This window comes from Sus scrofa, chromosome 6 (genome assembly GCF_054392235.1).
Source record: "Sus scrofa isolate SSC_HxYL_T2T_F1_AM1 chromosome 6, Sscrofa_HxYL_maternal_Yorkshire_Landrace_v2.0, whole genome shotgun sequence".
In the NCBI taxonomy this organism is placed as follows: Eukaryota; Metazoa; Chordata; class Mammalia; order Artiodactyla; family Suidae; genus Sus; species Sus scrofa.
The window spans coordinates 32,812,412-33,965,844 of NC_139388.1; the positions used below are offsets into that span (position 1 = coordinate 32,812,412).

Sequence of the window (1,153,433 nt, forward strand, 5' to 3'; positions counted from 1 at the left end):
TCCCAGAGACCTCACGCTCAAACCAATCCTATTTGCAGTAGGATTTCGGCAGCGTTGAGAACAGCCCGAATAAGCCCAACGACTTATTAACAAGCCTTATTAACAAGCCTGCCACAAGAGGACAAAGGAAAGGAAGAGAAGTAATTACCATTTATTGAGCAAGTACTACGTGCCAAAGTTATCTTCTCATTTGATCACAGTCACAAACCCATTTTCCAGATAAGGAAACCAAGGCTTAGGGGAATGGAGCCACTTGCCCAAGTGGACCCAACTAGCAGGTGACAGAGCCTGTGTCTCCCTCTGCCATACTGCCTGCCTTGAGAGCAGCTGCGTACTCCAGGTGCTTGAAATTTGGGCTGCCTAGAGGTCTCCTTGGAGAAAAGAACGAAAACTACAAAGAGACAACCGGCAATGTCACCAGTGGGTCCCATGGGATGAAGAAGAGGCCCCATTGCTTTATAAGTCGTTCATTCATTCATTCAGTCACTGTGTTCATTCTTGCAGATCCAATAGCGAGCAGCAAAGATGCTTCCTACCTTCTGGGAGCTTACAGACCAGCCTCTTCATCAGACTCTGGGCTCCTGCCAGGGACCACATCTTTCACCTCCAAGCCCGGGCCTAGCCCGGAGCCTGGTCCACAGCACAGGTTCCATAAATGTTTTCATAGATAACAAAATACCATCTATCCCAATGCCTCGGGTCTCACATGAAAGCCCTTCCTAGCAGGTGTGCCCCATTCAGGCCTCAGCCTGGGGTGCTCACCTTCCCTCTTGCCGAGGCCTCGGGGGAGAGGGCCCGGCTCAGCCAGGGAGGTACCGGTTAGGCCGGCATTTGCTCAGGGATTACGGGGCCCCTTCCAGGAGAGGATTACCTTGTGTCCAAACCCACTGGGCAGGGGAACAGCCCTCCAAATATTTGCTGAGAGTTCCTGACCTTTACCTCCTGTCCCACAGGGCGGGCACGTGAGCTGGGCCACTGGGGTGAGAGGCAGCTCCTCCCTCCCTCTCGCTGCCATCGCTTTGGTATTCAGACCAGGCCCAGCTGCAGGGGCAGGGCCTCTGCTTAGTCATCACTCCTATTAAATAGGGATGCCCATGATGCAGATCAAGGAGGATTTAGTTTTTCAACAAGTTAAACTGAAGAATCTGACCATGCTTCTGAAGACACAGCATTCTTCATTCAATTAAAGTTTTTTCCTAAAAACAACAATAATAATAATAATAAGGATGCCTAATGCCCCCCTGTTGACTCTGCCAGGACCACGAATGCCCTGAGTGGCCTCACTTTCATCTGTGCTCTTTAAGCAAACGTGCTGTCCTAGGAGCCCCTGCTGGGAGGATACTGCTTATGTTAAAGATGAGGGTGGAGGGGAAACCAGCTCTGACCTGCACAGGGCAGCACGGGGGCTCCTGGCCAGACCTGCCCATCATTGAGCATCTGGAACCAGACACAGGATGTGGAGAGAGGCCCGTGGCTTCTGGAAGCTCAACATTTCCCCTCCCTCCTCCACCTCAAGATGAGCCACTCAACTAGCTCAAAGACATGCTACGAGGATGTCGGCCATGCTGGGGTCCTCCCAGCAAGCAAAGCCCAAGGTAGCAGGGCAACAAGGTCACTGCTGACCAAGAGGCACCACAGAAGAGGAAGAGGCCGGGCAGAGTCTCAGACAGACACCCGCATCCTAGCCTTCATCCTGCAGGTGAAGGGAGGGACCGAGCCAAAGGAGGAGGCCCCGGAGCTCCTGCAGCCTTAGGAACTGTGGTGCACCGAGACACAACTGCCCAATAACATACAGGATGCCCAGTTAAATGTGGGTTTCAGAGAAAGCACGCATCATTTTTTGACAACTTTTTTGCAGTACCTTTGATGCATAAAAATTGTGTACGTCTTCTGGCAGACACAAACTGCTATATACAAAATAGATCAACAACAAGGTCCTTCTATATATATATAGGGAAATGTATTCAATATCTTGTAATAATATATAGTGGAAATATATATATACATATATCTGTATAATTGAATCACTTTGCTGTGTATGGGGAACTAACACAACATTGTAAATCAACTGCACATCAATAATAAATAGTAAATAATTATATATCTCTTAGGTGGATAATTTATTTTTTATTTTAAAAAAAATTTTTTAAAGTATAGTTGATTTACAATGTTCCTTCAATTTCTGCTGTACAGCAAATGGACCCAGCCACATGGACATACATATTCTTTTTTTTTAATTTTCATACTATCTTCCATTGCATTCTCACCTAAGAGACTGAACACAGTTCCCTGTTCTGTACAGCAGGACCCTATTACCTAGCTGTTTTAAATGTCATAGTTTACTTTTAATTTTTTTTTTTTTTTGGCTGTGCCCCTGGCAGACAGATGTTCCCGGGCCAGGGATCAAACCCACACCACAGGAGTGGCCCCAACGCCAGATTCTTAACCTGCTGAACCACCAGAGAACTTATTTAATATTTTACTTTTTATTAAAGTATCCTTGATTTACAGTGTTGTGCCAATTTCTGCTGTGCAGCAAAGTGACCCAGTCATATGTGTGTGTGTGTGTAAAATTCCTTTTCTTATATTATCCTCCATCATGTTCTATCCCAAGACACTGGCTATAGTTCCCTGTGCTGTACAGCAGGACCTCATTGCTTATCCACTCTAAATGGAATGGTTTGCATCTGCTAACCCCAAACTCCCCGTCCATCCCACTCCCTCCCCTCTCCTCCTTGGCAACCATGAGTCTATTCTCTCTCTCTGTGAGTCTGTTTCTGTTTCTGTTTGTAGATAGGTTCATTTGTGCCATATATTTATTTACTCATTTATTTTTGATGTTTCCATATATGTAGACCTTGTGAAAAGATCACCGTAATCAAGTTCAATAACCTACCATCACCTCACAGAGTTACCATTTTTGTGTACGTTGAGAAGGTTTAAATTAGAATCTATCTTCTTGGCAAATTTCAAATATACAATACAGTACTGTTTTTTTGGTTTTTTGTCTTTTGCCTTTTCAGGGCCCCACCTGCGGCCTATGGATGTTCCCAGGCTAGGGGTCCAATCGGAGCTGCAGCTGCCGGCCTACACCACAGCCGCAGCAACGCCAGATCCGAGTTGTGTCTGTGGCGACCTACACCACAGCTCATGGCAACGCCGGATCCTTAACCCACTGAGCAAGGCCAGGGATCGAACCCACAACCTCATGGTTCCTAGTTGGATTCATTTCTGCTGCGCCACGACAGGAACGCCACAATACAGTATTGTTAACTACCATCACCATATTAGATCCTCAGAGTTCAGACACCCTGCATCACTGAATTATTGTACCCTTTGGCCAAAAGAAAATAGCAGTCTATCCATACAATGGAATATTATTCAGCCTTTTAAAAGAAGGAAATCTTGTCTATGTGACAACAGGGATGAACCTGGAGGGATTTCACTACGTGAAATAAATCAGACACAGAAAGAGAAATGCTGTGTGATCTCACTTGCCTGTGGAAATTCAAGTGGTAACACCCATAGAAGCAGAGACTAGAAAGGTGATGGCCAGGAGGAGGAGTAGGGGTGAGGCTGTAGAAATGAGGAAGTACTGGTCCAAGAGCACACCTTTTTTTTTATTGTGGTAAAATACACTTAACACCACAGTCATCACTTTAACCGTGTTAAAATATACAATTCCGTGTCATTAAGTGACGTTCACATTCTGAGTAACCATCACCACTTTCTTTTTTTGGCCGTACCCATGGCACAGGGGAGGTCCTGGGTCAGGGATGGACTCAAGCAGCAGCTGCCACCTATGCCACAGCTGGGGCAACGCTGGATCCTTAACCCACAGCATGGGGCTGGGGATCAAACCCAAACGGCTACAGAGACAATGCATGGGTGTGGCCCTAAAAACACAAGAAGACAAATAAATAAATAAACAAACAAACAAATAAAGGAATGAGATGTACCAGTTATCTAGCGCCGTGTAACAAATTACCCTAAGACCTAGCAACTTAAAAATAAGAACTATGTATTATCTCAGGTCAGGAATCCAGGCGAGGCTTAGTTGGGTCTCAGCATCTTTGAGAAGGCTGCTCTGGGGTATCAGCCTGAAGAAGACCCAACCTAGACTATTCATTGGGCCCCAACACCCCCTCCCATGGAGACCCTTTCTCTAAGGTGGGATGTCTCTTCTCTCTGAAGAACAGCAGGCCCTTGTACCAATCTACCTCCCTGCCCACACACAACGGCCTTTCCCCTCGGGCCAGAAGCAGTGGACGTCTCTCTCCAGCTATGCTGGTCCCCCTTGTCTGGCCACCACCATGTCCCTACTGCACCCAGCCCGGGGCTGGGTGCCAACACAGGTGCCTTGTTTCTTCTTCCTTTGTACGCAGGTTACAAGAGGGCTGGAAGTCAGAGGCCCCGCCAGGGCTGAGGGCTCAGAGCCTCTCATAAGGGGAGGTCAAACAAAATGAAAACCTACCTCCCTTGCCCCATCATCTGAATTCCTACATTGGCTATGACATGGCTAAGGGGGAAATATTGGATTTATTTTTATGAGTTAGTCATCACCCTAAGGCCCTTAAGAGGAACCGCGCAAAGTGAATCCATTCAGAAGGTTGGAAGGTCATCGCTAACTTGTAAAAATAAATCCAATATTTTTCACTCTGTCTTATTAGATTTATATGATGCAGACATCCGAGGGAAGTTTGGTTCTTTTTTTAAAAAATGGTCATTTTCCAGGGCTATTTAGAGTATTTCTTTCTTGACTCAACCAAATACCCATTCCATCTCCAGGCAGAAGCTGATCGTTTGGCGGTCTGGCAATTTCTTGACTTAAAAAAATAAAAAAAAAGGATTTTGAAATGAGTACCTAAGAGTCTTTACATCTCTCCCTTCCATCACTCCACCTCTACAGAGACCAGCACAAATATTTCTAAGCCTGAAATTGCCAACCATGGAGGTTGGAAATAACTGAAAATAGTTGATGGATGGTACACCATAGGTTCAAAAATTCACTTTTTATCTGAAGAAAAAAAAAAGGCAGTCATGTAGGATCAATGGCCTCACTGTCATCAGTCAGAGAAACGAGCTGTGGTACCCACATGCTTCTCTCTCAAGTTCCCAGGCTGCTACTGCCTTGGCCAGCATCTCTCAAATGAGAATGAGGGGTTATTGGATGCTCAGGGGTTTGTGGGCAAAGTCCATCCTGGCTTCTGGACATTTGCTCAAGCTCACTCCCCTTCTCCTCTCTCCTTCCTCACTGCCCGAATATTTACTCGCTCTAGCAGGAGTCTGACATTTAATTATAACCATTTCCCACACCCAAAACCAGTCTCCTCTGTTTGCTAGAGCTGCCATGACCGAGTACCACAGGCTGGGCGGCTCACACAAGACAAATCTATTTTCTTCCAGTTCTGGAGGCTGCAAGTCCAAGGTCAAAATGTCGGCAGGTTTGGTTTCCTTGGAGGTCTCTGTCCTTGGTTTGCAGGTGGATGCCTTTTTGCTAGGTCCTCATGTGGTCTTTTTCTCTGTGTTTGCTTATATCTGACATTAAAACTTCCTCTTTATAAGGCAATCAGATTGGATCAGGGTCCACCCTAAGACCTAATTTTTTTTTTTTTTTTTTTTTTTTTTTTTTTTTTTTTTAAGGGCCGCAAGTGCAGCATATAGAGGTTCCCAGGCTAGGGGTCAAATCAGAGCTACAGCTGCTGGCCTACGCTACAGCCACAGCCACACAGGATCAGAGCTGTTTCTGTGACCTACACCGCCTCTTGAGGCAACACCAGATCTTTAACCCACTGAGCAAGGCCAGGGATCTAACCCACATCTTCATGGACACTATGTCAGGTTCTTAACCTGCTGGGCCACAATGGGAACTCCAGGAAAAGTTCTTTAAAGGGAAAGAGAAAGACTACATTTTCTTCTACACATTGTCTCCCTAGATCCTAGCAAGAGACCTGCTCCATAGGATATTCCATCAGTTTTCTCTAGAATGATGGTTTCACCAGCCAGATACATTTGGGAAACACCAGATGAAAGCCAACAGCAAAGTTTTCTAACTCTGGGCCTTGGCAGCGCTTTGGTGAACTGACGTGTCTCAGGAAAGGCCCAGAGAGGGAGCTTCTCTGTAAACAGCTTCTCTGTATTTGTCTGGGACTAATATTCCCAAATGCAGGTAAGAGCCAGACTGAGACGCTCCTCTTCTCCACTGGCGTAGTTGCCTAGATGCAGAGCTTCCTGTGCTGTGCGGAGGAAGAAAACTACAAAAGGGCCTAAGCCTGATGACAATGGCCGGAGAAGCAGCTATGAAGATGGGGAACCTGGAGGTTTGCGAAAACTGTGGTCCCTCAAAGCCCATTTAAGGGAAGGGCTGATGGAGGGCTGTGTCACTAGAAGGCACCCTATGGAAACATGGTTGGGGAGTTCCCATGGTTCCTCAGTGGTTAACAAATCCGACTAGGAACCATGAGGTTGTGGGTTCGATCCCTGGCCTCGCTCAGTGGGTTTAGGATCCGGCATTGCCATGAGCTGTGGTGTAGGTCAGCAGCTGTAGCTCCGATTGGACCCCTGGCCTGGGAACCTCCATGTGCCATGGGTACAGCCCTAGAAAAGACAAAAAAAAAAAAAAAAGAACATGTTTGGGGAGTTGTCAGTGCTGTCACTTAGGTCGCTGCTGTGGTGAGGGTTCAATTCCAGGCCCGGGAATTTCCACATGCCACAGGTATAGTTTAAAAAAAAAAAAAAAAAAGAATGTTTTCAGTTACATTGGGGTGGGAAGTTAATTTGCAGGGGTTTGTGACTGGGTTTCCAGCAGATGTCTAGGGCAGGTAAATTGTCCTGGGGCGGGGGCATGAGCAGGAAGTGGGGAAGGACAAGGAGGGACGAGAGACTGTGGAGCAGGGAGTTGGGGCTGGCCGAGCCATAGTGGCTGGTGGGCCTGGGGAGTCAGGGCCCCAAGGAACCCTGAAGACCAGCTCACCTAAATCAGTTGTGCCCAAGCCTGCTCCTGCCCCTGGTGCCACCAGATAGACCCAACCTCATCATCAAGAAGCCAAATCCACTTTTCTCATTCTGGAAAAAGAGAAAGAGAGACGGAGAGACAGACCAGCTCCCATCTCTGCGGGCTTCATTGCAGCCCTCCCTTTGATGAGTGGCTGGCGAACGTGCACAAAAACAAGGGCAATTTAAAAGTCGGGGAAACTCGGCTTTCAATAATTCCCCGCTAGGTTTCCGGCTGCAGAAGAGTAAATAACACAACGGCTACAAACGCTGGGAGCGAAATCGCCAATAACGGCTCCATGCTTATGATAACTTTCCCAATTTTCTGCAATCTCCACCGTTTCTCTCTTGACTTGGGTCTGTATCCGATTTTTTTTCCTCTCTCTTTATTGAACATCTGCCTTGGGAGCCACTGTCACAAAAAGTAATAAACACATCAATCCAAAAGAAAAAGAGAGGATTGTGCAGTCCCAACTACTTAACCAATCAAATTGGCAGCCGGCAGAATGAAATGGGGGCGGGGGCGGGGGGGTGGCGGAGGGAAGAGCTAAGAGACCCGCTTCCCAGAGAACATTTCTAATGACGGTACCCACCCGAGGCAGAGGATGTACCCAAGGTGCACCGGGGCTGCCGAATAAGTTAATTGCAGTTTCTAACACTAATTATAGATTTCAACCTTTGTTGAGATTTCAAGCCCTGGGATTAATTTGTAAGTCTTTCATTCAGCCAAAATTTGACAGCTTTTGCTTGCTTCGCCTCTGCCTCCTCCCAAATATAAGGGAACAAGGGGAGGGTTTGTCTTGGAATAGAGAATGCCTTTCCTTAAAACAGAAACTCAAACAATCATATCACCTCTTAAAATCTTACCCGTGGATTCTGCAGATGTGTACTGGAGAAGGCAATTACAAGGTTCACTGTCCCGCAAGTTTCCCCCCCCTCCCCACCCAAATCACAACAACAAAAAATGATGCCTGAAAGGGAAACAAAAGCAATTTATGTTTTCTAGTCATCGTCCCAGAAATAGCCAAAGATTGCTTGCATACGGAACAGATGAAATCAAATCTTTCACTACTGCTTAAAGAAAAAAAAAATCCTATTACAAATTACATTTAACTCAGGTGTGTATAGTTTGCTAGTTCTTATCCAATTGTAAATTAGACCAGGGCTGCCTGTTGGGAGGGAAAAGTGGCTTTTGAAACATGTCTTATTGACTGAGTATAAATTACCTGCAGCAGATTTGTGAAGCAAATTTGAAGCAGGAGATGCCTCCAGGCAACATTGTATTGATTGTAGATTGATATTCAGCTGATTTTCAGGTGAAAAATAAATATTATTTTAGCAGCAATTTAATTAACAAATCATCGCCCAAATGGTAAGAATATGCTGTTGTCTAATACAGGGGTTTAAGCTTTTTGAAAAAAAAAAAACAATTATCTGATAAGTGCTTTGTTTCCCTTGTAGATTAATTGTCTTTAGTTATTCCTCCAAGTCTCTCTGTGAATCTGCATAAGGTAAAATCATGCTCATGGGCACTCTGTTCATTTTTCTTTAGACTCTAGAAGTGAGATTTTTTTGTTTCTTCCCTGCCCCTGAATGCAATGAACATGCTTCTCTGAAGCACTGGCAAAACCTGAGTTGTGCTGATTTTAGCAGAGCCCTTGTGGGACACTTGGAAGCTGGAGGTCCCAGCTGTCAAACCAGCTCTGTCCTCAAGCTGTCATATGACTTTGGGCAGATTCTCTTCATTTCTGCCAGCCCTGGTTCCTCTGTGGATTAGCTTGTCCCTGAAGTCATGGTGTTCTGATAAACAACCAGCTCTTGGAGGGGGAAGGTCCCTGACTGGTAGTGTCTGCCCATTCCCATGGTGTCAATACGCCCACTGTTGCTGATTTCAAGCTACCAGTTTGACATTACTGAATGCATAGCTGGGACGAGATGCCTCAAGCCACCTCAAGCCAGCTCCAGCTGACCATGGCCCATAAAATCTCTTCTGGTTCAAGAATTCCATCAGTTTACCCATGTGACATATATAGATGGCTCACCAGCTTTTTGAGAAGGAATAAAAACAAATTTTAAACGCACATACACAAGAAGAGGATTAGAGCTTTCTTTTCTGATAACTCGGGAATTATTTCAGGGTTATCATTACGAACATCAATGTGATTTCTCATCAAGTATGTTCAGAATATCCAGCTGTTCTCACTTCGTTCTGTTAGAGGGGAAACAAAGTCAGACAATAGCAAAATCATCTAATACGGAGATAATGTCTATAAGGGTTCCCAGAAGTTCTCTGATGAACTGATTTTCTTTTAACTATCTTTTTTCCCTTGATACCAAAGGACTATATATGTATTGAAGAGAATGCAAGTGAATTCAGGACAGTGAAAAGAAAAAAAAACATTTAAATCTCTGTAGTTAGCTCACCCAGAGAGTCACATACTGCTATGTTATTATTCAATTATTTCTGTCTCCTTTCTCTCTCTTACACACACACAAACATTATTTTTTATGAAAACAGCATCTAATAAGGTTTTGTGACTTTTTATTTACTAAACAATGAAAATATTCCCATGTCATTAAATATTCCTTCTTTACGTTTAAAGGCTGCATCACCAAGCTTTCATCCATCAATCAATCCTTTGCTTTTTGGACCTCTAGGCTGCTTCCAGTTGTATGGTAATGTAAGACCACTGTGTATTCAGCATCTTGGACTGAATCTTTGTACACAGCCATAATGATTGCTGATGAATCAATTTCAAGATCAGGAGATGCTGCATCTACTAATGTACTTGTAAAAAAAAAAAAAAATCAAACTCGACCCTGAAAGAAACCTGTTATCATGAACTCTGTATGAGATCAGAGAACGCCCATGGCCTAGGGAGAGGCCCCACATTGATTGAGTGATATTGTGTGGTGTGATTCTGTTTCTCCCACAAGGCAACGAGGAATCAGCAGAGTTGGTGGGTGGCATCTTGACAGGTGATATCACTGCTCTCCATAAGGATGACCATGGACATGAGGCAGGGTCCAAGAAGCCAGGTCTCCACTTCTCTTCCCATTTCAGAGCAGCCTGCCCAGGAAGCGGAGGAAACCTTGACAAAAGCCCACAGGACCATCCTTTCTTGGAAGGGCAATGTCAGCAAGAGCTGGCTTCCTACTCACAGGCAGAGGGCTACAGACACGTTAGAATCTCCTGCAGGCCCAAGAAAAAGACCACCTGAAAGGCATTAGAAAGTCCTCTCAGGCCTTCCCATTGTGGTACAGCAGTAAGGACCCCAACTAGGGTCCATGAGGACACAGGTTTAATCCCTGGCCTCACTCAGTGGGTTAAGGATCTGGCATTGCCATGAGCTGTGGTGTAATTCACTGATGTGGCTCAGATCCCATGTTGCTGTGGCTGTGGCACAGGCCAGCAGTTGTGTTGTAGCTCCAATTCGACTGGGAACTTCCATATGCTGCAGGTGCAGCCCTAAAAATACAAAAAAAAAAAAAAGAGAAAAGAAAGGAAGGAAAAAAGAAACCTCTCTCTTGCCATATAGGCTTCTCTCAAAAAATAGTCAGCTTTAGGACATTTCTGACTTGCTTTTTCAACAATATTCAAAGGACAATGAATCCAGAAACTAGAGCAAGCGGGACGGGAAAGAAACAATCTGAGATAAGGGAAGAGTGAGCAGAGAAAAAACACAATTGATTAATTAAAAACCATCATCCGAACAGCAGGTTGGATACTGCAGAAAATCAATTTAATGAGGTAAAAGACAAATTCAAGACATTTTCTATTATACACATGGGAAAGTTTGAGAGATACCGACTTACAGTGACAGAGAAAAATGATCAAAGATGTGTTTGAAAAACTTAAAAATTTGCCACTACCAGAAGACAAATGGGGTATCTCTCTCTAAATTTTTTTAATAGAAGGAAGAAATTAAACATTGTATTTTTTTAAAAAAAGGAACAAGAGGAAATCAACAAAACTTAAAGCAAAATAATAGAAAACCAAACATTAGTCATTATACCTAAATGGATTATTAAATACAAAATCAGATAAATGAGTTAACTCTATTAAATTCAGAGATTCTCAGAGTAAAAAAATATGCTATTTAATTAGATAATTCGAAGACAAAAGGACTCAAGAATATTAAATAAGCATATAAAAATTTGAATAATATAATAAGGTGGACTTAATATATATATATATCAGGGAGTTCCCATCGTAGCACAGCAGAAATGAATCTGACTAGGAACCATGAGGTTGTGGGTTCGATCCCTGTCCCTGATCAGTGGGTTGGGGATCCGGCATTGCCGTGAGCTGTGGTGTAGGTCGCAGACGCTGCTCAGATCTGGCATTGCTGTGACTGTAGCTCTGATTCGACCCCTAGCCTGGGAACTTCCATATGCCACAGGCACAACCCTAAAAGACAAAAAATAAAACAAAATAAAACAAATATATATATATATATATGTATCAAATTATATTCCCTACAAAGAAAGACCATAGTCTTTTAAATTTTCCACAGAATATTTGCAAGACTTATCTTTCAGCTATTAAAAATGACCTTAATCAGTTCATAAACAAATGTATGTAGCTCCTGATAGGTGGTTTTAATATTGAGAATCAAGCCCAACAGTGATCTCCCCCTCCTTTCCAAAATCCCAAGAGAAATTTTTTTTTAATTTTTTGGCCACCCCACAGCATATGGAGTTCCCAGGCCGGGGATCACATCTGGGCTGCGACCTATGCCACACCTGTGGCAATGCTGGGTCTTTAACCCACTGTGCTGGGCCAGGGATTGAACCTATGTCTGCTCAGCTGCAGAGACACCACTGATCCGGTTGAGCCACAGCAGGAACTCCCCAGTGGAAATTTTTGAAGTTAAATAGCTTTCCCCAGAGTCAGAGTGGTAGAATTGACTCTTGAGTCCAGAACTCTTTTTTTTTTTTTTTTTTTTTCTGTCTTTTAGGGCTGCACCAGCAGCATATGGAGGCTCCCAGGCTAGGGGTTGAATCAGAGCTGTAGCTGCCGGCCTATGCCACAGCCACAGTGGGATCCGAGCCGCGTCTTTGACCTACACCACAGCTCATGGCAATGCCAGATCCTTAGCCCACTGAGCGAGGCCAGGGATTGAACCCATGTCCTCATGGATGCTAGTCAGGTTCCTTAACCCCTGAGCCACAACGGGAACTCCACTGAGTCCAGAACTTCTAAGTCCAGTGTTTTTGTTCCTTCACCCATGACCGTAAAGCCTTGACCTGACTAATCAGCTTTATGAAGGAAGAGCCTTGGCCATATTCACGGGAGCTGAGACTGTTCTAAAAGACGGAGCAGAACTAACAGGAGCAGCTATTACACATGAACTTTTCTGTTGGGGGCTCACCCTGGTCTTTGACTCATTCTTCTCGTTAATTAAACCAGAGAGCAGTGGGAGCTGTCACTGCTCCTGCCCTGTCCCAGCCCAGGGAGCCTGCCTCCTGGTCCATCCACGGGAGCCGAGGAGGGTGCAGCAGGCAGCCCATCACTCAAGCAGGGGCAGCCCAAGTGATGTCACCATGCAGGGGCTTGGAAATGGGTGGGCAGAGGCCCCAGGGAGGGAGGGTGTGTGCCCTCTTAATGCACACGAGGTCTCCAAACCTCTCCCGTGTGACTTGCCTGCGGCTGAGGACGAGGCTCTCTGAACTCCAGAGTTGGTTGGCTTTTTAGTTCGGGGGCTTGGCACAAAGATTTATGTTCCTAGTGTGACCGTACTCACCATCCATCACGATTAGTTACAATAAAATCTCTCTTCGTGTTTTTAAAAGCCCTCTGAGTTACATTCCATTATGCAGTTAACATATCGCAGATGGTCGGGCCATTGTTCAACCAGAGAACCATTTTTTGATCTCTGAAAAGGAGGGCAGGGAACCAGCACTTGACCTCCCCAGAGGCCCTGGAAACCCTGAGCCTGGCGTAGAGGAGAGAGAACAAAGAAGGGGGGGGGGGCTGGCTCACCCCCGAAGACCCGGTGGTCGGGCTGAAATGAGTGGCTGCACAAAGCAGAAGGGCTTGGGTTACCGGCCTTTTTCTTGAGGGAACTTAACCTGGATGCCCTCTGGTCTCTAGAATATCGAGTCTGTCTTCTCCAAAGCAGCGCCGTGCTGCCTCTGAGCGAGGCTCTCCCAGGCTGGTTCATATCTGACTCATTCAATTAATGTGGGATCAAAGACCCCACTGGGAACTGAAGCGACAGTTATATGTTGGTGAAGGGACAGTTATATGCTGGGCCCCCGCCCCAAATCACTCCCTACCTCCTCCACCGCGGCCCACCCTGCTCTCAACAAATGGCATGAGCTGCAGGCCCAGACTTTGTGGTGCATTGTGTTCTGCTCCCAAATAATCACTCCTCTGCAGTAGCAGGATTCTTTGGTCCTGCTCCCCCTGTGAGACTTGCAGGACATCTGTGGGAGGAGAATGAAACCTCCCCTTGGAGTTCCCGCCCTGGCTCGGTGGTTAATGAATCTGATTAGCATCCATGAGGACGCAGGTTCAATTCCTGGCTTCGCTCAGTGGGTTAAGTATCCCGAGTTGCCGAGAGCTGTGGTGTAGGTCGCAGATGTGGCTTGGATCCCGAGTTGCTGTGGCTGTGGCGTAAGCCAGCGGCTACAGCTCCAATTCTACCCCAAGCCCAGGAACCTCCATATGCCGCAGGTGCGGCCCTAAAAAGCAAAACAAAACAAAACAAAAAAAAACTGCCCTTGACAGGAGCTTGGCCATGTACACAATGATCCAATCAAATAACGCAAACTCACAAAACACCCAGAGCCCACACTGTGTGGCACACAGTAGGCCATCCGATGGTAGCTACAAATAGCCAGGAGGCTCCCTGTCTTTGGGCACAACTGCTCATTAGAAATAACTGCCTCGGCTCAACTCCCAAGCAGCCAGGGATGTCAGAGGCTCCTGAGAAAAGTATTGATCCACTAACGACCCACCTAAATCGCTAGAAAGCCATCTGCAAACAAAACGCACTTGAGAAGTCAGTTGTCACCAGCTCCTTAACCTTTCTGGCCGGTGGGGTCAGACGGCAAACTTCATTCCCTAATGTTGTGGTCCCCTGCCCCCTTCCTGAGCCTCTGAGCTTGCTGGTTAACAGCTTTGGGGACAGGCTGCTAACCTCTCCAGACCCTCCACCTCCCAGCTAAAAAGGAATAGAGCCCGAGGCGACCCTGGAGAGCTCCCAATCAGATTCATTTTCTCTACGTCCTAACAAATGAGAGGGAGGCAAAGGGCTTCATCTCCCGCTTATCAATTGCATGATCCATCCTGGGGATGCGGCCATGAGGCTGGGAGCGTGACAGATCCATTGCATTAGGCGGTGAATTCATCACACCGTCCATTCAAGCCCAGCCCTGCTCTGCCTCCCAGTCTCTAAGATCTACGCGAGGCCACATCCACTGGCCGAGCCACACAGAAATGGACTTGAAGGGTCTCACTTGAAAAACCTCCGGGGTCCCTCCTTGAAGGCCTTACTTTTTTTGTTCCTATCACAGATCTGGAAGTCTGGCTGTGCCCAGGTTGCTGGTTAGAAGCTGGTTGGAAGCTGGGAGAGGGAAGTGGGCCAGCAGAGACGGAGGAAAGCAACAGTCTAGCTCTAGATTCCACACATCGGCCGTCAGGGATCTTGGTCATATGAGAATAGCACGGTCTCTGAACAGGCCAGGGAATCGCCCACATGCCAGAGTGCCACCGTCTGCCCAGCACTCCTGTTGGGTCCTTTCTGCTCTGGAGCAGACTGGGCTTCTGAGGGACCCTTTGAGGACTCCAAGTGGCTCTATCCGTGAATTCCATCAGAGCCCAGAAGCAGGCTTTGTCAGAATCCCAAGCCTCTCAGAGGGCAAAAGCTGGTCATTCAAAGAGACGAGGGCTGCTGTGGCTCAGACCATCCACCCTGCGGAGAGCAGACAGAGGGGCTGCCCCTGCGGCATCAAGACTAGAAGAACCCAGCCCAGGCCTGGGTGCAAGGCCAAACTGGGAGAGTCCTCTGCCACCCAAAGCCCAATCTTGATGGAGGAGAAAACTATCACTCAGTCTAACCTTGACCCAGAAGCCAAGAGGCCAAAGGAAGATTTGAAAAAGCCCACAGAGGAGTTCCCACAGTGCTCAGCCGTAATGAACCTGATTAGTATCCATGAGGACACGGGTTTGATCCCTGGCCTCGATCAGTGGGTTAAGGATCCAGCTTTGCCGTGAGCTGTGGTGTAGGCTGCAGATGCAGCTCAGATCTGGCGTTACTGTGGCTGTGGCGTAGGCCGGTAGCTGCAGCTCTGATTCAACCCCTACCCTGGGAACTTCCATATGCTGCAGGTGCAGCCCTAAAAAGACCAAAAAAGAAAAAAGAAAAGAAAAAGAAAAAGCCCACAGAGGAGGACTGAATATGTATCTCTTTTTTAAAGAGTTTTTTTTTTTGGGGGGGGGGTTGGTTTTGTGGTTGTGGGTTTTTTTGTTGTTGTTGTTTTTATTTTGGTTTGGGGTTTTTTTGCTGTTTAGGACTACACCTATGGCATATGGAGGTTCTCAGGCTAGGGGGCAAATCAGAGCTCCAGCTGCTAGCCACAGCCACAGCCACAGCAACACAGGATCTGAGCCACGTCTGTAACCTACACCAGAGCTCACGGCAATGCCAGATCCTTCACCCACTGAGTGAGGCCAGGGATTGAACCCGCAACCTCATGGTTCCTAGTAGGATTCGCTTCTGCTGAGCCATGACGGAAACTCCCAAAAGAGTTTGAAAGCAAATAAGAACTAGTTGCTCCTCTCAAGTAGGTGAGAGGAGCCATAACTGGCTATCGCCCTGACCCAAAATTTATCCCTTGAACGTCTTCCCTCCCCACCCTTGGAAGCGGTTTCCCCGCTGTGTTCTCAGTGTGAACCCTCCACATCCTCCCTCAAGACAAGAGCATCTGGAGAGCCTCAGTCACCTCAAACAGAAAAAGATCACAGGACTTCCAGAGTTCCTGTTGCAGCTCAGCAGAAACAAGTTTGACTAGTATCTACGAGGACATGGCTTCCATCCCTGGCCTCATTCAGTGGATTAAGGATCCAGTGTTGCTGTGAGCTGTGGTGTAGGTTTCAGACACGGCTCAGATCCCGAGTTGCTGTGGCTGTGGCATAGGCCAGCAGCTGGAGCTCCGATTCAACCCCTAGCCTGGGAACTTCCATATGCCGAGGGTGCAGCTCTAAAAAGAAAAAAAATATAAGGATCACAGGACTTCCCATCGTGGCTCAGTGGGGTAAGAATCAGACTAGCCTCCATGAGGATGCACGGGTTCGATCCCTGGCCTCGCTCAGTGGGTTAAGTATCCGGCTTTGCCACACGTTGCAGCGTAGGCCACAGATGTGGCTCGGATCCTGTGTTGCTGTGGCTGTGGTGCAGGCCAGCAGCTGCAGCTCTGATTCGACCCCTAACCTAGGAACTTTCATATGCTGTGGGTGCGGCCCCAAAAGACAAAACAAACAAACAAACAAATAGCAAGGAGATACTACTTCATACCTCTAAGGACAGCTATCCTCCAAAAGATGGACAGTGATAAGTGTTGGCAAAGATGCGGGGAAACTGGAAACCTCGTCTCATAGGCTTCGGATGGGGACGTAAAGTGGAAAACACTTTGGCGATTCCTCAAAACGTTCAACATAGAGTCAATCTATGAAGAACAACTCCACCCCTGGGTCTATGTGCAGGAGAACACGAAACACATCCCCACAAAAACTTGACCACAGAATGTTCCAAGCATCATTATTCATATGACCCCCCAAAATGGAAACCAAAAAAAAAATCCATGAATTAATGTATAAACAAACAAAAGGGGGGGTCTATTCGTATGATGCAATATTATTCAACCATAAAAATGATGAAGCATTGATACGTGCCACACAGAGGAGCCTTGAAAACATTACGCTGAGGGAAAGAAGCCGAGCACAAAGGCCACATGCATATAATTCCATTGATATGAAATGTCCGGTGAGGGTAAATCCATAGAGACATAAAATAGATGCGTGGTTGCCCAGAGGCTGGGTGAAGAAGAGAGGGGGTGTGACTTCTAATGGGTACAGGGTTTCTTTTTGGACTAATGAAAATGTTCTGTTAGTGGTGATGGTTGTACAACTTTGAGAATGCAGTAAAAATCACTGAATGATACAGTTTCAGAGGGTGAAGTTTATGGTATGTGAATTGTATCTTAATTAAGAAAAACACTTTGGCAGTGATTGCAAGGATTGAAGTCAACTTAACCTAGAGAAGGATGCACCTGCTCACTTCCGCAGATCCTAAGACGGTGATGGGAATTACTGTAGGAGCTTGAGTGAGGGCGTGGCCCTCTGGCAGAGCCGCCTCCTGGACCTGGCTTTCAGAAAGAAGACCCAGGAGTTCCCGTCGTGGCGCAGTGGTTAACGAATCCGACTAGGAACCATGAGGTTGCGGGTTCGATCCCTGGCCTTGATCAGTGGGTTAAGGATCTGGCTTTGCCATGAGCTGTAGTGTGGGTCGCAGGCTCGGCTGTGGCTCTGGTGCAGGCCGATGGCTACAGCTCTGATTAGACCCCTAGCCTGGGAACTTCCATATGCCACGGGAAGCGGCCCTAGAAAAGGCAAAAAAAAAAAAAAAAAAAAAAAAAAAAAATCAAACAAACAAAAAGAAGAAGACCCAGAGTTTTAAGAGCAAATAGATGACCGGAGCTGAGGAGTCCAACCTTCCTGCAGTCCCAGTGTCACTGGCTGCAGTTCCAGGCTGTACCTCCCAGCAGTGGCAGGAGGTGGCACCCCCAGTGTCCAAGTCCAAAGGCATCCTGCTCAAGAGCCACAGCACCCCTCTGGCTGTCACTTGGGAGCACTGCCAGAGCCAGCAGCTGGCACACTTGAAGGGGGAATCTGAAAGGCCTGGCTGACCAGGCAGATAATTATGATGTGGACCAATTTCGAAACCTTCCTCACCCACAGGTTCTGTGGTCTCCATCACAGAACCTTAGCCCCACATGAGTCCTCAAAGATTCAGACCCACCACTTGGCAAGAGTTCTCAGAACATCTCAGAATGTTAAGACTCCATTTCGGCCCAATTCAAGGCTTAGTCCCAATAAAGATGCTGAGTTTTATGGTCAAGCTTTCTGTGTTAACTTCTGGATAAAGTCATATAATCATGCCATCATTGAAAGAGCTCATGCAAAAGAATCAAACTCCAAATCCGGTAAAGAGAACAGCAGCACAGTGACTTGATGGAGCCGTGATTCAGGATGCGGCTTGTGGGCGCGGGGCCCTCTTTCTGTGAGGCATTCCTGTCTGTGTGATTTCAGGGGTGCCCCACCCCCAAGCATTTTCCTCACTGACTTTTGTACATGTGCCATCAGCAGTAGATTTCTCCGGGTGAGCCCCTCCCTGTGTTTAAACAACAAATACTCCTGGGAGGTCTCCCTCTCTTGTTAGTGTAAATGAGCCCTTTGGTGGGGAAGGGGGGTTGTCAGAAGAGACATTTGGAAAGGGGCATAAGACACAGGAAGAATAAGCATAAAAGACTGAATTCAGCCATATCATAGCTTTGCTAAGGGCTGTCTTCATATCTACAGCCAAGCTGAATGCATTTTTTCTGATCTGCAGGGTCAGTGACTTCATTCTCCTGCAGCAAAGAATGGGTCAAGAAGAATTTGGGACCACTTTATACCCATTAAGTTGGCTAATGTTAAAAAAAAATAAACAACGGAAAGCAGTAAGTGTTGGCATGGATGTGGAGGACTTGGTACCCTGTCTGTTGCTGATAGGAATGTAAAATGGTGCAGCTGCTGTGCGAAATGGTATGATGATTCCTCAGAGGTAAAATTAGAACAACTGTATGGTTCAGCAAGTCCACTTATGGGTATATGCTCAAAATAATTGTAGTCAGGTACTGGGACAGATATTCGTATACCAGTGTTCATAGCCGCATTATTCACACTATCCCAAAGGTGGAATCAAATCAAACATTCATCAATGGATAAAGGAATAAACAAAATATTATTCACCCTTAAAAAGGAAAGAAATTCTTTTTTTTTTTTTTGTCTTTTTGCTATTTCTTTGGGGCTGCTCCCACGGCATATGGAGGTTCCCAGGCTAGGGGTCGAATCGGAACTGTAGCCACCGGCCTATGCCAGAGCCACAGCAATGCGGGATCTGAGCCGTGTCCACAACCTACACCACAGCTCACGGCAACGCCGGATCGTTAACCCACTGAGCAAGGCCAGGGACCAAACCCGCAGCCTCATGGTTCCAAGTCGGATTCGTTAACCACTGCACCACAACGGGAACTCCAGAAAGAAATTCTGACATGTACTACAACATAGGTGAACCTTGAGGACACTATACTGTGTCAAATAAGCCAGTCACAGAAGGACAAATACTATACAATTCCACTTACATGAGATATTTAGAATAGTTAAATTCATAGAGATAGAAAGTAGAACAATGGTTGTCAAGGCTCAGGGGAAAGGGGGATGGGGAGTTATTGCTTGATGGGAACCAAGTTTCAGTGTAAAGAAGATTACAAAGTTCTGGAGCTGGGTAGTACTGATAGTTGTACATCAGTGGGAATGCATGTGATGATACTGAACTGTATACTTAAAAATGGTTAAACTCATAAATTTTATGTGATGTGGTGTGTTTTGCCACAAAAAAAAATTTTAAAGGAAAGAAAAAGAATTCAATAGGATAATATCCAAAATATACAAAGAGTTCCCAGAAATCAATAAAAAAGGATGATTTGGTTTTTTTAATGACAAAGGATAGGAACAAGCTATTCTCAAAAGAAAACACTGAAATGACCAGTATGCATAAACAAATGTTAAAAATATCCTTCCTACATTAATGTCTTAGAAGCAACACTTATTAAAACTTCAGATGCTTGAAAAAAAGAAATCCTTCCTAAACCCTCTCTTTTCTTCTTTTGTCATGCAGATTATTTGAAACAGTAAAATGGTCTACCCACGGTGTTTCCTTTGTCTTTACTCTTAAATCCACGGCAGTCACTCTCCAGTGTAATCTCTCTGGCGAAGGTACCAATGGAATCCGTTGGAAGGACCGGGTGGATGTGGAAAACAGGAAGCGCCATTTGATTGGAACCAGAGGTTTGGCGGGTCTCAAGGAGGTGAAGGGTCCAGTGGAGAGATGAGAGATGAGACTAGAGGGATGCTTTGGGACCTGATAGGACTGGATGTGTGTTTACTCTTTAAGAGAAAGCTAGTGCTGACCACTGCTGTGGATAACAGGTTACAAGGACCAAAACTGGAAGAAAGGCTCATGGGAAAGCTGCCACCATTGTCCCAGGGGAGATAACAAGGAGCAGAAATAAAGGGTTGGCCAATAGATAAAGGATAGGGATTGTGAGGCTATTATGAAGCCACAGACTCATCAAAAGGAAGGATGGAGAGTGGGGGGCAAGGACCAAGAAAGGGCAGAAGACAAGCCCCAAGGAGTGCCTCAGAGGAGCACGTGGTCAAGCCAAGGAGAGAGAGAGAGATGGGGAGAGAGATCTAACCTACGATGGCCAAGGTTAAAAGACACTTTATCCATTCACAAGCCCTTCGTATTAACCCCGGGTGATTTTCAGGTTTTGAAAAAAGACCAAGAAAAGAAAGCATTGTCACTAAATAGCACGGTTTTTTTTCAAGGGTCTGCCTGCCAATATGCTACAGTACATGAAAAGCTAGATGCCTAAACAGTATTATTTGGGAAGCTATCTGACCAAAAGAGAAATCCAAATGAACTCTCTGATGCCCCATAAAATAAGTCGGTAAATATTTTATGGGATCCCTCTCCCTTCAAACATAATCTTTATAAGCCAGACGTCTACTTGGCTCCCGACCTCTGTAGGAAACAGTTGCTCAGAGATCACGGCTTGTCTTTGCTGTAGCCTGAGTCCAGTTAATTGTGGATTTGATTCAAATGATAGCATTGCTGTGGCAGAATGAACCTGTCTTCACCACATTGATTCCCCCCACCCCACCCCTTTTCAGCTGGGAGCCCTCCTGAAAGAACAATGGATTTATAATATGAGCAAAACAAAGGAGTCGGGAATGAACAGCTCTTGGAAATAAGTAGGTCAAGACACAATCAATTTCCAAATCTAAAATTATGTTTGAAAAATGTACCTTTAATACCGGAGTCAGCTTCGGCCCTGTGGGGCAAAGCATGTAAAGTTTAAAGTTCCTGAGCGGCTGCTTTATCAGGTAGCCTGAAGTTTACCCTGGAGGTTAAGCAATAAAATGGAAGCAAAAATAATTTAACAGTTTTGCAGTTAGTTTAACCCAGCAAATGGCATGCACCTTCCTGGAGCTTTTGCCATGCTCATAAAGCTGCAAGATGCATTTCAAAGCTATGAATTTGCTAAATAGAACTTCATTTCCTCTTCTTATTAGAGGTAATTAAATTTATTAGACGTCAGTAAAAGCCTTGTAAACAGAAAATATGAACGCTTATAAAAGTCTGCCCTCTCTTTTCAGCCTAGTAATTAAGATGCAAGGAGAAAGCAGCTAATAACAGCTCGTAATTTATGAGGTGTCATTCACCCCCCCAAAAAAAACTGAGACATATTGTGGAGGTATTAAAGACTGAAATGAAAATAATACCCACTGAAACACATTATTTATTAAATACATAACCACTCAGAGAAATAAACACATCACACAGCGAACTTGATATTTCTGATGGAAACAGTATATACATCACCTCCTGCTTTGGATATATTACCTATCAAGTCAAATCCTTAAATCAAAGTCACAGCTTGTTTAAATGCAAACGGCCCGTGGCAGCCCAGCGAGCCCCAAATTTCCACGAGACATTCACCTTGATGTCAGTTTTCAAAGACTGAGTCACTGTGAAGGTTTTTCATGATGATGGTTTTTAACATTCGCCACAGAAAAGAAATCCCCTGGCAAGCATTAGAGAGAGAGACACAGGAAGGAAGACAAGGAAAAGATTCTAAACAGAAGAGCAGGACTGATCAATTAACAAAAACGTTTCCCACCCTCCAGCCCAGATGAACTTAGAAGCCACTGCAGGATCAGTGCTCCCTCCAAAAGCAATCTCTTTCTATTGCAGCTTAATAATGTAATTTATGTCTTCATCAACAAGTCCAGCCGAAGCCTGTACTCTGAGCTCCTTGGAATAAAAGGTGATGGGAACTTTAGATGCCATAGTTCATCAAGGCAAAGATGCCCTTGGTGCATTATTTTACGTACGGCTACGAAAGAAAAAAGTAAAACACTGCTCCTTAAACGGGCACGCCATCCTTGTAAGATGCATCCTGATGTCAGAAACATGAAAACGAGGCATTTTAGAACTCACTCAGTACAATCCATAAAACCAGAGGAGGTAAAGATGAATGTCTTTAAAACTAGTATCTTGGTTATAGTATGTGAATTCTAACTCAGTACAGCTGTTATTTTTCAATGTGAGTTTGGAAATGCTGAAAATCCAAATGCTAAATGGTGTAGAAGGTGGTCAAGAAAGGCCTCACTCTGAAGGTGACAGTGGAAAGAAGGACCTAAAGAAGGTGAGGGAGCCATGTGGGTATCTGGAAGAAGAGGGTTCTGGCAGAGCCAAGAGCATGTACAAAGGCCCTGGGGTAGGTGGGTGCTGTTGCTGGGAAGCCAGAGTGAATGAAGCAGAGTAAGAATCAGAGGTGGGGGTGGAGAGCGTCATAGGAGATGCGATCAATGAGGCAAGAGCAGAAATAAAAGTTTCCTCCAGGGGAAAAATGTTTCCTCCAGTTTTCCATGAAGTTGAACACAACCTTTTAAAGATCATTAAAGAATATTAAGATCCCACTTGGAGTTCCCTGGTGGCTCAGTAGATTAAGGATCCAGCATAGTCTCTGCAGTAGCTCGGGTCACTGCTGAGGCTTGGGTTCTATCCCCAGCCCAGTGCAGTGGGTTAAGGAGCCGATGGTGCTGCAGCTGTGGCATTGGTCGCAGCTGCAGCTTGAATTCAGCCCCTGGCCTGGGAACTTCTATATGCCTCAGGTGCAGCCAAAAAAAAAAAAAAAAAAAAAAGGAAGAATTGTTTAAGAATCAGGTAAACTGATTCTTATCATTCTTATCATCCCTGCCATCTTTGCAGGTGGTCCCATCCAAAGCCATTGCTGACTTTGTTCAGAAGGGACATGCTCATTGGACCAGCTCCATGCTACAAAGTGCTTGAGGTCAAACTGCAGGATCCTTGAGAGGTGCCTTTGCTTTTTCATCAGGGATCAGAAGTTGCTTTTATACAATAAAAAACAACCTGCTCCCCTTTACTAATTATCCCCCAGCACCGAAGAGCAAGATTTCTCCCTTGAAAACCTAGGTTTCTCTTGTTTGAGCAACTACTCTTGTGCTATGCTTTGTGTGCTTTCTCTACTTTTTTTAGCCCTCAGACAATCTTCTGTCACAGCTGCTGTTAGATGTCACAGGTGCTGTTAGTAGTCCCATTTAATTGAAGGGAGGCTGGGACACAGAGAGGCTAAGCAACTTGCCAGTGGTCACACAGCTCTGTGTGTGTGTGTGTGTGTGTGTGTGTGTGTGTTGTGTGTGTGTGTGTGTGTGTTGGAGGTCTGCTGGGACTGGAATCTGTCCCCAAAAGCCCAGGTATCTAATCATTCCGCTATAATGCACGGCTCTTATGCAGCTGTGTCTGGAAGTAACTCTGGCTCCTGCATTTACCAGATCTGGTATCTTCTATGTTTGGTGGAACCAGTAATTTGGATGGCATTGAGAATGGTGCTGAGGTCAAGCTGGAAAAGCGGTGGAGTGCCCAGGCTCTAGATCTACACTCCGTTGGTTCAAACCCCGCTTCTGCTAACTACCAGCTGTGTGATCTGGGGCAAGTGACAGCCTCTCTGTGCCTAAATTTCCTCACCTGGAGAAGTAATAACTGCCAGATGGGGTTGCTGTGAAAATGAGAGGTATTTATGGGAAGCACTTAGAACACTGCCTGGCCCTTATGGTTGTTATCGTTTTGTCCATGGGTTTTAAAGGACACTTGGGAGTTCCTTTCGTGGCTCCGTGGTTAACAAACCCCGCTAGGATCCAAGAGGAAACGGGTTCAATCCCTGACCTCGCAGTGAGTTAAGGATTCGGCGTTGCCATGAGCTGTGGGGTAGGTCGAAGATGCAGCTGGGATCCAGTGTTCCTTTGGCTGGGGTGTAGGCTGGCCAGTATAGCTCAGACTCAATCCCTAGCCTGGAAACCTCCATATGCCACAGGTGTGGCCCTAAAAAGCAAAAAAAAAAAAAAAAAAAAAAAAAAAAGGACCACTTAAGACCACTTAAGAGCCCGGTTAGGCCACCGTATCCCAACTAGGTTTGGTTGAGAGGTCATTTCAAACGAGTGGAGATGCAGATGGGATTAAGATGGCGGAACAGAAAGACGGGAGTTCAGCTTCTCTCAGAAAAACAACAAAATTCCAGCCGAATGTGGAACCACCTTCACCCAAATGGACTGGAAATGTTCAGAAAGAGACCCTACTCCAGAAGACAAAGAGGAGGCCACGTCAAGAGGTAGGAGGGGCGATGACGCCATAGAAGCAACCCCATACCTTCCGGGGGGGAAGCCCACAGGTTGGAAAGTAACTGGGTCACAGAGACTCACCTCCGAGAGAGTTCTGAGCCCCATGGCAAGTCCCCACACCTGGGGATGTGGCACTAGGGGCAAGAGCCCACGGAGCATCTGGCATTGAAGGCCATTGGGACTTGGGCGCAGGAGCTCCCCGGTACTGGGGGAGACGGAGAGCCCACTCTTGAAAGGGGCACACGGACTGGCAAGCAACTCTATTGCAGAAGTTCACCCACGGGCGTGAGCGTTCTGAGCCCCACATCAGGTCCCCACACCTGGGGACCTGGCATAGGGAGAAGGCGCCCCCAGAGCATTTGGCGCTGAGGGCCAGTGGGGCTTGTGTGCAATAGCTCCCCGGGACCAGGGGAAATGGAGACCCCACTCTTGAAAAGGGCACCCAGGCTTTCACGTGCACTGAGTCCCAGGGCAAAGGGGAGTCTCCATAGGAACCTGGGTCGGACCTGGCTGCTGTTCTTGGGGGCCTCCTGGGAAAGCAGGGGTGACTGTGGCTTGTTGTGGGGGAAGGGCATTGGAGGCAAAGCTCTCGGGAATATTCCTCAGCTGTGTTTCTCTGGAGGCGGCTATTTTGGGAAAACCAGGCCCCACCCATTAGCGCGGAGAAGCCCAGGCCAAACTAATCCACGTGGGCTCCCAGCCCCACGCAGCAGTAAACAGGCTGCCTAAAGACCCCCCCAGGCACACAGCCGCCTCTCATCTCACCCAGAGACAAAGCCCCACCTACCAGTGGGCAGGCACCAGTCCCTCCCATCAGGAAGCCTCCTGCAAGCCCCTGCAGCAACGTCAGCCGCAAGGTGGGCAGATATCAGAAGGAAGAGAGGCTACAGCTGTGTTGGCTGCAGGTGACTGGAAATGCCTGTGACCTTGTCTGAAAGCATTTCATCCGATGGAGAGCAGTCTCCTTCGGGTAGGATCCTTGAGGACACGGCGGCAATGCCCAGGGGAGGCTGGGTCTCGTGGGATGGGTGCGGTTCTAAGCCACAAGCATGACGGAGCTCTGAGTTTCAAGAGGGGTGTTGCCTCTTAGATGTGAGAAATCATGGACGGGGACCTGAGAGTTTCCGAGGGATGTGGCACGTTGGGAATGGGCACAATGTCTTGATCTTTTGTCCAGCCTATTCACGTCTTAAAAACTTTTCCTTTGGGAATAATTAGGGATTCCCTGGGAGTTGACCCCCAAACTGTACAGCGAGGGCCTCTGTGCCCTCCAGCCAGCTTCGAGGGACAGTAACATCTTAGAGAACCAGACTGCAATAGAAAACTGTCCTATGGTATCAGAACCAGGAAACCTCAACTTGCTACCTTCCATAGAGCTGATTCAGATTTCCATAGTGGTGTGTCTGTGTGTAAGCAGTTTTACACAATGTTATTTTGTGTGTAGATTCATGTGACACCCCCCCCCCACAGCTGCCCCCAGTCAAGATGCAGAACTGTTCCATCCCCGTGAGTCTCCCTGTGCTCCTCCCTGAAGGCCACTTCCCGTCCTTGACCTCTGGCGACCACCCCTCTGCCCTCTGCACTGTTGTTAGTTCAGGGGGAGCAGGGGAGTGGTAGATGCAAACTATCACATTTGGAAGGGATAAGCAATGAGGTCCTACTCTACAGCACGGGGGACTCTATCCTATCTCTTGGGGTAGAACATGATGGAAGAGGGTATGAAAAAGAAAAAAAAAAAAATATATATATATATATATATATATATCTGGGTCATTTTGCCATACAGCAGAAATTGACACAACACTCTAAATCAGCTCTACTGTAATCAAAATTGAAAAAAGAAAGCAGGGAGTTCCCATCTTGCTGCAGCGGAAACGAATCCGACTAGGAACCCTGAGGTTGCAGGTTCGATCCCTGGCCTCGCTCAGTGGGTTAAGGATCTGGCGTTTGCCATGAGCTGTGGTGAAGTTCGCAGATGCGGCTCGGATCTGGCATGGCTGTGGCTGTGGTGTAGGCCAGCAGCGACAGCTCCGATTAGGCCCCTAGCCTGGGAACCTCCATATGCTGCGGATGCGGCCCTAAAAAGACAAAAAAAAAAAAAAAAAAGAGAGAGAGAGAAGCAAGAAAGCGCAGGAGTTCTGTTGTGGCTCAGCGGTAACACCAGTGTATTTGTAGAGTGGCCTTATGACCCCAGGGTCAATGGGATGTTAGTCTTGCCAACTCAAATCCATGTCCACTGAGCCCTTCCAGTCTTCCCTCAGCGTCCATTGGCCAAGGCAGTTTGTCTTTGGTGATCTTGCTCTTGGAGCTGCATGGGGCATGGACCCCATGTGGACGGTTTGTCTGTTCCTTCCTAGGGGTGCTCTCTGCTTCCTTTAATCTTAGGCAGAACCTCTGTAGTCCCTGTTGCCATGCCCTGGCCACCAGCTCAGATGCTTGACTATGGCATCAGTACCCCCTTGGTCCAATGCCCCTTCATGACACCATCTTGGCTGATCAAATACTCCCCAGCTTTGGAGTTCCCATCGTGGCGCAGTGGTTAATGAATCCGACTAGGAACCATGAGGTTGCAGGTTCGATCCCTGGCTTTGCTCAGTGGGTTAAGGATCTGGCGTTGCCGTGAGCTGTGGTGTAGGTTGCAGACGCGGCTCGGATCCCGCGTTGCTGTGGCCCTGGTGTAGGCCGGTGGCTAAGCTCTGATTGGACCCCTAGCCTGGGGACCGCCATATGCCGCAGGAGCGGCCCCAGAAAAGGCAAAAAGACCAAAAAAAAAAAAAAAAAGTGCTCCCCAGCTTTATCCTTGTGTCTACTGCTAAGTCCCACTGTGATCAAGGCCAGCTCACCTAGACCCAGGGCCAGAGCCATGAAAGAATTCAGGACTCGCTGCCAACTTAGGCATGGCTGCAACAAGGTGAGAAGTAAGTTTTGGGAGATAAGTTGGAGAGACGTGGCAGGTCAATTTCAAACAGCCCTGGAAGCTGTGGCCAGGAAATCGTAGGGGCAGGGGGCATAGGGGAGATTTTAAAGCAGGAGGTGGCGATCATGGATTTTCGCTTTAGCGAGCAGCTAGCCAGCAGATGTTTATTGAGTATCTATTATGCGTTCCATTTAGCTGGATTGATAGCTAATACATATTAAATGCTTTGGGAGATATGAAGTGATCTTCCGCGTATTATGAAATACAATAAAGTGGAAGTAAAGATGGGATCTTGTGAGCTCTGCCTTCTGGTGTTTTCTAGTCCGATACGGAAACCGAATTTGACAAGTGAAACAGTGTCCATCAACACTCTGCTGTCAGCACAAATGAAAATGCTCAACAAATGAAAACAGAGTGACTCACAAGTGACTCAGGGATTCAGGCAGCAGGTGAGGCCGTGTGACAGTAAAGACCCAGGGCGTTCCTGGAGAGTTTGGATGTGGTGGGGGCGGGGGGGGGGGGCAGAAATCATAGGCTTTAAGGAGGTAAAACAGAACTGGTCAGCATGCTGCCTGACCGAGAAGAAATCAAGGGACAGCCAGGCTCACCTTGCAGCTTGTTACAGTGATAACGTTTGACCCTAAATGAGCTGTTGGGAATTCCTTCATAGAAACTCTAAGAGCCAGAGGCTTCTGGGTGGTAAGTCAACCACAGAATAAGCTGCAGCTGTGTTTTACTGGCCCTTTATAATGACACATTAGTCAGCCCTGTGAGGTAGAGAGCTTAGAGCATCTGCCATCTTCCTGCCACCCACCTTCAGAAAAAGAAAAGAAAACAAAAGGGAAAAAATCAGAGACCAGATCTTCACCTCTCCTAATGAGGCATTAGAATAACGTTAGGATCATCTTAGCGCTGTTAAAGGAGCAGGAAGCCTCAGGAGTGCTCAGAAATGATTCTTTGCCTGTCTGTTCAGGGAAGATCATGCTTGCAGCTCACTCCCCTGCACACCTGCCCTCTGTCCAGAGATGCCTGAACTGGAAAAGGCAGGCAGCAGCTCCACCCTCTTGGGACGGCTCCCCCTAATCCCCTCCCTGCATCACTCAGGCTCCCTTAATGCGAGAAAAGCCATAGATTTTGCTCCTATTCCGTTTGCCCCATAATGGTGCTGCCCTCGAATGCTTTATACCATGATGCCATATTCCGTGGTCTTGGCATGGGTGTTGGGATTGTGATACCATAATAAGATTTATCATTTTTGTACGTGTGGCGTAATTACGAAGTACTAGACATGATGTGAATTGCTTAACACGAAGGATGGCTGGTGATGGATACAGCAATCCTCTGAGCTGGGCCAGGGGTCAGCAAGCCTTTTCCGAATAGGGCAAGATAGTAAATATTTTAGCTTTTGTGTCTCTGTCACAATTCCTCAACTCTGCCCTGGGAGTATGAAAGCAGCCATGGGCAATGTGTCAACAAACAAGTGTGGCTGTGTTCCAATAAAACTTTATTGACAAAAATAGGCAGTGGACTAGCTTTGGCTATGGACTATAATTTTCTGACTTCTGCACTTGAATTTACTATTGTGACTTTTGCTTGACCCGCCAGTGTTTGGCATGATGAATCTTGGCTTCTGATTTGAGTATTCTACACCACAAATTCCAATGGCTTGGTTGAGTAATTATAATCACCAAAATTTTGTGGACCTTCATGGCTTGAAGGAAAAGGAATTAATGGCACACAAACTGTTTTCTAGACTCACACAATTTTTCCTTTCTGGGCTGCAGTTGGAGGGATAAACCATTCCTGAACTTGTAAGCGATTTGGAACCATCGTCTTTTTCCACATACTTTAAGTTTATTTGGGAGCTGGGTTGAAGAAAGTTCATATTTTTCCCAGATCTCAAGATATACCGGAAACTTGAAAAACAATTTCTGTAATTCTTAAATAGCTTAATTTCTTCTCTCCAGGATTTAATTGCCCCATCTGTAAAATGGGTGCAATGCATCCAAACTTTTCTTGGGGATACGTGTCTTTGCAAATATGGTAACAAATGCTTCCTTAACTAAAATACTCTTATTCTTGGGCTCTGTATTAAAATGAGCAAGGGGGCTGAGGCCAGAAATCCGGAAGGAATTCCCACTGTGGAGCAGTGGAAACCAATCCGACCAGTTTCCATGAGGATGTGGGTTCAGTCCTTAGTCTCTCTCAGTGGGTTAAGGCTCCAGCATTGCTATGAGCTGTGGTTTGGGTCACAGATGTGGCTCGGATCCTGTGTTGCCATGAGCTGTGGTATAGTTTGCAGACATGGCTCAGATCTTGTGTTGCTGTGGTGTAGGCCGGCAGCTGTAGCTCTGATTAGACCCCTAGTCTGGGAACCTCCCTGTGCCACAGGTGTGGCCCTAAAAAGAAGGGAAAAAGAAAAAAAGAACAGAACTTGGAGGACGGGAATTTTGTGTTCCCAGCACCGAGTATTTAGGTATTTAGGAAGGAATCTGTGAATGTTGGAAGCACCCATTTTAGCTGAAGCAGCAGAAGGGTCAAGAGAGGGCAATATGGCAGCTAGAGGCGGGCTCTTTCATGTTCCACTCCACAAACCATGCCCCAGCAAGAATGCCCCAGACACAGCCACACTTCTGTTGCTTGGTGCCAGACAGGGACTTGCGCGGGCCCAGGGCTGTCACATTCACTTCCATGTTGGCCTCAGCTGGGGCTTCATGCTTTCAGAAAAATTTCCCCCACTGCCTTCCACTTGAGGTCCTTGGCAAGGACGCCTCTCCCATGCTGCACGCACAGCTCACTTAAAGAAATGGGAGAAAGCTTGGTCTGGGTTGGTGGGGGGAAGTGGAGAAAACCCAGAAAAAAAATAAACCACCCAACCCAGTCTAAACCTTGGGAAATGTACCAGGGTCTGCATCTCTTTAAAAACGATATACAGACATTTCTCGTCGAAGTGAAACCATGCTTTTCACAGAGAACTGGAGACAGCGGATGAAGCCATAGTCATACACAGTTAGTTTCAAACTTATGTTGCCGCTCACAGGGAGAAATCAATGTACAGTATATTAAAAACAATCACCGCGGCCCTTCAATGATCCAATAGTTTAGCTTTGAATGCATTCAGGCTAATGGGGGCTTTAATGGCTTCTGACAGATCATGCCATTGATCAAGAGGCATGTACGAGAGACGCTGCCTCCTAAACTCGGTTTTGATTTTGAGAAAAGAAAACGAAACGTCCATGGTAAACAGGGCTTGATTGTTCTGTGTTCAGCGAGAGCCCTCTCGGCCTGACCCTGGCCGAGGAGCCGAGGAGGAAGGACAGGGGGAAACGGGTATACCTGGCTTGCATCTTCCTTGACTCTAATCAGGGAGTAATCATCGGGAAATCTCTGTCTGAAGAGCTGGGGCAGGGGGGTGGCGAGGGTGGAAGGGTGACCAGAAATACTGTTTTCTGTGTTGGATAAGTTATGAGCCGAGCATTAGCTGCCCTGAGACATTGACTTGGCCCTTTTGAGGCTGTGGGGTTGGTAGGTTAACTGTGCTTGCTCCAAAAGAGAAACGGAATGTCCTGTTTGAAAGGATAGGAGGAGTCTTCAGGTGTGGGACGGTAGACCTCTCAAGAAACAAAAGACAACTGCCTCCCTAGATCCGGGTGTCCTCAGCCCCAAGGTTACTTTAGCAAAGGCTGAATATTCCTCTACTCCGGAGAGGTATTTCTTCAGGGTAGGTGGTGTCCAAAAAAGTACATAATATATATAAATGTAATATATATATTATATATGTAATATATATTATTACATATATAATATATAAATGTAATATATATTATTACATATATAATATATAAATATAATATATATTATTAAATATATAATAAGAGGCTTAGCCATATTCTTTGAGGCAATTCTTGGGCAAGAGGGGTCTGCACTTCCCCGTGCTCTGGCTGCTTTTCTGTGGCCCCAAAAGGGAGCCAGATGTCACCGTGTGTCAGACTGGCCTGGCCTAATCAGAACTGATAAATGTATGGAGGAATTCCCATAGAGGCTCAGCGGGTTACGAACCCGACTAGTATCCACGAGGCTGCAGGTTCGATCCCTGGCCTCGCTCAGTGGGTTAAGGATCCAGGGTTGCCTTAAGCTGCAGGGTAGGTTGCAGATGCGGCTTGGATCCCCCGTTTTGTTGTGGCTGTGGCGTAGGCCGGCAGCTGCAGCTCCAATTTGACCCCTAGCCTGGGAACTTCCATATGCCGCAGGTGCGGCCCTAAAACAAACAAAAAAGAAGTGATAAACGTATGGAAATGAAAATTAAATAAATAATAACCATCCTACTTCTTTGGGTTTGCCTAAGGCTGTGGCGTTTAACAAAGTCCTTCCATGTGTTGTCCCCTTGGAGAGGTGCTGCCTTTGCAGCGCTGGTGGGTCTTTCCTGTCAACTTCATGCCGCTTGCAGACCCCCTCACTCCCTCCGTGACTTGGAAGCTGAAGGACAAGCAGGGGACCTTTGAAACTGGCACCACTAAAGGATGCCCTGGGGTCTCTATTTAATCTTTAGGACAAGACCCGGGACCAGCTTCCAGGGGTGGTCACTCAACCAAGCAGGTTGGAATGGCTCTGAGCACATGGGCTCCAGAGCCACTGAGCTTTTCTTAAACTTCCCAGAGAATGGCCTTGACCTTTTGGTCCCCTACTGTGGGGCACAGTGCTGTCCTAAGCCAGCACTTCCCATCTCTCAGCAGGAAGCTCCAGCACTTTACCAGATTAAAAACAACGGGAAGATCCGCCTGCTTGAAGCTCTTATTTGTATTGGTGCCATGTTTAGTCAGTGGCTTTTGTAAAATTGATGAATTTTGTCTAAAGGCAAGTGCAGACAGGCAAACAGATCTGTATCTGCTGTTATCCATTTAGCTTGACACACATGTGCAGGGGAACTATTTTACCTCGATTCTTTCAGGACTGATGAAAAGAAAATGCAAGCAAAGTCACGAACTGCATCCATTGGAAAAGAATCACTGAATCTAATGCTGGGAGTTAATTAATGCTTCCCACCCCTGGAAATAGACTGACCCTGGTACTTAAACATTCAGAGTCAATAAACAATTGTTGGACACAGATCATCCATTAAAAGGTGATGGCAAGAATTTTTTTTTAAAGCAAATCTAAAATTGCAAGGGGTGACCTAATCCTGTTTGTAGTAATGGGGAGTACGGAGGGATCATTTTTCATAGTATCTCATTTATAAAAAGGTCCACGCCATCTGCCGAGAGAAAAATGGAAGCTGTGAGAGGCAAATGGGATAGAATGGGGCGGTAACATATTGTTCTTCGACTAAGTAGGAGACAGGACGTGCATCATTAATATGTATGATGGTGGTGACGGACAGGTCGGAGGAGCTAGGCATTATATAAACAAAGACTGGATCACAGAGAGGTCAAGTGCCTTGCCTGCCCGAGTCACAGCGCTACAACTGTTATCACAGGAAACTGGGATAATGGCCATCAGAGCTGGGATTTTACTGCAGACCCCTAGATGCCAGGTCCGCCTGGAGGCATCGCCATTCATATGCACATCAACCTAGTTCATCTTCGCAACCCCCTTAGGTGGTGGTTACCCACGCTCATTCCCATTTTGCAGACAGGAAAACAAAGGTGTGAGGGTGTGGCCCTCGGGTCCCACCTAGAACCAGGACTCTGCAGTCCTACCACTGGGTAATCAGAAGATTGCAAAGTGTTGATCAATGGCAACAGGACAGATGGAGCAGGGGTGCCAAGGGGACTAGCTTTCAGTTTCGGGAGGAGGATTTGGGCATGAAAGCTGGACTTTTGTGACGCCTCTACAGGAGGGCGCAGGGAGAAAGGAAGGGGGCACGAAGGGGCAAGAGGTGGGGGGCAGCCCTGTTCAGAGGCCAGGTGAGGGTGAGGTCCAGTCCTTCTAGGCTGCAGCATGGGGCCAGGGGCGCTCACTCTTTCTCCCTGTTAATGAGAGAGAAACGAGAAACAGACCCTTTGCACACTTTCCTGGAATTCCCAGGCAGACTGGGAATCTACCGGGGCCTCTTGGGTGAGCGAGACAGCCAGGTGTACCCCTTTTCCGACCACCCCTACAACCGCTCCCCCAGATGCAGGAGCAGGTTTGCACGGGCACCCTGGCCATCCTGCAGGAAGTCATCCCTGGCTGCCTCTCTGGCCCCTCCCCTCCTCCACCTCTCCTCAGCCTCTTCAAGCTGCCTGGCTCTCCCTGCAGCCGCAATCATTACAACACTCCTGGGCCTTCCCTCCCCCTTTATGGTTGTCAAATTGATTTCACCACCGAGATACCTATGGCTCCCAATGAAACTTAATTAAAAATACCATTTAATCACAAAGTAACAAAGGCAAACTGGATAAACGGCATTACCACTTCAGCGCATTTTAATCCGCACTGCTCCTCTCCTTCTCAATCTGTTTGGATGAGAATTGCCTTTTCAAATAAGAATTCCCCCTGTCTTCCATGGGCTTGCCTCTGACAGATCTCCAAAATAAACAGTATTTAGCATGGCAAGGATCCAAATGTATGCAATTTGCCCAGTGGTAAAATCAGCCTTAACTAGAGCAGGAGGAAAAAAAAAAAGTTGCATTCAAAAATACCTTCCCTCGAAACACACAACAAAACCCAAGCGTGGGGTGTCCGTTAGACAAGGATGATGGAATCTCATTTCCAGCATCCTTCGATTTAGTTAGTGATGGATTTGGGAGCTTATTACTAAAATTGTGTCACGAGCGATGTCATGACCCTTCCTCCCTTCTCTCTGGCCAATTCCCCTGGGCTGGGGCTGCCCATGAAAGCAGGAGGGGTGGGCACCGAGCTGTGGGGGCTGCAAAGCAATGGGAGGATGGGGTTCCGCCTCACACTCTTGGAGGAGCCGACAGCACTTCCTCTCCATCTCAAGATCTGGCCCCAGGAAGCGTGGACTCCCTGGTTAGAAAGCTGTTCATGCCTTTAGACTGGGACCCTTTGGAATCCAGACAGCAGCCAGAGCCACCATCTAAAAACATAGGAATCTCCTATTAAGTTACTCCTGCCCTTCTGCATAGAGCGCTCTGGTGTTTCCTGGAAACTGGACATCAGCGCCAAAGGCTGGTGCTGCCTCCTCTCCAGCTGCATCTCCCTCACTCCCCTTAGTTTGGCCATAGAGGTCCTTTTTTTCCCCCTAGAGCATCCCACTCTAGCACCTTCATCCCCTGTTCCCTTTCCTGGGTAGCTCTTCCCTGCTACCCCCTTTCCTGACTTCTAATCGAGGCTGCCCTTCCTCAGTCCTCAGCCAGACTCCTTCTCCTCACTCAGTGGATCCCCTTCCTGGCACTTACAAGAATCTGACACCATCCTGCTATTTATTTGCTGGTTTATCATCTGTCTCTCCACTATAGTTAAGTACCTATCAGGTTGCTGTGTGCCCTGGCATTGGCATGGGGGTGGGCACACAGGAGCCCTGGGAAGCCAGGGACCTGTTCTCCGATGCCCAGGGCTCACCACGCCACTGCTGCAGTAGGTGGTCAGGGAAGACGTGTGGGAGGGGAAGTTGGCAGCATCTTAGTGCAAATGGAGCTGTCTCTACAGGTCACTTTTCATTCATTCTTTCCCCCCTTCCTCCTTCCTTCCTTCCTTATGGCTGCACCTGCAGAATTTGGAAGTTCTCAGGCTGGGGGGGGTGTCAAATCAGAGCTGCAGCTGCAGCCTATATGGCAGTTTGCAGCAATGCCGGATCCTTAACCCACTGAGTGAGGCCAGGGATCGAAACCACACCCTCACTAAGACTACATCGGGTCCTTAACCCATGGAGCCACAGTGGGAACTCCTCTTTTCTGAAGACAGTTGGGACTCGGGGCAGGGGAGACTCAAAGGAAGTAATGGGGGCTACAGGGTGGTCCTGGGGGCAAAAACCTTCCTTTTCATACACACACACACAGCCCATGTCCCCTGGAACGTCCTTTCCTAGTTCACGGGGAGGAGTAGCCCTCCCGTTGGCCCTGCAGGAACTGAGTTGTCAGCACCCCTAGAAGCCACCCTCACCCCCAATCATCTCTTGTTTCTCCTCCTTCCACCTTCTTGAAACCTCCTGGGAGAGCAGAGCATATGTAACCCTCAGACACACTGGTCTCAGGCTCACTGAAAGCCATGGCCTCTTCCGAGAACACATGGTCCTGACAGGGCTAGAGTAGGCACAAGGGGTTGTGGAAGTCCCAATAGGGGATCATAGATAAGGAGGGAAACCTGGGGGATGTTGGGAGACCACTGGTAAGTTCGAGAAAGCCATCAAAACTAGGCAGGCTTGCTTGACTAGCAGAGGTGCGAGAATTGCCTCAGGTCATTTGGTGAGGGATGGGATGAGGCCTGCATTCAGATTCAGACCAAGGGCAAGAGTTTGAGGACAGCTGTTCAGCTGATTTGAATACACTTTACTGGATACTAAGGAGGAGCTACTACTCCCAAAGGAAAGGAAGAGGCAGGCCTTTCCAACCCCCTCTCCCCTTGGATGTTAAAACTGGCCCACTGGATCATTTTGGCAGAAGCTTCCTTGCCTGCCCGCTTGTATCTCTCACAAGCGTCCTATCCTAATAAGTTTGTTTCTTGCCTATCACCTTGTCTCGCTGAATTCCTTCTGCATGGAGGCATAAAGAACCTGAACCTTAGTGAGTCCAGACACAGGGTGAGTAATTCTCATTTAAAACCGTGGGTTCAAGTCCCAATCTGGCTTTAGGTTGGGTTCGAGTCCTGGCATGTGGGTTCAAGTCCCAATCTGGCTTTAGGTTGGGTTCGAGTCCTGGCATGTGGGTTCAAGTGTGTGTTCTGGCTAGGTTTAGGCTGTTAGGGCTGTCAGTTTCAATCTCACATTTCGTTTCAGAGGCACTCCAGGGAATAGTGTCACCAACTCTGACCACTCCCCCAACAGGAGGACTCTGAGAACTCTCTCCCCTGGGGGCCCCGCCCAGGCTGAGGACGCAGGCCCACCCACCAGGGTGCAAGGAGAAAAATCACAGGACTTCTCTTGGTTTGTGTGTCCTTATAATATTTTTATTATTTATGAATGTTTTACCATGTCCATGACACATGAGTTACAAGCAGTCACAATATAGCTCCATAGTAACACACAGATAATGGGGTACGCACGAAACACTATCATTTTTTTCTACACTAGGGGTGCAAGCGAGCAGGTTTGGAGCTGACGTGAAGGGGTAAAGCCAATCAGGTTCACAATAAATGTAGAAATAGGGAGAAAGGGGGGCCACAGAGAGTTCATACCTTGCCTGAGAGAGACAGGATGCTACTAGCTCTCTGCCAGGCCGGGGTGGAGGGGTAGGGCTACCAGGTGTTCTGAATTCTAAAGAGAATGCACACAGTTTTCTTTTGTATGAAATCTCCCAATTTTAAAATATTGGTACCCGATGAACTAGAACAAGGAACAAACGTCGTGGGGGTTAACTAAAACACTAGGCTGCTCTGCCCTGCCGGTGACCTCTCTGTGCCCCTTACGCCTTATCTACATGATTTCATTTTTTCTCTCCAACGATCCTGCGAGGCAGTGCTTCATTTTGGCAGCGCCCATGGCACGTGGAAGTTCTGGGGCCAGGGATCAAACCCGCACCTAGCCGTGACCTGAGCCACTGGGTCCTTAACCCGGTGAGCCACAGGGGAACTCATCTCTCTTTTACTGATCCAGAGATGGAGGCCCAAGGACATCGGGGAATTTATCCAAAGGTCTCAGAGTCTCAAGTCACACGATGATGAAACCTCAGCTGCTTTGCATAATGTGATCTCTCTGGGGCGAACTCCACGTGAATGACTGACTGAACCTCTCCTTGAACCAGTGAGATGCTGACGGTGGGAGAAGGAGTCTGGCTCTCTGGCTTCCCAACTATGGCAAACAACTATAGGAGGAGGCTGGGGAGGGGGGCTAACTCGTCTCAGGATTTCTGAGGGTCCTCAGAGGGTGGGAGTCAGGTCCAAAAGGGAGTGATGTGTTCATGGCATCACAAGACAAGACTGGCGCAAGGATGGAGGAAGGGAGGGGAGAATGCCTACCGCAGCTCAGCTTACTGATAGATAACAATACTAATATTTACTGGGTATCTAACTACGTGTCAGAAGTTGTTCTAAGTCTGTAGCTAAGTCAGAAGCCATTCCTAAGTCTGTAGATAGGTTATTTCGTTTCCTCTTCACCTTGCGAGTCGGTGGTGCCTGGAGTATCCCCATTACACAGATGAGGAAACCGAGGCACGATGACACAACAAAGGTCACAAGCTAGTGGGCATTTGGATCCAGGCACTAGAAAACCAAAGCCCAATGAACCTCTGTATCGTCTCTCTGCTGCTCCAACATCATCGGGATGGGGTACGAGGGTTCTTCCCGCCTCAATTCCACCTGTCCTTATGTGTGACCGGGGGAATTATAGAAAAATACATGGTATGCTGGCTAAATCCCAGAAGCCATGGAAATAGGGCCGTGTCTCTTCTATTAAGTAGATCATGGAAGCTTCCATAAGACAGGAGGTCAACTTTATTTTAATTTTCAACACCTCTCCATTTCTGTGTGTAGGGTACAGGACTCAAAGCCCAGGCTTCTTACTGGGGGCTGTCTTAAGAGAAAGAGTTCACTCTTCCATGAGGCAGTTCTCTTAATTTATTTCACCTGTGGGGGGAGCAGCTCCAGACACGTGGAAAACAATCTCCTGCTCTCAAATTTTTGATAGAAATACTGGCAGGGAAGACTTTCTAGAATGACAAAAATGTTCTGTTTCTAGCATGGTAGTCACTAGCCCATATGCAGCTCTTAAGCATTTGAAATGTGGCTTGTGTAACTGAGGAATTGAATTTTTTTTTTTTTTTTTGGTCTTTTTTAGGGCCACACCCATGGCATATGTTAGTTCCCAGGCTAGGGGTCGAATCAGAGCTGCAGCTGCCAGCCTACACCACAGCAACAGGGGATCCAAGCTGCGTCTGCGACCTACACCACAGCTCACGGCAACCCCGGATTCTTAACCCACTGAGTGAGGCCAGGGATGGAACCAGCATTCTCGTGGATACTGGTCAGGCTCATTACCACTGGGGCACCACGGGAACTCCTGAAATTTTAATTATAATTAAAATTGAATTTAAATTCAAGAAGCCACATCTACCTAGTGGCTGCCATATTGGACTGCATAGCCTCTAAAGGGTGTGGTTGAAAAAAATGGGCTAAACGTCTGAGTTCGGACTTCCCTTCAGTGACTCCCTGCCAAGTCTCTGAAAAGGCCTGAGAAGGAGGAAAGTAGGTTAGGTGCCACCACAGGCTTCCCAGGCCTTGCAAGCAGAGTGCCTCCCATTTAAAAACTAAGTGGGGAAGAGTTTGCGGGGAGATTTCTCATTTAATACCAAATCACTGTCACACTGGGTCACTCTTTAAGCATTTGAGTATTCACGGGCCCCGTGTGCTAGCTGTTTGCCACTGGGTCTCATGTTCTGTAATCTCAAGGCCGAGTCTACCCACACTGCCCTTGCCTAAGCCCCGGACAAGGTTGGAGGAGAGAAGCCAAAACATACCCTTTCCTCCTCCACCTGAGACTTGGGCTCTTTCTCTAGGGTTTGGCTTCCAGAAGCAGACCTCTGAGTTCAGCCACAGTGTCTGTGAGATCAAACGGCAGAGGCATGGAGGGATCATCCTTTTCCCAATACGGCCGGCATTCTGGCTTCTGGTCCACAGGCAGAGTTCGGGCAATTCGGGACTGGCACCTGGGAGAGTAAGAATAGGCAGTTAATCCCTTGGGAGGAAATGCCCGGAAGACCCAAGCCCACGGGTAACTTGGGGCCACACTGGCCGACGCACCAGGGACGATCCGCCTTGATGGTGGTGGTGATTCGGAGGGATGCGTTTGGGAAGCGAGAGCAGGTGTGTTTATAGGAAGAAAGACGTGTTCTTCATGGCGCTGGAACTTGTTTTTCTTTCTCCCCCCAATTCCCAGATTTGTATTATCTCTAATGGCTTCGCAGAAGCCAATCATCGCAGAAATTCAGTTACTCTGCCTTTAAAATGGTGAATTATTTTTTCATTATCTCGACTGTTATTTAAAGTGTGTGATTAAGCCATTATCAGATTTAAATGTTTGTGGGATTTCCATGTATTACTAGATTACTGGGAAAGATTAAATTGAATTTACTGCATTAAAACGTCCAAGAATAGATTAAACAATATTACAGACCTGGGATTGACTTTGGAGATTCTGGAGATTTACAAGTGTCCCAGCTTGCCGTGCTCAGAAAAAGGCACTCCAAGGAGAGACCGATTTATAAGGATATATGCAAATAGAGGTTAATAATCATTTCCACTGATGAATAGGTGGGGAAAACTTCCACAAAATTAAATTAAGAGGCTAGCCAGAGTTACTCCCTAAGGAAAACACTTAAATCACGGTTTTTATTAAATGGATTATTCATCAATAGTAGAGAAATTAATTATCATATGCAAGTAAATGATAGTCTCGCAGGAGAAAAGTTGGGGCAACATCACGGCACCTCGACAGGCATCTACCTCTCAGAGAGACCAGCTTAGTGCAAATCGGTCTGGGAAACCCCAGTGGCTTCGGCTTTACTTTTCTGAACAATAAGGAGCAGTGCGCGGAGAACAGGAATTGCAAGAAGAAACCAAGAATTTCTCTATCATCTTGGAGCACGGGGCGTGGGCTCCAAGCACCTCTGGAAGAGCTGCGTGGTCCTTCCCCACCCGCACGCCCACCTTCTCAGCCTTGTTCTCCAGAGAAAGTGGCCATGCCCACCGTCTGTCCTCTGCGTGGGACAAACCATGGAGAGACCAGAGGATGGACTCTCCGGGCCCTCTTTCCAAGCCTGATGGGGGAGAGGGCGCCTAACGAAGAGACATCCTCTTCTCTGGGGAATTATTAATGGTGAGCGGATTCCCCACGGGAAAACATACTTCAACTTTACACCTATTTTCTCGGGTGGTTAATTGCTCTACCGGCATCCTGTGCACTCAATCCGTCGTACATTACACATAACATTCCAATATATCTTCAGCTCTCCGCATCAGGCCCTGATAATAGCGTCTGTTAACATGCACTAAGTACTATTATGTAGCACATCACTTCATAAATAATAAGATTAGCTGACCTCAGGGCCCCAAGAAGAGTAATGTGTTTAAATGTTCTCATTATTTATTTAAAACAAGAATTAAGGCAACAGAAGCTGCTTTTGACAATCCTCTTAGCATAAATATTAAACTGTTTGCACTGATAAGCCCACACAGCACCGGAGAACAGAGGGGGCGTTCTGCAGACGACTTCCTAACCCTAGGTGTTCGAGCCGCTGCCGTGGTTCTCCACGGTTCTAGAGGCGGCCTCTAAATCACAGGAAAGGCACGCGGGGAAATTAATATTCAAGGGAAGCTGCGACTCATTACAAAGGAACTCTGCAAAGCTTTTACACTGGTGCTTTCTCTCTGCCTTGGGGAGTAATGCTCAATTGACCAGGTAGGGAGAGTTATTCCAAATTGAGCATTTCCAGCTCGCGGTGGATAAATGATCTGTGCACCCATTATCCTGGTTGGCAGATTAAAGGGCTATGATAAGTGTGGATCCACCTCGGATATCATAAGGTTTGTCAAAAGTCAATAGAGATGCTTTTTCACCTGTCGAGTGGGTTTGGCCCCCCTCATTTTGAGAGAGTATTAAAAATGTGAACCCAGAAGTTTGTGTTTGCAGAAGTTTGCTTACGCTGTACTGGACAAGCTTCTCGGTTTTCTTTTGGGTGAAGTTGCTCCGATTTTCTGCCACTGATCTTCCATGGAAGGACTGGCTGGGGCAGGGACTGGCCGCCTTCTCACACAGGCCCTGAGCGGCTAGGAGTTGCCCATACCCACTGCCTCGCTCCGGGCTTACAGCTAGAACCCCGTGTGGGATTTCTTCGGGGTCTTAATTCAGATCCTTCTGGATCCCTTAAAAAAACTCTTCCTTGAGGCCCAGCCTTCACTGCCAGACTCTCACTGGTCATGAACGGGCCTGAAGGGGGCTCGCTGTTAGAAGAAATGTATTCACCTATGAGAAAGGATAGTCACCCCCCAAAGCAAATCCTGGCGTCTGATGCCACATCACGCCACATGGTGGGACTGAGAGAGAAAGGCTGGAGAATGACCTGAAGGCATATCCCCCTTTGAGCATTTCTCTGGCTCAAACCATTCTGCCTCTCTTCCATTGGAATGTTCTCAGGTGGAAAAGCACAGTGGTCAAGAGTGGGAGCTGCGGGTACCCTGGGCAAGTTTGTTTCTTTCTCCCTTCCTTCCTTCCTTGTTTCTTTTCTTCCGTCCTCCCTCCCTTCCTTTCTCTCTTTCCAGGGATCGAATCTGAGCCACAGCTGTGACCTGAGTCACCGCAGACAACGCGGGATCCTTAACGCACTGCGCCCCAGCAAGCGGGAACTCTGGGCAAGTTTCTTATCTGTCCAGTGGGAATGAGGAGCAGGAGGGGAAGGATGATCATAGTACCTAACTTACAGGCTGGGTGTGAAGGTTAAATGAATGAATGCATGTGGAGTGCTTAGCACACTGCCTGGCACACGGAAAGCCCTCAATAATTATTAAAAACAATTGTCACCACTGTTACTTCTTCTGCGAGTCCCAGTGACCAAGGGAGGCTGCCTGACCCACCTGTGGCCATCCCCTCCCTTCAGCTCTCCAGAGCCAGTGGCTTCTGGACCGGTCCTTGCTAGGGGAAGCGCTGCAGGTAACAGAAGCAGCTCTTTCCCACTTGAATCAAATTGAGTCTGCAGCCGAATCCCATCCCAATGTGACATTCCAGGACGCCGATGCTTATATATTCAAGCTGCTACAACTCTCCAGGGACGGGCGAAACGGCTCAGATTCAGAAAGACCTAGCAGTTGTTCCCAAGACCCAGAATTCATAAAAGGCGCTGTCGTTGGACTTTCTGAGTGGCGGGCGTTTCAGACCGACTTGGGATGAACAGGAAATAAAGGTGCACTGTTTCTCAGCACACATACTCCTCAGCTCTCGGTAAAATCAAGGGGCTTCGAGTTGTCTTTAGAAATGTTTTAGGAATCCTGGCAGTGGAGGCCATTCACTGCCTTGTGTCTATTCCCCCTTTCCCAAGGAAGATTCTAATTTTCCCATGGAGGATCCATCCCGTCCCCAAGCTTAGCCACAGGGTTTGGGTGGGACTGGCTCCACCTCCACAGCCAGGGGGAGAGCCTTGACTAGTTTCACCTCATCAGCAACCCCATTCTCCCAGCCCCAGACAGGGGTTGGGGGCGGGGGGGCACATGACCCAGTCTGGGGCAAGACTGAGGGAGTAAATCAAAGGACTGGTCTGGGAGCTAAAGGAAAAGACCTCCTTTATCCTATTAGCATGTGGGATCTGGAACCACCAGTCACTTTGCTACCACGCAGCAAGGAGCTGGGTCCTGGGTCACAAGGTTTGAATAGCTGGATTGAGCCTCCCCTGAAGTCAGGTAGGCTTACTTTTTCATTTATTTTATTTTTTTGCTTTTTAGGGTCACATCTACAGCCTATGGAAGTTCCTAGGCTAAGGGTGGAATCAGAGCTGTAGCTGCCAGCCTACACTACAGCCACAGCAACGCGTGATCCGAACTGCATCTGCGACCTATATCAGAGCTCACGGCAACACGGGATCCCTGACCCATTGAGGGAGGCCAATGATGGGACCCACATCCTCATGGAAACTAGTCAGATTCGTTTCCACTGCACCACAATGGGAACTCCTAGATTTTTTTCCGTTTCACGAGCTTGTTATTGTCTGCGTCAGGTTCTACCGGCACTTGCAACCCAAGGTGTCTTGGCTGATATGCCAGCCACTCATCCCATCTCTCCATGACCTCTCACCTTTTACAGCATCCATTGTCATGGTCCTGCCTGCCAAGTGGATGCCGATGTTCCTGCTAATGTGGCACTACTGCTGATGTGGTGCAGTGTGTGCAGGGATCATCTGGGTTGGAGACATCAAATCCCTGGCCTTTGTTTTAGGTTGAGATAGTATTTCTATTGGAGACAAATTTCTACCCAGAAAACAAGAGAGTGCTGGCATCATCTACACTGGCTTTTGCATGAAAAGAAGCCAGTTTTTGGTTTGTTTATTTTGGCTGCACCAGCAGCATGCGGAAGTTCCTGGGCCAGTGATCAAACCCAGGCCACTGCAGTGACAGTGCTGGATCTCACCCGCTGAGCCACCAGGAAACTTTGAAAAGAAGACAGTTTTAATGACGAGAGCTGTATGATCTTTCTAAAGAAAGCTAAAAAAGCTTTTCTAAACTCAGTGTTCCAAGGATAGTAGATCATTCTGAAGCCGACTAAACAGTAAGAAAACTCAGCTAAACATTAAGACAGTTAAAGTTTCCCTCTTTCGATCTTGTCCTTTCCACTCCCATCCTGAAGAAAAATCCTCTTGCGAATGCTTGGGGTTAGCAAATAAACTTGGATCTACTCAGAAAACTCTGCTTCTTTTACGGAATATTACAAGGGGAGCAGAGGCAAATTATATATACTTCTTGCTCCTTCCCAAATTCACATTATTTTTTTAAATAATGATTTTAATTTTTTTCCATTATAGCTGGTTTACTGTGTTCTGTCAATTTTCTACTGTAAGCAAGGTGACCCAGTTACACATACATATATGTACATTCTTTTTTCTCACATTATCCTGCTCCATCATAAGTAACTAGATATAGTTCCCAGTGCTATACAGCAGGATCTCATTGCTTACCCATTCCAAAGGCAATACTTTGCATCTGTTAACCCCAGATTCCCAAACCATCCCACTCCCCACCACTCCCCCTCGGCAACCACAAGTCTGTTCTCCAAGTCCATGATTTTCTTTTCTGTGGCAAGGTTCATTTGTGCCGTATATTAGATTCTAGATATAAGTGATATCATACGGTATTTGTCTTTCTGACTTACTTCACTGAGTATGAGAGTCTCCCGTTCCATCCATGTTGCTGCCAATGGCATTACTTTGTTCTTTTTAAATTTACATTATTTCAACTCAAAGGACTGTAGAAGCCACCCTCCAGACTCTTGCTACTTAGGAAAGGTTTTCCCCAAATAACCTAGCAACGTAACAGGAAGCAACTGAAAGGTGTCACACTGGCTGGCCCACCCCTAGATTGCCCAGAGGTCCCCCTCGTCTTCTCCCACAGGTGTCACTCCTGCCGGGCCCCACTGCCGGCTGATTTCCCCAGGGCTACACTTCTGTTTGGATGGTCGGGATTGCAGCCACATTAGTGAAGGACAGTGGCCATGCTGAAATTAACCACTTTAGCTAAAGTGTGTGTTAATTATGGGTATGCAAGCAGTCAATAAAAGGTTAATGCAAGAGTCAAAGGATAAATTTCTCCCCTTATTGCATCACTTCACAGCCTAAATGACTAACATTACACTTTGTGTTTTTAATCAATAGGTTTTACAGTAATGTGCTGGCCATTGATTTTAAGAAAACACATACGGGCTTCCTCCTTGTCCCTAAATTTTGCGACAAATAAAGGACAGGTAACCTTTTCATTCCTCTTGAGGAAATGATACAGATTTCGGGAGAAATGGTTCCTTCTAAAAGACTCATGGGGATAAGCAAGCTTAATAAAAAGGACAAAAAACCAGAACTTGATGGAGAAAGATTACCAAATGCAGGCCACAGAGGCGAGAAGAAAAATTAAACGCCGGAGAGAGAATTCTTTAATGCGAAAGAAGAGAGTAACTACTGTTAAAATAAGTTCATTCTATATAAGCATCCCGAAGAATCTCAACCCACAGCACTGTTTCACTCAATGTGCCCAAGAAACTGAGCCAGATGGGGAGGCAGAGGTATCTGATTCTCATTTCTTGTGAGGGCTGCCCTGCCCCGGCTTAATCCAATGGCAGGTGGAGCTTGGGGGAGGTGGAGGGGGGGGGCCCTGGATTCCTGGCTGGCTGCCTTTTCCACCACATTCCATCTCTCCTAGATTCCTATTTGGACCCAAATGGGCCCTGTCCCTTGACTGCTCAGCTATTCTTGCCAAGTACAGATAAACCAGGAGATTCCAAACCAATTCAGGGAAGAAGGGAGCAAAATGGTTCTTCCCCCGCCTCCCCCAGCACTTTTAGGACAATTATTCCCACAAGTGAGGGACAAAACTTTTTCTTCTTTGCATTTTAATGACTTTGAGGTTCTCAGAGCATAAGTACCTATTGTCTAGAGGAATAAAAGATACATCTTCATCTCTTAAGAGCATAAACTACTTCTAATTAAACAGCTGGCCATTGTTGTCCTCAGGGCATCAGTTTTAGGAATCCCCTGTGGGTACCAACACCCATGGGAACTCCAGTCCCTTACAGTTGGCCCCCTGTAGCCTCAGGTTCTGGGTTGACAGGAGGGCCAACTGTGTATTTACTGAGAAAACACTCCATCTATAAGGGAACCTGCTTAGTTCAAACTTTTTCAAGGGTCAACTGTATTCTGGGGGGACCTTGAGACAAATCCCTCAACCTCTTAGTTTCCTCTGCTGTTGCATGAAGTTGATGTTTCACTGCTTCACTAGATTATATAAAGATAAAATTAAATAATGTATACATAGAAGCCCTTTAAAATATGTAAACTACCAACACAAATGCAGCATCATACCTCAAGAGCCCCTTCCTATGTAACACAAGTCCTATTTTTATTTCTTCCCTTTTTTACGGTCACACCTGTGGCATATGGAAATTCCCTGGCTACTATGGGTTGAATGGGAGCTACAGCCACAGGCCTACACCACAGCCACAGCAACACCTGATCTGAGCTGCTTCTGTGACCCAGGCCATAGCATGTGGCAACACAGGATCCTTAATCCACAGGAGTGAGGCCAGGGATTGAACCCGCATGCTCATGGAGACATCAGGTCCTTAAATCGATGTGCCATAATAGGAACGCTACCAGTTCGATTTTTAAAACACAGCCGATTAGGCAACACTGGCAAGGGGGAGCCTGTAATGGTTAAAAATAAGTGTGTGTGGGGGGGAGAATCAACTACATGCATCCAGATAATAGAATACAATGCAGCCATTAAAAATAATGTATCAGTGGAGTTCCCTGGTGGTTTAGTGGATTCAGGATCCCATGTTGTCACTGCTATGGCTTGGGTTGCTGCTGTGGCATGGGTTCCATCCTTGGCCCAGGAACTTCTGCATGCTGCAGCCAAAAAGAAAAGAAACTTAAAAAAAAATAAGTGTGGAAGACATCACAATTCTAAAGACTAGAACAATTTAGACTCACAACTTCATCAGAAGATAACCAAGGACTGAAACATGGCACTCTTCCTCAAGTCAGCATTTTTTTCTGGAATTTTAACGTGTGAGGAGGAGTTGACAGTCAAGTTACTTAGGAGCCTCTGTTAGGGTGTCAGAGAATACATTCCCCCAAACAGTGTCAACCAGCACGGAGGCCTCACTCGGGCAGAAAAGCCTGAGGTGGTATCACATCAAGTTGACCTTTGACCTGCAAAACCTAACTGCCGGGAGAAGCATGAAAAGAAAGGGGGAAAGAACGATGTTTTAAAGGGACAGCACTCTCCTCAATGGCCTTCCGCGCTCTGGAGGGAGCCGGAGACCACATGGGACCTGGTGTCCTCCAGTCTCCGTCTCTCCAGGCCCAGCAGAGTCGCAGCATCTTGCCACGCGGAGCGATCCCAGGGTTCAATGAAAAGTTACTTTTTTCATATAACACCGGATCTAAATCCCTGAGTGCTTTATGTATGATTTCAAGGATTCCGCGAATGACTCTGAGTCTCCATAACATCTACTTTAAACATGACATTTCAAATCTCCCCTTCAGAGGCCACTCCGCTGCACCGTGTTCACGGTCTCGCTATGCTTCCCCCACACAACCTGTCTGAGGGCTGAGAAGGGCGTGCAGTCCTGTTTATAATCATCCACCCTGGACACGCCAAATCCTTTAAGAGACGAGTGAATGGCTTTATCGTTTGTCTTCTTGGACTTTTGGTTACTGCCGTCGTGGCTCTGTGGACAACTTGGCAGAGAAAGAGCCATCCTGTCACACCTGTCACCATGGTTTATCTGACAAAGCTGCTTTTCTAAAATCAGCTTGTGTGATGTGTATACCTCAGTTTACCTACGGCAGAGCCACGCAGCAAAACCAACTCCTGAGAGCTCCAACAAAGGACACCCTCGCTTTCTCTCTGAAAGGCTTTTCACCGCTTGCCTCTCTGCCACATGCTCGTGTTCCCAGATCAGTAAACTCAACACACATCAGAGTGGGGAAAGACCACACTTTGGCCCATGGGTCAGCTGGTCAGCTTTTTTTGGGGGGGGCGGGTGTCAATACACCTTTTTAGCAGGTAGTAGTTTTTCAGCCATGACCACTTGAGAAGCCAGACTTGACTTTCGGTTCTATAAGGATCTGCTTTTGGCCTCGCATTTCAGAGAAGAAGGGAGAAGGCTTAACATAAGATAGTTTGCCTAGATGCTCTAAGAACCAAACATCCCCCAGATGCTTTTGAACACAGGATAATGCCATGCGGTCACCTGGATAACCAGCCATTTTTGCAACAAACCATTGCGCCCATTCAGCGTGGAGGACCTGTGGTCCAGACCTTAGTCAGTCAGCATGTTTACGGAGTACCTACTGTGAGCCTGTACTGTCCCCTCAAAAGGAGGAAGAGGGAACAGCCCTGGGAAGAGCTCAGGCAAAGCCGGGCTGTGCAAACAGCTGTGTTCTCCACATTTGTTTGGAACCCAGCATTTTCTTTTTCTTTTTGTCTTTTTGCCTTTTTTCTAGGGCCGCTTCCCGCAGCATATGGACGTTCCCAGGCTAGGGGTCCAATTGGAACTGTAACCGCCGACCTACACCACAGCTCACGGCAACGCTGGAGCCTTAACCCACTGAGCAAGGCCAGGGATCGAACCCACAACCTCATGGTTCCTAGTCGGATTCGTTAACCACTGAGCCACAACAGGAACTCCGGAACCCAACATTTTCAACGTAAACAACAGTTCTCCCAGATCCCAATTCTTCTTGACACCAAAAAATATCTACCATTTCTCTGAAAGATAATATTACTATACTATATAGCCCCGGAACCATGAAGAGCAGGGCGTTTGGTTTTGTTGAATGACAATATTTCGAGTTTCAACTTGGGATCCAAGGAGAAATTTCCTCTGACAAGGGTTTTTTCAGTCATCCTGCATATGGAACCAGGGCTTCGTCGCACTTCAGATCACCGCTAGGAGCTCCTCTGATCTAAGGCAAAGGCTCCCCCAAAGAAGAGAAGCCCCTGGGGTGAGGGATGAGGGGCTCAGACAGTACCTCCAAGAGGTCGGGAGAGGAAGAGACAAAGTTGAGGGGCTTCTTGCTGGTATAAACAGCAGGGACACTTTTTGGCAGTGGAATGGCTCAAAGGCATCGCTGCTCTGGCAGGGGCCGGGAGGCTGCCTCTCCGCTTTCCCCATCATCTGTACTATTTGCTGCCTCCTCTGGGGTATCTTCCCAACCCACGTGACGGTACTGTGTGACCCTCACATCCCCTCACCCCTCTCCTCGTTTCTCAGAGGTTTTCACTGTTGCAAGTGTCAGGCAGTGTCTACGTCTTCTAATCAAACAGAAAAGGAGGCCCAGAGGATTGACTAACTTGTCCAAGGTTTCACAGCTAAAGAAAGAATAGGGTCTGGATTCAGCAAAATGGTCTGATTCCAAATCTTGAACCCTTTGCACTATTCCAAAATAAAAGCATCAAAAGAATCATTTCGGGTCCTTGCTATAAACAGTTTTCCAAGGGTATCTAGCCCCAAGCTAGGCTCCCCCAGGGAAGTTCCTGTCCATGTGAATTTTCACAGGTGACTCTTCATGAATACATTTTTTTCTTTTTAGGGCCGCACCTGCGGCACATAGAAGTTCCCAGGCTAGGGGTCGAATCAGAGCTACAACTGCCAGCCAACGTCACAGCCACAGCAACACCAGATCCAAGCCATGTCTGAGACCTACACCACAGCTCACAGCAAACACCAGATCCTTAATTCACTGGGGGAGACCAGGGATCGAACCCTCATCTTCATGGATACCAGTTGGGTTCTTAAACAGCTGAGCCAAGCAGGAACGCCCACAGGTGACTCTATAGACTGGACCAGTTTGCAAAAACGCTGCACCATCTTAACCTGCCACAGAGGACCACGAGGTGCTGCAGGTGGAATGTGGGGGTTGGTGGGGGGCATCTTTGGGTCCATAGAGAATTCACATTAAATTCACCTCCATTTCAGAGGATACTGGAGTTAGGGTCAGTTCTTGTAGATCCTCAACTTGACCCCCTAGGCAGGCAACTGGTGACTTTGCAGGGTCTGGCACGGAGATCAGGCCCCCTGGAGTCCTTCCCCCATCTCAGGCATATGCCGGTAGGCCCGGGGAGCCACTTACCACGTGCGACTGCTTGGTCCACCACTGCGGTGTAAACCCAGGAGGTGGAGGGTTGAGGACAACTTTATCCCCGGCTTCATTTGTCGGCTTGTCAGTTACATAATGAGAGTGATGAATGGGCTACCTTGACAGCTGAACATTTAGGAGCTGCTGACCTTTGATCCCTGGTCACATGATAGGGTCACCTGAAACTTGCCTGACTTCTACCTGGCCCAGGGTAACAATATAAAGGTCAAATCAGCTGGACTATTATATGAATCGCGTCTGAGGCAGCCTGGTTGGGAGTTTTAAGAGAGGCCGGGTTGGGTTCCCCAGCACACAAAGCTGTGGAACCACTGCAGAAATGTGCTCGACAAAAGATATACAATTTCAAAGCAGTCTAGAGTAACTTTCCTTGCAAGGGAATAGAATGAACTCATTATTTTTAAAGGGCAACAATGAAAACAAACACTTTGGAAGAAAATATATTCTGCCGGTGACTCTGCCATTGGGAGAGAAAGCATACAAGCATGTGCCTTAATGAGTGATATTAATGCTATACCTGCAACATGGCAGAAGGTCCAATTTGATGCAATTACGGGAACAAAATCCCCACCGGGTAGTATCAAGCCCTCCTTTCAGCCATGGAATATGGTCTCTCTGCTGTCCTCTGTCAGCACAGTCCCCCACAAAGGACCCTGATGTGCACCAAAGATAACCCTTTCCAAACTTCGTGACTTCCCCGTTGCTTGAAACTTAAGTTTGCACGGGACGGTCGCAAACTTCAGAAAGACTCCAGAATAACTCACGGGCAGAAATTCAAGGCAGCTGTGATTTTCAGATGTACACCAACGTTTTAAAAAGTGTTTCTTCTCGCAGACCTGAAGATTTTGCTTTTTGACTCTCTGGTTAAATTCCATTTACTGAGCATCAGAGAACAGCCGTCACCGAGGTAATAAACACGGTTACGAAAACGAAAACTCAAAGGCCAACGCCATTGATTTCCAGCAGTTAGAAACGTCATAACCTATGGAAGAAGCAGACATTACAGGCGAATCTGATTTACATCAAGAGCTTGTTTCCTCCAAAGGATTTCTCCCTGCAAAATCAAAGACCGACAGACAGACTGCCATCGCAGTGTAATCCATTCATACTCTTGAGAGATGAGCAAAGCAAAGGACAATGGCTTACAGAAGAAAAGGCCAGCTGTTCTGCCTTTGGAATGCTCATTTGAGTTGTAAGCTGTGAAATAAATTTGAGTTGATGGTTCTCCCATCTGCTCACCTGTCAGTCTATTTCCACTGTGCTGCTGTTTTTAGAAATACTTCCGTGTAACCTGCCTAATTGGTTTTTGGATGCCGAGAAACATTTCCCAAGTTTATTTTAACCTTAGACAGTACACGAGGCTACTGGGCCTTTGCTTCTCTTCTCTTCTTTAAGAACATTCACTAATAGGTCAAGAGCACTTACACAGAAAACTCGGTGGAGCCCCAAACCAACAGTCGGAATGCAGAATTACAGAGAAGATGGTGAGCCAAAAGAGAATGCCAATTGATCAAGGGCATCCCAGTCTTCTGATGAATTTATGCTTTGCGCTGGTTTGAAAGCTGAGTTCAGGTCAAAATTCTTACAATGGAAGGCAGCTATGCTCACCACTATATCATACTAAGTGAAGTAAGTGGGACAGCAAAAGAGAATCATATGATATCACTTATGTGTGGAATCCGAAAAAAGATACAAATGAACTTATTTGCAGAAAAGAAACAGACTCACAGACTTTGAAAAACCTATGGTTACCAAAGGGGACAGGTGGTGGGGGTGGGAGGGATGGTCTCGGGGTTTGGGATTGGCAATAGGCACGCTGAGGTGGATGGAATGACTGGCCAACAGGGACCCGCTGTGCAGCGCAGGGAGCTCTACCCAATAGTCCGTGATCATCTATGTGGGAAAGGAATCTGAGAGAGAACGGATGTGTGTACATGGATAACTGAGCCACTCTGTGGTACAGCAGAAACAATCACAACGTGGTAAATCAACTCTGCTTCAATAAAACTTTATTAAAAAAGGAAGAAAAAAAAATATCTTAGGATGGTCCATGCGTCCCCGCATGATCCACCCCTTTTCCCACCCCTATGCCGTGACCTCTCTTTCCACTTCGCTGTTCACTTCGCGCAGTCCTACTGGCTTATCTGCTCTTCCTTGAACAGACAAAGAACGGTCTCGGGGCTTTCCTATCTCCTGCTTCTTCAGCCTTGAAAACTCTTCCCCTAAGATAACCGTGTGGCCCGCTGCCCTACGCCTTCAGGCCATACTGCCCCAACACCATCCATCCAGTGAGGCCTTCCCTGACTGTCCTACTTAAGTCAGCGACATCTCCCCTTCCTCCGCACCCAACCCCCCACACGCCCCGCTCCCCACCTTCTCCTCCTGCCCCATTTCCTTCACAATACTTGATACCATTTGGGGGTATGCGTGTGTGTGTATAGAGTAAGCTCCCTGAAGGCAGGGATTTCTCTTTAACTCATTGCTGCTGTATCCTCCAAGCCTAGAGCACTGTAGCCACAGTAAACACAGTGGGATGCACAAATGGCTAAAAGCAACTCACATCTGACCTTGCAACCATGCTTCCTTAACACAGAAGTCATCTCTCCGCAATATCACCAATTTTACGATAATGACAATATAAGTACAAGGCACCATCAAAGGAGAAATAATAGTATTGTTATTACCCATTGACAAGGGAGACGAGACTGTAGAAAGAAAATCGGTCTGGGAATTCAAGACCCAGCTCTGCCACTACCCTATCCTGTGACCTTGGGCAAAACATTGACTTTCTGCTCATCTGAATCAGATCTATAAAATGAAGGGTTCGGTGAGACAAAACCTAAGGCTATTTTCATCATTAAAAGATTGGGATTTTATATCTAAATATTATGGTTTACCTGCACATACTTTATCTCAGGTGACCCTCACTCCTCACTACTCCGGAAGAAAATAAAGGTGTCCCAGCTGGGTAGATTAGAACACGGAAGCCTTGCTCCAGGTCACGTGGCTGGTAAGTCACGTTGCTGGGATGGAACCTTGGGTCATTTGCTAGTTCAGTGTTTTTCCATGAAACTGTGCTTCCTCTGTTTGTAGAACTGGAAGAATATCAGTCACTGTTAACTCTGATTCAAAACCTATTTTTGCAGGCAAATTCTAACCCCCTTGAGATAACACATATGTATCAAAGATCCCACTGGGAACTATTCTACTCTAGCCCAAGAATCCCTGGGTTCTCTAAGCTGCCATTTCATTTCAAGATTAGCCATAATAAACGGCTCCATCTGCCTATGGATGTTTTATGACAGGAACAAAATTATATTTCACTGTAGCTCTTTGGCAGAAGGGTAAGAAGTCTGAGCAACTAACTGTAGCATCACGACTGTTATGCTAACAAGGCCCCTGAACTCCAAAGACATCAGAAATGCCCTCATCTTAAATCCAAAGCAAATCTGCATTTTACACCCCTAGGAACTGAATGACACTGTTTCTGCAGCTAACGTTTAGAAATTAAAATGGTGTTTCTTGGAGTTCCTGTTGTGGCACAGAGGAAACGAATCCGACTAGGAACCATGAGGTTGTGGGTTTGATCCCTGGTCTCGTTCAGTGGGTTAAGGATCCGGCATCACTGTGAGCTATGGTGTAGGTCACAGATGTAGCTCAGATCTGGTGTGGCTGTGGTTGTGGCTGTGGTGTAGGTTGGCAGCAACAGCTCCGATTAGACCCCTGGACTGGGAACCTCCATAATGCCGTGGGTGCGCGGCCCTAAAAAGACAAAAGACAAAAAAAAAAAGTGTTTCTCCCATATAAATATCTATGCTACTAGGTTCAGTGATCAAGGAGGACAATTCCATAAACTATAATGAAAAGGATTTTTTTTTAAAGAATGCGTATACACGTATATACATATATATTTATATGATAACAGAATCACTTCGCTGTACACCTGAAACGAATACAGTATTCTAAATCAATTGCCCTCCAATTTTTAAAAAGGGATGACAATTCAATGTAGCTCACTAAGGGCCTGCCTGCTGATCAAGCCAGGATTGGGGCAGAAGAGGTTTGGTTATTGCTACCTGTGCACATGCGTGCAGGGGTGTATTCATTCATCTGCTCATTCATTCAACAAATGTTTACTCAGTACGAAGATCTATAGATACTGGTGTCCCAAAGTTCCAGGTTTGGTGGAGGGTACATTCTAGTGGAGGAAGACACACAATAAACATGTGTATTAGTTATAAACTGCTTTGAGGTGCACGCAAAAGGGACTAGACATTAACAGTGGCTGATGAAGATGGAAGCTTATTTTTCTTTTGCATTAAAGAAGTTTGAGGAGGTCACATGACAGCAATCCACAGACATCCGAGACCTGGGTCCCTCCATCTATTTTTATGGCTCTGCCATTCTTAGCCGATGGCTGCCATCCTTGAGGTCACCTTACGTTCGAGGTGCCTGACCACCTCACCTGGAAAAAGGAGAGAGGGGGGAAAATACGCCCCTAGACCCTTTTTCTAAGGAAGACATCCAACCAACCTTCACCTTTATCTCACTAACTAGAACTCAGTCCCTGGGCTGCAGAAGAGGCTGGGGTGTGTCAGATTTTTGCTTTAGTTATGGTTTTTTTTAGGACAGTGAATCAGAGCTGCAGCTGCCAGCCTCTACCACAGCCACAGCAGCGTGGGATCTGAGCCATATCTGTGACCTACACCACTGCTCGTGGCCATGCCAGATCCTTAACTCGCTGAGCGAGGCCAGGGATCGAACCTGCCTCCCTGTGGATACTAGTCAGCTTCGTGACCAATGAGCCGTAAGGGGAACTCCAGGAGTGTCAGTTTTTAACTGGATGTGCTGCTCGCTTCTCTCCTCCATCAAAGCTGGGATTCTATATTCAGGAAGAGGAAAGAATGGCGACAGGATGAGAAACTGGTATTCTCTCCACACGATGTAAGCAAATCGATATTAAGGTAATTTCTGCTAGAGATAAATGCTCTGGAGCAAATCAAACAGGAAATGAATAAGAGGGAGATTGGAGGGTGGGGGAGGGCTCTGATGGGCATCTATCTGGGGGAAGAGGATTGTAGGTGACAATGAGTCAGGCATGGTCCAGGGACAGTAGGAAGGCCACTGCAGCTGAAGGATGGTGACCAAGGGAAGCAGGACCAGGGTCTTGACGCTACTGCACAGACTGATTTTATTCTAAGTGCGGCAGCAAAGCCCTGCAGGGTTGATTCAGGGCCGTGATGGGATTTCGTCCCCTGCTCTGCAGAAAACCCCTCACTCCTTTACGAACTGGGTCATTTCATGAGAGTGAACTTGTATGTTCAACCTCCTTGCAGTGTTCGGTTCAGGAAGCAAGATACCCTCCTTAAGACCCTTCCCTGGCTTGATGGGCCCTCCCCAGGCTGCGGGGGCGGGGGTGTCAGGGGAGGACACTGAACTTGACCCTCCTGATAGCTTTGCTGGCTTTGTTCCTCTTTGTGCTGGAAGAGAAATGCAGAAATACTGCCAAAGCCTCCCTGTGTTCCTACGTTCACCGAATGTGAATCTTTGGAACGCAAGGCAACGCAACACGCATCCAGTGTCTGCTGTCCTTTGCCTTGTGGGGGCCGTGGATTCAGCCTGGGGAAGGGTAATACTAGAGGCTGTGGGCCATGGAAGACGGGGCAGGCCTCTGAGTCCACGCGGGGATGGCTTCTAAAATGACTGGGTTGGAAAGAGTTTCTGAAAAATGGCACTTCAATAGAAAGCCGACTGAATTCTGAAATGCTCCAACTGAAGTTGCTGCTGGGCTGCGGGCAACGCCACCGTGGACAGAGCCCACCGGCGCCTCGGAGAGGAAGGATAAGTTGCCCAGAGACTTGCCTTAGGGCTGCATGTGGCCTCCAAACCACAGGTTAACTGGGTGGGTTGATTCATTAATCATCACAGCCACGGTGCTCCCACCCGGGCGTCTGCACGGAGAAAGCAGGCAGAGAGACCGGCCATTATCTATTTATCGCTTACAGTCTAGCACGTGCTCGTCTTCCAAGGGCTGGCGCATCCTCTCCCGCTCCAGGGCTTTGAAAGCTTGGATCTGGAGTTCCCGCACTGCCTGGGAGGAGCGCATCCCCCCAGCATGAGTGTCTGCTGGTGGGGTGACCTTGGGAAGGGCACTTGGGCAGCATTTTGTCATCTGTCAAGGCGAGACAGTCACAGAGCCCTGGAGTCACGTCTGGCAAATACTCACGCGTGGACCAGGGCTAGCTGCCTCATCTCAAAGCCCCTTGGATCCGGGAAGAAGGCTTTTCCCAACGGGGAAAAAGAGCGAGGCCATGTCCTTGCCTGGTGCCAGTGAGAGATGGAGGAGGAGTGAGGGGTGGAGACAAGTGTCTCTTTGCAGGAAAGACACCCTTAGGCCCTGGAGGCGGATCCCGGGCCCTTTCTCATTTGCCAAAATTCAGAAGGTCACAGGGAATCAAAGGACGACTCTGCTTGTGCAGAATGTCATTAGAGAGGAGGCTGGGAACCAGAGGCCTGTTACAAGTCACCTTTCCGGCGCCTGCAAACAGGCCGATTAATGGAGAAGTTCGGCTCCTGACTGAGCGTTACAGGAGCAGGGTCAGCTGGGAACGGGCCAGGGCTCGGCGGTGAGTCAGGACGGCGCAGCAAGGACCTGATTAGCGGCTGTCACCTCCTGCCCCCCGTGCCTGGCCTGCCAGGGAGCCAGGCTTCTCAGCAGACTGCTAAGTTAGAATTTACACTTTTTGGAAGAATGCTGCTGCAGTCAGGACCCACATGGGAGCTGGCACAGACCACAGGCCATTATGCTTTCTCGGCAGCCTGAGCTGATAGGTGAGCTCAGAGCGAGAGGGAAGGAACTTGCTGTTCCTAATTTAAATGGCTCTTTCTAGCTGGAGACTGACTTGCCCGGGTCCTAGTGCCCAAAGGCAACCCCCAGTAAGTGACGGGGCTGGGGTCCTATGTGTAAAGTGCCCTCAGCAGCTGGCCTGCCCATGTGTCATGAGGGGACAGGTCTCAGACAGCCTTCCCTCCACAAACAGTTCTTGCTCTGGCCTCCAACCGATGCCACAAAGTATACCATTCATTCGTTTTGCTCAAGTATATGGTGGAAAAAGAGGAAAAGGGCATTTGAAAATGCCAACTGCTTCAGAGTTCCCATCGTGGCTCAGCAGTAACAAACCTGACTAGCATCCACGAGGATACGGCTTTGATCCCTCATCTCCCTCAGTGGATTAAGGATCCGGCGTTGCCATGAGCTGTAGTGTAGGTCGCAGACACGGCTCCGAGTTGCTGTGGCTGTGGCGTAGGCCAGCAGCTGCAGCTCTGATTCATCCCCTCGCCTGGGAACCTCCATATGCCTCAGGTGCAACCCTAAAAAGCAAAAAACAAAAAACAAAACCCAACAAACCAGGTAACTGCTTCTGGGAGGAGAATATTTTAAGTCACTTCTCGGCTAGATCATGCTGCTTCCTGATGGGGCAGAGGAGCACGGGACATCTGCCTTCCCGGGGGGGAGGAGGGGGCGGTCGTCGGGAGCCCAGTTGTACCTTCTTTACTGGTCCACACAGGGTTGACCACGTGACTGGCCTTCTGGGAGAGATTCGTTCAGGAGGCCAGCAAATACAGACTAGAAGCAATTTAATTGGTTCCAAGTTAATGTCCTTTTCCACTTGGTCTCCTGTAAGCACCTGGGAGTTATGGCCACTAACTTAAAATGATTTATAAAGTTCTTTCCCAGGAGAAAGGTCTTTGGACAGGCAGCGAGTGAGGCTGTGAATTATGCCTCCAGAGCGGGTATAGTACAAGGATGAAGGAACAGGTTCAGCTGTAAAGAACCCGAAGCTCTCTCTTAAAGAGGGAGGGGAGTCTCGTTTTTCAGCAAAGGGATTTTTGACAGTCACGGCTAGCTCTCCTGGACTTCAGATTTGCCAGAACCTCTGTTTCCAGGAACTCATTTCAGCTCATACCTTCTCCATTTTAACACACTTGCTCAGCATTCGTGGCAAAGTTAGGAGACTAGAATCCGGGTCTTGGGGTCCCTAGTTCACTGCAGGTTTGCTTGCTTTTTTTTTCTTAATGTGATCATTGCTAACCACCATTTTTTGAGGATCTGCTTTGTGCCGGCTGGCATGCTAATAAGGGCTTTATTGTAATCCTCATAATGCTCTGAGGTTACAATTTTGATCCCCATCTTACAGATGGGAACACTGAGGCACTGAGGGGTGATGTAATCTGCCTGAGGTCACAGAGATTGTGAGTGTTGTGGCCAAGCTATGAACTTGGCTCCTGTGCTACAGTTCAAACCACCGCCATATATATAGCTTTTTAGAGCTGAACCCACGGCATATGGAGGTTCCCAGGCTAGGGTCGAATCGGAGCTACAGCTGCAGGCCTATGCCACAGCCACAGCCACATAGGATCTGAGCCACATTTGCCACCTACACCACAGCTCATAGCCACGCGGGATCCTTAACCCACTGAGCAAGGCCAGGGATCGAACCCGCATCCTCATGGATCCTAGTCGGGTTCGTTAAATGCTGAGCCATGAAGGGAACTCCACTGCCGTATGATGTTATTAGAACAGTACACACTCACGGTCTTAAATCCAATGATACAGAAGCGTTTGTATGATGAAAAGGCAAGAGTCTCCCACTCTAGTTCATCCCACTCCTGGCTGTGTTGCCAAGGATGGTTACCTTCTGTCTCTCACCAATGCACACATACCGCCATTCCTTGAATTTCCAACTTCACGTATTATCTGTTAGCTTCCTGCAATGTTACATAAGCCTTCAATGTTCCTTACTCTGTGCACGGGCAAACAGTGTTTGCCATAACTAGCCTCCAAACAGACCATGCCTTCTGCATGCATCCACATCCTAAAGCTCTGCTGGTCCTCTTTGGCATTTGCTTTATGCAATAGATTGCAGCACAGGTGACACCAGCACAGTTCCTTTAAAAGGTCCGGCAGCTTCTGCTTTTGTGCTCTTGGGAGTCTTGAGCCTTAACAGAAGGAGTCTGGGTGTCCTTCGGGAGAGGCCACGCAGAATGGCCACGTGGAGAGATGGAGGCACAGTGATCCCAGAATCCCCAGCTGAGCCCAGCCTTTTTGCTCCAGCCGCTGCCTGACTGCAGTCCCAGGTAAGACCCTCAGCGAGGCCAGCAAAAGAAACTCCTCTCCAGATGAGTTAACCCACAGAAGACCAGGGTGGTTATGTAAGAAGTAATAACGACAGCTGTTTTAAGCTGCTAAATTTGGGGGTGATTTGTTAGGTAGCAAATAAAATTAGTGTTTGCTGTATTTTCAGTTCCTTCATTGGACACTGTTGGAACTTTAGGATGTGCTTAAATTCTATATCTGGTTCCATTAACTTTTGTTACCGTGGTCAAAAAATATAACATAAAATCTGCCATTTTACTCATTTTTAAGTATACACTTCGGTGGTATTTACTGCATTCACAATGTTGTGCAAGCGTCACCAGTGTCTATTTCTAAAATTTTCTCACCGCCTCAAACAGAAATTCATTAGGCAATTTCCCATTCCCCCTTTCCCCAACTCCAGTCACCTCTGATTTATTTTCTGTCTCTGAATTTTCCTATTTTAGATAGTTCATATAAGCGGAATCATAATGATATTTGTCCTCTGTGTCTGGCTTAGTTTACTTGGCATGATGTTTTTAAGGCTTGTCTAGGTGATAGCATGTATGAGAATTTCATTCCTTTTTATGGCTGAATAATATTCCATTCCATGTATATAACGCATTAAGTTTATCCATTCACCTGTTGATGGATACTAGGGTTGTTTCCACCTTTTGGCTCTTGTGAATGATGTCGCGATGAATACTAGCATACAAGCACCTCACTCCCAGTTTTCAATTCCTTTGGATACATACCTAGGAGTGGACTTGCTGGGTCATATGGTAATTTTACATTTAATTTTTCAAGGAATCGACAAATTGTTTTCCAAAGGCACTGTATGATTTTACATTTCCACCAGCAACATACAAGGGTTCTGATTTCTCCACATCCTTGCCAACACTTCTTGTTTTGTTATTTAAACAAAAATTATTACAGCTATCCTTGTAGGTGCAAAATAGTCTTCTCACTGTGGTTTTGACTTACATTTCTCTAATGACTAAGGATGCTAAGCATCCTTTCAGGGGCTTATTTGCCATTTGTATATCTTCTTTGAAGAAATACCTAATCACGTACTTTGCCCAATTTTTAATCAGGGTTGTCTTTTGGTTCTTGAGTTTTAGGAGTTCTTTGCATATTATGGATATTAAACTTTTATTAGATATATGATTTGCAAGATTTTCTCCTATAGGTTGTCTTTTCACTGTCTTCTTTTTTCTTTTTTTTATGGCCTCACCTGCAGCATATGGAAGTTCCTAGGCTAGTGGTTGAATTGGAGCTACAGCTGCTGGCCTACACCACAGTCACAGCAATGCCGGATCCGAGTCACATCAACGACCTATATTGCAGCTTGTGACAATGGTGGATCCTTAAGCCGCTGATCAAGGCCAGGGATGGAAGCTGCAGCCTCATGGACACTATGTCAGGTTCTTAACCCACTGAGCCTTTTCACTTTCTTGACAATGTTTTTTGACGTACATAAGTTTTTAATTTTGATGAACCTATCTATTTTTTTCTTAGGTTCTACTAACTTTTGGCAGAATCTCTCAACTCCTCCTTTTAGAAGATAAGGATAAGAGTGCCCAGTATAGAATGAAGAGACTGAGCCAGTCAATAACCTGAAACGAAACTACAGGAATAAGATACCCATTCTTTCATGAACTCTGGCGGGATCTTTTCTATCTACGTGCCATGCCTAAGTCAGTTGTTGGTTTCCACCCAAGCAAAACCTCAACCTGGCAACACTGTCAACCCAATTTTGAGTTATTTCCTAAACCTAATAGTAATCAATCTGAATTATTTCAAAAATATTTAGAATCTTTACATTCACTCAGATTGGAAGTTTTCATTCCGTTCTTCTACAAATGCATAAAATCTGACCGTGTATATGCCTTACTTCTTCCATTAACCCAGAGGAATCTGGTGGGCATCTCAACACCTATCCAATTCTGGTCCAGAAGACCCAAAGTATCTGAGATCCTTGGTAAAAATGTTCATGGGACTTAGCCCTCAAAACTTCTGGCAAATTTTTTTTTTTTTTTTGTCCTTTCAAAGCATTTCCTGCTATTTTCTATTGGATTTGTAGTAGGCACAGGAAATGGTTGTTAAGACCATGCACGCAGGCACATCCTAATTAGCAAACCATCCTTTTCATAATCACTGACACCTCTGTATAGCATGAGTGTTGGCGAACAAGGCAAAGGGAGCACCCAGTACCACTCAGGAGAATTTCCCAGGATGCAGCTGCAGCTCAGGGGATGTGGTCTGACCTTCAGTATAATTCAATCCGTGTAACAAGAAACACACCATGATGACGGTCTCCTTGCATAACAAGCTTTCCTTGGGCATTTCTGACAGCTGATTATCATTCTTCCCCCATTGAAAACATTTAATCCACTGCCATTTGGGATGTGTCTTTATTTGCAGGGCACTTCTGATACCAAATGTCCCATAATTGTTTTGGTCCTTAGCATCAGAAAGGAAACGTGGCTTGGCAGAAAACATTTTTAAAAACTCTTTTGAGCTATCAGGTCATTATAAACATTCTCAAAACTGTATTTGCAAAAGCCAGAAGGCTGATAAAAAAAATGACACGCTCCATCTCACTTCTAAACAGATAATGGTGTTTTGCAGAACTGCTTATAATTTGAAAGACTGGAAACAACCGAAATGTCCATTCCTATGGGAAGGATACTCTGGTACATTCAACCTATGGACATCTCTGCAGCAATGAAATAGAACAGATTTATATTATACGTTCAAACTCGGGAAGATTTCCAAACCTAAGATATATTACTGAGTAACGAAAGGAAGCTGGGTATTGATTGGTAGAGCCAATGGTTATTAGCAATAACCATTTATGTAAAACAAACAAAGAAAACATTTGTCTACAGTCCATATATATGTCGATACATGCAGGGAATGTTTGGAAGGGTGAGAAGGCCTGAGATTGAGAGTAGTGGTCAAAAAGCACTTTATAAAATTTTAATTTTTTTTAACGAAGTCTATGTGTTTGCATATTCCTCATGTAATTTAAAATAGATAACGACGCAAACTGATGGCGAAGAGAACAAAGCACCTTAGAGCTCGGGATGTGAATCAGCTGTTAAAGAATCTAACTGCCTTCAGTTCTAACTTCCTTTCTACCAGTCAGAATTCTGGGAAGTCAGCAAGAAGTAAATTCCTGGCTTAGTCAATGGAGGCGTTTGAAGTCAACCAGGTAAAACGATTCCTTTGCATCTTAAGGGAGAATTGACCTACAACATTCTTAGCTGTTTGAGTGAAGGTAGGGTCCTTGGAGGACTGGAGTTGGAAAGAGATTTCTTTCTTTCTTTCTTTCTTTCTATTTTTTTTTTTTTTTTTTTGGCCGCACCCATGGCATGCAGAAGTTCTGGATCCAGGGATCGAAGCTGCGCCCCAGCAGCGACTCCAGCCACAGCAGTGACAACGCCTGATCCTTAACCTGCTGGGCCACAAGGGAACGCTGAGAAGGGATTTCTACAAGACTATCTCATCTTCCCCCACACTTCTGCCATCCCACTGAAAGTGAAGCCTGGCAAGGGGGAGAGGAAAAATAAAGGGCTGGTGGCTCTACTTAAACACCTAAGCTTTAGAAAACTTCTTTCATCTACGTGTCTTTTAAGAAAACTGTCAAAGCAACAAAGAAGCTGAGTGGAAACAGATGTTCTTCTACCCCAAATGCTCTCAGGAATGGCTGCAGATATTCATGTTTGTTTTCTGAGTAACTGTACCAACCAATCCTTCCGGTCCACCATCACAGCACCTGGCGTGTCCCTCGGGCCCCTCTGGGCACACGTGCTGGGACAGGGCCTGGTCCCCGCAGCAGCGGAGGTTTCCAGCAAGCCCTTCCCACAGAAGAAGGCCCGGGGCTCCCCGTCTCTACCTAGCTTCAGAGCATCCTGCAAGAGCAGCCCCAAGAAATGCAATGGCATCTTATTCTCTGGCTGATTTCACTTTTCTTTTTTTTTTTTTTCCTCTTTGGGGAAAGGGCAGCCCACTTGAACTCCTCTGGGACATGAAGGGTCTCGGGAGCACAAGCTCTCCCCCCTTTCAGTTCACGACCCCTCCCCGAAGTCTCTGCTTTTAGGCACCTTAGTTGCTAAAGGCATTTAACTTTAATTCCATTTGACTTCAATTGTGTCCAAATTACTGTAAAAAGGAAGAAGACAACAAGCTGTAAATATGAAGAGAGACAGAAAATCATTGAGAACCCTGCCTTTATGAATATTTGATGAAGAAAGGTTAGATCCATAGCTGGTAAATTATAAGAAATTATGTCCGTCATGTGACTCTGTCAGCAAAGGTTAATACAAATGGGTTGGGACTTAGTTGGGATGACAACGCAGATTAAAAAAGATTTGTCCTGTCCTCACTGCAATTAGTTTTTCTCCTATTATTAGTGTAATAGAGTTGATCATTAGGATTATGGCAACAGAACAACTGCTCGGCGAAATGATTTTGTTTTTCAGACCAGCATTGCATTTTCACAATAAATTTTTCATCTCTGCTAATCTTGCCCTTAATTGTGTGGTTGCTGTGGGCAGGATCCAATTATTAACTCTTTTGATCCTACAATGCCCTTGCCATCAAGTACACTGATGACATGCAGACTGAACGGGTGATCCTACATTTTTCTGCAGCTGGATACATGGCTCTCGTGGTTCATTTAGTGCAAGCAGAAAAATGGTTATTTTTGCTCGAATAACAGCGCCAGTCAAGTGTGAAATTGTATATAATTGTGTTATAAGATTCTGCCCAGGTTAAAGGGCTTCTTGGGGCTTCCATGATGAACCTCGTTTCTCAGGTATTTATGATTCGTTTTCCACTTTGAAAAAAAAATCTGAATTAGGCTTAGCATTCTCTGCTTGGAGGAGGCCTTATTGTCGTCGTCGTTGTTGTTGTCATTTTGCAAAGGGGATTAAAGGCATCATCCTGCACTCCTGGTACCGAGGCAGAGAATGGAATTGATGTCAAGCACAGTAAGCTGGGACACTGAACAAATAGCACCGGAGACCCCAAGAGCTGAAGCAGTGGCTTGGGTTTCCAAAGGCACCGAGACGCCCTTTCAACCAGGTTGAAGAGCTTGGAGACAGAAGCCAAAGAGAGGATGTGGTAAATAACAAGTAAAGAAAGACAAACCAGAGGGCAGTCAAGTTTCTAGCTATTCCACACTGGGCTCTAAATAAGCAACTGATAGACCAGCTGCAGTGACATGGTGCTAGCTCAAGGTACCATCATCCCGCTCCTTATAGAAAACTCCAGTGCCCTTACCTTAGGTCCCCCTGCCTTGTGACACCAACACACTGTGCATCCCATACCTTTCATTAAGGTGCTGTGTAGTTTTCTTAAACGAGGGATATGGCTGATGGAAGGTTTAAAGATGGGGACAGGGTGAGGAGGAAGGCGAATAGGATTTTTGCCAGGGAGGGCGTGTCAAGGAGGGTAGATGTAGAGAATGAAGGGTGCTGACCACAGAAAAGGAAACAAAAGAAATTAAAACCTCAACGTAAACATGGGATAAATGCTGATAAATCAAGAGACCCTAGAGGCCTGATGCAGAAGCCAAAGTGTTTTTGCAAGTCGAGAGTAAAGCTGGAAAAAAGCCATGGATGACGAGGGGAACGTGGTCTTGGGAAGGGTTAAGTGTGACAGCCAAAAGAATAATCGACCTGTCATGCCCGGAGCAATCTCACTGTAGAAGCTGTGTCGAAGCAAGGTCCACCGAGACCTCCCCCCAACCAGAGCGTACACTCTGCCCACACTTACAGTCATCCCAAAGTAGGAAATTTAACACATCAGGGAGCTGGCCGGATTATCAGATCAACTAATCAATAGCATCGACAATATTTCTGCCTAAAAGCATGGGGGAGCAGTAAGGAAGGCACCAAAGCAGACAGGATCTTTGCCAATACATTACCTTGGACCTTTGGCTTCTGCCAAGGGCTCCAGAGACACATGACTTTTCTTCCCAAGACCCGGGATTTTCTGCCTAAGTGACTCTGACCTGCTTGAGTTGAGTCCATTGCATCCTTCAGCAGGAACGGGGACCCGGGACGTCTGCAAACGGCCCAGACCCAGTCTCCCAGGTCTCTGAAGCCGCCTGTCGGGTCATGGCTCTCGGCACCCGCTTCTGTAAATCTCAGCTGTGTGTATGTGTCACGTCGCGGGACTCGGTGGAACAAATGGCTTCTCCGCGTATCTGGATGGCTCCTGAGACTTGAGCCACCTGAAGGGTTCTCTTCCCTCTGTGTGACCTACACCTGGCGGCTCTGAAGAGACATTTTGGGCTCTCTCAACGCACTGGATTTAATGCTCCAGAAAGTAACCAGATTTCACTGAGCATGAAGCTAACTCAGACAGACAAAGAAAATACACTCTTCACATCCCCGCGTCTATAAAAGAGCACACGGGGCCATGCAGAATCCAACTCGCTGAACTCATGCCAAACATGCGCCGTGGCATCTGACCGTCTCCCCCGAACCACGGCTTTTGATGTACCAATGTGGATGCCAGCCCCCAAATATCAGGAGGATACTGAGAACCCCAAACTGAGAAAACACAGATGGAGCTGATAAAGACTTAGAACAGGACAGCCAAGGGAAGGGGACTGAACATGTACGTCTTTGCTATGGACCAGCTACTTTATTTAATTTTCTTAACTCTGTATAGTCATTCAAAGTTTACTAATGAGGAAGCTGAGGCTTCGAGAAAGAGGCGAAGTAACTTGTCCAAGGACACTGAGCCCGTCCATGAAAGAGAGGGATTTAAATCCAGGCTTGCCAGGCTCCCAACCACTCCCCAAAAGTCTGTGTACCACCCATCCAAGGAACAAAAGACAACGTAGCCAGTGCAGGAGAGGCAAATACAAACTGCCACACACACACACACATGAAAACTTTCCAGAATCCTAAAGAATAAGATGGCTGGGCAGTGGCATACTTTGGAAGAAACACTGCTTTTGCTGTTTGTTCTGATCTCCGACGGGACATCTAAATGGGATGTAGACATGGGGCTTCGAGAGGTAAAATGCAGAACGTATATGGACACGGAGCCCTGGAGCCCACGTCTGTATCAGTCACTGGGCTCTCGAACTCTGACAAAGCCAAGGTTTTCTAAAACTGGCATATTATTGTAGTCTGCCCGGCTGCGCTGTAACTATTTCAAGGACTATTAAATTAAACCCTGGAGACAGTTTCCCTTAAGATAAAGAGCATGCTTTTTTATTGTGCCATCAAAGGAGACCAGAAAACCTGAAGCTTTCAGCTTTAAAGACAACATAATGAGATCAGAGATTTTGCTTGCAAAGAAATTAACTTTCGGTTAATTAATGAAAGTAACCTTAAACAGCGGGAGTGTTGCCAACAACCAGGACGCTATAATAAAAAGGAGGCGGGGAGATAATGGACTGCTTTCAAGGGGCCAGGGCTCAGCAGCCCAGAAAAGAAATTTGATGAGGATGCTGCTTGTAAATTTGATCTCAAATTCTTAAGATGAACAAATAATAGTCTTATCTGTAATAAAGTCTGCTACAAATGCTTTCTTTCCCCCCATAATTTTCTGTTCAATTTAGATAGAAGATTTAATTAGATGTTGGTGAAACACCAGTTATTTAATAAAACCCCTAATAAAAATCTAATCTATGGTACATAGAAACCACTGTAATGTAATCGCAATTTAAAAAAAATACATCTTAGAGTATTTATTTTTACACTTAAGGAAATATATGTATGTGACATGTTCTGTTTTCCACTCAAAATAAGGGCGAAGAAGACAAACCCAATTAAAAAAAAAAAAAAAAAAAGCTCCCCAAAGGGAACTTTCTTCCTTCTCATAAAGTTTGTTTTAAAAGGTTTTCTTTTGTCTTTTGCAACCAAAAAGGGTTCCTGGAGCCTGAATGAAGAATGGTCCCTCCCACCTCATAAAGTTTTTAAAGTAAAATTTGCTTATCCTGAGAAACCAACTTTTAAAGATTCCTAAAATTGCATGGGAAACAATACGGGCTTCTAGACCTGTGACATCTAATTGTAATCTTACTGTTTAGAGACTACGGGAATCCTGAAATTTCCAAAAGAACGTGTTCCACTAATGGATCAAGAATCACCCACCGCACACAGGAAGGTGATGTTGAGGACATTTTGAGAATATGCCTGAGCTTCTAGAACCTTCACCAGAGGCAGAATTCTGAACTTGGACACCCGAGGCCCCCCCGAGTTTTCTACATAAAACTCTTACATCGGTGGGAATGTTGGTTTCCACGTGAAGTTGCTCCTATAAGGTTCCAGCCTCTGCAGCAAGGATGAAGTGGTATTGGAGCCAACGTTTTTGTAACGCTGCTGGCCTGCTTTCTAGAGGTTTACTGGAAGGAGCTGGAGAGCCTGGAGGGAGTGAACTCAACAGTTCAAATCGCATTTCCTATGCACCGTGTCTTTTTACCTGATGTTGCATAGATGTAATTTCCCAGATACGCACAGTGGGTGGGGATGGAGTTGAGCTGAAGGAGAAGCTCGAACTCCCCCATCTCAGGGGGCACAGAGATGCTGGTGGAAATCAGTCCTTTTTCTGCTGTGTCTCTAACTGACCCCGCACCGAAACTCACATGCCTTGGCAATGAACTCTCTGTGTCCTTGGCCAGCGCCATGTGGCATCTCTACTCATGTCTGATTTGAGAAGGTTGCCGTTTAATGCATCTGGATGTTGTGATCATCCAGATTTAATCATCAGGATGGGGTTCCAGTGGCTTCCGCTGTATATAAATTTAAGTAATGGCCCCTCCTCTTTCAAAGGAAGGAAAGTCCATAGAATTTGCCCATCTGTTCTGCAGGGCTGCTCATTCTGAGTTTCTGATTAGATGCCTCCTTCTATCCTAGGCATGCCATAATCTCCCAACAACGCCGCAGTGTTCGGGGGCATTTCCTGATTGATAGTGCTTGTTATTTTTGGTTCAAATCTAATTCCTCTTTGGCTACTGACCCCGGGGCAGGGGGTGGCAGGGACTGAACATGGTCAGCACTTATTTCAAAACACTGTGCATAAGAGGCAGTCAGTGGGGGCCTGCAGGGCACTCTGGGGCACACAGCCACTCAAGAATGTGTCCTAATAGGGTGTCAGACTGGCTTGTTTTTTTTTTTTTTTTTTGGTCTTTTTAGGGCCGCACCCATGGCATATGGAGGTTCCCAGGCTAGGCATCGAATTGGAGCTGTAGCCACCAGCCTACACCACAGCCACAGCAATGCCAGATCCAAGCCTCATCTGTGACCTACACCACAGCTCACGGCAATGCCAGATCCTTAACCCACGGAGTGAGGCCAGGGATGGAACCTGCTTCCTCGAGGATACTAGTCAGATTCGATTCCACTGAGCCACCACAGGAATCCCCTCAGAGTGGCTTTCATTTCTGTGTCTGCCACACTGATACCTATGGCTGCCCCAGGTGCTCACACAAGCCCCGCCCCAGACTGGACTGGAGCACAAGGGCAAGTGGGGACCTGCCACAGGTTTCTGGAAAATGGAAGGAAGCCATAGGGAGAAAACGATCTGAAAAATATCTCATTGACTCCTTTGGGAAGGGGGCACACAGGACAGCCCCACCAGCCCCTACGACTGTGTCTTTCTTTCCAGTGGGCCCCAACTCCCATCATGCACCTTCCTCCCCTCCCCTCCACAAGCTGCTTCTCCTCCTCTGCCGCCTTGCCATACCCAGAGACAAGAGACGCATACTTTTGTTAGAAAAAAAAAAAAAAAATGTTGATGTGCTTCCAGGTCTAAAAAAGCAGAAGAGGGGGAGAAAAAAAATCTCAAGCCCTTTTTAGGTAGAAAACACAGAGGCCTTTCTGAAGCTTTCTTAAATATTAACATTATAATGAGGAGACATGGCGTTTCGCTCCGCTTGCAGGTTTCACACAACATCCTGCCTCAACAGGATCTTTTGGAGCCTGTGACGCCTCCGAGCCTGAGCTGTTCTTCCAGAGGCATGATGGCTTTTGTGGTCTAATAAGCAAACAATGCATAAGTCAAAGTATATTCTTGCAGGAGAAAAATGACGCAAGTGCTCCAGGCCAAACTGCACCGAAGTCGGTCCCTCGTCCTGTGGATTTTGTTAAAGAGACATCTCCTAACAGGACAAGGGTGATGGCCAGCTCTGGTGTTCAAACAATTACTGCTCAGGTGACAGAAACCACAGTCTCGTTGTCTCTGTGTTGTCCGGGAAGCGGCTGAGGGCCCTGGGTGATGGGCCTCTCAGACAGACAGTCAAGGCAACCCGGCTCTGGTGTTTTGGCGTCACTAACAGACACCCCTCACTGCTGGCAGCTCAGTCTCTGTGGTTGAGACTCTGAGCTTTGACGGCCAAGAGAAGCGTGGGGTGGAGGCCTGACCGTGTGACCGAAGTTGGGAAAATGTCGAAATCTTGCCGAATGTCCTCATCTGCACGTGGGATTCGAATACATCTTTGTCATGGAGCTGCAGGGAGGGCTCAGTGAGGTCACGGGTGTAAAGAGTACAGCGATGCAATGCCTGGCACAGAGTAACCAGCTCCATCAGCGACAGCTAGTCTTCGTAGTGTAATATCTACCCTGGCACTTGGTGACTGCGAGCTCTGACTGATTTTTGTTTGTTTGTTTCTTGTCTTTTTGCCTTTTCTTGAGCCACTCCAGAGGCACATGGAGGTTCCCAGGCTAGGGGTCGAATCGGAGCTGTAGCCGCCGGCCTAATCCAGAGCCACAGCAATGCGGGATCCAAGCCACGTCTGCAACCCACACCACAGCTCATGGCAACGCCGGATCCTTAACCCCCTGAGCGAGGCCAGGGATTGAACCCACAACCTCATGGTTCCTAGTCAGATTTGTTAACCACTGCGCCATGACGGGAACTCCAAGGTCTGACTGTTTTTGTGACAGTCATTCCATCACTGTCAAGTCAAGAGCACTTCGACTCCCTGAAGCATGATTAGCAGCCCTGTGCCCTATTCCGAAGCATGAGGACCATCCTGTGGTTGGCCGGGAGAGCCACATGAGATGGCTTAAGGCTCTGGCACAGAGGGGACAAAATAGTGGGTCAGGGGTGATGTTTTGCTCCCAGACATTTGTTTTGGCCCAAACAGTCTTGGCTTTTGTAATTAAAAAAGAAAGAAAGAAAGAAAGAAAGAAAGAAAGAAAGAAAGAAAGAAAGAAAAAAAGAAAGAAAGAAAGAAAGAAGAAATATAGAAATTTTTGCTCAACCACCCAGATTTTCGGCTTTGTCTGAAAAAACTGAAAGATCTGCTTATCTGGGTCAGTGTTCCCCCAGGACCATAAGCGGCAGAAGCTGAGTAGCAGCTGCCCCCCCCCGCCCCCGCTTTAGATGGGACAGGCGTGCTCAAGTCTGAAGTAAATCCCACCTCTCCACGCCTGGCCGGCTTCATTCATCTCTATTACCAGGTCCGGCTCCAGTTCACCAGGCTGTAAAAGAGTCAGCCTATTTCTCTGGCCATTAGTCACCCACTGGTTGTCTGTCTGGCTTTTCCACCAGGCTACCATTTTGTTTTCTAAATTGTCAGTTTAGAAGGGCCTTGGACTTGTGGTTGCCGAGGAGGGAGGGATTGGGAGTGTGGGATTAGCAGGTGCAAATTCTTATATGGAGAATGGGTAAATCATAAGGTCCTACTATATTGCGCAGGGAACTACAGCCAATATCCTGAAATAAACCTTAATGGAAAAGATTATAAAAAGGAATGTGTATGTGGGGTTCCCGTCATGGTGCAGTGGTTAACGAATCCGACTAGGAACCGTGAGGTTGCAGGTTCGATCCCTGGCCTCGCTCAGGGGGTTAAGGATCCGGCGTTGCCATGAGCTGTGGTGTAGGTTGTAGACACGGCTCGGATCCCGCATTGCTGTGGCTCTGGTGGAGGCTGGCGGCTACAGCTCCGATGAGACCCCTAGCCTGGGAACCTCCATATGCTGCAGGAGTGGCCCAAGAAATGGCAAAAAGACAAAATAAAATAAAAAATAAAATAAAAATAAGAATGTGTATGTACGTATCTGAATCACTTTGCCATATGGCAGAAATTGACACAACGTTGTAAATAAACTATACTTCAATAGTAATAATAATGAAAGTGCCTTGGTTCTGAAGGCACTTATTATTATTATTATTATTATTATTATTATTATTATTATTTGTCTCCTGAGTCGCCCCGCTCCGCAGGGGTTCCTTGGTGCCGTCGACATGCTTTTCCCAGGGTGACCATCAACAGTTGGCTTGCCCATCAATTGTTTTCATTCTCTACCTCCAGTCAAACTGACGGCTATATTTCCTTCCGTGGTGTCAGCCCCGGCTTCACCAGAAGGCCAGTTCAGATTCCGAGAATAGAGGGAGATATCAGATCATAAAGCCCAGAATCAAGTTCATTCTTGGTTTGGTCATCCTGTGCCTATATTTCCTTATTATCACTGATTACATCAGCAGGCACCGGATTTGCCAGGCACTCATAAGCATTACTCCGTCTCCACGGACACACTTAGCATATCCGACAGCCGAAACAGATCACGTTTCACACCCTCGCCTCTCTATCAGAAAATGTTCTCGATAACAATCATATAGAAATCAGCAATAATAATTTGCTTGATGTAGCCTTCCATTTAAAACAATCAATGAGCCATTAAAGCATACACTTCAACTTCGGACTATTATTCTAATTCAGTCAAATATGTTACATAGGGAACGAAAATTTTCATTTACCAAACAAAAACCATGACACAGAGCAGTCTAGAAACTATTTCACCATTTTGAATTTTAAACAAAAATAACAACTTCGAGTGGTCACATGACAGGGGAGAGGTGAAGTAGGATGAATGTTTGTCTTAATCACAGTCTAAGGCTGTTCATTTCCAATCTACTGTTTAGATGGAGGAGTATGTGGCACCATGGTGATGGGAAACACACACCACACGTGAAGCCAGGCTCATTCAAGGCCAAATGGTAATGAACCAACCTCCGAGATGAGCAGGTGCGGCTGAGTCCGTGTGTGTCAGCTGCTGACTGTACACCTGAGAAGTCTCTGAATGAAGGTCTATGCAGAAGACAAGGTTTGTTCAAGGATATGTTCAAATGTGCTATTTTGAAGCTTACGTATCTGTGGGTAAACTTGAGGCGTGATGCAGACATCATACGGATGTTCAACTAACAACATTTTCTGAGACCGGAGTATTCTATCACTGCTGCTGTTTAGAATGGACAGAGAATGGGGATAATGGGCAGCAGAATAACTCTTGCCCATTTTATTACTGTTTTTTGATCTTCTACAGACAGTTCAGCCCTTTATTGTCGGCACGGAAGGTGGGGGGATAGTGGGGTGAACTGCTCCTATGCCCCCTCCCCCTTGCTAGGTCACGGCCCATCTCTTCACCTGCTGTCTGCTTTACACGGTTCAGGCATTCTGCTCTAGTTTCTGGATCCTTTTTGGCCTAGAACCTTGGCCTGAGTCTTTGTCTTTGATCTTCTCTTCCCAAATCCACTCATCTGGATTCTTTTTTGTGTGTGTGTTTGTCTTTTTAGGGCTGCACCCATGGCATATGTAAGTTCCCAGGCTAGGGGTTGAATCGGAGCTGTAGCTGAGGGCTTACACCACAGCCACAGCAACTTGGGATCCGAGCCACGTCTGTAACCTACCCATGGCAACGCTGCCTCCTTTAACCCACTGAGCAAGGTCAGGGAAGGAACCCACGTCCTCACAGATACTAGTTGGGTTCGTTACCGCGGAGCCATGACGGGAACTCCCCCTCTCATCTGGATTCTTGATCCCACTGCCTGCCCTTCTGACCTCCCGTCCTTGTCTGCCTCTTCCTCCCGACCCAGCTCCCCACACCAGACCCCTCACCCACTCGTGCCCTCGCTGTCTGCTTTCCTCAGCTCACCGTCCTTTGCCCTTCATGATTTCTGTGAACATGAACCCACACCCGACTGAAGGGCCTTGGTGAGCTTTTGTTCCTGGCTAGCTGAACTCCTGGCTCAAACTCCACAGGGTCTCGCTACGGCCTACATCTCCAAGTGGTGATCCCATGATAAGCATCATTTTGATGGGAGTAGCTGTGGGGTGGGGGTGGAGAGGGGGCAGCTAGGGATGCACCCTTGGCCCCAAGCCTGACTCTGTGGTGCGGACAAACTGCCCAAGGGGTTGGATGGGTTACAGGTAGCAGCCGTGCTTACCAATGTCAAGGCTAAAAGAGGGGACGACCCTGCAGGTGCTGGGCTGGGTCTGGGATGGAATGCTCTGATTCCACACTGTGAGGACGGAGCTCCCAAAGGCGGCTTTGGCATTTGTGATGGCCATTTCTTAGGAGAGTATATTGCCCAATAGCAGAATTTATGGTCTTGGGTTCTGAGATGTCAATAAAATCACCTAGCCACGTGAGGGCTTTCTCCAGGACAGTCTAATATAGAATGCTTATCTTCGTCGGGCACAACAGCAGCTTTTAATATCCCACTAAATCTGCAAATCAATCCATGATTTTTAAGATTTCTTGGGGGGAAGTCTTAGGCAACTTGCAGTTCCTGTGTAAATGCTGGCAGGGATGCTCATTAACCTTATCAGTTAATCACACATGTCAGTAGCCACACAAGCCAGTCACCTGAAATTGTTTTCCTGGGCTTTGGCTTCAAACTTTGACCTATTACTATCAGAAACAGAGCTTTCCAAGAGGGTAGTGGTTGTGCCTCATCATTCTGGAGAACCAAGACAGAGGTTCAATACTTAATTCTAAATCCTCAGTAGCCAATATTAACATGTGGGTCCTTACTCACATGCAATAAGGAATAATAACCCCAGCGTTCATCCCATTTCAAATAATACAAAGGGAGCATTTTAAGGTGTAGCTCTAACAGGCTGCAGGATGACTGTATGCTATTTATTTAGCCCCTAAAATCTAACAAAATATCAGCATCCAATCATACGTGCTAATGCCACAAGATAATTTATATGTACATAATATATACATGGCACACATATATACATACACACCTGGGTTTTATATATATTCATAAACATATGTATATATCAGGACAGAGTTTCAATGGGGGGGTTTACATCAGTGTGTTTGAAGAACAGTATTCAAATGATTTTTTTTAATATTCTTTTCCACACATACTTATTTTGTGCAATTCCAACGTCACGCAGTTCTGTATAGCTGTTACTTGTTTCTAGGATGCTGCTTTGAAAAATCTGCGCCACCTTCCAAGATGTTATGAAGGGACTCCTTTATTCTCATAAAGAGGAAAAAGGCAGGTTAATCATCTATTGACTCCTCTGTCTTATTACTGGCATAAAGCTTGGGCTTCGGGAAATTTCCGCTTTTTAGTTACCTAACAAACATACATCGGCAGGAGGTGCAGATAAAGATCGAAAGATTAAGCTTTGTCACTCAAATGATAATTAAAAAGAGTATTTTAAACACACTGTAAATATACACAAGCCATCATAAAATCATCAAAACCCTGCCAGAGCTCACCACCTCCAGAGTATATGGATTATCAGGAGAGGGATATTGATGTTAAGTCCTGCTTGTCTTGGAAGATTGTCATTAACTGTCCCAAGCCTGCACTCAGCCAGCCACCTGAGCTGGCGGAAGACGGGGAGTCTGGCTTCACACATTCTGGTGGCAGATTAGTGGGATTTGGGACAAGCAGTTTAATATGCATTTAATTGTGATCCTTTTCTATTCCATTCCAAGATGCCTTAAAATAGATTATTCCAAGCACTTCAACCACAGAAATCAAGATTCTGTGGTCCTGCTTTTTTGAAAATAATTTCAAATACAGGAAAGATTCGGTAAAGCAGATTAATTTCTACTAAACATTTCATTTATGACATGTCATAAAAAGACACATGAGCCCATGTATATTAGAAGCATGCAGGAACATCACCTTTCATAAAAAGAAAAGCTTGTCATCACAATCTTATTAGGATGTCATGCATTGTTAAACTGGTAAAATATTTCTGTATATTCCAATTAGTGCGACCATTTACTGGCACAGACATTACAGAGAAAACTATCTTCTTTAAAAAAAAAAAAACAAACTCCTTTCCATTGGGACGAATCCTTTGTTTGACAATTCAGAGAACGTTATTTAGAGATTTTAATTGCTCAGTTGATCTGTGGCTGCATCTCAATAATCAAAACAATAAAATTGTTGGGTTTTTTTTTTTTTTTTTGACAACTGTAATAAAATGCTGGTAGTGTCCTGGGATAGTTAACTCGAGCTGGATTGACGCTGTCAGATTCTCTTCCATATATCTTTTTTATCAGAGGCCAACAGCCATTTTTTAAAAAAAGTACATTAATAACATTGCCATAAATAAGATACACCAAATACAACGTCTACATGAACCATCTGATTATCTATAAAACCTCACTTAATTATCTAGGAAAAGGGGCGAGATGTATATATATTTTTTTTGGGGGGGGGGGCTGTACCGTGGCATATGGAAGTTCCCTAGGGATCGAATTTGAGTTGCAACTGTGCCCTATGTCACAGGTACAGCAATGCTGGATCCTTAACCCACTGTGCCAGGCCAGGGATGGAACCCATGCTGCTGCAGAGACAATGCCAGATCCTTAACCCACAGTGCCACAGAGGGAATTCCCAAAAGGAGCCATGATTCTTAAGGAAAAAGAAAAAAATTCTTCAAATCAATGAGAAAAGGCCAAACATTTCAATAAAAATGAGTAAAACACCTGGGCAAATATTTCATAAAAGAAGAGATGTAAATAACCATTTAAACCTAAGAAAACACATCTACTTCATTAGTAAGCAGAACCATGTAAATGAATCAAGGAGACGCTGTGTTCCTAATCTACTGAATTAAAACAGTTTAACCACCCCCCCACACACACACAGACACACAATTACCTGTGTGGTTGTAAAGGTACAGGAAAACAGGTAACCTCATAGACTCCTCAGGGAGGCTCTATAATTGGTTCAACATTTTGGAAGAATCTTTTGGCAAAATGTGTCAAAAGCCTTTAAGACGTGCATATGCTTTGACTCAGTAATTCAATTTCTAGGAATTTATCCTAAGGTGATAAAAACTCACACAAAATTTTTAGCCAAGGATACCTATCCTAGTGTTTTCTATGAAAACGAAGAAAATAGGCAACAACCTAAATGTTCAATGGCAGGAGAAAAATTAAATAAACATGGCATATCTATATAAGAGAATTCTCGTCGCTCTTAACAACCATGTTCCCCGGGAATGTTTAAAGATATGAAAACCTACTTAAGATAGTAAGTGAAAAAAATTCTAATTGCCCTTTAAAAAGTATATGCCTAACAGCAAGGACCTACTGTACGGCATAGGGAACTATAATCAATATCTCGCAGTAACATATAACAGAGAAGAATCTGAAAAAGAGTGTGTGTGAGAGAGACCGAATCACTTTGTTGTACACCTGAAATTAACAACACTGTAAATCAACTCTAATTCAATTAAAAAAAAAAAAGTATACGGCGTTGCCGTGAGCTGTGGTGTAGGTTGCAGACGCGGCTCGGATCCCGTGTTGCTGTGGCTCTGGCGTAGGCCGGTGGCTACAGCTCTGATTGGACCCCTAGCCTGGGAACCTCCATATGCCGTGGGTGCAGCCCTAGAAAAGGCAAAAAGACAAAAAAAAAAAAAAAATTAAAAATTAAAAAAATTTTAAAAAGTATTTACGTGTGTAGGTATGCACTGAAAAAAGATTGGGAGAAAATACACTAAAAATATTCATAGCGGTTATCTCCAGGTGCTAGGATTACCGGAGATGTCTCTTCTGTTTTATCCTTTAAATTAGAAAAAAATGATTTCAGTGAGTGCAGATTATATGCTAACTTAAAACATGGTCACTGAAAAAGCAAACTCAGAAATACTGTGTTTATTTGAAACTGTTTCTTACCTTGTTTTTGAAATAATTTACCTTACGGAAAGTACACATAGCTCTTCTTTTATTTTTTTGAAGAGTCTAGGCTGTCTACACCGTGGCGAATTTTACAGATATGTAAAAATAAGCCATTGTGAAAGGCTGGCAAGGGTGTAAGTGGCTGTTCGGATTGTCAGGTCTCAGGTCTGAGAAAACGATTTGTTCATGACACAATGTTAAGCGTGCTGGACGGAATGTAGGACGCCCGAAACGTGACATTTGGTGCCAAGCGAAACTGAGCATTTGGTTTGGCACAAACGACCAGCTACTGCAACAGCCGATAGCACAAACAGAAATCAGCAATGAATGTGCACTTCATTTTGATTTAAAAGTTGTACCACGGGGGAAATGCTTATTTTAAATACATTCAAAAGAAGAAGAGTTCTTCCCAACCACCATCGGCTTCCCCACTCCTACCTCTCGACCCCCAAACCCACAAACGGTCCTGACTTCCTTTCTCAGGGGCCACAGAGCCCTGGCATGAACTTGGGGACCATACGCTCCGCTGAAATCCTGGGCCAAACTTGACCATGAAGATGAAGACCGTTAGGACCTCGTTTAGGTGAGATGTTTCAAAGTCCTAGGATTTTTGTTGCTCTGAGAGTGCAAAATGCATTAATTGGCTGGCTAGAGAGTCAGAGCAGAGAGACATCCTAACTTAAGCTGCCTCCTGGCCAGCATCCCTGCTTCGACATTTTTTTCTTGTCTGCTGGATCCCATTTGGGAAGAAAGGCATCTTGACCCTTGAGAAGGCCGTCTGTTCTGGTCGATGTGAAGGATGAGGAGGCAGAAAATACATATATGCGAGAGGGACTAGGACATATACCAGAGGAAGAAAAATGAAGCTGAAGCAGGTCAATGGTTATTGGTTGATTGGCTGAGCACCTACTATGCGCTCCGTGCTTTCTCTCATTTGGGTGTTCTCTCATTTGATTTCGCATACCAGAGAACATCCATCGCCAGCCTCCTAAGGTCCTTCTCTCCAGAAACTCCAGCCCGGAGAGTTCTTTCTGACCATCCATATCAAGGCATATTTCAAAACACACCGTTTAAGACCGAGCTCAGCCACAGGATTCTTCATTTTAATATCAGGGAATGGTTTAGACCAGCATCCAAGCAGAGGGTAAAAGGAGCCAGCTCTTCCTTCTGACCTAAGGAGGTGGGAAGCCCCTCTACAACAGGAGACCCATTGTGGCACCTCCTCCAGCCAGTCTGGCGAGGGGGCTGATTCATGGGTGGGAGGGGGCACGGAGCTACAGCCCGGGCAAAGGAAGATGAACAGCCCGCCTCTGAGCCATGCCTCGTGCGCGTGCACGAACCGGAGACTTCTGAGTTGCCTTTTGTTTCAAAGCTCAAATTTCCAAATTCAGATGCAGAGCAGAACCTGTCTTTCCCTTCCCCCACTGGAGCCTGCCAGTCCCCCCACCCCCCGCCCCCAGCTCGCTAAGCGGCTGCAGTATAAATGACTAGAAGGAATGCTTTATGCTTGGCCACCCCTCCAGCAGGAGACAACTGGCTTTCTCCGTGGTGTTCAGCGAGCCCCACAGAGCCACCGCCGATGCCTCATTAGAACGCAAGACACTCCCGCCAGCCCTGGGCGCTGGATGCTGGCCGCCTGTGGTCTGCATCTGTAGTCATGACAGCCGGCCCAGACTGTTGCCTTCCACTGAAGACCAAGTACATGATCCACTGCAGTTAATCAATAGGATAATGGAATGAATCAATAGGAAAGATTTTTAGAAGGTCTTAATTAAAGAAACACTTGCAGATACAAATGATGTCTTCAATCTATTGATAGTGCCAAGGTGAAGGGTTAAACACAAACAAAACCATCAACTTTATTTTGCCGGCATGCCTTCCACCGGAGAACAACCCAGCAGCCTCCTGGCCCCAGGGTCGGCCCATTAATCAGTCCCTTGTCAATTCCATGGCCACACTGTATGGGAAAATTAGGCTATGATCAAGAATTTTAATTACTAAACAGCGGCTCAAAACAACAATGAAAAATAGATACACACCCCGTCTGGCCTTCCTTGGCCCCTAGAGTAGGCGCAGCATTCCCCCAGAAAAACCAGTTCTGCAGGCAAACTCCCCTTCTGATGGGAGGCACAGAATTAGAATAATTAAAGAAGGCCTAAATTGATGGATCCCATTTAGGCAGGGGAATTCTCCAGTGAGCCTTCTGCTCAAACATGTTACATCAATATTTTTGATTCCCTAGACGGCCCTGCACTAGGTACTGGTTTAAAGAGACATCAATCTGTGATGTCAGCATTTATCTAATGAACCTTCAAAAATCAATGTCCAGGATGGCCTGTTACATGCCGGCACCCCATTTGTCCACTCTCCTAGCCTTGCTGGCGAAAACCTAAAGCCGTAGCAACAGGAATCATGGACTTCAGTGGTCAGGTGGGCTGGTTAGACCCGAAAAGGCTGGGACTATAGAATCGGTTTCAACCCCGAGACCTCCAAGGACACGGGAACAAAACCAGGAAGACGAGAGGCCCTTCTAACCTTTCCCCAGGCCTCCCGACTCCAGCCAGGCACACCCGAAATCCATCTGCTGCTTCAGATCATTTCTCCCTCGAAACGGACCCTTCCCTCGTGTCGTTTCCGTTCCCTTTACGGTTGCCTGACAGGATTCTGGTCCCATTTCTGACAGCTCTGGTAATGTTCTGCTTTTTGGGTTACTCGACTGGGATTGCATTTAGCTCCACTCAACAGGAGGCCCGTGCTTAGTTCTTCTCTTGTTAGTGTTTATGCTCAACTCATCCTCACCCTTCTGTTAGCAGGACGCCTTGACACGGATATCTTGACACCCTAACAGGCAGAAGAGAGGGCCTAAGTTTGTTGCACTTCTTTTCGCCTCTTTAAAATAAATTGGCCTGTACGGGCTGCCACGAGGCAGAGCTATTTCAAGGCCGTAACTCCGGGTGACAGGTATGCCATTCACCAGGCCAGCATCCGGCTTGCCTGATCATCTCTGCTTTTATTCGCTGCGGTTCTCTCTCTCTCCTGACCGCCGGAGTCAGTCCTGAGAGCCGTGTGGAGCTCAGAGAGTGGTACGATGCGTTGTGTGGGCTGAATTCGCTGGTGCACGATTCCTGTCTGTCTCCTGGAATCCAGCTTTCAGCAGCCCCCCTCGTGCCAAGTTTGAGTCCAATTAAACTACAATGAGAGGTACCATGATTTCATTTGCTTGGATTGTCACATTTCAGAAGTTCAGTAGCCTGCAAAATGTTCGCTGTCTCTCATTAAGCCGGTTCCAGCAACTGTGTAAAGTCTCTAATTTAGCTGCTTTTTATACTCTGCTTTCAGCCCTGAAGATGGCTGCCTGCAGGGACGGAGTCCTCCTCCCATCCGTGGTATTAGAAAGTAGTTCGGACCACAAAAACGGAACAGCAAAACTCACCCCCTGACAACAATGAGATGATGTGCTCAGAGTTCCAGTTGCATTTTCCAGCGTTTCTCTGGGAAGAGTTCCCGCTTTAGGGAGGAGGTGTGTGTACCTGTGTTTGGGGGAGGGGTACATTCTACGCCAAAGGACTCTCTGGTATGGTGATCATATTTTCAGACCCACAAATAAAGGCCTGTAACTTTTTTTTTCCTGGTACGAATGTTCGTTTCTTTAAAAATCTTAGCAAGGAGTTCCCTGTGGAGCAGCTGATTAAGGACCTGGTGTTGTCCCTGTAGTGGCTGGGAGTTCAGCCCCTGGCCTGGGAGCTTCTACATGCCACAGGCATGGCCAAAAAAAAAAAAAAAAAAAAAAAAAAAATCCTGGAAAAATATAAAAACAAAATTTAACTCAGATATACATTTAAAATAAATTGCCTTTTTTTGGCCACACCCATAGCACGTGGAAGTTCCTGGGTCAAGGATCGAACTTGTGCCACAGCAGTGACAATGTCAGATCTTTAACCTGTTAAGCCACAAGGGAACTCCCCAAAATGAATTGCCTTTAATCAAAGAGTGCTCTAGGAAATCAGGTTTGTTTTGGAAATCTGATATGTATTAGACACTGGATAGATCTCATTTGAGTCCTGGTTGGGCTTAAGAGGGAAATAAAAAAACACCACTCTGTGCATTGTGAGCATGCTAATTTCCATGATGACTCTAGTTTGATAAGGAAATTGCTACACAGATGCCAAATTGCTATACATAATGGCATTTATGGTTTATTAAATTGAGTACTAGATGCCAGGCATTAAGAGCTTACAGACAGAATCCCATTTCATCCTCTCAATCACCCATTTTCCAGATGAGGAGACTGAGGCACAGGGAAAGTCAACTTTCTCAAAGCCATAGCTGGCAAGAGAGAGAACCAAGACTCAAACCCAGACCTGTCTGACCCCAAAGCCCTTCTTCCCAACCATTTTACACTTTCACTTCAGTGGCAAAGGCCGGCTCAACCCCCCACGGATTCACAGAATACACACTGGCAGGTGCGTGGTGACAGGAGTCACGTCTGTCCTACTTCCCTTGGAGCAGAGATTAGCACGGCCACTGAGTCAATTTCCCCCTCGGCTAAAGCACACACTTTGATGGACAGGAATCTTCCTGAGTTCCAATCCTTCAACTAACCTTATCATTCTGAAAAATAACACCTTTGAGTAGGGTTCCTTTTCTAATTCCAAAAGAAAATTTAGAAAACGCAGAAATGCCCAAAGCAGAACATTTAAAGAACCTACAATTCCACCACCCAGATATAATCACTCCTGGTGCAAATTCTCTATGTCCCTCCCCCCCCTTTTTTTGGGGGGGGGTCTATGAAACTTATGATTTCCAGTATTATTAGCTCAGTGTTCGGTGTTTATCTTAATGAATACACGAACCCACCCAGATTACACGACATGACTTTCCTATGGATAGATGTATTTATAATCACCAGATTAAGTGAAACCCCTGCTTCTTTTAAATGAGCTGCCATCTCAAGTGGCTCCACAGAGGCAAAACGTGGAACTTTTCTCTTTAGGCCCCGGTGCTGAGAATAGCCCCAGCTGGCTGAGAACCGAAGGACCCAGAGGCCCTGGGTCTGGCTGCGTGTGCCAAACTCTGAATCCCAGAAGCTTAAAATGTAAATCAGAGTCCCTCCTACCAGCTCAGGGACCCATGGATCTTCTAATATTCCTTAAGAAAAAAAAATGATGGGAAAAGCTCAACCTAAAACTGAAGAGATCAGTTTAATGATGTATGCGTAGAAAAAAAAATCATCCGGATCAAAAAACGCTTTCATTTTCCTGGGTAATTTTTTTTTTTGAAACATATATGGTTGATATTCTTGCTTAGACGATGGAAATGATACTTCAGCCTACAGCCGTCAAGGGTTTACAGAAATGGGGGCTGCTGCTCTTTGCCTGGCCCCGGGAAGGGTGTGATGAACACAGTCTGAAATCAATATCAGGGAACAGTTACTGCATCTCAATATTATTTGCCGAGATGGGCTGTTGGAAGAGGATGGAGGAAGAGAGAGGTTTGTCGATAGCTTTAACGAAGCACTCCACAGCCATGCACAAAGGGAGGTCAAATAACTATCAGCAGACCAATCCCCATTGTAAGTAGTAAAAATGATAAAATCAATATTATTAAATAAAAAGTTAGCACTGCTATTGAACCCTCTCACGATCTTGGCAGCGCCTGGCTGAAAATGAAGGAGGCTATTTTCCAATCTCTTTAGGGGTAAATGTTTAGGATCTTAAGCATGTGCAAAATGTTGGGGGGCCCGAGAGGTGTATTTTTCACATATCACCTGAGCCAGGGGAACATCTGAACAATAGGCCCAGGTAACTGTCACCTCAGAAGACAAGGATTCTTCTCACCCAGGGGAACATATATACTCTGAGGGCCACTAGAGGCTACATCCTTTAGAGCTGGGACTTTGCTCCTCTGTCCTTCAGGGGGACAGAGGTCAGGCTGGCTCAAGGCTTTCCGGGAGAAGAGAAAGGTCTTCTTTGCTGTTCTTTCAAGTCTTGAGATCTGGAAATGCACCAGAAAAAAATCATGGAGGAGAAAAAAGAAAAAAAAAAAAAAAAAAAAAAGAAAGAAAGAAAGAAAGAAAGAAAAAGAAAAGGAGAAGGGGGAAGAAAACAAGGGCATTCAAGAGCAGAGGACTGACCCGTTCTTGTCAGCCCAGAGGGCTGTGGGGAAGCATCTCGAAGCCAAGGAGGCGTTCTTTGCTGCTGGCATTGGGTGGTTTAATTGTGTAAACTGAAGGCGGCCTATAGCAGGTACCGAAAAAGATAAATTTAGACGAAAGATAGTCCAGCCAAAAATTCCTGTGAAAGCAGCAAGCTCCAGTCATATCTGGAGGAGGAAATAAAAAAAAAAAAAGAAGAAGAAGAAGAAGAAGAGGAGGAAGAATGGGTAAAACGGAGTGACAGCCCGTCGGCAAGACTGCATTTGCTGCTCTGACCTGCATTTAAACACAGCGCTGCTTTGAACACCTAAAGTTGGCTCCCTTGTTTGCATTTCATAGAAACTACTATAGAAAGTAAACAAGAACCTTTGGTGAATTATTTAGCATACAAATAAACTGGCAGAGAAGGCTAAGTAGGCCTATATGAACTAAGTGGATTGAAATATTCATCTGTAAATAACCCTCCAATCTGGTGCTTTCACGTACAAATACTACATGGAACATTAGACACAACTAGCTTCTAGGGATATTTAGGCTCACTAGAGAGCAATTTTTATGTCTACTGGCATCTGTGGGTAGTGATATGGACTGACTGTTAATATAACCTACATAAAATTTATGTGAACACTCACGGAAATAAGAACACACTGTCAGACAGCTGGTGTCTGATGCGAAGCACATGCGGATTTTATATGCACTGCGTAAACTAACCTTTGCAATAAAGATTTAGCAGGTTTATTAGTTTAGGAAATCGCTATAATTAAGGATAATTCATAATGGCCGCTTATCCACTCTCCAGCAATAGCTAGCTTAATTTAGGCTCCATTTCTTTGAGCCATAAATAAGTGAGCTGCTATCTTCTGCACAGATGTGGCATTCAACCTGTTCATGTTGGCTGGTTTTGGCTTGTGTTTTAATCAAAAGCATTAGTAGATAAGACTCTAAAAAGCCCAGGGTTTGAAATAAATTAGCAAGAAATGCAGAGGCAAAGTTTTTTTTCCAACTGCTCAAAAAAAAAAAAAAGGGGGGGGGGACCTCTCCCTCCAGAGGTAAAACAATTAAAAATAAATAATCCTTTTAAATGTCCTTAAAGGAACTTTCATTTACAAACCCAAGGAGAGAGAAAGTGACGGAGCAATAACATTAATGAAGGCCCAAGAAATATGAGTGTGAGCTCTCTACAGTATTTCCATTTAACTGTGCATGTAATTAAAGCCTGACCTTTGCAAATGCAGCACACTCTGCCTTGCTGAAGCTTCCCCCATTCGAGATCCAAGCAAGGGCTCCGGGGATGGGAGCTTTCCACGGTGCGCTAGCCTGCCTTCAGAGTCTGCTCTGAGGGATGGCTGCATCTGTGATCTGTCCCTAGTGACAAGGACCCCTTTCCTACCGGTCCTTAGCAACACCTGACCCTCTTCTTCCATTCATCCACACCCTCTTTGCGTTACAGCCCCATGCACTCCGCCAATACTCAGGGTATGAGTCAGCAAAAGGCAAGCAGCACCAGAACGTGGGTCCAGATTATCAGCATCCCCAAAGCCAACTAGTCGGTGAGCATGCCCTAGGCGTGGGGCCCTCTGCTAAGCCCTTCCTGGTCTGGTCTGAACAGCCAGCCGAAAGAGACCTTCTTCTTGCGAGATGTCCCCTGGGGCACAGCAGCTTGATTGACGTGGGAATTTGGAATCCAATGAAGAGTGAAGTTCTACGGAGACTTAAGAGGAGCTTTGTTCTTGAGAATTTCTAGATCGAGCAGTTAATCCTGGTGTCATGGAAAGGGTGTTGGTCTAAGAGTCAGCAGGTCTGGGATGTATTTCCCAGCTGTGTCACTTGTCATCTGCGGTGTCCCCAAGACAGCCAGTCAGCCTCCCTAAGTTTCAGCCTCCCCCTTTGCAAAGTGGGTGATGGGCACCTGTCCCTCCTGCTGCAAGGACCGCTATAGGGACTCTGGGAAACACTGGCCCATTAATCTCCTGTGACAGCAAAAATGGTGAATGCCAGCTCAGCCACTTCGAAGTTGGACCTCTCCATCTCTGAGTTTTCCTGTAGGAAAGCAGAGCCCATGAGAGCTGCTTGGTCACGTCACCAAGTTAAGAGGAGCAGGAGAAATCACTTGCAAAAGTGGTCAGTCGACTGTGAAGTTCAATGCTTTCCAAGTTATTTGAGCCAGGTCTCCTCCTGATGGTTTCCAAAGGTGCCGCTGGTCCGGAGCTCCACATATACCCACGGCCCCTCAGGAGCCCTTGGCCAGAGGGGGATGGGGAGGACGATTTGAGGAGGCCGAGGTAATGCCAAGGGTTTGATAGGCACGGTACAACACACGTGGGCTGGGCACATCAGTTTTTAAAAATTATATCTAAATATCAAAATAATTTAATATCAAAATAATTCCGACAGGAGGTCCCATCATGGCTCCATGGTTAACGAACCCGCTAGTGTCCATGAGGATGCATGTTCGATCCCTGGCCTCACTCAGTGGGTTAAGGATCTGGCATTGCTGTGAGCTGTGGTGTAGGTTGCAGATTAAGCTCGGATCTGGTGTTGCTGTGGCTGTGGTGTAAGCCGGCGGCAGCTACAGCTCCGATTCGACCCCTAGCCTGGGAACCTCCATATGCCGTGGGGGTGGTCCCAAAAAAACAAAACAAAAAAAATCAAAAAAAAAAAAGAAAGAAAAGAAAAGAAATTTCCGATTCGTGGGAAAGACCTAAAGGCGCCTGAGCTGCCCCTGTGAGTACTGTGACCCAGTGAACCTGGGGAAAGCCTGTGATAAGGTCAGTTTAACTCTTCAGGAGAAACTTCTCCCTTGAAGACTCTCCTTGAGAAGTTGGGTGTGGAGCTAAAACTGAGGAAATGAGCATATCGGATACATTTTTACCGACAAATTCTAGTAGTCAGTGTCCTGCCCATGAAGTTGGCATAGACACAAAAAAGCAGCAAATACGGAGAACAGAAAGGGGGCCTGGGACAAGCGTTCGAACACCTCAGCTATTTATGGCCTTGGTGCCCCAAGGACAGTGACTGCTGGGGCCACCCCCTGAGAAGAGGCGGGCAGGAGCCAGCCGGAGAACTTGCAGGGGAATCTGTACAAATCCATGTGAGGAGATCTGAGCCAGGGAAGGGCCCCTGGCTTCCACTTCATGGCCAAGACCCTGAAAAGTCATGTGACCTTGGCTCCCAAGTTAAAAAGAGCTGAGAGTTCCCTTCAGTCTCCTGAGCTCTGGGTATCTGGCAGGCGCACCTGCAGCCCCACGATGCTAAGTGCCCCATCCTCTTTTTTATTCACGTCCAGGTCTATTTAATCAGGTGTGGGTGGTGAGATTTATATCCCATTATAAAAGTGATGTTGGCAAAAATAAAAATCGAATGCCCTGGGCTGTAAAACAGCCCTGGATCATAGGAGGGGGGAGCGAGCGGGGTCAAAGAACGGGCTGGCCCTTCCCCATACCAGCATTCAGACTGAAAGTATTAGCCCAAAATGAGGAACATATTTATCAGGAAAATCTTTTATTCTTTTAAAATAGAGTTTCCTTGAGGAGTCAAAGTTCACAGGAACATTTACCATTCTGGGGCACAAATTGACATCTTTAATAAGGCTTCTGGAAATTCAGAATTTAAATCATGGTTAGAATCAGAGGGTCAAAACCTGTCACACTGAGAACCTAGGGTCAAAAAAAAAAAAATGTTTTCATTATAGCTGAATGGCTTTTAAACCTTTTTAGCCTCCAAAAAATTACAAACCAAAATAAAGACTCTTCAAACCAACAAACAGGCCCCAGGGTTTTCTAAAGAAAATATCTGGTTTCAAGGGCTTGCCTGGACAGGAGACTAAGTGTTTAAATACCGAGAGCTCAAACAGAAGGAGTAACAATAAAAAGTAGTAGCAGTGGCATTAATAGCAGGAATGGTTTCAGCGACATTAACCACTTTTGAGGGAACAAGAATTGCAGAAATACCAAGACTCTGTATTAAGCTCCTGAAGTCAAATTAGCAGGGGTGGGTAGAGCTGAGATAAATCAAGTCCATTTCCACCCAGGACAAGGGGAGGTAGCAAAACATGACAGCAAAGGAATAGAGCACAGGACTCATTTGGGGAAAAAAGAAAGCATATTATTGTAATCCTTTCCATTAAAAAAAAAAAAAAAAAGCATTACGTTAAAACAGAACAAGGACTGGCTAGGTGAGACTCCATACCTGGAATACAACCATCGTACGCACGCCAGCAACCTCTGAACAATGTCACTGAAACATGGATGCTCAGTGACGGCTTTTCATCCCTCCCCCGCCTCCTGCCAAAGTGCACCTAAGACATGGGACCCGCTCTGTCTGAAGCCTCTGGATCCCCAGTATGCTTCTGCCCCTCCCTGGCGTCAAAACCATCCTTCTAGAGAAAAGAAAGGAAAGAGCTCGAAATGGCTTCTGTCCCGAGCCCTGATGGTGACCGGAGGAGGTTTTTACGTGTGTCCTACGTATCATGTATGCTAATTTTTCACCTCAACTCTCTTGCAGAACTTTCCAGGAAGATGCGCGGGCAGAGCCAGGCACTCATGACCTCACGAATAACTAAAGCAAGGACGGCATAACCTGCACGGTAACGACCACGGAGTGAGAACCGTACAACACCGAGCCGTTTGCACCTCCGGAGCAGTCCCGGCACAGAGCAGCTTCTTTTTTTTTTCAAGCGATTCCCTCTGCGTTTCCTTCGGTGAAGGAAAGCAGATTCCCCACCAGCAATAACAAACCTCTCCGGCACAAGAGATAAATCTGAGGCCCTGCTTCCTCCTGCCCTCTGCCTGGTGCCACTGACACCCGACGGCTTTGCAGTCATATTTTGCCAACTATCAACACTTGGCTTCATTTGATTTGCAGATGGGGACCCCTATTGGTATGAAAAAAATTCCAGGGAAAATGGAAAAAGGAAACAGCCTTCTTAACCAAATATGCCTGAACTTACCAATAAAAAGACTCAACATCCACAGTTGCATTTCACCCAGAAAAATACCGGCAGAGGGTTGAAATCCTCTCTCCCCACATGGGCCAATGGGTGCAGCAACGGGTCCGCCAACAGGCGCCCCTCTGGGAAAAGCCTCGCCCCCTCCCCAGTGAGGCTCTGAAGTCAACCTCCTGGCACAGCCCGCAGGGGCGCACGTGTGCACACGTACGCATGCATCCTTCTAGCGGCCGGTGTCACCAGGGCTGCCGTCCATCTCTTGGCTGACAGATCTCCGTGTTGGGCAGGATTTCCAATCCTTCATGACTATCTATTTGTCACTGCAGGTGAGTGGTGGCACTCAGCCTGATCCCCAGCCACTTTCACAGTTACTTATCTGTCTTTATGGATTCATCCTGTGTGTCAAGCCGGCGCATAACAGCATTACTGTCAGGGTGACAAAACTGTCCCCAGAGTGCCACAAATGATTCTCTCTCCTTACGGCTGCTGGTGGGGGGGTGGGGGGGAGCGCGGTGACACTACCTCGCCTTTGCTGTCCTTCTCTGCCTGAGCAGCCTGGTTCCACACCTCCTCCTGTGGGGAGAGCTGGCCAAGGATGGGGTGAGCGGCTTGTGTGGTCTCTGGAGATTATAGGGAAGGGGGGGCAGGGCTAGATGTTCACCCCTTCGGGCAAGGCACCCATGTTCTTGTCACCTGCTCAGAGATGAGGCACCCAAGGGTTCAACACCTATCACTGCAGAGGCCTGAGAGGGGACCCCCCCACCCCCCCCAACCCCCATCCCCCAGCACCTTCAATTCCCAAGGCCTGTCACTTGGCCACCCGCCCCAGCACGCACACAATCCACAGTGAAAGAACCACAAGGCTGTTTGCTGCCAAGCCTGGAAATCTGAACTACCAGGGCACGCTGAGATCTGAACGCTGTCATTTTTTAGGGCAGAAATATTAACTGGAACTAATAATAAATAAGAACTTCAAGGGTACGCTGGATTTGCCAAATGATTTGTAATCATTTTCGGGAGCTGACGGCTTCAAAAATAACATCTCATTTCTTTTCTGTTTTGAAATGGAGCCCCGGTTCCATTTTCCTCCCCACGCTTCCTTCAGAATGTAATTTTGACAGCAACGTGGTGCCTGTGGCCATGTTAGTCGGAAGGAAGGTTTCGGCTTTTCCTTTATTTTAATCCCACACCAGCGTGCCAAAATTAACGCAGCAAGGGGAACACGGAATTTTTATTGCCATCAGGAACTTGCCCGAGGATCCCACGTTAAGTTATGTGAGTCCTAACCCAGGCCCACGATCCTCTCACTGGCCTGCCTAGTGACCTTCTAGTGCCACCCAGCAGTTTCGCAGATCCCTCCAACATCAAGGTCAGTGGGGCCTCGCTCTGATCACCAGGGCAGTCGCCACCCTTATGTGGGGGCTTCCATAGGTGCCACCGAAAAAAAAAAGTCAACAAGATACTCAACTCACCAGGTGGGGTCGGCGATGAAATCTAGTTGGAAGGCTTTGCTTTCCCACCGAAAGGTCAACCGAAATACAAGTGCACGGGGGCGGGGTGTGTGTGCGCACTTGCACACACACACACACACACACACACACACACACACACGAAGGCAGGGCCAGTTCAGACGTGCCTCATGCTCGGCTTTGTTCTGACCCTGATGAGCGCTCACTGTCTTGAGGGTTTTTTTTTGTTTTTCGTTTTTTTTTTTTTTTTTTTAAATAAGTTCAATCTGATTTCTGACACTGGAAAAACAAACCTAAAAGCAATTTAGAAAACACCTGCCCGTGAAGTCAGATGGCAAAATATCTAAAGCTTCTCTCGAAATCTGTGACCTCAGAGGCTGACATGGTTTGATGGGAAATTTAATGTAATAGGCTGCGAAAGCCAAGAGGCCTGTTGTCAGCAATGAAGTCTGAAAGTTAGCAGAATTAATAACACTGTACAATGGAAGAGCCCTCAAGGGACAGGGCTGTGCGAACCAGGGCAGTGGGGGAAAAAAATGACTTTTGAAGTCATTTCACTATGACATTCTGTCATCACTGCTAAACGGAAATAAAAAATCATCCGAATCGCCACATGTTTCTTTGTGTGTCCTTCCCTTATCTAATATAAAGTAATAACACCCCACCCAGGCTGGGAACGGACCCTGAGGGATGCCGAGCGCTCCATCTTGCATCGCTAAACGCAATAAGAATAAATGCAAGTGGGAGTCTGTTTAGCAGAGAGTGATGCCTGGTCCGCTGCCCATCGAAAGCCAATAAATCTCAATGCTTCAACAAGAGATGAAAATAGTTATCTCATCATTGCAGTGCCAGGGCGAAATTTTCTCTGAGCCAGAGTATTTTTATAGATGATTTATGTCCGGGAAGGATAGTTATTTAGCAAAATGGCAGATAATGATGAATAGAAAGTAAATATGAATAGCAGCAAGGGAGTGGGGCTTTGCCGCCGTGATAGACCAAACAAAATACCTCCATAAAGTACATGCCACAGATAATTGCCATTACACTGGAACGAGCATCCCTGGCTGGCTGGCTGGCGGTGAAATACAAATGAGCCCATCTGATTGAGGAAGTGATGGGGTTTTTGTTGTTGTTGTTGTTCTAGAAGACACGCCCCAGGAGTCTGCTAATTTTTCCTAAAAGCGTACTTGGTGTCCTGAGGGTAGTGAGGCGCACCAGCTCCCAGCTAGGTTGACTGGCTTCAAATCTTCCTACTTGTAAGCCTTGGGTCAATTGTTTACCCCTTCTGAACCTCAGTTTCCCCATCTGTAAGATGGAGAGAACAGTAGTGACCTCTTAGGTGTGTCGCAAGGATGAAACTAGGGATTCTTGGGCAGAGAATTAATATTACATAAATATGAACCATTAGCTGGGGACCAGCCACCCAGAGAAATATCACGCTTTTAATTTTATCCCATCTTTTCCAGTCACTGACTCTCCGTGGAACCCAGAGTCAGCTGGGAAAAAAAGGAGAGTTATCGGGGGGAAAATCTGCCCTCCAAAATTTCCAAAAATCACTCCCCTGATTGAGGGGAGGCCAACATTTTTCCAGCCCCTTTTGGGGGTCCTTCCGCCATCACGAGCCTTAATTCTCAAAGCATAGGAAATGGTCACATCATCAAGTTGAAAGAGAAGTAGGGGCACAAGAGAAATTATTCATGGGCTTACAACGGAAAGGAAGTCTATTTGAAAAATAAACAGAACTGAATTTTTGGAGCCTTTGAATAAAAGATAAGTTGACTGCACGCAGAATGTCAAAATGGAACGGAAGGTTTTTTTTTTTTTTCAACACTTCTTTTCTGTACTGAAGCACTACACGAGGAAGGAAAAAAAAAAAAAAAAAACCAACTAATTATAGTTTTAAATGTCCAAAACGCCATGTCCACCAAAAGCCCGATGCTCATTAGTAGTAGTAATTAACTTTACAACTGTCAACACAAACAGCACACGGGCTGACAGATAGAGAGGAGCTCTGAGGGTGCTAATAAATCCGGAAATAACAACTTGACACACAGATGCACAAAAGGATGCAGGTGATAAAGAAATGTTGACATCAAATCTAATTATCTTCCGAACGGCCAACTACAGCACGAGCCCCAGTAATGCTCTGTTATTGCTGGTGATGAGCCCCACTGGAACAGGGCTTAACCACTGCCTACAACCCAGCTTTTACAGCCCTTGTCAGAGCTGGTGAGGACAATATCAAACAGGAAATTATGAGTGCCATGACCCCTCCAAGTCAAAAATCCAGTGATGAATATGGGCTCGGCAAGGCATAGCAGATTACCCCCTCACGAGTTCTAAAGCTGGGATGATATATGACATTTTTATCAGGCACTTTCTCAGGAATGTCACCAAGAGGGAAAATAAAGGCCCTGCAAAGAGGCGACTAGGTGAATTATGCAACTGTAATTGCCGATCATAACCTGATATGAGTTGAAATTGCTCTGTTTTCATATTGAGATAGCATAAAATTGTCGGGAAATGCAATGGCTCCTTAATGTGGGCTAGATGAGTCTAATATTCTGATCATTTTTCACTCGGCTGCAAGGTAAATCGAGCTTCCTTAACACAGCCACTGTGGCCCAGGGCAATCGAGGGGCCCAATTTTACACTTGAATTGAGCAAATATGTGTAAACTACGATTTTTCATATTTTCTGCATGCATAAGAAGATGAAACATCTTTATCATCCGTATTGTCTGGCTGAGCTTATACAAAATATTAGTTTATCTCTCCTACTTTGGTTCATTCCATAAGCGAGACACATAGATCTGAAGGACAGGCAATATCCCATATATAAAACAAGTCCATCTTTCATGCAGTCTCATTTCACAAGTTCTTCTATTTAAAACAACAACCACCACAACGAAAACAGACACTGCCACAGCGTACAAAGGATGAAATTTTTTTTTTTAAGGAGAGGAAAATTATCCAAATAAAGGGCCTACACACAACCAACTGTTTCTTCGTTCTCCTGTTTGTGTACAGGAGGTGGGAAGAGCCCAAATAACCCTTGGTTTCTCTCTTAGACCGCTTCCCTTGCCCCACTTAAATCAGTTACACCTGCAAGGGGATGGCATCAGCGTTTTATTGCTTTCCCTGCTGTGGCCTGTGGCAAATGGAAAAAGAATGTGATGGCTTTCTTCCTTCTCAGGGTCATCCCTACACCTGGGAGTATCTTGACAGTATTATTGGGGTTCTCTGGTGCCTTGTCCTCTTCCTTCTCGTTCCTGAGCCCCAGGCCCTGGAGGGTAGAGGACCCAGGCCTAGCAGAACTGCTGCTTCTTTATTGCAATGTGAATTCTCAAAAACAAACAAAAAAATCCCCCCCCCAAACCAGGGGAGTTCCTGTTGTGGCTCAGTGGGTGACGAACCCATCTAGTATCTAGGAGGAGGATGTGGGTTCCCTCCCTGGCCTGGCTCAGTGGGTTAAGGATCTGGTGTTGCTGTGAGCTGTGATATAGGTCACAGCCACGGTTTGGATACCACACGGCTGTGGTTGTGGTGTAGACAGGTGGCTACCACTCCGATTTGACCCCCAGCCTGGGAATTTCCGTAAGCCACAGGTGTGGCCATAAAAAGAAGGAAAAGAAAGTGAATTCTTCCCTTCACCTCTGTTACTCATCCTCAGGCCCTGGGCCAGCCAGACACACCATCTAGGTGCCAAATGAGCTGGGTTTAGCCTCGAGGGTGAGGTCCTGGAAATGGGGTCTCGTGATGAATCGGCCATTCTAAGGGCCATTAGGGAAACGTCCCCATGGAGCCGGGCTCTTCCCATTGCGATTTAGTACCGACCATCAGTATATTAGGGCTTTGTGGAGTTCCCTGGCAGTCTAGCGGTTAAGGGCTCGGCATTGTCTTTGCTGTGGCTCAGGTTACTTCTGCGGCTTGGGTTCGATCCTTGGCCTGGGAACTTCTGTATGCCAAGGGCACAGCCAAAAAAATATCTATCTTAGGGCTTTGTTGGCTGATGTCTCTACGCTCTTGTCATTTGCTAGAGGTATGACACTGGCAGACCCAAGACACGACCCTTCCTCCTGCCGTGTTCAGTCTCAAGCCACAGCGACACCAGCATTTACACACCCAGCAAACATACAAAGCATTAACATAATCTCGAGGTTTGGGGTTCTTTCAAAAATCATCAAACCATCTGTTTCTAATCCAGAGACCCCTGGATAAAAGAGTGTTAGTGACAGATCACAGAGGGATGAAGAAAACTGATGGACTGGGAAGAACCATTCAAAATGCGTCAATTCAGCATGGGATGCTGGTACCCCAGGGCCGAGAACTTATGGCACTTCTTCGGTCGTGGCTGACCCACTCTGAAATGGCTCAAGGCTCTACGCATCAATGCTGAACAAGGTTTGCTGGAAACGTCTAAAGGGAGGCTAAGCTAAGGTACAGTTGGGAAAAGATGTTTCCTGGGCTGAGCTTGTGTGTGGATGAGGCCGCTGTGTGCATCCTGGGTGCTCCCCTCCGCCCAGTCCCCACCTGCTTTATGGTAAGCCCACTACATCTGTGGGGACGGCACTTCAGGGCACCCTGTGCACACGTCCATGCCCCTCTCCTAGACTGGAAGTCCTCAAAGGCAGGGACCTTGCCTTATTTGTCTTGCTATTCCCAGCGTCTAGCATGGTCCTTGGCAGAGTTGGCATCCACGAGTACATACTGAACACGATGCCCATGCTAATTGGCTAGTCCACTCAATATCTATCTCTGTGTAGCCAATTACCCCTTCAATTAGGGGCTGAAGACAATAAGCATGATGATCTCAGAATTTCCGATGATCCAGACTTTGGTTGAGAGTCTCTCACCCACTGTGGTCAATGTATCAGTGGAGGCTCGATTTGGGCTAGGAGATACACTTCTAGACACTGCCATGGCTGTTGGCTGGAGGCCTCAGTTCCTCACCACGAAGGCTTCTCCTTAAGGCTGCTCACAGCATGGCAGCTGGCTTCTCCTGGCGTGAGTGGTCCAGGCAGAAACTGCGAGGGACCATGATGCCTTTTAGGACCTTGTTTTCCCCTTTATTCTGTTGGTTAGAAGCAGGTCACCAAGTCGAGCCCACACTGCAAGGGAGAGGATCACATACGCTGTGAGCACCAGGAGCACTGGGGGGCTATCCTGGACGTCGGCTACCACTGTTAGATTCTACGGTAACAACGGATTCAACCAACATTTAGTGAGTTCCCTCTATGTAACAGATCCTGTGCTAGGGGCTAGGGATGGGATGGTTATTGGAAAGTATATGGCTCCTGCCCTCGCAGAGTTTACGATCCAGGAGGGAAGCTGGGTGTTAAACAACCATGTCCCATACGGGAAGTGAGGAACGGGGATATGGGAGCACAGGGCACCCTCAGCTTAAGATACTAAGCTGGAGCCACAGGCCATGAGACAGACTGTGTTATCATCCATGCTATTAGTATGCCCTGGCCATCATGTTGGCTCCTTCCCAAATAATTATACATTGTCTTGAAAATACAGTGCTCGATTATGAGGGCAGGGGAGCCCCTCATAGGCAGCAGGCAAGAATCTGAGATGGTTATCAGCTCCCTCTCTCCGGCGAGGAACTTCGGGCCAGGAGGGCAAAGACTTGCTCAATTGCGCCATAATAACTTTACATCAAAACACCTTCATTCTTCAGAGAGAAGACAAGTCACAGGTGGAGAAAGAAAATCTGCTTTCTGAGCCCTATAGATGCCCCTCTAATCACGAAATAATGGGGGATCGCACTGTGCCTGTAAGTGATGTGAACTCAACTAAACTGAGGCAAAACCTTCCTGTGTCACCTACATACTATTTGAAATTTTAAAAAATATATATATATATTTTTCAAGTAATAGAAGGACAAGTGAGTGAAAGTTATTTTGGGGGGGAAGGGGGATTCTGTTTTTCTTGTTTTGTGTGTGTGTGTTTTTTAATCCAAGGATCGACTTCCTTCTTCCCAGGGAATCTTTATTGAATTGCAACTCACTCAATATTATTAAGAATTCTGATCAGAGGTAAACATGCAAAACACTCAGCTGAGGGGATTAAGACTCTTTGTTAGTGTTTACATTATCTGTTTTTAATTCCTATATATCCTTTCTTTATCTCGGTGTTTCAACACTAATTGCAAAACAGTCCTCACTTGCAGTAATGAGTTCCGGACCCGGGCAGACCTCCACACACAGCTCTGCGTGTAGATAAGGCGGCCCCTTAACAAGGCTCCGTATCTGGATCAAGGTCTTTTACTGCTTTTCCACCTTCTTTGGCTCATCTGGCCTTCCCGTGGCGAAGCCAGCTCACTAAATCACCGAGTTCAGGGTGATAGCTTAGTCTGCGGAGTCTCTAAACTCAGCGGACCCTAATGAAATGGAGGTGCTGTTCCTGGCTTCTTGAGATACTTCCTGACTTCAAATGGATCAAGACAGAGCGGCCGCATACAAGAGTAGGGATTCCACCTGGTACCACAGCAGGGCTGAATCAAAACCGGACCCTACCCCCCGGCCCCCTTAATCCCAGTTCCCTGGGAGGAACGAATGCTAAATTAGGCTTGTCCTAGAGATCTCAAGACTCAAGCAAAACGGAATCTCCATCTCTCCCTTCCATGAATTTTCATGCGGCACTTTGGGTAGATCACGCTCCCCGAGTTCCGCCTGCATTGGAATCAGAGTCAAGTGCTGAAGAAAGAGGATGAGCTTTCATGTGAATCGGGTTGGTTCGACTGCCACCTACTTTTCTTTTATTTAGCAAGAGAGGAACTAACTTCCGTCGTTTCCCTCCGCTCAGCCACTTCGACGATTACAAATGTATTTTCCTCTTTTTTCATTACCATCTCACCTGCACACTGAAATGGTACCTATTCCATCTTCCTGTCTTGTCTCTTCCTGTATGCCCCTTCCAGGGACTTAATTCAGAGACGGTTGCTAAGCAACTATACATCATAGCAGCCAGTCACCAATTACTAATTGTCCTCAGCACTTTAGCCTTACAAACCTGGACCATCTGTGACAATGGCAAGGAGTTTCAATGGCCACAAACACACCCAGAGGTTTCTTGGCTCAGTGAAGGCAGAAGCACTGAAAAACGAGGTACCAACCTCACGGCAGTAACACAGACTTCCGGCCACCCCTATCACCAAAGCGCAGAGTTATAAACCCATCAGCTTGGCACTGTGCTCTGGTTCTGCTCAGGAAAGAAATGGGAAGTACAGCTGGAAATATCTGAACACAGGCACTGATGGAAAAGTGGCTACCGGCGTTTCACACTCACTCACCTTCCTCCCCATGGCACCACCCCGGTTCTACAGTTTCTAGTGGAACGGAGGGTCTCTCAGTAATCAAATTTCAGCCTCAATTTTATGGTGAGTGTAATGGAGTTAATTTCTCTAATGCTAGCAGTTCATGGAAGGGGGTCTCTTGTGGCCGCACAGACCTGGGATTCGCAGCAGCTGTCAGAGACGCCGCTAAGGAATTCCTTATTAGCTAAGATGCAACCAGGCAGAAAACTCATTACGCAGTGCTAAATATACTTAATCACATCTATTAGAGAAAAATGAACTTGATAATTACAACAAATAACTAAACTGCAGAAAGTGTTCAAGGAAGGGGGGAAAAAAAAAAACCCAACAACAACCCACACCAGGATCTAGGTATACAGGGAGTGTGAGCTGTACAAGACTAAAGGGAAACTGGGAACATTCAGCTTTGTGTTGAAGGAGAAACCAGTCTCAAGGTAGGTGGAGCTGATTTAAGTTGCCTACGAAAATGACAAATTTACATTTCAAACGTGCCCTTGTTTATGGCGTATATGTAAAATTTTAATTAGAAAGAAATCCTCCGAGGGTAACTGCTTTGTGTGAAGACTGGTTCCTGGTGCCCTGGTGGAGTGGGCAGGGCTGTAAGGGAGCCCACAGTAAATTCCCTTTGACAAACAGAGATCTAAAACATCGCAGGACACACTGGACTGCCCCAGAGCCTCACCCATGTTGAGGGTCAAATCCGTCTTTTCTTCTGATCACGAAATGGAAGTCCCCGAATTGGGGGAACCTTTGTCATCCCTGGCTGAGGAGTCCACATGAGGAGACCCAGGGGAAATATCATCTACCCATTTTCCAAGTGCCTGACTCCACTCAGGCAGTGTCTACCACCAGAGGTGGTTCAGGGCATGACCACGGGACCAAGGTAACACTGAGCTGAGACCCAGCAGGAGATAATCTTTGAAAACCCAGAGAAGGGAGTTCCTGTTGTGGCTCAGCGGTAACGAACCCGACGAGTAACCCTGAGGATGTGGGTTCGATCCCTGGCCCTGCTCAGTGGGTTAAGGATCTGGCGTTGCCATGAGCTGTGGTGTTGGTCGCCGACGTGGCTCAGATCCCGAGTTGCTGTGGCTGTGACGTAGGCTGGTGGCTACAGTTCCGATTCGACCCCTAGCCTAGGAACCTCCATATGCCGTGGGAGCAGCCCTAAAAACCAAAAAGCAAAACGAAAGCCTGGATAAGACGGTAGGTAGACTTAGGAAGAGGCAGAAGAAAGACAAAACAGGGGCTCTCCTGTCCTAGGGTTAAGGAGAGCCCTAAGAATGTGTGACAAGTGAGGATCAAAGCTGGCTGAAGCAGGAGGAGTCCCTGACTCTTTTGCAACTTCCTCTCTGCAGAGGGGCAAGGTGGACGCAGTTCTTAAGCACAGATGTGGCAGGATGGTTTCATCTCCCTCAAGTACGCTGAGCAAAAATACACCTCTGTGACCTTTGCCGCTGATGGCTGCAGTAGCAGAGACCCACCCATTCTGAACACAAGGACAATCCAAAGTCAGGGCGGTTCATCCACACGGATAACTGAGCAGCTTCTTATGATTCACCTTTTAAAGGGAAGGAAACAGAAGCAGTGAATGTGATTCCCCTGCGACACTCAAGTGTCGCCATCACAGAGGCCTGCTTCCCTGTCTTACGGGGTTGGTGCACTGGCCTTTGGCATAGAGGAGGGATACTCTTGTTTGGGGGCATCAGCTCAGTCTCTGACCTTGTCCTAGCTGCCGTCCAGGACAGGTCTCCATTCCAGACGCTTAGCCGAGGGCTTCCCGTGCAGCCCACCCTAGACTCTTAGCCCCAGGGCTTCCCTTGCAGCCCACCCTAGCCCTGGCATCATCCCACTCCCCTCGCTTTCATCAAGGCAGCCAGGCTAGGGACGCCCCCAAGGGATGTGCGAGCTGCTGGCACCATGTGGTGACCAAGAGGGGAGAGTCCGACTGACCACGAGACCAACACTAAGGAGGCAGAAGAAGCACAGGGAGCAGAGGAACACGGTCACGGCCACGGCCACCTCACTGGAACCCAAGGTCATCCTGGACTAAAGCCAGATATTCTTGACCTTTCCAAAGCCATGAGCCACTGAAGCGTCTTCCCCGTGACCTCTCTACACATCTCAGCTGGGCTTTTCCCCCTGGTTTTAATGGAAACCCTGATAGAGCATCACACACCCACTCTGAACCACCATGGTTGCCACGGACTCAGTCTGCCCTTGACCGAACAGACGAGGGAGAACCACCTGACTTAAGAGGAAAGACTGAAGCCAGGTGACTGAGGACTCTGCATTCGGAATTCTATGTTCCAGATGCCCTAGGAATGAGCATTTTAGAATCTGGGTCCCTGCCCAGTGGGGTCACAGGGCACCAGCCCTTGGAGCTGGTAGAGAGCTCAGAGCATGTGGGAGCACAGCAAAAAAACACCAGCCATCCAGCCCCACTGCGTTTCATCACATATCAATTTTTACTGAAAAGAAAACCATACAAATTTAATCAGCTCTTCATATGGAAATATTTAACTTTTTTTTTTCCCCTGGAGTCGTTTGATATTATTGTTTTAAGAGTTAGGATTAAAAAAAATATCAAGATGTGTGATAGTGGTGGACACAGAAAAAGCATCCATGGCTGGCAAGAATGCAAGTCTCATTTCCAGTAGACTCAAGTCTTAAATGCACTGGCGTCTCCGTCAATTGCCTGGCTCAATGAAGAACATATTACATGCCCATAACCATGAAGTTTAAGACAAGAATGATCCATCTTGCACAGCCCTCACCCGCGGTCAAGGCAGAATGCTATTATCGGTGAGAATAATATGATCTCAGCAAAGCTCCCGTTGCCCACAAGTTTAGGGAGTATTCTGTTTTGGCTCTGAGGTTTCTATTTGCTCCTTCGCCCTTCAAAGATCTTATCAAACAGCCCTGTTCCAGAACTTCTAATCTCCAAAAACCTATAACATGGAGCGCTCTTACATACGTACCTATTAAAGAACTATGTTCTCTCCCAGTAGTCATAAAATGTAAAACACCTCTTAAGAGACTTCCTTTGTTTCCCAGCCAAGGGCACAGGAGACGAAAAGAGGCTGCCTTTTAAATCTAATTTTAAAACATTCTATTAAATACAATGAAGTATGGACATACAGAGTGACTGAAAAACGAGCATGGCTTTTGAGATCCCGGAGCATTCTTAAGTGCAAAAGTGATGTAAGCTGTAGGCCAAAGCCAAGAAGGTTTCCATCTCAGAAATGGGTCATCAGAAACACAGGGGTGAGGACGATTGACTGCATTGGGAAGATCGGGGTACCATCTTCAAATGCACTGGGTACATTTGAAGACCCTGCATGACTTGGGCCAGTTCGTGAGAAGGGCGAGTCGGCTAACTGCAAAGCCCAGCCCGACCCCAGCTGGGACACCTGTCCAAACTGACCTAAGCTATTCCCAATGACAGGTTCTAATCCTTCGAAACATCCAACTCTGAGATGCCTGCAAAGCCGTGACGTGTGCTGGAGATGCAGCTATCAGACCACCGATCCACATGCTGATTTATTTTCTCAGTGCTGTTTTGCCCGATGGCAGGGGGACTCTATTTACTAGATGCCATGCTATCTGCCAGGTAGGCAGAGTTCATCTCACAGGCTCCTGCGAAGATTTCTTCTGGCCTTCATCGTGTTAGTGACATTGACCTCTGCCCTTGAAGGAGAGGTGGTGAGAACTGTTAGGAATGGAAAAGACAGAAGCCTGTTCTGGAGAGGAGGAGCGTGGGGAACCCAAAGCACAGCAAATTTTATGTCAACATTATGGATCACGCTTTTTTCGGGGGGAAAAGAAATCCCATTTCTATTATGCAATCAGGAAATTGAAGATGTCTATCTCCAGATAACCCGCTGCTTGCGGTGCGATTTCAGTTGGAAACTTGCACGTAGCAGAATGTTTTCCTACTGTCTGTCTTGGTGTTTCTGTCACTTCGCATTGACTTTTTTTGCTCTCTGTAGCAAATAAATCAGAAAGTTAATAGTTGTGTTGATTTGTTGGAGCTTTTTTTTTTTTTTTTTTTTTTAACCTTTAAAAAAATAAAGAGAGAAAAAGAATAGCTTTAAAGGGGGGAAAAACTGATCCCAGCGTGTTAACAACTCCATCGCGGTTTCAGGCTGCGGTCATGCCAACTGTCTAGTAAAAAGAGAAATTCCACTGTAGCAGAAGTAATAAAATCTTCTTTTAAAGCACAAATACCATGCAGGGAGGAAACGTAAACCCTTGCCCTGGGACGAGGAAGATGGGGGTGGTACCCAGGAAAATATGGACTGGAGTACTGGGGATTCGCGGTCAACGCATCGCTTTGAAGACTCTTTCACCAAAAGCAGCTGTTTCCCTGACCCAGGACCTTCTCTTCCTCTTAATCCATCACCCAGAGGGCTGTAGAAAGATGCAAGCTATTATCTGAAGCTATCTTCATTGTTATTCATATGACAAAATATTTATCACCCACTCTGCTTTTTCAAAGAGGCTCATCTCTGAGAGGGATAGCTGGGAGAGTCCCATGAGCAAGGCGGCGGCTTAGGGCAAGCCCAGTGTGACTGCCCTGGGAGAGGCAGGAGGGGACGGAGGAGAAGAAACTTCTACTTCATAGTCACCAAACCACTATCATCCATCCCCAAACCAGAGCACCGAGAGCACTTAACCAGAGTCTCCTATCTGGATTTCTAGATCTCATAATTGACAAATAATTGACTTGCCTTAAAATCAGGGTCAAAGCTCCCCCAATTACCACCCTCGGTGATGAACACACTGGGCCACTGTTCCCCAGGCAGCCTGGAGGAATCCTGTCCGCCCCACAGGCCCCCACTCAGTTACTCCAACAAAAGGCAGCAGTTGAATGCAGAGAAAAAGTCAAGTGAAAAGAGCTGGGATCCTGTGACATGAGGCATTCAGCAGCCAGATTGCTTTCACACAGTCACTAAATATCTCTGATGATGGCCAGACTTAGACGGAGGTAGGGGGTAGGGTGGGGTGGGGTGGGGTGGGGTGGGGTGGGGGGCGGGGAATCCATTTGCCAGGTACCGCTTTGACGCCAGCACGCTGGAGGCAGACGGCAGGGCCAAATTCCTATTTCCCGATTCAGGCTCTTCCTGACAACACCCACATCCCCGATGCACCACAGCAGAATCCTGGGGAAAGAGCAGGCCGAACAAGAAGGGATCTCTAACAGTCTCTCCCCCCTGATGGACCTACCCTCTCCCCTCTCCCGAAAATTCCACCGGCGGGGAAGGAGGGGCAGCTCCTGCGGAAGCAAAATGCAGCTACAGCAGCAGCAGCAGCGGTGGCAGCAGCCCCGAGCCGCCTGCTTCACACGGGAATGAATTAAACGCCCAGATACAAAGACGTGTATTTCAAGTCATCTGGTCTTTCCTTCCAGCCCTCCCACCGCACGGGCTGTATGTAAACATTACAATTTCCCCCCCTCACCACTTTGGATTTAATTGTATTCCTAATTGAAAATGAAAATTAATTTGCTTTTGATCAATTCCAGGTGGCAGATCAGCCGGCAATGGGAGCAGAGCGGCTTTTTTTTTTTTTTTTTCTTTTTTTTTTTCTCTCCCGCTCCGAGTGACCACATGCACGTGCCCATCAACGCCGGCCTGCGCAAACAGGCGGCGGCCTCTTTTTGCCCAAGATCTTCTCGTGTCTCCCCTCCCTCGGCTGATTGGCACCATTCAATTTTTAATAAAAGATTTACCAAAGTGACGATACTCGTGGAAATAAACTGCTGACAGACTTGCCGAGTTAAGTACATAATTAAGGCTGTGGAGGTACAGATGTTGAACAATGGCGGCCTTACAGCAAGATGCATGCGGCGGATCACAAATAACCCGGCATCTGGTTTCTTTATCTAAGTACCTTTCTTACGGTTTGGATCTTAATTTTTTACAGTTGACAGCAGTGTTATTTGAGCCCGTCAGTGGCATCTGGCTGCTGGGGGAGGAAAAACGGAAAAAGAAAGAAAGAAAGAAAGAAAGAGAGCAAGAAAGGGGGGGGGGGAGCCCCCTCCATGCACTTTAATTAATTGTGGAGAAATTACATGGTCCTTCAACCGTGTAGTTTGTCATCAGTACACATTACAGATTTATATTAGATGTTTCTCCACAGTGTCAGGAATAATTAAAAGGGGGTAGGAAATGATGCCAACCAGCAATGCTTTACATCAGTGGTGAAAGTTTTATATTTATTACAGCCAAACAATTTTAGAAGAAGATGTCAACTCAGAGGCTTGACTGTGCGTGGAATACATATCAGGCTGGAGGGGAAGCCAAGGCTGCTGGAATAATGAGAGAGGGCTCATGTTTAATCCAACAGGCCGACCAGAATTGGTGTGGCGTGCCAGAGTTGTTAATGACACCGCGTGCCCCTTTTTTCTCCTCACAACATTCACCCCCAACAATAAGTAACATAATGCTTTTTCCCTTGGCCTGAAATGATGTTCCTCTAATTGTTCTTTCTGATCCTAATAAGAGGTACCAACTGTACGCAGGTTACTTTTTTTTTTTTTTTTTTTTTTTTTTTGGCTCGATGAATTTGTGCCACATGCAGGGCTTGGGCAGCGCGGGTGGAATTACTTAGTAAAAAGATATCAAAAGGACCTTGGCCTTCGCTGAGGATGCGATTACCACATCCCTGCCAGGGTCTTCCATGGAGGGGGCCAGACCCAGACGAGGGTCAACAGGAAGGGTGATCACCATCCTGCAAGGCCCCTCTGAGCGTCCTTATTCCCTGGGCCATTGAGCAAACCTGGGACACGCTCATTTACCTTCTCCAGAGATCACAGTCAAGGACAACATTTAGAAACCAAAGGTCACCCAGAAGCTCTTGGGAACATTCTATGTCAAAGGGAACGGTTGTCCTCGAGACATCCGTCTTCCAGTGAGCTCTTCCCATGGAGCAGATTCCCTTTTGCATCTCGAGCTCATCAGGCAGCACGTGACGGGGTGATGGTTAGACGCCCTCAGCCCTCAGCCATTCACCGAGTGTCTTGCAGGGGAGTCAAATCATCCCCTAATATGCGATGCCTGTCACTTCTCATTTAGTAGCTCCTTGCCCTGGATATTGTCATAATTTCCATTTAGCTTGCGTGGCCCCAGAAGTGGAGACGTCTTGGGAATCACAGCCTCAGAACAGTCTCCCCTTTGCTCCCAGGGACTCAGAGGAGAGCAGAGCGCCAGACCAGGAGTCCCTCCTCTGCGTCTGTGGGTCTAAGGGGTGGGAATCCGCTTCCTTGGAGCCCTCATGAGATGTGGCAAAGAGCAACGGAGGCCTGCTGGCAATGGAAGCCTCAAGGACGTGCCAGGTGGGTCTAACCTGGAGCATGTGCTTCTACCATAAAGTGATAACACCCTCAATTATGTAAACGGTCTAATAATAATATCCTTACATTTACAGTGCTTTAAAATTTTCAAAGCACTTTTGTAAGTACAATTTGATTTTACGAGTATCTGCGTAACTCCACGTGGAGAGAAAACTTTTTTCCTTCAGTCTTTTTTTTTTTTTTTTTTTTTGTCTTTTTGCATTTTCTAGGGCTACTCCCGTGGCATATGGAGGTTCCCAGGCTAGGGGTCCAATCGGAGCTACACCTGCCAGCCCACACCACAGCCACAGCAACGAGGGATCCAAGCCGCATCTGCGACCTACACCACAGCTCACAGCAACGCCGGATCCTTAACCCACTGAGCAAGGCCAGGGATCGAACCTGCAACCTCATGGTTCCTAGTCGGATTCGTTAACCACTGAGCCACGACGGGAACTCTTTTCTTAAGTCTTAAATGCAACACACCCGTCACAAATTTCCCCTCTGCTGATGGCTTAGCAAAAGTCCATGGGAATGTCTCTGGGGGCCCCGCCCTCCTCTCTGACTAGTCCCATCGCCTGTCCCTCCACCTTGAACGTGGCTCCCGCCCTCCTCCCGTTCTTCTCAGACGTCCAGCCCAATCCTAAGAAACTGGAACACTAGCTCCATGTCTTTACGTGGCTGCCTTTTTGTCTTGGAGATCTCAGCTTAAATGTCACCTTTCTGAGGAGCGCTCTCTGACCTCTCTATCTAATATTACCCACCCTTCTCCCCCCATTTCCCAAGTCACTGCCCGAAATGATCTGATTCGTGTATCTGTTTAACATGGGTCTCTCCCGTTGACATGTAAGCACCAAGAGAGCGTGGAGACACACAATGTGAGGGGAGATTTCTCTATGTGCTTTAAATGATTAGTTTCAAATAATCTAGGTGTCAAATTTTTCTTTAATTCAGCAGAAAGTCTTTAATCTGGTTAGGAGAACTGAAATTCTGACCATATAAATGATTTTTCTTCATCCCATTTGGGTTTCAAAGCCACAGATGGAATCCTCCCTTGGGGAGGGGGGTGAGCCTAACGGAGCTGCCCAAATTTAAAGAGATGCTGACCTGAAACCATTATTATTGGAAAGAATAGAATCTGAATGAAAGGTCAAGCCACTGCATCCTGGGTCCCTAAAAGGATTATTTTCAAGTCAATTTTTTTTCACTGTTAGTATTAAAGCCGTTCACTTGCTAGTCATGAGGTCTGAACTCTGATTTGGACTGAGCTTTGCAGGGGCTCAACCACATCCCTGCTACAGGCAGCTCCAGGGAGGAGCAGCTGAGTGCAACTGTGGCCATGGTCAGAGCTGCTGGCTCCCGGCGCTCCTGCCTCCAACAGCAGGTACCAGTGGTCATCGCGCACACTGAGGTCTGGCTGGGATCCGAAGAAAGCAAGTTGAGATTAGAACAGGTGGATGGGAGCCTAACGGAGAAAACAAGTTCATACAGGAAGTGAGAGGCCTAATAAGTTACTAAGTCTCCAGAGAGAACCTGGTTAGGATCCATCTTCCCGACACCTGCACTTCTTTTTTTTTTTTTTTTTTTGGGGGGGGGGTTTATTTTTTCCATCTGAGCTGGTTTACAGTGTTCTGTCCATTATCTACTGTACAGCGTGACCCAGTCACACATACATCCATACATTCTTTTTTTCCCACATCATAAATGACTAGATATAGTTCCCAGTGCTACATAGCAGGATCTCATTGTTTATCCATTCCAAAGGCAATAATTTACATCTATTAACCCCAAATTCCCACTCCCTCTCCCTCCCCCTCTCCCTTGGCAACCACAACTCTGTTCTCCATGTCCATGAGTTGCTTTTCTGTGGAAAGTTTCGTTTGTGCTATATATTAGATTCCCAGATATAAGTGATATCACATGTATCTGTCTTTCTCTTTCTGACTTACTTCACTTAGTATGAGAGTCTCTAGTTGTATCCATGTTGCTGCCAATGGCATTATTTTGTTCCTTTTTATGGCTGAGTAGTATTCCATTGTGTGTGTGTGTGTGTGTGTGTGTGTGTGTGTGTATCTCACATCTTCTGAATCCATTCATCTGTGGATAGACATTTAGGTTGTTTGCATGTCTTGGCTACTGTGAGTAGTGCTGCAATGAACATACGAGTGCAGGCTGACACCTGCATTTCTTGAGGATGGTGTCTGGTTCATCTCTGTGGCTCTTTTGAGTACCTAATACACCCAGCACTCAAGATATATGTAGTGGAGTTTGGAGGACAGGTCTCCCTTGTCAGCTCCACGAGGCCAAGGCCATGTCTCTCCACTACCCAGGACAGTAGGAGGTGTGAAAGTTTGCTGAATGAAAAACATCAATCAGTGAATAAAATCAGTCAATGAATGAATGAGCCAGGTCACTCCTGCAGGGCTAAGAGGCTTGATAATCCGGTACAGGAAGAGATGCTTCTCCCTTGAACTTTCCATGGTTTCTTTTCAGAAAGCGAGGTGTTTTTCCTTCTCCACCCTCTCTATCAGCTCTGACCCAAAGCTTCTCCTGCTTTTGGAGTCGTAGAGGAACCTCAGAGGTTGCTCCTGACAACCTGTCCTCCTCATCAAAGTCATTAAGCGTTACCTTCATTAAGCCACAGCCACACAGCACTCTGTTACGAGCTGGACAAGCAGCTAGAAATAGCAGGTTCCTGAGGTCTGGGAGCTAATGGCTTAAAGGCACCTGACAGGTGTGGTGCATGTAGTGTCAGCTCGGCTCTTGATCCCTTTCCTTCACTTCTCCTGCTCCTTGACAAACCAGTTTGCCCTTTTCAAGCGAAGGAAATGAGCAGTATAAGAAAAAGGCCCCCCTTTCCAAGGTGGGCCCTTCTGCCCTAAAAACCCTGGTGGCTGCTCTTTTTGTTGCATGGACCAGTTATACCTGGACTGTCATGAGGGTAGATTAAAAATCGGACGGTGCCTATGGGATTTCTCCTCTAGTTTTGCAGACAGGAGTAGATAATGAGGTTTGGGGGCTACAAGGCAACCGAGAGGGTGGGGAGGAAGGCACTTTCCAGGTGGAGCATGATCTTATTTTTTTGGCCTCCCCTGCGGCATGCAGTAGTTCTCAAGCTAGGAATCGAACCCGCGCCACAGCAGGGACAACAAACCACAGCAGCGACAGTGCTGAATCCTTAGCCCCTAGGCCACCAGGGAGCTCCCAAGTGGAGCACAATCTTGATGCATCCAGTATCACTGCAGAAAGCACTGCAGTGAGTCCACCATCTGGACTGTAACCAAACTGGTGCCTGTAAAGATCTGAAATGTTCCATGCTTCTGTCACAGGCTCTGAAGCCGACAGGGGTCAAGTTACATGCTGTGGGGTTCCCGCCAACTCCTAGATTCTGATTCTATTCGTGCTTGAAAACATCTCATCCTCTGATGGACTCTGCTGGGTCATCTTTCTGGGGCCGAGTCTCAGCTTAGACCCTAATTTAGTAGAGCTATAGCCACAGTGACAAGGATTTCAATTTTAATGTGTTCACTAAAGGTCCCAGTGGTGCCTAAAAAACCAAAACCCAAACCAAAAACCAGGCCTTATATTGGAGCAAGTTCACTTTCGTGAGCAAGAACATTAGGTACACAGGTTCAGGAAGCTCCAAGAGAAGAAGAGGAGTAGGGTGTATTCTTAGTAAATATATTTTCCAAAGTTCTAAAAGTAACTTAAGGCCAGTTTTAAGGATAATTTAAAAGTATACATAATATGGAGTTCCTGTTGTGGCGCAGCAGAAACAAATCCAACTAGGAACCATGAGATTGTGGGTTCGATCCCTGGCCTCACTCAGTGGGTTAAGGATCCGGTGTTGCTGTGAGCTGTGGTGTAGGTCGCAGATGTGGCTTGGATCCTGTGTTGCTGTGGCTGTGGGGTAGGCTGGCAGCTGCAGCTCTGAATTCGACCCCCAGCCTGGGAACCTCCATATGCTGCGGGTGTGGTCCTAAAAAGAAAAAAGGACAAAAAAAAAAATTAAAAAAAAAAGTCTACATAATAACATACATAATAACAAACCTCACTGACATTCCTGTGCATTTTACATTTTTCTGAACATAAAGACTATATAATCATTAAGGGGCTGTTTTCCTTTCCTGGTACATCATAAGCATTTCCCCATGTTTCCATGTTGACTTCATAAACAGTACCTATGTTTTTTCTAGAGGAGAAGAGTCTATAAAACCTGAAGTAAACCATCTAAATAAGGGACTATAAATATAAATCCCTTGTAATTCAGAAACTCCTAGGCAATAGGAAAAAAATTAACATCTGAAGTGTGTCCCGCCGTGATGCAGAGGGAGAAAACCAAGTAAAGGATATATTAGATGCTTTTACCTAAAAGCAGGAGCACGGGACGCTATTCCCCAGCTTTAGGAGTTCCGGGAAATTAATCGCTTTCCCTTCGCCTTCGTTTCCTCAACGAGACACAGAGGGTAGGGTTGGGTGAACTTGAAAATCCTTTCCTGCTCTAAAATTTTTCATGCATGCCTTAAAGCAACTTTATTCGGAGGAATACAAGGAACTTTAGGCACGTTAACGCGCTCCTGAAAGGAGTGGTACAGTGGAAATACAGTGGGTTGTGCCCCTCGTTCCTCCTTTATGGGAACTGACCCCTCCAGCATGCGTGGCTTCTGTGGCGGGATGCTGGCGGCCGTGTTTGTTCAGGGTGACCTCGCCCTTCCACCCTCCATCCCAGCCAGGGTGGACTGTTCCAGAAGCGGGAGCCACCTTCCTGCCGTGTGGGCAGAGAAGCAGCAGAAGTGGGTGTGCCGAAAGAAGGGAGCACACAGACGTGGCGAGATGCAGGCGTCACAGGCGGAAAACTCCCCGTCTATTCCTACGATCAGGTTTAATGAGACATTCGGTATCGCGGACAAAAGTTCGACCGAAACAATCGCGTCCCTTATTTCCCTGGTATATCTCACCCAGCAAAAAAGCACTCATGGTTGACCGTCTTCATTAAGTGGCCTCAGTATTTCTACACATCTATATACCTCTTGTTAGTTTTAAAAAAGAAACAAAGCCGTATTATTTGCTCCATCCATGGAAGAGAAACAGAGGCAATGAGTTTGTAAAAACCCAAATAACACGGACATGTACTGGCTGAGCGAGAACGCCATCCACAGACTTGCTCAGCACAAAGACTGTTTGTTATTTTTCTCTGATCCCCATAGCTTAACTTCTATTTTACAGGATGGCCAACCATAAGAAAAGGAGCTAGAACACTCCAAACTGCAGCAGTTTCAGAAACGAATTCATTTCTGAATGAGCTTGGAGTTCTGGGCAAAAAGAGGCTCAAGGTTTTTAGCTCTGACTCTCGGATTTATCTTCATGACCCAGGGAGCCTCTCAAATCATTCTGCCGTCAATGCTCGGGACGTGGATTCCCGGCCCCAAGAAACGGGGTCTGGCCTCTTGGTGGTATTTGCTCGGTCCGGCCCTAATGAGTGCCCTCTTATGCATGCAGAGATGTTAATAGAGATAGGCAATGTACAAGCTGGGAACCGAGTCCAGCCTGAATGTTGAAAACATTAAAGAGCTAAATATTAGATTAGGACTAATGTGATAAATTCAGAATACGGAGGGGCAACTGGATCCTTAAAATAGGATAGACAGCTGAAAACACGAGCTTTGCTTGTGCTTCGCCTTAATCTACCAATCCATCTGAGGGTTTAATCTATCAGGTATTGAATCCTATACCAGAGATACTTCCTTCAGTCCTCGGGGGAAGGAGGCAAGGCAGAATTGGCTCCATATGGAACACGTGATCTTTGTCATGTTTCCAAATTCAAGCTTTGCAGCTCCTGGATGTGATAATTGTGTTTGTTCATCACGCCGTCTCCATCACCACACATCCCAACCTCCAAACAAAGAAATTGGAAAGGGAAAGATGTAATGGCCACATGCCTGGCACCCGGGTATCTACATACGACTGAGTTCGGATTTAAGAAGAGGAAGTGAGGTGAAGGCACAAAAACCTCTGATGATCCCAGGTATTTAATTTAAAAGCACGAACCTAAACAATGTACTCAGGTTTGTTGGCCTCAAAACTTGCTCAAGGTCTCCCATTAGTGGCAGGAAGCTGCTATGTCAAAGACCCTGAAAAATTCTTGCAACGCACGGGGACAAGGGTCTACAATTAAGTATTCTCCAGTGGGCCTCAGCATGACAGACCATAATGGCTCCCAAGGAACCCTTAAAACCGATCACGTCAATGAGCTCCCCCAAGTGTGGGGATTAAGAGTTATGGATTAGACCTCTTAACCCTTCTCTTCCCCTCAAAATATCTTAAAGACCCTTAGTTCCCAGGGGAGGGGCTGTTAGAGCCAGCGTGTGGTTAAGAGATCTTTGTGAAAGACCCCATGCAGACATAGCTACAGGTCATCGGATGGAGACTATGCATTCAGCTGAGACCTCACCCGCCCCCCTCCACCCCGACCATGTACCATTAGCCAGACAGAAGGGCCAGAATCATAGTGACCCCACCAACATGAAGAAGAGGCCTCGTAGGTAGGGGGGCTCTCATGTCCTTTCTGGATGTGAATAGCTCGGTGGTCTTGGCAAGGACACCTGTCTTCTTGGGGTTTTCATTTTCACATCTGTAAAGGACTGAGGTGGCGAGTCACCTTGCAAGTCTGTATTCCAGAACACCGTGAAACAGAAACAGAGGATTTGACCAAAGAGAATTATCTGTTTTATAGGGACAGGAACAAAACTGACAAATCAGATCCTATCCCATCAATCAGTCCCTTCCTACTGATTATCAGTTCCTTTGAGAGAGGTGTGAATTCTTTCAAACCACAAGGAAACACGTGTCTCAACTCCATGGTTACAGTAACACACAAAAATGCTATCAAACAGATGATCCCAAACTCTTATATACAGAGCTACAGACACCAGCTTACTAGTGAAAATTATCTCAAGCCAATTTATGTGAAAATGTGAAGTCTGTTTGTAAAAAAGTATATACAGCTCCAGAAGAATTAAAGAAAATTTAGTGGCTAGAAAGCATTAATGACTTTCTTGCAAGATCCTAAAACTACTAAACTAGCTCTGATACCTGGTCTTATGTGCACACCATCCTATTGGTCTCAAAAGCTCAGTTCATTCCCCACCTGTGGCTGCACCGGTTCCAGGGTACAGGGCTATGCACAGCACAGCGTTTGGGAAACTTCTGGGATAATGACTGTAACAGAACTGGAAACATTTATTCCCGAATAAAAGCTTCCTTCTCCCAACGTATGCATGCCAACAGGCTACACTGAGACTGCAAAGTGAGGTACATTTTTTCCGGGGGGGGGGGAATTTTCCATCACCCTTTTTCTTCTGTAGCCAGGGAATTCTTTTCATTTCAGAATCATAAAGCTCTTATACTCTGGTTTTAAGATGGAAAAGCCATGGGATCTTTTATTAGACAAGTGCTGTCGAGAGCGGCTTCATTTCCTTGTTACACAAACATCTGCCTTCCCAGAGAGAGGAAAGCCAGTGTTTATTGTAAAGTCTATTTAAAAAGGTGATTTCCCATATACCACTCAGCAATAGGGGAAATAACCACCTTTACTTTTTTTTTTTTTTCTTCTTTTCAGATTTTGAAATGGTTTCAGAATTTGGCGAGCATTGCTACGCCTCCTCTAAGTGCCAGGGGGCCCTTGCAACACAGCTTTTTACCTTTGCTGAGAAGAGAGGCTGAGATGGCTCAAATGCAGACAAGGCAACACAATACTGGACACACTGTACGTGAGACACCTGGAAAGTTGTAAGGACTTGAAAGGCGGTTCACCTATTAAAAGGTCACACCCCTCTGGGCTCACAGGACTCAGGTGTTTCTGACCAATATGGAAGCTTCCCAATATCCTGGAATGGGATGAATGCAAACTTCATCAAGACAGTTTTATACTGGTGCCTGCACTCAATTCAACCTTGTGCCCAGCTCTAGATTTCTTAGATCGAGGCAATGGCCTTGGCAGGAGGTACAGGGTTTTTCCGCTCCATTTCTCCTCGCTCTCACGCTTGAGGGTGTTGCCCCAGAAATCCCCCAGCCCCACGGCCTCGACTTCATTTCTGTGGTGTACAGAAAGTGGCCCATTCTTCCAAGATGACATAAGCTTAGTCACCTCCCTGAAGAAAAGCTCTAGTTCTTGAGAGACAATAGCATCTCTGGGAACAGGTGACAAAAAGCCAGTCGGGAATGGACAGGCCATTGGCCAATTCATCAGTTTCTGAAAAACAAGGTGCCAGGAGAACCTTTTAACCGAAATAGGAACAAAGAGGGCATCTGGCTGTTAACTGGTAGGGGCATCGATAAGCTCTGAATCACAAGCCCTGGTAGGAAGATAGAGACGGCAATTACTAACCCATAGTAAAATGTCACCATCACACAAACATTTGGACATCTGTTTTCTTTCAATTACTGGCTTTGGACTTTTAAGTATTCTTCTATCTCAGGTTGCTGAGTTGACATGAAGATTAAAGTAATCCTTCGTGAGATAATGTCATAATTTTTTCAACCAGGAGAATGTCAAGGCAGTGCTTCTTTCTTTGCATTCTAGGTCTTACCAAGAGCTATTTCGGATTTTTAATTAAGCCTTTTGTTTTGAGATAATTTACATTCGCCTATAAGATACAGGATAGTTATACCCTATATTCCCTTTATCCAGATCCTGCCGACACCATAATAACATATTGAAAACTTGACAGTACGGTAAATGGAGATAGAGAGACAGTGGATAAATGGATGGTATATTATCAATCACGACCGGGATATTGACATTGCTATCGCCAAGATACGGGAGAGTTCCATCACCAAGGAGAATCCTTCCTATTGACCTTTTCTTACAGTATCAACTTCTCACTCCCTCCTCCACCCTTGGAAACCACTGATCTGTTGTCCTCCATTTCTGTAATTGTGTCATTTAAATAATATTAGATAAATGGAGTCACACAATATTAACATTTTAAGATTGGGACTTTTTACTCAGCCTATATTCCTTCGCATCCATTCAAGTTATTGCACATATCCGTAATTTATTCTTTAGGTTTTTTGTTTTTTGTTTCTTTTTTTTTTTTTTTAGGGCCACACCCTGGGGATATGGAAGTTCCCAGGCCAGGGGTTGAGTCAGAGCTACAGCTGCCGGCCTACACCACAGCTCATGGCAACGCCGGATCCTTAACCCATCGAGCGAGGCCAGGGATCGAACCGCATCCTCGTGGATATGAGTCAGGTTCGTTACCGCTGAGCCACAACGGGAACTCCTCTTCTTTTTTTATTGCTGAGTAGGGTTCCATGGTATGACTATACCACAGTTTGTTTAACTATATTTGACTTACATATAGCTGTATCCTTAAAACGTCTCCCTATCCTTAAACTAGTGTCAGAGTACACAACCCCGTCCCTCTAAATGTCTGTTTACTTCCAAGTTTAATATCGAGAGTCACCCTTGACTCTGTCCTCTTCTTCACCTCCATATCCAATTGGTTAGGAAGTTCTCTCACAGTAGAAGTCCTTTGATATTCGTCTCTCTCTTCTGTTCTCACTGCTCTGTCCGCACCCCCCCCCCCATCTATGGCCACATCACCTTGTTTCAGGAACACTGCTTTTCTCCAAACGCAATCCACTGTACACCCCGCCACCAAATTACTCTTCCTAAAATATCATCAGCATCATGTCATTCTCAGCCTTGGACACCTCTGAAGTCTTCCCAGAACTCAGCCCTCTCTTAGTTCCTCCTGCCTATTTGATCGAAGTTTCCTAGACATTCTATTTCAATCAGGCAGCCCAATATGCTGAACCTGATTTGTACTATCTTATCCTGACCCTCTTAATGAATTCTACCTAATTGGCATGATCTCTCCCCATCTGTCTACATCTTACCCAACCTGAAATTCACCTTTGCCAAAACACCTTTCCTATGTGGCTTGAAAGGAACCCGCCCTTTGAACTTGGACCTCGATAATGAAATGACTGCCCATCTTCTTGGGTCTGTGAGGCTCAAGGGCACTTTCTGTGAGTTTTATGAGAATTTTTAAATCTTATGCCTTCATTTTGCCAGTATCATTGGACCAGATTTCTCTTTCGCCCCGAAATTCTGAACCTGAAAGGCATTTTTATGGAATAATACTTCTTTTCTGAACATTTCAGGGATTCACAACTGGCATCTATAGGAGTCTACTGTTAGAAAGGTCTAAGAACATCTTTCTTCTAAGAGAAATCTATAAATGCACCTGACAATCATGTACTGTCACGTGACATATCTTCCCTAGTGTTGTCCTGAACTGTTCTTTAAATCCTTTATTAGAGTTTACTTTTCATGTTCCTAAGTCTTATCTTCCCAAACAGATGGTAAACTCTCTGGGGACAGGGATTATGTCTTAGACGTCTTTGGATTCCTGATGCACCAAACATAATCTTGCAAAGAGCAAGTGCTTGGTCAAAACTGGCTGCTCTGGTTTGACTATGGAGGCCTGGATGCTGGAGGGGAATAAAATAACGAGGACACAGTTTCACTGATACCCAAGTGAAAACTGTGGAAAGGGAGGACTCAAATTGTCCGAATGGGTGGGAGCCTCGTGGGCATTGCTGTATCGCTGTGTTGCTCGGAAGTATTTCCTCTAGAGTCCCAGGACTCCCAGGTGATTGCGTTTTATACAACAAAGGTTTTCATTATGCCTTTCTCCCAAGAAGACAATAAAAATCAAGACCATTTATCAAAACCGAAGCCCTTCTTTCTCCTAACTGGGAAGAGGTACCAGAATGAGAAAAAAAGGTGTTGAATCTGGTAAATCCTTAATCTGTGTTAATGTCCTGCTAGGGCAGAGAGAACCCCAGAAGTACCGTTCATCTCCCATAGGACCAAGGTGGTCCTGTGTGTCATCCTATAGACGTCATGAGTAGCAAGATGAAGCCAGAGAGAGATGTCAAGGAGACAGGATTAGACGGAGCAGAGAACCTCAAAATGGGATTTTTCCCACTTGAGAACTGCGAGAGGAGTGGAAAATTAATTGGCCACCAGCCATCCACAGTGCTTCATTGATTACCTGAAATCTTTCCTCATGCAAGTATGCAGAGTTGATTTATATGGATTCGGAGAGTGTACTTTATTGTGTTAGTTATGAACTTGGGCAGCCATCGCCAGCACAAACGAAGCCAGAGGCTAATTTACCAGAAGAACGAATATTCTTTAACCAGTGCCTTTCCCGTTGTTATTACCTAGAGACAGGAACAGGATCAAGGGAGGAGGACTCTGGCACAAGGCTGCCAAGGGGACGAGAACTAATCCTGTGCTTCAGGGACTGTCATTCGTCATCACAGAAAGGGCCCTGGCCAGGGTCACCGAGAGTCAAAGATCAAGGCTGGAAATCGCTAGGGTTTTACACACTGGTAACAGATAAATATGGAAGTAAATACAGTCACATGTTACTTTGTCAAAGATCATTCCAGAAAATGTGCCGGGGCTTTGGAAGAAAGCCGGGAGGCAGTTAGAAGACCAAGGATGAACTTCTTGCAAAATAGCCTGCCCTGATGCCTCGCGTCTCAGTTAACCAAAGGAGACAGGGAAGGTAGCTTTCATAAGAAAATAACTCAAGCTGGGGCAAAGGGGAGAAGCTTTTCTTCCTCCGCAGACTGTTCTTTGTTCAAGGGCTCCTGCATGTTCAGCATGAAAGTTAATTAACACGCAGCACACTGCTGCCTGGAACGCCTTCCGTAATTACACCCGGAGTCTAATTAGGTAACTCTCCACTCTCCCTTGTCGAAATCACCCGGGCCACCCTCTCTTGAAGGGTGGCCTGCATTCATCTAGCGAAGCTTGCAACAGTGCCTGTGAAATTGAAAAGGCGTCACTTTCGCCGTGTGAGATACACTAACAGCCTCAATGAGTTTCCCCTGTGCCTTTGGTGTAGAAGCGGAAACCTTGAGAGAAAGGTGCATCTTCCTGGATTCCTTTGGATTTTCTTGCGGTGTTCCACGCTTCGAGACGAGCATGCCAGGGAGAATGACGTGTTACTGATGACAGCGTCAGGCCATCACTCATTGAGGTACCTCCCTGTGCTGTTATTTACTTAACTTTCATAGGATGAGATACTGTTAATATTAACTCTGTTGATGGAATTATGAGAGATTTACATGCACTCCTTAGACTTCTGGAATTTTCCAAACATTTGATAACAAGGAACTATTATCTCTATGCACCCAAAAAGAGAGGAAGGAAAAGAAAACTGGTGAAGGACTCTTCCCCGAAATGCTCCCCTCCTTAATTTCTCCACAGTAATGTACGAATGACTACACAATATACTGAGTGTAACGTATTAGTTCGAGATTTAATCCAGACCTTAAAATACTATGTACAATGAAACACGAATCTCCAACAAAAGCTTGCATTTATACTATCAAAATGAACACAACGTGCAAGCTTTGCTGGGAATCACCCCTAAGAATGGACAACTCAGTCGAACAGGGTACAGACTGCAGTGACATGTGACACGACAAGGGTCATCACCAGTAAAGGTTAACAACAGATGACGTTTATTTTCCTCTCTGATGACTATTTGTAAGTGACACTATAAACCACCCTTGGGATTTGTCACTTGGCTTGGCACACCTTTGTTCTCACGTGAAAAGGCCAAAGGGAACACCACGTCCTCAAATCTGTTGATCCCACGAATAGGAAGTTCACAGAAGCTGAATACCACCCAACGTATTGTGGAAACTGGTGGGAGGGGAGGGAGGATGCGGGGTAGTGAGAAGCAGAACTTAATTAGCTGCAATGCCTGGGTCCACTGGAAGGATCAGCCGTGCTACCCAACTGGTGGGCCAAGTCAAAGGGATCGGAAACAAGTCTACTGTTGCCAAGTTCACACTCTGCCCGAAGCGACTGTCACCTAATGATAGATTAGACAAATCTGATTGCTCTATCAAAACATTCATCTCAAATCTTGATTAGTAAGCCTATTGAATTATGATTAATTCACAAGGGTGCTGCTGACAGATAAGATACTTTATCTGACAATGTGTACTAGTTGCTTTGCCTGAAGCCAAAAAAGAAACACACACAACAAAACACAAACTCCTGAAGTTGCTGGTAAAATAAACAGTACCGAGGACGGCACAGTAAGGATGAGGAAGAGATGGTGCACTTTTAATTTAGTACAGAGCTTGTTTGTGAGAACCCAGCCTTGACACAAAAAAAAAAAAAAAAAAAAAAGAACAAGATGGACTGGGAGGCTGGTGGTTCGGCGGGTTAAGGACCTGGCATTGGCACTGTTGTGGCTCAGGTTGCTGCTGTGGCGCTGGTTCGATCCCCAACCCAGGAACTGCTGGCACGCCGTGGGCACAGCCAAAACAAACATGAGGGATTAAGGGAGAGAAATATTCTGGGAACAATATACTGCAAACAAGAGAACCCCAGGGAGCCCTCTTGCCTTTTTCAGTGTGTACGAGCTGGGAACCTGGGGTTGCTAGAGGAGGCATCACCCTCAGTTGAGTTAGTGATATCCCAGTTACGCAGGCCAGAGGCAGAGCAGAATTTGCCAGGCTTTTTCAACGCTACCATCCAGCGACTCTCCTTGTCTCTGAGAGGAAGACCCCTGCACACAGAAATCTTCAGCAGACCTGAACTCTTCAAATGTTCAGAAGGTGGGTTTGCTGTTGTTGTTATTGTGAGGGTTTGAAGTGATGAGGCGGGAAGGGACTAGTACTTCTGCGCTCTGTTTTCTTAAGAACGAGTGCTCTCACGTAGTTTGCTTTCTTTTTCTTTGAGCTTTGTCTGCGGCAAGGAAACCCGCAAACCAATATACGCTCAAGTTTGCGTTTCGTACTTGATGACGAAATGACTCAGGAAAACCTCTAACAGTATTTCTCATGCCCTTATCAAGCCAGCTCATCCCAAGCCCAGACCTAAACATCATCAATCAGCCCCCGGCCATACATAGCTCTGCCAATCCCCCCAATTCAGCTGTTGCTCGGGGATGCGAGGTACATCGTAAGAAGATGCTAAGTATTCAAAATCTCGTGTAACTTTAGAAGGTATCATTATCTTATCCCCACCTTAGGATTTTTCCAAAAGCCTAATGTCCTATAATCATGTTTCTCTTTAGCTAGTATTAACCTTTCGGTGACTTCTCTCTGTCTCTGTCTCTCTCTGTCATAACTACCCTCTGTTAATCAATTTGGCACTGCAGATGGGGTCAAGGAAACCTACTTCCTCCTTTGATAGCCTCCAATGTTTCTACTCTTGGGGATAAAAGTGCTTTAAATGGAGTTATATTCTAGGAAAATCAATATATGATTACTGCAAAGATTTGTATTGATTGTCCTGTTGCATTGCAAAAAGGCTCAAGAAAAATGGCACGGCACATTTGCCTTCGATTCCCGTTCCGCGGAGTTTGTTGTGAATGTTCTGGGCCAGAAGAAAATGTTGGAACTTTATTTAATGACTTAAAGTTTTCATCATTCAACTCACTTACTTTTCTCTCTACCTGAGAAAACGCTTCATTATAACTCTCCTGGCTTCTCGTCTATCACAACGGGTGACATCAGGGACTCTCAGGAGAAAGCTGAAGAGTGGCTACTCCCCAAACGGGGTTGTGGTTCCCTTTTTGGCATCCATCCTCCTCTTCACCTTCCCTTACAGCATCCGACTTTTGCTGGGCGCAGTGCCGTACTCAGCTGAAAAATATTTCTGTTCTCTTTATCAAAAGGTGTGACGGTGTGACTAAGTTTGGGCTAATGGCATCTAGGTGGAGGCTGCTGGGTAAGGGCTTATTGAGGAGGTTCCTTAAAAGGAGGATATGAGGTGACTCAACCGTCAGGCACATTTGTTTTCCCCGCTTTCTTCCTTCTTCCAACCTGGAATGTAGATGAGATGTCAGGAACTGGAGCAGTGCTTTTGTGACCATGAAGAAAACCTGAAGATAGAAGCTACATCAAATGTCTGGCAGAGCAGAAAGACTGAAGGAGCTGTGAACACTGGTGATGTGGTGGAGCCTCCATAATTTGGGGATTTCTCTCACACAAAGGAAATACATAAATCCCTTTTTGGTTGAAGCTATTGTCTTTCAGGTCTGTAATATCTGTGGCCTAATATGAGTCATTTCTCCTACAAAATGCCTGATTATGTGAGTCCTTAATGTCATAATGACCAATAAAAAGGTAGTTACATTTATCCTTAGGGCCGTTGACATAGGCAATGGCTACTGGGTGGTCCAAATATTTCCTGGTGTCTCTGGACCATTTAGCAGCTTTTTAAATCATCAGTGTTGAGGAATTACTATAGTAATAGTCTTTAAAAAGTTCAGTATACCTTTGCTATTTTTAATACACTAAAAATAGTATACGGTGCAGCCTCGATTTCTTATTTCTTCTTCCCAGTTTTCTTTTGGGAAATTTCTTCCCCAAGTAGTGAGCAGTCTTAGTGGGACAGTCTGTCATCAAAGTTGTCTGGCCTCTCCTAGCCAAGAAGCAGGCACAAGATCCAGCCTGGGCCCCGTGAGACTTTGATTCTTGAGTGGAGTAGAGTTTATTCCTTCCCCATGAGTGTACACACTTTCCTGCTGCCTGGATCCTGCCCCTTCTCCTATCTGCATTATTTTTCCATGGGTGCTATAAACTACCCTGCAGCCTTTAAAAAAAAGAACCTCTCTCTCCTGCCCCCCACCTTTTTTTTTTTGCTTAAGTTAGCCAGTATTCGCTTCTGTCGCTTGCATCCAAAGAATTCTAACTCAGAAATTATCATCAGAAGGGAACTAGATGGAGTTCCCACTGTAGTGCAGTGGGTTAAGGATCCGGCATTGCCGCAGCTGTGGTATAGATGACAGCTGCAGCTCGGATTTGATCGCTGGTCCAGGAACTTCCATATGCCATGGGCGTAGCCAAAAAAAAGAAAGGGAACTATGAGGCAGCTGCCTTCCTTTTGTTTAAAAGAAAGTCTCAAGAAAGTAACTTCCAGCCTCTGCCTTAGGTAGGTAATACCCAGGGCAGAGTCTGAACAGGGGCTCCGTGGTCACACAGGGCAAACTGCTCTGACTCCCTGCTTTGGAAGGCACTGTGCTCAAGTCTCAATAAGATGCAGCAGATGCACCGCATCAAAGCCATCCCATGGAATACTAACTATCCATCAACAGAGGACTGGATAAAGAAGATGTGGTACATATATACAATGCAATATTACTCAGCCACAAAAAAGAACAAAATAATGCAATTTGCAGCAACATGGATGGACCCAGAAAGTATCATACTACGTGAAGTCAGAAGTCAGACAGAGAAAGACAACCATCATAGGAAATCATTAATACATGGAATCTAACAAAAAATGGTGTAGGGGAACTTGAAGAATGGAGGCAGACTCAAGGATTTTGAAACTGGATTTGCAGTTGCAGGGTGGGGGAGGGATGAATTGGGAGGCTGAGATTGACATGTACATCCTATTATATATCAAGTAGATAGGTAACAAGGATCTACTGTATAGCACAGGATAATCTACTCAATACTGTGTAATAACCTCTACGGGAAAGGAATCTGAAAAGAAACGGATATATGTGAATGGGTAACTGACTTACTTCACTGTACACCTGAAAGTAATACAACTTTCTAAGTCAGTTATATTTCAATTAAGTTTATTTTTAAAAAAATACAAAAAAATTAAAAAATAAAAGATGAGATCTGTTCTGTTTCTTTGAAAAAGAAGGAATGTGAAACCAATTTTCCAAAATTAAGGGACCCAGGAACCCAGCTCTTGTCTTAATTCAAAACCAACAGACACCTGACATTATTTAATCAGAGCCCAATACTTCAAAGTAGGAAACTTGGGTTCTCACTGAATATAAGAATCACAGAATCAACACACCCTAACCTTAAGGTTTCAAGGCCCATTTAGAGAGTTCTGGAATAAGAGGTATTTTATTATTATAAATTGAGAGAAGGAGCTTTCAAAAGCCTCTTCTTTATAGACAGAATACTCATTACTACCAAGTTCTTCCTAATGGCTCATCGCCTAAGCAATGTAAATTTTTCATTGAATACAGACAGAGTTGCTGATTATGGAATCTACTGATGACTTAGTTCCAAAGGACCACTGCAGCATTTCCTTTAAAAATGGCAGCTTAAATAGAAGGTGGTATGAAATAAGGAGAAAAGGGTAATTTTAGTCATAATAATAGGAATGCTCATAAAAGGTCACCTTGACTGAGTGCTTCCTGTTCCACAACCTTTACATATATAAAGTAATATGATAGGAGTTCCCGTCGCGGCGCAGTGGTTAACGAATCCGACTAGGAACCATGAGGTTGCGGGTTCGATCCCTGGCCTCGCTCAGTGGGTTAACGATCCGGCGTTGCCGTGAGCTGTGGTGTAGGTTGCAGACGCGGCTCGGATCCTGCGTTGCTGTGGCTCTGGCGTAGGCCGGTGGCTACAGCTCCGATTCGACCCCTAGCCTGGGAACCTCCATATGCCGCGGGAGCGGCCCAAGAAATAGCAACAACAACAACAACAAAAGACAAAAGACAAAAAAAAAAAAAAAAAAAAAAAAAAAAAAAAATAAAGTAATATGATAATAATCCATGAAGCAAACACAACACTATCCCCTTTATTCAGGTGGGGAAAAAGATGTTTAGCTGAGGCAGAGAGGTTCTGTAACTTCCCCAGGGTCACTGAGTTTGTAAATGGAAGCACCAGGAAAAATCTCACTACTACTGCGGTAAAACTGAGTATTTCTCCTACACATAACTAGTCTAGGAAGCTATTTGGGAAGGCAAAAAGCCACACACATTTGCCAGCCAAACTTCACCTACCTTGATTGGATAAAGAGCCTGGCGTTAATAAGTACACCTTTGTAGTTAATAAGTACACCTCTAATAATATTCCAGAGAAAGAGTCTGAGTGAAGAAAATACCTCAGGAGATTTTTCTTACAGCATTATTTACAATAATGAAACCAAGGAGAAGTAACCCAACTTTTCAATAATGGGGCATGATTGAATAAAATACACTACTTCAATTTTATGGATTATTACTGTCATTAAAACGCATAATAACTATTACAGCCTCATGCCACATGGGAAACATGGGTGTTAAATCAAAAAGCAGGATACAAAATTATGCGTATTCGACAACGATACCGAAATTAAACACTGTAGTCATACAGCTCATGGCTGAAAAGTGACTTTCCAAACACAAATCCTTGTGTGTTCAGAGAGTTCGGACCCTGGCTAAGTCCCAGCCCTCAGTTTTTTCTCTGTCATTTACACACTCTCAAGAAGGGTGAAAAATGACGCAGGAAAAAGGCTTCCCAGAAAGGAGGAGAAGCGGCACCCCGTTTCCAGGGCCCCGGGATGCGTCTGGGTCTGGAGTGGGCAAGCCTATCATCGCCCCTTCGCTGTAGATTAACCAGAATGCTCCAAGAAGGAGGGGAAGCTTAGCCACGCCAGGCTCTTTATCCAGTCAAGGTAAATGAAGTTCGGCTGGTCAGGAGAATAAATAAGATTAGTTATGGGCTCCAGGTCATCCGCTCATGGAGGTCAGCGAGTGTGAGATTATTATCCTTGGTAGAAGAGCAGCAAAATAGCATTAAGGAATAAATTAATGAAAAAGGTAGGAGATTATTTGAACTAAAGCCCTAATCAGTTTAGAGATTTCACTCAACTGCTCTACTGGCCATCAGTCAAGCTCACAAAACAAATATGCTTGTTCTCTTAAGTAATGCCAGGAGATCTCCCTTTCTGGCTTCAAAGGCATCCAATCTAAGACAAGTCATGAATAAAGTTACGCCAGTTAGCTGTTACACCTCATACAAAACCCACCGAAGCATTAAGGTGCATGCTCCTAAAAACAGTAAAGCCGACTATTTATCCTAGACGCATAATTGCTAGTCCTATTCGGCCTCTGATTCCAAATAGAACATCATTCTCTATCCATTCAGAAACAGCGAATTCACCAATGTGCAAACTGCATATTTTATTAAATAAACACAAACTGGGAGATAATGACATACATTTGTTTTCATTACAAGGAGTAATGCAATATTTCTCCAAGGCTTACTGCATTAGCATTTCTTGCCACGTTTCAAATGCCTTTGAACTTTCTGAAAAGCTACATCTGTTAGCTCCCGTGTATACAGCCGAAAGTTACCGAGTGAATTAAGTTTTAATATAAATGGCTTTGTTCACTATTAAGATTGATGTTGGACACACTGTACTGTAAGTTGCAAACTGCAATTACAATTCGTTGCAATTATCTGTGGTTGTTAATAGCACAAGATAGCATGTCACTTTCCACCGAGTGTATAATTTATCATTTGTGTGTTTTTTTCCTTCGTGAACTCTTGCGGTATTCCAAATGTATAATCTTGTTGTATTTATTTCCCAGTGGTCCAACAAAATGCACAGCAAGTGCTGACTAGAACAAACTAAAAAGCACTGCTATTGACAAGCCGTCACTTGAGCGGTAATGAACATTCGGCCTCCACTTTCACCTCAACAAACCGGCAGCTTTAATTTATGATAAAGCAAAGGAGAGGCAACCTCTAGGTTTATTATACCCTCAGTGCTGTTTCAAATAAAGTAATTAGAAGGTCAAGAGACAGGTCTGGAAAGCCAAATATAAATGCAACCCTTCTGTACCGACATTAAAAAAAAAAAAAAAAGCCTAGTGTGTTCAAAGAGCATTTTATCCATCTTTCTTCTCCAGAGCGGGGAAAGTCAATTTTTTTTTTCAAGACTACCGTAACCAATCAGAAACAGTGGCAACTCCGTTCTTTCACTCTCTAATTTACTCCATATGGACCACGAGCAGCACACCTAAGAGATGCTGGCCTTGGGAGAACACGACTAACTAGTCCCCCCAAACTGTTCTGAGCTGTGGACTTAGGACAGGTGATTAGGAATTGTATTCTTTTAAGTAAAGAAAAACTCAATAGGTAAGATGATGGGAAGGTTCTGGAGAAACCCTAGTAACAGGAGTGCATGTGCTCGTGTGCGCACACACACACACAGACACACACACACACACACACACACACCCCTTTAAAAATTGATAGAAAACTATTTGCTTAAATTTTTTTTCTGGGAAAAAACATCTGCGGGAAAGGAGTTGACGTGGAGAAAAATTACCCTTTTGATAGAGTTCGTTTTCAGCGATGGATGAAACAATTAGAATAAAGCAGCAGGCTGTTTCTAAGGCATTGTCTGTAATGCCATTTTTCGTTTTAAAGGCTCCTAATTCTACATACATCGTAGTCTGTTTACCTTCCTCTCTCTACCTTTTTTCTCCTATATAACAATGACAGTACCCTAAAAAAAAAAAAAAAAAAAAAAGAAAAGGCTGTGAGACCCAATGGACCTTGACTTTACAGCCAGTCTCCCCTCTGAGGAGTAAGTTAGAGGATGTTAAGGACCACACTCACTCTTCTAAGCCAGCTGCTTTCAAACATCTTCATCGGCGCATCCCTTTGGTGAGAGAGAAAGTCCTGGGAATCTATGCCATTTCTGCCCATTCGCCTACCGTTTCAAACACTTCTCCTGGCCCCTAAGTGAATGGAAGGGGTAGGGACGAAGGGAGGAGGAGGGACGGGGAGGGGGAAGGAAGTACCAAGGGAAGGAAAGAGAGACGGTGAGGGCAAGAGGGAGACCAAAGCAGAACCCGACCAGCTTCTGTACAGGTAGCTACAGCGCAGCTACCAAATGATACACATCATTCTCCGTGTCATAACCTATAAAAACTCTACTAGCTACCTGAAAGCTATCAACACTCATCTTGATCCACCCCCCTCTTGGGGGACTGTGGAGCATACACGCTCCCAAAGCCTTTCTGGAATAGCATTTTGTTGTGTCATTTTTGCTTCCAGGACTTTTTTTTTTTTTTTTTAACCATTGTCTGTTCAAGGAGTTAGGATAATTACACTTGATTACGTAAGTGGTGGAAATGTATGTAATCTCATAATTAGAACATGTAATTATGTGATAAAAATCCTTATGAAACTGTTAAACAAAAACAAAAAGTGCATAAGAATAGGAGCTTCTTTTCTTTTCTCTCTCTCTTTTTTTTTTTTTTTTTTTTACCTCCACCCAGAAAAAAACAACTGAAGCAATGACTTCCATCATGGTACAGGAGGAAACGGGTAGCTTTGGGGCCCTCATCTACCTGGAGGAAGGAATGGGCAGCTTTGATCCAAGATCACCTTGCTCTCCCTGGTGCCAAGTAGTATTTGCAAGTCAGGCACTAATACAGAGACAACATCTGTATCATATGATCCAACCGTATATATGAAATGCAAAACAGTACTGAATTTCTGAGGCATAGAGCATCTAGGCTGGTTTCTTCAACCCAGGGACATGTTTTCTTCTGCCCTTGCCTTTCAGAATTTTTTTACTCATTTCTTTTAGACTATAACATACTGTTCCTAAATAATCTATACCATTATTGGGGAGAATGTGTGTAGAAATAAACTAGATTATTTTCAAAGTACTCTTTGAGGCAGGAATTTCAGCCATTTCTGCCACGAGCTAAAATAAGAAGTGTGCGACTGGCCCGAATTCCTCGTTCCCCCTCTTCTTCCCTAGTCTTTCCCTGGAGGTGCTAATGAGCAGTGAAATGTTCACCACGCTGAGCTGCGCGGCAGAATAAGATGCTCGGGGCCTGAGTGGTTTGGACTGTAGGGCAAAGCTTGTTTCATCGGGCTCTAAACCTACAGTCTCAGCAGAAGCCCTGACTACGGTATTACGAGATGTCAAACCTTCTCTCAAACAGGAAATTCTCCAGTTTCTACCTCTTCCCCATAGGAGACCTCAGCATCAAAGGCATATAAAAATAGAAGAGTTACTGGTTTCTGTCTTAGGGGCCCAGGACCGAGGTGGGTTTTTGAGAAAATGTAACGGAAACACAGAGCATAATCATGGTACCTGGGGACCTTGCGAGTACTGCCCAGCACAGGTCAAAGCCCAGGACCTGCATGTATTTTGCATATATCCATTAAATGCATAAACTGTTACTAAAGCATTTTTAATGGTTCTGAGAGTGTGCCAGAGACTGAGGAAAGGAAATCAGGGTGTCCACGGGAGGCACTGTTGGTTACCTCCCCAACAACCACTTCCTACTTCTTCCTTGCTAATAGAACCTCTATTTTATTCAGGCATTCAACACTCAGAGGTAACGGACTCCACTGCCTGCTCAGGAAGAAGTCTTGGTTAATTAGCCAATAATGGTGTTTCCACATCCCTTGCCAGTTTTCGGTTTAGACATTGACCCAGATCTGGGGCAATGAGACCAGCGGGGAGGTCAGGGGGGAGTTCCTATGAAGGAATCTCTCACTCTTAAGAAGGAGACACTGGAGGAGTTGATCTCTTTCCATTGCTGTTGCTTCTACATCTGGATGTGATGCCTGGAGCAGCTGCAGCCATTTGAAACACGAAGGTAAGCCGGTATGAGGGTAAAGGTTACAATGGCAGAGCTTAAAAGAGAAGAATCCAGATTTTCAATGACACCATTGGGCCTATGATCATCGCAACCTACAGCTGTCCTACTTCTGGACTTCCTGTAACGTGAGATAATAACCGCCCTTGTTTAAGCCGATATAAATCAGAGCACAATTTGATACTGTACCCATTTGTCTCTTGTGGAAGGCTAGCATTTCTATTTGCCAGCACAAGGACAGATCTGAATCTGCATCTCGTTCACTAAAACTAAACTGGTATCTGCACATATTACTAGCGGTTTTTTAAAAATTGGTATCATGCTTTAGGAGAGCAGTTTGTCAATATGTACCAAGAGTTTCAAAGAGGCTTATATGTTTTGATACAGTATTTCTTTCACTTTGGGCAATTGATCTCAGGGAAAACATCGAGACATGCATACTCTCTATTTGATAGAGCATGATCCATCCATTAAATATGATGATGAAAACTGCTAGTAAAGTGAAAAATAACTATGACAAATGAAAAAGAAAAGACCGCAATAATAATAACACTAAAACCGCAACAACAAAACTCAACATGTGTGTAGGTTTAAAAATGCAAAATCTACCAAAAAATGGTTACAGAGTTGATGTCGTGGTGGGCGATCGGGGGGGGGGGGGAGTTATTTTTTCTTGTTCTTTCATTTCCAAATTTCATATATATATTTCCACTCTGCATTATTCAGCTGCTTAGTACAATTTGTGGGCAACGCTGATTGAAAACGTCTGGAGAGGGAGATTGGGCTAGCCTGGGGAAAAGACTTGAGGCAGATGCAGAAAACTCATTAGCACTTGGATTTCTTCACAACTGGTTGGATTTTTTTCCTTTAAATTGTAACTTTTCTTACTTCCTTTCTTTCTCCCTTCTCTCTCTCCCTTTCTTCCTTCCTTCCTCCCTTTCTTCTTCTTTTTTTTTTTTTTTAAAGGAGGTGATTATTCGATGATTTAGGTAAGGTGAACAAGGATAGCTAACAAGTTACGGGATGGTGAGCTAACACACCATCACTGAAAGAGGCCCACTGGGGAAAATTCCTATTTCTAAATAAGGGAAAGAAAATGCCAACTGCTTTGATTCAAGTGTTCTGCTTCAGAATAAATTTGCCCAGAAGCACAGCGAGGTACAAGGTGGGGACTGGGAGGTAGGAGGGCATTTTTAAAAAAATAAAAGCAGGGACATAGATGCTTCTTCTGGTTTAAGCCAACAATGGCACTATTGACAGGCTCCCAAAGAAGCTCACAATATTCCACATAATTAAGAGAGATTGTTGGCATCAGAGGGACCAGAAATGTTCTGCAGATTAACTGCTGACTTCATTGCTAATGACTGCCCGATTTCTTTAGACTAATTGGTGCAATCTACATTTTTTGCAGCAAAGATGAAGTATCAACTTGATTTGGTGTCGATAAAAAATTGATGGATGCTTCTGACTGCTACTTCTCAACAATACACGGATTATTACTACTATAATTATCATAAATGACAAAACATGGGCAAGTGGTGATTACAAGTCTAATTCTATCTTGAGGTTTTAATGGCATAAACCACTCAGGCTTTACACTCATGATTTACTGCATCATCAAAATCCCTGAAAGGATTACCCTTGGGTGAATGGCACTCATTATCTTACCAATAATGCACTGGTTGGGCCCAACATGGAACAAATAATCAAGACAGTTCTTGGAAAAGCCCATTTAAAATATTTAAATCTCTAGTTTGAGAAGGAGGTATGTACCTGCCAAAATCTGCTCTTCATTTCTGGATGTTCTAGTTGTACTTTGCTCTGACATGTATAGAGAGGGGCTGGGTACCTCCATGTCCCACAAGAGCCTACTAATCTGTGTGCCAAAGCCTGGAGATGCAGTTATCACCTCGGTTATTGCCAACCAAGCACCACCAGAGTGCCATCAACCAGGCACAAACACTGAACCTGCAGGAAGGGTTTCGGGGGGCGGGGGGACGGGGAGGCGGGTATTTGCTGTTATTTGGGAAAAATGCACAGACATCTTATGCTACAGTAAAAGACATTTAGGCTGCTCTGCAGAGACAGCTCCAGTACTGAGGAGACTGTAGCCAGGAATTGCAAAATAAAACGCCCCAAAGCCCACGTGGGCAACCAAAGAGTAAGCACAACGAAAGAAAGGAGCAGTGGCAACCAGGCAAGAGATAATTACTGCCAAGTGATGGCTACCAGGCAGAAAGTGACCAGTATTGTCTAATCTTCTGTTGTTGTTGTTTCCCCAAGAAAAGTCAGGTGTCTTCATTTGTATGTGAAAAATCCAGGTTTTAAAATGTTGGCAAACAACTGCCTTTTTAAACACAATGGTTAAGAGATTGGATTCTGGGACCAGGCTGCCTGCAGTCAGATGTTGGCTGTGCTAAGATTTGGGACACACTGCTTAATCTGAATGTCACTTTGCCTCACATGTAAATGAGGACAGTAACTGCCACCCACTTCATGGAGTTGTTTTGAGGGTGAAATGAAGGAATAAAAGAAGGTTCATGACACCTGACACACAGTGATTGCTCAACAGCTCCTATTGTACCCGAGGCTGGATCTGGCTTCCTGGTTCGTAGTTTGTGACCTCTGCTGTAGGAAGAAATGATATGCAAGGCAAGATAGAAAACCGGCCAAGAGCAACCGCTTGAGGCCAACCTCGTGAGCTGGAATTCTGTTTTCCCTACTCGCTGGAAGCTGACCCTAAGTCACTCCGTGAAGCCTCAGCTTTCTCATCCGGCAAATGGGGATAACAGAATACTTGCTTCAGAGGCTTGTGAGGATAAAATTTAAGAATCTACATAAGCATGTAATATAGGATCTGGCACACGATAAACAGCCAAGAAATAGGAAGAGTCGTTATTCACTTTTTTTAAGTTGCATGTTTCCTAAGTCTTAACATCTTTTAACCTTTTGTTAAAAGCTCGCCCGAACTTTCTGCTCTTGTCCTAGTCCCCTGGGTTATGGACAGAGCTTTATTATTTTATTCTTAGTTACCAGCCACAAGAAATTCCCTTTTGAAAATAAATGTCTATTGCTTTTTAAGGTGTTACCTCAGTGATTACAATGGTTACCAAGTGCAAAGAACTGCTCTGTGTGTAAAACAGAGCAGGGGATTACAAGTTCTTGGGAGTGGAGGCTGCTACAACACTTTACATGAAACATAACTGTCTCTGTAATATGGAAATTTCTGACAGCATCCAGTTCAAGGACCTCTGCAGGTGAAATACCCAGGACATGTCTCTCCACTGAAAAATGCCTGAAAACTGGAGTTCCTGTTGTGGCTTAGCGGAAATGAATCTCACTAGCATCCATGAGGTTGCAGGTTCAATCCCTGGCCTCATTCAGTGGGTTAAGGATCCAGAGTTGCCGTGAGCTGCAGTGGAGGTCACAAATGAGGCTCAGATCCAGCATTGCTGTGGCTGTGGTGTAGGCTGGTAGCTGTAGCTCCAATTGGACCCCTAGCCTGGAACCTTCATAAGTGGCGGATGCAGCCCTGAAAAGACAAAAAAAAAAAAAAAAAAAGAAAGAAAGAAAAAGAAAAGAAAAGAAAAAAAAAAGCCTGAAAACTCATACGTATCTTAGAGCACACACTTCATGCAAGCTAGACTTGGGCCAATGACATGAAAATGGCATCCTCTAGCTGAGCCATGGGCGTAATGACTCATTTCGGTCAACCAAAAACCTCTCACACACCACACTAAAGGAGTCCCTCACCACCAACCCGTTTGTCTCCTGGTGCAGCTCACACTGGGGGGCCCCTATAAATTTCCTCTCTAAAACAGAGTTTCAACCGAAGCACTGCAGGCCCCTGAACACCAAAGCCCATCTATCACTAGCAAAGACTAATAAATGCATTTCCTTTCAAATACTTGTCAAATACGATACAGATGATTCTGGAAGTGTCACCAGGTGCACACGGCCCAAAAGCGGACATGCTTCTAGTCACCACAGTCCACTATCACTTCATCATGACTTTGAAATACCCTCGCCAGAGCATCTTATATGTCACAGCTATTTGGGAAGACACATTACGGATATGATCTGGTATCCTAAGACCCACAAGGCTGTCAGGTATAGACTTCTTCCCGATAGCAAGTTGGGCTCTGTGACTCACCTGGAAACCTGTGGGCCTCTCCAAATCTCAAATCATTGAAAGTGAGTCAATTTAAAAAAAAAAAAAAAGTCTGTGTTGTGCAACTGAAAGTTATTGGAGAAAAAGGATATATATATATGTATTTGTATTTATACAAAACCGAGTCACTTTGTGGGTACAGCAGAAATTAACGCAACACTCTGTAAATCAACTATACTTCAAAAATGTTTTTAAAGGAGAAAAACAAATACCATATGATATCACTTTTATGTGGAATCTCAAATATGACACAAATCAACATAGCTACAAAACAGAAAGACTCACGGACACAGAGAACAGATTTGTGGTTGCCAAGGGGAGGGGGTGGCGGGGGAAAGTTTGGGATGAGCAGATGCAAACTAGTAGACATAGGATGGATACACAACAAGGTCCTACTGGATAGCACAGGAAACTGTATATTCAACATTCTGAGATAAGCCACGGTGGAAAAGAATCAGAAAAAGAATATACCCACGTCAAACCAAGTCACTGCTGTGTAGCAGAAATTAACATTGAGAAGGAAGGAAGGAAGGAAGGAGGGAGGGAGGGAGGGAGAGAGAGAGAGAGAGAGAGAGAGAGAGAGAGAGAGAGAGAGAGAGAGAGAGAGAAAGAAAGTTAGTTATTGGGAAGTTTCCAAAAGAAATTTCTCCTTTAAGTAACAATCTCCGTAGCTTTCTCCTTGTTTTATATTCCTAGTCCTGGCTATCACAACTGGGTGTAAGTTCACTTTGTTTTCTTGGAGATCACTGAAATAGTAAACGGAGTCATATGCAGAGTGTCATCCTCAGTGACGTCAGTGTCATCGCCTTGTGAACGTGGAGATCGTCTGACAAGGGTCAGAGGTGAGTGAGATTAAAGGGAGGTTTCCTCTGGACATACTCTACATACTCTAACCATCCGCCCGCCTTCCTTCCTCGCTCCCTGCTCCAAAAGACTCACGACTTAAAAATGCCCCAATCCAACAAGAGATATCGCTTACTGTCGGGGATGCACATACCAGAGGAAGTGCTGGGGATAAAGGAAATCTGTGAATCAGAGAAAGATGTTGGTATGCAAGATTGAAGATATACCAGCTGGCCCGCTGCTTCAGCTGGTTTCCAGAGGCCAGGAAGAAATTAGTCTCACAGTTCAGTGGAAAGAACACCTGGCCATTCACCCAGAGGCACAAATTCACTCTTGAACAGGGTTATCTTTGTTTCCACACCAAACACACCTAGGAATTAAGTTATTTAAAATCTCGTGACTCTCCCTGTCCTAAATCGCTTGCGTTCATAAAACGCAGGAGGTGGGGAAGAGGGGGCAAGGGGTTGGTTGTAAAAATATGAGTGTCACCAGGACTCATTTTTAAAGGCTAGGATGGGTCTCCCTCTGACCATTACAACTGGCTTGGGGCATGTCTTATTGATTTCCCATGTCCATTTCACTGAAGATTTACAAATGTGAAGAGCTAGGGCCGAAGGAATTGTATGAAAGCCAGAGAGTGGGCACTCTGCCTACAACCAAAAAGACATTTGAGCCACTGAGGCTGAGAGGGAGGGGGACATTAGCTCAGGGTTCCCCTTGTCCTTTGGGGTCTGTGCAAAGCTCACAGGGACAGTCAGAAATAAACTCAAGTTCCTCAATGGCGTATCCGGGTGGGAAATGTCATTTTACAGCTGAACCTTCAACTCGGACACCGACTCTTCTTTCTCCAAAGAAGGGTCAGGTTGAGTCTTGCCGTGAAGCGCTGAGCAGCATCGCTGGTGGGGTGAGTCATGGAGGAAGCTACGTGTTGGTGGAGATTGCTGGGCTGGACGCACAACAGAAAGGCCAGATGTGTATGTAGGAGGTGGGGGAAGGGGGAGAGGAGGGGACAGGGCGATAGCGGAGGAGGTGGCAACTTGTGAAGACAGAATGTACTGGCAGATTCCACTAGCAGACCCAGATTCCCTGAGCAGACCCGAGGTGGAAGGCAGCCGGGGAACTGGGCTCTTGGGAGATACAATCTTGAAACCACTATCAGGTGCTGATCTTGGAGAAAATCCCAGCCTGCTGAGTTTATTGCTTATTTGTTCTTCTTCCCAGTAAAGTTCCATCCTCTTTTCTTGACCTCTTTGTTTCTTTGACCTCCACTTTCCTTTTTGCTCTTATCTCTCAGGCTCACCAAACCTTGAAATCTGTGGGGTTTTTAAATAATTATCAAGGTTGAATTCACACCCTTTAAGAACAGTTTGCATTGAATTTTAAAATCTGGAAATCTTTTTGTTTTGTTTTGTCTTTTTTAGGGCCACACCCATGGGATATGGAGGTTCCCAGGCCAGAGGTCGAATCAGAGCTGCAGCTGCCGACCTACACCACAGTCACTGCAACGCCAGATCCGAGCTGCGTCTGCGACCTATACCACAGTTCACAGCAACACTGGATCCTTAACCCACTGAGAGAGGCCATGGATTGAACTTGCGTCCTCATGGATAACAGATTCTTTTCCGCTGAGATGGGAACTCCTGGAAATCATTTTTAATGTGCAGAAGTTACAAGAACACACCCCCAAATGACCATCTATTCTGTATCTGAGCCCATCTATCGTTAGCATTTCTCCATAACTGGGGTGGAGGGGGGGGAATTCTGTGGTCAAATACGCTGGAAAATATTTATTTAGACAATACTTATCAAGTAGTTTCCTAAATTGCAGTTTTTCCTCAGAGCCTTTAGTGGGCTCTGCTAATGGGCTTAAGCTCCAAGAAAGGGGAGGGGAGGTATAATTCCCCGTTGCCCAAATGACACCAGATTGGATCACAGGATTAGCATCCCAGGGAACATCCTTTGGAAGCGTGAAAAGAGCTCGTACTCTCAAAGAAGCTAGAAGAATCTTTGAAGCAACATGCAAACAGCTGCAAAACATCATAGCCCAAGTCCTTAAGTACTGATCTGGTATTAAGTAAAAGAGTTAGGATTATTAACCCAAGAAAAATCAGAAAATTTAAGAGGAATAGAGCTTGAGCAGAGTGTTTCTGCAAAAGTGTTAGCAGGTTCATTATTACCCAGAAACCTAAATTAGCTCCCAAACACTCGCTGGATCAGGTCTAGGCTTATCAGCAGTAATCAAGCTGGGAGTCTAACATTTACTGAGTATCTATTAAGGGCCAGGTGCTGCTATCTCTTCAAAAACCTTGTATAATCTCCTTGAAAAGTGTGTAGGGGCCTCAGCTCATTCACTTTGGCCTCCACCGTAGCCTTGGTACCAGCAGGTACCAGCATAGCATCGGACACCTAGTAGGCACCCAATGGACCTTTCTGGAATCAGAATGAATCTGTTTCATAATGTGACCATAAATTCCTCAGATGGGTGACATTTAAATGTTTCATTATTCGACCAAAGAGATCATTAACTGCGGGCCCACAGGCTGCAGACAGTGTTTGATTTGGCTTGTACAAGGTTTGAAAATAAATTGACAAGAATGAGAATTTCCCATAAAAATCCAGATTTCCAGTTTCCTCTTCTGAAATATCAGAAGAGAGGGCAACATGGGCACTTTCATGAGGCCGCATCGAGGGCAGCACAGAGTGGCGGCTGAAGCCGAAGGACAGTTTGCCGCTGTCCCCATCACCCTCTATTGTCTCCATATCACTAGGCCCTGTCTCTGGTGCCAGGGATGCCTGTGCTGGGACTCCTGGGCATTGTAAGCATTTGAGCTTGTGACCTCTGATCTATAATAATAATGATAATAATAATAACCAGCTTAGGTGGGGCTTATTGTGTGCCAGACACCGTTCTCAACACCTTCAATTCATTCACAACACCCTTACGAGGCGGGGTACTCTTACCCACTCTTATCGTCTCCATTTCACCGCTGATGATCCAAGCAGAGAAGGGGCAAATCTCTGCTCTCGGTCTCAGACGTAGGACGTGGCCGTAGCTCAGCGCGCAGGCATGATGAGCAAACATCAATGTCAATGGGATGTGGAAGAGAGTTCTAGCCAAAGGATAACCCATCATGGGACACGGTGCTGCTTTTAGCGGCAGAGTGGGCTCTGAACTCAGACCATGTGACTCCAGAGTCATGCCCTTCACCACCACCATCCACTTGCCTCTGTCACACACACACATATTTTATCACGCAACGGTTTCCGCATTTTTCAATGCGAATTGAAATGTTCCTCTTGTATTTCCACGCCCCCCACGCCAAACTGTACTGGCCTCAATGGTATAAAAGGCATCGTATTACTGCTGTGTTTTACTTTGGCAAATTTTTTTTTTTTTCAAATGCCCTTTGATTTCATTTGCTCAGGATGATCTGCGTGAGTAAATATATTTATATTTCATAATTCCCCTCACCTCCATTAGGAAGCGAGCCAAAGTCTGGGTCCCGGAAAGCAAGCCCAGGATTGGCCAAAACTGCCACCAGCTGTCAGCCCCTGCGCGGCTGAGGATGGATGTCAGCCTTCACACTTCTCACAATGGCCAGCCCCGCGAGCTTGCGTTACACAGACTGTAGGCTGATGGCTGGAGTGCACACGTATTGGGTTTCATTAGTTCCCGCATTCGGTTCAGTGTGGCTTTACCCACACAGCTGGCTGGGAGCCTATCCTTTCACTTAAATTAGTTCTAGTTCTCCGCAGTTTTGATTTACTGACAAAGCCCTCTCTTTATCTAGCAGTGGCATAAGGGTTTCGTCTGGGTGGTAGAGACACACTGTGTTTGTCTGAGTGTACAGAAACCGTGGTTGGTACAATTGGGCCAGTTGGGTCACAGCATTTCCACATGGGGCACTGACTAGAGAAGAGCATTTTAATTCCCAATTAGTCCATATCAGCAAAAGAGATGTATGTTCCATTATTTCTTTACTGGGGGTTCTGATTCATAAAATATCTTAAGGAAAACACACTTTACGTTAGCACGTCTTTGATTTCTCAAGGAAACTAATAAATAATCAACAAAAATATGATTAAAGACTGCGTGAACTACCATCCAAAAAGGAACTCTAGCCGGCAAAGAATCTTTCTGATCCAAACCTTTTTACTCCTAGAAACAGAATTCTTACTTAGCCTTTCAAAAGCCTGATGAAGGCTTTGGCTAAGTTTTGACATAAGATTTTCATATTCAAAATATCTGCTGAAATAAGGGGAGAAGGGATATGAATCTTGAAACTGCATTAGTCTGAAAGAGAGCTTAGTAAGCTAGAAAGGGAAATTACTTCTCTGTAATTGGAATTCTCTCCTAAAAAATCCCTTTGAAATCATGTTCAGCCACTTTCCCATCATGGGTCCCAGAGATGCTGACTTTAACCCTTTCTGGAACTACCCATCATGAAAATCATTCGATGTTTATAAACTGCTCTGGGAAGACATTCCTGAGCAATGGTCTCTGTCATCAAAGAACTTCATGATGAAGGAGCAGTTCCCAAGAGTCCTAGACACATTTAATAAAATTTCCTCCATGATATCTTCTCCCACTAGGACACTGATGCTTACATATACGTATCACATTTATCTTGGCCATAGAGTTCTAGGACAGATCCAGAAAACTCCCCAATTTGAGTGCCTTTACCTTTGAAATGACATAACTAAATTCTGCTCCAGCACAACACTGAGCGAGGCCAGGGATTGAAGTTTTGGAAGGCAGGGATTGTGTTTGATCCTTCTTTGTGCCTGTATGTAGTAGTTGCTCGATAAATGCCTCACAAATCACGAATGTGAGAGCTAGCTGGGCAAGCATGGCATGTTATTTAACTTCTATTCTTTTCAGGTTTTCTCATCTGTAAAATGGTAATAACGTCCTCCTCAAAGAACTCTCACAAGGACTAAATGAGTATGTATACGAGTAATATGCACTACAGGTATGATATTGGTACAGTGCTTGGGAAACAGCTATGTCAAATAGCAATTAGTATATTAATATAGCTAACAATGTAATATAGTAATTACATATACAACATTGTATGTGTGTGTATATCTACTTCTATCAATACATTCTCCTCCTTTTTACAACTACCTTGATGTGAAGATAAGAAATCTGGTTCTGCCTGGAGATAGCTCTAAATGCTAAGCAGCCACTGAATTTCCATTAGGCAACATAGTTTCAACACATTGGAGTTGGTGCCTGGTATCAGAACCAAATGAGTGTTCATCCCACCCATGAAAAATTCTCATACATGTATGTGACATATCCCTTTTGTATGGTCCTCTCTTGTTAAGGATGCAAATTCATTAAATGATATGTGGTGCCTAACATGGATGTTTCATAATGATTTAATACTTCTAGCCTACTTCCATGCAGTGGCTCAGTTCATAGTAATGATATGCAAACATCAACTTCCATTTGATGTGGAAGATAGTTCTAGCCAAAGAAAAACCTAACATGGGAAATTCTGCTGCTTTTACTCGCAAAATTTTTTAATAGGGTCATTTCCTTACCTGTGACATGCAAAGTAAAGATAATCAAACACTTTCTGAGCCTATTTCTTAATTATATTTATTGAAATATAATTCACGTTCAATGTGACTTACCCACTTAAAGAGTATATTTCAGTGACTTTTTTTTTTTTTTTTCTTTTTAGGACCACATCCATGGCATATGGAGGTTCTCAGGCCAGGGGTCTCATCGGAACTACAGCTGCCAGCCTATGCCACAGTCACAGCAACGCCAGATCCGAGCCACGTCTGCGACCACCACCACAGCTCACGGCAACACTGGATCCTTAACCCACGGAGCGAGGCCAGGGATCAAACCCACAACTTCATGGTTCCTAGCTGGACTCACTTCTGCTGCGCCATGATGGGAACTCCTATTTCAGTGACTTTTTCTATATTCCTTTCTGCCCACTCGGGCCTGATAACCACTAATCTACTTACTCTGTCTCTTACAGCTTAGCCTGTTCTGGACATTTCACATAAACAGAATCTCACTGTATGGTATTTTGTAGCTGACTCCTTTCATTCAGTATGTTTTCATAATTCACCCACACAGCGTATAGCATGTATCAGTACTTTACCTTTTTATTGCTGAGTAATATTCCATTGTCTGGATAGACCACATTTTGATTACCTGTTCATTATCTGAGGAACACCTGGGTTGGTTCCATTTTTCGCCTTTAAGAGCAACACTCCTCTGAATACCTCTGTGCAAATTTTGTGTAGATGTATGTTTTTATTTCTCTTGGCTAACTCTGAGTGAAACTGCTGAATCACATGGTAACTCTATGTCAACAATTTAAAGAATTCCTAGACTGTTTTCCAAAGTGGCTACACCACTTTATATCCCCGCTAGCAATATACAAGCACTGCAATTTCCCCCCTATCATCAACACTTGTTATTATTTGTCTTTACGATGACGTGTGTTTTTTTGAGAGATCACGGCAAAATTTTTGTGAAGTATCAGTGCTTTAAAAAATAATTGTAAAAGTCACTGTTTATTAGGAGTTTTAAAGATCCGAAGTGGTTCGGGAATTGTAAGGGGTAATGCGAAAATCAGGGGAAAGAGAAAACCCTTTCCATAAACAGCCACCAGGGGAACAGAAGGATGAAAAAGTTAAAGTGGAGTACATGCTTTTGCTTAGAATTTGTTAAAAAATACAAGTAGTTCACAACCACATGAAGAGACTATAATACTTCTGTTGGTGTCTTCTCCTAGTCTCCTTCCATTTGTTTGCTTTTAGGTGGTAAAAAGGATGTATTCAAGTAGAAATTTGTTGTCTTTTCCCTGAAGTATTTGGAACACAATGTTACCAATCATGTGGTCCCAAAGAAACCCTTCCCAAGGCTAAATGCTACTAGGGTTTGAAGGCTGAGCATGAAGCTGGTGGATTATACATTGTCTGAGAGCACAACCTGGTTATCACACGCTGAAAGGCAAGTTCCCAAGGGACACTGAGAAAGATTAAGTCTTGGGAGGCTGGTTCAGATAAAAGTCATAAAGAACAGTGGGTTGGATTAACATGCTTTCCCATTCCTAACTCCAATTTCGTCATTTCACAGCCAAGTGGAAGAAGGGGAAAAGCACAAAATCTAATGGTCTTCAGAGATGAGTCTTATCTTGTGCCTTGGGAGCAGGGCAAAGGGCAGGGCTATCAGATTCTATAGTCATCAGAGAAAGCAAAGATGATGAAGAGTCAAAATTACACTCAAAAATCCATCAAAGTTGAACTCAAATATTTACCTGTCACTTCTAGGTCAATATACCATTTTTCAGCAAGTCCAACACAGCTAGCTTTTCCTCCATCATTGGAACTGATATGGTTCAGTTAAGCACCAAATGTTCAGTTAGGCAACAAACAGTTGCCTGATGTTTTGGGGGACACATTGCACCAAAAAATGCATAACTTCAAGGTGTCAGAATAGGAGGATCTGCATCCACTGAGAGGCAGGCACAGATTCCTGACTCCTGTCTCATACTTACTCCAGGGCATGTGCTCATGGAATGGGATGGCAGGGGAAAAACTATTTATACTGCCATTGCTATTTTTCTTCTCTCTCTTGTTTAATATAAGCTAGTTAAAGACGGGAATTGAAATTAGTTGCAAAAATCCACAGTTTAGACAAAAGTCATCTTTTTGTCACAGATTGCAAAGGAAGAGACTCCATTGCTAAAGAGACTTAAGATCAAGAATTTAGTAATAAAATTCCAGAGTCCAGAAAAGGCTCTGGACTTTTTCAGAAGTGGAAGACTATTTAGATTTAATCTAACATAAACCCCTCATTTTATAGCTGAGGAGAGTGGGATCCAAAGGTATTTCGTGACTTATCCAAGGTCACAAAGCTGATGAGTGGCAGAGCCCAGCTCAGCGTGCAGACGTCCTGACTCCTATTTTATGTTGGTAGAAAGTCTGATGAATCAAAGAAACTGCTCAAAGGTAAAAATATACCTAGTGGCTCCAACTTTACTATTCATCACACATTATACCAATTAAAATGCAATATATGGGCGATTATTGCTGTGCTTTAATCATATTGTGTTGTCTACAACATACTGATGGACATGTGTTTTGGAAAATCAAATAAAACCACAGAGTTGGTTGTCACCGGCTCTATTTCCTTAATTTACATAGTCTCAGCTTGCCTTTGGGGAATTTATAGACCAAAGCAAACCTGTCCCCTAGAGACGCTGTGGAAACAGTTCTTAAAGCAGAGTTATTCTCTTTGTTGTTGCGGAGTCACTTATAATCAGAGAAATCGGAATGGTAGCATGATTCTGTAGGATTACATGGCAACTTCAGTCGGACTAGAATCTCTCCTGCTTAGCAGTCCCAGGAATCACCAGTAGCTGAGAAAAACATCCATAGTCCAGGATCTGACTTGGGCCCCCAAAGCTAGGAGGATTTTTTCCCCTTGTAAGTCTATCTCTCCTCCACTCTCTCCCCAACCCCCCTTCCTTTTCTTTGAAATTTGAGTATGACTTCTACGCCTGGTGACCTGTTGGAATATACTTGCTTGTTTGCTTTGTCTTGTGTTTTTCTTAATGCAATAAGTTGAAATGTCAACATGAGGTGACAAGTAAATCCTCAGTCAAAATAAGTTTGCAACCAAACAGGAGGAGGAAAAGAGAAAAAAGCATATAGAAAGCTGGCTGTAGAGGCTGTTGAGTGGCGGCCAAATACATGGCCAAAGCACTAATAGAGCACAGTATTTATCACACAAGATCATTCCTGTTCACTGTTCAGTAGGCTGCGCTCTGGATCTTTTCCTTTGAGATTCACCATTTATTCTGACATTATATCTAATGCAACAAGTAGGTAATGAGCGATCATGGCACACTGTCTGGATATAAACTCTGGTGACGTTTCTTGAAGCCAGAGGTACCTCTAGGAAGAATGTCTGTCAATCCGGAGCTGGGGTCGGGTGGGGGGAAGAGTCTATGTCTTGGTTTTTAAAATTTCCTTGTGAGGCAGAAACTTAGCAAAGTAACGACGCCCTCTAGAATTCAGACATGGAGAGAATCCAGACGCCCGTTCTAACCTGCCCCAGAGTTGAGGAGAATCCAGCCAATTTATGGCCCAGGCTCTATCGGAGAAGAAACAAAGGTCACAGAGTTGTTGGAGTTCCTGCTGTGGCGCAATGGGATGGGCAGCGCCTTGGGAGCGCTGGGACCAGGTTCGATCCCTGGCCTGGCACAGTGGGTTGAGGCTCCGTTGTTGCCACAGCTACAGCTGTGGCTCAGATCCGACCCCTGGCCCAGGAACTCCATGTGCTGCAGGGTGGCCAAAACGGGAGAAAAAAAGAAATCAAGAAGGTCACAGAGTTGAAGGTCACAGAGAGGGGACAACACCCGTCACCCAGTAACCAACTGCTTTCATGGGGTCTTTAGCCAAAGCTCAAGAACTACCAAGTGTCCTGAAAACAAAAATGCGTCCAGTGCCAGATTATGAAAAAGTCACCCCTTTAAGGAGTTTCCCCATTGTCATCATAAATTCTGCCTCTTTCTTCCTCGGTTTGTTTGGTTGTGTTGGTCCCATGGCAGCTATGCTGAGAGGGATGAGTTACAAAGCCAAATCCCAGTGTTTGTTAAGGGGATTTATGCATTAGGTTCTCTGAAACTTTACCCGGAAAGTCTTCCTCATTCCTCTGTCGGGTTTCCGGAAGAGAGCAATCCCCTCGGCGTAGCTCCCTTTGACTCGGTGCTGGATGTGGGCACATATAAATCCTGCTAATGACCGCTGCCCGTGGCTGACAAGTTCTGGTCTTTGGTGAAAGCTGGTTTCTCAAAAACTGCTTTTTGTTTATTTCTGAAGAGGATTTATTGCAGGACTCTTTCAGTAAACATCAGTCAGCGTTCCCCATGAGGGCTGTCAACACCCTTTGTTTGATTGGGTGCTCCAACTAGAGGGATCTAAGTCACACCCGCAGATGTGGGATCCTAAACATTCCAAGATTTAGAATTTAAAATCATCCCGGGTAAAACCTAAGGGCTCTGCTTTGGAAGTTTCCTTTCTTTGGAGATGGGAAGGAGCTACCTTTTTAGCATATTCCGCTCTTGAGACACAGAAGTCTTGGTTTTCCTTTGGGATTTAACACCGTGTAGGGGAAGGGGGCGATGAGGGTGCTTGGGCACTGGCTGATTTAGGTATAGGCCTTATCTTCTGGCTCTAGAGATATTGATTCAGGGATGAACACATAAATCACTCAGACTACGGAGGCACGGTAAGGGGCTGGGGCTTCTGAGAAAAAAAAATTTTTTCTTCTTTTGTAGAATCAGTGGTGTGACAGTGGATGGGAAGTCTTGGAGTTGCAACCAGAAGAGGCCAAAGCTGCCACGAGGAACCTGAGAATGCAACCAACTAAGAACTTAAAAGAGTAGAGAGATGGATCTTGATGATAGGGTTAATCCCTGCACTAAGCTATGCCTGGAGCTAGTTACCAGGCACTTTCGATGACATGAACTACTAAACTCTACTTCAGTAAATTTGAGTTGGGTTTTCTGTCTCTTACAAATGATACCTAAATTCAGTAAGTAGACTCAGGCGTGCGTGTGTGTCTGCGTGCCTGTGTGTGTGTATAGATAGAGATAGAAAGAAAGATTAGATGATAGATAGATAGATAGATAGATAGATAGATAGATAGATAGATAGAAAGTCTCTGATCTAGAGCCATACCTGCTCCTAGAACATGGAACACAATGCTACAATAATCTTGACATTCTGAACAGAGATCCTGGCAGAAGTCTTTTAAGATTCCACCCTCCTTGTAATCTCAAGCACACCTTGCTTGCCCTCCTATCACCCACGCCTGCTTCTGGACCTAAATCCTCCCTCACCTCCGCCTTTCACCCTTGGCACATACACATGCTCTTGACTTGCGCATCTTTGTGAAACGTCTCCCTTTACTCAGACCTCCTTCTAGTTGCCACCCTCTAACTATACGCTCTTTCTCAGGCAAGCTTTCTGAAGGACTAGCCTCTATCCACCCTTCCCAGAGCCTCAGTTCTGCAGGTGGTTACATCAAAAAGAGGGTCTGGTCAAATATATCGTGGAGAATGCTCCAGGCGGTAGCCTCCTTTTGCATAGTTACAATCAACACGCACGTATGAAGGGCTCTGGAAATTCTTGCAGGAATGAAAACGATTCAATTTTATATAACCCAGTGTTTCCCGAATTTCTTTGACCAGGGTAATCACCTCTCCTCCTTTTATTCTGCTTAAAATCATTTAATATCCCAAGGATCTAGAGTTATTAGGGACACACACTGGGGAAATTTTGTTTTATACTTATTGCTTTCATCACTCACTTCCCATTTATTCACTTAAAATTTACTGTAAAATATTTTTAAATACCAAAAGAATACAGAATACGTGTAGCTATCACCACTTTTGCCCAACCTTAATGAAAAAGATCTAGATCAAATGTGGCGAAGGACATGGTTTTCAGATGTTCCATTTCTCTTGTGCCTTTTCACCTTAGCACACGTCCCCTTTGTCCTGAGTGCCCCTTCTCTCCTTTCCCCACCCTTCTTCACCTGCCAAAATCCTACTCCTTCTTCAATACTCAGCTATCAGTACTTCCGGGCAACCCCTCCTGATCCCTCCTGCTCCTCAGCCTGTCATGGTTCCATGGTCTCCTCTGAATGTACCCCTATCAAAAGACAGCAATGCCATTCACAACAGCCAAGACATGGAAACAACCTAAATGCCCATCAACAGATGAGGAGATTAAGAAGATGGGGTACATGTACATAATGCAATACCACTCAATAAAAAAAGAACAAAATAACGCCATTTGCAGCAACATGGATGCAACTAGAGATTCTCCTACTGAGTGAAGTAAGTCAAAAGGAGGAAGACAAATATCATATGATATCACTTACATGTGGAATCTAAAATATGGCACCGATGAACTTATCTACAGAACAGAAACAGACTCAGGGACATAAGAGAACAGACTTGTGGTTGCTAAGGGGGGCAGGGAGGGAGTGCTATGGATGGGGAGTTTGGGGTTAGTAGATGCAAACTATTCCATTTAGAATGGATAAGCAATGAGGTCCTGTTGCACAGCACAGGGAACTATGTCCAATCACTTGGGACAGAACATGATAGAAGATAATATGAGAGAAAATAATGTGTATATAACTGGGTCACTGTGCTGTATACAGCAGAAATTGACAGAATTTGTAAATCAACTACAATAAAATTTTTTTAAAAAGATAGCAATGGTCACAATTCTTATCTCACTGCCTGCTTACTCACCAGACTCCCTTACTAGACTCAAAGCTCCTTATGGATAGAACCTGTCTTTTATTTTCATATGCTCAACATCCTGCCTAGTGCCAGGAGGATCAGAGATCATACTTCCCTGTCTTTTGAATGATGACTGTTGCACGTCTTCTGGGGGTCTTCCCTGCACTTAATAGAAGGGTACAAGTCAGTCACCAAATTTCTTGACTACGAGGTTGTCAAGAGTTCTCTGTATTTCATCCAATCATTGTCTTTTCTCTTAGGATGCTATTTCCATTTTTATTATTCCCTCTAAAATCAACTGAATCAGCTAGGGTGTGCGCTGCTCCAAGTAGCAGAAAACTGACTCTCAAAAGCTTAAACCATCAGGATACTTATTGATTTAAGAAGAAGCCTGGAGGTGGGAGGTTTAGAGGTGGGTTGTCCATGGATCCAGGCTCTTTCTGTCCATCTGTTCCACCAGCACTAGTGTAATAAATAGCTTTTGGGCCTCACACTCATCCTCTTGCGGTTGAAAGCTGATTGCTAAAGCTCCAGCACCGTGTCCTCTCGCTGGGTACCAAGGCAGGAAGCCTCTGACAGTGCAGAGGATAAGGCTCTTTTTCCCAGGAAGGAAGTCCTTCCTAGAAGCCCCGGCAGACTCTGCCTTACATCTCCTGGGTTAGAACTTGTCCCCTGGTCTCCCTATTTACATGGGAGGCTGGGAAAATGAGCAGGTAATGCCTTATTTGCTTAACCCAACTCTGACTTACCCCTGGGTCTGGCAGATTGGCTGATCATCCCTGAAATTAAGGGCCCTCTATCCACCAGCGGAACAAAATTGGATTCTCTTAGTGGGTAAAGAAGCAGGAAAAGAACAGGGGATTGGCTGCTGGATGGGCAATTGCCTGACAGAACAACACTGGTACAGTGGCCAGGGGATCTGGCTGTGAAACCAAAAGACTCACATTTCTAAGCTGAGGCTTCTCACTGGCCAACCACGGGTTCTGGCACAGCTCTTGATCATCCCTGAGTTTAATGTTCATTAGCTCTAACATGAGGTTTCCTCAACAGTATCATGTGGGCTGATTAATGACTTTTAAAACAAGGGGAGAAAAAGAACTTCTATCCACCTTTTTTTTTTTTTTTTTAATCTCCCACAGCATGTGGAAGTTTCCCAGGCCAGGGATCAAATCCAAGCCACTGATTCTTAACCCTAGTGCCACAGCAGGAACTCCAATCCACCCAAATTCCTGTGAGGCATCTCTTGACATTTCTTTCTTTCTTTCTTTTTATGGCTGCACCTGCAGCATATGGAAGTTCTTGGGCTACGGGTTGAGTCAGAGCTGCAGCTGCTGCTGGCCTACACCACAGTCAGAGCAACGCCAGATCCGAGCCATATCTGTGATGGCACGAATCCTTAACCCACTGATCAAGGCCGGGGATTGAGCCCGCATCCTCACAGAGACTATGTTGGGCCCTTAACCCACTGATCCACAATGGGAACTCCTCTTGACATTTTTTTCTTTTGTCTTTTGTCTTTTTAGGGCTGCACCCGTGGCATACGGAGGTTCCCAGGCTAGGGATCTAATCGGAGCTATAGCTGCCAGCCTACACCACAGCCACAGCCATGCCAGATCCGAGCTGCATCTGTGACCTACACCACAGCTCATGGCAACGCCGGATCCTTAATCCACTGATTGAGGCCAGAGATGATGGTTCCTATTCGGATTCATTTCCACTGCGCCACCATGGGAACTCCCTCGACATTTCTTAAGGCAAAAAAATCCCACGTGCTCTTGTGTTCATTTGAGAGTTCCTGTGCATCTCCCTTGCGCAGTTTGGGTCACAGAGATCATTAAGACAATCTCTGCCCTCAAGAGGCTCACTTTTGGGTGAACGAGACAAATATGGACACAAATAGCTAAGCTTAACGTGATAAATGCAAGAATTAAGAACTGTAGAAAGTTCCATGGACCAGAGAGGAGGCCAGTTTGCTGGTCAGAGAAAGGATGCTCTCCAGGTGGCCGTGTGCCACTGTGCAGGCTGTGTTTTACACACACGGCATGGGTGCAGGAGGAAGCCCTAAATACTGACGCCAAAGGGCCCTTTAAAGGAGAAAACCTCTGCATTGGAGGCAAAGAACAAGTGCAGTTTGCTGGTGGGGGCTGGGAGGGGGGGGTGCAAGGTGAAGAAGGAATGAAGGGATGCACAGAGCGAGGACATGAGCGGAGGAATGGATACCTAAATGTACAGGAGATGGAAAATCTGGGAGACGGTAAATGCTTGGGAGCAGACTTACCATTGAGGGAGGGGGGAGGGTAGCAGAGGAAACAGAGAGGAGGCTGGAAGGCAAAAAATAGCTTTTAAAAACCTGAACCTACCTTACCCCTTCGTTGGCAACTGAAAGTCAATGAAAGTTTTAAAGCATTAAAAGTAACTCTTCCCTTCAAAGGTTAGAGAGGCCAATCCCATTTGCAAATTACACAGCTACTCAACTGCAGTACTCCTAAATTATTACAAACCATGTTTAATAAACAAAGAAGTTATTATAATGTGAGTGAAATAACTGTCCACTGCGTTTCTAGGTTTTTAAGAACCACTGCTGAAAAGAAAACCTGTATTTTGTCCTTCCATAAAACTGAACAGGTTAGGGATAGACCCCATAAATCCTGCAATTATTTCAAGCACAAAGCCTCGCTTTACTACATTATCGCTTTTTAAGTAACACATCACCAGATTCTGGTTCCCAAAACCACTTTGGGGGAAAAGGCTTTCCTAAGTGACATCATCCCATTTTCCAAATAAAATGAAAAACTAAAGGGTCACATTCAGAAGCAGGAGGATTGCTGCACCTTAAGAGCCCGCTCTGGAGCCCCTTATGGCTCTGAGAGAAACAAAGAAATAAATTAAAAATATAAAAACCCCCACCTACACATCGTTGAGCTTAAAAGAGGTGGGCTGGTTTTCCCCAAATCCATTAATAAAATAAATCACCGCATTTCATATTCACAGTCATCTCAGAAAGTTCTCTTCTTAATTGCTCTATGGCATCATGTTTTATTTTAGTAAAGTTCAGGTTTTATGGCCAGGGACTAATGGGCACGGAGTCCCTGAAGAACTTGTTTTAAAACATCGACCAGTCATCCATAAAAGGGATATTAAAACAGCTACAGAGGCTAAATAAGAATTAAAAAGTATAGCCACTTATTTTGAAATTAGAATCCTCTTTCACATTCAGGAATATCATAAAACGTGTCATAAACTTTCTACCTTCATTCCAAAGTATTGTTGTAAGAATCAACGGTGAGGCAGATCTGACCCTTCTATGGTTTAAGCAGTGCTCATTAAAATCGAGTGCTGTTTTTAGGCATTAGGAGAGGCATTTTAAAATTATAAAGGATTACAGCGTCATGAAAACCTTCCAGGAAGAGAAAAAGAAAAGAAGAAACAGGGGAAGGATCTAAATGAACAAGGCTGTTAATAAACTTATAGCATCGGTGGATCAAAACCCATAAGCTAGGCAGGCTCAAGTCCTAGCACAGATAGGGGTGGAACTTGCGGTCCAACCGGGGACTGTAAAATGTACTCAGATGAGAGCTGTGTGGGTCTCTGGGGAATCATTTTCTGTCCGCCCTCGTCGGATGGATTCCAATCTTGAACCTTTTTTATAACCAGGTAGCATCCTTCACTTAGTTACTAATATACTACGGTCTTGACAAAGGCTTGGTGTCAATGATTAGTGAAGTAGCCCCATTTCGCAAGTGGGAAACTAGCCAGGGGAGAATAAGTCCAGTCTCGGTCCAGTGCTCGGATAATGGGTTCCCGTCCATCTCTTCATCTGGTGGCCCAGAGAAGGGGAAGGACTGTTCGCCCAGGAGGGAACATCCACTCTGATAAGCTGTGCTGGGCCCATCACACACACAATGTGGAAAGGACCTTTCAGGCTCCCTTTTGAAAGAGGGCACAAAGAGAACGAGGAGGGCTTTTCCCAGCGGGCGCACTCTCTGGCCAAATAGGACACACACAGGATGTGCGACAGAAAGGAACCATCTTTTAGTCAACGTGATCTCTGAAAAGACTGGAAACAGAGATGGCCGGAGAAACCCAGGTGAGTGCCAAGAGCGAGAGACAGACAGAGATCCTCGGGCCAGACAGCAAGCTCAGCGGCAGGGCGGGCAGAGACCCAGATGCGACTTTCTTCCTAATTCAGCAGCACCTTCCGTTCCTCTAAACAGTTTTCAAGAAAAGCATCTTGAACTGGTTTAGATTAGTCACCACCAGGCACATTTGTAAAGATAAAAAGAACATGGTTGTTTTCCTTCCTCCGAAAGGGGGCTGGGGGGCGAGGACAGGAATGCGCAGCCCGGTCTCAGGGAGGAGAGACAACAAGAGGCGTCGGGCTGGTTCTTATGCCCACGCTTCCAGACGATCAGCCAGCTGGCTTGGAAACGTCCAACTCTCCCAGGGGTCCTCCTCTTAACCCTTCTTGGTCGCAGAGACAGCCAAGTGGGGGCTGGGGGGGACGGCGGGTGGCGGCGGAGGGAAGGGTGTTTTTCTGCCCCAATCCTGCAGGGTGTGGCTGCCCATGAGCTTGTGTCAACCTTCAGTAGCCCAGCTGAACCCTCTGCTTTAGAACAAAACAATTTCAGTTTTAAAGTGTTTGAATGACTTTAGCTAAATCTGAGGATTTGCCTATTGAATCTGGAGCTGTTCCCTTTCAACTCTGAATGAAGGAAGAATTATGAGACTGGAGTGATTCAATGAGAGTTATCTGTCCTGGCACTCAATCAAAGGGATTAGGATTTGGAAAGAAAAGCCTACAGGTGATCCTCCAGGAAGCATACCAAGCAGTTATCAAAAACATACAAGTTCAAAGCAGCTCAATTTTCATATGTTAAATGTACTTGGATGCAGCCCCAGGCTCCTTTCTAGGTTAAAAAAAAAAAAAAAATTGTGTTAAAGCTGTTTGTACTTGCATACTTAGCAGACGAGGGAATGAAAAAGCATGTGGTACGGTAGTGCCGGGTCCACCTTGCCCTCGTGTAACACAATAAATCAATCTTGTTCTCTTGGCGAAACATGATCTGATACTGTGTCCAGGCTTCCCAGACTCATCCCTGACTCCTGCCATCATCGCAGACGCTCACCTACCTCATCAATGCAAATGAGCTGTCACAACACAAACGCCCGCCAGCTCAGCCACCCGGCATCAGCAGCTTAACAATTAACAGTGCGGACCAGTCACGAGTCTTGGGCGTTGTTTTCCCAAGCGCCATGATCTGGGTTTAAGAGCGTATTACCTGCCTAATAGCTTAGCTTGGGCACAAAAGGAGAAAAAAAAAAAAAAGATACATACTGAGATTTAGGTTACATTTTGGGTGGCCTTCCTGTATCAGCAAGTCATCGAGAGATACAATTTGTATTGTTCATGAATGTTCTGCAGGGCACACACAGAAGGATATGACCGCCTTTGCTGTACCCCAAAGACTCTGGAAAAGTGAATGCCTAATCTCTAAAAGAAAGTAAAGGGAGAAAATATTCACTCCCAAGAAATGTAGGCAAAACATGCAACAGACCCATAATACATGCTCAACAAATGGCCATAACGGGATGAGAAGAGACAGCGCCTGATTCTGCTGTGTCCATCCTCTATGGAAGGGAGGGTCAAGGTCAAACCCCCACAAGCCTGACACTGACTAATGGGTGGGCAGTGAGGGGCAGGACAGAGCCCGGCACCAAGAGGCAAGAGCATGGGTCTCTACTCCCCCTGCAAACCCTCACTGAATGAGGACTTTGGAGAGTGACTCTGCCTACCCAGACTTTGGTGGCCTCATCTATAAAATGGGGACAAAAGCCTATTCACCTCAGGTAAGAGGCTAGTAACTGGTCTTTATTTAATGTGCACTATGAGGCATTGTGCTAATAAGCATTCTACAGGTATTAGCTTTTCACCAACAACATGACAGGTTAAGGTGGGGTTTCCCTGGTGGCTCAGTGGGTTAAGGATTCAGCATTGTCAAGGCTATAGCTTGGGTCACTGCTGTGGGTTTGATCCCTGGCGCTGGAACTTCCACATGCCACAGGCACAGCCACAGATTTAAAGAAAAAAAAAATTAAGAAGACTAAGAAAATAAATAAAAATAAAAAGATATTAGAGGGTAAGTATTAAGACTAGTTCCATCTCAGAGATAAGGTAGCTGGGAGTGAAACAAGGAACCTGCTCAAAGCCACCACGCCAGTAATGGGCAGAGCAGAGAATGAGACCCAAGACTCTTGGGATAGAGGGTCTACGTTCTAATGTTCTACCCAACTGTGCCTCCCTAACTAGAGGAGCGTTTCTTGAATGCGAGTTGCCTTTTATGATGACCACTGCTTCTAGCCTCCTGGGCCAGAGACGCCCAGCACCCTCCTCAAATTCACCCTCTCCCTCCCTCTTGCTAGTGGATTGCAAATCTCATCCCCCTGCCTTTGCGAGGTCAGCCTGGGTCCCATGCGGTCTTCCCGCAGGTGCCCAAGTTGAGGCTTCCCTCCTTCTGGCTTTAACTCTTGCAACAGGCCACCTTTCATGTTGTTTTTCCACATCTTTGCTCACTCTTTTCCTGAAGCTTCAGATGCCACCTGTCTCCCTGGCTTACCACAATCCTCTACATTTCTCCAGGCCCAGGTCAAGTGAAGCCTCCCCTGACCCTGATGGCTCTTTCCGTTGTGTTCCCACAGCATATCAGCTGACACTTTATTCAGTATGTATTCCATTTTCCCTGCCATTCTATTTCTCCAGAAGAAATCCCAAACCCCTCACGAACTCAACTATAAGTACTGTCAAGCACCATGTCTCGTTTATTTTTACATGTGTGGCACCTCGGTCTTTCAAATACAGTCTTCCTTTCCTCCTTCTTTCCTTCCTTCTTCCCTCCCTCCATCCCTTCCTTCTTTCCTTTCTCTTGGCAGCACCCATGGCATGCAGAAATTCCCAGGCCAGGGACTGAACCTGTGCCACGGCAGTGATCCTTAACTGCTAGGCCACCAGGGAACTCCTCAAATGTAGTTTTCTGGACTGGGAAAAAGGGGATGTGGGGAGGAAGCCTATCTTAAGAGTCTTTTTAGGTCACAGGAACTTGATTCGGATGATAGAACAAATAAAACCAGAGATAACAATAACAGCAAAATCCCTAGTATATGAGCCATGGAGAAGTCCAGTGGGTAAAAATCTAGGCCTTGGTGCCAGATTGTCAAGGTTAAAATCCTAGCTCTACCACTTATTAGTCATATAACCTTGGACAAGATTCTTAGTTTCTCTAGACTTCAATTTCTTCACTTCAAAAAAGGGGGGCGGTAGGGGGAGAGATAAATTAGGGATTAAGTATACACACTACTATATATAAAATAGGTAAACAATAATGACTTAATGTATAGCGCAGGGAACTATCAATAAGGGAAAAGAAGCTGAAAAAGAATCTGAAAAGGTGTATAACACTTCGCTGTACATGTGAAACTAACACAACATTGTAAATTAATTTCAATTAAAAATCATTTAAAAAATGAGGGATAACAACAATATTCCATGAGTTTTCTCTGCATTTAGAACAGCACCTGGCACACTGTAGGTGCTTAGTAAGTGGTACACAGATCATTGCAGAGATGGAAGCTTTCCTCTCCTTGCCATCTCAAATACTAACTTCTTAAAACAGACATGAGAGACATGTGAGCAATATAACCCATGCTCCCTCTTTCAGAATCAGAGAAGAAAAATCTCTAACAAGCTGGACATTGCAAACTCCACCTGACTTTTTTTTTTTCCTTCATAGCTCAGCTTAGGGCCCCCACGTAAAAGAGCAGGGCCATAAAGCTGGCTCCTCCTGGCTTCTTATTGTCTTGGCCCTGAACAATCAATTTGAAAGTACATTAAGTTATTTAACAGGTCACCAAGTAGCAGGAAGCTAAAAGTTTAACCATATTTACAAGGAAGAATTATATGAAAATATTTTTATGGATGCTATAAAAACCACCATTAAAAATGACTGCATTGAAAAGCTGAACATGCATGCAACAAATGGGCAACTCTTAAAATATTACCTGGTTCCAGACAGTCCAAATTTTGTGTCTCGTTAGCAAATAAGATAAATGACTCTGTCTGAAATGATGTTTTATAAATCCTATTAACAGGCTATAAGGGAGGCAATGGCTCCCAAAACAGGAGAATTAATTTCTGAGTTCAATCCCCACTGTACACACAAAAGTGCGGGGGGAAGGGGAGGCACTTATTGTTGATACTGCTTTCAGACTAACGTGCCAATAACGCTCTCTAACAATTATTTTTTGGTCACGCCCACGGCATGTGAAAGTTTCTGGGCTAGGGATCGAACCCACGCCACAGCAGCAGCCCAAGCTGCTGTAGTGATAACACCGGATCCTTAACCCGATGTGCCACAGGAGAACTAACAACTACATTTTACACTTTTCAAAATACTTGTGCTCTCATGATCTCACTTGATCTTCGCAAGAAGCCTATGAGGCAGGTTGAGCAAATATTATTACTCTTGGGTTTTTTTTTAATGTATATAATAGAGAAGGGTAAAGTGGCTTCCCCAAAGTCCGTTAAAGCAGTGCTAAGTTAGAGGCTCGCAGCTCCCTGACTCTTTCCACAGTACGTGGCGTTCTAAGAGCCAGTGTTTACGAGGTGGAGGTACATGCATCCCTGTCTGCTCAAACCCACAGAATGGGGGAAGCTCTATTGTCATTTTAAACTCTATATCCAGATAAATTAAAAGGCATTTGGTTGTTCTTTTACTTAAAAAAAAAATTGAAGTGATGTACTCTCACCAGCACATAAATAATGGCACAGCGCTTTGTATACATTATTTTTTTTATTTTCTTATTTTAAGAGCGAGACGTACTCCAATGATTGGGGCAATTTTGTTTTTGCCTTTTCTTGCCAAAAAGAAAATATGGCTTTAATAGAAGTTTACATCTGCGTGGTATTACATGCATGTAAAACAGATGTAACCTAATTACATTTTCATTTAAATTGCTAAATAGCTACTTAAGTAAAAAGCTAAAATAACATACAAACAACAGTTACTATAATAACAAGTGTACTTAGAATTAAATGAAAAGGATCAAAGCTACAGCATATAAAATTTGAGTTGGTCTTTCAAAAAGACAGTGACATAACAACGCTGCCTTCATTTACTCAGTAATTTAATGTCTCTACAGCTCAGCCTAAAGACACAGCACAGCTCAGCCTAGACCCGTGGAAGAAAATCCATCGAGTTTTTACAAAGGCTCTGGGTTTCATGAAGATTAGACACACTCTACTAGAGATTATATAGCAAAACCCTAAATTGGAAATTAGAATTCCAGGGCAATACAATCAGCCTGATTATAGTTTTAAGCAGACCTGTGTAGGCTAAAATCAGAAATCAGCTCCCAACTTGGAGACCAGAGGCCCTTTTTGTATTTTTAAAAGAAGACATTACATAGCAGGCATTGCATATTCATGACCCATCCCTTCCGTGTGCCACACAAAGGCTCCAGAGAAGGAGCCCAAGCATTTGGGATAATCCTCAGCTCGGGGAGGGGAACACAGGATCACTCTTCACAAAGGAGTAGAGGAAACACCACGTGTCGGTCTGGGACGGCTGAAATCCTAAACGGTGGACTCTGGAAAAACTCAACCTGGTTTAACCTAGATTTGCTGGGTAATGTCCATGCCTAGCTTTTCCTTTTCAATTTCAATCACATTTTTAACTACAGTGAATTTGAAGCCTTTGGAGATGGTGGTTGTTATTTTAAGCAGCCAGGGAGGAAAACTGAACTTTTAGAGTGTTGGAGCAGTCTAAACCTATTTCAAAATTAGAACAGTCTATCCCGAAAAGCAAAGGATTTGGAGTAGGGCTACATTTTTCAATTACTCCCCCATTAGCTTTCTTCTCTAAACGAGACCAGCCAGTTTTTCTGAATTTTGCTCAGGAGTACAGAAAATAAAAGACTTAAGATCCAGTCAGCCCTTTTTGATCATGGGTCTAAAATGTTTAAGAAGAATTTAAAAAAAGAAAAAAAACACCAAAAACCTAAATGGAACGTTCCTGCTAAAACATGAGACTCTTCAAGCTGAGAACTTCCTTATCAAAAGCAGGGCCAAATTCATTTTAAAGTGAGCTTTAGGAAGTTCCCACGTGGTGCAGTGCATTAAGGATTCAGCATTGCCACAGCTGTGGTGAGGGTTGCAACTGTGGTGCGGGTTTAGTCCCTGGCCTGGGAATTCCCACATGCCATGGACATAGTGAAAAAAAAAAAAAAAAAAAAAGAGCTTCAAATTATAATACCCCAATATACTGGACTTTATTAAACACATAATTAGCTTCTGGCTCCCTTTTGCATTTTATTCAGCAAATATACTCTCTAAAGGTGGGAAAGAATGGGAAACCAAGGGTTAGAGGTGACAAACTGATAGGAGGTGTGAAAAAAAGAAAAGTCATCCAGGGCCGACATGTGGCGTCAGCCTTGGCATTTATTTCCTCTACACCACCTCACACATTTCAGTGGGTGAAGAAAGCCCTTACGAACATGCATACTGTCTCTTACGTTCTACAAATGCCCTGTACTTGATCTTTGTTGTTTGTTTGTACTTGAATCTTAGCAAAGACTTAAAAGGACTCCCATTCGTTTCACGTTTAGTGAGAAAGACAGTCTTTTGCTTTTCCCTCGTTAGGCCTACTACATCCACACTGAGGTGGCCCCCTGTCTGAGGCTCCAAAGTAACTGTGAGGTGTGTTTGTGAAGAAGATGGGAAACACTTGGAGAATCTACTTGTTCCATGGCTGTTCCCCAAAGCCGGTGCACTGGCTTGATCTTTTCAGACAGGCTGCTGGTTGCTTTCTGCAAAGAGCAGTTCATCAAGTTTCACAATGTGTTGAGAACAGGTTTGCGAAAGGCAAGTGAAGGCTTGTCATGGTTTTGTAACCAATTATTTCATTTGTATTTTATAAATCGGTCATAAATGTCACTGACTAATTGCTGCCCTTTCCCCCTTCCCCTGCCCAGACATCCCGTGGAACAAACAGGCAACCTTGTATCACTCTTGCCAGAGGCCAAGAATTAATGGCAGGTTTTAAACTAAACTTCATCTGTTTGGAAGGACATCAGTGGCAGCAGAGGACACACTATAATTTCTCTGCTCACCACCACTCCTCCCTGCCCTGAAAAACAAACATATTTCCATCGCTACACCCTCTGCCCAAGAAACTCAGATGCCAGCAAGACACCCCAAAAGAAACAGTATTAAAATAATCGTCTCACAACATCACTGAATTAGCCAAGGTCTTTTCTCGTCTATCTGATCATTACTAAACCCGCCATTACTCAAACGCACGCATTAAGGGATGATTTATCTGTTTGACTGTGGTACAAACACTCTCTTCTGTTGATGTTTAGTGGCTCTGGGAAAGGCAATGTGAATAATGTCCTGCCTCTGAATGAACTCTCAAGAATAACCACATTCCAAAGGTTGATGGGCGGGAGGAGGAGAGAAAGTAATTACTTTGCGATGGGTTAAAAGTCAGTAAGAAAAGAAAGCTGAGGGCAGCTCTGCCCTATAAACATTTCTGGAACGATACTCTCTTAAGTCAGTCTGGACAAAAGATCTATGTCATTAAAAAGAAATGACATGAATGTGACAATCTGCTCTCAGTCTCAGAGGAACTCTGCCTTCTGCACAGAAGAAGCCACCGAACAGTCACAATTCCAAGTGTACCAGCCTATAAACGCCTCCCCGGAAAAGAAGAAGGTATTGCCACTAAGCCTCTAGCTCCACCTTTTGCAATTTTTGAAAGCTGAAATCACAATTGTGTGGCTTGCAGATAATTCCAGCCTTTGGCACATTTGAAAACATTTTAAAAAAACGAGGTACCAAGATTTTTCTGTAAGTCCATTTCATATTTTTAAAAATCTGGATTTCTGGCATCTTTTGGAAAAAAAGAAATTGGACCAGTCCACAAGAGTGGGCCTGCACTCCCTCAAGGCAGCTGGTTGTCCTACTGAAACCGAAGGTGTTATTCTTGGCTCTGTCACATGGCACAGGACTCCCTGAAGCATGGCACCTAGTCTGCTTCGCTCCCAGACACTACCTGTTGGTTCCTGTATGGACCTGAACTTACCATTTCCGCTCTTTCGAGTGACTATTAATTAACTGCCCAGCAACTACAACTTTTCCCTACTTGAAGGCAGAGGAAAAGGGATTTCAGAAGCTCTAAGTCCTATCTAGCAATTCCAACTGTGACCAAAATTCCACTCCACTGAGTCAGTGTTTGAGTTTCGGAACAACGTGCCACAGCCCCTGTATGCTCGCCTGAAGACATCCCTGGGCCCTGATCCACTCAGACTGGCTGACCACCAGGCCAGCAGCTCCTCTAAAGAGCACCTAGTTCCCCAGGGCTCTGGAGCATGTTTTAAAGGCAAACTATGAACATGAACCATCCTAAGCTCTAATGGAAAAAAGACACTGTATTCTTATTTATTCTTATTACTCCAAAATTAACTTCGTTCAAAGTTGAACTATCCGACATGCATTTTCAGCCCAACTCTTCTAGAGTTATGATGGAGAAAACCCCATCATTCCTCAGGTTATATTTTTTATAATGAGGGCCACAAGAAATGCAGAGAGAAATCTCAGGATCTTTGGCTATAGAAATGAATGTACATATTTTGCACTAGCTAGCAGTAATTACTTTACCATGTGAGGCTCAGGGTAGGTAGTAATATGCAATACCTTTCAACTTGGAGCCATCTCAAAAACAAACAGAAAAAAAACCTGACCTCTGACCCTGTTTTGAAGCATCACTACCCGCTTGGGTAGTGTTTGCATGTTGAAATATTTATTTCCTTCATAAAAAAATCTATGTGAATATCCAATCTCTCAGCAGTAAAGAGTCTGATTTCCATGTTAGCAGAAGCCTTAAGTAATTTGGGGCTATGATCTAAACACTACAAGCTTTACCCACCTAAAACTTTGCCAGCTCTGAGCTGCATATTTTTCTTACCGGCTCCTCATTTGCAAAACATAGTGGAGACGCAGGTGAAAGGTGATGAAGTTTCAACAGCTGCAAAGCCCAGTTAGAAAACTCTGTTTCCTGGGCAGAGCTTCCAAGAGAGTAACATTTCTGAGCCTTCTGTCGCTTGAAGACATGAATTTGTACCAGTGAGGATGAACAAGTTCTCGCTAGCAGGTGTGATAATAGTAACTTCTAGATATGCAGTGGCGGAAAATGAAGCCTTCTGACCCCAAAAGGCAAGCCTTTTTTTTTCACCGAAACCCCTCCGATTATAACCCGAGCGCACTCGACTACCGTGAAGATGAGTTTGACGTCATCTGTTCCTAGGTTACGATGCTTGAAGAAAAAGGTCTAATAAAAATTACTTCATTTCCCCCATGGAAGAAGGAAAACATAAATCTCACATAAAGCACTCTACTGCATCATATTCACAAACTTGGATGGACAAATGAAAAATGGGGCTACCGAGGGGCGCCATGCCCTTTCATAAGAGTGCAGCCCTCAAGGTTGCTCAACAATAAGGTTGAGCTTAACCCCAACACCTCCTTCATCATGCTTTCTAATAACGGAGGGTAGTGGCGTGAGCCTTCACTTCATTTCTCAATGAGGTTCAGGACTGAAGTATTGAAATGAAGCTCAGAAGGGCTCTTAAGAGCAAAGGGGCTTCAGGTTTTCCTTCGTGTCTACTGACGTTATTCAGAGGAAAGTGGCTTCATTTTTCTTGGTGCAACGATTTGGGGAAAACAAAGGGATGTAGACCTTCACCTGTAGATGCCTTTAGAACTTGACCTCCAAATTTAACAGTAGCTCGCCAGACCGAAAACACTGGGGAATCCTGCCTGTCTCACTGTGAGTAGAACTGGTTACACTCTGTTTAGACTTGTGTAGAACATAAATCTGTGGCAGCTGAGAATTCTGTAATTCCAAGATGTAGCAGAAAACAGTTTTCGCATCGAATCCTGTGTTAATTATGGTCGCTTTAGGAAACAAACAAAAACCAATGTGGCAATAAAAAAATATATACCAATTCTATCTTCAGCTATTTAAATACAGAAGTTTCTTAAGAAATTTTCTCTTTAGAACTTAAGAACTTTCTATTTAGCCATACTGATAAGAACACACCTAAATAGCAGTTCCCGTCATGGCTCAGTGGTTAATGAATCCAACTAGGAACCATGAGGTTGCGGGTTCGATCCTTGCTCTTGCTCAGTGGCGTTGCCATGAGCTGTGGTGTAGGTTGCAGACACGGCTCAGATCCCGCGTTGCTGTGGCTCTGGTGTAGGTCAGTGGCTACGGCTCCGATTAGACCCCTAGCCTGGGAACCTCCATATGCCATGGGAGTGGCCCAAGAAATGGCAAAAAGACAAAAAAAAAAAAAAAAAAAAGAACACACCTAAACAAATATTAGAGCAAAAGTATGTCCTCAACAGACGGTATTGCCAGTGACTGCCTAATGCCCACTTTGGGTTTACAAACAAAAGGCTAAACCGACAGCTTGGAAGCTTCCTAACCTGCTTGGAAGGAGAGGCCCTTCCATAAGTGGCACAGGCTGTTGATCAGGACCTCAAGGAGCCTTCTCTGGACCTTTGGGCAAATTAGAAAAAAATGCCCCCTATGGGCAAACAAAGGGTCCAAGTTTCTCTCTCCAAAGAGAGGGGAGTGTGCCTCGCATTTTAGCACACACACACCCCTCGCTCATGTCGGTGCCCCCGCCTCCCCTTTGCTGGGAGCCTGTAAGCAGCATCTAGCCCATCTGCCTAGTGCTGAACCTGAAAACAGCATAAATAGGCCTCTTTCCAGACACTCTGGTTTCCAGGTAACAAAAGTCTTATCAAATAATCTCACCAGAAAGCAGAAGTCAGTGACTATTTCACAACTGTTTGGCAAAATGACCCCAATAGCACCACGCTGGCAGAATGAGGACTAAATCCAGGGATTCTATTCAGAAAAAAATGAGCAGACACAACAGAAAAGAGCAAAGTCATGTGGTTTCACTTCATGACTAACCAGTTCTTCTTGACTAAAGGGTGGGACTGGTTCTATCTTCTTCATATTTTGACTCATGAAGGGCACACACGGAGATGAGATCAGCAGGTTTGGTTCTTTCAGTGGCACAAAGGGAGTCATATGTGCATATCGTCAACCTAGAAGCCAGGCTTCAAGGTCCCGAGATCAGACTTAGGGAGGCAATATGCTTTGGCCAAACGCTCCCTTTGGAAGCAAATATACTCCCAAGGAGACAGCACCTGAAGGCCTCGCAGAAGACTGCGAGCATGGAAGGAGCTTTAAAATTTACAGAAAGAGCTGGCTAGGAGGCTACGATTACTTATTATAGAATTATTGTTTAGGGACAGTGAACGCTCACTGGATCTACAGAGATGCTTTAGTTCTTTTCTTTACCTCCATATCGGGATTTCCCCCGAGATGAGCTCCAATTGCGAATTATATACCAGCACCTTGATAATGCGTTGAGAGCCATCATAACTATTTACAATTGACAAGTATGTCTCAAAGGGAAGGAGAAAATGGGCAGAAGACACAAGGAATTTGCGCACACACAAACATGGCCAATAAACATGAAAAAACATTCAACCACAGTGGCAATAAAAAGATGAAATAAGAGGTTACTTTTACTCGAAAATTCTTTCAAATGGCACCATTCCATGCTCCCAAACATGAGAAGGGAGAGGTAGTCTCAAAAGCTGCTGATGCAAAGATAAATCGGTACATCTTTTTGGAAATCAAATTGGTCATGTTTTATTCAAAAATTCATTGCACACATACTCACGACATACTGTGATTTATTAGGGACTTAAAATACACATTTCCTTCCACCTTGTAATTCCATATCTGCAAATCTGTTCAATAAAGGACCCAAGATTTTTATAGAAGGACATCCTTCATGATATTTGAAAGTGAAAAACAAAACATGAGGTTAAATAAATTATTGTAATTTTTGAGGGAAATTATTCTTGAAGTGCAATAGTGAGAAAATGATGATACAATTTGTTCTGTGAAAAAGATAGCGTACCCAAATTTAAAAACAGAAACATTGCTAATCATAAACCAAATGTTAACAGTTCTGGATAGTAGACTTATGCAGGACTTTTATTCTCTTCCTGTGTGTTTCTATATTTTTGGAATTTTCTATGATAAGCATTTATTACCTTCAAAAGTAATAAAAAGTACTAAGCAACAAAAAAGGAATTAGCTAAAAAGCAGATGTATTTAGAGTCTCAAAAACATAACTGAACAAGAAAAACAATAAAACAGTGGTGTCAAAATTACAGTAGTACATGTGGGTGAAGATTTCCAAAGCCTCGAGATATATACATTTGAAGGCCCTGAAACAAAGTTCAAACCAGAAGGTCCATTAGAGATCACCCAGTTTAATCTCTCCATTGTACAGTTGTGGAAACCAAGATTAAGTATTGCCATGGCTAGACAGGGCACTGCAAGCTAGAGACTAAAAGCCTAAGACTTCTGCCTTCCAATCTATGCTGTTACCTTGATACTAGGACTGCAAATAGGTTTCATCTAAATTACAAGTGCCAGTAGCGGCTGTTTGATGTGTTGTGTTGATAAAGCTCAGGAGGAAAACCAGCATTAATATCAGGGATATCAGCCATGGGCAGGAAAAGAGATGGTGGGGCTAGGTATGACAACTGTTTGACCTTCCTGCAAAAAACTACATAATACTGTCCTCTCCAAACCAGGTGTTTGTATCCATAAAATAGGAAATGTCCATTTCTAGGGAAACATTTGATATAAATTAGGAATAAATAAAACTATAGCTTTAACAGGGAAAGAATGAAGAAAAAATAAAATTTCTATTTTCCAACTGAAAAGGGGCAATTACCGGTTTCATAAAGGTGCAGCATCATACTTCAAGGAAATATTTATACTCTCCATAAAGAAGCTGGGAGGGAAAAGCAAAAAAAAAAAAAAAAATAAATAAATAAATAAAAAAGTTGAAAGAGAAAACTCATGCCTTTCCTCTGGAAAGCTATAAATAGAAATAAAGTTCAAAGACACAGGGACGTGGCATGCAAAAGCCTTGATGCTAAAATAGCCAAAAGCCAATCAAGCCTTGGATAAACTTCAAAAGGGTCAACTTCACAGAAAGGTTAGTAAGGAATGAGTTCTCCTGAGACCTGTTAACTAGGGTCTCTACAGGGGAAAGCCATCCATAGGGAACTCTCACCTATGAAAATGGATATAAAACTAGTAAATACCAGTAAATCAAGTCCATCTGTACACTTACGTCAGAATCAAGTAAGGTCTATTCCAGGAGTGCAAGGATGGTTCAACAATGTAAAATCTAATAATGTCATCTACCACATTTGCAAATTAAAGGAAACAAATATATGACCATCTCAATAGACAATCTCCTCAAAAAAAAACAAAACAAAACAAAAATAGATCCAATTAAATGCAATACCCATTGAAGAGAACAAAAGTTTTGTTACTTGATTAAGGATAATTACCAGAAATCTCAGCAAATCTCAGACTCGTAAAACATTAGAACTATTATTACTACCAACAACAAAAATATAAAGACACCTACTATTCCCACTACTATTCAATATTATTCTGAAAATTTCAGCTGAGACAGGAAGAAAAATCAATTAAGTATTTCTGCTGGAAAGAAAAGGGCAGCATTATATTTCAGATTACAAAATTCCTTATCTAGAAATTCCAAGGGTATCAACTGAAAAACTACCAGAACTAATAAAAGCATTTAGTAAGCTAACCAAATAAATATAAAAAGTCAACAGCTATCTTACATACTTGTAAATCCACCACAATAGTAATAAATACTATGAAATATCTAGAAATAAACTTAGGAAAATGTGAAGAAAAATTTTAAAACTCTACTTAAGGACACAAAAGATGCCATAAATAAAAGATACATCATCTTAATGGGTGAGGAAACCTAATTTTTTAGAAGTTCTTTAACATATAAATTTATGAATTCAATGCACTCATAATAAAAATGCCAACAGAATGTTTTCAGATGGAATTTGACTGATCCTAAAATTCATCTAGAAGAAAAAGGCATGAGAATGGCAACAAAAGTGTTGTGTTCTTTTGTTTGTTTTTAATGCGGGGGAGGGGGAGAGCAGGCCCTATAATATATCAAAGCATAAATTTGGGTAACTAGGCAAAAATATAAATCAACTAGAATTGACAGTGCAGACATTGATAAATACATTTATGGGAATTTAGTATATGAAAAGTGTCTTTTCAAATTAATAAAGAATGGTTTATTCTAAAAATGTTGTTGCACCAACTGGCTTCTCCATTTAGGAAAAAAAAAAAACAATAAAGTTAACTTTTACCTAACAGCCTATTATTTCACAGAAGTGAAATTTACGTAATTAAAGAGGTAAACATTAAAAGCAAAACTATAAAAGCACTATAATAAAATAAAAACAAATTTATTTAAAAATGATGGAATAAGAAATGTCGTCTTAAGAAAGATATAATATACAAAGACTATAAAGGAAAAGATTAACATATTTGATAAGAATATCTGAAAAGAATAACACATTAAGACACATTTAAGATAAAAGATATAATAAAATCTTCAAAATTAAATAATAAGCGTCAGACTGAGAGAATACATTTGTAATATAGAAAATAGAAAAGAATTGATATACAGAACATATAAAGAGCTAAAAATGAATAGGAGAAAGATATACAATAGAAAAAAGCATCAAGATTATGAACGAGAAATATGAGAAGAAAATTTAAATGTTCAATAATAATGTGAAAAGATGTTCTCCAGTGATCAGGAAAATGCACACTAAAACCACGAGATAGGAGTTCCTGTCATGGCTCAGTGGTTAAGGAATCCAACTAGGATCCATAAGGTTGTGGGTTCGATCCCTGGCCTTGCTCAGTGGGTTAAGGATCTGGCATTGCCATGAGTTGTGGTGTAGGTCGCAGACGTGGCTCGGATCCCGTGTTGCTGTGGCTCTGGTGAAGGCCGGTGGCTACAGCTCTGATTAGACCCCTAGCCTGGGAATCTCCATATGCTACAGGAAGCGGCCCTAAAAAAGACAAAAAAAACAAACAAAAAAAAACCCCACGAGACAGAATTTTTCACCTATCCAAGTGGCAAAAATAAAATAATCAAGATTGATATATTGCTATCAATTCTTTGAACACGGTGGGAATAGGAATTGGTACAGCTCCTTCAGAGACAATTTAACAGTAACTAAAATTTTAAATGTGTATACACTTTAACCTATTAATACCATTTCCTAAAATCTATGCTATAGAAATTATTTATACATGGACCAAGAGGCATGAAGAAGGGCATTCATTACAATATGGCTTGTGATAGCAAAAAAAAAAAAAAAAAAGAAAAAAAAGAAAAAAGAAAGAAAGAAAAGAAAAAGAAAAAAATTCATACATCATCAATAGCAAGGTAGTTAAATAAGGCAGACTATACCATCCATATTATGGAATATTGTGCAGCAGTCAAAAGGAATTAATTAGAATTCTATTACTAATATGAACAGTTTTCTAAGTTAGTTTATACTGAATAATCACAAGCTGTAGAACTACATGGTTTGCCCTATTTTGTAAAAGTGAAATGAGAAAGAAGGAAGGAAGGAATAAATGGGGAAAGGAAGAAATAAAGACAAGACACTGCACAGGAAAGAATGAAAAGAATGAGATAATACCATATATTTCCTGTTGCCACATATATGTGTGCGCAAACACAAGAGGCAGATCTAGAAGAGTACACACCAAGCTGATTACGTGACGTGTTGCAGGAGAAATGAATACTTTTGGTGGAGAAAACCAAAGGAAGTTTGCTTTCGGAAGAGACAGCATGGAGCAAGGATTACAGGCAGACACTGGAGCAATCAATCTGTGCCTCTCCTATTTCATCTGTAAGTTGGGGTCATAATAGTATCTACTCATCCAATGACTATAATCAGTAAATGAATTAATATACCCCAAGCACATGTCTGGCATTTAGCAACTACAATAGAAATATTAACAGTTAGAGTGAGTTGTATAAAATTGCTGACATGAGAATGTTTTAATGCATAAAAACAGTAATTTTATATGGTTCAACTTGATGCTCTTATTTATATTTTTTGATTCTTTTAAATACACATCACATGCCTTTTTTTAAGGACTGCAGATTAGTAGAGCACCGAAGAGCTGGAGGGAGTCACTATGTAAAGACATATTAAATAGTTTCAGTATCTCTGTGTAGAAAGATTGCATCTTTAGGGAAGAAAACCAATATTTAGACTAACTTTGCCAAGTAAAGCTTGAGATATGCTTCAAAATCTACTTTGCACATTTTTCCATATAAATCGATTGGACCAAACCCTTATACAAATGACTATCTGCTATGTAGTAATAATTTGATTAAACCTGGAATTTCAAAGAAATATTAAAAATTGAAATAATGCATAAATCAGCACAAAATAAATAACATATTTTCTTTTGTCAAAGTATTAGACACCACTTTATCCTAAATAAACAGCATGTTTTAAATCTGTTATGATTATAACATCCATATAATATTTAGGACACAGATGTAACACACACACAGACACAAAAGAATGTTTACAATACTTGAAACCATACGAAGTGAATCTTTATATTTTAAAAAGGTTAGACTGGCCTTAGTTTTAGTTTTCCAATGCTAATATCAACTTTTCAATGCACTCTCCATAAAAAACTTGTGAAACCACCTCAGCTGAAGTCAATTTAGAAGGAGGAAAATATCCATAAATATAAAAACAAATCTCTAGTATTAAATACACAAACAACTCAAGGAGAGGAGAGATTCCTAGGAAACGTTTCTATAAATAGTTTGACATTATTACACAATCTTCTCTGCATATCTGGTAATGGAAACATTGCTACGGGTGATTGAAGAAATAAGCAACTTTGACATTTCTGGATGTAACTTGAGGAGATTATTTCATCATAAAGGATTGGTATAGAATATACTAACCAACAACTCAATATCAAAACTCTCCTTGCAACTCTAAAACAGTGCAGAATGACATTTAAGATAATCCATTTATCACCATCCAATACAGGCTGCTTGTTCACAAAATGTCAGTGACAAGATAGAGCATTCCGATTCCTGGGCAGTGGAGTGCCTGCGACGAGGAATCCTGAATACAGCAGCCCCTGCATTTCCTTACATGAGACTGCCAGACCTTGGACGGCAGCTCTCAGGGTTTTTGCAATTTATATGAGCAGCTGTACAAATGAAATGCTTTCTCTTTTTGTCACACTGCAGAAACAGTCCCCTCCAAAGAAAATGAAAAGTCTGCGTGTTCATTTGGAGGCAAGCAATTGACTTGTGGTGAGTTCTCGGTGTTTTTTTTTTTTTTTTTTTTTTTTTGCTATTTCTTGGGCTGCTCCCTCGGCATATGGAGATTCCCAGGCTAGGGGTCGAATTGGAGCTGTAGCCACTGGCCTCCGCCAGAGCCACAGCAACGTGGGATCCGAGCCACGTCTGCGACCTACACCACAGCTCACAGCAACGCCGGATCGTTAACCCACTGAGCAAGCGCAGGGACCGAACCCGCAACCTCATGGTTCTTAGTCGGATTCGTTAACCACTGCGCCACGACGGGAACTCCAGTTCTCGGTGTTTTTATTAGCCATCCTGAAAAAGCTCAATGCTTCAATTCTCAACAGGAGCAATGCTAAAAACTCCTTATTCATGTTTCGGAGTGGTTTTGTGCAAGGTACCTACCTCTGTGCTTGTCACCGGGTCCCTCTACGATCAGCCAGGAATTATCAACATTTTATTGGTGAGGAAAACGGAAGTTTAATTTTCATTTTTTAATTTAAGGTTTAATTTTTTTTGGTCAAGGTCTCATAGCAAAGCCAGAACCGTTCAACATTGGAGCTCAAATGATCCTTTGGGGTAAAATTAAGAAACCTCTAGTTCAGAGAGCACGAACTGATGATCTGCACGCCCTGAGATTTTCTAAAAAATATCTGAATTTCTGACTGTTCTTGAGAACGCAGCCTCTTTGGGCCCACCTTCGGCAGAGAAGCAGCTGGCTGGAGCTCATCACTGTTGCCATTAAATAAATCATGTGTTCCCAGCTTAGGACATCGTCCATTTCACTCATTTGACACTTACTTTATCTACAGCAACAGGCATAGATCTGAAGTAATAAGTGCAATGAGTTTTGAAAAAATGGGGAGCTCCGACTGTGGCTCAGCGGGGTACAAACCCGACTTGGATCCCTGGCCTCCCTCTGAGGGTTAAGGAGCGGGTGTTGCCGTGAGCTGTGGTGTAGGCTGCAGATGTGGCTCGCAACTCACACTGCTGCGGCTGTGGCGTAGGCCGGCAGCTGTAGCTCCAAAGCGACCCCTAGCCTGGGAACCTCCATATGCCACAGGTGTGGCCCTAAAAAGACACAAGAAAAATGTATATGCCTGTGTAACCATCACCTAATCAGGATATCCATGTCCACCCCAGTTCCCAAGTTCCCTCATGCTTCTTTCCAGTTACTTTCTTCTTTCTCTTCCCTTCTCACTCAGGTTTGTCACCTGCCCGTCAGCATCTGACTTGGAAATTCCCGACCTACATCAAATCTCTTCGGATTCCATTCAGGGAAACTAAACCCTAAGGAAAGGCAGGGCCAGAAGTAGAAGCGAGGTTCCCAACCTCCTGATTTCTATCTGCCCCATCTTCAGAACGAAGCCCTCTCAACCTGTTGCCCAAGAGTTGACCTGAAAGAAAATGCCAAGATACCATCGTCATGGGCTGTAAAGATACACGCGAGATGAGTGAATAATGAAGGCTGTTACTTCACTGGGAATGAATCAGGTTTGGAAGTAGCAATTAAGTAGCAAAGGGGAATAAGTTTAGACAGAGACTCTTCTGGGAGGGTTACTGTGACCTAGATTTGAGCAAGTTTATTCCTGGCAGTGGCAATGGGTCTGCTCCATCCCCACCACAGGGAGAGCATCTGGGGTCAGCCTCCTGCTGTGTAGCCTTGCCACTGTGAGACTCTGAAATGGCAGGAGCCCAGAGGCAAAAATAACCTCTGCTCTCTATGCCAGGCCACCTGCCTCTCGTCTAGGGTTGATGATCTTTGTTTAGGAGGCTAAGTGCCATGTGGGTTCTTGAACCCTGATTTTTTAAAAGAACGACATGGATGAAATTGAGCCTGAATGCATTTCTGCGTGGAGTTGACTCAGTGCCTGTCTTTCTTCATTAATCACTTTGGTTAATTAAGTTTCCACCTGAGGGTAAGGTATATGCAGAAAAATAGAAATAAGGTATATTCTCACTTTAATATTTAAGAGGTCATAGCATCCCCAGGGCCAAAGTAAGCAGTTACATTTGGCTTTAAAATAGCCAGTGGATACCAGTATCTCAACTGCCCCATTAGGAGACTTTTCCTGCACTCGCCGTGTACCTCCAGAGTGAAATTCCTCCTTTTCTTAAAAGTCTGCAACTCCTTCCCAAGAAAAATGGCTCAGAGGGATGGACAGCCCTGGAAGGCAGAGCTGCCTTCAGATGCCGTCATAAGCACAGCCCGGAAGAAAGACATAGGCTATTTTTTTCTCACCAAGATTTGAGTCTATAGCCACTGAAGAGATGCTGGAGCTGAAAGTAACCAATGAAAGTAATCTGGTCCAGCTCCTATGTTTTATAAATGAAGACACTGAGGGCCAGAGAGGTGAACTGGTTACGAACTATACTTTTTTACACGTCCTAGATCTGAATATCCAATGCAATTTAATAATATAGAGGACATTGTTTTGGTCCCAGGCAAAGAGGTGCAACTCCATTTTGCCGATGAGAAGACTGAGACCTTGCATAATGCAAAACTCACTTTCATCTAGAAAAATGAAGTCTGATGTGGGAAAAAATACTTCACCTCTCTGAGCCCCCGTTTCCTCATTCGTGTGGGAATAATAATATTTTTTCCTAGTAGGACTGTTCTGAAGATTCAATACTATGTGAAGAGTGTCAAAAAGTATTTTGATAACCGATACAGTTTTGTTGTGGTTTTTAAGCTATTTTTTTAAAGGGCAGAGCCAATAACAGCACCCTTGTCTCCATATGACTGGTCCAGGGCCCCTTCCATGAGGTGAGGCTCCAAGAATCTCCTATACTGTAGTTAGAACATGCACGAAGCGCAGCAGTAAAGGACAGAAGGGGGGAGGCGACAGACAGAAACCCTCTAAGACATGGAGATTAGCTGTTACCAAAAAAGGGCACCAGAGAATCATCATTCAAACTGGTGACTGCATTTCATCATGGAGGAGTGCGGATGGGATTTTATTAGCGGGCTCTGCCAAAAACACATTGGCAGATACAGCCCTGAGCTTGTGGTTCACCAGACACACAAGAGCCCCTCTTCAGGAAGGGGACCCTGTTTAGGCCTTGGCCCAAATCCAAGTTAATGCACAGTTAAAAGCAGCAGTTGCAGCAGAGCTGAGATAGGGGGTCCTCTGGAGGAGGGGCCGGCCAAGAAGGCTCTTCCCAAACTACTTATCAATTGTTAACAGAGACAACTTTAAACAACACACACAAAAGCAAACGAAGCCTCGACAAAATGTAGCCTCAGACACTACAGATGTTAGAGAACAAATACAATTAGTCAACGGATTCATGGGAAAATCTAAAATAAATGCAAATTCAAACACCAATGGGGTCTAATTTTCACCGACCAATTGGGGGGTGGGAGGGATTTCTAAAACAGAATAATGCTGGCAAGGATATATTGAAAACTCATATACTCCTATTTTGCTGATTGCAGTGCAAATTGGTGCAACACTTTTGGAAAGCAATTTGGCAACACATACTGAAAGCCATAAAAACATTCATATCTTTTGATTCAGCAATCCGCCTTTCAGATTCTAAGAAACTAATCCAAAATAAGGAAAAAGTAGTATGAGTAAACACATAATGGCTACATTGCTTATAATGGTGTCAGGCCAAAAGCAACTTAAACGTCCAACAATAAGGAATGATTTTGCATATTTAATACATTTCCTTGATGGAATAGCTTGTAGCCATATAAGGAAACTGCCTATAATTCTAAGTGAAAAAAAAATAGGGTCCTATGATTGCAACTTTTTTTTTCTTTCTTGGCTGCCCCATGGCATATGGCATTCCCCGGCCAGGGATCAGATTCAAGCCACAGTGGTGACCTACGCCACTGGTACAGCAATTCCGGATCCTCAACCCACTGTGCCGGGCCAGGGATCAAACTTGCATCTCAGCACTCCAGAGATGCCATTGATACCGCTGTGCCACGACAGAAACTCAACAACTATTTTTTAAATAAGCATATAAAATGCATATCTAGTAGACAAAGACTCAAAGGGAAACACCCCCAAAACATTAGTACTGTTTGTGGCTGAGTTTCCTTCTATTTATTATAAATGTTTCCATGTGGTCAATGTATTAGTTAGGATATATCCACTTTGATAATGTCACTGTATTATGTCCATCTATGTGTGCAAACTAGCTGCCCAGAAAGCACATCTTACTAGAGAGGATTTTATCTGGCCGATACTGTGTTTTTTGTTTGTTTGTTTGTTTGTTTGTTTTCTGTTTTGCTTTTTTGGGCCACACCTGTAGCATATGGAAGTTCCCAGGCTAGGGGTTGAATTGCTGGCCTACACCACAGTCACAGCAACATGGGATCCGAGCCAAGGCTACACCACAGCTCACAGCAATGCAGGATCCTTAACCCACTGAGCGGGGCCAGGGATCAAACCCATATCCTCAGGGATAGTAGTCAGGTTCATTTTCACGAAGCCACAACAGGAACTCCTGGTGGATACTGTTTTAAAATGGTGAATTACCTGCTGATATTAAAAACGCCAACAGTTTCACATCCATGGCTTCTACTGAAAAACATCTGAGGATTCTCTATATCCCACAAAGTAGAAACTGGTCAGAGTGAAGAAGCAACTGGCCCTCAAAAACAGTGTAAGCCCTGGCCTGTTTGTCATGGCTGCCACAATTCCCATTTGCCCCAAGGCTGTTTCACTCTATCATGTCACCTGCCCAATTCCTAGGCCATATGCCTAAGAGAAGAAAAAAAGAAAAGAAAAGAAAGAAAATGATGATGGAAAATGGTACCTAACCTGCATCCCCTTTTAAAGGTGAGTCACCGCACGGTAAGCTTAAAATTTGGCTGGACCATTACATTACCTGAAAATCACAGTCCAATGTACTACTCTCCCCTCCACGGCACAGGCAATTCCGGAGCCTTACCTACCAAGAAAGAGATGGTTGGACCCATCTCATTTTTCACGCCCGGCCCTGTTCCCGCCCCATCTCCGCCACTGCAATTGGTCTCCTTTTTTCCTTGAAGCTAGTCCCTGGCAAGACCCTGGGCACCCTCCTTCTCCAAGCTTAATAGGACTACAGAGGCTGACGCACGTTTTAGACAGAAGTTCATAGCCACGCTGCTTTTCCACATTACAAATCCAAATTATTTTCTGAGTTTCTCGAGACAGAGAGCCAGCAGGCTAAAGAAGATGCTTCCTCTCCCCCTGTATGTATTTGAGCTGTGATCTGACAGAACTCTGGCTCTTTCTGCTGCAGGCAGATGTTGGCATTTTTCTTTTCCCAGGGGCAGAGGGCATAGGAACAGAGCCTGTGAAGTAAAATAGAGAAGTGGCATCGGAAGATATAGGTGCCATCATATCCACTGCCTGCAACTATACACACATACATGCATACAGCATGATGAGATCAGGAGCTTGCTGTTTGTACATCTCCACCGAAACGTCACAAATTACCACTAACACGACATGTCACACTCACTTACAAAAGCCTCTGCCAAACCTGTGATCTGCGTAGATAAGTTAATTAGAAAACAAACAAAAATTTTTAAGGCGTGTTTTACTATTTTACGTGTCTGATCAAATAAAAGCCGAAGGACTAATTCTGGACCGAGGTCAGCAAACACGAGGACTCCAGGCAAAATGTCCTTAACTGTTTCCTAAAGCTCAGAAAACTCTTCTTCAGGCTGTAACAGAGAAGATTTATTTCAGAGAAAGGACAAATGCTGTCCTTTAATTAACAACATCTATCTCTGGGACAAGCTCATCAGGTATACAATACAGAAGATTCTTTGAATATAAAAGACAGATGGCAACTTCACTCCTGGGACTTTCAAGGCTGCCCCAGAAAAACACACAATTTTAAAAGGCTTTGAGAATCCTCCAGGGAGAGCCAGGCAGGAGACACGAACGCTTCATTGCCCTATTTACAAAGTAAAGCAGAAAGTGTCGCCGAACCATCCAGAAACACTTGAAGAAGAGCCGGGCAAAGCTGAAGGAGGAAAATAAGCATGTCTGCCAGGCAGTCAGGCTGTGAGTCTCGTGAAAGGTCCCTTTCCTCTCAGCCTGAATGGCACCTGATGAGAAGGGGTTTTAATGGGAAGGGCTGACAGACACGCTGGCCACGTGATCACAGACACAGCAAAAGGCAACTTTCAAAACTCCCCCTTTCTTTTTGTTTTTGTTTTTTTTTTTTAATTGAAGTACAGTTGATTTACAATGTTGTGATAGTTTCTGATACACAGCAAAGTGCCTCGGTCACGTTGAGAGTATAGTTTTTTCAGAACCTTTTCCATCAGAAGTTACTACAAGATATTGAATATCTGATGCCCTGTGCTATTCCGTAGGTCCTTGTTGTTCACCTGCTCTATATGCAGTAGTGTAAATACGTTTTGCTGAAAATGCCCAACCGGGCCGTTTCTACCCAGCTGAGCACCAGGTTTGCAGGGTAAGAAAGGAGGCTCGGATGAGGTCCCCAGCCCGAGTGGAATGTCTCTCCTTTTATGGTTCTCATTAATCTGACTCCACACACACATGTGTCGGTACAAGATTCCTACAGCATGTGTTAGACCGGCCTAACTGGGTGCTAACATTATAAACCACACATCAACACGTCCTGCCCGGGTGTTAATGTCTATTAATGTCCTGCTGGGGAAAAGGCTCTTAGAGCCATTTCAGAGCCACAATTCAAGACGGCCTGCCACAAGTTCTAGTCTCGGCCTGCTGACGTTAGACGGCGTATCTCATTAACAGAATTTCTGGAGGAGGGGGGTTGTGAACCGCGCTGTGCTGGGTTTCAAGTTGCTGAGATGATCGCCATAAAAAAAAGCTTAAAAAGACACATAAATCTGAAGGAATTTAGGGTTGAGGACTTAACCATGTGGAATTTGGCTACGGATACCCCAGATACCAAATTAGGCTTCTCTTCTGCCGAACTGTGATGGCTTATAACACAAGGATACGGGGAGGGAGAGAGCTTGCCAACGCCATGGTGAGTTTCCTTGTCTGCACGTTTTCTATGCTGCCTCTGAAATGGTGTACATTTTCTTCACATTGTATTTCCTAAGTTCCCAAGAGCATATATAATTTGCTTATATATGCAATATGTATATATGTACACCACTGACGGAGGTGAATAAAGTGTATGCTGTGGATTTCTTTTATACAAGGTGGTAAGAATGCACGCACCCATATACACGTTTATGTGAAACCAAACGAATTAAATGACAATTTTAATCATTTGTGGCATTTCCTCAAGCTTTGCTTGCCATCACATAAAGTGCATATCTAAGCCACAACTCCATTCCTGGGGAGGGAAAAAAAAAAAAAAAAAAGACATACACACAAGCACAACCGTCAAAACCGGATTTGCCCTTCTCTAAATTAATCCAATTATTCAAATGTCAGTTATATCTGTCACAGCCTGGCTCCTTGGGCCGAACCAAACTGTTAAAAATTAAAACTGTTTTACTTCGTTTAGTCTTTCTGCCTTTTTAGTGTAAAATCCACGGTCTCGACAAAAAGTTGTGGGATTTGACACCCAGTGCAACACAACCCTATTGCTGTCATCCATGCATAATTCACTTTGGAAATATGCACTTGCTTTAAAATATTACTAAAATATACATGTAACATATGCTAATTTCACTGCGTTGGCTTGTAAGCTCCAGCCACTAGGTTATATGTAAACTTCGCCAAGTGCATACACTGTACATAAAGGGATTATAAATGAAAGGAAATATCTGTGTCCCTAGCTCTCTGTCTCCAGCCTTGGCCAAACTGACAGCCCCAAATCCCAGCACCATCTAACATGCCCTTCCCGTGGAGAAGACAGCCTGTTCTCAGAGTCTTAATTACATCCCAGCTGACTGCCCAGCATTGCCAAAATCAGGCAACAAACGCTGGCCCTTCACTCACAATATGGTCGGCTAAACAGACTCCTGGTCACACAGAAAGAAACTTTCACAACATGGAGAAATAAAGGGACAAGCAGGAGATCAAGGGAGAGCATAAATAGTAACCTAGGGGATGGCAGAGACAGAAACAATTCATCCCCACCACGCAAAAAAAAAGGGGGGGGGAGAGGAAAGAAAAAAAAAGGAAAACCTTCTCTTCCCAGAATCCTTGGGCACCACCGAGCAGCAGAATTTTAACAAAGCTATCCTTATTACAATGAAATCAAAGCCCTTCTCGTCCAGCCAAGTACTGCTGCTCCTCAAGATGGGCTGCTGATACCAAGACTCAGTAGATTAATGATTGTGAAGCAAGACTCACCCGCCCCACATGGATCAGGCCATTATAATTAACAGAAGAACAGCATGCAACATTCTACCATTGCAAATGGTATCATATGTTTTCCTGGCTGGCTTTTGGGGAAGGGTTTAGCTCATTTGACATGGCCAGAAGGTACTAGCATCTTATGTTCATAGCTACCTCTCCCTCACATCGACCTAGCATAAAATGAAGTTTCTTTCTGGTTGTGACTACATCACATGTAGATGACAGCCAGGACGATCACCAAACTTAGATGCTCCTTCTGGTTTGGTCCAACTCTAACTATCGTCTAAGGGCATAACTACAATTTGCTTTAGGAAGCTTTGGAAGGCAGTTGTTCTCCAAACCACAGACATCAAGACCAACAAAAGAGTTTGAAAGAGGGTTAACAGAAAAAGCTCTGCCCTATGTATTAAAATGTTGTATGCTGAGAAAACAGTAATTTCAAATATGAGCTGCAAATCAGAAATCACAGAGGCAGGTGCTTGGAATTTGACTCATTGATTTGAGTACTGAAATTGTGTTTTGGGGGGTACCATGAGTTCAACACAATGGGAACAGTGCCCCCCCTGGCATCCAGTCATGTAGCAACCCTGGTTGGTCTGCAATTAAGCTGCTTCTCACAAGGGCAACTCCAATGTAGTATGTTGCAAGAAGAATAGGGCTATGGATTTAGCCATTTAAAAGATAGAGGAGCCTCCTGAACAAAGGAGGGTCAGAGAGCTAGTCAGCCAGTAAAAATAACTCATATACAGTAAGTACAATTTCCAAAGCACTTCAACTCACATCTTTACGAAGTTTCAACTCTGCAAGGTTGGTATTATTCTTCTGGTTTTACACAAGAAAACACAGAAGGTCAGATAAGTGAGATGCTCATCCAAGAGAATGCGGGTTTTGACCACAAAATTCATACTTTCCCAATGCCCTGTGTTATTGCTCCAGAAAGTACAGAAGAAAGACAGAAGGAGGATAACTAAATATTTCAGATGTATCGTGTTGGGTAAACGAGGAAAACACAAGTAATTTTACTCTACAGTAAGAGTAGGAGTCAGCAGGTATGCACTGCAGGCAGGTGGCAAGGAAGCTCAGGTGTTGAAATGCAATCCTTTCTAATACCGTCCCTCCTTCCTACCACAGCTGCCCTTGGGTGGGGAAGATGAGGACACCCCTGATGCCTTTATTAGGAGTTTCAAAGAGAATAGCTAACTACCCAAGCATGCCACCAGTTAAATAATGCTACGGCTATCACTAGCACCACCACTAACTCCCTCTTTGTAAAAGAAGTTGATACCACTAATCCCTATTATATGGTGACAACATGATGGGATGTTTAACAAAAAGGGATCATTATCACAGAAAACAGTGTAACAACAAGGAAACTATTACAATTGTTAGGGTAAATGATTCTGGGACTCAACAGGATTTTTCAGTTGTTATTTATTTTTAGTTTTACCTTATGGAAAATGCTTAGTTAAAAAAAGAAAAAGCTTCATTATAATAGATCTGAATTCAGCATGGCGTAGCTAGAAATCATAATCTAATGCCTCCTATGCAGCCCTAAAATTAAATCTTTATACTGTTTTATCCTTTGAGCTGGTCTAAAGCTATAAGACAAGAAAACAATGGATTCAGTATACCTGAACAGTGCTGAGTAACAGCCATTGCATGATTCATGATTTTCTATGGAACTTAAACGCAGATTTGGAATCCTGCTTCCATTACAGAAACAGACTACATTCAAATTGCATCTTGAGAATTGATACCAAACATCCTTTGGGGATAAATTCACTGCAATTTCAAGTCTGGGAAGGCAACCAAGATATTTAATGGAAAGAACATGGACACATTTAACATGTGCTTCGACAAGAGATTTAAAAAAAAAAGAAAAGAAAAGAAAAGAAAAAGAAAGAAAGAAAACAACTTTAAAACCCAAGCCAAAGGGAAGGATTTCCAATTATGCTGAGAGGAGGACATCTCCCTCCCCCCAGCAATCTCCGTATCACTAATAAATGAAAAGAGAATAAAACATTTGTTGTGTTCTGGTTCCCTTAAACATAAGTCTTCCTCAAGGCTCAGGCCCAGGGTTGGCCAACTATGGCCCATGGGCTAAATCCTGCCACCTGTTTTAGTAAATAAAGTTTTACTGGAACACAGCCCCGCTTATTCATTTATATATTGTCTATGGCTGCTTTTGTGCTTCAACTGCAGAGAAGAGCAACTGTGACAGAGACCATGTGGCCCACGGGGCCTAACATATTTACTATCTGACCTTTTACAGAAAGTTTGCCAACCCCTGGCCTTGACAAAGGCCTACTGTGAACCACATGGCAGGGAGCTCGACCAATCCCAAAGAACTCACCCTATGAAAACTGGTTTAAGTTGAAATGGGAAGAAATACACTTTGTTTTATATCCTGGCAGGGTCTCATTTTCTTCACCGTGGCGCACAGTGACCGAAGGCCTAGCACGAGTGGGCGTTATTATCAGGAACAGCTTTGGGGAATCTCAGCAATCTGCTTGAAGGTCCTTGCTGAAAGTTCTACTACTTTCCAAGATAAGAGCAATTCATCTCAAAGAGGCACACATCTAAAACTGGCAACCATGGCTTTAGAGGCAACAGGTCCGGGTTTGAGTCACACCTTCTGAAATGACTAAAAAATGTTAAATGGGAATCATGACTTTGGCTTTCAGAGACCCAGTTTCTTCACTGGTAAAGTGAAGAAAAAAAAAAACCTCTGAATTAATGTGTGAACGGCATGAGTTACAGTGTTTGCAAAGCACTTAATGCAACGTCTGACGCTTTCTCTAAATTGACTGTATGAGAGAAGAAAGGAATTATTTTGGGATTTGCAGAATCAACTTCCAAGAGTCCTTCCTTTTTATCCAGGATTCTCACCTCACCCAAACATCTGCCACCTTGAGACTCTTTTTACTCTAGCGACTTTGTCTAGAGGTGTCTGAATTCCTAGTACAACAGAAAAGAGGCTCTGTTGTCCTTTCATTTTGCCTTTTGAGAGCCCAAATCTCCGGCATCTTCTCTGTTGCCCTCGTCACAGGAGTCATCCACATTCTGACTCTTAGTTGATATATATTGTTATAATAACCAGCTGCCAAGCAAGCTCTTATGTAGGCTCACTGGCTCAGCTCACTGCCATGTTTTCCATGCAATCCACACAAAACAGGTCAAACAATCTAGGCCCCCAGAGTAATTCAAAACATATAGAACAAGAAGTCCAGGTAAGATTTGGAGAAAGGAGCTTATCACTCATGCTAGTGAGATACAGGGAGAAGTATGAAGCGAATTCTGGATCTGAAATGCACGTGTACAGCTATTATATAACATCTTTTATTTGTGTCATTGTGGTATCATTAGGATCCTCAAATACCAAAGACAAGAATAAATGTGATTTGGAAGGACCTCTGAGAGCAAGACAATGTTTGCTTGCTAATATATTGCTTAAAAAGACCCCAAGCTGTTGTAGCATACATTTGGTAACTTAAGAAAATACAACAAAGATTAGTCTTGGTTTGGTTCTGATAAAAATGCTAATTTTTCCTAGTGGATTTGAGGCTAAGAAAATAAATCTCCCAGAATTAAAAAAAAAAAAATTCTATACTTAATACTGTACACGTATTCTGTACACTGCATATACAAATGAAAGACCAATACTTTTTTCATCCTCTCACTGGGGAAAGAAAATACATATTCTTTTCATGGTGTGCTTTGCTGTCAAATACAGTTAACTCAATTTTAGCAGATTTGAATTTTCAAAGTAGCTTTTTTTTTTTTTGGCTGCACTTTCAGCTTATAGAAGTTCCTGGGATCCCAGTATCAAACCTGAGCCACAGCAGCGACAACACCGAATCCTTAACCTCTACGCCAGGGGGAACTCCTCAAAATAACAGATTATTTAAACAAAGCTTATGAATATCTAAAATAATGTGGACCGCCATGCACCGAGTATGTCTGAGGTCCAATGAGCTAAAAGGTCTTGAACTTGCAATAAGTTCTCCACCATAGACAGTATGATACTGGCCATCAGCAGTCAAAGGACAGATGTTACATGAGCAGTGAAAGCACCTGATAACTTTTCACGGGCTTCCCAGGTAGACTTGTATCAGGAGACCCATGAACCAGTCTGCAGACTATCCCCAGGAATGGGGGTAGGATGATGAAGCATAATCACGATAATCACAAAGCCCTAGGTCCATCTTCCAGCACTCTGGGGTTCGGTCTTCTCCCATTTGCCTTCCATGAAAATATGCCGTGGAGCCTGATTACTGCTTCCTGGTGGGGACAGTGACAAACCCTTTGGATGCTACAGAGGTGACTATGTATACATCTAAAAGAGGCTTGCTCTGTCATGGTCTTCAGGAAGAAATTAAAGTGACAACGTCACCAGGGTCTCTGTCCCCCCAAAGCATTCACTTGAAGGCAAGCACAGGACTTCCATGACTCAGCGGATCCCAATTTTCATTTTGGGTCCCGTCTGAAGCCTTCACCATTAGCTCTGACCCAAAGCTAAGCAAGGAAATGCTATAGAAAAAATGGTCTCCTACGTTAACTACTACAGAAGCGGGGGCCTGAGAGACGGGGGCACGAAACCCTGAATATGGTTTATATGCTATCACAGCAAGACGACACGTAAATGCTTTCCCCTAACTCTGGGAAGAGACCCAGTGAAAGAGGTTAACAGAAATAAGGAGACAGTGAACATTAATGGGCGGTGAGGACCAGGGATGCAGATGCTTTGGGAGGCTGACAGGCATCATACCACCACCCTACTTGTCCCGGTAAGTTCTCATGGAAGTGGCTCTCCTTGGGGTGTTTGAGAACTATCGGCTCAGAGTGGTAGATTCCAAAGGTGCCCCGTGAGAAGTCTGGTCCCACCCTGCCCTTTACCAAAGTGTACATGATTCAAAAAAGACTCAATGATACCACCAAGGATGTGTCACGAATCAAACCGGTGCAAATCACTGTCAACATCAGTCATCATAACTGGATTCCCCAAGGCCCGTTCCAACATATGCTAACTGAATTAATAACAAAAGATTGAAAGACAGATTTCAGGTAAAGCTGATAAATGCCCCAACCAGACCTAAAATTGGCATGTCTCTGATAATAATGAAACACAAGCCAGTGCATCTGGCTAGCAAAATCCATCCTCCCGGCCGCGAAAAGAAGTTAGACTCTACCTTGGAAGAATGCACAATAGGACTCCCATGAATTAGCTCAAAGAATTTAATACCTGTTGCAATTTTCTCCAATTTAGTCTATGAAATAATAACACAGACAGCAATTACCATAAAGAAAAACTTCAGGTGCAACAGCATTAGTTCAACAGCTGGGATCAAGTGTCAGCCCAGAAGAACCAATTTCATTCATTTTATCTCCAGCTCTGGAGACATGCTGCTACTGGCTTTAATAGTCAGGAATGTCTGTGGGCTAAATGACTCTGCTGAGCTAGTCAAGTGAGGGCAGCCTGCGACAGTTTAATTGGGCTGCTTGCTAGAACTCTATCTGGGGGTTAGAAGCGGTGGTATACAAACAGGCATAAAGCATAAAGCATCACCCAACGCTGGGCAGGGCCACCTGCAGGAGGAAGGCAAAAGTGGGGAGCTTCTGGCCAGCAGGATCTCTCCTTGACACTGGCATCGGCTTGGCTAAGGTGCGCTGGCACCGCGGAGCTGCTGCCGCAGGAGAAAAGTGGGGTTCAGAGAGCAAGTCATCGTTGGTCTTGTATTGATTTCTGGACACTGTGTCCTAGATCCATTCCAAGATAGCATGACAGGTGTCGGTTGTGTGCTTGCGAGAGACACAACAGACTAGCGCCAAGCCACCCCACTGTGTTCCGATCGGATTTCCTCCCAGATTTTTTTTTTTTTCCAGACAGGGTGATCCAAACAAGTTTATCATCGAAAAAGAAGGTTAGGGGCTGGTTAATCAGCCATTTGTCTGGCCTGCTCTGCATCTGGGAGTCAAGGGGTTGACATCAAGCACAACTGGGCCCTTTGGTTTTATCTCAGGTAACCCCCCGTCTCTGGTAATTGAACCCATTCCTCGCGGTCAGAGTTCCTGTCACTCATATTCAATGTCTGTCATTACTGAGAAATGCTTCCTGTCATATTACACTGACAGAACCACTACGGCAAGGCCAGCGCGATTCCCTCAGCCCCAGAGCCAAGACAATGGGAGCCTCTTTCTCAGACCAGTGATGTTTAACATTTTATGCGCTGACACCGGGTCTGTAAGCACAATATAATGAAAGTCGAGTCAATGGGAGATAAAAATTCATACTTTCCCCTCCTTCGGGGGCTGCCAGGCGAGATCAGAAATAAAACAAGTTGGCAGCTCCGACCAAACCACCGCACCGGTGCCACGGCAGGCGTCTGCGGAGTGCGCCATGTGGATTTGCACAGCGGCACACTCACAGCCGTGCACACGTGCGCCCGTTTGTCTCTGACGTGGCTGGTGTAAAAAGTCACTTGTCCCTTGGCGGGGCAGGAACCACTGTCGAGGGGTCGCTAACCTTCGAAATCCAACTCTTCTCGGAAGGTATTGTGACACTATTCATGCTCTGAGGGGAGGCCGGGCAGCAGGTTGAACAAAGAATGGCTCCATCGCTCTGTCTGGAATCTCGGGATGGGTTCTGAGGACAAGGGTACCCCTGACGAGGGCTCTGCAGCTCCCGGTTCACTCTGGAGTGCCATCGACTCCTGGTTTTCAAGGCCTCCAACCTGCTTTTCCAGCCTTGCCGTGTTGCATTTCTTCCCATGCAGTTGACACAGAAATCTCCGTGTTACTCCCGCCTTATCACACTTTGTGCTGTTAGGCCCCTGGGCCTCTGCACGTTGCCGTTCCATTTGGGAAGTCTTTTCCCCCACTCCCTCCCCCTTCGAGCACCCCCTATTCACCCCCCACCTCCCTGCTTCCCCCTCCCCCCAGCTCTCAGGCTACCTGCTCTATGGCGATGGCTCACACCCCTCAGATGCTCATCACCCTCTTGTGGTTAAGAGCTTGGGCGCTGAAATGACACTGGGGGACTCTGACTCCTCCTTCTGGCATTTAAGCAAGTGTGTACATTGTGCCTCAGTTTCCTCAGCTGTGGGATGGGGCTAACGGCAGTCTATCTCACAGGGTTGTTGTGAGGATTCAGCAAGAGAGCCCCTAGTAACAGCTACAGTGCGCGTACATGGTTTCAAGACACCGCCAGTAAAGAGCAAACACTCAGTGAGTCCCTGCTTTAATGACAATAATGATGCTGGAACAACAATATGGGTATTCTCCAGGCAGTCTGTTTACATTAGTAATACAATATCTCATTTTCCTTTGCTGGTTTCCCGTGTGCTCTTCCACTTGGCAGAGAGCCGTGGGCACCAGCATCATCTGAGAGCTTGTTAGAAACGCCAATGCTCAGGCCCCACCCGGAAAGGGCTTGCAATCTGTGTTTTACATGCTTGCAAGGTGATCCTGATGCTGATTCTGAGAACACTGGCCCCGGGCTTGGGCTTGGGGACCTGGCGTCCCAGCTCCTCTCTCTGCCAGCCCTGTGACCCTGGGAAAGTTGCTTGACATCGTATTGCCTTGATTTGCCCTCACTAAAATTAGAGACGCAGAAAAAAAATACTGACCATTGTAAGAGTTGCACTAATTCACGGAAAGGAGTTAAAAAAAATTTCGTGCCAGGCACAGAGAAGCCCTCAGTAAGAACTAGCTAGTACTATTTTTCACTCAGGCTGAAACAGGTTACTGATATGCGTAAAGCACTCGGACGTTTTCGTAGGAGTTTGATGAGTTATTTCTGGCAGTGATATTCATCTGATGCCAAGCCTCCTGAGGGCAGAGACCCTGCCTTATTCATCTCGAACTCCCAGGACCTCCGCCCAGGCTTTGCTCCCTGGAACTCCGTGGTGGATCCAGAGGCCTAGGCGGTGGGCTGGCTGTTTACTTGGGGTTGGTGCTCTGCGGGCCAGAAGGCAGAGAAACAAGACATTTCACTTTGGCTTCAGCGGCTTTCCCGAGGCCACCAGCCTGTGGGCCAATTGTCGTTTGCACAGATCTTTCCTTCCCGGTTCAGGAGGCTGCTTTCACTAAAGGTCGCACCCCCTAAGCCTAGTAACTTTGGATTTAAAAATCATTTTGACTTGATATTTTACAGGGAACATGGCAGGCTTAGTGAGTTTAATCTCTCGCTCTCTTTTAATACACCGGAGGTGGGACACCTTTTAACCTATCTGACAAAGCTTTAAAAAAGCCTCTGCTTAGAAACTGACTGCAGCCTGAAGCAGAATGTAAAAGCTGGCCGCGAGCTCTCCACGCTGGAGGGGGCAAGCCCGCAAAGTCACAAGCACTCAGCTCTCCTCTGGCATAAACCAAACTGCACTCACCAGCTCCTCTCCTCCTCTCCTCCTCCCTGGAGAAAATCAAAACCGGCCGAGGAAAAGAAAGCGCTCTCCTGCCAGGGAGCGGGCCGTCTCTGAATGGTCTGCTTCACTGATCTCTTCAAATAGCCAGGTACGAGCTACACCAAGAGGATTAAGAAAGCTCGTTTTGCAGCAAAGGGATGAACTACCTTGCTTGGGGAAAGTTCCCATTTTAGACGAGTGCCAGGACCGTAATAAATAGTAAAGGCTGGCTGTTGTTTATTAGGAAAAAAACTGTGCTGCTACACTTACTCTAAATAGGACTCATATAGCCTGTCCGATAGTGAACCCTGTAAATATTAAGTCTATGAAGATCTGCTATTTAGCTAATAGAAGAGTTCCTCAAACATAGAATCATAAGCTAGAAGCCATGAGCAGTTAGCAGAAGGAAGTGTTTCAGCATCTCTCCAGAAGGCATTGCTCATCATCCAGACAACAAAAAGTAGGCAGTGGGGTGTTTTTTTTTTCAACAGTTACATGTATCTAATAAATAGATGAACAAACGTCATATCTTGATGAATGTTTCTACTATCATTCCTTGTAGCAACAGGTTAGTGGTGACTCCAGATTTTTTCTCCTACCCCCAGGAGTGGAATTGAGGGGGACACGAGAATGGAAGAAGCTATCTTTTGATCTCTGGAAGCAACACCAGCTAAATCCTGGCAATGGGGAGAAAGGCTGAAATGACCATGGCAATAAAAAGCATTCACGTTTCTCTCCAAAGGCATTACTGCTATCAAATTGGGCCCAATAATATGTCACATGCAATCCCAGCAGCAGCGTCCCACACCCTGTTCCCTCTGCTGTTCTAGAGCCAACCTCCAGCTAGAGTCTTAGATTCTGCCTCCTCCTTGCACAGCCCAACAGTAACCATTGTCTGGAGCCCTACAATGAACCACGAAAAATTCACACAGGACAGCTTCAGACCTCAAAGCGCCACGCTCTGAAAAATAAAAATGAATTCCATTCACCAGACCAAGTGGGGGCAGGCCCATCACAACAATATTTCTAATGCTGAAATATTCCATTGCCAAATGTTCCTGTCAAACCATGGTTTAATTACCTTGGCCCCCATGCCTCTTATAATCACCTGTCATTAGCAACAATGCTGGCATCTGTTTACACGGCTGTCAGAAATGCCAGCCCAGCTGAAGCCAGGGGAGAAGAAAACTTTTATGGGGCTATTGGCCTCCATTGGGCAGGGGGTGGGGAAGTCCCCTTAAGGTTGACCTGTCTACACCCAGGGCGATGATCGACCCCTCAACAGATAACCTAAGGACAGAACCCCTGAAGCAAATCTACTTCGGATAGACACACATTTTAAATCGGGTTGTTTAGCGATTCTCAGACCAAAGAGGAAAATGTTGGTGATTCACGGCTGTAGGATGTCTCCTTTTATGGCCTTTCTGGTTCCCTCCAGAAAATAACACCAGAGATAATGTGGTCTCCATCCCCATGTCTTGGGGCTCTTTCCACCCCTGTGCGCGCCTCAACCCTACAAGGTCACACCTGACACCTCCTTCTTCCATTAATTCTCCTTTTCCTCCTCCGGGGACAAGGTCTGCCTTCCTGACCACTTAGTCGCTGCCACGGCCTACTCGATTTGAGAGGATTTTTCTCCCAGAGACCGCCTGCATCAGAGGCCACCATCTCCCCAGAGTCCTCTTTCTTCCCCACATCCCTAAAAACAAACACACGGCGCCTTTTTGTTTTGACATTTTAGCACATCAACAGCGAGCGGGCGAGGGAGGCAGCGAATGAATCTCTCATAGGGCTGCTCAGAAACCCGTCACATTTGTAGGTAGCGGTGAGTGGTTTTCAGGTCTTGATGTTCTTCTAACGGGTTACGCTGGTTTGAGGTGAAGGTCTGTGGATAACCATCTTTATTTCATTTTCTCTGAATTCAGTTGCATCACCTCGAAAATGGACACGGGGGCCCTCTGCCTCTGGATGACTTCTGGGAGAAGAGACAGGAAAAGACACTCTACAAAGCACCAACACACAGTAGGTGCTCAGTACCTGCTGAGCTCCACTCTGATGCCCTTTCTTCCCATTAAAAACCTTCCCAACGCATATGATTACTTATTTCAAGGAGCTCATGATTTACTTAAGAGTTGATGCCATTCCACTCGGCATTTATCTCACAATCGATTGCATCTGCTTTCTGATAACTACAGTTAACCTTGATTCGAAGACCTATCACAGCCCTGGACACAGGGCGGGGCACTTTCAAAAGGCTTTGTAAGTGGAATTTGGATTCGTTTCTGTGCTCAGGATGGAATGGAATCGTTGCCCCATCCCTAAGGGCTGACCCCTCCTGCTTCTCCAGCCCCATCTCACGTTCTTTCCCCGCTATGAGGTCAAGTTTCCTTAGCTGCCTGAACATTTGCCCCCACCTTCTCCTTGGTCCACTAATTCTCAGAGCTTGGCTTTAAGCAAGGTCCCTGCTGCCTCCCTTCGGGCTCAGCAGCCTGTGAATTCCACAGTGAAGGCTGCGGGAGGCCAAGCTGTACGCCTTACCCCAGCCGAAACAGTGGAGGCTCTTTAATCCGCCTGCAGAAATTTTCAGAATTTTAGCCCCTTCTTTAACCCCTTCCGGGGCCCTTCCTGGCCACACACTCTCTCTGGAGTTCCGAACTTCCTTTTTCAGCCTGCCTCCCTCGACCTTTTTTTCTTTTTGGCTTTCATGTTCACTGATCAGCACGTTCACTGACAAGTATCTCATTACCCCAAGTTTCACGGCTGGGCAAGGTGCATCATCTTACCTTAAATGACAAGATAACATTATTTTGTTTCAGGAAAAGATTCAAAATCCTATCCCCAGAGGTTAACGAAAAAAAAAAAAAAATCATGCTTCTTTTCAAATGAAAGTCCCCTCCACACATTGCTACAATTCTAACAACTCCCTTAAAAGAAGACTGTTTCAGGAGTTCCTGTTGTGGCACTGCAGAAACAAATCCAACTAGGAACCACGACGTTTCAGGCTAGATCCCTGGCCTCACTCAGTGGGTCAAGGGTCCAGTGTTGCAGTGAGCTGTGGTGTAGGTCGCAAACACGGCTCAGATCTGGCATGTCTGTGGCTGTGGTGTAGGCCGGCATCTGTAGCTCCGATTCGACCCCTAGCCTGGGAACCTCCAAATGCTGCAGGTGCAGCCCTAAAAGGACAAAAAGACAAAAAATAAAAATAAAAATAAAAAAAAGAAGATTATTTCAGAGGTCCCTGATGGCTCAGCAAGTTAAGGATTGGGTGTTGTAACTGCTGTGGCTGTGGCGTGGGTTCAATCCCTGGCCCGGGAACTTCCCCGGAGAACTCTGAATTTCTCTTGACAGTGACTTTAACCAGTCTAGTTACTGACTCCTAATCCTAAAATGCGGTCACGTAGATCCGTACCGCCGCCCCCCGCCCCCACCCCGGCTTTTCCCTCATCTCTTTTATATTTCAAAATGGGTTAGAGAGAAAACTGGGAACCTTCTTCACATAGATCAACAATCTATGAACCCTTTTCCTTGACAAGCATTAGAGCAGCTCCTGGGCCCTACTTTCGACAGGACCCCGGCCTTCGTTATTAAGTTTGACGCTTTGCGTGAAGGAAAAACAGGCAGTTATTTTACAGATGTGCATGGGGGGGAGCTACGAAAGGGCATTTTACTAGCTCAATATGGCCAAAGAAATCAGCCATAGCTGGCACCATCACACGTTGTTGTTTCAGAAAAATGTGCTGTGGAGAATTGACGCTGTACCTATAATTTTAAAAGATTTGCTCATTTAAACCAACCGGCAGCATTTGCTGCCACATAATGGAGAAATTCACAGGACGCTGGGCCCCCTCATGGCTTCTGTGGCTATAAATGCCCCTTCATGCTGGATTTTTTATATTTTAGTAAATTAATAGTTTACTGTTCCAAGATTCCTACGTGTTTATATTATTGCTTTTCTAACATAAAAGTTTGCAGTTGTTATGGAAACATATGGGAACATTTGCTGCTAAATTTTAAATGCATTTTCTACCCCTGTTACACACCTGAAATGAAGCCAAAAACTCTCTTTGCTTTACATTAGAGTGAAATTCAAACGGGTCTGGATGACTATAAATGGTTACTGTTTGTCTTGGCTCCTACCTGTATCAGATTTAGACGGAGGAATCTTAGGGAAGAAATTACACGGGATAAAATGGATATTTCTAAATTACAAGGCCTGCAATTCCAGTGGCTCCAAATATCAGCTTTCTGTTTCATCTCAGCCTGCCAGAAAGAAAATGGTGGGGCCAGACAATAAAAGGTCGACAACATTGACTCTCCAGAGCCAAATGCTTCTTGTTCTGATTAGGCTGCCGGAGGAGGCGGCCGATCCTGATCAGCTCAGTCTTGTTAGCAGATTGAATGGTTGTAGATGACAATGGTCCAAGGCATGAGTTTTAGCCCGTGGCTTCAAATGACCAAAGCACACATTCTTTCCACCCATTTTCTTCTGCAATTTTCCTCTTCGAGCACCTCACGATGCTCAAGTAATTGCTCATGATGACTCTTGGCCCCTGGGGAGGATGGCTGGGAGACACGTATTGGACAGTTTTCTAAGTAGCCCAATTACCCTTTTTGCCTTCATACCCTAACACTTTACCCAAGTGAAGTTTCCTCTCGCAGGTGGGACGAGTCATAGATACCACTGAAAAAGCCTAGGCACTTTGGTCCAGAAAAAATATCAGATGAGAATTCTTGCCTGTTTGAGCTTTTTTTTTTTCCCCCTGCAATTTCCAATCAAGACAATCCAAGAGTCATGGAAGAACTTCAAGTGTGTGTACTCCGTCTTGCTCTGGGACCAGGAGGCCTCCTTCCCACCTCTGTCTTGGCCCTGTGGGCTTGATCGTTTGTTCATTTCATTTGATAAGAGTCAAGATTCATTTTCACAGGGGCACGCTCTTTTCTTTCTGGGACTATAACGAGGCTCTTCACTCTTCTTTTTTCATTAACTGAAAAAAAAAGGGGTAATAATCTCCCAGCCCCCACCCCTTTTTCATTAAAGTCAAATAAAGACTTTCAAGTTCTAAGGCATCTGTTCTAACATCCAGGATGCTAGCTGAACCAAGGGCTGGGAATATAGGCAGAGCAGCACAGGTGAGAACCCTCACAAAACATGGATAGTGACTGCATTATTATATATATCATACATATCATAATATGTAAATAATAAATACAAGTTAAACATCATTTATATTATGTATATAATTATATACAGTGTTTCGTGTTTCTTGACCTTTCTTCTTCTTTTTTGTCTTTTGTTGTTGTTGTTGTTGCTATTTCTTGGGCCACTCCCACGGCATATGGAGGTTCCCAGGCTAGGGGTCAAATCGGAGCTGTAGCCACCAGCCTACGCCAGAGCCACAGCAATGCGGGATCCGAGCTGTGTCTGCAACCTACACCACAGCCCACGGCAACGCCAGATCATTAACCCACTGAGCAAGGGCAGGGACTGAACCCGCAACCTCATGGTTCCTAGTCGGATTCGTTAACCACTGCGCCACGACGGGAACTCCTGACCTTTCTTCTTTACTGAACAGAGGGTACTATTTCTTATCCCAGCAAGATGCAGAAAAAAGCAATCATTAAAAAGAAGACACCAGAACCTCACTCAAGGGCTCAACTCCTGCTTTGGCCACTTACAACCTGTGTTATCTCGGGTAAATTCCCTTGCCTGCCTTTCTGGGTCTTAGTTACCTTAACTGAGCTGGCTCCTTAGTTTTACGATACCCCCATAAGGGGGTTCCTGTCATGGGTCAGCGGAAATGAATCCAACTAGGAACCATGAGGTTTTGGGTTTGATCCCTGGCCTCGCTTAGTGGGTTAAGGATCCGGCGCTGCCATGAGCTGTGGTGTAGGTTGAAGATGTGGCTTGGATCTGGCATTGCTGTGGCTGTGGCATAGGCTGGCGGCAACAGCTCCAACTGGACCCCCAGCCTGGGAACCTCCATATGCCACAGGTATGGTCCTAAAAAGACAGAAAAAAAAAAAAAATACCTCCATAAAATGGAGAAGAAAGCAGTACTTCCATCCCTAGGTTGGCAAGAAAAGTAAGGAAGGAAATATGGAAAAAATTAGAATAGTACACGACATACATATAGTAAAGATTTCTTAGAGGGTAGCTGCTATTATTAACGATGATGATGAGATAGCTGTTTCTTAATCCCTTCAGTTTGCAAGGCCAACACTTCCTAAATTTTGATAACCTGATCCGCCATCATGATTTTTAGGGCTATTCATGAACCCACCTACACTACTGTATTTCCAGCATTTTCATTTTATTTATTTTTTTGGCCACACTGACAGCATGCGGCAGTTCCTGGGGCAGGGACAGAAATCATGACACGGCAGTGGCCCGAGACACAGCAGTAACAGTGCTGGATCCTTAACCACTAGGCCACCAGGGAACTCCTCGGCATTTTTCTTTAAATCAAGTTAAAACAAAACAAAACAACAAAAACTTGTTAGTCTTGTTTTCAATGTGACTTGGGAATCATGGATCCAAATGCCAATCATACTTTTCTAAATCTAAAGCAAAATACCTAATGTCTAGAAAGAAAAGTAGTTTTTGGCGCATGACAAAGTCGTTCTGTGTGCCACCAGTGCACTCTGTGTTACACTGCAGGGGCCTCGGAGGTAGGCCTTGGTACATTTCGGAAGGACCTACCTATGCATGAAGTAGGAGACGGTTCAGATTGGACAGAAACCCACTATCACCACTATCTGTGTAGACAGTCCACAGACTTGTCAAGGGACCCCATGTGGATGGCTGTCACTAAGCTGACTTCACCTAATACATATTCAGGTCTGAAACATGTCTCAGTGCTGAAGGACTCAAAAGGATCCCCTTTCATTAGCCTAAGTTCCTAGTAATATGTTGGCAGGTGGTCTACAAACAGGAGAGGACCTTCTTGGGGGAAAAAAAAAATGATACTATATCCAGAGGTCTTGTCCATTCTCTGCAGACCACATTAAATGTAATTTTGGCCCATTTTCCTGTGATGCATTTGGTGCAGGAAAAGATTAATTACTTATGAAAAATGAGCAAGCATCTCTATAGGAAATATATTATTGCAGTATAGGATGGGACATAAAGGTTTACACTTGCACCGTCAGTTCAGCTATAATAAATGAGATGCTCTATGTGATGTATAATATGGTAAAGAAAACACAGCTGTTTGCTTCTGGAAGAAAGGGCATAGGTGCATCGCACCCGAGTCTGCAAACGCCTAATAAGCCCTCAACAACAAAGCTGCATCCCTCAGAACAGGGATGGCTAAAAACCATTATCCATGGGTAATTAACTATGTCAGGACATTGAGGTCCTAACATGAGGTCCTCATAATTCCCCACTAAGGGAGAGACAGTAAAACATTATTATAATATATAGCTAATATTTAATAAGAAGACTGTTCTATTTGTGTGCTATTAATGCAAGCTGTAAGTTACAGCAGCATTTGAATTACTATTCGTTCTTCTGGGCATTCAATCTTGAAGGGCAAAGCAGCCCTTTGAGCTGAACCGTAAAGAAATACTTCCACTGGGGATTAAAAACATTTTAAGTATGTTTATAATTTGTTCGGTTTATTTTCCCCCGATCTTATGACGATCTCTGTGATGGACAAAAGCCATCACTAAAATAACCAGCGTTAAGGAAGTTCAAAGCTACACGCTGGTGAAACATCTCCAGTGTGTTCCTTTGAAATCTGGAGAAGAGTCCTCCATCCTTTTGCTTTCTCCAAGGATCCTGGTCATTTTGAGACTCTCCCCTGTAACACAAAGTATTTAAATTTCTCTGTAACAAGGCACTTTGACGCTTGAAGACAAAAGCCTCTTTCCATTTATTAAGATGACTTCCTACTGTGTGGGGCTGTTCTTTACCTCATAATTAAAATAGCACCTGAACATGACCATCTGTGAATGTGAATTAAGTTTTTACAAAATGTGAAGATGCTGTTCTTTTCCTGCCAAATGCCTCTAAACCTCATATATAATTCGTGTGACATACTCCTCCACCAAAAAAAAAAAAAAAAAAGCTTAAATAAACTTTTACTCCAAAAAAAAAAGGGAAACGAAAGGAGGGAAAATAGGGTAAACATTTTGCCCCTCACTGAAAGCATCCACGTATCAATAAGACCAATACATTAATGCGCAGCTCTGTAATTTGCTCAAAGAATGAATGAGCTGTCAGGCTTTGCCGTTTCTAGGATTCTGTCAGTTTATGGCAACCGAGAGACACAGTTTGCCACTTAATTTTGCTCTTCCTTTTTCAAATACACACATTTTGGAAAAGACATTATTTATACAAAAGGCTGCCAAGATACTGGGTTAGGATGGATGTGGATATACAGACTATTTCACAAGCTAGTCTTACTTAACCAAAATAAAGTCTCTTTGGGGGTTTTTTGCACAAACTGCAAATCCATAAATGTGGAGATTATAAACACTGATACAGACATTTCTTCCAGAGGGTTTTCTGACCCGATGTTAACTTGACATTAGAAATTCATGTTTCTTTAGAAATGTGGGCTTATTTTAGTGAAATGGTTCCTCTGGTACAGTTGGGGCTGTGAGGTCAACAGGGCTCCATTCTAGTAACCCTTATGAAATATTTACAATGAAATCGAACCACGCATGCGTCGCGACTGATTTTCACAGCCGCCAAGGTGTAGGCTTCCCTTTTTCTTTTTATTTAAAGGAAAGAAATCCTTTTTATATTTTCCTCTTCTCTAGACGATCAAGCCCGCCTGTATTTAACAACTTCCCAGGCCACACCTCCGTGTGGCCAGCGGTCTGAGCAAACGAGCCCGAAAGATGATGCTGACCACATGACACCCTTGCGCCATCAAAGAACAGCTGGGTTCCCCCACGGCAGAGTGGGCAGAAGGCCCAACCCCGGGGGTGTCCTAGGAGAAACGGTGATCCCCAGCTTTGGCGTCCCTGCCCCCGCTCCCTGGGAATCAAACCCTTCATCAGATTCAAACCTGCCGACATTTCTGCAGACACCCTTTTTATAGTGACAGTGAGGACTGTATACACCTCATTCACTTTTGAAAACGCCCACATGTTTCCTCTGTAAAAGGAAAGATGAAAGACTGCCAAGCTAAAGGCATTACAAAAATAAAAAATAATATAAAAAAAAAACCCCACAAATATTTCCTTGAAACAAGAACCAATATGGAGGAGAATAATATTACAAGGACACAGGAGGTGGTACCCAGTCTGCATCCTGGAGGCCTGGATTCACTGCCTCTATTCTCGAGACGGGGGAGATGGTTGAGAAGATTTTTCACTCGAAGCAGGCAGGACTTGTGTTCTGTATCAGCATCCTAGCGGCCACCAACCAGTCTGCACACATATATTGATTAGCATGAAGGACAGGTACAGCTCTTTGAGTGACTGCTAACATTCAGATCGTCAGGGAACGTCATAAGCCTGCACGCACAATCGGCATTTTCCCCTTCTCTTGCAAAGCAGGAGACCTAGCTAGTAACACGGATCTAGCCTCCCTGCTGCCCACTTTAGACTGGGTGTGAACTTCTCTGTTCAGCTCAATCCCACCTCTCCATCTTCATTCATCCAGATTATCTGCCAGGCCCCGTAGACATCTGAGTTTGCAACCTCTTGTCTGAATGCACTAGAAAACTCACAAGCAGCCAAGACGCAAGCCACTGTTCGTTGACAGCTCAGAAGAAGACTTCCTTGGCAAAGCCCAGTGGCTCTTTGGGCATGATTTCACCATTTCATATGGCCTTCTAAGCCCTTAAGACCAAGTCTCCAAAAAAGATGAAAACTCTAATTCGAAAAGATCCATGCACCCCTGGTGTTTATAGAACCACTCTTGACAATAGCCAAGACAGGGAAGCAACCTAAGCATCCATCAACAGATGAATGGACAAAGAGAAGGTACATATATACACAGTTGAATACTACTCTGGCATAGAAGAGAACAAAATAACGCCATTGGCAGCAACACAGATGGACCTAGAAAGTCTCATACTAAGTGAAGTAAGTCAGAGAGAGAAAGACAAATACCACATGATAGCACTATGTGGAGTCTAAAAAATATATGATGTAGAAGTTCCCGTTGTGGCGCAGTGGTTAACGAATCCGACTAGGAACCATGAGGTTGCGGGTTCGGTCCCTGCCCTTGCTCCGTGGGTTAACGATCCGGCATTGCCGTGAGCTGTGGTGTAGGTTGCAGATGCAGCTCAGATCCCGCATTGCTGTGGCTCCGGCGTAGGCCAGTGGCTACAGCTCCGATTTGACCCCTAGCCTGGGAACCTCCATATGCTGTAGGAGTGGCCCAAGAAATAGCAAAAAGACCAAAAACAACAACAAAAAAAAAGATATAAATGAACTAACTCATTTATGAAACAGAAATAGACTCACAGACATAGAAAACAAATTTATGGTTACCAAAGGGGAAAGGCGGGGGCGGGGGGAGGGTGTAAATTAGGAGTTTGGGATTAACAGAAACACACCACTATATAGAAAGTAGATAACCGACAGGGATCTACTACACTGCACGGGAAACTATACTCAGGATCTTGCAATAACCTCTAATGGAAAAGAATCTGAAAAAAAAATATATTTATTTATAACTGGATCACGTTGCTGTACACCCGAACTAAAACAACCCTGTAAACCAACGGTACTTCAGTGTAAAGCAAAAGAATCACAGTAGCTTAAAAAAAAAAAAAAAAAGCAACAAAATAAAAAACTCGGTCTCCTCATAGTCACACAGCCCAGGTGTGATGGTCTTTGCGGCCCTTGGTGCAAAGGCTGGCAAAATATGCTCTAAAAGTACACAGGGAGAGAAATCTCGGGCTCGGGAAAGGCCCGCTTTACTTCCAAGCAGAGGTGCCCCTCTGTGCCCAGCCGGCACTGAGTGTGTTTGCCTCACTCAAACTCGCCCTCAGATCTCCTCACACGCACACGTCCTTTTTTCACCCACACTCTGACTTTTCTGCCACCGCCCGTTTCCAGGGCTGCGGGAAAGAGGCTGCGCTTAACACGGCTCCCAATTCTCAGAGGCCCCCTCAAAGCTTTTAAAGCGAGCAGAACATGCAGAATTTCAAATGAAGAACCAACAGCAGAAAGATCATTTACAGTAACTATACAAACAAGCTAAATGAAAGACTTGTGTTCAGTCATTAAAAATAATAATGCCGAAGCCCCGAGGGCTGCAATGTAAAGCTTCTGCTACTTCGTGTGAGGAAACAGAGAGGGAGGGTGTTGATCACGCCGGGTAAGATAACCTGCTCATTTATTTAGCAGGCGATTTGAAGAGGATGGTCCCGCGCAGCCACGCAATCTCACGATATCAGACAAGAAAAAGCCACTGCAAATAAAATGCCTGTTGAAGCCAAGGGCTTTTGCCAGACGGGAGTCCCTCGGAAAGACCAGCACGGAAGGGCGGGGAGGCCCGGCCCCTGATAACTTCCGCCCCTCTCCTCCCTGGGGGTCTCCAGAACCAAGCCCTGTAACTCCAGTTATAGAGTTCTCATCTCCCACTTTGCAGATGATGCCTAATATCATGACAACAGAGCAGAGGCAAGGTCTCCGGACCTGCCTACCTACCACAAGTTTCTGTAAAATAATGAATACAGACAGCTTGGGGCCCATCCACCTGTGCGGCTTGCCGCTTCCTGCCTGCAGAGGGAAACCACCAGGGATTGGCAGAAGGTACTTGTCTGACAGGGCCAGGACAGCCTTCCTCCTCCGTGACAGCCTGGGCCTCCCCTCTTAAACTTGACCCACCGTAATTCCTTCACAATGCGGCAGCCAGGCAGCTGACAGTAGCAGCTGCAGCTCCTAAGCGAGATGGATGGAATTTTCATAACTAGTTCCCCAAGTTACATTTTACCTTCAAGATAATTTATGAGCTGCTCCGGAGCCTTGAAGAGACAATATGCTTGCCATAAAATTAACTGTAACAGTCTTGTAGGTTATAATTAACACTGGGAGGGTAGCACCAACTGGATGAAACACATGGCATAATTGATGGTGAAACTGGAAAGGGGGAGAGCTAACAGTATCATTACAGTGCACGCCGCCTTAGCAAAAACCCTCTGCTTTCCAGGGGTTAATTACAATTGCTTTCCAGGGCCCCTGTTCTGGTAGGGAAGAGGCCAGAGCTGCCCAGGGCGGGGTGGGGATTTTGCTGGCAAGGCCACGGGGCACCTGGACCGATGCAGAGGCTGGGAAGAGAGGCAGGACCAACCAAGAGGAGGAGGCTGGGCATCTGGCAGGGTGCTCCCCGGGGTTCAGAACCAAGCCTGCCTCCCAGACAGGACTTCATTTTCTCAGTAAACCTCATCTCTTTCTGGTGAAGAAAAACATCTGGATGAAAAGAAGGGAATCAGAACTTCCAAAACGCCCTCCCAAGGTTAGGCTATCCACTCGGAATACGACAGAATGGCAGCCTTCCAACTTAATGCGGGCCTCTCTTCGTAAAAAATCAAGAGGATCCATTTAACCTCAGGTTTAGGAAACCATAAAGTCGCACCCTGTCCAGAAGAGAGGATGGGGAGGAAGCTAATCAGAAAAGCCACGTCAATCATTGTCCTCTTGGAAAGAAACACTCAACCCTTCCTTTCCTGCATGGATACTGAACAGCCTGATCAATACCTGCCACACACACACCCCACCCCACCCCCCGCCGCACCCAAACACTAAATATTCTAAACATACTGGAATCACTTAAATGATTTCAATAAGCGATGTTAAGGTGATTGACCTATTTTTGTTGTTTGGTTTGTTTGTTTTGGTTTTTTGTCCTGGGACAAGAGACTGAAAATCATGCTGATAAATGATGCAACAGTGTCCCCTACAGGCCAACAGAGCTACTCATCACTCCCCCCCCAACCCCCAACTTCCCTAACTGAAAGCCGGAGTTAAACTTTTATCTATAACCTGGAATATACAGTACAGAGGAAATTTGTAAAATCCACTGGGGACACCCCTGAGATAAAATAAAATTACTGCTCTTCATGTGCGGTAAAATGTTTCCTAGATATAAACATACTGTACAGTGGTGATTAACCCATTATAGAGAAGATAAATGCTACCTGCTTCCCCTAAGGGAACCTACTCCAATCAGCCTTGACTAACCCGGCTCTGAAATTACTCCACTTTAGAGGATTTACAGATTCTTGGAGGCTAAACTTTGATGTTCTCATCCGTGCCCCTACGCCTCCACTTTCTGAAAGATTGTAACCAGTATAAAGGAGATGACATAGCTATAAAGGTAATCACTTCCCTTTAAACGATTTATGGTTGGGAGACTTATAAAGTATGAGCTGGAAACTACTTCCTTAGAGAGAGACCGAGGCACCTACACTTAAAAAGCCTGAAACCCGTTTAGGTACCAGAGGAAGTAAACATTTACAGATACACGCCCGCCTATCTCCACACCAGGAAGGATCCTGGAAGGCCTCTAACCCTTACTTCGTGAGACGTAGGTCAGGCACCACGAGAACACGTGAGTGGTGGACCACGAGGGAAAGCCTGGTTACTGCTCTGGCTGCGGCCGCACAGCAGAGGTCTGAGCTGGGCTGTCTTGGCTCAAATTCCGTCTGGACTGCTTATTAGCTCTGCTACCTTGGGCAGTGACTCTGCATCTCTGCCTCCCTTTTCTCACCTCTGAAAGCATTTCAAACTCTTTCTGGCACTTAGTGAGTTCTCAATGTTAGCCGCTAATACTGCTAAACTGAGCGCCACTACAGATTTCAAGGACAGAGGAGGTGGAAAGGTGAAGCCATTGGGAATGACACCTACCCTCCCCTGGATCTAATTCAGAGGGTCCTGCCTTGTCAGAGCTGGAAGACGCCTTCCAGGCCACCTGGATGAAGCCTCTTCTTTTGTAGATGAAGTTGCTGAGAATCAGTGTCTGTGTGATGCCGAGTCGACTATCACCTGGAGACAGGATTCAAACTGGTCTCCTGGCCTCTGTCTGCCAATTTTAGGTGACAGTCCTTACTCAGGACAGGGCCTGACACGGGATGAGCTCTGTCTATTGTACCTTCCCATACTACCTCGGCAATAGCAAGACCCTCCCATGAGGCCAGGATTTTCCATGGGGACACTCTCTCAAAGGGACAGGCCAGTTTGGATACCTCTGGTGGGACTGTGCTTCACATTTTTGTTCTGATCTGAAGAGGCGGGGTACTTTGTAAGGAGCACTTCGTATGCACCAGGTATTTGCTCCAGGTGTCCGAACTGGAGTCTGGGCATCAGCCCTACGAAAACCGGTTCAATGCTTATTCCCTCAGGCAGGTTACAAAGGAGACAACTGGGGTTCAGAGGGGTCGAGTGACTTGTCAAGTTGATTGTAACTTGCTGGAGTCACAGAAGTGGACCCAAGATTCCAACCCAGGCCATCTGACTCGGAATCTATGCTCCCAACTTCTAGGCCCTATGAATACAATTTACTCTGAAAGAAATCATGTCTCCCGCATGCAACACTGAGAACTTGATCTCTGTGGAGAGAAGGCAGCCCAGATTTTATCCTATGACCCATAACCACAGATCAATTTCTCCCCTATTTCTTTTTCTTTTTGTTAGGGTTGCACCATGGCAGATGGAGGGTCCCAGGCTCGGGGTTGAATCGGAGCTGCAGCTGCCAGCCTACACCCACAGCCACAGCAATGCAGAATCTGAGCCATGTCTGTGACCTGCACCACGGCTCACAAGGCTAAGCCACGCCGGACCCCTAACCCACTGAGCAAGGCCAGGGATCGAACCTGCATCCTCATGGATACTAGTCGGGTTCATTTCCACTGCGCCACGACGGGAAACTCCTCTCCCCTATTTCTCACTCACACTTGGAGTCAACACAGTTTCATAGTGGAGCTGCATTCTTCACAGCGGCCGGGCATTCAATGACTTGCACGAGAGCGCTGCCAGAGAACCTGCCACGTTCACCCCTGGGACAAGGGTTTCCCCAGAATCCCAGCTTACCCTCTTTCGGTGCATCATGATAGTCTATTGTATACTGTATTTCCCCAAGTCCGGTGTTACTCATCTCTGTAACCTCAGGGCCTACACGAGTGCCTGGCACCAGGCAGGCACGAGACAAATATCTGCTGAATGACTGCATGACAGACAGCTCGCTCACAGCACCCATAACCACCATCTACTAAGGGCTGGCATGCAGCATCACGCGTACCCCCGCCCCCAACCCCTGGGAGATACGCAGAGCTTCCCTGGTTCACTTTTAAGAAGTATTTAATGAATCCAATGTGGCCTGAATTTAAGCCTCCCTTAAAGTGAAGGCCAAAACACATACTCTGTTGTGAAGTCCCTGGGACGCAGGGTGTGGACTATCTCGGGAGAAATTAATGCTGTGGACTCTACAGGATGGGGATTTTCAGATTACTGATATTCTACGGATATCTCACAAATCAGGCCCCCCACAATGAGAGCTGCAAGTTTTATAACGACTGATCATCTGATGATGAAGATCAGAAGAGAACATTTTACCTCTATCTCAACCGAATGCCTAGATTTTGGCTCTGCTCAGTGTTACTGAATACACAGGACATGGCAGCTACATGTATTTTTTTAAAAGTTCGGAAACACTTTTTCTCTGTCGTTCCACTAGAAGAGAAGCTCCGTGAGTGGAGAAGTCTCCTCCGTTTTCTTCACGGCTGTGTTTTCAGAAGCTGAAACAGCGTTTGGCAATTAGCTGGCCCTTAGTAGGTATTCGTGGAACAAATAAATGAATGGATCCATGTTTTCTCAAAAAAAAAAAAAAAAAATGAAGAAGCACTGCCTTTAGGAAGCAGTCAGCAACCAGTCATGGTCAGCAAGCTGCCAGGAGCAGGGCTCACCCCGAAGCCTATGTGTTGATTTTATAAATAAGCTGTGCAGAAGTCAGTTGGCTTTTGTCCCCCGTAAAACTGTTCCGATAATGACAGGAACAATGGTCATAACATTAACAACACTTGCCTCCTTAAGATAAGTTGCTGTATCTTGGATAAAAAGGTAACCCTATATCTAGACGTGTTTAATCCTTGCTCTAAATGTATACAATGTTTCAATGCCAACACATTTATGAGGAGGTTTTATGGAGTTATTGGATTTTATGGAGTAATCTGGTTCAGAGATACAAAGGACATTCTTCTGCTCAGGGCAGCAGAAAGCGGGAACTGCAATTATTTAAGGAGATGGGACAGATGCATTAAAAAGAAAAGACATGGATGGCAAGGAGGCGGCTGGTGCCTCCCTGCTGCTCCCCAGAATCGCCTTCCTTGACACCTCACCCCACCCGGAATGCTGCACACAAATTCAGCCCACTGCAGGGGACAGCTACCTACCGAACTGGAGAGGCCACACCTTGCAGTTTCCAACTAATAGGGCCAGAGGCAGCAGCCGCGCTCTCTAGCATGAATGAGAGCAGCTGACATGGAGAGATGACTCAGGCACGTGCTGTCTTGGAAGATCACGACCTCACTCTCATCATCCCATAGCCCATCCTAAAGTTAGCGGTTCTACTCTTGGGGACCACAACTTCCTAGGGTGGGACCACAACTTCCTAGGGTGGAAAACAAATTCTGGACCCAATGCCTAGCTGCCCAGGCTGAGCTCATCACTGCACTGATACCATCAAAGCCACATCAGGACATCAGCAGATACCCGGCAAAAAGCAGCCACCCTCTGAAACGTGGGCTAGAAGCCATATTTAGCTCAGCTTTGCCCCTCTTGGCCTGAAATCTATCTTTTTATCCAGAGGAAGGTCTCCAGGGAGGCCCTTTCCCCTCCCTTTGTTCTTCCTTTCTCCACCCATTCTATTTCACTTCCAGGGAAGGGCAGGAACTCAGGAATGGCTTGATCAGGGAGGAGACCATGCCTTTTTGTCCTGGTCCCAGCTCAGTTCCATGCTGTTCACTCCTGGGCTCTTCCTCAGGTACCCAAGTCAGCAGGTACACATGGCACCCTTCCTCTCGCATGCTGGAAGCAAGGGTCAGGTGTGCTGTGCTGAGAGTGAAACACCAGAGACGGACCTATCAGAAATCTCTCCTGATATCCAATTTCCAGGTTTCCACCTCAAATATAACCCCTCCCCCAAAAAAAGCAACAGGCCAATATCTCAAATGGTCATCCCTCTTCAAAATTAAGAAGGAACACATACATACTTGTAAATACAGGAATGGGTTGAGAAGAAAGATTTTTTTATTCAATCAGCCACTGAATACATGTAAGTGCCAGGCACTATTCCAGATGCAGGGGATATGAGATGAACAGGCAGTGAGGACCTGGGTTCACACAGGGCACTGTCCTAGCAGGGGAGACAGCTTCAAGTTACAATGACCTGGGGTTCAGATTTTACACTTGGTGAATAGACAAGATACCCTCCCTCATGAAGTCTACATGCTGGGACCAGAGAGGAAAGTATAAACATAGAATCAAGGGCATATATAATCCATGTGGGGTGACTCCTGGTTTTTTTTTTTTTTTTGGTCTTTTTAGGGCTGCACCTCATGGTATATGGAAGTTCCTAGGCTAGGGGTCAAATCAGCACTACAGCTGCCAGCCTACGCCTCAGACACAGCAACACCAGATCCAAGCCACATCTGCAACCTACACCACAGCTCAGGGCAATGCCAGATCCCTTAACCCACTGAGTGAGGTCAGGGATTGAACCCGCATCCTCATGGGTATTAGTCCGGTTCGTTACCACTGAGTCACCATGGGAACTCCAGGGGGTGACTCTTTATAAGAAGAACTGCAAGCTCCTTGGAGCAGACTCCACTGGTAACTCGTCCATCAGTTTCCTACAGTACCCCACACAAAAAAGAAGGAAAGGTGCATGCTAGCCCCTGCGTCCTTATTAAGCCCCCCTCCTTCCCTACATTAAACTACACACTGTCTCAGAGCTGAGACTCTTCCATAGCATCTTGCATTTCCCACAACATCAAACACGGTGACTTGTACATAACAGCACTCACTAAATCATGGTCTATCATTGCTACACTGGACTGGGCCACCTTGGCCTCGTGTTGATCCCACGAGTCAAACAGTTTTACTTGTTGCACCCAGATCAGAGTTCTGAAGTTGGTTCGCTTAGAAAAACAAATTCTATTCCTTACAAGATCTGGGTTATAACTAGATTTTGGAGTCCTCACAAAGATGTCCAAAGAAGATCCATCCTGGAGGTGAGTGGTGATGGCTGGGGCTGTGGAGGATACAGGAGGATGGTCCATGGAAGGATGTTTGGTGGTTTTACTTGTCCAGAAACATGCACACTTGGCAGGTTCTGGAGACGCCCAGGTCCAATTTGGAGAAGACGAGTATATAAAGACATGTAGGTCTAGAGAGTGACTTTGAACTGGAAGTAATTCTAAAAGCTTTTCTAAGAAACTGTCATCAACTTTTCTGTCTTTTTTAAACTGTCCTCAGAACCATTTTAAGACCATAGAAAGTGGCTGTCAAGGACTGTGGGGAGAAGGGGACTTGGAGAGGGGTTGGTCACAGGTCCCGGGTTTCATGTTGTGGTAATGAAAATGCTTTGGAATTGGATAATGGTGATGGCTGTGCAAAAGATGAATACACTAAAAAACAAAACGCAACAAAAACCTTTAACTGTATACTTTCAAATGACTGATTTCATGGTACATGAATTACATCTCAATTTAAAAAACCTGAATGATCTAGCTTTCATCTGATTTTTTGTATTTGCACCTCACTCGGCCAAAATTTAAAGGGAGTGCTTTCAAGCTAAAGCTCAGTTCATTCTAGAAGCATTCCTCATCTCCCGAGTTATCCGTCACCTAGCTTTCTGCTCACCCTCAATCCCCATGGACATACAGTCACGTGAAAATCCTAAGAAATACTAAAAATATCCTAACAATATGCTCACTTCGGATGATGTATAGAAGGTTTTCATCTCTATTTTATTTTATTTTATTTTTTTTGTCTTTTGTCTTTTGCTGTTGTTGTTGTTGTTGTTGCTATTTCTTGGGCCGCTCCCGAGGCATATGGAGGTTCCCAGGCTAGGGGTCTAATCGGAGCTGTAGCCACCGGCCTATGCCAGAGCCACAGCAACTCGGGATCCGAGCCGGAGTCTGCAACCTACACCACAGCTCACGGCAACGCCGGATCGTTAACCCACTGAGCAAGGGCAGGGACCGAACCCGCAACCTCATGGTTCCTAGTCGGATTCGTTAACCACTGCGCCACGACGGGAACTCCTCATCTCTATTTTAAATGTTAACTACTGGGTGAGGCGTGTAGTACGTTGACAGTATAGTTCAACATAAGGGGTTTTCAGCAGCACAGCGATCCTAGACCCCAAAGACAGCGACAACTCAATACTCCCCTGGGAGGCCGGAGCACCACGCCGCCCTGTCGTGGTAACAAGGGCGCCACCGCTTTCCTTCCCACTGTCTTCCGCAAGCTCTTTCTAGGAACTTGCTAAATTCTCACCCCCAGATCAATTCCCAAATTGGCTGCCGAGCACAATTTAAGAATTTATCTCACGCACAGCACCTCACACAGTATTTTGTAGAAAGCAGGCATACAAAATACACAAAAAAATGCTCCTGGAATAAAATCATTCTCCTTTCAGAAAGGAGCGGCATGGGATGGATGTGCCAACCGTCTCTGCAGAAGGGCACAGAGACTGGTGAACGCCAATGTCACTGGTCAGAAACCGGGACACTCAATGCCCACAGGAAGCGGGGACAAAGCTTTAAATAGACGACGCTTATCAATTAACACGGAAGGGAACATACAGCTTGTGACCTACCCACTGCTGGCACTAATTCACATCGCTATGATGTTTCTTTGAAAAAGCAATAAAGGAAGGAACACACATATCTACTCAATGAACGTGAGGGCGTTCTTATTTTTACAGAAAAACCTCCAAGTAGCTGTGAGAATAAACCAGCGCCCAAGAGTCATGTGTTTAATTCAGTATCAAAAGACATGAATGCAGGGCGTTCCATGGCCAAATGCTGAAATGGATCACAACTTTTTTGTAAAGCATTTTTGTTAACGCCTGACTGAGTTACATTCTCTAGACTAAGCACGCAAGCAGGAAAAAAAAAATAATTTGCTTCTCCTTCGGACAGGGTCAAGGCAAAGGAAGCCCCTTCCCTGCCTTACGCTGACGACAAATAATTATTCCATAATAAACATGCCCTCAAATTTTTCAGTCATCTAGGAAAGACGCTGGGGATTGGTGTAAAATAAACAAAGGCACTGATTCCTACGATTTTTTTTTTTTTTTTTTTTTCCACTTAGAGCAACAACTTGGGCCTGGACATTGAACTGTACCTTTTCTTCAGTGCACTTTTCAAATGATAATTTCTTCCACTGTCACCATTAAATCTTAATCCATTCCAGCTCCTTGCATGGGTCATTGAGTCTATATGTACTGCTGTTATTTTAAAATGTTTCCCCTTGGTAGGGAAAGAGGGGGAGAAAAGATGTTGAGGGCCAGATGGGCCTCTTCACAGTTCATTTATCAAACCTAATACGCTGGGCTCCACCCTCCTCTCACTCACGACTGCGGTTAAACTTCCATATAATTTGGTAATCATTTTCATTATCAGAGAGTGACCCTAAAGCAGCCTATCCTGGGACACCCGGCCCCTGCAGCTGCTCTTTTTCTGCCTTTTCCTACAGTAGACCCTAAGAACCTCCGAGTTTATTAGCTGCAGACTGACCTTTGGGCTGCAGAGGTCAAGAAGGGGTCAGATCAGAGGGCTTGCCCAGTTCTTTAAAAGCTATAACAAGCTGTCCATCAGGCAGAGTGGACTGTATAAACAAAGCCCAATCTTCAGAAATTCTGTACCACTTCTGTTAACACTTACCCTGCATTCACACGGCTTCTCCCGACGTCCTGCGGATCATTCAACTCCGGGGAAGTGAATAGACAGCCCTAATAAGCCTATTTGGAGAGGGTTGTTTATGGGATTACCGGGCTCGGGGAAGGAAACCCGCAGCACTCAGATGTGCCTCTAGAATCCCAGGGTTGGGTGACACTGTGACAAACTCGGTTACCCCCGAGTCAGGCAGAATTGACACTTTCCTCCAAAAGCGAAATTACAGGGAACATATGCTTTCAGTTTAAGAGACTTCAGCGGGTCCCACATAAGGGCTCGGCTCCTGGCCTGAGCGCGAGACAAATATTTTAAAACCAAGTTACAAGTTTCGCTTAAAATCGGCTCCCTAATGTCATTAACATAAATGACCCTGCTGAAGGGGGCCGGCGGGGGCGGGGGGGGGGGGGGCGGGGGGGGGGAGCCTTTATTACCGCAGACGCATACTGGAGTTACTGCGGGCGGCGGTGGCGACGGCGTCTCAGGTGACCTGAATTTCTCGAAGTTGTACTCCTAATGCATTCTCTAACGTGCAATACCGGGTAATTAGAGTCATCTGTATTTAACTTGCAGAGGAAAAAAAATGTCTATTATCTAATCTAACTGATCCCCTGATAGCTTTGATGAGAGTAAAATACTGTAACCCACTGCCTGGCCCTGGGCGAGCGCTAATTATTATCTGTCAAAGCACATTTTTCCTCGTGTAATTCCAGAGTACACACCAGGCCAACCTCGGCAACACAGGCAGCTCGGTGAGCGCTGCCGGGATGTTTTATAACTTTCACCACCGCGCGCCTGATGGCTATGCGAGGCGATGCCTGATTCCAGACGGCCAGAGGAAGCTTTGATGAGGAAAAGAAAGGTGCATGGTAAGCCTCTGTTTATACAGATCATATGGATGGGTCTTTCAGCTGGGTCACCGGGATGGGAAACATCAAATGGGGCTGGGGAAGGATTATGGTTATTTAATACGCTGAGGACACTTCTCTTCTGAGCTCTCAAGACACCACCCTCTTGAAATTTGCTTTCAGGTGTTTAGTTTTAAGGGGGTCTGTGCAGTGTCAGCTGCTAAGCTCCTTCTCGTCTCCTCCTCTGCCACAAAGGGCTCGAGAAGTTGTGTTTCAGATGCTAGACTACATCAACTTCAGCCCTGGCTCCAGCTCCTGATTAAATTGTTAGCAGTTAAGGGCCAGAGAGGCTGAAACCAGACTCCTTTGAAACAGGCCGTCTTGGCCATGCTGTCTGAGGCGCTGGTGTATTAGGAAATTATTGTTACCAAGCCAAAGGCACTCAACAGAAAACATCCATTCTCAACCCTTCATCTGGCTGTGCTGGCTCTGGAGGGGGTGGGAGAAAGTTTACAGGGGAATTCCTTTCTTTCTTTCTCTCTCTCTCTCTCTTTCTCCCTTTCCTATTTACTAAGAATCGCCAGGGGGAAAAGCTAGAAAAGGTCAAAAAGAGAGAGCGAGAAGCCTCTCAGATGTCCCTTCACTGATACTGTTATTTAATGAATATACATACGTCCAATGGCAACACAAAGAAAATTTAATTATTAAAACTTCGACTGAAAATCATTTCATTACTATAGTTAAAACTATCATTTACCCCGAACCCCCTAGAAAAAAAGGGGGCAGGGGGAGAATGTCATTGGGAATTTTTAAATTATGGTTTCAATGCAAGTCTGAATTTAGAGACAACACACGTATTTGAAAAAGCAGCTTCCCAATACCCAGTCAGAATGGATGGTCCACACGCTGAACTGCCCCCTTTCTTGGAAAAGACTCATCTTCGGCCTCGTTCAGGCCAATCTATTTTTATGATAATTGTCACTAGTAAAGCCATCAATTATTGTAAATTCTGTTGCATGAACTCATTTGGAGACTATTACGGCTATCAATAAACGTTCTTAACTCCCAGGCACACAGAATTTTTGAAGCATCATGCTGACAGGAAACCCAGCATCATTTTCCTGATTCCTCTCCCTCTTGCTTAGAGACAGATGGTCATTCAACAATGCACATGACACACCTAAAGGGTAACTTTAGCATGCGAGGGAACTAGTTCCAGGCTTCTACCCATCTACTGTTTTTCAAAGAAGAGCAGCATAATAGGATATTTAGTCTACAAGCATAAATTCTGTAAAAGCTGATGATCTGGAAAAAGTTGCTACCCGTAACAGCTTTCTAACCACAGGTTAGAAAGTCCACGTGGAAAGAAACTAGGTGGAAGCCAAAGTCACGTCTACTTGGTCACTTCTAAACATGAGGTTGATGAAGAGACTACTTGCCAGCGATCTGCCTCCTGAGAGGTGTGACAGCACTGCGTGGATTTCCCAGACACCTGCCCCAACTAAATGGCAATACTTGAATTCTAGACTGTCAATGAGAAGGTGCTTCAGCATCAGGGTCTTATGTTACCCGATGCTCCAGATGCAAACACTGATGCTAAAGGTTAGATTCAGGGATCAGTTCATATACACACACAGAGGCCATCATGGATGGTTACAACAAAGGAAGGTACCACGTTCAGGAAAGCTACCTTTGGCTGAAAGCATCTGTACCACGCATCTTTCTCAAGGCCCCTCCGATGAGAGGGATGTGACCGGCCCTCAGGACGGGCTTGGCCACATAAAGCTGTGGTTTTCCAGGAACAACAAATCCCGTTTCGTGACAGAACTAACCTGGCATGCCACTCCCTCCTCAGGTTCTGGCGAGTGGTGAGCACGGCTAGGATGGCAGTCAGGATGTCACTGCTCTGTTCCACAGGGGCCCCCTCTCTTCTAACTTCACGAAGCACAGCATGGGTCTGGAAGAAATGATGCCCCAAAAAAGAGAGAGAAAAAGTGAAAAATTAATAATAAAAAAAGCCCATAAGCAAATAAGGACAGTAAATCAATGGCTTTTTTATTACAGTTCCCCTGCTAACAAATCAATACAGTAAATGATGGTCAAAAATGGCCAGCATATATTTTGTATGTAATCAATGTACATGGCACATAAGGTAAACTCTAAAGCTCCATTGCCTTAAGTAACACATCAAGGTACTGTGCATTCCTGCTCTCATTTTCCCTGGGAATTGCCGACCAAGAGCTATTGTTAGACATGATTTTCACGTAGGCTTCACTGTGTGTTGTTTGTTTGGCCTTTTAAAAAAGGGCCGTCTCTGACTTTCCCTCTCTCTGGTTCCTGCCACCCAGCTGAGGCTTACTGACTGCACTGCTTCTCTTATTTGAATCCTTAACTTCTATTTCCAACCATGTCAGAATTTTTTTTCTTTTTTCTTTCTTTTTTTTTTTTGGCTCACTCACTTGCCTTGCTTGTTGCAAATCAAGAGTTTGCAAAGAAAGAAACATTAAGAGCAAAACAAAACAAAATCAAAGAATAGTGCATCTTCCTGCATATCTTTCCAGCTTTGAAAAGCCACTGCATATTTCAAATATGTACAGGGATTCTTGTGCACAGTAGACTTATGATTTGAGGAAGAATAATTTATTCTACAGTGAAGGCTATGGTCCCTGAAAAAAAACTTAGGCTCACGGGTAAGTACAAAAACACTCATGCCTCCACCTAGCCCTGGGACATGTCAGATGCTGCTTTTTAGAAGCAGTTGAAATCCAAGCATATCCCACCCTGCTCACTCTAACAAGTAGCACTGCATCAAAACTCAAATCTGCAATTGTCATTTCCACTTTATCCACAACTCACCTCTGCAGGCGTATTTTAAACATACAAATTTCTGCAACACTAGAAAAACAATTAAGAAGACAATGGAAAGGACTCTGCTGGGGCTTGAAATCTAAGTCAGAGTTCCCTTGGGGCTCAGCGGGTTAAGGATCCTGCATTGTCACTGCTGTGGCTTGGGTTCGATCCCTGGCCTGGGAAATTCCACATGCCACAGATGCAGCACGTGAAAGAAAGAAAGAAAGAAAGAAAGAAAGAAAGAAAGAAAGAAAAGGGAGGGGGAGGGAAGGAGGAAGAAAGAAGAAATCTGAGCCAGCAAATGCCTTTCAAGTTTTGATCACGGAACTTTCCATCACATGTATTCATCTTTATGTAACTGGAGTAGAAATCTTTAGGCTTTCTATATGTTTTCTTGTTTAAAGAGAGCAGGGCTTCTTTGGAGATGTTATAACAAAACCAAGGTACTAAAGGGAATAAAATCGCCACTGTCTCTGGTTGCTTGGTGTCTTCCTTATTTAACTGATGCCAATGCCTTCATTTACTTGAAAAGCAGACACAAAAATCTGATTGTCACGTATCCTGAAATGCTCCTTCTTTACTCCTTCCTCTCTGCTTTTCCGCGGTGTATACCTGATACCTTCGTGACAACCTTGAGAAGAGGTTGTGGTGAGCGTTTGCTGTTCCGATTACCTTCCATCCATACCCCATCACCCTCTCCTGTAACCACACCCAGATCTCCTCGTGGAGAAGTCTTTTACTGTTTGTAACCTTAGATGGACCATCAACCAACGTGCCCTGCTCTCCCCTCATCAAGGATGTGGACCAGGCCAACCTAATTGTCTTTTCCAGGATTTAGACACTTAAGAATGACAAAGTGGCACAGTGGAAATGAATCTGACTAGTATCCATGAGGACGTAGGTCAGATCCCTGGCCTTGCTCAGTGGGTTAAGGATCTGGCCGTTGCCATGAGCTGTGGAGTAGATCACAGATATAGCTCAGATCCTGCGAGGCTGTGGCTGTGGTGTAGGCCAGCAGCTGTAGCTCCAATTGGACCCCCAGCCTGGGAACCTCCATATGCCTCAGGTGCAGCCCTAAAAAAAAAAAAAAAAAAAAGCATGACAAAGAACAGAGGAAAATGTGGAGGCAATTTATGGATTTCCTTAGTTCCTACCACCTGTGGTTCTCAAAGTATTCCCAGTTTCCTGACCTTCCCGAGTACAGATCCTTCTTTCTTTTGATACCTTGAGTTATCCAATATCCTTTCAATAAACTCCCATTTTGTTCAAATCCAGCGGAATCTGTTCCTGGTTGCTTAGAGGCAAACACCCTGATACAGATAAGCCTGGAATTGGTATCTCCATGGTAAAGGATCCAAGAAAGCCTGACGAGCACCAGCCAGGACAAGGACCCTGGTCTCTGCCTCCAAGGCCCAGAATTACAGTCTCTGTACCCGCAATATACCTAGTTGGACACTCACTGAGTTCCTGGGGCGATCACATTTTTGGCCCTCCAGCACAGGGAGGAATGAATGCTGGGGTTTTCTAGGCGATTCTACTGCAAGAAGCCCAAGCTCCAAATGGCTAAAGCAGGAGTTGCAAGTTCCAATACCCTTGAGCACCAGGAAGGTAACATGAACGAGTTAAGTAAAATTCCTGAAAAGAGCACACGCTCTGCCTAAAAAGACAGCTGCTATTCAGCACCCACCAACTCTGCCGTTCCAAAAGCTGTTTCCGTGGTGCCAGATTCATGAGTTTTCAAAATAAACAAGAAATCTAGTTGTTGTTGTTGTTTAATGTGAAAACTCCTGATAAAATTTTAAATGTTAGATGGAGTTCCCACTGTGGCACAGTGCATTAAGAATCCAACTGCAGCGGCTTGGGTTGCTACAGAGGTGTGGGTCCAATCCCCAGCCATTCGCAGTTAAAGGATCCAGTGTTGCGGCAGCTGCGGCTTGGATTCAATCCCTGGCCCAGGAACTTCCATAAGCCATAGGTGTGGCCGTTAAAAAAAAAAAGTCAGAAACAAAAATGTTTTATATTTTACTTTCATAGAATTTTTAAAGGTTATGTTCCATTTACAGTTATTATAAAATATTGGTTATATACCCTGTGTTGTACAAAACATCCTTGAACCCATTTTGCACCCAGGAGTTTCGCTACCCCATGTTGGCCCCCTTAAATTTTTACAAAATACCGTATGGGCTAGACAAAAAACAACAGTGGCTACACAGAACTCAGGCAGCTGCCAATTTGCGACCTCCACTGTAAAAGATGCCTAATTTCAGAGCGGTCCTGCATCAATGGGTAGCCTGATGATACCCCTGCTCCTTGCCTGTGATAACCTACTTCGTGTACTTAACGTCCAAAGGGACCTCAAAAAGTCATGCTATTTATCGCTACGTCTGCAGGTACCCAAACACGCTTCAGATAGAGAACAAAGTATGTATCTAGATGGCTCCAAAAACACGATGAAAATAAAATTATTTCTCCATTTGGCCGTATGAAGATAACTTTAAGAAAAGTCATGTATCTTTTCTTTGCCTTTCCAATCGTTTCAGTTTTATCCAGAAGCCCTTGTTTTCCATGGATCCTGAACAGCCTCTAAGGGGGAAGGAGGAAGGATGGAAGAAAGAGAGTTTCGTGAGAGCAGGAGACCGTGTCCATTTGGTTCACCATGGTATCCCCTCTTCCCGCTATTATTAATAATAAATGCTTGTCGAATTAGGAATAAAAGAAGGAACTTGGAGTTCCTGTCGTGGCTCAGCGGTAATGAAACTGACTAGCATCCATGAGGATGCAGGTTCAATCCCTGGCCTCACTCAGTGGGTTAAGGATCCAGCGTTGCCATGAGCAGTGGTGTAGGTCGCAGACATGGCTAGGATCTGGCATTGCTGTGGCTGTGGCACAGGCTGACAGCTGTAGCTCCGATTCAACCCCTAGCCTGGGAACCTCCATATGCTTGCTGCAGGTGCAGCCCTAAAAACACCAAAAAAAAAAAAAAAGGCACCTGAAAAACAAGTATTACAAAAACTAAGGGCAATAGAGGACGGTCTTGAGAGATTATTATTACATAAGGTTAAAACTCATCAAATAGATACACTAAGAAACAGTTATGTGCTCAGTCAAGAAGCCCTCTTCACTTCACAAAAGGATTCACTTCGGGGTCTATTTAAATAACTCGGTTCCTCCAGTTGAGAGTTTCCCAAACTTCAGTCATTTTAGCTCAGTCTCATAAATCTTGCTGGATTTGTGTGTAAGGTATATAATACTTAATATTTTTCTTTGGGAAGTTCCCCGATGGTTTCTGGTTAGGACTCAGTGCTTTTACCACTGCAGCCCAGGGTTTAATTCCTGGTCTGGGAACCAAGATCCCACATCAAGTCGCTGCATACAGCCAAAAAGTGCGTATTTTTTTCTTTAAATTGGTCTATATTTTAAAAGAGAAAATGGAGTTCCCATTGTGGCTCAGCAGTAAGGAACCCTGCTAGTATCCTTGAAGATGGGAGCTCACTCCATGGGTTAGGGATCCAGTGTTGCCATGAGCTGCGGTGTAGGTTGCAGATGTGGCTCAGATCCTGTGTTGCCATGGCTGTGGTGTAGGCTGGCAGCTGCAGCTCCATTTCGAACCCTGGCCTGGGAACTTCCATATGCCCAGGTGCAGCCCTAAAGAAACAAAAAGGAAAAAAAAAATAGAAAATGAATTCTGTTCAAAAGAAAGATGACAAACCAGTGTTACTGTTCATAAATGAGACGATAACCATAAAAATAATATATTAAAAACAAAGTTATATGTTTATTTCATTCTAGATGGATATGCTTGCTTGCTAAAGGTTCTGACTAAAGCTTGCTTCCTCTTTGTAAAAGAAGACACTGCCAAGTGCCAGGAGAATGTTAGAGACATATCAGTCTAAATGAAGACCCCCTTGACATAATCGCAGGGATCCAGGGACTGAAAAGGAGCCGAAAGAGAGAACGACTTTCTCCCTGTGCAGTGTCCTAGAGCGCCACCTAGCTTCACCCCAGGTAATGCCGTAGTCCACGTCCCAGGCTCTGGATGCACTCTCCTATAGCAATGGCTTTCCAACACTTCACAGATAAACCTCTCTTCTCCCTAAATGTATTCTTAAATAAAACTCAATATACAAAACAAACTGGAGCAGCTGTCACTGAATCTTTGAAGCTATGGAGGACATGGAGGTTCTCCCTCTGTCACGGGGTATCTCTGCAAAACCCCAAGGAGCTGAGAAACATAATTTTCCATCCTCAAGCCAAAAGTCTTTAAAAGAGCAGACAAGTTTTTAAAAGTTTATACACTGCTGGTGGGAATGCAAAAGAGTGCCATTCCAGTAAAGAGTCTGACAGTTTCTTATAGAGTTACATGCGCACACTTAATATATCACCAACAACTCCATTTCTAGGGATTTACCTAAAGACATAGACTTATGTTCATACAGAAACATGTATACAGATTTTTTTCCCCCCTTGGGGCCGCACCCACAGCACATGGAAGTTCCTAGGCTAGGGGTCGAATCAGAACTGTAGCCACTGGCCCACACCACAGCCAACAGCAACGCCAGATCCGAACCACGTCTGCAACCTACACCACAGCTCACAGCAACGCCGGACCCTTAACCCACTGAGCAAGGCCAGGGATCGAACCTGCATCCTCATGGATACCAGTCAGATTCATTTCTACTGAGCCACAACAGGATCTCCTATACAGAGGTTAATAGCAACTTTATTCGTAATCGCCAAAAATTAGAAATAACCTAAATGTCCTTCAAAGAGGGTAGGGATAAATTCAGTGATTCAGCCATACAATGAATCGCAAAGTCATTACGCTGAGGGAGAGAAGCTGGTCTCCAAAGATAAAAAACTGCATGACTCCATTTATCTGACGTTCTGGAAAAGGCAAATTGTAGGGACAGAGAGCAAACCAGTGAGGAAATTTTTCAAATGATGGAACTATTCTTGTATCCTGATTGTGGTGATGATTACAGGAGTTTATACATATGTTAACACTACAGAACTGCATATCCAAAAAAGTCGGCTTTATCGTAGGTAAATTTTATGAAATTTAATTTTTAAGATTCGTTTTCATCACAATTTTAGGACAAGAAAAAATTAAAGAAAAAGTTGTCATAGAAATACATCTAAAAGGTAAGTGGTTATTAAAACTACAGGAAAACGCATCTGGATTATAAAACAAATTCTGTTGCAAAAAATTTTAAGATAGTGGAAAAGGATGGGTGAAATTAGATTAAGCATTCACCCTACATTGAGAATGGACCCTAAAATATAAATTATATATAATTTAATTAAAGGAAAGATTAAATACAGATTATATATAATTAATCTAAAATATAAACATATAAAATATAAATTTCATAAAACTTAGAGTCAAAAGAAGTCCTCACACAAAAGGAAATTTGCCAGCACCAAAGAGCATTCTTTTTAATAAGTATTACATATTTATATATAATAAATATAATATATATGCTTAAAATAGTGTTGGCTCCTCAAAAGTTGACTTTACACAGGAAATGTTAATAGCTCATCTTCCCATCAGTGGCAATGCAGAACTGTCTTCAAAAAAGTACCAATTTTTAAACAGTCTCCTATGACCAAAAACACATTCTCCTCCTCCCCCCAAAAATATAGGGAAAGTCAACCACAGGTTTAGGCGTCATGCTCTAGAGGTTAAATTTCACTTCACTAGTGATTCTTTTTCAGCCAAAATCTATGGAAATGCTGGCTTATCAGGAAAAGACTAAGGCTACTCTTAAGAGAGCTAGCTGTCCAAATCCCAGCTGTCGCCTCCTAGTTAGAGCCTTTTCTACACTGCAGAATGAGATGACCACAGAACCTGCCAGTGTGTGTGTGTATGTGTGTGGGGGGGGGGGATTCCTGAAAGGCCTTGTTCCCCAATACTATGCCACTATGATGGTGACTTCATCTTAACTCACTCACCACCCTTGTGCCAAGCTGTGTGATTTTAGCAAGAGGATTCCTGAGAATGTCTATGACTTTAAATGAAAACTTTCAAAAGGAAATCGGGCAACCATTGGAACAGCCACAACCATAAGGAGCTTCTACCAAAAGCCAGAGGCATCCTCTTTTGCCTAGCCCCAGTGGGAGAAAAGCTTTATCCTTCGAGGTTGGGTTTTATTTTTAGAATCAGCCCTGATTTTACTGGACTTCTCTCCATTAGGAGACTCTCTCTTAAGTGACCACCCAACACCTGCCCTATTTTGTTTTGGTTTGGTTTTGTCTTTCTAGGGCCGTGTGGCATATGGAAGTTCGAATCGGAGCTGTAGCTGCCAGCCTATGCTACAGCCGTGCCAGATCTGAGCTGCGTCTGCGACCTACACCACAGCTCACAGCAATGCCAGATCCTTAACCCACTTAGCAAGGCCCAGGATCAAATCCGCATCCTCAGGATACTACTTGGGTGTTTTCTTTCTTTCTTTCTTTTTTTTTTTTTGTCTTTTCTAGGGCCACACCCTCGGCATATGAAGGTTCCCAGGCTACGGGTCTAATCAGAGCTATAGCCAACGGCCTATGCCACAGCCACAGCCACGAGGGATCTGAGCCGCGTCTGTGACCTACACCACAGCTCACGGCAAAGCCAGATCCTTAACCCACTGAGCGAGGCCAGGGATCAAACCCACAACCTCATGGTTCCTAGTCGTGTTCGTTAACTACTGCGCCACGACAGGAACTCCACTTGGGTTCTAAACCTGCTGAGCCACAACAGGAACTCCCTGCCCTGTCATTCTTAGTCTCCTATGAGGGTTCCTCATTCCGGGACCCTCACCTGTGGTTGGCCCAGGTCTCTGCCCTTGGTTCTCCTCTCATCTCTCCTGCTTGCTCTCCCTGTGGGTGATCTGCCCTACCAACGGCTTTATGGGTATCTGAAGACTGAAGACGTCCACCAGACGTCTACCTTCAGGGCAACCTCTCTGCCCAGCTCCAGCTCCTCAGAGCCTACGGCTGGCTAGCTCTCCTCCAACAGCCACCGCAAACATGGCATCTCAACCTCCACCTGTCCGCATCTCAACTTCGGTTTTGCTCTCAATGACCTTCGTCTTCATCAACCTGGTCCTTCTCCTTCTACTGCCCTAGAATGACACACGACACCACGATCAGTGCGATCACCCAACCCAGACATCTAGAAACCGTCCGAGGCTCCTCCCTTTCCTTCCTCTGCACTCCCTATACCCCAACATCAGCTCCTGTCATTCCTCTCTTCAATGGCTCCGACTTATTTCTTCCCCGCTGCCACAGGCTTCATTCAGGCCGTCTCTCACCTGGACCATGAAATGGCATTCAAACCAGTGTGTCTGTGTCAATCTTACCTCTTTCATAAATTTGGCTGCTACAGGAGAAGAACATCAAGGTCAAAAGAGACAAAGAGCTGAGTTCCTGTCATGGCTCAGGAGAAACGAATCCACCCAGCACCCATGAGGATGCAGGTTCGATCCCTGGCCTTGCTCAGTGGGTTAAGGGTCCATGTTGCCATGAGCTGTGGTGTAGATTGCAGACATGGCTTGGATCTGGCGTTGCTGTGGCTGTGGTGTAGGCCAGCAGCTACAGGTCCGATTCGACCCCTAGCCTGGAAACTTCCACATGCCATGGTGAGGTCAGAAATAAAGAAAGAAAAAAGGAAAGAAGGAAAGAAAGAAAAGAAAAGAAAAGAAAAGAAAAGAAAAGAAAAGAAAAGAAAAGAAAAGAAAAGAAAAGAAAAGGAGACAAGAAGCTTCAACCTCCAAAACCCCACCTAAGCCAGAGCAGCTCTGTTTATATATCCTTCAGTTATTGCATTTGAGAGACCCCCCAATTTTTTTTTAAAAGTTCATATTCCTTAATCTGAAAAAAAAAAAACAGAATTTTTTTTTTTTTTAAATCTTAACATGGCCCTGCTTACTTCTCAAATCTTAGTTCCTCCTAGCTTCTATTTCATATAAAACTAATTTCAGTTTCCTGAAAATACATGGCTAATCTATTCTATATACTTACTTGTACCTGGATGGATAACTTACCAGTAACTACCAATTCTTTAAGAAACATCTCAAATGACACCTCCTCTGTGAAATCTTCCAGGAACCATGACCTTCCACCAAATTAAGTAGAGTGGATCACCCCTTCTTATGTGTCACCCCTAAGCATCTCAAAAACCATGGCATATTCCACTGCAATTATTCATTCCTCCCCCAGCGTCTGAACTCTATTAGAACAAATAGTTGTCCATACCTATTTCTCCTTAATATCTTCCAAGGTGCCAAGTTTGGCACCATGTCATTGAAAGCAGACCCTGGCTAGATGCTTGTTGAACAAATGAATGAATAAATGAAACCAAATGACGTGTCAGAGCATGTCTAGTGAAAATGATGACAAACCAGTCACAGTACTATTCAAGATCAAAAACAGTATGTGAAACAAGCTTTGGTTTAATTCAAACCGTTCCTGAAGATAAGTCTAAGATAAAAAAAAAAAAGGTTGTAAAACCTGTTTTAAACAATGGCATCAAGAAAAATCCAGTATATGCAATCAATCCCTAGGTGACGACTTAGATGGGCAATATTCATCTGGATGGATGTCTCTGAAAACATGTAATTTTACTACACCAGGATCACATTTAATCCATGCATACTCTCCTAATAAGCCAAAAGAAGAAGACTCACTTTGTCCATTTCAGTAGAGAAAACTAGTTTGGACTCTGGCAACCCACAACATTCTAAGGACTTCCCAGAATTCCACAGGCTCAAAACTTTAAGCATGAAGATGAAGTTAAAAAATCCAGAACTTCGGGGGCTGGGGGTGGGGGGGAATGAGATATTGAGAATGAGGAGAAAAAAAAATCAAAAGCAAAATTCTCAGGTTCCAGGAAGCCTTGAATTTTAAGTATAAGTTTCGCATCTTTCTTGGGGCAAAATCTCCCAATTCTGAATTCATTCAATTAAAACAAATTAAAGCAATTCACCGAATTCTCGTTGGTTCTATTTTTACATTCAATAACTTTCAGTACGGCCTATTTCTAGGGCACCAGAAAGCAAGCATATGTGGACATATGTGCCACACCCAGAATGTGTAACCTCTAAGGTTTTCAGACAGGAATCACTTTGAAGTAAAAGCAGAGTTACTGTAGTTATTCACGACTAGTAATGGTACATAAGTCTTCAATTCTTTTGGTTCCTTTGTGATTTGGAGTAACCGCTTCCCACAGGTCTTCAGCTCCAAAACCTGGACTTCATTCATCCTTTGTACAAATCAGAGAACTTGGTCTAAGCGAATGCCTGCAAACAGGGGGCAGTCCGCAAATCCGGCTGGTGGTCCCTCCGCTTAGTTCACTGGGGGGTGGGGGGGGGGGGAATCTGCTGCTGTTTTGCCAAAATCCACATAAACACCAGGATGCCAGAAGTGCACACCTTTTCCACTTTTCCAACATCTCCCGACCCTCAGCCCCACCAAAAAAAAAAACGTCCTACAGTCCTGGTGGGAAAAATGCCATTCCTAACACTTTTTATGTGCAGAGCTGCCTCATGTGAGGGTTGTATTTCCCCTCTACACACACGAATTACAAAGATATGCTCGGACTGATAATAAGGGCTAAAGGTTCAACTTGTGAAGAAACTTGGTTTAAGATGTTATCAGCTGGGAAAGCTATTTCCTCACATCGGCATTGCCACGGGCTGTCAAAAACCCAACCCGGGCTCCCCTCTTCAAAAGTCCAGGAACACGTTTTTTTTTTTCTTTTTTTCTTTCTTCCCCTCCCCCGCCTTTTTTTTTTTTTTTTTTTAAAGAAGAAAGGCACAGAACCCACTGAGATAGCCTTAGTCCCATCAAAGAGAGGTCGATCCCGGGTCTTCCTTCATTTACTGATTGTCAGTTTAGGATGGCCCTTTTGTGAGGCCTCCGCAGCGCAATGCTGAGTGATGCCTTCACATTTTCTAAACTGGACTGGGCACCGCCGACGATTTCCAGCGTGCCTGGATCCACAGCCCAGCAGAACAAATAAACATTCCTCCCAGCCTTTGTGCCTACTTTATCTCCCTCTCCGGGAGCAAGAGGGTTTGGGGGTGCTAATGTTTACACAATGTGAAAACTTTCTTCCCCCTGTTTCCGGAATGTGAGAAGACACATCCTGGATGACCTCGGCTGAGAGATAACACCAAGTCACCACTGGGTGCCCGTCTACTGGACCACTTAAGGCTGCCGTCTTCAACCCTCCCTCCCCCATGCCTCACGGCCTTACCAAGGAGGACGGGAGATAAGCTGGGCTGTCTTGCAAGAGAGGCACAAAGGCAGAGGTCTCCAAACGGCTGCCAAGAAAGCAGCCTTTTATTTCCACCTACAGAGATGTTTGGTCTGTTTATCGCCAACACCCACTTTCTGTGAATGAACATCTCAGCAGAGTTTACCAAATGCATGCTCAAAAATATACCCACAAGACATATTTTGGTGTTTTTCTCCTGTGTCCTATTTTTTGTTTCTTTTTAGGGCCACACCCGCTGCATATGGATGTCCCAAAAGCTAGGGGTGGAATCGGAGCTGCAGCTGCCAGTCTACACCACAGCCACAGCCAAGCCAGGTCAGAGCTGCATTTTCAATCTATACCACAGCTCATGGCAATGCGGGATCCTTAACCCACTGAGTGAGGCCAGGGATCAAACACGTGTCCTCATGGACACTAGTCGGGTTCATTACCGCTGAGCCATGATGGGAACTCCCCGCCTTGTATCCTACCGAGTTGAGGGAGCTGGCTGAGTGGAATCGAGAATGTCTGTGGGAAAAGAATTCAGGGAAAATGTTCCTTTGAATGGTTTCCTCACCTGTCGAAGGGTATGTGTAAGCACAGCACCTAGAGCTCTTGTGACAATGACATGAGATCATCCAGCGAGAGCACTTTGCCCAATGCTTGGCACATACAGAATCTCAGCACATATTAGAAACTGTTATGACTCATCAGCAGCATTAGATGTTGAAAAAATTGGGGGAAAAGAACACCGAAGGTAAGGGCTACTGATTTTTTTAAACCCTGACATACCACAGCCATCAATGTGAATAATTACTTAATGTTTTTCCCAAAGCACTTTCATAGTTCTTTCCATTTTTCACCTCCTACCAGTATAGAAATCACTATACCTGATGGTTTCACTAAAAGCTACAGAACCACAGCCACCTGCCTGGCACTGCGAGAACTCTCAGGACAGTCGTGGGAGTGACCACTGGGATGGCGAGGCCGCTGGAGGAAGAGGCCCTGCCCCAGATGTTGAACCTGGGGTGTCAGCCAGTGAGCTGAAGGGTCTGAGGCCTAGACCCTCAGAACCGAGTTGGCAACTTTGATGTGGATGAGGGTGAAAAATGACCCACGTGTGCGTCAGAGAAGGCAAGAAGGGAGGGAGGGAAGGAGAGAGGGAGGGAGGAAGGAAGAAGGAGGGAGGAAAAGAGGAAAAGAAAGAAGGAAGGGAAGGAGGGAGGGAGGGAGAGAAAAAAGGAAGAAAGAAAAGGAAGAAGGAGAGAAAGCAGGAAAGAGAAGGGAAGGAAGAAAGAGAAGTAACGAGAGGAAAAAAGGAAGCAAGCAAGAAAAAAAAGAACAAAGCAAGAAAAAAGAAAGAACAAAGACAAAGGGAAGGAGAAAAGAAGAGAAAGAAAGAAGAAAGAACAAAGCAAGAAAACAGAGAAAGAAGGAAAAAAGAAGAAAGAAAAAGAAAGAGGGAAAAAGACGAAGAGGGAAAAAAAAGCGTTGTTTATAGAAGCCAGCTGCTTGGGCCCTGGCGCCAGCAGCCCCTCATCCTGCTATTTTACGCCTGCAACCCCACTGCCCCACTGGCACAGGTACAACTAAATGTTGACTTCAATGCTTCAGAGAGCACTCGACTGATTTTGAACATGATTAATTGCCAAAGACATGGCTGGCCATATGGAACAGAGAAAGCATCAAGTAATTCATACTTCTGTATGTGATCGCTTGGCCCCTGTTGTTTTAATGTACAGGAAAGAGCTAGTATAGCACAGCCCTGGTGTCTTGCCCCTGACAGCCCATTAAGAAATCTCAAAGCACCTAGTCGAAGTTATGCTGTTGGCTTTTCAATAGCAGCCTAATAAAACAGAAGCCAAGCTTTCCAACCAGTCTTAAATCTTTCACATACAGTACATTAACTAGTGGGGCTAAAACAACGGGCTTCTTATGATAGGAAATGGGATTTGATTTCTAGGCTCTGCATACTTACTGAAAGCCTCTTTTTGACCTTTATGGAGTTTGCAACATCATTGTTCTTCCCCCCCCTGTTTTCCAAGGAGCCTAATAGATGCGTGCGTTTCAGCGGCGTCTACACTTAGTCACTATTACATGCAGCCTCTGTAAGAAAGCTGATTCAGAGAGGTGAAAGAAACAGCGTAATTATTCCTGCCCAGAGAGCCCGGGAATCATTCTGGCTTCTGAAGCGTGTGCTTTCTTGAGAAACAAGGAGGAAAAAAGAAAAAAAAAAAGAAAGCTCTCCAGGAGGGGGAAAAGCCCCACAAACACACCCTCACCTCCCTCTCCCATCACTCTGTGAAATGAATCCCTTCGACGTGGGAAAGAGTATCCATTCATTTTCCAGTTGTTCCACTGCTGGCTCTGGGTGACACTCCACTCCCGGCAAAGGGGGAAGGTGCCAGCCACCTCAGGTGCCATTCTATCCCACCTTACAGCCGCTTGGCTTTACCTATTACAGAAATCTTTGCAGACTGTTCCGTTCTGTCTATAGGGAATAGATATACATTTCCACAATGTTTTCCTTTCAGGGATTTCCAAATGACAGCACGAAAAACTGTAACACCCTCAGTAGTTTCCTTTGTCAGTTCTGACACGGGTTGGTGGGGATGACTCTGTTGGCACTTCTCATTAGAAGATATTTATATAATGTCTCATGTCTCGGGATTTTTAGGTGTTGAAATTATTCTTGCACCAGAAGACCCCATATATGGTCAATTCCACTTGACTGCCTATTCATTAGCAGGGCTGTAATTGCCTCTACTGCTGAAATGAGCTAACAGCCCACTGAGAGCTCTAAGCCAATGGGAAATTCGCTGCCTCCCAGCTACCCTGCCCTGCCTTCGAAGGTGCTGGTGCTTTCCAGAACGAACAATCCAACTGATGAACAATACCGTGAAACACTGAGCCTGAGCAGGACTCTTGGAAGAAAGAAGGAGCAAAAGCCTTGAAAGGGACTCAGTGATGTGGCGAGGACACAACAGCAAGATTTCTACAAAGACAAGAGAGTGTTTCCATTGACTGCTGTCTTCTGGGGATTTTGTTGTTATGAGAGCATGCTCTCGAAGGTATGAAGGTAACGCGATTCCCATTTCACAGACGGGAAAACTGAGACTGGGAAGGTGAAATGAGTAAAGGCACATTAGTGGCAGAAGTCCTAACATACCGATTCTTTACACTTCTAGCTGACTGCTCCCCTCAATAGAAGCCCTAATAGGTAATACATAAAAGGGCTATGGATAATATTTTATATTACATACATACACCTAATAAAAACTAATAACACATAGAAGTACCTTTCTCAAGTCTTATCCGTGGAAACAAACCTCCCAGAGCTGCAAAAACTTCAATAGAGAAAACAGAAAGGCTTGACGACAACCACGGCACAGAGCGGCACCACTTGGATCTAGAATTAAGTTCGGCCATACATATACATCTCACATAATGAATACGACGATGACAGCCAACCTCTCTCTGGTGACTTCCACAGGGCCTTGCCTTACCTCGGTCTTTTCATCAAAAGCTATTCACCCTACAAATAAAAGCAAGAACCCTCCCGATGCCGCCACGACACACACACACACACACACACACACACACACACGCCCACAGTTCCCAGCACACACACACACACACACACACACACACACACACACACACACACACACACACACACACATGCCCACAGTTCCCAGCCGCCAGGCCTCAGACTCTCACTGCGCTCATCTATTCGTTGTCGGAACTGTTCACTGACGGTGAAGAATGACTAGCGACACCAAGCGCTAAGTAATTGAGCCACGGATGATGTTTGGCCTCAAAGTGGCTCAGCGCCTTCCAATCCTTGGGCCAGTGAAAAGTTACCCAAGATCCCCATCGGATCAGCTCCCTCCCTCCCTCCCCCAAACATCAGCAGCACAAAGGCCCAAGTGGTCTGTCACGCACACTGGATTATATGAAGTGTAAAACATTGGGGGAGAAGGGGAGGGGGAGGGGGAGGCCTTTGAAAAGGGAACCGGGGCGGGGGGGAGAAAGAAATCACACTTGCAAGGGGATCCAGCTGACAGCTCGGTCCCTAACAAGTGAGACAAGTGAATATGTTTGGGAACTTTGTGATGCAGGAAGAGTGCGGGCCTTTTGTCTGCAGCCCTACAGTGTGTCTTTAACCCAACTGCTGCCTGCATCACTGAACATATGTTTTCTACACAGGAACTGAAGCAGAAAAGGCTCTTTGTTATAATTCACTCCTTTGTAGATATGGGCTCCCCCGCCCCATCAGCCCACCCCTTCTCAGTAACATCCCAACCGCAAGCCCTCGGGAGAGCACAGCCCGAATGCCCAGCTCAGACCCTTCGACGGAACCCAGACCGAGAGCTGCTCCCCACAATGGGAGACTAAGGGCAAGAAGTGCATTTAGTTCGTGTTCACTATGTGTCCGGCATCTCGACGAGCGTTCTATCAACATGGTCGCATGTCATCCAAGACACAACCGTATAAGCGGCACCTTTCTTTTTGACAATGAGGTAACCGAGGCATGGAGAGAGTAGAGGACTCGCTAAAGCCCCAAGGGAAGGGTCCCATCTTAGACATGTGAAGCTGGAAATGCCTGGGGGACATTTAGTGGACAGGGGTCTGGAGCATGAGAAAAATCTATGTCGGAAGGGAAGATCTGGGGAAACCACACACACACACACACACACACACACACACACACACACACACACACATATGCGTGCACGTAGGCACGCGTACACACCAACCATTCTGCACTTTATTGGTTTCTTTGGCTGTGCCCCCAGCATGTGGAAGGTCCTGGGCCAGGGACTGAACCTGCGCCATAGCAGTGACCCGAGCCACAGCAGTGGTAACACTGGATCCTTAATCGCTAGGCCACCAGGGAACTCCGATTCGTGCTTTAAATCGTCGCTGTATCTGAGTTGGGATCTGGATGGCACAGAATTTAAGTGAAGCATATACAGCAGGTAACGAAGGAAATACCACGGGTGGAGAATCAGGAGGCTTCTCTTCCCCTGTGGATTTTAGGATGAGGAGAAAGAACGCAGGTTCTGGAGTCCGACAGTGTTTGCAGCTGAATCGGCCGTGGGCAAGGGACATATCCTCTCTGTACCCATTTCCTCAGCTGTAAAATGAGGGTATTTCTAGCCCCTGGTCAAAGGGCTGACAGGCTTCAATTTTTACACACGAGGCCCTTATCGAATACTGTCTGACAGGCGGTGAACAAGTGATAAATGTTAGTGACTTTAGAATACGACTCACTCAGAGCCACGGTAAAGCTACCAAGATTGTCATTTTTCTGCTACCTCAGCCTTTATTTTTACCTCTCTCCCTGCTTGATGGGAACCACCTCTACCATGTAAGCGGGCACCTCGAACCCAGATGCCTTCTGGGTGGTGACAACGATGGGGATGGTGATGAGAGTGACGACGAGGAAGGCGATGATGACGATGGTGCTGCCGCAGCAGCTCACACTACTGAGCACTTGCTCCATGCCACGTACTGCTCCCATGCATTATGTCCCTGAATCCTAAACACAAGTCTCTGAGATAAAAGTATTATCATCTCCATTTTATAGATTAAAGAAAAAAAAAAAGTGAGATCGAGAAACATTAAGCAATTGGCCAAGTTTTACACCAGGAGGAAGAAAAAAGAGCCAAGTCTAACCCAGGCATCCAACTCCAGGGACCAAAGCCAACCTGTGTGTAAACTGACTTGCACTTTACAAAGTGCTTGCATGAACATTATCTCATGTAATCCTCATAAAAATTATGTGAGTTAGGCACACCAAGTACTATCAACCACCTTATTCCAGATCAAAGCTCTGAGGCTCGGCTACACTAGATAACTCATTCAATATCAAAATTAGTATAGGAAGGCGTTCTGTCGTGGCTCAGTGGAAATGAATCAGACTAGCATCCATGAGGATACAGGTTCGATCCCTGGCCTTGCTCAGTGAGTTAAGGATCCGGAGTTGCCATGAGCTGGGGTCTCAGACATGGCTCGGATCCCACGTTGCTGTGGCTGTGGAGTAGGCCGGTGGCTACAGCTCCGATTCAACCCCTAGCCTGGGAACTTCCATATGCCACGGGTGCAGCCCTAAAAAGAATAAAAAAAAAGTAGTATAGGAGTCAAACTATGACTGGAAATCAGGAGTTCCAATGCCAGGCCCAATACAATTACACATACAGAACACACTTGTTCTGAAGGCTAATTCCCACATAATAAATCAATCGATCTGCGTCTCAGCTATAAGGCAGCCGTCTGTAAGGCCCTAGTACCTGGCCATCGGGAGCTTGTAATCCAGGTAGGGAAATGAAATATATACATGGGTGGAGGGTGACCAAGGGAGTTAGGTAAATTAACTGCCGAATTGAATAAAGCGCTTGGAATTGATGTTGATTTATAAACCAGTTACCCTACTAGACTGTCCTGCTCATGGCCTAGCACAACCTTAACATGATCATTTAATCCTGATCTGCTAAGTACTCTTATCCTTTTCATTTTGAGGCGATGAAAACTAAAACGTGGATCTGTGAGGAGAAAGCCATAGCCAGTACATTTCACCATATACACCTGCCCACCCTTTACAAAAAAATCATATTTTTCTTAAGATTCCTCAGGTCAGAGCTACGTCTCCCTGAAAGGGAGGAGCTCATGCTATTGACAAGGTGACTATTAAAACTCTAAATGAAGTAACAATCTGGTAGGGGAGAGAATTCAGTGACGGTCACATGGGCGGAGGCGCTGCGCTTGTCCTCAGATAACATCGACCTGAGACAAATGCGACCCCGCCGGGGCCCCTCTCCGCAAACACCACTGTCTGCCAAGGCTTCCATGGCAGCATCACTTGCTAGTTGGCACATACCTACTCAGCACGCGCACACACACACACACACACAATTTAGGGATGTAGTTGTCAAATAGAAATTCAGGACCTACTTAAGTGCCTACGAAACCAGCACTTTAAGTACATATTAACCGAAGCATTACTGGTAGCTATGAAAAGGAAAACACCTTTCAGTGGCCATGTTAAAATATCATCAGAAAGGTATCAGTAACAATAACGAAAACAACAGCAAAAACTACTGGGATGTTTTTACCATGTGCCAAGCAAGCCCTGTCCTCATCACTTTTCATGGAGAGTCCGCATTACATCCTCAGAACAGGTCGGGGAAGCAGGTTTTATTGCCATCCCAGTTTATATAGAAGAAAATTAGGGCACACAAATATTAAGTAACCAGTCTCAGGTCACACAGTTAGCAAGTGGCAGGGTCAGGATTCGGGCCTAGGCGGTGTGGGGGCAGAGTTTACCCCTTTACCCATGAAACATAAACACTGACATAAATGACCTGGAACACTTTCTAGGCTACAGCATCTCATTTAATTCTTCCAACAACCCCACAAGGGGTTGCTGGTAATACGAGCAAACTCATTTTACAAGCGCTCAATCACTGGCCTGGAGTCTCATTGCCGAGGATGGCAGAGCAAGGGTGGTTAGGGGAACTGGGGTGAATGAGACTAAATTTTGGATGATGATTTCGTAACAGACTAGGGGGTTCAGAGAAGAAACAGTAGAAGAAACAGTGGCTCACTTCCTGACTGTCTGGAGTCCTACTTGGACCTGAGGTCACATGGAAGAGCATCAGTTTTTTGTTGTTGTTGCTGTTTTTTGTTTTTGTTTTTTTGTTTAGGGCTGCACCCGCGGCATATGGAGGTTCCCAGGCTTGGGAGGTCCAATCGGAGCTATAGCTGCCAGCCTACACAACAGCCACAGCAACACAGGATCCAAGCCACGTCTGCGACCTATACCACAGCTCACAGTAATGCCAGATCCTTAACCCACCAAGCGAGGCCAGGGATCGAACTCGAAATCCCATGGTTCCTAGTCGGTTTTGTTTCCGCTGCACCACGACCGGAACTTCAAGAGCATTGTTTTTTGAATACAGAGGAAGAACAACACATGGGTGCCAAGCCTCGTCTCTATCAAACTATCTTTCCACCCAGATCTGGCTCAGATATCTCAGACCCTTCCCAGCTATGGTGGCCACGTCAAGGAGGAAAATGACAATATCATTTAGGACTTTTTTCACCCTTTCTCACACTTATGAATATCACATATGAAAGGAATATAAGTGTCAGATGGGGACAATAACTTCTGAATGCTCATCTTATCTAGAAGGTTCTTGACAAAAGGCCTCCACTGAGTCTGGCAGATGTGATCCTGTTGACACATCCAGCCGCCACTGACAGCAGCCATCGTGAGACCTCACGTAGGGCTTAAGCAACTGAAACACAGTTTCTTTCTGCTTAGGAACTCACTGTTCACGTCAGCAATGAGTGTAAGAACATGACTGAGGAAGTTCCCTGGTGGCTCAGCAGGTTAAAGATCCAACATTGTCACTGCTCTGGGTTGGATCACTGCTGTGTGGCACAGGTTCAATCCCCGGCCCGGGAACTTCCACGTGCCTCGGGCACAGCCACAAAAAAATGTTTCTTAATTAAAAAAAAAAAAAAAAGAATATGACTGGAGAAGCATCTACAAATTCATCAGAATTTGTGCCTGAAGGTTATGGAAACGAGATTTTCAACTCCAGACTTCTCAGGACTTTTAAAAGAAAACTATCAGTACACTGCATTCCCTTTCTTAAAGCATTCCGACTCTGATTTGGAGTAAAAGAAACAATCAGGATAGCGCAACACAAATACAGAGGGACACAGGCATGGGGCATCTGGGACCCACCATCCAGCCAGTGCAGTCATGGGAACCTGGGCAGTGAGTACTCCGCCTTTGCCCTTTACCTCATCTTTTAGTGCCTCCCGTTTAGAGAATTCTGTGTTCTAGAGCTATAAGCTACATCTCACTCATTTTTAGGGAAAGAAAGCAATTATTCCACCTTTGCCTATTCACACCTGGTAAAAAGCTACGCCCTCAATGAAACAGGTATACACTGTGAAGCGTTTAACCTTAGCTTTAGAAAAAGGTAATGCGGTCACTACAAAGTGGCTCTGAGAGCCCCAAGGATAACAACAACAACAACAAAAACCCCACATTTTTGTCTCGAGTGATACCATCTCAAAACCTGCTAATACGACTGCTGTTGGCATGAATTCCTACTGAACTCTAACTGGCTGCGCTCACAACAGTTTTATGCTTTGATAAGCAGATATTATTGGCTCATCTTATAGAGATAATTGCCTCTCCTGCCTTGTGTAGTGGTTATACATTCCATACCCAGAGATTAAACCGTTGTAGAAAACCCGTGATGGGCACAGTCCTTTCATGCTGAAATGGTCTCCGTGAGACTGAGTGGGGACACTTTAACTTCGGGGGTGAGACAATGGGTTTTCTGAAAGGATTAGAAAAATGGGCAACAACTGAACCTCCTCCTCCCTCCTGTTCAAGTCTACCACCTGCTGCGGCATTTTTGTTTCAGCAACAATGAAGCCTTCATGTTGGAGGCTCATATTTAATGTTTGCTGAACTGGCCCCTTTCGTTTTGGTTAACTCTTAAGGAGCAGAAAAAGAAAGATTTCTTGCCTACCCAACAAACAGACCCAACAACGGCCTTTCCTGATTGGCCCCCCAACGCATAAAGGGCCAACGAATACATAAACGTGAATAAATAGACATGGGTCTTCAGCCCGCCTCCCTTCCTACGCCACCCCAGAGTCAGGAGCTACTCTATTTATATTTAATAAAGTATTATGGGTCACTAAGAGCTGCATAACATTTGTGATTTCATGGTCTACTACAGTAACAGGTGCTGCGGTCAGCAGGAATGTAAAGTGTTAAAAAAAAAAAAAAGGTTGGGGGGGGATCATTTCAGAGACATTAAGCAGCTTTCAACACTGACAGCAGAAAGGGAAAAATTTTAAGCAATTTGGTCGGGTCAGTAAAAAGTAACACAGGTCACAGGAACAAAATGGTACCCCCAAATTCTGCCCATTGATAAATGGGCCTACTGTCTCGTGGTTGGGTGCACAGGCAAAGGCGGAGCAACTGTTGTATGAAAACGAAAATATGCTTTCTTTGTGGCCCTCTGACAATAAGTTACTTCAGCTGGGTGAGCGCTTGAGGCCCCCATTCTCCCCGTGTGCGCGGCTGGGGTATACATTAATGAAAACAAAAGGGTCCATTTTCATTGTAACCATGCAGAAGGGTTAAGCATTTGACCTTCAAGTATGGTGTGCTTGTGCTCCGTGGAAAGGTTCTTGACAATATCAACAAGAATTACTGCTGTTCGAGAAAGGGGACACAATTAAAAACAATCTCAGATGCTTGTTGTACAGCTGTTCAAGTTTCAGCTCTGCCTGACCTCTAAGGATGCTTACATGTTTAACGGAGACAATTTAAGATATTTTAGGCAGTCCCTTAACCATTCGCCATCCCCATCGTGCCACTTGGGAGCACCTATCCTTAACCACAAAGCACTTTTCCAGGAATGAGATTTTACGCTGTGGGGTTTACCCTGAAAGCCGTGCGCCTCCCCGCTCTGTCTTCTCCTTGCTATCTGACCACCCTGAGAAGCAGCCAGGCCAGATCCTACAGGGGACTTGGCAGGAGGCCCAAATGTTTGACTCCAGAGGACATAATTCCTTTAAAAGAGTTGGTTGGGTTTTTTTCATTCCAAACCTTATCACCCTTGACTTTCCAAAAAAAAGATGTTACCCAAGAAGAGTTTTCTTGCTAAGCCATGGGAACACAAAGTATAGTCACCGATTTCCAATCAGCACGAGAGAGAGAGAGAGAGAGAGAGAGAGAGAGCACGGAGGCATCCCCAACACGGCGAGAAAGAGGTCAAGAGAAAAACAAACCAACAAAATGACACGGGCACTTCTTCCCAGACAGCGGAGAAGAGGGTTTGAAAAGAAACGGCGAGGTGAAAGACGAACGCCTTTGTCTAAGCTCAGGGAGACCACTCTCTTCCTGCTGTTTGATCCTCTCACAGGCGGCAAAGGGCTCTGAAAGTCCCCCACAAAGAAGGGGGTCCCTGGGAAGTGACCGCGAGAGGGTGGTGTCCACCGCTGGGCAGGGACAGCGCTGTAGAGATGAGAGCCCGCTGCCAGGACCGACGCCCACCCCAGCCCCGGGCCAGCTCCAGACCTGGGGAGGTGAGAGGGCCCGCTTCTCCGGAGGAAAGGAGGTCCTACGGAGGTGAAAGGAAGGCAAGAGACAGGCCAAAGCTCAGCAAGAGCCGGGGACAGGCAAAGTTTTGTTTGTCAAACACCCTCTAACCTCTCAAGCCTCTGGGCTTTGCTGTTGCCCCCCACAGAAAACCTACACGGTTTGCAAAGATTTCCAACATTTCCAGTGGGAACAGTTTCACGGGCCAGGGTTTTTCCTTCAGAGATTAAGGTTTATTTTATCCCTGAGGTCACCGGCTCTGCGTGTAAGGGCCTCTTACAGTCACATCAGACACAGGGACGTGGTCCTGCCCTCTGACTCACCCGATACACCCAACTTGTATTCGTCAAATCAAGTCCGTTTTTTTCAGAGAACAGAGCTGCTGGAGTCTTTCCAAACTGTGGGGTAATAATCACTGTCCTTCTGACAAGACAGACGTGTTTCTTTTGCAGAGTCAGCTCCGAAGAGAGATCACAAAAAGAGACTGAAAAACGGCGGCGCTAATCTTTATTTTCTAAAAGGCCACACAATTCAGTTCTTCAGTTGAAATGAGGAGACGCAAAACAGACGGGGAAAAGAAACAAATGATCACCTCAGCCCATCCACTAGAGCCACCCACCACCAACCCTAGCCCTCGAATAATGATAGGTCACACAGTCACAGAGGCCAGAAGCGGTTCCAAAAGAAGCTTGAGGTGCAGGTCCCTGGAAAGAACTCAGCATTTCCACTAACTCTCCTTTCTTCTGGCTGGATCTTATGCTTCTGACCTCAGTGGGAGACCTGACCTGTCAGGACAGAACGTCAGGATGTACTAGGCCAAGAAGCTGGTGGGAAACTTCAACTGGATCATGCATCACACTTCATCCCAGCTTGACCTAGGAAAATGGCAGGTAGGATCACAGAAGGCATCCTTGCCCGGATGTTGAGATAGCATCTTCTCACCACCGCACTGTTGCCAACATTTGGACCCAGGGGCAGGTCATTTCCTGGCTCTCAACAAAAGATCCTACCTTCTGCATCTGCATTCAACCTAACAGGGTCCCTTGCTGATGGCGCTTTTGCCCTGGCAGGCAGGGATCATTTGCTTTTACCAAAACAAAAGGCACAGCATGGAAATGAATCCCTCCCACACACTCCCTAAAGGGACAGGCTTAACAGAAAAGAAGTATATTCCCACTTCGAGGAATGGAAAACGTAAACAAGCCCCTTGGGTGTCTTATTCATAATGATGCTAATGAAAGACACTCCTTTTCCACTCAAGTATGTCAATGCATCTCTAGAAGCCCTAACATGTAAAACCACAGAACACACTGGGGAGGGCAAGAGACTCATCCTAAGAAAAGCATGTGATTATCGGAGGCTAAAGCATAACCCAGGTATCCTGGCTTCTGGCTGCTCAACCCTTCCAGAAATTACTAGCTGAGGTTTTCCTCGAAATTGCAATAATCTGATCCTGCTGCTAGTAGCCCAGCTACACTCTAATAACAGCCAACCCTTTTCCTTGGCTTTTCCACAACAGACACGTATTTGTGCAATAATGAAGATATGTCTGTCCCTTTGGGGGTCGGTTTCTTCCACGCAATTTGCAACAAAACGCACCCTGGATTTTAAGAGCACGATCCTGTAATTTCGGTATTGATTTTTCGTTTTGCTCCACAAATACTATCACAACTTTCTAACGGATATCCAGCATGAACAGTTTCCTTGGCCTCAGAGACCAAATTAATCACGAAATCAACAATCCGTTTTTATGCCATAGAGTTCAATGTTCCTTTCCAACATAAATTGCAAAAGCCACAGCCGGTGCCCAGTGCCATTCTGGAGATGCATGGCCAGGTTGCCTCTCATTTGTGATTGAATACAACAATGGCTTGGCAAATTAGAATGTTTATGGCTGTCGGTCACCTTTTATTTAGTCAAGCTACTGGGCAACTGAATGTTTACAGGCGGACTGCTGGAGGAACTCAGGAGAAGGCTAACTGTGACGCCCCCATCTGGCTAAAACATGCCTCTTCTCAGGCACCTCAGGTGGACCTGTAAAGTCCCTGCTGCACAGAACTGCTCTGAGAAACTTCTTTGCACATCAGATCACAAAAATGTACAGACAGGTCCATCTGTCTTCTCCCACCTTGTCCTCCTGCCCTTACCGTCCTGCTGGAATTTTCCATGCTGAATTCAACAGGAGGGTCAGGAGGGGTGATCACTGTCCTTCTTGACAAGGCAGGAGTGTGACTTTCACGGAGTCAGCTCCTAAGTGGGCTCACACTACTGAATTCTCTGCGGGGTTTGACACGAATGCTCCTTCAGTTCTCCCACCTCCTCCTGGTTATCTTCAAACCTCTCTGCCGACTCTCCGGGTGTTTCACTGGCGCTCCTGTGCTTGTCTTTTATTTTTTTTAAATTTTTTTTTTTTTGGTCTTTTTTTGGTTTTTTTTTTGCCAATTCTTGGGCCGCTCCTGAGGCACATGGAGGTTCCCAGGCTAGGGGTTGAATCGGAGCTGTCGCCTCCGGCCTACGCCAGAGCCACAGCAACGCGGGATCCGAGCCGCGTCTGCAGCCTACACCACAGCTCATGGCAATGCCGGATCTTTAACCCACTGAGCAAGGGCAGGGACCGAACCCGCAACCTCATGGTTCCCAGTCGGATTCGTTAACCACTCAGCCACGACGGGAACTCCCTGTGCTTGTCTTTTATACCGGATCGGCCCACACTCTGCCTGTGATGCCCCTGACTCTTTCATCCGCGTTCTCTGTCCCTCACTCCACTTACTTCTGCTGTCTCCGTGTAGACGGCTGCCGCGTGCCAGGAGCTTTCCAGCATGGATGAGCACATGGGAGAACTTCGCCTGGCACACGACAGGCATGGCAGGAATGTCTACTGAAGACATGCATCCAAAGCCCAAATTACCACTTGGCTCTGGCATCTCTACCAAGCTCCAAACCTGAGATTTCCACATCTTCTTAGATGCTCTGCTGGCTCCTCAAACTCAGTATGTCCCTAAACATCCTCCTCTTCAGTTCCTTCGCTTGGGAAGTGGTGTCATCCGCCGCCCATCTAGTAACTAACACTAGACATCTTGTAAAACTGCCCGTGACTCTTCCTTGTCTCACATCCCTAACAGCCAGTTAGGAAGTGCTAGGTACCTCTTTGAAAACAAAACTCTGGAATTCATCCTTCTTTTGCATTTTCTCCATTACTGCCCTGGGTCAGAACCTCATTATTGCTCGCCAGAATATCTGCAATAGGTCTCCATGCCCCCAGCCTCTCCTCCCTACCATCTACCCACCGTGCTGCTGCCAGTTGTTGTTGTTGTTGTTGTTTTTCATTTTTTAAGTTTTATGGAAGTAGAGTTGATTTACAGTGTTGTGATCCTTCCTGCTGCACCATAAAGTGACTCAGTCTTACCTACACACACATCCCTTCTCTCTCAGATTCTTTTCCCACACAGATAACCACAGAACGCTGGGTAGAGTCCTGTGAGCTATGCAGTGGGAAGCTGTGGGCCACTCATTCCACAGACCTCAGAGCGCACATGCCAATCCCGAACCCCCAGGCCACTCCTCCCCATCCCCCCACCCCCCCACTCTGAACCACTTTCCTATTCAAACATCTTTGAAACCAACTCCCACCATGATCTCCAGAATAAAAGGCAAATTTCTCAGCACGTCATGCAAGCCTCGTCATTTGTTGGCTCCCTTCGTTCCTTTTCACATGCTCTCTAGATCCTAGGTGCCTGCCCCTCACTCCTCCATCCCACCGCAAACGGGTACGGGAAGCACGGGTGACAAGGCACTACATCACTTCTGCAAGCGTGCCCTAGTATTCTAGCGCTGTGCCCGGGTGCCTGTGGTTGGCCCTGCCTAAAATGAGACCCGTCCCTCCTCGTCACCCGTGAAAACGCTAAGAAAAGTCAGTTCCCGCTTCAAGGTACAATTGAAAGGCACCTCTTCCATGAAGCCTTCCCCAGCTTTCCCAATCTGACTTATTCTCTGGGGCGTGTGCATGACATTTTGTTTCGACCTCTCATTTGACAGTCCACGTCATGCCTTATGTTTATGTGTGTCCTTAACATGCATGTAAACTCCATGGGAGTAACAACTGTTGATTTTCTCCAATGCCTGACACATTAATTTTTTTTTTTTTTTTAGGGCTGCACTCGTGGCATATGGAGGTTCCCAGGCTAGGGGTTGAATCGGAGCTACAGCTGCCAGCCTACCCCTACAGCCACAGCAGTGTTAGATCCGAGCCGCATCTGCAACCTACACCACAGTTCATGGCAACGCCGGATCCTTAACCTACTGAGCGAGGCCAGGGATTGAACCCGCAACCTCATAGTTCCTAGTCGGATTTGTTTAGCCGTGCCACGACGGGAACTCTGACACATTAAATCTTTAAAAAAAAAATTCACTTAGATTGAACTAAAAGCCTTACCTGGATTTTGCACCCCTCTAGTAGATGCCAGCTGAAAACTCTACTAGAAAAGGATGGAACAATTAGGAAATGGCAATCTGGGCACCATCCCAGGCGAGCCGGTCAAAGCAAGAGGGATACGGGTCTCTCAGAGAGGGACTCGAAGTTATCTTAATTTTAGCCCATAGAGAAAACAAACAGATACTCTCCTGGGGGCTCGAAGGTTATCGCATTTCTCCCTCATGCTCGCGACATGTTTATAAACACAGAAGGCTATAATAAAACTCACATGAGAGACAAAACTCAACTCCAGCGAGTGTTTACATTCTAATCAGGACAACAAATCACTTCTCACCAGGAGATTCTAACTCAGTCAGCAGGACGATTCTTGTACCTGCGCCAAGGATATGATGGGCCAGGGAGCCTCTTGGTCCCTTCAAGCTGGATGGTAACTCTGGGCATCCACACGAGAAGAATAAGAAAGAAAGGCATCTCAGTGACACTCCCTTTTTTTTTTTTTTTTTTTTTTTTTTTTTGTCTTTTTGCCTTTACTAGGGCCGCTCCCGCAGCATATGGAGGTTCCCATGCTAGGGGTCGAATCGGAGCCGTAGCCACCAGCCTACGCCAGAGCCACAGCAACGCGGGATCCGAGCTGCATCTGCAACCTACACCACAGCTCACGGCAACGCTGGATCCTTAACCACTGAGCAAGGCCAGGGATCAAACCCGCAACCTCATGGTTCCTAGTCGGATTCGTTAACCACTGAGCCACAATGGGAACTCCTCTCAGTGACACTTCTAAAACCACTGTCCAGAATCTGCAAGAGGAAAGATGGATGGACCCTTGATATTTCCTGATTTATCACATGACTCTCAATCCAGACAAGCATAGGGTAGTGCCAAGAACAATAGCCTTTGAACCTCCTGACCAGAAAAGGATGGTGGTCAAGGTTCTTGGAATTGCTAATATATGGCAAGGGAGAGAAAAATGTGACCACCCCCTAGGAGCCCTGGCCCTTCTTAAAGCCTACGGTGAATGATTTTGGAAGATAGTGAAATTAGGAAAGGAATATTACAGGGGGTATAACTGAGGTTCAGAAGGCAGCCTTATTGCAGAGAACAGTACCCAAACTAATACTATGGAACTGGCCTGGATTCCAGTAACTGGGAGGAATCTGTACAAAGAACTGCATGGCTATTCACATTCTAGTTGACAATATGATCAACAGTTCCCAGTTCTTTGTCAAGGGATGATGATGTAGGAGATACACAAATCAACTACCAAAAATCCCTTCCACTCTTTCTTTCTTTCTTTTTTTTTCTTTTTTTTTTTTTTTTTTTTGGTTTTTAGGGCTACACCTGCGGCATATGGAAGTTCCCAGGCTAGGGGTCTAATCGGAGCTACAGCTGCTGGCCTACACCACAGCCACAGCAACACAGGATCCAAGCTGTGTCTGCAACCTACACCACAAAAACACAGCAACACCAGATCCTTAACCCACTGGGCAAGGCCAGGGATCGAACCTGCAACCTCATGGTTCCCAGTCGGATTCGTTTCCACTGTGCCACAATGGAAACTCCAAAATATTTTTATCTTTATCCTAAGAGCAACTGGAACCCATGAATGAGTTGACATAGGAGGGGGCATGATTAGATCTGCAAGGGAAACCATTGCCCTGGCAGCTGTAGCTCCAATGAGACCCCTAGCCTGGGAACCTCCACATGCGACAGATGCGGCCCTAAAAAGACAAAAAAAAAAAATAAAAAAGAAGAAGTCTCGAGTTCTCTTTGTGGCTCAGCGGTGACGCACGGCTCAAAGGAAAGTTCTCCACCCCTCCTTTACTTGGAAATAGAATTCTAACCACTCCCTAACCACCTCAAAGTCCTCCTGGAATAATAACCTCTGACCTAGGAACTGTGTGGGCAGGCAAAAGGCTTCAACTCACAGTTTGATGGCCACGCAGAAAAGGGCCCAGGCCAGACAATGAGGCCCTGTTTCAGTGACCTGAGGAAAAAGACTGACAGGTGAAGGAAGGACAAAGGTGAGCAGGAGACGCCAAGGAGGCTCATTCATGGAAACTCAGACCAGAATCCAACAGGAATGCAACTTTAAACAGAGAATCAGGCAACATGCCATGGCTCCAGGGACAAGGAAAACCACCCCCACCTTCCCCTTCCACTGATGAAAAGAGCCATAGCATTGGGCCCTATGACTTGGGAGGATAAGGGGCCACCTACCTCTTGTATAAAACTCAAGTCCACTGCAGGATGACATCACTGGAGGCCAGAGTAACAGCTCGGATCACCCGGACTGACTCAGCTGACTTGGCACACAACTCCATGGTGAAAGAACAATTTCCCACATTTACCAGCCCAGGAAATATGAGTGCTCCTTGCGTGAACCTCTAAATCTGTCAGGGTTCTTTGGTTTTAAGTACCAGCAGAGAGCTTTAGTTGAGATTCTTATAGGGATTCAGAGGGCAGACTCTGGCCCCAGACTGCCCCTGCTCACTGCAGACCCCAGCTCTGTCGCTCACTACTTCTCTGACCTTCACAATGTCACTTCACCTCCCCGAGTCTCAGTTTCTTCACTGGTGATTCTTCACCCACCACATTTGCAAAAAGTCAAAAAGTCTGTTAATACACTGTGCTGCTGAGCATGTGCGGAAAACAGGCACAGTGTCCCACGGACTCTACCTATGAACACATAACACATAAACATACATACATACATATACACACACATATATAAACTCTGCTACAAACTCCACCTATGGAAAGCAATTTGACCATCTCTCTGAAAATACATATTCTTTGATCCAACGATTCTATTCCTAGGTATCACTACAGATGTTACATGTGAAAATCTATGTACAGGGATAGATACCTCATTTTATTGCACTTCACAGATATTGTTGTTTTACACACTGAAGGTTTGTGGCAATCCAGCAGCAAGCAAGCCATTTTTCCAACAGCATTTGCTCACTTTGCATCTCAGTCTCATATTTTGGTGATTCTCTTAATATGTCAAATATTTTTATATTATTATATTTGTTACAGGGTTCTAGGATCAGTGATCTTTGATGTAATTACTACAAAAAATTATGACTCACTAAAGGTTCAGTTGATAGCAGTTTTTAGCACTAAAGTACTTTTTAATTAAGGTGTGTACACTCATGGACATTGTTTTAAAAATATTCACATAACAGGAATTCCCATCATGGCGCATCAGAAATGAATCTGACTAGGAACCATGAGGTTGTGGGTTCGATCCCTGGCCTCGCTCAGTGGGTTAAGGATCCGGCGTTGCCGTGAGCTGTGATGTAGGTCGGCAGCTGTAGCTCTGATTTGACCCCTAGCCTGGGAACCTCCATATGCCGCAGATGTGGCTCTACAAGCAAAAAATAATTCACATAACAGACTATGACAAACATAACTTGTATATGCACTGAGAAAACAAAAAATCTGAGTGACCAGAGTTCCCGTCGTGGCTCAGCAGAAAGAAGCCCAACTAGTATCCATGAGGATGAGGGTTCGATCCCTGGCCTCACTCAGTGGGTTAAGGATCTGGCATTGCCATGAGCTGTGGTATGGGTCGCAGACGCAGCTTGATCCCACACTGTTGTGGCTGTGCCACAGGCCAGCAACCACAGCTCCAGTTCGACCCCTAGCCCGAGAACTTCCATATGCCATGGGTGCCGCCCTAAAAAGCAAAAAAAAAAAATTGAGTCACTAATTTTACTGCAAATTCACTTTATTGCAGTGGTCCAGAACCGAACCCCCAATGTATCCGAGGTATGCCTGTATTAGGATATTTATTATAACATTATTTACAGAAGCAGAAAAGTGAAAACAGCCACGGGCTGGCTAAGTAAATGATATAACCATACAATGAAAAGCTATGCAGTCATTTAAATGAAAGTGCAAATATGAAAAGATCTCTAAGATACAGTGTTAATTCATTTTTTTAAAAAAGCACATAAATATCTGTCAGTATATAGACAGTCTCTGGAAAAGTACAACAGACATTTGCAAATAGTGCTCATCTTAGGGGGAGGGGAAATGAGGGGACACAGAATGAGGAGAGGAAAAGACTTACTTTGCACTGCACATGCTTTTAGACATTCCGAATTCTCTACTGTGTGCTTGTGTCAGCAAACAGTCCTGGGGGAGCTGGTCTCAAGGACCTAGCTCAGGTCACATGCTGGTGGAGTAGCCAGACTAAGGTAAAGCACCCCCACCTGTAGCCACTAAAGGAAGCTGGTTTCCAGGAGACCCCTAGAGGCTCTCAGAGAAGGAGGAACAGATACTGGATTAATGAACACAATTGTCTAGCTCAAATGAAAGAGCCTAATATTGACATGCCCGGCTCAAGCACAGGGCAGAGAAAAAGACTCCAGAGAAACACTCATCTTATCATAGGGTGCTACCAGCATCCAGCTGAAGGTTGGTGCATGCGTCAGAGAAGGCCCAGCCCCTGGGAGACTTGGCGAAGGGTGGACAATACCCAACTGGGAACTGGGAAATCTGGGTTCTATGTCCATCACTATTTGGCTCTGCTGGCCCTAGACAAGCATTTTCTATCTCTGGAGCCCTTCCCGAGCCAAAAGAAAGAGAAGGCAGTAACCATCGCGGCGGTCCCTTCCATCTCAGACGTTCCAGGAGTCCATGGTCGTTGACCTCAGCTTGTCAGAGCCTGGCAGCGAGGGTACCACCAGCACAGTCAATAAATAAAGAGCGCAGGCTAAATGCTCCAGCCTGGAAAGTCTAGGACAAATATGAGTACATCTCTGCTGCCAGCTTCCCTGGCATTGTGAGATATGAAAGGAGAAGGCATTCGGAGAAGCAGCAAGTCCACGTGTTCTCTGGGAACGCGCCACGGCCTGGGTCTGCCTCTCCTACGGTTCTCTGGTAACGTGAAACACTAGCCCCAGAATATCATTTCTCCATCTCACTGATCGCTAAGGTGGCCTCTACATTAACTCCAGACCGTAGGTTCCAGAGCAGAATCAAAGTTACAGCAATCTTGCAGGAGATCGCTGAACAAACGCACAGGCGTGTTATTAATCACTTGAGAATTAACACCTTGCGCCTTGGAAGTAATAAAACCAGTCACTGGAAAATAGCAACATCGCAGAGAGGGGAAACGTGAGCGTCCCGCAGAAATCTCTGTAAAAAGGTGGGAGAGACCGGAACGAAGCCACCCGCTACATTCCCACCAGTGACTCAGCCTTTCAGGTGGTGTGACCGGCATGGCAAAGTGCAAGGGCAAACACAGGACAGCGTGGGGCACACAGTCACTCCTGTGGCGCTATGAGCGAAGAAGGGGGAGACAGGCGTGGGAAAGAAAACGCTCTTTTTTCAGCAGTGGAAATGACAGATTACCACGCCCGCTCTCCTGAACCCAAATCAGATCACTCGCGAATGACACTTTGGCTGCTTTTCAAAATACTTTCATGCAAGTACTTAGGTCCTCACGACTGTGGCCTCTCTGAGAGGCAGTAGAGATGTTATTTCCTCCAAACCACAATCCCAACCCCGAAAAGAAATAAAGAAAACGAAACAGACCTAAGGTTCCCAAACATGGAAGAGAATCACAAATGGTTCACACCAGAGAAGACCTGCCCCCTTACCGAAACCCAAAATTATTAGGCTGGTGTTCAATTTTTGAGAAAAAAAAAAAAAGAAAGAAAAGCGTTTGGATGGAAAATGCCGCAACACATTTGTCATTTGCCATCTGAAAATGGAGTGTTGCTTGTTTGCTGTATTTAGGATGCGGATAGGTCTTGGAGTTGCACAAATAATACCTTGACTTGTTTCCCAAGCAAAATCTTGGCCAATGCGAGATAATCAAATAGTTTCATTTCATTTCTAGTCGTACATGTTTAGCGCTTTGCTTCCCAGGACTTTGATAGGAAGCCAGTCAGTAAAGGATGAGAACATCGTACTTTCTAGAGAAATGTATTAGAAAAAGACAGTCCTTGCAAACCTTCCCAGTCATGTCTCTCAGTACTGGACTCATCCCAAGCACAAGCAAATCCGTGAGCAGAGCCTGTGTTTCCCACGCCAGCATCTCTGATTCTGCCATCTTTGAATATTCTCCACCCAGATCTAGCTCTCAAAATCCTCCGCATCCCCAAAGGCCTCTGTCGGAATCCAATTTTGTCCTTCGTTTTCCCTCCCTCTGAATTACCAACGGCTTGTGCCTTAGCAACTTGGGAGACATAAGTCTTTGCTTTTTATATAACGTCCCACTCCCTGCCCAAAGTGGAGCAGATGAATGATTAAACGACGCAGGTGAAGCAAAAACATGCTACTGCTGCTTCTTCACTCTCTTAAAAAAAGTTTTCAAAAATATCATTATTGTCCAATTTTCTAAGGTATCTTTCATAAAACTATCTCAGCCTGGAGGTATAAAAACTAAAATGCAAAAGGGGGAAAATTCTGAATTTCTAGATTTAAAAGCTAGGAGAAACTGTCTTCACACACCGCCCTGTTTATGAGAATATTCAATCAGGTTTTCCAGAACATTCAGCAAAAAGGTCAGGTTCCTTCAGAGTCTTATTTGCCCTCCAAAATACATTCAAGCCTAGTCCAGGCAAGAAAGAAAACAACCCTGCTTAATTAACTCAACTACTAAGCCGGATTCTTTCTCCCATTAAAGAAGAAAAAATTAAAACATGGGACTTGACCTAGAGATTTTCATACTAAATGAAGTCAGAGAGAAAAACAAATATTATACGATATCGTTCTTATGTGGAATCTTAAAAAAAAAAAAATGATACAAATGAACTTAACTACAAAACAGAAAATAGACCCCTAGTCATAAAAAATAAATTCATGGTTACCAAAGGGGAAAGGTGGCGGCGGGGGTGGGGGTGTTGGATAAATAGGAGCTTGAGATTAGCAGATATATAATATATAGTCATACTAGTATATATAAAATAGATAACCAACAAGGACCTGCTGTATAGCACAGGAACTAGATTCAATATTTTGCAATGACCTGTAAGGGCAAAAAAATCTGAAAAAAGACAGACATATATGTACGTATAACTGAATCACTCTGCTGTTCTCCTGAAACTGACACAACACTGGAAATCGACTATACTTCAATTAAAAAAAAAAAATCAAAAAGAAAAAATTAAAAAACAGGTCTTGAGAAGCCCAGCAGACCACCCTGTGCTGGGTCTACCTGGCTACATGCACACTCTCTACGTTTTTCCTGTCTCGAGATGAGCACGAGATGGGGCATTCCAGAACAGCCAGCCGGAAGACCTGAGCATTGGCAGCAAATATAGACCTCAACAAAGGCAGGGGAGGAGGGGGATGGAGAGGGGAATTTTCCGCCCCCAGTGGCAGGCACCCCTAAATGCTCAGTACGACTTGCATCCCCCAACTCCCCATTTCACCCAAGGAGCCAGGTCAGCCTCACGGCCTCGGCAACAGCACTTCTGCTGCTTATAAAATTATGACCAAACTTTTCCCTTTGTTCTGGCAAAAGACTTCCTGTGAGAAAGCAGTCATCCTTTAAAGCTTTCCAGTCCAAAGGTCTCTCCTGGTTTGTATTCCCCCCCCCCACCCCCAGCCCGCCCCCATTCCCATCCCCCAGAGGAAAAGCTCAATCACATCACTAGGCATTTTTTTGGTTCCAAGCTGCACTGGGTCTCAAGGACTCCTGGTGAGTCAAGAAAACTGGTCATCTGAACATCCTTTCCTGGGATCTGTCTGAAGTGTAGACAGGCAGCAAAGATGAATATTAATATGCTTTCCATCATCAAAAGCTATTGCATACCCAAAGGATGATAAATATTTTAATCAGTTTTCAGCTTGTCTAGCGGAAGTCAGTTTACTCCTCAGAGATTTCCCTAGTTCTGTGCCCCAAACCTGTCCGGTCTGGGGCGCTTTCCCTATCTTACTTGGGAAATTAGGCTTAACAAGTCTAAGCTTTCTTAGGGAACTCATTGGATTTTATGACAATTGTATTCTATTAAGTTTGTCAAGAATAGGGAAATTTAAAATATGAAGATGGTCAACAAATGAGACAAAAACCCCATGATTCTAAGTTTTAACAGCACTGTTTCTTGGGAAAACTTAATAACCTACTTATGTCTCTCATTTAAAAAAAAAAAAAAAAAGAGTTTTCATATTTGCATAAGTCGTCTGCCTATGACTGCTCCATCTTCTCAGTGCAAAGGCCAAGAAGGCATGAAACAGGACGTTCTGGTGCATCCTCTGTGCTCTTGATATTATTATTTCTTTTTAATGTTCAGGATGTTTCAGGGGTATCGCTGGGAGGGTTATGTTGGTTTAAAACTAAAATTAACCCCCCAATATTCCTATAAAGCAGGACCTAACATTTGAGGAAAATGTACAGAGTTAAAAAAGAATGTGTGAAAGCCCATGCTGTTTAGCCTGAGAACGAGGAAAGAGCAGGGCTGGGACCCCTGACCCAACATGAATTCATTTCTTTTTTTTAATCTTCTTTATTGAAGCATAGTTAATTTACAATGTTGCGTTAGTTCCAGGTGGATAGCAAAGTGATTCAGTTATACACGTGTATATATGTATTTGTCTATATGTATATATATTCTTATTCAGATTCCTTTCCATTATAGGTTATTATAAGACACTGAATCTAGTTCCCCGTGCTCTATGGAAGGTCCTTGCTGTTTATCTCTTTTATATACAGTAGTGCGTATCGCTTAATACCAAACCTCTACTTTTGTTAACAAGTTAAGTGTGGAGCACCTACTATGTATCAGGCACCGTCCTAGGAGCTGCGGAAATAACAGTGAATAAAAACAATGTCCCTGCCCTCAGGAGGATTATAGAAACAGAGTCAGACTGTAAATACATACATGGTATTATGGCAGGTGGGGGAGAACAGCAGGAGGCAAAGTGGCAGTGCCCTGCTCTGTCTGCAGTCAGAGAGAACTTGGTTAAAGAAACTCTCTCCAAGGAGGGACAGGAACAGAGAGATGGGAGGGAAGTGAGTCAAACAAATAACAGAGGAAAGAAAGTGCCAGACAGGGAAACGAATCCGACTAGGAACCATGAAGTTGCGGGTTCAGTCCCTGGCCTCGCTCATTGGGTTAAGGATCTGGTGTTGCCGTGACCTGTGGTGTAGGTCACAGACATGGCTCGGATCTGATGTTGCTGCGGCTGTGGCATAGGCCAGCAGCTGTAGCTCTGATTAGACTCCTAGCCTGGGAACCACCATATGCCACAGGTCAAGGCCCTAAAAAGCAAAAATAAATAAAATAAAATAAAAGAAGAAAAAAGAAAAAGAAAGTGCCCTACAGAAGCAACAGCAAATGCAAAGGCCCTGGGGCAGGAGGCAGCGGCCATGTTCTAAAGGCAGTAAGGAAGGTGAGTGGAGGAGGGGGAGGGCAAGACTGGGCTGGGGGGAAGGGGTGGACAGATCCTAGGGGGCACTAGGCTCTTTACAAAGAAGCTGGATTTCTGAACCTGATAGTGAGTTGGGGCCAAGGGACTGAAATAACTGGACATATTTGAAAGGAACACACGGATAGAGGTAACGTAAGTGGTAGAAGCAGGGAGGTTATTTACACTAAGGTGGTAGCAGAGAGGGTGGTGAAGGGTGGTCAGATGGTGAATCTAGTCTGAACATAGAGCTAACTAGATGCACTGATAAATCAAGAGAACACCAAAGTTTTCAGCTGGGCATCGAGAGGCTGCAAATCATGGAAATGTGCAACACCGGGAGGAAGGCTAGGGGGGAACCAGGGACTCGGTTCAGTTTTGGAATTGTTAAATTTGCAGTACTTAGTACTGATGGCTGAATGGGGCATACCTTTCCCAACCAGGGTTCAGGTGCCCCAAGATATGAGATTTCAGTACCAAGAAAATACTGTTATTATAGACACTGGCATATCCCATTACTTTCGGCCATTAAACAAATTCACTGTTAACTGCAGGAAAAGTTGATGACATTAAATAAAATACAAGCCCTCTTAATCCCCCAGTATCTGTTAAAGGAGACCTGATGCCTAAGTCTGGGCATTTCATAATGGCTCATTTAAATTAATAACACCTGGAGTTCCCGTCGTGGCGCAGTGGTTAACAAATCTGACTAGGAACCATGAGGTTGCAGGTTCGATCCCTGCCCTTGCTCAGTGGGTTAACGATCCGGCATTGCCATGAGCTGTGGTGTAGGTCGCAGATGCGGCTCGGATCCTGCATTGCTGTGGCTCTGGCGTAGGCTGGCAGCTACAGCTCCGATTCGACCCCTAGCCTGGGAACCTCCATATGCCGCGGGAGCGGCCCAAGAAATGGCAAAAAGACAAAAATTAAAAAAAAATAAATTAATAACACCTAAGTCAAAGGGATACATATTATGAAGTTACCACCTGTTCCAGGTCTTTATAACCAGAGCAGGTATGTCTTAAACACTGAGAATTAATTTTGACTATGGCCCTAAGACTCCAGATTTTTATTTGACAGCTAATTTTGTCAATCAATCAAAACCAAGCTGGAGACGATCTGAGATGTTTATACACATCAAGGAAACCTTTACAAATGAGACTGTCACCGGTGGTTCCAGATGGACTGAGACCAGATAAAGAAATACAAAAAAAAAAAAAAAAAAAAAGTCAATCATAATTTACATGTTAGGGAAAAGATGGTGTTAAAAATATCATCTACAACTGATCACACAGATATTTCTAGGAAGAATGAAAAGGCAACAGATCAGTTTCCTTTTTTTTTTTTTCAAAGGTTATTTTTTTGCAGATGTCGAGGAGAGCAGGACCATGGTTATATTATCCTTATTGCATACGTTCTGTGTTCCCAGAGCTCTTTGGTAAGTCAGGTTTTTGGCACTTAGAGCACATTTCTCCATAGAGACATCTTTGCAAAATATGGAAAGAGTCCCAGGCGCACACTCCCAAAGTATTTAGCCTTCAAAGTAAAAGAGAAACGTTACTAGAGAGCCCTGAGCTCCAAACCATGGCGAGTCCCTTTTGCTTCAGGGCTGATCCCAGTTCTAGAGGGATGGACATGAGGGCTGGGGGGGAAGCGGAGGGATGCTGGCACTAAGGGAGACATCAGTCCAAGGACCTCTAAGTAAAGGGTCCAAAATTGAGGACCTTCCTTCTAAAATCACTACTGGTGATGCCTGGAGTGTGTATAGTATTTTTTATATACATAGTTTACAAACTCTCTCATTTGATCATCAAACCACTTTTCTTCAGAAGCTAACAGTTTCAGGGACCATTCAGTAACCAACGCGGGAAATAAGATCCGAAGATCTTAAAAACATTCTCAACAGCTGGCATACATCCTTGGGAAATCTTGCTTCCCTTTCAAAACTGTAGGTTTGTCGTTTTGTTTAAAATGTGATTTCACTCATCTAGACGGAGATTCTTCTAGAATATTTCAAAGATATTTATAATAGGATGACAGACTGGAGCTGAATTTAATGTCTCATTCCCCACCCCACCCCACCGCCCCAAAATACTGGAGGAAATAAAGTAAACATTTGTTTTAGGCTGTGTCTTTTCTAGGAAAAATGGTAATCTTTACCACCCCAATCTGGCACAAAGGTTTCTGACTTCACATCTGAAATGCTAGGATGGTCTGCTAGTCGAAGCAGTCGGAAATAAATTCCAGCAGCCAAGGCTACACAAGTTCCCCAGGGAAAACTAGCAGAATCTTCATACGTTTACATCAATCTGTTCCAACGTAGTTAAAATCAAATAAAAGCACAGGATGTATGTGAAGTGTGTGTATGTGTGTGTGTGTGTGTGTGTGTGTGTGTGTTTATTAACAAAGGCTAGCAAAATTTAGCCAAAATCTGTGAAGCCAGGCGAAAACAGAAACCTTGACTATTTATTCCAGTTTTCTCACCACACACAAACAAGAGTTAAGAGAGATGGCCGGGCTCTCGCTTGGAATTTCCTAGCGCCTGTCACTTTGTCTCACCATCGTCTACATTTTTAGCCTTGTTCCCATTGTGTGCTGAGCAGAGGCACTGGAACAATGCTCTTAACATTCCTGGAATGTAACAGGCACATCCTAGTACTTGGTGCCAATAGAGCGCCACTCTCACACTGCTCACGGAAGGGTTAAAAACAGAAAGTCCTACCCACTGGTTTGCTCTGATGTTCCTGGAGATATTGTCACTGGATGTATCCTCAGTAGAATTCTATTCAACACCTCTGTCTTTAAGTACAAAGCTGTAGGCTGTAGCAGCTTTAAGAAACATAAGTATCCCTTTTTTCTGCTGCACAGTATCTGTGTGTGAAATTCTCTAAAGGGGTTTAAGTATTTACCCTGAACACTATCAGACGGTTTCTAAAATTTTCCTTATCCAGTTGCAAAAACACTTCAAAGAGAATCATAAACATCATCCTTTGTGCTTTCCATGCACATCCTGTTTCTAAGGCTGAAGCTTGAATTCTCTTGGAATTGTAAATTTCTTCCCAAAAAGACAGGATTCACAACACTTTGGTTTTTTTCTTCTTAATTCATTATTAAGGCTGCGGCAACACCAGAAAAAATTGGAAAAATCTGAGAGAAATCCAGAAGGCAATCAAAGGAATCAAAATCTATTAGACATTCATTGCTAGATTATATGTAGAATTCTACCCCCCAGATATTTTACTCTTAATAGAACCCAGTGATGTGGAATTGGAGGGGGGTGGGGTGGGGAGGGAGGAACATGGAAAGAACCAACCTTCAGTTAACATGTTGAAGATAATAAAAAATGTGAGCCAAGGATGTTTAGCCACTGTTGCTGAAAAGCAACCTTTTTTCCCTTTTCTCCAAATTTCCACAGAGGGTCCCAGAGCTCATCTCTGATGACATAATTTGAATTTTCGGGTGCTTGGGACTCTTCACCGGCCTCCAATCTGTGCTTCTCCTGAGTCATTCACTGTCCCAGTCATAAAAGGGAATAGGGAACTTAAATTTTCATTTAAAACCACTAGACATACAACCACTATGGAAAATAGTATGGAGGTGCCTCAGAAAACTAAATATAGAACTACCATATGACCCAGCAATCGCACTCTTGAGCATATATCTGGCCAAAACGTTCCTTGAAAAAGATACATGCACCCGTATGTTCACTGCAGCACTAGTCACAATAGCCAAGACATGCAAACAACCTAAATGTCCATTAACAGATGAACAGACTAAGATGTGGTACATAGACACAATGGAGTACTACTTAGCCATAAAAAAGAACAAAATAATGCCATCTGCAGCAACATAAATGGAACTAGAGACTCTCACACTAAGTGATGTAAGTCAGAAAGAGAAAGACAGATACCATATGATATCACTTATATCTGGAATCTTATATATGGCACAAATAAACCTTTCCACAGAAAAGAAACTCGCAGACTTGGAGAACAAACTTATGGTTGCCAAGGGGGACGGGGAGGGAGTGGGATGAACTGGGAATCTGGGATTAATAGATGCAAACCATTGCCTCTGGAATGGATAAGCAATGAGATCCTGCTGTATAGTACTGGAAACTATATCTAGTCACTTGCGATGGAGCATGATAATGTGAGAAAAAGAATGTATATATGTAGGTGTGATTGGGTCACTTTGCTGAACAGTAGAAAATTGACAGAACACTGTAAACCAGCTATAATGAAAAAAATAAAACTCATTAAATAAAAAAAATCAAAAAATGTTTTTCATTATTACAGAATAAAAAATAAATAAATAAAACCTCTAGACATCTCACACCAGATCCTAAATTACTATAATATACTCTGCTCCTCTATCAGACATGCTGATTCTGAAAAATAGGAGACAGGATTATATTAGCAAATATAATTCAGCATATACATGAACACTAAAGAGGAGAGTTACATAAATATAAAATATATCAATATAATACATATACACATACAGGAAATGTTGGTGACTTCACCACTAACATGGACAAAAATATACATATATTTATACCACTCTCTTCCTCACATCCCCCCAAATCTTTAATCCTGGAAGAAAGTTTAAAATGAACTGAGCTAACTGAACTATGATAGCAAAAACCAGGGTAGGGTCGTATGGATTTTAGCGTAGGAAAAAGCAGCCTTCTTCCTCTACTCAGCTACAAAGAATTTAATCTAAAGCACTGTGATGATAGCTTCATTAATCTCTCCAAAAACAAACAAACTGCTCTTCGTTTGGGCTCCGTCATTCCCCACCTTAGTGTAACTCATACGAAGAAGGGCTCAGCCAGACGGCTACGGGCAGGCCCCCGGCCTGAGCTTTCCCAGATGATTTGCACAGGCCAGAATGACAAGCGAAAAGGCGTGACTCATCTTGAAATTCAGCTATTATAACTAACTTGTAAAGGACAACTTTTACCTGCCTAAGTACCCTTCTCTCTTAAAACTTCAACAACAAGAAACTGGTAACCGTATTGAGCAAAACACCTACGCATTTTCCACATCTCTCTGCTCTCTGGTGCCAAATTTTAACATAAATGGGTAGAATTAAATGTAGCCGATAGCTTGCCTGACATAATTACATGTTGTGTTTTACACTGCTTCAAAACGGATACATTAAAATAATCCAGTCTTGGCTCCCACCCACTAAAGTCAATAAAGGTTATTAAGGCCAACTGCCATGTAAATGCACCCCATCCCAGCGTGAGGAACTGTCAAGACAGGAAATGCAATTCAAAACGTTCAACAGGACCAGGAGCCACCTTTCTCTTCTAGAAGAAAGCAGCAGCAGCAGCAACAACAACAACAACAGCAACGAAAAAAGCAGGAGGAAATTTCTCTCCAGGATAGAAATCACCCATACCTCTGAAAATGTTTATTCTGGAAACTCTTCTAGAATATTTCTAGTGGATTATACCAAATTGACCTTTCCTTTCTTAAGGCCAAAAGGAAATGAATAAATGCCATCAATTTAGAGGACATCACACCTAGCATTCTTTTCTGTATCTCTGTGAACTGGATAGTGTTCAAACATTTTTATAGGTAAAATAAATGTCAGTTTTGCAAAGCGCGATATCAGACCCTAAGAGACAGATGGCCTATCCGTTGCATCTCTGGCTACAGCAAGCTTCGTTCACCTCACAGGACAGTTCGGCTTTTCATATATATTTTTTTCTACCCAGAAAGCAAAGCTCGTACAGTTTCTTTCAAATGGTAACGCTCTCTTACACTGAAGAGTCTCCTCATCCTATGCTAATCCTGGATGTGGGGTGGCGGCGGGCTGGCTTTAAAAATAAAATAAAGTAAAAGAAAATACAAATATTTGAATAGTGTCCTCTGTTCTAATACCTTCCTGAAGAGAAAGATGAGAAGAAAGACGAGGCTAAAGTCCTGGGTTGTACGAAAGGGTTATGTTGCTTTGGGTTTGAGAGCTCATAAATTCATGAGGTAATATTCAGGGAAAATGTGATATTTTATCAGAATGTCATTCAAATATAAGGTTTAACATTTACATCACAAGAGCCTGCCCAGGGTAAAACTATCCTCAGGGAGGGAAATGGCAAGAATAAACAGTGTGATAAAAAAAAAAAAAAAAAAAAAAAAAAAACCATGGTGCTTGCTTGGATCCGGGGTGGGCAGTAGAGGCGAGGGGAGTTTCAGACAGCTGACTAAACTTTTAAAAATATGTGACTGGTTATGACACGGGAAGCAATTATCATTAACAGAAGAGCATTTTCCGTTCTTCTTCTATATCCTACCTGAGACTACGCTGTCCGACCACAAAGGGAAAAAATGAACACAAAGACAGAGAGAAATTACAACCCAAGTCTCTTCCCTGGTACCAGGGCTGTCAAAGGTTGCTTTAATCATAAGCAAAAGGTGAAAAGTAATGTACATATTGCCTGAGGTTTTTTTGTTTTATTTTCTCGCCAAAAGAGATCGATGCTATATTGCAGAACAGACAAACTACATTCATTAGAGAAGTCGTTCCACCACACACACATACACACACACACACACACGATTTTACAATTCAAAAAATGGAAAACGATGGAGAAGAATCATTTGTCTAAAAGGATAATAATTCTGAGTCATGTATTCCCTGGAAGCAAAGTGAGTACACTCAGAAAGGCCTTTTGGATTAGTCTAATTCTTCAGAATCAAAATGTGCACCAAACACTGCACTTTTTTATGTTAAATTGCTGTTGAATTTGTTAACCCACAACTGATTTCCTGTGTTATGGAATCTTGGAGATTACAGCTAACTTGAAGCAACAGGGATAATTCTTGACAGTTAATGGTAGATTTGTCTGCATTTTCCTGAAAGGCTTAGCATTTGGGGGCCTCAAACTGGTAGCTCAACATTGCCCCCTAATGGTTACAACTGAAAAAAATAGGAGGTGGGCTAGTACCAAAGTAGGAATTTAACCAGCCAGGGCCAGTGCCACCCCCCCGCTCCCACCCCCCGAGTACACAAATACCAGATGGCACTGCAAGAACAGCCACGGAACTGTGGACTTTTCCAATGATTATTCTCTTCTGTCTCTTCCAACAGCAAAAGTAAATTATTATGAATTTGTAAGTCATTAAAAAAACGCTTGAAGCAATGCTTACATTTAATTTAGAAGTGCCATTCTTTTTATCTTGGCCCAAACCTTCACTCCACTGATAAAGATCATCCTGAGACTGGCTGAGACACTAAGGCCATTGATTTCACTCAGGACACTTAGTAATGCCACACCACCCGCAAGGAAACTTGCTCTGGAGAGTTCCCAAGACTGCTCTTCTTTTCAGTCTTTTTACACAAGAGTTATAAAGAGAAGATATTCTATCTAATATGCCATTGCCATCAAATTAAAAAAATACACATAACAAAATCTTTTACGGGCATTCATAATGAACATCACTGGTAAGCTCCCAAAACCAAAGATTTTGCTTAAAAAAAAAAAGAAAAGAAAAGAAACCCTTGAACAAAAGCAATTCACAAAATAAAAATGTTGACAATATCAGTGAGGTTCCTTTCTTATTTGTTTGCCAATTCTAATTCATAGGATTGTCAAATTATAATCCCAAAGTCAAGCTGCTGTCAACGTTCAGCAAGTAAAGAAGTTCTAACTTAGGTGTCAATGGATGAGACCAGAATTACACAGTGAAAAAGAAATTCCATGGAACTGAAGCTGTCTTTATGTATCCATCCCATACAATGGAGCATACTCTACATGGGCTAATTTTAGGAACCGAGAGGAAGTTTCAGCACAAACTTTTTGTTACCTCCGACCCAGTTTTACGATGTCCAGTTTTTCACTGATTCATGTCTTTAAAGAAATCCACTTTTGTGATACTATTAGTACACTACAAGGATTAGAACATTCTTCCCCCTGACATATATCCATGAAAAGCCACAGTTTAAAGATTTGAGGAAGTGTCTGGAAAGCAAGGACTTCTGGATTTCTTGACCCAGACGTTCAAACTGAGGCCCCTTCAAGGTTGTGTCTTGCTATTTTTATTATTATAAAATAGGGATTAGCCACCCCTACCCATTTTTGCAAATTAGTTCCCTGTTCTCAGCACATCTTCAAGTCTGTGCAGTGGTCCTATCCCAAGAGTTTAGCAGGCTTTTATCACTTTTCCACTACTATTTAAAGGAAGAACGGTGAGGTGGTGCAGACCCCAGAGCCAGTCTTCCTGAGTTTCAACCCGAGCTCCCCTACTTTGTTGTATGACCTTGACGAAGTTAGGTAAAGCTTTTGTGCTTCAGTCTCTTGCCGTGTAAAGTGGGGGGGGGGGGGGAATACCTACTTTATGGAGTTGGCATAAAAGTTAAAGAAATATACATACATTTATATATGGTTTTATATATGAACATAACTGTATACATTATACATAGTTATATATAAACATATGTAAACATAACTATATATGTTATATATATATAACATATATAAATTACATATCACATTAGGAACAGTGTCTGGTACTTAGTAAGTATTTGCTATTATTACTATCATTGAAATTGAGATTTCAATCAAGGCCTCCAAGTGGCCTCAACTTGCCTTTCTACTACATTTCCCCTGAATTCCATGCTCAGGTCACACTGCACTTTCCCTCTTCTGATCTTGTTTCACAGTTCCTAGAGCCTAACGCTTCTCTCTGGATGCCTCACCTGACCCTCCTCTCCCTACCCGAGGGCCCCAAAAGTCACATCTGCTGTTGCACGACAGCCCCAGCTTCTAAATTTAACACTCCCTCCTCTGAAAGGTGCCCTTTTTTTTTTTTTTAAATCTCCATTACAGGATTTCATTTTAGCTAATGTAACACCTGGCTATGTTCATGCTTCTCTCCTTGTTCAGCTGAACGGAGTGGTTAAGAGCACAGGCTACAGAGCCAGACTGCCTGGGTTTCAATCTCGCTCTTGCACTGACTCTGTGACCTTGGGGGAGACATTTAATTTCTCCAGGCCTTGGTTTTCACGTCTATAAATTACGGTTCCTAACAGGTTCTGGACCTCATAGGACTGCTGGAAGAACTTTGAAAGTTAATACAGGGAAAAGCCCTTAGTATAATGCCTGGTACATATAAAAATGCAAATGAAGTTTAGGGATTCTTGTTGCATTGTTCGCATCTTCGCTTCCCAGCCCTTGTCCACACAGCACCACCCATGCAGGAAGGAAACGCTCAATAAATGTTCTTTGCATGGAACTGAGCTGGTCCTGACAAAGTCCTGGCTGTTCCCATTACCTTATCAAGAGTAACCTGATGCGATAATTTAGAATAATTAAATATGCATTTACCTATGCAAATTAGGCAGCCGAAGCTTAACAGAGCCCACAACCTGGGAAAATCCAGTCCCCAACCTCCCGTACTTACCGCACCTTCCATCTTCTTCCAAAGCTCTTCCAGCTGAGTCATGGGTTGACACCACCAATCGGTGCACTTTTTGTATCGATTGCCTTGAAACCAAAACTGTCTCAGCCACTCAAACTCGACCTGGGGATCATAAAGACAAGACTATGGTTAGACGCCCCCGTGACGGACAATCGAGGACGATACACTTCGTCGCTCAATTCTCCTCCAATTAACTTCACAGCCATAGGATGAGAAAAGGTGAGAAAAGCTCTGCCTAACCAGTTTCCAATAAACCTTGGAGTCTCTGGAGCCTTTCTGCAAAGTCAAGAAGAGAGTAGTCTGAAAGCTTAGTGAGACAACCCAGGGCAGGAGGGGGAGGGGGCTTCCTGTCACTTTCATCCCTCAGACGTGAGAAAACTATAAGTCAATCGACAACAAATCCTGAGATCCTAAAATATACAGCAGCCTGCACTGTATATGATGGGAAAGATATAATTAAACAAAATGTGTTTTCATGAAACATCTTTATTATAGGCTCGTATTAAGAGAAAAGCACGGGCACATATCAATTTTAAGTTTCTTAGATCTAACATAAACAAAGAATTTACCAATGGGCCAGGGGGAGCTGGTGGTCATGTCAACTTATATAACTGTACAACATAAAATTAATTATGGAGGTACACATGAAAACTACAGAGCCATTCAAATTGTCATTTTCAATTCAGTCAAGGCCAATGACAATAGGTGAAAAGAACAGCCAAGACACTAATAATTTCTTCTCCTTCCTATAAACCGACTATGGTAAACCTCTATTGTTTGCCTCCCTAGCATTTGTCCTGCCTTTCTAGCCAAACCCCACTATTCCTTTGGCAACCCATTTCCTTCCCCAGTCTCAGTCCATGTGGTCTGGGTAGAGCTCCAGATCTAATGCCTGGTTGGAACGTGCAACCCAAGTCTGAGTCAACCAGCCTATCACCTTCTTTAGTCAAGAACTGGATTTAGTGGAAACAGGCGTATGTTCAATCAGAATAAATCTTGAGTCTGTCAGAAGATACAGGAAGAGGTTTCTGCAACCATTTTGCAGGATGGGAAAAATGGAAGCAACACAGTAGGAAGCACTGCAAGACGAACAGATAAAAACCAGGCCCTGGTGACATCAACTGACTCTTTATCAAGCTATTCCTGAAGTCCATTTTGCTTAAGCCAATTCAGACTGAGTTTTCCGCTTCCTGAAACTGAAATAATCCCAACATATGAAGATGAGAGGCTGAGTAAAGCTTTGAAAGAATACAAAATCATTTCCTGTCTAGTCTCTACCACTCATCCTTGACTTGAAAATACAATTGCACTGTCAAAGTAGAACTTCATTCATCCCAAAGCTCTTTTTACCTCTGCCCTCTAAAGAGTTTTCACAGCTTAATGTTGGGTCAGTTTAATGTTCGGTCATCTGGCTTTGCTAAAGCAATCATGTTCCATACACAGGCACAGAGCTATTATAATCTTTACCTGTTACCACAAAGAATTTTCTGGTTTATTTATCCATATTGAACTTTCTTCAGGCAAACAAAAGCAACTTGTGAAGATTTAACAATGGTGAAAATGGCTCAAATAACTAACCTGAGAACACCAAGTCCTATGAAAGGGTTTTAGTTTACATTAACTAAATGTTTGTTTGATATGTAGAACTGATTGCAGTTAAAGCTGTTTAAACAAAACAAAACAAAAAGGAATGTGGGCAATATTCAGACAATGGTTGTTAAACCTTATCTATGGTATTAAAAGACAGTGGTTAACAGAGGGAAACTTGACTGCTTTGAAAGGAAAATGAATACGGGTGTAGTTCAACTTCTCTGAAGATACAGGTTTAACAACATTATTTATTACAAGGGGAAAAAAGGAGGTCTATTTAATAGATTTCACATGAAATGTGTTCGCACTACAGGAACAGCCTCTCAGCAAAGCATCAAGCCCTATTTAGAGAGAGTTGAAAATGTTTTTCTGTCTTTGGGCTGGTTATTTCCTTTATGAGAACAAAACACATAAGCCTTGGCAACCATGACACCCCAGGAAATGAAACAGATTAGCATATGTAATTAGCTCACTCAGCCTGTAAAGGTACCACCAAGTCTGAGTTTCAGTAAATGAAAACTCCGAAGCAAGGAGAGGGCATACTTGGAAACCTGGCAATTGGGCAAAAGAGCAAAGAAAGACTCTCTCATTTTAATACATTATGACTTTATCGTCCTCCTTAGATGCCCAACTCTCTTGTGAGGCAGAGAGTGTCACAATTAAGATTAAGGGCTCTGGGAGATCCCTTCATGGCTCAGCGGTAACTAACCTGACTAGTATCCATAAGCACACAGGTTGGATCCCTGGCCCCATCAGTGAGTTAAGGATCCAGCGTTGCTGTGAGCTGAGGCGTAGGTCGCAGACGCGGTTCAGATCCTGCACCGCTTTGGCAGCTACGGCTCCAATTGGACCCCAGGCTGGGAACTTCCATATGTTGCAGGTGCGGCCCTAAAAAGACCAAAAAAAAAAAAAAAAAAAGAATAAGGGCTCTGGAGTCAGTTCGGAACTGGGCTCCGTACTGAGGAGCTCTGGCATCTGTAAAATAAGGATAATTACAAAATAACCACATAGGTTTGTGGCGAGGATTAAGTGGGTTAATAATGAACAGCCGACCATATGCCAGGCACTTGCTAGATGCTAAGAATACAGACTGAACGAGGCCCTGAGGCCCAGCACTTATTGTTCTGAGGAATCGCACAATCCTATGAAATTTTCTGAGCCAGAAAAGTTTTAAGATCCATGTCAATACATGTTCACCCCCGCCGGAGGCCAGTGAGAAAAAGTTCAATCCTGAAGACTTATTCCCAATGGAGTTGTTTTTTTCTCCCCCCATGCGTTGGGAGTATTGCCCACGAGATACAATCTTTGTGAGCATCAAACCCCTGGCATGCATTTCAGTCAACTCCATAATCTGACTTTTTCTTTTCAATGTCGAGGGCCAAAAATATTTACAGGATTTTAATCAAATGCTATCCTCCCCAGCTCTCCCACTGCCAAGAGAAGCAGTTGGCTCCTTCCTTAAAATGAATTAAGGAAGCAAAAAATATTTCCAGCTGCTTGATTCAGTTTGAATTACCAAAAAAAAAAAAAAAAAAAAATGTGGTCCACTCCCCTGGCCCACACTGTGGGGATGGGGGATGGGAAAGGAAAGCTGGAGGGGCGGATGCAGCACAAAAACCTAAGGGTCAAGACGCCAACAGAATGGAAGCCTTATTACTTCAAAGCTTAAAAAATAAATAAATATAGGCGTTCCCATCGTGGTTCAGCAGAAAGGAACCTGACTAATATCCATGAGGACGCAGGTTTGATCCCTGGCCTCGCTCAGTGGGTTACGGATCCAATGTTGCCATGAGCTGTGGTGTAGGTCACAGATTCGGCTTGGATCTGGTGTTGCTGTGGCTGTGGTGTAGGCTAGCAGCTGTAGCTCTGATTCGACCCCTGGCCTGGGAACCTCCATATGCCGCGGGAGCGGCCCAAGAAATAGCAAAAAGATAAAAAAAATAAAAAAAAAATAAGAAATCAAGTTTTTAAACAGAGTCTCGCCATACTGACTGACTGATAATATTCCAGCCCTGACATGGGAGGGTCTTCATCCCTTCTCCAGAGTGTATACCTTCCCAGGAAGCTCACAGCTTCTGGAGTTCTCTCCAGGTGCTCTTGGCATTCCTGATGCTTATAAGCCAAACTCCCAGATTTCAGACATGCACCTGATGGAAATCCACAACTATTCAATCTTTTGCGCCATGACCATCCAGAGATATGTAATGGTCAGGGGTGAGCCGAGAGAGCTTGCAGGATCTTAAGGGTCTTCTGAACCATCCGAGAGAAATGAAAACATGTTGGCCATAGTGATAGTTACACAGCGGTGACCCAGAAAGACGTCTCTAAAACCAGCCTAATTCACCCGCCCCTGCCTTCTTCACGGAAGAGTCAAAAACGAGGTCAGTCAAGAAAAGCGTTCATTCTAGAAATGTCTAGAAGGGGAAGCACAAACAGAATGCAGCCGCCTACCTGAACCTTCATCACTGAGGCACTGGGCAGCAAAGCGCTAACGATTCCAATGTCATATTTCTGAACCAACACAGGACCATAGAGTTGGAAGTCGTTTCTGTCACTCTTACAGGTAAGCAAATGCCACCTACTTCTGCCAAGTTAGTCTGGGTCCTTGATTTGGTCCAAGGTCAGTGTATGCATTTCTCTTGAGATGTGGGGCTAATACGCCCACTGAGGTCAATGTCGCGCTGTAATAACTGAAATAAGTTATTTCGCAGGGAAAGACATTAGACCAGGAAGAGATGTGAAGGTCCAGTCTACAAAGAGCTAACCTATGAAAGCCCTTTCGCAGTAGCTCTAAGGAAGAGGCAGGTCTGATCAGAACCAAAGGAGAACCAAATGGTGACCTCAAATAGGACATTCTCCTGGGGGAAATTTACTAGGTAACAAGACTGAATTTGACTCTTTTTAAAAAGAAAAACAGACTATTTAATAAACACAGAGGAAGATTCTGCTTATACCTGACCAAAAATCTTTTAAGCATCTTAAATTGGGGGGAAAAAAAAAAGTATCTTCTTAAGGTACTCAGTTCTAATCCTCGAAGTCCCCAAATTGCTTGGTTAGAAACCATCTAAGATAAGGAACACCAGCTACTTCTAGAGCCACACTGCCCCAAAGTCTGCAGACCTAAACCCAAGGGCTTCATCCTATAACTAGTCCAGCAAAGGCCTTTAAGAAAGAGGAAAGCAAACAGTAAGAACCGCAGGAACAATTATGAACATTCCCGTTCTCACTCAACAAGAGAGCAGAGAAGACAGTGACTGTGCCAGCTTTTGCGGCGAAAGAACTGTATCTGATGATGTGCCCTGACATACAGAATGGCATTCAGTCTTAAAGGAGCTGACCTTGAAGAATCAGAGATGTTCAGATGACAATACTCTCCTGTCAGATACGCAGTGTGATTTTACAGATGTCCCCCTGCCCATCACAGTCAGTGACCAAAGAAGGCCAGAAAGGACAGGGGAAAAAAACTGCCCATATCCATGCTGAAGAACACACCCATTCTGCGAGCCTGGCTCTGAAACCTGCACGGTTCATCCAGAAGGCACAGCAGAGTAATAAGGCAGAACATTGTTAACCATGTGAGCTCGCGGGGCCCACACATGCTTGTCTTTTCTCAGGTTCTAGCTCTCAGCAATGTCTCCAGCAGGGACTGATGGGAGAGAACACGGGACACGTACCAGGCACAAGGAAGGGAAGTTAAGGCAGGGTCCTGGGTTCAGCTTCGCATCGAATGGGATTATTAGTTCCCCGAAAGGCAGAATTTCTTTGCCTTTGGTTCTGGAGATGAGGGCGATGTTTCACCAAGTGGGGAGCAGCTCATTACATGATGAGATGCCTTTTTATGGATTTGTACATGATTTGTACTGGGGGAAAACCACGCTCAAAACCCTTCCACGGCTCCCCGTGACCCTCAGAGTAAAAAGGACAGTCCTCGTCCTTATGGACACCTCCAATGACCAGTACACTCTGTGGCTTCCCAGCCCCCTGGCACCATCTCCGTGACCTCATCTCTCGTAACTCACAGCCACACTCCCACCACTTACACCAGGCTGGCCCTGAACTAATCCAGGGACACGCGCATTCTCCCCGCCTGCCCAGCCTTTGCAGGGGTTTTTCCCTCTGCCTGAAACGCTGTTCCCCGGATACCCACGTGGCTCCCTCCCTCACCTTCATCAAGTCTCCGCTCAAAGGACATCTCATCAGTGGGGATGTTCTCCACTTACCTCCATCTCCATTACTTTGCCCTGTTTGGTTTTTTTCGACAGCTCTTATCAACTTCTCACATACTATAGAATTAACTGATGTAGTCTGTTTATTAGATATGGTCATCTCCCTGGACTAGAATGTCTACGTAATTTACCAACGCATCCCGAAGCACCCAGAAGAGTGCACATGCCAACAATTTATTGAAAGGATGACTGAGAACGTTTTTGTGTTCCATGTTCTCCATCCATCCTTCTAATTATATCAAAGAAAAGTCTGTGATTGAAAATAATCTTCAATAACTCTCCACTACTTGGTAATCTCTTTTCTCCTTTTAATGTTTTTTTTTTTTTTTTTTTGCTTTTTTTGGGGGGGAGATAGTATTTACCCACCATAAAATTCACCCATTTTCAGTGTAGAACGCAATGGCTTTTAGAAAGTGTATGAAGCTGTACACTCATCTCCCTTCTTAACATGACGAACAGAGACTGTAGGCTCAGAGCCTTCTCCAGCCAAGAGCATTTGCTGGAATAGAATAACGTTGCTGTTTTCACTGACTAGAGTTTTCCGGGTACTTTTTCTTTTGAGCTAGTGGTATTGGCTTTCCACTTAGAGTGGCAATAAAAAGCTTCTTCTCTTAAAACAAAAATGTACATAAAATATGAGTTGATTCTTTAAAAAGTATTGAAGAGGAGTTCCCTCGTGGCCTAGTGGGTTAAGGACCTGGCATTGTCACAGCTGTGGCACAAGTTCAATCACTAACCTGGAAACTTCTGTACGCCATGGGCGCAGACCAAAAAAAAAAAAAAAAAAAGTACTGAAGAGATAATAATTTACGTAGCCCAAAGATAAAGCAAAATGTGAAAGGGTAATAATGAAAATATCAAATTTGTGAAACACTGACACATGGGATCCACACCCACAGACTCTAGAATCACAACTAATTTCATAAACAAAAGGCAAGGCAACCTGCTCCTAGGGTCTCCCCTCAATTACCATCAGTACTTGCTGGAAGATTATCCCTCATGGGTCTCTTTTTTTCTTTTTCTTTCTTTTTTTTTGCATTTTTTTTTGTTTTTGTTTTTGGTTTTTTTTTTTGTCTTTTTAGGGCCACACCCATGGCATATGGAGGTTCCCAGACTAGGGATCAAATCGGAGCTACAGCTGCTGGCCTACGCCACAGCCACAGCAACACAGGATCCGAGCCGCATCTGCAACGTACACCACAGCTCACAGCAACACTAGATCCTTAACCCACGGAGCGAGGCCAGGGATTGAACCTGTGTCCTCATGGATACTAGTCAGATTCATTTCTGCTGAGCCATGATGGGAACTCCAGGTCTCTTGTGTTTCGATGAGTCTTGCCTTTTGCTTCAGACTCTCATTGCAAGGATGTCTCTGTAGTGAACACCCTTGAATGTTAGAGTTTCTCCCTCCAGAACAAAGGGCAGGTTTGCCAACAGACTTCAGCATCAAGATATGTCTTGATCTGGAGCAAAGGACAGGCATTCTTACTACCTATTATAAAAGAGTCAGGTTCCCTCAGCCCAGCCAGGCTCCTCTCCTAGAATGCAACTCCTCCACCTGCACAGACTATCTGACCCATCACCCTGTGAAAACAGAAGCTTGCAGAACTGGCACAAAGATGTGGATGCCCTGGCTACTGCTACTGTTGTAAGTAACGAACTGTCCTTTGCCTCTGGCCGAGAAGCCTCGTGACTTACAGTCACAATGCAAGGTAGCCAATTAACTTGTCAGCTTGCCAGTAGGATAGAATCTCTCTAGTTCTTGAAAGCCCTTACCTCGTTGTGGATTTCTTCTCCTTGTTTCAAAACCGCAGGCTCCAAGGATTTCAAAGAGACTTCACCACTGTCCGCCTCATCACGGACATTCTGCAGGGCCAACTGGCAGCGCTGTAAGATGTAATCCAAGGTTCCCGTCGAGCACTGCAGAGACACAACCAGCCCTCAAGATGGTAAGCGGACTCCAAGTGCACCGCGCCTCTCTTCCCAAGGACGTCTATCCCCCTTCCAGGCACTCACCAGTTGCCCTCAGCTCATAACTTAAGAATGACTAGAGTAGCTGTCTCCATGGGCTCTGTGCTGCCAGCCTGGCCTCACCTGGGCTACTCACCTTGCTGCTTTTTATTACATGGGCCTCATATCTCTAAAGCCCAGTTTCTATATAAATATATACTCAATACAGCACCCAGAGCTGAATCCTACATATAAAAGAAATGTAATAAGTAGTTATTGGAAGAATATCTAACGAACCAAAAAGTCAAAGACACTGACATGATCTCAAGCGCCTTGCACCCAACAATGGGAGAGAAAGGTAACCGGACTGTGGAACTGGTTCAAAAACACACAGAAGAGCAAAGGCAGAAAGAGAAAGAAGTGGAAGTTAAAAACACAGGGCAAAGGATTCATTTTCCTTTTCTGCAAAAAGCACACACCAGACAGATCCAAGCCCTTGGCAGAACAGATTCTTTAAATAATGGAGAATATGGGGCTCATGCCCTCAAGGCATGTTCAAAGGCGTAACTTAGTACCTGGGTATCAGCAAAGGCACAGATAACTAATCCATCCTTCTCTGAGTCTGTGGGAGCAAAACAGAGGTCAAATGGACAAAGTCCCTCTTTGAATGAGCATATGTCAGAAAAGAAGAGGATGCAGGTGGAGCGTGCATCCGTTTGTTTGGATAATGACATGATTTCCTAGAATGATAAAAAGCAAGCTATAAATACCCTTTAGACCCAATGAGGGAAATGTCTCCCCAAAGTACTTTTATTTTAATATTTAGAATTTAAACGGATCCCTTCAAAATAACCTTGAAGGCTAATCCCCTGGTACAAAAATTCTTTGCACAGTTACTGCCACTTTATACAATGTGACCTGAGGATGCCTGGGGAGAAAAAAAAAAAAAAATGAACAGTTTTGGTGCCAAAAACAGAAGCCTGACTAATACGTATTTTCATATGAAGATCCCAAAGCACTAGGAGCAGAAGGGCAGCCGCTCCGATTTGCCACAAAGAAAAAATTAAAAAACGGAATTGAATTACCACTTGCTTTTGTCCCACAGGCACCCTTACATTTTTTTAATGACATGCTGTCCAGAAACATTTTCTACTTGAGCCTTTACTTTCCCAAGTATGGAATTACCTACATAAGAGGTAATTAATTGAAATGATATCTACCATAACAAAACACACACACACATACACACCCACAAAACCCCCACAAATTTTCCCACTAAAAAGGGACCAGTTACATGAACAATGGTGGAGCCATACTTGCAGCCAAAGAAAAGGAGGAGGGGTGGACACATTCTTTTTCTGGGTGATTAGAGTTCACCTGATGTAAAGAACCTAAAATCAGGCCTAGGGGTTTTTTTTTTGGGGGGGGGGGTTCTTGAGATATAATTCACGTGTCGTAAAATTTACCCACCTAAAGCATAAAATTCAGTGTTTTTTGGTATATTCATGGAGATGTGCAATCATCACTACAGTTTATTTTAGAATATTTTATTACTCCAAGAAGAAGCCCTGTACCTTTTAGCGGTCACCCCCTCCCATTCTACCAGCCTTCCCAGCCCTAGGCAACCACTAATCTGCTTTCTGCGTCTACAGGTTTGCACACTCTGGATGTTTCATAGAAATGAAATCAAACAATATGTGATCTTTTGTGACTGGCGTCTCTCACTTAGCATATTTTCAGAGTTCATCCATGGTGTACATGTGTCTGTTCCTGGCTCCTGTTTATTGCCAAGTAATCACTCAAGTGCACGGATTCGCTGCCTTTTGCTTACCCAATCACTGGGGGATGAATCTTCGGGCTGTTTCCATTTTTCAGTTACTATGAACACATGTAAGTTTTCATTTCTCCTGGGGAGATACCTAGGCATGGACTGACTGGGCAATATGGTAACTCTGTATTTAACCTGTAGAAGCAGCAGACTATGCTCCAAAGTGGCTGTACCATTTTACATGCGCTCCAGCAATGCATGAGGCTTCCAGTTTCTGCACACCCTCACCAAGCTGTGATTCTGATTACAGCTATTCTAGCAGGTATGAAGTGGTATGTCACTGTGGTTTTGATTTGCATCTCCCCGATGACTAATGATGTTAAGCATCTTTTCATGTGTTTATTGGCCATTGGACTATCTCCACCAGAGACATGTCTATGCAAGACCCTTCACCTTTTTAAAAAGTTGGATCATTTATCTTTCTAATCACTGAGTTGTAAGAGTTTTCTAGATATTTTAACTATGGGCACCCTGGAGGATATAGGATTTGCAAATATCTTCTCTCATTCTGTGAGTTGTCTTTTTCACTTTCTTGATGGTACCCTTTGAAGCACAAAAGTTCTTAACTTTGACGAAGTCCAATTTATCAATTATTTTGTCTTTTTAGGGCTGCACCCTCGTCATATGGATGTTCCCAGGCTAGAGGTCAAATTGGAGCTGGCCTATACCACAGCCACTGCAACGCCAGATCCGAGCTGCATCTTCAACCCATACCACAGCTCACGGCAACGCCAGATCCTTAACCCATGGAGCAAGGTCAGGGATCGAACCTGCGTCCTCATGGATACTAGTCAGATTCGTTTCCGCTGAGCCATGACAGGAACTCCTTTTTTTTTTTTTTTTTTTTTTTTGATTGCTCATGCTTTGGGTATCATATCTAAAAAAGGTTCCCTACTCTAAGAATTGCATATTGATAAAGTAATTATCATCAAGGCTTACTAAAATAAACAAAACAAAAAGTGCAGACTAGTATGGAGACTACCATTTATATTAAAATTGTTAATTACATATATGTTTGCTTACATAGGTATTAAATGAGAACAAAAGGAGAACAAAAACCTGCTAACACTGGTTTCCTCTGGGGACCTCACATTGGTTGGCGTGAGGAAAAGGAGACGATAACTGTGTACTCTTGGGTCCCTTTTGAATTTTGAACCATTTGAATAACTCTCTATTCAAAGTATAATTACGTATACAATTAATTTTTTTAAAAACAGATATTCTGTGTTGAATCTCAAGCACATTCCGTCACAATCAGAAAAAAACCTAAAATCAAATAAAGGTCATGAGTCATCAGGCATAATCTAATCACATGCAACCAAAACCTGAATAGATTGCTTCTCTGATTAACGAAGATGAAATTTAAAACATCATTTCCTTAAGACAATCTGTTTCCTACATATTGTGAAGAGGCAGAAAATAGAAAATCATTTTGTTTGGCACAGAAAAGACATCTAATTTAATGCTGTATGAAGAAAAGGACGTTTGTAGAATAAGTGAAGACGATAAAGTTGCATGGATTTTTCTCCTCTCAATATTGAGGGAGCCAGTAATGTTAACTACAGTGTTGGGAAAAAATCTTTTCCCTCTTCTATTATTGAAAATAATAATATAAGATGAAATTTAAAGTTTTAAATAAGATAAAAACATAACCCTGCCACTCTATCCTATTTAAATTATTTTTATTGCATGTGATTCTTCATCCACACACAACTGTAATCAGTATACACGTATCAATAAATATGCTGTTTCTCACTGTTTGTAGATAAGTACTCAAAAAACTATCACTTTCAATGCTGCTCAATGAGGTAATAACAATTTAATTAGCAAGTCCCATAATATAAAGGCATTAAGGTTCTATCTTATTTTTCATTGCTATTAATCATACCAGATAAACAACTTTTTATATCTAGTTCTTTTCAATTATTTCCCAGGTGTGATTCCCTAAAACTGTTAGGAGATCAAAGATAGGAATATTTTATGATGTTTTATACATAGCTCCCCATAGAGATCTCAAAAATATATATATACCACTTAGAAAAACTACCAGAAGTATATAAATGTACGATTTCACTATAACTTTACTGGCAATGAATATTATCATTTTTGAGTTTGGGTAGAAATATTTTGGAAATATAGAAACAAAAGTTAACCCTAAATGACGATTTTTTTAAAAAATTACTTTTGGAGTTCCCGTCGTGGCGCAGTGGTTAACGAATCCGACTAGGAACCATGAGGTTGTGGGTTCGGTCCCTGCCCTTGCTCAGTGGGTTAACGATCCGGCGTTGCCGTGAGCTGTGGTGTAGGTTGCAGACGCGGCTCGGATCCCACGTTGCTGTGGCTCTGGAGTAGGCCGGTGGCTACAGCTCCGATTCAACCCCTAGCCTGGGAACCTCCATATGCCGTGGGAGCGGCCCAAGAAATAGCAACAATAACAACAACAACAACAACAACAACAACAAAAAAATTACTTTTAACTTTGAGATATTTTTAAAGCCTCTATGCACAGGATCATATATAACAGAGTCAGCAAACATTTTCCTAAAAGGCCAGATAGTATATATTTTAGGCTTGCAGGCCATAAAGGTCTGTGTTCAACTACTTAACTCCACCATTATAGCTCCAAAGCAGCAGCCATAAACAATATGTAAACAAGTGAGTGTGGCTGTGTGCCAATAAAACTTTATTTACAAAAACAGCTAGCTGATCCACAGGCCAGAGTTTGCTGATCTATAATACAGAAAGCAAGACAGTTGAATCATTCACATTTTATGTGTCTAATTAGCAAAACATCACGTAGCTTAAACTGAAGCAGAGATGATATAAAGAATACAGATTTGGGATAATGTTTTTCTCCTAACAGCATCAGTATACATATCTACCTCTTTATTAAAAGTTAATTAATGCTCAAAAATTTGCACAAATGTTAGAAGATGCCAATACAGGTGTGACTAAGCAGAGAAAGCTAAATCTCCAGATAGGTTGAGAGCATCGCTACTCTAGTAATGTTGGTCCACTTGGAAAAAGGAAATAAGGCCAGAGGGGTTCTGTTCAACCCGCATTCTGAAGGGCTCCCTAAGGGAACTGCCATGTACATGGGTATTTATTAGAGGAAGTGGAGAAGGAAGAGTTTCCTGATATCTCACATGTTTTAGTTCCAAATTTCCATCTGTCTGCTGGACCTTTCCGCTTGGCAGCCCCAACTCAGTCTGTTCCAAACTGAACAAACTAGAGTTCCTGTTGTGGCTCTGCCAGTCAAGGACCCCATACTGTCTCTACGAGATGCAGGTTCAATCCCTGTGCTTGCCCAGTGGGTAAAGGATCCAGCATTTCTGCGAGCTGCAGCAGAAGTCACAGAGGTGGCCCGGATCTGGCATTGCTGAGGCTATGGTGTAGCTGCAGCTGCAGCTCTGATTCCACCCCTGGCCTGGCAACTTCCATATGCCACAGGTGTGACCATAAAAAGGAAAGAAAAAAAGAAAAAAAGAAAAAAAAAAAAACCTGAACAAACTACTGTCTTCCTTTGACGTCTTAGATCCCTGTTTCTCCTTACGGTGATGTCTCTCCAAATCACCCAGGCTTGAAACCTCAGAGTCACCCAAGAGCCTGGCACATGACAGGCATCCAATAAAGAGTCAGTTGGCTACTTTGTTCATTCATTTGTTCATCTATTCATTTATTCATCCACTCATTCATACATTCTTTCAGTTCTCCCTCCACTTCATTCGGGTGCCAAGTATGACACCATGTTTCCTGCATTAGTCAAGGGAATTTCTTCTTTTTTTTTTTTTTTTTTCCTGTTGCTATCACCTTAGTTCAGAATGGCAGGTTTAATTGATGTCTCTATCATTTTCACCTTCCTAAAGATATAATATGTCCCTACCATGATAAATAAATCATCAATAACCCCAAGCTGCCAAACTGAAGTTAAAACATATCGAATCTCATATCTGAGATCTTTCACAATCTGGTTCCATTCAGGAATCAGCCTTTATCTGCCAACACTCCCCAGCCGGCATCCTGGAATTCAGTCAAAGCACAACCACTTGCTATTCCCCTTGTTTCCCTGCCGCAGCCCAATCACCAGATTTTCACCTTGAGTCCTAAAACTAAAATGTTCTAAAATCCTCTCGTCTAGAGTTCCTATTGTGGCTCAGAGGGTTAAGAACCCAGCACGGTCTCTGTGAGGATGAGGGTTTGACCTCTGGCCTGGCATAGTGGGTTAAGGATCTGGCATTGCCTCGAGCTGTGGCTCAGAGCCCACATTGCTGTAGCTGTAGCATAGGCCTGCAGCTGCAGCTCCCATTCAACCCCTAGCCCGGAAACTTCCATAGGCCATGAGTGTGGCCATAAAAATTAATTAATTAATTAAAATAAATTCCCCCCATCCCACATGTTCACATCTTCCATGAAGCCTTAATGCTGTTTTCTGCTCTCCTTCTGGCATTCTACCTACGCTCAGACTATAAGCATTTTGAAGATACCCAACATGTCAATCATTCCTGTTCACAAGGGCCTAAAAGAATAACTTCAACATAAGGAAGTTCAACACAGGCTTGCAGAATGAATGAATGAACTAAAATCCCTCCTTCTAATAGTAGCTTTCAATCAAGAGCAACTCTTCCCATGAAGACCCTTTGGCGGCTCCATGCCTCTTGCTTTATTACAAACATTCAAGTGTATAAATGGAGACCAAACAGCCTTCCACAGAAAGAGCTTTGGTTTTTCTGAACTGAAAAGAAAGTCACTATTAGCAGTAGTAACAGTAGCAGCAGCAGCAGTAATAATAGCAGTGGTAGTAATTTAGTAACAGAAGTAATGGCCAACATCCTTGGAACGCATACTCTATACCAGCCCCTGTTCTAAAGGACTTATGTGTATTAATTCATTTAATCCTCACAAGAACTCTCCGAATTAGATTATCTTCATCAAATGCATTTTCCCAAACTTCTTATTCAGCATTTGGCACCAGCCCTTTGAACACAGCACTAATCATCCTGTCTACTCTTTCGGCTTGGATGAGGAAACACACAAGGATATACTTCAGTAGCCACGTGCTCGAGAGAATTCTAGCTAGAACGACAAATGTCTGTATCATTTTGCATTATACAAAAATGAAGTCTTTTTGCGTACACTACAGAGCACACATTAGATGCTCTACAAATGCTTGTTCCCTCCTTCTTGCCTTCCTTCACTCCTCCCTCCCTTCCTAACAGAATTCACGTTTAGGGCTCAAAGATAATTATTTGCGTTTTTATTGATTTCGTACCTTTCTCTCAAACCCAAAGGGAAGCTCAACAAAGCCAGTGGCCATAACTGTCATGTGATGGCTTTCTCTCTCTCTCAAGCCTCTAGTACTGCTGGCCACAGAACAGGAACTCAAATATGTAGATGAACAAGAGAATGGGAGAGAAGAAAGAGAAATAAGAAGAAAGGGGGGAAGGAATGCTTGATGGGCTTGTTGGCATCTTGATGTAGACACGTGTACCCTCTCTGCCATCTAGCAACATGACCAGTCCACTAGAAAAGCTACTTAAATACGAAAAGACACGATACTGCCATATAGACTTGCATGGTCTCAGGATTGAAAAGGTCTTGTGCTTGTGTTTCCTGCCACTTTATTGTATCCCTTCTGCCCAACTTTCACACGCTGGTCCCCCTGTGGTACGATGAAAAGTCAAGCTATAAAAGCGAAGCACAGATAACAAGCTTGGACACAAGATCAACCTACCATCCTTTTCATGATCAGTCCCCTGCTCTCTGGAACCCTTCTTAACGGAGCACACAATACTCCAGGGTGACTACTAAGGGCTTTCCTCATCTCTTAAGTTTCCATTCTAAACCAGTCTAATCAGCTGACTATCAGCCACTGCAAGTGGTGGCAGAATTTAGCAATAAAGCCTGGGTTAGAAACATGATTGTGGAGCTCAGAAATTCCTTGGCACCGCTGTAACTTTCTCCTTAATTTACATTCACATGCCCAGAAGCCTGACCCAAAAGTTAAGGGAAATGTAAATTCTCAACCATCTGAGCCCAGTCACAGCGAACACGTGCACAAGCACACAAATCTACCCCATTTCCTTCTGGCCATACCCTGCCCTTGACCTCAACAGATACAAACCCCTTAGAAAATCTCTAACCAGCAACACCTGCCCAGGTGCCCTCGCGCTGGCACCTTCTTCAAGAAACATAAATCCGAAGAAGCAAAATATACTTATCCCATGCTGTGGGCACACTTTTTAAAACTGGATCCAACATAAGTCAAAGCGAAAAAAAGCAAGTAAATAGAGGCTAAAGTCTAGTTAGATGGAAGCAATTTTCCTATCAAATATTCTTCCAAAGTTCTATGATAAATTGCTCATTCAACCACTTCTGTCACATCCAATTAAGTTTGAGTCACATTTTTATTTACACTTACCTCGGCCACTCGGTGGGTGGAACTAAACCGGGGTGGTAAACCAGCCAAAACACAGTGTTGGTGGGTGGCATTGAGATCATCTGCAGGAAAAATACCAACAATTAAAAGGAAAAAAAAAAAAAACCCACCCAACATGCACGTACTATTCACTAAATATGATTTAACCAAAATACAAAGTAAACAGTAAGCCCACCATTCAAGATGAACAACAATAGCCAAGGAATTAACAATTGCCTGGTATTCTTTAAACCATTCTTTGTAAGTAGGATGACTTCATACACATACATATAGTCACATAGTATAAAACCAATGATGATATAAAACCATCAAAAACCATGACCTCTTTCAATAGCGAAAAAGGATGTTATTAATAATTATTCCAGGATAAGAGGTTTAAACCAGGATATATGGCTACTCTACTTATTTGTAGTCTTATGATACCCACTCACCACTATTTATGGATTGAACTTCTTTCTCATGATATATTGAATCCTATCCATGCCTTTAAAATGAGCCAAAAATTCTTTCACATTATTTGGTGTTGAACATCTTTCATCTGAAAAGCTACCTCTCTCTTTCCCCAATCAAAGTATCAATTTTGCCCTAACAATTTTCCAGGCAGCAAACCAACCGATTCAGCATGTTGCAAAGCCCTGGCTCTCAGAACAGAATTCAAGCCTACAGATTCACAACACAAGAATGGAGTAGGTGGTGAATTCATCAGCTGAGGAATATGCCTAAAACCACATGCAGTGGGAGAAAAACCAATGGCCAAGTTCTTGTGTATTCTAAGAAATGATGACACATGGGAGGCAAAAATCTGTATCACTTTGGCTTAGGACATCACTTCCTCTCTTAGAAGAGAACTGAACTGCTCCCAGAAACACAAGATTTCCTATATAAGTAACAGAGGCTTCTTAGCAAGATGCCAAGAAAGACAATGACTTAAACCAGGAGGCAAGATGACCATACCCACTACACATCTTCAAAAACAACCTATAAATTTATCTCTAAACACAAGAAAGGAAATACAAAATGCCAACTGCAGGACTCCTGCTTATGGACATTACAGAACAACCGTGACAAAGTTTTCCTTCTTACCTTAAATAAATACAAAACAGACCAAAAAAAAAAAGAAAAGAAAACAAGGATTTCTGACACAGGAAAACAGAGCATGATATGACCCCAAAGAAGGGAAAAAACAGGTGAGCCCTACAACTGCCGTAGCTTACTAGCTGAAACAGTTTCAAAGCCTCAAAGCAGGGAAGGGGAAGTCAGAACTCAAGAGTTCTCAATGTTCCCTCTTGCTGAGTTGTGAAGACAGAGATTAGAGTTTAGGGAGGCCAAGGTAACAAGGATTTGTCAGGCAGAAGACTGGAGCAGAAGAACTTGCACATGGAGAGTACAAGTGGACATCCCAGAAGTGTTCCTTCAAGCCTTTGGCTAAGCACTGATCTGTGCAAATGTGAATGACAACTTGCCACAGGGAGGAAGATAAGTGCCAGAAAGCTGAATGCTGGATGAATCTCAGACCTCACATGGGGCCAGGAATTCTTTGTGTTCTCAGCATCCAGAAGAGCTCCTACTACCAGAAACAATAGTTAGAATCTTTAGAAAAGCACCATCTTAGTAGTCGGGCTAAATAAATCCTACATTAAAGGTTGCCCTGGATCCACCTAAAAGCTTAAAAGTAAGCCTCAAGAGGACCCAATGATTTCAAATAATTTAATTATTCACTAGAGCAAAGTCCAACATGACTCAAAAGAATATAATAAAATCAGGCACCAACAAATAAAATTTGCTATATCCAGATTCCATTCAAAAAATAACAGAGAGAAATGAAAGATATATAAGATATATACATATCTTTCTTTTCTTTCATACATATATCTTTCATATATTATAAATAAACAAAATGAAGCTTCTAAAGATGAAAACTATAGTAAATGAAGTAAAAAAAATCACACTGAAAAAGAGTAACAGCACTTTGGACACTGCAGAAGAAAAGATGAGTGAACTAGAATACACAGAAACAGAAATATCCAAAATGAAGTGCCAAGAAAAAAAAAAAACACTATAAAAAAATAAAAGAGCATCCATACACTATGAGACAATGTCAAGCAGTTTAACATAAATGTACTTTAAGTCTCAGAGGAGGGAGAATGACAGGAAAAAATATTTTTTAAAATGATGACCAAAGAGAAAAAACAAGAACAAAGAACAAGGGCAACAAATAGGAAACAAGTAAGATAGATATTAACCCAGATATATCAATAATCACTTTAAATGCCAATAGCCTAAATATACCAATTAAATAAAGAGACAGGGAGTTCCCATTGTTGCTCAGCAGGTTAAAGGAACCGCCATTGCCACAAGCTGAAGGTAGGTCACAGACGAGGCTCAAATCGCGCATTGCTGTGGTTGTGCCATAGGCCAGCAGCTGCAGCTCTGATTCGACCCCTAGCCTGGGAACTTTCCTATGCAGTAAGTGCAGCCCTAAAAAAAAAAAAAGAAAAGAAAAGAAAGACAGAGTAGATGAAAAAATAAGACCCAACTATATGTAGGCTCTAAGAAACTTACTTGAAATATGAAGACACATACAGATTAAGAGTAAAGGGATAGGAAAGATATATTATGGAAATACTAATAAAAAACAAAGCTGGAATACATATATGAATTTCAGATAGAGCAGAATTCAAAGCAAGAAAAATTATCAGGGATATAGAGAGACATTACATAATGACAAAGGGGTTAATTCTCCAAGAAGATGTAACAATCTCTAAGGTGTATATATCTTAAAAATAAAGCATCACAACTTGTGAGGCAAAAACCAATAAAACAGCAAGGAGAAACAGAAAAATTCAATATTATAGTTAGAGACTCAAACACCCCCTAACGTAAGTGAACAGATCCACTGGGCAGAAAATCAGTAAGGACATAGTTGCACTTCTTGAATCATCAATCAACTAAATGGACATCTATAGACCACTTCACCCAACAACACCAGATTACACATTCTTCTCAAGCTCATGTGGAACATTCATCAAAACAGATCACATTCTTACACAAAATTCACACCATAACAATTTTTTAAAAAATAGAAATCATAACAATGTTTCCTCTAAGACCACAAAGGAATTAAACTAAAAATCAGTACTTGAAAGTAACTGGAAAATTCCAAAAATACTTAAAGAACAAATAACACAGTTCTAAATAACACATGCTCAAGAAGAAAGCACGAGACATTTTAAAATATTTTTAATCAAATTAAAATAAAAATATAACACAAAAATTCATGTGATGCAGCAAAAGCAGTGCTAAGAGGAAATTTCACAACATTGAATGCATATGTTGGAAAAGAAGAAGGATCCAAAATCAATAATATAAGCTTCTACCTTAGGAAACTAGAAAGAGTAGAGCAAATTAAATTGAAAGTAAGTAAAATAAAAGAAATATAAAAATTAGAGCAGAAATTAATATAATCAAAACCAGAAATCAGTAGACAAAAATCACTGAAATAGAACTAGTTCTTTGAAAAGATTAATAACTTCAATAAGCCTATATCCAGGATAAGAAAAAAAAAAAAAGACAGAATATACAAATTACTAACATCAGGAATAAAAAAGAGGATATCACTATAGAACCTATGCATTGTTAAAAGAATAAAGTAATATCATGAACAGACCTATGTTCACAAATTTGATAACTTACATAAAGTAGACCAATTCCTTGAAAGACATAATCTGCCAAAATTCAGACAAATAGAAATAGACAAACATTCAAGGTATATATCTACTAAAGTAATTGAATTAATAAGTAATAGCCTTTCGAACCAGAAAGTTCCAGGCCCAGATGAGTTCACTGGTGAGTTCCACCAAATATTTCAATAAGAAATTATACCAATTCTTTACAATCTCTTCCAGAACGTAGAAGAAAGCACTTTGACAGTCTTCAAAAATGGTGCTGGAAAAACTACAGCACAACCACATGCAAAAAAATGAATCTGGACACAGAACTTATACTTTCAATAAAAATTAACTCAAAATGGATTATAAACCTAAATTTAAAAATACGTAAGTTTAAAACTTTTTTTTTTCCCACTTTCTTAGGGCTGCACCTGCAATATATGGAGGTTCCCAGGCTCGGGGTCAAATTGGAGCTATAGATGCTGGTCTACACCACAGCCACAGCAGCTTGTCTGTGGCCTACACCAAAGCTCATAGCAACACCAGATCTTTACCCCACTGAGCAAGGCCAGGGATCAAAGCCTCCACCTCATGGATACAAGTCGGGTTTGTAACCCGCAGAGCCACGACAGAAACTCCTAAAACTCTCTGAAGACAACATAAGAGGAAATCTAGATGACCTTGGGGGTGGCAATGACTCCTTAGGTTCCACCAAAGGTAATCCATGAAAGACAGAATTGATAAACTGGGACTTCATAAAGGGTATTCTTGTGAAAGACACTATAAAGAGAATAAGAAGACAAGCTTTGGCCTGGGACATAATATTTGTAAAAGACATGTTCAATAAAGAACTGTTATGTAAAATACACAGAGAACTCTAAAAACTCAACAATAAGAAAACAAACAACTCTATTAAAAACTGGGCAAAATCCTGAAAAGACACCCTACCAAAGAAGATACACAGATCGCAAGAAGTATATGAAAAGATGTTCCACCTCGCTTGTCATGGAATCACAAATGAAAACAAATACCAATTACACACCTATTTGAATGGCCAAATTCTGGACCACTGACGACACCAAATGTGGGTGAGGCTATGGAGCAACGGGAACACTCATTCATTGCTGGTGGGAAGGCAAAATAGTACAACCACTTTGGAAGACCGTTTGGTAGTTTCTTAAAAAACTAAACACGCCCTTACCTTAATTAGGCCCAGAAATTGTACTTTTTGATATTTGCCCCGACAGATTGAGAACCTGTCCCCACAAAAGCCTGCAAATGGATATTTTACGGCTTTATCTATAATTGCCAAAACTTGAAAGCGACCAAGCAAGAGTCGTTCAAGAAGTCTAAATGTGGTTACATTTAGACCACGGAATATTGTTCAGCACCAAAAAGAAATGAGCTATCAAGCTATCAAGCCATGAAAAGATATTTAATGCTAAGTGAAAGAAGCTAATCTGAAATGGTACACATTGTACAATTCCAACTACAGGACATTCTGCAAAAGGCAAAAGTATGGCGACAATAAAAAGTCGTCAGGAGTTGGGGTGGAAGGAAAAGGATGACCAGGAGGATTACTGTGGGGTTTTAGGGCAATGAAATTATTTGGTATGACCTATAATGTTGGATGCATGTCATTATACATTTTCAAAATCTATAATTTACCACGCCAAGAGTGAACTCTAATACAAATTATGGACTTTAGCTGAAAATGACATGTCAACTGATTGTAACAAATGTCTCACTCTGGTGAAGAATGTTGAAAGTGGGAAAGGTTCTGTGTGTGCAGGGCAGGGTTATCTGGGAACTCTACATTTTCTGCTTAATTTTGCTGTAACCTAAAATTGCTCTTTAAAAATAAGACTTTTAAAAAAATATGTCAACTGAAAAGTCTTTGGAAAATTCTTTAAGACTGCCTAGCTCAGAGTTCCCATCGTGGCTCAGTGGTAACGAACCCATGAATGAGGATGCAGGTTCAAACCCTGGCCTCGCTCAGTGGGTTAAGAATCTGGTGTAACTGCAAGCTTCAGCACAGATGGCAAATCTATGGCTTGGATCTACTATTGCCCTGGCTGTGGTGTAGGCCACCACTGCAGCTCCAATTTGACCCCTGGCCCAGGAACTTCCATATGCCACAGGTGTGGCCATAAAAAGAAAAAAAAAATTAATGGGGGTACAGAGGGAATAGAGCACCACTTTATATGGAACCATCACTAGTGACACTGAAGCTGAGAGAGATCTGAATGGTGAGGAGCCTGCAATGCCAAGGTCCAGGATAAGCAGATCCAAGCAGAGGAAACAACTAGGGCCAGGGCACTGCCCAGGAATGAGCTTGGTGTAGGTGGGGAAGAAGAGAGGCCAGTGAGACTGCAGCCTGGTGAGCAAGGTGGAGCAGGGAAGGAGCCCAGATTAAGGAGGTCTCTGTTGATCATGGTAAGAATTCTGGCTTATATTCTAGATACAATGGTAAATCTTCAGAAAATTCTATGCAGAGAGGGCTAAAAGGGGGATCTAAATTGGAATAAACCACTCTGGTGGCTTTCTAGAAAAAAGAGAGGACTGAAAGGGAGTAAGAAGCAGGAAGACTAGTCAGGAAAGCTACTCAGGAAGTTGTGGCAGCCAGCCATGCAGGACTTGACAATGACTTGGTGACATGAGGGGAGGTGGTGAACAGTGATCAGATGCAGGATGTGTTAGGAGAAAATAATAGGATGTGCTAATGGATAGGGTAAGCGAAGTGACAGAAAGAATGAAATTAAGAGCGACTTTTGGAGTTTTCACAGGAACAACAGATGACAATGAGTAAGTCACAAAACACTAGGACACCATATGAACAACAGCACAAATGCAATGAAAGGTGAGGATAAATATAGCAGTGACACATGAGGAGTACTAAAGGCAAATATAAAGGCAGTAAGGAAAGCTAATATAGCGGGGAAAAAACCAGATCCAACCTCTGCTGACTTGGGTTCAGAAGTGTGGCTTAAGGCCTGAAGAAGACCCTATGTGGCCATTCTCTCTTCTCCTTTGCTTCCTTGGAGGATTCTGGTTAAGGACACAAAATTTCTAGTTGATCTAAACTATTTTATCTAAAGGGCAAAGCCAAACAAACAAGCAAGCAAAACAAAACAAAAAACAAAAAGCAGACAGTAGAGGAGTTTCCCCAGGCCAGATTCCCATAAAGGGTTAAACAATTTCTAAGAAATACAGAGATGTCATTCTCATTAACCCAAATAAAGCTTTACTGCTCCCAGGCTATTAAGGATCGGAGTACCTACTGTGGTTCAGCAGGTTAAGAACCCAACATAGTGTCCATGAGTATTCGGGTTAGATCCCTGGCCTTGCTCAGTGGGTTAAGGATCTGGTGCTGTTTCTTTCCTTCTTTCTTTCAAGGCCATACTTGCAGAATGTGGAAGTTCCTAGGCTAGGGGTTGAATTGGAGCTGCAGCTGCAGGTCTACACCAAAGCCACAGCTACGTGGGGTCCAAGCTGTGGTGTAGGTCAAAGAAACAGCCAAGAAGGAAAGAAGGAAAGAAGGAAGGAAGGAAGGAAGGAAGGAAGGGAGGAAGGGAGGAAGGAAGGAAGGAAGGAAGGAAGGAAGGAAGGAAGGGAGGGAGGAAGGAAGGAAGGAAAGAAGGAAGGAAGGAAGGAAGGAAGGAAGGAAGGAAGGAAGGAAGGATAAAAACATCATAGGGAAGAAAAAAATCATCTTAACAGATTTGTTAACTGCTTTTGTTTAGGGGCAACTAATGGGAGGCAGGCCAAGTGGCAAACACAACATTAGAAGTAGTACTCAGAGGCTGGTACCTTTTTTTAAATCCTTGGCAACTCTCTAATCCACTCTTTTGAAACTGCTCCCGACTGTCTCTTAATCCTTTATGACTTAGAAAGAACCCTGTAATTTTCATTGAAGAGCTTCTAATTTATCTAAAACTCTTAAGTCTAAAAAAGTGGCTCAAGCTTCATGATTTTACCTCTCAAAGAATATACTAAAGACATGCCCAGCTTTAAAGATTAATACTAAATAATTTTTAGAAAGAAAACATTAAAGAATGCCCATTTGCCAGAGCTATCTCAGAAGACAGCGAAAAATGGACTCTGCATTCAAGTGGAATCAGAGTTTGCAGAATTTATTCAACAAAACAAATGGAAAAGCAGCTCTCCCTCTTTGCAGGCTAGATGCTGTGTGCTCTATCAGCGGGTGAAGAGAACTCTGGACATTCACTGTAGCATGAAATCTCATATCATATATAAGAGACCAAAGATGCAAAGGCATAATTTACTCTAGGGGAACCAATTCATGCCCAGGCCGTTCCTGGTTTTAACACCGAAGTCCCAAATCTTGAGATCCCCACCCCCACCCCCGACAAATTGCGACAGTTGGTCACCCTAAATTTAACTCAGACCTTATTTCTTTGGTTTTGTTGTCCAAGGTGTCACCAGGGCTACTGCATCCCAAGTTTCTTAAAGTAACAATCAGGAGCTTTGCTCAAGGCACTCCTGAGCTAAATAAGCCCAATACTGAAATCCAATCTCCCCACTTTCACACAATCACTGAAGCTTTTCATTCTGACTCACCTGTCCATTCTCATCCCTCAATCTTAATATTTATGACCTTATTTTTCCTTGACATGGGGACATCCATGACTGAGAACATTTTCAGAATTTAATACCCAATGAAAGGGGGGGAGGGGAGGCTTCCCAGCAAGACGACAGCAGAGACCCAGGCCTCTACCTACCGCCATCCCAGATTCCCGATGGGATCATCAATGGAACATTAAAGCAGAGTTAAGACTTCTTCAGAGCTAAGTATCAGGAAAAGGTGTTCAACAGGCCAGAAACTGCAATGAATTGTGCTGGATACAGTATAAGTGGAATGAGATCAAAGAAGAGAAGCATCCTATTGTAAATCAACTATATACACTTCAATTAAAAAAAAAAAAAACAGAGTTCCCGTTGAGGCTCAGCAGGTTAAGAACCTGACATCGTGTCCACGAGGATGCGTGTTTCATCCCTGGCCTTGCTCAGTGAGTTAAGGATCTGGCATTGCCGCAAGCTGCAGCCTCCGTCACAGATGCGGCTCAGATCCAGCATTGCTGTGGCTGTGGTGTAGGCCAGTGGCTACAGCTCTGATTCGACCCCTAGCCTGGGAACTCCCATATGCCGTAGATGCGGCCCTGAAAAAAAAAGAAAAAAATACCAACACCCTAACTCAGAGCAGATTAGCTTCATCAGATTTCCGGGGTTGAGGCCCAGGCACTGTATTTTTGAAACTTTCCAGGTGATTCTCATGCAGGGAGGATTGAGGGGCACTGCCCTTGGGTAATGCTGAGCCATGCAGCTGCTCACGTACCATGTGGGGACTCTCATTCAGGAGCACTCATTTGGCCCAAATGCATTTAATCTGGCATCTTTTATGGCAGAAGCTGGTCTATGTTCTGGAATGCAGCGCTGAATGATGTGATCTTGTCCACAAGGATTTTACCATGAGGTGCGTGAATGGTGAGGTTGGTTACATGTTAGGACAGAGCTGGGCACAGAACACGGTAGAGAAACAGAGGGGAACTTTAACGAAAAAAAGTGGGGGGGGGGGCAGCATCCTGATCAAGGTATCGAAGTATCAGGCCAAGCCTGAGAGAAGCACACCCCCCTCTAGCTCAGAAGGTGAAGAGCAGGACAGGAGAGGCTACCGGGCAGCCGGAGGCTTCCTGCCTCTGCAGAGCAGAACTGAATGCACACAAGCTGTGGGACCCCCAGATTCCCAGATGTGCTGATGGCACAAGTCGCCACTTTGAGAAGAGAACCAGGCATCGCTGAGGTAACAAACTGGAATGAGCAGGTATGCCAGGGCCGGACCAAAAGCTGCCATGGATTGCTCATGTACATGCATCTATACCCCCCACAGATGAAAACAAGTTATTCAGTACGCTCCAGTTTCTCAAGTCTCTCATCTGCCCATGTAAAGATACATTTCTTCCTTCCTCCTTCAAGCGAAGGATTTGGCCAAGAATCTATATTAAGTTTTCACAGAACCAATCTTTCTCTCTCTTTCTTTTTTTTTCTTTTCTTTCTTTTTTTTTTTTTGGCTTTTTGGGGTCGCCCATGCAGCATATGGAAGTTTCCAGGCTAGGGGTCGAATCAGAGCTAAAGCTGCTGGCCGTGGCCACAGCCACAGCAACACGGAATCTGAGCAGCTCTGTGACCTACATACACCACAACTCACGGCAACACCGGATCCCCAGCCCACTGAACGAGGCCAGGGATAGAACCCACATCCTCATGGATACTAGTTGGATTCGCTTCCACTGCACCACAGCAGGAACTCCTCACAGAACAAATCTTAACATCTACGTGCCTATCAGCCAGTGCTAGTCCTTTGCTATAAAGGAAAACAGACAAGGACAAATCATCAGACTCTGGCAAAAGTATTACACTTCTAAGGAAAGGAACCAGTTTGACTGAAACGGTCTCTTCTGAAAAAATGTTACTCAAGTGGACAGGAAAACATTTTAATAAAATTCTCAATATTCCAAAAAGCCGCTTGATCCAAGGTGGCACTGCACCTGTGAAAGTGGGACAAGCAGCCAGGCGGATGGAACAGCATTAGACTGGGAAAGACTGCTTGGAGTTGATTTGTTTTTTAATAAGCACTGCTTCACTTAAAATGATAATAGATGGAGTGAATAGCAATGCATGCTGCAGAAAAATCAAATTAGCTAAGTGAATGAGAACTCGAGAAATTCTCCTAGAACTCGGAGGGAAAACAAGAATCAGTGACAGAGTTCTCATCGTGGCTCAGCAGAAACAGACCTGACTAGTATCCATGAGGATGCAGGTTTGATCCCTGGCCTGGCTCAGTGGGTTAAGGATCTGGCGTTGCTGTGGCTGTGGTGTAGGCCAGCAGCTGTAGCTCCGATTGGACTCGTAGCCTGGGAACCTCCATATGCCGCAGGTATGGCCCTAAAAAGCAAAAAATAAATAAATAAATTAAATTAAAAAATAAAAAATAAATGTCTATGTTCAAAATCTAAGTCAAAAATCTAACCGTATATTAAAAAATACCCGAATGGGTGAATGGGCAGAAAGGTTGAATAAAGTAAATGTCAAAAAAAAAAACACTCACACATCAACAGAAAAATGCGCAAAAGTTGATCAGCCAACAAACAGTAATAGAAACAAGTATTCCAATGGCCCTGAAATATGGGAAATGCTCAACCTCATCAATAAATAAGTGCACTTTAAAATGGCAGCATGTAATCTTCACTCACTAAGCTGGCAGAAATATTCTTCAGTTGTAACGCCCACAGTGTTGTCTAGAGAAAGATAAAGTCGGCTGGTGGAAGTAACCATAAGTGGGAAGGTAAACTGAAAATACTCTTTCTGGTTAACAGTCTGACAATACAACACATACTTCAAACATCGACTCTCTCATCCTGACCCAGGTCTCCCACGTCTAGTAATTTTTCCTAGAGAAGTAATCACAGATGCAGACAAAGATGTAAGTACAAAGATGTTCACAACAGGGATTATATGGTATCAAAAATCAATTATATGACAAAAGTCAGGGGTTCCTATTGAAGGTATTTTTAAAAAATCAGTTTTAAGGAAGATTTAAATAGGAAAAATACTCAAAATATAAGAGTATTGGAAAAACAAGATACAAAAAAATTATATCTAACATGACATTAATTTTCTTTAAAAACAAATAAACACATATTTCCAAGTATAGAAAAAAAAATAGCACTAGAAGTAAACTAAATAGTTATGAATAGTATCTGTGTATGGTGACATTATGATGTATTTTTGTCATTTAATTTACACTTTCTTATAGCTTGCAAATTCCCTATAAGCATCAATTTAGAATTGATACTTTTTTTAGGTATATATTTTTTTCTTCACCTCTAACATCTCTGAAATTGGAATATATCTTAAAATTGATAGCCTCTTTGACTGGATATGTATTACTACTTTAGTACTTAGCAATCAAAAAATAAAACAAGAGGTATGATTATTTTTAAAAGATACAAATAAGAGAAGACGAGATTCTCAGAAAAGAGATATTCATTCCCCCCACAAAAATGACAGAACAATGCAATCAATAGGGCAAGAACGGCTTTGGTTAGGTTTGTAAATTTTCCCCAATATAATTTCCCATGGGACTACAAACTCTTTCATAAAAACAAGTTCAGAGGTGACGATGACCTCAGAGTACACATCTTCCTCCTTTTTTTTTTTTTTTTTTTGAAATTACCTTTTATGGAATGCTTAGTTTGCGGTTGGGCTGTGAAGAGAATAGATTCTTGAGGTTAACAACTCATTCTTGCTTTCTCAATTGGCAAATAGAACTTGAATCCCATGGAGGTAAGGGCTGCCTTTACTCTTCTAGGTTGCAAATTTTCCCCAGAGACAGGAGCGCAGAAAGAGTTGCAGAAATGAAGAGATGAGAAGGGAAGGAGGTTAGGTTAACAGAAAACTTGAATGAAGTCATTTTCTTCTTTTCCTCCTTTGGATAAACAGAGCCATCGCATCCACTCAAGGTTCCAATGAACTGTGGACACCAGAACTTCCCGAAGCTAATGAATGAAACAGAAGCAGCCACTTAAAGCTCTCTGTTCCCGCATATACCTTCTTACTTCTTTCTTTATTCACTCCTATCCCACATCTGGTTTCCCACTGGCAAGTGTGGAAGACCGCTATGGTGAGAAAGAAAGACGGTTCTCTCCAGATACTTGGCAAGTTCCTATTATATACAAGGCACTAAGTGCTGCATGCAGTACAAGAATATATATAATCCCGGCTCTGAAGAAGCTCAGTCTAGTAGATAAGACTGCTATATCAATCGCCACAGTCCAGAGGGAAAAAGAGAATTGTGGCAACCACACTGATGGTTGGTACTCTTGCCATTGTTTGTATTTAATTTTTTTAATGCTACCTTAAATAGCTGAGTTATACATGTACCTAGATGAAGGGGACAACATGACAAGATGGAAGGAATAGTATGAACAAATATAAGAAGAAGGGTTTGTGCTGGGACCAATTTTAGGGTAAAGGCACTATGATGAACTGACTAAGGACTATATATCTTTTTAAAGATTTTTAGGGAGTTCCCACTGTGGCACAGCAGAAACGAATCCAACTAGCATCCGTGAGGATGTGGGTTCGATCCCTGGCCTCACTCAGTGGGTTAAGGATCCGCGGTTGCTGTGAGCTATGGTCTAGGTCGAAGACATGGCTCAGATCCTGCATGGCTGTGGCTGTGGCCGACAGCTGCAGCTCCAATTTCAACTCCTAGCCTAGGAACTTCTATATGTCGCACATGTGGCCCTAAAAAAACAACACAAAACAAAAAATGTAAATGTTTATTGGTCCTCACAAAATCATCCCAGAGGAAGAGTTGAATGAATCTTCCATCATGGGGTATATAGTCTGGCCTTGAAATCTGTTGCAGGGACTCACCGATTCAGTCAAACTCATTCCTTGTCTAGTTCTGAGCTCGGTCAACCAAAGTCAATTAAAAAATAAACACATTTTTTTTAAGGCTTCATTCATGATCATTCTTCCACTATCCTTACAGAAGCGGTAATGAGTACACAGCATCAAATTAAAAGCCTGAAAAATTCCTTCCCACAGCTCATGCTTTTAGGAGTCATGGAAGACAGAGAGCCAGAAAGGGCATGCTAAGACGGCCAGCCAAAGGGGAAAATTCCACCTACCCAGCTCAGATGCAGAACTACCTTCATACAGCATGACCGACTGAATGAAACATAAGAGAATAAAACGACATGACAATTCATGGTTAACACAACCATCCGCAGCTTAAAAACACACAAACACACATTTCCGTTATCCTTTGGTAGTTTTCTTATAAAAAAAAATGTGCAACAGAATGTATAGATGGATCCAGACACTGTCATTTAGGAAGAATCTCGGATGTCACAGGGTTATCTGGATTAGCTATGAGGACGAAAACTGTGGGTCACTGAAGGAATAGACGGCCGTGGAAGATTCGGAAAGCTGAGCCTGGAGATCACAGAGTATTAGATGAATGGCCATCTGTTTTGAGGAGGACCTTCAAACTCTTTTCCAGCCAGAAGCTTTCAAGGATAGAATAAATATTTCCTTTTGCCCACATGGCCAAGACATACTGCCATAAAGTAAGAAGAGGATAAAAAGCCAATCCTTGGTTTGTTCAATAATTGATTCACTCATTGATTCAACAATGATTTATTAACGCACCTACCATATTCAAAGCCTATGTCGTGTCTGTAGAGGGTACACATTCTCAGGAATCTAAAATACGGTAGATAGAAGGCACTTTTTAGAAAATTCCAAGAAGGACCAAGATAAGGGACCCAAGTAAAAATGGAATCCGCAAAGGAGTAAAATGAGGAGCAACCTCAGTAGGATAACTGTGCCAGGGGGGGCTTGACAAAGCTGGTGTTTACCAAAACATTAAGCACGTGGTACGACACAACATCCAGTGGCACAGAGCTATCACTATAGCACGAATCTTCAATCAGTAAGAATAAAGAAAAGACCAATTATGAATTCCAGGGGGAGAGAGAGACGACACAAGAAAGTCATGGTTCAAACACAAAGCTAGCTAAAGAATGCAGCATGAGTCTGAGCCTTTGACGCGGTGTAAAATCTTGACCTGACATTTGCAACATGCCCTTGCCACTGACACAGGTTTTAGTCATCACAGAGGATGAGGACATCTTCTGTATGTGAATCCAGTCACTCTGTCTGGCTCTATGCTTACTAACAAACACCTAAGCACGGTTCAATGCTGGTTTTCAGATTTCAGAATCAATGAATAAAACTGACTGTCTTATCAAAATTATAGACTGGTATGTAAACATTATGAACTTCAAAAATGTGAAAGCAATGGTATGGTTGAAATACTAGAAGTCAAGGGAGAGCATCTACATCTTGGCCTAAAGGTAATCAATTAAGAAAAGAAAAACAGGAGTTCCCACTGGGGTGCAGTGGGTTAAGGATTTTTTTTTTTTTTTTGCTTTTTAGGGCACCCATGTCATATGGAAGTTCCCAGGCTAGGGGTCAAATTGGAAGTACAGCTGCCGGCCTACACCACAGCCACAGCAACATGGGATCCAAGCTGCGTCTTTGACCTACACCACAGTTCACGGCAACACTGGATCTTTAACCCACTGAACAAGGCCAGGGATCAAATCTGCATCCTCATGGATCCTAGTCAGGTTCGTTAACTGCTGAGCCACTAAGGGAACTCCGACGGGTTAAGCATCTAGCATTGCCACAGTTATGGCATAGGTCACAGCTGCAGCTTGGATTCAATCCCTGGCCGGGGAACTTCCATTTGATGCAGGTGTGTGCCCCCCCGCCACCCCCCCCAACAAAAGAAGAAAACTAAAACCAAATGTAAACTAAGTTAGCAAGAGTGTGAGAGTGTAAGAGAGCCGATTCCACATTTTTTTTTTTTTCAGAGAAAAACTGATAGTGCTTAAGGTTGTTGGATGAAAAACATAGAGGTATTAAGCACATTAAGAGAATCACTTCCAGGAGTTCCCGTTGTGGCGCAGTGGTTAATGAATCCGACTAGGAACCATGAGGTTGCGGGTTCGGTCCCTGCCCTTGCTCAGTGGGTTAATGATCCGGCGTTGCCGTGAGCTGTGGTGTAGGTTGCAGACGCGGCTCGGATCCCGAGTTGCTGTGGCTCTGGCGTAGGCCGGTGGCTACAGCTCCGATTCGACCCCTAGCCTGGGAACCTCCATATGCCGCAGGAGCGGCCCAAGAAATAGCAAAAAGACAAAAAAAAAAAAAAAAAAAAAAAAAAAGAGAATCACTTACAGAATAAAATGCAAACACAGTGAAAAGTAGTTACTTATAAGAAAGAGACCTTGGGGAGCAGAGGGCGAAGGGTTTTTCACTTTTCATTTTACATGGAACTCAACTGTTTGAATTTTTACTTCTTAACACATGTATTTTGTGTATAATAATAAAAACAATAATATGAATGAAGAACTGACATGGAAAGATCTCCAGGACATATTATTAAATTTAAAAAGAAGGAGTTCCCGTCATGGCTCAGTGGAAATGAATCTGACTACCATCCACAAGGACACAGGTTCGATCCCTGGCTCGCTCAGTGGGTTAAGGATCTGGCGTTGCGGTGAGCTGTGTGTGTAGGTCGAAGACGAGGCTCAGATCGGATGTTGCTGTGGCTGTGGTGTAGGCTGGCAGCTGCAGCTCTGATTCTAACACTAGCCTGGGAACCTCCATATGCCGCGGGTGCGGTTCTAAAAAACAAACAAACAAAAAAATAGAATATATGCGTATTCATCTATTAACTGCTCATATAGTATCCTTTTTTCCACATTTTTCAAGAAAAAAGATCCCATGACATTAGTAGAGAGAGGATAGTTTCGAGGGAGAAAGAACAGCTCTGGTCTCAGAAAAACCTGGATTCAAACACAAGCTTCATAAGAAGGTATGTCGCCCCGAACATGTGATTTTTTTTTCCTCTCTGAGCCTCAACTTCCTTTTCTAAAAAGTTTTATTGAGATTTCATTCGCATACCAAACAATCCACTCATTGAAAGTATACAACTCACAGTATTTTATTATGTTCACGGGATTGTGCAACCGTCACCACAGACTAATTTTAGAGTATTTTCATACCCCCCAAAGAAACCATGTAGCCACAAGCAGTCAGACTCCATCAATTTTCCTTTCTGGGAAGAAATGGTGATCCGAAGGAGAAGACTGCCTACCTCATAGGCTTGTTATGAGAAAGAAATAAACTATATCAAATCCTCCAGCACAGTGCCTGGCCCTCTGTGGGTGCTTCATCACACGCATTTCAAGTCAAGTTCACAATCGAAGTAATACAGAAATAAGCAAAAAGACTGGATATGATGAGAAAGTATGTGCAAGAGGCAAATCCTTCCAAGTACCTAGAAAGACACTCAGGTTCCTCTCCCCGGCACCTATTCCACCAGCCATGTCCTCTCCCCCGTTCAACTAAATACCAAAAAAAAAAAAAAAAAAAATCAGGTTTCAAGACAAAAAGCCCATGCTGGAAAACGTCAGCATTTAGGAGCATATTTAAGTGCAAAAGTTTCCGGAGGAGACACACATCCCCGACCCTGCAGAAAGTGAACAGCAAGAGGCGAATCTTGCAGTTGCTGAGCAGGTAAGAAGAAGACGGGAACTTCACGCTGGACAAGCGGTGGAAACTATCCTGTCATGTTCCTACTTTTCAAAGTGAAAATAAACATGACAGGTGCTCATTTGGCTGTTCAAGCACTTTCCACTTAAATGGCAATTCCTCAAGCTTACCGACGGCAGCCTCAAGTTATAATTTATTACTCTTTCTGTGTTATTCCCTGGCCTTGGCAGAAAGCAGAACACAGCACCTACATTTCAAGACCCGTGAGAGGTAATAAAGTATAATTATTTAGAATTTATGATGAAGCCATATATTATCGGCACTTTTGACTTTCCGTTGGTCAGTCAGAGGTGGGGGGGAGGAAGGGAGTGGGGTCAGAGGAAGAAATAACAAAAGGCTTTTCCTTTGAATGAAATGTCTAAATCCGGGCAGGAGGGAGGGACCCCTGGGAGACTGGCAAAGCTACCACAGTCCCCAGGTGAAGTCCCACAGGAGCCCCAGTGAAGAGACTTGAAACTCCTGGAGGCCTCCGTTCTTCCTGCTCAGGGAGCTACAGACTCCAACGAGAGTGCTCGTGTTCGACCCCAAAAAGAGAAGCATGGCGCATTTTCAGGTTAAACCACATCAAACGTCCCTAGGGCGCTGGGTCTTACTGCCCTAAGCCATAGGTATTTCAGAGAAGGTGCATCTAATCTGTTTAAAAACCACGGGCCAGGTAAACCTGGCCTCCACCGAGGTTACTGCTCGGATCTGACGATGGCCAGATGTCGACTCTTCTCGCCCTCAAGGATCAATGGGGGAGATTTCCCTTGCCTGTCGCTCCTTGATGTGGCCACGGAAACATATACCTGGAACAGTTAGGTGCAAAGCTGGCCCACGTCAGGGCACGCAGCAGGAAAGAATACAGCACTCAGCACTCCCCTGTCACCCCCTCCCTCACTGCTTCTCCGATCCGTCACAACCCAGCTCCCCGCCTCCAGTGAGTCCCGATGTTCAAGTCGTACTTTGCACCAGACTTGCCCGTATCCTTTCTGATTTGGCCTTGGGAAGCAAGCATCATGTAGTTTGCCAGGGGAAGCAGAGGCTCAGAGAGGTGCCAACAATGCATGACCAACGAACAAGAGGGGCAGCTGGAATCTGGTCACCTGACCCGGACACGGCCTTCCCATTATTCTACCCATTGGGGAGGGCAAACCGAAGCGAAAAAGAAATGCTGAGCATTTCAATGTATACTGCTGTTTTCTCTTCTTTTCTTTTTTGTTGTGGAATTTTTACTTGGCAACTGAAGTTTTGAAAGAGCTGACTGCTATAGTAGCGAAAGATAGGTGAAAACAGAGATGTAGCTGGACCTAAGGAAACCAAAGAGATCAGACAGAACAGAATCATGAAGAGTGACGTGTCAAAAAATCATCAAAATAAATGAAAGGTGGGGGAGGAGACTCTGCCCAAAATGTTTACCCGGCACTCACCTTTGCCCTGAACCATCCCACCTCCACACTCAGCTCCTGGTTAATGAACATAATTTGGTTGGTGTCCCTTGAACTGTATCATCTGTTCCCCAAAAAAACAAACCCCGAAGTTGGTCTCCAAGCCACTTCCAAGTCCCTAAGTCCCTGGTTGCATTCAGTCTATGGAAAACATCTGTGGCAAAGTAAATCATCCTACTCTGAGAAAGACCAGAGTGTAATTTTTTTTTTTTTTCTTCTCTAAGTGCGTTTTGAAGTCCTGGTTGGAAAATTAGTGAAAATTGTAAATCTGTTTGCAAATCTGGTCATGTCTAACCCAGAGATTAGGGCAAAGATTCCAATTTAAAAGTAAAACCGTGACAACCCCAGTTAAGCGTGTCCTCAGGCACTGCCAGCAGGGCCTTCACTCAATTCCACAGGCAGTGGATTTATTACAGGCACCCGACACGTTCCCCATCAGACACCCCTGGAGTATTTACTTGAGACAGCAGGGTTCAGTCTGCACTTCCTCTGCAGACCAATATATTATTATAAATTGAGCTAAACTGTTTCCTTTTCATAAGTGCTATGAAGTTCAGATTTCAGATATCAGCACAGGGTTGGGGTCCCTCCGCACAGCTCTTGATAGTATTTGGCTTTTGAAAAGTAAAGAGAAGAGGTAGCTTCAGACCATCGTTGCTTTTATTTTTGTTTTGCTTTGTCTAAGAGGAGATGGAGGAAAATTCATTTTAGAAACTGAATATATATGACCTCTTAATAAGAAAATGTATTCTCCATCCCCAGCTCAATAGCTTATCAGTAATTTCACCTACATCTGAAGGCAGGAGCTCAGAAATCAGGACTAGATACTACGTCTTGGATGTCAGCTCCGATAAAATAACAACACTCACTTGTCCCGTTTATCACCTACAACAGCTAAAGGGAACCAATGTATATCTTAATATGTATATTCATTATAATGTATAAGTCAAAAGGACAATGTCATTATTCAATATTTTCATTACTGATGTATTTCTGAGCCAAGAAAAACATAACTTTTAAAAGAAATGAAGAATGTGTGTACATATTCACACACACACGTACATGTGTTTGTATATTTATACACGTATGTATGTATGTGTATATATACATACACACATACATATGAATGATTAGGTCACTTTGCTGTACAGCAGAAATTGACACAACATTGTAAATCAACTATACTTTAATTTTTTTTTAATTTAAAAAATTAAAAAATTGGAGGCTCAGTGGTAACAAATCCAACTAGCCTCCATGAGGACAGGGGTTTGATCCCTGGTCTCACTCAGTGGATTAGGGGATCTGGCATTGCAGTGAGCTGTGGCACAGGTCGAAGACACAGCTCAGAGCCAGCACTGCTGTGGCTGTGGTGTAGGCCAGCAGGGTAGCTCCAATTGGACCCCTAGCCTGGGAACTTCCATATGCCGTGGGTGCAGCCCTAAAAAGCAAAAAAAAAAAAAAAAAAAAACAAACCTCAACAGAAGAAAAAAATGGGAAAACAGAAGGAAACGACTACATCGTCACACTTCTTTTCTTCCTTCTGAACAACTTAGTCCTAGAGCCTTCAGGGAAGGCAGAAGCATTGAGCTGAGGGAGGGATCGGAAGGCACAGAAGCCCTGAGCTGGGGCAAGTGCCCACGTGGGGTAAGGAGGGCACCCATGTGGGGAAAGGAGGGATGGCCTGACATGGGTGTCAGAGCTCAAGCGGATAAAATGACAAGTTCCAATCCGCGCTTCTTTCCGGCTGTGCAACCAGTGCTGAGGAATGACATCAATCTAAACTTCATTTTTCTCTTCCTCAGTAGAGCTAGTATCTACCTCTCAGGGTTACTGGGAAAATTCAAAGAAGGCCTGGACGTGGCATTAGTACCCAATAAATGTAGCTGTTTCTTTATATACCACTATGATTCTGAATACATATATCTGTGCACATAGGAAAGACTGACAAGGACGGTCCTAAAATAGCCATGAACCTGATTTTTATATTCTTCTTTCTGTTTGTACTTTTCAGTACTGTTTCTTTTCTCAGTAATGAGCATGCATTACATTTACAATCAGAAAAGAGCATGATGGGGGAGGGAGTGGGAGGGATGGGGAGCTTGGGCTTATCAGACACAACTTAGAATAGATTTACAAGGAGATCCTGCTGAATAGCATTGAGAACTTTATCTAGATACTCATGTTGCAACAGAAGAAAGGCTGGGGGAAAAATGTAATTGTAATGTATACATGTAAGGATAACCTGACCCCCTTGCTGTACAGTGGGAAAGAAAAAAAAAAAGAAAAGAGCATGAGATCTTATTAAATAAATGGAAAGTAGCTGAGCCTTTACGATGTGTATTTACCACTTTTATGTACAGAAAACTAATAAAGCTATGCCCAAAAAGCACCATTCTGACTCTCACTTCTTTTAAAGATGCAAAATGTGAATAGAAACGTGAACAAAATATCCAAAAGGATATGATGGAAGACAGGAGGAGAAAAAGAATGTATACACATGTATGACTGGGTCGCTATGCTGTACAGCAGTAATTAACACAACATTGTAAATCAACCATACTCTCATTTTTTTAAAAAATGTCCAAAAGGAAAGTGGTTTATTGGCTGAAATTAACACCCATTTACATTCATGGTAAGTATCCACATCCGGGTGGTATATTAAACAATGAAATAATAGTCTATTTACCTACAAATGATGCTCAACGGTGGGGCAAAGACTTCAGAACAGAAACTTAGAATCTGAAGCAAGAAGGGGAGGGGCAGGTGAAGAGACGACCTTCACCCCCAAAGCATCCCCATGTGGAGATTTTAGCGACTCCGGGTCAAGTCTAAAAATGGCCCCTATAAGATTGAGAAAATCATCATATATGAAACTAGCAACCCACACTGGTCCCTGTTCTGTCTCAACTGAGTGACCATGGCCAAATTAACTTAAGAACAGAACGGTCCCTGCACCATGTCCCTCGCAAGGCTGTTTGGAGACTGAATGAAATTGCTTATGTGAAACCATACTGTAAAGCGACATGCAAAAGGAAGGCAAGGTTGGGGGCTTACTGAGATCAGGGTTCAACGAATGCAGGACTCACCTATGAGAAGAATTTAAGAACTCCCCACTGAATTGCACGGTGAGAAAGTAATTGCCTACCTCATGCTCTTCCAATCTTCCCACTGACATGAAGGAGAAAGTCCAAGATTGGCCCCAACTGATACAGTTAACACCTCTCTGTAATAGTTCCTAAAGACAGCACAGGGCTCAGGCTCGGGAGCCTCAGCAAATAAAAGCAGCAGGCACTTAATCCTGCTGCCCTTTCTCTCTCTACAACACTTCCTATTTGGTCGAGTGATACTGGTTTCCCCATTAAGATGGCGAGATAAAAATCCCCTTCTAAAATAAATTCATTCATGACACTGTAAATTAACGATAGTTTCATTAAAAATTTTTTAAAACTTTTAAAAATTTTTTAAAAAGAAAAGAAATTCATTTCAGTGAAAGAAGAGAAGAGAGTTTATCTAGAGAGAAACATTACATAAGTAGTAACAGTACAGGTAGCACATGGATATGGCAAGAAGCTTGAAGCTGATGTGTAAAATGACTGAAATCTGGAAAACACTGAATGAGGTGCTGGCCAAAAGGGCTCTACCAAACCCATGGTTCCTCCAAGGCAAGGACCACGTTTTATCCATCTCTAAAATCTTCTCCAGAACCTTATGCAGCACACAGAACTCAGTGGGCCCTCCACAAACAATCCATTAATTGTTTTTTTCTTTTTCTAGGGTTATACCCACGGGCACACGGAAGTTCCCAAGTGAGGGGGCGAATCAGAGCCGCAGCTGCCAGCCTGCATCACAGCCACAGCAACGCAAGATTCAGACCACATCTGTTCCCTAAGCCACAGCTCACGGCAATGCCGGATCCTGAACCCACTGAGCAAGGCCAGGGATCAAACCCGCATCCTCATGGATATTAATCAGGTTCTTAACCTGCTAGGCCACAATGGGAACTCCCCAAACATTCTATTAATTGGGAAATAAGTCTTATTGTATATACTGGGTTTGAGCCTTGGTGCTTCCTGGCTCTAAAACCCAAGACATGAGTAAACTCCCCCAGGCAGGTAAGAGTGAGCGCAACCCTAAATAATCAGGAGTCAGAGCCAAGGATGGAAGAAACCATGAGAAGAAGCTTTGTGAGGAACAAAAAGGATATTGTTTGCACATTGCGATCAGAAAACAAACAGAAAGTCTAAAAATAAAGCCAAAAACGTAGAGCAAAGAAGCAAAAAAACCAAGCTCTACAACCTCCACAGCCTCAGTCAGCCTGACCACAGCTGAAATACTGCTTCCCAAAGAACTAAATGAGGGAAATGAAGGAAGCTCCCTGTGAGGCAGGGGAGGAAAAGGCTGGGTTGTCAGGTCAGCTCTTCCTGCGAAGAAACTCAATCCAAAACCAGAAAAAAGTTTCACTAAAAACCTAAACAGATAGGGACATAGTTCTAAAACGTCACATGGATAAGCTGATTTAGATGATGTAGTGGCTCTGATATTTAAAAAAAAAAAAATCTTGAACACGGTTTAGCACATTCGGGGAACTCCATAAACTCTTTTAATGCAAAGAAGAGCAACTCTGGAAGTTGGCAGTAACCTGGAGTTCCCATGGCGGCTCAGCAGCGGAGGAGCCCAGCTAGGATCCATGAGGATGCGGGAATACATAAATAAATACGGTTGGTAGTATCTTTAAAAAGCAAATCCTGGTTACACGTAGAAATTTCACTGTCACTATAAAATAACTAAAGAGTTTCTTTCAAAAGACATATTCAAAATATGTAGCCGATTATCTAAAACTGAGACACCAGAGCATCACTACGGCTTAGATCCAACCAATTACCCAGCATAAAGTAGCAGTCTCCTTGGTGAAGGGGTATCGCCAAACCAGGGGTCTCTATGTCCCATGAGATCTTAAAGCCAACATGCCACACATCGGGATCTCTGCCTTCGAGCTGGGGATCATCCTCGCTTTCCTCTTCAGGGCCTGTCGAGAGAGAAGGGAGTGGTCAGAAAGGAAAGGGACCACCTGGAGTTCCGGGTTTCATAACACTTAGCGCAGGAACAACTGAAGTTTTAATAAAATACGGAGAAGTGAACGATACGCTCCTTTTATACCCTATTTTTAAAAATGCATTTCTTAGAATATTTTTTAACATGCCATTTCTTTTGGGTTTGTTTTATTTTTGTTTTTGCTTTTGTTTTTTTTGGTCTTTTTGTCCTTTAGGGCCACACCCGCAGCATTTGGAGGTTCCCAAGCAAGGGGTTGAATCAGAGCTATAGCCGCTGGCGTACACCACAGCCACAGCAATGTTAGATCTGAGCCGTGTCTGTGACCTACAGCACAGCTCATGGCAACGCCGGATCCTTAACCCCCTGAGCGAGGCCAGGGATCGAACCCGCGTCCTCATGGATGCTAGGTGGGCTCGCTAACTGCTGAGCCACGACGGGAATGCCTGTCATTTCTTTTTGAATCAAAAATGCTGAAAATTGGTGAGACAATAACCCTAGACAACAAGAAAAATAAAAGAACCTTGATTATTTTGTTCAATTCCATGTAACTAAATCAGAAAATCTGGATTAAGTGGATAGGTTTGCAGGAAAATATTAATGGCCAAAACTGACCCCAGAAGATGTAAAAAAGCTAAACAAGCCACAAAAGGTAGAGAGGAAGGTGGCAAAAGACTCTCTCTCAGGAAAACACAGGCTTAGAGAAGTTGAGAAGCAGAATTCTTATCAAACAATTAAGTGGGTAATTTTGATGCACTTTAAACTGTTCAAGAACATAGAAAAAGAAATGTGTTCAAATTCTTTTCACAAAGACAGAATAGATATCAAAATCCAACACACACACACACACACACACACACACGAACATGCACACACACGCACACACATCAGTCTCACATCTAAAAATCAATGCATAATTCCTCAATATAGATAGTCCCCTACTTTTCAACTTTACAATGGTGTGAAAGGGATATGCATTCAGGTGAAGCCGTACTTTGAATTTTGACTTCTGATTCTATGCTGGGCTAGCAAGATGTGGTACAATACTCTCTTAGGATGCTGGGCACCAGCAGCTCCCAGTCAACCACGCATGATGGTGAAGAACCGATATACTTAACAGCCATTCTGTACCATACAACCACTCTAACTTTCACTTTCTGTGAAATATTCAATAAATTACATGAGCTATTCAACACTATTACAAAATAGGCTTCGTGTTAGATGACTTTGCTCAACTGTAGGCCAATGTAAGTGTTCCAAGCATGTGTGAGGCAGATTAGGCTAAGCTATGATATTTAGTAGGTTAGGTGTATTAAACGCATTTTTGACTTATGATATTTGCAGTTTACATAAGTTTTGACTTACGATATTTTCAGGCTTCATTGGGAGGTAAACCCACTGTAAGTCAAGGAAGGAAATAGAACTACAGAAGGAAAGAAAATTCAAATCGAGCAGCATATGAAAAGAACAACACTCCATGACCAAGCAGAACTTATTCCATGAGTACAAGGAGAGTTCAATACACAAAGGCTTATACTTAAAATTCATCGTATTTACAGACGAAAACAACCGAAAGTATTTGATAAAAATACATCCTTTCATGATAAAAACCTCAACAAGAGAGCAACAGGTGGCTAGTCCCTTAACATGATATAATACAGATCTACCTTAATTCCAAAGCCAGCATATTTTAAGAAGGAATCATTAGAAATAGCTTCAAAGTTGAGACAAAGCCCTTTAGCCTCACAATGACTCATTTAAACAATGTAAAGACATATTATGTTCTTTAGAAACAAGACAAAACATCATGGACATGCCAGTTCTCCCTAAATCATCTATAAATTTGACACGAACACAATAAAAATATCAACAGGATTGATTTTCAGGTGAGTGAGGCTGGTCACCAGACAAGCTGATTCTACAATTCACAAAGAAATATGAACAAGCAAGGACATTTATTTATTTATTATTTATTTATTACTATATAAAGAGCTTCAGTGTGATGGAAGGGGAGTTTGGGTTTAGTAGATGCAAACTATTCCATTTAGAATGAATAAGCAGCGAGGTCCTACTCTATAGTCCAGGGAACTATATCCAATCTCTTGGGCAAGACCATGACGGAAGATAATATAAGAAAGGGAATGTATGTATATTATGACTGGGTTGCCTTGCTATACAGCAGAAATTGCCACAACACTGTAAATCAACTACACTTTAATTTAAAAAGAAAAAAGAAAAAAGAACAATAAAAAAGAACTCCTACACATCAATAAGATAAAAATCAATAATCAAATAGAAAAACAAGCAAAGGTTACATGAAAGAACACATGAAATAACATGTGCCTGTAAACATCTAAAAAGATGTTAAAACTTCTTTCTTTTCTTTCTTTTTTTTTTTTTTTTTTTCTTTTTAGGACCACACCCATGGCACATGGAAGTTCCCAGGCTAGGGGTCAAATGGGAGGCTATAGCTGCAGGCCCACGCCAGCTACAGCTACAGCAACACCAGATCCAAGCCAGGTCTGCAACCAACACTACAGATCAGAGCAACGCCAGATCTTTAACCCAATGAGGAAGGCCAGGGATCAAACCCTCATCCTCATGGATATTGATCAGGTTCATTACCACTGAGACACAACAGCAACTCCCAAACTTACTTCTGTAAGAGGAATAAAAATTAAAGCCATAATAGATATTTCTTACTTCTCAGATCAGAAAAAAAAAAATTAAGCAATTTCATAAATCCTGGTTAGTAAGAGTAGCAAAATGGCACACTCATACTCTCTATAGAAGACTACTTGGCAGTACTTATCAAAATGACAAATGCATAAACCCTTTGGACTTACAGAAATTCCACAATTCCACTTTTAGGTATTTATACTAAAATTACTACTTGCAGAGGTTGCAAACTGAGCAAAGGATATTTGCTGTAGCACTGTTTACAAGAACAAAAGAACAGAATAACCTAAATATTCATCAATAAGTTTCTGGTTAAATTATAAAATGTCCAGTCAGTGAAACATTATATACCACTAAAAGTAATATGAGTGTTCACTGATCTAGAACTATCTGATACATTAAGAGAAAGAAAGGAATAGGTTATAACTTGGGTAAAAATACAAACACATACACATACATGTGTAGAGGTATATATAACACTTCTGAAAAAACCTCAAAGACTGATTTTTCTGAGCAAAAAAGTGCATGACTGAGGTAAGGAGTGGAAGAAACACATAGAGGAAGTGGAAGGCACACACTGCAATTTGCCCTTACTAACAGTCCTGCACCTACTTAAAAACTTGCAAAAGTTCGTTTAAGAAATATTTATTGAGCAGTTACTATATCAGGCACTGACCTGAGCCCTTGGGATCCATCAGTGAATGAAACAAAGACCTATGCCCAGTGAAGCTGTCCTTGCAGTGTGGTACCTGTTCATCACTGATTACTAAAAAGGCAACATATTTTTTTTTTTTGTCTTTTTGCTATTTCTTTGGGCCACTCCTACGGCATATGGAGGTTCCCAGGCTAGGGGTCAAATCGGAGCTGTAGCCACTGGCCTACGCCAGAGCCATAGCAACGTGGGATCCGAGCCGCGTCTGCAACCTACACCACAGCTCACGGCAACACCAGATCCTTAACCCACTGAGCAAGGGCAGGGACCGAACCGGCAACCTCATGGTTCCTAGTCTGATTCGTTAACCACTGTGCCACGACCGGAACTCCCAAAAGGCAACATTTTAAATTCCATTGGACTTCAATCCCTGGTCTTCAAGGGTCCATTTTTCTGTTCCACCCACACTTAGAGCCCTAGTAACTGGCATATAAAAGCCATCCAAAGACATGGGTACTAAATTGCTTGCTTCAAAACAAAATGTTCTTTCAATTCACACCATTCTTGGCCCTCACTGTGCTAGGTGGGAGGAAGGGAAAATGCTAATTAAGGTGGGTAGGGAACCGCAAATTAAGTCAAATAATGTAATAAAGCATGACACTGCTAAATCAGAACAGTGCTCAATATTCAACAGGTCTAGAGGAGAAACAGGTTCGCTGAGGGTTAGACTAGGTAGAGTAGAATTTTCACAGAAGATCAAACTTGAAACAAGGATGGTTTAGACTCACAAAGGGTAGAATACAAAAGATGCAAAATTTTATGTGATCAAAATGGACAAGAAAGAGCATTTTACTGAGGCTGCAGGATCTGCAAGCCACATACACAATCCCAAAGTACACACATCTATACACGGAGGCCCTAAATCCTGAACATCTTACTCTCCTGTAACTATGCACCAGAGTCAGAGACAGTAAGAGAAAGGAAAAAAGGAACACTCCCCTTTATAACTATTCATTTCCATTACTCTGTTCAGCCATGGTGAAAAAAAAAAAAAAAAAGGCAACAGAGTTCCCACTGTGGCTCAGCAGGTTAAGAACCTGACTAGTGTCCATGAGGATATGGGTTTGATCCCTGGCCTCGCTCAGTGGGTTAAGGATCTGGCACTGCCGCAAGCTGCAGAGTGGGTCGCAGATGCAGCTCAGATGTGGCATGGCTGTGGCTGTGGTGTAGACCGGAAGCTGCAGCTCTGATTCGACCCCCAGCCTGGGAATTTCCTTATGCTACAGGTGCAGCCATAAAAAGAAAAAAAAAAAAGAAGAAGAAGAAGAAGACTAGAAATCTGTTTATGGTCTCTCACAGGAGGATTGCTACTAAAAGCTTTAAGGACACCATCTAACCATGAATATTCTTTAATTCCTTAAGTGTGATTCTAAAGTCTAATACGGCCATAGGAATGGAATCTTACCTTTTGTCATACATGTTGTTATGTCTGATACATATTTTCTCAAGTACTCTTTAGGGAAGAGCAATCATTAGCTAGATTTCTTTGAGAATAAGTCATAAAATTAAAAAGTCCAAAGCTATAGGTTAATCCGAAAAACAATTTAAAGAGAATCCTCTGGGACAGGGGTGACAAAGACCTTACATACGAGAAGACAAAACTAATTCACTGGTTGTGACCTTTTCTGAGCCCTGATGGAGAATCACTCTGAAACTGTCTCCACGCTCAGCAGGAAAGAATGGTAGGGCTGATTATTGATGTCTGTCTCAAGCACTAGAAAGGGTAGTTAGCAAACTAGATATTTGCTGTCCATGCCTGATGACGTTCTCCAGTTAGTTCTCATTTATGCATAATACATCATTATACTTGAAAACACCAGGATTTGCAAAACTAGATCCTAGGGACCAGGAAAAAAAATCTTACAAAGGTATACAGCTTGACGTGTAGTATATTTTTTGAACAAATCTAAATGAGTTGCCCACTGATAAAAGTGCTTTGAGTAAAAATACAAATTTCCAGCTATTCTTTTTTTTTTTTTTTTTTTTAATCTTTTTAGGGCCACACCTGCAGCATATGGAGATTCCCAGGCTAGGGGTCTAATTGGAGCTATAGCTGCTAGCCTATGCCAGAGCCACAGCAACGCCAGATCCGAGCCATGTCTGTGACCTCCACCACAGCTCACGGCAACGCCGGATCCTTAACCCACTGAGCGAGGCCAGGGATCGAACCGACGTCCTCTCGTGGATGCTAGTCGGGTTGGCTAACCACTGAGCCACGACGGGAACTCCTCCAGCTATTCTTGAATTACAAGATCAGGTATCACTGGGCTAGTCACAAGTGGCTGCAGGTAAGTAGGTGTCCCTTTTAGATAAGGCGCTAGTGGCAGTCCCCAGTAAGCCACTTGACTGACTCCTGTGCTACACCTGCCTGGCCCCTACAGGCATTCAAATCCATGAACCTTGCTCTAGCCTACAGGCAAATCAGGCCTATCACCTGCTTTTATACAGTTTAGCTGGTACAGAGTCAGGCCCATTCATTTATGCACTGCCCATGGCTGATTTCACACGTAACAACAAGGTTGAGTAGCTAAGACACAGACCATAAGGCCCATGAAAATCTGAAAATCTTTATTATCTGGGGCTTTGTACAGAAAATGTGTGCCAACCCCTGCTCTAGAGTATTGATATTTGTGATTTGATGGAGATGCCTATGGCACATATTAGTGAGGAAGCCGAGGCTGAATCAAATAACGATGATGTAATGTGATTAATACCTACTAATGCCATGTGACTAATACCAGCACACAACATAATAAAGTAATTCATGCTAAATTATTTAATAAGCAGATCAATTCAGCAAAAGAATATTGATATTAGAAATCAATATTTATATCTGTTATAGCCCAAGGCTTTCAGGCTGCTTCAATCAGATACAGCAAGTACCCCGAGAAAAAAAGAATAGGAACATTTTAAGAAAGTTCTTCATATGTCCCTCTCTGGTCAAAGCAACCACAACTTAACTTGCAAAAGAAATAATTTTTAAACTACAATGACTTTTGGGTGGTTTTAATGCCACTTAAGTATGGTGTCCTTATAAGGGATCTTTTTTTTGCTTTTTAGGGCCGCACTCACGGCATATGGAAGTTTCCAGGCTAGGGGGCGAATCAGACCTAGAGCTGCCAGCCTACACCACAGCCACAACAACGCAGGATCTGAGCCATGTCTGCAACCTACACTACAGCTCACGGCAACACCAGATCCTCAACCCAGTGAGGGAGGTCAGGGATCCAACTCGCAACCTCATGGCTCCTAGTTGGATTTGTTTCCACTGCGCCAAGATGGGAACTCCCTAAGGGATCATGTTTATAGCCCAGCGGGCTGGTTGACTACATTCGCCTCTAACTTTCATCCTCTCACTCTTCTCAATGTGGCATCAATAAAGTCTGGGATGACAAACAGACAGTAATTGCAATCAGGGTTGCCTGATGCCTCCCATAAATCCAGCACCTTTGAAATGTGCTCATTAAAATAATGTTTTGCTGAAGGTTTGTTTCCTCCGTGGGCTGGGGTAGGGAGGAGGGAAGCTGTACCGTCTGATAAATTTTTTATTGCATAAATACAGTGTTGCTCACTTTCCCAATAAAAGCACCTTGTAATTCTCAATAGCAACTGCAATGGATTACAGTTGTCCCGTGTGTTATTTTGGAAACAAGCAGAGGCAATAGGCTCCTACTTGCCTTTAAACCCCAGTAACTTTGAAAGGATTTTAAGTGTCTCAAGGTGTTTGGTGCACTCCCAACTCCTGCTAACCACGCTGCTAAAGAAGTAAAAGATGTGACAGAAATACAAAAGAATGTGAAGACTAAACATTGAGTTTATAATGTCCAACACGTAACCCCCAAGTTAACTAATGTGATGTATTTATGCTAACATTAAAAAAATTATATTATTATTTTAGCATAAATAAATAAAATTTTGAGAAAAAATTAATTCCATTTGATAAAAAATAAATGCCATCAAATATTTTGTTTGCATTCTTAAAGCTGTAGGCAAACACTGTTAACATAGAAAACAAAGCTAGAAGCCTGAGCAGAAGAGGAAGAGATGCCAGTTCTAATCGAGTAAAATACATCACTTGAATTTTTTCATCAGATTTAATAGCATATACCACTAGTACTGTATTCAATAATTTCCCTGATATGTAAGTATTTATCATCACCACACATTATAAAACAGCCCTATTTCCTGTTCCCTATTCACTTAGCCAAGTGCCAAAATTTCTAAGACCTGGCTCTGGCAACTATTTTCTATCTGGGTCTCATTAACCTCATATCTAGAGGGGCTTAAGTAGCAGGTCCCTTCCCATCTATGTCACAGATTTTGAGAAATCCAGAAGTTGCAGATGGGCAGCTGGTATACGGAGCCTAATGATGCTATCTCTATCTCACACTAATCTATGACATTCCAGTATCTAGGACAAGGAATCTTTTTTTTTTTTTTTTTTAAATGGAGAATAACAGGAGCTCCTGTTGTGCTCAACAGGTTAAGAACCCAACATACTGTCCGTGAGGAGGTGGGTTCGATCCCAGGCCTCGCTCAGTGGGTTAACGATCCCTCACTGGCGCAAGCTGCAGTGCAGGTCACAGATGTGGCTCAGGTCTGGTGTTGCCATGGCTGTGTCCCAGGCCTGCATGTAGCCCAGGGACTTCCAAATGCCACAGATGTGGCCATAAAAATAAAAAAATAAAAAAAAAAATGGAGAGGAGTTCCCATCACGGCTCAGCGGTTAACAAATATGACTAGTATCCATGAGGATGTGGGTTCGATCCCTGGCCTCGAGGATCTGGAGTGGGTGGGTCGGGGATCTGTCACCTATGGTGTAGGTCACAGACACAGCTTGGATCCCATGTTGCTGTGGCTGTGGTGTAGGCCAGCAGCTCCAATGGGACCCCTCGCCTGGGAACCTTCATATGCTATGGGTGCAGCCCTAAAAAGACAAAAAAAAAAAAAAAAAAAAAAAAAAAGGGGGAAGAAGAAGAAGAGGGACAGAAGGTGAAAGGGAAGGTACAAAGGAAGACACACTCTAGAAGGGAAATGGCACAGTGGTGTATAAGAACGTAACTGACTCTGGGTTGCACGAGTATTGCATGAATGACGTGGATTTATAAGAGAAAAGGCTGGAGAGGTGGGGAGAGGCCAGGACACAGAGGGTCTATAAACCACGGTAAGAAATCGAGGCTTACAATGAGGGCAACAGTAGATACTGATGACAACCCTTCCATAGATCAGATCTGTTTTTCACAATGATCCCCCTGCAAGGTAGACACTTCTATGTGTAGACTTTGGGTAATTTTCCTGGATAGGTTTGCAAAGTAATGGCAAATGGCATAAGCCCGAGACCATTTGGGAAACACCCTTGGAAAGAAGGGTTAGCCCAGAAGAAGCCTTCCTGGAAGAGCTCCACCATTCAGAAATGCGGTCCATGGGAGTTCCCAGTGTGGCTCAGTGGGTTAAGAACCTGATTAGTATCCATGAGAACATAGGTTCAATCCCTGGCCTTGCTCCATAGGTTGGGGATCCAGTGTCGCCATGAGCTATGGTGTAGGTCACACACGTGGCTCCGATCCTGCATTGCTGTGGCTGTGGCGTAGGCTGGCAGCTGCAGCTCTGATTCAACCCCTAGCCCGGAACTTCCATATGCTGCAGGTGCAGCCCTAAATTTAAACAAAAAATAGCAATGCTGTCCTTCGTTGGTTGTGAGGAACCAGCAGTCAAGCCAGCTGCTGACACTGAGCACACTCCTCAGCCACCAAGGAATGAATGGTGTGAAGAAACAGAGTATTCAGAAGTTTGAAGGGAAAGAGAAAAAAAAAAAAAATCCTAATCAGTCTCAGCTCAGAATCTATAACAAGCCACTCTCAGATGTCTTGAAACAAGCAATTCAGAACCAACAAAGTTCCCTGACACAGATAAATGATAAAATTAATTATAAGTTTTCTGGGATTTCGGAGGAAATACTGAAAACTCTTTACTGAAAAATCTAAAGCCTTTCAACATGATGTCTGGCTCTGTCAGCTTTCAATTTAATCATTTGAAAAGAAATGTAAGATATAAATATTCACATCCATAGGAGAACCTCATTATATCATGTTTCATGGTCTTAGGGGAGTGAAAGTGAGAAAAGGAGAGAAATATTGCTCTGGGGACTCCTGGCTAAAGCTTCAGGACCACGACATTACCTGAAAGGAAATATGAAATGAGAAAAGGAAATAGAGCTACTTCTCAAATAATACATTCTCTGAAGCAGAGCTTTGAACAATAGGGGCTGCAATTCTGTGGGCAACCTCAGGAAAGTACAGGGAGAGTCATGGAATCTTACAGGAAACCTTGATGTTGTAAATAGCATAGTAGACTTGATCCAAACTGGCTTAATCAAAACAGAACAATTATTTGTTCATCTAGCTTCAGGCAAAGCTTTATCCAAGGTTCACAACACAGGTCTAAGACCCAGTTTCTCTCCTTATCTTTTTAAAGTAAACCTGTTTAAGCTCAAGTATCTGCTATTTCCTATCAAAAGAGCCTAATACTAAACAGAGACTGTAGTTGCAGAAATCAAAGAGGTTTTGGACAGTGGCCACAACGGAGTTGAACAGCACAAACTATTCAAGAACAGGAGATACCGATGTGGTGCGGGGAAAAAAAAAAAAAAATTATTGATTTTGCATGACATGCACTTGCAGAGAACAATCAAGACACAAACCAGACCTTGAAAGAGCTTGCAATTCTAACTCAAATATTTGTAAAACTCACTACTACAGATAGAATAGATGGGTAACAGGAACCTACTGTATAGCACAGGGAAATTTACTCAGTACTGTGTGGTAACCTCTATGTGAAAAAAAAAAATCTGAAAAGCAATGGATATATGTATACAAAGTATGATTTACCTTGCTGTATGCCTGAAATTAGCACAGCTTTGTTAAGTCAACTATATTCCAAGAAAAATTTTTTTAAAGATGATGGATGTTTACTGAACTTATTGTGATAATCACTTCATGATGTATATAAATCAAACCACTATGCTGTACACTTTAAACTTACATGGTACTATATGTTAATTATACCCCATAACTGGAAGAAGAAGAAGAAAATTTTAAATTTAAAAAAATGTGTAAAACTAAGGTATGGCCTTAGAACTGAAAATAGTGGTTACTGTTGGGGGAAAGAATACACTGGAAAGGAGCATTTCTGAGGTACTAATGTAGTTTACGTACTGATCTGGATACCAGCTACGCAGATCCACTGGCTCTATGTTAGCTCACCAAGCTATATGTTTACAGTGTTTGTAATATTTCAGCAATTTAAAAAAGATAAACCTCGGTAGACCAGCTGGAAGACAAAGTTAAGGAAATCTCTGAGAGTAGATTTTTAAAAGACAAAAAAGATTCAAAATAAGAATATGCAAGAAAATTTGAGGAGCAGTCCAGAAGGTTCAACAACCAAACCATACAGAGTCTAGAGAGAAGAGAAAATTAGAGAGGAAGAAATAATTAATGAACTAATTCAAGAAAATATACCATGTTGAAGGACATGAGTTTCCAGATTGAAAGGACCTATCGATTGCCAGTATAATGGAAGAAAAAAATATCACTGTGAAATTACAAAAAACTAGGAAAAGATCCAACCCAGAAAGTCTCATAAAGGATAAAGAACAAAATCAGAGTTCTCAACATGAGCACTTGGAAGATAAAAGACACTGATGGGTAAAATGCCCATAAAATTCTGAGGGAAAATTATTTCCTGCCAAGATTCCCATACCCAAAGTACTGACACATGTCAAGGTAGAATAAAGAAAATTTAAAACATTCAAGGTCTCGAAAATGTATCTTCTAAGCACCCTCTCTCAAGAAGCCATCAGGAAAAAGAGACATGGGATGCAGGAATCTGAAACTCCAACACAGGAGACTAGATTACAATGAAGGGATATCACCAGATGGGACATCTGGGCTGGTTGTTTCTGATGAGCCACCTCAAACTGCATACCCCACTTACAATGTGGAATAGATACGCCATGGAATATTACTCAGCCATAAAAAAGAATGAAATAATGCCATTTGCAGCATCATGGATGGACGTAGAGATTATCATACTAAATGAAGTAAGCTAGACAGAGAAAGACAAATACCATAAGGTGGACGGAAGCTCATTGGTGGGGCTACAAGCTGAGAAAGACAAATATCATATGACATCACTTATACATGGAATCTAAAAAAAATTATACAAATGAACGTACAAAACAGAAATAGACTCACAGGGAGTTCCCGTCGTGGCACAGTGGTTAATGAATCTGACTAGGAACCATGAGGTTGAGGGTTTGATCCCTGCCCTTGCTCAGTGGGTTAACAATCCAGCGTTGTGAGCTGTGGTGTAGGTTGCACACGCGGCTTGGATCCCACGTTGCTGTGGCTCTGGCGTAGGCTGGTGGCTATGGCTCCGATTGGACCCCTAGCCTGGGAACCTCCATATGCTGTGGGAGCGGCCCAAGAAATAGCAAAAAGACAAAAAAAAGAAATAGACTCACAGAAAACAAACTTATGGTTACCAAAGGAGAAAGAGGGTGGGGATAAATTAGGAAGTTTGGGATTAACATATAAACATTACTATATATAAAATAGATGACTGACAAGCACCTACTGTATAGCACAGGGAACTATACTCAATGTTTTATAATGATCTATAGTGGAGGAGAGTCTGGAGGGGAGAGTGTGTGCATGTGTGTGCGTGCATGTGTGTGTGTGTGTGTGTGTGTGTGTGTGTAACTAAATCACTTTGCTGTACATCTGAAATTAAAGCATTTTAAATCAACCATATTTCAACAAAAATTTTTTAAAAAGATCAGTTGAAACCAAGTATGAAAAAAATCTCACTTATAAAACCGCAGACTTTAAATATATACAGTTTATCATATGTAAATAACATCCCAATAAAATTATATAGAGTTGGAGTTCCCGTTGTGGCTCAGTGATAATGACCCCAACTAATATCCATGAGGATTCGGGTTCAATCCCTGGCCTTGCTCAGTGGGTTAAGGACCCAGCACTGCCGTGAGCTGCAGTGTAGGTCACAGACGCAGCTCGGATCTGGCTTTACTGTGGCTCTGACGTAGGTTGGCAGCTGCAGCTTCGATTTGACCCCTAGCCCAGGAACTTCCATATGCCACAGGTGCAACCCTAAAAAAAAAAAAAAAAAAGACAAAACCACAACAAAAAAGGATTATTTAGAGGGGGAACCATCCAGCCATTGCTGTTGGCCTAGCCTTCTCTTGACAACTGGCAGATATCACTGCTGGCCTTCCTTTCTCACAACCACTGGACACGGCCACTCTTTTCTTGTAAAAACACCTAGGACTCCGTATAACCATCTCTCATCCCCTCTGCCTCTCCCGGGTCCACCATCTTCATGCGGATGACCCAACAGCCTCCTGCAGCTCCGCTGCTTCCCTTCTACTCAAAACTGCAACGGCTCCCCATCTCACTCCAAGTACCAGCCCAGTACTCTGTATTACAGCAGCCTCTCCATATCTGCGGGTTTGCTCTTGGGAGTTTCAGTTGCCTGCAGTCAACTGCTGTACGAAAATATTAAATGAAAAGAATCACAGAAATAAACAATCTGTAAGTTTTGAGTCACACGCCGTCCTGGGCAGAGTGATGAAATTATGGACGATCTAGCTCTGTCCCTCCTGAAAGGTCACTCGCCCCTTTATCCAGTGTAGCCTGCTGGTCACTCCGTAGCCTTCAGGTACCAAATCGACAGTCCCAGTATCTCAGTGCTTGTGTTCAAGTAACCCTTATTTTACTAACTAAAGGTCCCAAAGCCTGAGAATAGTGATGCTGAGACAATTTCAGTATGTCCAAGAGAAGCCACCGTAAGGTACTTCCTTCAAGCAAAAAGGTGAAAGGTCTCGACTTAATATGAAGGAAAAAGAACTGTGAGGCTGCTAACATCTATGGGAAGAACAAATCTTCTCTCTGTGAAACTCTGAAGAAGGATAAAGAAACTCATGCTAGGTCTGCCGTTGCATCTCAAACTGTGCAAGTTATGGTGATGGTGTGTGATAAGCATTTAGTTAAGACAGACAAGGCCTAAGTCTGTACAATAAGATATTCTGAGAGAGCCCACATTCACAGAACAGTTATTACGGCATAGGTATGGCTGTTCTATTTTTAGTTATTGCTGTTCATCATTTACTGTGTCTAATTTATAAATTCGACGTTATCATAGGTGTGTAGGTATAAGAGAAAACGGTCTGCATAGGGTTTGGTACTGGCCGTGGTTTCAGTCACCCACTGGGGGTCTTGGAACACATCCCCTGTGGACAAGGGGGGACTACTGCACAATATTAAAAGACCCTAACTTCTGCCTCACCCCACCCTAGTCTCCCCTGTCGGTCATCACCTCTGCTACCCTCCCTCCACTGCAGATGCGGCACCGATCTGGCATTGCTGTGGCTGTGGCGTGGGTGAGCACCTGCAGCTCTGATTCACCCCCTAGCCTAGGAACTTCCATATGCCGCAGGGCCCTAAAGAGAAGAAGTCCCTGCCAAATCTGACATGTTATCATTTCATAATCACCAGAGCACACCTTACCTCACCTATTCTTTCCAGGCAAGAAGGGCATCTGATTTACCTATGGAGTCTCCATACCACCTAGGATAGCTTCCTGAACTGCCCTTAGCATCTGTTCCACAATCACGTTCAAGGATGCAGAAAATAGTATAGTCGTCTGAAATTTCCATTCTCTGTGCTCCCTTTGGGCCTTTCCCAAGCCCAATCATGATTTGAACCCACATGGCCCCCTTCAAGTCCACCCTTATATCTCTGGCAGGATTAGAAAGAGGCCAGAGAAATAAACATGTACCTTGTCATCTGGAAGAAATGCACCCACCGAAACATTTCCAGGCACCTGCTTGGTAAACCACGGGACTCAACATCACACACACAGCCAGAGAGGTTCCCTTTGGTAGAATAAGCTAGTCTCATGCAACTCTATCATCTGAAAGGAGCAGAAAGCTGTGGCAGACATTGTGGGAAGAGGATGGAGAGATGGCGGGGTGAAGGCAAGGTATTATGACCTGCGAGTAAGAGCAAGAAGAACATTCCCTTAACCTTTCCAGAGATGGTCATTTTAAAAAACAAAATCCCACAGGTAACAGTACTGTAGGCACAGGAAATACTTGTTCATAAGGCACTTAGCTGTTAGGACTCTAAAGCCAGAAGGCCTGAGTTCCAGTCCCAGCTCTGCTCATTCATATCTGTATCACCGTAGAAAAACTCCATCATTCTTCCCTGCCTCAGTTTCCTCATCTGTAAAATGAGGATAACAGTAGATTTTTGTTCCTACAGTTGTAAAAATTGATGGGTTGATACACCTAAAATGTTTCTACCAGTGCCTTGCACATAGTACGTGAGCTAAATGGGAGCTCCCAGTACTGCTATTATTTATTTATTTTTTTGGCCTCACCTGTGGTGTATGCAAGTTCCTGGGCCAGGGATCAAACCTGCACCACAACAGGGACCCAAGCCGCCGCAGTGACAATACAGGATCCTTAACTCACTTCACCACAGGAGAACTCCAGTGCTGCTATTATTATGAGATAAAGTTCTGGGAACCGCAGGTGGTTAAGAGAACAAAGGAATTATAGTGCTCTTAGAGATTCAAATTCCGCAGTTCCCTCGTCTAGGTGATAGCCCTGCAGATAAACCTTTATATATTTAGGTCTATTTGTATACTAAATCAATCTTAACTACTCCCAACCACAGAAACTATTCATTAAAATTTTTAATCCCTTTCTGCAAGATACTCTAGGTTTCAAAAACTACTTGATCACCCACGCTCTGGGAATACAATAGGACTATTAAACTGAAGGGCCGAGAGTCTGGGGGAGCACAAAGACATCTTTGTAGCTGTCGGAGCTATCACATGCCACCGCCTCGCTTTGAGAGAGTTGCCTCCTTAAGAAAGAAACTAACAAACTCTATTGTGCGTTCACATCAGAGTTCTTGGATGTGATAGTTCTTAAATCCCTGGCAAGGCCTTATTAAAGATCAGAGGATTGCGGTTCTTTCCATTAGGACAGCATCAAATCCCCTTTAGGCAATTTTCTTAGGTCAGCATCATTATTTGATGGTGAAATTTCCAACTGCTAAACTAGTTCCCTATTTCCAAGCCAAAGACATAAGGTAAAGTTAGAAAACAATTTACAGAATTTTTGAAACTGGGAAATGCTAAGATATTTAGAGAGCAACATGAAAACTGCTTTTTTTTTCTCTCTCTCTCTTTCTCTATAGCCACACCTGCAGCATATGGAAGTTCTCAGGCAAGGAGTCAAAGTGGAGCTGCAGCTGCAGGCCTACACCACAGCCACCGCAATGCTAGATCTGGGCTACATCTGCGACCTAAGCCACAGCTTGTGGCAATGCCACATCCTTAACCCACTGAGTGAGGCCAGGAATCAAACCTCCATCCTCATGGACAATATGTTGGTTCTTAACCCACTGAGCCACAACAGGAACTCCAGAGAGTTGCTTTTTTAAATCTCTTTTCCAAAACAGTCATTTTAGTAAATAAGAATCAAATAACAAGATTCAATTTAAAAAACGAGCTTTCAGAAAACAATGACCCTTGAAAGTTTCAGCTGATGCCTTTGGATATCTAGAACTCTGGTTTTCCAGGCATCTTTCGATAAAGAAGAAAAGATAAACGGGCAAGAGGGCTAATACTACATTTTCCTGTGCCAAACAAGCAGGCAGAGAAAGTCGGCAATGGTCACTCTGTCCTCAATACGTCCACCTACTTTTTTTATAATCCTATTCTGAAAAGCAATGGGGACGCTAAACACACAAGAACCTGAAGAATCAAAAAAGGAAAATTTGGGGAGGCCATGAAAAAGGCAGCCTATGATCGCTGATCCAAAGGCATCAGCCTTCAGAAACTCCAAGAGCAGGCTGGCCATGGCAGCCCCTCTCGGGTTTACAACTGCAAAACGGATGGACAGCTGGGGAGTCTCCTGAAAATAAAGGCCGGTCAGCTTACAAAGCCCACCTCAGCTGCTTCTGGTGGGGAAGGACAGTAGTCAGAACCGTAGGAAGCCAAGAACAAGTCTGTATTTGAGAAATCACTCCCTTCAAGACAGTGATGTCAACGAGAATAAAAAAAAAAAACCTTTTTTGGCAAGCCTGGAAATGTACACCTGTGGGAACCTGGAAAGACTTGACAGATTTTTGTTTTCCCGGCCCTTTATCGGCAAGTTAATTATAGCAACTGTACGATCTACTCTGAGCTTTAGAGAAAGGCAGCTGGCTGTGTGAAACCAAAATGCTGCTCTCCTGGGCACAGGAAAGACAATGATAGTCGTGCTTATGCAGGAAAATGTTCTGAGTACAGTGCAACTAATGATGAGCCAGACAGCACAGATGGATGAGAAAGAGGCAGGTTCTGCACTTATATGGGTGTGGCGAACCTAAGGAGGACACACAACACCTGCCTACACAGGCACATGCATGCACACACGTGCCCCCCCCCCACACACACACAAGCACATGCACACACAAGCGATCACATGTATCGCCAGAGCCCACGTGACCCTGGCCATGTTGTGTTCCGGGCTGCCTCTTCACACAGCAGACTGTACCTTCACAGCTATAATTGTACACTGCCACCGCTGACCTGTCCACCAGATTTTCATCGTGATGCCAGCTCACAGCCATCTTCCCCATGCCAAAGTAGGGCTCCTCTTTCAGGTACGGCATTTTCTGGGGATCCATGAAGTTCAACAAAGTTAGGTTGTACGCGGCTCTGCTCTTCCTGTCCACCTCGTCATGGCCGTCAAAGGATGACCCCATGCCGACCCTGGGGAAATCTGGACCTATACACACCGGCACGGTGTCGATATTGGCTTTCTCCTTGGCAGCGAGTTCCTCCAGCGCCTGGATGGTCTCAATCTGCAGGTAGTCGTTGAGCTTGAGGAAGGTCTGGCAGGCGGCGCCTATCTCGGCCTCATTGTACTTTGCATCAGAGCCCTTCACTGGCCAGGGGACCGTGAAGAGCCTGGTGTTCAGGTACTTGTAGGTGCAGCCGGGGTTACCAATGAGGAGGCGAGATACTGGCGTGAGCAAATCTTTGCCTTGGATCCTGACCAGGTCCCGAAATAAGCAGCCATGCTTGTGCAGCGCGAGGAAGGCTTCTTGAACCTCTTTGTGGAGTCCCTCAGGGACGCTGCCTGCTTCTCGGAGAATTAGCTTAGGGTATTTCAGCTGCCACTAAAACAAAACCAGAGCAAGAACATGCGTTTAATGGATAGCCGTAATTTTATTATTTCCAAGAGTATGTCTTTCCTTGGAAATTTTAGGACCAAAAAAAAAAGACGGTCGGGGGGTATTTCTAAACAGGATTCATACCTCTCTTGCCTAAAACAGAAAACAAAATAAAACGAATGTCGTCCACTCTCCAACAAAGAGTTTCAAGTCCAAGCTCAAACAATTACCAACAATTATATTATACACAAAATAATAAATTTGTGCTTTAATCTCCCAGGCTCCCTCTGTGACCACCTGTCCCCACCCTCAATCTCTCAATCTGTCTCCCAGCCTCTGGCCCTCCAAAAAAACACCCTCTGATTAATTAACTGCTCGATATGTATTTTTTACTTTTTTTAATTTATTTTTTGTCTTTTTGGGGCCATACCTGTGGCATATGGAGGTTCCCAGGCTAGGGGTCAAATTGGAGCTATCCATGCTGGCCTGTGCCACAGCCACAGCCACGCCAGATCCAAGCTGCATCTGCGACCCACACCACAGCTCACAGCAACACCGGATCCCCAACCCACTGAGCAAGGCCAGGGATCAAACCTGCAACTGCATGGCTCCTAGTAGGATGCCTTTCCGCTGCGCCACAACAGGAACTCCCTCGATATGTATTTTTTACATGCTTCCTAAGTGATGAGAACTATTCTAAATGATTTACATACGCTAATGCATTTATGTCTCACAACTTGATGCGGCAGTGCTATCATTAGCGTCAGTTCACAGATGAAAATACTGAAGCAGAGAGACGTTTTAAAAACTTGCTCCAAGTCGCACACAGCTGATAAGTATCAGAGCTGGAATGTGAGGCCCTTGGGCTCCAGAGCATGAGTTCGTAACCACGAGACTGCACGGCCTCTCAATAAATGACAAACTGGTTTCTGCCTCAACGCGTTCACCGAGAGAGAAACCCCTTCGCTTTGCAAGGTAGACACTGAGACCCATGAACGCAGGCGTGTGAGAGTTTTGTTCCCAACAACACTACTCATGTCCCGCAGGTACTCCAAACATTGGATGAAGGATTGAATAAATGAATGAAGGCATGAGGTATCCCACTGCCACTTAGAAAGTCATAATAGTGCTACGAGTGTCCCTGGAGAGTCCTACAAGATAACGTCCTCCTATAATACAGAAACACAGGGATTTACTGACGCCGCTTAGGACTTTAGGACCTTTTTAGTCACCAGTTCTGGCTCTGACACGTGAACTGGCATCAGGTCAGAGTTCCCTGACTCTATACCCTGAAATTGACCTGTTTAAGATCAAAGGACAAGATTTTACATTTACCCCCATGACGTGGCATCTGACTGGTTCCTTCTTAGTAATGCGCTGCTCAGCATTTTCGACGCTTTCCTCCTCCGTCTTGATTCAATAATTATCATTTATATGATCAACAGGACAAGACCAATTATTCTTCCATATATTGTTTTTTCATTCAACATATTTCTATAGAGTACCTACCAAACACTAGACAGAGGTAAGGTTCCTACCTTCACAGGGCTTCCTACCAAATCAGGTAAATCAAGAAAAGCAATCCCAAATTGTGTTAAGTACTGCGACAGAAACAAACCAGTGGGAAATCTGTCATTAGCGTAAGACTCACTTGCAGCTGGTGTAAACACCAGCCTGAAGGCGGAGCTCTTCAGGAAAAGGAGGCACCAGCCATGTGATAAACCAGAGAAAGACCTTCCAAGAAGAGGGACCAAAAAAAAAAAAAAAAATACAAAGTCACTGAGGATGGAGATCAGCCAATCTAGAGACAAACAGAAGACCAGTTTTAGCAGAGCCAGAGAGCCGAAGGCAGAGTGACATGCGAGAAGGATGAAGAGGAAGGCGGGGAGGTCAAAGCCAGGCATCTGGGTTTGACTGTTAAGTACACTGGAGGACTTTGAGAGGCAAAGAGCAATTCGATTGAAATTTTATAAACATCACTCTTAGATAAAATATTGGGCATGATTTGGAAAGAGGCAAATGTCGAAATGGAAAATTCTACAAGGTGCTACTACCACGACCGTCCAGGAGAAAATCAGTGATGGTCTGAATCAGAGACAGAGATAAATGGAGGTAAAAGACACACTTTATAGGCAGAGCGAAAGAATGCGCTACGGATTAGATGCAAGGGATGAAGAAAGGAAAAAGTTAAGGATACTTCCAGATTTCCGGATTTAATAGCTGAATAAACAATTTACTGTTATTTAAATAAATAAGACAATACAAAACATGCAAACAGGAAGGAACGAGGAGCTCTCATTTTGGAAACTGGGGCCATGAAGATGGCAATGAACTTCCACAAGAAGATGAGGAAGCAGCTGGCTGGGCACATCGGGGGTTCAGAGCGGACAGTGGGGCCACGGAAATCAAGGTGGGAGTTGTCAGCACACAGCTGGTCTTTAAGAACCTGGAAATGGAGGCGATATCCTAGGGGAACAGCACAAACCTGGAAGGGAGTCCAAAGCCATTTCCTGAGTCACAGAAGGCTCAGCAAAGGAGACCTTTGAGGTGGAAAACCAAGAGAGTGTATTAACACAGAAGCCAAAAGAGAGGAGCATTTCAAGAAGGATGGGAGCGTCAACTATGGCAGCTGCCCCTGCGAGGCCAAGTGAGATGAGGACAGAAATGATCTACCAGCTTGGACAGCATGGAAATCACTGATGACAACGACAAGGGCAATTTTGGCAGGGGGATGTGTGGCGGGTGGGGAAGGGATGAGAGTCAGATGGGAGTCAACTGATGATGGAACCAAAGAGGAGGAGGTGGAGACAGCATGTCTGAACATCTGTTGGCATGGTTTCTCTGTGAAAGAATAGGAAAGTGGAGCTGTTGATGCAGGAGAATCCTAGATCAAGGGGCGATTTTTAGCAAGGGAAGATGGATGGGTATCCTAGTGTTTGTCAGCATACTCATGGAAATGATACAGGAAGAAGAGGTTGACAGTGCAGAAGAGAGGGTGATTAACTCCAGGAGCAAAGTCCTTCAGTGTCTAGACCAGGAGAGCTATATGAGGGTGGAAATTCAGGGAAAGTTTCTTTGAGAAAATGAGCTGAGGGATGAGACGGACCTGCCAGGTATGGAGGGGGGAAGAGCCTCCATGAAGGGGAAGGATTCAAGTGCTGGGGGTGTGGGGGCCTTGAGGCCAACAGGAAAAGGGGCAGATGTGATCAGAGGCAAGAGGGATGTGAGTTATCAGTGAAAAAATTTCTTTCTGAATACTTTCCCATGTCATTATCATTTTATTTTTAGAAAGTTGTTTTTAATGTCAAGGTATTTACATGTGATGTTTATATGGTTCTGTGAATTTCCCAGATTCTCAGAGCCATATATAAAAATATCTTCACTAGTCTCCAGTCCCAGCCTCTACTGAAAAACAGCAGCAGGAGTGTATTATATGTGTGTGTATTATTTCCAGGCTTCCTCCTCTCTCAGTCCCAGGGCTCTGGGGAATTATCTTACTTCTCTTTAATATTGTCTATTAAGGATTATTTAAAGAACACTGGAAATTGTTGAGAAAGCACAGAGAAAACTCCTTGTTAATCACTGCTGCTAGTTAGATGTGCTTCAAGTATACTGAGGCCTCAGGGACCAGCTCAGAGAATAGCTGGTTTAGTGATAAATTTAGAGTTACTGCTCACGGCTCCAGAATGTTCTGTCTCCTGCTCCCTAGATCATGCTGCACTCTTCATGAGCTGTGTAGACAGACAGGATGGTATTTCCGTGTCTGCTGTTCTGTGGGATAAATGAGGTATAGAAACTAGAAATCCTAAATGGGACCCCTGACAGTCTCAATGATAAGCCATAGTGGTGTCACCTCACTCTGCTCTGTCACTTTATGGTTACACATCTCACATGCGCACTCTGCGAAGCAGGACAGTCCTGCTGTGTTCTCTTAGTAAAGCCATTTCCCCATATTTGCACTTGACTCATTCATTTTTCTTCCCCGTATTTCCTCAAACTTACTACATCCCCTCTCCCGTTTCCTGAATTCTAGGTCAGGCAGGATAAGGCAGATACTGCTGCAGTAACAAATAACCTGCAAATCTCAGGATCTCCGCCCAACAATATTTCTTGTTCATTTTACACATTGTTTATGGGTTGGCAGAGAGTTGATACCCTTTAGAGCAGTAACTCAGGGGTCCTAGCAGCCATCAGGTTCTGGAAGGAAATGGAATATTCTAGAGGGTCTGGCACTGGCAATGAAATGCACCAGGTTAGAAGTGGCAGCCAACATTTTTCAGGGAACAGGAACAGTCACTATTTCATCCAGTATGAGAAGGCCCAGAAGTGTAATCTCACCTTAGGCCCAAAAAGCTGGCGGGTGGGGAGGGATTGGGAACCATTTGGTAAACAGCCCCAGGGACTGGCACACGCTGTTTTAGCTGGTGAGGCATTTTATATTTTTCTGAGAGAAACTGAAGTGCCCTCCACATTGCCCTCCCAACGGCCCCCCTCAAACTCAGTCATCTGCCTTTTATCAAATTTATAATCTTATCTGAATGTATATCTGTTTTCCCCTTCCAGTCTATTCCAGTATAAGAAGGCTCTTTTTTCCTAACCAGATGGTTGTCAGAAACAAATTTTGAGCATATACAGTGGTGTCCTAATAATGTTCTGCAATTAGCTCTCTCAGGAAAAAAAAAAAATTAGCCTTGATATTTAGTGTTTCCTGGTACCTGTGATATAAATATATACCTATATAATATTTATATCTTAAACGTCCATATATATTTAATACATATTTATAATTAAAGACTATAAGGATATTCACCATATTGTTATTTAAGTCAATTAAAAACTGGAATTCCCTGATGGCTTAGTGGTTAAGTATCTGGTGTTGTCACAACTGCTGTGGCGCAGGTTCAATCCCTGGTCCAGGAACTTCCACATGTAGTGGGCACAGCCAAAAAAAGGGAGGGGTAATATCGAAACATGTGTCTTTCCCTGTGGCCTGTTATCACTAAGAAAGCTGACTCAGTTCATCCGAAGAAAGGAGGAGCCTGTAACCTAACAACTTTGGATGTTGAAATCTTGGCTGTTGGTCACATGTCATTTTTCACACCATCTTTAAATAGACATAAACTAAGAATGATCCTCACTTAATATCTACTTGTTAATGAGGGATATTAAGATAAAAACATAAATAAAATAAAATAATTAGAAACTGAAAACCACCAAAATGCCCAATAGGAGACCAGACGGGGAAAGGGTACATTCATGTGATGAAACACTAATGCAACACACTTTAGAAGGATTTTTATAATGTTTTATGGAAAACACTCTGTAGCAAACTACTGCTACACAAGAAATCAGTAACAAGATATTGAGACAATAGGATCATAATTTCATAAAAAGAAAAAATATATGTATTTAAATACAGAAAAGAAGATTTGGAAAAAAAATATTGCCAAAAGTTTATAGCAGTTATCTTTATGTAACTTGGGTGTAATTTTAATTTTCTGCTTTAGACATCTGTATATTTTTCAAATTCTCCAAAATAAATATAAAACACTTTTTAAATCAGAAGAGACTGTCACTTTTGAGAATCCTTAATTTTACAGCATCTGTTGTATATATCAGGAGATTCTTTTTAATAACCCTAAATTTTCAAATATTTTCTAGACAACTTCTGGTACTATATAAATCTGATTTGGAATGTTGCCCAATGCTCTAGGAAATTTTGATTTTACCATAATAAACACAAATAACAATAACTGGCTAATTTTGTCATTATCTACAAAAAAAATGCAAGAGCGAAAATTCCCAAACATAAATGCCCTCTCTTTTAAAGTAATTAGATTAGTGCCTGACACATAAAAAGGCCACATATTGTTCTTTAAATTTTTCCAGGTAACTCTGGACAAGAAATGAACATTAAATAACGTAATATTAATTCATTTTGTCAAACAAGTTCACTTTCCATTTGGGACAGAAACATGGAGAGCATCAGATATCACACGATAATTTGGAACAGCCGTTGGCAGATCTTCAAATATGTTAGAATTTTTTTGTTGTTGTTTAATCCCATTAAAGTTTTTCCAGGGAGTATACAGTCATGCAATTATATAAGTAGTTGTCTGGTTACATAATACATTTCTTAAGATCAACAAAAGATTGTATGACATAAAGGACAATTATGAAGTTTAATAAGTTGTAAGAAAGGTGTTCTTTTTAATTGAAGTATAGCTGATTTACAATGATGTATCAGTTTCAGGCACACAACACAGTAATTCAGATTTTTTTTTTCAGATTCTTTTCCCTTATAGGCTATTACAAGATATTGAATATATAGGTCCCTGTGCTATACAGTAGGTCCTTGTTGGTCATTTATTTTATATCTAGTAGTGTGTACATGTTCATCCCAAACTCCTAATTTATCCCCCTCCTCCTCTTCCCTCTGGTAACCCTAGGTTTGTTTTCTGTGTCTGTGAGTCTATTTCTCTTTTGTAGACTGGAAAGATATTTTAGATATAAAGTACATGCATGCCAGGCCCTTATCAATGGCTAAAAGATACAGAATGTTAGGTCCTCTGGAAAATAAGCTTTATTTAGTACCTATTTTAAACCATTATATAAAAATTCTACTTCTTCCTCTGATATCAAGGGATGAGTCTGAAAGAACTTCATCACACAGGGAAGTCAGACACGGTGCTAAATGAATAAGATACCAGTTTCCAGGAAACCCACCTAAATGAAGCCCAATGGAACTCAACCTTCAGTAGAATGAAACAAAATTTAAAATCTTCAAATGATCCCAGCATTTAAGTGCTAGGAAACTGATTTCATAGGAGGATATTTCTAATCTGGCTGATAATAGATCTTGATGGTTAGTGCTTTATATTTTGCACTCCACAGAAATTCACACTGTATTAGTCATAATATGTTCTATATGATTTTCACTGTAAATTGCTTATGACTTGGCAGCCATCCCAAGACAAAGGAGCTAGACACTTACTTGGCCCAGCCCCCAGCTGCAAGATGCTGAGGCAGGCGCTGTTCTCAAGTCACTGCCCAGACCCTGCTACAGCTCCCACAAGGAGTCTTGCAACAACATGTCGTGTGCTACAAAGTGACACACAACGTGTGTGCATTCATTCCTGCGATAGCTCATTTTTGGTTCTTTTATTTAAAATTTTACTGAATATCAGGAGTTCCCATGATGGTGCAGGGGATACAAATTCAATTAGTATCCAACAGGATGCGGGTTCAATCCCTGGCCTCGCTCAGTGGGTCAGAGATCCAGCATTGCCATGAGCTGTAGTGTGGGTCACAGATGCGGCTCAGATCCTGCGTTGCTGTGGCTGTGGTTTAGGCCAGCAGCTGTAGCTCCAATTCAACCCCCGGGGGGACTTTCCATATGCCACAGGTGTGGCCCTAAAATTTAAAAAAAAAAATTTTTAAGCAAAAAAAAAAAAAATTTAAATTTACTGAATGTCCATTTGTACCGAACACTGTATAAAGTGCCATAGATATAATAATAAAAAACAAGTTAGGTCCTATTTTATAGCCATCTCATAGTCTAAGAGTATAAACAGAAATAAGAATCAGGAGTTAGAAATCTAAGACCTCTCACAATAGAAGTATGAATACACTACTATGGGAGCAGGGAATGAATTCCTAGGGAGGAAGTCTGGGACATTCTTATTTACTGAACACATATTTATTGAGAACATACTACTTGCAAAGCACCAGGTGCTGGGAATACAGAGAAAGCAAAACTTCTCTACGTTCTCTGGGAGCTCATGGGTATACATATGTAGTATATGTGGCTCATTCTATATGCAGTGTTTTACTTATTTATTTAGTATTTACTTATTTATTTAGCAAAATACATTTATTTCAAATTTTCAATTGTCTATGGTGGTATTACCATGTATTGATGTATTTGAGATGGCGATACATGCCATGGAGAGAAACAAATCCAAATAAGCAGGATAGGCGTGCCAGCGGGGGCGGGGGAATGTCGCTATTTTACCCAGGATGGCCTCTGCTAAGGTGACATCAGGAAGGTAAGAAATGAGCATACACGCCCTACAGATACCTGGGAGGAAAAGAGAGCGCCAGGCTGAGCCAACATGAAGTGCAAAGGCCTCGAGGCAAGAGTGTACTTGGTTTATTCTAGGAAGAGCAAGAAGGCCAGAGTGGGAAGAGGAGGGGGTGGGGAGAAGCCAGAGAGGAGGGAGGGAGGCCGCCGGGATCTGGATCTTGTCCTGCTCTCTAAGTGATGCCAATGGCCTAGGCTTCTCCTCTGAATAAGATGGGAAGCCATCGAAGGGCTTTGAGCAAGAAAGTCTAACGACCTGATTTATGTTTTAATACCACAGATGCCGTGTTCAAACAGATGGGAGGTGAGGACAGAAGTGAGGAGTTGCAATTATTGGAGAAAGAGCTGGGGGGAGCTTTGGCCAAAGTGGACATAGCAGAGGAACCGAGGAGAAGGCAGGTTGTTAACGTATTCTGAAAGCTGCCCAAGTGGGATTTTCTGTAATCTTCACAGGACAGCGGGTATTTAAGCAAGGTCTGTAAGGTGAGTAGACACTAGCCAGACAGAAAAGGGGATGAGGGGACCTGAGGCCCTGGGAACAGCAGGCATGGAAGCATCACAGGATGAAGGGGCACTTCGGAGCCAAGATGTAGCAAGAAAGTCTGTGTGACAGGTGTTTGAGGCTGGACGCTGAGTTAGGCAACAGGCGGAGACTAGACCAGAGAGGTAGTCTCGGACCATACAGTCCGTGACCTGGTGGGATATGCCGAGGAGTCTGAACTTTACCTTAGAGGCAAGAGAGACCCAACCAAATGTACAAAGCGAGGAGTACTCGGTCTGCCGTATTTGTAGGAACACAATTCTGCTGGCACTGGGGTGGGCGCAAGGAATGCCCACTAGTGACTAGTAAGACTGTCCTGGTTGCGAATTCCCTTTGTGGCTCAGTGGTTAATGATCCCGACTAGGACCCAAAAGGATGCGGGTTCGATTCCTGGCCTTGCTCAGTGGGTTAAAGATCTGGCGTTGCCCTGAGCTGTGGTATATGTAGGTCACAGGCGAGGCTCAGATCCCGCATTGCTGTGTCTGTGGTGTAGGCTGGCAGCTGCAGCTCCAATTCAACTCCTAGCCCGGGAACTTCCATGTGCCTCAGGTGTGGCCCTGAAAAAGCAAAAAAATAAAAAATGAATTAAAAATCCAGGAATAATGGTATGTATCTACCTTAAGCACTCCAAGCCTGGAGAAGAGTAGCTGCTGACCACAGATCTGTGGAAGGAACAGAATGAGGCTGCTGGGGGGGAGGATGAAACGTGACAGTGTTCATAAAACACTGAGCACAGTCCCTGGCACACTGAAAGAGTCAATAAACAGACCCGGTATGGAGGCTGCAGAAAGTCTTGTTTTCATGACTGGCAGCTGGGTTGACATTCCTGTGGCTAGGACCTGTTTAAAGGACCCAATGTCAAGTCTAGACTTTCTATTTATTCGTGTCATTAAAAAGTATTTTCACTTCATCTTTGATGAGAAGAGATTTACTTTACTAAGGATTGGTTGAAGCACTTCCTTATTATATGATGCACTTAAAGTGATTAGATATTGGTATCAGGTTTGCTGTGGGTCTTAGCAAGATAAAAGTGAAGCCTTGATAGCTGTTCTGTTTGCTTTGGAGTCTCCTTTGGCGGCTCAGCATATGACTGGCTCAGAGTATCTGGGCTAACTGTGGCGTTTAATTCTTCATGCACTATTTAGCCATACAAAAGCTGAAATGAATAGTTGCAAATGATGCAACTGACAAGGGGGCTTCACCTCCAAAATATACAAACAATTCATGCAACTCAACAACAAGAAAGCAAACATCCCAACTGAAAAATGGGCAGAAGACCTAAATAAACATTTCTCCAAAGAAGACATATGGATGGCCAGGAGGCACATGACAAAATGCTCAGCATCACTAATTATTAGAGAAATGCAAATCAAAACTACAGTGAGGTAACACACTGGTCAGAATGGCCATGATTAATAAGTCTACAAATAAAAAATACTGGAGAGTGTATGGAGAAAAGGGAACCCTCCCACACTGTTGGTGGGAATGGAAATTGGTACAACCACTCTGGAAAACAGTATGGAGGTTCCTCAGGAAACTAAATATAGAACTGCCATATGATCCAGCTATCCCACTCATGAGCACATATCTGGACAAAACTTTCACTGAAAAAGATACATGCACCCCTATGTTCACTGCAGCACTGTTCACAATAGCCAAGACATGGAAACAACCTAAATGTCCATCAACAGATGAATAAATTAAGATGTGGTACATAGACAAAATGAAATACTATTCAGCCGTAAAAAAGACCAAAAGAATGCCATTTGCGGTAACATGGATGCAACTAGAGATTCTCATACTAAATGAGCTAAGTCAGAAAGAGACAAATACCATAGGATATCACTTACTGTGGAATCTAAAATATGACACAAATGAACCTATCTACAAAACAGAAACAGACTCACTGACATAGAGGACTCGTGGTTGCCAAGGGGGAGGGGAAGAGAGTGGGATGGACTGGGAGTTTGGGGTTAGTAGATGCAAACTATTACATTTATAATGGATAAGCAATGAGGTCCCACTCTATAGCACAGGGAACTATATCTAATCTCTTATGGCAAAACATGACAGAACATGAGAAAAAAAAGTATATATATATATATATATATATGACTGGGTCACTTTAATGCACAGTAGAAAAAGACACAACATTGTGTTTTTTAAAATGTTTTTTAAAACATTTACAATGTTTTTTAAAAACTGAAATGGCTCAACAGTTGCTATACAACAACATGTGTTATCATGTACCAGAAAGCTTTCATCTATGAAACTATTAGCATGGTTTTAAGAACTGATTGCATTTGGAGGGAGTTGACCTGTTTCAAGGATACTTTTTTTATTTTTTTATCTTTTTTTTGCTATTTCTTGGGCCGCTCCTGTGGCACATGGAGGTTCCCAGGCTAGGGGTTAAATCGGAGCTGTAGCCACCAGCCTACACCAGAGCCACAGCAATGCGGGATCCGAGCCGCGTCTGCAACCTACACCACAGCTCACGGCAACGCCGGATCGTTAACCCACTGAGCAAGCGCAGGGACCGAACCCGCAACCTCATGGTTCCTAGTCGGATTCGTTAACCACTGCGCCACGACAGGAACTCCATGCACTTTTTTAAAATTATTTTTTCCCTGATTACAAAGGAATACATGTTTAGTTAGATAATTGGAAAACTAGAAAAGCTCCAAAGAGAAAACTCTACCATTCTGGCGTATAACATTTCGGTATAAATCCTACAGATTTTTCTAGAGGCCACCACCCTAGGGAGGACGGTATGTGTGTAAAATACGATTTGAATCGTACCAAATATTATTATATGTCTTGCTTTTTAAATGCACTAATGCATGCATTAATCCATTCATGCATTCAAGCAAACTATTAAATACCAGTGGGTACCAGATGCTATATACAGTATGGAGGACCAGGGAGACGAGTCTGCAAAGTAATCATTACAACAACCTGGGATAATTCAGGTACCAAAGAAGTACTACAGGTGCACAGGAGGGGGAGCAGAGACAACCCTCTGGGCTGCAACAGTGTCAGGGAAGTATCCTACAGGAGATGACATGTGAGCTGTTACTACCAGGTAAGCCAGTTCACCAAGGGAGGGAGACAGAGGGGTTGTAGCAGGATGGCCCAAAATGTAAAACTGCACAGCTAGTCAGAGGAGGTACCGCCAAAATCCAATGTGGGCAAAAAGGTGAGGGAGTAGGGGAGATGAGGCTGGAAATGCAGGAACCCAGCAACAGACAGCCACCGTGGGTTTGAGGCTGAGGAGGCTGAGATTTTTTGTTAAAACAAAACACACAAACAAAAAGGTATACTGCCGAGTGAAGAATTAGGAAAGAGGGGAAAGAAGAAAACTAGAGAGATCCATAAAAGGACTGATCAGGTGAAAAGTAGTGAAGTTCTAAGGACAACGGAGATGACGGGCGATGCCCTGGAACTGAGAGGCACTGGCAGTCAGGAGACCTGGGCTGTGGATGGGTAAGTCACCCCTTCCTCTTTCTCTCCATGGTTACTGCGAATCAGTATATGCATGACAAGCATATGCTGGGTGTGGAAGAAACCAAGATGATGGGGCCCCATACTTACACTCCGAGAACTAGCATTTTAGTGGCAAAGAAGGGTAAATGGAACTATTTCCTGCCCAGCATGCCTTCCTCTCCTTCCACAGGGCTCCCATTTTCCTTTGGGAAAACCATCCATCTCTGAGTCACAGCCCACGCAGTGGGACTGGGAATGGGCATATTCCAACCTTACCCCACAAGTGGGTGCATGAACTGGGCCAGACAAACAGGAGCAGCTCACCCCTCTGAACACAATGACTGGTTGGCACATAACTGAAACCAGGCCAGTGAGACCACGCCTGGGAGCATTAGAACCAGAACAAAAGCAATCACTGGCTTCTTTTAAGATCCCATGGGCTACAAACCACGTCACCCCCTGGCCTGGCAGAGTTCTCCTGTACCGTCAGGTGAGACCCTATAGAGCAGGAAGTCACACAGAGAAAAGCCAGGCCAAGAAGCAGAGGAAAACAGTCATCAGAGGGCCTCTTTGGAAACTGGATTCCGCCACATACTCCTTGACATCGAAGTCAGTAAATTCTCTTTTTTGCCACAGTGAGTTTGCGTGTGATCCTGCTGCTTGTAATTGAAAGAGTGCTGAATAATTCAGGAAGAGAGAGAGAGAACCCCATCGCTGCAATACAGTGTGATGGGCACACTGGAGGCACTTATAAGGTACACGTCACACAGCAGAGAGGGCCACCAACTCTACTTGTAGGTAAGGTGGGTAGTAGAAACGTTCGTAAGCATGGCGATGTTTGGAGAATGAACCATCTGGCAACAGGATAAGGGGCCAAAGAATACTGTATGCAGAAGAAACAGGATGAGCAGAGGCAAGGAAGTAGGGAAAAAAGTCCGCTGTGCTAAAGCACTAAGTTCACAGCAGGAAGCAGACTGTGCAGGAGTTTATATATTCTGGGAGTGATGAGGAGTCACTGGAGGACCACATCAGACCCTTTCACCTCTCATTAAACCTCCCCAGACCACAGTTGCTGGCTTCATAGGTAAAAATAACATCGATCAGGAAAAAAAAAAAAAAAATGCAAATTGACAAAAATATTAAAAGACCTTACCTGCTGATAGAATTCATCATCTTTGGGGGTCAGATAAGGAAGCCAAGTGTCTTCCAGCTCTTCAAGAAGCCTCAGTTTCTGTTGAAAAATAATGGTGATTATAGGTGACTGAATATAAAACGATCCAAAACAGAAAACAATGCCTATTTTTCCAGTAAGAGAATACCCCCCAAAACTCAGCTTGAATGTATGAACTTTTCGAGTGAGAAATTAGTTGAAAGTCAACTACAGAATGTATTCATTTAACTACACACATTTAAATTATGCATCATAAAAATATTAACGTAAAAATACTTTATCCGCTCTCGCATTTCATGAAGCAATTTGCTTCACTCTTGACTTGGACCTTTAACATCAGGATCTTTTTTTTTCAATCACGAGAGGCACCTTTTGAGTCACTCGATATAGTTTTTTCGGAACAAGTCTTCCTGTCTGTATAACCTGCTTGAGACACAGCAGTTTCTGAATCCGATCTATCACTAGAAACATCAAACAAGCCACAAGTATCCTGTATGCATAACGCCGGGGTGTTTGGAGTATTTATTCATCCTGTAAACACTTATTTGAGGTCACATCCACCTACAAATTACTTTTTTAAAGTGATCGTTCATCTCTAGAATAATTCCTAAATCGATGTTGAGCATCTCTGCTTCTTTTCCAATTTGATGAAGAAATCTTACTAGCACTGCCTGAGGCCATTTCAAGATACTCTACCTTCCAAAGAGTACCGTGCTGTTCAAACAAAGTAACTAAGAGAGGACCCCATATTATAAAGTACTTTATAAGGAACCAATACATAAATACATATAAGGTGACCGCCCCCTCCTTCTAAGGGATTTTTTTTTTTTCAAAGAATATCCAACCTTATATCCAAGCATATATGATGTGTATGTATGTGTGTGTCTGTGTGTGGTACATAACTGGCGGATATGTACGTATATAGACACACACACACACAGAAATTATCCATGTACTATAGAAATTTTCTAAAAGAAAAAAAAAAACAGAAAAGGCAGAAACAATTGATTTTCAAATAAAACTGCAAGACAATGCATAGCCAGTCTGTTATCAGCCACTGAGGCATTTTTCTAAGAATTAGAAAATAGTGTGCCTTACTCTAGATCGATGCAGCCCTATTTCCCAGTGTGACATGGAGAATGCACATTAGATTTTAGCCATTACCTGCTCCATGGGCACTGTGTTTATGCAATGAACAACCTGTTCAACCAGACATGGTGAGCCTGAGTATCATCCTCCCCCATCTCTGGGCAGCCTTCTCTCACCACCCCATCACAGAGTAGTCCACAGCAAACATTCTTTTGGGGAAAACTCAAGTTTGTTTCTGGATCTTTTGTACAATTATCCAAAGTACATAAAGAAAAAAGGGAATAGAACAAGAGCAACCAGTTTACCTAAGAGCAGCAAAAGAATAAATTTTACTCTCTAGCAAAATTGTAGTCTGTTTATTTAACGAGAGCTTTTTGTCTAAAGATACTTTCTCATCTGTACTAAGACTGGCTTACCAGTTAAACTATGAAGAGTTTTCCTTTATGAAGGACCTATAATATGAATACAAATCACTGGTTTAGATAAATCATTGGTTAAGGAGTTGATCTGTTTTCAACATTAGCCATTATTGGGGACATAGAAAGAACTAATGCTATTTCCACGCCTATACTTGCACATTTATACGCTCCATCAAGAATTTAATCAAAATCTATGCCTCAGTTTTCACTTCAAGCTCAGGAAAGCCTGCATTTTCCTATGAATCTTTTACAAGTCCTTTCTACAGACAGAATATTTAAATGACCCCCCAAAAAAAAAAGTTTTAACCCACTGTTAAAAGCTCTGAATAATTGAAATGTGCATGATATCTCAGACCTTGAAATCACTCCACCTTACAAATACCCTTAAAATCTCTTCAGGAAGAGTCCACAAAGCTAATCTGTAGATAAAAAGGAGCACAAAGGTCCAGGTTCTCATTAGGAATCACACATTCTGCCTTGCCAGATTAAACAGTAAGAGACTGTCCCACAGATGAGCATGCGCCAAGGGAGGCTGAAATTCTGTTTATAATTAATAGTTCAGCTAAATTATTATCATTTAAGATAACTACTTAGCTCAGTTGAGGTCCAGGGTAGCAGATAGATATAAAGCATTAGAACTTGGAAGGCCATATCGAAAGGATAAAATTCTACAAGAATGTTCCCACCATAGAGCAAGCAGACTATACGTGGTCTTCCTCCACTGGGAATTTTAATTTTAATACTGGGAGCATTGTTATCTCTCTAAGACATCAAAGAACAGGGTCAGGAAGTCACTAAACTTAAGGCCACACAGATGAAATCTGCTCTGTACGTCAACCATCACAACTTGCAATTCTACCAATGAACTAACCAGATCAATTATAAATAACAATACCCACCAACTTAAAAAGAACGTTTGGTTATATGTACTTTGGGGAAATCAACCAGGGATGATTATTAGGTTAAAATGGTAGCTCATGAACATAATGCATTTCTTTTTTTTTTTTTTTTTTTTTTTTTTTTGGCTATTTCTTGGGCCGCTCCCGCGGCATATGGAGGTTCCCAGGCTAGGGGTCGAATCAGAGCTGTAGCCACCGGCCTACGCCAGAGCCACAGCAACGCGGGATCCGAGCCGCGTCTGCAACCTACACCACAGCTCACGGCAACGCCGGATCGTTAACCCACTGAGCAAGGGCAGGGACCGAACCCGCAACCTCATGGTTCCTAGTCGGATTCGCTAACCACTGCACCACAACGGGAACTCCCATAATGCATTTCTTCACAATTAACACTGTTTTATAAAAAGGCCAAGTCGCTCTGGGCGTGCCGAGGGAGAAACAAGCCCTCTCAAACTCAGGAGGGCAAGAGCACAGTTTCAAAGCAGAGCAAGTGGCAGCACGAGAAAATTCCCAGGCCAGGGACTGCATCTGAGCCACAGCAGTGACAACATCAAATCCTTAACCACGAGGCCACCTGAGAACTCCTGACGGCTCTTATTCTTTATCCATTTTTCATATTCTACATAATTTTTAAACTATGTATCCCATTTTGCAAGGTTCAGTGAAAATTTAATTTTGTTGCCTGAGTCATCAAAACACAATCACAAATAAAGGCTTATGCATGTTAGTATAAAAATAATCACCTGTTTTCTTGAAGGTTTCAAATAATAAGTGGGAAAACTGACCTAAGTGTTTAAGGACCCAGTCTTTAAGCAGGTCATGAGTGAATAAGGAAAACCTCCCTGAGGAGTTCCCATCACAGCACAGTGGTTAACAAATCCGACTAGGAACCATGAGATTGTGGGTTCGATCCCTGGCCTTGCTCAGTGGGTTAAGGATCCGGCGTTGCCGTGAGCTGTGGTATAGGTCACAGACGTGGCTTGGATCCTGCATTGCTGTGGCTCTGGCGTAGGCCAGCAGCTACAGCTCCAATTAGACCCCTAGCCTGGGAACCTCCATATGCCGGGGGAAGCGGCCCTAGAAAAGGCAAAAAGGCCAAAAAAAAAAAAGAAAGAAAAGAAAACCTCTCTGAGGAAGACACCTCGAACCTAATACCAGAAAGATGAGTGAGAAGCAGCTAAGCCAAAAGAAGTATAAATAAATATTTCATATATCGATATGCCATATTTTCTCTAAAAAGAAAAAAAAAAGCCTATTTCAATAAAACAGCATTCGCTTTGCTATACCCACTGAAAATACAGCATGATTAAAAAAGAAAAAAAAAACAACAGAATTTGGAGAGAAGAGTAGAATTTGCATCCCAACTCTATCGCTTCCCAGATGAGGTACCACACCTGAATCAACCACTCCAAACCTCAGTTTCCTCAACTGTAAAACCCTGTTTCACAGGGTATTGTGAAGAGTAAAGAAAATTAATTGTATCTCCATGCATTTTATAAACCTTAAAGTATTCAGGTACTGGAAAAATGGCATTCAAATGGAGGGAGGGGTCTATAATAAAGCATGAGCTAGGAAACTGAACTGTTCGTTCTAACTGCAGTTCTACCAGCCTAGATATATGATTTGGGACTAGTTTCTTATCTCCCTGTGACATATAAATGAAGCAGTATATAGAGAGATCTAAGAACATTGCTAAGCACATAAGAAAAACCCTCAATACACTTTGGTAATCACTTGCTACCATCATTTACCCCTTTCTGAGGACAGTTTTATTTACTAGTTATGAATTACCTATAAATAGTCCAATGGTATAACCCATCAAATTATACTTTATGACATAGATAATACTACCTAAGAAATTCAGATATTAATTTGCCTGGGTGAACTAGAGTAGAATTGTATAAAAACTCTCCATAAAATTTTATGTATATAAAAAGCCTAGATTAACTATACCAGTGATGAAAATAAAAGTTATTGTGAAATTTTAGGACAGATGAAGAAACAATGGCCCATCCAGAAATACTAAGTGACTGGCAAGAAATTACTACTGGTCACATCTCATAATCTCATTTCCTGTATTCTACCATACAAGCCTGAGGCATGAGAAATCTTATCTTTCAAGAATTGTTCTGGAGTTCCCATCGTGGCGCAGTGGTTAACGAATCCGACTAGGAACCATGAGGTTGCGGGTTCGGTCCCTGCCCTTGCTCAGTGGGTTAACGATCCGGCGTTGCCGTGAGCTGTGGTGTAGGTTGCAGACGCGGCTCGGATCCCGCGTTGCTGTGGCTCTGGCGTAGGCCGGTGGCTACAGGTCCGATTCAACCCCTAGCCTGGGAACCTCCATATGCCGCGGGAGCAGCCCAAGAAACAGCAACAACAACAACAACAAAAAGACAAAAAAAAAAAAAAAAAAAAAAAAAAAAAAGAATTGTTCAATTTTTCACTTTAAAAAACATATATAAATGCAATCATTTTTAATAATTTTAATTAAAATCAATCTTATTTTTACCATTTAAAACCAATGCTTATAACCACTACTTTTGGACTCTTAAGTCCTGGCTGCTTTGGTAGCTCTACAATGCTTTCAAGATTTTTTCTTCGGTCTTTTTTTTTTTTAAGGTGCACCCATGGCACATGGAAGTTCCCAGGCTAGGGGTCCAATGGGAGCTATAGCTCGCCTATGCCACACCACAGCAACGCCAGATCCAAGCTGCATCTGTGACCTACACCACAGCTCATGACAACGTGGGATCCTTAATCCACTGAGTGAGGCTGGGGATCAAACTTGCATCCTCATGGATCCTAGTCAGATTTGTTACTGCTGAGACATAATGGTAACTCCACCTTTTAGTATTTCTTCTTCAGTTTCTAATAATGTGAGCCTATGCTGCAGTAGACCAAAGATCCAGCCAGCGTTAAAAAAAAAAAAAACCTCACAATCCACAAATCAGGAAGAATTCTCAGGAGTACTGTGTTTCAATAGTGGTAGAAAATACGCCCTGGACCAACTGCTCTATTCCTTCATAATAAAGCTTAAAAGTAAGACTGAAAGGATCAAATCAATCACACACTATAAGACATAGATAGAAAGACAAGGCTATAAGGCAAGATAATATGACTGATAATGAAGAGGAAAATCAATCAGTTGGAACTGGCTCCAAAATGACAGAGATGGTATAATTATAGCAGACAAGCACATTAAAAACTATAGTTCATAATTTCAAGAAGTTAGGGAAAGACTGACATGTTAATAGAGAAGAAGAAATAAATAAAATTAAATCAAACTTCCAAATAGGAAAACCACCATGTCTGAGATGAAATATATATTGGCTAAGATTCAAAGCAGATTAGATACAACCAAAGAAAAGAATAGTGAACGTGAAGATACAGCAATGAAAATTCTCCAAAAGGAAACACAGGCAAAAAATAATTATCAGAGTGTCAATGAGGACGCAGGATGTCTTTAATTATTAGTTTATTAATACACATGGTTAGAGTCACCAAAGAAGAGGAGACAGAATGGTAAAAAGAAAAATACTAGCCAAGAATTTTCCAGACTGATGAAAAATATAAATCTACAGATTCAGGTTGTTCAAATAACTCCACACACGCACACACACACACACACACACACATACACACACACACACACACACACACACACACACACATGCCATGAGGAAATAATACTAAGGCACAATGTAATCAAATTACTTAAAATCAGTATAAAAGAGAAAATCTTAAAAGCAATCAGAGAAATATAAAGAGTAGGTACAAAGGAACCGATCATAACATGAAATATCTTGTTGAAACCATGTGACCCAGAAGACAGAGAAGAAACATTCTGAATGAACCGAGAGAAAAAAAAAGTTGCCAAATTAGGTTTCTATCCTATGCCAAAATATCTTCCAAAAACAAGGCAAAATATTTTGTTCTTTTCTATGGTTGAGTGGTATAACTGTACTCTAATAAAAATAAAATTTTTAAAAAACACAAAATATTTTGTCATCCTACACACACACACACACCCCAACGCAAACTAAATTCTTTTTCAGAAGTAGAAAAGTAGAAATCCAACAACAGCATAACTTCACTCTAGGAAATGACAAAAGAAGACTATTAGGTAGAAAGAAAATGACACTAAACAAATCTGAGTCTTCACAAGGGAATGAAAAGCATCAGATATGGTAACTACATGGGAAATTTAATGAAAATAGTCCAAATGATTCAATTAAAAGGAAGACTGTCAGATTAAATTTTAAAAATCAATATCCAACTATAAACTGCCTGTAAGAAATTTACTTCAAATATAAAGAAACAAATAGGTTAAAAGTAAAAGGATGGGTACAACAATGTGAATGTACTTAATGCTATACAACTGCATGCTTTAAAATGGTCAAAAGAGTAATTTTATGTTATGAAAATTTTATGATAAAAAAGACTTTTTAAACTAAAAGGATAAATAATATTTATCAAAGTAATTCTGACCAAAAGAAAATTGAAGTAGCTATATTGATATCAGACAAAACAGATCTCAGAGCAAAAAAGGAGATGAATCCTACTTCAAGTGCAAAGACAGCAGTATAAAACTTCAAGGAACATGAAAAATCAAGGAAATACGACACCATCAAAGGAAAGCAATAATTTCCCAATACCTGTCTCCAAAGACATGGAGATCTCTGATTTGCGCAATAAAGAATTCAAAATAGTCGATTTAAGAAAGGTCAACAAGCTACAAGAACACACAGAAAGACAATTCAAAGAAGTTAGGGAAACAATTCACAAACAAAATGGAGTCCAAGGAGGCAAAGAGAGGAGAAGGAGGCTGAAAGTATATTTAAAGAAAAAATATCTGAGAACTTCCCAAATAGGGATGGACTTGGCCATCCAAATTCATAATGCTCATAGGTCCCCAAACAAATTCAACTCAAAAAGATCTAACTCAAAATGAATTATAACAGGGAGTTCCCACTGTGGTTCAATGGCTTATGAACCCCACTGGTATCCCTGAGGATGCCAGTTCAACCCCTGGCCTTGCTCAGTGGCTTAAGGATCCAGCATTGCCGTGAGCTGTGGTGTAGGATGCAGATGCAGCTCAGATCCCACATTGCTATGGCTGTGGTGTAGGCTGACATCTGGAGCTCCTGTTGGACCCCTGGCCTCAGAACTTCCATATGCTTTGGGTGCAGCTCTAAAAAGAAAAAGAAAAAAATTATAGCAAAACTGTCAAAAATCAAAGACAAAGAGAGAAATCTTAAAAGCAACAAGAGAAGCCTATAACCTAGAAAGAAGCACCCACAAAGCTGTTGGATTTTCTCAATAGAAACTTTATAGACCAGGAGAGAGTGGGATGATATATTCAAGGAACTGAAAGAAAAAAGAAAAAAAAAAAAAAAACGGCCAACCAAGAATACCAAGAATATTTTATCTGGCGAAGTTGTCCTTCAAAAATGGACAAAAAATAAAGACTTTCCCAGACAAACAAATGCTGAAGAAATTCACCTTCACTAGATCTACTTTACAAGAAATGCTGAAACGAACTCTTTAAGCTGAAATAAAAGGACACTAAATTAGTAACACAAAAATATACAAAAATATACAACACACTGGTAAAGTAAATAGTAAAATTTAGAACTCTAACATTGTAAAACGATGATGTGCTAGCCACTTATCTCTAGTAAACAGACTAAAATAGTTCAGTAAAAAATAAAAATATTTTTAAAACTATAGCTACAATAATTTATTAATGAATACACAATATAAAGAGAAGCTATTATGACATCAGAAACATAAAAGGTGAGGAATCCAAGGGTAGTTTCTGTATGCAACTGAAGATAAGTTATCAGCATAAGAAAGATTGTTACAGCTATGTTGTTGTTTTTTTTTTGTCTTTTGTCTTTTGTCTTTTTGTTGTTGTTGTTGTTATTGTTGCTATTTCTTGGGCCGCTCCCACGGCATATGGAGGTTCCCAGGCTAGGGGTCAAATCAGAGCTGCAGCTGTCTGCCTACACCACAGCCACAGCAATAATGGATCCAAGCCACATCTGCAACCTACACCATAGCTTGCAGCAATGCAGGATCCTTAACCCACTGAACAAGGCCAGGGGATGGAACCCACATCCTCGCAGAGACAATGTTGGGTCCTTAACCTGCTGAGTCACAATAGGAACTCCTACAAGATGTTTTATGTAAGCCTCATGTGAACCATAAAGCCAAAACCTACAGTAGAAACACAAAACTAAAGAGAAGGGAATCCTTTACAGAAATTAAAGGGAATCACCATTACAGAAAATCATCAATTCACAAAGGAAGACAGCAAGACAGGAAGAAAAGAACAAAGGAACTACAAAACAGCCACAAAACAATCAAAAGATGATGTAAGTCCCTTCCTGTTAATAATCATTCTTAGGGTAAATGGATTAAATTCTCCAAACAAGAGACACAGAGTGGCTGAAAGGATTGTTAAAAAAAAAAAAAATACACAACTTTATGCTGCCTACAGAGATTCACTTAAGATTTAAAAACACACAAAGTAAAAGGATGGGAAAAGATACTCTATGCAAGCGGAAACTAAAAGAGAGCAGGCGTAAATATACTTAATGAAAAAAGACTTTAACTCCAAAGCAACAACATGAGATAAAAAAGATCATCATATAATGATAGAGGGGTCAATTCATAAAGAGGATATAACAATCATGAATATATATATACACCCAACATTGGAATATCTAAATATAATAAGCCAATACAGTCATCCCTTAGTATCCACAGGAGACTGGTTCCAGAACCCATCTCAGAAACCAAAATCCAAGTATCCCCAAGTCCCATAGTTGGCCCTCTGTATCCATGGGTTCCATATCCACGGATTCAACCAATTGCAGATCACAAATACAGTAATGGAGCCATGACTGGTTGAATCTGTGGATGCAGAACCTGTGGCTATAGAGGGCTGACTGTATATTTATTGAAAAAAAATCTATGTAAAAGTAGACCTGTGCAGTTCAAACCCATATGGCTTAAAGGTCAGCTATACTAATAGATATGAAGAGAAAAACAGAAAAGTCAAAAATAGTGGGGGGGAGAGAGGATTAAGATGGCAGAATAGAAGGACTGGAGCTCAACTTCTCTCCTAAAAACAACAAAATTCACAACTAAAGGCTGAGCAATCTCAACCCAAATGGACCAGAAACCTTAAAAAAGATACCCTACTCCAGAAGAAAAAGAGGAGGCCACATCAAGAGGTAGGAGGGGCGATTTCACGATATAAACAACCCCATACCTCCAGGGTGGGAAGCTCCACAGACTGAAAACTAACTGCTTCACAGAAACTCACCTACAGGAGTGAGAGTTCTAAGCCCCACATCAAATCCTGCATGCAGGGAACTGGCAGTGGGAGAAAGAGCCCCTGGAGCATCTGGCATTGAAGGCCGGTGGGGCTTGTGCACAGGAGCTCCACAGGACTGGGGGAAACGGAGACCCCATTCTTAAAAGGCACACACGGACTTTCACGTGCACTGGGTCCCAGGGCAGATCGAGGTCTCCATGGAATCTGGGTCAAACCTGACTGCAGTTCTTGGAGGACATCCTGGGAAAACGGGTGAATGTGGCTTGTTGTGAGGGACGGACATTGAAAGCAAAGCTCTCAGGAATATTCAGCAGCTGTGCCTTTCTCTGGAGGTGGCCATTTTGGGAAAATCTGGCCCTACCCATCAGTCAGTGCTGAGAAGCCCCAGGGCAAACAACAATCCAGGTGGGATCACAGTTCGCCCCTCAGTAAACAGGCTGCCTAAAGACCCCTCAGGCCACAGCTGCCCCTAATCCTATCCAGAGACTAAGCCCCACCCACCAGAGGGATTAGAATCAGCTCCACCTACCAGGGGGCAGGCATCAGCCCCTCCCATCAGGAAGCCTACACCAAGCCCCCATACTGACTTCAGCCACAAGGGGGGCAGACACCAGAAGTATGAGAGGCTACAACTCTATTATCTGTAAAAAGGTAACCACACCAAAAACCTATAAAAATGAAAAGACAGAGGACTATAACTCAGATAAGGGAGAAAGGAAAAACCCCAGAAAATCAGCTAAGTGATGAGGAGATTCTCAGCCTCCAAGAAAAAGACTTTAGATTGCTGATGCTGAAGGTGATGCAAAACATTGGAAATAAACTGGAGGCAAAGACGGATAACTTACAGGAAACACTGACCAAAGAGATACAAGATATAAAACTTAAACAAGAAGAGATGCAAAATAGAATAACTGAAATAAAAAATTCACTAGAGGAAGCTAACAGCAGAATACAGGAGGCAGAAGAACGAATAAAAGAGGTGGAGGACAGATTAGTGGAAATTATGGATACAGAACAGAAAAGAGAAAAAAGATTGAAAAGAAATGAAGAGAGTCTCAGAGAACTCTGGGACAACATTAAATGCACCAATATCTGCATTATAGGGGTACCAGAAGGAGAAGAGAGAGAGAAGGAGACAGAAAAAATATTCCAAGAGATAATAGCTGAAAACTTCCCTCACATGGGAAAGGAACCACTCACTCAAATCCAGGAAGCACAACGAGTACCATATAAAATAAACCCAAGGAGGAACACACCAAGACACATATTAATCAAACTGACCAAAATCAAAGACAAAGAGAAAATCCTCAAAGCAGCTAGGGAAAAGAAACAAGTAACATACAAGGGAACCCCAATAAGGTTATCAGCAGATTTTTCAGCAGAAACTCTGCAGGCCAGAAGAGAGTGGCATGATATACTTAACGTGATGAAAGGAAAAAACCTCCAACCAAGATTACTTTACCCAGCAAGGCTCTCATTCAGATTTGTTGAGAAATCAAAACCTTCACAGATAAGCAAAAGCTGAGAGAATTGAGCAACACTAAACCAGCCTTACAACAAATACTAAAGGAACTTCTCTAGGCAGAAAAGAAAAGACAGCAACAGGAAACAAAATTCCACAAATGACAAGGCTCACCAGTAAAGGTATATATACAGTAAAGATATGAAATCATCCATGCACAATTATACCACCAAAATCAGAAATCATGAGAAGAGGTGGGTACAAATGCAGGACACTGGAGATGCACTTACAATTAAGAGAACAACTTAAAACAATCTCATATACATATAGACTCATATCAAAACTTCAGAATAACTGCAAACCAAAAATCTACAATTGATACACAAACAAGAAATCTCTGGAGAAGAAATATATCTCATAGTAAATAAGTGCATAATCTACCATGAAGGGGGTCATATGACATCATTCTTGGAATGCTGAAGTCTTCTTACATCTGATTCTGATTTTCTCTCCATCAAAGAATTTATGATAATTATAATTAAATAATGCAACTGTACAATTAAATAATACAGTTCTACAATTGTATTATTAATAACCACTTCTCTCCATGGTACAATGTAAGGTCTATAATGTCTTGTTTATCACATCACCTAGAATGGTGTAATGCCTATATTGAAGAATCAATAAGATGTAACAAATTGTGAGGACATATTTATATAGTTACACTGTTTTTTAACCAATTTATGCATTTTATATTTTACTTATTTTCAGAGGGTGTATTATTTTTGTTATTCTTACCAGTTTAGTTATTCTTTTTATTATGCTATATAAAATATTTAATGGTATATAAGGCTTTCTTCTTTATAAATTTTAGTTGCATAATATACACAATTTCAATATAATGCTAATTTTTAAAGAAAAATTGAAATGTAATAGATAATACTAAATAGTAAAGATGAAAGCCATACAAAATGGGATAAAGTATAGACTAAATTTTCTATTTGTCTCAGCATATTTTCCATTCCAATTCTCCAGAGGGAGTCACTCTATCTGTTTCTTAAGATCCATGATATAATAATCTGTGTGAATGTAATTGTGTTTAAATATATGTATTTTATTCTGTAAAAAATACAAAGATGCAATTTCAAAAAAAAAAATAGTGGGGACTTCAGTACATCACATTCAACAATAGATTATCCAGACCATAATTCAATAAGAAAATGCTGGAGTTGAACTATACCGTAAACCCAACAGACTTCATAAACATCTACAGAGCATTCTATCCAGTAGCAGCAGAATACACATTCTTCTCAAGGGCACAGAGACAGGACAGGTTTATGTTAGGCCATAAAACAAGTCTTAGCTAATTTAAAAAGACTGAAATCATACCAAGTATCTTTCTCAACTACAATGGTAAGAAACAGAAGGAAAACTGAAAAATACACCCATATGTACAAATTAAAAAACAGACCCCTGGACAGCAAATAGGTCAAAGAAGCTAAAAAATTTTAAAACATCTTGAAACAAACAAAAATGGAAACTCAACATACCAAAACTTAGGGATGCAGCAGAAGCAGTTCTGAGAAAGAAGTTTATAGTAATTAACACTTATTAAGAAAACAGAACTATCTTTAATAAACAACCTAACTTTACCCCTAAAGGAGTTAGAAAAAGAACTAAGCCCAACTTAGCAAAAAGAAGGGAATAACCAAGATTAGAGCATAAATAAATGAGAGTCCGGGGGGGGGGGGAGTTTCTAAATCAACAAAACTAAGAACTGATTTTTTTTTTTTTTTTTTTTTTTTTTGGTCTTTTTGTCTTTTCTAGGGCTACACCCGGGGCATATGGAGGTTCCCAGGTTAGGTATCTAATCGGAGCTGTAGCCACCAGCCTCCACCACAGCCACAGCAACACAGGATCCAAGACTCTGCCATCTACACCACAGCTCATGGCAATGCCAGATCCTTAACCCACTGAGCAAGGCCAGGGATCGAACTGGCAACCTCATTGTTCCTAGTTGGATTCGTTAACCACTGAGCCACGACGGGAACTCCAGAACTAATTTTTTTAAAAGACAAGCTAAATTGACAAATATTTCACTTACTAAGAAAAAAAAGATTCAGTAAAACTCTAAGTGGGATCTAAAGTTCACCTCATCTATTGAGTTTATTATTTCTATGATGATACTTTTCATTTCTAAAATTTGTAACTTGCTCTTTTTCATGTAAAGCTGTTCCTTCTCCATTTCTGCATATTTAGGGGCTTTTTTTTTTTTTTTTTTCCCTGCTTTTCAGTGCCACACCCATGGCACATGGAGGTTTCTAGGCTAGGAGTCCAGTTGGAGCTGTAGCGGTCGGCCTACACCACAACCACAGCAACACAGAATCCAAGCCGAGCCTGCAACCTACACCACAGCTCATGGCAATGCCAGATCCCCAACCCAGTGATCAAGGCCAGGGATCAAACCCACATCCTCATGGATACCAGTTGGATTCGTTTCCAGGGTGCCACAATGGGAACTCCTGGGGGCATTTTTAAATTTCATTTTTATCCATGTGATGCTTTTTCTCATCCCTTTGAATTTCTTGAACATGACTGTTTCAGCTTTTGGCTGACTTTTTTATGAAATTAATCTCATCCAGAATGAATTTTCACTCACATTGTTAATCCTATTTGCACTTGTTTTCTTTTTTAATTACGCTTTTCTTCGAGCATTTTGGTATTTTGTTTTGAAGGCTAATTCTGAGTGGATAGATTTTTTTTTTTTTTTTTTTTTGGTCTTTTTTTTGCCTTTTTCTAGGGCCACTCCTGCGGCAATATGGGCGTTCCCAAGCTAGGGGTCGAATCAGAGCTTCAGCTGCCGGCCTACACCACAGCCATAGCAACACAGGATCCGAACCATGTCTGCGACCTACATACACCACAGCTCATGGCAACGCTGGATCCTTAACCCACTGAGCAAGGTCAGGGATCGAACCCGCCACCTCATGGTTCCTAGTCAGATTCGTTAACCACTGCGCCGCAACGGGAACTCCCGTGGATAGCTTTTTTGTCTTTACTTTTTTCCTACTTTTTTCCCCTCCTCTCTCCGCAGGTGCTCACCTGTAAGCCTCCAGGGTGGATGGTTCAGCAGTTTCCTCCACAAGGATCCCTGTACCCCCAGGCCAGGACCAAGCCTCACAGGATAGGGACTTGGAGCATCACAATCTCTCTCTTTCCTCCACAATCAACCAGTCCAATTCGATTTGTCCTCTACTCTTCACGGTCTTTTCTTGCCCCTCAAAACCCATAGCTCTGTATAGGCTATGCTCCTCACATGGTCCATTTTCAGTCTCCTTTTATGAGAAGTACAATTTCACCTCCTCTCCTGGCTTCACACAGTAAGCCTAGTTCAGGTCCCATCTCAAAGGGTAAACCTTAGTCTGTATTACCCCAGAGGACCTGAATTCCCATTCTGTTTCCACTCCAGAAGTCCTTGCAGGACCACAGTGTCAACCCAGCTTATCCCTTTAGGTATTATTCTCTATCTGGTCCACTACAATGTCTTCCCTGGAAGCCCAGCTATGACTCTTTTATTAACTTTCATTCTTTTAACGTGTTATCTGTTATTGACAGGTGTTTGGAGCAGAAGGCAAACACAAACTGTGAGCTTCACGGCACCATTTAACAAGAAAGCAGAGATGATTTCTTGATGATCAAAAAGTCTTAGCCAGAGCTTCACTAGGTCAAAAGGTATGCTCTTTTAAAACCTCTTGATTCACATTGTGAAACTGCCCTACAGGAAAAAAAAACAGTAACCACTTCATCTCATCAACAGACAATACCCATTCTTCAAATACTCAAATACCACTTACTATCAAACTTTTAAATCTTTAGCAAGCGGAAAAATGAAAAAAGTCCCATTCTAATCTATATTTCTTTGTTACTCAGGTTGAGTAACTTTTCATACACCAATTGTCTTTTGCAAAAGCGCTTTTGTGAAATGCTTTTTCATGGCCTTGTCCTTTTTTTTCTTTTCTTTTTTTTTTTTTTTTTTTTTTTTTGCTGTTCTAAATCTAAGAATCCATAAATGTGAAGACAATGAATCTGGGTTTTATGCAAGCTGATTAATTAGAATTCATTTCTCCTCCACTCTGTATGACCACCCTTCAACAACTGAGTTAATTACTAGTGGAGTTCACTTCTCTTGCATCAAATTATAACACGACATTTTACAGCACTTTTTAAACATCCTCCCTTACACGCTACCTTTCCCTACACAGCAAACTTTGCCAAGCAGTCCACAAAGTTAGCCTTCCTTGATCTCATAAATTACTCTTTCAAGGGAAATTATTACAAATAAGTAAAACCATAGGTATAAAATATATATTCTAGCTCCTCGGATAGTAATTTGAATATCAAAACCTATTTCCTCACCAACTTGATCATAAGTTCACACCTACAACGGTCAATTTTAAGAATGTAGCCCAAGTTTCAGAGCTCCTTGGTGGCTCCACAGGTTAATAAGGATCTGGCGTTTTCACTGTGGCTCGAGTCGCTGCTGTGGCGTGGGTTCAATTCCTGGTCCAAGAACTTCCACATGCTGCAGATGTGGCCAAAAGAAAAAAGAAAAAAATGTAGCCCAAGTTTTAAAAGGGAAAGAAAACGTCCTGAAGAGAAAAATTTCCATGATGCAAAGCAGCTAACAGGATCCAAAGAGAAATAGAGGCCAGGGATTCCCTGGGGAAATGACTGCAACTTCCAGGGAAGGACAGTTTACACATTTGAAGAATATTAATATCAAAGCAATAAGTATCTTTGATAAAAAGGTTGGATTCTTTTCTCAGGGGTAATGACTTAGAAGAATTCTCTATTCTTTTGACGTCTCTATTCTTTTGACTTCATATGGAGTAACTGTCTTGTAAACTATAATTTCCTTGAACCACCTCCAAGTGTTCAACTGCAAACAGAGACAATCACTTACTCAAGAGTCTTCTCCACAATCAAACTACTGCCCATGATTTTGTAAATGAATGCAAGGGCAAGGGCAATACCGTTCCAAACCATAAAAGAGAGATACCAGATTAATTAAAACCTCGTCATTGCCTACATTCTACTCCAAGGACCTCATAATGGACCCCTCACATTTCCAAGAGGAGAAACACTCTTCGGTGGGCCACACTTGTTTAGACGATAAAGTCAAACCTTCTCAATCATATTTCAATCTTCAGGGAAATTTTCCCCTGGAAATTTTATACCTTAGTGTTCTATTCCAAGGTCAGAGGATAGAGCTCCATGAGATTTCACCACATGTCTTGCCCAGCATTGGTCTGATCAAACTGAGGGCTTTCCTGCCAGCAGTCCAACTGTAAATAATAACACTTGAGACCAGTTGGATTTCTGACTTCTAGGTAATTTTACAAAGCTTTAACCACTAAACCATGATCAAACAACCTGCCATGGGAAAGCAGAGTGTACATGGTGCTGCAGCAAAGACATAAGTAAGTGACCTCAGTGACTGTCCATTTAATTATCCTTAGCTCTCCACTGTCCCTCTCTGGCTCTCTGCTGTTTCCACAGCATGCTGCATAATCAAACACTAAACACTTCCCCTTGTGTAGCCACCACAACTGGATTACATAAGATGTGAAATATGACCTGAACAACAACAACCACAACAGAAATCCCTTAGCTGCTGACACAGCTATATCAACTATTAGTTTTGCCTAGTGGGGATGAAAAGTTAAAAAAAAAATACCTGAAAGGATAAGTTATTTAATAACTATTTTAGATGTCTATAATACAAAGTAGATATTTCTTTTTGTTTTCATTTATCCATTCCCAGGATTCTGGAAAGTCAATACATACTCTTTATTACCAAAATTTCTCGACCGAGGCATTGAGTAAAACTCTATAACCTCAGCAGCATATTTTGAATCTCATTAAAATATGTGCATTTTATGTTTGAAAGTTTCCTTTTTCAATTACATCTCTAGTGAAAAATTACCACTGCTGGCTTGTTGGATAAAAAGGAAATAATAATTCTAATGAAGTTATTCTTTTTCTGCAAAAAATGCTAAGGCTGACAACCTAACCTAATCATCACATGTGCTAATTTCACTGTGCTATAACATATAAAACTCCAATTTGACATATAATCAGCAGAGGACCAGTTTTCCCACTTAGTTATTCAGATTTTAACTTCAGACATACAGGTAATTCTTTAAGTACCTTCCAAATACAAAGACAAAAAAGGTGGCAGGCACAGCCTAAAATAATGGTTAAGAGCAGAGGTTCCAGACCTTATTGGTTCAAATTTTGCCCCTGCCAATTACTAGCTGCATGATCTTGAGTAAGTTACTTAATCTCTCTGTGCCTCAGTTTCCCCATCTATAAAATAGATACAGTAATCATACCTATCTCACAAGGTTGTTATGAAGATTGAATTAAATGGATTGTCTGGGAGTTCCCGTCGTGGCACAGTGGTTAACGAATCCAACTAGGAACCATGAGGTTGCGGGTTCGATCCCTAACCTTGCTCAGTGGGTTAAGGATCCGGCATTGTTGTGAGCTGTGGTGTAGGTCGCAGATGCGGCTCGGATCCTGCATTGCTGTGGCTCTGGTGTAGGCTGGCAGCCACAGCTCCAATTAGACCCCTAGCCTGGGAACCTCCATATGCCATGGGAGCGGCCCAAGAAAATGGCAAAAAGACAAATAAATAAATAAATAAATGGGTTGCCTGAAGTCTGGGAGGGTTATGCCTTCTGCTTGGTTTTTGTTCCTCAGGATTGCTTAGGCAATTCTGAGTCTTTTGTTGTTCCATATAAATTTTGGATTCTTTGTCATAGTTCTATGAAAAATGTCATGGGTAATTTGATAGTGATTGCATTGAATCTGTAGATTGCTCTGGGTAGTATGCCATTTTTATGACCATCAGCAGATGAATGATTTCAGAGGATGTGGTATATATACACAATGGTATACTACTCAGCCATAAAAAAGAACAAAATAATGCCATCTGCAGCAACATGGATGGAACCAGAGACTCTCATACTAAGTGAAGTAAGTCAGAAAGAGAAAGACAAATACCATATGATATCATTTATATCTGGAATCTAATATATGGCACAAATGAACTTTTCCACAGAAAAGAAACTCACGGATGTGGAGAACAGACTTGTTGCCAAGGGGCAGGGGGACAGAGTGGGATGGACTGGGAGTCTGGGGTTAACAGATGCAAACTATTGCATTTGGAATGGATAAGCAATGAGATCTTGCTGTATAGCACAGGGAACTATATCTAGTCACTTGTGATGGAATGTGATGGAAGATAATGTGAGAAAAAGAATACATACATATGCGTGTGTGTGTGTATGACTGGGTCATACAAAAAAAATCCTGTCGCCTTAACAAATTAATTGTTAATTAATTCGTAATTAATTAGTTAAACACTTGCTTGGCTTTTCCTATTTCCCACCCCAGCTACCATCCCAATGCATTCTTTCTTTCCCTACCAAACTTCCTGAAGAATCGTTTAAGATAAATGACCCAAATGCCCACTGTCTCCTTTTGCCCTAATCCCCATTACAATCTGGCTTCCACCACTGCCATTCTACTAAAACAATTCTCCACAAGGTCAGTGATCAACGCAGCTTGCTAAAACGCAGCATCATCCTCTCAGTCATTTGGGAAGTTCTGGGTAGAGGTTAAGTACCTGCATCTCTTTCTCAACATCCTCTTTTCCCTTGGTTTCTAAAACATCCCTCTCTTTTCTTCCTCTAGCCTAGACTCCCTCCTTCTCAGTCTCTGTTTCAGGTCTTTCTTCCTCTGCCCTGAGTAGCAGACATTCCTCACCCTTCTCCTTCTCCCTCTATAAAACATTCTTCCTGTAGGCGATCGCATCTTCTTAAAACGAGCTCATTACAGATAACACTCAAATCCTCATCTCTAACCCCAGCCTACATCTAAACTATCTCTCTCCAGGATATTACATGAAAGTCCCCATTAGCATTTGAGATTCAATAAGCTCAAAATCAAAGTCAGCGTTTTCCCTTTCTAACTTCCTGAATTCTGTTTCTCCTGCTTTTCATCTTAATGTCAGTGCCAGCAAGAATGAGCCTCTTGGAGTTCTTTTCCCCTGCTTCGCTCATGTTTATTGGCTGTAGTATGTGCTTGTACCTATGCTAACTCATAATCATTACATTCTTATGAGGATGAAGCGGACATCGTTCCCCCTATTTTAAAGACGTGAAAACCAAGACTTAGGTAAAATACATAAGATCTCAAAAAGTCAAAAGCTGAGATCTGAATTCACATGTTTTATCTACCAAACCCAGGCTGCACAATAGAATACCACTGGGAATACTTATTTAAACTTAAAGACGTACATTCCAACCATTGCCTTTACTGAGAGCCAGGTTGAAGGAGACAATAGCGATCATGACAGTTCAAGACAGACATTCCTGCCACCACGGAACCCAACACAGGATTAAACAAGCAAGCTATAATCAAATACAGAAAGTTCTATGATACAGGAGGCAAAGATTGAAGCATCTAACTTAAAAGATAGTATAGGGAGCTCTCAGGGAAGGCCTTCTAGAAATAACATCTGCGTTGAGAACCGTAATATTAGCAGGTGTCAGCAAAGCAGAGGGAACGGTGGTCAAATGCGTTTCAGAGACAAAAGCTATTGCAAAAATAATAATAATAAACGTTGGCATAAATGCAGAAAAACTGAAACCCTCATACACGGTTGGTGGGAATGTAAAATGGTGCAGTCCTGATGGAAACCAGTCTAGCCATTCCTCAAAAATTAAAAATTCAATAACCATATTATCCAGCAATTCCATGTCTGGGTACTGAAAACTGGGTTTTAAAGAGATATCTGTACACTCATTTTCAAAGGAGCATTATTCACAACAGCCAAAAGATGGAAGCAACCCAGTGTCCATCAGATGAATGGATAAACAAAATGTGGTCTATTCATACAATAGAATATTATTCATCCTTAAAAAGGATGAAAATTCTGATACGTATTATAACATGAAAGACCCTGAGGAACCCTATCCTTTTGAGAACCAGTCCAAAAGGACAACTACTGTATGGTTTCACTTCTATGAGTTACTTAGAAGAGTCCAATTCATAGAAAGTAGAATAGTGGTTTCCAAGGTGGGGAGGAAGGGGAAATTGGGAGTTACTGTTTAATGGATACAGAGTTTCTGTATGGGATGATGAAAAAGTTCTACAGGAGTTCCCGTCGTGGCGCAGTGGTTAACGAATCCAACTAGGAACCATGAGGTTGTGGGTTCGATCCCTGGCCTTGCTCAGTGGGTTAGGGATCTGGCGTTGCTATGAGCTGTGGTGTAGGCCAGCGGCTATAGCTCCAATTAGACCCCTAGCCTGGGAACCTCCATATGCCAGAGGAGCAGCCCTAGAAAAGGCAAAAAGACAAAAAAAAAAAAAAAAAAAAAAAAAAAAAAAAAAAGAAAGAAAAAGTTCTACAGACGGATGGTGGGTGGTGATGACTGTTGTACAACAATGTCAATGAACTGTACACTTAAAAATGGTGAAGATGGTGAATTTTATGTCATGTGTACTTTAACCACAATTTTTTAAAGTATTCCAGACACTATGAACAGTAAAGTGAAGATCAGAAAGCAAAAGAACGAACCTAGAGAATCTGAAGAAATCAAAAATTCAGGAAGGCTGGGGGCAAAAAGACCAAAAACACACATTTGCAGTTGACATGACTTCTCAACTAGATACGATCTTTAAGCGTCTGAGGCCATGTACTGTTTTCCAAAGAGAGCAACCATATGTGAGTTTTTGGCATCATGGTATTAGGTCAGGAAAAAAAAAAAAAAAAAACATGTTAACAATTGCCTAATCAGAAATGAGAGCCTTCTCAAGCTTCAAAGTTAGGAAACTTTCACCAAATTCCAAGAGCCCTGTAAAGTCTTTCTAGGCTGAGGGTGCAGAGGAATCTTACTCCCATGAAGCCTAAACCACAAAGAGTCTCAGGGCGCCCTCACGGCTCTCGGAAAAGACAAGTAGTACTTGTTGCTTTTGGAGGGCAACCTAGCTCATGAGGGGGAAAAGTGCTTTCGCCTGTGTTCTCTGAATGTTTTGCACATCTTGAGCTTATGTTGCTGATCATTACGGCTCTGCCTGCGAGTAGGATTATACGCAAGGTTGTGCCAGTGGTTCCATTTTCAGGGTATCTCTCTCATCCGTAAAATTGAATTCAGGCTAAGAGCTGGCACACAAAGTCCTGGCTCACAGAATATCTTCATTGATGTACTATGTAAATGAGCATATTCATACTCACACATTGGCATGTGCATACATAAGCATAGACACACATAGGCACATACATACAAAACGTGGGTAATAATGAAAATTTTTAAGGTGTATAGCTATAACGGATTTTAAGAAGCTTTCATCACTGCCATATATCATAGCTTTACAAAGGTACTGCAGTCTTAAACTAAAATAGTTCATTTCCAATATGAAATTTGGCGTGTGATTAATTTATTCGAGCACCTGGTTCTTATTACTTACTCAATAGGCTTGAATAGGAAAATACAATGTGTTCGCACACTGACTGAGAGAGCAAGCACAGTGTATGTACCAGTAAGAGACACATACCCATCTCTCCCTGCTCCCCAGGAGGTAACTGCTCCCATGAGACTAAAGAAGCACCCAGCACCTAGTATTTTCCAGGAAGACAGGGGAATGAAAACAGAGATTTAGCCAGAAAGAAGTCAATGTCGTATCAGAAGTAGAAGAGCAGACAGCCAGTGAAGTGGACAGAAAGTCAAGGGTAAAGAGCAAAGATGAAAGAGGAAGGATTTACAAACTTTAGTTACAGTTTAAATTTGAAGAAGACCCATCAGATTATAATTTTCTCAACTCAGGAATCTGTACAGTTTACTCCTCATGCAGTGAATGTATTCTATAAATGTTGACAGAAACAGGGAGCTCCCATCGTGGGTGCAGCAGAAACGAATCCAACTAGGAACCATGAGGTTGTGGGTTCAATCCCTGGCCCCGCTCAGTGGGTTAAGGATCTGGCGTTGCCATGAGCTGTGGTGTAGGTCACATACGCAGCTTGGATCCTGCACTGCTGTGGCTGTGGTGTAGGCTGGCAGCTGTAGCTCCAATTTGACCCCCAGCCTGGGAATCTCCATATGCCTCGGGTGCGGTCCTAAAAAGCAAAAAAACAAAAACAAAAACAAAAACAAAAAAAACGTTGACAGAACATCACTTAAAAAGAAGGAAATGAGGCCCACTGTGCTTCTTGTTGATCTTCATACCAATCCCTTTACTCTAAACAAAATCGTGGCATGTCTGAATATTCACAATTTATGGGTCAGGAAAGCAAGGAGATTTGTGTGGGGCAGGAAGCAAAGGGTCCAGCCCTAGAATTACCCAATCGAATGGAATCAGCCTAACACATCTCTGGATTTGCTCTGTCACAAACCGGCAACAATGAATAATTCAGTGTCCTTGGCTGTTTGAACCTCCACTACTCAACTATGGAGCCTAGACTCAACTGCCTTCTCTCTGATGATATATTTTTTGGCTTGACTGAACTATAATTTCGCTTGACTCACTTAGTCTGCTAGGGACACATTATACAGTCTAAGATGAAAGATGTTTATCCGATTAGTTAATGTATCAGACTTGCAGATGAACTAAAAGAGGAGGGAAAAGAAAAACTCAAAAGCTTAGGGGGAAAAAAAATGTCACCTGCCAACATAGCATTAATCTCATCCATTCTTCCAGTATCATTCCTCTTTGTATTCAACAATAGGTCTCAAATTTCATCTGCTGAAACTCTGTATGAGTCAGCCTGAAATGAACAATCAGGTTTGTGTGAAATCTAACACAAAAGAAAGTTAATTTTGTTTTTAAATTCTATTTGCTCGATTTTCCTTGGGCCAATGGGTACGTCTATACTTGACGGTCAATGTCAGGCTAACCCTCAGTCTTCTTATCTGTAAAATGTGTGGTAGTAGAGGACCTCTATTTAGGGGTGCTTCTGGGGTGATCTTTTTCTGTTTTTGCTTTTGAGGGCTGCACCCGTGGCCTATAGAGGTTCCCAGACTAGAGGTTGAATTGGAGCTTCAGCTGCCGGCCTACACCACAGCCACAGCAACATCAGATCTGAGCCACGTCTGTGACCTACACCACAGCTCACGGCAACGCCAGATCCTTAAGCCACTGAGCAAGGCCCAGGATTGAACCTGTAGCCTCATGGTTCCTGCTGCGACATGCTGGGAACTCCTGGAGTGATTTTTATGATCACAAAAATTCAAATAAGCTAGCAATGGAGTTCTCTTCGTGACTCAGTGGTTAACAAACCCGACTAGGATCCATGAGGATGTGGGTTTGATCCCTGGCCTCGCTCAGTGGGTTAAGGATCCGGCGTTGCAGTGAGCTGTGGTGTAGGCCAGCAGCTGTAGCTCCTAGCCTGGGAACTTCCATATGTCCAGGGTGTGGCCCTAAAATAGCAAAAAATAAAATGAAATAAAATAAGCTAGCGAATATTGGTTGCATCTTCCAATACGAGGAGCCCCCGGTCTGGCTCTGCCTCCTCCAGCAACACTAGGGCCGTTTTCACCATTTCCCCTTTGAGCCCTAAGGTGACAGTGTGGGTGGTCGGCTCCACCCCAAAGGCATGCAGGCTGTAAAGCAAAGGCTGCTGAGCTGGAAACTGAATGTGTGAGTTTCTTCTGAGGATGATGTTTCTAAAGAATCTGTGCCCAAGTGATACGCAGCCTCTCTGCCATCTTATATTCCCAGATCGGGTCAGAAAGAACCGGCTTAAAGTTAATGGTTTCAGAGTACCAGCTATTAGCATTTCAGTTTGCTTTTATGTGCTCCCCCTCTGTTCCTGACTGTTACCTATTAAAACTTCACAGTAACAGAGACTATCCAAATGGATCACTGACTTCACAGCAGTCAAAAGGAATCCAGAAGAAGAAATCAGACATTCTAAATGCATAACCAATGTCTGTGTTTATAAGAGAGCACATTATCTCATAAACTAGATTTAAGATAATCTGTTCTGAATCCTATTTCCTTTAAGAGGCAGGGTTGAATTTTCTGATTTTATTTTCATTATGCTCCGATCTGCCAAAAGATACACAGTGTGTGTTGCCATTCTGCCTCGAATCCGCACTGTCAAAAATGCCTGGGACCGCAGAACCATAGCCATGTACCTCCCTGAATGCTTTCTGCTCTCCTAGGATGCCTCATACTTCAAAAATAGGAGTTTTCTCCTTTATGGCCAATATCTTCTAATCGAACAAATGCTTTTTAAAGAATGTTCATCATGAAAAGAGAGAGAGGGTGTACGTTTGTGTGTCAGCTTTCTCATGCAACGCTCTGAGACCACGGAACAATTTTCTCTATTGCAAAGACATTCCAAATCCACCCACTTCTCTCCATTTCCACTGCTACCCCCTGGGGCAAGCCTCCATCACCTCTCGCCCACCACACTCCCTAAAAACAGCCTCCTTCTGGTCTTCCTCTTATTCCCCGCCTATGGTCTATCTCCACAGCAGTCAGAGGAACCTCTTCACATAAGTAGATCAGATCATGACATTTCTTTGCTTAAAACCTTCTTCCATCTTCCTAATGGGCTCCCAGTGCACAGAGAATAGAATCCTAATTTCTTATTGCAATCCAGCCCCTGCATGTCTTTTCCAAGCCACAGCAAGCCACCCTGCATTCACAGTTCTCCACTCCCCTGGTCTTCTTTCTGTTCCTTAAAAACTTCCTCCCCAGCTTTGCAAGTCTGTCGCTTTCTCATCAGTCTCTTCCCAAACCAGCCCACCCCTGGTCATCTTACCCAAAACAGCTCCCTCATTCCAGGCACTATCGATCATATATTCTGCTTATTTATGTGTGCTTATTTTTTGTCTGTAAGCTCCATGAAAGCAGAGATAAAGAATATCTTCCTTTCAAACCCTCCTACATTGTTGGAGGGAATGTAAATTGGTGCAGCCACTATGGAGAACATAGTATGGTAATTCCTTTAAAAACTAAAAATAGAGCTCCCGTTTGATCCAGCAATCTCACTGCTGGACATATCTCTGGAAAAGATAAAAACTCTAATTTGAAAAGATATAAGGACCCCAGTGTTCATCACAGCACCATTTACAACAGTCAGGACACGGAAGCAACTTAAATGTCCACGGACAGATGAATGTATAAAAAAGATGTGGTACATACATACAATGGAATATTACTCAGCCATAAAAAAGAATGAAATAATGCCATTTGCAGCAACATGAATGGAAGCAGAGACTATCATACTAAGTCAAACTAAGTGAGTCAGTCAAATATCATATGATGTCACTTTTATGTAGAATCTTTAAAAAAAATATACAAATGAGCTTATGTATAAAACAGAAATAGACCAACAGACACAGAAAACAAAGCTGTGATTTCCAAAGGGGAAGGGGGGAGAGATAAATTAGGAGTTTGGGATGAACATATACACACTACCAGATATAAAATAGATAACCAAAAAAAAAAAAAAAATAGATGACCAACAGGGACCTGCCATATGGCACAGGGAACTACATTCAATATTTTATAATAATCTATAAGGGGAAAGAGTCTGAAAAAGAGAGTTCACGTTATGGTACAGTAGGTTGAGACTCCAACTGCACAGTGGCTTAAAGGATCTGGCATTATGTCACAGCTGCAGCTTGGGTTCAGTCCCTGGCCCAGGAACTTCCATATCCCATAGATGTGGCCATAATGAAAAAAATTTTTTTTAAGAATGTGAAAAAGAATAGATAACTATGTCTGTATAAATGAATCACTCTGCTCTGCACCTGACACTAACACAACATTGTAAAGCAACTATACTTTTTTAAAAAGTCTATCTTCTTTTCTTCTTTCATTCAGCTCAGATCTTCCTCAACTTATAATGGGAGTACTAAACCCATTGTTAAGTTGAAAACATCATGTCAAAAATGCACTTCATACACCTAGTCTCCCAAATATCATAGTTTAGCCAAGCTTCCCTTAAAACGTGCTCAGGAAACACATCAGCGTACAGCTGCGCAAAATCAGCGCACACAAAGCCTATTTTATCCTCAAGTGTTGAATAGCTTATGTAATTTATTGAATACCGTACTTGAACGTGAAAACCAGAATGGCTGTCTAGGTGCAGGATGTAGGTGTAGCGGTTATCCACCCTGGTCGCATGGCTGACTGGGAGCTGCAATTGGCCAGCATCTCAAGAGACGGCCAACAAACCACGTAGGGCTGGCCTGGGAAGAGATCCAAGTTTGAATTCGAATTACAGTTTCTACTGAATGAGTATGGCTTCAGCACCCCTGTCAAAGAGGCTACCTAACAAGTCCCAGGAAAAAACCTGGCTTACCCAGTCTCACCTCTCTTACAGTTTCTCCTAAGTTACAACCCTTCTTTACATCGCTCCACTCTGCCACCCCCACCCTGACAGAGACAAGTGAAGCGAGTTTAACGGACCGTTTTGCAACAGTTTTGAGAGGTGTGGACATGTCTACAACTTCTGAATTCTAACTCTAAAGAAAGTCTAATTTTTTTTTTTTTTCTCATTTATCTACTCCCTGGCTGGTAACGAAACCTGCTTGGCAATTAGCTGTTAGATTTTCACACCCAATTTAACACTTCCATTAATTATAAAAAGTAAAGTCCAAATGTGAAATCATTTAAGCCTCATCTACTTTTTGCTGGTAGGATGCCCTGAGTCCCACTGGGTGGAGCCTAGCACTGCCAACACCTTGACAGCTCACCTGCTGTCAGGTCTGCTGAGACCGGCCTGACTATCTTTCTGCCAAGTCAAGGAAGAGGCATCCTGGAAAACCAAAAATCCAGCTCCTTTGTTCCACAAAAAAAAAAAAAAAAAAAAAACGATTCATTCTTAAAAGTCGCCATGTAACCAAGTATATTCAACTCATATCCCGTCATCTAGCCAAACAGAAACAGATTCAAGGACACAGAGAATAGACTAGCGGTTGCCAGGGGGAGGCGGGAGAGGTGGGATGGACGGGGAGTTTGGGGTCAGTAGATGCAAACTATTACATTTAGAATGGATAAACAATGAGGTCCTGCTGTACAGCACAGGGAACTATATCCAGTCTCTTGGGATGCACCATGATGGAAAATAATATGAGAAAAAGAATATGTGTGTGTGCGTGTGTGAGACTGGGTCACTACACTGTACAGCAGAAATTGACTCCATACTATAAGTTAATTATATTCTAATAAAAAATGAATTTAAAAAAAGAGATAACTCTCCCACATGAAAAGACAAGGAAAGTCAACTGGGGCTATCACTAGTTCAGATATTATTTGTTGGCTGTCTCAGAGTGTAAGTGCACAGACAGCAAATACACTATTTGACTCTTCCAGAGCCCCCTGAAACAGAAGCATGTACGGAAAAGAACATAAAAATCTCTGAAGAAGAAGAAATGTCAAATATCAGGTCTGGGTTCTAAGACAAGTGCTGATGCTCAATGCTCACCTGAAAAGCAGAGGTTTCTGGCTAGATTGTCTGGTCATTTCAACAGCCAATGGAGTTACCATTTTTCTGTACAGCTTCCACGGTTCCAGCCCAGCCCTACTGATTCCAAATCTCCAGGGTTAGGGTCTGGATGCCTCTGTGTGTGTGTTGCTTCTGAGGTAAAGCGATAATCAACCACACTTAGAAACTACTGATCTACAGAACCTAAAACTTGAAATCAAATACCCTCAGAAGCCAGGCAGTTCAATGAGCAAAGCAGATGAGTAAAAGACACAGGTAGTGATGGCGCATGCATGCAAACTGTATTAGAGAAACAAACACTGCGGGCCACATCTGATCTGCTGCTCTTGACTTTGCTGTTTTTGTATTTCGGTTATAACTTCTTGAAGCTGGGCACCAAATCTCATTCATTTCTGTGCCTGGTATAGTGTGGAAGAGACAGTAGGTTCAATCAATGTTTGCTAAATTATTGACGAAAATGAGGGGAAATCCCAACTCTTCTGACGTGATTAAAAGAACTGCCAGGAAAACGCCTTCTCATTCATTCATGCAACCAACATGAATTACACACCTACTACGTATATAAGGCTCTAAGGACACTGAATTGAATAAGATAGACAAGACTTCTATCCATGTGGGGTTGGCACTGGGACAGAAGGAGAAAGAGACAGGTAATAAAGATGCATAAATAAGCCAATTTCAGACAGTGATGTTATTCAGAATTAAAATAGCTGCATTTAGTCTCACAGGTGGTTAAGCCACACAGAAGTCAGTGGAGCTGAAGAATATCCACTTGATGGGGGGCAGAGGAGGCGTGGGGGTTGAGAATTACATCACCTGAGCTCTGCCACCATGCCAGTGGAGGGACAAATCATTTAATCGATCTGGAGGAATTAGGTGAAATGGTCTCTAAGACTTCCCGGCCCTAAGATTTTTATATTCTATTAGTAAAGACACAGGAGCCAGCATTTCACATACCGGGATGGTCATGCCCAGTCTAGTGTCCAAATACTTTGAGGTCCCGCCCCTTCATGGTTGGCTCAAGATGTTTACATGTTATTATAGACTGAAAATATCTTCCAAGCGTTTCACGAGTCCACCTCTACAGTTGACCTAAGGCAAAACCACAGGCTCAGATATTTACTGCCACAGTGCAATGGCTACCGGCATGCCCAGACGATATTATGAAGCTGGCAGAGTCGCAGGCCCTAGGGCAAGGGAAACCAAATATCAAGTTCAAGGTGATTAAGGAATCCAGAAATTAGTCAAATTCCCTCATTCAACAAACATTAATAAGAGACTGCAGGAAACACTGGTCTGGTTCCTAAGGAAAACACACACACACACACACACACACACACACACACACACACACACACACACACACACACACAGTCTCCTCCCATAATCCTAAGCACTCGGGTCTGGAGCAGAGATACTGAACCTGGGTTTCAGCGGCTCCAGGAACCTCATGCAATTAAATGCCAAATTAAGGAGAGTTTTTATTAAATTCCCAACAGGGTCGATGATCCAAACTAGAGACATTACACAAGACACCTGAGGCAAGGACTCTCTTTGACTTATGCGAATCCCCATTATATAAACAAGGAAACTGAGGTTTCGGGAAGGGAACATGCCAAGACGCAGCCAAGAAGCGGGCCCGGCAAAAACTTGAACCTTGATCTGCTCAACTCCACAGTCTGGTGTTTTTCCCCGTGTGCCACGCCCTCGCACACTGTTTTCATGACTTACCAAAAATAAAAATATTTGTTGGCTCTCTGTTCTGTTCCATTGGTCTATATGTCTGTCCTCTTGCCAGTTTCATATTGCCTTTTTTTTTTTTTATGGCCACATCCACGGAATGGGGAAGTTCCCAGGCCAGGGAGTGAACCTGTGCCACAGCAGCGACAACACCACATCTTTTTAACCAGCTGTGTCACAAGGGAATTCAAAAAAATAAAAATAAAATAGAGAAAAAGGATGTTTAAAAGTACGAGTCAGCTGGAGTTCCCTGGTGGCTCAGTAGGTTAAGGAGCCAGCATTGTCACTGCTATGGCTTGGGTTCAATCCCTGCCCTGGGAATTTCCACATCCCATGACTGCAGCCAAAAAAATAAATAAATAAACAGACCCAATAAGTCAGTGAAGGCCCCGGAGAACAAGAATCACCCTCGTGTGCTGTCAGGACCAAAGGCAGAGTCAAGCCCTCTACTTCTAGAAGCTGCCGAAGCCAAAATCTCCATTTCTCAATTTCTGCCTCTATCCCACTAGGACAAGATGACAGAAGAAGTACAAGAGCCCAAAGTAGGGGCTTATGACTTCAGAGATTCTTTCCCCAAAGAGTCAAAGCACATGAATCTCTTCAGGCAGCCCAAGACCAAAGTTGCTGTCCTACACATTCCCAAGGCCGGAGTTGGGTAACTTTTTTCCACCCCTAGATTTCAGTGGGTTTGCATACCTTCCACTTTGTGAACTTCCCTCTGGTTTTAATTCTTGGCCTTGACCCCTCGTATTCACACAAATGGTTGTTTCCATTTCATGAGTCATAGTGGGATTTATATAAAAACGGCAACCCCCAAATTATGCATCAAACATGACAGAATTTTGAGTTAAAAGATAAACACATATTGTGGTGTAATGGACAGAACACAGTCTTTGGAATCAGGATCCAGTCTAAATCCTAGGACTGCTATTCAGTAACTGCATAACCCCGGGTAAGTTACTTTACCTGTCAGAACCCTGACTATACACTTTCTAAAAGAGGGACAGTGATGTTTCAGATTCCAATAATCAATGAATTTTTGGTGAGTGCCTCCTTTGCTGTTCTCGGCTCTAGGGGTACATTGGTGAATGTAACAGCTAAGCTTCCTTCCTTCATAAGGCTTATATTCTAGGTAGAAGAAACAAATGGCCCAACAGATAAATCAGAAAATAAAAAAATCATTTTAATAACACTAATCGCATGAAAATAATATCTGGAGTTTCTCTTGTGGCTCAGCAGGTTAAGAACCCGACATGATATCCATCGAGGATGTGGGTTCAATCCCTGGCCTCGCTCATTGGGCCAGGGATGGGGTGTGGCTGTGGCTGTGGCGTAGGCCTGGAGCTACGGCTCCAATTCAGTCCCTAGCCCGGGAACTTCAATATGCCGCAGGTATGGCCACAAAAAGGAAAATAAAAAGATAAAACAAAATAAGGTAAAGTAACATAAGATAAAATATAGCTAATGGCTCAGAAGCATATACAATATGCCAGAAACTATTATGATTATCTCATACTATTGACTTAATTCTCATAATGAAGGAAACTAAGGTCATTATAACCATTTTTTTTTTCCCACTGTACAGCAAGGGGGTCAGGTTATCCTTAGATGTATACATTGAATAACCATTTTATAGAGCAGAAAACTAAAGACCCAAAAGGTTAAGTAATGTGCTCAAAGTCACACAGCCAGTAAGTGGCAGGGCCAACCAAGATTGAAACCCAGATAATCTGACAGCAGAACCTCACCCTACAACTGCACCAAGTAAATTAACAAAAACAAAATGAATGATACAAGAGTTCCCTTTTCAGTGCAGCGGAAACAGATCCGATCAGTATCCATGAGGATGCAGGTTCGATCCCTGGCCTCACTCAGTGGGTTGGGGATCCGGCACTGCTGTGAGCTGTGGGTTGGAGACCCAGGTCAGATCCTGTGTGGCTGTGGCTACGGCGTAGGCCAGCAACTGTAGCTCCAATTCGACCCCTAGTCTGGGAATTTCCATATGTCGTGGGTGAGGCCCTAAAAAGCAAAAAAAAAAAAAAAAGAAAGAAAAGAAAAAAAAAAAGAATGACACAACAGAGGGAGATTGCTATAGCTTGGTTGGTCAGGGAAGCCACACTGAGCAGGTGTCATTTTAGGCAGGACTAAAATTACAAGAAAAAGCCATTCCCAGGGTAAAGATCTAAAGAGAGTGTTCCAAGCAGGAAGAATAGCTGGTACAAAGGCCCTGAGGAAGAATCAGGCTGGTGGCTTCCAGGGACAGAAAGAAGGCCAGCTGGTCTGAGCACAGTGGACAAGTTTAGGGAAGTACATTAGATGAGTTTCCAGATACAGGCAGAGCCAGATCCTTCAGGGCCTTGCTGGCCAGAGCACAATAATTTTTTTTTCTTTTCCTTTTTCTTTTTACAGCCACACCTGCAGCATACGGAAGTTCCCAGGCTAGGGGTCGAATTGGAGCCACAAGCTGAGGCCTACACCACAGCCACGGTAACACCAGATCTGAGCTGCCTCGGTGACCTACCCCACAGCTTGCGGCAACGCCAGATCTTCAACCCACTGAGCAAGAGCAGGGCTCGAACCTGCATCTTCATAGGCACTAAGCTGGGTCCTTAACCCACTGAGCCTCAATGGGAACTCCAGGGCACAAGGATTTTACTCTGTGTGTGCGATGCAGAGTCGCTGAAAGACTTTAAGTGGAGAGGTGATTCAATCTGCTTTCTATTTTTAAAGTCTGAGTCCAACTGACGTGTGGAGAATGGATTATGAGGAGGAGGGGGCTGTGCAAAGCTGATGCAGGGAGACCAGTGTGGGGGCGCAGAAGTCCAGGCAAGAGAGAGACGATGCCTTGGCGCATGGTGGTCGTAACAGAGGTGGGGAAAAGTGCAAAGGTCAGGAGGTGTTAGAGAGGAGACACGAGGATTGGACGAGGATGGCCAAACACCTGGTGGCATATCCGGCACTCAGTAGGCACGTGCAAATGTTCTCTGCCGTCCCTGTCCAGCAGTACTGAATAAGAGGCTTGGGATAAAACTATAAATCATAGCCCACATGACTAAGCCTCTCTGATGCCCCCCGCCCCAGTTCCTCCAAAGAAGCCCAGCACTTCAGAGAGACACTGGGAAGGCACCAAGTTCAAAACACAATGGAGAATTGATCTATTAAAGGAGCTGGACTGTTAAATTAAACCCGTTTCTGTGTGCCAAGCCGGAACACAAAGGGACCAGTCTTCTTCAACAATAAAGACCAGTTAAGAGGAGACTCCGGTTACACAATCTCCTCCTCTTCACCGTGAGGCACTTAGATGGAATTTTTTTTTTTTAATAGAAAAGACAAACTCTTGGGTAAATGTAATAATTGTTTCAATAATGTGCCCCCACCACCCAAGACGTTTAAAACAAGAAAGAAAGGCGGGGGGGGGGGGCAGAAACTAGAAAATTGGGATTCTTCTATTACAGGATCGGTTCATTGCGGTCTCAAGTGCAGGTTCGATGGGACCATGGGACGATGCTGTTGGGGAGATCTGATGGCCTGATAGCGACTCAAGACGCAGAAGGAAGATTATCTGCCAAGTATTGAAAAAAGAAAGAAGCAAACAAGCTACCAAAATAAAACAATCAGAAGCTCCTAAGTTCATCAATGAAACCAACTGAAATAATTTTTCACAGGTTACCTGAAATAGGTTCCTTTTTTTTTTTTTTTTTGCTTCTTAGGGCCACACCTGAGGCACACAGAAGTTCCCAGGCCAGGGGTCAAATCGGAGCTACAACTGCCGGCCACAGCAACAGCCACAGCAATGCCAGGTCCAAGTCATGCCTGTGACAGCAATGCCGGATCCTTAATCCACTGAACAGGGCCAGGGATCAAACCTGTGTCCTCTTGGATACTAGTTGGGTTCATAATCCACTGAGCCACAACAAGAACCCACCAAATAGGTTCTTTTTAGAGAAGGCTTTCCTCAAAAATGTCCCAAACAAACGGTCCTATGGTGACCTCAATCCTCTCAAAAACAGCACTTATCATACATTTTTTTCTAACAACAAAAAAAGCCAATTGATCTAAGTTACACACTAATAATCACCCAAAGCTGACAGAGAATCTCCTTGTGCTTCTTAAACTCAAAATAACTCAAGCCCCAGGAATCAGACCCTCGGTTGAGAGCAAGCCCAGAATAGGAGAGAAATGTCCTTCTCTCCACGGCCTCACTCAGGCAGTTCCAGCGTGAAGAGGAAATTACCCGTGAAGCTAAAACCAATGAAACTCTTATTCCAGTCTTTGGATTTTTAACCATTCAGGTCTTCCTCATTGTTCTAGTGCTGTGGTTTCACCAAGGATCTTCAAGATCAGTAATACTATTTTCATAATAATGCTATCATTTGCTTTTTTCACTCTGTTGACATTTGCACTGATGGCTTAAAAGAATGGCAGGTGAAACCGCAGGTACCTTGGCCCAAATCAAGTCAGTAGCACCAAAGTGCACTAGGAGTCACCATACATGCAGTCCAGTAAAAAAGAGAAAAAAGACAAAAGTTAATCTCATTTGAGAACGTCCCTGATACGGTTCCCATTGTGGCTCAGCGGTAGCGAACCTGACCAGTATCCTTGAGGATGCAGGTTCAATCCCTGTCCTCGCTCAGTGGGTTAAGGATCTGGCATTGCCATGAGCTGTGGTGTAGGTCACAGACACGGGTGGGATCCTGCATTGCTGTGGCTGTGGCATAGGCCGGCAGCTGCAGCTCCTATTGGACCCCTAGCCTGGGAAATTTTATATGCTGCAGGTGCAGCCCTGAAAAGCAGGAAAAAAAGAATGCCCCTGATAAAGCAGTAAAAAATATTAATGCTATTAAATCGCAAACATTTCTGTGAGAAAATGGGCAGTATACTTAAAGCCCTTCAAAGTAAAATGGCTTTCTCAAAGAAAAGCACTTGTGGGACTGTTTCAGTTGGAGACTCCAAGAGCCCCTTTTTTCATGGAACACCATTTTTATATGAGAAAATGACTGGCAAAACACGGTTCATCAGACTTTGTACTCAGGCAAACGTTTTCTCAAAAATTAATGAAGTGAGCCTGTCGTTTCATCTGTCATTTGCTGCCAATGATGAAATTTTGAGTTTTCAAGCCAAAATTGGAAATGCTGAAAATCTGTATTTGCCACCTTGGACTTGACAGCTTCCTAATACTTAAAGACTCTTCTGATAAGATGGGTGGTGATATTAATACATGTGACTTTTGACATCATGTAATGATATGTGTCCACATGTGGAAGAACTGTATAACTCAATGAAACAATAATTTTCCAAAAGACTAAAGCCTGATGTTACAAAATCATGCATGAGTAAGAGGTCCATCCCACGTGTAAAATAGATCAACAGGCAATATAACGGAATAGGAAAAGACAACTAATAAGGACTCAGATTCCACACTGAACTACCCTTTTAAAAAGTGTGACATCAAATCTGGTATAATATCAAAGAAGAATATTTACATTTCATAGCTGAAGAAGCAGTTAAAATACCTCCCTCTTCCATGAGTACCTGTGAAAAGGCTGGATTTTGTTCAGATACTTCAACCAAACCAATACATGGCAACAAAACACACTCAGTGAGAAGACAGCTTCTCTGCAGACATCAAAGAGATGTGCAAAAACAGAAAACAATGCCACCCTTCTTGCTATTTTTTTGTATAGGAAACATTTATTTTTCATAAAAATATTATGTTACTGTGTGGCAGAGTTTTTGCTATTTTTAATGAACTAATAAATATTTCTAAATTCTTCCATTTTAGTTCCTCACATGGTAAATATTAATAGATATAGCCCACGTAAACAAAAGCTTTTGGGGATCCTCAATAACTTTTAGCAGTAGATCAGCCCTCCATATACATGGGTTTTACACCCATGGATTCAATCAATCATGAATCCAAAACACTGAGGGGGGGGGGGGAATTCCAGAAAGTTCCAAAAGGCGAAACTTGATTTCGCCACATGCTGACGACTATTTTACGTGGCATGTACACTGCATTTACAACTACTTACATAGCACTTACACTGCAGAAGGCATTATATACTCTAGAGAGGACTGAAAATACACAGGAGGATGTGGCTAGGTTATAAACCTACTCCCTTTTGAGCAGGACTTGAGCATCCTTGGACTTGGGTATCTATGGGGAGCCCCTGGAACCACTCCCCCACAGATACTGGGGGACAACTCTAAGTCCAAAAGGGTCCTGAAGCCAATACATTGAGAATTTTGGCTTAGACCAAATATATAATAGCTGCCTTTTACATACACACACTGCACAAACAAAAAACAGAAAGAAGACAAACTGATTTCTTTGGATTCTATTGTGCAATTTACTTAAGGCCCATGGGCCCTGCTAATTTGCATGTCTGATTTACTCCAAATCCTTTCTTCCTCCTCCTCTCTGGCAAGAAACCACAGACAAATTCCACCGCTATTTCACAACCCCCTCTTAAGCAAACTGCGATGTGGCGGTATAGACATGGAGCTCGTCCAGCCTGGCAAACAGGGAGAAGGAGTTCAGCTCCAGGGCTTCCCAGCCAAGGGCCCTTTTCAAACATTAAATCCACAAAACACAGCATTAGCTTGCTCAAAGCAAATAGTTAATTTGTCCTTTCACTAGAAATCAAAAGGACAAAATCACACAGCTAGAGTGTGGCTGTAGCCCCCACACTAACCCTTCACCATCCGCCTTTCCTCAAGTAAGTAAATGACTAAACCATGAAGAATCAACAAGTCAGTCAATCCATAACAAATATTTATACTGTCTACCTGGAAAAAAGGATATATATAGTGACAAATAGAAAATTAACAATACAGGCAATAAAAAAAAGTCTGAATAAACGCTGCTATGTAAGAATGAAGAAAGGACACAGAAAAAAAAAGACATATATATACTTATGCACTAACATGAAGAAAGGCATGAATAAATGAGAAGAAAGTAGAAAATTAAACACAGGTATTAAGGGTAGCAAAGCTGAAAAATCAGTAAAGAGGACAGGACATTCTCAGATATCAGTGATTGGACCTTTTGGCTAAAATTCTGTTTCAAAAGGGAGAAAATGGAAGATGACACTAGAATGATAGATTGTACTCAGGTGATGGAAGGTCCTGAAAGTACCTTCTAGGTAGTCTAGAGTCAACCTAGACATATAATGAGGAGTCAAAAAAGCCTTTTGAAAAGGACAGGAACAAAATGGAAGTGTGCTATTTTATTTGCTGTTTTGGTTTTTAAACACTATTAACAATTCTGTCAAGTTAAAAGAAATCAGGAGTTACTATAGCGGTGCAATGTAGGAGAGCTGGGACACATTGGATCCCCAGCTGGACACAGTGGGTTAAGGATCCAGCATCGCCGCAGCTGCGGCTTGGGTCACAACTGTGTGGCTGGGATCCAACCCCTGGCTCGGAAACTCCATATGCCACGGGCAGCCAAAAAGGAAAAAAAAAAAAAAAAATTCAGTACTAGAGGCCAGGGGACCAGGTAAGGAAACAAAAAGCACAGACAGACATGAACTGAACTAGAAGATGGTGATGGAAATGAAAATGCATCCAGAGCTACACTGAGGCACAGAGATCTAGAATTTAACCTGGTGCCAAGACTGTAAAAAAAGATGGGGTCAGGAGTTCCCGTCGTGGCGCAGTGGTTAACGAATCCGACTAGGAACCATGAGGTTGCGGGTTCGGTCCCTGCCCTTGCTCAGTGGGTTAACGATCCGGCGTTGCCGTGAGCTGTGGTGTACGTTGCAGACGCGGCTCGGATCCCTAGCCTGGGAACCTCCATATGCCGCGGGAGCAGCCCAAGAAATAGCAACAACAACAACAACAACAACAACAACAAAAAGACAAAAGACAAAAAAAAAAAAAAAAAGATGGGGTCAGACACAGAAATAAAGAAGTCAAGGTCATGAACACATCTACTGAAAGCCTATTAAACTTCTTACTGTGCTAGACTGTACATGACATTCTGATCTGAAGCTAAAAAGACTTTAGCTTCAGCATGTGACTTTAAACATGCTGAGGGAGAGGGGTATGGAGATGATGGACTGGCACTGAGCATCCTTTCAATCTCCTACTATGGCGCCTTCCTATGCTGCAAAGGATGGAAAGCTAAGAACTACATTTCCCAGACACCTTTGCAGCCACGGTTCTGGATGAGGATATGGCTCTACAAATTACACGGCTCCAAGTGAGATTTAGACGGCAGAGAGAAAAGGGTGGCCATCTTCTCGCTGTTTTGACTTTTTCCAATAGGCAACACAGTCACAGAAACATTGAAGATTTCTGCAACAACATTCCAGGATCTGACCATTAGTTTTGAGGTTATCCAATGCCAGCCGTAATGGTGGTAACTTTCTGTTCCAGGATTGCAGCCACAGCCGTGTGTTTGTAAATATTGACAGTTCTAGTAAATGCTTCCTGATTCCTGGCCTTCTGGAGTGTGAAAGAGTCACAGCCCAACTGGCAGGCCAGTCTGTTTCAACAGCCCACCTCCAGAGGCTCAACCTCGAGGCCATTTCTCTGGTCTTCTCGAAGACTTTGTAAGAATATATTTCCCTATCTTATATAGTTTCTATTTCCAGCAACTAAATGCAGACACATAAATAAAGGCAAAACAACCAAGTGAAAGTATTTGATACACAGTTAAAAAAAAAAAAAAAGTATGTAAAACTTGGGAACAAAACCCGGCAGAGCTTAGAAAGGGGGGATTACTGCAGAGATGCAGCATTAAAGACTCCAAACTATGTTAATCCATTCTCTAAAATTTCCACAACTCATCTTTGGAATCAACAAAGAAAAACTGTCTTAGCTTTCTTAAGGAATTATAACATCTTACATTTATCTGGACTCCGAATGTGAGCAAAGGTTTTTGGGAAGAGTTCTCACTTCATTTTACCTGACAGAGGATACCGAAAGGGTGGGTATCATTGTTTTAATTAACCAAAGCACAGAGAAGGTAAATAGTCCGCCTAAGGTCACAGAGGCGGTAAGTTATTTGGTCCAACTCAAGTATTTCCTGCTTGAAACCTATTTTCTCTTGTTTGGTCTTCTGTCGGTTAACTATAAACATGTTCTAGAGTAAATGTTAAAATTGTTGGTGTAGAAATATTAGGAGCCTAAGAGGACTTGTAAAACCACCAAGAATTCAATGGGGCCTAACTGACAACCATGGAAAAAATCAAAAACGCCTGTGTAAATTTCTTTTCCAATTTTAACCTAAAATGTGGTGCCTGTGGCCACCCCACTGTTCCCATGACATGCTTCCAACACACACAGTCGGGGTAGCAAGTGTCATCCAATCATTCAGGCAGCTATTCATTTATTTTCCTATCATCCTAAGAGTTGGAAAATTAACAGTGTTGTGTTTACAAACCTTCACTGGGCTATTACATAAAAGCCCAAATCTGCTTACCTTCCTCACAACTCTGGTTTGAAGAAGCTCAAAAGCAAGTTAATATAAACCTCTTATGGGCAAACGCGCAGAAAAGTGGCCCTGTTAGAAAGAGGTTAGGCTCTGACCTTCCCAACTTTTCCCGCAGAATGTACAATCCGTCACGTACAGGGAAGATGTGAGGTGTTGGTAAGTACCTCTGTTAGTGAGAAATTCTGCTAATTATTACACCAAATAAGCATAGTTAACAGGCCGTGGCCACAAGGGGGCCATGTTTCAGGGCATTAAATAGCTGCCTAGGGTGGAGACGAATATCTTACACGATGCCCTCTACCAATAAAACAATTTCCCTGACACCTAGGAAGCTGGTGGGCTGAAGCAAGAAAACAAAAGTGTGCCAGGGCTTTGCTGTGGGAAAAACGGTGCTTCAGTGCCACCTAGTGACTGGTGCCTTTTAACTCTACAGACCTGGGGCGGCTGGCGCTTGGAAATAGAGAAAGGAAACAGGAGTTGAAGAAATGGCATTCTGAGGACTTCTCAAATGAAAGCCTTGCTTTTTATATTTTTTCTAGGACGTTCTTTTTAAAACATGTATATTCTTCTCGTTTTTTTTCTTCACCTCTGAATTTCTAAATAACCACAAAGCAGGAATAGCTCCACATAAACTCCTCCAAAGCCAAATCAAAGCTCCAAAATAATCAACTGCTTTCCAGAAATGTATTTGATTTTGCCAGTCACCTTCTGGCAGATAAATTCTTCGAAATTAAACCTTAAGAATGTCCAAAGAAAGAAAAGATCGCAGAGGGGTGGTAAATTAAGACTAAATAAAACCAATGGTCTTGAACCCATATTTCATATATGAAAAGGAGCACACGCTGCATAATATATTAGCATAATGCAAATGTTTTTTAAAAAAGGTAGGAAAACTTACCAGTCTATAGCAAGAGTTATCTGAGCATAACTTTGAGGCGTTCCATTCTATCCTTTGAACCAAAATTACTTTTCCCACAGAGACTGTTCCCAGGCTGTTAATTTCAGTGTATCTACTACAGACAGATACACTGAACATTCAATACAAATATACTGTACTCTCGAAATAGTGCCACAGAAATCCATGCCCTTCTCATCCTAATGGTTTGGTGAAAAGAGAGCTGGACTACCTTGCTGCTTATACAGTAATGAACAAAGCAAAGCCACCGTCTCCCAGAGTTCACATTTTATTTATCTATTTATTTATTTTTTGGTCTTTTCGCCATTTCTAGAGCCGCACCCACGGCATATGTAGGTTCCCAGGCTAGGGGTCGAATCGGAGCTGTAGCTGCCAGCCTACGCCAGAGCCACAGCAATGCGGGATCCGAGCCGCGTCTGCAACCTACACCACAGCTCACAGCAATGCCAGATCCTTAACCCACTGAGCAAGGCCAGGGATCGAACCTCATGGTTCCTAGTCAGATTGGTTAACCACTGAGCCCCGATGGGAACTCCAGAGTTCACGTTTTAATAGAGGATGATAGAGAAACAAAAACAAGAAAATATGTGCTACATCAGATAATGGTAAGGGACATCGAGTAAAATGAGACAGCGTAAAGAGAAAAAGGCTAGCAGGCAATGAGATGAAGACTGCTTTTTTTTTTTTTTTTAAATTTTAAGGCCCACACCTGTGGCATATGGACGTTCCCAGGCTAGGGGTTGAATCAGAGCTACAGCTGATGGCCTATGCCACAGCCACAGCCACAACCACTTGGGATCCAAGTCGCATCTGCAACCCACGCCACAGCTCACAGTAACACCACATCCTTAACCCACTGAGCAAGGCCAGGGATCGAACCCACATCCTCAGGGATACTGGTCAGGTTCATTTCCACTGTGCCACAACAGGGTCTCCGGAGAGTGCTCTTTTAGGGTAATCAGAGAAAGCCTCTGGAGAATGAAAGGCTTAAACAGAGACCTAAAGGAAGTGAAGGACCCAGCCAGGCAGGTATCTGGGAGGAGAGGGTTCTAAGACAGAACAGCAAGGACGAAGGCCCTGGGGCAGGAAGCAGTCCTCTTGTCTGACAACAGAATAGATGGGGGACAGATTAGAAGGAAGGTCAGAAGGTTTTGTTTTGTTTTTAAACAGCAGCTTCATTGAGATATAATTCACATACCATATAATTTGCGCTTCTAAAGTTTACGATCCAGAATATATACACACAGAGTTGTGCAATCATCACCACAACTTAATTTCAGAACATTTTTATTACACCAAAAAGAAAACCTGTACCCATTAGCAGTCACTCCCCATTCCTCTCTCCCCAGCTCCTGGCAACTGCGAATCTACTTTCTGTCTCTATGGATTTGCTTATTCTGGATATGAAATCATAAGCCCTTTGGTCACTGGCTTTTTTCACTTAGCATAATGTTTTCAAAATTCATCTGTGTTGGGTAGAGTGTCTCAGAACTTCATTCTTTTTATTGCCAAATATTCCACTCTATGGATATACCACATTTTGATTATCCATTCATCATGCGATGGACATTTGAGGTGTTTCCACTATGGGGCTATCATGAATAATGCTGCTGTGAACTTTTATGTGCACGTTTTGTATAGGCATGGGTTTTCATTTCTCTTGGGTAACGAGGAGTGGAATTTCTGGATTACAGAGTAACCAACCCCATGCTTAATGTTTCGAGGAAGCATAAGAAAGTATGAGCAAAGGAATGATAAGGTATGAATTTTATTTCAAATACTTGCCTTGGTGGCTGCAGGTAGAGAGAGGCAAGGAAAGATGCAGGGAGGCGAGTTAAGAAGACATGGCAATGATGCAGGAGAAGGATGCAAGTAGCTTGGAGAAGCATAGCAGAGGTAAGGGTTCTGAGAAGTGGCTGGATTCTAAAGACATTTTGAAGACAGAGGCGATAAGATGGGAATATAAAAAAAAAAAATGGGTTAAGGATGTCTCTGAGACTGTTGGCCTGAGCCACTGGAATGATGGATTTTCTATGCACAGAAGTGGATATGACTGTAGGAGGAAGGATAAATATGAATCCCTCCCCACTTCCTTCCTGGAGCGAAGCTCCCCCACACTCCATTCTCAAGGGTCCCTGCAACGCCCCATCGGAAACAACTGTCATATTTCTTAGTTTGTCTATCTCTTTCCAGAAAGTCTATACCGTAGCCCCAACCTACATCAAAGTCTCTTCAGAGCTAGTGTGGACATTTTGCTTTTGGAATTAATGAAGCAAATTCCAACTGGCAGGACTAAGCCAATTAACTGAAGAACCAAAAGCTACATAATGAAACAATCCTCCACAGGATCCATCATAAGAAGTAGTTTTTGGAAAAAAAAAAAAACAAAACCTCCCAGATGCCCATCCAGTAGTGTCTCAGTTGGATGGGTAGGAAAATTCAGAAGAGGAAACTACGGTCCAAGGATGACTCCAAAGGAACATCATCAAAGTCTATCCTTCAAATATGACCAATGAAAAGGGAGGGCACTTGTCTTCTCTGACATCTCCAAGACCAAGAACCTGGGTTATTAAATGCAGTGTAATTTACGATCTTAGATATCACAGCACAAATGTCTTAGTGGAAATGAAGAGGAGAGAAGAGAAATAAAAACAAAAGGAAGAGTCAAAGGAGGAAAACATGAGTTCAAAATGCAACATGTGGTTAGTCACCCCATTACACACATTTTCAAAGCAACCAAAATGTGTCTGCATACACTGAGACTCAACAACAGGACTGTGTTATGACCACGTAAGCCATGATGACTGCTACTTTTGAAGGTCCCACCTCAACACTGAAATAAATATATTAAGCTGTACTCATATGTCACATTAAAGTTTCTTTTTTTTTAATTACTCAATGAATTTATTCCATTTGTAGTTGTACAATGATCATCACAATCCAAAAGTTTCTGTTTAATAGAAAAAAACATGAACGGATTTTTTAGCATTTTCCATTTGAATTTATTGGTCTTGGAGAAGCTCATTGATGACTGACTATAATTTCTCAGCAATCATCAGGCATACTTAGGAATTCTTGAGAAATCAGAAAATCCAACTTACAGCTTAATTTCAAAGGTAAGAACATGTGATGACCACTAAATGGAACCACTTAGGGAGCTGACAGACATTTTATAAACACTGAATTAAACATTTATTCACTTCAATTCTGCAATTTTGTGTTTGGAATTTGGAGTCAATACGTATTTTTCAAGTCTTATACATTTTTACAGACCCCTAAAAAACTGGGGGAGCCGAGGCTGGTAGCTGCCAAGTTCCACCCAACAGAATGTGAACAGAGAGGATGAGTGCCATCTCCAGGCCTGGTCCATACAAAAGTCCTACGCACTTTTCTGCAGGCTCTCGTCTCCTTCTGATTGGCTGGAGCAGAGGTAACCACAGGTGACCTTTCAGGCAATGTACCAAAGACGGCAGAGCTCCTTCAGTTTGTATCCTTAAATGAACACATGCGGGAAGCCATCCCTCCAACCAGCTTCTCTACTTATTACTGTTACACACCCAAGAGATAGATTTTTATTATGTTCAAGCCATTATACAATATTTTGATATGGTTTTTGTTATAGCAGTAACTTACCGTAATATAAGTTTGCGAGGCTAGACACAATGCCGATAGGTCCCGTAGATAAATGGCCCTGTTTAATGATGTACACCTTCATCTTTTTTATTTGTGCAATTACTGATTCCTAATAAAAATAATAGCTAACACGGTACAGCAGTTACCATGTTTTCGGTTAGGTTTTAAATGCTTTACACAAACTCACTCATTTGATCTTCATAACAACCCTCCTTAGAGTTACTATAATTATCCTCACTTGACAGATAATGAAACTGAGGTCAAAAGAAATTAAGTAATCTGCCCAAGGTTACACAAATAGAAAGTGGCAGAGCCAGGACTCAAGCCTAAGCAGTATATGGAAGTAGCTACCCATGCTTTTAATCAGAATGCTAATATACAAGGGGAAAAAAGGTCAAAACTCGCATTCCAAAGTAGTTTTCTTCTCTCTTTTGCACAAGAAGGTAAGAAAAATGGACATAACAGAATATTCAATACCACTTCTCCATGTTTATCCCATATATGTTCATTATTAACCTTCAAGAGGACTTCATTTAACTCAGGATGGTTAGGATTTACTCCGTCTAAATCCTGCCTTTAAAAAGGCATCCACTGCATATGTGGGTAGATGGGTCCAAAAGTCAGTGGAATTATATATTCAGTTGCGTGAAAATGCAAATGTCTCTGAAAGCAGCTAATAAGTAAATCTGTACTTTTCCAAAGAAGCAAGGATTAACTTCTTTGTGGGTTAAAAATGAGCTGAACATCAGAAAAAGGACATCCAAAATAAACAGTCGTGTACTGGTGGCGGCCGGGGGTGATGTGACCAAATGCACACTTGAGGAGGAATTCCAAATGTGGTCGTGAACATTTTCCTGATTCAAAGTAAACAAAGGAACAAGGCAAGTTTTGACATGGACAAGACATTTGAGATCATAAAAAAGCAGCAGCCTCACCAGCAGGCCACAAGTCTAGATTAAGTGCATATTTCGGATGACTCACGAACCACCCCCAAAATGCTTCTGCACTCATGAGCCAAACAGAGGCCACTTTCTCCACTTAGGAAGCCGCCCATCCCTTCCACCAAGGCTGTACAACAGAGTTGCTCCTTTGTGCAACAACCAGGTAATTGAAAAGAAGCATCGGACTCCCTTGGTACCAACTACTAGGATAAGAAATAACTACTTCAAAGTTCAAGGTGAATTTAAAAATAAATCTTAAAAATATATAGTCTTGGGCTATCAAGATAAAGGACAATGACGTTAACACTTGACAAAAATCAAAAATAAAGCAAAAAGGGTAGTTTTATTGTGAACATGTGACTGTGCTGCATTCAAGTGTGACCATGTTAATGTTAGAACTCTATTGTGACAACTGACAGTATAAACACGATAAGACCATAGACCAAGAGAATGCATTATTACGCAAATATATTATAAATATAATTCATCATGAAAAGGCCAACAACCCAGTAGAAAATGTTCTAAAGACTATGATTAGGTAACTCACAGAAGACTAAATGGAGAGCAGACTTGAGGTTGCCAAGAGGGAGCGGGAGGGAGTGGGAGGGCCTCGGAGTTTGGGGTCAGTAGATGCCAACGATTGCGTTTGGAGTGGATACGCAATGAGATCCTGCTGTAGAGCACAGGGAACTCTATCTAGTCACTTGTGATGGAACATGATGGAGGATAATGGGAGAAAAAGAATATATATATATATATATATATGCATGTGTATGACTGGGTCACCTTGCCACACGGCAGAAATTGACAGAACACTGTAAATCAACTATAATAGAAAAAATAAAAATCTTTAAAAAATTAAAGATGCCAAGTATTTGGGGGAAAAGAAAGAAATAACTATTTCACCTTCTGCCTCAAAAGGAGCCACAAGCCCACTGCCTAGCACTGTTTCCCTACAGGCGGAATTGACTAGCGGCCACGATGCGAAGTCAAACGGCCTTTACCTAGTCTGTGCCCAGTACAGCACTGGAAGTGTCAAGTATCTGCTCTAACTGCCAAGAATGTAAAACCTGAGCTCCACCTGCCATCCACCAAAGAAGCTATCGAAACGGTCAAAGTTCATGCAGATGCTTTGGTGAGTAACCAGGTGAAGGGTCCAAGGAGGTCAGGTACTCAGGTCTCTGTAGAAAAGACACACAATTGGCTGTGACACTGCAAGTGTGGAAGGAAATCCCAAATGTTGGGGACATCAGTCAGTCACGGAGCATCTACCCAAGCAGTGTTGACTGTGTGCCTAGGCCTGTGCCAGGTGCTGTGAGTGACAAAAAAAGGGCTCTGCAGCGAACATCTCATTCTGGCAGCTAATAAAGCCAACATCAGTGAACAGTTAGTGTCAGGCCCTATACTAAGGGCCTTAGCCTGTATTAACTCATTTCAACTTCAAATCAACCCTGTGAACAAACCAGCAAGAATTTCCAGACATGGGAGAAAAATAGATGTCTTATTACAGTAGAAAGTCAAAACTTTTTAATAATTTATCCCTTGACGGTTATTAAATTGTTCAATATATCCTCAGAGCCTGACTTGTAAATATTATAAAACCTACCCTGTAAACGGAGTATGCTGAATGTACCACATCACAATAACCACAAGGAAATTACTTTACTTGATGCAACATGAAAATTGAGGAATCCTGTGGGCTTAATAAAGGCATCTGTAAAAGGGGGACCTTCTCCTGTTTTTTTTTTTTTTTTTTAATCCATAAAGATAAAGTAAGCCTTACACCAAAGTAGCATTAAGAAAAAAAAAAAAAAAGAGGAAAGTCAGATTATAGCATCTGAATAGGAGGTTTCACAGCAGAAGATTCAAACTGAAATCCACTGCTACTGACAAGAAAACAATTCTAAACAGGGTCCCAATTAGTCTTCATTCCTACTAAGAACAAAAAGCGTTCCTATCTTGAAGGTCAGATTAAAGTAAGAGACGAGCTGGATTAAGCCATCCATCAGGTGAAATAAATGCTTCTGGACAGTGCCTAGACTAAACAGGGCCAAGAATTCCTAAGAAAAACACCACTTGTAACAGGGGAGGTCAGTACAGGGGCCTGACCCAGTAGGGAGACGCCCTGTAGCTATAGGGCTGGAAGGCTACCCTGCAAATTCTCATCAGACGCCTAATCAATATCACGCCTTAGGACTTGAACTGCTACTCCTAAAATCAATATTACCTTTATTTTAAGTCGCAGGAGGAACAATGAGATTATCTTGTTCTTTACAAGTCTGTCATGGAAATTCTGGTTCATGGTGTGTGTCATCTGCTTTTGCCTGGGAGGGATGCGTTTGTTGGGCTTGGAGACAGTCTGGCACCGCAAGCCAGAGACAGGAAAGGTGAAGGGCTAACCCGTTAGCTCAGAACAGCTGGGGCCTCAAAATTCATTACGACCTAAGCAAGAAGCAGGATGCAGGAGGAGAGGAGTTCCCAGGCTTGGCCCCATCGGCTCTATGATGCTGACTCTCAAAATGTCCCTCTCCGGCCCTGACCTTCAGATTCTCCCTACTGCACAGCCTCACGGTCGCCCCCGTCCTGTGAAGGTCCAAGGTGGAGCTCCTGATTTCACCCCAGAGGCTGCTTCTTCCTCCCTCTTCTGATCTCCGTCCATGGTCACGATCCAGTCCATCAAGTGAAAAACGTGCAATTTATTCCTGACTCCTCTTTTCTCTCAAAACCCTTTCAAACCCTGTCAACGTGGCCTCAGGAGTATCTTCTAAATCCTTCCGCCTTCTCTCCACTTCCTTAATGAGTACCTGGGCCAGGCTATCTGCTTAGCTCTCCCTCTGATTCTTCTCTGTGATTCTACTCTGGCCCTCCAGTGTTCCCCACCCAGTGGCCAGGGTGATCTCTACAAAATGCTGATCAGATGCGGCCACCGCCCCCCCCAACACACACACACACACACACACACACTCCCTCTCTCTCTCCATCTTCAAACCCTCCACTGGGTCGCCATCAGGCTTGGCATAAAACCCAAATCTTTACCACAGTCAAGGGGCCCTAATGGGATCTGGCCTCATTCCTTCCCCCTTTTGTCTCTTTCTCCTTAAGATCTGGCCACTGAGCCTCTGTGTCCCTCCTACGTGGCTCAGCCACGTCCCTGCGGCTGGAATGAATGCCCTCCTTATCCTTCAGATCTCATATCAAAAGCCAACCTCAGACCACTCTCCCCACAGCGGGCCCCTCCCCGCAGTTGCTGGACCATACTGCTTACCTAGGAGCAATGGTCTTATTTATTTATCATCTTAAATAGTGTGTACTGCCTCTCTTCCTCTAAAAATGTTAACTTCCTTCAGAGGAAGGACTTCGGTCTGTCACCCCTGACTCCCCAGAGTCAGCGCTGAGCATATATGGTCAGAGAATTGAAAAACAGATAAACTTCTGACTTGCCCTATATGGGATCAAACATTGCTAACATCTTGTATTTGAAAAGAGCAAGATGTTCAAAAAGATGCAGCAAGAAATAAATTCTCAACGGTGCATATGTTTTCTAGCCTAGTTGTGAGCAGCAAATAATGACAGTGGAAGTTCAGGTGTCGTCTCAAACTACCAATATCACATATGCCTCTACAAATTCCATCTTATCTTTTCCTATCTGTCCATCACAACACACACACACACACACACACACACTCTTCTCACCAATCTCACATAGTTGTCCACAGGCCTGGAGTGCCCTTCTGGCTCACTGCTTCGCTCCCTCCATCAGTCAAGAGCTTCTGGAAGTCTCACTTCCTCACTTTCTAGATAAAACCTTTCTGGCTGAGCTGAAGAGGAAGGGAAATGGAGCTAGTGTTTATGGCGTAGCTCCCACGTACTGAGTGCTATGCTGAATGCTTAGAAGCTTTTTTTTTACTGATATGTACATTATCTTTAGTCCCATGTTTGGAGATGAAAAAACTAAGTCAAACAAGTGATAAAGCAGGATTTAAACCCACATCATTCAGACTCTAAAATCCCAATTCCTGACAAGTCACTTTAGCAACAAAAATAATAAATATGGTGATATTAGCTCACTTCTACTGTTTCAAATTCGGGGATTAATACGTGCTTTCGCAAAGAGGTCCACACCACATTTCACTGATAATGGATCCTTAAACTACAAACTTTTTGGTATGACATGGATTCCTGCATTATAAACAGTAAACTCCTCTACAAGTTGCCTTCCTAATAATTTATGGACAAAATACTACAGTTGCAAAGGAAAGCCTCACCAAACTTCCCTCTAACTTTATTGCCTTGACTTTACAAGTGACAGAAATGTGTCCATTTTGGACAATGTGACCTTGGGGACGGATAATTTTGTTTAGCGTAACTCACATCAAACATCCAGGGAGCTCATGACAGGTACCAAAGCCAGGTGATCCCCTTGAAAGGCCAGTGTCTGTGGTCAATCTGAGCTTCCTTATTAATAGGTGATTTGATTCTACTACTGCGAAAAACCAAAACCACTGTATTACAATAACTCCCAAATACAATCTGAGGTGAGGGTGGTTTTTTTTAACATACGAATAAAATTAAAGGTAATACATCCAGTTACTTCTTGTCAACATTTATTCATCATCAACAATAAATATTTTCAATAATACTGCAGAATACTGTAAAATCTAAAAAGATTTATCACTATAAGAAAAATCGACATACAAAATGCTGGCAGAGAGGCAAAACAAAATAGGCTGGCATGTTCATTTTTAGCTCTTTACTACCCTGGAAGTTGTCTGAAATTCTCTAAATACATCAGGTCAGATAATTATCTTCCAAATCTTTCCCAAGTAATCAGACACTTCTTCCACTATATTAATTTTCGCTGTGGATCGTTATTAAATAAATACAACACAAGCCAATTTAAAATAGCATTGCATTAAAAAATAGACAACGCACATATTTTGTTTGAAAATAAGAACATATGAGGCTATTTAATTCTGTGCTCTTCAAGTCTCTGTTTTACAGACCATAAAATGAGGGGTTTTAAGGCATGTTAAATCATGAGGTATCGATTAAATGAAAACCTTCAATGTGTGGGAGCAAGAAGCCATGACTTTTCAGTCTCTTTTAAGGGCCGGTTAAAACTTGGCTCTTTGTAAGGTTACTGTCTACAAAAGGAGTCTTTGCTTTTGTGAAAAGCTACTGCAAACAACAAAATATTGCCAAATCCATACTCTTCTTTCCCTTCTCTATTTTCTTTCTCCTTTCTTCCTTTCTTTCTCCTTCTTTTCTTTCTGTTTTGCTTTTAAGATCATTGAGTGGTGAGTTGTAGGGCATCAGGTTCAACCCCAAACGATCACAACCCCCACGCTCTCCTTCCCACCCGAGCCTGCTCCCCGGGTGTAAATATTTCATGGTATTACCATCATTCACTCGATGCTTATATTGTCTGATCAAGCCTCTATTTCTGTCTGTGAGATACTCTGGAGGATAGCGTTTTTTCATGTCTGCTGCTCAGTCACATAAAGCCCTTGCTTCTCAAAGGTTCTTCAAAGTTCAATAATTTATTAAACACTGTGCTGGGGTCGGGAAGCACTCACAAGTAATGCAAAACTACGGCACACGAGCAACTATTAAAGAGTTTCCTTCATAAAATAAAATAAAAAAAAAATGGGACTTTGGAGAAAATGACAGCATTGTTACTTACACTGGAGGGGCATCCTCTCAACAACTGAAGCTCTCCGGCAAAGAGGTGAGGGCTTAAAATGAACAGGAGAACCTGGTTACAGGTAACAGCCATTAAGCAAGCCCACCGTGGGGGAGAGCGCCACCAAGTTTAAAACCAGAACTCAAGTCGCAGATTCCCCCTTCTTTAGTATAATGACTAGTCAGGTCTCTCTTTCTCCTCCTTCTAAATACAACTGAAAACTTGAAATTTTATGGAAAATACTTTTATTTTTTTTAAGGCCGCACCTGCGGTATATGGAAGTTCCCAGGCTAGGTGCTGAATTGGAGCTGCAGCTGCCAGCCTATGCCACAGCCACAGCAACACAGGATCCAGGCCCCATCTGTGACCTACACCACAGCTTGTGGTAAGACTGGCTCCTTAACCTACTGAGCGAGGCCGGGGATTGAACCCGCATCCCCACAGACACTATGCCAAGTTCTCCTGAAAATACTTTGGGAGGTGTAGGCCGATGATATCTTTAACGATATTACTCTCCAAGTCTACTCATTATGGTTATTCCTTTCTTCTTATCTCTGGGAGGACACAGAAACAGAATCATATAAAAGTGAAGTAGTAATAATAATAAACACTGAGTAGGTACTTAAAGCAACAAGTTCTGAATTCAAATTCATCAGGAGCTATAGGCAATATCTACGCAGACCGTGACATCACCCTAGGTTCACAGGCTACAAAACCTAGGAGGGTGACAAAGCACGCGCTGAACGCCTCGAGTAAGAACCGAAACAGTATGAAATCCACTGCTAAACTGGGTGGGAGTCTTTGAGGGCCATAAAACTTCAGAGAAGTGGACCCAAGCCAATAAGAGGGACCGTAGTCAAAAAAGATGTGAAGGAAGAAACTCTGTTCCATATATTAAATTTTGTTTCTTAATATGATGTCCAATTAAACCTTAGGAAAAAGACACTCTGATACCCAGATGAACGATGAACACAACAAATGAACTTCCAGTTAAACATGGCAAAACATGCACTTAGCCCCCTCCCCAAATCTCACTAAAATGCCTGTAAAGAAAGTGAAACAGACCATGTTAAAAAAGCAAAATCTGGAGTTCCCATCGTGGCGCAGTGGTTAACGAATCCGACTAGGAACCATGAGGTTGCGGGTTCGGTCCCTGCCCTTGCTCAGTGGGTTAATGATCCGGCGTTGCCGTGAGCTGTGGTGAAGGTTGCAGACGCGGCTCGGATCCCGCGTTGCTGTGGCTCTGGAGTAGGCCGGTGGCTACAGCTCCGATTTGACCCCTAGCCTGGGAACCTCCATATGCCACGGGAGCGGCCCAAGAAATAGCAACAACAACAACAACAAAAAAAAAAAAGCAAAATCAACAACAACTACAAAATCTTCAAAGATAAAGAGAATGAGAGAAAAGATAACAGCGGAAGAAAGATGTCAGCCCCACAATCGGGAAGGTGAGAAAAGAGTGTTAACTAAGGTAACAGAACAGGACAATGTGAAGCCTCCTGGGAGGGCAGGGGCTGAAGAAGGAAAGGGGAAGAGAAGGAGGGAGCTGATTCACGTCAGCTCCTGGAGCACCCAGCCCAGTGACAGCTGCATGCCAGCTCTTAGGACCTTCTCTTTTTCTCTGGGCTCCCATAATCTCAAGAAGTGCCATGGTGTGCTAGAGACTCAGTGGGCCTTTCTGATTTCAAAACTTATGTCTCAAAGATCAAGAAAATTGCCTTGGATCATTTCTTTGATAACGTCTTCCTTTCTGATATTTTGGTTCGTACTCTATTCTTGATAGAGTTAGACACTAGACCACTTGCAATGACCCTCTCATTTTGTATTCCTTCTCTAGTTTTCCATTGCATTATCTTTTCATTCTTTCTGAGTTCTACTTTATTTTCTAATGCTATTAAAATTTTTACTTTTGCTATCATGTTTTTAATTTTCAATAGCTCGTTCTTGGCCCTCTAAATGCTCCCTCCTTTTAACATTCAACAACGGAAATTTTCAAACACATAAAAGCAGAGAGAATTATATAATAAGCTCTCATGTACTCATCACGCAACCTCAACAATTATCAACATTTTGCTAATCTTAACTCATCTATTCCCTTACCCTACCTTTTCTTCTGAATTACTTCAAAGCAAACTTCAGATAACATATTTCAACTGCAATTCTTGGATATGAATCTGTATTAAGGACAGCCTTTTTTTAAAAAAATATAATCACAATACATTATTCACTACTAACAAAATACTCTGGATGTTCCTTTTTATTAACAGCTTACTCTTGTTTCATGTACATAGTATCTTTCCTTTTCTCTTTAAGACTATTAATCATACTATGGAGAACAGTATGGAGGGTCCTTAAAAAACTAAAAATAGAGTTAACATATGGTCCAGCAATCCCACTCTTAGGCATATATCCAGAGAAAACCATACTTCAAAGGAATACATGCACCCCAATGTTCCCTGCCACACTATGTACAACAGTCAAGCCATGGAAACAACCTAAATGTCCATCAACAGAGGAGCAGATAAAGAAGATGTGGTATACATGCACCATGGAATATTATTCAACTTAAAAAGAATGAAAGAATGCAATCTGCAGCAACATGGATGGACCCAGATTATCATACTAAGTGAAGAAAGCCAGACAATGACAAATACCACTTATGTGTGGAATCTAAAAAAAAAAGATATAAATGAACTTATGTACAAACAAAAATAAACCCACAGATATAGAAAACAAACTTACGGTTACCAAAAGGGCAAGGGGGGTGGAGGGATAAAGTAGGAGTTTGGGATTAGCATATATACACTCCTATATATAAACTAGGTAATCAACAAGGATCTACTATATAGCAGAACGATACTCAATATTTTGTAATAATGTATAAGGGAAAAGAATCCAAAAAAGAATGTGCGTGTGCATGCGCACGCGCGCGTGTGTCTGTGTGTGCACGTGCGTGTGTAACTGAATTACCATGCTGTACACCTAAAACTAATACAACACTGTAAAGCAACTATACTTTAATAAAAAATTAAATATATGAAAACAGTAATTATAGCAAAAAAAGAATATGAATCATCATTTGCTTTGAAGTTTTGTCTTCTGTTCTCCATGGTGTCCTGTTTTCTCTGGGATCCTTTCCTTCTGTTGTTTCTTCATATGCTGTCACTCTTGCTGGAGGGACTCCGCAGTGTTTGGTGATCCTTGCCTCTCAATCCATGATTTCAAATGAGGCAACACAGTTGAGATCGGAGGCTCTATGTACAGAAACTGAGTTGGTCAACCAGTGGGCCTGGCTCTACAGTGCTGTGATGGAAACCTGGCCTTTCTTTCTTTTTCTTTTGGCCCTTTCTTTCGACTTTCCCCCCACATGTCAACCTACGTCTTTTTCTTTGGGCTGGTCAGTTTCCTGGAAGAGGAATCCTCACATCGCCTCCTCTGGTGACATTGGTCACAGAACCTCCCTAAGTAACAGAGATCACAAAAGGCAGACCTCGGCTGCTTCCAGTCTGAGGAAGTAAATATGGGACCTTTGGACTTTACGGGGTTTAAATTTCAATTAGTAGACTGCTCTTTAAAAGAAAGAGTTCCCAATAAAAAATCCACATCTTCAGCTTCTTTCAAGAAATGGGAGTATCTGCAAACACTGGGCCCACGTTTGCACACCAGAGCTAAGTTACAGCTGGCCCCTTTAGGAGGTACACGTACTTCTTACTCCACCACTGGCACCGCCAGACCCTGCTGTCCCTCCTCGGTAGATAAAGGGTAAGTTTCTTGCTATAACGAGATGTGACTGCATAAAAGGAAAAACACATTCAATTTATTTGATTTGGAGTTATCCTGGAAAAAGGCTGAATGACCCAATGGAACAGCAGTAAGACAAAACAGACCCCAGCACACAGCAACAACAGGCAAGTGAAACCTTGTATACTTTGTACTCAGAAAATAAACCTCATTCCAAGATCTAAGTGCCTCACTCACCACAACCAGAAGAAGCTCTTCTCAAAGGGCCAAAGATCTGGATTTCAGCTGCACCAGAGGAGTGGGGGGTGGGGGTGGGGAGAAGGCGAGGGGAGGGCGAGAGAGGCCCGAGAGAAAGGAACAGAGGTTTGTGCTTTGAATTCCTAGAGGGAAGGGAAATTTTCAAAATATTTCCCTCTACCAAAAGGCAGAGAGATCATGCTTTATAGGGGTAAAGACAGAGCAAGTTTTGAATTCATAGACTTATAAAAGCCCTAAAGTCTCTTTCCTTAGATAACATATTTGGTATAATTTTATATCTTAACATGTCATATTAAATATGAATGCATATTTTTAATATAGTACATAGATGAATGACATGACCAAGCTTTGAAGCATATCAGGAAAACTCTTAGAAGTTTCCCAAGACAGTTTAGCCGTGTTCAAATAACTTTCGCAACCCAAAATGATCATCCATTACAAATATCCAGTGACATCATTTTTTTTTTTTAAACTTGTTGGAAAACAGGTTTGACTCAGTTTCAGACTTACAACTCCTCCCCGTGACTGCTGGCTATATACCTATTAGCTAAAAACAACAATGCGACAAAACTCGCTTTTGGATTAACAACCCTGTCATTTATCCTTTAAATGTTTATCTCCTTTGGTCACAATTTTATTGTAGTTAAACAGCAACTAGTGTGTGACCAAAAGCATTCAAATGCTCTGAGCACACAAAGAGCGCACTGTTCTGTTTTCCAGCTGGATGGACTTTTACTTGAGTGAACAAAAGACAAGATCCTGCTATTCTTCAAATGAAAAGGCAAGAAACAGCAAGGAAAAACATGGCACAGAAAACCTCTCTCTGGGTTCACTTTGCAAATGGTAATGAGAACAAGTGAACCAAATAGCTGCGGTTTTTTTCTCCTCCAAAAGTTTTTTAAAAATCGTGAAAAAAAATGATTACAGCATCTCTTTTTTAAGGGTTGTATTAATAATCATTTATGACCCACGATAGCAAATCTAGTGCATGTTATCTGATATAGGTAATGTTAGAGGAAGGATGGCTACATGCAAATATTATGGCCTAAAACCAATGTGTCAGGCAAAATATAAACAGCGGTCTCAGACAAGGGAACTGAAAGCAACAATGAGACTTGACATTGGCCACCTGAAATCTTGAAAATCTCCCCAAGCCCTTAAGAAAGCAGGTGAAGTTGCAGCCCTAACAATCTAAAAAAACAAAAGCTGTTGCTGCCACCAACACTGCAAAGTGGTGAGGGCTCCCTGATAGGACTCTTACAAAAGGTCCTTAAGATCAGCCCTCATTATCATTTTCCTGAATTAGCTACATTCTGTTCCAGCCTTTGTATGAACCTATCTCTCATATATCTTTCATACTAATGGATCTCTCCTGTCTTTAGTTCTTAAGTAAGTTAACATTATCATTGTCGTAGGTTGTTTTAATTTGTAGGAGTTGAAAGAAAGAAGAGTGAGGGATCTGTTGGAATTCTGACATTAATACTCAGGATGACAGAAGGAAATCTACGGGCTTGGGACTGACTTTCCTCTTCCGCACTGTGTAGAAACTGTATTATCTAGGATTAGGTTAGGCTGCAAGGGACAGAAAATCCAAAATGGCAGTGGCTTCACCAGGCTGGTAGGGGGGTTCGAGGGCTGTCCTCAGAGACTCAAGCCCCTTCCAGCTCACCTCTCTTGCTCCCCCTAAGGACTGGCCCTCACTCTCAAGATCCAAATGCAGCATTTCCACTCCAGGCAGCAGGATAAAAGCCCTGAGAGGAAAAGGGCAAAGGGCACACACCAGCTTTCTCTTAAGGAAACATCCCAGAAACTACCACAGGTGACAGCCTCTTAGTCACCCAGTCACACCTAACTGCAGAGGGGGCTGGGAAAGTCTGTTCTGTCTATTCTGGGTGGCTAATGGCCCTGAAAAGAAGGGCTTTGGGAGTTAAAGTGCAGTCATGACTACAAAGAGATTTCCTAGTTTTATAAAACTAGAAATAGTTGACAATGTCAGGCCAAAAAAAAAAATCTTCAGAGTAAGGAACTTGCAAATGCTCCCAACAGAAGAGCCACAGAAATACATGGACTTGACAACGAAGCCCTGGAACTACTCCCTATAATCTCTTGAGTACACCTCAATGATCTGGATCAGAGAGCTGAATAATCTCAGGTCCTTTTCTCCCCCAGGAGTGAGTGTCCTTGTTCCTGTGACCCCCACAGACCTGGAAGTTTCTCTCCTGGGTCATATCAACTGTCCCAATTCCTCAGCCTCGCAGCACAATCACCTCCCATCGTCAAGAATGAGAGGCCTTTCACATCCAAGGGGCAAATTTCACACAAATGACATTTGGCTGATGCCCAAAGGTGACAGGGATGAGAGCAGGATAAATAAAGAATAATGTAGAAGCCAGTTGGGGCAGCCTTTCATTATAGTCCTTTCAAGAGCTATTAATCTTGGTCATAGTCAGTCGGCTAAAAATAATTACTTCTTCTAACACATGTTGTACACACCAACTAGCAGTAGTAACGGGCCAGCCCTTTTACCCTAGGAAAGATATGGCCTCTGACTTGCCTAGAGCCATCTGAGGTAATGGCTGCACAATGTTCCAGCCCAAGTTCCTCTTCAGTCTTACCTAAGAATAATATCAAAAGAACCACCACCAGCAATATTGTCAGACTATCATCGTTAAGTTGTAGAAGTACCCCGAAGAATAAAGACTATTAGAAATATTTTACAAGAAGATTTGTCACTCCCTTTGTTTATAATGAAAGTAAATAACATTTTAAGTACTTAAGCATCATGTTTCCCCCAAAGTATTGCATTGCCGAGGTATTTAAATGAAGTGCTGATTGTCCTAATTCACCATGAATTTCCAGAGTTCCCCCCCTTAGGGTTTCTTTGAACTTGTAAGCCAGTTTAGCTAGTAGAAAAAGCTCAGGATCTGGAATTCTAGAGATGCAGCTCTGGAATCAAGCAGTTTCGTCATCTCTAAGAAGCCAACAATCTCTGAGTTTTACTGGGCTTCAGCTGTACTATGGGGACGTTTGACTCAAAAAAAGCCATGCAGTTCTTCAGAGATTCAACAGTACCATGGATGGGTTTGTATAAACCCACACTAAGTGATATCACTTAATAATTATCTTTCTAAACATAAAATTCATCAAGAGGACCTACCCAAAAGAGGGATGATAAGAGGATTCACAGCAGGGTTTCTTTGAGTCATGGACACTTCCAAACCCAATTCACTAACAATACAAAAATCATATAAAAAGTAAAGACATTGATGGCATAAAGGAAGGTGCCCTGTCCTGCAATTAGATCAACTGCAGCAGGAGGAGCCTCTAGCTGTAGGTCAGTAGGTAGCAAGCAGCAGCAACAAAGAAAGTGGACTATCTTTTAAATGAACGCACAGCAGCCAGAGCTCCCACAGTGGAAAAGCCAGTATGCAAACGCTAGCCTTATGTGACAGTAGAAAGCTTCTGATGTAGGGAGGAGAGCAGCTTCTGCTACGACCCACTTGCCAGCTAAGGAAATGGTGAGATTGACTCCAATGAGCTCTCTTTCAAAGAGACGTCTAAATTATAGTCGTGGGCACTCTGGCAATACTATGGTGAACAGACACCCTCAACTCTGAAGACGGCAGTCTTACCAAGCACGTGCTAAGAGGGGTCCGCTGGAGGAGCTACAGTAATTAGGAAAGACATGAATCCAAGTGGCACCAAGTAATAAAAAGCAGGAGTTACAGCCAAATTACAGGATCTCCTAGGACCAGGAAAAAAATCCCAGCAAATACTTTGTAAATGACATGAATTTAGCGCTATAAAGCATGCACACAGATGCGAAACTTGGAAGAACTTTTTCAATTATACCAACAACCAAAAGGTGCTAAATTCCTAGAGGAGCAGCTATAAACCTTTTAACATTTTCACACTTTATTTATCCTTTACTGGCTTCATCAAATAAATGCCTACATTGAAAACCTATTGCGGGTTTGTCTGTTTGTTTAAAGCCCTCAATGAAGGATGCTTAAAGAAAACATCCTATCTGACTACGAGAATTTTCCTTGCAAACTCTTTATACCTTAGGGGAACTGGGTTTACTTTTATTATAACTGTAAACTTCATTTATCATTTCAGAGGAGACATTAAAATAACTGTGGGCAATCTGATATTGTCCCTTGCAAGCCACATTCCTGCCCTGCAGATACACAGCTACCCCACAGCTGCGTTAGAAGATGGTGTTAAAATTACTCTGGAACCACATAATTGCTCCATCATTAGTGGCTGGGAGGTGGGGTCGGCAGGGGAGTGGGGGGGATGAGTCTTAAAACAAATTATTCCACATGGACTGAAAAGGGACGTACACAAACAAACATGAGACTGGTTGCTGAGCTGCAGCAGAGAAATCAACTTTTTACAAAATTTTATGATAATATTTATTCTCTTTTTTTTTTTTTTTTGGTCTTTTTAGGGCTGAACCTGCGGCATATGGAGGTTCCCAGGCCAGCGGTCGAATCGGAGCTGTAGTTGCTAGCCTACACGATAGTCACAGCAACACGGGATCCAAGCCATGTCTGTGACCTTCACCGCAGCTCACGACAACACTGGATCCTTAACCCACTGAGCGAAGCCAGGGATTGAACCCACGTCCTCATGGATACTAGCTGGGTTCATTAACTGCTAAGCCAGGACGGGAACTCTTTATGATAATATTTCAACACTACCCTCTTGAGTAACAATTCTTAGAATCAAAACCAATCTATATTCAAATCCCCTTTGACCCAGGACATGCCAACACGGATATACCACAGTTTGTTGATCTGTTCATCAGCTGATGGACATTTGCGTCTTTTCCACTTTTTGGCATTATGAATGATGCTATGGGGGGAAGTATAAAAAAGTCTAACCCTGCCAAAGGCTGTCTCGCTCCTATTACTGAGACAGTCAAACTTGCCCTCCTCTGTTGAATCTTTCCAGAGATATTCTAGCTTCATGTAAGCATATTACACAGAGTAATATGCTTTTTTTGTGTGTGTGTCTTTTTTTTTTGTTTTTTTGTCTTTTTTTGCTATTTCTTGGGCTGCTCCCGCGGCATATGGAGGTTCCCAGGCTAGGGGTCAAATCGGAGCTGTAGCCACCAGCCTACGCCAGAGCCACAGCAACGCGGGATCCGAGCCGCGTCTGCAACCTACACCACAGCTCACGGCAACGCCGGACTGGATCGTTAACCCACTGAGCAAGGGCAGGGACCGAACCCACAACCTCATGGTTCCTAGTCGGATTCGTTAACCACTGCGCCACGACAGGAACTCCATGCACTTTTTTAATTTAAATATCTTGAAGACTGTTTCATATTGGCCCATAACTGTCTCTTAATGGTACCAGAGGTGCTCATTGGCTGCATCTTCCTTAATATTTTTAACGTGTGCCCTATGGATGGGCATTTAGATTGATCCTTATGCTTTACCACTACAATTATTGCCACATTGAATATTCTTGTGCATGTGTCTTTGGACACATGTGCCAATAAATAAAGTGGAATAAATTCATGTAAGTGGAATAGCTGGGTCAAAGGGGATCAGAATATAAACCAATCTAGCTTCCAGGAGACTTTAAGTCAAGGCAGTAAAATATAAGAGATGCAAACCCTGACTGTTGTAGAATCAGCAGCATTACTAGAAAATGAGCAATCAGCTGCATAATAATTTTTATTAATATCTTTATTGAGATATAATTCACATAACATAAAATTCACCCATTTATAATGTACAATTCAATGGGCTTTAGTACATGCACAGAGTTTTGCAACTTTATCACAATCTAAATTTAGAAATTTGTCACCATACCAAGAAGAAACCCCATATCCTTTAGCAGTCATGCCCAACTCCCATCCTAGCCCTAGGCAATCACTAATCCGCTTTCTGTTCTTTATAGTTTTGCCCATTGTAGACATTTCATATAAATGGAGTCCCTCAATATGTCATTTTTTGTGTTTTGCTTTTACTTAGCATAATGCTTTCAAGGTTCACTGATGTTGCAGGATATACCAGTGCTTCATTCCTTCGTGTTGCAGAATGATACTGCATCCCATACGGCCACACAACATTTTGTTTATCCATTCATCAGCTGAGGGTCATTTGGGGTTGTTTCTATTTTGGGGCTATTACGAATAATGCTACTATGACCACTGGTGTATAAGCTTTTGAGTGGACATATGTTTTTATCTCTCGTGGGTATGTATCCATGAGTGAGTAAATGAGTGAAGGAGTGAGTGAACTGATAAAAGCTCGCATGAAAAGAAATTTTTTTAAATGTGAGTATTGCACAGGGAAGAAGAGAAAACAAAGCATTGACACCTAATAGATTAACAAGAAGATTCTAACAATACTTGGATGCCAGACTACAAGTCAGTATCTGTAAAATGACTTTCTTTTTTTTTTTTTTTTTTGGTTTTTTTTAGGACCACACTCGCAGCATATGGAACTTCCCAGGCTAGGGGTTGAATCGGAGCTACAGCTGCCGGCCTACACCACAGCCACAGCAACTCGGGATCCAAGCCGTATCTGTGACCTACACCACAGCTCATGGCAACACCGGATCCTTAACCCACTGAGCGAGGCCAGGGACCGACTTGCATCCTCATGGATCCTAGTCGGGTTTATTAACCACTGACCCACGAAGGGAACTCCTTAAATGACATTTTAAATAAGATGGCATTTATTTGAAAGTGAATATGAAAATTAAATAAATGTCCATACATATTAGGTTTAAACAAACCCAGAAGTGTCACCAGCCAAGTGATCAGAGGAGGTAAAGTTCTATTCCTTCAGATCTATGGCCTTCTGTGGTTTCTTCTCAGTTCTCATCCTCTGAAATGCTTAATGCCTGTGGTTCTGCATACAATTCAATAAAGAAAACTTGTTCTGAGATTGTACTATGTTCCACACACCCTGCTAGGCAGAAAGACATAGAGATTAATAAAGCCCTTGAGTTCTCATTCTCCAGGAACTCACATTTTAATGAGTGTGACACTTCTGCATAACAGCATGCAGAGATTTTAAGGGCACAAACCAAGGGAGCCCAAACTCTTTCCTTAAAGGGCCAGTCAATAAATATTTTAGGCTTGGTGGGACACATATGACCTCTTTTGAATATTCTTATTTTTCTTTTTTTTCCCTTTACGATCTTTTAAAAATGTAAAAACCATTCTAAGCTCCAGAGTCAGTCCCTGGTATAAACTATAAGCAAAGAGAAAATGCGCTGGTTTACTATCTTACCAATCAAACGTGCTGGATACAATTTAAAATTCATTAATGTGGAGTTTCCGTCCTGGTGCAGCAGAAAGGAATCCGACTAGGAACCATGAGGTTGTGGCTTTAACCCCTGGCCTCGCTCAGAGGGCTAAGGATCTGGCGTTGCCATGAGCTGTGGTATAGGTCGCAGGCTCGGCTCTGATCTGGTGTTGCTGTGGCTGTGGCATAGGCCGGCGGCTACGGTTCTGATTTGACCCCTAGCCTGGGAACCACCATGTGCTGCAAGTGAGGCCCTAAAAGGACAAAGCCAAAAATAAAATAAAATAAAATTTAAGGTGAGTTATAGTAGCTTCAACTGAACTCTGGCTCTTCTTACTACTTATTCTTTTATTTCCATGACTCTGTTTATACCAATATTTTTTTTTCTCCCACAGTTGCCTTGGTAATTGACAAAATAAAATCTTTTCCAAATCCTAAATTAGATCAATCTTTCAATTCCCAACTGAAATTACATTTTGCAGGAGTTCCCATTGTGTCTCAGCAGAAAAGAGCCAACCAGTATCCATCAGGATGTGGGTTCGATCCCTGGCCATGCTCAGTGGGTTAAAGGATCTGGCGTTGTCACAAGCTACGGTGAGGGTCCCAGAGGCAGTTTGGATCTGACATTGCTGTGGCTGTAGTGTGGCCAGCAACTGTAGCTCCAATTCAACCCGTAGCCTGGGAACTTCCATATGTCACAGGTATGGCCCTAAAAAGCCAAAAAACGAAAAGAGAAACTACACTTTGCAGAGCTAGCTGAAATCTTGTTGAATACCAGACCCTATATAACACATACATACACACACACACCTCTTCCTGTACTAATCCCTCGGTGTTAGTGAGAATGGTCTAGGCTACACTGTGAATAAACTCCCAAATCTCAGGGACTTAATACAAAAAGGTCTTTCTTGCTCAAGTTCCCTGTTCAATGTGGGCCAATGAGGGCTCGACTCCACAGAGTCATTCTGGGACTCAGCCTAATGGAGATCACACCACCTGGAACACATAGCCCCCAAGGTCACCATGACAGCACAAGGGAAGGCATGCAAGTAGCACACCTGTTATTAGATGTCTTGACAAGGAAATGACACCCATTACTTCGATTGCCATTTCATTGGTCAAAACTAATTATATAATACCTCCAAACTGCAAGGCAGCCAGGAGCTGTGATCTTCTAGCGCAACTTAGAAGAGTAAAAACTAGGAGTTGAATGGAAAAAGCTGAAGCAGATACAGGATGCCAGAAACCACCTCACCAAGGCTGGGTGTGCCTCACTGATCCCAGTTACCCATTATGCAGTAGGACTGCTGAGGTACAGTATACAGACTACTCAGGCATAAATAAATCCCCATTTGCCACCTTCAAAATCTCTAGGCTAGTAAAGCCAGGTTGTAAGCAGAAATGAACAAAGGCCATTTGTCTGTTGTTTCTGGGGTCATGTTGTAGGGCGGTTCCAAGACTAACCAAATTTTAGACGTATCCAAAGCAATAAAACCTTCATACGACACCATCAAGAGCAAATATGCACTGAAATCCACCTCTGAGAATAGGATGAGAAAATAGTAACTGATCATTTGGACAAAAAGAGGCTGAGCATCCTCCTCTGGGCCTCCATCCCTCTCCTATATACCCTCTGTCCTCTCTGAAGTCACCATACATAAAATCAACCTTTCCTTGGTATACACACAATGCCACACCCAGTACTTTATACTGAGTAAGATGCTCAATAAACACTTCATTTGAATGAAACGCTGAAGGGATTGAATCCGTAAGAGTAGAGTTGAATCCTGTGACAGCACTGCCTCTTTCACAGCCACATGTGGGAGCAGAAAGGCTGGGACAGAAAGAGCTGCACGTTTCCCAGAAGAATCAGAGAAGGTCTGTGGAGTGGGTAGTCAAGTTGGACTTTGGCTCACAATGCCCCAAGGACACTGACAAATAGCCCAATAATAACCCATCTGAGTCTCAGAAGTCACTCCTTAGAGCTGCTCTATAAAAGCCAAAAGGAATTATTCATTAGCAAGTGTGAATAACACGAGATGCCACCAGCAGATTGTGTTTGGCCTTGCTGAATTATTCATTAGCATTTGTGAGAAACGTACAATCCAAAGAGTGTTAAACCAATCCAGATTGCTCAGCAGTGTTTGTTTTCCTTTAAAAACATTTAAAAAGAAGGAAAAAAAAACAAAAAAAAAAACCACCTCCAAGCTACAGTTCTTATACTGGAGACCGGTTATCAATCTGGCTAAACAAGTAGGTGAGGAGTAGAAAGTTGAGTAAGAAAGGGATCTCTGCGATCTTATTTAATATTCATCATTATAATGACAGGCGGTAGACTGAACCAATGTTTGTTTACCTGTCCACATCCTGCCTTTTTAGATGTTGTATGGTCAAAGACAGGAGGAGCTCTACAATGAGATTCAGATGCGGAGGGGGAACAAACTCCTTTGAGTCCTGTCACAGAGCGGATGCAAATTTAATTACTGCGCGTTAAGCTTGCCATCTTGTCTAGGTGTCCTTGGAAAGCAACTGTAAACAAGAAGCACTCAGCAATCAGGTGTCAGGGGCTCATTTGATCTGCTTGGAAAGATGTCACAAATCCCTGGCAGGAAGTGAGTCGGGAAGGGGAACAAAGAGAGAGGGCTGACAGTGTTGGAGGCAGATCTTGGGGGAGCATCTGTTAGTGCCGGGGACCGCTCCCACTCCCAGCTCCAACTTCCCGGAGAAAGTGCTCCCTGCCTGACAAGGCTCTCTCATCTCACATTTGTTATACATTTTCCTGTGGTCTGCAGAAATCACCAGCACAACTCGGGAGTCAACTGCAGCCTACACGCAATTAAATTATTTGAGACTCAAGGAAACCTTAGCATGAGCTGATTTTTCTTTTTTAAAGACAATTGCAGAAATCTGGAAATTAGTACAGAATCTAAACTCAGGTAAAAGAAATCCTAATTACCCAGGAGTCTCAAAGAAAACCCTAGGCCTAGCTGCACTCCCATCTTTTCAGCATGCCCCTAATTGAATAGGAAGAATGGTCCAGCCTATGAAGCTCCAGGTCTGAACCTGAGCTGTCAAACACCCAGCTGTTTCTATGATAATGGGTGCTGCCTTTGTAGGCAATTGCAAGGAAGTGATCCCTGAGTGCACTCGATGGGTAATTCTGCAAAGAGCCTGTAGCCTACCTGAAGGGAGCCCACATTCAGAGCACGATGCTCACCTTCTCAAGACAACTGCAGAAAATGGCTTTCTGCGCTCACAACCGAACCATGCTTCCAGAAGTGCTTGTGGATGAATTATTTTATAGGAATTTTAAATTCTAGTGCTAAGTCAAACTCTCCCCACTGCTATAATGAAGTAACAACTTACAGATGGAAGGCCAAAAACAAACAAACAAACAAACAAAAAAAACCAAACCAACCATAACCAAGCCCTATTAAAGTTGGAGTAAATTAACCAATCTCTCTAAGCGTCAATGGTCTCATCTGCAAAATCAGGGGGAAAGCACAACCATGGAGGGAGGACAGATAATACATGTAAGTTACAGCCAGTTTTATTAAAGAATAGGGAAATTAATATTAATACTACAATTATTATTTGCCTAGTAATACAAGTAGTCCCCTGATACTAACATTTCCTCAAAATTCTCTGCAAACACGTTACAATTATTTTATTAGCTGACATACCCAGATGAGCAGAGAAGTTCCCCTCTCCCCACTTTAGTACTTTTATAAATGAAAGAGGCTCATCTCAGCTTTCCAAGAATTAATCTATCACCTAACCATCAGCCTGAGAGCAAGAAGGAGCAGAAATAGAGAGGAAGGGCTGAAAAGTAAAAAGGCATCTGGGACCAACAGAGTGCAGGTCCCATGCATTTCTGAATCTTCGTGTTGTCTAATCTTCCTTATATCCATTTCAGGATCCTTCTTAAAGAGTGTGACAACAGAAGAAACAGAACCAGAAGAGACACCTAGTGGCCAAGTCAGCTTCCATTCAGACAACAGAAAACAGAAAATAATGTTGAATTTTAGAGCCCAAGAAAGCCTCTTTTTCCTATGTGAGATGGCAAGAGATACATTAACTCTGAAAGAAATATAATAATCTATGTACTAAACAAAGCTGCACTTTAACTCCTATTTCAGCCTAACTAAAATCCACTGCTTCTGTAGATTGGGAGGGACGCAGGCAAAGAAAGGAGGCAGGTTTCTGAAGTGATACACGCCTGGGTTCAAATCCCAGCCCTGCCATGTACATGTTGATTGAACAATACTTTCTAACCTCTTCCACATCATGAAGCATGTAGAAAATTCTATTTGCAAGGCACACTGGAGTAACCAGAAGAGGCTGCCAGGGCCAGAGCTGAAAGTCCCCACCTACCCACTCCCAAAGCTAAGGGACCATTATCTCCACAACCGATAACCCATTCCAGGCACACCAGGGGGATGTGCTCCTTAAATAATCTACTTAATACCACAGGGCCTTAGTTACCTCATCTGTAAAATGAGGCAAATAATATCTCTTTCACAGATTTATTCTGTGGATTAAATCAGATCATATGCATTAATAAAATACCTGGCACATACTAGGTACTCAGTAAATGTTCTTTTTCTTCATTCTATGCTACTTCTTTTCGTAGCCATGCACAAGGATCCCACTGTATCAGCAAGGTAACTTCCAAAACTATATTTTGCAGTTTACAAGGAGGAATAATAATCACAGCAAGTGTCTGAGTGCATGTTATGAACCAGACAAGTGCTGCTGGGTTACCTCACTGAACTCTTACGACCACCTTAGAAAGCATGTAGAGTAGGTATCATCTTTTGCCCACCTCGTACCTATTCTGACAATTTTTCTCATTAACAAAATCCCGATTTTGACTGGGGCAACAATGGGTCCACCCAAAAAGCTTGCTTTTCTGGACTTCCTTGTAGCTGAGGTAGCCATGTGGTACCCCCTTAGTTGATAAAACTGAAGTGCAAGTCTACTATTGATTTTTTTAATGATTTTTATTTTTTCCATTATAGTTGGTTTACAGTGTTCTGTCAATTTTCTACTGTAGAGCCAAGTGACCCAGTCACACACACATACATACATTCTTTTTCTCACATTATCCTCCATCCTGCTCCATCATGCGTGACTAGATACAGTTCCCATTGCTACACAGCAGGATCTCATTGCTTATCCATTCCAAAGGCAATAGTTTGCATCTATTAACTCCGGATTCCCAGTCTACTATTGATTTTAATATTTTTTAATCCTAAAAGTTTACTGACGTATAGTTTTTACACCATTGTGTTAATTTCTGCTGTACAACGTGATTGAGTTACACATGTGCGTATAACCATTCTTTTTGATTCTTTTCCCACGGATTATCGGAGAATATTGAGTAGACGTCCCTGTGCTATACGGCAGGTCCCTGGTGACCATCCATTCCGTATACAATAGTGTGCATATACCAATCCCAAACCCCCAATCCACTTATTTTTTTTTTCCTAATTAAAAAAGCCTTTCTCCCCTCCCCTTTCAGCCTGAACCAATGCCTGAGGGTCTATCCATGACCTTTAATGAAATGCAGAATGATGTGAGCATCCGCTAAGAAGGGTCCTAATAGTCCCTGCCCCCTGGTGCTCATACTCTCACACAGTTCTTCCCTCTGAGTGTTGCCTGGGCCTAGTGACTCACTTCAAACAAAGAGAACACTACCAAAGTGATGGGGTTTAACTTCCAAGATGAGGTTACCAAAAGCCTGTCATTTATGTCTGTCTGTCTCAGAGACACTCGGGGGGAAGCTAGCTGCCATGTTAAACGCTGCCCTATGGAGAAGCCCATGTGGCAAGGAACTGACATCTCCTCCAGCCAACAGCCAGGGAAGCTCTGTGGCCTGCCAAGGCCATGACAGTGAGCTTGGAGACAGATCCCCTCCACCCCTAGTAAGTCTGAAAGTAACTGCAGCTCCAGCCAACATCTCGAGTGTTGCCTTAGGAGAGACCCTGAGCTGGAGGCACCCTGCTAAGCTGTGTGTGGATTCCTGACCCACGGGAATATAACTGTAAGAGAAGACGTATTTGTCATTTCAAGCCGTTAGGCTCTGCAGTCATTTGTCACACAGCAATGACAGTCGAGGCACCAGCTTTCAATGAGATGATAGGCCGAGAAAGGCAGAACAGGAGGCTAAACAGATGCTGGATGCTCATGACCTTCAAGGGCTGCTCCACACCACCAAGCTCGTAATTCAGGAGAGAAAAGGAAATCTTTATTTCAGTAAATAGTCAAAATCAATTCTCAGTGATACAGTAAGAACTATTATTATTGCTGTTCCCTGGTAGCATCTAATGGGTTTATAGAACACAACGCGAAAAGAAAAAAGCAGTGGTTCTCGGATTTTATTTCAGTGGAATAAATAAACAAACAAACAAAAAAAAAACCTCAGCAGAAGTTACTGGTCAACACGATACTCTGTCGGAAGAGCAGACCACAACGGCACACAGAATGATTGCACTGTTTTAAACACTGCACACACACTGGAGTTCCCGTTGTGGCTCAGTGGTAACGAAGCCGACTAGTATCCTTGAGGATGCGGGTTCAATCCCTGGCCTCGCTCAGTGGGTGACAGATCCGGCGCTGCCATGAGCTGTGGTGTAGGTCACAGATGCAGCTCAGATCCTGCATGGCTGTGGCTGTGGTGTAGGCTGGCAGCTGCAGCTCCAATTCGACTCTTAGCCTGGGAACCTCCATATGTTGCACACACAGGACAAAAGACCTGAAGGTTATAGACCAGAATCAGCAAATGTTTTCCTATAAAGGGCCAGAGAGTAAATACTTCAGGCCTGGGAGGCCTTGGATTTGTCACCACACTCAACTCGGCCGTCACCTGAGAGCAGGCATGTACAGTATGAAATGACTGGGCATGGCTGTGTTCCAAGAAGGCTTTTTGTAGGCAAACTCAGTTTCAAATTTCACATTATTTCACATGTAACCAAATCGTCTTCTTTTGATGTGTTTTTCAACCATGTAAAAATATAAAGACCAATCTTCACTCAGGGGGCTATACAAAAACAGGTGGTGGGCCAGATCTGGCCCATAGGCCATAGCTGACTAACCCATTACAGCCTAAAGGAGTCACAGGGCTTCCGGCTGCGTGGGATGTAAGATGAAAGAAGACTTTGACTTTCGTCTTGAAACTGTGTGGCACTGTCTGAATATAAGATCATGTGTTAGCTAGTTAAAATACACAGGGACATTTTGTTCATTTGAGGTGCGTAGGGGAAGGGGGAAAAAGTTTCTCGTGAGACACTGGGATTTTGAGATGCCCTGAAAAAGTCATCGACCCCTGGTCCCACCAGATCAGCAATAAAAACTATCAGCTAAGCCAACATTTTAGAGACAACATTTTCAGTGGCCCTAATGATGAGACGGAGAACTGAGAGGGACTGCGGGCAACTACCATGAAATGTGCACATGTGCCCACAAAACAAAAAACGCTGCCACACTGAGAAGAAACACAAGGAAAAACCTGGAAATATAAAGCTCTTCTTCAATCTTATGTGCACTTTAGAAGTTTCTTAAATTCAGAAAATATTCAATTCACTTAGCAAAAATATGGCAAGGAAATATAATTTATGATACAATTCGGCTTTGCACTTTTGGTCAAACTATATGTAAAATTCTTCAGGACTATAAAACAGATGTAGCTGGTGCCACCCAGTCACTATGCCCAGCTCTTAAAAAAAAATACACTCTAGACCTACCCAGGTAGTTACACATGTAACATTGAGCTTTGTAGGCAACATGTCATAAAGCCATTCTAACTGTCACCATTCCTGAAGAAAAACAATACAGTGGGGAAAATACAAGTTCTGGTGTTTTGAGGAGGGGGGCGTTCTTTGTGTGTTTGTTTTTAGCTTTTTAGGGCCGCACTTGAAGCATATGGAGGTTCCCAGGCGAGGGGTCAAACTGGAGCTACAGCTGCCGGCCTACGCCACAGCCACAGCAATGTGAGATGCGAGCCGCATCTGCAGCCTACACCACAGCTCACAGCAACGCCGGATCCTTAACCCACTGAGCGAGGCCAGGATCGAACCTGTGTCCTCAAGGATGCTGGCCAGGTTGTTTCTGCTGAGCCACGACAGGAACTCCAGGTCCTGATGTTTCTTGTTAACATTTACCAGACGTTCCTGGGGTTAGAGATGACGCTGCTAAAAAGTCATGGCAGGACGCAAAGCAGGCATCTCTCTCTAATTTTGAAAAGGCTTCATCTAAAGTATGGAAGAAAGTCAACATAATTATCTTAAATTATTCAGAGCGGGTGACTTCTGCTTGCTTTCTGGTCCTTCTATTCTTGTTTCTTCTGTACATCGAGGATGGCTCCCTGGAGATCAAACTTTTATTTCTCCCTCTTTTTATTTTTAAATACAAAAAGAGGTATTTTTAACTATATGCAAATATTTTTCAAGACAATATAACTATGAGAAGCACTAAGAAAAAGGCAAAAATAAGTCATCATCTCATATACCTTTAAATGGTAACTTTATGGACTTTCCTGGTGGCCCAGCAGTTAAGGACTCGGCATTGCCACTGCTGTGGGTCAGGTTCACTCCTTGGCCTGAGAACTTCCACATGCTGTGGACGTGGCCAAGAAAAAATAGTGAATTTTATGTTATGTAAATTATCCTTGATATTTTCTTAGTTCAGGCAAAAGGAATAAAACCATACTGATTTTTTTAAAAAGTGATCTCCAACCTAAGTATCTAATTCAAAAACTTCTAAATTCTTTCTGGATGATTCACTGTTTTGAAATATCCATGCCTTCCCCCCACCCTCACCCCTCATCTATTCATACACAGACTAGGCATTTCATTTCATCTGTACTTTGACTTGGCAGTTTTCACCCATAAAATAAGAGTAAGAATTTTTTTTTTTTTTTTTTTTTTTTGGAGTTCCCATTGTGGCTCAGCAGAAACAAACCCAACTAGTATCCATGAGGATGCAGGTTCAATTCGTGGCCCCACTCAGTGGGTTAAGGATCTGGCATTGCTGCGGTGTAGGTTGCAGACACGGCTCAGATCTCCCATTGCTGTGGCTGTGGTGTAGGCTGATTAGACCCTTAGCCTGGGAATCCTCCATATGCCATGGGTGCAGCCCTAAAAAGAAAAAAAACAGAGTATTTTCTTTGGCCAACTCATAATATTATGGAAGTTGAATGAGAGGTAAAAATTGGACAATGACAGAGTTCCCGTTGTGGCGCATCGGAAACGAATCCAACTAGGAACTATGAGGATGCAGGTTCGATCCCTGGCCTCACTCAGTGGGTTAAGGATCTGGTGTTGCTTTGGCTATGGTATAGGCCTGCAACAACAGCTCCAATTAGATCCCTAGCCTGGGAACCTCCATATGCCATGGGTGCAGCCCTAAAAAGACAAAAGACAAAAAAAAAAAAAAAAAAAAAAGCTTAAAAAAAAAAACAAAAACAGAAAATGACAAGTACTGGCAAGGATGTGAAAAAATCAGAACCCTTTCTACATTGTTGCGGGGATGTAATAGGTCATAGTTGCCTTGGAAAGTAGTTTAGCTTTTCTTCAAAAAGTTAAATACAAAATATTGAGTTACCACATAGCTCAATAAAATCCACTCTTAGGTATACACCCAAGAGAAATGAAAACATATCTATATGAAAACTTGTTCACAAATGTTTACAGCAGCATTACTCATAATGCCAAAAAGTGAAAAGAACAAATGGCCTTTTCTAAGAACGCATGTCCATTTATTATCAGGTGATAAATGGGTAAATAAAATGTGGTACAGCCATGTAATGGAATATTATTCAGCCATGAAAAGAAATAAAATATTTCTATTCTAGCCATAACTGAACCTTGAAAACATACAAATTATATATAGTAAAAGAAGCTAGTTACAAAAGACCTCATATTACATGATTTCATTGGGATGGTAATGCTCTAAAATTGGGTTGTGATGATCGTTGTAAAACTATAAATGTAATAAAGTTCATTGACTCATTTTAAAAAAGACTAAAAAAAATCAAATGTCAATAATAGGCAATCTCTAAACACAGAAAGTTGATTAGTATTTGCTTAGGGCCGAGCATGGGTGGTGGCTGGTTGATAAGAGCGAATGGGGAATGACAGCTAATGAGGATAGTTTCTTTTAGAGAAGAAGAAAATGTTCTAAAGTTGGATTTCCATGATGAACACTGCACAACCTTGTGAAGAGACCGAAACAAAACACTGAATTACATACTTTTTTTTTTTGGTTGTACACTCATCACATGGAAGGTCCCAAGCCAGGGATCGAACTTGTGCCACAGCAGCTATAGTGACAACATAAGATTCTTAACCTGCTGTGCCACAAGGGGACTCCTGGACTGTACACTTTAATGGGCAAATTGTACATACGCAAATTAAATCTCAACAAAGTTAAAAAAAAAAAAAAAAGAATAGTCATCTCTAAGTGGGCGAGTTGGGGAGGAATAAGGGAGAGAGTTGTTATTTTCCATCACAATCCCTCTGTACCACGTGATTCCATTTTACCTGTGAATGTTAGCAATGTGATGAAAAAATAAAAATAATTGTTGGAAAAAGTACATGCAAAAGTGTACAGACATCATTGAGGACAGATTCTTTCATCACAAAGTCAACCCAAGAGAACCAATATCTGTATCCCTAGAAGGCATCGCACAAGTCAAATTAATGAAGGGTCCAACCGCTGCTAGGTAATAGGGAGCATCATTATACGTGTGTGTGTGTGTGTGTGTGTGTGTGTGTGTGTGTGTGTGTGTGTGTGTGCGCATATGAATCTCCCTCACACAGAGTAATAAGTGAAAATAGGCCCATCATGCAAAATTGAAAATACATTCTCAGGACATCATATCACCGTATCAAAATAGCCCTTCCATTGGCAAAACTGCACTGTGCTCTGTAGAAACACACACTGATGGGGTTCCTGCTCCCAGGGACTCACCATCAAAGAGCCACCACCACGCAATGATGGTGAAGTACAAAGTGATCAGAAACGGAACTGATAAGCAGGCACACAATGGAAGGAAGGATTTGCAGAGGCAGCAACTTTCAAATTAATCTTGAGAAGGTGCTGGATTTTCCCCCCAGTTGAACTGCAGAGGTGGGGTTGGGAGAGGACAGAGGGTTGGAGGGATGAAGTGAAGCTGAAGGGGGCAGCCCTGACAAAACAAACCGTAACTAGATGGGCCTGGAAGAGGGAAGGCAGAGAGGGGCAGAGCTGGGAGGGGAAATTAGATTGTGACCTGGAAATAAAAAGATACACAGCCACCCACGACACTTGGACTTCATTCTACCAGCAAAGGAATGCATTTAACAAAGACCTACAGTGAATTAAGACCAGAGTCAAAAAATAAGAAATCATGGGGTTCCCTGGTAGCCTAGTGATTAAGATTCCAGCACCATCACTACTGTGGTTCAGATACCCACTGTGGCTCAGGTTCGATCCCTGGCCCAGGAACTTCTGCATGCTGCAGGTGTGGCCAAAAAAAAGAAAACAGGGGAGTTCGAGTCGTGGCACAGCAGAAACGAATTCGACTAGGAACCATGAGGATGCAAGTTCGATCCCTGGCCTTGCTCAGTGGGTTAAAGGCGTTGCTGTGAGCTGTGGTGTAGGTCCTAGATGCAGCTCAGATCTGGCGTTGCTGCGGCTGTGGCAAAAGCTGGCAGCTGTAGCTCCGATTCAACCCCTAGCCTGGGAACCTCCATATGCCGTGGGTGTGGCCCCAAAAAGCGAAAAAGAAAAAAGAAAGAGAAGCTATTCTGTTAGTTACGTAAAAGATGGACTGACAAGAAGAGAGGAGGGATGCTGAAAAGAAGGGAAGGAGAGAGGTGAGAAAGCCAGTTAGGAAGCTTCCAGCCATTTTGCTGGAAGGAGGTATTTTGAGATCATCTAAACTACAGCAGCAGCAGTAGGAATGAGCGAGGGTCAGATTTTAGAGCTGCTGACAAAGTGAAAGACCATCAATGACTGAGGATAGAGGCGAGAGAAAGAAAGGGTAACATAAGACTTCCCAAAGGGAAGTAATACTGGCTTGAGGAAGCCCAGAAATTATTCACTGGCACTAAGTTAGGAGTCTGACTTGATCTGCCCACTACGGCGGAGTACAGAAGAGTGTACAACTAACTTCTCAGGTCCCAAGTAGAGCAGAGAGTTCAGGAGCCAGACAGCCTGTGTTCAAATCCAGTTCTGCCAGCTACTAGCTGGGGATCTCCGTGCACATGATTTAATCTCTCTGTCCCCAGTCTCTTCATCTGTAAGACAGAGATAGTGATAAGACATTTCATAAGGATAACGTATTTTTTATTTGTTTTTGTTTTGTTTTGCTTTTGCTTTTTCAGGCCACACCCGAGGCATATGGCGGTTCCCAGGCTGGGGTCGAGTTGAAGGATAACATACATTAAGTGAGATCAAGTGTTGGGAGAAATGTCTTGCACGTGTCAAGTGTCATATTAGCGCTTGCTATTTCTACTACGGCATCTATACAGCAATGTATATCCACTCCACTCTATGGAATAAGAAACTGAGGCTCAGAGAAACCTTCTTTTTTACACAGCTAGTTGGAGGCAGAATCTTTTATCTGGCTGGCTTCGAAGGCGATGCTATTTCCACTGTGCTATGCTGCTTTCAGAGCTGCTGATTCAATTGCCCACCCCCAAGAAGTGCAGGCGATTCTCAAATTCGCAAGAAGAGTGGACCGGTTGGTGCCTTGATCGGCAAGAGAAGGCGATCGGTTCATCCGTTTCTGAGATGATGGGAGTCCTGCACTTCAGGGGAGGATGTGACCTCCTCTAAGAAGCCTGCCCTGAGCCCCTGAGTCTGAGTGAGCTCATTTCCACTCACCGCACAGCAAACTGTGCTGTCCCCTCTTCTGAGCAGTCATGGCCCCATTTTGGAATGATTTCCTAATCTTTCTGTCCTACTCACCTGCGAGCCCTGTGAGTTCAGAGACCATCCATCTTATTTGCTGCAATAACCACAGCTTCGAGCCACAACCTGCAACACCCTGACAGTGCTAATTAAACGTACCCAATAATTATGCAAATTTTCAATCCTGGTTTTATAGGTATTTGTCTCAAAAGGTTATACGGTAACGAGGGCCACATTCCTTGGCCATTCTGGAATAAAAGATAAGTCTTTCCTACACACAGTCACTGAGTGTGGCAGAAACCATGGCTGGCCTCTCACCAGCTCATCCTTCTCCTCACCCCTAACAGGGCAGCAATGACCGCAGTTCCAAGGAAGGGGTCATGAGTGTTCCAAGCCAGGCTTAGCATCTTAGCTTGGGCTGCCATAACAACATACCACAGATGGGGTGGCTTAAACAACAGAAACTTATTTCTTAGGGTTCTGGAGGCTGGAAGTCCAAGACTGAGGTGCTGACAGAGTATAGGCTTCCTCCTGAGGCTTCTAAGCAGCCCCATCTCACTGAATGCTCACACGACCTCTTCTCTGTGTGTGCAGAGAGAGAGAAAGAGGGCGCTCTCTGAGATTCTTTTTTTTTTTTTTTTTTTTTTTGGCCATGCCTGCAGCATGCAGAAAACCAGGAATCAAACCTGCACCATAACACTCACAGCGAGGGATCCTCAACCTGCTGAGCCACCAGGAATTCCTGATTATCACTTCTTATAAGGGTTCTAATCCCATCATGAGGGCCACATCCTCAGGAACTCATCTGACCCTAATGACCTCCTGCAAACTCCATCTCCAAATACCGTCCCACTGGAGGTTATGGTTTCAACATACAAACATCGAGAGGGAGTTCCTGTCGGCACAGCGGGAAGCGTATCTGACTAGGAACCCTGAGGTTGCAGGTTCGATCCCTGGCCTCACTCAGTGGGTGAAGGATCCGGTGTTGCCGTGAGCTGTGGTGTAGGTCGCAGACATGGCTTGGATCTGGCATTGCTGTGGCACTGGCGTAGGCTGGCAGCTGCAGCTCTGATTTGACCCCAGCCTGGGAACTTCCATATGCCTCGGGTGCAGCCCTAAAAAGACAAAAAAAAGACCAAAAAAAGACCAAAAACAAAACCAAAAACCACTGACGGAATACAAACTTTTACCAATAGCACATGGAACTATCATTCCCTTTTGCTAGATCCTAGATGTCCCAGCCTCCAAGGCAAGCAGGAATGGCCAGGCAATCCAGATCTGGCCAAAAGGACAAAAATGAAGAATTCTGCTAGGAGCTTTGTCACAAAGGTTTTCCACCTAAAATAAAAACTCCCTTTTATCTTCCCATCCTCTTCCTGCCTTGAACAATTACATGAGGACATGATGTATAGCACTACAGCAACCGTCCTGTGATCACTGAGTTAAGCCAACAGACCAAAAAGTCCATGTGCTAGAGATGGAGAACAGAACACTGGAAAGTACCAGCACTCCTTGGTTATATTATTAAGTCACTGCTCCAGATGAACTTCCTTCTTTCAGAAAGTTTATGTGAGAAAAGTCATGTTTAATCCACTGTTCAATGGAAATTCCGTTACTGGCAGTCACCGTTTTTCAAATTCATACTGAGCAAATTGCACAAAACTTTAATGCACATCTTCTCTAATGTGATATTGGCCACTCAACCTGAGCTGTAGACATTTGGGAGTTACAGTCAAGTGAACAGCATACTCATCTATTCTAGGGGGAAAGAACTGTCATTTTGGAAACATTAAAGAGTCCCTACATCACCACGGAATGTCTGCTCCTCTCAGATTTTGTATGGAAGGTTCATAATATGCAGAACAGAATAGACAGGGCTCGGAATACAAATTACTTCCTTTAAAAAAAAAAAAAAAAAAAAGACTGAATTTCGTATTCATAAGAAACCTAAATAAATAGATCAGAAATCAGGAATCTGAAGTTGCGGTATTAGCCGGCATTTTCACAACTTGAAAAAAGACCTTAACAAGTGTAAAACTCCAAAGTCTTGAGAAAGAAAGGGTAGGGCAGGGGGCTTCATTGTTAGATGTGACCAGGTAATATCACTACCCTAAAAAAAGGCGTTTTTAGTATTTTTCCGTTCTGCACACCTTAAAAAAAAAAAAAGTTTGTCATGAGTTGATTCAAATGAGGGAATTAAACTTCCAAAAATACCATCGGTTTGTAGAATCCATATGCTTATACAATGCGGCTTAAGTACTGTTTGTTTTATTGTTGTTATTGTGTGTTTTCTACTTTCTTCTCAAACAGTCTTCCATTAATAAAGACTCTTTTATTTTGGCTAAAGTAAGTTTCATTTTAAGATTGAAAGTTCTAGAGGAAATCCTTATATAACATGCTCAGTAAACCCCAAGAGTTTGCCATGATAGACAAGAGACAAACTCAACCTACTTCCCAGACACCTAAAAAGTGTCACATATCACTTTTTATGTAATCTCTATATAATTCACATTTCAAGATGACGGGTTAAACCACATAATTACTGTCTAAAAAAAGCCCTAAATTACATCAAACATCTCAAAATAACTACAGCTTTTCCCAAGCGTCCTCAGACTCCCCTCAAACTCAAGTAAGTAAAATACATTTAACTGGGGAGAAAACCCTCCACTGAGCAGTGGGTAATTCGCTGTCTAGTTTTCCACAAGGGCATCTCCTCCGAGACCACAAACTCTACAGGGAGTCCTGCATTGAGGTCACCTTTAGAGAAGTCAGCCAAGCCATGTTAGAGATTTTGGCTCTACACAAATGAAGGTTAACTAAAACACAGACTGAAAGAGGAGCTCCCTCTACGGCGTGAGGTCCTAAGACTCTGCCCACAGACCACCACCGGGCTGGGCTTTAGCTCCTGTAGAGTCCTCAAGTCTCTCTTACGAAGCCAGAGTCCTTTCTTGCCTTTTTATTCACTTCTTCCACCACCACAATGGTCCCTCTTCCCCTCGACCCAGCACTATTTCATCAAGAGTCAAAAATGTCAAACATTTCCATGGGAAAACAGAAATCTGCTGGCTTTTTTTTTTTTTTTTTTTTAATGCCTGCTGTTATTACGAGAGGTGACAATGTGATCTGCCTCAGGCACCTCTCTCTCCATCCATGCCAGGCAGGTCACTTTCCTTTTATCAGAAAGGAGGGTAGGTCATCGCATTTCAGTGCATGTTGACACCACTGCTAATAAAAGCAAGAAAAGAAGTCGTTGCCCTTAAGATGCCTTAACCTCTCCCTTGCCTCAAACAGGTATTTCACAGTTCCTCCACGGGATTTGGGACTGGAAAGTGATTTGATCCCACACTGCCTTAACCACGCAGATCTGAACCAGATAACAGGAGAGCTGTGAAGCGCAGGAGAGTCCCTTCACTCAGGGTACCCCCTCTCCTTGGGCTACAGCAAGATGGTTCCTTTAAGAAAGCAACAGTGGGGAGTTCCCGTCGTGGCGCAGTGGTTAAGGAATCCGACTAGGAACCATGAGGTTGCGGGTTCGGTCCCTGCCCTTGCTCAGTGGGTTAACGACCCGGCGTTGCCGTGAGCTGTGGTGTAGGTTGCAGACGCGGCTCGGATCCCGCATTGCTGTGGCTCTGGCGTAGGCCGGTGGCTACAGCTCCGATTTGACCCCTAGCCTGGGAACCTCCATATGCCGCGGGAGCGGCCCAAAGAAATATCAAAAAAAAAAAAAAGAAAGCAACAGTGAGGGAGTTCCCTGATGGTCTAGTGGTTAAGGATTCCACGCTGCCACTACTGTGGCTTGGGTTACTGCTGTGGCTGGGTTCAATCCCTAGCCTGGGAAGTTCCACATGCCACGGAGTGGGGGCAGGGGGCAGGTGAAGAAAAGAAAGAAAGAAAGCAACAGTGAGTCAGGACAATGACTTCTCAAATAGCAAGAAGTGAACTTAGAGATCTACTCATCTAGCTTTCAAACTTTTTACTTTTGTTTTTTCTCTGTTTTCTTTTTAGGGCAGCACCTGCAGCATATGTAAGTTCCCAGGCTAGGGGTCGAACTGGAACTGTAGCTGCCAGCCACAGCCACAGTCACTGCAAAGCGGGATCCGAGCCACGTCTGCGACCTAGACTATAGCTCACGAGATGCTGGATCCTTAACCCACCGATGAGCGAGGCCAGGAATGGAACCTGCATCCTCATGGACACTGTGTCAGGTTCTTAACCCTCTGAGCCACAAAAAGAACACCAAACATTTTATGTTTTAAACCATTACTTTGAAAGAAATCTTACCGCAAAGTATAAACATAAAAAATACATAAAAAGAAGCCAACCTATTTGCAGACCTCCACTCCTACAGCCGGGTTCTGGGAGAGCCCAGGACAGTCTGCCAATCAGTGCACCAGAGCCTACGACCATTTGAAAGGGGCAAAACTTGAGATTTTTGTTGTTTGTTCTTTCATTCTATCTTCTTCCTCTCTTAATGGCCATAGAGAACTCTCTTCTAGATGACCTCTTAAATTTAAAACCCCCAATGAGATTTCCCAATTCACGTGCAGGTAACCTAAGAAACACACTACAAATAAGATATTTTTTACACCTTATCTTGACAAAGTTTACGCACCTTTTCCAGAAGGTAAGCTGGCAAGAGGCATCAAAGGGCCTTAAAAACAGTCTGATCTTTTGACCTAGTTGTTCTATTTCTAGGAATTTATTCACTAAAAAATAAATAAATAAATCACACATAAGGGCATCTGAACAAATCAGTCAATGCAGCATTATTTATGCTAATAAAAATAAATAAGTTGAATGGTCAAAAATAAGAAACTGTTTAATTTTTATAGTCATATGATAGCTCCAACATGCTCTGGCATTAAAATGCCTCTACCATAACAAAAAATGCAAAAATTGGTGCCAACTCTTTACAGTATCATCTGGAAAATGTAAAGATAAATGGATGGATAGACAGACTATAAAATTTACTTACTGACTGAACTGGATACTAAATTTATTACTATCTTCCTTGGCAAAAGACACACAGGCATGTTGGATTATTTAAAAAGGCAACATAAAATTTTATCTGGAGCTACCTTGCTCACTGACACTATATCCTAGTATAACTGTAATTATTGGGATGCCGATAAAAATATTCTATTTCCTCATGTGTTCATGCTCTACCCTCCTCTTCCTTTAATATGATGTGCATGATTGAGGCAGGTGTAAGGAAAGACACGCCATTAACAATAATGAAATATTTTGACCTACAACATCTTCAAAAGGCATATCTCCCCTCTGATTATATTTAACCCCACGATAAATCTGTCCCAAAACATGTGCATAGATTATGCCACAACAGGTGACAGTTTACTTAAGCGTCTGTTTTGTTCCAGACACTACGCCAGATACTGAAAATACAACAGACCAACAAAAACACAACCCTTGTGAGTTCCCATTGTGGTGCAATGAAAACCAATCCAACCAGTATTCGTGAGGATGCAGGTTCAATCCTTGGCCTCACTCGGTGGGTCGGGAATCCTGCATTGCCTCGAGCTGTGGTGTAGGTCCGTTTAGTTCATGGCTGGGTTCCAGATCTGAGAACACGGCTCAATGCACAGTAAGAGCTTAAAAAATATTTGTGGAGCGAGAGAAGGAAGGAGAAGGCAGGCCGGCAGACCACTCAAAACTGTGGTTTGAGGGCTTGACTAAAACGTGGTATTATGAACTAAAATCTGTAATGGTGGCGGGAGGGTGTGTCGAAGAGCTGAAACGCAAAGACTGACTGTCTTGAGTTCTAGAGTATGTTATCTGCCCAGACAGTGCCTTGATAAATCTTTTCTGCTCAGAAAAGGATAAAGAGGAAACCAGGAAGTGCCTGTGGAGGGCCCAGGGTACTGCACAAAAGCAAGTATTTCTCAAACAGAATCTCTCCTTTCGTCCTCACCACAGGACGGAAGTACCCCTACTTCTGCACATGAAGAAACTGAGACTAAAGGGTGAACTGACTCACTCAACGTGACACGGCTGGATGTGGCAGAAGCCAAACTGAAATTCCCACCCCATCCACCACACAACACCAGAAGGAAACCAAGTTTAGTCACCAGAATTTTTCATATACTTTAAGAATATGGTTGGGCTTTTCCTCATCCCTTTCTACTTTGGGATGCTTCTGCATTCAGAGTCTCAGATTTACACGGAGAGATGGCTTTGACGGCCATATTTCTGTGTATCTAAGAATCTCCTTGCCTAAGCTTGACCTCTGAAGTCTCTAAAACTTGATCACAGCCAATTAAACTCCTTGTGTTTGAACTTCTTTACCATGAAAAAAAAAAAAGTCTTATCCTCCCTTCATTATTTTAAATTTCCCCAATCCCTGCTTTACAAATCGTACAAACTGACCTCTCCATTCCTTTGCAAAATCACATAAAAACCAAAGTAAATGTTTCATCTTGTCAGCTCATCCCAGGTACCACTGGGATCCAGTCCCTTAAACCACCCAGTCCCTTAAACCAATGGCTGAAAGCTGAGAGGATATGCAAGACAAGCCTGAGAGTTTTAACTGGCAGACCTGCTCAGATCCTCATTGTGCTGTTTGAAACTCGGACCACATGAGACAACAGTTCACTTTTTTCACCGTGGCAACAGATTCAACCTCTTGGCCCTGTGAAAGTCATCGGAATATATTCAACCAAAAGAAAAATGAAAAGAGAGAAAGAGAGAGAGAAAGGAGGAGGGTGAAACTTCCTATCTTCTGACTGAAGATATATTCAGCACTCTGATTTTTTTTTATGCACATTTGATCATGCTGTTGACAGCCCTGGAAGTTAAGGAATATGGACTGTTGCACAGAGGTTTCAAACCTGGATGGAAACCAATGGCAGGCTCCTTTTGACAGTCGAATAATGACAAGCACGTTGCAGGCCAATGCCCGTCATTCACCAACATCTCCGACCTGCTCCAGCCGCTGCACAGCGACTAAGTGGAGGGTCAGAGGTTAAGCTCCAAGAAACCAGCAATGAAGGGCAACTGTCATGCACCGCTGCCCATTGTGAAGCAGCAAGGAGTGGCTGTCTCCTCCAGAACATGCAAAACGTTCTCATTCTGTCCAGGCAGAGACACATCTGAAGGTCCTAAATGAGACCATTGCCAATTCATGAAGCTCCAAACTGACAGCATGCCATTCAAGCTGTCTCCGATTTGACTTTTTTTTCCCCTATTTCAAATCACAAATGCATGCAAAGTATACAGTTAAGCATAACTCTTCAGCCATGGTTTTAAGCATGCTAGGCTTTTAGACACCTACATAGTCTCAGACACATACACACTCTCAGAGCCTAAAAAAAAAGGAAAGAAAATGCAAAATTCATTTGGTCTTCTTTAGCGAGTTTCTAATAAAGGACATCATTCAAAATGGCACAGAGGAACCCAGGTGTCAGTTTTCCAGGAAAGTTCCTAAGTGTGTGCAAAACAAAATAATCTTAAAGAGGAATTATGTCATATTAATATCATATTAACTATAAGAACACAAGAATGTAACTGTGTATAGAGAGAATTGTATTTAGTGAAAGCCATTTGGTTTTAAGGACACGGTAACTTATCTATACATTTTATAATTTTTTAAGATTTATCCCAAGAATATAGTTCACAAATGATTCAGAGTTTAGCACACGACACAAACACATCCTTCTACAATTCTACGTTTGAGATCTTATTGCTTTTTTATACAGTGAAATTGAGTGATCTCCCTTAGATGTGTGTATGAACATATATTAACGAAGAGTCTTCTTCATCTTTATTGAGTAAAAAGAAATGTCTCATCTTATCCAGAAGCCAAAAGATTGTCACTGCAAGTGACTGGCCAGGATGGAGAATTAAGGTAAACAGGACTTCTTATACCCTTTTCAGCAACAATAGGATTTCTATCCACAAATAGAGCCATAAGTGGCCCTCATCAGGGACAGCTTTAAAGGTATGAACTCGAAAATGAACCTTATATAAAGCTGTTGGTCTACACCAACTGCGGCACTAAAGTCTCTCTTTAAGCCCTGATCACTATCACCCAACCTTCCTTAAGGAAGCCTGGGGAGAGGAGATAACCTATCAACTCTAAGGAACAAAGCTTACAAAGACACCCCATTATTAAAGCTTGTACAGACAGAGGTCAACTAATTGCCCTTTGCTCTAGCAACAAGAACATACAGAGCTAGTCTCCAATACAGAGCTGCAGATAACCAAACATGTTATTTTAAGTAATGTATGAGCATGCGTCAACCTCCCACTCCCAGGCAAAACCAGCAATTATAATAAACTTAGATTATTATAGGTAGCTGGGGTCAAGAAAAATATTTCAAGCCACAAATACCTATTGTTTTTGAAATAAAGTAACCGAGTGAATATTCTGCAATACAAGAGACCAGATGAAAATTTTAATATAAAATGACTTCTCTCTCCTGAGGGATAACTGAAAATCCCTTACTTCATATTCAGGCATGTACGGTACACAAAAAATCACAAAGACGCAATTCGGAAACAGGAACGCCTTCCCCAAATCCTTTTCTTTTGGACCTGGGTTGCAAACCTCAAAGTTTAATGTGAACCAACACAAGACAAATAAAGGAAATACGCCTTGACATAACTACAGAGTAAACCAACGGCACGCATATTCTTAACAGATAACACAGAACAAGAACTTAAATGGCTTCAAAAACAGATGAGCTGATTTATCCGTCATAGATTCACAACGAGTAACAGAGGTAAACCAAGAATTTAGGAGAGGCAGATCCTTGAGGAGATCCCCCAAAAACCTCACATGGAAAAGTCCAAAGCTCAAGCTACTTAAATATCAGCAAAGTCAATACCGTAAGAAAAAGAGGGTCACTGCCAAGCCCAGATTCAGACGGCTGGGCTAAATTCCCTCCTCAGGCCTTCCTGCTCTGTGACATTGCACAACGGGGGCCCTACTTTTGTGCGGATGACACACAGGATACCCACCTATGGTCCTAAACCGATCATTCATTCCCTTCTTCAAATATCTTGGAGGGGGCAGTAACGGCCGTTGGTAGGGGTAAGGCTGGTAGACAAAGGCTGGCAGACACATTTCAGGTGTGACAAAGCTGGGCGTGACAGTTCTTCAGGAATGTTCAAGAAGAAGGGCTCACGCGCATATCAATCACTCTACCCCGGACATAGTAGATACGCAATAGACACCTAAAGAATAAATGAATGGACTCCTTGTCAAACTTTCTACCGGGTTGATGGACAAAGGAATGCACTCAAAAGGCAGGTTCTTGAAGAGACTTACATTCGATTCATAACCTCAAAAGAGCAGGCTGGCAACTGCTGTGTTCCACTTTCCCCATTCCCTCCCCATTATTCCCCCCTCACCTTTCCACATATCCCAAATTTCAACAGCTAAAAGGGTCTTTCATACATATCTATAGAAGATTCAAAACAAAATGTTGCCGGATTCAGCAATAATCAGCAGTCAAATTAGAGATTCCTGCTATTTCAAAGCTCCACAGATCAGTGAGGGTGAGTAGAACTCCCACAAGTAGGATAAGGGCTGAAGGATGCGGCCTCAGCAACAGTGTCCTGGTATTTGTTCCAGGTGAGGCGAGCAGCAAGAGTCCCATGAGACCTATAGACCAAGGGGACGCTCCCTCTTCTGACTCTGTGCCTTTTTGTTAGGTCCTCAGTGACACAGTGACACAGCAAGGAATGTCATCTTTCTTCTGTAAATGAAAGCAAAAGCCTAGATGCGTAAAGCTCACATAATTTTAGAAATACTGCTACAAGCTGGGGGAGGGGGGATATTAAACTAAATGGAGGCACTGCTCTTTTCTGCGTCTGATTCTGTGTGGAGAGATGCTTCACTGAAGAGCCTAAATGCTTTGAGATCATTAGTTTAGACGATGAGCTAACCCAAGCCAGCGCCCTGCTTTTCTCCTTCTGGCTGAACAAAAGCCAGACACACTCATTCTACCCAGTTCGGTGTACACTGAACTGCTCTGTGCAAGGAGTACCAGTTGCCTCTAGGTCATGAAATAATACTAAAAACTTTATAATCATTCATTGATTTAGTTTTCAGCATACTATATCATTTGAATCCAATGGGAGCATAAAGAGCTATTTGTGAGGTCAACCACGGTACAGACAGATGCTGACATGCTATTGATGGCAAGGTGGAAAGAAATTGCTAAATACAGCAGATCAATACCTCGTTTCACTGTTACAGCCTTCTGCAGACATAAAATATATATCTTTACAGCTACAAAAATAATAATAATGAAAGTGGGAGATAAATGCTTCCCTCAAGGTAAACTATTTGATTAGCTAAGGGCAAAGGTGACAGCAGCAGTTACACTAAAGTAACTTTATAGTCTTAAATAAAAACAAGAGGAAGAGCAGTAGATGAAATGGCAAAGTGAATCGGGACACATAGCTGGTTCAGTTATAACTCTTTTAAAAAACACAGTGATCAGTAAAAGGGCCACCAAAAATCTAAGCTTTTTCCTACCATCCACAAATCCAATTTCCTGAGGTCTATCCTATCACACGGTTTTACACAAAACATTTCTAAACAAAATCTTCTCAGTTACTGATGGAGAACAAATCGAGAGCTGATGATAAATAAATGCTCTGTCAAGTTACAAACAAAAACAAAAACAAAAACCTTCTAGTTTATATCTGTTCCATTTGACCCAAAATGTTGAAAGCCAACCCTCTCTTTAGTACCTTGTTAGACACATCCAACAAATGTATGGTTCTGGGCCAGAGGGAACTCATAATCTCCCCAGGAAAAAGAGAATTACATACAACACTGATATAAACAATAATAAAATGTCAAATGTAATACAACCAAATGCCAAGCTGTCAGGTACCACAGGCCAGAAAACGTACCAAAACGTTACCATACGTTTGGACGAAGGAAATGAGGTCATTGAGGGAAGAGATGAAAGTAATGACCCTCCAAAGCTCCACGCAAGGGTGGGAACGTGACACGGTTCCTCAGGGGCTGGCCGACTTAATACATCATCATCACCTTAGCTTTTGGTTCTCCGAGATGAAACTCTTTTTTTTTTTTTTTCTTTTTCTTTTTTTGTCTTTTTAGAGCCATACCCATGGCATATGGAGGTTTCCAGGCTAGGGGTTGAATTGGAGCTATAGCTGCTGGTCTACACCGCAGCCACAGCAATGCAGGATTCAAGCCACGTCTGCGACCTACATACACCACAGCACACAGCAATGCCGGATCCTCAACCCACTGAGCGAGGCCTGGGATGGAACCTGCGTCCTCATGGATGCTGGTCAGATTCGTTTCTGCTGAGCTACAAGGCGAACGCCGAGGGAAACTTTTTTTTGTACATCCTCACAGTGTGAGCTTAAAAACAACCAAACAGAATTTGCCATCAATTATTGGAGATATAAAGTCTCATAGGAATCTTTAAAAGTTGACTAAAGGGTATCTGTGTTTTTAAAGTTATACCACCTTTTTCCAGCTGCAATGAACTGTTTTTAAAAACGGGGAGGGAGAGATTGGGGGGGGGGGGGGCACAGGAGGGGTACTGCACACTCACACACTCTCCCAGAAACACAGAACTGAAATGTCAGTGGTCATGTGAAGCCCTTCAGTGAGTACCATTCTTAGAATATTTAACAATTACACAGAAAAATACCAACACTGTCTTTGGAAGGCCTTTAGCACTTTTTAAAAGCGATCTCCTCATCTAAGACAGACTTAGACGGCATTCACTTCCCCAAAGAACATGTGAAGTCTTAAGTATAAGAGACAGTGATATAGTATCACTCCTCCAAAGCAATACACAAAATAAGTTTAAAATAAAAATAAATCTTGGGGCAAGGGAAGCAATGCAATTGTAATTGTAATGGAAAGGGAAGGAATAACCGTTTATTTCTTTTGCCTTCAAATAATTTTTTTAAAAAAACTGCTCTCAGACTTCTGACAATGGAAGAGAATTTTATAATTTGTTATCAAATGAGTCTATATGTTGGGAAGAAAGTTATGTCTCCAGCTTTCCTCTGTAGAGGAAATAGGAGTGTCCCAAAAGGTTTATGTCCTCAAACAAGGCATATCCATTTATTTTTTATTTTATTTTATTTTTGCTTTTTAAGGCCACACTTGTGGCATATGCAAGTTCCCAGGCTGGGGTTAAATTAGAGCTGTAGTCGCTGGCCTACACCCCAGCCACAGCAAAGTGGGATCCGAGCCTCATCTGCTACCTACACCACAGCTCACAGCAACACCAGATCCTTTACCCCCTAAGCAAGGCCAGGGATCGAACCCATAGCCTCATGGATCCTAATTGGGTTCGTTAGCCACTGAGCCACAAAAGGAACTTCCACATCCATTCCATCAACTGCATGTTGATGCAGCTGTCTAGGTCATCGAAAGTCAACTAGAAGCCTTTTTTCACAGTAAACTAGAAATCCCATGGTTGGGTACAGGGGGCCTAGGTCTTGGAAAGCTTAAGGATCACTCGGTAGTGAGCATTTGAAAAATGAGTCAGGAAATAGTCAGTCAACAAATATTTACTGTGTATCTGTCAACAAAGTTCTGTGGTAGATATTTCAAAGGACACAACTTTATACATACATATTTTTAACAGTTTCTGCCCCCCAAAATTTGATAATTTCTATATTGGGAAGTGGAACTGGTGAAGTGGTAGATAAGAGAATACAAAAAGGCTTTTATTTTGTTTTTTAATTGACTTTTATTTGGCTGCACTGCAGCACATGGAAGTTCCTGGACCAGGGATCAAACCCGCAGCATAGCAGCGACCCTAGGTGCTGCAATGACAATGCTGGATCCTTAACCCACTGCGCCACAAGAGAACTCCAAAAGCCTTTTATTTTAAATCATATTTATCTCTATATAGCTTTTGTTAGTGTTCAAAGGTATTTTACATTCATTATCTTTTGACAAGAATTCAGACGAAGAAGCAGAGAGGGAAAGCGATGATCACCCCGATTCTACAGAGACTGAGGGACCCATTCCAGGTACTGAATGCCTAGCAAGTGACAGATGTAAGACCAGATGTCTAGCCTCCTAACTACGAGTGAAGTGCTCCTTCCACTAGGGCAGCTAGTACCTCACAGGAAGAGCTATAGAAGTCTACACGATACAAAGAAAAGTTTGGGATTTGGTTAATTTCCTGTGCAGGGTGTGTATATGTGTGTGTGAGGAGAGGGAGGGACTGATATTCATGCAAGAAACACTATTTAGGGAGTTCCGTTGTGGCGCAGTGGAAACGAATCTGGCTAATATCCACGAGGATGCAAGTTCAAGCCCTGTCCTCACTCAGTGGGTCAGGGATCCTGCGCTGACATGAGCTGTGTGTGTAGGTCTAAGATGCGGCTTGGATCCCACATTGCTTTGGCTGTGGTGTAGGCCAGCAGCTACAGCTCTGATTGGAACTCTAGGCTGGGAACTCCTATATGCTACAGGTTTGGCCCTAAAAAGCAAAAAAAAAAAAAGAAAAAGAAAAAAAAGAAAGAAACATTTTTAATCCATATGTGTTCAAGACTCTACATGAGCTGGAGTACAGAGGCAAATAAACTAAGGAGGGAGGGAGCAAAGAGATTAACAAAAAATCATTATAATACTGAAGGATAAGTGCTATGAAAACATGCACAAATCGCTACAGAAACACAGAAAATTATTTTTAAGATTTTGAAGTGCTTTCTGTATTAAAAAAAAAATGACGAACAAAGCCTTCGTCTCAAGAATTTAGTGAAATAAAAACAAAAGACTTTCAAGCAAAGCAGAAGGAAGGAGACGGTAAAAACAAAGGTAGAGATAAATGAATGAGCAGAAACAAATTCAAGAGCTCGTTTTGAAACAGGCAGAAATAATTCCTGAAGAGAATACATGTATACAGAAAATTACAATTAAAAGGAAATACAAAGAATGAATATGGAATTTTTACATTATGAAAAGATGCACAACTCTGAGTAAACCGGAGAATGTTATGTTCAATGCCGTGACTACAAACCTGAAACCTCAATTTCTAAGAAAACATAATGACCAAATTTACTCAAGAAGAGAAAAACAAAATAGACCATTAACTAGAAGATATTGAAAAAGTTATCCAAAAATTCCCCAACATCATATGAAGAGCTTTACAAGTTAATTTAGCTTAAACTTCCAAGGACAAATAATACCGATGTTCTGTAAACGGCTCTAGAGCACAGAAGGGGGTAAATGGTGCAATTAATTTTGTGACACAGGCTTACCTATGTATCAAAACTTGAAAACAAAGCACAAAAAGGAATATTTCTCAATATTTTTACCTCCTTCCATGTTAGCCAAAAGAGCTTAAAGTTTTACTAACTCTAGTATGAATTATGGCTGTAACATGTATATTAAATACTCCTTAGAGCTCCCATGTGGCTCAATGGGTTGAGCCAGTGTTGTCACCACAGTGGCTCGGGTCACTGCTGTGGTGTGGGTTCAATCCCTAGCCCGGGGAACTTAGCCAATCAAAAAAAAAAAAGCCTCACGGAGGTTCCTGATATACCCCCTAGGGGTGACCACCCTCCAGCTTCCTTGGTAATCACTGCTACAGACCCATCTCATTTTCCTAATTGAAATAAAAAAGGCTGAATTCAGCAATCTGTTAAAGACCAGTATAACATGACCAAGTAGGATTTATCACAAGGAACCAATATCGGAAACTATATTAAGAGATTATATCCTATTGGTAGCTGAGAGGAAAACATTACCATCTAAACAGATGTCAAAAAATGTTCAATAAAAATTCAACTTCAGTCTTTAGGGGTAAAAAAGCCAAACTAAGAGTCAAAGATTATTGCCAGCAACTATCATTATACTTAATACTAGAATCCCAAAGCATCACCACTACAGGCATGACTATCTGCTATCCCCACTATTTACAGGCTCTGGCCAATGTAATAACACAAGAGGAAAAAAGGACGAGTGTATAATTACTGAAAGGAGAGAGACCAAATTATATCTATTTACAAATGAGTGAATTATCTACCTAGCACACACCTGGAAAAACCAAGAAAATCAACTGAAAAAAAAAAAATGTTAGATTGATAAGGATACAGTCTGGATTGTGGCCAATTATTAAAGGGGCACACACAAAAAACCTTTCTCACATTCCACTTAAAAAATTTAATGGAGGAGTTCCTGTTGTGGCTCAGTGGCTAACGAATCCGACTAGGAACCATGAGGTTGTGGGTTCGGTCCCTGCCCTTGCTCCGTGGGTTAAGGATCCGGCGTTGCCGTGAGCTGTGGTGTAGGTCACAGACGCGGCTCGGATCCCACGTTGCTGTGGCTCTGGCGTAGGCTGGTGGCTACATCTCCGATTGGACCCCTAGCCTGGGAACCTCCATATGCTGTGGGAGCAGTCCTAGAAAAAGGCAAAAAAAAAGACCCCCCCAAAAAATTTAAAGGAATAAGAAAATCTACTTACCATAAATATCTCAGTTCTTTCCATATTAAGTTAAAAATTGAATGCAGTAACAATGAAAACACCAAAAGATTGGTGGGATACACAGAAGACCCTGAAAAGTGATTTTTAAGCTTCTCTGGAATAAAATTTAAGTTTTCTTCTCAGTGCAAGAACCAAGGAACTTCTGAAACAAAGAATAATCATGGGGGCCTTGCACTGCCAGACACTGAAAGGTGTCACAAAACGCTAGTCATTAAAATGGTGTGTCGAGAATAACAGACAAAACAAAAGAAATAGAATAAAAAGCAGATCTGAGTATACTGGCAATCAAGCTAATCAATAAATGCAGCAGGAAAAACTGGTTAACCATTTGAGAGAAATGAGACAAGTACTCCATATCATACACCACCTAAATTCTAGATGCTTTACAAGAATTACCTGGGAAAAAAGCTAAAATATAAAATAGTTCGAAGGACATATAAGTGACTATTCATCAGCTATTTAGGTGGGAAAAGTTCCCCTATACACAAATAAAGGAAAACTTGAATAACAAAAATACAAAAGTAAAAGGCGGGCAATAAACAAACTAGGAAAAATATTTGCAGCACCTGATTAACCCATAATAACATCCCTCATCTATGAAGAGCTCTGCCAAGTCAATGAGAAAACACATACAGAAGCAAAATGAATGAAAGCTACATGAATAAACAAATCACAAAAGAACTATATTTGGCCAATAATCATGGTAGGAGGATATTCAACCACGCAGTGCTTAGCAATTAAGGAAATACAAATTAGTTCTCCAGTGAGCTCCTACTCATCTCATCCAACTTGGCAAATATTTTTATCTCATGACAGTTCCCAGGGATGAGGAGGATGTACCAAATATGCATTCTCGTGCCCTGCCTGTCAGAGAAGAACGGGCATCAGCCCTCTGGGTGGCTATCTGACAACGCAAACCAAAAATCTTTACAGACGTTAACTTGACAATTCGCCTTCTTTTAATTTACCCTATGGAAAATACCAGAGATTTGCACAGAGATTTATGTGCAAGAATGGTCACTGGAGGATAATTTATAATGGCAGGGGAAAAAAATCCATAGGATGAAATATAATACCATAATTGTAATGACATGGAAAAATATTCACAATATACTGGATTCTGGTAAGTTGAAAAAGAGCCGGGTACAAAATGTGCACATCATGATTTCAATTTTTGTCTAAAATATCTCTTGTATAAATATGTACCATAAATATAATCTAGATAAAATTAGGATCATACTGCATACATCACATACATAATAGGCAGAATTATAATATTCTAAGAAAACACCAACACAGTAAGTAACACGGTGGTTATCTTTGGAGAATTAGAGATTTTTTTTTCCCCCTGCTTGGTATTTTTCGATATTTTTATATTTTTCTAAGATAAAAATAATGTAATCGGGAAAAAATAATATTTTAAATAAGAAATGAAATGCTTCACTGCTTTACATGCCCTACCTATTGTGGTCACACACAAAGTTGCCTTTCATAACCCACATCTGGAACATACTTTCATTACCTCCAATCACATCCAGGGTACTAGCAGCTAATTCTTACATACACGGCACTTACACATGGCCACCACTATTCTAAATGTTTTACGGATATTAAACCATTTAATCCTCACAACTATTATTACCCCCATTTTATAGATGAAGAGTGAAGCTCAAGAAGATTTAGGTGACTTACCCAAGACTGCTCAGCTAGTAAGAAGGAGCGCTAAGGAAAAACAAGCAAAACTGGCCAAAACCCACACTCTTAACCAGGGCGGGCTACTGTCTCTCCTGATGAACTATACTCTAAAGCAACACGACTGGCTTACAATATAATGCCAGAACGTAAGCAAACAAATAAGCACTATCTCCCCTTAAAGTAGTCCCCATGGGAAACTCTATACATATCCAAAGATGTGGTCACTGATCATTACGTTTTTGGAAATCCTTCTTTTCACCATCCCCAGGGGGCAGTAAACAAGCCTGCCATAAGAAAGATGAGATTTCTTTCCAACAGCTGGGAATCATTCAGATGCACGTCTTAAAGTGTGATTAAATTGCACAATTCTGCTTGTGGTCACACCACAAGAAAAATCGATGAGGCTGATTTTGCTATTGTGCCCATAACTTGTATCTGCTCCCAGGAACTACATTCACAAGTGGATTTTAACACTGACTACACTGCATTATTGCAATTATTTGTTCACATGCCTAACTTCCTACTGAACTAAGGTCCTTCATGGCAAAGATTAGGTACCTTTCTCATCCGTGAGTCTCCCGTCCTTGACACCCACAATTCCTGGCACAAAAAAAGTATGTATTGTTTCTGAATGAACTTTATGAAGAATGCCAGACAAATGCTTTGAGCAATGACAATACATTAGAAAAAATAAAAATACTGCCAAGAGGGCATCTGAGTCTGTGTACCAACATAAAACGTGCATCTTTTTTTTAAAAGGTCAAAACAAACCCAAATGTTTATTTCACAAATTATGTTAAGAAGACAATCACACTGTGCAACTTCCCTTGGCCAGGTCTGGGAGTTGCCTCTATTGAGACCGTATTGAAAAAAAAATTAAAGTTAAGGAATAATTCCTAAAATTCTGAATATGAAGGAAGCCAGACCTCAGTTTGTAATAAGCTTTCTTAGAATATGATAATACTAGCTATAGTCATTTCTCACAAAACACAAGGGGGGACTACATATGCCTCATTGCCTGAAAAGCAATCTACCAAACCAAGGATGCAGAAATAACCATAAACTTTCTCAGACAACGATGCAAAAACACATCTGCTACGCAGAAGACACCAGGATGCAGCCTGCCTATGGGTTCAATCGACAAAGCACAACCTGGTGCCTGAAATATAAATCAAAGAACCTTCCATCCCTGTTACTTATGGACGTCTGCTACCTGCAAATTTCTAATGTGTGCAAGATGGGCCTATTTTTATTTACAGCACCAACCACAGACTGAATGTAAAACAAGATGCTTAATAAATCCAGGAGAACATAAAACACCAGCATAACTCAGACAGCAAGACAGACACTCACTCCTTAATTAAGTGGGTGATGTTCTGTTTAAAACAAAAAGACAACCCTGGGCCATGGCTAAGATTAAGCACTCAGTGTGGCGAGGGAAACGCCAACCATTTTCAGGGCAGAGGCTTTAAATCATGAAAAATAAACCATCTGATAGTCTGTATTCAATAGTAAGTAGACAGTCAGGACACAGACTGATTTGGATTAACACATTTTCAGTTATAACAAGTAATTTTACAGAGGATTAGTATCTTGATGGGCTGATCAATATGAAGCACGGCTGCTATTACAGATGAAAAGAAAATTGCCCCTCTGGTAATAAAGTGTGCGTGTCTTCGTTCCCCTTCATTTGCTGAGTCCATTACTGTAATGGTTCCAGCATTAACAGCTGGGGCAATTTAAGGAGCAGGGGTCTGATGAATTTAAAAGCTGGGCACCCAGGCTACTCATCCTTTCCTTGCGGGCTGCATATGCAACTCCGCTGCCTGGATGATTCCAGCAATGGAGTCGGGTTTTATGAGAACAATGACTATGATTTCCCAATTATTTGTCTCATTAATAGTGTTCCTGGCCAATAATGGGACTGAAACAAAAACTGCTCGAAGCATATTGGCTGTGGAGCCGGTGAAAAAAATTGCACACCATTTACCTAAATAACAAGATTGAAGATTGACATGACAACGGGCTGGAGTATATAGACACTGTAATGTCTGCATCGCTTTGCCAGGTGCTATTCTCAAGCAAAAAAAAAAAAAAAAAAGAGGCAGGACGTTCATGCAGAGAGAAAAAAAAAAAAATCAGCAGCAAAATTTTTCCATCTCTGCTTTCAAAAACTGGCAAACATGGACCACTGTCCATAGAAATAGAAAATCCATATTAATGCAGTCTTGAGACTTTAATCATGCCCAGTACAGCAGAGTGAGTTAGGGTTGCCACATCAGCCCATTTTATATTATTATTGGAGAAATGCTAGCCCTTGAGGCTCAGTGTTGAAGGCTTGAATGATCTGGTCGCTAAATGAGGGTGCCAAAGGGCAGACTCAGGGCTAATGCAGAAATCAGAGCTCTGAATTTTCTGATCACAAACAGTTATGGAAACACTCATGCACTGGCAACAGATCTCCCCCCTCAGAACCGATGCAACACAATTTGGTCCTTTAGACTGAGTTTTCCACGTGGTTTCTACCAGCTGATCTCAACCCTGACACTCACCGACGGGGGCGGTTCCTTAACATAAAGGAAGGTGCATAACCTCACAAGCAAGTCACTTCCAAAACTACGGGGCAAATACATGATGGGCAGGGCAACGGGCCAGATGCTTGCAGCATAATCAAAAATGCAAGCCTATATAGCAGGTACTCAAGGTTCAGCTTCCAAACATGTGCTGGCCTTGCAGAGAAATGCAATGCCAAGGACAAATGTGTGGAGAAAAGTAGCTACCAATGCAAATCTTAACATGTTCTGACCCCACCCAACAGCCCCCAAGATTCTTCCCAGCTGACACTGGAAAATCAACTGCTGAGACTATTTTGTAAGATAACCTTACAACCGAAGGTTAAGTGAATGAGGTTAGCAGAACTCTAAATTCACCTTCTTCAAACTGTGCCTTCTTTTTTTTTTTTAGGTTCCAAAAGTACCATCTCAACTATAAAGTTCTTTTCTTCTACAAGTTAGAAAGTCATACTTTAAATATAACTATAATCAAGAAATCTGCCATAAAGAACTAACCTCCACAAAACACCCTCAACCTGGAAAGAAAGCTAGCATTTTGAATTTGAAAGAGAACACTAGAAAACAATTACAGACAGCTGCCTGTGCTAGAGAGTTTTGATTCCCCAAATTAACACCAGTATCTAATGGTATGTTAAGTAATGTGAAATCGAACTGGTGGCCTAGTGGTTAGGATTCAGTGTTGTCTTTGCTATGGCTCAGGTTCAGTCCCTGGCCTGGGATTTTCCACATGACATGGGCATGGCAAAAAAAAAAAAAAAAAAAAAAATTCTTTCTTTAACCAAAAAAAAGGAATTCCCTGGTGGCCTAGCAGTTAAGGAGCTGGTGTTGTTCACTGCTGCAGCTTGCGTCTTTGCTGTGGTACAGGTTCAATCCCTAGACACAGGAATTTGCACATGCAGAAGGTGTGGCCAAAAAAAAAAAGCAGCAGCAGCAGCTAATGGTTATTTGAAGTGTCTAGGACTTTTTTCCCAATGACATATTTAGTTTTCAAAATCAACACTAAGATGGTTAAGAAACAGACCTTGATACACTTGAAACTATCACAACAATGTAAATCAACTACAACCAAAAAAGAAAGAAAAGAAACAGACCTGGAAATAATAGCAAGTAACAGGAACTCACTGTGACTCAATGGTTTAACTAATTTTCAAGGAAGATCAAGCAAACGATAAAGATGGATTTGGGGGAAAATACACAGAATAGAATCTATCAAGCAAAGCTTTGATTTTTTAAGCTTCCTGGTCATTGGTCCACCACCAAAAATGTCCCATATTTATTTTTCTAAATTACCCTCAGATAAACTGGTGAAATAACACAGGATGGCCCATGATAAAGGTAGGGGCCAAAAGAACCTTCTCAGAACTTGTCTAAAAAAGCCAAATTGCAAAAAAGAAAGAAACAAAGAAAGAAAGAAGGAAAGGAAAGAAAGAAAGAAAAAAAAAAAGTACCCAGTGGGTACATATATAAATAACAAACTTCCTTTTATTGAGTTATTATAACTCATTAGACCTTATGACTTTAAGGTTTATCTTATTAAATATTAAGACAATTATCACCAAAAACAGAAGAGGTTTTAAATGACTTTTATTTGAAATAGGTTTATCTCTTCTGGATATATTCCTTCACTGATAAAAATGTACTTTTTATCATTTTTATTGCTTTATTATGAATTAAATCAACATGACTTGTCACCACTAATGATGTTTACCTTGGTCACCTGGCTGATGAAGTGACTGCTAGGTTTCTCCACTGTAGGGTTAAAATGCACATTTCTTAAACAAAATTATTATGCTCCCTTTAAGTATATAGCCCTCTCGGTAATCAATTTAAACTGTTTCTATTCTCCATAATTTAAAAAGAGATGCTGTCACCCACGCCAGCCTGTGAAACCTTTGAAGCTACCCTGGAATTCAACATCCACATGTTTTCATTCCAGAGCTAAACAGTTCTAACATGACTGAACAACCTTAAAGGAGTCCTGGGCCTCTCATAAGCATACACCCTTAAAAACATCTTAAAGTGTAGGTTGCAGACGCAGCTCGGATCCCGAGCTGCTGTGGCTCTGGCATAGGCTGGCAGCTACAGCTCCGATTAGACCCCTAGCCTGGGAAACTCCATATGCCGCGGGAGCGGCCCAAGAAATAGCAAAAAGACTAAAAATAAATAATAAATAAATTAAAAAAAATAAAAGCTTCTATAAAAAAAATTGGGTTGTGATGATTGTGGTAAATGTAATAAACTTCATTGAGTAATTTAGAGAAAATAAAATAAAAACAACAACAACAAAAAAAAAACATCTTAAAGACTCCTTTCCCCGCCATGGCACAGTGGAAACGTATACAACTAAGAACCACGAGGTTTCAGGTTCGATCCCTGGCCTTGCTCAGTGGTTAAGGATCTGGCGTTGCCATGAGCTGTGCTGTAGGTCACAGATGCGGCTCGGATCCTGCAGCTGTAACTGCAGTTTGACCCCTAGCCTGGGAACCTCCATGTGCCTCAGGTGTGGCCCTAAAAAGCAAAAAAAAAAAAAAAAAAAAAAAAAAGATCTTAGGAAGGAATTCCATGACCCCAAACCAGGTTAAACAGACCTTCCTGAGGAAGGAATTAAATGACCTCCATACCACATTAGTCCTCCCTGCTACCACATCCTGGTCCCAGGACCAGGAACACGTCTCCCCTGATGCTTAATTATCTATCTTCATTCATGGAGAGGCAACAGGTTCCATGGAACCAATTCTGCATCTTTGCCCACTGTTCCCAGGGCTCAGGACCCTACTTGGCACTTAACCAGGTCCCTCATCTGAACCAAAGAACACAGAAAATGGTCTATTTTCTCCATTCTTCCAAGGGCGGTACGTAACTACTACCATTTGGAATGAAAGAGAAAGAAGTTAGTGGAAGCCCAGTTGAGAAAATCTACCCATTAGACACTCAATATCAGTTCACTGAATAGCTACTAGGATCAGACAGTGCTGATGAAATGTTTATTTTTACTGCGTGCCAGCAAAGTTCTAGGTGCTTTACCTATATCTCAGTTAATCCTCACTACACGTGTAAAGAGTGAAACCCCCACCATTTTCAGATAAGGAAACTGAGGTACAGAAAAGCTGCTTTCCCAAGCCGGTGACAGAAAAGGATTCAATTCCAGAAGTCTGCCTGTAAAACTCCATATTCTCCAACTGGGACTAAGTGGGTAAAGCTGGAGTGCAGCATTATGGAAAATACATTCCCATCATTCTAGCTCTAGTTAGTGAAATGCATGCCCAGGGTTTCCAGATAGGCCTAGTTTTTCAGGAAAGCCAGCCATCCAGATTTTTTTTTCTAATGGCTGCCCCCGTGCCATAAGGAAAGCCACAGGCCAGGGATTGAAACTGAGCCACAGCTGCAACCTATGCCACAGGTGTAGCAACATCAGAACCTTTAACTCGCTGCGCCGGGCCAGGGATCAAACCTGTGCCTCCACAGTGACCAGAGCCGCTGCAGTCAGATTCTTAACACACTGCATCACAGGGGGAACTCCAAGTTTTTAAATGAAATCTCTCAACTTTTAAAGATTAGGAAAGAATTCGGAAATTTTCAAACACGGTTCCTTTGAACTAAATAAAGCACATTTATGGGCAGGATGAACGTGTAAATTGTAAATTTGTGATCTCTGGTGACCCCTATCTTTCCTCAAAAATATACACATGCCGAAAATGCATAATCTGAATCTGATCATAAGGAAATATCAGACAAATAAGAGTGCAGGGGCAAACGACAGAACAAACAGCCTGTACTCATCACAAATGGTAAGGTCTTACTCATTACAAATGTCAATATCTTAAAAAACAAAGAAAGGATGAGGAACCAATTTAAAGGGGATTAAAAGAGACTAGCAACATGACAATTAAAGGTAATGTACAATTCTGGATTGAAGCCTGGACCAGGAAAAATATGCTATAAAAAATATCACTGGGATATGGAGTTCCCGTCATGGCTCAGTGGTTAACGAATCCGACTAGGAACCATGAGGTTGCAGGTTCAATCCCTGACCTTGCTCAGTGGGTTAAGGATCTGGCATTGCCGTGAGCTGTGGTGTAGGTTGCAGACGTGACTCAGATCCCATGCTGCTGTAGCTCTGGCATAGGCCGGTGGCTACAGCTCCGATTAGACCCCTAGCCTAGGAACCTCCACATGCTGAGGGTGCGGCCCCAGAAAAGGCAAAAAAGACAAAAAAAAAAAAAAAGATATTACTAGGATAATTGGCAAAATTTATATATGGACATTGGATTAAATAAGAGTACCTCATCAATATTAACTTTTCTGAAATTGATAATTGGCTACGTTTATATATAGGAGAGTGTCCTTGTTCTTAGTACATACACGCTGAAGCAGGGGTAAAGAGGATTGGTGTTGCCAAATTTACTCTGTGGGGTTCATAAAACATAATAATAGTTCATGTAAATATATAGGGAAAGAGAAAGAAAGAGCTCTAAAGCATTTGTTGCAAGAGGTGAACAAGTTTTTAATCTGGATGATGGGTCTGTAAGGGCTCTCTGTTCCATTCTTGCAGCTCTTCTATAAATTGTAAATCATTTCAAAACAATAAATTACATCATCTGCCCCAAACAAACATGGTGGCAGCCTCACTGTCAACAACCGGTTCTTTGGGCAACCCTCAAACAAAGCCATACCGGCTCTGTCCTTGGCACAATGGCCAAATATAATCAACTAGATTCTCAGAGCAACTCACGGAAGCAGCTATTTTTTTTTTTTTTTTTTTTTGTCTTTTTGTCTTTTTGCCATTTCTTGGGCCGCTCCCGCGGCATATGGAGGTTCCCAGGCCAGGGGTCGAATCGGAGCTGTAGCCACCGGCCTACGCCAGAGCCACAGCAACGCAGGATCCGAGCCGTGTCTGCAACCTACACCACAGCTCACGGCAACGCCGGATCATCAACCCACTGAGCAAGGGCAGGGACTGAACCCACAACCTCATGGTTCCTAGTCGGATTCGTTAACCACTGCACCACCACGGGAGCTCCGGAAGCAGCTATTCTTGACTCCATTTTCTGGCTGGACAAACTGAGACACAGGGTACCAGCTCTCCATCCAACAGCAAAACAACTGTAGAGGGCATGGTTCTAATTCAGTCTATCAAATGCTCATCTGGCCTACTTCACTATATGCCTTATAAAACATTTCATTTTAAAAATGTATCCTCTTAGGCTGTAACACAGATTAAATAAATGTTATCATAAAAAGTTAACTATTTACTCCAACCTTTTTATTCACCCTTCAGACTTGGAAATTATATAAAAGTCTATGGCATAAGCAATCACAAGGAGAAAACACAATCCAAGTTATTTCGAAGAGAAAAGGAAAACCAAAAACAGTTACCCATTATGGGGATAAAAAGTTTAATTCCCTCTGTGGCTCAGCAGTTAATGAACCCGACTAGAATCCATGAAGTTGAGGGTTCGATCCCTGGCCTCGCTCAGTGGGTTAGGGATCCGGCATTGCTGTGAGCTGCGGTGTAGGTCACAGATGTGGCTCGGATCCAGCCTTGCTGTGGTGTAGGCCAGCAGCTGTAGCTCCAATTTGAGCCCTAGCCTGGGAACTTCATATGCCACAGATGTGGCCCTAAAAAAACGAAAAAAAAAAAAAAGAAAGAAAGAGAGAAAAAGAAGACCCCAGCCAGGCAAAAATGACAGATGTCCTCTGCCAGGATAGACAGGCTGTGTTTAGTTACACTAGGATGGATGATCAACTTGTTAAAAATAGATTCAGAATTCACAATTTTCACTTTTATCATTTTAGGGGAAAACTGTGAGAAATTAGGCCACATTAAGAGAGAGTGTGACAGAACAGCTTAATAAATATTTGGACCCTGGAACCAGATTGTGTGGGTCTGAATTCAGCTCTTCTACAAAATTACAAACATCCTGACTTTGGGCAATTAATTAATTTGAAAAATACCATATCCTATACCCAAATACTAAAGATTTATAATACCACTACTTTAAAAGTTCTGAAAATCTTTTCACAAATAAAATTAAAAATACAAAAATAAAAGCAAGCAAGAAATCTTTGTGATATTGGGATAGGTAAAAACTTCATAGATATGACACAAAAAGCATGAATCATAAAAAGAAATAGCAATACATTGGATCTCTATTGAAATTAAATACTTTTGCTCTTCAAAAGACCATTAAACAAACTACAAGAATGAAAGACAGTAGTCACAATACATATGTCTGAAAAAGGGCTTATATTTAGAAAATATAAAAAACTCCTAACATGATATTAAGAACACAAATAGGAGTTCCCGCCGTGGCGCAGTGGTTAATGAATCCGACTAGGAACCATGAGGTTGCGGGTTCGGTCCCTGCCCTTGCTCAGTGGGTTAACGATCCGGCGTTGCCGTGAGCTGTGGTATGGGTTGCAGACGCGGCTCAGATTCTGAGTTGCTGTGGCTCTGGCGTAGGCCGGCGGCTACAGCTCCGATTCGACCCCTAGCCTGGGAATCTCCATATGCCGCAGGAGTGGCCCAAGAAATGGCAAAAAGACAAAAAAAAAGAACACAAATAATCCAAACAAACAAACAAAAAAAAAATGGGCAAAAGATCTGAACCGAGACTTCACAAAAGAAGATATATACCTGGTCAATAAACACAGGAGAAGCAGCTCGGCATCATTAGACATCAAAGAAATGAAAACCAAAACTACAATGAGATATCATGTCACACCCACCAAGATGGCTATTATCAATGAGACAGATGATAACAAGCCTCGGCAAGGATGCTAAGGAATTGGAGCGCTCAAACATGAATGTTGAATGGTACATCCATACTAAGGGACTAATGTCTTAGTCCACTCAGGCTGCTATAACAAAAGACCATACACTAGGAGGCTTATAAACAACAGAAACTTACTGTCACAGTCTGAAAGCTGGAAGTCTAAGATCCGGGTACCCGCATGCGCAGGTTCTGGTAAAGGCCCTCTTCCAACTGCAGACTCCCGGCTTAAAGCCTGTATCCTCACATAGCAGAAGGGGTGTGGGAGCTCTCTCAGACCTCTTTTAGAAGGGCACTGATTCCATCCCCACCCATCTAATCACCTCCGAAAGGCCCTACCTCCTAATACTACCATCTTGGGGTTAGAATTTCAGCAAGAGAATCGGGGGGCAACACAAACATTCAGACCGTAACAAACAATACAGCAGTTCTTGAAACATGAGACGCAGTTTACCATGTGGCCCAGCAATTCCATGCCTAGATATCTACCTACAAGAAATAGAAATAGGAGTTCCCTTGTGGCTCAGTAGGTTAAGGATCTGGTATTGTCACTGTTCTGGCCCAGGAACTTCTACGTGCTGTGGGTGTGGCCAAAAAATTTTAAATAGTTTTTAAAATAAAAAGGAAAGAAACAAATATAAAAAGTTGAACACAAATGTTCATAGCAGCATTATTCATAATAGCTAAATAGTGGAAACAACCCAAATATCCATCAACCAGTGAGTGGCTTAAACAAAATGTGGTACATTGGGACAACGGAATACATTATTCAGTAACAAAAAGTCATGACACACGCTACAACATGGAAAAGAGCTTTTTTTTTTTTGTCTTTTTAGGGCCGCAAGTGCAGCATAAGCAGAGGTTCCCAGACTAGGGGTCAAATTGGAGCTATAGCCACTGGCCTACACCACAGCCAAAGTGACGCAGGATCCGAGCCTCGTCTGCAACCTACACCACGGCTCACTGCAATGCTGGATCCTTACTCACTGAGCAAGGCTAGGGATGGAAGCGGCATCCTCATGGATGCTAGTCAGATTCGTTTCTGCTGAGCCACAATGGGAACTCCGGAAAAAAGACTTTTAAAAGAGATATTCACCCTCATTAGTCATCACTGAAATGCAAATTAAAACCACAATGAGATCCCACCACATGCCCACTAGAATGGCCAGAATGGCCAAAATTTAAAAGACAGACAAGTATCGATGAAGATACGGAGCAACTAGGACCGTCACAGCTGACGGAAATGTAAAATGGTGTAGTGGGTTTGAATAGCATCCTCCAAAAAGATAGGTCCAAGTCTTGACCACTGGTGCCTCTACCCTTATTTGGAAAAAGGGGCTTTGCAGATGTAATTAAGTTAAGGACCTTGAGGAATACAAAATAAAGAGCACCCTGGATTTAGGGTAGGTCCTCAAATGCAATGTGTTGATTGGTGTCCTTACAAGAGAAAAGTCAGAGACATCTGAGACAAAGAGAATGTACCATGGGAAGACAGATGGGAACAGAGGTTCAAGTTATACAGCCCAAGCCAAGGAATGCCAAGAGGCATCAGAGGCTGGAAGAGACAAGGAAGCATTTTCCTCTAGAGCCTTCAGAGGCCCTATTGACAGCCTGATTCCACACCTATCTCTAGACCTATGAGCTAATACGATTTTGTTTTAAAACATCCAGTTTGTGGTAGCTTGTGCCAGCAGCCCTAGAAAACCAATATAAATGGGAGAACCACTTCAGAAAATTGTTTAGCAGGGTCTTATAAGGTGAAACACAGAACTACTACAGGACTCACCAATGGGCTCCTGGGTATTTATCCAAAAGAAATGAAAACTTAGACTTATCCATGAAGGTCATAGCAGCTTTTTTCATAACAGCCCTCGGCCAGAAATGATCCAAATGTTCAGCAACAAGTAAATAAATAAACAAATGGGGTCAAGCCATACGGTAGACGACTTATCAGCAAGAAAAAGGAATGAACTATTGATACAAACAACATGAAAAAAAATCTCAAAAATTATGCCGAGTGAAAGCAGATACATACAGTATACTTCTATCTATATAAAATTCTAGATAATACAGATTCATCTACAGTCATAGAAAACCTACCAGTAGTTGCTTAGGAGCCAAGGTGGAGGAAGAGACTGACTACATATCAGCAAGAGGAAACTGCTGGAAGAGACTGAAATGCTCTCTACATCAACTGTGACAGTGGTTTCACAGGGGTATACATCTGCCATGACTCATCAAATTGGGTCCTACAAATGGGTGCAAATTACCACACGTAAATTACACCTCAATAAAGGTGATTAGAAAAAGGAGAAAATGGAGTTCCCGTCGTGGCGCAGTGGTTAACGAATCCGACTAGGAACCATGAGGTTGCGGGTTCGGTCCCTGCCCTTGCTCAGTGGGTTAACGATCCGGCGTTGCCGTGAGCTGTGGTGTAGGTTGCAGACGCGGCTCGGATCCCGTGTTGCTGTGGCTCTGGCGTAGGCTGGTGGCTACAGCTCCGATTCGACCCCTAGCCTGGGAACCTCCATATGCCGCGGGAGCGGCCCAAGAAATAGCAACAACAACAACAAAAGACAAAAAAAAAAAAAAAGAAAAAAAGAAAAAGGAGAAAATAATGCACGTGTAAATGAATATCTTATATTTAAGATTTAAAACTTTATTTCCTGGGAGTTCCTGTCGTGGCTCAGCAGAAATGAATCTGACTAGCATCCATGAGGACGCAGTTTTGATCCCTGGCCTCGCTCAGTGGGTCAAGGATTTGGCATTGCTGTGAGCTGTGGTGTAGGTCAAAGGCTACAGCTCCAGTTCAACCCCCAGCCTAGGAACCTCCATATGCCACAGGTGCGGCCCTAAAAAATTAAAAATTAAAAAACTCCATTTCCTATACTTTGTTCTAGCCAATAATGTTTCATAAATAAACAAATTTTAAATAAAGATCACAGTCAGACAATTAGATATATGAATTCAACATGTTTCACAAGTAGAAGATAGAAAAAAGCTTTGGAGTCTGGGCCCTAGTTTTGCACAGCAACCAAGTGGCCTTGGGCAAGTTAAAAGGTCTACAGCCTTGGTCTCAAAATCCATTAAATGTGGATGATATATTTTTTCTTTTTTGCTTTTTAGGGCTGCACTTGTGGCATATGGAGGTTCCCAGGCTAGGAGTCAACTTGGAAGCTACAGCTGCCAGCCTGCACCACAGCCACAGCAGCGCAGGATCATCTGCAGCTCACACCACAGCTCACGGCAACACCAAATCCTTAACCCACTAAGCGAGGCCAGGGATCAAACCTGCATCCTCATGGATCCTTGGTGGGTTCATTAACCGCTGAGCCACAAAGGGAATTCCTGGATGATATTAACAAAGACTGCACGGGCAACCGTTATGGTTTCAATAGAGTAAAAGCTTCTTTGTGCAGGGATCTATCTTAGCCAAAATCATAGTCACGTGTCTGGCAATAATAGGTGCAAAATAAATCTTTACAGAAAAAAAATGAGTAACTTTAAATGTACACCCAAAAGGTAAGAGACATCATGCACAGTACCACTGTGTGACATTTCTTTGCACTGCTGCACGTAGACTAACACAAGAAGATCTTCCCCCTTCATACCCACCTTTACATACTGCCCTTATCACATACAGACTCAAGCGTGGAAACTTCAGGTCCCTAGTGAAATGTTGCTATAACCTGGGTCAAAATAGACGCTTTTTTTTTTTGCTGTGCTTGCAGCATGCTGAAATTCCCAGACCTGAGATGGAATCTGAGCCACAGCAGTGACAACCCTGAATCCTTAACCCCTAGGCCACCAGGGAAGTCCTATAATAGAACACATTCTATATTATATATATGTATGTGTGTATATATACACATATTTTTTTTTATAGGCTACACCCCCAGCACATGGACATTCCCAGGTCAGGGACTGAATCTATACTGCAACCTATGCTGTAGCTGCAGCAACACTGAATGCTTTAACCCACTGTGCCAGGCCAGGGATGGAACCTGCGCCTTTACAGCAACCCCGGCTGCTTCTGACAGATTCTTTTTTTTTTTTTTTTTTTTTTTGTCTTTTTAGGGCTGCACCTGAGGCATATGGAGGTTTACAAGTTAGGGGTCAAATAGGGACTACACCACAGCCACAGCAACACCAGATCCGAGCTGCATCTGCAACCTACACCACAACTCACAATGCCGGATCCTTAACCCACTGAGCGAGGCCAGGGGTTGAAACTGCGTCTTCATGGATCCGAGTCAGATTCGTTTCCACTGAGCCACAAGCGGAACTCCATGCAGTCAGATTCTTAACCCTCTGTACCACAGCGGGAACTCCCACATTTTATATTTTAAATCCATAGAGGTGTTACCCTAAGATAAAGTGAGTTCACTTGTAGGACCCTAAATTCTATAAGAGTACAAACGGTGTCTGCTTCACTTACCAATGCTTCTCACTTCCAATAACTACCTAATACAGAGTGAGCAACAAACAGCATGTGTAAAGACCCTGTAACCAAATAAAGCACAGGAAAGAGAAACTTCTAAGAAGGCCAAAGTGGCTGATGGGCAGAGAGCAGGGAGGGTGTCACATCCCTTGAGGTTGTGGATGATGCAGGTAGGTTCTACACCATGCAAAACACTGTGGGCCATGTGAAGTTTTGTCTTTATCCCAAGAGCAAGGAAAGCCATGAAAGATTTTTAAACAGGTGGCTGGCAGAGGAGTTAGGAAGGAAAGAGTCATGATTAGATTTGCATTTTGAAAAGCTCACACACTGCAGTGTGGAGAAGAGACTGGTTGTGTGGGAAGAGCAACAGAAAGGAAGCAAGGCGTAAGGTGAATATGGACCAAGAGACGACTGGAACAGTCCATGGAAGAGGTAATTGTAGCTTGGTCCAAGGTGGTAAAGATGGAAAAAAGTGAACCAATGTATTTAGACAAATCACGACTTGATTTGGGGAATGAGGGAAACAGTTCTTCTGAGGCTTAAGTCTTCTTCTGTAAAACAGAATTGATGTTACTCCATCTGTATAATATCTATCTTGCAATCTGCTGTGATAAAAAAATATGAAATAATACAAATATTATGAAAACGCAGAGCCTGACACTAATAAATGATTTTTAAAAAATTCTATTACTGTGACTACTGTCATCCCATGGAACAAGCAACTGTTACAGGATGAACCCCAAAAGGAGAAAATAGGAGTGTAGTTAAAGATCCTATCCGCTGTGATGAAGACACAGAACATACACTGTTTGAAAACAGCACAGCTGAATACACAGATATTTCACCTACATCTACCCCAGTCCTCAGAAATCATTACCGAAGAGGAAGCACAACTGTTACGATCACAGGCATATTCGAGTCCGGTAAACTGAGGCACAAGAGTAGCTACAAATTTAATCAAGGAATTAGATGCAGAAGCAGGACAAGGAAAGGGGTGTCTAGATTCTCATGTGAGCTGATCCAACGGGACTAGGCCTGCAAACAGCACGAATTTACAACCCCCAAAGTCTCTGGTTCCCTTGCTAACAAGGCCTTGTCATCCCTTGGCTTAAGATCGTGGGTGCGCTCGCCATCCAACCAAGTCCTTCGGGTTCCCAGCCCCCATTACAAGTGCATGAAAGATCCCAGACTCTGAGGAGCCCAAGATACCTTAGCTTCGCGCTCTCGTTCCTCGGCGGTTGGGGTTCGCTTCATGCTGCTGCTATAGCCTCCTTCGCCACTGCTAGCCGCGTAGATTCCGCGCCCTGGACCCCGCCTCCTCTGTGTAGTTCTCTCGGGATCTTGCTCCCGCCTGGCGCCATTCGCTCTCGGAGCCGCGAGAACTACCACTCCCAGAGCGCACCACGGCTACGCCGGAATTCGCCTCGGGGTTTGGAGCAAGAGAATTTCCCAGGTCCAACAGCTGGGTGATCGTAGTCCGCAGCGCAGCGAGCAGGAGGGCCACGGCCCGAGGAGAACTACATTTCCCAGGAGTCAACGGAGCCTGCCATGTTTTTTCCCGTGCTCCTCTCGGCCAGCCGCCCCACTTGCCGTCGGCGCTATAGCAACGGTAACTAGCGGCTGAGAGAGAGTGGCGGTGAGTATTCTGGGGGAGCACAGGGGAGGAAGGGGGCAGATCTGCAGCACGGGCCACGGTCCTGGGGTCTGCTCTACCATCTGGAGAAGACCCTGGAGTTCTGCTCGCGTGAAGAGCAGCCCGGCCCGAGACACCACTTCCTCAGGCCTGAATCACAGGCAGCCTATATTATTCCCACGCCCCGCACCGGTTTGAAATTTTCTATCCTAGCCCTGAAACCTAGCTCTCGAGAGCTAATGCTAATTGCCATGACTAGCTAGGTCCTTCTTTAAGTAGGTCCCAGAAACAGTATGCTTATTTGTCCTGGGTTAGGAGTTCGTTGGGAAACCCTAATAAGCCTCTTGAGTGACATTTTGTTTGCTCAGTTATTTACAATTATTTGTTTATCGTGATTACCCCATAATCTATCAAGGTGGGAGTCTTTGTTTACCATTTTAGTCTTAGTGGCAGGTATTCAATTATTCATTCCATAAAACAATGTAGGTGCCCACTCTGTGCTAGGCACTGTTCCGACCAGCTATGAACAGGACTGATGCGGGTCTTAAGACGCTTATACTTTATTAGTGAAGATGAAATAGTAACGAACTAGTAAATAAGATTATTTCATATCGAGCTGATTGCTATACAAGAAACAAATGGTGCTGAACTTGGAAGGAAGGGTACTCTAACATAGGAAGATCAGGGAAGGCCTCTCTGAGGAAGTGATATTTGAGCTGGACACCAAAGAATGAGGAGCCACCTCATGCAAAGGCCTTGGGCAAGACAAGGATACTGTGAATTCAAAGAACCTAGAGAATAGTGTGAGTGGTGCATAATGAGCCAGGAGGGATTGCCTGAAAAGATATTGGAGAGACATTGCAGCCCCGTGCAGGGTTTCTCAACCTTGGCTCTATTAACATTTGAGGCCACATAGTTCTTTGTTGTGGTTCAATGTTTAACATCATCTCTTGACCACTAGATACCAGTATCACTGGTGCCCCCCACCTTCCCAGTTGTGACAACCAAAAATAGGACCAGACAGCTACTTGGAATATGTGTGAACTTGGGCAAAGTACCTAAGCCTTGTCTCAGTTTCTTCATTAGTAGCAAACGTAAGTAACAACCTCACAAGCCTATTGTGAGATATTTCATTAATTTACACAAGCAGAGCACTTAGGAGAGTGCCTAGCACATTTTAGCGAGAATTCAATAAATGTTAACACCATCATCATCGTTATTGTTATAAAAGTACCAAATTCTCTCAGGGAAAAGTTATCATTTTCGTGGGAGTTCCCATTGTGGCTCAGTGGGTTAGTAGCCCAATTAAAATTCATGAGGATGCAGGTTTGATCCCTAGCCTCGCTCAGTGGGTTGGGGATCCCACTTTACCGTGGGCTTTGGCGTGGGTTGTGGTTGTGGCTCGGATCCTGTGTTGCTGTGGCTGTGGTGTAACCCGGCAGCTGAGCTCTGATTTGACCCCTGGCCTGGGCACGTCCATGTGCCACAGGTGCAGCCCTAAAAAGACAAAAAGGAGAAGTTATTATTTTCACAAGTGACCTGTGTTTAAACATCTTGATAATTTGGTTCCTAATTGACCTTTCCTGTAGCAGTGTTTCCAAATGAAGTAGATGATCTCCCAGGCATATGTCTGTGAGCTGTTTATGTCACAGTAAAATGCAGTTGTTCTCAACTTTTGACAAGTTATAATAAAAGTTATTAATCCTCTCCCTAAAACATAATGTATTTCCCCATAATGCATACAAGATTTTGGAAACCATCTCTGGATCCACAGACCCTGAAGCCCCAAGGACTCCATTCATCCATTCAACGACTATTTAGTGAATGCCAGCAATGTGCCCAGGGCCCTGTGTCAGCCTCTGAGAGTACAGAGGTGAACACGACAGACCAGCTTGCTACTCTTTCAGACTTTACAGTCCAGGACCAACATGCTAGAGACTGGGAACCTCCGCCTTAGGCATCTTCATTGTTGATTTGCATTTGGCATTCTGGGTGGATTGAAATGAAAAATTTTTTTTTAATTTTTGGCATTACTAACCGTTGTATGGACTGCTACATTCACTTATAAGACTTAAGTTACTGGGATGCATCTTTGTAAAGACCAGAAACTGTAAAAATGCCAGAATTAGCTGGACAGCCTCTCTATGGAGGTAGGAAGCCCTGGGACCTAGGCCTCATGGCAACAAAGGACACAACAAAAACAAATCCAGCTGATGAGTTTATGAACCCTCTTTGATAAAATTCAGAGCTACCCACTCCTTTTGTGCATCAAGCTGACTATTAATATTCACGCGATATTGACATCCCAGGCAAGTGTGCTAAATGCTTTTAATTTACCATTTCACTAACCTTTAAAATACTCTGTGAGGTAGTATTGTTTTCTGCATTTTGAAAAATTAAGTAACTACAACTCAAGAGATTAGGTGACCTGACCAGCCAGTAGAAACAACTGTTTGAATCAAGTTCCTGCCTTGAGTGTTTTTTTAAGATACCTGCTTTTCTTTGGGGAGCAGAGAAGAGGATGGAGGATGGAGAGGGGGTACTTCTTAAATTTGGGGGAGTTTATTTCGTTTCACATAGAGGAATAAGAAGAAGAAAGAAGGAAGAATGATAATCTTACCTCATTTCCTAAGCAAACTATAGGAAATACACTGTTGAAAGGGACTCTGGCTCCATGATTGAATGTAGTATTACTTTTAAAATAGAAGCTTTCATCTTCTTCAAGCAGCACATGTGGGCAATAAGATATCCATTAAAGTTCTAGTGCCTTATTCGTTTTATTTGGTTCATTCCATTGCATAGTTAATGTTACAACTTGGAAAGATTTTATTTGAATTTTCTTTTCTCCACAGATAGGCAATGTCTGGTCCAGCTGATGAGACTGCAGGAGACCTGCCTGTGAAAGATATAGGTCTAAATCTCTTTGGAATGGGAAGGTTACAAGGTACGGCCAGCTGTTCTTTATTACAGTTATGAACTTTGATCAGTAACTTCTTTACTTTTAATTTAAAGTATTTCTGATATTCATACAAACAGAGCCATTTAAGTAACTATATAGCTCTTGATTGGACTAAACAAGAAGATGGAGAATTTAGAACAACATATGGTATTTTACTACATGCATCAATTATCAACAGCTCATAGAAAATGTAAAATCCTTCTCTGTTCTGATAAAGAATTGTGATAAATCATCTTTTTAAAATTCCACACATCAGTAGAAACTACGCAGAGAGTATCAAGCCTCGAAACCAAATTGCCTGGTTTAAATCACATTCACCATTAAAATGTTTCTTTATGCTTGAATTTTATATGGGAGGAAATACCATATTTAAAATTTTTTGCCTTTCAAGTAGAGTAGCTCAAAATGGTTTGTTTATCCAAGTGATACTGGCTTTGTTTTATCAAATTAATACACATTAAAGGTTTTCTTTGTCCTTTTATCACTTAGTGGTTGCTCTAGAGCTAAAAAAGCACTTTCATATTGAGAAAGTGCTGCTTTAAGAAACAATTTAGAGTATAGAGCTATGTTTTTGTTTGTGTGTACAATGTCTCTGTTATGCCATAGCATTTGTCCCTGAAAAGACTGTGATGCGAAATATATTCCACTAAGACTTCTTCATGCTCTTGTTAATCAAAACCCTACAAGTGGTCACCTTGGACTAGCACAGAAAGGTGGTCAGAAGTGGTTCATTGAAAAAGATAAATTTGATTAAAAGTGAAAAGAACGTATAAGATTTTGCTTTAGATCTTTGGTGGAGTATCAGAGATTCAAATACAAATAAATTTTAAGTGGGCAAAGCTATTTTGGGGGGCTTGTTCACCCTAAGTTCCATTCTTGCCTTAAGTAACCCCCTCATAGGGCTTTCATCTTTGCCCATTTGTTCTTTGTCTTTTTTGGAGGGTTGTTGAAAATTGACCAGCTTCACAGGAAAATACCAAACTTATGCATATGTAAGAAAAAAAAACGTACACACGTGCTAAAAGGTGTAAAAGTTCTTTAAAAATACATGATAGCTTATAAATGGTTTGTGAAGGTTTTTATTTATTTGGTCTTACATATTTTATAGTTTATTTTCTATAACCCTATATGCATAGCTCAGGAAACTATCTTAATCATATTGTTGTTGCTATAATTCCTACCTTTGGGGGGAAAAAAATGCTTCCAGATACTCTGACTTTCAGTCTTTTCAACATTCAGCATATAAATTGAAGAATTTATTGACTCAGAGTTCCATCTTACATTCTTAAATGTGGTTATTTGAATACATTTCTGAATGGATACTACTGTTGCTCAGATCCTTAATACTGCATAGAAAGTATCAATAGCAAAGATCTTTTTTGTTCTTACTTCCAATCAGTGAACAATGCTGTAACATGTTCTAAAGTGGTCTTAAGGATGGGTCACAAAGAAAAAAAATCTTAGAGGAGTACATCAGAGATCATATTAATATCAACCGTTACTGTTTTTAGAGACTATTTTAAGTAATCCTTCTATTAATTACCTTGGCATTTTTACAGAAACTTCAACAACACGGACAATGAAGTCTCTCCAGGCAGTGTCACGTATCAGTCGTGAGGAACTGGAAGACAGATTTTTGCGTTTGCATGATGAGAACATTTTACTCAAACAGCATGCCCGCAAGCAGGAGGATAAAATTAAAAGGTTATGATAAAAAGCTTTTAGCTTTTTTGTTCCTGACGCTGTAAATTTTGGGGGGTGTGCTTTTCTGTAAACTTAATTGAAAACCCCACCTTGAATCTTTTTTGGAACAAGGCAGGTTGTTCATAAATACAGTTTTTAAAAATGGAAAATCTTACTAGAATAATAAACCAAAAAGATGATGAGTTTTAGTATGTCTGAAGTTGCTATTTGAAAGAAAGAGCTAATAGCTCTGAGTGCCATGAGTATATCATATCTCTAAATAACTTTCACTTTAATATTTATAGTTTAATAAGCAAATAGCCAAACCATCTGTTTTTTAAATGTCCTGATTTTAAAAATGAATGTTTTAAAAAGTAATTAGCTACTCTAACTTGTTAGAATGCATATTCCCCTAAGATTTGGGGTTTCCTGGTGAAAATGTCGCTATCTGGAACATAGATAAACTAACTTTCTAGACTAATTTTGGTTTAGTCTAGAATCTATATATCTTTAATTCAGAGAGTCTACTGTTCTTAAAAAAAAAAACAGCCACTTTTGTATGCAGAATATTTCTGCAGGGATTATGTCTTAAGAGTAGATATCTTGAATTCTTTCCAGTTCAGAAATATTGTGACTATCTCCTGAATGTGTAGCATTAAAAGTTCATTCTCGTTTGTAAGCGTGACCAGAAGCAGATCTGTATTCATATTCATGTTCTAGGTTCAATGGTAAGGTGAGACAGACGTTGAAGAAAGAAGATAGGGGTTTTTTTTCTGCTTAGAATTTAGCCTATAAAGTAGTGATTCTAGTCAATTCCTACTCTGAAGACTTTAAACACCCACTGACCTTCTTTGTGTGGGACTTTTACTTTGAGTTGGTTTTTGAATCATGGTAACATGATTTTTTTTCAAGACATGTGACTCACCTACCTGATTCCTTTTCTATCATCTTGTCTGAATGAGAAATTTAGTCTGTGACCACTAACAGTTTTGTTTTATTTTTCGTAAACCTAATTGGTCAGTAAAAGAATTGAATTCACAACCTTGACCTCATTAGTAATTTGTCCTAGCCAGAAAATGGAAAACAACTTAATGATGAGCTATGTTGTTTAGTGGGAAAAGGCCTGGGCTAGGAGTCAAGTTGTGTGCACGTGTTCTTTTATCTCTCTGCCTATGGTATGTTCAAGCCATTTAACCTCCTGGGATTATATTTTACTCAGCCCTGAGAGTGGTGATCCAATGACCACTATAAGCCAAAGCTCTAATTTCCATCTTGATTTCACATCACTGACGCTACCTAGATGCACGGGTAAAACTATCTTTAAATTTACCCTTAAGAATAATTAGAATCACTTTAATAAAAATGTGCATTTGATAAACCACCCTTCAAAAGAAGCACTCAAACTTTACCCAATCATTTATTTCATTAATATCATGAATTAATCAACGAAAATTGATTGTCTATTGCTAGACAAAACAAATGCAGTCTTCTGTTTCTTGACAAAGTTACTTGACTCTCTTTGAAGGATTTTCAAGCCTGTCTATCAATGTGTTCTTCTTGCCTTAAAAGTTAGGGTTGTTTATTTTTCTCTAGATGTTGACTGCTTTTTCACATTAAATCTGTGTCTTTCTTTTGAATGTCATTTCTATCAATGTGTCTAAGTCCTTCCGTAACAGAAGATTGAGATAATCAGGTTGACAGCTCGTTTAGATGGCTACCATCTTGCTATGGATAAGCCATTTGGTGGGGTTCAGGTCTTCAGCTCATTCATGGGCTAGGTAGAGTGTGGATCTGGTGGGCTGTGATACCTGCCCCAAATTTCCCAGTGATACATCCTTCTCTGGATTAGGTGGAAAAGGAACTAATCCATTGATTATTTTACTAGGGTGTTTGTGGTACTCTTGGATCTTGGTTTTTATTATCCTATATCCCTTATAAAGCATGTTTAATGGATGTGCCTCAAGGGAAAGAGAAAACAATCTTAACTGATTATGTTATGCATAGCTCTCCCCGATGCCACATGCTGTAGGCCGAGTAGCCAGAAGTGTAGATAGACATGTATTACTACCGCTTTTACAGAGGACTCTGCTTAGGGCAAAAAAAGGTTGTTCTATGACATCCCAAAACTATTAAGGATTTTTTTTTTATTTCACTTTTGTTCTCTTAAGTAAAAGCTTCTGTCCATAACCATGCTAAAATAAAGCAAACCCCGTTTAAAGTAAAATGAAGTGTGTTTTTATTTTCAATCTCCTGTCTGGGTCTTTATAAAAATAGATTCACTATAAACTAGAATCAGCTATTGAAGATGTGCGACCAATTTTGTAAAGTCTTGAACTTGTGTCTCTCATCAAAGCCACCTTTTCTTTCTTGTACTGCCAAGATTTTTCCATTCACTGTCAAGCATGTTTTCTGTACGTGTATATTACATCACCCCCATGTGCCCTTTCTGTCTTTTGTTCTGTCTAACCAGTTTTTATCAAAACTTAAAAGAATCAAAGGTATAAACTCCTGAGATGTCAAAAGCACAATGTATGTCTAAATTTAAAAGTAACATGAAATAATATTTTTTCTATCTAATTATTTTCTGCCATTAAACACGCATGTTTCTTGAGCACTAAGCAACGTTTAATGGTGCATTTGGGTTTCTTTTGGCTTTTTCATTGGCTTTTAATGTGTGTGTCTCTACACATTCTAACATTTTGTATTTGTAACCTATCTTAATTCTAGAGAGACTGAAAATAATACATCACCTAAATGCTGCATAGTCTTAATACACTTTTGAAAAGTTTTAACTTACTGTGGCTTGCAGATATAACCCACCACATCCACAATCTGTAGCTACATTTTAAGTGCATACAGCATTCCTACATAAGGTCATGCGTTAAAAATTGCATTTGAGGAACATATGGAGTAAATATGTGTCCTCTCTTTACTAACCTTAAATGATAAGCCTTAGGAAACTGTTATTTGTCAGTGCTATAAAGCAGATTGTTGCCCAGTGGTTTCAATTATCATCAAAGGATTCTTCACAGGCAGTAATAGTTACATCAAAACCTGAAATTTATTATTCAGGTTCTGCACTGAAGTCTTCACAGTGATTATGTTCCTTTCAACAGAATGCATTTTATGCTGACTTCTCACATTCCTTTTCATCTTTTTATTATTTCCCTAGAATGGCCACCAAGTTAATACGGCTAGTTAATGACAAGAAAAGATATGAGCGGGTTGGTGGCGGCCCCAAGCGGCTGGGAAGAGATGTGGAAATGGAAGAGATGATTGAGCAGCTGCAAGAGAAAGTTCACGAGCTTGAAAGACAAAATGAAGTCCTCAAAAACAGACTAATATCAACCAAACAGCAACTTCAGATCCAGGGTCACAGGCACACTCCGTACAATTATGTGCAATCTCGTGTTAATACTGGACGTAGAAAAGTGAATGAAAATGCAGCCATACAGGAGTGCCCCAGGAAAGGTAAAATGAAGCTCACATTAAATTCTAAATTTAAGTCTTAGTAGGTTGTTTTACACACACACACTATTATTTCTATATAATGCATGTTTTTAAGTATCTTTAGAGAAAAGTTTTTTGACTTTTTGATGAAATCATACTGACTTGAAGGTCATTTTTTTGTAAGAATCACTAGATTACTCTCAATTTTGTTTAGAAAAACATTGAACGTAACTATCCGGATAAAAGAGGCAAATATGAAACTACATAAAATACGAGTTTAAGTTGGTTTTTATATTACAGACGGAAATCACATTGACTCAGGCAAATGGAGAAGCCCCTAGTTTGCTTCTATGATCATACTGTTATTCTGTGTGATCACATCCAAGTTCTTCGTACAAAGGCCTTCTGTAAATTGTACAGAATTGGTTAAATCTCTATCAGTGTATGGAGGCAGCTTGGCAGTGGAACGTGCACATAACGAGGGGTTTAAAAAATTGGGTTCTTGCTCCTTTACTTACCCTCTGATGACCTTGGACAAGTCTAATCATTCTGAACATGAGTTTTCTTTACATGTAAAATGAAAGGATTTAAGCCAGTGACCATAAAAGGTCTCTTCCATTTCCAAAACAGTGATCATAGGTCAACCACTTTCCTCATCTTGAAAATGAACCACCTAAAATCTACCCAGCTTATAAAGCAATTCAGTTGCATAGAGGAGACTCAATGCTATAGATAGAACTTAAGTATTTCTAATAAAAATTCCTGGTTCTCCTCACCACAAAGTTTATATAATGAAGCACAAAGTCAATAAATATTTTAAGTAATTTTTTCTCAACAACTAGGGAAGGAAATCAAATTTTAGTTCTAATTCCTCTTGGTTTGGAATGTGCCTCACATAAAGACCAAACATTTTTAGGGAAATAAAAAATCATGTAAAACTTTCATTTCAATTCATTGAGGGAAGCAAAAACCCCATCTGAACAGAAAGAGAAAGATTTCTTCTATTTTTTTTTCTCTGAGCCAAAATGTTAACACTGTCTGTTCCCTGGACAGAGTTCCTTTGAAGTCAGTAAGGCCTCTATGCAGGCAGGAGGCAGCTGCAGGATGAAAGGGTTTGGCTACTCCTAGCTGTGTGAGATTGGCACTAGACTTTAAATATAACCAAAATAACCATAATGAATTATGAATCAGCAAGTACATTCTGTCGTGAATTAACTTTGTACATGGGAGAGAGTGCTTGACCTCCCAGAGCCTCATTCTCCCCATCTGTAAAATGGAGTGATAACACCGGATTAGAAAAAAGGTCGGGAGATGATAGGTCCACAATGATGTATTTTGCCTTTAAAATTTTGCCATTCTTTCTGCACCTTAAATTTTGTCATCTGTGACTGTAGTTGGAGAAATTGATCTCCGTGGTCTGCAAGGTCTTTCATGCTAAGATATATTTTGAATACAAATAGTTTTTTTTAAACTCTGGTAGTGATGTTTAGTTTTTCCATAATTTATGTAGGAAAAGCTTAAGAATTAGTATTACTGCCAAAATAATATAATTGGCAAATTTTTACTCAGTAAACTATTGTAATGTTTTAAGCAGAGCCTGTTCTGTTCTTTAGTCTGGATTATAGCAATAAATGTTGAAAATTTGGGAAATAGCAAATAGTTCCACTATTCTTAATTAAAATTCTCATTTTTTAAAAGTAAACTTTTCAAAAGAGTATGAATTTTTTTCTGTACCTTTATATCTGGGACTGTTCTCCATTTAAAAAATCTAAATTATTTGCCATGTTTTACCTTAAACTGATGCTTAATTATTTCTATTTTTTAACGTTTTCTATAATGTAACTCCTATAATTAAAAGTGTGTCAAGGAGTTCCCATTGTTGCTCAGCTGGTTTTGAACCTGACTAGTATCCATGAGGATGTGGGTTTAATCCCTGGCCTTGCTTGGTGGTTTAGGGATCTGGCGTTGCTGTGAGCTGTGGTTTAGGTCGAAGATGCCGCTGGGATCCTGTGTTGCTGTGGCCTAGGCCAGAAGCTGCAGCTCCAATTCAACTCCTACCCCAGAACTTCCATGTGCTGCAGGTGCACCCCTTGGGAAAAAAAAAAGTGAGGAGTGGGGAGAATGTCAAAGTTCCCTTGTAGTGCAGTGGGTTAAGGATCTAGCTTTGCCGCAGCTGTGATACAGGTTGGAATTGTGGTGTGGGTTCAATCCATGGCCTGGGAACTTCCACATGCCACGGGTGCAGCCAAAAAAGAAGAGTATGTCTCATTTTTAACAATGGGACCAAGCTTGTAAATTACATGTAACTATATATTTTTTTTAATTATGTTTTAAGTGCAACAGCAAAATGCTTCATTTAAAGGAATCCTATTGATGATCTCATCTTCAACTGCCTTTGTTTAAATATGAATTTTCTTATTGAGGTATATTAAAGTACAGGAAGCATTTTGACTTATGCTCATAGGGCCTATGAATCACACAAATGAAGATAAGTTTTAAAATATAAGGTCAAGGGGTATGAATGAGTAATTTAAAAACCAAAAATCCTTTATAAAATCAAAATTTTAAAACCTTTTTCCTTCATACCTCAGTTTATATCGTAAAGACCTGAATTTTAAAATGTTTGATTCTTTCAGAATTTACTTCAAGAGTTCTAAATCTAAGTTGAATAAAACTGCATCTGGGTAATGGTTTCCATAGTAGCATTTGTTTTTTGTTGTTGTCAGGGTTTTTTTTGTCTTTTTGCCTTTTCTGGGACCGCTCCTGCAGCATATGGAGGTTCCCAGGCTAGGGGTCTAATCAGAGCTGTAACTGCCGACCTATGCCAGAGCCACAGCAACGCGGGATCCGAGCCGCGTCTTCGACCTACACCACAGCTCACGGCAATGCCGGATCCTTAACCCACTGAGCGAGGCCAGGGTTCAAACCCGCAACCTCATGGTTCCTAGTCAGATTCATTAATCACTGAGCCACAATGGGAACTCCCTCCATAGTAGCATTTGTTAAATGACTAATACTTGGTCCTATGTGCTGTGTTTTTTTTTTAATGCCCTTGATGGCTGAGGTCTAACAGTTCCTTTGGGAGTGGATTCTCTGCTTGTAGAGCACATATCTATGAATACTTAAGAAACTTTATTGTATTAAAAATGTCCTGATTATAGCAAATCAAGGGTCCTTCATTTTTAACTTCGCTTCTAGAATCTTATTAATTTATTTTTAGGTATTAAATTCCAAGATACAGATGTAGCAGAAACTCTGCAACCCATGCCTGCTGCAAAATATGGCAACAGTTTACTTGAAGAAGCCAGAGGAGAAATAAGAAATTCGTATGTATTCTTTTTGTGATCATTTTCTTTTTTTTTCTTTTGTTTTGTTTCTCTTTTTTTTTTTTTTTTTTTCTCTCTCTCTCTTTTTTTTCCTTCTCTTCGGCCATGCCCATGGCATGTGGAAGTTCCCAGCCAGGGATCAAACCCATGCCACAGCAGCAACCGAAGTCACAGTGGTGACAACACTAGGTCCTTAACCCTCTGAGCCACAGAGGAACTCCTGTGGTCATTTTAGAACATGGTATATTGATCATGTCTTTTTTGATCCTTCCCTTTCCTTTATTTTAAATAAAATTGCTTTGTGCTTATAATTTGCTTCATTAAAATACAGCTAGATCTGTGAGGTAAGAACAGGTGTTATGTAACATTTCCAGTAAGGTGAGGAAAATGAACAACGTAACCAACTGAATCAATGGAAGTATTTAGAGAACAGACTTCTTTATTATAATTTCCGCCCCCCCCCAAAGCAATGGCCTAAAGCCCAGTCATTCAAAATAGTATAAGCTTTAGAGGCAACATTTTCATTCTCAGAAGAATTACAGGTAGTTTTTTTTAGGTATTAATTAGTCTTTTTGTGGTTTAAAAAAAAAGGAATTGGAAGGAGTGGCTTTAAAGTTTGGAGCTATCAAATACATATGGATTTCAGATTTTGTTTCACTGTGATCCTGCAGTACTGCATTCTTCATCATACTATGGTTTCAGAAAAGTTACTTTTGCCACATTTAGCTTACTTTTCCAGTTAATCAAAGCCTCATGGTGACTCAGTGTCTGTAAGTCACACAAATGAAGATAAGGTTCTTCTACCTTATCTACAAGCCTCCTCCTGGATCATCAAAAAGTGACAATTCTGAATAAGGAAAGAAAACATGAGATAAGGAGAATCATACTTTAGATAGCTGCTTAAGAATAATGTGAGCTGAAGTTTTTTTTTAATATTTTAAATGCCTGTCATAGTAACAATTGCCTGTGAGAGAATAAAACTTAAAAGACTAGACCCTATTACCTGCTAGTTAGCAGAGAAGCCAGGGTTCTGACCAGTTTCCTGAGGCTCATTAATTACAGTGGGAGGTTGCCAGACATGATAGAGGTAAAATATAAGCTTGAGACCATGAAGTTATGTTCTGCAAATTTCTTGGCATTTCTCAATGAAGTGTAATTCGGGTGCTATAGGCAAATGTACATGCGAAAGAACAGAGGCACATAAATTATCTGAAGATGGCCAGATCATAGAGTGCATCATAGGTGACCCAGAAACACTGCACTGAATTAGCCAAAAGTCCACTCCATTGCCTAGGTCATTATTTTCTATAAAGGAAACCTCGAATTCTTCCATATGTACTTCCAAATCCTCACCTTTAATCTGCTAATGTCTCACTGTGTGCAGAGGTACTTAAGCCAAAATTTTTAACTTTTGCTTGTTCTTTACTATGAAGCACTTGCTTTGTACTGATCTTAAATACTGCAGATTTTTCCTCAAACTACAAATTCTTGTAAAGATTCTTTATTTCAGAGAAAATGTTATTCAGTCTCAGAGATGCCGGATAGAAGAGTTGGAGGACTTGACTGAGCTTCTGAAAACCCAGTTGAGGAGAAAAGAAAATGAAGTTGAGTTATCTCTTCTTCAGCTTCGGGAACAGCAGGCTACAGATCAAAGGTATGTTAAAACAGAAATGTCACTTTGATAAGGTCAAAATTAGTTTAAAATAATTTATCATGTTCTATGGAAGGATAAGTCTAGTCGTTTTAAAGATCATGGGAGTTTTTTGTTTGTTTTTTGCTTTTCACGGCCTCACCCACAGCACATGGAAGTTCTCAGGCTAAGGATTGAATCAAAGCTATAGCTGTAGGCCTACACCACAGCCACAGCAATGCAGGATCCAAGCTGTGTCTGCAACCTACACCACAGCTTAAGGCAATGTAGGATCCCCTAGCCACTGATCAAGGCTAGGGATTTAACCCGCATCCTCATGGATACTAGTCATATTAGTTTATGCTGCACTACAACAGGAATCATGTTTTTACTTAACATATTTCATATAAGCTTTCTCTAGACCTACCAACAACTCAAGTCTAAGGGCATTTTTCCTTAAACTACTCTGCCTCATCTAGTTTCCTCTGCTCATTTGCCCCATTTAGCAAGCCTACAGTAAGTTCAGATACTATTTGATTGTATCTACCAAGAAATATGTGACCAGCACTCAGCTGTTGGCCTGCCATGTGAAAAAGTTTTTTTTCAAGCTTAAAAGGTGGTAAGTTCCCTAAGTACACATTTTTTCACCCCATAAAGATGTTACCTCTCCTGGTATTCAAAATTGACATCAGCTTCTGCTGATTGATTGGGTGACAGCAGGCCCCTTCAGTAGTCTCCTTGCTGACTCTTCATTTTTGACATTTGATTATATAGTATTTTCTTTCCCATCCTTCTTTGTCATCTCTTGGTTGCTAATGCCTCTTCTTTCATTTTGTGCCTCCAAGTTGTGCTTCCAAGACTTTATCTTTTTACCATATTCTTTCTTGAATTATTTTCTTCCTGTAGGCCCTTTTTTTTTAATTTGGACCAATCATACCCCAAAGTAGAGTAGAATATTGAAATCCCATGCACTCAGCTTTAACAGTTATCAACATGTTAACCAATCTTGTTTCATCTATCCCTTCACCTTCATTTTCTTTAATTAACTGGCCTCTGCCAGACATCATGTCATCACACCTGTAAATTCTTCAGTATATATCCCTGTCTGATAAGGAAATTTTTTGTCTTTTTGCTGTTTCTTTGGTCCGTTCCTGCGACATATGGAGGTTCCCAGGCTAGGGGTCGAATCGGAGCTGTAGCCACCAGCCTACACCAGAGCCACAGCAACTCGGAATCCGAGCCGCATCTGCTACCTACACCACAGCTCACGGCAACGCCGGATCCTTAACCCACTGAGCAAGGGCAGGGACCGAACCCGCAACCTCATGGTTCCTAGTTGGATTCGTTACCCACTGCGCCACAACGGGAACTCCTGATAAGGAAATTTTTTTAACATAACCATGCTATTATCACACCTAATGATTAACAGCAATTCCTTGATATCATCTAATAACTAGTTCATATTCATGAAGATATCTTTTTTCTTTTTTATTTATGAATTTTATTACATTTATAGTTGTAAAGCAATCATCACAACCCAATTTTATAGCATTTCCATCCCAAAACCACAGCCCATCTGCCCACCCCCCAACCTGTCTCATTTGGAGACCCTAAGTTTTTCAAAGTCTGTGAGTCAGTATTTGTTCTGCAAACAAGTTCATTGTGTCCTTTTTTTAGATTCCACATGTAAGTGATAGCATTTGATGTTGATGTCTCGCTGTCTGACTAACTTCACTTAGCATTATAATTTCTGTGTCCATCCATGTTGCTAAAAATGCTGGTATTTCATTCCTTTTAATGGATGAGTAATATTCCATCATGTACATGTACCACGTATTCTTTATCCACTCCTCTGTCAATCAATAGACATTTAGGTTGTTTCCATGTCTTGGCTATTGTATATAGTGCTGCAATGAACATTGGAGTACATGTATCTTTTCGATTCATGGAAGTAGAAGGAGTAGGATTGCTGGATCAAATGGTAATTCTATTTTTAGTTTTCTGAGGAATCTTAATCCTCTTTTCCACAGTGGTCACACCAGTTTAGAATCCCAGCAACAGTGTAATAGGGTTCCCTTTTCTCCACACCTGCTCCAGCATTTATTGTTTGTAGACTTTTTGACAATGGCCATTCTGGCTGGTGTAAGGTGGTACCTCAGAGTGGTTTTGATTTGCATTTCTCTAATAATGAGTGATGTTGAACATCTTTTCATGTGTTTTTTTGGCCATCTATATGTCTTCTTTGGAGAATTGTCTGTTTAGATCTTCTGCCCATTTTTTGATTGGGTTGTTTGTTTTTTTGGTATGGAGCTGCAGAAGGTGTCTATAAACTTTGGAGGTGAATCCCTTGTCAGTCGATTCATTTGCAAAGATTTTCTCCCATTCTGTGGGTTGTCTTTTCACTTTGTTTAGGGTTTCCTTTGCTGTGCAGAAACTTTTAAGTTTAATTAAGTCCCATTTGGTTTTGTTTTTATTGTCCTTACTCCAGGAGGTGGATCTGAGAAGATATTGCTGTGGTTTATGTCAGAGAGTATTTGGCCTATGTTTTCCTCTAAGAGTTTTATGGTGTCTGGTCTTATATTTAGGTCTTTAATCCATTTTATTTTTGCGTATGGTGTTAGGAAGTGTTCTAATTTCATTCTTTTACATGTGGCTGTCCAGTTTTCCCAGCACCACTTATTGAATAAGCTGTCTTTTCTCCATTGTATATTGTTGCCTCCTTTGTCATAGATTAATTGACTGTAGGTGCCTGAGTTTAATTCTGGGCTTTCTATCCTGTTCCACTGATCTATATTTCTGTCTTTGTGCCAGTACCCATACAGTTTTGATGACTGTAGCTTTGTAGTATAGTTTGAAGTCAGGGCGCCTGATCCCTCCAGCTCCACTTTTCTTTCCCAGAATGGCTATTCATCACTGAATATGGTGATCTTAATAAATTGTCAACAGCTGTACTTAAAATTTTTTGTTTTTGTTTGTTTTTTGTTTTTTGTCTTTTTTTTTAGGGCTGCACCCACGGCATATGGAGGTTCCCAGGTTAGGGGTCGAATCAGAGCAGCAGCTGCCGGCCTACACCACAGCAACAGCAGCGTGGGATCTGAGCTGCATCTGCGACCTACACCACAGCTCACAGCCATGCCAGATCCTTAACCCACTGAGTGAGGCCAGGGATCAAACCCGCAACCTCATGGTTACTAGTCGGGTCCGTTAATCACTGAGCTATAAACTCCTAAAATTTTATCTAAATATAAAAATTCTGCACTTAGGCCAAGCCCAGCCCTCAACAGTTGAGGACAGAGTTATCAGACTACTTTCTCTGTTGTATTTCTTAAATGCCAAAGAGTAAGATGGACCCTGTGTTGGCCATTCCTTCTTCCAAAGGGATGTGATCATCTAAGAAATGGTGTGTTCAGTGATCCAAAGATTCTTCAGTCCTAGGACTAGAACAACAGAAGAACTAGAAGGATAGGCAGGTCCACATATTTTCTACTATAAATCTTGTTGACAGGAAATGTCAGCATATACTCATAGAAGATTTTACCTTAAAAACTAAAGTACATTGTTGTGGCTGTAGTGTAGGCTGGTAGCTACAGCTCCGATTAGACCCCTAGCCTGGGACCTTCCATTTGCTGTGGGTGCTGCCTTAAAAAAACAAAAAAGAAAAAGAAAAAAAGGGAGTTCGCATCATGCCACAGCAGTAATGAACACAGTGAGGATCCATGAGGACAAGGGTTCTATCCCTGACCCCACTCAGTGGGTTAAGGATTTGGCATTGCCGTGAGCTATGGTGTAGGTCGAAGACACAGCTTGTATCTGGCGTTGTTGTGGCTGTGATGTAGGCTGGCAGCTATAGCTCCGATTCGACCCTAGCCCAGGAACTTCCATATGCCGTGGGTGCAGTCCTAAAAACACACACGTAACACACAAAAAAAATTAAACTAAGGCCTTCCTGGGAGGGGGTATATTATTTACTCCATAGCAGTCTATTTTTTGTCACATCCAGAATTAGAAGTAGGGAAAGAATGAGTATTACATGTAAATAAACTTTTGTTACAAAGGCCAAAGAAATAAATCAACTTGTACCCTACCTTATAGATTTTATAAAATGGAAAATTACAGGTTATTTGCTTGGAATGAAGGGTACCTATGGTGAATAACTTATTATTTCTTGAAATACAATTGTTGAAAACTGAAGAAATGACTTTTCAAATAAGGGTCTTCAGGACTTTTTTTCTTATGTGTTTACATATAGCTCAAAATTTTATGTGTAACAGCAATTTTTTGAGACTAATGGAAAACTGTTGAAAAATGTTGGGGAGAATATAAAACTTGGTATAATTTACTGTAGAGAAAAATCACAAAATGGAAAACATATTTAAACTTCTCTTTCACGGATACATTATTTCAGATTTGAAATTCTAGAAGTCTGATCTGAATGTTGGACTCCTTGTTCTCAAACATGAACCTAACGTAGTTGTAATCTTAAGAGTGTGGTGCTTGATATTTATGGCAAAGAGCCTTTTCATAGAATATTACAGAAACTCTTCGTAGTATGTGTTTAATAGACCAGTTTGGTTTGGCATCAGCTCGACATAAACTTTTGGTTATCCAAAGCCCTTAATTGCTTTGAAGTAAAAGCCCAGTGCTGCTCTTTTTTATTAAAATCATGTTTTTTCCTGTTATTGTGGTCTATTTTGGAAGACTGAGTTGTGATTTTTGCATATGTTCTACATAATGCCTCATTAGCAAAAAATCTTGTATCATTTACAAGTAGCCTGAATGTCTGTGTTGTTTTGAACAAAAATCCATATTAAAATTTAAACAATATAAAAATGCACATTTTCTGCTTATTAAAAAGCCCGTCTTAAATTAAATGCAAAACAGTAACCAGTGAACACATGTACATGAACATTAAAATCAGGATGATTTTACCTTTTATTGACTTTTTCAACTCCAAAAATATTTATACTCTTACCAAATGTGTAACCAGTTTGTACTGTTTTCTTAAGTAAATGTTAGGGTGTTTACCTTCTTAATTAAAGATCATGTAAGTGCCATAATGTCCCAGTGGAGGAAATTTAACCCATAAATATTTCAAACGCTCTGACTTGCCGTCTTCCGTTTGGTTGACAGCACACTGTCAAATCTTAAAATACAGAGGCCTTCTGCAGCCACGCAGTATACACAGCAGCTTGGCTTTACAGGCTCCATCTTTCCAGCTAGGCACAGATGCCGATTACTTCCTGGCACTCTTAAGTTCCTCCCCAGCTTTTCACTGTGAAAAATCACAAACCTACAGCAAAGTTGTTAGAATAGTAGTGTGAACACTCACATACCCCACCTCCCCGGCCTTGGCATGTTTATGAATGACACAGCCCAGTCAGGCACAGGCCTGTCTCCTTCCCTCTTCCTCTTCCTCTCGCTCGCTCTCTCTCTCATTCTTTCTCTCTCTCTCCCTCTGAGAGTTAGGTGCACTTATCATGTCACCCTCTCTATACTTGTAAGCACCTCCCAGGAACGAGGACATCCTCCTGCATAGCCACAGTACAGCTGTCACACATTCAGAACATTTCACAATGAAAGGTATAGCTGCATCATCAAAGTACACAGTCCATATTCAAAGTTCCCAGTTGTCCCAATAGTGGCCTTTATAGCTGTTTTTTTTTTTTTTAATGCTATTTTTGTTTTGTTTTGTTTTGCTTTGTTATGATCTCATGTCTAATCAGATGTCATGTATTGTATTTACTTGTCATGTCTTTTAGGTTCACCTTATTCTAAAGTGGTTCCCTAGTCTTTTCCAGGCCGTTTGTGATAGTTGTTTGCAGAATGCCCCTCAATTTGGACTTGTCTGATTGCCCAGCCCCCTAATTTAAAGGGCACATCTGGTTCTCAGACAGAAGGGTAACTGGGGCCAGGAATAACCATGCAAACACATTATTACACCCAGGGAGATTATCTATCATTTTTTAAAAGTACATCCAACAAGTTCTTCCTATTCTTTTCAATACCTTAGAATTTGTCCAGGGAAAAATATCACACTCAAATATTATTTCTTTTATCCCCATGTTTTTTATTACTAATGTTATCTAAAAGGTTTTTGTGATAGCTGCTTGACCTATTTGCCAAGCACTTTATTTAAACCACAGAAATTATCAAAATTAATAGAAATTGGTGTGCTCATGTATATGTGAGAGTGGATAGAAAACTAAAATGTAGGAACATCTCAGAGGAAGAAAGCAACTTAGAAGAGGAGGAAGAATTTTCTCTCTTAGACCTGGCTCCCTCACATATGGACTCTGGTCAATTATTTACTTCTCTAAGCCACAGTTAGCTACCTCCGCTGTGAAATGAAGAGATTGAAGTGAGTAAGTGGTCCCTACCCTTTGAACAACAGCTGCTTTTATCCTCAGGAACCTTATGATTCTGAAAGATTTTTGTCTACTAAGTAAGCAATATGGATTAATTTAATAAATTTGTGCTTTTTTTCCCCCCCATCTAAGACCTATATCACACTAACCATTGCTTCTGATAATTGTCAAACAGACTATATTATTGCACTGCTTTGGCCTAATTCTATCAAAAAGTAAAATCAGTATAAAACTTTTAATTCACTTTTGTAGCTTAATTGCCAGTCATACTTCCCATTGAGCTTTTTGATGTGAATATAGTTCTCAGATTCCCATTACTAGTTAGAGTTTATTAAACTGGATCTTCAAAATGGTTCCCTTAAGAAGATGAGCTGGGATTGGGGTTCTTCCTGTCCCCAAACAGCCCAACAACTGTTTACATGTATCTGCACGTCCATAATCACAAGTGTGGTTATGTACATGTAGAAAGCTCTGCAGAACTGTCTTCCTCCATTACTTGTAGGTGTTGAGCATAAGAAAACACTTAATCTTGAGAGTAAGATTTATATTTTGACCCAACACCACAAGAAAGATGCAATCCAGAGGCAAATAAACATACACAAATTTTTTCCTTTATGCATTCTTAAATCAGAGAGCAGGACTTCCCGTGTGGCTCACAACATAACTACTCGGCGTTGCTTCTACAGTGGCTGTGGCTCGACCCCTGGCCTGGGAACTTCCATATGCCGCAGGTGCGGCCACTTGTTTAAAAAAAAAAAAAAAAATCAGAGAGCATTGTTTTCATCTATGAACTAAAGAGTTTTGAGCAAAGTTGTTACCTTTCATATAGTCTTTGCTATTTTAGTGAAGCTTATTTCTTTTAATTTACTAGCAAACTCCTGTAATCTCATTCAGAAGTGATACATTGGTTGTTATCTGTGTATCCCTAACAAGAGCTATGAATCTATGAATAACCTACGCTTCTTTGTTTGTTTGTTTGTTTGTTTTTCCCCTGCCTGTGACATGTGGAAGTTCCTGGGCCCCAGCAGTCACCTGAGCCACTGCATTGACAATGCCAGGTTCTTAACCCTCTACACCACAAGGGAACTCCTGACCTATACTTCTTTCAACAATATACTTACAGTATGTCTGCCACTGTTAAAAAAAAGAAAAGAAAACGGTTTTTTTTATAATCCTAAGATTGTTTTCAATAAACTTTTACTCAAAAAGAACCTGTTTCTTCTATCTCGTAAATCTCTTACCTAAAAACTTAGGAGAATCATAGCCTAACTTGTATTCTAAAGCCTTCTCCTCTAAATGGTGTTTAGTACTATAACATTTTTGCCTCAAAAAACCAAAGGTTTTTTTTTTTTTTTTAAGCATTTATAGTCCTTACTGCAACAAAGAATGAAATATCAGTCGGGTTTGGGGAAGGTGGCGTGTTGTGTGCTTGGGAAATGAAGTGTAAGAAACTTTCACTGAAGCAAAGATTTTGGCTTCTTAAGCTTTCATATTAGACTATACATTACATAGCACCACTGAAAGTTTTCCCTTCTCCACTATATCTGAGGTTTTAAGTTTCTGAATTTATTATGGCACCCAGTAGCAAAGCTGGAGTCAAGTGTTTTCAAGGCTTCCATTAGAAATTCCTCTTTCAGAGTTTATTGCTTGACTGTTTCAAATTATATGAGAGAAACTTGGCACATAGGTTTCTGAGCTGGATTACTTTTTTCAACATAAAATCTAATTTATTTCAGTTTGTTTTTAATCCTAGAGATGGGCCAACAGCTCTTCTCATAGTTCTAGAAGATTTGATCATAATTCTAAATGGTGTGTCTATTAAAAAAAAAAGAAAAGAAACCACATTTTACAACCTAATTTTTTATAATTTTTTTTTCAAAATCCTTGTTGAAAAATATGAGAAATTTATTTTTACAAAGCCCTTAATTAGTATGCTTGATATCTGTTTGCAGATTATTTCATCATGTGTAATGCAGCATGTATGAATTGGTGCATGACTGTCAGGGTTCATCTGAATGTTTTTACTATGCCTTGTTCTTGCTGTCCAAATGTCATCATCCTGAAGATTTGATGTTCCCTTCATAGTGCATGAGACAGGGTAGAAAATCTTAGGTGAAGGGCACTTAAAATATTACTGATAGAATTAGCACTGTCTCTGTTCTTGAAAGGGAACCAACCTGAGGCCTTGTTCCACATGCAGAGAGGTCTAGGGCAGGCCACTTAGCAATGACTCTAGCTCCCTCTTGCCTCCAACATCCTTCTCACATTCCTTGCACACTTTCATGACATCTCCTTCTCCCCTTCCTCCCCCACACACACCCTCATTCTTTTACTGTATTTCTTCTGTGTTAAAAGTGTTAATTGGCAGATTTGAGACGATTTTTTCATTGTGTACCTTCCCAAAGACCAGACCCCATTCATCACAATATTACTTTCGATTTTTATGTACTATATTATATCATTGACTCAATACTTTTAGCTTAACAGCACATCATCCCTTCCTTCACATTGTTACCATTGAAAATATTCAACGTTGGAGTTCCCGTCGTGGCGCAGGCGCAGCGGTTGACGAATCCGACTAGGAACCATGAGGTTGCGGGTTTGGTCCCTGCCCTTGCTCAGTGGGTTAAGGATCCGGCGTTGCCGTGAGCTGTGGTGTAGGTCGCAGACGCGGCTCGGATCCCGCGTTGCTGTGGCTCTGGCGTAGGCCGGTGGCTACAGCTCCGATTAGACCCCTAGCCTGGGAACCTCCATATGCCACGGGAGTGGCCCCAAAAAATAGCAAAAAGAAAAAAAAAAAGAAAAAGAAAAAAAAAATATTCAACGTTAATAGTGACTGTTATGTGTAGAGCCCCTAAAATTAACACTTTAAAATAATTATCAAAGGCTTGCAGGTGTTGTATTGTCTGTCGGAGAATAGATATTCTCTCTAGCAAACTGACTTCTTATTTAAGTACCACATTGTTATTGCTGTTTTCTGAATACTGCTTCTGCTGTATTTGTGCTTACTGGTTGGGCATCATTAGTATAAAATGCAAAGTCACCTTTCTTGGCAGTATTTTGGAAAGGTTAAACTCCAGGGACTTCAGGAAAATATTGAAGAACGCAACCACCTGTTAGACCACTGAAGGTTTTTGAAAGATACTTACTGGCCTTTGCCTTGCAAAGAAAATTCAAAATTGAAGCCTGCAGTTTCTATGCCCCTATGCAATTGAATGGGTTGTTGGGACTTACTTTTTGTTAATGCCATTAAGTCATAGTTATTCTTCAAACATATCTCATATATAGATCTATATCTTCTTGAAAATATTAACATACTTAAAAACAAGTAAAATGCCAGGTAGAGCTGAAAATCTAAGAAGAGATTTAAAATTATGTGAATAGTATTCTGTCCTCCTGTATCAATAAATGTCACTCACTGTGGAGCAGTTAAACCAGTTGATTCTGGGGAAAACGCATAAATTCTTTTTGGGCTTCTAAACATGAAAAAATATGAATATTTTCTTCAGACTTATTCAAAATATTTTTTTCCTTCAGATTTTTTTTTAAGTGAGTAATAATAATATTGAGGCGCGTACTGGTGACTGGACCGTTGAATATGTGCTCAGAACTACTAGATAACATGTTTTAGACACATAATTATTTTAACATTGTGTTAAGACTGTACCCTGGGCAAGATCCAGTTTCTTGGACTTGTTTATCTTCTGTGTGAGGACAACTAACTGTCCGATGCCAAAATACAATGAACTTTCAAATATCAAAGAAGAAAATTAAGTATTTCAAGTCCTCAGCTGGTTTACAGATGTGTGAGCTTTGTAGTCCATTTTCTGGTTCCAGTAGGGCATTGTGACAATTTTTCCAATATGTGTATACTAGATAAGTTTTGGAAGTAAAATTACTTACTTTAAATATTGAAATAATTTTCTGAACTTAAAGTTTTTGTGTTTATTTTTCTTTAAAAAAATGAAGTCTGAAATCAAGCTTTACAATTTTTAAAATGCTTTGAATGTAAAACATTAAATTAAGGAACCTTTCTCTGTCAGGAAAACAAATGCCTTTTGAAAACAGGTATTCATTTAGATCTATGATTAACCTTTAACAAGATCTTCCTGTTAAATTCTACATTGGCTTTAATCTCAGTAGGAAAAATACAAACTAGTATTGCAGCATATAGAGTTTCTCTATACCCTGTGGATGTTAAGTGATCTCTTACAGCTAAAGGCACATCTGCAACATATTTAAATGCCAGCTTTGGGCATTATTAGTATAAAATGCTAAGTCACTTTTTTTGGAAATATTTTGAAAAGTCTGAACTCCAGGAGGAAACGCCAATAAATGGTAATCTTACGATACCATTTGTTTCAAGGGAGTGGTGGAGGATGAGCAGCTGAATTGCATATTTTTCATTTTGTGAATAATAGTGTGATAGTCCTCCTCAAAATGTCCCTGAAATTTGGTGGTGGAATGACGGCTCTGCTAAAAGACTGTCCTTTTGCACCATCTTTCCAGACACTGTAAAAGATTTTAAATTCATATTATCAGTCATGGTAGAAGTGGCACACATCATCACATTTGGGACTCCCTTTAAACTCTGAGAGTCTGTGAGTTTATGGAAGGTCAAGAATGAATATTTGTCGATTTTAAATAATAAATCTATCCTAAGTATATAATAAACTAAAAACCTCAGTGACTGATATCCAAGTGTGTAAATTTTTTTCTAAGTAGCATTCAATGAAAAACTAGTCCCACCACAGATTTTTTTTTTCCTTTTGTCTTGCATATTTTATTCTCTTTCTCTCTCTTTTTCTTAAATACATCATTGAAGGTCAAACATTCGGGACAACGTAGAAATGATTAAGCTTCATAAGCAACTAGTGGAGAAAAGCAATGCTCTTTCAGTAATGGAAGGAAAATTTATTCAGCTTCAAGAGGTAATGTGATAATTTATTTTATTATGATGATACATATATAAAGGTTTGAAAGTAGTATTCAAGGTTTTTTTTTAGTAGAATAGTCTAACACTAGAAAGTAATATTAAAGTTTTTAATGTTATCTTTATTCTTAAGTGTGTATAATTTTACTTCCTATGTCGTCAGTTATTTATAACATAACTAAAGAAATAACTAGCTGCTTGGACTTTATACCTATCTGTGTCATCTTAAAATAAATAAGCACATTTATCATAAATCATCTCAAGATGATTTATATTTAACTCCTTTTATCTGAAATCATATGGGCACGTAGCACTGAAGGTTTGGATGTATTTGCATATAACTTCAGTTGGAAAGCATTTATGAAATATCCAAGATAGATCAATGTTATGAATAGGACAATAATCAGGGTTTGTTAAATCTTTTTTGACATGTGTTATTTTTTCTATTGTCACTGCCAGTATCAGAAAATATTTGAATACCCATCATGCCTATTGTCAGCATATTTATTTTCAATCCTAAACTTTCAGGTTGGCAATACTTGGGACCCTTATCCCCGTGGTTGTTTTAACAAGGACTGTGGCCCCACAGAAATGTGCCATCAGAGGGCTCCTATTTATTGGCACTGCATAATTAACAATAGGTTCTGGAATTAATGAACTCCAAAACATTCCAGATGAGCAGAATTCATATTAAGCAGTACTTTCTTTGAAGTCCTGAAACAAGGAAAGTAGTAAATTGATGCAAAGCATAGGGTCATCTGTAGCCTAAATTCACTATTGAATTAGATAAATATTTTTAAACTATACTCTGGGTAGCGTTTTCCAAGCTGCAGGAACCTCCTCAATGTCAAGTAATGCACCACCTTCCACATAAATATGAACATTTATAAAAGAGAGATTAATTAGAGAGTGGGAATGATAGTTCTATCTGCAGATAGATAGAAGAGGGAGATTAAACATACATTTGGTTGAAAGCCATTTCTAAAGGAATGAAGTAAGAAGGGAATTAAAAAGTGATTTGGGGGAGTTCCTGTCATGGCTCAGCAGAAACAAATCGCAAGCATCCATGGGGACGCAGGTTCGATCCCTGGCCTTGGTCAGTGGGGTAAGGATCCGGCGTTGCCATGAGCCATGGTGTAGGTCGCAGATGGGGCTCAGATCTGGTGTGGCTGTGGCTGTGGTGTAGGCCGGCAGCTACAGCTCCAATTTGACCCCTAGCCTAGGAACCCCTATATGCCATGGGGGCAGCCCTGAAAAGCAAATAAATAAATAAATAAATAAAATGTGACTTTGCATTCTTTTATCACTTTGACTTTGGATTTTCGTTTAACATTTATTCCAGGTATTTGTTTAAATACCACAAATAACAAGTGTCTTTGATGACGCAGTAGCTCTTTTGGGATTAACAGTGAGTAGAGATTTGAGAGGTTCAGGCAAACAACTTCAGAGAGGTAGGAAGCCCAGGGAAAGCTGGTTAAAGATAGTGTCCTATAATAATCCCAAAATAAATAAAAATGGACTCAAGTAGCTCCACAGCCATGTTTCTTTTAAACAATTGAAGGAACCTCTGTAGAATGTTAGTGATTTTAAATAGCAGATAAGGCATTATTTTGTTATGGTCATATAGACTCTATGCAAAGACTTTATTTAGCGTAATCACCTTTTTTATTTCTAAAAGTATGTGGTCTGTAAGTATATACTATTGAATTTAAAGCATATTCATAAATAGGTCAATTTTTTAAATTAAGAAAACTTCAGTAACTATTTTCCCGAATTGAAATGTTTAACTGAATTGTATTAAAGTTAGAAGTTAACCTTCCAGGCTGTTTATATGGTATGGTGACAGATCTTTTCAGTTGGATATCTGTGGTCGGTATTTATTTTTAACCTATGCTGCAACCTTTTTAGACAGCATGTCCAACCACCGTAGCCACAGCAAAAAGAAAAAAAAATTATTTGCTAAAATTAAGTTACTCACTGGTCACTATCAATCAAAAAGCTAGGAAGAAATAAAGGACAAAAGCAGTCTGCGTTATATGACTCTGTGCTAAAATACTTTCTTCCTCATGATACACTTGGGTCAAGAGTGTCTCCCATGGAGGCATTATACATTGTATAATAAAACCTTAATTCACCAGCACTTATATATTGTGAGGTAAAGAATAACTGTATAACATGAACTTCAGGAGGGAATTCATTTATGGAATGATATTCATTCAAAGCAGAATCCAAAAAGTTTGGAAAGGATTTTCTTTTTGTTTTTCAGAAGCAAAAAACTCTCAGGATCAGCCATGATGCCTTGATGGCAAATGGAGATGAGCTAAATAAGCAACTCAAAGAGCAGCGTTTAAAATGCTGCAATCTTGAGAAACAATTACGTTCCGTGACATTTTCTGAAAGAAGAGTAGAAGAGGTAAGCTCCCAAAGAGTTGAGCCATCCGTTGCATTAAAACTTCTCTGTAACTGTTCTGAAAAAGTAAAATGGAGACATTTCAAATATTATATTGATTTAAAAGTCCTAGACTACATGCATGGCACTTTGAGCCCAGCAAAATATATGTGATATGTGCCTAGAGAATCAGTACTTAAAAATAGTTTCAAATGTGCTGAGTCCCACTATTTATCTAAAGGATTAAGGATCCTTGAGGAAAAAAAGAACCTATAACATTTTTAAACAAATACCACATTACCTGTGGAACTTAACTGTCTCAACCTTAACAGCTTATTAGTCCTTTGAGATGTCAAGACAATTAAAGGAATATATCTGTTTCTATGGAGAAGGATGTTCTGCTCTCCAACATCAGCAATTTTGAGAAAAAAAAAATTTCTAAGAAATTGTTTGAAAACTCATCTCCCTATTTATGTTGCTTTTCGTGTCTCCAGCTAGCACGATCTTTTTCTGTAGTCTTTTAAACTTGTCCTTAAAGACAATGGAAATGCAGTGAGATGCCCACATTCTATTCTCATCTTGGAAGAGTCTTTTACACTTTCTCACACTAGCATCAAAAGAGAATTTTGAGAATGGAATGAATTTTAAGATTACTCTGATCCATGGGAAAAGGTTATAACAACAAAATATATAGGTGAATGACTCTTAAACATAGATGCTAGAAATAAATACAGAAGGCTACATTTTAGTCATAACGATATAATTATTACCCCAAATTTATTTCTAAAATAGTATTGTTATTGGGCTGAAACAAGGTATATAATTTTATTTGTTTATTCATTTAAAGGATGTGGTTCTTTGTAAATTCCAGGTAACATGAGAAATTGTCTTCAGAGTAAATAGAGGTTGACACAATTTGTTCGAACCATGATCCTAAAGAAAAGTTAATGCTTTTAATTTGAGGGGCCAATTGGAAATTAATACAAAATGAATATATTGATGGAATTCACCAGAGAGCAAAGTAAAGAAACATTATGTTTCCCCAGACTTAACAGCAAGTTTTTAACACATTCTTTATTGAGTTTTGGTACATACTGCCATAAAGCAGCACATACGTTCCTACTAAATTTAAACAGAAATATTAATTTCATGTTTACTCAGCAACTTGGAAAAAATCAATGCTAAATTAAATACAGACAATGTAAATGGACTAGTTCACAGCTGCAATTTAGAAATCAAGACTGACACATGTTAGCCTCCTCGCATATTTTTTTAAAAACCCCGCATGATTTTTTACACCTGATGTGTGATTTTCTTCTCATTTCAGCTGCAGGATAGAATTAATGATTTAGAAAAGGAACGGGAACTTTTAAAGGAAAACTATGATAAACTTTATAACAGGTAAATCATGATTTCACATGCTGTCTCCTCTTATTTGAGATCTCCTCAAAGCATTGGATGTCAGACTAACATTGATTAAGGAATTAGCAACAGATGATCGCAGGAAGTCTACATATATATTATCAAAGAAAAGTAAGCTTTTTTGTTTTGGGTTTTTTTTTGTTTGTTTGTTTGTTTGTTTTCATTTTAGGGCCGCTCTTGTGGCTTATGGAAGTTCCCAGGCTAGGAGTTGAACCAGAGCTACAGCTGCTGGCCACAGCCACAGCCACAGCAGCTTGGGAATCTAAGCTAAGTCTGCAGCCTTCACCACAGCTCACAGCAACACCGGATCCCTGACCCACTCAGGGCAGGGGTCGAACCCACACCCTCATGGATACTATTTGGATTCTTAACCTGCTGCACCACAACAGGAACTCCCCAAAGTAAGCTTTTTTTGAGGCATCGGTATAAGTCCTTTTACCTGTGCCGCAGTCTGTTTTACTAAGAAAACCATGTCACTATGTTGCCAATAACAACTGCTGTCTTTCATTGAACACAAACTGTAAGCTAGGAGGCATTATGCTAAATACTACATACATTGTTATAATTCTGACAACTCAGAAATGTAGGTATTATACATGACCTTTCTGCAGGCAATGAAAATAAAACAGAATTAAGTAAATTTGCCTATGTTCTTAAAGCTGGAAGTAGTAGAGCTTGTATTTGAACCTCTTTTGGTCTCTCCAAGCATTTGTTTCTTCCACTGTGCTACCCAGCCTACTAGCTGAGTGATTCTGTTGGCAGAAAGCAAAGGTGTTCACCTAACAATTGTTTGTTTCTTAAAAAGAGAAACACAAGTATCTTTAAGATAAATTTTAAAGAGCTGCTTCACTTTTCTTTTTTTACCTCCTTCATATTTATGGTATTTTAAAAAATTAATCTCTTCTGATAATGTTAGAAACAATATCCTACCCCATGGCTGAGTTTACTTAAGTGATACAGATATGTGTGTGTGTGTAAATCTTTTCAGTGTATGATAGTGATAAATGATAAATACAGGTTTACGTGACAGTAACATATATATATGGAAATATATATGTGAGAGCTGGATGGTCATCAGTTGCTTCTAATCATATTCTGAAACATAAGAAAATAGTCATCTGATCTACAGGTATATCTTTAATTTTTTTTTAATTGTCTTATGTTTGGTATGTTTTGTAAACTAAATTTACGCTTTATAAATTGAACAAATCGTACCTAAAGAAGGTAGGCAGAGGCTTTTATCCTGGTTTACTTTGAAAAGATAACTAAATTAAGCATCATTCCAGTGGTCTGTATCATCCATGTTGCCAATACCAGCCAGGATGATCTTTCTTTGCACAGTAGTTTATTATATTAAGGGTTACAAATATCAGGTTCAGGACCCCTAGCCTGGGAACCTCCATATGCCACGGGAGCAGCCCAAGAAATGGCAAAAAAAAAAAAAATCGGGTTCAGACATAGGTTAAAGTAGCATCTGGGGCTCTCCAGCAAAGATATGCTGGCTGAAATTTTTTATGCAGAATTTACCTTGGACCTCCTTCCAGATCATTTGGCCCTGGTGCTTTGTTCTGGTCTCTCTCTTATCAGCCCTGATTAATTTTACCTAAAGCATTTATTATGCCTCCTGTTTTAGAGTATTTCCATCTCTGTAGATTAGAGCCTAGGTTTATATTGATATATACCTACGTTTTCAGTAGTGTGTGTTTGAAAATTTTAAATTCCATCATATTAATCATACAACCACCATATTATATGACAGAAAATAATGTTATCTCCATACCTTGTAAATGAGGAAATTGAGACTTGCACGGAGTCACACAGCATTGTTGAGACTCTAGTACAGACTAAAACTCAATTCTTTTGACTCTTAAAACTTGAAATTTTTCACCTGTGTGTCACTATCGCTCGGATTTTAACTGCAGTGGAAAATGTGTATGTGAAAGGGAAACATTCATGGGGTAACAGAACTGTCATACATTTAGAAGTTTTTATTGATTTAATACTTAATTTCAATATCTTGTAATTCTAAATAATTTAACATGGTCTTAATACATGAAAATAAGTGCCCTTTGGCCATTACTCATACATTTCTACTTGCCCCCCAATTTGAGGATTAATTGAACATACTCTCTTGTAATTAAAAAAAAATTAAGCTTAGGTGGGAGTAATGCATAAATGAAATTTTAAGAAACATATTTTTCTCATATTTACCACCATAAAACTTTACCTTTACATATTAGAAGATGATCTAAGAGCATGGGTCTGACTTTGAAGGGTGTTTTTTTTTTTTTAATGTTTGATGCTTGAGAAACCTTTTTTTTTTTTTTCCCTGTCACATTAAAAGCAGACTTTTTTATGCTGCTTACCCTTGAGTTTTATGTGAGGTGTATGGAAGTAAATGTGTATAATGAGTGTCAAAACATTTGTCAAAAAAAATGTCACTTAGGCATAAAACCCAGCAAGCATACATGATAGTAAATAGAACTATAAAATTCTCTAAAACAGTTTTAAACACATAATATGTTTTCAGAAGCATGGTTGGAAAAACTTTACAAAAATCAACATCCTCCCCAAGATTCTTTATAGCTCTTGTGTTTCATGGCAGTGTTATTAATCATTGCCAATAACTAATGCTCATCACAAACTACATGTATTCCCTATTTGGTTAGTCATAGTGATAGCATGTTTTCAAAAGAAGAGCATTTGTTTGTTATTCAACATTGGCTAGTTTTCAGGAGAGAAATGTGATTTGCAGATTGCACTCTCATCTTCCTTTTTCAAACAGTATTTTGAATGTGTTTATTACTTGACAGATGACATATTAGAGAATCATCTGGTAAGATAAAATCCTCATGTTAGTATTTGGTATGAGCCTTCTTTAATAAGTTAAAACATTTTTGATACAGTGCCAAGACCTAACTGTAACTTTAAGAAATGTTTGTTTTAAAAGTTCACAATAAGTTTTTTGCAATTAAATCTACTTGGTCAGAGAGAAATTCTGTACTATACTGTACAGAGAGCTTTGTCCCATTTTGGAATTAGTATAGAGTTTTAGGGGGATATGGCAGATGAAGGCAACAGTCCTTCTACCGTAATGTATACCAGTAATCTGGAAAACAGTAGAACATAGGTTTCACCAGCCCTCTGAAACCTTCCCACCTGTCCTCCCCAGATCCCCCAACAGCAGCCAGTTCAGGTTCAGTCAGTTTGAGTTTGACTCCAAAGACCCTTTTAAAGATAATTTTAGGGTATTAATTCCCTGACAGACAGTAATCTAATGCATTTTTTTAAAAAAGAGTTGGTTCAGTTTTTAAAGATGCCAGTAACCATTTTAAGACTTGGTTGACTCAAGTTTTTACTAACTACGTGAAAGTCATGTAATATCCAAAATTTAAAGGGAGCACTGCTGACCAGCCATGGACTTTCTGTGCCCCATTTCTGTAAAGCAAACACCTGTGACCTGCAGTCTTCTAGGAAAGGAAGCTCATATGATCCTAATTGAGCCCTTCATTCTTCCCAGAAATCAAACAGTACTTTTGGGGTGTCTTTTTTCCTTCAGTGAGCGAACTATCCCCACATTAACACACATTTAATCTCCACTAGGCCTAATTAAAGTACCTGTGGATTTCTTTATGGATAATTAGAGCTTACTCTTCCTAATGTGTCTCTCACATTAGGATGCCCTTGAACGTTAAAATAAAAAGGAATTCCGTCTGTAAAGAAAAAAGACCTTAGGGTGGAGATGGATTCTTCAGCTGTTTTTTTCAGTCTTATCACACTGTTGATCAAGGGTGTGTATTTACAGTAGGCTGACCCGGGACTACCAGTGGACATGCCAGCGCCCACAGGCTCCAGTGGGCATTCTACCGCAGATTGATACTTTATCACTCCAGCAACATAATGTAACGGTGCCGTGTGCACAAAGACCAGCTATGATCCCCCCTCAGCTGTCACTGTAGGCAATGTACAAAAACATTTTCATGAATAAAAGGTTCTCAAAGACTGTTCTCATATGCAGATTTAATCATGTACACAGCCTCTACAAAGAAAATGGAGCCAGATGTGGTTTACCATTTATAGTTACACAGATGGCTCCAAGCATAGAGGAATACAGTAAATTCAAAAGGAATTCCTCATGAAACTCCAGTGGAATGTAATCCTAAATTTAGAGGGAAGATAGCAGTGGACTAAATTCAGAGTGACTTATGCTGATTTACACTAGTATTTTGTGGGTTTGGAAAAACCAGTCTGCTAAATTGTTCTTAATTTAAACACATACAGCTTCTGATGTTTCTGCCAGATTAACTGGTGATCTTTTTGCTGGTACTAAATGCTGTTGGAACACTACTGTTTCTAATTTTTAGTGGCTGATACAATGTATGGTTGTGCCTATTTCATCATGCTAATTTTTTTTTCCGGGTAGTACATGTTTTTAATATTACGAGACACACACACACACACATATACACTCACATATATGTATATGTGTGTATATGTTTGGTATATATAATTTGACCAGACATAGAAATATATTTGTTCTTTATTAAAATATAAAAATGTAAGGGAATATGCTTTACTTTAGTATTTCAGGTACATGTTTTATTTGGATTTCATTTAAACCTAGGTAACTCTCCCTTTGATAAAATTAACCTGAAATATTGATATATCAGATCCACGCATTTTTTTAAGGTTCCATATGTGAAATGAGAACATTGATAGAAGAAACAGATGTCCTATTTATAGAAACTTCTAGAATTCCATTTATTTTTAAGGTCATGTTATTTTGAATGCAATAAAAAGTCAAACTGTAAAATAAATACACACTTTTGTTCTTTTGAAAACTATGCCTCCTAGAAAAGTATCTCCTTTGGAATAAAACCTCAGACTAGCTGGGAGCAACATTAAGGGCAATTTTCAATAACAAGTTTCTTTTCCATTTATTTCACCATCAGTACAAAACCAGATTTTGTAAATTTCTGCTTTCTTCACTGAGTTTTAAATAAGTAGAAGGGCCAAAGCTGCTGATAATTATTCAGTCATATCATGCTTCACAGATAATAGTTTTCTGCTGAAATGCAGATCAAGATCAGTTTTTCCAAAACCTGGCTATCACCTGGGGAACATTATGAAACTATGAACTCCTGGGCCCCAGGATCTTCGTTTTTAACCTAGGACCAGTGTTTCATTTAGGCTAGCATTTGGGAACCACTCACCTAAACAAATGTTTACCATTTCCCTACTGTATGCCATTTAGTTATTGTCCGACTGGTTCCTCCGGTATCCTGGGTCTGATCATTAGTTGATTTTAACGATCGTTTAAACTGCTACACTTTTATTGAGGAATAATCATTCTATCTAAATCATTCTTATCAAAATGTTCTTATTTGGGTTTTCAACCCAATCTTGTGTTACAAATGAAACTGTTCTCAACCTTTTGCTCTTTGCTTTATAGGCAAAAATTGCATTATCATTGCTGCTTAGTATCACAATCACCATCTTATAGTTCAACATGCTTCATTTTGTGGCCAGTATTTTGTAAATATGTTATTATCACAGACTCTTTAAAAGATTCAGATTCTAGAATTAAAGATCAGGTGGAGAGTTCTTTTTTCTGTATTAAGAGGGTTTATTCGTGGGAGAGATGGTTTTGTCCGATGTCTACTGCTGAGGTTTGGAATTGTGGATTCCTCTGGAGTATGTACAGTATCTGAATTCCTTTACTAGTCCCACAAAAGCTGCACACTGCCAACTTCTCTGACTTTAGAGCTCTAAATTAAGGCCAGTTCCTTTGCTCATCCCACAAACTCTTTCATGTTCCCTAACCGCAGCCTGAGAAAGGCGCCTTGGTTTCAACAGCAGCAGACCAGCATATGTTTACTTAATTCCTAAGACATGATGACAGTGGTCTCTGTGCCACTAAAAGCTTTTCTCTTTATTATTTTCGGTTGAAGCTGATTTCCAAGCTTTCCTTGCGTGTCACGTGTGTTTTGCAGTGCCTTCAGCGCTGCCCAGGAGGAGCAATGGAAGCTGAAGGAACAGCAGCTGAAAGTACAGATTGCTCAACTCGAGACTGCCTTAAAATCTGATTTAACAGACAAAACTGAAATCCTTGACAGACTAAAAACTGAAAGAGGTACAAATAGAATGACTACTGACTTATTCGTTTCAGACATGCATGTTATTCCTTGTTATTCATTGATATGATAAGTACTTACTGTGGTGCCTGCTGTTTTGCCAGACACCTTACTGCAGGAGACATAGCCTGGATTAATAGCCATCCACTTTAATGGGTTGACTGATTGCTCAAAATTTTAAATTTCCCTTTACTCCACTTACAGTATATGCCAAAGGAATTATTTTTTCTCAGCTTTATTCTTGTTTAGGTTGTCTTCAATTTGTTTAATTTTCCTAAATTTATTCAAAAGTCAACAAGTGTTTATTGAGCATCTGTATATGCTAGGCACTGTTCTAAGTTCTGGGGATTCAGCAATGGATAAAACAAAAACCTGGTCCTCATGCAGCATAAAATTGATAGGGAGAAACTGACAGTAATTAAATAAATATGTGATACATTAGGTGGTGGCAAGTGCATTGGGGGAAAAAAAGGCAGTGTAAGACAGCAGAGGGTAGCAGAAGTCTTGCTTGGCTGTTTTTGACTTAGCAAACAAGGAAGATCTGATACTGAGATGCCTAATTCTACTCTGTGACAGAGAACTTAAATACAGAAGCCTTGTCAAGATGTCCCTGCTAAAATAATAATCATTAATAAGTTTCATGTCATGAGTCCCAGATCTCACCCTTCTTGTCTGATAGGAGTAAAATAGTTATAATTAAAGTAGATGCCTGCTTTCCTATATTATACACACATATACACACGAATGCACAACCAGGAAAGTGAATTATTTGCTTCAAGTGTTGTGTCTGTTTGTTCATCCACTAGATAAACCCAGTGATGTGGTAATACTCTGCTCCTTTTGAAAATTCATAATTCAGTTGCATGAGAACATTTAAAAGTTTAAAACAGTCTCATTAAAAAAAAAATTCACATCTAGTCAGTACTCTGTGCATGGATTTAGATCACAAAGCCATATTTCATTAACTCTAAGAAAGATTTTTTTCCATTTTAATATGTCTGAAATTACGAAGCATCTCACAGTGATAACATTTTAAAAATTATGGTCTTGACTTTTCTTAACATTTTTAAGAGGTCTAAAGTTGGAGCACATCATAATCAATGGAGTCTTAATTTCAATGAAATATGTGTTCAGTATTTATTTACCAAGTGGTTAATTTTGACAGATGGTTTATGAATTTTTCTCTAGATGATTGTGACTAGAATAAAATGGTGACATGATTTCTGACTGGATGGATATTTTAAAGTTTTTATGTCAAAGATAACATAATTCCAGATTTTAATGTATAGTATTGAATACCTAACAGAATGCTTTGTTTAGTAGTTGCTCAATAAATTATTCGACTGAAGTCAAAGTGCTCTTTATTTCCTTTCTTTTCTTTCTAGAGGAAAGAGAACTGAAACTAGCCTCTCTTGTTTCTGTGCTTTCTCTACTTCCCTAGATATCAAGAATTCCAAAAGTCTTATCTTTACACATTTGTATTAATCTCTGGAAAGTCTGTCCTCTTATGAGGATAGAATCTTGATGGTCTCTTCTTTAAACACCTGTTTACTGCTGCTGGATTAATTCTGGGGGTTCTTTTTAAGTTATTAAAACTACAGTTGCTAAGTTATTTTAATGCAACTAGTCTATTAGTCTATTCCTCTTTTTCTTTTTTTTTTTAAACTGATTCTTATGTCTTTTTCAGATTTTTTTGAATAATGAAAATAACTCAAAAAAGAGTCCAGTAAACAAAAAAACCTCAAAAATCACCTAATCCAGTAACCCTCAAGATAATTACTATTAATGTTTTTATGTGTGTCCTTCCAGAGTTGTTTCTATGTGTATACATATAATTTTACAACGTGTTTTTCTGTTTACTATATTAAGAAATCGTTTCTTGAGTTATAAATATAAGTCCACATCGTCATCATTTATAACAGCCGACATAGTTTTCCAGTGTGAGGATGTACCATAGATTATTTAGCAATCTTCTATTGATGAATTTTTAAATAACTTCAGTTTTTTCAAGTATCGTGAACGTTTCTACACAAATCTTTACACATTTGTCCAATTATTTTCTTAAGAAAAATTGCTAAAACTGAATCTTTATTTTTTAAAGCAACCGTTACTTTAGTTATTTTTGCTTGAATACCTAAAATTTACAGACCTCATAATTTAAGTTTCTGTATCTTTGTGAAAATGTTACAATAGATTGTAAGAAAATTAGCACAGCCTTTAACCAGTTTTTCCAAGGGAATACTAAACAAAAAATTGAAACTGTCTATTTAAGGAAATCTTTTACTATTTAGAAAGTTCCTTTTTGTATTACAGATTTCGAAATTGTTTAATTTTACTTTGAAGCCTCTTCACACATTAGCTTTTTTATGTATCAAGTGTTCTCTGCCAGAAGATGTTTCCCCGGCTTCTTGTAGTCATTCATCTAACTGGCAAATTATTTTTAGAGAATACTCACCTCTTTATTCAAGGTACAAATTAGTTTCAGATTGTGTGAATGTGCAGGGAAGGATATGTAAATGCAGTTTGCATTTGGTTAATGCTTAAATTAACTGCATGTGTTTAAGGGCTTGCCTTTGAAAGTTCCTTTCTATCTTTAGCTGAAATGCATAATTCAGCATAATGCATATGGTTATATTGATCACAGCTGAAGATATTAGCACAAAGGAGCTCTGAAAATTGTTTAGTTGAATTGTTCTCTGCACTCTGCTTATTAATGCTGTGCTTGAAGAACATAATTTTAAAAGAGTGAAATGTTATCTCATTTGAATAAAATGCTGTTTAGCTTAACCTGATTTTTGTCAAATCATAAGGTAAGGAGTTATTTTTCATCTTGTACAGGGGTGCTTTGATTTTTCATATTATAATTCAGCAAGTCATTTTCCTCTTTGAACTGTAATGTCTCTGTACTTTTTAAAGACCCAGGAATTATATCCCCCAATAAGCAGTTTAAGAAAAATATAGTATGTAATTCTACATAAAATTCAGTAGAGAGAAAGTTACTGGTATTCAGTAATATCTTCTCCCATTAATAAGGTATTTTTCTACTAATAAAGTCCTAGTTTAAAAAATATCAGCGAAATGGGGACATAGTTGTTAAAACAAAAAATCAGTAAAGGAAGAAACATTTGAATAAGTTTGTTTTTACCAGTAGCATATTCGTCTTAGGACCCTGCTCTGAAAAACTGAAAGAATAGAAAAACAAGCGTGTAGAAATAATAATCAAAATACATTGCATCTGGATGAAAATGAGCACTCACGTCCTGAGTCCTGACCGTTTAGGTCCCCCTCAGAACTCCTGAAAGTTTCACTGGCCAGAGAAGGAATTTATATTACCCTCAGGACCTTGGTTCTACATCTTTCAGACTATATTTACCTTCTTTTCATCACTTAATCATTCTATCTAGATGTTGTTTTAATCTAATCAACATAAAACAAAGGATTTCACTTTCTTTGTCTTTTCTCTAACCAAAAAAGCAAATGTATCTCAGGAGGATACATATTCATTATTAATCCTAATTTAATTCAGAGACAAACATTTGACCTTTACCTTCAAAATGTCCAAGTATTGTTCACACTTGGAAATTCTTCCATTCAGTTCACTGAATGTTAACAATTTATACTCTGATAACTTTAACCTTTCACCAATAAGAAAAATATTTGTATGTTTGATATGAAAATGGCTGTACATACGTTAGGTTGTTTTTTGTTTTTTTTTTTTTTTTACCTTTTAGTTTGCCAGAAAATATGTGATATTAAAAATATACAAATTTAGTCCATTTCTTCTCAACCATGTGATTTACACTTTTTACTTACACATAGCCTTTATGGCTTAGGAACACAAAGCATTATAAATGTCAGAAACATGTTTTTGTATAAAATGCAGGGTGCAAACATATAAAGACTTCTGGCAAATGTGTTGATTTCCTTTTCTTTAAGAAAACAAAAATGTACAACTTGAATTGAGGACTCTTAATAATCATAAATCTTTGTGAGCAGGGTGAAATTAGTGGAGACATTTTGGATGATGTGGTTGAAAACTAGTCCACTGGGAGCCCACAGAGAAGAATCCTTGACCACCCCAATGAACTCTAGTGAAGGGTACCCATAAGAATATGGGACTAAAGAATAGATTTATTAGCTAGCTATTATGCTTTTCTTAAGCATGTTGAATGCAGAGAGTGAAAAATTAGTCTCTATGGATTTGCCGTCTTCTGTAGCTCTTCTCTATACTCTGCGTCTGGGTCATGGCAAATGAGCATATAGGCAAACGTGACCTATTTCCATTCTTTACTGATAGCTCTGGGTCCATATCCTAATTAATGGCATAAACTCAATGAACAAAAAGCACACGTGAATTACCATTGATGCTGCCATGCACTGGTTGAGAATCCATTTCTCTTACCTTAACAGATTTATTAAAAGTGGGGTTGATTAAAATTATGGATCCAGAATTATTAACAGAGAAATTATCTTGTTTCAGTAAAAAGACTTTATGCCAAATTGAGAAAAGACAATTCAAGGAACTCAATTAAAAAAACATTAAAAGACAATTTTTTTTTCCACATGCCTTTCAGGACCCTTAATAAGTAAGGAAAAGAAATCATAGACTTAGAAACATATTTTCTTAGGTATTTTAGGTAGAATGTTCCTTTGAAGTCCCAGAGCCACAATTTCCTCATATTAATACTGTGAACCTAAGTCTTAAGTTTTTGATAAGCAAGCGAATCATATGGTAGACACATGATAGTGTTCCTTTGTTCCTCTTTCCCCTGCTGCCTTTGTCTAGGTGCTAGCTCAATTTCCTCTCTGGCCAGAACAATACTAGATGGAGCTGGGTGTGTATCCTGAATTAAGTTAATCTAAAATGTGTTCTTATACCTCAGTCTCACTTACCTTTCTAATTGGTGTCGACTTTATTTTTAAGACCAAAATGAGAAAATCATTCAAGAAAATAGAGAACTACAGTTACAGTACCTGGAACAAAAGCAACAACTTGATGAACTTAAAAACCGCATGAAGTTTTACAGCCAGGTGAACTATTTTCTTATTTAGGAAATGAAACTCCCAATTTTTATCTAAATATTTTGTACATAAAGAAAACACTATAGCCCAAAGCAAAAACTACCAATATGTGACTTAGTTTATTAATTCATGTGGCGGCCGATGTTCCGTAGTTGGAATGTCTCTAGTACTTTCCATTAATATCTCATTGTGAGCTTTTACTTACTCTGTCTCTTGCAGGAGAGTGATATTAATGCTGATGAATTGAGTGAGGCTCTCCTGCTTATAAAGGTAACTTTCTGAACTTCACCATGAATTTCATGTCTGCATATAACTGTTTCAGCATAATAATGACCCTGATCTATAACCTTTATACTTGGAGAATGAATTATTCAGGAAAGTGGTCAGGTGACATTTAGTTACAGTATATACATATTTCATAATGACATCAAAATTACATTAAAGTAGACCTCAAAAAACTCTTATTTAAAAGCACTTTCTCCACCTGTAACAAACATGTTACTTTTATATGCCCCACCATAAAACTAATCAACAATTTTCTGTCCTGAGAGACCTTGGTGCCCCTATTATCTTAAGTAAAATATTGAATTATATATGTCACGAGAAAGGTATTTTTCAATTCTAGGATATTCTGTTATAAGACACAAAAAAATACATTTCTTTTAGATCTTCACAGTGTAGATTTTTATCAAATGTAGAAATAGAAATAAATGTACATGATTCTTTTTTATTTCATGAAGTAATAAACTTTTTTGTTTCTCTGTTTTTATTCCAAATGTCTATCCAAATATGTATTCTGTATTAGGACTGCTTAATTCCTGATGGAAAATGGAAATATATCTGTTTTCAATTAATGATTGTTCCTTGCTATATCCGTATTAATTCACATTTAGAAACATTTATTTTAGAAACTCTTATTTTGGCAATAAAACATGTTTTTGTTTTAGGATCAAAAATCACAAAAAAATGGAGACCTTTCTTTTTTGGAGAAAGTAGACAATAAAATTTATAATAAAGATCTAGAACGCTCCATGAAAGAGCTGCAAGCAACTCACGCTGAAACAGTGCAAGAACTTGAAAAGACAAGAAACATGCTAATTATGCAACATAAAATTAATAAAGATTATCAGGTAATATAATACGCTAAATTCAGAGGGTAGGTTTCCTATAATATTCTACCGATGATTTACATTTCTAAGCAGCATTATGTGTTATCATCTGTTATAATCTATTATCATGTTACCGTAAGCCTGGAATTTAACCTTAGAGCTAGATGCTTAGAATGAATAGTTTAAAAACAAATCATCTTTTTAAATCCCTGGTTTTAGAGAACAAGTCGTGGCAATGAATTCCCCCTTTACTAGCATGAACTCATTCAGCGACTGGGTTAAAGTTCTCCTGATGTCCTGCCGCAACCACATGTGATATTAGCTTTTAACAAATGGGAATATCACCTCCTTAAAAAGAAATCCAGAGTTTTGTGGATTTTACTTCTGACTTACGAACTTTGCCAAGCATAATTTTCTAAACTATAAGCTCTTTGAAGTCAGGAAACAACGGTTTATAGCTCCTGGCATCCCTGGGATCTAGAAAATGCTTGAATCATAGTTGCTTTAAAGAATGAAAATGGAACTAATCAGTCATAAGTACTGAAACTTACCTCTATTTTTTTAGATGGAAGTTGAGGCAGTGACCCAGAAGATGGAAAATTTGCAACAAGATTATGAACTCAAAGTGGAACAGTATGTTCATCTTCTCGATATCAGGGCTGCACGCATCCAGAAACTAGAAGGTACAACGTGCCCAATTCTTTGTCCACAGTAACTGGAGGAGTGGATTTTTGTAACAGTTGAGAATGTCATCCAAATGTACACTCATCATTTCTTTTTGCTCTTTTTCCCCCCAATTTATTAACTAAAATAGTAATTTACCAGAAAGGCTGTTTTTATCTGATACTTTTCTACTCAAACGTTTTCACTAATTTTCCCTACTGCTTTTTTAATTCGGTATTGCAGGCAAGATTTCAGAGTACTTCATTAAGTACCAGAGAATAAATTTAACCACCTCGTTTCTAATTTCTAAGTAAACCATGTATCTCAGCCCAATAGGTCTGGTTGCTCTTTGTGAGATTTCTCCTGCTCAGACCCATCACCAGGCCTTTGTCGGCTCCTTTCTACTCTGACTCTGGGATATACCCTCTCTCCTTCAGAGTCTAACCAAATGCACGCCCATGCCAGGAAGCCGGCTCTGATTGCTCCTGGCCATCTCTCTACTTTAAATGCCCTTACAGTGGTTTTTCAGACTTTAGCAAGCCTGAAAATTACATGGGGAACTTGTTTCAAGGGTGGCTTCCTAGCCGCCCGGCTAGCTCAGTCGGTAGAGCATGAGACTCTTAAGTGTGGCTTCCTAGGCCCTGCCCCTGGAGATCTTGGGGCCTGTGATTCTGTATATTTAGAAATAATTCCAAACAATTCAGATGCAGGTGCAAAACTCTACTCTGAAAAACCATATCCCAGCACTTACCGCTTTTACTCTCGTGTACTCAAACAGCATGTTTAGAGATTGTATTATGTATGTGTTCCTCACTATTGGAGTTTTGCATAGTCTCCAAGACTACACTGTAAGTTCTGCAATGCTGAGTGCTTTGTCTCTCTTTCATGCTCTCTGCCACACAGTGCCTAAATTCTGTGATCTGTGCCAGCAGTAATTTTTCACTCTTAAAAATCACTGAGCATCCAAAAGTTTTTTGTATTTATATGGATTATATTTATGATAGTTATATTAGAAATTAAAAATGAGAAATTTAAAACATGTAAGTCATACTAAAATAATATTAATAATTTAATAACACTAATGAAATAATACTATAAACATGTTAGCATAAATTGCAATCTTTATTTTTTAAAATAGTTTTGACCTCACAGCCCTCTAGAACCACTTCAAGGACCCTCAGAGGTTCCCAGACCACACTTTGAGAACCTCTGCTCTCAGGAGACATGTTCAATAAATATCTTTATCTGACTGAACGGGATTTTCCAGAGTCCTAAAGAGCTGTGTGTTCCTTTTATTTTAAGTAGTACTCAATAAACATTTGCTTAATGAAATTTTCCAGAAAAACAAGAAGATCACATAGTTTGAGATTTTCATTCCTTTCAAGTCTAAGTCTTTACCAATATATTTTATCTGTCTCCTAAATTCATTGATTCATTCCATAAACATGCTCAAGTTCCTAACGTATCCCAAGCCAAGTGCTAGTCAGTGAGAATACAAATAGGAAAAGAATCTCAGACAACACCCTCCAGGAACTCATAAGATGTGAACCAGTAAGTAGGCAGTTATACTTTACTGTGAAGAGTGCGAAGCTAGGAAAATGCAAAAGCCAAGGAAACGCTGAGGAGAGAGTGCCTGTTCATACCTGAAGATTCAGGTAAGACTCCACCCAATAGGTTTGGAGTCTTTAAAGATGACAGAATTCACCACTAAGTAAAAGCAGTGGAAGGCATTCCAGGCAGTAGATGAGGCAGTGCCCTCAACATGAAGCACTGTCATTCATTTGACAAACTGCGTGTGGATCCATCATCTCTTTGGACCTCAGGATTAGTAAAGGGAGGAAAACCTGGAGATAAGCCTGAAAAGAACCAAATCCAAAAGGCCCTGTTTGCCACCCCGATGAGCTTACACCTTATTAACCTAGAGAAGCACCAAGGAAATTTTAAATGAGGGAGTAGCACATCCAAAATTATGTTTTGGAGATTATGCTATAGATACTGAGAAGAATGAGTCAAAGTCAAAGGAAACGGTTTGGGTTCCATTAATAATCTATGTAATAAAAGCTGGGGGGTGGTAAGTAAGATAGAATCAGTGGATGTAAAAAAGACAGGGATAAGTTTGATAAAGACTTCGGAAATAGTTTTAGTTGTAGTATCTAGCTTAGGCAACTGGATGAATGCTAACAGCATCACTTGAAATTCAAAGTACAGAAAAAACAAGAAGAGAATATGAGCCATTCTGCTTTGGGTATACGAATTCGATGTGCCTAGGGGATATCTAGATAGAGGACTCAGCAAGGTGTGTGGGCCTGGAATTCAAGAAAGAAATCTGAATTAAAAATAGGAATAGGGAGTTCCTGTGTGGCTCAGTGGTTAACGAATCTGACTAGGAACCATGAGGTTGCAGGTTCGATCCCTGGCCTTGCTCAGTAGGTTAAGGATCCAGCATTGCTGTTACCTGTGGTGTAGGTTGCAGACGTGGCTCAGATCCTGCATTGCTGTGGCTCTGGCGTAGGCCAGCGGCTACAGCTCTGATTAGACCCCCTGGCCTGGGAACCTCCATTTGCCGCAGGTGTGGCCCTAGAAAAGGAGAAAAGACCAAAAAAAAAAAAAAAAAAAAAAGAAATAGAAATAGGAGAGTCTTCAGTATATTGATAGAAACATAAGTCATAAAAGAGGATAAGGGAGTTCCCATCGTGGTGCAGCAGAAACAAACCCAACTGGTATCCATGAGGATGTGGGTTTAATCCCTGGACTAGCTCAGTGGGCAAAGGATCCAGCATTGCCGTGAGCTGTGGTGTAGGTCACAGACATGGCTCAGATCTGGTGTGGCTGTGGCGTAGGCTGCCGACTGCAGCTCCAGTTTGACCACTAGCCTGGGAACTTCCATATACTATGGATGCGGCCCTAAAAAAAACAAAAACTAAATGAACAAAATAAAAGAGGATAAGATTACCCATGAGAACATGTAGACTAAAAAGAGGATAAAAACAGAACCCCAGCAAACTAGCAGAAAAAGAGAAGCCCTTAAAGAATGAGAAGAGAGGTAGGCAGAGAAGTAGGGGAGACAATGATGTGGAAGCCAAGGTAGGACGGAAGTTCACAGAAGAGGAAGTGGTCACACTATCAAGTCAGCAAAGAATGCAAGTAACACGAGGACCAAAGTCCATTCCATCTAGTAATCAGTTGGTTATTGGTGACCTTTTCTGGAATACTTTTTTCTTTTTTTTATTATTTTTTTTATTTTTAGGGCAGCACCTGCGGCATATGGAGGTTCCCAGGGCAGGGGTTGAATTGGAGCCACAGCTGCCAGCCTACATGACAGCCACAGTAACACCAGATCCTTAACCCACTGAGCAAGGCCAGGGATCAAACCAGCATCCTCATGGATACTAGTCGGTTTCGTTAACCAGAGAGCCACGACAGGAACTCCTCTTGTGGAGTACTTTCATGAGAAAAGTAAATCAGATGCTTTTTGCAGGAGTCTGAGAAGTGTCAGGTAGATAAGGAATTGGAGACACAGTACATTACGCTTTTTAGAGATTTGAATGTAACATGGGAAATGTGTATCTAGAAAGAGATATATCTTTTTTTATTTTTATTTTTTAAAGGGCTGCACCTGCAGCATACGGAAGTTTCCAGGCTAGGGGTCAAATCAGAGCCGCAGCTGCCAGCCTACACCACAGCCATAGCAACACCAGGTGCAAACCGAATCTGCAACCTACACAGCAGCTCACGGCAATGCTGGATCCTTAACCCACTGAGCAGGGCCAGGTAGCGAACCTGCAACCTCATGGATACTAGTTGGGTTCATTACCACTGAACCATAACAGGAACTCCAAGATAAATCTTTTTATTTTATTTTTTCATTGAAGTATAGTTGATTTATAGTAGAGTAGTTTCAGGTATATAGCATAGTGATTCAGTATTTTTGCAGTTCGTTTTCTCTATCTATGAGTCTGTTTCTGTTTGGCCTAAATATTTGTCTTATTTTTAGATTCCACATATAAGTTATATTATACACTATTTGTTTTTCTCTGACTTATTTCACTAAGAGTAAAATTATATATGTCTATCCATGTTGCTGCACATGGCAGAATTTCATTCTTTTGTATGGCTGAGAAATATTCCTCTGCGTGTGAGTGTGTCTTTGTGTCTGTATATAACACATCTTCTGTATCCATTCATCAATGGAGGGGCAATTGGGTGGCGTCCATGTCTTGGCTGTTATAAATAGTGTAAATAGTGGCTGTCAACATTGGGATGCATATATCTTTTCAAATTTTATTTACATATATTCTACCCCAGAGTAGAACTGCTGGATCATATGGAAGTTTTATTTTTAACTTTTTGAGGACCTTCCAAAATGTTTTTTATAGTGGCTGCACCAATTTACATTCCTACCAACAGTGTACAGAGGTTCCCTTTTCTACATCCTCTCCAATATTTGTTATTTTTAGACTTTTAAAAAATATTTTATTAAATTATAGTTGATTTACAATGTTCTATCATTTTCTGCTATATAGCAAAGTGACTCAGCCATACCCAGTTGTGTGTGTGTGTGTGTGTGTGTATTCTTTTTCTCATATTATCTTCCATCATGTGCTGTCGCAAGTGATTGGATATAGTTCCCTGTGCTACACAGCAGGATGTCCTTGTTCATCCATTCTAAATGTAATAGTTTGTATCTAATAACCCCAAACTCCCAGTATTTGTAGACTTTTTGATGATAGCCTTTCTGACAGGTACGAGATGATGCCTCGTTTTGATTTGCATTTCTCTAATAATCAGCAGTGTTGAACATCTTTTCATGTGCCTGTTAGCATCTAAATGTCTTCTTTGGAGAAATACCTGTTCAGGTCTTCTGCCTGGTTTTTCAATATTGAGTTGTATGAGCTGTTTATATTTTTTGGATATTAACCCTTTATAGGTCGTATCATTTGCAGACATTTTTTCAACCATTCAGTAGTTTGTCTTTTCATTTTATCGATGGTTTCCTTTGCTGTCCAAAAGCTTTTAAGTTTAATTAGCTTAAATTTTCTTATTTTGGCTTTTATTTCTTTTGCTTTAGGAGGCAGCTCCAAAAAAATACTAATGTGCTTTATGCCTATGTTCTTTTCTAGGAGTTTTATGGTTTCTGGTCTTACATTTAGGTCTTTAAACCATTTTGAGTTTATTTTTGTATGTGTATGAGGATATGTTCTAATCTAGAAAGAGACATGTCTTTTTAAAAAGCAGCTTTATAATAAACATACTTTAAACTGCACATATTTAAAATGTACAGTTTGGTGAGTTTTGGCCTATGTATATGCGTCTGAAACCACCACCATAATCAAGATAATAGACATATTCCTAATCCCCTCAAAGTAGAAAAGTATATTATTTTAATAAGCTGAAGGGAAGAAGCCAGTGGAAAGAGAAATTGACGTCATGGGAGAGAAGATAATAGAGCAGAGGCAAATGAGCAGATGGGATCTAAATGTTTAGCTCAGCCTTTCATTCATAAAGGCCGTTTTCTTTCTTCTCTTTCCTTTTCCCTGGTAGAGCCTGTATTACCCCTTAAGTTGTAATTTTGTTGTTTTAATAAGTGATATAAAAGTAAATGATGAGTTTCTTTACAAGACAACATTATCTACAGAAAAAAATGTGCAGTCATAGAATTTAAGATTGAATCTATTCACCAAAAGCACTCAGAGTTCCCACCACTTCGAAAGGTGGTTTGTATCTTTATATGTCAGTATTTAAAAACCTCTAAACTGTGTGTCTTCTCTTGCAGCCCAATTAAAGGATATTGCCTATGGCACCAAGCAGTATAAATTCAAACCAGAAATCATGCCAGAAGACTCCGTTGATGCATTTGATGAAACCATTCACTTAGAACGAGGCGAAAATCTATTTGAAATCCATATCAACAAAGTAACCTTTTCTTCTGAAGTTTTACAGGCATCTGGAGAAAAAGAGCCTGTCACTTTCTGTACCTATGCTTTCTATGATTTTGAACTACAGACAACTCCCATTGTGCGGGGCCGTCACCCAGAATATAACTTTACTTCTCAGTATCTTATTCAAGTTAATGACTTATTCTTACAATACATTCAGAAAAATACTATCACTCTCGAGGTCCACCAAGCTTACAGCACAGATTATGAAACAATTGCAGCGTGTCAGTTGAGATTCCATGAAATTCTAGAAAAAAGCGGTCGAATATTTTGTACAGCAAGTTTGGTTGGTGAGTACAGTCTTAGAAACTTAGGATGTTTGAATCCCTGATGGGTTTATATATTGACATGGCATTCCACATTAGTATCTTATCTTACAGATTCAAGGTGCCTTTAGGGTAAGGACATTGTTCTCAGACTTAGCTGCCCACAATTAATTGGACTGTCTTAAATGTCATTGATAATGTCAGTACAATGGCTATTAATTTTTTAAAGGCTTATTAATGCAGATGTTCCTTCACCATACTGATAGCTTTGTTTGATTAAACACTAATTATGGTACATTTAGCAATTTTTTAAAAGAGCTTATCATGTTATTCCTATTACTAGGCACTAGGAAATGCTGTGATCAGTGGTAAATAAGACAGACAAAGCCCATACCCCCATATGCTTACCTTCCGGAGGGGAAGACAGGCTGTAAAACAAATATATATGTCATCAGATATGTAGAACAATGGGCAGGGCAAGAGGCTAAAGAGAGAGATAGAAGATTTCTAATTCAGTTAAGGGCTTCCCTGAGGGGTGGCGTTGGTAAAGACCCGAATAAAAATCCATGCTAGGATCCAGAAGAAGGATGTTTCAGGCAGAGGAAACAGCACCTACTAAGGCCAAAGGGAGGAACAGACCCAACTTGTTGGAGGAACAGCAAGAAGGCCAGTGGCTAGAGCAGATATGGTCTTAAAGCCATCGGATCACACTGTAGAACCTTGCAGATCATCATGAGGAGTCTGGACTTCTGTTTTTCTCTGAATGATGCAAATCATTGGACAGTTTTGAGGAGGGAAGTAATGTGATCACACATAGGTTTTTAGAGAAACCATCCCGGGTGCAATGGGAATAGCCTATAAGGACCCTGAGGGAAAATAGGACCATTATCAGGCTATTGCATTCATCTGTGGAAAGATGATGGTGGCTTGGATTAGATGGTAATGAAAGTGATGATAGGAAGTGGTTATATTTGGTGTATATTTGATTAACTCTTACTTAAAGATTTGCTCATCAGTGAAATGTAGGATAATGAGGAAAACTGAGGCAGTGAAAATTTCTGGTGTGAACAACTAGGAGATCAGTGAGGCCATTTATTGAGATAGACCTGGGAAAGGAACAAATTTGAGGGAGAAAACTAAGAATTGTGTTTGAACAAGTTAAGGCTGACCTTACAGCCAAGTGGAAACATCACCTAAGCAGTTGGGTATACTAGTGTGAAGGTCAGGGAGAGAACTACAAAAGTGGGAGTTATTAGCACACAGAATATATTTTGAGCCTTGGGCCTAGATAATATCATATAGAGAGTGAACGTGCATCAAGAAGAGAAGGTGGCCAAGGCCTGAGCCTTGGGAAACTCCAAAATCTAGAGTTCAGGGGAAAGAGGAAGAGCCAACCAAGAAAACTGAGGAGTGGCACGTGAGGTGGGAGATAAACCAAGAGTATACAGTGTCCTCGAGGCCAAATGAAGAACCCTTTTCAAGAAGGAAGGAGGGTGACCTAGGTTCCAGGGAGGGATTTTGTTTTATTGATTATCTATATTGTAGATAATATAGTCACATGGTTCAAAAAGCACAGAAATGTATACCATAAAATGTCTTCTCTCTCCCCCCGTCTCCCACCCACCTTGGGTCCCCTCTCCAAAGGCTACCAAGTCTTCCAAAGAAATTTTATGCATATACAAGCAAATATATGTGTGTGTCAATATTCTTCTTTTAGGACTTTTTTTAATGATGTTAGATTTGAATCATGTTTACATGTTGATGAGCATGATCTACTGGCGAGAAAGAAATTGATGAAGTAGAAGAGGATGGGGTAATAGCTTTAATAATATGGTGTATTCAAGAAAGTGTATGTATATGAATATCCTCTATCCAGCACATACTGGGTACCCATTGTGTACCAGTCCCCCTGGTAGGGATGTATCCATGGAAACTTGGCCCCTGCCCTCAAGTGTGGTAGAGAAATAGACTGGTGAACAGACCGTGATGCCAGAGCAGTCAGTGCCCGAATGAGGACATAGTCTTCCTTTCTGTGAAGGAAGCGCAGAGCCTGTGAGTCTCCTGGAAGCCATAGAGGAAATGGTCACAGAGGGGGATGAAGAGCTGCCTGAACCCTAAGGAGTGCTGAGGCTCTGCCGGGCCAACACGCCAGAGTATACGTTTGGCATCGCTCTGGTGTTTTTCCCTCTACTTGTGGCACAGTAGAAAAATGGGAAGGTGCCAAAGATTCCTTGAAAGTTAAAGTATAAGATGGAACATCACATTTATAATTTTGAGGTTTCGTATTGTGTCTATCGGACTACATTGAGTGCAACTTGTTAAATATTTGAAAAGTAGCATCAGAAAGGATCTATGGAGTATCTGGTTCAGTGTTGAGCTTTTTCTTTATGTTTCAGAAGGATTGAAATAGTATAAACTGGACTACCTCAAGTCGTAGTTTGACATAGTTCTTTAATAATATTTAACATCCACAGTGGAACTCATACTTGCAGAAGTAACTTTATTTTCTTTATCTCTGTTATTTGCCAATCACACGTCATTTGTGTGAGTCATATACTATTTGACTCAATATAAAATTTATAGTTTTAATGCATTATACCATTGATGTGTTTTTTTGCTGGTATATATTTTGACTTATGGGACTGTTTTAACAGTGAGTTATGTATTGGTTTGTAGGAACTAAAGGAGACATCCCAAATTTTGGGACAGTGGAATACTGGTTCCGATTAAGAGTTCCCATGGATCAAGCAATTCGACTTTATCGAGAACGGGCAAAGGCTTTGGGATATATAACATCAAATTTTAAGGGGCCAGAGAAAATGCAATGGGTAAGCTTGTTTGACTTTAAGACTCTTTCATGACACAGAAATTGTACAGTATTTCTTTATGTCATCATGCTTTAAACTGAAATCATTTTTTTCACAACCATCAAGTGGCTTTTTTAAACTTTTTATTCTGAAATAATCATAGACTTACAGGAAGTAGCAAAAATAGTAAGAGGTCCTGTGTAGCTTTCACCCAGTTTCTCCCAATTGTAGTATTTTATGTAACTATAGCACAGTATCAAAACCAGGAAATTGACATTGGTACAGTACTATTAACTAAGCTTTTGTAAGTTTTTATGTGCTTTTATCCTGCATGTGTGTGTGGGTGTGTAGAGGAAGAAGCAGGGAGCTATGCAGACTTATCATGTGTACATAGCCGTATAACTACCACCACAATCAAGGTGTAGAATTGGTTTCTCACCACAAAGGAACTCCCCTGTGCTCTCTAGGACACTTTTGAAACAGAACTGCAATGCTATTATTATTCACCAAGTGACTTTCGTTACACTTTCTACTGTTAAGGAAATGAATAGCAATTTTGGACTTTCAGTTATTCTCCTTCTTTCCAACTTCTTCCCAGCTGTTTCAAAAACTTTTAGATTTCTGAAATGCAAAGTGAAATATAAAATAAATATTCTTTTGCTATGAATTGAAAGTTTAAATGCAATTCCTCAGAGCAGCATTTTCCAAACTATGTCTCATGGAGTCTGAATAGCCATATTTCCAAACGAGTTTCATGATCCAATAAATGCAGAAAACACTGGATTGAGCAAAATTAAATAGGATCCTTGACGTTAAGACTTCTCATGTCTAACATTAACCTCAAGAGGAAGTATAAAGTGTACACTTATGTTAAGTAACAAAGGGATGCAATAGAGTAGAAACATTTTGGAATGTCTGCTCAAGTTATCATTCCCTTTCTTCGTTTAGAACTTCCCTCTCTACTAATCCACGGGGCTGGGCTCCCAGTGGCCAGCTTTACATTTGGCGATCTTGTTCTTTCCCACTCCACCCAATTATAATCAGCAATTCTGCAATATCTACCTGCCCACAACTGAGCCAGTCAAATTCTGCTTTCTGAATCAAGAGAAAACAAGACTTTCCATGCCTGGAACGTGTAAAGTTGAGTTTTTATGGGATAGCTATCTTCTACCATGTTAAACAGCAGAGGAAAGAAAATGGGACTGGAAAGAAAATAATAAGCGAGCATACAGAGAAAAATGAAAACTAGATGGAGAGTAAATTCCGGTGGTTTTCCAGCCCTTTTACCTTCCTATAACCCAACCATATTTCTGCTGTCAAGTTCTAAGAAATAACCCTATAGCCTTATATTAAAGTCTCTTTTCATTGTATCTGCTGGGTGGAATTAGTTTCTATAACTTTGACTTAAAGAACCATGACTAATATAGCATTGATTCCCAACTAAAGAATGGCACCTGTTTTGCAGAGATCGTCTTTCTGAACTAGTATTCTACAGAACACACTTTGGGAAATGCTGCTATGGAAAAGGGAATTCGAAATAGAGAAACCACAGTGTTTACTTAGTTTTGTAGTTTAAAGGTTTTTAGCCTCCCAGTTGATGGCTTTAATTAGTCGTTTACTGTTGGAATTTCTGATTTTGTGAGTGGACTTAGAAAGAGACACGGTAGGGGTATTTTGTAAATCATTCCACTCAGCCTTCTGCAGCCGGATGCAAACTAGCCCTCGGGAAAGCAGCATCGTGATTCCCTCTCTAGACTTCCCATCTCCACACCACCAGATGTCTCCACCAAGGAGACTATGACTACAGTTCTAGTTGTCCTTCTCCAGTAAGCTTCTCTAGAATCAGAGGTTCCAGATGGTTAATCCAGATTCAGAAATGCAGTGAAAGAAGGGTTCCTCTGTGGAGGAAAAAAAAAAAAACCCTAACACCACATGGCATGGCACTACATTCTTTGTCCCAGATTCCATCAGCTATGGTAGGCTTAGCAGTTAGTGCAGTTGTTAGCTAGAATACTTATATACTTACTGGCTACGTGAGTAACAGTTCCAAAAGGGCCATAAAGTAGTTTCTGACACTGCCTGATGACTCTTTGCTTATCACTGTTCTGAAATGTCTTCCCAAATCAAGGTTTTACCCCTCCAAGTTTTGTCTCTCACTCTGTTCTCCTGTTCTTATAGCAGTTAGACTTTGATAAGCTAATTGCCTTAGTCTCAGGTATCTGCTTCCCCAGATCCCATTGGTTCAGGTTGAGGGCCAACCCAAATATAACAGAAACATTTCTGTGGGTGGGTACCATCGAATTATTTGGATTCTCATTTAAGAATGGGATATGGGATGGAGTTCCCATCTTGGCTCAGTGGTTAACGAATCCAACTAGGAACGATGAGGTTGTGGGTTCAATCCCTGGCCTCGCTCAGTGGGTTAAGGATCCGCCGTTGCCGTGAGCTGTGGTGTAGGTGGCAGACGCGGCTCGGATCCTGTGTTGCTGTGGCTCTGGCATAGGCGAGCAGCTACAGCTCTGATTAGACCCCTAGCCTGGGAACCTCCATGTGCCATGGGTGCGGCCCCAAAAAAGACAAAAGACAAAAAAAAAGGGATATGATCAGAATAAATGGAATGATTGAAGGATTAACATTTAATACATTTGTGAAATGGGGACGTTTGTCTTTGAACCCATCTGCTCACTTTACTTGCTAATTACTAGATTGCATTAAAGATCATCAGATTAACTATTTTTTTGGCTTTATTGGTTTTAATAGCAATCTGTACATGTATGCTCAATCTTCTGTGTTTGCTGCTAATAGCAGTTGTGACCCATGTTCTAGAGAATATTGGTTTTGAATATGAGTCAAGAATCTTACTGATATTGGGGAAGTAACTATTGAAAAATTTTAAAAAATTGAAAAAAAAGAATCTTTTACTGAGAAGTTCACTGTGAAGTGAAAATATGCAGCTTTTTGTCCATTTACAAAATTATTTTGTTTGGGGGTTGGCAGCTGCTGTTTTTCTTTTCATTGTGCTATTACTATAATATAAAATATGTATGTTTTCACAGTTAAGTCAGCAAGCGCCCAACCCTGCTCAGCTCAGTTCTACTGATTCCACAGATGGCAACTTAAATGAACTTCACATTACAATAAAATGTTGCAACCACCTGCAGTCCCGAGAAAGCCACCTTCAGCCACACCCATATGTTGTGTACAAGTTTTTTGACTTTGCAGACCATGATACAGCCATCATTCCCAGTAGCAATGATCCACAGTTCGATGATCATATGTGTTTCCCAGTGCCAATGAATATGGATTTGGATCGATATCTTAAGTCAGAGACTCTGAGTTTTTATGTGTTCGATGATAGTGATACCCAGGAGAATATCTACATAGGAAAAGTCAGTGTGCCGCTGATTTCACTGGCACATGACAGGTGCATTTCAGGTAAGCCTATTTCTTGAATCCATTAAATTGAAAAAAAAAAAAAAAAAAACCAAAACACCCTAAATTATACCTCAGTGTTCCAGATATGATCTGTTTATAACTAACCTTCCTAGCCTTCTCAGATAATCTTAAACTTTGGGCCTACAATATTATATATATATTTTTATTTTCTTCGTAGTTATTCTAGCGATTATAACATGCACTTCAACTTGCCACAATCAACTTAAATTTAAAACTAATATCTTTATTAAAATTTAGAAGCTGTGTTCCAATACAATTCCATTCCCTCCCTCCTCCTTTGTGATACTGTTGTCATATATGAGCATGTAGTATGACTGTATATGTTATAAACCCAACAGATACAATGTTATAATTATTGCTTTATATAACCTTATGTCCTTTAAAAGAAGGGGGGATATATATAATTACAGGAAAATACACTATCTCTGGTATTCTTTATTATTTCATATGGATTTGAGTTACTGTCTGGTGTCATTTTATTCAGATAGCTCCATTTCCTCACCAACTTTTGTGCTATTTTTGTCATTTATCTTTACATATTACAAGTCCCATATTATCATTTTAAAGTTACTGTTTTATGCAATTGTCTTTTAAATTAGTGAAGAGAATAAATTAGGAAAAACATATATTTATACTGTCTTTTCTAATTACCTATGTGATGATCTTGATTCATATCTGTTGTTTCATGTTGACTTGAGTTACTGTCTGCTGTCACTCCTTTCAGCCTGAAGAAATTCTTGTAATATGTCTTGTAAGTCAGACCTGCTGGCAGTGAATTCACTTAGTCATTGTTACCTGAGAGTGTCTTTTATCTAACTTTTATTTTCCGAAGGATGGTCTTGGTGGATATCATATTCTTAGTTGTCAGGTTTATTTTCTTGAAGACCATGTCATCAGACATCTGACTCTGGCATCCATTGTCTTTTCTAATGAGGAGTCATCTGTTAATTGTATTATGGTCCCTTTGTACAAGATAGTTTTCAAGATTTCCCTTTGTTTTTCCTTTTTTTCTTTTTTGGCTTTCAACAGTTCAGCTATGATGTGACTAGATATGGATCACTGTGCTTATTCTGCTTGGTATTTGTTGAGCTTCTTTATGTGTAGTGTATGGTTACGCACCAAATCTGGGAAGTTTTGTACTGTTTCTTCTTCAGTTATTTTTCCTGCCCTTTCTTCCCCTTCTTTGACTATCATTACACATATGTTCATAGTTTAATGGTACACTCAGGTCTCCGAGGCTCTGTTCATTTTTCTTCACTTTTCAAACTCTTCACATGGGATAATCTCTATTCATCAATCTTCAGATTCATTGATTCTTTCTTCTGCCAGTTTCCATCTCTCCTACCAAACTCCTCTATTAAATGTTTTCATTTCAGTAATTGTACTTTTCAACTCCAGAATTTCTATTTTTTTTAATTGAGATATGGTTGATGTACCATATTATATGTTACAGGTGTACAGTATAGTGATTCACATCTTTTTTTTTTTTTGTCTTTTTAAGGCCACCCCCACGGCGTACGGAGGTTCCCAGGTTAGGGGTTGAATCAGAGCTGTAGCTGCCAGCCTAAACCACAGCCACAGCAACATGGGATCCGAGCCACGTCTGCGACCTATACTACAGCCTAGGGCAATGCCAGGTCCTCAACCCACTGTGTGAGGCCAGGGATCAAACCTGTGTCTTCATGGATGCTGGTCAGATTCATTTCCACTGAGCCAGAATGTGAACTCCATGAGTCACAGTTTTTTAAGGGCCATACTCTATTTATAGTTATTATAAACTATTGGCTGTGATCCCTTTGTTGTACAATATATTCTAGTTCTCTTTTTTATGATTTCTATCTCTTTATTATATTCTGTATTGTATAAGTTATTGTCATCACACTTTGTAATCCTTTAAATGTGGTTCCTTTTAGCTCTTTGAACATATTTATCATAGCTGCTCTGAGGTCTTTGTCTACTAAGTCTAAAATCTGGATGCCCTCAGAAGGTATCTGTGGATGACTTTTTGTCTGTGTGTATGTAGCACGTTCTCCTGTTTCTTGGCATACCTTATGAAGTTTTGTTTTTTCTGTTTAACACTGGACATTTTGACACTGTTTTGCAGGAACCCTGTATTCCAGCCCTCCACAGGGTTCTACTGTTGCTGCTGTTGTTTGTTTGGTGACTTGCCTGGCCTAGTTCTATAGTTTCTTCCCCCTCCCTATAGCCACTCATGTCTCTGCTAAGTTGTTTTAATTTTAAGCCTGAGCATAGTTTAGTGGTCAGCCAGTAGTTATCGAAAGTTGTGTTTAAACACCTTGAGCTAGCAGGCTTCTACCCTGTGCCTATGAGTCAGTGTGTGGTTTGGGTAATACATTCAAAGTTCAGACAGTCTGCCGGTTTCACAGTCAGCCAGGGTCTCTTCTGACTTCTGCTGTTCTTACTGAGGTTCAGTAGGTTTTCTTGAATAAATGCTTCTCAATTTGTTATATACTTTGATCAATTTTCAGAGTTCTTAAGAGATTATTTTTGATCACTTTATCCAGTTCTATCACTGATTTTTATGGAAAGGATTTACTGATCTCTTCACGCAGCCATTCTGTAAATCCCATCAGACCTATATTAGAAGTTTTTCATCTTCCTATATTCCACCTATACCTTTTTTTCTACCTGAAGTCTAGAGTGGTTTAGTTTTTTCTTTCCTGGCCAGCCATTAAAAGAAATGTCAAACATTTGGGAACCAAGTGAAGGATACCCCTAAAGAAAAGCTAGCTTAAAGTGTAGGTATTTTTTTTTCAAGTCAGGAATTTTCATGCTAAAAACTCTAGTATAATGATTAAAATGTGTGACTCGATATTATAGATTCAGCTAGGTAATACTTTTCATGAACGCTATATATTTTGGATGGTTTGTTTACTTAATGGACATATTTTTTGCTGTGCTACTATTAATTTAGAGTAATTTAACAAATCCCAGTAAAATGTATTTAAAATTATAATAGAATTATATCATAATACAAGACTTCTTTAGATACCTAAATTATTTGAAATGTTGAAGTTTTAATATATTTTTCTACAAAGACACGAGAATATCAAGTCAAAATGGAGATTGTTATTTGAGCTATAACCCAGATAATATCTTAGAGGAAGGCTAAGAATTCTGAAGAATCTCTGAACTTAATTTCAGTAAATTAAAATATTTATAAATCAATTTTCTCATCTTTGAATGAATACTATCTTTGAGGCTTTAACTTCTGAAAGCATTCTGCTTGACAGATGAACCTATCATAGACTTTTGTGCCTTATTTTCTTCTCTTAAGTCATTTGAGTTGTAAAAGCCAAACTTATTTTTAAAGTTGTGGGTAATTGTCTTTGCTTTTCTTTAAGTCTTATAGCAATAAAACTTCACTCTAGCATTAATTACAATTACTTTTGTAATTTGACAGGAATATTTGAGTTAACAGATCATAAAAAGCATCCAGCAGGAACTATCCATGTTATACTTAAATGGAAATTTGCTTACCTTCCACCAAGCGGAGCCATAACAACTGAAGACTTAGGAAATTTCATACACAAAGAAGAGTCTGAAGTTGTTCAAAGACTACCTCCAACATCCTCTGTTAGCACATTAATTGTAGTGAGTAACAGTGACTTTGAATTTCCTATAACACTTAATAAAAAGCTAAATAAAAGAGAAATGTATCTAAAAGCTATGCTTATCACACTCAGTTTGACGTATTGGTTTATCTTAGGCACCAAAACCTAAACCAAGACGTTTAGCCCCTAAAGATAAGAGGGTGTCTTTTGTGGATATCACACCACATCAGCATTCTGTAAGTAGTAAACACTCAAAATACTGATTTTTCCCCCATAATAAATATTTGAAGTGAACAATATTGTATACCTTACCTGATTTAAGTGGAAACGAATGAAATACTTCTTCCTCCTTTAAAATGTTAACTTTGTAATTTGGCACTGTGAGTGTAGGTGTTAAGTGTTCTTACTCTTTGATCTAAACCCTCCTTTGGCTCCATATCTCTCTCCCGGTACTGTCCCAGTACTCTTCCCCCGTATACCAAAAAGCAAAACAGAACAAAACTCTCCAAAAATTTGCCTTACTGCTCTCTCTCTTTCCTCATACTGTTTCTTGCTCCCTCTAGTAAAACGTAACCACTCTTGCTAAGGTCACAATGATGTTTACTGTGCCATATACAGTTGTCATTCTCAGTCCCCATCTTAATCTCCCAGTGACTTCTGACACAGTGGAACACTTGCTCCTTTTTCTCTTGGCCTCCGGGATAGCATACCTACAACGCTACCCGGTCCATTCTCCTGGACCGTATCTCTAAGTGTTGAAGTACCTCAGACCGAGACCTCTTCTCTTTCTTGATCTGTAACTATGTAAAGAGATCTTGTCCAGAAAAACAAAACAAATAAACAAACATAAGGAAACAGAAACTGAGATGCAGAGACAGAGTACAACTGTGGTGGCCAGAAGAGAGAGAGGTTGGGGGAGGAAAGAAATAGGTGAAAAAGATCAGGAGGCAGAAACGTGCAGTTGTAAAAGAAATGGGTCGTGGGTATGAAATATGGGGAACATAGTCAGTAACTGTGGAATACCTTCGTGTGGTGACGTAACGAGACTTACTGGAGTGATCATTTTGAAATGTATAGAGATACCAAATCGCTGTGTTATGTAACAGGAACTAACATAGTATTATAGGTCAGTTATACTTCAAAACCAGGTAGGCTCATAGAAAAAAGAGATAGGTGTGTGGCTAACAGAAGCAGGGGGTGGAGGTGGGAGAATTGGATGAAGGTGGTCAAAAGGCACACTCCTCTAGTTATAAAGTAAGTGCTAGAAATGTAACATGATAAATATAATTAACACTGCTATATGTTATGTATGAAAGTTTTTAGGAGAGTAAATCCTAAATGTGTGTATCTGTGTATATGTAAAAATCTTAGGGTGATTTGAGATTTAATAATAAATACAAAGTAACATACATGCCTGTTTTCACATTAATATAAGGAGACCTCTACTCCTCCTAAAGATATGAAGGAAATTTCACCAGAAGTGGAACATACACCAGAAATAGAAATCAGTATGCCAACTGTTTCACATATTCCCAAGGTACGTGTTTGTATTAAAGTGATATTGGGAGTTCCCTTGTAGCACAGCAGGTTAAGGATCTGGCATTGTCACCACAGCAGCCTGGGTCCCTGCCATGGCACAGATTCAGTCCCTGGCCAAGCAACTTCCACATTTCTGCAGGTGCAGCCAAAAATAAATAAATAAATTTAATTAATTAAGTTATTTTGAAAGGTTTTTTAAAAGACTTTGTCTTTGCATTGACATGGATCAAGAAAGCATATCATTGGAGTTCCCTTCATGGCTCAGTGGTTAACAAACCCGACTAGAATCCATGAGGATGCGGGTTTGATTCCTGGCCTCACCTAGTGGGCTGAGGATCTGGCGTTGCCATGAACTGTGGTGTAGGCTGACCGCTGTAGCTCCAATTCGCCCCATAGCTTGGGAACTTCCATATGCCACAGGTGCAGCCCTAAAAAGCAGAAAGAGAGAGAGAGAGAGAGAGAGAGAGAGAGGGAGGGAGGGAGGGAGGGAGGGAGGGAGGGATAGAGAGAGAGAGAGAGAGAGAAAGAAAGAAATCATGTCATTGATCCTATTTTTGTAAACGACTTCCTTGGAATAGAAAGGTCAAAAAATATGAAAAGTATAAAAGCTACAATTATGAAGATATTAGTAGGTAGTAAATACACGTGTGAGTTAAAGTATAATGTAAAATTTATTTTGAGATTATGCTGTTTTATTCTCAGTTTATAATCAGATTTTAATTTATGTACATATTTTCATTTGTACAGCTTATGTGATTATTTTCTAATGAATTATATTTATATTGCATACTTCTATATTTATATGCCTTAATTATCATTCAAGTGCTTCAGCTAGTACACTGTAAATGTGATCTAAATAATAATATATCAGTATGCTTTTGTTTCTTCAGGTTTCTCAGGAAAACAGTATCGATCAGCTTAAAGAGAAAACTGAGAAAATGCAACAAGTAAAAGATGATGTGTCTTTACTCTCTGAGGGTCAGCTTGCCAGAAAAAGTTTGACTTCTTCTGAAGATGAAACAGAAATAACTGAAGAACTAGAACCAGGAGGTGACTTTCTTCATAAAATTAACATATATCTGCTTAACTCTGCTTTATTTAACCTGTTAGAACACGCATGTCTCATCAAACATCTTCACTTAATAGTGACCCTACCTCACGATAGCTGTTTCGTGACAGAAATGATGGAATATGTCTCAGTCTGGTCAGCTACAGTCAGGTGGAATTATTGCTTTTCTTCTTATTTCAACGTGGCGTACCACAACAAATGCAAGTTATTATTGCTGACCATGTTCCCAGTTTATATTTTAAATGGCTTTATATTCTCTTTGGACTCAGTACTATTATCTGAGTTATTCTAGAAGACTTGACTCTTTAAAAATTTAAAGAACTCAGACCAAAAAAAGATAACTTAAAAACACAGTTTAGGATTTCCCATCATGGCTCTTTGGAAATGAATCTGACTCGTAATCATGAAGACGCAGGTTCGATCCTTGGCCTCATTCAGTGGGTTAAGGATCCAGCATTGCCATGAACTGTGGTGTAGGTCGCAGACACAGCTCAGATCCCGCGTTGAGGGATCCAATTCAACCCATAGCCTGGGAACCTCCATATGCTGCGGGTGAGGCCCTAACAAACAAACAAACAAACAAAACCCACAGTTTAATTTATATAAATATATAGAAAAGGCAATTTCTGTCAGTATTATGACAGAAAGCATTTAGATGGTTGCCTAGAAAAGGACAATTGAGAATAGTAAACTACAGAAGGAAAAAGATTACAAGGGGGCATAAGGAAATTCGGAGAGTGATAGATGTGTTCACTATCTTAATTGTCATGATGGTTTCACAGAATTATATTTTTGTCAAAATACATATTTTCAAAATGTAGATACAAATTTGTCACTTTAAATTTGTGTGGTTTATTATTGTATGTCAGTTTACCTGCAATAAAGCTGTAAAACTTTTCAAAATGTTTTTAAATAATAGGTATAATTTTGCCTTTGCACAGTAGTATTAAGTAAGCTGTTAGAAAACGTTATTACCATGTTCTCTCTTTTAAAAAATTGTTTTTAATTTTGGACTAGAAGCAGCTGTATTTTTATTTCCTTTGTTTCTACTAAAGCTAAACTTGAAATTTTCTTTTTCCTCTTTTCTAGAATGTAATCTAAATGTGAATACCTTTGCTGCTTAAAAAAATCCAGACATGAATATCATATTGTTCTTTTAAGGTTATCCTTCGAATGTATGCTTATTTCTCTCCATTTCATAGGGTACAAATACAGTTGTATATTGTAATGTAATTTTATTTTTTAACAGATGAAGAGGACAAATCAGCTTCTGACAGTGATGAGTGTATTATTCCAGTTCCCATCTCTAAGAACGTCAGACAGGTCAGTAACCTGATATGTTCTGAAATAAAGCTGCTTTTCATTTATAATATGTCACTCTTCATATATGAACATCTTTTGTGTGTGTGTGTGTGTCTTTTTGTCTTTTTAGGGCCACACCCGCAGCATATGGAGGTTCCCAGGCTAGGGGTCTAATCGGAGCTGTAGCCACTGGCCTACACCACAACCACAGCAGCATGGGATCCAAGCCACGTCTGCGACCCACACCACAGCTCACAGCATTGCTAGATCCTTAATGCACTGAGCAAGGTCAGGGATCAAACCTACAACCTCATGGTTCCTTAGTCAGATTCGTTTCCGCTGCGCCATGACGGGAACTCCCCATATATGAAAATCTTAAGGCAAGATATTTCTAGAAAAATTTTAATGTATTATGATAATCTTAACCAGGTAATCATCTAGTACAAGAAAATTTTCTTTACAGTTTCATTATGTAATGGGCCATACCATGTAAGCATTATTTTGAGTATATGTTAAGAGTACCTAACACCACTAGCTTCAGCAGTTACTTGCTAAAACCAAATGACTTGGCCAACTTCTTTTCAGAACCATTGTACAAAGATGTATTAAATCTAAACTTTAAAGAACTCAAAATGTGAGACTTCATTTAAAACTATAATAACTTACATATATGAATTCATAGACTATTCATATCTATATATGTCCAGTGATAAGCTATTAAAGTTATTTTATTCTGCCAAAAAAATAAACCTTCTTAGGAGGTAATTAATTTCATATAGATATACTGTGCTTGTTTTACAGTGCGTTGCTGAAGAGTAGTGTGTAAATTGAAATTTTGAAAATTATATTTTAATTTACAAAGGAAGTATACCACTTACCAGAGCATTTTTCTTTGTAAAGAGGGAAATCATTTTTGTAAAGTAAAAAACCCTAGTTTTTTCTATTCATCTATATTGTTTCTTGAAATGATTAAGTGTAATTCTTTTATTAGAATCTCAACTTTATTTAAAAGAATTGCAATACTTATTTCAACTCAAAATCTTACATTTAGATTTCTTCTGTGGCAGCAGAATAAGGATCTGGTGTTGTCTCTGCAGTGGCATAGGTCGCAGCAGCAGCTGGGATTTGATCCTTGGCCTGGGAACTTCCATATGCCACAGGTGTGGCTGAAAAAGGAAAAAAAAAATCTTACATTCTTAGCGTTCTCCACAGAACAGACCCACAGAACGAAACATTTCAGTTGTCACAGATGCCTCCACAAAATAGAGAAACCCATTGTTTCTGTGGTAGATAAACACAAATGATTAATAAATACAAACAGAACACTTCATCTGTCCAAGGTTTTATTATCATAATATGATTATTATAACATCATCAAACCTATAGCCTCCTGATATATGGAATCTAATAAAGATTTTGAACAATAAGTTCAAAATTGATAAATCAAGGAAGGAATCTTGCGTCTAAGACTTGTAATTGTAGCATTTAGTTCAATTCAGTTTAATGCTTTTGCTTTGTCAAAGCTGAAATTGTCAAATTATTTAATCAAAATAAATTTATTTATTTCAGTGAATAGAAATTCTCTACCCTCTATTAGGAATTTTGACAATGTAAATCAATAGGAAAATGAGTACCTTTATGAGATTTAGCTTTCTAGCCATTCGTATTGGAGTTTTCCCAAAAAAGCAGACCCAATAGGATAATATATATGAAAGAGGCTCTTTTATAAGGAATTGGCTCGCATGATTATGGAGAGTATTAGTTTCTAAGACCTGCGGTCTATGAGCTGGAGACCCAGGAGAGCCAATGGCTTAGTTCCAGTATAAGTTGAAAGACTTGAGAACTAGGAGAACATATGATGTGAGTTCCAGTCCAAAAGCAGGCAGACAGGAGACCTAGGAAGAGTAGATGTTTCAGTTCTGTCCTAAGGCCAGAGGTAGGCAGAGATCAGTGTGCCAGCTTAAGGCAGAAGGGTTCCCTGTTTCTCAACCTTTTCAGTTCAGGCCTTCAACTGATTAGATCAAGCCCTACCTACGATAGGGAGTATAATCAACTTTACCCCAATTCAGATGTTAATCTCATCCAGAAACACCTTCACAGACTTAGTCAGAATAATGTTTGACCAAGTGTCTGGGTATCCTGTGGCCCAATCAAGTTGACACGTAAAATTAACCATCACATCATTTTACTAAGACTCCATTCATTACATCAAGAAAGAATAGTAAGCCTGCAAGCCTGATTCAGCGATTTCGTTCTCACATAACTCACGTTTCTTTCTCATTAATTCTTCTGAAAGACTCTTTGCATACTTTGTCAGGTTTTTTTGAAACCTTATATGATTTAGCCTTTTGAACATACAAATGTGAGAATTATGAACTGAATCAGTCCTCAGGTCTAAGGGATAGCAAGCGATCCCTCCTTAAGATCCTAGGACCAGTACCAAGGGATATATTTGTCTAGTCAAGCTACAAACAGCACTCATCTCTCTTGTTGTAACTCAGTGATTCCCAGGAATTTAGTCTGTGGTTTGTGATCACTCCTCCCTAAGGAAGTAAGCATGGTATATTCTGGCCCTGTCCTCAGGGAACATCACATTAATTGGAAGATGTGATCATGAAAAGTCAGGTAGTAATTCAGCAGTTAAATTACAGTATAAAACAATGTCAGGAGACTGTGCCAATAATTAATAGTCAGATATCTGAGCTAAATAATAAAGCTGTTTTGGGCCCATCCTCCTCATTTTCCAAATGAGTAAACTGAGATCTTAAAGTAACTTGCTAACAGTCATGCTACTAATTAAGGAAGTTCAGAAGAAAGAGTGACTTTTTTAATAGACTTCATAGAGGATATGCCCATGAGCTGAGCCACCCTCTTTCTCATGAGTTTCATGTCTGCTTTTTCTCATTTTAGGCCGACTCTTTCTGTTTCACTTGCTTATTACCCAAAGATAGCCACACAGAATACCCAGCATCAAGGAGAAAGCTCTGATTAGCCACACCCAGCCTCTGGATTGGGTCTGTCTCTATCAGTGGTGCACCCTTGACCCATTCAGCTTTGGTCAGTCACATATTAGAAAGGAGTGTCCTCCTTTAACAGTGAAACCTCCAAAATGGGGAGAAAATAATGTACATTTCTAGTAGTCAGGGATGCACATTGTTTCAGAAATCAAGAATACATTAAGTGTAATGGCAAAGAACTGAAACATAATACATATATACACATATATGTATAACCGAATCCCTTTACTATGCACCTGAAATCAACACAAAATTTTAAATCAACTATCCTTCAATAAAAATACAATTTTACTTCAATTAACTAGAACAGCCTTCTGTATAAAAGAATTGAAGGCTTCAGTTACAATAGAGAAGACCAAATGTCTTGGATTTTATGCAGGAGATACTAGGGAGACATTGCAACAGTTAACTTTATTTTCCAAACATGTATTCATCATCTAAAAGTAACTTCCAAACTATGGGAAGATGTTATCTAAATATATCATCTTAGACCAATGATTTTCAACTGGGTGCAGTTTTGTCACCTAAAGGACGTTTGGCCCTGGAGACATTTTTGGTTGTCACACTGGGGGGGACTGCTACTGGCATGAAAAGTCAGGTAGTAGTCAGTTTCTGCTAAGCATGCTGCAAAAGACAGGACCCACAACAAAGAACTATCTGCCCCAAAATGTCAATAGTGCTGAGATTAAGAAACCCTATATCAGACTTTCAGCAGAATCATGTGAATGTTGACAGCATTGCTAGATCTCAGTGGAATTGTGTGTTACTGTTAACAAAGAATAAAGAACTTTGATTTAACAAAGAAGTTTAGTGAAAGAAATATTCCTTTAAAATGTTCAACTAATTCTGATATACACATATATTTTTCCTTTGGTGTAAACTGGGTTTTTTTCTTATTACTTCCAGAAAAATAATTTATGTTACTTTGCTTCAGCCTAATACAGCCTTCACTGTCATTCAAAATGTGGTTTCCTATAGTGGTTTTAGATGCTGTCTCAATAATGTGACTATCATTTAAAGCAAGCACCTGTTCTAAGCAGTGCTTTATGCCTTGGTAGCCACTGATCAACTCCCATGTGCTTTTAATTTTTTTATTATTTAATTAAATTAATTAATTGTCTTTTTAGGGCGGCACCCATGGCATATGGAGTTTCCCAGCTTAGGGTCGAGTCGGAATTGTAGCTGCCAGTCTACACCACAGCCACAGAAACACGGGATCCAAACCGCATCTGCAACCTACACTACAGCCCACAGCAATGCCAGATCCTTAACCCACTGAGTGAGGCCAGAGATTGAACTTGCGTTCTCATGGGAACTAGTCAGATTCGTTTTCGCTGAGCCACAATGTGAACTCCTCAACTCCCATGTGCTTTTAAAAATTCTACTTTTTACGAAGTTTCTGTCACGGCTCGGCGGAAACGAGTCTGACTAGCATTCAAGAGGACACAGGTTCCAACCCTGGCCTCACTCAGTGGGTTAAGGATCCGGCGTTGCTGTGAGCTGTGGTGTAGGTTGCAGATGCAGCTCAGATCTGGCGTTACTGTGGCTCTGGTGTAGGCCAGCAGCTACAACTCAGATTCGACTCCTAGCCTGGGAATCTCCATATGCTGCCTGGGCAGCCCTAAAAAGACAAAAATAAATAAATAAAATTTCTACTTTTAGTAGAACATACTGACCAGCATCTCATGTTAATAGGTGAAATTTAGTTTTGTTAAATTATATAGCAGATATAGAAAAATTTGAGAGAATGCAGTGTGTGGCTTGTCCTAGGAATCAGAATAGTTTTAGGATGGGCCAAACCTATGGCAAAAATGGGCAGCCCCAGGAGAAAATGGTGAAAATATAGCCCTGTCCAGAACATTGAGGCCCCCGTGCATCAGCTGAGGAGGTGGAAGCCCATCCCGAAGTTCTATGAGCAGCCAGTGAGAATTTTTAAGGGTGAGGGAAGAAGACCACTCATTCATTAAACAGGTAGTTAGTGAGTATTTATCATGTCCCAAGCCTTAGTCTGGGACTGGGATTTAGCAGTGAATGAGAGAAATAAGTCTCTTGCTTTTATGGAGTTTACACTCTTGCATCACATTTTAAAAGATCATGCTATCAGTCATGTCAAGAGTAAATTAGAGACACAGAGACTAGTTTAAAAGTAGTTAAATAACTCTACTCTGTGGTTATCTCCATCTTGTAGAAATTTTTTAAATTGCCTTTACCAATAGCTATAATGTCACAAAATTGAGACTAGAAGTAGTGTCCTAGATAAATATCATTTATGCCAATTACACTATGAATTTGAATTATCTGCTGCACTATGTAAGCAATTTAAGATCATCCCATTTCTTTTTTTCATGTTATAGACTCTGACAGCTCATAGTAATTTCTGAGAAATGTTGATCCTTAAAAGGAATCTAACGGATTTCCCAGGACTTAGACATATTACTTGGTTCTTCCTCTTTTCTTCGTGTCTGTGATGTATAATTAATCATAGATTACTTCATTTTGTTTCATTTCATTTACAACATTTATGAGCTTCACTTTGTCAGAATGAAATGCTTGTCCCCTCCTTTCCTTTCCAAAGTGGCATAATTAGTGTTAGCATCTTTTTTAACAGGCTACATAAAGTTTAGTGGCTGGATTAAATCAAGTCATTAACATAATGTGCTACCCAATTTGCCCCTATCTCTCTTCTTTCCAGGACATCAAAGTGCCACAGAGCACCAGTGTAATTGGGCCTTGCTGGCCTGTCAAATTCCGTCAGCCTGATGACTGCTGCTTTTACTAAAAAGCTTCTAGGCATGATAATTAATGGGGGGGGGGAGTCTGAGAAATGTAAAACTTTGGACATTTCTCTATGAATATTTTATTAATTCGAATAATCAGAAGTTAACAGTATCAATTTGATGTATAATACATTGATTAAAACCCTTGTTTTAGGTCCTCAAAATAGACATCAAAACCAAAAATTTGCATCTGCCATGGCATAAAAAAAAGAATTAGCGATCTTCCTTTCACATTATCTCTAATTTTACCATTTAAGCAATGCAGCTTTCAATTTTCAAAACTAAACATATTGCCTTCAAGTCACAGATTCCTTAAAGTGTAGCCACAGGTAAGAATGGGAAATCACAGGCTGAAAGAGTAGCAGTCTTTTTTGAGCACTGCATGTTTACATCTTCCTGTTTCACTATTCCCACTAACAGCAGTTTTGTAAGGGCTGCCATATTCAACTGGACTAAAAAGCAATTCTACCTGGAAGCCAAGTTCTTTTGAACAACATGAGCTGGCATTCTCAGGTGATTGCACTAATGATGCTTAGCAAAATATGTTTTAAAGTTTTGAAAGGCAAAATGCATAAAGCAACTCACTGCTTTTAGCATTCATGTATTAAAAGTTATTAAATCGCTTCAGAATCAAACATGATATTCTATCAGTGGGTAAAGTAAGCCCCTCCCACTCTTTTATATATGGAAATGTTTTAACCAGGAATGTCCAGTTACTCTCCTGATGCTGATAGCTTTTAAAACTATTTTTTATATTTTGCAACTTATCTCTCACTGATATACCACATTTTTCCATAGCAGTATACTCTATTTTAACATATGCATAATATTACATTGTATATCTATATGATATTTATTTATAGAAGTGCCTTTTGATAGACCCCTTGACCTCTATTAAGTTTTTGCTAATACAAACATTTCTAGTTGGAATGTTTTAATACGTAACATGTGGAAATTAGTTTCCTCACATCATGCTTTTTGCCAAACTAATGGATAAGAAATTATCTCACTGATGATTCTATTTTAAAAGAAGCAAACAGAAACGCATATTTGTACATACATAGTATATTTGTACACGCATACATGTGTATCTTTTATATGAGCATGCAGACATAACATTTAGGTTTACGCAAGCAAAGAAGATGTCTGGAAGTATATTATCCGAACATTGTGAGCAGTGAGTATCTTTGGGACATGGGTTAGGACAAGGATCAGCAAAATCCAGCTCTCCACCTATTTTTGAAAATAAAGTTTTATTGGAACACACCAAACCCATCGTTTACATATTGTCTATGGCCACTTCACTCTACAGAAGCAGAGTTGACTACTTGCAGCAGAGACTGTAGAGCCCGAAGTGTGAAAAATATTTACTATCTGGCCTTTACGGAAAAAAAATTGCTAACCCCTGAGTTAGGGAATGGAAGAAAACAAGGAACTTTTATATTTTACTTTTTAGGATTTATATTGTTGTATTATTTTTAGGGATGAATATAGATTGCTTCTAAAAAGGAAATAATTTTTTAGCTAATTCTGTACTAAAATGTTAAATAATAACTAAAAAAACAGTTTAGTAAATTGTAGATGGCTTTCTATAAATATCTTAGAAGGGGTCAACAAATACAGGGTGAATCTTCTCTGGTCCTCAGACCATCAGCATTAGCATCACCTGAGACTTTGTGGGAAATACAGATTCTTGAGCCCCACCCTAGACCTAGTGAATCAGAAACTCTGAGACGGGAGCCCCGCAACCTCTGTGTTCTCAGGCCTTTCAGGTCATTCTGGGGTTTGAGAACCACAACTCTAGGGAAAGGCAGTACTTCTCACCTTGGCTGCAGGTTAAACCACCTAGGGAACATTTTTAAATGCCAGGACTGAGGCTCAGTTAAATCAGAATTTTGTTTAAAGCTCCTCCAGTGATACTAGCCTGCAGCCAAAATTGAGGACCTCTGTATTATAACATCAGTTGTCAATGATAGTGAAAGCAGAGCAACATATCAGAATACCTGAAAATTAAGGGTCGTTTTTTAAAAAAATTCTCTCCTTCTTTCAAAGTACTGCCATAGTAACCCACAGTTAATGATGGAAATGTGTCATATCCCTCGGCTCTATTAGTACAAGAAAAAATATTCCCAGTGCTTGAGAACATGCAGTAACAAGCTTCTATAGTTTGCTGATGATAGATGTAGCAATGGACACGGTATGTAAGGGAGACAATGTTCTAAAAATAAGCACTCCTAACCCTAGCACTGTTTTGATTTCCATCGCTGAAGTTTTCCCTATTTATAGTATTTGTTCTACACAGGACCTTTTAACAGAACATATGAGAAAAGAAAGGTTCCTGCCGCCAGTGAACACTGGGTTGGATTTGTTCTGTTTGTTAAAAACATTATTACCTCGACAGTTTGAGTTTCTTTTGACTCTTATTCTTCTCTACACTTATTTTTTTAAAAAATCAAAGACTTTATATGAAGAGTAGATCTGATTCCTAGCCAGAGGAAGCTTTGGCGCCTAGTGTGATGTCTAGGGGACCTTTTTGATTCTGAGATGACTCTGCCAACCCTCAGCCTGAAGAAGGGAAGTTGTAAGAATCACCATTAATCATTATCATTCCTACCCTACTTAATATGGCTCCGTCAATGCAAATGGGGAGTTTGGCTTTTGGAACCAACATTTGGAGCTTGTGTTAGCGCTCGCTTCAGTTAAACTTTTGTTCTTAAAGGGCATAGATGTGGACCATCCCCTTCTATTTCCATTTTGTTATAAAATACCAAGTTCTGCATACCTTGGCTCCTATACCTAGGCTTTATATGTATTTATTTGTACACAAGACATTTTTAATACCAAGTTCTGCATACCTTGGCTCCTATACCTAGGCTTTATATGTATTTATTTGTACACAAGACATTTTTACGGTAATAAAAGCAATATTCATATACGTTTATATAACCATTTATAATCCTATGAAGTTGATTTTTTTTTTTTTTTGTCTTTTCACCTTTTCTAGGGCTGCTTCCCGCAGCATATGGAGGTTCCCAGGCTAGGGGTCGAATTGGAGCTGTAGCCACTGGCCTCCGCCAGAGCCACAGTAACATGGGATCCGAGCCACGTCTGCGACCTACACCACAGCTCACGGCAACGCCAGACCGTTAACCCACTGAGCAAGGGCAGGAACCGAACCCGCAACCTCATGGTTCCTAGTTGGATCTCTTAACCACTGCACCACGACGGGAACTCCCTGAAGTTGAATTTCTCATACCTATCACCCAGCACTTCTGAGAGGACCACTCACATGCATAAGAAAACATAAAAGGATATTCAATGAAACATTATTTATGATAGCAAAAAATTTTAGACAACTTAATTGTTCGTTAGTAGAGAAATAGACTATAGAGTGTATATGTAATATAAATGGAATGCTATACAGCTAGTATTAATGAATTAGATTTTAATTATAATCATGAATCTCGAAAATATCGTATTGAGTGAAAAAATTGCAGAATGATCAATAGAGGATGATACCATTCATATAAAATCTAAAGACAAAGTAATATGTTTTTCATAGATATATACATATGTAGTAGAAAAGATAAAAGCATGTTTGGGAATGACACACACCAACTTCATGATAGTAGTTACCTCTGGGAGAATGAGGAATAAGGAAAGGAATTGGGAGATGAGAGCTTTTCCCTGTATCTGAAATAGCTTATTTCTTCCATAATAACAACAAAAAGATTTGAATCAGATACAGCAAAACCGTAACATCTGTTTAAGATGTTGAGTGCTTGAATATGCCAAATTATTTTCTATGTTTCATAGTTTAAAAAGTTAAAGACTTATTCACTGTAGAATTAAGAATGAAATAAAACTCACATGCAATCTCACCATAGTGAGATTTAAATCTAACTGACTGAAACAAGTTCCAAACCTTTATCAGAAGCCATTCTCAGTTAAGCAACACTGTATTTAAGAGCTGTCAAATGGAATTAGTTTTTAGAAGCCTAACAGTCTAACCTTAGTGTGGCTACTATGATGGTTGAAACCAGAGGAAGAATTCAGCCTGCTCTTCTAAAGTAAAACATAAAAAATTTAAGCATGCCAATAAAAGCCCAAGTAAATACCATAGAGAAGTATGTCCTAAAATGTGAATTATAGCATCAGTCAGGAAGCAGTAGTGGAATTGAGCCAAAATCATGAGAACTCCTAACTTTTTTTTTCTCGGAGAGTAATACAAGCTGTCATCACATTTCTAGATCATTCAGTCATATAAAGTGTAGTGTCCATCTATAGAAGCAACTGAAAAGAAGTTACACACAGTTCTTATTTGAGTGACTTCTCTTACTGCTGTTCGCTACAACCAGATTTCAAATCCTCTTTTTATATGCTGATGCTGACATCTTGCTAACTAGCAAAGATAACAGGGCAACTGGTGAACAAGATAAAAAGTACTGAGAGGTAGCATCATGCCTAATGACATGTTCCCACACATAGAAAAGAAACAAAACAGGCACAGCCTAAAGCCTATACCAGCTGGTCAAACTACGGTATATGCAGGGTGCTCATACAGAGATATGACTGGTTATATTGCTCTAGGAATTCTGAACAAACATTATTCAGCATCCATCTGAATGGCTTTGCTTCAGTCACTGTCATTCAAATCAGTATATTGTCCAACTCTCCTAACTGAACTTTTTTTCATTGTTTTATTCTGAAATTTTTCAAACAGAAAGAAAAGTTGAAATAGCAGTACCCTACCACCCAGATTCTACAGTATTGACCTGTCTTTGAAATAGTACTATTCAATTAAAATCTAGAATGACAAGATTTCGACAGTTAGTAATCACCAACTTCATAAAATGTAGTAGCCACAATAAGTATATGTTTAAAAAGAAAACACTAATAATTGCAGCTTCACATATTTCCGGCAACATATGTATAAAGGATATTCTGAATACATGGAGATACTGAGCATCCCTTGATTCTATATCATTAAGTATTTTTTGACAGCCTCCTATGTGCCACATCCTGGAGAGGATGTAAAATAGCACAGGATGAATAAGGTAGGGTCCTGGCCTCCAAGAACTCCAGTCTACAGAGAGAGGCAGATATGGAAGCAAATCTGTGTGATACAGTGTGACTGCAAAGTGCTGTCAGGGCCCAGAGGAAGAATCACCCCAGTCTTGGAAATCAGTAATGGTCTCAGAGAAAGAGTGCAGAATTTTTCCTGATAGAGAAGATTTCGGATGTAAAAGCTCAGCAATATAAACAGTACTCTGCAGGCCCGGGGAAATGGCTAGAGGGTAAGTTTTCAAGCAGAGAGGTGCCAAAATAAAATTAAATTAAACTAAAAAGAATTCCCTAGAGGCCTAGCAGGTTAAGGATCCATGTCACTGCTGTGGCTCAGGTCATTGTGGTGGCATGGGTTTGATCCCTGGCCTAGGAATTCCCATATGCCATGAGCATGTCCAAAAAAAAAAAAAAGAGAGAAAGGTGCTATCTTACGTGTTTGGGGTTTTTCTTTTTAGGGCCACACCCGCAGCATATGGAAGTTCCTAGGCTAGGGTTCGAATCAGAGCTGTAGCTTCCGGCCTACACCACAGCCACAGCAACATGGCATCCAAGCTGCGACTGCAACCTACACCACAGCTAACTGAACTTTTTTTCATTGATCCTTAACCCATCTTAACCCATCTTCGTGGATACTAGTTGGGTTCATTACCGCTGAGCCACAACAGTAACTCCTGATTTGTTTTTAAGAAAAGAATTCTGCCACAGGAAGAATAGTTTAGGCTGTAGGCAAGGCAGAGGGGGCAGTAGTGCTTCACCTTTCTTATAGCCATGAGAATAGAGCCACTTATTTTTTGAGTGTATACCATGTACCACTCTAGTGACAGGTGTTCCCCTCGTAGCTCAGCGGTTAATCAATGCGACTAGCATCCATGAGGATGCGGGTTGGATTCCTGGCCTCCCTCAGTAGGTTAAGGATCCTGCATTGCTGTGAGCTGTGGTGTAGGCCAGCGGCTACAGCTTTGCTTGGACCCCTAGCCTGGGAACCTCCATATGCTGCAGATGCAGCCTCAAAAAGACAAAAAAAAAAAAAAAAGGCATGACAATAGTCCCTTTGTCGCTGAGCTTACAGCCTCGTCCCACCCATCTGTCCACCTACAGTTCTACCAACCAGTTATGCTTCATAATTCTCTCTGGTTTCTTCCTCCTTATTCTATAAAAATACTTTCTTTAAAAAACAAAACAAAAACTACTTTCTAATATTAGAAAGCATTGTCTTAGTTCCTTCCTCAGATCATATGAGAACATAAAGGAGTTTCTCTTCTTTGTGGGAAAGAAACCACATCTTGTTTTGTCTCTATATCCCCAATAGCTGACAATATTGAAATATCATAAGCTTTCAGTAATTCAGTGAACCGTTGAAATATTTAAGAAGTGAAATGAACAGGAACAAGGGATCTGTGGGGTATGGTGAGTGTGAAAATGGAGATGTATAGGAATGGCTCTAGGGTCTCCTGGTTGTAGGTGACCAGGTGGACTGTGGTGTCATCCCCTGCGGTAGCAGATGTCAGAGGATGAATGAGACTGGGTGAGGGGAGCGGAAGGAGGAGAGATCATGAGTTCATTTCTGACACTGAATCGGAGTTGTATATTAATGCAGTTGATGGGCTCCCTAATCTTCAAAAACTTCATATATGATCTAGTTGAACTTTTGATTCACAGTGACATGAAAACAACCAGAATGATTCCAATGTTGAAAAATGAGTTGGCTAGCCCCACTGGGCCAAAACTTACAATATTTGGAAATTCTTTATTCAGGATATGCTTCCGTAGATATGTCCTGTTGAGAACTTAACTCTTTTTGGATTTATTTTGATTGTTAAGTTGTACCATTAAAGGAACAAAGAAATGACAACTAGTAACTCTGTCAGTTAAGTTAGAAAATTAAAAAGGACATACAGAGGTAATGAGGCTAGGGGAGGGTGTGGATAACTGAAAAAAAAAAAAAAAAAACGGGACCAGAAAGAAGATAGACATCATAAAAAGAATTTTAAAACTTTTTTTTTTTTTTTTTTTTTTTGGTTAATATAGGGTTTTCTTTGGGTTTATTTGGTTTTGGTATTTTGTTTGTTTGACTATAACCCAAGTATCTACATTTATTTAGAGTTATATATTTGGATATAGCCTTATTTGACAGCCTAAGTTCATTCTTACAATAATGCAGATTTTCATATGGGGATTGTAGAGTTAATATATTATTAATTTCGAAAACCATTTAAATAAATTTGATTTCCCCTGCTATTTAAAAGTTCATTTGTCTCATCATTGGCTTCTGTGATAAAAAAATGTTTAAATTCCTCTCTTCGCAATGTGGAAATAACCAAGTATACCTATTTTGCCTTTTTATAGCTATTTTCTCTTAGATGTTTTATACAGAAGCAGGAATGTTTTATGTTATTGTCGTAACAATTCTAAATTTGTCAAATTACAAGTTATGTAAAAGACTTAATTATGCATTGTGCTACACTTGAACCAGAATTATAAAATATGCGTGTGCGTGGTATTTTGACAACCGCAGTACATTTTAAGAAAAAATAATATCATTTAAAATATTTTCTTTACATATTAGTCTTCAGCAAGCAGAGAAGGGCTTTTCTGAAGTGAGATTAGACAATAGAGCCAACTTCATTTTTTATGCACGTGAACGGAGAGGGCTTGAGGTTATTAGTTGAAACCGAGTAACCTTTCCAGGCTTTCATCTCTTTCTTTTCAAATTTGAATATGAAAAGCATATTCAAGTCAAAGACCATCACTTTAATGACATTTGGCAGTCATTTGATTTATTAGGTTTTAGAAAAAATTTTCCTTTAAATATTTCATCATACTATGCTAATCCTAGTAATATTGCCAGCTGCAGCCTTGTACCTGTATTAGTGGAGACAGAATGGTGTGGAATTTTCTCTGTCATCCTAGTAAAATTTCCATGAATCTACTGAATAATAAAATAACCTTATTGAAATATTCAGATTTGGGTTTTTAGTTAAAGTGTCTTAGAATACATAATAAAAGAAAATGTCTTTTGAAAGAAGGGGGTAAAATTACTTCATCAAATATTGAGGGGGTTTGACAGCAATGGAAATTGTTCTTTATGGGAATATTTTTACAATAGGGTACTTATGCTTTTCAGTTTGATTAATTATACTATATACTTTGAAATATCTAAATGTAATCACTATGGTGAATTTACACATTGATTTATGTTTAACAATGAATTCCTAAAAATTGGTGATATAAGCAAGTCAGTATCAGGATTTGTAATTATTATTTTATCATATAATTTATAGCAGCATGCCTCTGAATTTAATAAAGAGAGATTTAGTTGGGGGAATAAAGAACAAATTTTAAATTGTAAGCACAAACATTTAACTAAGGAGTTATCTTAGTTCTTAATTTTTAAGTCATGGTCTATTATTTGTTTTAAATGATTACCCAAGGAAACTATGATTAGCATATGTCTGTGACACCAAAATCTATTAAATAAGGATTGTAATGAAAATTATACAAATATATATTTTTAGTTATTCTGTAAAGATGAGATAAAAATAAATTGCAAGAAAATATATGTTAAATTATATAAAAATTTTGTTTCTTTTGTTTGAAAACTTATTACTGAATGAAATATGTTGTGGCAGGATATATAGGAGAATGAACGATAGCCCTAGTTAATATGGATTCATATAGCCACATATATTAGCATCATAGCTATAAAGTATTCAACAGGCTTTGATCTCTGAACAACCGAAACTTTCTCAGGTACCATGCAGTAAATAAAAGCAGTGATAAACATGTATTTCATTACATAGTTTGAAACAAGGCCAGCTGATAACATGTCATTCTGAAAGCAATTGGAAATGAAGATCTCACAATTTTCACTCCTGATAGACTACTAGCAGGGTATTTATAGCCTCAAATGTAAATCAGGAGACTATTGCCATGACACTGTTAACTTCAAACCCTGGGGCATTAGAAGCTCATTCTCTCTCACTCTGTCTTGAATAATCTATCATGTGTAACAAGACAGTAGTGTGCGGTGCCTTCCAAAAAAGAAATCAGTGAAGGCCAGTGCCTTCATGTTTTATTTAAAATTGCTAGTGAGGGAGTTCCCGCTGTGGCACAGTAGGTTAAGAATCTGACTGCAGTGGCTCAGGTCACTGAAGAGGTGCAGGTCGGCTCCCTGGCCCAGCGCAGTCTGGTGTTGCCACAGCTGCTGCTTGGGTCACAGCTTGGCCCAGATTCAATACCTGGCCCAGGAGCCGTGGGTGTGGCCATAAAAAATATTTAAAATTTTAAAAAATTGTTTAATAAAATAAAATTGTTAGTGAAAAAGAGTAAAGAATTCTTTGTTCATTTTGTTTCTTTATTGTTTTTTGGTTTTGTTCTTGAACAGTCATCAGAAAAAATTCAGATTGAGATCATAGCTCTAAGCCTTAATGATTCTCGACTAACTGCAGATGACACTATCCAGCGGCTGTTTGTTGAGTGTCGATTCTACACTCTTCCTGCTGAAGAGACACCAGTGTCACTTCCAAAACCCAGGAGTGGGCAGTGGGTCTACTATAACTTTAGCAATGGTATGTACAGTTCATTCGTAATGTAATGAAGGAAGCCAAAGGAACGAGAAAAAAGTACAGTCCTCTAATAGTCATATAAAATCATGAAAGTATTGTCAGAATAGATTAATAAAAGTCAAAACTGTCACTTAAGGATTAAGAAATTAAATTTATGGAGTTCCCGTCGTGGTGCAGCAGAAACAAACTAGGAACCATGACGTTGCAAGTTCGCACCCTGGCCTCATTCAGTGGGTTAAGGATCCGGCATTGTTGTGAGCTGTGGTGTAGATTGCAGATGCAGCTCGGATCTGGCATTGCTGTGACTCTGGCGTAGGCCGGAGCTCTGATTAGACCCCTAGCCTGGTAACTTCCATATGCTGTGGGTGTGGCCCTAAAAGACCAAAAAAAAAAAAGAAGAAGAAGAAGAAGTTAAATTTAGTGTACACCTAGCCCTCTGTATCCACACATTTTGCTTCTTTGGATTTGACTAAATACAGATGGAAAACACGGGTGGGGGGGAATTCCAGAAAATTCCAAGAAGGAAAAGTTGTATTTGCCATGCATGGGCAACTATTTCCATAGTATTTACATTGTTTTACATTTATTTACATAACATTCACAATGTATTGGGTTTTATAAATAATCCAAAGATGATTTAAAAGTATCCAGGAGGATGTGCACAGGTTATATGCAATACTGTGCTATTTTATATAAGGGTCTTAAACATCTTTGGATTTTGATATCTCCGAGGGTCCTAGAACCAACCCCCCTCTGATTCTGAGGGACAATTGCAATACTAAAGTTAAAAGAAAACAAAACAATGGTTTTACATGTTCCTGCTATATCACAGTATCAGTAGAAAAATGCTACCTAGGTCTACAGTTGAATTTAATCGAAAAATATATTTCAAGGGAAATAAAAGTACTGAATATTTTTATCATATGATTCAAACAAATTAATAGCTTAACTTTTTCTATGTTTCTCTTCAATGTCATTATATAGATGTTTATGTATATCTCTCCCAGTGTCTAGATGTTCAGGATTTGAATTGAGTGATATATGTTTTGACAATATCTTTTCATTTTTTAGTTCACACATCCCTTCATAGCAGGTGGGTTTTCTCTTTTAGGGCTTTATCTATCAGCTAGTTGACATGAAAGCCTGCTGGACCAGTACAGACCCAATAGGCACCCAGTAAATTCTTAGATCAACCAACTCTAAGATGTTTTTAAGTATGGTATGTATCAGTGTGTACTTAGAGAAGAGTAAAAAAAAAAAAAAAAAGTCATATCAAGCTGCCATGACTGTAAGTTAAAACTGCTTATTAAATCTTCAAAAGCCCTATATTAAAACAAACCATAAAGAGGGACTGTTGGATCATCTTTAGAAAGCAGGCCATCTCATGCTAATTGAACACCAGTATTTTTTTATCAGCTTTATGAATTGCATTTTAATAACATATATAATCATGCTATTGTACCAATTGGATTACAAATACTCATGGTTACTTTGTTTTGCAGTTGGCATTTTTAGAAATACATTTATTACCTGAGATGGTCATCACAAGTATCTAGAGACCTGGTCTAGTCTGTCCCATATCCACAATTCTGACTACTTACAAAAACTTGAGCAAGGTGTTTAAATTTCATGGTTCCCTGTTTTATCTGTTGAGTGAGGTGCTAAGAACTCTTCCAGCTCAGCTTCTATAATTCTGTAATAACAAGTAAGTTGAGAAGTCATATGGAAAATAATTCATGTGGTCAGTTCAAGAATCTGATTCCTCCTTCCTTTCTTTGACTTGATCTAGCAAATATTTCTAAAAATATTTTCTGGGAGTTCCTGTCGTGGATCAGCAAGTTAAGAACCTCATGCTGTCTCTCTGAGGATGCAGGTTCAATCCCTGGCCTTGCTCAGTGGGTTAAGGCTCTGGCGCTGCCACAAACTGTGGCGTTAGGTCACAGATGCGGCTTGGATCTGGCGTTGCTGTGGCTCTGGCATAGGCTGGAAGCTGCAGCTCCAGTTCAACTCCTAGCCCAGGAACTTCCATCTGCCATAGGTGTGGCTGTAAAAAGGAAAAAAAAAAAAAGTGTTCTTTAAAAAATAAAAATAAATATTTTCCCAAGCTTCCTAGAGATCTTTTAACTAACTGCAAAATATCAGAAAAGGAAGCCATAATTACAATGTTATTAGTAATGAAAGAACTGTGTAGTCAACTAATTTTAATGAACGTATCCCCAAGAAAAGAGACGATCTCTTCTGGCTTTGTATTATTCATTGTAAAAGGTCAGCACTAGACTGGTTGGACTGACAGCAAAATTGTTTCTTAGAGATTGTACATTGAGAAACTTGGCCAGGCAGCAGAATAGATGTTTCTGTTTGCTTCAGGAGCGATGCAAATCATCGTTTGGATGAAACCTGTGGTAAATGTTCAAGTATGCTGAATTTTGTACATCCTCACATGGTAACTTAGGTCTGTTTGGGGCTTTTTGTTAGTTAATTGGTTGGGTGGTTGCCATTGATTTGTTGTTGTTGTTGTTGTTTAATTTTTTCCTTTCACTGCAAGATACACTACTACCTAATTGGTATTTTGAGTTGCTTATGTTTCTGATAAGTTAGTCATTTGATAGCAACAAGAAAACCAATAATCCACTTGAATCAAATTTATTCGATGTCTTATATACCTTTCTGCAGCTTCTTTTCCTACCTATTTAGATTTGACTATATAGAATTTTCAAGATTAATTGAAAAGAATTTTAAGGATATTTATCTGATGAGAGGGGAGAAGAATGTACTTTGTGCTTAGAAGCAAAACAATGCTGTTTTATACCTACTGTGTCTGAAAAAATGAAGTTCTACCTCATCAACAAATTTGAGAAATAATTAATATTAACCTTGTAGAAGGTTTATTTCTCATTTAAGTAGGACATGTTGAAAACATTTATTTTTTAATTATTATGTTTGCATCTCCTTTATTGCAGGGGAATCTCCTTGAATCTTTGGTTAATAAGTAACTATTTCACCTAATTATTGTAATGATTTACAATTCACTTGTTACTTGATATAAAAGGTCAATATAATATAGGCTTACATCTTCCAAATCTTATTAAATGTTAATGAAATTGATTTTATTTCCAAACAGACTTCTTAATTGAGATGGAAAATTTAAAGAACAATTAATACATTTTATCTCCTGTTTGAACACCGTATCAGTCAAAAGGTTAAGTGAACCTCACAGTGATTTTTTTTTTTTTACCCTGTATTATTACTTGAATCTATTCAAAAGGGATTTGTATACTGAGGCCTAAATTAGGTACATAAAATGTGAGGTTTAGATTAGTGATCCCCAGGATTATTCACAGCCTAATTCAGTCTTTATTAAGAGATGTTAATACCAGTTTTACCTACACAAAATATATATCCTCTTAGGGCTACTAACACTGGCGAAGAAAAAACCTAACTTGAATTCACTTGCTAGACATTGGTACAAGAACAAAATATTTGTACTTTATTGGGCTTGAAAAATTTGCTTGAAGAATGCTGAGAAAGCAAGAAAATAGTTTGGGGGAAAAAATAAGATTAATGGTAGGTCTAAAGAATGTTGTCTAGGGCTGAAAAAAGCCTTCTAGGGAAATGACAGTGGAAGAAAAAAGATTAATGAAATCATCAAAAGTTTTTATGAGACTTAGACGGATCTAGGCCTTTAGTCTCTGAGCATTGAACAGTCTATTCTGGAAAAATTAAAGCTTAATTCAGAAGATGAAAAGGATGCAGAACTTTAGATTTGTTACTACTGGGAAGAAAAACTTGGCAAAGATAAGGGCCGAGGGGCTGATAACACTTTAACACAGAAGTTATTTGAGATTCAAGGTTATCAAACCTTTATATGCTTAAACCACCTGCATTTCTTACCTCTGCCAAATGACATTGATAAAGAAAATAAAGATTTCTCCAACCTGCAGAAGGGAGGGGTATGTTTTGTTTTTGTTTTTGCTTTTTTCATTTTTTTAATTTTTATTGAAGTATATAGTTGATTTACAGTGTAGACAATTCAAGACAACTTGAATTGTCTCATGGTAGACAATTGAAGAATCAACTTAAGTATTAGGACTACTGGTTTGCATCCTTTTTTTTTTTTTTTTTGTTATTCACTTTTTGGTATCATTTTTAAGACATATACTTTCCATAAATTTATATCAAAATCTAACAAGTCCTAAACAAATGTGATTTCTGATGAGAATGAAAGGTAAATAGCTTAACTTTTAGAGAGTTCTGATACATTTTATAATCACTGAATCGCTTTTAAAGGATGCCTTTGAAGTTTTGAAATGGTAGATTTTTTTTTTTTAACCATCTAATTTAGAACACTCCACCCTGGACCACTGAATTAGAAATTAGAAATTAAAGGTAAACTCAGTAATCTGCATTTTAATAAGTCCTCCAGGGATTCTGATGCACATTAAAGACTAAGAACCATTAGGCTAGATGAAGATGCCCCATCTCCACCTTGTTTTTGCAAGCAGGAGAGCTGTGGCACTTTTGGAGAACTAAGCTCTTCAGTAAGTAGTTTGAGTTTTTTGCAAAAAAGAATTTTTGAGAGTACTCAGTCAAGAGAGTTGTAAAGGCACCTGAACCAGTTGTAACCAAACAGCACCCCTTTAAGAGTGAAAGGAGAATGAAGTGGCTTCTCTTGGCAGCGTGATGGAACTCTCTCACGTTCCAGTCTGTGCTAACAAAGTGGTTGCAGCTTAAATGGCAGGAAGAATTCTGGCCTCATGTGCAAGAAGAAGACAGTACAGCACAGAGGTTAAGAAGGCAGGCCATGGAGTAGACATTGCAGGATTCAAATTCTAGCTCTGCTACTTTTCTGACCAGGTGACCAGGGGCAAATTACTTGCCTTCTCTGGGTCTGTTTAATCCTCTGTAAAATGTGGGTCAGCATGGTTCTTAACATATGATTTGCAGTAAGGAGAGTATTGAGTACGGTGTGAAGTACATAAATAGCACTCGGATAGTGGCCATCTCTGTGTTTATCTTTGTTAAGAGAATAGCAAATACAGTGTGCTGATCAACTGGATGAAGCAGAAGGAGACAGTGTCCCAACTATATCACTTTTTACCAATTTCAGTGGTAAAGATGATTTTCTTCCTGAAATTAAATATAGAATCACCAAAGAGCAATTCTACTTTTGGAAACACACCCAAAAGAATTAAAAGCAAGGACTATGACAGATGTTTGTACACCCATGTCCATTCACAATAGCCAGAAGATGAAAACAGCCTAAGTACCCATCAAAAGACAAATGGAGAAACAAAATGTAGTGTGTGTATATGTATGTGTGTGTACATATGTATGTATATACACATACATACACATACATGCACAGGTGCCTCATTCAGTCTTTAAAAAGGAATGAAGTCTTGCATACCACAGATGAACCTTGAAAACATGCTCAATGAAAGAAGCCACACATAAAAGGACAAATATTACACGGTTCTACTTAAATGGAATATCTAGGTAGTCACATTCATAAAGACAGAAAGTAATACAGTGGTTCCGGCATGTTTGGAGGAGGAGGGAGTGAGAAGTTACTGTTCAGTGGGTGTGGAGATGATGATCAAGTTAGAGATGATGATAAAATTCTGGAGATGGATAAGTGGCGATGGTTGCAAAACCTTATGAAGGTACTTAATGCCAGTAAACTATATGCTTAAAAAGGTTAAAATGGTAAATTTTGTTACATATATTTTCCTACATTAAATTTTCAAGCCGTTGAGATTCATCAAAACTAATCTAATTTAATTGAAAGATTCTTTATTTGGGTGTTAGACTTTGTTTTTGTTTTGTTTGTTTTGTCTTACTTTTTTAGGGATGCACCCTCGGCATGCAGTAGTTCCCAGCTAATCATAGCTATAAGCTGCCGGCCTATGCACAGCCACAGCAGCACAGGATCCGAGTCACATCTGTGACCCGCACCACAGCTCACAACAATGCAGGATCCTTAACCCACTGAGCAAGGCCAGTGATCAAACCTGAATCCTCATGGTTCCTGGTCAGGTTCATTACCACTGAGCCACAACAGGAACTCCCTGGATGTTAGACTTTGAATTCAGCACCCCCCCCCCTTTTTTTTTTAATTTTTTTCATTTTAGTTGATTTACAATGTTCTGTCAATTTCTGCTGTACAGCAAAGTCTCCCAGTCATATTTATATAATACATTCTTTTTCTCACATTATTCTCCGTCATGTTCCATCACAAGTGACTAGATATAGTTACCTGTGCTGTATACCAGTATGTCATTGTTTATCCCCCCAGTCTTTTTTTTTAATCACTGAGATTACCCTTGTCTTCAAGCAATATAGACCACTATAGTTAATAATACTGTAGCGTATATTTACAAGTTGCTAAGAGAGTAAAAGAAATTATAACCATGTAAAGTAATAGATGTTAACTTACTGTGATAAACATTCTGTAGTATATACATATATCAAATGATTATGTTGTACACCTAATACTAGTATAATGTTATATGTAATTTATATCTCAATATAATGGAGAAAAATTATCCCCCTCAAAAGTATAGACCAGAGTTCCCACTGTGGCACAGAGGGTTAAGAATAATTAGAGCGGCTCAGGTCACTAAAGAGGCATGGATTCAGTCCCCATCCCTGGGTTCAGGGATCGAGCAATGCCACAGCTGTGGCTCAGGTTCAATCACTGGCCCGGGAACTTCCATATGCCACAGCTGTGGCTATAGAATTTTTTTTTAATTTTCAAATTGTAGACACTATGGCTTAAAAACTGTACACCTCTGAACTCAAAGGATATATTCTACCATATCTTGAATGGTAATCAACAGCAAATGCAAAAAAAAAAAAATAAAATCCCATTTGGAAAAAGGATCAAATTTAGCTTGGTGTATTGGTGGCCAAAATGAGGTCCCCTCTCCTAGCATTAGTGGAAAAGCACGACTTTTTAGCATTGATATGTGCTAAAACACTCTATTTACAGAATTTACAAGAACCTTTGTCTTTTTCAATTCCTGAATAATTGGTCACGTTATATATATTCCATATAATTGGCCACATTTACTAATATGGTACCAGGCAAAGAGTGATAAGCGAAGAGATGCTGTTTGACCTTGGTTCTTCCTTCTCTGTGACTGCTAGCACACCCCTACACAGGCCTTTGTGCCTCTGACCATGCATGCCTGAATCAGAGCCCAGCATGTGCCGTCTTTGGCCCTCAGTTAATATTTGCTCAACTCAGCAAACGATTAAATGAGTTGATAGCATCATAATTTGAAACTGAACTCAAACTATCCAGGGAAAGATTGTCAGTGTGAAATATGTTTGTTCCCAGCAGACTCTGGCTTTAGAATTGTCATGGTATCTTCACTCTTTATATATTTTTGATCAGGGATAATCTCTAAATTGAGATCTGGTCACAAGAGAGACTTGAGCTCCAAAAATGGCATCTGGCCATTTTGAAGCTCAAGAAATATCTTCAAAAGCTAAGGCATAGCTGAAAGGCTGCCAGGCTGAGAAAAAAATAATCAGGATGAGAACTGGAGTGTTCACACACTTGAGATGCCTTTTTCCCGAAGTGCAGACACTTATTTACAGTTCCACGTGTTCGCCGCCTTCTTCCTGGTGGGAAGAGTGAGTCAGTTATCTTGTATTTCAGCTAAGTAAAGTCTAGCCACATTCCTGCATGCCAACACGTACCTTCAAAATCCAAAGACAAACTTCACACCCTAAAAAGCCTTTCTCTCCCTTCCGCCGCATTTTTCTCCAATAGCCCCCACCCAAACACCAGCAAACGTCAGCCTGTGGGTTTCCTCAACCCAGTGCTGTAGGATGCCTCTTTTATTGCATGTTGTGGCAGGAGAGAAGGATTAAATTACTGGGCTGTCAGGGAGGACAAGCTCTATGCCATATATTATCATTATCACTCGCTCCTTGGGTGAAAGAAAATGCAGTAAATCCCTCGAATACAAAGCAATAAAGACCGCTGGCTTCTGCTGTCATGACTGCCACTGCCATTAACAGGCAGTGACAGCGATGTGGCACTCTTAGATGTTGCTTGTATCCTTTCTGACAGTGTGCACATAAACCTGCCAGTGACATGACATTAGATCACATGACTATTCAGATTTGATTCTGGTTTCCAGTGCTGCTTTCTTTTCCCAGGCATACAAGTGAGGTGGCATGACTTGCGTCTCTAAAAACAGGTATTTATACAAATACAGAATGGTGCTAATGTAGCATTTTCCTCAGTGACTTCTTTTTGTGGATTTTTTTTTTTTTTTTTTTTTTTTGGTTTAGTGATCTACGTGGATAGAGAAAACAACCAAGCAAAGAGAGACATCTTAAAAGCTATTCTGCTAAAACAAGAGATGCCGAACAGAAGGTAATTTTAAGCATTCTCAATTACCTAATGGTTTATATAAAGTAGATCTCCACAGTGTGCTATGGTGGAAAAAAAGCCTGATGAAGAAGTGGAACACCTGGCTTCCCTGTGGCATTCTATGACCTTGAATAAGTATGTGGCTTCTCTGAGTCTTTTTCCTCCTAGAAACATAGTCATCCTGCCTACCATACAGAGTATGATCCTACAGTGCTTTGCAAACCAAAAGATAGTACAGTGTAGTATATCAAGTATCCTGTTAGCATTGTAGTGTAACTGTGGAGCGCCTAATAGTGTGCCAGGAGGGGGCGCTCTGGACTCAATGGCTGGAATATAAATTGTTCCACCAGCTCCTAGCTATCTGACCTCAGACAGCCACCACGTACCTCACTTTCTGCATCTGTAAAATGGAGACGATAATACCATATAGAGTGATTGTGAGGGTTAAAGAAGATGATAAATGTAAGATGAATAGAATAGCACTGGGCATGTAACACTTGCACAGCAAGTATTCATAACAGTCATTTTAGGTAGTAGTAATATTATTTGTAGTAGATCACCAGCCTTTCAGACTAATTTGTACCATACATAACAGTTTAATAATTGATCACTTCATATTATTTTTTAATGCTTTGGAGAAGGTATTTGAACAGGACACTTGCACACTTGGCTGGTAGAGAAATTATAGCCTTTTAAGTTTGTGCTTTTGAGTGAATCCCATCCATACAGTCTGAGGAGTTATCTAAATGCTGCCTGTTAACCCCTGAGCTGGGCTTTGCCTGACACCCCTAGGCTGGCTCATCCCCCTTGGCCTGGGTGGACCCTTTATCTTTCTGTTATCCTCTTCTCCTTGCCTTTATGGCCAGTAGATGACATAGCCTCTCACTGCCTCAATATCTTTCTGTTATCCTCTTCTCCTTGCCTTTATGGCCAGTAGATGACATAGCCTCTCACTGCCTCAAAGATGAGCTTACCCCACCACCTGAGAAAGAGACTCAGCTTCTTTTCCCCCCTGGAGGTTGTGAAATGAATGTTAAAGACATTATAGAAGTTCCCATCACGGCTCAGTGGAAACAAATCTGACTGGCATCCATGAGGATGCAGGTTCAATCCCAGGCCTCGCTCAGTAGAAGGATCCAACGTTGCCGTGAGCTTTGATGTAGGTTGCAGATGCAGTATGGATCTGGTGTTGCTGTTGCTGTGGCATAGGCCAGCAGCTGTAGCTCCAATTCAACCCCTAGACTGGGAACCTCCATATGCCAAGAGTGCAGCCCTAAAAAAACAAAAAGAAGAAAAGAAAAAAAAGACACTATAGTTTTCGAAAGAGTTTCCAAACTAGCATTTAATGTTCTGTTTCATGAAAGAAGACTGCAATTCTTAGCTCTTAGGATCCGATAGTAGGTTTTTCATTAACTCCCTGAAATGTATGTAATATTTCCTTGGATCTTACATAATTCTGAAGAAAGGATGGGAAAACCCTGTTCATTACCTTGAGGTTCTGTTTTTCCCTGGTTGGTAGATAATCACTCAAGTTATACTTACTTTGGTAGACTTGAGCTTCTTTCAAGGCTGCCTCGGATACCACCAGTCCCCCGGGGTATCCCAGGTCACTAGTGACTAAACAGCACTGGCCATGTCATCTGCTTCTCTGCGGCCAGCAAACTGGGTCACCACTATCCAGGTCTGAGGTGTAAAATTTTTTTTAAAAAATGTAACTGTAATGAACCCCTACTCTCTCATCACTGTTTCCCTAAAAATCTCAACACTCCACAGAGACACAAATATTCATGTCATTTTAGAGAAACACTGCAAGGGAGTGACTGACTCAGAGCCGATGACAGTTGCATGAGTGCCAGCCGTGCTCCTGTGACTGCCATGGCTGGGATGGGGCCCTCGCGGGAGAGAGAAGCCCTGTCCCACTTCTCTCTCTTGACAGTATCATTTCCTTAAGGAAAAAAAAGGAATTTACATTTTTCCACAGCAAAAGACAATTGTTATTCCAGTGAATGTTCTCACCTTTTCTAAATAGTCCAAGGTCACATTACGTAAAGTACCTCCCAGTTTATAAGAATTCATTTTCTCAGAAAGCAGCCCTCTTGAATATTGGTGATAACTTGTAGAGCCACCATTAGCGAAGCCTGGCCAATCTTCCCTCCCCATAAAATTATGTGCTTTGTATAGTTCCTTTGCATTCTACCCCCTTGCTATATTTGCAAATATACACGTGTCACTTTAAAAGGGAGTCAACACATTGAAATAGGAGTTTAAAAATTATTTGGAATGAAGTATTTCAGGAGTCCCCGCTGTAGTGCAGTGGGTTAAGCTTCCAACTGCTGCGCTCAGGTCACTGTGGAGGCACAGGTTCGATCCCCAGCCCAGCACAATGGGTTAAAGGATCCCACATTGCCATGCTGCAGCCAACGGCCACAGCTGTGGCTCTGATTCAATCCCTGGCCTGGGAACTTCCATATGCTGTGGGTGCAGCCGGCCATTTAAAAAGAAAAAGAAAAAATGAAGTATTTAAGAATAAGGAAAGAATAAAAAATGTTAAGTGACCTACAGAGTTCAGTTCCTTGTGGTTTCCCAAGTAACTGCAAGTGACGTTTGAGGTCTATATCGTGAGGCCCAGCACAAGACCTGCCTCCTCCAGTCAGCCATCCCCAAATGAGCCAGCCTTTAATGAGGACCTCTGTTTTGTAGTTCACATAATAATTCTACACATATTTATGTTCCCTACATAAGTATCAGGAGCTACACTGCTGAACAGAAGGATGTCTCTGCACCCCTGGAGCTTACATCCCACTGAGGGAGACAGACAACGAGTAAACACATAAACCAATTCCATTTTACAGTAGGTACTAGAAGAAAGCTGAACAAGAAAAAATAAGCAAAAGGAAAGCTAGAATAGAAAATTGCAGTGAAGGCAAACCTCAGGCGATGACAGGTAAGCTGGTTGAATCAAGTTATGAGCAGCCCTAGGAAGGTCGTTCCAGGCAGAGGCAATTCCAGGCAGGACGGAAGATGGAAAAGTGTGTTCTTAGGACCTGGCGGGGGAGACCTGCAGGAGGGAGAGGTGGGATGCAGAGGGGCAGCAGCCCGTGGGGCACTTTCTGTGGAGACCTCCATCCACCTGGATGCCAGGCATCCACCGTCTGTGTATGTCCAGGTCCACAGACTGTACGCCTCAGCACGTAAAGCAAGGTTCTGCCTCTGTGTCTCCGCAGGGCTAAAGGTAAGATAGATGTGCCTGTGTGTCTGTGTGAGTATATGTACAGTTTGGCCTAAGCCAAGCTGTAATTTTTTAGGTTTGTTTTTTTTTTTTTTTCTTTTTTTTTTTTTAGTTATTTTAATGTACCTTTCTCCTTTTGCAGCTCAACTTCAGTTTCTTAATTTTGGACATCTTATTTTGTTCTCTAAACAATTTAAAGCCAGAAATAAATTGTATCTTCTTGTGTTTCGCCCTGTTTCTGGGCATTAGAAGGGTTTCCCCCCACCCTTTTTTGCCAGAATTCTCATATATTCAGTGGAAATAATAGCCTGCATTTGTAAAGTGATATAGATATGATCCTTAGGGAGTTCACTTCATGACTCAGCAGTTAACAAACACGACTAGGATCCATGAGGATGCAGGTTCGATTCCTGACCTCGCTCAGTAGGTTAAGGTTCCAGCATTGCCATGAGCTGTGGTGTAGGCCACAGAGGTGGATCAGATCCTGTGTTGCTGTGGGTGGTGTAGGCCAGCAGCTGTAGCTCTGATTCAACCCCCAGCCTGGGAACTTACATATGCTGCAGGTACGGCCCTAAAAAGCAAAAAAAAAGATATGATCTTTAGATATGAAGACATTATATAAAGATAAAATTTATTATTATTACAGTCTGTGTAGCCTGTATTTTTTTCTGGAGGCCTTGTAGGTGTAATTGCATCAAAGATCACTTCCAATTCCTGTTCTTTTAAGTGTATTCATTTTAGGGCAGTTTCTTTCATCATTGTTCTTCTTGATTAATTGACTGATAGAGTCATTGTATAATTTGGGTGTCTCAGTTTTCAACTGAAGGAAGCCTTTCCCATGTCATTATTATCTCTCCCCTTAGAAATGTGGAACCTGAAGGAGCCCTACCTAGGTTAAAAATAGTCATAATAAAAGAGCAAATATTTACTCGATGCTTACTGAGTTCCAGGCACTGTTTCCATGTATCATCTCATTTGATCCTCACAAGAGCCTCTGAATTGTTCCTATTTTACAGATAGGGAAGCTGAGATCAGAGAGGTTAAGTGATTTGTACAGGGTCACATAGCTAATTGGTAGGAAGGCAGAAATTTGAACCCAGAATGGATGCCCTTAACCACTCCATCTTAATCCCTCTATTTTATGCATCATATAAAATATCCGTCTTATTCACGTGCAGCACAGGATCTGCACTCTTCCCAATTACACAAGTATTGTGTAAATAAGCATTACCTTTGGTTTCAACCTAAGGGATTTCTATTTTCTAATCAAAATGTATTGCTAGCTAAAAACAAGTACTTAGTTAAGGAATGAAATGTTGACTACTTATTTTTAGCAAATTATTTTAAAATGCTGTCATGTTTACCGGTAAGTGCTTGAAGGATTTTACTTGTGCATATTTTTCAAGGCATGATGTTCTCAGAGACTTAGATTTTTACCTAAGAATGTTATCTAAGAAGCAAGTTTCTTGTTTTGTTTCTGATTTGGGATGGATACATTTTGAAAATGGTTAAAATGGTAGTTTACAAGCATTCATGGTTTAAGCTATGCTGCCAAGACATATCAAAAGAGTACTTAACTGTAAATTCCTGTCATTTGGTCAATCCAAATGTGTTTGGCCTGAACACAAGCCACTAATTCAAATCAGTTCCATCATAACCCTACAATTATGTGTCTAAAAGTAAAATAAAACTTGGATGCTATGATTGTAAGTTAAAAGATTGCTGAAGTAATACAAACATTTCATATAGCTGTTGGGCAAAGCTGTAACATTTATCTAACATAATTCCGAATATATAGAACACAGTTGGAAAAATTGCTTAGTAGTCACTCCAAAGCTGTGCATTCATTTCTATAGAAAATGTTGCATTTAGGTGGAAAATGCTTCCCTAACCTCCATGGTCTTTTTTCACTTGATCCTTTTAGCCTTAGAAGTAGACGTGTCAAAATACGATCAGATAGTGCATAATAGAGTGAACATCTGGTTCTTCTCTTTGCCTAGTAATTTTCTCAGATTCTAGACTTAAATGGTAATCAGTGCTTAGAAAAGTGGATTAGTGTTCATGTGAAGGCTGAGTGTGCTATAATAATTCTAATAGTTCATATAATAACTTATCTAACCTAATATAATTTTCTTTTTATTGGAATAATTGGAAACTTGGAGATTTCACAGTTAGAGATAAAAACCCATTCGGGGGTTTTGTTCCGTGGTGATTTTTTTTTTCTCACTTTGTAGTGATGTTCTCTGTCCTTCCCCTTCTCAGCGTCCGCTTCACTGTGGTCAGTGACCCCCCAGAGGATGAGCAGGATCTGGAGTGTGAGGACATTGGCATGGCTAACATTGACCTCGCTGACATGTTCCGGGAAGGGAGCGACATCATCGAGCAAAATATTGACGGTACGGGTGGAAGTGTTGCTCAATCTGTACAACCAGCAATTGCTGAAATCCAAATTCTTTATTAAAACCTTTCTGCTGGCTTCAGAGATTTCGAGTCACACATTAGCTGAATCCTTTGCAACGCAAGCTGTCTTTTTGCAAAGCTGGAGTCCCCTCCCTACATCCCCCTCTGACCCTCCCCTTCTGCCTTCCCTTGAATCAACAGAAATTTAAAAATAATTTATTGCATTTCACAAGGAATTATTCATTGTGTGAGTATGGGGGGTTGTGTGTGTGGCAAAAATTCAGCCATTGGATTTTTCTAATGTTGTTTATGGAAGCCTCATGCTGTCAAGCCTTGCTTCAGCTAAGGCATGTTATTCTGAGTGATCATTATAGTGTCTTTTGCAAGGCTTCTCTTTAATTCAGTTTTACAGTTCAGCAGTACAGTCACTGCAAATAACTGAGTGGTTTTAGCCACTTGTTTCCCATTGGGATTCAGGGAGGAGTGAGGGATTCCTGATAAAAAGTGCTCTCCTAGGTTTTCACATCACCAGGTATGCGTCCCAGCAATGCCTGATTTCCACTCTTTATCCTTAAGTGCCATATCTAGAACATGCTGAAGGAGTTGTACTTTACGGAATCAAGACAAAAAAAAAAATCATAATCAGGGGTGGCCTAGGCTATACAGTAAGTGGAGAAATGAGACTGAGTTCTCCTCTCATTTGTTAAGTCAGCAGAGCCATCCACCACCGGGAAAATGTACACGGTTTGTTTACTCATTTATCCATGCATTAAATGAACACTTAATTGAACATCTCTTAAGTGCCAGGCACTCTGCTCTCACCGTAGTTGGGTAGTTGGCGTAGTTCAGATGTTAAGCTGCTTGTCAAGCTGGATATGTATCCAGTGCTCCAAGGTTAGGATCAAGCCAAATAACTAACCAAATTAGACCAAGGAACCAAATTAGGAACCTATTCTGGGAAATTTTATAAATGATACATATCACATACACAATCACAACTTTGGCAGGCGTAGAAGTAGAAGATGAGAGGATTAAAATATTAGCCTAAATCCTATTAAAGACACCCAGAACCAAGAGAGTCTGACAAAAATGATCAAAATGATCTATGCTTTATATTCTTAATCTTTTCTCCAGTCAGTCCTCTTTGGAAACCCATCTTCTCTTTCTGCAAGACCACATGGGACTACCCTGATTTGATATAAACAGCTCTTGTGGCCTTGTTCTGGGAAAGAATCAGAAAATTAAACACTGGTCCCATCAAGTGTTTTATGCTTTGCTCCATGCCAGATGTAGAAGTGAGATGTCCCAAAAAGAGGCAACTTGGCAGTGTGTTGGGGACCACTTGTGCCCCTGCAATCTTCTTGCTTGCTCATTTATCCACCTAAGTCATTGTATACTACATTTTATCTGAAGGTTTCCTTACAGATTTTCTTGGAATTAAACATACACACAGGCGTTCCCTCCATGGTGTAGTGGGTTAATAATCCAGCCGCAGCGGCTTGAGTTACTGCAGAGATGTGAGTTCGATCCCAGTGGGTTAAAGGATCCGGCATTGTCGCAGCTGTGGTATGGGTCACAGGTGTGGTTCAGATTCAGTCCCTGGATGAGAAACTTGCATATACTGCAAATGTAGCCAATAAGTAAATAAATACACACATACACACACACACACACACATTGAAAGTTCTAGGAAAATAAAGAAGACACTATATGGACTCATAAGTGCTATCAGACTTAACAAAGTCGAAAATTCTGGCCTTGAGTCACTAGTGGGTATCACCGTTCCCAGAGGGATGGGATCCCAGGTACTGAATCAGCGTCCCATTCGGCCCCCAACATAGTGCTCAGAGGATTATCAAGCAGTCGGCTTCGATACACAAGTTGTGCCCAGAAAAGCCCACAGACACTCAAAATTTTACATCTATTTTCCTGCAGCCTCATTCATAGACCCTCAAAGCTAATCCATAGACCTTAAAGTGTGGGTCTGCCAGTTTAACTTTTTCTAATTTCACATGTAATCTATTTTAAATGGAATGTTTTCCTTAGAAAGATAAATAATCATTCCCAATTACGATCATGTACCTTCTTTACAGGAGGTTGCCACTGTGCTATTTGTGTTTTTGTCTTTTAAGGCTGCACCCACGGCATATGGAGGTTCCCAATCGGAGCTGTAGCCGCTGGCCTACACCACAGCCACAGAAACTCGGGATCCGAGCCATGTCTGCCACCTACACCACAGCTCACATCAACGCCAGATCCTTAACCCACTGAGGGAGGCCAGGGATCGAATCTGCATCCTCATGGATGCTGGTAGGGTTCGTTAACCACTGAGCCATGATGGGAACTCCTGATATTTATTAATAATGCTGTTAGAACAAATTCTTCATTGTCCTATCTTGATCCCTTTGATCCCTTTTAGACTTTATTTCTTGCTAAGAAATTCTGATTCTGTGTGGCAACCATTATCCCGTAGCCTTTCCACTAGATAAACTTTTGGATTAGGTCATTAGTTTTAACTCTGCAGGCAGTATGTATACACACATGCAGTGCATCTACAATGTGTATCTTTATACACACACGGCAAGCTTTAGGTTTTAGATTTCTGAGATACCAGTGAATTTTGGACTTTTATAGAGCTGTTTTCATCCTTTTGACTACTGTTGCAGCTAGGCTATCTGAAGAAAAATCTGTTGAATGATATTAACACTTGTCTGCTCTTGTCTCCCTAGTTTTGGACACTCGAGCAGATGGTGGAAGTATTGGCAAGCTCAAGGTAACAGTCAGAGCACTCGATGCCCTACGGTCTGTCTACGAGCAATACAGAGATGACTTGGAGGCTTGAAAGAAACTGGTCCAGAGGCATCGCCTACTCCTGAGTAAATGCTCACATGAAAGCACTTAGACGAGATTTTTGTAATTACTCTGGTGTATATAATCTATAATTCATGGGGAGCTGGGAGGGGGGAGGCCTGAGTTTGAAGTGTTCAAGTTTTGTGTACTTTTTCATTTGTTTATTTTTCTAGTCCCTCCTTCCCAGGACTGCCGACCCTCAGGACTTAAGTTCTCCACAGTGGGCAGCACCTTCTCAATAATTTATACCTACATGATAGCATGAGAAAGTCTATTTGCATTTTCAACATTCTTATGAAGAACTGAAATGCAATTCCCATTTTTATTTTTAATAAGCAAAAAAGCATAAATCTTAGAAAACCGATGAAAAAGAAATACTTTTATGTTATCCCTAATTGTCCCCCTAAATGGAATGTCTGTGATTAGCCTCATTAAGAGTTTTATACTGTGAAGATTTTATTAGAAGCAATATATGAAAATTACTTGGATTAATGTGTTAATCTTCCTCTTTAAAATGCTAATATCCATTTTATGCACATTAAAGCTCAGTATGCATTTTCTTTGATGCGTGCCGTTTCCATCAATTAAATATAAAGAATGAGACTTGGCACCAACTTATTAAATTACTGCAAGTTTTTTTTTTGTTTGTTTTTCTTTCTTAAAAAGTACAGTTCTTATTTTTATTATTTTCATGTATTGGTAATGGCAACATAGGGTCCAGGAATGTGTGTATGTAAAGAAGAGATAGATATATACACATGAAACTTACAGTTTGAAAACCTAGCTTATGATGTAGAAAAAAAAAATTAAAAATAAGGCTCAAATTCTGATATGCTTCGTTAGACCTGAAAAGGAGTATCTTTTTATCATTTTTTAAAATTTACATCAAGCTTATACAATGCTAGGATGTATCTGGATAACCAGATCCTCGAAAAGCAGCTCAGAAAGTTAATTTTCTAGCTTTTTCTCAATCTCACTGAAGGATTTAATTGATATTTTTAATGGAGCTGTGAATCAATGCTGCAAAGGAATTGTCTCTAGAGGTCTAGGATATAATGCATTTCATTTTTTAATTTACTTTTTTATTTGTCATTTTCTTCAAAGGATTTTTATAGGCCGTAGGTTTTCGCTGTTTGCAAACAGGCTATGTTCCTTCTTAAGCATATGTAAAGTATTCAGGGAGATAAGTAATTTATTAAAATCTACCTAATTTGCCGTGATATATTAAATCTCTGCTTCAGTGATCACAGACCATTTCATTTAGAGAATTAGGCATTCTCTCTTTGTGTGATTAAAGCTCTGGAAAATGAGTTCTTTGCTCCTATTTGTGAACATTCAAAGCCTGCTAATGGCAAGAAGATGGAATAGATTATGAGACAATTCATTACAGTTCAACAGAAAAAAAAAAGCAGCTATAATGCAAAAATGCAAGTATGAATATCTGCATATAGTTTGAACCATCTGTGCTCTAATGGCTTCAATAATGACTCTCGTCTTTAGGAGACTTTGAAATGACATCCGTACAATATTAATTTGTTGATGTACATTGTGGAACCAGTAGAGTATGATCTGACCACAGAAATCTATAAATTCTCTCTCTACCATTGGGCCTCCCTGTCTGGGGCCTGCCATCTCCGAGAAGAATCTTGCTCTCGTCAAACTCTGCAAATCTTCACAGCAACTCATTCCTCTGGAACCTTCTAGAGACCGCAAACATCTGCAGACTAAACCTCTCCAATCCTAGTAAACAGCCACATGTTTGTTGTCACTTCAGCTGGCTCTGAGCTCATCTTTTTGGCCTCTCTTTCTAGCTTTCTTTGGCTTTGAGCAGTTACAGTGTCATTAAGGCCCGTAATATTCCCTGCAGTAATTTAAAACAGCCCGATTATACCCTGGGATTAACTGAGTGGTTTTTGAGACATTTATTGTGGTCTTCTCCCAGGAGGTTTGTGTTATTGTTTTAAAACGTTACATCCCAAACTTAATACCCTCTCTGCAGGGAGAAGACTGGATTGTGCTGACTTCTTATGATCTTTGAGTGGAAAGAGCAAGTTTTTATTAGAAAACTTCTGCGATCTAGTCAGTGGTGTAGCATGTACACCTCCGGTAACATTAGAGAATTAGCCATATTTCTGTCATGTTCATGTGGACCATAACAGGTTATTAAAGATTCCTTTTCTAGTTTTAAAATACTCGGCTTCAAGCTACATGAATTTTCACAAAACTAATTCTCATGAGTAGTTGAAGAGCTGCTGACACATTTTGAAGGGGATAAGCGGTGTTGGATGCTTCAGGTGGGTTTCGTGATCTGGTCTGAGAAGAGTTTTTCATTTTGTTTCATGATGACCTGAGCTCATTGACACGTTCACCCCCTTTTAGGATACAGAGCAATGGCTTTCTCTTGGCCATCCAAGCCTGATCCATTAAATATGGCTTAAGGGTGGAGGGGGCCTTGCCACACAACACCCCAGTTTAAGGTAATTGCTTATGTGAACATACAGCTGTTGGTGTAAACGTACACTCAGAACTTTGGGGGGCTGAAATGCTTTTAGTTTGGAAATATAAATAGAGATGTGATGTGGTATGTGGGAGAGTGTATTTTACATGTTTTTTGCCTACTGTAGTAGAAATGTTGAATTCCTAGCCACTGTCATGAGAAGCAGTTGACAAAAATAAGTTTTATGGTTTCCAGTGTGGTTTACGCAGAGAACATTTCTCTTCACTCTCAGTTTCAACATGTTTTCTAAATTATCATGGTTTATTGCCATTTAACTTAAATTAGTTTTTTTTTTAAGAATAAATAGAGAATATGTTTAATCAAATAAAGAACAGCCACGGTGAAATTCTGCTGTTCCTGCCATTCACTCGTTACCACAAAACACAAATAATTTCTGTGTATTATGGAGAAGTGTGGGCTGAGACGTAGTCATGTGACGGTGGAGGGTCAGCATGCCCCCACATTCCCACAACAAAACATAAATTATTTTCGTAATCTGACATCAAGAGCTGTGACAATGAAAACCACTTCTTACACATGTTCTAACAAGAATCTAATTAACATTTTTGTGGATATGGAAAATAACTTTTTTTTTTCAGCCAACCTGGCCCTACTGCTGAATTGAGAATGATTTCCTTATGCTCCTGATAGCAACATGTGAATCGTGTCTGTGAACAAATATACGAATAAAATGTCATCTTTGGGTAGTACAGAGCAACCAAGAGAGAGCTTTGGGGGTATAAACATTCTCAAGCGGCTGACAGTACCAGGATGATCGTTCATCCCCAACTATGAGAGCCCATTTGAATAAGTCACTCATGCCTGAAGGCCTCTGCCCACCTTAACAAAGGAAAGCTACACCCATGATTTATTAGAGATTGCACAACCTGCCTAATTAGATCCATGAATGGGAGCAAATGCAGCTTTACATCCCCTTTGTTCTGAACAAAAACAACCCCCAGGTCAACCAGAAAGAGAGCAAATATCAAAGCCGTAGAAACAAGTGTTTTGAAAACTGGAAATACAGAATTAGAAACATCCCCTCATCCTAATCTCTTTGATCTTGCAAGATAGACATCTCACTTCCATTTCAAAGTGCCACCGGTGGACCGCGTCTTCCAGTCTGACCTCCTGGAGAAGTGGGCCCGTGTTCCCGGGATCATTGCACCTTTTGTTCTTGCCCTTTCATTTTCCATATAACATTGACTAATGTATGTAAACCATGTTTCTCCTTCAGTTTTTCTAAAGTAAAATCTGGTTCCCTCCCACTTAGAACATGGCCTCTCTTCTGTGGTGGATGCCTTTGGGCTTTTCTCTGCTTTTCGCCCTTTCTCACTCTTTGTGGAGATTCGCCTTTCTCATCCCTGTTAACAGCGTCACCTCCCTCCTCCCTGAATATCATCCATTTGCTTTTAAACTCAAATGTACCTCTTGATCTTTACATTTCTATCATCTGTTCTCTTCATATCTATGTTCATCTGTGGCGTCTCCTCCCACCTGTCTATCCCCTTACTCATTTTCACTTAATTGAAGCACTTTTTTTTTTTTTCCTTTCTCTTTCCTTGGTGCTACAACCACTTCTTCAAATGCCAGCATTTCTGACAATTCCAGTGCCCTTCCCCAACATTCATTTGTGTTAAGACCTAATTTAATATGACAGGGGCACCCTTTGTCAGCCATTATGAACCTAAAGAAACAGCAAGCTAATTTTTGTGTCTTTACTTCTTGTACTTTTTTACAGTGAAGTAACAGAGGCTGACACTCCAAAAGCTCTCAGGAATCACGGGTAAGGAGCTGAAGCATAAGGAGTTTTTAAGAAATCTTAAGGAAATGTGTCGTTAAAATCAAGCTATATTTGATGTAAATGTGTTTTGTCATAATTACATGTCATCATTAACAAAAGAGAAAATAAGAGAAGTTTTGGAAGAAAACTTAAGAGTCTACAATACAGCTTAGGGTTTGGGGAGCCTTTTTGTTTGTTTGTTTGTTTGTTTTTGTTTTTTAGGGCCGCACCCACGGCATATGGATGGAGGTTCCCAGGCTGGGGGTCGAATCGGAGCTACAGCTGCCAACCTACAGCACAGCTCACAGCAACACGGGATCAAACCCGCCACCTCATGGTTCCTAGTAGAATTCCTTTCCATTGCGCCACCACAGGAACTCCTGGGGAAACTTAATTAACCAAGAGAAGAAAGACAAGTTGTAAAACAAGAAATAGATGTGTTGAATATGTAACAGGGTAACAGTTTCAATATCAGGCCAAATAAAATCCAAGGTGAAAAACAAGAGACAGAGATTTTATACTGGTAAAGGGAACAAAAGGTCAAAGATGTAGTGAACTTTGGAGTTCCCGTCATGGCTCAGTGGTTAACAAATCCGACTAGGAACTATGAGGTTGCGGGTTTGATCCCTGGCCTTGCTCAGTGGGTTAAGGATCCGGCGTTGCCGCGAGCTGTGGTGTGGTCACAGACACGGCTCAGATCTAGCATTGCTGTGGCTCTGGTGTAGGCTGGTGGCTACACCTCCAATGAGACCCCCAGCCTGGGAACCTCCATATGCCACGGGATCGGCCTTAGAAAAGACAAAAAAAAAAAGATGTGGTAAACTTGAAGATATGTATACCTAACAGTATAGCCTCACAATTCATGAAGTAACAACTAATGGCACTATTGTGACTATATGGATTTTAGTAGAATTTAATTGTCCGAGAGTGATAGATCAAAAAATAGGAAGAAGTCTAGAAGATTTGCTTGTTTTGATTACTAAACTCAAATGAGTACAGAACACATGTAGAACCTTCAAAGAAAAATTAACCATGTACTCAGCCACAACAGGCGTGTCAATTTCCAAAGAATCAAGATCTTATAGATATGTTCTCTGAGCAAAACGTAGTGAAATCAGAAATCAATAGTAAAGGCTAGCTGAAAAATAATTGTATCTAAACGTTAAAAACATGTGTTTTTATTGTTCTGGGTTCTAGTAGGACAAAAAATGGCCCACTCCTACAACTTAATAGGACAAGAAATAACCCACTCCTACAACTGGAGACAAAAAATTCTACAAACTTCACTTTAGGTAAAAGTGGGAAAAATAAATAGACATCAGCTCAGAAGCCCACACCAGAGAGTGAGCAAGACAAGGGCTAAGCACAAGGGAGGAGCCTGTGGCAGGATTCTAGTGGTGGTAGAACACAGATAATATCAACTAAGGTTCTACCAAAAGGAGAAAGTACCCCCCGAGTGAGGAAATACCGAGAATGGGTCTGAGGCCTGGTGATCAGAGTATCGGCTACTAGGGAAGTGAAAGGAAGGTGTTTGGAAATAACATAGGACCAGAGGTAGCAGCCTAGGAAAGACACTTTCTTCTGGAAGAAAAAGGCACATTTTGGAAGGAGGAGGTCTCCCTTGAAGGTATAGTAGTGAAATGAAAGAAGAACCAGCTGAAACTCTGGGGCCCAGAGAAAGAAGATTGTATCATTAAATTGTATCACTATCATAGAAGATCATTTATTAAAGAAACTGCACTCTAACAACAGAAGAGGACCCTCTCAAGCTAAGAAACCTTATAAGCCTCCCCCACCCATATGATTATCTGCCCTGGCTGGTCCAGGAAAATCCAAAATAACTTTTAACTTAAAAAAGAATCTACATCCATATTCCATAATAAAACAAAGTCAGAAACCTTTTCAGCAGGCTGCAGTTCTATCCTGGTAATGGTAAACTTGATAGTTTGGATTACCCTTCCGGTTAAGAACAATTTGGGGAGCTTCTCTTGTGGCTCAGTGGATCACAAGCCCAACTAGTATCCATGAGGATGCAGATCCAATCCCTGGTCTCAGTGGGTTAAGGATCCAGCATTGCCGTGCACTGTGGTGAAGGTCACAGATGCAGCTCGGATCCTACGTAGCTGTGGTTGTGGTTTGTTAGGCCGGCAGCTGCAGCTCCAATTCAACCCCTAGCCTGGGAACTTCCATATGCTGCAGGTGTGGCCCTAGGAAGAAGAAAGGAAGGAAGGAAGGAAAAGAGAAGAGAAGAGAAGAAAAGAAGGAAGGAAGGAAAGGAGAAAGAAAGAGAAAGAGAGAAAGAGAAAGAAAGGGAGTTCCCGTCGTGGCGCAGTGGTTAACAAATCCGACTAGGAACCATGAGGTTGCAGGTTCGGTCCCTGCCCTTGCTCAGTGGGTTAAGGATCCGGCGTTGCCGTGAGCTGTGGTGTAGGTCGCAGACGCGGCCCAAGAAATGGCCAAAAAAAAAAAAAAAAGACGAAAGAAAGAGAACGAACAACTTGGAAAGCTGATTTTTACCTAGGCTGTAAGAAATTACAGGAGCTAACTCTGGGAACAGAGGAAAGCCCAGAAAGTGAGCTAAGCTTGAAGGCTGATTTTCTCCTAGATATAGCTGCCATTCTGAAAGTATGCATAAGAGGCTCAGAAGCTGAACAGAGCTTCCAACAGCCTCGCAGGAATTTGAAAAATAAAAAGCGTAATTTAGGGTCCACTGAAGACTAGGAGCCCCAGTAAATCCCCCAGGCTCAAATTATTCCTACATTTTTTTATGTGCAGTGTTTGGTACACATAAAATTATCTAGGCACTTAAGACAAGACCGCATAACTGAAGACTAAGACAACAGACAAATGAAACACTCATAGGTAATTCAGATAATGGAATTATCATCTATGAACTTCAAAAAAATGTTTAATATGTCCATAAAGATAATCTTGAAAAATTTGACATAGAATTGAACATAATTTTTTTAAAAACTAGGTGTACATTTTATAAATGAAAATTACAGTAACTGAAATTTAAGAATTCATTAGGTGGGTACCCAACAGCGAATGTGACACAATTGAAGAGACTTAGGAAACTGAAATAAATCAGGAAAATACCAATTCAGATGCATCGAAATAAAAAATGGAAGATACTGAAGAAAAAAAGGAGGTAGTTAATGAAATTGTGTGGAAAGTTATACAGGCATACTTTGGAGATACTGCAAGTTCGGTTCTAGACTATCACAATAAAGTGAATATCACAATAAAGCGAGTCACATAAATGTTTTGGTTTCCCCGGTACACATAAAAGTTACGTTTACAGGAGTTCCCATTGTGGCTCAGTGGGCTAAGGACCCAGTGTTGTTTCCATGAGGATGTGGATTCAGTCCCTGGCTTTGTTCAGTGGGTTAAGGATCCAGCATTGCTGCAAGCTTCGGGGTAGGTTGCAGCTGCAGCTCAGATCCAGTGCTGCCTTGGCTGTGGCACAGGCCTCAGCTGCAGCTCTAATGCAACCCCTAGCCTGAGAACTTTCATATGCCACAGGTTTGGCCTTAAAAAAAAAAAAAGTTATGTTTACAGTATACTGTAGTCTACTAAGTGTGCAATAGTAGTACGTCTAAAAAAAAACCTTATTTATGTCTAAAAATACCTTCGTTAAAAACAATTTATTACTAAAAAATGCTAGCTATCATTTGAGCTTTTAGTGAGTCATAATCTTTTTGCAGCAGTAACATCAAACATCACTGATCACAGATCACCATAACGAATATACTAATAGTGAAAAGGCTTGAAATATGAAAATTAGCAAAATGTGATACAGAGACATCAAGTGAGAAAATCATGTTGGAGAAATGGCACTGATAGACCTGCTCAATATAGGGTTGCCACGAACTTTTGATATGTGAAAGAGAAAAATCTGCAAAGCATAAAAAATTGAAGTGCATTAAATCTAGGTAGGACTATACACATAATGGAAGTCCCAGGAGGGGAAAAAGAGAATTAGAAACAATACTGGTTATGGGTAAGAATTTTCCAGAATACACATAAGGCACAGATAATAATGTGAGCCCAAGCTGGATAAACACCAAATTACTTAAGGCACATCATAGAAAAACAGTTGAAAACTAAAGACAAAGAGGAAATCTTAGAAGTCAGAGACAAAAGACAGTACCCAGGTATCGCTGACTTAACGGAAACCACAGAAGCCATTAGAAAATAGTACGAAACAGTTCTTGGGCCCTACCTCACATTCTCCTTCTCCCAGGGAAATCTTGACCAAAAGGAGTTAGGAGCCAGTGAAGAAATACTCCCCCTTTTCATCCCTCTGATGGACAGCTCTGAAGTGCACTGCTCAGGATTCAAGCAAAAATAAGCCCCATCACTCATAGAGATGAACAACCTGATAATACAACTTTGCATTGCCCTTTCCTTCTTCCACTTGACTCATCAAAGACTCTCCTTCCTCTCTGGGATCATTTCCCAAATAAAGTACCTTCATGCAACCCCTTGTTTCAGACCCCGCTTTGGGGGAACCCAGGCTAAGAGTAGATACCAGAAGTGGCCCTAGAAGAAACATCGGGATGGGACCCTGAAACTGGGTCACTCGCTAATCAAATGGCAAAAAGGATGACATTATTCATGGTAAGTGTTGTGATAAACCCCAATGCATGATAGATTCTTAATGATGGTGGATTAAGGTGGTGGGGAAAAAGTGAAGCAAGGTTATCAGCTACTTACTTTTCTGAATTCACAAAGTATTTCAATTATTTTTAAGTTTAAGAAAAACTTTTAAGTAGATTGCAAACCCCAGGAGCAATAAATAAAACCAGCCCTGCTGCAAAAGAAAATGTTATTCCGTACTCCAATATGAATTAAATATAATTTAAAAAGCAATTGCAGGGAGTTCCCGTTGTGGTGCAGCGGAAATGAATCCAACTAGGAACCATGAGGTTGCAGGTTCGATTCCTGGCCTCATTCAGTGGGTTAAGGATCCAGCATGGCCATGAGCTGTGGTGTAAGTCACAGATGCCTCTTGGATCCTGCACTGCTGTGGCTGTGGTATAGGCCAGTGGCTACAGCTCCTATTGGACCCCTAGCCTGGGGACCTCCATATGCCGCAGGTGTGGCCCTAAAAAGACAAAAAAAGACCAAAAAAAAAAAAAAAAGCAATTTGCACATAGTGGGAAAAAAACACAGGTCAGGAATTTTAAAACTCAAAACAGACAAACCAGAACTTCTAAAAAGGGAATTGATGTTGGGAAAGAAACTGAAGACAAAATTAATCTTGAAATTGTAATGTACCTAAGAAAAAATAAATTTGGCTGCAAGTAGACTAAATAAGATAGTGGATGGGAATGAAAGGAGCCAAGAAATGGAATTAGCGAAAGAGGTAGAAAGAGTCAGTGAGAAAATGATAGCTATGATAGGCAGACAAACATGAATAAGTTTTCCTTTTTTTTTTTTTTTTTTGTCTTTTTAGGGCCACACCTGCAGCATATGGAGGTTCCCAGGCTAGGAGTCGAAATGGAGCTGTAGCCGTTGGCCTACGCCACAGCCACAGCAACACCTATTCCTTAACCCACTGAGTGAGGTCAGGGATCAAACCTTCGTCCTCATGGATGCTAGTCAGATTCATTTCCACTGAGCCACAGTGGGAACTCCCAAGTTTTCCTGAAATAAAAGAAGATCTGAATCTACATATTGAAAGGTCCCACGATGTATGAAAATTGGCTCAAAATAATCAACTCTGAAACATATCCTAATAAAACAATGAGGCATTTAGAGTTAAAGAAAAAACATCCTCTGGTCCTCCAGGAAAAAACCAAAAAAAGTTATTTTCAAAAAAAAATCTGGTTGACATTAGATTTCACAAGAGCAACTTACAAAGCAAGACAGAAGTGAAATACTCATCAAAAACCTCAGACAAAGTGTGAACCAAGGCTTTTTAAAATCCAACTCGGCTATCCTTCAAATATCAAGGCTCTAGAAAACCAATTTTTACTATGATGAAATTCGCATAACATAAAATTATTTTCAGTGAGCAATTCAGTGGCATTTAGCACATTCACAATGTTGTGCAATCACCACCTCTATCTAGTTTCAAAACATTTCCATCAATATAAAACCCTATATACATTAAGCATTTATACCCTATTGCCCTCTCCTCAGCCCTTGGCAACCACTAATCTGCTTTCTGTTTCTATGGATTTACCTGTTCTGGACCTTTCATAGAAATGGAATCATAAAATATGTGAGCTTTTGTGTCTGGCTTCTTTGACTTCTCATAGTGGTTTTGAGGCCCATCCACATTGGTAGCATGTATCGGTACTTCATTCCTTTTTGTGGCTGAATAGTACTCCATTGTGTAAATAACCACAGTTTGTCTATTTATCCATTGATTGACATTTGGGTTGTTTTGACCTTTTGGCTAATGTGATCATTGCTGCCATGAACATTTTGGTACAAAGATTTCTTTGAGTACCCATGATCAACTCTTTGGGATATATATCTGGAAGTGCAATCACTAGGTCACATGACGATTCTATGCAACTTTTTGAGGAACTGACTGTTTTCCCTAACAACTGAACCATCTTACATTCTCAGTGTTCAAGGGTTCCGATTTCTCCACATGTTTGCAACACTTGCAAGGATTTAAACTATTCAATGTTTAACAGTCATTCTTGCGAGTGTAGGGTAGTATCTCATTATGATTTTGATTTGTATTTCCCTAATGATTAATGATGGTGAACATCTTTTCATATGCTTATTTATAGAAAACACTTTTAGACAAGAATTCAGGGATTATTGTACTAATGAATCCTTCCTGAGGAATCTACTAGAAGACCACCTTTGTCCAACTAAGAGGTAAATGAGGAAACTTTAGAAAGACTGGGGGTAAACGCTAACTATATTTAACTATAGATTTAGACCAACTAATGGTGGGGATAAGATGAAAAAATAGTATGAAGGTGTTCTGTGCTCTGATAAAATGGATACGACACTGTTTTTAAAGAAGGGGAAAGAAATGGGAAAGTAGAATAAATTTGTTTCTGTTTCACATAGATTATAGATGAGAGTCAAGAATATCATTTAAAGCAGACAAATCAGATAGTAGAAGCCTAAATAATGAAAACATGGGCGTTATATGAAGATATCCGTGGAAAGATAATTACAGAAACAAGAACCACAAATCATTCTAATCACCAATATTTTTTAAAACTAAAAAGCAGTGAAAACAGATCAGTGAATGAAAAACACACAGTAAATATAACATAAAGTTATATGACAGCTGAGATCAAGTATTTAAGTTGTAACAATAAATGTAAATGGTCTTAACTAAAGAAAAGAGATTTTCAGATTGTCTTACAAGGCAAAATTCCACCCTATACTGTAAAGGACGCTCCTAAAACAAAGTGCAATAAAATTAAAAGAATAGATAAAACTCTAACCAGGTAAATGCACATAAAGAAATCAAGGATTGTAAACTTGATGTCTGACAAGATGAAATTCATGGAGGGAATAGGGCTTAATGAGACAAAGAAGGACACTTTATAATACTAAAGACCATAATTCACTTTATAATATAATACTAAAGACCATAATTCACAGTGAAGATGTAAAAGTTACTAATAACTATGCATCAAAAAATATAGCAGCAACCTCCATAGAGAATATAGAAAAGAAATACATGGAAAGACATTTAGAAGAGACTTATAAGATCCGATCTTAGTTCAAGACAGAGAAAATGGGCTAAATAAGTAAATAAAAATGTAGAAAATCTAGACAACACAATTCCAAGGTAGAGCTTATAAATATATATTGAACTATTCACCTTTATTGAAGAGAATATTTCTTCTTTTCAAATACACATGAAACATTCATGAAAATTGACCATATCTGAGGTCATCAAGAAAATATCAGTAAGCTTTTTTAAATAAAAATAATGTAAACCAATATAATAGTCATCACAATACAATAAGACTAAAAATAAATAAAATCAAAAGGCATAGGGTCTTTTCTACCTGGAAAAATTTTAATTATTAAACAGTTCTTTAGTCAAAGAGGAAATATAAATTGAAATTGAACAAATTCTTTTACAAATGATTATGAAAACACTACATATCAGAGTATTTGTTTTTTTTTTATTACTCAATGAATTTATTACATTTGTAGTTGTACAATGATCATCACAATCAAATTTTGTAGGATTTCCATCCCACAACCCCAGCCCATCTCCCCACCCCCCAAACTGTCTCCTTTGGAGACCATAAGTTTTTCAAAGTCTGTGAGTCAGTATCTGTTCTGCAAAGAAGTTCATTCTGTCCTTTTTTCAGATTCCACATGTCAGTGAAAGCATTTGATGTTGGTGTCTCATTGTATGGCTGACTTCACTTAGCATGATAATTTCTAGGTCCATCCATGTTGCTAAAAATGCCGGTATTTTGTTCCTTTTAAAATAGCTGAGTAGGAGTTCCCGTCGTGGCGCAGTGGTTAACGAATCTGACTAGGAACCATGAGGTTTCGGGTTCAATCCCTGGCCTTGCTCAGTGGATTAAGGATCCGGTGTTGCCGTGAGCTGTGGTGTAGGTTGCAGATGCAACTCGGATCTCACATTGCTGTGGCTCTGGCGTAGGTTGGCGGCTACAGCTCTGATTAGACCCCTAGCCTGGGAACCTCCATATGCCGTGGGAGCGGCTCTGGAAAAGGCAAAAAGACAAAAAAAAAAAAAAAATGGCTAAGTAATACTCCATTGTGTATATGTACCACATCTTCTTGATCCACTCTTCTGTCGATGGACATTTAGGTTGTTTCCATGCTTGGCTATTGCAAATAGTGCTGCAATGAACATCGGAGGACATGTGTTCTTGCGAGTCGTTTTCTCTGGATAGATGCCCAGGAGTGGGATTGCTGGATCAAATGGTAGTTCTATGTTTAGTTTTCTGAGGCATCTCCATCCTCTTTCCCACAGTGGTTGCACCAATTTACAATCCCACCAACAGTGTACTAGGGTTCCTTTTTGTCCACACCCTCTCCAGCACTTATTGTCTGTAGACTTTTTGACGATGGCCGTTCTGGCTAGTGTAAGGTGGTTTTTATTTGCATTTCTCTAATAATGAGTGATGCTGAACATCTTTTCATGTGTTTTTTGGCCATCTATATGTCTTCTTTGGAGAATTGTCTGTTTAGATCTTGTGCCCATTTTTTGATGGGGTTGTTTGGTTTTTTGGTATGGAGCTGCAGAAGGTGTCTATAAACTTTGGAGATGAATCCCTTGTCAGTCGATTCATTTGCAAAGATTTTCTCCCATTCTGTGGGTTGTCTTTTCACTTTGTTTAGGGTTTCCTTTGCTGTGCAGAAACTTTTTAAGTTTAATTAGGTCCCATTTGTTTATTTTTGTTTTTACTGTCATCACTCTAAGAGGTGGATCTGAGAAGATGTTGGAGAGTATTCATCCTATGTTTTCCTCTAAGAGTTTTATAGTATCTGGTCTTATAGTTAGGTCTTTAATCCATTTTATTTTTGCGTATGGTGTTAGGGAGTGTTCTAATTTCATTCTTTTACATGTGGCTGTCCAGTTTTCCCAGCACCACTTATTGAACAAGCTGTCTTTTCTCCATTGTATATTGTTGCCTCCTTTGTCATAGATTAGTTGGCTGTAGGTGCGTGGGTTTCATTCTGGGCTTTCTATCCTGTTCCACTGATCTATATTTCTGTCTTTGTGCCAGTACCACATGGTTTTGATGATTGTTGCTTTGTAGTATAATATGAAGTCCGGGAGCCTGATTCCTCCAGCTCCATTTTTCTTTTTCAGGGTGTCTTTGGCTATTGTGGGTCTTTTGTGCTTCCAAACAAACTTTAAAATATTTTGTTCAAGTTCTGTGAAAATTTTCCTTGGTAATTTGATAGAGATTGCACTGAATCTGTATATTGCCTTAGGTAGTATAGTCATTTTGATAATAGTAACTCTTCCAATCCAAGAGCATGGTATATCTTTCTATCTGTTTGTGTCATCTTTGATTTCTTTCATCAGTGTCTTATAGTTTTCAGAGTACAGGTCTTTTGTCTCTTTAGGTAGGTTTACTCCTAGGTATTTTATTCTTTTGGATGCCATGGTAAATGGGATTGCTTCCCTAATTTCTCTTTCTGATCTTTCATTGTTAGTGTATAGAAATGCCGTTGATTTCTGTGTATTAATTTTGTGTCCTGCAACTTTGCCAAATTTGTGGATAAGCTCTAACAGTTTTCTGGTAGAGTCTTTAGGATTCTCTAGGTATAGTATCATGTCATCTGCAAATGGTGATCATTTTACTTCTTCCTTTCCAGTTTGGATTCCTTTTATCTCTTTTACTTCTCTAATTGCTGTGGCTAGGACTTCCAAAACTATGTTGAAGAGTAGTGTGAAAGCGGACATTCTTGTCTTGTTCCTGATCTCAGCGGGAATTCTGTCAGCTTTTCACCATTGAGAATGATGTTCGCTGTGGGTTTGTCATATATGGCCTTTATTATGTGGAGGTAGTTTCCCTCTATGCCCACTTTCTGAAGGGTTTTTATCAGAAATGGGTGTTGGATTTTGTCAGAGGCTTTTTCTGCATCTATTGAGAGGATCATATGGTTTTTATTCTTCAGTTTGTTAATGTGATGTATCACACTGATTGATTTGTCAGAGTCTTTGAGATACAGCTGAAGTGAAGTTTAAAAAATAAAGTGCATGCATTACATATTTATAAGAATGAAAATGAAAGTATAACAATAAATGAATTAAATGTCTATCTCAAAAATTAGAAAAGAGACAAAAAGGAAATCTAGTAAAAGTAGCGAGAAGGAAAGAGCAAAGCAGAAATTTCTGAGTTAAAAAGCAAATAGTAGAAGTAAGAAATAAGATCTTTCTTTGAAGAAAAACCCACGAAATAGCTTTAATCATTAGAAAGGAGAGAAAGCACAAGTACAGATTAAAACATGACAGTTGGAAATTAACAATTCTATCAGTGGATACGCTGAAATATCAGGAATTTAAGTTGTATATTAAAATACATTTGAAATCCTAGATTAAGTAGATGCTTTCCTAGAAAATACAGCCTATCAAAATTAACCCTATTAGAGATAGGAAGTTTAAAAGATCAATTTCCATAGAAGAAACACAGTTATTTAAAGAGTTAATACTGGAGTTCCCGTCGTAGCGCAGTGGTTAACAAACCTGACTGGGAACCATGAGGTTGCGGGTTCAATCCCTGGCCTTGCTCAGTGGGTTAAGGATCTGGCGTTGCCGTGAGCTGTGGTATAAGTCGCAGATGTGGCTCAGATCTCACTCTGCTGTGGCTCTGGTATAGCCCAGCGTCTACAGCTCTGATTAGACCCATAGCCTGGGAACCTCCATGTGCCACAGGAAGCGGCCCTAGAAAAAGGCAAAAAGACAAAAAAAAATTAAAAATAAAAAAATAAAGAGTTAATCCCCAGAAAGCACTAGGCCCAGAAAGTTTTACAAATGAATTCTAATAAGCCTTAAAAGACTAGTAATTTTAATGCTATTCAAACTGTTTCAGAGATCTAAAAAGAAGGAAAATTTCTGTAATCTTATAAAGTGAATATATCATTTTGCAAACCCAATAAACACTGTGTAAAAATACTCAAAAGAAAATTAGAGAATAATCTCACTTATGAATATTGAAGCAAAACTCTTAAGTAAAATATTAGCAAATAGACTTGAACACCACATTATATATGTAAAATACACCATGATCAAGAGACAGTATTGCAGAAATTCAGTGTGACTCAGAATGTCTAGAAACAGACTCAAATATATACAAGAAGATGGCACAACAAAAGTGGCTTATTAGGGAGTTCCCGTCATGGCTCAGAGGTAACTAACCCAGCTAGTATCAATGAGGATGTGGGTTCAACCCCAGGCCTCTCTCAGTGGGTTAAGGATCCAGTGTTGCCGTGAGCTGCAGTGTAGGTTGCAAATGTGGCTTGGATCCCATGTTACTGTGGCTGTCGTGTTGGCTGGCAGCTGCAGCTCCAGTTTGACCCCTAGCCCAGGAACTTCCATATACTGCAGGTGTGGTCCTAAAAAGACCAAAAAAAAAAAAAAGTTGCTTATTAAATTAATGGCTTAACTAATTCAGCAGACTACTTAGTAATGCTGGAAGCAATAAAAGAGCATCGAGTAAAAAATTAACTGGATTTCTACTCCTACCTTAAAGCAAAATAAATTCTATAAATATTTACATATAAAAAAATGAAACCATAAATGCACTAGAAGTAAACAGATGATTATTTTTAAAATTTCAAGTGAGAGAGTTCCCGTCGTGGCTCAGTGGAAACAAATCTGACTAGTATCCATGAGGACGCAATTTCAATCCCTGACCTCACTCAGTGGATTAAAAATCTGTTGTTGCGTGAGCTGTGGTGAAGGTCGAAGATGCAGCTCAGATCTGGCATTGCTGTGGCTGTGGCATAGGCTGGGAGCTACAGCTGCAATTCAACCCCTAGCCTGGGAACCTCCATATGCCCGGGGTTCGGCCCTAAAAAGGCAAAAAGAAAAAAAAAAATTTCAGGTGATGATAGTCTATGACATGAAATCCAGGAGCTATGGAATGAAATAATAATAAATTTGACCACACAAAAATAAAATTTTATTCATGGCAAGAGAAAAAAAAATCATAAAGTCAAAAGACAAATGAAAAACTTGGAAAAATATTTGCTAAAAACAGGATAAATAGTAATTTTCTTAATATATAAAGAGCTTCTGAAAACAATAAGAAAAAGAACAACAGGGAGTTCCCACTGTAGCTCAGCAGGTTAAGAACCTGACTAGTATTCATGAGGATGTGGATGCAATCCCTGGCCTCACCCAGTGGGTTAAGGATTCAGCATTGCCTCAAACTGCAGTGTAGGGCACAGATGCACCTTGGATCCCATGTTGCTGTGCCTGTGACTGTGGCCAGCAGCTGCAGGTTTCATTCAGCCCCTAACCTGGGAACATCCATATGCCACAGGTACAGCCCTAAGAAGAAAAAGAAAGAGAGAGAGAGAAGACGGAGGGAGGGAGGGAGGGAGGGGACAACAGCCCATAGAAAAATGGGTAAAGGTTATGAACAATTTATAAAAAAGAAAATTCAACTGACTTAATGAAGTGAATATAACATTATTGGGTGTAATGATATTGATGATGGTATTAAACAGAGAGAAGATACTCAACATTCTCATCATAACAAAAATGCAAATAAAAAACACAATGAGGCATAACTTTTCAGCTGTCAGATTGACAAGATCAAAAATTTTATGATATATGGTGCTAGCAGGGCTATGGAAAACAGGCACATTCACATATTGCTAGTGAGAGCACATATTTCCCACAAACGCTGTGATGATCCATTTCACAATTCTATCAAAATTTAACGTACATTTATCTTTTAATCCAAAAATTCCACTTAGAGGACTTTATCCCAGAGAAATTCTTGCAAATGTAAGAAATAATGTTGGACAAGTTTATTTCATCATTTGTTTAAAAAAGCAAAACTTGGAAATATTTTAAACACCTAATTAGAAATTCATCCAATAAATCATGGATGTTATGGTCATGAAGCTGAATACTACATCCTTATTTGAAAGAAGGAGCCTACCTCAGATAACTTATATGGACTAATCTCCAAGGTATATTTTTGTTTGATTTTTGGCTTAGCACAACAGAGATTTATTGAGAGTTCTGGAGGGTAGAAGTCTGAAACCAAGGTGTTGGCAGGGCCCTAGCCCCGTGAAGGCTCCACAGAAGGATCTGCTCCATGCCAGTCTCCTAGCTTCTGGTGGTTACTGGTAAGTTCTCGGCATTCCTTGGCTTGTAGACCCATCACTCTAATTCACCCTTATCTTAATAAGGCGTTCTCCTCTCTGTGTGTATGTCTCCAAAATACATTTTTAGATGAAAAAGTAAGCTAAGGAACAGTGTGTGGTTTATGCAGTGAAAACACATGTATGCATGTGCTTGAATATAAATAAAATATCTTTGGACGCTATCTAAGAAGCTGGTAAGTAGTAGCTTCTGGGAAAGGAAAATGGGAGCTAGGAGAAGAGGTAGAAAAAAAGCTTATTTTGTACTGCATTTCCATTTGTGTACTATTCATAGCTATATTGAGATTTTCACAAACCATAAAATTCATGTACTTAAACTATGCACTTAAGTGGTTTTTAACATTATATTATAGAGTTCTGCAATGATCGCCAAAATCAAATTTTAGAACATTTTCAGCACTCCCAAAAGAAAACACAAATTCATAGCAATCATTCTCCATTCCCAGCTTCCCTACCCTCAGCCCCAGGTAACCACGAATCTACTTTCTGTCTCTATGGATTTGCCTATTCTGTACATTTAACATAAATGGAATCATAAAATATGCGGGTTTTGAGACTGGCTTCTTTCACTAAATAACATAATATTTTAAAGGTTCCTTCACACTGTAGCATGCATCAGTATTTCATTTATTTTTGTTGCTAAATAATATTCTAGGAGTTCCTGTTGTGGCTCAGTGGAAACGAATCTGACTAGCATCCATGAGGATACAGGTTCAATCCCTGGCCTTGCTCAGTGAGTTAAGAATCAGGCATTGCCATGAGCTGTGGTGGAGGTCGAAGATGAGGCTCGGATCCCGAGTTGCTGTGGCTGTGTCGTAAGCTGGCAGCTGTAGCTCCGATTCGACCCCTAGCCTAGGAACCTCCATGTGCCACACGTGCAGCCCTAAAAAAATAAAATAATAGTAATAACAATAATTGCGTTGTATGAATATACCACATTTTTTAAATCCACTCATCAGTTGATAGATGTTTATTTTTTTTCCACTTTTGGTCAATTATGAATAATGCTGCTATGAACATTTGTGTACAAGTTTTTCTGTGGATGTTTATTTTCATTACTCTTGGGTATATACCTAGCTGTGGACGTTCTACATTATATGGTAACTCTATGCTTAACTTTTTGAGGAACTGCCAGTTTTCCAAAGTGCCTACACCATTTTACATTTATTACTTTTAAAATTTTGAACCACATTCTAGTATTACCTCTCCAAAACAATTAGTAAAATATCATTAAATAATAAATTAGACTTTTACCCATTAACTTGGAGAGATTTTTTCTTTTTCCTTTTTTACAGCTGCACCTGCCTCCTATGGAAATTCCTGGACTAGGAGTCAAATCGCTGGATTTAGTCACATGGCTACCTCTAGCTGCAAGGTAAGCTCGGAAATATGAGGAAACGATTATCGTTATTGTGTTGGGTTAATCATGACCCCTTGCCAGGCTAAGCCCATGGCAATGCAAATAAAATCAGGATTCTACTAGCCAGGAAGAGTGGGAACACTGACACTGTATCTATACAAATGAAAGATTATAGGAGCGGGGAGAAATGTATGGAAGGATGCGAATCAGCGTGTAAACAATATTTGGAAGGGTGAAGGGAGAAGACAAGGGCACTGGTGGGTGGGAATATACTAGTGATGCATTAATTAAAGCAACAACTAAGGACTCCGATGAACGGACTTGTGGTTGCCGAGGAGGGGGAGGAGGGAGAGGGATGGACTGGGAATCTGGAGTTAATAGATGCAAACTATTGCCTTTGGAATAGATGAGCAATGAGATCCTGCTGTGTAGCACTGGGAACTGTATCTAGTCACGCATGATGGACCATGATGGAGGATAATATGAAAAAAAGAATGTATATATGTATGTGGGACTGGGTCACTTTGCTGTACAGTAGAAAATTGACTGAACGCTATAAACCAGCTATAAGGGAAAAAATAAAAGTCAATAAACAACCACCACCACCACCAGCACCACCACCACTAAGGACTCAGAAACAGAGCCCAGCAACTAGGACACATTCTAGCATATACTGAACAAAGCCAGCACGAGAAACACTAAAGGAGGATTTATAAGTTATCTCTTGATAACATTGGTTTAGAGTTACCAGTTTCTTAAGAATGAGGAATTGGAGACTTGGAGACACTGTCCTTGGATTTATATTGATAAGTAAATGGAAGAGATTTCTCAATTTTAAAAACATCAGTAGGAACTGCAAAAGGGTACACTTTGGAGCTCTGAAATCATTCTATAGGAAGACAAGAGGGGATAAAAGTGGGCATTTATATATTAATAAAAGCCTTAAAAGTTGAGGGCCAAAGACAACAAAGTAAAACTTGTCTAAGGGTTTTAACAGAGGGAAAGTATAATAGGTGTCACATGATTTCTCAATGGCAAGAGATCCTCGGAGGCCTCTTGGTCTGCTTTCCCCATCTGATCTTTGTTTTCTCTAAAAGCTGAGAGAGTCAGGGGCATGAGTTTTGGGTGACAGAACCAAAGCAGATGGGGGTGCAAAGACATTGGATGCCTCTGGGCCCCACCTGATATCTTCCCTTCCACATCTCAGATTCCAGCTCTGGGTTTGGTGGCTGGTTCCCTGACAGCTTCAACTCACCTCACTCTTACAGCATCCTGTCTCAGGTGTATACCTGATCCTTTGGTGTGTGCCCTGGGACTTCTCTAAAGCCGTGCATACCAGTAGGAGTTTACCTAGCCTCTACACATGTTACCGCAATCCGCTGTGTGACAGAAATGGCACATTCAGGATTAGGCAATCCAGAGAGTGCTGAAAAGACCTACACACAGATGGACAAATTCCCAGGCCACCTGACGGGGTTAGACCAATGCTTTGTCCTTCATTCAAACCTGTGATCCTGTGGAGAGGGGCCTTAGATACCACCAGATATCAGGAAAAAAATTATTTAGTTATTTATGTATGTATGTATTTTGTCTTTTTTGTCTTTATAGGGCCGCACTCATGGCACATGGAAGTTTCCAGGCTAGGGCTTGAATCAGAGCTGTTGCTGCTGGCCTAGACCAGAGCTACAGCAACTCAGGATCCAAGCTGTGTTTGTGACCTACACTACAGCTCATGGCAACGCCAGATCCTTAACCCATTGAGCGAGGCCAGGGATGGAACCCACGACCTCATGGTTCCTAGTTAGATTTGTTTCCGCTGCGCCATGACAGGCATTTAATATCCCACTTTGTGTTAGTCTTGTTATTATCATTGCTTTTGTTATTAAAACCAGCGATACAACATCAAATGAAAGAAATAATTGATAAGCTGGACTTCATTAAAATTTAAAACTTCTGCTCCGTGAAAGACACTGTCAAGAGAATGAGAAGATAAACCACAGACTGGGGGAAAATGTTTGCAAAAGAGCTGTCTGATGAAGGACTCTCATCCTTCAAAATATAGAAGATACTCTTAAACCTCAACAATAAGGAAATAAGCAACCCAATTAAAAAATAGGCTGAATAGACATCTCCCCAAAAGAAGATAGACAGATGGAAAGTAAGCATATGAAAAGATGCTCTCCATCGTATGGTATTATGGAATTACAAATTGAAACAACGAGATACCACTCTACACTTATCAGAATGGCCAGAATCTGGAATCCCGACAGCATCAAATGCTGACAAGAAGGTGACATGAGAGCAGCTCTCAAACGTTTCTGTTAGGGGTGCAAAGGGGTAACAGCTACTTTGGAAGACAGTTTGGCAATTTCTTAAAAAGCTAAACATATTCTTACCAGACGCTCTAGTAGTCAAGCTCCTTGGTATTCACCCAAATAAGTTAAAAACTTATGTCCACACAGGAGTTCCCGTCGTGGCGTAGTGGTTAACGAATCCGACTAAGAACCATGAGGTTTCGGGTTCAATCCCTGGCCTTGCTCAGTGGGTTAAGGATCGGGCGTTGCCGCGAGCTGTGGTGTAGGTTGCAGACTCGGCTCGGATCTCTCTTTGCTGTGGCTCTTGGCATAGGCCAAGTACTACAGCTCCGATTCGACCCCTGGCCTGGGAAACTCCATATGCCGCAGGAGCAGCTCAAGGAATGGCAAAAAGACAAAAATAAATAAATAAATAAAATTAAAAATAAAATAAAATAAAACATCCATGTGCTGATTTGTGCGTGGACTAAGTTTAAAAAAAAAAAAAACTTATATCCACACAAAAACCCACATACGGATGTTTAGAGGAGCTTTATTTTGGCATTTATATGCCAAAACCTTAGGAAAAACCAAGAGGTTCTTCAGTAGATGAATAGATAAATAAACTGGTACATTCGGACAATGGAAAGTTATTCAGCACTGAAAAGAAATGAACCATGAAAGCCGTAAAAAAGACACCAAAGAAACTTTAATGCATATTACTAAGTGAAAGAAGCGAATCTGAAAAGGCTGCAGGTACTGTATGATTCCAACTACATGTCCCTTAAAAGACAAATCTAGGAGTTCCTCTCGGGTCTCAGAGGTTAACGAATCTGACTAGTATACATGAGGATGTGGGTTCTATCCCTGGCCTTGCTCAGTGGGTTAAGGATCCGTGTGGCCCTAAGCTGGGGTGTAGGTCACAGAGTCAGATTGGATCCCGTGTTGCTGTTGCTGTGGCTGTGGGGTATAGGCTGGCAGCTATAGCTCCGATTGGACCCCTAACCTGGGAACTTCCTTATGCCGCGTGTGCAGCCCTAAAAAGACCAAAAAAAAAAAAAAAAAAAAAAGGCAAAACTATGGAGACAGTGAAAAGATGAGTAGTTACCAGCTGTTGGTGGAAGGAGGTAGGGATGAATAGATGGAACACAGAGGACTATTAGGGCAGCAAAATTGCTCTGTATGATACCGTCATGGTGGATACGTGTCCCTGTACATTTACCCAAATCCATAGAGTGTACACCACCAAGAGTGAACCCTAACTGTGGACTTAATGATGTGTCAATGTAAGTTCACCAAATGAACCAGGCAGGGGCTGAATGTGGATCGCAGGGGATCCCTACATGTGTGCCAGGGACAGGGAGTGGGGGAAGGCAGGAGAGGGATGTACTCTTCTGTACTTTCCACTCATTTGCAGCAAACCCACAACTGCTCTAAAATATAAAGTCTATTTTTAAAACTACAAAAGAGCCTTATATTTTACCCTCACATTCAGCTTCTTTGAAGCCCTGGAGCTATTTAGATATTAAGGAGCTCTTTCCTATAAGAGTCTTGGGTGACAGTAGAAAAGTACAGCTGCAAACCAAGTGAAAACAGACAAATGAGTCCACTGAATGAGTTCAACACTTCTGCTCCTAACCGACCATATGTCCAAAATTAAGCCACCTTCCTAGGGCCTTTCGCTTCAACCCGAAGATGAACATATTGGACCAGATGGTTCTAAAACCACCTGCACCTTGAAGTTGTGAGTCTTTCATTTTTTATTTTCCATTTTTTCTTTCTTTCTTTTTTTTTCTTTTTTTGTTTTTTTTTTTTTTTTGTTTTTTCGCCATTTCTTGGGCCGCTCCCATGGCATATGGAGATTCCCAGGCTAGGGGTCGAATCAGATCCATAGCCGCTGGCCTGCACCAGAGCCACAGCAACTTGGGATCCGAGCTGCATCTGCGACCTACACCCCAGCTCACAGCAACGCTGGATCCTTAGCCCACTGAGCAAGGCCAGGGATTGAACCCGAAACCTCATGGTTCCTAGTTGGATTCGTTAACCACTGAGCCACGACAGGAACTCCTCCATTTTTTTATTTCTATAGTTAGAAACTGGTAAGGTTTCAGGGCCAGTGTCACAATGCACCCAATTAATCTAGAGAGGACTTAACTTTGGAAGTCAGGCAGTTACTTGTACTGGATAAATAAGAGGAAAGATGTTGCAGGACCAGAGACATCATTGCTGTCAACTTGGCAGCACTCTCCTTCAAGGAGGAGAGATTCAGAGCTGATAGAAGATCCGCTGTGATTTACACAGAGAAGTTCTCAAGCATAGACTTCTCCCCCATAAGGGGAGAACTGAATGATTCACTATGGGTTTTCTGAAGGAATACAGCTAGAACACAAGACACAGAGAGAAGATCTTTGCGAAATAGAAGGAAAAGGCACTGTGAACATTTACCAGATTTTATATTCTTAAAAGGTAAGAAGGATTACATTGTGGTGATGGCGGAATAAAAACTAAACTAACCTCTGGATAAAATATAAAAAACAAATATCTGAATGCACTGGAGAAACCCAAAGCAGGTAAAACCCGAGAACTATCTCTCTTCTCCCTCCTCCAACCCCCAACACACACACAGCTTTTTGCCGGAGGGCAGGCCTTAGCTACCGTGCAGTTGGCTAATACTCAAACCGTCAGTCTCAAAGGCATGAATAATCAGAGGAGTTTAGGGTGACCAGAGCAGTTAGAAAGCAAAAAGGTGGGAGAATATCATGAAAAGAGATCTGCCGAGGGGAGCCCTAAATTTAGTGTATAAACTCTGCTCGGATCTCTGGCTGTCTCTGACCTACACACGCATGGGGTAGATTTCAAGCAATCCAACTAAGGATACAAGAACTGAACTGAGATTTCAGTTGCTGCCCATCACAGAAGAGATACAGTTTGGAGTTTGAATTCACCCAAATTAACTGCTCATTAAGCAAACAAAAAAATCAAGAATCTTCAGAGAAATAGATTGAATCCAGGGTCTTTACACCATATCATTCGTAAGATTCAGGCAATTATCCAAAATTACTAAACAACTTACAAAGACACAGGAAAATGTGATCCATATTAAAGAGAGAAGGTAACCAATGGAGATACAACCCCAAGATGATCCAGAAGTTGGGATTCTCAGACAGGATTTTAAGGCGGTATTATAACTATGCTCAGTAATATAAAGAAAAATATGCTTGTACTGAAGGAACAAATAGGAAATCTAGGAAGAGAAATAGAAACTATTAAAGAGAACCAAGTGGAAATTCTAGAACCAAAAATTAAAATCTGAAATTAGTTAAAAATGCAAGGCTGATTGAAGAAACAAAAAAGTTGGTGAGAACAGAAATACATCAACAGATACCACTCTGTGGGAACACAGAAGGGAAAAAAATTCAAACGTGAACAGAGCCTCAGTGATCTGTGAGAAAATATGGAAAAAAAATCTAGTATACATGTAGTTGGTACCCTAAAAAGAGAGGAGAGACAAAATGGAAAAAGAAATTTTTTGAAGAAACCAAAACAGGATATATAAAAGTAAACTACACAGGGAGTTCCCATCGTGACTCAGCAGAAACGAATCTGACTAGTATCCATGAGGACACAAGTTCAATCCCTGGCCTTGCTCAGTAGGTTAAGCATCCAGCATTGCCATGAGCTGTGGTTGCAGACATGGCTTGGATCTGGCATGTCAGCCTCTGGTGTAGGCTGGAAACTAAGCTCCAATTCGTCCCCTAGCCTGGGAACCTCCATATGCCTCCGACACTGCCCTAAAAAAAAAGTAAACTACTCATAGGCATATCATAGTCAATCTGCTGAAAACGAAAAATAAAGAATCTTGAGCAGCCAAAGATAAATGCGTATTACATGTAGGGAACATGCTACAAATGATCTCTGGCTTATCATTAGGAAAAATGGAGGAATCAAATCTTTTAAATACTGAGAGGAAAAAAATGCCAACGCATAATTCTATATCAACAAATATCCTTCAAGAGTAAGGCAAAATGAACATTTTCCTCTAAGTAAAGGTAAGAGAATTTCCACCAGCAGAACTGCACTACAGAGCATCCTAAAGGAAGTTCTTCAGGCTGGAGGGAAACAATGCTGGATAGAAAGTCTCCATTAAACTTGTCATTAATGATGTAAAAGACTTGACTGAACATCACCATCATGGATGTAATAAAATATTACATAATCATTGGTGCTGCTCACCAAATATTTCTGCTTTTCCTCCTTTTAGAATTGCCGGTTCCCCTTAGTGAAGTTGGGTGTAGTCATATAACTTTCTTCAGTCAACAACATGTGGCAGAAACTTTATCAAAGTGTATAATTTGCCTCATTTTTTTTCCAGCCCTAGCAGTCATGAAAACACAGAGATAGCATAGACCCAACCAACCTTCAATGGACAAGTAGTATGAATAAGATTTTGGGGGTTGTTTGTTACCACAGCATAACCTAGCCTATCCTGACTGATACAGAAATTAGTACCTAGCAAATGCTAACAACACAAAAGAAAATGCATGGCACTGGCTTACAGGCAGGCATTCAACTGTATAGAAACTGTATAATTGGTGCCTTGAAGGTTGATGTGGATTGGCGTGGCTTGCAATGACAAAACATGGTAACACTAGCTCCTGTGATAATGTGGAAGGTGGATAAATTATCTAATGAAAACTTTTTCCTTCTGACATGGAAACCAGCAGGCAATTTTTAAGATAGTGGTCAAGCTATCAGCACAACCTAACAGTGAGGGTATGTGAAACCTGACAGACATGAGAAGTAAACTTTTTTTAAAAACACTGAGATTTGGGCTTTTTGTTATTGCAGCAGAAGTCAACCCATTCCAGGAGTTCCCATCATGGTGCAGCAGAAACAAATCCGCCTAGGAACCATGAGGCTGTGGGTTCCATCCCTGGCCTCACTCAGTGGGTTAAGGATCTGGTGTTGCTGTGGCTGTGGTGTAGGCCAGCAGCTATAGCTCCAATTCGACCCCTGGCCTGGGAACCTCCATATGCTGCAGGCACGGCCCAAAAAGGAGAAAAAAAAAGGCCAACGTAGTCTGACTGTTAACAAACAGAGAAACAACAGTTGCCCCCTTGGATCATTTACCCGGTCATGCTCAGGAAGATCTGCTCTGAGCGGTGGGTAAACCACTCCGTGTTCTCCTTCCCACCAATGGAGCAGAGGCAGGACTGTGGGACCATCTATCGCTGCTTGCAAATTAGAAATAATCTCACTTCCAACAAAAAGCTGAAAGCCACATTCAGGATTATCCTGGATAAAGAATGAAAGGCAGAGGAAAATCCACCTGACAGGTGTCCAAATTTGATATCTTGAAACTTCTTTTCTCTGTGTTGACAAGAATGAAAATAAGAGCCTACCCCAACACATTGCCCACACTGGTAGGTTCCAGAACAATGATACATTGTGTGAAAAGAACAGACAGGACAGGAGTTCTCATGGTGCAGTGGAAATGAATCCAACTAGAATCCATGAGGATTTGGGGCATCTGGCCTTGCCATGAGCTGTGGTGTGGGTCGAGATGCAGCTGGGATCCCAATGTGGCTGTGGCTGTGGTGTAGGCCAGAGGCCGTACCTCCAATTTGAACCCTAGCCTGGGAACTTCCATGTGCTGCAGGTCCAGCCCTAAGGAAAAGAAAATAGGCAGTACAATCGCATAAACCGTGTGATCCCATCTTTGTTGTTAAAATATACCTCTGTACAGATTTATAGTCTTGAAACACACTCTGAAATGTCAGCAGTTGGCTTCCTCTAGGATCATGGGTGATCTCTATTTTTTATTTTATCTGTACTTTCCCAGTCTTCGAAAATCATTGCATAGTATTTGTGAAATAAAAGCTTTAAGAAAAACCAAACAAATGCAACCAATACAAAAGGTTGGAAGGGAGGAAGTCAGAAAAGTCAGGAATCAAATGAATGTTATCTAGGAAAAAGGCACAACCGCCCTTAGAGCCTGGCAACGTTTTGTGAGTACACAGGTAATGACTTTGCCTTCTCTGGTCCTGTGCAGCTACCAAGAGAAGGATATATGTTATTATGAATTATTGAGCAGGACATTTTCAAGATTCAACAGTGTGCAAGACAAACATTTCTGGAGTTCTGTCAGCCTCAGGTCTCTGGACAGCAAGATAGTTCTACCTTAACTTACCTTTTAGTGGCACATAGCATTTTAACACCCAATGTGAGCATTCTTCTTAAGGTTCCCACCAGCCCTGTGCATGAAGTTCAAGTACTTGAAAATACAACGCAGCACTAACCTGGGAGAGGCCAACTTTGGAGGGAAACAAAGATTTGAGTGCTCCTGGGTATTTTATGGGTTATCATCAAAGCCACCTCTTTGGAGTTCCTGTTGTAGCACAGTGGTTAACGAGTCTGACTAGGATCCATGAGGATGTGGGTTCGATCCCTGGCCTTGCTCAGTGGGTTAAGGATCCAGCGTTGCCGTAAGCTGGGGTGTAGGCCGAAGACGCAGCTTGGACCCTGTGTTGCTGTGGCTGTGGCATAGGCCGGTGGCTACAGCTCCAATTCGACCCCTAGCCTGGGAATCTCCATATGCCGCAGAAGCGGCCCTAGAAAAGGCAAAAAGACAAAAAAAAAAAAAAAAAAAAAAAAAAAAAGCCACCTATTCAGTACTCAATGAACATTGTTCTTTCCAGACTTCAGGAAAAAACTAAAGCAAAGAAACCAAGTCTAGAATTCTAGGTCTTGAGTCTTCCTACGGAGCATCTCTTAGAGAAGAGTTCATTTTCACCACCAGCCAACTGTGATCGTGCCTGAACTCCTTCCCCTTAGTCTCAATTTCTTCCCCATAAATGGAGGGGACAGAAGATGACCAAGGAGGGAGTTGGCATGTTGCACTAGTCAACCTTCAAGATCTCATCTGGCTCCAGCATTCTGCACTTTCAGGACCCTGAGAAGTACATACACATCCCTTGAGTTGCCAATCCTGGAATTCTTGTGTGTGTGTGTGTGTGTGTGTGTGTGTGTGTGTGTGTGTATGTGTGTGTCTTTTGTCTTTTTAGGGCCGCACCTGTGGCACATGGAAGTTCCCAGATGAGGGGTCCAATTGGAGCTGTAGCTGCCGGCCTACTGCAGCGCAGATCCGAGCTGCATCCACCACCTACACCACAGCTCATGGCAATGCCAGCTCCCCAACCCACTGAGCAAGGCCAGGGATTGAACCTGAAACCTCATGGTTACCAGTTGGGTTCGCCAACCACTGAGCCATGACGGGAACTCCCAGTCCTAGAATTCTCTTTCATAGTTTGCTGGCTAAAGAGGGCTTTCAAAAAGCTGCAGTAGGAGTTCCTGTCATGGCTCAGCAGAAATGAATCTGACTAGTATCCATGAGCATGCAGGTTCGATCCCTGGCCTTGCTCCCCAGATCTGGGATCCCGCATTGCCATGAGCTGTGCTGTAGGTCGCAGACACAGCTAGGATATGGCATTGCTGTGGCTGTGGGGTAGGCCGGCAGCTGTAGCTCCGATTCGACTCCTAGCCTGGGAATTTCCATATCCTGAGGGTGCGGCCCTAAAATAAAAAAGCAAAAAATAAAATAAAATAGAAATCTGCAATATGTGATGCTCCCAACACAAGTCTTAATAATTAAAAAGTGAGGTGGAGCTGTGTTGACCAAGATGCAAAACAAAAATCCATTTGTAAAAGAAATGGGCCCCATTCACAGACATAAATCATGCTTCCTGCAAATATATTTCCTGCTGCACTTTCCCTCCAAGCTTTGTTGTTCGTTTTTCTCACCATCAATAAGCAAGAATTGTTTGTTACATATGTAATAACTTATAAGCCATTGTGCTCTCTAGTTAAGGGGCACATATTCTTTCCACCTGTTCTGATTGTCATTGGTGTTACTAAAGGGAAAAAAAAAAAAGGCTTTCCACGTGGGTTTATTCAGAGAGAGTTAACATCTGATTTTACATGGAACTATTTAAAAGAAAAAGAGCAACATGGCCTGAAGCGCTTCTAGCATAGGGTGTGGAAGTATTTGATGTCCTGGTGCTTGTTCATGAAAGAATGTTGTTTTGAAATGAGCAGTGAAGTCGGAGATGGGGCGGGGGGAGAAATCCAAAGAAAGTTCCTGTTGAGACAAAATCAAATCAACCCACCACCACCCTCCCCAAACACTTCCCTTTGGACCACTGGCTGCCTTGGCTCTCTGCCCACCATCTGTGCCCAGGGAGGTTCCAGCCTTGCTGCCTGCAGTGACGTGTGACCATGGGCTTGTCCGAGTCAGGGCATTGAAAAAGGTCATTCGTGTATTGGGTACAGAGGCCACCCCCTGTGGCCTGGAACACACCTCCCCGTCAGGGCAACCGAACACAAATCACAATCGTCCAACTCAGCTTTAGCTGACCCACCTTGCCCCCCAAAATAGGACCCCCTCACCTTAGAAGGAACCCCCCCACCGCCGACCTCCTAGCCAGCTGTGCCCTGTCGCCTCTTCTAACCTCTATAAAACTCCCCTGTTGTCCAAAACCCCCTGGGAAGGGTGCCCCACTGCTGGTGAGGCACTGGACTCCCCCAGTCCATGGATTGTTTTTCCCTTGAATAAAGGACGTCCACCTCATTACCAAATTGTTCAACGTTTGTCATTTCACAGCACGGATGGGTAGGAGGAGAGGCGTTGCTCGGTGGCAAACCAGTCACAGAAGGTGCTCTGCAAGATGGCATCACCCAGGTAGCAGGGCTTCCCTGGGAAACCACAGGTCTGTGGGTTATTTTCCTTAAAGCCAAATAAAATGTCTTTCAAGCCCCTAGGTCGGGCTGGGACTGAGACGAAGTGAGCAAGGCACTCCCCTGGGGCACATTTCAGGGTGTGCCCAAAACTCAGCCAGCAAGATGATTCCTATTTTAATGCAGTGTTTTAAGAATCATAAATTAAGGCCAAGCAAAAATCCATGATGAATGAATTATCCACATTTTAAATAAAGACAGGATCCGTCACAATGCACTGGCTCGGTCATGCTGGAGCCTGGGGCAAAAGGAATCATCAGGAATATACCAGCTCTGTCTTTATTTCAAATCTTGGTACTTGTTCATCATAGGTTTTTGTATTTCGATTGTTTACATCTTGCATTAAAATATGATTTCTCTTGATGCGACAGTTTGGGGTTCATCCTGAAATGAGTCCGAGGCAGGGCCTCACTCACCTCACCCTGTCCCAACCTTGAGTTCCACGCTTTGCACTCACAGGATGGGCCTCCATCCGCCCTGCCACACTTCCAGGAGTCACCTTTCCCAGATGCCGGAGGAACACAGGGCTGTGAAGAACCTGTTCCCTGGTCAGTGGGCACTGCAGCCCGTCCCTCTGCTGTTACTTATCTCCTGTGTGTGTCCGGCCCAGCCTCAGGCCTCTCTCGAATGCCGCAGCCTGAAATCGCACCAGGTTTTCCCAGCCACAGTATTTTTTTTTTTTTTTTTTTAATGGCATCACCCTTCACATATGGAAGTTCCTGGGCTAGGGGTTGAATCGGAGCTGCAGCTGCCAGCCTCCACCACAGCCACAACGCCAGATCCAAGCCATATCTGCAAGCTATGCCACTGCTCATGGCAATGCCAGCTCCTTAACCCACTGAGCCAGGCCAGGGACCAAACCCGCATCCTGATGGATACTAGTCCAGTTCTTAACCCACTGAGCCACAACGGGAACTCCCCAAGCACACCATTGTATGCGGCCAACTTTTACTTACTTAAGGTCTTGGGCAGAGAAGATCAGGGAGGCAGGAGGTGATCACGGTCGATAATTACTGCACTGGCAGGAAACAACTTCATACTGAAAATTTCTCATCCTTAGTTTTCCTACATCTCAGCCGTTGCCTGCCTCGGGCCTCCACGGGTCCTGGCAACGGTAGACATTCCTGGCGGCGGGAGGAGGGGTTCCTTCACTCCCATCTCTTTCCAGGACTGCAAACTCCTCCTCAACGTCTCAGCAAGTAAGTCCGGACATCCTTTCACTTGTCTACGGTGCACAGCGGACCTCCTCTTGTCTCAACCTCTTCATCTAGGTCATGCTCCAGGGCCATAGCCCTTCCCCATCATGCAAGCGCATTTAAGGGGTCTCTCCAAATACCAGAAGCTTTTCTCCTCTGTGTGGAAATCTCCCAAGGGGCCAGCCGGCTGCCACCACAGCGACTTTTAAGCCCACCTTCTTTTTCCCCTTCCATCAAATATAGGTCTTAATGGCCTGTGCACAGGCCTGAGAGTCATGTGCAGTAGGGGCTGTGTCTAGTTCATCTCTGTCCTCAGCTCCACCTCCAGGCCTGGCCTGGGGCAAATGATGGAGGAAGGGGCTCAAAGCTGCCACATCCATTGCTGCCTGGGCAGGCAGGCCAGGGCTGGGAAGTCACACCCAGGCACACAGCTGCCATGCTGCTGATCCTAAGTTCCCCATTGTGGCAGAGGGGAACCAAACCTGACTAGTATCCATAGGGACTCGGGATCAATCCCTGACCTCGCTCAGTGGGTTAAGGATCTGGTGTTGCCGTGAACTGTGGTGTAGGTTGCAGATGAGGCTCAGATTCCATGTTGGTATGGCTGTGGTGTAGGTGGTGGCCGTAGATCTGATTGGACCCCTAGCCTCAGAACTTCCATATGCTGCAGGTGCAGCCCTTAAAAAACAAACAAACAAACAAAAAAAAAAAACCCTCTCTGGTTCCAGAGCCCCAAGGGGCTTCCTGGAAGAATCTAGTTCCAGCCCCTCCTCCCTAAATATTGCTTGTGCCCCACCCCCTTCTGCTCCCCCACATCAAGGCTCCTCCCTAGAAATTGCTCTTGATTCCACATCAGAGCCGTAGCCCTGAGACTGCACGGGCAGAGAAAGGAGCGAGGAGAACATGTATTGGAATCCCAGCTCCCCTTGTGCCCAAGGAGCCAACCTGTGTCCGTTTCATCTCCCCAGGCCTCAGTTTCCACCGCTGCGGAGTAAGGAGCATAATAAATAGTACCCCCTCTGATGTCCTCGCTGTGGGGCTTAAGGGAGCCATTCCACGCTTCGCACTCAGCGCAATGCTTGGCACACGGTAAGCACGCATGCACGACAGTCACCTCTCTGACCCCCTGGCCTGCGGGGGCGGGGGGGGGATATTTTTCTGGATGAAGAGGACAGACGGAGCAGCTGGTCCTCAGATTGTGCCTGAGACCCTGTGCTGGGATCCCATTGACACTTGGTTGCACAGGGCCTTTCCATTCCCAGCAGCACGAGAGGGACTGGAATCCCTCTGCTCAGAGAAGGAGAATCTTGAGGTTTTCAAGTGTAAATGACCTTCAAGGCTGGAGCAGTCGAGTCAAGTGTGCACACACACATCTCTTGAAACAGATCCCTGTCTCAGAGGCAAAGCCCCAGCTCCCACCCCCCAGCCTGGGCCCGGACTGGAGTCTGTGTAGTGACAGTAATGCAAAGAGGCAGAAAGCCTGCCTTCTTAAGTGTTTGCATAAAACTTGGGCTTTAGAGCAGTTTTAGTTTCCAGAAAAAGAGCCTTTGTGGATGCGCTGGGTCATAATGCTGTTTCAAAACATGCCTCACACCCTGTCTGGAAGAGCGCCCCCAGGGAGGGCGAGGTTCCTGCAGGATACTTCACAGGAGGACGGGAAGGGGAACGCTCTGTCCTCCAGGTTGGTGAGAATTCCTCGATTTACTTAAGCCCCAGGGACCAGCTCCGGCTGTTAGACCCACCTCGTGTTCTATCCCCAGCCCCACCTTCCTGCCCCCCCATCCTTTACTGGCTCGAAAGATGCTCTCAGAGTCCAGAGCCTCCACGTGGGTCCCCCAAGGAACAGCTGGGACTCAGCCAGCCAGCACCATCACTTCCCAGGCAGCAAACAGGACCCCAAGACGCCGACTGACATAAGCTTTCCAAAACTCTCCGGAGCCAGCTGGCCTTCCCTACTTCAGAACCAAATGCCAGGAAACTCTGGCTGGCCCGCCAAGTCCCCAGAACGGCGGGATGGAGGACTTGCTGACATGTGCCTTCGTCCTTCATTGGTCTGCTCCCCTCGCTCCCCGCCCTCCCCACCTGCACCAAGCACCGCGGCTCAGCAGAGCTGGCTGGGTCCATGCAGCGCTTAACACGAGGCTGAGAAAGCCAGCTCTGGCAGATTGCTGGATTCCTGCAAGGCCCATTCTCCACATGTGGCTGGCAATACACTGGATGGATGGTTCTGCATCCAAGCAGCCATCCCACATCCCGCTCCTTGTCAAAAAGGCAAGGCCGTAGCTCGTGGCTTGGTGAAAGCCGTGCTCCGTAGCCTCCCAGGATACACTCTGCTTCTCTGCTCCCTTCTTCCCAGGGCTGCACCATCACAACCTCCATGGCCCAAACAGATCTGGAACACCTTAGGCCCCCGCTTCCATCTGTGTCACAGCCCATCGGTGTCACGTACAACAACCAAGAGCAATTGAGAGGAAAGCAAAGTCTTCCTCGGCGTCTCCGAGGAAATCGCCGAGGAAATTCCAGGCTTATCGGCGGCAACACTTCTTGACACTCATTCCTCCATCTTTCACCCCACTTCTCGCTTCTCCCTCCGTCTCTCACACCAAAACAGCTTTAAGTTTTTTTCTCCTCTCTCTATACTCTCCAAACCTCCCCTGCTACCTTGCCTGATCTGCTTCCACGGATCCAGTCTTTCCTTCCATCCTAAGAATCTTTCCTGCAAAATCTCCCTAGTGAGGGCCGCTCCTGCAGCTAATTCTAATCCCCATATCAAAAGGCTCAAGAGCCTTGACGGCAGGCTCCGAATTTTCCAGCTCCCCACCCCGTGACTCCCAATTTACATGAACAATCTCGCCTGTCTTTACTGCTGTCACCCCTTAACCTGTCATGTACAAGCATGTTTTTCTAATGATGCAAAAAGAGCCAAACACCTCCTTTCTAGAAACTTACGGAAGGTTAAGCATTTGCTCAGCCATTAAAACTGTGTGTTAGAGCAATTTACATTTGTACTTGCAAGGACAACGTAACTAGCCTGGTAGAGAGCGTTTTACAGCATTTCTCCACTAATTCAAGCAGGCCAAAAGGAAGTACCACTGGCCATCTAGAACGAGTCTCCCTGATCTTTCTCCCTCTACCAAAGAAAAGGAAAGAAAAGAAAAAAACAGAAACAAAAAACACCTCTACCATCCCAGTCCCAACCTCTGGCTCAGGCTCACTTTAAGCGTCTGGGGAGACCCAGCCTCAGTGAGGAGCAGGGACATCCCAGGACTGAAAGCTTGCATGGCTCACATCGTCAAAGTCTGGTGTTCCTGTGAGTTTTGACTTGAGCTGAGGTCAGTGCAGGATGAGGGTGGGAAACATGCGTAAATGCTGACTGCCTGGAAGGTCTTTTCCATTTTGTCGTGTCGGCCGTGGGTCAGAGCGTCTCAGGGAATAAGCTGTAAGTGGAGGTGAGTCTTTCCATATGTCTCGCATGAAAATTGAAAATGATCAGCTAATGTAGTCCAGAATCCCTGCGAAAGATTTTTATTGTTTTGAAAGAGAAAAGGAAAAATGTAAGCCAGGTTGAACGTCACGGGCTTTCTAATCCAAATGAGCAAAGGAGGAGAACAAACTCACCCCTGAAATTTTTTTTTTTTTTCTTTTGACTGCAGCATGCAGTGGCTTAATGTGGGACCTAAGTTGCCAGATGAGGGATCAAACCCAGGCTGTAAGAGTGAAAGCACTGAATCCTAACCGCTAGACCACCAGGGAACTCCCCTCAGCCCTGAAATTAAGTCGAAGAGAGAGCTCAGTGGGCAATAAGTGGGGCTTTGAGTCCAAGTTAATAAGCACAATCGGATGGGGGAATAGGAATTCCAAAGCTTCCCTTTGACGGGAAGAGAGGGGCTGGTGAACTCCTGAGAGACCATTTGAAATAATTTTCTCAGTACTAGGGAATTTAATGTATATTGTACAAAAAGGTTGGGGAAGCCATTCTCTACCAGGACTGGCACTTCACAGTGGACTAGCTGACGATATTCCCCTATTCACCAGCAGAATTCCTCCCACAGATATATGATATATTCCACTGTTAGAGATTCTTTCCTTTGGAGTAAACATTGTTAACAATCATGAGTAGAGGAGTTCCTGCTGTACCATAGTGGGTTAAGACTCCAACTGCAGTGGCTTGGGTTGCTGCAGTGGCTTGGGTTGCTGCAGGTTTCCATAACAGACCAATCCCTGGTCTGGTGCAGTGACTTAAGAATCCAGCATTGCTGCAGCTACAGCATAAGTCACAGCTGAGGCTTGGATTCGGTCCCTGACCCAGAAACTTCCATATGCCTTGAGTGTGGCCAAAACAAAAAAGCAGTCTTGAGTAGAGAACACATTTCTTCCAAATCCCCCAAAGACTAAGAGTTACATTTTATTTTCAGCCTATTGTGGTGCCTCTACAGGAGCATAAGGGGCTATTTAGTTTCAGAATGACTCGGGTAATTATTTTTATTTCTAATTACAAGTGTGATACATGCTATACTGAATGAAATGATGTACTGTCTTGGATTTGCTTTAAAATAAGACAAAGGTGAGAGAGTAGGTGGGGATACAGATGAAACAAGACTGGCTATGAGCTGATAATGGTTGACGCTGACTGATGGGAGTTCATTATTCTATACTCTCTACTCTCGTAATGAAAATGTTTGCAATTTTCCATAACAGAAAGTATATTTTTAGAAAGGAAGAAAATAAGACCACAATACAAAATACACTTTTGTTGCTTATCCAAAATTATTAAAAATTATTGAAAATGTTTTAACCTGGAATGTTAATCATCTATAATACTATTTCCCCTCCCCATCCAGAGATTACTGCTGTAAATAACTAGTATCTGAAAAAAGATTTTTTTTTTCAATCCCAGAATTCTAAAGTCAAAAAGAGCCTTAGGGAATTCCTGTTGTGGCTCAGCAGGTTAAGAACCCTACTAGCATCCATGCGGATGCGGGTTCAATCCGTGGCCCCACTCAGTGGGTTAAGGATTCAGCATTTGCCTTGGGTGGCAGTGTTGGTCACAGACACGGCACAGATCTGGTGTTGCTGTGGCTGTGGCATTGGCCGACAGCTGCAGCTGCAATTTGATTCCTAGCCTGGGAACTTCTATAGGCTGCAGGGGCAAAAAGAAAGGAAGGAAGGGAGGGAAGAAGAAAAAGAAAGAAAAAGAAAGGCAGAAAGAACCTTAGAAGCTATCTAAGGATGACCAGCATCTTCACCTGTGAGGGAGCCGAGGGCTAGAGGTTAGGGTAGATGAGGGTGAGATGGGCTCCAGAGTGGAGTCCAGGTCTGCCGCCCTGTGCCCAGTCTCCCCTGAGCCTGGCAGAGGTGGTTTTTCTCAAGCCCACACTTGGCTACTTCCCTAGCTCACAGTCTTTCTATGCTAAGCAGCAAGAGACATACATGACAGTCAAGCCAAAGGATGAGGGCTTTGCATCCCAAACAGGAAGTAGATTCCACAGAGCCCTGTGATGAAGGCAGGAGACCAGCTCCCATTTTCCTCCATGTGGGGGCTAAAAAGGCTGTTTATGCTCTTTGCAGAGATCAAAGTGTGAACTCATATCCCCACCACAACCCCTGGACACCCGTGAACAGTTCCATTTGGCAGCTGTAGTGATCGTTAGCATAAGACCTGTTGAAACCGGGAAGTTTAATTGGGAAGGAAAAGCAAATCCCAACCCTTTGACTCCAAGTGTCCTGATCTTGGGTAAAGAGGAGGAAAAGAGCTAAGGTAAACCTCAGGGTCACCCCACCTGGATGGAGAGACCCAACAGCAGGGGTGCCATCAGTCTTGCTCCCCTGCCACTTCTTAGGTCCACGCGACCAGATTCCAGGGCTGTATCTGCCAAAAACCTGAGATTTCAGTAAAGTCGGAAAAGAGCTATCAAGCTCTATGATATAAAGGCCACCCCAGAGGTCACCTTGTGCCCCACCTCGCCCCCACGTCATACCAAAGCCAGCTAAAGCTCCCCTCCAGATACGCACCCATGTCTCGCCTCTTAAGATCCAAAGGAGCCCTTCATTCAATTATCCTTAACTAGCCATCCTCATAAGAAGTTCACATGCGACCTACAGGCTTTGCAGGATGGACAGAAGCACGAAGGGCAATTGCTCTAGAGATTGCATTTCAGCATTTCAGTCAAAGTTGCTACAAACAGTAGCACTCACTGACCATGATAATGTATGTATTAGTTTCCTGTTGCTGCTGTAACAAATTATTCCAAACGTAGTAGCTTAAGTTTATTATCACATAGTTGTAGTTATCTACTACTTCTGGTGGGCTTGACTGGTTCTTCTGCTTCACATCTCTCAAGGCCATAGTCAAAGTGTTGACCAGCCTGGGTGCTTATCTGGAGACTCGAGTTCATACAGTTGTTGGCAGATCAGTTCCTTGCAATTGTAAGGCTGAGGTCCCCATCTCCTTGCTGGCCGTCAGCTCTCAGCTCCAACTTAAGGCTTGTCTTGTCACATTGCCAGGTGGACCAAATCTGCTGCACCAGCCTCCCTGGCAGGAGACACTGGTGGATGGGATGCCACAAGCTGAGCAAGGCCCATTCCCTGCCTTTAAGCGGCTACCATGGAGAGGGAGGCAGACAAAGAGAGGGACACAGATGGAGGTGGCACCTGCAAACCCAGATGAAAAGAACATGCAGTTTTCCTCTTTCAGCAAATAAATTGAATTTAAAGCATGGTCCCCCATTCCCTTTCTTCCTGGTGCTTCTGAAGTCTTTTTGTGGGGGAGCTTATGAGACCCAGGCTCTGAGAAAGGGGGCATATCAGGTCCAGGGCATTACCTGCTTGTGATGGAATCACCTGAGAGCGTTCCACTACCCCACTGGTGTCAGTCCCTGTGGCTTCCTACTGAATCCTTCCTTGTTCCTTCCCAAGAGCCTCTTGTGAGTTTGTATTGATTTGGGTTTCTCCAGAATTAGACCACACGATAGTTTATTTGGGGGTGATCCCCCAAACCACTAGGGGAGTACAGGAGTGAGACAGAGAAGGGAAGGAAGCTGACACAGAGTGTGTTATCACAGTGCCTGGTGGGCAGGTGGAGCTCAGTCTTGCCAGGGAACCCTGGGAAACCTGTAGAGTGATTCCACCTAAAGGGCAAGAGAGCTGGGGTATTGATCCACCAGCTCCATCAGTCATGTGGTCAGGGCTGCTGTGGTATCAGTTTCCTGGCACACTGACCTGCCATGTGCATGGGCAGAGCCACCAGAGCAATCCCTCTGGCAAAGAGACACGGGGGCTGGCAGCTGGCAGTCATGCCAGCAAGCAAGGAGAAGGTACACCCAAGGGCCCCAGGGGCTGGGGGACGCCGACTGCTTCTGCTTCAAGGCCGAATTCTGTGTGTCCCCGAGACTGGAAACTAACTCTGCAAGGCTGTCTAAGGCCTCTTCTGCTTAGACCCTCCTGCAGCTGGTCTGCCACCGGGCTCTCCAAGCTCACCCAGGACGCCAAGCTCCAGAGCCCTCTGTGTGGGGACCAGAAGTTTCCCACCTACCATGGGGCAGGACCACGGCCCCCTCTCAAGGGCCCATCAGCTTCTACACTTCCATCTTCATCATCTCTCCCTCTGCCTTCCCCCGACCTGGCCTGAGGACCTGCCATCTGACCGCAGGGATGCCAAGACATCCGCTTTCCCCAGTGCATAGTCATCTGAAGCTATTGCTTTTGCCAGGGACCTGCCCATCACCCCCAGAGGTAGGCAGTCACCTCGGCAACTCAGGACCCAAGTAGCCAGCCCTCTTTCTCCTGAAACACAGAGCTTAGGAAGCATGTACAAGGAAATACAGGAAACCCTTTAGAGGACGTGCCCCCGAGTAGCCAGAACCCAAGGCAAATACATCGTGGGCCACTGCGAAGTCAGTCCTTCCAGGAGAAGAGTTGAATCCCACTGGGGGCAACCAAAGAAAGCTGCCGGGAAAGAGGTGGGAGGTGCCGTGGGCCTGGAGGGATGCGGGAGCGCCCAGCCCTTAGAGCTAGAGGTGCATCAAGACAGGCGCATCAAGGCGCTCTTGCCCTCTACACCCCCCGCCCCCCCAGGCCTGTGCTTAGGGCGCCAGGGCAGGGGGAGCGAGAAAGGAGACCCCACACGCCTGGGAATGTCAGGCCAAGGTCGGACTTCCCAGAATGACGGCAGGGCGGGAGCCATGGAATATTTGGGAGGAAAGAAGTGATGTGATAAGATACAGTAGGCCAGTGGGATGACACAGCGAAAAGGCTTTTGTCCCCAGACGCTGGCTCCAAGGAGCTGTGTGTGCAAAGGTGGGGGGGGGGGTGGAGGGGGGTGGAAATGAAGAGAGAAGACAAAAATCAGAAAGAAATCTGAGAGATCAACCAAGCCAGAGAGGCTTTTGAAGCCGTTTAGGGGTCCTCCAGTTTCTCAAGTGACAAGGAGGAGGGGGCGCCCGCCCCGCTCACGGAGGCCCGGGGCGCGGGTGCGGACCCCGCGCTGAGCTCCGCTCCCGCGGCCAGGACGCCAGGTGAGGCCCGCGCCCCTGAGTGAGTGGCTCTTGTGAAAAGATTGTAAGAGATCGCGAAGAGCCCGACTCGGCCGGCTGTTCTAAGTGAATTCACCCTCCCAGGTGGGACTGACAGCGCTGGGATGCCCGCGAGCGGAGAAATTGTCAGAGAGGGAGGTGAGCGAAGGTGATAATTGCTGCGAGAATGGAAGCGGAGTCCGCCCCAAAGCCGGCATCGTGGCTTCGGAGAAAATAAGAAGGTCTGAGTTTGCTGGTTGTTCACACTCAGAAGGGAAAGCCAGAAAACTTCCAAACATCTGGCTCTCAGCGCACAAAACCCCCACCCGGCTCGCGGGGACCCTATTTAGTAATGTTCTGGCTCCATCTACAGCCTGCAGAGGGATCCTCGCCGCGAGACTCAGCAACAGCCGAGCCTAGGAGCCTCCCTCGCTCAGGGCAACGCATGTTAATCAAGCCTTTGCCTGTCTGTGCGTTTATTCAAGGCAGACCTGGAACGATGCTGGAAGTTATTTATTTCAGGCTGCGTCTACAACAGCAGCTGTTCAGATTATTCTAGAGCCCTTTCAGCCAAAATTGGTTTGGAGTTTCTATTTTAAACCACTGTTTGTTATGAATTGAGTTTTTTGTTTTTACTTTTTTATCCTATTTTAACAATGGACCGCGTAAAAGCCCTCAAAATAGCAAGAGCACATTTTCTTTCATTCATTCAACAAACACTCAGCCCCTCCCCTGGGTCAGGTTCTGTGATAAGCACAGGATAAGTCAGGTCTGAATATATCCCATAATTTGCTCATCAGAGAGAACTTTTGCTGCTTCCTCTGAAGTGTTTCTACACAAGTCAAGGAAGAAGAAGAAGAGCCAAGGTCACCAGTGGATGATGGAACAACTTTCGTACAACAGGGAAAATAAAATCCTTTGGCTCATGACAAAATGGAGGCTGGACGTCAGTTCTGTAAAAGTCAGTAAGGTTTTTTTCCCCCATTGGAAGTGTAATTAGCTTTTTTCTTATTAAAAAAGTAATAGGGAGTTCCCATCATGGCACAGCGGAAATGAATCTGACTAGGAACCATGAGGTTTCAGGTTCGATCCCTGGCCCCGCTCAGTGGGTTAAGGATCTGGTGTTGCCATGAGCTGTGGTGTGGGTCACAGACCTGGCTCAGATCCTGCATTGCTGTGGCTGTGGTATAGGCCAGCAGCTGTAGCTCCAATTAGACCCCTAGCCTGGGAACCTCCATATGCTGCAAGTGCAGCCCTAAAAAGCAAAATCAGCAGCAGCAGCAGCTTTGTGTAGAAAACTTGGAAAACCAGGAAAAAAGGAATAGAAAAATTGAAGACATTCATAATCCCATTAGCCAAAGATCACCACGGTCACTGTTTAAAGTGGTTCTGCTCTACTGCTATCTTTATAAAACTGGTACTGAATTTTCACTAACCCATCGGAGATAAAGTCTCCTGTGTCCCCCTGCGTGTTCTTTGGACATGATTTTGAATGGCTGCAGGTGGTCTTTCATAGGAATGAACTGTAATTTACTGGATACAAGATTTCCAGTTTTTCACAATTATAAGCTTTATACACCTGTTCCTTCAGATGAAACCCTAGCGGTAGAACTTCTGGATCAAAGAAAGTGTGAACCTTCCAGGCCTCTGAGACCCATCCAGCATCATCATCCTCCCCAAATTTCATATCACATCTGAACCAAAATCTAACTTCAAGGACCCTGAGTGTTGGCCATTCCAGAACCAGTGTGGCGTGATTCTGAGGGGTGCTCCTCTGGGTGAAGGGGGTGCTTAGCTGAGCATCCCAGCTGCAGGGATTGAGAGTGATACGGAAGGAATAGTTCTTGCTAAAGTCCTGACCTCATGCGTGATGTAGGCTGGGATGCCTCTGGAAGACAGGCAGCAAGATATGTTTTGGAGCTGGTCCCTATGTGACCAAAGGCTCGGATTAGGAAGATCGGATCACTGTGTTCCTCTTCATCACCCCAGTCCCGCCACTTGCCATGATTTATCATCACCCCTGTTTTGTTTTGCCTTCTCCCGCATCGTGTCCACAGTTTCTTCCCACAGATGCTTTGCCTTGTCCTGCCCGTCTCATCAGGCTGAGCCGGTTCCTCTGGAGGCCTCAGAACAGTGTAAGAGGCAACTGCATTCAGCAGGTCTTTGGGGAAACCCTGCACCCCTCAAACGTGAGGCACCACCTGCAGGGTCAGTGCCCCGGCTTGCAGACCATTTTCCTTGGAATCGAAACATGCTGCTTTTATCCCTCGAGTCACTGGGTTCCCATAGGGTGGAAACAATTGGAAGGAAGGTGAAAGGCATCTCTTAGGAGCTGGGAGTGCCACAGCCCAAGTTAATTGGGGGTTAATTTGGGAACAATAGGGGACAGAAACAACTGGCCTCAGGTGAAAAGGAGAAATTAAACTTTGGTTCTTTGATCTTAGGGCTGCCTAATGGACACCTCAGTCACCAAGAAAAGGGAACAAGCTGGGAACCCCAGACCATCAGAACCAAATGTAACGTGAGTGGAGGGCGAGGCAGAGACAAGAGCTGCCCAAGGTTGTGGCCAGAGATGGGCTGGAGGGAGACCTACCTTTCTGACTGCAGGCCCAGTCATTCCATGTTGACCGAAAGAGGGTGCTTTTTACTCTGGAAGTAAAATGCGACTGCCCTGGGTGTTGGTGAGTGAGAAGACACCCAGAAAGGGAGGTGGAAAGGGGGAGCCAGGAGCAGCAGAAACCGGTCGGTGCTCTTTTGCGTTGATTCATGCTGCTGGTGAACAGGAGGCGAAGGTGAATGGTTGCTTTCAAACCCACAGTTCCTGACCTGCAGAGCAGGGTGGCATGGGCGTCACCCAAACGCTTCTGTTTTTATTGACTGTTCTTATCGCCTCGACAGCTTTACAGTTTCTTTTTTTTAGGGCAGCATGTGGGGCATGTGGACGTTCCCAGGCCAGAGGTCAAATCAGAGCTGCAGCAACACAGGATCCGAGCCATGTCTGCGACCTACACCACAGCTCATGGCAACGCCAGGTCCTTAACCCACTGAGCAAGGCCAGGGATCGAACCCACATCCTCATGGATCCTAGTTGGGTTCATTACCACTGAGCCACAATGGGAACGCCCACAGTTTCTCTATGATGCACGTGCATCGTGCAGAGAGTGAGGGTGAGGCTCTGAGATGGTGTTGCATCTGACCTGCCGTGCTGGCCAGCCTCTTCCATGAGTCCCCTTTGCCTGTGGTGGAGCTGGAGGGGTGGCTGGGGGACAGGGCTGCTCACCTGCATGGTGCACCCCTCCTCCCCCTGGGGGCCGGGCCCTGAGGGGTAGAGCTTCTTATAGGCTTTCAGTTAATCACTCTCTCTTTTTCATCCCAATGGTGAAACCACTAGGGCGGCTTGAGGTGGGGATAGTGTCCTTATTACAGATGAAAAATCCACACCTAAGTAGCTCACAGGACTCCTGAGCATAGCAGACAAAACAGCAAAGGTCGTAATTATGCTGATAGAACTAACTTATATAGTCACACACCTTCTACCAGTCCATCTCTAAGCCAAATGGCTTTGTACTTGAGGCAACGATGAAATAAAATATGTTGAAGCTGGCATTTCAATAGCTTCAAGGTTCTGAAGACAGCTGAGCACTCCCCCACTTTTCTGAGCTATCATTTCCCCAGCGGGGAATGAAGGGGAATCATTTTGCCTTATTTCCCATGGTCCATCACCACCTGCTTCTCAGGGATATTGTGCCAAGAGGTATTCGCAGTGTTTCCCAAACTTGTCTGATGCCAAGCCTCACCTGGGAAACTTGTTGAAATACACACTCCCTGGACTTGATGAATCAGCAGTTCTAGGATGGCCTGGGTAACTGTAGTTTAAGGAAAAAAAACTCCCAGCTGATTGTTGTGCTTGGGTGATTGGGCACGTTTGGGAAATATTGGGACAGTTCTTATCAAATCCTTTAATGTTTCAGAAGACGCTAAGCTTTATTATCATTATCATCGCAGGCTAGGATCACCAGCATTCACAGATAAAAATGCCGATGTCCAGTTAAATGTGAATTTCAGATAAACATGGAATTTTTTTTGGTTTTTGTTTGCTTTTGCTTTTTAGGGCCAAACCTGAGGCATATGGAAGTTCCCAAGCTAGGGGGTCAAATCGGAGCTACAGCTGCCAGCCTACACCACAGCCACAGCAATGCCAGATCTGAGCTGTGTCTGCGACCTACACCACAGCTCGTGGCAGCGCCAGATCCTTGACACACTGAGGAAGACCAGGGATTGAACCTGAGTCCTCATGGCTACTAGTCGGGTTCATTTCTGTTGCACCACAGCAGGAACTCCCAAGGAATGATTTTTTTTTTTTAAGTATAAGTACCACTCAAGCAATATTTAGGATATACTTATGCTAAAGCTTTATTTTTTATCTGGCAACATGGTCTGGTGCTGTGCACCTCATTTATTGTGTAATATGGAAAAGTCTACTTTTTAGAAAAGTCTAATTTTCTCAAAATTTCTTAGAGAAAAGTCTAATTTTTAAAAAGAGCAAACACATCGGTGATGGAAGTTGGTCTCTTTTGCATCGCTCTCTCTCGCCTCTCAGCTCATCATTCTTTTTCCTTGGTCCCAGCTTGCCTGCCTGCTAGGAAGAGGAAGCCCTAGCAGCTGGCGCTTCATCATTCTGACCAAAAAAAAAAAGAAAAGAAAAGAAAAAGCTCCTGTTACTGATGAAGACAAAGAAACCGCTGCTTTTAAAGATAAAATACAGAGGATTGAAAGCACAGCTTTGCATTCTGCTTGTTTAGAGCTAATGAGACAAGGAGGCAGGTGTACCTGTTAACGCCATTCACTTGCCAGTGAATTGGTTGATTTCAAAATATTTAAGTTCTTCAAAGCTAAACACATTTTTTTTCCTCTGGCAAAATTTCCCCGGGGCCACCTAGCACCCCCATGGGGTGGAGGCTGCCTCTGTCAGATGATGACAAGGGGGCAGGTTCTTCCCAACACAGATAGATATGTCCTCACTCTGCAGCTGGAAAGGTTTCCAATGGCACCAATTTGGAAATCCCACTGTCAGTTATAACACAGACCCCCCCCCCATTCCACCCAGGTGAGAGGAGGAGGGAAAATGTAGAGATGAGTCTGAAAATCCCAAGGACTGTATGGTCTAAGAATGAAATGTTTTCTAAATCAAATTAAGCTACCCGGAGAAAATTGAGGAGAAAGTCCTTAAGGTGACTTTTAAATGAAAATGAAATGTCTGCTAGTAAGTTACAGAGGTGCATTGATACCGAGTGGCAGTCTTGTATCTCATTAATTTCAAACATAGATTTTTATGTGAGGCTATTTGATTATAATTTGATTATCTGACCCTGTAATTAAAGTTTATTGCCAATTTGGAAGCTTACATGTAAAATGAACTGGTTTTCTTCAAAGCAATATACAATCCTTCGGACTCATTGACTTCTGGTTTTGCATTTAAATGGAAAAGTCAGTTATAACGTGACAAACAGGTTGGGGTTTTGATCATTAATCCTGCTAAAGCAATATTCATAAATTCAATTCTGAATCAGTTGGAATACTTTTCTTTTATTAGTTTCTGTGTTATTAAATGAGATTGTTTCTGACTAATATATTTCTGGACTCAAACTGTAGCTCCGAGCTGTTATTCAAATCAAATAACATGCCCCTTACTTGTGCCTCGCACTAATAAATGCCAACTTGTGATACATTTGCAAGAGACTGTCAGCAATATTAAAGGAGGCAATAACGCCGTGGAGGTCTCGAATTGAGCTGATTTTTCTAAGGGCTGATATTCGTCATTGTTCTTAAAAAAAAAAAAAATAGATACCCAAACCTTTTAGTCTTAAAACCAAAAGCCTGCTTTGATTCATAGACATATGATTCTCTCATACTTAAACAGCCAAGATATTAGAATTAGAAAATTCATAACTTTGGGGTCGTAGGTAAGAGAAGTAGGGGGCTGATTTCAGAGCAGAATCTAAACTATATTGAGGAAAAAGAGTGCCACTTAACCAGGGAAACAGCTGGCTCTTTCTTTCCAATAGTTAAATGAGGAGAGGCTGTGTTGCTTTTGAAATTAGAAAAACTACTCACAAGTCTTTGCTGGGTTTTCATCAAAAAGAGGTCTTGGAGCCCCTCTTTTCTGGTCCCATGGTACAGATGAGGAAACCGAAGCCCAAAGAGAGGTCAGCCCGTCAGTGACACAGCAAGTTGGGGGGCAAATCCCAAATGGTAACCCTCTGCAATTTTCCCAACGCACTCCCCACCATCCACCCAACCAAAGGCTCGCAAATATTTGTGGAAACTTCACAGCAGCTGGAATCAGAGGCCCAGCTCTACCACTCCAGCGTTTTGACCTTCAGCAGATCAATCACCTAACACCCTGAGGCTCCGCCGTCCAGGCGGAGCTTACACCTGCCCTTTCACCCTGTTTCCAGAAGGTAATGAGACCTAATAAACACAAAGCTCAGGGGACTTATAATCCTTTTTAAAGTTCAATGGCTTTATTGAGATATGATAGGCAAACAATAAACTGTGCATATTTCAAACTTATTATTTTGGACAATTCCCTCCTTCCTGTCTTTGGGCCTCAGATCATCCTCTGGACTGAACAGGCTGTTGGCTGTTCACTCCCTTCCTCTCTCTGGAGACCCTACATATTTGCGTTGTTTTCTATAGTTTGCCCATTTTGCATCAGCTGTTCCGGGGGCGGGGGGGACTCGGGGTGGGGTTGCCCAGTTTCCTCCTGCCCACACAATCACCACCCGGCAGGATTGTCCTTCCTGCCTCAGGAAGACATTGGTCAAGCTGGCTCCTAGAAACCCAGAGTCTGCGTTTCTAGAAACGGGAGATCTTTCCTCTACTTGCAGCTCCCCTCTTTCCACATCCTACCACGGGCTTGATTTCGCACCCACTGCGCCAGCTGGGCTCCTGGATCCCAGGCTGGGGCCGCTGAGTCTCCAAGGCAGGAACTACCTGCCCAACAGGTGCCAGGTGTGGAGGGGCTGACCACGCAGGCGCACCCCCGACAGTGCCCGTGGCCTCAGCAGGTGCTGCCCACTTCTCAACATCAGGAAGCAGGTGCCACTACTGAGCATTTACCCCGGGGCCCGCCTCCCACTCCCAGGGATCCACGTCGTCCCTCCCCTTCCGGTCAGGCTGCCCAGGCCACTGTTGTTAACCTGCAGCGCGGTAAACCAAGGCTGGGAGAGCTGCTTATCGCCGTCTTCCTCCATCCTTCTGCTCTGCAGATTTTGACCAAGGTGAGGAGAGCTTCCAGGAAGGGGGCGGCGGGAACGCTTGAGGCGGTAGGTGTGACGCGTGGAGAGGAGGGGTCCGGATGGTGGATTTGGGCTGTCGGTGAACCTGCGTCTACTTGAGCACGAGCCTCTTCTGCAGGGCCTGTGGGTCTCCCTGGGGAGACCCAGCCTGCACCCTTCCCACTCGGTGGGCCACTCAGGAGCCAGACCAGGCTGCGCCCCAGGCTGTGGCGTGGCAGCTTCAGAGAGAACAGAGGTGACTGAGGTTCCAGGTCCAGCCCCAGCGGGTCGCTGATACCAGCAAGGCGGGGCCTCTTCCAAAGAGCAGCTGCAGCGTCTCTGCCACGTGGTCCTCATTTTGCTGCTTAGGAGGAATGTATTTCCGACACTCAACGGTGTGTCTACCTTACTCTGCGATTATGCACCCTGCTTTATTTTATACGCATATAATTGTCTATAAAAATTCACCATTTGACAGTGTAGAATTTAGTGGGTTTTCGTATATTCACAAGATTGTGCAACCATCACGGCTATCTACTGCCGGCCCAGAGTCAAGGTAGACACAGTAGGTCTGGATAATAATAATGATGATCATGGTGATACCAGTGCTACCACTGAGCACTTACTGTATACCAGCTACTGGGCTGAGTACTTTACCTATTATTTCATCCTCGGCTCCCACCCCACCCGAAACAGGTGGCCCTAATTGTCATCCTCCTTGTGTGGCTGAGGGAACCGAGGTGCAGAGAGATGGAGCCGGCAGCTCTTCATCGTTGGGTTCGACCCCAGGGCGATGCCTGCTCTTCCCCTCCACTGCTTCTAAAGGATCTCTTTCCTGTGGAGTTTGGAAAGACCTCCCAATGCCTGCCATTGAAACTGACTTTTTTTGGTTCTTAATTGTTAAGAACACAAAAGTTATCATTTTAACTAAAGTAGGTAATTCCATGGCATTGTGTACCTTCAGGGTTTTGTGCAACCATCCCCACCACCATCCATCTCAAGAACTTTGTCATCTTCCCAAACTGAAACTCTGTATCCATCAAAAATAACTCCCCGGCCCACCCCCTTTCCCCCAGCCTTGGGTGACTGCTTCTACATTCTGTCTCTCTGAAGTTGCTCCTTCTAAGTAGCTCATGAAAGTGGAACCATACAATATTTTCCTTTTGTTTCTGGCTTGTTTCACTTAGCACAATGTCTTCAGGGCATGTTGTGTAGCATGCGTCATAATCGCATTCCTTTTTATGACTGAATCATATTCCATTGTATGTATAGGCTGCATTTTGTTCATTCATTGGTGGACAATTCTACGTCTTGGCCGTTGTGAACAATGCTGCTAGGAACGTATGTATACATAGACTTGTCTGAGAAACTTTTCAGTTCTTCTGGATGTATATCTAGGAGTGGAATTGCATTCCTTGGTTATATAGGAATCAAAGTTAGTTAAACTGAATCAGTTGGAATAGTTTTTTTAGCTTCTGTGTTATTAAATGAATCAAAGTTATATAGGAATCAAAGTTAGTTAAACTGAATCAGTTGGAATAGTTTTTTTAGCTTCTGTGTTATTAAATGAGATTGTTTCTGACTAATACATTTTGAGGAGCCGCCATACTGTTTTTCACGGTGCACCATTTTCCATTCCCGCCAACACTGCAGAGGGTTCTAGTTTCTCTACCTCATCGCCAGTATTTTTTCGTCTTTTGATAACAGCCGTCTTAATGGGTATGAAGTGGTATCTCATTGTGGTTTTGATTTGTATTTCCCTAATGACTAATGACTGTCAAGAATGTAGCTTCTGGCTGATTCATTTTTAAATATCACAAAATGGAAAAGAGGGAATTGGGGGGGGTGGGGTGGAGACAGGGCGTTATCTGGGACAAAGGGTCCGAAGATAGTGGGACCAGACTGAGTGCCAATCTGGCCATGAGTAAGGGCATGCATTGGGCTAAATCTACCTCTTTGTTTGCCATTTTCCTGAGCCAGTCTTCCCAGCCTCGGCTGCCTCGCAGAATCACTTGGGGCTCTTTCAAAACCATGAAGGCCACCTGCACCCCCCAGAGCTTTGGATGTGAGCACAGGTGGGGCCAGCTTCAGTGGTTCCAGACACTACCCCTGGTGGTTCTCTTGGGCAGCCAGGACTGAGGGCCACTGCCCTAAGAAAACCTTAGCAGAAGGCAACAGCCCCCCCACCCTGGCTTGTTTACAAAGCTATGTTCCCTCCAAGCCTTTTTTTTTTTTTTTTTGGCAACAGCTTTATTATGATATTACATGCCACATCAGTTTTAGAATATCATCATCACCTCAAAAGGAAACTCCATCACCCCTCAATCCTATCCTATCCTGCCCACCCCTGGCAGCTGCTAATCTGCTTTCTATGAATTTGTCTCCTCTAGACATTTCATATAGATAGTCATACCACATGTGACCTTTTGTGTCTGCCTTCTTTCATTTAACGCAATGTTTTCAAGGCTCACCCACATTGGAGAATGTTCCTTTTTAATGGCTAAATAATATTCTAGCAGATGAATAGACCACAATTTCTCTGCCCATTCATCAGCTGATGGTCATTTGGGTTGTTTCCATTTCTTGGCTCTGGTGAATGGTGGGGCTCTGAGCACAGCTGTACGAGTTATCCTGTGGCCCCTCAAGCTTTTTAAGGCACCTCTTAACCTATGATAACCCACTGCAGGGGAGGCTCAGCTCTAATTTTTCATTAAAAAAAAAAAAAGGAAGCCCTAAACCCTATGTCTTTGCATTTAAAAAAAAAAAATCCACCCCAAAATGTTCACTGTTTAAGTGTCTGCTTTGTGTAGCTATTGTTTTGTCTTTTTTAAAAAAAATTAAAAATTATAGTTGATTTGTGATGTTAATTTCTGCTGTAGAAAAAAGTGATCCAGTCCAAAATATATATATATATATATATATACATTCTTTTTCTCATATTATCTTTGTCATATTCTTTTTTTTTTTTTTTTTGGTCTTTTTGCCTTTTCTAGGGCCGCACCCGCAGCATATGGAGGTTCCCAGGCTAGGGGTCTAGTCGGAGCTGTAGCCGCCAGCCTACACCACAGCCACAGCAATGCTGGATATCAGCTGCCTCTGTGATCTACACCACAGCTCACGGCAACGCCAGATCCTTAACCCATTGAGTGAGGACAGGGATCAAACCCGAAACCTCATGGTTCCTAGTCGGATTCGTTAACCTCTGAGCCACGACGGGAATTCCTATCTCTGTCCTATTCTGTCACAAGAAATTGCTATACAGTAGGACCTCATTGCTTATCCGTTCTAGGTGTAGTAGTTTGCATCTACTAACCCCAAACTCCCCATCCATCCCACTCCCCCATTCCCTATTTTACAAATTTCAATCTACAAGGAGACTCAAAACATCTCTGAATATGACCTTGAAACAGGACCTGAACTTGGACCAACTTCTCCTTTGGTCCTCTGTAGAATTTCAGACAAATCTCTTGAAGTAGTGACAACAGTAACCTGGACTCAAGTACCACTCCTGGCTGGTGGTGGCAGCTGCTCGCATCTCATTCTCACACCCCCTCGGGGCTTAGCCTGTGTGTGCCAGGTGCCATAAGGCCACGGGAGGAGGCAATGGGGGAGTCTTTGTTAGGGATGCAGAGATGGATAAACTGGAAACTGACTGGTTTCTGGGAGCTTGGTCAAGGAGGACAAGGGAACCAACCCTGAAATAAGGCATGCCGATTTCAGCCTTTCCCAAAGGATGGAGGGCATACTGGTATGCAGTGGGAAATGGTATTAGATGGCACACAGACAGGGCATTAAATAACACCAAATCACCAAAGAGCCAGGTTTATTCCCCTTCAATTATCTTTTAAGCTTTTAGATAAAGCACAGTGAATGTCTTAGTTTGGTGCTAATAGGTCCTTAACTCTTCAATCACTTTAAAAATTGAGCATAGACTCCCCCCTTTAAAAAATAAAAATAAAAAAGGTCTTAGAACCAAGTTTCCAGCTGCAATTGATCACTTCACTTTGGCTTCACTGAATTTATTTTACAGTTGGCTTCTGCTTGACTAGTCTCACTGATTTTTTTTTCCTCCCACTTGCTATTGTGACATAAAGTTTACTTTTAAAATAAACACACTCAAATTGAAGTTTTTAAGAAGCAAGTTCATTTGACTGAAGAGATTAAACAGTAGAGCAGGTGGCCAGCAGATGTAGCAGGAATCATGCAGGTGGTACCCAAATGGCCCTGGGAAAACTCATGGATATGCTAAGGGGATGCAGGAGGCCCCAGCTCTGCCTGGGAACGTGGGAGAGAGCATCACATGTGAAGCAGCGTGTGCGTGTCATTAAATCACAAAATGATGGCTAATAATTTACGGAAGGAAGGAGCCTTAGAGAGTGGGTCCTGGACACAACTTTGAAAGGGAAGGAACCTGAGGCTCTGAAGCCTTGAGGGTCAACAGTCCCGCAGATGTCAGTGTGGAACCAGCACTGGGCTATGTCCCTGCTGCCACGGGTCATGTCAGCCACATACTGTCTCAGGTGGATCACAGCTATGTCAGTTCATAGGATGGTCTTTTCCCAGCTGACCCGACAAAATAGTACACGTTGCTTACAGTAACATGACTATCAAGAACCATGCATTACCTGACTCTGTCTCTGCTGTTTTGCAAACAGCCACAGGAGAAGCCTACTTGTGAAGAATGGTAGAACTTTCTCTTTTTCTCTTGAGGTGAAATAACATAGTTGCAACTTCTGCTACGGGCTGTTGTCCCACTCATTCAATATTTCCAATTTTCCTTTCTGAATGTGGTAAGATTATACTTCTCTGCCCCTGCTGAATTTGGGGATGATTTGTTACACAGCAGTGGTAATGAATACACTCAGCATGGTGCATCTGAAGTGCACCTGTCTTGTTGCATGGATTGGCCGTCTAATCCTTTTTATTGCTGAATAGCGTGGTTTTAAATGGATGTGCTGCAGTTTATTTTTGAGGAACACGTGAGTTTTTCCCTATTTGGGAGCAATAATTATTTGTTTACTTTTTTCTTTCCTCTACTGGAATGTAGATTCTAGGAGGAGAAAGGCTTTGTCTGTCTTGCCAAAGTCTTAGCACATATTCTGGTACTTTTGAGGTATTTTCTTTTTTTTCTTTATGTTGTCTTTTTAGAGCTGCACCCACAGCATATGGAGATTCCCAGGCAAGGGGTCCAATCGGAGCTGTAGCTGCTGGCTTACACCACAGCCATAGCAACACCAGATGACAGCCGAGTCTGTGACCTACACCACAGCCACAGCAATGCGGGATCCTTAACCCACTGAGCGAGGCCAGGGATTGAACCTGCATCTGCATGGATGCTAGTCAGTTTGTTAACCACTGAGCCATGACGGGAACTCCTTGAGGTGTTTTCTTAAGAAATGATTGAATGAGTAAATAAGATTGGGAGAGTCTTACATGTTTAACTTAGATAAAGCTTGAGTGCCAGGTTACAAAATTTTCTGTGTGTTGGCCATGGGGAAATAGTGTTGAAAACAGTACCTTGGGAAAATTCTGCTCATTCCAAATAAAATTTTGGTTACTGTGGGCCGGAAAGAAAACAGAAATTAGTGTACATATATTTTATAGACATTAAATATCCTTAGGGTTGGGTTCCAGTTCTGTTAACAGAAGAACACAGGGAAATAGCAGTTAACATCTAAGATAGAGCTGACTGATTTCATCTTTTGGAATGTCTCAGAATTTAAAGATCTATTATCCCCCAAAATAGATGACCTTGTTTTTCCCTCAAACCACTAGTCAAAGTGAAATGAGGAATGGTGTTATCAGTGTGTGTATTTATGAAGAGAAGGGCATAAAATATGATGGGTGTGGATCTCACTTTTACTAGCAGTACTGGTATGTGTATAAAGACGCAGAATGAAAAGTCATACTCTGGTGTCTTGCCCTGTGAGCTAAACATTTATTTTATTTTATTTTATTTATTTATTTTTTTGTCTTTTGTCTTTTTTTTGTTGTTGATGTTGTTGCTATTTCTTGGGCCGCTCCCGCGGCATATGGAGGTTCCCAGGCTAGGGGTCAAATCGGAGCTGTAGCCACCAGCCTACGCCAGAGCCACAGCAACGCGGGATCCAAGCCGCGTCTGCAACCTACACCACAGCTCACGGCAACGCCGGATCGTTAACCCACTGAGCAAGGGCAGGGACCGAACCCGCAACCTCATGGTTCCTAGTCGGATTCGTTAACCACTGCGCCACGACGGGAACTCCCCTAAACATTTATTTTAAATGAGCTCTTAAAATAGACTCTTGGGGAGTTCTCATTTTGGCTCTGTGGGTTAAGAACTACTATCCATGAGGATGAGGGTTCAATCCCTGGCCCCCATTGCTGTGAGCTATGGTGCAGGTTGAAAGACACAGCTGGGATCCCGCATTGCTGTGGTGCATGCCCGCAGTTGCAGCTCCAATTTGACCCCCAGCCTGAGAACTTCCATGGCCCAAGGGTGGGGCTGTAAAAGAAATAAAAATAGACTCTTCTAGAACAACAACATATAAGAGTGATAATGTTTTATTAAAAAGGTTAATAGACAAACCAGAAAGCACTTAATTTGTCTCGGAGGCTTCTGCCTGATTAGAAAATCCACCCAAGGACATAACAAAAAGTGTTTTTGACTTAATACAGTGAGGTGACGTGGTCAGATTAGCCCACTAACAATACTCCCTGGAGCCAGTGCTGGAAATGTGTTGGGATTAGCAGAGGCAAACTATGCTATATCGATCGGATCAACAACAAAGTCTGTCGAGCACAGGGAACTATATCCAATATCCTGTGATATTCCATAATGGAAAAGAATATGAAAAACAATATATGTTTAATTGAAGCACTTTGCTGTACAGCATAAGTTAATGCAACGTTGTAAATCAACTATATACTTCAATATTTAAATATAGATATTTGTAAAAGAAACACTAGAAGAAATAAGGAAGTTTGGCATTTCTCTCACATAAATCCATACTCACTTACTGTATACAGTTTTATCAAGGGCCTGCCTTGTGCCCTGGACACTCTGCTAGGACCTGGGACCAGCCTTGGGTACAGCAGGTAGGTCCTCTGCTCTCTTGGAGCTGAGTCTACAGCAAAGGCAGGGGTAGCCCCCGCCTAGTCTCAGAGGAAGGCACCGCCACGCCTTTGACTTGGTTTGGCTTTTCTATAATCTCACATGGACTTGCTCATCAAAGCCAAACGTGGCTCCCTTGGCATCGGGAACCAGGATGTATCACCAAGCAGATTGCTTCAGCTCTGGGTAACTCTTAAAGTGTGTAGCTCAGGCCCATCGCTACCTGCAGGCGGCTGGCTAAGTGAGGGGAGGGCTTAGATGGGGGGACTCGGCCAAAAAGCAGCCTCTTTGACAATTGGCAGGTGACAGAAGTGCCTTTAGAAATACGAACCACTTCTTTGGCTCGTCCGAATGTGATTTTCTTCCTAGCAGGCTACAAGCATCAATCTTAGGGAGAGAGGAGAGGACCCAGCTGCTTCTGGAAGGAATGCGAGAGAGTTATGTGCAGGGTTTGACATGCAGACATGGTTTTGCCTGGCCAGCCAGACTTGGCTTGGGAAGATTTTCTGGGCTCTCTTTATTCCTCAGTTAGCGTGTCCGGAGGCAAGTTTGGAAGTGGAAATGCCTGGCGATCTCCCAGGGCAGAAAGGACGCCTGTGGTCCTTGGCATGTGTGGCCTGTTGCTCCAGGACAGAGGAACAGAGGGCAGAACTGGGGCTCCCGACATGCTCTTCCGTGACATTTTACGTTTTAACCAGAACACACACACGTGCACATGTGTGTATATAATCAAAACAAATTTCAGGAAGTTCCTGTTGTGGTGCAGTGGAAGCAAATCTGACTAGAATCCTTAAGGACACGGGTTCCATCCCTGGCCTCATTCAGTGGATTAAGGATCTGGTGTTGCCATGAGCAGTGGTGTGGGTCACAGACGTGGCTCGGATCTGGCGTGGCTGTGGCATAGGCTGGCAGCTGTAGCTCCGATTAGACCCTTAGCCTGAACCTCCCTATGCTGAGGGTGCGGCCCTGAAAAGACAATTAAAAAAAATTTCAGGATGCGCCCATCGTTGTGCAGTGGATCCATGAAGATTCGGGTTCAATCCCTGGCTTCATTCAGTGGGTTAAGGATCCAGTGTTGCCATGAGCTGTGATGTAGGTCACAGAGATGGCTTGGATCCTGTGCTGCTGTGGTGTAGGCTTGCAGCTGTAGCTCCAATTTGACCCTTAGCCTGGGAACTTCCATATGCTGAGGGTGTGGCCCTAAAAAGCAAAAAAAAAAAAAAAAAATTACAGAACAACTTTTTGCCTTGGTATTTTCTCACTTTCAAAATTCTCTTTGCTTTTTTTTGGCCTATGGATGTTCCTGGGCCAGAGATCAGACTCACACCACAGCAACGACCTGAGCTGCTGCAGTGACAACACCAGATCCTTAACCCACTGTGTCACAAGGGAAATCCCTGCTTTTGTTTTTGGATTGATGCTGGTCACGACCCACTCAACTTTGTTTCATCCCCCATCGATGGGTCATGACTCAGCATTTGAAGAACACAGAGGGGGAGGCATTGACCTTGGCAGGTGCAGAAGAAGGAAGGTTTTTGTTTTTTTTTTTGTTTTTTTTTTGTCTTTTTGCTATTTCTTTGGGCCGCTCCTGCGGCATGTGGAAGTTCCCAGGCTAGGGGTCCAATCGGAGCTGTAGCCACTGCCCTACGCCAGAGCCACAGCAACACAGGATCCAAGCCGCGTCTGCAACCTACACCACAGCTCACGGCGACGCCGGATCATTAACCCACTGAGCAAGGGCAGGGATCGAACCCGCAACCTCATGGTTCCTAGTCAGATTCGTTAACCACTGCGCAGGAGAGACAGAGGCAGGAGACAAGCAGTCTGATGTGTGTCCTTCCGTCTCTGCTGCATACTTTGGCCTAGAAAGGGGAAAGAGGGGGGGTGGTATTTCTCCCCCAAGTCCCCTTAAGACCCTGGAAATCCCCCCCATCTCCCTGCCTCTGTATCAAACCAGATGAGGCCACAGCAAGGGGAGGCAGGTGGTGTGTGGTTGGGCAGAGGACTACAGCTTCCCGGAGCTACTTTTTTTTTTTTTTTTTTTAGGGGTGGGGGGAGGGCCACACCTGTAGCATATGGAAGTTCCAGGCTAGGGGTCGAATTGGAGCTGTAGCTGCCAGCCTAGGGCACAGCCACAGCAACATGAGCTCCAAGCCATGTCTACAACCTACACCTCAGCTCAAGGCAATGCTGGAGCTTTAACCCACTGATCAAGGCCAGGGATCGAACCCCCATCCTCATGGATACTAATCGGGTTTGTTACCACTGAGCCATGGCGGGAGCTCCTGGAGCTACCTTCTCTTCCATCCCCACCCCGTGTGGATGCACCAGGAGCGTCCCTCATCCAGGAGGGACAAGTAGGTGCCACAGCAGAAGCTGAGAGGCCCTCGGGTTGAGGGTGGGAGGCTGGTTCTACCTTCCCAAGATGAGGGTGTGGGGGGGAGACTGATCAGGCCTAGGGGAACCAGAGCTCCAGTCCCAACACTTTAAAATGCCAGGTGGGGAGTTCCCTTCATGTCTCAGCAATTAATGAGCCCGACTCGGGCTCTATCCCTGGCCTCGTTCAGTGGGTTAAGGATCTGGCGTTGTTGTGGTATAGGCCGGCAGCTCTAGCTCTGATTCAACCCCAAGCCTGGGAACTTCTGCATGCCATGGGTGTGGCCCTAAAAAAGCAAAAATAAAAATAAAAAATAAAATGCCAGATGGGTGAGCAGGAGCAGCTTCCTCGAGATGGAGGCACTCAGGACACCGACCTGGGAGAGGACCAGCTGGGCAAGGGGAGGAAGAAGAGGTCAGAGGCCCAAATTCTGTTCTCAAAACAGGGAGAAACTCAGAGTTGCTATTGTGGCCCAGTGGGTTAAGAATCTGAGTAGTATCCATGAGGATGCAGGTTCGATCACTGGCCTCACTCAATAGGTTAAGGATCCAGCGTTACCGTGAACTTTGGTTTAGGTCGCAGATGCAGCTCAGGTCTGGTGTTGCTGTGGCTGTGGGGTAGGCTGTCGGCTGCAGCTCTGATTCCACCCCTAGCCTGAGAGTTTCCATATGCCGGCCCTAAAAAGACAAAAAAACAAAACAGGCAGAAAAGTACCTCGAGAGGTTTTTCAAATCATCATGTGAGGTGGGGCTTAATCTAGCCTTGTCCCCTCTCTGGCTTTGCACCAAGTGGGGTTTCCCCAAGGCTAGATATCTTCTACATAAGAGATACTATGTTTTACCACTCGGCCATAAAAAAAAGAAAGAAATTTTGCCATTGGCAGCAACATGGATGGACTTGGAGGGTGTTTTGCTAAGTGAAATAATTTGGAGAAAGACAAATACTGGATGATCCCACTTATATGTGGAATCTAAAAAATACAAAAAACTGGCGAATATAACAAGAAAGAAGCAGACTCACAGATACGGAGAATAAACCGGTGGTTACCAGTGAGGAGGAGGGAGAGGGCAGTGCAGACGTAGGGGAGTAAGAGGTACACAGCATTATGTATAAAATAAGCTACAAAAATATATTGTACAACATGGGACATACAGCAGATATTTATAATAACTATAAATGGAGTAGCCTTTAAAAAATGTGAATCGCTATATTGTATACCTATAACTTATATAATGTTATAAAGCACATGACAGTAAAAATAAATTTTTGGAGGCATACTACAATAAAAATAAATGTTTTAAAACTATATTAGAATGTTCCCTGGTGACTCAGTGGATTAAGGATTTGGCATTGTCACCTCCGTGGTGTGGGTTCCACCCCTGGCCCGGGAACTTCTGCATGCCGCCAAAAAAAAAAAAAAATGAGAAAAGGAAACATGTCCTATGCTGGTAGGAGCCAGTAAACATAGAAACAACCCAGCTACTGGTGGGAAGGGAAGTCTCCCCATGTGTTGCCCTGAGTCAGCCAGCGGATCGCTGCTAAAATGTTTACAAACTGGCTGGTAGAGGGAGAGCCCTGGTTGATAGCGTTTGCCAACTGCCATGGTGGCAACGCTCCACGGGTGGCTGATTTCAGGCTGCCGAGGAGGTCAGGTCTCTGGGACATCAGGTTCTCTGTCCCCAGGACCTGTGCCTCTGCCCCTGTGACCGGGGGCCAGCCAAACTTTCCAGCAACAAACACGTCCTTTTCTGGACACTGGCTTAGCTCTCTCTGTGGAAATGGCCCTCTCCGCGGTGTGGACAGCCTCTCAATTTTGAGCAGATGTCCGCCCCTGCACCCAGCCACCCAGGCAGGCCAGGATGCTCCAGAGGGAGCCAGCCTGGCGGACAGAATCGGAGCACGTCACCCCCTGGAGGGCGCTCCAGAGGTCATCGCAGCCAGCCCCCTGCCTCCAGGCAGGTCTCCCATAAATCGTCCTCGACAGAACCTGCCTGGTGCAGGGCCCTTTGCTCCGAGCGCCCCGAGCAGAGCAGCTGAGGAAAGTTTTGTGCTGACTCTGTGGAGCCGGGTCGGTGGCAGCGCGCGCAGGCAGCTCAGAAGGGAATCATTAGTGAAACGCAGCCGTGTGCGAGGGCCCGAAGGCCTGTGGCAATTAATCACCTCTCCTCCCTGGCAGCCCCAGCTGTCTCAGATGCAGCCATCCTCCAGGTAGCCCTTTAATTGTCCCCAGAGAAGGCAGGTGGGTGAGGGGCCACCTGAGCTAACGTCAGCCAGCAATCTTTCCACCAAAAAAAAAAAAAAAAAAAAAAAAAATTTCTGGAGTATTCAAATCTCTCTCTCTTACTTTCCAGAGTCTGTTATTGGTATAAAGGTTGAAGCTCAGGCAGCTTAACTGTTATGTGGAATGACCTTTAGTTTTAATATTAATATATTATCGTAAAGTCTATGCGAATCATGAATGCAATTTTGGTATTCATATAAAATGCCATACGCTGAACCCGTCGCAACTTTTTCCCCCCCTCTCGTCCTCCGGTAGGCTGCAAACGGGCTGAATTAATATGCGTCATCTCCTTCTCCCCTTTATTTACCTAGAGAGGGTGGCCGGGCAACTTTATCAAGAGTAACATTATCAAGAGCTTTCCTGCAAGCTTCTTTATCATATTCACATCCGCGTCTGCTCGACACTTGTCAGTGTCAATCAAATCGCAATAATACGCAGATGATTTGCTCATTTGGTTTAATAAAATCTTTCTGCTTATTTGTGCTGCCTCCATTACAGCACATAATTGCTGAGCCGCGGAGGTGAAAGGCAGCCAGTTGCCTGGGGGATAAGAGGAGACGATTGCTATATGAAGGATTTGTTTCTTTGCCTCTGTCTCTCCCCAGTCACTCATATTCCTAAAATTAATATTGTATTTGAATCCAGCCCTGCTATTCTTATGCAGCCTAACATTGTTATTACTTATTATTTGGATGTGAAGTCATTTATTTTTAGTTTTATGTCCAAGCTGTCAAGCTAAATTTCATTGTGAACTGCCACATACAATTTTTAACTGCCATTTAAAACGAGATTCAAACTCTAAATTATGGAGTGAGCTTGTTCAAAGGGCCGGCCTGACAGCAAGTGCATTAAGAAGACCCGGTTTCCTTGCAAATCAAAGGGGCTCCCGGTGATTATTTTGGTGGAAAGGGAAGCACACAGCCTTAGGACTCAGTACCCAGTGGCGGCCGGACACCCAGTTGGGCATGCAGAGCACAGAGCCCAGAGCTGCCCTTGGACTCCCCTGGACACCTGCCCTGAGCTGGTGCCTCTTGCTGGAGAGAGGCAGTGGGGACCCTGGTGGCCAGCCGAGGTAGGCTCGCAGCGAGGACGCCCCCTGCTGAAGCCAGAAAGTGACTTGATGTTGGGCTGGGAGGTGCCGTGTAACTCCCCCTCCACCCGCCAGGGGGCAGGGCTCTGCACTGTTTTAAAGTTGTGCGTGCTTATGCTTTGGTAGTCCCACAAAGGACACAGTTTTTTCATGGAACACAAGCAAGCATTGGGCGCTTTATCTTGCCGACTTTGCTAGAGCCTGGTCACGTAGGCAGCTGTCATCCCGGGGACCACTTGCCCCTTTGCACGCACTCACGTCCAGTATAACATCTAAGTGAGGAGAAACTGCCCACAGCAGCCTTGCAAGGGCAAGAACTTCTTAAGCCCCCGTGGTTGGTGTTTTACATGAATCTGCTCATTAAATGTCTGTGAAGACATCATCTGGGGTACGTATCATGTTTGTCCTGCTGATAAAATGAAGATGCCCTGATGGCTGTGATGAAGGCTCTGGAAGTACCACATCTAGCCCACAGAGGGGCAAAAGAAGGGGCTTTGCCAGGAGGAGACCCCGAGGGCGAGCCAGTGCAGGGAGAAACAGGCAGCTGCCAGCAGCAGCTCTGCAGCCCGAGTCTTCTCACCATGTTGCTAAGAAGGCTCAGCATTCAAGGAAGCCAGTTGTAGACCAGCCCCAAAGACACCTGCCATCACCCGGGTCGATAGCACTCGAGGGCTCACAGTTGAGGCCTGGGACTCCAACAGGCTTTCTCTGTCCTTTGTTAAAAAGTGTTGGTGCTTGGGGAATTCCCGTCGTGGCTCAGTGGTTAACAAATCCAACTAGGAACCATGAGGTTGCGGGTTTGATCCCTGGCCTTGCTCAGTGGGTTAAGGATCCGGCATTGCCATGAGCTATGGTGTAGGTCGCAGACACAGCTCGGATCCTGCATTGCTGTGGCTCTGGTGTAGGCTGGGCGGCTACAGCTCTGATTTGACCTCTAGCCTGGGAACCTACATATGCCACAGGAGCGGCCCAAGAAATGGCGCAAAAAAAAAAAAAAAAAAGTGTTGGTGCTTAGAAATAGACCCAGGAGGGAGTTCCCACTGTGGCTCAGCACTAATGAACCTGACTAGTATCCATGAGGACTCTGGTTCGATCCCTCGCTCAGTGGGTTAAGGATCTGGCGTGGCCATGAGCTGTAGTGTAGGTTGTAGATGTGGTTCAGGTCCCATGTCACTGAGGTTGTGGCGTAGGCCAGCAGTTCTAGCTCCAATTCGATCCCTAGCTTGGGAACTTTCATATGCTGCAGATGGGGCTCCAAAGAAACCAGAAAAAGAAAGAAAGAAATAGACCCAGGAGATTGCAACCCTGCTGAGCTGGGTTGTCTCAACCAGACCACGTCCCTCAATTCTGGGTCCTGTCCAGTTTCTGGATTTCTGGCCCATGCTCTACGATAACCTTAAGGTAGCACCAGAGAAAGAGCAGGTATTAGGAACACACAGGACTGCACCTGCTGAGTGTGGTCAGGGCAGAGTTGGTGGCGCAGGTGCTATACAGGTGAATGGCTTGATAAGCTGGGATTCAACTTATGTCCATCAAGGTGGCCACTGGGAATTCTGCCTTTCCACAACATGACACAAACTCAAGGAGGTCATCAATCACTACCCAGATAGCCAGCCAAGTGGGTAATTAACTCATTCAATAAATACTTATTGGAGTTCCTATTGTGGTGCAGTGGGTTAGGAATCTGACTAGTATCCATGAGGATGTGGGTTCACTCCCTGACCTCGCTCAGTGGGTTAAGGATCCGGTGTTGCCGTGAACTGTGGTATAGGCCACAGATGTGGCTCGGATCCCACGTTGCTATGGCTGTGGTATAGGCTGGCAGCTGCAGCTCCAATTCGGCCCCTAGCCCGGGAACCTCCATATGCCACAGGTGTGGCCCTAAAATAAACATTTATTGAGCATCTATTATGTATCAGGCCCTGTTCTGAATTCTGAAGACAGAGCAATGAAGAAAACAAAAATCCCCTGCCCTCATGGAGTGACATTCAAGAGGAGGAAAGAGAGAATATGCAAGACAGATAAGTGAAACCCGTGGTTTATTAGATGGTGAGAAGGGTGATGGCCAAGCAGGGGAAGGGAGGGTGTTGGTGGCGGTGGGGAAGGAAGGGCTGCGATCGCACAGAGCGTGATGGTGGTGGTGGAGGTCACCAAGGAGGTGGTGTTTGCCTAGAGCCCTGAAGGAAGAGAGTTGAGCCACACCGATGGCTCTGTGGCTTCTGTGTCGAGCCACAGAAGATCTTTCCAGGCAGAGGGAAGGGCAAGTGCAATGGCCCCATGCTTGGCGTCTTTGAGGATGCATGAGGAGGCTTGCTGTGGCTGGAGCAGCCCAGGTGAAGGGGAGAATGGTAGGACGTGAGGCCACAGTGATGGGACGGGGACAGGAGATGGTCCCCCCTAAGGGACCCTGCAAGGACTTTGGCTTTTACTCTGAGATGAGAAAGTGCTGAGAGTTTGGGGCAGAGGAGTGACGTGCTCTGTTAGGTTTTAGCAGAGTCACGTTGGCTGTGTTTGCAGGGCCAACAGGGAGAGACCCATTAGAAGGCTTGGCCAACAGCACGGGTGAGGCCCGTGTGACATCGATGAGGATGGACCAGGTTGATGAAGCTGAGAAGCCATCAGTTGGGTTTAGGGTATGGTTGAAGCAGGAGTGACCCAGGTTTGCTGACAGGTGAGAGGAAGGGTGACTCCAAAGTTCCGACCGCTTGTAACACGGAAGCCCGTGGAGGACTCCGTGTGTCACAGCAGGTGAGATGATGCTTCTGGGTAAAGCTATGGAGCAGGAAGTTGGTGGCAGGAGTCTGGAGCCCAAGCGAGAGGTCCAGGCTGGTTCCATCAGTGTCTCCACTGGATGTGGTCATCCAGTGAGTGTCAAAAGAGAGGAGGTCCTGGGCCTGAGGCCAGGGACTTGCGGTGAAGACGGTAGCAGATTGGAGGCCACCGGGGTTAGACATTGTTCCCCATCTGGCTTATCTTGCACAGGGAGAAAAGCAGGGGAGAAGTCCTGCCAACTTATTAACATGACTGAAGTACAAAATTTTCTACCTCTTAACGACAGTGGTGCCGAATCTAGAGCTTAAACTTAAAATTTTTTGCATGGGAAAAAGCATAGAGAAAAGTCATCCTCTTACCGTTGTCCCTCGGCTTCTTGACTCCTCACTCAGAGTCAACCAGGTCCCTGATTTCTTCTTCTTCCTCTTCTTTTTTGCCTTTTTAGGGCTGCACTTGTGGCATATGGAAGGTCCCAGCCTAGGGGTTGAAGCGGGGCTCCAGCTGACAGCCTCTGCCACAGCCACATCAGATCCGAACCACATCTGTGACCTGCACCACAGCTCATGGCAACACCAGATCCTTAACCCACTGAGCAAGGCCAAGGATTGAACCTGCGTCCTCATGGATGCTAGTCAGGTTCATGACCGCTGAACCATGACAAAAACTCTGAAAGTGTCTGTTTGGACACAGTATGTCCCTAAATTATTCAATCTTTTTCAATCTCAGAGTTTTAAAAACAGAGTTTCTGTTTATATTGCTCTTATTACAAGCAAGATTACTCATAGCTCTCAACATAGCAGCCAGAAATGTCACTCAGTAGAAAAATTACATGAGCAATGTCTGTACCTGGTTTTCGTTTCTTTGCTTGGCCTCTTTGGATGGGCCAGGCTCTCCTTGGGCCCCTTTGCCCAGGAGGGTATCAATTGAGAAACGTCTTCCCTCCAAGGTTTTAGTGCCTGGAAGAGGGATCATCCTGAAATTATTTACTTTTGAAACAAAAACAGAGGAGCCATACTTAGCAAAAAAAAAAAAAGAAAGAAAAAAGTATCTGATTGATGGTAGTATCTGAGGCTCTCTCCTGGTCATTCATTTATTCAACTCAGCTGCTGATGGAGAGCCTGGAATGTACCAGGCACTGGGCTGGACTCTGAGGAAATGAGAGCCTTGGCCACACTCAGGGAAGCTTACGTCCTCGCAGGGGCCCGGATGATGACTAAGCAAACACATGAGGATTTCAGGGGGCTGGTGGATCCTGCAAAGCAAGCAAAGTAGGATGCTGTAGCTGCGTGATGAAGCTGAGGTCGGAGACGCATTTCGTGAAGGCCTGAAGGAGAAGCATCTGGGAAAGGACTTTCCAGGCGGAAGGGACAGGCTGTCCAGAAAACATCCAAGGAGTAGGTGTCAGGCCCGTGGGCTGGCGCAGAGCAGGCGCAACGGGGAGAATTGGCACTTGACGGTGGGCAGGATTGCCTCTGGTTGCGGTGTAAAGTGTCAGAAGCTTTGTAGCAATGGTGTGCTGGGGCACATGCAGCCATCCGCTGGGGCTGGGGGCTGATCGATGGTGCTGGCAGATTTAAAACAATTTTTATTAGACTATAGTTGATTTACGGTGTTGTGCCAATTTCTGCTGCCCGGCAAAGTGACCCAGTCATATGATATGTGTACATTCCCTTGTGCGGGCAGATTTCAGTGGTAGAAATACTCCCATGGTGACCGATTCCAAGCTACTAAAGTGAGGTCCCTGAACCTGGGCCCGGAAAGAGCCGTGTTCACGAAAGACCGTCCACCGGGTGAAAATGATGGTCCTTTGCATCTCAGGACTCATTTTATTGAAAGTATTCTCCTTTTTACACATTAAAGAGTATTTCATAAAACATAGCTGGAAAGAGGGCGCTCCAGCACATGATTGGCTCAGCAGGAGAGCAAGATGCTTTGATTCAAGTCAAGAGTATTCTGGCTGCTGAGGGGATGGGGGAGGACACGCCTTTGGGAGTCCTTGAAATCCAGCCCCCTACCCCGTCTATGCCACCTTCACTAGTAGGGCCACCCTCCTGTCACTCCCTTGCACTTCCTCGTCCTGTCCCCTCCTTTTTGCAAAGGTGCGTACCATTGCCTGAGGTCTTCATTTTATTTCAAGGGTGGATCTCATCATTTCGGGGAGGCTGATTCATTCCAAGGTCAAAAGCCACTCCTCTTGGACTGCGGTGTGGAGCACGTGCAGAGCAGCAGTGCAGCCCCCTCAGACTCTCTGTGGGAACCGCTCTCCCGCCACGTGCATACACAGGGGTTCAGGGAGCACCGGGTGGGCTGCTGCCTCCCCTCCCCTCTGCTCCTGGACCCCATCAGACGCTCCTCTGAATATCAGCCGACGGCCTCTGTGCCTGGAATGTCACGCGTGGGGACAGGAGGCGCCTTTCTCTTTCATCTCCATGCCGGTTCCATGTCTAATTTCAGGAGGGGGTGAAAAGTGTTAGCGATTTTCCGAGGTCCCGCCATCCTTAACATTCTGAAATGACTCTGGTCTTTGTTGGTCAGCAAAGAAATTAATTTTCACTTGAAGAGACATCATTTTTAATGCCTTTCACTCCGGCCGGGCCTCATCCCACGGTCCAATTACCGAGGTAACTATCACCAGTGAGGAGACCGCGGGGGCCCGTAGATCAGAAATTGTTTACCAGGCTTGCAGGCATCGATTGAGTCAAGCTTCCTGACACAGTTGATCATGTGTTATTTGCCCAAATCTTCTCTCTCAAATTGATTTTTCAGAAAGTTTTTAATGCCGGTTTATTCACCTGGCTAATCCATTTATCTTCAGTTCCACCTGTAAAGTCCAGAAAATCTCGGGGGTGATCTGTGCAAGGAGAGAGATGTTCTGCCTGGGCTTGGCTCTCTGCTCCTACCCTCCCTGACCCTTCCCTGCACGTACACATGTACACACACTGCACACACGCTCGTGCACGCACACCCGGACCCACGCACCACCACATGTGCAGCTGATGAGCTGGGAGACGGTAGACCTCACTTCTCCTTCCCGCGTCTCCATTTCTTCTGCAAAATCGGAGGGCTGCACTATTTTATCTTTCATCTTTTTTTCTTTTTTAGAGCTGCACCTGCGGCATATGGACGTTCCCAGGCTAGAAGCTGAATCAGAGCTGTGGCTGCTGGGCTGCGCCACAGCCATAGCAACTCCGAATCCAAAGCCATCTCTGCGACCTACACCGCAGCCTGCAGGGGCAACACCAGATCCTTCACCCACTGAGCGAGACCAGGAGTTGAACCCACATCCTCATGGACGCTATGTCCGGTTCTTAACCCACTGAGCCACAACGGGAACTCCCTGTTTTATCTTTAAAATACTTTCTGACCTGAGATCTTTAACACTGACAAGTTGCGACCTGGAAGGGGTGAAGGACTCGCAGCCTGTCTCCCTGGTTCACAGTGGGGAAAGCTGAGGCACCTCCTCCAAGAGGTAGGACCCCCCTGTCCCAGCTGATGGTGACAATCCAGCAAGATGATGACAGGGATGGATTTCTCGTCCACAGCTCCCCCAGCGCTCACCTCCCTACAGCCTGGGGTTATTTTTCTGTTTCTAAGGAGTAGATACCAAGTGGTAGAAGCAAAGACCTTTCTTTGGGGACACTCAGGCAAGTGGCCACACTCTCGGGTGTCCTATGGTGGCAGGACGGTGGGTCAGGTGGAGAGACACAACTAAGAAACAGTGTGTCTTGAAAAGTAATACAAACGACACATGAGGATGGAGGCGGGTATGTGTGCTCTCACGAAGGGCATGACCCTGGAGAATCAGAAGCCTGGCTCCAACTCTGCCAGGCTCCTGCAAAGGTGGGTGCTAGGGAATGCCTCTGAGCCTAGAGTCCCGTCCCTCCCCCCCAACTTCAGTAGGTCAAGCTGTAAAGCCACTAACCTACTGGCCCCGGCCTGAATTAGGCAGAAATCAGGCAGGAACTCCGCGGGTGGCTCTCTGGAGCCAGGATGGGTCCGATCTGTCCTGATCCTATTGCAGGTGGGGCTGTTCCTCTGACACACAGCCCTGCCCCTTGGACTTCTTGGGTGTGTAGGTAGCAAAGGAAGGGGATGAGCAGAAGTGCTTGCTGTCGTGGAAAAATCCTCAGTGTCCTCTGTGGCTGTCAAACCAAATGCAGTGTCACCGAGGGGCTTGTCGTGACCACTGTTTTGTGCTGAAATCATCTCTTTTATGCCCCTCCTTTCCCCACAAGCAGTCAGCCAGCTCCTGGGTGAGCAGAGAGAAGGGCGGTGACCTGCCAACCAGAGGAAGGCCCTGGCAGGCGGAGGCCTCCCTGAGGTGCCACGGTGCTCCTGTGAGCTCCTCCCAGGTGCTGACTCAAAGAAGCATTCATTAGGATTCTCCCAGAGATCAGGAAGAGGTGGCAGAACTGCAAAAAAAAAAAAAAAAAAAAAAAAAAAAAAGAAGATAGAGGCACAGAAGGCCACAGCTGATTGACAGACCCTCTTATTCCTGGCTGGGCTGTTCTCTGGTCTTTTTAACTTATGCTGTAAGTCCTGACAATGGAACCTTCCCCAGGGAGTTGATGTGCTAAGTCAAAATAAAACATGATCCTGGAGTTCCCCCTGTGGCTCAGCAGGTTAAGAACCCAACTTGCATGCATGAGGATGCAGGTTCGATGCCTGGCCTTGCTCAGTGGGTTAAGGATCCAGCATTGCCACAAGCTGTGGCATAGCTCACATATGTGGCTCGGATCCTGAATTGCTGTGGCTGGGTGTAGGCTGGCAGCTACAGCTCTGATTCGACCCCTAGCCTGGGAACCTCCATATGCCATGCGTGAGGCCCTAAAAAGAAAAGAAAAGAAGTAATCCTTCTCCTGAGTAAACTAGAGAGTAGTCAGGATGCCTTCAGGGGCCACTCAGCCAAACCCAGAGGACTGTGGCACAAATCCAGGGATGCAGGACATGTGTCCTCATCAAAGGGACGTTTCTCTTTCCTGTCCTGGGTTTCTCACCAGTGCAAGATTGCTGTGCCAAACCATTAAATCTGTGGCCATCCACTTCGGGTCTCTCCAGCACCTTTGGCAGAGCCCAGCTTGGCCCATCCAAGGAAGGGACCTGTGCATTGGCCACTTTCTCTCCCATTGATCCTCTCTCTCTCTTGACTAGATTGCAGGCTTTTTTCTTTTTGGCTGCACTTGCAGCATGTGGACGTTCCCCAGCCAGGGATCGATTCTGCGCCACAGCAATGATCTGAACCACAGCAGTCATTGTGCCAGCTCCTTAACCCACCAGGCCACCAGGGAACTCCTAGGTTGCAAGCTTTTTGAAGTCAAATGCTACACTTACTACTCTTTACTTAATTCCTCACACACAAAAAAAAGGTTTTCTTGGTCTTTGTTTCCTTGGTGTTTCCAGCACCCAAAGGCAGAGACTGATGGCTGCTCAGTGGCCCAGGAGTCCTCATAGGAATCTATGCATCTAGACCAGATGGACAATTTTGTTTTTTATCTTTTTAGGGCCACACCCGTAGCATACGGAGGTTCCCAGGCTAAGGGCCCAATTGGAGATGTAGCTGCCAGCCTACACCACAGCCACAGCCATGCCAGATCTGAGCTGTGTCTGCGACCTACACCACAGCTCATGGCAATGCCAGATCCTTAACCCACTGAGCAAGGCCAGGGATCGAACTCGCAACCTCATGGGTTCCTCGTCAGATTTGCTTCTGCTGCACCATGGCAGGAACTCCCAGATGGACAATATTTAGCTGTATGTAGGGATTGCAAACTGGCAGCTTGCATGCCACTTTGGGTCACTTGTTCTTTGGCTTAGTGTTGTTTTAGATGCAATATAATGAGACAGGTGTGTGGCCCGGCTGTGGCACCAGAAGATTTAGATCTATTGGCTTAGACCTGGCTTGATTCATGCAGTTATGTTCCCTGTGGGGCCATTTGCCTGTGCCCAAAGCTTAGAGAAATCTGTAAACAGCAGAGTCCATCCAGGCTGGAGCTGGGTGAGGAGGAGATGAAGTCAGAGGAGGAGCTGGGGACAGGTGAGTAGTGACAGGGGCTAGATTACCTGGGATCTCTTAGGCCTTCAGTCTGCAGGAGATGGGAAACCATTGCATTCTTTTTTTTTTTTTTTTTTGGAGCCGCACCCGAGGCATATGGAAGTTCCCAGGCTAGGAGTCATATCAGAGCTAGAGCTGCTGGCCTACGCCACAACCTTAGCAACGCCAAATCCAAGCCACATCTGTGACCTACACCACAGCTCACAGCAATGCCAGATACTTAACCCACTGAGCGAGGCCAGGGATCGAACCCTCATCCTCATGGGTCCTAGTCAGATTGGTTACCGCTGAGCCACAATGGGAACTCCCCATTGGGGGTTTGAGCACAGTGACGTGGCCTGACTTGAAGATACCTTGCTCACTCTCCCTGCCAGGTTGAGGACAGACTGAGGAGGCAGGGAAAGCCAGAGGAAGCGAGGAGACTGGTGCTGTCATCCAGGTGAGAGGTCAGAGGTCATGGTGGCCTGGACCAGGATTGTAGCCATGGAGGCCTATGCGTGACTCCGGGATCATCTGCTTTGTGGCGTACTTCTTTGCCCCCCCATCCGCTGCATGTATACATGACCCCGCATTCTTGCGCTAAGTGATATTCCTGAGCAGGAAGCAATAGCCACACACCCTCTAATCAGCCCAAGGGTTGCATTTGGCACAGATGGCTAAGTGTTAAGTCACCGTGGCTATTCCAGAAGGAACGAGGAAGACTCCCCCAGGCACTGGTAGCCAGGGCCTCCTAGCACACCCCAGGCTGGGATTTAAGGTAGAAAGACCCAGGTAGGAGTTCCATTGTGGCTCAGTGGTAATGAATCCAACTAGTACCCATGAGGATGTGGGTTCAATCCCCTGGCCTTGCTCAGTGGGTTAAGGATCTGGCATTGTGTGGCTGTGGTGTAGTCCTGGAAACTTCCATATGCCGCAGGTGCGGCCCTAGAAAGATTAAAAAAAAAAAAAAAAAACCAGGTAAACCAGGTACAGGTTGTGAAGATGTGGGTGGATGGTGGTTTGGGGGATGGGGACTGCAAGTTTTCTCCCAAACCCGCTTGGAAGCTGGGATTTTTCCCAGCTGACCCCAGAGCACTCTTTACCTGCGTTAATCTGCTTTCCAGAAGGATCCTGCTGACACCCTCAGACCAGTGCAACCTGTGCTGCTTCCACTCATCAGTGATTCATGTAAATATTTGTCCTGAGAAGCTGGATCACAGGATCCTCAGGTGCTGGTCTACCCACTGAGTGACTCCATCACCAGGAGTGCTGCCCCTGGCTGGGGACACCTCCACCCCCTGCATTTTCACCTGAACACAGACTTGGTCAAAGATACCTGGTGAATCAACCTTTTCCTTATTCATGTGGGCATTTGGGGGGCTGGCCTTTTTCTGGGCAACCCAGTAGCCCTCTTAACACGGCGTGGGTGTGGAGCCTTGAAGCGGAGGTGGGTGAGAACCTGTGCCTCCGAGCCCCTAGCCTCTCTGAATCCCTCCCTTCACCACGTCCCCTTATTCCCCAGACCACAGACTCGGTCGCCGTGCTCTGGGTCCGTGCTGGAAATGTTTCCAGAATTTGGCCTTTGCTCAACAGTGCCGAATAGAAACACGGAGACAGAGGTTTTGGCGAAGGAGGAAAAGAGAGCTTTATTGCTTTACCAGGCAAAGGAGGCCGCAGCAGCCTAATGCCTTATTAAGACTGGGCCCCCTTGGGAGAAGTTGGGAGGTGGTTTTATAGTTTGGGAGTGAAAAATAGGGCCACTGATAAGGATCAGGCTAGATGAGAGCTTGCATTGTTTTTCAAAGCTGGTGTCTAGGTGGTCCCAGGATTGGGTCTGAAGGTCCTTCTTTTAGAAGGAAGACTGCTTCATCAACACCTTCCATTTGTTGGGGAGGGGGGCCCAATTCTGTGGAGGCCCTCAAAGATATTGTTATGCATATTCCTTGAGGAGGAACCAGGACCCTGCCCCAAGGCTGCACTGTTGTGTCTGGACGGCTCCTCTCTGGTCTCTGCATCCCCTCATTTCCCTGATGGGCAACTGTCTGAACCTGCTTTTTGCAACTTGGGGAATGTCATGGGGGCTGAAGCCCATTCCCCAAAAACCAGAAACGGGAGACACAGAAAAGCTTGTGTGCCCAGGAGCCCCACAGGGCCCTGCTCAGTTTCAGAAACTCTGCTGTTAGTGTTACCTCTCTTTCTTTAGGTTCAAGCTTTGGGTCCTAGAGTGTGTGGAAGGGTTAACCTTTAGTCATCACTCCTGTTCTAGGGAATGAAAATTCTAAGTTCTGGGTTTGATGGAGGTGGGAGGGAGTTGGTTGAAAGGGATAAAGCCAAGTGTGAGAAGAATACCAGCGGGGAGCTGCACAAGGTTAAAGGCATGAACTTTCTTAGGTGGGGCAGCCCTGCGGGATGGCTTCTGAGATAATACTTACAGCGTGTTTAAGGTATCTTAGGTGAAAGGCTCCGCAAAAAACATCTTTCTTGAATCCATTCTTCATCTCGGGGTACTTGAACCCCTGGGGGCGATGCTGCCCTGCTTGAGACTCTTAGGTGCTTTGTGTAAGAGAAATAGAGCTCTTTTAGCTGTGAATTTTTTTCCGGAATGCAAGTGTAGGCTCAGGGTTTAAAGCGTGTGGGTCTATTTAAAATGTACATTTAGGAGTTCCCGTCGTGGCGCAGTGGTTAGCGAATCCGACTAGGAACCATGAGGTTGCGGGTTCGGTCCCTGCCCTTGCTCAGTGGGTTAACGATCCGGCGTTGCCGTGAGCTGTGGTGTAGGTTGCAGACGCGGCTCAGATCCCGCGTTGCTGTGGCTCTGGCGTAGGCTGGTGGCTACAGCTCCAATTCAACCCCTAGCCTGGGAACCTCCATATGCCGCGGGAGCGGCCCAAGAAATAGCAACAACAACAACAACAACAAAAAAGACAAATGACAAAAAAAAAATAAAATGTACATTTAATATTTTCTATGAGAAACATCCTTGGGTAAATTAAGTTCTCCTCTGCTCCATGCATTCTTCCCATTGCCCACCAGAGGGCACTCGACCCTGCCTCAGGAGAAGTCAAAATCCACTTCCCTTGGGTTATTTACTCAGCCTGCGCTTCTGCTTTAGACACAGGAGGGCAAGGTTTGCCAGTTCGCCTCAATTCAAAGGGAAGGGCCATAGAAATGGGGTCAGAAGACACGGCTGCCTGTTACTGGGAAAAATACAAATACATTCATACGAACCCATCAGGATATCCAGTAATCGTCTCTGCTGTCACATTTGTTTAGAGTCGCATTGCCAAAGAAAGCAACTGTGCACGGGGCTTTAATAATCCTTTAAGCAGTCTCTATTTTCTCTTCTTAACACATTAAGGAATGTCTGGTACCTTGTCACATCAGAGAAGGGAAGAAAAAGTGATGGTCCTTAATTACAATGTAACAGCTGCGCCCTGAGGCTGGGGCTGGGCTGCAGGGGGTGGTGTAGCAAACATTCAAGTGTGAAATGCATAAACATCATCCTTGAGACCCCCTCCCTCCCCCACTTCCGCTTTACTAGCCCACCACCCACTTTCTCTGGTGGTGTCTTCTGAAGCACGTTCAGTTTTGTTTTTCCAACTGGATTCAACCTGACTGACATTAAGTACCCAGCAAGTGGCCACTATAGTAAGTCTAATTGATGGTCTCTATGCTATTGGCGAGGTCAAAGTCATTGACAGGAAGTCAGCCTTAAGAGTGGGAAGTCGCTGCACCCAAAATACCCAACTGGAAACTTCCAAATTCACCACTATTTACAGTGCCAGCTAGTCAAAGGGCCTTGTGTTAGCCCAGACAGTATTTCTGCTTTTAATTGTTGATGCACAACCATCAGGATGCAGTTCTGCTAAATCAGTAGTTCAAGGGGTCAAAATAAGCTCCTCCCCTGTGAGGTACACCTGCCAGAAAGGCTGGATCTAATCAAGTGTTAAGACCTCACTGTACACAAGAAATGCTGGGATAGAGGAGCCACCTACACAACATCACAAGAAATCCCGCCTGGTCTGTTCAAATGGTCCATGTCGTAGGGGTGGGGGAAGGACTGGTCTATGACAGAGATTAAAGAGACGTAACAACGACATGCAGTGAATGACTCATTTGGATCCTGGCTTTGGAAAATCCTAACTATAAAAGCTTTTTATGATGTGTGACAATAAGAGCCTGCAATGAGGCTGGGCATTTAGAGCATTTTCTCAAGTGTGATGGTGGCCCTGTAGGTAGGGGAGTATTCTAGACCTTAGGAGACAAATGCTAAGGTATCCAGGGGTGAAGTTCATGATGACCCCAACTTGTTCTGTCTGTCTGTCTTTTTTTTTTTTTTTTTTTCCCTTTCTCTCTCTCTTTATGGCCTTGACTGTGGCATATGGAAGTTCCTTGGCCAGGAGTCAAATTGGAGCTGCAGCTGCCACCCTATGCCACAGCAATGCCAGATCCGAGCCTTGTGACTCACACCTTGCGGCAATGCCAGATCCTTAACCCACGAGCCAGGCCAGAGATCAAACCCCCATCCTCACAGACACTTCCGTCATGTTCTTAACGCACTGCGCCACAACAGGAACTCCATAACGTGTTCTTTTTAACTGCAGTATATTTTATTTACAATATAAAAGTTTTAGGTGTACAGCATAGTGATTCAACGTTTCTATAGATTATACTCTAAAGTTAGCACAAAATGATGGCTGTATTTCTCTGTGCTGTACAGCATATCCTCGGTGCTTATTTATTTTATGCACAGTAGTCTGTCTTAACCCCCTACCTTGACCTTGCCCCTCCCCACTGGTAACCACTAGTTTGGTTTCTATATCTGTGAGTCTGTTTCTGTTTTTTAATATTCATTCATTTGTGTTATTTTTCAAATTCCACGTATAAGTGTTATAGTATTTTTCTTTCTCTGTCTGATGTATTTCACGAAGCATAAACCCCCCAAGTCCATCCACATTGTTGCCAATGGAAGTATTGCATTCTTTTATGACTGAGTAGTATTCCGTTTATATACACCACATTTTTCAGTGAAAGCATCGTTGATATATACTACATCATCTTTATCCATTCATCTGTTTTCTGTTTTTGTTTTTGTGCTTTTTAGGGCTGCGCTTGCGGTATATGGAAGTTCCCAGGCTAGGGGTCAAATCAGAGCTGGACTGCCGGCCTACACCCCAGCTACAGCAACACAGGGTCCAAGCCACATCTGCAACCTACACCACAGCTCATGGCAACGCCAGATCCTTAACCCACCGAGTGAGCCCAGGGATCGAACCTGCGTCCTCATGGATGCTAGTCAGATTCGTTAATTGCTGAGCTACGATGGGAATGCCCATTCATCTGTTGATGGGCACTTGGGTGGCTTCCACATCCTGACTCTTGTGAATAATGCTGCTATGAACATCGGCATGTGTGTATCTTTTCAAATAGGTGTTTAAATTTTTTTCTACATATATACCCAGGAGTGGAATTGCTGGATCAGGTGATTGTTCTATTTTTTTGTTTTTGAGGAAATTTCATTCTGTTTTCCATAGTGGTGACACTGATTTACATTCCTACCAACGGTGTACAAGAGGTCCCTTTGCTCCACATCTTTGCCAGCATTTGTTATTTGTAGACTTTTGATGATAGCTATTCTGACAAGTGTGAGGTGATATCTCATTGCGGTCTTGGTTTGCATTTCTCTGATGATTAGCACTATTGAGCATCTTTTCTTGTGCCTTCTGGCCGTCTGTATGTCTTCTTTGGAAGAATGTCTATTAAGGTCTCCTGTCTTTTTTTTTCTTTTTTTCTTTTTTAGGGCTCACCCACAGCATATGGAAGTTCCCAGGCTAGGGGTTTAATTGGAGCTGCAGCTGCCAGCCTACACCACAGCCACAGCAATGCCAGATCCGAGCCACATCTCTGACCTACACCACAGCTCTCGGCAATGCTGTACGGATCCTTAACCCACTGAGCAAGGCCCGTGATCAAACCCACATCCTCATGGATACTAGTCGGGTTTTGTTTCCACTGAGCCACAATGGGAACTCCACCTGCCCATTTTTAATTTGAGCTGTTTGTTCTTCTGATATTAAGTTGTCTGAGCTGTTTATACATTTCAGATACTAATCCCTTGTTTGTCTCATTTGCCAGTATTTTCACATTGGGTAGGTTGGCTTTTGTTGGTGGTTTCCTTTGATGAGCAAAAGCTTTTAAATTTAATTAGGCCCCATTTTGTTTTGTTTTGCTTTTGTTTCTTTTGCCTTAGGAGACAGATCCAAAATCCTATTGTTATCTTTGACATCAAAGAGTATTCTGCCTGTTTGTTTCCTTTTAGGAGTTTTATGGCTTCAGGTCTTATATTTAGGTCTTTAATCCATGTTGAGTTTATTTTTGTATATGGTGTGAGAAAATGTTCTAAAATCACTCTTTTACACGTAGCTGCCAGTTTCCTCATCAACATGTATTGAAGAGACCTATCTTGCCTCCTTTTTGTAGATTAATTGACCATAAAAGTATGTGGATTTATTTATAGGCTCTCTATTCTGTTCCATTGATCCATGTGTCTATTTTTGTGCCAGTACCATGCTGTTTTGATTATTCTAGCTTCGTTGCATAGTCTAAAATCAGAGACCGTGATACCTCAAGCTTCCTTCTTTTTTCTCAAAATTGCCTTGGCAATTCAGGGTCTTTTGTGCTTTTATATAAGTTTTAGGATTATTTGTCCAGTTCTGTAGAAAATGTCATGGGTATTTTGATAGGGATTGCTTTGGGTATGGACATTTTAATTATATTAATTCCTCCAGTCCATGAATTTGGGATAGCTTTCTGTTTCTTTGTATCATCTTCAATTTCCTTTATTAATATTTTATAGATTTCAGACTATAGGTCTTTCACATCCTTGGTTTAATTCGTAGGTATTCTATCCTTTTTGATGTGATTTTAAACAGGACTTTTATCTGTTTTTTTTTTTTTTTTCTTTTTAGGGCCACATCCACGGCATATGGAATTTCCCAGGCTAGGGGTCCAGTTGGAGCCACAGTTGCCAACCTACACCACAGCAACCTGGGATCCCAGCCATGTCTGCAACCTACACCATAGTTCATGGCAATGCTAGATCCCTGACCCACTGAGTGAGGCCATGGATCAAACCTGCATCCTCATGGATACTAGTTGGATTCGTTTCTGCTGCACCACAATGGGAACTCCTCCTTTTTTCTTTGTTTGTCTTTTCTTTTTTCTTTTTTTTTTTTTTTTTTAGTAGTATGTTGTTTAGTCTCCACAAACTATGTTGTTCAGTTTGTGTTCTTCCCATTTTTCTTCCCATAATTGATTTCTAGTTTCATACCATTGTGCTATTAAAAATGCTTGATGTAATTTCTGTCCTCTCATCTTTGTTGAGACTTGTTTTTGTGGCCAAGCACATGATTTATCCTGGAGAACGTTCCATATGCACTTGAAAAGCATGTGTATTCTGCTGTTTTGGGATGAGATGTCTCATAGGCATCTAATAGTCCAGGTGGTCTAAACTTTCCATTAAGACTGCTGTTTCCTTATTGATTTTCTGCTGGATCCTCTGTCCAGGGATGTAAGTGGGATGTTAAAGGTCTCTACTGTTTTTGTGTTATTGTTGGTTTCCCCCTTGGATGTCTGTTAATATTTGCTTTATGTATTCAGGTGTTTCCGTATTAGATGCACATATGTTAACAAGTGTTATATCCTTTCCTTGTATTGATCCCTTCATCATTGTACAATGACCTTGTCTTTTGTTATAGTCTCACTTTGTTTCAAGTTGATTTTGTTTGATGTGTATATTGCTACTCCCACTGTCTTCCTGTTTCCATTTGCATGAAATATCTTTTCCCATCCCTTCACTTTCACTCTCTGTGTGTCTTTATCTCTAAAGTGAGTCTCTTTGTAAGCAGCATATAAATGGGTCTTAGTTCTTTATCTAATCAACCACCTTATATCTTTTGATTGGAGCATTTTTGGTCCATTGACACAGTGATTATAGATAGGTATATACTAATTACCCTTTTTGTTACTTGTTTTCTGGTTGTTTTGTTGTTCCTCTCTGTTCTTCTTTTAGTTTCTTCCTTTGTGGTTTGATTTGTTGATTTTGTTGTTGTTGTTGTTTTGTTTTTGTCTTTTTAGGGCTACACCCATAGTATATGGAGGTTCTCAGGCTAGGGGCAGAATTGAAGCTGTAGCTGCTGGCCTATGCCACAGCAACGTGGGATCTGAGCCCCATCTGCGACCTACACCACAGCTCATTGCAACACTGGATCCTTAACCCACTGAGTGAGGCCAGGGATTGAACCTAGTCAGATTCTTTCTGCTGAGCCATGATGGGGTACTAGTCAGGTTCTTTCTGCTGAGCCATGATGAGAATTCTCTGTTGATTTTTCTTTAATGGCATGCTGGTATTACTTTCTCTCTAGCTTTTGTGCATCTGTTGTAGGTTTTGGTGTGGTTACCATGGGGTTCATTCATATATGTTGACCTAAAATTATATCTACTTGTTTTAAACTGATAGTCATTTAAATTCAAGCACTTTATAAAGGATCTACACTATTTACTCCTCTCTCACACATTTTGTCTTTTTGATGTCATTTTAAACCTTTATGTTTATACATTACTGATTATTATAGTTGATTTTACATTTTTTGCCTTTCAATCTTTGTACTAGCCTTTTTAAGGGGTTGATCCTTTCATGTATATTTGCCTTTACTAGTGGGATTTTCCCTTTCCTATGGGTGTTTCTTCTTATAGCCTTTTCTTTTCTATTTAGAAGAACCTTTAACTTTTCTTTTAGGGTAGGTTTAGTATTGGTGAACTCTTAGTTTTCATTTGTCTGAGAAGTTCTTTATCTCTCCTTCAGTTCTAAATTATAGTATTACTAGGCAGAGTATCCTAGGTTGCAGGATTTTCCCTTTCAGCTCTTTAAATATATCATGCCACTCCCTTCTGGCCTGCAAAGTTTCTACAGAAAAAAACATTTATCATTTTATGTGGGGGTCCCCTTGTATATATGACTCTTTTATTTTTCTCTTGCTATCTTTAGAATCCTCTCTTTAACCTTTGTTATTTTAATTATGATATTTCTTGGTGTGGGTGTGTTTGGGTTCATCTTGTTTGGGATATGCTGTGCTTCCTGTACCTGGATATGTTTCCTTCTTCAGGTTTGGGAAGTTTTCAGCCATAATTTCATCAAATACATTTTCCACCCCTTTCTCCAGAGTGTGCTGTTAGCTATCACCTTGGTAGGGGGTGAGCTGGAGTTGAAGGGGCTAGAGCCAGCACCAGGTTTGAGCCAGGGCTTCTCTTGTGCTTAGGGGCCAGCAAGTCCCAATTGCTGGAGCAGAAGCCCTGAGAGCCAGGGCTAACTAGCTCTGTTTCCTTTAAATATGTTCTCTCCACTATCCCAGCACTGATTCCTTTTCCCAGAGGGGAGCGAGCAGTGCTGGAGCAAGAGGAACTGGTGCTGGTGTTTGGCATGAGCCAGGCTGTGGTGGCCATGACCACAGTCAGGGCCCCAGATGGCTTCTGATGCACTACCTCCATGAACTCATGTTCATGGTCTCCCCCTCCCCACTCAGAAGCCATTCCAGGTCCAAGCCACCATCATCCCTCACAGCTGACTCTCCCCTTGGCCAGTGCAGCCCTCACTCACTGTGGCTCTGTGCTGCAGAGCAGGCAGGGCTGGTGCAAGCACTCAGCTCAGGCTGGCTTGTGTGCCAGGGCAGTTGCAAGAAACCTGCCAGAATCCCAGGCAGTTTCAATCTGCCCCCTCTCTGCCTTGTTTTGGGAGTAAGCAAGCATGTACATGCTCCTCACAGGCAGAGTACAGGCTTCCCACATTCCTCCTGTTAGTCCTATTGGCTTTCCAGACAGCCTAGGGGATTTATCTTCCCCATGTCAGACCCTACCCAAGGGCTGGTGTGGTCAATACATGGCTTGAACTGCTTACTCCCCAGGGGGGATCTCTGCCCATGTAATCCCCCTCCTCTTCTGAGTCCCTTCCCTGGGGCTCAGGTCAATCAGGTCTTGACCTGATTGCTGCTTCTTCCCTTCCTACCCAATTCTGTATGGATCTTTCTTACGGCCTTGGTTCTACAAGAGTCATTCTGTCAGTCTCCAGTTAGTTTTCAGTGAAAATTGCTCCACATGTAGAGATGTATTTTTGATGTATTCATGGAGGGTGCGGGGAGGGGTGAATTCCTCATCCTCCTACTTCACCATCCTGATATCTTTTTGCAATTTATTTTTAAATGATACAGGAAGAAAAAAATAGGAAAAAAACAGCAAGACCATTACACCATTATAACCATTATGGAATCTGGGTGATGAGTATAAGGCTGGTTGCTATACTCTATTTCTTCTGTATGACTGAAAATTTTCATAGTAAGTAGTTGGAATAAGTGATGGTGAAGGTGTCATTTGCTTTGGGTGGCAGCCTTTCAAAATCACTGGAACTTCTTGTCTCACTATTTACCTGCTGTGACAAAGGAAGGTGTCTATGTCAGGAACAGTGCCCTGCCTACAGCATACCCTGAATTATTTATCAGTGGATGAATACTGCTTTCTCTCCTTTTGGTTTTCTTTTTCTGAATCTGCCGCTCTAGCTAAAACTAAGCTGAAACCTTTGTCATCCTTCCAAATGCTCAGAAACTGCAGAGCGAGGTGATTTTGCAAAGAATGCCAATCAAAGAGATGGTAGCTCTTGTGGCTGGTAGAAGAGTTAGCCACATGCTAAGAGAGCGGGGGTGGTTATTTGTCATGTCATGCCATGTTCAAAGCCCTGTTTGGTTATAAAAGAAAATCAGCTCTATTCTGGCCTTCTATGAGCTGCAGTGTTGTGTGACACTTCTTTTCTTTGAGACATAATAACTTATAGTAGCCCATCAGCTACTCGGATTTAGATGTGAAATATGCCGTAGTCTGTAAAAGTCATCTTTTCATCTATCTATCTAATCACCCAACCGTAACTCACTCATTTACTGGAGAGTCAGGAGTTAGAGGAACTAGGTCAGGGAAGAAAATGTGATGCAATCTAAAACTGGAAGCACATCTGCGATGTTGTAAGCAAGAACTGCAATGATCATTGAGGATGTAGAAAGGATAAAAGCCCCATCATCCTCTGTAGTGGTGCTTCTCACACTTCACGCATTGTCAAAAATTCATGATTTCTGCCATATCTGAGGATTTTTATTAACCAAAAGATGAGTACTTATTTAATATCCTTCCTTAAATCCATTCATTAAACAAACAGGGAATTCCCTTTGTGGCTTGGCGATTAAGGAGCCCAACTAGGATCCAGGAGGATGCAGGTTCGATCCCTGGCCTTGCTCTGTGGGTTAAGGGTCGGCATTGCCATGAGCTGTGCTGTAGGTTGCAAAAACAGCTCGGATTTCACATTGCTGTGGGCTGTAGTGTAGGCCAGCAGTTGTAGCTCCAGTTCAACCCCTAGCTTGGGAAACTCCATCTGTGCAGGTCCCTAAAGAGCAAAAAACAAAAACAATTTCAGTGCCTACTTTAGTATCATTCTAAATATTACCATCCATAAAGAAATGCTTGTGATGTGTTGCTTCATTTTTCTCTCATGTATAAAATAAATGCAGAGCTTTCTAATCATCTCATGTGTCTTGAACAATCGGTATAATCAGTGATACACTATATCAGTATATAAGAATCTACCTTTCAGAAAAGAATTTAGGAAGCAAATGGATGAAGCTTAAAATACTGGCTCAGGTGTGTGCAGGTGTATGAAACTTAGCATCATTTGTCCCCTTCCTTCTCTTCAGTCCTTCCTTTAGTATTAAATCAGTGATCTAAACTGCTTTGTACAGGTAATTTTATCAAAGACCCAAAGGATGGATTCAGTTAATGTTTTTCTGGTTAGAACATGAGCAGGAGTCTTTAATACTCCTATAAATCACATATCTGTTATGTCCTGATGCAAGAAGAATTCATCTTTTGACGCAAATATCAGATGTGCTCCAAAAACTTAAAATAATGAATATGAAGTGGTTGAAAAGGTTTTTTATAGATAAGGTTTAGTGTCAGGAGTTTTTTCCCCAGTACTTAAAAAAAATTTTATTATAGTTGATTTACAATGTTCTGTCAATTTCTGCTGTACAGCAAAGTGACCTAGTTACACATATACATTCTTTTTCTCACATCCTCCATCATGTTCCATCACAAGTGTTTAGATATAGTTAGGATCTCATTGCTTATCCACTCCAAATGCAATAGTTTGTACTTACTAGCCCCACACTCCCAGTCTATCCCACTCCCTCCCCCTCCGCTTTGGCAACCACAAGTCTGTTCTCCATGTCCATGAGTTTGTTACTTTTCTGTAGACAGCTTCCTTAGTACCATATATTAGATTCCAGAGATAAGTGATATAGAATCTTTCTCTCTCTGACTTAACTTCACTCAGTATGAGAATCTCTAGTTGCATCTATGTTGCTGCAAATGGCATTATTTTGTTCTTTTTTTATGGCTGAGAGTATTCCACTGTGTATATATACCACATCTTCTTAATCCATTCATCTGTCAGTGGACATGTAGGTTGTTTCCATGTCTTGGATATTGTGAATAGTACTGCAATGAACATAGGGGTACATATCTTTTTCAAGGAAAGTTTTGTCCAGATATATGCCCAGGAGTGGGGTCACTGGATCATATAGTAGTTCTAGATTTAGTTTTCTGAGATACTTCCATACTGTTTTCCATAGTGGTTGTACCAGTTTACATTCCCACCAACATTGCAGGAGTGTTCCCTTTTCTCCACGCCCTCTCTAGCATTTGTTATTTGTAGACTTACTAAAGATGGCCATTCTAACTGGTGTGAAGCAGTACCTAATTGTAGTTTTGATTTTCATTTTTCCAATAATTAGTAGTGATCATTTTTTCATGTGCCTGTCAGCCATCTATATGTCTTCTTTGTAGAAATGTCTATTCAGATCTATCTGCCCACTTTTCAATTGGGTTGTTTACTTTTTTGCTGTTGAGTTGTATGAATTGTTTGTATATTTTGGAGATTATGCCCTCGTCGGCTGCATTGTTTGAAAGTATTTTCTCCCATTCCATAGGCTGTCTTTTGTTTTCTTTATGGTTTCCTTTGCTGTACAAAAGCTTGTAAATTTGATTAGATCCCGTAGGCTTATTTTTGTATTTATTTATTTTTTGGCTTTTTAGGGCTGCACCTGAGGCATCTGGAGGTTTCCAGGTTCGGGGTTGAATCAGAGCTACAGCTGTTGGCCTACACCACAGCCTCAGCCATGCCAGATCCGAGCCGTGTCTTCGATCTACACCGCAGCTCTCGACAACACTGGATACTTAACTGAGTGAGGCCAGAGATCTAACTCGCAACCTCATGGTTCCTAGTTGGATTCATTTCCATTGTACCACGACGGGAACTCCTATTTTTATTTGTATTGCTTTGGGAGACTGACCTAGGAAAACATTTGTATGGTTGACGTCAGAGGATGTTTTGCCTATGTTCTCTTCTAGAAGTTTTATGGTGTCTTGTCTTTAGGTCTGTAAGCCATTGTGAGTTTATTTTTGTGCATGGTGTGAGGGTGTGTTCTAGTTTCATTGATTTACATGCACCTGTCCAGTTTTCCCAGCACCACTGGCTGAAGAGACTTTTTCCCATTTTATATTTTTGTCTCCTTTGTTGAAGATTAATTGACCATAGATGTCTGGCTTTATATCTGGGTTCTCTATTCTGTTCCATTGGTTTGTATGTCTTTTTTTTTTTTTTTTTTTTTTTTTTTTTTTTTTTTTTTTTTTGGTCTTTTGACCTTTTCTTGGGCTGCTCCCGTGGCATATGGAGGTTCCCAAGCTAGGGGTCCAATTGGAGCTGTAGCCACTGGCCTATGCCAGAGCCACAGCAACGTGGGATCTGAGCTGCGTCTGCAACCTACACCACAGCTCATGGCATCGCCAGATCCTTAACCCACTGAGCAAGGCCAGGGATCGAACCTGCAACCTCATGGTTCCTAGTTGTATTCATTAACCACTGTACCACGACAGAAACTCCTGTATGTCTCTTTTTGTACCAGTACCACACTGTCTTGATTACTGCAGCTTTGTAATAGTGTCTGAAGTCTTGGAGAGTTATGCCTCTTGCTTTTTTTTTTTCCCCTCAGGATTGCTTTGGCAATTCTGGGTCTTTTGTGGTTCCATATAAACTTTTGGATTGATGGTTCTAATTGTGTGAAAAATGTCATGAGTAATTTGATAGAGATTGCACTGAATCTATAAGTTGCTTTGAATAGTATGACCTTTTTTTTTTTTTTTTTTTTTCTTCTTTTCAGGGCTGTACCTGTGGCATATGGAAGTTCCCAGGCCAGGGGTTGAATGGAAGCCGTAGCTGTCAGCCTATGCCACCACAACATGGCATCTGAGCCCACATCTGTGACCTACACCACAGCTCGTGGCAACGCTGGGTCTAAGCAAGGTCAGGGATCAAACCCGCATCTTCATGGATACTAGTTAGGTTCTTTACTGCTGAACCACGACAGGAACTCTAAGTCTGGCCATTTTAATATTAATTCTTCCAATCTAGAAGCATGGAATATCTTTCCATTTCTTTCTATTTTTTATTTTTTGCTTTTTAGGGCCACTCCCATGTCATATGGAGGTTCCCAGGCTAGGGGTTGAATCTGAGCTGCAGCTGCCAGCCTACACCACAGCCGCAGCAAGGTGGGATCCAAGCTGCATCTGCAAACTACACCACAGCTCAAGGCAACACTGGATCCTTAACCCACCGAGCGAGGCCAGGGATTGAACCACAACCTCATGTTTCCTAGTCGGATTCGTTTCCACTGCGCCACATGGAGGACTCCTCTTTCCATATCTTTGAATCTGCTTCAGTTTCCTTGATTAATATTTTATAATTCTCAGCATATAAGTCTTTCACCTCCTTGGTCAGGTTTATTCCTAGGTTTTTAATTTTGGGGGCTGTGATTTTAAGAGATATTGTATTTTTACATTCCTTTTCTAATATTCCATTGTCAGTATACAGAAATGCAACTGATTTCTGAATGTTAATCTGTGGTCCTGCTACTTCGCTGAATTCCTTGATAAGTTGGAGTCCTTTTTGTGTGGAGTCCTTAAGGTTTTCGATATATAGTGTCATGTCATTTGTGGAGAGTGGCAATTTTACCTCTTCTGTTCCAATTTGGATACCTTTTGTTTCTTTTCTTTGGTTGCTGTGGCTAGGAATTCCAATACTATGTTGAATAAAGTGGTGAGAGTGGGCATCCTTATCTTCTTCCAAATTTTAGTGGGAAGGCTTTCAGCTCTTCTCTGTTGACTATTATATTGGTTGTGGGTTTGTCATAAATGGCCTATATTATGTTAAGATATGTTCCCTCTTTACCCACTCTGGTAAGAATTTTTATCGAACCCGCAACCTCATGGTTCCTAGTCGGATTCGTTAACCACTGCGCCACGACGGGAACTCCCCCTTTTCATTTCTTATTTTCTTTGAGTTCTTTCTCTCCTCTTCTTTGTGAGTCTTTTTTTTTTTTTTTTTTTGGCCATTATCTTTGGTATATGGAAGTTTCCAGGCTAAGGATAAAATTGGAGCTGCAGCCGAATCCTACACCACAGCTTATGACAATGCCAGATCCTTAACCCACTGAGTGAGGCCAGGGATCCAACGCACATCCTTACAGTGACTTCAAGTCCTTATCCCACTGAGCCACAGTGGGAACTTCTCCTTAATACTTTATATTTCAATCTCAAAGGTTATCTCAAAGCTGCCTCCTCATTTGAATAAATCATCCTCATTTTAATAATCAGCTACTTTCTTGGTGTAGAGCTGGGGTTGGCAGGTTGGTACTCTAGTTGCTTCTGTCCTTCATTTGTCAAATATTTGTTGCAGACTTACTACACCCAGCATTAGACTGGGTGCTGGGGAGGCCACAAAGAACAAGACAGACATGGCTCCTTCCTCATGGACTTCACTGTGTAGAATGGAGATATATATATATATATATATATATTTTTTTTTTTTTTTTTTGGTCTTTTGTCCTTTTAGGGCCGCACTCGCGGCATATAGAGGTTCCCAAGCTAGGAGTGGAATTGGAGCTGTAGCCATCAGCCTACGCCAGAGCCACAGCAACTCCAGATCCGAGCCGAGTCTGCAACCTACACCCCAGCTCACGGCAACGCCAGATCCTTAACCCACTGAGCGAGGCCAGGGATTGAACACGCAACCTCATGGTTCCCAGTTGGATTTGTTTCCACTGCGCCATGATGGGAACTCCTAGAATGGATAGATATTAATAAGCCATCTCCCAAATAGAAAATTGTCCAGAGGAGGTGTGTTTGAGCAGAGATCTGTGTAGGGGTGGATGGTCCAGGTAGAGGGAACACCCAGTACAAAGGCTTCCTCTTAGGGTGGGGCAGAGTGGGAGAGCCTGGGGCTTGTGGGGGTGGACAGGTGTGGGCCCCCATGCTGGGCCCACAGCCACAATAAGGAGCTTGGACTTTGCCCCAAGAGCAATAGGGAACCAGGGAGGGTCTGGACTCCTCCGCAAAAATCAAGGCTCTGTTAGCAATGAAGAAGCGGGGGGAGGGGGAGGGAGAGCCGGGGAATGGTTATTAGGTACACAAGCAATAGTGCTTATGGAAACCCCCCAAACGTTGCCTGTCCGAAAGAGACCCTTCTGCCATCTCCCCCATTCCCGCAAACAGTATGGCTTACTCTTTCTCATCTCAGTGAACAGCCTCACCATTCAGCCAGTAGCTCAGCCAAAACCTAAACTTCATCCATGATACGTGCCTTGTCTTCATCCCCTGACCCTCCCTATCTTATCCCTGGCGGAGTCCCATCCATTCCACCTCTTCAGTATCCAAATTCATTCACTTCTTTGTCTCTACTATCAAATTCACGTGGTTATCTCTCACTGCACTACTGCAGTGATATCCCGAATGCTCTCGTGGCCCTATAATCTGCTCTCCATACAAAGCAGCCTTTGCAAAATATAAATCCAAGCATGTCACTCCTCTGCCCAAAGTTCAGGGATCAGGGTAAATCTTGCTGATCCCTAGCCCGATTGTGGCAGACTCAGTCCACTTGCCCTTGACTGGTTTCGCCTTGGGCAGAGACCCAGTGATTCACTTCTGGTCATTGAAAGGTGAACATTGCTTCTGGTGAGTTTCTGGGAAAGGGTATTTTGTTCTTCAAAAAAGACCCCCAGTGTTCCCGCTGTGGCTCACTGGGTTATGAACCCAACACATCGTCCGTGAAGATGCGGGTTTAATTCCTGGCCCCGCTCAGTTGCTTAAGGATACAGCGTTGCCCCAAGCTGCAGCATAGGTCATAGACATGCTCAGATCTGGCATTGCTGGGGGTGTAGGCCAGCAGCTGCAGCTCTAATTTTATTTTATTTTATTTTTTTGTCTTTTGTCTTTTTGTCTTTCTGTTGTTGTTGTTGTTGTTGTTGCTATTTCTTGGGCCGCTCCCGCGGCATATGGAGGTTCCCAGGCTAGGGGTCCAATCGGAGCTGTAGCCACCGGCCTACGCCAGAGGCACAGCAACGCAGGATCCGAGCCGCGTCTGCAACCTACACCATAGCTCACGGCAACGCCGGATCGTTAACCCACTGAGCAAGGGCAGGGACCGAACCCGCAACCTCATGGTTCCTAGTCGGATTCGTTAACCACTGCGCCACGACGGGAACTCCTGCAGCTCTAATTTTAAAAAGACCCCTGGAAGAAAAGGATCCTTTTTATTTTGCTAGACATTGTCATATCTGAGTGTATCTGGAATGGCAACAGCCATCTTGCTACACCAGCCTGAAAATTCCAGGCACTAGAAGGAAAGCAGTGCCAGAGCCCAGGGTGCTACCACTGTAACCTGCCCTACCACTTGAAGCAAATCCCCTTGCTCTGCAAGCAGGTTTGAGTTGGGTTTTCCAGCACAGGCAGCTGTAAGGATTCTAATAATGTGTCTGAAGGATCCGGTGCTAAATGGGCAGTTTGGTGTAGGCATCTGACACTCAGTGGAGAGGTCTGAGCTGGAAAAATGATGTGAGTCCTTGGCGAAGCTTAGGGAAGGGATGAGATTGCCAAGGAGGAGAGCAGAGGGTGAGATTGGAAAAAAGTTCAGAGGATGATGAGTCTGCCAAGGAGGTTGGGAAGGATTGGGTTAGAGAAGTGCCAAGGGAGACCACCTGTGGCCAGGAGAAAGGATTTCCTGCTTATCTTCCTCTTCATAGTCACTGAGATGAATATTAAGGGCATTAGAGCATTCCTAAGTGTATTCAAACTGGACAAAAGGAAATGGCTCAGGAATGTTTTTCGCTAGAAGAGGAAAGTGGATCTCAGAACCAACCCTTGGGATTAGAGGCGTTTAGCTGCCTGCCATTTCACAAAGAGGTGGTTTTACCAGAATGTTAAAGGCAACCAAAAATTGAACAAGCAACCCGATCAGAGACTATTTGTCCTTTTCTGGGTATAAGACAGAGTTAGGTGGAGACTGGAAGGACATCCCAAGAGACGAGACCATGGTAAGAAAAGGCTTGTAGGTGTGAAAGCCAAGGGCAGCCGTCACAGAATGAGGCTGGAGAGAAACGTGGGAAATGAAATGGGAGTATGGGAACGAGGCCAGCGTGGGGGGTGCCTTGGAAATCAGGCGGGGTGTAGATCTTATTCGTCTGAAATGGCTCCCGTGGAAGGCTTTTGAGCGCCTTTCTAACTTTACAGTTAGCGTGGGTTAGATGTGGTAAAAATATTCCAGATCAAAGAAGGGGTTTGCGAGGTAAAAATAAAAGTTAAAACTCAGAGGACCGGGAGCTATGTTACCACGAGAGAGGGTCTTTAAACTTCAGTGCATACCAGGACCACCAGAGGAGCTTGTGACCAAGGTACTTTGTTGGTACTTCTCCAGATTCGGGTTCTAGAGATTGGGTCCGATATGGACTTTACAAACGCTCTTCTGGCAGTGCTACTGCCAAAGGATGACTTAGTAAGTTTAGCTCCCCATCCTCCGTGTCCCTTCACTCCTCCATTCCTTAGAAACTGGGCGTTTCTCACGGCACACCTGGTGTTCTACCAGGTTCTCCCAACCTGACAGAGACCCCAGCCCCTCCCACTGCAGGACGTCTCAACCCAGGTGGGCAGGACGTGGCGGTCTCCGGCTGCTTGGAGCAGGGGAGCGAACAGGGCGGGCGGCCAGGATGTCGGGAGACTGCCCCGCCCCCAGGCTCCTCTCAGAGGGCTCCTGCCCCGCGCTCCTCCCCGCCCCAGGCTTGGGAAACACCCCGTCACAGCCTTCTTGAAACGCAGTGCGGGCCAAGAACAAACCTTGGGGCTGGTTTCCATGGTGACTGGCGGATGCCGTGACCAATTATGTCCAGGCACTTGTTTCCGCCGCCTCCCTGCCCCCAGGCCGAAACTTCTGTGAGTGAGGGTTCCCTGTTATGTAAGGGGAGGGTCAAGTGCAGCCCCACCCGAGCCGAGCAGATTTGATTGGCAGGCCCTAGTGTCGCCGCCCCAACGCCCCCGGAAGAACGTCCTTGGCGGACAGGTATGGGAGCCACTCGGCGCTGTGAGGCTGGGCGGAAGCTTCCGGGCCCGGGGGTGGTGGGGAGAGAGGGATGAGGGGCGGAGCTCAAGGCCAAGAGCCGGGCGGGGCGGGGAGTAGGCAGGGTCCGGGCTCGCGCTGCGGCCAGAGATGCTGTGGGGCCGCCACGGCGCTCGGCAGCCGGGAACACTGCGTTAAAAGCACCAAGGTGAGGGGCATTGTCAGAACGGTGGTAGGTTCACGAGGGCCGTGGAGCCCTCAAACCCGGGCCACCTGCGTCCCCGGGTCCGGCATTTGCCTACCGTATGGGGGGCTCTCGACTCGCTAGTGACGGAGGCCGAGCTGGGACACGGGGGCGGGGCAGGGCACCTGTCCGCCTTTGCAGATACCTGATGCCCCGGCGGCTGCGGCGACCCGGACTGGCTTTGGGGGCTCTTGGGGAGCTGGGCCGGGCCGGCCTGAGGAGGGCAGGCGGGCCTGACTGGCTCGCCCCGTCCGGGGCCTACCCTCCTCGGGGCCCCGTCCCCACGCCCGGCTCCAACCCGCTCCCAGGTCGGGGGTGGGGGTGGGGTCCGAGTCTCGAGCCCCCAGCTCCCCCGTCCCCGCCAGTGTTTCGCGGGCCTGGGGCCGGCTTCGCCCTATGCTTGCGAGTAGGGCTTTGGCCCCTGCCTTGCATCATCCCGAGACAGGTTTGTCCAGATTCCCTGCATGCGCAGAGATGGGTTTCCGCCCCAGGCGAGGGTTCCCGTCCCGGGTGTCCCAAGGGGCCGGGGTCAAGGCTGTTTTCATCTTTTCCCCGGGTCCTCCTCCTTCGCCCCTTAAGAAAGAATTTAGGGCTGTTCGGGGTCTTGTGCCTGTGTAGGGGTCTATGGTACATAGGAGGAACGCACCGCGCATCCCCTAAGTTTTGGTGCGGATCATTCATGTAGGGCTAGCCAAGATAGGGCTTCTCAGCTTTACGTTGTAAAGAAAGGCGCTCGTGTTGATGTACGACCAAAGCAGCACAAAGTCTAAAATTGTTTCGAATGACTAGGACTTGTCCTGTGTTTTCTTCTATCTATGTTACTCCTTTTAGAAACTGCAATACTGCGCCTGGGTAGGGTAGACATCTATTAAGTGGTGAGTTACTCCTGAAAAATGTTTTAAAATTCTCCAGGTGGTTATGTCTTTGCTGGATACATAGGGAGCAGTAGACAGTACCTCTTTTTTAAAGACAGGAGAAGCTGGAAGTCAGTTTTATTTGCTTCTTAAAGGCAAACTTGTTGAATCATTACGTGTTCGACTTGGAAGGGACCTTACAGGTGACTGATCCACCCCAGTAAATTTACATGGTGGTGCACAGTGTATCCCAGGGGATGGGTTCCCCTGTTAAATCAGGTCTGTCCTAGATGTCAGTTGGGTGCTTCATATATTACTTGGGACCTGAGAACCACTGTTGTTTTCATACTTGCCCAAAAGGATTATCTGTACCCCCACCCAGGTTTTGATGTCCCAAGCGTTTTCACCTGTATCATAGTCACCTTTAAAGGCAGATTTGCAGGGAGCTCTCAGTAGCAAGTTGCTACTTATTGAATATAAGTCATCAGGTAAGTGGAAGAACAAGAATCCTCCTTCCTTTGATTTAATTATTGGGTGGCATTGTATCTTGGAAAGCAAAACAGCTGTAATGGGCACTGGCAGGTTACAGGGCCCACCTATGATGTCAAATGATTGGCCCAAAACAAATTTCTGCTGATTAGGGACATTTGGTACATGTTTCTCTAATTATTTGCTTCTCATGAATTTAGTAAAATGTTGCTTAAATTTTGACTCTTTCATGCTCAGACTTTTGATTGTTGCAAGTAGGAATCTCAAGGAGCTCTGCCTTAAACCTGCTGGAGCCTGGAGGAAGTCACCAGGGCAGACAAGCTGCTGTTCTTACAGCTCCACTTGCTGCTCTTCCTTTGTGTTTTTAGTAAATGACCCACTGACTTTGTGACCTTTGAGACATGCTGTCTTATCCACTTCTTGAAGCTTTGGTGTTTGGAAGACTCGTGTTTGTGAAATCTCTTGTGCCCTCCTGTGTTGCATTTTTACATGTTGTTTGGCAGTACCTTAAGTGCGTAATCATGAGGTTTGCACACTTGAAGCAGTTAAAAAATATCATTTCTTGTGGATGGTCCCAAGAGGACCCAGTTCTCTGTCTCATATGTTCTACCTTTGGCTGCTAGTTTTGCTGAGGGAATCATTCAGTACTTAAGATGGCTCATTTAAGACACCCTTAAATCGGCCCCCTTGGATATTTAATTCCCATAGCCCTGAGAACTGTGCTAGACCCTCTGTGTATGTGGGTACAGTGCATTCTGAGCCTGGCTTTCCCAGTAGTCAAATGCCTAGATATTCTGCTAGTAGCAACTGTTATAAGTCCATATCTTCGGCACTTCTGGCACCAGAGCTGAACTGTGTCACTGAATATTTTGAATCCTGTCCAAGGACTCCATACACAGATTCCTGTAGGCATTTAAAGATGGGGAAGAAATTGGAGTCAGAAGAGGGAGGGGGTATAGAAAGAAACTTTCTAAAGATTCTTTTCCTCTAAAGTTTTTTGTTTGTTTTAGGGCCACACCTGCAGCATATGGAAGTTCCCAGGCTAGGGGTCAGATTGGAGCTCTAGCTGCTGGCCTGCATCGAAGCCACAGCAACTCGGGATCTAAGCAGCATCTGTGACCTAAACCACAGCTCACGGCAAAGCTGGATTGCCAACCCACTGAGCAAGTCCAGGGATCGAACCCGCATCCTCATGGATACTAGTCTGATTTGTTTCTCCTGCACCACAACGGGGACACCCTCCCCTAAGTTTTTATAGCTACATGTTATATAATATTATATTGTATTTCTGTTTAGCGCTTTAAGATTTAGCTCTTAACTATTTCAGAAGTCTTAACACTTGGTGTTGGTATATTTCTCTGTTCTCCCATCTCATTTTAAGGTAAAGTGAATTCTGAGGACCGAAGAGTTTGATGACACAGACCACTCAATTTCTTTGTTTGGAATACACGTTATGAACCCTTTCTGGAGCATGTCTACAAGCTCTGTACGCAAAGTAGGTATAGTTGATAAATTTAGTGAGGAAACCCATTTGTGTCAGAACAGAGGCCTAAATAATCATACCAAGGCTGCTCAAAATCTTAACAAAATTACCTTGTTTTTCTCATTTCGATTTTACTTTTGAGAAGTAATTATTTCATTGATTAAAGTCAGTTTCTGAGACTGAGATCACATCTCAAATAGAAATCATTCTGCTAATCACAGTTCTGTTATTTTGACTTAGGCTATGTTTACACATGATGACATTTGTGACACATTTCATTGTAGTAGTTTGTCTACAGACTGAAGGATTCCATGATTCCATGGTTAGAGAAATGGTCAGGTGAGACCTGAAAGCACTGGTTTAATTTTTCTAAATAAAATACTTGTTTAAATAAAACACGTTTTAGGAGAGCTTAACACACGCAAACAAAAATGTAGTCTCTAATTCTACCTCCAAGAGAACACTATTAAGTCTTTTTTTCTGTACACGATATTTGTATACTTTTTTGTGTGTGTGTCTTTTTTTTGCCTTTTCTAGGGCCACTCCCGTGACATACGGAGGTTCCCAGGCTAGGGGTCTAATCGGAGCTGCAGCCTCCAGCCTACACCACAGCAACGTGGGATCCGAGCCATGTCTGCAACCTACACCACAGCTCACAGCAACGCCAGATCCTTAACCCACGGAGCAAGGCCAGGGATCAAACCCGCAACCTCATGGTTCCTACTTGGATTTGTTAACCACTGCGCCACGACGGGAATTCCTGTATACACTTTTTTTTTTTTTTTGTCTTTTTTTGCTATTTCTTTGGGCCGCTCCCATGGCATATGGAGATTCCCGGGCTAGGGGTCGAATCGGAGCTGTAGCCACTGGCCTATGCCAGAGACACAGCAACGCGGGATCCGAGCCGCGTCTGCAACCTACACCACAGCTCACGGCAACGCCGGATCGTTAACCCACTGAGCAAGGGCAGGGACCGAACCCGCAACCTCATGGTTCCTAGTCAGATTCGTTAACCATTGCGCCACGACGGGAACTCCCCCTGTATACATTTTTAATTACAGCTAATTAACAGCCTTTGACTGTACTTGAGTCAAGGGAGTACCTGTGAGATGGTAATTTAGTCTCTGACTCATGTAGACCTTTGTCTTTGACTAAGGATGACAGTTTACGCTGGTGACAGTCCAAGTGTGAAAACATACCCATTACAGACGAGATCAAAATCAGACCCATGTGACGGAGAGAAGAGCTTCATTCTTAATTTCTTAACTCAAGTGCTGACATCAGGTCATAACTAATTTCAGTCATTTGCACTATTTATTTTGAGATGCTGAGCACCTGACCTAAGTTTCAGGGGGGACTTTTCTTATCTAATTGCATAGTAACCCCCTGGCCTCTTTCTGGGGCCTCCAGGAGAAACCACTTTTCTCTGTTTCATGTAAATCCTGTAAATACTGGCTTTATAAGATGCAGCAAAGGAATGAATGTTCTTATAGGTCAGTTTTGCTTCAGCTTGTTCTGCTCTTTCTAGTATCCTGCCTGCTCAAAGGACTTTCAGGTCATCTTGATCATGGTGCTAGAATGTCCTTGTAAGAGAGTAATTCCAGCTTTTCAGTCAAGGGCTAAGAGTACATCACATGTACTCTTGTGATTTAAGAGTCATCCTGATAAATGTTCTCACCCCTTCATCTTGAACAGCGATCTGATGGTGAAGAGAAGACATTAACAGGGGACGTGAAAAGCAGTCCTCCTCGCACTGCTCCAAAGAAACAGCTGCCCTCTATTCCCAAAAATGCTTTGCCCATAACTAAGCCTACATCTCCTGCCCCAGCAACACAGTCAACAAATGGCACACATGCGTCTTATGGACCTTTCTACCTGGAATACTCTCTTCTTGCAGAATTGTAAGTTCTTAAATTGTCTGGTTAAATTTTGAATGACCCTTGAAAGTGATGAACAGTATTTATTCTGATGGACCCGGTAAACAGCAGCCATTTAATCCTAAAGCTCAGACCTATCCCTCTCCAGTACTGGCCTTAATGTAGAGTGATGGAAGCTGTTGCTGGCAATAATTTTTAATCAAGGCCTAAGTGGTGTTATATAAATATCCTCTTTGAGAAGGAATGATTCTTATTCAGAGCTTGGGTAAATAAGATTTAAAGGCAAATATGTGCTCTAATTGCCATAGTCTGTTTTGGAGAGCAGGAGGAGGAAGAAACTAAGATTTATTAGTAGGTCAGTTACCTCATTTTGATCTACCTTTTATAAGAGGTGAGGAATTCACCTCCTGAAGAGGTTATCGTAGAGGCCGGACAGGGAGGACGGCCTTCTGTTCCTTCCTGGGTCAGACCCAGCTGGATGCTTGGGCCCCAGTCTGGTGATCATTCCTTAAGAGGCATCCAGACAGACTAATGAGGAGATGGTCCCAGCAGGCAGGGGCCAGAAGCAACTTGAAGGAACAGGAACTGCTGACTTGGAGAAAACCTAGAAGGTACTTGATAGACCTGTCTTCATGTATTTGAAGGTCTGTCATTAGAAAGGGAATTTGACTTATTCTTGTGACCCCCAAAGGCAGAATTAGACAATGATAGGGAGGTTATGAGTTGGGCTCCATGTGAGTAAGAACTTGGCTAGTCATAGACGTCAAAAATTGGACTGAAGTTACACATCATCAATAGAGTGTAAGGAGATCGATGCCTCTGCAGAGCCTAGTAGTGAGGACACAGCGCCTGGCCTGTCAAAGGGGCTCAAATAGTGAATGAATGCAGATGGCATTCGATTTGACCGTTTGTTACAAGGGCAGGAAGTCTGAGAATTAACGCTTAACTTCATGGACAAAAGAATTTTTAAATGACTGAAATTATTTTAAAAGCATCCTCCTGCCCTCCCTCACTGTACTGATGTGAGGGTCTGAGGCCCCAGTGTAAAGGGCTGAGTTTGATACCAGCGGTCCCTTGAGCTTTATAGTGGAAGCCGGTATTTGAGGCGAGGCAGTGAGTTGGACAGGCTTCTATTGTGGCATTAAATTTGCTGTCTGTGTTAGGACACAAAATTGCCCTCTGGCAAACCTCATTGTTAGAGATTCATCTGCCAGCCATGCTGCTATTGACATGCTGAATTTTAGTAACTTAAACATGGAATAACTATTTTAAAATGATTAAAAAAAAAAAAGTGTGGTTGCAGATAGGCAATAAATGAAAACAACTAAAGTCTATTAAGCTACTTCTCAGCAGAATTGAGGATTGGCAGGCTAATGTGTTTTAAAGGCCCTTGGGCAACATTATTCAAGGTCTGGACAGCCTTGTTTAGGCTATAGCTCAGCTACAAGAACAGAGCAGAGTGGCTCTCAGGTGACCGGGTCCCAGAAGAGCCATTGCAGCCTCCGAGCCAGTGCCCTTGTCTCCCCTTGTTTGAGTACCCACCACTTCCCACAGCAAGGCACCCAGAGGTCGGGTGTCTGGGAGTAAATTCAGGAGCAGTGGGCAGTGTGAGCACTTCACGCTGCATGCCTTCAACCAAGAACACTGCCACACGGACTGGTTCCACACTTAAAATGACACCCATGGAATTTTAATGTCTTAATTACCTAAAATTGTACTTTAAAATAGTTGCTAAAAATGTGTGAGATCTATTGTCCATGATCATAAAAGCAATAATTTTACAGATAACTCTCACTGACTTAAAATTTAATGTCCAGAATTACCTTCAGGTTGGTTTCCAAGACATTGTTTTGGGGAAGCTGATTTCTGGGAGGAAAACTTAATTGTATGTCCTTGTTAGTTTTTTGGGAGGGTTTTTTGGTTTGTGGGTTTTTTTTCTTTTTTTTTTTTTTTGGTTTTCTTAGGGCCGCACCTGCAGCGTATGGAGGTTCCTAGGCTAGGGGTTGAATCAGAGCTACAGCTGCTGGTCTGTACGACAGCCACAGCAAGACGGGATCCAAGCCAGGTCTGCGACCTACCCACAGCTCAAGGCAATGCTGGATCCTTAACCCACTGAGCAAGGCCAGGAATTGAACCCACAACCTCGTGGTTGCTAGTGGGATTCGATTCGTTTCCACTATGCCATGGCGGGAACTCCCCTTGCTCGATTTTAATTTCTTCATCAGGGGTCTTTTTTGGCTGTGTTTCTCTGTGAGCATGTGTTATGAAGCTGGTAAACGGGCAGCAGTGGGGGCCAGGTGAGAGATTGTGATGTCTCGGTCTGTGTGGTTAGGGTGTGGCTCCCCTTCGAGGGACTGTTCCTTCTCTCAAAAAATGAATGTAGGTGGTTTTGCCTGTGTTACTTAACATCCATACACTCCCTCTTGTGCTGCTCTGTTTTAGCACCTTGGTTGTGAAGCAGAAGTTACCGGGTGTCTATGTGCAGCCGTCTTACCGCTCTGCATTAAGTAAGGAGGATTCACTCTTTATCGCATCGTGTATTTGGTTCCTCTGTCACAAACTTAGCCCTTAACAGTGTTTCTTTTTTCTTACAGTGTGGTTTGGAGTAATATTCATACGGCATGGACTTTATCAAGATGGTGTATTTAAGTTTACAGTTTATATCCCTGATAACTACCCAGATGGTGACTGTCCAGTAAGTTGCAGGCATAGTCAGGTTTCATTTCTTGGTCAGTGAAGACGGCTTAATGGGCTTAAAGATTTCTTGGTTCTTTTCCTGACCTAGTACATTTTATGATTTCAGTTTCCAAAAACATTTTGTCTACTCAGTGGTCTTTCAAGGGGATTTTCGTGCTTTGTCGCATCTTTTGCCATGCTAGCCCCTGCCTTTAGCTTAACTTGTTTCTCTGCTCAGGGTGTGCAAAAGTGAGGCTGGAGGCCAGAGTGCAGCACTTGCTCTGTGAATGGCGACTGCTGTGCTGTGGTAGAGAAGAGCAGCTGTTGCCGTGTCACTGCACAATTTAGTGTCACAGGAACATGGTGAAAGTAGTTCAATGTCCCTCTTGCGGCAGCTCTTTAACTTTAAGCCACATGACTGCCGTGCCCTGAAACTCCTTTTACAGCTGACTGTGTGGGTCTAATGAGCTTCACTGCTTCCATTAAAGGATGTGTCTCTCTTTAAATACAGCGCTTGGTGTTTGATATTCCCGTCTTTCACCCGCTAGTCGATCCCAACTCTGGTGAACTGGATGTAAAGAGAGCATTTGCAAAATGGAGGTGAGTAAATGAGTTGCACAAGGTGACGTAAGCCAGCAAGAGGAAGCCTCAGTAATCCTGCCGTGTTTCCTTTTAGGCGGAACCATAATCACATCTGGCAAGTATTGATGTATGCAAGGAGAGTTTTCTACAAGATTGATACAGCAAACCCCCTAAACCCAGAGGCTGCAGTACTGTATGTTACTTTTGCTTTGTTATTTAAGATAAGCTTGAAAAGATAAAGTAGATTATGTTGGTGGGTGACTTTTTGATTTCAACTTTTAACACAGGTATGAAAAAGATGTTCAGCTTTTTAAAAGTAAAGTGGTTGACAGTGTTAAGGTGTGCACTGCTCGCTTGTTTGACCAACCTAAAATAGAAGACCCCTATGCAATTAGGTAAGTGGTACCTTATCCAGATAAACTGCACTTTGTAGTACTGTGCTTCCATTTTCCAAGTGGTCTCAGAACAGGGATTTAAAAGGAAAGTGTATAATTTGTTAGCCTGCAACCTTGCAAACTTGGTATCAACCTGATTTCTGCTTTACCTGGAACTGGCACATTGTGCCAAGAGCAAGCTATTTAGTGAGTTTGGTCCCCTCAAGATTCCTGTACTGTGTTCACAGCTGTCAGGACTTTTCTTTCTAGCCGGAGCTCCTCTTAAACTCCCAAACCCCATTGATGTGGTGAAAGGAGTGAGTGCTGGGAAAAGTGGGTTCCTCGAGCACTGTGATACTGGGTCTCGGGGAAGAGTGTCTGGGGAGTACTAAGAGCTGAAGAGTTGGTGATTTATTCTTGGGCAGCGCTGCTGTTGCTGGGAGGCAGCATAGTGTAGTGGTCAAGAGTTTGGGCTCTGCGGTTAGACTGGGGGACTTCTGCACTTACTGGCTTTGGTGACCCAGAACAATTGATTTTACTGTAAATTTCTTCATCTTTAATTAATAGGACTTCAGCGTGGTTTTGTGCTCATGCATGTAAAATGCTCTATATGGGATGGTTATGTGAGAAAGTCATTTAGGTAATGTCTAAAACTTACATACTGACAACTGATTAAGGACTATTCCTTGTTAAGTTTTGTGAGGGGATTTAAAAATGTAAAAATGGATGTTAAATTTAGTGAGCTGTTTTTAAAATATTTTTCCTGAAGCTTTTCTCCATGGAATCCTTCTGTACATGATGAAGCCAGAGAGAAGATGCTGACTCAGAAAGTAAGTAGATTACCATTTTGGAAATAGTTAACTCATTGTTTTCTAAAATGTTTTCACTGGAGACGATTGAGTTTATACAAATAACTTTTTGGGAAACAAGTTTGTACAGTGCTGAAATCTCACCAGTCATTTTTTAATGTCTGTTTTTTGTTGTGCCCAGAAGAAGCCTGAAGAACAGCACAATAAAAGTGTTCACGTTGCTGGCTTGTCATGGGTGAAGCCTGGCTCAGTACAACCTTTCAGTAAAGAAGAGAAAACGGTAGCAACTTAAGAGCCAGTGAATCTGGTGCACCATGCACTTTCCTGCTGGACTTGGGCTGGTTACAGCTGACCAGTGGCAGAGGACTGCGTGCAGAGTAAAGCGGTGTGAACGGGGACTGGTGTCAGTGTTGTCCGTGTATGCTTAGGTTCTAACAGCAAGTTTTGGAAACCTCTCTTTACGTAATGCATTACTTCTGTCAGAAGTGTCTTTAAGGTGGTTATCTAGTTCAGTACTCCAAATTATTGGGGACCTTGAGGCTTAAAGTATTTTTCTGAGTATAATGCTAAAGGTAAGTTGCATTCATTTAAACTAATAGAGTAGACAGAGTTCAGCACTATCTAATGATTTTTAAATCAGCGGTTTTAGTTGTACATGGAGAGGAGAGGTAGAGGGGAGCAGTTTCCATAGCTAATAGCACTTTTAAGCGGAAGATCCTTGGAACCTCAGTCTTCAGCCTACTGTGTTACTGATACACAGACACTGTCACTGAGGGACATACTAGGTGAGTGAGAGGAAACCAGAACACTTGTTCATAGCTTTTTTTTTTTTTTTTAAAGCAAATCACTCACTGTATTTTTATGGCTGGAGGGAGAAAAAGTGTTAAAATGGTTTCTAATGAAGTCAGATATTTAAATGATGAATGACTAATGTGTTTTGTAGAGACAATAAACCAATAAATGATTGTTCTTTGTCATTTATCCAGGAAACTGAAACCCTTTTCTCAATATAACTAAACAAAGAGTAATTTATAAACGCTTTATTGAAAAATACACTTATTTTCATATAAAATTACAGTAGCAGTATCTTGAGAGGTTTTTATAAATATTTTTGCAGAACACTATTCTAGGTGAACAGTGTGAGTTCCGTATTTCTTTCAGAGCAATATGAAGTTACCTAGTAACTTTGTTTATACTGATTCAATTTACAATTGAATTTTCTCCCTAATAAGATTATTCAACTTGAAAACTGCTGGAATAATAATGATTAATAAAGGTGTGTGTGTATATATATATGTATATATATATAATTCAATAGCTGTTAAATTAGCATTTTCTAATTTGTAAAAACGGTACTATGTACTAATAAAACCCCAAATTCTCCAACCTATTTTATTTTTTTAACTGCCAGGAACACACCCAAAGATATTTAAAATATTTCACCGTAATAAAGACACGTGTCTTTTGGATAACTACCTCCTAAAGGAAGAGGTCATAATTTTTCATAATCCCTTAATTCAACTTGATTTAAAATCTTTACTTAGCCCGTTGATCCTTATTAACAAAAAACTGGAGAATTTAAAACACATGTCCAAAAGGTAGCTACTGGGGCTTTAACAGTTTTTAAAAAAAGTACAAAAGCATCAAAGAGGACACTGAATTAAGTTCAGCCTAGAAGTTTTGTACTTAATAAAGTTCACATTGTAGAAAGTGCCATTGCAAATATACAGCAAAATCTGGGTTACAAAATCATGCTTCTTACAGCCCTAAAGTGCCACTTCTTATAGGTTCACTCACACATTGCACACAATCAAGCACTTGTCACACTGCACCACACCTAATGGGGAGAGGAAAGAAATTACACAAAGGGAATGGGAGACTTGGACTAATAACCTAGGACCTCCAAATCGGGCACTATCTTGCTACCTTTTAGGAATGCAAAAATCTTTCACTCCTACCAAATTTTTTCGGACAAAATACCTAGTTTTTGTTTGGCTTTTCATGAGGGCTAGAGCTGACCACAAAACAGGTAGGAATGAATTAAAACACAGTTTCTCTGCTGGAACATGTTAACAGAGACCTCTCCCACAGATATCTGAGTACACTCTGTTCTCTGCGATACTTGTAATAGCTTTGCCAAAGAGTTAAAAAAAAAAATCCAAGTTTGGATTCTCAGCAGCCTTAATGGCAAGCACTGAGTGGTAGGAAAAAAGGCAGCTGGGATGAGTAAAAATATCCTAAAGATACTGGAAGGATTAAGGAAAAGAGCCCTACATTCTAGCATGCATTAAATGATGCTGCTAAACAGAGTTTGTGAAAAGACAGGTTCAATACAACAGACTAACCTCAGTGGGAACCTCGGTCATTAGCTACATCTTGGAGACGGCGTAATAAGGCAGAATGATTTTCTGGGCAGATTCTTTTTGCGGGTGATTCACTTCCATCTTCCAAAAGAATCCCTCTCTTTTTGGTTGGAGTTTCTCCTGTCCGTATCATACTGTTAATTTCTCTCAGTCTCTGGGGTGGGGATAGATATAAAAATATTAAAATTCTAATATACATAGTTCAATGTTAAGTCAAAGATCCTCCAATGAGTTAAGCAGTTTACCTTGAGGAGTTTAGACATCTTTATAGAGGAAAGAACTACTAAATTTAATATCCTTCCAATTTCACCTCTCAGCTGGCTGAGATTGATAACTTGGATAGAGGCAGAGTATTCGTTTTTTAAAAAAAGCTCCAGAGGTGATTTTGATATACACTTTACCACAGTGCAAAAGTTGACAAATTTGTGGGGTTTTTTCCCTTTCACAAAAGTTAGAGGATCACACTGCTATGCCATATTTAATCAATTTCATACACCTCCATTTTCATTTCTTTAAAAATAGCATGACTTTATACAGTATTATGCCCACCCAATGTTAACTCATTTTTAAAGCAGCCATGGAACTTCACAAGAGAAGCCTTAACTCAAGTATGTGGGGTTAGTAAAGGCCAAGATTTAGATTAGGCTCACCTTTGAAGGACTGTTGCTGAAGTAGTAGAAAATCTTTTCTCGAGGAGAAAGCATTGCTTCACTTTTATGTGGGGAAATGTAGACAGGATGATTTTGAGACAACTGTATTCGGCGAGGCGAGCCTGATCTTATAAATGGATAGGGAGAGAGTGGAGGAGCATCCATCTGTTAAAAAAAATTGCAATTTTTAAGAAAGGTAAAGTTTCTAACTAGTTTTTTTAAAATGGTTTTTAGTGTAAGTGTGAAAAGGTGTAATAAACCCATAGCTTTATGAATGGTGGATAGTGATGTATTAGCAACATTTAAAGCCCTACCAGTAGCAAACATTTAAGGGCTTACTTTGTGACAATCACTGTTTTAAGCATCTTTAACGCATTCTGTCATTTAATCTCACAACAACCCTATAAGCAAGGAACCTCCATCTGTTCCCATTTTATGTATGAGGAAACGAGAGGCACCAAGAAAGTTAAATAATACACAAGGTCACCAGAGCTGGTAAGTTTTGGATAATTTTCTACTATACTTTGAGAGAAGCCAAATAAACCCTGTTACTCTTATTTATTAATGCTTCACAACAATAGAAATTGTTAGGCAAATAATTTCTGTTAGAGACTTCCTTAGTCTTAACAAAAGAATTATATGTAAAACTAGTTTACAGAGAAGCAGCTCAAACATAAATGATTCCTCAAAAAAAAAAGGTGATTCCTCATAAGTGAAAAAAGTATGAAATAATTCTCAGTATACTTACTACATTTGCCTGTGAGTACTTCAGGGCAAATGTTTTAATTTGTTTTATGTAGATGCTGTTGTAGAACTGAATAAGATCTCCCCTCTCCTCCTCTTCCATGTCACTGTTGGCACCTGTGAGGCGAGTAGGTGTAGGAGGGGCACTGCTGGGCTGTGGAACAGGCAAGGTGCTGCTTGACCTCATGACAGGACTGGAGTCTCTACTGGCTGCAACCGGTAGAACAAAGTGTTGAAGACTGCTAATGCAGACTATTTTTTAAAAAATTCAGTCAGGAGGTCCTGTTTTGGCTCAGGAGAAACGAATCTGACTAGTATCCATGAGGATGTGGGTTTGATCCCTGGCCTTGCTCAATGGGTTAAAGATCCAGCATTGCCATGAGCTGTGGTGTAGGTCACAGACATGGCTCAGATCCCATGTGGCTGTGGCTATAGCAGGCAGCCACAGCTCCCATTCGACCTCTAGCCTGGGAACCTCCATATGCTACAGGTGTGGGCCTAAGAAGCAAAAAAAAAAAAAAAAAAAAAAAATTTCATTTAGATACACTACCTGCTCTACCTGTTTAAATGGCAGCAGGTGGGTGCTCTATTCTACATACCAGGGAGTGAAGCACAGATACTATTAAGTACTAACTTATACTACCATGCTATTACCACAGCAAAGGTTTACTGAGTAGTTTTAACTTGATACCAAGTTTTTTAGGACCTGAGCTTTGCATTGACTGGTGTCAACCAACAATTAAGGATGGTATTTCCATAGCATGGTTTCAGTGGACATGCCACATTTTTCTGGAACTCAGGTCAAAAAAATGCCTCACTTCTCTAATTTCCCAGGAGAAAAATATTATGCACAACGTGTCTCAAAGCCCTGGGATAAAGGATAAACAACTTTGCTACTAAATTTAGAGTTTGGTTTATTGTTCCAACAAATCTTTTGCCAATAAAATACTTTCATGGCTTCCATAACAGTAATTTCATTTAGTAATCCTTAGTCTTCTAGGGCTAAAACAAGAGAAACTCCTAATTTTTTATAAGTTCATAAAGATCCCACTTACTTCTATCTTTGTTCAGTTCTGTTGGAGAATTCTGATGACTTCTACTATCACTGCTGCCAGAATTTCTCCTTTTCCTTTTCCCTTTTATCAAAACGCTTCTATACACCTTTAGAAAGATTATAAGAAAGGAACTGAAATGAGTATTTATCAAGCACATTCTAGACTATTTGATATTAACATGTTATTCAATTCTCACAATTCCATATAGTAATCGTTGTCCTACTCATGGGAGGTTAATAAGTACACTCAAGGTTATATATCTTAGTAAATAACAGATATTGGATTTATACCAGGGTCTATCAGGCAGTACTTCAAGGTACTGCCTACAATACAGTAATAGTATCCAACCATAAAATCAAGTCATTCTAAGTCAAATGCAAAGATCTCACAGTCTTAGGTGTTTATTCTGGAGAAAAGGCCATAGAATCAACTGTAGTTAATTTTTTCATATTCATCAAAGACTTTTATCTTTATTTTCAGCTCTAAAAGAAAGTGTAGTTACCTGGCTTCGGGCTTGTGGCTGAGTCCTATAGCAACGCATAATATTCTGGAAGGACTTGTCTTCTTTTGTGACCTGACAAAGAATAAGAGTATTCTGAGAAATAATTTGATTTTTCGCATAATACTTACTATGAGATGTTCCATGAAATGGGTGAAAATTGTATTTAAAACAACCATTTAAAGTGTCTGGAAGGGTACATATAGGATTTAAGATTTGCAAGATGAAAAAGTCCTGGAGATCTGTTTCACAATAAAGTGAATATACTTAAAAAATAGTGTCTGGAAATGGCCCTGAAGGCATACAACAAATGAGGAAAAAAATATTCAAGAAAATCTACTAAAATCCAGTTAGCAACAGAAGGAATTAACGGTATGTGAACCCAGATCTAGAATAAAAAATTACAGTAACAAAAAATTCACTGGAGGATAAAAGAGATTTGAATTTGCAAAGAAAAAAAAAAAAAGCAAACCTGAAGCTAAAGTTGTGCAATCCAAAAGAACAGAGAAAAAAAGTTAACAGAGCTTCAAAGAAATATGCCATGCCACTAAGCACACCAAGATACACATAATGGGAGTAACATAAGGAAAGAGAAGCAGAAAATAATTATCAAAGGCCAAAACCTTCCCAAACTTATTTTAAAAATAATCTACACATAAGTAGGATAAATGTGAAGAGGTTAATGCCCAGATATAGAGTAAAAAAGCTGAAAGCCAAAGAAAGGGAGAAAAAATCTTGATGGCATCAGGAGAAAAGCAACTTTTTGCTTTCTAGGAAACCCCAGTAAGTAACATCTTTTCATTAAAAACTATGGAGGCTATGATGGAATTCCTGTCATGGTGCAGCAGAAATGAATCCACCCGCAACCACGAGTGGCAGGTTTGATCCCTGGCCTCGCTCAGTGGATTAAGGATCTGGCATTGCTATGAGCTGTGGTGTAGGCTGCAAATGCGGCCTGGATCTGGCATTGCTGTAGCTGTGGTATAGGCCAGCGGCTACATCTCCCAATTTGACCCCTAGCCTGGGATCCTCCATGTGCCGCAGGTGTGGGCCTGAAAAGACAAAAGAAACAATGGAGGCTATGAGGCAACGGACAAGGTAAAACCTAAGAATCTAGCATCCAGCAAAGTTATCTTTCATAACTGAAAGTGAAATCTCAAAGACAGAAAATGTGCTACTGGCACAACCATCTTGCATGAAAATACTGAAAGTTCTTCAAACTAAAAGTGACCCCATACAGTAATTCGAATACACATGAAAAAACAAAGGGCAATGGTAAAGATAACTGTGTAGCTGGAAAGACAGTAGAAAGTACATATTTTCAACTGACATTTTAAAAATTATATACATATAATTCATACATATATGAATGTGATATATATTTGCCAAAAACAGCACAAAGACAATGAAGAGCAAAGCTGTACTGTCCTGAAGGAAATGACTATAGACGACAACTCAAATCCCCATGAGCCAATAAAGAGAATCATAAATGGTAAATAAGGTTAATGTAACAAAAGCTATAAATGAATATTTGTATTCATTTTTTCTCTCAGCTCTTAAAACTTATAAAAAATGTATTTTTAAATTTATAACGTTTATGGATAAATGTGTAGCAGTATTATCACATAAATAACAAAAAGGAAAGTTACATAGGAGGTACAATTCTATGTACCACTGAATTCAGTATACATTTGAAGCTGGATTTCATAAATAAAGATTATATGTGGCAGTTGGAGGAAGTGGGGAGATTGATCAAAGGGGACAAGCTTCCATTTATAAGATGAATAAGTTCTGGGGATCTAATAAGCAGTATGATGACTATAGTTTAACTGTACTGTTTGAGAGTTGATCTTAAATGTTCTTACTACCAAGAAAAAGCTGGGTAATGGATGTTAACTAACCTATAGTGGTAATCATAATGCAACATACATGTGTATCAAATCATCACACTGTACATTTTAACACAACGTGGCAGGTCAATTATATCTCAATAAACCTGGAGCAAAAAGAGCACAAAGGGGAAAAAAAAAAAAACATGCAAAGCCCTAAAGAAACCACTAAGAAAAAAAAATAGTTAAAAAGTCATTACTCGGAGTTCCCGTTGTGTGGCTCAGTGGTTAACAAACCTGACTAGTAACCGTGAGGTTGCAGGTTCGACCCCTGGCCTCACTCAGTGGGTTAATGATCCGGTGTTGCTGTGAGCTATGCTGTAGACTGGCAGCTGTAGCTCTGATTAAACCCCTGCCCTGGGAACTTCCATATGCCACAAGTGTGGCCCTAAAAAGACAAAAGACCAAATAAAAGTCATTACTGAAATTAAAATGCTTCATTATTTACCTGTAGTAAGTGAAAGTAGTAAAGGAGGACTAGAGTATAAGACATAAGACATGCATAAAAAACAAAAAAATGACAGATGTGATAAATCCAGTTAAAACTAATGTTGAATGTGAATGGATTAAACACCACAATCAAAAAGCAGAAATTGTTAGATTGGATTTAAAAAAAGAGATATAACTACACTCTGTCTATAAGAGACACCCTTTAGATTAAGACATACAAAGAGATTTGAAAGAAAAGGATGAAAAGATACATTATGCCCAACAGCAACCTCAAGAAAGGTGGGGTGGCTATTCAACTATCACACTATAAAATAGACTTGAAAACAAAAAAAACTCCGGTTGTGGCTCAGTGTGCTAAGAACCTGACATAGTGTCCTTGAGGACACAGGTTTGATCCCATCCTTGGCCTCTCAGTGGGTTATGGATCCAATGTTAACTCGGCTGTGGTGTAAGCCAGCAGCTGCAGCTCAGGTTCAACCCCTAGCCCGAGAACTTCCATATGCAGCACATGTGGCCACTTAAAAGAATTTACTAGAGATAATGAGAAACATTTCCTAATGATGAAAGTATCAATCTATAAAGAACCTCTAACAATTAAAAACACATACACCTGATAACAGAGCGCCAAAATACATGCGGTAAAAACAGAAATGAAGACAATTCAATAATAGCGTATTCAATACCCCATTTTCAAAATGGAAAGATCAACAAAGAAACAGAAAACACTAGAACACAATTAGACCTTGACATCTGTAGAACAGTGTATACAACAGAATATACATTCTTCTCAAGTGCACACTGAACATTCTCTAGGAGAGACCATATGCTAGGCTATAAAATAAGCTTCAATACATTTAAAAGGACTGAAGTAATACAAAGTGGTTTTTGACCACAATGGATTGAAATTAAAAATTAACAGAAATTTGGGAAGTTGACAAAACATATATAATTCAAAAACACACCTAGAATAATCAATGACTCAAAAGAGAAATGAGAAATACTTTGAGATGAATGAAAATGAGGATACAACACACCATTAACTAATGAGATGCAGCTAAACATGTTTAGAAGAAAATTTATAGCTATTATGCCTAGAGTAAAAAATAAGATTAAATTACCTAACCATTTTATTTATTTTTTTGCCATTTCTTGGGCTGCTCCTATGGCACATGGAGGTTCCCAGACTAGGGGTCGAATCGGAGCTGTAGCCACTGGCCTACACCACAGCCACAGCGACGTGGGATCTGAGCTGTGTCTGCGACCTACACCACAGCTCACGGCAATGCTGGATCCTTAACCCACTGAGCAAGGCCAGGGATCGAACCCGCAACCTCATGGTTCCTAGTCAGATTTGTTAACCACTGAGCCGTGATGGGAACTCCTACCTAACCATTTTAAGGCACTGAAGAAGAGCAAAATTTAAGCCTAAAGCAAGCAGAAAGAAGGAAATAAAGATGGGAGCATGTAATAATACAAAACCCTAAAGCTGGTTCTTTGACAAGATCAACAAAATTGATAAACCTTCAGCTAGACAAAGATTCAAAGATTGTGGGAGTTCCCGTTGTGATTCAGTGCTAAATCTTACTAGCATCCATGAGAACACAGGTTCAATTCCTGGCCCTAATAGGTGGGTTAAGGATCTGGCATTGCTGTGACATGCAGTGTAGGTCACAGACAAGATTCAGATGCATGGTTGTGGCTGTAGCAGAGGCCAGCAGCTGCAGTTCCAATTAGACCCCCAGCCTGGGAACGCCAACATGCTGGAAGTGCAGCCCTAAAAAATATAACAAAAAGGAGTATTATGAACAACTGTGTGCCAACAAATTAGAAAGCCCAGAGGAAAGAGACAAATTCCCAGGAAGACACACTACAAAAACTGATTCTAGAAGAAACAATCTGAATAGACTTACAACAAGAAAAAGAATCATCAATAAACTACCCACAGTGAAAAGCATAGCCCCAAATGGCTTCACTGCTGAATTCTACCAAATATTTAACATTCTACCAAATTCTTCACAAACTCTTAGAAAAAATAGAAGAGGAAGAAATACTTCCTTAAGGCATTAAATGAGTCCAATGTTACCCTGATAATAAAACCAAAGCCATAACAAGAAAACTACAAATTATTCTTATGAATAGGACAAAATTCATCTATAGAATACAAGCAAACTGAACCTACTAACATAGAAAAAGAATTGTATACCACGATCAATTGGGATTTACACCAGGAATGCAAGGTTAGTTTGATGTGTGAAAAATCATCTAATACACTATCAACAATAAAAAACAAAACCCACAACTATCTAAACAGATGCAAAAAGATCATTTCCAATACCCTTTCATAATAAATGCTTAACAAACTAGAAAGAGAACCTTCTCAACCTGATAAAAGTGTCCTTAAAAAAAAAAATAGCTAGTATCATACTTTAATGGTGAAAGTCTATATGCTTTCCTCTTAAGGAACAAGGCAAGAACTTCTGCTCTCAACATTTCTATTCAACTTTACCAGAGATCTAGTCGGAGTAATTAGGAAAGAAAAAAAAAAAAAAAAAAAAGGCATTCAGTATGAACAGGAAGAAGTAAAACTATTTCTATAAGCAGATCACATAATCTTATTACAGGAGTCCATTGTGGCTCAGCAGTCATGAACCTGACTAGTATCCAGTGGGACAAGGTATTGCTGCAAGCTGTGGTGTAGGTCGCAGATGTGGCTCGAATCTGGTGTTGCAGTGGGCGTGGCGTAGGCCGGAAGCTGCAGCTCCGATCTGACCCCTAGCCTCCATATGCTACAAGGTGCAGCCTTTAAAGCAAAAAAAGCAAAAAAAAAAAAAAAAAATCTTGTACACAGAAAATCCTAAGGAATCTACTAACCCAGAACTAAAAGTGAATGCAGCAGGGTTGTGGGATATGAGATGAACATACAAAAATCAATTGTATTTCTATATACTTGCAATGAATACATCAAAAATGAAACTGCATTTATAATAGCATCAAAATAAGAATAAAGTTAACAAAAAAGTATAAAAGTTATACTTGAAAACTGTAAAATATTGCTGAAAGAAATTAAAGAGAACTGGAGTTCCCGTCGTGGTGCAGTGGAAACGAATCCGACTAGGAACCATGAGGTTGTGGTTTCGAACTCTGGCCTTGATCAGTGGGTTAAGGATCTGGCGTTGCCATGAGCTGTGGTGTAGGTCGCAGATGTGGCTTGGATCTGGCGTTGCTGTGGCTCTGGCGTAGGCGGGCAGCAACAGCTCTGATTAGACCCCTAGCCTGGGAACCTCCACATTCCACAGGTGCGGCCCTAAAAAGACAAAAGACAAAAAAAAAAAAATTTTTTTAAGGAGAACCTAAATAAATGGGAAAATATTCTGTGTTCATTGATAAGAAGGTGAAATATGGGTAAGATAGCAATACTCCAAATTGACCTTCAGATTCAACAGAACTCCACCTGATTTCTTTGTGACATGATGTCAGAATCGACAAGACGATTCTACAAGTCAAAGAATTTCAAGGGATTTAGCCTAGCCAAACAAACCTAAAAAAGAAAAGTTACCAGTTTTAAAATTTAAGCTGTTTGTTTTTAAAATGGGGAATGTTATGTGAGTTTCGCCTCAATAAATTATATTAAAAAACAAACTCACATAATAAAATGTATTGGTGAGAATGTGGAGAAATCAGGACCTTCAGACAATTCCAGTGGAAATGTAAAATGGTGCAGTGATTTTGGAAAACAGTCTGGTAGTTCCTCATATAGTTAAACACAATTTACCATATGACCCAGCAATCTGCTCCTAGTTATATACAAAATATAAATGAAGACTTCCATGGAGAAACTTGTACACAGATGTTCATAGCAGCATTATTTATAACAGCCCCAGAGAGGAAATAATCTAAATGTCCATCAACTGATGAATGAATATCATATATTCATATAATGGAGTATTATGTTCTAAAACTGTGGTGACAGTCACACATGTATAAATATACTAAAATCCACTGGACTGTACATTTTAAATGTGTGAATTATATGGTATGTGAATTTTATCTCAATAAAGCTGTTAAGTAGCATATTTCCTTTTTCCTTTCCTAATGGTACTCACTTTTGCCATCACATAAATGGCACACATTAACAACTGGTCCAGATGTCTGTCCATCATAAGTTCAGGACACTGAATTATGGAGAATTCAAAGCAGGTCCAGATTTTTTTCCTCAGTTCATCTGAAATATCCAGTTTAGCACAAAGATCTCGGAGGCGGACACCTGCTAAGTGGTAAACCTAGTAGATAAACAAAAACATCTCAAACTTTATGTAACCCTTATATTTCCCAAGCTCTTATCCTGGTAAGGGTATGTGAAAAATTACCTTTCTAAAGAAAAGCGATAAAGAGCTTGTCTTCCTGGGTCTTACACTGCTGCTGGTTAAAGGCAGGCCTTGTTTCTGCTGTTGTCCACCTGGGGAAATCTGTTGAATGGCCACCTGACCAGGGACTTGCAAGGCTGTTCCTGTCACCTGTTGAGAGCTTAAACTTCCAGCCAGGGCCTGAGCACTGAGGGGCTGGATGGAGCCAGTCACAGCTTGCGCCTGCCCTCCAACATTGACTTGCACTGGAAAGAATGTTATTCCTCCATTTTCATTGGCAATGCCTAAAGTTTGAAAAAAAAAGAAAACACAAAGAAAATTTTTCCCTTCTCAAACCTCTGTTCTCATATTATTCCAACCAAATCTCAGGTAACTTTCTAATAAATGCCACAGAGAAAGAACTCAATATCCAGTATTGACTTCCTTACCTTGTACAGGAATGGTCACTGTTTGTCCATTGTTGGCTGTGACAGTGGCTGTTGCCATGGTGACCAAAGTCTGTCCAGGAACTGGTGTGACAGAAACTGCTTCTCCAGATACATTCTGCACAGGGACAGTATTGACGAGAGGCTGTGGGGGAAGGCGCCCAGGGGTCCCTCCATCAGTGGGGCTATCATTCTCAACAAATAACCGCCTTCTGGTAGAGCTGGCTGTTGGAGAGCTGTACCTATCATATAATGTGGTTGGAGATGTTATGCCTAGGATCAAAAACAGAAAAAAAACTATTTAACTCAAGGAGACAGATCTAACTTCCATCCAAGCTGTTATGTTCAAAAATAGTTAAGTGTTTGAAATACTATAATTCATAAAATTATAGGAGTCACATCATAGCTACATTCAATGAATGAAAATGCAACTAAATACTATTGTGCAAAATTTTATTTTTATTTTATTTTACTTTATTTTTGTACTTTTAGGGCTTCACCCGTGGCATACGGAGGTTCCTAGGCTAGGAGTCAAATTGAAGCTGTAGCCTCTGGCCTACGCTACGGCCACAGCAATGCCAGATCCAAGCCATATCTGTGACCTACACCATAGCTCACGGCAACACCAATAACCCACTAATCGAGGCCAGGGACTGAACCTGTGTCCTCATAGATACTAATCAGATTCGCTTCCACTGAGCCACAACAGGAACTCCCTGGGCAAAATCATAATGAAGAATTTTTCTCTGTCTCACAGTGCTCCTTCTTGACTCCTCCTTCTGCTAAATCTACCTGGACCTTGCTCTCCAATACCACAGGGCCTTGATGATTCAAGGGTAATTTAAATAATTTTCTATTTTCCTATCATATTCAATTTCTACCTAACACTCATGTGAGATGTGATTTCACTGTAAAGCCATACCTGATAAGAAGACTTGATGAACTTGATATTACTAAGGTATCATCTGGAAGCACTTACCCCATTTTATGCATTTTCATCTTTGTCACTTTTCATATATAGAAAATTACTAAAATTCAATAACGTTCTTCAGTAAAAATGGACATAGATGTTTTGGATTCAATTAACGTACTTTTTTAAACAACTTTATTGAGATGAATCACATATTTCACACATTTATACAATTCAATGGTTTGGGGTATATTATACTATTAGCTGGTTTTTTTTGTTGTTGCTTTTTAGTGCTATACCCACAGCATATGGAAGTTGCCAGGGTTGAGGTCGAATTGGAGCTGCAGCTGCCAGCCTACATCACAGCCATAGCAACACGGGATCTTGAGCCGCATCTGTGACCTACAGCACTGGATCCTTAAACCCACTGAGCAAGGCCAGGGATCAAACCTGCATCCTCATGGATTCTAGTTGGGTTTGTTACCACTGAGCCACGACAGGAACTCCCTGGTAGATTTTTAAAATTTTAGTAAAAAAAATATATATATATAAAATTTTATTAAAATTTATATTAAAATTAATATAAATAATAAATTTTATTTATATATATATATCATACAGTTAACCATTTTACCCTTTTTAAGTGTACAATTGAGGTGCATTAGATTCATAATGTTATACAATCTCCATTTATTTCTAAAAGTTTTTCAACATCCCAAACAGAAACTGTTAACCATTATAGCTTAGTCTATTGTACTTAACACCACAGTACACATTCACACCAACGTTAATTGTTAAGAAGCATTCCTTTCCCTCTCCCATGTCTAGCTGTAAAAATTGCACATCAGTGGGTTTTAAATACTAAAATACATAAGGAAGTCCAGAGGATTGATAGGAATAGTTCTGACAGTCTGTGGGCTAACATTTGAATTTCGTGATGATACAAAAGCAAATAAATTTACTAGATTTATATTTGAAACAAAGCTGCAGTTAGAATACATTATGACATTATCTCATAAAATATTAAAAGACTTCATCAAAATGGAGACGTGATAAGTGCAAAAAAATGAAGTTTAAAGTCAAGTCCTAATCCATAGATTAGGGAAGGAAAAACTCTACAGAAATAGAGTTGAGGAAGACCAGTTATCAGATCTATGGGTCTGAGTGGATAAAAAGCAGAAAAGCAGTTGAGCCATTAAGCCACTATGCCTCCTCTTTCAAAAATGAGTAAGTTTTCACATAGATCATCCATATTCTGAGTATGCACTGACACAGAGTGATTCCTAATTTTAAAACTGATCTTGGGGAGTTCCCGTCGTGGCTCAGTGGTTAACGAATCTGACTAGGAACCATGAGGTTGCGGGTTCGATCCCTGGCCTTGCTCAGGGGGTTAAGGATCCAGCGTTGCCGTGAGCTATGGTGTAGGTTGCAGACTCGGCTCAGATCCCGCGTTGCTGTAGCTGTGGTGTAGGCTGGTGGCTACAGCTCTGATTCGACCCCTAGCCTGGGAACCTCCATATGTTGCGAGAGTGGCCCAAGAATATGGCAAAAAGACAAAAAAAACAAAAAACAAAAAAAAAAAAAACAAAACAAAAAAAAACTGATCTTTCTTCTATAGCCAGTGCTTATCAATTTTTTTAAAGTTCATCTGGGAGTTCTCACTGTGGTGCAATGGGATGGGCAGTGTCTCTGCAGCACCACAATGCAGGTTCAATCCCTGGAGCAGCACAGTGGGTTAAAGGATCTGGTGTTGCTGCAGCTGCTACGTAGGCTGCAACTGTGGCTTGGCTCTGCTGCCTGGCCCAGGAACTCCATTAGTTGATCTAGAAACAAGAATTTGCTTCCTTCTAATGGGATCCAAGGATTTAGAACTCTCTGGATTTACAGACATGCAGTTTTTGGGGTTTTTTTTCTTTTTAGGGCTGCACCCAAGGCATATGAAAGTTCCCAGGCTAAGGGTCAAATCAGAGCTGCAGCTGCCAGCCTACACTACAGCCACAGCAATGCCAGATCTGAGCCACATCTGTTTCCTACACCATAGCTCAAAGCAACACCAGATCCTTAACCCACCGAGCAAGGCCAGGAATCAAACCTGCATCCTCATGGATACTAGTCGGGTTCTTTACCACTAAGCCACGAAGGGAACTCCTAGAATTTCTTTTTAAAAGGTAGTTTTATCTTAATTATGTGAACTTAAACCTTGTACCTGGCAGATGTTATAGAGAGCTGCCTAAAATGTACCCAAATGAATAGCAAACTTCCCTTTTCGGTACCACAGGGCCAGTAATGCTGTTATATTAACCAGGTTAGCACAGCTCAACTGACAAGAATCAAAGCTGAACATGCTCAGGCCATTCAGTCCTCTAAACTCACTGGCTCATCTAATTAGATCATACATTCCATCTTTAAAAAGTTTTTCGACCCCCTTGCTGTACAGTGGGAAAATAAAAAAAAATTATTAAAAAAAAAAAAAAAGAAAAGGAAAAGGAAAAAAATTTTTTCTGTTTATTTTGATTTTAAAAGAAATAACAAAAAAATAAAAGTAATACGTGTTCTGAATGCTAGTCAGATTTGTTAACCACTGAGCCACTGAGAACTCAGTAATACATATTGTGAAGTTCCCCTATAGCCTAATGGGTTAAGGAGCTGGCATTGTCACTGCTGTGGCTCAGGTCACTGCTGTGGCATGGGTTTCATCCCTGGCCTTGGAACTTCTGTATGCTGTAGATACAGCCAAAAAAATTAAAAGTGATATATTCCCCCAAAAATTTACAGAAATCACTTGGAATTCTATTCCCAACAATAATCCTTTTTCAAAGCTGCATGTGCAGTATGTCCAGCATGTCCAGCAAGTTCCTGGCTCAGGGATTGAACTCAAGCCACAGTAGTGACAATGCTGAGTCCTTAACCACTAGTCTACCAGGAAATTCCCAACAATAATCAGTCTTACTAGTTTGATTTTTTCCATTTTAGCCCTTTTGTGTGCTTACAGATAAAAATACACTTAAAAAATAGAAACTACGAGTTCCCGTCATAGCACAGTAGAAATGAATCTAACTGGGAACCATGAGGTTGTGAGTTCAATCCCTGGCCTCGCTCAGTGGGTTAAGGATCTGGCATTGCCATGAGCTGTGGTGTAGGTTGCAGACACGGCTGGGATCTGGCATTGCTGTGGCTGTGGTGTAGGCCAGCAGCTACAGCTCCAATTAGACCCCTAGCCAGGGAACCTCCATATGCCCCAGGTTTGGCCCTAAAAAGAAAAAAAAAAAAAAAAAGGAACTGCATTAATATATAGCATTCTATTTTAAAAGACTTATCATACATTTTCCTGTATTCTTTTTTTTTTTTCCTTTCTCCCTGTCTTTTTGCTATTTCTTTGGGCCGCTCCCGTGGCATATGGAGGTTCCCAGCCAGGCTAGGGGTTGAATCAGAGCTGTAGCCACTGGCCTACACCAGAGACACAGCAACTCGGGATCCGAGCCGCGTCTGCAACCTACACCACAGCTCACGGCAACGCCGGATCGTTAACCCACTGAGCAAGGGCAGGGATCGAACCCGCAACCTCATGGTTCCTAGTCGGATTCGTTAACCACTGCGCCACAACGGGAACTTTTTTTTTTTTGTCTTTTCTGTATTCTTTAATATTCTTCAAAAGCATTATTTTTAAGTGATCCATGTGACACTAAAACGGCACAGAATACTTTCTTGTATATATACTAATTTCATTTTGTACTTTTAGATGGAATTTAAATCTCCAGATGCCAGGCCCCAAAACCGTTCCCCTAGCATCTTAAACTTACTTCTTCCAAGTCCTCCAGTATCAGCACGAACTTCACTCACCCTTCTGGGAGTCAAAGGGGAGCCAGCAATACAGATTTCATCTGCTCTTTCCAGGTTCTGAGGTGGCATGACCTAGAAAGAGATGTTTACACAAAATACCATTATTCAAAAAACATCTCAATTAGAAATATAATAATAATCTACGGCAAAAGAAAACTATCCTGGCTTTAGTTATTTCACCTAAATAAACACCTGTTTTTTCCACTTTCATACTGAAGTTATAAAAATTCTGGCAGGATTAAAATAGTCAAACCTAATAACTGGATACTAAATATAAATTGACCTTCATAATTGATTTGGAGAATTAGACAACCAACTATTCTATGGTACAGAAACTTGGCTAGGAAATCAAGACAGAACACTGAATTCTTATTCTGTCACTGAAACTTTGGAGGTGTTACAAATTATTTTTGACTCTTGTTTCCTCTTAGATGTAGGGGTGATTTCACCATGTTAAACCCAGCTGTTAACCCTTCCGTATGCATGAGGAAGACCCTAAGTTTAACTGCAGTCAGTGAAAGAGTATTCTGAATAGACTAGATAATTTATTTTGTCACAGAAAGATGTTAAGAACTTTTCACAAACCTCTTCACATGAAGGAACTCTGTTTTCATTGTCTCTAATTCTGTCCCAGAGTGGAGACTCTGGTTTCCATGCCAAATGATCCAAGATCTGTTCTTCAATCTGATTAAGGTGTTTTACCACCTCTCTACAAAGGCCATCTTCTGCTCTGATGAATACTTCTATCACCTGAAATTTTTTAAAATGTCATGGTTTGTTTAGTAATAATTTTTTTAAGGAAAAAAACTAAGGGAAAAAGCAAAATGGGTAAACTTAAATTTCTTATATAGTTATAGAAACAACAATTCAATTTATAAAAAAATCACAAGAGTTTAAAGACTAGTATTATTTTGAAACAGCTGCTCTTCCTTTCAACTGTCATCATAAATCAACTGCATATATGGAGTTCCTATTGTGGCTTAGTGGTAACAAACCTGACTAGTACCCATGAAGATACAGGTTTGATCCCTGGCCCTGCTCAGTGGCTTAAGGATCCGGCATTGCTGTGGGCTGTGGTATAGGTCTCAGACGCAGGTCGGATTCCGTGTGTTGCTATGGCTGTTGTGTAGGCTGGCAGCTGCAGCTCAGGTTCAACCCCAGCCTGGGAACTTCCACATGCTGCAGGTGTGGCCATAAATAAATAAATAAATAAACTGCATGTATGAATTATATAACATCCTTTGTTTACTGATACATTTCAAAAATCTTCAAATTAAAAAACATGCCTTATCTATAAAGATTGAAAAATATTACTCAGAGTTCCCCGTCGTGGCTTAGTAGTTAATGAATCCGACTAGGAACCATGAGGTTACGGGTTTGATCCCTGGCCTTGCTCAGTGGGTTGGGGATCCAGTGTTGCCGTGAGCTGTGGTATAGGTCGCAGACATGGCTTGGATCCTGCGTTGCTGTGGCTCTGGTGTAGGCTGGCAGCTACAGCTCCAATTTGACCCCTAGCCTGGGTGGGAACCTCCATATGCTGCAGGTGTAGTGCTAGAAAAAGACAAAAAAAGACCCCCCCCAAAAAGAAAAATATTACTCAAGCAGTTTCCACTGTGGCTCAGTGGCTTAAGAACTGTGCATAGTGTCCATGAGGATGAGACTTTGATCCCTGGCCTTGTTCAGTGGGATAAGGATCTGGCATTGCTGTAAGCTCTGGTGTAGGTCATAGATGCAGCTGGGATCTGGCATTGCTGTGGCTGTGGTATAGGCTGGCAGCTGCAGCTCCAACTCAACCCCTAGGCTAAGAACTGCCATATGCCACAGGTGTGGCCTTGAAAGAAAGAAAAAAATAAATAAAAGAAAAACGTTATTCAAAACTTCATATTTAAAAACTCTGTCATTAAAAATATTACTTTTGACTACTGTGTGAAAATTAAATTCATATATTAAGTCAATTATCAAGAAGGAAAAAATTAACAAATCAATGCTGTAACTCTGTGCCTCTATACAACATATAAAAGCAAAGCTGTATTTTTTTGAAAGATACTTTAATTTCCATAAAATAAAAGAAGAAGGTTGCTGTCATGATTAGTTAGTGACATATTTGCTACTTTCCTAAAACTTTCTTATCTCATAAAAATATTCTAAAAGCCTTTATCAGATAAAAACAGGAGTCATGTGAAAGTTTTACACAAAATAGGTTTACATACTACAGTGAAAGAATATATATAGTTCTTAAGACTCTTCTTTTTTTTTTTTTTTTTTTTTCCTTTTTTTGGCCACCTTGCAGCAGCATATGGAGTTCCCAGGCCAGGGATCAGATCTGAGCTGCAGTTGTGACCTAAGCCACAGCTGTGGCAATGCCAGATCCTTAACCGGCTGTGCCAGGCCAGGGATCAAATCTGCATCCCAGTGCTCCAAAGACACCACCAATCCCATTGTGCCACAACAGGAATTCCTCAAGACTCTCCTATTTCTTCTCTGCTCCTTATGTGGAGTGGAAATTATTAAATATTTAATTAGAAATAGAAAAAATATACATTAAAATGAGTTAAGATGGCTAAAATAGGAAGTTTATCTTATCTACAATTTCCTCATCAGTATCAGATTTTTAATAATACCTTGTAAAAATGATAAAGTGGCACATCAAATATTTCAGTAATAAATGGAAAATTCCCAGGAGGCTTATAAGAAAAAGTAACGACCTCCAAGCAGCAGGCCAAGAGCGATCTGTGGAATGCATCTTGTTCCAGAATGCCCTATAAAATAACAAAGTTATTAACCTTTAGAAATAGTTATGTATCTATACCTTTCTATATATGTTTCAAAGTAAAATTTGTCCTAAAACAGCTTTTTTACATTTTCTTACAACCATATGCAGACATATTATTTTTACTGAAGTATAGTTGATTTACAAAATTATATTAGTTTCAGGTATCCAACTCGCGATTCAGTGTTTTTGTGGGTTATAACCCAAACATAAGTTACTGCACGATAATGGCTATAATTCACTATCCTATATATCTTTGTTGCTGATCTATTTTATACATAGTAGTTAGTATCTGTTAATCTGAGACTTCTAATTTGTTCCATGCCACTTCTTCTTTGGTAACCCCAAGCTTATTTTCTATATATGTAAATGTGTTTCTATTTTGCATATTTTTTAGATACCATATGTAAATGATATACAGTATTTGTCTTTCTTTTATTTCACTAAGCATACTATTCTCTAAGTCCATCCATATTGCTGCAAATGGCAAAATTTCATTCTTTTTTATGGCTGAGTAATACTCCATTGTATACACAGCCATATTTTTATACAGAATAAAAGAAGTATAAATAGTTATGAGGAATTAGAATAATTTGCCAATTTTATAGTTTTGTCCAAAATGTCATTTTAAAATTAATTTTTAAAAATTATCTGTATTGATGCCCATTAAAAGTAAATACCACTGCAGCGCAGCAGGTTAGGAATCTGACTAGTATCCATGAGGATGTGGGTTTGATCCTTGGCCTCCCTCAGTGGGTTGAGGATTCGGCATTGCCATGAGCTGTGGGAAGGTTGCAGATGTGGCTTAGATCTGATGTTGCTGTGGCTATGGTGTAGGCCAGCAGCTATAGCTCCGATTCAGCCCCTAGCCTGGGAACTTCCATATGCTGCAGTGGGGCCCTAAAAAGCAAAAAAAAAAAAAAAAAAAAAAAAAAAAGAAAGAAAGAAAGAAGTATCACTAGAATAATCCAGGGAAAACAATTATCTTAGCCAAAGATTAATTGTTGAATATTTATATTAAAGCTCTATATAGTCATTACTCAATTTATTCTCTATAAGGCTTAAATTAAAACTCTATTTTATTTAAAAACCTCAGTCAAGGTTAAGGGCAGAGGTAAGAAGACACAAGACACAAGTTTCCTTCAATGCCAATCTTATTTCTCCAAAGCCATTTTTTTGGTAGGTGGGGCTGAAAATGCTTTTTTTTCAGTTAGGTGGGGCTGAAAGGAAACTACATTTTATTGCGCTATTCAATACACTGGTTATTTACTCACAGATAAATCCATGTCTCCCAGTCTTTTTTGTTCCTGCTCAATAACAGATTCTAATACTTTATAGTAAAGCATCTCTGCAAAACGAAAATGTTTGCTGGCAATTTCTGCATAGATAATAAAAAACACAAAAATCATATGCAAAGAAAGTAAATATATCTTATGAAAAATAAGGGTCCATTCCATCTCCTACCTGCAGAATAAAATTTAAAAACCAACCCAACGCTTCATATAAATGCACTTCTATAGTTGCTTTTCCAATCATCCCTAAGATTCCTTAATTTTTTCTTCAATGGTAACACTAAAATTTTCCTAAAATTGTGAAATGAAATTTGCACATAAAAAATGATGGCATTCTGGAGTTCCCATGGTGGTTCAGTGATAATGAACCTGGCTAGTATCCATGAGGATGAGGGTTCGATCCCTGGCCTCGCTCAGTAGGTTAAGGATCCGGCGTTGCTGTGAGCCACAGATGCAGGTCAGATCCTGCATTGCTGTGGCTGTGGTGTAGGCTGGCAGCTACAGCTCCGATTCAACCCCTAGCCTGGCAACTTCCATATATCACAGTGCAGCCCTAAAAAGACAAATAATAATAATAACAATAATAGCATTCCATCAAGATTTCACACTTTTTTTGAACAGAGCAGCTCTATGCTAATAGGAATAGAACTGGTTTACTGTTCCACTCTTACTTGGCACTTGCACTTCATGACCTCAAACAACTCCAAGAATGGGTCTGGGCATGTAACAGCTTTACCTTCTGTCCTTGTTCGTAATATTTTGAAGAATCCCTACAGTTCAACACTTAATATCAAGTCTACAAATAAAAACTACAGATTCTAAAAGTGCCAAAAGTCCAACATAATAAAGATTATCAGTCTAAAATTTCTCTGAGAATGGTCTGACAGAAAAGCTGGACATCCATATTCTAGCACTCAGTCTAAAGTCACAGATCTTTTCTTCATATTTCTGACTCAGCTTCCTAGAAGGGAATCCATGGAGTTAAGATTTCCAAGATGGGAACAATATAGACAATATTAAGCCTAACCTTTAGCACAATTACTAAACTCCTCATCTGGCTGGGAATGCTGAGAATATATTTCATACATTTCTTTCAATCTGTTGGCAATAGCCTGGGTTGGATCTCTGGAACATGTCCTAAAAAATAAGAAGAAATTATCTGATTTAAAGGTCTTGCCAAGTCACAAAGTGATAACCGTTTACAACTCTGTAATTTCAGTAATCTATAAAATACTGCGAACAGAAAAGATATACTTCCCAATTAATCCAGAAAGATCCCATACTTTCTCATCAAAGTCTCTAGTATTATCATTGAATGAAAACAATATTTATTCATGGAGCTGTACCTTTTACTACAGTAAAGTTTAGCAACTTTGACTGATGCCCATTTTAGGTACAATGACTGACCCCCGCCTACCCAACACAACTTCAGTCCCTGATGACAAGCAAAATTGCCCTCAATTGTTTCCCCAGAAGGCAGTACAACTCTTACTAAGAACTCCTGGAAAAAAACAGAATGAAGGGGTATATGTATATATACAACAAATTCACATAAACCATTACTGGCATTCTACATTTTTTCCTCTAAAATGAAGTTGATTTTGTTGATTTTTTTGTTTTGTTTTATACTCAAAAGGCAGTATCTTTTCTTTTCTTTTTGTTTTCTAGGGCTGCACCTGCGGCATATAGAAGTTCCCAGGCTAGGGGTCAAAATCAGAGCTACAGCCACTGGCCCGCAACACAGCCTCAGCAACTCAGGATCTGAGCCGTGTCTGCAAACTACACCATAGCTCACGGCAACACCGGATCCTTAACCCACTGAATGAGGCCAGGGATTGAACCCATATCCTCATGGATCTTAGTCGAGTTCGTTAACCACTGAACCACTAAGGGAACTCCTTGAAAGGCAATATATTTTCAAAGCAGAAGCCTAATATAAACGATCACCATGTGGGCTTTTGTAACAACTATGTTTTTGTCTTGATCATAAACATACATATTCATTCTAAGAATGGAGAAGTTTAGAAAAATTTAAAGAAAATGAAAATCAATTACAAACCTGGTAGAGGCAGCTAATGAACATCACATGGAAGCAAAATTTTACTTAAGAACACACACACAGACACATTACAAAACAGGCCCTTTCGGTTTTACCTAGTATATAATGGTTATATTTAACCCCAGTAATGGTATTTAAGATTAAAGAAGCTGCTACTTCTAGTTAGAGACTATAAAGAGATCTAGAAGACAAAGAGTTTAAGATAAGCTTCTAAATAGTATTTATAAAATGCTTCTGAATTCTAAGTAAACAAGGTCCATCTGAAAAATATAACTTAGGAAGAAGCCATACAGAAATGTGTTGGCTGTCAGTCACAATCAAGTTTATGAATAAAGTAGCCTTCATGAAAGTGTAAAGGAGAATTAGCCTTCATATTTAATGAGTCTAACTATGAGTGGGAAATTACTGTATGTCTATAAAGGGCTTTCTGACACCATACCACCCAAATTAAAATGGGTTCTTATAGGGTCTGTCATTAAATCATAAACTTTTAGGAATAGGAGCAGTCTCGGAGGTAATTTTGTCTGATAAATCTGCCAAAAATTATGCACAGGTAATGATATTCAGTCTACTTTGTTTTTCATTAAAGTTCACTGATAAACCTACCAGTCTCAGATCAAAGGAACTAAGGGCAGTTAACTTCTTATTCAGGCTAAGAGTGTTTTATAGAAATTATAGAAGTTACAGAAGTTTTACAGTGATCATGAATCTAAGTAGCTAACTACAAATCTGTCCCACCCTTCAGAAATTTGCTCAGGTCCAATCCTCTTCCTGAAGTCCTTTGACAATGCCCATCTTTACTAATCCACCCTCACCCCATTCCTTGAAATCGTTAAGACAGAATAGTTGGTAATAGTTCGGTGCTTTAGTCCACAGTATCTAGTGTCCTTAGTTCCTGTCTCCTATGCCATGTTAAACAAATCTGAGTGCTATGGACTAAACGTTTGTGTTGTCCCCCTCCTGATTCCCTGTCCCAAGCTCATGTTGAAACCTAATCCCCAATGTGATGCTGTATGGAGGTGGGGTATTTAGATGATTAGGTTATGAGAGTATAAATCTTTATGAATGGGATTATAGCCCTTATAAAAAAAGACCCTAGAGAGAGCTCCCTTGCCTCCTTCTGCTCCTTAAGGACACAGCAAAAAAGACACTATCTCTGAACCAGGAAGCAATCCTCATCAGACACAATCTGTCAGCATCTTGATCTTGGACTTTCAGCCTCTAGAACTGTGAGAAATTAATTTCTGTTGTTTACAAGCCACTCAGTCTACGATATTCTGTTATAGTAGCCCAAACAGAGTAGGATACTGAGAAAAAGGATTGTTTTTCTATTCATGCGTTTTATAGTGTTATGTCCTAAGGACTAACAACAGAATGGAACATTCAATTGATATAAAACTGTCAATGGGTGAATTAAGCACTGACGGTAAAAAATTAAAATAGAAAATTGAAAATAGTCAACAATCAAATTTTAAAGGCAAGAAAGGTTCAAACTAACCTTAGAATCTGTTCCAATTTCTCACTTGGTGCATTCCTGAGGCCTGTGAGCATGGTGTGAAGACGACTCAAGCTATGTGTAGCTGTAGAAACTGGAGTCACACAAGGGCTGTTATCCTTAATGTACCTCACACCAGTAAGTGGTGTGGAGATTCTAAGTGCTTTAGACTAAAGTGGAGGGGAAAAGAACATTATTTCAGATCAAAAAGACTTTTAATCACCTCACAAATGGAAATTCAAGCCAATCGGACTCTATCTTTACATTATCAATAAATATTAGTGATTCAAATGTCACCATTCTTGGAATTTAAACATAATACCAGCAAGAGTCACCACTATCCATGTGAAATAGTGTGAAAGAACAATCTGTACTTTAGCCAACTAAGAAATTTGTCTCTTCAAAGTTAAATGTTTAAGATAAGGCATTGTTCCCTATTATTCCTCTGTTAAAACTGAAGCTTGAAAGGCCAAAATAAGCATTAAAATATTAAGGCTACATTTGAGAGAGAATTTCACAACTCTTATCTACTGCTATTTTTGTAATTACTCAAAGATGACAAAAGAAAGCTGTGAATTAAATCTGGCCAAATGAAATCCATGATTTAACAAAAGGTCATCTAAATAATCAAATTGGCTTCAGAGAGTGGATAGAATCAACATTCCTAGATGAAGAGTACAACCTGATGCAGAGCAGCTTATTCAGTCTTCTTGTCCCTCCTTTACCTTTAGTTACTAGACTCTATCACAGTTTCCCCCCCCACCAAAGTAGACAGATCTTCAGAGAAATAAGTCAAATTCTTGACCAAGAATATGAAAAAGACATAATAACTTCATGTCAAAAAGTTTAAGCATGTATACATAGGCTAATAAAATATCCTTCTAATTTGTTCAACAAACTCTGAAAGGCTATGATAGATTAAGAGTGTTTTTAATATTTATAATACACCATATTTCTCCATGTGTTAAATGTGCTTATTCTACAGAGAGTTGTAAAAATTTTCACCTGGCAACAGTATTATTTAAGTTTCATGAGATGCTGAAAAACACAAAAATTCACCAAACAGAAATAAATCTATAATGCTTTCTCTGTGACTTACACAAGAGTAGAGCCAAGACTTTCACTTTGTTTCAAAGAAATTAATTCTATAATTTTTTTAGGCCAATGAGATGATTTAGATAGATTAACTATATTCAGAAGATTTCTTCCTGTACTTGGCAGCTTTTCTTGCAGCCACCTTCTTCCCTGTACATGACCTGGTACCTTGCTGGGAGAAGCAGCAAAAGCAGCGAGCAGCATCTCACCACACTGCCCACAGGCAGCAGTGCTTCCACAAAGGAAATGAGGTGTAACGACCACAAACAACTTCCTGCCCTCAGCCCTCAAGGTCGGCAAGGGCTTCTTTGAACCCTGTTCAAGTCCTTAGCTTAAAGCTTCCTGTGCACTCTGATCAAGAAGAGTATTTCTTTAACTCCTTAGACTTCTTTCACTCTCTAACAACTCATACTACTAGGTAACCTCTCTTCATTCCACGGCTTTAAAAGCCATCTGTTTCATAATGACTCCATAATACATATACACAGCCCTTACCTACTGTGAACTCCAGGCTTGTATCTCTAAACTGCCTACTCAACTTCTCTACAAGAATGTCTAAAAGACATCTCACACTTAACATGCTCATATGCCAACTTGATTTTTCCCCCTAGACTTGTTCCTTCTCAATAAATGTCAACAGTAAATATTTATGGACTGCCTACTATGTGCCAAGCACTGAATACAGCACTGGTCACAGACCTCATGAAGCTTATGTTCTAACGCAAGGAAACAGATAATAAGCAATCTATCTATCCTTCCTTCTTTCTTCCTCCCTCTATCTCCCTCCTTCCTTCCCTATCTATCGATCTATCTCTATTTTCAGACACACAATTCCTTTTTTCTAGCTACCATCAGACAGTCATAAACACTAATGGGCAAACTAATTGCAGAGTAAGGGGGAAAGGAAGTCCTGAGGGTAGGGGAGAATGTTGGTGGTTACTACTTTATATAGTAGTCAAGTTATCAGAGACCTGATGAAGTGAGGAAGTAAATCATTTGAGTATCTTGAAGAAACACGCTCTAGGAAGAGGAAACAGCCAGGGCAAAGGCTTTGAGTTGGGAGTGTGCTTGGCATATGCGAAGAATGAAAAGCAGGTTAATGTGGCATGAGTGTAATACGTGAGGAGAAAAGCAGTAGGAGATTAATTGAGAGAGGTAGCAGGGCTAGATCACTGAAGACCTCGTAGGCATTTGTAAGGACTTTAGCTTTTATACACTTACCCAACTGGAGTCTTCGCTGTGTTCTTTCTTCATACCCTAGATCCAAGTCATCAGTAAACCTTGAGGACGCCATCCCCAAAATACCCAAATATCACCATTTCTCTGATCCAAGCCACCATAAACTATTACTAGCATGACTGAAATAGCCTCTTGATTCCTTACTTCCACCCCTGTCCTCGTGCCACTTCCCACAAGACCTTTAAAAATGAAATCAGGGTATGTCAATCACTGTTCTCTATAATACTTTCCTAATGGCTTTCCTCTCAATCAGGCTGAAAGCAAAAATCTTTTTCTTCCTTCTTTTTAAGGCCACACCTATGGCCACATATGGAAATTTCCAGGCCAGGGGCTGAATTGGAGCTGTAGCTGAGACCAACCACAGAAACAGTGGGTCTGAGCTGCATCTGTGATCTACACTCCAGCTTGCGGTAATGCCAGATCCTTAACCCACTGAGCAAAGCCAGGGATCAAAACTGCATCCTCACAGATCCTGTGTCAGGTTCTTAACTTGCTGAGCCATAAAGGGAACTCTGAAAAAATCTTTACTCTGTCTTCCAAAGCCTATATGGTCTGCCCGTCCCTTGCATCTACCCCCCTACCCCCTGACTTCTTAATCACTATTTCCCTCCCTCATTCAATTCCTACCTCACTGGTATTCTCACTATTCCTCCAAAAAGCCAATCATGTTCCCACCTCATGGCTTTGCACTTGCTGTTGTCCTGGCTTCCTATACATTTCCCAGCCATTCACTCTAACTTGCGTCCCCACTCCCTTCAGGTCTCAGTTAATATCACCTCCTCAGAGACACCTTTCCCAACCACCTCCCTACTCCCAACAGCTCAAGGCCCACCCATTCTCTCTTCTCCCCAGTACTGCCTTCTACTACTCTATTTTTCTTCATATATCATCATCAGATATACTATGTATTTACTTGTATGGTTAATGTCCATCTCCCCACACTAAAATATTAAACAGGGTTTTCATAGCTGTTTTGTTCACTGAGGTAGCCCCAGTGTCCAGGACACAACCTGGCTCATAGAATACCTTGAGAATATTTGCTGAATGAATAAGCAAACCAGTCTTAAGTCTGGTCTTATATGTGAGCTTTGCCCTGGAATTAGCCACAATACCTCTGGAAGGCCTGTCAGAAGTTGCTTATTTTTCTGTGAACACCACACAATAGAAGGGAAACAGTCTCCATCATTTAAGCACCTGCATGAAGTAACTAACACATGATCCTGAAACTCAGTTTAACAGAATTTCCTTAAAGACTACAGATTCTCAGTTTCTCTAGTCTCTTAGATGAAGGTACCAATCCAGATCAATCAACATTTTCTAAAAATCTACTATATTTAGTATGTAAAGGCTGTATATTACTGGCCCATCTTTTGAAAACCAACAATTATCAGCATGATACATTTGTTTACATTTATATTAAATCCTTATCACAGACCTAATCAAAAATTTTGAAAGTTGATGTCAACAAAAATTAAAACAGTAAACACAGAGACAGACTCTCTGACATATCTGCTTCTGTATTTCTACTCTCTGGGATGGCTCAACTTACTTTGTCAAAATGCTGCTGCAAGATGTTTTTCATCTGTACCCTTTCAGCAGTCTCTGTTCCTGAACCACTGTTCAGACACCTTGAGAGAGTCCCAATTTCCTCTTCAGCATCCTCTCCAAGAAAAATCCGTTCATCTAAATTTCCAACAGATAAAACATACTCCTCATAGGCTTTATTGATGGCTTTACTATAGGAAAAAAAAATAGGCAAAATGTACACTCAAAGAACTGCCATTTCCAGTTGTTTTAGGCTACTTAATTGTTTCATTTTTTTTATTTACTAAAAATTCTAATAATTTTGTGAAAGTTAAATTTTAGTGGAATCACTATTAATTATCAAACCTGAGGAGTATAACATGCAAGCCTGCTCCACTATGTGTATCCATTGCACAGTAAGTATATTTTGGTGACAGTTTTTGAGGGTGGGTACCCTGTACCAAGCCGCCCTGTAGGTACAGCTTCTGGTAAGAAGCTTAATTATCTTTCCTAGCTGCTCCAGGCACCTTTGAACTACATCATCATTCTTTACTCATGTAGTTCCAAAAGAAGTCTTTATTTCAAAAATTATAATCCAAAAGCTTAACTATTAAAGCTTTAGAGAACATCCATAAAATTTTCTATATGTTAAAAAAATATGTGCTTAGAGTAAAGTTGACAGGAGTTTTTACAGCATCCCTATATTCCCCCACAAAATAGTCTACATTTCCAGCATACAAACAATAAAAACATGAAACTCTGAGGTCTCCTAAGTACATAATTTAAAATATTAAAATATTTTTATAACAGAAGTACTCACAAACTCTCTCCAAAATTCCCAGGTTCTAAAAAACCAGTAAGATTTTCTTCTTTTCCCTTAAGGAGCTACGACGAAAGAAAAGATCCATAAGACATCATGTTAAATAAAATCTTTGCCAAGAAGATATTTTCAAATTATGTTTTTACTACTTACAAACCTTTTTTTCATAAAGTTTCCTAATATAGGGTTTCCAGAAATGTTCCTTTATTCCCTTTGCTTCCAAAACAAGGCCATCATGAAAGGAACAGAGTTTCTCAATAACACAAGGTGGGTCGGAGGAAGGTTTAAAATCCTTAGCATGAAAGTCTTCGGATAGGCCTATGATGCAATCACAGAACAGAGATAGCACTGAATAAACCAAACTGTAATAAACTAAAATATAAATAATAGAGTCTAATCAACATGTGAGTTAGCATATGAGTATATAACAAATAGTATATAAGGACCTAATTTGACTCTATTTAAATAAACGTCAAGGAGTTCCCACTGTGGCTCAGCAGGCTAAGAACCCAACACTGTCTCTCTGAGGATGACGGTATGATCTCTAGCCTTGCTCAGTGATTTAAGGATCCAATGTTGCCTCACGTTATGGCGTAGGCTGCAGGTGCGGCTTGGACCAGTGTTGCTGGGGCTGTGGCATAAGCCTCAGCTGCAGCTCTGATTCCACCCCTAGCCTAAGAACTTCCATACTCCACAGGTACCGCCATGGAAAGAGAAAAAAATACATATATATATTTGGTATATACACCAAAAATAACAGAGGCAAAACATATCACTACTTAGAAGATTCCAATTATTTAATTATCTACCTGGTAACAGTTAAAAAAGAATTTAGTATATTGCCCTAAGATCTAAAAAACACAAAATTTTGCAAATAAGCCTTACATTCCAATAAAAAACTTTGAAAAAAATTACTATTCAAAGTACTTTTTTATACTTAGATTTAATTATATTAATTCCATATTAGATGTGTTTACTAATTTATAGCCATCCCTGCCCTAGACTCAAAGCAAGAGGATAAAATAAATAATAAATAAAAGAAGAGGGGAAAAAGATGAAAGGAAGCAGCCATACAGAAATATGAAAGGGAGTTAGGAAGAAAATAAAAGGACAGAATATGGAGAACACTAAATTTACCAAACCAGGGAGTTCCTTCGTGGCTCAGTGGGTTAAGAATCTGGTGTTGTCAATGGAATACTACTCAGACATAAAAAAGAATGACATAATGCCATTTGCAGCAACATGGATGGAACTGGAGACTCTCATACTGAGTGAAATGAGCCAGAAAGACAAAGACAAATACCATATGATATCACTTATAACTGGAATCTAATATCCAGCACAAATGAACATCTCCTCAGAAAAGAAAATCATGGACTTGGAGAAGAGACTTGTGGCTGCCTGATGGGAGGGGGAGGGAGTGGGAGGGATCGGGAGCTTGGGCTTATCAGACACATTTAGAATAGATTTACAAGGAGATCCTGCTGAATAGCATTGAGAACTTTGTCTAGATACTCATGATGCAACAGAAGAAAGGGTGGGGGAAAAAATGTAATTGTAATGTATACATGTAAGGATAACCTGACCCCCTTGCTGTACAGTGGGAAAATAAAAATAATTATTAAAAAAAAAAAAAAAAGAATCTGGTGTTGTCACTACTATGGCATGGGAACTTTCACACACCATGGGTACAGCCAAAAAAAAAAAAAAAATTTACAAAACCAGTAACTAATTCCACTAATATTAAACATCTACCTTGAGAGCCAGACAAGCTGAAATTCTAATTGTAACCACTCCAAAACTGACAATCACTCAGAACCCTACCAAGATATTATTCAAATAGCAGCATTATATTCTAACTCAATCAATACTTTTTAATATTAGCTTCGTAAATCATAATCTGGTCTCAGAGTATGTCATTCACAGAAATTACATACCTTAAGGCCTATTAAATGCAATGCCAAAATAATTATCATTTCCACATATCTTTTAGAGTTGAAAATTCATTTTACTCATTTCAGAACCATAACTACTCATATTCTGTAGAAAAGATTTGAAATGGAGATTCTTTCAATAAATCTGTTTTGACCTCGCCGTGTGTGTCAGGCACCAAGCTTGCCAAATACAGAAAAACACCATCAGCTTTAATGTCTCTTTGCTACTCCAGGTTTCTAAATTCCTTCTTCTTGTTGAGTATATATTTCAGAAGCTTCTAAAGTTGTCATCTAAGACTTTAAATTTTGTGATATTTGCAAGTGCTTTTTTTCATAAATATTTTTATGCTCAACTCCTAGTTATAAGTACTCTGAATAACTATGATAATGAATCCTGTGAAAAGCATTTATGTTCCCTAATGCTAGGAAATCTGTACTGTGTATACAACTCCCAAGAGTAAACAGAATGTAGAAATGTGAATTGTCCAACAGTCTTTTTTTTCTTTTCCAATAGTCTCTGATTTACAAACTTACCTTTAAAATTAGGGTTTACCAGTTCTTTACAATTGGAACACTGAAGGGCATTTCCATAAACTAAGTCCAAAGCACACAGCAGAAGATGATAAGAGTTAACCAAATCATCACTAATCATGGGGAAATTACCTACAGGAGTATGAACAATTCTAGAGTTAAATTTGCATCAGCTTTACAATATTTTAAAACTTTCTTCCTTTAATTAAAACATTATGCTACAGTATACAAAGCTGACTCAAGAGCTACAGAAAGTGTTTAGGCAAATTTACATTTTGAAATATTACTCTTATTGTTTAACAAATTTCCAAAAATTTAATAAAACCCAAAACTTTACCAAAAATGCCATTCATTTAATATTCATTAAATAAGCATTTATTAAATGCCTAGTAGCTGACCAAAATTTTATCATCATTGGTTTTCCTTTTGAAAATTCTAAACACAAACATCATAAATTACCTCGAACAATTAAGAAACTGTTTTTTATTAAAGTATTTTTCTGTCAAGAAAGCTGGTAGAAGAATGTATATATCTGTATGACTGGGTCACTTTACTGTATAGCAGGAACTGGCACAACACTGTAAACGACTATACCCTAATAAAAAAATAATAAAGTTTTAAAAAATTAAAAGAAGAAAACTGATAGAAACACTTAGATGGGAAAAGCTGAAAAAGTGATTATTTTTTCATGTAGGTACTTTAAAAAGACCAGAAACTATTGTCAGATTCCTAATAGTAATATTTTAAACAGTTTTCAATATAATACAAGCACATACAAATGAAAGCAACAGGACCACAATTAAAGGTATTTCAGCTCTAGAGTTAATATCCCAGGAATAATTACTAATGCTTGGTAACAGAAGAAAAAATAAACCAAAACTTAAACTTATAGAAACATGCTATTTCTGCAGTGCTGGTTTACTCTAACACTGAAAGCAGTTTTTACAAGCAGTTAAACAGTTTTATTATTCTTAGAAATTGAAATATTTCCAGATTTGTCTTCAAACATATCCCTTTCATTAAACACTGAATATATATGCTTCATATTGATTTTACATTCTTAGCATCAGATGAATTAAATTTAAGTAGCTAACATACATCTGAAGAACTATTTCTAAACTTTAACACTGTCACACTAAATGTGTACCCAAATGCATACAAAATGTGCAGGCGCACACACATACACACACACACACACACACACAGCTTTGTTTCAGGCTTTTTTCCCTCCCTTCCTCTAAAGAAAGTTACCCCTTACCTCAGCATATCAGGATAAATGATTCTTTTTTTTTCATAGATGGAAACATTCAACAAATCAATTTCCACAGATTAAAGAGAAAAAAAATTTTTCTGTTGCCAGAAAGGCAAATAATTAGGTTAAATTTTGCATTGATAAAACCAAACTACCTTGCTTGGTTTCACTATAAAGATGCTTAATATTAAAATAGACTCAATTCCTCAAATGTAAAACAGGAAGTGGTACCTACTGGTTTCAAGCTACAAAGCCCATCACACTGACAAGCCTAAACTTGTCACTGGTGTGTACTTGCCATAGAAGGAAAAAACCAGCAGCGCGGTTACTTGTAACAAAAAGCTGAAATGCCCCTAAAGATGGGAATCCAGTTTAAACGCGAGGACTCTCCCAACGTGACATGCTTTACCTCTCAAATCCTGACTTTAGAAATAAATCTCACTTTGTGAGATATTTTCTTTCAATCAACAAAGATAATCTGTTTAACCTCCAGAATTAACATATTTATCAGGAATGAGAAGACTTGGGATATCAGGTAAAACAGGAAGTGGCACCTAACGGGTCCTCAGGCCACAAGGCCCTTCATGACAACAAGTCCAAACTTGTCACTGGAATGTACTTGCTATAGGAAGTCAACAAAGACAACTGGGAAAAGTTAGCTTATTTATCAGGAATAAGATAATCTGGGGTGCCCATTACTGCAGAGAGAGTCACGAAAAAAGGTGTCTATACAAGAGTACACCTCCTCCCACATAACTAAATCAAGACCTGAATAAAACCAACTAAACTACTGGAAAAGATCCTAGTGAATCATAAGATCATCGTGTTAGACTGTGAGTAGACAAAGGCTCTTCAGATCAAATAATTACAGCCTAAATTAATAACAGTAAGGTGAAACTCAAACACTGAGTTAACTGCAGAGCTAAAAAAATGCCACCCCCATTGACCGAATGAGACCAAAACCTAAGTGAGGACAATACACTTCTTTTTAAATAATTTATATAGTACCAAATACTTACTTCCCAGGTATACATACGCCATAAGACATGAAACAGATAAAAATCCTAGAAGTCAGATATACCTGTCCAAAATCTACTGTCAGGATTAGTATCACACATAAAACGAGCCACGGTAAGTCAAGGAACAGCAAGCATCCCAACCACCATGAAAATAGTTCATATGCTCTTAAATCTTTCTAAAGTTCATGCCACTGATCGCACCACCTTCATCACCACTAAAGAAGCATCCATTTGGGGTTGGAAAATAAAAATAACTAAGAGCTTATTTCCGACAGAAGATTTTTCTTTTCAATCAAATATGTAGCTCTGGGAAGGAGGGATACGTTCTAACTTAACTAGCTAGAAAAGACCAGCTACAATCAGACAAATCAAACTCCGACAGCAATGGAGTGACACATCCCTGCCAGAGCGCCTACACATCCAGAATGAAACCAAGGGCTAGGAGAGCAGGATTCAAATCCTAGCTCTGTTTCCAGCAGCTAGCTCCTGGGTCTCAGTTACTTAATCATTAAAGTAAACAATTGGGCAAGTTTATCTGATAATGAGAATCTCATATTTATGAAACACTTTCCAGCTCTATAACTCTTTGTTCACAACTTTGCATTTTACTGGGCTACCTTAATGGCAGAGGCATTCTACATAGTCTAAAGAAAAAAACCTATGTAACTAAAGTAACTATACTTTCTTTAAATTGCTAGAATAATTTCTGCTTAGAAATACAGTAATAAAAATATATTTCACTGAATGCAGACCTTGGGCAGGTTAAATGAGAAGGTAGAGAAAATGGCATCTAAAAGCATTTGATCGGAGTTCCTGTTGTGGCTCAGTGGTTAACGAATCCGACTAGGAACCATGAGGTTTCAGGTTCGATCCCTGGCCTCACTCAGTGGGATGAGGATCCAGCGTTGCTGTGGCTGTGGTGTAGGCTGGCGGCTACAGCTGCAATTCGACCCCTGGCCTAGGAAACTCCATATGCTGCGGGAGCGGCCCTAGAAAAGACAAATAAATAAATAAATAAATAAATAAATAAATAAATAAAAGCATTTGATCAAGTGTATTTATCTGAACAAGTTGTAAAAAGTAATCTGAACTACTCTGAGAATGATCCATTCCATTCAATTAAATGACATGTCTTGTGAAAAGTACAGCCCAAGGTATAAGCATAGATAACACTAACGTGTTTTTAGTCCATAATTCTGAGCTAATATGTTTTAGAAAAGATGTTATATAAGAACAAAGTTAAAAATTTTTCCATTTAATAAAAGAATTTTGGGATATTGTAAAGAAGTTCAAAATACTCTTTTATGGAGTTCCCGTCATGGCTCAGGGGTAACAGACCTGACTAGTATCCATGAGGACATGGGTTCGATCCCTGGCCTCGTTCAGTGGGTTAATGATCCTGTGATGCTGTGAGCTGTGGTGTAGGTCGCCGATAGGGCTTGGATCTTGGATCGGGCGTTGCTATGGCTATGGCGTGGGTGGGCTGCTGCAGCTCTGATTCGACCCCTAGCCTGGGAACTTCCATACGCCTTGGGCGTGGCCGTAAAAAGGGGAAAAAAAAAACCCTCTTAAGAAAAGGCAATACTTAAAAAGAATCTGAGATTAAAACACTTGAGAAACTTTTCAGTGAGAATCTTTTCCTGATACACATTATAGGTTGACAAAAATAGTAGCTGAACTTTTAAATAAACTAATATTTAAATAAATATTACTCTTTCCTTACCTTTTGCATATATAAAAAGCACCCAACAAAAATGGAAAACTTCAGACACGGTACAGGGTTGTCGCCTTTGGGGAGAAAAAAGTCATGAGATAACAGAAGAATCAGAAAAAGACATGACAAATGACTGTAAACTAGGTTAGAAACAAAACCCACAGTTAGAGGGAGTGACAGCAGATTCATTTCACATGGAAAATGTATAAGTTGTGCTCCAACCAAATACCAGTACGGAAATAGCTAGGAGCAAGGGAAAGCACTTATCTTAGAAGACAATTCTGAAGAACTGTAAAAGCTTTTCCGGGTGAAGATAGGTAAGGTAGAAAATAAAACAAGTAACAATAGTTCTTTTGATGACATCAATAAGCCTAATGCTGCTCTAAAACCCATGTATGCAGTCAGATATTCCTCCAATTTTTCTCCTATCACAGCTGATGAACTGCAAACTCTCTTTCTCTAAAGACATTCCAGATTATATCAAGTCACAAAAGGACATGTTAAATTCTGGGCTTCCTATAAGTCCTTATACTTCTATCATTAAGAGTATCTGTTGCAGGGAGGAGGGGGAAAAAATAAGAGTACCTGTTGTATTCTGCTAAGTCATCTGCTAAAGGGAGTTTCAGACCAATTTTAAGCTTGGTTTTTTTACCAAAACCTCTGCCAATGTTTAGACATCTGTTAGCTCCATATCCCAGTAGGCTTCTTCTAACAAGGTGCTTTGAAGAGAAGAATCTGAATACTGGGGTTTAGTCCAGCATTGTCATTAGCTAAGTACCCTTGCTCTCAATGCGCCTTAGTTTCTTCATCTGCTAAAAGACTATTTACTTGGGTATAATACCGCATTTAATTCACCAATCGATGGCAAGAATTAAATGTCAGTGCTTTGTTTTAAAAAGCAGTCTCTTGGGAGTTCCCATTGTGGCTCAGCAGGTAACGAACCTGACTGGCATCCATGAGAATGCGGGTTCAATCCCTGGCCTTGCTCAGTGGGTTAAGGATCTGGTGTTGCCATGAACTGTGGTGTAGTTCAAAGATGTGGCTCAGATCTGACATTGCTGTGGCTGTGGTGTAGGCTGGCAGCTGCAGCCTTCAATTAGATCCCTAGCCTGGGAACTTCCATATGCCACAGGTGCAGCCCTGAAAAGCAAAAAAAAAAAAAAAAAAAAAAAAAAAAAGCCATCTCTCCACTATAAGCATATGATTAATGATCTAGTTTTGATGCCTCCCAAGATAAAAATCAAACTTTTCAGCTTAAACCTGAAAAGGTTAAGCTGATAAATAAGTACTAGGGATATATGATATATGATATATATGATAAATAAATACTAGGGATATAATGTACAACATGATAGATATAATTAACACTGCTGTATGTTGTGTATGAAAGTTGTAAAGAGAATAAATCTTATGAGGTCTGATCACAAGGAAAATTTCTTTTTCTTTTTTTTTTTTCCAGCCATGCCCACAGCATGCAGAAGTTCTGGGACCAAGGACTGAACCCGCAGCATAACAGCAACCCAAGCCACAGAAGTGACAAGGCCGGGTGCTTTATCCGCTGCACCACAAGAGAACTCTATTTCTTTAATTTTGTATTTCCATATGAGATGACAGATACTCACTAAATTTAATGTGGTAATCATTTCCTTTTGCTGTACATGTTAAACTCACACCATTCTGTATGTCAATTATATCTCTATAAGAATGGAAAAAAAAAACCACTCAAGCAATTCTAAAAACTGGTTCTATAACTTGAGAACTCTGGGAGAAACCTAAGCTACTCAGCCAAATTTCCTTTTGCTTTGGTACCTTCATGCTTCGTCCTCTGCAGAGAAGGCTATCTACATCTCCAAAGTCACCTATCAGAATCCTACCATTCCTTCCAGACCTATTTCCTCTTATTCCATGGAACCTTAACTAACTGGCCCATCCGCAGTGGCTTATTTTTGCCTCAAAAGTTCTACATTCCTATTATCTTTTGTATATACTTGCTGACTATACTAACTGTAAGCTCTCAAAAGACAGTGACTGTGGGTTGTTTTATTATTTTTTTTAATATTTGTGTTCTACAGAATACCCAGCTAAGTAGTTCATACAGTGAGCTCTCAATAAATATTACTCAGTGACAAACTTTCAAAGACTAGTGTGTGAAATCAGTCCTGAGTCGTGGTGAATCACACGGGTTCTGCAAGGCAGACTACTTAAATTTCAGTAAGAGCTTCACACTCACTGTGTGACCTTGGCCAAATTACTTAACTTCTCAAAGGCTTGTTTCCCCTCACCTGTAACAACAGTATCAACTTCATAAAGCTGTGGTAGTTAACACATGTTTAAGTCTTAGAAGAGTCTCTTCCCCATAATAAATGCTCAGTAAATATACAACATTATTACTCTTACTAGCCAGAGTACTAATACTAAGTACGCAGGGTGAGAAACAACACTGTAAACCAATTATATGCTAATAAATTTTTTTAAAGTAAACAGGGTGGTATAAATGTAAAATTTTTAGATAAAGTTCTCTTATAATTTCCTTAATTAGAATTAAGTGGTATATACTTCTTTGTACTGAAATAATTTTCTACAACGCTCCAAAGATATCCTCTATCTTTCTATAAATGATATCAGCCTCACTCAGATTCAGAAACAAGCCTCTATCCAAACTTTAGAATACTTATTTCTAAATGGACAATTCCCCCAAAAACTGCAAGAAAACTAGACCAACTGCTTCCATATCAATGGGGTCAACTACATAAAAACATACAATATTTCTTTTCTTTTCTTTTTTTTTTTTGGTCTTTTTTTTGCCATTTCTTGGGCCGCTCCCTCGGCATATGGAGGTTCTCAGGCTAGGGGTCGAATCGGAGCTGTAGCCGCCAGCCTACACCAGAGCCACAGCAACGCGGGATCCAAGCCGCGTCTACAATCTACACCACAGCTCATGGCAATGCCGGATCGTTAACCCACTGAGCAAGGTCAGGGATCGAACCCACAACCTCATGGATCCTAGCCAGATTCGTTAACCACTGCGCCACGATGGAAACTCCCAATATTTCATTTTTTAAAGCTGTTCACTTACTGTAAACATCCTTCACAATTTGGAAACATTTTTATATTGAAAGAGAAGCAAACATTTTCTTCAATTACAATGACTCCTTTTCCCCTACCTTTTTTTTCTTTTTTGGCCACACCTGTGACATGCAAAAGTTCCCAGGCCAGGGATCAAACCTGAGCCACAAGAGTAACCAGAGCCACAGCAGTGACAATGTCGAGTCCCCAGCCGCCAGGCCACCAGAGAACTCCTCCCCTACCTTTCTTGTCAACATTTTTCTAGTTCTATTTTAAGAATAAATTTCCATTTCTACTTTATGAAAAAACTTTTTTTGATAAAGGTAGAGAATTTGAATCCCATAATTTCCCTTTTCTACCAGAAGAGAGGAAAAACATTGAGCCAGAGTAGTTTACCGCCTTTGCAGACACAGAAGCACAATTTCGTAACAATTTCAGTTCCACTTCTCCCCCAATCCAGTTTCTTAACTTTCACTAGTTGTAAATATCAAAATACAAAGAGATGCCTTTTCAGGGGAACTTTTTTATTACTCAATTTGACATGAAAGTCAAATAAAAAAATAGTTTAGGAGTTCCCGTCGTGGCTGCAATGAGGCTAACAACCACAGAAACGGTCTGGCCAGCATCTACGAGGACATGGGGTTCAATCCCTGGCCTTACTCAGTGGGTTAAGGATCTGGCATTGCCATGGCTGTGGTGTAGATCACAGATGAGGCTCGGATCTGGCGTTGCTGCAGCTGTGGTGTAGGCTGGAGGCTGCAGCTCCAATTCAACCCCTAGCCTGGGAACCTCCATATGCTGTGGGTGTGGCCCCAAAAAGACAAAAAAAAAAAATAGTTTATATGTATTATGTACAAAATAACAGAAATAATCAATATAGTCAATAATAGGAAATTAAGCAGTCAAATTCTATACCCAAGGTGGCTAGTTGGTGAAAGTATCTAAGGTCTGCTTTTGCATTTTTGGTTGTTTAAATGAAAAGGGAAAGTTGATATAAGCAAAGATTCCACACATTTTGAAATATTAAAGAAGCCAAATTCTTCAGAGCTAACATACAATGAGAAGCAAGAAATTTTATTAAAAGAAAGATACTGGAGAAAAAGTTTATTTATGAAATCAATTCTTTCTTCAGACTGGCAGAATAAACTGAGGGATCAAAACTGCAGCAGAGACAGACACATGCGCCTTCCTGCTTAATAAATATAAAAACATACCGCTGTTTTCTTCCTCTTTGTTGACGAGGCTGCTCCTCTTGGGGATATTTAAAAATGTCCTGAAAAATGGGTTCATACTTCTTAAAAATTACAGCAGAAACAGTGAAGTTTCTTTCTAATCTCTCAGTACGTTCTCTGAAATGTGGGGGTAGATTAGCCATGTCTTCCCACTTCTTCATCTTGTTAAAAAATTCAATTAAGCTGTTATTAAAAATAAAAAATGCTATGTTTGTAATTAACACAAAGGTAAAATATACAAATATAGATAATAAAAGCAAATCAAAACTAACTCATTAAATTATATTACTTTTAGAAAGTGATATAGAATCACAGCTCATGCCTCTGACTAGCTTAATCTCACAGGCTGGTTGATTTTTTTTTCTCATCTTCCAAATCTAATTTTCCTAATCTCTTTTGCTCAGTTTACCTGAAAATTTTTTCAAAAATTATTAATTGTATAATACAAAATAAGTAATTAGAGAACATAACCAACATTCAGGTACCAATTGCCAGATTTAACAAATATTAACATATCAAATAAATGTTGACATACTTGCTTTAGATTCTATAGAAACGGCCAGAGTTCCCATTTGTACTTTTCCCCAATTCCATTCCCCACTCTTGTTCCCCAAAGACAACCACCATTCTACAGTCTGAGTCCTCTTTATCCACGTTTTTACACTTACTATGTGATTATATCTCCATCCCCAAACAGTAGTATCTTTTCTAATGTGTGGTTTTAAAATTTTATATAAATGGTACCATACTGTAAGGAGCATTCTACAACTGGCTTTTTCATTCAATGTTTATAAGATTAATGTTGATACACTTAGATCTAATTCATTCATTTTAATTGCTAAAAATATTCCTTCCTATGAACTGCCACTTTTCGTATTCATTCTCCAACTAATGGAAATTGAGGTTTCTGATTTTTCATTTTAATCAAAAATGTGTAATTAACATGCATGCTTGAGTTTCTTTAAGAAATACTCCAAGAGGTAGAATTGCTGAGTCAGAGAATATGCATCTTCAACTTTACTAGCCACTGCCAAATTTCCCACTAAAGTGATTGTGCCAATTTACACTCTCCCCAAGGTACACTAGCAGTACAGAGTCCTTGTCTCTCTACATAGTGACCAAATTTGCTATTATAAGACTTCAAATTTCCCCAATCTGATGAGAATGAAATATTATCTTAAACTTCCTTGGTTATTAGCAAGACTGAACATCTTTGCCTAGATCTATTAGCTAGGTGAATTTAGATCTTTGTGAAATCGTACACCTTTCCCATTTTTTAGCAGCTATTTGTCAATCACTTAACTATTTGTTAGTTCTTAACATAATTCTGGATACTGATCTTTTGTTACATTGTAAATATCTTCCCCCAGTGTGCTCTTTGTTTTTAATCCATTTAGTCCAGCAGAAAAGTAAATAATCTGAACCCATAGGTAAAAATTTTAAAATAAAAACTGAGCTTTTGAAATGGAAATAAAACTGAAGTCTAAGACATTACTTATATTAAAACATTAGATAAGTTTAGTTTACTATAGCTGAAAATGATGATTCCATAATTTGACTTTTGCTTTTAAAGTTTCTTATCTGGAGTTCCCGTCGTGGCGCAGTGGTTGATGAATCTGACTAGGAACCATGAGGTTGTGGGTTCGATCCCTGCCCTTGCTCAGTGGGTTAATGATCCTGCGTTGCTGTGGCTCTGGTGTAGGCTGGCAGCTACAGCTCCGATTCGACCCCTAGCCTGGGAACCTCCATATGCCGAGGGAGCGGCCCAAGAAATGGCAAAATAAATAAATAAATAAATAAAGTTCCTTATCTGTCACTTGACTGGATTACTCTGCCTCTACTTTTCTTTTTCATAATGATTATACTTTTGTACCTTATTAAAGTCCACTTCTGGGAATTCCTGTTGCAGCTCAGTGCGTTAAGAACTCAATGACACTGTCTCTGTGAGGACATGGGTTTGATCTCTGGCCTTGCTCAGGGGATTAAGGATCCCACATTGTTGCAAGCTGCGGTGTAGGTCACAGAATCAGCTTGGATCCACTGTTGCTGTGGCTATGGCACAGGCCTGCAGCTGCAGCTCCCAATCAACCCCTAGCCCTGGAACTTCCATATGCTATATGCTGCAGGTGCAGCCATAAAAAAAGAAAATAAAAGAAAGACCACTTCTCTTTTGCAGGTTTACAGCCCAGGTGTTCAACTCTTTATGTACTCCCTCTTGTTCTTAGGCCTAAATATAACTCAGGATGAAGTTCAAGGTTAATAAATAGACTAGATGAAGTTCCCACTATGGGGCAGTGGGTTAAGAACCCAACTGCAGCAGCTCAGGTTGCTGCAGAGGCACAGATTCAATCCCCAGCCCAGTGCAGTGGGTTAAAGGATCAGCACTGCTGCAGCTGCACAGGTCATAGTTGTGGCTTGAATTCAATCCCTGGCCTGGGAACTTCCATATGCCATGGGTGCAGCCATTAAAAAAAAAAAAAAAAAAAAAAAAAAGGCCACAGCTAAAAGATTATAGTTCTTGTAATTTATTTTACAAATTTATTGTAAAATATTTTAATAGTGATTTTTTTAAGCCATTAGGAAGATAAATTTTGGTATTTCCTCCAAAATGCCAAACATTCTTTTTCCACCAGTCTTTAATTTGAGAAAATTAACTCAAAAGGCATAAATGATAAATGTAATCAATCAACAGAAAAAGCAGTTTCTACCTCCTCTTTAAAACACCATTTGAACTTTTGTATAATTGATTATAACACTGTTGCTTATCCTCCAAAGAGGAAACTAAGTATTTACATGTTCCATATATAAGATACAAGTCTTGTGTACGTAGCTCTAAATTTAACACCATATAATATTTTATTACCTTTTCATTTTAGAATATCCTTATTTAGAATTCTCCCAATATTACATAAGGATGAGTCATAACCTTTAATAGTAAACACTTTATACAAATGCCCAGTACATTAAAATTTAAGGAGTTCCCATTATGGCTCAGCAGTAATGAACCCAACTAGTATCCATGAGGATGTGGGTTTGATCCCTGGCCTTGCTCAGTGGGTTAAGATCTAGGGTTGCTGTGAGCTGTGGTGTAGGTCGCAGATGCAACTCAGATCTGGCATTGCTGTGGCGTAGGCCACAGCTCCTATTTGACCCCTAATCTGGGAACTTCCATATGCCACGGGTGTGGCCCTAAAAAGCAAAATAAAATAAAATAAAATGTAAATACTTTTTGACAAATAAATAACATATAATGGATACTAACTTAGATGTGGTAAAGGAAAACCATGACCTAGCTTCTAAATTTAGCACTCCATAGGTACAAATGCTCAGAAAATAATAAATAAAGAGAATTCTCATGGTCACTGTGATTTATAAGCTTTTATATTAGTCACACTACAAACTCTAATATAGCTGAGTTACCTCTGCTCTGAACATCTCAGGATTCTGGTTAAAGATACATAGTTTCCCTCAACTGTTCCTTTGCTTACAGTTGGCACAGATTTTCTGCAAGCCACGTATAAGGCACATGCTAACCAATGAAGATCATTTCCCTGTAACATAAAAGAAAACTGATTTTAGTTAAATAACACCTCAGTTAGACCTTCCCATTCTGAGCCTATTCGCCTACTTGCCATAAACTATAAAATAACTTAAGAAAATCATATGGCCTCCTGTTTAAATACCACTCAAACAGGCAGTCAAACAGCAGATAAACAATGTAGACTTCCGTGTCACTTCCCATTGGCCCATAAAGGGGAGGTGCCTACAGAGTAGAGCCTCACTGGCTAGAATGGCCATTTTTCTCCTCTGCAAGCCCCGTCCAAAGAAAGAGACAAAACACACCTTGATCACAGCGACTATAAGAGTCCTGTGCAATGTCTGGGGGGACCAAAAGGTCCCCAAGGTCGCCCCATTTCTGACTTCCTAGAGACGTGAGTCTATATCTAGGCAGGCAGAAAGCTCGTTTCTTTTGCTCTACGGAAGATTCGTCTTTGTTTACACATACATAAACACAGCCCGAAACGTTAACAATGTACTCAAACGGATACACTGCCTGAACGAAAGCAATTTGCTACAAGAGGAAAAGAACTGAAGAAGCCTGGAAACGCAGGCGCTAAAATCGGGTTAATCTCGGTGCGAACGTAGGCAAGTCCCTGCACCCCACCCCCACCCCCCCGAGTATGGTCTTGATCTTGACAACTGCACCTGTTCATTCTGCCAACAAGGTGGTTGTGTTTTTGTAATTGGACTCCAGCCCAACCTCAGCCTCGCAGTGCTACTTTAGGGCAAGAGCTGTTCTCCCTTCGGAACCGGAGAGGGAAGAGCAGCGAGTCAGGGTTCACTTTCCGGACCGTCAAGAGTTTTTCAAGAGCCAGGTTTCCAGAACGAAGCTGCGCAGAGAGGTTTCCCTCCCGGCTCAAGGCTGGGGACCCGAAGAGCTGGGGTCGGCCCGGGGGATCCCCCCGCAGGGCGTCCTAGCCGGGGTGAGATGGGGCCCCGTCCCCGGAGGCGAGGCGCGACCACTAGGCCCAGAAAGCCGCTGGTCTCCTCCCCCGGGCTCACCTCCAGCGTGTAGCTCTCGCTCATGCTCCGGTAGCTGTCCCAGGCCTCCGCCCGCGCCGCCTCGTCCATGTTCAGTCGGCTGCACAGCTCTTCAAACCGTTGCTGGGTCTGAGGGGCTGGCGACCGAGAAGGCTGCGCGGCGTCCTCCGCCTCGCCATCGTCTTCCTCCTCCTCGTCCGAGGCCGCCGCCGCCGGAGGGGGAGGAGGGGGCGGCGGCGACTGGTCGCCTCCCGACGGCATAGTGCACACCTGGGCGGCCGGTCCTCAGGTGAGCCGAGGGCCCGGGCCCGCAGCCATTCAAACCGCAAAGCGCCCGCCTGTCCGCCGCCCGCTTCAAGACTGCGCCGCCGCCAACGGCGCTAGACCTCACGTCGGCACCCGTAGTTCCGAGTGAGGCCTGCTGGGAAATGTAGTCCAGCCCACGGGGATCAAAAATCATATTTTAAAAATCATCTCGTGTCGTCTCCCTCCGGGTTAAATAAAAGGGACTTTTGTATATTTCAGGTACCTCCTCATAGAGAGACCATTTTTGCAGGGCTGTATTGAAGAGAAACCATCCAAGAAACATTGACTTGAGAAGGTGTAGTGTCCAAGATGTCCCCAGAATACCCATCACCTGCGCGTCCTTATCTAAAAAATAAATATTATAGTAAGAGTCTGCCTAAATTCAAATTTAGGGGTCTCTTTTAGTTTTTTACTGTTTTTAAATTTCATGTGAGACTTTCAAGTAATTATTGGATTTTTTTTTTAAGTATTAATTCTTTTTTCCCCATAGGGTGAATTTATCTTCACCTACAGGTGACTGTATTTGTACTATTCTTAGTCACTCCGTTGCTTTAAATTCATTCTTTTATTTTCATTTTGCTATCTCTGTTCAAATCTTTATGAATCCCTATATTTCCAATCCTTATGGATTTACAGGGGGTACAGTATAAAACATTTTCATGCACTAGGAGTCTTAAGGCATTGAAGTTTTGTATGGGGTCACTTCTCTCTCTCTTTCCACTGAATCTCTAAACCCAGCCACCATACTGTGAGGAAGCCCAGGTCCCTTGGAGAAGCCTCTTCTCCAAGAGGAAGCTTTCATCAGTGAAAGGGATGAAAATATTTTATTCCATCACTACTGACATTAGGGGGAAGAACTGGGTTCTGTTTTGATTTGTGCAGAGATGATTGAGGTTTTAAAGGAGAGATGAAGGAGAAGAGATGGTGCGAGAGCAGAGCTCAAGAAAAAAAAGTAGGAAGGATTGGTGAGTATGAATGTGATTAGGCCACCAGGTTCTGCTAGTTGTCAGTTTGTTGAAGTTAGAAGACAGCCCTCCCTGGAGTTCCCATTGTGGCACAGTGGGTTAAGGATCCCTGGCCTTGCTCAGTGGGTTAAGGATCTGGCGTTGCCATGAGCTGTGATGTAGGTCGCAGACACGGCTTGGATCCGGAGTTGCTGTGGCTCTGGTGTAGGCCAGCAGCTACAGCTCCAATTAGACCCCTAGCCTGGGAACCTCCATATGCCGAGGGAAGCGGCCCTAGAAAAGGCAAAAAGACAAAAAAAAAAAAAAAAAGAAGAAGAAGAAGACAATCCTCCCACAGAGACTGGGAGATGAGGCCATATCCTTCCTGATGACTACATTTCAAAGGAATATGTACAGGTCATTAAGAAAAACACCCATGATATGTAAAAGATGCAGTGGGCCCTCAGTCTGCAAAGGTTGTGCATCCACAGGTTCAATCATTTGTGGATCAAAAATATATTTTTTATGAGTTCCTGTTGTGGCGCAGCAGAAACGAATACGAGTAGAAATCATGGGGTTGCAGGTTTGATCCCTGGCCTCACTCAGTGGGTTGGGGATCTGGCGTTGCCGTGAAGTGTGGTATAGGTTGAAGACTCGGCTCAGATCTGGCCATTGCTGTGGCTGTGGCTTAGGGCAGCAGTTGTAGCTCTGATTTGACCCCTAGCCTGAGAACTTCCATATGCCGTGGGCGCGGCCCTAAAATATATATATATATTTTTTTTTTTTTTTATTTTCAGAAAGTTCAGGAGTTCCCCTGGGGTATAGTAATTTAAGGATCTGGCATTGTAACTGCAGCAGCTCGGGTGGCTGCTGTGATATAGGTTCAGTCCCTGGGCAGGGAACTTCTGTGTGCCTTAGGCATGCCCATCTTAAAAAAAATTCCAGAAAGTTCTAAATAGCAAAACTTGCATTTGCCACTCATCCTGGCAACTATTAAATAGTATTTACATTATATTTACAACTATTTACATCATATGTACATTGTATTAGGTTTTGTAAGTAATCTAGTGATGATTTAAAGCTTACACAGAAAAGAGTTCCCACTGTGGCACAGGGGTAAATGACCCGGCACTATCCCTTGGCAGCATGGGTTTGATCCTGGCCTGGAAACTTCCATATGCTGCCAGCGCAGCCGTAAACATGCAAACAAACAAATAAGTAAATAAATTCTACGTGAGGATATACATGACTTATATGGAAATACTATCACATTTTATATAAGAGGCTTGAGTCTCAGCATATTTTGGTATTTTTAGGACTCCTGGAACCAGTTCCCACAGATACCAAGGGACAACTGTACATCTCAAAAGGACAAAAGAAAGAATTATAATTGAAAGCCCTTGTTAGTAAATGCTGTAAGAAAGGGAGGTCTGGGGCCTCTCATCAGGCATTGGCAAGAACAACCTTTAAATTCCGGCAGCACTGACCTTTCTCAGGCAGGTCGTTTAATGGGGTCTGGAGTCATTCGAGGACACAGCCTTATGCTGCTAGAAGCCATGCTAGAGTTTGAGCATCTCTGAGTACAAGAGTTTGAAGGAGATTTCTGCTGTTCTCATCAGGCACATAGGACCTCGGGCCCCTGGCTCTCAGCCCTCAACCATGCAGAATGAGCCAGTTTGGAACCAGATCCTCCAGCCTCCAGTCAAGCTGTCCCAGCTTATTCAAGAAGGAGCAGGCATGAACCATCCCACTGATCTCTGCCCAGCTGCTGCAGATCTGTAGGCAAAAGAAATGGTCACAGATGCGGCTCGAATCAGGTGTTGCTGTAGCTGTAGAGTAGGCCAGCAGCTGTAGCTCTGATTCGACTTTTAGCCTGGGAACTTCTATGTGCCATGGGTGTGGCTCTAAAAAAAAAAAAAAAAGAAATGGTTATTATTGTCTCAAGCCACGAAGTTTTAGGATGGCTTGTTATGCAGGAATAATCACGCACCTGTTAAGTGTAAGATGCATCTATCAATTCTCGTGAGAGAAACAAATTGCTTAGTAATTGAAATTTTTTCTTGGTAATATTATATGTCTTCACTAGTCTCCCCAAGAGATTAAAAATTTTAAATTTAAAAAGCTAAAATTACTTCATATTCGATAGGAACATTCCTTTTAAGAAAGAGCTAGAATTTAAGTCACTTTTTTTTTTTTTTTAAGAGCTGCACCTGTCACATATGGAAGTTCCCAGACCATGGGTTGAGCTGGAGCTGCAGGCCTATGCCATAGCCACAGCAACCCCAGGCCTGAGCCACAGCCACAGTAACACTGGGCCTGAGCTGCATCTGTGACCTCTGCTGCAGCTTCCAGATCCTTAACCCACTGCCCAAGGCCTGGGATGGAACCCACATCCTCACGGACATTATGTGGGGTTCTTAACCCGCTGAGCCACAACAGGAACTCTGTGGTCTGAGCCACTTTTGGTGATAGAGATGAACAGATTTGGCCATAGTTTTTGAGCAAGTTGTCAAGAAAAGAGGTGAAATTCGATGTCTAGACTATGCATATCAACCTTGTATTCCCCTTATCTCACCTCCTTCTCCTCCTGGAAGTTGGAGCAGCTGCCTTAAAAACCAGTTCTGCTCACCTCTTTGCCCTGTTGTAATGGTTTCTTGCTGCTTTGAAGTTGAAACCCTCCACAGCCTTCAGCTTTGCTCCCACCTGCCTCTTTATCTTCATTGAGCATCACTCCCCCCACCTCTTCAGTCACTCCTTTCCACCAGTCAAGTACCACCTTCAGTGTCAATTCTCTTTTTTTTTTTTTGTCTTTTTGGGGCCACACCCACAGCATATGGAGGTTCCCAGGCTAGAGGTCAAATTGGAGCTTAGCCGATGGCCTACACCACAGCCACAACCACACCAGATCCTTAACCCACTGAGTGAGGCCCAGGATGGAACCCTCGTCCTCGTGGATATCAGTCAGTTTAACCGCTGGGCCAAGACGGGAACACTTCAATGTCAGTTTCTCAGATTTCCCTATTAAATATTGCAATATCTAAAAATAAATTTACCTTTACATTATTGATATCACCCTAAAAAGTATGACTTAACAGTGAAATTTCACATAAACTTTTTATACAGTGAAACACAGTGGTCTTCACACTTTTTGGTTATGTCCTTCTAAAGGAATTACCTTCTAGGGAGTTCCTGCTGTGCCACAGTGGGTTAAGAATCTGATTGCAGTGGCTCGGGTTGCTATGGAAGTGCCCATTTGATCTCTGGCGCCACACAATGGGTTAAAGGATCTGGCATTGCCACAGCTGCAGCATAGGTCGCAGCTGTGGCTTGGATCCAATCTGTGGCCAGGAACTTCCATATGCTGTGGGTGAGGTGTTAAAAAAAAATACCTTCTAGAATATTTTAAAGTTGGCAGCTAAAATTTTTCAGAGTTCCTTGGTGGACTAGTGGATTAAAGATTGGGCATTGTCACTGCTGTGGCTCACGTTGGATCACTGGCCCAGGAAATTCTACATGACGTGGGAAGGGCCAAAAAATTTTGAAAATTAAAAATTTTAATTTTAATTAAAAGTTTGATCTGGAGCAGAAGATATAATATCCCAAATATAACTATAGATCATTTAAAATAAAACTGTTAGTAAACTTGAAATATATCCAGTGGACACTAAATGTCGTAGCAAATACTATCATTGATATATACAATGGAATACTACTCAGCCATAAAAAAGAATGAGGGAGTTCCCACTATGGCTCAGCAGTTTATGAATCTGACTAGTATCCATGAGGATGTGGGTTTGATCCTTGGCTTCACTCTGGGTTAAAGGATCTGGTGTGGCCATCAGCTGTGGTGTAGGTCACAGATGCAGCTTGGATCTGCTGTTGCTATGGCTGTGGCTAGGCTGGCAGCTGCAGTTCCAATTAGACCCCTAGCCTGGGAACCTCCATATGCTGTGCGTGCGCCCCCCCCCCCGAAAAAGAAAAAAAGACAAAAAGGAATGAAATAATGCCATTTGAAGCAACACGGATGGACCTAGTGATTATCATACTAAATGAAGTCAGCCAAAAAAAGAAAGATAAATATCTTATGATATTATTTGTATGTGGAATCTAAAACATGATACAAATGAACTTATTTACAAAGCAGAAAGAGACTCACAGCCATAGAGCACAAATTTATGGTTATCAAAGGGAAATGGGGGGGAAGGGATAAATTAGGAATTTGGAATTAACAGATAAAACTGCTACACGTGTAAAATAGATAAATAACAAGGCCCTACTGTATAGTACAGGGAACTATATTCAGTATCTTGTAATAAACCATAATGGAAAAGAATATGCATAAAACTGAATCACTTACCAGAAACCAATACAACATTGTAAATCATTGTACATCAACTACACGCCAATAAAATTTTTTTTTTTTTTAAAAAGAAAAGGACCTTTTAAGGGCCTTCAGGATTTACCACATCGGCCCACTTCCTTAAGTACATCCAGGGAGTTCCCGTTATGGCTCAGAGGTAACGAACCCAACTAGTATTTATGAGGATGCGGGTTCCATCCCTGGTCTTGCTCAGTGGGTTAAGGATCTGACGTTGCCATGAGCTGTGATGTAGATCTCAGACACGGCTCAGATCTGGTGTTGCTGTGGCTGTGGTGTAGGCTGGCCTGGGAACTCGACCCCAGGCCTGGGAACTTCCATATGCCGTGGGTGCAACCCTAAAAAAAACAGACAAAAAAAAAAGCTCATCCTCTGTACCCGCCCCCTCCAACTCCCACTTCTGCCTCTTTAGCCTCTCCACATAAAAACACAGTATACATCCATTTGTGATGTGTCTGCATAGAGGTGGTGTTTTAAAAGTCTCACCTTGGTGGTGCCGTCGCCAAGGTGGTGAGTAGGGAAGAGAGGGGAGGAGGATCAGGGTAGACACGGAGGAGTGAGGCTTGATGGTGGAGAACCAAGACAGAGAGGTGTCCTGGCCTCTAAGCGAGGAAAACCCGGCAAAGAGGAGGGAGTGAGCCGCTGCGTCCACTGATAGCGGTGATATAAGATGACTTAACAAATGACTGTTGGATTGGCACAGCCCCAGGCGGCTCTGTATTTCAGATGACCTGGGAAAGCCTGCCGTGCTCCGCCTCGAGGGTAGATGGGTTGCGAAAGACATCAGTTGCCTGACAGCACGCTCTTTCCCTTGCTTCCCATTAACTTGAGTCTACATGCTCCTGCCCCGGAGATCCAGGGACCTCATCTCTAAATCCAGTGGCTCTGTGTCTCTCTTATGCACATTTGTCCTCAGCAGCCACCAACGTGTACGACCACTGTCTCCCACTGTAACGCTTCATTTTTCCTCCAGCTTCTGAAATCCCATCCTCCCGGTTTCCCTCCTGTCTGTCTGATTTCTCCTCTGCTGTCTCCTTTCAGCCTCTGTCAGGCCTCTCCCTGGACCTTTCTTTTTTTTTCGCCTCTACCTTCTCCTGCTAGACAATCTCATCCATTCCCCTGGCTTTGGTCACCGGACTCCATGCAATTCCCAAATTCCTCTGCAGGTCAGACCTATCTTCTTTCTGCATTCCAGCCCCAAAGCCTGCTCAGCATCTTTTCCTGCCTGGCTTGTGGACACTACAAAATAAACATGTCCAGAATACACGCATGATCTCCCTCCCCCAATCTGCTTCACCTCCAGCCTCATTAAATCTCATTACTGGGACCACCACCATCTCACTTAGTTGTTTTGAACTGGAAACCTGGGTGCCGTCCTTGAGCCTTTCATGCATTAAGTCTCCAAGCCATCCAGTGGCTTCACTCTCCAAATACACAGTGTACATACTAGAGTCTGTTCTCTTAACAGTGACAAGAGAAGTTCTTCTTCTTCTTCTTCTTTTTTTTTTTTTTTCTGCTTTTTAGGACCACACCCAGGGAATATGGAAGTTCCCAGGCTAAGGGTCGAATCAGAGCTGTAGCTGCTGGTCTACACCACAGCCACAGCAACATGGGATCGGAGCCGTGTTTGTGAACTACACCACAGCTCATAGCAATGCCAGCTCCTTAACCCACTGAGTGAGGCCAGGAATCGAACCCACAAACTCGTGCTAGTGGATTCATTTCTGCTGCACCACAACATGAACTCTTCTGTTTTTGATTGGATGACCAGAGGAGGAATCGCTGACGAAGTGACATTTGAACTGAGACATGAGTGGACATTTTGAGGATCATTTCATGGAGTTCCCTGGCGGCCGAGTGATTACGGACCCAGCATTGTCACCGCTGTGGGTTGGGTTCGATTCCTGGCCAAGGAACTTCCTCAGGCCTTGGGCATGGGCAAAAACAACAACAAAAAAATCATTTCAGGAAAGGAACTAGTTCATACAAAGGGCTTCAGGTGGAAGGGTGCTTGGTGTGTTTGAGAAATGACAAGGAAGCTGGTGTGTCTTGAGCAGAATGACAAGGGCAAGAGTGGCAAGATCTGACATCAGAGAGGGGGTGTGAGGGCTGGCCTTGTGGATTCTGACAGCCCAGGTGAGGCTGTTGGCTTTTACTCCAATTGCAGTGGGACGCCAAGGGAGGGTTTTGAACAGAGACCTGATGAGGTTCAGCTTATGAATTTAAAAGATCACTTTGGGGAGTTCTCTAGTGGTGCAGCAGGTTAAGGATCCTGTGTGGTCCCTGCAGTGGCTTGTGTCACCGCTGAGGCATAGGTTCAATCCCTGGACCTGGAACGATCACATGGCTAGCGTGTGGCCAGAAAAAAAAAAAAAAAAGGATCACATTGTTGCTGTATATAAAATAGATGGCAGGAGGACTGAGGGTGGAGGTAGCCACATCAGTTAGGAGGTTTTACAATAATTCAAAGAAGAAATAATGGTGGCTGGCACCAGAATGGTGATGGCAGAGGGGTTCATGAAGTACCCAGATTCAAGAAATACACACACACACACATTTTACTGTGAAATAATTTATACCTACAGAGGTATATAAAACAAAGTATTTATAGGGAGTTCCCTGTTGGTCAAGTGGTTAGGAGCCAGTGCTTTCATTGCTGTGGCCCAGGTTCAAGCCCTGGTTTGGGAACTGAGATCCCACATCAAGCCACTGCATGCTGTGACCAAAAACAAACCAAACAATCCAAACTGTATACAAACAAAGACGTTGAAAGAATGATAAATAATAAAACCAATACTCATGTAACCATCACCCACGTTAAGAACTATAAAGCATCTTAGAATCTGATGGGCCATCCATGGTAATATCCCAATTGTCCAAGAGGTAAACACTCCCTGGATTTTCTCTGTAGTTTAATTGACTATGTGTGTATCTATAAACAAGACAGTGCCATGTTTTTAAAAAACTGAGTAGCAAGCACAAACATAGCTGTGTCAGGCAAAGGGAGAATCACTTGCCTTCCTGGATGAAGACTCCTGGGAGCAGGGAAGCTGAACAGGGTGTCAGGGATGTGCTCTGGCTTTACCTTCTCTGGGGGTTTCCAAAAGTCCATCTGGGGTGTCAGGGTGAGTCCTGGAAATTGCAGGTCTTATCACTGCTGGAGGAAGGGCAGGTGTGAGTCAGGGGCTGGATGTCCAGCAGGAGTATGTTCAGAGGAAGTGGACTGCTCTGGATGTTCAGTTGTAGGCATGCCAAAGGCTCTTCCAGCTCTCAGGACCAGGGCCAGGCTAAACACTCTGTGGGATGGAATGAGTGTCCCCAGCTGGTGGAGCCAGCGGGACACAGCATGGAGAGCAGGAACCTGTGGGGTGGGGGTGGGGGTGCAATGAAGATAAGCCAACTGCAAAGAAGAATCTTAGGTACCTTACCAGGTCATCATGTCCCACAGGTAAAAAGGGGGTAAAATAGCTCGGAGAGCTTTGTGATGACACACTGGGTTCTGGAGTCATATTCCTCTGAATCTGTCCCTCCTGCATGTGCTCACCACACCTGGAAATATTCTGCCCAGGGTTCTGAAATTACAAGAGGATGTGTTTTGGTGTAAGTTTATTTTCATTCATTGTGCTAGATCTTCAGAAGTAATTTATGTCAAGTTGGGGCAAGGGGATGGAATAGGACTTAAGGTCACCTTCTCTCATGAAAACGCCACAATTAAAACCAACCACTGAACGGCCATAAATAAAACAGACTGGAAACTACCCAAAAAAGATATCCCATACCCAGAGACAAAGAAGAAGCCACGTCAAGATGGTAGAAGGGGCACATTCATGATATAAGCAATTCCATCCTCGCTGGGTGGGCGACCTGCAGACTGGAAAAATAACCACATCACAGAGGCTCTCCCACAGGAGTGAGAGTTCCGAACCCTTGTAAGGTTTCCTGGAGGAAATGAAAAATACCTAGAAGCAAGTAACAGCAAAGACACAACAATCCAAAAGCTATGGGATGCAGCAAAAGCAATTCTAAGAGAAATTTATAGCAATACAAGCCTACCTCAAGAAACAAGAAAGAACAAAGGGTGGGGGAAAGAAGAAAAAAAAAGAAAAAGAAAAAAAAAGAATAAAAAAAGAGAAAAAGAAAAAAGAAAAAAAATGTATACATGTAAGGATAACTTGATCTCCTTGCTGTACAGTGGGAAAAAAAATTAATTTAAAAAAAGAAAGAAACAAGAAAGAGCTCAAACAATCTAACTTTACATCTAAAGCAACTAGTGAAAGAAGAGCAGACAAAACCCAGAGTTAGCAGAAGGCAATAAATCATAAAGATGAGAGCAGAAATAAATGAAATAGAAACAAAGAAAACAATAGAAAAGATCAATGAAACTAGAAGCTGTTCTTTGAAAAGATCGACAAATTGATAAACCCTTAGCCAGTCTCATCAAGAAAAAAGAGAACTTAAATCAATAAAATTAGAAATGAAAAAGGAGAAGTTACAATGGACATCACAGAAAAACAAAGAATCATAAGAGAGGACTACAAGCAACTATATGCCAATAAATTGGACAGCCTCAAAGAAATGGACTAATTCTTCGAGTTCCTGTCATGCCTCAGTGGTTAACAAACCAGACTAGTATCCATGAAGACCTGGATTCGATCCTTGGCCTCACTTAAGGTGTTGCCATGAGCTGTGGTATAGGTCATAGACGTGGCTTGGATCTGGTGTTGCTGTGGTTGTGATTCAGCCCCTAGCCTGGGAACCTCCATGTGCTGTGGGTGCAGCCCTTAAAAAGAAAGAAAAGAAATGGACTAATTCTTAGAGAGGTACAATCTTCCAAGACTAAACCAAGAAGATATAGAAAAGATGAATGGACCAATCACAAGTACTGACATTGAAACTGTGATTTAAAAACTTCCAAAAACCAAAAGTCCAGGACATGATGGCTTCACAGTTAAGTTCTATCAAAAATTTAGAAAAGAGTTAACACCTATCTTTCTGAAAATATTCCAAAAAATTGCAGAGGAAGGAACACACCAAAACTCATTCTATGGGCCACCATCACCCTGATACCCAAGACAGATAAAGATACCATAAAAAAAAAAGAAAATTACAAGTCAATATCACTGATGAATATAGATGCAAAAATCTTCAACAAAATACAAGTGCAATGAATCCAGCAATACATTTAAAAGATCATACACTGTAATCAAGTGGGATTTATCCCAGGGATGCAAAGATTTTTCAATATCTGCAAATCAATAAACTGAAGAATAAAAACCATATGATCCTCTCAAAAGATACAGAAAAAGCTTTGACAAAATTCAACACCCATCTCTGAAAAAAACCCTCCAGAAAGTGGGCATAGAAGAAACCTGCATCAACATAAGAAAGGTCATATATGACAAATGCACAAGTAACATCATTCTCAACAGTGAAAAGCAGAAAGAATTCCCCTTCAGATCAGGAACAAAACAAGGATGTCCACTTTTGCCACTTCTATTCAACACAGTTTTGGAAGTCCTAGCCCTGGCAATCAGAGAAAAAAAAGAAATAAAAGAAACCCAAATTGGAAAGGAAGAAGTAAAACTATCACTGTTTGTAGGTGACATGATTCTGTACCTAGAAAATCCAAAAGATGCTACCAGAAAACTGTGAGAGCTCATCAGTGAATTTGGTAAAGTTGCAGGATACAAAATTATGTAACAGAAATCAACTGCCCTTCTATATACTAACAATGAAAGATCAGAAAGAAATTAGGGAAACAATCCCATTTACCACTGCATCAAAAAGAATAAAATACTGGAGTTCCCCTCATGGCTCAGTGGAAATGCATCCAACTAGGAACCATGAGGTTTCAGGTTCAATCCCTGACCTCGATCAGTGAGTTAAGGATCGAGCATTGCCATGAGCTGTGGTGTAAGTCAGAGATGCGGCTTGGATCTGGTGTTGCTGTGGCTGTGGCATAGGCCGGCAGCTGTAGCTCCAATCGTACCTCTAGCCTGGGAACCTCCATATGCCACAGGTACAGTCCTAAAAAAAGCAAAAAGAAAGAAAGAAAGAAAGAAAGAATAAAATACCTAGGAATAAACCTACCTAAAGAGACACAAAAATCTATACTCTGAAAATTATAAGATGTTGATGAAGGAAATCAAAGATGACAGAAACAGATAAACCATGTTCTTGGATTGGGAGAATTAATATTGTCAAAATGAGTGCACTGCCCAAGGAAATCTACAGATTCAATGCAATCCCCATCAAATCACCAATGGCATTTTTCACAGAAGTGAATCGAAATTTTTTTTTAATTTGTGTGGAAACACAAAAGACCCCGAATAGCCAAAGCAACCCTGAGAAAGAAAAGTGGAGCTGGAGAAATCATGCTCCCTGACTTCAGACTATACTACAAAGCTACATCAGAACAGTATGGTACTGGCACAAAAACAGAAATATAGATCAATGGAACAGGATAGAAATCCCAGAAATAAAACCAAGTACTTATGGTCAATTAATCTATGACAAAGGAGGCAAAAATATACAATGGAGAAAAGACAAGTCTCTTTAATAAGCAGTGTTGGGAAAACTGGACATGCAAAATAATGAAATTAATTAAAATATTCTCAAACACCATATAGAGAAATAAACTCAAATGGATTAAATACCTCAATTTAAGATTACTTTGCTATAAAACTCTTAGTGGAAAACATAGGCCAAACACTCTCTGACATAACTGAAGAAATATCTTCTCAGATCCACCTCCTAGAATAATGACGATAGAAAAACCAAAATAAACCAATGTGACCTAATTAAACTCAAAAGCCTTTGCACAGCAAAGGAAACCATAAACAAAACAAGACAACCCACAGAATGAGAGAAAATATTTGCAAATGAAGCAACTGACAAAGGGTTAATCTCCAAAATACACAAACACCGCCACAGCTCAATATAAAAATAAAAAATAGGCAGAAGATCTAAATAGACATTTCTCCAAAGAAAAAATATGGATAGCATGGAGTTCCTGTCGTGGCACAGTGGGAACGGATCCAACTAGGAACCATGAGGTTGCAGGATTGATCCCTGGCCTCACTCAGTGGGTTTAGGATTCAGCGTTGCTGTGAGCTGTGGTGTAGGTCGCAGACTCAGCTCGGATCTGGTGTTGCTGAGGCTGTGGCATAGGCCAGTGGCAACAGCTCAGATTAGATCCTTAGCCTGGGAACCTCCATATGAGTCAGGTGCGGCCCTAAAAAGACAAAAAAATATATGGATGGCCAAAAATACATGAAAAGATTCTCAACATCAGTAATTATTAGAGAAATTTAAATCAAAACTACTATGAGGTACAAACTTATACCAGCCAGAATGGCCATCATCAAAAAGTCCACAAATAAATGTTGGAGAGGGTGTGGAGAAAAGGGAACCCTCTTACATGGCTGGGGTAGGAATGCACATTGGTGCAACCACTATGGAAAACAGTATGGAGCTTCCTTAAAAAACTAAATATAGACTACTTTAAGATCCAGCAATCCCACTCCTGGGCATCTATCCAGAGAAAACCATTATTATAAAAGATACATACACACCAGTGTTGCATTCATTGCAACACTATTTACAATAGCCAAGACATGGAACCATCCTAAATATCCATCAACAGAGGAATGGATAAATAAGAAGTGGTACGTATGTACAATGGAATATTACTCGGCCATAAAAAAGAATGAAATAATGCCATTAGCAGGAACATGGATGGACCTAGAAACTATCATACTGAGGTAAGTCAGACAGTGAAAGACAAACATCATATGATACCGCCTATATGTGGAATCTAAAAAAAAAAGTATGCAGGAGTTCCCGTCGTGGCGCAGTGGTTAACGAATCCGACTAGGAACCATGAGGTTGCGGGTTCGGTCCCTGCCCTTGCTCAGTGGGTTAACGATCCGGCGTTGCCGTGAGCTGTGGTGTAGGTTGCAGACGTGGCTCGGATCCCGCGTTGCTGTGGCTCTGGCGTAGGCCGGTGGCTACAGCTCCAATTCAACCCCTAGCCTGGGAACCTCCATATGCCGCAGGAGCGGCCCAAGAGATGGCAACAACAACAACAACAACAAAAAAAAAGACAAAAAAAAAAGTATGCAAATGAATTTTTTGCAGAACAGAAACAGACTCACAAACTTTGAAAAACTTATGGTTACCAAAGGGGACAGGTGGAGGGATGGGAGAGATGGACTGGGGATTTGGGATTGGCATATGCATACTGAAGTATATGGAATGATTAAGCAGTTCTGTTGTGGCTCAGCGGTAACAAACCCAACTAGCGTCTCTGAGGATGTGTGTTCAATCCCCGGCCTCACTCAGTGGGTTAAGGATCTGGCATTGCTGTGAGCTGTGGTGTAGGTCGCAGATGTGTCTCGTATCTGGCTTTGGTACGGCTGTGGCGTGGATCGACTGCTGCAGCTCTGATTCTACCCCTAGTCTGGGAACTTCCATATGATGCAGGTTTGGCCCTCAAAAGTCAAGAAAAAAAATTTGAGTTTCCACTGTGGCACAATGGGATCAGTAGTGTCTTGGGAGTGCTGGAGCACATGCTGGATCCTTGGCCCAGCAGAGTGGGTTAAAGTTAAGTTGTGGCATAGGTCAAAACTGTGGCTTGGATCTGATCCCTGGCACAGGAATTCCATATGCTGCTGGGCGGTCAAAAAAGGAAAAAAAAAAAAAAAAAAGGAATGATTGGCCAGTGGGAATCTGCTGTAGAGCACAGAGAACTCTACCCAGTAGTCTGTGATAATCTATGTGGGAAAAGATTTTTGAGAGAAATGGATATGTGTGTATATATATATATATATATATATATATATATATGTCTGGGTATTTGTTGTAAAGCAGAAATGATCACAACCTTGTAAATTAACTACACTTCACTAAAACTTTAAAAAAATAAAAATGCCCATATCTAATTAAAAAAAAAAAAGTAACTCATGTCAGAGTTTCCTGGTGGCTCAGTGTGTTAAGAACGAGCATTGCTACTGCAGCAGTGCAGGTCACTGCTGTGGTGCAGGTTCAGTCCTTGACCTGGGAACTCCCACACGCTGTGGGTGAGGCCTAAAAAAAAAAAAAATGAAAAAAACCAGTGACTCATTTCTGCAATTCAGAGAAACTGTCTTGATTATTTAGTTCATGGATATTCTTTTTTCATTTTCTCTATTGTCTCTTCCTGGGATGCCAGTTATCTGAATATTGGACCTTCTAAATTGCTCTTACAGTTTTTTCCCTTTTTCTTCTTTTTGCCTTCTTTCTGAAACATTTTCAAAATAATCCTATTTAACATTTCTACTGAGTTTCCATGTTGGCGGTAATGTTTTACTTTCTGACCCTTTGTTTTCTGAATTATATTTGTGTATATTCTATTGTTATCCATATATATATATGCTAGTCAATACTTTTCCTCTTCTTTTTTCTTCTTATGGATGCAATGTGTTCTCATCTCTTTGAAGACTTTTGGAAAAATTTCTTCTCTCTGCTAAAGTTTTGTTTTTGTTCCTTTTCATTTGCCTGTTTAGATTTCTATTTTCCATGTTAAAAGCTTTCCTCTGATGTCTGGTAGATCTTAGCAATCTGTTTATAATTAAAAATTGGGCAGTAAAAAGCTGACAGATGTAAAAGGACACAAGGTTTCTTTTTAGGGTAACATAAATGTTCTAAAATTGGATTGTGGGAGTGCCCGTTGTGGCTCAGTGATTAACAAAGCAGACTAGTATCCATGAGGACCTGGGTTCGATCCCTGGCCTCGCTCAGTGGGTTAAGGATCTGGCGTTGCCATGAGCTGTGGTGTAGGTCGCAGACACAGCTCAGATCCTGCTTTGCTGTGGCTGTAGCATAGGCTGGCGGCTAGAGCTCTGATTTGACCCCTAGCCTGGGAACCTCCATATGCCATGGGTGCGGCCCTAAAAAGACCAAAGAAAAAAAAAACCCACAAATAAAATTAGATTGTGGTAATGATTATACAACTCTGTAATATACTGGAACCATTGATTTCTACATGTATAATGAATGGATTTGTGGTATATATATATCATACATCATAAATCTGTTTTAAAAAAAAAAGCTAATAAGAAACTGAGTCGGACTTGATGACTGTAGGGCAAGGTTTTTCAGCCTCGGGACTATGACATTTTGTACCCGATAATTCCGTAATATGGGGTGGGAGATAGGGACCGTGGATTGTAAGATATTTAGCAGCATCATAGGTTATCTACCCAGCAGATGCCAGCGGAACACCCTCCCCCCAAGTTGTGACAACACAAATGTCTCCAGACATCACCCAGTGTCCCCTGGGGGAGAACACTACCTCCCACTGAGAACCATTGCTGTACAGTCATCAGAATGTGTTATTTGTTTGGAAACCATGAAAATAGCTCAAAGTATTTTCTCAGGAGAAAATTAGTCAGGCTCCCCACGGAAGTGTCTTTTAGTTTCCATCTGCAAAACAGGAGTTTGGATGCCAGCATTCTGGGAGTAAGTAGGAGAGAAATCGTTCAATATCTGCATTAAGCTTTTAGTTTCAATTACTTCTCTTTTCAAATGATACCCATGTCCTCGACTGTGCCAGGAGTCTCCCAATCCCTTTAACTAATGATGGACCAGTAGACCTCTGCGAATATGAAAGGGGAGAGTCAGTGCAGTGAGTGGTGAAGGGCTCCTGAGATTTCCACGTTTTCTGTAAACAGCCACCCTTTTGTCCTCACTTGTAGATGAATTTAGTTTGTTTATTCTTAGAGCTTTTCAGAATACAGAGAGGTAACTTGGACTAGTTTACAGAGTTTCTTTCTTTCTTTTTCTTCTATCCCCCCCTCTCTCCCTCCTTCCCTCCCTTCTTTCCTTCCTTCCTTTTGTCTTTTGAGGGCCGCACCTGCAGCATAAGGAGGTTCCCAGGCTAGGGGCAAATCAGAGCTGCCGTGAATCAACTGACAAGGGATTAAACTCCAAAATTTATAAACACCTTCTGCAGCTCCATACCATAAAAACAAATAACCCATCACAAACTGGGCAGAAGAACTAAACAGACAGTTCTCTAAGAAGACATACGGATGGCCAAAAAACACATGAAAAGATGTTCAACATCACTCATCATTAGAGAAATGCAAATCAAAACCACTCTGAGGTACCACCTTACACCAGCCAGAATGGCCATCGTCAAAAAATCTACAAACAGTAAGTGCTGGAGAGGGTGTGGACAAAAAGGAACCCTATGACACTGTTGGTGGGATTGTAAATTGGTGCAACCACTGTGGAAAAGAGGGTGGAGATGCCTCAGAAAACTAAACCTAGAACTACCATTTGATCCAGCAATCCCACTCCTGGGCATCAATCCAGAGAAAACCACAACTCACAAAGACTCGCAAGAACACATGTCCTCCGATGTTCACTGCAGCACTATTTGCAATAGCTAAGACATGGAAACAACCTAAATGTCCATCGACAGAGGAGTGGATCAAGAAGATGTGGTACATATACACAATGGAATATTACTCAGCCATTAAAAGGAATGAAATACCAGCATTTTTAGCAACATGGATGGACCTAGAAATTATCACGCTAAGTGAGGTCAGCCATACAATGAGACACCAACATCAAATGCTTTCACTGACATGTCGAACCTGAAAAAAGGACAGACTGAACTTCCTTGCAGAACAGATGCTGACTCACAGACATTGAAAAACTTATGGTCTCCGGAGGAGAGTTTGAGGGGTGGGGGGATGTGCTTGGGCTGTGGGATGGAAATCCTGTGAAATTGGATTGTGATGATCATTATACAACTACAGATGTGATAAATTCATTTGAGTAATAAAAAAATTAAAAAATAGATAAATAAAAGTCCATGCTTAATAAGGAAAAAAAAAAAAAATCAGAGCTGCAGCTGCCGGCCTACACCACAACCACAGCAACACCAGATCTGAGCCTTGTCTGTGACCTAGATCACAGCTCATGGCAATGCTTAACCCACTGAGCGAGCCAGGGATTGAACCCACATCCTCAGGGATACTAGTCAGGTTTGTTGCTGCTAAGCCACGAAGGGAACTCCAGTTTACAGCTTTTCTTACTGACGATTTGGGACTCAGCTTTTAGGAATCATTTATCAATTTTCACTAGTCTGTTTTCTTTTCACTTCCAGAGATTCTGCAATTGTTATGTATTTATTTACTTATTTATGTTTCCTATTCTCCCTGTACTATGGGTTTGTACAGGGAGAACAGGAAGTATTTTAAAAAGTCCCTTTATGGAGTTTCCGTTGTGGTTCATTGGGTTAAGAACCCAACTAGCCACCATGAGGATGCCAGTTTGATCCCTGGCCTTGCTGAACACGTTAAGGCTTTGCTGCAAGTTGTGGCATAGGCCACAGATGTGGCTCAGATCCAGGGTTGCTGTGGCTGTGGCATAGGCCGGCAGCTGCAGCTCTGATTTAACCCCTGGCCTTGACCCTTCCATATGCTGCAGGTGCAACTCTAAAAAGAAAAAAAAAATCCCTTTACTACAATTTTGTGGAATATGGGGAATGCAGAATGATGTGCATATGTTCGATCCACCATTCATCCAGAAAGTGGGGATAGAGAATAACCAGGATTTGGAAGGACAAGAGAGGAGAAAGGTGCTAGGTCTGAACAAGTAAAAGTATGGAGGGGAATAAATGACAGCCTGGTTTTAAACAGATTACATTTGGACTATCTCTTGGATATCCAAGTCTAGAAGGCATATAGTCAATTCGATAGTAGGTTAGAGTCTAGGTGGAGGTCCGGGATGAGATATAAATTTCAGAGTCTCATCATCCAGATGAATTTCACGTCAAAGACTGGATGAGATCACCTTGGGAGTGAATGCACAGAGGAGGAAAAGAAGTTCCAGAAGTTCCTTTTGCTTTTGGACCGCAGGGACTGCTCTTAGTCGTAAGAGCTGCTAACTAGTTTGAGCCTCATGGATCAGCAAAAGGGGTAGGTGGAGGGGGCAGAGGTTTCCACGTCGAAGTAGGAGCTCCAGTAGAGGGACAAAGCAGGTATTTATACAGGTTAACAATCTGAATATTTTACATTCACTTTGTACATTTTACTTCCAGTCCGTTTGTAAAGAAAACTTCATTGTGATATAAGCCATATACCATACAATTCACCCACTTAAAGTATACAGTTCATTTTATTTGAGTGTATTCCCAGTTGCGCAATGAACCCAAATCTGTTTAGAACATTTTCCTTATCTCATAATTAAACCTCATACCATGAGCAGTTCAATGCCCCAGGCCAGGCAACCACTAATTTACTTTCTATCTCTATAGATTTGCCTGTTCTAGACACTTCATATAAATAGAATCATACGATATGTGGTCTTTGTGACTAGTTTCTTTCCCTCAGCATAATGTTTTCAAGGTTTATCCACGTGTGGGATTACCAGTACTTCATGCTTTATTAATGCTGAATAATATTCTGTTATGTGGATATATGACATTTTATTTAGCCATTCATCATTTGAGGGGCTGTTTATACTTTGGGGCTATTATGAATAATACTAATATGAATATGTGAATACAGGCTTTTGTGTGGACGTATGTTTCCATTTCTTTGGGTATATAACTAGGAACAGAATTGCTGTCATAAGGCAATACCTCAGGAATTGCAAAACTGTGTTCCAAAGAGGCTGCACCATTGTGCACTCCTTTCAGCCTGTATGACAGTTCTAATTTCTCTACACCTTTGCTAACACTTGTTATTGTCTGTTTTTTTTTTTTTCTTTTTAGGGCTGCACCCCCTGCATGTGGAGGTTCCCAGGCTAGGGGTCTAATTGGAGCTACAGCTGCCAGCCTACACCACAGCCACAGCAATGCCAGATCTGAGGCGTGTCTGTGACCCACACCACAGCTCACAGCAACACTGGATCCTTAACCCATTGAGCAAGGCCAGGGATAGAACCCACAACCTCATTTCCATTCCTAGTTGGATTCATTTCCATTGCACCATGATGGGAACTCCACTGTCTGTCTTTTTGACTCTGGCCATTTTGAGAAGTATGAAGTTGTGTCAACTCTGGGTTTAGATTTGCATTTTTCTAGTGGCTAATAATGTTGAGCATCTTTTCATGTGCTTATTGGCCATTTGTATATCTTCTTTGGAGAAACGTCTGTTCAGATCTTCTGCGCATTTCACAATTGAGTTTTTGTCTCTACCACTGCTTTGTAACAGTTCTTTATATATTCTCATAGAAGTGCTTTATCGGATACATGATTTGCAAATACTTCCCCCAGGTGTGTGGGTTGTCTTTTCACTTTTTTGATTTAGCCTTTGAAAAACTAAAGACTTTAATTTTGATAAAGTCCAAATTATTTTTTCTTTTGGTGCCTATGCTTTTGGTGTTGTGTCTGAAAAGATTTTGTCTGAATTAAGTTCACAAAGATTTATTCCTATGTTTACTTCTATAAGTTTTATAGTTTTATCTCTTACATTTAGATCTGTGCTCTGAGTTAGTTTTTGTATATAATACACAGAAAGAATTTAAAACCTCACTCTTTTGTATATGGATATTCATTTGTTATGAATACATTTCCCCACACTGAATCTTCCTGGCACCCGTTTCAAAAATCAACTGGCGTTCCCGCCGTGGTTCAGCAGAAACAAATCTGATTAGTATCCATGAGGACGCAGGTTCGATCCCAGGCCTCAGTCATTGGGTTAAGGATCTGGCATTGCCATGAGCTGTGGTGTAGTTCGCAGACTTGGCTCAGATCTGGCATTGCTGTGGCTGTGGCATAAGCTGGTGGCTACAGCTCCGATTCCATCCCTAGCCTAGGAACCTCCATATGCCATGGTTGTGGCCCTAAAAAAGACCAAAAGATAAAAATAAAAAAAAAATTAAAAATTAAACCGACCTTAAGTTTAAGGGTTTATTTCTTCTCTTTTTTGACTGCCCCATGGCATATGGAGTTCCTGAGGGTGAGGTCAGATGTGAGTCACAGTTGCAACATTCACGCTGGATCCTTTAACCACTACGAGGGACCGGGGAGCAAACCTGCATCCTGGCTCTGCAGAGACACCACTGATCCTGTTGTGCCACGGCAGGACATCCTAAGGGTTTATTTCTGAAGTCTCATTTTTGTTCCATTGATCCGTATGTCTACTCTAACTGCTATACCTCACTGTCTTTATTATTGCAGCGTTTTGCTAAGTTTTGAATTCAGGAAATGTGAGTCCTCTTAGTTCTTCTTTTAAAAAAATTCTTTTGGTATTCTGAGTCCTTGCATTTCTCTATAAATTTTAGGATTCAATTGAAAATTTTCAGCAAAAAAAGCCAGCTGAGATTTTGATAGGAATTGCGTTGAATCTGTAGATTAATTTATGGAGTGTTGCCATTTATGTGCATCTTTAATTTCTTTCAACAATGTTTTGTAGTTTTCAGTGTATGTTTTACAATTGCATATGTTTTGTATGTTTTTTATTAAATTTATTCCTATGTATTTTATTCTTTATGATACTGTTATGAATAGGATTGTTTTCTTAATTTCAATTACTGATTTTTCTTGCTTGTGGATAGAAATACAATTGAGTTTTCTATATTGGTCTTCTGTTGTGCACCCTTGCTGAACTTGTTTATTTGTCCTAAGTTTTTTTTTTAGGCTGCTCCCATGGCATATGGAGTTCCCAGGCCAGGGCTCAGATCCAAGCTGCATTTGCTACCTATGCCACAGTTTCGGCAACACTGGATCCTTTAATCCACTGTGCCGGGCCAGGGACTGAACGTGCATTCTGGTGCTGTAGAGATACCGCTGATCCCACAGTAGAAACTCCCCCAATCCTTTGTTGTTGTTTTTCTTGTCTTGTTACTCTGGATAGAATCTGCAGAATACTGTTGAATAAAAGTGGTAAGAGCAGACATCCTTAGGAGAACACATTGTCTTTAAACACTGTGTTTGATATTAGTTGTAGGTTTTTCATAGATGACCTTTAGCAAGTTGAGGAAAGTGTGTTCTATCTCTGTTTTTTTAATTATGAAATGTTGGGTTTTTTGAAATGTCTTTTCTGCGTTCACTGAGATACTCTGAGATACGGCCCCCCTTCCATTAATAGTACATTGTTTTGTATATGTTGAACCAATCTTGCATTCTTGAGATTAAAAACTAACTTGGTAATTGAATATAATAATTTTCATATGCTGCTGGATTCAGTTTGCCAGCAATTTGTTGAGAATTTTTTGCATCTATAATCCTAAGAGATATTGGTTGGCAGTTTTCTAATGATGTTTTTGTCTAGTTTTGGTATTGGGGTAATATTGGCCTCATAAAATAGGTGGGGCATATTTCCTTTTCCATTTTTGGAAGAGTATGTGATGAATAGGTGTTCTTTCTCTCTTTTACCCTTAGCGAAGCTGCCTGATCTGGGGATTATGTTATAGTTTTTTTAAATTTAGTAATTCAATATTTTTATTAAACTTTGGTTTATTATCGTTTCTATTTCTTCTTGATTGTTTCACTAGTTTGTATCTTTATTGAAATTGCTCCACTACATCTAGGTTATCTGATTTATTGGCATATAATTTTTGATAATATTTCCTTATAATCATTTTTATTTCTGTAATGTTGGTAGGAATGATGTTCCCTCGTATTTATTTGGATTTTTGGGGCTCCACTTGTGGCATGTGGAAATTCTTGGGCCAGGGATCAAACCTGTGCCACAGCAGTGACCCAAGCCACTGCAACGACAATGCTGGGTCCTTATCCCATTGCACCACAAGGGAACTGCCTCTTTTATTTTTTTAAAAGGTTTTATTGACGTATAGTTGATTACAATGTTGTGATAATTTCTGCTGTACAACAAAGTGATTCAGTTATACATATACACACCTCTATTATCTTCAGATTCTTTTCCATATAGATTAATCACAGACTATGATTCCCTGTGCCATACAGCAGTTCCCTGCTGGCCAATCATTCCTTATAACCCAGCGTGCATATGCCAATCCCAAACCCCCAATCCATCCCTCCTGCAACCTATCCCCATCTCTCTACTTTTAATTCTAGTAAAATGTCTTTTTTTTTCATTGTTTATCAGTCTACCTAAAGGTTTGTCAAATTTGTTGATCCTTTTAAAGAACTTCCTTTTGGTTTTATTAATTTTCTCTATTTTCTATTTTTAGCAATTATGCTATAATCTTCATTTCCTTCTTTGGGTTTAGTTTGATCTTTTAGTATTCTTCAAGTTAGGTTGATTTGTGGGTTTTTTTTCATAATATAGACATTTACAGCTATATATTTCACTTTATGCACTGCTTTAGTTAAACCACATATGTTTTGTTTAATTCTGTGTTCATTTTCGCTCCAGTTCATTTCCAAGATCTTGAATCGTCTTTACTATCATTAGTCTAAAGGAAGTTGGTAATTTCCAAATCACTTAGCTGTTTTTCTTTCTTTCTTGTTCCCTTATCTGAGTCATAATTCTCTGCCTTTTCATTTTATATAATTTTTTTTTGTGGTCTCCTTTTTTGCAGGCAATAGGGTGGTAGCCTCTCTTGCTTATGGTGTCTGCCCCTTGTGGCTGAAGTTGGTACAGGGGCTTGATGCAGGCTTCCTGATGGGAGGGACTGGTGCCTGCTCACTGGTAGGTAGAGTTGATTCTTATCCTTCTGGTGGGTGGGGCTTTGTCTCTGGGTGAGCTTAGAGTGCCCTGTGCCTGGGAGTCTTTAGGCAGGCTGTTTGCTGATGGGTGGTGCCAGATTTTTTTTCAAAATGGCCATATCCAGGGAAGTTCACACTGATGGTTATTCCTGAGACCTTTGCCTCCAATGTTCTTCCCCTACTACAAGCCACAGTTGCCCCAGGTTTCCTAAGAGATCCTCCAACATCCACAGGCAGGTTTGACCCAGATTCCTATGGAGTCTCTACTTTGCCCTCGGACCCAGTGCTCACGAAATCCTATGTGCACCTTTCAAGAATGGAGTCTATGTTTCCCCCAGTGCTGTGGGGCTCTTGTGCACCAGCCCTGCCTGCCCTCAAAGCCGAATGCTCAGTGGGTTCCTTCCAATGCCAGACCCCCCCAGTTGTGGGAACCTGACATGGGACTCAGAATTCTCACTCCCATCGGTAAGCCTCTGTGATATAGTTACTTTCCAGTCTGTGGGCCACCCATCTGGCAGGTATGGAGTTGCTTATATTGCATAACTGCCCTTCCTATGTTCTAAGTGTGGCCTCCTCTTAGTTTTTTGGTGTAGGGTATCTTTTTTGGTAGTTTCCAGTCTATTTTGTTGGTGGTTGTTCAGCAGTTGATTGTAAATTTGTTTTTTTCATGAGAGAAAGTGAGTTCCAGTCCTGCTCTGCCATCTTAATCCTGTCTGTTACTGATCTCTAATTTCATTCCATCATGGTTGGAGAACATACTTTGTATAATTCAATCTTTTTTTTTTTTTTTTGGCCACGCCCATGGCCTGTGGAAGTTCCTGGGCCAGGGATCAAACCTGTGCCACAGCAGTGACCCAATCTGCTGTAGTGACAATACTGGATCCTTAACCTTCTGTGCCATAAGTGAACTCCTCAATCTTTTAAAATTTGAGACTTGTTTTGTGATCCATGCCATGTGTTCCATCCAGGAGAATGGTCCTTGTGTGTATTCTGCTATTGTTGGGTGATGTCCAATTTCTTATGTCTAGTTGATTTATAGTGTCATTCAAATCTGTTTTCCTACTGCCCCTTCGCTTGCTTGCTCTATCCATTAATGCAAATGATCTACTACTCTCCAAATACTATTATTGTGTATTTTTTCCTTTCAATTTTGTTAGTTTTTGCTTTATATGTTTCGTGGGCCTGTTGTTAGGTGCACAAATGCTGGTAATTGTTATATTTTACTGATTGATGCTTTTTTTTTTTTTTTTTTGTCTTTTTGTCTTTTCTAGGGCCACACCTGCAGCATATGGAGGTTCCCAGGCTAGGGGTCCAATCAGAGCCATAGCCACTGGCCTATGCCAGAGCCACAGCAACACTGGATCTGAGCTGCATCTGCAATCTACACCACAGCTCACAGCAACACCAGATCCTTAACCCACTGAGTGAGGCCAGGGATCAAACCCACAACCTCATGGTTCCTAGTCGGATTCATTAACCACTGGGTGATGATGGGAACTCCTACTGATTGATCCTTTAATCATTATAAATGTTCTTTATTTCTAGTAACATTTTTTTGGCTTGTTTTAAAGTCTTTTATACTTTTAAAATTCATTACTTAGTATTTATTATTTATTCTTATTTATTATTGCTAATATTATTTATTACTCATTTATCACTTTTATTAGTATAGCTACTTCAGCTTTCTTTTTTTTGCCTTTTCTAGGGCCGCACCCGCGGCATGTGGAGGTTCCCAGGCTAGGGGTCTAATGGGAGCTGTAGCCACTGGCCGATGCCACAGCCACAGCAACACACGATCTGAGCCGCATCTGTGACCTACACCACAGCTCACGGCAACGTCGGATCCTTAACCCACTGAGCGAGACCAGGGATCGAACCCACGACCTCATGGTTCCTAGTCAGATTCGTTAACCACTGAGCCACGATGGGAACTCCAAACTTCAGCTTTCTTATGACTACTCCTTACATGACATATCTATGATAGATATGATCTAAATAATCATACATACCTAAATAATTCACATATACATATACATGTATGAATTATTTAGATTATGATCAATGCAGGCATGTCAAATTAGTGGAGAGATTATATATTACATGATGCTGGGACATTGCATAACTCTTTGTAAAAATTCAAACTAGGATTCCTGTCTTATATGTTACCAAAATAAGCTAAAACAAGAGTCTACTTTTTTATCAATCAAATTGACAAAGAGTTTTAAAAAGTTATTTTGCCCAATATTGTTAAGGAGACACAGGGAAGGAAGTAGTTTTATATTCTGCTGTTGGAGTATAAAATAATACAATCCAACTGGTCTTAAAATTTGCACATAATTATTTCATGCCTAGGTATTTATTCTAAAGAAAAAAATCATAGGTATATGCAAAGATTTAACTATAAACACATTATTGTTTAAATAGTCCCAAACTGAAAAATACCTAAACGCCCAATAATTGGGTATTAAATTATAATGCATATACATATGTATCATATAAATATATACATAGAATGAGAAAGCCCTCAAAAATGTTGTGAAATATTCTTTAATGACATAGAAAGATTATTATGATATAGTAAATAAAAGCTTACAAAATTGTATATACATTTTAACTTCACTCATTGAAATAATACATAATATGTATATGCAAAAAAAAAAAAAACAAAAAAAAACCCAAACCCTAAGGTTAACAATTATGTTTCAGTGTTCAACATTATGGGCTTTTTGTTTACTTTCTTTTTTACTAAGCAAAGTAAGAACAGTTAAAAATTCATTAAGATGTTAAGATTATATACACACACACATACACACAATGTCATATTACTCAGCATAAAAAAGAATGAAATTTTGCCATTTGCAGCAAGATGGATGGACTTGGAAGATATTATGCTAAGTGAAATATGTCAGACAAAGACAAATACCGCATGATATCACTTACATGTGGAATCTAAAAAATACAACAAACTAACAACAAACAAAGAAGCAGGCTCATAGAGAACCAACTAGTGGTTGTCAAAATGGGAAGAAGGAAGAGGGGAGGAGCAACATATGGGTAGGGGGCTAAGAAGTACAAACTATTATGTATAAAATATGCTACAAGGTTATATTGTACAACATGGGGAATATACCCAATATTTTATAATAACTATAAATGGAGTATAACCTGTAAAATTAAAAGTCACTATATTGTACACGTGTAATTTACATACTATTTTACATCAACTATATGTCAATTAAAAAAAAAAAGGTGTCATTTTTGCCTGTTAGTAGAGGCAGATTACTTCAAATGCAATACACAGTATTGGTAAGAATTTGGTGTAAATGAGCATGCACAAAATGTATGCGGCTAATGGTAGTATGGATTGCTACTAACGGCATCATTGTCAACTTGGTAATGCAAACCAAAAGCCTTAAAGACAGAAGTAGAGTTCCCTGGTGGCTCAATGGGTTAAGGATCCTGTGTTGTCACTGTTATGGCATGGGTTCGATCCCTAGCCCAGGGAACTTGTGCATACCATGGGAGTGACCAAAAAACAAGCAAAAAAAATTATTTCCTCTTCTAGGGACTAAGGAAATCATTAGAGACGGATGCAAAAATGCACATGAGAACTCAAATGTCCATTTTTAGGTTGTTAAATAAATTACATCTGTATGAGCCAATATATGTATGAAAAATTACATTGCAAGATACTAGGCCAGTATATTAAAGGCAAAACAGCAAGTATTATGTCTCCTATAATACTGACTTAATATGAAAAATATTTTAGTTTCCCTAAAGTTACCACAACAAATTACCACAAATTGGGTGGTTTAAAACAACAGAAATTCATCCTACCACAATCGAGGCCAGATGTCCAGAATCAGGGTGTTGGCAAGGTAGGTTCCTTCTGCGGACTTTGGAGCATCTGCTTCATGCTTCGCTCCTAGATCCTGGTGGCTACCAGTATTCCTCGGTGTTCCTTGGCTTGAAGCTGCATCACACCAGTCTCTGCATATTGCCTCATGACCCTCCTCCCTCTGTTTCTTATGTCCTCTCCTCTTCTAAGGACACCAGTCAGTGGACTTAGGGCCCACCCTAATCTAGTAAGACTGCATCTAATTTTACCTGCCAAGATCCTATCTCTAAATAAGGTCACCTTCAGAGGTGTTGGGTTGACTTGAACTTTGTAGGACACTATTCAACCGACTATATGTATATAACATACAGATAATAAGACTGGACAGCTATATGAACAGTTATCTCAGGGCGGGTTTATGGATGACTTAAATCTTTTTTTTCTGCTTTTTAAAGTAAATAGCTTATGTACTGGAGTTGCATTTATGTAGAGATTGAGTTCTGAATTTATTGTATGAGGTGAACATTACTTGTAGTCAAAAATCACTCTTTTCCTTCCTACAGCTCAAAATATACAGAATACATCATTTTAGACAAAGTGATCTTCTTTCAAACACGTCCAGCACGGGCAATTCTCTCTCCAGTGCTGGAACATATTATTCACCCTCTGGGTGAGTGCCAGATGAAGCAGTTGGCTTGTGTTTACTATATTTTATAAAAAAGAAAAAAGTCTTCTAAGCTTGACAGTGTAGTTGAACGAGTTCAAGTTAAATGAGTGTGTGATGAGACTCCACTGTGCTACTTTTGTAGTCTGAGGAAAAACAAAGTTCTTTCACATTTACAAAAAACACTACAAACAATAGTGATGATTTAGGAAAGACTAATAAGGCCAAGGGAAAAAAATACTGATTTCCAAAATGGAATTTGTTAAGAGGTTAGGCATATCTCTAAATCTTTCTGGATTTTTTTACAGGTCCAGAGAAAGAAAACTTAAGGCAATGATAATATTGTGGATATAATTATAGCCAACTTCTGTCTTTTGAATTTTTTTCCAAGGTATCCTTCCCTTTTAAAGATTAATGACTATGGTTTCTTTCACAACTGGAATAAGATAAATTACATATAAAAATAAAAAAGTATTGTCATGTACAGAGGCTGACATCATGGGTAGTCAAAGAATATGTTTAATAAAAAATAATTAAACTTCCATTTGCTCTATAGAACATCATAGAAAGTAATTTAATAAATTACAAATGACTTTTTAAGACGTTTGCTCAACTACAGAAAGCAAATTCAGACTACACAAAACACAACTGGTAAATATTGCAAGTGTCCAAAAGAAAAATTGGACTAAGACTTGAATCATGAAACCTGAAACAAGGGCTATAAATACAAGGCAATAACAGCTATAATTCTTTTAGTAACTACCAACACGTACTTGGATATCCTTTCGACTGTAACTTTAGTATTATGTAATTCTACTGATTTCTTTTTTTCTTATAACCCTTAACTTTACATAACCATGTCTGCAAGTTTTTTCTTTTTAAGATGACAGCTGGACAACTTTTCCCAAATCAGTACTAGATAGACGTGTCCTGAAACCCAAGAGAATGTTTAAAGTTAATATTAGCCTTAATGCTTTGAAAACTGCAATTGCCTTATTACATAGAAAGAGAATCACTAAGATGTTAACCAAATTCATTGATCATAATTAGGAAAATACTTTATCTCATAAATTTGCTATAAATTTGATTTTAGTGACAAGATCTAGGGCTTTTTTTTCTCTTTTTATTTTAAATTGGAGACAGAAAGGAATGAAGATCATGTGGGTAGAACTAGAGGGAGAGAAGGGAAATATGTGTGGTGCTGAAATACTCCAACGGCAAACTAAGTTAACTGTGTTTGAAAAACTTTGGCTATCTCATAGGTGTATTCTAGTTAAACAAAAGTGCAATACTGCAAAGGGAAGATACTAAATACGTAATAGATCATTTCCATGATGAAGAATTACTACCCACTTCTCCTGGATGGGCGTTATAGTGACTATTGCTAAGACATTGCATAAAGGACTATCAATTCAAAGTACTATTTGGGGAGAATACAAAAATCAATACAATCCCAATGGAACTTAGATAATTTTGCAAATACATATAACACTGTTTCTCTAATAAGGGGTTAGTTATTTTACATACAGAAACATAATTTACTGGTCAAGATCTTGCAAAATCCAATATAATTGCTTAATTCATGACAAAGCAACAGAGTTCTATCAAAACATACTGAAAGTTATTTTTCCTGTGGGAGAGAAGTGGCGTAATTTTCTCCCCTAAATTTATTCCCTCAGAAACTTTATCACTGACTTATATAAGTACCAGAAAAAATGCTAATGCTTATCTCTCCTTAGGATGTAAATGATATTTTATATCCAATTCAGTTCTAATTATTTTAACTGTATATGAAGGTGAACCCGGACCTCTACCTTGTCAGAATAATAGCAGCTTTAGCAGGAGAAATTGTATCACAAATCAAATATGAGACACATTTTACATGGTAAAGGGTTCTAAGATATTGATCAGAAGCCTTGGGCTTCATTTTTGTGGTTTACAGGAATAATGTGTATTTTTTGAGATTATTCAAAGTGCATTTTCAAAATGGGCAACTCAGTATATTTAATATAAACTGATAACCCAACACTGATTCTGGGCAACATTTAGTCTGCTTATAACCTAGAAACTCAAAATGAATTTAGACTATCTGCATATTACTTTACCCTACTATCTGTTAATTTTGGAATATTTTTCAGACATAAAACACAAATAGAAACCTACACAAATAAAGCAAACAAACAATTTCTTTTACATGAAGTATGCTGTGTTGAAAGTTCTTTTCAGTGGCATTTCATGAGTTTGCCTTTTCTGAACCCTGGAAACAGACATTACTCATCTGAGACATAATTATTTCTAATAGGAGGCCAAACTTCAAAGAGTTAAAACTAAGTATGTCAAGAGGGTGCCAAAGTCACATGACACAGGATTATTTTATGACTTATTTTTTTACTGACTTTGGAGTTAAGCTCAGCAAAAAGCAAGTCATATTTCTTGCCAGATTAACATGATATATAGGATGTGTTTAAAAAACCCCTGAAAACAAGTATAGAATTAGAAACGAATGTAAACTTCCTAAACTAACTCAGCTGAGGTAACAGGTAGCCAGTTAAATTGGCTGATTGGGAAACTTATTTCTTCTTTAAAACACACTTGTACCTGAATTGGAAATATCAGCAGTGCATCACAACACTAGAGCATTTTCATGTAATTAAAGCAATGGATGGTGATGTAGATTCTACAGCTTTCATGACATTCATTAGCTGCCCAAATTATTGCTGAGTTTTGATCTGTAAATTATAGGTGTCAAGGAGGCTGTAAAACTATATTCAAATTAAATCAGTAATATGCATAAAGTATTCTGTGTTCACTGCAAATATATTAAATATACAACTCTTATTGAGCATAATTTTCATAAAATTAACCCCCAACAAAATTATAATGCCTTTTGTTGTAATTTTACACCTTTATGTATTTGATAGTACATACGAGTTCGGAAACTTATGAATCTTAAGAAATATTACATGCAAAACGTCTCTGAAAGCAGTTTGCACTTCTAAACAAATAACTGAAATGTTCGGTCAGTAAGTTATTGATGCACTCAACACTGGGGTATTTACAATTAATAATTAAAGAAAAAAAATCCAAAATCAGTTCATAATTTAAGTGCGGTCTGGGAATCAGTCTTCATTACTAGACTCTGAATCCTCGGATGATGATGATGTACTATCAGATCCAGAGGAAGCATCGGCTTTCTCTGAACCCTCATCTGTGCTGTTTTCATTGAGAGGACTCGGTTCAGTTCCTCCTTTGTCTTCCTGATCTCTAGCTCTGGAATCTTCTTCCTTTACTTCTACAGACTTAGACGAGCCTAAGTCATTGTTTTTGTTTTTCTGTACATCAAAAGTATTGGACTGGGACAAAGTTGGAATATGAAGATTAAGGCCTGGAGTGAGAAGCATCCCTGGATAAAGTATATTAGATAGTAAGAGTGGGTTAAGAGCTAAGGGGTTGGCAGCTGCAGCTGTATTTAATGCAGCAGTAGAGGATGTTGAAGGAGAACTTGACACAGAGTTTTCTCCACCATTCTCTGAAGTTTGGCTCTCTGTCCTTTCTTTTTTTCCTTCTAGCTCCTTAGAGTCATTTCCCTTTTTTTCTTCTGTTCCAGATTCTGTAGGCTTTGTCAGGACTCCTCCCATGCCCAACAGATTTGGCAATCCAGTCATTCCTGACAGCAGCATGGGGAACATGGCGGCCACGTTTTTAGCTTCTCCTCCAGAAGAAAGGCCAGCAGGCATTCCCATCAGCCCTGCAGTCACCTGCAGTGACTGCAAGTTTTGTAGGTTTTGTTGTAAGGCCTGAAGTGTTGTGAGATCCACACCTGGAAGTAATCCATTGGCTAACAAAGGATTGCCTGAAATACTGGTGGCAGATGCAGCCGCTGCTGCCGCTGTGGCCTTCGCAATTCCACTTTTAGGCCGTCTCCCTCGCCTGCTTACTTCCTCTCTCACAACAGGACCAGTGAGAATACGTTCATACATACTTTCTGGAAGAAATCCCTAGGGAAAAAAAAAAAAATCCATAATAGCTCTATTAAAATAAAACCAATACCTATTAGCTTGTGATATAAATAAGCTATTAAAATAGTTTATAATTCATTAACTTATTCTATATTGATATAACATAACCAATTCCTCCATTTCATCTATTTTTAAGCAGTGGCTTCAAACAGCTTTTCCATGTCTCACTTTATCATAGGAGAGCATAAAGAGGCTTCTGACCCTCTTTTATACTGTGAGGCATAAGTTTGTACAATAGTTCTGAAAAACAGAAGGTCAAAGAAATTTTTTCATGAGGGTCATTACTGCCATGCCCTTACATTTTTTCACATCACCAACTGCTCTAGGAGACTAAAGAAGCACCCCTCTTCAATCTGGAAGAAGAATAAGGAAAGGACGGAAGAAGTAAGTAAAGATTAAAATGAAATGCTTCACATGACTCTTGTGACGATCGCCTTGGGAATAAAGGAGATGGAGCCAAGCTGAAAAAATATGCTCAACAGGGGGAAAAATCAGTTGGCTCAGAAGAGCAGTGGCACTTGCAGACCGAGAAGCTTGTGATATAAATAAGCTATTAAAATACGTTATAATTCATTAACTTATTCTATATTGCTATAACATAACCAATTGCTACTTTCTTGTAATTGTCCTATGATTTATTTTGGCGGCGGGGCGGGGGGACGACTCAAAACTTCTAGAAGAAAAAAAAAAAAGCCCCAACTCCAAAAAGTTTTAGTTTAGTTTAGAATCGCTAGACCATCCCTGTCCAAAATAATGTAAGCCACATATGTCATTTAAAATTTTCTAGGGAGTTCCCGTTGTGGCGCAGTGGTTAACGAATCTGACTAGGAACCATGAGGTTGCGGGTTCGATCCCTGGCCTTGCTCAGTGGGTTAAGGATCCAGCGTTGCTGTGGGCTGTGGTGAAGGTTGCAGACGCAGCTTGGATCCTGCGTTGCTATGGCTCTGGCATAGGCCGGTGGCTCCAGCTCCGATACAACCCCTAGCCTGGGAACTTCCATATGCCGCTGGAGCGGCCCAAGAAATAGCAAAAAAAGACAAAAAAAAAAAAATAAATAAAATAAAATAAAATAAAATTTTCTAGTAGCTACAACACAAAAGGTAAAATATGTAATATGAATTTCAGCAACACAGTCTATTCAACATTAACAAAACCATGATAATTTCTGGAGTTCCTGTAGTGGCACAGTGGAAACCAAACCAACCAGGAACCATGAGGTTGTGGCTTCGATCTCTGGCCTCACTCAGTGGGTTAAGGATCCAGCGTTGCCGTGAGCTGTGGTGTAGGTCGCAGATGCGGTTCGGATCTGGCATGGCTGTGGCTCTGGCGTAGGCCGGCAGCAATAGCTCCAATTAGACACCTAGCTTGGGAACCTCCATATGCCAAGGGTGAAGCCCTAAAAACACAAAAGACAAAAGTGTAACTTCAATATGTATTCTGTGAATATTATTGAGATATTTTATATATTTTTTCCAAACCAAGTCTCAAAATCCAAAACCAGTGTTTCACACTTAGAACACATCCTACTCCAGGCCAGCCACATTGCATAATTTTCCAATGTATTGATGGATCCTTAGTATACTCCCAATTTCGTTATTACTACATTATGATGAATGACCTGATATATACATCTTTCCCCATATCTTTGGTTATTTGTTGTAGCATTACTCAAATAGTATCTTAGAGGTTAAAACAAACACAGGTCAGTATATATTGCTTCTGCACTCTAACTCAACAAGCATCTCAGAAATTTATAATATATTCTGCAAAATAAAAATTGGGAACTAAAAAAACACTATTACATATTCATGCAGTATTTTATTAATTCTTAACCTAAAATTTAATCTAAGATATCATCACACGGCATCTAATTTTTTAAATGATGTCTGAATTGGTATTTATGAAATACTCACAGACTGCTTAACTACATCTCCCCATTCAGGAGCTACTCCATATTCTGCATTTTCTTTTAGGAATCGACACAAATCTTTCAAAGGGGGAGCAAATGCACCTCCAACCTATAAATGAAAAACAGATTGTTAAGACACTTAAAGGCACTATTAAATATGAAGAGACATTGCTTGCTTTTATACTGTGATGTAGAGTTTACTCCTTTAAAACACATGCATTTTTTGGCCCACCTCTGACAATCTTTATAATATTAAAAAAAGACTACCACAACCCATAGGAACTATTAATATATAAACATGTGCTAATATAAATTTTAAATGGTTTTAAGTAGAGTTACTGGAACAGTAAAATAAATAACTACCATTTACTGTGAAATACTTATGCTGGATAGGCAGCATAGCCTAGTTAAAAGTATATACTTGGGAGTCAGACTTACCAACTATATGTACTTGGGCAAATCTGTAAATCTCTTTGCGCCTCAGTTTTCTGATCTGCAAATGGGGATAATAACAATACTTCCCTCACAGGACTTTATGAAGATAAAATGAGATAACTCAAGTACCTTAGAATAGAGACTAGCACATAATAAATGCCTTATTATTATAATTATATGCCAAGTCTTGTGGTAAGGACTTTAAGTATGTAATTTATTTTAGTACTCGCTACATCCATTTGAAATAGTATTATTTCTATTTTTCAAAAGAAGGAACTAAGGCTCAAAGAAGTTATATAAGTTGCCTAAAGCTAGTCGGTGTTAGGATCAGCTTTCAAACTCAGGTCTCGAAAACTCATGTGTTTTATCTGCTATGTAAATAGAAGCCCTAAAAGTATAAAAAAAAATATATCCTTCAAAATGACTTAGTTTTAAATGATTTGGACCTACCGGTTTAATGTTCCTTTGGAATTTAAAGGTATTTCTTGTATAATTCCTTTCTACACCTTTTTGTATGAATACATACTATACCTTGTTAGGACACAGACAGGGTTTAGTATGTCCAGTTATAAGACCTATAGTTATTTTTATCTATTTGCTATAGTCTTTAGTCTCTCAGGTTTCTATTGCCATTTCCTTATTATCCCCTTCATTAAGCTCCAGTTTAAACTGGAGGCCCTCTGTGGAGTTCATAGGGATTTAGCAGGTAGATTCTCTTCCTGAGTAACCCATCAACCCGTAAGTTGGTACTCTAGAAACTCTGAACATTAAAGAACTCTACAAACTAAGGGTAATGAGCAATTAAAAAAAATTGTTGCCTTTTCTTAAAACTGGCTAAGACAAATTTATTCATACCTAGAAATGCTAATTTTTGTTATAAGATGAAGGGCAAAGATTTGGAACACAATCTATGCAAGCAAAAAATTAAGTAAAATGCAACTAAAATGTCATCTTGTTCTTTCTCTGCTGTATCTATGATACTACTTTAAAGTGCTAACAAAAGCTGAATAGCTGTCTCTACAAAATTGGGAAAAAAATCAGTATTAATTTTAATAAACTAGTGCATACAATAATATTAAGATAATATTCAGATATTAAGATATTAAGATAATTTTTAAAATAGTTATCTTCCAATTTCAGTATTTCTTCTGAGAAATTCAAGTGATTTCATATATTTTTATACTAGCAGTGAGGTCATTTAACAGAGCAAAACAGAACTAGGAAATTAACATGACCTATGTGGGGTAATTTAATTTGTGACAGAACGAACTCAATGAGAAATTTGCTATTCTTATTCTAAGGCCATTTCTTACTCTCTTACGTATTTTGTGGCTTGCTCATCAGAATGAAAAACTATAAAAATAGCAAAGCTTATAAACTTAGTAAAGTGTGCCACAAGTGTTTTATCATTTACTTTGAGAGTTAAAAGAGACATATACCACTCTAAACATAAACAGAAAAAAACTGGAGGAAACAGACGTTGAGCCACATTCAGTTCAGAAATAAACTCTGGAAAAACCTGACTCTTATCATTCATCAACCAGTAAAGCAAGATGATAAGTGCAGGGGTACCAGTAGTCTATAAGCTACCTCTGTTTAGAACATTTTGTTTATATCTATCAGAAAATTATGAAACATGCTCATTTTGATAGAACAAGACACTTCACGGCCAAATGATGAAAAATTACATGATAAACAAATCTATGATGCCTGTGATGAGAATAGGGTCCCCTTTCAACAGTTTCGCAACCTTTGCACTACAGATAGTTCGATTGGTGCTGTGGGGATTGTGCTATAGGAGGTTTAGCAGCATTCCTGGCCTCTACCCACTAGGTGCCAAGAGCATCCACCCCCTGCTTACGACCTCCCCGTTCCAGGATTGTGACTACCAAAAAAGTCCCCAGCCATTGCCAGATGTCCCCTGGAGGACAAGGTTGCCCTCTCTTGAGAGCCACTGCCTTAGATAGTGCCACTGCTGAGACACAGATATGTGAAGTAACTTGCTTATTTCATTCAACAGCTGAGGCAAAAATGTGGAATTGGAAATCAGATTTTATAAAATTGTAGCCATGCCTTTTCTCACAGATCTGCTAGCTTTAACCCATTTCTAGATCTGTTCTAAAACACTGCATAATGAAATAGTGTTCCAGAGATCTCTTAAACAATGACTCAATATGAAAAATTAATTTAAAAATATCAAATACCTTTCTGGCATTTCTTCTGTTAATTAGCTGAACACGTTCTTCTCCAGTGAGACTATTAACATCTAATTTATTGGGGTTTCTGCAACGATGCCTTTTTTGTTTGGGTCTCCCCTCATGGAGCTGCACTCTCTGAAATATATAAAGAAACAGCTTTAAAAGCTTTAACTTTGCAAACGTTACAAATAAGCTGATCCAAGTAATTTAGTCCTATGAAATTGAAGCTATATGTTACATATAAGATAAATACATAAATAAATTACATACAGTTGACTCATTTGAACAATACGGGTCTGAACTGTGCAAGTCCACTTAGATGTAGTTTTTTTTCAATACATACATACTATAGCAATACATAATCTGTAGCTGGTTGAATCTGAGGGTGTGGAACTAAGGAAACAGGTCCAATTGTAAAGTTCTACTCGAATTTTCAGCTGTGGGGGGGTGGTATACGCCAGTACCCCTAACCCTTGCATTGTTTAAGGGTCAACGGTTTATTATATATTGAGGATTTCTATTATATCATATATCTTCAATATATGACATATATAATATTGAAAACTCTACCCATTAGTTATACCTTCAAAATATTTAAAATATGGGAATTCCTGTCATGGGGCAGCAGAATTGAATCCGACAGGAACCATGAGGTTGTGGGTTTGATCCCTGGCCTTGCTCAGTGGATTAAGGATCTGGTGTTGTCATGAGCTGTGGTATAGGCTGGCAGCTGTAGCTCCAATTAGACCCCTAGCTTGGGAACTTCCAATATGTCGTGAGTGCGGCCCTAAAAAAGCAAAAAAAAATTTAAAGTATAAATTTTTTTATATTTTATTTTTTGGCTGTGCCCACGGCATGTGCAATTCTTGGGCCAGGGATTGAACCAGTTCCACAGCAGCGAACTGAGCTGCTGCAATGACATCTGATCCTTAACCTGCTGTAGCACAAGAGAACTCCTAAAGTTTAAATATTTTTATTTTTAATAATAATAATAATGTTGTAGTTTCCACTGTGGTGCAGCAGGTTAAGGATCCAGCATTATCTCTGCGGTGGCTCAGGTAGTTGCTGAGGCATGGGTTGATCCTTGGCCTGGTGCAGTGGGTTAAGGATCTGGCATTTCTGCAGCTGTGGTGTAGGTTGCAGCTGTAGCTCAGATTTGATCCCTGGCTCAGGAACTTCCACATGCCGTGCACATGGCCAACCCCCCACCCCCACCCCAATTATTACCAATAATGCTGGAGCAGCTTCATCAGCTTTTCTCCTGATGAATTTCACCGGAAATATCAGATTTTCTCGGTGCTCTGACAAGTTATATTTATACTGGTGGCTTTCATTTCTCTTCATATCACCAACAGACTTTTTTTTATCTCTCTCATATAATTGTCACAATACTCAAAGATCTTATTCTTACTTTACAAATGGGAATCAAGGCCCAGATAGGTTATCTTACTCAAGGTCATGTAGCTAGCAACTGGCAATATGTGACAATAAAAACTCTTTCCATTAAACCATGCTGCTCACCTCTGTTAAAAACTGTTAACAAAGTAGGGCTTGATGTTTGTAGTCATTTCTAGCCAAGGAAAAATTCCAAGAGACTAAAAACTTACTCTTTTATCATCCACCAGTCCTATGTCAGCTCTATTGTCTAGCTTTTCCCAAATACTTTACTCTGCCTAGGTGGAGTAATTATTCTTTTATTGTGGCATTCTATACTCACCACTGATAGAGTATATACATTATGTTATAATCACTTTATTGTGGAGATACTACAGTAGAGTGTGAGATTCAAAAAACCATCAATGTAAAGTGCCCTTGGGAAATCCTACCAATCATCATCTTGTATTCTTTATTCCAACAAATGCTGTTTATAAAAATGTTTTAAAATCTTAATAATAAAGTTATATAGAAGATTTTGATAAAAGATTTGCAGTGAAAATGATGAATGGCTGTAAATTTAAAAAATTAATAAAGATCTGGGAATTCCTGTCAGTGGCTCAGAGGTAATGAACCCAACTAGCATCCATGATGATGTGGGTTTGATCCCTGGTCTTGCTCAGTGGGTTAAGAATCCAGCGTTGCTGTGAGCTGTGGCATAGACTGGCAGCTGCAGCTCTGGTTCGATCCCTAGCCTAGGAACTTCCATATGCCATGGGTGTGGCCCTTAAAAGACAAAAAAAAAAAAAAAAAAAAGAAATTAATAAAGAATCCTTTGCAGAGGCAAGAGAAAGGTATAAAATCTTCAGAGATAAGTCCCTGAAGCTTACATTGTTCATTGTTTTATCCTAAATCCCCTAAAATTGTAACTAACAGAGTAGGTGCTAAATAAAAATTTATTGACTGAATAAATGGTTTGTTTTTTTTTTTCCTAACATGTTAAGCAGTTATAAGGTTAAAGTAACAATCTTATTATTTTTAGAATTGTAATATTTATTGGGAGTTCCCATCGTGGCTCAGTGGGTTATGGATACGGCGTTGCCATGAAATGTGGTGTAGGTCACAGGTGCAGCTCGGATCCCAAGTTGCTGTGGCTGTGGTGTAGGCCAGCAGCTGTAGCTCTGATTCAGCCCCTAGCCTGGGAACCTCCATATGCCATGGGTGCGGCACTAAAAAGCAAAAAGCAAAAAAGAATTGTAATACTCATTCTATGATTGCTCATCTTACTGAAAACCCCTCCCCTCATCATTATAAGAGATTTTTTTTTGGCTTTTTAGGGCAGCAGGTGCGTCATATGGAAGTTCCCAGGCTAGGGGCAGAATCAGAGCTGTAGCTGCTGGCCTACACTATAGCCACAGCAACTTCGGATCTGAGCCAGATCTTCAACCTATACTGCAGTTCATGGAAATGATGGATCCTTAACCCATTGAGCAAGGCCAGGGATGGAACCTGTACCTTCATGGATCTTAGTCAGGTTCGTAACCCGCTCAGCCACAGTTGGAATTCCAATCTGGCTTTTTTTTTTTTTTTTTTTAAATGGCAATAATAAGCAAAGCATATTGAGAATTTTTGACATCTTTTGAAAAAACTAGGGATATGAAAGGCATTCAAAAGCCCAAACTGAGCCACTCTGTTTTAGACTACCAGGTTATCTCTTGGTGACAACTATAGCAATGTAAAATACTAAATATATAGTACATATATGAGTGTGTGTGTGTGTGTGTGTGTATATATAAAATAGTCATTTTCTTGGGACTGGAGCTTTTGTGGTTCTTTTGCATGAAAAAAAGGTAATTATCTTTTTTCTATTATATAACAACCACTTTATCTTTATACAGCACTTTTTAGTATTTGAAAGATTTTCTTTCTTTTTCTTTTTTTGGCTGGACCTGCAGCATGTGGAAGGTCCCATGCCAGAGACTGAACCCATACCATAGCAGTAACCTGAGCCACAGCAGTGACAACACTGGATCCTTAACCCACTGAGCTACCAGTGAACTGATTTTAATTTTTTAATCACTGACTCAATAAATATTTTTAAGGAGCAAGATACCATTCTCTGAACCAGGAATTATGTTCTAAGTCCTGGGGATACAAAGTGAATAGGACATAGTCCTTAAGAAGCTCATGGGGTAATGGAGAATTTCACTGGTTTTCCAATTAATCTTCGTAACAGAGGCAATCAGAACAGGTCTGCTAACGTCACTGTACTAAGGACATGCCATTACTCATTTACCTTATAAAATGTACAGAAATATTAAGGGAGATGGGCACAAAATTTGGTACATCAGCATCTGAGAGTAAAGTATTACCAAATGAAATGACAGATTTCTATGGGTAAGAAAGCCATATGCCCAGTAAATAGAAAGTACTTCAGAGGATAAGGAAAATGCAAACAAATATAACTGTTCTCATCTTTGATTAATACAAACCATGCGTCTGGAGAGAAACAGAAGCTATATTTTTATAACTTGAATAAAATCATAAGAGTGATCATTTGGACACTGGATTTAAAGCTTATTAGCTGTGTGGCCTTGCACTATTTAAAGTTCCAGTTCTTTCTTAACAATGCCATTCTGATAAAAATTGGGGGGTGCTAGATGAGATAATGCATGCTAAGTGCTAAGTACAAAGCCAGGCACACAGCTAAGTCTCAACAAATGTGCATTATGATTGTTTTTTATTAATTTAAAATAAACTCCTTGAGGGAAGGGATTGGAAGTTTTATACCTTTATCTTCATGGGGTCTATCATAGTACCCTATATGTGAGAAGTGATTTTTATTACTTTTAACACTTTTTGAATGCAGATGGGAAAATGGAAAATGACACTGCATTGTATCATGGGAAAGATGGTCATTATTTGGTTTCTGCTAATTTTCCTAAATCTTGGGCAGAACACATATTTAACATAATGAGAGAATATACGCTTCATCATTATAGGTGTGACAAATCATAGAAATAAATCACCAAGATTTGTAAGGTATCACCTACAGGAATAAAAGCTCCTAAATCTTCCACATAACCTGGGTGCTCCTTAAGCCATTTTTCCAAATCCTTTCTCTTCGGTGCATCATCGCCTGCAAGTCTTGTCCCATCCTTAAGATTAATAACTGGAACTGGACTTTCTGTATCAGGAATTCCTTGAGATTGTGTATAGGACAGTGCTGGATTTATCCCTGTAGAAATCTGTGAGGTGGTTAAGCCTAAAGCAACCTGTAGAAAAACACCAAATGAAAAAATTTTATTTCCATGCTTTACCTTCTTGATTTTGGTCCAATGAAGCAATTCTTTTTGAACAGGAAAAAGAAAAGGCTGTTTAAAATTCTGCTAAATCTTTCAAATTGAAAATTTCCATGAGTCTTGGCCCCTGTTGGATTCTACTGAGATAGAATCTAAAACTCCTAATTCCTAGTTATCTTTATTATTTCACAAAACAGCAATATGTAATATTAGGCAAGATTGAATTTTAGACATGGTTTTTAAGCATTCCTTTACTTACATGATTAGGTGGTTTATTTCTGTTAAAAAAGAGGATGTCAACACCTTCCACATTCTTCCTCCGTCCTCGCCTTTTTTTGACTACAGGCTGGTTGTCTAATATAACTCCATTGGCACCAAGGGTTGACTGAATAGGAGTACCTAACACAAAACACAAAAGAGTGATGAAAATCTAGTTCTTAAAGTAAAAGTAATCACTTTTCTAAACATATAGATGTTCTTACTTTAGATATCCTAAATCAAGTAATTCTTGAAGTAAAAATATCATCCCATTTCCATTTAAAACCTAGGAGATGGAGTTCCCGTTGTGGCTCAGTGGTTAACGAATCTGACTAGGAATCATGAAGTTGCGGGTTCGATCTCTGGCCTTGCTCCGTGGGTTAAGGATCCGGCGTTGCCCTGAGCTATTGTGTAGGTTGCAGATGAGGCTCGGATCCTGCATTGCTTGGCTCTGGCGTAGGCCAGTGGCTACAGCTCCAATTAGACCACTAGCCTGGGAACCTCCAGATGCCGTGGTAGTGGCCCTAGAAAATGCAAAAAGACAAAAAACAAAAACAAACAAACAAAAAACCCTAGGAGAATTGTAATCTAGGCCTCTTTCAACTTTTGACTTGTCTCCTCAGTCTCCCCCCTCCCCCCAATATTCACACATCTTTTGTTCCTTCCACTTTTAGAGGAAGAACCATGCCTTCACCCCCTTTGAACCCATTAACTCCTGATTTTTCTAAAAGTTTGTTTTATCATTTATCTTTGCTTCTTTTGTGCCAAAATATCTTATTCTACATTAGATGCTTATCAACACGACCCAACTCAAACAAAAAATAAACTTCTTTCAGTTTTTTCATAACCTCTGACCTTTCTCACTCATTTCAGTAGGTACTCAATAATAAAAAATGTCTTTAAGTTCCATGCATTTTTTTCCACTAAACACATATTTATCGAACAACTATGTACAAAGAATCACTGTGATAGTTTGGATAAGTAAGACAGTTCCTGTCCCTGAAAGAGTACATAATCTACAACCCTCTCAGAAAATATTATTAAAAGTGAGATGTTTGCTTAAAAAATGCTTCACAATTTGCAGTGAGAAATTATTTTCAATCATTCAAGGAGAAAACTGCATATCCCTAAAGACATTTCCCTTCGGCTGGCTGTGGAACCTAGTAAAAATCATTCTCACGTTTCAGTTTCAAAAAGTACCTTAATTCATATGGAAAGGAATGACTAATTAAAAATCATCCTGGCATTTGAAAGCACTTAGGAATGAGATGTAACATTATAAGAAAAAACAAAAGCTTATTATTTCATTATAATCAGGTTAATTATGAAACTATTTGAAAATACTTTCACAATATTTCCTAAAGAACTTCTCGTGGCTTCCTATTCCAGTATGGATGAAATGACTTACATCAACCCTCAATCCTGAACGACCGCCAACCCCAATCCCTGTCCCAGTTCAATTTTTTTTGGGGGGGGAGGGTCTTTTTAGGGCCACACTTGACACATATGCAAGTTTCCAGGCTACGGGTCAAATTGGAGCTGTAGCCACTGGCCTATGCCGCGGCAATGCCAGATCCAAACCGTGTCTGCGACCTACACCGCAGCTGACGGCAATGCCAGATCCTTAACCCACTGAGCAAGGCCAGGATTCGAATGTGTGTCCTCATGGATGCTAGTCAGGTTTGTTTCTGCTGAGCCACAATGGGAATTCCCAAGTTCACTTTTTGATGCTGCCCGTTATTTAGATTCACCTTTCCTAAGCAGGCTGTGATCTTATACAAATCTCTCTCCAGTAAGAATTCACACAGTACCTGGGTTAGTCTTATCCCAAAGCCACACTATTTTTCTGACATCAACTCTCTGGTTCATGCTTCCCCTTGACTTTCTCTCGATGTCATTTTCCAGAAAGACCACTATCTAATATGACTTACAAATTCTGTTCAACTCTGCCTCTTCCACCAGACTCTGCCCCGTTTCTAGACAAAAGTGACTTCGCTTTCCTCCAATACTTATTAACTATAATGCTCTGTGGAGGAAAACATATTATTTTGCTTTTAACGTAGCATCTAATATTTAACACACAGATCTAGTCTACCAAGCAGCCGAAAGGCAGAAACCATCTTGTTTCTTTTCCTTTCCCTTGATTGCTGTTACAGTGCTACATAAAAAAGAAAAGTACTTAATTAGAAATGACATTTTCCTTATTAATAAGAAATGTTCTTTTTTTTTTAAATGAAAGTGTTTGATGACTCTTAAAGGTTAGATGAATATCTTCAGGCGATCCCAGGAGGCCCTCATGAAATCGCTTCCATACAAAGAAGGCACACTCAAGAGTGCTGAGAATCACTAATCATACCCTTCCATCCCTTGCCCTAATTAACCATGGCCATGTGGCTCTAGCTCTTCTGCTCACTGTTTTCCTCCGTCTATCTCCCATCACGGGGGTTACAGGGAAAAGGTGGAATCCTTCGAAGGCCCATCAGCCTCCAAGAGCTATCAGAGTTTCACTGAACTTAAACTCACTGCACGTAGTCATCAAGAAAGCTGACCTCTGTGGAAGCTACAGACGACCTACTGACAATGTGACAATTGTGGAAGACCATCGTCGATGCTTCCTCATGTTTAATCCACTCCACACAGAAGCCAAGGGAGACTTTAAGCTGACAGATGAGTGCAAATCTGATCTGGCCAGCTTCTTATAATGACTTATCATCACCCTTAAGACCCAATTCCAGATCCCTCTAGTGACTACAAAGCCAAGACTCTGGAAGAGTTTCCCAGCTCAAACTGAGGCCATCAACGCACCCCTCAGGTTTAGGCTTTTCTTCAATCCACGGAACTCTCCAAGGACCTTTCTCCCTCAGCCTTTTGCAAGTGCCTTGGCTTCTACCAGGAACAGTTTTTCTCCCTCTCTTCACCAATCTAACTCGCCAGTGCTGGCTACCAGGGGTTCTTAAAACACAGTATGATCAGACTTTGTAGATCATTATTAGTCTGATGGAAGGAAACCCGTATCTCAATGATTTTACTATTTTAATATACTTTTCTATTATCACGCATGAAATTGAGTATCTTTTGTACTCCCACTCCTCTGAACTGCATATTCACAGCTTTTGCCAATTGTTTTTCCTGTTTTTATTGATTCATTATATTGATATGAGGGACTTTTTGCGCTTTAAGTAACTAAAAGTTGCTAAAAAGTTAAAAGTAAAAAAAGTTTAAAAAACTAAAAAAAGTTAAAACTAAAAGTTAAAACTAAAGTACTTTGTTTACCTCAAGTAACTAAACTTTTGTTTTAGAAATAGTGTTCCCAGAATACTCTTTGTTTTTGACTTTTTGTGCTTTTTCCACTGCATATAGTTTCTATAGTTTTGGATTTTAAAAAATTAAGAAAAAAATAGTTTCTATAGTTTCGGATTTTAAAAAATTAAGAAAAAAATAGTTCCTGGATTCTGTACCATTCAAAAAAGGTTCCATGTCTGTGAAATTTTAATAAATAAAAGTTTTCCATGTTTAATTGCAAAAAGAAAGTACTTAATATAATTATCTATGTAAAAACATTTGTATATACACCAAAGTATACACTTTTGAACAAGTCCTATTTGGCCATTTACAAATATACCCTATTTGGCCAATTACATACTACAGTGGCCTTTTTCTTTCTTTTGGGCTGCACCCACGGATATGGAAATTCCCCGGCCATGGATCAAATCCAAGCCACAGCTGAGACCCACACCACAGCTGCAGCAACATCTGATCCTTAACCCAATGCACCAGACTGGGATTGAACCCATTCTGTTGCAGAGACAACATCAGATCCTCAACCCACTGTCCTATAGCAGGAACTTCTTTCCTTAAAAAAATGAAACAAAAAAGCCCCCAGCTACCTTGACCTGTTTCTGAGAGTAATTTTTATAAATATTACTGATTTATTTTAAGCTACAATCTAAACTGGAAAATTTAATCTGTTCTAATCTATAAAGTCTATGTTGTCTTTATCGTAGATGTAATTATAACAATATTAAAAATAGCTTCTTTCTTTTGAATGCCTACTAGGTGCTCTACATTGAACTAAGTTTTTAAAATATTGTCTTCGATTACCAAAAACAGAGCAAACAAAACACAGAGGTATCAAGCCCATTTTATAAATGTGATCAGAAACATTAGGTCACTGGGCCAATGTCACAACAGCTGGTAAATGGCAGAATTCAACCCCCGGCTGTTAGGCTCCACCGTCTTTTGTTTACTATTCCAGGTGGTTTCTGGAATAGGTTTCCTCCTTTCCTCCTTCCTTCTTTTTTCTTTATTTTGCTTTTTACGTCTGGAATAGGTTTCCCTCCTTCCTTCCTTCTTTCTTTTGCTTTTTAGGGCTGTACCCGCAGCATATGGAAGTTCCCAGGTTAGGGACTGAATTGGAGCTATAGTGGCTGGCCTACCCCATGGCCATAGCAATGCTAGATCTGAGCCAAGTCTGCAACCTACACCACAGCTCACGGCAATGCCAGATCCCTGACCCAATGAGTAAGGTCAGGGATCAAATCGGCATTCTCATGGATACTAGGTGGATTTTGTTTCTACTGTGCCACAACAGGAACTTCTGGAAAACGTTCTTTAGTTTTGTCCTCTTTTTGTGATTTATACTATTTTACTGTCCTTTACCAATTAATTTACATTAGATCATGTCTCTTAAAGCTTTTAGATAAAGTGCATGGGGTACCAACAAAAACATAAGGGCTTAGGCTTTGGAATATGAAGAATTATAACAGCATCTAATTCTAAAACCTAATTTTAACATCTGTTTAGCATCCAATTACATGCCAAGTTCCGTACCAGCCACTTTACATACATTATTTTATTCATCTAACAATGCTACTTCTCCTCCATTCCTCACTTCACAAACATGAAAAGTAAGGCTTAAGAGTGGTAACAGATTTCCTACAAGTAACATAGGAAGACAGACCTAGATTTCACATCTACAATTAAGATGGATGAGATGTAATGCTTAGGTAGTATCTAGTTTTAATGTTTGAGGCTTTTTATTATTTTGCACAGCTGCGAATTAGTGTTGCTGATACTATTAAAACATTATTATTTACCAAAGAATTACTTATAAGCAAAAGCTGCACAATCTTCAGCTGCAATAGCAATAAAATGTGCAGATGATAGAAGTATCAATCCCATTTTATAGTGGAGTTATCAAAGTATAAGCAGCAGTATTATTAAACCTCAGTGTGGTTGGGGAAAAAAGCCCACAGCTTGTCTTCCTCATCTGTTCCCGTTTTCTCATGAAAAGAAAAAAAAAAAGGCTCCTTTATAACAACACTGCCACTGTAAAGCACAACAGCATAATCTGGGGGATTTATACTTTAGTAAGAGAAGCATGGCTCATTCATACACATCTGAAAGTACAATAATTGGAGAATTGCACTGAATGGTTAATGAATCCATAAGAAACCAAAATAAGGCTGAGGACTCTAATTTATAATTTAATTATAATTTATAATGAAAAAAGTGGTAATAGCAGCAAATGGAAACAGCAATCAATCTAACACCTATAATAAAGCAGTTCTCAGATTTCAGGAATTCTAAACACTGTGTACATACGCAGGAGTTTTGAAATGTTTCCAAGTACTGTATGGCAATGAGACTTAGGAAAATACTGAAATAGAGCCCTTAGCTTTATGTGTATTAAACATTTTGAGAGGGACACAGACAAATTAAAGTACAGCTAGATCAACATAAACAAAACAAAACAACTTCTTTTGAGAGATGTCTCTATCAAGTGCCTATAGAGAACACAACACACGGCACCAATTCGGTATTTAATAAATAATTGTTGATTCAAATTGTCGAAGGGGAGATATGATGATTATCTTCAAAATGTTAAAATCATCAGGCAGACACAGGAATAAGTTAATTCTGTGATGCCTTTAAAGACAGAACTTCAATCATTAAGAAGAACCAATTGCAGGCAAAATTTGCTTCCAAATAAGAAGGAACTTTGTGATAATTAGACCAACCCAATAATAAGAGAGATGTTTAAAGCAGTAACAGGAGTTCCTGCAGTGGTTCGGTGGTAACAACCCAACTACTATCCCATGAGGATGCGGGTTTGATCTCTGGCCTTGCTCAATGGGTTAAGGATCCCGCACTGCTGTGAGCTATGGTGCAGGTCGTAGACTTAGCTCCGATCTTGTGTTGCTGTGGCTGTGGCAGAGGCCGGCAGCTGCAGCTTCGATTTGACCCCTAGCCTGGGGAACCTCCATATGCCAGAGATGAAGCCCTAAAAAAAAAAAAAAAAAAAGCAGTAGCAATTGTTTTGCAAATGTTCTATAAATAAGTAAAAGAGGATTTGGAAATGACAGACTATTTCATGCTGAGGCAATGATTACTAGCATATTCACCTGATACTGGCATGGATTTTGGAAAGCTGGCGAGGCTGGTCTCTGACGCACCTTGAAGCTCCCGGAGCCGGGTGAGGTACTGCTGCTGCCCTAGGGTGCCGTCTTCGCTGTCCAGCGGCCTTCTTTGAGCAAGCCCTTGCTTCTGAAATGTCAACTTCAACCCTCCTTCCTGTTAAACAAACACCATTATTAAGGAAGAAATGATTAACAACTTCATTGCAGTATATTGAGAAATTTTTTACTCAGAATAAGTGAGGTTAAAAATCCTGAAACATTAATAATCAAGTTCTCTTGTTCATAAATCAACTGGAAAAAAAACCATTTAATCAATTTCTATAATGAATCTTTTTTTTTTTTTTTGTCTTTTTGCCATTTCTTGGGCCGCTCCCGTGGCATATGGAGGTTCCCGGGCTGGGGGTCAAATCGGAGCTGTAGCCACCGGCCTACGCCAGAGCCACAGCAACGCGGGATCCGACCCGCATCTGTGACCTACACCCCAGCCCATGGCAGCGCTGGATCCGTAACCCACTGAGCAAGGCCAGTGACTGAACCTGCAACCTCATCGTTCCTAGTCGGATTCGTTAACCACTGCACCACGACAGGAACTCCTTTTTTTTTTTTTTTTTTTGTCTTCTATAATGAATCTTAACATTTCTCTCTTAAATGAAAAGTGTACTCTCTCTCTCCATATATATATATAATCCTCTACACCTCTGAGCAAAGCAAAGCTTTCACATGATTAGTACATCATAACCTTTTCAGCTTTTGACATATGTCTCTGTGTATATTATTCATATGATGTTTTACAGGATAGTACCCATTTTTTAGACACCAAGTAATCAATTTAGCTTCAAAAAATCATACTGAAAAATGAAATGTTACTGACATCTAGGCATGCTAAATGTTTAAAACAGAAAGTGCACTGACATACCATTTGAATACTATATAAAAGAACCAAACAATATGAAATTGTCAGGCTGCTTAAGAAAGCATCTTGATCAGCAGAAGGACTACTGTCAGAAGTATAGGTAGAGAAGCATTATTTAATGGTGATCCCTTTAGTAGAACATTCAAGTTTAATGACCTGGATATCAAAAAGAAAACCATCCAAACACCAGAAAACAAGGATGTGAAGGAAGTAAGAGTCAGAGCAGGCAGCCATGTGCAGGAAAAGCATGCTGCACACCGCAATCGCAATCAGGTCCTAGGGCAATAAAAATAAACATACGTCTTTGATTTTCACTGTAAACTCCTTTTCTCGTACATGCTTCTTCACCTTTGACATCTGTGTTGACTGATCGTGTTCTTCTTTAACCCCGGCACCTGGAGGGGTGGGCACGCTGGGCTCGCTGTACTCTGTGGCTGTGCCAGAGCTGTCCAGCAGCTTTGTGGTATAGAAAGAAGCCACTGTGTTGGCATCGTAACTTCTTCTAGCTGAAGGCCACTTCCCTTTCAGAACTGTTTGACAAATACTGTCCAACCGGTTGATCATCACACGATCCTGGAAAAGCATGAACATCAAAGAGTAAGTTTAACACCTGAGTCAGAACATTGGGGATCACAGCCTTGATGGATTTTAACCCCGGTACCACATATGCGTATTCCATATGCATATGCATCCTCACATACTTATTACAATTCTGTGCAAACTCCCATTTCACCAATATATATATACCAAAAATATTATATTTTTCTGTTCTTTTGTTTTTGTAATTACAAGGATTAATATAGGTTCTTTGTAAAAAATTCAAACAACTCAGAAGTATACAAAGAGTAGAGAGAGAGTTCTCTTTGCCATTTCCCAACCTTACTTCCAGAGATAAGTACTTTTTTACTAATCTGGTCACGTCCTGGAAGAACTGTCTTAAGCCAATCTGAACTTCTACCACTAAATGTACATGTACTTAAACTTTTTTTCTAGGTCACAATTGGCTCAGTAAATTTCTTCAAGGCGACTCATTTAACACTTTACCCCCCCCCACACCATCAGCATATGGAAGTTTCCGGGCCAGGGATAGAATCTAAGCCTCTGTGCAACCTATGCCAAAGCTGTGGCAATGTTGGATCCTTAACCCACTGTGCCGGGCCGGGAATTGAAGCCACAGCTCTGCAGCAGAGACTTGAGATGTTGCAGAGACATCACTGGATCCTTAATCCACTGTGCAACAGTGGGAGCTCCTAGTAGACCCACTTAAAAACACTGATTTCATAAAGAAACTCTTAAATATTAACTTGTATATTTACATAAGCATTCATTATCTTCTAAATAGTCCAAGGTTATGCTGAGAAACAAATGCATTTAAGTAGACATAATTTACTTGGTAGTACTATTAGATACTTTCACTGATAACATCAACATGTCATCCTAAGAGTTCCCATTGTGGCTCAGTGGTAACGGACTTGACTAGTATCTGATGACGCAGGTTTGATCTCCGGCCTCGCTCAGTGGGTTAAGGATCTGGCGTTACTGTGGCTGTGACATAGGGTGGCAGCTGCAGCTCCAATATGACCGCTAGCCTGGGAGCTTCATACACAGAGGATGTAGCCATACCCCCTCCCAAAAAAAAGAAAAGTCATCCTATATTTAACAGTGACCTTTTTTCTCCCACATGATAAGAATATATAATCATTAAAGAAATACAGAACATTCCAAAAATGACCTATTCCAGTAAGAAATCACTTATTTACCTTTGGCCAATATGAAGCTGCCAGCATGTAGCCACCTTGCAGGATGTAGGCAGACTCAGGAGTCCCATTGTTCATCTGGAAACTATCCTGGGTCTCATCCTGGGTAGTGCTCAGTGATGCAACGCTTTCCTCATCATAAGCTTTCATGTGAGAGGTGCCTTCTGCTAAGAACAATTATAACCAGATACAGCTTTTAAAAAGATTGCATAACACAATTTTACATATACTTTTCAAATTTTTTTTCCAACTCTTATATAATCATTCAAATATATTTGAAAATGAAAACTTGAAAGTTAAAAAAAAAATTCACCTAGAATAGTCATTATTTTTAAAACTAAAAGCAAAATAAGTGGCATTAAGGAGTTTAAAGGAAAAGGGTTAACAAAACATCCCTTTTTACATGAAAACTTGACTCTGGACCAGGAGGACACAGACACCTGATGGGCATGCTATAATTCCCGAAGGAGGGGACTCCCATAATCGGGCATGTCCCCTGTGGTAACCCTGAAAGTGATGCCTATGGAGTTGTTACAAGAGAGTCTAGCTCCTGTGGTTATCAGAATGGCTCCTATGTCTACTTGATGTTGATTCGCTTCCTTGCACTTGAACTGTCAGACTGCCATAAGAACACCTGCAGAACAAGCTGAAGTTCCTATCTCAGACCTTTGAGTAGGAACAAGAAGGGCCTGTGATGCTCTTACAAGTCTAAGGGGTAGCTGCTACAGAATACTATCTTTATTTGTTCACAGATCACCTTGTTTCAGGAAAAATATAATACTAAATTTAAGGCCATCACAAAATCTTCTAATCCTGTTTGACTAACTCATTTTGCAATGTGACTACCAAACGCAGAGTGTGAGCCAGTAATCTAGCTGCCTTTTCAATGAACATTCTCTAAGAAAATCTGTAGACATAAAATCTAAACTAACAATTTTAAACATGCTTAAGTGATCTGAATCAATTCTTTTAATTTTCACTTGAAATTCTGTCTTAATATAAAAGCACTTGGTGCATATACCTCGCTTTTGGACTTCCTCCTCTTCACTGTCGCTTTCTTCTGATGAAGACGAAGAGGAGGACGAGGAAGAGGAGGACGAGGATGAGGATGAAGATGACGCTGAAGAACAAGAGGAGGAGGACGAAGAACTGGAGCCTGATCTCGAGTGGGAACAAGAAGAGGAGGAAGACGAGGAAGAAGATGATCTGGAAGAACAGGATGACCTCTCAGAATCAGAGTCAGAATCAGAACTAGACTCTGATCCTCTTTTGTGGACTCTCCGCTTCTTAGAAGCTGGGTTTGGAGTTAGAGGCTCTGTTCTGGCTGCAACCATGCGTCTGTCTGTTTCACCTTTTCCACCAGATTTCTGGTCTCCAGTAGCCTGCGGTAAAACACCATTCTTTGGACTTACGGGCTCAGACTTTATTAGTGTCCTGGTTTCCTCAGAAGACATAGATTCTTCTTCAGAAGACTGAGGCTCCTCTTTCAGGTTTTCACTTTTAACTTTCACATCCTCTAGAATAATACCTTTAGGATCTAGGAGCCTAGGCAGAGAGGTAAGAGGAGAAGCAGAAAGTGCTACTTGATATTGCTGTAAAAGGGGGGTAGAAGTCCTTGAATGAGCCATCTTACTTTGACTGTAGTTCCTCTGAGCTGCCATAAATGAGAGTTCAGGATCACGGAGAATGTGATAGTCTGTTCGGCTCACCCCATGTTTAGCAGCTCCAATGAGCAAGTCCCTATCATGAGGGCCACATTCCCACCAGACTGGTAAGTCTGGATTTGGATGACAAAGCTTCAAGCGTTCAAACAACTGCGGATGTCGGAGAGCCTGTTCCCTTACTTTCCTTAGAAGCTCAATGCGGTACAGAGTCCTAGAAGCACGCTCTTCTGTGATTGGCTGGATAAAAATACTTGGATCCACCAATTCTACAGCGAAATAAGAACAGACATAATTCCCTCAAAAACATTTCATTATAGATTTAAAATAAAACAAAGCAAATTCTAAAATGTACTTCTACTCAGTATCATTATATAGTTACAGAATTTCTTTCCTTTTTTCTTTTCAGAGCCACATCTGTGGCATAAGGAAGTTCCCAGGCTAGGGGTCGAATTGGAGCTGCAGCTGCCGACCTAAGGCACAGCCACAGAAACACAAGATCTGAGCTGCATCTGTAACCTACACCACAGCTTGTGGCAATGCCGGATCCTTAACCCACTAAGTGAGGCCAGGGATCGAACATGCTTTCTCATGGATACTAGTTGGGTTTGTTACAGCTGAGCCACAACAGGAACTCCCAGAATTTCTTTTTAACATTTTTAAATGAGGAGAAATAAGTTTTAGAAATAAGTACTAAAAATCATGTAACATTAAATATACAATGTTGGATCTACAGAAGGTTAAGTAAAAGATTAAATTCTGTAAGTACAGTAATATAACTACGAAGTTGCTTTTAAGAAATTCCCTTATGAGCTATGTCATACTATTCTATGTTTTAATCAAAGAGAAAAACAATCAAACTCACTCATAAGTACAAACTAAAACTATTAAATAACACCCTATAAGCCAACCTAAGTCCACATATCCTTAACTCATATCCTTAACTCATTGCAGTGAATTCACAGGGACATCAAAGGCTTTCTTAAAATTTGAGAGAAACCCAGGAACAACTGTCACACACTCTAAGAGGCAGTTCAGTTCCAACATCAGACCATACTCTATTCTTTTAGAGGTAGTCGTATCTTTGTGAGCAGAGATACCTACAGTTGGAAAGTACTCAAAAAAAGACAGAGACTTGTTGACATAATGTAGAGACCACTGAAGGAGTTCCTAATGGCTAAATCTGGAATAATATGAACATCAAAATGAATACTGATAGTACTGGATAATAACCTACAGGAAAAAAAAATACCCATAAAAAAAAAATACTAAGATGAATAAATAAATAAGTAGACTAGGGAGAAGGAACAGCTCTTTCTTGCAGGAGAATTCCAGGGTAAAAATTGTGGCAGATAGGAGTTCCCGTCGTGGTGCAGTGGTTAACGAATCTGACTAGGAACCATGAGGTTGAGGGTTCGATCCCTGGCCTCGCTCAGTGGGTTAAAGATCCAGCGTTGCCGTGAGCTGTGGTGTAGGTCGCAGACGCGGCTCGGATCCTGCGTTGTTGTGGCTCTGGTGTAGGCTGGCAGCTATAGCTCCGATTTGACCCCTAGCCTGGGAACCTCCATATGCCGCAGGAGCGGCCCAAGAAATGGCAAAAAGACAAAAAAAAAAAAAAAAAAAAAATTGTGGCAGATAAGATCTACTGATGGTTACTGAAATCACTGGGTAAAAGTCAGAGAAGAAACAGGATTTGTGTAGTCTCAAAGTATCGTCTCAAGATATCTGTTAACTACAGGGGAAAAGATAACAATTTTACACTGGAGAAATGCAGCATAAACTACTGAAACCAAACAATCACCGAACAATCAAAGGGCCACATCACCAGTAATACGACATACTGACATCATGAACCCCGCGATACTATGTTTCTGAGAAGGACACATCATTTCTGAAGTACTCTTGCCAAAAAGGCATAACCTCAATCTAATCATGTGAAAACACAAGACAAATTCAAATTAAGGAGTTAATGGCAAAACTGACCAAAGGCATTGAAGTCATTAAAGATACCTCCCCCCACTCCCTGGAGGAACTGTTACAGACTGCAGAAGGCTAAAAAGAAATAATAATCAAATACAATGTGGGGGGGGCCTGGAACGACAAAGGACATCAATGGGAAACCTGGTAAGATTTGAATAGCTATTCAGTTTAGTTAGTGGTGTTGTACTAATGGTAATTTCCTGAGCTGATAATTATACTATAATTAGTCATATAAGATTTTAACATTAGGGGAGGAAGAGTGAGGGATGGATTGAAACTCCCTGCATGGGCTTCAAAAATAATGAAATTCAACCCAGGACAGTTCCTTAGCTGAGCATTAGCAGCTCTGATTAGTTGTTTCTGCTTTGTTTTGTTTGGGTGTTTCTCTCCCCCCCCACCCACCCGGCCACTAAAACACTTTAAAATGTCTTTTGAGTGGAAGCCTCATTCCTTGCAAAAATATTTGTAAAAATAGGTCCTCTAGGGAGTTCTCTGGTGGCCTGGTGGTTAAAGATCTGATGTTGTCACTGTTGTGGCTCAGATTTGATCCCTGGCCAGGGAATTTCCACATGCTGGGGGCATGGCCAAAAAAACAATAAATAACTAAAGAAGCCCTGTAGCACAGTTCCTATAAGATGGACTAAAAACATAAGTTAGTTCTGCTTACCGAAAGCTATCCTTTATCTTCCACCTCCCACAACCATAAGTCTAATTCTATTTTTTTTTTTCTTTTTTGTTTTTCAGGGTTGCACCTTCAGCCTATGGAAACTCCCAGGCTAGGGATCCAATTGGAGCTACAGCTGCCAGCCTATGCCACAGCTACGCTGGATCCAAGCCGTGTCTGCAACCTACACCACAGCTCACTGCAACACTGGATCCTTAACCCACTGGGCAAGGCCAGGGATCAAACCCACAACCTCATGGTCCCTAGTCAGATTCGTTTACATTGCGCCATGACGGGAACTCCATAAGTCTAATTCTAAATAAAAACATACTACTTTCTCAAAATTCAATGTGAACCTTTCTTCTCTTAAGATCATATTTCAACAGTAGAATTAAAAACTAGGGGATCTTTAAGCAGAGTTTATTTACAATTCAGAAAAATGGTGATATACTGAATAAATATTGAAATAGAGTTAGACATTTCTAAATTTCACTAATTTTGCTTCTTTGACTGAAACAAGGAAAACAAAGAAATTTTATACATACCTTCTTTGGAAGGAAGACGACAAACCCTCCGACACATAGACATGAATGCATACAAATATTTCTCCAAACTATCATCAGTTTTCTTATGTAGCCTAGCCATAGCTCTAAATTTTGTCCAATCAAATTGGCCTCTGTCAGGATCAAATACCACTCCAAATGTAGATACAACTCTATAAAAGTCAGCTTCTTCTCTTCTCGTCCATCTATTTTGAATCAGATTAAAGAAAAAGCCACATTTGTCACAGAAATAAATATTTATTAATGCTGAATATAATGACTGTAAAATTTTAAAACTTTTCAAGTACTTAACACTTGAAAGGCATCACAGAGTAAGTGGTATTTAAAATGGAACAAGGTTAAGATAAGGGAGGGAACTAGAAACACAGCAGAGAATATGCAAAGTAGGAAGTAACCTACATTTTAGGAGGATGATGACTATTCCAGATTGAAAAGGAGGTGGTTCATAATGGGGGCAGATTATAAAACGCTCTAAACGTCTGGCTACACATAGTCTCTATTCAGGAGTTCCCGTTGTGGCTCAGTGGTAACAAACCCAACTAGGATCCATGAAGATGGGGGTTTGATCCCCGGCCTTGCTCAGTGGGTTAAGGATCTGGGATTGCTTTGAGCTGTGATGTAGGTCGCAGATGTGGCTCGGATCCCACGTTGCTGTGGCTGTGGTGTAGGCCAGCAGCTACAGCTCTGATTTGACCCCTAGCCTGGGAACTTCCATATGTCATGGCTACGGCCCCTAAAAGCATTAAAAAAAAAAAAAAAAAGTCTCTATTCAGTTGAAAGCTTCTGTTGATACTTTAAGAGGGTAATCTCACACACCATAGCTAAAACACTATTTTTAGAATCTTTCCCCTGGTTAAAATATAAGCCTATGAAAAAGAACTTTGAAAAACATTAACAGGCCATTTTTATTAAAACATTAAGAAGATTAATGATGATGCAAAAATAGGGAAACTGATCAAGTGATATGAACTTTGTACCAGGGTGATAAAGGTAGAAATGGAAAAAAAAAGGATAAATTCCAAGATTACATAGGACCGGGGGAAAAAAAAAAAAGACACCTACTTCCAAAGAATTTACAGCTTAGGTAAGATATGGAAAAGAAAAGATGAATGTCAGTATCATATCTTTTATTATTTTGAAAATGAGTAGTTTTATTTAGATAAGTGCAGAGAACAGAAAGAATATTGAGCAACTCCGGTTGAGAAAAAAATCTAATTGAGGGGATAGGACAGGTGTTGAACTCCAGAGGAGTGGTAGGGCTAAGTGTGGACTAAAGAGCAGAAAGAAGCGTGAGAGGAACAACTTAAGTAAGGCACCGAGTCAAGACCAAGTGGGACATTCAGGCTGAGGGAACAGTAGTGAGTAAAACTAGAAACATGTGCTGAAGCCTAAACTAAAGAGACTCGAATTGAAGCTCAAGAAGTTAGACTCTATACCCTTCTATGAAATGAGGAGGCATTGCCTATCATGATCAGACTAGTATTTTAGGAGGATTATCCAGATCTGCCAGACTGAGAGAAAATGTACGTGGTAGATAAAAGATGGCCACTAATTCTTGACGTCTTCTCTTTGAAAGATTCCCTGTGATTTTTTTTTTTTTTAAACAGTAGGTGGCAGAAATGACACTTTGTAACTGCTGAGGCTGAGCCTTAAGAAATCTGCAGCTTCTACCTTTGCCACTTGGAATGCTCCCAAGATCCCAGCAGGCAGTCAGCAACAACTGCCAGCCATGTGAGTGAGGCCACTCTGAACCTTCCCGCCATCCCTGCACTGCAGCCAAGACCATGGGAAGCAAAAGAACCTAGTCAACCCAAGGAATTGTGACAAACCAAAAACTGATGATTTATGTTATTGTTTTGGGGTGGGTTGTTATGCAACACTACTGAAAGTATATTTAGTAATATTTGAAGATTTCATTTAGGATAGCTAAAATCTTCAGTGTCAGGCTAACTGACAATGAATTGCTGCAAATGAAATAAAAGCACAATTTATCTTTTAGAAAATAGCCAAAGACCTAGGTTTGACGGGAAGCCAGGAGTTCCCATTGTGGTGCAGTGGAAACGAACCTGACTAGTATACATGAGGATGTGGGTTTGATCCCTGCTCTTGCTCAGTGGGTCAGGGATCTGGCATTGCCGTGAGCTGTGGTGTAGGTCACAAACATGACTCGGATCCTGAGTTGCTGTGGCTGTGGGGCAGGCTGGCTGCTGTAGCTCTGATTTGACTCCTAGCCTGGGAACGTCCATATGCTGCAGGTGCAGCCCTAAAAAGCAAAAAATAAAAATAAAGTTAGAAGAGAAAATAAATCTAAACAAAACAAAAACAGGGAAGCTAGGTTATTGCTAAACGTTCTTATTTTGGGGGAAGTTCCCAGGTCTAGGGATTGAACCCACACCAGAGCAGCAGCCCAAGCTGTTGCAGTGACAATAGCGGATTCTTACCCCTCTGTGCCACAAGAGAGCCCCTAAACTTTATTTTTTCCATGTATTTTATCCTTTCTAAGAAGTTAAGTTTCTAAGAAGCTTCTGGGATCAGAGAAGTTGGCCAGTCTTCCTAACAAGGGTCTCTTGCAGGAAGTTCCACTACTATTTGTTCACCTTTAACATCACTAGTTTTAAGCGTTCGTCCTCTGTAGAAAGTACAGATGAACGGCCCTTCCACATACCTTCTTATATCTCATTAATGTCATAATGTAAAATAAGATAGAATGGAATCTCTTTCATATAATTCGGATGTATGTTTCACTAATAATTTAATTCCTGAGTTTGTAGCTTCATTTCCCCCCAGACTTTGCTGTTTATAAACGTGCCAAAAGAATGGTTAAATATAAAAAAAACTAGTAACTATGAAATGCAGTAATCTGTATTAGTTTAACCATATTTACGCGAGTATATATTAATGTATAAGCATTTTGCTTTGACCGATTCTGTATGTTTTTCACAGAGGAAGATAATCATACTATAACAGACCTCAGAATGAACACTATTTAGATACTATATATTAAAAATTTAGTGCTATTGTCTTACCTCTGCTGTCTTTCTATTTTGGCTGCCATTTTAGGATTAAGAGTGGCTTCTTCATAAAGAGGCTGCATTACACTGGCAGGCACTGAGAAAGTAGGTTGTATCTGCTGGATTTGTCTATTTTTGTTAGTACGCTGATACGCAGTGATGAGACGCCTCAAACGTGTGGTTAAAGCTGACTGAGTAGGCCAATAAATTTTATCACCCTCCATCAGTTGACCATCTACATTTAAAGAAACTCATGTCAATGAAAAAAACCAACCAAACTAAAATCAAAACCAAAAAACTGAAGATACTGTCACGAAGCTCACAAAAATCAGTAAAATCTCTCTACTTAAAATTTTTTTCTTTCAATCTGATTATGTGAAAACCAAAAACAAATCTTTTATCATAAAAAAGTTTTAACTATAGCTCTAAAAACATTATATCACACTTTAAGAACAAGCTCAAAGTAGGTCACAGTGGAATGAAGAACCACAATGCAGTATATTTAAAAAGAACTTCACTTGCACAGAAAACACGACTCTTGCATTTCCAGGTCTAATACATCTTACTGGCAGGCAAATACTCAGTGCCTTGAATAACGTAAATTCTTCTAATTGAAGCCTTCTGTATTAAATTTATCCCAATTTAATTAGAATGAAGAAAAGTCATTAGGGAGGAACATATATTTAAAAAAAATTCAGTATGACAATGCTGTAACTTTTAAGCTTTCACTCACCTAATAAAGTGCAAGATCTATTTCCAGGGTGTAATAGTAATAATCACATATATCAAAATCAAGTGGTAATCAATGCTAAGAAAAGCTACTCCTTTATTCCTAGTTGAACTACAGGAAGGTGAGTCACGCTAGGTGTCAGCTGGGAGTGAATATTCTCTAGGAAGAGTATGTTTCTATCCTGATATCAGATGGAAGCAGAAGTAAGACCCTGTACAAAAAAGCTTCATTAGAAACCAAGGGATAAAAGAATGGTTTCCAATGTGCATATGAACAAATAGGAGGTCAAAAGGAGTATTAAATTAATACTAATGATGTGTTTAATGGTGAAATCTCATATACTGTTGTAATAATCAAGCCACAAAATCATCAAAGCTTGTTCTACAAAAAATCAGTGAGTCATTGAATAAATTTTTACAACTAAGAATATTTTTATATTTCCAATAAACTAGTATCTTCTATAATGATTGCAAATGTCTTCAATAAATTTCACGTTCATTTGAAACATTATAGAAATATATTTATTGATCTCATGCTATCTTGCAAATGTAATTTACAATAATACTAAATAAAGAAAGAAATGCTATTTACCTCCATCTGCTATAACAAGATCTCCTGGTGAGGAAACATCATCCTTTTAAAAGAAGAAAGAAATTTGTCACAGGATAATTGGGTCAAGAATCGATCTTCTTTACAATAGAGTACCTTCTTTTCCAAAACGATTCTAAAAATTTTAATTTATTTAAACTAAAACAAAACAAAACCAAAAACAGTGTTCACCCATTTCTCCCACTTCCTCAACTCCTGCCTCTGGCAACCACAGTCTGTTCTCTTATCTGTCGACTTAGTTAAAAGATTTTTTTGTTTGTTTTTTAGATTCCACATACGTGAGAGAGAGAAAGAGGGCAATATCACAAAGCATTTCCTTTTCTCTGTCTTATTTCACTAAGCATAATCTTCTCACAAGGCCTATCCATGTTGTTGCAAATGCTAAGATTTCATTCTTTTTAAAGGCTGAATGACATTCCATTGTATGGGATACACACACACACACACACACACACACACGAATATATAATATGTGTGTGTGAGTGTATCACAATCTCTTTAACCATTTACCATGAATGGACACTTAGGTTGTTTCCACATCTTGACTATTGTAAATAATGCTTCAAACAACATGTGAGGGGGGTACATATATCTTTTCACTCAATCTTAGCCAAAAGGCCGAGAAGCGATGCATATATCTTTTCGAATTATCATTTTCTTTGGATAAATACCCATAAATGTGAATATTGGATCATTTGGCAGTTCTCTAATTTTTTGAGGAACCTCCATACTATTTTCCATAGGGGCTGCACCAATTTACATGCTCATCAACAATGCACAAGGGTTCACTTTTCTCCACATCCTAACCAATACATGTTAATTCTAGTCTTTTCGATAACAGCCATTGGAACAGATGTGAGGTGATATTTCACTGCATTTTGATTGAAATTTTCCTGATGACTAATAATGTAGAAAATCTTTTCATGTACCTGTTGGCCATCTACATGTCTTCTCTTAAGAAGTGTCTCTATTCTCATCTTCTGCCCATATTTTAATCAGATATTTTTTTTGCTATTGAGCTGTATGAATTCTTTATGCATTTTGGTATTAGTTCTTTATCAGATACATGATCTGCAAATATTTTTTTCCTGTTCAGCAGGTTGTCTTTTTATTCTGTTGATGGTTTCCTTCGGCATGCAGAAGCTTTTCAGTGTGATGAAGTCCCACTTGTTTATTTTCGCTTTTGCTGCTTTTGCTTTTGGCGTCAGATTCAAAACATCATTGCCAACACATGTCAAGGAGCTTACCACCTATATTTTTTCTAGGAGTTCTGTGGTTTCAGGCCTTATGTTCAAGTCTTTAAACCATTTGAGTTGATTTTTGTGTATGCTATAAGATAGAGGTCTGGTTCCATTCTTTTGCATGTGGCTGTTCAATTTTCCCAACACCATTTATTAAAGAGACTCCTTCCTCACGGTATCTTCTTGGCTCCTTTGTAGTACCTGACCAAATGTGTGTGGGTTTAATTCCAGGCTCTCTATTCTGTTCCCTTGATCTAGGTATCTGTTCTTATACCAATACCATACTATAGGTATTACTGTTTTAATTACTATAGATGTGCAATATAGTTTGAAATAGGGAGTGTAAGGCCTCCACCTTTGTTCTCTTTTAAGATTACTTTGGTCTTTTATGGTTCCATACACATTTTAGGATTTGGAGGTTTTATTTCTGTGCAAAGTTCCATTGGAATTTTGAGAGACTGCACTGAATCTGTAGAATGCTATTGGTAGTATGGTCATTTTAACAATATTAATTTTTCCAATCGATGTGCATGGAATATTTTCCCATTTATTTGCGGCTTTTTTCATTAATGTCTTAGAGTTTTTAATATACAGGGTTTCACTTCTTTGGTTACGTTTATTTCTAGGTATTTTATTCTTTTTTAATGTAATTATAAGTGAAACTGTTTTCTTAATAGCTCTTAAATGTATAATTATTAATTTGGTAAAAATAAAAATTTTAGCTTTTTATCAATTCTTACCCTTTCACACTTGTTTACTGCCACTGACATTTCAGACCAGTCATTATTTACTAAAATTATTTCCTTTTCTATGATTAGTTTTAGGTCACTTTTTCACCATCCTTCCCCTAACTGTAAATACGCCTCAGGTTTTATTTACAACTTGTTTTTTGTTTGTTTACATATACAAACTCAGGTTATTTACTTCGTTCTCATATTTGGTTATTAGACAACCTGCAAATCTTTTCTTTTTCTACCTTGAACAGTTTGCTTGCACTGTATGTGTAGTTTTTATCAGTCAACAGAGCACCTTCAATTAGGTATCCCAACATTACTGTAAATGACACAGTCATAACTTTGGTGATTTTATTATAATGACTACTAGTTTCTACTGTTTTAGAAAAGCCCAGAGTTAGAATTATCATTATTCTTTTGTAGGTTTATCTTTTTTCACAGACTGTTTTCAAAAATCTTCTCTTAGTTTGGTGTATCTGTACATGCACCAGGATATTTCCTGGAGTAGATTTAGCTCCCTTTATCCTGCCAAGATTTACTTTACTTCTTAAATCTGAGGATTCATGTATTTCATCAAGTCCAGGAACATTCAGCTGGTAACTTCTAAAATAGGGCTCCTCCTGGAATTCCTGCTGTGGTGCAGGAGAAACGAATCCGAATGGCATCCATAAGGATGCGGGCTCAATCCCTGGCCTTGCTCAGTGGGTCGGCGATTTGGTGTTGCTGTGAGCTGTGGTATAGGTCACAGACAGACCTCAGATCTTTTGTGGCTGTGGTGTACGCTGGAAGCTGTAGCTTTGATTTGACCCCTGGCCTGGGAATTTCCATATGCTGCAAGTGTGGCACACACAAAAAAGGGGGGGGGGGCTCCTTCCTTAGGCTCTCTAGTCTTTCCTTCTGGAACACCTATTAGATATATGGCAAACATTATCATGCTATACTCTTTGTAGTAAAAAAAAATTTTTTTTAAATGTATTCTGTTATATTGGATTTTGAGTTGTTGCCTCTCAGTTCTTTTTTTTTTTTTTTTTTTTTTTTTTTTGTCTTTTTGTCTTTTTGGTTTTTTAGGGCTGCACCCACAGCATATGGAAGTTCCCAAGCTAGGGGTCCAACCAGAGCTGTAACTGCCAGCCTGTGCCACAGCCACAGCAACTCGGGATCAGAGCCGTGCCTGTGACCTATACCACAGCTCAGGGCAATGCAAGATCCTTATTAACCCACTGAGCGAGGCCAAGGATCAAACCTGAGTCCTCATGGATGCTAGTTGGGTTTGCTAACTGCTGAACCACAATGGGAACTCCAATGCCTCTCAGTTCTAAATTTATGGCCTCTCATACCTTTTGCCAACTCTAAGAAAACAGCAGATCTAGACTCTTATTTTCCTTAGCCAGTGTGATGTTAAGCTTTGTGAGCAGTGGAAGCCAGAGAAGGGGTTTTATTTCCAGGTGTCTGTGAACTCACCCACTGCTCATCTCCTATGGCACATGCCTCAATGTCTAACTCCTGCAGTTCAGGCAGTTTCATTAGCACCTCTCGGCTTGCAGCTTCCCCTGAGCAACACCCCCTGCCCCTATCCCGGGGGAGGGGGCGGGTTGTGGTGGAATGCATCTAGTGTGACACTGCCCAGGAAAAACCTCCTTAGCAACCCTAGAAGTTGCTCAAGTGTGGCAGTGTAGCAACTTTTCTACAAACCCTCCCCAAAAGGTCAGGATTTTAGCCCTGGTAAGGACAGGACCCTTCTTTGGGTGCCACATTTCAGCTTTAGGAGTAGTGGCTATTCTTATATTCTTTAGAGTTCTCTTTACTTCTTTCTAATCAACAATTTCATTATTTTAAAACCCTATTACAGTCAATAATTTTTTACATTAAATTTTCCCTGTTCAAATTTCTATGTGGTTTCTCTCCCCTGATTGGCTGAAACTGATTCATCAGGCTACATCATGCATAATTTCCTCTATTTTATAAATAATTTTTCTCATTAACTGTCTAATCTGCTACTCCAAAATAATGTTTAACTTATTTGTTGAGTTTTAAATTTCACTGACAATATTTTTCACTTCTAAAGTTACATATAATTCTTTTTCATATGCTCCTAGTCTTTTAAAACTCTATCTGGTGTTTCTCTTGTTCCTGCTTCTTTAATGTCTTTAATCTTTAAAAATACATTTATTTTCTATTTCAACAGATCTATTATCAGAAGTTCCTAGAGATCTAATCTTGTTCTTTGTTGTATTTGCTAACATTCACTCATGGTAAACTGTTCCTCATAAATTAAAAATGTTTTGGATTTTGACCTCATTTTATGGAAGGCTTTATCTTCAGGACTCAAGTGTAATCTGGAAGGAAGTTATTTCTTCTAACAGTTCTTTTGCTTTGTTTGTTTTTACCAGGTACCTCAAGGTTATTACCAGCTTGGGACCTCTTCTTATTGAGGATTCCTGGACCATGCAGATTCAGTAAAAGAAATCAAACTATAAACTCAAGAGAAGGCAGGCCTACAACTACGAATCCTCAAGGGAAACATTTTTCTCCCTACCCATGCTGAGATAAATTTCCTTGTTGTTTCTCTACGCATTTTGGCAGAAAGTACTACCTTTTAAGGGTTCTGACTTACTGGATTTCATTCTCAGTGCCACACACTGGCCTAAGCCTCATCTTTCTTCCTCATAAGGCATAAATATCCAGGTCCCTTGGCAACCAAGACCAGCAAACCCTCCCTGACAGTCACAGCAGGGTCTAGTCTTTACCATTCTCTCACAGTTAACTATAGAAATGCCTCACCTCTTCTTTTTGACCTATAAATAGAACATTTAGAACTATGCTTTAGCAGCTCGGAATTCTTCTAGGCTCCGTTTTCTATTTCAAACTGCTTTATGGAGGTGGTTTCTATCTGTTCCCATGTACTTTTAGCATCCAGCTCTCACTCTGCTTTGGGATTTTGTCCCTGACCACTGTTGCCTTGGTTCCTAGTGGTGTAGCATGGTGGCAACCCCCATTTCATGCAGATGTCCAAACTAGCCTCCAGCTTGTCGAGAAGGTGAGATCAAGCAAATGCTGTCATGTCGGTCAACCCAAGTTGGCCACTAATTTAGCTCATTTGAGGAATTATCCATAATGAAAACATATAAAGGAAAGACATATACCCCCATTCCAAAAAGCAAACAAAAGGAAACATGGGTAACTAGACTCGAGGGTTTAAAACTATGATCCAAAGCATACCTCTATGTCATCTTTAAAGATCGCTGGGGCAGGTCTGTATTCTGGATCTTCCACATCCCTGTTAAATACCAATAAACGCTATGATTATTGTACTGATCTTAAAATTCCTCTTGGCAGGACAAACAGATAGAGTATTGTTGGAAGGACTTTTTAGTGTATTTTAAAGGGAGGTCAGACTTAAGTCTCTGTTCTTTAGCCAAAGGAGCCCAAACCTATGGGCATGAAGGCTATTACATTGCAAGTCAGAGAAAACTAGTTCTAACTTACTCTTACTCCTAAGTTCACTCATAATATGGTACTATTAACCTCAACGTGAACTCTTACTTTTCTCTTTTGGTAAGCAAAGAAAGATATTCATAAAAGCCTTATAATAGGTATAATGAACATTATATTTCTCTTCAACCATAATATGCTTAGCTTTCTTTCTTCTTCCCTTTTATGCCCCTAAAATTTTATGGTCTTAACTGCCATGACCATTAAAAATGTAAAAATGGGGAGTTTCTTTGTGTCTCAGTGGGTTAAGAATTCAGTGTTGTCAATGCAGTAGCTCTGGTTACTACAGTAGTGTGGGTTCGATCTTTGGCTCAGGAACTTCCAGATGCCGTGGGTCTGGACAAAATATACATATATAATAATGTGAATAACATCAAAAAGAATGGGTGTGTGGAAAACCCAGTCTCTCCCTTTATCACACTCTGTTGGACAAATGAATTAGAGTGTCATTGGCTCTTTTGGATTGTAAACTCCAATTCTTTTGCTACTACATTATTGAAAGAAAAACATACTGACATAGGATATGTTGATGTTGATAGAGATATAGCAAGAATTCATGACTCTGAAATGCACGTACCCATCCATATAATCATTAGCTCTCTGTTCTGCAGCAACTGCTTTCTCATCAGGTTTCCCCACTCTTTCCAAGAAGCACAATGCTGGGTCTGCTCGGATAGTGTTATATTTTTCATAACCTGAAGGGATCACCAATTATGAAAGTCAAAAGGATAGAAAGAATTAAAATGTACAAATATAAGCAGTCCTCGTATTTGTGATGGATGATATTCCTAGACTAAAGGGACCATGTATTAAAGTGACATAGGTTACACACCTGTTTTCCAGAAATTATTACAAATATCACATGGTCAGACAATATGTGTATTTAAAAATCTAGATTAAATTTACCAGTTAAAATGAAAAAAAGGAAAAAGTGATCACACCAGCATATCTTATATAAAAACCCTTCCCAAGAGAGGACATTAATATGAGACTTGGGTCCAGGAGGGGCAGGTCACATATGCCACCCATTCATGAGGAAATTTAGTGACTGAAACAGTTTGAGAGTGTATGCCTCATATATAATGTATATAACAATACAGGTGTCATTGGAATAAAGCTATAAGTGGAAATCAATACATTGAAAAGGAGCTGAATTGTATTATATGTAGAAAGACTCTACCTACCTTACTTCTCACTTACCATGTTTAAAAACTCCAATAAGGAGTGACTTATCGGCATCAAAATCCCACCATTCAGCAGGAACTTCTGAGTGGTCTGGTTCTGGGACCCAAACATCAATGTCACTTAAAAAATAGAAAATTACGATATGATTTTATGAGTTACTATAAATAAATCCAAGAGAAGGCAAAATTTTACATAGCTTCTAAAAAGTCTTCTGGTATTCAAGAAAAATAGGATAACATTTTATTTCATTTAAAAAAAATTTTCCACAATTACCACCAATTATAATTACAAAATTGCACAGTAACAACGAAAACCATAAAATGAATTACTATTGTTATTATTATTTATTTTACAGCCACACCTCCAGCAAATGGAAGTTCCTGGACTAGGGGTCATATTGGACCTTTAGTTTCTGACCTACAACACAGCCACAGCAATGCCGGAGCCAAGCCACATCTGTGACCTACACCACGGTTGGTGGCAATGCTGGATCTTAACCCACTAGAGAGAGGCCAGAGATCGAACCTGCCTCCTACCAGAGACAAGGTCAGGTTCTTAGCCCGCTGAGCCACAACAGGAACTCATAAGAATTTTTTTTTTTTGTCTTTTTGCTATTTCTTTGGGCCGCTCCTGCAGCATATGGAGATTCCCAAGCTAGGGGTCGAATAGGAGCTGTAGCCACCGGCCTATGCCAGAGATTCTTAAGCACAACAGGAGAGCTAAGATGCAAAAGGTTTACTTTACTCTTAAGGAATGATACAGTCTTCACTGATTTCCTTCAGATATAGACAAAAGGTTCTATCAGAAATTTGTCTCATGTCAGCAAACAACTTGGCATGAATCATCTGGTTCAAATATTTCGTTTTGTGTACGAGGAGACCAAGGCCCTAAAAAAGTAAATGAACTACTCCAGGCTATAAAACAAGTCATGTCTCGTTTAGACCCCCATTGCTAGGAAAATCACACTGAAAATTAAGCATTGCTCACAGGTAAAGGAAAATGCAAGTTTCTGACTTGTAATTTGATGAAAATGCTCCACGTGCTATTTTTTGCTGTATATAATACCATGACACAAAATGATAATGTAATAAGGTATTAAAAATTAGAATGCTAAATCCATGATGCTTTGGTAATTTGGCTGCTTTCATTAGTATAAAAGAACATAGCACTTATAATTTTATACACACAATTTTCTTTTACTTTGCTTCTCACTTGAAATTCTTGTTTTCCCAGAAACATTCTGCAAGTAACACATATAACACCTCTAACAAGGAAAAGATGTCATGTACAGAAGGACTGAAATGTTCATTTCTTTACCAGTGATTCAAGCCATTGTCTCCTTTAGTTTAGCATAGAGCTAATAATGTTTGATAAGGATTAAAAAATAGGGATCATTAATTTTTATATAAATTCATATCATTCTTATATTGTATTCAACAGTCAAAGGAGAGGTAGAGATTCGATTGGGTAAATTACCTCAGGGAATCAAATATTCTACCTGAGAATTTCCCCATATCGTTCATGAATTATGGATTTTCAAAGACTCGGAGATTTAATTTTAAAAATTATATACATTACATCAAATGAAATTTCACTCCTTCACCTTGACACCATAAATTTCATAAATTAATTAACAAAGGCCTACAGATGTGAAGAAATGGGGAGTTTCCTACTTACAACTAATTTGTGTGGCAAAAGTTCATTTGTAAGTTGGTTGTCTTTGGGAATGCAAAATAAATTTTCATACAGATATAAACTGATAAATGGTCCTAGGCTAGTCCACAAACCCAGTACCTGCCCACTAATATAGTTACAATAAAAGACATCACAACAAAAATAGACTTAGATGTTTTATAAGTAAAATATAAAAAAATGGAAAAAAATTTATTTTTCATAATGTTCTGTCAGGAGACAAAAAGAAAATTTTCAGTACTTTAATTGTACACTTCACTATATTTTTAAAACAGAAGAGTCATAATCATATTTTTGCTTAGTGCAGCAAAAGAAAAGAGGAAGAGTGATTTTCCTGTGATATGGCAAAAGTTAAAAAATATATAAGGAAAAATATAGTTAAAAGATATTTATTTTTGACTGCATTCCTGGCTAGCACTAAACAAAGGAGAAACAGAGAAAGATAAAGGAAAGAGGAAAGAACACTAGAGATGGGCTCCCCAAGGAAGGGAAATAAAGAGGGTCAGATACTGTACTTCTGTTTTCCACCATCAGGTGGCACTCTAAGCACAAACCATAGCGACATCTGAGGTGGAAGGCTTTCTGGCTCCTAGAGAGTAAAAGGCTCAGTACATACCGCTTGGTTTAAATGTAAGCCCCATACTCAGTTAAGTGTCTGTTGACTGCTAAGGAAAAGGAAAGGAATACAATAAGGCGCAAATTTCTGTTGGTGATTTCTGTTTTTAGAGATTCAATTTATGTGTTATCTCTTACTTAAAGTCTTCTTTAAATTCCCCAGGCTGGATGACCCATTCAAAACAGATTTAAAATTATTCAGTAATTGCTAATAATGGCAATAGTAAGACAGACATACCCGTGCCCTTCTAAAGAGGCACTGGCAGTACTGTGTGATGAGTGCTGTGACAGGGTACTCTGAGTCTAACCCAGACTTGAGAGGACAGGGAGGCTGAGTTGATGTCAGCTAAGCAGTAAGAGAGGGAGAATGGTGGACATGGGGAAACACAATGTTCCAGCAAGAATGCAAAGGCCTAGAGACATTAAAGAAATGCACATCTTAAGTTTAGAAGAGAGATGTGGGCCAGAGACAGATGTGGAAATCATCAGTACAGAAATAAAAATCGACACTGCAGAAGTGAGAACACCCAAGAAGAGTTAAGTGACAAGAAATGAGGGCCTATGTGGAGACACTTAGGAGACAAGTACAAGAGAAGCCTGAAAATGAAAGGCAGCAAGCAGAAAGTGAAAAGGAAGATCTACAGGAGAATGGTGTTACAGCAGCATTCTAAGAAGAAGGAAGTAGTCAAGAAAGGTAAATAAGACAAACATGATATATCCATCAAATTTAGCAGGAAGGATGTGAGTGAAGAACTTCTTAAAGTAGGTGGTGGAGTGAGGGGGAAGGTGGGTAAAAGCTGGATGGCAGTGGAATGTATAGTGCATGTGAGAGGAGAAAAAGGAGATAGCAAAGACAGTTCTTTAAAAGTCTGGCTGTGGGGAGTTCCCGTCGTGGCGCAGTGGTTAATGAATCCGACTAGGAACCATGAGGTTGCGGGTTCGGTCCCTGCCCTTGCTCAGTGGGTTAACAATCCGGCATTGCCGTGAGCTGTGGTGTAGGTTGCAGACGAGGCTCGGATCCCGCGTTGTTGTGGCTCTGGCATAGGCCGGTGGCTACAGCTCCGATTCAACCCCTAGCCTGGGAACCTCCATATGCCGCGGGAGCGGCCCAAGAAATAGCAACAACAACAACAACAACAACAACAAAAAAAGACAAAAAAAAAAAAAAAAAAAAAAAAAAGTCTGGCTGTGAAATCAAGGACAATAATAACATGGTAGGTCCAAAAGTGGTGTGTGTGTGTGTGTGTGTGTGTGTGTGTGTGTGTGTGTGTGTGTGTGTGTGTTGAGGGAGATGTAAACATGTTAAAATCCAAATGAGAAGCCAGAGAGGAACAGGTTAATAAAAGAGGATAATCCCCAGATCACAGTTCCTGGGAAATCACAGGGGGATCAAATGCAGTCAGACCAAGGAAAAAGAACCAATTAGTCAACAAATACTACTCTGTGGTGTTACGACGTCTCAGATTCTAGGGGTTAGGAACACAGTATTCAATAAAACAGCACACGTCACCTTCGATCAGCTTAAATTGTAATGAGAGGAGAAAGACAATTTAAAAATAAATATAATTTTCAAAACTCACAAGGCATCATTAATGAGATAAAATACGGCTAAATAATAGTGAATGACTGGTGGGCTGCTTTAGCCAGGTGGCAGAGAAGGCCTATCTGAGGATGGAACGTAAGGCGAGATCCGTGAGATCTGAAGGGACAGTTCTGTGAAAGATCTGGGGGAAGAGCACAGAATGAGCCTGACCTGCTGGAGAAGCAGAAACGCCATGTAACTGGAGCATTGCGGGTGAGGGGCAAAGTGGAGGAAGAGGTCACAGGGCTATGCAGGACTGGACTTTATTCTAAGAGAAATGAATGAGGTGAGTCATTCAGCAGGGTTTGCTTGATTTTCTCTGGCAATGTTCGACTGCTTAAGCATAGGCAAGAAGTAAGGGGATATGTGAGTTTACAACAAATGGGGGTTGTGTCAGTATGTAAACACATGGAAAAGCAGGCAAAGAATTTTAGTGAGTTCAGGGCTAGTCTACAGAATGCAGGTTTATAATGAGGAAAGTGGGGCATGAAAGTGGTGATGGATGGTGAGTACATGGCAAGACCGGAGACACTGTGATAAAGGTAGAGAATCAGAGTGAAAGGCACCCAAGTTAAGTTGAGGAAGTAAGTGATGGTCAAAATCCAGATTGAAGAGATAATGCTGTTATTGGTGATGTAAAGATTAAGTATACGAATGTGTGGCTGTGGTGGAGAGAAAAAAAAGATAACTGAAGATAACAAAGAACTGAAACACCAGGGTGTTAGACAGATCACATGTGGACGGTCAGTCACTATACACATAAAACCTTTTACACTGCGGTAAGAGGGAGGAAGGTTAAGTTTTAGATTTGTTAATAGGAAGCTGATGTTATTATTCTTACTATTCTTATTACGTTGTCATTTTTTGGTCTTTTTTTTAGGGTCACATCCTAAGTATTTAGATGTTTCCAGGCTAGGGGTCAAATTGGAGCTGAAGCTGCTGGCCTACACCACAGGCACAGCAGTGCCAGATTGGAACCGTGTCTTCAGTTCACAGCAAATCTGGATCCTTAACCCACTGAGCGAGGCCAGGGATAGAACCCGCATCCTCACAGATACTACTTGGCTTCTTAACCTGCTAAGCCATGATGGGAATGCCGTATGTTATCACTTTTAATTATAGGGCCAAAGGTGATTAACAGAGGAAAGGCAATCAATTGGCAAGGGTTACACTAAGTTTGGTATATTTTTCTTCCTATGAATTTCACTGCATAAGAAACCACTTAATATGTAAGTTTGGTATATTTTTCTTCCTATGAATTTCACTGAATAAGAAACCACTTAATATATAATTTTCTGATCATTTAGCTTTAACCTCATTATATTGCTGAAAAATAAATATAAACATGTTATTTAATTTACCTTGCATCAACTCCATCAAATACTTTCTGACACTCACTTCCAATGACTTCTTGCTTTAGATAATACAGCATTCTTACACGAAGCAAAACTCTGAATATGAGGGGGAAGAAAAATCATTAAACTCATCCATGAGACTAAAATTAGGAAAGACATTTTTTTGTTTGTTTGTTTGTTTGTTTGCCTCTTCTAGGGCCGCTCCTGTGCATATGGAAGTTCCCAGGCTAGGGGTTCAATTGGACCTGTAGCCGCCGGCCTACGCCACAGCCACAGCAACGCAGGATCCAAGCCGTGTCTGCGACCTGCACCACAGCTCATAGCAACCTGGATCCTTAACTCACTGAGCAAGGCCAGGGATGGAACCCGCAACCTCGTGGTTCCTAGTCAGATTCATTAACCACTGAGCCATGATGGGAACTCCAGGAAAGAAATTGTATACAGAATTTTCATAATGAAATAATTACTTTGGACTAAACAGATCTCATATATAGAATGGGTTTCTCTAAAATCTTCACAAATATCATTATTTAATATCCAAGTATAATATAAGATCATTTGGAGGTCAGTTTTATTTCTCTCTGTTGATGAAAACAGTGGCACAAGAGCTACCATGATTTGCTGAAGGATATCCTGTAAGATTAAGATTAGGACTGCTCCTAGACCACACTGCCTCTGTACTCAAAATCGGCATGCTTTAAGGTTGTTAATAAATTCAGAAAAGAACTTTTAATGAGTTGTGTTAAAAATACCCTAGTACCTACTTATTGCAGTGGTGTTTTATATGCTTTTTGTAGCCTTCATCTTGAAGGAGCTGCTCAGGATTGTATTTTCGAAGCCATTCTGCTTTTTGTATATCAAATGAGCTTGTCTGAGTCTTTACTTTCTTCCCTTTTCGACCTCTGGGTACAGGGGCTGACAGACCTATTAAAAGGAGAAGGACACGTGAAATCAGGGATAATTTGTATAAATATCTTCAATTTGAAATGTTTTTTCAATATAAGAAATTCCTGGAGACTTTCAGAAACCTGTGCAGGCTATGCAGAGATCTTTAAAATACTAATGGTAACAATATTAACCCAGTCACAAGATAAATCAACATAACTATACATGTATTAACACAATTTCCCTGAAACACCCAACAATTCCATATCTCTAATTAATCATTCTGATTACCTTTGTGTTCCAATACACTTTTTCCCAAGTTTAAAAACCAAAAGATCAAACCTTTCCCTTTGCTTTACTTTTTGCTTCCTTAGCTACAAAAACCTAAGTTGTGATCTTTTGATTTTCTAAGCTGATTGCTACTAATAACATGGATTAGGTTTTGTGGGTTCCTGTTTAAGAGAGCTAAATTCATTTTATTTCTTTGATATTTTTGTTGTGAAGTATGTCAAAAATAAGAAATGTATTCCCACTCTCTCTCTTTTTTTTTAAGGGCCACACCTGCAGCATATGGAGGTTGAAATTAGGGGTCAAATTAGAGCTACAGCCTCTGGCCTACACCACTGCCAGAGCTTTAACCCATTGAGTAAGGCCAGGGATCAAACCTGCGACCTCATGGATACTAGTCAGATTCATTTCCACTGAGCCACAACGGGAACTCCAGTATTCCCACTCTTAATCTTAACATATTCAATATTTGGTCAATTTTTTTTAATTAAAGGAAATAATACAACAATTAAACTCCATTTCACACCTTCCTTCCCAGAGATACTCACTACCCTGAATTTGATTTTTACTTCACACGTTTATACTTGTGTTGGAGAAATATTTAGTATTTCAGTTTTTAGGCATTATATTATACCTATAATTCTGCAATTTATTATTCTTGATTTTTTTTCTGAGATGTACAAATGCTGATTCATGGAAGCTCTAATTAATTCATTTTAGCTGCTATGTAAAAATCTAGTCTATATCATCTCTTGCTTATTCATCTTTAGTGATATGTGAGTTGTTTCACTTACAATTTCTCACAATTATGAATAACGCAGTTGTCATTCTTCCTTTCAAGTCTCACCTTGTGTATCTTCTCCCTTCACCATATTCTACCAGCTAGGAGTTTCAACACAATGATAAACAGAAGCATTATGTAGATTTGTCCTATTTTTCCTTAAGATTTTGGTGGTTTTGCCTTTATATTTTGAGACTATTTTGTTCAGCACATACAAGCTCATATTTGTTATATCTTCTTTTATGGATTGGTCTTTTTTATTAGTAAGTAGTGTCCTTTTTAAAATCCCAATTAACAGCTCCATTTTAAATTGCATTTTGTTCTGTTAACAACGTTCAGTCTTCTAGTCCTCCTCACCCTTGTTGGTGTGGAAACTAAACAGTACTTTTTTTTTTTTTTTTTTTTTTTTTTTGTCTTTTTGCTATTTTTTGGGGCCACTCCCATGGCATATGGAGGTTGTCCAAACGGAGCTGTAGCCACCAGCCTAAGCCAGAGCCACAGCAACTTGGGATCCGAGCCTCGTCTGCAACCTACACCACAGCTCACGGCAACGCCAGATCGTTAACCCACTGAGCAAGAGCAGGGATCGAATCCGCAACCTCATGGTTCCTAGTCGGATTCGTTAACCACTGCGCCACGACGGGAACTCCTAAACAGTACATATTTTAAAGCATACACATTGATGGAGTTCCCGTTGTGGCTCAGTGGTTAACGAACCCGACTAGCATCCATGAAAACATAGGTTTGATGAAAAAAGAATGTTCTCTTAGCAAGGTTATGGAGAAAAAACTATGTGCACACATCTCTGAGAGGACTGAAAATTGGAACAGCCACATTTGACAGCAAATTAAAATACTTACAAAAATTTTAAATGCATATCACTATTTTCCAAATTTTAATATACACACAAATTGCTGAGGAACTTGTTAAAATGTAGACTGATTCAGTAAGTCTGTGGCCTATAATCCAGCACTTCCAAGAAGCTCCTTGGAGATTCTGATGCTGTTAATACACAGACCACATTTTTAAGTGCTAATAAAAGAATGTTCTTACCTAGGTGATTCTGTAGTTCTCGGGTCTGCCCATCTTCAGTGGGAGTAATAAGATCCCATATAAAACCTTTAATTTTCTCATCTCCTCGGTAGTGAACAAGGCAATATGCTAAGAGGGCTCGGCAAATTATTTCTACATCATGCTCATTTAGCTGCCTTTTAAAACGGCCATGAGATAGAATCTCTCTCCATCGGCCCCATCTAGTTAAAAAAAGATATATTTACATTAATATTGGGTGAAATTCTAGAGAAAAACATAACTCATGGATAAAAATTTCAAAAAAACCCCATATTTTGTCATGAATAGCATGGAACTAATAAAGTTTTTTCTATGAATAAAATGCAGAGCTATAATACAGTAATTTCTAGTATATTTTATTCAATAATGGATAACATTACCATTTTATTACTGAATACGCAAATCTGAGAAAAAGGCATTTGACATTAGCCATACATTTATAATTTAAAAATTTAAGGATATCTCATCATTCTGCTGTTAAACATATTAAATATATAAATGCAGGGAACTTTAAAAATAGATTTTATTGATGTTAACAAAATATAAGTAAACTAGCTAGACTATAGTATATGTTTTCTGTAAATTTACATATGAGACTACAAAGAGTAAACATTAAAAATATTTTACCCATAAACGAGCAGATTTTTCTCTACTCTAAAGCATTCAGTTCTTCCATAGCCATTTGAACGCTCACAAGGTCTCCGGAGTTTGGGCTTTTCTTCTCCTTCACTTTCAGGTTCAGATAATTCAGCTAATTCATCTTTTGTCGCACTAAAGGGTCTTGTTTGCTTCCTGATTCTTGGAGTGTCAATAACCAAGCTGTTCTGTAAAATTTAACAGCTATTATTTGAAGGTCCGTTTCCTATTTTGCTTTTAACAGTATTCAACCTTTTTACTTTTCAAATTGTACAAATAATAAAATAACTATATAAAGCCCCAAAAAAGAAACCACTAACAATTCCACTGACCAACCAAATCGACTTAAAAATTTTTATATTCCTTTAATGTCCTTATTACTTTTTTTATATATACCTATTGATGTAATCTTATGACATTATAGTCATAGGACAAAAAGAATTTAGTATTTGGCTTTACTACTAATATGAAAGTTATTGTGTTGTGCTTCTATAACAATCATATTTTTAAACAATTTATGCATCATAATTTAATCTGCCTAATTCATAATTTAATTTGGATTGTTTCCAATTTTTAATATATATAATGCTAACATAAAGTTTTGTGAGGTAAATTTATCCTAAAGATAAATCCAAAAGAAGTGAAATATCCAGAAATGAAAATAATGGTCAAAGGATAAAATTATTTCATGGATCTAAAATCATGTTTCACTGCTTTCCGAAAGAGTTATATACAACAACCAAGGTAATAAGTGTATTAACCTCACTATGATCTATGCAGTTGAATTTAATCAAAACAACTTAAGTTGACACACTTTTACCTTTATTGGGCAATTTCTCTAAGTTAGGCACTATATGATGGGCCTAACTTTGAGAAATTCAGTCTTGAGGATCAGATTAATTTGTAAACAAATAAGTGCTATTCAGGATGCAATATTTTATGATACAAGATGGGTGCAAAGAAAGTGAGAAAGATGAACAAAGTACTGCTAACTAGGAAGAGGTCTTTGAGGAGTTCCCGTCATGGCGCAGTGGTTAACGAATCCGACTAGGAACCATGAGGTTGTGGGTTCGGTCCCTGCCCTTGCTCAGTGGGTTAACGATCCGGCGTTGCCGTGATCTGTGGTGTAGGTTTCAGACTCGGCTCGGATCCTGTGTTGCTGTGGCTCCGGATCCTGTGTTGCTGTGGCTCTGGCTTAGGCTGGCGGCTACAGCTCCGATTGGACCCCTAGCCTGGGAACCTCCATGTGCCGCGGGAGCGGCCCAAGAAATGGCAAAAAGACAAAAAAAAAAAAAGAGGTCTTTGAGAACAGACGTAGTTTGCTAGGCATCCAAGGAGGAGATGGCATTATTAATAACAAAAAGAGCAACGGACCTGAAAAGATGTTGAGTTCAAGTCCCAGAGAAGGAGAGGGTAAATGGTAGGAGAGGAAGAGCAGGGAGCAGATCTTGTAGGTTCTGCTATCCCACAGAATGTACACCGTGTACTGAATTTAATGGGGTACATAATGTTAATATATTACTGGTGATGTTAACCTTCTCCATTGAGCTTCTCCACTGTAAAGCTATTAATTTTCCTTTTGTGATTTTTGGAAGATATACTTTGAACATATATAAGAATTCTGTTTCTCCTTAAATTTTACCCACTAATTTCAGAATTCAGATCTGGCATTGCTGTGGCTATGGTGTAGGCTGGCAGCTTCAGCTCCGTTTCAACCCTTAGCCTGGGAAATTACATACACCAGGGGTGCAGCTTAAAAAAAAAGAAAAAAGTTCCCCCAATATTATGTCAACTTGATATATGCTTACTCAATATTCTTTATTTATTGATTGATTTTTTCGGTCTTTTTGCCATTTCTTGGGCCACTCTCACGGCATATGAAGGTTCCCAGGCTAGGGGTCGAATCGGAGCTGCAGCCAACAGCCTACGCAAGAGCCACAGCAACAAGGGATCCAAGCCAAGTCTGCGACCTACACCACAGCTCACAGCAACGCCAGATCATTACCCCACTGAGCAAGGGCAGGGATCGAACCCGCAACCTCATGGTTCCTAGTCGGATTCATTAACCACTGCACCACGACGGAACTCCTACTCAATATTCTAATCATGATTAACAATTCCTTTTTCTCTAATACTATTTCTTGTTTTTTTATATTGCTATTTCTTTATCTACATTTTTTTTTTTTCTTTTTGCAGTTGCACTTGTGGCATATGAAAATTACCAGGCCAGGGGCTGAATCAGAGCTGTAGCTGCTGGCTACACCACAGCCGCATCAATGAGGGATCCAGCTGAATCTGTGACCTATGCTGAAGCCTATGGTGATGCTGGATCATTAACTCACTGAGTGAGGCCAGGAATTGAACCAGCATCCCCATGTACACCATACTGGATTCTTAACCTGATGAACCACTATGGGAACTCCTATTTACAACTTATAATTTGATCTTTTTCTGTTTTTATTCTATTCTTTGCTCTTTATATACTTTCTCAGTATCACACTATTTAATTTATGGTTCCTTTATAATGTGTTAATGTTTTTATATTTTAACATATAGTAAGTAACGCTAGTCTATCCTTATCGTACTATTTGTCAGAAAATTAAAAAATTTTTAAAGTATAAATTAGAAAACAGAATTGCACAAGTACTAAATGACTATTTTTATAGAAATCTACATGATTAATTTTACTTACTGCATTAGATAGTACAGATGTAGGAATGAGTTTCTATTTTTTTTCTAAAACGAAAAATGTGGGAATAAACATCACTGTACTACATTATCATTGTACATGTGCGATTGTAGCTGTAAGACAGATTCCTAAAGAGTTGATTTAATATTCTTCACCATTCTTCCAGGGGAATTTTAGATCTTGTCTGGTTATATAAATTAAACTGCTAGCATTTTGATTTGGTTGCATTTCTAGGTTTATAAACTTAACTCTTTAAATGTTTAAAATACATAGTTCTTTCCAACTGACAAATCTCCCAATTAAGTTTGGTAATTCACTTTACTAAAATTATCTACTAGGTATGCCCCAAAGTGTTCTAAATCTTCTTTTCTACTATGAAGTAGATTTCTTCTTCCATTCTATTTTTCTACTTTGATTAGTACTGATATTTAAGAAGGCTAATGGCATATCTATCCTCTCTCCAATTAATTCACTAAACTCATCGATTAAATTTATAGTGGTTTACAAATTCCATTGCCTTTTTAGGTATATAAACATGCCACATACAAATAATAATATTTTATAAATATCTTTTCTAATTTACTGATTTCATATAGAATTATAAATATTTCCAAAACATATTAAATAATTATTTGGCAGTGGCATTATTCCTCATTGTAAAGCTTTATATCTTAAAAGGTTCTCTAATAAAATAGATTCCATTCGACAATGCCTACTTAATATAAAATTCTTCTATTTATTTTGCTTTTTAGGGCTGCATCTGCGGGATATGGAAGTTCCCAGGCTAGTGGCTAAATAAGAGCTGCAGCTGCCAGCCTACACACACTACAGCCACAGCAACTCAGTATCCGAGTTAGGTCTGCGACCTACACCACAGCTCATGGCAATGCTGGATCCTTAACCCACTGAGTGAAGCCAAGGATCAAACCCGAATCCTTATGGATGGATACTAGCTGGATTCGTTACCACTGAGCCACAATGGGAACTCTGATATAAAATTCTTTTAATCATTTAGCAGTTCGGTTTTTTTTTGGGGGGGGGTCTTTTTGCCATTTCTTGGGCCACTCCCGCAACCTACACCACAGCTCACGGCAATGCAGGATCCCTAACCCACTGAGCAAGGCCAGGGATCGAACCCACAACCTCACGGTTCCTAGTCGGAATTGTTAACCACTGAGCCACGACGGGAACTCCATTTAGCAGTTATTTCGAGAGTAGGTAAGACTCACAAATATTGATTCCTATAAATTATTAGACATATGTTTTAAAAAGTGAACAGTTATGTTCTTATCAGTTCCATGAACTCTGTTAGCTTTCTGGCCCTTTCTTCCTTAGCTCCAGGGGATGTTATAAAAGAAATAGTTTTAAAATGCTACTTTTTAATTTGTTTTTAAGGCCACATCCATGGCATATGGAAGTTCCCAGGCCAAGAACTGAATGTGAGCCACAGCGGTGACCTTATGCTGTAGCTGAGGCAACGTCCTATCTTTTAACCCACTGTGCTGCACCAGGCATCCAACATGCACCTCTGCAGTGACCTGAGCTGCTACAGTCAGATTCTTAACCCACTGGACCACAGCAGGAACTCCAAAAATGCCACTTTCTTGATTGCTAGTTTTCTCATTTTATACTTGACTAGATCATTGATAGGATCCAACACAAAAAAATACAAAAACAAAACAAGATTAAAGAGCAAAATAAAAGCAATCCATTATTCGAAGACTTCTTAAAAATTAAAAACATTATAATTCTAAGAACATATATAATATCCAAAGTTAAACTTTCTCTGTAATGCAATTGTCACTGTGGCTCAGAAGGTTAAGGATCCGACATTGGACTCTGTGAGGATGCAGATTTGATCTCTGGTCTTGCTCAGTGGGTTAAGGATCTAGCATTGCCACAAGCTATGGCACAGGTTGCAGATGTGATTCAGATCCAGTGTTGCTGTGTGCATAGGCCTCAGCTGCAGCTCCAACTTGATCCCTAGCCCAGGAACTTCCATATTCCACAGGTAGGGCCATAAAAAGAAAACAAAAAACCAAAAACCAAACTTTCCTTGTATTATAAGCTATCATGAAAGATATCAGAATAATTAAATTGAAGCAGTAGGGAGTTCCCATTGTGGCTCAGTGGGTTAAAAACCTGACTAGTATCAAAGACAATGTGGGTTTGATCCCCGGCAAACAATGCTCAGTGGGTTAAGGATCTGATGCTGCTGCAAGCTGTGTTGTAGGCTCCAGATATAGCTCAGATTTGGCGTTGCTGTAGCTGTGGTGTAGGCCAGCAGTGGAAGCTCTGATTTGACCCCTGGCCTGGGAACTTCCATATGCTTCAGGTTCGACCCTGAAAATAGTGAAAAAAAAATTGAAGCAATACCTTATTCAATATATGATAATTCTACCACCCCGTATCAATTTACTTATGCAGATAAATTTCAGTAATGACAAAGCTGAATACATTAAAATATTTTAATATTACCAAAATATTCCAAAAGGTAATTTTTTTAAAAAAAGGGAAAGAAATACTTACTCTACCACTGATGGCATCTATGTCTATTTCTGCCTTTTTTGCCCATTTTTGCCAGAAGTTGGGATCATCTAAGGAAATATCTGTTCGGTTTCCAGATGCAACAAAACTTGCCTGAAATACATATGGGAATTTTTAAAAATGTTTTGAAGCTTAGAGGAAAGCATATGTAAACCCTTATCTCCTCACATTTACTCCGGATAGAATCTGAGTTTAGCATATACACACACACTCAAAAGATCTTTCAAAGGCCATGGTCTGAAACACAAAGGCAGAAGTCTTGATAACAACATAGGTTGGAGTTTTAGGAACACAGTTAAAATAAGTTATTACTATTAATTCAAACTTTTGAAAATCAGAGATCAAATCTTTTTGGTCAAATAACCACACAGGATACAGATATGCTTTTTAGAAATACTATCAAATGTTAAGAAATTGGGTTATAATAATAATTTCAAACCTATTTACCCTATACAGTTCATTTTCTGGCATTATCCTACCTTATTTCTATCACATTTTTACATGGATGCCTTCCAAAGAAAATGCAATACAAGCTATGAGAAATAAAGTAAAAATGAATATCCATCTTTCATTTAAGAACTTTTCCTGACGAGAAAAAAAAAGTATAATTGCTGTAAAAATTTACAAAATTATATCGGAATAAAAGAAGAAAATATAAATGATTTATCTTTTAAATATTGTAGAAATTATTAAATCTTTTAGTTGGTTCAACACCGTAATTCATAAACTAATTACCATTATTTGCAACTTAAATTCCTAAAAATAGATACGCTGCTTCAAATAAAAGTCATCAAAGCGCTTTATAAAAATATACTATGTAAAGAAGATACATAATGCTTTAAGAAAAGGGTCTAAATATGAATGCTTAACTCTTATAAGAATAAATGGGGTAGTTTCTGTTGTGGCGCAGTGGAAACGAGTCTGACTGGCATCCATGAGGATGTGGGTTCAATCCTGGCCTCGCTCAGTGGCTCAGTGATCTGGCATTGCCATGAGCTGTTGTATAGGTTGCAGACATGGCTTGGAACCTGCACTGCTGTGGCTGTGGCATAGGCCGGCAGCTGTAGCTCTGACTCGACTGCTAGCCTGGGAACTTCCATATGCCGCAAGTGCGGCCCTAAAAAGGAAAAAAAAAAAAAAAAAAAAAAAAAAACAGAATAAACGGACGGAAGAAAGTAATCACATAAAATGATCTTCAAAGGAGAACATAATTGGTAAATGGCTTCAGGACAAGGCCTAATTATCTGGGATGTAATCGAATGATAGAAATCATCATTAAAGAGCCCATTTTGATGGAATTACAAAATGCAGAAAATTATACATGAAAAAGACAATAAGCAAACAAACTATTTATGACATTCAAGATAACTGGAAGTTTGGGAGTTCCTGTTGTGCCTCAGTGGTAACAACCCAACTAGTAATCCATGAGGACATGGGTTTGATCCCTGGCCTTGCTCAGTGGGTTACGGATGAGCCATGGTATAAGCTGCAGATGTGGCTCAGATCCCTGCATTGCTGTGGCTGTGGTGTAGGCCATCAACTACAGCTTCGATTCGACCCCTAGCCTGGGAATTTCCATATGATATAATGTCCCAGGTTTGCTTTAAAATATAAGAGTTCCCATTGCGGCTCAGGGGGTTAAGGATCTGGTGTTGCTCTGGCTGTGGTATAGGTCTGCAGCTGCAGCTCCAAGGGTCTGAATTGGAGCTGCAGCTGTCGGTCACAGCAGCACTGGATCTGAGTACCATAGATTACAGCAACGCTGGTTCCTTAACCCACTGGGTGAGGCAAGGGATCCCTACATTCTCATGGACACAATATCAGGTTCTTAACCCACTGAGCCACAATGGAAACTCCTCGAATCTTCATTAATATAAACTCATAAATGTTCATGAACAATGAAAAATTCACTGAAGTTCATAGAGTTTTATTTTGTCCTATAATCTTCATGATACAAAAGCCTCTTCAGTAGTCATTAAATATGAAACGCGATTAAATATTAAAAGTCACTAAAAGGAAACAATTAGATTTTTGAAACATAATTTATTGTTGCTTACCTAAAAAAAAATTCTATGTCACAGTAGATAATCACTTTTATTCTACTACTAGATAATTGTTGATAATTAAAATAATTTGCCCATGAGAAACTGTATTTCAAAATTAAATGGCTTTAAAATATATGCATCATAAATAAAAACTCCCATATATATATATGGAGTTCCCTGGTGGACTACCAGTTGAGGATTTGGCATTGTCTCTGCTATGGCTTAGGTTTGGTCCCTGGCCCAGGAACTTCCACATGCCACAGGTGGGGTCAAGTCTATCAAAAAAAAAAAAAAAAAAAAAAAAATCTTTGGCAGGAAAATGAAAAACTCATTTTTCAAATAAAAACATTTTAAACATTCATAAATAACTCCAAATTTTCTTATTAACTGATCTATAAGCCACTTTCAAAATGACTTACAAAATTCCCAAGATTTCTAATATTGGATTAATACCTCAGAAATGAAATGCCTGCTGTGGAAGATGCCATCAAGTACAGGGTTACCAACTATTTTCAAATGTTAAATCTTAATATCCTAGTTCCCCTCCAAATATTTTTCTTAAAATGCATCCTTTCCATCATTAAATTCCTTTATTACTTGTAAGGGAAAACTTTTAAATGGTGAAGCCTATCTTCCTACTTAAGAAAGTAGCAGAAAGATCTTAGGTGCCAGAGAAGGGCTCCTACGAAAAAGCAATTCAAAGTCTTTTGTCTTATACCAAATTTAAAATCAGACCAGAAACTTTTCTCTTTCTAGGATCCACTTAATGGCTCTTGGGAAAAATCTCTCAAAACAAGGTTCAGGTGATATAACCATTTATAAATGAATTTACCAACAATGACTTTAATTGACGGATACATGTACCAAATCTAATTGGTCTTATTATGCACCCTGCTCCATATGTGTACCTTATATTACATAGGTAACTATATACAGATGAAATTCCAGTGAAAAGTATAAAATAGTATCAACTTTATTCCTTTGGTGCCATATTCCACTATGCCAAATGTCCACTATATAGTGGCCTTCCCACACAATTATGGAAATAAGAAAATTATAAGACAAGTACAGGCAAACTCTCTGGACTCTGCTCAGCTACTGTGGTACCTTTTCAGCAAGCTCTCTTTTCAAATGCAACAATTATGCCCTGGTCTGAGGGTTTAAAATAGATATTTAAGAGCTTAAGTATTTCATATTCTTAGAGTACGGCTAGTTACAGTTAGCGCATACTTGAGCAAAGCGAGAGAGGTCAAGCATGATCATTACACTTTCCTCTTTCAGGACCAGAAAGACTCATAAAGGTTAAATCAACTGTCCAGGGTCACTAAGCATACGAGTCAGAATTCAAACCCTGGTGTGCTGACTTTCCATGATTATTATCATTAACACTGTAAATGAGAAAGCATATGCCTCTATTAAGAAAAAAAAAAGAACTTGAAGGAGAATATCTCTATGCTGAGCCTAGCCAACAAAGGTGATAGCTATGACAAATACCTTTTGGTTAAATTAACCACATTTCAGATAGTTTCAGGCACTGAGGGAGAAAATACCGTATATAGTGCCTTGACAACTTGAGTAAGATCAAGAAATCTGAGGGAAACAAGACTTCTCAGGAAAGAAGCTAGAGCCAGGGTATATCTACCAAGTCCTGACTAGTTTTAGGTCTCATCCTTATAATGTACTTCTGCAGATTCCTTTTCTTTCCACAATACTACTTTCTTCTGCTTTTTTCTCTGTTAACTCCCAAATCTGTATCTGCGCCCGAGGCAATTTTCCTGGAAATTTTCACTTGAAGGGCTTGTAAATGTCACAAATATAACAGATCCAATATTTTATTTTCTCCATAAGAATTTCCTTCTCCTGCATTCCCTGTCTTACTAAATGACACCATGACCCTCCTAGCGACTTGGGCCAGAAATCTATCTTCAAGTCATTTTGGACTCCTCCTTCCACAAATTTCTAACTGGTCATTAATTTCTGTCCTTTCAAGTGGATCTCTACTACCGGAGTTCACCCATCGCCACAGCCTATCTTTCTCATTTCAACCTCATTCTCTGCACTGATGCTGGAGTTAAACTTCTAAACCAGATTGTATTATGTCCATTTTCTGCTTGAAGGGATTTAAAAGCTTTTTAACCTTTTTTTTTTTAATGAAATTGTTTGAGCCCTTCACAATTTGGGTCCAACCTCCCTAACCTTCATTTTCATCTCCATTTAATTTACACTGTGCACCATAAACACTTAGGCCAGATTTCCTGAAACCTTCCTTGAAGTTTAGTAACGTATGGTTCATTTATGTGGCATTTCACTTTTTGGAACACAACAAAATTCAAACCTCCTTCACCTCAGCTCAACTGTTATTTTCTCTGCAAGGGTTTTCCTGATTCTCTGTTCTCCCATATTATGCTGAATTAATCATTTTCTCCTTCACTTTTTGCAGGGACCACAGTCATTTCATTTTGGTGTTTTCAGCACTTAGTAAAGTAGTTGACACAAGATTTGCTATACGCATGCAAGAGAAAAATTTTCACATGAATAAATATCATTACTTTTGGTACAGTGTCTGGACTACCTATTATAATACCGTGTTCACCATAAAGATGAACAAAGACTTTTGGGTTGGAGGTGGAGAGAGGATGAAGGAAGAAAATGCAGAATGGAAGTAGAGCGGAATGTAGAAAACCTGCATGAATCAGTGCTGGGGGGACAGAATACTGCGATTAAAAAAATGCCTAGATGAATGCAAGACACAAGTTTACCATGTCTCCTTTGGGAGGAAAAAACATAAGGACACATATAGACAGTAAACTTTAAAAATTTTCCCCCAATAGGGCTGATAGACAGTTATTAATATTTCAAGATGAATGTGAGTTCAAGATACAAACTTGATTTAAATGTTTTAAATGAAATTAGAAATCTCTTCTGTCCTTTAAGTACTTTAAATTATTATAAGTTAACGTAAAATGATTTATATTCCCACACTATATTACTTATATTTTGCTCTTTGTCATATATGTTCTTTAATTTCTAAATGTGACTTCAAATGTTCTATTCTGATTAATATTTCAAACTATTTCTAGTTATTACCCTTACTACATTTTCAACTAAAATCAGAAAAGTACACATGATATGAGAGATCAGAAATAAAATGAAGAGTATATATTACCTACGTCTTTCAATTAATTCAGTTTATTTAAACACTACGTAGATGCTCTGCAAATAATCAGTAAAGTAAGACAATTAAACTTTTTTTTGAAGGACAGAATATTACAGGTAAATTTACGAAGCAGCACTCAGTGTTACCTTCGCAAATGTTGACCCACGACCTTCTGACTCAATTGTAATGGTTTTTGTACGGCGTAGTAAAATCTGATCGATATCTTCTTCACAGAATTTAGAGCCTTCATCTTCTTCTTCCATAATGGCACCATAAGCACCTCTTCGAAGCAGATCTTCTATTTCCTTTTTGGAAAGCTGCTGAATCTACAAAGAAAAAATTTTGGTAGTGATAAACTTTTTTTTAAGTTCATAAAATGAAAAAGTATCCCTAAAGAATGTTAAAGAACACAGAAGTCACATTTAAACTGCATCTGGGGCTTGGGATATACCTGAGAGTTCTCTGAAAGTATACAGTAAAGTCATTGATTCTTTATCATCTTTAAAGTAAGATTTGCCATTTGCCTAAAATAATAAAACAAAGCCTTTGGAGCAGTAATCTCTAAAGGTTCTTTTTAGTACTAGGATTTGACAGTTGTTACAAGCACAAGATTTTAAGACTTCAATTTGGAGAAAGTGCCAAAAAACATTATTTATAACAAGACAAAGCCAATGCTAGTAGTTTGGCCCTAAACAATTTGAAGAACTATTTATAGAAAAGTAAAATGCAGAAAAATTCACAAATTCTATTTTGCTGTGGCACAGTACAAATGTCCTAAAAGAATTTCTACTTGAAAACACATTCTTAGAATTCACCACACTGAAGCTATATAGAAAGAACAGCATTCAAAAGTATTAAGTGAATAAAGCTCTATTCTAAAATTCTTTCTTACATAAAAGTATCTAAGTAATGTTCAGTCAGTATGGATCAAAATTAAATGATATGCTGTCTGGGGTTAAAATTAAATGCAAACAAAGACAGAAAAACTCCAAGCAAAGAGGAAAGTAAGAAAATATACATACACCGCCAACATTACTTTCTCGTCCACTCATGCTCTGTAACACAGCCTTATCTAGACCCAGTTTCAGACTGGCTCGGTCAAACATCTCTCTCTCATATGAATTACGAGTTACTAGTCGGTAGACTTTAACTGCTTTATTCTGACCAATTCTGTGGCAACGAGCTTGGGCCTATAAGGAAAGAAAAGTATATAGATTCAATTTATTTTATAAAATATCACAAAAGGCATTAGGCATTAAACTATCTTGACAGAATGTAAAAGTATGTGTAAGAACTTTTAGACAATCTTGCTACTGAATTACATAACTTTTCTCTAGAAATGAAGGTAAAGCTTATGAAAATGGGAAATGATTCCAGTTTTTGTTTGTTTGTTTTTTGTTTTTTTAGTTGCTGGCTTTAAACTTAAAATCTAATCCTAAATGTCTAATTTTTTTTCTACTATGTTATCAATAATTTTTCCAGTATAGTTAAGCTGGGTAATTCTGTTAGGGGGAGCAGGGTAAAAACCTAAGGTGAACAACCCAGAGACCAAAATTTTATTTAAACATAGAAAGAACTAATTTTCTAATATGAAGATGTATTGGAAGTAGACCCATGAGATTACATAAGAGCTTCATATTTTATCTTAAGTTCCTACTAAAAATTCGATAAATTTTGAACTAGGTTATACAAATGAGAGGTTAAAACATTACCTTTCGTTAAGCAAGGTATATTCTCAAGAATATCAACTGCAATACAACTAAGACTACTATGAACAGTAAAAGAATTTCTCTCATACTGTTCTTTTCTTCTATTTTTCCTAGATATACATCTTCTGCAAACTTTGACTTACTCTGAGCACTGATACCTCAATTCTATGCACAGTATGTTACATAATAATTGAAAAGATGACAGCAGGATAAGAAAGCACTTCTTTTAAGTCAGTAAAATAAGTTATTCTTAAGGCTTAGGTCTTCCTCAAATTTGTATGATATATTTTAAACAATTAAATACTGTAATCAAGTAGGTAAAGCTTTTGTAGAAGATATATAATCTAAATAAGCATATTTTATTATATTCCACTGTTATTAAATTAAAAATAATTTCACTATCTTATCTGACATAGGTATTTCTGAAGGAAACGTATATCTTGTTTTGTCTATACAAAAAATAAAACAGGTGGATTATCAAAAATACCTATGGGAATTAAAAATATTTTTTTTTCCTTAGCCATAGAATTTGTTTACCTGAAGGTCATTTTGAGGATTCCAATCAGAATCAAAAATTATACACGTATCAGCTGCAGTTAAGTTGATGCCCAACCCACCAGCTCGGGTACACAGAAGAAAGACAAATCGATCTGAATCAGGTTTACTAAATCGATCTATAGCAGCTTGTCGAAGGTTTCCTCTGACTCTTCCATCAATTCGCTCATATAAATATCTATCAAATTAATGAAATAAATTTAGATAGATGACTATGATGAAAATGAAGGTATCTGAGCAAATGTTATAGAGACATATCTATCAGATTTCCTGCAACATGATGTTAACTATAAAATTAAGAAGTGATATTACCCCAACTAGTTTCTATGGTTTTATACTTCTCAGTGCTTGTGCTAAATAGGAAACACAAAATAATATAAAGTTACAAAATCTCTGCATTTCTGGACGTATAGGTAAACGTTATAATGAATATACTTCCAGTTCTCATTATAATAAACGATATATATACATATACAGTTTTGGCAAGAAGCAATGACTTCCTCAGTATAAGAAGCCTGCAAATATTTCTATCTCAATAATGTTATTTACACTCAACTGAAACACTTGCTTGTAAACTATAATTTCTTAAACACAAATGATATTGCTAATTCTTTATAGTCATTACCAAGCAGTTAATTTTGAATTTATTTTATTCTTCATCATTTTACATAAAACTCAGAAATTACTAGACATGGATAAAAATAAAAGTACATAAAATTTTTTAGGAACTAGAGGAGGAATACCATGGTATTTACCACACTTCTAGTTCAAGACACTTCTTCCACCTATTTATTTAAATATTGATTAGACATTACTTATAAGACCATCTTACTGTCGTGCACCAAAAAACAAAACTAAAAACCCACATTAAACAAATCAGAAAAGATTAAACTTGAGTAAATATTATACAGTGCAAGATAAGATCAAAGTGCAGCAAGTTCAGGTTCTAATTAAAACAATGGAAAAGACCTGAAAAGGATCTTAAATCATTTTCTTTAATTTTGAAGGTGTTTATAAATCTATTTAAAATGTCAGTACTACAGGGTTTACAAATAAAGTAAAATGTATAAATGTAATACGAATGGGTATTATTAACCCATTTGTAGGTGAACAAATCCTGTTCATTTGCAAAGTTTTCTGTTTCCTTAGCCCTGACTACTATGGCAACATATGTAGGTTTTTCCTAAACAATCTTTATGCACAGATTTAAATGGATTCTTATCTATATAAAGAGGAATATGTGAGTGAAGTTGGATTACAGTAGAGTGCTGCAAAAACCTTAATAACATATACCTGGTATAATTTATAGTATCATTCAGTGGTGAATTATGCCTTACCTTTTATGTATAAGATAGTCTTCCAGGATATCAAGGCAGCGTACCATCTGAGAGAAGATGAGCACTTTGTGACCTCCTGCTTTCATTTTGGGAAGCAATTTATCAATAAGGACCAATTTACCAGCAGACTGGATCATTGCTTGAAGATGAAAATCAGATGCAGTTGGATTATATGTGTCTCTAAATTCTCCAAGTATTTTCTCCTCAGCACCTGTCAAAGAAATGAGAGACAGCATCGGTGCACAAATGCAGGTAACTCCTAACTGCTTTCTTTTTAAAACAGTACTCCTCTGTGTTTCTGTAACACATCAAAATTTTCTGATGGTAGGTATATTCCTTTCTTTTAGAATTATTTATGTGTGTGGCTAAATCGCAACCAGCACCAGCCTGTAATGCCACTGAGGAGATGGACAGTGTCTTAAGCATTTTTTTAATTCTCCTAAGACACCTGGCATAATGTCTTACATAAATTTATGTTCGCTAAATGTTTTAACGCATGCTATTAGGAGAAGAACTAATGAACATGTGGTTCTAACCTAGGTGATTAAACACATTTTTAAACAAACATCTAGATTTTAAACACCAATAGAACAGTGATTGTTACTAAAAGGTGGTCATAATTAACCTGGATGAGTCTAAGGGCATACTGCTGGCCATCAAAACAAACAAACGAGAAAAATTAAAAGGGATGTCGAATTATAGGTCTTTGATGATACGTCTTCCAGACAGTCTACATTAGCATTAACGGCTCTCTGCCTTCCCTCAGCCTGTCTGATAAAAGAGTACCAGGACTGCAAGTGAGTTAGGTACTGGGGTAAGAAATGACTTGTCTTTGATAAATTAAGAGTATAAGCTCAAGAATAAGTGAAAAGACCCAAATGTTGTACAGAGAGACTGCTAATACAGAACCTGACAAGGCTTTAAAAAGTCATGTTATTAGAACACAAAAATTGAGAGACACTGACTAGGGCACGTGGACAGAGAAGAAATCAGAAAGAAAAATATAAATTTGGAGGCTGAAAGATGAGCTTTTCCATCTTTGTTCATAAGGGGGATTAAACTGGAGGAGGTATTAAGAGTACAAATTAGACTGAAGTAAACTCCTGATTTTGTAACCTGGTCATGCTAACATAGGACCCTGCAACGAAGTGGTTCACAATGATCCTGACTCTGAAACACTTGTAATCCTTTAGAATACCAGGGAGGAGAGTTATAGAATTGCTGCCTTTCCATGTAACAGCCACTATTCCTATAGCGGTATTATTTTGTTCACGAGTATTTGTAGAAAGAAAAGGATTTGTTTGCAATCCTTCTCAGCTACCTTTGATAAGATATGGGTGATTACAGCACTTCCTGAGCTCCATCATGGTATTAACCAAGTTGGGTACATTAGTTTGCCCTGCTCCTTTGGATAAAAATGAAAAGTTCTTCTCCAGAATAGCCCGGTAGTATTTCTTTTGAATGTTAGTAAGTTCTACTTCAATGATGGTTTCTTCCTTAGGTGCCAACTTCTTTTCCACGTCTTCTTTCAATCGTCTCAACATCATTGGTTTCAGGATAGCCTGAAGTTTTTGCACCTGCATAGAAAATGATGACCATTTGTAGCATATATTCACATAATTACAATGAGAAGAGATTTCATGTACTTATTTACAAAGACCATCAGGATACCTGTTCCTCTGTTTTCAGATCCCCAAATTCTTGCATAAATGTTGATTCAGAAGGAAACCTTAAGGGTTCCAGAAAGTGAAGAAGACTGAACAGTTCTTCAACTGTATTTTGGAGAGGTGTGCCCGTCAAAAGCACCTTGTGTTCCTACATGAAGCAAGGATAACTTGTCAATAACATGTTCTGTGATGTTCATATCAAACATCACGGGACTAAAATGATAGGAAAACTGATATAGGTTATCACATGTTTCAGGGTTTGAAAAGCAAATATTTTTCTGACTATGATTTTCAATAGTCAACTCAAAATACATCTTTAGGCATATATCTTCATGAACTGACTTTCTCGATCACTTTTTTTAAAAAAAACCTCTATCATCATTCTCATAATGCTTCACTTTGCCTGATATTAATTTTTATATATTGCTTTTAGAAGAAAAATTATAAATAATTAAGAAGCTTATTTTAGGTCTCCTCAAAGAAACAGACATCTTAAATAACAAAGGGGTATTTTGGGGGGGTACTCAGCTCTTCTTGGTATGGTAATTTGTGCATAAAACAGTGTTCATTCTTTATAATTTGGCAGATCATCACTGGACTTTTCACACAAAAATAAATTCTCAAATCATTAAAGCTACAATCCAACAATGTGAAGGGCTGATTGGAATATACTTTTTTTTTTTTTTTTCCAGCCTGAGGCGTATGGAAGTTCCGAGGTTAGGGGTGGAATTGGAGCTGCAGCTGAGGCTTCTACCTCGGGATCCAAGCTATGTCTGTGACTTACACAACAGCTTACAGCAATGCCGGATCCTTAATCCACTGAGCAAGGCCAGGGATAGAATCCTCAATGAGCCACAATGGAAACTCCTGGAATACTTCTAAACTGGAATTGCATTATGAATTAAACATAGTAACAGAAGGAAATTAAAATATTCTTAATAATAATAGCACAGAGTATAAGTTAAAATTTGACAGAATACCTCTAAATTCCTAATCTAAATATATATATATTCATATGTCTGCATATGTATTTAATATTAATATATCATCTAGACAGATACATGACAATCGTAAATACTGGGGTACGGAGTGGGAGAGTAGGGGTGGGTTTGAATGAAGAGTAAAAAGGAGCATTTCAGTATTTTACCAGATGTAATTCTATATTTTTGAATCATTTGTTCCAGCGTTCACATAGTAATTATGTATGTTAATTAAACATGTTAAAAAATACAAAACATGGGCATTCCCACTGTGGCTCAGTGGCTAACGAATCCGACTATGAACCATGAGGTTTCGGGTTCTATCCCTGGACTTGCTCATTGGGTTAAGGATCCGGCGTTGCTGTGAGCTTTGGTGTAGGTTGCAGATGCGGCTCGGATCCCGCGTTGCTGTGGCTGTGGCATAGGCTGGCGGCTACAGCTCCGATTAGACTCACTAGCCTGGAAACCTCCATATGCCGTGGGTGCGGTCCAAGAAAAGGCAAAAACACACAAAAAAAAAAACAAAAACAAAAACAAAACAAAACACAGAGTTCCCACTGTGGTGGAGCAGAAATGAATCTGACTAGGAACCATGAGGTTGTGGGTTCGATCCCTGGCCTCGCTCAGTGGGTTAAGGATCCAGTGTTGCTGTGAACTGTGGTGTAGGTCACAGATGTGGCATTGGTGTGGCTGTGGTGTAGGCTGGTGGCTACAGCACAGATTTGACCTGTGAACCTCCATATTGCCACAGGTGTGGCCCTAAAAAAAAACACTTTTATTTGAAAGCGAACACATTAATAAGATTTAAAAAATCCCATTAATTATAACAAATATCTGCTAAGCACAAAGAATTATGTAGAAACTTTATCCCTCTATCATAAATGATCTGAACGATACTTTAACTTTGGTGAAAGTGAGGAATTTATGGCTTAAAACTTGTGGTTTTGTTTTCTATTCAACAGGATATACTACAGAGGTTTCTTTTTTAATTACAGAAGTTAATTAAATACTAAAGCTTTTTGGAGGAAAGAACTAAAAAAATTCAAGCCTTAATAATAAACAAATCAGATTTTTTTTTCTCCCTAGTTAATTAAAGCAAAACAATCTTAATTATCACAGGTAGCAATCAGGAATAAAATAAAAGAAGGAATAAGTTTTCAGCATTAGTTCTCTGACTGACCTTTTACTCTGTAGTTAAGAAAGTGAATTAAGTCATAAAAAGGACATTAAGTTACTTACCAGATTCATGAGTTTCAGACCTTCTAGAAGTTTACAATTTTTATTTTTTAACCTATGTGCTTCATCAATAATCACACATCGCCACTCAATTGCATTAAGTTCTCCACAGCCTCCAAGAATCATTTCAAAAGTGGTGATGATGGCTTGGAATCTATAAGCTCCTCGAATGATACGCCCCTAGAAATTTATCATCAAATACAGTAATTTGCCAGAATAATTTCTAATTCCTGTCAAGTAGCATAAAAATCATTTAATAACATTTGGTAAGACATTTTCCACTGAAATTTTTAGATATGCATAGACACCCTCTTAAGTATGAAGAATTTTAGCATTAAAACTGTTGAATGCTGTGTTTCCAAGAATGTTGTTAAAAATTACGCCAACACAATTACACAATTTATAATTATATTCAAATAAGTATTCCTTGATAAAACATTTTTTAAGAGTTATAATAACAATGTTAAGTCAAAAAAGAAATGGCCATTATAAAATCTAGGCAATGAAATTTCAGTATTAATGTTTATTACTTATATCCATGACTACATATAAGGCAAATACATAAATAATATAAAAATCACTTGTCACTTGTGTCATATAGTGAGCAAATATTTATTCAGAGCCTATGTGCCAGACTCTGTTCTAGTTGCTGGAGATATAGAAGTAAATAAGACAGACAAAATAATTATCCAGATGGAACTTACATTCCAATGACTCAAATATATGACATAGCCAATAAAGCAAAACAAAACAAAACAAAAAAACTAAGGAAGTAATAAAAGTCATAGACTAAAATAAACAGGGATGTGGAGAGTATGGGGTTAGAGGTGACCATTCCAATTTTGTTTAGAGTGGCTAGGAGGCCATTACTAAAAAGTGACATTTGAGCAAAGTCCTGAAGATGAGGGAGGAAGCCATGCTAATATCTAAAAATCTGGATAAGAACATGTTCTTGGCAGAAGCAGAGTGTGAAGGCCGTAATGTGGGAGTATCTTAGGCAATATTCAAATACTAGCAAGAAAGCCAGAGTGACTGACATCCAGTGAAAGTGGAGGGGATGAGGCTATAGGGTCTTGAAAGCTGTTGTAAGGACTGGCTCTTACTGTGAGCAAGAAGCTGTAGGAGGGTTTTGGAACAAGAAGTGTTATGATTTGACATATATTTTAAAAGAGTCCCTTTGGCTCTTGTAGTAAAAATAGTCTAAAAAAGGCCAAGGGCAGGATCGTAGAAACAAGAGGCTGTTGTAGTAATCCAAGCAAGAGATCATCTATGGAGGTCATGAGAAATGCTCAGTTCTGGATTTAATGTGAAGGTAAACCTGTAAGATTTACTAATGGATAGGAGAGGAGTAAGAGAAAGAGATGACTCACATTTGACTAAACTTTTCGGCTCTAACAACTAAAAGTTGGTGTTGCTATTTACTACAATGAGAAAACGCTGGATTTTGGTTTTAGATATGTAATGTTTGAGACAGACACTCAAGTGGAAGAGTTGAATGGGGATTTGTATGTGACTTTAGAATTTAGGAAAGAGGTTAGAGTTCGTGACATAGATTTGGGAGTTTCCAGCAGTACAGATGATACTTCAGTTGTGTGACTGAATGATATCTCTGATGGAATGAGTGTGGATATTAAAAAGTCTGAAGACTGAGCTCTGGGTCACTCTCAAGTTTAAATATGGCAAGATAAGAAGAAATCAGTTAAAGTGGGCTTTCAGAAGGAACAGGTGATTATGTAGGACAGTATAAAGTCCTGGAATCCAGCAATGAGGATGTTTAAATGGGACTGAAAATTATAAACTATTAGGGATTAAGAGAAATGAAGGGTTAAGAGAGATCATGTGATTTGGTTTAAATTTTCATTCTTATTAATTTAATTACACTAATTTTAGAATAATCCATATTGATTGCATACATTGGCCATTAACAGCTCCAGTCCAACATAATTAAAATAAGTATAAAGTATAAGTCTATGTTATTTATACAGCTTTAAAAAACTGTGATATGATGCATTCAATGAGAGTGATGGCAGTGTATAAAGGCTCTTGAGTTTAACTGACCTGGGTTTATTAATCCTGATTTTGCTCTCTGATTGTGGGGGAAACTAGATAACTTCTTTTCATCTATGTTTCCTCATGTGTAAATGAGGGTGATATTATTACTTATTTATACGGTTAATATTACAAAGATTAAGTGAAATACTACAGGTTAACTGTTGCGCATAATGCCTGGCACACAGTAAGTTCTCAATAAATGTATGTGGATATCTCTGTTACTTTTCCAGGGCAATTCAGAAAATTACAACATAACTTCGCTACCACTGTAATTTCAAGCTATTTAATGACTTGGAAAAAGCAGATGTTAAATATTAATTTAATTTATAGTAAAATATATTTGAAAGTTAATTCTGGAAGTTATTTCTATATTTAAAGTATGGATCTATTTATCGCATTACAAGAGACATCTTTATCTCTTGAAAATTTAAACCAGAGTTCTCATCATAACTCAGTGGTTAACAAATCTGACTGGGAACCATGAGGTTGTGGGTTCGATCCCTGGCCTTGCTCAGTGGGTTAAGGATCCGGCGTTGCCGTGAGCTGTGGTGTAGGTTGCAGATGCGGGTCGGATCCCACGTTGCTGTGGCTGTGGCTGTGGCAAAGGTGGGTGGCTACATCTCTGATTGGACTCCTAGCCTGGGAACCTCCATATGCTGCGGGAGCGGCCCAAGAAATGGCAAAAAGACGGGGGGGAAAAAAAAGAAAATTTAAACCCTTCACATAATATTATTCTAGAATGTATAACATTTACCATAAAAATATAATTAAATATATAATATTCAGTTTACAACACATCAAGAATCTTTCAGCTTTATGGCTATCACATTTACACCAAACTCAATGATACATATATTTAAAATTTAAAATTTAACCCTTTTAAAAATCTCTTACACTTCCATTATTTTAATGGTACCTTTAAAAAAATGAGATTGAACTAAATAGTTTTAATGATACCATACAGCTTTAAAATTCTGCAATGTGTAATTAGGAATAATAAAACACTACAGAAGGAAATTAAACTACAACCTAAGATGCTATAGGCTCCAAAGGTGCAAAGGTGATAATTTTCAACAGAACTGAGGAATAATTCAAGGATTGCAGAGATGCTTAATTTCATAGAAAGCTGTTTCAACCATGCAAGTAGAAGGGAAATGGGGTTAAAGAATCAAAATAAATAAATATTAATGAAAAATCAGTTATAATTGGGAGGCAAAAGTAGAGGTCTACGTACGTTATCTTACTTAACCTATGTCACATCCCATGACCTGGCCATATGTTATTAGTGATCCTTATAAAACAGAAGAATCAGTGAAAGCAAATAAAATATCAAGGTGCTATACTGAGGCAGAGTGCCATAAACTTTTCCAGTGAAAAAGTACAATTTTGTGCGAATGGTGTTTTAATTGATTTTGTTGATTTCTTAATAAAACTTTTTACCTAAGAAGAGTCAAACTACCACTCAAAACTGCAATTTGGCACTTCATGTTTTCTAGTCTTCTGCTGGGAAAGTTTTTTCTTATAACGTCATCTCAATTTTATGATCTATGTATTTAGTAGAAAAGTAGGTAATTCCCTCCTAAGGAGTTAAGTGGCCAAAGTGAAATAGAAATTGTGTCTCTAGGACATAGGGGAGAAGACAATCATCAGAGCACCAGAGTAATGAAAGAAACCCAAAGGGGAGAAAGATACAGAGGTACGCCTGCATCATTATGCAAAACAAACAAAAAAAAATTTTTTTTAAGTCTAAAATCAAAATTCATTCAACACACAAGAGAACCTATGGTTTCATCTCAACGGGCATTCAAACCCATGGTGGTCACTGAAGATGTAAATTTTTAAAATGAAGGAAAATAACTAGAGGATGATCAAAAAGACAGTTATTATTTTTCAAATGAATTTAATGTATATTTGAACACAATCTGTAAAACAATTATTCTATTTGAAAAATTAAGTATATAATAAAATTTATACATTTGTATGTCAGCATACTTGCTTCCAGAGAACTACAGCATGAATTTGGCTACTTTCGTCATTTTTCTCTTTAGCTACTAAAGTTTATTATAAAATAAATATGATGAATAAAGAGATCAAACTAAGCTCTAAGTAGGCAGTTAAAAACTATTATCAATTTGAACATAATTAATATATAATGGTTATCTCTTTCAAACCTGACTTTTTAAACAACAAACAAAATCACCAACAACACACCTGTGAGTCCCTGAAGTACATCTCATATTGCTGTATCATCTGTCTGCTAATCAGGCTCCCATGATAAACCACAACATTAATATCAGTCCACGTACGAAATTCTCTCTCCCAGTTTGCAATAGTAGAAAGTGGAGCAATAATCAGGAAAGGTCCTCTTATACCAGTCAGAAGGATTTCGTAGAGGAATGTAATTGACTGAATGGTTTTGCCAAGACCCATTTCATCTGCTAAAATGCAGTTTCGTCTGAAATACACAAATATATTATCCATGTATATTTTGGGTTTTTCTGTATACTACAACAGTTTAAAAGATAAATATACAAAAATAATCAGAGGTCAAGTAAAAATACTTGCATTTATAGAAACATAAAAGCTGCTGAAGTGCAGATTTGGCTAAAGATTTTAATTTTATTATAAAACTGCAAAGGGAAAAATTGAGTTTTTTTTTTTTAATAGCTCCAAAATAAAGGCACCACCTGTTAGATTATCTAACTTTTTAAAAGAACGAAATGGCAAGAGCAAAGCAAATTAAATATATTATTTATTCAGGAAGCATTCATTAAATGCCTTCTATCTCTTAGGGACAGTATGAGAAGACGGGATACAAAAGAAATAGAATATGTTCTCTGTCTTCCAGGGGCTTGTGACTATTAGAAAAGCAGTTGTACAAATAAATAAAAAGTCAGGCAATGTGCTTTCACAGAAGCACAAATAAAGAAGCGGTTTTCAACTGTGGCTATGCACGGGAACAAATACCCACGGCATTCCCCTTTACCTTCTGATTCAACTTAAACGGAGTAGAATAAAAGCAACTGTCATTTTTACAATAATCTCCACGGGTGATTATGACATATGGCTAGTTAAGAATCATCAGTATTAAATTTATTATGGAAGTTTAGAGGAGTAAGCATCTAACTCTGGTCAGAAGAGATGAGAGAAGACTGCCTTCAGAGAGGAGGTCAGTAATGAGTATGATTTTGCCAGAGGGCAGAGCAAAGGAAGAGCAGTATAAAGAAGACAACCAATTGGTAGGGCATAAGTTGTTTAATATGGTTTTGAGGGGATGATAAAGAGAAGGCATATTAGTAAGACAGGCAAGTGTCATAATTAAAAGTTAGACATTATTCCATTATGCAATGGGAGGCATTGAACATTTTTAAAGAAACCTGATGAGATTAGGTTTGTACTTGAAGTTTACTCTGGTGCTACTGTGACTATGAGAGGGTGAGGTGACTTGAACTTGGGACAGTAATTGGGAAAGTACTGGAACAATGCAGGAAAGAACAGGTGGATATTCAGACCAAGGTAGGAGGATCAAAAGGAGAAAAGTAATTCCAAAGTTAGTTGAATGATTCTGGAATTGGGGACCAAACAGATATATGCAGTACAAGATGACAGTTAGATTGCAGTCAGGGTGACTAAATAAGTCATGTTAATCTTTTTTTTTTTTTTTTTCCTCGCTTTTTAGGGCCGCACCTGTGGCATATGGAAGTTCCCAGGATAGGGGTCAAATGGGAGCTGTAACTGCCAGCCTATGCCACAGCCACAGCAACGCTGGATCCAAGCCGAATCTGTGACCTACTCCATAGCTCTCAGCAATGCCAGATCCCTAATACACTGAGCGAGGCCAGAGATGGAACTCGCATTCTCATAGATAATAGTCGGGTTCGTTAACCGCTGAGCCACAACAGGAACTCCAAGTCATGTTATTCTTAACCAACATGTAAAATATGCAAGAAGAATTAAGTTTTGTATAGAGGAAACAGGAAATGATAAAGTTAATTTTGAATTTGCTATGTTTAAAGAATCATTGCGCTAAGACATTGAGGTAGCAAGAAGCAATCAAACATGGGCTTGAAATTCAAGGCCTTAGTTAAGGATGTTAATGGTAAATGAAGACATGGTGGGAGTGGTATAAGTTTGGCATCAGGAGAATAAACATGTAATGTGAGAAGAAAGTGAAAAACAGAACTTTGGGGAAAACAAACAAAAAGAACACTAAAAGGTAAGCAGAGGAAGAAGAACCAGAAAGACTATTGAAATGAGTTTACAGAGGTACTGGACAGCTGGGAGACGCACACTGTGGAAGCTGCTGGGGGTCAGAATGGGGGAAAATTTTAACGAAGGAAGAAGTAGCAACTACTATACCATGTGGCAGAGACAGCAAATCAGGGCCGAAAAGTATCTTGTGGATTGGAAAGTTTCCGAGATGATACAGAATCAAAATCCAAACACAAGATTAAAGAGAACTAGAGATGAGAAAATGGGAAGAGTTCATGAAGCCTACTCTTCCTAAACATTTGTCTAGAAAGTTACAAAGAGGGATCAAGGTAGCTAGAAGGAAAAACAGAGCTAAGAAAAGGTTTATCTTTTTCTTTATTATTATAGATAGGTTAAACCCAAATTTGTTCATAGACTGAAGGGATGGTACCAGTCTTAAGAGACAATTTGAAGATATAACAAAAGGATGATAATTGATTGCACTGAGGTTCTGAAAAGACCAGATGATATGCCTGTCAAGAACTGAGGTGATAGCATTATTCTTGGTCCTGGGGAGGGACCATACAACATCTGATACAAGGACAGAGGGAAGAATGGCTAAGATACATTTGGAGGCTTGGGTGTGAAGGCAGGCCAGAATCTGAATGATATCACCTATTAGCCCTTGGCTTCCCAATGAAGCCGTCTATATATGACTCTATATATGAGAATGAAGTGGGTAGGGTTGTGATAAAGTGCTAGAGGAAAGCGGTATAAGTTTAAAACAAGCAACGGGAGAGGGTACTAATAAGAGAAGACAAAATAAAATTTTGTTAACTATTTTCCTAAGAAAATTCTCTTGGGAAAATGATTAACATTTAGAAAATATAAACCAGGGGAAAGAGCACTGTGTGGGATAACAGGTTCCCATAACTCCAACTGACTGAGTCTCATGACTCACTATTACTAAGTGTAACAATTCAGAAGAATCACATGAGACGTAAAAATACAGGAAAATGACTGTCATAAAATTTTGCTATTATTACCAATAATAGTGTCTTCGTTTGCTTTTTTATATACAGTCTCAGACTTTTTTCTCAATCAAGATAGCACTTTTTACTTCTTTTGCAATTAATTTCTTATCTCATGAAAAAAAGTATATTCCAAAAAGCACTCTGAACAACTTGGAAATTTAATAATAAAAATGGGTAATTCATTACTAGGTTTATATTTTATTCCTTATCAACTGCTGACAATCTGTGCCTTTAAGACTTAACATTACAGACCTATCTAATTCTTTATTTTTTACCATGCCCACTGCATGTGGAAGTTCCCAGACAAAAGGTGGAACCCACATCACAGCTGTGACAACTCTAGATCCTTGACCCCCTGTCCTCCAGTGGGTTAAGGGTCCATCTACTTAACTCCTAATAGATGTAACTGCTCATACCTTACTAATTAGATTCAAGTATTGGCAGACAGTACTGTAAGTTGAAAAATAGTCTATAACATAGCTGATGTTTGATGATGTTAAGACAGGTATTTCCAATCTCATTAATCAGCTTTCTTCTATTCTGACTGGTATATATTTAAAGGAAGCAACAGTTCCTACTGTGGTTCAGTGGCAACGAACCCAACCAGTGTCTGTGAGGACTGTGGGTTTGATCTCTGGCCTCACTCAGTGGGTTGAGGATCCAGCATTGCTGTGAGCTGGGGTGTAGGTTTCAGATGTGGCTCGGATCTGGCATTGCCATGGCTGTGGCATGAGTCTGCAGCTGTAGCTCTGATTCAACCCCTGGCCTGGGAACTTCCATATGCCGCGCACACGTGCAGCCCTAAAAATAAATAAAGAAAGCAATTGTAATCAAAATCCTAAATTACACTTTACATCGTAACCAAAATTTCACTTTCAATAAAGATTCCATGACAATAATAATGTAGCAACAGCAGTACCAATTATATGTAATGTATTTTGGAACATTAAAAAAACACTAAATTTTTTTCTTTTAATATATACTACATACCTATTGTACCAATTGAACAAGAGCCAGTTGAGTCCTTCCAGTTGATATTCCCTGAGTTGATTGCCATTTTTATAATCCCTGGATTGATCTATTTTTTTCCAAATATTAGAAGGAGGACGATCCTTTGTGGAAAAACAAAGAATGAATGATTTATTTCAGATTTTTTTTATCTTTCGTACACCTCCTACAAGGTAAAAGCATTGCTTTAAAAATAATCATAGAAGAATGACATTATATGGTATTATGATAAAATTTATGAACATTTTAAAACCAAATAAGTTCTACACAAACTTCCAGAAAACTGAAGAGGAAGGCATATATCCCAACTCATTCTATGAAATCCTGATTCCAAAATCAGACAAAGACATTACAAGAAAACTACACACCAATATTCCTCATCAACAGAGATGAAAAACTCATAACAAAATTTTAGAAAATGAAATCCAACAATATATAAAAAGGGTAATAAAGCATGACCAAATGAAGTTTTTCCCCAAGTATGGAAATTAGATTAAATATGAAAATTAATCAATTTGATCAAAAGACTAAAAAACAAAAATACGATAATTTAAATAGATACAGAAAAAGGATTTGAAAAATTCAAGATCTATTCCTAATAAACACTCTTATTAAATTTTGAATAGAGGGAAGCTTTCTTAACTTGATGATAAGGTGCATCTATCAAAAAGTCAAAGCTAACATATTTTATGGTTAAAAACAGAATTCTTCCTCCCTAAGATTGGAAAAAGACAAGGATGTCTACTGTCATCACTTCTATTCAGCATGTACTGCAGGTTCTAACAGAAGCAAGCAAGAAAGAGAAATAAAAGTCATAAAAATTGGAAAGGAAGAAGGAAAACTTTCCTAACTCATAGAAGTCATGATTTGTCTACATGGAAAATCCTATGGAATATAGAAAAAAGAAAAACTAAGAAATGATTTTATCAATGCTGCATGATAGAAGATCAATATACAGAAAATTGTATTCTATCTTGTAGAAACAATTAAAAACAAAATTTAGAAATACTATCTTATAATAGCATCCAAATATGAGATATTTTGAGTTCCCATTGTGGCTCAGTAGTATTGAGCCTGTCTAGTATTCATGAGGATTTGGGTTTGATCCCTGACTCTGCTCAGTGGGTAAAGGATCCAGCACTGTCATGAGCTGCAGTGTAGGTCGCAGATGCAACTTGGATCTGGCATTGCTGTGGCTGTGGTGTAGGCCGGCAGCTACAGCTCTGATTTGACCCTTAGCCTGGGAACTTGGGAACTTCCATATGCCTTGGGTACAGACCTAAAAAACACAAAAGGAAAAAAAAAAAAAAACAAAAAAAACCCATAATATTTCTGTAATTACTACTTATAATAATCCACATTAAATAATATTCTCCATGATTTTCTTTTCAGCAATCCAATCACTATTAACACTTCCTTAGTTTAGGCCATTAAGCCCAGAAGATACTTCATTTCCAGAATCTCTAAAAAAACAAAAAACACTTATCTCCTACACTATTTTTTTTTTTTTTTTTTCTATTTCTTTGGGCCGCTCCCGCGGCATATGGAGGTTCCCAGGCTAGGGGTTGAATCGGAGCTGTAGCCACTGGCCTATGCCAGAGCCACAGCAACGCAGGATCCGAGCCGCGTCTGCAACCTACACCACAGCTCACGGCAACGCCGGATCGTTAACCCACTGAGCAAGGCCAGGGATCGAACCCGCAACCTCATGGTTTCTAGTCGGATTCGTTAACCACTGCGCCACGACGGGAACTCCTCCTACACTATTTGTCTTTGATAAGCTAGCATTGTTGTCAAATTGATTTTACATTAACTGAGGGGGTTAATTCTATTGGCTGAACCCCTTTACTAAGGACTACATTATATATCTAGGGCAGTGGCTCTTCCCAGTCATGTGCATCAAAATAGCCTTTTTAAAAACCCATAAGCCTGGGAGTTCCCATCATGGTGCAGCAGAAACAAATCTGACTAGTATCCATGAGGATGTGGGTTCAATCCCTGGTCTGCTTCAGTGGGTGGGGTCTGGTATTGTGGTGAACTGTGGTGTAGGTCACAGATGCAGCTCGGATCCTGTGTTGCTGTGGCTGCAGTGTACGCTGGCAGCTCCAGCTCTGAACTGACCCTTACCCTGGGAACTTCCATATGCCACAGGTTCGGCCATAGAAAGCAAAAAAAAAAAAAAAAAAAAAAAAATTTAATTAAATTAAAAAAACAAAAACAAAAACACATAAGCCTGGGATCCACTCTCAGATATTCTGGTTCTGGAGCCAGGCATAGAGATCAGGCATCTCTAATTTTTGAAAAGTTCCTAAAGCGACTGAGTGATTCTCAGTCAAGCATCTCTGACTGAGAAACACTGATCTAAAGCAAAAGCTTACTTAATGAGTGAGGCTAAAGATTAGGTTACCACTGAAGCATGGTCCCCACCCTCAAACGAAAATCTTTCCTTTTCATGATATTCCTTGGACTCCTCCTCCCTAAATTAGTGAATTGACATTTTTGTTTCCTGGTTCAAGGAAAGGCACTCTGAAGTCAAAAGGAATGGAGGTGAGCTGCTATTCTCTTGGTAATAGGCTAAGGGTATTGCTGGGAGATAAATTAAAGAGACCAGAAAATAAAAAGACAACCAGAAAAAAAATTGATGATAAAAACAATACTGAGCAGGGCCCTGTGGGACTCCTGAGCACAAAAGCCTTTCGGTGTTCCCCATTTCTTATTTTTAGGAAATGGGCCTCTTTCAGCCTCCATGATCTTCCCTGAGTTTCAAGGGGCAGGTTCAGACAGCTGCTGATTAGGGAAGGAAGGGGATGCAGAGACCAGGGAGGAACAGTCAAGCAACAACCGTACAGCCTCACAGCCTCGGGGTGGGATCCTGGTTCCCTCTCAAGGGTTACACATAATAATATAAGCATCTTACATAACTAGGAGAAAAGTTATATTCCTTAGACTTCTTTTAGATACGAAATTTAAAATGAACAGCTTGGAGCCCTTCCTTGTGCTTCTCCCTTGTTAGATTGCACCCTAAACACACAATCACCCGAAAGCTAAATATTAGGCACCAGAGCACAATTGCCTGTGGGTTAAAGATTATTAGCATATGATGTTTTTCAGGAGCTTTCCTAGTTTGTTCTCATCTCTAATCAATATGCCCCTTTCATAAGTACTGTTATTCTAGGCAATAACCCAGAAGACCATCACCAGGATCACGCCTCGATCTCCTGACGCCAGGTTCAACGACTAAGATTCTCCCAAAGAAAGAAAAGTGCATGTCTGCCGCAAACCTGATTCTTATCTGAAGCACTATTTTTGCTCTTTTAGACTATATAACTCCCTGCAATTCTTCCCAAAGGAAGGGCACAGTCTTTAAGGTATCAGCTTGTTGTGGTCTCCTTTGTCTGGCAAAGCAATAAAAGGTATTTTTTTTATTCTCCTCCACCCAAAACTCTGTCTCCAAGTCTCTATTCAGCACCAGTACAGAGGCTGAGTTTCACTAACAGTATGATCTCTTCCGTGCAACAATGAACTAATTTCGTTTTCTTACATCACATCTCCACATTTTTAATGGCAGCCCTCCTTACACTGGTGCTAATTGAAAAGGGATATCTGTTACTGACTTTTCATGTATGAACTCCCTCTTCAGCGAAGTAAGAAATTTCTATGACCAAATTATATTTGAAAGAAAACTGGCCAAAATATTTAACAAAACTTGATGTGAATTTCTTTTGGTTGGCTCCAAAATTTGATTCACAAGACAATTCTGTGCTTTAAAGAAATGCAAGTAAAAATTAACATAACTGTTAAAATGTAATATCTTGCCATAACCTAGAAATCTAGTCTTCTTACTAGAAAAATCAGTAACTGACTCAAGGGTTTTGTTTATTTTTTTTTTCCTATGTAGGGAAGCGACAGATATATGAATAAGAAATCAGTGTACTTAGTTTATGTATGCCTTTAACAGTATTCTATATAAAAAAGGCTTTTCTAAAATTAAATAGGAGTTCACATCGTGGCTCAATGGTAAAAATTTGACTAGTATCCATGAGGATGCAGGCTGGATCCCTGATCTTGCTCAGTGGGTTAAGGATCCAGTGCTGCTGTGAGCTGTGGTGTAGGTCGCAGACATGGCCTGGATCCCGTGTTGCTGTGGCTGTGGTGTAGGCCAGCAGCTATAGCTTCAATTCAACCCCTAGCCTGGGAACTCCCATATGCCTCAGGGGTGGCCCTAAAAAAAAAATAATAATAAAATAAATAAATAAAAATAAATAGAAGAATATTTAGTTATGAAGAAACACCTGGTTTACAGAATACAAGGGAAAAGTGGGTATAAGGATTCTTCTTTGATAGAGAATTAATAACTGTTTAGAACTGAAACACATTCTTGACATTTTTATAAATGACAGGAGAGAAAAAGCAGTGGGAAACTACTTGAGTTAGAAGTATTTGCAACTTTTCTGAAGGGAAATTTTGAAGGAAATACTTACTGAAATTTTAAATGCACATATGTTCTGACCAAATAATTATAGTTCTGATTTATCTTACAGAAACTTGTAGAAGGACTCAATGTTCAATGTAGCATTGTTTATAATAGCAAGAAACTGGAGTTTCCACTAATGGAGGAATAATTACATTAACACTCACATGATACTATGTAGTAATTTTAAAAATACAGTATTAATTGCATACGAAAGAATAAAAAGTCAAAAATTACGTTAAACCTGTGGAATAAGGAAGTGTTAAGATTTTATGATGCGAAGACATGTTCTTACCAAATGTCTTGTGTCAGGCCGCAAAGCTTGCAATTGTTCAAACTCTTCTATTTTTGCAAGATCTACATCTTCTTTTAGTTCCCAAGTACTATCTTCATATGGTAATGAGCACCACTTTACTAAGTAGTAAATAACAGGCTGTAAAAAATTTTTTTCATTTTACCACTTTGTAAAAGAACAGTAAGAAAGAGTTTCCATTGAGAATCCCCAGAAATAGTTTAAATATATTAACCTACAACAATAAAAACTTATGAAACTTTTTTTTAATGTTTTTAGGCCATTAGCTTTAAAAAAGTATTATTTTATTTGGAAGGTTTGAGGGTTTTTTTGAGTTACTTAAGTATTTCTACCAAATATTTACCTCACCAGTATCTTTGTCTTCACAAAAAGAGACTTCTAACACTCTGTCTACTTCAACGTAGTCAGGGTTAAACGGTTCTTCTTCCATCTAAAATTAAAAAGTCACTTAATTGATATTTGACAAAGAAGTGGAAAGATGAAAGTGAAATTAAGATAAACTTCCTAGCTATTTACTACAGAACAAAAACATAAGCCTAATTTTAATTAATTTTCCAAGAAATGGAGTACTTCCATTTTAATCTCCAAAAGGTATGTAGGATATTTGTGTATATTATGAATCACCAAATTATATATAATAAAATTAACTAAGAAATACCAAAACCATACGGTACTCTAGACAAGTAAGTTACTCTAGAAGGTAGCTCTTGGATTTCCCATCATGGCTCAGCAGAAACGAATCTGACTAGTATCCAAGAGGATGCAAGTTCAATCCCTGGTCTCGCTCAGTGGGTTAAGGATCTGGGGTTGCCATGAGCTGTAGTGCAGGTTGGAAACGTGGCTTGGATGCTGTGTTACTGTGGCTGTGGCGTAGGCTGGCAGCTACAGCTGCCATTTGACCCAAGTCTAGAAAACTCCATATACCACAGATGTGGCCCTAAAAGAAAAAAAAACAAAGACCTGTTCCTTAAAAATTTCCTAAAGGGAGCCTCTGTACCTTTCTTTCACTACCATCCTCAGGTCACCAAACCTATAGGCTCCTCTCTCACTTGTATGGAACACACTTTATCTGCTGATGGTTCTTGTGCTTAAGACCTACTTACTTAACTAAATGCAAACTCTCAGAGCTACCTCAGGCTCTACTGGACTCATTTACCCTTCAACCTATACGTCTTCCTACAGTTTCTAATTGGATTAATGGTAACGGCAGCACCTCCATGCCCTACTCCCAGTTACACAAGTCAGAAATGGAGAAGTCATCTTAGATTCCTCTTTTTGTATCCCCCATAGCTCTTAAGTCATCAATTCATACAGATTCTATTTTTATCTGTAACAAACTGGTTCCTCCCTCCTGATTCTCACTGCTTCATCACTTCTTTTTGGACCTTTACAAATACCTTCCTAACCAGTCACTGACTCTATTCAAGTCCACATTACTTTTTGTAGAGTTAACAGGCTCATACCTTTTCCTCCAGCCTCATCTCCTATTGCTTGACAGAGCTGTACCCTGGATTTCATGCTCCAGAAGTACAAAAACAAATGCTTTTCAAACTCCATGTTCTGTCACACCTTCATGTTTGTTTTTTAATTTTTAATTTTTTAAATTTTTTGGCCATGGCATACAGCAGCTTGAAGTGGAATCTCAGTTCCTAGACCAGGGATCAAACCTGGGCTGCAGTGGCGCAAGTGCTGAATCCTAATCACTAAGACCACCAAGAAATTCCCCTATGCCTTCATGTTTTTATACTTATTTTTCTCTCTTCTGAATAGGTTGCTTCTTGTCTGTCTTCTTCTCTTCTGTCTGCTTCCAAAAGCCCATCTCAGCTCTCTGATGCCTCTCTCCTCTGTTTAATCTCCAAATGTTGTAGTACTCCATGTCTCTGCCTTTAGTTCTCCTCACTATCTCAAACCTTTCCTGAGCTATATTACCATCTCCACATACAGGACACACTTGGTAACAAAGAGCACTGCCAACACTGGACTAGTAATAAGGTACTCTTAAGAAAATCTGCACAGTTCCAATTTATGTTGTTCCTGAGTCGTAAGAGAAAAATTAATCTTCATGAAAAATTAAAAGATTATTAGTTAAGTACTTCTAAAATCTTCAGCTCATTAGAAACTTTTACATCAGAGTGAAGAAATGAAAAATTTTTGCGGACCTCCCAGCATCCATAAACTACTAGGTCATTACAATTGTCAAAGTTTTGAAAGAAATAATAGTAGCTTCATGGTGGAAAATAAATCTGCCTGATACCCATAACCTAGAGATTAAAGTTAATACCACCAATAATGGGACAAATAGGTATTATGTACATCCTGATATGATTCACTGAGAAAGATACCACAGCATTTCTGAGGTGTTCTTTTAAAAAAATGCATACCGTGAAACTGAAGAAACATCAGATTTAACCACACATTGAGGGACATGCTACAAAAATAAACCACCTAAACTCTTTGAAAAATGTCCAAGGAATGAAAAAAAAGAAATGTTGATTAAAGGAGACAGGACAACTAAATGCATTATGTGCTACAGGATTGGATTCTGGACCAGAATAACTTCATGCAGGTGTGTGTGTGCACGTTATCTTTCTCAGTGAATCGTATCAGGATGAACATAATACATACATTACTATTTCCGTTACTTGAATAACTTTGCTCATAAAACATTTTAAGATATTAACACACTCAAATTCAACTCTAAAAAGTACTGAAACACATGCTAATTTAAAAATACAAGAGTCATCTACCATTCTGCACTACTAGTATTACTGCTTTAGCTATTTTCCAAGCTAAATTGGGGGGAAGAAAAAACATACAGACAGACTTTGTATACAATTCTCAAAAGTAGAAGCCTAAGAATTAAAATGAATACTTAAATTTTTGATACATAATACTACATGTGTTCAGAGTTCAACACATAACAGTCTTTTTTTCTTTCTTACATCTGCAAAAAAATGTGCTCTTTGTGCTTGTCTCAATTTGAATCGTTTGATTTTCTGCTGGATCCTTTTATCTTTCAGAAGCTGCTGCTCTGTTGCCCACTCACAGTGAAGATAGGAGCTACAATTTTTATAAAAGCATATTATTAAGATGATATACAAAACAAAGTTTTAGATTTTTAATCAGAGCATCTAAAACAAAATATTATCTTCAATTTTACAAATAGGTAGTTCATCATTTCATTTAATGTCAAGACACTTCAGATAATCTCTAAAATAAAGCTATTGTGATCACTATACACTAAGAAGATTGTAGTGGAAAGGTCTGCAATTTGCCATACAGAAAAATGGTAAACTGAATCACAAGAGGAACAAGATGTGACTTAGCATTTATTTCTTCATTGTAATAGTTTTTTCATGATGAGAAAGCTAACCTGTTCTGAAACCAATGTAATTTTATTTAAAACACTTTCACCTAAGTGTAAGAAAAATTGAATAAAATCCAAAAAGTTCAACAATATAAATACAACAAATGTGTATCTTTGTAAAAGCATAATTTATAAATATTCCTGCATTTTAATGTTAATAATTAATGTTTCCTGGGGGGAAAACATTCAAGTTAAACATGCAAGATTTTCAAACCGTCTTTGTTTTTTAATGACTTTAAAGTTCATGAAATAATAAATAATAAAAAAGGAGTTCCCATCACTGTGGCTCAACAGAAACGAATCTGACTAGGAACCATGAGGTTGCAGGTTCGCTCCCTGGCCTTGCTCAGTGGGTTAGGGATCTGGCATTGCCGTGATTCATGGTGTAGGTTGCAGACACGTCTCGGATCTGGCGTTGCTGTGGCTGTGGCATAGGCCGGCAGCTCTACCTCCAATTAGACCCCCAGCCTGGGAACCTCCATATGCCACAGGTGTGGCCCTAAAAAAAAATAAAATAAAATAAAATAAAATAAATAAAATGAAATAAAAATAAATAAATAATATTTTAAAATGCAGATAAAATAAAAACCATAATGTAACTTAATATGTTTAAACAGATTAATGAATATTTAAATTATATCTATTATTTTTCTAACTCAAATACTTACTAATTCTTGTATTTTACAAAAAATTCTTCTGTATCAATCATCACTCCAGGCGATACCTAAGAAAATGAGTTCAATAATTATGACTTTTATAATCAGGACACTGCAGATAAGGTATCAGGTGTAATGTATCATTACTTACTTCCTTTTTTATAATTCTAGAAGATAGTATTTTGTCCACAATTGCAGCATCTTCCTCACTTGGATTCTCCTATGTGAAGGAGGAAAAAAATATGACAACACATTCTGAAAACTCTTTTAGTTGCCACTATGTTTATGAATACACGAAAATTTAACATTTATTTAAACCCATGTGCCAGGGACCAGGTTAAATGTTAGGAACACAAAAATGAAAAGAAAAAAAAAAACAAACTATTGTTACTGTCCTTGTCATCACTGGCAGCATCAACATAGTAAATACATTGTGCTTTTTAATTTGTCAGGCATTATTCTAAACACTTTACATATATATTAACTAATTTAATCCTTGCAGCTACACTGTAAAGGAGGTACTAATATCATTTCCATTTTGCAGATCAGTAAGTTCAGGCATACAGGAGTATTTGTTCAAAGTGTCGGATCACTCAGCTAGGAGGTGAGTGGCTGGTTTACAATCCAGATATGGAAGACTAACAGAATTGTACAAAGGGGAAAATACATATGCAAAGACACAAATGTGTCAAAACATGCCACTTAGGCAACTATGTTCATGAAACTAGAGGATTGAGGGTTTGGAGAGAAGTGGAAGGACATAAGACCAGAAAATACAAAGTACTAAAAAGATATCCTTGTTTTCTAAGACTCAGGACACCACAGCAGGAGTTTTCATTAGAAAAAAGTGATTAGGCTACTAATTTAGAAATAAGATAGATTTTGGATGGGTTTCAGGAACATATCTATCTAGGAGGTAAAAATGTGGTAAAAAATTGAATGAAGAAGCAAAGACTTAAAAAAAAAAAGGAAACAAGTTGTTTTCTGGTAGCACAGTGGGTTAAGGATCCAGCATTGTCAATGATGTGGTTTGGGTTCATTCGCTGGCCTAGGGAACTCCCTCATGCCACAGGCATGGCCAAAAAGAAAAAAAAAAAAAAAAAGAGGAGCGAGAGAACAAATCTGAATAACTAATGGTTTCTGATTTGAATAACTAATGGTTCTATTAACTATAATATGGAATCTAGGAAAAAAGTTGGAGCAGGTCTTAGAGGAAAGGAAGATGAAAATATTTTAAAGAACTGACATTGGTTGAAAACATTTTATGAATGGTTTAAAATCTGTCTTATGGAGTTTCCCTTGTGGCTCAGTGGTAACAAACTTGACTAGTATCCATAAAGTTGTGGGTTTGATCCCAGGCCTTACCCGGTGGGTGAAGGATCTGGTGGTGTTGTGAGCTGTGGTGTAGTCGCAAACGTGGCTTACATTTGGCCTCGCCATGGCTATGGCTGTGGTGTAGGTCGGCAGCTACAGCTCTGATTTGACCTTTAGTCTGGGAATTTCCATGTGTCGTGGCTGCCACCCTAAAAAGACAAAAAATAAAATAAAATCTGTCTTACCACAAATAATTGCAAAGGCTGTTCACCAGGTAAAGGAGCTGAATTCTTTTTGATTTTCATAGAGCCTTTAACATCTTCTTCTGATTGTTTCCCTTCTGTATCTTCTGCATATTTTTTTCGTTTAATTTGTCGATTTGATCTTCTTTTCTGTAATGAACCATAAGGATCATATTTATATGATTTAAAGGAAAAATAAATACTTAAAGTGTGACAATTCTGTAACTTTTCAGAAGTGTATTCAATAGACATCTTTTCTCATTCTTCCTTTTAACTAAAGGACTACAAATTTACCCTTTGCCAAAGGTTTACAAACTTTAGTTGTTACTTCCTAAAGTTTCAAATAACAATTATTAATAATACCTTTACTACTTTTCCTGAGAAACTACTAAGAATAAAAAGATTTCTTTTTATTTAACTATTTCATAGCTTGGGAAACACATTTTAAATTATTAATACTTTAATAGTTTTTGCCCCAAACCTAAAAAGTACATTGGATGAATATTGGTAAATAATTATTCAGGGATGTAAAACTCAAAGCACAAATTAAAAAATACTTGACATAAAATGAACTTGTGTTGAAAAACAGAAAAAAAATCCAAAGTAATATAAAATGTTTCAAGGGAGATACACAAAATAACAAGGTCCTAAATCTACCAAATAATTAAATGTGAATGGAGGAGGAAGCATGTTTTACTACCTTCCCTTAAAAATAAAGACCACCACTATCATAAAACAAGTGAGCTTTTAAAAAAGGATTATGTGTAGTAACATAATTTTAAAATAATCTAAGTAATGTAAAATCAGGTATCAAATGTACATGGCTTTACTTACCTCCCTAAACATCTAATATTTGATGTTCCCACTATAAAAACGAATCTCATAATGGCTTGAAAATCCCCAAGGACGTCTATTTGCTTTTGCTCACCTTCCTAAAATCTCATGTACAGAGGCATCTCAGCCAACTGTTGCTCTACTGCTCCACATTCTTCTTCCTTTTACTATTCTTCTGTGTATTAAGAAACTCCCATGACATTCCCACAATATGCAACCAACAGAATAACCCAAGTGTTCTCCTTTTGGTTTCTGCCAATGTCTTCAATTTGGTAGGTCTTTTGGACTTTCATAGCCATGACAAAAATAGTGAATAGTGTCGCAGTGTGGGGACAAACTGCTACTTGTATCCAGGAAGGCAGCAGTGACCTTTAGTCTGTCTCTTTCTCTTTCTCTTTAGAGTGGTGAAATATTGAAAGAAAGGCACTATTGTGGTGACATGGCTCAGCAAAAAAAGTAGTGTTAAACTCCATGCCTCATTTAGGATGGGTCACCGTCTCTTAGCCATGAAGACATTTACATTTTCAAAACTCAAGGTAACACTTTTGTCATTATGGGAAACAGGAAAGTGGCATATAAACACTATTAAAAAGGAGTTCCAGAAATCCAAATTTTCCACGTTCTGTTCTAGACAAGATATAAAATATTTATTATTCCCTGGGAGGGAATATTCAATGCATCTCTAATACTTGGCTAAAGGAATGTTTGGAGTTAAAGGCATTATATAGCTCTTAATTCTCAAGAAAACTTTAAAATTAATAACCATTCATGACATTTATTATTCTAACAATAACAACGTATTACCAATGTTATGTCTCACTAGGCACAAATCTCCTAGATAATGAAATGTAGGAATAATTCAGTACACTTTTAAAAGATTTTGTAGGTTTTTCAGCACTGAAATTTCCTTTTGGTGACTCAGGCATCTACTGGCACTTGGCAATGCCTCACTTACTCCTTGGTAAGTAGTGAATGAATGGCCTGAAAGAATCCTTTCAACTCACAAAAATGCATATGCAGGTAATTCTTTACAAGATAGAATGAGAAGCCACTTACAGTAAGTGCTCCTTCATCCTATGAAGACTTTATCAGGCTCTGAGTAATTTAAAAAACTCCATGAGTTAGCTGATTATAGCTGATTTCATCAGATTGTATTCCACTAGAGCATATATACTTACATAGTAGGCAAAGCTAAGTAAGGTGCCACTCTCACCAATTATCTTTCTCTGTCATACAACAGTTCTAGCACTTTAAAAAATACAAAAACAATTTCGAAGGTCCATGTTTTAAAATAATGTGATTCTTTTCAGGCTTTCTTTCTCCCTGTTTTTCAAAGCACAACTTAAAATAGTGACAAATACTTTCTTCAAATTTCTTTTTTCTAGCTTTTTTCTTATGTCTTAAAGGCTTTAACTGATCAGTCAGCAGCACTTTACATAAGAGGTCAGAAACATGCTTTTAAACGACTAAATACTTCATTATGATAACATATCACTTGTTTCCTATAATACTCAAAAACTGCAGGGGGTTTAAGAAAATGACAAGTCTCTAAATATAGTTAGACTACTGAAGTATTCTCTAGTAGGTAAAAAACTAAATATCACAATCACATTTTTAGATTTCCACCTGACTCTAAACCGTAAATTACTTTCATCTTTTTTTTTTTTTTTTTTTTTTTTTAGGGCCACACCAGTGGCACATGGAAGTTCCCAGGCTAGGGATTGAACTGGAGCTGCAGCTGCTGGCCTACACCACAGCCACAGCAATGCAGGATCCGAGCTACGACTGTGACCTATACCACAGGTCACAGCAACACTGGATCCTTAACCCACTGAGTGAGGCCAGGGATTGAACCCATGTCCTTGTGGATACTAGTCCAGTTCTATACCACCGAGCCATGACAGGAGCTCCCCTTAAGTTACTTTTCGAGCCTTCAAATTTGACAACTCATTTCGGTTGAAAGTTACTTTTATATATTTATATAATAATATATTTTAAAATGAGTCAATAATAGAGATTTACAATTGTTTACTAGAAAATATTTCTTTCCTTCCCCATTAAATTTTTTTGTGTTAAAGCAGCACATCTGTCAAAGCAACCTAATTAAGTACAGTCAAAAGTACAGAAGAAATGTGCATGTTAACCTATTCTATCATTTCACTGCTAGGTAGTTACATAATGGAAAAATGGCCAGCACTATTTGAGTAAAAATTTAAATTTTCTCATATTGAATAAATTAATTGTAAGTCTGCCTAAGTTAAAGATAACATATGAAGAAAAAGCCAGGCCATATAATATTAGGAGCTTCAGTCACTGCCCTTACCTCAACTCTTGCAGCAGCCCAGGAGCCTTGAGCCACTACTCTCCCATTGGATAAGAAGCTGCATAAGGAAGAAGAAAGGCCATTCAGGGGCTTTCTGGCCCCATAATGCAACAAATGCCACCACCCCTATGGCCTAGAGTCGTACTTTAATTATTAGAGAGCAGAGGGTGGCCTGAATTACTATGACCTTCACTATATATATATATTTTTTTTTTAACTTCGCAAGGTTATTTTGAATATCCACCTATTCAAAAAAAAAAAAAAAGGCAAAATGCACAGTATTTTTGTCTGCATTAGGGGATTTTTAATAAATTGTTTATCTAGTCTTCAATAGAAGCGGAACAAAGGAATTATCTATGAATGATTCAACCCATTTACTTTATTATTCGTACGTGACATTAAAAGTTAACATCTCCATCAAGTTAATTCACAAGTACTCTATAAGTAAAGGATAATATCACCAGATACTTCTCCGAGTCAAAAGCCATTAGGGACTTTGGATTGTTACTTAAACTCTCTGGGCTTCAGTTTCATCATCTGAAAACTGAGGGGTTTGGAGAGGATGTGTATGTCTCCTCCCAGGTCTAACATTTTACAGTAATATTATTAGGACCATATTGTAATAACGCTGTCATATAAGTTCTACCATACAATAAAATATTTTTACCACTAAACTATAGTTTAAATATCCATAAAGCAATATTATGCTATCTAAATAATTCTGTCAGTGCTCAATTTCTCAGAAAAACTTTTAACACTCACTTGAGAGTCTTCCTCTTTGAATGTATGCTGTGGCATCTGTTCCGCATCAGATATTTCATCTGAAGACTCATTCTTTCTTTTTTGTTTCTTACCCAATGTAATAATGAGTTTGCTGTTTCAAGAGGAAAAGAATAAACAGTAAGATCTCTTGTGTTTTCCCCATGTTTGCTCAAACTGAGATTGCCATGATAAACTTTCTTCCATTTTATATATCACTTGAATCTCCAACCAAAGATGATATTTATCATGAAATCCATAATGACATTTTCAAATAAAAAACTCTTTATTCCTACGGAACAAGTATAAATCAATACTACAGTTAACATATTTCTAAGCACAGAAAGGCAGTCAAGTTCTATCTTTTGTTTCTTAGGCTCAGGATTACTTTTCATGAGAAAAATGTCAGGTAATATAGCTAACAATTAAAGGGGTTTTTTGTCTTTTTAGGGCCAAACCTGTGGCATATGGTGGTTTCCTGGTTAGGGGTGGGACTGGAGCTACAGCTGCCAGCCTACACTACAGCCATGGCAACGCCAGATCCAAGCCACGTCTGCAACCTACACCACAGCTCATGGCAACATCAGATCCTTAACCCACGGAGCGAGGTCAGGGATCGAACCTACGTCCTCATGGATGCTAGTCAGATTCGTTTCTGTTGAGCCACGATGGGAACTCCAAGTCTCGAAGTCTCTACATCTCTCTACCCTAGAGTAAATTTTCCCTTAAAAACTTTAACAATTAATTATTCTTTATTTCACTTAGGTTAAAGTTTTTTTGGCTGTACTTGATGTTCCTAAAGAGTAAGAACTTCCTTTTTTTAATATATTTCTACAGTATTTATGTTAAAACACGGTAAATAAGAGTTCCTACTGTGGTGAAACGGGATTGGCAGTGTTTCCAGAGCACTGGGACAAAGGTTTGATCCCCGGCCCGGCACAGTGAGTTAGGCATCTGGCACTGCCACAGCTGTGATGTACATTGAAACTGCAGCTTGGCTCTGGTCCCTGGCTTGGGATCTCCATATGCTGTGGGGTGGCCAAAAAAGAAGGAATAAAAAAATTAAATGTAAATATCTAAAATTAAAATATGTTAAATGCTTTTTCCTTTTTTTTTTTTTTTTTTTTTTTTAAGCTGCGACCATGGCATGCAGAAGTTCCCAGGCCCAGGATTGAAACTCACCACAGAGCAACCTGAGCAACAGCAGTGACAACAGAGTCCTTAATGGCTAGGTCACCAGGGAACTCCATGTTTTTTCCTGATTAAAGACAGAAGCACTGAGCTCCCGCATTTCTTTATCCGGTTCAACAGCTGGGAGGGCATGATCTTCAAGTACTATACTAGTCTCAAACCAAGTTAATTGCTAACCAGTAAAATCTTACTTTAGATATCTGTACTCCAAACATAGGAAACTTCCAAAATACGTTCAGGTGTGACATATCAGAAATATCTCAAAATTTTCTTCAACAATTATTATTTACTAATGTGGGAGAAGTCGGGGGTTAAGAGGATGCACTTTGAAATCATAGTGTCAAAGATTTAAAAACTGATATCACCATTTACCTATGAAACACTGAGCAAATTACTTGATAGTTTCCTTGTCTGGAAAATAGGGATATTACAAGAGCTACTTCTATTGTTGTTGAGAATTAAATGAGATAATATGTTAGCTCTCAGCGATCTTTATCACATAGTAATTTCTCAACTACATCTAACTATGATATGCCAGGCACTTGCGTAAGTTCAAGGATTTGAAGATCAAGTAGACATGGTTCCTAACCTTAACAGTTCATTGTTGAAACATGACCTCAGCTAAAATTCTAAAGGGGAAGTTAGTCTAAGAGGTAATGTGAACACAAAGGAAGAAATACTCATGTTTACTGAAGAGTGGAAGAGGTTTCACAGAGAAGGTAAAGTTTGAGATAGGGAAGTGAACAATGAAAGGGGGTCCAACAGGTAGTGAAAGGAAAAGTAGCGTACATTCCAGGCGGGGGGATACCACAGAAGAATGAGACTCTGCGGTGATAAGAGTGTGTTGGGAATGCACAAAGTACTACAGGAGGAGGAAGCAGAGAGATGGTCCTCTGGATGGGTCAACATCACAGAAGGCCTTTGTATTTCATGCAAGGAGTTAAGGTTTTAATTTAAAGCTAGTTAAAGCTAGCAGGTATTTAAAAAGAAATCTGTCTTGTTTACCACTGACAACAAATGGCACTGAAATGTTTTAGAATGAATGAAAAAAGAATAAAGCAATAGAAAGATGTAAGGTTTTGCTGTTGTTGCTTTTTAGGGCTACGGCATATGAAAGTTCCTAGGCTGGGGTCAAATCATAGCTACAGCTGCAGGCCTATGCTACAGCCACAGCAACTCAGGATCCAAGCTGCGTCTGCAAACTACATCACAGTCCACAGCAATGCTGGATCCCCGACCCACTAAGTGAGGCCAGGGGTCGGACTCCCATCCTCATGGATACAAGTTGGATTCGTTTCCACTGAGCCACGATGGGAACTCCCGATGCAGAATTTTAAACACATATAATGTACAGCATCGTGACTACAGGTAATAATAATGAATCATATATTTGAAAGTTGCTGAGAGAGTGGATCTTAAAATTTTTCATCATAAGAAAAATATATATAACTTTGTAAAGTGACAGAGGTTAAGTAAGCTTATTGTGGTAATAGTTTGACAATATATACACATATCAAATCACTATGTTGTCCACCTTAAACGAATATATTGTGATACGTCAAATACATCTCAATAAAATTGATGGAAAAGAGAATTTTAAAGAGAGCAATGCACCTGGAAGGAAGTGAAATGCAAGTCAGGGAAAACAGTGATAAGATTGGCAGTTCAGCTGAGAGATGAAGAATGAAACTCAGAGCCTTAGTAGTATGGATGAAGAGGGAAGAAAGATACAATTTTTCACTACAAAAGAAGAAACAACAGGATGAGGTATTGATGTGAGGTGAGAAAAAAAAATTCCAAAATGATTTATTCCCAGGCTATCCTTATATTGGTATGATTACCACCTTCAACAGGATAATGGTAATTCTTACTTGGTATCTCACTTGCACTCTTTCACAATAAATGAGAATAAAAACATAGCCTATATTGGAACAAGAAACCAGAAGCGCAAAAGGAAACACTGAAACAACATTAAGGAACCAACCATGATTATAACCTATTCCTTCTCCCTTTTTTCATTGATCACTTCCTTCCTCTTCTGGCCCTTCTTCCTGACTCTGATTTCCCTCCTAAAATAAAAATCTAGCTTGAGGTCGTATTTACTATTAGATATCATGTGATTTTGCTCTTCCTCCTTATCCATGGTTCTCAAAAGTCATCTGTACTGGCTGTGCCTTTCATTCCTCAACCTACTATAATCTGAACTCTTAAACTACTTTTCATACTCACAGCTTCCATTTTATTCAGTGGTTACTGAGTCAGCCTCTGCCAACTTTATATACATTTTCTCACTTGGTGTTGATACAACTCTGAGAAGCAAATACTGTTATTTTAATAAGAAGAGGAAACTGAGGCTTAGAGAAGTTAGATTTCTTGTTTAAAGTCACACCAGGGAGTTTCCGTCGTAGCTCAGCAGAAACAAATCTGACTAGCATCCATAAGGACGCAGGTTCGATCCCTGGCCTCACTCAGTGGGTTAAGGACCCAGCATTACCATGAGCTGTGATGTAGGTTGCAAACTCGGCTGGGATCCTGTGTTGTGCCGACAGCTACAGTTCCGATTCCACCCCTATTCTGGGAACCTCCATATGTCGCAGGTGCAGCCCTAAAAAAATAAAGTCACACCAATAGTAAGAATTGAGATAGAAATTAAACACATCTCACTCTAAAGTGTGAATTCCTAATGTCTAAGGCCATAAATGACCTTTGTAATGCTGAATCCAATGGAAATGTAATTACAGTTTTTATCTACCAACACATAACTAATCACTTTTTCCTTATCTGTACTCTTGAATTCATGACACATTCTTCTGGTTCTACTAAACTTCCTCAGCGCTTCTTCTCTTAGTATGTTGCTTTTCAGAAGAATTCAGTCTTTTCCACCCGTCCCTTAAAACCTTGGTATTTCTCAAAGTTCTGTCTTCAGCTTTCTCCCCTCTCTATATACTATTCCTGGGAATTTAATTTTATCTACTCTTTTTGTTCCTGACCATGCCCATAGCATGTGGAAGTTCACAGGCCAGGAATGGAACCCATACCACAGCAGCAACCTGGGCTGCTGCAGTGACAACACCTATCCTGAACCACTGTGCCACAAGGGAACTCCTAATTTAATCTATTCTTAACTTACCATTTAGAAACTGAAGATTCTCAAATCTCTTATCTCTAGTCTTGACCTTTACTCAAACTTCGGATTCACATAACCAATATAGACACATCCATACGGATATCATATAGACATTAAAACCTCAAAATGCCCCCAAAGGCAATCCTTCACTTTCCCTAAAACTAAGAATACTAACATCAAAGAATAATGTAGATTCAGAAAAGTGCACACCTCAAGAGTGTAGCTCAGTGAATTTTCTCAAACTGAACATAAACAAGTAACAGCTTCTAGATCAAGAAATAAGACATCATCAGTTTCCCAGAAGTCTCCTGCCATGCTTTCTCTTCAGGTAACAACCTCCTCCTACAGGCAGCCACTATGCTACTTATGGTTATTTAATACCATCTAAGGCAAGGTAAGGGATAACCTCAAGTAAACCAGATTGGCAGAAACAGTTTTCACACACCGCCCCCTTGCTATCCATAGCCAAACCTATACGCATATTTTAGACTAGTTTGTAGATGAGGACAACACTGGTGAAAGGAAAGTAGTTATTTAAAACAACTTCCTATGAAAATGGAGATCAAGGCCTGTTAATACCCTTCCACATACTGTTTTAAAAGGTGTTTTCTCAGTGTTTGGTAGGCTAAGTAAATTCTGCATGTGAAATACATATTCTGATATGGTATCTATGTGGCTGCTTAAAGACTCAAATCCCACTGAATAAAAATTTCAATGAAATCAGAAGCAAGGATATTTACATTTTTTTGTATTTATGAATGCCTATGAAGAGATTCTATTTTTCCTTTCTTGTGGTATAAAATAATGAAATGAAAACTCACTAAGTACAGTGTACTAAGATGCCTTAACATTATTTTTATAAATAAATATTGCCTAAATATTACTAAGTGCTACCAAATTAATATTAAACACCACACCTTTTGGTGGAGGGGGCGTAGGTTAGATAACCTTAGATAAACCTTTATTTTATTATTTGAAAAAATGTACTAAAAACAAAGAAAATCTCTCAAATTTTATTTTTCATATATTCTATATTTTCTTCCAATATTTTCTTTTTCTTTTCTTTTTTTTTGTCTTTTTGGGGCCACACCCACAACACATGGAGATTCCCAGGCTAGGCAGATGTCAAATCAGAGCTGTAGCTGCCAGCCTATGCCACTGTCACAGCAACAGCAACATGGGATCTGAGCCATGTCTGTGACTCACACCACAGCTCACGGCAACACTGGATCCTTAACCCACTGAGCGAGGCCAGCAAATGAACCCATGTCCTCATGGATACTAGCTGGGTTCGTTAACTGCTGAGCCACAACAGGAATTCCATCCTTCCAATATTTTCTATAGGCCTGGAATAGCAACCTATTTCATAAACTCATTAACTATTTGTAACTCATGCAAAAATATTTTTCAAATTCTAACTTTGTAAGAGATATTTCAAATATGTTTACAAAATGTTTACACATGCCCATTCTGTTAAAAAAGGGGGGGGGTACATTTCCATGGTAGGAAAAAAGTAGATTCTAAAACTTTAAGCCATTCTTAACTGACATAATTATGAGTTAAAATACACACACACACACTATGGTTACTTACACGGAGTGCTAATTTATAGAAATAATGAAGTCATATCAGTGTATTATAAGTTCTAAAATGGTATAAAAGTGATACTACAAGGGGGAACAAACATTTAGTTGGTATTGATCAGTAATTCCTAAATGTGTGAGGCAGGCTTCATAAGGAACTTATTTGTAAAAAATACAAATTCCTGATGAGAAAAATAAGACAAACCGAATTGAGAGTCATTCTACAAAATAATTAGCCAATATGCTTCGAAATTGAAAATGTCATTAAAGACAAAGACTGATGAATTATTTCAATGTGGAGGCATGTAAATAAACATGATAACAAAATGAAATGTGGGATCCTGAACAGGATCCTGGCCAAAAAAATGGAACAATTGACACAATTTGCATGAGGTCTGTAAATAAGCTAGGATTACGTTAAGTGTTTACTTCCTGGATTTGATCATTGTGCCCGGGTTACATAAGATGCTAACATTTGAGGAAACTGGGTAACAAGCCTAAGAGAACTCTTACCTATTTTTGCAAGTGTGAGATTAGCTCAAACTAAAATCTAACAAAACAAAACCCCAGATTTGTAGGTTCCAAGTCCAGAATTCTCATCTAGTAAGTGGGACCCCAATCATACTTTAAAGAAATCCCCACCAGATTTGGGAATCAACGGCTCAAAATAATTAGTGAAGAAAACTCTTGGAACAAATATTCAAGATAATAAAACTATTTTATACTTATAGAACACTTAAAATTGCAAAGTGCATTTGTCTGCAATTTCTCAGTTGATCTGAGAAAAACTCATAGGTAGGCAAGGTAGGCATCAGTCCCACTAAACTAATAGGGAAAATTCAGCACACACACACAAAAAAAGGCCAAAAATCCTAAGTCTGGTGGAGGACAATAAAGGCCTCTTTATTCCTACTCTACTATATCCAACACACCTTACTGATTTTATTTTTTTGCCTCTTTTTTAAGGGCCACACCTGTGGCATAAGGAAGTTCCCAGACTAGGGGTAGAATCAGAGCTACAGCTACAGCTTACACCACAGTCTCAGCAACACGGAATCCCAAGCCTTGACTGCAATCTACACCACAGCTCACAGCAATGCAGGATCCTTAACCCACTGATCGAGGCTGAAGAGGCCAGGGATCAAACCCATATCCTCATAGATACCAGCAGGATTCATTTCTGCTGCGTCACAATGGGAACTCCCCTTACTGATTTTAAAATATAATGATACTATACTTCAACCCATCAATCGATATTTAATATCAATAAATATACTTTAATGAACAGAGAATGAAACTACATTATCTTTTAGAAAATTAGGGTTGAAGTTTATTGACATTCAAATGACCAGAAATTTCTACTGCCTGTACAATGACAACTGATAGCCAAAATGTCGTCTGAAGGAAATCAGATGATCCAAAAGTAGAATGATATAAAATCAGTTAAGTAAAATACCCAATTACCAAAGAACATTCCATTCTTCCATCCTGAATTACAAAGAATTCACTATATTAATTCTAAAATAAAATTTCACTTTAGATACAATCTTCAAATAGATAGTCTGCTATTTGAAACATCACCAAAGTACAGCAACAAAATAACACAGAATATATTAACCATAAAGGTTTTATACAAATTTTGTTTTTTAAAATCTTGAAGGGATCTGATATCAATTTTAGCAAAATGCAGCAACAAGTATTCAGGCACGAAGATGAACTTAAATATCAAAACATAGCTTGTTTCATGACTTCCCATGGTGGCTCAGGGGGTAACCGACTAATATCCATGAGGACATGGGTTCTACCCCTGGCACCTTGCTCAACAGGTTAAATGATCTGGCACTGCCAAGAGCTGTGGTGTAGGTCAGCAGATTCGGCTCTGATCTGGCATTACTATGGCTGTGGTGTTGGCCACCAGCTGCAGCTCAAATTCAACCCCTAGCCTGGGAACTTCCATAAGCTGCGGGTACAGCCCTAAAAAAGACCAAAAAAAAAAAAAAAAAAAAAAAAACCTTGTTTCAGGAGGGTAACTTCAAACTAAGTATAAATTTGAAATGTTAATTCGTTTGTAGAATACAAGCCCTAGAAAACCTCAGTGTTTCTACCTGAAGTTTATATTTGATTTTCAGATGTAACTCATGCACTTAACTAAATACTGCCCACAGGTTTTTAGCAGAGGCTGTGTAACAAGCTGCATTCTACACAGTGTCAATCTGTAATTGCCCCCTGTTGTTTCTCTCATTGCAATAATTGGGCAAACAATGATTACTTTTTTTTTTTTAATCTCCCCCCCACAGCATAGGGATCAAGTTACTCTTACATGTATACATTTTTCCCCCACCCTTTGTTCTGTTGCAATATGAGTATCTAGACATACTTCTCAATGCTACTCAGCAGGATCTCCTTGTAAATCTATTCTAAATTGTATCTGATAACCCCAAGCTCCCAATCCCTCCCACTTCCTCCCTCTCCCAGTAGGGCAGCCACAGGTCTATTCTCCAAGTCCATGATTTTCTTTTCTGTGGAGATGTTCATTTGTGTTGTATATTGGATTCCAGTTATAAGTGATATCATATAGTATTTGTCTTTGTCTTTCTGACTTATTTCACTCAGTATGAGAGTCTCCAGTTCCATCCATGTTGCTGCAAATGGCATTATGTCATTCTTTTTTATGGCTGAGTAGTATTCCATTGTATATATATACACCATATCTTCCTAATCCAATCATCTGTTGATGGACATTTGGGATGTTTCCATGTCCTGGCTATTGTCAATAGTGCTGCAATGAACATGCGGGTGCATGTGTCTCTTTTAAGTAGTTTCAAACATTGAGTCTTAATCCATTTATTCTATTTGCTGGAATCAACACATCCAATTTATAACTAAAGGAAACAAGCACATGTATTATTTCTCACTATAAATTTTTTTTGCATGCCCAGTGGAAGGCACTAGAGATATTTTTAAAGTCGTTAAACATGTATAATGTAACTTTTTTTTTTTTTTCTTAGAAGAAACACATTTAACTTGATGAAATTACTTCAGCTTAAAATTCAACCCAAGACTTGCTTAAACTCATCTGGAAAAAAAAGTCAAGTTTTTTTTGGATTTTATTTTATTTTATTTTTTCCACAGCCACATCTGCAGCATATGGAAGTTCACTGGCTAGTGGTCAAATCACAGCTGCAGCCAGGGCCTACGCCACAGCTATGGCAACACCAGACTGAGCTCCATCTGCTACCTATGATGCAGCTTACGGCAATACCTATCCTTAACCCACTGAGCGAGGACAGGGATCAAACCTGCATCCTCACAAAGGTAACATCGAGTCCTTAACCTGAGCCACAATGGGAACTAACAATCAAGTTTTAAAGGGATTCTTTATTTTGGTTAATCCTTATATTTATGAAAGTAAAATTATATTGTAAGCTTTTGGTAACTGGGACTATAAATCACTTCCTGTTTAAAGGTTAACTTCATTTTTTTCAAAAAGTTGAATTCACTGAGTTGTTTCATATTCACAGTCATTAATGGCCAAATATTAGCTAGGTATTAATCATAGTAAATATATTTACCAGCATAATTTAGTTCTTACTCTTTAAAAAATTCATTTTTTTTAAAGAAACTGATGTTTATGCTTAAAAATACTGACAAAATAGTAATTTAAAATCAATATCTTACTTCAGGGTCTCTAAGATACTGTTAACATCTATGAAATCAAGAAATAATCAAAGATATGCCATAGTTTTAACTGGCATTTTCTTAAATGTAAATCTTTTTTTAATTTTTGCTTTTTAGGGCCACCCTGCAGCTTAAACGGAAGTTCCCAGGCTATGGGTCGAATTGCAGCTTACACCAGAGTCCCAGCAATGCGGGATCCAAGCTGCATCTGCGACGTATACCACAGCTCATGGCAATGCTGGACCCTTAACCCAACTAAGGAGGCCAGGGATTCAACCCACATCCTCATGAATACTAGTTGGGCTCATTACCACAGAGCCACAAGGGGAAGCCCGTAAATGTAAATCTTAACTAAATTCATAATGTATACAGCAATTCTTTCAGAGGAGTATGGTTCAGATTTTCAGTGAATTTAAGTTTATACATAAGGAGTGATATAAATAAAACATTTTACTTCCTTGACATTTAAAAATTTATAGAACTTACATAGAGACTACTAATGGCATGATTAATGATTAAAAATATATAATAAATTTATATCATACATTTTCAAAATGCTTTTTTATCACATGCCAAGAAAAAATTAATTAATATTTTATATTTTATCTAAGCAGATACTAAATTCCTATTATCTTGAATACTTACAATCAGGGTCTAATTTGTTACTTTATTAACATAGACTATAAAGTGCTAATTCCCAATTTCTGATGATTTATCTTATTTTTCCCTCAAATTTTATTGATATTATTACCCTTATATTTTACTATTTAGATGAAAATATCTCTCTCTACATATATGTAGACATATTTACATGATAGTTTTATTTAAAAATACACACATAAATACCTACATATATACATGGTGGTAGGTAATCAACAAATGTTATTTTGCTTCTTTCTTCTTGGGGGTTCAGAACAACAATAGCAGAAAAGGATACAATATAACTTCCAGATCTTAATGTTTTATTGTTTTCTTTATAACATGACATTCTTAATTTTTACTTGAGTGGATAAATATTTCCTGATTTAGATATTTTCTGCCTTAATTAATGAGAAAAGCTACTTTTAGTACCTGGTAACTAACTGACACTCTCCTAATAAACAGAAAGAATAATTATGAATACAAAAAATGTTTAACTTTTAATCATGAAGTACTTTTACTGATTATATTTATAGGGTCACAAGAGCATTTTTAAGTGTCGCAGGCATTCTACTTGTCAGTCTGATAATTTAATGCTAAGAAGTAAATTATAACTGACAGTGTGAAAACATAATTTAAATGTCAAAGTTATAAAACAAGTCTAAAAATTCTTCAGTCAAATCATGTGACGTTTTATTGTACAATCTAAAACCAAATAGCCATAAGAAAATTCTACCAGAAGTCTTAGAATTTATTTTGGAATTTAACTTTATTATTACTAAACCATAAGCTTTGTCCTTGTGATTTCCTGAAAGATTTAGCTTGCCATTTCTTTTCTTTTCTTTTTTTTAGGGCTGTGCTTATGGCATATGGAAGTTCCCAAGCTAGGGGTCAAATCAGAGTTGCAACTGCAGGCCTGTATTGCAGACATAGCAATGCTAGATCTGAACTGTATCTGCCACCTACACCACAGCTTACAGTAACACCGCGGACCTTAACTCACTGAGCAAGGCCAGGGATCAAACCCACATCCTCATGGATACTAGTCATGTTCCTAATCTGCTGAGCCACAATGTGAACTCCTGCCATTTCTGGTTTTTGATTAAGCAAATCAAATGCAACCATTTGGTGTCATTTAATATTTAATCTTCCATTCATTAAATTCATTCTATTCCATTCATGGAGCATCTAGTACGTGCTGACTACTTCTAAAGAAATACCTGTTCTTCTACTTGAAAGGCAGCTCCTTAGAACCTGACTGCCAAGATCCTGAAAAAAGTCAAGGTAGAAAAAGTTTGTTTCCAGTCCTACCTCCCACTTCATTTTATACCTCCCAGTTCCGTTTTAACTCACATCTTTCCACATATCCATGTAATTCCTTTCAAATTCCAGGTATATTTCAAACAAAATCTACCTATCCTAAATGCTGCTTTTAGCTAATCTGATAAACATACCTACCCATACGAAAGAAAAAATATTAATGAATTAACCCATTATCCTTCTTACCAGGTAGCAACTGTTTCTATTTTCATTTGTCTGCTTGATTTTTAAAATCGATCTTATTTAAGAACAGAGCCATAGTAGAAAGAGAACCAAGGCAGATCCATGAGAGTTTAGCTATGAAGGCTGGCCTAGGCTTTTTCCTTCAAAAGTTGTATGCTATTTATGTTTGCAGAAAATAAAGACTAACAGGTATTGTTCTATATGCTTTAAATATTATTAAATCACTTGATCCTCAAAATAACACTATAAGGTAAGCTCTATCATTATCCTCATTTTATGTATGAAGGAACTAAAACTTAAAGACATTAAGTATTTGTCTGGGGTCACACTGCTAATGAGTGACAATGGGGGAATCTGAGTAAGTGCAACTGGCTCCAAAGTCAAAAGAACTTAACCATGAAGTCTCTGAAAAGGATACTCTATTTCTTGTATTAAAATAATTTATGAAACTGACAGAAACAATTAAAAGGTTGCAAGCATACAAGCAAGCTGAGGTTTGGTTTTCTTCAAATTAGTCTTCCTAGATTACCATCATCACATATGTGGGTTAAAATAAACACCAACTCTGACTATACAACAACCATAACTTGTTTTTTACAAATTTAGTTACTTTTGAAATTTATATTCCTTTCTTTTTTTAAAGGCCACACCTGCAGCATATGGAAGTTCCCAGACTAGGGTTTGAATCAGAACTGTAGCTGCTGGCCTATATCACAGCCAAAGCAATGCCAGATCTTTTAACCCACTGAGCAAAGCTAGGGGTCCAACCACATTCTCATGGATACTAGACTGGTTGCTTAACCTGCTGAGCCACAATCAGAACTCCTGAAATTCATATTTCATATTGCTTATGGTTAAGTTCTAGCACACACTCCCTTTAATTTTATCTTAAATCAATCAGCTGATATTAGCAAAAGTCCAATCTTCTAAACCTAATAGAAAAATAAAATCTCTATAAGAAAAAGTTTAATACATCATGAAATACTATTTATTAAAATATGAAAATAAACTTAACTCTTTAAGTAATGGTTCTTAACAGAAAAATTAAAAACTTGGCAAATTCAAAACTATAAAATGTGGAGTTCCCGTCATGGCTCAGCAGTTAGTGAACCCTACTAGCATCCATGAGGACACGGGTTTGATCCCTGGCCTCACTCAGTGGGTTAAGGATCTGGCATTGCCATAAGCTTTACTGCAGGTGGCAGACATAGCTGTGGCATAGGCCGGCGGCTACAGGTCCAACTGGACCTCTGGCCTGGGAACCTCCATAAGCTGCGGGTACAGCCCTAAAAAGACAAAAAGACCAAAAAAAAAAAATATATATATATATATACACATATATATGTATATAAAATGTAGTGGCTTATTGGAAAACACAGTAATGAAATATTTCAAGTGACCAATATGGAACTCTAGATTATAGATTAATATCATTTCTAATTATGATTTTTTTCTCCAATGTGGTAGGAATCTTAGGTTGTCTGATAAAGATGATCAAGAAATTGTTTCACTCCAACAGTTTAATAATATATATGCAAGCTTCACTTTTACTTGCCTACAACTTATAAATCCTTTATCAAAAAGCTATAACTCTCAGTAAGTTTTTTTTTCTATCAATTACTCAATATCTTGCCATGTAAATATCTTTCCAATACAATTCTCACCTATTTTCTCAAGGATGCTATCTCTAAAAGCAAATATTAAATTGATCATGCTCTGCAATATTAAAATAATTTATTGTTAATAATCTACCTACTTCTGATGAAAATACAAATATCACAGAATCAGTCAGATACTCCCTCTACTGTAATATATTACTATTTCCTACCATATTAATTTGCACTTTTTAAAAATCCATGTTTTTTCTATTATAATAATTTCTAATTTTTCCCTTATATACTGTTTTTTCTTAACCAGGTTCACTTGTTATCTTTTGCCTCTAGATAGTCCCTCAAAATTTAAATTTTCTATAATTTTTGAGGTTTCTCTACCTATTTCCTCTATATTTTATGTATTATTTTAAAATACCCTTCTTCTAACAGTACCACTACTTTGACCATATCTCTATACAAGCTAAAACTGAAAAACTTTAATTACAGTCACTTTTTACACATTAAAGGATTAAATAAATATGGGGTTTCCTAAATTAAAACTAGGAAAAATATTGAAATAACAAGATACTTCCATACCAAAACCTTTAAATATAAAAGGAGTAGAAATCCAACTTTCAAATTTCATTTTATCTATATGCAAATAAAACGCAAAATCAGTAATATTAATTATTACTCTATAACAACAAGAGAGTCCATGTTATTTAATGGTTTGGAGTCAAGCCATCAGGAATGATATATCTCAGTTTGGTGGCTGCATTTAAAATGCGAAGTTAATTATTTACAAAATTGTATTAGTTTTAAATATCTATATAATGTACCAATAATTTCTTGAGCAAATGAAGATTTTTATAAGGGTATTTTCCCTTTATTGTGTACTTTTTTTGTGTGGGAAAAAGAAAACAGATTAGAAATGTTATCTAAAATTTCACATAAAGCCTTCAAAAATAACCAAATATTCCTGCAAACACAAGCTTAAACTATTCTGGCCTTAGATTATTTTTACCCCTTACATGTAAAACATACATGTAAAACAAATAATAACACTGTTTCTGATTTTTTGAAAATGTATTAGGTAAGTAGTCAAATAAAAATACCTAGGACTAATGTACCCTCCTAAAGCAATTCTTTGTCTTTATAATTCTCTTGCAGCATTAATCCTTACCTGGCCTCTTTATTACATAAAGTAAATCAGAGAGACTGTAAGGGAGGAAGTCTGTAAGAGCCAAGAGCTGCTTATTGTTAATTTAAATCATCTTAGCTTTTATGTGTTCCATTTAGTCCAAAGTTGTGGGTTTACGAGTAAATACTACGTTTTCAAACTATAAGGTGCCCAATGAAGTACAACTAAGAGGTAAAGACTGAAAGAATTTCAAGTTCTTTTTTATAAAGAAAGTGAACATAGAACTGGCACAGCAATATAGGTTTTGTTTTGATTTTCCTTTTTCTGTTTTATATATAAAATATTTTCCTATTTTAAATTGCTTTTACTAACATTAATACACAAAACGGTATGGTCACAGACTAGCAAAATTTAGTAAATTCTGGATTAACCTAATTCGTTCAAAAAGATAGTGAGGTATCTAACAACTTAAAACTCCAAAGTGGGAGTAAACATATCACATGCAAATCAAAAGTAAAAGATTAGACAGACTGCACACTTACAAAATATTCAAAGGAATGAGATTTAATTCTTAAACAACTTACCCAATTTTCGTCTTCTCTTTTAACTTAGAACAAGGTTTTGGTTTTTTGCTCTCTTTGTCTTTTGGCTTGGATTTCATCCTTCTACCTTTCTTTTCCTCTTTTCCTTCAACTGAAGCACTAGGAAAGTTTTCAGGGCTCATTACTCGTGGAATATTGCGTTCCCCACGCTCCTTTGCTTTTGCTATGGCTTCTGATATTATACGATTAGCCTTTTCTTGCTTGCTTTCTGATTCCACCTTTTTTCTCTGCTTCTTCTCGGACATGATCCTCACCTGGGAATTCTGCAACTTAGTATATGTCCCAGAACCATCACTCTTCTTGGAAGATGGAGGCTAGAGAAATCAAAACAATTTTTACATAATATACCAAGGTACATTTAAACACAATTAACAGAAATAACGAAAAAATCAGAATTAAGCTTAAAGAAGTAAAATATGAGTGTTACAGAATTAAAATTAAACATTTTGCTGATCTAGAAATTAGTGTAGGTATAAAATAAAAAGCTCAACTACTGCTTTTAAAAATGAAGGTTAAAAGAAAGATAATATGGATTCACTGATATTTTCATAGCATTCTTAATTAGCTGATTCAAATTTTGTCCTATAAATAGAGCTAATTCAAATGTAATCATGTAAATATTCTGGGCTTTTGGAATAAATAAAAGTCTTTTCTTTCCTCTTCACTCCGGAACTCTGAAAATTATTAATAATTTTTAAATAGTAATTGTAACTCAGAATGACTACTCCCTACAGTTTGTTATGATTTTTAGAAAAACAAAGCCTCTCTGCTTTGTAAGAAACTGGAACTAGAACCTGAAATCATTCAAATCATTGCAATGTGCAATCTATGCGGCAACACAGCTAGTTAGTAAACACATTCCCATACTTAAAATTAGAGAAAGTTTTAGTTTTTCTGTGAAAGAGTTAAATGAGAATTTTTTCCTCTTTCTGTATTACAATATTTTGCTCAAGCAATTCTGAGAAAAAAAACCCACCAAGTTTATAGTTTTCACATTAAAATTATTAATATTTTAGCAATATCACAGAAAGCATACCAACAGCATTTTTAAAAGAATAACCTCTTAAAACACGCATTCATCAACATATTCTTAGATCACAGTTTTGTTATGCTCTTACCCGTAAACATGCCTCTGACTACAGCAAGGGAAAAAAACACCAGGAATTTCCAAACACATTTTCATGCTGATTCCAGTGTGCTTCACTGGATATCTTTTCTATACCTGCCTCATCAAAGGTTTCATAGCAGTGCTGCAGCACTGGGAAAGGAAGGAGGGTTTAGAATCGCTCACTAAAATGCCACCTTAAGGCCTACAGGCTATAACAAATAACCAAGACGCGAGAAAACAGCAACAAGCTCAAGATGGCGATGCAGTACGACTCCCGCAGCAGCAGCCAGTAATAAGGAAGGTTATTCAATCCCATTAGCCTTTTAGCCCAAAGAACCCCTCCTCCTCCCACTCATTCAGGCTTTCACTTACCCTTCCTCTTGGCCTCTTCACTGAAGACATTTTTGGCGTCAGACAAAGGCTTGCCCTCTGCTTTTTCACCACCCCAGGCAGTGCTCAAGAAAAAAGCATTGAAAGAAGATTCCTAAATGGCCTATTTAGCAAGCTGCAACCAAGAGATGCACAACCCTCCACAAATACACATTGTGATTTATCAACACATTTCTGCCTTGGCAAGTTTATATCCACTGTTCATCCTATTTAGATATGAAAAAGGCCATAAACCCCTCCTAAAAAGCTGAGTTTCCTCAATAGCTGTAAGCAGATAGCCAGATTCCAACAAAGCACAGAAAGAAATGAATGCACAAAGCATCAAAATGCATCAGCATGAATATTAGAGATGTCGTTAAAAATACTGACTCCTTCTGCGGAAGTAGGCCAGCAGATGGTGCTACCAGTTATTATTCCATTAGACTCTGCAATTTAACCCCCAATGGACTGTTCTTCCCTCCGTGTAACAAATTAACTCTCACTCTACCATTTCCTGTAGTAAAGTTTAAAAAATATACGTAAAAACCTGATTTAAACAAAAAATCATCCGAAAATGAAAACTGCAGTGAAACAGCTTTATGTAGCTATTAAAAAGACAAAATCAAATGCAATTTTTACCAGAGAAAAACACTTTCCTCCATGCCACTCTAACATACTTAAAGTAGAAATACAGCTCAAGACCAACAAAGGGTTAAAGAGGAGGTCATGCAAATGAACACATAACAAGTGACTTCTCTTTAAGAAATTAGATAAGGTCTCATTATTGCAACAAAAAGCTAACAACGTTATTTTTTTAAAAAAGAAATGAAGGTATTTTCGTTTAAATTCTAAAAAGCAGCTTAGGACTTTGACATGAACACATGAGACCTGTCTATGAAGAGTAACAAACTATACTTAATTTTTTTTCTTTATTTAAATCTGGATAAATACACTTGTTTTCCTAAGAAAATTCATTTAAAAAATTCCTGATGTTTACTCTTCACATTCTAATTCAATTGAATTAAGTTTTTCAGATAAAGTTTTAGTTTTAGTCCCTTGTTAAAAATAAATAAGTAGCAAGTCCTCTTGAATTTGATCATTAATATCACTTTTCATATACAAAATACTGAGACTGTTTAAGCATGAGATGACCTTAAATACCTAAAAATTTTCACTGCTTCAAAATTCAAGTTTATTGCTTTCATTAATATCATTTTTTTCAATTGGTCTTGGCAAGTCATCTGATATCTCTGTTAAACTTTTTCAGTTCTGTTTTCTTTTAGGCATCAGAGACCTCAAAATGGAGCAGCATTATATGAACAGTCTTAGAAAGACCAATCTACATAGCAGGAGAGGAAATTAAAGGTGTAGGACCACTAATGCAAGCAAAGTTTCTTACTGACCTGAGAGCTCATCTATGTAAAAGTCACAATAACCACTAATAAGGGCTAGCACTTACCAAGTGCTTATTAGGTGACAGCACTATTCTGAGCATTTTAAATGCAGTAACTAATTTAGTCCTGAATAATAATAGGGTAACAGTGACAATGGAGAGGAGTAGCAAATAGGAGAAATATTCTTACAAAAGTATTACAAATGGATAGAATAGACCTAAGAGAGCAAACAATTAAAAAAAATCATAATTATAAAAATAAGAGCTAACACTTACTTAGTCCTCACTATGTTCTAGACACTATTCCTAAAATACACATACATGAACAACATGGATTTAAACTCTTTGAGTCCACTTATATGCAGACTTTTTTTCAATAATAAATACTACAGTGCTACATAATCCTCAGTTGGTTTCATCCAAGGATGTAGAACCACAGATACAAAGGAATCAGGAACTGCAAATATAGAGGAATCACATATACAGAGGACTGACTATAAATTATACTCGGATCTTTCAATGAGTCTCTAACCCTGTATTGTTCAGGGGTCAAGGGTATATTAACTCAATTAATCTTCAAAACAATCTTGTGAGATCTGTGCTATTGTTACCTTCATTTTACAGCCAAGGACACTGAGGCGTGGAGAAATAACTTGCCCAAGATCACATGGATACAGAATGATGAGCACAATTAAGAGGCAGAGAACCTAATTATGGAAACCATATTTTTAACTACTATATTATACCATATTTGGCTCAAATGCCATAACTTACAGAGATTAATCTGAACACAAAAGAAAGTAAATGAAAGTAAAATTGCAGAGATAATAATGAAGAATAAAACTCAGTTTTTTTCTAGTGCCCTTTCCAAGATGTAAAAATCAACTAGATACAGCTAGGGTATGGCTGAAGCTCAGGAAGAGTTTTCTAGACCAAATACTAGTGCAGAAGAAGGTAAAAGAAACAGGAAATTGAATTAAGAAAGGGTGTGTATATGTTCATGGTTAAGTTTAATTCTTTTCACATTGTTTGAAATGACAGCTTTGGCCATTTGGGGCTGGATCCTCACAGAAGGCAGGGCTGGATATAAGTTGTGGATTCTTTGGCTGTTTTCCTTCAATCCCATTATCTCACTGACACTATCCACAGAACCTAGGATGATTTAAAAAATATCTCATGCTGGAAGATAATATGAGAAAAAGAATGTGTATATATATATGTACGACTGGGTCACAGCAGAAACTGACACAACATTGTATATCAACTCTACTTTAATAAATTTTGGGGTTTTTTTTTTGTCTTTTTGCCTTTTCTAGGGCTGTTCCCAAGGCACATGGAGGTTCCCAGGCTAGGGGTCTAATCAGAGCTATAGCCGCCGGCCTAGACCACAGCCACAGCAACACAGGATCCAAGCCCTGTCTGCAACCTATACCACAGCTTACAGCAACGCCAGATCCTTAGCCCAGTGAGCAAGGCCAGGGATTGAACCCGCAACCTCATGGTTCCTAGTCGGATTCATTAACCACTAAGCCACGAAGGGAACTCCTAATAAAATTTTTTTGAATAAAAAATTTTTTAAAATCTCACTTCTGCTATAAAGCTTTTCAATAGATTCCGTTATTTGACTCAAAATCCCAATTACTTAACAATAAATCTTAACAGTAGGCAACAATAGAGAATCTGTGATTAAATATTACTTCGCCTATTAGAACACAACATTTTAAAACTGTATTCCCACAGAACATTGACACTGAGGTGTTAGGTAACTAAACATTTTTTCTTTTGGCTGCACCCATGGCAGGCAGAAGTTCCTGTGCCAGGGATCAGACTTAAGCTACAGCAGTAAAAATGCCAAATCCTTAACCACAAGACCACCAGAGAACTCCATAACTAAACATTTTTAATACAGGTATATTTCCCACTTCACACGTAGACACAAGCCATATATTAGGGGAATTAATACTAACTTTTCTCAATGTTACAATTATTCTCTTTTCACCTACATAAGCGGTCAACAAATTCTGTCAAATCTACTTGTTTTATTTTCCTCCTCTCAGTCCCAACCGTTCCTGCTGTTGGGTAACTGTTAATTACCCATTCTTTATAGTTACATTACAGTTATGCAGGAAAAATATCCTTCCTTTTCTGTAGGAAATATATCAAGTCTCTAGGGGTGATGAAACATTAGGCTTGCAATCTACTCTCCAAAAATTTCTTTTTATTTCATGGTGATTTCTCTGTAAGTTTGTCAGTTTCAAAACACAAGTTGTTTAAACTTTTAAAACATAGGCAGGAGTTCCCATTGTGGCTCAGGGGTTAAGAACCTGTCATAGTGTCCCTGAGGATGTGGCTTCAATTCCTGGCCTTGCTCAGCAGGTTAAGGATCTGGTGTCGCCACAAGCTGCGGCATAGGTCTCAGCTGCAGCTCAGATCCCACGCTGCTGTGGCTGTGACATGGGCCTGCAGTTGCAGCTCCAATTCAATCCCTAGCCCAAGAACGTCCATATTCAGCAGGTGTGGCCCTAAAAAAAATAATAATAATAAAATAAGAGCAAAGGTCTTGCTCTCCAAGAAGCAGTATGCTAAATGAGAAAAAATATACATAAAAGAAAAATAAGTCTAGGAGTTTTCGTTGTGGCATAGTGGTTAATGAATCTGACTAGGAACCATGAGGTTGCGGGTTCGATCCCTGACCTTGCTCGGTGGTTTAAGGATCCAGCGTTGCCGAGAGCTGTGGTGTAGGTCGCAGACGCAGCTCGGATCCCACGTTTCTGTGGCTCTGGCGTAGGCCGGTGGCTACAGCTCCGATTCGACCCCTAACCTGGGAACCTCCATATGCCGTAGGAGCGGCCCAAGAAATGGCAAAAAGACCAAAAAAAAAAAAAAGAAAAAGAAAAAGAAGTCTAGCAAGACATAAAGATGATTTCATATGTGATATACTAATTATTTTGAAAGCAAGTGGAGGAATAAGTGGAAGACCTGGACATCATATTTCAATATTGGAGAAACTCAGGGATTTATGGTCTGGGTGGTTTTCAAACCATAGATCATGACCTAATAGCAAGTTATGATATAAATTTAATGGGTCCAGACTAGCACTAAAAAAATGAAATTTAGAACAGAATGAAAAAGTGGTAACTAACCTTTATGAATGATACTTCTTAAAAGTTAGAAAGTGTTAATACCACCAGTTACTCCTCTTTTCCCTCATGAGAGAAAGCAGCTAAGAGATTTGGGCAAGAAGTTACAGGTATTAAAATCTGTGTGGGGACTCAGTTCTTTCTCATCTTGGTGAAATAATTTTCCCACATATGTATCCATTCACAATGGGGAATTCAGCCATCTCAAATATTTTAGTTGCATACAAATAATTAATTTTTTTTAATCACCAGTGTGTAGAAATGAGCAGAAATTACAAATTTTCAAAAAAGAAGGGGTAAATGATCACATGGCTACCATATGCCTACTACAGAGCACAGGTTCCTCTACTGGGGGAAAAATATATATATGCAAAGTTCTACTTCACACATTTTTAAAGCAATTGAAGGAATAAAAGGGCTCGAATAATAAAATGTATATAAAACAAAGAATAATGAACTTCCAACAACATAGTTAAACTTTTTTATAGCTAAAAATCTTTCGACCTGTCTCGGGAGACTCTCAGGCTTCAGAGCTGGGGAGCTAGGTGAATGCAGCTTCCAATGTAAGAGAATATAAAACTGAATAGTGAAAGCAAGCCTCAAGCAAGAATGAGTTTTGCTGCCCAGAGAGACACTGCATCGTAACAGAAGAGAACCAAGAGTGAAAACGCAGAACACCAAGTTTTAAAAGCTAGCAGATGAAAAGTTATCAAAGAAGGAAAACAAAAAGAAACTACAAGAATAGTAAGATGAGTATCACGAAAGATTGGAGTCATGGAAGCCAAAAGGAAAGAGTTAAAAGCCAAGCTGTCCAAAGGAAAGTAGATATCTGAGAGTAATTTGATGCTATAAAGCTAACTTGGAAAGCATTTTAGTTGTTAAATTGTTTATAGTACTTCAGTGCGCTAGTTTTTAATATTTTTATTTTAGGAAGAGTCATATAATTATTTACTTAAATATTCATATTAAACCAATCTCTAAAAACAATAAATTTGTACCTAATTTTAGTATGTATCGAACATTAGTGTGGTGACTTCATTCGCATTTACTGCATGTAACATTTTTTCCACAAAATACCAATAAAGACTTGCTTTTAAAGATTAAAGAAGGGGGTGTTCCCATCTTGTGGCGCAGTGGTTAACGAACCCAACAAGGAACCATGAGGTTGAGGGTTCGATCCCTGGCCTCACTCAGTGGGTTAAGGATCCAGAGTTACTGAGAACTGCCAGTCGCAGATGCGGCTCAGATCCCGCATTTCTGTGGCTCTGGCTGGAGGCCAGTGGCTACAGCTCTGATTCGAAGCCTAGCCTGGGAACCTCCATATGCCAAGGGTGTGGCCCTAGAAAAGACCAAAAAAAAAAAAAGATTAAAGAAGGGGGACGATTGATCCAAGAGCAGTTATTACCTATCAAAGTCTTCTCACTTTTATCCTCAGGTTTGTTTTCAGAGTTTTGGATGGATGTGAAGCAATCTTTTTACACTTTCCTCACATCTGTGAATTCCCATGTTCACAAATTAAAAGGCTGATTTTCATCTTGTGACCTGTATTAGTACCTTGGTTTCCACTTTTACTAATAACCATGACATTCCTTTTTAGTGCCATAAAACTTGAATTTTACACTGATTAGACGATACTACTAAAAGTATTCCCTTTATTCAATGACCCACATAGCAGTTGAAACAAATAGGAGATATTCATCAAAGTAGTTTTTTGAAAAATAAGAATTTATTATACGACTTATAGGAAATAGACTTAGAGGATACCATGGGGATGTAATCAGCAAAATCAACAATGTGAGAAGCTCTAAAGGCAAATGACTCTGTTTCCTCAGCAAAGAAATTATGAGAAGCAAAATGAAGAGGAACCACAGATCAAAACAGACTTTAGACAAAAGGGAGTGCCAAAATTTAAAAGAAATAGAAAAAAGAAAAGAAAAACACTTAAAATTCATATCAACTGATGGAGTTCCCACTGTAGTGCACTGGGATCTGTGGTATCTCCAGAGCACTAAGACATAGACATAGGTTCAATCCCCACGACCCAGCACAGTGGGTTAAGGATCCAAGTGTTGCCACAGCCGCAACATATGTCGCAACTGCAGTTCGAAACTGATCCCTGGCCAGAACTCGGTATGCTACAGGGCAGCTAAAAAAAAAACAAAAAAAAAAAACAACAGAAAAAAAGAAATTCATATGAACAGAATGCAGTGTGTGGACCTTGTTTAAAGACATGAACATGTCTACTGTAAAACTACATTTATTATGCTACTGGGGGATTTTAACTTTGATTATTTGATTATGAAAGAATTAGTTATTTTTTAGGTGTGAAACTGATTTTGCAGTTGTTGTAAAAATCTTTCTCATTTAGATATGTGAACTGAAGTTTGGCACTTGCCATCAGGCTCTACACGGAGTAAAACATGAGCCGCTGCAGCTGCAAACCGGCAGCACCCCATGAGTGGAGCTCAGGGTGGAAACCAAGAGTGAGACACTCTCTGCCCTGGGAAAACTGGAAGAACAGGCCTTCAGATAGTCAGATACTTTTAGAAGACGATCTTATGAGCCCAATTCTTGCATCTCGTCATGTCTAGAAAAATACTAAAATCCTTCATGGTGATGTCTGCTCCTTGTGATTAGCAGTAACCTTCAGATCAGCAACAAACTTTTGTAAAATGTGTGTATGCTGCATGCACCTCCCCCTCACCTTTATCATATCCTGATATTCCCCCTTGCCCTCGTTGGGTGGTATTTCAGAGCTGTCTGTAGTTAAGAATAAAAGAATACCACAGTCATCTCTGAATGCAGTCACCTCCAAGAGTGAGAGCCAGTGAATCCAGCAGGCTGTGAAAATTCAGGATACCAGCCCTGAGAGCAGAGGAACATATCAAAGGAATGATTTCCGTGAGCCCAGACCTCTTTTGTTCCTGCTTCCTGTCCTTTGTTGCAGACTCCTATATATCCTAGCTCTTCCCTCACCACATCTGAGCAGTTTCTTGGGGCTACCTGAGATGCTGTCTCCCGGGCTTAGGCTTAAGTCCTAATTTCACCCCAAATAAAACTTAACGCTTTCAGGTTGTGTATTTTTTAAGTCGACACATATATAAATTGAAATGCTTACAGATGAACTGATAGGATGGAGACGTGTCTCAAAATAATCCCTGGAGTGGGTAAGTGTGATAGGTTGTACGTATGGAACACTGCCTATAAACTGGTGTTTGCCATATCTGGATGATGGATACTCTATTTCTGTGTCCACCTGAAATGCTATATAATAAAGAAATTTAGGGAGTTCCCGCTGTGGCTTAGCAGGTTACGAACCTGACTAGTATCCATGAGGAGGATGCAGGTTTGATCCCTGGCCTCGCTCAGTGGGTTAAGGATCTGGTGTTGCTGTGAGCTACGGTGCAGGCTGCAGACACAGCTAGGATCCCTGTTGCTGTGGCTATGGCGTAGGCCTGTGGCTGCAGCTCCAATTCGACCCCTAGCCTGGAAACTTCCATATGCCTAAAAAAGCAAAAAGAAAAAAAAAGGTAAATTTAAACAGTTATACTCTGGGAATAACAAGTTGTTTGGTATGACAAGAAAACTAGATGCATGCGAATGAATTATAAGCAATAAGGAATGAAAGGTAATGGGTTTACCAAAAGTGTTATAAAATGTGCTAAAATATCTGGACTTTATGCTGAAATGAATTAGGGAATACAGTACATAATTACATACAGAGAAGTAACAGGATCTGATTTTTAGATGTAGAGCTAAGTGGGTTCAATAAAAACACTTGAATGTGTGATAAAAAATTTTTACTTAAAAAAAGGCCACTCATGATATGAAACCAAGTAATATACGTAACCTGTTTTATATTTGTTTGTGTTGCTTTTTCAATGCCGTACTGTTCAAAAGTTCATCTTCTGCTACCAGACAAATCAAAAGTATATTTTAAAAACATTAAACCACAAAATCTCACAAAGTTACTTATTTACTAACAACATTAAATATATTGAATTCTTCAGTCCATAATTACCAATGACACCAACAGCTATTCTCAACATTATGTTGGGATTAGGGGAAAGGGCTTTGGACTCAGCCAGCCCTGTGTTCCAGTTCCATCATTTACTTGGGCTTCAGCTTTCTTATTTGTAAAATGTAGGTAATAATAGTGTCTATCCTCTCAGGCTGCTTTGATACCTAACAGTGCTTGGTATGGTGTCTGGCACACAAACACTCAGAAATGTTAGGTATTATTATTATTGCTGCAAGGTTATTCCACTGTGCCCACCCCAGTGCATCATCATATCAGGGGTACAATGATGTCAGTATGTGTCTTATAACTGGTGACATTAACTTTGAGTTCATGGGTAAAGTCTGCCATGACTCTCTACCATAAATTTCTCCCTTTATAATTAATAAGTGTCTTACCAAACTATGGAAATATCTTGTTTCTGATATATATTTGCATAGTGATTTTAACATGCATTGATGGTTCCTGCCTATAACAACTGTCCTTTTTTTTTTTGGCTGTGCCCTTGGCATGTGGAAATTACCAGGCTAGGGATTCAACCTATGCCATACCAGTAACCACAGCACCAGATCCTTAACCTGCTGTGTCACAAGGGAACTGCACGCCTGTAACAATTGTTATTGTGGTTATTTGCCTAATGGAAATTTTTTACTTCTGTCATACCTTCCTCGTTTTCAATTGGAATTCTACTACAAAAAAAGGCTGAGTCTTCTCATTTACTTATTCATTCATTCAACTATTTATATCCATGTATAGACTCATGGATATTTTATTCTATGGGTTATGATCTGATACTATGATTGTTTTTCAAATTGTCCCAGCTTTGACCAATTACAGCCGCTTCAAGTTGGTTTCTAAGTCCTATTTACTACTATCATTTTTTTTTTTTTTTTTGTCTTTTTGCCATTTCTTGGGCCGCTCCCGCGGCATATGGAGGTTCCCAGGCTAGGGGTCCAATCGGAGCTGTAGCCACCGGCCTACGCCAGAGCCACAGAAACGCGGGATCCGAGCCGCGTCTGCGACCTACACCACAGCTCACGGCAACGTTGGATCGTTAACCCACTGAGCAAGGGCAGGGACCGAACCTGCAACCTCATGGTTCCTAGTCGGATTCGCTAACCACTGCGCCATGACGGGAACTCCGACTACTATCATATGTTGAACACTTCCTTACTTTTGGCACTAAGACATTCCAGGTTCATGATAAGAACAGTTTAATGAAGTGGTTGAAGTAGAAGCCATACTACAGTAGGTTAAGAAGTAAATGGGAGAAAGGAAGTAGATAATAAATGAAGAGAAAATGACAGGTTATGGTGGAATTTCAAACTGTTTATTGGCTATAGAAAAGCAGCCAGTAGACTGAACATGAGACAGAAAGAAAGAAAATCTGAAGAGTGAGTTTTGTTTTGTCCTTTTTAGGGTTGCACCCGGGGCATATGAAGATTCCCAGGCTAGGGGTCCAGTCGGAGCTAATGCTGCCAGCCTATGCCAGAGCCACAGCAATATCAGAACCAAGCCGCATCTGCAACCTACACCACAGCTCATAGCAATGCCGGATCCTTAAACCCACTGAGCGAGGCCAGGGATCAAACCCGCAACCTCATGGTTCCTAGTCAGATTCTTCTCCACTGCGCCACAACGGAAACTCCTAGAAAGTTTTATCACCAGTAGAAAATTTAAAGCACTTTCCATACAACCATTCAAAATTATCACACCAATAAAAAATAAAATATATATAAATATCACTTTGGTAAAATGATATGAACTTTATATAGTATCTTTACTAAAATGCTTTTTAGGGAAATTAAAAAAAAACTTTCTTCAATATGTTAATTCACAAACCATTTTCCCTTTCCAAAGGTTTTCATGATTTTTGGTGTATTTTTTAATTTGACTTCACAATATCCCTATGTGGTTAATAAAATCAAATATTAATTACTCCTAACTGCAGATGAAATTTATGGCAGGAATCAAAAGCTTTTCTAAAGTAGTATCTCAAGTCAGTTTTATCCATTTTTCCCCAGATTAAGAGAGAAGTTGGTGTGTGGCAGTGGCAGTTTGACAAAACTCATAGGTCAAACACATTTACGGCCTTTAGAGGACTTGATAAAATGGAAGGGCATGAGTGTGAGCAAATTAACCAATGGTTGCATAACTGGCTGGACAACACTAACCATCATATTCTAAATTCTTTTGCCAATGTTTTCAAAGGTATTAATAAAATAAATATAAAAGGGAAAAAAACTCTTTTGAAGGGGAGATTGAGAATTGGTTCTGTTGAAAGACCGTTGTTTATTATATATAATATACTATGAAAAATAAATTTTAATTTTCATAATTCTGAGATAATTTCTAAAAAACTATTTTAACACTCAGGTAATTATTAACCAAAATAAAAATGATGTTAAGAAGAGGCTATTATAAATACATTTGCAATAAGAAAAAATTTTTAGGAGTTCCCATCGTGGCGCAGCAGAAACAAATCTGTCTAGGAACCATGAGGTTGTGGGTTCAATCCTTGGCCTTGCTCAGTGGGTTGAGGATCTGGCGTTGCCATGAGCTGTGGTATAGATCACAGACATGGCTCAGATCTGGCGTTGCTGTGGCTGTGGTGTAGGCCGGCAGCTACAGTTCCGACTGGACCCCTAGCCTGGGAACCTCCATATGCCTCGGGTGTGGCCCTAGAAAGACAAAAAGACAAAAAAAAAAAAAAAAAAAAAAATTTTACATAAGGCATTTGAACCCGATTTACTGTGTTGGGCAAAAGAAAATCAAATGCTGAAAAGAAGCTATATATAAAAAGTGAAAAGCATTTTAGAAATCACAGGGTATACTTTTATCATATTAAAATGTCATCTTGCAGAATGTAAAGGAAGTAATGAGGGAAACTGTATCTCTGGATGTAATTCTGACCACAAGAAAATAAACTATTTGTGGGAGTTCCCGTCGTGGTGCAGTGGTTAACGAATCCGACTAGGAACCATGAGGTTGCAGGTTCGGTCCCTGCCCTTGCTCAGTGGGTTAACGATCCAACGTTGCCGTGAGCTGTGGTGTAGGTTGCAGACGCGGCTCGGATCCCGCGTTGCTGTGGCTCTGGCGTAGGCCGGCAGCTGCAGCTATGATTCGACCCCTAGCCTGGGAATCTCCATATGCCGCGGGAGCGGCCCAAAGAAATAGCAAAAAAAGACAAAAAAAAGAAAAAGAAAGAAAGAAAGAAAGAAAAAAAACTATTTGTGGAAGTAGAAATGATGAGAATCATATGAAAAAACTAAATATGGACTTTTGGTGTGCATAACATGTTTGGGCATAATAGCTGTATGTCATAAATGCAGGCTTTTTGAAGTTAAAGAATAAAAAAGTATCATTATATGACCTGAAACTTTCAAAAGGATAGACAGATCAATAAAGGCAGGAAATGTAGTTCAACAAGTCAGGACTCAAAAATAAAATTCCAACAATTCAGTAAGAAATGATTCTAAGAACAAATACAGTGTATCTAAAATTACTGGTTGCAGCCTTGCAGATTTCAAAAAGTAGAACACAAAAGACAGAATTAAGAAGAATATGAAAGGCAATGATCTGTAAGAATAGTGCTGGGAAGTCCACAATGACTTAAGGTTTGATAAATGATAAAGGGAAATTAAAAATGCTCCACTCGATGTTTTGAACAAGAGGGTTAGGATCTTGAGGGCACAGTGTGTGAGGGTAGGATGGCAAGGAAAAGGAAAAGTAGGAAGGAGGAGGGGATAGAGGAGAGAGAACATAATTCTTCAAGTATTATTATACTTATTTCCAGACTAAATTCCAAGAATAATATTTAGATAGGAAAAGGTGTAACTCCAACCTGGGGGGAAGTTAGCTACATTTGTTTTAAGAATAGGAATAGGCAAACCTATGCATGTCAGTTGAGCTCTTCCAAAATGTGTCCAACAGAATCTACCTCATCAACTTACATTAAACCCCTCCAAATGAATATTTTAACTTGTGAACTGGTGCCATCTGGTCAATCTTCTGGGTTCCTACTGGCCTTTCACTTCAGCTTAAAATCTCTTCAGCAACCCTCCAATAGTTCTTAAATTAGCCTCCCCTTCAATTATGCTAAACGTTGATTAAAAAAACTTACGAGGCAGGAGTTATCGGCGTGGTACAGCAGAAACGAATCTGACTAGGAACCATGAGGTTGTGGGTTCAATCCCTGGCTTCACTCAGTGAGTTAAGGATCTGGTGTTGCCCTGAGCTGTGGTGTACGTCGCAGATATGGCTCGGATCTGAAGTTGCTGTGGCTGTGGTGTAGGCTGGCAGCTGTAGCTCTGATTCGAACCCTAGCCTAGGAACCTCCATATATCACAGGTATGGCCCTAAACAGCAAAAAAACAAAAAACAAAAAACAAAAAACTCATGAGGCTGAATCTATAAATGGGCATTGCGCGCACACACACACACACACACACACTCCTTAGGTAAAAAACACCAAAAAAAAAAAGTACATGTCTTAATAGCAGCTCATGTGAAAAATGCCAGGCAATTTTAGCTCACTATAAACTAAATGAGTGTATGTTGTAATGAGCTTGCCAAAAAAGCAAATGCAATCTTACATCGCACAAACAGAAATGTGGTATAATGAACAAGGGAGGTGATAATTATACTCTAGTTTCACGAAGAGAAATGTATTCTGTTTTGGGTTTAAGAGGAACACAAACGAGATCACTCATTTAAGACATATTATTTGAGTACATACTACTTGCCAGACATTGTTTTAACCAGGATAAAACAGTAAACAAGAAAAAGTTCCTGCTCTAATGGAGTTAACATTTTAGAGGAGAGAAGCAAATAGGAAAAAAAAATTAGGTAAGGGTAATGGCTATGCAAAGAATAAAAACAGGATAATGTGATTAAAAGTGATAGGGTGACTTTAAGAATGGACTCAATTCAAGTTAAGAAGCCATATATACTGCAATCTAAATGAAAGAACTAGCAATGTAAAGATGTGAGAGGGCAGTCTTGGGACTGCGTTAACTTTGCAGTATGACTCTTAGTAATACTCTTTAATGAAAAAAAAATGTGATGAGAGAACAAAGAGAGCTAGATCTGATAACTATCTTTAAATGTTAGCCAACTGGGATAATTTCCAAGTTTTTATAAGATGTATAAAACTAAGACTGGCAATGATTCCATTCTACTAAGGTCTATCTATAGGATATCTGAACTGAGAAAACTATTTCCTTAAATATTCCAATGTAAAATCTTTTTTTAAAAAAACCTATATATAGGAAAACATCCATATGACAAGAAACTGGGTGAGGAATACACTAGCTCTAGCTACACTATTTTTTATAATTGCATACATATCTGCTATTATCTCAAAATAAAAAGATAAACTGGAAAAAAAGAAAAAAAAGGAGTTACCATCATGGCTCAGTGGAAATGAATCTGACTAGTATCCATGAGGTCACAGGTTAGATCCCCGGCCTCGCTCAATGGGTTAAGGATCCAGTGTTGCTATGAGCTGTGGTGTAGGTTGCAGAAGTGGCTTGGATCCTGCATTGCTGTGGCTGTGGCATAGGTCAGCAGCTGCAGCTCCAATTCGACCCCTAGCCTGGGAACCTCCATATGCCATGGGTGCGGCCCTAAAAAGACAGAAAGACCAAAAAAAAAAAAAAAAAAAAAAAAAAAAAGAGAGAGAGATCTTAGGTCTTTCCTAAGCTGAGAGACACTCTCCTTCTGGCCCTGAAGAAGCAAGCTGCTATGAGTCCTATAGCTGCAAGGAAGTGAATTCTGTTAACAACCCCATGAGACTAGATAAAACCACAGTCCCAATGGACTCATCAGTTACAGTCTTGTGAGACCCAGAAAAGAGAACCCAACTAAGCTGTGCCCAGACACTTGATCCAAGGAAACTATGAGGTAATAAATGGATGCTGTTTAAGCTACTAAATATGTGATTAATTTGTCACTACATTCACATACCCTACAACTGAACAATTTTACTCCTGGGTACATCAACATAAATACATATAAAGTTCAATAACAGGCAAAACTAATCTCTAGGGTTACATGTAGAAATGGTGATTTCCCTTAGAGTAAGGGCAATCAGGGACTAATAGGAGGCCCGAGGAAACTTCTAGGACTCTGATAACATTCTATTTCCTGATCTGGATATTGGCTAAGTAAATGATGTTTATTCTCTGAAAATTTATCAAAAGGTTCATTTATAATTTGTGTACTTTTCTGTATGTATATGTCAACAAAACTTACATTAAAAGATTATAGCTCTCAGAGTTCCCGTCGTGGCGCAGTGGTTAACGAATCCGACTAGGAACCATGAGGTTGCGGGTTCGGTCCCTGCCCCTGCCCAGTGGGTTAACGATCCGACGTTGCCGTGAGCTGTGGTGTAGGTTGCAGACGCAGCTCGGATCCCGAGTTGCTGTGGCTCCGGCGTAGGCTGGTGGCTACAGCTCCGATTCGACCCCTAGCCTGGGAACCTCCATATGCTGCGGGAGCAGCCCAAAGAAATAGCAAAAAGACAAAAAAAGAAAAAAAAAAAAAGATTATAACTTTCACACTGAAAACTATTTGACTTATTATCATTAACCTGAGTAAACAACAATTCATTACATCCAGATATTTAAGAAAAGACCATCTGTTCTAATGCAACGATGACATGACACTAAAGACAAATTATTTTATTACTTTGGCATGGTATTTTATGTTTTTCATCCAGACAGAAAACAATAAAAGGGAAATATTATGTATTTCCTCCAATACCAGAAGAAATCTACAAAATTCTGAAAGACGTCTGAGTTACTGCAATCAATGTTATCAAGGTTGGTGGAAGGTAGGAGCTGGAAGATAGTTAGTTTTTTAAAACTACAATCGAGGAGTTCCCGTTATGGCACAGTGGTTAACAAATCCGACTAGGAACCATGAGGTTGCAGGTTCGGTCCCTGCCCTTGCTCAGTGGGTTAACGATCCGGCGTTGCCGTGAGCTGTGGTGTAGGTTGCAGACGCGGCTCAGATCCCGTGTTGCTGTGGCTCTGGTGTCGGCCAGTGACTACAGCTCCGATTCGACCCGTAGCCTGGGAACCTCCATATGCCTCGGGAGCAGCCCAAGAAATAGCAAAAAGACAAAATAAATAAATAAAAAATAAAACCCACAATCCGTATGTGAAGGACAGAAAACTGAAACAGAATGGTTTTAAGTCTTTACTCATTTCAGGTTGTTATGCTTCTCAATAACACCATCATCTTCTCTCTTTCCAGTCAATGAGCAATACTGAACTACTTGCAGTTTTTTTTTTAATTATACCAATAACTTTGAAATTACTGTTCTAGTTGTTTAGTGTTCTTTCTCCAAAAAGGTAGCCTAGCAAATATCTATTCAAAACTCAGTATAGATATCACTTCCTTTTTACAATATGTAATTTTACTGCTATATTTGCCATAGCATAGTTATTTATAAGTCAAGGTCATATTCGATTTGTATCTCTAAAACCTAGCCAGTGTTTAATACAGTTGAATCATCTATACAACAAGGACAATCATAACAGGACTAGATTAGTCCTATTAGATTAATAGGACTGCTGTGAATTTAAATGAGACAATTCAAATAAAGGATCACAAAATAGTATTTGGAATATAATAAGCACTCAGTAAACATTAGTATTAATTATTAGGATAAAGATTAACATTCCTTATATAAAGAAGTCTTAAAACTCCATAATATGAAAACAAATGCTCCAATTTTTAAAATGGGCAAAATTTTTGTCTGACACTTTGCCAAAGATGATAAATGGATGGCCAATAAACATAAGAAAAGATGTGCACATTATGAGACATAAAGGAAATGTAAATTCAAACCATATGATATAACACTACACAACTATTTGGTTAAAAAAAACCAACTAACAATACTAAGCAGTAAAGATGAAGAGAGGATATGGAGCAAGGGAAACTCACACACTACAAGTAAAAATACAAAATGGTATTGTCATTTCAGAAAACAAGTAGTAGTTTTTTATAAAGTTAAACATACATTTAATGTATAATCCTTGGCTATCTCACTCTGATTTATCTACCCAAGAGAAGTGAAAACATATGGTAGCACCAAAATCTGTACACAAATGTTTACAAAAGCTTTCTGCATAAATACCAAAAACGACCCAAATGTCTTTAACTGATAAATACACAATCTTTGGTTCACTCCTATGTTAGAACACTACTTAGTAACATGAAGGCACATACTATTGCTACATATAAAAAAATGTGTTATGCAGAGTTCCTAATCCCCGGCCTTGCTGCAGTGGATTAAAAGGATCTGGCATTGCCAGAGCTGTGGCTCAGATTCAATCCCTGGCCTGGGAATTTCCATTTGCCACAAATATGGCCACAAAAAAAACACCAAAACAAAAAACGCATTATGCTAAGTGGAAGAAGCCAGACTAACAAGGCAACGTGATGTATGATTCCACTTGCATAACATTCTCAAAAATGTAAAACGCTAAGGAAAGCAATTAATCACTGGTTACCAAGATCTGGGGTTGAGAGAAAGACTGACCACAAAGAAGCATCACAGAATGTTTTGGGGTGACAGCAAAATTCCTTATATTGATTCTGGTATGGTTGCACAATATGCATGTTTGGAAAAACCCATAGAACTGTTCACTAAAAACGGTGAATTTTAGTAGGTAAATTCTATCTCAATATACCTGTTTAAAAAAAAAAAAAAGAGGAGTTCCCGTCGTGGCGCAGTGGTTAACAAATCCGACTAGGAACCATGAGGTTGCGGGTTCGGTCCCTGCCCTTGCTCAGTGGGTTAACGATCTAGCGTCGCCTTGAGCTGTGGTGTAGGTTGCAGATGCGGCTCGGATCCCGCGTTGCTGTGGCTCTGGCGTAGGCCGGTGGCTACAGCTCCGATTCAACCCCTGGCCTGGGAACCTCCATATGCCACGGGAGCGGCCCAAGAAATAGCAACAACAACAACAACAAAAGACAAAAAAAAAAAAAAAAAAAAAAAATTAATGTTCTTTAGGCCTCAATTCCCATATTAAGAAGCTAATACCACTAGTCTCAAAATATAGGTTAACGTCTTGATATTCCTTTTCCTTAATCCCAGTAGTTGTCCTTGAAGACTTATCCTATGACTGCTACCTAAATCTTTAAATAGCGCCTATTTCTAGATTTCTAGATGCTCTTTTCTCATACATCTGCTTTCAGGAGTCTGGATTATGTGACTAGAACTCCTTAATGCCACAAACTTGTCTAATTAGACTTCTTTCTATAAATGACTGGATCTTACAACTCCTACCTCACCTTTCTTCCCCTTCAAATATAACACTATATAAACACGCACACGCACACACGCACACCCTCTTGACCAGGTCTTAGCCACATTAGACATTGATCTCTTCTAGGTCTGGCTGTGCAAAAGACTTCAACACACTCTTCACATAAGAAGAGGTGCATTTTCCCCATGAAAAGATGCACAGTACATTATCCATCAGGAAAATACAAATTAAAACTATCATGAGATGCAATATGCACACAAGCAAGTGGCTAAAATTAAAAAGACTGACAATACCAAAGAATGAAGAGGAAGGAACACCTGGACTTCTCATGCAATGCTGATGGGACTGTAAAATGGTGCAACCCCACTTCTGAAAACAGCTGGGCAATTTTTTATGAAGTGAGACATATATTCAACGTATGACCCAGCAACCTCATTACCTTTGTATTTATCCAAAAGAAATGAAAACATATGCACACAAAAAATGAATTCAAATGCTCACAGAATCTGTATATATAATACCCAAAAATGAGAAACAACCCAAATGTCTACCAATAGGGAAATGGACAAACTGTGGTATATTCATCAAGTGGAATGCTAGTTAGCCATAAAAAGGAGCAACATCACTGAATCACATGTCTTCTACTGACTGAAAAAGCCAGACTCAAAAGCCATACTCAGACTATCTACTGTATGATTTTATTTATACAACATTCTCAAAAAAGCAAAAAAATATACATAAGGGCAAAAATCAGTGAGTGCCAGCAGCTGGTGACTGGGGTAAGGGTTCCTGCAAAAAAAAATGAATTTTGAATATGGAATCATGTGGCATCTTGATTAGTGGTGGTACTTCACATATTTTTGTCAGAACTGTGCACTAAAAACAGTGCTTTTTTAAAAACTAAATTATATTTAAAAAAACATAACCACTGATACATGGAATAACATGGATAAATCCCCAAAACATTATGCAGAGTGGAAAAAGCCTGACACAAAAAAGTACATACTGTATGATTCCATCAATATGTAATCTAAAACAAGCAAAACTAATCTGTAGTGACAGAAAGTATACCAGTGAGTGCCTGGGGCCAGGGATGAGAAGCTAACTGCCTGCATGGGAGAAAAAGGAAACTTTTAGGTGTTATGGAACTGTTCTATACCTTGACCGTGGTAATGATGATATAATCAAAAATCATCAAATTACTTTCAAAATGGGTACATTTTATCATATGAAAAATATGCATGAACAAGATCAATTTTAAAATGTACTTACAAAGTGAAAATAAATGTAAAAGGATTAATTTTACCCTGACTTTATCTATTTAATAATTCCTCTTATTAGTTTTAATGACTTTACTACAAACTACAATAAGATTGTATTATCTTTATTTCCATAATTTATGCTAGTTTATTGGCTGGTAGTACATAACCAATTTAGGAAATATTTGCTAAGAACATATTATATGCAGGTAATATGTTCAATAACAGACTCTTTGGAGAACATATAAGAAATATGAGATTAAATGCTGTCTAGAAAAAAAGTTGATATGCTTATTGCAGAGATTACAAAGCTATATACCTATGTCACATTTCACATATGACAAAAAGAAGCAAACAATAATTAGTCAGATGTTTGAGGGAACAGTTAAATCACTATGGACCATAAAGGAAAAGTAGACTTGATCTGTGTTGCCTAAGAATGAGTTAATTTTTATAATGAAAAGACGATGAGAAGATATTCAAAGGAGTAAGGTAAACATGAGTAAAAGTATGACAACTGAGGTAAGATTTGCACAGACCAGTATTTCACAAGCTATATTCTAAGAAACTGTGAAATATTAAAACACTCAAATTCATAGAAGATTCTGAGAGATTGCCTTGGGTGTTTGTTTCTGTCTTTTTGGGGCCGCACCTGCGGCATATGGAAGTTCCCAGGCAAAGGGTTGAATCAGCTGCAGCTGCTGGCCTACGGCACGGCAACAGCAACCCCATCTACAACCTACACTGCATCTCATGGCATCACTGGATCCTTAACCCACTAAGGGAGGCCAGGGATCAAAGCCGCATCCTCACAGACACTACGTCAGGTCCTTAACCTGCTGGGCCACAACAGGAACTCCTGAGATACTGTCTTGTATTTATGCTAGTTAGCCATAAAAAGGAGCAACATCACTGAATCACAGTACTTCTTGGAGTACTATAATAAAGTGTTACTTACTAAAAGCTCACACCGAGAAGTCCACAGAGAACTAATAGTAAATGACTGAATAGTATGAATAGGGCAAAATTAAGAAAAGTCCGTGAGTAAACAACATAATTCTTTTGTATCTTCTAAAAGCCATTATTGCTAAAGCACAAAATGTTCTTAAAAGCTGAGAAAGAAATTAGGTTTGTCCCTGTCCCTACTAATTTTCACTTAAAACCCCCTTTGGACTGAATATATTATAAGCTCTGTGGCTCAGCGGGTTATGGACCAGGTGCTGTCATTGCTGCAGCTCTGGTTACTGCTGTGGCCTGAGTTTGATCCTTTGCAAGGAAGCCTTAAGAAAGAGTTTGAGGAACAATGTGTACCAGAAGTGTGTTGGTTCTATTCTAACTGTGTTTGTGTGTGTATGCACGCATGCACATGTAGCGAAGAGGGAATATAAACCATGGTCCAATATGGAACTTTAGGAATAGGCAAGAGTATTTTAAATAAAAGGATAAGGGAATGAAAAAATTTAATATTAACATACACCCCAATAATACAAATAAAAAAATAAAAATACTCAGAAGATCTAAACAGACATTTCTCCAAAGACATACAGATGGCCTATAGGCACATGAAAAGATGCTGAACACTGCTAATAATTAGAGAAATACAAATCAAAACTACAAGTAGGTATCAGCTGACACCAGTCAGGGTAGCCATCATCAAAAAGTCTACAAATAACAAATGCTAAATAGAGTGTGGGAAAAAAAGAAACCCTCCTACACTGTTGGTGGAAATGTAAATTGATACAGCTACTATGGAGAACAGTCTGGAGGTTCCTTAAAAAACTAAAACTGGAGTTATCATATGATCCAGCGATTCCACTACTGGGCATCTGGAGAAAACTCTAGCTTGAAAAGATATATGTACTCCAAGGTTCACAACAGCAAGATGAATGAAGAAGATGCAGTACATATACACAATGGAATATTAGCTATAAAAAGTAATGCCATCTGCAGCAACATGGTTAGACCTAGAGATTATCATACTAAATGAAATCACACAGAGAAAGACAAATATCATAGAGTATTGCTCATATATGGACTCTAAAAAAATGATAAAAATGAACTTATTTCCAAAACAGAAATAGACTCACACACATATAAAACAAATTTATGGTTATCAAAGGGGAAAGTGGGGTGAAGGATAAATTAGGAGTTTGGGATAAAGACATACACATTACCATATATAAAAGAGATAAACAACAAGGACCTACTTTATAGCACAGGGAACTATACTCAAAACCTTGTAATAACCTATAATGAAAAAGAATCTGACAAAAGAATATATGTGTGTATGTGTGTACAAAAACATGTAACTGAATCACTCTGCTACTTTACTGTACACCTGAACTTATACAACATTGTAAATCAACTGTATGTCAATAAAAAAATTGTAAAGAAAACTGAAAATGAATAAAAATACTAAACTGAATATACACCACAGCACAATATATTATCAGCATTAATTTAATCTTTTTTCTTTTTTAGCCACCCCCAAGGCATATGGATGTTCCTGGGCCAGGGATCAAATCCGAGCCAGAGCTGCGACCTACATCAAAGTTGCAGCAACACCAGATCCTTAACCCACTGCACTGGGCTGGGGATAGAACAGAGATAAACTGGATCACTAACCCACTGCGTCACAGTGGGAACTCCAATTTTTAATCTACTTAATTGATCCTAAGTATCTAAAGAAAAATGAATTTATCTTCATTGATACCTCTTCTATCACCTGTAAGACATAGACTATGAATTACAGTGACTACAAATGCACTATATTCTGACAGAACCTGTACAAATGTTTTGCCAATTGTTCACTTTAATGCAATTACCCAAGATAACCTACTGAAACCAAAATACAAGCCAAAAAAGCAAACACTGGTGTAAATAAGGAATTAAACTAGAGACCAATATCCCTTATCAATACAAACAAAAATATCCTCAACAAAATGATAGGTAAAAATATAAACATCATTTATCCTACCAATCAAGGTTAATATCTGAAAATCAATTAATGTAACATATCACTAGAATAATGAATTAAAACCATATGATCATGTTACACGACACAGAAAAAGCATCTGGCAAAAGCCAACATCTCTTCAGAATAAAATCACTCAAAGAACTGGAAATCAAACAGAATGTCCTAATTTGATAATGGACATCTACCAAAAAATCCACAGCCAATATCATACTTAATGGTAAAAGGCACTTCTAATCAACATTATACTAGAAATTCTAGGCAGGGCAATTTGGAAAGAAAAATAAATTGAAGATTTATATATTTTGGACAGCAAGAAGCAAAACTATATTTATTTACAGAATGCATATATATGACAAGATAAAATTTTTTTAATCCTAAGAAAATATCTGTAAATGGTATCTGATGAAGGATTTACATCTACAATAGATAAAGAATTCCTACAACTCAATAATAAAATGACTAAATAACCCAATTTAAAAATTGGCGAAAGGTCTGGAGTTCCCGTCGTGGCGCAGTGGTTAACAAATCCGACTAGGAATCATGAGGTTGCGGGTTCGATCCCTGGCCTTGCTCAGTGGGTTAAGGATCTGGTGTTGCCGTGAGCTGTGGTGTAGGTCACAGATTTGGCTTGGATCTGGTGTTGCTGTGGCTCTGGCATAGGCCGGCGGCTACAGTTCTAATTGGACCCCTAGCCTGGGAACCTCCATATGCTGCAGGTGTGGCCCTAGAAAAGACAAAAAAAAAATAAAAATAAAAAATTGGCAAAAGGTCTGAATAAGCTTTTTCCCTAAGAAGATAAATAAATGGCCAATAAACCCATGATGATATTCAACATCTTTACTATCAGGAAATACTAACCACAACCACAATAAGGTATCGCTTCACATCCACTAAGATGACTATAATTAAAGATAGATAATAACAAGTGTTGGCAAAGATAGAGAAATGTGAACTCTTATAATAGGTTCCACAATTCTGTGAATTTACTAAAAATTATTGACTTGATTCCCTTAAAGAGGGTTGGCTGTTCAATATGTAATTACATCTCAATAGAGCTATTATTTTTTAAAAATAATGAAATTTGTAGAAGTAAAATTATTCTCATTGCTTTCTTGAGGATTATAAAGTTTCACTGAGTATACATTGTTACTCTTATAAAAGACTGTTATGGTCACTTTAATAATCATTTTTCTTTTCTATAATTTATCACTTAAATGCCAAGCAATTTCCCAGTAATTAAAAGATAATGATTCATACACAGAGCCTTTCCACCTAAATTTTATCTCAAATTAAAAGCTGTAACTTAATATATGGTGAGATTTGGTAGACTGCATAAAACATAGACATTAATTTCTATATAAACAGGGAGTTCCTGTTGTGGATCAGCAGGCTACGAACCCGACTAATATCCGTGAGGATGAGGGTTCAATCCCTGGCCTCACTCAGTAGGTTAAGGATCCAGCAATGCAGGGAGCTGTGGGTCATAGATGTGTCTTGGATCCCACACTGCTGTGGTTGTGGCATAGGCTGGCAGCTGCAGCTCCAATTCAACCCCTAGCCTCAGAACTTCCGTATGCTGTTGGTGCAGCCTTAAAAAAAAAGACAAAAAAAATTTTTTCTGTGTAAATATATCACTATGTTTGTTTTCCAAGTTGGTCAAAATAGTAATCAGAAGCATACAATGCTGATTTAGTAAACTACGTATCATATTCCTGAACGTTTATGATACACATATGAAGATTTAAAATACTCATTTCTACTTTCCTCAACTTTTCAACCTTCAAAAATACTTCTTAACTTTTCCTCTCAGACCCAGACATCTAAAGATGAACATTGTGATATTTATGTATAATGATATGGTTACTGAAACATGGTTATCTCTAATGAGTAAAAGAGCAAAAATTTCTCAAGCTTATTATTTTAGAATTTTAATTTTTTGCTGAAAGAGGAAATAAACTGTACTTACCATGCAAAATTTTTTTAGTAACTGTAATTATTCTCATGCAATAATTCATATGACATAATAAGCAAAAATTGGGATGATTTATGAAAGAGTTACAGGAATGAGCAGACCAATATTAATACTAGAAAAGATTAAAACTAAAAGAATACCCGGAATTCCTGATGTGGCACAGTGGGTTAAAAATCCAATAGCAATGAAGTTAGACAGTGAGATAACAAACATCACATGTTATCACTTATGTGTGGAATCTATAAAAGGATACAATGAACTTCTCTGCAGAACAGAAACTGACTTACAGACTTTGAAAAAACTTAGGGTTACCAGACTGGACAGGTTTGAGGGGAGAAGGGCTGGGAGTTTGGGATAGAAATGTTGTAAATTGGGTTGTGATGATGATTGTACAGCTATAAAGTTAATAATAATAAAAAAAAAAATCCAACTGCAGCGGCTTGGTATGCTGCAGAGGTGTGGGTTTGACCCCCAGTCCAGTGTAGTGAGTTAAAAGGATCTAGAGGTGCTGCGGCTGTGGCTCAGATTCAATCACTGGCCTAGGAACTTTCATATGCCACATGGGTGTGGCCATAAAAAAGCAAACAAACAGAAAAACTAAAAGCATACCTATATTTTTTACTTATTTACTATGTAAACTAAAATTTTTATAGTTGCTCAGATGTACTTTTGAGTTGAGTGTTACACTGGGTTTAATGTCAGCAAGACAAAATGTTTCTTTAAAATTTTTTCCTGTCTGTAAAAGAAGCTTAATGTCTCAGCATGACACTGGATGAGTTAACATCTCAAGCATTATTTAATTTCTTTAATTGACAGTAATAATCCTGAAAAAGTTGTTGAGGACTGGTATCTCCAACTAAAAGTAGTACAAGAAATTTTACTATGCATGATTAATTAAGCATGTACACTCTCATTACAATATGCTATGTTAATTTAGTTATAACAGGATATTTGCTTTTACTGCACAAAAAAAAAAAAAAAAAAAAAAAAAAGATGAATTTAAAAGGCTTCAGCAGTTCCTTTGTAGCACATTAGATTAAGGATCCAGCAATATAACTGTAGCAGCTCAAGCTTGATCCCTGGCTGGGGAACTTACACATGCCACAGGAATTCCTTGTATGGCAAGGAACACAAATTGCCAGCATGTGCATAGTTAAGCCAAAGAGATGGGGAGAGGGAGATGGAGCCTGGATATGCAGGCTGAGAAGTCCACCTGTGTTCATGAGGCCCCTCAAGTACAGGATGGAATCAGGGATGGAAGAGAAGTAGAATGACCTACCTCTACCATATTCTCTGGACCTCAAGAGAGCCCACAAATTCTAAAATCAAACCAGAGCTTCTATTTGTCAAGGAAGAAAGACAGAATATACTTAGCTTATTGGCTTTATTTACAACTTTTAAATTTTTTGAACAAAAAAATTTTTTTTTGCTTTTTTGCTTTTTAGGTCCACTCCCACAGAACATGGAAGTTCCCAGGTGGATCGGAGCTGCAGCTGCCAGCCTACACACCACAACAATGCAGGATCCAAGCTGCACCTGCGACCTATACCACAGCTCACGGCAATGCCAGATCCTTAACCTACTAAACAAGGCCAGGGATCGAACCACATCCTCATGGATCCTACTCGGGTTTGTTACTGCTGAGCCACGATGGGAACTCCTGACACACAATTTAAGAGCTTCCACTTGTACTTCTTCCCTGGGATCCACAAATATTAGGGGTAAGCCTATATAAAAATGGTTTAAACAGTTATGTAGGAAAAAGAACATTAAAAAGGAAATAGAATCAAGGAGTATCTTTTAGATTATGCAACTATATAGATTATATCTGGGCCTCAGTTTCTACAACTATAAAATTTTTAAAAGCTGACTATTAATTAAAGCTTTTCCTAGTTCTAAAAATTTTTTAAAAATCCTTAAAGCACGGAATCATTAAGCAAGTTGATTTTACAATTGATAAGGCACTTTCAAATTTACTGTCACACTTATTAGACAGAAATGATAACTATAGATACACACACACACTACAGACGAGAAAACTTCTCTAAGACTGCAATGATAGTAGACATCAAGGCTAGGACCACAGATTAGTTCTCCTCACTATAAATTCAGTGCTTTTCCCATTTTATCAAAGAAACTTAGGTTTAAAATTCATATGCAAAAGATTTATATTCCAACACTGGAACTGTGAAACAAACGACAGATGCCAAGAACAGAAATGAAAACTATCTAATGCCTCTTCTTCATAAACAGCTCATTTGTCTGATGACAAAAATTCATCAATTCAACTTTCTGGTAATTATTGCTCAATTCAATAAGAGATACAACTACATGAGTAACATTAAGAAAGTGCTGAAAGCACATGACATAAAGGAACAAAGAGCATTTTTACAAAATAAAACACAGCGACACTTTGGAAATCAGATTTCTTAATGAAACAAACAAACAGGACTAATCCCTGAAGGACTACAATATCTAAGATGTTTATGAATTTAACTTGAAATTATATAAAAATGCAAACAATTATTAAAACAATTCAGCAAAATATTGGATTATGTATAACAAAATCATGAATGATTTGTCTTTTCTCAGTATCTAGGTTTCCCAAATCTGTGTTCAAGTCTTAGGTGTTTGACTTATAAACTATGGTACCTTGAGTTTGTTTTTATTCATTTATAAATTAAGATGCCGTGATTAACATCATAAGATTACTATGGGGATAAAAATGTGATGACATAAAAACTACCCAACACAATGCCTGTTTCAGAGCAAGGGCTTACTAAATAATTGCTGAATGAATTTTTTTTTCAAAAACTGTTGAGTTTATTTAAATCACTTAAATATGCATTACTGAGGATTCTAAAACTATTTAGCCCAATTCTAAATCATCACAGTCTAGACCGACCACTAGATGATTCCTGGTTTGAGAAGCAGAGAAAAGAGACTAAGCATAAAAATAAGAAGGATACGACACTCAAATAGGTTTTTTCATAACATGAGCTCATAAAGCAATAGAATAGGCTGCTGTCAGGAATACCTTCTAAGTGGTCCCATGGCTTATGGTCAGCAGAATAATGGCCCCCAAAGATATCAACATTCTAACCCCCCCAAATCTGTGAATATGTTAAATAACATGATAAATAGGAATTCAGATTGCAAATGGAATTGAGATTTTCCACTAGCTGACTCTAAAATAGGGGGAGATGGAGTTCCCATGTGGTTCAGTGGGTTAAGAATCCAGTGTTGTCACTGCAGTGGCTTGGACTCCTGCTGTGGCACAGGTTCAGTCCCTGGCCTGGAAACTTCTGCATGCTGTGGGTGCAGCCCCCCAAATAAGGGAGAAGATTTTTCTAGACTGTCCATAGCACAACATAATCACAAGGTTTCTTATAAGTGGAAGAAAGCAGCAGCAGAGAGTCATGCAATGAATGACCTGAACTGGCCATTGATGTAAATGATGAAGAAAAAAAGGGGCTGCAAGCCACAGAATGCGGAAGTTCCCATAAACTGGTAAGGTCAAGAAAATGTATTTTCCCTTAGAATCTCTAGAAAGGACTGCAGCCCTGCCAACACCCTAATTTTAGCCAAGTAAGATCCATTTTGAACTTCTGACTTTCAGGACTATAAGATAATAAATTTATGTCATTTAAAGATAACAAATCTGTGATAATTTATTACAGCAGCAAAAAGAAACACTTCTTGTTTCAATATTCCTATATTCTATGGCAACAGAGCATAGTGTGGGCTTCAGAGACTAACTGCCTATGTTTGAATCCTTGCTCTGACATTTACAAACTGTATGACCCTGAGCAAGCTCTCTATCCTACACTTCAAGCCTGTGTCTGTAAAAAGAGTAGATGATATCTACTTCATAAGAGTTGTTCTGCAGATTAAATGAAAAAAAAAATGTGAAGTCATGTATGTAAGTATAACTGCTGAATATTTATTGGCTATTTGTATTTTTATTATTACCATAATTAGACAACTCTTCAAAGGAAAGTTTGCACATTTGCCTTAATTTTCTAGGAATCTGTCAAATCACAGGTACACACAGTAACTTACCTACATAGATACTCATTATATTATCCAAGAAAAATAAACTGATTAAATAAATTGCAGTATTTCTGTGTTATAAATTATTATACAGTCATTAAATGGTGTTATAAGTCATCCAGTTAAGGCCAAGATGGAGTAAAAGGAACTGTTATTTACCATCATGTTTAAACCAATTGAAAAGCCAGGCATAATACATAAAACAATAGTTTTTAGACATTGGACATCAGGCCACCCATGACAGTAATCGCTCAGAGAATAGAAACAATTGAGCTAAGGCCATTACCTTACTCCAAGGAGAATGAGTTCAAGCTGCAGAACAGGGAAAGCAGGAAGTCAGGTGGAATCTTACAACCTGAGTTGAGAAGACAGAGCTGGAAGTCCAGAGGAGGCAAAGCAACTAGTCTTTAGAGGAAAGTTCTAAAGAAGCGAGAGCTTCAAAGGGAGAGACCTCCAGACATCTTCAGAAAGTCTTCTCTCAAGGCTTTAGACTACTGGTTTTTGAAGGAACTGCCCAAGGCCCAGAACAAACCATCTGAAAGCAACTGTAATCCCACACTGAGGCCAGGAATAGCCCATCTTCCCATCAGCCAGTCTGGAAAATCTTATCCTTCACAAGGCACTGGACAGAGAACTCACAAGGCTACTGTATCAGTAGTGGGGGAAAATTAGCCCTAAAGATTGCTCTACTCCATCCAAAGCTTAAAAACAGATCTTCTAAAGAAAAACCAATTTCCAAGTAATGTAACCGTATCCCAGGACAAAACTCAAGAATACTTACAGAAATGCAAAACCTTCCATCACTCAACAGAGTAAAATTCACAATGTCTGGCATCCACTCAAAAATTACCAGGCATGCAAAGAAGCAGGAAAATAGAACCTACATTAAGGAGAGAAATCAATCAATAGAAGCAGGCTCAGACATAACACAGATGACAGATTTAGTAGACAAAGATAGTAACATAGCTATTATATTCCAAATGTTCATTAAATTAGAGGAAAGACTAAGCATGTTAAGTAGAGATACAGAAGGCATAAAATGAATGAAAACAAGAGTTAAAACATACACTGGCTATGCCATTCCCATCATGGCTTAGTGGTAACAAACCCGACTAGTAACATGAGAATGCGTTTTTGATCCCTGGTCTTGCTCTGTGGGTTTAGAAGCCTGCATCACTGTGAGCTGTGGTATAAGCAGCAGACATGGCTGGGATCCTGCATTGCTGTGGCTGTGGTGCAGGCCAGCAGCGTAGCTCTAATTTGACCCCTAGCCTGGGAACTTCCATATGTCATGGGTGTGGCCCTAAAAAAAAAAAAAAAAATACACTGGTTAGAATCAATAGATTACACAACAGAAGAAAAGAATAGTGAATACATATTAATAAAAACTATCTAAATATATAACAACAAAATCCAAAATCAAAGACAGTAAAAAAAAAAAAAAAAAAAAAAAAAAAAAAAAAGGCTAAAAAAGAAAAAACACAGAGTATGAGTGAGCTGTGGAACAACTTCAAAGAGCCTAACATATCTGTAAGGGAGAATAGGAAAATATATATTTCAAGGAAAAATTTCCATGTTTGACAAAAACTTTAAGCACAGATCCAAAAACTCATGCACAAGAAACATGCAGGAAATTACACCAAATTGTTTAAAACCAGTAAAAGAAAGAAAAATCATAAAAATTACCAGAGAACAAGTATACATTACATACTGAAGACCAAAGATAAGAATTATAGAAGTCTTCACATCAGAAACAAGGCAAAAGAGAAGACAGCAGAGTAACTTTTAAAAATAAAAACCACTGTCAAGCTAGAATTCTATATTTGGCAAAAATATCTATCAAAAATACAGGGGAGCTGTATAGCAGAAATTGATACAACACTGTAAATCACTATAATTTAAAAAAGGGGGGAAATAAAAAGCTTTTAAACATTCAAAAGTTGAAAGAATTCATGATCATCAGACCTGCACTACAAGAAATGTTAAAGGAAGTCTTTCAAGCAGAGAAAATGATATTAGATAGAAACTGGCTTTTACATGAAGAAGTGAAGAATAATGGAAATGGTATACATGTGGCTAAATATAAAATATATTTTTTCTTTTTCTTAAAATCTTATTCAAAGATAACTGAAGGCTTACAGGAAAAATGATACTAATTTAGGGAAGAGTTCATAATTTATATAGAAGTACAATATACAACAACAAAGGCACAAAGGCCAGGAAGGGGGAATGGAAGTATACTGTGATATCACTATGTAATATATGTAAAAAGGTATATTACGATCGAAGGTAAACTGTGATTTTTTTTTTTTTTTTTTTTTTTTTTGTCTTTTTGTATTTTCTAGGGCTGTACCTGCAGCACATGGAGGTTCCTAGGCTAGGGGTCTAATTGGAGCTGTAGCTGCCGGCCTATACCACAGTGACAGCAACTTGGGACCCCATCTGTGCCTGCAACCTACACCACAGCTCACAGCAATGCTGGATCCTTAACCCACTGAGCGAGGCCAGGGATCAAACCTGCAACCTCATGGTTCCTACTCGGATTTGTTAACCACTGAACCACAACGGGAACTCCCGGTAAACTGTGATTAAGTTAAAGATGTATACTGTTAATCTTAAAGCAACCCCTACAATAACACAACAAAGAGTACTAAATAGTAACTCAACAAGGGCTGACTTTATAAGCCAGTTGTCAACTTATCACCTCTCAGGTCTAAATCCATACTTCATTGCCTACTCTGCAACAATGGAGTTGAAACCTGCATGCATTTTTCCTCTGCCAGTAGCACAATGTTAAAACTTTGTTAGCAGGGGTACTGGAAGATTACTGGAAGATGAAGGGGCTTCAATTCCTGGTTCCAGTGTGTTCTCTGCTCATATTACTCTATAGTTTCTGTTTCCTCACTGGACTGTGATTAATACAAATAGAATCATAAAAATTATTCTGAAAATCCAAAAACAGGCAGACAATAAAGGAAAGAGGAACAAATAATAGATGGGACAATATAATTAATAGTAAGATGGTAGGTTTAGACATATCAATATAATTAATCACATTAAACATAAATGGTTTAATCACCTCAACCATAAAACAGATTGTTAAATCAGATAAAAAAGAGAAGAATCAACTGTACACTGTCAACAAGAAGGCCACATTAAATATAAAAACAAATAGGTTAAAAGGATGGAAAAGATATACCATGCTAACACAAACATAAGCGACTATATTAATATCAAACAAAGCAGCTATCAGAGCAAAGAATATATTAAAGGCATCAACATAAGCTGTAGGGCAAATCTAAATAAACGTAAACAAATTCAAAACATGAAAATGTTTTCTCATCACGATGGAGTTAAATTAGAAATCATTACCAGAAAAGTATCTGAAAAAATAATCATATATTTATAAATTAAATGAATACATTTCTAAATAATGCTCAGGTCAAATAAGAAGTCAAAGGAATTCAACAGTTTTTGAAACTGAGTAAAAATAAAATACAGCTAAAACACGTAATGGGAAATGTACAATATCAATCAAACATCTGTATCAGAAAAGAAGAGCTCAAACAATGACTTCAATTTTTGCCTTAAAAAAAAAGAGTAAAACCCAAAGTAAGCAAAAGAAAATAAATAATAAATAGCAGAAATCAGTGAAATACGATTTCCTTCCTAAAGCAGGAAAACAAGAGAAAATCAATAAAACTCCATAAAATTGATAAACCTCTAGCTACACTGGTCAGGAAAAAAAAAAAAAAGATATTAATTACCAACATCAGAAATGTACCCTACAAACTATATAGACACTGAAAGGATAATAAAAAACGTTATGCCAATAAATCTGACAACTTTGATGAAACAGAAAAGCATCGTGAAAGCAACAAACTACCAAAAGCCCACTTATACAAAGATACCCTAAACACAGAACTTCTACATGAAAACTTAAGAAAAAAACTTAACTGTCAGGCCTTAGGCACAGATTTCTTAAATAAGTACAGTCTATAAAAGAAAGAAGTAATGTGTGAGACTTTTTTAAAATTAAAAGCTTTTGCTATTCAAAATACACTATTAAGGAGTTCTGGTTGTGGCACAGCAGAAACGAATCCTACTAGTAACCACGAAGATGTGGGTTCAATCTTCAGCCTTGCTCAGTGGGTCAGGGATCTGGTGCTGCCATGAGCTGTGGTGTGGACTAACAGTTGTAGCTCTGATTCCACCCCCCTAGCCTGGAAATATCCATATGCATTACAGGTGCGTCCATAAAAAGCAAAAATAAATAAATAATTTTTTAAAAAAAGCTATTTGCACTGTGTCTTTAAAAAAGAAACAAACAAAATACACTATTAAGAAAAGACCTGGAGTTCCCGTCGTGGCTCAGCAGTTAACAAACCCGACTAGCATCCATGAGGATGCAGGTTTGATCCCTGGCCTTGCCCAGTGGGTTAAGGATCCAGCACTGCTGTGAGCTGTGGTGTAAGTTGCAGACGTGACTCAGATCCCGTGTTGCTGTGGCTGTGGTGGCAGCTACAGCTATCTAACCCTTAGCCTGGGAACCTCCTCTTTTTTTAGTTGTGGCCCTTAAAAAAAAAAAAAAAAAAACAACAACACTACTCGGATCCTGTGTCATTACATAGGATAAATAAAACTAATGAGCTCCTTGAAGAAATAGCCAATTTTAAGCTTGAGGCAGGGAAATTAAATACATCTTCTCATACCAGAAAGTAGAAGTACTTCAAGACTAATGAGGACATATTAAAAAGGTACAGAGTTGGTTTGCAAAGATTCCCACCAGTAAAATATTCAAAAAGAGTAATAATGGCAACAGATTACAACGTATTCAATGTTTTGCTTTTGTTAAAAAAAAAAAAAAAAAAAATCTATGGGTCCAACTCCCTACAGAAAAGTCCCAACTATAGGGAGTTCCCATTGTGGCACAGGGGGAAGGAATCCAACTAGTAACCATGAGGATGCATGTTTGATCCCTGGCCTTGCTCAATGGAATGGGTATCCTGTGTTGCCGTGAGTTGTGGGGTAGGTTGCAGACACAGCTCGGATCTCACATGGCTGTGGTGTAGGCCAGCAGCTACAGCTCCAATTCAACCCCTAGCCTGGGAACTTCCATGTGTAGCAGGTGCAGCCCTAGAAAGAAAAAAAAAAAGTCCCACCTATAAATTAAAAAGAGGTAAAAATACTTTTACTAAGTGATAAAACTTAGTATAAGCAATAATGGGACAAACTAAAATCATGTCTCCTAATGGGATACTGAAGTGTACAAAATCATCTATGTAGCACTCTTACCAAGAAATGATTAACCTGAATTATGAAGAAAGAATCAAACAGATACAGACAACTAGTCCGGACTATTTAAAAATGTCGATGTCAGGAAAGAACATCAAAAAGGCACAAAACACCGGTATTAACTTAAGATTAAAAAGAACAACTAAATCCAAGACATGACCTTTGATTCAATCCTAGATTTTAAAACAAAAGAACATTTATAAAAATTACTACGATAATCTTTTTTCCAAATATGTAATGATTTTTATTTTTTTCCATCATAGCTGGTTTACAGTTACCAGGATAATTTAAGAAACATGAATTTTGATTATATGATATCTTATTACACATCATGCTGTTTTGTAACTTAGTAAAAGTAACTTTTACTTAAAATAAAAATAATAAGAAAGCAAATGTGACAAAAATTAACAATTACTGACTCTATTTGAATGGTTTATGGATGTCCAGTATTATCATTCTTTCAACTTTTCTGTAAGTTTTGACTTTTTCAAAATAAAATGTTAGGAAAAGTAAATGATACTTTCAATATTAACAGTTTGAAGAAAATCATAATTCTGATATTCCTCACATTGCTTAAGTTGACGTGAAACCATCTTTTTTCTTGTAAAATAATAAAAATATAGATTTGCAGGCCTATCCTTAGCAGTCTCTTTGTATTTGTAGTGTCAATATCTAGCGCAGTAGCTGATATATAGGCCGCAGGTGCTCAATGAATGTTGTTTACGCTGCTAGGAGTTGGTATAGTAGAAAACACAATAAATTTCTGCTAAATAATTAGTAGCTGTCCAGTTTTAGACAGGTCACTTTCCTTCAGTAAAGTTTGAGAAACAGTATCAACTTATGTATATCCCAAATTACTACTAAAAGATTTAATAATTTAAGTAAAACCACTTTTCAAAATACCATGCAAATGTTTTACTATTTCTATCTCCAATTACATTCTCAATATTTACCATATTAATTTTTAAAAATTACTTCTGGAGTTCCCGTCGTGGCGCAGTGGTTAACGAATCCGACTAGGAACCATGAGGTTGCGGGTTCGATCCCTGCCCTTGCTCAGTGGGTTAACGATCCGGCGTTGCCGTGAGCTGTGGTGTAGGTTGCAGACGCGGCTCAGATCCCGCGTTGCTGTGGCTCTGGCGTAGGCCGGCGGCTACAGCTCCGATTGGACCCCTAGCCTGGGAACCTCCATATGCCGCGGGAGCAGCCCAAGAAATAGCAACAAGACAAAAAATAAAAATAAAAAAATAAATAAATAAATAAAAATTACTTCTGTAAGTCTTACTTTCATTTGAGGTATTTAGGGGGAAAATCTTAGGAAATTTATCTAACAATATAATCTTTTAAGTATAATATATCTCTCAGAAACTGGCTATTTCTCTTTTGACAAAAAAAAATGTTCAAAGTTGGACCACATAGCACAGTTTTTAAACAGTTTTATAATAGTTTGTAATAAATTTAAGATTAGAAGCTCAACAACAACAACAAAGAGCCTGCTTTCTTAACTCTGGCATTTATAAGAGCCATTGGATCTTAGCTGTATATTTCATGTACATATATTACAGTATGTGTATAAAATATATATGAAGAATCAAGTAATTACAGATTGCTAAAACATCATGAAACAAAAAGCTAATCTAGAAACTTGGAGCAACAGCTTCTTTAAACTGGGTAGATCAATAAAATTGTACTTATCATTCATTCCAAACCATTTAGTTGGAGAGCCAAAATAAAGCGCTAGAAACCTCTGTCAATTGAAACAGAATTGGAAATGAAATGAGAACGGCTCTGAAATTATAAATAAAAAAGTATGGGTTAATTTTTAATTTGAGTTCTTCAGGCCAAGGCCAGTATCTGGCTCATTTGGGCAACCTCAGTGCCCAGCCAGCATAATCTCTTACACCTGGGAGATATCTAGGAAATACTAAACAAATAAAAGCAGCAAAAATGCAACATTTCCAAAACACAGTTGTTATATAAAATTCAGTCATTCACATGCACACAATTTATATCTACATCATGCATACACTGTAAGATTGCATTTTTTCACACTAAAAATATAGTTAAAAACTTAAGGTACATTGAAAGGTACACAAGCAAAAAATCCCACAAAAATCCAAAAACCTAGCAACTTAAAAACTATTTCTCATTTTAGAGACAACCACTTTTAACTGTACTTTACAATACATTAATTGTAAGTGTCTGGTCATAGTGTGGTATCAGTCTCATTTCTGACCTCGATTAAACACTACAGAATTTAAAATATAAAATGGAATTTGTCAACCAGTTATGTAAACGGTTATATTTACCAGTTAAGTAAAATGACCAAGCACAGTTTTCGCTTTTTGTATAAGGATAGAGCAAAAATCTTACCCAGCTCTAAAATTCTATGGTTTCGCAAAACGTTCAATCTAAACTGTTTTCAGGTGCACAAACATATACTTAAGTAGGGAAAAAAACCTCACTTATAGATTGCCCTTAGCCAATGATTATCATGTAATAACATTCAAGGAATATAATCCATAAAAATACTCAATAGCTATGCTGTATACCTGAAACTAACAATATTATAACTCAAGCAACTTCAGTATTAAAAAAATTGCCGGAGTTCCCGTCGTGGCGCAGTGGTTAACGAATCCGACTAGGAACCATGAGGTTGCAGGTTCGGTCCCTGCCCTTGCTCAGTGGGTTAACGATCCGGCGTTGCCGTGAGCTGTGGTGTAGGTTGCAGACGCGGCTCAGATCCCGCGTTGCTGTGGCTCTGGCGTAGGCTGGTGGCTACAGCTCCGATTCAACCCCTAGCCTGGGAACCTCCATATGCCGCGGGAGCGGCCCAAAAAATAGCAACAACAACAACAAAAAAAGACAAAAAAAAAAAAATTAAAAAAAAAAAATTGCCCTCCTTTCATAATTTGTAAGGTATTACTTACATAACATCTGCAGGGTTGACCATAGTAACCACCACACTTTAACTGAAAACTGCAGTTCAAGCTTCCTATGTGCTTACTCTTTCCACATATTACCTACAACATACTGAGTTAAAATATTTCCTTAATTGAAAATCATTTCCATCCAATTACCTAAATAAAGAAACCTGACCTTCCATATTTGTATTCCAAAACTATGTGTTATAGTATCATGATAAGAGTAAAGTTTGATGGCTCAGTAGCACCTGACACATTTTTTTTTCCAATTTTAGACATTAATTATGATAAGGAAATGCCTGAGTAGTCCTAAGGTATTTCAGAATGCACCTCATCAATAAAATTAAATGCAACATACACCTGTAACTTATACAATATTGAATACCAACTACACTTTAATTTTTTAAAAAGCCAGCAAGAGTAAAAAAAACAAAAATAAAAAAATTAAATACAATTAAAAAAACTGTTAGACCTACTTTGAAGTAATTGAATCTCATGCTCAACACACACCTGCACTAATCCACAAATTTCTCACCAACTGCTGCCTCTTTCCCACCCCTGGAATTCACTTCCTGTTCACCTCTCACCTTTAAGTATGCATGTCAGAAGTCAATAGCCTTAAAGCTACTGTTAACAATTAGAGTTTCTGTCACTCAGTGCAGAGCTCAATCCTTCTACAATACAGTACACAGTTTAATCATTAAGATCACATTTTAGAATTAGCTAATATTCCACAAATTACTCAGTCCGAATAAAACATTTTAATCTGGGAGATTTGACAGAAATGTCAAAACCAAAAACCAGTCCAAATTTAACCGGAAAAAAAACAAAAACACAAAAACTAAAAGGAACATACTTATACAGAATTCCTATCTTGTGTTTTGACTAAGACAACTAAAAATTTTGAAACTTCTTATAAGCAGTACCATGCCAAATGCATAAATATTTCAACAAATTTTGATAAAGAGAGGGATGGTACTTTGTAAGAATTTAAATTACTCAATGAATCGATTTAAATATTACTTAGTTTTTTCTCTTCTTTTTGTCTAAGGCATAGTGACAGGATTTTTAATTATTCATTATCTGTTGGTTTTTCTGACTCAGGAAAAGTTAATACTATTAAAACAAACAAACAAACAAACAAACAAAAAAAAACCCCAAAACTCCAAAACAAAAAAACTAGCAAAGAGCTTGGGATCCTCTGAATTCAAAGGGTTTGAGTAAAGTATAGCGAATCCCTGCTTTAGTTTTACATTTAGATGTAGAGGTTTTCCTCTTCTTTTTAACAGTAATTTCACTTACATACAAAATTAGCCATGCTTCTGCACAAGATAAGTTTCAAATATCTAATATATACCAATAAATTCTTACTTAAGTGAGTGTGACCCTGGGAGATATAACAATAACCATTACAAATTTGACCATACAAGACCTCCCCTTTTCATCTTTTCCTAACTGAGCATTCTATCAACATCACCTTCTAAGGGGGAGAAAAAAAAAGAGCCATTTAATTAAAACTTTTAATGTTCAATAGAATACATTTCAACTATCTGGAAAATTTACTCATCTGTAATAAAAAATTCCTTGACATTGCTGTATAGCAGAGAACTTGTCACATTTCTTTACCTTTCTTCATTATTTGTAATTGCCACTTGGGAGCTAAATAGGCAATATGAGTGATGTATCTTACAATGAAACCCAAAATTACAACCACAGAATCTTAAAGAGTTGAAGAGTATATTAATTTAGTCCATTTTCTACCCACTATAGGAATTCCTTCTGTGACACGCCTGAGCCATTCCATCTCCCTGCTTTCAGCAGAAAAGCTTTATTTCAAACTTCCTTACACTACACTAATCTCCTTTTATGTGACTTCCACTTAGTAGGCCTAATTCTGACCTCTAACAAATCCGACTAGGAACCATGAGGTTGCGGGTTCGATCCCTGGCCTTGCTCAGCGGGTTAAGGATCCGGCGTTGCCGTGAGCTGTGGTGGAGGTTGCAGACACGTCTCGGATCCCCCGTTGCTGTGGCTGTGGTGTAGGCCCTCAGCTACAACTAGGATTAGACCCCTAGCCTGAGAACCTACATATGCCGTGGGTGTGGCCCTGGAAAAGACAAAAGAAAAAAAAAGGAAAGAAAAGGAACCTAAATTGGAAAGGAAAAAGTGGAACTCTCACTGTTTGCAGATGACATGATACTATAAATAGAAAACCCTAAAGACACTACCAGAAAACTGTTAGAGCTCAATCAATGAATTTAGTAAAGTTGTAGGATACAAAATTAGTACACAGAAAATCGACTGGATTTCTATATATTTTTTTCTTTTTTTTTTCCCTGTGCTATCCAGCAGGCCTTCACTGCTTATCCATTTTATTTTATTTTATTTTATTTTACTTTAGTCTTTCTGCTATTTCTTTTTTTTTTTTTTTTTTTTTTTTTTTTTTGTCTTTTTGCTATTTCTTTGGGCCGCTCCCGCAGCATATGGAGGTTCCCAGGCTAGGGGTCGAATCGGAGCTGTAGCCACTGGCCTACGCCAGAGCCACAGCAACTCGGGATCCGAGCCGCGTCTGCAACCTACACCACAGCTCACGGCAACGCCAGATCGTTAACCCACTGAGCAGGGGCAGGGACCGAACCTGCAACCTCATGGTTCCTAGTCGGATTCGTTAACCATTGCGCCACGACGGGAATTCCTGGATGTCTATATATTAACAATAAAAGATCAGAAAGAGAAATCAGGGAAAGCAATCCATTTACCATTGCATCAAAAAGAATAAAATGCCTAGAAATTTTATTTCTACCTACCTAAAGAAACTAAAGACCTATACTCTGAAAACTATAAGACAATGATGAAAGAGGTCAAAGATGACACAGAGGAAAGATATATCTAACAATTATCTAATATCTAACAATTCATATTACTGCACAGTTAGAGCCAGTGTAATAAGCGTTCATTTCCTAATAGCTTAGTGGTCATTTTTAAAAATACGTTTAAATTGAAGGAAAATCGAAAAGACAACCCACAGAATGGGAGATGTATTTGCAAATGAAGTGAATGACAAGAGATTAATCTCCAAAATATATACAAACCTCCTTAGCTCAATACCAAAAACAAACAAACAAACAAAAAATCGGCATAATATCTAAACACAATTCTCCAAAGAAGACACATGGACGCCCAAAACACATAGTGTTCAACATCACTAGTTGTTAGAGAAATGCAAATCAAAACTACAGTGAGGTACCACCTTACACCAGCCAGAATGGTCATCATCAAAAAGTCTACAAACATAAATGCTGGAGTGGGTGTGGAGAAAAGGGAACCCTCTTACATTGTTGGTAGGAATGTAAATTGGTGCAGCCACTATGGAAAACAGAATGGAGAGTCCTCAAAAAACTAAAAATAGAATTACCATATGATCCAGCAATCCCACTCCTGGGCATCTATCCAGAGAAAAACATGACTCGAAAAGATACATGTACCCCAATGTTCATTACTGCAGCCAAGACATGGAAGCAACCTAAATGTCCATCAACAGAGAAGTGGACAAAGAAGATGTGGTACATATACACAATGGAATATTACTCAGCCATAAAAAGAAGTGAAATAATGGCATGTGCAGCAACATGGATGGTCCTAGAAATTATTATACTAAGTTAGACAGTGAGACACAAACATCACATGCTATCACTTATATGTAGAATCTAAAAAGGGGATAAAATGAACTTATTTGCAGAACAGAAACTTTGAAAAACTCATGGTTATCAAAGGAGACAGGTTGGGGTCGGGAGGGATGGGTGGGGGGTTTGGGATGGAAATGTTCTAAAATTTGGTTGTGATGATGGTTGTACAACTGTAAACATAATAAAATTCAGTGAATTAAAAAAAACACATATATACTTTAAAGAAAGGTAAAAGTAGTTAAGACCATATGTAATAGAGTTAAATCAGATTTGAATCCAGTCTGGCCACTGCCTATCTCTATACTGGCTGTGTGATTTGAGATATACCACCTAACTTCTCTGTACCTCAGTGTCCTCAACGAAAACTGAAGTAAATAACTGAATCTAAATAAAAAGACTGCTGTGAAGGCTCAATCTGTTAATAATATGTTAAGTATTTACAATAGTATTTGGTGCAAACACAGTGTTCTATCGTAGTGCCAGTTATTCCAGTTTTTGCTTATTACTATGCACTTCTTTGAATTATCATGCTAACATACACAACAAAAATATAAAGATATTTTAATTATTTTGATTCAAATTTTTCCAGATCTCAATAATAACTTTATATGGTATTTTAGCAACTTTACAATGGCTATGATTAAAAATCATTTTCAGAAAAATACTAAATGACATGAAAAATCTCTGCAACATATTAACTAGAATGTTAAAAAAGCAATTTGCCAAACAGCAGAAACTATATGATCTCAGCTCTGTTTCTTAAAAATGCAATAATACATAGATGGAAGGCTGGAGAGTCAGACAACAGGTCTCACCGGAAACTTGGACAGCAAAATGTCAACAACAGTATCTTTTGCTAGTGATATTACAAGTAAATTATTTATCATCTGTTTTCTATATGGTCTAATTTTTTAATTACTATATATTAAAATTTTTCATCAGAAAAATTTAAATATATAGAAATATTTTAAAATATGTCTTACATAGGCTGTTGTCTTTCTCTAATTTTTTTAAAATGATCTTTATTTTTTCCATTATAGCTGGTTTACAGTGTTGTCAATTTTCTACTGTAGAGCAAAGTGACCCAGTCACACACACATACATACATTCTTTTTCTCACATTATCCGCTCCACCATGAGTGACTAGATAGAGTTCCCAGTGCCATACAGCAGGATCTCATTGCTTATCCATTCCAAAGGCAATAAATTGCATCTATTAACCCCTAATTCCCAGTCCATCCTACTCCCTCCCCCTCGGCAACCACAAGTCTGTTTTAAGTTTTTTTTTTTTAAGCTTATAAATAATGTAAGTTTCCCTACCTTCAGGGAAAAAAAAAAAAAAAGAAATTCAAGATGGCAAATAAAGCAGTAAGTTCATCAGAATACAAAAGCCAACAAGGAATTACAGACATCCCAAAATTCTATTTCCTGGGGTTTTTTTTTGGGGGGGGGGCTTTTTAGGGCCACACCTGCAGAATATGGAGGTTCCCAGGCTAATCAGAGCCACAGCAGCCAGCCTAAGCTACAGCCACAGCAACGTGGGATCCAAGTCAGTCTGCAACCTGTATTTACTGCAGCTCACAGCAACATGGCAATGCCAGAAGATCAGGCCGGGGATTAAAACTGCATCCTCATGGATATCAGTTGGCTTCATTACCACTGAGCCACAACGGGAACTCCTTTTTTCTGTGTTGAGTGTAATTTTAGCTGTCCCACATACTTTCACTGCTATAGAACTTTTACGTTAAATTTAATATATAAGCATTGAGAGATCACGCAGTGTTCCGTGATTATTTCCACTTTAGAAATAAGACAAAAATGAAAGATTTTGTGTTACAAAATAGCAGTTAATATCTGTCACAAGAGAGCAATGAAAATTAATACTGTAATTTTCTCAAAGTTCCTTTGCTCAGAGTTTTGTTGTGGCACAGCAGAAACAAACCTGACTACTATCCATGAGCATGCAGGTTCGATCCCTGGCCTCACTCAGTGGATTAAGGATCCTGCATTGCAGCAAGCTGCGTATAAACCACAGACACGGCTCAGATCTGGCATTGCCATGGCTGTGGCATAGGCCAGCAGCTGCAGCTCCAATTCGACCCCTAGCCCAGGAACTCCCCTTGGGTTGTAGGTGCAGCCCTGAAAGAAAGAAAGAAAGAAGGAAGGAAGGAAGGAAGGAAGGAAGGAAGGAAGGAAAGAAAGAAAGAAAGAAAGAAAGAAAGAAATTCCTCTGCTCTAAAAATTAGAGATGAAAATAAGCTAGTATTTTCTCTATTATATTTTTTAAGTGCTTATGTTTTTTAAAACTCTTTTTAAATGGTAAAATTCCGGAGTCAATTATATAAGAACTGTTCTCAGCAATATTCACAGTTTTTAATGACTGACACAGACTCTAAGACATCTGAAATTATACACACAAACACCCGACCTCAGTTGGAGAAGAAGAAAAAGCTTGCTTAGAAATATTCTTTACATATTCAATATTCTCAATGAAGCTTTCTAGAATTCTAAATAGAGTGCCACCCATGAGTTTTCAAACAATAGATTAATGAATATCTTGTTCTGGATATTGTCCAATGTGTCCTTTTTTATTTTGATAAAGCAAAAATTATGCCACTTTATCATTTTTTAATCTGTTGACTTCTATGCATATATTTCACAATGCTAATTTAGTCTAAAATTAAACTACAGCATTTAAAAGGGTTTTTAAAAATAAGAAAAAATTTATTTTCATAGAACCTGGGGAAAACTCTAATAATATAAGAACTTCTTATTAATATAACATTTTGGCCATATAGTAACCATAATCATTCAGAACATGCCAAAAATTACATAGATAAAAAACTTATATGCACTGTCCAAATCTGTCATTTATCATACATACTAAATAATTTCAAACTTCACATATTTAGGATATCTGATTTATAATTCTGTACAAATAAAACCTATAAGCAATCCACAGTAATCATAATCATAATATTCTTCCTTCTCTACCAATCCATCTCTCCTCTTCACCTCCACAATCAGAAACTCCCAACTCTCTCTTAACACCACGATATCATAGGAAACTTAAGAAGAGACTTTCAATAAATCAAGTATTCCAAACCAACTGTCCTTTACCAATTTTTAAACATGTAGCAAAAAGAAGTTAGCAAAACAAAACAAACTCTGAAAAAAAAAAAAGGTGAGTAGATTTAAATAAAGCCTTATCAGTATAGATAAGATGATTTATTAAAGGCTGCTGCTGATGGGTATGAAAAGACTTTCTATCAGATAGTACTATCTATATATTATTGGGACTACTTTATTTACAATTATCTTCCATTAATTCCAAATCTATAAAAGTGAGTCTTTATTTAAAGCCAGTAAAACACGTTTAGAAAAACATGAATTTAAAAAAAAAGTTTTTTAAAAAGATGACAAGTCCTGAGAAAAATAAAATTAAGAAATAAAGTTAATAAATTTCAGAGTTCATCATTTCAGTTATATGCTAGACAAAGTCATAAGTCAAACTGATCAGAAATCTACGTAAAAGTAGAGAGATGATCTGAATTTCAATCAGTAGGAGTTTTTCCCAGGGCCCTTCTAATTAAGTTGCTTGATCCTCTTCCAGTAGAGGGAGCAAAATCATAATATTCTGTTTGGGCCACAAAAAAGAAGGGGAGGAAGACAGTCTTTTAAATATCTTAAATCTTTCTAGACTATTCAAAAGTTCTGAAAACACCCAAAGGAAAAGATACAGATTTTATCATTTGCAAACACTTCAAGCCTTTGAAATTAAAAAAAAGTCCATTAATATTAATTTCTTTACCTGCTAAAACTCTCTCAATCCTTACCAAAACCCTATTATTATTCCGTACTTAAATATGAAACAAATGAGACGCACAGAAATTATTTAATTAGCTAAAAGACATGCAGCTAATAAATAACATGAGTGAAGATCTAAGCCTGGTAGTCTAGTATCAGACAGAGCCTATGCTCTTAGCCACTTTATTGTGATCTTAATTTTGAATTATGCTTTCCCCCATCATTAACATATTCTTAGTGTTAGTCCTCAAAGCCTTCTTAATGCCCATAAGAATCCATCGCATATGGATATGCTAACAAACTGCCGTTTCCAGTTTTCCCTTATAGATACAGCAAGATAAATATCTTTGGGTACATTACTTACGCCATGTTTGGGTTATTGTAATAAAGCATTTTTATACTCAAACATGCCACCAAATTGCTTTCTAAAATATTTGTATCAACTATAAACTATGTAAGTTCCATATATTTCTCAGCATTAACATTAAAAAATTTTATCTAATTATCAACTGAGATCTTATCAAATTATATGAGCTTCTTAATGGAATATTAACTCTATGTCCATTATATTTGCAATAAAAAGTTCCCAATCTATTGTTTTCCTTTTAACTATGGCTACTAAAGTTTTTTTTTTTTTTTTGAAAATAAATCTTTCCATTAAAAGCAATCATAGTTGAAAGTTACAGAAGATGTCTTAATACTTTATAATTTTCTAAATATAGGACGAAGTCTATTGTTTTGTGCATATCAATGAATCGCTTTCAAAAACAAGAATAGTGAAGCAAGAGAAACCTACATCAAATATGCACAAACTCAGACTTACTGAGTTTGAGAAATCTTGAATACGTCTCACAAAATTAACGCAATGAGTAAAAGCCCACCATACCCCTTTCCACCAAAATAAGAGCTACATACCTGTCGCTGTAAACACAGGCGATTTCTGTCATGTAGATGCTGATGATTAGAGAGTGGTGAATGCCAACTCCGAGCCTGACTATGCAACTGAGTTGGAGCCATATCAGAAGGCCGTGTTATAAGATGTGAAGTAAATTGCCGATCAAGGTCATGATCTAAAACATGACTTGGATTATCTTGTCCAAATGCTGACTCATCAAATTGGGGAAGGAGACCCTCCTGAAGGAGGTCTTCTGGGTCAAGTCCTGTGAATGGCTCAGTTTGAGACTCCACTTGATGAAGTAAATTCTCTTCTAAAGACGAAAAGCCATTAGTTTCTACATGATCACTGAAATGGCCCATTTGATTTCCTGAGTCAACAGGATCTGGGAAGTTCATGTGCACAGGAGATAATTTTGAATTGCTATAATTACCCTGAGGATGTGATGAATGCAACATTTGGAAATTATTCGAATTCAGTGATGTATTAGGATTTAGCATATGCTGAGTAGATTCTTGCTTGATTCCCCTATGAGGTGAAAAGGAATTACTTCCAGTAAAATCAGATAACGTCTGATTTGTATGATTAGGTGCAAGAACTGCAGAGGACTGAAGAAGACCATTTGGTGATACGTGATTACTGGAAAAGGAATAATGTGAAGAAAACTGCTGTGAATTACTGACAGAACAAGAAGTCATATTTGGAGAAGGTCCATTAAAATTTCCTTCTTGATGATTGCTACACTTTAGGAAGTGTACTGAAGGATTTGACGTTTGAGAAAACTGCTGCATTGAAAGGGATTGTTGTGAAGTAGATGCATTATTAATCTGTGATGGGTGGTTAACACTGACTCTGTGTGGACCAGAAACATTAACATCCATAAAATTTTTAGACTGGCTAAGAGAGTTTTGCCCTGGGTTAAGATTATTTCTGTTTTGTTGTGAGCGTAGCGAAGTACACTGTGTTTGTTGTTCATTGGCCTGAAATAAGGCAAAGTCATGGTGTGCCACAAAGCTTTTAGTTTGATGCATAGAGTGAGAATGTCCTTGATGAAAAGGAGACCCATTTTGATTTGAAATGCTAGTAGCTGTCTGATGGCCCCACATTGGACTGCCATCTGCTACATCTGGAAACAAACCATTCGGTTGGTTCTGCGGATGGATCGGAGAACAATTAAACTGAGAGTGTGGAGATAACACATGTTCAGCTGGGCTACCAAAAGACTGATTAACTTGATGAAATTTCATTGAGTCAAACTGATTTAATTGTTCATAATCAGTCATCTTCTGATGTGTTGGAGTACCTTGAACATGATTCAGTGAGTCTATGTGCAAAGGTTCAAATTCTGCACCCAAGTTCAGTTCATCAACTAGTGAAACAGGTCCTGGTTGTACAAATGCATCATCTGACAAACCTTCTAAGGTCTCACCGAAAAGATTGGCATCATCAAAAAAGTCCATCATTGGATCTGTCATCTTGAAAAATTCAGTAACAAGCTGGGCTGTTCACTCCAAACGAAGTATATTCAGCTTCTCTGCAGTAGATGTTAATGGATCATTTCCAAAGAGCATCAACTAATCCGAAACAGGTCAATGTTCATTATTGCTCTAGACAATGACATGTCATGAAGTGTCAGAATCCTAGGAAAATAAGAACAAAAACAACGTTTAATAATGAACATTCATTAAAGTTTTACAGTTAATATGTGACGTAAAAAACATAAAATCTCAGGGTACAGCATGTTTTGGTGAAATAATTCATTATAAAAATCTCATTAATATTCCCTACAAGGAAAAAAATGCTGACACGACTATATGCATTTAAAAGTATTTTGAGGAGTTCCTGTCGTGGCGCAGTGGTTAACGAATCTGACTAGGAACCATGAGGTTGCGGGTTCAGTCCCTGGCCTTGCTCAGTGGGTTAGGCTCTGGCGTTGCCGTGAGCTGTGGTGTAGGTCGCAGACAGGGCTCGGATTCCACGTTGCTGTGGCTCTGGCGTAGGCCGGTGACTACAGCTCTGATTTGACCCCTAGCCTGGGAACCTCCATACGCCATGGGAGCGGCCCTAGAAAAGGGCAAAAGACAAAAAAAAAAAAAAAAAAAAACAGTATTTTGAGGTCCACATATTATAATGCCAGAACATAAACTTGAGAATGGAATGTTAGACTCTCTCCTGAACCATGAAACAGCCATCACTGCCAGCAGCTCTAGCATATGCAAAGTACAGAGGTATCACACTTTAAAGTTATGTACTGTTAAGATAACTGACATCAGATCCTCTTGGATTAGCAAGTATGATGTGACCTTTTACTCTAGACGTCTTGAGCAGATAAATCTACTACTTCACAAGGTATATATGGAACTACATCAGGAAGAGTAGTTGAGGAAGTTCCCATTGTGGCTCAGTAAGTTATGAACCCGACTAGTATCCATGAGGATGTGCGTTCAATCCCTGGCCTCGCTCAGTGGGTTAAGGATCCAATGTTGCCGTGAGCTATGGCATAGATCGCAGGTGCGGCTCGGATCCCATGTTGCTATGACTGTAGGGTAGGCCGGCCACTGCAGCTCTGATTCAATCCCATCCTGGGAACTTCCATATGCCCCAGGTGAGGCCCTAAAAAGGAAAAAAAAAAGTCATTGGGAGTTCCCGTCATGGCTCAATGGTTAACAAATCCAACTAGGAACCTTAAGGTTGCGGGTTCAATCCCTGGCCTCACTCAGTGGGTTAAGGATCCAGCGCTGCCGTGAGCAATGGTGTAGGTTACGGACATGGCTTGGATCTGGCATTGCTGTGGCTGTGGCATAGGCTGGCAGCACAGCTCCGAGGACCCCCTAGCCTGGGAGCCTCCATGTGCCACGGGTCGGCTCTAGAAATATGCAAAAAGACCAAAAAAAAAAAAAAAAAAAGTTGTTGAACGAGGTCAGGATAAGCTGACCCTAAATGAGATCAAAGTTAGCCATCTGGTCAACTGACAGACATGTAATATGTTAAGAATTTGCAACATATTGCTATCGTGGTCCTCTTGCTCATCTACCATGGAAGCTCAGCCTCCTGAGAGTCAAATTATTTAGATAGCCATGTAGCAAAACTAAGCACCTTTTTTAATAGTTAGAGTCCTTACTCTATCCATAAGTACCCTCCTCACCATTGGATAATTTGTATTTATACATGTTGCTTGTTATATTTACCAAACTGTGCAAATAAATATGTACTGACAATCAAGCTAAGGCAAAAAAAAATCCAGTAGCTTAAGCTAAGCAACAAATTATCTTATGATAATCTCAAGAGAAAAAAATAACATTTGTTGGGCAGGGAGACACACATCTGCAGCATGGGGAAGTTCAGGGCCAGGGATCAAACCCACACTGCAGCAGTGACCTGAGCCACAGCAGTGACAATACAGAATTCTTAATCACCATGCCACCTGGGAACACCTCAAAAAAAATTTGGGAGGGGGGGAGGAAATAACATTTATACACACAAATATCACATATATATACATACAGCTGATAGGTAAAAAGGATATAATAGGTTACTTGCTAATAGGAAATGGTTGGCCAATTTTGCTCCAGGCTTGCACCATTCCAAACATTTTTAACAAAGGTAATTTGTGGTTTTGCCCCTATTGTCTTGCAAAAGAAAACCACAACGTTTGCTCCTCTACATATCACTTTGAACTTTTTCAGGAGGTCCATATCAAGAAATATAAATTTCCTAAACAAAAATGTCTGCTTATTATTGAAATGTAGAAACTTCTGAAAAATTCTGAGAAGTGAAACTACCTAAATCAATAATAATTTTACCTAGAAATGGACTTATCAATCACAATGGTATACAAGCGCTTTAACAAATATATGACCTGAGAAAATAAGTACAGAAAAAGAAATTATTTTTCCAGATTTTATAATTATGAGACTGAGCAAAGTATTATATGTCCTGAATACAGCATTAGCCAGAAAAAAAAAAAAAAAAAAAAAAAGAGTGGGTTAAATCACTTCTATGGAACATATCTTATTTTAGCCATAGACGCTAGACTAGGGTATGTATACTTAATCCATTTTCCACAAAAAAAAAGGCAATGTCCACTGTTTGTAATGGGTATATGATTATTTACCAAGACGAAGAAAGAAGAAATATAATGTAAGTTACTGAATCTAGTCTGTTATCAAATATAAGGTACATACATCATTAGTTGATGTAACACGAAGAAACTATGAAACTATATCACTTTGGGTTTTTATTTTATAATCTGTGAAATAACTTTAAAAAATATTTTCAGGCTTAGATTTATTCCAAAGGATCTGATCATTTCTTCTCCCATGAACTATTCCTTTTCATCTGTAAAACACCTGATTGCTGCTTTGTAAGAAAATGTAGAATTGCTGTCATTTACTCAACAACAAATATGTTTCAGTAATATTAAATTTATGCTGTGTTACTCTGTCCCTGTGCCTCTCTGCAAAATCAATAATTTTTTGGTTAAATGCTGAATGAAAGTCTATCTTTTTAGAGACACTTTAAATAATTAAACACACGTATTACTGATGTACGTAGCCCAGCTGAAGTAATGGCAATGTAACCCACTGAGCGAGGCCAGGGATTAAACCCACATCCTTATGGCTACTAGTCAGGTTCTTAACTCACTGAGCCACACAACAGGAACTCCCAGTTAAAGATTTTTTAAAACGCTGCTCTGAAAATTAGTTTATGATGTTATCAGAGCAGTAATATTCCATTCAGGAAAGAAATGGTGTGGTATCTGAATTTTTGTACATTATGGTAGTTTGTGCTAAAGCAAAATGTTTTTCTACACTTAGGTAACCTGAAGCTTACTGAAAATAAGGGAAGAGGTGGAAATTTTAATCAAGAAAACAATGTGCTATTTGCTCTACCAACAAATATTTATTGGTAAACAACTTCTAGGCACTAGGATGATGAATAATAGCTGACTTCTGAAGGGAAATACAGCCAAGTAAATAGACCATTACCAATACAATACAATACAATATCTGTGCTTTGATAAAAGTACATACAGAGGAAGAACATCTAATGAAGAAAATGAATATAGGGAGTTCTCATTGTGGCTCAGTGGTAATGAATCCGACTAGCATCCATGAGGATGTGGGTTTGATCCCTGGCCTCTTTCAGAGGGTGAAGGATCCGGCACTGTGGTGAGCTGTGGTATAGGTCATAGACGCGGCTTGGATCTGGCGTTGCTGTGGCTGTGGTTTATGCCTGCAGCTGCAGCTTGGATTTGACTCCTAGTCTGGGAATTTCCATATGCCAAGGAAGGGTACGGCCCTAAAAACACACACACACAAAAAGAAACAAAGAAAGAAAATGAATATAGACACCATACTATCTAAGAAGCTATAAATTCATATGAGACAAGATACATGTAAGCAGTCAACCTTAGTTATAAAAAGAGAAACTAAATTTGAACTATGAAAAAATGCCCATAAAATCTAAAATCTTCTGATTTGAAGTTTATTCTACATTTGCCACAAATTTTAAGTTCCTCTTTAAGATCTATCATCTTATTTCTTTCCAATAAATGTATCATTTCCCAACTATATAAAGACATCACATCAGTCTAATTTTAACTTTCTATTTAGTTAAGCAAATATTTATGGACTGTCCATTACATCCAAAGCGACTCTGTAGAAACTACACATAAAACCCTTGCTCTTGGAAAGTTCAGAATCTAAATGGGGGAGGTAGGGAGTAATGGCACAAGAACAGCACATCATATATTCAATAAAATATGACACACGTGGCCTAAGAGAGGCACAAGTCTATCTAGAAAGTGATTCATAAAGAGAAGAAAGAGTACACTTGGCAAGTTTTTCAGAAAAAGCTTCTTTCAGAACAATCGGCATTTGAAGGGATCTTATAAATGGGGTTGGAAAGAAAGGCCAGGCAAAGAATTTAGGAATAAAGAAGTGGCAGGAAGGAAGTAAATATTTAGGGGCTAGTATGACCACTGCAGAGTATACAAAGGAAAAAAATGGAAAATAAAGGCAGAAATACGAGTTGAGGTACTGCTGGAAGGGGCTGTATAAATTAAATACATTAAAGTAACACATTCCAGGGACAGAATTCTTTTTTTTTTTTTTTTTTTTTTTTGTCTTTTTGCCTTTTCTAGGGCCGCTCCCACGCAGCATATGGAGGTTCCCAGGCTAGGGGTCTAATCAGAGCTGTAGTCACCAGCCTCTGCCAGAGTCACAGCAATGAGGGATCTGAGCCGTGTCTGTAACCTACACTACAGCTCACGGCAACGCCGGATCTTTAACCCACTGAGAAAGGCCGGGGATGGAACCCGCAACCTCGTGGTTCCTAGTCGGATTTGTTAACTGCTGCATCACAACGAGAACTCCCTCCCAGAATTCTTCTAAAGTTAAGTATTTATATAATCAAAATCAAATTACTTATCTTCATTTTTCTATTTATCTGATGTCAAATATGATGATCATACAAAACGGATTCAAATATCAATAGGACAGAATCCCTGCCTTCAAAAAATTCATAATCTAGAGGGGAAGAAAACACACAAATAATACGGTATATATCTCAGCAGAGATGTATACAAAGCACTATATTATGGTAGCATAGATTAAATAGCAGTTAATTACATCTAGAAAAGATCAGGAGAGGCATGGTGAAGAGGTTACATTTGAATGGGGCCATAACAGTAAAAATAAGGTCTCTAAATATGTGCTCTTTAACAGAATTTATATACATAAATTTACTTCAGTGGTAATATTACTTTCCTCAGTGTCTAATAGTTGCCTTTCCCCCAAGACATTTCCATATTCTCCATATAAGTCCCTCAATATATTTCAACTAAACGAACTGGTCTTCCCAGTAAATTCTATACGTTAATAGCTTTGTCCAATTTAATTTACCCATTGAGCCCTACCAAAGTATTCAATCCCCTGGTACAGTCATCACCACAGCATTTCTATACAGTACTAAACTTGTGCTACATTAATTTTTATTTTATGAGCTTCCTATAGCTATTTCATATTCATCCCTGGAGAAAATTCAGCCTAGGATTCACCTCCTTTAGAAGGCCTCTCCCTACTCAACCCTGTCTAATAACCTGTGCATATCGTAAGTAATACTGCACTGTGATAATATATTACCCTTTCTTTACAGTAGACTCTACACCCTTGGAAAAAAGGAAAACTTTCATAATCTTTGTATCCTTAATACGTTGCCTAGCATAGTAGACATGCAAAATATTTTTGCTAAATCAGAAAATGATTACATAGGAATCAGAAAGGACATGGGGGGGGGGTGAAGAAAAGAACACGACACTTAAAGACAAAAACTAGAACCAAGTCCTGGCTCTTCCACTTTCTAGCTCTATGACCTTGAGAAGATCACATACTTTCTGTTTTCACAATACCCTCAATCTCATACATTGTATGTAAAACTAGCAAGAACACAGAGGGTACACTAAATAAATGCCCAGAGGTAAGGCAGGACATGGCATTTCAGGAACCACTTGACAGCATAATGTGGCCAGAACATGCTACTAGCCAAATAGAGTTGCCGACAGGCAAGCAAAGGTCAAATATCCAGGCCTCTTATTAGCCATGTTAAGAAATCTGGACTTTATCCTAGCGGCAATGGGGAGTTATTTCATAGATTAAAAATTCTTCTCTGGCATAACACCTAACTAACATTATTACAGTGGCTATTAACATTTATTTTTAGATAGCAAATAGTAACTCTTCTAATGACAGTGACCAAAACACTTAAATTTGGACCCAGAAACATTAGAGAGAAGAAAAATATATACACTGAGGGGGATACTGGTGACTTTAAAGAATATCCTGGGAACTCCTCTCTACTTGTGAAATGGGATGCTGTCCAATTCATGAATCATTTGATAAAGCCAATTAGGTCAAGATTAAAAAAAAAAAAAAGAATATTCTTACTAGACACGAAAAAAAGCTGGGAAACCTGAGTTCATCATTTTTTTGTTTTACAAAAAAAGGTCTATAGACTTCTAGAAACAATTCTTGCTAAGGCATTCAAATGATGCTTGAATACCTGTTAAAAAGTTCTTCACATCAAGTCAAATTTACTCCTGTCTTCCTAAGTATTTACTTTGAGACCGTTTAAAGTAAACCTAATTGTGGCGTTCCTGCTGTGGTTCAAAGGGTTAAGAACCCCACATAGTGTTTGTGAGGATGCCGTTTCCATTCCTGGTCTTGCTTGGTGAGTTAAGGATCCGGCGTTGCCACAAGCTGCAGCGTAGATTGCAGATACAGCTCAGATCTGGCAATGCTGTGGCTGTGTCAGAGACCTGCAGCTGCAGCTCTGATTCAACCCTAGCCCAGGAACTTCCATATGCTGCAGGTACAGACATGAAAAGAAAAGAGAAGAAATAAAACCTAACTGTGATTCAAATTCCTGAAGACCTGTCCCCCTTAAAGCTTCTCTTTTCAAAGACATGGGTAAAATACACCCAGTTTATTGAAATGTGAAAAATTCTATCCATAATGGTTAAAATAAAAGGTTTAATGTTAAAGGGATAAAACTTCAACTATCAGTTCCATATTACTAACTTTTAGGGTTCCCTCAGGGCTTCTAAGTATTTGACTAGTGGATAGTACAGAATCTGACAAGGATTACTAGCTTAATGCTAGTAAATTATGTGAGAACATACTAATAACTAGGTGAATAACCACATTCAAATAGTATTAATTAATTTTCCAATAGTGCACCAGAGAATTTCTATCATTAGTTTATTTGGCTCAGCTTAAACGAAGGTAACAAGGTGATTTTAAGTTGAAAGATAGAACTAATTATGACAATAAACAGAACCAAGATATAAAAGAATCTCAAGAGAATGGAGCAATGGATCAAATCAAGTAATTTTTAACTATGGGTCCTGATTTCAGTGCCGACCAACTCTACTATAAGTACATTCAGGCTGCAAATATCACAGAGGCCAAGCAGGTGACATAAATGAGTGAAAGTGGCCAGAAGAGAACTATGGTTAGCTAAAAAGTACAAAGGGGCAGCTACCAGTCAACCTCAGTTAATTGTCATTACTATAAAACTTATAGCAGGAGTTCCCGTCATAGCACAGTGGTTAACAAATCCTACTAGGAACCACGAGGTTGCGGGTTTGGTCCCCGGCCTTGCTCAGTGGGTTAACATCCAGCGCTGCCGTGAGCTGTGGTGTAGATTGCAGACGCAGCTCGGATCCCGTGTTGCTGAGGCTCTGGCATAGGCCAGCGGCTACAGCTCTGATTAGACCGCCTGGAACCTCCATATGCCACGGGAGCGGCCCTAGAAAAGGCAAAAAGACAAAACAAACAAACAAACAAACAAACAAACTTATAGCAAAACTTAGAGGAGTTGGAAATTCATCCAGACTTCTTTGGGAAAATCCTTGATTTTTCAAATGTTGATAACTAATTCAAACTCTTTATGTAAAATGCTTTTAGACAGAAAACTCAATATTATAAACATATGAACTCTTCATATACTATTAGAAATATATGAACTCTCTGTATATCAATGTCTGAAATTAATGTGGTCTCAATAAAAATGCCAACAGGTTTTTTCAGAGGCAGACAAGGTATTCCTAAATAGACAAAACGGTGGAGACGGTGTAGAGAAAAGAGGATGCTCCTATACTACTGGTGAAGATGTAAACTGGTATAACCATTATGGAGAACAGTACAGAGGTTCCTAAATACACAACTACCATACAGTCGAGCAATCGCACTCTTGGGCATACAACTGGAAAAAACTATAATTCAAAAAGGTACATGCACCCCAATGTTCACTGCAGCATTACTTACAACAGTCAAGACATCAAAGCAACCTAAATGGCTATCAACAGAGGAGTGGATAAAGAAGATGTGGTACAGACATACAATGGAATATTACTCGCCGTAAAAAAAAGAACAAAATAATGCCATTTGCATCAACAAGGATGGACCTAGAGATTGTCATACTAAGTGAAGTCAGACAAAGAAGGACAAATATCATGTGACAGCACTTATATGTGGAATCTATGTTTTAACAGGATACAAAAAATTTTATTTACAAAACAGAAACAAATTCATAGATTTTGAGGTCAAACTTATGGTTACATGGGAGGGAAGGATAAACTATAAGGATGGGAATAACAGATATACACTACTGTACATAAAATAGATACCTAACAAGGACCTACTCTATAGCACAGGGAAATCTACTCAATATTCTATAATAACCTGTATGGGAAAAAGAATGGATATATGTTTAACTGATTCAATTTGCTATACACCTGAAACTAATACAACACTGTAAGTCAACTATACTCCAATAAAATTTTTAAAATAAAGTAAAATAAATAGACTAGAGTTCCCATTGTGGCTTAGCAGTAATGAACCTGACTAGTATATATGAGGATCTGGGTTTGATTCCTGACCCTAGTCAGTGGGTTAAGGATCTGGCATCACCGTGAACTGTGTTGTAGGTCACAGAGGTGGCCCGGATCCCATGTTGCTGTGGCTGTGGCACAGGCTGGCAGCTACAGCTCCAATTCGACCCCTAGCCTGGGAACTTCCATATGCTGCAGATGCAGCCCTAAAAAGCAAAATAATAACAATAATAATAGACAAAGAGCAAAGCCAAGAAAGGATGTGAGAAAGAAGAACAACCAGGAAGAACTAATCTACCAAATATTAGAGCATTATAAAATTTCATTTTCAAAACATTGTGATATCAACACATGAGAAGCCATACAGATATAATATTCAGTAATTTAGTTATCTCAAACTGGGGGGAAGATGAATTACAAAAAAACAGGACAATTGAATGGCCACCTGAAAAAAGCAGAGATTGATACTTAGCTCTCAAACTGAAATTAATTATAAATAGATCGAAGATACTAATGTTAGAAATGAAAAACCATGAAAATACTAGAAGAAAATATGGATGGAACACACTGATTTCTAATTAAGGAACAAAATCTAGATATCATTAAAGGTTTATTAATTAGATTATATACTTTTCTGAAAAGATTAACAAATTAGACTACAAAAGAAAATATAAAAAACAAATATCTGCAACTAATTTACTGATGAAGTGTTTGTTTTTTAATACATAAAAATTTTCTATAAAATACTAATAGCCTAATAGAAAAACGGGCAAAGCATACCAACAGTCAGTTCATGTTCTCATCCAAAATAAGAGAATGTCAATGAGAATGACACTGAGGTACCATCTTTCACCTATCAGACTGACAGTGATTGCAAAGTTTAATAACACGTTAGAGAAGCTGTTGATAAAAAATACTCTCATATACAACTGCTGTTAAGTCTAAAATGATAAAACCGGGAGTTCCTATTGTGACTCAGTGGTTAACGAATCCAACTAGGAACCATGAGGTTGCAGGTTCAATCCCTGGCCTCTCTCAGCGGGTTGAGGATCCAGTGTTTCCATGAGCTGTGGTGTAGGCCACAGATATGGTTCGGATCCCGTGTTGGTGTAGGCCAAGCAGCTACAGCTCTGATTTGACCCCTAGCCTGGGAACCGCCATATACCATGGGTGCGGCCTTAAAAAGGCAAAAATAAATAAAAAATAAATTAAATAAAAAAATAAATAAAAAGACAAGAAATGGTATTTCTAAGAAGCGGTATTTGTCAATACCCATAAATATTTCAGCTGCACACAACCAGTGACTGAGCAAATTCCCTTCTAACAATTTATTCTATAAATATGTTCATACATGAGTGAAATGGCAGATGCAGATATTTATTGCAGCATTATTTGCTCCATAAAAAGACTGAATATAGCCTAGATGTCCATCATCAACAGGATGTTGGTTAAATTAAATATTCAGTTATACTAGTGGCACCAAATAATGAGTATAACTTTCAAGCCTATATGTCTAATTTAAAGACTATAGATATGGAGTTCCCGTCGTGGCACAGTGGTTAACGAATCCGACTAGAAACCATGAGGTTGCGGGTTCCATCCCTGGCCTTGCTCAGTGGGTTAAGGATCGGGCGTTGCCATGAGCTGTAGTGTAGTTCACAGACATTCGGATCCTGCATTGCTGTGGCTCTGGTGTAGGCTGGCAGCTACAGCTCCAATACGACCCCTGGCCTGGGAAACTCCATATGCCGAAGGAGCGGCCCAAGAAATGGCAAAAAAGACCAAAAAAAAAAAAAAAAAGAAAAAGAAAAAAAGAACATGGATAAAATGGGACATATTCAGAGGACACCAACTAAACTGAAGTTACTTGAAACCATGTTTTGCAAAGTTTCTCTCCTCAGGAGTTCCCGTCGTGGTGCAGTGGTTAACCAATCTGACTAGGAACCATGAGGTTGCGGGTTCGATCCCTGGCCTCACTCAGTGGGTTAAGGATCCGGTGTTGCCCTGAGCTGTGGTGTAAGTTGAAGATGTGGCTCAGATCCCGAGTTGCTGTGGCTCTGGTGTAGGCCTGTGGCTACAGCTGATTAGACCCCTAGCCTGGGAACCTCCATATGCCATGAGAAGCAGCCCTAGAAAAGGCAAAAAGACCAAAAAAAAAAAAAAAAAAAAAAAAGATTCTCTCAATCCTCACCTCGTTCTACATAGTCTCCCTGGGTTAGCCCATCCTCTATCATCTATATACTGACAACTTTAAAATTTTCACGTCTACTACCATCTTTCCAGCTGCCTCTTGGACTTCTCCACAAGTATAAACTCAACAGGTCCAATACCAATCCTTCTTCTAAAATCTTTCTCCTACATGCTTTATTTGGAGTCCATGGCATTGTAAAACCCACCTTTCTGCCCAAAGAATCTATTATGCACATTATGACTAGAGTAAGTTTCATTAAAAAGAGATTTGATCATGTAACTTGCCAATGGAAACCCATTGTTCCCTAATGCTGATCATGTGCCCTTCAAACTTTTTCTCATCTACAGTCACCAATCCACCAAGTTTCCATGTCCTCTAAAATCTAATCACACCAAACTACTTGTTACCTAACATGTCTTATTTCATTTCCCATGCTATTATTCATACTATCTGTAGGACCCCATATGATAGGTCTAGAGTGATAGGTACCAGAAAACTATAAAGGAAATTATGTTTGCTCAGTATAAGAAAGGAATTTGAAATAGGACTATCTAAAAACAAAAACAATGACTGGGTCACTTTGCTGTACAACAGAACCTGATGAAACATTGTAGATCAACTATAATAAATTTTAAAATATAAAAAATTTTAAAAAATTGAGTATAGAGCTGATAACAGATATGAAACAGAAGTAAAGAGATTTAACAAATGCAAAAAAATAAAAAATAAAAACAAAGATGAGTTTTTTATTACCAAAGTTACATATTCAAATTTTTTTTTTTTTTTTGTCTTTTTGTCTTTGTTGTTGTTGTTGTTGTTGTTGTTGCTATTTCTTGGGCCGCTCCCGCGGCATATGGAGGTTCCCAGGCTAGGGGTTGAATCGGAGCTGTAGCCACCGGCCTACGCCAGAGCCACAGCAACGCGGGATCCGAGCCGCGTCTGCAACCTACACCACAGCTCACGGCAACGCCGGATCGTTAACCCACTGAGCAAGGGCAGGGACCGAACCCGCAACCTCATGGTTCCTAGTCGGATTGGTTAACCACTGCGCCACGACGGGAACTCCTACATATTCAAATTTTAAACAAACTAACCAAACCTCAATAGAGACACTATAAAGAGGAGTCCAGTAGCATAGCAGTGACTACTAAATAAGCATTAAAATTCCTTCTGTTCTTGATATTTTATGAATTTTTGAGAATTCTTGGTTTGTTTGTTTTTTTATTTATTTATTTTTTTCCCACTGTACAGCAAGGGGATCAAGTTATCCTTACATGTATACATTTTTCCCCCACTCTTTGTTCTGTTGCAATAAGAATTCTTGGTTTTAATGTAGAACCCCAATGTTATGTATCAGTGGGTTTCAACAAAGTTAATAGGTATATAGATCAATCTATACTACATCTTTAATTGATCTAAGAATTCTACAGTAAGTTCTTCAAATCTGAAGATGATATGAAATTACAAAAAATTAGGAATTTAAATATATTTCAAAATAATCCTAATAAATCATGGGGAGGACCATCCTATTTTTCAAATGCAATACTAGGAAGGTGAAATTCAAATTGATGTAACCTAGGAACTAAAACTGTCACTTCAACTATAGAATGGAAAATTATTTACAAAGCACAAATTAAACAGAGGGGGAAAATGTAATGGCTAACTATAGTCTAAATAGCATTCACAACATTGCTTTAGGAAAGCAAACATAATAAAGCTATTAGAAAGAATATACTACCTTATAACTACAGGATGACACTGTGTTATGTAATATGCACCAGAAAGTACTCTTGCTATGCTAGCTAAATGGTTACCATAGTTTTTATTTAAGAAAAATGAAAAAAACTGAAAGAAAAATGAGCAACATCATCAAAATTCAGCAAAATTAAAAATTTCTGTACTTCAAAGGACATAATCAGAAAGCAAAAAGACAAACAGCAGAATGAGATATATAAGGTAACAAGGGGAGAAAAATTTTGCAAATCATGTACCTGATAAGACTTAACCTAGAATATATAAAAAAATTCCTACAACTTAATAGAAGACAAATAACCCAATTAAAAAGTGGGCAAATGATCTGAATAAACATTTCTCAGAGTTTCCTTGTAACACAGTGGGCTAAGGATCAGGAATTTTCATTGTAGTGGCTGGGGTTGCTGATGTAGCACAGGTTCGATTCCTGGCCTGGAAGCATCTACTTGCTGCAGGTGCGGCCAAAAAAAAAAATTCTCTAAATAAGATATACAGATGTCCAATAAGCACATGAGAAGACACTAAACATCATTAATCAACAGGGAAATGCACTATCAAAACCATAGTGATGTAACACTTCATACCCTCTAGGATAGGACAAAAATAACACAAAATAATGTGTTAGGATGTCAAGAAGCTGGAATTCTCATATCCTGCTGTGAAGAACGCAGCCACTCTGAAAAATAGTCTGGCAATTCCTCAAATAGTATATCGGCAGAGGAATTGAAAGCAAGGACTCAAATAGATACACAACGTTCATTGTAGCATTATCCATAAAAAGAGGAAACACCCCAAATGCCCACCAACTGATGAATGCGAAATTAAAATGTGGTATAACAACATAATGGAATATTATGACAAAAAAAGGAAGTACTAAAACATGAATAAACTTTGAGAACATGTTAAATCAAAGAAGCCAGTCACAAAGGGCTACATATGATTCTATTTACATGAAATGTCAAGACTTTTTTTTTCTTTTTTGGCCGACCCAAGGTATATGGAGTTCCCAGGCTAGGGATCAGATCCAAGCCAAAGTTGTGACCTAAGCCACAGATGCAGCAATGCCAGATCCTTAACCCACTAATCCGGTCTGGGGATCAAACCTGCATTCCAGTGCTCCCAAGATGCCGCCGATCTCGTTGCACCACAGCAGGAACTCCTACATGAAATGTCAAGAACAGACAAATACAGAGAGATAGAAGGGAGATCAGCAGTTGTCCAGGAGTGGACTTAGAGGGATGGGGTTCTTTGGGGAATAGTGAAAATGTTCTAAAATTACTTGTGGTGATAGATACACAACTCTATGAATATAATGAAAGTAACTGAATTAGACACTTAGGGTGAATTATTTAGTATCTGAAGTATATCTCAATAAAGTTATTTTATAAAGAAAAATTATGTGAGCAAAGTTATTTTGAGCCTTCTAATTTTGTGTTATTATCTCTTAAATAAAGATGAAAGTTATAGTAGTCAATTAAAAATTTATTTTCTTCAACCTAATTATCAACTAATTCTACTTTGGCAAGTATTTGTAAGGCAGATTTGATTATACACTACACAAGTGTTATAGTGCATATTAAAATAACTTCCATATAAATGCAACATGTTTTTGTTTTTTTGGGGTTTTTTTTGTCTTTTTGCTATTTTTTTGGGCCGCTCCCACGGCATATGGAGGTTCCCAGGCTAGGGGTCGAATCGGAGCTGTAGCCACCGGCCTACGCCAGAGCCACAGCAACGCGGGATCCGAGCCGCGTCTGCAACCTACACCACAGCTCACGGCAACGCCGGATCCTTAACCCAATGATCAGGGGCAGGGACCGAACCCGCAACCTCATGGTTCCTAGTCGGATTCGTTAACCACTGCACCACGATGGGAACTCCGCAACATGTTTTTATTATCACTGATAACTCTAAACGATGTTAGAACTGAGGAAGAGTTTGCTTTAGAATGTCACATGACAATTAGAAAATATTAGTGGAATATTAATGACAATCAAAACTTAAAATTCAGTTTATCTAGAATTTTTAGTCTTAGTTTTTAAAAAGTAGGAAGACTTCAATAAATATTAATAGAAAAGGTGTGAATATTAAATCAGTAAGGAATAAATATTGCCCTTCAATTATTTAGAGCTGATCATTTTTTCATTTTAGGGCCGCACATACAGCCCATGGAAGTGCCTGGTCTAGAGATCAAATCACAAATATATGGAAACTAAACAAAACACTCTTAAACAACCAACGCATCAAAGAAAAATAATGAGGGAAATTAGAAGATGCTTTCAGATGAATGAAAATGAAAACACAGCAATAGCAAAACTTATGCTATGCAGCAAACAATCAAAACTTATATCTGTAAACAACTACAATAAAATAGAAAGCTCTTAAATCAACAACCTACCAGTATACCTTAAGGAAATAAAAAAGAAGAGCAAACAAACCCAAAGTCAGCAGAAGGAAAAAAATAATAAAGATTAGAGGAGAGATAAATCAGAGAAGAGAAAAGCAACAGAGGGCAAAAAAGAAAATCAATGAAACTGATAAAACCTTTAGCCAGACTGGCTTAGAAAAAAGAGAGAAGATCCAAATTACTTAAAACAGGAAAACAAGAGAGGAAGTTAGTAAGACTTTACATAAATTATGATTATAAAAGGATAGTATGAACAACTGTATACCAACAAATTGGATAACCTAGATGAAATGGACAAGCTACCACACAAACTACCAAAACTCACACAAAAAGAAACAGAAAATGTAGGGACTTCCCTGGTGGCTCAGCAGGTTAAGGATCCAGCATTGTCACTGCTGTGGCTAGGGTCACCACTGTGGCAGGGTTCAATCCCTGGCCAAAAGAAAAGAAAGAAAAAAAGAAATAGAACATCTAAATAGATCTGTAACAACTAAGGAGATTGAATCGGTAATCCAAAACTTTCCAACAAATGAATTGAGCAAGATAGTTTTAATGGTGAATTTTACCAAAATATTTAAAGAATTGAAACCAACCTTACTCAAACTCTTCCACAAAGTAAAAAGGTGGTAACACTTTCTAACTCATTCTGAGATAACATTACCCTGACAGTGGAGCCAAAGACACTATTAAAACAAACAAACAAAAAAAACTACAGTTCTCTTGTGGTGCAGGAGGTAAAAGGATCTGGCAGTGTCACTGCAATGGCTTGGGAAAACAAAACAAAACAAACAAAAACCTACCAAAAAAAAGAAGACTAATAACTCTCATGAATATAAAGAAATCATCAACTGTTGGAGCAGGAGGGAGTGGGATGGACTGGACTGGGAATGTGGGGTTAATAGATGCAAGCTATTTCCTTTGGAAAGGATAAGCAATGAGATCCTGCTGTAGAGCACTGGGAACTCTATCTAGTCACTTATGATGAAGCATGATAATGTAAGAAAAAAGAATGTATATATGTATATGTGACTGGGTCACTTTGCTGTACAGCAGAAAATTGACAGAACACTATAAATCAGCTGTAACAGAAAAAATTAAAATCGCTTAAAAAAAAGAAATCATCAACAAAATATTAGTACACCAAATCCAGCATATTACTCACACTCACATACACATATACAACATACACACACAAGTGGGACTTATCCTAGGTATATAAAGGTAATTAACACAAAAAATAAGTCAATATCATAAATCATATTAATAAAATGAAGGAAACACACATCATTATCTCAACTGATGCAGAAAAAGCATTTGACAAAATCTAACAACTTTCCTGATAAAAACACTCAGTAAAATAGAAGTAGAAAGGAACTTCCCCAATTTGATAACAGCCATATATGAACAACTTACAGCTACATCATATTCAATGGAAAAAGAACAAAACCTTTTGTCCCAATATTTGCAATAAGACCAGAATGCCCACTTTCACCACTTCTACTCAACATAGCACTGGAAAATCCAGCCAGATAAAACAGGCAAAAAAGTAAAATAAAAGGCATCTAAAGTGGAAAGAAAGAAGCACAACTATCTCTATTCACAGATACCATGATCATATAGAAAACTGTAAATACACACACACACAGAGCTACTAAATGTTTTTAAATTGAGGAATACAATCTATGCAAAAAACAATCAGATGTATTTCTATGAGATAGCAATCACCATTTCCAAAAAGGAAATAAAGGAAACAATTTCATTTACAATAGCATTTTTAAAAATACTTAGGAATAAATTTAATGAAGGCCACATAAGATTTGGATACTGAAGACTACAAAACATTGTCAAAAGGAATTAAAGTACATCTAAATAAATGGATATTGAAATCTAAATAAATCAGGAGTTCCTGTTGCAGCACAGCAGAAACGAATCTGACTAGGAACCATGAGGTTGCGGGTTAGATCCCCGGCCTCAATCGGTGGGTTAAGGATCCAGGTGTTTCCGTGAGCTGTGGTATAGGTTGCAGATGTGGCTCAGATCTGATGTTTCTGTGGCTGTGGCATAGGCCAGGAGCTGTAGCTCTAATTCAACCCGTAGCCTGGGAACCTCCATATGTAGCAGGTGCGGTCCTAAGAAGCAAAAAAAGAAAAGAAAACAAATCTAAATAAAATCAAAGACATAAATTGAAACACTTAATATTGTTGGGATGACAATACTACTCAAAGTGACCTACAGATTCAATGCAATTCTTATCAAAATCCCTACAGTTTTTGCAGAAATTTATATGGAATTTCAAGGGACCCAGAATAGTCAAAACAATCTTGAAAAATAAGACAAAGTTGGAAGACTCACATTTCTCAATTTCCAAACTTACTACAAAACTACAATTATGAAAACAGTGTGGTATTGACAAGTATAGACATTAGGGACCAAAGGAATGTAACTGAAAGCCCAGGAAAAATATCCTCACACCTATGGTCAATTGATTTTTGACAAGGGTGCCAAGACCATGTGATGTGGAAAAACGATCTCTTCCACAAGAGATGCTGGGAAAACTGAAAACCCATCTGCAAGAGAATGAAAATGAACCTGTACCTTACACCATATAAAAAAAATTAATTCAAACAGACCAAAGACCTAAATTTTATTTTATTTTTATTTTTTGTCTTTTTGCCATTTCTTGGGCCGCTCTCATGGCACATGGAGGTTCCCAAGCTAGGGGTCCAATTGGAGCTGTATCCACCAGCCTATATCAGAGCCACAGCAACGCGGGATCCAAGCCATGTCTGCGACCTACACCGCAGCTCATGGCAACACGGGATCTTTAACCCAAGACCTAAATTTTAAAAGGTAAACATTCCTGCTGTAGCTCAACAGGTTAAGAATATGACTAGCATCCATGAGGATGTGGATTCAATCCCTGGCCTTGCTCAGTGGCTTAAGGATCGGGCATTGCCGCAAGCTGTGGTGTAGGTTGCAGACACGGCTCTGATCTGGCATGGCTGTAGTTATGATGAAGTCTGGAAGCTGCAGCTCCAATTCGACCCCTAACTTGGGAACTTCCATATGCCACAGGTGCAGCCCTAGGAAATAAAAATAATACATTAAATTTAAAAGGCTAAAACTATAAAACCCTGGAGTTTCCCAGATTTAATGCAATCCCTATGAAATTACCCATGACATTTTCACAGAACTAGAACAAACAATCCAAAAATTTATATGGAACCATAAAAGACCCATAATTGCCAAAGCAATCCTGAGGGGATGGGAGGGAAAGCAGGAGGACTAGTTCTCCCAGATTTCAGACAATATTAAAAAGCTACAGTAATCAAGACAGTGTGGTACTGGTACCAAAACAGATATAAGAACCCAGGGAACAGAATAGAGCCCAGAAATAAACCCAGACACCTACTGTCAATTAATCTTCAACAAAGGAGGGACGAATATAAATTGGGAAAAGTCTCTCCTGCAAGTGGTGCTAGGAAAACTGGACAGCTGCATGTAAATCAATGAAACTAGAACACACCTTCATACCATGCACAAAAATACACTCACAATGGCTTAAAGACTTAAACATAAGGTAAGACACCATAAAACACCCAGAAGAGAACATAGGCAAAACATTCTCTGACATCAACCATACAAATGCTTTCGTAGGTCAGCCTCCCAAGGCAATAGAAATAAAAATAAAAATAAACCAATGGAACCTAATCAAACTTACAAGCTTTTGCACAACAAAGGAAACCATTAAAAAAGAAGAAGAAAAAGAAAAAAGAAAGAAAGAAAGAAAAGACAAGCTATGGAATGGGAGAAAATACTTGCAAATGATGCAACTGACAAGGGCTGAAATCTCCAAAATATACAAACTCATACAACTCAACAGCAAAGACACCAAACAACCCAGTCAAAAAATGGGCAGAAGACCTAAGCAGACATTTCCCCAAAGACAACATATGGATGGCCAACAGGCACAAAAAAAAAGGCTCAACATCACTAATTATTAGAGAAATGCAAATAAAAAGTACAATGAGGTACCACCTCACACCAGTCCTAACTGCTATCATTAATAAGTCTACAAATAACAAATGCTGGAGAGAGTGTGGAGAAAAGGGAACCCTCCTACACTGTTGGTGGGAATGTAAATTGCTACAGCCACTATAGAACACAGCATGGAGGTTCCTCAGAAAACTAAATATAAAACTACCATGTGATCCAGCAATTCTACTCTTGGGCACATATTCAGACAAAACTTTCATTCAAAAAGATACATGCATCTCAATGTTCATTGCAGCCAGCACTATTCACAATAGGCAAGACATAAAAGCAATCTAAATGTTCACTGACAAATCAATGGATTAAGAAGATGTGGTACCTACACACAATGAAATACTATTCAGCCATAAAAAAGAACAAAAGAGGAGTTCCAATTGTGGCTTAGCAGTAACAAACCCATCTGGTATCAACAAGGACATGGGTTTGATCCCTGGCCTCACTCAGTGGGTTAAGGATCCATTGTTGCTGTGAGCTATGGTGTAGGTCACAGATGTGGCTCGGATCTGATGTTGCTGTGGCTGGCACTGCAGGCTGGCACTGAAGCTCTGATTCCACCTCTAGCCTGGGAACTTCCATATGCCGTGGGTACAGCCCTAAAAAGACCACCAAAAAAATAGAATAATGCCATTTGCAGCAACATGGATGCAACTAGAGATTCTCATACTAAGTAAGTCAGAAAGAGAAGGACAAATGCAACATGATTATTACTTTATTTATCCACGTATTTTAGATATGGAACCTAAAATATGGCACAGAAGAACCTATCTATAGAACAGAAACAGATGCACAAACATGGAGAACAGACTCGTGGTTCCCCAGATGGATGCAGAGGGAGCAGGATGGGCTGGGAATTTGGGGTTGGGAGATACAAACTATTATATTTACAATGGATAAGCAATGAGTTTCTGCTGTATAGCACAGGGAACTCTATCCAACCACTTGTGACAGAACATGATAGAAGATAGTATGAGAAAAAGAATGTATACATATGTAAGACTGTTCAGCAGAAATTGACAGAACATTGTAAATCAACTCTAATAAATTTTTTTAATAAAATAAAAAGCTAAAGCTATAAAACTCTGGAGTTCCCTGGTGGCTCAGGGGCTTAAGGATCTGCTATTGTCACTTCTCTGGCTAGGGTTGCTGCTGTGTTGGGGGAATTTCCAAATGCCACAGGTGCGGGAGAGGGGGGAATAAAACCAAAAACCATAAAACTATTAGAATAAAACACAGAGCACATCTTCAGGACTGGATTTTTTTGCCTTAGTATTAGCTAACATTCTACATATTCTACATATTTATCTTGTTTAAAGCCTATGTTCCTCAGAAAACGTAAGTTCTAGGGAGTTCTTGTTGTGGCCCAGTGGTTAACGAATCCTACTAGGAACTATGAGGTTGGGGGTTCGATCCCTGGCCTCGCTCAGTGGGTTAAGGATCTGGAGTTGCCATGAGCTGTGATGTAGGTCACAGACTCGGCTTTGATCCCGCGTTGCTGTGGCTGTGGGGTAGGCTGGCGGCTACAGCTCCCATTAGACCCCTAGCCTGGGAACCTCCATATGCTGCAGAAGCAGCCCTAGAAAAGGCAAAAAAAAAAAAAAAAGAAAAGAAAGAAAGAAAGAAAAAAGAAAACCTAAGTTCTAGGAGGTCAGAAATTTGTATCTGATGTATCCTTATGGTATAGTAAGCAGTCAGTAAATACTTTCTCATGGAATATACACACAAAACTTGCTTTTTGGGTTCAGGAGAAGGAATGCTATAAGGCAGAAACTGTTCTTTAAAAAAATCTTAGGCGAAACTTTCTAAAAAATGGCATTACTGGTTATCTGGACATTAAGCTTACGACCCATCTGAAAAAATACTTTTAACTTTTTCCGATTTTACTGAGATATACCTGACATACAGTTTAAAGTTTATAGCATAAGTTTAAGGTTTACAGCATAATGATTTGGCTTACAAATATTACTAAATGGTTATCGCAGTAAGTTTAGAGATCATTCATCATCTCATATATAGATACAAAATTGAATAGAAAACCTTTATAGTGACGATAACTCTTAGGATTTACTTTTTAACAACTTTCATATATAACATAGAGAAGTGCTGATCATATCTATTATGCTGTACATTATATCACTAGTGCTTATTTATCTTATAACTAGCAGTCTGTACCTTTCAACCACCTTTATCCAAACCCCCCTTCCCCCTGGCCCCAATCCCTGCCTCTGGTAACTGCAAATCTGAACCCTGTTTCTATTTTATTTCATTTTATTTATTTATGTATTATTTATTTACTTATTTATTTGTCTTTTTGCTATTTCTTGGGCTGCTCCCGCAGCATATAGAGGTTCCCAGGCTAGGGGTCGAATCAGAGCTGTAGCCACCAGCCTACGCCAGAGTTCACGGCATTCGAGCCGCGTCTGCAACCTACACCACAGCTCACGGCAACACCGGATCCTTAACCCACTGAGCGAGGCCAGGGACCGAACCCGCAACCTCATGGTTCCTAGTCGGATTCGTTAACCACTGTGCCACAACGGGAACTCCTGAACCCTGTTTCTATGAGTTTTTTGGATGTTTATTTTTGAAGTATAACTGACCTACAACACTGTATTAGTTCCTGTTATATAACAGTGATTTTTTTCCATTCACCTCAAAATGACCACCGTTAAGTCTAGTTATGATGTCATCATACAAAGATATTACTTATTAACTATATTCCCACACTGTATGTTTCTTACCAGTGACATTTATTTTGCAACTGGAAGTCTGTATGTCTTAGTCTCCCTCACCTCCTCTTTCCTCTGGCAACCACCTGTTTTTTCTCTGTATCTATAACTCTTTTTCTGTTTTAGCTGTTTTTTAGACTCCACATAAGTAAAATAATACAGTATTTGTCTTTTTCTGACTTATTTCACTTAGCATAATACCTTCTAGGTCCATTTACATTTTTGCAGAAGGCAAGATGGTACTCTTTTTTACGGCTAATAATACCACATCTTCTTTATCCATTCACCTATTTGGTTGACTATGTCCATGGTACACAGAAGTTCCAGGGCCAAGGACTGAACCAGAGCCAAGAAAATGCCACATAGTTATGCTACAGATCACCAGGGAAGTCCGATCCATTCATCTCTTGATGCCTACCTGGGCTGCTTCCATATCTTGGCTACTGTAAGTAATGCTACAATGAACATAGTGCATATTTTTCTAATTCTCAGTCTGTTCCCTCACCAGGCCATCACATTGCAAGGTTGTTGCAGCATTCAGAAGAATATATTCGAAGCCTAAAACATAGTGTTAAGTACTCAATAAATATGAATTTCCTTCTCAATGATCTGAAGAATCAGGAACTTAGATCAAGATTCTACAAATGTCCATTGTGGTTCAGCAGTTTAAGAACCCAACATAGTGTCCTTGAGCATGTGGATTCTATCCCTGGCCTCGCTCAGTGGGTTAAGGATCTGGCTTTGTCGCAAGCCGCCAGTGTAGGTCTAACATGCGGCTCAAATCCAGAATGGCTGTGGCTGTGGCATAGGCCTCAGCCATAGCTCCTTATTAGACCCCTAGCCTGGCAAAAAAGATTCTATGCTGACTTGCTGAAAAATTACTAAAAGCCTGTTACATCTGATTATACTTAGTTTCCAATTCATTAAAAAAAAATTTGTACTAACCAACAGTATCATCAATACACCTAAACTTCTCTTTGCCCTCCCCAGCATATATGCTTTTATTTTCTTGAAAAAGATATCAATGCCTCTCGGCTCTCATTTGCTTTCATCCCCCATAGGTAATCCATGCTTAAACCACCCTGAAATGTTGCTTGAATTCATCAAATTTTTTCACATCTCTATTAATAAATACAGAAAGTTCCCTTAGCCTGCAAGATTACTTCCCACCACCCTCATTCTATCACTTGATAATGCTTCTGATATTAAAGTTCTACCATCTCTAGGAAGCTAGTACATGTATGTACACACACACACGCTCCTCTCAAGCATTCATTTTTTTTGTATTCAACACCTTAAACACTGTATAATCATCCTTGATCTACTTGTCTCTTTCCCCTACTAAATGAGACGAGTGCTTAAAACAGTTCTTTTTCATCTTTACCTACTAGTTTAACTCCCAACACGTAGTAAACTTAAACGTTTTCAAGAATTCAAGGTCATAGTATAAAACAAAACAAAACCTCTTGAACCTAAGAGCTACCCCCAAAATCGAGATTCAAAAGCATTCTTTTAAGCAACAATGTATCGCTTTTATGCCTCCATTGAACTGTACACTTAAAAATGGTTAAAATAGTAAATTTTATGTAATATATATTTACCCACCATACACACACAAGAATGCCTCAGAGATCCAATCTGAAGCTTAATTTCCAGTTACCCCTCAAAGAATCCTACTTTCACTGATAAGTCATTCCACTAGGGCCCTACAGCATAGTGCTTAAAAGCAATGGTTCTGCAGTTTTCCTGTGGCACAGTGAATCAAGGATCTGGCATTGTCACTGTAGTGGTTCAGGTCACTGCTGTGGCACAGATTTGAAACCAGGCCCAGGAACTTCCACATGCCATGCGTGTGGCAAAAAAAAAGGGGGGGGCAAGTCATTTAATCATTTTGAGACTCAGTTTCTTCCTCCGTAAAGTAGGGATAGTAATAGTACTGATCTTACAGAACTGTAGTAAAATTATCCAAATAAACCACTGTGTAAACTGTGCCCCCTAGATTACTGGGTAATCCTTAGCCAGTGAAAGGAAAAAAGGGCTTTAGACTTCCCCCTCCCACATTTCCTCCTCTACAAAAGATTTTACTCTGAATATTCTTGTCTTTATTTTACAGATTGAGCTTTCAAGATGGATTTTTTAAAAACAAAGGATTTCCTGGTTTAAAAGAACTAAAACCAATAATATAACTAGCACTCAACTAAGGCTTATATTAACATCTCACTCAGCCTGCAGATCATCATTTACTACTACTTATTTTGTTGGCATTCATACATAATTTAGTGTTGCTCTGCATCTCACAGAAAGGGAAATCTTTAAAATATAATCTCACCTCCACTCTTGGCAAAAGCTGACTGGGAATAACTAATTTGGGGCTGATACTGAAAATAGATTGCAAGTTTCCTATTTGCTACTGAAGTCAGGTCAAGTTGCTTAATTGAAATTGTCCTGAATATCAATCATACTCATAACCAAATTAAGTATGTATACATACATATATTCTATTAATGTTAAAAACACAAAATTGATTTAAATGTAGAATTTTCCAAAGTTTGAAATATACAAAAATCTGAGACCCAGATCAACTACCACTATTTTGCAGGTTTGTTGCAGGGTTTAGAAATACATTCAAAGTTCCTAAAATATAGTAAGTGCCTAATAAATGTAGCTTTTCCTCTCATACCTGTCATCTCTTTTCTGAGTTTCCAAGAACCTACAGTCACTCAAACCTTCCCATGGCTGTTATGCTTCTCTAGATTTCCTCAGCTTCTTTCACGAATCATCTCCAATGCTGTTCTCTCATCACGTTCAATACCCTTGTGTCCTTTTTCGCTCACTCAACCCATAATACTGTATTAACATCACCACTGTAATTTTTATCTTCTTGCCTCAGTCCAATTCGATTAACATTTTAAATATTTGTAATATTTATAATATTTATTATATGCCTAGCACCTAACCATTACCTTCAATGCAGTCTCTGCTTTTGTTTAATGTTTAAAATAATTTTCTTACACTTCCAGGCTATCTCTTTGCAGTTATTTTGTGTTTTCTCTCCTCAAACCTTCAATCCTAACTTGCCCACTCTCACCCAAGAACCATTCTGCCTCTTAGTTTTCTGAAGTTTTCCAGTTACATTCACCAAACATCTTTTCAGAAGCATGTATCTGTCTTTGCTTCTATTCCCCCCCCCACTTTTTTTTTTTTTTTTTTTTTTTTTTGTCGTTTTGCTATTTCTTTGGGCCGCTCCTGCGGCATATGGAGGTTCCCAGGCTAGGGGTCTAATCGGAGCTGTAGCCACTGGCCTACGCCAGAGCCACAGCAACGCAGGATCTGAGCCACATCTGCGACCTACACCACAGCTCACGGCAACGCCAGATCGTTAACCCACTGAGCAAGTGCAGGGACCGAACCCGCATCCTCATGGTTCCTAGTCGGATTCGTTAACCACTGCGCCACGACGGGACCTCCCTATCCCTTTTTTTTATTACTATTTTCAGAAAAGGAAGTATGACTCTTCTCCAAAGATAAATCTTTCACATCTTACTACCTACCATTCCATCCAGCCATTCAAAGGGGCTTATACCCACACACATTCCACCTCCTGGAGGACTTTTCATCAACCCCTGCAACTGCCTGTTTCCTTTCTAACTTTAGGCATCAGCAGATCTCTCCTACTTTAACAAAAATGCACAAATAAAATCACCTTCTTTCTATTCTTCCATTCAAAGACATATTCCAAAAATAAACTATCTATTACCTCCATTTTTCAAATACCCAACTTGCTTGTAACTTCTTATACTTTAGTTTCTACTCCCATAAAATTACTGCGACTATACTTTCAAAAATGTCTAACCTCCTAAACAAATCCAAGTATTCTCATTCCCTGTCCCTGACCATTAGGAAAACAAGGGCCAGGCGTTCCCGTCGTGGCTCAGTGGTTAACAAATCCGACTAGGAACCATGAGGTTTCGGGTTCCATCCCTGGCCTCACTCAGTGGGTTAAGGATCCAGCGTTGCCATGAGCTGTGGTGTAGGTTGCAGACGCGGCTCAGATCTGGCATTTCTGTGGCTGTGGTGTAGGCTGACGGCTAGAGCTCCGATTAAACCCCTAGCCTGGGAATCTCCAGGTGCCACGAGTGTGGCCCTAAAGAGACAAAAAAAAAAAAAAAAAAAAAAAAAAAAGAAAAGAGAAGAAAGAAAACAAGGGCCATTACTAAACAGAATGACAGCAAAAGCAAAACTCAAATGAAATCTTCCGTGTGAAGCCTCCAATCATCAACACATCCCCATCTATAATAAACTATTTAGGCTTTCCATGTTTAAAGAAAAATGCCTATGAGTTATTCATCTCAGATGCCAGAAGCCATTCTGCCTGACCCATAATTAAAACTGTTTAAAAGTTTTCTGAGGGAGCTCCTGCGTTGGCACAGTGGGTTAAGAATCCGACTGCAGCAACTTGGGTCACAGTGGAGGTGGGGGTTAGATCCCTGCCACAATGGGTTAAAGGATCTGGTGTTGCTGCAGCTAGAATTCAATTCCTGGCAGGGAACTTCCATATGCCATGGGAGTGGCTATATATATACGATTTATACTTTCCTGAATGGCCATCATAATCTAATTTTTTTAAAAACCTAACTGGAGCAAGATAAGCATAAATAAATAAATACTTATAAATCACCATTTAGAGAAAATGTCATACAAAAAAATGCTGGTAGATATAGGATGGTCTCTGAAAGGACTTAAGTAAACTCCATATACTACTGATTTCAACATACATTCACCAAAGTAGAGTAAATATATTCTTACATTTGGATATGCAGTGAACTCACTAAGTTAGGCAACCTTCTTCAGCTATAAAAGAGACTAAATAAGGGCACCAGATCTATGACCTTAAATTCTTAGATTTGTTTTATGTAAAGCTGCTGATCCTGGGATAGAAGAAAAAAATTCAATAAATAGATATTTAGTTGCCTTTTAAAGATAAACATGACAAAGATAACACAACTGAGAAAATATACAGAGAAATATACTGAATTTGAGTTGGCTAATTTCTTTTCTTTTTCTTTTTTTTTTTTTTTTTTTTTTTTTTTGTCTTTTGTCTTTTGTTTTTTGAGGGCCGCAACCATAGCATATGGAGGTTCCCAGGCTAGGGGTCTAATCAGAGCTGTAGCCACTGGCCTATGACACAGCCATAGCAATGCCAGACCCGAGCCGCATCTGCAACCTACACCACAGCTCATGGCAATGCCAGATCCTTAACCCACTGAGCAAGGCCAGGGATCGAACCCAACCTCGTGGTTCCTAGTCAGATTCATTTCCACTGTGCCACGATGGGATCTCCTGAATTGGCTAATTTCATGAAAAAAATTAACTTCTTAAAACTGTAATAAAGAACAAAATTTTAAGATAAAACAAATTTTATGCAATACATATGAAACCTAACTATTATCCTAACCATTTGTCCTTCTTCTTATAAAAGAAGCAACAAGGGAGTTCCTCCTCTGGCACAGTGGGTTAAGAATCCAGCAAAACTGCAGCTCTAGCTTGAATCTGATTCCTAGCCTGGGAACTTCTCTATGCAGGTATGGCAAAATAAATAAATAAATAAATAAATAAAAAGAATTAACAAGATATATTGCAGTTATTTTTCAGAAGAATAGCCATTGATTTCCAATAGAATAAAATTTAGTACACTTTACATGGTTGCTGCCATAAATTGAAATAACCACTGGACAAGAAAAAAAAAAAAAAACCCCGCAATTCAAACCATGTCCCTTCATAGCAATAACAAAGTTTAAAATTACTGGTTAAAAATGTTTTAAAATATAACAACAACAACAAAACCTTTAAATATTCACTTAATTTGACTTAATTATCCTAAATTACAGCTATTTAGAGTTCCTGTTGGCGCAGCGGAAACAAATACGACTAGGAACCATGAGGTTGTGGGTTTGATCCCTGGCCTCACTCAGTGGGTTAAGGATCTGGCATTGCTGAGTTATGGTGTAGGTTGCAGACACAGGTCGGATCTGGCCTTGCTGTGGCTGTGGTGTAAGCCGGCGGCAACAGCTCCAATTACACCCCTAGTCTGGCAACCTCCATATTCAGAGAATGTGGCCCTAAAAAAAACAAAACCAAAATACAAAAAAACCCCAAAACTACAGCTATTTGATAAATAATTGCTACTAATGATCTAAGCTATAATTTTTACCCATAAACACCAGAGGTTTTATTAAAAATAAATTTAATATCAAGCTGCCTACAAACTAACAATTTTAAACATTGCTAATTTTCTAAGAATATCAAGACTACAACTTTTTTTTTTAGGGACTCACTCATAGCATATGGAGGTTCCCAGGCTAGGGGTCAAATCAGAGCTACAGCTGCTGGCCTACACCACAGCCACAGCAATACCAGATCTGAGCCGCATCTGTGACCTACACCACAGCTCACGGCAATGCCAGATCCTTAACCCACTGAGTGAGGCCAGGGATGGAACCTGCGTCCTCATGGGTGCTAGTCAGATTCGTTTCCACTGAGCCACAAATGGAATTCCTAGACTACAAAACTTTTATATACTGTACCATCATTCAAGTAATACATAAACCTATCTATTATTACATTCAAGTTAATTTTTTCTCAAACCTCTATATCTAATATAATGTATATTAAGACACTACTCACAAATAGACTTTCGAAAACTGAAGTACACTGTTAAAAAGATCATTTCAGTTACCAATCTTTCTAACATAAATATGAAAACTATTCCTTCCTTTCAAAACATGTGCAGTGAACATGTCATAGTGTGGTGTCACACACATAGCTAATGCTATCCTGACGGAGGCACCTATCACTTAGATAAAAGGAGTCCCCACCTTCTGAAGCACTTGTCTATGGATGGTATTCAAAATTTGACTTCTCACCCAAACTCCCCCCCAACCCCATCTTCTTCATCTCAGTACATGTCACCACCACCTATCTGGTTCCTCAACCCAGGATGTCATTTTTGACACCTTCCATTTACATCCAGTTCATCATGAAGTTGTTTCCCCACCATTCCCATCTTTTGCCTCTATCAGATCAAATTTTATCTGTACAGGAGTTCCTGTTGTGGCACAACAGAAACAAATCCAACTAGTATCCATGAGGATGCAGGTTTGATCCCCCTGGCCTTGCTCAGGGGGTTAAGGATCCATTGTTGCCATGAGCTGTGGTATAGGTCACAGATACGGCTCCAATCCTGTGTTGCTATGGCTGGGCATAGACCAGCGGCTGTAGCTCCGATTTGACCCCTAGCCTGGGAACTTCCACATGCCACAGATGTGGCCCTAAAAGCAAAAAAGAAAAAAAAGAAACAAGAAATTTACATATACCCATATATCTCCTTTTCTATTCCCTCAACTCACCAGCTATCCTAGTTCCAGTTACCACCATGTCTTTTTTTTTTTTACCACCATGTCTTAAGTCAACTGTAATAGGATGCCTTTGCTTTCAAACCTCCTTTCTCCAATCCATTCTCAAGCAAAGAGATATTTTTAAATTTTTAAGTATATTACTCCTCTGCCTCATAATCTTCAATAACTGCAATGTCCTTAGTAAAACCCAAAAGCCTTTAATATGCTCTGTATGATCTGCTCTCTGCCTCTCATTTCAGCTTGCATGGTTTCCCTCTATAATGCTCCTGCCATCCTAAATTTATTTCTTCCAACACATTAACTTCTTTCTTGCCTTCAGAAGTATTTTTCTCCATTCTAAGAAATGCTTTTCCTATGTGGTTTCTTATTCTTTATGTCCTGACTTAAATATCATCACCTGAAAGACCAGTGACCAAACTGAAATCCTTCCCCTTTTTTCTCTCACAGTACTGATCTTGTCCCTTACTGAATTCGTCCCAAGTTGTAATTTTACATTTGATTATTTGCTTGCTCACTGTTTCCACTATTAAACTGTAGATTCTACAAAGGCAGGAACATTATATTACATATAATACATTAATAAACAGATTAAGGGGTCACTTAATAAATCACTCCAATGAATGAATTCATGGATATGCATGACCTAGAGTCCAGAAAACAAATTATAGCTCAAAGTGGCTTCCCCTTCTCTAGGTTTCCCATTGTCACTTCAGCTTTCCAATTGTTTCCGAAAGAGAGGAGCAAAAAGTGTTCCCACAATACAACAGAAGGAATGTCAGGAAATTGTATAGGATTTCAAATAATAATGCTATGATTTCACAGGAAGGAAAAATCCTCAAAGATTTTAATGACAAGAGATGATTTTATTCACAAGGTAGAACTTGATCTGAGTATTCACAAACCAATAAAATTTAGAAGTGGATTGTATGGGAGTGAAGCCCAAATAAGAAGTAGAGATACAAAGTGTTAGAAGATAGCTATAAAACTGGAATGTGGCAACTTATATTTACAAAGTAGCTAGGTATAAAAAAGGCTGTCTCCCATTTGCATCCTGTTAAAACATGTTAATCATGGTAAGACCACAATATCTACAAAACATTTGAAAGGTTACAATAAAGTCTCCTCAGTGTCCATAATCCCTTCCAATTCCAATAAATGTCTTAAAGTTCTGCAAATATTTATGACAACATGCTCCCATAGTTTTCACAAATCATTTTCACTCAGATCAACTACCTCAATTTTCCATATTCTTTTTTTTTTTTTTTTTTTTTTTTTTTGGTCTTTTTGCCTTTGCTAGGGCTGCTCCCACAGCATATGGAGGTTCCCAGGCTAGGGGTCTAATCAGAGCTGTAGCCGACAGCCTACACCAGAGCCACACCCATACCACAGCTCAGGCAACGTGGATCCTTAACCCGCTGAGTGAGGCCAGGGATTGAACCCACAACCTCATGGTTCCTAGTCGGATTCGTTAACCACTGAGCCACGATGGGGACTCCAATTTTCCATATTCTTACCTACATTCTTTATTCATTATACAGATACCCAATGAAATTTCCCCAGTAGATCTGTTATTTCAATTATAATTATTTTTCCTTTATAAACTTGGACTTCTCTAGGACTTCATTTTTTTTCTTCTGTTAAAGTATTGACTTCTTTTCTTCCACTATATTTATATCAATGATTTAAACTCTTCAGAAAATCCAAAATGTTCACATGTACCAAGAAAAAAAAATATATATATATTTTTTTACTATTGGTAAAATGTCAATAGTTTTACTTCTACATCTGTAATGCCATTTCAGTTTCTGCCTCTTAAATTTATATAAGAAGCCACTCCTTCAATTCTACCTTGTCTACATAGGTAAATTGACAAGGTCTAGTTTAATGCCTTATGGAAGGCATTCAGTGATATCAGATAAGGGGCTTGGAGTTAAAACTGTCTAAAAATACTTCCAAGTTGAAAGTGCTATGACTTCAATAATCTTATATTGTCATGGGCTTTTCCCATTGACCACACTGCTTTCTTATCTTTATTCACGCCCACTTGAGTTTATTCTAAAAGTTTTCAGGTTAAGGCCAACTTACCTGAAATACCAATATACCATTATTTTTTTCAAAATCCCTGCCTTTTGTTACACTTAAATCCAAGTATAATTTTTGCATTTCAGAGGAAGCTCTCATGGGATACTTAGAATCACAGAATTGCAGAACCAGAGAAAACTAAGGTTCACAGTATTTAAGAAACCAGAAGCAAACCTGGGAGGCAACTACTTTTTGTTTTTTCCCAGATCATTTTATGTTTGTATTATATGATCTACACTCTACAGGAAACTCCCCAAGGACTGAGACCTGCCAATACTTTGTTGCATACTGTAACTATTTATTTTTTCGTTTTAGGGCTGCTGCACCTGCAGCATATGGAAGTTCCTGAGCTAGGGGTTGAATAAGAGCTGCAGCTGCTGGCCTACTCCACAGCCAGAGTGACGCCAGATCTGAGCTACATCTGCGACCTACCACAGCAGCTTGTGGAAAGGCCAGATCCTTAATCCCCTGAGCAAGGCCAGGGATTGAACTCATATCCTCACGGATACCAGACAGGTTGTAACCCACTGAGCCACAATGGGAACTCAGACTGTAAATACTTAACATGAAGCGTTAAGGCAACAGAAGCATAGCAAGAAAAATCTTGGAAGATACATGGTTTTACTTGCTTGGGGCAACAGACATTTTCCATTTAGCAAATATTTATCAAATACCAATCATGTGGAAGGCTGTGCAACTTGCTATTAGCAAAAAGTCACATTCAAGTTCTATAAATCCAACAGAAAAATGTTCATCCTTTTGCACTGCAAAAACAAAACCCAACAAAAACACACACAACACTCCCTTTGCAATGTGGACTCCTCCCTTGAGTTCACCTTCTGTACATTCAAGTGTTTGTAGACCCAAAGGTTTTAAGTACTTTAACAATTATGCAGAGTTTAGGTAGAGTAACATTACAAAGACAAACCCTCTATTCTGTTCACGATCCTGTTGCTACTTAAAGTAGAAATGGAGAGTGTGAAATCAGAGAAAAGGAAAGGATGAAAAAGTAGAATGCAAAACTGAGAAAGTAAATTGTGATGGTGACTGTATTAATGAAGACAAACTTTATTCAATGGGGGGGACTCTGAAGTAGTTATGAGTATTTCATATAAATGGATACAATTCACAAGTGTCAAATATCAGTCTTGCAAGAAAGTAACCGTGTAACACTGTTAATATCACAATTTTAAAAATTCTTGTCTACTTTGTTCTGAAGTTTTATTTTCTTTTTAAAAGGGGGGGCAAAAAAAAAGAAAAACAAAAAAACAAAAAAAAGGAACAAACAGAAACCACCCAGAGCTGGCGACTGCGACAAGCCAATCAGACACCCAGGCTTTCAGGGTCATGCCTGGCTTTGGGATGGATGTCGGCAAAGTGAGTCCTGGAACCACCCATCACGTCCCACACCCAGATCCCAAGAAAGCAGCAGTCGCGGCAGAGGCCAGATACGCACAGGGGCTGGGAGGGTCCGGGCCGCTTCAGACGTGGAGGGGCCCTCGGGGCTGCCCCTCGGGGCGGAGGTTCACGCAGAGGTAGTGCGGTCGTGATCCCGGCGGCCAGGCCTGGGAAAGCGCCGGGGGCGTCCCGGGCTCGAGGACACCTAGCGCTCGCGCGGGACGCCTTGTCATGAGTCACGGAGGCGAGAAAGCTGGAGGGCGGGGGAAGAGGCTGCAGGATGGAGGGAAGCGAACAGACCAGGAGGCCCTGACCTCACGCGGGGCTGGAAAGGGGGGGGGGCTACCCACCCACGCCCTGCCCTCACCTCCAAGCGACGCAACAGGCGCGGCAGCCGGGTCCCGACCCCGGGGTCTGCGGGCTGGAGGGGCGGGGGCAGCTGCCCGCAGCCATGACAGGCGCGGGGCGGGCCGCGAGCAGGCAGGGCCGCACGTGCGGGCAGCGCCCCCTCCCCGGGCTCCCCGCGCGCGTACGCACGCCAGCCCCCGGGGGCCGGCCCCTCACCTCCTCGGCGGCGGCGGCGCGACCGGGCCTGCCCCGACCCCCCTACCCCGGCCGAGCGGCGGCGGCGGTGGCGGCGGCACGTACTCACCGCCGCTCGCGGGCTCTCGGGCTTCGCCATGACTGAGGCGCCCCCGCCGCCCCCCGCTTCGACCGAGACTGACACGCGCGGCTGGCCGGGCGGGGACGGCCTCAAGCGACCACCCGGCTGACAGAACCCGCCCCCGCCTCTCCCCACCAGTTGAGCAGCGGCCGCTGCCCCGCGGCGCCCTCGGGCTTCCTCCCGACGCCTGGGGCGGCGGGTGGCAGCAACGGGCGGCGGCGACACTTACCGGCGGCGCGGCCAGGCCCCCCTGTCAGCGCGGGGCCGGGAGGGAGACGAGGGAGGAGTGAAGGGGCACCGCCTCCCCCGCGCCGCCACGCACCCGCCTGATTGGCCCAGTTCACTCCCCCAGCGCGACCCCACCAGCCCCTGCGAGCGGCACTCCGGCAGCACCGGTGCGCCATTTGCATATTTGTGCCCGCACCGCTGATTGGCCCGGCCTCCGAGGGGCCGCTGACACTGCCGCGGCTGCCGCCGCCGCTCCTGCGGCGTCAGGCGACCCAAGAGGGAGGGTCCCCTCCGCTGCTCCCCTGCCCGCAAGGTCCGGCCAGACCTGGGACGAAGGGCGGCGGGAGGCGGGGTCGCCGCCTGGCTCCAACATGGCCCCTCCGCGCCGCCGACCCAATCGCCGGTGCGGTTACTCCCGGAGCCCTGGGCGGCCTCGGGGCGGGGAAGTGTTGGGGCCGGGCGCCCTCTGGCCGGAGCGCGGGGCAGTGCAGTGGCCCGGGCTCTCCTCGCCTCCCCGCCGCGGCCGCCACGTCAGGCCGCACCCTCGCGGCGGCCTCTCCCCTCCCCGCGGCCCCGCCGCCACGTCAGGCCCGGCAGGCACGCCCTGGCCGCGAGCTGACCGGTGGCGGGGTCGGCGCCGAGGTCATTCACACGCTGGGCATCTCCCCGCCAGCGTGGGCAGCCGAGGAACCGCGAGGGTTTCCAGAGCCTCCCTCTTGACACCGCCGTGGCTTTGGACCCGTGTTCTCTTTTCGTGGGACACGCCTGTGCTGCAAAATCGGGAGCAAGGAGATTGTCTCCAGAGATGATGCCGCGATTCAGTCCAGGTGCTTAAGCACCTGCCGCTGTAAAAGGGGCCAGGCTAAGGATAGACCCAGCCTGAGTCCTGATCTAGAGAGAGTGTGCACCTCAAGTGGTGGAGGGCTGGGGTTGACACCTAGTCTTCCGATGCTCAAAGCCGTGTTCTAAATTGTACAGCTGTGGTAGGAAATAAAGAACACATTCTCCTCTCCAAAAAAAAATTTAAAAAGGAAGGGGAGAGAGGTGGTGACCCTGGTCCAGGAGTAGGGAGCGTACCAGAAACCACTGGCCTGCGAAGGTGTGGGCATACCTGGGTTCCCTGTCGGTCTGTCACTAATTAACTGAGTGACCTACATTAAATCATAACATATCCCAGGGCCTCCGTTTTCCCTTCTGTAAAATGAAGAGGCTGGACACATTTTCTAAAAGCCTTCTGGCTCTAAAATTCTACCATCTCTCTCTTTCAGGCCCTGAGCTGGCTTTATGCCTGATTAAAACGTTCCAATGACAGAATACAAAATAATGGAATGTTAAATCTTCAGTCGGCCTACCTTATGATTGCTAGAAACTGTTTACCGTTTCAAATCCTTGAACGGTGATATTTAACATTCACCTTACAGTTGACAGAAATCTTCAGTCTCCACGAAGAAACGAGAGCACTATCACTGTGCTTGTTTGTGCCTGACCAGAGTGGACTGGCGGTGGTACACAGAGTGCTAGTTGCCAAGTAATTTCATTCTTTAAAGTCCCCCAGGAAGCTCCCCTGAGTAGATCAACACAACTCTGTTTAACTGAGGTACTGAAGGGGCTGGGAGAAAACCCTGAGAGAGAAGTTACAATTACAGTTTCGATTCCACTAAAGGATACTTACTAACAACCACATACTAGGATAAATGCACAGAAACAGTTCATTTCCCAGATCCTTACACTACTTATTTGAATACCACCTTAGTTTGCAAATTCAACCTGTTGAGTCAAATCCAGGGCCAGTAATACCTTATTTATCTGGCATCATAGGAAAATAAGATATTCCATTGAAATGGGAACTTTACCTATTTATACTACTTTTCTCCCCAAGAAAACTCACGATTTCTTGAATATAGCTCTTTGAAAAACACTTCCACTTGGTGATTAAGGAGCATCATTATCAGAGTTCCCCTCGTGGCTCAGTGGTTAACCAATCTGACTAGGAACCATGTGGTTGAGGAGTTCGATCCCTGGCCTCACTCAGTGGGTTAAGGATCTGGCGTTGCCATGAGCTGTGGTGTAGGTCGCAGACAGGGCTCGGATCCCATGTTGCTGTGGCTGTGGTGTAGGCTGGTGGCTATAGCTCTGATTAGACCCCTAGCCTGGGAACCTCCATATGCCTCAGGTGAGGCCCTAAAAAGACAAAAAAAAAAAAAAAAAAAAAAAAAAAAAAAGAAGAAGAAAGAAAGAAGCATCATTATCATTACCAACATTACTGCATTCTAAAATTATGCAGATCTACTTGTCCCTACAATAAGTGACCTGTAAAATGCTGTTTTATGATTAAATTTAAATCTGTTTTTGGTTTTGTTTTCTTTTGTTTGGTGTGTCTCCGTTCTCACTACTGGGCTGACAATTCTCCATTCTTCTACCTAACAATCTTCTTCCCTGTTTTGTTTTGTTTTGTTTCATGATGCTAGTCTACTGTGCATCTACTTAGACACAGATAAACTCTACCAGTTTAGACTCTCAAGTTTTGAGTAAAGATTTGCTGTATGGCTCTCCTGTGAGTTAAGCACATGAGTTTTGTGACCTCTATTTTGTCTGCTCAGTGACTGGTTTTCACTTATTTCTTAAACCTTAGTAGTATTCTTTGTAACTAAGCTTTGTGGATATGTGCACTCTGGAAAAGCCAATTAGAGGAGTTCCCATCGTGGCGGGAACCATGAGGTTTCGGGTTCGATCCCTGCCCTTGCTCAGTGGGTTAACGATCCCGGCGTTGCCCTGAGTTGTGGTGTAGGTCACAGACGCGGCTCAGATCCAGCGTTGCTGTGGCTCTGGTGTAGGCCGGTGGCTACAGCTCCGATTCGACCCCTAGCCTGGGAACGTCCATATGCCTCGGGAGCGGCCTGAGAAATGGCAAAAAAGACAAAAAAAAAAAAAAAAAAAAAAAAAAAAAAAGGCCAATTAGACCAAAACATGGCTCTAAATCCTTCGCAATTAAAATTAGCAAAAATCAGTATCATCAACAACATTAAAATCCATCAACGCCGGCCTACTAGTTGCATCAGGCAATGGAAAGTCCACAGACAGGTGGTAGCACTAGCAGATCCTTCTATCCTACTCCAGAGTAAAAATGGCTACATTCCTACCCAATTTCTTTGCCTTTCAAAGAAAAAGACCCCATATCTGCAGATACAATGTTTCAGGTCACTAGAAAGCCCATGCTATGTCAGACAGCAGTTCTTTACACTGTGAATGAAGCAGTCTACAAGTATATCCAAATAGGTACTTTTTACTGAAATCTAACTAGCATTGTGTAACGGTTGATAAGGGCTTAGTTAAGAAAGCCAGAAATTTTCACCTTTTTTATGGTATTAGATATTTGCTTGTTTCTGTTTGCAAACAAACAAACAAAAATGTTTGTTTTTTCTTGTACCCAAGGCATTTGAAAGCTCCCAGGCTAAGGGATCGAACTGCATCCCAGTAGTGATGCCAGATCTTTTAACCACTAGGCCACCAGGGAACTCCAACATATTTGTTATTTCATTCTACTTTCACAATGACTCTGTGAGAAGGGGATTATTTTCCCCATTTTACAGATTGAGAGGGTTCAAAAATTTTGCCCTGGTTACACGATCACTGAGTGGCAGAGATAGGATTCAAATTTAGAATTGATTGGTCCTGGAGTTCCCTTTATGGTTTAGTGGGTTAAGAACCCAACTAGCATCCATGAGGATGTGGGTTTGATCCCTGGCCTCAACTCAGTGGGTTAAGGATCCGGTGTTGCCACAAGCTGCAGCATAGGCTGCAGATGCGCCTTGGATGTGACATAGCTGTAGCTGTGACATAAGCCAGCAGCTGCAGCTCTGAATTGACCCCTAGCCTATGAACTTCCATGTGCTACAGGTACAGCCCTAAAAAGAAAAAAGAAAAGAAGAAGAAGAAGAAGAAGAAGAATTCATTGGTCCAAAAGTCTGTAGCTCATAACCATTACACTATATCCTTTCCTCAGCCTTAGTTTCCAATTCCATATTTATAGTGTTCGAATCAGAGCTGTAGCCACCGGCCTACTCCACAGTCACAGCAACACAGGATCCAAGTCAAGTCTTTGACCTACACCGCAGCTCACAGCAACACCATATCCTTAACCCACTGAGCAGGGCCAGAGATGGAAACCACATCATCATGGATACTAGTCTGGTTTGTTAACCTCTGAGCCACAATGGGAACTCCCAAGCAAACTTTCATTAACTAATTGGGCGCCTTGTAAGGAGAATTCCCTGTGTAGGCATTTTGATTGAGGTTACCAAAAAAGAAACATCTCAAGATGTATATGGTATAAACTTGGTGTTTTCTTGCAAGTTTAAGGTATAGGAACCAATGCTCTGGTACTATTTACTTTTGGGGAAAACTGATACAATCGAGATAATAAAACTGAAAAATGAAGGATTAAACCTTCAGTGAGACCTGCAGAAGTGATGACTGCAGAAGAGTTGAAACCACCTTGAAAAAGAAGAAAGTTGGAGGACTCACACTTCGTGCTTTCAAAACTTACTACACCGCTATAGTAATTGGACAGTGTGGTACTGGTATAAAAAGAGACATATAATTCAATGGAATAGTATTGAGATTCCAGAAATAAACCTTTGCATTTATGGTCCATTGATTTACCATAAGAGTTTAAATTGAGAACGATATTTAAATTGAGAAGGACCACTGTATATTCAAATGCTAGAGAACGAAATTGGTTCCTTACCTCACATCACATACAAAAAGTAAAAGAAAAAGGATCGTAGACCTAAATGTAAGAGGTAAAACTAGAAAATCCTAAGAAGAAAACATAAAAGTAAATCTTCAGGAAGTTGGGTTAGGCAATGGTTTCTATTACATGATATCAAAAGCATAAGCAACAAAGGAAAATATAAATTGGATTTCATTAAAAACTTTTGCACAAGCAACCAAAGAAAAAAATAGAGAAACTAAATATCAAAATAAAAAACAGTTGTGTTTCAAAGGCCACCATTAATAAGTACAAAAAAAGACACCTGCAAAATGACAGAAAATATTTGCAGATCATACATCTGATAAGGGTATAATATCCAGAATGTTTAAAGAGCTCTTACAACTCAGCAATTAAAAAAAAAGTCCGATTATATAATGGACCAAATATTTTTGAACAGACATTCCTCCAATGTATATATACAATGGCCAATATGTACATAAAAAATGCACTGTAATAATTATTAGTTATTAAAGAAATGCAAATCAAAACCGCAACGAGATATCACTTCATATCCATTAGGATGGCTATAATGAAAAAGAGAGGCAATAATAAGTGGCTTTTTTTTTCCTTTTTAGGTCTGCACCCATGGCATATGGAGATTCCCAGGCTAGAGGTCTAATTGGAGCTGTAGCTGCAGGCCTTCACCACAGCCACAGCAACGCCAGATCCTATCCGTGTCTGCGACCTACACCTCAGCTCACAGCAATGCTGGATCCTTAACCCACTGAGCGAGGCCAGGGGTCGAACCTGAAACCTCTTGGTTCCTAGTAGGACTCATTTCCGCGGCACCAGGATGGGAACTCCCAACTTCATATTCTTATCAACCACACTTGTTGGAGTTCCCATTGTGGCGCAGCGGAAATGAATCCGACTAGGAATCATGAGGTTGTGGGTTCAATCCCTGGCCTCGCTCAGTTGGTTAAGGATCCGGCATTGCTATGAGCTGTGGTGTAGGTCACAGATATGGTTTGGATCTGGCCTTGCCGTGGCTGTGGCATTCACTGGCAGCTTTAGCTCCCATTAGACCCTTAGCCTGGGAACCTCCACATGCCAGGGGTGTGGCCCTAAAAAAAAAAAAAAAAAAAAAAAAGTATGTGAAGTTGGAACCTACATACATTGCTGATGGGAATGGAAAACGGTGCAGCCTCTTTGGTGAACAATTCTTCAAAAAGTTAAACATAGTTATTATATGACCCAGAAACCCCTACAAAATGAAAACATATGTCCACACCATAACTAACACACAAATGTTCATAGCAGTATTATTCATAACAGCCCCAAGTGGAAACAACCCTAATATCTATCAGCTGATGAATGGATGAATAAAAAAGGCATATCCATACAATAGAGAATTATGCAGCCATAAAAAGAATTGATTAGTATTACATGCTAAACATGGATGAACCCTGAAAACCACTGGGCAGAATGATAAAAGCCAGATACAATAGGCCTCATATATGATTCCGTTTATCCAGAGTAAGCAAATCTAGAGAGACAGAAAGTGGATTAGTGGTTGCCTAAGGCTGGGCTGGAGGGGAAGGGATGAAGACTGGAGAGTGATTGCTAAAAGATACTTTTGGGGTGATGAAAATGTTCTAAAATTAGATTGTGGTGGTGTTTATACAACTCTGTGGATGTACTAAATACCACTGATGGGTAAATTTTATGGTAAGTAAATATTTTTTCAATAAAGTTGTTTTTTTTAAAAAGTAATGCCTTGGAGTTCCCGTTGTGGCTCAGTGGGTAAGGAATCTGACTAGGAACCACGAGGTTGCGGGTTCGGTCCCTGCCCTTGCTCAGTGGGTTAAGGATCTGGCGTTGCCGTGAGCTGTGGTGTAGGTCGAAGACGAGACTCGGATCCTGCATTGCTGTGGCTCTGGGGTAGGCCAGTGGCTACAGCTCCAATTAGACCCCTAGCCTGGGAACCTCCATATGCCGCGGGAGTGACCCTAGAAAAAGCAGAAAGACAAAAAAAAATTTTAAATAAATAAATAAATAATAAATAAAAAGTAATGCCTAGCCAGCAACTTCCAACTTTGTTATAGTATTACATTCATTAAATACATATATTCATTATTATATGTATGTACATATACATACACACATGTATATATGAACACATGTTGAGACAAGGAACAGACATATTTTAATCATATTTATCAAATTAATTAAGCAGCTAATAATTTTTTAAATCTGGAGATTGTTGGCGTGGCACTGTTTTTTCTCTATTGGGCTCACCAGTTTTGTGACTTTGGTATAACTTACATGCATTTAAATATCCTTACCATATGTGTATGCCAGGCTGGGAGCTGTGTTGGCTAGGGAAGAAGGGATTATTACTCTTATGTAGATAATAATAAATACTGGAAAAATATGTGTGGATAAAATACCCTCTCACTCATCTTTATGGACATTCATTCACAGGTCGAGGCAGGAAAGAAGATGTTCTTCCACAGACCAATAAGTACTTATAAACATTAAGGTATGCTTTTTTAATCTTTTAGACATTTTATGTAGATTCATAATTTAAATGTTTTATGCCCCATTATATTATGGAATATAACATGATTTCCATCTTTCCGCAATAATGAATAGAAGCTTGAAGAGGTCAGATACTTTTCCATTCTAGGAAAAGGATCTGAAAGGAACTTTAGTTGGTTCAGTAGTGAGTGAAAACTAACTTCACATTAGCCCCACGAGTTGTGCAATTTCCTTAACTCAGTGGAGAACATACGTTCTTTTTATTTTTTATTTATTTATTTTGCTTTTTGGGGCCGCACCTGCAGCATGTGGAGGTTCCCAGGCTAGGGGTCTAATCGGAGCTACAGCTGCCAGCCTACACCACATTACAGCAGCCAGATCCGAGCTGCGTCTGCGACCTACACCACAGTTCACAGCAATGCCGGATCTTTAACCCACTGAGCGAGGCCAGGGATCGAATCTGCAACCTCATGGTTCCTAGTCAGATTCGTTTCTGCTGAGCCACGATGGGAACTCCCATACGTTCTTTTTAGAACAAGGGTAAAGGATATCACTAGAAAGTTCTTTAGCCTTCCTTTTCAGGCTCTTATTCAAGCAAACAGAAAAGAGGGCAAGACAGGCCTTCAGTTGTAGCTTAGAGTGCCTCAAAGATCAATGAAATGCATTTTCAGCACTGTTTTCAAATCTAGAGGCTGCTGATGCTTACGTCCAAAGGATGTGTTCAGCCAGGCAACCAATTCTTCAGACTCTTACTTTTAGGCCTACTTAGTCAGGGATGTATTGCGGAGTTGCTAAGTTGTATCTATTTTATCCCCAACTTTTAGCTAGGAATATACTTCAAAGCTTGATCCTCCTTGACAGTTCAAATCTTCCATTGTTTTGCTTTTAGCTATAATTGTTTTATAAACAATTGCTTGTCTAATCTTAAAAGGTCTTCAGGAAAAAAGAAGTTTTACTGTTTTCCTTGCTAAGACAACCCTGAGTATCTCATTCCCTCTCTGCCCATCTGACTTCTCTTTGGGTAACAAAAGTGCTCCTGGAGAAGTTACATCTAAATCAAGTTGGGTGGTGCTGGTGATGAAATGAATAACATGCAGCTGCTATTTAAGAAATTCATTCATTCAACAAATTTAAAGAATATCTGTGTCAAGTACAGTGCTGGGTGCTGGGAATACAACCATGAAAAGGACAGGCCTGGGAAGTTCCCATTGTGGCACAGTGGAAACGAACCTCACTAGTCTGCTTGAGGATGGGGGTTCAATCCCCTGCGCAGTGGGTAGGGGATCTGGCATTGCCATGAGCTGTGGTGCAGGCCACATATGTGGCTTGGATCCTGCTTTGTTGTGGCTGTAGGGTAGGCCGGCAGCTGTAGCTCTGATTCGAACCCTAGTCTGGGAACCTCCATATGCTGCAGGTGCGGCTCCAAAAAGCAAAAAAAAAAAAAAGATAGTCCTGGTCCTTTTGCCTCATGGCAGATTTGGGGAAGTAAATAAACACCCACTAATTAGTTATTTTATTCATTTATTAATACTTAACTTTCATTTACAGGTACTGTAATTGGTGTACTTAAAAAAACCAAAAATGCGCATATGCTCCACAGCACAGAGCCTAAAGACAAATGGAACCCATGGACATGTATTTTTCTAATCAACTGATTTGTTTTATAGGTGTTACGGAAATCTTATTTCAAGAAGAAACCCATCCTGGTGCAATTTAAATCCATCTTGTCTTGTTTAAGCTTCAAAAAAAGAAAATTGTACAGGTTTTCTCCAAATATTTCTTGACTTGTTTTTCCCCATTAGGTATAGCCACGCCTATAATTTGGTCACCATTTTCCATAATCCCATCGGCCAGGTTTCACACTCCTTTTTCTGTCTTAAAAAGAGCTTATATTAAGCTCATATATTACTGTTAGGAATAAAATAAGTCCTTTAACAATTACCATAGTCCTTTTATTTTTAATAACTGAGTGAGTTTTTTCTTGCCTCATATAGATTTCTTAAGAAGAGCTACCATTCTTATTAAGATCAGCGTTTAAAGCACTCTTATTTTATAAGGGCGTCATACCATCTCTTATGTAAAAGCACGTGGGAATTATTGGAATTCTTGTTGAGGATGCGTATTAGCTATAATTGTTTTCTTTGCACTGAACCCATGGTCTGTTTTATAGAGGATGAGCAACAACATGCCAACTAGGAAAATTAATTCCAGGTTATATCATTGAAAAAAAATTTTTTTTAATCCAAGAGCAAAGAATATATATGATATGAAGCACTCTGCTCTATATCTGAAACACAACATTGTAAATCCACCATATTTTAGTAAAATTTTTTTTTTTCTTTTTAGGGTCTCACGGGAGGCGTATGGAAGTTTCTGGACTAGGGGCTGAATTGGAACTGAAGCTGCTGGCCTGCACCACAGCCACAGCAATGCACGATCCCAGCTGCATCCACAATGTACGCTGCAGCTTGCAGCAATGCCAGATCCTTAACCCACTGAGCGAGGCCAGGGAGAACCTGCATCCACAGGGATACTATTTGGGTTCTTAACCCACTGAGCCACACTGGGAACTCCTTTTATTTTTTTCAATAATTATTACTTTTTTAAATCTAAGAGCAGAAAGGCCTTAGAAAGATTTGCTGAAAATAAATCAGTGTAGCTTTTTTCTCTGGTTACCATTAGATGTTAAGCAGTTAGTGACCCTACACAATTGAAGTCTTGGTGTGAAAATAAGGAGCTGAGTTGACATTTCTTAAAACAAGAAATTCATAGAAATTAGGTCTCCTTACAGGCACGTATTTGATTTCTCCAACATTGTAGATATTTTACAAACATGCCACCTTCCAGAAAGTTTGGTTGGGCAGAGACCTCAACAGCAATATGTCATAGAACTGAATGTCTTCCAAAACGAGGAAGCCTGCCATGCTGATAGGGTGTATTTGAGTGATGGTTGGCAACAAGATAAAAGACTAAAGAATTAGGCCAAATCCTCTGGATAGCAAATATATAATTGAATTTTCCCTTTTTCATGTTTTATCTCCGTGTCATGGAGGACTGCCTACCTTTTTCTCATGGGCAGCAGTTCTTGGCTAATCCCATGGAGCCCTCTCTGTCCAGCACACAGCACCCTGGCTCCAACACTTCTCTTTGTGTTTTTTTGTTCCCTTTGCAGTGTGTGTAGGATCTGGCAAGGACACACTGAGTGATTTGCAGAAACTCTAAGAAGTGTCAGGCTGGAGCTTGCTCACTCTCTGCCACTCCTCTTTCTAGATAAACGACAATCACTGTGGTCTCTTCTGTTCCTCAACCAGACGACTCAGGACCTTTTCACCCACTATTCCCTCTGCCTTCCTGTGGGCTCCAGGTACAGCTGCTCCTTCAGGGGTCTTGCCAAAACGGCTCCTCACACAGGCCTTCCTTGACCCCTCGTTACTCAGTTTGTTTTCTTCTCAACACCATAGTCCTGTTTGTATATTTATGTGTCTCCACCCGCTAGAAAGCAAGCATCTGGAGGCCGAGGCAGGCTCAGTCTTGTTCCTGAAAGTACTCCCAGCACCTAGAACACAGATGCTCAAGAAACGTGTATTGAACACGGAATGAATGAACTCTCCGCCCACCATACTGTAATGTTCTGGCAGAAAGAACATTTGAGGTTATCCCTCCGGGTTTTGAACAAGATACTGGAAGCCTCAACGAGAGAAGCTCCAACCTTACTGCATATCAGAATCACCTGGCAAACAGAAACATTACCTTCGCTTAGACCCTGCCCTAGGGGTGATGGGTCTTAGGCATCAGTATGGGATTGTTTTGTTTTGCTTTTTTGGGCCACACCCACAGCATATGGGAAGGTCCCAGGTGAGGTGGCGAATTGGAGCTATAGCTGCCAGCCAACACCACAGCCACAGCAACACAGGATCCGAGCCGCATCTGCAACCTACACTGCAGCTCATGGCAATGCTGGATCCTTAACCCACTGAGCAAGGCCAGGGATCAAACCCAATCCTCATGGAAACTGGTCAGATTTGTTTCTGCTGTGCCACAACGGGAACTCCCATCAGGCATCAGTATGTTGTAAAAGCTCTTTGTGTAACTGCTTGTGCAGCCAAGGTAGAAAGTACTGCTCTCAGTGACACAGAACGGAATAATCCCTGACTCCCTGATGTTCTTATCCTCTAGGTGATTCTTTACTGTGCCACTTTTTTTTTTTTTTTTTTTTTGTCTTTTTGTCTTTTTGCCTTTTTTAGGGCTGCTCCCTCGGCATATGGAGGTTCCCAGGCTAGGGGTCCAACCAGAGCTGTAGCCGCTGGCCTACACCAGAGCCACAGTAACTCAAGATCCAAGCCGTGTCTGCGACCTATACCACAGCTCACGGCAACGCCGGATCCTTAACCCACTGAGCAAGGCCAGGGATCAAATCCGAAACCTCATGGTTCCCAGTCGGATTCATTAACCACTGAGCCACGACAGGAACTCCAGTGTGTCATTTCTGTCTACGGCAATCCAAAGTGTTGTTCAGATTATTCCAGTGGCATCTGAACACCTGCCTTGTTATCACAAAGGGGCGGAATTAGGCACAAACCAGATGAAAAATTAACCACTCCGGAAAGAAAAAAGGCATCCTAGGAACTGAGGTTCGTCCATTAGTACCTGCTCTGAAAACCTCAAACTAAAGGGGGAAAGTTCCAGCACGTTTCCCTCTTCCTTTGTAAAGGAAAGTCATCAACAAAGCCTTTCATGTGGCTGCAGGAGTCAGAGGCAATCCATCGATCAATCAGTGCAAACAGTAAACAATTGCCCCCGGAAGAAGGATGTGTTCAAATCCCACCCTCTTTCTTGCAGGAAACAGAGACCAAGTAGTGGTGGACTCAGAAACACTTGTCCATGTTTTTGGTTATGGCCACCTCTAAACTTAAGGCCTCATGCATAACTGGGACCTCTACTTTTTTTTTTCTTAAAGGGAAACAATGGTTATTGCTGTTTTTTTCTCAAGCTGTGCAATTAATAAACTGGTTCTTATCTTTCTTTTTCAAACTCACCATCAGAGTTGCAAACAAAAACTAGATTCATGCTGAAAGTCAACTGGTTTCCCCTCCAGTTACAAAAGCCAAATGACTGTAGTGAAATGGAACGAACCCAGGAGCAGAGGTAGAAACATCTGTATTACGGTCCAGGCTCTCCCATTTGCCAACTGAATGAATGATCAGCAGTTTTTCTGGCCTGTGAAATGAGTATCAAACATTGCTGCTGTCTGCCTCACATTTTGGTTATTTCTTATTGATAATGTTCACAAACATTCTCTGAAAATGTTGCAGTATGCAAATGAGAAGTACTGGTCTTCTGTCTTAGAGATGAACTTTTTTTTTTTCCGTCTCTTTAGGGCTGCACCTGCAGCATATGGAGGTTCCCAGGCTCGGAGTTGAACTGGAGCTGTAGCTGCTGGCCTACGCCACAGCCACAGCAACACAGGATCCAACCCACATCTGCAACTTACACCACAGCTCATGGCAATACCACCAGATCCTTAACCCACTGAGCAGGGCCAGGGATTAAATTAGCGTCCTCATGGATACTAGTCAGGTTCATTACCACTGAGCCACACTGGGAACTCCTTAAAGGTGAACTTTTAAGAAAAAAAATTCCGGTGACTACAGTTGTTAGAAATATTTACCTAGGACATACTATGTGCTCAGCAGCAACAATAACAACAAACTGTCCACTAGGTAAACTGAATCCATCAGATCAGAACAGCAGGTAGGTCACCCCAACAGGGAAAGTCATTTCCTTTGCTACAGGAAAAACCCACCTGAGCCACATACAGAAATAACATGAAAAGTCCACTTATTCATCCCCAAAAGTCTGTTCCCACCCCCCAGATCTGAAGTTCTTTCATCTCCTGCTGAAGACATCCAGGTCATGAAGGGGACTATTTAAACGAGACCCTCTTACTTTATTATTATTTATTATTACTATTTTATTGCCCCTTACAAAATCAGGACAATAACCTTGCATAGCTAGGAGTTAACAAAACCTCCGTTCAGGAGTTTCAGGGGATAAGAGGATCTGCAAAGTTGAAAGCTGAAAGCAGTTTTGCAGTGATCCTAGGACAGCTTAGCACAAAAGAACTCCCGACTCCTAATTCTCAAGGTTAGAAGCCACATTAGAGGCTGTCTGGTTGCGAAGATGCTGGGACAGGTGTGGGTGAGGATCCTCTGTGATCCACGGAAGTCTTTAACCTCACCCAGATCGAGTTTCTTTCTTTATTAGTCAAAAAGAGATTAAAACAGAGGTTTACCCTTTGCAGTGTAAATAATCTAAAGCTTAGAGGGGATATACATAAAATCAGCACATACTAGGTTATCAATGAATTACAGCTAATTTTTTTTTGGAGGGGGAGGGTGGGCAGTGCCTGTGGTGTATGGAAGTTCCCAAGCCAGGGATCGAACCTGCACCACAGCAGTGACCTGAGCCACAGCGGTGACAATGCCAGATCCTTTACCTGCTAAGCCACTGGTGAACTCCAATTATAACTAATTTAAAAAAGCCAGTTGAGTGATTTTCAGATTTGTTCCAGTGGCAGAGCCCCAGGAAGCTGCAGATTACTGTGAAACGTTGATAGAATGTATGAAATCATATGACCCAGGACAAGCTTATTTAGTAGCAAATCGATTGTCTATGAGCAATATGGTATCACAACAAGAACCTATCTGTTCACCAAAACAAAGATTTTCTTAAATCCCGCCAAATAAGCTATGGAACTGGCGATGTGTCAGATTGTCCCCAACTATTTGTTGACTTGATTTCTTTATGCCGGAGATGGTTGCTGCCACCAAGTATAACCAGATAAGCACTGGTAGGCGAATGGAGAAAAGCTCTATCATTCCGATGAGCTGCAGGTCCTGTAGAGTTGGCAAACCTCACCTAATAACATCTTAGCGATACCGATAAGCTAATTGAAGGATTTTGAAACTCTTTTGAAGGTGGGGGAACTCTTTCTTTATAAAAAGTTTTTTTGTTTTTTTTTTTTTCCAGAAGCTCAAGATCTAAAACACAGAAAAGCAGAAGTTTCCGAGGGAAAAACAGAACAAAGGCTGAGTAGCCTTTTGTGAACTTTGGGATCCCCTGCCCTTCCCCACCCCTCAGAGCCATCTCTGAAGACTTTCTGGGCTTGGAAGGGGACATTCTGAAAATCAAAGAAGTCCAGCTCCTTATCCTACAGAAACGGATGTTAAACCACAAGGGGCTGAAGGGATCCACCCAAGGTGACGCGGTGAGTTTGTGAAAGAAGCAACACTAGGATCCAGGCCCAGGACATCTCTGTTCAGCATTTTCTCCCGCCCACGCCACCAGGATGACCAGAGGTTACCAGTTTTTCCAGGATAACTGGTTAACTACATGAGGCAGAATCTTGGCAAAGGGGTCAGCTCTCTAAAAGTGTGACCTTCTCAAACTGGCAGGTCGATCAGCTGTCCCTCCCCTGCCTACCTTTGCTATCGTGTTCCACAATGGACAAAAATTCTGTTTATATCAGAGCTCATAAACCAGCCTGCACAGTAGATTAACTATCTTGAATTGAGGGCCAGTGTTTAAAAATCAGAAGGTTTGGCCTAAAAATTTGGATTTCCACCTTCTGTTGAAAGATCAGAAATTCGGAGTTCCCGCTGTGGTGCAGCAGGTTAAGGATCCATTGTCTTGGCAGCTGTGGCATAGGTCAAAGCTGTGGCTCCGATTGAATCCCTGACCCAGGAACTTACATATGCTGTGGATGCAGCCAAAAAATGAAAAAAATTTAAAAAAAGAAAATAGGGAAATACTAGCAACATTGAACTCTTGTTCCGAACTGGTAACACTCCCTGGAGGTAAGAGGCAGGGACTCTCCAGTGCTTCTCAGTCCCCACCAGTCCCTACCTGCTAGTGTCAGTTCCCTGTAGACATCTGAGTATGATGCATGGTCTCAAGCTCCTGTCTACAGAAACATTTTGTGTGTGTGTGAATAATTGTACTTTTTAAAATTTTTTTAAATTGTTATTTCCCCAATACAATTTTTTTTTCTACTGTACAGCACGGTGACCCAGTTACACATACCTGTACACATTCTATTTTTGCACATTATCATGCTCCATTGTAAGTGACTAGACATAGTTCCCGGTGCTACAGAAGCAGAATCTCATTGTGAATCCATTCCAAAGGCAATAGTTTGCATCTATCAACCCCAAGCTCCCAAACCACCCCACTCTCTCCCTGTCCCCCTTGGCAACCACAAGTCTATTCTCCAAGTTCATGATTTTCTTTTCTGTGGAAAGGTTCATTTGTGCCTTATATTAGATTCCAGATATAAGTGATATCATATGGTATTTGTCTTTCTCTTCTTTTTTTTTTTTTTTGTTGTCTTTTTTTTGGCATTTCTTGGGCCGCTCCCTCAGCATATGGAGGTTCCCAGGCTAGGGATCCAATTGGAGCTGTAGCCGCCGGCCTACACCAGAGCCACAGCAATGCGAGATCCGAGCCGCGTCTGCAACCTACACCACAGCTCATGGCAACGCTGGATCCTTAATCCACTGAGCAAGGGCAGGGACCGAACCTGCAACCTCATGGTTCCTAGTGGGATTCGTTAACCACTGCGCCACAACGGGAACTCTGGTATTTGCCTTTCTCTTTCCGACTTGCTTCACTCAGTATGAGAGTCTCTAGTCCATCCATGTTGCTGCAAATGGCATTATTTCAGTCTTTTTATGGCTGAGTAGTCAGAAATATTTTTTGACAATTAAAATAATAGGACTAAAGGTACACCTAAGATACAGACGCAGGGGATAATCTCATTTCAAAAGATGAGGCGAATGTCATCATAAATGATGCTGCTTTCCTGCACTGATTAAGGAGGAGACTTTCAGAGTTTCCTGGCTCGTTTATTTATTTATTTATTTATTTTTATTTATTTATTTTTTTTTTTTGAGAGCTGTTAAATTAACAATAGACTAATAGGGCTGCAAGTCTCAGACTTGCTTTCCTGTGCATCCCCTTTTATATGACTACCTGCAGCACAACTCCAAACACTCCGAGCCTTTTGGGAGAGACCTTATTAAACCACATATCAGCCTGCTTCCTGCATTCCTAGGGAGCCTGCTTTAATGCTATGGTTGAGAGGAATTGGCTGAGAGCCCCAGGATCATTCCCAGGACTGGGCAACACAGGCGTGGGCAGAGCTGGCAAAATGAGAGCACTTCCCAAGGAACATTCAATGCTGCTCCCAGCAGTGACAATCCTGGCCTTCATGTCAAGTTCACGCTCCCTGCGCTTCCCGAAACTGTTACCGTCATGCATACCTCCCCTTGTTCGATCACCTCACTCTCCACCCTTGCTAAAACCTACAAAATATCAGAAGAACAAATTCATCCAAAGGTTTTAATACTTTTCAGCTGTCTAGTTTTCATTTTAGCATTTGAACCTACGTGTGTATTACTAATAACAGCATTTTAGGGATCATGATTCGAACATGTGGAGATAAAAAGGGCTTACCCTGAAATTATGCCACAAAGGGGGGGCTTTATTTACTTTGTACCTAAAGGGCCACCATGCCACCATTGTATCACCTCCCCTCCTCCATGACTTTCTTCAAATGCTACTCTCTCAGTGAGGTCTTTTTTCCTTTTTTTTTTATTTTTTTGGATCTGATGCCTGGCCACATGGAGTTCCCAGGCTAGGGATCAGATTTGAGCTGAAGCTATAACCTAAGCTGCAGCTGCAGCAATGCTGGATCTTTAACCCACTGTGCCAGGGCACAGATTAAACCTGCACCCGGCCCTGCAGAGACACCACTGGTCCTGCTGCAACACAGCAGGAACTCCAAAAGCATGACTATGTACTTTAAAGCTGGAAGGAGGCTCAGAAGTTTTGATGTCATCTTTTCCATGTACCTTGTGGAGCAAATGTACACATTTCCTTTCCTAAATATTTTCAAGTATGAGATAGTCTTCTTTTCAAAAAAAAAAAAAAAAAAATCTAGACTAGACGGAGGCTAGCCCATCTGGGAAGCAGGATGCTGAATGAGATGACTTCTTTCCAAAATGCTGCAGTGTGAACACACCATATTAAGGTGGGGTGTGGTGGTGTGGTGGTGGTGGTGGTGGTGGTGGTGTGTGTGTGTTTGGTGTGGCAATTGCATTTTTTTTTCTTTTTCGTCTTTTCTAGGAGCATACCCACGGCACATGGAGGTTCCCAGGCTAGGGGTTGAATCGGAGCTGTAGCTTCCAGCCCACGCCAGGGCCACAGCATCCAGGGATCTGAGCCGCGTCTGTGGCCTAACACTGCAGCTCATGGCAACGCCGGATCCTTAACCCACTGAGCAAGACCAGGGATCGAACCCGCAACCTTATGGTTCCTAGTCGGATTCGTTAACCACTGTGCCACAATGGGAACTCTGGAAATTGCATCTTTAACTAGATTATGAACCTTTCTTCTTTTCCTCTGAGCTAATAATGATGGAGTCCAGTTCTTTATCTGATATGTGTCCTAGTAAATACATGTAATAAGACCTAGTTTGAAAAAGAATCAGAGGATGTTCCTGGCTACTTAACTTTGCAGCACTGCTTTCCAGCTGTCCTTTGGGAAATCACTGGTTATCTTTTTGCTGTCGTTGTTGGTATTTATACCTTTTTACCATGCTTCTTCAAATTCTGCAAACAGCACCCTGGGGAAGCTTTGATTTATTTCCAAAATACAAACAACATGAAGCCTGATTTTCTGGTTCAAGTGTTCTGACCTGGCACCAAGGTCAGCACACAAATTGTCTGATGGGGCCCAGACCAGTTTAGCTTCGTGGTGGCAACACAAGTACTATTTGTATTGAACTATCTGGCCACTGTACTGAGCAGAGGTGGGCACAGGAGAACAGTGAGAAACAGACCATTTCAGCACAAGAATGTAACTTCTTCAGGAAAGTTTTTTATCACTGTTGTGACCAGTGAAAATTTTAAGACCTAGAGCATGTAAGGTTAGGTTACTAACCGCAGATCAGCCTGTAGAGCAGAGACAAGGAATGACCTGGACTCTTAAGTACCTGAATTTATGAAACCTCCCAGGCATAATCTCATAGGAGAACCTCAATTCTTGTCTCTATTACAATCTACCCTGAGGAATAACATATGTACAAGGTTCTTCACCGCAGTTCCGTCAGCAACAGCAGAAGTTTGGAAACAATGTTAAGTAATCATCTTAGAGGCCTAATTAACCAAATTATGGAACACCCATAAAATGGAACACAGTAAAATCATTTTTCAAAAAACGAGAATAGAGTTTCCGCTGTGGCAAAGTGAGTTAATGATTTGGCTTGTTGCTGTGATGTTGCCCATTCGATCCCTAGTCCTGCGCAGTGGGTTAAGGATCCCGCATTGCCGCAATTGTGGCATAGGTTGTAGATGCAGCTCAGATTCGATCCCTGTCCTGGGAACTTCCATAGGCTGAGGGTATGGCCAAAAAAGGAAAAAAAAAATGAGAATACTCTTTATGAATGGAATGAGAACAATTTCAAATAAGAAAACCAAGGTGTGGAATAATAGAGTATACCATCGTGGAGAAAAAAGGCAAAACAAGAGTAGAAATATACAAAAAAGGGGGGGAGTTTCCTGGTGGCTGAGCGGTTAAGGTTTCAGCATTGTCATTACCACTGCTATGGTTTGGGTTCCCTGGCCCAGGAATTTCTGCATGCAAAGAGCATGGCAAAAACAAACAAACAAACAAACATACATGCATATATGTATATATATAAAATATATATAAATATACAATTATATTTTCTTGTATACATATGAAATATCTCTGGAAGGGTACAAAATAAACTGAACCACTGGCTTCTTCTAGAAAAGGACATTGGGTAATGCAGAAGGTTTCAGAGCAGACTTTTCACTGTATATCCTGTTAAATTCTGAACCAGGAGTTCCTGTCATGGCTCAGTGGTTAACAAATCTGATTAGCATCCATGAGGACACAGGTTCGATCCCTTGCCTTGCTTAGTAGGTTAAGGATCCAGCGTTGCCATGAGCTGTGGCATAGGTTGCAGACACGGCTTGGATCCTGTGTTGCTGTGGCTGTGGCGTAGGCTGGCAGCTGTAGCTCCGATTCAACCCCTAGCCTGGGAACCTCCACATGCCGTGGGTATGGCCCTAAAAAGACAAAAATTAAAAATTAAAAAAAAAAATTTGAACCAAATATAACCCTTACTCAAAATAAATAAAGTTATTATTTTTTTTTTTTTTAATTTTTACAGCTGCACCTTCCTGGGCTGGGAGTCAAATCGCCACAGCCATGGCAATGCTGTGGATCCTTAACCTACTGAGCCCACATCCTCACAGACACTATGTGGGGTTCTGAACCCACTGAGCCACCAAGGGAACTCCTAAAATTAATATTTTAAAATGAAACAGAATTACATTAAGTAAGATTTTAAAAGTTAATTAAGCTCTTCTTGTAGGGGTGGGGGAGTGGGAGGTAAAAATGACAGGGTTTAAGACGGGCTCAAGGATGTCTTGTGCAACACAGGGAATATAGCCAATATTTTGTAACAACTGTAAATGAAGGATAACCTTTAAAATTGTATAAAAAATAGGGGGAAAAAACTGTAACTGCAATGTATACATCTAAGGATGACCTGACCCCCTTGCTGTACAGTGGGAAAATAATAAAAAAAAAAAAATTGTATAAAAAATAAAATAATTGAAATAAAAGAGTTCATTAAGCCCTTAAGCTAGGTGTTCATTGTATCATTCTTGCATCATTTCTGTAGGCTTGAAATTTTTTCAAAATGAGATCAAGTTAAAAAAAAAGAAAAAAGAGAAGATGCTCTGGGGTAATAAGTTGGGTGCCTCTAGCTCAAGGCTATCAAGGAAGGGGAAGAGCCAAAGATAATTTGCTTGCTTCAGGGGGATACTTATATTGGCCTGAGAGCGGAGGGCAGAGTGGAAATCCCTTTTTTTGTGGCCATCACGAAATGGGTTTCCAACATGGGCAGTGCAATTTCCGACTATGCCATTAGAAGCAGCACAATCTTCTTTAACTGAAAATGGCCCCCTTGGGTTAGCTAAGCAGAAAGGGAAAAAAAGCAAATGTCATGGTTAACCCTTTTCCTCCATGCTTAGGCAACTGAAGCAGATAAAATGCCAAACATGTAGAAAGGGACTTTGATGAAGTCAAAGCTTACATCTTGGTTTTGGGGTTTTTTTGCTGGTTTTTTTTGTTTGTTTGTTTGTTTGTTTTTTGGTTACCTCTGCGAGTGCAGAAGTCCTTTGGACCAGGGATCAAACCTGTGCCACAGCAGTGATGATGCCGGGTCCTTAACCACCAGGCTATCAGGGAACTCCTCAAAGCTTAGAAAAAGCTTTGGAGAAATGCTCTTGGCCAACCCCAGGGAAGAGGGGTGGCCCCTTGGGGACTCATAACAGACAAGGTGTTTCCTCTGTGTGGGCTCAGCAAGAGTCAACAAGCAAGAAGGTGGTTTATAATGGAGGGAGCCTGAATGAAAAGGGAGGAGAGCCAACAAATACATCTCTCAGTCCTGATTCTACCTCAACACTTACCAAAGCGTCTTAATTTTTTGTTTTCTTTTTACAGCCGCTCTTGCAGCATCTGGAAATTCCTGGAACAGAGGTCGAATTGGAGCTACAGCTGCCAGCCTACACCACAGCCACAGCAACACCGGATCCGAGCCGCATCTGCGACCTAGGCCACAGCTTGCGGCAACACCGAATCCTTAACCGCTGAGCCAGGCCAAGGATCGAACCCACAGCTTCATGGACACGATGTCAGGTTCTTAACCCACTGAGCCACAACAAGAACTGCGGGTCTTAATTTTTAAAGCCTGAGTAGCCTCTTCTATAAAATGGAATCATAATCACTGCCTCACCCACCTTCCTAGACTAAATGATAAAAAAGGATACAATGCATCTTTGAAACTTGAAAGCACTAGAGGTGTATATTGTGTTAACAAACATGACAAAATACCTTTTGATGATAATTATGAAGTTTTCAGAGAGGCAACATTCATCCTTAGGATCAGACACATCATAATTTTCTATGATATGTCTAATGTTCTAGTCATAACCTTTTATCTGCTGTGTGACCTAGGACAAGTCCCCTAGCCTCTCTGAGCCTTAGTGTCCTCACTGCAAAATGCTGTTAAACAGATTGACTTAACAAGGCAGCCAGCTATGAGAATGAAGTAGAGTAATGCATTCAAAATGGAGAACTCACCAATTCCTTTCCCATGTACCTGGGGTCATGGCTCAGCCGAAAAGTATCTGACCAGCATCCATGAGGATGCAGGTCCGATCCCTGGCCTCACTCAGTGGGTTAAGAATCTAGCATTGCCATGAGCTGTGGCATAGGTTGCAGTCACAGCTCAAATCGGGCACTGCTGTGGCTGTGGTGTTGGCTGGCAGCTGCAGCTCTGATTCAACCCCTAGCCTGGAAACTTCTATACACTGCAGGTGCGGCCCTAGAGAGAAAAAAAAAAAAAAATTAGGTACTGGGCCTTAACTTCCTGGTAAATCCAGCCATGCTCCTACAGTTACTCATTTCCTTCTTCCCTCCATCCCTTCCCTCCGCTTCCCCTTCCATCCATCTCTCCTTCTGTCCATGTCGCTTGCCCCTACCCGGCCCTCTAGCACCCACTGGGCACCAGGCAGTAACTTCCTAAATATACATGCGGATTAAAACCATGGACATTGCTCCAATCTGCAGATTCTTATCCAAATCATGATCCACACACAGCTTTTCTTGATACAAAATAAAAATCACAAACAGTTAACCTGTGGGTGGAGTGTAATCACACTATGTGGGGCTGCGCCTCAGACGTGATAGACCGCAAGGTTGCCGGAAGCTAAGGTTTTCTGTTTACATTTGTGAACACACCCAGAGGCAGGCTCTGGGGCATTCAGCAAATAAAACGATCCTCTCAGAAGAGAGTGGGGAATGATACAACAATCTAGAGGAGAGAGCATCATATGGTTATGCATAATGATACATGATTTTAAAAAGGGGGGGAATTCCTGTTGTGGCTCAGTGGTAATGAACCCGACTAGTACTTATGAGGATGCGGGTTCAATTCCTGGCCCCACTCTGTGGGTTAAGGATCTGGCATTGCTGTGAGCTGTGGTGTAGGCCGCAGATGAGGCTTGAATCCCATGTTGCTATGGTTGTGGCTGTGGCATAGGCCGGCAGCTATAGCTCTGATTGGACCCCTAGCCTGGGAACTTCCATCTGCCTTACGTGTGGCCCTAAAATGACTATATATATATAAAAAATTAGACATGATTAATAGACTATTTTTACACACATCTGATCTAATGCTCACATCATCTGATAGATGAGGTATGGTCTTATTAAACCTCTGTCCCCAGTGAGAGATTGGAGACTGAGGCCTATAATGAAGAAAGTTTGATTCTGAACCCTTCTCCATTAATTCCCCTTCACACAGCATCCCCGTTACCCTCACACCCAGGGGACACAAAGACTGCACAGGCCACAACTGCACAAAGAACCTACAAACACAATAAGTCAGGTCATTTTGCCATTTTTGGATAACTAGGGGACGAGAACTTGCTCCTTGGGAGTGGGGGGAAGACGGGTGCGAGTGGGGGTTGTTTTCTCAGTTGGGATTATCTCGAGGAGTCATCTAGGTTTATCCCAGGATTTGCATGGTTCTCCACCTTTCCCCTCCTGGTGGGCAGCAATTTCACCCAAGCCAGGAGCGCCGGGAGCCAGGATGGCATTGGTCCTCCACTTCTCGGCTTGTCCCCAGCATCCTGCTCAGTCAGGGCCTGGCACGGAGCCACCGGCCCAGAGCTGGAGGGGAGGAAGCGTGTGTCTCCTGGTGGCAGTCAGCTTTCCCAGCTGACTCAACTCGACACCCTTCCTCCCCCTCCGCCAGGCACACAGCCTCCTAACTTTCCATTTTTCAAGCCTGTCTGGTGGTTCTCCTTCCTCGGGGATGGGCGGGGGACACCCCTTCCTACTGCCTCAGAGCTCCTGGTCTGCAGCCTGGGGCTGCCAGCAGAGGCACCCGGGCACCCTGCCCGCTGGCCAGGCGGGCCCTTGCTCAGGACAATCAGAAGTTGGGAATATAGGTCAAGGTGCTCTCCGAAGGGCCCAGGGGAGGATCACCTGACCGGGAGGTGGGTGACTCAGCGGGAAAGGAAGGGGCGGGGGCTGGAACAGGGCCGGGAGGAGGAGGTCAAGTTGTCTGTCTGGCTGCTGGTCAGGGCAGGAGGAAGCAGCTGCTGGAGACTGAAGGGGGAGTAAAATGACCCGCCGTGACCTGAGGGTGGAATCCAAATCCTCCCCAGGGCAGGCTGTCACCCTGGAGCCGAAGCCACGCCCAGGCTTCGAACCGGCCACCCTGGCTGTAAAGACCTCATTAGCCGCCTCCCCCGCCAAAGTGGGCAACCCGAAGACCTGCGCGCTCCTCACTGCAGACCGCGCCGACCCAGGCCCCTAGGAGAAACCCAAGCCGCCGACTGGTCGAGCATACACAGGCGCAGCCCTGCCTCGTGGAGGCAGTTCGGTTTCTCCCCCAGTTAATTCTGAATATGAAAATCACTAACCCATTTTATTGTACATCTCCACGCGGCAGGGGCCTCCTTTCAAGGGCGCGGCCGCGGCTGCAGTTTGCTGGAACAGCAGCTGCTCTGTCTGAGCCTCACTTCCTCTGGCTCCAGCTGTAGGTTCCTCCCGGGCCAAGCAGGGAGTTTCCTCATTCTCGAGGCTTTAGGCTTTGCGAGCTGGCCACCCTCACCTCCCACCCCCCAGCTGCTCGCCACCCTCTGTGGGGAGAGTGTTTGGGACTCCCTGGTTCCATGAGTCAGAGCCAGGCTGGAGACAGACAGCAGGCTTCCTTTATTAAATCAGCCTCCTGCCCTGCACACCACAGAGGGAAGCTATAATTACTCGTTGGGCCTGGCTCTGAGAACCGAGCCCCAGATGCTTGCTGAGGAGGGATGGTTCCTGATTCCTGCATTTATGGAGTGCCCCCCACTTTGCAAATAACAGCCAGGGGTTTGGGCCTGTTACATGCATGTCAGTGTTTTGCATATATCAGGGTGCACTGGACCTGGACGCTGATGTAGATCGCTAGAAAAATTACCATATTAGAGCTGCCAGGAGTTTTTGGTTTGGTTGTGTTGTTTTAATGACTCCTGCCTTGTTGCTATTCTCATTGGAGGCTGGCTGCTCATTGCTGATGTTGTTGGTTTTCAAGAGAGAAAGGAAAAGGCAGCAAGACATTGTTTTGGGTCCTCAGGACTGTTTTATCCATTAGACACAGAGTTATAAAATCTCTGGCCTCCCAGGCCTACTGAAATGTTTGAAACCTGAAACCCGGAAAAAAAAAAAAAAAAGAGTTGGCTCTAAAAAGAGAGATAAAACTACCAAGTCAAAATAATATAGGCAATCTTCATTAACAGTTCAATTTAGGATTCATTGGCTGATTCACTCACGCCCGCATTCATTCATTCCTGGGAGCGCACATTTCTGGCATTCACTTATCAAATATCTGCTGAGATCCTTCTTTGGCCAGGCACAGTTTTAGGTACGAGGGCCACATAAGTGCTAAACCCAATGAGACACAGAGATAAGCAGACAAATATTCCTGCCCTTGTGGGTTAAAAACAGACACAATAATAAGGAAATTGTATGGTATGTTAGAGATAATAAGTGTGATTGATAAGAGGAGAAAATAGAGCAGAGTTAGGGGAATTATTGGTAAAGGAGAAATTCATAAACATCTCATGACATTTAAGAACAATTTGTAGGTTAGAGCTCTCACAGTGAGAGTTCTCAAGCCTGCATAATGATTGCTGAGAAATTATAACCAATCGTAAACTAAATGAGTTGCATCTGACTATAGCAAAATTATAAAACTCCTCTAAGCTTTGTTTATAAGCAAAATGTGGGTACCTGTTAAATATTTTTAATAGGAGATAAAAAGTAAAAGTGGGATTTCCCGTCGTGGCTCAGCAGTTAACGAATCCGACTAGGAACCATGAGGTTGTGGGTTCAGTCCCTGCCCTTGCTCAGTGGGTTAAGGAGCCGGCGTTGCCGTGAGCTGTGGTGTAGGTCGCAGATTTGGCTTACGATTCCGCATTGCTGTGGCTGTGGTGTAGGCTGGTGGCTACAACTCTGATTCCACCCCTTGCCTGGGAACCTCAATATGCCATGGGTGCAGCCCTAGAAAAACAAAACAAAACAAAACAAAACAAAAAAGTAAAAGTGCCATGGCATCCAACCCTACTGCTGGTCACCAGGACTTCAATCAAATATTACTGGGCACCTGTAACATAGTGGTTAAAGGGTTCGGTGTCAGTTGCCAGAGTTCAGGTTCAGGAAATGGCTCCACCATTTACTACTTTCGTGATTCTGGGAAAGATAATTAATTTCAGTTCCCCTTCTTTTATATGGGCGTATTATATCACTTACCTCATAGGGTTTCTCAAATGCTTAAATGACGTAATGAAAGTAAAGGTGTTAGCATAACACCTGGCACGTGGTAAGTGCTTACTATATGTTAATCTATTATTGTTGTTGTTATGATGATGACAGCGATGATACAATGAGGTACCAGGCACCACGTTGAGCACTGGGGACCCAAAGTCCAACAAGACAATGACATGGTCCAACTGGGAGAGGCTTGGCAAGCATCCAGTGTGCTCCATTAAATCTCATGGCCTCAGAGTTCCCATCATGGCTCAGTGGTTAACGAACCCAACTAGGATCCATGAGGATGCGGATTTGATCCCTGGCCTTGCTCAGCAGGTTAAGGATCTGGCGTTACCGTGAGCTGTGGCGTAGGTCACAGATGCAGCTCGGATCCTGCATTGCTGTGGCTGTGGTGTAGGCCGGCAGCTGTAGCTCAGATGGGACTCCTAGCCTGGGAACCTCCATATGCTACAAGTGCAACCTAAAAAAAAAAAAAAAATCTCCTGGCCTCCTGGCAGGGGCATTCCCACTGCACCACTGACCATGGGAAACCAGACTTGGATGCGTAATAAAAATGAACAGACCACAATGAGACACCATTTGGTAACCTTTCCGTTGGAAAAAATTTCGAAGACTGATAACGCCAGTGCTGGAGAGCTTGTGGATCTATACAACCTTGACATGTTCACTGTTGGTGAGACTGGAAATAGGTACAATCATGTTGTTTTCCAGGAGACATGGGCAAGAATGTTCAGCTCAGCATGCTCAGAGTAGTGGAAAACTGGTACCAACTCAAATGTTCATTGACAGGAGAATAAATATATACTTAGAGGACATAACATAGAGGACTGTAATAGTGAAAACAAAGCGACTACAGCTACAGGATGGATGAATTTTAGCAAAATAATATTTTGAGAAAAAAGCATATCCCAGAAGGCTACATACAGCAGGATATTCTCTTAAGCAAGGTTAAACACAACAAAATCTAACTAATGCAACTTTGGAGTTCCCACTGTGGCGCCATGGGACCGGTGGTATCTCTGCTGTGCCAGGACGCAGGTTCAATCCCTGGCCTGGCGCAGTGGGTGAAAGGATCTGGTGTCACTGCAGCTGCAACTAGGTCGCTCAGATCTGATCCCTGGCCCTGGGAACTCCTTTGGGCCGCCAAAAAGGAAAAATAAAAAGACATAAATTAATTAAATAAGCAAAAAACAATGCAACTTTTAGAAAAATATATTAAATAAAATTTTTATTTTAAAAATTTTTATTATTTATTCATTTATTTATTTTTTTGTCTTTTGAGGGCCACACCTGAGGCGTATGGAGGTTCCCAGGCTAGGGGTCGAATCGGAGCTGTAGCTGCCGGCCTGCACCACAGCCACAGCAATGCCAGATCCAAGAATCAGGACAGGTGAGGAAGGCAAGGTGATAGGAAGGGCAGAAACACACAGGAGGAGCTGCCTGGTGGGTTCACAGGTGTTTACTATAAATAAATAAATAATCAATAACCAGACACACGTTGTGCAAGGTTCCAAATGAAGATGAAAGAATGCTGTGAATCAAAGATTATGAATAACCCTGGTGTGCTTGGATTCAATAAAAGAGAAAATGAAACTCTACTCTGGGGATGGAGGTAGGAAGCACACCTTGGAAGAGGGTGGACGTGTCAAGAAAGATCAAATAAAGAACCCAGAAGAGGGGCAGGGGTGTGTGAGTTTCCGTGAAGATTGGGGAGTACTGACCTTGGAGGCTGGGGACCTTTTATCAGTCACGTGCTGCTGTGCAGGTTCAGAATTGTCACCTGCGGTCGGACGGTAGGTGTGACCACAGGGTGGTCACTGTGATGGGGTCAGTAAGATGCTCCTGGCAGATCTCTGTTTGGGTCCTGGGTCTCTGCCTGGTGAGGGCCCCTCACCCTCACTGCCTTCTCCCTGGGGTCTTTGCCAGGCCTGCCCTAGACTGACTTTCAGTTCCTGTGTGTGTTGTTCTCAGACAGGACCAGCCCTGCCCAGCTGGGGAGATGCTGCATGAGTGCAGAGAAACTTGTTCCAGCTGGGAGCTCAGCACCTCCCCAACAAGATGCCGTTTGGTCACGGAGCCCGCAGTCCTAGCCCTTCTCTCTCTTGCTCGGTGGGGAATCCAGGGGGGAGTGCTCTCAGACAGCTGAGCTGCCTGCTGTCATAACCAGACCCAACGGGTCACAGGCTGGAGCAACTGCTTTTCCATTGATAAAATCTGCTCAAGGCCCCAGAGGTCAGCACCAGGCAGAGAATGCTTGTTGGGCCCAGTTGATTGACTTCATGGACAGAACTAACTGGGACTCTCAAAGGCACACAGAGGGTGGTCCTGTCTCTCTTTTGTGCAACTGCTGGTGCCTTCAGGGCCTAGGAGTTGCTTAAAAGCCCCATACCCATCCCTACACCCCAGAACAATCACTGGTGCCTCGAGAAACTGGAATCAGAAAGACCCCAGATAGGGTTGTAGCTGGGCAGTTTCTAGCTGTCCTATTAGCTTAATTATCTAAACCTATAGCAAGGGGACAATCACATCATCTTTCTCTGACTAACTGGAATCCGTGAGGACCACATGGCATAACTGGGAACAAAGCGCTTATCAACGAGAAAGGTCCAATACATTTATGTTAGAATACATGTCTGTCGAGGGTGGGAACCATGTCTGACTTCTTCTCTGCTGGACTCCCAGGATCAAGGACAGTGCCCAGCACATAGTAGGTGCTCAAGAAAAATACTTCTGGAATGAGTGAGTTGGAGTATGACAGACCAGAGTAAAAATAACAATGATGATAATTACTATGTAATGATAACTAATTGCTTTGTGACTATGGACCAGGCAAAAATGCTAAAAGATAATTCCATTCAAGCTTCCTAACAACCCAGTGAAGGAAGAGGTGCTAGTATTACTCCCATTCTGCATGTGAGTTAATGTGATTCAGGGAGGTTAGCGATTTTCCAAGGCTACACCCTGGCAGAATAGGCTGTTACCCAAGTGATATAATTTAGGGGGTTCGGAGAGGCTCTGGAAGTGGAACGCAGGCGGCCTTAGTGCCTCAGAGGCCACCATGGTGATCATTGGATTCTGACACCTTTTTCATTCTTCAAGATGCCAGTAAAAGTGCAGATGCCTCTGGCAAAGTTACACCTCAATTCCTAATAGGGAATGATCCGGTTTGTCTGTTTGCTTGCTAAGCGTCGATGGTGAGGCTCTTCTGCAGGGGTCGGATTCAGGTTGGTGCCTGAGTGAGTGGGAGGGCTGCTAGGAAGGGGGCTGGGAAAGGGTCCAAGATGCAAGCTGGCTCTTCTGCGAACTGGCCGAGGACTTCAAGAGGGCAAAGGGGTGTTCGGGTCCCCTCATGACCTTTAGGGGGCGCCTTCACAGAGCAGCTGAAGGATACTGGAAGGTTATCTTGGAGAAGGGTTGCAGCATTGGCGTGTTATCACAGGGGCCTTGCTTTTATGTTTGAAAGGCCCTGTTTATAAGAAGAATATCTTCACATACTACTTGTGTGGTGAAAAACAGATTTAAATAAATGAAAAACTCAGCAGAGTGAGGGTGAGGTAAGGTTGAGAAAAGGTCACGGGTTGGACTCTCTGAAGGAACACAGCTTCCAAGACTGCACAGCCCGCGCCAGGCTGCAAGCTCTCCAGAGCCTGGCTGATTTACTGGAGATGAACGGCAGCCCCCAGCCCTCCCAGGGCACGACGGCCAATGAGCCTGATCCACAGCTTGGGGGGCAGGGGGGAGTATTTGCTTTTGCAGTTGGCAGCATCTCTGAGCCCTCCTCATGAGAGACTCATTATGCAGTTTGGTCACATGCCCTATGCATTTTAATGAATGAGTCAGGGGACAGACTCAATTTGAAAGAGGAATCGCGGCTCTCTCGGCTGGGTGAAGGGCTCTCGAGGGAGGCTCTCACAGCCTGGATGACAAGAAAGGGAAGGAGGGAAGCTATTTCCCTTTAGCAAAAGGAAAGGGAGGTCAAAAGGAAGGCAGGGGAGAAGGCAGGAGGGAGGGAAGGATGGGAGGAAGGAAGAAGAGAAAGAGGCAGAAAGCACAACTGAGAGTTCAGAAAAACCGTCCGCAAACCACGGCTGCCCACCAGACACTCCCTCGCTCCTGTACCCCCTGCTTATTTACTCAAAACATTTTGTGCTTTTTATGCGCCAGCTGCCACACTAGGCAAGGGAGTTACAGGAAAAATGAGATCGTCTGCAAAAAACCAAACAAGACCGGTCAAGTCAGAGCAACCTACACAGGGGTCTAACTTGGGAGGTGGGGTGGGCAAAAGAAGGTGGCATTCGCTCCCGCCCTGAGCAGGGAGGTGCCCTGCTGCTGCTCCAAGGCTACCGTCTCTTCAGCGCCTCCCCCTTGCCAGACGGGGTGAGAGCTCCACGGTTAGCATCTCACTAAATCCTGCCAATAACCCCATGAGGCAGATCCTGTTACTGTCACATTTTTCACAGAATAGGAAACCGAAGCAGGGAGAGCAGCCTGCCCAAGGTCACCCAGGGATTTGAACCCAGGTCTGTCTGACTCCAGAACTCTTGGCAGCTCGGGTCTCCGCTGTCAGCCAAGCCCTGGATGGGGAATGCTGGGGAAGGCCTTTCCCTTCCCAGGCTTCCTTCCAAGAACACTCTGAACCCCCGGGAGGAAGAGGTTGGTGTGAATCCAGATGCAGTCAGCGCCAGGCAGCCTGGGAGCGGATCTGAAACCTCGCCCGAGCGAGCGAGGCTGTGTGTGACACTCGGAGCCCAAGGGCAGCGGGGAGAGGAAGGAAGCGCCGCCTCACCGCGGTCAGTTGGGGCGGCGTGCCCGTTCCCAGCCTCCACACCGCAAAACACAGGGCAGCAGATGCTCGGCAAATGGGCGTGTGGGAGTAGAGCCTTAGCCTTAGATGGCGGGTGGGCAGGCAGTGTCACCGAATTACTCAACAAAGCCACCTCGGCTTTGAACTTTGCGCCAGGCTTGGCTGGAACAGGGCATGGGGGGAGGAAGGGGGGCTCTCACCACTGTGAAGAGGATGTCTGCCGTCCTCCTGGCCCCCAAGTGGGAAAACACGGCCTGGGAAGGCGCCAAGAACTGAAAAGCCACTGACTGCACACCCACATTCTCATGAATTTTTACAGCTGGAGAGAGAGCCATACACAAACACAGCGGGACGCGGGGGCCCTGGGCTTCGTGCTGGAGGGAAAGGCAAGGCCGTCTGCCATGAACCTGGACTGTACACAGAGACAGTCAGCTTTTACTGAGCGATTACTACAGGCCCAGGCTGTCAGACACATTATCCCCCTGAATCCTCCCCGCCTCCTCGAGAGGGACGCGCTGTTATTTTCCACTGGACCCAGGAAGGGACCGATGCCCAGAGAGATGAATAACTTGCCGCGGTCACGTGTTTTCCCCACTTTGGGGTTTCCATGAAGTGGGATTTTCCCTAAACACATTTTGGGTCTTGACTCTCACTGCCCATGCCTGGGAATGACATCTGATTGGAAAGCGTGGGGAGGCTATTATCTGCCACGATCAGCTCTGCTCCCTCCTCCTTCCAGGCTGTTAGGAAGCCAGTTTTGGTCTCACAAGAAGCTACGTCCCCCATGCTAGCTTTTGTGATAATGAAGGTGGTACCCTGGCTCTCTGCCATTCCTTTGTCTGTTTATTCACTGTGTTCAGAACCTGGATGCTGAAGAGGGGTGCTGTTTTCTGGGAGGCTCTTTGGAGATGCCAGTGACACTTAGGAGGATGCTGAGAGACCCGGCCAAATCACCCCCACTGGACCAGGGAATTCTGCTCTCTTTCCACATCTTGGTAAAGGACACTCTTGGCTCTGGGACCAGTTTCCCCTGGGAGAAGTCAGCCCGGCAACCAAGGCGGCCTTAGATCCCTCCCTGCCTTTTTTTGGACTGGCATTTCTTTCTGGGATGAGGAAAACTTCAGTCCTGTACCCATTTTTGTGTTGTAAAGGGAATCCGGTCATGAGGGGGTGTCCCCAGGGGGGCAGTGTCTTGGGCTGTGCGCCAGCTCTCTCCCTTGCCACCTGCCAGGGCATCAATGGTGGGTACTTGACCCACCCAGACTGCTGCCAGTCTAGACTGCTTACTCTGGAAAAAACCCAGCAGCTGATCCAAACCCCCTGTCAGGCCCTGATTGGCCCCTACACTGTGTATTCCAGTTTCGAGTTCCAGTGGATCTGCCAGGGAGTTCAGAACCAGTTATGTTATGTGGGACTATCAGCCAAGCCCACACGGCCTTAGCTGTGTGACTGTGGGCAAAGTCTTTCCCTGCTCTGCGCTCTGATTTCCTGATCTGTAAAAGGGGACAGCACCTGTTCCCCTGTCTGTCTCTCAGGATAAGAGATGAATTATGAGATCAAATAAGTAGCACATATTTGAAAACGAAGATGAGCTAGTCATGAGATATATAGCCATATCCATGAGACAGAAAGGAATTATTTTTTACACTAAACATTTAAAATTTCTTTCTTTTTTTAAATTTTTGCATTTATTTTTTGCTTTTTCAGGGCCTCATCTGCGGCATATGGAGGGTCTTAGGCTAGGGGTCTAATTGGAGCTATAGCTGCCAGCCTACGCCAGAGTCACAGCAACACTGGATCCGAGCCATGTCTTTGAACTACACCACAGCTCATGGCAACACCGGATCTTTAACCCACTGAGCGAGGCCAGGGATCGAACCCACAACGTCATGGTTCCTAGTCAGATTCCTTTCCTCTGTGCGATGATGGGAACTCCTAAAAGTTCTTTTCCATTATAGGTTATTACAAGTTATTGAACTATTGAGTATAGTTCTATGTGCTGTAGAGTAGGTCCTTGTTGGGGAACTGTCATTTTTATGAGCTTTGATAATGTGCCCAAAGACTTATGAAGCATCTGCAGTGAGCATCTTCAGTTTTGTCACCAGAGCTGAGCCACCTTCGCTTTGGTAACCACGCCCAACTCTCTCTGCAATTTCCTTCCCAGAATCATGGTCCACCTCCCCACCCCACCCCTGTCTCCTCAGTCATGCAGATCCAGAGACTCTGCCTATGCAAATGAGTGCATCTCCTTACCCTGGACCACAGTGACTGCTTCACAGATGTCACATGACCCAATCAGGATCAGTGAGACTCTTCCTAGGACTCATTTTTTTTTTAACACTTGAACCCCCAACTCAAGTTGAAACATAAAAGATGGAGCCAGGAAGTAGAGAGAAACCAAGTCCTGAGTAACCTTTCAACACTGAACCCAGCCAGGCTCATCAGTGATAATGTGATTTATAATTGGAAATAAATATCTGGTCTTTCTCCATAGGCCCTGGCACAGAGGTTCTAAAACTCTTGGAACTGCCCAAGTGAACAGGGCAATAAAGGTGTCTTTTGTTAGGTTAGTGATGTGGCTTTTGGAAGGCACCTGAGAATGGAGGCTAGTTTCCAGGAGAATCAAAGATCAGAGAATTGGAACTTGCAGTCCAACCTCCCATGACTTCCCTGGAGGGGAAAGGGGTTGGAGATGGAGTTCCATCTCCAATAGGCAATGATTTAATCCATCATGCCTATGTTCTGAAGCCTCTATAAAAACCCCTAAAGATTACATTCAGAGAGCTTCTGGGTTGATAAACATGTGAGCTGGGGAGAGTAGTGGGCTGGGAGGCGCCACCCCCTTTCCCCATGCCTTGCTCTGTGTGTCTCTTCCATTTGGCTGCTCCTGAGTTATAACCTTTTACAATAAAATGGTGATCTAGGAAGTAAACGGTTTCTCCACGTTCTGTGAGCTGCTCTAGCAAATTAATCAAACCCGAGGAAAAGGTTAAGTGGATCTGATTGATAGCTCATTGGTTAGTAGTTCACAGGTAATGACTTGGATTTGTAATTGCTGTCTGAGGTGGAGTGAAGGGCAGTTTTGTAGGACTGAGCCCTTAACCTGTGGGATCAGGTACCATCATTAGGTAGAACTGGATTATAGAGCACCCAGCTGGAACCTTGGAGAATTTCCTTGGCGGTATAGAGAACACTCTCCTCAACCCCCACCCGCAAACGCACATTGGACTAATTAGGTACCGAACCCTTTCACCATCCCCGGACTTCTCAACTTAAGATAAGCTCCCCCAATTCCTTTACTCCCAAAGGCATCTTGGGTTGGATTTTCTGTCCCAAGAGAATCCTAATGGATACAGCATTATCTTACTTAATCTAGTCACCAAGAAGCCCTACTTTACGGATGAGGAAGAGAAACCGAGAGAGAAGAGCCCTGATTCTACTGCAGCCAGTGTTTGCGGGAAGACCTAGTTCACTCGGTGTCCTCTGCCCCCTTGTGCCCTCTTCCTGGAAGAAAAACACCGAGAGGAGGAACTTAGTCAATTTCTGCAGGGCTTAAGGTTGATGTCAAGAGCCTAGAGGGATCCAAATGGTGCAATATCTTCTTCCAAGGACTGATGCTTCGGTGTCCACATTTTATTTAGAGTTCTACTCTTTTCTCTGAAGACACATCTGGTAAAATGCAAATATATCTCAGGCCTCCGGAGCTTACAACCTGAGCTGCTATCAGGGGTAATGGTTTTGTAGGAAAAATGGCTTTGAGAGGGGTTTAGGGTACCGGGGGCATGGGGGGGCTGGCAATGGTGGCTGGCACTCTGGAAGAGGAAGAGGGTAAAGAAAGGGATATCCGAGAATTGGGTACATTTCAATTGGTTGAGGGAACAAGTAAGCCAAGTAAGTTTGATAACAGAAACATAATACAATGTCTGGGATTTGCTGCCAAGCAGCAGGAAGATGGGGAAAGTAGGTGGAAATATAGGTGAAATAAAATTAGCCGTTTGTTGATCATTGTTGTTGTTGTTGTTTTTCTTTTTATTTTTATGGCTGCACTTGGGACATGTGGAAGTTCCCGGGCAAGCGGTCGAATCAGAGCTGCCAGTGTATACCATATTACAGCTGCACCAGATCTAAGCAGCATCTGTGACCTATGAAGGAGCTTGTAGCAATGCCGGATCCTTAACCCACTGAGTGAGGCCAGGGATTGAACCTGCATCCTCATGGATACTAGTCAGATTCTTAACCCACTGAGCCACAATGGGAACTCCACGTTGATCATTGTTGAAGCTTGGCTGCGGGTGTGTGAGGGTGTATTCATGAGCATATGTTTGAAATTTTCCATAGTAATATTTTAACATGTAATGAATATTGTAAAAAAAGTTTCATGCTTCATTCTTTGCAGAGCCCTTGATGCACCTCACAAATGATTCCCCCCCCCATTTTAAAGATGATGAAAGGCAGGCTCAGACGGCCATCATCAAAAAGTCTACAAACAATAATCACTGGAGTGGGTGCGGAGAAAAGGGAGTGCCCTTACGCTGCTGGGGGAAATGTAAATCAGTGCAACCACTATGGAAAACAGTATGGAGATTCCTCAAAAAACTAAAAATAGAATTACCATTTGATCCAGCAATCCCACTCCTGGGCATCTATCCAGAGAAAAACATGACTCGAAAAGATTCATGCATCCCAATGTTCACTGCAGCACTATATGCAGTAGCCAAGACACAGAAGCAAGCTAAAGGTCCACTGACAGAGGAGTGGACAAAGAAGATGTGGTATAGGGAGTTCCCACTGTGGCTCATCAGAAACAAATCTAATATCCCTGAGGACGCAGGTTTGATCCCTGGCCTTGCTAAGTGGGTTAAGGATCTGGCATTGCCATGAGCTGTGGCATAGGCTGCAAATACAGCTTAGCTCTGGCGTTGCTGTGGCTGTGGTGTTGGCCAGTGGCTACAGCTCTGATTCAACCCCTAACCTGGGAACCTCCCTATGCCTTGCGGGGTGGGCCTAAAAAGACCCCCCCCCCAAAAAAAAGGAGAATAAGATGTACATATTACACAATGGAATATTACTCAGCCATAAAAAGGAATGAAATCATGGTATTTGCAGCAATATGGATGGATCTAGAAATTATCATGCTACATGAAGATAGACAGTGAGAAACCAACGTCATAGGCTATAACTTATATGTGGCATCTAAAAAAGGGATACAATGAACTTCTCACTGACTCACAGACTGAAGAACTTGTGGTTACCAAAGGAGACAGGCTGGGTGGGGGGAAGGATGAGGAGGGGGTTTGGGATGGAAACGTTGTAAAATTGGGTTGTGATGATAGTTGTAAGACTATAAAAATAATAAAATTCATTGGGTTAAAAAAATGGAGGCTAAGTCACTTATGCAAAGTGGAACTGAGAGCTGAACCTGGGCCTTCCAACTCCTGGATTCCAAGGTTGGTCTGGGGCAGAGGGCAGCACAGGCAGGCTGGCAGCTGCTGCTTGACGGGGGCTGACAGGCAAGGAGGGGAACAAGGTGAGCCAGTCTCGTTCACGTCCAAGTCTTGCCTGGAGGCAGCCTGGCCTGTGTGTAATCGGTGTGGCACAGACCCCGGCAGGGCCTTAGGGCATCACTGAGCACCCGGTGGAAAGCGCCCAGCCACCCATTATTTCACGTGCTCCTTGGTAGTTAAGAAAACACACAGTCGAGCACAGCAGACTCTGGCTCTGGGCCCTTTCGTGGGCATCCTAAGGACTGCTGCCCGAACATCTGGCTCTGATAAAGCCCACGTGGGCTTCCCTGCCGCCCTTGCCATAACGATTTCCGCACGTACCCTTGAAGCTCTGTGCGTGTGGCTGGTCTTTTCTTTCCTTTCCTCCCAAACATATGGATTCCCAGCTCCTATTTCAAACTCAAATACTCCTCTGCTATAAACTCCCCAAAGCTCTCAATTTCCTTTTTCCATTGCTCATTCTTTCCTGAAATGCATGAAAAAGCCTCTCTTAGCTCGGTTCCAATTTCCTTGTTTATGAAAGAAGGGCAAGGAGAACAGTGATTTCCATGATCAAAGTTAGGCACGGCCTGATCCCTTCCTTCGGAGAACACACCTCCATGACCCCAGAGCTCCCAATTTACCAGGTAGGAGAACAAATCACAGGAACGCCCTGGCCCATCCCCCCAGCCCCCGCCCAGAGCACTCGCTCCGCAGGAGGCCTGATACAGCGCCATCTGCTTCCTTTATCTGCCTGAAACGTTCCTCTTCGAAAGTCACTAATGGAACAGAAAGAAGAAAAGTCACGGGCAGGATTCCCAGAAGGTTACCGCTGAAATGGGAGTGTGTTGTCTGGGGAGGGGAAAAGAAGGTCCATGCCTGCACCTTAGCCGGTGGCCTTGTAGTTCTTAGTGGTAACGGTGGCTTACCCCTTCAAGGCAGAAAGAGCCCAGCCCTCAGCCCTGACATCCTGGACAAATCAGCATCACCAAGGTTAGGGAGGAAAAGGGACTCAGTGCATCATCAAGAGCCTGACTGGGGGTGGGGGGTCCGCTGCTGTGGCGACCAGTGGTGACTTGGGAGCACTGGACGTGGGTTCGATCCCTGCCCCGGCACAGTAGGTTGAGGATTTGGCATTGCTGCAGCCGTGGCTTGGGTCACAACTGAGGCTTGGATCTGATCCCTGGGCCCGGGACTCCATGTGCTGCAAGGAGCCAAAAAAAAAAAAACATCTAGGGGACAGAAGGTCCCCACCCAGGGAGAGACCCTCAGGTGCCTCTAGGGGCTCAGCAGGTAATATAAACGACCTGAGGATAAAATGATAAAAGGCAGCAGACACTGGTTTCAGCTGGAGGAGCCATGGGGAAGAGCCGTAGGGTCTGGAGGTAGCAAATCCTCTTCAGGTCTTCAGGGGGTGGGGGCGGGGCAGCAGCCCCGGCTGGTTTTTTTTTTTTTTTTTTTTTTTGGCTGCCCCATGGCATAGGGATCAGTTCCCAGCCACAGTTGTGACCTAAGCCACAGCTGCAGCAATGCCAGATCCTTAATGCGCTGTCCCCAGCCAGGGATTGAACCTGCATACCAGCACTCCCAAGATGCCTCAAATCCTATTGGGCCAAAGGGGGAAATCCTCTGGCTGGCTATTCTTGTGAAAGAATGTGAGCCTGATGTTGCCAGATTTTCCATTTTTCCAAAGACATGGAGGTCTGGATTTCCCATGAAGTCTCCTCATTTGGAAACTGATTTTGATGAAAAATATTGCAAGGGCTGACATGATGAGCTAAATAAGATCTGTCTGGTGCTTCCCCTGAGCAGCCCCAGTTTGCAGCCCTGACCTAGGAACCAGGTCCTCTACACCTGGAGCGTGGTAGGCAGCTCTGGGAGAAGAAGGCAGGAGGAGAGCAGGTGAAGCCATGGGGCAAATGGCTTCACTGGGCACAGGAAGAAGGAGCGCTGACTGCTGTTCCTGGGCTCATAAAACACCTGGAGGAGTTCCCATTATGGCTCAATGGAAGTGAATCTGACTAGCATCCTTGAGGATGCAGGTTCAACCCCTGGCCTCACTCAGTGGGTTAAGGATGTTGTGAGCTGTGGTGTAGGTTGCAGATGCGGCTTGGAACTGATGTTGCTGTGGCTGTGGTGTAGGCCAGCGGCTACAGCTCCAATTAGACCCCTAGCCTGGGAACCTCCATGTGCTTCGGGTTAAAAAACAACAACAACAAAAGAAAAACACTTGGAGGCTTCTGTCATTTTATCACACTGAATCTGCTGCCAGTGGAGTTCTTACCAACAACCCTCCTACCCCCTTCAGAAGTTCTGCTCCTCTCCATGGTAGCTCAGAACTGGAGGCAACGAGGCAAGCAGATACTTCAGTCTCTGACCACATTCAAGTCAATCTTCAGGACAACTTAGAATTCATCTGCCCACGGAAGATACAGGTGACACCTTCCTTTCTCTCCGGCTCAACAAAACCATGACCAGTGACTGCGTGTATTAAAGGAGCTCTCCTCCACGCCCCCGCCCCCCCCCCAAAATCCCATTGCATTTCGAGGACAGCTTCTGCTTCTCATCTCTGTGAGAGAGAAGAAGCACAGAGTTGGGAGCTATTTGCCCAAAGACACACTTGGGAGGACTCTGAATAGTTGGCAGAACCATGCACGAAGCTTTGTTTTGTTTTGTTTTGTTTTTTAAGTTCAGGTTTCTTCCTGATTTGTAAGGTAAGCAGCATCTCCTCGCAATGGGATGATGCCTTCCCTGGAAGGCAGAGAGAGACCTGAAAAGGTTTCAGGCAAAGAGGTGAGCATGGACTTCTCTCCCTGGCATTGCCTTTAACTCTGCTAGTTAGATTCTTTTACTCTTGCAATTCCCTACACACAGGGAATGAGAAAGATGAGTGGGAGGAGATGAGAAGAGGAGAGGTTTCAGAGCAAGGGAAAGTACAGTGCACAAGCAATTGCCTGCAGCAGGGTGTGTGCATGAACCACTGAGTGTGTGTGTGTGTGTGTGTGTGTGTGTGTGTGTGTATCTGCATGCTCAGTTTGTATGCAAGCCATTTTGTTAGAAGTGTTGTTCCCATACTTCAGTAAATACAATACCCTCCGAAGAGAACCGTCAGGACTCCCGGCTCCAACCATCATGACTCCTGGCTCGCGCTCTTTCTCATCTCGCCAGTACACTGTTGCTAGTCATACTGAGAATATACATTTATTGAGCACCTTCTCAGTGTCTGTTGCTGTCATATGCACTGCGATTACACTGATGAACAAGAAAGACACATCCCTGGTCCTCAGGGGGCCCCCAGTTTAAGAGGGAGGCAGACAAGGGAATGGAAAGCTGTCATTTAGTGGGGCGGGCCCTCAGATAGGGGAAGTGGACATGGAGAGGGCAGGCAGGAGGAAGCGTGACCTGAGAGGCAGAGGGGAGGAGCAGGGTACGTTTTCTAGAAGAAGTGAGGTCTAGGCTGAGATCTGAAGGAGGAGTCGCAACTAGACAAGGAAAAGGGGAGGTGAGGGTTGGAGGCAGAGATGTGAGATCGGATTCCCCTAGCTTGATATGAACATGTGCTGTTTGAGCAAAGGCGAGTTCCATCCCAGGGAAGGGTTCAGGGGAGTTCTGAAGCCAAGCAGGGGACCAGTGTGGCCCTAGCCATAAGCCACCCTTAGAAATCTTTGTTCTCAGATTTAAACTGCTGAGTTAAAGGCACCAAAAATGCTCTCCAGTCCTTAGGGTGCTCGGAATATAGGGCAGAGAACTAAGTGTTCAGGGGACACTTGAATATACTCCCCTCTTGTGAAGAAGGACACAAACACTAAGGGTAAAGCCACAGCAGTAACCTGAGCCAGAACAGTGACAATACCGGATCCTTAACCCAATGAGCCACCATGGAACTCCCCAAATGGACTTTTAAACTCCAATTTACAACAGAGGCAGAGAATCTTCATACTTTTGTCCTCTCTCTCTCTCTCTCTCTCTCTCTCTCACACACACACACACACACACACACACACACACACACACACACATTCACCTGGCAAGCTAGGCAGAGTGTCGCCTTTTTTTTTTTTTTCTTTTTAGGGTCGCACCTGCGACACACGGACGTTCCCAGGCTAGGGGTCCTACAGCTGCCGGCCTACACCACAGCCACAGCAGCGCGGGATCTGAGCCTCAATTGTGACCTACACTGCAGCTCAGGGCAACCCCAGGTCCTTAACCCCCTGAGCGAGGCCAGGCCAGGGATCAAACTCCCAACCTCATGGATCCTAGTCGGATTCATTACTGCTGAGCCACAACGGGAACTTCCCAAAGTGACTGCTTTTAAACCCTCACCTATTGCAAGCCTTCCCTCTAAACACTGTCTCATGGAAGCAGGGGTGGGATAAAAGTTCTTTCAAAGCAAAATGGGGGAAGGTGGAGGAGGGCAGAGAAAGCAGGGAGTGAGCAGGGGAAAAGGAGACACCAGCCCCACCCTCCTTCCCTGCACAATTCTGCTGTGAGCCAAACTCAGCCCAGGTCGGAGATGACTGGCAAGACGCAACCAGACAGACATCTCTCAAAGATGCCTGGGAGAGGCTGGTGTATCTCCCCAGAGCCTGGGCAATGTTATTTCCTGGGGCAAAGCAAGTCACAAAGGATGAAAGCTGATGACTGAATGTCTGGGCCAGGGTGGGAGGCCTTGCCAGGAGGTGGGGGTGGAGCGGTGGAAAGGGAGGAGGGGTGGAGACTTGGCTGGTTTCACACAGACACATCTCTTCATTTTTCCAGACTGGAAAAAGCTGTTGGGGCTGTGTGCATTTGCAGAGAGTCACGGTATTTACTACGCTTCCTGGCGCGACAGATTTCTTTCTGTCGTTCAGTCAAACGCAGCTTGTATTTTTCAGAGCCGGGGCTGAACAGACCGTGGAGGCTCTTCCCCCACGTTGCGTTCAAAAACACATCACGAGGGACTCAAAAAGCCCGGCTCAGACGGGTGGCGGGAGCAGGTGGGGGGAGCATGTTGGAGGGATAAAGACCCATGTTTAGACAAACAGTGTCTTCCCCTTGCAGGGGTTGAACCGCACTCTATTTTCCCAGCACACATTGCTTTTTGGAGCAGCTGGACTAGAAACTGATTCCTGCACTTTGCATGTGACTCTCGGTTATCTAAATCGATGGTGGCGGGTGGTTCAGGGAAATGGCAATTTTTTAAAAAGTGGCTAATAATTATAATAATATTAAAAAATCCCTTCTGGCCAAAATATGCCTATCCAGAGACAGTTGTCTGTTGAACCACTGTATGCTAAGACCCAACAGACAGTAGTTAAGCATGTATCATGTGCATGGCACTGTGCTGGGGGTGGAAGTGTCCAGGCTGACCACAGTTTAACATGCTCGTTACCTCTTTGGTGAGAAACAGCGTGTGAGCCCGCCCAATGGCTTCACAGTCAATGCTGGCATTTCAGGCACTTAGGGATGGGCCAGGTCAGCAAGGAAAGTCTTTTGGAGGTGGGGGAGGGGAGATCTTTCCCAAATCCCTTCATATCACACTCCCAGGTTCCTGTATGTGTATTGCCAGCCAAGCCACAGCACTGGGAGAGTCGTCATCAAATCTTGCTCAAAACCCCAGGGTCATGCTGCCCGAGAGTCGGAATTTCATCTTCCGAGATGACATATTCAGGCAACCTCTGACCTCTCCAGCCAGGGGGCAGGGTAAATAAACAGACAGCCCGGATGACGCAGGTTAGCGTCACCTGATGCAATGGGATTGAACCTCTAACCTCGTCCGCTTCTCGGATTGGCAAAGCACAGAGTGATCGCGCATTAATTTAAAGAGAGAAGGGACTCACACAGACTTCTCAAGCCTGCTTTTGAGCCAGGAGCCATGGGGGATTAGAGGGGTGGAGGCAAGTGGAGGAAAGTAGGGGAGGGTCTTTAGGGGACCGAGGGAGTCGGGGAGGCTAGGAATTCTGCACAGTCCAAGGTGACTATGCCAGATGCAGCGCAGTTTTTTTTTTTTTTTTTTTCCTTTCAAAAGACTATTAAGGGGTTCCTTTCCAAAGTGGAAATGCAGGGATGGAAAAATGAGTTTCAGTTGCTATGGAAATAGGAGTTGGCTGGGGCAGCAGCTGGAATGGAGTGAGTGGCCAGGAACCTGGCCCTGTGACAGATGAGGCTTCCGGCTGGGGATAAGACAACAACAGGCTTTAGCAGGAAGGAGAAGGAGGAAAGAAGCTAGAAAAGGAGACAGAGACCATGTCTCCAGACACTGGAGCCTATGAATTCTGCAGACACTTGGAGTGATACAGACAGGGGTGTGTGTGCGTGAGTGTGTGGTTGTGTGGTATGTGCATCCCCAAAGGCCAAAAAAAACCCCCAAAAAGCAAACGAGAAGCAAAATACATCCAATGCCTGAAAAAGAAGGGAGTTTCACCAGAGACCCCGAGGTCAAGAAAGCCCCTAGATAGTTGAAGGACTAAAGAGGAGAGGCTTGCCTTTTGGAAGCCTTCCAGGAGGTTGGGGGAAATGCCTGAATGGGGACTTGCCCCCCCACCACACTCTCATCACCTTTTGTCTTCACATAACCCTTCAAACTGAAACTGGGGTGGGCCAGATACACAGCTGGCAAAATCCCCATGGGGTTAGCAAGACTATGGGTGTGGGTAAGGTGGTTGTTCTATTTCATCTGTACCTCTGGGTGACTGCTTTTTTTCCAAGTAGAAAGAATCCATGACCCTGGGACTCTGGGGTCTTCTAGCCTGAGGCTTTGAAGGAGTCTGGATGTTCTTAGCATCACATTCTAGGAAGATGCTTTGATTAGGTCTATGATGACGTAAGGCCCTTGGCTGGATCCCTCAGCAGGACCCTCCTGAGGGAATATTATGGCATCCCCACTTCTAACTCAGAAAGAACCACCACCCAGGCTCTTTCCTCCCATCGAAGGGGGGGCGGTGAGTAGACAGGGAGACCTCACATTCATGAAGGGACTCAGGCTTTTGACATTATATAATTCTATCACTCTCTGTATATATGCTGTCCTTGAGAAACACTGAGAGGATCATACAGTTTATTTATTTATTATTATTTTTTGGCCATGCCTGTGGCATGCAGAAGTTCCTGAGCCAGAGATTAAGCCTGTGCCACAGCAGTAACCAGAGCCATAGCAGTGACAACGCCAAATCCTTATCCCTCTGAGCCACCAGAGAACTCCTATACAGTTTAATTTGACCACCATTCTGGTATCCTGTTTTGTATTTCTTTGTTTTTAAATATGTCAGGAGCCCCAAAAAGTGGAAGTGAGCACAGAAAAGAAGAAAATACTTTGGATGAAACTTAACCAAGGAGGTGAAAGACTTATGTGCCGAAAACTGCAAAACATTGCTGAAAGCAATTAAAGAAGATACAAATAAATGGAAAGACATCCCATGTTCATGGATTGGAAGACTTAATTTTAAGATGACAACACTACTCAAAGTGACCTACAGATTCAATTCAATCTCTATCAAAATCCCAATGACATCTTTTGTAGAAATAGAAATACACATACTAAAATTCATAAGGAATCTCCAAGAGCCCCAAATTGCCAATCTTGGAAAAGTAGAACAAAGTTGGTGAATTCAAATTTTATGATTTTGAAACTTACTACAAAGGTACAGTAATCAAAACAGTTTGGTACTGGTATACAGACAGACATGTAGACCAGTGGAATAGAGTGCTTAGAAATAAGCCCTCACAGATATGGTCAAATGAGTTTCAACAGGGTGCCAAAATCATTTAATGGGGAAAGGATAGTCTTTTCAACAAGTGGTGTTAGGAAAACTGGACATCCACGTGGAGAAGAATGAAGCTGAACCTTTACTTTGTGCCATATACAAAAATTACCTAAAATGGAACAAAGACCTAAACATAGGATCGAAAACTATAAACTCTTATGAAAAAACATAAAGGAAATGGCTCATGACATTAGAGTTGGCAATGATTTCTTGGTTATGACAGCAAAAGCCCAGGCAAGAACAACAAAAAAATAAGTAAACAGAACTTCATCAAAAATGAAAGCTTCTGTGTATCAAAGGATACCACAGAGTGAAAGGGCAGAATGGGAGAAAATATTTGCAAATCATATACCTGATAAAGGATTAATATCTAGAATATACACAGAACTCCTACAACTCAACAACAACAAAGCAAACAACTCAACGTGATTCAAAAAAGGCTCAGTGGGTTAGGAATTTGAACGCAGGGGCTCCGGTCACTGTGGAGGTGCAGGTTCCATCCCCAGCCCAGTAGAGTGGGTTAAAGGATCCAGTGTTGCCACAGCTGCAGTGTAGGTCACCACTGTGGCTTGGATTCAATCCCTGGCCTGGGAACTTCCATATTCTGCAGCTGCACCATAAAATTAAAACAAAACAAAGGCAAAAGACTTGAACAGACATTTTCCCAAAGATATTCAAATGACCACTCAGTACCTGAAAAGATGTCCAACACCTCTAATCATTAGGAAAATGCAAATCAAATCTACAATGAGATCCTATTAGAATGGCTGTTACTGGAGTTTCCACTGTCCTCAATGGGTTAAGAATCTGACATGAGGATATTGGCCTGATCCCTGGCCTCAGTGGGTTAAGAATCTGGTGTTGCTGAAAGCTGCGGCATAGGTCTCAAATGTGGCTTGGATCCAGTGTTGCCTGGCTGTAGCAGAGGCCAGGAGCTGCAGCTCCGAGTCAACCCCTAGCCCAGGAACTTCAATATGCTACAGGCACAGCAATAAAAAGGGGGAACCCCCCCCCCGTAGAATAGCTATTATTGAAAAAAACAAAACAGAAAATAAAAAATAACAACTGTTGGCAAGGATGGAGGGAAATAGGAACCACTGAGCATTGCTGGTAGGAATGTTACATAGTGCAGTCACTATAGAAAATACTAGGCAATTCTTCAAAAAATAAAATGCCAGTTACTTTCTGATCTGTTCCGGATAGGTACCCAAAAGAATTAAAAGCAGGGATATTTGTACACCCATGTCCATAGCAGTATTGCTCATAATAACCAAAAGGTGGAAGCAGCCCAAGCAGATAAGTGGATAAACCAAACGCTGTACATGGATGCAATAGAATATTATTCAGCCTTCAAAAGGAAGGAAATCCTGACATATGCTACAACATGAATGAACCTTTAAGACATTATACTAAATGAAATAAACCAGTCACAGAAAGGACAGATATTGAGTGACTCCACCAAAATCCCAGAGACAGAAAGTGGAATGGTAGTTGTCAGAGGCTGAAGGAAGGATAAATGGGGAGGAAATGAAAATTAATTAAATAATTAAACTCATAGCTTAATAAGTATAGAGTTTCCATTTAGGGAGATGAAAAAATTCTGGGTCCATGTGGAGATGGATCGTAGTGCTGGCTGGTTGTACAATGTAAATGTAAATTAATGCCACTGAACTGTACATTTATTTTTTAATTTTTTTTTTTCTCTTTTTGTCTTTTCCAGGGCCGCACCTGTGGCATATGGAAGTTCCCAGGCTAGGGGTTGAATTGGAGCTGTGGCCACCGGCCTACACCACAGCCACAGCAACTCAGGATCCAAGCCGCATCTGTAACCTATACTACAGCTCATGGCAACGCTGGATCCTTAACCCACTGAGCGAGGCCAGGGATCGAACCTGCAACCTCATGGTTCCCAGTAGGATTCATTAACCACTGAGCCACAATTTTTTAAAAATTAAAAAAAAATTTTTGGATGCAACTGTGGCATGCCAGGCCAGGGGTCGAATCTGCGCCATAGCAGTGATTCGAGGAGTGATCCAAGCCATAGCAGTGACAAGGCCAGATCTTGAACTTGCTGAGCCATGAGAGAACTCCTGAAACTCCCTCCTGAAGGAGTTAAATGAACTCCTGTACATTTAAAAATGGTTAAAATGGGTAGACCCTCTTTGCCTGCCCGCTTGCACCTCTCACAAGCATCCTATCCTAATAGATCTATTTCTTGCTTATCCAAAAAAAATAAATAAATAAATAAAATAAAAATAAAAATGGTTAAAATGGCAGGAGTTCCCCTTGTGGCTCAGCAGGTTACGAACCCAACTAGTATCCATGAGGACGCAGGTTCGATCCCTGACTGCACTCAGTCGGTTAAGGATCCAGCATTGCCATGAGCTGTGGTGTAGGTTGAAGATTTGGCTTGGATCCCACATTGCTGTGGCTGTGGTGTAGGCCCGCAGCTGCAGCTCCGATCTGACCCCCTCGCCAGGGAACTCCCATATGCTGCAAGTGCCGCCCTTTAAAAAAAAAAAAAAAAAGGTTAAAATGGTAAATTTTATGTGCTGTATATTTTACCATAATTAAAAAAAATTATATATACAAAGTGGAAGTGACCTGGGATCAGCATCTTGACCTCTGAGCCGTCCAGTCAGGCCCAGTAAGCACTGAGGAAACGCCTTTCCTCAACTTCCTTTTGTCTTGTCAAAACTTACCACAGGTGCAAACGAGACCACAGGCTGGTGTGGAGGGCCCAGCATGTGCAGGCGGGATAGAAAGATGAACAAAGAACTGCTGAGGGAGGAGGCAGGGTCTAGAGTGATAAGGGCTGGCAGGAGGAGGAGGAGGAGTGGGGACTTGGTGCTTGGCTGCTGGGCGGCATCACAGAGGAAGTGGTGTTTAAGTGGGGGTTTGAGGGAACGGGGATGTGCAGACGTGTGAACTGGCGGAGGGCACCCTAGGTAGGTGGTTTGCGGTGTGACGGAGAGGCAGAAGTTGGGAGAGAGTGCTGGGTGGGCAGGACAGCAGGTGACTTGGGAGCGGGGGTCCCCGGGAGGGATGTTCTTCCACACCGGCCTGTCGTCTTGGAAGGGAAGTGTTGTCAAGGCCTACTTGGCCTTGATTTGGAACATTCTGGAGCCAGAGGTGTGTGGAATGTGAATGCCGAACTGAGAGGAATAACGTCTACTGGCAGAAGACTTACTACCTGCACCTCACTCAGGAACCCTAAGTGGAGGGAGCCATCTCAGCTCCATTTGCAGTTGGGAAAACTAAGGTCCGTGTGTTGAGGCAACCTGCCAAGAGCACACACGTAGCCAGTAAGTGATGGGGCTGGCGTGTGAACCCAGGCCGACATGGGTCCCGGACTCAAATACACATAAAGAAGGCTTTAGGAGCTAGTTTGGAAACACAGATCCCAGAAGTTCCCATTGTGGCTCAGCAAGTTAAGAACCCGACGTTATCTCCCTGAGGATGCGGGTTGGATCTGCCCTGCTCAGCGGGTTAAGGATCCAGCGTTGCCACAAGCTGCAGTGTAGATAGCAGATGTGGCTTGCATCTGCTGTGGCTGTGGCTGTGGCACAGGCCTCAGTGGTAGCTCTGGTGCAACCCCTAGTCCAGGAACTTCCATATGCTGCAAGAACGGCTATAAAGAAGACACACACATAAAAAAACAAAAACAAAAACAAAAACAAAAAACAACAAAAAAAACCCCTCTCCCCAAATTCCATTTCCAAAACTGGCATTATCTGAGCAACAAAACAAAGTACCATTGGATTAGAGCCCAGGGTGTGAAATAAAATCCATAGCTCCATACTATTACAAATAAAAAGAAAAATTAATCAACAGGAGAGAAGAGCCCAACCTCCCTTGGAGAATTCTCAATAAATTATGCAGACACATGCCCTTAAAGGAGAGGGGTTAGAACTGCCTACTCCCCTAAGCAACAGGCTGCAAACAGTGACTCCCTTCCAAGAATACAGCAAGGAATGAGGGAAACAGCAACAATACAGTAGAGAAACCCAACAAATACTCCCTCAGTCAGAGGACGCAGGGCAGCGTCAACACTGCTAGGTCATGGTGATGTTACAGGTACTTCATGTGAAATGACGAAAACGGCACTTTATTTCACTGGTCTTCTTCTCCCAAAAACATGTAACCCTAGTCCAGCCAGGGGAAAAATATCACACCAATTTCAATACAGGGGTATGCTACAGTATGCCTGACTGGGACCCCTCAAAACTGGCAAGGTCATCCAAAATAAGGGAATCCTCAAACACTGACAACAGCCAAAAGGAGCCTAAGGAGACGTAACAACTGGAGTTCCCATCGTGGCGCAGTGGAAACAAATCTGACTAGGAACCAGAAGGTTGCGGGTTCGATCCCTGGCCTTGGTAAGTGGGTTAAGGATCTAGCGTTACCATGATCTGTGGTACAGGTTGCAGACGTGGCTCGGATCTGGTGTGGCTATGGCTGTGGTGTAGGTCGGGAGCTGTAGCTCTGCTTAGACCCCTAGCCTGGGAACCTCCATATGCCGCGAGTGCAGCCCTAAAAAGCAAAAAAAAAAAAAAAAGAGAGAGATAACAACTAAATGTAGTGAAGGACACTGGATGAGATCCTGGAATAGGAAAAAGGCATTTGGAAAACACTAAGAACATTTGAAATAAACTATGGACTTTGGTTTTCATCATGCAGCAGTATCGGTTCATTAATTTTTTTTTCATCTTTTTTTAGGGCTGCACCCACGGCATACAGAGGTTCCCAGGCTAAGGGTCAAATTGGAGCTATAGTTGCTGGCCTACACCACAGCCAGAGCAATGCGGGATCCGAGACGCATCTGTGTCCTACACCACAGCTCATGGCATTCCAGATCCTTAACCCACTGAGGGAGGACAGGGATCGAACCCAAGGCCTCGTGGATACTAGTTGGGTTTGTTAACTGCTAAGTCACAACAGGAACTCCAAATTCATTAATTATAACAAATGTACTATAGGTTAACAAATGGTTAATAGCAGGGGACCTGGGTGTGGGGTACACGAGAACTCTCTGTACTATCGTCTCAATTTCTCTGTAAATCTAAACGGGTCTAAAAAGAAAAAATAAAGTCTATTAAAAACAAACAAATTCCTGGGTTGACCCTCAGAACCTCTGGCCTTCTGGTGTGCCTGTGCGCAGATGCAGCTGAGTCGTGAATGAAGCCAGACCCACCACCTGCCTGTTGACAGACCGAGGAGAGGCAGCTGACCCAGCAGTATCTGCAGGGAGGGCAACAGTTCGCTCCAAGGACACTGCCTGCCTCCCGCCTCTCCTCCATCGGATGCCCTGAGGTTAGGGACTGTGCGTCTCTCATTAGACTGGCAGCCTTCCTGATGTGAGAAGTGGATCTCCTCTGTCAGGCTGGGTGGCCCCTGAGGGCAGGGCTCACTTTTCCTCATGAGGAGCTGGGTGCCAAGCCCTGGGTGCCACAAATTCTCTGTATGCATTTATCTTCCTTTGGGATAAGTCAAGGTGGGAAAAGAGGTTATGTATACAACGTACATTTTTAATTTTTATTTTTTTGCCTTTTTTTTTTGTGGGGGGAGGTGCACCATGGCATATGGAGGTTCCCAGGCTAGGGGTCAAATCGCAGCTGTAGCTACCAGCCTACACCACAGCCACAACAAAGCCAGACCCAAGCTCCATCTGTGACCTACACCATAGCTCACAGCAACACTGGATTCTTAACCCACTAAGGGAGACCAGAGATCAAACCCGAGTCCTCATGGATACTAGTTGGGTTCATTACCTCTGAGCAACCACGGGAACTCCGAAAATGTACATTTTTTTTTTTTTGTCTTTTGTCTTTTTGTTGTTGTTGTTGTTGCTATTTCTTGGGCCGCACCCGCGGCATATGGAGGTTCCCAGGCTAGGGGTTGAATCGGAGCTGTAGCCACCGGCCTACGCCAGAGCCACAGCCACTCAGGATCCGAGCCGCGTCTGCAACCTACACCACAGCTCAGGGCAACGCCGGATCGTTAACCCGCTGAGCAAGGGCAGGGACCGAACCTGCAACCTCGGTTCCTAGTCGGATTCGTTAACCACTGCGCCACGACGGGAACTCCCGAAAATGTACATTTTGATTGTTTTTTGTGCTTTTTTTTTTTTTGGCCACATCCTTGGCCAGGGGTCCAATTGGGGCTACAGATGCCAGCCTACACCACAGCCACAGCAACACGGGATCCAAGCTGAGTCTTCAACCTACACCACAGCTCCTGGTGGGTCCTTAACCCACTAAGCGAGGCCAGGGATCAAACCTAAGTCCTCATGGATACTAATCAGATTCATTACCTCTGAGCCACCATGGGAACTCCTAAACTGTATATATATATATATTTTTTTTTCTTGTTATGTGTTTGTCTAGTTTTTTTTTTTTTTTTTTTTTTTTTAATTTTCCCACTGTACAGCAAGGGGGTCAGGTTATCCTTAGATGTATACACTGCAATTACAGTTTTTTCCCCCACCCTTTCTTCTGTTTAAACCGTATATTTTTTAATTGAAGTATAGCTATTTTACAAAGTTGTTATTTCAGGTATACAGCTAAAGGATACATACATACATACATATATAACACATATATATTCTCTTTCAGGTTCTTTTCCATTATGGGTTATTCAAGATACTGAGTGTAAGTTCCCTGTGCTATATAGTAGGTCCTTGTTATTTAATGAAACGTACTTTTTTAAAGGCTGGCCAAAGGTCTGCTTGCTCCAAAATAACAGGACTGCTAACTCTTTGGATAAGCCTAACCAAGGCTCATGAGCAGAGCAGCAAATTCAGTCATTCGTTGGATTTAGTGCCTTAAGCCTCCTCTCCTGCCCCATCCCTCTCCAGCGTTCCTTGCACCCCAGTCCCCAGACACGGACAAATGATAACCGTAGGAACAGCTGAAAATTGTGATGCCGACGAATCTATATTGGAACAAAATTCAGCATCCCACAAAACTGCTTTTTGGTTGCAGGAGGCTGTTCTTGGGAGGTACACAGCAAGTCATCCCGAAATGTGGGGACAGTGAATCAGTGGTAGGTACATAAGATGTCTGTGATTACTGATCTGCTAAAGTTCTTAAGGATAGGACAGGATGTGCCTCTGGACAAAGCAGGAAGAGCAAGGCCTGGAAATCAAATCAAGGCTTGACAATGGAAAAAAAAAAAAGCCAACTGTATTAACATTAGCTGAAGCAATATTACATAGAGAGAAATGGTGAGATGTGAGGAGCTGAGGAAAAGCAGTAAGAAGGAGCACATCTTTGGGAGTTTACCTTGCCTCCCACCAGAGTAATGGGAGCTCTGGAAACCCTTGAGCATTACAGGCAGCTCAGAGCTTCCCCGAATCCTCTCTTGATAAGGATCTTAAGGTTGGTCCAGGGAGCAATGGGAAGGCAAAGATTTGGTAATTGATTAGTCATGTCTATCGTGAGCACAGGGGTGGGCGATTAGACCAGCCCCCCTGCCATTCTGGACCCTTGCGCGCCCCTCAGAGGATGGAAATATCTTAAGTCATCCTGGCTATTAAAATCATTCATCTTGCTCACCTTGTTTTGATTCCGTGAATACCAACCTCCTAACTAGATTTTGGCAACCCATGTGACTTTCCTACAGGGGAAAGAATGTGCTGACAGGCTGACATAAAGTTCTCAGGCTGCTTCTCAGTGCTTGTCCCACTGTGATTTAATATATTTGTGGTCTGGCTTCCTCACCAGGCTGCTGTGAATTTGGTTAGCCTGTCCCTTTCAGCCTGATTAGCTCCACGTGCACAAAAGGAGCTCCATCTCTGACCTGCAGATGAGCCTTGCCAGCCTCCAGCTCCCCTGCCATGCTGGCCCTGAGGGGTTCTTCTCTTGACATTGCTAGCCGGCTACTCGGTCATGTCAATCACCCCAACCACAGCCATCTACCCAGAGCCCAGAATGAGCTGTGGGAGGCCTGTGAAAAGAGTGCTACAGCCACCAAAATAACCTTATATGTTCTGCTGAATAAAAAAGAATAAGGAAGAGAGATTGGGGGGAGATGCCAAGAATACGCAATAGAAAACAAGCAGAAGGAGTTGGCAGTGTTTAATCTAGAGCCAGGAAGATCTGGGAGGCCCAACTGCTTCCCTGTCATCAAATATCTGAAGGCCTGCAGTGATGAAAAGGGGATGGATTTGTTCCCTGGGGCTCCAGAAGAAAGTATGAGAACCAAGGGGTGACAGACACAGGGAGATAGATTTCAGCTAGATAAAAAAGAGGAACTTTTAAAGGCAGTTTTCCTCTAATAGCAATAATTCACTTGTCATCTTCACTTTTTTCCTTTCTTCTTTCTTTGATCAAATTTGCGAGAAACGGGAGTTCCCGTCGTGGCCAGCGGAAACAAATCGGACTAGGAGCCACGAAGTTGTGGGTTCAAGCCCTGGCCTCACTCAGTGGGTTAAAGATCCGGTGTTGCTGTGAGCTGTGGTGTAGGTCTCAGACAAAGCTAGGGTCCCACGTTGTTATGGCTGTGGCATAGGCCAGCAGCTGTAGCTCCAACTCGACTCCTAGCCTAGGAACCTCCATATGCCGCATGACTGGGTCACCATGCTGTACAGTAGAAAATTGGCAGAAAGCTGTAAACCAACTATAACAGAAAAAAAAAAATCATTGTATTAAAAAAAAAAAAGAAAAAAATTTGAGAGAAGCAGTGTAATCTTTCCATGAGGAACACAAATTGGAGTGGGAATGCCTGGTTCATTTTCTAGTTCTATCACCTACTAGCTACATTAACTTTGGCAAGTTACCTTACTTTCCTATGTCTATTTCCTCTGCTAATATTAGTACCTACGTACTTAACCCATGTGATTATGGTGAGGAATAACTAAATTATACTTGTAAAGTGTTTAGAAGAGCACCCAGCAATAAGTGGTAGCAACTATTATTTTAAATTACAATTTCATACCACCTATACTATTATTTAATATTTTTCTTTAAATAGACATTATTTATATAAATTTATTTATTTTAATTTTTTTTGGTCTTTTTAGGGCCGCACCTGCAGCATATGGAGGTTCCCAGGCTAGGGGTCTAATTGGAGCTGTAGCTGACGGCCTAAACCAGAGCCACAGCAATGGTGGATCCAAGCCACATCTGCAACCTACACCACAACTCATGGCAACGCCAGATCCTTAACCCACTGAGCAAGGCCAGGGATTGAACCTGCAACCTCATGATTCCTAGTCAGATTCATTAACCACTGAGCCATGAGGGGAACTCCTTTATAAATCTATTTTAAAGGAAACTTTCTATTACTTTTGTAAATGCAAAGCCAGAAACACTTGCCCTGTATAGATAGAAACTGTACAACCAAACATAAAACAATGTTATTAAATTTTAGCTAGCTACTGTTGCCTGTTCCACGCCCTAATTTTGAGGACGGCTCTCTTTTCCATAAGGAGACAAGCAAGTTACAAAAAACGGTCTGGTACTTCACTGAGACTTTTTTGGTTGACTGTAGTCAGAAGGAAGAGTCTGGCAAGTTCAAGGAAGTGAAACACCAGTGCAGCTGCAACTCCTGCTCTGGGGAGAGAGAGCAGGGAGGGCTGGGGAGGGAGACAGGGCAAGATCAAAGGGATGGTTTAAAAAGGAAATACCTCTCCTAGAATGTGACTTTGTGATCTTTTGCACCATGGAACCATCTCACAGGGCACCCAGGGGGTAGGATTAGCACACTTTCGAAAGCAAGGTCAGAGATACTTTGTAGCCCACAGTACTCATCAGCGCCCCCTGGAGGATGCCCACAGACAGTCCCCCAGACACACCAGCTGCCTCTCACTTCCTACTTGAAGGTATGTTCTGGCTGCAGGGTGTATGCTCCAGGCTGCATGCAGAAGTAGAGGGATGCTGGGGTGCACCATCTCTCCAAGCATCCCCAGAGAGATTAAGCTCTTTGCTCCATGGTAACTCATTCATCAACACATCCTTTACTTGGCCCTCCTCCCCTCCCCGGTCCACTTCACTGTCACCAGGCCCTCTGGGATTACCTCCCAAAGAAATTCCTGGCACTCTAACCCTTGTCTTATGATCTGCTTTGGGGAAATCCCAACTATGGCACAGTTTAAACTTCTGACAGCGGAATGAGTTGCCCAGTGAGTAAGTTCCATTTTATTGGAGCACTCAAGATTTAGCTGAGAATGTTCCATGAAGATTCATGGATCAGGTAAGAATTCAACTGGAAGGACATTTAGTATCCTTCTGACACTTAGGTCTCATGATTCTAGATCAAGAGTTGGCAAACTACAGCCCACAGCCACTCCACTGCCTGTTTTGATACAGCCCGTGAACTAAGAAAATATATTTTTTAAATATACATATATACACACACACACACACACACACACACACATATATAAAGGAAATACCTAATATATATATTAGCTTTTTAGGGCCGCACCCGTGGCATATGGAGGTTCCCAGGCTCAGGGCTGAATCAGAGCTGTAGCCGCCAGCCTACACACCACAGCCATAGCAATGCCAGATCTGAGCTGTGTCTGCAAACTACAGCACAGCTCATGGCAACGCCGGATCCTTAACCCACTGAGTGAGGCCAGGGATCGAATCTGCAACCTCATGGTTCCTAGTCAGATTCATTTCTGCTGAGCCAAGAGGGAACTCCTACAATTTTAAATGGTTGGAAAAAAAATCAAAACAAGATTTATGTGGCCCTCAGATTTCAGTGTCCATCAATAAAGCTTTTTTTATTGATAAAGTTTTATTGGAACATGGCTATACTCACTCATTCCCAAATCATCAGTAATAATTTTATTTTTAAAACAACAGAGCATGAGAGTCTACTGTACAGAACAGGGAACTATCCAAGCTCTTGGGATAGAACATGATGGAAGATAGTATGAGAAAAAGAATGTGTATAGATGTATAAATGGGTTACTTTGCTGTACAGTAGGAATTGGCACATTATAAATCAACTATACTTTAATAAAAAGAAAATAAGCTAAAAGGGCATGAGACCTTTTCTTGCCCACCCTCTGACCACTGTCTGAAATGTTCTCATCCATGCTTGATGGCTTCATTCAGGATGGATTCATTCCTCCTCAAACTAAAACAAATATCCAGCCCAGGACCATGTCCTGAGTGAGATCTTAGATCAAAACTCAAATGTCTGTTCAACATTGGATTAAGAGGAGGGTGAGGAGGTGGGTGTTGCTGCTTACTGGTGGTGTGACTTGGAACAGGGCATTTAACCGCATGGGGTATCAATTTCATCACCTGTCAAAGGCGGAAATGATGCTGCCCAGCCTGCCAGGATTACTGGACAAGAGAGCTGCCCACAAAAAAAAAAACACAGTGCCACCTGGCCCAGCCTCTCTCTCCAGCGTTATCATATGACTGGACCTCTGCTTCCTCTGACCACCACACTCCCTGCACACTGGCTCTCCTTGAGCTCCTTGACTTTGCCAAGCTCTTGGCTACCTCTGGGCCTTTGCACATGCTGCCTTTTTTTTTTTGCCTGAAACACCTTTTTTCTCATCCCCCCTCTCCACTGCCCCTTGGCTTGGCTGCTTCTCAGCCTTTCTGACCCCCAATCCAAGACAGGCCCCTTCTGGATGCTGCTCCATCTTTATGCTTGATTTTCTCATCCCACGTGTAGCAATGTCTAATTATAGTCAATTAAAAATATTTTTTATTATTATCATTTTTTGCTTTTCAGGGCCACACCAGCAGCACATGGAGGCTTCCAGGGTGGGGGTCAAGTCGGAGCTGAAGCTGCCAGCCTACACCACAGCCACAACAATGTGGGATCCGAGCTGCATCTGTGACCTATACACCACAGCCCATGGCAAAGCTGGATCTCCAACCCACCGAGCAAGGCCAGGGATCGAACCCACAGCCCCATGGTAGTCAGATTCTTTTCTGCTTCGCCACAACAGGAACTCCCAATTATAGTTAATTCTCATCTTCGTAGTGGTTATGTTCTATAAAGTTGCCATGAACACGGAATTAGCAAATACGGAACCTTTGCTCCTAAGGGAAAAACCTAAGGTTAGGTTTCTGTAAGCCTCTGGTCCCATTTTCATCAACAGATTGATATGTAACCTTGTTTTATGTGTGTTTCTGTTTCAAGACCCCTTATTTAAATATGTACTGTTGAGTAAATCAACTATAATTAAAAAACTTTTGTAAAATAAATATATGCCATTGATTCGTTCACAATGAATTCACAGCCAGTACCACTACAACCCATGCCTGAACAAAGCGTATCTAACATGCATTTTCTCTATAAGGCACATGGCAGCCTTCATGTGCTTAAGGGTGCTAGACACTATATTCGGGGGTGATTTTTAAACAGCAAAATCACCAACACGAAGCACAAAAATGCAAAACGAAACAAAACAAAAAACCATGGCACTAAACAGACCACAAAAAGGACGCTTGTTTATAGTTCTCGGAGCTGAAACAAGAAGGCAGAGTGACATCTTGTTTTGATCTCAGCTGGGAACATGTGTGTTGGCAACTGAAATTTTTGGCCACACTGTTCACATCCATGTATGACCATGAAAAGTGCTACAGATACTGATTTGGGGGTTACAAATAAATTTGAGTGAGTGGGAGAATTGGTAAATACACAATCTGCAAATAATAAGAACCTACTGTACTTTCTTCTCATTTCTCTCATTTGCTAGTGTGTAAGTACACTGGGGGCTGGTTCACCTCTTACCACTTTATCTCTAGCATCTGGAAAATTGCCTGGTACATAGTAGGCCCTCAGTAATCAGTACCGTTTATGAACGCATGAGTCAGTTCAGCGAAAGTGCTTTGGCAGAAATGACAGCTAGTGTTTACGGAGGAGACACTATAAGCTGCCCTGTGTGAAGTGCTTTTTCTATGTTCTCTCCATCAATAAGGGAAACAGCAGATTATTGCACTTTTTTTTGGTCTTTTTTGTCTTTTTAGGGCTGCACCCGTGGCATATGGAGGTTCCCAGGCTAGGGGTTGAATCGGAGCTACAGCTGCCGGCCTACACCACAGCTATAGCAGCTTGGGATCTGAGCCACATCTGTGACCTACACCACAGCTCACAGCAATGCCAGATTCTTAATCCACTGAGCGAGGCCAGGGATTGAACCTGTGTCCTCATGGATGCTAGTCAGATTTGTTTCGGCTGAGCCATAAAGGGAACGCCCAGATTATTTTACTTTTGCCAGGGGCTCTGGAATCAGACTGCCTGGGTTCAAACACAGGGTCTGCCTCTTATTATTTAACCCTGAGCAAGTCTCTTGGCCTCTCTGAGCACCAGCTCCTCAGCTATGGTGAGGAGTCAGTGTGGCAATGCAGAGAAAGTATTTAGCACAGTGGCCGGCACAAGCAGACCCTGGCGGTCAATCATTCCCACAGCAACTCTCAGACCTTTCTGCTCCACTCCCATTTTGCAGATGAAGAAACTCAGGCGAGGAGTGGATCCATGAGTTTTTCAAGGGTCATCCAGCCCAGGAAGGGCTGGCTCTGGGGACTCCAAGCCCATGCTCACAACCGCTTTGCTGTATGCGCAGCATTTACTAAAATTATAATGGCAGCTCCAGGAGGCCCCCTGAACTTCCTGTGGGATCAGGATAAGGAGAACCCCCCCCCCCCGCAAGAGTCTTCTTTCATATTCTACATCTGTGTCTTTCTGTTCCCTGTCCACTTTCAAGTTCAACCTCTTTAGAACCAGCCCTGTGGGGAGGGAGGATGTTGGTTTGTTATCTTGGGTTTGACAGCTCAAAGGAGATGTTTCCTGTCAAAGGCATGCTGAAGAAGGAGGAGGAGAAGCAGCAGCAGCATTCTTCGCTGCAACAACTGTCGGCCGCTTTATTTTCTACAATCTTTTTAGATCAAGGGTCCTTAGACTTGATGGCTAGTTGGAATCTCCTGGGAAGCTTTAAATTTCCAGATGCCCAGGCCCCAACTCAGACCACTTACATCTGAGTCTCGGAGGAGGGTGGGGTGAGAGGGAAACGGGGCATCAGTATTTTTCAGTGCTTCCCAAGCGACTCCAACGTGCAGGCAAGTTTGAGAAATGGTGTTTTGGATCTAATGTGCACTCAGCTCCAACGCTGCAGTCGCTTTGGGTAACAGAAACTCTTTTTTTTTTTTTTTTTCCTCCTAGGACTGGCTGTTCGGGAATCTGAGCAGGCTTTCCAGAGGCACCGGCTAGTGGAGGATGTGTGTGTGCGAGAGACCCGGGGTCCTGCTCTGCCTCTAGGCCTGGCTTGGAGATGCCGGGTCTCCGGGTTCCCGCAGGCACCCACACGTGCGGCCGCGGCGACGAGTCTGGTCATCTGCGGAGACGGCCAGCGGGGCTCGGCGGCCGCCACGCTGCCCACCCCAACCACAGAGGTTCGCAGGAGACGCCCGGGGCTCAGGAATCTTACCTTGGCTGCCGGCGCTGCCCTCCAGTTCCCGGAATCCTGGGACTCGGGTTCGATCTGTCGCCGGGCTCGGCGGTCGCTCTCGTCTGCGCCGGAGAGGCGCCCACCAAGAGCTCAGGCGCCACCTAGTGGGCGAGGGGCGGCCGCGCAGGGAATCGGTTGGGAGGTGGGAGCGCAGGCGGATTCAGGCGGAAATGCAGCCCGGGCTTCCCACGTGGGCGGTTTTCCAACAAGCTGCGCACCCCGGGCACACATCCCGGCTGGGTGGGACGGCCTTCACTCCCTGAAGGGCGCTAGGACCTGAACTTGCTGAACTTTCTGTTGGGAGCTCGGAGGGGCAGCCAGACCCTGGCTGCTGGCCTGAGAGCCATCCTGGGATTTTCCTGGCCCGACTCGGGGATCTTAGCCTTTCATCCAGAAGCTTTTCAATTTGGCATAGCCTGCCCTTTAAATATGCTGGGAACATCAGAAGATGCAAGGGACCTGGGTTTCTCTCAAGGCCGGGAGGCCTTTTCTCTACTTCTCTACTAGTAACCCTCTTTTGGCCCTGCCTAACCCCCCTCCACTGCCGCCACCCCCCGTCCCCGCCCCAGCCGTTGCCTTCCTACCCGGTTCCCTCCAGTCTCTTTGGCTGAACTTCATTAATCGCCCAGTCTGTGTCACATTCTGTAGAGTCTGGAGACACAGGTCCCTTAGGAATTGGCAAGTTGATGTTTATGTTTCTGAACCGGATGCCATTGACATTTTTTTTGGTTGGGGCCATCCTGGCACTGCAGGGCATTTAAGACCCCTAGAATAGCCACCCTTTAGTCACCGAGACAACTAAAACCAACATTTCATATTTCCAATTGTCTCCAGGGTTGGAGGAGCACTGCCCTTGACTGAGCACCTATTAATTGGTTCTCAAGGTCAGGAAGATGGTGGATTATTTTAAATGTGTACATTTCATTTATTTCTTCCTTCAATAAATGTTAACTGAGCACCTACTATGTGCCGCTTTCCTATGCACAAGGGTTATGACGCAGACTTAAGCACCTCAGAATCTCTGCCTTTGTTGAATTCACATTTATGTAACACTTATTAACACTTATTTTTTATTAATTTTTTAGTGATTTTTATTTTTTCCATTATAGATGGTTTACAGTGTCCTGTCAGTTTTCTACTGTACAGCACAGTGATCCAGTCTCTCTCTCTCTCTCTCTCTCTCACACACACACACACACACATACACACACACACACACATGCATATATATACACACATTCTTTTTCTCACATTATCCTCCATCCTGCTCCATCACAAGTGATTAGATATAGTTCCCAGTGCTATACAGCAGGATCTCCTCGCTTATACATTCCATATCAACACTTTTAACACACAAAAATGCAAAGCTATGTGATTGAGTTCTTAAGTACATGATTTTTTTTTCTTTTTTGTCTTCTAGGGCCGCACCCCCAGCACATGGAGGTTCCCAGCCTAGGGGTCTAAGCGGAGCTACAGCTGCTGGCCTACACCACAGCCACAGCAATGCCAGATCCAAGCTGTGTCTGCAACTTGCACCACAGCTCACAGCAACACCAGATTCTTAACCCACTGAGCAAGGCCAAGGATCGAACCCACGACCTCATGGTTCTTAGTCAGATTCGTTAACCACTGAGCCATGATGGGAATTCTCATGATGTTTTTTTCTTTCATTTTTTAGAGTTTTATTGAGGTATAGCTGACTTACAATATTGTGCTGTGGACTTGTTTTTCAAAAATATATCAATTTTGGGAGTTCCCATCGTGGTGCAGCAGAAGCGACTCTTACCAGGAAACATGTTGCAGGTTCGGTCCCTGGCCTCGATCAGTGAGTGGGTTAAGGATCCAGCGTTGCTGTGAGCTGTGGTGTAGGTCGCAGATGTGGCTCGGATCCCGAGTTGCTGTGGCTGTGGTGTAGGCCGGTGGCTACAGCTCCGATTAGACCCCTAGCCTGGGAACCTCCATATGCCGCAGGTGTGGCCCTAAAAAAAAAAAAAGACCAAAAAAACCCACCAATTTTGGAGTTCCCATAATGGTGCAGTGGAAACGAATCCAAGAACCATGAAGTCATGGGTTCGATCCCTGGTCTTGCTCAGTGGGTTAAGGATCTGGCATTGCTGTGACTCTGGTGCAGGCCAGTGGCTACAGCTCTGATTAGACCCCTAGCCTGGGAACCTCCATATGCTGTGGTGCAGCCCTCAAGAGACAAAAAGATTAAAAAAAAAATCAATTTATATGGCGCCAAAGGCAGAGAATGCCCTGGTGTTGGAGACAATTTTGCAAAAGCAGTTTCTTCTTTTAAGGCAGTTTATCTCTGCGGAGATATCTGGGGGTAAGTTCACCAGTGGAAATATTAGAGACACTTTGTGACAGAGGCCTGTGCCAACCCCTCTACCCCCATCTGCATCTACCTGCTTAATCTTTGTCCTCTCTGTGCTGGTGTCAGGTGCTCAGAGCAGAGGAGGAGGGAGAGGTACATTGCCCACTGTACCTGTGAGCAATGCCAGGAGGGGCAAGGGGTGGGTGTGTGTGAAGGACAGGGACCAGGGAACACCTCAGCCTCTTCAGGGCCAGCTGGTGCCCTGGTGAAGGTGAATCGGTCAGACAAGGGTGCATGTTCTAGTCTGTCACTTTAAAGTGTCTGAGTCACTTCCAGAATGCTCTTGCCTCAGTTCTTGCGAGGGCTGCCTCCTCCTGCCCACACTCCACCCTACTGTGCCCCAAGGCCTGCCTGGGCAAAGTCCTGGATTATAACCTCTGCGATTCTGATGCCAGGTATCATGTGATGAGGTTAAAGTTTTCCTTAGGACTTGCTCCTCTGAGTTCTCCTAGCATTTGGCTCATTTCACTAATCACAGTCTTTTGGAAACTATAGTTTTGGAAACTACCGATCTCCTTGAGGGTCTGCACCATGTTTGATAAGTGGAAGTAGTGTCAATAATAATAATAATAACTATTATTTGTAATGCATTAGGAAGTAAGTTTTTTGTTTTTTGTTTTGTTTTTTTTTTGTTTTTTTTGGCTGTGCTTCTGGCATGCAGAAGTTCCTGGGCCAGAGATTGAATGCATGCCACATCAGTGATTTGGGTCACATCGGTGACTTCAGCTCCATCAGCAACAACGTCAGGTTCTTAACCCACTGAGCCACCAGGGAACTCCACGGCACTAAGAATTTTAGATTGACTAGTTTAATTCTCACAGCAATCCAATGAAGTAACCACTATTATTTCCCCCATTATATTGATAAAGAAACTGAGACTCATAATGCTTAGGTAATTTGCCCTGGGTGGCAGAGTTAGCAAGAGGTGTGGCCAGAACCTGAAGTGCCCACCTGCAAGACGTTTGCCTTTAAGCATTAACAACTGTTGACTGAGCACCTGGACAACTATGCTGGACACTGTGTTTTAGATATCGGAGAGGATGGACAAGAGACCATTTTTTTCATCCCTCTGTGCTCTTGTTCCATCCGTGCTTTCCTTCAAAGGGTGAATTTTGTTCGCTGCATTTTTTTTTTTTTTTTTTTTTAGGGCCATACCTGTGGCACATGGAAGTTCCTTAGCTAGGGGTTGAATCAGAGCTACAGCTGCTGGCCTACACCACAGCCACAGCAATGCCAGATCCGATCCACATCTGCGACCTACACTACAGCTCATGGCAATGCGGGATCCTCAACCCACTGAGCGAGGCCAGGGATCGAACCTGCAACCTTATGGTTCCTAGTTGGATTCAATTCTGCTGCGACACTATGGGACCTCCAAGATAAATATTTTAAATAAATTCATAATGTTGTGAGATGTAATCTATATAACCTCTTTATATGTAACCTATATAAAGAGGTAGGCAAGAGCTTTTATCTTCTAGAATGATGCTCCATGAAAAAGGATGAGCACCCTCTATTGTCCATAGTGGATGGAGCTAGAAACGAAGGCACAGGCAGGATGTCAGGACCTGGCAGAAGGAGAAGGAGGGAAGGAAGGAGGCAAGGATGCCAGAGAAGGGGCAGGGTGCCCATCCCAGGAAGTGCACTTGATCTTGTGAGGCTGACCCTGTGGACTGAAGATCAACCTGACTTGGGAGTGGGTGGGTCATGGTAGGTTTATGATCAGCAGGAGTAAGTCTGGTCACTTTCTGGTCATGAACTGCACCTGCAAACCCTGCCAGATATTATGAAGTGTGTTTGCAGGATGACTTAAATGCTGTCTCACTGATTCTTCCCCAAAGTCCAGGAAAATGAGAGTCAGAGACGTTAGGTAACTTGCTGAAGGGCACACAGCACGTACACTGTAGGGTTAGGATTCAATCCCGGGTTCCTCTTACGCTGAATCTGGTGCTTCTAACCGTGACCCTTAGCCGCCTCTCCATAAATGAATGGCGAAGCGAACTGAACTCCTCTGGAGGGATTAGCATTTCTTCCTTTTGGCCGGGATGCCTTTGCCTCCTCTGCCAGCTCATATTCTGCTCATCCTTCTCGGTCCAGCTCAAGGAAGCCCTACCATATCCCTTCTTCAGTGTGAGCTTTTCTCTGTATTACAGCACTTACTACATTCTGCCTCATAGTTGAATTCCCTGCAAAGACATCACTTCACTCAATAGATTCTATGATCTTGAGAGCAGGACCCATGTGGATGGGTGCTATATAGTCTGTTTCCCTCCCCACATCCTCTCTCCTTTTCCACTCTGCTCTGCATCCTGAGAGGCTGACTGAAATGGGCAAGACCAAAGGCCTCTGTGCCCACGGGCTTCAAGCTGGGTTTGGCCAATGGGAGCCCTGGAGGGCACAGAGGGAGGGAAGAAAATGAGGGTGGGATGCTTCTGGCCTCAGCCCCCTTCCTGTAGGTGCCTTGGGCCAGCCACTTCCCTGCCCTACAGACAGCTGTGAGGCGACGCTCTGCACACCGCCCTCTCTGCCTCCACAGCCAGGCCTCCTTAATTGCATTTCACTAAGGTTCTGGAAACCACACAACACCCCAAATGGAACCTTGTACCATGTGGCTCAATAAACAGCTGTGGAGCTAAATTAGGGGCAGGTGTGTGTGTTGGTTTGTTTGTTTGTTTGAATGAAAAGCAAGGGAGAAAGAATTTTAAATGATCTTGAGAACAAGGACCAGATGGCAAATAAGCTTCTGGGCTCCTGGCAAACAGTTCTTATTTATTTTTTTGTTTGGATGATCTTAATTTCTGTTTCTTAAGTTAATATAGAGCAAATTTGACTTTAAAAATTTTTGGTGTACAATTCTATGACTTTCAGGACATGTATAAATTTGTGTAACTATCACCATAATTAAGACACAGAACACCAAAAATTCTCAAGCTGTCACTTTGTCATGGTGCTTCTGATCTGTTCCCATCCTTACATTTTTGTCTTTTTGAGAACATCTTGTAAATGAAATTAAACAGTAGGTAACCTTTTGATACTGGCTTCTTTCACTTATGAAAATCTTTGAAATTCATCAAACTTGTTACATGTAATAACGGTTTCCAATTTTTTTTTTTTTTTTTTTTGTCATGCCAAGGGATCGAACCTGAGGCAGAGCTGAGACCTATGCCACAGCTGCAGCAATGCCAGATCCTTCACCCACTGTGCCCGGCTGGAGATGGAACCAGTGCCTCCACAGGGACAAGCCAGATCATTAACTCACTGCACCACAGAGGGAACTCCAAAATGCTTTTTTTTTTTTTTTTTTTTTTGTCTTGGTTGTGCTCACGGCATGTGGAAGTACCCTGGTCAGGGATTGAATCCACACCATAGCAGTAACCAGAGCCACAGTGGTGAATGTCAGGGCCCTTAACCTATTGAGCCACCAGGGAACTCCCTATATTTTGTACATAGTTATAGTTAAGGAAGCATTTTAAAGCTGAAAATATTTTGAAAGTATCCTACAGAGGAGTTCCCATCGTGGCGCAGCGGGAAACAAATCCAACTAGGAACCATGGGGTTGCAGGTTCGATCTCTGGCCTTGCTCAGTGGGTTAAGGATCCAGTGTTGCCGTGAGCTGTGGTGTAGATCACAGACGTGGCTCAGATACTGTGTTGCTGTGGCTCTGGTGTAGGCTGTTGGCTACGCTCAGATTAGACCCATAGCCTGGGAACCTCCATATGCTGCGGGTGTGGCCCTCAAAAAACAAACAAACAAAAGAGACAAAGTACCCTACGGAGATCCCATCCGTCATCGCGTGGTCCATATCTCATTTCTCCTTCCTTGTCTTTCTGCTGGCCTCTTTCTTTCCCCCGGGCAATGTCCCCTTGGCAGAGCCAGCTAATGATCCAGCATATTAATCCTCATCAGATCTGAGTCCATTTGAGAAAGCTAAGGAAGAGGTTGTGTGTGGGCAGGTCTGGAAGCATGGACCTTGTGCTTCATTTAAAGTTCTATTGCCATCATTTTGAAATTCGTATTTTTTTTTTTCACTTTTCCAATGAGTATTTATTATTAGTTAAACCATGATGCAGGATCCCAGGGTGGGAATCACCAGGAATCCAGGTCCCCCTGCATCACCCTGTGGAGAAGGATGGAGGACAGATGAGGTGGGGGGGCCAGTTTAGATCTTCCCAGGAAATGTGCCTTCTGCCCGGTGGACATGCCAGGCTGACACCCAGAGGGACTTGTACACACGCTGGTACCATTCGCACACGGAGGTGTCACCCCCTTTAGCAGTCATTGCTTTCTCACAGCAGTGGAAGTCCAGGTAGTTCTGCCAGCAGTTCCTGGTCTGGTTCTGGCTGGGGAAGTGGCTTTCAAAAGGAGCTGTCTGATAGTTCTTAATTTTGGTCTGGATGTCTTCGGCCATAGTGCTGACTGCTATAGACGCGCCTGAAGCCGCTGGAAGCTCAATGTGCCCCCCTAAATTCGTAATCATTTTTGAACAAGGGCCCACATTTTAATTTTACATGGGCCTCTGCAATTAGGTAACCGGTCCTGGGTGTGGGTGTCACAGGCAGGGCAAGGCTTCTCACAGTTCACTTAGAAAAGGGCCCTCATCTGTTCTCACCAGTCAGCCCCACCTCTAAACGAACCCAAGCCCAACCTGAAGGTTTACCACCTGTCTCCTTGGTGCCTCTGCTGCCTGCCTTTTGTGCTGATGTGGGGTAAGCATGATTCATTTCGAGGCTTCACAAGTGAATTGTTGGCTTAGGATCCCAGTATCCAAATAGGGATTTGCCTTCATAGGGCCTCTTCATTGGAAGGAGAATGGAACTTCCCTCTTTCACCCTGACACCTCCAAACTCTACTTTGGCCTTTATATGGGGGAGGTAGGACTCCTCTGGTGGCTCAGGGGGTTAAGGATCCAATGTTGTCACTGCTGTGGCTTGCATTTGATCCCTGGCCCTGGAACTTGGCAGGCATGGCCAGAAAAGAAATTGGGGGGTGTGGGGGGGAATTGACAGTATCATCATGTCTTACTAATTGTCACTTTGCCAGCCAGTTGGCAAGAAGCTCATTCAAAGAAAGGTGATTTATAGGAAAGCCTCACCACATTCTTGGGGATGACGAATGCCTCGTCCAGCAGGATGGAAGGCCTTAATCAAAGGCAGTGGGGGCGGGGGCAAGAGGGGACAGGGAGTGGGAAAGTCACAGGCTTTGCAGGCAGCATCCTGAGCTGGCTGCTAACCAGGCACATTAGGCCATTGACCTAATTCCTCTGGACTTAATTATTTCACCTCTAGAGTGGACTTAAAAATTCTTCCTCACAGAACCATTGGATTGTGCAGAGTAAATGCAAGGACTGGTGTAAAATATCCAAGGCTGGCCTGTACCCACCCTTCCATAAGTGGACAGGAGTTGGTGTCACCTTTGGCTGCTCTACGCATACTCGGGAAATAATACATTCTGTGCCTCTCTGGAAAACTACTTACTGGACCTGCTTGATCCTCTCTCCAGCTTCCTAGGAGCTGAGTCAGAATTATCAGGCCACTTTTGGAGTTAGGAAGAGGAAAGTGAAGTGATCAGAAGATAGAATAGGAGTCAAATACAGAGCACTCATTCACAGCTTTGAAAATCATCCATGTGTCCTGGATTAAAAGAGCCATGACAGGCCTCCTGAGCTGTGGGCATCTAGGATGGTGTGTGAAGATGGCCCGATGGAGAGATTTGATTTGATTTCTATTTTATTTTTGCTTTTTAGGGCTGCACCTGTGGCATATGGAAGTTCCCAGCCTAGGGGTCAATCGGAACTGCAGCTGCCAGCCTACACCACAGCCACAGCAACATCGGATCTAAGCCGCATCTGCAATTTACACCACAGCTCATGGCAATGCCAGATCCTTAACCCGCTGAGCAAAGCCAGGGATCGAACCTGCGCCCGCATGGATACTAGTCGGGTTTGTTACCACTGAGCCATAACGTGACCTCCCTGATGGGGTCTTTAAAATAGATACAGTGAGCATAGTGACAGAGCAGAATCTGGATGACATAGGTTCAAATCCCAGCCCTACTGTTAGACCTTAAGTCAATTACTCCATCTCTCTGTGCCTCAGTGTCTCCATGTGTTAAATGAAGATTCAATAACCCAGCCTGCTTCTTAGGGTTCTTGAGAGAAGCTGATGAATGTAAACTGCTTGGCCCAGAGCAGTGCTCGGTACCTGCTAATTAATTTATTTATCTATTTATTTCTTTTCCTTCTAGTTTTATGGGGCTATAATTGACCTACAGCACTGTGTACGTTTAGGTTGTACAGCATAATGTTTTGACTTTCATCCACCATGAAATGGTTATCACAAGAAATTTAGTGAACATCCATCATCTCTTAAATATGCAAAATTAAAGAGACAAAAAAATACTGTGTGCTTGATGAGAACGCTAGGATTTGCTGTGTTACCAACGTTGGTATATAACGTCTGGCAGTGTTAACGCTGGTTCTTTTCATTACTTACATGTTTGGGTAACTCCTGGTGTTCACGGTCTTAAGGCTTCTTCCCCATTCTTCAGCCTTGGCTGGAGGTGGCCTTCTGGGGCTGGGCAGTGGCCTCCAAGCGGGGGGTCTGTGAGTCCCGGAACTGAGTATGACCCTGGAACACCGGGGCGGGGAAGGGCACAGGTAATTGCTTAGTAACAGGGGCTTCTTTGCGTGCGAAGAGGGCTGGTGTTTACAGGTAACTAGGTTGGGCGGGTGTTGCGATTGTAAAGGAGAATCCTTCAGTGCAATGCATAGGGCTTGGAGTTGGGAACCAGCCGGCTTAGCCGGAAGGGCCCCCTTCCTGGCCCTGCCCCCCCCCATGGGGGTGTGTGTCATTATGCAGATTGGCGTCTCCCTGTGACCATAGTAACCGAACCGTCCCCTTTCGGCCGGGCACTGAGGAAGGGTTATTTAACTCTGGCGCCCTGAGGATCAGCCACACAGACCCTCCTCACCTCGGAACATCCCGGGACACTCGCCCTCTGCGTCCAGCTGAGATGGGATGTCACTCCAGCAAGAGCACCAAGGTGGCGGGCGAGTCCCAGAAACCTGCAGAAGAGCCCGAAGGAGAGGAGCCAAATCTGGAGGCCGGCCCCGAGGCGGCAGACGGCAAGGACGCCTCCCTGAAGAATGGCGCCCCTGAGCGGAAGAGCTGAGATGCTTCTCTCTGGAGTCGGACCCTCCCCGCATCTCTGGAACTGCCTTTGGCCCATGAGACAGGCCCCATCCCGAGAGGCTCCGAAGAGAGAGAGGAGAGAGAAATCCCCGCCTTTGGGATTCAGGCTCCAGAAGTCCCCTTCATCAAGGCTTTGCTCTGGATCTTTGAGGAAGATGAGGCTGGGGGCGGGGGGAGTCCTATCTCCCCAGCTCTCCCATAGAGACGATGAAAGACATCTTCCCCCAACATGGAACGTTCCCAGAGTTTCTGGAAACGCGGGAGCCCCATAGCTCTAGCCCTGAGGAATCTGCTCAGCCGTGACTTTCCAGCACCCCCCCCCCATCCCGTCCCTCCCCCACCCCCTGCTGCCTCACTTTTCTGAGCTTTGGAAGATCTGTGGTCATAGCCTGGATGGGGGTGTGTGGCTCTCAGGTTTTTTGTTTGGTTTTGTTTTGTTTTCCCCCTCTCCTTTTTTCCAATGGCTGGCTGTAGAGCCAGCGTCCCTCACAGGAAGGTTTGGGGTTTGGCTCTGTGCTGTTTGTGTGAATGCTTTAATATTTAACTCGGGGAATTGTTAATGAATTATGGGAACAATCAGATCAGACTGTGATCATGGCAATGAAGACAACAAGGCCTTGATCATCCAGTAAGTGGAACACGGAGTACCGCTGGGAAGGAAGGAGGAGGGGTTCATGTTCCTGGGTTTTTAATCCCTTTGCTGATGTTTTGGTGTCTCCTCATATCAAAAGTCTGTCAATTTGAACCCTCGAGCATCTGAACTCTGTGGATTCAGCTTTTAGAAATATTTCGCTGTTTACTCACATGTCTGTCAGCCTATTTCCCCCCCTTGCATGTGTTTTGTTTTTTAATTCGACTCCAGAGCATTTTAATTTGAAATCAAATAGACATGTTTGCAAATAAATAATGACACAACACATTTGAAAGACAGGATTGGGGGTCTGAGATTAGAGAATCCGCACGGAAGGGTGGGTGGAATTCTGTAGAACACAAGTGAGAAAAGGGGCTCTGGAGCCTTTCCTTTTTCCAGGCATCCCGCTGTGTACTTTACATGTGATTGAGTGTAGCTGTGGTTGAATGTAACTGCCACAACCACCCCACTTTATAGATGGGAAGACTGAGGTAGGAAGAAGTTAAATAACTTGCATGAGCATGGCCAGCCAGGTCAGGTCAGAACCCCAGTGTAACCCCCAGGTCAAATGGCTGCTGAATGCATGCTATTAACCCTTGCAGAGTCCTGCTTAAAGTGGAGGGTCTTCTCTGTGAATACATGGAAATCAATGTCCTGTTACAGCCTATGTGTGTGGGGGGGCATTTCTCTTTACTCCTTAGCATCTGCCTGCTGTGGAGGTGGCAGCAGGTCAGCTCAGAGTCACCCCACTGCAGGCTGCCTGAGGCTTGGAGGCACTTCTGTCTGTACTGTGGAGGTTTGGGGTGGGGTGAGTAGGGAGAAGCAGAGAGACAGGAATGGAGAGAGAGAGAGGGAGAGGCAGCAGGCTGTTGGAAATAACCCTTGTTTTGGGCCGGCAAAACCTCAGAAACCAAATAGGATTCTTCCGAGATGACAAGGCAAGGGGTCTAAAGAGCAGGAAAGAAGGAAGGACAAGAAGTAAAGCAATTCAGCCTGCAAATTGACCACAAAAAGTTCCTCTTGCTTCAGCAGAGCCTGATGTCTTCCAAGAAGGGAGCAGGAGGGATGGGGCCTCCTCAGCTGGCCCGAAGCCCTGCGCTTTCCCGGGGGGTAGGAAACTTGCAGTGGGCCAGGAAACAGGCCTGGGCTTGCAGCTGGGGATCCGGAAGTTTGGGGCCTCTTTCTACAGTTTCTGGGCACAGGCCAAGCTCTGGTAACTGCTTTCAAAAAAAAATTTTTTTTTTTAATTATGCAATTCTGTTTTTCTCCCTCTTCCCTCCTAATGGAAATTCACCCTGCAAAACAGAATGGTCTCTGGTAAGAAGCTACTCACCATGTCCACCCTCAGGACTCCTGGAAAAAAGTTCTCAGCTGGTGGTGAGGTTTTGAGGCAGGATGCTTACTTCACCAGCTCCCGAGGGATGGACTTCACTCAGCTTTTTACCAAATCAAACAAAGGAGGCTCCAGGTCCTTAGAAGTTCAGAAACTGGATGGTTTGTTTTGTTTCCTCTGGGATGGTGCAAAATGCTCCTTTAATTAAATTCGAGATTGCTGAGGGTTTTTAAAAACAGGCCTCTTCATCCACCTCCAGCTGTGGCAGACATGCTGCAATTTGCCAGGAAGTTAATCTGTAACAGGAAAGAGCACGCAGTTTCTTTTTCAGGATGTTCCAGTTGTGCCATGGGGGCCCAGGATCAGTCCTCTTTCTCCCTCTGAGGCTCGGGTGCCTGGTGATAGTGGTCAGAATTTTGTCCACTCAAATGGGCTACACAGGTCAGCACAGACTCTGCCCAAGACTTGAAAGCCATTGTTCTGGCCCACTTTCCAAACTATTGGGAGAGGAGGGGTTTGTTTATTCATCAACTTATCTATCCACCTATCCTCCCATTCATCCATCTGTCCATCCATCTATCCATCCATCCATCCATCCATCCATCCATCCATGTATTCATCCATTCGTCCATCCATCCTCCCACGCACACAATCCACTGAACCCATCTATCTACCATATGTCTCTCTATCTCTCTATGTACCTACCTAAACATTCAGCTCTTCTCTTAGATTTTTCAGTTATATGAGGCAATAAACTTCCCATTTCAAACCAAATTCATTCATTAAGCAAATATTTATTGAGTTTTTACTCTTCTCTATCACCCATTCATCCCTTGCTTTATCTAGCCATTAATCCCAGAGACTACTCTGGGCCAAACTCCTTGTTGTTAATAAAATGTTCAAGTGTGTCAAGCTGGAATGGGTGTTTCAGAGGGATTTTCCCAGCTGAGGTGAGACCTGAGTGGAGTCTTTAAGAGTAAGTAGGAACGGACTGGAGAAAGAGGATGAGTGTTTCAGGAGAAGGGGACGGGACACATGAGCTGCATCGGGCGTGATGTGCAGTGTCATAGGAGCCTGATGGGCACGTCACACAGTGACAGGAAGGTGAAGCTGGATAAGTAAAAAGGATCAGATCATGAGGGCCTTGTAGTTCACACTGAGAAGCTGAGAGTTCATCTAATGGTGGTGAGGAGTCCACTGAAGGGCTTTAGGCAGAGAAATAATGCCAGGACATCAACTGCTTTTGATTGTTTCATATCTTGCCTTCCAGTAACAAATCCCATCTTCTCCCCTTGGGGAAATTTTTCTTACCCATCTCAGTTTATGTGACTTAATGGGGCTGCTTCCATTCTCAGGTTCAAGGCTGAGCACTGTACACGCCTCATCAAAGTGTCTAGTTCACGGAAGGGCATCCACCCCAAACCAGTCCAATGAGTCTTCCAGGAGACTTTTTGTTGATGCAATTAGGAAAGAAGTATTCACTTTCTTTTGGAGTGAATAAAATTGGAATTAGGTTTGGAGCCTCTGAATGGCAATTTTTCCACCAGTGGGGTGAGGGGTGGGGGTGCTGCTTGAGAATGAAGCCACAGAAGAGAGTGGAGCTGAGAGAGGGAGAGACATAGTCTCAATGAACTTGTTTGACAACCGGGTCCTGCCATGCCAGAAGCTATTACCACCTCTCGAAGATTTACATGAGCCAATACATTCTCAATTTTGTTTTTTTCTGAGAGTTGTTTGAATTTGGTTTTTGAGTAAATCAGATCAACTCAGATTTGTACATTAGGGTAACTTGGTAGCAGTTTGAAGGATGGAGTTGAGAGGGATAAGGCTAGAGGTAGGTACACCAAATAGGACACAATTGACTGACCTTAGAAAGAGGTATCAGGGAGCTATTACTATTAATAGCTATTTTGCAACCAGTCTCAAAATCTTAGTGGCACACAAGCATAAGCTTGTTCTTCTATGAGTCACTGTGGCTCAGGTGATGTAGGCTCCCTGAGGAGGGTTCACATGACAAAGAGCTGGATCACAAAAGGCGGAGTCCACCTGCTTATCCAGAGTCAAGTCCTCTATTATCCCAATGCCGACGGCAATTCACATGGCCAAGAGCAACAGCAACCAGATGGGGACAAGCCCTTTTCTCTTGGAGGCTGGGTGAGTGAATATTTGCTAAACAATAATCTACGCTGACACGAAAGGGATAAAGAGGACAAATTCAAGCAGCACATAAGGGGTAAAAATCAAACAGTTTTGGTGGTTGGTTCTTACATAGGGGTTTATAGAGAGCGAGGAGACAAGGTTTCTGCTTGGGTGACACGGCTGGTGAGGGTGCCACCACATACAAAAGGGATTCTGGGAGAAGGGACAGACTTAGGGGGAAGATGAGGAGTTGAGTTATGGAAAGGTTGAGTTTGAGATGCTCATAGGACAAAATAAAAATAATTACATAGCTTGGTGATGGATGTTATCTGACTTGTTGTGGTGATCACTTTGCAATTTACACAAATATTGAATGATTATGTTGTACACTTGAAACTAATATAATGTCATGTGCTAATTACATCTCAATTAAAAAATAATAGCAAACACTTACATCATTCTTACCATGTCCAGTTATTGTTCCAAATGCTTTACATATAGGACTCATTTAATCCTTTCAACCATCCTCTTTCTGCAAATTAAAACACAGAAGAATAAGTGATTTATCCTAGGGCTTTCAGCTTTCAAAGACAGAGCTGGAACATGTGCTCGGCAGTCTAGTTCCACAGGGTGAGACTTGAGGAATTCATTTGGGAGTCGTGGGGATCCTCTTGGATCCCTAGAGTTGGTATAAAGATTATTTTCCTTTTTAAATTTTATTTATTATTATTATTATTATTATTGTTCTTTGGTTTTTAGGGCCATGCTCATGGCATATGGAAGTTCCCAGGCTAGGGGTCTAATCAGAGCTATAGCTGCCGGCCTTATGCCACAGCCATAGCAACTCGGGATCCAAGCTGCACCTGTGACCTACACCACAGCTCACAGCAACGCCGCATCCCTGAACCACTGAGTGAGGCCAGGGATCAAACCCGCATCCTCATGGATACTAGTTGGATCCCCTTCCATTGTGCCACATCAGGAACTCCCTAAAGATTATTTTAAAGTGGAAACATTTGAGCACAGAAAATGCAGAAACAAATCTTTTGTGAATTTCCCTTAGCTGCCTGAATCAGAGTCATTACAAAATACAGCTGCCATTAAACCCCATCCAAGGGAGTTTCCTACGAATTTAGCTGCCAAAAAGACAGACTGTCCATTCTTATTAGCATCAAGAAGCCCAATGGAACCTTCCACACTCTCTCATTGAAGCCCTAAAAATTCCCCTTTTGTTAAATGGGTATTTACACCTTTCCTTTTGGCTATTACAAGAGTTTTCCATTACTAGGAGCTCCTACATGATCTGATGCGAAAATAAACTTAGTCTTTTCTCTTGTTCATCTGTTTTTTTTTTTTTTTTTCTCAGTTAAATTGTCAGGCACCCGACTGTTAGACAAGAGCTGGAAGAGGAAAAATTTTCTTCCCAATCCTTTTGGTCATAAGGAAGGGATACTTGGGGCTCCTCACGCTCTGGCTGCTGCTGGGATCCCAGGGCCTCTCGCCATGCCAAAAAAGGTAAATATATTTCACTAGTCAGAATCCTGGATCTCTGCCAGGGTCCAGCCGAGCAAGGACAGTAAGAGCCTCTCCCTTGCCTTTTGGCACTTGATCTTAGCCAAAAGGCCGAGAAGTGATTCCCTTGCCTTTTTTGAAAACTGTTTTCCAAATTTTAGATTTACAGAAGAAAACTTTTTGCTAAACCCAGTTTTTCGGCTCTTGGGACTCTTGTTAGAGGTAGTCATCCTAGTCATCCTGTCTGTCTCTTGGGTTTTGTGTTGTGATGTCTGGAAGTGTTGTTTGTTTCCTGAGAGCTTGGCATTGGAAATTAAAGAGCATTCCCTTTTTTTTTTTTTTTTGTCTTTTCTTGCCATTTTCTAGGGCGCTTCCCGCGGCATATGGAGGTTCCCAGGCGAATCGGAGCTGTAGCCACCAGCCTACGTCACAGCCCCAGCAACTCAGGATCCAAGCCGCATCTTCCACCCACACCACAGCTCATGGCAACCTGGATCCTTAACCCACTGAGCAAGGCCAGAGATCGAACCTGCAACCTCAGGGTTCCTAGTCAGATTCGTTAACTACTGAGCCACGAAGGGAACTCCAAATTCTCTGTTTTTTTCCAGCTGGAGGTGGGCGGGGAAGGGTGCAGATTGTCAGGTCTGCTGAGAATTAGGTGTCAGGTTCTGAGAATTGGTAGGCAGCTGGGCAGGAATGTGGGTAGCCTGGGTACCCCATCTGTAGCTGGTGGTCTTCTGACCATTCCCAGCACTCAGAGGGTTCATCTAAGTCTAAATCCTAAAGGGTCTCATCTTATAAGAACCCTTGTCTCTTTCCCTATTGCCTTTGCTCATCGTCTATGGAGTTTATACACACTTAAAAAGACTAAAGATATTTGGATCTGTTTAATAAACATGTTTTTGGCTAAATTGGAAAATTGTACTGCAAGGAAGCATGTCTCTGCAAATTGTGAGATGATGTATTCATATTTTTTCTTAACAACTACACAACGCAGAGTACGAACCACTATAGGATCATGGCTCTGTATATATATGATCATGATATACAGAATGCTGGTATATCACAGACAATTCACAATTGTCTGTTTCCTAGTTCTCTCTGGAAAACGATGGTTACTAATGTTGAAAATTATAATCAGTATATGTAAGTGGAAGTACTGAAAATAAGGCTGAAGGAAAAACTCTATGCAAAATGTGCAAGGAAAGTAGGACACGTTTTGATATGAAAAAAATATACAAGGTATTAAGGATGTGTTTTTGTTAAGGAAAAAGGAGTAATTTTGTCCTAAAATAGTTGTTTCAAGATTGTTTAAAGTTCGTTTCCAGAATGAGAAAGAGAAAAATGTAGGACAAGAACTGGGTTGTTCTAGAAAGTTGTAAAGGGTCTCAGAGAGAGACAGACAGACAGGCAGACAGACAGAGAGAATATTTAATTTCAGATGGTCAAGCTGGATGAAATTAAGTGGATTCATTATAATGTTTTAAAATGAGTTTTAATATCAATAGCATACTGATGCAAAATTAGAGTGTGATTTTCCTCTCTTAAAATGACAAAGTTTGTTGGATTGTTAGTCTATCTTTAATAAGAGATTTTCTTAAAAAAAATTTTTTTTTTAGGGCTGCATCCTGCAGCATATGGAAGTTCCCAGGCTAGGGGTTGAAACAGAGCTACAGTTGCCCGCCTACACCACAGCCACAGCAACTGGGGATCTGAGCCGCATTTGCAACCTACACCACAGCTCAGCTAATGGCAATGCCGGATCCTTAACCCACTGAGCGAGGCCAGAGATCAAACCCACATCCTCCTGGATTTATTAACCGCTGAGCCACGAAGGGAACTCCAATAAGAGATTGTAAAAGTTTTTCTCTACCTTTTGAATAATACACCTAGGAAACAAGGTCTCTGTAGCGTATCACAAAAATTTCCTGTGTTGCCTTTTCATGTCTTCAGTTATTTAAGAGAAATGATTCTTCTCACTTTTTATAAGAACTGAGACTTTTTTTTTTTAACAACCATTTTACCGCTTATATTAACTTTCAAAATCTTTTGTTGTTATTGTGGTTAAAGTGACAACTAAGTATTGTTGCACAATGATCTGTGCTCCTAATTAATCAAGTGTTTAAACCCTTTGACATTTTTGACAACTTGCCTAAATTAAATTCTAAATGAAGTCTTCTTGACCTTGAACTGACTTTGAAATTTTCCAGAGGGCTCTTAGAACATCTCAAAGGATTTGTTCTCTCACTTTGTAAAAAGAGAGATGTTAAACTAATTAGGGTTATTTGATGTGTTAAATAGCATGAAAAGCATCGTCAAATAAGAAGTGATGCTTATCCTTGCCTAGGCTATATTTGTATGGGTATGCATTATTTATGTAAGTACTTCTGAAATTGTATGAAATTCCTAGAAATTTGTCAGTATCCTCACTGTCCATGATCTATCATAATGTATCCTCATATAATGTTAACAGTCATACTTTCCATTATTACTTAAAATATCGTATGTCACAGAAGCAATCAAATTTCCTTTGCGAGATTGTGTTATTTTTATAGAGAACTTTCATCAAATCTTTAGCCACGGTCATTTTAAGCCTTTTATCATTCAGGAATTATTACTGCTATGCTCTGATACTTTCCTGAAAGTATTCAGCCACAAGCCAGACTGCTTCATCTTCAACAAAAGGGACTGTCTCAGCCATAGAAAGGACTGATTTCCGAGAGACAGTAGTGAGTGATGACTTGGAGTGAGATCTTAATTCTCTGTTCAGGTATTGAACCTGGGCAGCCTGGATGAAAACCAGGAATACCGGTCACTAGACTAGCGAGAGACTAAACGTAGAATTGCCCCGATTCTTGCCTTTTTGAAAGCAAGAATGTTTCAAGGAGGCAAAGATGGCACAAAATGTATTGTTAGAAACACAGTACAACATGTGGGAAAGCACGCAGAAAAGTAGTCTATTGATCTAAGGCAGAAACAAAGCAATAATACACACCCCAAAGAGGAGTGTGGGTGCAAGTGTCCTCCCGAATGAGGTGTGTGCCAGAGATGTTTAAATCACTTACATGGGGCAGTTCTGGATCTTTGTTTTCCTTTGGCCAATTACCTTGTTTTTTTGTTTTTGTTTTTGTTTTTGCTTTTTTGGGGCTGCATGTGCAGCTTATGGAGGTTCCCAGGCTAGGGGTTGAATCGGAGCTGTAGCTGCCAGCCTACACCAGAGCCACAGCAACGCGGGATCTGAGCCGCATCTGCAACCTACACCACAGCTCATGGCAACACCGGATCCTTAATCCACTGAGCGAGGCCAGGGATTGAACCCGTGTCCTCATGGATGCTAGTCAAATTTGTTTCCACTGAGCCACAATGGGAACTCCTATCTTGTTTTACTTCTCACACCTGAGCAGACTTAGGGCCCTCGCCTATATGTGTGCCCATCTCTTGGTCAAGATGGATTTAGGACTTATTATAGCCTGGCGCCCCCTCCCTTTTGGAACAGAGGGGTCTTTCTGCACATGTGTAGTTAGAGTCTCCCTGACCCTGAGGAAAGGGACTATGCGGCCTCTTGATCTTTTGTCCAAGCAGGACTTAGCCCCTCTCTGCCCCTACCATTATCATTGTTTAAAGCGTCCACAGACTGGAGTTCCCCTCGTGGCTCAGTGGTTAACAAGCCCGACTAGCATCCATGAGGATGGGGGGTTCGATCCCTGGTCTCCCTCAGTGGGTTAAGGATCTGGCATTGCCATGAGTGTGGTGTAGGTCTCACACGAGGCTCAGATCCCAAGTTGCTGTGGCGTACACTGGTGGCTACAGTTCTGATTGAACCCCTAGGCCCTAAAAGACAAAAAATAAAAATATAAAGTGTCCACAGAAGACAAATTCCAGTTATTTACTTTGTGCATGTTGTTATCTCTATCTTGAAACATAGAAAGGGGGCTGGTTGTAAACGTCTATCCTGGAGCCCATCTATCTCCTGCCTTGGGACTATGACATACACTCTGGGGTACACGTTTTTGATGGTATTAATAACTTCGAGACAATATCACTGGACTGAGTAAAAAATTCTTGTTGAAACTGCTAACCCAAGATCAAGAAGAATAAGAATTAGGAGTTCCTGTCGTGGCACAGCGGAAACGAATCCTACTAGAAACCAGGAGGTTGAGGTTCAATCCCTGGGCTCGATCAGTGGGTTAAGGATCCAGTGTTGCCGTGAGCTGCAGGGTATGTTGCAGACACAGCTTGGATCTGGTATTGCTGTGGCTGTGGTGTAGGCTGGCAGCTACAGCTCTGATTTGACCCCTAGCCTGGGAACCTCCACATGCTGTGGGTGCGGCCCTCCAAAAGACAAAAGCCAACAACAACAAAAAAAAAAAAAAAAAAAAAAAAAAAAGGAGAATTAATTATGTGGGACTGAATGAACTAATGATGAATGATTATAATTTTATGGCTTTTTTGGGAGGAATATTGTCTTTCTTTTCTTTCTTTCTTTCTTTTTTTTTTTTTTTTGTCTTTTTAGGGCCACACCCACGGCATATGGAGGTTCCCAGGCTAGGGGTCGAACCAGAGCTATAGCAGCCGGCCTATACCACAGCCACAGCAATGCCAGATCTGAGCTGCATCTGTAACCTACACCGCTCCTTGCTGCAAGGCCAGATCCTCCACTCACTCAGTGAGGCCAGGGATGGAACCTGCATCCTCTTGGATACTAGTCAGGCTCTTAATCTACTGATCCACAATGAGAACTCCAACGTTGCTGTTCTTTAATGTTGTATCTTCTGGGTCTAGGGAACTCTTTTCTCTTAAGGTAACTATAACTTAGAACACTTTAGTGTATTATATATTTGTAAACAAAAAAGAAATGTTTATCTTTTGGAAGATAAGAAATGTATTGCGTCTGCTTTCATGTGAATGATCTCACAGGCATGGCCAGGTCAGTGAAGATACTAGGTCCCTCATGACAGGTGCTAGGTCCCACCCAGCATACTCCAGCTTGGGTTTTGAGTAATGTCAGTGGGCATGAGGAGAAAGCTACTTTGGCCAGGCAAGGCATGGAATCTCCCAGTCAAGGACATCGCTGACTTCAGGTCTCATGTTGTAGTAGGGTCTCAGAATAAATGTATTGCATACAGAATGCATTTTTTTTTTTTTTTGTCTTTTTGCTATTTCTTGGGCCGCTCCCGCGGCATATGGAGGTTCCCAGGCTAGGGGTTGAATCGGAGCTGTAGCCACCGGCCTACGCCAGAGCCACAGCAACGCAGGATCTGAGCCGAGTCTGCAACCTACACCACAGCTCACGGCAACGCCAGATCGTTAACCCACTGAGCAAGGGCAGGGACCGAACCCGAAACCTCATGATTCCTAGTCGGATTCATTAACCACTGTGCCACAAGGGGAACTCCCGGAATGCATTTTTGAAAACTAGCAGGGAGGGCCCTGTGGGGGCTCCTGGGCACAAAAGCCTTTCTGTGTCCTTTCATTTCTTTCTCTCTCTTATTTTATTTTATTTTTTATTTTTGGTCTTTTTTAGGGCCACATCCTTGGCATATGGAGGTTCCCAGGCTAAGGGTCCAATCGGAGCTGTAGCCGCCGGCCTATGCCACAGTCACAGCAATGCTGGATGCTTAACCACTGAGCAAGGCCAGGGATCGAACTTGTGTCCTCATGGATGCTCCATATTTTTTGACTATAGGAAATAGCACCCCGTTCAGCCTCCCAGACCTTCCCTGAGTTTCAAAGGGCAGGTTCAAACAGTGGTTTATCCGGAAGGAAGGGACGGAATGCAGAGACCAAGGGCGGACAGTCAAGAAACAGTAGAGAGCAGCCTTGGGGCAGCTCCTGGTTCTTCCTCAAGGAAAGTGCATAGCAATACCTTTGAGTTCTTCTGCAGAAACCCAACCAATTAAAGATGCTAACTATTTGATGAAGCCTTTTTCATTCCAAAAAGAAAGAGAACCATCAGAACCAGTCCTGGGGCCAGGAAACACCAGCTTTGAATAAAATGAAAGCTTTCATTTACTCTGATCCTTATCTGTGGCCCTATTTTTCCACTCCCCAAACTATAAAGCCACCTCCTAATTACTCCCAAGGGAGGGAACAGCCTTTAGGGCATTAGCCTGCTGTGGCCTCCTTTGCCTCCCAAAGCAATAAAGCTATTTTTTTTTTTCTCCTTCACCCCAAACTCTGTCTCCCCATTACTATTCAGCAGGCTGAGTTTCAGCCACATTTTCATCTGGCTGGTGCAGGGGAGGAACAAAATTTGTTTCCTTCTAAATATCTTAAGTTCATTGTCTGGGGCTCTACCAATGGGAATAACAAAAGATTAATAAGAGGAAAAATATGAACAACTGTTTATTAATGTGTGCTTCATGAAACCACACAGGAGAACTCCGTGATGAGTAACTCACGGCGGTGGTGGGGGGGCTAGAACTTGGTCTAGCACTTCAACAAAATCCATCATTTTGCAGAGAAGTAATAAGACAAAGAAAAGGACTCTTCTAAGGGCAGTAAATTGTGGGAAGGCAAACACACAGGGAAAAGAATGGTAGATAAGTGTTAGTTAGCAGGGTTTTTTTGTGTAGACTTTTCCCCAGGGCCATCTGGTAATAAGGTTATTCCCTTTTTGGTAAGGGAAATGGGCAGGGGAATTTATGTTCTGCTTTCTCTTATTATTATTATTTTCCTTTATCGGTCGCACCCATGACATATGGAAGTTCCTGGGCCACGGATGGAATCCAAGCTGCACGTGTGCAATGCTGGATACTTAACCTAGGAATATACTGGTGGTATGTAAATTGGTGCAACCACTGTGGAAAACAGTATGGAGATGCCTCAGAGAGCTAAAAATAGAATTACCATTTGATCTAGCAATCCTATTCCTGGGCATCTATCCAGAGAAAACTATGACTCAAAAAGACACATGTACTCCAGTGTTCATTGTGGCAGTATATACAATAGCCAAGACATGGAAACAACCTAAATGCCCATCAACAGAGGAGTGGATCAAGAAGATGTGGTACCTATACACAATGGAATATTTCTCAGCCATTAAAAGGAATGAAATGCCGGCATTTTTAGCAACATGGATGGACCTAGAAATTATGATGCTAAGTGAAGTCAGACAATGTGACACCAACATCAAATGCTCTCACTTACACGTGGAATCTAAAAAAAGGACACAGTGGAGTTCCCATTGTGGTGCAGTGGTTAACGAATCTGACTAGGAATCATGACGTTGCGGGTTCGATCCCTGGCTTTGCTCAGTGGGCTAAGGATCTGGCGTTGCTGTGAGCTGTGGTGTAGGTCACAGACAGGGTTCAGATCCTGAGTTGCTGTGGCTCTGGTGTAGGCCGGCGGCTACAGCTCCAATTAGATCCCTAGCCTGGAACCTCCATGTGCCGTGGGAGCAGCCCTAGAAAAGATGAAAAGACAAAAAAATAAAAAATACATAAAAATAAAAAAGTACACAGTGAACTTCTTTGCAGAACAGATACTGACTCACAGACTTTGAAAAACTTACAGTTTCCAAATGAGACAGGTTGAGGAGTGGGGAGATGCACTGAAGGTTTGGGATGGAAGTGCTGTAAAATTTGGTTGTGATGATCATTGTGCAAGTATAAATATAATAAAATTCATTGAGTACCTAAAAAAAAAAAAAAAAGAATCGAACTGGCAACGCAGAGCCACAGCGGGAACTCCTATTTTACATTAGATTTTATATATATTTGTCTTTTTGCCTTTTCTAGGGCCGCTCCTGAGGCATATGGAGGTTCCCAGGCTTCCCAGGTTTGAATCAGAGCTGTAGTCACTGGCCCACGCCAGAGCCACAGCAGGTATTAGGCCTCTATTAAAAAATGTATGGAGGAGTTCCCGTCGTGGCGCAGTGGTTAACGAATCCGACTAGGAACCATGAGGTTGCAGGTTCGGTCCCTGTCCTTGCTCAGTGGGTTAACGATCCGGCGTTGCCGTGAGCTGTGGTGTAGGTTGCAGACGCGGCTCGGATCCTGCGTTGCTGTGGCTCTGGCGTAGGCCAGTGGCTACAGCTCCGATTCGACCCCTAGCCTGGGAACCTCCATATGCCGCGGGAGCGGCCCAAGAAATAGCAACAACAACAAAAGACCAAAAGACAAAAAAAAAATGTATGGAAAAGTGAACATATCATATGCATTCAAGGCATTTCCACGAGCTGATAGATAGTCTTATAAGTTTCTTTTCAGGTTTTGGATTCTTGAACTTTGGCTAGAAATGGTGTCTAAAGATAGCTATAGGGAGCGAGCACTAGAGGGCAATAGAGGCAAAGGAATGAAGGCTTGGCTGCAACCGGGCTGTGCTCCAGGAGAGCAGCGGATGCCCTGCAGTTTCTCAGAGGTGCAAAGGATTCTGGGAAACTCAATGGCCAACCAGACGTCACTCTGGAGGCCAGAGGGCAAAGCAGCCTCCTTTGAGGTGCTCAGCAAGCAGGGAGATGCTTTATTGTTGCTGTTGCCTAACCGAGCTGGTCAGTGCCCTTTAGGTCCAAGGACAGTGTGTGTAGATAATCTTAGGAATATCGAGAGATGTGAAGGAGACAGAAATCTGTCCTAGCAGTCGCATAAAGAAGGTCTCCAAGAATGGGAATGAACTAAAAAAATGGTCTGGCCATCCTGTCACCTCTGTTGTACTTATGACTCTTCTGTCTGCTTCTTTTCTGTGCCTTTTTCTCTGTTTTTGACTTCAATTACTTCCTCTTCATTCTGCTGCCTTTCTCCAGCCCTTCACTCCCAAATTCTTTACACCACAGTCTGTTTTGAGCTGCTGATTACTAGTGATCAGGTAGTGACCAAACCATGACCCACCGTCCATCCGGTTGTAAGTGACCGTGTGTTTGGACTGCCGTAACGAGCACTGTGGACAGGGGACGGAGCCACGCAACACTAACCACCCTGACTTTGTAGACGGAAACACCGTGGCCTCTTTTCTCAGGAGGATAACAAAAACTGACTTATTTTCCAAAACTCTTGAAAATGAGTTAAAGGAGTTCCCGTCGTGGCGCAGTGGTTAACGAATCCGACTAGGAACCATGAGGTTGCGGGTTCGGTCCCTGCCCTTGCTCAGTGGGTTAACGATCCGGCGTTGCCGTGAGCTGTGGTGTAGGTTGCAGACTCAGCTCAGATCCTGCGTTGCTGTGGCTCTGGCCTAGGCCGGAGTCTACAGCTCCGATTCGACCCCTAGCCTGGGTACCTCCATATGCCGCGGGAGTGGCCCAAGAAATAGCAAAAAGATAAAAAAAAAAAAAAAAAGAAAAAAAGAAAAAAAGAAAAAAGAAAATGAGTTAAAAACATTACCAGTCCAGCAGTTCGTGTCGTGGCTCAGTGGTTAACGAATCCGACTAGGACCATGAGGTTGAGGTTCAATCCCTGGCCTTGCTCAGCGGGTTAGGGATCTGGCATTGCCGTGAGCTATGGTGTAGGTCACAGACGCAGCTCAGATCCCACGTTGCTGTGGCTCTGGTGTAGGCTGGTGACTACAACTCTGATTAGACCCCTAGCCTGGGAACCTCCACATGCTGCAGGTGCGGCCCTAAAAAGACAAAAGCCAACCCCCCCAAAAAAAAACAACAAAAAAAAACTCCCATTACCAGTCCATTACTGACCCAGGCTACATTTCTTTTAATCACTATTCTTATTGGTTCCTGAGTCTATACCATCCTCCATTCATTCTCACCTAAAGGACTTCGAGACTAACATTCTGTTTGAGTCTAGATTAGGCTCCTTGCCAACTCTGTGTCCTTGGGAAAATCACTTAACCATTCTGAGCCCCAGTTTCCAAATATGTACAATGGGGGTGATCATTTCCTTCCTTAGTTAATCCTCAGGATTAAGGTGAGAGCTCTTTGCAAGCTGTAGACCTGGGTCAGTGGCTGTCAACCTCAGCTGCACATCAGAACCACTGTGGTACTTTAAAAACATACAGATGTCCAGTCCCTACCTCTGGAAATGCTGACTTTCTTGGTCTGGCTTGATGCTTGGGTGGCATTTAAAAAAATACTCCATAAGTGATTTCACTGCACATGCTGAGTTAAGAATCTCTGCACTTCACCAAAGATAGATGGTATTTTTATTAGCCAGTACAACCAAAGAGCTGAGGCCGTGACTCCTGCCCACTCAGCTATCCCATGCTCATTATTCTTGGCAGAAACTAGCCTGCATTAAAGTACTCAGTTGCATCAGGGCCCCTGCTCTGGAGCATATAGACAAAGATAGACTCCTTGAGGCCAATGACCTTTGTCAGGATGAAAGTCATGGGCAGGGCAGGTCAATGACAGAAGGGGTGTGCATACCTATGAGCAGACATTCGCATCTCAGGCGAGTTGAGGTCCAAGTTCAGGGTCTACCTGTGGAGGGACCGATAACTCTAGGGCAAGTCAAGCTGGGAAGGAGAAGTTTCCACATCCCCAGAACCACGTCGACTTGTCCTTTCTAAGGAGCTGGCTCAGAAAATCCCGATTTCCACCTGTTAAAACACACATTAAACAAAAATCAATTCCAATTAAATGCATTCCGATCTTTTCATATTATAGTTGTAGAGCTAATTGCTCCAAATTGTCATATGCTGTAGGGCAGAGAGGCATCATTAAAGTACTAAAAACTCTTTCCATGAAATGGATTGGTGTCAGAGAGAGAAGGCCACTGATGAATTCTTCTTAAGTAGGTTGTTTTGGATGTGGATATATTTTTTTCCTTTTCTTTTTCTTTCTTTTTTCTTTTTTCGTCTTTTTAGAGTAGCACCCTGGGCTTAATGAAGTTCCCAGGTTAGGGATTGAATCAGCGCTACAGCTGCCGGCCTACACCACAGCCACAGCAACGCCAGATTCGATCTGCGTCTGCAACCTACACCACAGCTCATGCAAATGCTGGATCCTTAACCCATTGAGTGAGGCCAGGGATCAAACTTGCATCCTCACGGATGCCAGTCATATTTGTTTCCACTGAGCCAGGGATGGGGACTCCGGATGTGGATATATTTTTCAGGTTATCTTTGGGAACAACTCTCAAATTTGCAAGAGGAGGTGCTTTGGTGGAGTTTGGATAAGTTCTCAACAGTGATTGCAGGGGTCAGTGCTCTGGAGATCTCATTGATCATCCCTTTGTTCATTTTTTTTTTTTTAGGGCCACACCCATGGCATATGAAGTTTCTCAGGCTGGGGGTTGACTTGGAACTGCAGCTGCTGGCCCATGCCGTAGCCACAGCAAGACAGCTATGCTCACCACTATACCACCCGTGACGAACACAAATGGTTTGGTTGAGTCAGAATCCAAGCAAAGCTCATATATTGCCTGTGATTGATATCTCTCTCAACTCTTTAATTTACAGGTTCCTCCTCTCTCTTTTGTCCTTTGCAATTTGTTGAGGAAATTCAGTTATTTGCTCTACTAAATTTCCCTAAAGTGTTTATTTATTAGGTTTTTTTTCTTTTTACGGCCACATCTGAGGCATATGGAAGTTCCCAGGCTATGATTCAAATAGGAGGCACAGCTGCAGGCTTGCGCCCCAGCTTGCAGCAACGCTGGATCATTTGCCCACCGAGGCAGGCTAGGGATCAAACCCAAATCCTCACGGGTGCTATGTTGGGTTCTTAACCTGCTGAGCCACAATGGGAACTCCTGAAAAATGTTTATTTTTAACATCAGGCTCAGGTAGAAGGAAGAATGGACTTTGGAGTATGGATTTTGGAAAGTCCTGTGTATCTGGGTTCAGTTCCTGGCCCTGTTCTTTCCTTGCTTGTGGCTCTGGGGAGACAACTCCACCCCCTCAGTGGGCATAGAAGGGGCAGGACATTGGTGTCTAAGTCAGATAATGCATGGAAAGTGCATGATACACACAGGGTGCTCAATAAACCCTTCTCCATGGAATTTCCATTGTGGCACAGTGGAAATGAATCTAAGTAGTAACCATGAGGATGTGGGTTTGATCCCTGGCCTTGCTCAGTGGGTTAAGGATCCGGCATTGCCATGGGCTGTGGTGTAGGTCACAGATGAGGCTTGGATCCCATGTTGCTGTGGCTGTGGTGTAGGCCAGCAGCTGTAGGTCTGATTTGACCCCTAGCCTGGGAACTTCCACATGCAGCAGGTTCGGCCCTAAAAAAAAAAAAAAGTAAATAAACCCTCCTCCTCTACTTCTTATTTATTTTTATATAGTTTCTTTTTCTTTTCTTTCTCTTTTGCTTTTTAGGGCCATACCTGTGGTATATGGAAGTTCCCATGCTAGGGATCTAATAGGAGCTGTAGCCACCTGCCTACACTACAGCCACAGCAACATGGCTGTGACCTACACCATAGCTCATGACAACACTGGAAAGCTAATTGCCTCTCCATAAATTCATCCATCTCTCCCTCTCTCCCTCCCTCCCTCTATCCACATATCCATCTATCCATCCCTCCTTCCATCCATCCATCTCTCCATCCATTCATCCATCCATTCATTCGTAGCCAACATTTATCTCCTGTGTAGATAAACAGACAAAGCCTCTGTTTTAAATTAAGTCTAATGCCCATGTGGTCTCTTGACTCTGCCCTATACCTGTTTGCAAAGAATCTCCAGCCTGCGTATGAATTCAGGTGTCTCTGGGTGATAGGGAAGTGAGATGACCCTGATTCTTCAACAGAGTCCAGCGTTGGACTCTGTGATTTTTTTTTTCTCATCACGTGTTCAGAATACAGCTTCTTTTCATGGCTACTTAATTATTATGGTTCGGAAGACCATAATACTAAATTAAAGTGAAATGTAATTGCTCTGCCGGTGTTCATATCTGCCAGAATTCAGCCGATAACAACAGGATTTCATGTGCATCCCCAAGTAAAAATTTGCTGTCAGTGACAGGAGGAAGAAAGGAAAAAACCTTTTCTTTCCACATTTGCCCTACAGCCAGGCTGACACAACAGAAATGGAAAACAATTGGCATAAAATCCTATGACAAAAGGAAAGTTGTGAAATAGAAAAATGGATTTCTTGGGGGAAAACATAACTTTCTCTGACAACACTGTATTTAGGAAAAGAATCCTGTAGTCTGAGGATATTAAGGTCATTAAAAGTTTCAGGGTTTTGGAGGGGGGGTGCTGGGCATGGAAGCTCTTAATATCCTACCTCCCAACATTCTCTTTCAAATCTATATTTAAGTTAATCATCAATTGAAAGCCAGAAATGATATTGGAAAATCATTCTTTTACAAACGGAAACTATTATAATTTAAAAGGGTGCAAATGAAACCATACATTTTCAGAAGGAGATCAATGAAAAGCACTTTATTAGGAAATATAAATCACTTTTTAATTTCAGACGCAACAAGAAAAGAACTCATTTTTTCAGTTTCATTGAAATTGATTGGTACACCTGCAGAGAAAAGCAGCTTTATCATCTTGTTATCAGCCAATTAATATGCAGGTCTAAATGTGAATACTATTCCAGTTAACTAGAAACGGATGATTTTATTGAAGTCTTAATAGACTAGGAAAAGCTGCCTTCCACTCTGCTAAATGAGGTCAGTTTGAAAAAAAAAAATCAGAAGTACATTACTTGGGATGGGTGGAATCTAAAACAATTTCTCTAACTCTTCAGACCACAGAGAAATGGAAGCAGAGTGACACTTCTGATACCAGAGGGACCTCCTGGTATGTGGGAGAAAAATTAGAATATTGAGTTTTCTTTTAATTGGAAAAGAGAGGGATTTGGGTGTGATTCTGAAGTCTGATACTGTCACTACTCAAAATTTGATAGTCTTTCGTTCTTAGCCTCATATTCATTTTGATCTCAGGGCAAGAAAAACTGTAAAATAGATGAAGTCTATTTACCACGTTCCAATTTTTTCCTTTTTGTGCTTGTTTTCTGCCGTGGGGTGTTCTCTCTAACACACAAAACCTTTGAATTTTCCTCAAGTTCTCTGTACCTTACCCAAATAGCAAAGTGGCCTTGGGATAAACTAATTCACACTGAATGTCACTATTGTCAATGATATTTTATTTTATTTTCATTTTTGGCTGCCTCAAGGCATATGGAGTTCTTGGGCCGGGGATCAGATCTGAGGCGCAGTGGGTGGGTGATCGAACCTGTGTCCTGGTGCTGCAGAGACGCTACTGATCCAGTTGTGCCACGGCAGGAACTACTAACCATATTTCAAAGAAGCATAATCCAACCTGCATCCTCTAGGATACTAGTAGTACACACTGAGCCACAACAGGAACTCCAAAGCATAATCTAAAGGAGAGACTGGCAAACTTTTTCTGCAAAGGACCAGATGGTAAATGTTTTCCACCTCTCAAGCCACAGGATCTCTGTGATGAGAATTCAATTCTGCCATTAGAATGCAGCCACAGACAATAAACAAATGGTGTGGCTGTGTTCCAATAAAACTTTATTTACAAAGCAGGCAATGGGCTGAAATAGGGCTGTGGACTGGAGTTTGTCCAATCCCTGATCTAAAGCAGTGGGGCTGTAAGTGGTGGAATACCGTGTGTCCTGGAAGAGCTGCAGGGAGAGCTTATTTTATTTAGAAAATTAAGGGAGTTCAAATGGCCAGAAGAGCTCTCCGGCATTCTTCAACCACTTTTGGTTTTCTTGAAATCCATTTGTTCATTGGTTGATGCATTCATTCAACCCTCAAGCCTTTGACTGAAAAAATGCTTTGCCTCCCTGTCAGGGGCCCTGTAAGAAAGAATGACTCTACCATTTGCTTGGGGTCAGTGGCAACAGTTGCTGCCCTTTGAAAGGCTCACTCCTGTAGCTGTACTGCAGTTGTAGGTCAATGATACTCCAATGAAATTTAAAAAAATTAAAAAAAGATTTTTTTGGTTTTGTTTTTGTGTAGCTGCAGCTTTCATTTTACAAGAGACTTACCAATTATTGTAGTTGTATGAATTTGGGCAAGACACTTATCTTACTAGGACTCAATTTCCCAATGTTTCTAAAGAAAGGGTTCCATTAAATTATCATGGAATCTCCTTATACCGCTAAAGTTCTTCAATTCTAGAAGTGACCCCGAATAGCCATATCTCATTACACTAGCAAGTAAACGGGAAGTCTAGAATGTCCCAGTCTCAGGACTGGACAGGAGTTAGGTTTTCTTTTTTTCCTTTCTTTCCTTTCCTCCCTCTCTCCTTCCCTTCTTCTCTCTTTTTTGCCTGCTTTCCTTCCTTTCTATCTTTCTTTCTATCTTTCCTTTTTTGGGCAGCACCTGCAGCATATGGAAGTTCCCACGGAGTTCCCGTCGTGGAGCAGTGGTTAACAAATCCGACTAGGAACCATGAGGTTGCGGGTTCGATCCCTGGCCTTGCCCAGTGGGTTAAGGATCCGGCATTGCCGTGAGCTGTGGTGTAGGTTGCAGACGTGGATGGGATCCCATGTTGTTGTGGCTCTGGCGTAGGACAGCGGCTACCGCTTGGATTAGACCCCTAGCCTGGGAACCTCCATATGCCGGGGAAGCGGCCCCAGAAAAGGCAAAAAAACAAACCAAAAAACCCCATAAAACCCCAAAGCATATGGAAGTTCCCAAGCTAGGGGTCCAATCAGAGCTGTAGCTGCCAGCCTACACTACAGCTACAGCCACACAGGATCAGAGCCAATTCTGTGACCCACACCACAGCCCACAGCAGCTCCAGATGCTTAATCCACTGAGTGAGGCCAGGGATTGAACCCACATTGTCATGGACACTAGTCAGGTTTGTCACTGCTGAGCCACAACAGAAACTCTTTGGTTTTATTTCCAAATTGTTTTTTTAAATTTTTGTATAAAAATAATGCCAATCAATGCAGAAAATTTGAAACACAAAGGACAGAAATATTGCAAAATATTGTATGCGTACTCAGAACATTGTGTCATTACCCCACTCAGAGATAATCACTATACTTATAGATGAATCTATGTTTACTGAAAAATAATACCAATTTTGTGTATAGATAAGAATAAATAATAGATTTAAAAAATGAAATTATACTTGCTTTATAACCTCCTTTCACTCAGCAATATATTGTGAATATTTCCAGTATTTCTTCTTTTTCTTCTTCTTCTTCTTTTTTTTTTTTTTTGTCTTTTTGCCATTTCATGGGCTGCTCCTGTGGCATATGGAGGTGCCCAGGCTAGGGGTCAAATTGGAGCTGTAGGCGCCGGCCTATGCCACAGCCACAGCAACTCAGGATCTGAGCCACGTCTGCGACCTACACCACAGCTCACGGCAATGCCAGATCCTTAACCCATTGAGCAGAGCCAGGGATCGAACCTGAAACCTCATGGTTCCTAGTCGGATTTGTGAACAACTGAGCCATGACAGGAACTCCCAGTATTTATTCTTCTAATGAATTTTATAAAACATGATTTTTGTAAAAGACTCCAAGGTATTCCATTGGATGTCTAGGACAATGGCAATATTTTCCATATTTTTAGATCCAACTTTTCCCTTTTATAGGGCAAAACAGCTACACCACCACGTCTCCTTTTCTTTCTCCTCCTTCTCTTTTTCCTTTTTCCCTTCTTTCTTCTTCCTCTCTTTCTTCCCCTTCCTCTTTCTCTTCTGTCCCCCTTCTCTTATTTCCTCATCTTTTTTGTTTTGTTTTGTTTTGTTTGGTGGAGATGCAGGGAATCTAATCTGGAGCCCTGTACACTTTATTTTCTTTTGATGTTATAGTTGGGCTGGTCCTTTGCGGAGATTTCAGGTCAGTAAATTGTGCGTGCGTGTGTGTGTGTGTGTGTGTGTGTGTGTGTGTGTGTGTGTATGTTTTGAGGGCTACACTTCCAGCCTTGAGTCTGCCAAGGCACTAAAGGCACATCTTGGAGACAATCTCTGAAAATCAATCTGGGAGTTGTGACCTCATTGGAGATATTCAAGGTGGTAGATAGGGGTCTAATATAGGAAGGGTTTTCTTTAGATTTTTTTGGCTGTGCCTGCAGCATGTGGAATTTCCCAGGCCAGGGAGCAAACCTGTCCCCCAGCAATGACCCAAGCTACCATGGGGAGAGTGCCAGATGCTCAATCTGCTACACCACAGGAGAACTCCTCTTTAGTCTAGGGAGGTATAAGACTGAGTCATCTTGAGTGATCAGTTTCCTGGTTGCATTCAAACAGAGGCTGACTGACCACTTACCGCAGGCATTGTCATGCTCCTAGACAAAAGAAAAAAAAAATCGTGTCTAAGCTAAAAATTTTGGTCCTGCACCAGATTTACCTTGAAGCTTCCCTAAATATTTTGGTCTGGTTGTTCCTTTAGGTGAGATTCAATGATCTCTAATTATTTCTCAGTATAGATGGCTCCTCACTTACAGTGATTTGGCTTAAGGATTTTTCGACTTTATGGTAATGCAAAAGTGATGGGAATTCAGCCAAAACTATACTTCGAATTTTGGGAGTTCCCATTGTGGTTCAGTGGAAACAAATCTGACTAGCATCCATGAGGACTCAGGTTTGATCCCTGGCCTCAATCAGTAGGTACATGTATGTGTAACTGGGTCACCATGCTGTACAGTAGAAAATTGACAGAACACTGTAAACCAGCTATAATGGAAAAAAATAAAAATCATTCTCTCTCTCTCTCTGTATATATAAAAGGACCCAGAATTGCCCTGAGCTGTGGTGTAGGTCCCAGATGTGCCTCAGATCCTGCGTTGCTGTGGCTGTGGTGTAGGTTGGCAGCTATAGCTCTGACTTGACCCTGAACCTGGGAACCTTCACATGCCAGGTGTGGCCCTAAAAAGCAAAAAAAAAAAAAAAAAAAAAAAAAATTGATTTTGATCTTTTTCCAGTTATCTACATGAGCTGTGCTTCTTTCTTGTGATGCCGGGCAGAGGCAGCGAGTCACGGCTCCCAGTCACCCATGATCATGAAGGTAAAAAACCTACACACTTAAACAACCATCCTGAACTCACATAGCCATTCTCTTTTTCACTTTCAGTACAGTATTTAATAAATTATAGGAGACAGTCAACACTTTTTAAAAAAATAAAATGGGTTTTGTGTTAGATGATTTTGCCCAGCTCGAGGCTATTGTAAGTGTTCTGAGCATGTTTAAGGTAGGCGAGCCTAAGCTCTGAGGTCCAGCAAGATGTAGGAAATACATTTTCAGCTTATGATATTTTCAGCTTGCGATATAACCTCATCATAAGTCAAGGATGCTCTGTATTAGATTCTCTGTTCGTAGGACTCTGTGACATAGGCCTTTATCTAAGGTGCTAATATTTAAATTCCTGACATTGATGCTGATTAAAAAAATTGAATGGGAAAAGAGGTTTAACTAATTGCAAATAATGAGATTTCAGTCTATCTGGGAATTTCACTTGTTGAGGCTTTCCCTACCCCTCATTTCTATGGCTACATGATGGGATGTCTTAATGACAAAAGCATTAAATGACAAACGTGGAGGCATGTAAGGGAAGAAATGAACGTACGTTCTAGACGGACAGATGTTCGTCTCTAGCTGCATGCTTGAACAAGCTGCTAGGTCCTGCCTGGAATGTCACACTAAAGACCCTTTAAATGCATTGACTGAGCAATTTGGCCGTACCCCATTTTCTCATTTCAAAATGCTTCAGGTTCCCTTTGCTCCGTGAAATGCATGAAAGCTGCTTCTGACCACAGAGACTAATGTGCTGTCCCTTTTATCTGCAAAACGGGCTCCCAATTGGTTCCAGGGAAAGTGATTTCCCCAAACCTGGCTGCCAGCCGTAATTGGCTTATATGTGACCCATCCATTTCCTCATGCTTGTTAGAGCTGGTGCTGGAGTCTCTCAGTCCCTCTCAGGCAGCTGGACAGCGGCGGTAGATACCAGCAGGCACATGCTGGTAGAACCCCTGGAGTGGCATGGTCCCTTCCTGCACTCACGCTCTGTTCGATGGGGTCGACCCTATTTGAAGACTGCCTTTGAAACCAGGAAGATGCTGGAGGAAAAGAGAGGCCATCTTTCTTCTCTACCCTTGGTCTCCCTCTTGCTTTCTCTCTGTCCACTGTCCACAGCATTGAGAGACTCTACCAACTAGAGTCAGACTGCTTGGGTTTGAACCTGGCCCTGCCCTGTTATAGCTTGTCCCCTTGGGACACTACACCACAGCCACAGCAATGCTGCCTCGGTTTTCTCACCTGCAAAAAAGGGACAATAATCGTACTTTCCTTATGGTGTTGTGAGGACTAAACTGGTTAAAGTCAACGCAGCACTGAGAACAGTGCCTGGCAAACCAAGAGGGGTGTTACAAGTTGGTGTTTGCTGATACTGATTCAAGGGACTTGGTGTCTACTGGGAACTCAGAGGCTGGGTGCAAGATAATCACAGCCCTCAAGAGGCTCAGTCAGCTGAGATCCAGGAGACATGGTTGACTTCTTCTCTGTCTCCTCCTTCCCTGTATTTCCTTCCCTCCCCTTTTCTTCTTTTCTGCAGGAGTTTCCTGTTGCCATGGTAACAAATTATCCTAAACTTTCTGGCTAAAAACAACACAGTGTTATGACTGTACCGTTTTTGCAGGTCAAAAATGTCCGTGAAAAAAATCAAGATGTTGGCAGGGTTGCGATCCTTCCAGAGGATCTAGGGGAGAATTAGTTTCCTGCCGTTTCTGGCTTCCAGAGGCTGCCCCTATTCCTTGGCTTGAGCTCCCCTTCACATCCCTGTGACTTCTGCTTCCATTGAAACATCTCCTCTGACTTCGCATGTAAGTATCCTCGTGGTGGTTCTGGGCCCGTTCAGATAATCCAGGGTAATCAGTCCACTCAAGATCCTCGACTTGATCACATCTGCAAAGTCCCTTTTGCCGTACAAGGTAGCATAGTTACAGGCTCCAAGAACAGGACATGGACATTGGGGCGGGGGAGGGGGGGCTCTTATTCTGCTGACGACAATTTTTTTTCTTTCTCTTTCCCTTCCCTTTCTTTCTTTCTTTTTTTTTTTTTTTTTTTATTTTCCCACTGTACAGCAAGGGGGTCAGGTTATCCTTACATGTATACATTACTTTCTTTCTTTTTTTTTTTTTTTTTTGGTCTTTTTAAGGCCACACCCACAGCACATGGAAGTTCCCAGGCTAGGGGCCAAATCAGAGCTGTAGCTGCCAGCCTACACCACAGCCACAGCAATGCTGTATCCGAGCTGTGTCTGTGACCTATACCACAGTTCATGGCAACGCCGGATCTTTAACCCACTGAGTGAGGCCAGGGATCAAACCTGCATCCTCATGGATACTCGTTGGGTTTGTTAACCTCTGAGCTACAATGGGAACTCTGTTTTTTTTTTTTTTTTTTTTTTTTAAATAACAGAAGGATTTTCTGTTATAAAAATATTTGAAACCACTGGAGTAAACGATCTCTAGGGCCTCTGTCTGTTCTAAGGTGCACAGTTCTTGTACTTTTCAGCAAGTTCAGCAGCCTTAGGAAGGAACCATTTATTCTCTATCATCTGGTTTTCTATTTAACCAGGATCCCTTGTTAATAAAAGTATCTATACAACATATCCACAGCGCAATAAAGTTTGTTCATAGCAATTCAGTATATGGCCTTGTGAAGCATTAAGCTTTGTCTGTATCTCTTTTTTTTTCCATGATGTGTTCTTAGATCTAAAACTATTTCTGAAGTTCCCGTCGTGGCTCAGAGGAAACAAATCTGACTAACAACCATGAGGACACAGGTTCTATCTCTGGCCTTGCTCAGTGGGTTAAGAATCTGATGTTGCCGTGAGCTGTGGTGTAGGCCGCAGACTTGGCTCCGATCTGGCCTTCCTGTGGCTGTGGTGTAGGCCAGTGGCTATAGCTCCGATTCGACCCCTAGCCTGGGAACCTCCATATGCTGCAGATGCGGCCCTAAAAGAAAAAAAGATAACACTATTTCATTAAAGGGGATGAACATTTAAGCATGATAGAATGCACACATGTACATAGTGTCTGTATTTTGTCATGCCTAAATGTTAATGTATAAATATATATCAATGTATGTATATACTGATATATGTATAAAATTATAAATGCACAGTTATGGGAGAAAACTTGGAAAATACAGAGCAATATAAGAAGAGAATAGGGATGAGATTACCAACAATTCCAGATTGATCACTATTAACATTTGGGGGTATTTTCTTCTAATATTTAAAAAATTATGTGCACAACATATACACAAATATTAAAACAAAATAGAGGTCATGCAATGTTTGTAGTTTTATGTAGCAACTTCATAAAAATTATTTCATGAACGTTTTTCTCTCATTTAAAAAAGTAAGATTTTAATGAATCTATAAGATTATAATATAGATATTCCACAATTTCTCTATTAGTTTCCTTATTACTGGACACTTGAAATGTTTTTGATTTGTCACGATTATTAATAAACTTGTGAGAAACATTCCCATGGACAAATTCTTACTTATATCTCTGAATGTCTCTTCAGATAGATTCAAAGGTATGAATTTAATGAATTAAAGAATACAATTCCCCCCTTTCCCCCTCCAAAGGCTCTTGAGACAATTTCCAAAACATCTTTGAAAAACTGTATATCATTTTATGCTTCCTTCAGCTCTGTTGGGATCTTGGCCTCACCACATCTTTATTAAAATTGTGTCAATTGTGGGGCAATTTTTTTTTTTTTTGTCTTTTTAGGGCTGCGCCTGTGGCATATGGAAGGGATGGAGTTGGTCCTGGGGATTCAGCTCTCTACCTGGTTTGCTTGAAGCCAAGAACAAGAGGCATTTTTTTTTCCTCCCAGCATACTACAATGTCTATATGATTTCTTTTTTCTTTTTCTTTTTTTTTGTATTTTGTACTTTTAGGGCTGCAATGGTGGCATATGGAGGTTCCCTGGCTAGGGGTCTAATTGGAGCTACAACTGCCGGCCTACACCAGAGCCACAGCAACACGGGATCCTTAACCCACTGAGCAAGGCCAGGGATCGAACCCTCAACCTCGTGGTTCCTAGTCGGATTCGTTTCCACTACACCACAAGGGGAACTCCTCGATGATTTCTTTTAAAATGCTTTAGGACAATCAGTGAGACAGTAGGCATGTGCCAGGTAACTCACCTGGTGGCCAGGTAACATGCCGTCAGTGTGCATCATCCGGGGTGAACACAAGGAGCCTGACTTCAGAGGCAGCTTCTGCAAGTCCTCCTCCGTCCTTTCGAGATCACTAGCAATGGAGTTGCTAATTAGCACCCTGGTATAAAAAATGGATTTTTATTGGCAAATGTAGTGACCGTTAATTAGTTTGATGACTGTTCGAAATGAGCTTCAGATAAGCAACTTGGGCTAAAATATGTACTTTAGGGAATGTTCCCTTTCCTTGCAGGAACCTAACAAGTCTTGCAGCCTGTGCCTTTAGGGATGTCACCTGAACTGGATCCTTAATCAGTCCTGTGTCCAGCCATTGCTTTGAGGGTGTCTGATACCACTATTCTAGTTAGCAGTTGTAAAAGTCTGTCCTAATCCGCTCTGAGCAAGCTTTTCATACAACCAAAGATTGGAGCCCCTGCAAAGTCAGAAAACTGGGACTTCATCATGGTCCAGAACTGTTGTGTGAACTGCTTAGTGCCTGCTTTGCTAATGAATCTTTATTTAATTAATGTGGGGAGTTGCGACTGCTGGCAACCCAGGTCAACAGGATACAACTTCAGCCTTTCTTCTGCTAAATCAGAGATCACAGGGGAGTCATTGCGGGGTTAGTTCAAATTAGGCAATATCTGTTGGCCATGCTTTTTCTCCCAACACGATAGCTAGCTAGCTGTACAAGATCTGCTTCTGATTTGATGTAGAAAAACTCTTCTGAATTCTGAGAGCAATTCTGATTCTTTAAACTTAAAAAAAAAAAAAAAAGAAAGACAAGAAAAAAGAAACATAGGAGGGGGAATGAGACAGGGAGAAAAGAGAGAAAAAAGGAGAGGTTGACTATGACTTTCCAGGTTTCCGGGTATAATTTAAATGTTGATGGATTCCTTCTATGTGAGACATCCATAATGGATGTAATATGGCAAGACAAACAAAAAAACCCCTGTTCCAGATCATAGAGGCACTTGTCCCTGGTGAAGGCTGTGTCAAGTTACTGAAAGGCCATGCTGTCTGTGACACTGAGCTTCTCATTTGCATTTCTACTCTGACCTGAGGGCTCCTGTGATGTATGAACAGGGAAGGTGGCTTTCAGAATGACATACCCATGACTTTTTCCTGTCACCTCCTCCTGAGAAGACGTTTGGAAAAGTTTTCTAACTCATTTAGTAAGAAAGACTAGGTTAGAAGAATAAGCCTGAAATATTTCATGTTTCCCCCTTTACAGATCTAAATTCAGTGTCTGACACATAGTGAGCAACCAATAGGTGTTTTTTAAATGAATGAGTAAAATTTGTTTTGGAGCTTAATGGACTAAATCTATCTTTTTTTGGTCTGAATTTGAAATGTTTGTTTTTTTAAAGTCCAGAAAACATATTTGTCAATGTCCTATGTTTTGAAACAATTATTGTTACAAATGAATAACACTGGTCATAGATAATCTACATTGAGCATTTACTGTGTGCTGGGCACTTGACTTTCCATATATTGTGTAACTTAACCCTCACTGTAACTCAATTTTATTATTACTCTCAATTTTAGATTGGGATACCAGATTTCAAGAGATTAAGTAGCTTAATCAAAGTCACATGACTAGGAAGTAGTTGTTTTACTTGAACCCAGGCAGTCTGCCTCCCATACTCTTAATCCCCAAGCCATAGTGCCTCTCTCTTCTTTAGGAATTGTAAATGCTTTCATTCTATAATGTTTTCTTTTTTCTTTCTCTCTCTTTTTTTTTTTTTTTTTTTTTTGTCTTTTGTCTTTTTAGGGCCACACCTGCGGCATATGGAGGTTCCCAGACTAGGGGTCTAATCGGAGCTATAGCTGCCAGCCACAGCCACAGCCACAGCCACATCAGATCCGAGCCGCGTCTGCGACCTACACCACAGCTCACGGCAATGCCGGATCCTTAACCCACTGAGCAAGGCCAGGGATCGAACCTGCAACCTCATGGTTCCTAGTCAGATTGATTTCTGCTGCACCTTGACGGGAACTCCTATAATGTTTTCTTAAAAGAAGAGTTTAGAGTAGCTCTTTATTTTGCAACAGTGTCACTCAGAATTCCTTGTTATTTATAGGGTTTATTGTTAATGTCCAGATTGAAAAAGTTAGTGTGTCTCAATCTTAGTAAAGATTAAATCTGGGAGTTCCCATCATAGCTCAGTGGAAACGAATCTGACTAGTAACCATGAAAATGTGGGTTCGATCCCTGGCCTTGCTCAGTGGATGAGGATTCGGGGTTGCTGTGAGCTGTGGCATAGGCCAGCAACTACAGCTCCGATTTGACCCCTAGCCTGGCAACCTCCATATGCCACAGGCGCGGCTCTAAAAAAAAGAAAAAAAAAAAAAAAAAAGAGAGAGACAAAAAAAAACCCCTGATTAAATCTGTGCATGTCTGATTGTGGTAACAAGAATAATAACCACATATTGAGGGAATACTGTATACCAGACAATTCATACCCATTATTGCTAATCCTGAGAAACTCTTAGTTATGTCATCACTCCCATTTCCAGATGAAGAAACCGAGGTCATGGAGGTTACATAATTGTTTGGGGTCACCTATCCTCCCACTAGCAAAACTGAGATTTGAACCCTAGGTCTGTGAGATGCCCACATTTCTCCTGTTCTAGATGATGCTCAAATCCATTCTTAGTCCTGAGGTAGCATTGACATGGGCTGCCATATAGGTTTCCTGTGGGAGATGTATCTTCTGCAAGACCTTTTTAAAAAAACATTTATTTTTATTATTTTTACGGCTGCACTTGCAGCATATGGAAGTTTCCAGACTAGGGGTCCAATCAGAGTTGCAGCTGCAGATTTACAATGAAGCTTGTAGCAATGCCAGCTCCTCAACCTACTGAGTGAGGCCAGGGATCAAACCCACATCCTTGTAGGGACAGTGTCTCTGTGTCTCTAACCCACTGAGCCCCAACAGGAACGCTTTTGCAAGACTTTCTATAGAACACCCAGTTGAATCTGAAAGTGTTCTGTTTAGTTGGAAATAGACTGATATTTGCTATGGACCTGCCTGGGCTATTTTTTCAAACCTTGATTAGCTGTATTTGTACTGACACAAAGAACCCCACTGTTAGGGGAAGGGTGGCCAGCTTAGCCTCTGTGTAGGGCTGGGCAGACCCCAGCTATCATCCTGACTTGGATTAGTACCCTTACTAGTAATAAAAAATTAATTTTAGCACTTGAGCTAATTGGAATAAAAAAATGTGACACCCAAGCCAGAAATAAGCCTAATGAAGCCCATTAAATAATTTAATGATTACATAATTATGTTCATTTAAAATGCAGGAATTGATTATTCTCAAATTAATTTTACCATCTCTGTACTTTTTAGAGTACATTTATTTTAAACAAAATGAAGAATTACTTTCATTTCTGATGGGCACTCTGCCATTAATAATCATGTCTCATTATAATGAGAAAATGTTGTGTTTTGAATAAGTTCATGTGACCATATATTTCCAGATAACAGACAAGCTTGTTCAGTGGAGAGATTTAAGCTATTGAAAGGGTCTTACTAATTTGAATCATAAAATGAGTAAGTGGAGGATTGATGTACTCAGCGAGCAGAAATATAGATGAGAAAATCTTGTGCAATCCAGATAATTAGGGGCTGGATTAGGGTGTTCTGGAAAGCTCTAAACCAGCTGCCAAATCAGGCATGATGGGGTAAGAAAGGCTAAAAAAGTTTTAAAAATAGACATATATTGAATGTTTTTCAAGCATCTCTTCCTTCTCCTTTCTCATTGATCCTAATTTCTATTTGGGAATCCCTCTTATTTTGAGGTAGAAGATGCCTTCTCAGGCTTCAGAAGTAAAGCCTATGATCTACTGAGCCAATCACTATGCTTCATCTTCTGGCCACAGTGATTGGACCAGAAGTGGTGGACATGTGACCTAAGGCCATCCAATCAGAATGAATCTCAGGACCATTCCCAGGGATCCTGGGACAGATTTTTTTTCTCTTTTGGCTATGAATGAAGAAGGAGGCTGGCCACCACTTGGAGTCCACCAGCGGAGGCAGTTTTAAGATGTAGCTGAACTGGAGAAGGCAGAACAGAGAGCTAGGAGGAAACCAAAGCTTGGTGACATTGTTAAACACCAGGATAAAGCCTCTGCTGAATCTACCTCTAGGCCTTTCCATTTCAGGTGCCAATAAATCCTTCCTGGTGTTGAAGACATTGTTGCTTGCAGTTGAAAGGATGCCAGGCAAGGCACGGCCTAATAGGTTATGGGATTTTCCTTTACACTTTATGGCTATGGAGTCATGGAGTTTCATTCCTGTGAGAGACTTTAAGGGTCACCAGTTCCAACAGAGGTGCCATGTAACAATCTGAGAAGTTGATTTGTGGTCTTCCATGTGTTTCTTGCATTTGTAGAGCATTTAATATTTTTCAGGGTGTTTTCAGAATGCTTGGGATACTCTAGGACCAAGTTTCTCTCTAAGGGAGGAAGGGCAAAGCCATTACACCATGAGATGCACAGTGTTGGTTAGTGAAGTGAAATGCTTTTTGAGGTTAGAAAGATATGACATCAGGAGTTCCCATCGTGGCTCAGCAGAAGTGAATCTGACCAGTACCCATGAGGATGCGGGTTCGATCCCTGGCATCTATCAGTGGGTTAAAGATCGCATGTTGCCGTGAGCTGTGGTGTAGTTTACAGATGTGGCTTGGATCTGGCATTGCTGTGGCTGTGGCATAGACCAGCAGCTACAGCTCCAATTCCTTCTCTAGCCTGGGAACCTCCATATGCTGCAGGTGCAGCTCTGAAAGAACAAAAAACAAACAAAAAAGAAAGACATAACATAACATCCCAGCTCTTCTGCTTTTATAAGCTGGGCTCTTTCTGTGCCTATAAAATGGTCATGATAGCTACTTTGTAAGTTGCGGGGTTTTTTGTTTTTTTGTTTTTTTTTTTGGTTTGTTTGTTTTGCTTCTTAGGGCTGCACCTGTGGCATACAGAAGTTCCCAGGCTAGGGGTCCAATTGGAGCTGCTGCTGCGGGCTACACCACAGCCACAGCAACACAGGATCCGAGCTGTGACTGAGACCTACACCATAGCTCATGGCAACTGCCAGATCCTTAACCCACTGAGCGAGGCCAGGGATCAAACCTGCATCTTCATGGATACTAGTTGGTTCATTACCCCTGAGCCACGATGGGAACTCCACTTTTTTTTTTTTTAATTTTTTAAATTTTAAAGTGTGTGTTCAAATTTGAAATGGAGAATGATTATGAAAGGGCCTGATGTGAAGCACAGAAACAGCATAATCCTGGTCAACTTTATCTTTTCCTTTTTTTTTTTTTTTTTTTTTCACTCTCTGTCCCTACCTGTAGAAACTCAGGGATATTTTTTCCTCTGAAAATGCAAGTACTTCTGGAGGACCCATTGGTCAGTCACACCTTCGTGAAAAATTTAAGTCATTAACAGTAATTTGTTTGTTAGGATCCATGACAAATAGAAATATGCAGATTTTGATTAGGGATGAGAGGTCAGAGGGCATGTTACTGTATCCATGAGAAGGTGCTTCAAAGAAAGAAAGAAAAAAGGCACAGAGAAGCGACAAATATCTGCTTTTGCAGGCAAATGTTTGGAGGCTTCTTTAGGGCATCTGAAACATACGAATAGCATTGATGTCTCTGTGGAACCACACCATGAATGGTGAGCTTTTCCTTAAAAGTTTAGGATCACAGTATAATTATTACAAAGCAGTCTCTGATCGCTTCTCTGCAGGGCCTGGCAGTGATGGTCTTGTATCAAACATGAAAAATATATATCATTTTATAAGGCTATGTCATAGGCCCTGGAGAAATTTTTTGGTTTTTTGTTTTCAATTTGTTTTTTGTTTTTTTTTTTGAACCAAAAAGTAAATATATTTGCTCACGTATTTGAAAATTCTAGGGAGTTCAGTCATGGTTGGATCCAGGTGCTTGACCGCACCAGGAACACTATCTCTAGTTTTCTTGGTGTTGGCTCTGTTTCAAACAGATGTCTACAAGCAGTGGCAAAGATGGTTACCAGAAGTCCCAGGGGTACCAGTTTAGCCAATTGCTTTAAATGTGTAATCTTCCAGTCCTAATGCAAGTTTGCCAGGTATAAAATGAAGAAAGTGAGGCTCAGAGATTTAGTAAAGGTCACTCAAGTAAGGACACAGGACCACTCCATTCATATAGTAAAGTCCTAATCCCTAGGACCTCAGAATGTGATCTTATTTGGAGACAGGGTTTTTACAGAGGTAATGAAATTAAAATGAAATCACTAGTACTGGCCCTAATCCAAACCTTGTTTAAAGGGGAAATTTGGAGACAGACATGCACATAGAGGGAAGACAGTGTACAGAGATATAGGGATAAGATGACCATCTACAGGCTCAGGAGGGAGACCAGGAAAGAGCCTGTCTTCTCAACTCTCTGAAGGAACCAACCCTGCTGACACTTTGATTTTGGGCTTCTAGCCTCCAGAACTACGAGACAACCAAAATCCATTATTTAAGCCTACTATTTTGCGATACTCTGTTACGGAGACCTAGGAAACTAACATAGAGCCCACATTTGAATTTAGAACTGACTCCAAAGCCAGTGCTCTTTCTCCTTCATTGCTCCACAGCAGCTGTGGGGATGCGTGTGCTATCTGGGAGATTTATGAGATGGATTCATTTTCTGAATTGACAAATAAAGTATATTTCTGGGTGGGACTTTATAAGTGTCTTTATAAAAATTATTTCATTTTAAAAATTTTATTGGAGTAGAGTTGCCTTACGGTGTTGTATTAGTTTCAGGTGTACAGGAAAGTGAATCAGTTATAATGTATTATATATATCTCCATTCTTTTTTTTTTTCAAGTGTACAGCGAAGTGGATCAGTTATAGTGTATTATATGTATATCCATTCTTTTTTTCCTGTATATAGTTTATCACAAACTCTTGAGTAGATTTCCCTGTGCTCTAGAGTAGGTTCTTGTTAATGATCTATTTTCTTTTTTTCTTTTTTTTTATAATTTTTTTATTTTCCCACTGTACAGCAAGGGGGTCAGGTTATCCTTACAATATACATTACAATTACATTTTTTCCCCCACCCTTTGTTCTGTTGCAACATGAGTATCTAGACAAAGTTCTCAATGCTATTCAGCAGGATCTCCTTGTAAATCTATTCTAAATTGTGTCTGATAAGCCCAAGCTCCCGATCCCTCCCACTCCCTCCCCCTCCAATGATCTATTTTCTACGGTAGTGTGTATGTACTCTTCCCTTCTTCCCAATTCTGTTGCCTCCTCACGATTTCCCCTATGCTAACACTAAGATTGGTTTTGAAATCTATGAGTTTGTTTCTTTGCAGACCTCTGGAGGAAGGAGAGCATTTTTTACAGGCAGCTGTGCCTGGAAAGCTTCAAACAATTCAGTGCAGGAAGCAAACACATCCTCTTCATACCAGGAAGCTGCTGATTATGATTGAGAGAACATTTCAATTTGTTAAATTAGTAGGCGTTCCCATTGTGGCTCAGCAGAAGCGAATCTGACTGGTATCCATGAGGTTGCGGGTTAGATCCCTGGCCTGGCTCAGTGGGTTAAAGATCCGGCGTTTCTGTGAGCTGTGGTGTGAGTCGCAGGCATGGCTCAGATCTGGCATGGCTGTGGTTGTGGTGTAGGCCAGCGGCTACAGCTTTGGTTTGACCCCTGGCCTGGGAACCTCCATATGCTGTTGGTGGGGCCCTAGAAAGACCAAAAAATTTTTTCTTAAATTAAATTTACATGCGTGTGCCCATGATAATAGGAGGTGGCGGTCCTGACAAGGAGGAGAATTTCTTCTGCTTTCAATCTAAAGAAGCAGTTTGGGGAGTTCCTGTCGTGGCGCAGTGGTTAATGAATCCGACTTGGAACCATGAGGTTGCGGGTTCGATCCCTGCCCTTGCTCAGTGGGTCAAGGTTCCGGCGTTGCCGTGAGCTGTGGTGGAGGTCGCAGACGCGGCTCGGATCCTGTGTTGCTGTGGCTCTGGCTTAGGCTGGCAGCTACAGCTCCGATTAGACCCCTAGCCTGGGAACCTCCATATGCCGCGGGAGCGGCCCAAGAAATGGCAAAAAGACAAAAAAAGAAAAAAGAAAAAAGAAAAAAAAGCAGTTTGAGCAGCCTAACTTTTTCCAGGGTCTTGTCACATGTTATGAGGCTGTGGTTGGGTATTTATTTCCTCGTTCCCTTAACAAACATGTATGAAGCCCCTCCTTTGTATGAGTCCCAGTACTTAATGCTATAGAGCATCATGATCCCAAACACAGTATGAGCCAGAAAAGGAAGCCAGGCAGGCAATTGAAAATTTCCTAGTAAGCACGTTAAAAAAAAAAAAAAAAAAAAAAGAAGCAGGTGACCTTTATTTTAATAATATATCTTATTCGAGTTCCCATTGTGGCTCAGTGTATTGAGAAGAACCTGATGTTGTCTCACTGAGGATGAGGGCTGGATCCCTGACCTCACTCAGTGGGTTAAGGATCTGGCGTTGCCACAAGCTACAGCAGAGGTCATAGATGGGGCTCGGATCTAGCACTGCTGTGGCTGTGGCTGTGGCTGTGGCTTAGGCCTGCAGCTGCGGCTCTGATTCCATCCCTAGCCCAGGAACTTCCATATGTCACAGCTGTGTAAAAAAGAAAAAAGAAAAATCTTATTTGCCAATCTATCACAGATATTTTCATTTCAATAGGTAATCCATAAAAAATTTTGAATGTGATACTTTATAGTCTTTTTTCCTCACTAAGTCTTTGAAATCTGGTGCATATTTTAGACTGAAAACCCACCTCTACTTGGACCAGCCACATTTCAGATGTTTAATAGTGACTTGTGCCCAGAGGTTTCTGTACAGGACAGTGCAGTTCTAGAGGATAAGGCCATAAAGATGATGGTAGTAAGAGTAAGGATTATATGACTTCCATTATTTTTGTACCACGTGCCATGAGTGTTCCCTCCATTAACATTGTCTAAGTTTAAGTTTTGATACATTCAGACAACGTCAAATGGAAACATATGCAAATTACATGGCACAGTGTCTCGACCTTAGTCACCATTCCCTCAGTGCCCATTCCTTCAAAAAAAAAAAACCCTCCCCCAAGCCAAGAATCCATTTAATTTTATTTTATTTTATTGTCTTTTTAGGGCTGCACTCACCACATAAGGAGGTTCCCAGGCTAGGGGTTGAATCAGAGCTACGACTTCCAGCCAACACCACAGCCATAGCAATGCTGGATCCGAGCTGCGTCTGTGACCTACATTCATGGCTCAGGGCAACGCCGGATCCTTAACCCCAAGAATCAATTTTAATAGCTTATTGCATATCCCTACATTTTCTTTTTTCTTTCTTTTTTCTTTTTCACCTTTTTAGAGCTGCACCTTCGGCATATGGAGGTTCCCAGGCTAGGGGTCGAATTGGAGCTACAGCTGCTGGCCTGCACCACAGGCACAGCAATGCCAGATCTGAGCCGCATCTGCGATCTACACCACAGCTCATGGCAATGCCAGATCTTTAACCCACTGAGCAAGACCAGGGATCGAACCCACAACCTCATGGTTCCTAGTTGGATTCGTTAACCACTGAGCCAAGACGGGAACTCCTCCCTACATTTTCTTTAAGCAAATACGAATACATATTCTTATTTTCCCTCCTTTCTTTTAACCTAAAATCAGCAGATTATATATATGTTCTGCTTTCTTTGTTCTTCACTAAACAATTTATACAGGAGATCTTTTCGTATCAGTACCTAACTTCTTAGTTCTTTTTCACAACAGCATTGTATGGAGGTACCAAAACTTAATTACTCTTTTATTGATGAACATCTGGGTTGTTCTCAGGGTTTGTAACTAAAAGCAATTATTGCAATGAATATTGCATCCATATGTCGTTTCACATAAATGCAAGGAGTGTTGTAGGATAAATTCCCAGAAGTAGGATTATGGGTGATCAGGTATAAGGTATATAAAATTTGAGAAGATGGCACCAAATTGTCCTCTATAGGGATTGTACCAATTCATGCTTTTACCATCAATGCATAAGGTGTACATGTTGTCTTATTTAATCCTTAAAAAACTGTGGGGGATAATTATTATTATAATACCCATTTTTCAGGTAAAGTAACTGAGGACTCAGGCAGGTTGGGTGATCTACACAGTAGTGTTTATGTGTATGGGCAAAGGCCAAGATTCAACCCTAATTCTCTTGTACACATGGGCACGCACACACACACACATCATAATCTCATAACATCATAATCTTAGTAGGAAGTATATTTCAAAGAGCTTTAGCTTTTTTTTCTAAAACATTTGAGAGTAATCTGCCAACATGACCCCACTCCCACATAGGTGGTTCTTGAACAGCTTGGGATGAATTTCATGGATGGACTCTGAAACAGCACAAACAAAAATAAGCACAGTATAGTGCGTTTTTCCTAAGATTAAATTTATTCAGTATAAGGGATGATACTTTATGGCTTCCCAACTTCTGTTATGCTCATATGTTCTTCCTTTTATAGAATTATGGGTACATCAGATATGGTTAATTTTTACACCTCTTATTATGAAAATGACCAGCATTTACAAAAGTAGACTAGTGTAGTGTGTCCAGCACCCAACGAATAGCAACAAATTGTTGTTTCATTGAACCCTCCTCTTGCTCCCTCATACCCTGTTAGGATAAAAAAATTTTTTTTTTTTTTTGCTTTTTTTGGCTGCACCCTCGGCATATGGAAATTCCCAGTCCAAGTGTCAAATTGGAACTACAGCTGCTGGCCTACACCACAGCTCACAGCAACACCGGATACTTAACTCACTGATCCAGGCCAGGGATTGAACCCACATTCTCATGGAAGCTAGTCAGGATTTATTTCCTCTGTGCCACAACAGGAACTCCCAGGATAAATTTAAAACAAAGTGTAGACATTATACAATTTTATCTGTAAAGACTTCAGCATGTTTCCATATAGGACTATTTTTTAAAAGCAATAGATATGTGTTTTTTTTTTTTTTTAATTTTATGGCCACATTTGAGGCATATGGAAGTTCCTGGGCCAAGGATTGAATCTGAACCTCAGTTGCGACCTATGCCACAGCTGTGGAAACACTGGATCCTTTAGTCCACTGTGCAGGGCCAAGGATTAAACTGGCACCTCTGCAGTGACCTAAGCTGCTACAGTTGGAATTGTAACTCATTGTACACAGTGGGAACTCCTGGATATGTCTTTTTTTCTCTTCTTTCAGGGCTGCACCTGCGGCATATAGAAGTTCCCAGGCTGGGGGGGAATGGGAACTGCAACTGCTGGTCTATGCCACAGCCACAGCCACGCCAGATCCGAGCTGTATCTGTGACCTACACTGCAGCTCACGGCAATGCCAGATCCTTAACCCACTGAGGGAGGCCAGTTATTGAACCCGCATCCTCATGGATACTCGTCGGGTTCTTTTCTTTTCTTTTTGCTTTTTTTTTTTTTTTTTTTTTTTTTTTTTGCTTTTTTTTGCTTTTTAGGGCCGCACTTGTGGCATACAGAGGTTCCCAGGCTAGGGATCTAATTGGAGCTACAGCTGCCAGCCTGCGCACAGCCACAGCAACACCAGATCCAAGCTGCATCTGTGACCTACACCACAGCTTTGGCAACACCGGATCCTTAACCCACTGAGTAAGGCCATTGATCAAACCCACAACCTCATTTTCCTAGTCGGATTTGTTTCTGCTGTGACATGATGGGAACTCCACCAGTTGGGTTCTTAACCCACTCAGCCACACGTGAACTCCAGATATTGTTGTTTTAAATGCTGATTTTTATGGTTTTTTATTTTTAAATTTAGTCCTCAAATAAATGGTCTCCTTGAAGACTTTTTGGAAATATTATTGGTTCATGAAATAGCCCAAGCTGGGAATCAGTACTGAACTCTGCTGCTGGAATGACTCTCCAAAGCTTTAGCTGCGATAATGTCCCATCATGCCTCAGAAGCTTTCTTTTTTTTTTTTTTTTTTTTTGGTCTTTTTGCCATTTCTTGGGCCGCTCCCGCGGCATATGGAGGTTCCCAGGGTCTAATTGGAGCTGTAGCCACCGGCCTATGCCAGAGCCACAGCAACGAGGGATCCAAGCCGCGTCTGCAACCTACACCACAGCTCACGGCAACACTGGATCGTTAACCCACTGAGCAAGGGCAGGGACCGAACCCGCAACCTCGTGGTTTCTAGTTGGATTCGTTAACCACTGCGCCATGACGGGAACTCCCCAGAAGCTTTCAAAATGAGGCTGATGTGGGTTTTTTGAGACCTGATGCTGATACAGTTTTGGAACTCTCTTTAAGATAAATGATACAAAATTAGGAATACAAAATAACATTTGAAAGTAAATATGTCTTTAGTATGCGAAAAGAACTCACCCCAAATGACAAGTTGAAAGCTGACACTTACCACAAACATTGAGGAATCCAGAAAAATAACATAATGTTTTCACTAATGAACTGACTACACCACCCCTGTCACATTTTCCCCCTTAAATTCTTTGTCTGCATATATGTTGATTGCCTCTCCATATGACAAGGATATTATAATATCATGTTCCATAGAAAGAATACAAGATAATTTAGTTTCTCTGCTAGGATGACTGTTGGAAATTTATGTTTTATTATTGATGGTGGGTGACTTGACACATGGATAAATTTGTTGTTTGTAGTACTGCTTTGGGTTTGTGCCCTTGTCTAATAAACTCTGTTTCTTGAGATTCCGTCAACAAAGGTGCATTTTTCACTCTTGAATATAGTCCTGAAGGGAAAGAACTTCCTTTGTGATCAGGTGTCAATGAGAACTAAACTTCTGGTTTTTTTTTTTTTTTTTTTTTTTTAATTTTATGGCCGTACCTGTGGCATATGGAAGTTCCTGGACCAGGGACTGAATCTGAGCCAGGGCTTTGATCTATGCCACAGATACAGCCATGCCGGATCCTTTAACCTACTGCCTATGGTCAGGGATGGAACCTGCACCTCTGCAGGAAACTGAGCCCCTGCAGTTGGATTCTAAACTCACTGAGCCATGGTGGGAACGCTTAAACTTCTGCTTTTGAATTCACATATCAGATATTGGGTGAATTTTCTCAAGACTAGCTTCTGGTTCTGTGTACTTAACACTTTGTTAGACTCTTCACAGAGTTCCAGACCTGGACCCCATAGGACATACTCGTATTCCCATTGGACCCCTGGCTGTGTGTCTTTGGGTCAGGGTGCTGAGTGAGTTACAGGAGGATCCCTGGAAGCCCTTCCTACACAGGGACGGCTAGTCAGGGAAGTGACTGTGATTCAAATAAATATATCCCTGTAAGCCCAGTGTCGGTGTATCCCCAAGATAACTTCCTCTTAGCCAGCGCCCCCAAATACCTACAGTCTCTCTAAAGACCCAGCATAAAGGAATATGGGATGGAGAGGTCAGAGTAGAAAGAGGGGGCAACATTTTTTTTTTTTTTTTTTTTTTGCTTTTTAGGGTTGCACCCTCAGCATGTGGTAGTTCCCAGGCTAGGAGTCAAATTGGAGCTACAGGTACTGGCCTACACCACAGCCACAGCAATGGGAGATCCAAGCCATGTCTGCGACTTACACCACAGCTCACAGCAACATCGGGTCCTTAACCCACTGAGTGAGGTCAGGGATCAAACCTGCATCCTCATGGATACTAGTCAAATTTGTTTCCGCTGTGTCACAATGAGAACTCCCTGCAACCTTAAGAAATTTTGGCTAAACTATCTTACTTTTATCAGATTGTACCCAAACCTGTGACTTTCGGAGTACATGGACTTCATGGTAAATTTGATTCTGTCCTTCGCTGCCTCTCTGATCTCACCTCCCGAAGCTTCCCCATCATTCATTCTGTCCCAGGCACACTGACCTGCTTCTTATTCCTCAAGTATGCCAGCACCCTCTGCCCCAGGGCCTTTGCACTTGCTGTTCCTTCTCCCTCGAACACTTTCCCCAGATATCCACAGATGGCTTACACCCTCACTTCCTTTCAATTTCTGCTCAAATGCTGGAAAATATATATACCATTCTATATGAAAGAGCACTTCCAGGAAATGCAGCATCCCCAAGTCTAATGAGATATCAAGCGATCCCAAGACCCCAGGATCTAAACAGGAACATATTAATTCCACCAGCTCCTTCCTTCCCTCAGTTAGTTTCAAGCTGACAGAAGAGGACTTTTCTTGGAATGGATCCAGCTAGTTAAAAAATTTTGATTTGGAACTAATGAAAATACTGTCATCTATGCATGATTTTCAACAAATGTTTTCTAGATTGTTACTACAAAATGAAAAATAAAATAGCACTCCTACTCTCTGTACCTTACTTTATTTTTCTTGATAACCCCACCTCTGACATAGAATATATGTATTCATTTGTTTGTTGTATTTTCTCCTTTGTATTAGAACGTAAAGTCTAAGAGCAGGGACTTTTCTTTGTTGTTCACTTCAGTGTCCCAGCACCTAGATGGAACCTGGATAATTACTCAGTAAATATTTGTTGCATAAATGAAGTTTAACTGGCAACTGCTAAGGAATTTTACACCAGAGAGACGGCATGCTTTCCTGGGTCTGCCAAAGCAAATCGATCCCTCCCTTACCTTTCTCCCAAAACATCTTTCCACAATATTCCTTGAACTTTTATCACCCGTCAGTCTGGTTTTCTCTCCTAGATTGTAGAGGGGAGAGATTATGTCTAATTCATCAACAGAGCTCTATCACTAGCACATGTGTTTCAGAATGAACGCTGGCAGAATTAAATGGAATTTACTGTTTCTTTGCACAAGAATTCTTCAACTGCTTGTGTTTGGTTTTCCCAACTAACTAGAGTATAAGCTGTCTCTGAGCAGGGGAAATTTTCCTGGCCATTTATACCTTCTCAGCATCTCTTAGCAACCAATATATTGTGCTTCTTCTTCTTTCTCTTTTTTTTTAAGGGCTGCACCCCTGGCATATGGAAGTTCCCAGGCTAGGGGTAGAATTGGAGCTGTAGCTGCTGGCCGATGCCACAGCCACTGAAACGTGGGATCCGAACTGCATCTGAGACCTACACCATAGCTCACAGCAGGCCAGATCCTTAACCCACTAAGCAAGGCCAGAGATCGAACCCACATCCTCATGGATACCAGTCGGGCTCATTACCACTGAGTCATGATGGGAACTCCCGTTGTGCTTCTTAAATAGATTTCAACCTCTATGCATTTCTGTCTATATAATTTCTGAACTTAGCATCTCCCAGTTTTCCATTTTAACAGATTCCTGTGTCCATTAGGATACTTAAAGTTTCTACTAATCAAAATTCAATTAAAAGCAGCTTAAACAGGAAAGGGTTAATTATCTCAGGTGGCAAAAGGGCTGGAGGCATGGTGGCTTCAGGAATGTTTTAGTCCATATACATATATATATATTTTTTTGTCTTTTTGCCTTTTCTAGGGCTGCTCCTGTGGCATATGGAGGTTCCCAGGCTAGGGGTCCAATCAGAGCTACAGCTGCCGGCCTACATCACAGCAAGGCCAGGGATAGAACTTACAACCTCGTGGTTCCTAGTCGGATTTGTTAGCTACTTAATGCTAAGTGGTTTGTTTAGTTTTATTTGATTTGATTTTTAAATTTTTATTTATTTGTATATATATTTTTGCTTTTTAGGACCGCACCTGCTGCATATGGAATTCCTAGGCTGGGGACTGAATTGGAGCTGCAGCCACTAGCCTGCACCACAGCCACAGCAGTGTGGGATCTGAGCAGTGTCTTCAACCTATGCCACAGCTCATGGCAATGCCAGATCCCCACCCCACTGAGTGAGGCCAGGGATCGAACCTGCATCGACATGGATACTAGTTGGCTTTGTAACCCGTTGAGTCACAACAGGAACTCCTAGTTTTACCTTTTTTTTTTTTTTTTTTTTTTTTTTTTAGGGCCCCACCTGTGTCATATGGAGGTTCCCAGGCTAGGGGTCTAATCGGAATTACACCTGCTGGCCACAGTCATAGCAACACCAGATCCGAGCTGCGTCTGCGACATACACCACAGCTCACACCAACACGGGATCCTTAACCCACTGAGCAAGGCCAGGGATCGAACCCACAACCTCATGATTCCTAGTCGGATTTGTTTCCACTGCTCCATGATGGGAATTCCTGATGTAAATATTAAATCAACTATTTTTCAGTCAATTCTCATTATTCATAGAGACTGTACTTGCCAATTTGCCTACTCACTACATTTATTTGTAACCTCAGTGTCAACACCTGTGGCAATTTTGTGGTCACTCATGGACATGCAGGAAAAAATTTAAGTTGCTCAAGGTGCATATTCCCAGGAGAGGCTGAACAGGGTGACACTGCCTTCTCGTTTTAGCTCTCATACTGTAAATAAGGGTTTTTTCCCATAGTGCGTTTAGTGCCTTTTTTTTTAGCATTTTTCGTTATTTTTCTTGGTGGTTTCACTGTTTATGGTGGCCCTCAGGCACAGTGCTGAAGTGCTGTCCAAAGTTCCTAAGCACAAGGAGACAGTGACGTTCCTTTGGAGAAAATACACGTATTAGATAAACTTTACTCAAGCATGAGTTATAGGGCTGTTGGCCATGAATTCACTGTAAGTGACTGAAAAATATATGTTAAAAAAGTGTCTTTACAAATGCCGTGTGATAGCCCCTATGTGGAATCTAAAATACGACACAGATGAACCTACCTATGAAACAGTCACAGACTCACAGGCACAGAGAACAGTCAAGGGGGTGCGGGGGTGGGGAGGGAAGGATTGGGAGTTTGCCATTAGCAGATGCAAACTAGTATATACAGGATGGATAATACAGGGAACTGTATTTAATATCCTCTGATAAAGCATAATGGCAAAGAATATGAAAACTAATATATGTATGTTAACTGAGTCATTTTGATGAGGGGCAGAAATTAACATAACATTGTAAATCAACTATACTTCTATAAAATAAAAAAATAAGATGTCTTTAAATACAAACACACATAAGACAAGATTTTTCTATCTAGCAGTCAACAAAAATGTGACCAAAATCTCACAGGAACCTAACTCTGTATTTCCCCTAGAAGCTGTGGCTTGGAATTCATTAATTTAGTGTTTGTGGGAACTTTATAAAACATGTTTACCATTGATAACAAGAATTAGCCATATTTAAAATGTGTAGGATAGCTTCTGTTATGTAGCAAAAACTTTATAATTGTGAGGTTTTTTTTTTTGTCTTTTTGCTATTTCTTGGGCTGCTCCCGCGGCATATGGAGGTTTCCAGGCCAGGGGTCGAATCAGAGCTGTAGCCGCCAGCCTAAGCCAGAGCCACAGCAACACAGGGTCCGAGCTGCGTCTGAAACCTACACCACAGCTCACGGCAACGCCGGATCGTCAACCCACTGAGCAAGGGCAGGGACCGAACCCGCAACCTCATGGTTCCTAGTCGGATTCGTTAACCACTGCGCCACGACAGGAACTCCCTATAATTGTGAGTTTTACTGTTCACCAATATGATAACATTTTCTGAACTAGAACAATATTAGAACCTTAGAAGATTCTCCAGAGTAAATATGAATTAAGCCTATATTTCGTTCTATTTAATTTAGGTCCTAGTTGAGGTAAATAAATAAACACAACCAGCCATACACACACAGCTGATTTCAGAGCCAGAGGGCTGCAAGCAGAAGGATTCAATGTCACTCAGAGCTCACAAGGGTGACCATTGCAAAGCCGTCAGGGGTGAGAAGCAAGAGACACTAAACTTTAGAAGCTGCAGATTCGAATTCCATAGCATGACCACCTGTGAAGGAGCAAGAACACTGTCTCCACGAATAGGAGCCCTTGGCTCAGGTCATTTTGTTCCAGCCCCAGCCAAGGGCAGAGAAGCTCTGGCTCCAGCGTCTGCTAAAGAAGGGTGGCTAGGTTCCTTGCAGCCTCATAGGATAGCGGTATATTTAGACACTCATTAGCATCCTTTCAATCTCTTTCTATTTCCTTTTGAGTCTGGGTTGCGGGGAATGAGAGTTGAAGCTTTATTTGAACTTCATCTTTATGAGAGATGACAAGGGTAGAAGAATTTCCAAGCTGGATTTTGGGGGAAAGGAGTGGATGATTCCATTATCTATATGCTTAGCTTTTAATATTACTGTGACACAACAGTTTCAAACCTATGTATAGAGCTGCCTATTCAAAGCCATTTAGAATATAGGATAACAATGCCACAATAATTTCAGTGTAAGTCTTTGATCTCCTCATTATAATGCCATTACCATACCATTATTTGCTAAGATTACAATGACAAATCAATTTTAATTGAAGTCTTTGGAGATGCCATTTATAATGCTATTATCATGTGAATTTGCAATGGAAAAGTTACTTGAACAAGCTTGTTGAAACAGCTATAATGCCACTATAATGGAAAAATTTGATGGCAAAATTATCCCAAGTCCATAGAGACTGGTGATTATCATATAAAACAACAGACCGTGAAAATGATGCCCCCCTGGCACCCCCCTCCAGTAATATATCATGCTATAGTATCTACTGATCAAAGGATATCTTTCTCATAGAATGAGTTCATAAAAATCAAAGAATCTTGATGCAGATAAAAGCTCTCATTTTATAGATGAGAAACCAGACACAAAAGGAGGAGATAAGACTTGCCCAAGGCCATAAAGTGAGTGCCAGAGCCTGGACTTAACCCCAGATCTCTAACTCATAATCTTCAGGTCTTGGACTCCTTGACAAGACTTCAGCACCCCTAACCCTACAGTGTCTTTCAAGAACAGGACTTCAGGGAAATAGTCAGATGGCAAGCTCAGCATTAGGCTGGAACCAGAGGAAAATTTCCAGGTCGGGGCGGGTGTGTGTGTGAGATATTCATTTTGGACTGGAAGGTCCCCTGGAATTTTCAATATATGGTGATTCCATGAGTCTTAGGGTCGGGAAGTTGGCCCCGCAGAGGGTGGGATTTCATCCAGGCTCCATGCTTTCCTATGAGAGAATGCTTCTTTCCTGGAGGAAAAATTTGAACTCTTTCAATTTTGAGTAGATGAAGACAGAAAGGAAAAAAAATCACTGAGGAGTTGCTTAATTCAGACCACCAAGGACTTGGCAAACATAAAAAGTTAGACTAGTTGGAGTTCCCGCCGTGGCGCAGTGGTTAACGAATCCGACTAGGAACCATGAGGTTGCAGGTTTGGTCCCTGCCCTTGCTCAGTGGGTTAACGATCCGGCGTTGCCGTGAGCTGTGGTGTAGGTTGCAGACGCGGCTCGGATCCCGCGTTGCTGTGGCTCTGGCGTAGGCCAGTGGCTACAGCTCCGATTCGACCCCTAGCCTGGAAACCTCCATATGCCGTGGGAGCGGCCCAATAAATGCCAAAAAAAAGACAAAAAAAAAAAAATAAATTAATTAATTAAAAAAATAAAATAAAAAATAATTACATATAAAAAAAAGTTAGACTAGTTGATTGAAAGAGTGTTTAGTTCCATCACTTTGGGAAGCCACTGCCTCAAACTAGCTTCTCTTTAGAGGTTCCTTTATCCCCAGAGCATGTCTTGTGCTGGCTCCCTTCTTACCTTAATTTGTCTAAAACACAGCCAAGGCTCCTATCACTTGAAGAAGCTTCCTCTATTCCCTGGTCATGGCATCCCTCTCCTCTTATTTTCCCCCTTCTGCTCTGGCCCACTCTTTAGTGGAAGGGGCAGGACTGCACAGAAGGAATTAGTTCTTTCTTCCACATCCATCCCTTCCTTGGGCTATCCTACCATACTTTCTGGCCCATTGGCTCTGAACTTATTCATTCCTTAGAGTGAGCAATTCACATTTTTGGAGGACTTGCATGTGTCAGGTACAGCATTAACAACTTTATTTAGCAAATCTAGAAGGTATTATTACAACATGTGAACCTGCAGCCTAGTAGAGTCATTTATCCAGGATCACGCCTGCAGCTGGTCTATGACCTTGGTTTGTTGGATCTTGGAGCCCAGACTCTTAAATCCTTGTTGTTGCAGAAGCTGTTTAGTTTAACACAGCGGCTGAGGGAACCGTCTCTGGAACTGCACAACCATGCTTACATCTTGGTTCTGCCACTTACTACCTCTGTAACAGTCAGTAAGTTACTTAACCTTCTTGTGCCTTGATTTCCTCTTTATAGACATGAGGCTGATAACTTGGTCCAGCTGGTGTAAGGTAATTATGTGTGTAACACTTAAAATAGTGCCTGATGCTCAGACACTGTAAGTCTGTAAGTGACAGCTCTTTGCTGTTTTTCTTTCAATGACATGACCAGGTTCTCTAGATCCTATCATTTTTGGGCAAGGATGAGAGGGAAGATGCAGTCAATTGGTGATTTTACATGAATGTGCTTTTCCATGCCAAACATAAATGTGTGCATTTTTGCTGTTGTTTTCTTAAAAATTTTTTAAAATTAATGTATAGTTGATTTACAATATTCTGTCAATTTCTGCTGTACAGCAAGGTGACCCAATCATACATATAAAGACAACATTTATCTCATATTATCTTCCATCATGTTCTATCACAAGTGGTAAGTTCCTGATAGGTCCTGTGCTATACAGGAGGACCTCATTGCTCATCCAATGAATGTCTACATTTCACTGCAGTGAACAATTTAAGGAGGAAAGCTGGCCTGTAGGGGAGGCTACCAGCTGCTTTTGGCAAGCAGATGCCAATCTGGAAGGGGCAGGATTTCAGAGGATGAAATCAGTAACCATCCTCAAGTGGGATGAAAACCAGCTTCCTAAAGTCAAGGCCAAAATGTGCATTACTGGCTGTGGGAAAAGTGGTGTAACTAATTATCCTTGGGGGAGTGGCCGTGGCTTAAGCTTCACACTCTCAATAAAATTCTTGAGGACTCTGTCCAGCAGGCCATGGGGTGAACAATGGCTCAGGAATGTCACAATCCTGAGTTTTCATCCCAGCCCTGCCACTGATCTGCTCTGTGATGATAGGCCCTTAATCCCCACATGCCTCTATTTCCCTCCTGCCACATGCCTGGCGGTCTCCCTGGGTGATTTGGAGGGATAACCAAGAAAAAGGATTAGGGACAAGAACCACCATCCAGATTGTTAATAAAAGTGGCATTTTGTACTCAATTATTTGCATCTAAACCCGTATATTCTCGGTTTGGCATCTCCCACCCGCTCTCTTTTTTATTCTTAGCCTTTTTCTCCCCATCCCCCACGGAGAAGCAAAACGTGATACATATGGTACAGTATCTTGCAGTGAAATGACAATCTGGATGAAGGGGAACTGGCCCTGCTGTGACATTTCAAGCAGTTGCAGTCTAAGGGACAAATTCACCTAAGGGCTGCCCCCCCAGCCCAGCAAACAAAGAAGCAATAGAGAAAATGTCATACCATCTCTGGGTCCCCCAAGGTGACCTGAGTGCTGCTGTCTGTGTTAGGTTGGCTAGTGCCTGAGCAAAGGTAATACAGAGATTCTGAATGCTAAGAAAAATAATAAAATTGCTGATGTGTTGGAAATGAAAGTAACTCCATGAGCATAAATAAGGAACACAGCTGATTGAAACAAATGATGTACTTAGCCTCAGAAATGTTATTTGAATAACCGATATTGTATGTTGTCGGGCTGTGGTTTCAAATGCATTCGATTACACATTTTCATGTTTTCCCCCCAAAACAGTCTTTCAAATCAGTATAAATTGCTATATGTAGCAGGCAGGTCCTGATCTTTAGCTGCCATGACAACAGGATACAAGAGAAATGCATTTTCATAACAATTGCTGGCAGTGTTTAGTATCACTGTTACTTTGTGTCAGGCAAGGACTGGCTCTGGCAAGAAAACAGTGTTGTTTTCCTTAACTTGAAAGCTTTTGTTGTAATAATTGAAAAAAATAAGTGGACAAATGGTTGTTTAGGGGAAAAATAGGTAGATGGAAGCAAAACCTTGGAAAGAGGGCTCCATCGGTGGGAGCAGAGTGCAAAGCTACCTAGAAAGTATGTAATTGGGTAATCGTATCAGCAAACTGAGTCAAATGATGTGAATTTTAGTGATATAATCAGTTTTCACAAACTGGGAGAAATAGGTATGCATTTCCTTCCCCTGTCGGTTTGTTTTAACCCAAATCTTCTAAAATAGCCCAGTGAGAGTGAATCTGAGGAATTTTAGAAAAGAACGCTTTTTGGGGAGACAATATACATTAAAAAAGATTCCAGGCAAACATGTGCTCCAGCAAAAAAGTAGTTGGGAGGGCTGTTGCCTCCTAGTTCTCTGATCTGTAATGTCTCACTAGTGGCACCACAGCAGACGAGGGCTGTGTAGCCTAGTGGTTAAGGAAGTAGGTATAGCCCCGGGGCAGGCAGAACTGGGTTTATACACTGGCTCTTCTCTATCTGCAGTTGGAGAGACTATGTAACTCCTCTCCATCTCAGGTTCTTTTATTTTCTTTTATTAATTAACTAATTTATTGTTTGCTTTTTAGGACCACACCTGTGGCATATGGAAATTCCCCAACTCGGGTTAGGATCGGAGCTGGGTAGCTGCCGGCTTACCCCACAGCCACAGGGAGCTGGGATCCCAGCGACGTCTGTGACCTATACCACAGCTCACAGCAATGCCGGATCCTTAACCCACTGAGTCCTGAGGAGGCCGGGGATCGAACCTTCATCCTCATGGATACTAGTTGGGCTCATTTCCACTGAGCCACAATGGGAACTGCTCAGTTTCTTTATTTTCTTTATTTTATTTTTTAAAGTTCTTTATTTTAAAATTAGGTTAATTATGATCCCACAATCCCACTCCTGGTTATATACCCAGACGAAACTATAATTTGAAAAGATAGCCATATGTTCATAAGAGCACTATTCATGACAGCCAAGACATGGAAACAACCTAAATGTCCACTGACAGATGAATGGATAAAGAAGATGTGGTACATATATACAGTGGAATATCACTCAGCTATAAAAATAATGAAATAATGACATTTGTTGCCACATGGCTGAACCTAGAGAGTCTCATACTAAGTCAGAAAAACAAATACCATATGTTATTACTCATATGTGGAATCCAAAATATGATGCAAGTGAACACATTTATGAAACAGAAACAGACGTAGAGAACAGACTTGTGGTCGCCAAGGAGGAGAGAGGGCAGAGGAAAGATGGACGGGGACCTTGGGCACAAATAGCACATGGTCACATGTGTGAATAACGCAAGGAACTGTATTCAATGTCCAGTAATAAACCACAGTGGAAAAGAATATGAGAAAGAATATATATATATATGTGTGTGTGTGTATAACTGAATCATTTTGCTGTACATCAGAAACTAACACAATATTGCAAACCAACCATACTTCAACAAAATAAATTTTTTAAATTGGGGTGAATAGACTCATTGGGTTTAGGGAAGGTTTAATGAGATGAAACACGAAAAGAGTTTCTTAATGGACCTGACACATACGAATGTTCAAAACATGGCAGCCATGCCTAGGATGGTTGCAGGATAATTTGACCCATAAAGAAAATCTGGATGGCTCTGTTATTTCCTACATCAAGCTCTCAATGTTCCTTAATATTTGTTTTCAGAGTTATTAGAGGAATTAGATAATTCTCAGATCACTGACGTCTTCCAGTTCTTGGAGCAGTTTTGGTCTCGACAGGAAATAGAATTTCCTCCAAAAGGAATTAACTGAAGAGAGTTCAACCAAGGGACCATTTACAGAGGTGTGGACAGAGTTGAGGGACCAGTAAAGGATGTCGAGGCCTCTTGGGACCAGTAATAGGGGGAAGGCTGAAGAGGCAAGAGGAAGAAAGAAAATGACTAAAATACGGGATGGAGCCTTAGAGGAGAGGCCACTGTTGCTAGAGGCACAGCTCTGCGGGGGGGGGGGGGGATGGGAAGAAATCCCCCCACCTTTTCTTATCTCACCAGCTGCTTTCCTGCTGATGCCTCTTACTAGAAGCCAGAGGGCAAGGGATTGGGGTGAAGCAGACCTCAAGGGTCAGCTCCTTGGAGACACAGCACAGGGAGAGGAGGGCAAAGAATGGATCCTTGGAGGCAAATGGAAATGAGAGCAGCCAGCGGTACAGGCACGTCTCAGAGATACTGCAGGTTTGGCTCCAACCATCTCAAGAAAGAGAATATCCTGAGAGAGTGAGTCTTGTGAATTTTTAGGTCTCCCAGTGTGTATAAAAGTTATGTTGACACCATGCTCTAGTATATGAAGCATGCAATGGCATTATGTCTTGAAAAATAAGCACATGCCTTAATTAAAAAATAACACTCTTGGAAAAATGACTCTGATGGACTTGCTCTGCACAGGGTTGCCACAAATTTTCAATTTGTCAAGAATGCATCATCAGCGAAGTGCAATAAAGCAAAGTGCAATAAAATGAGGTATTCCTTTACTGTGTTTATCTGTACTTAGTTGATTTTGGGTTTCTAGTGTAGGCTTTTAAAAACTGCCATAGAGGATTTCCCATCATGGCACAGTGGAAACGAATCCGACTAGTATCCATGAGGATGCAGGTTCGATCCCTGGCTTTGCGCAGTGGGTTAAGGATCCAGCGTTGCCGTGAGCTGTGGTGTAGGCTGCAGACACAACTTGGACCCCACGTTGATGTGACTGTGGTGTAGGCCGGCAGCTGTAGCTCTGACTGGACCCCTAGTCTGGGAACTTCCATATGCTGTGGGTGCAGTCCTGAAAAGAAAAAAAAAAAAAAAACTGCTATAGAACTGTTTATTTTTTTGTCTGTTATTCCCTCACCTTTCTGGTGAAATATGAAGGCAAAGATTATGGCTTATTTTTCTCCAGTTTCACAAAGCTTGGCACAAGGCAGACAAGCCAGCAATAAATAACTACTTATCTAATTGATTTGGAATAATAATAATAGTCATCGTTATTAGTACACAGGACTTACCATGTACCAGGTGTAAATACTTTATACATTTGAACTGACTTCTTTCTCATAACCACCCTATAGAAGTTATTACTGTTGCCCCCATTTCGCAAATGAGGAAACTGAGGTCCAGCGTGGTTAAGGAAGAGGAGAATAACCAATATGCTTCTTCTCAACATCTCTGTAGAGGGAGACGGCCTTTCCTCAAGGACCCCAAAGACACAGGAAACAAAGGATAAGATAGAAATTTCAGGTGAAGTGAGCTGGGTAGATTTTAGCACTTCTTTTTTTCTAGGGCAGCAGTTCCTAATCTGCTGTGTGAACATCTTAGGTGGTGAGGGAGTTATGATTCTAGGTGTTGTACATTGACCTAGATGGTGGGAGAGGCATTCCTTTTCAGTTCTCACTCTTTCTCTCTCTCTCTCTTTTTTTTTTTTTTTTTTGCTTTTTAGGGCCGCACCTGCGGCATATGGAGGTTCCCAGGCTAGGGGTCGAATCAGAACTACAGCTGCCGGCCTACACCACAGCCACAGTACCATCAGATCCGAGTCGCATCTGCCACCTACACCACAGCTCATGGCAATGCCAGATCCTCAACCCTCTGAGCAAGGCCAGGGATTGAACCTGTAACCTCATGGTTCCTAGTTGGATTTGTTTCCGCTGCGCCACAAAGGGAATGCTTTCAATTCTCTTTTAATCTTTCTGATAATGCTAAGGAAAAAGTTTCAGAGAAGTGCTAGAACACCTAACACCTGCAAAATATTCCTTTTTACAATTAGAGCACATTCAGACTCAGAGCCTTCTCAGGCAGCACGGAATTTTAAACTTTTATTTTTTTATTGTATTTTATGATAGGTGATATTCCTTTTCCCTCTTTAATAGTGAAATACAATTTTCTTTAAAATTGAGTGTTTATGTAAAAAAGAGAATATCTTTAGTGGAAAATATTAGATAAATAATACCATGGATGCTATGCAGAATAGGTGATATTCCATTTAGGCAAAATTTTGGAAGTGTTGTGTGAATGCACTGGGAAATACTTGCTTTAGGGAGATGCTGGAAAAATTGCCTATGCTCTGGGTCCTTCTAGTCTGATGAACCTAGGCCTGGGATATCATGTAAGTTTATTTCCTTTCCCTTTGTTATTTCTCATTTTTGTTTACTTTGTAGCTAGATTAAAGGAAATAGGAATAAATGAACTCCTTCTGTCCTAAATTCTGAAGGCCACATCAGATCAGTGCATAGCAATCTCAAAAACTGGAGTTCCTGCTATGGTGCAGCAGGTTAAGGATCCAGTGTTGTCTCTGTGGCAACAGGGGTTGGATCCCCAGCCTGGCACAGTGGGATAAGGATCGAGCATTGCTGCTGGCATTGTTGTAGCTGTGCGTAGGTTGCGGTTCTGGCTCAGATTCAATTCCTGGGAACTTCCACACACTGTGGGTGTGGCAAAAAAAGAAAAGAAAAAAAAGAAGAGAAAGGAGAAGTAAAGTTTTTGCCAAAGACTGTTGTAGGATGAACAGTGGTCCCCAAAGAGATCAGGAAATTCCCAGAACGTGTAAATGTTGCCTTATATGGGAAAGACGTCAAAGATTTGATTAAATGAAGAATTTTGAGGTGGTGAGATTATCTTGGATTACCTGGGCAGGTCTTACATGCGAGTACAATTGTCCTTATAGGAGAGAGACGGAGGGAGATTTGTTACACACAGGGGAGAAGCCAATGTGAGAACAGAGCAGAGGCAGATCTGAAGATGCTGGCTTTGAAGATGCGAGTGATATGGTGAAAAGCCCAGGAATGCTGGCAGTCACCAGGAGCTGGAAGAAACGAGAAACAGACTCTTCCTTAGAGCCTCTGGAGGGAGCACAGCTCTGCAGACACCTTGATTTCCAGTCATGGTACAGATTTCAGACTCCTGGCCTCCAGAACTGTGAACGAATACATTTCTGTTGTTTTAAGCCACCACAGCTTTGGTAATCTGTTACCATAGGAAACGAATCTGTTGCCATAGGAAACTAATACAAAGCTTGCAGCAAGAGCAGAATGACCAAGATACCCTGGATCCCTTGGTAAATGACCTTGAAATCTTCTTTTTACCCTTGTCTAATGCTCTCAAGACTCAAAGACTCAGGTGTGAATGATGGATGGAGTTACGTGTGGGTCACGTCCCTCCCCATCTCCCCGCTCCCCACCTCCCTCCTCCCCACTGTCTTGGGCTGCGGAGAAGGAACTGGAGCTTTTGGTCTCAGTAGTCATGGAGAACTACCCTCCTACGAAGATTGTACCCAACATCAAAGAGGTCTATACCCCAGGGAAATTGAAGAGCTTTTAAGAAAGAAGGAAAGGATACGGAGCAGCCTCCACATTATCAACATCTATTACAGATATTTTACTACTCTTAGACTAGTAACAATGGTGAACTCTGACTTCTGTAGAGAAACAAAGAAGGAGGGATAAGGTTAGGACTAGAATAGGCAGGAAAAGCTTCATAGAAAATATGCTGTGTAGGGAATTCCCATTGAGGCTCAGTGGGTTAAGAACCTGATGTAGTCTCTGTGAGGATACGGTGTCAATCCCTGGCCTCACTCCGTACTCAGTCGGTTAAGGATTCAGCATTGCTGCAAGCTGCGGTATCGATCACAGGTGTGGCTTGGATCTGGTGTTGCTGTGGCTGTGGCTGTGGCTGTGGCATAGCCCTCAGCTGCAGCTCCCATTTGACCCCTAGCCTGGGAACTTCCGTATGCTGCAGGTGTGGCCCTAAAAAGAAAAAAGAAAAAAGAAAAGAAAATATGCTACTTAAGGCCTGGGTCCTGAGACAGGAGCTGGGTTGGGAGGGCAGAGAGAGGAGATGAAGTTACCTCGTCAAAATCTGGTGATCAAGGATGTAGGGGGAAAGGAGCTTTTGCGCCTTAAGGATTTTGGCCAGAACCCACATTCTATGGGTCTTTATCTTTTCTTTTGGAGCTTCCCAGAACACTCTTTTTACCAGAGGTGGTAAAAAGAACATTGAATGTTGGAAATGTATTTTCTTTCTCTTTTCTTTTTGCATATCTCTTCATGACATTCAGAAACGGACAGAGAAATGAAGAGATGTAAGATTAAACCCCTTTGCTATCAGGGGTTTAAAAAAATCAAAATGATAAAAGGAAGAGAAAATCCGATTGACTGATATGCCAGTCCTGATATTTTGGTTTCTATTTCCTCTATAAAAAGATGATCTAAGATTGCATGACATTCAGTTTTAAGTGACAAACAGAATTAGGAATCAAACAGACACTACCTACTAACCTCAAGTGCTTTTACATAAAGAACAGAGCAATGCCACATTTTGTAACCATCCATACCATTAAGGGAGAATTCAAAAAAGGCAATAGAGTTTAGCCCTAGAGTTTGCCTTCAAGGCTTTTGCAATATCCACATACCACTAATATTATTATATCCTTAAAATGTTTTTTTTGAGTTCCTGTTGTGGCTTAGCAGGTTAAGAATCCGACGAATATTCATAAGGATGTGGGTTCTATCTCTGGCCTTGCTCAGTGGGTTAAGGGTCCAGCGTTGTTGCAAGCTTGCAGTGTAGGTTGCAGATGTGGCTTGGATCCCTAGCTGTTGTTGCTGTGGCTGTGGCGCAGGCTGTGCTCTGATTCGACACCCTAGCCTGGGAACTTCCAGATGCCACAAGTGCGGCCCTAAAAAATTTTTTTTTTTTTTTTGGAAAAATCAGCCAACTTTTCCTTTGGCAAGGATGGCAAACAAAAACAGTATCACACTCCAGATAGGGGGATGGTGGAAATTAGTGTTACCCTTAAAGATCTAAAGATTGGTGATCCCATCATATTTCCATTCACTCCATCAGTCTGGCACCCATAGAAACAAGATGGATCCTGGAGGATGACAGCAAATTTCTACAAACATAACCAAGTACTAGTCCCAACTGTAGCCATCAAGTCAGATGTATACCCTTCCTAGAGCCAAATGTTATGGTTTCAGTCACATAGCAGACAGTCATTCATTTGGCGAATGTGTTCTTTTCATCTTCATCTGAAAATAGGATCAGAAATATTTTGCATTCATAAAGGACAGGCAATGATGTATGTTTATAGTTTTGCCCAAGGGCTATTTAACTCTCCTGCCCTCTGTCACGATATAGTCTAAAAAGATCCATTTGGGCATCTTACAGAATATCACATGGATTCCCTATATCGATGATATTACGCTAATTGAATTGGATCAGCAAGAAATGGCTAGAATGCCAGGGGAAGAGAGCATAAGAGAGAAACTCTATGAAGATTCAGGGGTTCTGCCACATCAGGAAAGTTTTTAAGGATCCTGGAGACAAGGGAATGCCAGGAAATTCCCTCCAAAGTAAAAGACAAGTTATTGCATCTTTGTATTACCACATTCTATGATGAAGGAAGAAGCCCAATGCCCTTTAGATTCTGGAGAAACCTGCTGTAGCATGAAAGGCTGCCAACGTTGGGTGGTGCCTGGGACAGAAAATGACTCTGGAGCAAGTCCAGGCTGTGGTACAATCAGCCATGTGATCATACAACCTGGTGAGACTTATTGGTGGTGGTAGGAAAAAAACGACCCAGCATGAGTCCCTTTGAACTGTGTGCTGTAGCTGCTGCCTGAGCATTTCAGGCTCCTTGTGCTCCAGAGGATGTGAGACAAAGAAAGGAGTCACCATTTGGGTGGGTGCAACGGGCCTTGCTCTCAGGAGCTATCACAACAGGCGGGGAGGAGTAAGTGTGGCCCTCGAAGGATCCACTCGGATGCATCTTGCTACTCCCTTGCTCAACCGTGGTGGTGAATGGACAAGTGCAGCCATCCTGGCCTGAGAAGGACATGGTGACTAGGACCTCAGACCCCTCAGCCGTGAGGTCCTGCCACCATGTGGGCTGCTGAGACCAGCACAGGTGGCACTGGAGTGGGGAGGGTAATCCAGAACGGATTGTGGAGGAGGGAGATGATACGTATCCATGTGGCTCAAGACCTGCTGCAGGGGTGGGGTCTGTATTTCATTCCACTAAACTTCATCTCTAAGTTTCCCCGGGGAGAACCAGTGGAATCATGGAGGAGCAGCTCCTTGAATGACACCGAACTGGATCTGAGAAGTGCCAAGTGTGGACGGTGGTGGAGGCTGACATTTGCCACCCAGACCCTCCTTCTCTGCACTGCTCCCCACCCCCCCATTGGAAGTTCCTGGGCTAGGGATCCAATCCACCGCAGTAGTGTACAAGCCAGATCCTTAACCCATTAGGCAACCAGGAAACTCCCAGACCCTCTTTTCAGAGAAGGACTTGTTTCCCATCTTCTGGGAGTGCTGCTAGCAGACAACCTCTAGCTCTCAGCACTTTCAGCTGCAGAGAGCCACCCTGCCTTTCCCAGGAAAGCCCAGAAGAATAAAACATTTCAGCCCACAGTGGGGCAGCACTGATGGACCATATACCTTCCAAAGCTCCCCATGCTGTTGACCAGGCTCTGATGGGACTGCATTGCTGTTTAACTTCCCTCTCTGCCCAGTCTGCTTCTTTCCTCTTCCTTTCACCTTTCACGGGAGTTCTTTTTTTTTTTTTTCCTCTTTCTTTTTAGGGCTGCACCTGTGGCATATGGAAGTTCCCAGGCTAGGGGTCGAAATGGAGCTGTAGCTGAAAGCCTATGTCACAGCCACAACAATGCAGAATCTGAGCCGTGTCTGCAACTTACACCACAGCTCACGGCAACGCCAGATCCTTAATCCACTGAGCGAGGCCGGGGATCAAACCTGCATCCTCATGGATACTAGTCAGGTGTGTTACTGCTGAGCCATGATGGGAACTCCAATCCCTGGAGTTCTTTGAGAGCTATAGAAAGCTCCTGGAAACCTCACAATCCCTGCTTCTTCTTCTTCTTCTTTTTCTTTCTTTCTTTTTTTTTCTGGTGGGGAGAGGTGGATTCCTAATCTGTGGAGATACTGAACCATCGAAATAAGCAGTGTTCAGTGATGCCAGAGAAACCAGATGATAAATTTCTGCTCAATGATTGAACCTCATTTCAGACAAAATTTGGGCAGTGAGGTCAGCTGATCAGGATTGGTGTCCTAACTGGGATTTTTTTTCTTAGCAAAATTGTGATAGGAGAGAAACTTATCGTTGGCACTTAAGAGCCGGTTGGACTACGTTCAACTTTCTGTGAACACGCAGCTGGTGCCGAGGAAAGGCACAGGGGCAGGCTGTCAATTCCAACCCTGACTCCTCCACTTAGCAGCTGTTTGACTGGGCAAGTTACTTTAATTCTCTACTTTAGTTTCCTCATTTGTAAAACTGGCAAATAAATTTCTTTAAAGGGCTATAGGGGTTAGATGGTAATAAAGGCCCCTGTGATTTCTGGTAAGGAATTGGCTGTCAATAAATGATCACTTTAAAAAGTATTTAATTTCAGGTCCTTTTTTCCTTTTTTTTTGTTTTTTAGGGCCACACCCATGGCATACGGAAGTTCCCAGGCAAGGGGTCCAATCAGAGCTACAGCTGCTGGCCACAGCCACAGCCACAGCAACGTGGGATCCAAGCCATGTCTCCGACCTACACCAGAGCTCACGGCAATGCTGGATCCCGACCCACTGAGCAAGTCCAGAATGGAACCTGCATCCTCATGGATACTAGCGGGCTTAGTTTCTGCTGTGCTGCAAGGGAACTCCTCCTTCCCTGCATTTTAGCATGTCCAGCCTACGATGTCAGGGAAGACAGCAACTTGATTAATACTTATTCATTAAGATTTTAGGGATTTAATATGTCAGTTCTTCCAGGGAAATTGCATTTTTAAAAGGAGGAGCTATGATATGTGAATAAAGGAATGACATACTGATGATAGGCTTTTTGGGGAGACAGGGGCCCTTCTATTAAATCCGGTAAAGGAAAATGTTCTCCATGTCTGGGTAAGGCTGACTTGCCCAGCTTTCAATGAAGAGGAAAGATAAAATTTTCCACTTAAGGAGGACTATTCACCCCCCTCCCCCTGCCCCCACTAATCCATGTTGAGAAGAGTTTGCCTACATCTTGCTTTTTCAAGTGGGACAACTGAAATATCTTCTAGCTATTTGTTCCAGTAGTTCAATATATATTCTTGGTTATATCAAATATTTGATATTTTAGGAAATCAGCCTTGTTAAATTAAAGTGGATAAGATGGCATTTTAAGGTCACCTTGGTATGATCAAACATGATGCTGACATTTACAATCCATTTCCATTGCTTCTCACATGTTTCCTTGTCAGCTAAATCCAGACTCTTCAGATTTAAAAGCATTTCAAATCTAATAATGCAATTATAAATATTGTACCAGAATCACTAACTGCCCACTGATTTCCATGCAAGTGACAAAATCTTCATAGGTCCTCTTCCTTCATTTAAAAATTTTAAAGTGTTATTATACTGTTCACTGCCCAAGTTAAAAAAAAAAACCCATAAATATTAAATGGTGTATATACTCCTTAAATTTATGATTTTTGCTCATATAAAAACCAAAATCAATTTGCACATTATATCAAAAGAAAGCTCCAAAGTAAAAGACATTTAAATTAATTGACAACATTAATTTAGGGTGCTAGAAGACATGGTTTTGGGGGAGCCGCATTGTCACACACGGAATGCTTTTGGGCTGCTCTGCTACAGTCAGGTTTTGTTTTTTCAGGTAGGGATGCTTTCACTCTTGTGGGCTCAGTGATGACTCCGTTCTCACAGAAGAGAGAACTTACTTCTCCATTATAAGTACTGTGGGACTTTCACACCACAGTTTGCCATGTCACCACTCGCTTTCACATTGAAAGCAGCTTTTTTTTTTTTTTTTGCCTTTTGTCTTTTTTTTGTTGTTGTTGTTGTTGTTGTTATTGTTGCTATTTCTTGGGCCGCTCCCGCGGCATATGGAGGTTCCCAGGCTGGGGGTTGAATCGGAGCTGTAGCCACCAGCCTACGCCAGAGCCACAGCAACGCGGGATCCGAGCCGCATCTGCAACCTACACCACAGCTCAGGGCAACGCCGGATCGTTAACCCACTGAGCAAGGGCAGGGACCGAACCTGCAACCTCATGGTTCCTAGTCGGATTCGTTAACCACTGCGCCACGACGGGAACTCCTGAAAGCAGCTTTTAAGAATGAAGTCTTGGAGTTCCCGTCGTGGCGCAGTGGTTAACGAATCCGACTAGGAACCATGAGGTTGCGGGTTCGGTCCCTGCCCTTGCTCAGTGGGTTAACGATCCGGCGTTGCCCTGAGCTGTGGTGTAGGTTGCAGACGCGGCTCGGATCCCGCGTTGCTGTGGCTCTGGCGTAGGCCGGTGGCTACAGCTCCCATTAGACCCCCAGCCTGGGAACCTCCATATGCCGCGGGAGCGGCCCAAGAAATAGCAACAACAGCAGCAACAACAACAAAAGACAAAAAAAAAAAAAAAGAATGAAGTCTGTCTCTCCACTTTCCTTGATAGATCACTATTAACTTAGTGCCCAAACATCAACCTAGGCACAGGAATTGTGTGGGAATAGTTAGGTTGATGGTGGTTATCCAGGTGATTGATATATAAAATGTTTAATATGTACAAATGCTTGTAAAATGCAACTAAAACTATCATAGAGCTATTTAAGGGCTGAGTATATATCCACATCCTCTTCATGAATCCATAGACCTCTTTTTAAGAAATACTCATTATAAATTTATAATGTGTATAAGGACAGTCTCACAGACAGAGAAAACAAACACGTGGAGTTCCCGTTGTGGTGCAGTGGAAACGAATCCAACTAGGAACCATGAGGTTGTGGGTTCGAGCCCTGGCCTCGCTCCGTGGGTTAAGGATCTGTCATTGCTGTGAGCTGTGGTATAGGTCACAGATGTGGCTCGGATCTGGCATTGCTGTGGCTATGGTGTAGGCCGGCAGCTGTAGCTCTGACTGGACCCCTAGCCTGGGAACCTCCATAGGCTGCGGGTGTGGCCCTAAGAAGCAAAAAAAAAAAAAAAAAAAAAAAAAAAAGAAAACAAACTCGTGATTACCAAAAAGGATAGCAGGGAGGGGGGAGATAAATTAGGAGTTTAGTATTAACACAGACATACTACTGTATATAAAATAGGTAAATAGTAGGGACCTACTGTATAGCACAGGGAACTATTTTCAATATCTTGTAATAACCTATAATGGGAAATAATCTGAAAAAGGATATATATATATATATGCATATATATATATATACATACATATATGTACAACTGAATTAGTTTACTGTAAGTCTTAAACTAACTTGTAAATCAACTATACTTTCATAAAAATGGTTAACAAAATTAAAAAAAAAGGAGGAGTTCCTGCCATGGCTCAACAGAAACAAATCTGACTAGTATCCATGAGGATGCAGGTTCCATCCCTGGCCTTGCTCAGTGGGTTAAGGATCTGGCATTGCTGTGAGCTGTGGTGTAGGTCACAGACATGGCTCAGGTCCTGTGTGGTGGCTGTGGTATAGGTTGGAGGCTACAGCTCCGATTAGACCCCTAGCCTAGGAACCTCCATATGCTGAGGGTGCAGCCCTAAAAAGACAAAAAATATAGTAATAGAAAAAGAAATACTCATTATAGAATGTAAAAGGAACAAAATATAATAACATAGTTCTCAATTAGATACGTAGTGAGAAAAATACATACGATTTATTATTTTTTTTCATATTGCACTGGCTAGGACTTTCATTACATGTTAAGTATGACAGTAACAGGCATTTTTGTTTCTTCTCTTACAAAGACCACATGTCTATAATGTTTTAGCTTTAGATATGATATTTAGTGTAGATTTTTGACAGTAAGAAAGTTCTCTTTCTTTACAAGTTTGCTAAAAGTTATTTTTCACCTGAACTTATTCATTTACTTACTTATTTTTGGCATGTGGATGTTCCCAGGCCAGGGACTGAACCTGTGCCACAGCAGTAACCAGAGCCACAGCAGTGACGATGCCAGATCCTTAACCCACTGAGCTACCAGAGAACTTCACTCTGACTTACTTAGTTTACTGTATATTTTTATCTGTTAGTATGATGAATTACATTGGTAATTTTTCTCTTTTAAATTTTTTATTATAGTTGATTTACAGTGTTCTGTCAACTTCTGCTATACAGCAAAGTGACCCAGTTATACACAGTCTTTTTCTCCCATTACCCTTCATCATGTTCTATCACAAGTAGTTAGATATAGTTCCCTGTGCTATACAGCAGGATCTAATTGCTTATCCATTCCAAATGCAATGGTTTGCATCTACTAACCTCAAACTCCCAGTCCCTCCCACTTCCTCCTCCACCCTCTTGGCAACCACAAGTCTGTTCTCCATGTCCATGAGTTTGTTTCTTTTCTGTAACACTAGTAGTTTTCCTAATGTTGAACCAACCTTGCATTCCTGGAATAAGCCCTACTTGGTTTTAATATTAACTATTTCACACATACTTGCATCCAGTTTGTCATATCTTATTTAGGACTTTTGTGTCTTTATAAGTGAGTTTGATGTATAATTTTCTTTTCTTTTCATGCCCTTATCTGCTTTTCGTATTGAAGTTATTCTCATGAAAGGAGAATGTTCTCTTTTTTATTCTAGCTGCTTATAAAAATTAGATCTAGGAGTTCCCGTCGTGGCGCAGTGGTTAACGAATCCGACTAGGAATCATGAGGTTGCGGGTTCGGTCCCTGCACTTGCTCAGTGGGTTAATGATCCGGCATTGCCGTGAGCTGTGGTGTAGGTTGCAGACGCGGCTCGGATCCCGTGTTGCTGTGGCTCTGGCGTAGGCCGGTGGCTACAGCTCCCATTAGACCCCTAGCCTGGGAACCTCCATATGCCGCGGGAGCGGCCCAAGAAATGGCAAAAAGACGAAAAAAAAAAAAATAGATCTAATCTCTTCTTGTCTCAGTATCCTAATTTGTAAAATGGAAATATCAACTTCATAGAGATGTTTTGAAGATTAAAAGAGTTAAAATAATGCACTTAGAATAGTGTCTGCAGCATGATAAGACAACGTTGTCTATTTTATTTAGGTTTTCAAGTGTACTAACCTAATGATTATAATATATTCTTATTGGTATTTAGTTGTTGTTACATGTATATATATTTGTGACTCACTTTTAATTATAAATCTCACTTTTTGGGGTTGTTGGATACATTAAATTTTATATATATGCTTTAATTGCATTCTGTAGGTTATGGCTATAGTGTTTTTCGTTGTTACTGAGTTTTAATTTCCAGTATAATTTCTTTTTTTTCTTTCTTTCTTTTTTTTTTTTTTTGGTCTTTTTGTCATTTTAGGGCTGCACTCGTGGCATATCGAGGTTCCCAGGCTAGGGGTCGAATTGGAGCTGTAGCTGCTGGCCTATGCCGCAGCCACAGCAATGCCAGATCCGAGCCTCGTCTGTGATCTACACCACAGCTCATGGCAACACCAAATCCTTAACCCACTGAGCATGGTCAGGCACCAACCCCGCATCCTCATGGATGCCAGTTGGGTTTGCAACCACTGAGCCAAGATGGGAACTCCCCATTATAATTTCTTATTTGGCTCATGAATTCATTACATTTACAGATTAACATTTCTAAGCATGTAAGATTTTTGTGATTTTCTTTTTTGTTTTTGAATTTTAATTGTATAGTGTTGTCATCAAAGACCACGAGCTATATAATATTACTGTTTCAATATCCATAGTACATTTACTTATTTTCTATAATCCCCCTCTGGAATGTGATTTTTAAGAAGAAAGGAATTTACTCTGCTTATTTTGCTCCCATGCCTCCAATATCTAGAATGGTGTTTGGCATATAGCAGTAACTCGGCATTTGTTGAATGAAAAAACTGTTGATGCCAATAGTAACGCCTGGTGATCAGAATCTCTTTCTTCTAGGTGGACTTTCTTGGCCACTTAGAAAAAGATGCAAGTTCCCATGGGCTCCAGTCTACACCCATAAACTGGCTCCAAGGCTTATATCCAGGACAAGGTTTTATGTCTGAAAACCAGGGAAATGTCTTAAGCATAAAATCCTGGAGACCTAATGTACAGCATGGTGATTATAGTTAATAATATGGTATTACAGACTGAAAACTTACTGAGAAAGTAGATCTCAAGTGTCCTGACTGCCCCCACACCAACGCAATGGTAGCACTAGGTGGTAATGGATATGTTAATTAGCTTGATTGTAATAATCATGTCACAGTGTATACTTATGTCCAAACATGACATTGTACAACTTAAATACATACAATTTTTATTTGTGAAAAACCAAGTCAAAACCTTAGAGGACTATGCCTACTTCCAAACTAATTTGATTCTAATCTACCCACTCTCTGTACCCAGGCATTGGTATAACCTCTGCTGCCCACAGATGAAAAGGTTGACCAAAGCAGAACTGGGAATTCTTATAAAAAGTTTTTGTTTCCTGTATTTAATGTTCTCCACAAAACAATATTCATGCATTCTGTCAAGCAGTTACAGACAAGAGACAGCTGGCCATTACTCACCTTGGGGTATCAAATAGATATTTTTGAAAATATACAAGCTTTGAAAAATTTTATTCTTCAGACAACTTTGGCTTTGAAAACTCTGTATATCTTAAAAGCAGTTTCATAATGTCAGTAGTTTTCTGTGATTGATAGCCACAGCATACTGAGCTCATGGAGACATTAAAAATGTGACATAGGAAAAGGGGGAAAAAAAAGCACTTTACAATATTGGATTCTGTAGCAGTAAGTAATCTGCTCTTGGCTTTCCTTCCCTTCACGGAGGAGGGTTTTTTTTTTTCTTTTTTTGAAAGGTCTGTGTTTTATTACATTCCAGTTTTGGACATACTTATAAAAAATATTTTTTTCTATGCCTGCCAGAATCCTATTTCTCAACATAGACAGGATTATTGGAGATGTTGTAATTCTGATTCTTTCCGGAATTAAAAAAATAAAAATATAGAAACAAAAAAAATGTCTAGAGGAGAGATACCAGGTTAGAACACTGACACTGACAGGCCTTTCCTGGGGGTGATGGGAGTGGATGCTGGGGTGCTCAATAGTCTCCCAAGGAAGGAGGTGCTTCCATTACTGGTTGGGGTGGCTGAATGTTAAGAGCAGAGTGATATGGAGAAGCAGTGAGATGGCCTGGAGGGCATTTTTGGAAACCCAGGGAGGTTATTCTTTCTGAATGTGGAAGTAATTTATTATTTTCTATAACAAGAGTGTCCTGTGAATAAGTCACAGTAGGATAGCTCTGTAACAAATAGACCCTGGAATGCAATGGCTCATCACAAAAGTTTCTTTCTTCCTTCCTTTTTTTTTTTTTTTTTTGGCTTTTTAGGGCCAAACCCGAGGCATATGGGGCATGCAGAGGTTTCCAGGATAGGCGTTGAATTGGAGCTGTAGCCACCAGCCTACATAACGCCAGATCCGAGCTGTGTCTGTGACCTACACCACAGCTCACGACAACGCCGGATCCTTAATCCACTGAGCAAGGCCAGGGATTGAACCTGTGTCTTCATGGATGCTAGTCGGATTCCTTTCCACTGAGCCATGATGGGAACTCCTATTTCTTAATCTCACTAACTGTCTGGGATTGGTATTCATGTTGACAGTGCTGGTCTCTTTGATGAACTCACTCAGGAAACCAGATTCCTTCCATCTTGTGGCTCTGCCATTCCCTAGACCAGCAGTGAGCAATCTGTCCCTTCCTTTTGGTAAAGAACCAGGTAGCAAATATTTTAGACTTTGCCTGCTACCTGGTCTCTGTCACAACGACTCAACACTGCCTTTGTACCATGAAAGCAGCCACTGACAATGTGTAAATGAATGGGTGTGGTTGTGTTCCAATCAAACAGGAGTTGCCAAAAAAAGTGGCAGGAGTTTCCTTGTGGCACAGTTGGTTAAGGATCTGGTTTTGCTGCAGCTGTGGTGCAGGTCACAACTGTGGCTTGGGTTCAATCCCTGACCCAGGAACTTCCATGTGCTGTGGGTGCAGCCAAACCACCCCTGCACCAAACCAACCAACCAACCAACCAAACAACAACAACAACAAAAGCAAAAAGAGTGGCTGACTGAATCTGGCTTATGAGGCAGAGTTTGCTGATCCATGTCCCCAAACCTGGTCATTCTCTGCTTTATCTGGAAAGGGAAGGAAGGAGGTTTCCACAGGCCAGGCCTGGAAGTAAAACACATTATTAGCCCTCATGCTCCACTGGCTAGAAATCAGGCTTATGATAATACCCAGTTGCCAGGGAGGTTGGGAGAGGTTGTGCCCAGGGAGAAGAGGGAAGCCATCTATGAACAGGTGGCAATCTTTGTCCCATCCAGCACAGTAGAAAATCTGACCGTGGAATTCAAGGTCCTTCCTCAAACTATCCTACCATGTCCTCAGACACAGGGCTCGAAAAACCTGGCTTTGTAATCAGACAGACCTGGATTTGAGTCTTACCTGAGCCACTTTCTAGCTGCAGTAGTTTGTTTAACAAACCTAAGTCTCACTTTCCTCTTCTGGAAAACAAGTGTAATGATGGCTCCTCAGGTCATTGTGAATGTTCAATAAAAGTGATGACTATCACTTTGTGAGTATGCACTAAATAGTGGCTATTAGCCTTATCTTTTATGCAATGGCTTACCCCACTTCCTGGTAGAGTATAATTTAATGCTTTGCTGTTGGGCTAATGTCTGTGCTCCATTGCTTACTAGCTGTGTAATTTTGTACAAATTATTGACCTCTCTGTGCCTCCATTTTTCACTTATAGAATTATGACAATAACAATATCTGTCTCCCAGAGATATTGTTATGACTAAATGATTTAACACATATGAAATCACAGATGCCTCAACTTAATGATACTCAATAAATGCTATCAATAATTGTGATTTTGATACACCGATCCCTGACCTCTAAAGGGGATACTAATGGAATCAAAAAATCACCCTTATCATAATATACATTCATGAATGCCTTTAGCAAATATTGAACACCTATGAGCCAAATTCTCTGCTGGGCCTTGAGGATATAAATGGAGAATAAGCCTGGCACAATTCCTGCTTTCATAGGGCTCACAATTTGCTAATAGATATTTTCTTTTTGGAGTGATCTCTATAGTGAACACTTTTAACATGTTATCCAATGTTATCCCTTGCAAAAACCTTTTGAAATTAGATATTATCATCTTTATTTTACGGACAAGGTAAGAGGTATGGAGACCTTAAGTGGTGTGTGCAGGGTCACAGAGCTGGTAAATGGTAGGGATGGTCTTTGCAACTTGCCCCTCAAACTAATGTTCCAGTGTTTTTTTTTTTTTTTTAATCTGTTGGAGTATAGTTGACTTACTCCAATTTTGTGTTAGTTTCAGATTCAGAGCAAAGTGAATCAGTTACACATATACATTGATATACCCTCCTTTAAAGTGCCAGTGCTGTTAACAATCCCTCCGGGTTGTCAGATCTGACCACAGAAAGGATTTGCCTGGCAAAGTATACACTATTTAATGGGAATGCGGGCTGGAGGCAGGTGGGGAGGAGGGAGCTGAGGTGGTTTGGGTGGCCTCTTGGCCTCTCTGGGAATTCAGTTCCATCTCTGGACCATTTATGACAGCAAATGCCCTCTCTACTTGGATGACTTCAAACATCCCCCAGGATTAGAAACATGTAATCTTATCAACCAGGTTTGGTTCCCTTCTGTGGGAGAGCTGGGCTTTTCAATTTAACCACTGGCTTAAAAAGTGGGAGAAAAAAATAACACAAAGAAATCTACTGTCTCTACCCTTCTTTAAAATGATGAATGCTTTTTTAAGGCAAATCCATCATTGGTCACTTGAGGGAGGAAATGTCAAGAAAAGTTATGGCTTGTTAGCTTTTACTTCTTGACATTATACAAGAAAGTAATTGAAGTACAACAAATGCCATGTTGTTTTACCTCATCTATTTATATAGCAATCTGACAAGATGAATATATATGTTACTGTGGATTTGGAAAAAAAAGTGACACTGGCTCTATGATTTGTTCTATTGTCTTATCAGGGCTGATCAAATGTGCTTTCCCTCAAGAAAACACATGGCAGAGGAATTGGTATTCTTTCATGTCGATCCCTGGATATTAAACAACTGAACTCACTTTACCCTCTCAGCCCCATTAGCCTCTTATCTCAAGTTCTTAGAGCCTTAACATGGATGTATAATAAAACATGCCCCAATTCAATTCAATACAACAAATATTTATTTAGCACTCACAGTGCATGAGATACCATACCAAACAGAGGTGCCATTAATTCACAATCTGTGCTAATTCAAATGCAGCCTGGGCTAAATGTTACCATTATACCATTTATGAAAAAAAAAAAAGGTATGCTAAGCAAATCAGCAAGGTATATTTTGCTATATATTATGCTATGCTTCTGAAAACTCATGTGGAAATCAGATTTTCAATGCACATGGAGAGCTTACCATTCAAAGAATTTTATAATAATGTTTCTGGAGAACATATAATCACTGACAAAGAAGGTTTTTTAAGTTAGATGTTTAAAATGACCACTTTATTGAAGGATGTTATGTGACTAGTATTATGAAAAATCCCAAGGCTTGTTTCTATGACAGCCATGATCTCTTTGTGGTTGGATAGTCTGGTTGTCAAGCAACTTAAATAGAAGAGACATGCTAAATTATTATTTTTCTTGTGAAAGGTGTCAGCCACAAAACAAAGGTATAGAGCTGCTTATTCTGTGGTAAAGATCCCTTTAGTTTTCAACATAGATTTCTGGGGAAGAAAAGAGATACTAAGACTATATTTAATAGGAAGAGGCAGGGTGAGCTTTCAGTGTGTCTTAACCTTTTTATTTTGCTGAAATTGCCTTAGAAAACCAGCTGGGATCTCAAGTGAGTGATTCAAGGGTATAACATTAAGAATCAAGAGACAATATCTCCTGAGGAAAGAATATGGTAAGATGATGCTACTTTGTATTTTAGTTACTCTGGTTTTTACAGCTCCCTTATTGAAACTGGATCCTTGCATCCAGTTCCTGTTTATGCATAAGTTGATAGATCTGACTCCAGGGAGTTTGAATGAAGGACCTCCATTCATATGTCAGGACCTTGCAGTAAGGAACTTGGACTTGCCCCCAAAGATATCTCTTCTGGGAAGTAATCTTTGTCAGACATGATTGAAATGTCTTTGGTTAGGTTGGGGGTTGCGGCATACTGGACCACATGGGGGGACCCATAACCCTGACAGCCAGAGTAGGGGCTGGCCATGCTATAAAGACCAACCATGTGATTTTTGGTGGGAGATTGGGTCCCATGGTGTCACTTGACTTGAAGACCGAGTTCAACTGACTAATCGGAACTATGTAATGAAGCTCCCATAAAAACTATGAACACTAAAGCACAGGTGAGCCTCCCTTGTATTAACACTGTGTGTGTATTGTCACATATCAATCCTGGGAGGGTAATACATCCTGACTCCATGGGAGAGGACCACAGAAGCTTCATATGTGTCACCCTCTCAGACTCTTCCCTATGCATTGGTTCCTTTGGCTGATTTTCATCTGTATCCTTTACTTGTAATAAACCGTAATTGTGAGTATAATAGCTTTTGGTGAGTTCTATAAGTCTGTCTAGTGAATTATTGAAACTGAGAGTAGTTTTGGACCTCATTCTCCCTCCCCAAAAAATTTGTAATTGATGTCAGGAGAGAAGGCAGTACTGGGGGAACTTTCCCCTTTTACCATTGCAGCTTGACTAACTATGGTTAAGTACTAACTGAAAGGGGTCTATGGACACGCAAATGTGTCAAGTTATAAACAACAATGATATCATGCCTCATCCCACTCCCCAAAACAAGAAAATTCACTTGGAGGTACTTGTAAAATAGTCTAAATTTGATAAGTTTGGGAAAATAGCATTAAATAGACTTTTTTTTTTTAAAATATATTTTATGGCTGCACCTGCAGCAAATGGAAGTTTGCTGGGCCAGAGATTGAATCTGAGCCACAGCTATGACTTACACCTCAGCTTCAGCAATGTTGGATCCTTTAACCCACTGTGCCAGGCTAAGGAAGGAACCTGCACCTCCACAGCAACCAGAGCCACTACAGTCAGATTCTTAACCCACTGCATCACTCCTAGACAGACCTCTTTTAAATGCAACTGTTTGAAATTAGAATGATCTTAATGATTTTGAGTGATTTCAGGGGTTGCAAAATTCAATAGCTTGAGGACCCTAGCAGGTAACCTAAAAAAGTGAAGCACTGGTTGAAACCTATGGTAAACTGAGGAACTCACGTTAAGTCCAAAACCATTCAGAATTAACAAAAATTTTAAAACACTGTAAGGACTATAAAATATGTCTGCAACAGGAGCTGGCTCAGAGGCCATCAGTTTGCCTTTTCTTTATTAATCCAGGCTGAAGCCTCCAGTTGCAAATTGGCATTTTTTTTTTTGTAAATTAATGTTATAAGATCATTCAAATTTTCTATTTCCATCTCTTCTTAAGTTAGTTTTTATTGGAATTTGTCCACTCAGTTAAATTCATTTCAAATGTTTTGGAATACTTTGTTCATAATATCCTCTTTTTTTTTTCTTAATGCTTATAAAAAATCTGTAGTAAATCTGTAGTAATGCCTCATTTTTTTATTTCTAACTTTGATTATTTGTGCCTTTTCTTTTTCAAGGGTCGCATCTGGGCATATGGAAGTTCTCGGGCTAGGGGTCAAATCAGAGCCGCAGCTGTGGGCCATAGCCACAGCCACAGTCACAGCAATGCCAGATCCAAACCGCATCTGCAATCTACACTGCAGCTTGTGGCAATGCCAGATCTTTAACTCACTGAGCTGGGCCAGGGATCTAATCCACATCCTCATGAATACTAGTTGAGTTCATTACCACTAAGCCACAATGGGAATGATTATTTGTGCCTTTTATCTACTTTTCTTGGAGTTTTTTTTTTTTTTTTTTTTTTTTTGTCTTTTCTGCTATTTCTTGGGCCGCTCCGGCGGCACATGGAGGTTCCCAGGCTAGGGGTCCAATCGGAGCTGTAGCCACCGGCCTACGCCAGAGCCACAGCAACGCGGGATCCGAGCCGAGTCTGCAACCTACACCACAGCTCACGGCAACACCGGATCATTAACCCACTGAGCAAGGGCAGGGATCGAACCCGAAACCTCATGGTTCCTTGTCGGATTCGTTAACCACTGCACCACGACGGGAATTCCTTCTTGGAGTCTTATTATGTATTTATTAATATTAGTGGTTTCTCCAAGAATTCACCTTTAGCTCCCTTCTTTATTCATGTTTCTTTACTATTTTGTTAATTTCCATTTCTTTATTTCTTTATATCTTTTTCCATCTTATAGAAATATGTGCTTAGTTCTTCGATTTGTCCATCTTTCTCTTTTTCTAATAAAGCTATAAAATTTTCTAAAACCATGGGCTTATCTGCAGCCCATATGTATTTATGTCAACATATAACTAGTTTATTGTACATTTGTTTTATCATTTATTTAATATATATAAAATTTCCAGTATAATTTTTAACCTATGAATTATTTAAAGTATATTGAAAATTTTCAAACGTGTATTTTTCTGTTTTTTTTTTTTGTAATCATTTCTAGTATTAGGGTCAATAATATACTCCAATGGTTTCAATCTTTAGAAATTTCTTGAGATTCGCTTTATGGACCACTCAGCAATATTTATAAATATTCTATATGTTCCTGGAAATAATATGTATATTTTCTGTAGTTACTGGTTGCAGTTTTCTGCAGATGTTCCCTACGTCACCTTTGTAATTGTTTTGTTCAGATCTTCTAGATCTTTACTGATTTTCATTTGTTTTGTAAGTTATCACTGAAATCTCTGACTGTGATTGGGCTTTTGCCTTTTTTGCATCTTGTCAATTTTTATCTTATATATTTTGAGATGATGGTATTAGGTGCACAAAAATTTCTAGTTTACTATAGCTTCAGGATGAATTGAAAAATGTATCATTAGGATAAGGTTTTTTTCCTTAAGGTCTGCTTTGGTCTGGTATTAATATAGTCAAAACAGCTTTTAAAAATTTAGTGTTTATATAGTATATTTTCTGCCTTTCTCTTTCTTTCTTTTGAAGTATAGTTGATTTACAGTGTTGTGTTAATTTCTGCTGCACGGCCAAGTGATTCTGTTTTTATATACAGTCTCTTTTTAAGAATTATTTTCCACATGGTTTATCATAGGATATTGATTGAATATAGCTCCTTGTGCTATGCAGTAGGACCTTATTTATTTTAATTAATTAATTAATTTATTTATTTATTTTTAGGGCCATGCCCCCGGCATACGGAGGTTCCCAGGCTAGGGGGTCCAACTGGAGCTATAGCCACTGGCCTACGCCACAGCCACAGCAATGCTGGATCTGAGCCACGTCTGCGACCTACACCACAGCTCACGGCAATGCTGAATCCTTAACCCACTGAGCGAGGCTAGGGACTGAACCTGAAACTTTATGGTTCCTAGCTGGATTCATTTTCACTGCGCTACGAACTTCTATAAACTACTTATAATTTAAAAATATCCTATTGAAATTGTATGTCTTTTAATTGGAATGACTAGTCCATATATTTAATGTAATTCCTGATATATTTGAGTTCAAATCTACTCTCTTAGTACATCTTCTTTGGTGTTTCACTGAGCCGTAAAACAGTGATTCCAGGAAGATAGATGGGGTGGGGGTAGGAAAAAAAACTGGGTAGGGAGTCAGGAGACCTAAGTTTTAGGCTTTCTCATAGTTTTGTGACTTTGGATAAGTCATTTACCTTCTTTGGCTATTTTTACTTCTTCACTTAAATAAAGGAACTGGATTAGAAGATGACTGAAGTTTTCTATAATTCGAGATATAATGGTAGAAAGGAAAACTTTATGAGACAGTGACGCAGGTATTGGAGAAGGGGAAATTGTGCCTGTATTGTCGAGGGTGATTGCAGACACTGATTTTTTCAGGAGTTGTGACTTTCTGAAGAAATGCTAATGACTAAAACAGACATCTAAACAGAGCTATAATGGAAGGAGGCTTTGCCAGTTCATTATCTTTGAAAGGAATTTAAAATGTTCTTTTCAATTGGAGGCAGGAATCTTTCAAATTCTTTTTTCCCCAAGGATGGTGCCTCACAATATGGGAAGAGGCTTACCTTTCACTATACACATGGCAGACATTTGTAACTGGAGAAATTACCCTCTATGTAAATATTGTCCAGTAAATTAATCAAACTTCGGCTGAGAACTGATTAAATATCAGGTGCTTAGTTAGATGCCTCAAAGATGGAGAACAGATGGTTTTGTGCCTCAGGGAGTTTTAATCTGGAGATGCTGAATGGAGAATCATTTAGGTCTAACCAGGAAAAACAGAAACACCTCTAAGTATTTAAAATGAGGGAATTTAATGCAAAAAGTAGTTACACAGACTGTTGAGAAGCCAACAGAGGGATGGTGCGGTGAACCAAGACATGATGCAGACCTGCTACCGGGATGGTTTTTAGAGGCAAGGAAAAAAAAGAACGGTCCGTGGTAAGTGAGGTGGAAATGCCAGAATGTCCATGGAAGGTGGTGGAAATAGGATTAAAAAGCTCAGAGTAAAGGCAGCAAAACCACCAGATTGTGTGCCATGGAAAAGATTGGAGGACACACAGTTTAGTAAATAAGTAAGAAATGCACTGCTAAGGGGGACACCAGCATCTATTAGAAGTCTGGTGGTGGCTCCTTGGCTTGCCACGGGTGACTGTAGGAGACACCCTATCAGAACTGAGTTTACTGATAGTAGTGGAGGAAGCAGCACTCTGGGAAATTGAGGTCAGAGTGGACATTAACTATGGGGGGGGGGCGCAATTACCATAATACATTGAAAGGTCAGAGAAGCAACCAGGAAGGTCTTCCTGCAAAGAGTTACCAAGATGCTTATTGGGGAGGTCAGTGGTTAACAAACCCGACTAGTATTTATGAGGATGTGGGTTTGATCCCCGGCCTTGCTCAGTGGGTTAGGGATCCGGTGTTGCCGTGAGCTGTGGTATAGGTTGCAGACGCGGCTCAGATCTGGCATTGCTGTGGCTGTAGCTGAGGCTGGCAGCTCCGGCTCTTATTTGATGCCCAGCCTGGGAACCTCCATATGCCGTGGGTGCGGCCCTAAAAATTAAAAAAAGAAAAAAAAGAAAAAAGATGCTTCTTGGCGAATGGCCTCTCTCCAGGAGCAAAAACAGATGAACAGTCAATAGGAGTACTACTGAGTCTATATGATCAAAGAAATCAAGGATGGGTGATCAGGAGGCTGAGATGAATCACTCTCAATAAAAAGGCACAACTGCTCACCAGACTTGAATCAGTTTTGGAACCTGAAACCCAGTGAAGGGCCAGCAATCCAGGAGGAAAGACCCTTCAATATAACACAAGTATCTACAGTAATGAGTCTGCTAGGTTTTCTTCAGAGGGATTTATAGCCATTTAGGGGAGTAACTGTACACTGGGGAAAGGGGAACGCCCAGACATTTCAAGGACTGTTGGACACAGGATCCCAACTTACGTTAACACCTAGAGGCCAAAGTGTCACCATGACCCCCCTGTTACGGTGGGGGCAGAGGAGACCAAGTTTGAAGGCCTGGCTATAGTCCAGCTCACATATCCGTGAGGTCTGTGGACTTGAGTCATCATGTCCCAGGTTTTTTTTTTTTTCTTTCTTTTCTTTTTTTTTTCGTTTTGGTTGAAGTAAAGTTGATTTGCAATATTATGAGAGTTTTAGGTGTACAACATAGGGATTCAATATTTTTATGGACTACATTCCAATTAGATGTATGATAAAACGATGGTTATATTCCCTGTGCTGTACCCTGCATCCTTGCTGCTTATCTGTTTTACACATAGTGGTTTGTATCTTTTAATTCCCTGCCCTTCTCCTTCCCTCTGCCCACTGGTAACCACTGGTTTGTTCTCTATATCTGTGCGTCTGCTTCTTTTTTGTTATGTACATTTATTGATTGATTGATTGATTGATTGATTGTCTTTTGTCTTTTTAGGGCCACACTGGCAGCATGTGGAGGTTCCCAGGCTAGGGGTCTAATCAGAGCTACAGCTGCTGGCCTACACCACAGCCACAGCAATGCCAGATCCGAGCCACGTCTGTGACCTACACCACAGCTCACGGCAACGTTGGATCCTTAGCCCACTGAGCGAGGCCAGGGATCGAACCTGCAACCTCATGGTTCCTAGGCAGATTCATTTCTGCTGCGCCACGTTGGGACCTCCTATTGGTTTTATTTTTAAGACTTCACATATAAGTAATAACATCGAGTATTTGTCTTTCTCTTATCTCACTAAGCATAATATTTTCTAGGTCCAATTGCATTGATGCAAATGGCAGAATTTCAGTTTTTAAGAGGCTAAGTTTGCATGGTATACATACACCACATCTTTTTAATCCATTCTTCTGCTGATATACACTTAGGTTTCTTCCATATCTTGGCTACTGTAAATAATGCTCTTATGAACACTGGGGCACAGGTACTGTTCAGCATGGTGACCCAGTTACACCTACATGTACACATTCTTTTTTCTCACATTCTCAGGCTCCATCAGAAGTGACCAGACATAGTTCCCAGTGCTACCCAGCAGGATCTCATTGCGAATCCATTGCAAAGGCAACAGTCACGTTTGCAAATGTATAACTGGGATAGACATACTTCACAGTTGGTTCAACCCACATATTCAGTCCTTGGTCTGTGGGGTAAGACTGATCGTAGTGTGGAAGGGCAGGTGGAAAGCTATGAAACTGTCTCCCATTTCTCAATCATGGCAAAGAAGAGTCAGCTTCAGTGATTCCAAGGGCGATGGTAGAAACTAACGCTGCTCTAAAGATCTGAAGAGTGCAGAGATGGTGGTCGCTATTGTATCTCCATCCATTCAATTGACTGGTCTGTCCCCTGCAACAATCAGATGGATTCTGGAAGATGGCAGTGGGCCACTGCAACCTCCACCAAGTAGCATCTCCCCTCCACAACTACCACGTCCTATGTGGTTGTCTTTGCCAGAGCAGATTAACAGGGACAGAGTTCTACAATATAAGGAATTAATAGATAATGGGACGTTCACTAAGGATAACCGATTAGAAAACAACTACCATTGAAAAATTAGTGTGTTATTCATAACTCCCAAGAGGAGGGGGCATATCATACCACAGGGGGCCACACGGGGAAGCACCAGGTTGGTCAGGAGGCAGAGGGAAGTGGGGAAGAAATGTGGGCAAGAGTCTTCATTGTGGTTTCCTCAGGAAGGAATGGGGGAGGCAGGCCCAGCAGGCTTAAGGTTGGCTGGTTGGAAGAATTCCAGCAGGCTCCAGGGCACAGGGGCTCTAAGTGGCCCAGAGGGTGAGAGCCCAATCAAGGAGGTGTTTGAGGGTATAGGCACCGGGTCGGTCGGCCGGCATGGGAGATGCATGCGAGTGGGCAAGTTGTTTGCTATCTCTAAGAATTCATGAACCTTGGGAAGAACAGTCCCTCCGGGGTCAATAAGGCCTCCAATGTCAAAGTATCAGAATGCATAAAATAAAAGACGTGGTGGGAGAGATGGCAAGATGGTGGAGGAGCAGGATGTGGAGCAGGTGTTCTCTGACGAATACATCAAAAATGCTTCTACATGTGGAACGATTCTCACAGATCATCTACTGAACATTCAGAAGATCTCAGACTTCTGAAAGGGTGAGGAAACCTCCACATAAGTGGGTAGGACAAAAGAAAAAAGAAACAAGAGAGAGAGAGGGAAGTCACAGACACATAGTATGTAGCCACTGATGAGGCAAATGTGTCCTTTTCATTCCCTATCAGAAGAGAGGACCAGAAACTGTCTGCCTTCACCTGCAATGGTCTGTAGCATGAATTTATAGTTTTTCTCCAAGACTAGGCTAATTCTCTACCTTCTATCATAATATCCTCGGAATAAATCTGAGCTATTTGGACACCCCACAGAATATCACACTGGTCTACTCTATCGATGACATCATGCTAATCAGACTAGAGAACAAGAAGTGGCTGGCCTGTTGGAGGCCCTGATGGGACAAATGAACTCTGGAGGGGGAGAGAGAAAAATCTATGATGACCTAGGGGTCTGTCATATGAAGAGCAGTTTTTAGAGGCAACTTGTCTGAGGGTGTGATTGTTCAGAGTTGGGCATAAAAGGGCTCTCTTGCTTCAACTAGGGACACCTCTGTTGGGTACGCCCATCTTTAGGACTCCTCACAGGGTTCCTCCAATTGTCTTCTGAGATCCCCGCCCAACTTGACCTCTCTTTCTACCAGACCCACTTCTTGCCTTTCCCTTCTCTGGTGTTGATCCCAAGAGTTCTTGGGAATCAGCCTCCTGCACCCTAATCTCTATCTCAGACTCTGCTTCCTGGGAAACCCAACCTGTGGCAAAGACTTCTCCTTCTTTACTCTTTGAGCATCAAACACTCGTTCCATGAGGACAGATGGGAAAGAAAACTGGCAAAACAAATGGAAACAAAGGAGAACTAGTCTAGACTTGTCGGTCATGGCATCCTCTCACCTATACCCCCAACTGATGCTTCCAGGAACCTGGTTCGTATCATGAGCACCAATTCCTCTTGCTAAGTCGGTTGCCATCGTGGTGAGAACCTGACCTAAGGGTAATTCGTCCATTGGCTGACCAGCGATGAGTGATTTGGGCGGTCTGGTGTGGAAACGTGAAGAGCTGGGTCAATCAAATTCACTCAGGGGAGTTCCCATCGTAGCTCAGCAGTAATGAACCCCACTGGTATCCATGAGGTGGCGGGTTCCATCCCTGGCCTCGCTCAGTGGGTTAAGGATCCAGCGTTGCCGTGAGCAGTGGTGTAGGTCACAGATAAGGCTCAGATCTGGCGTTGCTGTGGCTGTGGTGTAGGCTGGGGCTACAGCTCCAATTAGACCCCTAGCCTGGGAACATCCATATGCCGTGGGTGTGGCCCTAAAAATCTAAAACCCTCCCCCCAAAACTCCCCTCAGGAATCTGGAACGGGGAGACAGAAACTGAGGGGGTTAGCTACTGCGCCTGTGGCACAAAAGGGGTGTTAGGGGCCGTTTGGAAGTGGATATGACAAACTGTGCAGGAGGATGCAGCTTAGTAAGAAAGTGGTATCTAGAATGGAAAAAAATTGAGGTGAGAAGAGGGAGGCAACCCTCCCCCATTTTTTAGGGCTGAACCCTTGGCATATGGAGGTTCCCAGGCTGGGGGCTGAATTGGAGCTGCAGCCGCCAGCCTACACCACAGCCACAGCAATGCGGGATCCGAGCTGCATATGAGACCTACACCAAAGCTTGTGGCAATGCCTGATCCTTAACCCACTGAGCAAGGCCATGGATTGAATCTGCATCCTCATGGATACTATGCTGGATTCTTAACCTGCTGAGCCACAACGGGAGCTCCAACTATGTACTGTTTTTACTCTTCCATTTAAACAGTGAGCGTTTTGAGGTCACAATTCTGAACATTTTAGTGAAGGCAAATGATAATAATAATAATACAGCTCACATTAACTTAGCATTTACCACGTGCCAGACACAGGGCTAGACGCTTTACATGCACTGATTTACGTAGTAAATGCTCAATTGTGAGTTATCATCATCATTATTATTAATTATTACCTTAACCTACTTAACTGCTGTGGGTAAAATCAGAGGAAATGAACCTGCAATACAGCTGGAGGGGGGAAAGAAATAATTTATTCTCAGGGTAGTATTTTTTTCCTTAAGTTTTTTTTTTTCATCTTAAAAAAGTGATACAGGTATATTAGAGAAAATTTGGGAAATACAGAGAGCCACAAGGAAGAAACATTTTAAAATCATCCTTATTCTCACCATTAAAGATAAATTGCCAATACTTCAATACATTTCTTGCACACACACACACACACACACACACACACACACACACACACACACTCCCCTTCTATTTTGTCATGCCCATTCTGCATGAATACTTCCTATACTGTTAAATATGCTTCCAGGACATGATTTTTTAAAAGAGCTGTTCAGCATCCCTATATAGGATAAGAGTCAAGGAAACAATGGAGCAAAGGATCCTGGGAGATTGTACCTGCGGGGGAGTATGAACTCTCCTGTCCTGACGTTTCTGGGTCCATTTCTGCCTGGAACAGGGGGAAGGGCTGTATGACCTCTGGAGGGCACTATGTTTCCAAAATTCCTCTGAAAACGAGAAATTCTCGCATCTCTTTCACACTCGCCTTCCTTCTGCTTTCTTCATCTTATGTTGATTTAGAAAATTTTTGCTCTTGAACACCTGGAGGTTCTTGAAGCTCCTGGGGTATTGGTTCCTAGGGGTTGGTCTGTTCAGGATCTGGATTTTGGGGCCAGTGCGGATGGCCTGCTTCTCCCTACCAGCCTTAGCTCTCTCAGTGGAGTCCTGGCTCTCCGTTCATGTGCCTGCACACCAATAACTACCAGCAGATGGCGCTGTGAGCAAGTGCGTCTGCCTAGGTGTGATTTACACAAGCCCTAGAAGGCTTTAAATATTTATCCACAAAATTCAATAAAGCTGTTCATCAAATCTAATGCTTGGAATTTGGGCAGCCCATGAAAATATTATAATATTTTGCCCGAGGTTCCAGAATCCTCTTCTGTATGATGTGTTTGTATATTCAGACTCCTGATATTTGTTTATCACCAGCAGAAAGGAATTCACCTTACATATCGGAGATTTTGCAGGAGATCAGGCCTGGAAAACCTTCCTAAAATTTTTCTCTAGATGTTGCAGAGATCGTGAACTCCCTACCTGACAGAGAAGTCATGGAAATTAGGCACACGTTTGAACTATTTCTGTATCCTCAGCATCAAGTAAGTGCTTGGCAGAGGGGAAGGGCTCCATGAACAAATATACCAGGGAGGGGCAGTTGGATAAGGTTTTTTTTTTTTTTTTTTTTTTTTGCTTTTTTAGGGCTGCACCTGCAGCATATGGAAGTTGCCAGGTTAGGGGTCGAATTCTGGTTGCAGCTGCCCACCTATCTATGCCACAGCCATAGCAAGGCAGGATCCAAGCCACATCTGCGACCAACACCACAGCTCACAGAATTACTGGATACTTAACCCAATGAGTGAGGCCAGGGATCAAACCTGCATTCCCATGGATACTGGCAGGTTCATTACCACTGAGCCACAAGGGGAACTCCAGGTAAGGTCATTGTTAATGCAAATGTGTGTGTGTGTGTGTGTGTGTGTGTGTGTGTGTGTGTGTGTGTGTGTGCAGAGGGGAGGGGTTAGCAGTTAATGATAATCATGGTATGTGAGTGTGGTCCTGTGCCCCTAAGGAGAAGGGTGTAAATGCATCTAGTTGTCATAATGATTGCGTGGGTGGATGGGGGAAGGAAGTCCCCACCGGCATTTGGTGGGCAGGATCCAAGGAAGCTGAACATGTAGGAAACATTTCAGCCCAAAGCCTTGTCCAAAATGCCATCTGCTCTGCCTTTAAGAAGCCCTGTATGGCTTCTTTCTAGCTAGCAATGTCATGCAATCCAAGCAGCTTCTCTGAACGTCAGTTTACCCCATCTTTAGAAAGCAGATATAAACTTTCATCGTGATTACCTCATGGAATGGTGGATTTCCAATACGCCACCTCTAGTAAAGCACTTTTGACAAATTATAATGCATTATATGACCCAGCAGCCTTCCTTGGTCAGTAGGGAAGCTTCATCCCTAAGCCTGGCCCCCTTGGCCATGGCAGCTGCAGCCAGCTGAGGCCCAAGTCCCACAGGTTGCCCTCAAACTGGTTTCTACCTGAACCTTCAATATTTCAATCAGTAGCTCTACTGTCCTAACTGCTGCTCCAGCCCCAAACCAGAGACATCTGTGATTCCCCTCAAAGTCCAATCTCTTGGCATTTGTATCTATTCTTCACTAAAAATTTAAATCTATTTCTTCCCTTCATTCCTCCAACCACCTGAGGTCAGCTGTGGCCTTGGACCTCCTACTTGAAGCCCTAAGGCTGACAGATTACAGAGCTTCCCGTGTTGCCTTCTCTATGGCAGGCATTTTTTTCTTTTTTCTTTTGGCCAAATTCAAGGCATATGGAGGTTCCTGGGCCAGGGATTGAACCCTTGCCTCAGCAGCCACCCGAGCCACTGCAGAGATAATGCCAGATCCTTAGCTCCCGTGCCACAGGGGGAACTCCCAGAGTCATCTATTAAATATTCACATCTGATTGTGTCTCTTCCCAGCCCAAATCCCTCCATTATCTTTCCACTTCCCCTGGAATTAAAGCCACTGCTTCTGTTGGCTTCTAAGACCTTTCATGCTCTGGTCTCTGCTGATGCCTTTTGGGATTTATCACATGCTTTGTCTTCACACTCACTCTAGTGCATAGACACTCTGATTCCTGAACCACCAAAATCTTTCCTGCCTCAGCAATTTTGCCCTTGCTGTTCCCTCTAACCAGAAAGCTCTTTCCACGCCTTTTATTTCTTCAAATCTCAGTTCAGATGTCACTCCTTCAAGAGGCTTTTTCTGGCCTCCCCATGGAAACTGATCCTATGAAGCACTGTCTATACCATCATCCTGATTAACGTCTCTGACAATGCTTATCACCCTCCAAGGGATCCCATTTGTTTTTATCCACTTGTGAGTTTAGTTTATTAGGATGTTATTGCCATGAAAGCAGGTACTCTCTGACTTGTCACTGCTGTGTTCCTAGAATCTAGAGTACCGCCTGGCACACAGGGAGGGTTAGTGAGTGTTTGCTGGTGAACAAAAGGGTGATTCTGCTGAGTGTTCCTTATGGGGTTGCAGTTGAGCTGTTGCCTGGGCTCAGTCATCTGAAGGGTTGACTGGGGCTGAAGGATGTGATTCCAAGTCGACTCACGTGCAGGAGGTCTCCGTTCCTTGTCACATGGACCTTTCCATAGAGCTGCTCACGACATTGAAGCAACATCACCCAGAACAAGCAAAGAGAGCAAGGAAGACGTGGGGACTTTTATGACCTCACCACCCACTGTCACTTCTGCAATATTCACTGAGCCCAGCCTGTACTCAAAGAAAGGGTTATTAGAAGCCATCTTTTGGAGGGAGGTGTGTTGAAAAATTGGTGGATGGGTTTTAGTTTTCTTCCTTCCTTCCTTCCTTCCTTCCTTCCTTCCTTCCTTCCTTCCTTCCTTCCTTCCTTCCTTCCTTCCTTCCTTTCTTTCTTTCTTTCTTTCTTTCTTTCTTTCTTTCTTTCTTTCTTTCTTTCTTTCTTTCTTTCTTTCTTTCTTTCTTTCTTTTGGCCCTGGGTGCTGCGTATGGAAGTTCCTGGGCTAGGAGTTGCCTTGGAGCTGCCATTGCTGGCCTGCACCACAGGCACAGCAACATCAGATCCAAGCTGCATCTGCAACCTACACCACCGCTCATGGCAACACAGAATGCTTAACCTGCTGAGGGAGGCCAGGGATTGAACCCACACTGGCATCCTAGTTGGGTTCTTAACCCATTGAGCCACAGTGGGAACTCCTGGTGGACAGATGTTAAAACCACCACACTCAGACCATCATTTGCTAAGCCTGGTACTCTTTCACTGAGCTGTATAACTCTCCATCAGGCTTTATCTAACCGTTTAAAGTACGTCACTGACAACACAGGGGCAAAAAGGGAAAATATGGATGGTCAAACTAGACCCCCACCTTCTGAACCAAAAGAGACTTAGCCTAGTGATGTGTGACCAGCAGCATCCTCTTTGTCTGCGAATGAGACCCAGGAAACACACACACAGGCGTGCATTTTTCTTCTTTCCTCTTCATACAGCCTTTACATCTTTCAACATTAGTATTTGGTGGTGGGTGGCACAGATACAAGCTTGGCCCTTAAGCTACAAAAAATGAAGTCCCAGTGATAACAACTGGGGATAGAAAATCCAAAGCCAAGGGGAACTTGTCTCTGAGAATCCTAGTTAATTGAAGTAATTAAATCAGCAGGACGCCATCTGAACAATTATCACACTACAAGGAAAAACTCATTTTAAGACCTTAGAATAAACATTCTAATAAATAGCTATTCGTTTATATTTGTAAATACCATCAGCTTATCAGGAAATTTGCTAATAGATTTTTAATTAAGGGGAACTGCATATTTATCGTAGAATTGCCTTGAATTCAACATCCTTCTCCTGGTTTGGCCATGGAGCCTCGGCCTCACTTTGAAAAAACTGAGACATGGGCTTGATCTCTCTTGGCCACCATTGCTGATAGCTTTCTTTTTTTGGATCAGAAATTAGATTATTCCATCAGGAGCTGGCTTGATGAAGTCTCTATATCCCCACAGGTGGAGGAACCCAAAGACTTGTTGCCATGAGAAAAGCAAGAAGGTCCTTATAGAAATAGAGTGGGTGCTGTTGTCAGAGGACCAAGCAGTTTAGTACAGGGGTCCTGGTCCTGGGGGTGCATGTCAGCGTCTAGTGAACTTCTCCCCTTTGAAAACCAATGATCATGTTTCAAGGAAGGATTACAAGCTCACTTCTCTTTTTTAATTTTTATTTTTAAAATTAATTTTTAATTTTTTTTCTTTTTTGGCCACCCCGAGGTACATGGAGTTCCTGGGCCAGGGATCAGATCCCAGCTGCAGTTGCAACCTATACCACAGGTGCGGCCACACCGGATCTTTTTTTTTTTTTTTTTTTTGTCTTTCTGCCTTTTTCTAGAGCCACACCCACAGCATATGGAGGTTCCCAGGCTAGGGGTCTAATGGAAGCTGTAGCCGCCAGCCTACACCACAGCCACAGCAACGTGGGATCCGAGCCACATCTGTGACCTACACCACAGCTCACGGCAACGCCAGATCCCCAACCCACTGAGCAAGGCCAGGGATCGAACCAGCAACCTCATGGTTCCTAGTCGGATTCGTTAACCACTGCGCCACAACGGGAACTCCCATGCCGGATCTTTTACCCACTCTGCCCGGGGTGGGGATCGAACCTGTGTCTGGGCACTCCAGATAGGCTACTAATTCTGGTGTATCACAGCGGGAACTCTAATAGCTCATTGAAAAACAAAAAGAGGAATTTATCCTTTTTGGAGTTCCTTCCCTATATCATCTCATTAATCCTCGCCAAAACCTTGTCAAGCACATAACGCAGATGCGGTTATCCCCCTCACCTGGATGAAGGGACGGCGGCAGATGTGATTCAATGTCACCCAGCAAGTCAAAGACAGACCTGGACTGGACGGTGGGTTTTCTATCTATTCCTAGTCTGACCCCATTTTGATGTTTCCTGATCTTCCTTTAATGCAGAGGTGCCTCACTATTTGGGGGTCCCCGTTAGGAGTCTGCAGATTGTTCCCAAGGGGAAAAAACTCATTTGCACACATATATTTTTAGGCACAATTCAGAGGATTTAGTCACCCTTTGGAAGTCAGTGGTGGACCCTCTAATAATCTGTTTATCCCAAGATAAGAACCCTTACCATTTACCCAGCAACAAGGTGTTATCCACGAGCAGAGGTTTAGACTTCATAGGAGAACTATAGGTCCGACCTTTTGGGTGCTAAGCAGAGATTTCCAGCAAGTTCCCTATAAGTCTAGTGTCTGTCCATAATTAGGGGAAAAGGCTACCAGCTTGAAAATATCAATTCCTAAGGGATTCATCTTCTTTGTTCCTACATCAGAAGGCACTTGTGTTAGCTTTTCTCTTCATAGTTACGTGGTTACAGATTTTGGAATCAGATATCCTAACATAATCTCTTTCTCTTTTCTCCAATTCAGGGTTCATTGGTGGGGGGGGGATTTGCTTGGATTTGGTCTTAACTGGCTCTGTTTTATGGGCAAACCCCCATCACCCCCGCTTCTTTGACATATCAGTGGCAGAGTAATGTGATAAAGTTCTTACTTGACACACTGAGTAGTCTGTAATATGCTAACATTTCTGTATCATGTTAGTATTGCATTAAGCTAATATGACACTAATTCAAGATGACAGGAGAAATGACTAATACAATAAGACCTTCGTCTAGTTCTCTAGGACTGCCACACATGTCTGATTTAATTCACCTGAAACCTCCCATGGACAGGCAGGGTTAAGGTGCAAGAGGACCATTGGAACTGAAAGTCCCTGAAAAACAAAAATAACTGGATATTTCTAGCCTGCTTTTCCCTCGCCCACTCTCTACCTCCATATCCCAGTTCCGGGGACGCCAAACAAGTAGTGGTCACCTCAGAGAAGGGGTTCATTGACTATATTAAGTTCCAGGTCTTAGCTCTCCAAATATTACTTTTTTTTTTTTTTTGGTCTTTTTGCCTTTTCTAGGGCCTCTCCCGTGGCATATGGAGGTTCCCAGGCTAGGGGTCTAATCGGAGCTTGTAGCCACCGCCTACAACAGAGCCACAGCAACGTGGGATCTGAGCCTTATCTGTGACCTACACCATAGCTCATGGCAATGCCGGATCCTTAACCCACTGAACAAGGCCAGGGGTCGAACCTGCAACTTCATGGTTCCTAGTTGGGATTCATTAACCACTGCACCACGATGGGAATTCTGAAGTTTTTGACCACTTTCCTCCAGTACCCCTGTCCCCACCCTCTGCTGCTGGTACCCACAAGTCTGATGTCTTTTTCTATAAGATTGTTTGTTTGCTTTTGAAGTACCATGACCTACAACACTAGGTGAGTTCCTGTTACACAACATATTATTTGATATTTCTATACATTTCAAAATAATCATTATGATAACTCCAGTTACCATCTGTCACTGTACAAAGATATTACATAACTGGCTCTATTCCCCACACTGTATATTTCAGACCGTGACTCATTTATTTTATAACTGAAAGTTTGTCCCTCTTAATCGCCCTCATTTATGTTTCTCCTTCCCGCCGCCTCCTCTGGCAGCCATCTGTTTGCTCTCTGTATCTATAACGATTTCTCCCTTTTTTTAAGTTTTATTGAAGGATAGTTAATTTACAAGGCGATGATAATGGCTGCTATTCCACCAAGGGACCCCATCGTACGTGTACACACATCCATTCCCTCTCAGATTCTTTTCCCACGTAGATGATCACAAGACACTGGGGAGAGTTCTCTATGCCACACGGCAGGTCCCCGTTGGCCAATCACTCCATAGACCTCACATAACTCTCTAGGTAGTGATGTTTGTTCATTTCTTTTGTTTTCAGATCCCACGTATAGGTGAAATCATACAGTATTTGTCTGGTGGAACCACGATGACTCCCTTTGGTCAGCTCCATCTCACGCCCCGCCGTCCCACCCCATCCCTTTTCTGCATGGCTGAGCTTTAGCCTGACTCACAAGGAATGTGCCCAAGCCAGATGAGTTCCTTACTAGCCTTTACTTTTGCCTTCATCTGATATGAAACCTAGAAGGATGCCTTTTGCTGACGCAGATGGTTAATGGCCCTTGAGGAATAATGACCTTGAGACCTTGGTGGGTGGGGTGGGGAGGGAACCCAGTTCCTGTTGATGCAGATGTGCTTCTCCCTTAGTAGGCAGAGTCTATTTTTAGTTTGGGCCCCTTTAAAAGTCCCCCGTACCCTTTTGAGTAGCAGGGAGTGTAGCCGAAAATGCCTCTGGACTGTCATCTGCCCTGATCCTGCCTGGGTGTAAGTTATCTATAATAAACTTCATTATTGCACTTTATGGAGGTGCCTGCTTTGTTTTTCGGTTTTAAAGTTTCATTTCAGCTCAAAGGATATTATTCGAAATCTCTGCATTCCAACAGTCTTTGTCTTATTTCATTTATAATAATATCCTCTAGGTCCATTGATATTGTTGCAGATGGCAAGATTACATTCATTTTCATGGCTGAGTAATAGTCCATTGTATACATACAACATCTTTATCCATTCAGCTATTGATGAGCACTTAGATGCTTCTTGGTTACTGTAAATAATGGTTCCTTTTGTTTGGATACTCAGAAGTGAGATTGCTAGATCATATGGTAACTCTATTTTTAATTTCTTGAGGAATCTATCTACTGATTTCCATAGAGGTTGCATCAATTTACATTCCTACCCACAGTATACTGGGTTTCCCTTTTCTCTATATCCTTGCCAACATTAGTTTGTTGTCTTTTCAATAATAGCCATTCTGGCTGGTGTGAGTAATATCTCATAGTTTCAATTTGCATTTCCCTGATGATTAGATGTTCAGTATATTTTTTACGTTTTATTTTTTTTAACCCTATGAGCCACATGATGTATTGCATGTCTATATTTTTTATTGGGTTGTTGAATTTTTTTCTTCTTTCTTAATTTGTAAAAAACTTAGACAAAATTAGCCATTTGTCACATGTGTCACAAATACTTTTTTCCATTTTTTGTTTGTTTTTAAACTGTTTATGGTGACCATTTTATTATAGAGATATTAAAAATTTTTCTGGGAATGAATTTTAACTTTTAAAATATTAAAAAATTTTCTTTGTGGCTTTTTGGTTTTACATCATGCTTCAAATGGTCTTTAGTATTCCAAAATTAAAAAAAAATTATCCTGTGTTTTTTTCCTAGTGTTTTATTTTTATTTTTTATGTTTAAATGTTTGATCGATTTAACATTTATTTTGAGATAAGATGTGAATTTTAGGGATCTGTTCCCTAACCCCCAGAAGTGGCTCGCTCGCTTTTGTTGAAAAGATTCTCGTTTTCTCTGATTGAAATGCTACCTTTGTCGCATAATACATTTCCATCAGTATTTAGATACTTTCTAGACTTGCGATTCTTTTCTCTGTTTTATGCACCTGGACCAAATTATTTTAATTACTGAAGCTTTATAGTTCCCTAGAATCAGCTTTACTCATTCCAGAAAGAGTTTGTTGATATAGTATTGAGATAATATAAAATTTATGGGTTGATTTAGGGTAAGGTGACACATTTACAATAATCAGCTTTCCTTCCAAGGACAGGGTTGTCCTTCCATTCATGTATTTTATTTTATTTTATTGGTCTTTTTTTCTTTTCTAAGGCCGCACCCGCAGCATATGGAGGTTCCCAGGTTAGGTGTCTCATTGGAGCTGTAGCCGCCAACCTACACCACAGCCACAGCAACACAGGATCCGAGCCGCATCTATGATCTACACCACAGCTCACGGCAACGCCAGATCCTTAACCCACTGAGCGAGGCCAGGGATTGAACCCGCAACCTTGTGCTTCCTAGTTGGATTCATTAGCCGCTGAGCCACCATGGGAATGCCTCCATTCATTTAAATTTTCTATCAAGTCCTTCAGTAGTGCCTTAAAGTTTTCTTTGTATAGATTCTTTGCCTTTTACAGCGTATTCCTTGGTATTTTAACTTTTCGAACTCCTACTTATGGGACTTTTTTTTCCTCCATTATGTGTTCTAATGGGAATATGTATACAGAGAGCCATTGTTATGACTATATAAAATTTAAATCCTCTCTTTACTGAGTTCTCTCTTTTTTTCCTAATAGGTTTGTAGTTGATCCTCTTGGGCTTTATTAGCTATACAAGCACATTATTTTTCCTTCCCATTTCCAATGGTAACTATCACCTTTTTGTGGTTTGCTAAAGCATCCAGAGTAATGTTCAATTGTTGTGGCGGTGATGGGTATCCTCCTTTATTCCAAACTTTATGAGAATGATTTGGTAATTCACTGCTACACACGAGGATGACTTTTTCTTATTTCTTTCAGCCAAGACCGACTGTTGTTTTCTATCCAATACCTTCCCCAGCATCTTTGAAGATGATTATATCATTTCTCTCCATTGACATGTGACTCAAGTGAGTCTCTAATGTTGAACCATCTTTGCATTTTAAATCTCGTTACATTATTCTTTTTGTGTGCTGCCAGATCCTAAGTGCTGATATTTTATTCAGGATTTTTTGCATTACTATTCATAAGTGAGATTTACTCTGTGTTTTTTATTACCATAGTTTGGTCAGAATTTGGTATCAGAGTTTCACGAGCTCTGTAAAAAGAAGTTGGAAACAATCTTTTAAGACTCTGAAACTTGGAGACAAATGAACTTATTTGCAGAACAGAAACAGACTCACAAACTTGGAAAACAAATTTTGGTTGCCAGAGGGGACAGGTGTTGGCCGGGGAGGGATGGACCGGGGGTTTGAGGTTGGCACATGCACGGCTGAGGTAGATGGAATGACTGGCCAACCGGGACCTGCTGTATAGCCCAGGGAACTCCACTCAATATTCTGTGATCATCTATGTGGGAAAAGAATCTGAAAAAGAATGGCTGTGCGTATGTGTATAACTGAATCACTTTGTTGTACAGCAGAAATCATCACAACACTGTAACTCAACTACATTTCAATAAAACTTCAAAAATTAAAAAAAGATCCCTCCCCTCCCCCAAAAGACTCTAAAGAGTTGAAGTAGACCTAGAGTCACATGTTCTGTGAAGGTTTGGTTGTTTTCCTTTGTGAAGCTTCCTTCTATGTTTAGGGTGCCTTGCTCTCTGATTCCTTCTGAATTGCTTCTAAAATGAACGCATTAAAAAAAAAATGGAGCAAGGAGTTCCCATTGGGGCGCAGTGGAAACGAATCCGGCTAGGAACCATGAGGTTGTGGGTTTGATCCCTGGCCTCGCCTGATGGGTTAAGGATCTGGCGTTGCCGTAAGCTGTGGTGTAGGTCACAGATGCAGCTGGGGTCTGATGTTGCTGTGGCTGTGGTGCAGGCCAGCAGCTACAGCTCTCGTTGGACTCCTAGCCTGGGAGCCTCCATATGCCTTGGGTGCAGCCTTAAAAAGCAAAAAAAAAAAAAAAAAAAAAAAAAAAAACTGTAGCCATATATGGTTCCACCTGTGATGCAACCATATTACAATAATTAATGCCTATAAAAATTAGTGTGTTTATATTCTTACCTCTTCCTGGGTCAGATGTGACTAAACTTTTCTAAGAGAGTATCTATTTCAGTCTTCAACTTTATAATAAAGTGAAGTCTTTCTTATTATTCTTTAACTTTTCTCTTTTATTACTTCCCTGTCATCAGTTGATATTTTGTACCTATTTGTTTTCCTTATTAGATTAGTTAATGTTATATACATTTTATTTATTTTTTCCTCAAAGAGGAAACTCTTGGCTTTAGTCCCCAGTCACAGTTTTCATGTTTTTAAATCATTAACCTCTGCTTTTATATCTACTTATTCCTTATTTTTGATTTCCTTAGGTTTACCTTGTTATGTTTTAACAAAAGTTTTGGAAGTCTTTGTAACTTCCTTTCATTTTTTTCTTATTTAGCAATATTTGAATTTTAAGATTTGATTTTTCCTTGAATAAAGCTTTTGTTTTATTCCAGAGGCTCTGATACACTTTTTTCACCTTTTAAATTAATTAATTAATTAATTTTTAGGGCTGCACCCACAGCATAAGGAGGTTCCCAGGCTAGGGGTCAGATAGGAGCTATAGTTGCCGGCCTACACCACAGCCACAGCAACTCGGGATCTGAGCTGTGTCTGCAACCTACACCACAGCTCATGGCAATGCTGGATCCCTCACCCGTTGAGTGAGGCCAGGGAGAGAACCCGCCTCCTCATGGATACTAGTCGGGTTCGTTAACCACTAAACCACGATGGGAACTCCTCTTTTTACCTTTTTATATAGTCCAAAATTTTTCTTTAGCTGCTACTGTTTATTATTTTTAAAATTTTTTATTAAAGTACAGTTGATTTACAATGTTGTGTCAATTTCCTTTGTATGGGAGTTCCTGTCGTGGCTCAGTGGTAACGAACCTGAATAGAATCCATCAGGACTTGGGTTCCATCCCTGGCCTTGCTTGGTGGGTTAAGGATCTGGCGTTGCCTTGAGCTGTGGTGTAGGTTGCAGATGCCGCTCGGATCCCACATTGCTGTGACTGTGGTGTAGGCTGGCAGCTATAGTTCTGATTCAACCCCTAGCCTGGGAATTTCCAAACGCTGTGGGTTCAGCCCTAAAAAAAAAAAAAAAAAAGAAATTTCCTTTGTACAACAAAATGACCCAGTCACACACACAATATATATACATTCTTTTTCTTATATTATCTTCCATCATGTTCCCAAAGAGACTGGATATAGTTCCCTGTGCTATAATGTAAGACCTCATTGCTTATCCATTTAAAATGTAATAATTTCCATCTACTAACTTCAGACTCCCAGTCCATCCCACTCCCTCCTCCCTCCCCCTTGGCAACCACAACTCTGTTTTCCATGTCTGTGAGTCTGTTTCCGATCTATAGACAGGTTCATTTGCACCACATTTTAGATTTCACATATAAGTGCTATCATATGGTATTTGTCATTCTCTTTCTTACATCACTTAGCAGGAGAATCTCTAGTGGCATAGTCCAAAATTTTGATTTTGATTTTATTGTTGACCCCAAAAATTATTCAAGATGTGGTCTTACATCACTTAGCAGGAGCATCTCTAGTGGCATAGTCCAAAATTTTGATTTTGATTTTATTGTTGATCCAAAAAATTATTCAAGATGGGGTTTATCATTTTTTCAGGTACAGTGTATTTCATATTTAGTGCATTCTTATTAATTTCTAGCTTTACTGCTTTGTAATTAGAGTATGCTATCTGAGGCATGTTTTTCTTTTGGTAAAATACACATAAACAAAATTTATCATTGTAACAATTTTAAGTGTATTGTGTAATGTCTGTGGCATTCACTACATTCAAGTTGTTGTGTTATTGCCTTCAACATCCGTCTCCACATTGTCATCTTTCCTGTACTCATTAAACTTCCTCTTTCTTCCTTCTCCCAGTGAGGGGTTTCTGATGCTGAGAATTTGTTGAGATTTTTATTTGTAGCCTCACTCACCCACGGTCATTTTCTGTTTCTTTTTACCTGGAATATCTTGTTCATCCTTTCATGTCCAATCTTTCTGCGGAATTTTGTTTCCTTTGTTTTCTTTCTTTTCCGTCTTCTGTGTCACATATAGTTGGACTTTACATGGTGATCCAATCTTAGGGTGTTTTAACAAGTGTCTTAGAGTGAAGATTCCCTAGATCCCGACACAAGGATTCCAGAGCAAGTAATTTACTGGGGATATGATCCCAGGAGATCTTCGAAGGGAAGTGGGGAAGGGAGACAGGAGAGGGAGGACAGCGGCACAGGGGGACAGGAGTTAGCAGCTTACCCCTCAGTCCTCAGGGGAACTCAGGAAGATGGAGTGGTACCCAGATCTGCATCATGTCCTCGAGGGCTGAGGACCTGAGATATCAACTCCTTCACTCCCCCTTTTCATTGACAGGGGGCTCCCCTCTGCTCTCCCCTCCTGTGGTCTGAGCATGCTCCTGCAGCCAGAACAAGCCCCCAGCCACAGTCACAAGTGCTTGCAGTAGAGACCATTAACCACTGTGGGAATGGTGAGTACTGAGGGGTTAGGAGCTGATGGCTGACAGGATCCCTGGAAGGGAGGCTAACTTCACAGGGTGATGGGTTGCTGGGATGCTGGGAAGCTGGGCTAGAAATATGGTTCAGAGGCACCTCGGCACTGAATTGCCTTTTTTTTTTTTTCCCCCCAAACTGGTCTAGAATATGGTCTTGCCAACTACAAGTTTGGCTTGAGAGTTGGAGAGCCTGGAATGTCTGTAAATATTTTCTGCTAAGGGCTCCAATTGTTTATGCACATTCTTCTGGTAAGTCCCATGTGGAGCAGCAAAAATTGAGCTTCTCAGGCTTGGCACAGTCTTAGCCTTATGGACAACATCTCTGGAAGCTGTGGCCCCACTGGGGCTTCAGTCATAGTCTATAACAGCCATTTGCATCTGTGAATTCTATTTTTGGCTAAACAAATCATAAACTAATTCTTACCATGGTGCATGCATCTTTCTATTTAAGCTTACCTGCAGTATTGCTATCCCATTTACCCTACTGGGAAGAGAGATGTGTCTTAGATGGGCCTTATATTTGGTTATGCTTTCCGTTTTTAATTCTGTCACAGCACTTCCATTTCTCTCTTCTTACTCCGTCTTCACCTATAGTTTGTTTTATGATGCTTTCTTCGGTTTGTATATTTATGTTTGTGTATTTGTCTGTGTTCCTTTTGATCATTTGGAAAGCTTACACTTTTTTTTTTTTTTTTTTTAGGGCTGCACCTGCAGCATATGGAAGTTCCCAGGCTAGGGGTGGAATTGGAGCTACAGCTGCCAGCCTATACCACAGTCATAGCAACGCAGACTCTAAACTGAGACTGCAACCTACTATAGCTCATGGCAACACTGGATACTCAACCCATCGAGTGAGGCCAGGGATCGAACCCACATCCTCATGGATATTAGTGGGTTTTTTTTTTTTTTATCATTGAGCCACAACAGAAACTCCCCAAAGCTACACTTTAAAAAAGAGTATTTTAAAATAATAATTTACTTACCATAAACAAACTCATTTTTATTTATTTATTTATTTGTTTATTTTCTTTCATGGCTACACCTGTGGCATAAGGGTTGAACTGGAGCTACAGAGGCAGGCCTATATCACAGCCATGGCAGGCTCTGATCCAAGCTGCATTTATAATTTGTGGCAAGGCTGGATCCTTAACCCACTGAGTGAGGGATTGAACCCGCATTCTCACAAACACTATGTTGGGTTCTTAACCCACTGAGCCTCCATGGGATCTCCTTGAACTCATTTTAAGTATGGAGTTTGGTGAATGGTGACAAATGTATACACTTGTGTAAGCACCACTGCAATAAGATAAAGATCATTTCATCACCACCCCGAAGTGACCTTATAGCCCTTCAGGGTCAATCCCTTTTCTATGCCAGCCTCAGTCAATGGCTAACCTGCCTTCCGAATGGCAGATCAAGTTTGTTTGTTTTCGAAATTCATACAAATAGAAGATCACTCCCTTGTGTCTACTTCTTTCACTCAGCCTTGTGTTTGGGATTCATCCAGGTTGTTGCGTGCATCAATAATTTGTTCCTTTTTATTTTTGAGTAGCATTCCATTGACTAGATATACCATTTTTTTTTTTTTTTAGCCAGACCTGTTGTATGTGGAAGTTCCCAAGCCAGGGATCAAACACGTATCACAGCAGGGACATGAGCCCCAACTGTGACAATACCAGATCCTTAACCCTCTAGGCCACCAGGGGGCTCTGGGATTATACCAATTTAAAAAAAAAAATCCCTTTAACCTGCTGGTGGATATTTGGGTAATTTCAAGACTTGGGCTATTATGAATAAAGTTGTTACAGCTCTTCATGTACAAATATTTTGAAGTCATGAATTTTCATTACTCTATAATGAATCCCTAGGAGTAAAATGGCTTAGTGGTATAGTTTAAAATTTTTAATAGAACTGTTTTCCGAAGTGGTGGTACCCTTTTACACCCCCGCCACAAGCTCATGTATCAGAGTTCCAGTTGCTTCACATCCTTAGTCACACTTGGTGGTGTTGGTCTCGCTTAGCTTTAGCCATTTTAGTGGTGTCTTGCTGTGATTTTAATTTTGCCATGTCCTGATGATTAATGATGATGAAAATCTCTTCATGGGCTTATAGGCCATTTGTATATCTCTTTCAAGTCTTTTGCGTGGGTTTCCAGTTTTTCCAGCAGGTGGTTATAACTTTGATAAAACATACTGAGCCTTCCTTAAATGCCATCATCCCCAAGAGACTGATATATTATTATTACTCATAATTTTTAAATGGGGCTCATTTTTAAAAGTAGTAGACTATGATTTCCTTTGAGCAGTTTTAGGTTTACAGAAAAATTGAGTGAAAAGTGTGACAGATCCCATATCCTTCAGCCCTGACCCTCCTAATATTTCCTGTTTTGAACATCTTGCATTAGTGTGGTACATTTGTTGCAACTGATAAACCAATACTGATACATTATTATTAACTGAAGTCCATAGATAACATTAGGGTTCGTTCTTTACATTGTTTATCCTATGGATTTTTTTTCCCTTTATATGGCCATACTTGTGGCATATGGAAGTTCCTGGGCTAGGTGTCAAATCGGAGCTGCAGCTACAGCCTACACCATAGCCATAGCAATGCCAGATCTGAGTCAAATCTACAACCTATGATGCAGCTTGTGGCAGTGCTGGATCCTTAACCCAATGAGTGAGGCCAGGGATCAAACCTGTGTCCCATAGAGATGTCAGGTCCTTAACTCACTGAACCACAACAAGAACTCCTATCCTATGGGTTTTGAAAAATGTATGACATGTATCCACCATTATAGGATCAAACAGAACGATAGTTTCACTGTCCTAAAAATCCCCTGTGTCTCATACCTCCCTCTCACCTGTCCTGGAACCCTCTGGCAACCACTGATTTTGTGATAATTTTATTGTTCTATTACATTTTTCTCTGAGCTGTGCCAGATTGATCTTTCTTTCTTTCTTTCTTTCTTTCTTTCTTTCTTTCTTTCTTTCTTTCTTTCTCTTTCTCTCTCTTTCCTTCCTTCCTTCCTTCCTTCCTTCCTTCCTTTCTTCCTTTCTTTCTTTCTCTCTCTCTCTCTCTCCTCTCTCTCTCTCTCTCTCTTCTCTCTCCCTCTCTCTCTCTTTCTTTTTTGTCTTTGTATTTTTAGGGCCACACCCGCAGCATAAGGAGGTTCCCAGGCTAGGGGTCTGTGTAGAGTTGTAGCCTCTGGCCTACGCCACAGCCACAGCAATGCCAGATCGCCAGATCTGAGCCGTGTCTTCGACCTGCACCACAGCTCATGGCAATGCTGGATCCTTAATCCACTGAGCAAGGCCAGGGATCAAACCTGAATATGCCCGGAAATTCCTTATTTTAATTTTTTTCCTTCAGTTCTTTTTTTTTTTTTTTTTGGCTATGCTTATGGCATGCAGAATTTCCCGGGCCAAGGATCGAACCTGCACCACAGCAGTGACCCAAGTCACAGCAATGACAACACCAGATCCTTAACACATTGTATCACTAGGCAACTCCTCCCCTTCCACATTTTTGTCTTTTCTTTGGGATCTTGTTTCGCAGAGATTATATTTTCTTTAAATTTTTGATCTCATAGAGAAACAATGGTCATATTTTTTACTTGCTTTGAGATATGTTTGTATGTTTTCTCATCTATCTTTTATTTGACATTTCCTTTCTTTTTCCCTTGCATGTGTCTGATGGCTCTTTCAAGAATTACCACTCATCTGGGGCTGGGGTCTCCTTCCTAGACTAGTTTTTTGCTGAAGGAGGGTGTCTGGGAAGGGCTGGATGAGATGAGGAGGGAAGAAAACTGTTTGAGAAGTGGGTGGGCTGAGTTTTACTCTGTTATATCCAGAGACAGGTTATAAGAGCCTTCTGTTGTGACCGTAATTCTTCAAGATACAACGTAGGCATAGTTTTTTTTTTTTTTGCTTTTTAGGCCGCATCCGCAGCATATGGAGGTTCCCAGGCTAGGGGTCGAATCGGAGCTACAGCTGCCTGCCTACACCACAGCCACAGCAATGCAAGATCCAAGCTGCATCTGCAACCTACACCACAGCTCACAGCAACACCAGATCCTTAACTCACTGAGCAAGGCAAGGGATTGAACCCACATCCTCTTGGATCCTAGTTGGGATCATTAACCACTGAGCCATGAAGGAAATGCCTGGGCATAGATTTTTTTAAAAAATGATGTATTTTAGTCTTTATTTTGCCTCCGTCGATAATAATTATCAGCTGTACGTCTCCTTCCTCCCCAACCAATGTTTGCTGACTTGTATTCCTGCATTTCTTCTCTCTCCCCATCCCCACACAGTTACGCAAGTGCTGCACACTCTTCATATTGATCAGAAATTAGATTTTCCTAAATAACTATAATGAACATCATCTCTTGCAAATACTTTTTTTTCCCGGTATTTTGTTCAAAGTTTATATGTTATATGCCAGAGAGGGTTTCGTCTATGTTATTCTACCCTATCTGGAGCTGGAAACTCAACTAAATGTGATCTTGATTTGGAATTTTATAGTTCAAAAGTTATTTCTGTTATAAGCCAGATACTCAGAGGACGTATGCATCTAATCCTTTCCATTCTACCTCCTAATTAATCTTACATTTCTCTATTCCATCCTCATCCAAGACGGCATCGGTGCTTATCTGGATTTTTGCAATCCTGACGGGCTGTCCCATGTTTATTCACTCTTGCACGGTGGGGTGAACGTCTATTCCCATTTTCTTGGTTGCTGCACCACGATTTTTCATAGAGGAACATCCAGTCCCCTAGAGCCTTAGTGGGAGTGTCAAATGAGGGGATCCTTTCTCCTTCCAACGCACTCATCCACCCGGGGCAGGCATGTGACCTGTACTAGGCATTCATAGTCTCTGTCTTAGGAATTTAAACTGTGAGCAGAATGACATAAACACTGAAAACGACAGGTGTTATTCCTCCCATGGGCGGTACCAGAAGAGATTATTCCAATGTTTTCTTCCAAGTCAAGCCCTTTGGATTTTCCTTTGATTCTGGGCCCCAGCTCATAGCCTTCTAATAAATGTCTTTTTTTTTTTTTTTTTTTTTTTTTTTTTTTGCTTAAGTTAACTTGAATGAATTCCTGTTGCTTACAACCAGAGAATTTTAACTAATATCCATGATATTGGTTATGATAAAGGCAAAGCTGCTGGGACAGAAATTCCAAAATACAATGAGTCAAGCACGACCTAAGTTTGTTCCTCTCTTGCCTAACAGTCCAGCGTGGGTGGGAGAGTCCATGTCCTCAGGTCCCTTGGGCCCTGAGAGCTTTCTTTTAGTTGCTCTGCCAACTCCTTGGGTATTGTCCTTGTCTTCTGGTGGCTGCTGGGTCGCTGCCACATCCACATTCCAGCCCACGGAAAAGTTGAGAGGAAGCCCGTGGCAAACGCTTCCTGTTTAACAAGTGAGCAGATGTTGCTTAGTCTGCTCGTGCTCACGTGGTGTGGCCAGCCTTTAATTCATGCCACACCTGGCTGAAAGAGAGACTGGAAAATGGGGGCTCACGCTGAGGGAACATGAGCCCCAGAAGACAAGAAGGATTTGGAGATAATCAGCAATTTGCCACATGCCTTCTTTCTTTTTCAAAAAATTTTTCAAAAATGTGTTTTGGTTTTTAGCTATGAAACTTTCTTTTTTAAAAATTTGCCATATTGAAGTATAGTTGATTTACAATGTTGTGTTAATTTCTGCTGTAGAGTCAAGTGATTCAGTTATGCATACATATATACACATTCTTGGAGTTCCTGTCGTCGCTCAGAGGTTAACAAACCCAACTAGTATCCATAAGGACACGGGGTGGATCCCTGGCCTTGCTCAATGGGTTAAAGATCTGGCGTTGCTGTGAGCTGTGATGTAGGTTGCAGATGCGGCTCGGACCTGGTGTTGCTGTGGTGGGTGTAGGCCTGTGGCTACAGCTCCGATTCAACCCCTAGCTTGGGAACCTTCAGGTCCAATCCTAAAAAGACAAGAAAAAAAAAAAAAAAAAAAGAAAAAAGAAAAAAAGAATTTGTCTCTTCCTCCCAGAGAGGGCTGGCTTAAGTACCAAGAGACACAAGGGCTGGCTCAGGAGATAGTGGTGAGAAGGCGGGTTGTGGATGGGGAGCATAAGGAAGCCCGAGAGAGCCCAGGACAGATGGACAGACTTTCTGATTCCACATTCTGATGCCCAACCTAACAGATGACAATTAGCAGCCACCAGCTGTAAAGTGACTGTAAATGCTGCTTTGAATAAAACGAGTTTTTTTTTTTTTTTTTTTGACGCATTTAGCAAAACATTTAAAAATCCAACAATGAATGTTTGTTGGCAGCCCAGAGGCTATGTGACACTGGGGAGGGGCTGGTTATTTGCCATGGATGAAGGCTCCTGGTGGTTCCCTCTCTCCAGCTGGAGCAAGATGCTCTCCCTAGGAGGGAAGTGAGCCCGTTCAGAGATGCTCCTTTCTTGCTGCCTGACCTTGAACGGAGCGTTCCCTCCCTCTACTTGGTCATCCATTTCCCCATCCGTAACTGGTCTCTCTGCTCCCATTCTTGCCCCCCATCCAAGCCCCACCCTGGGCCCCTTCTCTACACAGTCTCTAGGAAGGATTTTTAAAGATGTAGATTCATTCAGATGAATCTCCTGCTTTAAGGTCCTCCTCTGTCAGCCCAGAGTAATGGGAGTAAAACTAATTCTGTATGGGATGCAGAAGCATGCCAGAGGTTCTACCCCATCAAGAGCCCACCTGCTCCTCCATTGGCATCTCTCTCTCTTTTTTTTTTTTTTTTGTCTTTTTGCCTTTTCTAGGACTGCTTCCCACGGCATACGGAAGTTCCCAGGCTAGGGGTCTAATCAGACTGAGCCGCCAGCCTACACCACAGCCACAGCAACATGGGATCCGAGCCGCGTCTGCGACCTACACCACAGCTCATGGCAACACCGGATCCTTAACCCTCTGAGCAAGACCAGGGATGGAACCCGAAACCTCATGCTTCCTAGTCAGATTCTTTAACCACTGCACCACGATGGAAACTCCCCTCCATTGGCATCTTTTACCACACTCTCCCACTCTCCCAGGCTAAGATGCAGCCCTGCCTCCAATGAGCCAACCTGGTTTTCCTTTCTTAAAAATTTGTTTTTATAGCTGGTTTACAATGTCCTGTCAATTTCTTCTGTATAGAAAAGTGACCCAGTCATTCATATATATATATATATATATATATTTTTTTTTTTCTCATGTTATTTCCCATCATGTTCTATTGCAAGCGATTGGACACAGTTCCCTGGGCTTTAGAGCAGGACCTCATTGCTCATCCATTCTTTTTTTTTAAATTTTTTTTAGGGCCACACCTGCAGCATATGGAGCTTCCCAGGCTAGGGGTCGAATCAGAGCTACAGCTGCTGGCCTATGACAGAGCCACAGCAACACCAGGTCTGAGCTGCATCTGCGACCTATACCACAGCTCGTGGCAACCCCAGATCTTTAACCCACTGAGCAAGGCAAGGGATTGAACCTGCAACTTCATGGTTTCTAGTTGGATTCGTTTCTGCTGCGCCAGGACAGGAACTCCTGCTCATCCATTCTAAGCATAATGGTTTGCATCTCCTAACCTCAGACTCACACTCCATCCCACTCCTTCCCTCCCACCCCATACCGGCAAACACAAGTCTGTTCTCCATGTCTGTGAGTCTGTTTCTGTTCCATAGATAGGTCTGTCTGTGCCATATTTTAGATTCCACATGTAAGTAATACAATGGGGTTTTCTGGCTTGAAACCTCTTCACTTACTCTTCCCTCTGCTGGAAACTCTCTTTCCATATAGAGAAGCTGGTGGGCTCTTCATCATCCAGGTCCCAACTAAAATCTCACTTTCTTTCCTGACCACCCCTGCTGAGGGGGCCTCCCCTGCCCCTATTTGTTCTCCGCTGCTCAACTCTCTCTCTCTCTTTTTTTTTTTTTTTTGTCTTTTTGCCATTTCTTGGGCTGCTCTCACGGCATATGGAGGTTCCCATACTAGGGGTCTAATCAGAGCTGTAGCCGCCAACCTACGCCAGAGCCACAGCAACTCGGGATCTGAGCCGCGTCTGCGAACTACACCTCAGCTCACAGCAATGCCGGATTGTTAACCCACTGAGCAAGGGCAGGGATCGAACCTGCAACGTCATGGTTCCTAGTCGGATTCGTTAACCACTGCGCCACGACAGGAACTCCTAAACTCTCTTTTATTCCTTTTATTTTACTTACCACTATTGACTTTATGCTCTTTCCCCTCTGACCCCCTTATCCCCATATCCACCAGACACCCCGAATGTAAGCTCAGCCAGGGCAGGCACCTGCCCACGAGGCTCTTTGATAAAGCAGGATAGCTTCATGTCACCTGTCTTCACAGGTAAATATCGCAACCAACAAAAAGATCCTGAGTGCTATTTTTCCCTTGGACAAATACTGTCTTCCTTTGCAGATCCAAAATGGTTTTTTGGGGGGCAAATATTATGCTTTCTTATTTTCTTCTATTTTTTTGGCTGCATTTGTGGCATATGAAAGTTCCCAGGCCAGGGATCAAATGTGAGCCACAGTTGCAACCTATGCCACAGCTGCGCCAATGCTGGATCTTTGGAACCCATTGTACTTGGCCAGGGTTCAAACCTGTGCCTCAGTAGTGAGCTGAGCCACTGCAGAGACAATGCCAGGTCTTCAACCCCCTGGGCCACAGAGGGAACGCTCTATGCTTTCTTATGTATGTCTTTAGAGTGAGATTTCATATAAATGTCTTCCAGGCTTAGAGGATCTCAAAATGCCTGCAACCATATTTCAAATATCCCAAGTGAAAAGGGAACATATCTAAGGCTAAGTCAAAGGATTTTGGCATGCTGTCCTTTCCATAAAAAGACCCTAGTTATTAAGAACTTTTGTTTAATAGTAGTGGCAGATGCTATCATTGTCTCCTCATCCTTCCCGTTCAGTTCTTGCCTGCTTGACTTCCACCTGCCAGTATTTACATGCCCTTGCCTGAGACCTCTCTCTGACCTCAGACTTTCATTGGCCACTGAAGCCCACGAGGCACAGGGAATTAATTCTCCCTCCCCCGTCCCATGCCCCATTCCCAGAAGCAGCCCTCAAGTAATCAATGGCTGATAGGAACTGGTGATTAAATACCCCAGCTCCCTCACCACTCGGATGGATTAACTGAGGTTCTACTCTGCCTTTCAGAGTCTTTAGCAGGACTGAGCTTCCTTTTTCCTATGGTGGTAATTGACGAAGTAATGCATCCTATGTCAGCCCCCTTCATTCCCTGTCTCACTTAACAACTTGAACTTGAACCCTGGCCTCAGAGTTTGTTTCTGGAAAAAAGGTAGCCTTGACATTTGTGTGCATTGCCTGTTACCAAAAAGGCAGTGTAGCATGTATACCGCTTGTTGTACGATTGGCTTTTTTTCCCCCGCCATCATTAACCAAACCAATACATACTAATCAATACAGACTGCTCTAGCTCATTTCTGTTATCAGTCAGATTCTCTTACTTCTAGTGGGAAGTACGGAGTTTTTAAATGATATATAATACTTTTTTCCTGGAACCCTCAATGACACTAGGAGAGCCTGTATCCCTTCCTTTCTGGCTGGGCTTCTTGGTCTCGGCACTCTTGACATTTTAGTCTGCATATTTCTTGGTTGTGGGTGGCTGCCTCCTGTGCACTGTGGGATGTTTCATGGCATCTCTGGTCTCTTCCTACCAGATGCCTGTAGCACACTCCCAGCTGTGACACCCCAAAATGCCTTCAGAATCAGCAAGTTCCCCCTGGGGGAAATGGTCCCCAGTTGAGACCCCTGCTGTTTGCACACCCTAGTTCTACCCAAATCTAGGGCTGTGTCCAATTCTAGTTACAATCCCTTGGGTGTTAGGGGACGTTCTAACTGAAAAGATTCAAAGATTGTTCAAAAGAGCTCTGGTGAAACATGCTTTTGGTGTCTGGCTGCTTATTGTCCCCAGGGATTTATATCACCTTTACAGAAGTTGGAGCTACATTTCCTAGAATTTCTTTCTTTGAATTTTTCAGAATTCTTTTCCCTGCATGGTTTTCGATTAAGCTTGGTTGTGAGAGAAGCCGGGGTAAGGTGTGGAAGGTGGAAGTGATGGTGCTGCCGTCTTTCCATGGAAGGTGTTAGGAAGGTCAGGTTAGGCTGCAGTTCACACTGGGGCTCTGGGTCTGCTGACCAGATGTCAGCGTGGATCAGCCCAGGGTTGGGGAGGAGGGGTCCACGGCTTCTCCCACTTCTACCAGCTCCTCCCTCAGCTTCTCTGAATTCTGCATCCGGGTTGGGTAGGGCTCTCCAGAAGCTCATCTGTATCAGTGAGGCTAAAGGCTCGGAGGTGACAAGGGACTGCAGTAGGTTCCCATGAGAGCCAGATACCCCTTCCCACTACTTCTTGTGGTTCCAGAATGTTCTTCTGATTCTATGTTGGCCTTATTCACTCTCCTATATGATTATCTGCGTTTTGCAAGGGCTAAGCTTGCTGACTTCAACACCAGACACAGGGCAACAGACCTTCATGGAAGATGAACTGGCTTCTGGATCACTGATGAGCTAAACCCTATGACAAGACTCTTTTCACTCATTGTGGCTCTCTCTCCCCCTAGCTGATAGATACACACCCCCTTGGGTTTCAGGTACATCCTGACTGAGAAATTCCACATTTGGATTGCTCAGAAGAGCCCTGATGAAACCATTTTATTGCAGTTTTTGGAGTTTTGCTCTTTATTGTTCCCTGGGAACCATCAGAGGAAGGGAAACTAATTCTCTGCTCTCTCTCTTTCTTTAAATCTACAGCAACCGTTGCCCTGGGGCATCAGGAGCCCTGCATATTGACTCAACAGAATTGCATGGTGGGAGAATCCAGAGAGGATTCATCAACTGGCAGGATTTTTCTACAGAAACTCTCTGAAAACTCAACATTTCAAAGCATCCATCTCATCTGTGAGTGTGTGCCCTTTTTCTTTCCCTGAATTTACTCAGGGTCACAGCTACCTTCTCATCCAGGTGTCCTGCCACCTGGTACATAAGGGGTTAATGTACCCAACTGCCTGTGGACGCTATGGGTTCTTCCATATTTATTTCAATTATATAAGTATACTGGGCCAGTGTATTTATTTTAAATCACATTATCTACAGCTTCCCAAGCATGTGTCAACAAAAAGAACGGTTTCAATTTAGTAGACTTTGAAATGGTGTGCAGTTTATTCTCACTTCAATTATACCCTCTACCGTAAGTCATGGGCAGCTTCAGGATTATTCAGGGCAACATAATGCTCTCTGAAGGCATTGATTTTTCCCTCCTCTTCAAGAACAGTTCACTGAAGGATGCACTGGAGCCTCCTTTAAGGAAACAGAAACATACATTTCTCCGTTGCAACTTCTGCGAAATCTCTATTTTAGGGACTCCTCAGTGAGGCTGCCAGGGAAGTTTCTAACCTTTAAAGAAAGTGGTGCAAAGCTGGTTGCAAAGGAGTGACCGTAGCAGGAATCGTGTGTCTTGGCTTGAAGTGATGGGTGATGGATGCAGCAAAGGAAGAAGCGAACGTCAGACGATTTCTGCACTCTATCTATTTATAAATAAATAAATACTTATTGGGCACCTACTCTGTAGCAAGTACGTGGGAACTGGGGATACAGTGTAAACAAGAAAGACCAGAGCCAGCTTCATTGGATGCTGTGCCCATGGCTACATCCTTATGAGGGTGCCATGCTTGGTTTTTTGAGATTCTCCATCATTTTTATGATCACTGCTCTGAAGGCTTTCTCTGGTAGATTGCCTATCTCCGCTTCACTTCGTTTTTCTTCTGGGTTTTCTCTTGTTCCTTTGCAACGTAGTCCTCTGCCATCTCATTTTGTCTAAATGTCTGTGTTTCTGGACTCAGTTCTACAGGCTGTTGGATTCTAGTTTTCTTGCTGCTGGTGTCTGCTCCCTGGTGAGCGAGGCTTGCGCAGACTTCCTGGTGGGAGGGGCTGGTACCTGCCCACTGGTGGGTGGAGCTGAGTCCTGACCCTCGGGTGGGTCGGGCTGTGACAATGGGTGTGTCTAGAGGTAGCTGTGGGCTTAGGACGTCTTTAGGCAGCCTGACTTCTGATGGGTGGGGCTGTGTTCCTACCCTGTTGGTTGTTTGGCCTAAAGTGTCCCAGTACTGGAACCTACAGGCTGTTGGGTGGGGCCACAGCCCACGGCAATGGGCGGGGCCACAGCTCACGGCAATGCCGGATCCCTAGCCCACTGAGCAAGGCCAGGGATCGAACCTGAACCCGCAACCTCGTGGTTCCTAGTCGGATTCGTTAACCACTGAGCCACGACGGGAACTCCTGGTTTCTTCGTTATATCCCTGCATGTAGGATATCTTTTTTGGCAGGTTCCAGTCTTTTTTTATTGGTGGGAGTTCAGCAGTTAGCTATGATTTTGGTGTTTGCACGGGAGGAGGGGAGTTCACGGTCTTTTACTATGCCATCTTTATTGTGAGCTCTCCTTTGCTGGGGTTCAGCCCACACGTGCAGCCACACCATGCTTGGTTTATTTATTTATGCATTTATTTATTATTTAAAAATTTTTTTTCCTTTTTTGGCCGTAACCATGGCATATAGGAATTCGCTGGCCAGGGATTGAATCTGAGCTGCATCTGTGACTTATATCACAGCTGAAGCAATGCTGGATCCTTAACTCACTGGGCTGGGCTGGGGATTGAACCCCCAATGCCACAGGGATGAGCCAGATCATTAACTCACTGTGCCACAGGAGGAACTCCCATGCTTGGTTTAATGTCCTCTTGTTGCTGTCTTGAAATTCTTAGTCATTTTCAAACAGGAGGGTCTACGTTTTCATTTTGCACTGGGCCCTCCGAAATATGTAACTGATAAGTTCACAATCAGTTCTGCACTCATGGAGTTTAGAATTTGGGGGGGAAGCACACATGAATTAATTACATAAGCTACTATTCCAGTTGTAATGAGAGCTACCAAGGGACAGGGACAGGCATGTAACCGAGGACCTAAAAGGCTGGAGTTAATGAAGGTAACCAGAAGAAGAGCCATTTGAGCAGACGTCTGAAAGATAGATCATGCAAACAAGCAGAGTTCACTAGGGAGATCATTCCAGTGGGAGGGAACAGCATGTGTAAAGACTCCCAGGCAGGGACGTTCCCATCATGGCTCAGTGGTAACGAGCCTGACTAGTATCCATGAGGATGCAGGTTCGATCCCTGGGCTTGATCAGTGGGTTAAGGATCCAGCATTGATGTGAGCTGTGGTGGAGTTTGCAGATGCGGCTCGGATCTGGTGTTGCTGCGCCTGTGGTGTAGGCTGGCAGCTGCAGCTCTGATTTGATCCCTAGCCTGGGAACCTCTGTATGCCATAGGTGCAGCCCTAAAAAGCAAAACAAAACAAAACAAACGACTCCAGGTGGGAAGGAGCTTGGCTTGTTGGAGTCAGAGAAGGGACCCTGAGAGTACAGCACAGTGAATAGGGGAATAGGAAATGACTTTCTCTTTGGCAAGAGTACCAAAGTCTGGATGTACTGTGGTTGGATTTATAGATTTTCCCAGTTGGTACCTTGAGGTGACCCATGACCTCTTCCTGTTACTGTCTCACTGTTGCTGTCTGAGCCATGAAGTAATCTAGCCTTCCTTAGCATTGCAGTTTTTTTGGAAGGGGGTAGATATTGTACAAATACTTCAGCCTTTCCAAACATTAATCATTCTAGGTTACTTAAATTTAAATAATGTGTTAATAATAATTATTGAGTGTTTATTTAAGAATCCAGAATAAAGATGTCAGCCACATGTGTACCCAAAGCTTTGGCAGCATGTATTCACACATATAGCCTGAACAATGTAGGGTTCGTTATGCCACTGTGAGTTGAGTATTTTATTCCCTTTTTGGGGGACCACACCTGCAGCACATGAAAATTCCCAGGCTAGGGGATGATTGGAGCTGCAGCTGAGGCCTCTGCTATAGCCATGGCAATGCTGGATCGGAGCCATATCTGCGACCTGTGCCAGAGTTTGCAACAATGCTGGATCCTTAACCCACTGAGTAAGGCCAGGGATCCAACTCACATCCTCATGGATTCTAGTCGGGTTCATAACCCACTGAGTCACAAGGCTCACTCCAAGTATTTTATTCTTGCTTACATCTTTGACACTTAAAAACAGGAGTTCTGTAGACTCTGGCCTCCTAGAATTTGGTGCATTTCTTTCTGCAGCTTCAGATGGGTTGTGATTTTATAGAGTTTATTACTGTTTCATCGCTCCTCTTCCTGAGCTGTAGAGAATGGTTCTATTCAAGTCTCTTTGCAGGTGAGTGGGGAACTCCACACAACTTGCAATGGGAAAAAATTTCAAAAGTCCATTGTACATTAACAGGTTCACCTAAAACAGTATGGTGGTTCCTTAAAAAGCTAAAAATAGACTTATCATATGATCCAGCAAACCTACGCTTGGGCATATATCTGGAAAAGATAAAAACTCTAATTTTAAAAGATAAGATCATCCCAATGTTTGTTGCAGTGCTATTTACAGTAGTCAAGACACAGAAGCAACTTAAAATGTCTATCGACAGGGGAATGGATAAAGAAGACATGGTAATATATACAGTGGAATATTACTTAGCCATAAAACAGAAGGAAATAAAGCCATTTGCAGCAAAATGTAGGGACCTAGAGATTAGGTGAAGTAAACCAGAGAGAGAAAGACAAATATCATATGATATCACTTATATGTGGACTCTTAAAAAAAAAAAAAAGAAGATATAATGAACTTATTTACAAAACAGAAACAGACCTACAGACATAGAAAAGAAAATTAAGGTCACCAAAAAGGAAAGGTGGGGGAAGGATAAATTAGGAGTTTGGGATTAGCAGATAAAAACAACTTATATAATAAAGAATACACACACACACACACACACTTATATATGTCTGAATCACTTTGCTGAAACTAACACAACGTTGTAAATCATCTGTGAAAAAATTTAAAACATAAAGTTTACTTGGCTGAAATATTTTCAATTTGGAAGTCTTTGGGAATAGTGAAATTGGAAATGCTGGGAGGCAAAAGAACCTCCAGCAAAGAGTACTTAAATAGCCTCATAAATCACAGTTTAAAACACAGTCCATATGTTTACTGAATTGATTTCCCTGGACCAAGGGAAGAAAAAAGTAAAATAAAAGACTAGAAAGCTCTACAAATGACCCTTATCTGGTGCCATTTCTTTTTTTCTTTTTATCTTTTTGGCAGCACCTGCTGCATGCAGAAGTTTTGGGACCAGAGATCAAACCCAACCCACAGCAGGGACGATGCTAGATCCTTAATGCCCTGAACCATAAGGAAACTCCTGGTGCCATTTCTACAGTGGTATCCTGTTGATACCTTACTTTAATGATTTGGCTAAAAATTTCAAGAGACTTGACTGGGAAGCATTAGCATAGGAAATAATTTTGAGCTCAGTGACAATAGCAAGATTTTTAAAAATTTAATCTATTTTAGTCAAAGTGAGTGACATGTATGGATTGCCTAATATTAAGCTTTTCTTATACTTCTGGGGTTAACCCATTTGGGTTGTGTTTTTTTGTTTTGTCTTTTCACTATTTTAACCTCATTTAAATGTAAGATTCAGTGGCATTCAGTCCATTCACAGAGTCCTGCAACCGTTTCTGGAATTTTTCATCATTCCAAGGAAGATCTGTATCCATCAAGCTGTAAGCCTTCATTTCCCAACCCCCTCCAATCCCCTGGTCACACAGGTTCTTCTTTCCAGCGCTGTGTGTGTTCATTTTTCCCAGATACCTCATATAACTGAGTTCCTACAATATTTGTTCTTTTGTGTCTGGCTTATTTCCCATAGCAAAATGTTTTCAAAGTTTATTTTGCAGCACGCACCAGAATTCCATTCATTTTTAAGGATGAATGATACTTCATTGTAAGCATATACCACATTTTAAGAACTGAGATATAATTGCCATATAACGTATTCGTTTTTGGTGTACAGTGTAACAATTCGATATAGGTACTTATTGTGAAATGATCACAATAATAAGTTTAGTTACCATCCATCTCCATACATATTTATCATTTTTTCTTGGGATGAGAAATTTTAAGATTTACTCTCTTAGCAAATTTTAAACATACAATACAATATTATTAACTACAGGACTTATTATCTTGTAACTGCACATTCGTATGGTTTTGACTATTTTCACCCAATTTGCCCACCCCTTGACTCGGGCGACCACCAATCTGTTCTCTACATCGCTGAGGTTTTTTTTTAAATTTTTTAAGATTAAACATGTAAGTGTAATCATACAGTATTTGTCTTTTCTCTGTCTGACTTACTAGTTCACTTAGCATAATGACCTTAAGGTCCATCCATGACACAAATGGCAGGATTTTCTTTTTTCTTTTTTTCCTGGCTGAATAATATATACATAGCATTGTATTTTTAAATCTATTCACTTTTTTTTTTTTTTTTTGCTTTTTAGGGCTGCACCTGAGGCATATGGAAGTTCCCAGGCTAGGGGTCGAATCAGAACTACAGCTGCCAGCCTACACCACAGCCACAGCAACGCCAGATCTGAGCTGCGTCTGCGACCTGTGCAACAGCTCACAGCAACATTGGATCCTTAACCCACTGAGAGAGCCAGGGATTGAAACTGCAGCCTCATGGATACTAGTTGGATTTGTTCCCGCTGTGCCACAAAGGAAACTCCTATTCCTCTGTTGATGGACGTTTGGGTTGTTTCCACCTTTTGGCTGTTGTAAACAATGGCAGCCGTGGGATTTTGGCTTGAAAAAAAAGGGTATGCTTTTACTTTTCTGCTGATCTTTGCACACTTTCTCATCAAGAGGACTAGCTGGGATTTGGATCTTGTCCCTGTCTCCAATACCTCTGTCTAAATGGGAATACTGTGCCCTTTGTCAGAGCAGATGGGCTAGTGCAGTGGTTAGACCTAGGGTTTTGGAATCAAACAGCTGTGAGTTCAAATCCTGCTTCCACCCATATGAAGCCAAGGGACTTTTGGCAGGCTTCTCAGCCTCTCAAAAGCCTTTTGGTTGTCTCACTTGTGGGAGGGAGGTTCTCAGACCTACTGGGGAGAGCTGCTGCAAGAATTAAGGCAGTGTTGGAAAAGGCCTTAGCTCACTTGGCGTTGCTGAGAGCTTGACTGCATAGAAACCCTCAGTAAACAGTGGCTGCTGTTCTCACTGGTGAGAACCATCAAGCAGAACATTGTTGGGGCAGAATTCTTGTCCTTTGAGGGTCTCTTTACAAAGCAGGGGTTGCTGGGACAAGCACTCCTTTGCTAAAGAAAAGACTGAGATGCTTAGAATGTCAAAGCTTGAAAGGAGCCTAGTGGGACCCCAAATGTCTGATCAATGACGTCATGTAGGGAATTTTATGATGCAGATACGTGGGCCCCATCCCAGCCCTGCTGAACAGAATCTCTAGGAAGAGACTTGGAAATATACTAAAAAAAAAAAAAAAAATCTGAGGTGTTCCCGTTGTGGCTCAGTGGGTTATAGACTTGATGTTCTCTCTGTGAGGATGTGGCTTTGATCCCTGGCCTGGCTCAGTGGGTTAAAGATCTGGCATTGCCATAAGCTGCAGCATAGGTCAGAGACCTGGCTTGGTGTTGCTATGGCTGTGGCGTAGGTTGCAGCTGCAGCTCCCATGTGACTCCTGGCTGTGGAACTTCCATATGCGCAGGTGCAGCCATAAATAGAAAAAAATTTTTTTTGAGATGGTTTTGAGGAGCAGTCATGCCTGGGAACCTCTTTTTTGCCCCCTCCTTTTTTTTTTTTTTTTTTTTTTAATACTTTAGGTGGTTGGTAAACCACCAATGGACCCATCCCAGGACTGAAGTCTTCTGTATAAACTGGACCTTTGTTTTATCTTAAGAACTGTGGGACTGAGGAAGGAATCACTGATATTTCAGAAACCCGTAGCTTTTAGAAAAGGAAGTGTTCTTCTCCAAAAGTAATTATGGAGATGTCATAAAAAGGTGAAAGATTTTCGAGGAGAGTCAGACATAAAAATTACATCTTGCAAATTGTACTTGGAAAGAATTATTTTAATTGAAGTAGCTATTCCCAAGCCTAAAATCCCATCCGCTCCTATAACCTCAGAATGTTCAGTTCATTCTTGTCAACTGCTTTCTCCTCTGATATGGCCTAAATATGCCACTTAAGTAGGAACTACTTAACAGGAGCTACGTGGGGACTATGTGAACCCTGAGAGGTGAGTCTGTGCAGAGAATGTGGTCCCAGAATCATGGCAGGCCAGCAGGCAGGTAACTCTGGGGTCCACGAAATCTCATGCACTTCCTTCTTTGAGCGAATTCAAGGCTGTTTTTCCAAAGAGGATAAGTCTTTCTCCAGCAGGGCTTGAAGGCGGTCCTGTGCATTGGCTTGGTTCCTTCACCCATTCATTCCACAAATATTTACGAAATGCCTGCTGTGTGCCAGGCACAGTGGAACTACTGACACGATCTCTACCAAGGGGGACACAATCTCTACCACGGGGGAGCGTAATTCCAATTTGCTGGGAGAAAAAGTTTCCCGGCTGTGCGGGTCATGGTGCGCTTGCTCGGAGACCCAGTTCTCACCCCTCCGCGGCTCCGCTCTGCACCTCAAGGCTGACGTCGGCAGACGCAGTTCCCAGGCTCCCCTGCCCATCTGGATTGTCTAAGGTGTGGCACCGCCGTCTCGGTGGGATTGAGGGGAGGGAGACATCCCGGCATTTCTTCCTCTTCTCTCTTTTCTTCCGGTGGCAGCCGCTGGCTCCATCACCTCCGTGATTCCACCTCCCTTGTGGTGTTCTCCCCTTTCTTGTTCCAGCCCCATAGGGAGCCTCTGGGTGTCTCCCTTTGTCCCTGCAGCTCTTCAGGTTGCCTTGTTGTCTTCTCCTGATGGCCCTGGAGCTTTTCTAACAGTTTTGTAACTTGTTCTCCACCTTCAGTGCCTTCAGGGTGCTTTCAGTTCTGTTTTCCTGGCTGGATGCTGACAGATGCTCTGAAGTCGTGGGAGGCCCCATGAGGAAGGAAAGATGTGGGTGGGTCCTGGGCTGAAGGAAGCAGAGCTAAAGCGCCCATGTGGACCAGAGAGGTGTTTTTTAAGGCATTGCCTGGCCTCCCTTTGGGCACCCATTCAAGCAGGCACCATGGATTGCAGCCGTTGGAGGTGGGGGCGTCACATTCCCAGGTCATTAGTCGTCTTTATCTTTAGCAACCGGCAAAGACTCCTCTTCGCTAGTATCTGCAGTGACCTTGTTCGTGCCTCCCAAGCTTGTCTCCCTGCAGACCGCCCCCGTTCGAAACTTCCAGAACACTCCTAAGTCCTCAAGACAAAGGATGGAGTCCTAGCCTTTCCTTTTACCTCAGAGCCCAAGCCCGGTAAAGTTAGAACATTTGCATCTTGTTTTGCTTTTATTCAAGAAGTGAGAAAATTAAAGCTGAAAAATACCTTAGACACCAGCAAATTCAAATTTTTCATTCTGCACATAAGGAGATTGAGGATCAGAGTTGATCAGGGTTCTTGGCCGCCCAAGAACTCTTAGCTCATCTTGCGTCTATTACATTTTGGTGAATATCAGCATCTTTTATGGAGGATCGCCACTGGTACTTTTACACCCTGTATAATCACATATATTCTAAATTTTAAATTATTTTGTGTTTGAGAGTTGAAAGCAGCTACTGAACAGAAGCCTGCGTGTGCCTATATCTTTATCAATTCATGCATATTCGGTAGCATAAAAATGTCAAAAATCTATTTTGGGGTTCTGCAAAAGAGAACTCTTTCCGGAATGACACTTGAACTGTTAAATATCATCTCAAATTTCATTTTGGGGACGATAACCTTCTAAAAGCCTGGCGCGAGACTAAAGTGGATTAAGGTTGAAATTTTCCAGAGGCTTTGTCTCAGATCAGTGAAGTACTTCTAATCACTTTCTATCATTATCAAAACCAGAACGGCTCTGAATCTCATGGTCCACTGTCATTACTGAGAAGCATTGGGTACCAGGGTTGAGAGAATAATTACGGACCAGAATTCCTGTTCTCAAAACAAACTGAGACGGGGAAAAAACCCTACATCCTTGACTTTATTAGATTACTGGATCATTTTTAAATGAAAGATAGGGACTCCTAATTATTTTGTTCTTTCTCCCTCTGGACTTCTTTTTTAAATTTTATTTTACTTTATTTTTCATTGAAGGATAGTTGACTTACAGTGCTGTGTTAGTTTCAGGTATACAGCCAAGTGATTCATATGTAAGTATGTGTATATATATACACACACACATATATATATTCAGCTTCTTTTCCTTTGTGGGTTATTACAGAATATTGAGTATAGTTCCCTGTGCTGCACAGTAGGTCCTTGTTGATGATCTGTTTTACATAGAGTCGTGTGTATATGTTAATTCCAACCTCCTATTTTATCCCTTCCCCCACCTTTCCCCTTTGACAACCATCCATTTGTTCTCCTGGTTTTCTCAAAGAGAAAATAAACTCCAAGACCTCAGTGGTGAAGATTTCAACTGTTTTGTGTTTAAGAGCCTAAGCAGCATGTCTAAATCGTTGGAAAACACACACATTTCCCAACACTCTCCCCTCCCTCCAAGCACGAATTCTTCTTCTTTAATAAGGTGATCTGGCCAGGCCTGGGTACATTATCAGTGAGCGAATTTGGCAGGTAAATGCAAAACCAAGATCATCTGTATTCCATTCCTTGTGAAATTCCAAGCCGCATTACTAAAGACTCAGGCATAAAAGTTTCGAATCTGTGTCTTTGCGTGAATTTAATCATCTCCATCAGGATCCTTAAGGAATTACAATAACAGTGATTCATTCATAATTCACAATTTCCATTATCTTCTTTCTACATCTAGTGTGGGGGGTAAAATTTATGGCTTCATTTACATTGTGTTCTATGAATAATAGAAGAAATACAGTAAAGACCCATGGAAATGTTCTTGCTGCAGACGCACTTCAGAGCACATCTGCATCACAATAGCCGCCTCGCCTTTGTACAGTGCAGGATCCGCGCCGAGCTTGCAGCTGCGAAGGGAACATTTCAAAGGGGCCATTCTCATTATACAGAGTCCTCTCTTTCTTTGAACTTCAAAGCAGAAGGAGGAGACCTTAAACGATATTTGGTAGGTAAGTGGTGAAATTGTAACTTCAGGTATAAAATATCTTCAATTATGTGTATGGGGAAACACAGCCTTTCAGCGGAGCAAATAGGTTTGCTCAGAATGATATCAGGCTGGTTGGCAGGAACAAATTTAATCTTAAGATTTCTTTGAGCTCTTGGGGCCTGGAAGATAATCCCGATCAAAGTCCTCCTTTTGTAAATGGGGAAACCGAGGCAAAGAGGAAGAAAGTGACTTATCCAAGGTCATGTAGTAGAGGGACGGCCAGGAGCACCATCAGACCCCAGGCTCCTGTCCCAGGGTTCTTTCCAGCAGACTGCAGTACCTTTGTTTTAAACACAAAGCACCTGGCTTTGTGATATGGCAATAAAGCTTGCAGTAAGCCTCTTGGTGAGGGATTTTCAAACATGGAGCAAAGACATTTTCAAGGATCCCCGCCCCCCCACCGCCGCCACCGCCCAATAATAATCTCTCTCAATTGAAAAATCTTCACTGAAAAACATTTTTGAGATTTGAAGAAAGAAATTTGTCATACTTCTGCGATTAAGTAAATCTCATTTTTCTTCTCCCGAGGAACGACAAGAAAGCTGATGAAAACCTTACGACATTCAGATTTCTTCTCCTGGTGTCTGGTAGTAAGTAGCCCAGTGCAATGCTTCATTACTGCTCCATCCGCCAAAGAATAAAAACCCACCCATCTGTTTACAGAATGATCTGTCCTTTGAATTGGGAGCTTTCCAGCGACCATATGGAACCTGACCTCGCCAAGCCAAGCTCCGTTCACATAGTAGAGGGTCCGTGCGTTTTTGTTAAAAAGATTAAATGAACAAATGTGCATTTACTTGTAGTTGGTTGGAGGCTCTAAAGGATTGTTTCTCAAACCTGCTGTGTTCATCCTTCCCTTTCCTGTGCCATGCTTCCTACTTCGCCACCAGCCCTGGTCTGTTCCTCTTTTGTGTTTGAAGAGAACGCAAATAATTTGCCTATGAACCCACCTATCTTTAAAGCTGTTGGGAAGGAGCTCTCGTTTGCTTATGGAAGCATCACATCGCAAGTTCCAGCTCTACTCTTATTAAAGTAGTTCAGATATTACGTGAGTGGGGAGGCCTTTTGTAGCCGGAAAGGGCCACTGATATTAGTAGGCAAAACACATACAAACTCAACAGCGCCGTGCCTCGCAGATGCATATTCTCTGTGATCCAACATGTCTAATACATTTAGTCATGCACAATAAAAACCAAACAAAGGAATCAACCATTGGCCTTTCACTGCCCGCTTCCCACCCCAAGCTTGAAGGAATTCCTCCAGTTACACACACCAAAACCAAAATAATGTGTCTCCCTTCTCTGTGCCCTAGCAAGAGAACTCAAAGTGCATTTGTTATAGACAGAAAAAGGAAAAAAAAAAGGGTAGATTTCTTTGTTTACCTTCTTGGGCTAAGTGCTTGCACCCCCCTATTCCGGAAGTTTGGAGGCAAGTTGATTTCATTTTATAAAGAGCATTCTAGTATGTCTGACAGAGAAGAGTTAAGCAAACAGTCATAAACTTGCATTTCTGTAGTTTACAACGTAACCAAGATCCAACCTTTGGCCCATTTCAAAAGTCTGCCCACTACACTAAACCCGGCTTAAGACACTCCTTCAGTTCCAGGGTTAAAACACACCACCTGCCTAATTTCTAAGTGTCTGCTTTGTACCCGCCAGGCTGTTATTCATTCAGTTAAGAAGAAAACCTGTTTATTAAGCATAGGATGGAGACCAGATTTTTGATTTTGACTTGGACAACTCCTGACGATTCTAAGAACCTGACAGCCTATAGGACTTCTCTCCTTCCCATGAATTTTTTTGCTCTCTGCCCCATCGTAATGGGGTGGGGGAAGGGGTTGGTGGGAAATTAAATTTGTATGTGCTTCGTTTCTGGATCTTGGTTCTTTTTCGTTTGGTCATAGAGACTCAAGTTTTGTCTAATTCTACGCTGACAATTCTCTTCTGAAAGAGACACGGAGGTAAAATAAAACCATTAACTTTCTTTTATAGGAGCAAAGAGAAGAGAGAGTTTCTGCTTTGTTGGGGCCCCCAAATAAATTTTGTTTTTTTCTCTGGGCAAGTGCCTCTTTATTCTACTTTATTTTATGTGTGTATGTATTTACTTTGGGTGATGGAGTTTAGAGTAAGCAAGAGCAAACTCGTAGTTATTGCCTGAGAAGTTCATGTAAGATTGACAACTGGTGGCTTAAGAGTAGACCTGGAATGTCCAGACAGAAAATCTTGGACCTCCTAGGTTAGTGATTTTTAACTTGGGGTGATTTTGTCCTCCAGGAGCTGTTTGGCAATGTCTGGAGACATCTTTGCTCGTCACAGTTAGAAACCAGAGCGTTCCCCTTGTGGCTCAGTGGGTTAAGAACACAATATAGTGTCTGTGAGGATGTGGGTTTGATCCCCAGTCTTGCTCAGGGGGTTAACGATCTGGCATTGCCGCAAGCTGCAATGTAGTTTTCAGAAGCGGCTTGGATCTGGTGTTGCTGTGCCTCTGGTGTAGGCCCCAGCGGTAACTCCAATTTGAACCCTAGCCTGGGAGCTTCTATACACTGCAGGTACAGCCCTAAAAAGAAAAAAGAAAAGAAAAGGAACCAGACATGCTGTTATATATTCTACTGTGCACAGGACTGCCCCCATTTCAAAGAATTATCCTACCCCAAATGTCAGTGGTGCCAAGGTTGATGAACTCTGCAGATGAAGTGTCACCTAGAATATTGTATCTGCTTCTAAGTCTAATACTTTAATAAAAATCTTGTCAATCTGGAGCTTGTCCCAGGAGGGTGGCAGGAAAGTGGGGTGCTTGTTCAGATCTTAAACAAGGTAAGGGAGAAGGGACCACGGCTGTTAAATCCACAGAAAAGGAGGCTAAGGAGACATGGGAGTTCGTTCTGCTACTTCATAGACCAAAATGAATGAACTCCATAGGGACAGAGATTTTTGGCTTAACATGTGGAAGCTATTTCTCCTTTTTTTTTTTCCTTTTTTGTCTTTTTAGGGCCGCACCTGTGGCATATGGAAGTTCCCAGGCTAGGGGTCGAATCGGAGCTGCCACAGCCATAGCAACGCCAGGTTCGAGCCACGTCTGTGACCTACACCACAGCTCACAGCAATGCCGGATCCTTAACCCACTGAGTGAGGCCAGGGATCGAACTCATGTCCTAATGGATCCTAGTCGGGTTTGTTAACCACTGGGCCACGACAGGAACTCCTTCCTTTTTTTAATTTTCATAAAAATATAGTTGATTTACAAATGTGTTAATTTCAGATGTACAGCAAAATGATTCATTTTGTTACATACACACACATACACACACATATAAATAAATATATTAATTATTTTTTACATTATCTTCATTACAGATTTGGTTTTGTTTGTTTGTTTTTTGTCCTTTTCAGGGCCACACCTGTGGCAAACGGAGGTTCCCAGCCTAGGGTTGAACAGGAGCTGTAGCCATCAGCCTACGCCACAGCCACAGCAACACAAGATCCAAGCCACATCTGCAAGCTACACCACAGCTCATGGTGATGCTGGATCCCTCACCCACTGATCGAGGCCAGGGATCGAACCTGCAACCTTATGGTAATTAGTCAGATTTGTTTCTGCTGCACCATAACAAGAACTCTTAGTCTAGTTTTCATATAATGTCTGCTCACTATAGGGAATTTCAGAGTACAGGGTTTATAGTCATAATGATATGTTTTTCTTTTTAGAGCTACATGATTTCTGTTCATTTTGCATTAGCGTGGTAATTGAAAATGAAGCTTTAGAGTCAGTCAGAGCAAATTTTAAATCTTAGTTGTGTCTCCTATTGGTTGTGCATCTTTCGGTAAATTTAATCTCTCTGAGTTTTGGTTTCCACATCTGTGAAATGGAGATAATACCTGTACTTTGCTTAGAGGGGGAGTGTGAGGAATAAATGAAATAATATAGGTAAAGTGCTTCGTGGGACTTTTGGAAAGTTAAGACAACATTTGAAATCCATGCATCTTACTCGCTGACTTTCATTCTCTCCTGAAATACCACTAAATGAAATGTTTTGTTTGGAATACATGCATGGGAGAGGAGACGGAGACATCCAATTTTGAGAGGCCTTTAACCATACACAGGGTAAAACAGTACATAGACTTAGCACACTTCCAAAAATGGAACCTCAGGCCTGCAGGGTGGAAAGCTAAAAACCAACATGATTTAAGCCACAGACCCAAAGGCTTGGAATCAGGTTTACAGATGGGGTAAAGAAGGGGTTCAGAATCCAGGAGGATTGTTTGAAAGCCTGTTTCAGAATAGCTCCAGCCTCAAATCCCCTCCACTTGGCACACAGCTAAACAACTGGCCCTCCTGCACCCCCCAAAAAGGAGTCGGAATTTCTTCTCTGGAGAGGTTAAAACAGAGGATCTCTGGATTTCGGGATCCCAGACATACCTGAAGGTGAGGTTCCCCTACTGAAAACATAAGGTTTAAGTGAATGAATGGATTCCGGTTGCTAAGACCTCCACTGCTCCCCTTACTCAGATTCTGGAAGTGAAACTCTGGCCTTTTTCCTTCCTAGGAGATAGAGTCTTTTCTGGGGAATTTGATCTGCTTTGTGGATATTTTTCAAGAGAACAACCCAGCTAAATCACCCAGTCCAGTTCAATCAGTATGGCCCACTCAGAACTTCTAGTCTGTATTTTCTCCCCACACTCTTGAATCAGCAGACACCTGGATGAGCAGACTTAAGAGAAAGCTTAAGCACTAAAATATAGAAATAAAAATGATCAACAATGCTAACAAAACAATCTGGTAAAAATGGAGACCATGCACGGAAAAGAATTTAAGAAAAAGAATCCTTTTATCATTGCATGCATAAAGCAAGAATGGGATGCTTTAAACACATTTAGGGAACAAATGATTTACTAAGAACTCACAATAATTAAAAATGAGAGCAGTGAGAAATTCAACAGAAGAGTTTGAGGGTTAAGCTGAGGAAAAGAGTAAGCCAAGACAATCTCCTGGGAAGTAGAGTAAAAAGATGAAGTGACAGAGAGAAATAAAATTTAGAGAACCAGTCTGGGAGGTACAATATCCAAAGGATGGGAATTCCAGAAAGAGAACATGGAAGGAGAGATAATTGAAGAACATTTCTCAGAAGCCAAGGGTGGGTTCCCAGATAGGGAGGGCTACAGAGTTATCAGCACCGTGCATGGAAAAAGACACATCCACATATCTGAGAATATTGGAGACAAATAAAAAAAAAAAAATGCAAGTGAGAGAGAGAAACTAGCCACACAAAAAAGGGCCAGGAATCAGTGGTTTTAAGATTCACAATAGCAAGAATGGATGTTGGAAGATGATGGAGAAAGGCCTTCAGAACTTGAAAAATTATTCCCACTTAGAATTCTATACACAGCTAAACTATCAATCTAGTATGAGACTGGAATAAAGACTTTTTTTTTTGGTCTTTTTAGGGCCTCACTCATAGCATATGGAGGAAGTTCCCAGGCTAGGGGTCAAATCAGAGCTATAGCCGCTGGCCTACATCACAGCCACAGCAACGCTGGATCTGAGCTGCATCTGCGACCTACACTACAGCTTATGGCCACGCCAGGTCCTTAACTCACTGAGCAGGGTCAGGGATTGAACCCTCATCCTCATGGATACTAGTTGAGTTCATTACCACTAAGACACAAGGGGAACTCCAAATAAAGATGTTTTTGTTGTAAGAATGTTCAAACAAGTTTTACTTCCCAATGTCCTTTCTTAGGGAGCTAATGAAGGATCTGTGCCACCCAAAGGAAATCCACGGGAAGAGGTTGAGGGGACACCCCAGGTTAGGATACTGTGCCCCAGGCCCGGAGGGTGACAGATTCAGGTTAGAGCCTATTGGAGGCCTCCAGTAGGCTGTAAGAAGAGGAAGTTGATAGAATATCTGATCATCTAAATATTTGAAAAAGAGATTCAGACAAAAAAGAGTTTGGAGCTGAATTAGTGATAAGTTCACAGAAAACAAAACAAATGTGGAAAAAGGCAATTACCTCTAGGGAAACTGAAATTTGTACAGGAAAGAAACATAATCATTACTTTGCTTGTGACTCAGCCGTGAACAGCATTTACATAGTCATCATGTCAACACTGAATATAGATCTAAGAAAATGACGGACTAGTTGGGGAGTTGGGAGAATGGAAAGTTATCCTGGGAAGTGTGTGGTGAAGGGCAGGGGATAAATAAAAGCTTCATTGTTATTAGTCATAGAAGGCGGTCAGTGGATCATGGCTAAGAAAGAAGTGATAATAAGGATACTGTTTAGCTATGTGAAGGTAAATACACAAAAATCTCTTCAGAGAGTTAGAAATCATGGCCTCTGGGGAGACAGAAGGGGGAAGAGTTGCTCAGTTTTGCATAAATTTGCATAACTCTTTACCTTTTTGAATAGGTGCATTCATATTTTTGATAAACATAAAATTAAAAAAAAAAAAAAACCCTTAGCACTATGCCGGTTGTGTAATGAGTCTTCCATAATGAGCTCTTATCATTAATTTTATGACCCAAGAGTATTAATCCTGAGCACAAGGGAAAGGAAGCAAGGAGAACCTTCCTTGATGCGGAACAATTACATCTCTGTATTAGATCTAAGCCATTTTCTATGATGCTCTAATTCTTGAATTTCAATGAAGATATGGAATGCCACCACCATGAGAAAGAAAAAGGAAGGAGCAAAATCGTATCATTGAGGTCCCGCTCTGTGTCTGGGATGGTACATCTCACTCACATGATTTCATTTACTCTCAAGACCATCCTGTGCTGTAGGTGTTGTCATCTCCATTGGCCAGCTAAGGACAGTTAGTTCTCAGAAAAAGCAGGTAAAATTTTTCTGCATCACACGGTAAGGGAGGTGTGGACCTGGGAGTTGAGCCCAGCTTTGGGGACTACGTCCACGCTCCCCCCTCACCATGGCTATTCACAGTATCAGAAAGTATATCTGGGCAAAAATCTTGGATGACATTTTCATAATCGCCTAATGAAGGAAGTTTGGATTTCTGGAGGACAAGGCTAACTGGCAAGGTCTAACGATGTCTATTTTCTCTTGTCAAAACCCGACCCATGGGCTGGTCCCTGGGAGCTGCCCCAGCAGGCTGCCCTTCTGTTCTTGTGGTTTACTGAGTTCCTAGTCTTGCCAACTCCAGACCCACAGAACCAGTCCACTGTTTGCTTAATCTTTTAGATCCTTCCTGACGGAACAACCTGTTCTCCTTCCCTCCTGGTGAGGCACGTGAAGGCTGAATGTAAACAGAACTTTTTTTTTCCTGTTCAAAATGTACAGATACCGTGGATGCCAGCAGCTGGAGTGAGAAGGTGGCAGGAGGCTAATTAAACCCTTGGAGAACGGGATAGTGGGGTGTGACTCTGAAAACAAGCATCTCCGTTCTGATTCTTCTGACTCCACCCCAGGCTAAGTGGTCAGAATTGGTGGAACTGAGGCTGCCAGGAACCTTTGGCATCCCTAGAGTTGCGTTGGGATAGATGCCTCTTGTAGAAAATGTGGAACGTGACAAAGAACTGTCTCGGTCAGAGTACACGTGGGAAGTGATGACCCATTCACAGAGGCTGAGAGGGTACCCTGACTGCATGGACTTTTTACAAGGGTGTGGGTGGGGATTAAGGGAGCCCAACAAAGAATGGTGAAGTGCCCCAGGCCAGCAACAGTCAGGAGCTATGAACCACTTGTAAGGGGGTTTGGATGGGAGAGTTCACCAGAACCTAGAGGGTTCTGGGTATATTGTAGCGCTGTCACGGAGCTGAGATTACAAGGTGAGGGATATGATCCCTCCCGACCTTTACTGGCAGGGAGTGGGCTCTGGGAATAAATACCCCAGTGTCCTCCCCTCCCATCCTCTGAGGCCCTACGAGGGTCTTCCCTTGGTTGAATCCAATTAGAAGCCACAGAAAAAGAAACTATGTTGATAGAGTCCCTACAGGTCAGCTTTCAGGGACACAGAGTAGGATGGAGATGGGTGGAGAGTGGAGTTGGAGGGGGGAAGAAAGTGACCATGCAACAAAAGTATAATGAATAAAACAACAGTCACGCATGACCTTCAGGTCATGTAAATTGCGGTGCCCGCCATCTTCACGGCGTCTTGGTGATGGCTTTGGCTGTCCTCCTGTCTTTGCGTGTCTTTGCCACGCTGTAGATCCAGTGCGCCAAAGGGTGCCAACGCTTCTCAAGGAGACGAGCACTCATAGCGAGTGTATTTTTATTGTGAAGACATCTGCACCTTCTTGACAGCCAAAAATAACATATGGAAACGTTTCCCACATTTTCACCAGGGGGCACTCACTCCTTTCCCATGGATGGCTAAAAATGTTTTTTTGGAAGTATCTGCTGGCCAAAATAGAATCTTTTTTTGTAGCCACGGTGAATGTTGGAATCGGCTCTGTCCTGAAATAATTTCTGGCCAAACAACGTTTCTGTTTAAAATAATAAGACTGGACTCAGAGTATGCTTTCTTAGTCAATGTTTAGATCCAACTTGCATGTTCCATTTGGAAGATGCTTTTGGGTCTAAACACTGGCTTACTCTTCTCCCACTGAAATGAACAAAACCAAGAAGACATGGAGAAGATAATTCACAGGCTTCTTTTGTAGGGATACTTTTCAGAGATGAAAGCTCAACAAATCAAAGCACGGGAGCAAATCCTGTCTCTGGGGACTGTCTTGTAACCCATCCCCATGATTCATCCCGATGGATAAATGGGGGCTTCCAGGAGGAAACATGTTTTCACAAGTGTAAATTCTCCTGAACATTTGTTTGGTATCATATCAATCCTACTTAGCTCTAAGGTATGAAAGTGACATACTCATTGTCAAAGGAACCATGCAGACGGTTGAGCAATAAAGAATCTTCTTTAAAGGGCAGATCATGTTTGAGACTTGACAAAAATAATTACAGAGCCCTGATTCTTTTTTCTGGGAGCATTGTATTAAAACTACAGGGAAATAAAAAATGTGCAGGATGGACAATGATAGGACAAAATTGTCTCCCATTTCCCTTCTGAAGTTTTGTTATAGAGACTATACAGTCTGTCACCAAATCGATCAATCAAAGGAATAGATGAAAATTGGCTGCTTCCAAGAAAAACGCTTATCTTTAAATCTGGAGACTGTAGGGTGGAGTGAATAAGAACAAAAATGTTGGCATAAAATCAATCTGGATTTGAATCCTGGCTCCATCATTTCTCATCTCTAGGACCTTGAGAAAATTATTTAACTCCTTGAGCCTTAATTTTGTAATATATAAAATGGGGGACATGATGGTATCTACTTAATAGGATTGAGGTCAAGATTAAGAAGACAACACAAGTTGTGTCTGGCATGTAAAAACAGTACATAATGGATGTTATCATTATTTTTTATAATAAAACAATTGCAGCAGAAATTTAGAGATAACACCTAATGAAGAAATCATCACATGGGTTGAAATAATTCATCGGCTGGACTTTTTTTCCTCCAGTCAATGTTAGTAGCCAGCCATGATAGTGCTAATTAGTTATTTAAAAAACAACAGCTGTTTGAGTGAATTTACTGTCATAAAACATAGGCTCCTAGAGCTGGGATGACTAACAGTTTCATCTCATCCAAACTTCTTTTTAAGATGAAGGGAATTATTTGTAAAATCTTCAAAGTAAAACTGGTTTGTCTGCATAGCCATAAATTGAAAGTATAGGCAAATAATTTCAGTTCCTTATGGATTTGAAAATTGTAATTTATGTGCTACCTCTTTCCTGAAAAGTCAGTGAGAAGAAGAGTGATTTCTTTTTATTTGCTGTATTCCAGCTATTACGTTTATTTTCACTGCTTTCTGTAGACTTTTGAAACATGCTGGGATTCTCTTATTTTCAGTTTTAATGGAAAGTTGAAAATAAAATTTGATTAAAGAATTCTTTTGTGGAGCGTAGAGAATAAGCTGAGAAGATCAAAGTTATCAGGGCCATCGATACTGGCTGTTCGATCTACTTAAATAGTGTTTGTTCATTTGAACATACTCTTGTCTTGCAGCATGTATTGAGAAGAATGGAGTTTTTTTCTGGGGTTTACCCAATTGATGGTCATGCTTTTTCATGCCTCTGTGTGGGACAGGCAAAAGCACAACAGGTCAATCTGACATAGAAATAAATCCTGGTCTCGCTTTTTTTTTTTTTTTTTTTTTTTTTGTATTAGTAAAAGCAAGAGGAGAACAATGGACTGGTCTAAGCCAGATTTTTTTTCTTCAATATGATCTACTATGTCCAAGGTTTCACATATTCTAGTCCTGTTTGATCTTCCAACTTGGCTGTTTTGCCATTATCTGTATTAGGGCATCTCCTCACAGAAAGTCCATTGCCTCCTCTCAGGTAGCACCTGTTGTGCTAAATGTCAAATAATGGGCAGAATTGAGATTCTAGCACAATCTCACAACCCAGTGGAAAGAATTTCCCCAGTTGTTGACGGTAATTTCTCTCCCTTTTAAGAATCCGTAGTAATCCATTTATTCTGCTCTTAAGGTATTTTCAGTTTTCTACATGCATGATTGAATTTCTTTCTTTTAAGAAGTTCCTTCCTTCCTTTCTTCCTTCCTTCCCTTTCCTTCCTTCCTTCCTTCCTTCCTTCCTTCCTTTCCTGCTGCCCCATGGTGTATGGAGTTCCCGCGCCAGGGATCAGATCTGAGCTGCAGTTGTGACCTACTCCTCTGTGGCAACATCAGATCCTTTAACCCACAGTGCTGGGCAAAGGATCAAACCTGCCTCCCACTGTTCCAGAGATACCACCAATCCTGTTGTACCACAGTAACAACTCCTCTTCTTTTTTTAAAAATGAGAGTTGCAACTTTTATTTCAGGTTTTCTCTTTTTTTCCACACCCACAGCATGTGGAAGTTCCCGGGCTAGGGATCAAACTTGTGCAACAGCAGTGACCAGAGCCACAGCAGTGAAAACACAGGAGCCTTAACCCACTAGGCGATCAAAGAACTCCCTGTAATTTCTCTCTCTCTCTCTATCTTTTTCTTTTTTCTTTTTGCTTTTTAGGACTGCACTCACTGCATATGGAGGTTCCCAGGCCAGGGGTCGAATTGGAGCTGAAGCCACTGACCTACACCACAGCCAAAGCAACACCAGATCCAAGCCGCATCTGTGACCTACACCACAGCTCACGGCAATGCTGGATCCTTAACCCACTGAGCAAGGATGCTAGTCAGATTCGTTAACCACTGAGCCACACGGGAGCTCCTCCCTGTAATTTCTTAATAAACATTGCTTTCTAAAGTTGTAGGAATAAAACATGAATATATTCTTGGCTTAAAATCTTCAAAACTATAGATGTAAACTGGAAAACAGAGAGTGTTTCCCAGTCCCAAGACCTTCTCATAGGTAACCACTCTTAAGGTAAGGGGCATGGCCTTCATGCCATTTTCCTAGGCATTTACACTATGAGTGGCTCTCCCAACTGTCTGCGAGGGCCTGGCAGATAATACAAATGAGGGAGCGAGGCTGGATGTAAAGCAGAGGGGCAGAGGGAGGCTGGGGAGTACTGAAGATGCATGGGCAAGCAGCTACCCAGCTGCTCCAGCCATATGAGAAGACAGGTCCGGTGTGGCACAAACCTATTTTTCAAGAGAAGCCTGAAATCTAGCTATTGAAGAAAAAGTCCCCCCTTTTAAAAGGCTGACAATTCATTCAATATTTTATGGTCACTGTTGAAGTTAAACAAAACACACCTGCCGGCTTGGTGTGACCAGAGGACAGCTGATGTGTGCCCTTTGATTTATGCCTTCTGGTTGCATTATCTACCCCACCGCATGTACTATTTTCGTTAACCCTCCAGGTTAATTATTTTTGCAAAGGCAAACCCCTTTCCCTACTCATTTTTGCATCCATGCTGAAGGGCAAACAGCACATCTATCTCCAAACCTCCTTTTCCATCTACACAATGTGCCCAAGAAGATCCTCAAACGGAAACAAATGAAGAAAGCAAGCACTAAACCCAAACCCAAACAACAGGAACAATTAATACAACAATGAGGACGATAAACAACGGCAAGTCAATCTAGGGGGAAAAAAAAGTGTTATCTGCAGACTTGCCTAAAATCCCCTCCAAAGCTGTCACTAACAATGTGCAACACAGACCCATTAATAACGCTGTGTTGCCCTGATTCCTTCCCCATCCCTATCTCCTATCTGCTCTTGCTGATTGGCTGATAGCAGAATCTCTCGCTTATTGCTTGTTGATTGGCCAGTGGCTGGAACTGATGGGCACGATGGGGAAGACACGCTCAATCCTTAAGCTCCCATCTCTGAGGTAAGTCCCCTAAATGGAGAATTGAGATGCCAGGGGGACGCTGAAGAATTGGAATGCAAAGGAAGTTAATTTAATGATTCTTTGGAGATCTTATCATTTTGATGTACACAGGGCAAAGGAAAGCAGAGAATGGAGAGGAATCTGTAATTAGTTTTGAATCTCATCCAGAACATCCAGGAATGACTTTATCTCTAATTATTTAAGCTTTGGCAATTGAGCATCCTTGAAACTTTTCTTATAAGATTTCTAAGGATGCTCTGACCTCACCCTGAGGTCCTTCGTTGGGCACGTGTTTAAATAGGATTTGCACCAGGATAGACCTAGGGAGTTGAAGGTTAGGCTGGGCAGAAGATCTATAGCCCAGGAATACTTCAACAATGGCTAACTTGTCTCCCCTACTTCACTCCTGCTGCATCCCCTTGGTTGGAGTGATCCTCTTTGCTGAAAATCTATCATGTTACTTTCCTGCCTAAAATTCTTCCATGGGTCCATTGCCCTCAGATTAAAGTTTATACTCTCAACCTAACCTAGAAGACACCGCATTAGCCAAAACATTTTCAACTCAATGTGAAATCAATATAAAAATTATTGAGATGCTTTATGATATATATGTGCATATTGGTAGTAAGCCTTTGAAATCTGGTGCATGTTTTGCTGTTACAGTACATCTCAGTCAAGCCTAGCCACATTTCAGGTCTCAGTAGCCACGTGTGGCTAGGGGCTCTTGTATCAGACAGAGCAGCTGTGGGCGGAGTTGAGTGCCCTGCTGCGGGACTTGCCTCTCATCTCCTGTGCTGGGCTCCAGTCACAAAACTTCTGAGTGTCCTTTAGGTCCATCATGCTCATTCTCACCTCCGGGTCTCAGCACAGGTTATTTCTCTGCCTAGAATGTCTTTCCTACCCCCTCCTGTATCTGGCTAGCTCCTATGTAATTTCCGGGTTTCGCCTTCCTCCAGAAAACCTTCTATGACTTTCTAGAGCCAGGTTAGGTGTCTTTCCTTATGTGTTCCCTTGTGTTTCCTAAGAAGCATCACAGAACATTTCTTGCTGTTGCAATGTGTTCCCAATGCTATTTGCTGGTTTGTAGTTCCCTCTGCACTGTGAGCTGTATGAAGGGAATTTTGGTATCTCTGATTCACTAGGTCAATGCCCATTATATACTCCATACTCAATAAAGCATTATTTTCTGATTTTGAGATACCCAAACTAAACTTTTATGCTCACTTTTGCTGACTGAGTTAACATATGGAGTCAAATGTCTCAATTTTTAAAGTTAAAAATGCAGTCTGGTTGATTTCTTTTGTAAATAAATACTTCCCCCGACTACTTGTATACAAATTTTCCTTGACTTATGATGGAGCTACATCCTGATAAACTCATCGTAAGTAAGCTGCAAATATCATGTTAACAATGCATTTAATACATCTAACATACTCAACCCAGAGTTTAGCCTAGCCTGCCTTAAATGTGCTCAGAATACTTATATTAGCCTATAGTTGAGCAAGATCATCTAATACAAAGACTATTTTGTAGGAGTTCCTGTTGTGGCTCAGCAGGAAATGAATTTGACCAGCATACATGAGGATGCAGGTTTGATTCCTGGCCTCACTCAGTAGGTTAAGGATCTGGCATTGCCGTGAGCTGTGGTGTAGGTCGCAGACTCGGCTCGGATCTGGCATTGCTGTGGCTGTGGTGTAGGCCGGCAGTACAGCTCGGATTCCATCCCTAGCCTAGACTATTTTGTAATGAGGTGCTGAATATCTCATGCAATTTGTTGAATATTGTACTGAAAGTGAAAGGTTGTCTGGGTACAGACTGGTTGTAAGCGTATTGGCTGTTTACCTCCGTGATCATGTGGCTGACTGGGAGCTGCTCCTGCTCAGCATCAACAGGAGAAGATTATACCACATACGGCTAGCCTAGAAAAAGATCTAAATTCAAAATTCAAAGTAAGGTTTCTATCAAATTTGTATTGCTTTTGCAGCATTGTAAAGTCAAAAAATGTGGTGTAGGCCAGCAGCTGTAGCTCCCACTAGACCCCTAGCCTGGGAACTTCCATATGCCGTGGGCGTGGCCCTAAAAAAAAATAATAAGAACAATAATAAAAATAAACAGTACAGCATGGAAAAAGAATCTGAAAAAGAATGGATGTGTGTGCATATATAACTGAATCACTTTGTTCTACAGCAGAAATTATCACAACATTGTAAATCAACAACTATACGTCAATAAAATTTTTAAAAATGAAAAAAAATAAACAGTCCAACCTGAGGCAAAGTCTTGTATCAATGTCAGTTTTCTGGTTTTGATGACGTTTGGGGTTATACAAAATGTAATTATTGGGGGGAACTGGATGAAGCCTATGTGGGAAATTTATACTGTTTTTTTGACTTTATGTGAGTTTTACACCCTTTCAAAATAAAAAGTTATCTTTAGAAAGTATCTTCTCAACTTAAACCATTGCAGGTAATCACAAAATTCCATAGCCCACAAATGGTTTTGCTTAGTGTTATTAAAATGCTGTATCCTAGAGTTCTTGTTGTAGGGCAGTGGAAACGAATCCGATCAGTATCCACGAGAACCCGGGTTTGATCCCTGGCCCCACTCAGTGGGTTAAGGATCCGGCACTGCTGTGAGTTGTGGTGTAGGCCAGCAGCTGCAGCTCCTATTCAACCGCTAGTCTGGGAACCTCCATATGCTGTAGGCGTGGCCCCTAAAAAAAGAGCATGTATCCTAAGGGCAAAACCAATGAAATGAAGCAGAACACATGAGCGGGAGAGGACACAAATTAGTGGATCCCAGACTTTGTGGATTCATGGCACACTTTATTATTAGTAGTAGTATTTTTAAATTTAAAAAATATTTATTTTTAATTTTCCTGGCATGTAGAAGTTTCCAGGCCAGGGGTTGAACTCGTGCCACAGCAGGGACCTGAGCCAGAGCAGTAACAATGTTAGATCCTTAACCCACTGTGCCACCAGGGAACTCCATGGAACACTTTTATTTTTTGCTTTTTAGGGCCGTACCTGCGAAATATGGAAGTTCCAAGGCTAGGGGTCAAATTGGAGGTATAGCTGCTGGCCTATATCCCAGCCACTGCAACATGGGATCCGAGCCACATCTGTGACCTTCACCACAGCTCTTGGCCATGCTGGATCCTTAACCCACTGAGCGAGGCTGGGGATCAAACCTGCATCCTCAAGGATACTAGTCATGTTCATAATGTGCTGAGCCACAACGGGAACTCCCTGGAACACTTTTAAATATGAGAATTTTGGCAGCCCTCTTGGAGTGATTAGGAGACAAAAAACAACATTTAAACAAATTAGGAATAATTGCAATGTGATCATCATCACTGTGCCACCATGTCTCCCAGTGTTTATGAAACATTTTAGTGGTTACCCTTCCATACTGCCCTGCTATTTGAGAAAACTGTTTACTGCCTTGATGTTACTCTCTTAAGTACTCAAAAGCTCTTGCCCATTTGACCTCACATTTGACACCATGAACAGCAGTTCGGACCATCTTTTATGTTTTTCTGCCTACTCAACTGAACTGTCCATCAAGCAGATGCTGCTGCAACTGTATGCATTTTCAGTTGTGCCCCCATTCAAAAAAGTCACATTGGGCAAAATCTGGTTGTACTTCTTTGCCAGGCTAATGGGTTACTGCCTCTATGCTAGGCAACAATTCAGTGGTTGAGAAGCGCTGGTCTAGATACTATAGATGGAAAACCTGGAGTTCCCATGTGGCTCAGTGGAAATGAACCTGACTAGTATCCATGAGGGGTAGGTTCAATCCTTGGCCCCGATCAGTGGGTTAAGGATCTGGCATTGCCTTGAGCTGCTGTTTGGTTGCAGATGCTGCTCGGATCCCAAGTTGCTCTGGCTATGGTGTAGGCCAGCAGCTGCAGCTCCAGTTTGACCCCCAGCTGGAGAACTTTCATATGCTTTAGGTGTGGCCCTTGAAAGAAAGAAAGAAAGAAAGAAAGAAAGAAAGAAAGAAAGAAAGAAAGAAAGAAAGAAAGAGGAAGGAAGGAAGAAAGAAAGAAAGAGGAAGGAAGGAAGAAAAAGAAAAAGAAAGAAAGAAAAAAGAAAAAGAAAAAGGAAGAAAGGAAGGAAGGAAGAAAAAGAAAAAGAAAGAAAGAAACTCACATTATTTGTATAAAGTCCAGTTAAAACACCATGTCTTTTGTGCCTTTTTTTTCCTTTTTACAGCCACAATTGAGTGGCATATGGAAGTTCCCAGGCTAGGGGTGGAATCAGAGATGCAGCTGCAGGCCTAAGCCATAGCCGCAGCAACACCAGGTCCAAGCTGCATTTGCAACCTACTCTGTAGCTTGTGACTACAAATGTTTGTGTCATTTTGCAATTCTTCGTTATATCTGTTTTATCATTCTAGTAAGTATTACAAGTTCCATGAAGATAGGAGAACCATCTGCTACTTCTTTTGTGTTGCTTCTCCCTTGGCTGCTGAGTGAGTTCAATTCTTTCCTATCTGTAGTTTCTAAAAATAATTGTTAGGTTGATTTATCCAGATTAGATGATTTAAACAAAGGTGAGAAAAGCCTAATAATGCCTATGGCAAAATTGTGATTAAAAATTTTGCCAACTGCTATGTAAAAGACACTGTCAAGAGAATGAAAAGACAAGCCACAGGCTGGGAGAAAATATTTGCAAAAGACACATCTGATAAGAAACTGTTATCCAAAATAAACAGCTAATTCTTGAAACTTAACGATAAGAAAATAACTTGATGGAGAGCCAAAGACCTTAAAGACACCTCACCAAATACAGTTAGAAAACAAGCATAGGAAATGATGCTTCATATTATACATCATCAGAGAAATGCAAATTAAAACAACGAGATATTGCAGCACTATTTTCAATAGCCAAGACATGGAAACAACCTAAATGTCCATCGACAGAGGAGCAGTTAAAGATGATATGGTACATATACACAATGGAATATTACTCAGCCATTAAAAGGAATGAAATACTGGCACTTTTAGCAACATGGATGGGCCTAGACATTATCATTCTAAGCCATACAATAAGACACCAACATCAAATGCTTTCACTGACATGTGGAATCTGAAAAAAGGACAGAATGAACTTCTTTGCAGAACAGATACTGACTCACAGATTTTGAAAAACTTAGGGTCTCCAAAGGAGACAGTTCAGGGGGCTGAGGGGATGCGCTGGGGTTGTGCGATGGGAATCCTATAAAATTGGATTGTGATGGTCATTGTACAACTATAAATGTAATAAATTCATTGATTAATAAAAAAATAAAACAACAAAATAACCACTACACATCTATCTAAATGGCCAAAATCTGGTAACACCAAATGCTGGCAAGGATGTGGAGTAATAGGAACTCTCATTCATTGCTGGTAGGAATGCAAAATGGTACAGCTACTTTGGAGGACAGTTTGGCAGTTTCTCACAAAAGCAAACATATTTTTTACCATGTGATCCAGCAATACCTCTCTTTGGAATTCACCTCAAGGAGTCAAAAACAGACCCACATCAAAACTGGAACATGTGGAGTTCCCATCATGGTGCAGTGGAAACGAATCCAACCAGGAACCATGAGGATGCAGGTTCGACCCCTGGCCTCGCTCAGTGGGTTGCTGTGAGCTGTGGTGTAGGTAGAAGACTCAGCTCAGAGCTGCCATTGCTGTGGTGTAGGCCAGCAGCTGTAGCTCCAATTAGACCCCTAGCCTGGGAACTTCCATATGCTGTGGGTGTAGCCCTAAAAAAGCAAAGCAAAACAAAATAAAACAAAACAAAACAAAAACTGGAACATGATGTTTAAAGCAGCTTTATTCATAACTACCAAAACTTGGAAGCAAACAAGATGTCTTTCAACAGGTGAATGGATACATGTGTATACACAGACAATGGAATATTATTCAGTGTTAAAAAGAAATGAGCTATCCAGCCATGAAAAGGCCTGGAGAAACTTCAATGTATATTACTAAGTGAAAGAAGCCTGTCTGAAAAGGCCACCTACTGTCTAAGTCCAACTATATGGCATTCTGGAAAAGGCAAAACTCTATGGAAACAGTAAAAAAAGATCAGTGGTTGTCAGGGCTTAGGGACGAAGGAGGGCTGAATAGGCAGAGCATAAAGGGTTTTTAGGGCAGTGAAACTACTCTGTATGATACTGTAATGGTGTATATATATCATTATGCTTTTGTCCAAACCCATAAAATATGTAACACTAACAGCAAACCTTAATACCCTGATGGAGAGTTACATAATGGGGGAGTCTATGCACATGTGGGGGCAGAGGGTACATAGGAAATCTCTGTACCTTCTTCTCACTTTTTCTGTGAACCTAAAACTTTTTCTGTGAACTCTAAAACATAAAGTTTTAAGATGCAAAAAATGTTTTGTTTTTTTCCTTGCTGATACAACCACATATCCGTCAAGAAAAGCATTCTATAGGAGTTCCGTCCTGGCACGGTGGTTGGCGAATCTGACTGGGAACCATGAGGTTGTGGGTTCAATCCCTGGCCTTGCTCAGTGGTTTAGGGATCCTGCGTTGCCGTGGGCTGTGGTGTAGGTTGCAGATGCAGCTTGGATTCCGAGTTGCTGTGGCTCTGGTGTAGGCTGGTGGCTATAGCTCCGATTCGACCCCTAGCCTGGGAATCTCCATATGCTGTGGGAGCGGCCCTAGAAAGAAAAAGGCAAAAAGACCAAAAAAAAAAAAAAAAAAAAAAAAGAAAAGCATTTTATAGTACAATATTCACTTTTTCATTCAAGAACTATTTATGCATCATGTACTATGTGCCTTCCGTTGAGTAGATGCTGAGGATACAAGAGAAGCAAGCAGATGCAGTTCTTGCCTGCATGGAGCTCACACTGGCTCTCTTTCCTCAATGGTTCCCGAACACCCAACCTATTTCAGTCTCAAAAATGTGGGCTGATCACACATAAGCGCTCTAGTACAGGTGTGCTCCCAAAGGGTAACCCACCCATGTGCAACTTGAGGAAGGGGAATGATGGTGCCTGGGGTAATAGAACAGACCAAATTCAGACTCTTTAGAATATACTGTCCAGCTGGCTTGTCCAAGTTTCTCATTCTCTTTATTTTGGATATAGCTTCATTTTTTTTGCTGTTCACATCCCTTTTCTTCCTTCCCTCCTTCCTTCCTTTCTCTCTCCCTCCCTTTCCTTTTTCTTTTTTTTTTTTTTGCTTTTTAGGGCCGTACCTGTTGCATATGGAAGTTCCCAGGCTAGGGGTCAAATCAGAGCTGGAGCTGCCGGCCACACCGCAGCCAAGCAACTCGGGATCCAAGCCGCATCCTTGACCTACACTGCAGTTCATGGCAATGCTGGATCCTTAACCCACTGAGCAAGGCCAGGGATACTAGTAGGGTTTGTTGCTTCTGGGCCATAATGGGAACTCCGCATCCATCCCTTTCTATGACTATATAAAAAAAATGGTATCCAATTGCACTTGCTCCTTATTAGCCTGCTTCTCAAAACCCTAATATACTGTGGACCTGTTTTCGAGTCAACAAATATGTGGGTTTACATACACACTGGAGTCAGAAAGCAGAGTGTTCAGTCTCTAAAACCACTCAGCCTGGTAGTTCCCACTGTGGTGCAGTGGGTTAAGGATCTGTCATTGCCTCTGCAGTGGCTCTAGTTGCTCTGAGGCATGGAGTCAATCCCTGACCCAGCACAGTGGGTTAAGGGTCTGGTGTTGCTGCAGCTGAGGCGTAGGTTGCACCTGCAGCTTAGATTTAATCCCTGGCCTGGGAACTTCTATGTGCCACGGGTGTAGCTAAAAGGAAAAAAAAAAAAAATCACACTGCCTGGGTCCCTGTCCCAGGGATGACGCTATAGCTGTGATGATCTTGAGAAACTGACTTACCCTCTTTGAGCCTTTCATCTGCCAAATTTGGGATAATAATATGACCTACCTCAATGTGTTGCTATAAGGATTAAACAAGAATTACTGTAAAGGACAGCCTAAGGACTCGATACTTTTAACTACCGTTCTATAGCGATTGTTTTCAAACTAGTTTAAAGCAGTTCAACCTTGTAAGATAATAGTTTGCAGGGCCCTCGGTAAAGACACACACACACACACACACATACACACACACACACACACACACACACACACACATACACGAGTGAAGCTTCTCTGGATAAAGCTAGAGTGAGACTAGGATGAGGCTAGCATCTGAGGCCCCTCTATGTATTTTAGAAAAGTGGTTCTCAGATTTTAGCATCTTTCATCACTAGCTGGAGAACCTGATGGACACACAGAGGCCTAGATCTTCTTCTCCTTCGATGAGCCTGGGCCTCTGTGTTCTTCATGACCTCCCCAAGTGATTCTGGTCTACATGGAAAATGGACAGCCACAGCTCTAAATTCTCTGCGACACATTCAAAGCCACTGATCCACATCATAGTTTGCAATGGTCACATCAACTTCATAGAATGATACAGACTGATGCCTGATGTATTCAAGCACTCCACTACTGGTGGATATTTAGGTTGTTTCCATTTATTTTTTTTTTTCATTGCAACCTTTGCTACAGTAAATGTTCTCGCACATGTATATCTTTCTGTACATGTGTGAATATCTGCAGGATAGATTTTTGGAAATGATATTGCTGGGCCTAGAATATGCATGCTTTAAATTTTGATAAATATTGACAAATTGCCCTCTGAAAGGTTATATCAACTTACTCATCTGCCAACAGTGTTGAAGAGGGTGCCTCTCTCCCGACTCTGTCATTTTTCTCTTGACCCAGGTTTTAACACTGCTGATTTTAGGGCACTGATGAAATCTACATCAGTGACACATGCATCCATAAGCACCCTGATTACCTGCCAGGAACAGATTCAGCAACCCCCCAGGTACTTCAGAAATCATTTTCTTATCAGGGACTTCCTCCACCACATAGCCCAGGCTTCCACTAAGATACATGCTTATCTTGGTATCTCTGGTATATTCACAAATATAGGAGATTTTGCTGCTTCTCTTGATTTCAGGCTGAGTTGTCTCTTTTCTAGGAAAGGGCTTATTATTTATAGTCAAGAAATTCTGAAGTCAAAAAATATAATTCTCCCATTGTTGAGTTCCTGGATACTTCCCTCCCATCAGAGCCGTATCTTTGAGTAACACATCACGGGAGCGACAGCTCTCTGGTGATTTAGGAGCCTGCCAGATCATTAGAGCATTACCAGTGTAAGGATGTATTAGTGTAACACATCATCAGCGTGTTATCGCTCTGTGATGAATTGCTCCAAATCAGAACAATGGCCTAAAGAAACTATGAATTCTTTTAGAGTTAGAAATGAAATCTTTTTGTCAGTGAGGAAGAAATAAATATGAAGGTTCTTTTTTTTTTTTTTTCACAGTGGAGAGAGGTTTAAATCATGTATTTTTGATCTTCTGATTATCTCTTGGGTGTTGCCTCTTTTGAGCTCAGGATGGAGTCTTCAGGCCAGATGGGTTGGAAGTTTTCTAGCTATGAAATTAATTACTTGTGTCGAAGGAAGGCTGGCATTCAAGGGGGGAAAAAAAAGGTTTTCTTCACTCTGATCCTTGTGGGATGTTTCTCTCTAAGTTGCCGGGTATTTGTGAATGGGGGACTTTTTCATTTGCTCATTTGCTTTTAAATGGGATCTCCTTGAGAGCAGAGGGCTTTAATAACTTGGTCAATCACTGCAGTGCCTGAAACCTGTGTGTTGAATTCTTGGTGGTGGGAGAAGAGAATGGTTTCCGTCAAAGTTGGAAGGTCCCATCATTGGAGTCGTTCCTTTGCATAAAGATAGTGTCTTTAGAATGGGCTCCTTAAATTGGAATTGTGCCAACGTGAGGGGTGAGAGATACTGTCTTTTTTTTTTTTAACATAGAACTTTTAAATAAAAAAATTTTTTTAAGATTTTTATTATTTTTAGTTATAGTTGATTTACAATGTTCTGTTAATTTCTGCTGTACAGCAATGTGACCCAGTCATACGTACATGCATATATATATATATATATATATATATATATATATACACACATATACATTCTTTTTCTCATATTATCTTCCATCATTGTGAATAGATATAATTCCCTGTGCTATACAGCACGATCTCATTGGGGATAGTAGATGCAAACTATTGCATTTGGAGCAGATAAGTTCCAAATACTAGCATAGGATACTCTCTTCATCTTCCACTGCTAACGGGAGCAAAAAAGACCTCTGGGGAAGGAACAGAATGTGGTCCCCACATCTCAGATTGGTGCTTAAGACTGGTTAACACCTTGGACTGTAGAATTAGACTGACCTGGCTTTGAATTCTGGCTGAGTCATTTCCCCGTTTGGGTCACTGGCTGGAACTCGCTGAGCCAGTTTCTTCATCTGTAGAATGGGGATGCAACTAGCAATTGCTTTAGAGGATTGTTGTGATGGTCAGACGAGCAATTGCTCACAAAGGGCCATAAGGCAGTATCTGTTCCACAGGAAGTGTCTCATTCATACAACCACAGTGGTGGTTGTGGTTGCTTTTATTGTCATCATTTTAAAATGTGCTGCCCAGAGAAGAAAAGGCCTTGATGTTTTAACAGCTCTTGAGGGGAGCCTCGTGGGCACACTAGTATTTTCAGACCCATAGCCCTTACATTCCACGTTTCCTCGCTGAGTGTTTTAGCTTCACTGAATTACGATGCTGTAGCACTGACTTTGAAAGATATACTTTCAAATGGGACAGTCCAAGAAACAACAAGGACCTGGTGAGGATTCCTTTGTTACCAAGATCCACAACTGATAAGAGAATTTGGAAATGGCCATTGGCCTGAAAAGCAGTTCATGCAATTTAAAAATGATTGAGTTTGTAGGAAATAACACCTGGGAGCGTCTGCTCTTGGTGACTATGAGGCAGTCCCTGTGCTAAATGCATTGTCTTTGGTCCCTTCAACAAGCTTACAAAGTAGGCATTAATCTCCCCCCTCAGCAGATGAGAAAGGTGAGGCTCAAAGGGGTTAGGGAATGTGCCCTTGGGTACACTGTAGGAAACGTGTGCAACCAGGATTTCATTCATCATTTTCCGAATCTAGAGCTTGAGGTCTGAACTGCTACGCATTTCTGGAAAACACTCATTTCACCTTCACTGGGTAGTTCTGCACATCTTGAGTTGTGTAGCCCACCTGGAGGCATGCCTTGGAATAGATACCAATGGAAGACCCACCAGAAAATCGACATCAGCATCTCGGGGGGTGACAGAAGCCCTATGGATGGGCTACCTATGGATGGTAACCCCCTGCAGCCTGGCAATCAGCACACTCTGAGTTCACTTAATCCAATGGAACCTTCTAGGGGAGGATTCAGTGTGCACTTGACTTTAACCACCCTCTGCAGTCCGCTTCTCATTGTCCTGAGCCTATGCAAGGATGGCATGCATGCCAAAGATAAGCAAAGATGGATTGTAAAAAGCATCCTCCCCTTTCTGCCCCCTCCCTCCTCAATTCCCCTTCAAAGAAAATTGCAAAGAAGAGTTCTGTCCTGATCAGGCATTAAAATGTCATCAGAGCACATAGTTCTGATCAGCTTAATCCTGCAGCTTGCAGCCGAAGTCTGCATCAGCATGTCAAACTTTGGGTTACGAGAGAACAATGATCTTCTGTGGCTACCTTTTCTTTTTTTTCTTTTTTTTTTTTGTTAAAGCACATTCAAGTGAAATGAACACATCAATGCCAGAGACAATATTATAAATTATTTCAGTGAACTTTTAATTTCGGGGGTAGATGGAAAGCAAGTTTGTTGAAATGAGTTTTTCCTGGTCTGCAGGAGTCCTGTTTTCTTTGGAATGGCTTCGGGAGGCTAAGGGGGCCACTGTTTCCCTTGATTTTTGATTTTTTATGTTTTGCAGTTGTTTTGGAGAACAATTTTCCCTGACATGTAGCTGGTTGTTTTATGGCTTTAAGAAATATATTGGTTTATTCATCTGTTGCAACTATAATAATATTGCCATTGGAGTCCAACTTGGTAATAAATCAGACCATTCCTTTCCACTCTATACAAATAATTAAAATAAAAATCGACTGTGCCAGTGAATTTGTTCTACAAGCAGAATAGAATTGGGTGCTATAAGTCTAGATATTTTGGTTGACACAGGGCTGTATATCTTAAAAATAAGAAACCAAAAGGTGGGAAAATAAGACCTTATTTCATTACGTTCAATTTATAACATTTATCTTGAAGATAAAGTTGCCTTCTTCTGCTGCCTATTAACTAGGAGCCAGAATCAGAATACTGTGGAGGGTTCATGGTATCAAATCCTCTCCCCACCCCCTCCCCTTCATCCTTTTCCTGCTCTTTCCTTTCCTCTTTTCCTTGCATCATTAAAAAACAAGTTGAGGTTCATTACTGTAGCTCTGGAAATAAGGGCCTGTTATTTATGCATGCGTGCTGGCATGTCATATATATTTTTATTCCTGTACTACCTTTCTTTTCCCCCCTGAAAAGAATTAGGGCAGCTTGCAAAAACACACAATTCAAAATAAAATAAAAAGGAGTGAGTCAGAAAAATTGGCAGAAAGGAGGAAATTGGTTCCGAAGAATAAAATGAAGGCATGAGATTGACCCACACAATGAGTGCTCTGAAGTCTGGCATATTGTGAGAGGAAGGCCATGTGTTTGGCTTGGAGGCTCCTCGTAGAATTAATGATAATCCCCAGTAACCACCATTAGATTAGAAGCACATTAATGACTCAGGAAGAGTCACACTGTGCTTGGTATTGACATCGGAGAGACTTCTCCTTTCTGGGTCCTCAGCATGAGGACATGATAATTGAAGGACAAGAGTCTTCAACTGCATCTTTAAGAAACACAACCAGGGAGTTCCCATCGTGGCACAGTGGTTAACGAATCCACCTAGGAACCATGAGGTTGCGGGTTCGATCCCTGCCCTTGCTCAGTGGGTTAAGGATCTGGCGTTGCCGTGAGCTGTGGTGTAGGTTGCAGACGCGGCTCGGATCTCGTGTTGCTGTGGCTCTGGTGTAGGCCAGCGGCGACAGCTCCAATTAGACCCCTGGCCTGGGAACCTCCATATGCCGCAGGAGCGGCCCTAGAAAGGGCAAAAAGATTAAAAAAAAAAAAAAACAACACAACCAGTTAGTTGGGCTTTTTCTTATACTAGTAACTTCCTGAAGGCCAGTAGCATAGCACCAAGCAGCAGGAACATTTCTGTGGAAGCCAAACCTGCTGGCGTGCCCTCTTGCCCCTGCCGAAGCCAGGAAGCGGTCACGGCACACTGGTGCAGTGGTTCTCAAACTTCACCCTGCACAAGATCCATCCGATAGGTTTGTTAAACTTCTCCTATCTGAGGAAAATAAATCGCCAGGTTTTGCTACAGAAAAAAACAGCCCCCACATCTCACAGGCTTAAAACTACGAAAGTTGATTTCTTGCTCATGCTGTATGTACAACCACGGCAGGTGGACTGGGGAAGTGGGTGGGGTGGGGGTGTCTCTGCTCAGTGGCTTTTGCAGCCAGGGATCCAGGCTGTGGAAAGCTCCATCTCCATGATTGTCATGATTGTCGTGATTGTCAAGGCAGAAAAGAGCTTGGGGCAAATTCCATATTGGGTGAAAGAGCCTCCATGGGGAAGACAGGCATGTTACTTCCCAAATCCATTTCATTCGCAAAGCGAGCTACCCGGTCATGATAAACTTCAAAGGAGGCAGGAAAATGCAACCCTCCTTGGGCCTGGAAGGAGATAATCTGTTTTGTAGGAGAACCACAAGTGCCTCTAATTTACAGTCTCTGGACCATATTTTGAGAAACAGTAGTCTAGAGATGAGGCCAGATTATTTATCCTTCAGGAAATCTACCATAAATATTCCCCTGAATTGGGCTTTAGTTATGTGCTCAGTTGGTGGGGCATTTGGGGTAACACCCTGACAACACCTGTCCCACAGCTGTTCTGTGGCAACAGCTAATACTCAGCCCAAAAAGGTTTAACAGTCATATGTTCTTGAGAGTAGAGCAGAGGAGCCTAATAAGGACACTTAGGATTTCATGATGGCTCCCCTTCTAATGAAGTGGAAGTTACACAGGTTACCTATAGAACACCTACAGATTGGGCCAAGATTTTTCTCGACAAGTAGTCTTGACTCTGTTATAACATTTTTTTTTTTTTTTGGTCTTTTACTAGGGCCACACCTGCAGCATACGGAGGTTCCCAGGCTAGGGGTCTAATTAGAGCTGTAGCCGCTGGCCTAGGCCAGAGCCACAGCAACGCCAGATCCAAGCAGCGTCTTTGACCTACACCACAGCTCACGGCAACGCCAGATCCCCAACCCACTGGGCAAGGCCAGGGATCGAACCTGCAACCTCATGGTTCCTAGGCAGATTCGTTAACTACTGAGCCACAATGGGAACTCCATTGACTCTGTTATAACATTTACCATAAGGTTCCAGAGTTCCATGGTGTAGACCAGAAGTTCTTTTTCTTTTTTTTTTTGTCTTTTTAGGGCTGCACCCACAGCATGTGGAAGTTCCCAGGCTAAGGGTCGAATTGGAGCTGCAGCTACCAGCCTACACCACAGCCACAGCAACACGGGATCTAAGCTGTGTCTGCGACCTATGCCACAGTTCATGGAAACACCTGATCCTCACCCCACTTAGCAAGGCCAGGGATCCAGCCTGCATCCTCATGGATACTAGTCTGTTTTGTTACTGCTGAGCCGTGATGGGAACTCCCAGAATTTCTTAATTAGGTGTGAGAGAAGGAATCACCTTGAACCTCTGGGAAAAAACAACTTGCTTAAAAAATCTAGGCTGCTTCCTGGGGTCATGTGTTTTTATTAAAGTTCCACAGGTGACCCTAAATCATCCTCCTGGCACAAGCACTGAGCTGGAAGAAAATTGAAGCAGTTATAAACAAGTCCATCTCTCAAATGCCTCCATGAAGTCCTCCTGGAATGCTTAATTATTATATTGCTGCCACCAAGATTTTTCAAAATTAAAAAAATTAAAGTGATAAATGAACATAGTTGTATGAATGAACGAGATTGTACAGGGGTTCCTATTGTGGCGCCAGAGGAACGAACCCAAGTAGCATCCATGAAGATGCAGGTTCCATCCCTGGCCTCGCTCAGTGGGTCACGAATCTGGCTTTGCCTTGTTGTGAGCTGTGGTGTAGATAGCAGACGTGGCTCGGATCTGGAGTTGCTGTGGCTGTAGTTCTGATTCAACCCTTAGCCTGGGAACCTCCATATGCCACGGGTGGGGCCCTAAAAAAAAAAAAAAAAAGACTGCGCTGAAAAGGCTCAATATGAAAATTGTCATCCTGCTTTCTAGAAGCACACACGTTTAGCTCTTTTATCCATGTCTTCTAGTGTTTATCACCATAACTGCAGAGTGCTCCTACAACCATTTCTTTATTTGCTACATGTAGCGATGGCTTAGAAAGGCATGATCCAATAGAAATGTAACAAAGCCTGCATATGTAATTTAAACTTATCTAGTAAGGACATTTTTGAAAAGTAAAAAGAAACAGGAAATGAATTTTAATCATATACACTGTACCTTCTGTATCTGCAGGCTCTGCATCTGTAGATTCAACCAACTGCTGATGGATTTCATGCTTTCAGGCTCTCTGGTTGAATCCGTGGATGCAGATGCAGAATCCATGGATATGGATGGCAGAGGTACTGGGCCATTTTATCTGAGGGACTAGAGCATCACCAGATTCTGGTATCCCCAGGGTTCTGGAAACTAATCCATGACAGCCACTGAGGGATGATTGCATATTGATATATTTCAACAGTATATTTTGTTTGACCCAATATAACCAAAATACTATCATTTCAAAATGTATTCAATATGCAAATTATTAGTGAGATCTTTTACTTTCTTTGTGATGTCTTTGCTATCTGCTGTGTATTCTGTACCTAGAGCAGAATGCCTCACTAGTCACATTTCAAATGCTTCATAGCCACGTGTGGCCAGTGGCCAGTGTATTGAGGAGCACAGAGCTAGAGGTTTCTTGTTATGGAAATATTTAGCTTTTTGAAGGTAAAGATCATAGTAACTTGTTTTTAATAGCTTTTATTTTTTATTTATTTTTAAATGATTTTTCTTTTTTCCATCTTAGCTGGTTTGTTTTTAATAGTTTTATTTATTTATTTATTTTGTTGTTGCTGTTGTTGTTGCTATTTCTTGGGCTGCTCCCTCGGCTTATGGAGGTTCCCAGGCCAGGGGTTGAATCGGAGCTGTAGCCACCGGCCTACGCCAGAGCCACAGCAACGCGGGATCCGAGCCGCGTCTGCAACCTACACCACAGCTCACGGCAACGCCAGATCCTTAACCCACTGAGCAAGGCCAGGGATCGAATCCGCAACCTCATGGTTCCTGGTCAGATTCGTTAACCACTGAGCCATGATGGGAATTCCAGGTCCTGTGTTTTTAAATGAAATCTTTTTTTTTTTTTTTTTTTTTTTTTTTTTTTTTTTTTTTTTATGGTCACACCCGTGGTGTATTGATGTGCCCAGGCTAGGGGTTGAATTGGAGCTACAGCTGGGGCCTGTGGCACAGCCATGGCAACACCTGATCCAAGCCACATCTTCGACCTGTGCCACGACTTGCGGCGATGTTGAGTCCTTAACCCCTTGAGAAAAGCCAGGGATGGAACCTGCATCCTCACAAAGACAACACTGGGTCCTTAACCCACTGAGCCACAGCAGGAACTCCTTTAATGAAATCTTAATGTCTGAATTGAGATGTATAGTATTTGTCAGATTTAGAAGATGGAGCATGAAAATGTGTGAAGTCTCTATAATTATTTATTTGTTGAATAATTATTTGTTGAATTGAAATTGTTATGGATATAGTGGGTTAAATAAAAATAAATTAGTAAAGTGAGCCCCACCTGTTTCTTTTCCCCTTCTTAGCTGTCCTAGAAAATATAAAACTGCATATACGGCTCACACTCTATCGCTGTCAGACCATACTAGTTATAAACTGTATTGGAGGGCACTGAATGTCCAGCTGCAAAATTCTAAATCCCAGTGAGATGGGTGGAGGCATAGTACAGAACTGGAATTCAGAGCATGGGCTTGCGCGTTACTCAGGTTTGGATGTACGTACCACCTAAATTACTTGACTTCTTCTTGAAATATATGTTCTTACCTGCAGATTAGGGACGATGTCACCACCTATTCCATTGACTTTTTCAAGGATTCAATAAGCGAACACATATATAACGGCGCATAGAAGGCAATGTCTAAATGTGTATTACTTTGTTAGTCAAAATAATTATAATAATACTATTGGTATAAAAGTCAGAATCCTCAGGCCTAATAAATGATGGTTATTTTTTTTTTTCCTGCACTTTGTTTTTTTGAGGTGTCGTCTTCTGTTGCAATTCATTGCACTGGACTGCATTAATCATAGCCTGTTTTGTTCTCACTGACAGTAATGAATAGTAACTGATACAAACCAGCCTGCTAGGTCACTGATGAGGTGGCTACAAATGCTCTTTTCCAAGGCAGTTCTTAATTACCTTTTGTATGTGAAATACCATATGCTGTAATTCCTCTAGCTGGAAATCTGCTCTGGGTTATAATGCCATGTTAGTTTTTAAACAATGTCTCCGGTTGACTTCTCCTCTGTAAATCTCAAGGAGAAGTTTGATGTAGTTGTCGTGCTTTATAATTTTATTTTTTAATCTGGCGACTCCCTTATTCTCTTTTTGTTCCGTCTCATTTTTCTATCATTATTTAAGTCAGTGGCTCAAGCTGTCCTTTGAGGCTCGGGACTAGTTCTGTGTTCAGTTACTTGAAGGCATCGGCACTCGGAATGATGGTGTTTATACACATGGCTTCGGGCTATAGATGGAGCCCTATCATATACAAACACTATCTTTAGGCCTTTGTAAACTACTATCAAACATAATGGCGTTTTATAACTTTTAAAAGTCTGGGAAATGCTCCCTTACTTGAAGGTCAGATTCTCAGCCTCCTCAATCATCCAGGACACATCTGGAAGTGTAGGTGTAAGCAGAAATGGCCTTTCAGTTGCTTAGAACACAGTTTTTGCCAAGCACAGTATTTTATCCAGAGGCAGAGGGCAAGAATTTTCCAAAAGGCACTGAGTTATCCATAAATCTACAACAGGGGCTGGTAAATTTTTCTGTTAAGTAGCAGAGTGAATATTTTAGGCTTTGCAGGCCATGCAGTCTCGGTTACAACTACTTAACTTGGTCTGTTTTTAGAGAGAAAGCCGCCATAGACAATATGGAAAAGAATGAGTATGGCTGTGTTTCAATAAAACTTTATTTATAAAACAAGCAACAGGTGGGATTTGGCCCAGGGCCTGTAGTTTGCCCACCTCTGCTCTAAAATATAAAGGCAGATTAGAACAGGGGAGGGAGCGAGAAGGAATAGCTGTTGAGCAGGAGGAAAGATAAAACAACATCTTCAAGGTAGGTGCAACCTTATAGAAAGTGCACCCATCCAGAGCCCTTCCATGTGGGCAGAAATAGCTCTGGGGACCTAATAACATGATTGATGACATTATTTCAAATTTTTTTTTTTTTTTTTTTGTCTTTCTGGGGCTGCACCCGTGGCATATGGAGGTTCCCAGGCTAGGGGTCTAATCCGAGCTGTAGCTGCCGGCCTATGCCACAGCCACAGCCACACAGGATCTGAGCCACATCTGCCACCTACACCACAGCTCATGGCAACGCCAGATCCTTAACCCACTGAGCGAGGCCAGTGATCAAACCCGAAACCTCATGGTTCCTAGTCAGATTCATTAGCCGCTGAGCCACAACGGGAACTCCTGATGATATTATTTCAAATGTGATAACTGAGATTCATAATGACGACCCTACATTCTCCAGCAGCTATTAAAATACATTCCATATATTCTGATGACAAAGACAGAGAATTAGGGAACATATTTGAGAGAGGTACACCAAACAGATGAAAATAAAAAAGGAATTTTTGCACTTAAGATGGTGAGCATCAGTTATCTGAAAAACTCATACAATTCTCTATTTCTGAAATCTGTGGCTCTTCAGGTGGTACCGTATTTTTCTTTTTCCTTTTTATGGCCACACCATGACATATGGAAAATCCTGGGCTGGGGGTGGAATGGGAGCTGCAGCTGCTGGCCTACCTCACAGACACTGCAACGGTGGATCTGAGCGGTGTCTGTGACCAACCCACCAGCTTGTGGCAACGCCAGACCCTTATCCCACTGACTGAAGCCTGGGATGGAACCCACATCCTCACGGACTATATGTTACATTCTTAACCCTCTGAGCCATAACGGGAACACTGGTACTGAATTTTTTATCTTTTCTTCTTCTTCTTTTTTTTTTTTTTTTTTTTTTTGCCACAGCCATGGCATATAGAAATTCCCTGGCCAGGGACTTAACTTGAGCCATAGCATTTGACCCACTGCAGTGACAATGCGGGATCCTTAATGGCTAGGCCACCAGGGAACGCCTATCTTTTGTTCTTTAAGCTTGAGACTAGCTAAAGAAACCAACTTACTGCACAAATCTTTGGCTGGATTCTTTGTGGGGCTTAGGAGAACATTCAAAATCTATGTTTCCTCCTTTTTAAAAGCAATCTATGCAGGATGATAAAATGTACTTTATATACTCACAATTCATGCTGACTGCTGAGAAACAGTGTTCTCCTAGGAAAAGAGAGTATCTTGGACCATTCTTGCTAAACTTGGGGGGAAATTGAATGTTTCCAGCTTGGAACCCTGGGAAAACATCAGTCTCAGCAGTAGGGCTGCTGCTGAGTTGATGCCTTTGAGGATTTTTCCAATACATTTTCTAGCACTTTTTTAATGAAAGGAAATTCTGTGACTCTCCATTCTACAGATTCTAGCTCTTTCCTTTGCTCTGAGTCATTCTATATTTATCATTATTGATAAAGGACATCAATAATGGCTGGGATTTATCCTATTTCTCTCTTAGATATAGTTTATGTTCATGGTATAAAAGATGAATTTGCTCAGACAGGGTAGACATTGTCCCAGATTGTGTATGAAAACCTCTCTCAGGTTTTGACCATTACGGGATGGCCGTAAAGGAAAAGTAAAGATAAAAAATGTTTTAAAAATATATCCTGACTTTGCCCTTGGCAAAAGCGGTTCTTTCCTAGCTATGAGTTTATTCTAACTTGTAATAATGCGGCAGAGTCTTGCATGAGGTTTATGCTGGGGTCCTCAGGGCCAGATTTCACAGGGGCAAATCCTGTTTCATAGCTCAGGGCTGTGTGATGTTGGACAAATCGCTTAACCTGGCTAGACCTATTTCTTTATTTGTCGTTTGGAGCCTATAATTCTGTATTTTTCAGAGTTGTTGGGAGGCTTAAATGAGATAATACACGCGGAGTGCTTGGCACAATAGAGGGGTGCCGAAAACAGCTGTATGGATTGTGAACTGAACCACTCCAGTGGGTGCCAGTCACAGGGACTACGGGGCCATCTGGCAGCTTGGGTACAAAGTAAGTGCTTGATATAGAAAGCCATTATTATTATTATTATTATTAATGAGGAACCCAAGGCACACAAATATTACGAAACCTGTCTCTGATTATACGTGAAAAAAGCCATCATGTGGCAGCGACTGTTAGGTGTACATCCTTATCAGCAATTCTGGTGTATTCAATATTATATTTGGATTGTTAGATTAAGATAATCACTAATCATCTAGTAAAAGCTTGGACTAGATTTTTGTATTTCTGTGGCTTTGGTTCATCTGCGATCTGATTCCAGAGTTTTCTTCAAGATGTCCCTTGAGCCTGTTGATCCTATGTGTAGTGCCATATTATTCTTAGGAAAGTCAAAATTTCCCCATCCACCCATCCATCCATCCATCCATCCATCCATCCATCCATCCATCCATCCATCCAATGCTATTAAGTACCAACTTGTGTGTGATGCTGTTTCAGGCACAGACATGTGCAGATGCCTATCATGGTTTCTCAAGGAGCTCACAGACTCATGGGGAGGCAGACAGGTAAGCAGTTCACCAGAACAGGATGAGAAATGCCCTGTAAGAGTGAGTCATAAAATCATTCATTCACTATTTTTTGTTTTTGTTTTTGTTTTTGTTTTTTTCTCCATTCATTTAAGGAACAGAGGCCTTGTACTGATGACGACCTAGGCACTGATGTGGTAGTAACCCCTATAACAGGATACCAAGAGTAGTAAGACCTGGTCCCTCCCCTAAAAGAGTCCAGGAGGTTTCCTGGAGATGAGGAGGTAGGACTAGTAGAAGAGTGCTGGGCAGACGAGGAAGGCAGTGAGGGTGCAGGCAGTCTGAGGAAAGTCCAAGAAGACCTGGGGTCAGCCCTGATGTCCAGCCACACCCTTGAGAACTCTTGTCATCTTGGCCAATGCTCTTTCCACCTCTGAATCTCCATATCCTCAACTGCCCCCCTGAGGAAGGGAACCTTCTCTCCATTAATGACCCTGAAGGTTTTTGAGTGGTCCAAAGGGGGTACGTATGTGACATTTCTTTGGAAACTGGAAGGAGTAAAATATTATATAAAAGGAAGTGATCATTTAGAGTCATGTCTATCAATTCCCATGAATGGTGTCTTGGTTTGCTTACCCTGAAACCCTGAGACCAAGAGACAGGTGTTGCCAGGATGGAGGAGGAAGGGGCCAGGGAGAATGCAAAAGTCCAGGTGAAAGAATGCAGTGAAGTCGCTGCTTGGCCAGAGGAAGTCTGATTCTATCAGGACCTCCTGAGAAGCAAAGAGAATGCCCCCCCAGGAAATTCCATCCAGTTGATAGGAGGTGGGGTTTTATTCCCCCTAGGATTCCTCTCTTTCTACTTAAGGACCTGTGTTGGGAATATTTTTATGTACATTTATTTATTTTTATTATTATTATTAGGGCCGTACCTGCAGCATATGGAAGTTCCTGGGTTAGGGGTGGAATTGGAGCTGCAGCTCCAGCCTACACCACAGCCACAGCAACGTGGGATCCAAGCTGCATCTGTGACCTACACCACAGCTCGTGGCATTGCCAGATCCTTAACCCATTGAGTGAGGCCAGGGATGGAACTCTCATCCTCAAGGATACTAGTCAAGTTCTTAACCCACTGAGCCACAGCAGGAACTCCTGGAATATAACGGGCAAATGATACTTATGGAATGTCTACAGTGTTCCGAGACCTGTTCAGTTTACAGCTTCTGGCTCTAATAGGCTTCTTAGTTATAGGGAAGTATTCTCTTTTTCCATTTTTTTCCCCTCTTCTTGCTCGTATTAATAGGATGCCTGCTAGGTAAGAGCCACACAAATTAATGCTACGAAGTTGTTAAAAGGCTCTCCCCCCATCAGTTTTGAGGTTGCTTTCTTTGAGTTCGTCTTTCTCATTCCCAAATACTTCCATAGAGCATTGGTCTGGCCAAGAATTACATTCATAATCAAAATGGAATCTTCTGTAACCAAACTATGATTAGATAACCAAAACAAGTCTTTGAGTAATTCCCTTATTAAATAGGAAACAATACAATGGCTTTATGTGGATGGTGCCTGGAATTCTAAATTCTGAAAATCCTTTGAGGGTTTTTGATAAATGTGTGCTTTATCATAGTAAAACATGTTACAAGTTATAGAGAAATTTTATTATATATATATATATATATATATATATATATATATATATCTCCTACTGGGCCTTGATCATCCAGTAACCTAACCTATCAAAAAGGATGTTAAAAATAGTCTCAAAAAAAAAAAATAGTCTCGTCCACAAAGAAGTTCTGAAGTATGACTTTGGATGAAAAAAAAAAACCACACTGTTGTTAGACTTTGCTGTAATTTGGTGACTTCCACATCAAGAAAATCTATTTTTCAAGTGTTCTGATTAAGTTTGTTTCTTTAGTGTCAGGCTAGTATGCTTGCATTTTCAGAATTTAAATCAGAATGTTTCCATTCATGATTCTGGGCTAGACACCTTTTTATAAACGAAGGTACCGCTGTTTTCAAGTTTAGTGTCTTTGAAGGTGACTACAGGAAGGCAGGAAATTTAGGCCAAATGTGTGACCTAATTATGTGAGTTTCTGGATGTGGCAGCTGCTCATGACTTTAGCTGTTTCAACTGAAACAATTAGCCACCTCTTCCTTCCTAACTCTTCAGCACACCTGGCTGGGCAGTGATCTCCCCTAATTAGCTGAGTGATCTTCGGCAAGCCACTTTAGAGACGGAAAATTGAAGGTCAGAGTGCAAACTGTCGATCGCAAGGCTTTCCTGTGTCTGTAAAGCACCTGGCGTGGTGCTTCGCACGGAGCGTGCGTTCATTCAAGGGGTATTTTTGAGCGTCTGCTGTGTGCCTGGCATTGTTCCAGAGGCTGAGGTTACCGTGGTGCCCACGGCAGACAAAAGCTTATATTCTGGTGTAGGAAGATGGACAAAAGCAGGGAGAGAGATAAGGATGCCAGGCGGTGTGACAGAGAGAGGCTGGGCATCACTCCTGAGACTGAATATACAGGGAAGTTCCTCTGAACAGGAGACATTTGAGTGCAAACCTGGATGGCAAAGGGTCTATCCTGGAAATATCTGTGGGCGCAGGGAATATGAGCCCAGGATCCTAAGTTAGGCATGAACTTGGCATCTCTGGAGGAAGGCAAGGTGGCCTGGAGTGTTGCAAGCAAGGGAGAGAGGCCAGACGCTAGACTGTGAAGGGCCTGGAAGACATTGGTTTAGATTTTGCTCAAAGCGCAGTGGGAAACCATCATAGCATTTTAAATAAAGGAGTGACTTGATCGGATTTAGATTTTTTTATGATGCTATTCTACCCCAGGGGTTTCTTAACCAGTCAACTCCCTGCAGCTGTGGATGGAAGGGTGTTCTTGGGGGCAAAAAGAGCTTCCTGGCACCTCTGGCCCGCTGTGTGTACAGATAAAGCATCCTCCAGCCATTGGAGAAAGGCCTGCGATAAATAGATGCAGGTGACAGTGACTGGAGATGCATCAAGAGAAGGATGTGAGTGGCACTTGCTACCATGTCAAATAGGCAGGTGGACCTTAGGGGAGAGCTCAGAACTAATCTGTGTATGTAGAGTATTTAAAGCCATGGGACTGGAGTTCCCTTTGTGGCTCAGTGGTTAACGAATCTGACTAGCATCCACAAGGATGCAGGTTCGATCCCTAGCCTCGCTCAGTGGGTTTAGGATCCGGCATTGCTATGAGCTGTGGTATAGGTCACAGATGTGGCTCAGATCCCGAGTTGCTGTAGCTGTGGTGTAGGCTGGCGGCTGTAGCTCCAATTGGACCCCTAGCCTGGGAACCTCCATGTGCCGGTGGGTGTGGCCCTAAAAAGAAAGACAAAAAATTAAAAAAAAAATAAATAAAGCCATGGGACTAGAAAAAAAAAAATCACCTATGGAGAGTTTATGGATAGAGAAGAGAAAGCCCTAGAGCTTGATGAGTTAACATTTAGAGTTGGCGTTGATGAAAAAATTAAGAAAGAGTAGCCATTGAGGTTGGAGGAGAAGCAGCAGAATGTGGAGTCACTGAAGCCAAGAGGTTTTTGACCTAGTAGGGGTGATCAAATGTTCAAATGCCACTAAACAGGAGTCCCCGGCGTGGTGCAGTGGTTAATGAATCCGACTAGAAACCATGAGGTTGCGGGTTCGGTCCCTGCCCTTGCTCAGTGGGTTAACGATCTGGCGTTGCCGTGAGCTGCATGTGGTGTAGGTTGCAGACGCGGCTCGGATCCCGCGTTGCTGTGGCTCTGGCGTAGGCCTGTGGCTACGGCTCCAATTGGATCCCTAGCCTGGGAACCTCCATATGCCACGGGAGCGGTCCAAGAAATAGCAAAAAAAAAAAAAAAAAAGACAAAAAAAAAAAATCAAATGCCACTAAACATTAGAGAAGCCGCAGAAAGAGAACATTGGGAGTTCCCACTGTGGCTCAGCAGGTTAAGGACCTGATGTCTCTGTGAGGATGCAGGTTTGATCCTTGGCCTTGCTCAGTGGGTTAAGGATCTGGCATTGCCATAAGCTGCAGCATAGGTCGTGGATGTGGCTCAGATCTGGTGTTGCCAAGGCTATCGTATAGACCTCAGGTGCAGTGCTGATTTGACCCTAACATGGGAACTTTTATATGCCATATGCCACAGGTGCAGCTATAAAAGGAAAAAAAAAGAAAAAAAAAAAAGAGTACATTGGATGGCATGGTTCCTTGGTACCATGTACAGCAGACACTTACCATCTAAGGTTATTGTTATGATTTAAATCCTCAAAGATCTCATTTAGATTATTTCTGAGCTGCCTTTTGGAACCTTATGGGTCTCCATGTTGTATCCCTGGAAACTGCAGAATTCATTTCCCTGAATTCCTAGTAGGGGGTCTGTAAACCTCGGTTGAATGTAGTTAGTTTGACGATTCTTTCCTTCAGAATCAGGACTTCTCTTAAAGCAGGAAATTTCGGGATAGAAATTTAAGTTTAAATTTTCTTAAAGCAGGAAAGAAAAGATGTCTAAGTAAAACACACCTGCTTGGTACCTTTGAGGTTTCTGGTAGCAATTTAGCTCTGCAAAATCTATGTCATACTCTTAACAAGGGTTATTCTAGAACTTGCGTTTTGGAGATGGTTCTGATGGAAGAGTCTCCTAAAGAATACAGTGACTCGGGTTTTTTAAATAGGACTCTTCCATCAAGGCAATGCTTCACCTAAGAACTTTTAGACTGTTAATGTTTTAGTTTTTTTCATTATTTTATTTTATTTTATTTTGGTCATACCTGTGGCATGCTGAAGTTCCCAGGCCAGGGGGGAATCTGTACCACAGCAGCAATCTGAGCCACAGCAGTGACAACTGATGGATCCTTAACCCACTGAGCCACCAAGAGAACATCAAGGCTCTTGATGTTTTAAAAGCACGTAGTTAGAAATAACGGGCATTTGAGACTGCACAGTAGCTAGGAGTGTCCTCTAGCTTGTCTTTATTAGATGTCTACCTGCAAAATGAGATTTGGGGAAAGACGTCTTTCCCGAGCTTGAGAGTTTGTTTAGATCGTGTAGGGAAGTGTTGGTGTCATGCAAGCGAAGGGGTCCACTGAACCCTCCCCCAGCCCCTCTCAAGCAGCGGTGCCCCTTCAGCTGTATAATAAGTCCACATGCCTTCTGCTTGGCCTTCGAGTATGTTCCAGGCAGACCATCTGAGCTATTTTAATGTCTTCTCTTTATTGTAGTCTTTCTAGAAATGTCATTACCACATCCCTGTCTTAAGATGAGAAAGTGGAGCCAAATGGAAAGCTAATCGTTAAGACCAATTTATCACTTTTGGGAAACGCTAGTTGAGGACGCCAAAGTGAGTTACTAAATAATTATTCAAAGCTAAGTACCGAAATCCCCCAACACACTCCAGGATTCAATTTTTATCAGTTCAGATTAGAAGAATGTTTCAAATCATTTCTGAGCACTGAGGTTTGACGGATGCTTTTGCTGTTTCTTTGAGCTTTTGCATTGCTGAAGAATCCAACACATCTCACACTTCCCTATCTTGTCTTTACGTTTCTTGCAATAAAGATTTGATTGGAAGACAGGGGTTTGTGTGTGTATGTGTGTGTGTACATGCATATGTGGGCCTGCATGTGTGTTTTGGATATTTTTCTGGGCCACACCCACAGCTTGCAGAAGTCCCCAGGCCAGGGATTGAACCTGCGTCACAGCAGTAACCTGAACCACAAGTGACAACAAGTGCTAAACCACTAGGCCACCAGGGAACTCCGTTATATAATTTTTTTTAACCAAAATAAATCAGTTGCCTACTGTCCACGGGGTTATCTACTATTTTTGCCTGTGTTACAAATTGCGGGGCAGTCTGCTTTAAAAATTTCGTGATTCGCAGATCATTTTCAATGTCTTGAGCTGTGTAGGGAGTGAAAACTACCCTCTCCCCAGCACCTTCCGTGGCTCCCAGCACTTTTGTTCTCCAGGCCTGTTTCTGATTCTATTCTTGTGAAGACAGTGTAGTTCAAGTTGCAAAAACACGTCTTCTCAACCTTGTCTAATTTCTGCCGTGCCATGTGATGCATGGAGTGTTGATGTCTCTGAATGTATGGGGAGAGGGAAGCTGACAGAGACAAGGTTGGGGCCCTAGTTGAGGAGTCGTGGGGTAGAAGACCGGGTGATGGTTTTTCTGTCTGTTCAACTTTTGGGTCATAGAGTTGAACCAAAGATAGTGAAGGAGAATTAATTTCTCTTTCCTTCTTTGAAGCTCACTCTCCTCTTTGGGTTCAGAGAACATGTATGTATTTCTAAATCAAATTCACTTAATGAAAGAGCAAGAATCAATTCCTTCTGTCTTTGGGTCTACGGTCTTCAATCTTTGGTTTGCAGAAGTCGTGGACACTGTAGGTTTTTTGTGTATCCTTGCAGGCATTTCACTGGAAGGTCTGGAGGATGCATAGTGGCTAACTCCTATGCCAGCTTGAAAGAAAGAAACACCTTCGAGAGAGCGAGTTCTTGACGCTCCGTTCTTGCTCAGACCCTACTGCAGAGGGAACTGCGGGGGGAATCAGAATTGAAATGAGATAAATTCTGCCTTCATCCAACTTAGTCAGAAACGTCACACACTGAGGCCAAAGACAGTTCTCTTCCACCTTGTGTTCAACATCGTGATAACCAAAAGTTTGAATCACAGATACAGGTAGCTTCTTTCAGAGGTGTCTGATTTTTAAGGACTTTCCTGATTGTTCATTCAGATTGATTTTTTTTTTTTTTTGGATGGCTCTGCAATGTTCCTCATTAAAAATCGGGATAGAGGAAATGCTGGGAGAGTCTAAAAGTTTCAAGTACATTCAAAAATGCTCAACTATGTCACATCCTGAGTCTTTATTTCTCCCTGCCTCTAAAGGTGCCTCTAATTGTGACTCTTTGTCCCTGCGTTTTTTGTTCCAGGAACACCCCCCAGAGGAGAAGCCCTTGAGGCCTGCCCCTGGCTTGCGCCGAGAGAGGCTCTTCCATGCTGGCGATCTGTAGGCGCTCTGGGGGGGAACGCGTGATATGAAATGATCAATCATGAAACCATTTTCCTGTCATTAAAACCTCTTTGTGAGTGATCACTGTTCTTTCTTCACATGAGATAAAAATTAAAGACACGCTGAATAAAAAATAATTGCTCTCCTTTTCCAAAGGAAGAAATTCTCTGAGGGAAAGAGGAAATAAAAGTTTCTCTTCCCCCCCACCCCGCCCCAAAATGCCACCTTTCATTGAAAAGCACTTTAATTTCCCTCAGATAGGCCAACGTGTTACCCCATCCCCCCCCCAGCTCCCCCAGGATAGGATTCGTTTAAGCAAGCAAACATTTCAGAGTGTTCCACTCAAGCTCTTGTTTTCCAGATAACACAGGCTGCTCTGTGTTTCTCCATATGCCTGTAACATCTGTACCACGCACAGACCATGTCACGGTGAAATACAGCCAAGGCAGATTCCAGAGTTTCCTCGGCCAAAGAGGAATACAGGGGCTCACAAGGGCAGTCACTCACACCCTCATCACATCGGCCCTAGACTCAGGAGTGAGCCTCAAAATAAAAGGGCTTTGGAGGCCCTGTTCATTTTCATTGGTTAAGAATTATGAAACACTGTCTCCCTGAAGCTAAGCTAGCAGCTGAGTTTGCGTCCGTTTGGGAACCAAATGGCAAAATGTAGTGAAAAAATTTGATTAAGCCTGACAAAGCGGGGTCTTAAATTTTTATGTTTTCCCTTTGAGTCGGGCAGATTTTGTCCCACAGGCGAGGCTTTGCCTGGAAAGGAATGATCTGGTTGAGAGATGAAGGGGCTGAAAGAAGGAAGGCCTTTCATGTTTCAGGGAAGGGACTTCTGCATCTCAGCTTCTCCACCTGTAAAGAGGCAGGGGTGGACCATGTGACCCTTGCTTTGACCCGTTTTGATGCTAAATGTGATTTCTCAGTGTCATGGTATGACTCCTTCGAAAGCTGTGTGATAGGAGGGTTTTCAAACAGAATTGTAATCACTAAAAGCACTTTTTCTATCACTGAAACCTCTGGGTGAATGATCCCTGCTCTTTCTTCACTTGAGATAAAATATTAAACGTTTCTCCTTATAAATTGATTGATTGATTGACTGATTGTCTTTTTAGGGCTGCACCCACGGATATAGAGGTTCCCAGGCTAGGGGTCTACTCAGAACTGCAGTTGTCAGCCTATACTGATGCCACAGCAATGTAGGATCCAGGCCATGTCTGCGACCTACACATCTCATGGCAACGCTGGATCCTTAACCCCTTGATCAAGGCCAGGAATCGAACCTGCATCTCCATGGATACTAGTTGGGTTTGTCACCACTGAGCCACCATGGGAACTCCCTCTCCTTATAAATTTAAATAAACACATTGCAATAAGACTGAAAAATAGAAAAACGGGCGTGCATGAGCACGGTATGCAATTCCACCATAGAACAACTTTTGGTGGCATCTTCATGTATTCCTACCAGTACTTTTCCTATAGAACCGCTGTGCCCTGTAGTTGTATTCTTCATTTTATAGATATTTTGTATCCTGGGTGGTCTCAGCATTACAATGATTTTCCTTATTTGTGCATATCCTTCCTAACCATTTTAATAGCTGAGCAGATATGTTTAATTATTTCCCTGTTGCTGGGAAATTCATTTTAAGTTTTACAAATAATGTTGCAAGAAATATCTTCATTCTCTACAAGTCAATCTCATTTAGAAAGAAATAAAATTGTTTGGTTGCCTCTGAAGGCAGAACTCTGGCTGATCCCATGTACTACAAGCTCTGCTGTATCTTTGTGGGTTTTTTGTTTTTTGTTTTTTTGCTTCATAGGGCCAGACCTGCGGCATATGGAAGTTCTCAGGCTAGGGGTCTAATTGGAGCTGTAGCTGCCAGCCTACACCACAGCTCACAGCAACGCCGGATCCTTAACCCACTGAGCAGGGCCAGGGATCGAACTCTCAGCCTCATGGATCCTAGTCAAGTTCGTTAACTGCTGAGCCACCAAGAGAACTCTCTTTGTGTTAATGGTTACTCACAATGAAGTGTATAAAATGCTTACTGTGTGTGTTCTCACAGTCAACCCCAAATTAGATCTGCCAGTCACTTGAAAAACTCACTGGACATAGTTGGATAGGAGACACTTATAGTAGAATCATGTTTGGAAAGAGTAATAGAGAGTAACAGTAAAAGAGTAATAGAGTACTAGTAACGGCTGTGTGCCATAACTCTTGCGGTGTAGGTAGGAAGAATATCCACCCTGAGGAAGTATGGCACCAACTTTCTCTCATTTCTACCTCCTCGGTGGCATCCTGACAGTCACCGCGTAGAATCAGGGGTCCCTAACTTGCAGGAGAGGAGCTAACAAATGACCAGTCCAAGAGCAGTATCTTTCATGCTTCTCTCCTGCCTGCAACGGTTCCTTGCCATTAATATAACCACTGAAGAGTGTTACATTTCTTAGTGCTGTGAAAATTGGTATTAAAAGAAGTACTTTCAAAAAGAAATGGGAGCTTAAGAGCTATCATAAAAGAATAACCCTTAAAGCAAGTCAATTGGAAAGCATAATGAAGTTGATAGTGGTCTTTTTAGTTTAGTCATGAATTTGTTAGAGAAAAAAATGACTTTTCTGAAAATCACCATCTGTGCCATAAGGAGATCCATTAACACTGCTAAAGACACCAAGAAGGTTACGCTTGCTGCCACGGCAGTTCACCCCCATTGCATTTTAATTTTATTGCGTTCACCGTTCAGGTTTTCCCCGAGTCTCGTCCACTTGGCCGTGCCAGAAGGCTCTCGTGACTCCCTAATGGATTGTGATCTTCAGGGTGAACTTGGCCTCTTGAAACAAGAGTCCCCTGTGTTACTCAGACCTCTGAGTGTTGACAGGCCTGGTGAGGGACGGGAGGCTTTAATTCCATTTGCTTAACACCGCTGGATGTCAAATTCTATTACACTGGCATCTAAGGGACAGGCCAGAGTTCTCGGATGGAGTTATGCTTTAGCATGTTTCAGGTTCAGGTTTACCTTCATGAACTGTAGAAATGTCCTTAGACTCTTACACAAAGAAAAATCTATCTTAAACATATTAGACCCTTGAAATAATCTCCCTTAAGTTAGAAATATTCTTTTATGAAATGCAAACAGTCATCCTTCAACTGAGCAGCATTTTGCTCTATTTTGAGCAGCATTTTCAGCATTGAAACACACTGAGTTTCTTAACCCACTGAATGAGGCCAGTGACTGAACCTGCATCCTCATGGATACTAGTCAGGGTCGTTCCCTCTGTGCCACAGCAGGAACTCCTCCAAGTCTTTTTATTTCACATTGGTAATGCTACGTATGCCTTGGTTGGAGTTTTTAAGTTATAAGCAACAGAACCTGATTCTGATCCATTTAAACAAAAAAGGAACTTCTTGGAAAGTAGTGAATGGTTCACCAAATTAAAGTTGGTCTCAAAGAATCAGACTCCTGTAAAGCCAGGCAGCTGAATTCTCTTTGCCTTTGGAGAACAGGCGCTGAAGGGCAGTCCCTTCCAGATGCCACCCTCAAGATGAGTCAGCACCAAGAGTTTTCAGTCTTTGCATTACTACACTCAAGATTTAAATTCTCAGGAGAGAGCCCTCTGACTGGTCCAGCTTGAGTCACCTGCCCACCCTTTAGGCAGAGGAGGGTAGAACAATTTGATTGACAATCAAATTGGTCTGTATCCACTGGGGATTCCAGATCAAAACCAGGTGCTATTATCAAAGGAGGGAAAATGGATGCAGCATTGGCAAAACCCACAGGGCTCCAGCACACAAATGACTATTTGCTCATGAAAACGCGTCTCCTAAGTACACAGGCATTGCCTTCTCCACATGTTTCCCGCTTGCTTCATGCCAATGATTCTCCTTTACAGGGAAGAAGAAAGTCTCTAAAGAGAGATTTGTTGTCATTCCTCTGCTCTACCTTGACATTGCTCCTTCCTTTCAACTTTCTTTCTCTCCCAAGACTATAATCCTTCACATCAACTCTAGGTCCTATCATCATCCGCCTCCTTTGGGGGCCTTGGGAAAAAAATTCTTTCTCTACCTACCATGCACTCCCATGACCTTGTGGGTTAGGTGGTATTCCAGCCTTATATCTGGAATGGAACGTGAGACCCTCGGTTCTCTCTTGAATTCCAGCACATATTTCCCACATCAACCTAGGGATTTCTCTCTAGAAGGAGGGAAAATCCAGACATAACTGAGACCCAGGGGAGAAGCCAAAAGATGCATGTGTAATGAGCAGACAGGAGAGTCAAGTAAGGAGGAACTAAATTTGCAAACTAGGGAAGGAAATGTAGAACCATGTCATGTATCGTGGAGGAGAAGGTATGGGACAAGTTTGAGACCCTTTTGAGGAATCCTTACCTGATGGGTTTGAGTTTATTAAATATGGGCTTTTGCTCTATGGTGATTAATGGTACCTCTTAGGATCCGAAATCTCCATCTAGACGACCCACGTTAAATTCAGCCTGCCTAAATATTATCTTCCCCATGCAGTGACCCATGCTTGCATCAAACCTTCTTCTCATTCAGTTTCTCATCATTGCTTGTCCAGAGACAACTGATGGACCATTCTCTTTGGGGAAAAGCTCAGCAAGGCTCCCAAAGAAACAAGGTATAATAATGAAAAGAATCAACCATGGTCAGCTTGTGGAACTTTTATTCTATTTTGAAAATCTACTCTGGAGCACCTTGACACAAGTTCCTCCAGCCTGACTCACATCTCAGATGAACTACTTCCTCTGGAATCTTCTGACTTAGCTCCTGGGGGCTTATAGCCCTTTATTTCCCTTAGTCCTGATTTGGCATGTCAGCATAATCATAGTCCCCAGTTGCTTAAAGGACAATTTGAATGAAATATCTCATTAACAGGTGATTAATGGTCTAGGCACAGGTACCTCTCTGGCTTCTTCCAAGAAAAATTGAAACTTATCAGATGCAACACTTTTAGTGGAACTACCATTATCCTAGTCACTATGATTAAACATTTATGGAAAAGGGTGTTTGGATGAAAGCAACAGAGAACCACTAAATTAGCTAAGTAACCATTTATCATAAAGATGCATAGAGTCGCAAGGACACAAGTAGCTGGGCTTCTTGGGAACTGCTCAGTCTTTAGGTGACCTTGCTTCTGTCTGCTTTGTCTTTTCTTGTTGCATGCGTTCCTAAGGCTGAGGGCTGTCTGCCTTCAAAGCTTTCCACGCTCATGTGTTTTTTGGGGTAGTAAGAGCTGAGACAGCCCCAATTCTACCTGAATTTTCCTTCTCCAACTTGACATTGCTCTTTCAAATGCTTGAGTGAGATAAGTGATGTCCTCCAGTGTCCACCCCTGGAATAATTAGCTGCTGCCAGAGGTCCAGGTCATCTGGTACCACTGTGGTCACATAGACTCTCCCCTTCTGCAGGGACTGGTTGTAGGGCTGTCTAAGGACAGGGCTATGGTCAGGTGCGTTCTAAACACATCTACTCAAGTCCTCCCTCGTCCGGGCATCCCGCTTTCGTTTATCTCGTGTCTTGCCTCTGGTTCCCAAGTACCACGCTCTCGTCTGAATGAACGATTCGGATTGTGATCCACAAAGCCTTAAGTGGATGCCTCCAATGGGCCAGACACACTGGGCTTTGCTGAGATGGAAGACTCAGCATCTCCACCCCAATGGGAAGGGACTCTCAGGAAATCTGCGACTCTGTGAGAAATAGTGTTGGAAACCGATGAAGATCCATTGCTGAAACCCGACAGCAAGATACTTAACGTGGTTACTAGCTGTGCTAACTGATTTAATGAACAGGGAACATAACAAATGAGCGTGTTTACCAGTTAACTTGTGAAAATGAATATCTGTAATTAAAGCAGCTCACAAATGACAGGCAAACAGGAAATTATTGTTATTATTATACACAAATCATCTTAAAATACCAGAACTTAATAAATGGGGGAAAAAACAAACAATGGCTAAAACTGTCTGCTAAATAAAAAATAATGACGAACACCTGTGGTCTTTTTATAGGGCTCCAGTGGAGATTTTTTTGAAGACCTAATTATGTTTTGGTAATGCTACCATTTCATTATTTCTGTGTAGCATTATTAAAAGAAAATGTCCATATTTTCTCTGTGTAAGAGGTCTGGAACACAGATTCAGGCTTTTTTTTTTTTTTTTTCTTTTAAATGCTACAGACGCTCTGAGAGTTCTAGCTACTTATTGGCACAGCACATAGGCTGAGAGCCAGTGTAGCTGAGTGGGTACCAGAGCCAGCTCTGCATTGCACCTCCCTGGTCTCAAATTCCAGCTTTGTTCCTTCCTAGCTGTGCATCCTCTAGCAAGTTACTAAACCACTCTGTGCCTCAATAGTCCCATTTGTAAAACGGAGATAATGATGATACACATCGCATAGGATTATGGTTTGAACAAATACATGAAAAGAGCTTATCATCTTGGCATCTCCTAGGTGCCAATAAATGCTAGTTACGATTATTCCCTGCAAGTTACTGTTTTTTGTGTGTCTTCCTTAACCAAGAGGGTTCTAGGAACACAGCACCAGGATGCCTCAGCCAAGTAGTCAGGGAGCGGCAGCCGTGAGAGTGGTCTCGATTTACAGAGCTGAGAGTTTATTTTCTTCACAGCACCAAACACCATTTGAAAGTATCTTGCTTGCCTCTTGTCTGCCTCCTCTCACTAGGACGTCAGCAGTGGTGGGAGAATATTCCAGGATGGACTGTTGCCCAATTCCAGGAGGACTGTTGCTCCTGCTTAATGTCACCTTATCATTTATGCTTCTGTGCTGCAGGGGTGCCATTTATATTAAATGGAGCCGTGCAGCATGGTGGTCTTGAAGGTTCCAATGGGGCCTGTGAACTGGCCTCACCCCCTTCCCAAACTTTTTTTTTTTTTTTTTTTTTTTTTTTTTGCCTTTTTAGGGCCATATCCACAGCATATGGAAGTCCCCAGGGTAGGGGTCAAATTGGAGCTGGAGCTGCCAGCCTACACCACAGCCACAGCAACATGGGATCCTTAACCCTCTGAGCAAGGCCGGGGATGGAACCTGCATCCTCATAGATGCTAGTTGGGTTTGTTACCACTGAGCCACCACAGGAACTCCCTGCTTCCCAAACTTTCTCTTCACCATGATTCTCCTCTCTATTGGTGGCAGCGCCATATGTCCCATCACCTCAGGTAGGAACCTTGGAGAATTGATGGTTTGATGTAAATAAGAATCTCAATTTCCTTCTTCTGCTTTGGGTCCCTTGTGGACCTTTCTCCATATAGAAGCCAGAGTGCTCTATTCAACCTAAATCAGGTCACATCACTCTCCTGCTTAATGTCCTCCAGTGGCTTCCCACTGCACATACTACTACACTCAAGCTCTCCAGCATGGCTTAACGGGCCTTATCTTGCAACACACTCTCCTGATCATACAGGTACCATAGCTTCAAAAGTGGCCCCTGCCCTATGAGCACCCTGTTAAAGATGCAATTCTTGGACCCACTTTAGATCAACTGAATGAGAAACCCCAGGGATGAGGCCAACCAATTGTGTGTTAACAAGCCTTTTAGGTGGTTTTGATACTAGCCTGGCTTCTTTGTGTTCCTCAGACATGGGAGACATCCTTTTGCCTGAAGGCTGTCTCTCAGATGTCCACCTGATTTGTGGGACCAGCTCTGCTTCATTATTCAGATCTGTTCCAAAGCCATTTCTTCAGAAAGGCTATTCCCACCCATCCCCTCTAAAGGAACTGTATTCCTCTTTGCGCCACTGTTGTTCTCGTTACTCTACCATAAGTCTGGGTTTTATTTACACTATTGAACACAATTTGAAATTACCTTCCTTGCCTGTTTATCTGCATCCTCCCACCAGAAGGGTAGCTCCATGCAGATGGGTACCTTAACTGATTGTGCTCAAGATGAAATTGTTGAGTAAATGATTATATGAACGTGTGAGTAGGTATGTGTGACAGATGGAGTTACTGAACTCAATTCTTCTCCCTGATTCTACATTCTTTGTCATTTTTTGTCTATGGCTCTGTATCTCTCTCTTTCTTTCTTTCATGGCCATACTCATGGCATATGGAAGTTCTCAGGCCAGGGACCGAATCTGAGCTGCAGCTGCGGCAATGTCAGATCCTTTAACCCACTGTGCTGGGCTTGGGATTGAACCCACACCTCTGCAGCGACCTGAGCAGCTGCAATCAGATTCTTAACCCACTGCACCACAGAGGAAACTCCTACAGATCCTTCAACTAGAGAAATTTCGCTTCTTTGGATTAGCTCCAAGCAATACTTATGTGGAGTAGATCTGGACCAAACATGCAGTTTGGAGCTGAGCCCAGGCTAGATCAGCCAACTCTCAGATTTTTGAGCAAGCAAAAACTACTGTTGTTTGAAATTACATAGTTTTGGGGGTGGAGGTTATTACATTACTGTGTCAACAGCTAACACTGTATATATATTCTATGTTAATTACAATTCAACTCCAGAAAAAGTGGTAATAAGTCTTGTTTTTAGGACAAGAGTAAGGATGATTTGAAAGGAAGTAATTACTGAGTAAGTCCTTTGGAAAACAAAGTGAAAGATTACCTGGTAGATAAGATGGGGAAGAGTATTTGGGGAAAAGGAATTATATGAAGAAAGGCCTTCAGCAAAGTGTAAAAAGCATCTGGAAAAAGGCAAAAAACTCATTGGGCAGAAAGCATGTGGGTGAGCAACTTGAAATAAGATTAAAATAATAGTAATTATACCTTACTTTCACAAAGAATGTTTCAATGAACATTTTTGTGCAGGTTCTCTTATTTGATGCTCATGGTATCTCTGAGGCAGTGCTCTGTAGAGTCTTAGAGAACCTTGGTTAGAATCCTACCATTGTGGCCTTGGGAAAGTTCCTTTGACTATCTCTCAGCCTTGACTTTCTAATCCATTAAATGCTGCTACTCTCAGGATTAAAAGAGATGAGATGCATACAGTGCCCAATGTACAACAGGTACTCAAAGTTTCCCGCCGCCCATCCAATTTTATCTCCGAAGAAACTGAGGCTCAGGTTAAGCAGCTTGTCTATGTGTCACATTACTAAGAAGTAGCAGGTTTGGGGCCATGATTCCTATTTTAAGCCTCTGCCCTCGATGCCATGGCTTCATTTGGCAATGCTGAGAAATAAGCTCAAGCTTGGAAAGCTCAAACTTTCCAGCTCTCTGCTGGCAATGCTTTTCTTAAGCTCTTCACCTGATATCAAGAAAACAAATAGGGTAAGGGGTAATGGTCCCAATCTACTTATTATTTTTTCCCCTCTAAGCCCTTCTATGGCCCCCTGTTGGCATATCCCTCCTATGCCTCCAGTGTCAGGTATGTGATCAGTGCTCAAGAGGTCCTTGCAGGTTGAAAATGTTCAAGGCCAAGGGCTGGTACTGGTAGACCCTGTCAAGAAAGCATTTGTGAGACAAAGGGTGGGAAGGGCTCTGAGTACTCTGCAGCCATGGTGGGTTTTTATGGGTTACCTGTGGCTGCAGGGTGGGCTGGGTCAGAGTGATTAGACATAGTCAGGAAGAGGATTCTAGTCTAACTTGTCTGTGGTGGGCATCACCCCTTGTGCATTCCTCTTTTGCATCCCTTCCCAACTTATGTCAAATTCTGTTCACCCTGTTTCATTCTTTCCGTCTCATTCTCAGATTTCTACAAGACTGAAACAGAAGTTGCAGCAGAGGATGGTGGGAATGTAAATGGTTACAACTGCTATAGAAAACAATGTGTCACTCTCCTATAGAATTGAATGTCTGCATGCTCTATGATTTAGCATTCCACTCTTTGGAATGTGCCTCAGAGATATTCAGGAGACATGTTTGGAGCTACCAAAACTGGAAACAATTCAAGTATCCCTCATATGAAAATAGTTAAATGAATTAGGGTATAGTTACACAATGGAATATTATGCAGCAAAGAAAATAAAGGAATCACAGTCACATAGACCAGTCATGAATGAATCTTATAAACTTAAAACTGAATTAAAAAGCAGGTTACTAGAGATGTTCTACTGTATGACACATTTTTTCAAAGAATAGCAAAACCAAGCAGCATTTCTAGGAAGACATACATGTAAAAAAGAAAAGAAGGAAAAAAAAACAATGAAAAATATTGGGTCTCTAGAGGTAACGGGGACCAAGATGGAGAAGCCCACAGGTAGATGTAACAATAGTGGTATACATAGGATCATGGGCTGACAGGTCTTTCATTTTCTTGTATGCCTAGTGATTTACATGCAAAAATGATACATGCGATTGATGTTAAATATAGATGTATATATACAGGTATTTGTAATAGATCAATAGAAGTCCCCTGGATGGAGAGGCAGGAGGATTATTTCTTTAATCTTAAATTGACATGGATTATAAATCATATTATCCATTTAATAAAAACTTTTGGGAAAAGGAGGGGATGAAATGCCCTTCAGTATCAAACAATTAGATGCAACAGATCTCTTTCTCTTTCTAGAGATTAAAGTCTCAACTTTGGAGAACATGGCACGAACTTATGAGCCGTGTTGTGGGGACAGCTTTGGGGACAGATGCTTCTGTGAGCACGCTTTATTTCACTACTTGTCCTTTGTCCTGGAAAGTGGATATAAATTTGGAGGGAAAAATTATAGAAAATGCAAAGTATTCTTTTAAGTTTTAAAAATGGAGATGGGTGAGATTAAGGGAAAGAAAGTTGGCCACTCTTGTGAAGGTTTTTTCTTTTCTTTTTTTATTTTTTGAAGGAGGAACCAATGTTTCTGAACCTCATTTTTCCTAGGACTCCTTTCCCTTCTGAGTCTGATCTTGGAGCTCAGCTTAATTATATATAATGCCTGTCTAAGAGCTATGTCTTGAAAAATGGGGGTCTAGAATGTAAAGAAATTGATTCAGGTCTTTGAAGCAAGTGTTCGAAATAATTTTGTGTTTCTCTGAATGTACCATGGGAAGCTAACTCCTTATTAATTTCTGTGACAACCCTTAAGGCAAAGAACAAAAAAAGTCCATGAGCTAGAAAATGTCCTATGTACCTCCAGAGCTATTATCACTGAAGAGAAGGGTTAACTAGAAGCCGTTTCTTTATGTTCCACGAGTCCCTCTGGGCTTTGGTCACAATGTACAAAGAAGAAACTGAAGTTTGGATGAATAAAGTCAGGAAACCATCAGAAGGTGGCAGGAGACAGTACATGGCATAGCCAGTCTTGGTGCCTGTCCAGTGGCCCTTGCTCTTAATTAAAGGAGAAATTGAAGACATGGTCATAAATAGAAGACAAAAGTCGATGACAATGCGATGAAGGTCTTACTATTGTGCTGAGAGAAAGAGGCCCTTGGTGCCTGAGCTGAATAAAATAAGGCCGCAGTGAACATCCCGGGTCAGATACTATTGTGTGAAAGTTTTTCTCTCTGAGAACATGGACTCTGCAGCAAAAGCAGGAAATCCACATTGTACTTGGAAGGCCAGGTGGACCTTATTGGACTTTGTGACCTTGAGCCTAAAAGAAAGGCAAGGCATTTTGGTGAAGGAATTTTGAAGCCAGAGCTGTCTTGAGGCCATTTTTGCCTTTATGGAAGCTGATGAAAAGGGGTACTCTTTGACCCTGAACAGTTGTCAAAGAATGTTTTAGAACTTTTTTGAGTCAGCCCAAGGAGAAAGTTACCAGGAAGGAACAGTCAATGCTCTTAGAAGACAACCACCAGCGCACACTGAGTAAAACCAGGGGATTTGGAGTTCCTGGTGTGGTTCTGTAGGTTGAGGACCTGATCTGCGAGGACGTGGGTTCAATTCCTGGCCTTGCTCCATAGGTTAAGGATCTGATGTTGCTCGATCCCTGGCCCAGGAACTTCCATATACTGCAGGTGTGGCTATAAAACAAGGAAAAAAGAAGAAGAAGAAGAAGAAAAAAAAAAAAACCAAGGGCTTTGAAGTTAGACATACATTCAAATCTCCTCTCTGAAATTCGTGTCTGTGTAAAGTTGGGGGAAGCTACTTAGACCACATAAACCACAGTTTCCTCTTTCTACAATGTCCTTACCTGGTAGAGTTGTTGGTCAGATTAAATACAATAATAATAGAAAGTGGCATGGCGCTCACCCAGTACCTGGAGCTATCATGATGGCAGTGGCGTGAAATGGGAGGGGTGGTGAGAAATCACACTCATATTGGTGACACATGGTCTCTGGATAATTTAGACTCTCATTCCTTTTCTTTCCTAATTTATTCTAACCCAAAGAATTACACCCTTTTATGTAGACAAAGTGTTATTTAGAGGTTTCTGATATGCCACCTTGATTTTACTGTTTACATAGATGAGAAGTGGCTTTTGTAGATTTTCTTTGCGATATGCTATGATCTGTCAACGTTTAATAAAACAGACTTATTTTGACCAAGACAGCCTGTCCGTTCAGTCAAACAACTAATTTGACAGATTCTCTCCCCTCCCTCGACCAGAGTGACAGGCTGTTTGCCAACTTGATCTAATTGACTAAATGTTTTGGTACCTCGTCGACACAGACGCGAGTGATTTTTTTCCTCCCTTTGTTATTTGCGTGGGAAAAGGTACCACATCTGAAGACATCGGGTGATTCCAGTGAATCGACACCAGCGCTTTTGTGTTTGCTTTTGAATGCAGTCCTTTGAGGGCTTAAGGTCCAAAGGGAATGGGGAGAACTTAGAAGAAGAGATTGGAAAATGATTCCTGGATGGATGCTAGGTAATTAGTTATCACACTCAGGGGTTGGGGGTTTTCAATTGAAAAGTGTGGGCAGCTTAAAAATAACCTGGCCCTGAGGATCCCTCCCTGGGATCTGGGACAACCTACAATAGTTGTAAGAAAGCCTTGTTTTGTTTCTGATTTCTGTACCCATTGCCCCTCTTCCACTTGTGTGTTGAACGCTGAATGTTTCTGGCCCTCCCAGCGTTTATTCCTAATTCTTAGAGAAGTAATTCCTTAATTTCCTTCTGGAAAATTACTTATCTCCAGCTCAGTGTTGGCTTGTTTTGTTGGACCCGAGTCTGGTGACCTGATCAAAAGATGGGTCCCCGCTCTCAAGGAGCTTGAAATCTTACGCCTTTTAAGGGCAGAAAATGTAAGAGGAGCTCCTGCATTTTGGGGGTGGGAGGAGCTATGAGACGAGATGACGTCACTCCTTCTGTTCAGACGCCCCAGTCCTGTTTTTTTGTACTTCTCTGAGGTTGGTTCTCCAGCCTTCCCCTCCAGCCCCTAATCCTAACCCTTTCCTCATATTATTCGAATGCATTCCTTGTGGACTTAGTCGAGATTCTATTTCCGTGACTTGCAAACAAAGATGGGGACTGTTGGCTACTGGTCTCTCCGCCAATGGCCTTCTCCCCTCTATATTCTAGGCTGACGGCTGGCCTTGCGCAATAGAGGCTGATTATGTATTCACTCTCCTGGCATCTCTTGAAGTTAGGTAAGGAACTGCCTTATGCATTTGTTACAGCTGCTGGGACAAAGTCCCACAGACTGGGTGACAGAAACGCTATTAAGTCCAAGATCAAGGATCAACTCCCTCCGAGGGCTGTTTGAGAGGATCTGTTTCAGCCTTTCTCCTGAGCTTCTAGAGGACCGTCTCCTCCCTGTGTCTTCACATCATCTTTCCTTTGTCCGTGATTTGTTTAAATTTCCTCCTCTTATAAGGACATTGGTCATATTGGATTAGGAGTTACCCTAATGACCTCACCTTAATTTGATTACCTCTGTAAAGACCTATTCTCCAAATACGGTCACACTCTGAGATACTGGAGGTTAGAACTTCAACACGTGAATTTGGGGAGACGCAATTCAACTGCTAACAGTGGTCAGTGACCCAGTTCTAACCAATGAGACTTAAGTGAATGCTATTTCTAGAAGGAGTGTTCCTGCCCGGTTACAGAGAGAGATATAGAAAGGAAGGGCTTGTTTTCTCCCTGTTTTGGATTCTGTAATGTTAGGGTGCAATACCCGGGGTGATGGCAGCCATTTGTGATCATGAGGTAATAAATTGGAATGTGAAAATCTTTGTGTGGATGGTAGAGTAAAAGGAAGGAAAAAATAAAAAAGAATGTGAATCCCTGAGGCAACGCCAAAGCAATTGTAGAAACTACCTTGCTCCATACTTAAATATGTAAGATAATGAAATGCTTTATTGTTTAAACTCCTGTTATTTATTACCATTTTTCCTTGAGACAGAACCTTCTCCAGATCCAGTACAATCCTCAGTGACTTATGCCCTCACTCCTCTCCTCATTTCCCCTTTACTCGCAGATGAAAGGTGCAAATATTGGATATTAAGCCTGATGATAATATTTTAAGATCATTCAACTGGGTCACTTCTTCTACCTCCTCTGCTGCACAAATGCCTTAGTTCTGGGCGGAGGCGGAGCTTGTCTCTAGCTGCCTCTAGGTCACAACTCCAACTTTCTTGGAAAGGGAATTTATTAGGCCCAAGTAGGGCCAAAGTTCCATCTGTGCTTGGATTAACTATGGTTAGGGACTCTGGGGTCACAGAATGCTAATGTGAGTGTCAGAGTACTTGACACTGAGTACACTACTCTGGGAAAAATGTAGCTCTTGTTAAAAATTTTTTATTAAAATTTATTAAAAAAAATTGGTTTTGGTCTTTTGTCTTTTCAGGGCCACATCCACAGCACATGGAGGTTCCCAGGCTAGGGGTCAAATAGGAGCTACCGCTGCTGGCCTACACCACAAGCCACAGCAACGCCAGATCCTAAACCCACTGAGCAAGGCCAGGGATAAAATCCGCAACCTCGTGGTTCCTAGTTGGATTTGTTCCCACTGTGCCACAATGGGAACTCCTTTTATTAAAATTTTTAAAAAATTAATACAACTTATTTTATTTTATTTTGGATTTTTTTTTTTTTTTTGGTCTATTTAGGGTTGCACCTGAGGCATATGGAGGTTCTGAGACTAGGGGTTGAATTGGAGCTGTAGCTGATGGCCTACGTCACAGCCACAGCCACAGCCACAGCCACAGCCACACAGGATCTGAGCCACGTCTGCAACTTACACCACAGCTCATGACAACACTGGATCCGTAACCCATTGCATCTTCATGGATGCTAGTCAGATTTGTTTCTGCTGAGCCACAATGGGAACTCCAATTTAATACAATTTAAAGGGTACCTTCCATTTACAGTTATTACACAATATTGGCTATATTCCCTGTGTTGTAGAATACCTCCTTGAGCCAATCTGACACCCAGGAGTATGTGGCTCCCACTCTCCTCCCTACTGGTAACCGCTAGTTTGTTCTCTGTCTGTGAGTCTGCAAAGTGCAGTTCTTATAGATAGTCTCGGGGGAGGGGTGTGTGTGTGTGTGTGTGTGTGTGTGTGTGTGTGTGTGAGAGAGAGAGAGAGAGAGAGAGAGAGCGAGCTAGCAGACTCTCTAAGCAGTATCTCCCAGAAGTGTGTGTGTCAACTTTATTATGAAAGTAAACAACCCCCAAATCTTAACGACGTGCCACAGTACACATTTCTTTCCCACTCTGCCTGCGCCGAGGCTCTGCACCTCGTGTCTTCCCAGTCAAGACCCGGCTGGGAGGGGCAGCCCTTATGTGGGAAATGTCTTTCTTGTCACAAAGAGAAAAGAGTGAAAGGCCAAGCCAAGCTGTGCACCTGCTCTGAAATCCTCCCCTTGGACATGGCTCAGCTCAGGTCTGTTCACCGTCCATTGACCAAAGAAGCCCCCTGGCCAAGCCTGACACTGGGCAGGGTGTGGGGAGGGCACACACCTCCTCCAGGAAGGCTCCACAGGTTTCTCACCGTGGGGGAGGCGGTGGGATCCTTTGCCAGGGCCAAATGCAAATGAGTGGGACTATCACACTGTCAGACACAACAGGTTTTAATAATGGAAACAGCAACTGACCTTTAACTTGTGCTTAGAAATGCGCTAGCCACTGTGCTAAGAGCTTTATGCAAATTACCTCATTTAATTATCCCAAGAGCCTTATGGAATGACCACGATTATCCTCACTCTATAGGAAATGGAAGCTTGGGGACGTTAAATACCAATGCCTCCTGCTCGGCAGCCTGTGAGGGCGATGCCCAGATTCAAAGTGAGGGGCTCCAGGGAATGCCGCCTAAGTCTGTTACCTGTAGGGCTGTGACAAACTGCCACAAACTTAGAGGCTTAAAACAACGCAGATCTATTTTCTTATCGTCTCTACAGAAGTCTGACCTGAGTCTCACTGAGCTAGAATCAAGGTGTCAGCAGGGCTGGGTTCCTTTCTAGAGGCTCTGGGGGAGAATCCATTTCCTCCTATTCTCCAGTTTCTAGAAGCTTCCCCCCATTCCTTGATGTAGGGCCCCTTCTTCCATCCTCAAGGTCAGCGGTGGCGGGTGGAGTCTTCACGTGGAATTATTTTGATGCTGCTTCCATTTTCATGTCTACTTCTCTGATTTTTCTCTTCTTCCCCCCTCTTCCACTTTCTTCTTTTGTCTTTTTGTCTTTTTAGGGCCGCACCCACAGCATACCGAGGTTCCCAGGCTAGGGGTCCAATCGGAGCTGTAGCCACTGGCCTACACCACAGTCACAGCAATGCCGGATCCTTAACCTACTGAGCAAGGCCAGGGATCAAACCCACAACCTCATGGTTCCTAGTCGGATTCATTAACCACTGAGCCACGGCAGGAACTCCCCGCCTCTTCCACTTTTAAGGTGGGTTATAGTGCCCACCCAGATAATCCAGGGTAGTCTCTCCATCTCTAGGTTCTTACTCACATCTGCAAAGTCCCTTTGCCATGTAAGGTAATATAGTCACAGGTCCTGGGGATTCGGATGTAGACAGGATTAGGAGGTAGACCCCCTTCCTTTGGTGCTGTAAGTGGCCTCCAAGAAACACATGAAAAAAGGACAAAGATAATCACCCCCCCACTCTCTTTTACATGATTTACACTGATTTTCCCCATATCAAGACCATTGGTTCTTGATGCACGAATTAAGAAGGAGATACAATAATTCTGGGAGTCAGCATGGAGCTCAAAGCTGATCATCTATGTGTTAGTTGTGAAGGAAAGAGAGCCTCTGGCTGCCTCTTATAGTAGAGAAACCAACGAATTTCATTACTAGTGTTCCTGGCACGATGCCATAATTAATATATGGTAACAATATTACTAAGAGCGAAAACATACAATTACGCCCTTAAAAATGTCAACATGAAAAGTCAACTTAATAAAAGATAGGCACAGGAACATACATAACAGAGATTATCTTTAATAATGAAATTATTTATGATCAAACATTTTTACTTCATTTCAGTTCAATTCCAAAACAGTCACAGTAATGTCAAGATTAAATATTAATGCGAACAGAAACAACCTAATTGGGAGGTTATTAAAGCTTCAAATTAAGTTTCTTTTTCTTTTCCTAACCAAAAAGTTCTGCCTAGAAACGGTATCAAGGGATTTCCAGCACATGTGTTTTATTAGCATTGATTTGCAGGGCTGAGCGAGGGACTACGTCAGCAGAGGCCAAGCCTGAATTCCTAGGCGAGCTTAATGAGACATTTTCTGTCTCTCCCTTGAGTCGCCAGAAGAACAGTTACTACTCATGACTTTCCTGGTGCAGAGCTGATCATTGCTTGGGGTATAACAGGTTAGTGCTTGCTGCCTTCTAAACCACTGCCATTGCTTAAAACAACCACCTTATTGTGCATAATTTTGTCCAATTTCTGGCAGGCTCTCACCCATCTCATCTGGGGTCATTTATGGTGGCTTGCCTGGAACTGGGGGTCAAAGATGGCTGGCTTATGTATCTGGTGGTTAGTGCTTGGTTGTCATGGGACCACATATTTCTAGGAGGCTAGCTTAGGCTCTTTACATGGTGGCTGGGTTCCAAAAAGAAGGAGAAAAGGTGGGGGGGGGGGTGGAAAGAGAGAGAGAGAGAGCCCAATTCACAAGGGCTTTTCAAGCCTTTTCACACATCAGGTAATACAGTCACAGGTTCCAGGGATTGGAATGAACCTGTGAGTGTGTTACCTTACAGGTTTGTTGACATCCCATTGGCCAAAGCAAGTTGCATGAAAGACAACAGTCATAGCGGGAGGAACTACCTCTATGCATAGGTACAAAGAGGCATGATTTGCTGATGGCCACGACTGTATCCATCTACCACAAGGGGTAGCCTCTCTAGAGAATCATTAAACTAGCATCTCTAGAGATAAATGACACAGGAAAGGGAGTAGGAATGCTTTACCCCTTCTGTGTCCTAATGGGGTTTTGTCCCCAAGAAAGAAGCCATACACATTTCAGTCATTCAGCAATAAACTCCCTGCCTAAGTTCCTACTAGCTTCTCAAATGCTTTGGGCAGAGGTGGAGAGCCCATGGTTCATGACCATGAGTGGTTTCAACCTCATGATAAGCTGAGATGCAAATAATACCCACGTCACTTGACAGGACCTACACGGAGAAGTGCTTCAGGAGTGTCTTTCATCACCTTACAGGGATGGAACCCAGATTCAAATTGTGCTTCTCCAAAGAGCTGTGCCCGTGCCTTTCTGTGCATCTGGAGGCACTCTTACAGATTTTCTAGCTACTTACTCTACTCTGATTCCTGAAGAGAGAGGATTGTTAAAAATCTCCAAGTATAAGTGTAGATTTGTCTTTCTCTTTTTTAGTTCTGTCAGTTTTGCTTTATGAATTTTGAAGGTCTGTTATTGGGTATATACATTTAGATTAGGTCTTTTTGATCATTGATCTTTTTTCACTAAATGTTGGATGTAATATCTGTAATAATATTAGAAATACCATTAGAAGATTCCAAGTGATATACCTGTTCTAAAGTCTATATTGTTTATTTATTTTTTTTTTTTTGTATTTTTGCCTTTTCTAGTGCCACTTCCCATGGCACATGGAGGTTCCCAGACTACGGGTCTAATTGGAGCTGTAGCTGCCAGCCTACACCACAGCCACAGCAATGCCAAACCTGAGCTGCGTCTGCAACCTACACCACAGCTCACAGAAACTCCGGATCCTTAACCCACTGAGTGAGGCTGGGGATTGAACCCACAACGTCATGGTTCCTAGTCGGATTTGTTAACCACTGTGCCACGACAGGAACTCCTATATTGTCTAACATTAATAAAATCACTCTAGCTTTCATTTGATTAGTGTTTGCATATTTTTCCTATTATTTCATTTTTAACCTATCTATATTTCTTGCCTCTGAGTGCTTTGGGGATTAAAAAAAAAATGATTGGCTTTCTGCATTTTGATTATGGTATCTTGGTACAGTTTTCTTTAAGTTTATTCTGGTTTAGTTCAATGAGCTTCTTGATTCTGTGGGCTTCTAGACCTCTAGATGAATTTTCTTTCTTTGTCAGTCATTTCAGTTTTTAAACTGATGATTGACAAGCAAATCCTACACAAGTTTGGAATTTTCCAAGACACAAGAGTATTGATTGACTAATTCTGGTTGGGACAGAAACAATGGATATGATAAAATCCAGGAAGATTCAGTTGATCTAGGGATCTAAAATTTTCTATCAGGAATTAGGACAGTTGGCTCTTGTTCTATATCAGTCATTTATGTGCTGTGTAAACTTGGGCCAGTCACTTCCCAAGGTTAGTATCTCAGTGTTTTTTGTTTGTTTGTTTGTTTGTTTTAAAGGCTGGCATATGGGAGTTCCTGGGCCAGGGAATGAATCTGAGCAGCAGCTGTGACCTGAGCCATTGCGGTTGGATTCTTAACCCACTGCGCCATGGTGGGAACACCACAAGCTCACTTTTCCCATCATTTTTAAGAAAATATTTTAATTAAAGTATAGTTATTCAATATTGTGCCAATTTCTGCTGTACAGCAAGGTGACTCAAATCATATATATATATATATATACATTCTTTTAAAAATATTATTTTCCATCATGGTCTAAGTCAGGAGATTGGATATATTTTCATTTTTTCTATCTTGAAAGAGGGATTTGGATCTTCTGAAGCCCTTTTTCCTAAGTTTTAAATTTTTTCTTTTTTTCAGGGCTGCACTGTGACATACAGAAGTTCCCAGGCTAGGGAGTCAAATCAGAGCTGCAGCTTCTGGCCTATACCACAGCCACAGCAACGCAGGATCCGAGCCACATCTGTGACCTACACCATAGCTCACAGCAAAGCCAGATCCTTAACCCACTGAGCGAGGCCAGGGATCGAACCTGCATCTTCATGGCTATTAGTTGGGTTCTTAACCAACTGAGACATGATGGGAGCTCCCCGAAGCCCTTTCTGATCCCTACATTTCATTACTCCATGATTTCATGCAGCTTTTTAAAAGCATGCTCCAAAAAACATTAATCTCTTGCCATAACTTAGCAAAAAAAAAAAAAAAAAAAAAAAAAAAAAAAAAAAAAAAAAGGTACCCCTGATCAAAGACATTTGGGAAGCTTTGCATGCTACTGTATTTTGTAGACACAAACATGCCATTAAATAAATATGTGCCATGGAGTTACCTGGAGGCCTAGCGGTTAAGGATATGGCGTCGTCATTGCTGTGGCATGGGTTCAATGAGAACTTCTGCATGCCACAGGTAGGGCCAAAAAAATACCTACTACTGCTTTATGCTCAACTATGACAGATAGACTGCTACCAACAAAATTTTGAAATAATTTTCTCAGCACTTAGAGTTCTTTATAGATATTAAAAAAGCTGTCTAATATTTATACAGTGATACATATATATATATCTTATCATAATCATTCTTGGGTACACCTAAAGAAGAGAATTTAAGCAAATTAAATTGCCTAGGTTTCCTTCATGTTGAGTTTGACCTTTGTGCATCATTTGTGACACCGAGAGTCATTGATACTTGTGTTTTTCCACAAGATATCTTCTTCTATGTCATCAGGAGTTTGGGTGATGCAACGGTTCTTAAAAACATGTCTCTGAGATTTTCTTCCAAGCCACTCACACCCATTATGCAAATTTTAATGCATATGTTCTTGCACAGCCGTTTTCCTGGCTGACTACAATTGTAAGATGCATTTCGGAAATGTTAAAATGTGAAAAAAAATGTACATTTTGGAATGATGGAAATATGGTATAATCCCTTCTTGGATATGCATAATGCATGATGCATATTTAAGGCTTTGTGATACTCTGCCCCCCAAAAAGTCTGTTTATCTGTGTTTATCCCAGTGTCACTCAATCTTAATTGACCCTGGAATCTTGGCTCACTCTTAATATTTTTCAGGGCCTTTATAAGAGTGTAAATGGAGCTCCATGTACCATAACAAACTCTTATGTACTATATCCTCCTATAGCGACAGAGGTACCTTCCTAATTACGTGGAAATCTAGGTTTGAATTTGGAATTCGTGGACTCCTTAGGCTTCTGCATCTGGAGAGTTATTTCTTTGCCCCCAGCTCACGGTCTAGTCTCTCTCTCATATCAGCCCTGGTTGCATCCCACACTGCAAGAAGCCTCTGGTCTATGTGTGTGGACACTCCAATAGCACATCCTTATCCAAGCTTCTTCTGCTGGGAGCTTGGGGGCAGAGTGTAGACCAGAAGGAGGCAAGTGGCTTCTAAGTAGACATGTCCTCTTGGACTGAGGACTCCTTGTCCTGAAGCCAGGGAAGGGCCAGAGCTAGGTCTCTGTCACTCAAAACTCGAGCCATGGTCCTCTCTTTTGTGGGCCCAAGGATGGGATTGTTAGAATGTTTTTATTACATAATAACACCTATTAGCATCCCATGGAATAAGAGCTTTTCCCAACAACTCCTTGGAAGATGGATGGCTCCTCTCATCTTTCCTTCTCCACTCCTTTTTTTTTTTTTCTTTTTAAACCACACCTGCAAGCATATGGAAGTTCCTGGGCTAGAGGTCATATCAGAGCTGCAGCTGCTGGCCTATGTCAGAGCCACAGCAATGCCAGATCCGAAATGCATATGTGACCTATGCCACAGCATGTGCTAATGCTAGATCCTTAACCCAGTGAGTGAGGTCAGGGATCAAGCCTGCATCTTCATGGATACTAGTCAGGTTCTTAACCCACAGAGCCACAACGGGAACTCCCTCCACTCCTTTTTTAAAAACCTTTCCTGTAGTTGATTAGTAACATCCAATTTTGTATAATACCTTTCCCTTTCTCCAAGGGCATTTGCATCCTTTCTTCTCCATCACATCCTTAGGAGTAATCAGTACTCTCTTTTAACCATTGAGGAAACACTGACACAGAGCAGCAAAATGAGTGGTCCAGGCCACTGAGAAGGATAACAGACCTCCCACCTATGCTTTATCACTGGCCAAGACTTCTCCCTGTCCAAGAGAAGAGATCTGTTGGATCTGATCTGTTAAGAGCATGACCGCATCTATGAATGGATTTCTCTAACAAGTCCCTGATTGTAACGTCTGTGCAGGTAAATTCTGTGCAGTAGGATGCAGAGGACCTGGCCAAAGAATATTAGGGAGGAGTTCCCGTTGTGGCGCAGCGGAAACAAACCTAACTAGTATCCATGAGGAGGCAGCTTGATCCCTGGCCTCACTCAGTGGGTCAGGGATCCGGCATTGCCATGAGCTGTGGCATAGGTTGCAGATGTGGCTTGGATCCTGGGTTGCTGTGGCTGTGGTGCAGGCCAGCAGCTGTAGCTCCAATTCAACCCCTAGCCTGGGAACCTCCATATGCTGCGGGTGTGGCCTAAAAAGAAAAAAAAACAAAAACAAAAACACGGAGCTGAAAATAATGCACATAGACAAACAAGATCCCCTTTCCTCAGTCGCCTCTGTGCCCAAAGTTATTGCACACAAATCTTGATTTAAATTCAAGTTAAGTGAAGGGAGTTTGTTTTACCATCTGGAATAATCACTTGGCCCTCCGAGATGTGCGAAACGAGGGGCTCTACCAATGGAATGGAGAGGGAATCCTGTCAAGTTGGGCCGTGCTGCTCTGTAGAGCACGGCTGAGAAAAGTTGTGGTGTGTGTCTTTCTTTAACACATACAAACAATAAGCACCTATTGACAAGTGCAACCCTCCACCCATGCCCAAAGTCATGCTCTTTTAAAAAATCTGAGGTAGAGTTAATTTACAAGTTTCAAGAGTGATTCACAGTTTTTAAAGGCTATACTCCCTTTATGGTTATTATAAAACAATGGCTATATTCCCGCTGTACAATATATCCATGGTGCTTATTTATTACCTACGGAGCAGTTTGTATCTCTTCATCCCCTCCCCCTGTCTTGCCCCACCCCTCCTCCCCCCTCCCCAAGGTAACCACTAGTTTGGATCTCCATATCTGTGAGTCTGTTTCTTTTTTTGTCACATTCACTGGTTTGTTTTATTTTTTAGCTTCCACATATAAATGATACCATACGGTATTTGTCTTGCTCTGCCTGACTCACTCCACTTAGCAGAGTACCCTCCAAGTTCAAGTCCAACGCATGCTCTTAATTCTATTGACAAAATGGGAGACGTTTTCCTTCCTCTTTTCTAGCAGTCTGCACCCCGATTTATTTTCCAGGTGAGAAGCCGACGCTGGTCTACGGAAGTCATCTTGCAACTCTTTCTCTGTTGCTGTTTGACCATGAAGGTGAACCTTCCTAGGACAAGCCCCCTTCTGTGATCCACGCCACCGCACATGCTCACCCAGACTGACAGCACTGGGAAGGCCATTCCACGTTCCAAAAGGTTTGGAAAGCAAGACTCCCTTTCACGGGTTTTATGTGCCTCTAGCCACCGCTTCACAATTTAGGCTGGCTCGTCACACCCCACGGCAACAGGAGACGGAAGAACATTCATTTCTTTTCTGTGTGGTACTTAAAATTCTAACTCACATCCCAACTGGCTTGGTTATTAGACTGGTGTCAGTAATACCTCAGGTTTCATCCCGTCTCTGTGAACCATGGTGTATGAATGAGGGTCTCGGATGCTGTTAGTGAGAATTCTAAAGCACACTTGGTATTAGTAGCTGCTGTAATTGACAAGAACATTTTTGCTGCTTCTCTAAAATGCTTTGTCCCTTTCATTGAAAGCCACGACACATGGGTGTGTAATCAGGGGACTTTTGGGGACAGAGGACTAGTGTAATTAGAGTGACAGGTTACAGATCGAGTTTTCAAATTAAGACCTAGAGTTAACGGTGCCTTTATCCCTGGTCCTTAATCTACTAGTATTATTTGCATGACTATAACCCTTTCCAAGATTATGCAGATGGTCTATATGACTGATATTTACTTTAAATATATGTCAAATATCAAAGAGCTACAAGAGCGGTTAGAATGCAATTTGTGCTTATGAAGAGATGGGTGGCTAAGGCCAGAGATATTATTTATCTTTTGATTTCTGCACTAGTCTTTATGAATATAAATTAGAATATGACTCCCAGGGAACACACCATTTGTAGGGGAAAAAATGTAATTGTCAGTGTGTCCTTGATGCCATAAGGAAACCCAGTTTTTTTTTCCTTCCACCTTCAGAAGGAATGAGTCAGTGGTCATTTTCTTTTATGAGCCACCTGTCCTGAAATGCTCAGCGAGATGGTTTCACAGCCAGTTGGTGTTTAACTCATGTCTTTCTGTACAAGAGCCAAGAGCGTGAGAGGGGAGAAACAGGGAAGGTGAATCATGAACATCACCAAACACCGTTTTTAGAAATCTTGGGAGTTCCCGTCTTGGCTCAGTGGTTAATGAATCTGACTAGCATCCACAAGGACGCAGGTTTGATCCCTGGCCTCACTCAGTGGGTTAGGGATCCGGTGTTGCCATGAGCTGTGGCGTAGGTTGCAGATGCAACTCGGATCCTGTGTTGCTGTGGCTGTGGCTGTGGCTGGCAGCTATAGCTCCAATTTCACCCCTAGCCTTGGAAACTCCATATGCCACGAGGGCAGCCCTAAAAAGCAAAAAAAAAGAAAGAAAGAAAAAAAAAGAAAAAAGAAATCTTGAATATGAGAAAGCATCCCCAAGTTTTTCCATTTCTTTTCTTTTCTTTTTTTTTTTGTCTTTTTGCTATTTCTTTGGGCTCCTCCCGCAGCATATGGAGGTTCCCAGGCTAGGGGTCGAATTGGAGCTGTAGCCGCCGGCCTACGCAAGAGCCACAGCAAGGCGGGATCCGAGCCACGTCTGCAAACTACACCACAGCTCAGAGCAACACTGGATCCTTAACCCACTGAGCAAGGGCAGGGACCGAACCCTCAACCTCATGGTTCCTAGTCAGATTCGTTAACCACTGCGCCATGACAGGAACTCCCATTTTTTTTCTTTTCTAAATTTCTTCCTAAACTTCACCAATACCCAGTTTCTATCTTCCCTTCTTTTCCTATGTTTTTACAGTACTAATCCCTTTCTATTTTTTTTTTTTTCCTCTCTGCTTCTGGGGCAAAAGAAATCTCTTTTCTGGTTCTTCCAGGGTGGCACGTGGTTTGGTAAAAAATAAATTGGGCTGCTAGGAGCCTGGACTCTGACCTTCAACAATAACTTTCCTCTTCTAGACCTCAGTTTTTTCATCCATGAAATGAAATCGTTATTCTTCCTCATTTTAGGGCGACCACTGTCTTGCTCCACGATTTATGTAAAGATGTTCCTCACGCTAATCTTATGTCCCACCTGAATAAATGTTTCAAATTCTTGGCATGGAAGGAAGATAGAGAAATTTGCAGGGAAAGGTAAGAGAATTAAAGTCAAGAATAGAGACTATGAGCTAAGAATTCTGGAAAACTCCTGGCCTGCAAACGGAGCGGAGGAGAAAGAGACAATTTTGGGGGACATTTCGTTTTGGGCACCAATGCTTTTCTTCTACTGCACAGCAAAACTGGACCATCCAAGAAAAATCCCAGTCTGAGTACAAAGGCCTGAGAACCAGGAATGCAGGTGGTGTAAACTCCGGTCTAAAAGCTGGCAGACCCGAGACCCACAAAGAGGAGCTATTTCAGTTCCAGTTTGAAGGCAGCAAAAGACTCAAAGGTTATGCCACTGAGAGAGGGACAAACATCTGTGGCTTATATACAAACATTTTCATGTATTATAAAATCATCCTTGAGTACATGTTTCTAGTTGCTAGTGATGTTCTGACAATAATGAAACATATTATAATAAAGCATCAGTGATGACTCCCAGAAAAAAAAAGTCTCATTATATAACTGCCTCTGTTTAGGTGCCAATATATAGTTTCAGCTTGTATCTCTCTAGAGCACAGGGGTGCATATAGCTCTGATCTGGGATTTTTTTCCTCTCTCATGCTTTTTTTGAATGATGGGGAAAAACTTTATATCCCTTTCAGAAAGTCCTGTTATTCGGCCTAAAAGTTGAATTTTTGCGGGCAAAAGTTTGCTAAGAAGATGCTTCCCTGGGAAAACAAAACAAATTCACTATAAATTGGAAAGTAAACCCAGAGACCCCCTGCACCCACTAACTATGGCGACTCTGTCTCGTTGTATGTATTCCCTCTTGTCTCCAAAAAGGCTGGCTTGTTGTGGGCTTGTAGAGAATTTCAACCATTTGCAGCAACGTGAGTGGCCCTAGAGATGCTCTCACTAAGTGAAATAAGCCAGACAAAGACAAATATCACATGATATCACTTATATGTAGAATCTAAACAAAGGATACAAATATGCTTATACACAAAACAGAAATATACACACAGTTATAGAAAACAAACTTAGGCTTACCAAAGGGGAAAGGCAGAGAGAGGGATAAGTTAGAAGTTTGTTGGAGTTCCCACTGTGGCTCAGCAAGTTAAGAACCTGACAGTCTCCATGAGGATGCAGATTTGATCCCTGGCCTGGCTCAGTGGGTTAAGATTCTGGCATTGCCACAAGCTGTGGCACAGGTCACAGACGCTGTTCAGATCCTGTGTTGCTGTGGCTGTGGTGTAGCCTGCAGGTGCAGCTCCGATTTGACCTCTAGCCAGGGAACTTCCATATGCCACAGGTGTGGCTATAAAAAGAAAAAAAAGTTTGAGGTTAGCATATACACATTACTATATATGAAATAGGTAACCAGTAAGAACCTATTGTATATTACTGGGAATTATACTCAATATTCTGTAATAACCTACAAGGGAAAATAATCCAAAATACATACATGTAAATTATATATATATATATCTCTGAATCATTTTGCTGTACACTTGAAACTACCACAACAATGTAAATCACCTATACTTAATTTAAAAAAAACCCAATTAAAAAAAGAATCTTTAACTCTTTTTTTTTTTTTTTTTTTTTTTTTTGCCTTTTCTAGGGCCGCTCCTACGGCATATGGAGGTTCCCAGGATAGGGGTCGAATCGGAGCTACAGCCATTGGCCTACACCACAGCCACAGCAACACAGGATCCAAGCCATGTTGGCGACCTACACCATAGCTCACAGCAACGCCAGATCCTTAACCCACTGAGCGAGGCCAGGGATCGAACCTGCAACCTCATGGTTCCTAGTCAGATTGGTTTCTGCTGTGCCACGACAGGAACTCCAAGAAGTTTTAACTCTTAAGATTGGGGTTAGGGCTCTAATGTCTAAGGTAAAAACTGCATGTAAGCAAAAGATTCCTTAAAATTTTTTATATTCACCAGGAAATTTAGCACAAAGCTTTTGTGGTATATATAGTCTCAGACCTTAATAAGGTCAGCACTGTCAGATTCTTCTTGAAATCTTGGAATCATGGTTTCTTGAGTTGAATAGATCTTGAGCTTCTTGAGAAAAAGTCATTGGCCTAAGTGCCCATACTATATTAAAAATTCTTTTTTGCCCCTGAGAACATTTGATCAATTTTGTGGAAACTCCATATTGGTAGGTAGGGATTTCATTGCCCTGTCTGCTACATATGGCCAACATTATTAGCATAAGAGAAGCTCGATTTAGTACCCAGTGTGGGCTAGCATGCAAGTTTTGAAATTCTTGGCATTCTTTTGTAGGCTTCTGCCCATCTTAGATATCCCTAAAGGTCACCAGAACAGCAACCCCAAGAAAGTGCTCTAGTGGCAGGTTTTCAAAAATTAGCTTGGAGCGCAACTCCTTGCTAAGTGAAAGTGATTAAAAAGGATTTCAAGCATGCAGTCCATGCCTACTGAAAGTGGCAGATGGTGACAGCTAGTACATTATGTCAAGGAATCCATGTACATTTCTGCAACCATTTACAGCTCTCGGTACCTATTAATACTTCCAGAATGCTGTCATCACAGGATCCTGGCCAGCTGACCCTTGTCAAATGTGCCATTTCTTTTTTGTTTCCAAAAGTCTCCATTTCAGCTGCATTTTTCTATCCTCTCCTAGGAGATTCTTGTTTGGAGGTTTTGTAAGAATTCAGGGCATTCCAAATCACACTTGTTTCATCCATTTGTCTGGGATGGATGTTGGGGGCTAAGAGACGTTTATTCCCTGGCTATTCTGTCTATTGTGAGATGGCTTCTTCCTCCATGCAATGACGACTTAAACGAAGACAGAGGCAACGTGGACCCACAATTTCAGTTTATTGGCCCTGGAGTGACGGCACTTGTGGGAAGGACATGCCTTGGTAGACCAGACGGTCCCAAAGAAACTTCTGAATCTAGGCAGGTCCTTAAAATCTGGTATGCTGCTGTGTCATTGGCAGGTCTAAAACCTGAGCCTACAGTGACCCAGAGAGACACACAAGTCGCTGCTTACTGATTCTATCTTTATCAGAGCAGCCAACTCCATTTGCAAAATGTCTGGGAATAAGGTGGAAAGGTCCCAGTTGGTGTCTAACCTCTAGCTCATCTCTTATTTCACACAAAGCTGTTTTGCAATATTGGGCAGTTTAACCGCAAGGCTCCCCTGAATGTGACTGTCCTTTCTTAATACTTGAAGGGACACTGACGCCCGAGCCAATCAGCAGAGACCTTCCCTCTAGCCGTCGGTGGAGCATCAGTGAGGTGCCAGAGTTGGTAGGCAATCTCTGAGGCATTTCTTTCGACTTCTTGAACTGGTGGGTTCCAGCCACAGGGCCAGTCTGGCTATGGGAAGGAGTTCTCTCGGGTAACCAAGAGTGGAAGATGGGGCTGTCACAGCCTCAGGGTTACCCTTGAATCAGCCTCAGCTGGAAGGCAGCAGCAGGTAACATTGAGGAGGCTGACTCACAGATCGAGTAAGCAACCTTAGGGATCCTGCAGCTATTAGAAGAGAAACCTCCAGGGAAAGACTCGGACTTCAGATCACCTAAGCATTTGGGGACTTGGATTTACTATAATTTGAATTTTTAAAGAAATGTCATTTGGCAGGTACCAGGTCCTTCTGTTTCTCTCCCTAGCTTTCTAGCATGTCTAAAACCCATTCCCACCTACCTCTTCTCTCCTCGAGGTCATCTCATTTCAACAGTAGGAGTCCACAGGCTCTGGACGGTTCTGTATATCTGCCTAACAAATTAGCCACAGCAGGACCGGACAGCCCAGAAGGTCCTGGGACAGCCCAGAAGGTCCTGGGACAGCCCAGACATTGTGAAATATACCAATGGCTGACTCTTTCACAGCTCTCTTTTGAGACCATGGTGACAAAATGATACCTGCTGGGTGGAAGTGGCATTTTTCTCTGAAGGGAATGAATGTTCCCACTGTCAGTCATCCAGGGGAGTGATTCATCATGGTGCAAGAAAGTGAAAAAGCTTTGTAGGCTGTGCTGGTCATGAAGGACACAAAGTTACAGAGCTCTTCATAGGCATTCACGTTCTAACGAATGGAAATGGATCAAGGCTGTCAAATGTAGACGGGCGGAGAGGAGGGAAAAGTCAGCAGGTGCATCGGGAGAAGGTGGAACCCCGAGAAGATTGAGGCGAATCATGACCTTGAGAGGGAAAGCAAGATCGACAAGAAAAGCATGGCTGACGTGTCTTCTCCATTTCGCCGCAGGCCGGCCCTGGCAATCAGCAGATAAGCACTTGAACATCTGTTCCGCTGATACCTGTTAGATTATTTGTTCCATAACTCACACCTCCACCAGTCATTTGTAATGACAGGAGAAGCTGGCAGCCGCTCCTTATCTGGTTTCGCTTGGGAAAGGAACGAAGCACAAAGCGAATAGAGCTCATTGGGAAACCAGGTCACCTTTCCTTGTCCACACAATGGGGAATCCAGACCCCACTCCCGAGTGTCCACGGCCCGCATGACTCAGTGATGAGGAAGGTGGCTGCCCATGCGTTAAGCTTTCAGCCTTACTGGAAAGCCCTGCTCTCAGCAAAACATATCTCCTATTACCAGTTGCTTAGAATCCCCACATTATTTCTACAGGTTAGGTATTATGTATCCCAGAGTCCTCTATAAAAATGCTAATATCCACAAATAAGTAGTACACTCAGCTGTTATCAGCTATTTAGGAAGTGCTGGGAATTAGTTTAACCCTGAGTTTCCCGGAGTGGGTTCCGCATACCCCTTTTGGTACAGAAGAAGGATGTAGGCGGTACCCACATACTCTTATCCAGTATTTTATGTTATATTTTCATTTGTGCCGTCACTTTCTCTTTAAGGCAAGTGGGCCTGTTGGGTTTTTTGTTTCTTTTTTTTCATTTTTGAAAGTTTTATTGAAGTAGAGTTGATTTACATTGTTGTGATAATTTCTGCTGCACAGCAAAGTGATTCAGTTTTACATATACACACATCCATTCTTTTTTTTTTTGTCTTTTTTTTTTTGCCACCCATGGCATATGGAGTTCCCAGGCCAGGGATCAGATGCATGCCTTAGTTGTGACCCAAGCTGCAGTTTTGGCAATGCTGGATCCTTAACCCACTGTGCGAGGCCAGAGATTGAACCTGTGTCCCAGCACTCCTAAGACACCACTGATACTGTTGCGCCACAGTGGGAACTCCTGCACATATCTACTCTTTTGCAGATTTTTTTCTCCTATAGGTTATCACAGAATATGGAGTAGAGTTCGCTATGCTCTACAGCAGTGACTGTTAAAGATATAAAATTTGTTGTAAATAAACTTATTTAATTAAAAAAGGGCAATTTGAAGAAAATATTACGTAGCTTCCAAGACAGGTGTATAAGGTCATGGAAAATAACCTTGAGCGACTCTAAGTGTGGGATATTTTATTTCATGGATAGATGGAAAGGCCCTGTAATGGGGACGGATGAGGCAGAAGCAAGGTTGTGAGTTCTTGGCATTAACCACTTGACTAATCCAGGGTGCTGGGAACAACTAGAGGAGGCATAGGAAGGGGACGGATGCATCTTGGAGACCAGGTGGACTAGAGGGTGAGATCACAGTTCTCTCTCTGGCTCTGCTAAGATGGACGAGCAGCTGATTAGGTTCTAGGGACTCATTGTTTCATCCTCTTCTCGGATGAGCAAGAGCCCAGAGCACCAGGCTGCACAGAACTGTATTTGTCCGTCAACTTCCTCCCCAGGGGCAAGGAACCTAAACTGGAGGCTCAGTAGACCATCCCCGGGAGTGTCCTTTCAGATGGGGAGCTTGGAAATGACAGGTGGCACTGAAGGTTAGTGCTGGGGCCAGATGCAGGACAGTGGACACACCTCTAAGACCGAGACTGGAAAATTTCCCAAAGGCCTTGGGACATGACCAAAAGTAGTCTGCAGGTGCCTTGGCCTCTGCCATGGCCAGGAGGGTGCACGAGCTGGCTCTGCTGATCTTAAAGCGTGGTGACCCTGAGTGTTTCGGAACTTGATCCCTGCCTGGACCAGTTCATGGCGTTGAAAACCAGGTGCTGGATGGTCAACTGCATGAGGCAGACCCTCATGATCTGATTTGCTCACTTGCCTCCCTGAGCCTCTGGGCACATAGTTCGAGCCTAATAAGTATTTTCTGAACAAATAAATGAACGACCTTTGTTGAAGAAAGCTGAGTTAGATGATCTTGAGAAGCTCTTTCACCTCTTGAGCCTGAGTGTTCTCCTTTGTAAAGTATAAGCATGCTGTTGGCTAAATCATACACACAGTTCACTTTGCCTCCTAAGGCTGCTGTGAGATCAGATGAGCTGTATTGATGCCCATAGCTTATTTTAGGGGTGTTTACCATGAGCCAGCTGCTGTACCCAGAACTTCCCATGCATTCATCTATCCCAGTGAAAGCTCTGAGGGAGGTGCCCACTTCAGGACAATGACAACATTTGCAGGTCCTCGTGCAAAATAAAAATCCCAGGCTCTTTGTTCAAAAACTAAGAATTTCAAGTTGGTGACTACGGAGTACTAGACCCAGTTCAGGGCCCTGTTAAGTGTGGGGTTCTGTGCAACTGCAGAGGTCATTGGTCCATGAAGTTGGCCCTGAATATTGTCCCTTATTTGTAGAAGAGTTCATTGAGGTGTAAAGAAGTTCATACTCCTACAAGGTGTTTGGCTACTGTGGGGGCACAGTGGATTCACATCTTGGTGGTATGAGTCAAGGGCCCAGGTTTGTTGCCACTAGTCTGTAAGAGCTTCCTAGGGAGACTATGCATGCAGAAAAAAGTGCTATATAAATACAGTATATAAAGTTCCCGTTGTGACTCAATGGATTAAGAACCCCACTAATATCCATGAGGATGTGGTTCAATCCCTGGCCTTGCTCAGTGGGTTAAGGATCCGGCATTGCCACAAACTATGGTACAGGTCCTAGATGTGGCTTGGATCAGGCATTGCTGTGGCTGTGGTGTAGGCCTGTAGCTGCAGCACTGATTCGACTCCTAGCCTGGAAACTTCCATATATATCAAGTGTGGCCCTAAAAAATAAAAAAAATACATATAGTGTTTTTGTTTTTTGTTTTTTGTTTTTTTTTTACCAACAGGGGTAGCCTCATGAATGCAGACCATAAAAGAGTTGCAAGATGAATACATTCTGGGAATCTAATGTACAGCATGACGACTGGAGTTAATAATACTGTGCTATATGCTGAAATTTGCTAAGAGAGTAGATTTTAAGTTTTCTCACCACACACATACCCCAAAAGAGAACTCTGTGAGGTGAGGGAGGTGTTAATGAGCTTAATTGTGGTAATCATTTCATACTGTAGATGTAAATTAAATCATCATGCACGTCTTGAAAAAATGTTGTTCAAAGTGTATCGTTTTTTACTTGTCAATCATACCTCAGTGGAACTAGGGGGAAAAGAGGCTCCAGGGAGTTCCTGTTGTGGCTCCGTGGGTTAAGAAGCTGACTAGCATCCATGAGGATGCAGGTTTGATCCCTGGCCTCACTTAGTGGGTTAAGGATCTGGCGATGTCACAAGCTGCAGCATAGGCCAGTGGCTGGGACTCCGATTCAACCCCAAGCCTGGGAACCTCCATATGCTACAGGTGCAGCCCCAGATTAAAAAAAAAAGAAGAAGGCTCCAGCAATGAGGAATTTGCAAACCACTTCCTTCCAGAAGGGGAGCTGCCACCAGGTGGCCAGGTCTGGAGGGACTCCTAATTCTCAAACAAGGCACTCTCTCCTCACACCACCATCCACCCTCATTTAGGGACCAGAAACGCTGCGATGGGCACTGATGGGTTTGAGGCCATCAACCCGAGTTTGCAAAAGGGGATGTCACGTCTAATCAGCAGGATTAATATCTCTCGTGGAGCGTCTCCAAGCTGCTGGGGCAGGAGGAAAGGAAGGAGCCGCCATCCTCGTGGGCTTGGAGGAGGCTCTTGGTACGGAAGGCCAGCAAAGCTGGGGAGATGACACTGAGGACTGACAGTGAAATACTGAGCTGGAGGGCAAAGCCAGTTTGTCAAAGGCTCCTGTGAAGCCAGGAGGCAAGCCCTGATGTGTCCCTTGACAGAGAATTCTCCAGAGGCCCCCCCACCCTGTCAGCCCCCAGGGGAATGGGCCCAACCCTAGAACCCTCCCCAAAGGCGTCTGACACCCTTCACCCCTCACTTTGATTCCCACCTGGGAAAGAGCGTTGCTGTGCTTAGGGAACTCAAACCCTAAAGGCTGATTTTAGAAACTAACTCCTACGCAAGATGTACACCAAGATTTTTTTTTTTTAATTGAGGTATAGTTATTTTACAATGTGGTGTTAGTTTCAAGCGTAGAGCAAATTGATTCAGATATATATATTATTATTCAGTTACTATGTATATACACACATTTCAGATTCTTTTCTGTTATAGGTTATGATAAGACATTGAATATAGTTCCCGTCCTATACAGTAGATCCTTGTTTTTAATTTAAATACAGTAGTGCATATATGTCAATTTAAAACTCCTAATTTATCTAATGTATCTCTCTTCCCCCCAGCTATCATCTTTGGTAACCATAAGTTTGTTTTCCAAGTCTAGATGTGTCTATTTTGGTCTTGTAAATAAGTTTATTTGTATCATTTTTTTTTTAGATTCCTCATATAAGTGATATATGTCCTTCTCTGTCTGACTTACTTCTCTTAGTATGAGAATCTCTAGATCCATCCATGCTGCTGCAAAAGGCATGATTTTGTTCTTTTTCATGGCTGAGTAATATTTCATCACCCCCCCCCCACAAACACCCATACCCACACACCCACACCTCAAGATATCTTTTTAATTCTCTTGACAACGAACAACTTCATTAACCCAAATTAAGGTTGTAGAAATTTAATATTACAACTGAATGGAGACTACCCTAACCGGCAAGTGATAGGCTTGAGAATTCTCCACCTCTCTCCATTTACCGCGAGGGATTTGAGAGCCATCTTTAAGGTAGAGGGGCTGGAATGGACAGACATCTGCACCTAGACTAGGAGCCAACAAACTTCTTTAAAGGGCCAGAGAGGAAATATTTCAGTCTTTGTGGGTCATATGGCTTCCACTGCAACCATGCAATTCTGCAGCCACAGACAATATATAGATGAATGAGCATGTCTGTGTTCCAATAAAACTTTATTTACAAAAACAGCTGGTGGGCTTGATTTGGCCCATGGGCCATAGTTTGTCAAGTCTTGATCTAGACCTTCCTTTCGGAGGTCTCAAAATGGAATGTCCCCAAGGCTTACAGGGGATTTAGAGAGATACCAGTGGTTTAAAAGATTTTCTAAAGATGATTTTGATTACATGTCATTTGCAAAGACTTTGTTTTCAGCCCCAGCGTAACATATTTATATAAGATTAATTTTTTTTTTTAATGTTAGAGAGAATTGGGTTAGGTAGAGAAGTAGATAACTTATACAAAGACCTCCAGCTAGGGAGGGACGGAGCTGGGATTTGAACTCTGTCCATCTATTTTTGGAACCCCTTCTCAGAAACATCTAGAATTGACTTATCTTTCAGGAATGTGCTTCATATAGCCTACTGCTAAGTTAGGTCTCTGACAGAGACTTTTTGGTGAGTAAGAGGTACGATTACAGGAAGGATAAGAAGGTGTCCACGAGGGGCGGGCACAACAGCAATATCAGCCCCCACACTCCAATTACTTCCTAGCCTCTTCTACCTCCCCTCTCCCCCACCTCCCTACAATATAAATCCTTTGAAGTATGGTAATGCTTTCAGTGGACCTGGACGTTTTTATTAGATGTCAGGATCATATTTGGCCAATGTCACAGGACTCGTGTTTCTTGACAAAGTATGATGTCATTTAGAAGTTCATGTTCTTGACATTGTTTCAAGAGCCTTGTTTTTTTTTTAAAAAAAGCCAAATATGTTTTTATGGGCTCTCATGGCAGGGAAGCAGCCATGGTGATGCTTAGCCATATCAATTAGAAGTGGATTAATTAAGCAATAAGACAGGAGCAGCAGTGCATTTCAGAGAGGTTATTGCACGGCTCATAGAGTGTTGCTGAGGCATTCAGCCAAGAGTTGAGTGACTTCCACTGGCCAGAGCATTTCAGCCATCCAAGACGTGTAATGTTCTCCCAGAAACAGTATCCTCTGCCATCCATTTCCACTGTGAGAAATAAAAAGACCCTCTTATTAACTAGGTGTTATTAGGCATGGGCAAATTGACAGCCATTTCATTATTTCATAATTATGATTAATGGCCTTCCCAATGAAGTCATCGTCCGCTCTCCCAAAGCCAATTGGTCCCTTTTGGGACAGTGTCACTAAGTCACGGTTAATGTTCCCTAGAAGCATGGAACGCATAGAGTTTCAGAGTCCCTGGGGAGGCGGGGTGAGCCCTGATTGCCTTTGGAGACCGCACAGGAAGCAGGCCTCTTTGTGGGGAAAGTAAACTGTCTGAAGAGGCCAAGAGGGGTGGGGGTGCATGCACGCGGTGGTGGGAGAAGCAGAGGCAGGAAGAGGCAGGGGAGTAATTGCCCCTAGTCTTTAAACACACTTTGCTCTCCACTAAATGCATTCACATGGATTTTTCATTTGAGAGCCTTGATAATTCTTTGAACTCTTTTTTTTTTTTTTTTTTTTTTTTTTTTTTTCATACTAGGCATTCCAGAAATACAGAGAGAAATCGTTTGGTTACAGACGCTAAGGGTTGAGTTGTGTTATCCCTGCTCCCCACTCATAGGCTGAAGTCCTAATCCCTGCTACCTCAGACTGGGACTCTTCTTGGAGATAGGATCTTGTTTTTTTGTCTTTTATTTTTTAAAAATTTATTTATTTATTTATTTTTGCTTCTTAGGGCCACATCTCTGGCACACGGAAATTCCCAGGCTAGGGATTCAACTGGAGCTGCAGTTGTTGGCCTGCACAACAGCCACACCGATGCAGGATCTAAGCCAGGTCTGAGACCTACACCACAGCTCACAGGTAACGCTGGATCCTCAACCCACTGCACGAGGCCAAGGATTGAACCCACATCCTCATGGCTACTAGTTGGATTCGTTTCTGTTGCGCCACAATGGGAATTCCCTTTTTTGTCTTTTTAGGGTTGTGCCTGTGGGATATGGAAGTTCCCAGGCTAGGGATTGAATCTGAGCAGTAGCCAGCAACCTACCCCACAGCCAGAGCAATGCCAGATCCCAGCTCTCTTTGCAACCTATACCATAGCTCATGGCAATGCTGGATCGTTTATCCCACTAGGCAAGGCCAGGGATCGAACCTGCATCCTCATGGATACTAGTAGAATTCTTAACCCACTGAGCCACAGTGGGAACACTGGAGATAGGGTCTTCAAGAGGTAATTAAGTTAAAATGAATGTGGGCTCTAATATACTATTGTTAGGGGACCATTGACTGAAACTGCCTACCTTGGGCAGGCATGGTAATAGCGCTTGTGTGAGTTGTCTCACAATAGGAGGCCCTGATAAGGAACACGGTGCTGCCCTGATGACTAACGGGGAGGGGCCCATAGGAGGGAGGAGACCTCCAACATCCCAGGATCCTTGGCGGCAGAATCCATCTTGGCTGAGATGTGCTCATGCCACCAAGAAAGTCCCTGGGCCAGACCGAATACGGGCCGAGCAAGATGATTGGCCAGAGGCAACCTGGAAACTAACCCCACTCCCATAAAACCTAAGGCTGTGAGCCACGTGGCAGAGCTGTTCTCCTGGGTTCCCTCATCCTGCTGCTCTCTGCCCAGGCGCCCCTTCCTGATAAAGTCTCCTGTTTTGTCAGCACATGTGTCTCCTTGAACAATTAATTTCTGAGTGTTAGTCAAGAGCCCATTCTCGGGTCCTGGAAGGAGTCCCGCTTCCTGCAACGCTATGATGGGTGTCCTTATAAGAAGAGGAAGTTAATTCACAGACAGGCCCAGAGGGAAGACTGTGTGATGAGGTGGAGAGAAGATGGCTATTTCTAAGCCAAGAAGAGAGGTCTTAGAAAGTGACCAACCTGACAAGACCTTGATCTTGCACTTCTGGCCTCCAGAACTGTGAGGAAATACATGTCTGTTGCTTGAGCCACACATTCTGTGGTGTTTTGTTATGGTCGCTCCTAGCAAACTAATACAGATAGAAATGAAATATAACCCAAGGTAAAATGTGATCATGAAACTGAGCAGGAAACTGTGGGGTTCCTGGGCACACAAGCCTTTCCGGGTCCCCCATATCTTGTTTTTAGGGGCTAAGCTTCAGTCTCCAAGACCTTCCCTGAGTTCCAAAGGGCAAGTTCAAACAGTTGCTAATCAAGGGAAGGGAGGGGATGCAGAGACAAAGGAAGAACAGTCAAGGAACAATAGTGCAGCCTGGGGGCAGGGTTCCAGTTTCTCCTCAAGGAATATACATAAAAATATCTTTGGGTTCTTCTGCAGAACTAAAATCCCCAACAACTGAAAGATGTTAACTACTTGATCAAGTCTTCATTCAGGCCCACCAGAACCAGTTCTGGGCCACTAAACACCCTTCTTCTTTGAAGAAGAATTAAAGCTGGCATCTACCCTAATCCTTATCTGTGGCCCTATTTTCCACCCCAAAACTGCAAGGCCACCCCCTATTCTCTCCCAAAGGAGGGCACAGTCTTTGGGGCATTAGGCTGCTGTGGTCTCCTTTGCCTGGCAAAGCAATAAAGCTATTTTTTTCTACTTTGCCCAAAACTCTGTCTTTGCATTTCTACATGGCACCAGTGGACAGACACCAAGATTTGGCAACACCTTCCTCCCCTCGTGTTGGAACTGGTGATCAGGTCTTTTAGGTCGGTACTGATGTGAACCTCAATTCACAGCTAAGGAAACCGAGGCCCAGAGAGAGGATACACGAGTAAGGTGTTCAGGGCCACACAGCGACCCAAATACCTGAACTGATATTTGAATCTAGGTAATTTAGCTTCAGAGCTTTTTATCATTGTTAAGAAGCTGGACTCTCTTTAAGGGAAGGTTATTATTCAGCGTGTATTGATTGGGTGCAGGATGGAGATGATGATAATAGCAACTTCCACTTATGGTGCATTTATATACTCTAAGCAATTTGTTGTTGCCTTTGTTGTTTAAAGCTTTATTGAAGTAGAGTTGATTAACAAGTTTGTGATAATTTCTGCTGTACAATAAGGGGATTCAGTCATGCATGTACACACATCCAATCTATCCCAGGCAATCTGTCCTTTGCATGTTTCATCTGTTGTAATTAATCGCAACCCTTGGGTCTGTTGAATTCAGGATTGACTGAACATCACTGGTCACTTCACGGATGAAGAGGTGAACTCAGCTATGGAGTCACTGCTTCTCCCTCCTCTCTGTGTCCTGTAGTCTACAGACCGCATCCCCAGACAGGTACCTTGCAGGCCCAGAGGAGCAGAGATATCTCAGCAGCAACCAGTGTAGACCAAGGACCCGTGACCAGAAATGCTATGAAAACCTGTGGGGCTTGGAACAGTCCGGGGTGGCGGTGGGGGGCTGAATAGAGAGCTCCAGTAATGACTGAGATGGACATACTTGCCGGCCTGGTGAGTTGGGGATGTGGAGCCAGATTTAAGTTGATTTAAAGAAGACAAGGAAAAAACCTGTTTCTCTAGTGTGCCAACATCTTGTGGGAGATTTACACCCATTCTAGGTAGTTCGTTGGCCACTTCCTGAGTGCTGTTCTCACGATCCCATCTCTGGGGCTTAGTCCATGCTGTTCCCTCCACAGAGCTGCCTTCTGTGTCTTGTCTACTTTCAAAGGCCAAACCTGCTCAAATCCCAAGAGTTCTTAGCAATTCTAAAGATAAGACTATTTCTCCTTCCCTATCCTTTATTCTCTCATCCTTAAACCTTTTGGTACCCTGGTCACAGTTTTCCCACCTTCTAACTTGTAACATCTCAGGGTGGGTAAGGGAACACCTCCTCCTCTCTGCAGGAAAAAATGTGACCCTCAGGAGGAAAGGATTCCCTTGGTCCTTATATTTGTAGCCAACCTATCCCTCTTTATTGCGTTTTGCGTCTATCAGGTGCGTATGTATCCTGATAGTGCTAAGTGCCTTCATGCACACTTTGTTTCTCAAAACAGAATAGGTAAATATTGTTACGATAAGGTAAATATTGTCATCATACCCATTTTATAAATGAGAACCCTGTGGCTGGCGTGTAGAAGGCAATCCATAAAATGTGTGTAGGATAAATGGTGAGTTCATGCACGGTCACATTTCTAGAATGGAGTAGAACCAATATAGGGAGTCAGCTCAGTCTTCAATTCTACCCTTCCTTTCCTCTTGATAGGACCAGCTATATAATTTGGGGGGCCCAGTGCAAAATAAAAATATGGAGTCTTAAAAAGTAAGAATTTTATGATGGCAACTGCAGAATAGGGTCCTTCTAAGCACTGGGGTGTTGTGTGTTGGCAGATGTTAACACCCCCATGAAGCAGGTCCTATCTCTGGTTCTACACCTTTTTTTCCTCCAAGAAACTGAGCCCAAGCCCTCCAGCCTACCTTGAACTTGCTTCTTACAGGGTTTCTGAGATGCATGATTACCAGTTGAAACCAAGCAGGGCCCTGTGGGCCTCCTGGGCACAAACATTTCTGTGTCCCCCATTTTCTGTCTTTAGGGAATAAGCTTTAGCCTCCACGACCTTCCCTAGTTCCAAAGGGCAGGTTTAAACAGTTGCTAATTAGGAAAGGGCCTTTCCTAAGGGAGACCAGGAGGAACAGTCAAGAAACAACAGTGCAGCTTTGTTATGCATATTCCTCAAGGAATATGCATAACAATATCTTTGAGTTCTTTTGAAGAATTAAAACTGCCAACAAATGAAAGCCAGAGAGGAGGACCACCAGAACCAGTCCTAGGGCCCCTAAACATCAGCTTTGAAGGAGGATGAAAGCTTGCATCTACCCTGTGGCCCTATTTTCTTTTTTCTTTTTTGTCTTTTTGCCCTTTCTAGGGCCGCTCCTGCGGCATACAGAGGTTCCCAGGCTAGGGGTCTCATTGGAGCTGTAGCCACCAGCCTACACCAGGGCCACAGCAACGCAGGATCCGAGCCTCGTCTGCGACCTACACCACAGCTCACAGCAATGCCGGATCCTTAACCCACTGAGCGAGGCCAGGGATCAAACCCGCAACCTCATGGTTCCTAGTCGGATTCGTTAACCACTGCACCATGACGGGAACTCCCTGTGGCCCTATTTTCTACTCTCAAACTATAAAACCACTTTCTATTCTCTCCCAAAGTGGGAGCACAGTCTTTAGGGCATTAGCCTGCTGGGGCCTCTTTTGCCTGACAAGCAAATAAAGCTACTTTTTTTTTCCTTTACCCAAAACTCTGTCTCCACATTTACATTCAGCTCTGGTGGACAGAGGCTGAGGTTTGGCAACCATTTGACTTCTAATCCTTTGAATCTGCTGCTGCCTTTTGTGTTCCAAGTATAAGTACTTGAAGGTTGGGAGAGAGAATTTTGCACTGTGGTTTTGAGGTGAGGTAAGAGATGATAGAGCTCAAAGCAGAGAGGTCAGGGCTTGTGCGAATGGGGCCTCCTCCTCCTTCTCACAGAAGCCGATGATGAAGCTGTGTGTAATGGAAGATACGGGGGACTGAAGGAGGACCTCAGGTGACACGAGAAGGAAGTTGTGTCCTGTTGCTTTGGCAAATTGAGGAAAGAGGGGCCAGCCTCATAGTACTAACTGTAGTTGCTCCCTATGAACATTTAATGAAGGATAAGCTCTATGCCAAGACCTTCATATACTTAAATGTAACTCTCATAACAATCCTATGGGGCAAAAAATATTAATATGCCCTATTCACAGGTGAGGAAGGTGAGTCTAAATTCCTGAAGAATTGTCTAAATTTGCATGTATCCAAGCTGGGAACAGAGCGCAGATTTCTTTTTGTTCTTTTTGCAGCTGCACCTGTAGATTTTTTTTTTTTTTTTTTTTTTTCAGTTCCTGGGCTAGGAGTCAAATCGGAGCTGCAGCAGCCAGTCTACACCACAGCCACAGCAATGCCAGATCCAAGCCAAATCTGCCAACTACACCACAGCTCATGGCAATGCCGGATCCTTAACCCACTGAGCGAGGCTAGGGATCGAACCTGCATCCTCATGGACACTATGTCTGGTTCTTAGCCTGCTGAGCCACAACAGGAACTCTGGAGCTCAGATCTTTTTGATCAATTCCAAAGCCCTTGCTCTTATGTATGGCTCTGTTTGTTCCATGTAGTTTGAGTAGCGCCTTTGAAAGAGGAGACTTCGGGGGAGGAATGAGTTGAAATGTTGGCTACTGATGAGTTGCCTACTTTCCCCTCCTCTTTCTCCCCACGCGCCCTGGGGACTCTAAATAGCCCCTTGCCCTGTCCCTTCTAATGAGCCGGTTTAAAATAGCTTCTCCTGTGTGGCAAAATGTCTCCTGGTCCTGGGACTGGTGATGGGGCCACGATTTAATCTGTTTAGGAAGCAGTTCCTCCTTTGCTGTTTGGTCAGGGAAGGTGATACCTGAGTCCAAAGCCGAGCCATTAAAACTCTCTTAACACCACTTGAAATCAAATGCCTCATATGCAACACGCTGAGCCTCCCATCCTCTGGGCTTGGGGTAATGGTTATCTTTTAACACCACTTTCTATTGTAGTTTGACTCTCCTGAGAGGCCAATGGAATACAAATAAGAAAATCTTAACAAACAAACAAACAAACAAACACCTAACCCCCCCATGCAACCCTGTAATTATGTTGCCTGTAATTTTGCCTCCCCGATTACTGTTTGAACTTAAAAAAGCAAACCCCAAACCCTGAACGACACCCATGCTTTCGGAATGTAGTTTAGCTTCAGGTCATCGTGATCTTTTTCCACATTTGACAAAAGCTTACAATTACTAAGATAGTGTAGAGTTAATTGCATTTCATTGGGAATGTAAAAAATATTTATTGAAATAGAGTTGAGTTCCAATGTTATATTAGTTTCAGGTATATGACAAAGTGATTCAGTTATACATTATCTATTTATCTACCTACCTACCTATTCTTTTATCTATCTATCTATCTATTTTTTTAGATTCTTTTCCATTATATGTTATTACAAGATTTTTTTTTTTTTTTTTGTCTTTTGTCTTTTTGGGGCCACATCCTTGGCATATGGAGATTCCCAGGCTAGGGGTGAAATCAGAGCTGTAGCCACTGGCCTACACCACAGCCATAGCAACGCCAGATCCGAGCCACATCTGTGACTCACACCACAGCTTACGGCAACGCCAGATCCTTAACCCATTGAGCAAGGTAAGGATTGAACCCTCCTCCGCATGGATACAAGTCGGGTTTGTTAACCACTGAGCCACGATGGGAACTCCTATTACATGATGTTGAGTATAGTTCTCTGTTCTATACTGTAGGTCCTTGTTGGTTATCTATTTTATCCATAATAGTGTGTATATTTTTACAGATTCATTTCTGCTGAGCCACAATGGGAACACCAGAAGGAACACTCTTTTAAAAGAGCCAGACGAGAGGGAATGAGGGGGTATGGAGGGGACTAGACTCTGGCGTGGCTCCAGTAACCTCACACTGTCTCCACCCCTGGTGATCAGACAACAACCTGAGTCGATGCTTTCTGTTTTTTTGTTTTTTTTTTTAATTTAATTTTATTGAAGTAGAGTTGATTTACAATATTGTGTTTATTTCTGCTATATAGCAAAATGATTCAGCCATACATACACACATATCTATTCCCTTTAGGTTATCACAAAACACTGAGTAGACTTCCCTGTGCTATACAGCAGGTCCCCGTTGATCATCCATTCCATATACAAAAGTGGGCCTTTGCCACTCCCAGACCCCAATCCATCTTTCCCTCAACCCTTCCCTTTTGGTAACTCCATGTTTGTTTTCAAAGTCTGTGAGTCTGTTTCTGTTTTGTAAATAAGTTCATTTGTATCATTTTTAAATTTCATATACACGTGATAACATATGGTATTTGTCTTTCTCTATCCGACTTAGTATGATACTCTCTAGGTCCATCCATGTTGCTGGCAATGGCATGATTTCATTCTTTTTTTTTTTTTTTTTTTTTTGTCTTTTTGCTATTTCTTGGGCCGCTCCCGCGGCATATGGAGGTTCCCAGGCTAGGGGTCCAATCGGAGCTGTAGCCACCAGCCTACGCCAGAGCCACAGCAACGCGGGATCCGAGCCGCGTCTGCAACCTACACCACAGCTCACGGCAACGCCGGATCGTTAACCCACTGAGCAAGGGCAACCTCATGGTTCCTAGTCGGATTCGTTAACCACTGCGCCACCACGGGAACTCCTCATTCTTTTTTTTTATTGCTGAGTAATATTCCATTGTATATATATGTACTACATCTTCTTTATCCAATCCTCTGCTGATGGACATTTAGCATTCATGTCTTGGCTGGGTAAATAGTACTGTAATGAGTATTGGGTGCAGGTATCTGTCTAAGTTATACTTTTCTCCAGATAAATACCCAGGAGTAGGACTGTTGGATCATATGGTAGTTCTGTATTTAGTTTTCTAAGGAACCTCCATACTGTCCTCAATAAAGTTGTTCCAATGTATATTCCCACCAACAGGGTGGTAGGGTTCTCTTTTCTCTGCACCCTCTTTAGCATTTATTGTTGGTAGACTTTTTGATGATGACCATTCTGATGGGTCTGAGGTAATACCTCACTGTAGCTTTGATTTGCATTTCTCTCTTTAGTGATGTGGAGCATCTTTTCATGTGCCTTTTGGTCATCTGTCTGTCTTTGGAGAAATGTCTGTTTAGGTCTTCTGCCCATTCTTTGGGTATTTTGTGTTTTTCTTCCGATATAAAGTCGCATGAGGTGTTTATCTATTTTGGAAACTAATCCCTTGTCGGTGGGTTCATTTGCAAAGATTCTTTCCCATGCTGTGAGTTAAGCAGATGCTTTCTAAGCAATGTTCACTGCAGCTTTGTATAAAATAGGAAAAAGTGCAAATGACTTTATTTTTCATCAGCAAGGGGCTAAAGCAATAAAGGATGGTTCCTGCCATCATGGAATATTCCCCAACCATTGAGAAGAATGTTAGGACCAAGAAGGACAGCCAGATAGGGACTTGCCTCCGATCTTACTGTGTCTTCCCCTGGCTACCCATCCTGACCTTCCAGATTCTTCCTTAGAATGACTAAGAGATTTCAAACACCAGATAGTAAGGTAGCCCGGGCATTCCCTCTACAGCAACACTGAAAGGGAAAATGAGAAACTCAGGAGTTCCTGTTGTGGTGTAGAGGTTAATGAACCGACTGGCATCCAAGAGGACACAGGTTCAATCCCTGGCCTCGCTCAGTGGGTTAAGATTCCAGCATTGCTATGAGCTGTGTTGTAGGTCACAGACACAGATCGGATCCCGAGTTGCTGTAGAGGTGGCATAGGCCGGCAACTACAGCTCTGATTTGACCCCTAGCCTGGGAACCTCTACATGCCATGGGTGTGGCCCTAAAAAGATAAAAAAAAAAAAAAAAAAGAAGAAAAGAAAAAAAGAAAATGAGAAACTCAGTCATATTATGATTAAGGAGTGATCTGGCCTCAGCAAAACCTAGATTTGAATCTTGAGCTGGCAAGACTCCATAGCTCTCTGTATTCTCTCAGCATGACACTAGATCAGATGTGGTGGCTTTGTGGAAAGTCGAGAGGGCAGGCTTCTAGGGGCGCCTCCTTCTCCTCCTCCATCTGGCACAGAGCAGCAGAAAGAAGCCTGGGCATCCAAGAGCCCCCAAGAGAGCACTGGACAGGGTGAGTCCTGTGACTCGACACAGCACTGACCACTGGGGATTGAAGGTCAGCACCAGATGGAGACCTCTCAGGGCCTTTAGATGCTTCTCTCCTCTTGTATTAGCCTGTGTTCTCCAGAGAAACAGAAGCAATAGGGGATGGATGGATGGATGGATAGATGGATAGATGAGGAGATTTAGCATAGAAATTGGCTTAGTGTTTATGGAGGTCTAGAAGTCCCACCATCTTCTGCCTGCGAGATGGAGAACCAGGAAAGCTGCTGATGTAATTCAGTCTAAGTTTGAAGGCCTGTGAACCGATGGTGTAAGTCCTGAGCTGGATCTAAAAGTCTGAGCACCAGAAGCACTGATGTCCAAGGGCAGGAGGAAGGGGCAGTCTCAGCTCAAGCAGAGACAGAGCCAAGTGCCCTTCTTCTGCCTTTCACTCTCTTTGGCCCTGAATGGGTTGGATGGTGCCTGCCCACAGTGGGATGGGGTAGAGGGGGAGGGCCTTGCTTTCCTCAGTTCACCAAATCAAATCCCTCATCTTCCAGAAACCTCCTCACAGACACATCCAGAAATAATGTTTTACCAACAATCTAGACATGCCTTAGCCCAGGCAAGTTGACACAAAAAATTAACCATCACATCCATTTTGCCTTGGTGCCCCATTAATTCCCTGAATTTAAAGCAGCCCACAAGAAAAGGATGTATCGTCGGAAGCAAAGTTTTGAACTAGAAAGCGAATTCAGTTACAGAAAAATAACATTAGGTTTCTTAACGAGCCGGATTTAGTGACCCGAGGTTCACTGTGTTTCAGTGACAATGATTCACATTAGCGAGAATGGAATTCTTGGGATGGTTTATCCTAAAAAGAACTCAGGAGCCTCTCATGTTTTCTGCAACAGGTTGCATGGCGAAAAGCGCTCTCGCCTCATGGAAGATTCTGCATCAGTATAACTAGAAGCAGCAGTCGATGACGCCAAGGATGTTAACTGGCTTTATTAATCATGAGCACAAACCAGAGGCTGTGTGTTTTCTCCAGGAGTCGAGTGAGAAATTGCCTTGTCTCCTGCCGCTCCCACTGTATAATCAAGGCATCAAGCTAAATTAAAGGAAATGCCATCTTCTCGTGACAGCAGGTGCAAAATTACCTCTAATTATGAATTTGCTAGGTACAGCAGTGACTCCTGCCTGAATTATAACGTTGCATTCATTAAAGCAGCCATTGAGGGTCTCGCTTACCTTGACACGCCTACAGATTCTCAGAATTAGATAGAGAGGATCGTGAGTCCATTTCAAACCGTCCACTCTGCTCTTGGAGGCCTGGGCTGGCCTGGCAATTTGCAATCCAGAAGCGTTGTTCTGAGTTTCCCTACTCTGAAGTATAGGCTTCAGAGTAGGGAAAGCTGAGTCTGAGTCTCAGGTTTACCATAGACGGGCGTGTGCCTCAAACAAGTCAGTTAAACTTTTCAGAACTCAGCTGCTCCTTCATCTATAAAATGGAGGGGACCTGCTGTATAGCACAGGGAACTATATCTAGTCACTTGTGATGGAACACGATGAAGGATAATGTGAGAAAAAGAATGTGTTTATATACATACATACATATACATATATATATATATGAAACTGGGTCACTTTGACAGCAAAGTGAATTGACAGAATTTCTGACAGCAGACATTGACAGAACATTGTAAATCAACTATAATAGAAAAAATAAAAATCTTAAAAAACAAACAAAAGCGAACAATAAAAAAAAAATAAAATAGAGGGGACACAACTGGGCAACATTTAAGGCAGTACATCTCAGAATTTAACGTGCTACTCAGAGTACGGGCCATGGGCCAGAAGCTTGTTGGAAATGCAGAATTTCTAACCCTAGATGTACTAGTTTCAAACTACAATATGCTCACGAATCATCTGGACATCCTGTTAAAATGCAGATTCTGATTGAGTTATCAGGAGTAGGGCCTGAGAGTCTGCATTCCAGTGAGCCCCTAGGTGCTGCCGCTGCCACTGCTCCAGCTTCTCCTCAAAGCATACTTTAAGAAGTGAGGCTTTCATATCCTTCTAGCTGTATATTGTCATAGTAGGTGATGTTTATTGAGTACTCCCTGGGTGCAAGACGTTGTGCTAAATAGATGCATTGTCTCATTTAATTCTCATAAGAACTCTGCAGAGGGGATGTGATTAATATCATCCATATTTTACAGATCAGGAAGCCAAGGATCACAGAGACGGCCAACTAGTTCAAGGTCACATGGAGGGCAGAGCTGGGCTTTGATTTCATATTATCTGGCTCTGTTGAGCTAGTGCCTTCCAAGTGACTTAGCTTTTGACAAACTCTAACTCTTGTTTCCTTGCTCTTCTGGGTCAAGTTGTGGTGGCTAATTCTCTATGGAGCAGCAGGATACTAACATAGCCAGCTGATGTGACCCTAGTTCTAACTTAGGCTATTCCAGGATTATATGGTACTACGTGGATGAATATATATTTCCCTATCAATGGGCATTTTCTTGTCATTAACAGTGCTGCCATATACATATTTGTACATACACTTCGTACATGGTATGATCTTGGGACAGATTCTTGTAAGATCCGTGCCTGGACCAAAGATGTGCATTGTTGCATTTGGATAAATACTGCCATCTTGTCTACCACTGGGGCTCAGCTATACAAAATTTAGTGTTTAGTGGGGAACACTAAAATTAAAGCTCTTCACTGAGTGGCTAAATTTGAATCTTGACACAGTCTTCTCTCAGGAAAATTTTTTTTTTTTTTTTGGTCTTTTTGCCATTTCTTGGGCCGCTCCCATGGCATATGGAGGTTCCCAGGCTAGGGGTCTAATCGGAGCTGTATTCTCCGGCCTACGCCAGAGCCACAGCAACGTGGGATCCGAGCTGAGTCTGCAACCTACACCACAGCTCCCGGCAACACCAGATCGTTAACCCACTGAGCAAGGGCAGGGACCGAACCCGCAACCTCATGGTTCCTAGTCGGATTCGTTAACCACTGCGCCACGACGGGAACTCCAGGAAAAATTCTTACCATGTATTTTCAAACAGCAAAATTATGACCTGTGGGGAATTCCTGTCGTGGCTCAGTGGGTTAAGAATCCAACTAGTATCCATGAGGATGTGGGTTCGATCTGTGGCCTCACTCAGTGGGTTAAGGATCTGATGTTGCTGTGGCTGTGGTGTAGGCCAGCATCTACAGCTCCGATTTGACCCCTCGGCTGGGATAGACTCTCCTTTTGGTTGGTTCCCTCTACCGAAGTGCCAACCCCATTAGGAAATTGTGATGCCTTTTTTAAAACTTGGAAAAGAAAAAAAAAAAAAAAAAAGAAAAGGAAGAGGAGCCATGAAGCTGGAATATGCTGAACCCATGTTTGTGGAGCCTGATTTTTGAAAAGACGAACTCTACATTTGAGAAAATGGAATCGCTTGGTTTCTCTGTTTGGCTCCATGTAATTAGCCTAAACCTCAAAAGACTCTGTGTAGGGCAGCTCAAACTTCAAGGAAAAAAAAAAAAAAACAAAAAACCATGAAGGCTCGTTTTGATGAGAAGAAGGAACTCCAAATGGTTGTTTAGGGATCCAACTTAGGATGCTGGCTGAAACTCAAGATGTTATACATTTGCCTACATATTTAATACTCTACTCAAGATCCCAAGCCTTCTCTGAGGGATTTTTTTTTATTTGTGAGTCTGGGTATTTCTTCCTCCTATAAATGGTTATTTCTCTACACAGTTACACGAGGGAGAATATTTAATTAGAACTGAAAATGTTTTGAGCATGTTAAGTACAATCTAAGTGATAAGTATCATGATCTTTAAATGCTACAATGAGCATTATAATACATGCTTAATTCACTGATGAGCATTTGGCATGTCTTTGACGAATTCTTAATAAATTGCTCAAAAGAGCCCTTTAGAAAGTGTCATTTCACACCGTATAACTCTACCTCTGATATTTCTCAACCTTGTCTATCTGCAGAAATGGGAAATTCTCTTGAACATTTTTCTTAACTGATTCTGATTTATGGCTTTCAGTGGAAACTCCCAGGGACTTGTTGCAATATACTGTAAATGAAATCTGCTAGCTACACAATTTGAAACGTGAAGGCTGCAGTCTCCAACTTTTCAAAAGCAGCCCCTTTCACCTAGACAATGAATTATGGGATCCATAAGTACATAGAAAGCCCGAATACTGCACTTGGTTTGTATCTTCAAGGGAAAAGCTGTAAGAATCTAACAAAGACGAGCCACATCCTGGATGTCATCTGGAGGGTATTAAGAGAAGATTTGTAGCAATTTACTTGATTGTTAGTGGTAGGGGGTAGTGATTCCTTAGCATCAAAGTACTCAATAAATTCTCTCTGTTCCCAGATTTCAGGCTCTGCAATTAAATTTGGAGGTAGGTAAAAGATGCTTTGGAAAATTAATTTTTAAATTAAAAAATTTAAAAATACATGAATTGGGGAAAATCTGTGGCTGCATGGCAACTTGGGTTACTTGAAAGTGGGGGAAAAAGCAACGCTGGGTTTAGGGGCTCATCTGTTTTTCCTCCTACAATGTGCCTCAAGCAAGGCGTTCTAACTGCGAGTATTTAAGAGTAAGTATGAATTTCAGTTTTTTATATCTGCATCAAATATATGAAAAGATTAAAGATACACTGATGAGAAAGATGAAGCTCCAAGAGGGTAAACCTGCTGTTGGTGAGGGGGCCTGGCTTATTGACTTTTTAAAGGTAATCTTTTATTTTGGAATAATTTTAGATTTACAGAAAAGTCACTGAGATCATACAGAGAATTCCTATAAGCCTGTTACCATCTTACCTAACCATGGTGTAATTGCCAACATTAAAAATAACATGGGTTTGTTACTCTTAATGAAACTCTACATTTCATTCATGTTTGTCTATTTATTTATTTTCACTAATGTCCTTGTCTCTGATCTAGGATTTATTTGAGGCCCACATTGCATTTTGTTGTTGTGTCTCCTAGTCTCTTCTGGTCTGTGACAATTTCTCAGTCTTTCCTTGTCTTTCTTGACCTTGACACTTTTGAGGAGTCCTGGTTATGTATTTGGTAGCATGTCTTACCCTTTGGATTTATCTTCATGTTTTTCTCATGATTTGAATAGGGTTTAGGGTTTTGGGTTTTGGGGAAGAACATCACATAGATAAAATGCCTTTCTTATCACATCCTATCATGCTATCCTGCTTTCAATATAACTTATCACTGGTAATGTTAACTGGGATCTCTTGGTTAATTTACTGCATGTCAGGTTTCTGGGGCATCATTTCGGATCAGTGATAAAGAGTGGCAATCGATCAGTGATGTCTGCCATGAGCACAGACAGGAAATAGTGGTACTTATAGCAAGTACTTGCTATTTCTGACTCTTATATAAGACCACCAACTCTTGCAGAGGAAACTGAGATAAAATTATTCAGAATATCATGTCATTGGACTTATGACTCTGCCATTCATATTTTTTTTTATAAACCTTTTTTGTTTTGTTTTGTTTTTTTGGTTTTTTTTGCTTTTTCTTGGGCCGCTCCCACGGCATATGGAGGTTCCCAGGCTAGGGGTCTAATCGGAGCTGTAGCCACCAGCCTATGCCAGAGCCACAGTAACGTGGGATCCAAGCCGAGTCTGCAACCTACACCACAGCTCACGGCAATGCCGGATCGTTAACCCACTGAGCAAGGCCAGGGATCGAACCTGCAACCTCATGGTTCCTAGTTGGATTCGTTAACCACTGCGCCACAACGGGAACTCCTTCCATTTCTCTTTTAAGCATAAGAAACAAATATTTGTTGAGCATCTATAATAGGCAATGGCCATACTTATGTTTCTCACTGAACTGACTGAGAGGAGGTTGAGGCTGAAGGGGAGACTTAAGAAATAACCCAATAACAAGGAAAATAATAATTCCTCGCTATTATTTTTTAATGGAAAAAAAATTTTTAATTCCCCCAAAGAGAACAAATATGCTAGAGGCTCAGAAAGTTATAATTACTGCCTTAAGCATAGGAGCATAGGAGGCTGACACTGGAATCCTGTCTTCTGATTGCTGCATCCCTGCTTATATTTATTACCGTATTTGTACGAGTTATTTAAGCTGAGTACCTATGGTAATTTATGGTATGATCTCCTCCAGGAGACCATTGAAATCAGCACTTTCCAATGAGTAAGGGAATAATGCATCAAAATATTTTCTCTATATCTCACCCAAACATTTTTGTTTGTGGAGTATAAATGGATGATTTTTACAAACAACTGTGGGCTTTCAAAAATGTAGTCATGTGAGAGCAATTTAGTGCATACCAGCCATTTATCAGGATCTACTGAGCTAGATGCTGGCTGTACAGTGGTAAGTAAAACAGACATGGTCCCTGTAAGGACAACTTATATTCTAGTGGAATATACACATGTCAAATAAATTAAAATAATAACATAATTACAAACTATAAAGAATGCTGTGAAGGAATCAAACTCAGAGTATTAGTACAATAAAAAAAAATAAAAAGGAGGGGGACCTAATTAGAGTGGTCAGGGAAGACTTGCCTGAGAAGGCAATGCTCACACACCAAGGAGGGAGAATCAGAGCGGGATGTGTTTGCAGAAGCCCTAAAAGAGAGGACAGGGCCGGTCTAAGGAATGGGAAGAAGGGCTGCAAGGCTGGATTTTGGTAAACAATGTGTCAGGGCCCTACAGTATCAGGGCTTAGAGGTCCTATATACAGTGGCAGCTTTTCCTGGCATTCTAGGTCAACATACTCAGGCTAGAGGTACCAGGGTGTTGATGTCCCAGGAGCTGTCCTCAACCTATAATGAATGGATTGGTGGAGGCACGTCCTAGACTCCCCATCGGGTTACTGGGAGGCATAGCCTGTGTTCCCCACTATTTCCCAGGGGACCTCATTGGAATTAAAACTCAGGGATCTCTTATGGGAAGCTGGTTGATAAGATAGCTTTTGTGGGCTTCCTACCCTTGCCTGCCTCTCTTCCTCATTCTCCTATCGTTCCACTTCCAAATAAACTCATGTCCTTTTTTTTTTTTTTTTTTGGTCAGGGTTCCATTGGGAGGAACCCAGCTGAAGATCAAGGCACAGGGTGATACAAGCTGGGGCTGGGGATGCAGGCAGAGGCTGGACCATGCAGTGCTTTGTAGGCTTCGTAAGGGCATTTGAATGTGCTCTCCGTACCTTAGGACACAACTCAAAGCTCATAAGAAAGGAGTGACTTGACTAGATTTAGATTTTAAAAAAAGATACTCTAAGATGTAGGTTAGCCTTAGAATTATGGATTTCAAAGACATCTTAGAGACAATCTATGTGAACCCTCACCTGGTAGAAAAAGAACGTGAGACCCACAGAAGTTGACTTGCCCCAAGCCCCACACAGTAATAGAGGTAGAAGGATTGAGATAGATCTCGTGGCCAAAGTCCCCTAACTGCCTAGGACTCAGTGGTGGCTCTGTGGCTGTGATAGCTTCTTGCAGAAGTTTCATCCAAGGGACCATTTGCTAAGGAAAAACAACACAAATTTTGAATTCAACATTGTGCTGCTGAGGACTGCCTTGGGTAATTACCATACCATGTTAGACTGTTGAAATTGCAGGGGAGAATAACAGTTAAGACACTGGCCCAGTTATTAAGTATTAAAGACACTGAAGATTTTTGCTTTGTGATAAGTACAAGGATAGGGCATGATAATCGTTTGCAAATATTTGTAAAGGTGCAGACAGTGAAGAGGGAGAGAAATTACTTCGAACAGTGGAGGAAAGCTCGAAGTAATGAGGTGGAACAAAAGGAAAATATTATTAGCTGAAGAGTGGGAAAAGGGTCTTTTCAATGAGAACAAGTCGGTTGTGTTTACAGAAAAACCTAATTGTCTGAGTGAACCTTACATGGTGTTTGAAATAAAAAAAAAAGAAAGAAAATGAGAAAGCTTTACACTGGCACACATTTCTTGAAATTATTCTCTCTTATCCTCTCACCTTTCAAGCACATTTACTGTATGTTTGAAATGCAATTATTTCACAGCAGAGAATGTGCAATACAGTTTGGTTAGTTTTACGATGGACCAAGTCTAATTCCTCTTTATCAGAGATGGATAAATAATTAGACTACAAAACAAATGTTTTCTAATTATGTTTCATTCTCTGTGGCATTGAGAGAGACTCTTTTATCATTTTTAATCATTTTTATGGTGTTTTAACATTTGGGCAGGTTTTTTTTTTTTTTTTTTTTTTTTGTCTTTTTAGGGTCCATGGCATGTGGAAGTTCCCAGGCTAGGGACTGAATCAGAGCTGTAGCTGCCAGCCTATGCCACAGCCATAGCAACACAGGATCTGAGTCACATCTGTGACCCACACCACAGCTCACAGCATCCCCAGATCCTTAACCCACTGAGCGAGGTCAAGGATTGAATTCTAGTCCTCATAGATACTAGTCAGTTTTGTAACCACTGAGCCACAATGGGAACTCCTGAGCAGTTTTAAACTACCAAAAATTGTCAGGGCTGTGACAAGTTTGTGAAATTGTCAGGGCTGAATCTTCACTGGAAGGTAAAAATTTCTGGTTATCAATGAAAAACAACAGCAACAAATAAAACACAATGAAAATGGTTGACTCTTTTCCCTAAGTTGTTTTCAGTGGATTTAAGGAGATGTTACTGAATATGATTCCCAGGTAATCATGGCTATTTTTCTTTATTTTATTTGAATTTCTTGGATATGCCGGCATCAATCATTTCACAGCCTGTTAAAGTAACACAAGCAGTCCACTCAAGAAAAAATACCCAACAATCCTCATGTGACTTCGATTTGGGGAGAGGGTCCTCTGAAGATAAAATGTTACAGGTGAGGGAGTTCCTGTTTTGGTGCAGTTGAAATGAATCCAACTAGTATCCAGGAGGATTCGGGTTCCATCCCTGGCCTCACTCACTGGGGTGGGATCTGGTGTTGCCATGAGTTGCGGTGTAGGTGACAGACATGGCTCAGATCTGACATTGCTGTGGGCTATGGTGTAGGCCGGCGGCTGCAGCTCCAATTCACCTCTTAGCCCAGGAACCTCCATATGCCATGGGTGTGCTCCTAAAAAGAGAAACAAACAAACAAACAAACAAAAAAACAAAAAAAGGAGAAGAAAAGAAAAAAGAAAAAGCAAAGCTACAGGTGGGGATGTGCAGCCCCTCTCTGCTGACCGGCCCTCTTCCCCACCTTGTTCTAAGTGTCATCATTGAGTGTAATTTCTCAGCACACTGTTTGCTTTGTCTTCAATTAAGAGTCAGCAAAATAGCTGCTATAATTATATCTCCTTAAGGCGATGCCCATTTGATTGACGGCTGGGTTGAAAATACTCTCT

At 41.8% G+C, this 1,153,433-nt stretch overlaps 6 protein-coding genes, 6 long non-coding RNA genes and 2 pseudogenes across 89 annotated transcripts; 8 read left to right on the forward strand and 6 right to left on the reverse strand.

Annotated features, from left to right (window-relative positions):
• The first annotated feature begins 24,306 nt into the window (after positions 1–24,306).
• LOC146402287 (uncharacterized) lies at positions 24,307–42,453 on the forward strand. Of its 2 annotated transcripts, none has more exons than XR_014805900.1 (2): positions 24,307–24,519; positions 41,796–42,453. It is a non-coding gene; the product is annotated as an uncharacterized LOC146402287 (long non-coding RNA). The 2 variants fall into 2 exon arrangements; XR_014805901.1 differs by lacking the exon at positions 24,307–24,519 and adding an exon at positions 39,035–40,353.
• Positions 36,470–427,934, reverse strand: FTO (FTO alpha-ketoglutarate dependent dioxygenase). 5 transcript variants are annotated; one of them, XM_084957974.1, is made up of 9 exons: positions 427,845–427,934; positions 321,402–321,479; positions 307,555–308,147; positions 290,332–290,475; positions 267,125–267,204; positions 258,705–258,848; positions 251,095–251,214; positions 205,486–205,610; positions 36,470–39,184 (listed from the first exon to the last, which is right to left on the reverse strand). In XM_084957974.1, exons 3-9 carry the CDS (start codon positions 307,571–307,573, stop codon positions 39,031–39,033), a joined length of 786 nt encoding a protein of 261 aa, XP_084814100.1. In that variant the 5' UTR covers positions 307,574–308,147; positions 321,402–321,479; positions 427,845–427,934; the 3' UTR covers positions 36,470–39,030.
• LOC146402288 (uncharacterized) lies at positions 132,885–134,700 on the reverse strand. Its single transcript, XR_014805915.1, has 2 exons — positions 134,572–134,700; positions 132,885–132,923 (listed from the first exon to the last, which is right to left on the reverse strand). It is a non-coding gene; the product is annotated as an uncharacterized LOC146402288 (long non-coding RNA).
• LOC146402289 (uncharacterized) lies at positions 147,635–169,069 on the forward strand. 3 transcript variants are annotated; one of them, XR_014805905.1, is made up of 5 exons: positions 147,680–147,996; positions 154,600–154,821; positions 154,932–157,786; positions 165,225–165,290; positions 166,487–169,069. It is a non-coding gene; the product is annotated as an uncharacterized LOC146402289 (long non-coding RNA). The 3 variants fall into 3 exon arrangements; XR_014805906.1 differs by lacking the exon at positions 154,600–154,821 and having other exon boundaries at positions 147,635–147,996; XR_014805904.1 differs by lacking the exons at positions 165,225–165,290; positions 166,487–169,069 and having other exon boundaries at positions 147,686–147,996; positions 154,932–157,964.
• LOC146402290 (uncharacterized) lies at positions 172,114–175,562 on the forward strand. Its single transcript, XR_014805914.1, has 2 exons — positions 172,114–172,253; positions 175,261–175,562. It is a non-coding gene; the product is annotated as an uncharacterized LOC146402290 (long non-coding RNA).
• LOC146402291 (uncharacterized) lies at positions 391,698–406,846 on the forward strand. Its single transcript, XR_014805903.1, has 3 exons — positions 391,698–391,800; positions 396,657–399,157; positions 399,429–406,846. It is a non-coding gene; the product is annotated as an uncharacterized LOC146402291 (long non-coding RNA).
• Positions 427,935–428,214: 280 nt separating the features above from the next.
• RPGRIP1L (RPGRIP1 like) lies at positions 428,215–771,545 on the forward strand. 10 transcript variants are annotated; one of them, XM_084960288.1, is made up of 26 exons: positions 428,215–428,271; positions 431,121–431,212; positions 432,787–432,931; positions 436,083–436,381; positions 439,581–439,686; positions 441,183–441,340; positions 452,507–452,612; positions 454,881–455,027; positions 456,331–456,404; positions 462,419–462,558; positions 467,484–467,590; positions 467,801–467,851; positions 468,529–468,711; positions 469,256–469,373; positions 475,127–475,579; positions 478,232–478,383; positions 481,419–481,797; positions 485,243–485,433; positions 485,549–485,629; positions 486,829–486,930; positions 487,823–487,982; positions 489,251–489,324; positions 504,549–504,732; positions 513,037–513,121; positions 518,610–518,743; positions 521,477–522,234. In XM_084960288.1, exons 7-26 carry the CDS (start codon positions 452,532–452,534, stop codon positions 521,587–521,589), a joined length of 3,009 nt encoding a protein of 1,002 aa, XP_084816414.1. In that variant the 5' UTR covers positions 428,215–428,271; positions 431,121–431,212; positions 432,787–432,931; positions 436,083–436,381; positions 439,581–439,686; positions 441,183–441,340; positions 452,507–452,531; the 3' UTR covers positions 521,590–522,234. The 10 variants fall into 10 exon arrangements, 7 of the variants coding, with proteins under 7 accessions (XP_084816414.1, XP_020952758.1, XP_084816418.1 ...); XM_021097099.2 differs by having other exon boundaries at positions 441,197–441,340; XR_014805895.1 differs by lacking the exon at positions 504,549–504,732 and having other exon boundaries at positions 441,197–441,340.
• LOC110260953 (uncharacterized) lies at positions 566,247–568,215 on the reverse strand. Its single transcript, XR_002344597.2, has 2 exons — positions 567,975–568,215; positions 566,247–566,538 (listed from the first exon to the last, which is right to left on the reverse strand). It is a non-coding gene; the product is annotated as an uncharacterized LOC110260953 (long non-coding RNA).
• AKTIP (AKT interacting protein) lies at positions 569,054–621,089 on the forward strand. Of its 9 annotated transcripts, none has more exons than XM_084958469.1 (11): positions 610,691–611,004; positions 611,796–611,901; positions 613,284–613,397; positions 615,081–615,286; positions 617,705–617,769; positions 617,857–617,957; positions 618,450–618,538; positions 618,615–618,713; positions 618,808–618,915; positions 619,664–619,724; positions 619,888–621,089. In XM_084958469.1, exons 3-11 carry the CDS (start codon positions 613,356–613,358, stop codon positions 619,993–619,995), a joined length of 879 nt encoding a protein of 292 aa, XP_084814595.1. In that variant the 5' UTR covers positions 610,691–611,004; positions 611,796–611,901; positions 613,284–613,355; the 3' UTR covers positions 619,996–621,089. The 9 variants fall into 9 exon arrangements, with proteins under 9 accessions (XP_020949085.1, XP_084814593.1, XP_020949086.1 ...); XM_084958465.1 differs by having other exon boundaries at positions 610,737–611,004; positions 619,885–621,089; XM_021093426.2 differs by lacking the exons at positions 610,691–611,004; positions 611,796–611,901 and adding an exon at positions 569,054–569,143 and having other exon boundaries at positions 619,885–621,089.
• Positions 620,729–664,832, reverse strand: RBL2 (RB transcriptional corepressor like 2). 4 transcript variants are annotated; one of them, XM_021094167.2, is made up of 23 exons: positions 664,498–664,832; positions 663,355–663,485; positions 659,917–660,117; positions 655,646–655,710; positions 651,655–651,783; positions 649,344–649,504; positions 649,187–649,251; positions 648,392–648,578; positions 646,825–646,860; positions 644,512–644,678; positions 641,982–642,091; positions 640,937–641,040; positions 639,514–639,651; positions 637,478–637,642; positions 636,853–636,964; positions 632,146–632,415; positions 631,721–632,001; positions 631,457–631,633; positions 625,018–625,089; positions 624,516–624,621; positions 623,465–623,670; positions 622,717–622,881; positions 620,729–622,220 (listed from the first exon to the last, which is right to left on the reverse strand). In XM_021094167.2, exons 1-23 carry the CDS (start codon positions 664,735–664,737, stop codon positions 622,050–622,052), a joined length of 3,459 nt encoding a protein of 1,152 aa, XP_020949826.2. In that variant the 5' UTR covers positions 664,738–664,832; the 3' UTR covers positions 620,729–622,049. The 4 variants fall into 4 exon arrangements, with proteins under 4 accessions (XP_020949826.2, XP_020949827.2, XP_020949828.2 ...); XM_021094168.2 differs by lacking the exon at positions 646,825–646,860; XM_021094169.2 differs by lacking the exon at positions 639,514–639,651.
• CHD9 (chromodomain helicase DNA binding protein 9) lies at positions 692,740–934,875 on the reverse strand. Of its 50 annotated transcripts, none has more exons than XM_084960280.1 (41): positions 934,797–934,875; positions 841,340–842,959; positions 825,494–825,592; positions 795,122–795,453; positions 780,087–780,198; positions 779,325–779,382; positions 776,171–776,317; positions 774,763–774,831; positions 774,624–774,679; positions 773,531–773,648; positions 770,932–771,018; positions 770,571–770,708; positions 765,787–765,908; positions 761,783–762,026; positions 757,523–757,699; positions 755,308–755,451; positions 754,958–755,213; positions 753,637–753,847; positions 752,282–752,477; positions 751,058–751,225; positions 750,182–750,361; positions 744,816–744,926; positions 739,589–739,785; positions 738,944–739,143; positions 736,701–736,860; positions 735,943–736,032; positions 730,708–730,811; positions 730,085–730,202; positions 729,235–729,292; positions 724,023–724,065; positions 722,717–722,936; positions 719,673–719,875; positions 715,844–716,752; positions 714,826–714,989; positions 713,366–713,638; positions 712,138–712,306; positions 705,735–705,874; positions 705,227–705,448; positions 700,806–700,934; positions 698,171–698,275; positions 692,740–696,236 (listed from the first exon to the last, which is right to left on the reverse strand). In XM_084960280.1, the coding sequence occupies exons 5-41, from the start codon at positions 780,155–780,157 to the stop codon at positions 695,358–695,360; spliced, it is 6,936 nt and encodes a 2,311-aa protein (XP_084816406.1). In that variant the 5' UTR covers positions 780,158–780,198; positions 795,122–795,453; positions 825,494–825,592; positions 841,340–842,959; positions 934,797–934,875; the 3' UTR covers positions 692,740–695,357. The 50 variants fall into 50 exon arrangements, with proteins under 50 accessions (XP_084816406.1, XP_084816405.1, XP_084816413.1 ...); XM_084960279.1 differs by lacking the exon at positions 934,797–934,875 and adding an exon at positions 876,630–876,688; XM_084960287.1 differs by lacking the exon at positions 825,494–825,592 and having other exon boundaries at positions 712,189–712,306; positions 713,414–713,638; positions 714,826–714,986.
• On the forward strand, positions 934,171–935,230 carry LOC146402292 (uncharacterized; annotated as a pseudogene).
• A 5,979-nt stretch (positions 935,231–941,209) lies between these two features.
• LOC100519366 (cytochrome c oxidase subunit 6B1 pseudogene) lies at positions 941,210–941,821 on the reverse strand (annotated as a pseudogene). Its single transcript, XR_014805897.1, has one exon. The product of XR_014805897.1 is annotated as a cytochrome c oxidase subunit 6B1 pseudogene (transcript).
• A 2,264-nt stretch (positions 941,822–944,085) lies between these two features.
• CHD9NB (CHD9 neighbor) lies at positions 944,086–947,122 on the forward strand. Its single transcript, XM_084960298.1, has one exon. The coding sequence runs from the start codon at positions 944,206–944,208 to the stop codon at positions 944,362–944,364; it is 159 nt and encodes a 52-aa protein (XP_084816424.1). The 5' UTR covers positions 944,086–944,205; the 3' UTR covers positions 944,365–947,122.
• Positions 947,123–1,153,433: the final 206,311 nt, after the last annotated feature.

Coding starts and splice junctions, on each gene's coding strand:
- RPGRIP1L (XM_021097099.2), top strand. CDS start 431,128: ATGTCTGGTCCAGCTGATGAGACTGCAGGAGACCTGCCTGTGAAAGAT. Junction 432,932..436,082: donor CAGGAGGATAAAATTAAAAG/GTTATGATAAAA, acceptor TTATTTCCCTAG/AATGGCCACCAAGTTAATAC. Junction 455,028..456,330: donor CTGAAAGAAGAGTAGAAGAG/GTAAGCTCCCAA, acceptor TTCTCATTTCAG/CTGCAGGATAGAATTAATGA.
- CHD9NB (XM_084960298.1), top strand. CDS start 944,206: ATGGGATGTCACTCCAGCAAGAGCACCAAGGTGGCGGGCGAGTCCCAG.
- FTO (XM_084957970.1), bottom strand. CDS start 427,889: ATGAAGCGAACCCCAACCGCCGAGGAACGAGAGCGCGAAGCTAAG. Junction 321,480..427,844: donor AACGAGAGCGCGAAGCTAAG/GTATCTTGGGCT, acceptor ATTTTTCAACAG/AAACTGAGGCTTCTTGAAGA. Junction 267,205..290,331: donor AGACTGCTACTTTATGCTGG/GTAATTGGTTGG, acceptor TTTTTCCTGCAG/ATGATCTCAATGCCACCCAC.
- CHD9 (XM_084960240.1), bottom strand. CDS start 842,794: ATGACAGATCCAATGATGGACTTTTTTGATGATGCCAATCTTTTCGGT. Junction 736,861..738,943: donor AGAACTACAGAATCACCTAG/GTAAGAACATTC, acceptor TCCTTTTAATAG/GTCTGTCAGCCCCTGTACCC. Junction 712,307..713,365: donor TTACAGTGAAAATCAAAGAC/GTATGTTTATTT, acceptor TTTGTTTAACAG/GAAGGAGGGTTGAAGTTGAC.
- AKTIP (XM_021093426.2), top strand. CDS start 613,356: ATGAACCCTTTCTGGAGCATGTCTACAAGCTCTGTACGCAAA. Junction 615,287..617,704: donor TACTCTCTTCTTGCAGAATT/GTAAGTTCTTAA, acceptor GCTCTGTTTTAG/CACCTTGGTTGTGAAGCAGA. Junction 619,725..619,884: donor AGAAGATGCTGACTCAGAAA/GTAAGTAGATTA, acceptor TGTTGTGCCCAG/AAGAAGCCTGAAGAACAGCA.
- RBL2 (XM_021094167.2), bottom strand. CDS start 664,737: ATGCCGTCGGGAGGCGACCAGTCGCCGCCGCCCCCTCCTCCCCCTCCG. Junction 649,505..651,654: donor GGTAAACCCTAATTTTAAAG/GTAAGTTTGTAA, acceptor ATTGCATCATAG/GCCTATCCGAAGACTTTCAT. Junction 632,416..636,852: donor TACTGGAGGACTTGGAAGAA/GTAAGTTTAAGA, acceptor TTTTGATCCTAG/GCATAACATCTCCAACCACA.